Here is a 1,144,576-nt window from a genome sequence, read left to right on the forward strand (position 1 = left end):
TGGCCCTGATTTGACTAAGAACCCCAAAATGTGAGTGGTGAGGTTGGAGGTCAAACTACATCCAGTTCTGGTGTCCCCATCACATGAAGGACATCGAGCTGCAGGGGCTAGTCCAGAGGAGGGCCACAAAGATGATCCAAGGGCTGGAGCACCTCTGCTAGGTGGAAAGGCTGAGGGAGCTGGCGTTGGTCAGTCCGGAGAAGACTCCAGTAGGACCTTGGAGCTGCCCTGCAATACCTGAAGGGATGCTCCATGAAGGCTGCAGAGGGATTTTTCCTAAGGGTGTCTAGGGGCAGGGCAAGGGGAAATGGTTTGAAGCTGAGGGAGAGTAGGGTTACACTTGATCTTGGGAAGAAGTTCTTCAGTAAATGGGTAGTTAGAGTCTGGAATGAGTTGCACAGAATGGTTGTGGAGGCCTCCTCCTTGGGCATGTTCAAGGCCAGGTTGGATGTGGCCTTGGGCAAACAAGTCTAGTTGAGAGGTGCCCTTGCCCATGGCAGGGAAGTTGGAGTAGATGATCTCTAAGGCCCCATCCAGTCTAAGCCATTCAATGATCTCCAAGAAGACAGCTGTGACCAAGCCAAGTAGGAGGCTTTCTTCTCCTTCCAAAGCCTGGAGGAAGCCCTAGCCTTGCACACTGAGTTGTTTTTCTTGCTTGTGACATGTTGCAGACTTCTGTTTCAAATGTGCATAACTCTGTAGATACAGGACTTGGAGATGTAATCAGCACCAAAGATAAAGCAGTATCTCTTCTGTTTCCCTGCTAAAGCTGTTCCCATGTAGTGTCACCAGCTGCTCAACAGCCACATCTATTCCATGCATCCTCTACAGCTCTTCCAGCCCAGAGGACAAGATCTTTCCTCGCTCTTTTTTCCTTCAACAGTTTTATATGCACTGTAAACCACAGCCAATCCTGTGGTAAGATAGAATCATAGAGTCAGCCAGGCTGTAAGAGAGCTCCAAGCTCAGCCAGCCCAACCTAGCACCCAGACTTAGACAATCAACCAGACCATGGCACTAAGTGCCCCAGCCAGGCTTGGCTTCAACACCTCCAGGCACAGTGACTCCACCACCTCCCTGGGCAGCCCATTCCAATGCCAATCACTCTCTCTGACAACAACTTCCTCCTGACATCCAGCCTAGACCTGTCCTGCCACAACTTGAGACTGTGTCCCCTTCTTCTGTTGCTGGTTGCCTGGTAGCAGAGCCCAACCCCACCTGGCTACAACCTCCCTTCAGGTAGCTGCAGACAGCAATGAGCTCTGCCCTGAGCCTCCTCTGCTGCAGGCTGCACACCCCCAGCTCTCTCAGCCTCTCCTCACAGGGCTGTGCTCCAGGCCCCTCCCCAGCCTTGCTGCCCTTCTCTGGACACCTTCCAGCACCTCAACATCTCTCTTGAATTCAGGAGCCCAGAACTGGACACAGCAGGTGTGGCCTGAGCAGTGCTGAGCACAGGGGCAGAAGAACCTCCCTATTCCACTAGCCATACTATTCTTGATACAGGCCAGGATGCCATCAGCTCTCTTGGCCACCTGGGCACACTGCTCTGTCCTTGCCCATTTCCCCACATTTGTAAGGCTCCTTGCATGCCCCCCACAAATGACAGAGCACAAGTTCTCCATTACTCCATCATCCTCTCGATTTCCCAATGGTGCTGATTTGGTTGAGAGCTCCAAAATGCAAATGGTGGAAGCCCTTGAGGTGCTGGAGCATGAGAAGGGCAACACAGCTGGCAAAGGCTCTGGAGAACAGGCTCAGTGAGGGGTAGCTGAGGGAACTGGGGTTGTTTATCCTGGAGAAGAGGAGGCTGAGGGCAGACCTCATTGCTCTCTAAAGCTCCCTGAAAGGAGGTTGGAGTGAGTTGGTGATTGGCATCTCCTCCCTAGAAACAAGTGTTAGGAGGAAGTTGTTGTCAGAGAGAGTGATTGCCATTGGAATGGGCTGCCCAGGGAGGTGGTGGAGTCACCGTGCCTGGAGGTGTTGAAGCCAAGCCTGGCTGGGGCACTTAGTGCCATGGTCTGGTTGGTTGGGCAGGGCTGGGTGCTAGGTTGGGCTGTATGAGCTTGGAGGTCTCTTCCAACCTGGTTGATTCTATGATTCTAGGCATGTACCTTACACCACAGACCCTGGGCAGGCAGACTCAGCGGCTCCAGGTCCTTTTGTGCCTGTGTCCTCGCTTGCCTCTCTGGTGGAGCAGAAAAACATGCCTAGGCAAGGCAGGACATGCATAAGTCTATTTTGGCCCCATAAGGCCTACCACAACAACAGAGGAGGTCTGCATAGCAGCCAGGAACAGCACCTCCTCTCCCAGGCTGCAGTCCCACCTCTCCACTCTGCTACCACTGCACTGCTTCAGAATCAAGGCATCGCTTCTCAGCTCCCACTCTGCTGCCAGATAGCTGGCACCTTGTTCTTCATTTCCTCTGCCCTATCATGACATCATTTTCCATGTGTACATCATTATGGTCATTAACTTCAGTAATTTGTATGGACTCATCAAATTGCTTCCTTTCTGTCCTTCCAGAAGTCTTGTACTTAACGGCCGTGTTGTCTGACATACACCCTCCAGGGCTGCTCTGAGCTGCCTAGAAGGGCAGTTTAGTTCTCTTCCACCACATTGATAGAATCACAGAACTGTTTTGGTGGGAAGAGACCTCTAAGATCAACCATTAAGCCCAACCATCAACTTAAAACCACCATGGCTATTAGACCATTGGACACTGGAATGGGCTGCCCGGGGATGTGGTGGAGTCGCCATCCCTGGGGCACTTCAAGGCAAGGTTGGACGTGGCACTTGGTGCCATGGTCTAGCCTTGAGCTCTGTGGTAAAGGGTTGGACTTGATGATCTGTGAGGTCTCTTCCAACCCTGATGATGATGATACTGTGATACCATGCCACATCCATGTGTTTTTTGAACACCCCCAGGGACAGCGACTCCTCCCCCTCCCTGGGCAGCCTGTTCCAATCCCTGACCACACTTGCAGCAAATAATTCCTTCCTAAACCTCCCCTGGCACAATTTCAGGCCATTTTCTCTCATTCTATCACTTGAGACTAGGGATATGCTTATCTAAGTCTCATTTTGAAGATGCTCAACGTTCTCCCAATTACCATTCCGGTCACACTCTGAGTTTCATTCTAATTTATAATGATTCACTTTTCCAAGAGAATCTGGAGATAAAAGAAGGATTAGGCAATTTTTCAAGAGGCATCTGCTGTCACCTTATAAAGAAAAACTGTTACAAAATTAAAGTTCTCAGTGCAGTAGAATATATTGGAGTACCTAAGGGCTTATTTACTAAGAAAACATTCTACCTGATGCCTCCTGTTTGGAAAACAGCAAGGCAAAAAACTCTGGGAGGAAGAGGTAAGATGTAGAACATGACAGATAAAAGCTTATTTGACCAGTACCTTACTTTCACAGCTCCAGTTTGGATCTGACATCCATAGAGCTGTAACTCATCCAGCTACCCTGTCACCTACATCTACCTGCACCTAACAAAATGTACAACTATTAATCACAGAACCAAGCAGGTTGGAAGAGAGCTCCAAGCTCATCCAGTCCAACCTAGCATCCAGCCCTATCCAGGCAACCAGACCATGGCATTAAGTGCCTCAGCCAGGCTTGGCTTCAACACCTCCAGGCACAGCCACCTCCAACACCTCCCTGGGCAGCCCATTCCAATGCCAATCACTCTCTCTGACAACAACTTCCTCCTCACATACAGCCTAGACCTCCCCTGGCACAACTTGAGACTGTGTCCACTTGTTCTATTCCTAATTGCCTGGCAGAAGAGACCAACCCCACCTGGCTACAGCTACAGGGAGTTGCAGACAGCAATGAGCTCTGTCCTGAGCCTCCTCTGCTGCAGGCTGCACACCCCCAGCTCCCTCAGCCTCTCCTCACAGGGCTCTGCTCCAGGCCCATCACCAGCTTTCCTGCCCTTCTCTGGACACCTTCCAACACCTCAACATCTCTCTTGAATGGAGGAGCCCAGAACTGGACACAGCACTCAAGGGGTGGCCTGAGCAGTGCTGAGCACAGGCGCAGAAGGACCTCCCTTGTCCTGCTGCCCACACTGCTCCTGAGCCAGGCCAGGATGCTGCACTGAACAAACAGAGGATCTTGTGGTAAAAGCCTTTGCTCACTGCTCTTCTCTCCACTGTTGTTAGCATCAGGTGCTTCATTGTGTCCAATTCAGGTTACACTGCTGCTTTCTACTTGCACACCCTTGCACTGTGTGCAGCAACAGGGCAGCCTCTCTCCTATCCATGAGGCTCCCTGTTATCGTAATGTGAAAGAGGGAGAGGCCTCTAGGAGCAGATGTGGAGCTACAATAGATGGTATCATCATCTTGGGTTTGCAGCATTGAAGACAAAAAGAATTCAAGCTAATTTAATACCATGATAAATAATTGGGCTCTCAGGTTTAGGAGAGACAGGGACCTGCTGGAAAGAGTCCAACAGAGAGCCATGAAGATGACCAGGGGACTTGAGCATCTCCCCTACATAAGAGACTGAGAGCCCTGGGGCTGTTTGGTCTGGAGAAGAGAAGGTTCAGAGGAGATCTGAGTAATGTGTACAAATATCTGAGGGGTGGGGGTCAAGTGGCTGGGGCCAAGCCCTTTTTGGTGGTCTGCAGCAATAAGCCAAGGAGCAATGGGTACAACCTGGAACAGAGGTTTCACCTCAGCATGAAGAGGGTGCTGGAGCCCTGGAATAGGCTGTCCAGAGAGGTTGTGGAGTCTCCTTCTCTGGAGACTTCCAGAACCTGCCTCGATGCATTCCTGTGTGAACTACCCTATGGGATCCTGCTTTGGCAGGGGGGTTGGAATCAATGATCTCTGGAGGTCCTTTCCAACCTCTAAGAGTCTAAGATTCAGCAGTTCTGTATTATATCCTAGACCACTGCTGCTGCAGTTTTAGACATCTCAAGGCCAAGGGATATACTCACCTCAGACACAGACCCTTCACTGCATTAGCTCCTTCTCTACATTTGGGATGCTTCTTTAAAGAGAGATGTTGACATACTGGAAGCTGTCCAGAGAGGGTGACAAAACTGGTGAGGGGCCTGGAACACAGTCTCAAGCTGTGCCAGGGGAGCTCTAGGCTGGGTGTTAGGAGGAAGTTACTGCCAGAGAGAGTGACTGGCATTGGATCGGGCTGCCCAGGGAGGTGGTGGAGTCACCATCCCTGGAGGTGTTCAAGAAAAGCCTGGATGAGGCACTTGGTGCCATGGTCTGACTGGATGGGACTGGGTGTTAGGTTGGACTGGATGAGCTTGGAGCTCTCTTCCAGCCTGCTTGATTCTGTGACTCTATGATAACTAAGTGCATCAATTACAGATGTTCTCAGTCCCCACATCTTTTTGACTGCTGCATCAATTTGCAGCTGCTGAGCCTTTACACCAGTCATGGTACACATGCTAACTTAGCTCCACATGGTATCTGAATGTCCCTGCTGAACCCATGATGGTCCTGAATGACAGCCAAAGTCTTCTTTGGAGGAACACTCACAGGATCAATTTGCCTGTGCATTTCCAGTGCATGCTGACACGCAGAGCAAAGACAGATAACATAAAGCATCTGCTGGGTGCTGCTCTTCTGTGCACAGCACAAAGCAGTGCAGGAACAGCCACACCTAAAGCTGTGTGCCAGCAGGAACGCTGTGCTGGAGCCAAGTGTGCTTTGAGAGGCAGAGCCCTCACACAAAGCCCTTGTTTTCTCAGTTGCTTTACACAAATAACCAATTTCCCCAAAGCACTCTCTGTTTTACTCCTGATTACTCTAAGCTCTCAAAACCTTATGCATTTATAACCTGCTGGCAGGACAAAAAACAACCACTCAAACATTCAAATAAAAGCATATTGGTCAGGCCACACCTTGAGTGCTGTGTCTGGTTCTGAGCCTATCAATTCAAGAGAGATGTTGAAGTGCTGGAAGGTGTCCAGAGAAGGGCAGCAAGGCTGGGGAGGGGCCTGGAGCACAGCCCTGTGAGTAGAGGCTGAGGGAGCTGGGGGTGTGCAGCCTGCAGCGGAGGAGGCTCAGGGCAGACAGTCAGCTAGCTGTAATGACCAATGAGGTCTGCCCTCAGCCTGAACAACCCCAGCTCCCTCAGCTAGCTGCAATGACCAATGAGGTCTCCCCTCAGCCTCCCCTTCTTCAGGCTACACAACCCAAGCTCCCTCAGTCTCCTTCAGATAGCTGTAATGACCAATGAGGTCTCCCCTCAGCCTCCCCTTCTTCAGCCTGAACAACCCCAGCTCCCTCAGCTAGCTGCAATGACCAATGAGGTCTCCCCTCAGCCTCCCCTTCTTCAGCCTGAACAACCCCAGCTCCCTCAGCTAGCTGCAATGACCAATGAGGTCTGCCCTCAGCCTCCCCTTCTTCAGCCTGAACAAACCCAGCTCCCTCAGCTAGCTGTAATGACCAATGAGGTCTGCCCTTAGCCTCCCCTTCTTCAGCCTGAACAACCCCAGCTCCCTCAGCTAGCTGCAATGACCAATGAGGTCTGCCCTCAGCCTCCCCTTCTTCAGCCTGAACAACCCCAGCTCCCACAGCTAGCTGCAATGACCAATGAGGTCTCCCCTCAGCCTCCCTTCTTCAGCCTGAACAACCCCTGAACAGCCTCTCCTCAATAACTACTGCTCTCCAAACCCCCGATGAGCTTCACTGCCCAGAGGAATCATAGAATCAACCAGGTTGGAAGAGACCTCCAAGATCATCCAGTCCAACCTAGCACCCAGCCCTAGCCAATCAACCAGACCATGGCACTAAGTGCCTCAGCCAGGCTTTTCTGGAAGACCCCCAGGGACGGTGACTCCACCACCTCCCTGGGCAGCCCATTCCAATGCCAATCACTCTCTCTGTGAAGAACTTCGTCCTAATATCCAGCCTAGACCTACCCTGGCACAACTCGAGACTGAACAGCTAATCATGATCCCTGCAGAGGTTTAGCCAATACTAAGTGTCATTTGCTTTTCAGCCACTTGTTATACAGAGCAGTACACAAAGCCAATCAAGCTAACAATGCTCATTTACCCATTTTTAAAGCTAAAGCTTTAAGATGATGCAGATGCAAGTTAGAGCCCTTGACCTCAGCCTTCATCTTGGCTTTGATGAATACTGAAGAACAGAGGGTGGGGAAAAAAAGCCCACCTGGAAAACATTCCTGAAAGGAAAAAACTAATTCAGTTTTGACAGAAATGGCTCCATCCTGACATACTTAGAATACAAAGCAAAGCTAAATTACAAATATTAGTAGGAACTGTCCTAGCAACCTGTCTGCAGAGAATCTGCCAACTTTCTGTTAGGGATATGACTCTGGTTTCACAAAGTAGCTTGCAGGAAGAAACCATGAAATGGAACAGATCCTAGAAGTCTGGCAGAGAAATTTCCAAGCCAGGCTAGGGGCAGCTTGTTCCTCCTCACAACATAGTACTGAGAGCCCTGAGATCCTGACAGTTGGCCAAGATGTTCCTTCATTGCTTCTGAGCAGGCTCAGTAATGCAAATGAATTCCTTGTTTTCTTCTTCCATAGAGTGGTTTAGGGTGGAAGAGACCTCAAGGATCAGCCAGCTCCAACACCCTGCCACAAGCAGGGACACCTCCCACTAGAACAGGTTGTTCAAGGCCTCATCCAATCTGGCCTTGAACACCTCCAGGGAGGTAGTGGAGAATAGAATCCATAAAATTGGTCTCATCCAACCTGGCCTTAAACACCTCCAGGGAGGGATCAGCCACAACCTCCCTGGGCAACCCATGCCACTGTCTCACCACCCTCACTGCAAAGAACTTTCTCTTAACATCTAGTTTGAATCTCTCCTCTGCCCTTTGTCCTGTCATTACAAGACCTTGTCCCTCTCCAGCCTTCTTGTAGGCCCCCTTCAGATAGTGGAAGGCCACTAGAAGGTCCCCTCAAATCCTCCTCTTCTCCAGACTTCATAAGCCTGTGCCATTCATAGAATGGTTTAGGGTTGAAGGGCCCTTAAAGATCATCCAGTCCCCATCCCCCTGCAACCACTAGCCCAGGTTGCTCAAGGTCTTATCCAACCTGCCCTTGAATGCCTCCAGGGAGGAGGCATCCACAAGCTGTGCCAGGGGAAGTATAGGCTGGATGTCAGGAGGAAGTTCTTCACAGACAGAGTGATTGGTGTTGGAATGAGCTGCGCAGGGAGGTGGAGGAGTCTTCGTCCCTGGAGGTGTTGAAGCAAAGCCTGGATGAGGCACTTAGTGCCATGGTCTGGTTGATTGGACAGGGCTGGATGCTAGGTTGGACTGGATGAGCTTGGAGGTCTCTTCCAGCCTGGTTGACTCTATGAACACAAAATTAAGGAAGCCTAAGCTCACCATACAAACACCTTGCATTAAAAAAAAGAGAAGAGTTATTGTCATAGGAGACTCCCTTTTGAAGGGAGCAGAAGGCCTAATATGCAGGCCTGACCCACTCCAAAGGGAGGTCTGCTGTCTACCAAGTGCCCAGGTCAAGGATGTGATAAGAAGGCTTCCCTCTCTGGTACAGCCTGCAGATTACTACCCATTGTTAACCTTCCTGACAGGCTATATGGTTGGACTCAATGATCTCCTTGGGTCCCTTCCAACCCCTAACATCCTGTGAGCCTGTGAACCTGTGCCAGTGTCTCCCCACCCTCAATGTCAAGAATTTGTTCCTAAGCTCCAGCCTACATCTGCCCTCCTCAAACTTCAACCCATTGCCCCTTGTCCCATTACTACAAGCCCTTGCAGAAAGCCCCTTCCCATCCTTCTTGTAGGTACCACTTTATTCATAGTGGTCATGACTGAGATAAGCACAAGAAGGAGTTCTGTATATTGCCCTTGAGCTGTGAATGAAAAGTGAGGACCAGGCTGTGAAATACTCCAAGCTTCCTGTTAAGGATTTATTCATTTGTTCACAATCAAAGCCCCTGAGTTTTATGTTGCTGTGGTGTTGCTGGACATGATAAAAGATTTCTTGGTTGAAGTACATGATCTTCAGCAGTAAAGGAGGTTTGACCTTTCTGAAAAAAGAGTTAATTAACATGAAAGACTTTGTACAATTAGGTCAAAAGGTCTATTAAAGCACAGATTTTCAGCTTCCAACAGAGTGGTCACTGCCAGTAGTAACTCTTGTCAGCAGCTTTTCATTATTTACTTTTACTCCTCTGCTGCCTCCTTTTCTACTTACTGCTGCTGCTCCTTCAGGAAAAAAATCAACTTTCTGTTATGCTCTTGATTCATCAAGGCCTGAAGGAAAAGACCAGAACCACCTGTAGCCTTTTTGCTTTGCAAGGCAGACCACTCACAACTTCCTTAACCTTCTCCAGGCCACGTTTCAGTCAAATGACTTGTGTGCACTTTCACAGGTGTTCATTGGAGAGCTGCTTCAGCTTGGGCTCCTGTTGACAGAGAAAAAGAAACAGGAATTAGAGATCTGACACACTTCAAGATGTGGGAGATAGTCTCTGTTAACATTATTGTGCCTAAAGTGAATCTTGATTCTATCTCACCACTGTCTTGCACTCACAAGGTACAGAGTGCGTATAAGTGGTACCCTGAGGTGCACTGGGAATGTGGCAAGCAGGGGAAGGGAAGTTCTCCTCCTCCTCTACTCTGCCCTGGTGAGGCCTCATCTGGAGTACAGGGTCCAGTTCTTGGCTCCTCAGTTGAAGAAGGGCATGGATATTCTGGATAGGGTACAGCAAAGGGCTACAGAGATAATGAGAGGACTGGAACGTCTCTCTGATGAGCAAAGGCTGAGAGAATTGGGGCTTTTTACTCTGGAAAAGAGAAGACTGAGAGAGGTCTCATCAGTGCTGATCAATACATAAAGGGTAGATGCATGAGGCACTTAGTGCCATGGTCTAGTTGATTGGTTAGGGCTGGGGGATAGGTTGGACTGGATGATCATGGAGGTCTCTTCCAACCTGGTTGATTCTATGATTCTATGCCAGGATGATGGGACCAGGCCTTTTCCAGTGGTGCCCTGTGACAGGACAAGGGACAATGGGCACAAACTTGACCCTAAGAAGTTTCATCTAAACAGGAGGAGGAGCTTCTTTAAGGGCAATGGAGCACTGGAACAGGCTGCCCAAAAAGGTGGTAGAATCTCCATCTCTGGAGACACTCAAAACCTGCCTGGACATGTTCCTGTGTGACCTTCTTTAAGTGAATCTGCCTTGGCAGGAGGGTTGGATTCAAAGATGTCCAGAGGTGTCTTCCAGCCCCCACTACTCTGTGATTCTGCAAGTGATTGCATTTCTCCTGGTAAATAATGGTTACCAAGTAACATATCACAAGTATCTGGTTTATCCCTTAAGGAAGCAGAGAGACTCTTTAACAGAGTATAACCAGAAGGAAGAAATGAAGGTAGAAAGGAAGGAAGGAAGGCAGGCAGAAAGGAAGGCAGGCAGAAAGGAAGGCAGGCAGAAAGGAAGGAAGGCAGGCAGAAAGGAAGGGAGGCAGGCAGAAAGGAAGGGAGGCAGGCAGAAAGGAAGGGAGGCAGGCAGAAAGGAAGGGAGGCAGGCAGAAAGGAAGGGAGGCAGGCAGAAAGGAAGGGAGGCAGGCAGAAAGGAAGGGAGGCAGGCAGAAAGGAAGGGAGGCAGGCAGAAAGGAAGGGAGGCAGGCAGAAAGGAAGGGAGGCAGAAAGGAAGGGAGGCAGAAAGGAAGGGAGGCAGAAAGGAAGGGAGGCAGAAAGGAAGGGAGGCAGAAAGGAAGGGAGGCAGGCAGAAAGGAAGTGAGGCAGGCAGAAAGGAAGGGAGGCAGGCAGAAAGGAAGGAAGGAAGGCAGGAAGGAAGGCAGGAAGGAAGGAAGGAAGGAAGGAAGGAAGGAAGGAAGGAAGGAAGGAAGGCAGGCAGGAAGGAAGAGTGAGTTTCCCTTTTGGAAGCCCAAAGTTGTACAGCTACCTCTAGACTGCCAAGAGGCAGTGTCAGATACAGATACTTCCTGACTACTTGCAGAACTTTGCATTCAAAGGCCTAAGAATGGATGACAAATAACCCTGCAGGAAAAGCCCTGTGGTTCAGTGGGAGAATGCAGCCATTTCCCTGTGGATGAGCAAGTGGCAGGCAGCTTTCCATGCCACCTCACAGGTACAGAAAGCACGGCAGGATGCAATGATGGAAAAAGCAGAAGGCTGAGGACAGTAATTCCCCTGAAGCGAAGCAAATCCATTGGCTGTTGCCTTCAACAGAGGAATCCTTAATGAACTGCACTTGGAGCCATGGCTGCACAGAAAACTCTTCTCAGTTGCCTGTTCCTCAGACTGAAAATGGTGAAGAGAGCAACTCTTACTCTGTGACAGCTATTAGGATTTGGCTATTAATCCCTTTCCCTGAGAAGAATGGAATTCTAGGAACAGAGAAGTTCCAGAAGACAACTCCACTTTGTTCTGCACAGGCACGAAGCAAAAATGCATGTTGCAGATCCTGATCTGTGCAAGTTCTGCCTCATTGCTCCTCCTGCTAAACCATGTCCCTCAGCACCACACCTCTGCCTCTTTTCAACACCTCCAAGGATGGGAATTCATCCACCCCCTCGGGGAGCCTGTCCCAGTTATGGGAACCCTTCCAGTCAAGGAGTATCTTCCAATGTCCAACCCAATCCTCCCTGGTACAACTTCAGGCCAGTTCCTCTTATCCTGTCGCTTGTTACTAAGGAGAAGAGCCCAACCCCACCTGGCTACAGCCTCCCTTCAGGTAGTTGCAGACAGCAATGAGCTCTGCCCTGAGCCTCCTCTGCTGCAGGCTGCACACCCCCAGCTCCCTCAGCCTCTCCTCACAGGGCTGTGCTCCAGGCCCCTCCCCAGCCTTGCTGCCCTTCTCTCAACACCTTCCAGCACCTCAACATCTCTCTTGAATTGAGGGGCCCAGAACTGGACACAGCACTCAAGGGGTGGCCTGAGCAGTGCAGAGTCCAGGGGCAGAAGAACCTCCCTTGTCCTGCTGCCCACACTGCTCCTGAGCCAGCCCAGGATGCCATTGGCTCTGCTGCCCACCTGGGCACACTGCTGCCTCATCTTCAGCCTACTCTCTATCAGTACCCTCAGCTCCCTCTCTGTCTGGCTGCTCTCAGCCACTCTGTCCCCAGCCTGTAGTGCTGCTTGGGCTTGTTGTGGCCAAAGTGCAGAACCCTGCACTTGGCCTTGTTCAGTCTCATCCCATTGGCCTCTGCCCACCCATCCAGCCTGGCCAGGTCCCTCTGCAGGGCTCTCCTACCCTCCAACAGCTCCACACCTGCTCCTAGCTTGGTGTCATCTGCAAACTTACTGATGCTGGACTCAATCCCCTCATCCAGATCATCAATAAAGATATTGAACAGGACTGGGCCCAGGATTGACTTGATCCTGAGGGGCTTTTCCAACTGGAATGTTTCTCTGATTATGTGACCTCAGGGCAGGACCTGGCACTTGGCTCTTACATGCTCAGCCCAGCTCCCTTCTTCGGTCTACCTCTGACATGGCTTGTTCCCTTTGGCAGACAAAACCACCTGAAGGTACACACTGCCTGAACTGCACTGGCTAACAGTTTGCCAGACAATGACTTCTCTCTGATCAGTTTCACTAATTGAGATCCCTAGGAAGAAAATCTCCTTTGTTGTGGCACCGTGTAGGCTTCAAAGCCCTGGACAGATTTCCTGCTGTTTTGATGCCTTGTGCAAACACACACACACACACACCAAAAAAATAGAACTTGTTTTCCAAGGAGCTAACAACATCAGCAGCACAAGCCACAAAGTGTTTGCAAACAACAGATGGGAAACAGCTAGAAGGTGGTGGCCAACATGAAAAGCAGAGCTCTCCACTTAAAAGCTGCTTATCTGATTAAGGTTTTTGTAGGAGAGCTTCTGCATCTTTAAGGGATGATTAAAAAGAAAAAGTAATCCTGATAGATGCACAATTACGAGAACTGAGATGGTGAGAAACTGAGGCAGCTGTAAAGAAGTCAAGGAGGCAGAGCTGAGAAGCTCTACTTTTCCATGTCTCAATCTTTTCCCTAGCTGCTTCCCCCCCCCCAATCCAGACAGAACACGATTCAGTTCCTAAATGTGAGAGATTTTATGGCATTTGATCCAAATATCCCAAAGTTTATAGCAGACTCCCTGAATATATGCAAGACTTCCAAAGTGTTCTTTCTTCACCACCCCTTCAAAATATGGAGGTGCCATAAATCCACCACTGCTTGCAAGGCTGAGAGATGACACCACCAAACACACATCCCTGCCTCTCTAATGGAAGCTGAAGTTCCAAATGGCATTTCAACATTAAAATCCATTCCTCTGGTTTGAGAAGGAAACCTCTCAGGAAAAGACCTTCCAGCAGTCTGCTGTCATTAATCTAGTCACCATTTGCCCCAAAATAGCACAGAGCAGAGGTCTTCTCTGCATTTCTTTGGAAGGTTTCAAGTCAGCTTTCTGAAAGAAGTCAAGGCTGATGCCTCATAGAATCATAGAATCAACCAGGTTGGAAGAGAACTCCAACAAGAACTCCAACATCATCTAGTCCAACCTAGCACCCAGCCCTAGCCAGACCATGGCACTAAATGCCTCAGCCAGGCTTGGCTTCAACACCTCCAGGCACGGCCACTCCACCACCTCCCTGGGCAGCCCATTCCAATGCCAATCACTCTCTCTGCCAACAACTTCCTAACAACATCCAGCCTAGACCTCCCCTGGCACAACTTGAGACTGTGTCCCCTTCTTCTGTTGCTGCTTGCCTGGGAGAAGAGACCAATCCCACCTGGCTGCAGCCTCCCTTCAGGTAGCTGTAAACAGCAATGAGGTCTGCCCTGAGCCTACTCTTCTGCAGGCTGCACACCCCCAGCTCCCTCAGCCTCTCCTCAGAGGGTTTGTGTTTCCAGCTTCATTGCCCTTCTCTGGACACCTTCCAGCATCTTCTCTAACAAGTCAACAGACATCCCCCCCTGTGGCTTGGTGTTTTTGCTAGGACAAACTGCATCTGCTGCTTGCCTTCAAGTTACTTCAGAAGTACAAGTGAGGCTAAGTCCCTGGATGCTCTGATTGGCATGTTCTTCTGACCCAGAGAAAACAGCCAAAAGAAGTGGCAAAGGGAATGGCAGGCAAGAGGCTCTTTGTGTCAGAACCCACCTTGCATCTGACTCTTTATACAACATCCAATTGAAACGACCTGCAGGGTGTGAAGGCTTTGCTGGTGCTCACTGTGCTGCACATGCTAATAGCTGGCACAGAAACGTCTCGCTGCAGAGGAGAAGCAGGAAGCGATTGCAAGCCAAGTGCTCAAGCAAAGGTGCCCAGAATCACACATCTAAACCCAAACACAGGTCTCTGAAGTAGCTACTCATGTGTGCTCAAGGATGCTGGATGATTTAAGTCAACCTCTGCACTCTACTCTGAAAGGTAACATCTTATTAATACAAGGTACTGAGATACTGTTTGGAGCTGCACTCTCCCCTCAGCACAAGCAGCTAACTCTGCTTTAGAGAAACAACCTATTAGCTAGCTTGGCTTTAAAAATAACTGAGCTTAAAAGAAGCTTAAAGCATTCCAAGTTCCACCTGCAGCTTTCAAAGTCTGCCTGAGTTGCCTAAGAGATACAGATCCTCCTCACTTAGATACTGGTTAACTGATCCTTTCCATTACAAACCCCTCTAGTCATGGCTTTCTCTTCTCAGCAATTTCCTTCTCCAATAAAGCATAAACATTGCCCAAATAAGAGCAGGGCTTCAGAATCAGGTGGTGAAAGAAACAAAATCTGTTTAGACATAAGGAGGCAAGATAACAACAGAGGAAATAAGAACTCCAAAGAATTCATGTTCTTGAAGCGAACAATCCAGACTGGTTTTAGCAGTAACATCCCTTCGAGGATAAGAAAGTCCTACAGAAGAAGAGCAAAAGGTGTGGAGGGGGCTGAGGTTTATTTTGTGTCTGTGGTCACAAAGCTGAGACTTCATGCTGGAGCAGGGGGATAAATCCTGCTGTGGTTATTTTCACAGTATCACAGAGCCTAAATCTCCCCTGGCACAGCCTGAGGCTGTGTCCTCTTCTTCTGGTGTTGGCCACCTGAGAGAAGAGAGCAACCTCCTCCTGGCCACAACCACCCCTCAGGTAGCTGTAGACAGCAATGAGGTCTCCCCTGAGCCTCCTCTTCTCCAGGCTAACCAATCCCAGCTCCCTCAGCCTCTCCTCGTAGGGCTGTGCTCAAGGCCTCTCCCCAGCCTCGTCGCCCTTCTCTGGACACGCTCAAGCATCTCAATGTCCCTCCTAAACTGGGGGGCCCAGAACTGAACACAGCACTCAAGGTGTGGTCTAAGCAGTGCAGAGTACAGGGGCAGAATGACCTCCCTGCTCCTGCTGACCACACCATTCCTGATGCAGGCCAGGATGCCACACAGGAGCTAGGTGTAAAGAGAAAAAGGTGCTGCAACACCTCAGGAAGTAGACCCATCAAGACTGAAAACATGCCAAATATTAGGTGTTCCTGAGGAATCTGACATTGCACACCGTTTGGATGCTAGGGAAACAGAACAGAAGTGTGATGCTCTGGGTGTTCCCCACCCCATCCCCATCCCCTCCTTTAGAAATCACCCAGACTAGACTCAGCCAGCTCTGGAAATTGAATGGAGCTTACATTTACAGCTCAGCACAATATACAAGCAGATAGTTACAGTATATACAGTTATAGACAGAAATAGACAAGGAAAAAGGTAATACAGAAACACAACAGCCCTCCCAGAAACCTGAGTCCCCAGGAGGGGCTCCCAACCACCCCTTCACCTTCCCTCTATCCCACTCAACCTTACCTCAGTCCCAAGAAAGGATGGAGGTTTGGCCAGGGGGTTAGGAAGCAAAGTGGATTAGTCAAAGAAATGGCAGAGAGGGATGAGGTTAGAGATGCAGCTCAGCCAGCTCCCCAGCAGAAGAAGCGAGTGCCTTATCTATGGTTTGATTCTTGTTCCTATACATCTCAGCAAGCCTATGAGTGAGGTAGACATCAGCCTTGTTTTCCTTCCACAGCCTATAATCTAGTTCTTCTCACCAAAACGTTCTAACTAGCTCAAACAGGTAGAGAGGAAGCCTGCCCATGCCCCACGCAGAGGGACCTGGGCAGGCTGAAGAAAATATCATGACCTTCAGTAAGTCGAAGTGCAAGATCCTGCACCTGAGTCAGGACTGTCCTGGAGTCACAAGTACCCCAAAATTCCTCTCTCTCCTTGTTCTGAATGGGAGAGGAAAGGAGCAAAAACCCTTCCCCCCCACTCCCTGCCCTGCAGGCATGAAGAAGGGGAGCAAAGGATCCTTCCGCACGAATGCCTGCGCTGGAGTCGGGCTGGGGATTGGCTGTGTGCTTCCTGTCTAAGAAGTGATAACTCAACTCTTTGTCTAGGAAAGGGATAAACATTGGGGTACCTCCCACCTTGGGGTGCCTGCCTTAGAGTTCTCCCCAGCCTGGGTAGCTCCTGCAGAGTCCCCTGGCACTGCAAAGGACAAGCTCCTGAGGGGCAGGACCGTCCCTGCTTTGGATGGCTTCCCACCATAAGCACTCTTTGTGCAAGCTCAACAGGCCTAAGGAGCCTTGGATGTCCTTTGAAAGAGAGAGAGCTGACAAGCATCTGGACTGCCCTTTCTTTCAGCCAGCCTGGCTCACCTGTGAGTAAGCTTTCTGCTCAGCCTGATTTATACTGGGAAGGCTGTGTTCATTAGCTTAGCCTTTTCCATCTCCTGACTGCCCAAATAGTCAAATTTCTCTATAGCATCCTTTGTAAGATCTTCTCAATTAACTGAGTCTGCTAATTGAACTAAATTAATTTCTGGACATAGTTTTGGGGGCAGGGTTTCAGGAAAATATCATAATTCTGTTTTTTTCCCTGCCTCCACAACAAGGATAATCCTTGGTATCAACGCAGGATGAGGGGATGATGAAACTAAGAGCAGCCTTGCAGACAAGGACCTTTGGGGTGATTGTGGAAGAGAAGCTGGACATGAGCCAGAAGGCCAATGGCAGCCTGGGCTGCATGCAAAGCAGCATGGCCAGAGATGGAGAGAGGGGATTCTGTCACTCTGCTCTGCTCTAGGGAGACCTCACCTGCAGTGCTGTGTGCAGCTCTGGAGCTCTCAACAAAGGAAGGACATGGACCTGCTGGTGCAGGTCCTCAGGAGGGCCACAGAAATGATCAGGGGGCTGAAGCACCTCCACTATGAGGACAGGCTGGGGGTGTTCAGCCTGGAGAAGAGCTGCATTTCAGTATCTGAAGGGGATGTAAAGGAAGGCTGGGGAGGGACTGTTCAGAAGGGCCTGTGGGGATAGGACAAAGAGCAATAGTTTGAAAGTGGAGGAGATTCAGGCTGGACATTAGCACAAAATTCTTCACCTTAAGAGCGGTGCAACACAGGAACAGGTTGCTCAGGGATGTGGTTGAGGCCCCACACCTGGAGACATCCAAGATCAGACTTCGAATCATAGAATCAACCAGGTTGGAAGAGACTTCCAAGCTCAGCCAGTCCAACCTAGCACCCAGCCCTAGCCAGTCAACTACACCATGGTACTAAGTGCCTCATCCAGTCTTCTCTTGAACACCTCCAGGGATGGCGACTCCACCACCTCCGTGGGCAGCCCATTCCAATGCCAATCACTCTCTCTGACAACAACTTCCTCCTCACATCCAGCCTAGACCTGCCCTGGCACAACTTGAGACTGTGTCCCCTCATTCTGTTGCTGGTTGTCTGGGAGAAGAGACCAACCCCACCTGGCTACAACCTCCCTTCAGGTACTTGTAGACAGCAATGAGGTCACGCCTGAGCCTCCTTTCTCACTTGATGTGTCCCGGGGCAGCCTGCTCTAGTTGGAGGTGTCCCTGCTGAATGCAGGGTTGGTTAGACAAGTTGATCCTTGAGGACCCTTTGCAACTTGATGCAATCTGTTACTTGGTGGGAAAGAGCTAAATGACCTGACAGATAGATGACAGCAAAAACTAAATGCTGTCATTTGTTAAGACAAACAGGTGGTGGTGGTGGGGAAGAAACATTGGTTGCAATGATTTAAAAAAAAAAAAAGTAGGGAAAAAGGAAAAAGTTGGAATTGGTATTAAGATATTATGATTATATTTATTTTATTTATGTGCTCAGAGTAATTTCAGATCTACCCTCAGGGTAAATTCTCTACTAATCACAGTATCACAGTATCACAGTATCACCAAGGTTGGAAGAGACCTCACAGATCATCAAGTCCAACCCTTTACCACAGAGCTCAAGGCCAGACCATGGCACCAAGTGCCACGTCCAGTCCTGCCTTGAACTGCCCCAGGGACGGCGACTCCACCACCTCCCCGGGCAGCCCATTCCAGTGTCCAATGACTCTCTCAGGGAAGAACTTTCTCCTCACCTCCAGCCTAAATCTCCCCTGGCACAGCCTGAGACTGTGTCCTCTTCTTCTGGTGCTGGCCACCTGAGAGAAGAGAGCAACCTCCTCCTGGCCACAACCACCTCTCAGGTAGTTGTAGACAGCAATGAGGTCTCCCCTGAGCCTCCTCTTCTCCAGCCTAACCAATCCCAGCTCCCTCAGCCTCTCCTCGTAGGGCTGTGCTCAAGGCCTCTCCCCAGCCTCGTCGCCCTTCTCTGGACACGCTCAAGCATCTCAATGTCCCTCCTAAACTGGGGGGCCCAGAACTGAACACAGCACTCAAGGTGTGGTCTGACCAGTGCAGAGTCCAGGGGCAGAATGACCTCCCTGCTCCTGCTGGCCACACCATTGCTGATGCAGGCCAGGATGCCACTGGCTCTCTTGGCCACCTGGGCACACTGCTGGCTCATGTTCAGGTGGGTATCAATCAGCACCCCCAGATCCCTCTCTGTCTGGCTGCTCTCCAGCCACTCCCACCCCAGCCTGTATCTCTGCATGGGGTTGTTGTGGCCAAAGTGCAGCACCCTGCACTTGGAGCTATTGAATGCCATCCCCTTGGACTCTGCCCATCTGTCCAGGCGGTCAAGGTCCCGCTGCAGAGCCCTTCTGCCCTCCAACTCAGTCACATAATGCTGCAGAGTATAACAGTTTTAGATTATTATCCTCACTGTCCAAAATTAAACTTTGTCAGAGAATGTTCCTAATGTGGAATTTTAGGGGCAAGATGATACAGTATTGGCTGGATCTCGTGTTACAGCTACTGTAATAACAGGTAACAGACTATGGCTTGATTGCTACAGATATAAATGGCATGCAGAAGAAAATGATTTCCAGTGCCTTCTATCATGTCAAGGTACTTTCTGTCTTGTTTTGTCATTGAAAAAGTGACAAGATAGAAAAAAACACTCAATAAGTGATTCAGAAAGCTCAGACTTTTCCAGGCATCAGTAAACTCTAGGTCAGTGTTTGCAAACCAGGGCTGCCTAGTGCTGAAGTGTGCTGTGGTTCCCCAGAACCAGCTATCTGCTTATAGATCCATAAACACCAACAGAGAGTTCCTTAAGCAGAGAAGCTTCAAGAGCCTGGATTTCCTTCACTTTTTATCCCAGGGATCATGCAGCTCTGAGCTCTTCAAACGCAGCAGAGCACTGCACTTACAGAACCTAAATGCTCTTTCTTCCACACAGCCTCCACATGTAAAGCCTGCAAATTGTCTGCAGAGCTCACAAGACGCCACAGTTTCTTGCCTTCTGGTCCACCACACAGCTCATCAGGTTGATCCAGGCCCTGCAGAAACATCTTTCAGCAGTGCTCCCACTTTTTTTCTGATGACCTTTTTACTCTGAAGGACTGGTACACCTATGTGAGGTGACTGGGCACAATGAACAGGGTTCACCTGGCACGTGGTGGGCTGAGGCTGTGGGATGCAGCTCTTCCAGGACCTTCCCCAAGTGTGTGTTTTCGTCTGAATTCTGCACAGCAACCTCACTTCTTCAATCAGCTCCTCTCAGGAAAAACTGATGTAGCTTGTACCCAACTAGTTGCTCCTTTGAGTAATTGCCTAATGCAGAAATCAGCATGGAAATCTTATGGACAGGTAAAGATGAAATGGCCGAGAGGACCCCGGCGCACTGATAAACAGACATGGAGCACAGCCTCTGTACTTGCCTGTAGTTGGAATCACAGAATCAGTCAGGGTTGGAAGGGACCACAAGAAGCAGCCAGTTCCAACCCCCCTGCCATGCCCAGGGACACCCTACCCTAGAGCAGGCTGCACACAGCCTCAGCCAGCCTGGCCTCAAACACCTCCAGCCATGGGGCCTCAACCACCTCCCTGGGCAACCCATTCCAGCCTCTCACCACTCTCCTGCTCAACAACTTCCTCCTCACCTCCAGCCTGACTCTCCCCACCTCCAGCTTTGCTCCATTCCCCCCACTCCTGGCACTCCCTGATATCCTGAAAATTCCCTCCCCAGCATTTTTGTAGCCCCCTTCAGATGCTGGAAGGCCACAAGAAGGTCCCCTGGGAGCCTCCTCTGCTCCAGCCTGCACAGCCCCAACTCTTTCAGTCTGTGCTCACAGCAGAGCTGCTGCAGCCTCTGAGCATCCTCCTGGCCCCTCTCTGGACACACTCCAGCATCTCCACATCCCTCTTGTAATGGGGGCTCCAGAGCTGGATGCAGTACTCCAGGTGGGGTCTTAGCAGAACACAGCAGAGGGGGAGAATCACTTCCCTGGCCCTGCTGGCCATAGGCCCAGCTACAAAACCATAGCATTGTTCTGTACTCTAACAATTCATTTTCCATGTGTCTGCTTAATATTTGGGTTCTACATTGTGACAGTTCTACAGTAGGCATAGTACTAAGAAAACAACAAAAGTCATCACAAAGACCATCCCAGTTTCACTTCAGAGCAGCACAGATTTTGTCTTGGTAATCGAAGTGCCCAATATTTCTGCTGCTTTGGTGATGCCTCTTTGCTACATAGCTGAATGTTGGCTCTGGGTGAGACCAAGGCAGTTCCAAGTTTCAGATTCAGACTGCAGCAGGTTGGAAGTGACACTTGAAGGTCATCTTGCCCAATCCTCCTGCAGTCAGCAAGGGCACCTCCAACTAGAACAGGGCCAGATCAAGCCTCACCTTGGGTATCTGTGATACTGTGATCTCCAGGGATGGGGCCTCAACCACACCCCTGGGCAACCTGTTCCAGTATTTCACCACCCTCATTATGAAGAGCTTTCTCCTGATGTTCAGCCTGAATTTCCCCTGGTCCAGCTTCAAACCACTGCTCCTCACTCTATCACCACAAGCCCTTTTAAACAGTCCCTCCCCCCAGCCTTGCTGTAGGTCCCCTTTGGATAACAAAATGTAGCTCTAAGGTCTCCCTGGAGCCTTCTTCTCCTCAGGCTAAACAATCCAAACCCTCTCAGCCTGTCTTCATAAGAGAGGTTCTCCAATCCTTCCATCACATCTATGACCCTCCTCTGGACCTGCTGCAGCAGGTTTGTGCCTCTCTTGCATTGGAGGTCCCACAGCTGGACACAGCACTGCAGTGAGGTCTCCCTGGAGCAGAGTGGCAGAATCACCTCTCTGCATCTGCTGGCCATGCTCCTTGGAATGCAGCCCACGCTGCCTCTGGGCTGCCAGTGCCCATTGCTGGCTCACGTCCAGCTTCTCATCCACCAGCAGCCTCAAGTCCTTTTCTGCAAGGCTGCTCCCAGTCTCAGCCCTCCCCACCCTGGGCTGATATTGAGGAGCTGTCAGTCGGCCTCTGTCGGTTTGGAAGAGCTACAGAGCCCTTTAGCAGCTTATCTCTGGTTTTAGTAAAGAGTTACAAATTAAGTTTTCTCCCTTTTCTTGGAGACAGTTAACAGTGATAAAAAGAAGGGTAAGTCTCAAAAATGGGTTAATAATCTAACACAAAGAAGGAAATGCCTAAAGACTGGACAAGAGCTCTTTTTCAGGACCATAAGAAAAAGAAGTTCCTGCAGCTCCTGCAGATTTTCAGATTCATCTCGTTCTGGCAGACCTTTTAGCAGCAGCCCAGCAATCCATGTCTTCTGTCTTAGATAAAAGCAATCTAGGCCAGGTAAGTAATCTGATTTGTTTCTTAAATGGACAGACTTTGAAGAGAAGCATGCACAGCTGGTTGAATGAGCCCTTTGGTTTGAGTTTACAAGGGATGTATTTGCAGCTTAGGCTCCTGGTGAAGGGCAGAAGTTGCATCATTTTTCAGAAGCAGGCTTATTTACTAGTTGTGGTTCTTGTAGGTACACGATTGCTCATGCTCCTTTTAGTCAAATGTCTGGAGAGAAACACTGAGCTGACATTCAATTAATACTGTGAGGTGCTGTGATAAAGGAGTAGGCAAAAGACTATGTTTTGTCGGGGAATCATGCTTGTCTCTGGCAAATTTCATAGTATCACAGTATTATCAGGGTTGGAAGAGACCTCACAGATCATCAAGTCCAACCCTTTACCACAGAGCTCAAGGCCAGACCATGGCACCAAGTGCCACGTCCAATCCTGCCTTGAACAGCTCCAGGGACGGCGACTCCACCACCTCCCAGGGCAGCCCATTCCAGTGTCCAATGACTCTCTCAGGGAAGAACTTTCTCCTCACCTCCAGCCTAAATTTCCCCTGGCGCAGCCTGAGGCTGTGTCCTCTTGTTCTGGTGCTGGCAATGGACTAAGCAGTTACAACAAAGGCATCCTCCCTACCTAGAACTAGCAATTCAAAAGGTATAGAGCACAGAAATGAAGGCAAGGTCTGCAGGTAAAAGCTTCCAACTATCAACCAGCTCCACTGGACTCAATGATCTTAGAGGTCTTTTCCAACCTTTATTACTGGATGAAAGAAGAAGGATGGCAAAGACAGCTCTAGCAAAGTAATCTGATGCAACCTGAAAACCTATTAAAGCCTCAATCTAAACGCCTGATTTGCCTTACAGCAATAATTCACATGTCTCCAGGCCAGCCTAGCATGATCTGTTTCCACACACAGAACGGGTCAGTCCTAAGTGATGCTGTGAGGTTGAAATAACTCAAGGCATTTCTGTGTACCTATGAGGAGAGGCTGAGGGAGCTGGGATTGGTTAGCCTGGAGAAGAGGAGGCTCAGGGGAGACCTCATTGCTGTCTACAACTACCTGAGGGGTGGTTGTGACCAGGAGGAGGTTGCTCTCTTCTCTCAGGTGGCCAGCACCAGAACAAGAAGACACAGCCTCAGGCTGTGCCAGGGGAAATTTAGGCTGGAGGTGAGGAGAAAGTTCTTCCCTGAGAGAGTCATTGGACACTGGAATGGGCTGCCCGGGGAGGTGGTGGAGTCGCCGTCCCTGGAGCTGTTCAAGGCAGGACTGGACGTGGCACTTGGTGCCATGGTCTGGCCTTGAGCTCTGTGGTAAAGGGTTGGACTTGATGATCTGTGAGGTCTCTTCCAACCTTGGTGATACTGTGATACATCTGTTATGTGGCTGTACCAAGTATGTGTCAGGAGGAATTTGATCATATTTAAATGAGGGTTTGCCTAAGTTTGGGTTTATTTTTTTCCTGCTTCAAAACTCTGCCCAGACTCTGTCACTGTGCCTTGATAAAGGACATTATGGTGCCAATTCACTTCTCTTCCCCTTCTTCTATTCCTACACTTAATAATTGTAAATATATAAATATATAGATCCTGACTGCATCTTTCTCAGACTAGGGATAGGGAAAGAGAGAAGCAGAGAAGAGAAAAAGGGAAGACTGGCAACTCCTGCTTTTACTCGAAGCCTGAGAGATATTTGTACTGCTAACATCATTCCCTGACAGCCAGATCCAAGGAAATTGTTTTGGGAAGTTCCCCCCAAGCCTAAAGCACGCAGGGAAAGGTAAAAGTGTGGAAGGACTCATCTCTCTTCCCTCCTCGTTGCCTGGGAATTTAGGCAGAAGCTGGGGAAGCAGATGGATGCCACAAATGCAAAGGATGCACGGGAAGCACGTCAGTAGGATTCACATCGCCTCTAACTGGAAAAGCCCCTTCCAGCGACACCTGCTCCACAGGGATCCTCTGCCACTGGGGCTTACAGGCTCAGCCCTGCTGGAGCAGGATCGCGGCGGCGTATTGCAGCCCACACAAGCAGCAGGAGAAGGTGCTGCAGCGTAAGCGGCACAAGCACAGCGAAGCGCAGGGCTTTGCAGAGCAAACCTGACAGCTGGAGCTAACCACGCAGGGCTCCATCACAGCCAGGGAGCGAGAGAGGCGCAAGCCAAGTTCCCGCAGCTGAAGAGCACACACGGGAGAAGCGAAGTTCTCGCAGCCGGTCCCGGCGGCACACTCAGAGCGGTTCTTTCCGCGGCTGAAGCATCGCAGCTCAGCAGGCGGACAAACCCTCCGAGCCCCCCAGCTCTTTGTTCGCCAGCCCCTCCTGCCACATCGTCCAACGCCGACACTTGGCGGCCGGGCAGCGGTGCCGAAGGCCCCGGGGCCAGGCAGGCACAACCCTTCCGCGGCTGCACCTCAGCCTCCGCCGCGGTACTCCCTGCGCGGTACGGACACGCCGCGGCCACTGAACCGCACCTGGCCCCGCCGCCGGGCCGGGCCGCGCCGGTCTCTCCCGGTTCCGCTTCCCAGGACGCCGGACTGCGGTGGACTCCCAGCCCAGCCCCGCCAGTACAGCCCAGCGGTAGCCTCACCCTAGCTCCCCACCTGCCGCGGCTGCCTTTCCCCCGCCTCTGCCGGCCCAGGCGGCAGCAGCAGTCGCCGCCGCCGCCGCCTTCTCCCCGGCGGCCCCTCGGGCGCCTCCCGCAAGCCCCGCTCCCCTCCCCTCACACCCCCAGCCTCTTGCCTCCTCCGCCGCGCCGCCCCCTCTCGCTCTCCTCCTTCCCTCCCTCCACCCTTCCTCCTTCACCCGCCCGCTTGGTAACGCCGTTTCCATACTCACAGCAACTGCGCACTGAGGCGGCCCGCAGCCGGCCTGGGGACCCGCTCAGCCCGGACCGACAGCGGCAGCAAGGCCTCCCCCCGCGCCGGCAACCCCCTGGGCGGCAGCTCCCGGCGGCGGGGGCGCAGGCGCGCTGCCTTCTCCCCTAGTGGCTGCCGCGGCGAGGCCGGCGGCGGCAGCGGCGGCACCTCCCGGGTCGCTCAGAGCCGAGTGAGCGGGGCTCGGGCCGGCAGCGGCAGCCGAGCGAGAGGCGGGGGCCGGGCGCTGTGCGAGGAGCCGAACCGAGCCGCACCGCGCACCCAGCCCATCAGGAACCAGTGCTGCTGAGGAGGAGGAGGAGGCGGAGGAGGCGGCGGCGGCGGCGGCGAGCGATTCTCCCACCCCCACCCACCGAGCCGAGGTGAGGCCAGGGCAAAGCATCCTCCTTTCTTCCCTCATCCCTTCCTCCCTTTCATCCGTTTCCCCCACCCCCCCTCTCCCGGCGCTCCTTCCTTTCATCCTTCTTTCCTCATCCTCCTTCCTCCTTATCTCGCCTTCCCCTCATCCTTCCCTGTGCTTCCTCGTCCTCCTTCCCTTTCTTCTCTCCTTAGCCACCTTTCTCCACTCCTCCCCATCCCCCGACTCCTGCTCCCCGTGCCCACATCTCACACTCACCAGAAATAACAACCCTGCCCTTTTTTTTTTGTGTGTGTGTGTGTGGTGGTTGGGGTTTGGTTTTTTTTTTTGGCTTTTTAATGCAATTTGAATTCTTGCCCAGTGGAAGAGGCAGAGAGAGAGAGAGGCAGAGTCGGTCACAGAGAGACATAATCCCCCTTCCTCCAAGGAATGGATTGGAATTAATGGTCATTTTGTGGTGTGTGTGTTCTGGGCAGAGGGGGATTGTATTTAGGGCAGAAAAGGAAGGGTCAGAGGTGCGTTGTTTCACTTATTCAGCTATTTACCCAGCGTCACACCGAGGTGAAACCTACCTCCCTATTATTTTTAAGTCCTTTCCCTTTTTTTTTTTCTTCTCTTTCTTTTTTTTTAATTCTCCTTTCTTCAGGCATCAGAGGTTCCTGCCTCCCTTTTATCCCTCCCGAGTGTCTGTGATGAGCAGGCGCTGCTCCTGCTGCTGCTCCGATTGTCTCAGCTGGCAGCCGGAGGGGAAAGGGGCACTGGTTGCTGTGCTGGGGAAGGGGCGGCAGCAACCAGCTTCCTCCATCCCTTCCCTCTAGGCCTCTTCCAAGGTCTGAGACCTTTCCAACCACCCACTTTGTATCCCATCCAGAATCCAAGGTGAAAGCTGCCAGCTCCTGTCAAAGGATTTTTCTGGGGTGGCAAAGAATGAAAGTTTAAAACACGGCTTTGTCTTTGCATGGAGCGCGCCGGGGGTGGCGAAGAGCTGCCTGGATGATGCTGCCTGAAAGGCATCAGCCCAAGCGGCTTGTTGTGTGGCTTCTGGAGTGGAAGAAGTTTTGCTTAGACATGGTGGTGGCAGTGTCGCTGCTGCCAGACTTCCCTGGTGTGTTGCCCGGTTGGGAGTTGGCGCTGTGGATGGATGCATGTGCCTAGGGGAGCATCAGCACGCTGAGGGCTCAGGGAAGCAACTTCCACGGCTTTACGGTGGGATGCAGTGTGGGGACCTGCAGGTTGGAGGAGTGAATGCTCTCTTGTCTCAAAGGTACGATGCCTCTTGTTAAGGTGATGCTCCATCAGTTGGTGGTTGCAGTCCTGTCTTTGCCAGGTGTGTCGGGGCAGAACATTTATTTGAGCATTAGTGGGCTTCAGACCAGTTCACCCTTTGTAAGCTTCTCTTTGTGGTGTTAGAAGTTTGAAACCCCTTGTTCTTTCTGAAGTCTAGAGATACATGAAACGTATAGATACAGCAGCTGATGCTGTAACAGAGCTCACTCTGACAATCCAGATGTTATGAGCACACATATGGTACACGTTATCTTGGCACGGATTCCCTGTTGAGTGTTGATCCTGCTAACTCGTCGGGATGGCAGAGGATGCTGCGTGTTTTGGAGCACAAGGTAGATAAGTAGCATAAACAGGGGTGGTCTTAAATGGGAACAACAGATCCTACTGGCTTTGTGGCTCTTACAATGCTGCTGGCTCTCCTTTTCACCCAGAGTGTCCATGATTGATACCAGGTATTGTGGCAGGCGTTTCATACTGCAGGTCAAATAGAATTCATTCCCAAGGAGAAAAAGCACAGTTCCCAAGGATGAACTTTTGCACTTCATTGTGTAAATCCTTGTTTACAGAAACATCACCTCATTTGTGTACAGCAGGGCTGTAATTCCATTAGTGGGCTCTGGTGAGGACAAAAAGCCTCACCGGGAAAACTCCAGTGTCACTTGAGCCCTTCCATGGAAATGCAACCCTAATTTATGCAGATTTCTGAAAGCTCTTTCAATATTAATGTTGAGTGTGGAGTGTGTATGCTGTGACTGCGATGCCTTTGAACCACTGGAAGCCAACAGACTCAAGGCTTTAAAGCCAGAGAAGGCAATTAGATCTTCTGCTCTGACCCCTTGACTCTTACAGTCTGTTGGATTTATTCCAGTTATCTTTTTTTTTTTTTTTGGAGTGCAATAACTTTGCAGTTGGCTGAAAGAGATTTTCCAGAGAAACAGGGATTTTGATTAGAAGACAGTAAGAGGTGGAGAAACTGCTGTTTATTAAGTTATTTGGCTTCAGCTTCCAGTCCCTGGTTACTGCTGTGCCAAAGAACTCCAAGCATGAGGTATTTCTTTGCTGGAACGTAGTAATCTCTCCCTTCCTTAGCTGAAAAAAAACCTGACTGAGCTAAAAATCTTTACATTGGTCACTGCTTGCATTTTCCTCACAACTCCATTTCTGTGATTTTGGAGTTTGTTTTTTTCCCAACCCACTTTTCTCAGCATTTCTGTGCAAACGTGAGCTGGATGCAGCACACCAATGCCTTGTCTCAGGAGTGCTTTGGGAGGTTAAATCTCACCTCTTCACTGCCACTCATCCCATTATACCTTCCATTTAAATACTCAACCTTGGGCTGCAGCACTGCGTTTTCATCTCGTTTTCCCTGGGTGTGCAGCCCCTTGGCAGGACTCTCTTTCCACAAGAGTTCTTCAATCTATTGACTCACATCTGGGTTGAAGCAATCCCAAGCACAAATGCAGGCTGGGCAGTGAGTGGCTGGAGAGCAGCCCTGAGGAGATGGACTTGGGGGTGCTGGTGGAGGAGAAGCTCAACAGGAGCCAGCAGTGTGCACTTGCAGCCCAGAAAGCCAAGCAGAGCCTGGGCTGCAGCAGCAGAAGTGTGGCCAGCAGGGCCAGGGAGGGGATTCTCCTCCTCTACTGCACTCTGCTGAGACCCCACCTGGAGTACTGCATCCAGGTGAGAGCCTCCATTACAAGAGGGCTGTGGAGATGCTGGAGTGTGTCCAGAGCAGGACCAGGAGGATGCTCAGAGGGCTACAGCAGCTCTGCCATGGGGACAAGCTGAAAGAGTTGTGGCTGTTCAGGCTGGAGTAGAGGAGGCTTCCAAGTGACCTTCTTGTGGCCTTCCAGGATCTGAAGTGGGATACAATAAAGCTGGGGAGGGACTTTTCAGGATATCAGGGAGTGACAGGACCAGGGGAAATGGAGCAAGGGTAGGGTCAGGCTGGATATGAGGAGGAAGTTGTTGAGCATGAGAGTGGTGAGAGGCTGGAATGGGTTGCCCAGGGAGGTGGTTGAGTTCCCCTGGCTGGAGGTGTTTGAGGCCAGGCTGGCTGAGGCTGTGTGCAGCCTGCTCTAGGGGTAAGGTGTCCCTGGGCATGGCAGGGGGGTTGGAACTGGCTGCTCCTTGTGGTCCCTTTCAACCCGGACTGATTCTGTGTGAGGGCACTGAGGTTATTCAACCTGTGGAAAAGGAGCCTAAGGGAGACCTTCTGGCTCTCTGCACCTCCCTGGTAGGAGGTTGGAGACAGGTGGTTGTTGGTGTCTTCTCCCTGGTAACAAGTCATAGAACAAGATGAAATGGCCTCAAATTGCACCAGGGGAGGCTTAGGTTAGATATGAGAAACTTCTCTCATGTGTTTAACTTCCCCTTCCATTCAAATACTTTTCTGTTCCAATATTCTTACCTACTTGGAGCACAATCTAACACATACTTGTGTTTAAAATACACAGCTTCAAAGAAAGGGACAAGCACAGAGAAGGGCAACAGAGCTGGTGAAGGGTCTGGAGAGCAGGTCTGGTGAGTGGCAGCTAAGGGAAGTAGGATTGGCTAGTCAGGAGACAAGGAGGCTAAGGGGAGACCTCACTGCTCGCTACCACTCTCTGAAGGGAGGTGGGAGCCAGGTGGGGGTTGGTCTCTTCTCTCAAGTAACAAGTGGTAGGGTGAGAGGAAATGATCACAAGTTGCATCACTTCTTGACTGAAAGGCTACTCAACCACTGGAGCAGGCTTCTCAGAGAGGTGGTTGAATCCTTATGCCTGGAGGTGTTCAAGAAAGGTGTGTAGGTGTGGTGCCTGGCTTAGCACCAGCCTTGGCAGAGCTAGAGAATGGTTGGACTCAACAACTTTAAAGGTCTTTTCTATCCCAAACAATTCCCTGATCCTACGTTTCTTGCTTGCATCTTTATGACTTTAATGGGTGGCTTTTTGTAGCCATGTGGGTTGGTTTTGTTTCTGGTATCAGAAGTTGAATAAACCAAACCTTGCTGATCACTTTCTGTACCTGATTTACCTCCCTTGTGAAGCATTTAATCAGTTCATAACTTGTGCCAGTTTCATGCCACTTGATTGTGGAGACTGCAGCCTAACTGAGGTGGGGTTTCATGACAGCAGCTCCACCTTTAGGGAGCTCCATGATGTGTTAGACAGTGATGTGTTCTTCTTGAAAGCTGATCTTTTTCTTTCTGAGAGGTCACCTAACCAGCTCTTCACCTCTTGAACTGGTGCAGTTTTGTCTCCAGCCTGTTATGGAATGCCACACCAAGTGCCACAGAAGAAGGTTTTACATGCATAGTGATATTCTAACCAGTTGGAAGTGTCAGTTGTATCCAAGAATAAACCCAGATCCATTCAAGAAACTCCCTTGCCCTTAATTTTGCTTCATGTTAGTTATTGCATAGATATTTCTCTTAAGGGCTTGTTTTGCTCCTGGCTGCTGTTGTTCTACCTATGGCTATGAACACTCTCTCCTTAGCTCCTTCAGAGCAGAGCTGAAACTTCAGTGTTCATTGGGACTACTGGCATTGCCCTCCTATTTTTAGAATCACCAAAAATTCATGCCACTGAGAGCAAAATCTCATCTCCTTGGACACTTCTGTGAGAACTCTCTTCTCTGGCCAGCTTTGGTCCTGCTGAGCAAAAATTGTGCATTACAAAGTAATACTGTTCTAATGCTGCACTTGCAATGGACTGCAGAAGTAATTCCTCATTCTCATGAGTTACTTGCAGGGTTCTGCACTTTGGCCACAACAACCCCAAGCAGCACTACAGGCTGGGGCCAGAGTGGCTGAGAGCAGCCAGGAAGAAAGGGACCTGGGGGTGCTGGTGGATAGTAGGCTGAACATGAGCCAGCAGTGCCCAGGGGGCCAAGAGAGCCAATGGTATCCTGGGCTGGCTCAGGAGCAGTGTGGGCCGCAGGACAAGGGAGGTTCTTCTGCCCCTGTGCTCAGCACTGCTCAGGCCACCCCTTGAGTGCTGTGTCCAGTTCTGGGCTCCTCCATTGCAGAGAGATGTTGAGGTGCTGGAAGGTGTCCAGAGAAGGGCAGCAAGGCTGGGGAGGGGCCTGGAACACAAACCCTATGAGGAGAGGCTGAGGGAGCTGGGGGTGTGCAGCCTGCAGCAGAGGAGGCTCAGGGCAGAGCTCATTGCTGTCTGCAACTGCCTGCAGGGAGGCTGTAGCCAGGTGGGGTTGGTCTCTTCTGCCAGGCAAGCAGCAAGAGAACAAGGGGACACAGTCTCAAGTTGTGCCAGGGTAGGCCTAGGCTGGATGTTGTTAGGAAGTTGTTGTCAGAGAGAGTGATTGGCATTGGAATGGGCTGCCCAGGGAGGTGGTGGAGTTGCCATACCTGGAGGTGTTGAAGCCAAGCCTGGCTGAGGCACTTAGTGCCATGGTCTGGTTGCTTGGCCAGGGCTGGGTGCTAGGTTGGACTGGATGAGCTTGGAGGTCTTTTCCAACCTGCTTGATTCTATGACTCTGTGAAGTCCTTCTCTTCCTTTTCTATGTCTTTTTTTCCCATTGAGGAGATATCTTCATCATCACCTATCAATTTTTTACCCTGACTATTCCAGAAAGTATGGAATTTATCATCCCTTGATACTTTCCTTCCTGTTCTATGTGGCCTCTTACTTCTAATGGCAGCATTTAGTGTAATCTGTTTTGTTGCCAAGTTGTAGTCGTTACGACAATGCCTTCCAGGTATTACATGGTGTCTGAGCACGCCAGTAGGAGATGTTGTTTTATTCCTTTTCCAGTGTACAATGACACAGCCAGACAATTTATTATGTTTCAGAGCAGAGTGGGCTTTTGCTTTTAATATAGCATATTTCAAGGCTTGGCTAAGGAAAGCTCAGCTCTTGATTTATTTTCTCCATACTTTGATCATGGCTGGTATGAAACATAGGATGTGCTTGGGTCTAAAGTATAATACCAAATGGTATAGGAAGTATCAAGTGCAAAGAGAGATAAATAAATCATTTAACACCTAGGTGGAGATATGAAGGGGCAGGCTTGCAGAAGCAGAGAGTAACACTAACCTTAGTAATTACAGCAGCACACTTAGAGTCATCAAATCAAGCAGGTTGGAAGAGACAGTATCAACAAGGTTGGAAAAGACCTCACAGGTCATCAAGTCCAACCCTTTACCACAGAGCTCAAGGCCAGACCATGGCACCAAGTGCCACGTCCAGTCCTGCCTTGAACAGCTCCAGGGACGGCGACTCCACCACCTCCCCGGGCAGCCCATTCCAGTGTCCAATGACTCTCTCAGTGAAGAACTTTCTCCTCACCTCCAGCCTAAATCTCCCCTGGTGCAGCCTGAGGCTGTGTCCTCTCGTTCTGGTGCTGACCACCTGAGAGAAGAGAGCAACCTCCTCCTGGCCACAACCTCCCCTCAGGTAGTTGCAGACAGCAATGAGGTCTCCCCTGAGCCTCCTCTTCTCCAGGCTAACCAATCCCAGCTCCCTCAGCCTCTCCTCGTAGGGCTGTGCTCAAGGCCTCTCCCCAGCCTCGTTGCCCTTCTCTGGACACGCTCAAGCATCTCAATGTCCCTCCTAAACTGGGGGGCCCAGAACTGAACACAGCACTCAAGGTGTGGTCTAACCAGTGCAGAGTACAGGGGCAGAATGACCTCCCTGCTCCTGCTGGCCACACCATTCCTGATGCAGGCCAGGATGCCACTGGCTCTCTTGGCCACCTGGGCACACTGCTGGCTCATGTTCAGGCAGGTATCAATCAGCACCCCCAGATCCCTCTCTGTCTGGCTGCTCTCAGCCACTCCCACCCCAGCCTGTATCTCTACATGGGGTTATTGTGGCCAAAATGCAGCACCCTGCACTTGGAGCTATTGAATGCCATCCCCTTGGACTCTGCCCATCTGTCCAGGCGGTCAAGGTCCTGCTGCAGAGCCCTTCTGCCCTCCAAAGACCTCCAAGCTCATCCAGTCCAACCTATCACCCAGCCCCATCCAATCAACCAGACCATGGCACTAAGTGCCCCAGCCAGACTTGGCTGCAACACCTCCAGGCACAGTGACTCCACCACCTCCCTGGGCAGCCCATTCCAATGCCAATCACTCTCTCTGCCAACAACTTCCTCCTAACATCCAACCTACACTTCCCCTGGCTCAACTTGAGACTGTGTCCCCTTCTGTTGCTGGTTGCCTGGGAAAAGAGACCAACCCCCATCTGGCTACAACCTCCTTTCAGGTAGCTGTAGACAGCAAAGAGGTTTGCCCTGAGCCTTCTCTTCTCCAGGCTAAACAGCCCCTGCTCCCTACTACTTAAGATGTAATTTCACACAACATCACACAGAATCAGTCAAGGTTGGAAGGGTCCACAAGGATCATCTAGTTCCACCCCCCCTGCCATGGGCAGGGACATCCTAGCCTAGATCAGCCTGGCCACAGCCTCATCCAGCCTGGCCTTAAATGCCTTCAAGGATGGGGCCTCAACCACCTCCCTGGGCAACCCATTCCAGCCTCTCACCACTCTCATGCTCAAAAATTCCTCCTGATGTCCAGTCTGACTCTCCTCACCTCAAAGACTGAAAACACTGTTGTACTGAGTCTCCAGTTGGGCAAGCTCAGCACTCAATGGATGTAAATGACTTGATCTCAGGTTTCTGGCTGAAAGCTTTACAGCTCAGTTTCCTAAATGCTCTCCTCAACATCATATGTGGGCTGTTGAGTGCTAAGATATTTGGTTCCAGACAGTGGCTGTATACAAGAAGGCATTCTTGAAAGTTTTCCAACTGCACTGGCTGAGGCACTTAGTGCCATGGTCTGGTTGATTGGCCAGGGCTGGGTGCTAGGTTGGCCTGGCTGAGCTTGGAGGTATCTTCCAACCTGGTTGATTCTATGAAAGTCTATGAAAGCAGGAGAGGTTGAAACCATAGTGATGTAACAAAGCATAGAATCATAGAAATGCTTAGGTTGGAAGGAACCTTAGAGATGATCTATTGCACCATGGGCAAGGACACCTCTCAACTCAAAGCCTCATCCACCTGGCCTTGAACACACCCAAGGAGAAGGCACCCACAAACTCCCCAAGCAACTTGTTCTGGTGTCTCTCCACCTTCATATTGAAGAACTTCTTCCTAAAATCCAGTCTCACTCTGCTCTCCCTCAGCTTCAAACCATTCCCCCTTGTCCTGTCTCTAGACACATGTATGAAAAGTCCCCCTGAAGCTTTCCTGCAGGATCCCTTCAGGTATTGGGAGGCAGCTCTAAGGTTCCCTCTGGAATCTTCTACAGACTGAACTCCCCCAGCTCCCTCAGCCTACCCTCATAACAGAGGTGCTCCAGCCCATGGATCATGTTTGGGGCCTCCTGGACAGCTCCAGCACCTCTGTGTCCTTCTTATGATGGAGATACCACAACTGGATGCAGCATTGGAAGTGGGACATCAGGTGCTCTAGGAAATGAACTCGTTGTGAGCATCACTTACCATTACAGCAGACTGGAAGTCAGGATTATCTTGTCAGGGAAAATCCTTGGGATTTGGGGAAGAGTGTTTTAGTTGGGATTGGAACATGGGGGTGAGGTTTAAAATTTCCAGCAAAGAAAAATTCCTCAGGTTCTACCTGTCAGAACTCTCCCATCAAGCTCCCATGCATGTATTTTGATTCAGATTTCATATCCTGACAGAACCACAGAATGGTTTGAATCAGACCTCCCAAGGTCACCCAGTCCAACCCCCTCTGTGCTCAGCAGGGACATAGAACAGAATCATAGAATCAGTCAGGGTTGGAAGGGACCACAAGGAGCAGCCAGTTCCAACCCCCCTGCCATGCCCAGGGACACCCTACCCTAGAGCAGGCTGCACACAGCCTCATCCAGCCTGGCCTCAAACACCTCCAGCCATGGGGCCTCAACCACCGCCCTGGGCAACCCATTCCAGCCTCTCACCACTCTCATGCTCAACAACTTGCTCATCACATCCAGCCTGACTCTCCCCACCTCCAGCTTTGCTCCATTCCCCCCACTCCTGGCATGCCCTCAGATCCTAAAAAGTCCCTCCCCAGCTTTTTTGTATCCCACTTCAGATGCTGACAGGCCACAAGAAGGTCACCTGGGAGCCTCCTCTGCTCCAGCCTGCACAGCCCCAACTCTTTCAGTCTGTGCTCACAGCAGAGCTGCTGCAGCTCTCTGAGCATCCTCCTGGCCCTGCTCTGGACACACTCCAGCACATCCACATCCCTCTTGTCCCAGGGGCTCCAGAACTGGATGCAGGACTCCAGGTGGGGTCTCAGCAGAACAGAGCAGAGGAGGAGAATCCCCTCCCTCCACCTGCTGGCCACACTGCTGCTGCTGCAGCCCAGGCTCTGCTTGGCTTTCTGGGCTGCAAGTGCACACTGCTGGCTCCTGCTGAGCTTCTCCTCCAGCAGCATCCCCAAGTCCCTCTCCTCAGGGCTGCTCTCCAGCCACTCACTGCCCAGCCTGCATTTGTGCTTGGGGCTGCCTCGACCCAGATGCAGAACACTGCACTTGGTCTTTTTGAACCTCATGAGGTGACATCCTGAACTAGATCAGGTTGCCCATAGTTCTGTCAAGCCTCACCTTGAGTATCTCCAGGGATGGGGTCTCAATGGGGCAACCTGTTCCACTACCCTCATGGTGCAGAACTTGTTCCCCACATCCAATCTCAACCTTCTCTTCTCTAGTTTGTAGCCATTGCCCCTCATCCTGTCACTACAGGCCTGTGTAAAGAGTCCCTCTGCAGCCCCCCTGTAGCCCTCTTCAGGTACTGGAAGGCTGCTCTTAGGTCTCCCCAGAGCCTTCAGAGAAAGCATTTTGACTTTACAGGAAGCAGGAGCAGAGCTTTTCAGCAGTTTTTCTTTGGGTGTGTTGAGAAAATTCACCTCTCTTTGAAGTACCCAAGCTGTGCTGAGTCAGCATTTTCTGGCAGCAAGGATCTTTTTTTTTTTCCTTGGGAATAATCTTTTAGCTGGCTGTGCTTCTCAGTCACATTGCCCCTTGCATTAGTATTCCAGGACTGAGAACAGCAGAGAAGGAGTCTTATCCTTGCTGCAGAGACTGCCCAAGTACTCAGGCTTCTTCTTCAAGTCAGGAGGGTTCTGTGTTGGCATTCTGTGATTGTGTGAATTATTTACTTAAGGGAAGCTGAATCATAGAATCATTTCATTTGGAAAAAACCCTTCACAATCAGAGAGTCTAACCAGTCTCTAACTTTGCTGAGGAATCATAGAATCAAGCAGGTTGGAAGAGACCTCCAAGCTCAGCCAGTCCAACCTAGCACCCAGCCCTAGCCAGTCAACCAGACCATGGCACTAAGTGCCTCAGCCAGGCTTTGCTTCAACACCTCTAGGCATGGTGACTCCACCACCTCCCTGGGCAGCCCATTCCAGTGCCAATCACTCTCTCTGCCAACAACTTCCTCCTAACATCCAGCCTAGATCTGCCCCAGCACAACTTGACACTGTGTCCCCTTGTTCGGTCCCTGGCAGCAGAGCCCAACCCCACCTGGCTACAGCCTCCCTTCAGGCAGTTGTAGACAGCAATGAGCTCTGCCCTGAGCCTCCTCTTTGCAGGCTGCACACCCCCAGCTCCCTCAGCCTCTCCTCATAGGGTTTGTGTTCCAGGCCCCTCACCAGCTTTGTTGCCCTTCTCTGGACACCTTCCAGCACCTCAACATCTCTCTTGAACTGAGGAGCCCAGAACTGGACACAGCACTCAAGGGGTGGCCTGAGCAGTGCCGAGTACAAGGGCAGAAGAACCTCCCTTGTCTTACTGGCCACACTGCTCCTGAGCCAGCCCAGGATGCCACTGGCTCTGCTGCCCACCTGGGCACACTGCTGCCTCATCTTCAGCTACTATCTACCAGAACCCCCAGATCTCTTTCTGCCTGGCTGCTTTCCAGCCACTCTGTCTCCAGCTTGTAGTGCTGCTTGGGGCTGTGGTGGCCAAATGTAATATGGTTCCTCAGCTCCACATCTCTGCCCCTTTGAAACACTGCCAGGGCATGAGGATTCAACCACCTCCCTGGGCAGCCTGCTCCAGTATTTGAGGTCCCTTTCAGTGAAGAACTTTCTCTAATGTCCATCCTAAACCTGCTGTCTTTTTCTGGCTGTCAGAGACCAGTTCTGACAGCCTGTTGAGTATACTGGTGAGCAGGCTGAGGGAGGTTCTTCACTCCTCCTACTCTGCCCTGTTAAGACCACCTCTGGAGTATTGTGTTCAGTTCTGGGTTCCCCTTTTCAAGGGGGACAGGGATACAGTGTCCAGCAGAGGCTATAAGGATGCTGAAGGGACTAGAACATCTGTCTAATGAGGAAAGTCTGAGAGACTTGGGGCTGCTCAGTCTAGAGAGAAAAAGTCTGAGAGGGTGGATGCCAAGAAGAAGGGTCCAGGCTCTTTTCACTGGTGATAAGACAGGGGGTAGAGGTTACAAACTGGAACCCAGGAAGTCCCACCTGAAAATGAGGAAAAACTTCTTTACTGTGACAGGGATGGAGACCTAGGGCAGGCTCACCTGGATGTGTTCCTGTGTGACCTGCCCTAGGGAATTCTGCCTTGGATGAGGGGGTTGGACTTAATGGTCTCCAGAGCTCCCCTCTTACACCTACTACTCTTTGATTCAGTAACAAGCTGGCATCATGCTGGCTTTATAACCCAAGCATGATGTGGCTTGAAGTTCAGTGCTGGAGGACTTTTTCATGGTTCCTGGTTTGTGGTGTTGGTCTCTTCTGCTTTGCTGGGTGCTGGCTTGTCTGCTGTCCTTGCTGGTTGTGTTGGCTGGCTTGGCTTGGCTTGTTAGCTGGTTTGCACCTCATTGATCCATTCTGGAAGTTCTTTAACTCTCCTTATCTCCACCCACAGATGTGTTTCTCTCCCACCCAACCTCTGTGTGAGGGCTTGCTCATTAGGGCAGGCTGTCTTAAACCAGGACACCTGCCCAGGCTGCTTCCTCTCATCCTATCACTTGTTACTAGGGAGAAGAAACCAACCCTCACCTGGCTCCAATCTCCTGGCAGGGAGTTGTAGAGAGCCACAAGGTCTCCTTTCAGCTTCTTTTTCTCCAGGCTAAACAATCTTAGTTCCTTCAGCTTCTTCTTAGTGTTCTTCCTGCAGTAAGAAAGTGGATCCTGTCTCAGTAGGAAGATCTCACAGAGTTTGGGAGGTAAGGTAGTGTCAGCAGGTTTTGCAGTTCTACACAAGGGCTCTTTCTGAGCAGAGGATTTCAAAGCTGTTCTTCATAGCTGCTCCAATCTGTTGGTTTTGCTGGTCTGACAATAATTGTGATGTGACATTTTCTCCTCTGTACCTCCCCCTTTCTGTGGAGCTGTGTGTTTTAATAACGTGAGTGTGAGGTTGGACTCGAGGCAGATAGGAGTATAGGAACAGAAAGCAATCTGAATAGAAGTGGAAGTGAAGTTCTGAATCCACTCCTATGGTCAGAAAGTGGCAGTGGTTTGGGGCAGGCTCCCAGTTGCCCAGGTGACTTTTGCAAATGGAGCTTAGCTTAAGCTTTTAAATTACTTAAAGCTTTTCTGAAATGGATTAATCAATTTCCACTTTTTCTCCAACTAATCAACCTTAATTTCTTTAACACTCTTTTATTTACTACCAAAAACCACTCCTCTTTAAGTCCACTGAAGCTGACTTCATGGCAATTCTCCAGTAAAGCCCATCCAGCACAGCAGAAGCAGCTTGATCAGTTAAGCAGTTCAGCTTTACCTATAAATGAATCACTTGGAAATGCTTTATTGCTGATATTTTAAATGCAGGAACTGTGTCCATCCTGTGCAGAGCAGAGCAAATGGCTTTCATCAGGTCTCTAAATCTTTTCCAACATCAAAAGAAACTCCAAAAGACCTCTTAGCTTTCAAGTTAGGTCGTGGAGTAAAATGGTAGTGCAAAATTTTAGCCAGCACTGGTTTAATTTCTGAAGTAGTTTTGTGATGTCAGGTAGCAGCAATGGTTGTGGCCTTTGAGGGGGACCACATTAGTGAATGCAAGGGCAATGAAGCTGGTGAGAGGCCTGGAACACAAACCCTATGAGGAGAGGCTGAGGGTGTGCAGCCTGCAGAAGAGGAGGCTCAGGGCAGACCTCATTGCTGTCTACAACTACCTGAAGGGAGGCTGTAGCCAGGTGGGGTTGGGCTCTGCTACCAGGCACCCAGCAATAGACCAAGGGGACACAGTCTCAAGTTGTGCCAGGGGAGGTCTAGGCTGGATGTGAGGAGGAAGTTGTTGTCAGAGAGAGTGATTGGCATTGGAATGGGCTGCCCAGGGAGGTGGTGGAGTGGCTGTGCCTGGAGGTGTTGAAGCCAAGCCTGGCTGAGGCACTTAGTGCCATGGTCTGGTTGACTGGCTAGGGCTGGGTGCTAGGTTGGCCTGGATGATCTTGGAGGTCTCTTCCAACCTGCTTGATTCTATGGTTCTAAACCATTGCCCCTTGTCCTGTTACTACAACCCTTTGAAAGAAGTCCCTCCCCAGCTTTCTTGTAGGTTCCCTTTAGGTACCTGGAGGCTGCTCTGAGGTCTTCCCAGAGCCTTCTTTTTTCCAGCCTGAAGAGTCTCAACTCACAGTCCCTATAGCAGGAGATTCTGCAGCCCTCTGATCATCTTTGTGGTTTCCTCTGGACCCTTTCCAGCAGTTCTATGTTCTTATTGTGCTGGAGGCAGTGCTGCAGGTAGAGTCTCAGCAGAGCAGAGGGACAGAATCCCCTCCCTGTGCCTCTGCTCCGGATGCAGCCAGCACACATCTGGCTCTGGGCTGCCAGTGACCATCACTGGCTCGTGGGCAGTTTGTTAGCAGCTGACACTCCCAATTAACTCTCCTCCAGACTGCTCCAAAAGCCAGTCCTTGCCCAGCCTGGATTTTTGCTTGGCATTGCCCTGGACCTAGGGCACTGCCCCAGGTCTTGTTGAAATTCAAGAGATTGACTTGAGCCCAGCTCTGAAGCCCACCTTGGAACTACAACATACCACAAGAGGAAGGATACATGGTTTAGGTATCTCTTCTGCTTGTTTTTTTAACAGAACCTCTGTCTTTAGGAGCAGCTTTCAAACAGTTGTCACTTACTTTTGCTGCTGTTGACTAAGATTACTCATCAGCATTAACTGATAAGGTCAGGAAGGAGAAAAGTTCTTCCATTTGTAAAATACAGGGATGTTGGTCAATGGAATTCTTGCCATTGAAGTCCATAAGTGAAACTCTGAGGTACAGAATTACCCACTTGTTACCAGTTAGGGGGGGAAAAAACCCACACCTGCCATTTTTTACCCATATTTGGGTCAAAGTGATAGAGATTTGTGTGTTTTTATTGCAGCACACCATCTCTGGTTTCCATCCAAATAGTCTTGGGTGCCTACTATAATCAGGTCAGAAATGCAAATGCAGGATTGCAGCTGCTTAGCCTAATTTTAACCATATCTATTATCCCTGTCATCTACATTTTCAGTGCTTAGATGCTGCACAGAAATACTTCTAAGGAGTGTTAATTGTCAGGAAGTCCATGAATGAGAAGGCTTGAGGCTGTGTAGAGACAGAAGGGGAGCAAATAGGTTCCAGCAAATGAACCAGTTGGTTGGGAGCACTACTCAGAGGCCTGGGCAGAATGCAGAGCTGGTATTTGTGCTTGGTTGGGCTACCTATGGTGCTCTGCATACCATTCACAGAATCATTGAGGCTGGAAAAGTCCTCTGAGATGGAGTCCAGCAATAGCCTAACACCACAACATCAGCTAAACCAAGCTAAATCAAGTGCCACAGCCAGTCTTTTCTTCAAGACCTGTGGGGATGGTGACTCCACCACCTCCCTGGGCAGCCCATTCCAGAGCTTCATCACCTTTCCATGAGGAAATGCTTCCTATTATCCAACCTAAACCTTCCCTGGCATAGCTTCAGGCCATGCCCTCTTGTCCTGTCATGAGTTGCCTGGGAGAAAATCCCAGCCTTCACCTGACAGTTTCAAATCTATTTCATTGTTGTTGTCTTGTAAGTGGATTTTCCTTGTGTGGCTTAGACTCACAGAAACATTCAGGTTGGCAAAGCCTCTCAGGATCACCAACTTGGACCAATATCCCCACTCTAAAAACTTCATCCTAAACCATATCCCCAAGCACCACATCCAAATGACTTTTAAACACGTCTGAGATTGGTGACTCGACCACCTCCCTGGGCAGCCCATGCCAATGGGTCACAGCCTGACCACTCTTGCTGTGAAAATCAGGAGGATTCAGTGTCAAGACAGTCAGCACACCGGACTCCTCCTTCCTCTGCTTTTCCACTCCTAAAAAAGTTTTGTTTTGCTCCTTGATTGAACTGTTTTTTGCTCAAATCCAAACCCTTGCATTCAGGCCTGAGCCCAGAGAATATTGAGTCAGTGCAGGTCAGAGTAATGAAACTATTAAGGTGCTTCTAGAGTGCCTGGAGAGCTGCCAGGAAGAAAGGGATCTGGGGGTTCTGGTAGAGAGGAGCTGAAGATGAGGCAGCAGTGTGCCCAGGTGGGCAGCAGAGCCAATGGCATCCTGGGCTGGCTCAGGAGCAGTGTGGCCAGCAGGACAAGGGAGGTTCTTCTGCCCTTGTTCTCAGCACTGCTCAGACCACACCTTGAGTGCTGTGTCCAGTTCTGGGCTGGTGCTGGAAGGTGTCCAGAGAAGGGCAACAAGGGGCCTGGAACACAAACCCTATGAGGAGAGGCTGAGGGAGCTGGGGGTGTGCAGCCTGCAGCAGAGGAGGCTCAGGGCAGAGCTCATTGCTGTCTACAACTCCCTGCAGGGAGGCTGTAGCCAGGTGGGGTTGGGCTCTGCTGCCAGGGACCGAACAAGGGGACACAGTGTCAAGTTGTGCTGGGGCAGATCTAGGCTGGATGTTAGGAGGAAGTTCCTGGCAGAGAGAGTGATTGGCATTGGAATGGGCTGCCCAGGGAGGTGGTGGAGTCGCCATGCCTAGAGGTGTTGAAGCAAAGCCTGGCTGAGGCACTTAGTGCCATGGTCTGGTTGACTGGCTAGGGCTGGGGGATGGGCTGGACTGGATGATCTTGGATGTCTGTTCGAACCTCGTTGATTCTGTGATGTCAAATGCTGCAGTATAATCTGATTTCCATGAGACAGTAACATGGAAGCACACATTTTGTATAAACATAGCCAAGAAGCCCTCAGAATTAATGCCTTGAAGTGGCTAAGAAAGCTGAGTGGCTCTAATAGAAGTGGTAACTTCTTTTTTGGGGGGGCTTTTAGTAGAAACATCACTCATCACTGACCTTGGTGTGAGTCTTAAGCTGGATGTCTGTAAAACTACAGATTGGGGTCATCAAAAGAAGACTCAGATCTGTAGACAGGTTCAATGCATGACCAGCAGTGTGGTTTGGATGCAAAATAGCAGGCTTGCAGACATCAGGTTGAGGGCTGTAGTGGTGAGACAAATGCTTTCTGGAGGCTTCTCCTTCCATGTTCTTCATGTTTGCTACTGTTTTGACCTGGCAGATGCTGATGTTTTACCCTTTGGCTCAGATCCTGCCAGAGACTGACTTTGGACTGACAGGTCCTTCCAAACTTGGTTGCATCCTAAAGGTGGAGTCAGCTTCACTTTAATTTTTTATGGCTTTTGGGTTTGTGGGAGTGATGCTGAGATGCACTGACAGGAGTGTGTGCAAGTCTCCTGTCAGCTTAATGAGTTTGTTCTTGCTGGGTGGTTGACAGCCAAAAGAAACAACAACTATTAGGTAGCCCAAGAACAGCTTCTTGGCTGTTTCTCCATAAAAGATCAGTCAGGAGTGAGGGAAAACACTAGAGATGACTTTTTTTCCCAAGCAGCTTTCCATAATGATGTAAAAATGTGAAGCTCTTTTCTCTCTCTGGAAGTTCTGAAGGTGGTGTGAGGTCTGCTCTTGTTGCTGCGGTATCCAGAAGGAAGATTTGCAACCTAATGATGTTTGTCTTGGTTTGAGCTATGCCAGAACTGTTTCTGGTCAGGGATTTGACTTCTCAGCTCAGTCTCTGCTCAGTGAGGCACTTGCTGTAGCTCAGGGCAGATTTGCACAGCCAGGGACTGCTTCTAGCAGTGAGAAGCTGATGGAGAGGATTCCTATCAAGGGCTGGGCTGCAGACCAAGGGCACCGCTACACCTTGTCTGCGCTATCTTGGGGTGCAGGAGGTGAGAGGTGGCACCTTCAGGGAAGGGCAGACAGGAAAGGTGACCCTAAACTAGTCAAGAAGGAATTCCATCCCATGGACATCATCTTCAGGAGACAGCTGAGGAATCACCAGGGTCAAGCCTCTTACGGCTGGTGTCCCGGGAGGATTTGTCCCTTCTGCTTTCGATCTCAATCCATGAGATCTTGAATCTAGTTCCAGAATCCGGCTCTTGAATCTGGTTCCCATCTGCCACTGAGTCCAGTCTGGGACTTCTGCCACAGTGTCAGTGGTGCCAGTGGTGACATCATTGCCACCAGGGCTTGGGTTGGATATTGGTTTGTATCTATTCTGTTTGATTATCTTTATTTCCATCCCATCTGGCTTAGTTTCTTTGCCACCCCATGAGTCTCTCTCTCCCTTCCTCCCTTTCTATTCTTTTTGGGAAGGCAGAGGGGTTCAATGGAGAGCTTCTGGCACTTGTTTAGTAGTCAGCCTAGTCCTAACTGTTGACAATCTTACAGGAGTTGTGATGGCTAAAGTCTTTTCTGATCCTCCCTTGGGAGATAATCCACACTAATGAAGTATTTCTTCAAGCAAAGCATGCCTGCGATGGTCTCTGCAATGGCATGAGTGGGTCAGAACACATAGCTTGTGGTCAGATAAAAAGAATAGCTTTTAAGAAAGGACTGAAAGCTGACTAAGATGTTGAAGTTTAAACACTTCAAGTGTTGGAATTACTGATGTGAACTGGACAGTCTGAACCTGTATCTCCAGGGTTTCAAGTGACCTTGTCTGCTCCAGCTCTTGACTCTGCTCGGTTGGGTGTTTCAGTGCTGTTCTTCACTAACAAATGGGTTTTATCTTCTTGTTGGGGTGACACTAAGATGATGTAAGTGAGGAAAGAATTTGCAATCATTCTTTTAGCAAATGGCTTTTTAATAGTTTCTGCCCAGTTTTAATTAGAAATGACTTGAAAATACTTAGAGTTGAAGCCATTGTGGCTCGGGTGTAGGAAATGCAGGCAAAGCATAGCTACTGTGGGGAAGGAATAGTGCAGGAAGACTTTCAACAGCTTCAAGTGCTTGAGGCTCCTTAAAACCAGAGGAAAGATTGTAAATACCTAAATAAGCACGACTGTGCCTTGAGCAGATGAACTCCCTTTGCAGTAAGGATAGTGAGATGCTGGAATAGGGAGGTTGTGGATGCCCCCTCCTCGTCCCCAGCCTTCAAGAACAGGCTGGATGAAGCCTTGAGCAACCATGACAAGGAAGCTGGAAGTAGATGAACTTCAAGGTGCCTTCCAACCCAAACCATTCTATGAATCTGTGAAGTCCAGTGAGCTTCTTTCTATATGATTCTACAAAACCCCAACCAACCAAAACCAAGAGCTCCCATGCTGAATCTTAGCTCTGCTGTTCCTGTAGTGCTTCTTTTGCAGGAAATGAAGTGCCTCAACCCTGAAACACATTTCCCTTCTCTCATATCTTGCATGTTTCTTGGGATCAACTTCCCAGAAACCAGGCAGAAAGATTAATTTTACCAGGGGCCTCCTCCTGCATTGCAGATGGGCTTGTGGGAAGCCACTAGTTTGAGTACTCAGATTATGCAAGATTAAATCCTTCATCCTTTAAAATTAATTGCAGATTTCATTGCTGTTAAAAAGCTCTTGCCCACCACTTCTGGAGCTGGCTCTGCCTTTGGTTGTGGACTGAGTCTTTATCATCTAAGTGCAGCAGAAGTCAGTCCTGTGTGCTGTAGTGGTACATATCAAGTTGCTTAAAGCTCTGGAAAATTCAACTGCTTGCCTGTATTATCTTACTGAGCTGTTGCAAGTGCTAACTCTTATCTGTTCCATGCTTTAGAATCATTGAATCAGTCAGGGTTGGAAGGGATCACAAGGATCATCTAGTTCCACCCCCCCTGCCATGGGCAGGGACACCCTACCCTAGATCAGACTGCCCACAGCCTCAGCCAGCCTGGCCTTAAACACCTCCAGGGATGAGGCCTCAACCACCTCCCTGGGCAACCCATTCCAGCCTCTCACCACTCTCCTGCTCAACAACTTCCTCCTCATATCCACTCTGAATCATAGAATCAACTGGATTGGAAGAGACCTCCAAGCTCAGCTAGTCCAACCTAGCACCCAGTCAACCAGCCGTGGCACTAAGTGCCCCATCCAGGCTCTGCTTGAACGCCTCTAGGGATGGCGACTCCACCACCTCCCTGGGCAGCCCATTCCAATGCCAATCACTCTCTCTGACAACAACTTCCTCCTAACATCCAGCCCAGACCTCCCCTGGCACAACTTGAGACTGTGTCCCCTTGTTCTGTTGCTGGTTGCCTGGCAGAAGAGCCCACCCCCATCTGGTTACAGCCTCCCTTCAGGGTGTTGTAGACAGCAATGAGGTCTGCCCTGAGCCTCCTCTTCTGCAGGCTGCAGACCCCCAGCTCCCTCAGCCTCTCCTGTCAGCAGCTCTGTTTTAAGCATTTCAGCAGTTTTTTCAACTGAAAAATTCAGTCTCCAGTCCATCAACTCTTTGCATCTGATATCTCAGCTGCTGCAACTACAGATTCACAGATTGTGTTGTGTCAGGCAGACCTTCAAAGGTCATCTTGTCCAACCCTGCTGAAGTCAGCAGGGACACCTCTGACTACATCAGGTTCCTCATAGCTCCATCAAGTTTGACTGTGAACATCTCTAAGGAAGGGGCCTCTGGGCAACCTGTTACAGTGAAGAATTTCCTCTAACATCCAACCTAAATCTACCCTGCTCCACTTTCAAACTGTTGTCCCTTGTCCTATCACTACAAGCCCTTCTAAATGGTCTTTCTCCCTTTTATGTAAGGTTCTTAAAGCCAAAGGGAAAAAAGTGGTCTTTGAGAGCTGTATTCTTAGAATGGTTTAGATTGGAAAGGACCTCAAAGATCATCCAGTTCCAGCCCCCCTGTGAAAAGTGTTAGCAAATGCTTAGGACTGTAGCGAGGGCTCAGTGAAACGACATCTGAGATTCCTTGTGCTCTGTCTCAAGGCAGCAGACTGCAAGGAGATGCTTTTCTGTCACACACATGCCCAGAGTTGCCACAGTCCAATATTTGCTGCTCCTGCTTTCTCTGGTGAAGGCTTGTGATTTCATTGACAGGTATTTTAAAAGCCAGAAAACTTGATGGAGAGCTAACCAGCAAATAACTCTGGTTTCCGTGCAGATAAGCACAGAAGCCCACACATAAAACAATCAGATTGGCTTCTCCTCTTCAGTGCTTTAGAAGTCTCCCGTGTGGCTTTATGAACCTTTTGGGCAAGAGGGCCACGTTATCTTCAAGTTGGTGACTGAGGAACGTTCTCTGTGTGATTGTTTGTATCAAAAGCCTTATCACAGCATCATCGGGGTTGGAAGAGACCTCACAGATCATCAAGTCCAACCCTTTACCACAGAGCTCAAGGCCAGACCATGGCACCAAGTGCCACGTCCAGTCCTGCCTTGAACAGCTCCAGGGACGGCGACTCCACCACCTCCCCGGGCAGCCCATTCCAGTGCCCAATGACTCTCTCAGGGAAGAACTTTCTCCTCACCTCCAGCCTAAATCTCCCCTGGCACAGCCTGAGGCTGTGTCCTCTTGTTCTGGTGCTGGCCACCTGAGAGAAGAGAGCAACCTCCTCCTGGCCACAACCTCCCCTCAGGTAGTTGCAGACAGCAATGAGGTCTGCCCCGAGCCTCCTCTTCTCCAGGCTAACCAATCCCAGCTCCCTCAGCCTCTCCTCGTAGGGCTGTGCTCAAGGCCTCTCCCCAGCCTCGTCACCCTTCTCTGGACACGCTCAAGCATCTCAATGTCCCTCCTAAACTGGGGGGCCCAGAACTGAACACAGCACTCAAGGTGTGGTCTAACCAGTGCAGAGTCCAGGGGCAGAATGACCTCCCTGCTCCTGCTGGCCACACCATTCCTGATGCAGGCCAGGATGCCACTGGCTCTCTTGGCCACCTGGGCACACTGCTGGCTCATGTTCAGGTGGGTATCAATCAGCACCCCCAGATCCCTCTCTGTCTGGCTGCTCTCAGCCACTACGACCCCAGCCTGTATCTCTGCATGGGGTTGTTGTGGCCAAAGTGCAGCACCCTGCACTTGGAGCTATTGAACACCATCCCCTTGGACTCTGCCCATCTGTCAAAGTGGTTGAGGTCCCGCTGCAGAGCCCTTCTGCCCTCCAACCCAGCCACATCTGCCCCCAGATGTGTCTAGGTTGATTTGTGGATAACAATTGTGGTGGTTCTTCAGGGACTTCTCTTTTCTGTTGTGTGTGTCCCTGTTGGGAAGGATGTTGTCCTGTTAGGCACCGTCCCTCTGGGGGAAGCCATGCGTTGAAGGGGGGAGTGTGTTAAGGAGGGGCTTGAATCTGGGTTAGGAGTGGATTGTAACGAGGCTGATGTAAAAAATCATTAAGTAGTTTATTAACTATACAGAGAAAACTTCCCCAAACCTGTTTACAATTAACACAGGCAGATTCCATGATGGGGTTGGTGAAACTGGTTTGCAGAATGTCTACATGCAAAGTAAAGGAGTTAGGAAAAGCCTTTAGAGGGGTTTGTAACTGGGGAGCCTCCAGCACAAACTGCCACTGGTTAAGCACAAACCTTTAGAGGGGTTTGTAACTGGGGAGCCTCCAGCACAAACTGCCACTGGTTAAGCACAAACCTTTAGAGGGGTTTGTAACTGGAGAGCCTGGCAGCACAAACTGCCGCTGGTTAAGCACAAACCTTTACCAGCTTGAGTAAAGAGAGTTGGGCTGCTCTCTGGTCAGAACTCTCAATGTTTGCACTCCAAAAGCAGGAAAATACAGATAGTGACAGCCAGGAGGTGGGCTGCAGGTGGTGACGATGCGGTGTGGCTGTGCTGCTCGTTCAGCCCAGATGGAGCAGGCAGCCTGAGAAGCCCACGGACACGAGAGAGGTCTGCCGTGGCGCTCAGCAGCTCATCGGGTGGTCAGCAGCCACCTGGGCACAGCAGGGGCCAGGCTTGCGGGCTGGAGCAGTCCGATTGGGTGCTGTGTGCAGCAAGGAGTCGGCCCTCGGGCTGGCAGGGTGGGCTGGAGCGGCGGCAAGGCAAGTCCTGGTGTCCAAACTCGTTGCTGGGTCGTTACCTATCTTCGGGCAGCTGGAGCGGCGGCAAGGCAAGTCCTGGTGCCCAAACTCATTGCTGGGTGGTTGCTGGGTCGTTACCTATCTTCGGGCAGCTGGAGCGGCGGCAAGGCAAGTCCTGGTGCCCAAACTCATTGCTGGGTGGTTGCTGGGTCGTTACCTATCTTCGGGCAGCTGGAGCGGCGGCAAGGCAAGTCCTGGTGCCCAAACTCATTGCTGGGTGGTTGCTGGGTCGTTACCTATCTTCGGGCGGGCTGGAGCGGCAGCAAGGCAAGTCCTGGTGTCCAAACTCGTCGCTAGGTCGTTGCAGGGTCGTTACCTATCTTCGGGCGGGCAGGGCGGCTGGAGCAGTGGCAAGGCAAGTCCTGGTGTCCAAACTCGTTGCCGGTTGTTACCTATCTTCGGGCTGGCAGGGCGGCGGCAAGACAAGTCCTGGTGTCCAAACTCGTCGCTAGGTCGTTGCTGGGTCGTTACCTATCTTCGGGCGGGCAGGGCGGCGGCAAGGCAAGTCCCAGTGTCCGAACTCGTCGCTAGGTGGTTGCTGGGTCGTTACCTCTGTCCGGGCTGGCTCAGGCAGGGTCAGGCTGCCTGCCGTAGGCGAGTCCTCGCTTAGGCGCCATGCAAAGCGTGGCGGCACACAGAGGCAGCGAGGCAAACAGGGAGCTAACACGCCAAAAGCAGCAGCAGCAGCAGCAGCACACAAGCAGTTTGCTAGGCTTTGAAGCATTTTGGTGAGCGTCTTTGACCAACAGCAACAGGTAAACCCAGCCCTGGAACCAATCCTGAGTGATTTCTCCAGAAAAAGGAGGCTGCACAGGACCCTGACCTGTGTTTATCCCAAAACAAAGCAAGCTTCAGAGCAAGGCCAAGTATGGAGCCTGTGAGAGGCTGGTGAGGGGCCTGGAGCAGAGCCCTGTGAGGAGAGGCTGAGGGAGCTGGGATTGGTTAGCCTGGAGAAGAGGAGGCTCAGGGCAGAGCTCATTGCTGTCTACAACTACCTGAGGGGAGGTTGTGGCCAGGAGGAGGTTGCTCTCTTCTCTCAGGTGGCCAGCACCAGAACAAGAGGACACAGCCTCAGGCTGTGCCAGGGGAGATTTAGGCTGGAGGTGAGGAGAAAGTTCTTCCCTGAGAGAGTCATTGGCCACTGGAATGGGCTGCCCGGGGAGGTGGTGGAGTCGCCGTCCCTGGAGCTGTTCAAGGCAGGACTGGACGTGGCACTTGGTGCCATGGTCTGGCCTTGAGCTCTGTGGTAAAGGGTTGGACTTGATGATCTGTGAGGTCTCTTCCAACCCTGATGATACTGTGATATTGTGATACTGTGGTACATCTTCTGGAGTGCAAGGGAATCGCCCCAGCAGTAACTTGTCCCCATCACCCCTTGTCTTTTCCATGTGTGATGGTTTGGGTGTTCCCTCCCCCCCCCCCCCCCCCCCCCACTTTGGAAATCACCCAGACTAGACTCAGCCAAGCTGGAAATTAGAATGGAGCTTCATATTTACAGCTTAGCACAAGATACAAGCAGAGAGTTACAATCTATACAGCTACAGACTTGGTCTAGCCTTGAGCTCTGTGGTAACAGGTTGGACTTGATGATCTATGAGGTCTCTTATGACCTTGGTGATACTGTGAAGAAGCATTGGGAAGGTGGGGGCCAGAATGGGTGTTTGGGCAGGTGTTTAGGGCATGTGATGGATATGTGTTCTAGGCATAATTTGGACCTTCCACCACAGGGTGGAACAATTTTCACAGGCTTTGACTTTGTGTTGGTAGTGATAGCTCTGGAAACCCAAACGTGTATCTTGCTTCTTAACTCCACCTAGGGCTTCCACAAGTCATCTTAAGAGAGCAGCATTGTGAGTCCCAGCCTGAGAACGCTCGCTGGGGTTTGGCCTTCGAATTAAGCAGCACCAATTAAACTGTGTGTGCTTCATGGGCCTTGTTTTTCCTGCCTACACAATGGTGCAGTGACCTCCTGGTGACACCCCAGGGAATGCCTGCTTTGTTAACAGCAGTCGAGGGCTGCCCCTGAAGTTGAAACCAGGACCACTTGTTCCAAAACCTCAGCTTTGTGTTTTGGGGAGGGGGTTATTACCTCCACATCTGGAAGTACCTTGGGTACCACGTGGTGGGATGACTTCTAATTGTACTCAACTGGTGTGATTGGCCTAATACATCCAGTTCTGGAGCCCCTATTACAAGAAGGATGTGGATGTGCTGGAGTGCATCCAGAGCAGGGCCATGAGGATGCTCAGAGGGCTGCAGCAGCTCTGCTGTGAGCACAGACTGAAAGAGTTGGGGCTGTGCAGGCTGGAGAAGAGGAGGCTCCCAGGGGACCTTCTTGTGGCCTTCCACGATCTGAAGGGGGCTACAAAAGAGCTGGGGAGGGACTTTTTAGGCTGTGAGGGAGTGCCAGGACTGGGGGGACTAGAGCAAAGCTGGAGGTGGGTAGTTAGCTTGGATGTGAGGAGGAAGTTGTTGAGCAGGAGAGTGGTGAGAGGCTGGAATGGGTTGCTCAGGGAGGTGGTTGAGGCCCCATGGCTGGAGGTGTTTGAGGCCAGGCTGGCTGAGGCTGTGTGCAGCCTGCTCTAGGGTAGGGTGTCCCTGGGCATGGCAGGGGGGTCGGAACTGGCTGCTCCTTGTGGTGCCTTCCAACCCTGCCTGATTCTGTGATTCTAAACAAGCCCCATACTGCATATATTTTTAAGTGAAGATTAAAAAAATTACTTTCTCTGGAATGATGGCAATGAGCAGTTTGTTACCACAAGCTGTGCATTTTATTTTCTTTTAGTTAGAGAGCGGTGATTTGTCTGAATTTTTGGAGTGGTTTTTAAGTGAATAATGACATAAGAGCCTTCTTAGTTGAGGCTTCTTAGAAATGTAGTTATTTATATGAGGGAAATGTGTTCAAGCATGGTTATTTATGCAGGAGAGAAAACTGGCTCTGGATTGATATAATTTTTCTTTCCCATCTTCTCTAAACTAATTTGTTTTCACTGTGCCGTGAGTGCCTGATATGCCTGCAACTTTGTTTCAGACACTTAAGGAGCTCCTTGCCCCATTTCCCTTGATAAAATTATGTGATTCATAAAATCATAGAACCAAGCAGGTTGGAAGAGAGCTCCAAACTCATCCAATCCAACCTAGCACCCAGCCCTGTCCAGTCAACCAGACCATGGCACTAAGTGCCTCATCCAGGCTTTGCTTCAACACCTCCAGGCACGGCGACTCCACCACCTCCCTGGGCAGCCCATTCCAATGCCAATCACTCTCTCTGGCAGGAACTTCCTCCTAACATCCAGCCTATAAATGATACTTCAGTGAAAGAATTAGTGTTAAGTCTGTTATCTGACCCACAATCTTGCAATGGTGGAATTTTTCAACATCATAGATTCATTTGAGACTATCAAAAGTCCTCTGCTTAATCTCCAACATATGTTAAAGAGTGGGCACTTAGGGTAGAATCATAGAATCAGTCAGAGTTGGAAGGGACCACAAGGATCATCTAGTTCTAACCCCCCTGCCATGCCCAGGGACACACTACCCTAGAGCAGGCTGCATACAGCCTCATCCAGCCTGGCCTCAAACACCTCCAGCGGTGATGCCTCAACCACCTCCCTGGGCAACCCATTTCAGCCTCTCACCACTCTCATGCTCAACAACTTCCTCCTCATGTCCAGCCTGGCCTTAAACACCTTCAGCCATGGGGCCTCAACCACCTCCCTGGGCAACCCATTCCATCCTCTCATTACTCTCCTGCTCAACAACTTCCTCCTCACCTTCCGTTCTTCAAGGGAAACTTTCTTCCCTCGTGGTTTTGAAGGAGTGTTGTGACCTTTCATCTTTCATTTCTATCAGACTTGGTTTCAGCAGACACTTAAAAAGTAGAGCTGTGGGTTTTTCTTCTCATGGTTTAGAGCTATTGCCATGTTCTTGTGTTAACCCTCCCCTCCCTGCAACATTTGAGAGATGGATGATAGGATGAACTGTGCTTTTGGCCCTCTCTTTTGATTTTGTGTTTGATGTCAGTGCTTTCCTGAGATGGTCCAGTCTATGCTTGGAGCCAGGGCTCAGCCCTTTGAGTCAACTCTGGTGTGAATCCACTTCCCTTATCCACCAGACTGTTTAATAATCGCTGTTTCTGTCATTGGCAATGTTCAGACCTTGGAGAAAAAGAGCATCCAAGCAGCCTTCCTAAAGCATTGTTCCTTATTGACAGTAAACATGAAATGTAGAGGGTTTTATATCACTAAAGTTCTCTCCTACCTGGAGCCAAGAATGACCTAATTTTTATTTCTTTTCAGCTACACCAACAGGATCTGTCTGTAAACAGTTTCTAAGCAACAGCTGCCTGTCCCCTAGAAAGAATGTCACTTTTGATCCATGGCTCCTGAGGTTTGTAGCCCTACTGCCCAAAGCAGCTCCCTGGATGAGGGGGAGGTTGAAGCAGTCCTGTCAGCAGTGATAGTTCTCCTCTATTCTAGTAGCAGCCACCTACGGCTTGCTGAGGTGTGCTAGAGATGAAATCACTTTCTCCTCTGCTGGTTTCCCAGCAGCTCTGCTGTCTCAGGCCAGCACTCTGAATTATTTCCAGGCAGCTTCATAACCATTCTGGCGTCACTGAAGGACCCATATTTCTGCTTCCATTTAAATCCAGGAGGTGACAAACCAGAAAGAGCTAAATAATTGATTTGTTTTCATAATCACATGGTTTGAACTGGTCTGAAGGCAAAACCTCAGGTTTCCCCACAGCTCAGCAGGGTTTCCTTCTTCCTCAGGAGGCGTGTCTGGAGGGCTGTAGAGATGAGATGCCTTGTGTGGTGTGTCTGGAGGGCTGTAGAGATGAGATGCCTTGTGTGGTGTGTCTGGAGGGCTGTAGAGGTGAGGTGCCTTGTGTGGTGTGTCTGGAGGGCTGTATAGGTGAGGTGCCTTGTGTGGTGTGTCTGGAGGGCTGTATAGGTGAGATGCCTTGTGTGGCATGTCTGGAGGGCTGTATAGGTGAGATGCCTTGTGTGGCATGTCTGGAGGGCTGTATAGGTGAGATGCCTTGTGTGGCGTGTCTGGAGGGCTGTAGAGGTGAGATGCCTTGTGTGGCATGTCTGGAGGGCTGTATAGGTGAGGTGCCTTGTGTGGTGTGTCTGGAGGGCTGTATAGGTGAGATGCCTTGTGTGGCATGTCTGGAGGGCTGTATAGGTGAGGTGCCTTGTGTGGTGTGTCTGGAGGGCTGTATAGGTGAGATGCCTTGTGTGGCATGTCTGGAGGGCTGTATAGGTGAGATGCCTTGTGTGGCATGTCTGGAGGGCTGTATAGGTGAGGTGCCTTGTGTGGCATGTCTGGAGGGCTGTAGAGGTGAGATGCCTTGTGTGGCATGTCTGGAGGGCTGTAGAGGTGAGGTGCTTTGTGTGGCATGTCTGGAGGGCTGTAGAGATGAGATGCCTTGTGTGGTGTGTCTGGAGGGCTGTAGAGGTGAGATGCCTTGTGTGGTGTGTCTGGAGGGCTGTAGAGGTGAGATGCCTTGTGTGGTGTGTCTGGAGGGCTGTAGAGATGAGATGCCTTGTGTGGTGTGTCTGGAGGGCTGTAGAGGTGAGATGCCTTGTGTGGCATGTCTGGAGGGCTATAGAGGTGAGGTGCTTTGTGTGGCATGTCTGGAGGGCTGTAGAGATGAGATGCCTTGTGTGGTGTGTCTGGAGGGCTGTAGAGGTGAGATGCCTTGTGTGGTGTGTCTGGAGGGCTGTAGAGATGAGATGCCTTGTGTGGCATGTCTGGAGGGCTGTAGAGGTGAGATGCCTTGTGTGGTGTGTCTGGAGGGCTGTAGAGATGAGATGCCTTGTGTGGCACATCTGGAGGGCTGTAGAGGTGAGATGCCTTGTGTGGCACATCTGGAGGGCTGTAGAGGTGAGATGCCTTGTGTGGTGTGTCTGGAGGGCTGTAGAGGTGAGATGCCTTGTGTGGTGTGTCTGGAGGGCTGTAGAGGTGAGATGCCTTGTGTGGCAAGTCTGGAAGGCTGTAGAGGTGAGATGCCTTGTGTGGTGTGTCTGGAGGGCTGTATAGGTGAGATGCCTTGTGTGGCATGTCTGGAGGGCTGTAGAGGTGAGATGCCTTGTGTGGTGTGTCTGGAGGGCTGTATAGATGAGATGAAAGCAGCCCAGCAGAGAAGGACCTGGGAGTGCTGGGGGACAAGTTCACTGTGAACCAGCCATGTGCCCTTGTGGCCAAGAAGGCCAAAGGTCTCCTGAGTTGCATGAAGATGAGTGTGGCCAGACAGTCATAGAATCAGCCAGGCTACAGGAGACCTCCAAGATCATCCTGTCCAACCTAGCACCCAACCCTATCCAGTCAACAAGACCGTGTCACTAAGTGCCTTATCCAGGCTTTGTTTGAACACCTCCAGGGATGGTGACTCCACCACCTCCCTGGGCAGCCCATTCCAGTGCCCCTTTGCTCTGCCCTGAAGCATTGTGTCCAGTTCTGTATTACACACTTGGAAAAGCACAAGGAACTACTGGAGAGACTCCAGCAGAGGGCTATGATGATGCTGAGGGGACTGGAACATCTGAGGAGGGAAGGCTGAGAGCCCTGGGGCTGTTCAGCCTGGAGAAGAGCAACGTGAAAGGAGATCTGCTCAGGGCTCATCAATAGCTAAAGAGTGTGCATCAGGAGGGTGAGGTGAGACTCTTCTCATTGGTGTCCAATGACAGGACAAGGGGCAGTGGACACAAACTGGGGCACGAGAGTTTCCATGTGAACACAAGAAAGAAATTGGTCCCTTTGAAGCCCTGGAGCAGTCTGGGTGATCCTGTTAGGAGGAGAATTGTATTAGGTGATCTTCAGAGTTCCCATCCAGTCCCCACCATTCTGTTTCTGTGTCAAGAGTCCTTTGTAAGCGGTTTTTATTACCTGGGAACACTCAAGTCACCAAGTTTTTGAGTCTTACCTATGTTAAGAGCTGTCAGATAATTTGCACCTCTTAGAGGTCGAGCAGCAAAAGCTACCCAGGAGAGAGAGCTCACCTTTTTCCATGGTAATACAGTGGTGACAGAGAAGAGAGAGAGTTGTCACAATGGACCTTGTAAGCTCCTTTGGCCAGTTTTAAACATCTTATTTGAAACCAGCATTTTCTGGCAGCCAGAGGTCCACATAAGATGTAGCAGAGAACAATAATTTTTAGAGGGATCTTTGTCTCTCTTTTAGTTTCTTACCAGGTCCCTTTCAACTCAAACCATTCTGTGATTCTATGAATGTTAAGCTGAAGGCTGGGGGAGATCAAATAACTGGTTCAGACTGTTAGAACTTAAAACAGTCTTAAGCATCAAGTTCTCTCTCTTGTGGCGGGCCAGTAGGACAAGGGAGGTTATTCTGTCCCTGTATTCAACACTGGTCAGGCCACACCTGGGGTGCTGTGTCCAGTTCTGGGCTTCTCAATTCAAGAGAGATGTTGAGGTACTGGAATGTGTCCAGAGAAGGGCAATGAAGCTGGTGAGGGGCCTGGAGCACAGCTCTGTGAGGAGAGGCTGAGGGAGCTGGGGGTGTGCAGCCTGCAGAAGAGGAGGCTCAGGGCAGAGCTCATTGCTGTTTACAACTACTTGAAGGGAGGCTGTAACCAGGTGGGGTTGGTCTCTTCTGCCAGGCAACCAGTAACAGAAGAAGGGGACACAGTCTCAAGTTGTGCCAGGACAGGTCTAGGCTGGATGTTGATAGGAAGTTGTTGGCAGAGAGAGTGATTGGCATTGGAATGGGCTGCCCGGGGAGGTGGTGGAGTTACTGTCCCTGGAGGCGTTGAGGCCAAGCCTGGCTGAGGCACTTAGTGCTATGGTCTGGTTGACTGGCTAGAGCTGGGTGCTAGGTTGGACTGGCTGAGCTGGGAGGTCTCTTCCAACCTGGTTGATTCTATGATCTACTATGTCTTGCTATAGCTGGACTGCTTTTGAGGTAGGGAGTTGCAGATCGTGTAGAAAACAGATTCTTCCCTGAAGGACATTGGATGGGATATGATCATAAACTCATTTAGTGAGGGGTAGAGAAGAGTCAGCTGGAATTTGTCTCCCATGATGTTCCAAGTGTCTCTAGAAAGAGACCTTCATGAATATGTGGCTGAGGTTACTTGCAGAAAAAGCTTGCATTTTAACATACTGATTCCACATTCCAGGAATTGTTTTGCCAACTCTGTGAGAAGTTTGTTGTAGACTGGGGAGGAAGCAGAGTAGCCTGCTCAGTTACCACTGGGCTGTAGGACCTGCAGAAGTTGATGTAACTGATTTGGTTTTAATTTCCTCTCTCTGACCTGCTCCTGATCAATTGTATTTCAGTTCAAAAAACGCCTTTATGGCTTTTACTAACTGTGCTTGAAGAGAAAGCCTGTGGACGTTGGAATCAGTTAGGTTTGAGTAATATCTGTGATGGATAATACAGGCCATGTCCTATGGCTTGATTTAAGGGAATTGGAGAGTTTATTTCTTCTCCAGAAGAGGTAAAATCATAGCTCTTAGTCTGAGTGCTTTGGAGAAAAGCAGAGATCTCTGTGCGTGTTTCATGTCATTGTGAGAGGTAGTCTTGTTTCTTACAACTGTCTTTATTTCCTTTGTTTGATTTGAAATCAGAGACTTCTGTTACGTGCAGAATGAGGAGCTAAAAAGTAATTGAGGCATTTTCCTGGCTTGCTTTAAGAAATAAGGATGAGCAGGAGGAATTCTCACTTAGGAAAGAGGTTAGATGCTTTTATGTGCGGCTGGGAAACACAAGCAGGCAGGCAGTTTAAAGTGGCTGGATGTTTTACAGGCTAACATTTGAGGTAAGTAAATCTTGAGTGTGGAGACCTGGGAAACAGGAGCTTTTGAAGAAGTATCTCTGAAAAGGGAAGCCAAACTGAGATTTGTGATTCTCTCCCTTGTTAGAGGCTGCTGGGGTGGCTTCCTGTCAGCATCAGAATAGACTGTGAGGAATCATAGAACGGTTTGGGTTGGAAGGGACCTTAAAGATCATCCAGTTCCAGCTCCTCTGCCATGGGCAGGGACACCTCCCACCAGCCCAGGTTGCTCAAGGCCCCAGCCAACCTTGCTCTGAACACTTCCAGGCTCGGAGCCTCTACAGCTTCTCTGGAGAACCTGTTCTAGTGTCTCATCACCCTCATGGGGAAGATTTTGTTCCTAACGCATAATCTAAACCCATCTTCTTCCATTTTGAAGCCATTCCCCCTCATTCTGTCACTCCCTGCCTTTGGAAAAAGTCCCTCTTTAGCTCTCATGTAGCACCCTTGAGTTGCTGAAAGATTGCTCTGAGGTCTCCCTGGAGCTTTCTCTTTTCCATGCTGAACAACTCCAGCTCTCGCAGCCTGTCTTCATAGCTGAGGTGCTGCTCTGACAGGTCCCTGTCTCTGCTCTGCTGCGGACTCTAGAGCTGTCCCCAGCACTACAGGTGGGGTCTCAGCGGAGAGGCAGAATCCCCTCCCTCCCCCTGCTGCCTGTGCTGCTGGGATCAGCCCAGGACTAGCAGTGCATGGTGCTGGCTCATGTCCAGCTTTTCATCTGAAAAGTAACTTCTGGGGTTTAATATTTTCTGTATTCTCACCTCCTCCACTACCTCCTGGCCAAAAGTAGTGGATTGTTAAAGAATTCAGACTAAAAGTAAGGTTTGTGTCTTTGATTTCTTACATTGTTTCTAGCTGTGAAACAATGATCTCAGTCAACTGCTGTCATGAGTGGGTTGATGTTTCCCTCTCAGTTTCCACCAAACTTACTTGATAAAGTCTCTTTCCTGCAGTAAGAATTCCTCATTGTTATTATTACTTCTCTGTAAGCCTGCAGGATGTGGATAAATTGTCATTTTCAAGCATTCAGTGCCCCATATATTGTAAGAGAAGCCAAAAAGTAATTCTGCAGAAATATGCAAGCCTTGAAAGGCAGTTACAAATCTCTTCCAAATGCTTTAGAAGCAAGAGTTCTTCCAGCATGCTGGCATCCAGCAGACTAGCAAGGTAGAAAAGGTAGAGCTGAAGATCATGAGATCCAGCAGAACAAGCCAGGCAGATCACAGAATTAACCAGATTGGAAAAGACCTTTGAGATTGAGTCCCACTTAACACCTTTCAACTTCTGATTAACTAAACCATGGCACCAAGTGCCACATCCAGTCTCTTTTTAAACACCTCCAGGGATGGGCACCCCACCACCTCCTTGGGCAGCCTATTTCAGTGCCAATCACTCTTTCTACCAAGAACTTCTTCCTAGCATCCAGACTAAACCTGCCCTGGCACAGCTTGAGGCTGTGTCCTCTTCTTCTGTCCCTGGGAGCCTGGCAGAAGAGCCCAACCCCACTTGGCTACAACCTCCCTTCAGGTAGTTGTAGACAGCAATGAACTCTGCCCTGAGCCTCCTCTTCTGCAGGCTGCACTGGTCACAGCTCTCCAGCTGGACCTGGCACCACTGATCACCACCCTCTGAACTCTATCTTGCAACCAGTTCCTAACCCACCTCACTGTCTGCTCTTCCATCCCACACTTGCTCAGCCTGCTCACTGAAATGTCATGGGAGTCGGTGTCAAAGGCCTTGCTGAGGTTCCAGGTTTCACACCACTCTGAACACTGAGGAGGTTGATCTTTTATAATGCCTGGATTGACATTGTTTTGTTTTTTGCCAATTTTTATTAATGCTTAATGTCTTATTTTACTGGAAAAGTTATATAAGGTGACAGCTTTGCCTTGTTTTTATTGTTTTTCAAACCCACTTCACTTTCCAGCGTAATCCTTTGTGAAAACCATTTCTGTTCCCTTGAGGTGCCCCTGCTGGTTTGTTTACCTGATGACCTGAAAAGCTTCATTGCCATTTCCCAGTTTATCTGGATCCCTTTGTTCTCTGCATCTTCACAGAGATGATTACTTTTTTCTTCCAGACACACTGATCAAAGATTCCCTATCTAGACAGAAACTATGGATGAAAACTGTTTCTGTGGGAAAATTAATCTGTGCTTAGCTAAATTGCTTTTTTGGAAGAGCTGGCACTTCACTGCCACCTGTTTAGATCTTGCATTCCCTTTAGCCTGCAGATACAAGTCACCTGTTAAATAATCCCATCATCAATGATAGAGGTTTGAATTTGTTTAAATGTTTTAGTGTTGGTAAAGAAGTGTGACCTGCATGGCCAGGCAGTGGTTGTCAGGAATGGCGTGGCCAGCAGGACCCTCAAAGTGGTTGTCCCCCTGGACTCGGCACTGATGAGTCCACACCCAGAGTACTGAGCTCAGTTTTGGGCTGCTCACTGCAAGACAGACGTTAAGGTGCTGGAGCAGGGCCAGAGAAGGGCAGCAAAGCTGGTGAAGCGTCTGGTAAGGAGCAGCTTTGGGACCTGGGGTTGGTTAGTCTGGAGAAGCAAAATCAGAGAATCAAGCAGGTTGGAAGAGACCTCCAAGCTCAGCCAGTCCAACCTAGCACCCAGCCCTGGCCAATCAACCAGACCATGGCACTAAGTACCTCAGCCAGGCTCTGCTTGAACATCTCTGGGCACGGTGACTCCACCACCTCCCTGGGCAGCCCATTCCAGTGCCAATCACTCTCTCTGCCAACAACTTCCTCCTCACATCCAGCCTAGACCTGCCCTGGCACAGCTTGGGACTCTGTCCCCTTGTTCTATTGCTGCTTGCCTGGCAGCCTCCCTTCAGGTAGTTGCAGCAAGCAGTGAGGTCTGCCCTGAGCCTCCTCTTCTCCAGCCAGCACACCCCCAGCTCCCTCAGCCTCTCCTCATAGGGTTTGTCTTCCAGGCCCCTCACCAGCTTCATTGCCTTTCTCTGGACACCTTCCAGCACCTCAATATCTTTCTTGAATTGTGGAGCCCAGAACTGGACCCAGTACTCAAGGTGTGGCCTGAGCAGTGCCTGAGTATAAGGGAAGAAGAACCTCCCTTGTCCTACTGGCCACACTGTTCCTGGTGCAGGCCAGGATGCCATTGGCTCTCTTGGCCACCTAAGGGGAGACCTCATTGCTCTATACAGCTTTCTGAAGGGAGGTTGATGCCAGGTGGACGTTGCTCTCTTCTCTCAACAAATGGTAGGATGAGAGGACATGATCTCAAGTTACACCAGGGGAGGTTTAAGTTGTAGATTAGAAAACAACTTTTTGACTGTAAAAGGTTGTCAGCCACTGGAACAGGCTGCCCAGGAAGGTGGCCTAATCCTCATCCCTGGAGGGGATTCAAAGAGGCACAGCTGTGGTGCTGATTTAGTACCAGTCTTGGTAGACTTAGAGAATGGTTTGAGTTGATGATCCTGAAGGTCTTTTCCAATCACAATGATTCTTCTATCTTCTGAAAATTCACTTTCTTTCTTTCTCCTTAGCCTAGAGAATTGTCAGTTCCAGTAAGAGTCGTCGTTCAGTTGTACTTGAAAAGTGTTTTGGAGACTCAAGCAGGTTAGATCTGTTGGTTTCCTCAGTGTTCAGGGCACAAAGTGATGATAGTTCAGGGCACAAAGTGATGATAATAACTAGGACATGTTGCAAACAATTCAAAATACGAGCCTGCAGTTACTGTTCCTTTGTATCCTGGATTTGAGGGCATGGAATACCATAGAATCACAGATGTTCTGGGTTGGAAGGGAAGGTCATATAGCCCAGTGACCTTGGAGTGAGCAGGGACATCTTTGGGTTGCCCAAAGTCCCTGCTAACCTGATTTGAAATGTTTCCAAGTGTGGGACATCCCTCTTATCTCTGGGCAAACTGGACCAGTGTCTCACCACCCTCAGTGTAAGAAATTTCTTCCTTGTCTCCAGTCTGAATCTGCTTTTATAGTTTTATACCATAAAATACTGTTAAGAAGCTATATAGCTAGACATACAGGCTCTGCTTGCTTTCTGAGTTAATATTATCCCTCTCTGTGCTGCTTCTAGAATCATAGAATCAGACAGGTTGGAAGAGGTCTCCAAGATCATCCAGTCCAACCTAGCACCCAGCCCTGGCCAATCAACCAGACCATGGCACTAAGTGCCCCAGCCAGGCTCTGCTTGAACACCTCCAGGCATGGCGACTCCACCACCTCCCTGGGCAGCCCATTCCAATGCCAATCACTCTCTCTGCCAACAACTTCCTCCTAACATCCAGCCTAGACCTCCCCTGGCACAGCTTGAGACTGTGTCCCCTTGTTATATTGCTGGTTGCCTGGCAGAAGAGCCCAACTCCACCTGGCTACAACCTCCCTTCAGGTACTTGTAGACAGCAATGAGCTCTGCCCTGAGCCTCCTCTTCTGCAGGCTGCACACCCCCAGCTCCCTCAGCCTCTCCTCACAGGGCTCTGCTCCAGGCCCCTCCCCAGCTTCGTTTCCCTTCTCTGGACACCTTCCAGCACCTCAACATCTCTCTTGAATTGAGGGGCCCAGAACTGGACACAGCACTCAAGGGGTGGCCTGAGCAGTGCCTGAGTATAAGGAAAGAATAACCTCCCTTCTTCTACTGGCCACACTCTTCCAGATTGTTCTCAGAGCCATTGGTGATTAAATCAGTTTCCTTCTGAGAATAGCAACATCGTGGAAACTTAGAATCATGGTGTCACCTGGATTCGAAGGGACCTCTATGAGTTGTTTAGTGCAATATCCTTTCATTGAGCAGGAGCATTCTAGATAAGAACTCTCAGAGCCTTGTGGAACTTCACCTTGAATATCTCCAGGGATGGGGCCTCGACCACTGCTCTGAGTAACCTTTTCCAGTGTTCAACCACTCTCATGGTAATGAACTTGTTCTTAACATCCAATTTAAATCCACTCTTAATTCTGTAAGCTGTGCTCACTTTCAACCTCATGTGATAAAATTCGAGGTCTTTATGTTTGAAATTCCATTTTTAATTTACTATTATTAAAATTTTCCCTGTTAATTTTGCAAGGGCTGCTTAAAGATATGGCAGCAAAAGCACCTCAGATTTAAGTAACCTGACCATATGGTCATGGCTGCTGCTTTTCCAGATGACTGAAGTTTGAGGATTCTCAGTGCAGTATCTGACAGTGCCTCTCTCTCTCTCCCTGGAACTGTACAGTCTGTATCCATGTGTGCTCCTAGATGTCTGCTGGTTCAGAAAGTACAGTCGGAGAGGGATGGATATTTTAAGGATCAAGCAGTGTTCTTCAGACCTCTTTATGTAAGAGATATAGAAAGGTCCCATCTGTAGCTGCTGCTCGTTTGCTGCCATCTGGGGTTTCCTGGGTTTTCAAGAAGATCAGCCAGATGTTGGGTTTTTTTTTCCTCTGTTGATTCAGGAAAAAAAAACAGGTCCCTTCCAGGCCTGTGTCATTCAAAAGAGGTGTTGAGATACTGGAATGTGAGAGCCAGTGGCATCCTGGCCTTCATCAGGAGCAGTGTGGCCAGTAGGACAAGGGAGGTTCTTGTGCCCCTGTGCTCAACACTGGTCAGGCCACACCTTGAGTGTTGTGTCCAGTTCTGGGCTTCTTAATTCAAGAGAGATGTTGAGATGCTTGAACATGTCCAGAGAAGGGCAGCAAGACTGGGGAGAGGCCTGGAGCACAGCCCTGTGAGGAGAGGCTGAGGGAGCTGAGGGTGTGCAGCCTGCAGAAGAGGAGGCTCAGGGCAGAGCTCATTGCTGTCTACAACTGCCTGAAGGGAGGCTGTAGCCAGGTGGGGTTGGGCTCTGCTGTCTGGCAACCAACAACGGAACAAGGGGACACAGTCTCAAGTTGTGTCAGAGGAGGTCTACGGTGGATATTAGAAGGAAGTTCCTGGCAGAGAGAGTGATTGGCATTGGAATGGGCTGCCCAGGGAGGTGGTGGAGTCACCATCCCTGCAGGTGTTGAAGCAAAGCCTGGCTGAGGCACTTAGTGCCATGGTCTAGTTGACTGGATAGGAGTGGGTGCTAGGTTGGACTGGATGAGCTTGGAGGTCTCTTCCAACCTGGTTAATTCTATGACTACACTGAGTGATTGGTTCTTGAGTTACTTTTGTTTATTTGTCTGATACCTCTCTACTTTATCCTTCTCCAGAGCAGAGATGTGTGTCTGGAAAGCCAAATGTTATAGCATCATAGGGAATCATTGACTTATTTTGGTTGGAAGAGACATTTCAAATTGAGTCCAGCCCTTAACTGAGCACTGACAAGTCCCTACTAAACCCTGTCCCTCAGCACCATACCTACATGTCTTTCCAGTCCCTCCATTGATGGAGACTCCACCAGTGCCCTGGGAAGCCTGTTACAGGGCTTGACAGCCCTTTCAGGGAAGACAGTTGTCCTCTTATCCAAACTAAATCACCTGTGGTGCAACCTGAAGCTGAGTCCTCTTGTTCTCTTGCTTTTTGTTTAGAAGAGACCAACTTCCATCTGGCTTGAACCTCCTTTCAGGGAGCTGTAGAGAGCAATGAGGTCTTCCCTCAGCCTCCTCTTCTCCAGACTAAACAACCCCAGCTCCCTCAGCTGCTTCTCACCAGCCCTGTTCTCCAGAGCCTTCACCAGCTTTGCTGCCCTTCTCTGGACTTGCTCCATTACCTCAATGTCCTTCTTGGAGTGAGAAGCTCAAAACTGAACCCAGTATTTGATGTGTGGCCTCCCAGTCCCCTGTGTACAGGGACACAATCACCTCCCTACTCCTGCTGACCACATTCTTGCTGATCCAGGCAAGGACCTGAAGGGACATTGTGGAGAGGCTGCTGCTGGGCTCTTCTCACAGGGAATTGGAGGCAGTACAAAGAGGAATGGCCTCAAGCTGAGGCTGGGGAGGTTTAGATTAGACATTAGGAAGAAGTTTTTCATATAGAGAGTGGTCAGGGACTGGAATGAGCTGTTCAGGGAGGTGGTGGAGTCACCCACCCTGGATGTGTTTAAGGGTTGTTTGGATGTGGTGCCTGGGGATACGGTTTAAGGTGAATCTTGTAGAGTAGGGTTCTAGGTTGGACTTGATGGTCCTGGGTGGCTTTGCCAATCTGGATGTCTCTGTGAATCTGTTAGCCTTGTTGGTGGAGTCACCCACCCTGGATGTGTTTAAGGGTCATTTGGATGTAATGCTTGGGGATGTGTTTTAAGGCAAATCTTGTAGAGTAGAGGTCTAGGTTGGACTTGGCGATCCTGAGGGGCTTTGCCAGCCTGCATGTTTCTGTGGTTCTGTTGGCCTTGTTGGCCACCTAGGCACACTGCTGGCTTATATTCAGCCATCTGTCAAGCAGCACCCATAGATGCCTGTTATGCTGGGCAGCTTTGCAGGCAAGTTTCTCTGCAGCGTTGGTGATTGCTTTACCTGCAGGAGATGCTGTGTGAATGGAAAAGCCTGCGGTACCCAGATGTCGGCACACGGCGCCTGTGCTGCAGCCTTCCCTCCAGTCAGTTGTTTCCAAAGGAGAGCAAAATCGTTCATTATAAACATAGTGAGTAAAATCACAGCACTCACCCAGGTTTGGCTGCTTTGCCTGGGGATGTGAATAAGTGCACAAATGAAAACTTCAACCTGGTGTTCCCTCCTTTTTTTTTGCCCGTCGTTACTGTAAAAAGCACATTAGGCTTTTCATTACAGCCTTTCTATTTGCAGAGGTTTCCATCACCTGCTAATTTAGTCATTAGAAGAACATTACAGGGAAAGTCTGTGTTGAACCAAAGCAGTTTTACCTGCAGAAAAAAATGCTCTCCCAAAAGGCTTTCCCACCCTTTCTGGAAGACAAAGATTGGACTGAAATAAAATCTAGGCCCTGTTGTTCAGAGAGGGAAATCTCAGATCAGGGTCATCTGTATGATGATAAAAAACCTACTTTAGTTTATGGGCTGAAAATGTTATTATTCTTAATCCAGTAATTAGGATCATAGAATCAAGCAGGTTGGAAGAGACCTCCAAGCTCATCCAGCCCAACCTATCACTCAGCCCTAGCCAGTCAACCAGACCATGGCACTAAGTGCCTCATCCAGGCTTTGCTTCAACACCTCCAGGGACGGTGACTCCACCACCTCCCTGGGCAGCCCATTCCAATGCAAATCACTCTCTCTGCCAACAACTTCCTCCTAACATCCAGCCTAGATCTGCCCTGGCACAACTAGAGACTGTGTCCCCTTCTTCTGGTGCTGGTTGCCTGGCAGCAGAGCCCAATCCCACCTGGCTATAACCTCCCTTCAGGTAGTTGTATACAGCAATGAGCTCTGCCCTGAGCCTCCTCTTCTGCAGGCTGCACACCCCCAGTTCCCTCAGCCTCTCCTCACATGGCTGTGTTCCAGGCCCCTCCCCAGCTTTGTTGCCCTTCTCTGGACACCTCCCAGCACCTCAACATCTCTCTTGAATGGAGGAGCCCAGAACTGGACACAGCACTCAAGGTGTGGCCTGAGCAGTGCTGAGTACAGGGGCAGAAGAACCTCCCTTGTCCTGCTGCCCACACTGCTCCTGAGCCAGACCAGGATGCCATTGGCTCTGCTGCCCACCTGGGCACACTGCTGCCTCATCTTTAGTCTTTAGCCTATCCACCAGTACCCCCAGGTCCCTTTCTTCCTGGCTGCTCTCAGCCACTCTGTTCTCCAGCCTGTAGTGTTGCCTTGGGGTTGTTGTGGCCAAAGTGTAGAATCTTGCACTTGGCCTCTGTCAACCCATTCAGCCTGGCAAGGTCATTCTGCAAGGCTCTCCTAGTCTCCAAGAGATCCACACCTGCTCCTACCTTGGTGTCATCTGCAAAATTGTTTTTCTTTTAATTCTGTTTGCATGCTCAAAATTCAGTACCTTGTGCAGGCATTTTTTTTTTTTTTTTGTTTAAGTTCAGTCTAAACTAACCAATAACATTTAGTTACTAATCCCTGAAAGGATTCTTTTTGTCTGCTTTAGAAATAAGAATAGAGAAAGAAAATTACCTTAGTTTTTTCTGTGCCATAATGTCTACTTCGTACATACGTACATGCCAGTTATGGTCCTTCTGGAAAGTCAATGGAGAGCACTAAGTGGGAACCTCTCACTAGAGGAAGGATGAAAAAAGGTTGGATGAGGCACTTAGTGCCATGATCTAGTTGATTGGACAGGGCTGGATGCTAAGTTGGACTGGATGAGCTTGGAGGTCTCTTCCAACCTGGTAAGATGTTAAGATGCTGGAACATGTGCACAGATGGGCAGTGTGGGTTGTGAAGGAGCTGGAGCTCATGGCCTGTGAGAAGCACCTGAGGGAGCTGGGGTAAAAAGGAGCCTGCAGGGAGCCCTCATTGCTCTCTACAGCTGCCTGAAGGGAAGTTGGAGTGAGGAAAAGGTAGCCTCTTCTCCTTGGTGTCAAGCAGCAGGACTAGAGGAAATGGTTACAAGCTGCACCAGGGGGAGGTTTAGACTGGATATTGGGAAATATTTCTTCACTGAAAGTGTTCTCAAACACTGGAATGATCTGTCCAGGGCAGTGGTGGAGTCACCATCTCTGGGGGTGTTTAAGGCCAGGCAGGATGAGGCTGTGGGCAGCCTGATGTAGGGTAGGGTGTCCCTGCCCATAGCAGGGGGGTTGGAACTAGATGATCCTTGTGGTCCCTTCCAACCCTGACTGTTTCTGTGATTTGATGTGATCTGCAGACCTGGTGCTTAGGGACATGGTTTAGTGTTTATTCCTTCAGTGCTGGGCCAAAGGTTGGACTGGATGATCTTTGAGGTCTCTTCCAACCAGATATATTCTGTGATTATCCAGTTACTTACTTTCCTTCCTCTATCAGTGCTCACATGGAAAGAATCCATTCCATAGTCTATAATATTATGCCAGCACTTCCAGGTTTCATCCCTACTCTAGGAAATGTGAGGAGAAATGAGGACTTCACCTTGTAGCTGTTATACACATGTGGATAGTGATGGTTTCCATAGGTCTTTAAGCATGAAAGGGAGGCTGAGTTTTATATACTCTTGTCCTCTTCTGAGCTACAGCAGAACTGTTTCTGGTCAAGGAAATCCCTGACTCTTCAGCTCAGCCTCTGCTCAGTGCTGCACTTTCTGCAGTTCAGGGCAGGTTTGCACAGCCAGGGGCTGCCTCTAGCAGTGAGAAGTTGATGGGGAGGGCTCCTGCCAAGGGCTGGGCTGCAGAAAGGCTCTGCCTTCAAATTGCTTCTGGGCACACCAAGGGCACTGCTGCATCTCATTTGCCATCTTTAGGTGCAAGAAATCAAATGTGGCAACTGCAAGGAGGATTAGACAGGACAAGTGTCCCTAGACTGACCAACAAGGGATTCCATCCCATGGAACATCATCTTTGGAAGAAAGCTGAGGGATCACCAGGGTCAAGCCTTTTCTTCTTCCTCTTCAATGGCTGGGGTCCCGGGAGGCCTCTGTGTGATCTAATTTTGGTCTTGATCCATGAGATCCTGAATCCATCCCCACAATCCAGCTCCTGAATCTGGTTTCCATCTGCTTCTGAGTCCAATCTGGGACTTCTGCCACAGCATCAGTAGTGCCAATGGTGACATCATTGCTGTCAGGGCTTGGGTTGGATATTGGTTTGTATCTATTTGTATCTATTTAATTTGACTGTCCTTATTTCTGTCCCAGATGGTTTAATTTCTTTCCCATTTCATCAGTCTCTCTCCTTTATTCTCTTTTCTTTGTCTTTGAGAAGGCAGAGGGGTTCATGGAGAGCCTCTGACACTTACTTAGTGTCCAGCCCAGTTCTGATCCTTGATAATTTTAATACCCTTGAGTTTTGGACAAAGATCCCCTTCTATTTGTACTAAGTGCCATGTAAATACCCAGTAAAACCAGTTCCACTCTTCAAAATAAAACAACAGATGGATTTAAACAGAGTTAGACCTGATCAGCAAGGAGAGTTTGGGGACAGTCACCCATCCCAACTCAGCTGAGTTTCTGTAGATGGTTCAGGCAAGAAAAGTGATAGGGAGGGAGTAAGAAAAGGAGAGGAAGAAAGGACCTAAAATTGCACCAGAGGAAGGAGGTGGTAGAGTCACCATCCATGGAGGCGTTGAAGCAAAGCCTGGATGAGGCACTTAGTGCCATGGTCTGGTTGATTGGCTAGGGCTGGGTGCTAGGTTGGACTGGCTGAGCTTGGAGATCTCTTCTAACCTGGTGGATTCTATGATTAGGAACAATTTCTTCCCCAAAAGCATTGTCAAGCCCTGCAACAGACTGCCCAGGGCAGTGGTGGTGTCCCTATGCCTGGAAGAGTTTCAAAGCTGTGTTGATGTGGTGCTGAGGGACATGGTTTAGTGATGCCCTGATAGTGTTGAGTTAATGATTGGACTTGATGATCTTAAAGGTTTCTTCTAAATGAAACAATTCTCTGACTCTATAGCAAGGAGACATCTTTGGAAGAGTTTCCTTGCAGGTGCCAAGTGCAGCTTTTGAGAAGGTGCAGAGCTATTTGTTTGACAATTTAGTCAGCTGCTTTATGGGATGTTTATAGCTGAAATCAACTTCCTGTTGCAGAAGGCTTATTTTCAGTAATTCTTCAGCTCCAGGGCTAATTTAAGCAGCTGCTGTTGATGATTCTCATTCTGTGCCACCTCCTGAGCTATGTTGTAATATTTGTGCACAGCTGATCTGTGCCAAATTAGCTTCCTTTTTAAAAGAAGGGTTTATTTTAAACCTGGATTATATCTAATTTTTTTCCCCTTGGTTTCAGCTGGGTCATTATGCACCTGAGCAAGCACTTGTGTGAGGAGAACTCAGAGTAGAGCATGGACATAGGGAGAAGAGGTGAGGAGTAGGTGGATGCTGCTGAAACCATCAGTGCTGCAGGAGGAAATGCTCATTACATGGCAGCTCAGTAGGTGTCTAGTGAAGTTTTGAAAAGCTTTAAGAGGGAAAGGGAGGAATATGAGGCAGAAAGGTGATCTGCTAAGTGGAAAGAGTTTGAGAAAGGACTGACTTTACAAGAAAAACAGAGCTGTCTTTGTAATAGTTTCCTGAGTGCATATGATGGAATGAGATTGCTGCTAGCAGAAAGTACAGAAAGCGAGATGCAGGATGGCAATATCCAGAGGAGGATGGAGGAAGCTCTGCCTCAGGTATGTGGCTGAATCTAGATGCCACAAGGGTAGTACCTGGAAGGGTTAGATGTAGCTTGGATTGAATGGCATCGAAGGAAATAGGGAAATGATGTCCCTGTAAAAGGACAGAGGGATGGGACAGATGGGTAGAGTCCTATGGGATGGGGTTCAATAGCTCCAAGTGCAGGGTGCTGCACTTTGGCCACAACAACCCCATGCAGAGATACAGGCTGGAGTGGGAGTGGCTGGAGAGCAGCCAGACAGAGAGGGATCTGGGGGTGCTGATTGATACCCACCTGAACATGAGCCAGCAGTGTGCCCAGGTGGCCAAGAGAGCCAGTGGCATCCTGGCCTGCATCAGGAATGGTGTGGCCAGCAGGAGCAGGGAGGTCATTCTGCCCCTGTACTCTGCACTGCTTAGACCACACCTTGAGTGCTGTGTTCAGTTCTGGGCCCCCCAGTTTAGGAGGGACATTGAGATGCTTGAGCGTGTCCAGAGAAGGGCGACGAGGCTGGGGAGAGGCCTTGAGCACAGCCCTACGAGGAGAGGCTGAGGGAGCTGGGATTGGTTAGCCTGGAGAAGAGGAGGCTCAGGGGAGACCTTATTGCTGTCTGCAACTACCTGAGGGGTGGTTGTGGCCAGGAGGAGGTTGCTCTCTTCTCTCAGGTGGCCAGCACCAGAACAAGAGGACACAGCCTCAGGCTGTGCCAGGGGAGATTTAGGCTGGAGGTGAGGAGAAAGTTCTTCCCTGAGAGAGTCATTGGGCACTGGAATGGGCTGCCCGGGGAGGTGGTGGAGTCGCCGTCCCTGGAGCTGTTCAAGGCAGGACTGGACGTGGCACTTGGTGCCATGGTCTGGCCTTGAGCTCTGTGGTAAAGGGTTGGACTGGATGATCTGTGAGGTCTCTTCCAACCCTGATGATACTGTGTGTGGTACTGTGTGAATTGCAGTTTCCACTGTGGCTGTGACGAGCTGGGCACCAGGCATAGAAGCTTCTTCCTTTTAAACTTTCCAGGTTGCTTGCTAACTGCTCTGAAATCTGAGTGTCGAGCCTGAAGGCAGTGTGGCAATTCTCTTGCTTTCCATATGACCTCCACAACCTTTCAGCCAGTCCCTTTCCACATTGTTCCCACTCTCCTCAGAAACAGCCAGGTTTTATTCTTGCTTGCTTTCTATTTTTGCTATATTGCAGCAGTTTTCTTGAATGATCCCAGCCTACCAAATAACTCAGATTCTGTGGCTGAGCTGTTTTCATTGTTTTCTATTCATCATTGCAGTGTTTGCAGCTTTCTTCCCTTCCCCTGAGTTTTTTCATTTGCTTTTTCTTTGTTTTCCTCTGTAGAAAGTATAAGATACCTGGGGGGAAATGTTTTATTTCAAGTAACATCACCAGCCTGAAGAGGCTGATAAATCTCCTTCTACCTGAGAAATCATACCAACATCTAAAGGGATTCTTGTGAGGCAGGCAGGTAGAAAAATTGATTATGGCAGGAAGAGATTAGTCCAAGGGAAAGGCTCCCAACAAGGTAGTTAAAGGGTTTGAGTTGATCAATGCTCATTAGTCATGGTGAAAGGAAGGTAAAGCAGAAAGCATCCTTTTGGTGGTTAATGTAGATCAGTGACCAGAACATTTGACTCGTGGAAAGCTACACTGGCTTGGATTGGAAGGGATCTCTGAAGGTCATCCAGTCCAATCCCACTGCAGTCAGCAGCAACATCCTCCACTAGCTCAGGTTGCTCAGAGCCCTGTTGAGCCTCACTTTGAATATCTCCAGGGTCAGGGCCTCCCCTACGAGCCTGGACAAACATGTTCCAGAGATTCACCACCCTCATGGTAAAGACCTTGTTTCTGATGTCCAGTCTACATCTTCTCTTCTATCATTCCAAACCATTGCCTTCATCCTAGCCCTACAGGCCCTTGTAAACAGTCCCTCTGCAGCTTTCTTGTAGACCCCTTCAGGTACTGGAGGGCTGCTATTAGCTCTTCCCAGAGACTTCTCCAGGCTGAACAACCCCAGCTCCCTCAGTCTCCCCATAGGGTAGGTGCTCCAACCCCCCTCATTATTTCTGTGGTCCTCTCCTGGGTGTTCTTTGTCAGGTCCATGTCCTTTCTGTGTTGAGGGCTCCAGAGCTGGATGCAGTACTCCAGTTGAGGTCTTGTCAGAGCAGAGTGGCAGAATCACCTCTCTCCATCTGTTGGCCACGCTGCTTTTGCTGCAGCCCAGGATGCAATGGCCTTTGGGCTGCAGGTACACATAGAATGGTGGAATGGTTCGGGTTGGAAGGGACCTTAATGATCATCTGCCACCCTCATCTAGAACAGGTTCCTCAGAGCCCAGTCAAGCCTGACCTTGAGTGTCTTCACGGATGGGGCCTCTGTGACATCTTTACTGATGATCTGGAGCAGGGGATTGACTACAGCATCAGTAAGTTTGCAGATGACACTGAGCTAGGAGCAGGTGTGGATCTATTGGAGGGTAGCAGAGAACTGCAGAGGGACCTGGCCAGGCTGGATGGGTGGGCAGAGACCAATGGGTGGAGACTGAACAAGGCCAAGTGCATAGTTCTGCACTTTGGCCACAACAACCCCAAGCAGCACTGCAGGCTGGGGCCAGAGTGGCTTAGAGCAGCCAGGCAGAGAGGGACCTGGGAGTGCTGGTAGATAGCAGCTGAAGCTGAGGCAGCAGTGTGCCCAGGTGGGCAGCAGAGCCAATGGCATCCTGGGCTGACTCAGGAGCAGTGTGGCCAGTAGGACAAGGGAGGTTCTTCTGTTCAGGTACTCAGCACTGGTCAGGCCACCCCTTGAGTGCTGTGTCCAGTTTTGGCTCCTCAATTCAAGAGAGATGTTGAGGTGCTGGAAGGAGTTGAGAGAAGGGCAGCAAAGCTGTTGAGGGGCCTGGAGCAGAGCCCTGTGAGGAGAGGCTGAGGGAGCTGGGGGTGTGCAGCCTGCAGCAGAGGAGCCTCAGGGCAGAGCTCATTGCTGTCTACAGCTACCTGAAGGGAGGCTGTAGCCAGGTGGGGTTGGGCTCTTCTGCCAGGCAACCAGCAACAGAACGAGAGCACAGAGTCTCAAGTTGTGCCAGGGCAGGTCTGGGCTGGATGTTAGGAGGAAGTTGTTGTCAGAGAGAGTGATTGGCATTGGAATGGGCTGCCCAGGGAGGTGATGGAGTCACTGTCCCTGGAGGTGTTGAAGCCAAGCCCGTCTGAGGCACTTAGTGCCATGGTCTGGTTGATTGTCTAGGGCTGGGTGCTAGGTTGGACTGGATGATCTTGGAAGTCTCTTCCAACCTGGTTGATTCTATGATGGAGCCTGTTCCTGTGCTCCATCACCCTCCCAGGATAGAAGTTTTACCTTGCATTGATGTTGCTGATGGTTTGAAAGGCACAGCTCAGAAGTCTGGTAGTGCTGTCACTTCTTGTTTTCAGAGAGCAATGGACAATAATTACATACCTTTGAAAACAAGGAGAGAAAATGAAGAGAGGTGATATTATGGCACTTCCTGCCTAAAAACATTCAAAATTTTAGAAGCAGGTATTTTCACAGGACAGCTTTTCAAAGTAGGATTCAAATTATTTTATTCCCTTTTAAACTGCTCCATTTTTTTTTTGGTGGTGTGTAATTATGATCATAGCATTGCCTGCATTATTTCATGTCTGTAATTAGCTGTGTTGCAATGAAAAGCCTTGCTTTGCTAGCAGACGTTTTAACCACTTTCTCCTCTGACAGGTTTCTCTTTCTCTCTTTGCTCTCTTTATGGAGATGATAGGCAGTTCTGTTCTAGAGGATAGAATATGCATAATGGTTTTCATATCTGAAAGAGAAAAAAAGTGAATCATCACTCTCTTAGAATCATAGAATCAAGCAGGTTGGAAGAGACCTCCAAGCTCAGCCAGTCCAACCTAGCACCCAGCCCTGGCCAGTCAACCAGACCATGGCACTAAGTGCCTCAGCCAGGCTCTGCTTGAACACCTCCAGGGACAGTGACTCCACCACCCCCCTGGGCAGCCCATTCCAATGCCAATCACTCTCTCTGTGAAGAACTTCCTCCTAACATCCAGCCTATTTAGTTCTGATTCTCCCTGCAGCGTTTCAGAGTTGGAAAAGAAGGGAATTTTGGCATGGGGTTTGGTTTCAGTGCTTGACCTCTGACTGTGGCCAAGTGCTGTAGAAATACTTTTTGAAAGGGAAAGCAAATTAAAACTAAAATTAAAACTAACCAGTGACTTGAGTCTCAGAAAGATCAAAATGAGAAGTGAAAGGGCAAAGACACAAAGGTGTGGAGTGGCAGGATGTGGGGTAATGCCTGCAGCCTGGAAGAAGCTGGATTTAGATCAGACATTAGGAAGGAATTCTTTCCCATGAAGGTGGTAAGGCACTGCAACAGGCTGCCCAGAGAATTACAAGGCTCCAAGCCTGGAGGTGTTGAAAGTCAACTTGAGTTGGGCCTTGAGGTGTTCCTGCCTCCTGGAATGGAAGTTTGAACTAGATGTTTTTTAAGGCCCCTCCCTACCCAAACCATTCTGTGAATTCAGGGCAGCCTGCTCCAGGGCTCCATCACCCTCACACTGATAATGCTTTTCCTTATGTTCCTATGAAATCTCCTCTGCTCCAGTGCCCCTTGTCCTGACTTTGGGCATCCCTGAGCAGAGCCTGGCTCTGTCCTCCTCATACTGTCCTGCATGCCTTTATCACCAGGAATGAGGGCAGCCCTCAGGTTTCTCTGCTCCAAGCCTCAGCTTGCTCAGCCTGGCCTCACAGGGAGATGTTTTACTGCCTGTAACATCTTTGTTGGCTCTGTGCTGGACTCTTTCAAGCAGTTCCCTGAGGTCCTTCTTGACCTGAGGAGCCCAGAAATGGACACTATTCTAGATGTGACTTTAGCAGGACGGAGGAGAGGGGGAGGAGAACTTACCCCGGCCCTTCTAATACACCCCAGGATGCCATTGGCCTTCTTAGCCACAAGGGCACATAGCTGGCTCGTGGTCATCCTGTTGTCCCCCAAGACTCCCAGGTCCTTCTCCCCAGAGCTGCTTGCCAACAAATCAGCCCCCAGCCTGTCCTGGTCCATGAAGTTGTTCTCTCTCTCTTCAGGACAAAACCTCAACCCCTGTTTGAGTTTGTAATGCAGCACAGGTTCAATCATTCCTGGGAAATGCCACTGGAGTATTTGGACTGTTACGTAGCATAGAACCATACAATTATCAAGGCTGGAAAAGACCTCTAAGATCATCCAGTCCAACTATCAGCCCAATACCATCACCATGGTGCTGAAGGGCTATGCCTTCAGGAGAGGTGATTCCATCACCTCCCTGGGCAGCCTGTTCCAGTTCCTGACCCCTTTTGCAGGAAAGAAATTGTTCCTTATAACCAACCTAAATTTCCCATAGCACAATTTCAGAGGTTGTAGCCAGGTGGGGTTGGTCTCTTCTCCCAGGCACCCAGTGACAGAACAAGAGAACACATCCTCAAGCTACACCAGGACAGGTGTAGACTGGATGTTAGGAGGAAGTTGTTGGCAGAGAGAGTGATTGGCATTGGAATGGGCTGCCCAGGGAGGTGGTGGAGTCGCCGTCCCTGGGAGTGTTTAAAAGGAGACTGGATGAGGCACTTAGTGCCATGGTCTGGTTAATTGTGCCAGGGTTTAGTTAATTAGAAGATGTGAGGTGATAGGTTGGCCTCCATGACCTTGAAGGTCTTTCCCAACCTGGTTAATTCTGTGATTCCTGAGCTCCAAGAGTCTCCATTTGCCTTTGTCATGTTTCGTTGTTTCCACTGTCGCTGTCGTATTCCCTGACGACTTCTAGCTTAGTTGTGCAAGGTAATCATTGTAAAGTGGCTGGAAGAAAAATGTCAGTTTCCAAAGGTGTGTGATTAAAACAGAGATAAGTTTTTATCTTCAGCCTCATTACAAATTGATGAACTTGAAAATTTAAATTAGTTCAGCTCGTTAGTTTTCATCTCGGTTTGCTCAGAGGGTGTTGTATTGATCAGAGGTTCTAAAATCTATGTGATTAAAACCCCTAAGTGCTGTGTGAGAGCACAAACCACTTAGAGGTGGTTCTCACCAACCTGAGCTCCTTTTATGATCAGGTTCCTGCCTGGTGAATGTGGGGCAGGCTGTGGATGGAGTCTACCTAGACTTCAGCAAAGCCTTTGACACTGTCTGCCACAAACAGCTCCTGGTACAGCTGCAGCTCCTGGTTTGGACAGATTCACGCTGTGCTGGGTCAAGAACTGGCTGGAAGGCTGGGCCCAGAGAGTGGTGGTTTATGGTGCCACATCCAGCTGGCAGCTGGCACTAGTGGTGTGCCCCAGGGACAGTGGTGTGCTGGGCACAGTCCTGTTCAATATGTTTATTGGTGATCTGGAGCAGGTAATTGAGTCCTGCATCAGTAAGTTTGCAGATGACACCAAGCTAGGAGCAGGTGTGGAGCTGTTGGAAGGTAGGAGAGCCCTGCAGAGGGACCTGGCCAGGCTGGATGGGTAGGCAGAGGCCAATGGGATGAGATTGAACAAGGCTAAATGCAGGGTTCTACACTTTGGCCACAACAACCCCAAGCAGCACTGCAGGCTGGGGACAGTGGCTGGAAAGCAGCCAGGCAGAGAGGGACCTGGCAATGCTGGTAGATAGTAGCTGAACATGAGCCAGCAGTGTGCCCAGGTGGGCAAGAGAACCAGTGGCATCCTGACCTGCATGAGGAGCAGTGTGGCTAGCGGGATGAAGGAGGTTATTCCCCTGTGCTCTGCACTGGTCAGGCCACAGCTTGAGTGCTGTGTCCAGTTCTGGGCTTCTCAATACAAGAGAGATGTTGAGGTGCTGGAAGTTGTCCAGAGAAGGGCAGCGGAGCTGGTGAGGGGCCTGGAGCACAGCCCTGTGAGGAGAGGCTGAGGGAGCTGGGGGTGTTTAGGCTGCAGAAGAGGAGGCTCAGGGATGACCTTATTGCTGTCTACAACTCCCTGAAGGGAGGTTGTAGCCAGGTGGGGTTGGTCTCTTCTGCCAGGTAACCAGCAACAGAACAAGGGGACACAATCTCAAGTTGTGGCAGGGCAGGTCTAGGCTGGATGTTAGAAGGAAGTTCCTGGCAGAGAGAGTGATTGGCATTGGAATGGGCTGCTCAGGGAGGTGGTGGAGTGGCTGTGCCTGGAGGTGCTGAATCAAAGCCTGGCTGAGGCACTTAGTGCCATGGTCTGGTTGACTGGGTAGGGCTGGGTGCTAGGTTGTACTGGCTGAGCTTGGAGGTCTCTTCCAACCTGGTTGATTTATTCTATGATTCTAGGTGGTCACCAGTGGATGACCTCTTATGTGACTTTTCTTTTACAATGCAACAGCATCTGGTGAATCTGCTCAGGGGAATGAGATCTGTGCAGAGATCTGTTACAGAACAGGCATCACAGCCACTAGGTGACACATCATGTCTTAGATGTGGTTTTGAGGCTCAATGCAGTGCAATATTGATAGCTTCCTATCCAACACTCCCTGTCATATGACTTCAACCTCCTATCTCAGGGCTGCAGTCAGGTTTCACCCCAGAGCTGTGTTATGCAAATACCAGGAAGATGGAGCAAACATGGTTGCAGCTGGCACTTGCCCAAAGGCAGATTTTACTTTATATATATCTGACATTGAGTCAAAAAGGCATAACCAGTCCCTTTGCCAGTTGCCTCTGGAGAAGTCAGTGGGGTTTTTTTTGGTGTTATTTAGACCACAAACATCATTTTCTGTGCAGAATAGATATTAAATAAAGACCATTTCCTCCCCAATGCATATACAAATGTCCAATCCATACATGGCAAACTTGGATTACACATAATGATATTCTTTCTTGGAGAGAGGAGTATTTATCAGTGCAAAACTATTCTTCTGCTCTTACCTGCAAATCTTCAGTTGTAAGCTGCCTGCTGGGAGGAAATCCTCTCTTTGGATTGTTCCACAGGGAGCTCACTGCAGCAGGTTCTGGGGGAAGGTTTTTTCCAAACCTGATTTTCCTTTGAACCAAGAGCGTGGCACGGTAAAGGCTGTAGAAACACAGCTGAGAGGCAGTAATTCAAAGCCTTCATAATGTGTTTAGACAGGGGTTCTGAAGGGGATAAATGTCCACAGGAGATGAAGAGCACATTCCTCTCTTGGAATCATACCAGAAAGCTGGAGAGCAGGGTTTTAAAAGCAGTTTTGGGGTAAGATTGAAAACGTTTTCAGTTGGTCCTGCCTCTCCTCCCCACTCCTTTAGTAAGCTGATGTTTATTTCTGTTTTGTGGTATTTTTAAGTGACCTCTCGCTCTCATCAGCTGATTGCTTGATTAAAATGATCCACTTGAGATCATCAAATGAGCTTTGGGGGCCTTTCCTGCTTTCTGTTTTGCTGTTTGTCGAGTTGCTGCTGCTGGCCCAGGTATTTTCAGTTTATGGTAGTTTTGGGTCTCAGGGTTTTGTTTAATTCTGCCATGCACTCCTGCATTTCTGTGCCTGATGCTTTTTGAGGGCAGGATGTGAATGACCTTTTCATAGTCAAACTCTTCATGGAATGGCATGGGCTCTAAAGGACCTTTAGAGGTCATAGAATGGTTTAGGTTGGAAGAGACCTCAAGGATCATCCAGTTCCAACTCCCTGCCATAGGCAGGGACACCTCCCACTACAACAGGTTGCTCAAGAACCTGCTGTAGTGGAACTATAGAATCATAGAACCATAGAATAGTTTAGGTTGGAAGGAACCTCAAAGCTCATCCAGTTCCAGCCCCCTGCCATAGGCAGGGCCACCCCCCAGTGGAATAGGTCACTGAAGGCCTCATCCAACCTGGCCTTGAACACCTCCAGGGAGGTTGTGGAGCACAGAATCACCCAATGTGATCTTTGATCACATTGGGTGATTCTGTGCTCCACAACCTCCCTGGGCAACCTATGCCAGTGTCTCACCACCCTCACTGCAAAGAACTTCTTCCTAATATCTACTTTGCATCTCCCCTCTGCCAGTTTAAACCCATTGCTCCTCATCCTATCATTACAAGACCTCATCCTGTCATTACAAGACCTATGTAGAGAGAAGAAGTGGTCCAAGTCAATTAAGTTTTATGCTGGGAATTGCTCTATTCCCTGGAATAGTTGCTATGGAATGTATTATTTTTTTGCTAGGTTTTTGTTATGCATGCAAGGAGGCATTTAAATAACACAAGAAATTACAGAGAGAGGTTTGAAAAGCAGAATCAAACCTTTTAGTGGGAGGATTCAGAGTAATCACAGGATGCTGGGTTGCCTAGCACTGTCCCCTTCCTTTTTGCTTTATCTGTTCTCTTCTCAAATTGACTACACACTCCAGTGTTCATGGTATAATAGGCTGTTCTCCAGGAAATTTTGGCTAACCAAAAGTAAACAGGCCATGTTAGAGGTGAGCTGGATAAATATAAAGCTCTTGGGTTTCTCTCTGCCTCTACAAAGCTAGGAAGAATCAAGCTGTTCTTGACGCAAAACGAGGAGTACGTTTCGAGGTTCAGGTCACCCCTCAAGCTCAGCAGCACAGTAGTTCTTTCCCTGTCCTTGAAAATGTCAAGTGTCCTCAGTGAAACCTATTTTTTCAGGCACAGGTTGTTTTCTTTCCTTGAATCAGGTCTTAGGACATAGTGAGCTTTCTATATCGAAGTTAGCAAAGACTTGGCATTGTCATTTCCCAGCCATTATTCTTCCTATCACTGGTTCTAAGCCTGCGGTGCTGACACTAAGCAGATATTTCATTGGATTGTTGTGGAGGATCATAGAATCCACCAGGATGGAAGAGACTTTCATAGAATCCACCAGGCTGGAAGAGACTTCCAAGCTCATCAACTCCAACCTAATACCCAGCCCATGCCAATCAACCAGACCATGGCACCAAGTGCCTCATTCAGGCTTTGCTTGAACATCTCCAGGGATGGTGACTCCACCACCTCCCTGAGCAATCCATTCCAGCCTCTCACCACTCTCATGCTCTGCAACTTCCTCCTCACATCCAGGCTGAATCTCCCCACCTCCAGCTTTGCTTCATTCCCCCAAGTCCTGTCACTCCCTGACATGCTGAAAAGTCCCTCTCCAGCTTTTTTGTAGCCCCCTTCAGATCCTGGCAGGCCACAAGAAGGTCACCTGGGAGCCTCCTCTGCTCCAGCCTGCACAATCCCAACTCTTTCATTCTGTCCTCACAGCAGAGCTGCTGCAGCCCTCTGAGCATCCTCCTGGCCCTTCTCTGGATGTACTCCAGCATCTCCACATCCTTCTTGTAATAGGGGCTCCAGAACTGGATGCAGTTCCATTGTTTTAGCACTCCATAGTGAAGATCTTCCTCCTGAAGTCCAGCCTCAATCTCCCCTTTTCCAGGGAGTACAGCATAAAAAGAAAACTAAGTTCTTGCAAATAATCTGAGGAATCACAAAGCATCTTTTGAGACCTGCATCTTGGATTTGTCATTAGGCTTATGATAAAAAGTCAGGGGTGGGAAGGGGAATACAATTAATGTCTAGTGAGCCTTTGAAATTTGTCTGCTGTGTGAGGGGTCAGAGTTGGTTTTTTTGTGAGTTTTATTTTGCCAAGGTTTTTAATGACTCTGCAGAGATGGCAAAGCTCAGAAGCTTAATAAATTGTATCTATTCTTTCAGTTATTGCCAGTAAATCTATAATTTATTAGGAAGTAATGCAGTTAAAACGGAGGAGAATGTCCATGGACAAGTGAAGTTTGCATTTTTCTGGTGCTTTTCTCTTGATTTTGCTAGTGGAATGTTATCAGGAAAGTAATTGGTGCTAGATGTATTTGTTATGGGAGGAAAATATTGAATATTAGAGAAGCTGAGTAATCCTAAACCTGAAATATATTGAAAGGCATTCCTAATGTAGCCCTTTCTTAGCTTCTGCATGAGTGAGGTGCTGGTTGCTTCAAATTGACCAAGCCCTTTTGCTTGGTAGATTGGCTTGGTCCTGCTATATCTGCCCCCATTTGTGTACACCAAAGGTTCTCTGACTTCTATCTGTGAGTAGGTTGGCTTGGTCCTGCTATATCTGCACCCATTTGTGTACACCAAAGGTTCTATGAGTTCCATCTGTGAGTAGGTTGGCTTGGTCCTGCTGTATCTGCACTCATTTGTGTACACCAAAGGTTCTCTGAGTTCTATCTGTGACTAGGTTGGCTTGGTCCTGCTATATCTGCACCCATTTGTGTACACCAAAGGTTCTATGAGTTCTATCTGTGAGTAGGTTGGCTTGGTCCTGCTGTATCTGCACTCATTTGTGTACACCAAAGGTTCTCTGAGTTCTATCTGTGACTAGGTTGGCTTGGTCCTGCTATATCTGCACCCATTTGTGTACACCAAAGGTTCTCTGACTTCTATCTGTGAGTAGGTTGGCTTGGTCCTGCTATATCTGCACCCATTTGTGTACACCAAAGGTTCTATGAGTTCCATCTGTGAGTAGGTTGGCTTGGTCCTGCTGTATCTGCACTCATTTGTGTACACCAAAGGTTCTCTGAGTTCTATCTGTGACTAGGTTGGCTTGACCCTGCTATATCTGCACCCATCTCCAGTTAACAGGGTAAGTTAATATTTTTTTGGCTGAGAAGTTTGGTCATCACTGAAGAGAGCAGTCACGGAGAGGTGGAGTTATGTTCTTGGACACTGTCACTGCCATTACTCCAAGATTTGGTGTTAATCAACACAATTTAGAGGATTGCATCACCAGCATCCCAAACTGTCACTTCCTTCAGCTAGCCAGGCTCATTGGTCTGATCTGTAGGACAGAGACTTTGTGAGTGATGGTCCCAGAAGGCTTTTATAAATAGCTGCAGTTTCACTGGGAGCTGCTATCTGTGACTGGCATTAGAGGTATAACTCAAACTTACAGATTCATGTGGAGGTTCTGCAGGGAAATAAATGTTCCTGAAAGGTCAAACCAAATGTATGCAGCCAGCTCTGGCCTTGTTCCCAGATTTTTATGAATGAAAACATAATATTGGGCTTGTAAAATCATATCCTTTCTCTTTCAGTGGAAAGTAGCCCTTTTAGCATACTTCCTTTAGAATCTGTAACTGCCTGTGTAATCTGGTGTGAAAAATGAGATACTTTGCTGTTCTGTTTCCTTGGGTACAAGATTGTCTTCTGTGTGGTCCCCGTTGCAGATGATTGCTTCTTTTGTGTGCCGTAGTGAATGCCATTATAACGTTTTGGCATGAGTAAGCCTATGTGTATCTATGGCTGGTGCTGAAATTGTCTGCATCCAAAACCTTGCTCAGCTGTCTCCTTGATACCTATGTCTTAGGCTTCCATGGTTAATAGAAGAGAGCAAGGTCCAGCAGCTAAGTTGGAGGAGAATAAATGCATTTTGCTGCAGTGCAAGAAAATGACTTGATGCTTTCTGTAGGAGTTATGCAGCACAAGGCAAAGCTGAAGTGGTTTATTATATTGGAGTCTTAAGTGATATGTATATATATATAACCTTGATTTGTTCTGCTTATCATTTTATGAAGCTTAGCTTTTTTTTCCTCCCTCCCCCCAGGCCTTTAATGAAGGATCTCAAAAATCATAATGTGGTTGTCGATGGGAATTTAGCTTTTCAATTTGCTTTTAGAGTTGCTGGCATCTTTCAGCTCATTCTCCCTTCTCATGGTGTCTTCTCAAGTAAATAGTCATTCTAGAACCTGGTTCTGTATTGGATTTGTAATCTGGCCTTGATCATGTACAAATTCCCTGAACTGATCATGTACAAATGCCCTGAACTATTCCTGGAGCCAGGTTATACAAAGAGCAGCTACCTACTAACCCAAGCTGTGGCAGCAGTGTGAAGGCAAGGGTGAGTTCTGTGACCAGATTGCACTCTGGCTGCTGGAGACACTCATCAAACAGGATTCCTTCTTTTCTGGATGAAGAGGAAACTGTTAAGGTGCTGTGTCTGTCTAAACGAGGATATTTGGAAATGCTCTTCATGGCTTCTCTTTTTACATGACCTTTCTCATTGATTATACCATATGATAGGGGCTGTTCAGCCTGGAGAAGAGAGGGTTCCAAGGTCTCCAAGGAGACCTTAGAACAGCCTTCCAGTACCTGAAGGAGGCTACAGGAGAAATGGGAAGGGACTTTTGACAAGGGCTTGTACTGATTTCATAAGTGTGGGGGCAGGTAACACCCAAACCATCGCAACAGGGTGAGGGGAAATGGCTTTGCTCTGGGGAAGATTTGTAGTGGATATTAGGGAGAAATTCTTAACAGTCCTGGTGGTGAGACCCTGGAACAGGTTGTCTATAGAAGTTGTACTTGCCCTGCCCTTGGAGGTGTTCAAGGCTAGGTTGGATGAGGCCATGAGCAACTTGGGCTAGTGGGAGGTGTCCCTGCCCATGCTAGGAAGTTTGAAACTAGGTGATCTTTAAGGTTCCTTCCAACCTAAACCATTCTATGATTCAAACTCTCAGCCACAAGTTTCAAGATGAGATCCAAGGAGTAGGATCACAGATTCATAGAAAGATTTGGATTCAGAGGCACCTTGTACATCTCATCTAGTCCAGCTGCCCCGCATTGGGACGTGCAGGGACACCTGCAACTAGAGCAGGTTGCTCAGAGCCCCGAACAACTTGAGCTGGAAAGGTTGCAGAGATGGGGCATCTCCCACCTCTCCAGGCAACCTAGGCTAGGATGTCACCACACAGGGAAAAACATTCTAATGTCTCTCTAGTCTAGATCTCTCTCTTTTGGCTTTGAGCCTCTGTCCTGTCACAACAGGTCCTGCTGTAAAGTCTGATCCAGTCTTTCTTATTGGCCCCTTGAAGTGCTGAAAGGCCACCAGGTCTCCCTGGAGTCTTTGCTTCTCCAGGCTGAACAACCCCACCTCTCTCTCAGCATGGCCTCGTAGCATGGCTGCAGCCCTCTCATCATTGCTGTGGCCCTTTATAGCAGAATGCAATCACCCAGCTGGCACATAGCACTTGTTCTAGATGGGAAGTGATGCCATAAGTTGGTGCTGTGCTTGGACAAACATGAATCCAACAAGCTGACCTCAGTGTTGTTGTGTGGCCATGCAGTCAGGTGCTGAGGTTTCCAGATGGTGTTGGGCCCAAGTGTAGGTCCTGTTCTGCTGGACTGCCATGGAAGTCACAGAATTGGTCAGGGTTGGAAGGGACCACAAGGATCATCCAGGTCCAATCCTCCTGCCGTACCCAGGGACACCCTATCCTAGAGCAGGCTGCCCACAGCCTCAGCCAGCCTGGCCTTAAACACCTTCAGCCATGAGGCTTCAACCACCTCCCTGGGCAACCCATTCCAGCCTCTCACCACTCTTGTGATGAACAACTTCCTCCTCACTTCCAGTCTAAATCTCCCCACCTCCAGCTTTGCTCCATTCCCCCTAGTCCTGTCACTGCCTGAGAGCCTAAAAAGTCCCTCTTCAGCTTTTCAGTAGGCCCCCTTCAGATCCTGAAAGGCCACAATAAGGTCATACCAGAATTCTTCAACGTTTAGTTACTGTTTGGAGGAACAAAAGATTGGTTTCATCCTGCTCCTTCCCTCCTTCCTCTAAGTCCTCCTTGGAAATAGGTTTTTGTTTTAACTTTTCTGTTTTACACCCCAAGGGAAGAGTAAGACTTCAGTTAATGAAGAGCTCAGTGATTTGAGGTGGAGGAACATTCTGCCTTTGCCTTTGTTTTAGTGAAATTGGAAATGCCACTCAGCCTTATCTGGCAATTCCAAATGCTCTCAGGTTCGTGGGGTTTGGTGTTGCTTTGAGCAGAAATAATGCAGCCTGTGAAGCAGCTTGGTTGTGCCTTTCACTTGCTAGGTATGAACCTGGCACAAATGGTGTCATTTTTCAGCTAGAGGGATGAAGACCTCAGTGATGTAAGCAATGATAATTTAAACACTTGGTTACATATCAGGAATCAGCTATCTCTTAAAAGAATCACCCAAGGCCTTTGAAACATAGAAGATGGTGTCTGGAGGAGGATGTGCAGATCAGACACTATGCAAATATTTGGTTTAAAGATAATTTGAGTAAACTGACGATCTAACACTGCTAATAATTGGAATTTATGTTCCTGCTGGCATATGAGGAAAAAAAACCTAATTAGCCACTCATGCTTAATGGTGCATAATAGGAGATGGCAACTTATAGGCAGATGCACCAAGAGCTCATCAGATGCTTGTAAACAGGAGCCATAATTTGGATTCTCTGGGTGCAGGCTCCTGTGCAGTTGGATGCTGCAGAGTTCTGTGGGCTCAGCAGTGTGCAGAGCTAAGCTTTCCATGGCCTGCATGGGAAAATCCTCTGTAACAAATCCTATTTTGACTCAAGCTGTGTGGCTTGGTAAGGCTGAGCAAGGCAGGGCCATGTCAGAGGTGTGAGCAGAAAATGGACTGTGGTGTTCTCAGTGCTGGCTGGTAAACCAGGAGATACTGGGAAGCTGAAAATGGAGAGTGATGAAGACAGGTAATGTGTGGAACTTCTCCAAAGAGCATTTCTGTCTGAATTGAAATTGCTTGGAAATTTTGTTGACCAGCAGTCACAGAATCATAGACCATTAGGAGCTAGAGATTGAGTCCAACTTCTCTGCCAGAGCAGGATCACCCAGGGCAGGTCACACAGAAACACATCCAGGTGGGTTTGGATCCTCTCCAGAGAGAAAGAGCAGGATCACCCAGGGCAGGTCACATAGAAACACATCCAGGTAGGTTTGGAACCTCTCCAGAGAGGAGGATTCCACGACTTCTCTGAGCAACTTGCTCCAGGGCTCCATCCCCCTTAGAGCAAAGAAGTTTCTCCTTACATTGAGGTGGAACTTCCAGTGTTGTACTTGTTGTTTCTTGTCCTATTGCTGGGCATGACCAAAGAGCCTAGCACCTGACATCCACCCTTATTTGTAGGCAGTGATCCAACTCCCTCTCAGCCTTCTTCAGACTGAACAGCCTCTCTCAGTCTTTCTTCATAGCAGAGATGTTGAAGTCATAGGGAATTTCTGGCTCTGAACACAGAAACAGAACCATGAGTGGAAAGACTCATAAGTAATTTCAAAGCTGTTAGGTGTCAATCTATGCTTGAACACTTGAGTGATTGCCACAATGAGAAATAGAATCATAGAATCATAATCATTCTGGTTGGAAAAGACCTTTAAATATCCTTGAGTCCAACCATTCTCTAACTCTACCAAGGCAGTTGCTAAGCCATGTCCCTCAGCACCTCAGTTTTGCCTCTTTTAACACCTTCAGAGATGGGAATTAAGCCACCTGCCTGGGGAGCCTGTTTGAGTCCTTGAGAGCCCTTTCAGTCAAGAAATTTCTTCTGCTGTCCAACCTAAACCTCCTCTGCTGCAATGTGAATAGTTTGAGTCTGTAAATGCTTGGTAAATGAGTTTGTGCTCCTTGTGATTGTCAGTGGAGGGCACAAAAATATTGTATTGTTTTTTAACTTTGAGAGTCTGCTTGGTGGAGTTCTAATAAAACTCTTCCATCTGCTCTGAGTTCATGTGGTGAATTTGGGAATTGAGAGTAACTTGTCAAATTGATCTTTTTACTTCCAGGAAGAGCTACAGATGCTTTGCTTTTTTTTTTCACCTAGAAAGAATAACTTCAGTTTCTGAGGTTATTTTGAAGTCCCATCTAGTCTGGAAAAGAGAAGACTGAGAGGAGGTCTTAGTAATGTTTATAAGTGCTGATGGAGGGTAGGAGAGCCCTGCAGAGGGACCTGGCCAGGCTGGGTGTGTGGGCAGAGGCCAATGGGATGAGACTGAACAAGGCCAAGTGCAGAGTTCTGCACTTTGGCCACAACAACCCCAAGCAGCACTACAGGCTGGGGACAAGAGTGGCTGAGAGCAGCCAGGCAGAGAGGTAGATAGGGGTGCTGGTAGACCACTGAAGTTGAGGCAGCAGTGTGCCCAGATGACCAAGAAAGCCCATGGCATCCTGGGCTGGCTCAGGAGCAGTGTGGCCAGCAGGATCAGTGAAGTCCTTCTACCCCTGTGCTTAGCACTGCTCAGGCCACACCTTGAGTGCTGTGTCAGTTGTGGGCTCCTCAATTCAAGAGAGATGTTGAGGTGCTGGAAGGTGTCCAGAGAAGGGCAACAAAGCTGGGGAGGGACCTGGAGCACAGCCCTGTGAGGAGAGGCTGAGGGAGCTGGGGGTGTGCAGCCTGCAGAAGAGGAGGCTCAGGGCAGAGCTCATTGCTGTCTACAACTCCCTGCAGGGAGGCTGTAGCCAGGTGGGGTTGGGCTCTTCTGCCAGGCAACCAGCAATAGAACAAGGGGACAGAGTCTCAAGCTGTGGCAGGGGAGGTCTGGGCTGGATGTGAGGAGGAAGTTGTTGTCAGAGAGAGTGATTGGCATTGGAATGGGCTGCCCAGGGAGGTGGTGGAGTTGCTATCTCTGGAAGTATTTAAAATGAGACTGGATGAGGCACTTAGTGCCATGGTTTAGTTGATTAGAAGGTGTTAGACACTAGGTTGGACTCCATGATCTCAAAGGTCTTTTCCAACCTGGATTAATTCTGTGATGCTGTTTCATTCTGTGAGTACCTGAAGGGTGGGTGGCAAGAAGAAGGGGCCAGGCTCTCGCCAGTGGTGTCCTGTGACAGGAGAAGGGGCAGTGGATACAAACTGGAGCACAGGAATTTCCTCAGTATGAGGAAGAACTTTGCTGTGAGGCTGACAGAGCCCTGGAGCAGGCTGCCCAGCAGGGGTGTGGGGTCTCCTTCTCTGGAGGCTTTCAAGACCCATCTGGATCCTGCTTTGGCTGGGTGGTTACACTGAATAATCTCCAGAGGTCCCTTTCAACCCTTTTTTTTTTCCTTTATTTGCTTCATGTTTGTGGAGAGAAGAATAGAAGAATAGAGAAAGTGATTCCTAGAAGAATGACAACCTTTCAGCAACCTGTTCAATGCAGAGGGGGGCTTGAACAAGATGATCATCGAGGGTCTCTTCCAACTCAATCCATTCTATGTTGCCCAACAGGAATATGAATTAAATATTGAGGATAAAACTGTAGATTTCCATACACATTTTTTTTTAGATGCAATTTTAAGCTGTAGTTGACAACAGCAGTAGACAATTCCCCTCTGGTTCTTTGAGACAGAGTTATTTATGAGATGTGTTTGTGATTGGGCAGCTGATAAGGACAGGATATGAAAAGGAAAGCTCCTGGATGGAGGGAATTGAAATGACAAAGGAGACAATTTGTGCAATTCAAACAGGATGGTGTAAAAAAGGTTGTTTGAGAGAGAGAGGTCAGCTGTGTGAAAAGCTTGTTCTGAAAATGTTACACTGAAATTAATTAAGTTCGTTTTAAAGGCACTCAGAGAAGCTGGATCCATACAGGTTAGGGCTTTTATCTAGCCAGGACAGGCTGAGCTGCTTTTCATTCCTGTAACTTGCTGGTCAAATGAAACGAATTATCTCAAGGCATTCCAAGGGAACAGGAGGATGGATGATGGATATGAGTCTGAATGAAAGCAAGACACAGTAGTGGCTATTAGGGTGCTGATGGTATCAAGAGCATTTAAGAAACTGTCATTTCTTTCCCCTCTGAAGCCAATGTCTCACTGACAGCAGGATTTAAATTAATGCCACAAAATAATCTCTTTGGGTTTCATGCCTTTTTCTCAGGCCTGAGTGTTTGCAAGAGAAATACATGGCAGCAAAAATATTAATGGAAAGAGAGAACTTGAAGAGATTTATAGATCCAGAGAATGGTTTGGGTTGCAAAGGACCATAAAGATCATCCACTTCCAACTCCCCTGCCCTAGGCAGGGACACCTTCCACTAGATCAGGTTGCTCAAGGCCTCATCCAGCCTGGCCTTGAACACCTCCAGGGAGGTTGTGCCTGTCTCCCTGAGCAGCCTGTGCCAGTTTCTCACTATCCACCCTGCCAAGAACTTTTTCTAATCTCCAGTCTAAATCTCTCCTCCTCAAGCTTCAGTCCATTCCCTCTTGTCCTATCAAAACAAGTTCATGAAATTTGTGGCTCGTGATCTGAAGAGAATTGTATGGAAGTGCAGGAATCATAGAATCAACCAGGTTGGAAGAGACCTCCAAGCTCATCCAGTCCAACCTAGCACCCAGCTCTGGCCAATCAACCAGGCCATGGCACTAAGTGCCCCAGCCAGGCTTGGCTTCAACACCTCCAGGCACGGCCACTCCACCACCTCCCTGGGCAGCCCATTCCAATGCCAATCACTCTCTCTGCCAACAACTTCCTCCTAACATCCAGCCTAGACCTCCCCTGGCACAGCTTGAGACTGTGTCCCCTTGTTCTGTTGCTGCTTGCCTGACAGAAGAGCCCAACCCCAGCTGGCTACAGCCTCCCTTCAGGGAATTGTAGACAGCAATGAGGTCTGCCCTGAGCCTCCTCTGCTGCAGGCTGCACACCCCCAGCTCCCTCAGCCTCTCCTCCTAGAGTTGACTTTGGGACTGTAGAAATGAAGATGAATGCTGAAGATCTCTTCCATTTAGGTCTTCATATTCTCAAAGACAACAATTCTCTTGCCTGGGATAGAAAGCGATGAGGGAGGGAGGAGTAGAACATGGCATAAATGATGCCAGCATACTCTAGTACTATGAGGATGACTGAGAATGTGAGGTGCTTACTGCAATGGCATTATTTGGACTCAAGCTTTGAATGTGATACTTGAGAGGTAGTAGAAAGAAAATGTTAATCCATTATTCTTGGTAACATTTACTTTTTGTTACTGTTTTGGTAGGGAAAGGAATAAGTAACTTGAGTTGGCTAACTCAGTTTCACACATATGTATTTCTGTGGTGTTCCTGGCACAGCCTTTGACCCACAAATCTAATTTCCTGTGCCTTAGTTGTTAGCAAAGGATATCTTAAGTTACTCCATGCAGTTAGAGGTTTCAAGCCTCTGTTTCTGCAAATAAAGTTTGCTGTACAGAGGTAGGCAAGAGAATGGCAGATTGCTGGAGTTAGAATTCAGCCTGGGGGAAAGGATGTTGAGGGGAAACCTCTCTACAATCACTGAGGGGAGGTTGGAGCTAGGTGGAGGTTGATCCTCTTTCCCAGAGGGAAAGTGTTGTTCAGCCTGGAGAAGGAGAGGCTAAGAAGGGTGACCTCATCACTCTCTACAGCTACCTGAAAAGAGGTTGGAGCCAGGTGAGGTCCAGCCTCTTCTCCTAGGAAACAGGTGAGAGGAAATGGCTTTAAGTGGTATCAGGGGTTAGGTTGAACGTTAGGGTTTGACAACTTTTATAGGAAGAATTTTTTCTTGAAACAGGCTGCCCAGGGCAGTGGGGGAGTCCACATCCCTGGGTGGTGCTGAGGGGCATGGTTTAGTGGTAACCTGGCAGTGATGGATTAGTGTTTCAACTTCATGGTCATAGAATCAGTCAGGGTTGGAAGGGACCGCAAGGATCATCTAGTTCCAACCCTCCTGCCACGGGCAGAGACACCCTACCCCACATCAGACTGGCCAGAGCCTCATCCAGCCTGGCCTTCAACACCTCCAGGGATGGGGGTCTCAACCACCTCCTTGGGCAGCCTATTCCAGGTTGACAGCACCCCTGACACAGCATCAGTGATCTGCTGGCTCTTAACCTATTTTGTTCTTCACATTATTCCGCTAGAACCTCTCCTGCAGCTCTCCTTAGAATTACAGAATGGCTTAGGTTGGAAGGGACCTTAGAGATCATCTACTCCAAACTGCCTCCTATGAGCAGGAACACCTCTAAACTAGACTTGGGTGCTCAAAGACTGATCCAACCTGGCCTTAAACACCTCCAGGCAGGGAGCATCCACAACCTCTCTGGGCAACCTATGGTGGTGAGAGTCTCACCACCCTCATACTGAAGAACTTAGTCTTAAAACCCAGTCTAACCCTGCTCTCCCTCAGTTTAAAACCATTCTCCCTTGTCCTGTTTCTAGACACCCTTATGAAAAAGTCCTTCTGCAGCCTTTCTGGAGGGTGCCTTCAGGCATTGGAATGAAGCTCTAAGGTCCCCTTCGAGTCTTCTCTTCCCCAGGTTGCTCAGCCCCAGCTCCCTCAGCCTGCTTTCATAGCAGAGCTCCTTCAGCCCTTGGATGATCTTTGTGGCCTCCTCTGGACTCACTCCAACAGTTCTGATCTTCAGAATGTTTTTGAACCAAACCACACCCATGACTGTAGGATTTTGCATCATTCAGTAACACACTGTGCAACGTGGCTTGGTTTCTGCATATGTTAGTAGTTTAGATTAATTGATGGAGTTGATTAAATGTACTCCTGCTTGTGATACATTAGGTTGTGGCAAAGCTTAGGCAGCTGAGATTTATCTTCAGTTCATATTTCAATTTGCTTACTTGCAATTAACTAGTGAAATTATGGAGAACTAATTTTTCCCTTGCTCAGAAGTTTCCTTATGATACCAGCTGTGTGGTGTCATTCCCCAAACCATGTGTACCTCTTACACAACAAGAAATGGCAAAGTTCAGGAAGGTTCAGTAGTTCAGGTTGACAACAGCACAAATCCAGGCTGTGAGCAGAGAGGGTTGAGAGTAGCCCTGAAGAAAAAGCCTTGGGGGTGATGATTGATGAGAAGCTCCCCATGAGCCAGCAGCACCCTCACATAGCACAGAAGGCAGCTGTGTGCTGGGCTGCAGCCAGAGCAGTGTGGGCAGCAGGGCAAGAGAGGGGATTCTGCCCCTTGACTTTGCTCTGCTAAGACCTCACCTCCAATACTGCCTCCAGTTCTGGTGTCCCCAACAGGACACCAGAACTGTTGGAGTGAGTCCAGAGGAGGCCACAACGATCATCCAAGGGCTGGAGGAGCTCTGCTGTGAAAACAGGCTGAGGGAGCTGGGGCTGAGCAACCTGGGGAAGAGAAGACTCGAAGGGGACCTTAGAGCTTCATTCCAATACCTGAAGGCACCCTCCAGAAAGGCTGCAGAGGGACTTTTTCATAAGGGTGTCTAGAAACAGGACAAGGGAGAATGGTTTTAAGCTGAGGGAGAGCAGGGTTAGACTGGGTTTTAGGACTAAGTTCTTCAGTATGAGGGTGGTGAGACTCTCACCACCATAGGTTGCCCAGGAAGATTGTGGATGCCCCCTGCCTGGAGGTGTTTAAGGCCAGGTTGGATCAGTCTTTGAGCACCCAAGTCTAGTTTAGAGGTGTTCCTGCTCAAGGGAGGAGGCTTGGAGTAGGTGATCTCTAAGGTCCCTTCCAACCTAAGCCATTCTGTAATTCTAAGGAGAGCTGCAGGAGAGGTTCTAGTGGAATAATGTGAAGAACAAAGTAGGTTAAGAGCCAGCAGATCACTGATGCTTCACTTCACCATGAGAGTGGTGAGAGCCACTAGAACAGGTTGCTTTAGGCCTCATCTAACCTGGCCTTGAACATCTGCAGGGAGAGGACATCCACAGCCTCCTTGGGCAGCCTGTGCCAGTGTCTCACTGTCTTCACTGGAAAGCTCTTCCTGATCTGCAGCCCACTCTGCTGTGCTCTGCTGAGACCCCACCTGGAGTACTGCATCCAGTTCTGGAGCCCCCATTACAAGAGGGCTGTGGAGATGCTGGAGTGTGTCCAGAGCAGGGCCAGGAGGATGCTCAGAGGGCTGCAGCAGCTCTGCTGTGAGCACAGACTGAAAGAGTTGGGGCTGTGCAGGCTGGAACAGAGGAGGCTCCCAGGTGACCTTCCTGTGGCCTTCCAGGATCTGAAGTGGGCTACAAAAAAGCTGGGGAGGGACTTTTTAGGCTCTCAGGTAGGGACAGGAGTGAGGGAAATGGAGCAAAGCTGGAGGTGAGGAGAGTGAGGCTGGGTGTGAGGAGGAAGTTGTTGAGCAGGAGAGTGGTGAGAGGCTGGACTGGGTTGCCCAGGGAGGTGGTTGAGGCCCCATGGCTGGAGGTGTTTGAGGCCAGGCTGGCTGAGGCTGTGTGCAGCCTGCTCTAGGGTAGGGTGTCCCTGGGCATGGCAAGGGGGTTGGAACTGGCTGCTCCTTGTGGTCCCTTCCAACCCTGACTGATGCATTCTGTGATGCAATGTCAGGAATGCTGTCACTAAAGATAGCTTAAGGAAGAGTAAATCAGATAAATAGAAGAAAGTGTATGGAAGTCATGTTGTAGTTTTCCTGGTATTTATACTGGAGTCCTTCTTGGAACAAAGCTGGAGTTGGGAAGTTCTCTTGGCCGTTGCAGAAGCTATTTTTAATTAGCAGCAATGAAACATGGAAGCAGTGGAGCAGAACAAAAGAGAAGAGAAAGTGTAGATTTGATAAGGTTCCATAATTTGACCTCATGGATTATTAATTCTTCCCCCACTGTGAGAGCTTAAAGGATGTTTTCTTTGTGCTGGCCAAAAATGAGAACAGGAATAGTTTATGGGTGTCATATTGATTCTGGGATGTTTTGTGTGTTGGGAGGTAACTCACAGAGAAAGAATGGGATACACTGAACAGTTTAATAAGGAGAAATGGGGAAAAAAAATAACTGGAGGAGGGCAATGTCTTCTGTATGATGTTATATTAGATGAAAAATGAAACACAATTGCCAGAGTCTTCCAGAAATCACAGAATGGTAGGAATTTGGAAGGACCTCTGACAGTCTTCCAGTCCAAGCTCCCTGCCAGAGCACACAGGTTACACGAGAACACATCCAGGTGGGCTTTGAATGTGTCCAGAGAGGGAAACTCCATCACCTCTCTGGGTTCTGCCAGCCTCAAAGTAAAGAAGTTCCTTTTCATGCTGAGATGGAGCTTCCTCTGTTCAGGTGTGTGCCTATGACTGCTTGTCCTGCTCCTGGGGAGCACTGAGAAGGATCTGGCCCCATCTTCCGCACAGTCACTCCTTGGATATTTGTAATCATTAATAAGATGATTTCTCCTCCTCTGCAGGCTAACCAGCCCCAGGGCTGTCAGCCTTTACTCATGAGTTATGTTCCAGTCCCCTCAGCACCTTGGTGGCCCTTTGCTGAGTCCTCTCCAGCAATTCTTTGTTCTTCCTGGGCTGGGGTGGGTGCCCAGAACTGGACACAGTACTCCAGGTGAGGTCTCAGGAGAGGAGAATCTCCCTTGATCTGCTGACCAGAAATGAAGTGGGATATTTATTGCTAAGGCATCTGTTTTGATTTGTCAGGCTACAGAATCATAGACTGTTTTGAGGTGAAAAGCACCTTTAAAGCTCATCCAGTCCAACCCTCCTGCAGTCAGCAGGGGCATCTGCATTTAGAGCTGGCTGCTCAGAGCCCCAAGGAGCCTAACCTGGAATGGTTCCAATGATGGGCAATCTATCACTTCTCTAGGCAACCTGAGCATCTCTCCACTCTCAGAGTAAAATGTTTCTAACTTCTCTTTAGTCAAGATCTCCTCTTAGTTTAGTCAACTATCACCCCTTATCCTGTTACAGCAGACCTTGATAAAAGGTCTGTCTGCACCTTTCTGATCTGCCCTTTTAAGCACTGACAGACCACCAGAAGATCTCTCTGGAGCCTTCTCCAGGCTCAACAATCACAACTCTCTCAGCCTGGCTTCACAGCAGAGCCCTTCCAGCCCTCCTGGCATTGCTGGGGCCTTCTCTGGCCCTGCTCCAACAGGTCCATGTCTCTGCTGTGCTGAGGACTTCAGAGCTGGCCCCAGCACTGCAGGTGAGGCTTCAGCAGAGAGGCAGAATCCCCTCTCTGCCCCTGCTGCCCACACTGCTGGGGATCAGCTCAGGACAGGACTAAGTCTGGGCTGGCAGTGCTTGGTGCCAGCTCATGTCAGCTTTTCACCCACCAGCACCCCCAGAGGACTGCTCTCCAGCCCTTCACCTCCCAGCCTGTGCTGATACCAGGGATTGCCCTAACCCAAGTGCAGAGCCTTGCACTTGGCCTTGTTGAAGTTTATCATATTCACACAGACCCACTTCTTGAGCTTGTCTGGGTCTCTTTGGATGAGATTCCATCCCTCAGGCACATTAGCCACTGCTCAGCTTCATGCTAGAGAGTCACAAAACAGTTTATGTTCAAAGAGACCTTTGAAATCATCAAGTCCAGCTGCTCACCTAGAGAATCACAGAATCAAGCAGTTTGGAAGAGACCTCCAAGCTCAGCCAGTCCAACCTAGCACCCAGCCCTGTCCAGTCAACCAGACCATGGCATTAAGTGCCCCATCCAGTCTTTTCTTGAAGACCTCCAGTGACGGCGACTCCACCACCTCCCTGGGCAGCCCATTCCAATGCCAATCACTCTCTCTGCCAACAACTTCCTCCTAACATCCAGCCTATACTTTCCCTGGCACACCTTGAAACTGTGTCCCCTTCTTCTGTTGCTGCTTGCCTGGCAGCAGAGCCCAACCCCACCTGGCTACAGCCTCCCTTCAGGTAGTTGTAGACAGCAATGAGCTCTGCCCTGAGCCTCCTCTTCTGCAGGCTGCACACCCCCAGCTCCCTCAGCCTCTCCTCATAGGGTTTGTGTTCCAGGCCCCTCACCAGCTTTGTTGCCCTTCTCTGGACACCTTCCAGCACCTCAACATCTCTCTTGAATTGAGGAGCCCAGAACTGGACACAGTACTCAAGGTGTGGCCTGAGCAGTGCTGAGCACAGGGGCAGAAGAACCTCCCTTGTCCTGCTGCCCACACTGTTCCTCATCCAGCCTAGGATGCCATTGGCTCTGCTGCCCACCTGGGCACACTGCTGCCTCATCTTCAGCTCCTATCTACCAGCACCCCCAGATCTCTTTCTGCCTGGCTGCCACTCTGTCCCCAGCGTGTTGTGCTGTTTGAGGTTGTTGTGGCCTCCTCTTTTCCAGACTAAACAACCCCAGCTGCCAACCCTACCACTATTGCTAAGCTATTGCCACTAGACCCTGTCCTCCCTCAGCACCACATCCATATGTCTTTTAAATCCTTTTAGGGATGGAGACTCCACCACCTTCCTGGGCAGCCTCTTCCAAGTGCTTCCTATGCTCCAGTTCTTCCAGTGTGTCATCCTCAAACCTCCTGAGGGTGCAGATGATCCCAGTGGCTGTGCCACTGATGGAGGTATTAAGCTGTAACATTTCAGCTGTTGCAGTGGGATACTTCTCTGCCCATGGTGTGCAGTAGTGGAAATAAAAGAACTTCTGAGAGAAGGAAAAGATTTTCCTCCCCATAACTGGTTTGAGAAGAATTTGCCCTTATGCTAAAAAACACTTAATTGCTGCTATGGCTGCTTGAGTTCCTTTCTGTAATGCAAGGACATAATTAAATGCTGCTAAATTGAATCTTATTTCTTGGAATGAGTTCAGTTTCTTTGGAATCTTCTCATTAGCTGCTCTCTTAACACGAAGCAATTATGCAAGACCACTGTGGATTGGAAGCACTATGGAAATTTTAAGCCTATATTCTTTCTTTTGGAGGATGTGAACTGTTAAGGGTCGTTAAAAATCTGCATCTAGAGACAGGAAAAAGTGCAGGAAGAAAAGTGAATGTTTGTTGGGATTGCAATGAGAGTAAGGAGCTGATCAAGCCAAAATGGACCAAGTGGTCATTATTTTTTGTTGCTGAGTCCCAGGGGAGAGAGGGGATGTGTGTTGCCTCAGGAGAAGGCAAAAGAGTGTTCTCATTTTGCCTAATGAATAGGTTATGCTGCGCAGTGAGCTGGGGTTTGGTCTCTTCTCCCCAGTATCAGAGAATAGAGTGAGAGAGAATGGCATGGAGCTATGCCAGGGGACGTGCTGATTGGAGATTAGGAAGCATTTCTTCACAGAAACAGTTGTCAGGGATTGGAAGAGGCTACCCAAGGAGGTGGTGGAGACTACCCTGGAGGTGTTCAAGAAATGTGGGGATGTGGCACTTTGGAACATGATTTAGTGGCCCTGTTGGTGCTAGATTGATGGTTGGACTTGGTGGTTTTAGAGGTGTGTTCTAACCAAAACCATTCCATCATTCCACATTTTCATGGCCTGCATTTATCTCGTCTCTGATGTGTTTTCTGTCTCTTCTGGCACCAGTAGCCCATGGATCATCATCTGAGCCTCTCTCTCGACTTCTAGTGGTGTGAGAGCAGGGAGGTCATTCTGCCCCTGTACTCTGCACTGGTTAGACCACACCTTGGGTGCTGTGTTCAGTTCTGGGCCCCCCAGTTTAGGAGGGACATTGAGATGCTTGAGCGTGTCCAGAGAAGGGCGACGAGGCTGGGGAGAGGCCTTGAGCACAGCCCTACGAGGAGAGGCTGAGGGAGCTGGGATTGGTTAGCCTGGAGAAGAGGAGGCTCAGGGCAGACCTCATTGCTGTCTACAACTACCTGAAGGGTGGTTGTGGCCAGGGGGAGGTTGCTCTCTTCTCTCAGGTGGCCAGCACCAGAACGAGAGGACACAGCCTCAGGCTGTGCCAGGGGAGATTTAGGCTGGAGGTGAGGAGAAAGTTCTTCCCTGAGAGAGTCATTGGACACTGGAATGGGCTGCCCGGGGAGGTGGTGGAGTCGCCGTCCCTGGAGCTGTTCAAGGCAGGACTGGACGTGGCACTTGGTGCCATGGTCTGGCCTTGAGCTCTGTGGTAAAGGGTTGGACTTGATGATCTGTGAGGTCTCTTCCAACCCTGATGATACTGTGATACTGTGAGAGGCATTGAAGGAGCACCACTGTGGTGCTGCCTTGCAGATGATGGAGAAGAAAGTGTCACCAGCAGTTCACCACTTGAGTGATGCTCTGTGCCTGTCATCTCAGCACTGATTCCTCAGTTGCAGGAGCACTGCAGATCTGTGATCCAAAGTCATTTTCTTGAGTGCCTCTGCATTGTGCTGAGTGATTCCTCTCCGTGCCTCGCTTAGCAAACGAAGCTGCTTGCCTGTGAAAGGCAAAGTGGAGTTGTCATCTTTGTGTCTACCCTCACTCTCTACCAGGCTGCTAGGTTCCTGATCTGCTCTGTCAGGGCAAAGCTAGCCCTGCTGCAGTAGCCCTGGTTATCTGGTCCCACAAGAAGAGAGGAGTAGATTTATCTCACTCTCAAATCTTGCCCCAGTCTTTTATTCTTGTTCTTCTTTGCTGGGCTACACTCCAAGCCTCACACAGCCTGCACCTCAGTGGCTTCAGTTCAATCTGTTAGAAGTTTTTGGTTTGGTTTACTACTGTTTTTTTTTTACCACTTCCTTGCCCTTTTGTGAGTGTGTTGAGTAAATTTATGAGCCGATGTAAACATCTAGCAGCTGTAATAGGGCTGGGGGATAGGTTGGACTGGATGATCTTGGAGGTCTCTTCCAATGTGGTTGTTTCTATGATTCTATGACAAGAAGCAACAGATCCTTGCTGATCACTTAACTTTCCAGCCTAAATGATGCTGTGTAGGGCTTTTATCTGATACCTTTTTTCCTCCTTTTTTGCATTGAAGAAGACAAACACAAAAAATGTTTTAACTTTAGCCATGGTACTACTTTTTCTGCCCCACTTCTTCCTTCCTTTCTGCCCCCTCTTCTTCCTTCTGTTCTGCCCCCTCTTCCTTTTTCTCTTCTGCTCCCCTCCTCCCTTTCCTCTGCCCTCCCTCTCCCTTTCCTCTGCCCTCCCTCTCCCTTTCCTCTGCCCTCCCTCTCCCTTTCCTCTGCCCTCCCTCTCCCTTTCCTCTGCCCTCCCTCTCCTTTTCTTCTGCCCTCCCTCACCCTTTCTTCTGCCCTCCCTCTCCTTTTCTTCCTTCTGATTAACCAAGTTGTTCTTTGAAGTCCCTGATCATCCTGGTTGCCACCCTTGCTCAGCTCTGCAGTAGTCATTGTAGCCAAGTGGTGACCAAATAGTGTTTGTGAGATGGATTTCTATTGGCACCGTGGTGCTTTCTCTTTTGTTCTCTTTCCCTTCCCAAATAATTCCTCCCTTTATTTTTGGTTGTTACTCTGTGTGGCATTTACATAAAGCTATTATAAATCACAGAATGCCTTCCTGGGTATTAATAACCACTTCAGAGCCTATTGTTATGTGTGCAATCAGGATGCTGGTCCTATTTTTCTCTGGGTTTTATCCTTTTTCATTTATCAAATTTCAGTTTAATCTACCTTTTGCATAGTCATTTTGTGAACCTCAAAGTAATTCTGCTCTGTGGACCTTGTTTGGTTGGGAGGAAGGAAATAAGGAGAAGCAGCTAAATGATGGGATTGTGGTGTGGCATTTTTGGACTACAGATGTTGTGTTCTGGGATCACTTAATTGATTGTCAGTAGCTAGGATACTGTTAAAAACAAAGGAGGAGGGAGAAAGGATATCTAAGTTTAGGAAAATAATCAAGCTTTGATGAAGAGGCTCAAACCTCTCTCTTGTGAAGAAGGACTGGGTGACCTGGGGCTGTTCAGTCTGGAGAAGAGAAGGCTGAGAGGGGATCTTATCAATACCTATAAATATCTGAGGGGAAAGTGTCAGGATGAAGGTGCCAGGCTCTTTATGGTGGTGCCCTGTGATAGGATAAGGAACAGCTGGTGCAAACTAGAATACAGGAGGTTCCACCAGAACATGAGGAGAAATTTCCTCGTGGTGAGGGTGATGGAGCACTGAAGAGGCTGTCCAGAGAGGTTGTGGAATCATAGAATCAACGAATCAGCCAGGTTGGAAGAGACCTCCAAGCTCATCCAGTCCAACCTAGCACCCAACCCTATTCAGTCAACCAGACCATGGCACTAAGTGCCTCATCCAGGCTCTGCTTCAACACCTCCAGGGATGGTGACTCCACCACCTCCGTGGGCAGCCCATTCCAAAGGAGTTTCCCTCTCTGTAGACTTTCAAAGTCCATCTGGTTACGTTCCTGTATGACCTGGCTTAGGTGATCCTGATTTGGCAGGGATGTTGGATTTGGTGGTGGCTGGTGAGGAGCCTGGAGCACAGCCCTACAAGGAATGGCTGAGGGAGCTGGAGATGTGCAGCCTGGAGAAGAGGAGGCTCAAGGCAGACCTCATTGCTGTCTACAACTACCTGAAAGGAGACTGTAACCAAGTAGAGTTGGTCTCTTCACCAGGCAACCAGCAGCAGAACAAGGGGACAGAGTCTCAAACTGTGCCAGGGTGTCCCAGGTTGAGACTGTTTGCTATCTTAAAAACCATGACACAGGGCAGGTCTAGGCTGGATGTTAGGAGGAAGTTGTTGGCAGAGAGAGTGATTGGCATTGGAATGGGCTGCCCAGGGATGTGGTGGAGGCACCACCATCCCTGGAGATGTTTAAAAAGAGATTGGATATGGTACTTGGTGCCATGGTTTAGTTAATTAGAAGGGTTAGGTGATAGATTGGACTCGATGTTCTTAGAGATCTTTCCCAACCTGATTGAATCTGTGCTCTCCAGATGTGCCTTCCAACCTTTGATGTTCTGTGATTCTTCATCAAAAGGCTCATCAGGCACTGGAACAGGATATCCAGGGCTGTGATGGAGTCACAATCCCTGGAAGTGTTTAAAAGCTGTTTGGATGAGGAGCTTATGGACATAGTCTGTGAGCTACAACTACCTGAGGGGAGGTTGTGGCCAGGAGGAGGTTGCTCTCTTCTCTCAGGTGGCCAGCACCAGAACGAGAGGACACAGCCTCAAGCTGTGCCAGGGGAAATTTAGGCTGGAGGTGAGGAGAAAGTTCTTCCCTGAGAGAGTCATTGGACACTGGAATGGGCTGCCTGGGGAGGTGGTGGAGTTGCTGTCCCTGGGGCAGTTCAAGGCAAGGTTGGACGTGGCACTTGGTGCCATGGTCTGGCCTTGAGCTCTGTGGTAAAGGGTTGGACTTGATGATCTGTGAGGTCTCTTCCAACCCTGATGATATTGTGATACTGTGATACTGTGTACAGGGAGATCCTGGGTTATGGCTGGGTTCGATGATCCTTAGGTCTTTTCCAAGCCAACCAAGGCAACTCTCCCATGAAGACCCCAGTGAACCAAGAACATCCAGGCTTCCTTAGGATGGCTGGCACCATACACTGAAGCTATGGAAGATGTGAATGTGAACCAAATCAATTTGCTGTCTTGAAAAGTGGCTCTCTTCAGAGGTATTAAGGAGGAAGCTTCAGACGTGGTTAGGAAATGAGCTACAGTGACAGCAACTCTTTATGCTACGGCTCGGTAGGTATGATGTAAACATCAGCTGTCACAAGGCTGTCTTTCCATCTTTCCCTTCTGTACATAGTCCCTTTAACTATAAACTAGAGCAATGTTGCTTCAAACAGACAAACCTCAACATGTTCATTCCCCACACCAAACAGTTTTCTGTGTTGGATGAGTAGTTTTAAAGCAGCAGTGGATTGTACCAGGCAGTGCCAGTGGATGACGAATTGCAATCTCTAGGTGTCACTGGCCTGTCTGACCCCTGCTTCAACATGTGTAATGAGTGGGAACTCTTAAATCTATATGCTTCTGATCTTAATGGAAAGCAGTGTTGTAGGCTGTGTGCAGTGTTCACTGCTAGAGTTCAAGGGGTCTGGAATTCAGTTTGATAAAAGCAGTTACTGCTGGAGCGTGTGAATTGCCTTCTCTGGGAGCCTGCTGATTTGTTGGGTACCATAGACTAAGCTTCACAGTGCTCATGGGGAGCACTGGTCCCATCCTTTGGGTTTGTGTTGCTGAGGGCTTTTGATGTCTTGTTGTTCATTTGAGGTTAAGTGGCATGTTTATTCAGGTGCAGGGCAGTAAGAGTTGGATGTTTGGACTGGACTAAGCATTGCCTCCACAGAACTTGAAGCTGTGTGTGTTCCTGCTCTGACAGTGGCATGCTGCAAGGAAGAAGTGTGATTAGAAGGCTTCAAGGAGATCTCTTAATGGCCTTCCAGTATCTGAAGGGGCCTACAGGAAGGCTGGGGAGGGGTTATTGACAAGGTCTTGTAATGACAGGACAAGGGGGAATGGGTTTAAACTATGTGTAGTTCTGGAGCTCCCAACACAAGGACGTGGAACTGTTTGAGCCAGTCCAGGGGAGGGCCACAAGGGTGCTCAAAGGGCTGCAGCAGCTCTGCTGTGAGGACAGGCTACAAGAGTTGGGGCTTTGCAGCCTGGAGAGGAGAAGGCTTCCAGGAGACCTTGGAGTGGCCTTCCAGTATCTGAAGGGGACCTACAGGAAGGCTGGGGAGGGACTACTGACAAGGTCTTGTAATGGCAGGACAAAGGGTAATGGGTTTAAAGTGGCAGAGGAGAGATTCAGACTAGATGATAGGAAAGGGTTCTTTGCAGTGAGGATGGTGAGACACTGGCACAGGTTGTCCAGGGATGTTGTGGAGCACAGAAGAGTCTGTGCTCCACAGCCTCCCTGGAGGTGTTCAAAGCCAGGTTGGATGAGGCCTTGAGCAACCTGTTCTAGTGGGAGGTGTCCCTGCCTATGGCAGGGGGTTGGAACTGGCTGATCCTTGAGGTCTCTTCCAACCTAAACCATTCTATAGTTCTATGAAAGAAGTCAGGCCAGTTTAAAGTCATCCTTACCTGAATGTGAAATAAGCAGTGATGCAAAATCATCTGAAGTCCTTGTAAATATTCCCCCAAAGTCCTTTTCCTCTTTAAGAATCTTACCAGCTCTTTGTTTCTACTAAGAACCTTCTCAATTCCAGCTTTGACTCACTGGGTTTTAGTGTGTCCTGGCCTTCACTAAAGAATCTGTTAGGAAGAGAGGCTGAGAGATCTTGTGCTGTTTAGCCTGGAGAAGAACAGCCTGAGAGAGGATCTTTTCAGTGCCAAGGGAGATCATGGATGCCCCTTCCCTGGAGGTGTTCAAGGCTCCATTGGATGAGGCTTTGAGCAACTTGGGCTAGTGGAAGGCATCCTTGTCTATGGCAGGGGAGTTGGAACTAGGTGGTCTTTAAGGTCCCTTCCAGCCCAAAGCATTTTGTGGTTCTATGAACCTGTGAAAACAATCCTGTTTGATGTCATACTTCTGGAGTTGGAATGTGGAACAGCTCCCTCTCCATAGTGTGGAAGCTTGTAGACATGGCAAGGGGAGAGAATGAAATCAGCCAGGCTTTTGGGGTGAGTGTATCTGCAGTTCATAGAAACATAGTCAGGGTTGGAAGGGACCACAAGGAGCAGCCAGTTCCAACTCCCTTGCCATGCCCAGGGACATCCTACCCTAGAGCAGGCTGCACACAGCCTCAGCCAGCCTGGCCTCAAACACCTCCAGCCATGGGGCCTCAACCACCTCCCCGGGCAACCCAGTCCAGCCTCTCACCACTCTCCTGCTCAACAACTTCCTCCTCACCTCCAGCCTCACTCTCCCCACCTCCAGCTTTGCTCCATTCCCCCCAGTCCTGTCACTCCCTGACAGCCTCAGAAGTCCCTCCCCAGCTTTTTTGTAGCCCCCTTCAGATGCTGGAAGGCCACAAGAAGGTCCCCTGGGAGCCTCCTCTGCTGCAGCCTGCACAGCCCCAACTCTTTCAGTCTGTGCTCACAGCAGAGCTGCTGCAGCCCTCTGAGCATCCTCCTGGCCCTGCTCTGGACACTCTCCAGCATCTCCACATCCCTCTTGTAATGGGAGCTCCAGCACTGGATGCAGTACTCCAGCAGAGCAGAGCAGAGGGGGAGAATCACCTCCCTGGCCCTGCTGGCCACACTGCTACTGCTGCAGCCCAGGCTCTGCTTGGCTTTCTGGGCTGCAAGTGCACCCTGCAGTTCAGATAACGGAAAGGTTTTGCTCAGTGCAGGAAAGTAGTGTGTAGGAACAAGAGTAAAAAACTCTTAATTAAAATAATGAAGAGTTAGATAATGTACATCTCACTGGAGGAGAGAGACATGTAGAGAGAGCAGCAGTACTGCTATGGTAGTGAACCTAGCAGGGAAATCATTTCCTTAAAAAGCCAACCAAGCCAAAAAAATGAGGCACAAACTCCCCTAAAGCTTTGAAAAAGAAATTGTGAATGGTTTCATTTGAAGCTAACAGTGGTTGCCCTCGTGGAATTAAAGGTTCTTCTGCAGAGAAGTGAAGAGAAGCTTCAAGGAAATAGAGAGGTGAGGCTGACTGTAGTTACCAAGGCTGAGGAGATTTCCAGGGCAAGGATGACCTCTGCATGCAGAAGCAGAAGCTTGCAAAGTCATGGTTAGTGCTGAGTTCATCGACCTGTTTTGAGGAACTGTTGGGATCAGAGGTGCAAATTCTGTGTTGCAAGGAGAGCAAATGTGCAGTAGTTTAAACCAAAGGTGCTTAATGCTATTCTGCTCTTGTCCAATGTCAGCTGGTTTTGCTGGAGCCAGTTTCATACAGAGAATGAAAATAGCACCTTGAGTGCTGTGTCCAGTTCTGGGCCCCTCAATTTAAGACAGATGTTGAGGTGCTGGAAGGTGTCCAGAGAAGGGCAGGAAGGCTGGGGAGGGGCCTGGAAGACAAAGCCTAGGAGGAGAGGCTGAGGGAGCTGGGGGTGTGCAGCCTGCAGAAGAGGAGGCTCAGGGCAGAGCTCATTGCTGTCTACAACTCCCTGAAGGGAGGCTGTAGCCAGGTGGGGTTGGTCTATTCTCCCAGGCAAGCAGCAACAGAAGAAGGGGACACAGTCTCAAGCTGTGCCAGGGCAGGTTCAGGCTGGATGTGAGGAGGAAGTTGTTGTCAGAGAGAGTGATTGGCATTGGAATGGGCTGCCCAGGGAGGTGGTGGTGTGGCTGTGCCTGAAGGTGTTGAAGCCAAGCCTGGCTAGGGCACTTAGCAGCTCAAAGTGGTTCATCACTTCTTCTTCTCTCCCCTGTTGAGGCCTCATCTGTGTCTACTTCTGGGCTCCCCAGTACAGGGAAGCCAGGAAACTGCTTGAGAGAGGGTACCTGGGAAGATGATTTGGGCACAAGCACACCTCTCAGGCTGCCTGGAGAGGTTGTGTAGTCTCTGTCTCTGGAGTGAATCCAAACCTGCCTGGTTGCCTTCCTGTGCACCCTGCTTAGGGTGACCTTGCTCTGGAAAGGAGATAGGGACTGGATGGTCTCCAGAGTTCCCTTGCAACCCAAATCATTCTGTGGTTCTGTGGTTTTGGTAGTACAAAAGGGGATCACTGATGTAAGGTGATCTTATCTGCAGCAGTCTCATGTCACACATTGTTACTCCTCTGCTGCGTGGACAAGCTTCCAGTCATTTGTGGGGAGATATGATGGAGAGAGGATGCAGAACCAATCTGTGCCAGGGCATTGATTGGAAATAATTTGATTTTCCTGGCCTTGCCATCTGGCCCAATGTGAAGCAGCATCCTAGCAGGCTTTGACCACATCCAGAACTCTGTGAGAGGGCTTTTCTCAGGGCACACTGGAGAGCTCTGTGGATGCAGAGTGACTTGCGTGGAACCCTTTTGTTGTACAGAGTTGACTTGGCAATCTTTTGCTGCAGCTTGGGCTCCCGTTGATATAGGTTCCTCAAAGTCTTCTGTTGTACTGAGCATTGGAAGAAACTCCTCTACCTTGGCAGTAAAAGTTATTTAGTGCACAAAAGCAGGTTCTTATGAATAATGCAAGGTAAATGATTTGCATCCAGGAATGTTATGTATGGCTGTTTTAAACAGCTTACAAGCGCCTTCATTGCTTACTCATCTTGGAGTAAATTACCTCTCACAACATGCAATTCTGCTCTAATGTTTGTTAGAGCAAACAAATGTGGTCCTCCCCCTATTTTTCATCCTTCCCTACTCACAGCCCTCCCAAGTCACCGTGGAGAACCAGCCATGAGGTGTTTTAAGGACTGAGTATTGTAGCAGACATCCCTCTAGAGTGAAGCTCTTCTGTCTGGTAAACTTCACCTGTTTACCAGCAAAGTCCAGAGTTGAATTTGTAGTCCAGGGCCATGTCTCAGTGCCTGCAGACTGCCCTCACATCATACTACAGTTTTGTAAGCTGTCTGAGATGTCACTCTGAGGGGCAGGATGTAGCTCAGAGTGTGTGCAGTCCCACCAGGATGCAGATATCTGCGACCACTGCCACATCTGCTGGGTGATACCCAATGACAGGACAAAGAGCAGTGGGTGGAAGTTGAGGCATAGGAAGTTTCATGGAAACATGAGGAGGATTTTTCATACAGTCCTAGAATCAGCCAGATTAAAAGAGACCTCCAAGCTCATCCAGTCCAACCTAGCACCCAAGCCCTGTCCAGTCAACCAGACCATGGCACTAAGTGCCTCAGCCAGGCTTTGCTTCAACACCTCCAGCCACAGAGACTCCACCACCTCCCTGGGCAGCCCATTCCAATGCCAATCACTCTCTCTGCCAACAACTTCCTCCTAACATCCAGCCTATATTTCCCCCAGCACAACTTGAGACTGTGTCCCCTTCTTCTGGTGCTGGGTGCCTGGCAGCAGAGCCCAACCCCACCTGGCTACAGCCTCCCTGCAGGCAGCTGCAGGCAGCAATGAGCTCTGCCCTGAGCCTCCTCTGCTGCAGGCTGCACACCCCCAGCTCCCTCAGCCTCTCCTCACAGGGCTGTGCTCCAGGCCCCTCACCAGCCTTGCTGCCCTTCTCTGGACACCTTCCAGCATCTCAACATCTCTCTTGAATTCAGGAGCCCAGAACTGGACACAGCACTCAAGGTGTGGCCTGAGCAGTGCTGAGTACAGGGGCAGAAGAACCTCCCTTGTCCTGCTGGCCACACTGCTCCTGAGCCAGGCCAGGATGCCATTGCCTCTGCTGCCCACCTGGGCACTGCTGCCTCATCTTCAGCTCCTCTTTCCCAGCACCCTCAGGTCCCTCTCTGCCTCGCTGCTCTCAGCCACTCTGGCCCCAGCCCACAGTGCTGCTTGGGGTTGTTGTGGCCAAAGTGTAGAACCCTTTGGCCTCTGCCCACCCATCCAGCCTGGCCAGGTCCCTCTGCAGGGCTCTCCTACCCTCCAACAGCTCCACACCTGCTCCTAGCTTGGTGTCATCTGCAAACTTACTGATGCTGGACTCAATCCCCTGCTCCACATCATCAGTAAAGATATTGAACAGGATTGGGCCCAGCACTGATCCCTGGGGCACAGCACCAGTGCCAGCTGCCAACTGGATCTGGCACCATTCACCACCACTCTCTGGGCCCAGCCCTCAAGCTGGTTCTTGATCCATATCAGAGTGAATCTGTCCAAGCCAGGAGCTGCAGCTGTGCCAGGAGCTGCTTGTGGCAGGCAGTGTCAAAGGCTTTGCTGCAGCCCAGGCAGACTCCATCCACAGCCTGCCCCACGTGCACTAGGCAGGAACCTGATCTTAAAAAGAGCTCAGGTTGGTCAGGCAGGACCTGCCCTTCCTAACCCCATGCTGCCTGGGTCTGATCCCTTGGCCATGCTGTAGATGCTGTGTGATGGCACTCAAATGACCTGTTCCATGCCCTTGCCTGGCACTGAGGTCAGCCTGATAGGTCTGTAGTTTTCTGCTTCCTCCCTCTGGCCCTTCTTGTGGATGGGGTCACATTGGCAGCTTCCAGTCTTTGGGGACCTCTCCAGCGAGCCAGGACTGGTAAATGATGGAGAGTGGCTTGGCCAGCTCAGCTGCCAGCTCTCTCAGCACCCCAGGGTGGTTCCCATCCAGTCCCGTGGGCTTGTGAGGATCCAAGTGACTCAGCAGGTCATTTACTGCTTCCTCGTGGATTACAGGGGGACTGTACTGATCCCTGGCTCCATCTGCCAGTTCAGGAGTCCAGCTGTTCTGGACACAACCTGTGCCACCATTGAAGATTGAGGCAAAGAAGGTGTTAAGCACCTCTGCCTTTTCCTCATCCTTTGTCACTATGTTCCCCTCTCTATCTAATAAGGACTGGAGGTTGTCCTTGGCCCTTCTCTTGCCGTCAATATTCTTATGGAAGCATTTTTTGTTCTCCTTACCAGCAGTGGCAGCCTAAGTTCTAAATGGACTTTTGCCTCTCTCATTTTTTTTCCTACAAGACTTAGCAATATCCTTGAACTCTTCCTGGGACACCTCCCCTCTTTTCCAAAGGTGATACACTCTCTTTTTTATCTTTAATTCCTTTCTTCTCTGTGAAGTGACAGAACTCTGGACCAGGAGTCTCTCTTTGTGGAGATATTCAAAACCTGCCTGGGTGCATTCCTGTGTGATCCTAGGAGCTCCTGCTCTGACAGAGGGGTTGGACTGGATGAGCTTTGGAGGTCCCTTCCAGCCCCTGACTTTCTGTGATTGTGGTACCACGTTCCTCAGGAGCAGCTCAGGCAAGGCTGATGTAAGAGCCCAAGCAGACAGCCCAGAGCTGTAGATGTCTGAGCCTTCAAAGCAGGATAATTGTTGTCAGCCACATAGCAGATGAAATGAACGTGGCCATTGCACACAGCCAGGCTCAGCACAGGGCTTGGAAGCCTTCCTGTCTCTGCTCTTAGCTGAAGCAGAGGAAGAGGCAGGTCATTGCGGGTGGGTGTGAGTGGAGCCTTGCTGTTACCCTGCCCCTCACAGTTTGTACCCTCCCTGTGAGTTCTTGTTAACCTTTGTGAGTTCTGAAGGCAGTTTGCCTTGCTGGCTCAGGCAGGTCTTGGTGCAGGCAGTTGTCTCCCAGAGTGAGGTGGCGAATGTGGCTGAAAGGTGTGAATGACGCAGCCCTTGCCTTTTTATAGCCTTCCTGGTTCTGTGTCAGGGCACTCCGTGGCCCCCATCCCACCAACTTTGTTGCCAAGGCAATCTTCCTCTCCTCAAGTCCCTTTCCCTTCTTCCTGGTTTTTGCTAGCTGGGAGACTTCAGATTGTCTAATGGCCACTGCCAGTTAAGAACTTCATTCTCGCACCCGGACCCAGAATCTCGACCCCATGTGGAGGTGGAAAGTAAGGAGAAGGTGAGAGGGTCGCAGATCAGCAAGGAAGCTGAGAGCTTAGAAAAGCTCACATGAAAAATTTGTGTGTGGTTAATCATGGGAGTGATGCCTGAAGGTTTATCTTGACAGGTTTTGTTTCTTTTTCCTTGCTGAGTTTAGGAGAGAGACACATTTATGGAAGAAAATAAACAGGTAGATCAAAAACCTGCTGCTCAGGCATGTGGAAACAGATATTCCTTCAAGCTATCTTCCTCCTTTTGCTGTTTGCCTTTCTTTCTTCCTTTGGTGAGCAAGGTGATGGGAGCTGCCCATGTCAGCTCTGATCCTTTCAGCTGCTTCTGCTGGAGGTTGCCATCTGCTTGGCTGTCACTGGTTAATGAGAGGTGCTTTTATGGGCAGAAAGGGATGTTCTCCATTGCCTTGTCCATGGCTCTTTTACTCCTCATGGTTAGGCTCAATTCTCTTTGCCTTTTCCCTTTATCTCTCTTCTTAGAATCATAGAGTCAAACAGGTTGGAAGAGACCTCCAAGCTCATCCACTCCAACCTAGCACCCAGCCCTGGCCAGTCAACTAGACCATGGCACCAGGTACCTCATCCAGTCTCTTCTTGAACACCCCCAGGGTTGGTGACTCCACCACCAGCCTGGGCAGCCCATTCCAATGCCAATCACTCTCTCTGCCAACAACTTCCTCCTAACATCCAGCCTAGACCTCTCCTGGCACAACTTGAGACTGTGTCCCCTTGTTCTGTTGCTGCTTGCCTGGCAGCAGAGCCCAACCCCACCTGGCCACAGCCTCCCTTCAGGCAGTTGCAGACAGCAATGAGGTCTGCCCTGAGCCTCCTCTTCTGCAGGCTGCACACCCCCAGCTCCCTCAGCCTCTCCTCATAGGGTTTGTGTTCCAGGCCCCTCAGCAGCTTTGGCGCCCTCCTATGGATGCCTTCCAGCACCTCAACATCTCTCTTGAATTGAGGGGCCCAGAATTCTTTCCAATTGGTTTGCAGTCATTCTTATCCATATCCTCTTTCTACTTGTGCTTTTGTGTAAGGAGAGACAGAGGGTGGCCAGAGGAGTTGGGAGTAGTGTTGAGTCCTGCCTTGATCACCTCTGCACTGCTCAACACTACAGCTAAGCCTCTGGTGACAGCAGGATCTCAGCTCTAGGCAGCATCAGGAATCACTGCAGTCCTCTGCCAGCCAGACCAGCCTCTAGGAGTGTATGCTTTGATAGTAGTTCTGATGTGAGATACTGGAACAGGTTGCCCGGGGAGGTTGTGAATGCCTCCTCTTTGGAGGTGTTCAAGGCCAGATTGGATGTGGCCTTGAGTGGAAGGTGTCCATGCCTATGGCAGGAGGGTTGGAACTAGATGAACTTTAAGGTCCCTTCCAGCCTAAACTGTTCTGTGAGTCTGTATCTGAGATAGTCTGACCTATGCTCCAGCCTACTCTGTACCCATGCAGGGTACACATCCAATGAGGGGTCTTGAACACAAGTTCTATGAGGAGCAGTTGAGGTTGTTCAGCTGAGAGGAGACCTCATTGCTCTCTATAGCTACCTGAAAGAAGATTGTAGCAAGGTGGTGGGCAGGCTCTTCTCCCAGGAAACAAGTGAAAGGACAGGAGGAAATGGACTGAAGTTGCACCAGGGGAGGTTTAGATTGGATGTTGGGAAAATGTCTTCTTTGAAAGGGTCATTAGGCACCAGAGCAGGCTGCCCAGGCCACTGGTGGAGCCACCATCCCTGGAGTTGTGTACAGGGAGGTGTTAGGATGTGCTTGGACATGATGATCTTAAGGTCTTTTCCAACCAGGCTGTGATTCCTTGATCCCTAATGTCATGCTGCTGTGCTCTGCAGGCATACTCCAGGGCAGAGCCAGCCCAATGCTTAGATCTCTAGCTCCCAGCAGAAGCGTTTAACTGTGTCTGTGAAGTCAGTCAGAATTCTTCTGTGTCTGTCTCAAGTGATTGTGTATCCTGCTGTAAGGAATCCCACGTTACTCACACGAGGCTGTCTCTGTGTAGAGGTGTTTGTTTTGACATGGTCCTCAATCTAGGGATGAGAACCAAGAAAGCAGAGACTGTCTGCTCTTCAGCTTCTCGCTCCTATCAAGCCACATTGTGTCTGTGCTGCTGCTGCTCAGGAGTCAGACCTGGCCTCCCCTTCACCTCTGCTGCTGTGTTTGGAGCTTTGCTTTTCACTGGTGCTGTCCTGCACATGAGGCTGAAACCAGGCAGGGAACTGAAAGGTGATTTTCCTTCGGGAGGATTTGTTGGTGTTCCACCAGGTCATGCTCCTGATGGAGTTTCTTGCACTGTTGCAAAGTGCAGAGAACAGAACGACTCAGGAAGAGCTCAGCTGGCCTCAACACTGGAAGGTCAGGCCTGGAGCTGTCCCATTACTCTGGATGCAGGGACTGTGAGCCGAAGTGGAAGGGGTGAGGGAGAATCACTTGCAAGACACACTGGCTTTTTGATTAGTCCATATATAAAACCCCCAAAGCATTAAGGGCATTATAAATTTAATATCATAGAATCAACCAGGTTGGAAGAGACCTCCAAGATCATCCAGTCCAACCTAGCATCCAGCCCTAGCCAGTCAACCAGACCATGGCACTAAGTGCCCCATCCAGGCTTTTCTTGAGGACCTATCTGGAAGCAAGAACTAAATTATTCTTTGTCTTTTGCATACAACTGTGGCTTTGTGGTTTAAATTATTACTTGCCTTTTGCTTCTTCTCAACTTACTGACATCCTGCCTTGCTGGACATAGAATCAACCAGGTTGGAAAAGTCCTCCAAGCTCATCCAGTCCAACCTAGCACCCAGCCCTCACCAATCACAGAATCAACCAAGTTGGAAGAGTCCTCCAAACTCATCCAGTCCAAACCCAGCCCTAGACAATCATAAAATGATAGAATCAACCAAGCTGGAAAAGTCCTCCAAGCTCATCCAGTCCAACCTAGCACCCAGCTCTTGCCAATCAACCAGACCGTGGCACTAAGTGTCTCAGCCAGGCTTGGCTTCAACACCTCCAGGCATGGTGACTCCACCACCTCCCTGGGCAGCCCATTCCAATGCCAATCACTCTCTCTGCCAACAACTTCCTCCTAACATCCAGCCCAGACCTCTTTCTTTCCTATACATCTTCCTTTTTCTCCAGCCAAGCTCATGTTCAGCCTTCCAGCAGCAAAGATACTGGTGGAAGTACAGCCTTGTGCTGCCAGTATTGCAAATCTAGGGCTGCCTCTAGCTGAATCCTACAGCTTTGTTATGGGTGAGGTAGAATGGGTTTTCACTTGATTCATCTCTGCAGATGTGAAGTGGACTAACAGCCTGCCCTAGGCTGGCATTGTGTCTGTTTCTTTTAAATGATCATTTTACTTCAACAAGCATTGCTTTTGCTCGTGTGTTTTTATTGTCACCTTGAAGTTGCAGCAGAGAAATGAGAGGCACTGTCACTTGTGAGGAGCTTTTAAGGGTCAGAATGTGCACCTGTGTGAGTCTATAGGAGAACAGATGTATTGGGGTGGAAAACAAGAGGTCATAGTGTGATGGATAAGATAAGTAATTACACATACAGAATTGTTTGGGTTTGGAGAATCACAGAATCAACCAGATTGGAAGAGAGCTCCAAACTCATCCAGTCCAACCTAGCACCCAGCCCTAGCCAATCAACCAGGCCATGGCACTAAGTGCCTCAGCCAGGCTTGGCTTCAACATCTCCAGGCACAGCCACTCCACCACCTCCCTGGGCAGCCCATTCCAATGCCAATCACTCTCTCTGCCAACAACTTCCTCCTAACATCCAGCCTAGACCTGCCCTGGCACAGTGTGAGGCTGTGTCCCCTTCTTCTGTTGCTGCTTGCTTGGAAGAAGGGAGGAGGCATCCACAGCCTATTCCAGAGTCTCACCACCCTTGTTCTGAAGAACTTCTTCCTAGGATCCAATCTAAACCTACTTTGCCTCAGCTTGAAACCATTCCCTGTTCTGTACTGTAAGTTATACTACAGAGAGTAGTTACACAAAGTGTTACATGTTCCCTGTGATAACTGCCAGCCTAGACCTGCCCTGGCACAACTTGAGACTGTGTCCCCTCGTCCTATTGCTGGGTGCCTGGCAGAAGAGACTGACCCCACCTGGCTACAGCCTCCCTTCAGGTAGCTGAAGGATGCAGACAGTGAAGTTCTGCCAAGTGAAAAGATTGGTGCTAAGGGTGGTTGTGAAGTTAGCTTTTTGGCAGCTGTTGTGTTAATGAATCAGCCTACTGATGTGGAATTTGGTTTTAATGTGGGAATCTGCTCTAATGATTTGTTGATTAAAGCAACTACTTACTCTCTTTTACAGCCAGGCTCTGAAGGGAGGCTGCCTGAGCAAATGTTCACGTTGAATGATGGTTGCTGATCTGGGTAGAGACAGTTCTGTGTTTAGGGAAGAACTAAAAGCTTAAAGCAGGAGGCAAATGTATTTTGCCATGTGCTCAAGGAAGAAAAAGGCTACAGGCTGGGGACAGAGTGGCTGGAGAGCAGCCAGGAAGAAAGGGACCTGGGGGTACTGGTGGATAGTAGCTGAAGATGAAGCAGCAGTGTGCCCAGGTGGGCAGCAGAGCCAATGGCATCCTGGGCTGGCTCAGGAGCAGTGTGGCCAGTAGGACAAGGGAGGTTCTTCTGCCCCTGTGCTCAGCACTGCTCAGGCCACCCCTTGAGTGCTGTGTCCAGTTCTGGGCTCCTCAATTCAAGAGAGATGTTGAGGAGCTGGAAGGTGTTGAGAGAAGGGCAACAAGGCTGGGGAGGGGCCTGGAACACAAACCCTGTGAGGAGAGGCTGAGGGAGCTGGGGGTGTGCAGCCTGCAGAAGAGGAGGCTCAGGGCAGAGCTCATTGCTGTCTACAACTTCCTGAAGGGAGGTTGTAGCCAGGTGGGGTTGGGCTCTTCTGCCAGGCAGTCAGCAACAGAAGAAGGGGACACAGCCTCAAGTTGTGCCAGGGCAGGTCTAGGCTGGCTGTTAGGAGGAAGTTGTTGTCAGAGAGAGTGATTAGCATTGGGCTTTTAGTACCCTGGGTTGCCCAGGGAGGTGGTGGAGTCACATCTAGGTCTCTTCCACCCTGATGGATTCTATGATTCAGTTGGGCAACAGAACTCCTTAAATACCTTGCTGAAAAAGTGTGGAGCTAGTTTCAGGGCGAGGACTGCAGACAGCTGCAGAGTTCCTTAACACTATTATTACAGTGCTATTAACACACTTCATTTAATTATGTCATATCCAGACTTAATAGTCACACTCTGACAGTTGATAATATGTGCACAGCAGAGATGAAGTTTCATTGAGAATGCATTAATGTGACTTAGACTCAACATGAGCCTGCAATGGTCATTTGCAGCCCAGAAAGCCACCTGTGTCCTGGGCTGTATCCAAAGCTGTGACCAGCAGCACAAGGAAGGAGATTCTGGCCCTCTGCTCTGCCCCACCTGCAGTGCTGCCTCCAGTTCTGGTGCCCCCAGCACAAGAAGGATGTGGAATTGCTGGAGAGGGTCGAGAAGAGGGCCAAGAAGGTGATCAGAGGGTTGCAACACCTCCCCTGTGGGAACGTGTGGAGAGTTGGATCTGGTCAAACTGCAGAAGAGAAGGATCCATGGATGTTTATAAACATCTATCTAATCCCCTCTAAGTCTTCTCTTCTCCAGACTAAAAAGTCCCAAGTCCTTGGAACTGTTCAAGAAACATGGGACCATGGCACTTCAGGGTATGGTTTAGTGGCCATGGTGCTGCTAGGCTGAAGGTTGGGCTCAATGATCTTAGAGTTGTCCTCCACCTGAAACAATTCTGTTACTCTGTGCATCTTACCATAACAGGCAAACCAGACTTGACTTGGGGAAAATATTTTTGGGTGTTTTATTGCTAATTAAAATAGAGTTGGATTGTGAGAGGGGAAAAAAAAAACAACTGTCAAGCAGTAAAAAAATCTAACACACCTTCTCCCACCTCCTCTTTGTTTCCCAGTGCCAACTTCACTCCTTCACTCCTAACTTTTCTGCTTCTCTCTTTCTCTGGCCCTGAGCACAGCAGGGTGGATGGAGAATGAGGGTTCTGGTGAATCCCATAACATTTCTTCTCTGCTGCTCCTTCTTCAAACTATTCCATTGCTCCAGTGTGGGTCCTCTCTGCAGGCTGCAGTCCTTCAAGATAAACCTGCTTCTGTATGTGCCCTCCATGGGATGGAGCTCCTTCAGCACATAGACTATGGTGCTGTGGTGGAATTTTTAGGCTCTCAGGGAGTGACAGGACTGGGGGGAATGGAGCAAAGCTGGAGGTGGGGAGAGTCAGAGTGGACATAAGAAGGAAGTTGTTGAGCATGAGAGTGGTGAGAGGCTGGAGTGGGTTGCCCAGGGAGGTGGTTGAGGCCCCATGGCTGGAGGTGTTTGAGGCCAGGCTGGCTGAGGCTGTGTGCAGCCTGCTCTAGGGTAGGGTGTCCCTGGGCATGGCAGGGGGGTTGGAACTGGCTGCTCCTTGTGGTCCCTTCCAACCCTGACTGATTCTATGATTCTATTCTGTGTGTTGGGTCCTCCATGCCCTGCAGTGATATCTGCTCTGGTGTGGTCTTCTATGGCCTGCAGGGACATACCTGCTTCACCATGGTCTTCTCCATGGACTGCTGGGGAATCTCTGCTCCAGGACCTGGGGTGCATCCTCCACCACCTCCTGCTCCAACCTCAGGGTCTGCAAGATTATTTCTCACACTTTTTACCTCGCTCCTTACACGCTAGGCACTTTGTTATCCTCTCTAAAATGTGCTTTTATAGAGGTGTCACCAGCATTGCTGATGGACTCAGCTCACTTGGGTCATAACAGCCCCAACAGTGCTACAGGCTGGGGGCAGTGTGGCTGGAAAGCTGTCAGCAGAAAGAGACCTGAGGGTTGTAATAGGCTGGGTGATAGGTTGGACTGGATGATCTTGGAGGTCTCTTCCAACCTGGTTGATTCTATGATTTGACCTTTCTATGATTTGACAAGTGGCTGAACAGGAGCCAGCAGTGTGCCCAGGTAGCAAAGAAAGTCAGTGAAATCCTGGCTGGGATTAGAAATGCTGTGTCCATCAGGAGCAGGGAGGTGCTTGTCCCCTTGGACTCTGCTCTGGTGTGGCCACACCTCGACGTGTTGTGTTCAGTTTTAGGCACCTCAATACAAGAGAGATGTGGGGGTGCTGGAGCCAGTGCAGAGGAGGGCAAGGAAGCTGTGAAGGGCCTGGAGAATAAATCTTATGAAGAGCAACCAAGGGAGCTGGGGCTGATTAGTGTGGAAAAGAGGAAGCTGAGGGGAGACCTCATTGCTGTCTGCAGCTACCTGAAAAGAGGTGTTAAGAGGTTGGTTCTGGTCTCTTCTCAGAGGCAAATAGTGATAGAACAAGAGGGAATGGCTTCAAGCTGCCACTGGGTAGGTTTAGACTGAACATTATGGATTTTTTTTTGCCCAACAAGAGTGGTCAGGCACTGGAATGAGCTGCCCAGGGAGGTGGAGGAGTCACCAAGCCTGGATGTGTTTAAAAGTGGTTTGGATGTGGTGCTTGCGGGTATGGTTTAGGGGTGAAGGTTGCAGAGTAGGGCTCTTGGTTGGACTTGGTGATCCTGAGGGGCTTTCCCAACCTGAGTGTTGCTGTGATTCTGTTTCCTGCTGTGAATCCATGCTGTGTTCAGCACAGAACAGCCACTGGTCTCTTTCACAGGCCTGGCCTTACATCCTCTGCACCAAACCCTCACCATGTGCACTGCATACAGCATGCTGAGCCTTCTCAAGGTGGTGAGAGATTCTTAAGGAGTACAGGGGAGGAGAGAATTCTGAGTATAGATGTTTAGGCTCTTGGTGAGTGTGACAGTGGTGAACCTGGCAGTCCTCAGGTGTAAAGCAAGCTGTTGGAGAAGTGTTTTAGGTGTGTGAGCAGGAGAAGCACGTATACTGTTCTTTAAATGCCATGCAGTGTATGCCTGTGCCACTGGTTTCATGGATGTTGTGTCACTCTCTGTGTTCTAGGGAGAATGACTTCTGCAACGTCACCTATCATTTTGAAATGGGACCCCAAAAGTCTGGAAATCAGGACTCTCACAGTGGAGAGGCTGCTGGAGCCACTCGTTACCCAGGCAAGTTACTCAGAGTTCTTTTGCTTCTTCCTCCAGCCTGATGCTGTATTTACTCACTTCACATAATTATCTTAATAAGCTTTGGTACTAAAGGCTTGAACAGTTTTTGTTCATGATCTCTAGTGGAGAGCTCTGCTCAGACATGTGTAGAGGTTTCTTGTTCACCCAGCCAACTGTGTGCTGGGCTGCAGCAAGAGCAGTATGGGCAGCAGGGCAAGGGAGGGGATTGTGCCCCTTTGCTCTGCTCTCCTCAGACCCCACTTGAAGTCTTGTGTGCAGTTCTAGAGCCCCCAGCACAAGAAGGACATGGAACTGTTGGAGCCAGTCCAGAACTGGAACATGTACAGAGTAGGGCGACAAAGCTGTTGAAAGGCCTGGAATGCAGACCCTGTGAGGAGAGGCTGAGGGAGCTGGGGGTGTGCAGCCTGCAGAAGAGGAGGCTCAGGGCAGAGCTCATTGCTGCCTGCAGCTGCCTGCAGGGAGGCTGTAGCCAGGTGGGGTTGGGCTCTTCTGCCAGGCAAGCAGCAACAGAACAAGGGGACACAGTCTCAAGTTCTGCTGGGGGAGGTCTAGGCTGGATGTTAAGAGGAAGTTGTTGGCAAAGAGTGATTGGCATTGGAATGGGCTGCCCAGGGAGGTGGTGGAGTCTCTGTCCCTGGAGGTGTTGAAGCAAAGCCTGGCTGGGGCACTTAGTGCCATGGTCTGGTTGACTGGCCAGGACTGGGTGCTAGGTTGGACTGGGTGATCTTGGAGGTCTCTTCCAACCTCCTTGATTTTATGATTCTGTGATATACAAACAACCTCACTGAACATGTAATTTTATCCTCTGGATTAGAGAAAGAAGTATCTCTATTTCTTTCCCTCTCCTTTAAATCCCATGAAGCTTGTTTGACTGAGCCATGCTTTTGTGAGCCACGCAGACACGATCAGGAGAGCCTTGAGTGATGAGAAATGTGCTACCTTCAGATTGTGTTTATCTGTTGCATTTTTAGCTGAAGTTACTCAGCTGCTCTTTCTGTTTCTTCTCAGATAAGTTAAAGATCATCCCAGTTTGAAAAGCTTTGCCTTTTATTTTTTCCTGCTCAGCATTGCATATGCAGTCTGGTCAAGTCAAGAATAGTATCTCATTTACCTCTGTTTAGGCTTCGATTGCAATCTGCCTGTGCAGTGACAACCTCCACAAGATAGAATGTGCACATTGCACATGCAGAGATTTGGATCTCCTTCAAAAGTCTCAAAGCAGTTCCCTTCCTAAAGAGAGCATCTCATGTGAAAGTTTATCTTGGCAGATCAAGAAACTCATAAATGTTTAATCCCTGTTTGTAGCATCATAAAATGGTTTGGGTTGGAAGAGACCTTAAACATCATCTAGTTCACAGTATCAGTATTATTAGGATTGGAAGAGACCTCACAGATCATCCAGTCCAACCCTTTACCACAGAGCTCAAGGCCAGACCATGGCACCAAGTGCCACGTCCAGTCCTGCCGTGAACAGCTCCAGGGACGGCGACTCCACCACCTCCCCGGGCAGCCCATTCCAGTGTCCAATGACTCTCTCAGGGAAGAACTTTCTCCTCACCTCCAGCCTAAATTTCCCCTGGCACAGCCTGAGGCTGTGTCCTCTCGTTCTGGTGCTGGCCACCTGAGAGAAGAGAGCAACCTCATCCTGGCCACAACCTCCCCTCAGGTAGTTGTAGACAGCAATGAGGTCTCCCCTGAGCCTCCTCTTCTCCAGGCTAACCAATCCCAGCTCCCTCAGCCTCTCCTCGTAGGGCTGTGCTCAAGGCCTCTCCCCAGCCTCGTTGCCCTTCTCTGGACACGCTCAAGCATCTCAATGTCCCTCCTAAACTGGGGGGCCCAGAACTGAACACAGCACTCAAGGTGAGGTCTAACCAGTGCAGAGTACAGGGGCAGAATGACCTCCCTGCTCCTGCTGGCCACACCATTCCTGATGCAGGCCAGGATGCCACTGGCTCTCTTGGCCACCTGGGCACACTGCTGGCTCATGTTCCGACTGCCCTCCCACTAAACCAGGTTGCTCAAGGCCTCATCCAACCATGAACACCTCAAAGGAGGGAGGTGTTCCATCCATAACCTCCTTGGGCAACCTGTTCCAGTGTCTCCCCACTCTCACTGAGAATGGTGAACTGAACTAGAGAGTTCAGTTTGAACTCTGTAATCTGCTGCAGATTTGTCAGAGCTGCTTAACACAGAAATCACAGAGGTGTGAAGTTCTTCCATAAATCACTCACAGTAGGTCACTAGATAGGAAAGAGATCTGTTTGCCACCAAATATAACAGAACAGTGTTGCTCAGGTTCTTGGGCAACCTGATCTGACTTTGAAGGCACCCCTTTTTGACCCAAAGTTTGGAGTAGATTGTTGGTCAGAGAGGTGTTGTAAGGTCCATCCATGGAAACATTCAAGACCAGGCTGAGCAAGTATCTGAACAACGCAATCTAGTTCCCTGCTTGTTGCAGAAGGGTTGAAGTAGATGACCTTTAAAGGTCCCTTCCTACTCAGATCCTTCTATGATTCTATGACAACCTGAGGGTCCATACAGCCAATGTTTCCTGATTCTGTTTTCTAGTACCACCAAGACAAACCCATGTTTGGAGTATCCTCTTTTTCCACAAGCTGTGTATGATTTTGGAGTGATGTTTGAAAGAACAGAAATGGTTCTACATAAGTCTTTGGGCTCCAAAAGTGCTAATCACAGAATCATCAAGGTTGGAAAAGACCTTTTTGACCATCAAATCAAACCATGTAGAGAGGGTCTGCAAAGGCACTTGGATAGATTGGATCCATGGCCAATGTTAATGGCATGAGTTTCAGCAAGGCCAAATGCCAGGTCCTGAACTTGGACCACAACACCCCCAAGCAATGCTACAGGCTTGGGGCAGTGTGGCTGAAAAGCTGTCAGCAAAAAGAGATCTGGGGGCTGTGATGGACAAGTGGCTGAACAGGAGCCAGCAGTGTGCCCAGGTGGTAAAGCCAATTGCATGCTGTCTGGGATTAGAAATGCTGTGTCCATCAGGAGCAGGGAGGTGATTGTCCCCTTGGACTCTGTTTGGGTGAGGCCACACCTTGAGGGTTGTGTTCAGGTTTGGGCACCTTATTACAAGAGAGATGTGGAGGTGCTGGAGAGAGTGAAAAGAAGAGCAAGGAAGCTGTGAAGGGCCTGGAGAATAAATCTTAAGAGGAGCAATTGAGGGAGCTGGGGCTGGCCAGTGTGAAAAGGAGAAAGCTGAGGGGAGACCTCATTGCTGACTGCAGCTACCTGAAAGGATGTCGCAGAGAGGTTGGTTCAGGTCTCTTCTGCCAGGAAAGCAGCCACAGAACAAGGGGACACAGTCTCAAGTTGTGCCAGGGGAAGTCTAGGCTGGATGTGAGGAGGAAGTTGTTGTCAGAGAGAGTGATTGGCATTGGAATGGGCTGCCCAGGGAGGTGGTGGAGTCACTGTCACTTGAGGTGTTCAATCAAAGCCTGGCTGAGGCACTTAGTGCCATGGTCTGGTTGACTGGCCAGGGCTGGGTGCTAGGTTGGACTGGATGAGCTTGGAGCTCTCTTCCAACCTGGTTGATTCTATGATTCCCAGAGGTAAATAGTGATAGAACAAGGGGGAATGGCCTCAAGCTGCCACTGGGTAGGTTTACACTGGACATTAGGAAAAATGTTTTCCCAGGAAGAGTGGCCAGAGAGTGGAGTGCTGGATGTGTTTCAGTGAAAACCCCTGGGTGTGTTTAAAGGTTGTTCAGGTGTGGTACTTGGGGATATGGTTTAGGGTGGCCCTTTCCAACCTGAACATTTCTGTGACTCTGTGATAACCACCAAACTGTATCCTTAGATCAGGCCTTTTGTATCTGCGTGTATGTAGAGGGGCTTTGGGCTCTGATCTCTCTCTGTGTGTAGGCACTCGAGGCGCAGATGTGCAAATGGTGCTGCATCCACTGACTTCTACTGGTATGTTGTGGAGTGTGATGGTTTGGGTGTTCCCCACTCCCCCCAGTTGTGAAAATCACCCTGGCTAGACTCAGCAGCTCTGGAAATTGAATGAAGCTTTATATTTACAGCTTAGCTCAGTATCCAAGCAGGTAGTTACAATCTATACAGCTAGAGACAGAAACAGACAAGTTAAGAGGTAACACAGAAACACAGCAGCCCTCACAGACACCTGAGTCCCCAGGAGGAGCTCTCAACCACCCTCTCACCTTCCTTCCACTCCTCTACCTTACCCAAGACTTTGCCTTATGCTCAAGGTAGCTTGGAGGGTCAGCCAGGGGGGTTAGGGAGCAGGTGAATTAGTCACACAGACAGCAGGTTAGGTTAGAGAGAGAAGTTCTGCACAAAGCCCAGGCAGCGACTCTGTTATCTATGTTTGTGTTCTTGTTCCTATACATCTCAGCAAGCCTATGAGTGCAGCAGACATCACCATTGTTTCCTTCTTGCAGCCTGTAATCTAATTCTTCTCACCAAAACATTCCAGCTAGCCTCAAATTAGCACATGGAGAAACAGAGAAACATGATCAGGATCTGAGAAAGAAGAGAGAGGGTCAGGAGAATGGCAGATTTTAGACAAGCTCATTAGTGTTCCAGATGAGAAAATATGGATAACCTATGGATTGATTTAGAAGAAATTAGAAGACAGGAAGATTGTCAGAGCTGCAGGCAAAGAAAAAAAAGGAAAGGAAAGAGATCTGAAAAAAAATCCATTAACTGCTCCTGAGAATGCATTAGAAATGACAGAGTTACATTTATTCTGGGAAGCCCTCAGCTGGCAAACTAATTAAAACTTTCTGTGGCTGTCAGAGATGGAACTTGCTGGAGTCCCCATTTCCCCAGTGCTCATTGTGGTGTTTCAAGTGTGGCAGCCATGCCCTGCCACGAGGAGGCTTTCATCGCGTTGCCACTGTTGAGGCTTTGTAAGAAATGCTTGATTGAAGAATCCATTTGAATTTGTGCCCCCAACAACACTGAAACTAGGAATGGAGTGGGTTTTTTCCTCTGGCTTCTGTGTCACGCTTAGCTCACTGAGTGTAAGGTGATGGTGCTCACTGCTGGGCCCTTGTTGTAAGTCTCCACATCAGCTTTCTCGCTGCTAGGAGCAGCCACTGGCAGTGCAGACCTGCCTTAGCTATCTCGCTGCTAAGAGCAGCCACTGGCAGTGCTAACCTGCCTTAGCTGTCTCTCTGCTAGGAGCAAACACTGGCAGTGCAAACCTGCCTTGGCTGTCTCGCTGCTAGGAGCAGCCACTGGCAGTGCAAACCTGCCTTGGCTGTCTCGCTGCTAGGAGCAGCCACTGGCAGTGCAAACCTGCCTTAGCTATGTCGCTGCAAGGAGCTGCTACTGGCAGTGCAAACCTGCCTTAGCTATGTCGCTGCTAGGAGCTGCCACTGGCAGTGAAGACCTGCCTTAGCTGTCTCGCTGCTAGGAGCAGCCACTGGCAGTGCAGACCTGCCTTAGCTAACTCGCTTCTAGGAGCAACCACTGGCAGTGCAAACCTGCCGTAGGAGCAGCCACTGGCAGTGCAAACCTGCCTTAGCTATCTCGCTGCTAGGAGCAGCCACTGGCAGTGCAAACCTGCCTTAGCTATCTCGCTGCTAGGAGCAGCCACTGGCAGTGCAAACCTGCCTTAGCTATCTCGCTGCTAGGAGCAGCCACTGGCAGTGAAAACCTGCCTTAGCTATCTCGCTGCTAGGAGCAGCCACTGGCAGTGCTAACCTGCCTTAGCTGTCTCTCTGCTAGGAGCAACCACTGGCAGTGCAAACCTGCCTTAGGAGCAGCCACTGGCAGTGCAGACCTGCCTTAGCTGTCTCGCTGCTAGGAGCAGCCACTGGCAGTGCAAACCTGCCTTAGGAATGTCGCTGCAAGGAGCTGCCACTGGCAGTGCAAACCTGCCTTAGCTGTCTCGCCGCTATGAGTGGCCACTGGCAGTGCAGACCTGCCTTAGGAGCAGCCACTGGCAGTGCAGACCTGCCTTAGGAGCAGCCACTGGCAGTGCAAACCTGCCTTAGGAGCTGCAGAAGGAGCCTCCCAGAGCAGAGACTGAGCTGAGAAGTCGCAGCACTGAACAGAATTAGTTCTGTTCTAGCTCAGACCAGGGGAGGACAAACTTCTGTACTGCTACAAGAAATACAGAACCATGGACTGGTTTGGGCTGGAAGGGACTTCAAGGAGTATCCAATTCCAACCTCCTGCCATAGGCAGGGACACCTCCCACTAGAACAGGTCGCTCAAGGCCTCATCCAACCTGGCCTTCAACACCTCCAGGGAGGCTGTGGGGCACAGAATCACCCAATGTGATCAAGAATCACATTGGGTGATACTGTGCCCCACAACCTCCCTGGGCAACCTGTGCCAGTGTCTCACCACCCTCACTGCAAGGAATTTCTTTCTCATCTCCAGTCTCAGTCTACTCTCCTCTAGCTCAAAGCCATTCCCTCTTATCCTATCACTACAAACCCTGGATGATCTTTCAAGTCTCTTCCAACCCAAGCCATTCCTTGATTCTGTGACATGCAGGCTGATGGATAGGAGCAAATTGTCTTAAGCAGCAGTGCAGATTTTAAAGCTATTTCTGGTAGCACTTGCAGTGTTAATAACATTCTAGGATTAATTTCAACTCAATTGAAATACAGAATTTATACCCTGGAACTAAACCATCCCAATAGTAAGCTGATATTCAGTGGAAATTTTGGAGTAAGTGGCTTTGGGACTGGGCTGTTGTAATTTAAGAGATAGAATTATATAATCACAGAATGGTCTGAGTTGGGAGGGACATTTAAAGCTCATCCTGCCCATCCCACCTGCATTCAGCAGGGACATATTCAACTCGAGCAGGCTGCTCCCAGCCCCAAGAAGCCTGACCTTGAATGCTTCCAGGGATGGGACGTCACAAACAGGCCACATGGACCTGAACACATCACAGAGGCATTGAGTGCATCCTCAGCAAGTTTACTGACCACACCAAGCTGTGGGCTGAAGGGCAGGGATACCATCCAGAGGGACCTGGAGGGGTGGGCACAAGCCAACCTCATGAGGTTCAACAAGACCAAGGGCAAGGGCCTGCATCTGGGTCGAGGCAATGCCAAGCACAAGTCCAGGCTGGGCAGTGAGTGGCTGGAGAGCAGCCCTGAGGAGAGGGACTTGGGGGTGCTGCTGGAGGAGAAGCTCAACAGGAGCCAGCAGTGTGCACTTGCAGCCCAGAAAGCCAAGCAGAGCCTGGGCTGCAGCAGCAGCAGTGTGGCCAGCAGGGCCAGGGAGGTGATTCTTCCCCTGTGCTCTGCTGAGACCTCACCTGGAGTACTGCATCCAGTTCTGGAGCCCCCATTACAAGAGGGATGTGGAGATGCTGGAGTGTGTTCAGAGCAGGGCCAGGAGGATGCTCAGAGGCTGCAGCAGCTCTGCTGTGAGCACAGACTGAAAGAGTTGGGGCTGTGCAGGCTGGAGCAGAAGAGGCTCCCAGGGGACCTTCTTGTGGCCTGCCAGGATCTGAAGTGGGCTACAAAAAAGCTGGGGAGGGACTTTTCAGGCTGTGAGGGAGTGGCAGGAGTGGGGGGAATGGAGCAAAGCTGGAGGTGGGGAGAGTGAGGCTGGAGGTGAGGAGAACGTTGTTGAGCATGAGAGTGGTGAGAGGCTGGAATGGGTTGCCCAGGGAGGTGGTTGAGGTCCCATGGCTGGAAGTGTTTGAGGCCAGGCTGGCTGAGGCTGTGTGCAGCCTGCTCTAGGGTAGGGTGTCCCTGGGCATGGCAGGGGGGTTGGAACTGGCTGCTCCTTGTGGTCCCTTCCAACCCTGACTGATTCTGTGAACCCAAAATGCTAAGAAAATCTAAATCATGATTAAAGAGTGAGTAAGTTACAACCTGGAACAGTTCCACCAGAGTGATGGGCAGCTGGGTGCTACCAGACCTTCCATTAACAACCAGATCTATTTTTGATGGACCATGCCATCAGGAGTTCTAAAACCAGGAGAAGAATTGCTGGCAGAACCCAAAACTGCAATAAAGAGACTCCTGATGTTATGAAGCAGGAGCAGGACTGCTTGTTTGCTGTCACAGCTCAGATGTGCCAGGAAGAAGAGAACCTAAATACACAACCCACATGATTAAACATGGATGATGCTAATGGCTTGGGAAGCAATTGGGGATATCCAGGTTAATAATCCATCTTGGTGTCAGTCTTCAGCGAGGTGTACACATCTTGTTGGCTTCCTTATTGGCCATTAACTTCATTTTCTGCTTGGCATCAATCCCCAAAAGTTAGAAAGGCTACAAAATAATCCTGATTGGGGGGGAAATAAAAAGAAAAGCAAAGGCTAATTACAGGGTTTTGCTTTGAGGTGTTAATTAACCTAATTATAATAGATCTCTGCTCTGAAAAGCAGTGACAGTTTTCATTCCATTTCCCTTCAGTAGGTTATCTCTGCAAGCTGACTGATTTGTTTGCAGTTTGAAGAATTCAGGGCCTGGGCAGGTGGCTTCCTTTTTTGAGGTTTGTTTCCTGTTAATTTCTTGGGAATATTAATTCCCTTGGGTGTGAGGGTTTGCAGCTTTTAGTGGAGCCAGAATAATTCACTGTGCAGCTTTTAGTGGAGCCCAAATAATTCACTGTGCAGCTTTTAGCAGAGCCAGATTGATTCATTGTGCAGCTGTGATGGTTTGGGTGGTCCCTGCCCCATGCCCCCTCCACTTTGGAAAATCACCCAGACTAGATTCAGCAACTTTGGAAATTGAATCATGGAATCAACCAGGTTGGAAGAGACCTCCAAGATCATCCAGTCCAACCTAGCACCCAGCCCTGTCCAAATCAACCAGACCATGGCACTAAGTGCCCCAGCCAGGCTTGACTTCGACACCTCCAGGGACGGTGACTCCACCACCTCCCTGGGCAGCCCATTCCAATGCCAATCACTCTCTCTGTGAAGAACTTTCTCCTAACATTCAGCCTAGACTCACATGAGTGATTTTCACCATAAGCATTTCCTAGTTGTGATGGTTTGGGTGTTCCCCACCCCCCCCCCCCCGTTGTGAAAATCACCCAGACTAGACTCAGCCAAGCTGGAAATTAGAATGGAGCTTTATATTTACTGCTGAGCACAAGGTACAAGCAGAGAGTTACAACCTGTACAGCTATAGACAGAAACAGACAAGTTAAGAAGTCATACAGAAACACAACAGCCCTCCCAGACACCTGAGTCCCCAGGAGGGGCTCCCAACCACCCTTCCACCTTTCCTCCCACCTTACTTACCCCAGATCTTGCCTTATGCTCAAGGTAGTTTTGAGGGTCGACCAGAGGTATTAGGGAGCAGGTGAATTAGTCACACAGACAGCAGGTTAGGTTAGAGAGAGAAGTTCAGCCCAAAGCCCAGACAGCAGCTGTCTTACCTATGTTTGTGTTCTTGTTCTTATCCATCTCAGCAAGCCTATGAGTGCAGCAGCCATCACCATTGTTTCCTTCTCACAGCCTGTATTCTAATTCTTCTCACCAAAACATTCTAGCTGGGCTCAAACCAGCACAGCAGCTTTTAGTGGAGCCAGATTAGTTCATTACTGAGCTTGGAATGTTTTCTAAAATGCAATAGAATCACAGAGTTGTTCTGGTTGGAAAAGAATCAGAGAATCAACCAGGTTGGAAGAGACCTCCAAGCTCATCCAGGCCAACCTAGCACCCAGCCCTGGCCAGTCAACCAGACCATGGCACTAAGTGCCTCATCCAGGCTCTGCTTGAACACCTCCAGGGATGACAACTCCACCACCTCCCTGGGCAGCCCATTCCAATGCCAATCACTCTGAGCAAAGCATTTGCCTGTCCATTTTTGAGACCTGCACTCTAACTCTGCCAAGGCTGCTGCTAAACCATGCCCCTCAGCACCACATCTCTGCCTCTTTCAGACACTTTAAGGTGTTTTAAACAGCTCCCTTCAAACTTTTTCTTGCCTGTCAGCATGGACTGGGGATTGAAAAGTGGGGAAACAGGTGAGTCAGAGAATGGCTTCAGGTGTAAGGGGCATTAGAGATCATCTACTCCAACCCCCCTGCCATAGACAAGGACACCTCTCAACTAGACCAGGTTGCTCAAGGCCTCATCCAACTTGGTCTTGACCACCTCCAGGGAGGAGGTATCCACAACCTCCCTGGGAAACCTGTTTGAGAGTCTCACCAGCCCCAAACTGAAGAACTTCTTCCTCAGATTTAGTCTAACCCTGGTGTCCCTCAGCTTCAAACCATTCCCTCTTGTCCTGTCTTTAGACACCTGTATCAAAAGTCCCTCTGCAGCCTTCCTGCAGGCTCCCTTCAGGTGCCAGACAACAGCTCTAAGGTCTCCCTGAAGTCCTCTCTTTTGTCCTCTCTTTTGTCCCCTCTTTTGTCCCCTCTTTTGTCCCCTCTTTTGTCCCCTCTTTTGTCCCCTCTTTTGTCCCCTCTTCTGTCCCCTCTTCTCTCCCCTCTTCTCTCCCCTCTTCTCTCCCCTCTTCTCTCCCCTCTTCTCTCCCCTCTTCTCTCCCCTCTTCTCTCCCCTCTTCTCTCCCCTCTTCTCTCCCCTCTTCTCTCCCCTCTTCTCTCCCCTCTTCTCTCCCCTCTTCTCTCCCCTCTTCTCTCCCCTCTTCTCTCCCCTCTTCTCTCCCCTCTTCTCTCCCCTCTTCTCTCCCCTCTTCTCTCCCCTCTTCTCTCCCCTCTTCTCTCCCCTCTTCTCTCCCCTCTTCTCTCCCCTCTTCTCTCCCCTCTTCTCTCCCCTCTTTTCTCCTCTCTTTTCCCAGGTCTAGTGAAATCCCCTTCTCAAAGCAAGACTCAGACTGGGAAGCTAAGTGATGATCTCTAAGGTGTGCAACGACATTAAGCCCTTCCAGACTGTGCAGTCAGGATCTAGCCCTGTGCTGTGAGCATCATGGACACTGCCTTGCTGTGACACCTCCTCTGCTTTTAGAAATGGCTGAGTTAGGTTTTCAGGAGAAGGGTGCTGGAGCAATGACATTTGCCACGGGAGCGAACGTGCCCGAGTCGTTTCGTTTTGCCCTTCAGTAAGGGAAATGGATTGCATCTGCTTGTGCTAATAGTGAGGTCTCTTACTGGAAGGCATTCATCCAGAGGTGAAATGAATGCAGTGCAGTGCCTGGCTGCTGCAGGTTGGGCTGTTTCCAGGGGATACACATTAACCTCTCCCATTTGTCCCAGGGAATCGCACAGACCTGTGCTCTGCCACGCAGAACGGTTAAGCTTTTACTCCCCTGCTTGAAACAAGTTAATTGCCAGCTCTTTCTCCACTTTTCTGGAGAAGCAACTGGCTCAGGAAGCTCCAGGAAAATGAATGCACAAGGCACTGCCTGTACACAGTTATGTGTACAGGATTTTGTGCTTTCCTGTCTTCCAGGACAAGAGGAGCCAGCCTCAAGTTGCACCAGGGGAGGCTTAGGCTGGAAGATGGAAGAGATGTCTTGATTGACAGGGTTCTTAAACACTGGAACAGGATCCCCAGGGAGGTGGTGGAGTCCCCATCCCTGAAGGTGTTTCAGAGAGGTGGTGCTGAGGGACATGGTTTAGCACCAGCCTTGGCAGAGTTAGGTGATGGTTGGACTCCATGATCTTAAAGCTTTTCCAAGCTAAAGGATTCTGTGATTCTACTCAGGCCATATTCTTTAAATCTGCTTCCTTTGTATGTTCCACCACTTCAGAGACATTTGGGTGCTTCCATGAAGCACTTACATACTTACATCTTAAAGTTCTTTCTAAACTCAGTGATTCAGTCTTTTCAAGTGTGGGAAACAGGATATTGTCAGCTACTGGAAAGTGATGAATGAAAAACTCCCTGCTAGTGGTTTTAGTCTTCATAGGAAAGGAAATGGATTTTACTTGAGATGTTCCTGTCTGCCATAACTGAAGCACTTGTTGGTGTAAGTGAAAACATGAAGAGATACTCTTGCAGTGGTACTGATTATGGCCATTGAGTTCATTTGATATCATCTGTACCCTTTAAAAGAAGTTTTTCTTTCTAAGCCTCATGTGAAGAATAGCTTCACTCCCAGACACATCTCTTTATGTGGGAGCTGCTGAATTCAGCAGCATCCCAGCCTGTTTGTCCAAGATGTATCTGGGTTACCTGATCTGTTTCCAGACAGTAATGAATGCTGCTTTACAGACCTGCCTTACCCACCCAGTGCACAGTATTGATTACTTCACTACAAGTAGTTGTGGGTTCAGGCTGGAGGTGAGGAGGAAGTTGTTGAGCATGAGAGTGGTGAGAGCCTGGCATGGGTTGCCCAGGGAGGTGGTTGAGGCCCCATCCCTGGAGGTGTTTAAAGCCAGGCTGGATGGGGCTGTGGCCAGCCTGCTCTAGGGTAGGATGTCCCTGCCCATGGTTCCCTCTGTGCCCTAATCTCCATCCCTGGAGGTGTTTAAAGCCAGGCTGGATGGGGCTGTGGCCAGCCTGCTCTAGGGTAGGGTGTCCCTGGCCATGGTTCCCTCTGTGCCCTAACCTCCATCCCTGGAGGTGTTTAAAGCCAGGCTGGATGGGGCTGTGGCCAGCCTGCTCTAGGGTAGGGTGTCCCTGGCCATGGTTCCCTCTGTGCCCTAACCTCCATCCCTGGAGGTGTTTAAGGCCAGGCTGGATGGGGCTGTGGCCAGCCTGCTCTAGGGTAGGGTGTCCCTGGCCATGGTTCCCTCTGTGCCCTAACCTCCATCCCTGGAGGTATTTAAGGCCAGGCTGGATGGGGCTGTGGCTAGCCTGATCTAGGGTAGGGTGTCCCTGGCCATGGTTCCCTCTGTGCCCTAACCTCCATCCCTGGAGGTGTTTAAGGCCAGGCTGGATGGGGCTCTGGCCAGGCTGCTCTAGGGTAGGGTGTCCCTGCCCATGGCATGGACACTGGAACTAGATGATCCTTGTGTTCCCTTCCAACCCTGACTGATTCTGTGATTCTAAGTATCAAGGATTCAGGACAGAGAATTGTGTGTGTGCTTGGGCACAGAAAGGAAGTCCAGGCCTTGAGATATGTCTGTCTGCTTCCCTGTGCCACTGATGTGTCTGGAGACAGAGGGCTCTGCTCCCTTGCTAGCTTACTTGGACAAGTAAGGAGGAGTTAGGAACATTGTTTTCTGGGTTTATATCTTTGTTGGTATCTCATTGCTAGAGGCTTTGGTCTGTTTGTTAGGGGCATTCCTGTGTTCCTGGTTGGTTGCCTGTGTGTCAGGTCTTCCTGGGTTCATCACGCCAATATCTGGAATATTGAGTCCAGTTCTTGGCCTTTCAGTTCAAGAAGGACCTCAGGAAATTGCTTGAAAGAGTCCAGCACAGAGCTACAAAGATGCTGAAAGGAGTGGAACATCTCCTAGCTGAGAGAACTAGGGCTCTTTAGCTTGGAGCAGAGGAGCCAGAGGAGTCACCTCACTGTTATAAAGATGTCCAGGGTAGTGTCAGGAGAGTGGGACCAGGCTCTGACCAGTGATGTCCAGTGACAGGACAAGGGGCAATGAATCACAGAACCACAGAATCAGTCAGGGCTGGGAGGGGCCACAAGGATCATCTAGTTCCAAGCCCCCTGCCTTGGGCAGGGACACCCTACCCTAGATCAGGGGGCAATGGGAGCAAGCTGGAGCAAAGGAGGTTTCATGGGAACATAAGGAAAAACTTTTTCTCTGTGAGGGTGACAGAGCCCTGGAGTAGGCTGCCCAGTGTGGTTGTGGAGTCTTTTTCTCTGGAGACTTTCCAAACCCACCTGGATGCATTCCTCTGTGACTTGCCCATAAGTGATCCTGCTCTGGCAGCAGGGTTGGACTGGATGATGTTTTGAGGTCACTTCTAACTCCCACCATTCAGTGATTCTGTGATGTGCTGTAGAGGGAGGTGTGCAGCCTGCAGAAGAGGAGGCTCAGGGCAGAGCTCATTGCTGTCTACAACTCCCTGCAGGGAGGCTGTAGCCAAGTGGGGTTGGGCTCTTCTGCCAGACACCCAGCAAGAGAACAAGGGGACACAGTCTCAAGCTGTGCCAGGGGAGGTCTAGGCTGGATGTTAGGAGGAAGTTGTTGTCAGAGAGAGTGATTGGCATTGGAATGGGCTGCCCAGGGAGGTGGTGGAGTCGCTGTGCCTGGAGGTGTTGAAGCCAAGCCTGGCTGAGGCACTTAGTGCCATGGTCTGGTTGATTGGCCAGGGCTGGGTGCTAGGTTGGCCTGGATGATCTTGGAGGTCTCTTCCAACCTGCTTGATTCTATGATAAATTCTATGATGAAAGCTGCAGTGCCATGTTGTGGAGAGCAAAAAACTGCTCCTCTACTCTCAAGGTAAAATTTCAGAGCCTCAGCTTCATCAAATTTGCTTTATCATTGTTCCTCAGCCATTACTGCTTTGAACCTGTAATGAAACTGAAAAATCCAGAGCTGGTTTTGAAGAGTGGGTACCTGCCAACATGGCAGGCCACCTATTGTTGTCATTAATCTACCTTGTTGTAACTATTGTACATTATTTGGGCAGAATGATTGCAGTTGTAAACATTCCATTACTGCCTGTTGGCTTTCTTGATAGATACCTACCAGTAGTCTAATTTACTGCAGTTCAAAGCTACTTATTTTTCTCTCTCAAAGGGCCTCTTGTGAGTGCTCTTCTGTATTTATGTGTTAGGTCGTTTAGAATATTGTGCAGAAAGAAGTGAGGGACTTTAGGAAAGGGAAAAAGAGTGTTGGAAGGGGTAGCTTGTGACACTAATAAGGCTGCAGCAGTTGTCCTGGTCTTTAAGGTCTGATTTTCTTCTTGCAAGAGTGGAAGTGATTCACAGAACGTTAGGGGCTGGAAGGGACCTCAAAAGCTCATCCACTCCAACCCCCCTGCAGAGCAGGATCACCTAGACCCGATCAGACAGGAACACATCCAGGTGGGTTTTGAATGTCTCCAGGCTCCACATCCTCCCTGGGAAGCCTGTCCCAGTGTTCTGTCATCTTCACAGTGAAAATGTTTTTCCTCATGTTTCCATGGAACTTCCCGTGTCTCAGCTTCCCCCCATGGCCCTTGTCCTGTCATTGAGCATCACTGAGCAGAGCCTGGCTCTATCCTCCTGGCACTCACCTTTACATCATTATAAACAGGAATGGCTCCTCCCCTCCAAGTCCCAGCTCCCTTAGGCTCTTCTTGTAAGGAAGATGTTCCACTGCCTTCAGCATTTGTGTGGCTTTATGCTGGTCTCTTTCAAGCAGTTCCCCGAGGTCCTTCTTGAACTGAGGGGCCCAGAACTGGACACAATATTCCAAGTGCAGTCTCATCAGGGCAGATTAGAGGAGGAGGAGAGAACCCTCTCTTGACCTACTAACCACAGCCCTTCTAATCCACCCCAGAATGGCACTGCCCTTCTTGGCCACCAGAGCACTTGGCTCATGGCCAAGCTTGCATCCACTAGGACCCCCAGATCCTTTTCCCCATCACTGCTCTCCAGCAGGTCAGTCCCCAACCTATGGGGGTTGTTCTTTCCCAGGTGCAAGACTCTACACTCACCCCTGTTGTACTTTATTATGTTTCTCCCTGCACAACTCTCAGCCTGTCCAGGTCTCACTGCATGGCAGCACAGCCTTCAGTTGTCAGCCACTCCTCCCAGTTCTTTGTCTTATCAGCAAACTTGCTGCCAGTGCCTTCTCTGCCCTAATCCAAGTCATTGATGAGTATATTGAACAGAACTGGGCCCAGTACTGACCTCTGAGGGGCTCCACTAGACTGCATCCCATTGACCACAGCTCTCTGACTAATTGTTGTAATCATCATCCCAGGGCTTGTAGAAGCCTTTCAGTTAGACTGAACAAAAGCAACTGAGGACTGAAATGTGGAGCTAATGTAGCAGTCACTACACAATAGTTTAAACATCTTTAATGAGAGCTTAGGAATGCCTGTGTTCTTCACACCTCACAGCCTTCTTCACTGAACTAAAAAAGGCCCAGAACCAATTTGGTATCAACAAGTTACACCACAGTCTTCTCTTTTCAAGTGACTGAACCTGCCTGTGCATTTTTCTCTCTAGGCTTAGAAAAGCATCCTCATTTGATGTGAGGGATTTTGCCTTTCCTGGTTGTGGGTTTTGTGTGGAGTGTTTTCTACTTTTGATTTGGTAGGGTTTTGGGGGGGAGGTTGTGGTTGTTTTTTGTTTGTTTGTTTTATTCCTTTCTTTGGTAACAGTTTTAGAATCATAGAATCAAGCAGGTTGGAAAAGGCCTCCAACCTCATCCAGTCCAACCCAGCACCCAGCCCTGGCCAATCAACCAGACCATGGCACTAAGTGCCTCAGCCAGGCTTGGCTTCAACACCTCCAGGCACAGTGACTCCACCACCTCCCTGGGCAGCCCATTCCAATGCCAATCACTCTCTCTGCCAACAACTTCCTCCTAACATCCAGCCTAGACCTCCCCTGCCACAACTTGAGACTGTGTCCCCTTGTTCTGTTGCTGGTTGCCTGGCAGAAGAGCCCAACCCCACCTGGTTACAGCCTCCCTTCAGGCAGTTGTAGACAGCAATGAGCTCTGCCCTGAGCCTCCTCTTTTGCAGGCTGCACATCCCCAGCTCCCTCAGCCTCTCCTCACAGCGCTGGGTCAAACTATTCACAGGCCACATACTGAGAAGATATATGTCTAAATGTAATGTGTCCTCTGTTTTGACATTCCATTCCTCCATCACACTATCCACTGCTGTGTATGAGAAAAAAGCTTCTTTGATGTCAGGCTGCTGGAGCCCTGGAGCCTAGTGCCCAGAGGGGCTGTGGAATCTCCTTCTCTGGAGAGATTCCAGCCCCAGCTGGATGCATTCCTGTTTGGCCTGCCCTAAGTGATCCTGCTTTAATGGGAGTTGGACTTGATGATCTCTGGAGGTCCTTTCCGACCCCTAGGATTCTATGATTCTGTGCTTATCTTTATTGGATCTTCAGATTGGACGTTAGGGAGAAGTTCTTCACCATGAGGGTGGTGAGACAGTGGAACAAGTTGCTCAGGGAGGTAGTGGAAGCCTCATCCTTTGAGGTCTTTAAGGCCAGGCTGAATGTGGCTCAGCGCAACCTCATCTAGTATGAGGTGTCCTTGCTCATGGAAGGGGAGTTGGAACTAGATGATCTTTGAGGTGCCTTCCTCCTCTGACAATTGTATGATTCTGTGACTGATCACATTTGGTGCTTCTGTGCTCCACAACCTGCCTAGGCAACCTATGCCAGTGCCTCACCACCCTCCCTGCAAGCAACTTCTTCCTAACGTGTAGTTTGAATCTACCCTCTGCCAGTTTAAACCCATTCCTCCTCCCCCTGTCATTACAAGACCTTGTCAATAGTCCCTCCCCAGCCTTCCTGTAGGCCCCCTCAGATACATCTTCCACTATATGAGGTTACTCAAAGCCTCATCAACCTAACCTTAAACACTTCAAGGGATGAAGCATCCCCAAGATCTTTGGACAGCCTGTTCTAATGTCTCACCCATCTCATCATAAACAAGCTTCTTCCTTGCATCCAGCCTAAATCAATTCTCCAGGTTGCTCAGAGCCCCATCCAGCCTGACCTTAAACACTTCAAGGGGGGAAGCTCAAAGCTGGAGCTGGGGAGATTCAAACTGGCCATGAGGAGGAAGTTGTTGATCATGAGAGTGGTGAGAGCCTGGAATGGGTTGTCCTGGGAGGTGGTTGAGGCCCTGTCCCTGGATGTGTTTAAGGCCAGGCTGGATGAGGCTGTTGCAGCCTGCTCTAGGGTAGGGTGTCCATGCCCATGGCAGGGGGGTTGGAACTAGATGATCCATGTGGTCCCTTACAATGCTGACCAATTCTATGATTCTATGATCCCCAAGATCTTTGGACAGCCTGTTCCAATATCTCACCCATCTCATCATAAACAAGTTTCTTCCTTTCATCCAATCTAAATCAATCCTCCAGGTTGCTCAGAGCCCCATCCAGCCTGACCTTAAACACTTGAAGGGGTGAAGCATCCCCAAGATCTCTGGGCAGCCTGTCCCAGTGTCTCACCCATCTCATCATAAACAAGTTTCTTCCTTGCATCCAATCTAAATCAATCCTCCAGGTTGCTCAGAGCCCCATCCAGCCTGACCTTAAACACTTGAAGGGGTGAAGCATCCCCAAGATCTCTGGGCAGCCTGTCCCAGTGTCTCACCCATCTCATCATAATCAAGTTTCTTCCTTGCATCCAATCTAAATCAATCCTCCAGGTTGCTCAGAGCCCCATCCAGCCTGACCTGAAACACTTCAAGGGATAAAGTATCCCCAAGATCTCTGGGCAGCCTGTCCCAGTGTCTCACCCATCTCATCATAAACAAGTTTCTTCCTTGTATCCAACCTAAATCAGTCCTCCAGGTTGCTCAGAGCCCCATCCAGCCTGACCTGAAACACTTCAAGGGATAAAGTATCCCCAAGATCTCTGGGCAGCCTGTCCCAGTGTCTCACCCATCTCATCATAAACAAGTTTCTTCCTTGCATCCAATCTAAATCAATCCTCCAGGTTGCTCAGAGCCCCATCCAGCCTGACCTTGAATATCCATTCAGAGATGATGTATTTGTCACTGCAGTATCTGAACACTCCACAAGAAGCTGATTTAGCCAGAAAATGAGGATGTGTAATCAGCATCTAATTTCACAGAAGTCCAACAGGGAAGCTTATACTGGGTTCCTGCATTTCCATTGATGTAGGGTAGAACTATCAAGAAGCTAATTGTTTCATCAAATTGTGCCTTATGTGGGATTCATTTAGTCCCACTTTTGTCCACTGAGAAAGTGTGGGCAGCTTGATATTCATAAGGCCTTTATTAACAATTATAATTACATTTTATACTGCTGCATAACTCATTTCTGCTTTTCATGAGGTTTTTATGATGGTGCTTGTCCTTGTACATTTATTTACTGCAGTCTTAATTTAGCTATCTCGTAGAAGATACTGAAGAACTTCACCCAACTAATATAATCAGAGGCTTTTCCACTGCATTTTGTTCTTCTTTGACATGAGAAGGATGTGGGACTGTTGGAGCAGGTCTAGAGGAGGCCACAGAGATTATCAGAGGGGCTGGAGAACCTCTGCTACGGGGTCAGGCTGAGGTAGTTGGGGCAGTTTAGCGTGGAGAAGAGAAGGCTCCAGGGAGACCTTAGAGCAGCCTTCCAGTACCTGAAGGCAGCTACAGGAGAGCTGGGGAGGAACTTTTTACAAGGACTTGTAGTGACAGGCTGAGGGGCAGTGGCCCCTCAGGAAGAGGTGAGATTGAGACTGGAGATGAGAAAGAAATTCTTGACAGTCAGGGTTGTGAGACACTGGCACAGGTTGCCCAGGGAGGTTGTGGATGTCCCCTCCCTGGAAGTATTAAAGGCCAGGCTGGATGAAACCTGTTCCAGTGGAAGGTGTCCCTGCCCATGACAGAGGGGTTGGAATTAGAGGATCTTTACAGTCCCTTCCAACCCAAACCATTGTATCATTCTGTGATTTTTCTTTTGAAGTATCTAAATCTCTGTATTTGAACTGTTTCTGAGACTTAGTGGAAAGCCAACTTTGGTAGACTGCAGATTTAGTAAAGATTCTATCTTCTTAGAAGGTGCATCTCTGAAAACCTACCACCACTGCCTCTATTTCCCATATGGATCAAGCCAATGTGTTCTGCTGACCATACTGATCAGTTCTGCAGAACCACCTTAGCCCTGAATATTCATAGAATCATAGAATCATAGAATCATAGAATCAACCAGGTTGGAAGAGACCTCCAAGATCATCCAGTCCAACCTAGCACCCTGCCCTATCCAGTCAACCAGACCATGGCACTAAGTGCCTCAGCCAGGCTTTGCTTGAAGACCCCCAGGGACGGTGCCTCCACCACCTCCCTGGGCAGCCCATTCCAATGCCAATCACTCTCTCTGTGAAGAACTTCTTCCTAATATCCAGCCTAGACCTACCCTGGCACAACTTGAGACTGTGTCCCCTTGTTCTCTTGCTGGTTGCCTGGGAGAAGAGGCCACTCCCCACCTGGCTACAATGCCCCTTCAGGTAGTTGTAGACAGTAATAAGATCACCCCTGAGCCTCCTCTTCTCCAGGCTAAACAGGCCCAGCTCCCTCAGCCTCTCCTCATAGGATTTGTGCTCCAGGCCCCTCACCAGCTTTGTTGCCCTTCTCTGGACATGTTCCAGCACCTCAACATCTTTCTTGAATTGAGGGGCCCAGAACTGGACACAGTACTCAAGGTGTGGTCTGACCAGTGCTGAGGGCAGGGGAAGAATAACCTCCCTTGTCCTACTGGCCACACTGTTCCTGATGCAGGCCAGGATGCCATTGGCTCTCTTGGCCACCTGGGCACACTGCTGGCTCATCTTCAGCTTACTATCTATCAGTACCCCCAGGTCCCTTTCCTCCTGGCTGCTCTCAGCCACTCTGTCCCCAGCCTGTAGTGCTGCTTGGGGTTGTTGTGGCCAAAGTGCAGAACCCTGCACTTGGCCTTGTTCAGTCTCATCCCATTGGCCTCTGCCCACCCATCCAGCCTGTCCAGGTCCCTCTGCAGGGCTCTCCTACCTTCCAACAGATCAACACCTGCTCCTAGCTTGGTGTCATCTGCAAACTTACTGATGCTGGACTCAATGCCCTCATCCAGATCATCAATAAAGATATTATTTTAATGGCAAGAGTCCCACATTACTCAAATATTTTCCCTCATCACCATTCTCTCCAAACTAGAAAGATTAAAAAAGTCTTATTCCATCAGATTCTTTAGTTCTGATCCTAAATGGATTTGCAGAGAAGATTTCCCACCCCCCCCTTTACCTTGTGTGGTATTCCCAGCACAGTTTATATTCTAGAACTGATCCTCCCTGGAGGTGATGTGCCTAGGACAGATCATTATTGATCAGGTGTTTCTGTTTGCCATACCCTACTTGTCCCCTTTCCCATACTGTCGTGGAGGCAGGGAATTAATGTGACCCAGTCAGGAATTATAACCATGTAATTATTTTATTCTCCTGGAACCTTGCCCCCAAACTATACAGAAAAAATTGGTTCAGTTTATTAACAGATTCAGTTTGCTCAGGAATTTCTTCCAAAAGGATATTCTAGACAAGTTTAGATATTTAAGAAATCAGGAAATGGAAAAGGCTGAGCTATAAGCACAGCTTTACCTCAGTCTCAGTCAGGCTGGGCAGAAGATTAAGGGAACAGCAGGCATTACTCAGAGAGGTGAGATAGGCATTGGACAGTGATCCCTTTGCTGGGTTCCTCTGCAGGAGCAGCATTCTGACGCTGCAGGCAATAGAGATCATAGAGATCCAGGCCACAGAAGCCCTTAGGTGAGTGGCAGAGCTGCCAAACTCAGAAATGTCTCTAGCACCTCCTCCTGAGTGGGATGGTTGTGGAATGATGCTGCCCTCAGAGCAGCAGGGGAGAGCCAAAACTGCTGGGGTCCCCCAGTCCAGGAGGCAGCCAGGAAGTTGGCTACTGATAAGGTCTGAGAGAGGGCGGTTCAGATGCCTCTGGCTCTTTCTCAAAGGACCCCAGGGCTTGCCAAGCCTGCAGGTTTGCACAGAAGGGTGCAAAGGTGAGGAGAACCATCCAAAAGCAGGGATGGCATAAAACCATGAGCCGTACAAAAGGTAGGAGCCATCCAGAAGCGGGGAAGTCCAGTCATGGCAGGAACCTGTCCTGCTGGGCACTCTGTTAAGGCAGAAGCTCTTTCAAGATAGGAACTCTCAAGGTGAGAGCCCTCAAGGCAGGAACCCTTGCTCTATTTATCCCTTCTCTAGACAAAGTGTCCATTTACCATTTGTACTGGGCACCAAAACCCAGCCAACCACCAGCCCGATTCCAGCATGGGCTTCCACACGGGTCAGCCTCGTGCAGAAAGGTCACTTTTGCTGCCTTCCTTCAAGCCTGCAGGGCAGGGGGGGAAGCAGTTTTAACATTCACCCATTCAAATCTGTGGAGTGGAGGGAGAAGAAAGGAATTTGAGGTACCCCTGGACGCATACGTTGTGGAAGTTGTGCTCCACAGGCAAATGTGAGCCTGCTGATCAAGTCCCATACAAGCAGCAGGAGCCAGGCAGCCCATCTGCAGCTGGGGGGGTGTCAACTGGTGGATGTACTGGGAAGCAAGAGGTGGGGAGCTGGGAAAACACTACCCCATGGAGACTAAGATGCTAACAGAACAGTTTTGTCTTACTTGTTCTGGGCATCTGATCCAGAACAAAGAAACTACTTGAAGATTTATCCTCCCCAGGTAAATGTTGATGACAGCAGGGTTGTCCCTGAGTCTCTTAGCAGGCTCACCAGAAAGATTAGCATAATCTAGTTATAATGAAAGATCTGACCTGCTCGTGCTTTGCTTCCTAAATGGCTGATGAGGACAAAACCTTGTAAGAGGAGACAGAGGAGCAGGCTCCTTATTTCTTGAAAGAAGAAAGAAAGACCCCCCCAAAAAACCCAAACCAAACAAACCTGAGGGTTTGGGGATTGCCATAGGTGGTGTGAAGTCCTTACAGCTTTCTGCCCAGAGAGGTGTTGGAGTTACCATGCCTGGAGATGTGGCCATAGCATGCTGGGATGTAGTTTAATGGCCATGGTGGTTTTAGGTTGGTGGTTGGACTCGATGATCTTGGAGGTCTTCTCCAGTTGAAATGATTCTATGGAAAGAAAGGCTGCTGTTTGGAAAGTCATTTCCAAGGTGCTGTGGCACTGCAGTGTTGACATCTCAATAGGCTTGGAAACTTTTTTATGTAACACTGTGGCCAGGCTGATCTAGAGTAGGGTGTCCCTGCCCCTGGCATGGGGGTTGGAACTAGATGATCCTTGTGGTCCCTTCCAACCCTGGCTGCTTCTATGATTCTGTGTTCAGAGCTTCATCCAGCCTGGCCTTAAACACCTCCAGGGATAGGGCCTCAACCACCTCCTTGAGCAGCCTATGCCAGGCTCTCACCACTCTCATGCTCATGAATTTCCTCCTCATGTCCAATCTGAAGCAAGCAAGCATAACAGGAGAAGGAAGCAGCATAACATGTATGGGCAGAGCTGGAGCAAGCAGGAGGAAAGCCTCTTCTCCCGGGCAACCAGCAATAGAACAAGGGGACACAGTCTCAAGTTGTGCCAGGGTAGGTCTAGGCTGGATATTAGGAAGAAGTTCTTCACAGAGAGAGTGATTTCCCATTGGAATGGGCTGCCCAGGGAGGTGGTGGAGGCACCGTCCCTGGGGGTCTTCAAGAAAAGCCTGGCTGAGGCACTCAGTGCCATGGTCTGGTTGACTGGCTAGGGCTGGGTGATAGGTTGGCCTGGATGATCTTGGAGGTCTCTTCCAACCTGGTTGATTCTATGATTCTATGATTCTTTCATGCAAGTTACTATGTATTCCAAGAGAACTCTTCACCAGATGATTGTCTGCAGTCTCAGGCTCACCACTTAGCTGTTCATTAATGTTCATGGGCTCAGAGTCACTGAAATGTCTAATGTTTAGGTCTCACCAGTTGGTTGCTAGAAGCACTGTGGCTGAGAACCTGTTGCTCGTTCACAGCATGGTTTCCTAGAGTTCTCTGGGGTTTACTCACTTGAATTATGGAGATACTTGGAACTCCTGCTGATTGTACTGGAAATACTTGTTGAAGGCTAAGCACATCCTTGAGTGCCATCCTGACTACAGGCTCCCTAATAAGAGCTGTCCCTTTCAGACTCCTGCTCCTCTTCAACTCATTTGTGGTCTGCAAGGGACCAGTTAAAAAGAAGACAAAGGAATAAAAGAAGGCAGAATCCAATTCCTTTTGACTTGTGGCAGTAGAAATCAACAGGAGTGTCCTGGATTGACTTCTGCAGCTGTGCTGAGAGACATTTTGCTGAAGTGATAAAAAATTACTTCTTTGTGTAGTTGCATGACAACATTTGACATGACCAGAGAAGTGATTGTCCCCTGTGGTCAACACTGGGTGGGTCACACCTTGAAGAGTGGGTTCACTTTTGGGCCCCTCACACCAAGAAAGGTTTTGAGGTGCTGAAGGAGGTCCAGAGAAGGAGAACAGGGCTGGTGAGGAGCAGCTGAGAGAACTGGAGTTGTTTAGCTTGGAGAAAAAGAGGCTGAGGGGAGACCTCATTGCTCTCTACAACTCCCTGAAGGGAGATTGGAGTAAGGTGGGAGTTGGTCCTTTCTCCCTAGTAACTTGCAATAGAACGAGCAGAAATGGCCTCAGGTTGCAGCAACAGAGGTTTAGACATTAGAAGAAACTTCTTGGCTGAAAGAGTTCTCAAAGCCTGGCACAGGCTGTGCAGGGACATGGTTGAATCCTCATCCCTGGAGGTGTTTCAAAAAGGCAGAGATGTGGTGCTGGGGGACATGGCTTAGCGCCAGCCATGGTGCTAAGAGAATAGTTGGACTGGATGATCTTACAGCTCTTTTCTCACTAAAACAATTCTATGATTCTATGGGTTTGTGACACATTTGCATTTTTAAGGTCTCTTCCAGCCCATGCCATTCTATGTTTACCCTTTTTTTTGTGAATAAATGACACTAAATTCCCTTCCATATCATAGAATCTGCCAGGTTGGAAGAGACCTCCGAGCTCATCCAGGCCAACCTAGCACCCAGTCCTAGCCAATCAACCAGACCATGGCACTAAGTGCCTCATCCAGGCTTTGCTTCAACACCTCCAGGGACAGTGACTCCACCACCTCCCTGGGCAGCCCATTCCAATGCCAATCACTCTCTCTGCCAACAACTTCCTCCTAACATCCAGCCTAGACCTGCCCTGGCACAACTTGAGACTGTGTCCCCTTGTTCTGTTGCTGGTTGCCTGGGAGAAGAGCCCAACCCCACCTGGCTACAGCCTCCCCTCAGGGAGTTGCAGACAGCAATGAGCTCTGCCCTGAGCCTCCTGTTTTGCAGGCTGCACACCCCCAGCTCCCTCAGCCTCTCCTCATAGGGTTTGTGTTCCAGGCCTTTCACCAACTTTGTCACCCTTCTCTGGACACCTTCCAGTATTTAAAATCCAATTTGTGTTACAAATATCTCAGGACTGACAAAGCTTTTAGCTACCTCTAGATTTCTTCCAAATCACGCACGCTGTTCAAAATTAATTCCTGCAGCTAAATGCAACATTCAGTAATAAAAAGATTGAGGAAATGGCAGTGGAAGGAGCAAGAGAGAGAAAAGCCTTTCCCAAAGCAAATCCCTTTTTAGCTAAAAGAGATCTTCAGGCTTTAAAATGCTGCTTTTTTCCCCCCCTCTGTGTTAGAGTAAAGCATTTATGGCATGCCCATAACTATGGAGAGGTGGCACAAAGGTAATTAACAAAAGATGCTGTAGAAGAGGTGTTGCCATTCTCTGGCACTACACACAGGAGTAGTGTTACTTGTTCACCTGCTCCAAGCCATCGTTGCTTTGGTTGCTATCAACTGTGTAGCTAACCTGGGCAGATTGATTACCATTTGTTAAAGTGGAGCTACAGAAGGACATGGAACTGTTGGAGCAAGTCCAGAGGAGGCCATGGCCTTCTTGTGTTGGGGGCTCCAGAACTGCACACAGTACTCCAACTGGGGTCTGAGGAGAGCAGAGTAAAGGGGCAGAATCCCCTCCCTTGCCCTGATGCCCACACTGCTCCTGCTGCAGCCCAGCACAAGGTTGCTGTCTGGGCTGGACATCCACACTGCAGGCTCCTGTTGAGCTTTTCATCACCCCAGATGCAGTGGATGTCATTCAAGGTCTTTACATCTGGATTAGATCTGTGGTTCTGCAGTAGTGCTGTCTGGAATGGCAAAGGCAGAGCTGATGCAGTGTTGGTGTGAGATATGCTGAGTGCATTTTTAACATGCATATGGTGCCAGAATGATTTGTTTAATTTTCTGAATATTGGACCTGTTAAGTCTTTGCCTTTTTGACCACTGCTGAGTAAAGGCATCCACAGGGTTGCTCTGATCTCTTCTGAACAATGACAGCCTTGTACCACATCCTTGTGTTTTCCTCCCTGTGAAAAGATTCATAGATTGGCTTAGGTTGGAAGAGGCCTTAAAGATCATCTAGTTCCAACCCCCCTGCCGTAGACAGGGAAACCTCCCACTAGCCCAGGTTGCTCAATGGCTCAACCAGCCTGGCCTTGAACACCTCCAGGGAGGGGGCAACCACAAGCTCCCTGGGCAACCTGTGCCAGTGTCTCACCACCTTCACTGTCAAGAATTTCTACCTGAAGGGAGGTTGTAGCCAGGTGAGGGTTGGGCTCTTCTGCCAGGCAATCAGCAATAGAACAAGGGGACACAGCCTCAAGCTGTGCCAGGGCAGGTCTAGGCTGGATGTTGTTAGGAAGTTGTTGGCAGAGAGAGTGATTGGCATTGGAATGGGCTGCCCAGGGAGGTGGTGGAGTTGCTGTGCCTGGAGGTGTTGAAGCCAAGCCTGGCTGAGGCACTTAGTGCCATGGTCTGGTTGACTGGATAGGGCTGGGTGCTAGGTTGGCCTGGATGAGCTTGGAGCTCTCTTCCAACCTGGCTGATTCTATGATTCTATTCTATATTTTCAATCCTGAAGCTTATCAACAGTTTTAGCACTAATTGCACCAAGTGCCCTCCATGTTCTTTTATGGTCAGCTTTAGTTTTGATTAATTTCATTTACATAAGGTTGCATTTTGTGCTTGCTGTGGCATCTGCTTATATCCTACTTTGATTCATATATCGGCCTGCAGAAGAGGAGGCTCAGGGCAGAACTCATTGCTGTCTACAACTACCTGAAAGGAGGTTGTGGCCAGGTGGGGTTGGTCTATTCTCCCTGACAACCGGGGATAGAACAAGGGGACACAGTCTCATGTTGTGCCAGGGCAGATTTAGGCTGGATGTTAGGAAGAAGTTCTTCACAGAAAGAGAGATTGGTATTGGTATGAGCTGCCTGGGGAGGTGGTGGAGTCCCCCTCCCTGGAGGTGTTCAAGAAAAGCTTGAATGAGGCACTTAGTGCCATGGTCTAATAAATTAGAAGGTGTTAGGTGATAGGTTTGATCTCAAGAGTCCTTTCTGTGATGGTTTGGGTGTTACCTGCCCCTTCCCCTTGGCTCTTATGAAATCATCTAGACTAGACTCAGTCAAGATGGAAATTAAGAATGAAGGTTTATCTTTACAGCTTAGCATAATGTACAAGCAGGTATTTACAGTATCTACAGCTAGCCTGGGGAAGCTCAGGGCAGACCTCTTTGCTGTCCACAACTCCCTGAAGGGAGGCTGTGGCCAGGTGGGGTTGGTCTATTCTCCCAGATAACCAGGGATAGAACAAGGGGACACAGTCTCAAGTTGTGCCAGGGGAGGTCTAGGCTGGATGTTAGGAGGAAGTTGTTGCCAGAGAGAGTGATTGGCATTGGAATGGGCTGCCCAGGGAGGTGGTGGAGTCACTGTCCCTGAAGGTGTTCAAGTAAAGACTGGCTGAGGCACTTAGTGCCATGGTCTAGGTGACTGGCTAGGGCTGGGTGCTAGGTTGGACTGGCTGAGCTTGGAGGTCTCTTCCAACTTGGTTGATTTTATGATTCTATAGATAGAAATATACAAGTTAAAAAATCAGTAATACAGAAACCTATCACTCTTCTTAGAAACCAGAGTCCTCAGGAGGGGCTCCCAACCACCCTTCCACCTCCTTTCCACTCCTCTACCTTATCCCAGACTTTGCTTTATGTTCAAGGTGAATTTGGAGGATCGGCCAGGGGAGTTAGGAAGCAGAAGGATTAGTCACACAGACAGCAGATTAGAGAGAGAAGGGAGGCAGCCAAAGCCAGAGAGCAACTCTGTTATCTATATTTACATTCTTGTTCTTATCTATCTCAGCAAGCCTATGAGTGCAGTAGCCATCACCATTGTTTCCTTTGCACAGCCTAGCATCGAAATCTTCTCACTAAATATCCCAGCTAGGCTCCAACTAGCACACTGCCTTATCCCAGACTTTGTCTTGCATTCAGGGTGAGTTTGGAGAGTTGGCCACTGGAGGTTAGAAAGCAGAAGGATTAGTTACAGAGACAGCAGGTTAGGGAGAAAAGTGCAGACAGAGAGAGACACACAGCAACTCTGTTATCTATGTTTGTGTTCTTGTTCTTATCCATCTCAGCAAGCCTATGAGTGCAGCAGACATCAGCATTGTTTCCTTTGCACAGGCTAGCATCTCATTCCTCTCACCAAAATATCCCAGTTAGCCTCAAACTAGCACATTTTCCAACCTGGTTAGTTCTGTGATTCAAGCAATAGAATGCTTCTTGAATTCTCCACTACCTTTCCTATGCTCCATGCTAAATTTGAAGCATTTGAGTTAAATATCTCTACTTTGCTAATTTTAAAGGGTTTTTTTCAGTTAAAAACCTCTACCATGGACCCAAAAGAAAGTAAGAGAACTGATGGAAACCTTGGATGATCAGAGATAGTAGACAGTGCAGTAGCCATCAGCATTGTTTCCTTTTCACAGCCTAGCATCTAATTCCTCTCACTAAAATATCCCAGTGAGCCTCAAACTAGCACATTTTCCAACCTGGTTAGTTCTGTGATTCAAGCAATGGAATGCTTCTTGAATTCTCTACTACCTTTCCTATGCTCTTTGCTAAATTTGAAGTATTTGAGTTAAAGAACTCTACTTTGCTAATTCTGAAGGGTTTTTTGAGTTAAAAAACTCTATCACAGGCCCAAAAGGAAATAAGAGAACTGATAGAAGCCTTGGATGATCAGAGATAGTAGACAGTGCAGTAGCCATCACCACTGATTCCTTTTCACAGCCTAGCATCTAATTCCTCTCTCTAAAATATCCAGTGAGCCTCAAACTAGCACATTTTCCAACCTGGTTAGTTCTGTGATTCAAGCAATGGAATGCTTCTTGAATTCTCCACTACCTTTCCTATGCTCCATGCTAAATTTGAAGCATTTGAGTTAAATATCTCTACTCTGCTAATTGTAAAGAGTTTTTTTCAGTTAAAAAACTCTACCATGGACCCAAAAGAAAGTAAGAGAACTGATGGAAACCTTGGATGATCAGAGATAGTAGACAGTGCAGTAGCCATCAGCATTGTTTCCTTTTCACAGCCTAGCATCTAATTCCTCTCACTAAAATATCCAGTGAGCCTCAAACTAGCACATTTTCCAACCTGGTTAGTTCTGTGATTCAAGCAATGGAATGCTTCTTGAATTCTCTACTACCTTTCCTATGCTCTTTGCTAAATTTGAAGTATTTGTGTTAAAAAACTCTACTTTGCTAATTTTGAAGGGTTTTTTGAGTTAAAAAACTCTATCACAGGCCCAAAAGGAAATAAGAGAACTGATGGAAACCTTTGATGATCAGAGACACTCCTCTGCATGTAAGATCGTGGGTCTGGGGAACTTAAGATGATACATTTCAATTCCTTTTATTATTGAGTTCTGTTATTCTGGGGTTTGTGAAAGGTTACAACTACAATCCCAGCAATTTCCTGGAGGGGGGGAAAGAAAAGGGATGTGAACAAACACAAGGCATAATATTGAGATTTTTGTCAGAGAGAGAGAGCAGGAAAGGTCACAGTGCTTCTTCTGACCTTTCCCTCGTTTCAATTCCAAAGGCATTTTTCTTCCAGAAGAAAAAATAAGATTGGCAGGTTCTGCAGTTCTGAGAAAGTTGTAAGATTTATATGAAGTGCTGGGATTGAGATCAAGAAGTAGGTCAAGTATAAACAAGCAGAAGGTTTTGTTGTCCTCACTCAGAGATTGATCATCAGAAATAATGAACCAGCAAGTTTTAACTCGATGTGGGGGGAGTGTTCAGAGCGCTTTGCCTTCTTCTCTGAAGAGTCCTTGCTTCCTCTTGAAAAGCCAGTCTTTGTATTACAAACAAACAGAGAATGTGCTCCAGGAGAGACTTAATAGTTCTATGATGTTTTTGAGTCTGTAATTTCTGGTCAGCACTGAGGCAACAAATTGTTCCCTTCCGTTTAGTCTGAACGAGCCTAAATATTATTGGTGAGGAAGTTCTGACTTTCTCTCCCCCTAGCCGGTGCTCAAGTTTGAGACTAATAAGCAACCTAATGCCTTCTTAAAAATGGGCAAATTTATCAGCTGGAGATAAATCAGCAGACATTCTTCCTGTGGTAACAGGATTTTAAATGGGGACTTTATCTTTGAGTGCAAGCTGTGCCCCCGAGCCGTGGCGCGGTGGAGTTGTGATTCATTACAAGCAGCTGAGGCATTAGCATCGTGCGCCTGATGAATAGCATCACGTCGCTGGACTCCAGTATCTCCCAGCCTGTGCTGCTGTGGATCAGAGCCTGTGCTGTGCAGACTCACAACAAAGTGACATTCACACTTTGAAGAGCTTTTTTGCTCCCTTAGTCTGTGCTGCTTTCCTGTTGTGTTAGTTCTCTGCGCGTCTGGCTTTGAACCCCAGCGCAGGGAATCTTTATAAGGAGGGTTATGGAGTGGGGTTGGTTGGAACAAAAGGCAAGGCTGCTGCTGGAGCTGCTGGTTTGTTTTCAGAGGCATTGAAAACAGAGGGAGGAAAACCATCCTTCAGAGCATCTGCAGAGGGACCTGGCCAGGCTGGATGGGTGGGCAGAGGTCAATGGGATGAGACTGAACAAGGACAAGTGCAGAGTTCTGCACTTTGGCCACAACAACCCCAAGCAGCACTACAGGCTGGGGACAGAGTGGCTGAGAGCAGCCAGGCAGAGAGGGACCTGGGGGTGCTGATAGAGAGTAGGCTGAAGATGAGGCAGCAGTGTGCCCAGGTGGGCAGGAGAGCCAATGGCATCCTGGGCTGGCTCAGGAGCAGTGTGGGCAGCAGGACAAGGGAGGTTCTTGTGCCCCTGTGCTCAGCACTGCTCAGGCCACCCCTGGAGTGCTGTGTCCAGTTCTGGGCTCCTCAATTCAGGAGAGATGTTGAGGTGCTGGAAGGTGTCCAGAGAAGGGCAGCAAGGCTGGGGAGGGGCCTGGAGCAGAGCCCTGTGAGGAGAGGCTGAGGGAACTGGGGGTGTGCAGCCTGCAGCAGAGGAGGCTCAAGGCAGAGCTCATTGCTGTCTACACCTACCTGAAGGGAGGCTGTAGCCAGGTGGGGTTGGGCTCTTCTGCCAGGCAAGCAGGGACAGAACAAGGGGACACAGCCTCAAGTTCTGCCAGGGGAGGTCTAGGCTGGACGTTGTTAGGAAGTTCCTGGCAGAGAGAGTGATTGGCATTGGAATGGGCTGCCCAGGGAGGTGGTGGAGTCACCATGCCTGAAGATGTTGAAGTAGAGCCTGGCTGAGGCACTTAGTGCCATGGTCTGGTTGATTGTCTAGGGCTGAGTGCTAGTTTGGCCTGGATGATGTTGGAGGTCTCTTCCAACCTGCTTGATTCTATGATTCTCTCTGTAGTTCAGTAGGAAATGGTTTGGGTTTGGAAAGCTAAGAGCTGTGAAATCATGGCTTGTGCCATCAAACAGTAAATTGAATTAATTCTCCATTCAGAACTGATGACATGAGGGGAAAAAAAAAAAGCTCATAAATACTTAACTACTTGAATTCATCTTCTGGCCAAAAGTATTTAGCAAATATAAAGGAGATTTCAGAGGCAATTTTCTCTGGTTGTCGAACTCGATGTCCTTTCTGAGCCTTCAGGTTCACTTATGAAACCAAGTGACTGTTTCAGCCTCATGGACACTCTGCTTCTATCTGTGTGTGCATGAGTAGGAAACCAAAGGCTTTTGTAGATGTAGCCTTTGGGTTGGGCTGTTGGTGCCAGACACTGGCAGTAGTGAGGATCTGTGTGTGAGACCACAGCTGCGATTGGGCGCCCGGGTTTGGGCTCCCCAGTTCAAGAGACAGGGAACTACTGGAAAGAGGGCAACAGAGAGCTGTGAGCACGATGAAGGGATGGAAACATCTCTCCTGTCGTCAAAGAAAGGCTGAGAGACCTGGGCTGTTTAGTCTTGAGAAGGCTGAGAGGGGATCTACTCAGATCAGGCTGGATGTGAGGAGGCAGTTGTTCAGCATGAGAGTGGTGAGAGGCTGGAATGGGTTGCCCAGTGAGGTGGTTGAGCCTCCATCCCTGGAGGCATTTAAGGCCAGGCTGGATGAGGCTGTGGGCAGCCTGCTCTAGGGTAGGGTGTCCCTGGCCATGGCAGGGAGATTGGAACTGGCTGCCTCTTGTGGTCCCTTCCAACCCTGACTTATTCTATGATAATCAGTGCCTATAAATATCCGAGGGATGAGTGTCCAGAAGGTGCCAGGCTTGTTTCAGTGGTGCCCAGGGACGGGACAAGGAACAATAGGTACAAGCTGGAACTCAGGAAGTTCCACTTCAACATGAGGAGAAATTTCTTTACTGTGAGGGTGGTGGAGGCCTGGAGCAGGCTGCCCAGAGAGGCTGTGGAGTCTCCCTCTCTGGAGACTTTTAAGACCTCCCAGGATGTCTTCCTGTATGACCTGCCCTGGGTGACCCTGCTTTGGCAAGGGACTTGCACTGGATGATCAGTGAAGGTCCCTTCCAACCAGGTGAATCCTGCCTCTCTTGGAGGCAAGGTTTGTTGTTTGCAAATTGTTATCATGCTACACTATCAATGTTTTACAGTATCACAGTATCACCAAGGTTGGAAGAGACCTCATAGATCATTGACTCCAACCCTTTACCACAGAGCTCAAGACTAGACCATGGCACCAAGTGCCACATCCAATCCTGCCATGATAGTACCTAATTTAATCATCCCTTACCTACTCTGGACTCAATGTTATCAACATTAAACAAAGAACCCCAAACAAAGATAAAACTTTCTGTGAATTTTGAATTCTCAGACCAAGTCATCTGTTCCACTTCTGAGCTCCTCAAGTCAAGAGAGATGTTGAGGTGCTGGAAGGTGTCCAGAGAAGGGCAACAAAACTGGTGAGGGGCCTGGAGCACAGCCCTGTGAGGAGAGGCTGAGGGAGCTGGGGGTGTGCAGCCTGCAGAAGAGGAGGCTCAGGGCAGAGCTCATTGCTGTCTACAACTACCTGAAGGGAGGCTGTAGCCAGATGGGGTTGGGCTCTGCTGCCAGGCAAGCAGCAACAGAAGAAGGGGACACAGTCTCAAGCTGTGCCAGGGGAATTCTAAGCTGGCTGTTAGGAGGAAGTTCCTGTCAGAGAGAGTGATTGGCATTGGAATGGGCTGCCCAGGGAGGTGGTGGAGTTGCCATCCCTGGAGGTGTTCAAGCAAAGCCTGGCTGAGGCACTTAGTGCCATGGTCTGGTTGACTGGCTAGGGCTGGGTGCTAGTTTGGACTGGGTAATGTTGGAGGTCTCTTCCAACCTGGTTGACTCTATGAACAGCTTCTAGCTCTCCTGAAAACTCTGCCTGTGGTAACAGGATGATAGGATCATTTTGGTTAGGAAAGATCTTTAAGCTCCTGGAGTCTAACTGTACCAAGGGTGGTGCTAAACTATGTCACTCAGTACCACAGCTCTGTCTCCTTCCAGCACCTCCAAGAATGGGGATTCAATCATGTCCCTGGGAGCCTGTTCTGGTGTTTGAGAACCCTTTCAGTCAAGAAGTTTCTCCTGAGATCCAACCTAAGCCTCCTGTTGGTGCACCTTGAGGCCAAGTGCACCAGAAACAGTTTCTCTCTGCACGTAATATGGGTTGATACCTCTTGAATTTAACTTAGGTTGATTTAGTTACTTAGGAGTGGAACCTTTTCTGCTGAATTAATTAAAACACTTCCACACTCTGTATTTACAGTCATGGGTTAAAGAATAAAATTCCAATGATTAAACCCAACAGTAACAAGAAATTCTGGATACCCAGAGGAGTGTTAGATAGGGAGGAAGATACTCAGGATGTGTAAATCTCCCTAATTGCTCTGAAATGGCAGACTGATTTGTTTATAGCCCTGAAAAGAAATGTTTCCTGCTATTCAGGGTCTGTAATCCCTTTCCTAATTTCATAGAAATGCTTCCATGAAAGGCATTTGTTCTCTTTAAACTCATCCCTCCTAATTGCTGATGTTGTCAGGATGTTTATTAAGATGTTCGTTGAGCTTTACAGGGTTCCTTGTTAGCAGCTGAAGCAAAGTTCTCAGACACTTGGCTCTCAAATTAAGAACTTCAGTGATTCTACTAATATATTCCTGAATATCCTCACTCTGCTGCAGACCTGAGTGACTATCTGCTGGGATAAGTGCACTGAGATTGTGCTTCTGAGTTCCTCCTGAATCATAGAATCAGCCAGGTTGGAAAAGACTTCCAACATCATCCAGCCCAACCTAGCACCCATCCCTTTCCATTCAACCAGACCATGGCACTAAGTGCCTCAGCCAGGCTCTGCTTGAACATCTCCAGGCATGGCGACTCCAGCACCTCCCTGGGCAGCCCATTCCAATGCCAATCACTCTCTCTGACAACAACTTCCTAACAACATCCAGCCTAGACCTGCCCTGGCACAACTTGAGACTGTATCCCCTTGTTCTCTTGCTGGTTGCCTGGCAAAAGAGCCCAACCCCAACCTGGCTACAGCCTCCCTTCAGGTAGCTGTAGACAGCAGTGAGCTCTGCCCTGAGCCTCCTCTTCTGCAGGCTGCACATCCCCAGCTCCCTCAGCCTCTCCTCATAGGCTTTGTGCTCCAGGCCCCTCACCAGCTTTGTTGCCCTTCTCTGGACACCTCCCAGCACCTCAACATCTCTCTTGAACTGAGGAGCCCAGAATAATCATGGAATCATAGAAAGGTTTAAATTGGAAAGGACCCCAGAGATCAGCTACTGCAGCCTCCCTTCAACAGGCTGGGACATGTCTCAACTAGACTGAGCTGCTCAAGGACACATCCAACCTGGCCTTGAACACCTCCAGAGAGGAGGCTTCCACAGCCTCTCTGGGCAGCCTGTTCCAGAGTCTCACCACCCTCATACTGAAGAACTTCTTCCTAAGATCCAATCTAAACCTCCTCTGCCTCAGTTTCCCTATGGAGAGAGACTGAGAGCCCTGGGGCTGTTTAGTACGGAGGTAAGAAGGCTCAGAGGAGATCTGGTCAATGTGTACAGATATCTGAGGGATGGGGGTCAAGTGGCTGGGGCTCTTTTTGGTGGTCAGCAGCAATTAGACAAGGAGCAATGGATACAAACTGGAACAGAGAAGGTTTCATCTCCACGTGAGGAGAAGCTTCTTTATAGAGAGGGTGACAGAGCCCTGAGCAGGCTGCCCAGAGAGGCTGTGGAGTCTCCTTCTCTGGAGACTTTCCAAACCCACCTGGATGCATTCCTGTGTGAACCACCTTGGGTGATTCTGCTTGGCAGAGGAGTTGGACTCAATGATCTCTGAAGGTTCCTTTCTACCTCTAATGTTCTGTGATTCTGTGATCTTAAAACCGCCCTCCCCTTCTCCAACGACTCTCAACAGCTCAGCACAAATTAACATGATTTTTATTGTGTTTCTGGCTGTTCTGTTTTCCTTCTTGGAAACAACAGGACCCAAGCAACTGGAAAAAAAGAAGCCTTAGCAGGCTTGAAGCAGTTGGTGTTGAAGTGCAGCTTCTGTGTTTCTGTGGTAAAGCACCAAGTTTCCAATTCCTGGAGTTTCAGAGTGCTAAACAGTTTTGTTTGGCAGTAATAAATGTACTGAGCAGCCCCTTTCTTCTTGGAGTAATGGCTTGAGATAAGGTGAAACTGAGAATTCAAATGAAATTATGGCAATTATAGTCTAATGACCTAATTAAATCTGACTTGCATTAAGCACTCATGAGAGTGGTGAGAGCCTGGAATGGGTTGCCCAGGGAGGTGGTTGATGCCCTGTCCCTGGAGGTGTTTAAGTCCAGGATGGATGGGCAGCCTGCTCTAGGGTAGGGTGTCCCTGGGCATGGCAGGGGGGTTGGAACTGGCTGCTCCTTGTGCTCCCTTCCAACCCTGACTGCTTCTATGATTCTATTCTAAGCTTTTAAAGGAATGCAAGTAAGTGGCTCCCTATAATGTAGAACTGATCAAACGTTTCCAAAGGGTATTCCACAGGATGTGTGGAACATTTTTACTTCCAGTACAGATACTAAACAGACAAACCAATCCCCAGACCCAACAACAGCTGTTTTAGGCCTGTGCTGTTGTGTGTCTTGAGCCAGCAATGTGCTCTTGCATTCCAGAATGTAACCTTGTCCTAGGCTGCATCAAAAGTAGTGTGACGAGCAGAACAAGGTCAGTTCTGCCCCTCTGCCCTGATCTGATGAGATCTCACCTGGGCTATCCCATCCAGCACAAGAAGGACATGGAACTGCTGGAGAGGGTCCAGAGGAAGCCACAAATGTGATCAGAGGGTTTAAGGGGACAGGTGCAGAAGTTGGAGCTGTTCAGCCTGGGGAAGAGAAGGCTCCAGGGACAGCGTAGAGCAGCCTTCTAGTCCCCAAAGTGGGCTAAAAAAGAGCTGGTGAGGGACTTCTGACAAGGTCTTGTGGTGATAGGATGCAGGAGAATGGATTGAATCTTGAGGAGGAGAGATTTAGAGTGGAGATTAGAAAGAAATTCTTTTTAGTGAGGGTGGTGAGACACTGGACTGTGTTGTCCAAGGGACGTGGATATCCCCTCCTTGGTCGTGTTCAAGGCCAGGTTGGATGAAGTCTTGATCAGCCTGTTCCAGTGGGAGGTGTCCCTGCCCATGACAGGGGGTTGGAACTAGGTGATCTTTAAGATCTCTTGCAACCTAAATCATCCTATGAACCTATGAATCTAAAACCTCTTTCCACCTTTCAGCCAGTGCCTGATGGAATCACCTTTATTTGGCCTGAAATTTAATGGGAAGCAGGTTTAGTCAACAAAGGCTTTTGAACTTGAAAATTAGGATTTCTAATACTAAATGTTTCACTTCATAAATGGTACCAGAAAGTGTAGTTTGTAAGCCTGACATTTAATCTTCAGCCCTTAGTGCTAGGACTCAGCAAAGAGGTTTTAGTCAGTGCTCTGTCATGAAAAGCTGTGTGTGTGGCAAAGATTTGCTTGGCTGCTTCTTAGAGAGTTTGAGGCCAGATGTAAGGGGGGAAAAAAGAGGTGGATTAAAAGAGGAAAAAAACCGAAGTTGCAGCAGAATGCTGCTTGAAGTTCCAGAATGTAGTGTTAGAGAGGATAAAAATAGAATCTGAATGTGTTGACCTGTGCTATATGTAACTTCCAGTGGAAGCAAGGAGCTCTGTAGAAGCAGTGCAAGGAATGCATTCAGGTTTGAATGGAGCTTCAGTCAATTAAGTTAGTTAATTAAAACAAAGGAAAATATTCACTGTGTCTCGTTGTATCAAAGACAGAAGTGCACAGACAGTCCCCTGCTCCTCGAGGCAGCAGTCAGAGTGGTTATTTAGCCTGATGTCTTTGAAGTGGCTGAGTAGAAGCATCTTTGTTCAGTTTGAATGATTATCCTGTTAACCCTTTGCTCTGTTTTCATTGTGGTGCTTAACAGACATTCCCAACAGACTAACCTCAGTATTTCTGTGCCCAGTTTCTAGAGTCAGAGAATCCTGGAATGGCTTAGGTTGGTAGGAACCTTAGGGATCATCTACTCTGACTTCACTGTCATAGGCAGGGACACCTCTCAACTAGACTTTGTTGCTCAAGGCCTCATCCAACTTAATCATTACAGTTATAGAATCTACCAGTTTGGAAGAGACCTCCAAGCTCAGCCAGTCCAACCTAGCACCCAGCTCTATGCAATCAACCAGACCATGGCACTAAGTGCCTCAGCCAGGCTTGGCTTCAACACCTCCAGCCACAGCAACTCCACCACCTCCCTGGGCAGCCCATTCCAATGCCAATCACTCTCTCTGACAACAATTTCCTCCTAACATCCAGCCTAGACCTGCTGTGGCACAGCTTGAGACTGTGTCCCCTTGTTCTGTTGCTGGTTGCCTGGGAGAAGGAAAGTGGCATTCACAGCCTCCCTGGGCAGCCTATTCCAGAGTCTCACCACCCTTGTGGTGAAGAACTTCTTCCTAAGATCCAATCTAAGCCTTCTTTCCCTCAGCTTAAAACCATTCCCCATTCTCCTGTCCTCTAGGTTATACTACAGAGAGTAGTTACACAAAGTGTTACATGTTCCCTGTGACAACTGCCTGGAGCTTCCCATATTTGGGGTCTCCTTCCCTGGAGATACTCAGAACCTGCCTGGATGTGTTCCTGTGTGGTCTGCTCTAGGTGATCCTGCTGCGGCGGGGGGGGTTGGACTGGATGAGCTTTGGAAGTCCCTTCCAGCCCCTGGCTTTGTGTGATATTTTGTATCCAGGTATATGCATTTACACAGTCTTGGTCCTTTGTGACTCAATCCTTTTTTTTCTGCTTAGAGATGTACACATTTCTACTGACTCTCTGTGTTGCACTAAAGACAAACTGCATCCTCCCAACAGCTGGATGGTTTCACACATGTCTAGTCGGCAGCCCAGGGAGGTGGTGCAGTCAGCAGCCCTGGAAGTGATAAAGAAAATGAGTAGAAGTGGCACTTTGGGACGTGGTGGTGCTGGGTAGAAGGTTGGACTTGATGATCTTAGAGGGATTTTCCCAACCTTACTGATTCTGTGATTCTGTGATTGCAAAGAGCTACCACTCTTTTAGTGGGCAGTGGTAAGCTGGGGAAGAAAAATGATCTTGGAGGTATCTTCCAACCTGGTTGATGCTGTTCTGTTCTATCCTATTCTATACTTTCTTATTCTATCTTATGCTATACTATTCTATACTGTCTTGTTCTATTCTATCCTGTCCTATTCTGTACTGTCCTACTCTATTTTATTCTGTCCTGTTCTATTCTATTCTATTCTATTCTATTCTATTCTATTCTATTCTATTCTATTCTATTCTATTCTATTCTATCCTATCCTATCCTGTCCTGTCCTATTCAATTCTGTCCTATCCTATCCTATTCTATTCTATTTTGTCCTGTTCTATCCTATCCTGTCCTATTCTATTCTATCCTATTCTATCCTGTCCTATCCTATTCTATTCGGTCCTGTTCTGTTCTATCCTATCCTATTCTATTCTATCCTATTCCATTCTCTTCTATCCTGTTCTATCCTATTCTGTTCTCTTCTATTCTATTCTATCCTATCCTATCCTACTATTCTATTCTGTTCTGTCCTAATCCTATTCTATCCTATTCTATTATACCCTATTCTATTCTCCTCTATCCTATTCTATCCTGTCCTATCCTATCTGATTCTATTCTATCCTTTCCTATCCTATCCTAAAGTGAAGTTACAGACCTGCAATGTTGACTCCTGTTGGAGAGTTTTGGCATTTTGGAAAGGTTTTCCCCAATGAGCACACAATTAAGAGGTGCTTGTTAGGAAGCTGGCTTGGGGGGTGTGGAATAACTACATTTTTCTTCATTTGTAACAGTAATAACCCACTGAGATGATTGGTGTAAAGCTGCAAAGTGGAATTGTGTGTTGTTAAGGGTGACAAACTTGGTAAATAGCTTGTTGGTCAAAATACAGCCTGCAGTCTATGCACATTAATGTTCATTAGCAAAGAACCCCCTTCTGTTGTTGCCTTTGGTGGGTCAGAATGAGCTGAAAGCCAACTTCAGGGCACTGGCTGTGTTTCAGACATACCACCTTTGCTTTGGCACCTGCTGCTTTGGCCTTCCAATGGCCACTTCCTGCTGGCAATATATATGTGGGAAGATTTTAGTTCACATCTCTAAGCCTTATATTGGCTGTCGCTGCCAGCTGGGGTCCTCTCAACCATTTAGATCCCTAACACAAGAGAGATATGGACCTGTTAGACTGGGTCCAGAGGAGGGCCTCAAATATGATCATAGAATCATAGAATCAACCAGGTTGGAAGAGACCTCCAAGATCATCCAGTCCAACCTAGCACCCAGCCCTATCCAGTCAACCAGACCATGGCACTAAGTGCCTCAGCCAGGAGTTGCCGTCCCTGGAGCTGTTCAAGGCAGGATTGGACGTGGCACTTGGTGCCATGGTCTAGCCTTGAGCTCTGTGGTAAAGGGTTGGACTTGATGATCAGTGAGGTCTCTTCCAACCTTGGTGATACTGTGATACCTCAAGGGACGGTGCCTCCACCCAGAGGACTGGAGAACCTCTGCTATGAAAACAGGCTGAAAGAATTGGGGCTGTTCAGCCTGGAGAGGAAGAGGCTCTGTGAAGACCTCAGAGCTGCATTTCAAGATCTGAAGGTTACCTACAGGAAGGCTGTGGAGGGTCTGCTTAGAAGGACTTGTGGTGATAGTAATGATTTGAAGCTGGAGCAGGGGAGATTTAGGTTGGAGGAAGGCCTGCACAATGAGAGTGGTGAAATACTGGAACAGACATTCAAGCCTCAGACTCGATGTGGCCCTGGGCAGCCTGCTCTGGTTGGAGGTGTCCCTGATGACTGCAGGAGAGTTGGGCAAGATGACCTTCGAGGGTCCTTTCCAACCCAATGCAATCTGTGAATGTGGAATTTTGTTCTTTCACTTTAACCCAGCAGGAGGAGGAAAACAATCTAATCTCTTCACCACAGCTTGGAAAACACACCCTCAAAATCAGTTTTCAGGTAGGCAGGCAAATGCCAGTGCTGTGGTGATTAGGAAGGGTTAGGTAGCATATGCAGCAGGATAATTAGATGTATTACTCATAGCTTTGTTGAAAGAAACAATGAAAAATCAATGTTGATGTCTACTCAGCTTGATCTATCTGTGGAATCTGTGGGCCAGAAGTAGCTGTTAGCTCTGTGTGGGATGATGTTGCTGCTCTCTATTCTTCTGTTAAAAAAACAACAAGATCAGCAGAAGGACTACAGAGATGGTTGCTGTTCCTGGAAAATCCTGGGTAGATGCCAGTACTTGCTGCTAGTTTGACCAAAGGTGGTTTCTGGAAGGGTTCTCATTTATCATGCTGAATAGGCTGTTTGAATTAGCAAGCACTGCCGTGGCAGGTCCCCAGTGATAAGGGGATGTCTTGGAGTCACCATCCCTGGAGGTGTTGAAGCAAAGCCTGGATGAGGCACTTAATGCCATGGTCTGGTTGACTGGATAGGGCTGGGTGCTAGGTTGGGCTGGATGATCTTGGAGGTCTCTTCCAACCTGCTTGGTTCTATGAAATTCTGAAATGAAATGAACTGCTTTTATGTTCCACCCTTGCACAGTACCTTTATTATGCATGGAATGTGCTCTATGGAACAGTAACCTCCCAACCAGCCCAGATGGGTGAGGTGGTTGTTCTCTAGTGGCAGATGCACCTTATAGGTGACCATGAAATGACAGCTTTGAATCTCACTTTATTGGAAAGCTGCAAGTTCAGTCAGTTGGTGTTACAAAAACTAAACTCATTGACACCAGGCTGACTGTGAGCCAGGCTCCTGGCCAAGAAGGCAAGTGACATCTTGGGGTGCATTCAGAAGAGCGTGGCCAGCAGCTCAAGGGAAGTTCTCTTTCCCCTCTGCTTTGCCCTGGTGAAGTCACATCTGAAGTCCATCTTCAAGAAAAGACTGGATGAGGCACTTAGTGCCATGGTCTAGTTGATTGGATAGGGCAGGGTGATAGGTTAGACTGGATGATCTTGGAGGTCTCTTCCAACCTGGTTGATTCTATGATTCTATGATTCTATGACTGGAACATCTCTCTTATGAGGAAAGGCTGAGACCTGGGGTTGTTTAGCCTGGAGAAGAGCAGCCTGAGGAGGGACTTCATTCATGGTGATCAGTATCTAAAGAGCAAGTGTCAAGAGGATGGAGCCAGATTCTTCTCAGTGGTGTCCAGTGACAGGACAAGGGTTAGTGGACACAAACTGAAACCCAGGAGGTTCCATGTAAACATAAGGAAAAAATTAATCTTCCCTTTGAGGGTAGTAGAGCCCTGGAACAGGCTTCTCAGAGAGGTTGTGGAGTCTCCTTCTCTGGAGGCATTGCTGTATTTGTTCCTGTGTGACCTACTCTGGGTGATGCTGCTCCAGCCAGGGGGATTTGGCTGGATGATCTTCAAAAGCCCCTTCCAACCCCTACCATTCTGTGGTTCTGTGCAAAATGGAACAAAACTCCCTTTCAGCAGCTCTTGCAGTCTCTCACAGGATCTGTTTGTATAGCAATGTGATTGTATTCCTCTTCTGTGTTTCAGGACACCTTGCTTTCCTTTACTGCTGTGGGAAAGGTGCACAGAAATTGAGTGTTTTGTCAAGGGAAGAGGTCATGACTGTTGGTGAAGTACAAATGTTGCCTCCTGAACTTCTCTGCAATGTGTAGGTGATAGGTGGACTACAAAGCAGGTGAAACACTGCCTCTACTTGTGAACGTCAAGAGCAGTGGTCAAAGATTGATGGCTACCAATGGCCAGGGGCATTCTGCAGGTCTTAGTGTCAAGCTGACACTGTTCAATGTCTTGGCATTGGTTTGGGCATAGGAGTGCAATGCACCCTCAGAGGATTTCCAGGCAAAACCAAGTTGAGAGGGAGGTCAATAAGCTGAAAAGCTTGGGCTGCCATGAGGAACTCAACAGGCTGAGGACATGGATACTGGAAAGAAATTGGACTGGATATTAGAGATTCTTTACAGTGAGGTTGGTGGGACTCTGGAACAGGTTGCCTGGGGATGTTGTGGATGTACCCTCCCTGGAGGTGTTGAAGGACAGGTTGGATGTGGCTTTTGTCAAGTGGACCCCGTGGCAGGGGTTTGGAACTGGATGATGGTCCAACCCAAACCGTTCCATGATGCTATTGAAATGGGTTGAGAGAAACCTAATGAAGCTCAGTGAAGTCCTGAGGTGGGATAGAATAATCTGATGTTGTGACAAGGGCTGGAGACAGGCTGTGAGAGTACCAGTGGAGAGCAAATGCAGAAGATGAGACTGAAGAGCAGTATTGTGAGAAAGAAGGTCAAGCTTGTGCTGAGCTGTTGTGGTGAGTTTAACATAAGCGTAAACAGAGAGTGAAGCTAGGTTGGATGAGGCCTTGGGTGACCTGTTCTAGTGGGAGGTGTCTCTGCTTATGGCAGGGGGTTGAAACTGGATGATCTTTGGGGTCCTTTCCAACCTAAACCATTCTATGATTCTAAGTGATGCTTCCCCTCCAATCAGTAGCTGTAAGACCAACATAGTTGATTCTATGATTCTGAGGGTCCCAGAGCCCTGGCACAGGCTCCCCAGAGAGGTTGTGGAGTCTCCTTCTCTGGAGCCTTTCCAGGCCTGTCTGGATGTGTTCCTGTGTGCTCTGTGTTAGATAGGATTGTCCTGCTCTGGCAGGGGGGTTGGACTTGATGATCTCCTTGGGTCTCTTCCAACCCCTAACATCCTGTGAGCCTCTGAGCCTGACCATGTCTGCAGTGCAGAGTCTTTCTGGGGGCTCAAGCCAGTCCTGGAACAAGTCCTTGTCTTACATCAAAGTTGTCCCTACTTTGATGAAGGGCTGGACTAGAGAGGTCAGGAGATCCCTTCTAGCCCAAATGAGCTTAAGGTGACCTCCAGAGCAACATGATTTCTAAATTTGGAGTTGCCAAAGGAGGTTTTAGGCAGGGTGTGAAATGTGCAGAACAAACAGCCTAAAAAAGCAGCATTGAGGGAATTCTGTCTTTTGGAGTGGGAATTTATAGCTGCTCCAAATTTACAGGCTCTGTAGTGTTCTCTTCACTGTTCACAACATGAGCATGGCTGGAGCTGAATGGTAGAGGTGTGGCTGTTCCGTTTGCTCGGGGGGGTGGTGGAATCACCGTCCCTGGGGGCGTTCAAGAAAGGTGTGGACATGGCACTCTGGGCCATGGTTTAGTGGCCATGGTGGTGTTAGGTTGATGGTTGGACCCAGTGATCTTAGAAGTCTCTTCCAACTGAAGCAATGATACGACTCTATGATTAAAACAAGATGCATTGCTCGGTGCACAGAACCTAAAGTACAAACTGCTGTGTGTGTCTGGAGTGTTTTCCTGCCTGCACTCCCTGTGCTTAGCATTAACTGGATGTGAAACTCCTGGGAATCCTTTTCCTTAGGCTTCTGGTGATGTATAAGGTTGTTTTAATTTTGTTTAGGAAAGTTCCCAAAGAATTGAGCATCCCTGGAGATACTCAAGGTCAGGCTTGACAGAGCTCTGGGCAGCATGATCTAATAGTAGAGGATGTCCCTGCACACTGCATGGGGTTTGGACAAGATGAGCTTTGGAGGTCCCTTCCAACCCAAACCATTCTATGATTCTATGAATAACAGCACCCTTGGGGAGATGGCACCATCCTCTTGGAGGGTGCTCACAGAAGCAGTACTAACTTCTCTTCTGTGGCTGGTGGAAGCTTGGGGATATCAGCCTGGCTGTGAGAAACCTAAACATGAGGCTACTTAGCTTTATAGTCGCCTGCTGTCTGTTTACTACCCAGGTCATTTAAATCCTCTTGTTTCCCCTAATACAATAACTTAGTCACTGGGGGGGGGGAATCAGCAACAAAACAAAATCACACAACACAACAAAAAATATCCACAAAGATAATATTAAAGCTTCCAGGCAGAAAGGGACTTGAGTGTGCTGGTAGATAGTAGCTGAAGATGAGGCAGCAGTGTGCCCAGGTGGGAAGCAGAGCCAGTGGCATCCTGGCCTGGATCACTGTGGCCAGTAGGACAAGGGAGGTTATTCTGCCTCTGTACTCAGCACTGGTCAGGGCCACACATTGAATCCTGTGTCCAGTTCTGGGGTCCTCAATTCAAGAGAGATGTTGAGGTGCTGGAAGGTGTTGTGAGGGGCCTGGAGCACAGCCCTGTGAGGAGAGGCTGAGGGAGCTGGGGGTGTGCAGCCTGCAGAAGAGGAGGCTCAGGGCAGAGACCTCATTGCTGTCTACAACTGCCTGAAGGGAGGCTGTAGCCAGGTGGAGTTAGTCTCTTCTGCCAAGCAACCAGCAACAGAGGAGGGGCAATGGCTTCAAACTAAAGAGCAGATTCAGGTTGGATGTTAGGAACAGGTTCTTTACTATGAGGGTAATGGAGCACTGGAACAGGTTGCCCAGGGAGGTGTTTGGGGCCCCATCCCTGGAGATATTCAAGGTGAGGCTCCAGAGTGCTCTGGGCAACCTATTCTAGTTGAGGGTATCCCTGCTGGCTGAGGGAGGGTTGGACTGGATGACCTTTGGAGGTTCCTCCCACCCAGTCCATTCTATGCTAAATATGAGTGCAGGATCTCGGTTTGTGAGTGCATGGTGCAGGTGCTGCCCGTGGTGCAGGTGCTCTGTAGGTGCTGTGTGTGGTGCAGGGACCGTGCGTGGTGCAGGGACCGTGTGTGGTGCAGGGACTGTGTGTGGTGCAGGTACTGTGCTCGGTGCAGGTACTCTGTAGGTGCTGTGTGTGGTGCAGGGACCGTGTGTGGTGCAGGGACCGTGCGTGGTGCAGGTACCGTGCGTGGTGCAGGTGCTGTGTAGGTGCCGTGTGTGGTGCAGGTACCGTGCGTGGTGCAGGTGCTGTGTAGGTGCCGTGTGTGGTGCAGGTACTGTGCTTGGTGCAGGTACCGTGCGTGGTGCAGGTGCTGTGTAGGTGCCGTGTGTGGTGCAGGTACTGTGCTTGGTGCAGGTACCGTGCGTGGTGCAGGTGCTGTGTAGGTGCCGTGTGTGGTGCAGGTACTGTGCTTGGTGCAGGTACCGTGCGTGGTGCAGGTGCTGTGTAGGTGCCGTGTGTGGTGCAGGTACTGTGCTTGGTGCAGGTACCGTGCGTGGTGCAGGTGCTGTGTAGGTGCCGTGTGTGGTGCAGGTACTGTGCTTGGTGCAGGTGCTGTGTAGGTGCCGTGTGTGGTGCAGGGACCGTGCGTGGTGCAGGGACCGTGTGTGGTGCAGGGACCGTGCGTGGTGCAGGGACCATGCGTGGTGCAGGTACCGTATGTGGTGCAGGGACCGTGCGTGGTGCAGGGACCGTGCGTGGTGCAGGTACCGTGCGTGGTGCAGGTGCTGTGTAGGTGCCGTGTGTGGTGCAGGGACCATTCTTGGTGCAGGGACCGTGCGTGGTGCAGGGACCGTGTGTGGTGCAGGTACCGTGCGTGGTGCAGGTACTGTGCTTGGTGCAGGTACTGTGTAGGTGCCGTGCGTGGTGCAGGGACCGTGCGTGGTGCAGGTACCTTGCGTGGTGCAGGTGCTGTGTAGGTGCCGTGTGTGGTGCAGGGACCGTGCATGGTGCAGGTACTGTGCTTGGTGCAGGTACTGTGTAGGTGCCGTGCGTGGTGCAGGGACCGTGCGTGGTGCAGGGACCGTGCGTGGCGCAGGTACTGTGCTTGGTGCAGGTACTGTGTAGGTGCCGTGCGTGGTGCAGGGACCGTGCGTGGCACAGGTACTGTGTAGGTGCCGTGTATGGTGCATGGACCGTGCGTGGCGCAGGTACTGTGCTTGGTGCAGGTACTGTGTAGGTGCCGTGTGTGGTGCAGGGACCGTGCGTGGCGCAGGTACTGTGCTTGGTGCAGGTACTGTGTAGGTGCCGTGTGTGGTGCAGGGACCGTGCGTGGCGCAGGTACTGTGCTTGGTGCAGGGACCGTGCGTGGCACAGGTGCTGTGTAGGTGCCGTGTGTGGTGCAGGGACCGTGCGTGGTGCAGGTACCGTGCGCGGTGCAGGTGCTGTGTAGGTGCCGTGTGTGGTGCAGGGACCGTGCGTGGTGCAGGGACCGTGCGTGGTGCAGGGACCGTGCGTGGCGCAGGTACTGTGCTTGGTGCAGGTACTGTGTAGGTGCCGTGTGTGGTGCAGGGACCGTGCGTGGCGCAGGGACCGTGCTTGGTGCAGGTGCTGTGTAGGTGCCGTGTGTGGTGCAGGTACCGTGCGTGGTGCAGGTGCTGTGTAGGTGCCGTGTGTGGTGCAGGTACTGTGCTTGGTGCAGGGACCGTGCGTGGCACAGGTACTGTGTAGGTGCCGTGTATGGTGCATGGACCGTGCGTGGCGCAGGTACTGTGCTTGGTGCAGGTACTGTGTAGGTGCCGTGTGTGGTGCAGGGACCGTGCGTGGCGCAGGTACTGTGCTTGGTGCAGGTACTGTGTAGGTGCCGTGTGTGGTGCAGGGACCGTGCGTGGCGCAGGTACTGTGCTTGGTGCAGGGACCGTGCGTGGCACAGGTGCTGTGTAGGTGCCGTGTGTGGTGCAGGGACCGTGCGTGGTGCAGGGACCGTGCGTGGTGCAGGTACCGTGCGCGGTGCAGGTGCTGTGTAGGTGCCGTGTGTGGTGCAGGGACCGTGCGTGGTGCAGGGACCGTGCGTGGCGCAGGTACTGTGCTTGGTGCAGGTACTGTGTAGGTGCCGTGTGTGGTGCAGGGACCGTGCGTGGCGCAGGTACTGTGCTTGGTGCAGGTACTGTGTAGGTGCCGTGTGTGGTGCAGGGACCGTGCGTGGCGCAGGTACTGTGCTTGGTGCAGGTACTGTGTAGGTGCCGTGCGTGGTGCAGGGACCGTGTGTGGTGCAGGGACTGTGCGTGGTGCAGGGACCGTGTGTGGTGCAGGTACCGTGCTTGGTGCAGGTGCTGTGTAGGTGCCGTGTGTGGTGCAGGTACCGTGCGTGGTGCAGGTGCTGTGTAGGTGCCGTGCGTGGCGCAGGGACCGTGCTTGGTGCAGGTGCCGTGTAGGTGCCGTGCGTGGCGCAGGGACCGTGCGTGGTGCAGGTACCGTGCTTGGTGCAGGTGCTGTGTAGGTGCCGTGTGTGGTGCAGGTACCGTGCGTGGTGCAGGTGCTGTGTAGGTGCCGTGTGTGGTGCAGGTACTGTGCTTGGTGCAGGTACCGTGCGTGGTGCAGGTGCTGTGTAGGTGCCGTGTGTGGTGCAGGTACTGTGCTTGGTGCAGGTGCTGTGTAGGTGCCGTGTGTGGTGCAGGGACCGTGCGTGGTGCAGGGACCGTGTGTGGTGCAGGGACCGTGCGTGGTGCAGGGACCATGCGTGGTGCAGGTACCGTTTGTGGTGCAGGGACCGTGCGTGGTGCAGGGACCGTGCGTGGTGCAGGTACCGTGCGTGGTGCAGGTGCTGTGTAGGTGCCGTGTGTGGTGCAGGGACCATTCTTGGTGCAGGGACCGTGCGTGGTGCAGGGACCGTGTGTGGTGCAGGTACCGTGCGTGGTGCAGGTACTGTGCTTGGTGCAGGTACTGTGTAGGTGCCGTGCGTGGTGCAGGGACCGTGCGTGGTGCAGGTACCTTGCGTGGTGCAGGTGCTGTGTAGGTGCCGTGTGTGGTGCAGGGACCGTGCGTGGTGCAGGGACCGTGCGTGGTGCAGGTACTGTGCTTGGTGCAGGTACTGTGTAGGTGCCGTGCGTGGTGCAGGGACCGTGCGTGGTGCAGGGACCGTGCGTGGCGCAGGTACTGTGCTTGGTGCAGGTACTGTGTAGGTGCCGTGCGTGGTGCAGGGACCGTGCGTGGCACAGGTACTGTGTAGGTGCCGTGTATGGTGCATGGACCGTGCGTGGCGCAGGTACTGTGCTTGGTGCAGGTACTGTGTAGGTGCCGTGTGTGGTGCAGGGACCGTGCGTGGCGCAGGTACTGTGCTGGGTGCTGGTACGGTGTAGGTGCCGTGTGTGGTGCAGGGACCGTGCGTGGCGCAGGTACTGTGCTTGGTGCAGGGACCGTGCGTGGCACAGGTGCTGTGTAGGTGCCGTGTGTGGTGCAGGGACCGTGCGTGGTGCAGGGACCGTGCGTGGTGCAGGTACCGTGCGCGGTGCAGGTGCTGTGTAGGTGCCGTGTGTGGTGCAGGGACCGTGCGTGGTGCAGGGACCGTGCGTGGCGCAGGTACTGTGCTTGGTGCAGGTACTGTGTAGGTGCCGTGTGTGGTGCAGGGACCGTGCGTGGCGCAGGTACTGTGCTTGGTGCAGGTACTGTGTAGGTGCCGTGCGTGGTGCAGGGACCGTGTGTGGTGCAGGGACTGTGCGTGGTGCAGGGACCGTGTGTGGTGCAGGTACCGTGCTTGGTGCAGGTGCTGTGTAGGTGCCGTGTGTGGTGCAGGTACCGTGCGTGGTGCAGGTGCTGTGTAGGTGCCGTGCGTGGCGCAGGGACCGTGCTTGGTGCAGGTGCCGTGTAGGTGCCGTGCGTGGCGCAGGGACCGTGCGTGGTGCAGGTACCGTGCTTGTTGCAAGTGCCATATAGGTGCCGTGCGTGGCGCAGGTGCCGTACTTGGTGTAGGTGCTGTGCAAGTGCCGTACCCAGTTGGTGTAGATGCTGTGCAGGTGCCATGCGTGGTGCACGGTGCAGGTGCAGGTGCAGGTGCCGTGCATGGTGCCGGTACCGCCCGGATCCAGCCACAGAGCACCGAGGGCAAGGCCGGCAGGGGCTTGTGTTACCGTGGCGCAGTGCGCCCTCGTGTGGCTTCAGTGAGCCTGAGCCCTCCGAACCGATTCGCTGTGCTGAAGGAGGAGGCAGAACTGTTCGTTAGCTGCACGGGAGGTAGTTTCACGCCAACTGGATTTAGTTGGTAATTGGTTTGGTTGTGATTCGGTACTTAGAGAAAGTGTGGGGCGTTGATGCCACATAGCGTTTGGAATTTCCCCCCCCCAAAAGATAGCTGACCACACTGCTCAGAGTGTGGAACTCAAATGAAATTATCATTTACAAACTAGGCTAAACATAAAAGGTAATAAACATATACAAATACATATATTAGGGTGGTGAGGGGCTGGAACGGGTTGCCCAGGGAGGTGGTGGAAGCCTTATCCCTGGAGGTGTTAAAGGCCAGGATGGATGAGGCTCTGGGCAACCTGATCTAGTGTGAGGTATCACAGTATCATCAGGGTTGGAAGAGACCTCACAGATCATCCAGTCCAACTCTTTACCACAGAGTTCAAGGCCAGACCATGGCACCAAGTGCCACGTCCAGTCCTGCCTTGAACAGCTCCAGGGACGGCGACTCCACCACCTCCCCGGGCAGCCCATTCCAGTGTCCAATGACTCTCTCAGGGAAGAACTTTCTCCTCACCTCAAGCCTAAATTTCCCCTGGCACAGCTTGAGGCTGTGTCCTCTTGTTCTGGTGCTGGCTACCTGAGAGAAGAGAGCAACCTCCTCCTGGCCACAACCTCCCCTCAGGTAGTTGTAGACAGCAATGAGGTCTCCCCTGAGCCTACTCTTCTCCAGGGGGGTTGGAGCTAGTTGATCTTCGAGGTCCTTTCCAGCCCTGACGATTCTATGTCATTTCCCCACGACAGATCTGTTAATGACCTTCAAGGCAGCATTATTTAAGATTGGATGTGGCTCTGAGCAGCCTGATCTAGTGTGAGGTATCCCTACCTGAGGGGTTGGAGCTAGATGATCCTTGAGGTCCCTTCCAGCCCTGGCAGTTCTGTGATTCTATGGTATACATATACAACCAGACAATAGTCCAGCTGATCCCTGTGATCAAAGTCCAGGGACTCCCCTGTGCAAGCCCAGACAAAAGTCCAGAGGGCTGTGTACCAGCTACCACCTCAGCTCTATCCCACTGCTGCTTCTTACCATGGCTTAAGTAATTCTCAACACAGAGAAGCAGGCAAGGCCAGCATGGAGAGACAGTGGGATAAAGCAAGCAAGCAAGAGAAAGAAAGCACTCTGGATCTCAGATTATATGGCAAAATAACAGGCCAGTGAAATGAGAGAAGGATATCTCTTATGTTCTGTTCAGCCTCTTTTGGGACATGCTCTCAAGCTCTCTAGAAAGTCAGGAATCACAATTAAAGCACTGATACAGAAATACAGAACCACACAGTTGCTTTGGTTGGAAAAGACAAGTGTCAAAGATCATTGAGTCCAACCATTCTCCAGCTCTACCAAGTCTAGTGCTAAGCCATGTCCCTCAGCATCATAGAATCAACCAGGTTGGAAGAGAACCCCAAGATCATTCAGTCCGACCTGTCGCATCTCTGTGTCTTTTTAACACCTCCAGGGATGGGGGTTCCACCACCTCCATGAGAAGCTTGTTCCACTCTTTGAGACCCCTTTCAGTCAAGAAGCTTCTTTCAGTGTCCAACCTAAACCTCCCTGTGCAACTTGAGGCTGTTTCCAATTGTCCTATCACTTGTTACTAGCGAGAGGAGATGCAATGTTCCCCTCACTCTAGCCATCTTTGAGGGAGTTGTAGACAGGGGAGAAGGTCTCCCCTCAGCCTCCTTTTCTTTAGACTAAACAACCTCAGTTCCCTCAGCTGCTCCTCACCAGCTCTGTTCTCCAGACCCTCCACCAACTTCATTGTTCTTCTCTGGATGTGCTCCAGCACCTCAAAGTCCTTCTTGCAGTAAAAGCCTCAGAACTGGATCAGGTGCTAAAGGTGTGGGGGAAGAGTCACCTCCCTGGTCCTTCCTTTGGCTCTGATACCAGCATTTCACTGGTAAGAGTTTGAGAAGCGTGTAGATGTGGCGCTTCAGGACAGAGTTTAGTGGGGATGCTGGTTGCCTTTGGGTTGCAGTGGATGATGCTAAAGGTGTTTTCCAACCTTCACGATTGGAATGAGTCTTAATGACTCTATGCTTCTGCGTCATCCCCTTCTTTGTCTTCTGCGTTGTGCCCTTTGTGCCCTGCGTTATTTTTTTGTTTTGAGGCAAAGCTGCTGAGGTTGGGGAGGCCACGGAGGGTTTGGGGAGCAATGGTGGGCTTTGGGATTGCCATGGTGGGCGTGGGTGGGCATGGGAATGACACAGAGGAAGAGGATGGGTTTGAAGCAGAAGATGAGAGCACAGAAGGGTGTGCTTGGGTAAAAGAAGGGCAAGAGAGTGGTGAAGTGTTGATATAGATTGTCCAAGGCAGTGGTGGAGTCACCATGCCTGGGAGAGTTGAAGAAGGATGTGGATATTGAGCTTCAGGACATAGTTTAGTGTTCCTGGTAGCTGGGTGATGGTTGGACTGGATGACCTTCCAGGTCTTTTCCAACCTTCTTGATTAGGAGGAAGTTCTTCACAGAGAGAGTGATTTCCCACTGGAATGGGCTGCCCAGGGAGGTGGTGGAGGCACCATCCCTGGAGGTGTTCAAGAAAAGACTGGATGAGGCACTTGGTGCCATGGTCTAGTTGACTGGATAGTGCTGGGGGATAGGTTGGACTGGATGATCTTGGAGATCTCTTCCAACCTGCTTGATTCTATGATTCTATGTTTCCTGAGGCCTCAAGGATCCACTTATCCAATTTAGGGCAAAGTGGCTCAATTTCTGAGTGATTTCAAGTGATAACTCTAAGGATGGGAATGGAAACTCTTATGTTGATCTTTGTCCACATCATTTGTAGTGCCAGTACTCTTCCATTTTTGATACCAGGCTTAATTTAGTGTTGCCAATACAGAGCTCATTATCCTTCATGTCTCACAGCGCTCCTGTGTCTGTCAGCCTGACTTGCAGTTCTGGGTTCAGTCTTGGAAGGAATCTCCCTCTTCTCAAAGGAGATACTTGGAATCCTAATAGCACAGAGACAAGAGAGGTTGCCTTTTTACGCATGTCACTGTTTGTGCTGCCACTTCCATAAGGTGGTCTTGGTCCCAGTGGCATTACCAGATGCCAAATGTCCCCATCACAGCATGGCACTGCCATAAATGACACTAATTGGTGTTCTTCTTGTCAGGTTTTGCACAAAGGTTGAGTGAGGTTGAGTTGAACAACCTTTTCTGTATCTTAGGTGCTTCTCCTGGGGTCACAGCTGAGGCAGGTTCTTGAGTCAAGTACATGAATAAATGCATCTGTAGGACACTTAGGGAATATATATCCACTGTCTTTCTCAGTGGAATATGACCACTCAGAGGAGGAACATCTCCGTTATGAGGACAGGCTGAGGGAGATGAATCTCTTTAACTTGGAGCAGGAGCCTGAGGGCTGCTCTTATTCAAGGTGACAAAGATGTGCAGGGTAGTGCCAGGAGAACAGAGCCAGGCTCTGTTCAGGGATGTCCACTGACAGGACAAGGGGCAATGGGGACGAGCTGGAGCAGAGGAAGTTCCATGGGAATAAAGGGAAGACTTTTTCAGTGTGACAGTGACAGAGCCTTGGAGCAGGCTGCCCAGAGAGGTTGTGGAGTCTCCTGCTCTAGAGACATTCAAAACCTGCCTGGATGCAGTCCTGTGTGACCTGCTCTAGGTGATCCTGCCCTGGCAAGGGGGTTGGACTGGATGAGCTTTTGAAGTCCCTTCCAGCACCTAATATTCTGTGATTCTACAATCATCTCTTGTTGCTGTCTACCAGGTAGCTCCTTACATAATGAACTTAAGAGAAGCTAGAATTCATATTTGCCTTCTCAAGAGCTTCACAGTAGTTTAGTGCCAATTAAGAGCAGAACTTGCTCACAAAAGGAGAATTTATTTTGCTGCTAATTTATTTAAAGTTAGAGGCAAAATATGTGAGGAGAGACACTTTATTATCTTCATTTAAACAATCCTTACCTTTTTCAGGTGTAGGAGAGTCAGTGATGGCCTATTGTAGGTTTGTGTGTCTGTTGTATTAAAGATCAGGAAGATTTTTAGGGGCAAATAGAATCATAGAATCAAGCAGGTTGAAGAGACCTCCAAGATCATCCAGTCCAACCTAGCACCCAGCCCTAGACAGTCAACCAGACCATGGCACTAAGTGCCTCAGCCAGGCTTGGCTTCAACACCTCCAGGCACAGCCACTCCACCACCTCCCTGGGCAGCCCATTCCAATGCCAATCACTCTCTCTGCCAGGAACTTCCTCCTAACAGCCAGCCTAGACCTCCCCTGGCACAACTTGGGGCTGTGTCCTCTCGTTCTGTTGCTGCTTGCCTGGCAGAAGAGACCAACCCCATCTGGCTGCAGCCTCCCTTCAGGTAGTTGTAGACAGCAATGAGGTCTGCCCTGAGCCTCCTGTTTTGCAGGCTGCACACCCCCAGCTCCCTCAGCCTCTCCTCACAGGGCTGTGCTCCAGGCCCCTCACCAGCTTCATTGCCCTTCTCTGGACACTTTCCAGCACCTCAACATCTCTCTTGAAGTGAGGAGCCCAGAACTGGACACAGCACTCAAGGTGTGGCCTGAGCAGTGCTGAGTACAGAGGCAGAAGAACCTCCCTTGCCCTGCTGCCCACACTGCTCCTGAGCCAGCCCAGGATGCCAATGGCTCTCCTGCCCACTTGGGCACTGCTGCCTCATCTTCAGCTACTATCTACCAGCACCCCCAGCTCCCTCTCTGCCTGGCTGCTCTCAGCCACTCTGTCCCCAGCCTGTAGCACTGCTTGGAGTTGTTGTGGCAAAGTATAGAACCCTACACTTGGCCTTGTTAAACCTCATCCCATTGGCCTCTGCAGTTGTGATGAGAGATATTTTTATTGCCTTGTTTGTTCTTATGGATTCTTTTTGTTAGCAGAAGAAGTAGTAGGAAATTTGATGGAGAATAAATACTTGCTGAAGAACTTTAAAGTACTTGCTGAGGAACTTTTGGAGTGCCTTATGTAATATTCATTCACGTTGGCTAGGGCAGAAGCCTCTTCACATGGCATGAACTCTGATAAGAAGAATATAAATTAGCAGTAAGGGTGTTGCTATCTCTAGATTGTATCCTACAGGTACAGCATGTAGACAGATTGGGAATATGCAGATTTGTTCAGGAATTAGTTTTTGGCAGTGGAAATGAGAATCAGAGCAGCTTGCTGCCCTCGAGGTAGCATGGATTAAAATATCCTGGCTCTAATCAGTGTTGTCTGAGTTATCTGCATCCTTTGGCATCCAAAAGTCAGGCAGTTTTTAACTTCCTAACTAATGATGTATACGTGAGACAGAATAGTCTGCTTAGTTGCTAGTTGTTCTTACCACCAGGTGTTTGCAGACACTGAAGGGAACAGGAAGGAATTTAGAACCTCTGAATAGCTTGGTTTAGATTGGAAGCCAGCAGTGTGCCCAGGTGGCCAAGGGAGCCAATGGCATCCTGGCCTGGATCAGGAACAATGTGGCCAGTAGGATGAGGGAGGTTCTTCTGCCCTTGTACTCAGTACTGCTCAGGCCACACCTTGAATAGTGTCCAGTTCTGGGCTCCTCAATTCAAGAGAGATATTGAGGTGCTGGAAGGTATCCAGAGAAGGGCAATGAAGTTGGTGAGGGGCCTGGAGCACAGCCCTGTGAGGAGAGGCTGAGGGAGCTGGGGTTGTTTAGCCTGTAGAAGAGGAGTCTCAGGGCAGAGCTCATTGCTGTCTGCAGCTGCCTGCAGGGAGGCTGTAGCCAGGTGGGGTTGGGCTCTTCTCTCAGACAACCAGCAACAGCATGAGGGGACACAGTCTCAAGCTGTGCCAGGGGAGGTCTAGGCTGGCTGTGAGGAGGAAGTTGTTGGCATTGGAATGGGCTGCCCAGGGAGGTGGTGGAGTCACCATCCCTAGAGGTGTTGAAGCCAAGCCTGGCTGGGGCACTTAGTGCCATGGTCTGGTTGACTGGCTAGGGCTGGGTGCTAGGTTGGACTGGATGATCTTGGAGGTCTCTTCCAACCTGGTTTATTCTATGATTCTATCACTACAGGCCCTTGTGAAAAGTCCCTCCCCAGCTCTCATTTAGCTCCCTTCAGGTACTCAAAGTTTGCTCTAAGGTCTCCCTTGAGCCTTTACTTCTCCAAGCTGAACAGCCCCAGCTTTTTCAATCTGTCCACACAGGAGAGGTACTCCAGTCCCTGATCATCTTCATGGCCTCATCTGGATCTGCTCCAGCAGTTCTATATCTCTCTTATGCTGGGGGCACCAGAATTGGCTGGAGTTCTCCCGGTGGGGACTTGCAGGAGAAGAGTAGAGGGGGAGAAGTCTCCCTGCTGCTCACACTGCTTTTGCTGCAGCCCAGGCACACAAAGTGCAAAGAGACAGGGTTAAAAGATGGAATTCAGGGGGGATAGTGGAAGTTGTATTTGCAAGTGAAAATTCAAATATCTCTGTAGAATAGCCAAAAAATCATTTTGGTTCTGTGGATTGGGTAGACAACTGCTGCTCATTGAGTAGAGATAATTACAGGAGTTAATTAGATAAGCTCTTGTGAGTTACAGGCTAAGGACAATGGCAAATTACTGAAGTTGATAGTGAAAACTGGAGGATGATGATTATTAAGGAAAGGAGCTAAGGACTGAACTGTGCTGAGCAGAATTATGTTGGTGTGATAAGGAAAGAAGCCCTTTTTTGTCCTGTAGTGCTGTAGAATAAGCACACAAATGTTTCACAGATAGAGTGGCTTGGGTTGGGAGGGATGTGAGTGGAGAAGAAGTTATTGGAAGCACTTTCTACTCTATTTTCCTCACTAATATCTTGTAGTTGGCTTAGGGTTGCCTCATGAACTAGTGCTGAGAGTCAGATTGTAAAGTTTCTGATGTGCAGAGTAAGGGAACATATAAAGCAAACGATCCCACGTGGTTTTACTCCAGTTCTGGGTGGTCAGGGTGAAGAAGGTCATGACCACTGTGTTCACCTCTGTTCTCCACTGCATTTTGAGCAAGAAGTTGAAGCTGACCCTACCAACAGCCCCGCCAGAGCTTTAACCCACACCAGTGCTTTGAACACGGGAGGCAAACTCCTTCTCTCCCCAGATATTTAACAAGGTCTTGGTTTCATCCTGCTGCCAAAGGAAACAACAACCAAAAAAAAAAGGAAAGAAAACAGGAAAGCTAAACCCAGAGAGAGTCTGTAAAATGAAGTAATGAAGGTTTTGCCTTCCAGACAGCTGTAGTGACTTTTTCCCCCTCCTTTTTCCTTTGCTGAATCAAATTCCTTTTTGGAAACAGGGGAGTTGTGTAAAACAGCACTGGAGGGGATCCCTTTAGGATAAGCAGTGAGCTAATGCAGTCGAGTGGAAGGGTAACTTTATATCAAGAAGCAAAAGGGACACTAAAATATCAGGGCTGTCTTTTTTTCAGGTCATTGAGTGTTTCCAGCAGCTTGGTGATGTATGAGGGTATGAGAGGAGAGGAGTAACTTGTAGCTGTTCACATTCCACTGAGGAGAAGAAACATTTAGCTCAAAGTAGAAGGGGCATGAGGGAGAACAGTGAAGTTGCTTTGCAGATAATTAATGGTCTTTTAGAGAAGCTTTTTTTACACTGACATCACCTGGGAGAGCCAAACCCAAGTGTTTGTGTGAGTGAGTTTCCCAATGTACATGTTTAGTTAGCTGGGTTTGATTTACCTGCTTTGGCTGGTTACAAACAAACAGATAAGTGCTGTCCACCCTCTGAGAACCTCCAACAGCCTTTGTCATTGATACTTAAACATCACAGAAACACAGTCATAGAATGGACTTTTAAAGAGCTCCCTCTTCTAGTTTCAGCTATCACCCATGGTCCTGTCACAACATGCCCTGATAAAAGAACTCTGTCCCCAGCTTTCTGATCTGCACTTCAAGCACTGAAAAGCCACCAGAAGGTCTCCCTGGAGCCTTCTCTCCTCCAGGCTCCACAACCCCAACTCTCTCAGCCTGGCCTCACAGCAGAGCCTTTCCAGTCCTCCTATCATTGCTGTGGTCTCCTCTGGCCCTGCTACAACAGGTCCCTGCCTGTGCTGAGCACTCCAGAGCTGGCCCCAGCACTGCAGGGGCGGGTATCACAGTATCACAGTATCATCAGGGTTGGAAGAGACCTCACAGATCATCAAGTCCAACCCTTTACCACAGAGCTCAAGGCTGGACCATGGCACCAAGTCCAATCCTGCCTTGAACAGCTCCAGGGACAGCGACTCCACCACCTCCCCGGGCAGCCCATTCCAGTGTCCAATGACTCTCTCAGGGAAGAACTTTCTCCTCACCTCCAGCCTAAATCTCCCCTGGCACAGCTTGAGACTGTGTCCTCTTGTTCTGGTGCTGGCCACCTGAGAGAAGAGAGCAACCTCCTCCTGGCCACAACCTCCCCTCAGGTAGTTGTAGACAGTTGGTCTCAGCAGAGGGGCAGAATCCCTGCTGCTGCTGCCTGCTCTTTAGATGCAGTTGGACTGCACTGGCTGTAAATGCATTTTTCTGGCTCACATTTTATTTTTCATCCACCAGTACCCCCAAGTCCTTCTCTGAAGGGCTGCTCTCAGTCCTTACATGCCCTGAAAACATGGTAACAAGGAGTCAGTCCTAGGCGAGCGATCAGTGACAAAGCACAAGGATGAGTAATTACAACAGCAGCAAAGGAGCACATCGATCTTGCCTTGGAGATTGTTGATATATCTCTATTTTATAAGGTGGTTATGGACAGTCTGTGCTGATGAGACCACACCTGAGACCAGCACATCCAGCTCTGGAGCCCCCATTACAAGAAGGATGTGGATGTGCTGGAGTGTGTCCAGAGCAGGGCCAGGAGGATGCTCAGAGGCTGCAGCAGCTCTGCTGTGAGCACAGACTGAAAGAGTTGGGGCTGTGCAGGCTGGAGCAGAGGAGGCTCCCAGGGGACCTTCTTGTGGCCTTCCAGGATCTGAAGGGGACTACAAAAAAGCTGGGGAGGGACTTTTCAGGATATCAGGGAGTGCCAGGACTGGGGGGAAAGGAGCAAAGGTGGAGGTGAGGAGGAAGTTGTTGAGCATGAGAGTGGTGAGAGGCTGGACTGGGTTGCCCAGGGAGGTGGTTGAGGCCCCATGGCTGGAGGTGTTTGAGGCCAGGCTGGCTGAGGCTGTGTGCAGCCTGCTCTAGGGTAGGGTGTCCCTGGGCATGGCAGGGGGGTTGAGACTGGCTGCTCCTTGTGGCCCTTTCCAACTCTGACTGATTCTACGATTCTATAACTCTAGCAGATATTTAAGAAGAGAAGGAGGGAAGTATTGGAATTCTTCTACCTGTGGCCCATGCAGTGCAGGAGTCTGTAGGGAAGAGACATTAATTCCCAGAGCCAGGGATGTCCTCCTCTGAGCTGTAGCTGCTGACTGGGAATCTATTTGATGAGTCTACGTCTGTCACCTTTCCCTTATGGCATCCCTGCCTGGAGAGGGAAATTCATGGTAGTGGAATTGTTTATCCTCACCTTTCTGTTGTGCTGCTGGAGTCTCAAGTTGTGCTAGAGTAGGTCTAGGCTGGATATTAGGAAGAAGTTCTTCACAGAGAGAGTGATTGGCATTGGAATGGGCTGCCCAGGGAGGTGGTGGAGGCACCGTCCCTGGGGGTCTTCAAGAAAGGACTGGCTGAGGCACTTAGTGCCATGGTCTGGTTGATTGGTTAGGGCTGGGTGCTAGGTTGGACTGGATGATCTTGGAGGTCTCTTCCAACCTGGTTGATTCTATGATTCTATGATTATATGATTCTATGACTCAAATCAAGGTGGGACTGAGCTATTAATTAGTGAAGTTTTGCTTTCCCACCAGAGCCCTGTGCTAGAGCTATGTCAAGCTTCTTTAGTACAACAGTAGTGAAAAAGTTCCCTGGTGTGACCACAGAGCCAGGATTGTTATGGGGTTGCCAAATGAGCTTATGGCAATTATCCAGGGATATATTTGATAATATGGGTGAGGTCTGCATTCATTAGTAACAGAAGCTGACAGTCTTTGCTGTGTATCAGTGTAGGAGGGACACTTAAAATGAAGCAGTTGGCTTTAAAGCCCTGCCAGAAAACTGAGCTATGGGCTTGAGTTTTTGGCCTGTCTCTTTATTGGTTTACAGACTTCTTTGGTTGGTTGGTTTGGTTTGCCTTTGTTCTGTTATTTGTGGTTTTTAGCATGCATGGAGGTAAAAATCTTCTGGGTAGACATTTCAGTGGCATCCTGGGGTGTATTGGAAGGGCTGTGGTTATTTGGTTGAGACAGGTTTTCCTCCCTCTCTACTCTGCCCTGCTGAGACCACATCTGGAATATTGTGTCCAGTTCTGGGCCACTCCATTCCTTGAATCATAGAATCAAGCAGGTTGGAAGAGACCTCTAAGCTCATCCAGTCCAACCTGGCACCCAGCCCTGGCCAATCAACCAGACCATGGCACTAAGTGCCTCAGCCAGGCTTGGCTTCAACACCTCCAGGGACAGTGACTCCACCACCTCCCTGGGCAGCCCATTCCAATGCCAATCACTCTCTCTGACAACAACTTCCTCCTAACAGCCAGCCTAGACCTGCCCTGGCACAACTTGAGACTGTGTCCCCTTGTTCTATTGCTGCTTGCCTAGCAGCAGAGCCCCTGGCTACAGCCTCCCTGCAGGGAGTTGTAGACAGCAATGAGGTCTGCCCTGAGCCTCCTCTTCTGCAGGCTGCACACCCCCAGCTCCCTCAGCCTCTCCTCACAGGGCTGTGCTCCAGGCCCCTCCCCAGCCTTGCTGCCCTTCTCTCAACATCTTCCAGCACCTCAACATCTCTCTTGAACAGAGGAGCCCAGAAGTGGACTCAGCACTCAAGGTGTGGCCTGACCAGTGCTGAGTACAGGGGCAGAAGAACCTCCCTTGTCCCACTGGCCACACTGCTCCTGATGCAGGCCAGGATGCCATTGGCTCTCTTGGCCACCTGAGCACACTGCTGCCTCATCTTCAGCTGCTATCCACCAGCACCCCCTGCTCCCTTTCTTCCTGGCTGCTCTCAGCCACTCTGTCCCCAGCCTGTAGTGCTGCTTGGGGTTGTTGTGGCCAAAGTGCAGAACCCTGCACTTGACCTTTTTCAATCTCACACCATTGGCCCCTGCCCTCCCATCCAGCCTGTCCAAGTCTCTCTGCAGGGCTCTCCTACCCTCCAATAGCTCCACAGCTGCTCCTAACTTGGCGTCATGAAGGACCTCAGGGAACTGCTTGAATGAATACAGCAGAGGGGCAGAGTTCCATCCCTGTCCCTGCTGCCCACACTGCTGGGGACCAGCCCAGGACACAGCTAGCTCTGGGCTGTGAGCATTCAGTGCCAGCTCATGTCCAGCTTTTCACCCACAAGCACGCCCAAGTCTTTCTCCACAGAGCTGCTCTCCATCTATTCTTCTTACTATTATAAGGTTATTCTAACCTTCTTTTTTTTCATCTAGAACATTTTCAGGGGGAAACTAATAATGCAGATGTTATTTCTAGATATTAATAGTGAGACACAAGAGACAATGCAAGAATATTACCTCCCTGTAGCCAGGCAGACTCCTTCCTGAAAGAAGGCTCTGAAATCTATTTTTTTTCACCCTTTTATATAGATTTGGTGTTTTCCATTCCTTATATCTTATTTTATGATTCTTCATTAGCCTACACTTCATTTTTATATGATTTGAGGAAAAAAAAACATCCTGTCTCAAGGAGCAAAAGAAAAAAGGTAGCCTGAGCCAAAGCTCTCTGGTCACAGCTGCAGCAAACACCTTGTAGCAGGAGTGGAATGACTCTGAGTGGTTACCCTTTGTTTTGCTCACAGTGCAGAGGGTTTTGTTTTCTTACAGCAGCTTTTTGCCTTAGCATGCTACATCAGTCGTGTCACCTGCCCTGGTTTGTACCCTGCTTGAGGGGGATTTGCATCCCTGGGTGGTATGGATCCAGTGCTGTTATGTCCTGCTTGTAGCACCAAGTAACACCCAGTTCACTATCCCTGCTCTGCAGAAGGGCAGCCTTTGGCTGGCAGATCACAGGCTCACAGGATGTCAGGGGTTGGAAGGGACCCAAGGAGGTCATCCAGTCCAAGCCCCCTGCCAGAGCAGGACAATCCTGTCTAACACAGATCACACAGGAACACATCCAGACAGGCCTGGAAAGGCTCCACAGAAGGAGACTCCACAACCTCTCTGGGCAGCCTGTGCCAGTGCTCTGGGACCCTCACACTAAAGAAGTTCCCCCTTGTGTTGAGGCAGAACCTCCTGTGCTGCAGCTTACACCCATTGCTGCTTGTCCTACCCCAGGCAGCAGTGAGCAGAGCCTGTCCCTGCTCCTGGCAGCCCTCAGATGTTTATAAACATTTATTAAATCCCCTCTCAGTCTTCTCCAGACTAAGCCGCCCCAGGGCCCTCAGCCTCTCCCCATAAGCCATGCCCTCCAGTTCCCTTCATCATCCTCCTAGCCCTCTGCTGGACCCTCTCCAGGACAAAACAGCAGTGGATCTGTGCAGTCTTTTCTTGACCACCTCCAGGGACGGTGCCTCCACCACCTCCCTGGTCAGCCCATTCCAATGCCAATCACTCTCTCTGCCAACAACTTCCTCCTCACATCCAGCCTATATTCATTGCTTACTGCCTGCAGAACAGCCTCAGTGATTTTGCCATCCCTCGCCTGTAACTGACGGTACTTATCTATTGGCACGAAAGCTTTTTCTGTGCTTTCTGACCCTTGTGTGTTAGTTTTTCATTTTTCCACCTTATTCATTACTTACAATGAAAAACAGCAGCCAAAATGGTGCTTTAGCACCACTGCACTTCTGTGCCTGTTCTCTTTTTTTTTTTCCTCCTTCACTGCTTGATTGGGGATGGTTTGAGTTGGAAGGGACTGAAAAGATGATGTGGTTCCAACAGCCCTTATAGAATCGTAGAATCAAGCAGGTTGGAAGAGACCTCCAAGCTCATCCAGGCCAACCTAGCACCCAGCCCTAGACAATCAACCAGACCATGGCACTAAGTGCCTCAGCCAGGCTTGGCTTCAACACCTCTAGGCATGGCCACTCCACCACCTCCCTGGGCAGCCCATTCCAATGCCAATCACTCTCTCTGCCAACAACTTCCTCCTAACAACCAGCCTAGACCTACCCTGGCACAACTTCACACTGTGTCCCCTTGTTCTGTTGCTAGCTCTGTGAGAGAAGAGACCAACCCCACTTGGCTACAGCCTCCCTTCAGGGAGTTGTAGACAGCAAAGTGGTCTGCCCTGAGCCTCCTCTGCTCCATAGGCAGGAACACCTCCCACCAGACTAAGTTGCTTAAGGCTTCATGTTAGGAGAAGTTCTTCCCATAGAGAGTGATTGGCATTGGAATGGGCTGCCCAGGGAGGTGGTGGAGTCACTGTCCCTGGAGGTGTTCAAGCAGAGCCTGGATGAGGCACTTAGTGCCATGGTCTGGTTGACTGGATAGGGCTGAGTGCTAGGTTGGACTGGCTGAGCTTGGAGGTCTCTTCCAACCTGGTTGATTCTATGATTCATCCAGGCTGTTGTTGAACATCTCCAGGGAGGGAGCAGCCGCAACCTCCCTGGACAACCTCTGCCAGTGTCTAGAGGGTAAAAGGGATTTTTTCTTATGAGGTCAGCTGCCATGTGTGGGATTTTAACCTTAACCCTCTATGTATTCAGCACATGTGACTATCCCATCACTTCAAGGTGAAATGCATTAGGTGCCCATCTCTTGAGCTCTTAATAAGCTGCAGAGTCATTCAAACTGACAAAAGCCTTATTGTTCTCTCCCAAAGGTAACCACTCTGGTCAACACCAGCAATAAAGGACCCTCTGGCAAGAAGAAAGGGCGCTCCAAGAAGGCTCATGTCCTGGCTGCTTCGGTGGAGCAGGCCACCCAGAACTTCTTGGAGAAGGGAGATCAAATTGCTAAGGAGAGCCAGGATCTGAAGGAGGAATTGGTTGCTGCCGTAGAGGACGTGCGCAAACAAGGTATGTGGAGCACAATGCTGAAGAGGGCAGCTGCTTTATCTGGTGCTTTGCAAGAGTTCTTGTCCAGGGAGGTGGTAGAGGCACCGTCCCTGGGGGTCTTCAAGAAAAGACTGGATGAGGCACTTAGTGCCATGGTCTAGTTGATTGGATAGGGCTGGGTGATAGGTTGGACTGGATGATCTTGGAGGTCTCTTCCAACCTGGTTGATTCTATGATTCTATGATTCTGAAAGGTGTGCATCAGCTGCTCTGATAGTGTCATTAAAACTGTGTCCTGGGTCACAGGATAGCAGTAATGTGGCATAAAAGACTTCAAATGGCTATATTGCATCCTGGCCTGCATCAAAAGAAGCGTGGCCAGGAGATCTGATGGGGAGGATTCTGCTACTCTGGTCTGGTGAGACCTCACTGGGAGCAAGTGCCCAGCTTTGGGGCCCCTGACACAAGAAGCACGTGGACCTGCTGGAGAGGGTCCAGAGGAGGCTAGAAAGATAATCAGAGGGCTGGAGAACCTCTCCTGTGAGGATGGGCTGGGAGAATTTGCCTTGAGAAGAGAAGGCTCTCTGAAGACCTTAGAGCAGCATTTCAATATCTGAAAGGGACCTCTAGGAAGGTTGTGTATAGAAAGGCCTGTGGGCATTGAACAAGGGACAGTGGTTTGAAACTGAAGCAGGGGAGATTTAGGGTGGACATTAGGAGGAAATTCTTCACAATGACAGCAGTGAAACACTAGAAGAGGTTGTCCAGAGATGTGGTTGAGGCCCCATCCCTGGAGACATTCAAGGTCAGAATTAATGGGGGGCCCTGAGCAGCCTGCTCCAGCTGGAGGTGTCCCTGCTCGGGGCCAACACTTATAATTTAATTTTCAACTTGCCTTTTATAATGCCATGAAGTAAGAGATGATTTTTCTTCCTTTGTCTTTTAAATGTGAGCAGCAGTTTCAAGGCTGTGGAAGCAAATGCAGAAGCAGGACTATGGTGCATGCATTTCACAACATCCTAACAATTATCAGCCACATAGCACAGCAGGAAAGAATTTCTGTTGGCTTTGAAATGTGTGCAAAAAGTATCAAAGTCTGAAAAGATACAGACAATAATCAGGTTAAAATAATAGAACACCTCCCCTGTGGGGACAGGCTGCAAGAGTTGGGGTTGCTCAGCCTAGAGAAGAGAAAGTTCCAGAGAGACCTTAGAGCAGACTTCCATTACATGAAGGGGGCTGTAGGAGAGCTGGGGATGTACTTTTCACCAGGGCTTGTAGTCATAGGATAAGAGAGTTGGGCTGGAAGAGGGAGATTTAGAATCATAGAATCAGTCAGGGTTGGAAGGGACCACAAGGATCAACCAGTTCCAACCCCGCTGCCATGCCCAGGGACACCCTACCCTAGAGCAGGCTGCACACAGCCTCAGCCAGCCTGGCCTCAAACACCTCCAGCCATGGGGCCTCAACCACCTCCCTGGGCAACCCATTCCAGCCTCTCACCACTCTCATGCTCAACAACTTCCTCCTTATGTCCACTCTGACTCTCCCCACCTCCAGCTTTGCTCCATTCCCCCCAGTCCTGTCACTCCATGGCAGCCTAAAAAGTTCCTCTCCAGCTTTTTTGTAGCCCCCTTCATATCCTGGGAGCCTCCTCTTCTCCAGCCTGCACAGCCCCAACTCTTTCAGTCTGTGCTCACAGCAGAGCTGCTGCAACCCTCTGAGCATCCTCCTGGCCCTGCTCTGGACATGCTCCAGCACATCCACATCCCTCTTGTAATAGGGGCTCCAGAGCTGGATGCAGTACTCCAGGTGGGGTCTCAGCAGAATGGGCTGCAGATTAGGAAGAACTTTCCAGTGAGGGTGGTGAGACAGTGGCACAGGCTGCCCAAGGAGGTTGTGAATGTCCTCTCCCTGCAGATGTTCAAGGCCAGGTTGGATGTGACCTTAAGCAACTTGTTCTAGTGGGAGATGTCCCTGCCCATGGCAGAGGGGTCAGAAGTGGATAATCCTGAAGAGCCCTTCCAACCCAAACCATTCTGAGTCTGGGAGTCTGTGAATGATGTTTTCAGTGCATGCAAATGAGACTCAAATGCTCCTATGAGCAGGCAGGGTTAAAATCTTCTATACATAAACAGCACTTAGGGAATATTCCAATCTGTTCCACCCTGAGGCTCTTTCTTCCTCCTACTCACTGTACATGTATTTGGTTTCACTGTTTGCCTTTTCCTGTGTGTTTTGGGGATTGTTAAGATATTCTGTGGCCAATCCATCAGAGCAAATTGAATGTTTGCTGTGTAATCTATGTACAAGGTTGTGCCAATATTTTGGTTTGGGGTTTTTTTTTGGTTGTTTTGTTTTGTTTGTTTTTTCAGGTGGTTTTTTATTGTTGATGGTTTTGGGGTTTGTTGTGTTTCTTTGTAGGGAGAGGTCTAGGCTGAATGTTAGGAGGAGGTTCTTACCAGGGAGAGTGATTGGCATTGGAATTGGCTGCCCAGGGAGGTGGTGGAGTCACCATCCCTGGAGGTGTTGAAGCAAAGCCTGGGTGAGGCACTTAGTGCCATGGTTGGTCTAGTTGATTGGCCAGGGCTGGGTGCTAGGTTGGACTGGATGATCTTGGAGGTGTCTTCCAACCTGGTAGATTCTGTGATTTAGTTGCTGCTGCCTGGGTGGAGTTTCTGCCCTGGAGTTTCATTTGTCAGCAGCTGCAGTTTCCTGTTCCTTGCGTTACGTAGTTTGTGTTATGTCAGATCGCGGCACAGCATCTTCAGTGCTGAGATGAGTGCCCTCCTTCCCTCTGAATTTGGAGCTCTCTCCTTTTGGGGCTGCAATGCTGACTCAGTTTTGCTGGCTGCCTCCAAGGAGCCTTCTGCTGCATTAGAATCATCACCCTGAAGCGTTGCCTGCTCTCTGATCTAGACGAGCACAGTGCGTTCATTAGCCTGGCATCAGACCTTCTCCCTCTCTTGATCAGCAGAGCTTTGTACGAGTTAACTGTGATTGCTTTGTAGATGTTTGCTTTGTAAAGCGAGAGGATTTGCTGTGGAGAGTCTTAGTTTGCTTCTTGACTGAGTTTCTGACTTCTTAATTGCTAATAAGCCTTTTATTTTTTTCATTCTATATTTAAAAGGAATCACAACGCAGGAAGGAGAGAGAGAAAAAAGATCTTAGTGTGATGCACAACGATGCAGGCATTCATCTTTTGTCAACACTGCAGGCTAGGAATAAAATCTGTCAGGAAAGTAGAGCAGCTTTTTTGGGTCTGTACAACATGATTCCATAATTAGGAGAGCAGGAGACACCAAACAGCGTTATTAGCACCCAGGAGCTGTGTGAATTAGAGCAGCCTTGCTGCAGTGTGAAATGATATGTTTAGCTCGGTGACACAAAGAGCTGGATTAATGAACTGAGGCTGTGTTTTGCCAGAGTATTGCCAGTTGATGCTCTGGCAAAATTCCAGCTTGGATAATTACACCATCAACCTATAAATGTCTCCAGCTGGCTCTGGCATGCTCCCCATTCCCTGCCCTATATTGCAGTATGTGATGATATGCTCCTATAGCCAGCTGCAGTTCATCCTGGGGTGACTTGCTGTCCATTGCTGGGCGTGAAATGGATCTGCTGTGTCATTTGTGAAACGCTTTGGAATGAGCAGGAAAGCAGAGAACACACAGTTCTGGGGCTTTTAATGATCACAGAGTGCTTTGGGCTGGAAGGGACCTTTGGAGGTCATCCAGTCCAACCTCCCTGCAGTCAGCAGGGACATCTGCAACTGGAGCAGGTTGCTCAGAGCCCCAAACAACCTGACCTGGAATGATTCCAGGGATGGAACATCTCCCACCTCTCTGGCAACCTGAGTCAGTGTCTCACAACCCTCTGTGTAAAAAAATGTCTCCCTTCTCTCTAGTCTGAATCTCCCCTCCTTAGTTCAAAACCATCACACCCCTTGCCCTGGTGTTACATTAGATTTCCTTTAAGAAACTCTGATGATAAGCAGTTTGGATTTACAGACCTGTGTTCAGATTTGGGCTCCCCAGTTGCAGAGGGACAGGGATCTGCTGGAGAGGGTCCAGTGGAGGGCTAGGAGGATGATGAGGGGACAGGAGGGCATGGCTGATGAGGAGAGGCTGAGGGCCCTGGGGCTGCTCAGTCTGGAGAAGAGAAGACTGAGAGGGGATTGGATCAATGTTTATAAGTATCTGAGGGCTGCCAGGATGGGGGGACAGGCTCTGCTCACTGCTGCCTGGGATAGGACAAGCAGCAATGGGTGTGAGCTGCAGCACAGGAGGTTCTGCCTCAACACAAGGGGGAACTTCTTTACTGTGAGGGTCCCAGAGCCCTGGCACAGGCTGCCCAGAGAGGTTGTGGAGTCTCCTTCTGTGGAGCCTTTCCAGGCCTGTCTGGATGTGTTCCTGTGTGCTCTGTGTTAGATAGGATTGTCCTGCTCTGGCAGGGGGTTGGACTGGATGATCTCCTTGGGTACCTTCCAACCCCTAATATCCTGTTATCCTATGATCCTGTGAACCTGAGTTTTGAAGCAGACAAAGAGGCAGAAGGTAGATTTTTGCTGTGTTGATCTTGTTTGTGTTTTGTTGTTTGTTGAGGTTTGGGGTTTTGTGGTGGTTTTTTTTCTCTGGGTCTGTGTTTGTTTGTTTTAATTTTGCACAGTTTTCTGAGCAGGAGTAAATATATTTACAGAGGCACAAGCTTTATACATAAAAAGAGTATGTATCCCATAATAATTCCATAACTGGCATGCTTTGGCTTTTTAAGTTCAAAACCATTGAAGTGAAACTATCCAATGGCATTGAATTCTTTGCTGTGTGAGTGATATTGGCTGAGTTGAGTACATCTCTCAGGTGGAGGACAAAATGAGACCTTGGAAATCACAGAATGGTTTAGGTTGGAAGGGACTTTGAAGATCACTTTGTTCCAACTCCCCTTGCCATGAGCAGGGACACTTTCTACCAGCCCAGGTTGCTCAAGACCTCATCCAGCCTGGCCTTAAACACCTCCAGGGAGGTTGTGGAGCACAGAATCACCCAATGTGATCTTTGATCACATTGGGTGATTCTGTGCTCCACAACCTCCCTGGGCAACCTGTGCCAGGGTCTCACCACCCTCACTGTCAAGAGTTTCTTCCTAATCTCCAGTCTAAATCTGCTCTACTTCAAGCTTCCATCCATTTCTCCTTGCCATTTCACTACAAGCCCTTGTAAATAGTCCCTTCCTGGCTTTCTTGTAGTCACCCTTTAGGTACTGGAAGGCTGAGCAGCCTGTTGTTGCTCATGTTGTCTTGCATGCAAGTGGCTGGAAAGCAGATAATCTTCTGCCTATTGGAGTTCTGGGAGAAGTGAAGTTTCTGCATGGTTGTTTGTTAGAAGAACTCTAAGCCCTGAAGTTGCAGAACCTGAGAAGTTCAGGGAAGTGAAGAACAACTTCAAAATAAGAAATGCAGTCTGGGGAGGAGACAAGGGGGAGGTTCTAGGCTGGATTTGAGGAGGAAGTTGTTGGCAGAGAGAATGATTGGCATTGGAATGGGCTGCCCAGGGAGGTGGTGGAGTCGCCATCCTGGAGGTGTTCAAGCAAAGCCTGGCTGAGGCACTTAGTGCCATGGTCTGGTTGATTGGGCAGGCCTGGGTGCTAGGTTGGAGTGGATGAGCTTGGAGGTCTCTTCCAACCTGGTTGATTCTATGATTCTAAGTAGCTTCTTATTGCATAGATGTCTAAATTCCGCTAGTCCCTTGTTGGTCATTTCAAAAGGAGGAAGTCCCCTTCCTATGGGTGTAAGCTGCAGCACAGGAGGTTGCATCTCAACACAAGGGGGAACTTCTTTCCTGTAAGGGTCCCACAGCCCTGGCACAGGGTGCCCAGAGAGGTTGTGGAGTCTCCTTCTATGGAGCCTTTCCAGGCCTGTCTGGATGTGTTCCTGTGTTACCTGAGCTAGACTGTGTGGTCCTGCTCTGGCAGGGGGATTCGACTCGATGATCTCTTTGGATCCCTCCCAACCCCTAGCACCCTGTGATCTGTGATCCCTGTGGCAGAGGCATTCAGGTTGGGATTCACCCAGAAACCTACAAAGAGCTGCAGGTCCTTTGGGCTCAGCTTGATTGAATTAAGAAAGAGTCTGGGGTGCTGAGGAAAGCAAGACAAGGAAATAGGCTGTGTTTATGTAAATCTGTTCTATTAATTGATCAGCCGTGTCTGGCTTGCAGGCATGTGCTAATGACTGCCTGCTTCTAAGATCACTTTCCTAGCACATTTCTGGCACAGTAGCAGCCACTTCCACGAGAAGCATGATTTAGTCTAGCAGTTGGTGCTGGTGTTTGAAATCTTTGCTTTTCAAGCAGGGCAGATAGAACTTCGCTGCACGAACCAGAGGTTATACTTCAGTCAGGAGGCACAAAATAGCTGTTGGTGGGGTTTGATTTTCCTTTGAAGAGAGTGTAAAACTGAGGTAGACTGAATGTTTTTTCATGCAGTTTGATGCATGATGCATAAAAAGAAGGTGATCTCTAACTGCCATTTAGCTTAGAAGTGTGTAACAGCATCTAACACACAAAAATACCTTTCTTGGTGCCTTGTTTTTTCCCTCTGTGATGGAACATCCTGAGAAGTCATCATTTTAATACTGTAATGCTTTCAACTACCTAAGTGTTAAAGCTATTTAAAGGAAGATTTTGGAGCTGTACAAAGTTCTTTTTGCTTGCTGTTCCCTCCTGTCTTCTTTTACCTCGGGAGGAAAACAGGAGACTGCAGGTCTCAGGTGGTGGGAGTAGACTCCAACAGCTATGCACATGATTTGCTGGCTGGTTTTGTAGTAATGCACAATGCTAATGGAGGGAATCTAAGCTCCTCTGATCTCAGTGACAGCAGTGAGGCACGGAGGGAGACAGCTTTGCTCTTGCTGGTTGTAATGTCACATACACTCTCACTTCAGACTGTCTCAGTGTGGTGTTCCTGTAGACTGCTGAACTCTTAGCCAAAGGCACACTCTTCTTTGGAGTCGTCAGACACTTCAGCTGACAGTTTGGCTTCAGGAGACCTTTCCCAGTTGTGCCACAGTCTTTCAGTCCAACAGCACCTTCCTAAACCCCAGTCCTCACAGGGCTCTGTTTGCCCAGGTTTGAGACTTGCTGCCTGGAGGTCTTGGCTCTCCTGACTGAAGCAGAAAATCCCTGCTTGGATTGCTGCCTTGAAAATGTTTCCACTCTCTAGATGCTTCTTTTCTCCTTTCTTTTTCTTTTTCTTTTTCTTTTTCTTTTTCTTTTTCTTTTTCTTTTTCTTTTTCTTTTTCTTTTTCTTTTTCTTTTTCTTTTTCTTTTTCTTTTTCTTTTTCTTTTTCTTTTTCTTTTTCTTTTTCTTTTTCTTTTTCTTTTTCTTTTTCTTTTTCTTTTTCTTTTTCTTTTTCTTTTTCTTTTTCTTTTTCTTTTTCTTTTTCTTTTTCTTTTTCTTTTTCTTTTTCTTTTTCTTTTTCTTTTTCTTTTTCTTTTTCTTTTTCTTTTTCTTTTTCTTTTCTCTCCTTTCCTCTCCACTCCTCTTTTCTTTCTCTTTTCTTTTTATTTTTTCTCTCCTCTCCTCTCCTCTCCTCTCCTCTCCTCTCCTCTCCTCTCCTCTCCTCTCCTCTCCTCTCCTCTCCTCTCCTCTCCTCAGCCACTCTGTCCCCAGCCTGTAGTGCTGCTTGGGGTTGTTGTGGCCAAAGTGCAGAACCCTGCACTTGGGCTTGTTCAGTCTCATCCCATTGGCCTCTGCCCACCCATCCAGCCTGGCCAGGTCCCTCTGCAGGGCTCTTCTACCTTCCAACAGCTCCACAGCTGCTCCTAGCTTGGTGTCATCTGCAAACTTACTGATGAGAGTTCAGCTAATGGGTCTAGGCTCCCTCTCTTTCTCAGTGCTCCAGCATTTTCCCCAGTTTGTAAAACACATGGAGAGGAAATTGCTTCATGAGGGTGTTTCTGTAGAAGCCATTAAATGGCTTACCACAACATGGCCATCACTTGCCAGGGGAAGGGATCACAGAATAACAGAATGTGAGGGGTTGGAAGGGATCTTGAAAGATTTAGTCCAACCCCACTGCCAAAGCAGGATCACTTTGGACAGGTCACACAGGGGCTCATCCAGGAGAAGGTAAATATGAATTCCAGCTTCTCCCAATTCCATCATGTAAGGAGCTACCTGGTAGACAGCAACAAGAGATGATTGTAGAATCACAGAATGTTAGGTGCTGGAAGGGACTTCAAAAGCTTATCCAGTCCAACCCCCCTGCCAGGGCAGGATCACCTAGAGCAGGTCACACAGGACTGCATCCTGGCAGGTTTTGAATGTCTCCAGAGAAGGAGACTCCACAACCTCTCTGGGCTGCCTGCTCCAAGGCTCTGTCACTCTCACACTGAAAAAGTCTTCCCTTTATTCCCATGGAACTTCCTCTGTTCCAGCTTGCCCCCATTGCCCCTTGTCCTGTCATTGGGCATCTCTGAGCAGAGCCTGGCTCTGTCCTCCCAACACTGCCCTACACATCTTTATCAATGGGAATGAGAGCATCCCTCAGGCTCCTCTGTTCCAAGCCCCAGCTCCCTCAGCCTGTCCTCACAGGGAGATGTTCTACTGCCCTCAACAGCTTTGTGGCTCTGTGCTGGATTCTTTCAAGCATTTCCCTAAGGTCCTTCTTGAAGTGAGGGGCCCAGAACTGAGATGTGGCCTTACCAGGGCAGAGAAGAGGAGGAGTAGAAGCTCTCTCAACCTCAGAAGGCAGTGCTGTTTGTAGAGGTAGCAAGTGATGAAGTCATGTCTGATTTCTGCATCTGTTTTTAGTTCAGAATCCCAGAGACTGGACTGAAAAAAAAGGGATTGTCTGCAGGTGAGGAGACAAAAATGTGCCTGTTGCTGACATAAGTAAGGGCTGATGCCTCACCCCTGCAAGTGTTCAAGGCCAGGCTGGAAGGGGCTTTGAGTAATCTGCTCTGGGGGAAGTTGTCCCTGCCCATGTCAGGAGGGCGTGGAACTGATCTTTAGTTTTCTTCCATCCCTAACCAGTCTGTGATTCCATGCTTTGAAGTCCCATATTCAGCAAGTCACTGCATCTGTGGCCTGAAAACTCTTGCTATTAAGAAAATATTCCTATCTGGTTGAAATTGTTTGTTGCATTTGGAAGCAGCTTCCATTGTTCTCCGTGTTTGCAGTGCTCATCCCATGCTAAATGTCATTGTATGCAAATGCTCTGATCCCAGCTCTTTCAGACCCTTTTGGAGATACATTAATTATCTTTCATCTCTCAGAGAATTCAGCTTCTGAAAGCCTTTGCTCTTCCTTCTCTAGAATGATTTAAAACACTCCTGATAGAAAGCAGATGCTGCACAGAATCTCAATGAGCTGTTCCACAGCCAAGCAGTGTCAGGGGTTCCCACATGCAGCAGTGAGGATGCTGCAGGTCCCAGCAGTAACAGGATGAGGGCACATTTCCAGCAGGCACTCACACAGCTCACGTAGACATGCACACGTGGCTGACCACACTCATCACACCCTTCCCACTCACTGCTCTGTGACTCTGCAAACATGAGCCAGCAGTGTGCCCAGGTGGCCAAGAGAGCCAGTGGCATCCTGGCCTGCATCAGGAATGGTGTGGCCAGCAGGAGCAGGGAGGTCATTCTGCCCCTGTACTCTGCACTGGTTAGACCACACCTTGAGTGCTGTGTTCAGTTCTGGGCCCCCCAGTTTAGGAGGGACATTGAGATGCTTGAGCATGTCCAGAGAAGGGCGACGAGGCTGGGGAGAGGCCTTGAGCACAGCCCTACGAGGAGAGGCTGAGGGAGCTGGGATTGGTTAGCCTGGAGAAGAGGAGGCTCAGGGGAGACCTCATTGCTGTCTGCAACTACCTGAGGGGAGGTTGTGGCCAGGAGGAGGTTGCTCTCTTCTCTCAGGTGGCCAGCACCAGAACAAGAGGACACAGCCTCAGGCTGCACCAGGGGAGATTTAGGCTGGAGGTGAGGAGAAAGTTCTTCCCTGAGAGAGTCATTGGACACTGGAATGGGCTGCCCGGGGAGGTGGTGGAGTCGCCGTCCCTGGAGCTGTTCAAGGCAGGATTGGACGTGGCACTTGGTGCCATGGTCTGGCCTTGAGCTCTGTGGTAAAGGGTTGGACTTGATGATCTGTGAGGTCTCTTCCAACCTGAAAATCATAGACTTGTTTCAGTTGGAAAAGACCCGGAGATCAATTCCAAATGTAGTGTCCTTCCCCTGCATCTCACAAAGAGTCTGATACCCTTCCATGGGAGGAGAGAAAAGTGAATTCCATACAGGAGATTTTCTGTCCACATTCATTGTGGTTCAGGCAGCTGAGGAGATCCTGAGCTGGTGATGCTGCTGGTTCTGGAGCCAGCTGACTGAGAGCTTGTGCCTGCTGTCCAGAGGTTTCTTTTCTATTCCAGCCTTGGCTGCAGCTTTCTGAGGATCCATTTCACTGCTCAGTATTTCATAGAAGCTGATGTTAGTTACATCTGTGAAAACACCTTCCATCTCCCAAGTATGTCTGGCATTGCAGGGAGTTGGGATTTGAAGTATTACCCAAAGAGGAGAGTTTGAGATAGATTTTACAGAAGCACAGTGATCTATGGCTGAAAAAAAAAAGGGATAGAATTTAATCTATTAGCTGCTATTTTTCCTTTTTCATGCTCTATTTACTTATGTTGTCTATCTTGAAGCTTTTATTACTACCATGATTCTGCAGCAGGGAGGATTGAAACTGCTTTAGAATGTCAACTCCTGACACTTGTCAAAGGTTCAATTATACTCACAGCTTGGAAGTTACAGGAATAGTTGCTTCCAGAAATACAGTGTTAAGGAACTTCTTCCTAATGGGGCTAGAGAGGGGCTGTTAAATCTCCACATCCCCTTCCCTAACACTTTTGTCCTAAGTCTTGACTGCTGAATCATAGAATGGTTTAGGTTGGAAGGGAGCTCAAAGCTCATCCAGTTCCAACCCTCTGCCATAGGCAGGGACACCTCCCACTAGAACAGGTTGCTCAAGGCCTCATCCAACCTGGCCTTGAACACCTCCAGGGAGGTTGTGGAGCACAGAAGCACCCAAGGTGCACCTTGGGTGCTTCTGTGCTCCACAACCTCCCTGGGCAACCTGTGCCAGTGTCTCACCACCCTCACTGCAAGCAACTTCTTCCTAGCATCCACTTTCAATCTCCCTTCTGCCAGTTTAAACCCATTCCCCCTTGTCCTGTCATGACAAGACCTTGTCAATAGTCCCTCCCCAGCCTTCCTGTAGCTCCCTTCAGATACTGCAAGGCCACTCCAAGGTCTCCTTGAAGCCTTCTCTTCTCCAGGCTGCACAGCCCCAACTCTTGTATCCTGTCCTCAGAGCAGAGCTGCTGCAGCCCTCTCAGCATCTTTGTGGCCTCCTCTGCACTGGCTCCAACACTTCCATGTCCTTATTGTGCTGGGGGCTCCAGAACTGCACACAGTACTCCAGGTGGGGTATGAAGAGAACAGAGTAGAGGAGAATCCCCTCCCTTGCCCTGCTGTCCACAGTGCTCTTGCTGCAGCCTAATCCCCTAAGCTTAATTCCCCTTTCCCTTCCAGTAGGGATTTTGTCCTCTGAGTGTGGATGGGTGACCACTGTTCTCATTGCATTAATAGATCTCAAGGCCAGATCTGCTCCAGCCCAACCTTGTCCCATTCCATTTCAGCTCCTAGAGCAGGGTCTCTGTAGAGCTGATTATACAGACAGTGCAGTTCACTTCTGTTTGACTCACTTTCTGCTTGACATTTCAATAGAGTGATGGAAGATGAATCACTATGTCTTTTAAAGCACAATGGATATCCTTAGAGCTAGTATGTATTTTAGGTTCAATATTCCTACTCAGCTCCAGGAGCACACCATCTCATTCACTTCACAGGCCATTAAAATATGCAATTTTAATTAACTGAGCTAATTCTTTCCTTAGGACAGTAAAATATGAGGGGATACAGAAGGTGGAGGATATCTGGTCACATATTTATGACAATCTAAACCCAAATGTTGCAGTTTGGATATAACTTTCCCAATGAATAGTCAGATAAATGAGGCATTTGAAACAGCACTGATACACTTAGGGGCAATGAAACGTTAATTAAATTTCAGTTCCAAAGTAAATTGTTTGGGATATGAGAGTACATTTCCATTTCTAATCCCTCTTCCTCTGGAGGAGCTCTCAGCTGTGCTGCAGATGAACATCCTGCAGGGATGAACTAAACAACTGCTCAGCCCTTGCTGAACTGGAGGGTTCCTGAATGTCCACATGAACGTTTTAGATGTTGGTGGTTGGACCTAGGGAACAGCAAAACCCATTCGAGCTCTCCCAGGCAAGCAGCAGCAGAACAAGGGGACACAGTCTCAAGTTGTGCCGGGGGAAGTACAGGCTGGATGTTAGGAGGAAGTTCTGCACAGAGAGAGTGATTGGCATTGGAATGGGCTGCCCAGGGAGGTGGTGGAGGCACCGTCCCTGGAGGTGTTCAAGGAAAGACTGGATGAGGCACTTAGTGCCATGGTCTGGTTGACTGGATAGGGCTGGGTGCTAGGTTGGCCTGGCTGAGCTTGGAGGTCTCTTCCAACCTGGTTGATTCTATGATTCTATGAATACAGAAGCCTAGGGAGAAGAAAGCTGTGGGGAGATGTTGTAAGTACATTTCAGTGTCTACAGGGGACCTGCAGGAAGGCTGGGAAGGGACTGTTTAGAGGGGCTTGTAGCGAAGTGACAGGATGAGGGGCAATGGTTTGAAAATGGAGCAGGAGAGATTTAGGTTTGGAGCAGGAGAGATTTAGATTGGACTCCCAGGGAGGTGGTGGAGGCACTGTCCCTGGGGGTCTTCAAGAAAAAACTGGATGAGGCACTTAGTGCCATGGTCTAGTTGACTGGATAGGGCTGGGTGCTAGGTTGGCCTGGATGATCTTGGAGGTCTCTTCCAACCTGGTTGATTCTATGATTCTATGATCAGGAGGAAGTTCTTCACAATGAGAGTGGTGAAGTGCTGGAACAGGTTGCCCAGGGATGTGGTTGAGGCCTCATCCCTGGAGACATTCAAGGTCAGACTTGGTGTAGCCCTGAGCAGCCTGCTGTACTTGGAGGTGTCCCTGCTCACTGCAGTGGTGGCTGCACGAGTCACCAAGCCTGGATGTGTTTAAGGGTCGTTTGGATTTGGTGCTTAGGGATATGGTTTAGGGTGAGCCTTGCAGAGTAGGGATATCGCTTGGACTTGGTGATCCTGAGGAGCTTTGCCAACTCAAATATTTCTGGGATTCTGTGACCTTTGAGGGTCCCTTCCAACCTGATGGAATCTGTGAATTTGTTAATGGAAAAGTTCAAATTCCAGGGGATTATAACATGGCCTTGCTTGTACCCTGGTAAAAGCCATGCAGCAGGACTTGAGTGTCCTACAGGAGACAAGGAGAATGTTTCTTTTCCTCTCCAAGCAGCACCTGTCTTGCAACACTGGCTTGCTGCTGACGTTCCTCCAGTGGCTGAGTAATTGTCTAAGGCTGCACACAAAGCTCTCACACTCCAGCCTGGAGCCAGCCCAGCAAGACAGTATCCTCTCCAAGGAAACTTGAGTGTGCAGCCTGGAACTCAAACCCTATGAGGAGAGGCTGAGGGAGCTGGGGGTGTTTAGCCTAGAGAAGAGGAGGCTCAGGGGTGACCTCATTGCTGTCTACAACTACCTGAAGGGAGGCTGTAGCCAGGTGGGGTTGGGCTCTTCTGCCAGGCAAGCAGCAATAGAACAAGGGGACACAGTGTCAAGTTGTGCCAGGGGATGTCTAGGCTGGATGTTGTTAGGAAGTTGTTGTCAGAGAGAGTGATTGGCATTGGAATGGGCTGCCCAGGGAGGTGGTGGAGTGGCTGTGCCTGGAGGTGTTGAAGCCAAGCCTGGCTGGGGCACTTAGTGCCATGGTCTGGTTGACTGGCTAGGGCTGGGTGCTAGGTTGGACTGGCTGAGCTTGGAGGTCTCTTCCAAAGTGGTTGATTCTGTGATTCTCTGAATGTTCAGATACTGAGAGTGTCCAGAGTGTCTTCCAACAATCATCAGGGAGCAGAAGAGATTCCTGCCAAGGCAGTGAGGCTCAGGGCTGCAGGAAGCCTGTTGTTTTCCACCACTTCTAGGTTTATTCTAAAACTTGGAGATTTTCTAATTAGAAATCATAGAGAACCACTGAGGCTGGAAAAAGACCTGTGAGGTCATCAAGCCCAGCCTATAACCTAACACCACCACATCAGCTAAGCCATGCCATGAAGTGCCACATCCAATCTTTTCTTCAGGACCACCAGGGATGGTTACTCCACCACCTCCCTGGGCAGTTCATTCCAGTGCCTAATCACCTTTCTGTCAGGAAGTGCTTCCTAATATGACCTCCTTGGAGATCTCTTCCGACCTGATTGATTCTATGATTCTATGATATCCAACCTAAACCTCCCCTGGCACAGCTTCAGGCCATGCCCTCTTTGTCCTGTCACGAGTTGCCTGGGAGCAGATCCTGACCCCCACTTGACTACAACTTCCTTTCAGGTAGTTATAGAGAGTGCTAAGACCTCCTCTAAGTCTCCTCCAGGCTGCACAACCTCAGCTCCCCCATCAGACTTTCCCTCCAGCCCCATCTTTAGCAGAGAGCTGCAGGACTGAGACAAGGAACATGTTCAAAATAAGTAGGATATTTCATTCCTGTAAGCAAGACAAAACTACACAAGTAACTACAGTGGCAGCTGCTGGGAAAGGCTGCCATGGGTTTGGAGAATGGTGCATGGAGAATTTATTAATATAATTGCTGTAAAAAAGGACTAAAATGAATGGAAAGGGCAAAGAAAAATCTTCTGCTGTGACTCCTAGCAATTAAAGTCTTGGATTTAATCATTTAATGGGTTTCTGCATAACAGCTTGTGAATGGTAAAGAGAATTGTGGTTAATGTGTTTGGGTGGGAACATATCAAGTCCAAACCAGAACAGGGTTTGAGAAGCACCCAGAGCTGGCTAACAGGTAGAGGAAAGGAAGCTCTCTAAGAAAACCACGGTGGCATTCTCCATCAAGGGGGCAGATAGGGCAAGGGGCAATGGATCTTCCACCTCAAAGAATCATGGAATCAACTGGATTGGAAGAGACCTCCAAGCTCAGCCAGTCCAACCTAGCACCCAGCCCTGCCCAACCAACCAGACCATGGCACTAAGTGCCCCAGCCAGGCTTGGCTGCAACACCTCCAGACATGGCCACTCCACCACCTCCCTGGGCAGCCCATTCCAATGCCAATCACTCTCTCTGCCAGGAACTTCCTCCTCACAGCCAGCCTAGACCTGCACTGGCACAGCTTGAGACTGTGTCCCCTTCTTTTTCTTGCTGGGTGCCTGGCAGCAGAGCCCAACCCCCACCTGGCTACAGCCTCCCTTCAGGGAGTTGTAGACAGCAATGAGGTCTGCCCTGAGCCTCCTCTTCTGCAGGCTGCACACCCCCAGCTCCCTCAGCCTCTCCTCACAGGGCTGTGCTCCAGGCCCCTCACCAGCTTCATTGCCCTTCTCTGGACACCTTCCAGCACCTCAACATCTCTCTTGAATGGAGGAGCCCAGAACTGGACACAGCACTCAAGGTGTGGTCTGAGCAGTGCTGAGTACAGGGGCAGAAGAACCTCCCTTGTCCTGCTGCCCACACTGCTCCTGATGCAGGCCAGGATGCCATTGGCTCTCTTGGCCACCTGGGCACACTGCTGCCTCATCTTCAGCTACTCTCTACCAGCACCTCCAGGCCCCTTTCTGCCTGGCTGCTCTTCAGCCACTCTGTCCCCAATCTGTAGCATTGCTTGATGAAGAACTTCTTGACTGTAAGGGTCCCAGAGCCCTGGCACAGGCTGGCCAGGGAGGTTGTGGTGTCTCCTTCTCTGGAGACTTTCCAGCCCTTTCTGGATGTGTTCCTGTGTGACCTGCACTAGATTCTCTGGTCCTGCTCTGGCAAGGCTTGGAGTGGAAGATCTGCAGAGGTCCCTTCCAACCTCTAACATCCTATGATCATGTGATCCTTCATTCATAGAATTGTAGAATCATAGAATGGCCTAGATTGGAAGGGACCTCACAGATATCTCCTCCAACCTCCCTGCCGTGCGCAATGATGGATCTCAACTAGACTTGGCTGATGAAAGCCTCATCCTGTCCTTGAACACCCCCAGGGAAGAGGCATCTGTACCCTCCTTCAGCAGCCTATTTCAGTGTCCCACATCTCACCTTCATTCTGGGGCTTGAAGAGGCTCACAAACACTGTATAGCCAAGCAAGATTGTGTGGAGATTATATCCATGCCCCAGGCACTGTGAAGTGCTGGCTTCAAAATCATCATTAGAATCAGTTCCATCCTTCTCTGATATCACATTAAAAATTGCTCACTGAGATGTTTAGCTGAAATGGATATTTTTTGGAGATGAGCATCAGTTTCAAAGGGCTGATATGCTCCAGCAAGCCAAGCTCTGGTAACTAAATGCATCCCAGCAACCTTTGAGAATTGAAGGAGTAGCAAGTTCCTAATGTCAGCTCCTGGGAAGCAGTATGATGCCAAGACTGATTAGCTTACTACATGATTTAATGACTCAGTTTTGCATCCCTGGCCCTGTATTTTTTTTCTTACATTAACTCCTATCTCTGAATGTCTTGGCAGAAGCACTAAGAGAGGCAGGGACCACTTGGCTCTGAACTCATCCCATTTCCAAGCGCACTGTACCCTGAGGATGAGCAGAGCAAAAGCTATCACTGCCTGCTGAGCACCCAGTTCTCTGGTGAGCCTGAGATAAAAGAAATGAGTGATCACAGAGCCACAGCATTTCTCAGATTGGAAAAGCCTTTCAAGCTCACAGAGTCCAAGCATTAGTTTCACACTGACAACTCCTTGACCAAACCAAGTCCCTCAGCACAACATCTCATCACTATCAATCACTATGGTTGGAAAGGACCACCAGGATCATGCAGTCCAACCTTCACCCCAGCAGCCTTCATCACCAGACCATAGCCTCAAGTACCACATCCACTCTCCTTTTAAACACCTCCAGGGATGGTGACTCCACCACCTCCCTGGGCAGCCTGTTCCAGTGCCTGACCACCTGCTCAGGAAAGAACTTCCTCACGACATCCAACCTAAACCTCCCCTGATGCAACTTGAGGCCATTTCCACTTGTCTTGTCATTAGTAACTGGGGAGAAGAGACCAGCTCCAGCCTCATTAAAACCTCCTTTTAGGTAGCTGTAGAAGGCAATAAGGTCCCCTCTCAGCCTCCTCTTCTCCAGACTAAACACCCCCACTTCCCTCAGCTGCTCCTCACAGGCCATGTTTGCCAGACCTCTCCCCAGCCTCATTGCCCTTCTCTGCACCCACTCCAGCACCTCAATGTCCCTCCTATACTGTGGTAACCAGAACTGTTAGAGGCATCCAGATTATTTTAGTGCTTTTATTAAGAAGCTGAGGTATAAGCACTGCTAAAAGTAATAAAAGCCTTTTCACAGCATCCTGAGTGGGATTTAGAGAGCAGGCATGATAATGTTGAACAACTTAGGGGGTTGTGGCCAAGACAGAAATAAAACAGGACAACATTTAAATAGAGAAACTACAAAAGTACTTAAGTATGAGATCACAAAAGAAAGGAGAAGACCAGGGCAACAAAATCACCAACAGAGGGAAGATCTCTGATACAGGTTGGCAATAACAAAAGATAAGAGCAAGCAGGCAACAAGGAAAACAAAGGAGAGCACTTGCACATCTACACAGAGCAAGAGATAAAAGGTACAACAGCACCTTGAAAGAATTAAGTTACTTCATTTCTGCTATCTGATCACAAAATCTGCACTCATTATTTATAATGACCAATATTTTAGACCCAAACCACCCTAAAAGAACATCTAAGGGATTTCTGAACTCATTTTCCAGTATCAACCCAGATGAAAAGTATCCTGGCTTTCCAAAATTGGGAATTCCATTTATAAATCATTATCAAAGATTATAGGAATCTTTTATCTAAATTTCACCTTCTCACATTTTATTGCCAGTTTCAGAGACCATCAGATGTTAAAATAAGAGTTCCTTATAGGGAGTGGGGCCAGAGGAGGCCATGAAGATGATGAGAGGGCTGGAGCATCTCCCCTATGGGGACAGGATGCCAGAGTTGAGGCTGTTCATTCTGGAGAAGAGAATCATAGAATCAACCACTTTGGAAGAGACCTCCAAGCTCAGCCAGTCCAACCTAGCACCCAGCCCTGGCCAATCGACCAGACCATGGCACTAAGTGCCCCAGCCAGGCTTTGCTTCAACACCTCCAGGGATGGTGACTCCACTACCTCCCTGGGCAGCCCATTCCAATGCCAATCACTCTCTCTGTGAAGAACTTCCTTCTAACATCCAGCCTAGACCTGCACTGGCACAGCTTGAGACTGTGTCCACTTCTTCTGTTCCTGCTTGCCTGGCAGAAGAAACCAACCCCACCTGGCTATAACCTCTTTTCAGGTAGCTGTAGCCAGCAATGAGGTCCTTCTTGAGCCTCCTTTCCATGCTTCAGGGAGACCTGAAGTGCCTTACACTGGGAAGATACTTTTTCCAAGGGCTTGCAGTGATAGGACAAGGGGCAATGGATTTGTGCTGGAAGAGAGAGATTTAGACTGGCAATTGGGAAGAAATTATTTCCAGTGATGGTGGTAAGACACTGGCACAGGTTTCCCAGGGTGATTGTGGATTCTTCCTCCCTGGAGGTGTTCAAGGCCAGGTTGGATGAGGCCTTGAGTGACCTGTTCTAGCAGGAGGTGTCCCTGCACCTGGCAGGGTGTTTGGAACCAGATGATCTTGAAGGTCCCTTCTAACTCAAACCATTCTATGAAGAGAGACCTAAGGGGAGATGTTATTGCTTGCTACAACTACCTGAAAAGAGATTGGAGTGAGGCTGGTACTGGTCTCTTCTCCCAGGTAAGTAGCAATAGGACATTAGGAAATTGGTTTAAATTACACAAGGAAAGGTTTAGATTGGACATTAGGAAAACTTTCTTTACTGAATGAGTGGTGAAGTGTTGGGAACAGGCTGCCAAAGGAAGTGGTGGAGTCACCATCCCTGGAGGTGTTCAAGAAGCCTGTAGATGTGGCACTTGAGGATATAGTTTAGTGGTAGTTGGGTTATGGTTGGACTTGATGTTCTTAAAGGTCTTTTACAGCCTTAGTGATTCTCTGCTTCAACTCTATACATTGCATGAACGTTTGCTGGGGAGAGGCCTTGAGCACAGCCCTACGAGGAGAGGCTGAGGGAGCTGGGATTGGTTAGCCTGGAGAAGGGGAGGCTCAGGGGAGACCTCATTGCTGTCTACAACTACCTGAGGGGAGGTTGTGGCCAGGAGGAGGTTGCTCTCTTCTCTCAGGTGGCCAGCACCAGAATGAGAGGACACAGCCTCAGGCTGTGCCAGGGGAGATTTAGGCTGGAGGTGAGGAGAAAGTTCTTCCCTGAGAGAGTCATTGGACACTGGAATGGGCTGCCCGGGGAGGTGGTGGAGTCGCTGTCCCTGGAGCTGTTCAAGGCAGGATTGGACGTGGCACTTGGTGCCATGGTCTGGCCTTGAGCTCTGTGGTAAAGGGTTGGACTTGATGATCTGTGAGGTCTCTTCCAACCTTGGTGATACTGTGATAACTTCTGTGCAGGCAGATGATTTCCAGTTCAGGAATAAAAGCACAAAGCTCACCCATGGACCAACACCTTCAAAGGCTGATCAGTGTGTTTTGCATAATTAAAGGTTCATAAACAATATGATTTTTAATGAGAACAGAAAGAAACAGTCATTAGTGAGAGCTGCATGTGTAGGTGTCTCTATGGAAGCATATTAAGAAAAATGAGAGGTATAAAAACTCTGCTTAACTGTCAGGAATAATCAGCAGCTGCACTTGTCAGCAGGTGTACTGCAGGAGCATCTCCGATACCAGCATAGATAGAGCTAATTGAGCATTTCCAACCCGCACTGCATTGCAAAACCCCACCTCAAAACTGCACATCTTCAGTTTTCACTGAGGCAAAGGCAGAAAATGAGACTGGAGTAGTCAGGAAAATCATGGCCGGAGTGCAGAGATGAAAAACAAACATGAAATGGGGATGTGAAAGTGGAAATAAAGGCAAATTAACAAAGAGCAGCAGAAGTTCTGGATGAGGGCATGGAGTCAGTCATCAGCAAGTTTGCAGATGACACCAAGCTGGGGCAGATGTGGCTGGGTTGGAGGGCAGAAGGGCTCTGCAGCAGGACCTTGACCGCCTGCACAGATGGGCAGAGTCCAAGGGGATGGGGTTCAATAGCTCCAAGTGCAGGGTGCTGCACTTTGGCCACAACAACCCCATGCAGAGATACAGGCTGGGGTAGGAGTGGCTGGAGAGCAGCCAGACAGAGAGGGATCTGGGGGTGCTGATTGATACCTGCCTGAACATGAGCCAGCAGTGTGCCCAGGTGGCCAAGAGAGCCAGTGGCATCCTGGCCTGCATCAGGAATGGTGTGGCCAGCAGAAGCAGGGAGGTCATTCTGCCCCTGTACTCTGCACTGGTTAGACCACACCTTGAGTGCTATGTTCAGTTCTGGGCCCCCCAGTTTAGGAGGGACATTGAGATGCTTGAGCGTGTCCAGAGAAGGGCAACGAGGCTGGGGAGAGGCCTTGAGCACAGCCCTACGAGGAGAGGCTGAGGGAGCTGGGATTGGTTAGCCTGGAGAAGAGGAGGCTCAGGGGAGACCTCATTGCTGTCTACAACTGCCTGAGGGGAGGTTGTGGCCAGGAGGAGGTTGCTCTCTTCTCTCAGGTGGCCAGCACCAGAATGAGAGGACACAGCCTCAGGCTGTGCCAGGGGAGATTTAGGCTGGAGGTGAGGAGAAAGTTCTTCCCTGAGAGAGTCATTGGACACTGGAATGGGCTGCCCGGGGAGGTGGTGGAGTCGCCGTCCCTGGAGCTGTTCAAGGCAGGACTGGACGTGGCACTTGGTGCCATGGTCTGGCCTTGAGCTCTGTGGTAAAGGGTTGGACTTGGTGATCTGTGAGGTCTCTTCCAACCCTGATGATACTGTGAGACTGTGAAGTTTGTCCTACTATGCAAGCCCAAGATATCAAAGGGTAGTGGCCAGCTAGTCAATGTCCAGGTGGTGATGAGTGGCAAGTGCTGTTCCTTAGGGGTACATGGCACTAGTGCTGTTCCTCAAGGGTACATGGCACTAGTGCTGTTCCTTAGGGGTACATGGCACTAGTGCTGTTCCTCAGGGGTACATGGCACTAGTGCTGTTCCTCAAGGGTACATGGCACTAGTGCTGTTCCTTAGGGGTACATGGCACTAGTGCTGTTCCTCAAGGGTACATGGCACTAGTGCTGTTCCTCAGGGGTACATGGCACTAGTGCTGTTCCTCAGGGGTACATGGCAGTAGTGCTGTTCCTTAGGGGTACATGGCACTAGTACTGTTTGATATCTTCATCAGTGACAGAGACAGTGATTGAGTGCACCCTCAGCAAGTTGTCAGATGAGGACACCAAGCCGTGTAGTGTGGCTGATATACCTGAGGGACAGGATATCATCCAGGGAGACCTGGACAAGCTGTGAAAGTGAGCCTGCATGTACCTCAGAAAGCTGAAAAAGGCAGAGTATGTGGTCCTGAACCTGGGTCAGGGCAATCCTCCATGTAATACAGACTAGGGAATGAAGAGCTGGAGAGCAGCCCTGTGGAGAAGGACGTGGGGGTGCTGGTGGGTGAAAAGCTGACATGAGCTGGCACCAAGCACTCACAGCCCAGAGCCAGCTGTATCCTGGACTGATTCCCAGCAGGATGGGCAGCAGGAGCTGGGAGGGGATTCTGCCCCTCTGCTGTGCTCTGCTGAGACCTCACCTGCAGTGCTGGGGCCAGCTCTGGAGTGCTCAGCACAGCACAGACAGGCATCTGTTGAAGCCAGAGGAGGCCACAGCAATGTTGGGAGGGCTGGAAGCCCTCTGCTGCAAGGCCAGGCTGAAAGAGTTGGGGTTGTTGAGCTTGGAGAAGAGAAGGCTCCAGGGAGACCTTCTGGTGGCCTTCCTGTGCTTAAAGGGGCAGATCAGAAAGCTGGGGGCAGACTTTTTATCATGCTCTCCTCTTCTCTCATTGCAAACCATCGTCCCTCGTCCTATCCCTACAGGCCTTTGCAGGCAGTCCTGCTGCTGCCTTCTTGTAGACCCTTTCGGGTACTGGCAGGGTGCTGTGAGAGGAGAAAATGGAAACATGCTTTAGTCAGTGGAAAATACACTGAGATGAACTGAAGAGCAGCTTGATTCAAGCACATATTTGTGGAGAATCACAGCTACTAAGTTAGCCATAAAATAACCGCATGACCGAAGCGATAAATAGAAGAGTGATTTAAAGCCACAGGGTCCCAGAGAAACAGGTGAAAGGCAGATAGGGTCTGACACATCTTTGTGAAGAAAAACAGCACATGTTTCATCAAATAGTGTAGAAATCACATAGAAACAGAGGTTATAAAGTGATTTATCTGCAAACAAAGCAAGCCGAGCACGGCTCTGAAAGTCAAACGTTGACCAATTTTGGCTGAACGAGATTTGCAAACATCCCAAATCAGGCTCAGTAGAGAAAGCAGGCTTTCAATTTTAGTAGTTATAAAGTTAATTCTAACTTCCACTGGCACACAGAATGCTCTCCCTTTCCAGTTTTCAGCTGTAAGCAGTGGCTCAGATATTTTGCAGGTCTGAAGTCTTGGAAGTATCTGCTAAAGGGGCTAAGCCAGGGAGAGAAAAGCATCTGGTGATTGGAATACTCTAACTCAACACTGCAGAGGAGATCAGATTTAGGAGGAAGTTCTTCACAGAGAGAGTGATTTCCCATTGGAATGGGCTGCCCAGGGAGGTGGTGGAGGCACCGTCCCTGGAGGTCTTCAAGCAAAGCCTGGCTGAGGCACTTAGTGCCATGGTCTGGTTGATTGGCCAGGGCTGGGTGCTAGGTTGGACTGGATGATCTTGGAGGTCTCTTCCAACCTGGTTGATTCTATGATTCTGTGATCAGTGTGTGTTGTTTGATCAGAACTCTAAAGTGTTTACTGAGAATGCTGGCAAATGTACTCCAGGCAGAGATGTGCTCAAAATGGTCAATGGAAAGACAATAAATTAATGTCTTGTGTAGAGTCATTAAGGTTGGGAAAGACTTTGAAGGTCATTGAGTTGGACTGCAATCCAGATACCATGACCTGTGCCCTGAAGCATCACATCTGCAGGTTTCTTCAGCATCTCCAGGCATAGTGACTCCACCACCTCCCTGGGCAGCCTGTTCCAAACCCTGACCACTCTGACAGGAAAGAAAATTTTCCTGATCTCCATCCTAAACCTCCCCTGGCACAATTTCAGGCCATTTGCTCTACTTCTATTGCCTGGCACTGGGGAGAAGAGACCACTCACCATCTCACTCCACTCTCCTTTCAGGCTATGGTAGAGAGCAGTGAGGTGTCTCCTCAGCCTTCTTATCTACAGGCTAAACAACCCCACCTCCCTCAGCTGCTCCTCATATGCCACGTCCTTCAAACCTCTCACCAACCTTGTTGCTACCCTCTGGATACCTTCCAGGACCTCAACATCTTTCTTATACTGTGGTGCCCAGAACTGAGCTCAGTACTCAGGGTGTACTCACCAGAACTAAGTACATGGGCACCACCACTTCCCTCCTCTTGCTGGATGGAGGTTGGATGAGTGCCATGGAAAATGCAATCAAAAATAAAGAACACAGGAGGAAACCTACTTTAAGTGAGGAGAAGGTCTGAGGAGGGTAAAGGAGAGTCCCAGTTAAAGTTTATTGCCCCAAGGAATGCTTATGTGGTTCTCATTAAATGTGGCTGTGTAAGGAGCAAAACTAATCCTGGTAACACAGAGCAGAACTCACAGCTTCCACTTTTTTGGTGAATTACAGCAGCATTATGACACCAAGCTAGGAGCAGCTGTGGATATGTTGGAGAGTAGGAGAACCCTACAGAGGGACCTGGCCAGGCTGGATGGGTGGGCAGAGGCCAATGGGATGAGATTGAACAAGGCCAAGTGCAGGGTTCTGCACTTTGGCCACAACAACCCCAAGCAGCACTACAGGCTGGGGACAGAGTGGCTGAGAGCAGCCAGGAGGAAAGGGAGCTGGGGGTGCTGGGAGAGAGGAGCTGCAGAGGAGGCAGCAGTGCCCAGATGGGCAGCAGAGCCAATGGCATCCTGGGCTGGCTCAGGAGCAGTGTGGGCAGCAGGACAAGGGAGGTTCTTCTGCCCCTGTGCTCAGCACTGCTCAGGCCACCCCTGGAGTGCTGTGTCCAGTTCTGGGCTCCTGAATTGCAGAGAGATGTTGAGGTGCTGGAAGGTGTCCAGAGAAGTGCAGCAAGGCTGGGGAGGGGCCTGGAGCACAGCCCAGTGAGGAGAGGCTGAGGGAGCTGGGGGTGTGCAGCCTGCAGCAGAGGAGGCTCAGGGCAGAGCTCATTGCTGCCTGCAGCTGCCTGCAGGGAGGCTGTAGCCAGGTGGGGTTGGGCTCTGCTGCCAGGCAAGCAGCAACAGAAGAAGGGGACACAGTCTCAAGCTGTGCTGGGGCAGGTCTAGGCTGGCTGTGAGGAGAAGTTGTTGCCAGAGAGAGTTGTAGCCAGGAGCTACCCTACACTGGAGGACAGAGGTGATATTTCCTGCTTTTGGGAGTGCTGAGACTGGAAGTTTAAGGGGAGGTTTTATTTGCACACATACAGCAGGCAATCCTGTAGCATGGATACATTCACAGAGCAGGCCAAGGATCCTCCAACATCCACCCTCAGCAGGCCTGAAGCAGGCCAAAGCCTCCCTCCCCAGCTCAGGCCTGCAAGGCCTCGGCAGGCTGTGTGGTGCAGCTCAACACTGCCTGCTGGCTGGGAGCCCTCTGCCCCACATGGCCCAGGAGATGAGCAGGGACACCTCTGTTCCTGAGCAGAGAAGTGAAGGCAGGAGCACAGAGCTGTCTGCCCCACATGGCCCAGGAGATGAGCAGGGACACCTCTGTTCCTGAGCAGAGAAGTGAAGGCAGGAGCACAGAGCTGTCTGCTCCACAGAGCCCAGGAGATGAGCAGGGACACCTCTGTTCCTGAGCAGAGAAGTGAAGGCAGGAGCACAGAGCTGTCTGCTGCATACAGCCCAGGAGATGAGCAGGGACACCTCTGTTCCTGAGCAGAGAAGTGAAGGCAGGAGCACAGAGCTGTCTGCTCCATACAGCCCAGGAGATGAGCAGGGACACCTCTGTTCCTGAGCAGAGAAGTGAAGGCAGGAGCACAGAGCTGTCTGCTCCACACAGCCCAGGAGATGAGCAGGGACACCTCTGTTCCTGAGCAGAGAAGTGAAGGCAGGAGCACAGAGCTGTCTGCTCCACAGAGCCCAGGAGATGAGCAGGGACACCTCTGTTCCTGAGCAGAGAAGTGAAGGCAGGAGCACAGAGCTGTCTGCTGCATACAGCCCAGGAGATGAGCAGGGACACCTCTGTTCCTGAGCAGAGAAGTGAAGGCAGGAGCACAGAGCTGTCTGCCCCACACAGCCCAGGAGATGAGCAGGGACACTTCTGTTCCTGAGCAGAGAAGTGAAGGCAGGAGCAGAGAGCTGTCAGCCCCACACAGCCCAGGAGATGAGCAGGGACACCTCTGTTCCTGAGCAGAGAAGTGAAGGCAGGAGCACAGAGCTGTCTGCCCCACACAGCCCAGGAGATGAGCAGGGACACCTCTGTTCCTGAGCAGAGAAGTGAAGGCAGGAGCACAGAGCTGTCTGCTGCATACAGCCCAGGAGATGAGCAGGGACACCTCTGTTCCTGAGCAGAGAAGTGAAGGCAGGAGCACAGAGCTGTCTGCCCCACACAGCCCAGGAGATGAGCAGGGACACTTCTGTTCCTGAGCAGAGAAGTGAAGGCAGGAGCACAGAGCTGTCTGCTGCATACAGCCCAGGAGATGAGCAGGGACACCTCTGTTCCTGAGCAGAGAAGTGAAGGCAGGAGCACAGAGCTGTCTGCTCCACACAGCCCAGGAGATGAGCAGGGACACTTCTGTTCCTGAGCAGAGAAGTGAAGGCAGGAGCACAGAGCTGTCTGCTGCATACAGCCCAGGAGATGAGCAGGGACACCTCTGTTCCTGAGCAGAGAAGTGAAGGCAGGAGCACAGAGCTGTCTGCTCCACATGGCCCAGGAGATGAGCAGGGACACCTCTGTTCCTGAGCAGAGAAGTGAAGGCAGGAGCACAGAGCTGTCTGCCCCACACAGCCCAGGAGATGAGCAGGGACACCTCTGTTCCTGAGCAGAGAAGTGAAGGCAGGAGCACAGAGCTGTCTGCTCCACACAGCCCAGGAGATGAGCAGGGACACCTCTGTTCCTGAGCAGAGAAGTGAAGGCAGGAGCACAGAGCTGTCTGCTCCACACGGCCCAGGAGATGAGCAGGGACACCTCTGTTCCTGAGCAGAGAAGTGAAGGCAGGAGCACAGAGCTGTCTGCCCCACACAGCCCAGGAGATGAGCAGGGACACCTCTGTTCCTGAGCAGAGAAGTGAAGGCAGGAGCACAGAGCTGTCTGCTCCACAGAGCCCAGGAGATGAGCAGGGACACCTCTGTTCCTGAGCAGAGAAGTGAAGGCAGGAGCACAGAGCTGTCTGCTCCACATGGCCCAGGAGATGAGCAGGGACACCTCTGTTCCTGAGCAGAGAAGTGAAGGCAGGAGCACAGAGCTGTCTGCTCCACAGAGCCCAGGAGATGAGCAGGGACACCTCTGTTCCTGAGCAGAGAAGTGAAGGCAGGAGCACAGAGCTGTCTGCTCCACACAGCCCAGGAGATGAGCAGGGACACCTCTGTTCCTGAGCAGAGAAGTGAAGGCAGGAGCACAGAGCTGTCTGCCCCACACAGCCCAGGAGATGAGCAGGGACACCTCTGTTCCTGAGCAGAGAAGTGAAGGCAGGAGCACAGAGCTGTCTGCTCCACACAGCCCAGGAGATGAGCAGGGACACCTCTGTTCCTGAGCAGAGAAGTGAAGGCAGGAGCACAGAGCTGTCTGCTCCACACAGCCCAGGAGATGAGCAGGGACACCTCTGTTCCTGAGCAGAGAAGTGAAGGCAGGAGCACAGAGCTGTCTGCTCCACACAGCCCAGGAGATGAGCAGGGACACCTCTGTTCCTGAGCAGAGAAATGAAGGCAGGAGCACAGAGCTGTCAGCTCCATACAGCCCAGGAGATGAGCAGGGACACCTCTGTTCCCCAGGAGAGGCAGGTAGGAGAAGAGAGCAATACCAGCCAGGCACTGTAAGCTGTGATGCCAGGAAGTGGAATAGAATAACAACATCCCAGTGGCCTGGGATAGCCATGGCTGTCCCCTGAGACTGTCTGCCTTTGTTGCAGGGCTGTGTCTCTGTGGTCTTGTAATAAATGGGTTGAGGAACTTCCCTCCTCCACCCCAGCTTAAATTTTACCAGAGTAGCTCGGACAGCTTGGAAGTAAGATGAAGCTGTATTTAGAGCAAAGCTAAATTTACAAGCATATAGAGTCAGAGAATGGTTTAGGTTGGAAGGGACATCAAAGATCAGCCAGTTCCAAGCTCCTGCCATAGGCAGGGACACCTCCCACTAGAACAGGTTGCTCAAGGCCTCATCCAACCTGGCCTTGAACACCTCCAGAGAGGTTGTGGAGCACAGAATCACCCAATGTGATCAAGGATCCCTTTGGGTGCTTCTGTGCCCCACAACCTCCCTGGGCAACCTGTGTCAGTGTCTCACCACCCTCACTGCAAGCAACTTCTTCCTAGCATCCACTTTCAATCTCCCTTCTGCCAGTTTAAACCCATTCCCCCTTGTCCTCTCATTACCAGACCTTGTCAATAGTCCCTCCCCAGCCTTCCTAGAGCCCCTTTCAGATACTGCAAGGCCACTCCAAGGTCTCCTCAAAGCCTTTTCCTCTCCAGGCTGCAGAGCCCCAACTCTTGTAGCCTGTCCTCATAGCAGTGCTGCTGCAGCCCTCTGAGCATCTTTGTGTCCCTCCTCTGGGCTCGCTGCAACAGTTCAATGTTCTTCTTGTGCTGGGGACTCCAGAACACACACAGACATATGCTATGGTCTGGTTGACTGGATAGGGCTGGGGGATAGGTTGGACTGGATGATCTTGAAAGTCTCTTCCAACCTGCTTGGTTCTATGATTATATATATATATATATATATATATATATATATATATATATATATATACACAATATATATATATTTACATGAATTTAGAACTATATACAATTTAGAAATAATATAGAAATCCAAACTCCCCTCCTGGACAAAGAAAAGAAGCCCAGAAGGGGCCAAATGCCACCTTCTCTCTCTCTCCCAGACAGAAAACAACCAGCAACAGAACAAGGGGACCCAGTCTCAAGTTGTGCCAGGGTAGGTATAGGCTGGATATTAGGAAGAAGTTCTTCACAGAGAGAGTGATTGGCATTGGAATGGGCTGCCCAGGGAGGTGGTGGAGGCACTGTCCCTGGGGGTGTTGAAGCAAAGCCTGGCTGAGGCACTTAGTGCCATGGTCTGGTTGACTGGCTAGGGCTGGGTGCTAGGTTGGACTGGATGAGCTTAGAGGTCTCTTCCAACCTGGTTGATTCTATGATTCTATGATTCAAAGCTTAACTGTTACCTGTTTGCCAAGGTTAGTAGAAGAAGTTAAACAGAAAACTGAAGAGATCCATCATGCAGAATCAAAAGAGAACAAACTGTTTGCACTTTGGCTTTTTATCCTGTTTAGCAGACCAATGACTGATACTGTCTTTGTCATGAGTTTCTTTTTACAATTAATGATCTAATTCCTCTTATTGGAATATTCCAATTAGCCTAAAATGAGCACAGGCCCCAAAACCCTCACAGGGTGACACTGCAGAAGGAGACTTGTCTTTCTCTTTGCCTGAAGGTTGGCTTTGTAACCTGCCCCATATTGTCCACCAAAACAACATGACTGAAGCAGAAAGGACTGACTGAGTCAGAAAGGGTTGATCAGATCTCAACCTCAACTCCTTGCCTTTCTCCTTTTGGCAGGCTGTTTGGCAGGAGCAGGGAGGTCATTCTGCCCCTGTACTCTGCACTGGTTAGACCACACCTTGAGTGCTGTGTTCAGTTCTGGGCCCCCCAGTTTAGGAGGGACATTGAGATGCTTGAGCGTGTCCAGAGAAGAGCGACGAGGCTGGGGAGAGGCCTTGAGCACAGCCCTACGAGGAGAGGCTGAGGGAGCTGGGATTGGTTAGCCTGGAGAAGAGGAGGCTCAGGGGAGACCTCATTGCTGTCTACAGCTACCTGAGGGGTGGTTGTGGCCAGGGGGAGGTTGCTCTCTTCTCTCAGGTGGCCAGCACCAGAACAAGAGGACACAGCCTCAGGCTGTGCCAGGGGAGATTTAGGCTGGAGGTGAGGAGAAAGTTCTTCCCTGAGAGAGTCATTGGACACTGGAATGGGCTGCCCGGGGAGGTGGTGGAGTCGCCGTCCCTGGAGCTGTTCAAGGCTGGACTGGACGTGGCACTTGGTGCCATGGTCTGGCCTTGAGCTCTGTGGTAAAGGGTTGGACTTGATGATCTGTGAGGTCTCTTCCAACCTTGGTGCTACTGTGATACTGTTTCCCAATTCAAATGCCCAAGATAAAGTCTCTGCAGCACTCCAGGTCTCCCCCCACTTTGCCCTGTCCATCAGCACACTGGACAGCTGGTGGAACTCTCATTACCTTTGCTCTGTTGGGAGCTCACATCACCCATAACACAAGTTTTAGAGGGCACTTCCACACAGCCATCTGAGGTCACACCATCAGCAAGCTGAAAAGAATCTCCTTCCAAATGCTCTCAAATTACCAGTCTAAAATACCTGATTTTCCAGTTCAAAGGGTGACTCAAACCTTTCTTTCTCATATTTTTTTCCTAATGTTGGATTGAACAAAAAGCAATTCAGTTCAGAATTTCTGCCCAATGAATCCACAGTGATTTCAAGCACTCAGCTGCGATCCAGCCCATGTTTCACCAGCAAATAAATTAGAACAGCTTCAAAAGGAGAGGCTCAGATGCTCATCCTATGGTGTTCTATAGCTTCATGGCACCAGCGTTCTTCTGAGGGGTCAGGGACTTCAATTCAAACCTCTTTATTGAATTGCACACAGAGAGGACTTAAATACAAATTTCATGCACACTGGAAAAGCTTCTTGCAGAACATTGTTCATGGTGATCTCAACATTTAATTGCAAAGGCTGTACTTTAATACTGCTGGGAATTACTGACTGTGGGCTAAGCCTACCCACTATTGGCATTACTGCTAGCAGGCAGAAGAGGGTGAGCTAAGTGTCTGGGGTGCCTCTTCCAATTTGTAAAACTCTTTTTGTTTTCATTTTTCTTTTTCTTTTTTTTCTTCAATGTATATTTTTTTTCTTTAATTCTAGCAAAACTCTTGTCCAAATTTGACCTGAATTCAGAAATTTCCTGCATACTAATACCACTCTGTGAAGGGAGCAAAATACTTGCTGAGAAATATGTCTTAGTTACAATCCGTTGATGGTTTTTTTCCTTTAGGAACTGTGCTGTGTTCCTGTACTCCTTTCCCAAATAAATCATAGAATGGTTTGGGTTGGAAGGAGCCTCAGAGATCATTTACTCCAACCTCCCTGCCGTGGGCAGAGATGCCTCTCAGCTAGACTCAGTTGCCCAAGACTTCATCCAACCTGAGCTGGAAGACCTCTAGGCAGGAGGCATCCACAATCACTCTGGGCAACCTATTCCAAAGTCTCACCACAAGAAGCTCTTGTGCTGAAGAGCTTCTTCCCAAGATCCAGTCTAACCCTACTCTCCCTCAGCTTAAAACCATTCCTTGTAAAAAGTCCCTCCCCAGCTTTCCTGTAGACCCCCTTCAGGTACTGGAAGGCAGCTCTTAGGTTCCCCTGGAGTCTTCTCTTCTCCAGGCTGAAGGACTCCAGTTCCCTCAGCCTATCATAGAATGGTTTAGGTTGGAAGGGACCTCAAAGCTCATCCAGTTCCAAGCCCCTGACAACCCTTTCCTAACACCTAGTTTGAATCTCCCCTATGCCACTTTAAACCCACTACCCCTTGTCCTGTCATTACAAGACCTTGCCAGTAGTCCCTCCCCAGCCCTCCTGTAGCTCCCTTCAGACACTGGAAGGCCACTATAAGGTCTCCTCTAAGCCTTCTCTTCTCCAGGCTGCAGTAGCCCAACTCTCATAGCCTGTCCTCATAGCAGAGCTGCTGCAGCCCTCTGAACATCTTCATGGCCTCTTCTGGACTCGCTGCAACAGTTCAGTGTTCTTCTTGTGCTGGGGGCTCCAGAACTGCCCCCAGGACTGCAGGTGGGGTCTGAGTAGAACAGAGCAAAGGAGCAGAACCCCCTCTCTTGCCCTGCTGGCCACACTGCTCTTGCTGCAGCCCAGCACAGAGTTGCTATCTGGGCTGCACTCACACTGCAGGCTCATGTTGAGCTTTTCATCAGCCCAGACCCCCAGGGCCTTTACCTCAAGGCTGCTTTCAGCCATTCCCCCCCTGCCCCATCCTGGATTTGTGCTTGGGATTGCACCCACCCAGGTGCAGAACCTTATACTTGGCCTTGTTGAATGTCATGAGGTTGGCCTGGGCACAGCTCTGCAGCCTGTGCAGGTCCCTCTGGATGGATCCCTGCCCTCTAGCAAGTCGACTGTGCCACACAGCTTGGTGCCATCTGCAGCCTTGCTGAGGGTGCACTGATTCCTCTGTCCATATCACTGACAAAGATGTTCAACAGCACTGGTGCCAGCACTGACCCCTGAGGGGTGCCACTTGGCACTGCTCTCCAGGTAGACATTGTGCCCTTGATCACCACTCTCTGCATGTGATCATCCAGCCAGTTCCTTATCCAGCAGTGCTCCACCTATCAGGTCCATGTTTTTCCAGTCTGGTGACCAGGATGTCATGTGGGACAGAGTCAAATGCGTATCCTCACAGCAGAGGTGCTCCTGCCCAAACCAGCAGACTGAGCTAAGCCTCTTCCTTTACAGAATGTAAGTGAAGTTCTCACCTTTATCTCAGAGCAAGGTGGGCAAGAATTCAGTGTGTAACCCTTAGCAAGAAAGTGGCTGAGGAAGTGCATAACAGAATCTGCACATTGGCAGGTGAAGTCTTCCTCACAGCTGCAAATTAAATGTCCTAGGAAATTGTGTTCCTTGTCAGATGTATTCCAGAACCAGAATAATTTCCCAGGGCTGCTGAGATGATTACAGGGACAGCTCTCCTGTGCAGTAAGGAGAAAACAAGATCCTTCATTTCATCCATCATGGCTCATTGAAAGAGTATGCCAAGTGAGAAAGGGCCAGTAGGGAACAGAGTGCAAGAGGAATACTGACTTAAAATGAAGGACAAGTGGGGCATGAGAGGAGGTGGATATAAATTATCTATAAATACACTCAGTGTGGAATTAAAGCATCTCTAATGAAAAAGAACTGTCAGATCTCAGAGTTCATTTTAGGATGAGTTTCCTTCTTCCAGGAGGATTAATTGGGGTTAAATGTCTGAGCTGTTCCTAGGATGGAGGTTTGATAAGTTTATGAGCATAGTTGTTATCATATTAAGATTATTATTAATTATATTATGACATGACTGTCTGCAGTGGCAAGGAAGCAGACTCGATGACTCAAGATGTCTGTTTCTTGCATTGACCTAATTTTCACTGGCAGTAATTTAATATAGATTCCAGACTAACTCGAAATGAGCTTGGAGAGAAATGGAGAACTGAAAGTAGGGCTGGATTTTTCCAGATAAAAAGGCTTCTCCAGTAGCCTCCACATTACCTTTGGCATGGAGTTTGCATCAGCAAGTTTGCAGATGACACCAAGCTGTGGGCAGATGTGGCTGGGTTGCAGGGCAGAAGGGCTCTGCAGCAGGACCTTGACCGCCTGGACAGATGGGCAGAGTCCAAGGGGATGGCTTCAATAGCTCCAAGTGCAGGGTGCTGCACTTTGGCCACAGCAACCCCATGCAGAGATACAGGCTGGGGTGGGAGTGGCTGGAGAGCAGCCAGACAGAGAGGGATCTGGGGGTGCTGATTGATACCCACCTGAACATGAGCCAGCAGTGTGCCCAGGTGGCCAAGAGAGCCAGTGGCATCCTGGCCTGCATCAGGAATGGTGTGGCCAGCAGGAGCAGGGAGGTCATTCTGCCCCTGTACTCTGCACTGGTTAGACCACACATTGAGTGCTGTGTTCAGTTCTGGGCCCCCCAGTTTAGGAGGGACATTGAGATGCTTGAGCGTGTCCAGAGAAGGGCAACGAGGCTGGGGAGAGGCCTTGAGCACAGCCCTACGAGGAGAGGCTGAGGGAGCTGGGATTGGTTAGCCTGGAGAAGAGGAGGCTCAGGGGAGACCTTATTGCTGTCTACAGCTACCTGAGGGGAGGTTGTGGCCAGGAGGAGGTTGCTCTCTTCTCTCATGTGGCCAGCACCAGAACAAGGGGACACAGCCTCAGGCTGTGCCAGGGGAGATTTAGACTGGAGGTGAGGAGAAAGTTCTTCCCTGAGAGAGTCATTGGACACTGGAATGGGCTGCCCGGGGAGGTGGTGGAGTCGCCGTCCCTGGAGCTGTTCAAGGCAGGACTGGACGTGGCACTTGGTGCCATGGTCTGGCCTTGAGCTCTGTGGTAAAGGGTTGGACTGGATGATCTGTGAGGTCTCTTCCAACCTTGATGATACTGTGATACTGTGTGATAGTGGCTTCAGAATAGTTAAAACCTTTGCTGTACCAGCAAGGGTGAGTAACGTTAACTGGAACTAAGATGGACAACTCTTCCCCCACATAGTTTTCTAGGCTATTAGATTGTAAACTGTGAACTGTGAATTTTCTATATCTCTTCAACAACCTTCTATGGACTTTCATATTAATACTTTCCTTATCTACTTTTTTTTTTTTGGCTTTTCAGTACTTTTTACCTCATTATTTTTGGAGAATATTTATGCCACCTAACTTTAGCTTTTGAAAGTTAAGTAACTAATCCAAACTTTTTATACTGTGATATTGACCCTCTGCATTATCTCTTTGACTACCAACACTGGTTGTTAATTGTATCAGTAGTAATATCTCCTTGGACAGTCCAGCCTAGGAAGATAACTTTCTTGCTTGCTTTCATGGTGCCACTGGCCCATTGTCAAATATTATTTCCTTCTTTCATAGTTCAACAACAACAACCTGAGGCTCTAGACTGGTAACAAGGCAGAAAATGGTAAAATCTCTTCAGCAGCACCATGGAAGTTAGACACTTTGCAGCCATCTAATTCCAAAAGCCAAAGCTTGCTTTGGCTGCTGTTTCGTCTTAGGTGTCTCTAAATCTCAAGTGCTCAGTGCTCAGAATTACTTCCATCTCATAGAGTCATAGAGTCATACAGGTTGGAAGAGACCTCCAAGATCACCCAGTCCAGCCTGTCAAACCTATGTCATCTGAGTCTGTCCAGTTCTGGGCACCCTAGTCCAGGAAGGACAAAGAACTACTGGAAAGAGTCCAGCACAGGACCACTGAGATGCTGAGGGAACTGTAAGACCTCTCATATGAGGAAAGGCTGAGGGATCTGGGGCTGTTTAGCCTGGAGAAGAGGAGGCTGAGAGGGGATCCTATTAATGCTTAAAATTATCCAAGGGATGGGTGTCAGGAAGATGGGGCCAGACTCTTCTTAGTGGTCCTCAGTGACAGACAAAAGGTAATGGACATAAACTTGAACATAAGAGGTTTCATTCTTTACTGTGAGGGTGGCAGAGCACTGGAACAGGCTGCCCAGCGACGTGGTGGAGTCTCCATCTCTGGAAATTTCAAGGCCCACCTGAATGTATTCCTGTGAATGTGACCTGCTTTAGGTGATCTCACTCTGGCAAGGGGATTGGAGTAAACCATCGTCAGAGGTCCCTTCCAACACCTTCCATTCTGTGGTTCTTGGTGATTCTGTGAATCCACCTTAGAGCTTCAGCAAGGGGGAGCCTGGCTGGGCTTTCCATACGGATGCCTGTGTGCCCTTGGGTTATGTCCCCTCAATCCAGCTTCCTGCAAAGAGCTGTGATAATTGGTTTATCTTAACTAACCTTTAGTAAATAACCAAAAAGAAGGTGATGCCTTCCCAACTGTAACACTGACTCCACAGTTTGCATCCAGTTTCAACTGTCTACAACTACCTGAAGGGGCATTGTAGCCAGGTGGGGGGTGGCCTCTTCTCCCAGGCAACCAGCAATAGAACAAGGGGACACAGTCTCAAGTTGTGCCAGGGTAGGTCTAGGCTGGATATTAGGAAGAAGTTCTTCACAGAGAGAGTGATTGGCATTGGAATGGGCTGCCCAGGGAGGTGGTGGAGGCACCGTCCTTGGGGGTCTTCAAGCAAAGCCTGGCTGAGGCACTTAGTGCCATGGTCTGGTTGATTGGATAGGGCTGGGTGCTAGGTTGGACTGGATGATCTTGGAGGTCTTTTCCAACCTGGTTGATTCTATGATTCTATGAAACTCAAACATAACCCTCACCCCCATGCTAGACTCTAAGCTGTTCTGTGGTGGCTCCCAGCCTCTCCTTTTACATGGAGGATTTTGAGTCACTGCCTCAAGAACTTCAGAAAAAAAAAAAGATGGAAATTTAATTTCTGGGGTTTTTTTGGCCCAAGAAAAAGTTGATACATTTTTCCAGTCACCATTTGATCTAAAGTGTATATCAGAAAAAAACAAATCATGAGTTCCTTGCTCCTTGTTTCTGTAATTTTTAGCACATAGGTAAAATGGATGCAGATGAAGGCTCAGCAAACTGTTGTCCTCCTCCACCTTGTTGTTTCTTTGCAGAGACTGAGTAACTACAACTTTGTGTTGCTAAGCAATAGAGCATTGAAGTACACTTAGCTGTTTGCTTTGTTTTATCTTTTATGATAATGATTGTTCCTTTTCTTTTAAGAAACCTCCTGGGAGTTTTGGCAGCCTTATGGAAATCTAAGAAAAAAGTTGACAGGTTGAAAGAGTTGAGGTTGTTCAGCCTGGAGAAGAGAAGGCTCTGGGGAGATCTTAAAGCAGCCTTCCAGTATTTGAAAGGGGTTACAGGAGAGCTGCAGGGGGACTTGTACAAAGGCATGGGGCGACAGGATGAGGGCTGATGGCTTCAAGCTGAAAGAAGCTGGGTTTAGATGAGATACCAGGAAGAAATTCTTCCCTCTTAGAGTGGTGAGGTTAACTGGAACAGGTTATCCAAAGAAACTGTGGAGGTTCAAAGCCAGGTTGAATGGGAACTTGAGCAATGTTGCCTACTGGAAGGTGTCCCTGCCCATGGCAGTGGGGCTGGAACTAGATGATCTTTAAGGTCCCTTCCAACCCAAACCATTCTATGGTCCTGGGCAACCTGCTGTGGCTGACCCTGCTTTAGCAGAGATGTTGAACTAGATGACCTCCAAAAGTGCCTTCCAAAATCCACCATGCTGAGATTCTGTGATTCTATGATTTTGAAAATTCTGAGTCTTTTGAAAAGCAGCTTAGATGCAGAGATGTCTTTCAGCAAAGGGTAGCAGTCAGCAGCTCATCTTAACCATCAGTAACGATGGAATTCCAGATATCTTAGCGATGGGATTGTATCCCATAGCCGGGCTGGCTTACTGAAAATGCTGCTGAGAACTCTCTGCAGCAGAATACAAAACACTTTGGCCATGCCCAAGGTGGTCTGAAGGTAGCAAAGCTGCATAACAGCAGGGCAGCCCTGTGCAGCTACACTAGCTCAGAACTTGAGCCATTAGCATGGCACAGTCCAACTCGACTGCAACTGGCTTTGAGCTTTGAGTGAGACTCATCAGCTGGTGCATGGCAGCCTTGTTGCTTCTGACACCAGGCACAGCAAGCACCTAGGGTTTGGGTTTAGAGGTTTCTCAGCTAGGCTGTTTTCCATTGCCCTTTGAAATCCTTTAAAACACATGAGTGTTTCTCTTCTGGATTGGGCTAATATTAACACCTCTGAATTTCCATTTCCTAGCATACATTTTTTCTGCCATTGCTTGAATTCTGAAGGAGGATGTTGCATTTTCACTCCATTAGTTCTCAGCTGACACTGCTGAGAATCAAGTCATGTAATCACCCATTTCCTACAAGGAGGAAGGTAGTTAGCAAGTGGTGCATGTTTTCCCTCTTGCTTAGAATAACATTCTGCTAGCTCACAACAAGTCTTAAGATTGTGACTTGCTCAGAAGCATCCTAATAACCCTTTTGAATCAGTAGCTTCTTCTGAGGGCCTCAGCATTCTATAGTAAGTTTATTTTTGCATTCTAGTTGTTGCATCCCTGATGTTCAACCCACAACTAGGAGTCAGATGACTTTCACTTCTGAAGTTACATGAGATGGTAAGGGTTGGACGGGACCTCTGAGCATCATTGACTCCAATCCCACTGCCAGGCAGCAGAGAGGCAGCTACAGGAATAGCCAGGCAGACTCTTCTGTGCTCCACAACATCCCTGGACAACCTCTGCCAGTGTCTCACTAACCTCACTGTAAAGAACCTTTTCCTAACATCTAGTTTCAATCTCCTCTCTGCCAGTTTAAACCTATTCCCCCTTGTCCTGTCATTACCAGACCTTGTCAATAGTCCCTCCCCAGCCTTCCTGTAGCCCCCTTCAGACACTGCAAGGCCACTCCAAGGTCTCCTGGAAGCCTTCTCTTCTCCAGGCTGCAGAGCCCCAACTCTTGTAGCCTGTCCTCATAGCAGAGGCTGGGGTCGGAGTGGCTGGAGAGCAGCCAGACAGAGAGGGATCTGGGGGTGCTGATTGATACCCACCTGAACATGAGCCAGCAGTGTGCCCAGGTGGCCAAGAGAGCCAGTGGCATCCTGGCCTGCATCAGCAATGGTGTGGCCAGCAGGAGCAGGGAGGTCATTCTGCCCCTGTGCTCTGCCCTGGTTAGACCACACATTGAGTGCTGTGTTCAGTTCTGGGCCCCCCAGTTTAGGAGGGACATTGAGATGCTTGAGTGTGTCCAGAGAAGGGCGACGAGGCTGGGGAGAGGCCTTGAGCACAGCCCTACGAGGAGAGGCTGAGGGAGCTGGGATTGGTTATCCTGGAGCAGAGGAGGCTCAGGGGAGACCTCATTGCTGTCTACAACTACCTGAGGGGTGGTTGTGGCCAGGAGGAGGTTGCTCTCTTCTCTCAGGTGGCCAGCACCAGAACGAGAGGACACAGCCTCAGGCTGCACCAGGGGAGATTTAGGCTGGAGGTGAGGAGAAAGTTCTTCCCTGAGAGAGTCATTGGACACTGGAATGGGCTGCCCGGGGAGGTGGTGGAGTCGCCGTCCCTGGAGTTGTTCAAGGCAGGATTGGACGTGGCACTTGGTGCCATGGTCTGGCCTTGAGCTCTGTGGTAAAGGGTTGGACTGGATGATCTGTGAGGTCTCTTCCAACCCTGGTGATACTGTGTGTGATACTGTGTGATACAGAGGGCCTGTCCACTCACTAAGCCATTTATGGTCTTTTCCCTCTAACAGCAGCTGGTTTTAGTGGATTTTCATACTTACTGGAAAGTAACCAAATAATGCACTACTTGCCTTTGACTCTCTTGTTGTTGCTGTTGCAATTCCAGGGGAAACAATGCGGGTTGCCTCCTCGGAGTTCGCCGACGACCCCTGCTCCTCGGTCAAGCGAGGCACCATGGTGCGGGCGGCTCGCGCCTTGCTGTCCGCTGTCACTCGCCTGCTCATCCTGGCTGACATGGCTGATGTCATGAGGCTCCTGTCTCACCTGAAGATTGTATGTATTTTTAGTTGGGGTTTTTTGGTTGGTTTCGTGTTTCGGGTGTGTGAACAAATAGGGAGTGGCTGTCACTGTTCATGTGTTTTACTCGATTCTCGATTTTGGCTGGGCAGTGTCTGGCTCAAGAGCAGCCCTGGGGAGGGAGACTTGGGGGTGCTGGTGGATGAGAAGCTCAGTGGGAGCCACCAGTGTGCACTCATAGCACAGAAAGCAAGCAGTAACCTGGGCTTCATCAAGAGAAATGTGGGCAGCAGGGCGAGGGAGGTGATCCTCACATTCTGTTCCTTCATGGTGTGACCCCACCTGGAGCGCTTTGTCCAGTTCTGGAGCCCTTATTACAAGAAATATAGGGATGATCTTGGAGGTCATTTCCAACCTGGTTGATTCTGTGATTCTATGAATGTACTGGGATGTGTCCAGACAAGAGTCAGAAGGATGATCAGAGAGCTGGAGCTCCTCACCTATGAAGGTAAGACTGAGAGAGCTGGGGCTGTTCAGTCTGGAGAAGAGAAGACTCCAAGGAGACCTTATTCTGGCCTTCCAGAATCTGAAGAGGGTTACAAGAAAGCTGGGGAAGGACTTTTCAGGGTGTCAGGTAGTGATAGGACTGGGGGGAATGGAGCAAAAGTAGAAATGGGTAGATTCAGATTGGATCTTAGGAAGAAGTGAGTAGTGGTGAGACACTGGAACAGGCTGCCTAGTGAGGTGACGGAAGCCCCATCCCTGGTGGTCTTTAAAGCCAGACTAGGTGCAGCTCAGAGCAACCAGATTTAATGTGAGGTGTCCCTGCTCATGGCAGGGGGCTTGGAACTAAATAATCCTTGGAAGTCCCTTCCAGCTCTGACAATTGAGGCACTCGGTGCCATGGTCTAGTTGACTGGCTAGGGCTGGGGGATAGGTTGGACTGGATGATCTTGGAGGTCTCTTCCAACCTGCTTGATTCTATGATTCTATGAATTCTATGATTCTATGATTTCACTGATTGCTCTTCAAGTGTTGCTAAAGAGGCAAGAGATGAGACATTGCTGCGTGAGGCTCATTCATTGTCTAATTTTACAGAGCCTCATTTGGGGAGAAAATTGTCAGATCTTTTTAACGACAGGACTGGTAGTGCTGTTAGGCAGCTCTCTGAACCCAGCAGCTGCATTTACTTAACCTCACCTGGCATCTTCTCGCCGTTGGTTTCCTCTCTCAGTGCTTGTAGAGGATTGCTCTCTCGTGGCAGACTTTAGGTACTACACTTGCTCTGCTTTTTGGTTGCTTTTATTTTATGCACATGTTCTGGATGTATGGAAAGACTGAACCTTTAATCTGGAAGCAGATAATAACTATCAAAAGGGAAACATAAAATCAAGATGATTGGAAGATTGCCAGACGGTTTGTAATGGATTTGTATTCACTTCTGGCTGCCACCATTCCTAGGTTTATAAAACACTTTACAATTGAAACTAGGAAATGTTTATTTGTTGTTAGGGTTGTTTGTTTTTTTTTACTAATTATTGGATTATTTCACTTTTGATGCATAAACAACCCGAATTTTTTAAGAGAAGTGTTAAAGTATGTTTGAATTCTGCAGAGTACATCTGTGAGTTTAGGAGAGGAGATGGAGAGTCACTGCTTTTCAATAATCATAGAATGGTCTAGGCTGGAAGACACCTTAGAGATCATCTAATCCAACCCCTCTGCCATGGGCAGACACCCCTCAACTAGCCCAGGTTACTCGAGGTCCCATCCAACCTGACCTTGAACATCTCCAGGGAGGGGACAACTATAGCCTCTCTGGACAATCCATTCCAGACTCTTGCCACCCTTGTAATGAAGAATTTATTCCTCAGAGCCAATCTAAGTGCATTCTTCTTCAATTGAAATCCATTTTCCCTTGTTCTGTGGGTAGACACTCTTGTAAAAAATCCCTCTTCAGCCTTCCTGTAGGCTCCCTTCAGGTATTAGAAGGCAGTTATGACCTCCTTGGACTCTCCTCTCCTCTCCTCTCCTCTCCTCTCCTCTCCTCTCCTCTCCTCTCCTCTCCTCTCCTCTCCTCTCCTCTCCTCTCCTCTCCTCTCCTCTCCTCTCCAGCCTGAACAACCTCAGCTCCCTCAGCCTATCCTCATAGTAGAGGTGTTCCAGCCCCTGGATCATCTTTGTGGCCCTCCTTTGGACTTGTTCCAACAGATCTATGTCCCTCTTATGGCAGGGACACCAGAACTGGGTACAATATTCAATCTGGTGTCTCACAACCGCAGACTAAAGGGGCAAAATCACCTTTCTTGCCTTGCTGGCCACAGTCCTCCTGATGCAGCCTAGGATGCAGTTGACCTTCTGGGCTGTGGTAGTGCACTGCCAGCTACCCCAAAAGTTTTGTTCTGTTCTGTTGTTTCGGTTTGTCTGTTTAAAAGCACAACTGTACAACAACATTCTGTTCTGGCAAAGCAGTGAGAGCCCTGCATATAAGCTAAATAGCTTGAAAACAGTTTTCACCATGAAAAGCAGATTTTTCTGCACAGATTCTAGTGAACTCCAGTGAACAGAATGCTGCTCTTGTAGGTGTCAGCACGTGGCTCTGATTCTGTGCAGAGTAAGCACTGCTTCACTCCAATATGCTTTTAATTCTCCCCTTCTGTGATACTCCACACAAATGTAATTGGAATAGTCTTTTGCTAGTGAGGCTAACACTTTAGTATTCTAAACAGCTTTTGTGTTCTAAGCATTAGGATCAAAATTCAGCCTCAACATTTGTCACAGATGATGATGATGAATACTGATCTCAGATCTGGGATTTCTCCCTCTGTCACAGCAGTGACCTCAGTTAATAAAACACTCATAGCCAAAAAGACCTTTGAGGGGTCCTTCTAACTCAGTGCATTCTGTGATTCTGTGACTGTTTTCAAGGGCTCGTAGCAGCAAGGGCCAGGGAGCAGTGGTTTGGAACTAGAGCAGGATAGATTTAGATTGGACATTAGGAGCAAGTTCTTTACGATGAGGGTGATAAGACACTGTAACGGGTTGCCCAGGGAGATGGTGGAGGCCCTATCCCTGGAGGCATTCAAGATCAGACTTGACAGGGCTTTGAGCAACCTGCTCTCATTGGGGATATCCCTGCTCACTAGAGAGGGGTTGGACTAGATGACTTTTAAAGGTTCTTTCCAATGCAGTGCACTCTGATTCTGTAGTAGTGCTTGGGTGTGGGTGTCATACGCAGCTTGCAGCCTGATTTCCAAGAGCAGTGGGTGGCAATGAAGTTTGTGATCAATGCATTTATTTATTCATTCCCTTATTATCACAGAATCACAGAATTGCTTTGGTTGGAAAAGCCCTTTAAAATCATCCAGGCCAGCCACTCTTTAATTCTACCAAGACTGGTGCTAAACCATGGCCCTCAGCACTGCATCTCTGCCTCTTTCCTGCACCTCCAGGGATGGGGGTTCAGCCACCTCCCTGGGCAGCCTGTTCTAGTGTTTGAGAACCCTTTCAGTCAAGAAGTTTCTTTTACTGTCTGATGTAGTGACCAACCTCAAGTGCAACTTGATGCCATTTGGTTTTATGCTATCACCTGTTAATTGGGAGAAGAGATTAACCTCACCTCACTCACAGTATCACAGTATCATCAGGGTTGGAAGAGACCTCACAGATCATCAAGTCCAACCCTTTACCACAGAGCTCAAGGCTAGACCAGGGAGTTGTAGAGAGCAAATTTCCTTTCCAAGAAGCCAGGCATTTCTGCTGATTTTCAGTAAAAATTAAACTCAAGGACATCAAATTTGATTGATTTCTTTTTATTTCACCTCTTTCCCCATCCCCTCTCAGGTTAGAATCAGAATTCATCTCTGAGGACCGACAGTGTAAATAGTTTTTTATCTTGCCATTTTATAAGGCAAACAATTTTAGACCAAAATTAAAGTGTTAGGGAGAAAAAAAGTGTTTATGTCTTGCAAGGTTAACAAAGGAACAGGTCTTGTATTGACTCAAAGGTAACAATCAGAGATAGGTATAAGATAGCCATAGAATTAATAAACCAGAATCATTCTGCATGTCAAAGGTATGAAGCCTGATTTATGGTGCTGTGTTCTGTAATCAGCTCTCACTGAAGGCATGACAAAGACTCGTGGAAAGCAGTGCATTTTAATGTGTGTTTTAGAGGAAACAGACACAGACACTTTCTGCAAGGACATTTGGTTGTTCCTTTCACTTTATCTTTTGCATTACTAAAATTAGTAGTAGTGCTTCTGGTGGTGCAGCTCGTGCAACACTCCAGATAGCACATCCTAATGTGGTATGTGATCAGGCACACACAAAATTCTGAGTCAGTTGTAAATAATACAGAATCAGAGAATTGGTTGGGTTGGAAATCCTTCAAGGCAGGATTGGATGTGGCACTTGGTGCCATGGTCTAGCCTTGAGCTCTGTGGTAAAGGGTTGGACTTGATGATCTCTGAGGTCTCTTCCAACCTTGGTGATACTGTGACACTGTGATTATCAAGTCCAAACATCAACACACCACCACCATGGCCATTAAACCATGTCCCCAAGTGTCATGTCCCCACATTTCTTGAACACCTCCAGGGATGGTGACTCTACCACCTCCCTGGACAATCTGTTCCAATCCCTGACTACTCTTGCACCAAAGATTTTTTTCCTAATCTCCAACCTAAATCTGCCCTGTCACTGGTTCAGTCAATTTCCTCTTGTTCTATCACTTGTCACTAAGGAAAAGAGACCAACCCCAACCTCTCTGCAACATTCTCTCAGGCAGTTGTAGAGAGCAATGATCAAACTGACATTCAAAGATGTGGGCCCATTTCTATATACAAAGTTTCTTGATAGCTTCTGACAAAGAAACCCCAACCAGCCAACAAAAACAACCAAAAAGCTTCTGTATTTTGGTTTCCAAATCTATTTCACCAGTTAAACATGACATGACATTGCAAACCATTCACTGATTTGTTGGGGGTTTTTGGTTATAAATAGCAGATTTCATAACTTACAATTTAAGATCACACTGTCAAGATGCTTACATCTGAACTTTGAGATGCATCACATGATGACTGTCATCATCTCTAACCTAAACCTCTCCTGGCATCATTTTAAGCCATTTCTTCTCCTCCTGCCACTTGATCACAGAATCATAGAATCAAGCAGGTTGGAAGAGACCTCCAAGATCATCCAGTCCAACCTAGCACCCAGCCCTATCCAGTCATCTAGACCATGGCACTAAGTGCCTCATCCAGTCTTCTCTTGAACACCTCCAGGGATGGTGACTCCACCCTGGGGAGCCCATTCCAATGCCAATCACTCTCCCTTTGAAGAAGGGAGGAGACCAACCCCAACTTTACTTCAGTCTCCTTCCAGGGAGTTGTAAGAGCAGCAGATCTGTACAGTTGAGTGAAATCATAGGTTTTGAGGATAGAGAATTTACTCCAACATGAACTCATGAAAGAAGTTGTAATTGAAAACTGGATTTGTGCTCCTCTACTTTTTAATCCTTTTCTTAACCCATTTTTCTCCCTTTGGAATATCAAGGGCTTGATCCCAGGCTGTCACTGACTGATGATCAGTGTATTCTGTAATGTGATTATCAGAGCAGGATCTATAACAACTACTCTGGCAGTTTTGTTTAGTAGGGAGCTGGCAGGACTTACACCAGTGTGTACCTGTACGTTGTGCCTGTGCTTATTGTTACAAACACATTAAAGATGAAAGGCTCAGGCAGTTTAATCTAAATGCTTCTTGATATGAAAAGAAAATGTTCATATTTTGAAAGGATCCCTACAAGAACAAAGCAGTTAATCCAGGGATGCTCTTGGAATTTGTGTCAAGGCAGGCAAATAGCTCAGCTTTTAAAGCTGCTGCCCCTTTTAGGAGTAGAAGAGGAGGAAATCAGGTTCTGAATAAGAAGTGTTTGCAGCTCTCTGGCTTTGATATTCAGTTTCCAACACAACAGCTTTGGATATCTGTGCTCAAATGAGACGTTTTCCTACCTTAATGTCTAGGTTTGCTCCTCCACTGCCTTGTCATTGCTAAACCCACAGTAAGTAGGGGAATGCTCAGAATAAAAACAGCTGCTGTAGCTGGTAAATAAACACAGCTAGAGCCACACCAGTAGTAAAAAAGCAGGCTCTGCACATCATTATGCCTTTCTGCATTCCTTAGCTACTGCTGAATTTCTGTTCCCAGTGGCCTTTGGAGAGTAAGCTGCAAACCTCTGCTCCTGCATGTCCCCATCAGAGTTAGCTGTATCTCGTTGAGGGGACAATGTGGCTGTTGTTGAAAGCTTCTGCACCTTGCCCTGCACTGAAGCAGTGGGGTTTAGGGCGAGGAATGAACAGAAGCATTTGAGTTCTTTAATCTTCTTGCTTGGAATTGCAGCTTTATCTCATGGGGGATAGAAATAAAACTTGGAATTTTCATCTAGTCACAGGAAAATTTCCTTTACCAATTGTGTGAGGAAAGCATTTTATTTCTGCAGATGTTTGTTTCCATGCTTCAGCATGGAAAGTTTCACAAAGGGTTTGGTAGACTGAGCTGTTGGTTTGACTGGAGAGTTGGACCTTTGCTGTGAGCTGCAGCACGAGGGAGTAACTGCTGGAATGTTTTCTTGGGTAGATTCTTTGCTCAGTTTGCAATAAATCATAGGATCATCATAGGATGTTAGGGGTTGGAAGGGACCCAAAGAGATCATCAAGTCCAACCCCCCTGCCAGAGGAGGACAATCCTATCTAACACAGATCACACAGGAACACATCCAGACAGGGCTGGAAAGGCTCCACAGAAGGAGACTCCACAGTCTCTCTGGGCAGCCTGTGCCAGGGCTCTGGGACCCTCACAGTAAAGAAGTTCCCCCTTGTGCTGGAGCAGAACCTCCTGTGCTGCAACTTACACCCATTGCTGCTTGTCCTATCCCAGGCAGCAGTGAGCAGAGCCTGTCCCCCGCTCCTGGCAGCCCTCAGATACTTAGAAACATTGATCCAATCCCCTCTCAGTCTTCTCTTCTGCAGACTAAGCAGCCCCAGGGCCCTCAGCCTCTCCTCATCAGCCATGCCCTCCTGTCCCCTCATCATCCTCCTAGCCCTCCACTGGACCCTCTCCAGCAGATCCCTGTCCCTCTTCAACTGGGGAGCCCAAAACTGAACATTCCAGATGAGGTCTCAGCAGGGCAGAGTAGAGGAGGAGGAGAACCTCCATTGCTCTGCTGGACACATCCTCCTAATCCACCCCAGGCTCCCATTGGCCTTCTTGGCCAGCAGGGCACATTGCTGTGCCATGGGGAACTTGTTAGCCACCAGCACCCCCAGGGCCCTCTCCACAGGGCTGCTCTCCAGCAGTCACCTCCCAGCCTGGACTGCTGCAGTTTGTTATTCCTCCCCAGGTGCAGGACTCTGCACTTGTCCCTGTTGAACCTCATCTGATTCCTCTGTGCCCAGCTCTCAGTCTTCCCAGGTCTCTCTGGATGGCAGCACAGCCTGCATCTGTCTCAGCCAAGCCTCCCAGCTTGGTGTTGTCAGCAAACTTGCTGAGCAGACTCTGTCTGTCTGTGCCCTCATCCATGGCATTGATGAAGATGTTGACCAGGACTGGCCCCAGCACTGATCCCTGGAGGACACCACTGGTCACAGCTCTCCAGCTGGACCTGGCGCCATTGATCACCACCCTCTGAACTCTATCTTGCAACCAGTTCCTAACCCACCTCACTGTCCACTCTTCCATTCCACACTGGCTCAGGTTGCTCACTGAAATGTCGTGGGAGATGGTGTCAAAGGCCTTGCTAAGGTCAAGGTAGACTAATAATAAAAGAGAAGTAAGGGAGGTGGTGGAGTCGCCGTCCCTGGAGCTGTTCAAGGCAGGATTGGAAGTGGCACTTGGTGCCATGGTCTGGCCTTGAGCTCTGTGGTAAAGGGTTGGACTTGATGATCTGTGAGGTCTCTTCCAACCCTGATAATACTGTGATACTGATACTGTGATACTGTGATACTGTGAAAAACCAACTAAACAATGTAATAACTATATCCTGGGTTAAATCTTTTGTTTCATTTATCTCACAAAGATAAACTGGTTTGGGTATATCAGGGTAAATGTGAAACTTAATGGCAAGTTTATGTCTTTTTATGCTATATTTCTTGTCCAGGATTAATATCTTCCCCTTGTTTTCCCACAAATCCTATGCTGCACATTAAGAACATACTGATCTGTTTTGTTTTCAGCCCCACAAATATCCAACACTTCATCTGGTAAGTGTGAGTGGGGAAGTGAATGCAGTTCTGGCTTCTCCATGATCCCAAAGAACATCAGGTGTGAAGTGGCACAGAATGACAGTCAGCTTCTCTTCTAAGAAACCTCATTAAAGTTACTGGGACTGTCCTAAAGGTGCTGTTCAGGGATGGACATTGAGGCTAAACCGAGTCCATATGACAGTGCATATTGCAGAGAGTAGCTATGGGTTTGTCAGCCTGCACCCAGATCAAAGTTGCTGACACAGCTGATGTCTTCTAGGTGGAGGAAGCTCTGGAAGCCGTGAAAAATGCAACAAATGAGCAAGATTTAGCCAATCGCTTTAAAGAGTTTGGGAAGGAGATGGTGAAACTCAACTATGTGGCTGCCAGGAGACAGCAGGTGAGTGCATTTTAAAGCAGTGGTTGAGAAAGTCTTGGTTCTGAAGGTCTTGCAATTTATGTCCAAGTCTGGTTTAGAATGTACAGTGAATAATTGCTGTGCCACTATTTCATCACCTTGGTTTGGTTTGGATGTGAAGACATGTTTCAAAATGCAGGTTGTTTTAAGGATATTTTCCAAGTGGCTTCATGGCATGGTTTGGGAAGGGGCTTTAAAGATCATCCAGTTCCAAGCCCAATCCCATAGGCAGGGACGCCTTCCACTAGCCCAGGTTGCTTAAGGCCCCATCCAACCTAGCCTTGAACACCTACACAGAGGGGACATCCACAACCTCCCTGGACAAGCTGTTCCAGTGTCTCACCAGCCTCACTGGAAAGAATTTGTTCCTCAAAAATTTCAGTGAACAACAGATTGAAGAGTGAAAAGGCAAATGGGTAAGGAGGTGAAGAATAGTTTCCATTTGGTGATTATTCCCATTTAATTCTAACCTGTGTTCTGTCACCTGACACTAGGGAGGAGAGTCCAACCCTCACCTCACTCCAACTTCCTTTAAGGGAGTTGTAGAGAAGAGCAATGAGGCCTCCCCTCAGCCTCCTGTTCTCCAGACTAAACAACTCCAGTTCCCTCAGCTGCTCCTCATCAGACCTCTCAGCTTCTCTGCCCTCCTCTGGATACACTCAAGCTCTGCAATGTCCTTGTAATGAGTGGCACAAAACTGAACTCATTTTTTGAGGTGTGACCTCACCAGTGCCAGGTACAATCACTTCCTTAGTCCTGCTGGCCACACTATTGCTGATGCAGGCCAGGATGCTGTTTGCCTTCTTGGCCACCTAGGCACACTGCTGGCTCATGTTCAGGTGGCTGTCAGCCAGCACCCCCAGATCCTTTTCTGCTGGGTGACTTTCCAGCCACTCTGCCCCAAGCCTGGAGCATTTCATGGGATTGTTAACCAGGGCCAAGGGTTATCATCATAGTAGTATAGTATCATAGTATCATCAGGGTTGGAAGAGACCTCACAGATCATCCAGTCCAACCCTTTACCACAGAGCTCAAGGCCAGACCATGGCACCAAGTGCCACGTCCAGTCCTGCCTTGAACAGCTCCAGGGACGGCGACTCCACCACCTCCCCGGGCAGCCCATTCCAGTGCCCAATGACTCTCTCAGGGAAGAACTTTCTCCTCACCTCCAGCCTAAATCTCCCCTGGCGCAGCCTGAGGCTGTGTCCTCTTGTTCTGGTGCTGGCCACCTGAGAGAAGAGAGCAACCTCCTCCTGGCCACAACCACCCCTCAGGTAGTTGCAGACAGCAATGAGGTCTCCCCTGAGCCTCCTCTTCTCCAGGCTAACCAATCCCAGCTCCCTCAGCCTCTCCTCGTAGGGCTGTGCTCAGGGACTCTCCCCAGCCTCATCGCCCTTCTCTGGACACGCTCAAGCATCTCAATGTCCCTTTTAAACTGGTGAGCCCAGAACTGAACACAGCACTCAAGGTGTGGTCCAACCAGTGCAGAGTACAGGGGCAGAATGACCTCCCTGCTCCTGCTGGCCACACCATTCCTGATGCAGGCCAGGATGCCACTGGCTCTCTTGGCCACCTGGGCACACTGCTGGCTCATGTTCAGGCGGGTATCAATCAGCACCCCCAGATCCCTCTCTGTCTGGCTGCTCTCAGCCACTCCGACCCCAGACTGTATCTCTGCATGGGGTTGTTGTAGCCAAAGTGCAGCACCCTGCACTTGGAGCTATTGAATGCCATTCCCTTGGACTCTGCCCATCTGTCCAGGTGGTCAAGGTCCCGCTGCAGAGCCCTTCTGCCTTCCAACTCAGTCACATCTGCTTGGTGTCATCTGCACACTTGCTGATGACTGACTCCATGCCCTCATCCAGATCATCTATGAAGATGTTAGAGGATGGGGCCCAGCACAGATCCCTGAGGGACACCACTAGTGACAGCTGCCAGCTGGATGTGGCACCATTCACCACCACTCTCTGGGTCCGGCCCTCCAGCCAGTTCCTAACCCAGCACAGAGTGTTGCCATCCAAGCCATGGGCTGACAGCTTAGTCAGCAGTTTGCTGTGGGGGACAGTGTCAAAGGCCTTGCTGAAGTCCAGATAGACCACATCCACAGGCTCCCCACAGCCACCAAGCAGTCACCTCATCATAGAAGGAGATCAGGTTAGAAAGGCAGGATCTGCCCTTCCTAAACCCATGCTGGCTGGACCTGAGCCCTTTGCCATCCCTTAGGTGCGCTCTTATCACCCCCAAGCTAACCTGTTCCATCAGTTTCCCTGGCACTGAGGTCAGGCTGACAGGTCTGTAGTTCCCAGGTTCCTCCATCCGAATTCTTAGGCAGGAGGGGGATTTTTCTCTGTGATTCACGAGAGGTTCTGCGGCTGGCTCCACATCTGCAGAGTCACTGGATGGCATTTAAGCAGAGACACTGAAGCTGTGTAGATAATGCATGGTGCCAAAACCCCTTTCATTCACATCTCTAACACTGGATGTTTGCATACAGGAACTGAAAGATCCTCACTGCAGGGATGAAATGGCTGCAGCTCGAGGTGCTCTGAAGAAGAATGCCACTATGCTGTACACCGCATCGCAAGCGTTTCTCCGTCACCCTGACGTTGCAGCCACCAGAGCCAACAGAGACTATGTCTTCAAACAAGTACAGGAAGCAATTGCTGGCATCTCCAATGCTGCCCAGGCCACCTCACCCACTGATGAGAACAAGGGGCATACTGGCATAGGAGAGCTTGCTGCTGCATTAAATGAGTTTGACGTAAGTACCAGGAGTGCATGGAAAAGGAAGTGTTTCTCCACACTGTCTACAGTGCTTTTAACTAAGTGGGTCTTGAACAGGACCCAAACTGCCATTTTCATTCAGGTCCATTTCCTCAGACTGCAGAGGCAAAATGCAGGCATTGATTTGTGTTATTTTTCATGAGGAATAGTTGTTTGCTGCTAATGGACTTGAATTATAAAGAGTTATTTGTGCTCACATGTGGCTGCTGTGATAGAGAGAAGGAAGCCCTCTTTTGTCCTGGTGCCCTTGAAGAATCTGCCTACACGGCTCTAAGTAATGCAAAGTGATTAATTTGGGAGTTCAGCTCTGGGTTGAATGGTAAAGTCAGGAAGTCACAACAGGAAACCAGAGATGAGCATCCTGGAAACATTAACATTCAACTTGAGTCATCAATTGTGTTGATTAGAGTGATGGAAAATCATCCTTCAAACACATTTGATACCAGTCACCTCAACTGCAGGGAAAGGGCTGCAGCCTCTATCCAGAAGCTTAAGAAACTTTCCTAACAGCTAATTGTTTAACTGTTAATTTAATTGCCAGCCTTATATTGTGACTCCCCCCCCACCTCATTTTCTAGTCGAAAAGTGTTCTTTAGAAACTGGGGAAAAATAATTGCAGGCAGGATCTGAAAATGTTTCTTCATTTCCCACTCTGACTTTAGCTAGAAGTTTGTTGAAATTACTGTTGGGCAATGGTGTCCTTTTTGCTTTGATTGATACATGAGGTTAAAATACAAGCATCTGTGACAGTCAGGAGCTACTCTTTCCTGCTATTTTTAAGGCTGCAAGTGGTTGTGTAGTGCAGGTAGTTGTGTTGGCCTGAGCATCTCTTTCTGCATCTGTGGCTTACTGTCATTGGGTTTACTTTGGAGATGGTAGTAGAAAGGGTAAACGTTATAGAAACAAGTTCAAGTACTGAGATAGGACAGAAAATGAGTATATGAGTAACAGCAAAAGGAGAATGGGGATAGCAGAGAATCATAGAATGGTAGGATTGGAAGGAACTCCTGGAGATCAGAGTCCAACCCTCCTGCCAAATCAGGATCGCCTAGAGCAGGTCACACAGCAATGCATCCAGATGGGTCTTGAAAGACTCCAGAGAAGGGACTCTACAACCTCTATGGGCAGCCTGCCCCAGGGCCCCACCACCCTTGCAGCAAAGAAGTTTTTCCTGATGTTGATGTGGAATTTCTTGTGTTACAGTTTGTTTCAGTTGCCATAAGACACCACTGAAGAGAATCTAGCCCCTTCTTGACATCCACACTTCAGATATTTGTAAACATCAATGAGATCTCCTCTCAGTCTTCTTTTCTCCAGGCTAAGCAGCCCCAGGTCTCTCAGCCTTTCCTCATCAGACAGATGTCCCAGTCCCTTCAGCATCTGTTGGACACTCTCTGGTATATCCCTGTCCCTCTTGAACTCTGGAGCCCAGAACTGTACCTAGCACTCATCTGGAGATGTGGTTTCACCAGGGCAGAGTAGAGGGGCAGAAGATCCTCCCTTGACCTGTTTGCCACACTTAATGCACTCCTTGATGCCATTTGTCTTCTTGACCACAAGAGCTCGTTGCTGTCCTGCAGATAGCTCATTATCCACCAAGACTCCAAGGTCCTTCTCCACGGAGCTGCTTTTCAGCACATCAGCCCCTGACCTATGCTGATGCATAGGCTTATTCCTTCTCAGGTGCAGGACTTTGTTAGGTTCCCCTTTGCCTAGCTCTCCAGCCTGTCCAGTCTGTGTGGATAGGTGTCAGAAGAGACAGGCAGAGGGGGCAAACCCATTCAGAACTGCTGCAGGGCCCAGAGTTTGACTCCAGTTCCATCACACTTTGTAAGTAAAATGGCCCAGTCCTGCCTGCACGAGCTATGCTGAGCTTGTCTCTTTTAATATCTGTGTTTCTGGACCTACAGTTCTTCCTGTGACATTATTGTGAGCCAGGAGTTAAGGGATTTGGTGTGAATTTCAGGGCCTTCTCATCTGAGAGTTGCCTTACTGGTGAGACCGTGAGGATAACAGCCCTGCTCGCTCTAGTTGTGCTCTGGTTTTGTGGGGAACTTTGCACGCTGTGGAGAGCAGAGGTTTGACAAACACCTCCAGCAAACATGTGACTGCTCAGTCCCAAACTGATGATGCTGCTGCTGCTGCCACTCTCTGGAAAAGGCTGTGGCTCAGTGCAGAGGGGGTCACTGTGTTTGGAGCAAGTCAATCCAGTGAAGACCATGCTGGACATCTGAGCGCGTCCCCTGCCTCTTTGTGAGGATATTGGTTCATCGTTTCTCTTCTCAGGTAAAGTCTTTTCCACTCTAGGTGGTGTTGCAGCATCACGTGGGGTGTGTGAGAAGGGGTATCCATAGCACCTTGTTCTGGGCACAGCTAGGTGTGGGAAACCAGCCTGTCTCTTGGGAATTTTCTTTCTCTTATTGTAAGAAACTGAATGGAATTTCTGCTCTGACTTAGTGGGAATACAAAGATTGCAGTGATTGCTTTACCTGCTTTCTATCACCATTTCCTGTTCTGCTTCTCTGCTAAGATGTTAAAGGAGATTCAGTCACACCTAATTTTACTACAGACCTAACATTCCCTAAACTCTGACATTTAGGATTTGAATCTAGTTGGAGATGTCCTTGCTCAGTGCAGGATAGGGTTGGACAAAATGACCTTTGAGAGTCCCTTCCAACCTGATGCAATCTGTGAACGGTGGTAATTGGGTAATTGTGAATTCACCCTCACCTATTACAATCAATTAAGCACAGGACTAGTGAAACTATGTCATGGCTAAAAAGGTGGTGGAGGAAAAGGTTGGATTTTTATAGTGGCAATATATTACTTCAGTTAAAAAAGAAATCTATTTTCAGTGAAAACTATTTTACAACATATTACTATTGCAGTATCAGTCATTTTGGAGATCAATTTGTATTTGGTCTGAAGTGCCTACTAAACCTTGCATGGTATGAGAAAATCATTCCTCTGTAGTAAAAAAAAGTGTAGTTTTCCCCCATAATATTTAACACTTCTTAGTCTTCTCTATTTCACATTTTAGAATCAAAGTTTAATGCTTCAAATAACTCCAGTGTAAATCATCTGAATAATTTCTCATTCAGGATATCATCACCTGTAGTATAAATTCTAATTCTGTCTATTTGAAGCTCTAATAATAACCCTGCCTTATTTGAATCTCTTCAGCTATTGTGTTTAAATAGGTTAATTGCCATGTTCTGTATAATGATGACTTGTGGTATAAAGCAGGAAAAGATTGGGAAATAGAATTTCTTGCTGCAGAGAGTTCCTGTGGCAGTAAGGAGACTTTGTGGGTATGTTTCTGTTTAGATTTGCTGCTTTAAAATACTGGTTGAAGTTTCTAGAATCAGAATTGTCAGGGCTGGAAGGAACCTCAAGGATCATTCAGTTCCAACTCCCCTGCCATGGGCAGGGACACCTCACGCTAGATCAGAGCCTCATCCAGCCTGGCCTGGCCTTAAGAACCTCCAGGGATGGGGCTTCCACCACCTTCCTGGGCAAACTGGGCAGATTGATAGATGACAAAATTATGTGCTTAATGCCTCAGGTTTTGGCCTACAGATCTTGGAGGTCTCTTCCAACCTGGTTGATTCTATGATTCTATGATTCTATGACAAAGTTGGTGAGTGCAGCCTCAGCAAGTCTGCTGATGACACCAAGCTGTGTGGTGCAGCAGCCGGGCTGGAGGGCAGGGATCCATCCAGAGGCACCTGGACAGGCTGCAGAGGTGGGCACAAGCCAACCTCAGGAGGTTCAGCAAGACCAAGTGCAGTATCCTGCATCTGGGTCGGGGCAATGCCAAGCACAAATCCAGGCTGGGCAGTGAGTGGCTGGAGAGCAGCCCTCAGGAGAGGGACTTGGGGGTGCTGCTGGAGGAGAAGCTCAACAGGAGCCAGCAGTGTGCACTTGCAGCCCAGAAAGCCAAGCAGAGCCTGGGCTGCAGCAGGAGCAGTGTGGCCAGCAGGGCCAGGGAGGACATTCTCCCCATCTGCTCTGCTCTGCTCTGCTCTGCTCTGCTCTGCTGAGACCCCACCTGGAGTACTGCATCCAGTTCTGGCCAACCTGATCTAGGATAGGGTGTCCCTGCCAATGGCAGGGGGGTTGGAACTAGATGATCCTTGTGGTCCTTTCCGACCCTGACTGATTCTATGATGCTAATGTTCCTGCTTTAATTTTTGATCATTTAAACCCAGGTCATAGAATGGTAGGGGTTTGGGTATCAAATGCATGGCAGAAATGAGACCTCTGCAAAAGGAAGTACCTTTTGGGAACAGTTAGGATCTCCTTACCTTGGTTCCCCTTCAGCAGCAGGAATGCTGCTGCTGCTCTGTGTGTGCTGTCTGAGAGCTCCATCTAGTGGGGTTAGCGACTGGGTTTTGGGTTTGGTTTTTGGGTTTTTCATTTCCACACACCGCCACTCCTCCCGTGCACCCCCCCCCAACCCAAAATGCTCCTGTGTAGTATTCTGAAAGATTTAGCAATCACAAATACTATTTATGAATGTAACCACACCACGTAGCAAACACTTACTGTGATGGTAGGAAAAGTGCTGGTCCAACACACCAAGTGCTCTGTGTTCTCCTGTCAAATACATTCAACCCACAGTAGTGGCTCACTAAGCAATTTGTTACAGAGGAGATTGTGTAGTGAACCCTCAGCCAAACACAGAATCATAGAATCAGTCATAGAATCATAGAATTATAGAATCATAGAGTTGGAAGTGACCCCCAGAGGTCATCCACTCCAATCCTCTCTGCACTAAGCAGGGACATCCTCAACTAGATCAGATCACCCAGAGCCCTCTCGAGTCTCATCTTGAGTATGTCCAGGGATGGGGTCTCAACCACCTCCCTGGGCAATCTGTTCCAGTATTTCTCTACCCACATGGTGCAGAACTTGCTCCTAACATCCAATCTAAATCTTCTCTTCTCTAGTTTGAAGGCACTGCTTGTCTTCCTGTCACTGCAGGCCTTTGCAAACAGTCTGTCTCCAGCCTTCTTGTAGCCCCTTTCAGGTACTGGCAAGCTTCTGTTAAGTCTCCCTGGAGCCTTCTCTTCTCCAGACTGAACACCCTCAACTCCCTCAGCCTATCCTCATAGCAGAGCTGCTTCAACCTCTTGATCATTTTCGTGGCCCTCCTCTGGATCCTCTCAGTCAGGTCCATGCCCCTTCTGTATTGAGGACTCTGGAGCTGGACTCAGTACTCCATATGAGGTCTCACCAGGTCAGAATAAAGTGGCAGAATCACCTCACTTAATCTTCTGCCACAGATGTGTTGAAGACACTTAAATACAGCACACTTGTAATTTCTATAAGGAAATATGTTTTCTGGCACAATAGAGTTATTCCATTCTTAGTGTATTTATTACAGGTTGCTTATTTTGTTATGAATATCTAAACTGTCAAGTCCAAAATACATTGAACTTTGCCAAGTTACATGTTACAGCTCAAAACCCTCACAAATTTCCCAGTTGGACTACATTTGGTACTATTTTGAGTGTATTTAGCACCTCAGAGATGCTTACATAGCTTGTATGTGGTGTGTGAGCACCACCAGCATCTCAGGGGAACATCACCTCTATTTATATAGAGAATGGAGCTGGGAGAGGAATGCTGGGGGCTGTGGAGTGCTAGAGGCTCTTGATTCTCTCTCTGCTCTTGCCTGTATGCTTTTACCTGAGTGTGATGTTCATCACATTGCTATGAATTGGAGGTCTTGGTCTCTTCTTTGAAGTGACAGAACAAGAGGAAATGCCCTCAGGATGCATCAGGGGAGGTTTAGGTTGGATGTGAGAAGAAACTTGACTGAAACGATTCTCAAAGACTGAACAGCCTGCCCAGGGAGGTGGTTGAATCCCCATCCCTAGAGGAGTTGCAAAGAGGCAGAGATGTGGTGCTGAGGGACACAGTTTAGCAGTAGCCTTGGTAGAGTTAGAGGAGTTACAAAGAGGCAGAGATGTGGTGCTGAGGGACACAGTTTAGCAGTAGCCTTGGTAGAGTTAGAGGAGTTGCAAAGAGGCAGAGATGTGGTGCTGAGGGACATAGTTTAGCAGTAGCCTTGGCAGAGTTAGAGGAGTTGCAAAGGGGCAGAGATGTGGTGCTGAGGGACATAGTTTAGCAGTAGCCTTGGTAGAGTTAGAGGAGTTGCAGAGAGGCAGAGATGTGGTGCTGAGGGACATAGTTTAGCAGTAGCCTTGGTAGAGTTAGAGGAGTTGCAAAGGGGCAGAGATGTGGTGCTGAGGGACATAGTTTAGCAGTAGCCTTGGTAGAGTTAGAGAGCAGTTGGACTGGATGCTCTTAAAGGTCCTTTCCAACTAAAAAGGATTCTGTGATTCTATGAGTTGAGTCATCCCACTGCCCCAGAAGGAATGACAGTCACTTATTTCTCTGAGTCAATCTCTTTCTTCTTTAACACATTAGATACCTCCCCAAAAGCTGCAGTGTGGCACTGTCCTTGTGCAACAGCTGTGTGGTGTGCTGGTGGAACGCAGTGTGGGGACAGGTAAAACATTTGATTTATCCCCAAACAGCCTTGTTAGTGCTTTGGGGCATGCTGCCAAACATGCCTAATCCAACCTGTGAGCACAGGGCATTTGTTTTCACAGCAGTGCAGGCATCTGCCACTGAAATCCATTGAATACTTTTCTGTAGGCACTCTTGTCTCCCAAGCTGTTCTGGAAACCTGGGGCTCTCTGAATGTTTTGTGCATCTTCTTTCACAGACAGAGGCAGTTCTTCATGCTGTCCTGTGGTTGTGACATTGCTTATCTGCAATAGCTATCAACTTGACTTTTTTATACCATTTGTCACTGTGGTTTCTCTTCCTTCTTCTGATATATTACTCACTTTGAAGTGACATTTGCCTTAAAATTGTATTTTCATTGTGCTAAATCACTGAGAAGCATATTTGCAAAAGGTCTCTGCCCTGAGGGTTTTACATTCTAAATAGATGAATTAATAAAGTGGAGAGAGGAAAAAAGAGCTATAATTTTCCAGAGTCACACTACAGTGTTCCCTCCAGGGAGCCTCGTGCATGAATCCACATCCCTGGAGGTTTCAAAGAGACAGAGATGCAGTGCTAAGAGTAGTTAAATACTGGAACAGGTTACCCAGGGAAATGGTTGAGGCCCTGTCCCTGGAGACATTCAAGAACAGACTCACTGTGGCCCTGGACGAGTTGGAGGTGTCCCTGCTGACTGCAGGTGGGTTGGATAAGATGATGTTTGAGGTTCCTTTCCAACCCAATGCAATCTGGGAATCTCTTGGAGCACCTCTCCTATGAAGACAGGCTAAAATATTTGGGACTGTTCACCTGGAAAGAATCACAGAATCATAGAATCAAGCAGGTTGGAAGAGACTTCCAAGCTCAGCCAGTCCAACCTAGCACCCAGCCCTGGCCAATCAACCAGACCATGGCACTAAGTGCCTCGCCAGGCTTTTCTTGAACACCTCCATGGATGATGACTCCACCACTTTCCTGGGCAGCCCATTCCAGGCTGGAGATGGCTCTGGAGAGACCTTGGAGCTGCATTTCAATATCTGAAGGGGACCTGAATTAGTTGGGACAAGTAATGAGGCAGGGCTTATAAAAAAAGATGTAGTTATTTTAATTTAGGAAAGCCCTGCCCACAAACCAGTTAGATTTGGCTTCTGATTTGGGCAGGGAAGTCTTCACAAGGATGCTTGTAGGCAATGTAGTAATTTAGGAGCATCAGAAAATTGGAAAAGGTTTAGCCACAAAATGGCTTTGCCTCACTTATAAATGAAAGGCAGCCCAGAGCCCTCGGGAACATCTGTGCTACTCATAGCAGTGAAATGGGCATTTGGAGCTGGTCCCTTGACTCCTTTGCAGCAGTGTCTGTTACAGCAGTGTCTGGAACTGTGAATTCTAACCCAGCAGTGGAGCAATGTGGTGCAGTCCAGTGCCAGTAAACCCACCAGAGTCCACAATGACTGCAGACACAGCTTCCACAAGGCACAGATGGTGGGGCAGTGCAGGGCAAAGCCAGGCTGCTCAGTGGTGTGCCCACAAACGGTGGCAGCTTGCGGCAGGTCCCTGCAGCAGGAAGTCAGGATGTGGTGGGCCCAAAGCAAGGGCTGTGCTTCCTTGGCACCCTTCTTCCAGATGCTCCTCAAGATCCCACTCAAAATCCAACTAGGCAATGTGTCCAGTTACCATATGCTAGAGCAATTTGCTCTTCTCCATCCAAGCCTGTGAGGGTGGGGGAAGGAACTTCACTCCTACTTATTCCCCCATTCCAAAGCTCCGGAGGTGGAGGGGAGGAGAACTGTTCTATGCCCCATTCAAACCTCTGGTGGGGCAGGGACTTGTGAGTGCCCTGCCACAGGACCTACAGGAAAGCTGAAGATGGACTATTTAGAAGGGCCTGTGGAGATAGGACAAAGGCTAATAGTTTGAAACTGGAACAGGGTAGATTTAGGTTGGACATGAGGAAGAAGTTCTTCTTTGCAATGGTTTAGCAGCAGACTTGGTAGAGGGGTGATCCCATCACTGCTGATCAACACTTAAAAGGTGTCACAGTGCTGGTGAAGTCTCCATCTCTGGAGGCATTCAAAACCCACCTGGACATGTTCCTGTGTGACCTTCTTTAGGTGACCCTGCCTTGGCAGGCGGATTGGACTCAATGACCTCTAGAGGTCCCTTCCAGCCCCTACTATTCTGTGATCCTTAGTGTTCATGGTAGTTTATTTCTGTCTAAGGAAGGTAAAGGTGGCTTGCAACACTAACTGATATGAAGAGATCTATTTGCTGAATGTCTGCTTTATGAACTACTCCAGAAACCCACTTGTTAAAAAAACACAGTGCAGTGTACAAGAGAAAATACTTAAACATATCTTAAATATAGTGTAATATACTCAAATATAGTGCAGTATAATTAAATGTAGTGTAATAAATATAGTGTAATATCCTTAAATATAGTATAATATACTTAAATATAGTGTAATATCCTTAAATACAGTATAATATACTTAAATATAGTGTAATATCCTTAAATATAGTATAATATATTTAAATATAGTGTAATATCCTTTAAAATAATGCAATATCCTTAAATATCCTTAAATATAATACAATATCCTTAAATATAGTGTAATATCCTTAAATATAATACAATCACAGTATCACAGTATCACCAAGGTTGGAAGAGACCTCATAGAACATCAAGTCTAACCCTTTACCACAGAGCTCAAGGCCAGACCATGGCACCAAGTGCCACGTCCAGTCCTGCCTTGAACAGCTCCAGGGACGGCGACTCCACCACCTCCCCGGGCAGCCCATTCCAGTGTCCAATGACTCTCTCAGTGAAGAACTTTCTCCTCACCTCCAGCCTAAATCTCCCCTGGCACAGCCTGAGGCTGTGTCCTCTTGTTCTGGTGCTGGCCACCTGAGAGAAGAGAGCAACCTCCTCCTGGCCACAACCACCCCTCAGGTAGCTGTAGACAGCAATGAGGTCTGCCCTGAGCCTCCTCTTCTCCAGGCTAACCAATCCCAGCTCCCTCAGCCTCTCCTCATAGGGCTGTGCTCAAGGCCTCTCCCCAGCCTCGTTGCCCTTCTCTGGACACGCTCAAGCATCTCAATGTCCCTCCTAAACTGGGGGCCCAGAACTGAACACAGCACTCAAGGTGTGGTCTAACCAGTGCAGAGTACAGGGGCAGAATGTCCTCCCTGCTCCTGCTGGCCACACCATTCCTGATGCAGGCCAGGATGCCACTGGCTCTCTTGGCCACCTGGGCACACTGCTGGCTCATGTTCAGGCAGGTATCAATCAGCACCCCCAGACCCCTCTCTGTCTGGCTGCTCTCAGCCACTCCCACCCCAGCCTGTATCTCTGCATGGGGTTGCTGTGGCCAAAGTGCAGCACCCTGCACTTGGAGCTATTGAATGCCATCCCCTTGGACTGTGCCCATCTGTCCAGGCGGTCAAGGTCCCACTGCAGAGCCCTTCTGCCCTCCAACCCTGTAAGTATAGTGTGATATCCTTAAATGTATTATAATATACTTAAATGTAGTGTAATATACTTAAATATAGTGTAATACCCTTAAATATAATACAGTATCCTTAAATGTAGTGTAATATCCTTAAATATAATGCAGTGTCCTTAAATATAGTGTAATGTACTTAAATATAATAAATATGTGAAGGGAGGATGGAGCCAGGCTCTGCTCAGTGATGTCCAGTGACAGTACAGGGGGCAGCAGATGCAAGCTGGATCATAGAAAGCTCTGTGTGAACATAAGGAACAACCTTTTCACTGTGAGGGTGGCAAAACACCGAAACAGGCTGCCCAGAGAGGTTGTGGAGTCTCCTTCTCTGGAGACATTCAAAATCCACCTGGATGTGTTCCTGTGCAATCTACTCTAGGTGACCTTGCTCTGACAGTGGATTTGGACTAGATGATCTTCTGAGGTCCCTTCCAACCCCTGTAATTCTGTGGTATCCTTAAATATAGTGTAATGTACTTAAATATAATGCAATATCCTTAAATATAATGCAGTATCCTTAAATATAGTGTAATATCCTTAAATGTAGTGTAATATGCTTAAATATAATGCAATATCCTTAAACATAGTCCAATATCCTTAAATCACAGAACCATATAATCAACCAGGTTGGAAGGGACCTCCAAGCTCAGCCAGTCCAACCTAGCACCCAGCCCTAGCCAGTCAACCAGACCATGGCACTAAGTGCCTCAGCCAGGCTTTGCTTCAACACGTCCAGCCACAGCCACTCCACCACCTCCCTGGGCAGCCCATTCTAATGCCAATCACTCTCTCTGCCAGGAACTGCGTCCTCACATCCAGCCTAGACCTCCCTCACACAACTTGAGACTGTGTCCCCTTGTTCTGTTGCTGGTTGCCTGGCAGAAGAGACCAACCCCACCTGGCCACAGCCTCCCTTCAGGGAGTTGTAGACACCAATGAGCTCTGCCCTGAGCCTCCTCTGCTGCAGGCTGCACACCCCCAGCTCCCTCAGCCTCTCCTCATAGGGTTTGTGTTCCAGGCCCCTCACCAGCTTCGTTGCCCTTCTCTGGACACCTTCCAGCACCTCAACATCTCTCTTGAATTGAGGAGCCCAGAACTGGACATAGCACTCAAGGTGTGGCCTGAGCAGTGCTGAGTACAGGGGCAGAAGAACCTCCCTTGTCCTGCTGCCCACACTGCTCCTGATGCAGCCCAGGATGCCATTGGCTCTCTTGGCCACCTGGGCACACTGCTACCTCATCTTCAGCTCCTCTCTACCAGCACCCCCAGGTCCCTTTCCTCCTGGCTGCTTTCCAGCCACTCAGTTCCCAGCCTTAGCACTGCTTGGCGTTGTTGTGGCCAAAGTGCAGAACCCTGCACTTGGCCTTGTTCAATCTCATCCCATTGGCCTCTGTTCACCCATCCAGCTTGTCCAGGTCCCTCTGCAGGGCTCTCCTACCCTCCAACAGCTCCAGACCTGCTCCTAGCTTGGTGTCATCTGCAAGCTTACTGATGCTGGACTCAATCCCCTTAAATATAATGCAATATCCTTTAAATATAGTGTAATATCCTTAAATATAGCGTAATATACTTAAATATAGTGTAATATCCTTAAATATAGTGTAATATACTTATAGTGTAATATCCTTAAATATAGTGTAATATCCTTAAATATAGTGTAATATACTTAAATATAGTGTAATGTCCTTAAATATAATACAGTGTCCTGAAATATAGTGTAATATCCTTAAATATAGTGTAAGCTTCTTAATTATAATGTAACATACTTAACTATAGTATATATACTTCAATATAATATGCTTCAATATAATATACTTTATTTAATATAGTACACTTAAATATAATTTCCTGTGCTGAAAGAAGCTTGTTACAGGTCTAACAGTCTTCAAATAAAGCCCACAAAGTGATTTTCTTGGGCTTTGTTTCAGCAGCCAAAGGCAGGATTATGTATGTTCCTAGCAAAGAGAGTGCTTCATCTATCTGAAGTTGTAAAAAGGCTTGAAACACTTAATTAGAAGGCCTGAATTATGGTGCCAGTCTTTGATTTATGACTTTAATGTTAGTTAACTAATTAGAAGTGGAAAATGTTCCAATTCATTTCTGCTCATCGCTCATTAACTGGCTGTAAAACAGGGCTGGGAACTCGAGGCTTTGAGGGAATTTATTTAGTCAGATTTCCTGGCAGCTACTCTTTTTTTTTTTTGTCAGCTTCCAAAAGCACTTTCTTTCCTTGCTAACACAGTACTCACATGTGTGGAAGGACCCTCAATAACACCTTGAGTGCTGTGTCCAGTTTTGGGCCCCTCAATTTAAGAAAGATGTTGAAGTGCTTAAATGTGTCCAGAGAAGGGCAATGAAGTTGGTGAGGGGCCTGGAGCACAGCCCTGTGAGGAGAGGCTGAGGGAGCTGGGGGTGTGCAGCCTGCAGCTGAGGAGGCTCAGGGCAGAGCTCATTGCTGTCTACAACTACCTGAAGGGAGGCTGTAGCCAGGTGGGGTTGGGCTCTTCTGTCAGGCACCCAGCAAGAGAACAAGGGGACACAGTCTCAACCTGTGCCAGGGGAGGTCTAGGCTGGATGTGAGGAGGAAGTTGTAGTCAGAGAGAGTGATTGGCATTGGAATGGGCTGCCCAGGGAGGTGGTGGAGGCACCGTCCCTTGTGGTCTTCAAGAAAAGCCTGGCTGAGGCACATAGTGCCATGGTCTGGTTGATTGTCTAGGGCTGGGTGCTAGGTTGGACTGGATGATCTTGGAAGTCTCTTCCAACCTGATTGAGTCTATGATTCTATGAGGGTGAGAGAACAATGGAACAGGCTGCCCAGGGGAGTTGTGGAGTCTCCCTCTCTGGAGATATTCAAAACTCACCTGCACACGTTCCTGTGTGATCTGCTCTAGGTGATCCTGTTCTGGCAGGGAGGTTGGACTGGAAGATCTTCATAGATGATCTGGATGAGGGCATGGAGTCAGTCATCAGCAGTTTGCAGATGACACCAAGCTGGGGGCAGATGTGACTGAGTTGGAAGGCAGAAGGGCTCTGCAGCAGGACCTTGACAGCCTGGACAGATGGGCAGAGTCCAAGGGGATGGCATTCAATAGCTCCAAGTGCAGGGTGCTGCACTTTGGCCACAACAACCCCATGCAGAGATACAGGCTGGGGTGGGAGTGGCTGGAGAGCAGCCAGACAGGGAGGGATCTGGGGGTGCTGATTGATACCCACCTGAACATGAGCCAGCAGTGTGCCCAGGTGGCCAAGAGAGCCAGTGGCATCCTGGCCTGCATCAGGAATGGTGTGGCCAGCAGGAGCAGGGAGGTCATTCTGCCCCTGTACTTTGCACTGGTTAGACCACACCTTGAGTGCTGTGTTCAGTTCTGGGCCCCCAGTTTAGGAGGGACATTGAGATGCTTGAGCGTGTCCAGAGAAGGGCGACGAGGCTGGGGAGAGGCCTTGAGCACAGCCCTACGAGGAGAGGCTGAGGGAGCTGCACCAGGGGAGATTTAGGCTGGAGGTGAGGAGAAAGTTCTTCCCTGAGAGAGTCATTGGACACTGGAATGGGCTGCCCGGGGAGGTGGTGGAGTCGCCGTCCCTGGAGCTGTTCAAGGCAGGACTGGACGTGGCACTTGGTGCCATGGTCTGGCCTTGAGCTCTGTGGTAAAGGGTTGGACTTGATGATCTGTGAGGTCTCTTCCAACCCTGATGATACTGTGATACTGTCATATTTTAAGGTCCCTTCTAGCCCCTGCCATTCTATGATTCTATGATAGTTTGAAGGGGTGTTTCAATACTAAGCTTTCTTTGGAAGGGAGTAAAACCTTTCAAAAGTAAAAACCAAGAAGTGCGTTTGGGAAGTGGATGTTGAGAGCTGTCATGTAGCAGGTTCTCATCCTCATCCTCTGAAAGCCTGTTGTCCTTATGAGAGACTTGAGAAATGTCTAGAGTTTAAAATGAACATCTCAAATGGAATTTATTTAGGACTACTGATGAGAATGTAACTGCACCTGTAATTATATTCTAAACAAAGCATAGTTGTCCTGTTTCTCTCCTTAGAATCTTGTCCAAAGAAAGGCAGCACAGCTGGTGAAGGGTCTGGAGAGCAGGTCTGGTGAGGAGCAGATGAGGGAACTGGGCTGTTCAGCCTGGAGAAAAGAATGATGAGGAGAAACCTTCTGGCTCTTTGCCTTAAGGGAGGTTGAAACAAGGTGGGATTGATCTCTTCTCTCAAAGCAACATGAGACAGGAGATGAGGAAATGGTCTCAAGTTGTTGGGAGGAGGTTTAGGTTGAGCACCTTGAGTACTGGGTTCAGTTTTGGGAGCTGCATTGAAAGAGGAATGTTGAAATGCTGGGGAGCGTCCAGAGAAGAGCAATGAAGCTTGTGAAGGGTGTGGAGAACAGGGCTGGTGGGGAACAGCTGAGGGAACTGGTGTTAGTTAGTCTGGAAAAAAAGGAGGCTGTGGGGAGACCTTCTGGCTCTCTACAACTCTCTGAAAGGAAGTTGGAGTGGGGCAGAAGTTTGTCTCTTCTTACAAGTCCTAACTGATAGGACAAGAGGAAGTGGCATCAAGTTGCAGCAGAGGAAGTTTAGGTTGGATATTAGAAGAGACTTCTCGACTGAAGGGGTTCCCAAAGACTGGAACAGGTTGCCCAGGGAGGTGGTTGAATCCTCATTCCTGGGTGTTTTTTAAAGCCATACAGATGTGGTGCTTAAGGCTACTGCTTAGTAGGGGCCCTGGTGGAATTACATAATGTTTAGATTTGATGATCTTAAAGGTCTTTTCCAGTCCCAGTGATTCTGTGAAGTCTATGGATTGAGAAGGGGGGTTGCTCCAAGCAGACTGTGTTGCTGTTGAAAATCCTCTAGTCTCTATATGGAGGACTAATTGCTATCATTTTTATGACCATTTTAATACTAATTAAACAAACAAACAAACAATAAAACACCCACCAGTAAGACCAAAAACCAAAATAAACCATCCAAAACTCAAAGAAACACCAACCCAACCCAACCAAACCACCATGACCATTAACATGACCATTCTATGGCCTCCTTGGAGGAGAGCATGAGTGAGCTGGGGCTCTTTAGCTTGGAGAGGAAGAGCCTGAGTGGTGGAGTGGTGACCTCATTCATGTTTCTAAAGGTGTAAAGGGTGAGTGCCAAGAGCATGCAGCCAGGCTCTGTTCAGTGCTTCCCAATGACAGGAAAAGGGCAATGGTGGAAGTTGAGGCATAGGAAGTTCCATGGAAACAGGAGGAGGAATTTTTTTTTCCCTGTGAGGGTGACAGAACCCTGGAACAGGCTGCCCAGGGGGATTGTGGAGTTTCCATCTCTGGAGATATTCAAGACCTGCCTGGATGTGTTCCTGTGCAATCTGGTACAGGTGATGCTGCTCTGGCAGGGGAGTTGGACTGGATGAGCTTTTAAAGTCCCTTCCAGCCCCTGCCATTCTGTGATTCTGTGACTTATTTAAATCAAACTAAACAAACACCACATTTGACTAAGGAGACACTGAAAATAGTGTGAATCATGCAGGGTGTTATTTTTATAACCTTTTCTCAATGACATAATTTATTAATATAGTTCATCTGCTGCAATTTCAGTCTTGCCACTACTGGATTAACTCTGCTGTTGTGAAAAAAAGAATGCATAATTAATTTCTCAAGGTGTCCCCCCCCCCCCCGTGCTTATCACAGTATCACCAAGGTTGGAAGAGACCTCATAGATCATCAAGTCCAACCCTTTACCACAGAGCTTAAGAGGAGGCTCAGGGGTGATCTTATTACTGTCTACAACTACCTGAAGGGGCATTGTAGCCAGGTGGAGGTGGCCTCTTCTCCCAGGTAACCAGCAATAGAACAAGGGGACACAGTCTCAAGTTGTGCCAGGGTAGGTCTAGGCTGGATGTTAGGAAGAAGTTCTTCCCAGAGAGAGTGATTGGCATTGGAATGGGCTGCCCAGGGAGGTGGTGGAGGCACCGTCCCTGGAGGTGTTCAAGAAAGCCTGGCTGAGGCACTTAGTGCCATGGTCTGGTTGATTGGCTAGGGCTGGGTGATAGGTTGGCCTGGGTGATCTTGGAGGTCTCTTCCAACCTGGTTGATTCTATGATTCTAAGTGCCACGTCCAATCCTGCCTTGAACAGCTCCAGGGACAGCGACTCCACCACCTCCCCAGGCAGCCCATTCCAGTAGCCAATCACTCTTATGATGAGGAACATGTTGGTGGACTCTCTGTGTTGAGTGTTCTCATTTGCCTGAGAAGCACAGCTCCATAAATATGCAGCAGCTCAACTCTTAGAGAAGTCATTTCTAATTTAGATGCTTGTAAAATTGCTCTGCTTACTGCTGTGAAGCAGAGACCTTAGAAGAGACATTATTGCACATTTTGGGTAATGCTGCATTGATTTCTGCCAAGTCAGCAGAGCCTGGAGCTGGGACAATGTACTGCCTGGTTACAGTTCTTCTATTTGTCCTTTTTATTAAATAATGAATCTTGATAAACTTCCTGATGTCCATGTTTATTACTCTTTAACTGCTGCACATCCAGTTAAGGTATAGATTTCCAAGGGCTTTATCTTCTTCCTCTCTATAGTAATGAGAGTTATGGGCTTGATGTGTGGACTTAATTGGAAGTTTTATTGAGAAATATGCAGATCTTTTGGTAAAAAGCTTTGTCCTGCTGAATTAAAGCAAAAAAAATAGTCACTGGGAATCAGAATTTAGCCTGGAATAAGTGTTCTGATTCGTAATAAGCAGATGCACTTTTCCAGTGTGAAAGGCAGATGTTGGCTGTGTGTCGTGGCCCTAAATCCTGATTTACATTTTAATCCACTGTGTTGTGGTGTTTCAAATTAACTGTATCATTTGCCTTGTGCTTGTTGATTGCTCTTGGATATTAAAGGAAATAGACTCATCATAAAGTTATCAAAATGCTGTGAAAAACAAAATGGTTCATTAACAAAACCCTGACGTGCTCTACGCAAGGTGTGATTATGGGAAAGCAGAATGCTTCTAACTTTTTCATTCCTGATTCCTGAATCGTTTCCTTTTAAAGCTCAAAGAACAAGCACAGGGCTTCCAGAGCCTCTTTAGACAACATTGCAATTACCAAAAGTTCTCTGCGTGATTGCAGCAAAAGGTTACCGAATTACACGGTGTTGTTTTTGTGCCTGTAAGCAGGAGCAGGAGCTTATTTCTTTTGTGTTTGTTACCTTGAACTACAAAAGGAGAAAGCCAGCTAAGAATATAATCTACTGGTGACTCAAAATTCATAATGTTAGACAAGTTTGTGCACTGATAAGGGTAGAATCTTGTCAATAAGACAGAAGGAAATGGCCTCAGGGTGCACCAGAGGAGGTTTAGGTTGGACATGAGGAACAATTTCTTCCCCTGGCTTGTCAAGCTCTTGAACAGGCTGCCTAGGACAGTGAGGGAGTCCCCATCCCTGGAGGGATTTCAAAGACATGTATCACAGTATCACACAGTATCACAGTATCATCAGGGTTGGAAGAGACCTCACAGATCATCAAGTCCAACCCTTTACCACAGAGCTCAAGGCTAGACCATGGCACCGAGTGCCACGTCCAACCTTGCCTTGTACAGTTATATACAGAAATATACAAGGGATAAGTAATACAGAAGCACAGCTCCCCCCCCCAGAAACCTGAGTCCCCAGGAGGGGTTCTCAAACCACCCCAGCACCTCCCCTTGCCCCTCTCAACCTTACCCCAAATCCTGAAAAGGAATAGAGGTGCAGCCAAGAGGTTAAGAAGGAAGGTTAGTGGCAGTGAGGTTAAGGAGATGTGGCTTGGTGTGAAGCAAAAAGCAGAGTGAGAGACAAAATGGAGAATCATAGAATCAGGAGAATCATAGAATCAACCAGGTTGGAAGAGACCTCCAAGATCCCAGCCCTAGCCAGTCAACTAGACCATGGCACTAAGTGCCTCATCCAGGCTTCTCTTCAACACCTCCAGGGACAGTGACTCCACCACCTCCCTGGGCAGCCCATCCCAATGCCAATCACTCTCTCTGCCAACAACTTCCTCCTAACATCCAGCCTAGACCCTCCCCAGCACAACCTGAGACCGTGTCCCCCCGTTCTGCCGCTGGTTGCCTGGCAGAAATGTTATCTAATGTTTCCTTCTTGTTCCCAGAACTCTGAGCAGGACTGTGAGAGAAGAGACACAACCATTGCTTTCCTTTCATAGCCAACTATCTAGTTCTTTTCACCTGTGCTAGTTAGAAGCAAGCTGGAATGTTTTGGTAGAAGAACTAGATAACAGGCAGTGAAATGAAAACAATTGATGTCAACTTCTCTCACAGTCACGCTGAGAGCTTTGGGAAGAAGAAGTAAGCATTCTCCATTTTGTCTTTTCTTCTGCCTTTGCCTTCAGACCTGGTCACATCTCATTAACCTTGCTCCCACTAACCTTGCTCCCTAACCTCTTGGCTGCACCTCTCTTCTTCCTGAGAACTGGGGTAAGGTTGAGAGGGGCCAGGGGAGGTGTTGGGGTGGTTTGAGAGCCCCTCCTGGGGACTCAGGTTTCTGGGAGGGGAGTTGTGCTTTTGTATTGTTTATCCTTTTGTATATTTCTGTATATAATTGTATATAACTGTATATAGTGTAAATAGCTGCTTGTATATTCTGCTAGCTGTAAATAAATTGCTTCATCTATATTCCCAGGGTCCATCTGAGTTAGCTGGGTACCTACAAAGTGTGTGGGGGGCGGGGTAACCCCCAAACCATCACATCACCAAGACATTCCAGCTTGCTTCAAACGAGCACGCTCTTTTTGTCTTTCAGAACAAAATTATCTTAGACCCCATGACTTTCAGCGAGGCTCGCTTCAGACCATCTCTTGAGGAAAGGCTGGAGAGCATCATCAGTGGAGCTGCCCTGATGGCAGACTCCTCGTGCACGCGGGACGACCGCCGCGAACGGATCGTGGCCGAGTGCAACGCCGTGCGGCAAGCCCTGCAGGACCTGCTCAGCGAGTACATGAACAACGTAAGTTACACCCTCTTGTTACTGCTCCCTCTGCAGCAGCTGCTCGAAAACCTTTCCGAGGTTAATGATTTGTCTGTGGTACCTGACAAAACCACTTTGCATCCGGAGCGAAGGTGGTGCTGTTTGAACGGTTTCACTTCTTTGTGGGAAGGCTTATTGGAATTGTTTGGCTTTGCAGTGGGAATGGTGTTTGAATTATTGGCTGCTTGATAGGAATGGTATTTGCATTGCTTGACTTCTTAATGGGAATGCTGTCCAGGTTGCTTATCTTTTTAGTGGTTGTATTATTTGAGTTATTTCACTTTTTAATGGCAATGCTACCTGAATACTTTCACTTTTAATATATGGCAGCACATTGGCAGATATTTGGTGCAATCAGAAGCTGATGAGAATGTCTGGGATTTTTTTTTTTACCTTCAAAGTTAGTCCCTTGTAGCATGAAAGTTTCTTCTCGTGCAATGAGTAGCCAAAAAAGCTTCCTTCAGAGGGAAAATACTTGTTTGAATGAAAATTTATGGCAAGCAATGTAAGGGAGAGATAGCCTAAGAGTGGTTTTCTTAATGGAAGCAATATGGCTTAATCTTGGACATGGTTTCCTTTCTGGGATGGTCCTTGTTGTGTTGGCTTGTTGGGATGCTCCCTGTAGACCCTCATGTGAGATTGCCTGTCTGCTGTGTGGGTTGAACCACTGATGCTCACTGTTTGAGCTCTTAAATATTCAGTTGTCTTGAAAGCAGTGAGAGTAGCACTACTGCTGTTCACACAAAAAGGTATCTGCAGCTGTCTGTGTAGGCTTTCAAGAGGTGTGAAATGGTTCAACTTGGTGTTAACTTGTGGTGCCTGAGCTTTGTTCGACTTAACTTGCCCCAGGAAATTCTCTCTGCCTACCGTGGAGTGTTTAAACTTCTAAGTGCTGTTGCTGTGTCCTTTGGAGGGTGTGTGAAAAGGTCCTAAGCAACATCCACAAGGTCTTTTAAAATGCAGATGTTTGCAGACAGGTCTCAAACCCAGCATCCTATACTTTGCCCTGCCTTCTGTCATCCCTACCATAGTGTCAGATGGCACATTTGGATCCCATTTGGCCAGGATCACCAAGCTAATGCTGTGGAGACTGTTCAAGGATGAACCATTAACACTTTTTTCACTGGCACAGGTAAAGTTAATTGAAGTGATTAATACATAGTGCAAGCTTCAGTCCTTTCCTCATGTATTGTGCAGGTCACAATTAACTCTGATGTCCTGAAGGGATTATTGCATATCTTAGTCACCTCAAGGCCCAGCTGTTTCTGATGCTGCAGAATTTAAAGAGATGTATTTTTTGCTCTGTATTTTTTATGAAGTGATAGTTGAAAGGCTCTTGTGTTATGAATGAAAGCAAAATCCATGCTGTTGTGTTGCAGGTTAGGAACTGTAAAGAGGGGAGGGCATTTGATATCAAGTGGTGAGGCTGTGGTGGAAGAGGACTTGCTGGATTTCTTCCCCTAGGATCTTGCTTTGTAGAACTAATTCTCTTAGGGGTAATCTCCAAAGGTATTAAAAAAACAACAACTTTGGAGAACTGATAAATTGTGGCTTCTTATTTTGTTGTGGTGCTTCTCTTTCAGTACAGAGGTTTTTGGTAATGATGCAATTTGCCTATGGACCAGGAACTTTATTTTTGACCACATTTAGAGAAGGAGGAGTGTTTGAAATGACTGTAGACATCTATGACCACACTGGAGGTGGCTAATACAGTTTCATTGTTTTAACTTAAACTCATAATGATCATCAGCTTGTATGGTTACTGCAACATGAGTTTGAATTTCTCTTCCTCCTCCTGTTTTACTTTTATTTTCCTGTTCTAATGAGTCTGAGCTGCTCATTTTCTGTATTTATTTATCTTATTTTCCAGCTTTGTATTGGACTATAATGAACTTAAGCTATGTTTTTGCACTAATGACTAAATATTGCAAGAGCAAGAAATGTACTTAGGAGTACTTTGTGTTGCACATCTGGGATGATACAATTTGAGAACCATACAGCATTAAGTGTTGTATCCTAGCAGATACAAGAGATAAGATTCAGTTTATGGGATAGGATTCAGTTTATGGAATAAGATACCTACACTTAGCTTTCTCTACATAAGTGCAGTTGTGGTGGTTTGGGTGTTCCCTGCCCCCCAACACTTTGTAAATCACCCAGACTAGGCTGAGCCAGCTCCGGGAATTGGGTGAAGCTTATCTTTACAGCTCAGCACAATATCCAAGCAGATAGTTACAGGATATATAGTTATAGACAGAAATAGACAAGGTAAAAGGTAATACAGAAACACAACTCCCCTCCCAGAAACCTGAGTCCCCAGGAGGGGCTCCCAACCACCCTTCCACCTTCTCCCACCCCTCTCGACCTTACCCCAGATGTTGCCTTGTGCCCAAGGAAGAATGGAGGGTTGGCCAGGGGGGTTAGGAAGCAGAGATTAATCAGGTTAGGTTAGAGAGAGAAATGCAGCTCAAAGCCCAGACAAAGAGTGGCTCCCTTATCTATGTTTGGATTCTTTCTCAGCAAGCCTATGAGTGAAGCAGACATCACCATTGTTTCCCTTTCACAGCCTGTAATCTAGTTCTTCTCACCAAAACATTCTAGCTAGCTTCAAACTACCACTACAGTTAAGCAAACTTGGGGTTCCAGTTCACTTATTAAAGATAAATGCCTGATAACCCTTTTAAACTACTAATTGAAGGAGGCTGGTGCTCATTTGAACAGAGGTTCCTCAATCTGCTGCTCAGAAGCATTTGGGTCTACCATGGCCTACTGTTATACCTGCTAGCCCCATTTCATGCCATGTATGCTCTAGGGAAAAAACTTGGCCTGGCTTCTTTATTGAGTCATTGGAGGCTCAATCATTTAAGCTGTTGTTAAAGCTGATAGAGATGAGATCGATGCTGCCAAGGGAACCTGGAGAGCCATTCAGATGGCTGTTAAAGTCTAATATGGGAGAAGTTAAATAACTCCAGACTCCTCAGATTGTATTAACTAAATCCCCGTAGAAGATGAGCTATCTTCTAGGCAACACCTCTTTAATGAACTGTCTAGAGACAGCATTTCACCCATTTGTCTGCCCCAGGAAAATCTGCTTTAGTGTTTAACCATTCGTTGAAGCCTGGGTGTGGATTTCTCTGGATTCACAGCAATGCTCTAAGGAGGTTCATTTTGACAAAATGCTTCACTTGGAAAGTTTGGTAAAAGCTTGGAAGGATTTCAAAAGGCAAAACTAAAAGGCATGCACCAAATAAACTGGTCAGGAGCTGCCTAGATTGTCAGAGCCAGCAGTGTGCCCAAGTGGCCAAGAGAGCCAATGGCATCCTGACCTGAATCAGGAACAGTGTGGCCAGCAGGACCACTGTACTCAGCACTGCTCAGGCCAGAGCTTGAGTACTGTGTCCAGTTCTGGGCCCCTCAATTCAAGAGAGATGTTGAGATGCTGGAAGGTGTCCAGAGAAGGGCAGCAAGGCTGGTGAGGGGCCCGGAGCACAGCCCTGTGAGGAGAGGCTGAGGGAGCTGGGGGTGTGCAGCCTGCAGCAGAGGAGGCTCAGGGCAGAGCTCATTGCTGTCTACAGCTACCTGAAGGGAGGCAGTAAGCCAGGTGAGGTTGGGCTCTTCTCCCAGACAATCAGCAACAGAACAAGAGGACACAGCCTCAAGTTGTGGTGGGGGAGGTCTAGGCTGGATGTGAGGAGGAAGTTCCTGGCAGAGAGAGTGATTGGCATTGGAATGGGCTGCCCAGGGAGGTGGTGGAGGCACAGTCCCTGAAGGTGTTCAAGAAAAGCCTGGGTGAGGCACTTAGTGCCATGGTCTGGTTGACTGGGTAGGGCTGGGTGCTAGGTTGGACTGGCTGATCTTGGAGGTCTCTTCCAACCTGGTTGACTCTATGATTCAATCCATTCCCCCTTTTCCTATCCCTACAAGCCCTTGTGAAAAGTCTCTTCCCAACTTTCTTGTAGCCCAAATCAGTTACTGGAAGATTGCTCTAAGGTCTCCCTCAAACCTTCTTTTCTCTAGGCTGAACAACCTCAGATACTCACTTTGGAAACATTGGCAGCCAAATTAAACTACAGAAAGAAGTTCTGAGAAGGGAAAGATAGGGCAGATTCCAACTTAGATGAGTAAACATAATGCTGGCTTTGCAGCTGTGCTGGGTTTTTAGGAAGAGTGACAGAAATGAGGATGACTGTGAAAAGATAAGAGTTGGAAAGATTTGTTTTGGTTCCTTCTTCGTTCTCCTCAGATGGATGTTGGTTTATTTCATTTCCTATGTGTGAAATAAGACTTTTTTAATAGCTATCTTCACAAATATTTGGATGTTCTGCTCCCAGTTCAGAGGTTATTTAAACAGCAATTATGACAGGAGGTTTTTTGAGTGATTATTGCTCTGTGAAAATTAGCCCCTATGATCTTTACCACTTGTAGCACTGTGTATTGGTACAGCAGATTGCATTGGAGTCTGGCAGTGTATAAACCTTCTGCAAGAACTTCCATGGAAATGAGATTTAAACCCACCTGGCCCCACCTGGACTACTGCATCCAGTTGTGGTGCCCCCACCATAAGAAGGACACCAGACTGTTGGAGCATGTCCAGAGGAGGCCACAGAGGTGATCAGAGGACTGGAGAACTTCCCCTATGGGGACAGACTGAGAGTTGGGGTTGTTCAGCCTGGAGAAGAGAAGGCCAGAGAAGGAAGACCTTAGAGCAGCCTTTCATTACCTGAAGTGGACTACGAGAAAGCCAGGAAGGGACCTTTTACAAAGGCTTGTGAAAGGGGGGATGGATTAATGCTTGAGGAGGGGAGATGGTCTAGCCTTGAGCTCTGTGGTAAAGGGTTGGACTTGATGATCTGTGAGGTCTCTTCCAACCCTGATGATACTGTGATACTGTGATTTGGACTGGAGATTAGAAAGAAATTCTTGACGTTGAGAGTGGTGAGACATTGGAACAGGCTGCCAGGGAGGCTGTGGATGTTCCCTCCTTGCAAGTGTTCAAGACCATGTTGGATGAGGCCTTGACCAACCTGGGCTAGTGGGAGGTGTCCCTGCCCATGGCAGGGGGTTGGAACTAAATGATCTTTGCAGTCCCTTCCAACACAAACCCTTCTATGAATCTCTGAATCACTGTTTTTGTGTCTAGTAAAATACATATTTCATCTGTTTCTTCTGTCTTATCAGTAACTGTCAGGTTTTTTTCCCAAGCCTGGTATCTGTTATTTCTGCAGTGAACTCAGCCAGTTTTAACAACTTTCATTTGGGGGAAGCAGGGGCAGAAGGACTCTCAGTTTCTAGGTCATATGACTCCTTTTTTTATTCTTTCCTCTTCTTACTCTTTCTCATCTGGCCAGGCTGGATGGGTGGGCAGAGGCCAATGGGATGAGATTGAACAAGGCCAAGTGCAGGGTTCTACACTTTGGCAACAACAACCCCAAGCAGTGCTACAGGCTGGGGCCAGAGTGGCTGAGAGCAGCCAGGCAGAGAGGGACCTGGGGGTACTGATAGAGAGTAGCTGAAGATGAGGCAGCAGTGTGCCCAGGTGGCCAAGACAGCCAAGGGCATCCTGGCCTGCATCAGGAGCAGTGTGGGCAGCAGGACAAGGGAGGTTATTCTGCCCCTGTGCTCAGCACTGCTCAGGCCACCCCTTGAGTGCTGTGTCCAGTTCTGGGCTCCTCAATTCAAGAGAGATGTTGAGGTGCTGGAAGTTGTCCAGAGTAGGGTGATGAAGCTGGTGAGGGGCCTGGAACACAAACCCTATGAGGAGAGGCTGAGGGAGCTGGGGGTGTGCAGCCTGCAGAAGAGGAGGCTCAGGGCAGAGCTCATTGCTGTCTACAACTACCTGAAGGGAGGCTGTAGCCAGCTGGGGTTGGTCTCTTCTGCCAGGCAAGCAGCAAGAGAACAAGGGGACAGAGTCTCAAGCTGTGCCAGGGGAGGTCTAGGCTGGATGTGAGGACGCAGTTCCTGTCAGAGAGAGTGATTGGCATTGGAATGGGCTGCCCAGGGAGGTGGTGGAGTCCTGTCTCTGGAGGTCTTCAAGAAGAGATTGGATGAGGCACTTAGTGCCATGGTCTGGTTGATTGGCCAGGGCTGGGTGACAGGCTGGACTGGATCATCTTGGAGGTCTCTTCCAACCTGGTTGATTCTATGATTGTATGATTTTATGATCTCTCCTCTGACACAGGCAAGAGATGAGGCTTTCTTCAGATTTGTGTGTGTATGTGATAAATCCTATCATTTATTTCCAAATAGAATTACACTTCTAGACTTCTGCCCTGCAGAGAGGAACTAAATACAGTTCCACAGAAGTTCTTAATGCAATTGGTTTGCATCTCTCTAAATGAAAAAAGCAATTGAATGGATGGTTAGCTCTGATTGTAGTGTAGTTTCCTACTGGGTTGCTCTCTTGGATCCATCAGGATTTGTATTGCAGAGTATTAGGGAGCAAAAATCCTAGAAACCTGGAGGTTCCAGATTTTAGACTCCTGGATTTGGATCTAGCACACTGCCAGACTGGTATAGCCCAGAGCTGGGAACTCTTTGTAGCAAGCTGCTCTGTTGCTGTCTGGTTGAGGGAAGAAAACTCAGAATCACAAAATCAGTCAGGGTTGGAAGGGACCACAAGGAGTAGCCAGTTCCAACCCCCCTGCCATGCCCAGGGACACCCTACCCTAGAGCAGGCTGCACACAGCCTCAGCCAGCCTGGCCTCAAACACCTCCAGCCATGGGGCCTCAACCACCTCCCTGGGCAACCCAGTCCAGCCTCTCACCACTCTCCTGCTGAAGAGCTTTATCCTCATGTCCAGTCTGAAACTTATCTTTACAAAAATCTTCCTGAACAAGGATGCTTTAAATTCCCTGACATCATCAGTGTCTATGCCAAGCAAAGACAGACTGAATTTTGGGTCACTTGGGTGTACTTTGAGCACTGTGTGAGGCTCTGGGCCCCTCACTTCAAGAAAGATAAATGCAGGTCTAGAGGAGAGCAATGAGACTGGAGAGGAGACTGGGGAGGAAGGCTGATGAGGAGAGGCTGAGTGAGCTGGGGGTGTTTAGCCTGGAGAGGAAGAAACTTAGGGAGGACCTTATAATTCTCTGCAGCTGCCTGAAGGGAAGTTGTAGTCAGATGGGAGTCAGGCTCTGTTCCCAGGCGTCTTGTGACAGGACAAGAGGGCATGGCCTGAAGCTGTGTCAGGGGAGAGTTAGGTTGGATGTCAGGAAGCACTTCCTGATGGAAGTTGAAACTAGACCCTGGAATTGGACTGCCCAGGGAGGTGGTGGGGTTGCCATCCCTGGAGGTGTTCAAGGAAAGATTGGATGTGGCCCTCAGTGACATGGTCTGGTGGTGTTAGGTCATAGGCTGGACTTGATGATCTCAGAGGTCTTTTCCAGCCTCAATAATTCTGTTCAAAGAGAAATCTGGGAAATGGTTTGCAAGTGATGACTGTTATGTGGTCACTGGAATTCTGGCTTGGCATTAACCCAAGGGTGTATTTTAGAAGGGCTGGTTCAAATACAAGTTTTATCTTCTTAAACCTTTGGACTCATTATTAAGCCAACTTTCATTCCCATGTCTGCCTTTTCCTCTTGCCTACTGTCCTGTCCTCAACCACTCCCAGCATTTCAGAAAGGTTTGGAGTTTGTGTTGAAATGGAGCTTTGGGACAGAGAACATTCCAAGTGCAATGAACAATCCTTTATGAAGTCCTTGTGTTTCTACTGATGAGGTACTGAGGATAAGAGCACTGCAGACTGGATTTTTTTGTTGATGTTTTACTGATACTACCATAGGAATAACACTGCTTAAAGTTGGCTCTTGGTAATCTCATTCTCTAAAGTTCCTCCCCATTCCTGGTGTCTGTTCACAGTTGCTGAGATGCTACAGGCTCTTATTTCTGTTCCCTGCAGAAAAGCAAATGTCATCTCTTGCAAATGCAAACTACAAGAATGAAGGAGAAAGCATAAACTCTACAGGCAGTTTTTCCTCACAAATATATCAGTAAAAAAAATTTGAATTGCTCAAAGTAAAATTATAGTGCTGCAGCACATGAAAATGAAGTGTCCTTAATGGACAGCTGAGGTTCTTGTGCTTGATTGGGGAATGAAGAACATGACAGCAAATGAACATCTATAAACTCTCAGGATATTGTCAGCTGCCACATTTACCAGCTCCATCTGAATGCCTCTTTAAGAGCAAAGCAATAGCTGGTGTCTGTTTTGGCTCGGCTGCTGACTTGCACAAGGTTAATCTGAGTGACAGTGAGAAGTAAATGGTGGTTATAGAATCACAGAATCATAGAATGGTCTCCAAAGGTCATCTAGTCCAACCTCCTCTGCAGTAAGCAAGGACATCCTCAACTAGATCAGGTTTCCCAGAATCATAGAATCATAGAATCAACCAGGTTGGAACAGACCTCCAAGCTCATCCAGTCCAACCTAGCACCCAGCCCTAGCCAGTCAGCCAGACCATGGCACCAAGTGCCTCAGCCAGTCTTCTCTTGAGCACCTCCAGGCATGGCCACTCCACCACCTCCCTGGGCAGCCCATTCCAATGCCAATCACTCTCTTTGCCAACAACTTCGTCCTAACATCCAGCCTAGACCTCCCTCACACAACTTGAGACTCTGTCCCCTTGTTCTGTTGCTGGTTGCCTGGGAGAAGAGCCCAACCCCACCTGGCTACAGCCTCCCTGCAGGGAGTTGTAGACAGCAATGAGGTCTGCCCGAGCCTCCTCTGCTGCAGGCTGCACACCCCCAGCTCCCTCAGCCTCTTCTCATAGGGTTTGTGTTCCAGGCCCCTCACCAACTTCATCACCCTTCTCTGGACACCTTCCAGCACCCCAACATCTCTCTTGAATTGAGGAGCCCAGAACTGGACACAGCACTCAAGGTGTGGCCTGAGCAGTGCTGAGCACAGGGGCACAAGAACCTCCCTTGTCCTGCTGGCCACACTGCTCCTGATGCAGGCCAGGATGCCATTGGCTCTCTTGGCCACCTGGGCACACTGCTGCCTCATCTTCAGCCTACTATCTCAGTACCCCCAGGTCCCTTTCCTCCTGGCTGCTTTCCAGCCTTCATATCCTCAGCCTGTAGCACTGCTTGGCATTGTTGTGGCCAAAGTGCAGAACCCTGCACTTGGCCTTGTTCAGTCTCATCCCATTGGCCTCTGCCCACCCATCCAGCCTGGCCAGGTCCCTCTGCAGGGCTCTCCTACCTTCCAGCAGCTCCAGACCTGCTCCTAGCTTGGTGTCATCTGCAAACTTACTGATGCTGGACTCAATCCCCTCGTCCAGATCATCAATAAAGATATTGAACAGAGACCTAAGCCTCACCTTGAATACCTCCAGAGATTCTTCTCAGGACATGTGGCTAGTTAGAAGTCCTCCCCAGCATGGATTCAGAGTCAGCAGTATTACACTGGAGCCAAACATCTGGACACTCTGTTTCTTTGCTAGAGCAGCTGAAGGCAGCCCTCTGGTCAGTTCTTCTGGCATGCAGAACATTGGGGGAAAATACCTTGGCCCCTGAGCTGGCCTTTGATCTGGATTGTTCCTATGCCTGTGATGTGTCCTCCTGGTTCCTGTGAAGATAAGTATGAAACCTGCCCAAATGATGAAGGTCTGTGGAGAGATTAAAAAGCAAACCACTGCTTGCAGAGGTATGTTCATAGCTGTCCTGAGATGAGCAATCAGGGATGAGTGGCAAGCAAGTGACTGCTGGGTCCTCAGCATCGACTGCTGCAGGCACGACTGGGCAGGTCTTGCTTTGTGGATAATTTTTAGAGGACAGTGTCTTGTTTAAAGTTCCCTACTGTGTTTCAAGATGGAGGTAAGCTGGTCTATTACTCACTTTGCTCTTTCAGAGGCTCCATGAGCAGTTTTGTCTTTCCTACACAATACTCAGTACTAGGTGAATGGGATGTGGTCCCAAATGGGCAAATGTTTTGTGTCACAGCATTGAATCTCGGTCAGTTTGGGTTTCTTGGCATTTATGCATCACTTCTGACTGTTTCAGCTGCTCATAACAGTCATAAGTTACTAAGTATGCTTCCTACAGCATGACTTGAGCCACCTTTAAGGACAAGAAACAATCTCAAGTTGCATCAGGGGAGGTTTAGGCTGGATATTAGGAGGAACACCTTCACTAAGGGGGTTCTCAAGCACTGGAACAGGCTGGCCAGGGAGGTGGCTGAATCCCCATGCCTAGAGGTGTTTCAAAGAGATGGAGATGTGCCAAGGGATGTAGTTTAGCACCAGACTTGGTAGTGTTAGAGAATGGTTGGACTGGATTATCTTAAAGGGCTTGTCCAACCAAAATGCTTCTGTGATTCTATAGTACTCTTTTTTATTTCTTTCTGATGATGTCATTGGGGCCTGGTAGAAGAGAGCTGTAGTCTAGATGTGGGGGACTTTCTTTTTAGCTTCCCTTTGAGTATAGTTTGAGTACTGGCCTCATTTTTCTTAGAGGCCCTCATTATTTCCAAACAACAACCCAAACTACTTTCCTATAACATGTGATATTAATCTCCTGCATGCCACAGCTTGATATAAATTATTTATTAAGCATACCATGAGTTCATCAATACTCTGCCTCTAGAAAACTTGCCTTTCTTGACAAATGTATTTGTTATTCCTCTTTGTTCTACCTCTAGGTATGCATGCAAGTTGCCTGGTTCTGCTGTTGCTACCTTAGCAGCAGATGTGCTCATTTGAAACTTAGGGTACTCAGGCAGAACAACCCAACAGTGAGCACCCCCTCCCCAAAAAAAGCACTGCATTTCCTTTTGGTGATTGTCATGCCTTAGCTCATTTTATTTTGCATTAATTAGGTGAGGGTGTTTTTTGTTGGGTTTTATTTCTTTCTAAAAGGGTGTTCTTGCAGAAGTGATGACTTCTGCATCAGTGCTCTTAATATGCTGGAGAGCACTGCCTCAGTGTCTGCAAGACCCAGGCTTTCTGAAAATGCTGTTTGTTACAGCTATTTGTTCACCTGAAGGAAAGTCCTTTATCAATCTCGTGTATGTAGCATGATTCATAACTCCTGCAATTTGTCTTTGTACTCAAGTTGGCAACCACGGGTCATTAATTTGTTGTTTTTCCCTGTCTGCAAGTCAATATCAGTAGGAGAGAAGTATTTCATGCACTTTATGCTATACCAATAGCAATGTGATTATTAGCTCTCTGTCTGCATGCTTTTGGGCTCTCAGTATTTGCAGGCTGCAGACTAACACTGTTGTTGTGCATTGTGTTCTTTTGGATGTGGAACGGTCCCAGTGCATACAGAGTTATTGAGAGTGCATCAAAATAAGCATTGAGCTACTGAAAACCAGCTCCAAAATCAATCTGCTGGAGGCTACATCACTTTATGCTCTTAAAGTTGGGTTGTTCTCATTTTTTTTTATCTCTAATGGGTCCAGTTTCTGGTGTTCGTGTGGGAAACCTGAAGGCAGCAAGAGGAAATTGTCTGTGCACACTTAGTTCTCTGAGATATTCTGCAGGTGGGCAGAGAAGGGAGGAGCTGCCAACAGGCTTGGGCTCTCTAAAGGTGCAAATGCTTGTTGGTGATGTTCAGTGGATGTTTGCCCTGGTGTGGGAAGTTAGCCTGTGTAACTTCTCGAGAGCATTGTCAGAACCTGTCATAGCTGATTATACATCACAGTATACATTAAACTGACTCTGAGTGCTTGGTACTGGTCTTTCTTCATCCTTAGTATGATGGGAGAGCTGGGAGCACTCTGCTCTGAGGCCAGGCTTAAAAAGTCTTGGGGTTGTTTCACCTGCAGAAGTCTCCAGGGAGACCTTCTGGAGGCCTTTCAATACTTAAAGGAGTCTATAAGAAAGCTGGAGACAGGCTTTTTAGTAGGGCTTGTGACAGGACAAGAGGTGATGGTTTATGCTAAAGGAAGGAGATTTGGACTGCATAGAACTGGGGGTTTTGTTTTCAAGCAGGATGGTGAGACTCTAGGCCAGCTTGTCCACAGAGGTGGGAGATGCCCAATGCCTGTAACCATTATAGGTCAGGTTGTTTGGACTCAGAGCAACCTGCTCTAGTTGTAGATGTCCTTCCTGACTAAATGACCTCTAAAGTCCCTTCCAACACAGACCACATCCACAAAACACAAAGCATTTAACAATTCATTAAAACCTGGTAGGAAGTCACATCAAAATAAGGGAAGGAGAGAGATGTGAAGTGATTTTTTTTCCCTACTTGGTACATGACATCATTTTTATAGTCAAGTACACTCTTTGGAGTGGAACTTTTCATATTGGCCATGCCATGGCAGTGTTTTCACATGGATTAGCAGTCAGAGCTGAAAACCCAGGGAACCCTAGCAGTGTGTGAGTGGTTTGCATTGTGTGGTTGTCGTTCACACGAGGAGAGTGCTTGCAAAACATGGGAGTTAATGCTGGCAGGATCGAGTCTCACCTGAGATGCTGGTGCTGGGTGCCCAGAAGAGGGCATGCTTGTACTCCAGAAAAGCTGGGAGCTGGAGGCTGGCAGCTGGCATCAAAGACATGTAGAGAATGAAGAGGTTACCTGCTTAGTAGTTCGGGAATCCTTAGGAAAATAGATTCAAAAGCTATTTTGAGGGAAATGATCTGTTTTAATCAAATACCTAATTTTATTTAATTGGATTAATTTTTTTTCCCCCAGGCACTATTAAGTGCCTGAAGTAGCAAATAGAAATGAGGTGTTAAATTCTGCTTGGGTTTTTTAAAAGGCATCAATATTTTTGATTTCAATAAGGAATTTGGCAGAGGAAAAGCCTCTCCTGCCCCTTTGAAGTTATTATTTCCAACCAAAGTGGTTCTATGGCTCTTTGCTCTCAGATGTCTGCGATGCAGAGCTCAGGAACGTTGCATTGCAATCCCAGCTCATTTACAAGTCGCTTTCTGCAGCAGTCAGATGAGTGGTAACGTGAAATGAGATATAGCAGTGGTTAATGGGGTTTGATATTTGATCTGGGGAATGATCTTACAGCTCTCAAAATGCAGCAGAAATGCAAGGACACCGTGTCTTGGGACACAGTAACTTGTCCCTTGCTCCAGGGCTGTATTTCAGGTAGGTATTGGGGGCAAATGATGCAGGTTGAAAGGGACCTCAGGAGATCCTCAAGTCCAACCCTCCTGCCAAGGCAGGGTCACTTGAAGAAGGTCACACAGGAACACATTCAGGCAGATTTTTAATGTCTCCAGAGATGGAGACTCCACCACTCCCCTGGCAGCCTGGTCCAGTGCTCTATCATCCTCATGTTTAGGTGGAACTTTTTATGTTCAAGTCTGTGCCATTACCCTTTGTCCTGTCACTGGGCACCACTGAAAAAAGCCTGGTCTCATCTTCCTGACACTCAGCCTTTAAGTATTGATCAGCACTGATGAAATCTCCCTCAGTCATCTCTTTTCCAGATTAAAAAGCCCCAATTCTCTCAGTCTTTCCTCCTCACAGAGATTTTCCAGTCTCCTCATCATCTTTGTAGCTCTTTCACAGAATCACAGAATCAACCAGGCTGGAAGGGACCTCCAAGATCAACCAGTCCAACCTAGCACCCAACCCTATCCAATCAACTAGACCATGGCACTAAGTGCCTCATCTGCTTTCCATCATTAACCAACAGTCCTTTGCTGTACCCTTTTCAGCAAGTCTCAGTCCTTCTGGAGCTGGGGAGCCACAGCTGGCCTCAGCTTTTCAGATGTGCCTCACACAGTGGGCAGAGGAGATGCCATTATTTGCATAGCTTTGCTGGAGGAGTGAATGCAAAAGCATCTCTACTGTAACCAGGTCTCTGAAACTTCCTTAATGGTACAGCAGCAGGGCAAGAGGATTGTTTGATTTCTTTTAAGCTGTCTGAGCTGAAGGAATCATCAATTTTCCTTTTGGTTTGGATTATTTTTAGGAATTTTCAGTACTGATCTATTTTTCATCACATTGAATAGCATTTGGAGACTTTCAGAACCATTGCTTTTAACAGATATTTCAACTGCCTGAAATAATTGATCATGCATTTGGCTTCAACAGGAGAACACAGAACATTTGGTGAAATGAATTTGTCTTTAATGAAGCTTTAAGCTTAATAAAGTATTATAGGATGCTAGAATGGTTTGGTTTGGAAAGGAACTTAAAGGTTATCTAGTTTCATGACAGAGACAGCTTCCACTAGAACAGGTTCCTCAAGATCACATCCAGCCTAATCTGGAACACCTCCAGGGAGGGGGCATCCAGAACCTCCTTGGGCAACCTGTTCCAGTGTCTCACCACCCTCACTGTCAATAATTTCTTCCTAATCTCCAGTCTCAAACTCCCCTTTTCCAGCTCAAAGCCATTGCCTCTCATCCTATCACTACAAACCCCTGTAAAAAGCCTCTCTCCAGCTTTCTTGGAAGTAAGCTATGATTAAGTGTAGGGCAGCATTCTGACCACACATTTTCATGAAACACCTTTTATGTAGTTTGTTTGGATACTTATCAGATTAATCTACTGTTCCCTTGACCAATTCTTTCATTTGTCAAGCAGTGGTTTAAAAAGAGAATAAAACAAAACACCACTGGGACTGTGACAAACCAGATGGATGCATTCTGTCTGTAGTTCTGCATTCACTTTGTACCTTTGAAAGGAAAAGCAGAGCTCCCCAAACAGAAATCTGTGGCTTTAAGTGGACAGTGCCTGAGCTCTTTGTGACCTGATCTGAAATACCTTGGGGCACAGTGTGTTGTAATGTAGTTACTATAAGGCTGTCAAATGTGTTGCCAGGTAGTATTTAAATCCAGGGATCAGAGAAATTAGATTTTAATCAGGTTTTAAGGGTAAGCTGAATAAGTAGATAAGGTAGAATTAACCAGAGGCATATCAAGCCAATGAAACCTTTGGATCACTTAAAGCTATAGTTGTAAGCTCCTTGTTGAAAAGAGACTTTGTGCTAGAGTAGAAAGAGGTTGGCAGTTATGGGTAGGAGGAGTGGTGGTACCTAACATAATCACATGGACATCTAATACCATAATCACCTTCTCTGGAGCACTCTGACCTCAAGAAACCAGAGAAAATTGCATTAGTTGTATTTTACTGAAGCATTTGGAAGGGAAAGAAAATAAATTGTTGTGCCAAGAGAGGTTTGGGTTTGATATCAGAAAGAACTTTTTCTCTAAAGGGTTCTCAGGTACTGGCACAGGCTACTGAGGGAGGTGGTGGAGTTCCCATCCCTGGAGGTCTTTAAAAGACACATGGATGTGGTGCTGAGGGAGTGGTTTAGTGGTAGTGGTTTAGCACTAGTGAGGGATTGTGACTTGATCTCAAAGTTTTCTCCCAACCTCAACAGTTCTGTGGTTCTGTGAAATAAGCAAAAAGCCCAACACTGAGGTTTCCCAAGCAGATGGAACCATTCACCCCAGGAATTTCCTGAGGCTACTGAATGTTGAGGTTTTTAGCTTCTTCTAGGGGAGAAGCTGCTGGGATGTGAAATTGGGCAGAATATTTCCCTATCTGCTTCTTTTCCCTGTGAACTACCCCTGGATGGTTTTGCTCCATTGAATTTTTGTTTTTATTGGAAGTATAACTTTTGTACTGGTAGCTTCCTTTCCTCTTCCATGTAGGTGTGTTCAGGTCATAGGAATCATAGAATCAAGCAGGTTGGAAGAGACCTCCAAGATCATTCAGTCCTATCCAATCACCCAGCCCTATCCAGTCAACTAGACCATGGACTAAGTGCCTCATCCAGGCTTTTCTTGAACACCTCCAGGGATGGTGACTCCACCACCTCCCTGGGCAGCCCATTCCAATGCCAATCACTCTCTCTGCCAACAACTTCCTCCTAACATCCTGCCTAGACCTACCCTGGCACAGCTTGAGGCTGTGTCCCCTTCTTCTGTTGCTGGTTGCCTGGCAGCAGAGCCCAACCCCCACCTGGCTACAGCCTCTTTTCAGGTAGCTGTAGACAGCAATGGGCTCTGCCCTGAGCCTCCTCTTCTGCAGGCTGCACACCCCCAGCTCCCTCAGCCTCTCCTCCTAGAGTTGACTTTGGGACTGTAGAAATGAAGATGAATGCTGAAGCTCTCTTCCCTTTAGGTCTTCATATTCTCAAAGACAACGATTCTGTTGCCTGGGATGTGTAGAGATGATGGAGGGAGGAGTAGAGCATGGCACAAATGATGCCAGCATACTCAAGTACTATCAGGATGACTGATAATGTGAGGTGCTTACTGCAATGGCATTATTTGGACTCAAGCTTTGAATGTGATACTTCAGAGGTAGTAGAAAGAAAATGTTAAACCATTATTCTTGGTAACATTTACTTTTTATTACTCTTTTGGTAAGGAAAGGAATAAGTAACTTGAGTTGGCTAACTCAGTTTCACACATGTGTATTTCTGTGGTGTTCCTGGCACAGCCTTTGACCCACAAATCTTATTTCCTGTGCCTTAGTTGTTAGCAAAGGATATCACTCTCTCTGGCAAGAACTTCCTCTTAACATCCAGCCTAGACCTCCCCTGGCACAACTTGAGACTGTGTCCCCCTGTTCTGATGCTGGCTGCTTAAACATATTTCAAAAGTTAGAAAATCCAAGCAGTTCAACTAATTTGTTATGCCATTATTTTGTCTTTGAACAAATTTTTTATCATATAAAGCAGAACAGAATGTTTAATGACTAAAGGCCTTGCAAGCCAGACTTTAATTTGATCAATTTATTACATAAGCAACAACAGGGCTCTGTGGTACACAGGGATAAATTATAAAATACACCAAAAAAAAAAGGAGAAGAGGTAAAATAAAAGGGAAGAAAGTGGGAGGAGGCTCTTTTGCAGTTGAGATGAGTCATAAATATGTTGGTATATTACAAAATCATCTTTTTTCTGCTTTCCAGTGAGGGTGGTGAGACACTGGAACAGGTTGCCTAGGGAGGTTGTGGATGCCCCCTCCCTGGAGGTGTTCAAGGCCAGGTTTGGTGAGGCCTTGAGCAACCTGGGCTAGTGGGAGGTGTCCCAGCCCCTGCAGTGGGAATTGCATCTAGATGATCTTCAAGGTACCTTCTCACCCAGGCTATCCTGTGATTTGATGTGTGCATAGGTGAGCACAAACCCTTCTGCATCATGCAGTACTTCAGCCTTCTGCATCTGAGATGAGGACTATAGAGCTAAATCTCCTGGATGCTTGGGAAGAGTTATTCATTGTTCCACAATGTAATATCCTTAAATGTAGTGTAATATGCTTAAATATAATGCAATATCCTTAAACATAGTCCAATATCCTTAAATCATAGAATCATAGAATCAAACAGGTAGGAAGAGACTTCCAAGCTCATCCAGTCCAACCTAGCACCCAGCCCTATCCAGTCAACTAGACCATGGCACCAAGTGCCTCAGCCAGGCTTTGCTTGGACAATGACTCCACCACCTCCCTGGGCAGCCCATTCCAATGCCAATCACTCTCTCTGCCAACAACTTCCTCCTAACATCCAGCCTAGACCTCCCCTGGCACAACTTGAGACTGTGTCCCCTTCTTCTGTTGCCAGTATGGAGCTTGGAAACATGGAAGGGATTCAGTGGGGCATATAAAAAACTTGACTTTCAGTACATATTCACCTCCAGCAAAGGCAGTGAGTCCTTCATTATACACATTAAAAGGCTTAATTCTATAGATTGTTAGATTTGAGTCTTAGGTTTTACAGGAACTGATTCATCCTGATGCATTTTGCTTGGATAGTCATCATGCGATGCATCTCAAAGTTCAGATGTAAGCATCTTGTCAGTGTGATCTTAAACTGAAGTTATGGAATCTGCTGTTTGTAAAACAAGAAACAAAAAGAAAACAAATCAGTGAATGGTTTGCAATTTCATGTCATGTTTAACTGGTGAAATAGATTTGGAAACCAAAATACAGAAGCTTTTTGGTTGGTTAAGGTTTCTTTGTCAGAAGCTATCAAGGAACTTTGTATATAGAAATGGGCCAACATCTTTGAATGTCAGTTTGATCATTGCTCTCTACAGCTGCCTGAGAGAATGTTGCAGAGAGGTTGGGGTTGGTCTCTTTTCCTTAGTGACAAGTGATAGAACAAAAGAAAATGGCCTGAACCTCTGCCAGGGCAGATTTAAGTTGGGGATTAGGAAAAAATTATTTGTTGCAAGAGTAGTCAGGGATTGGAAAAGGCTGCCCAGGGAGGTGATGGAGTCACCATCCCTGGAGGTGTTCAAGAAATATGTGGACATGGCACTTTGGAACGTGGTTTAATGGCCGTGGAGCTGGGGTTGTTTAGCCTGGAGAAGAGCCTCCTCCCTGAGGGGTGACCTCATTGCTGCCTACAACTACCTGAAGGGAGGCTGTAGCCAGGTGAGATTGGTCTCTTCTGCCAGGCAAGCAGCAACAGAACAAGAGGACAGAGTCTCAAGCTGTGCCAGGGCAGGTCTAGGCTGGATGTTAGGAGGAAGTTGTTGTCAGAGAGAGTGATTGGCATTGGAATGGGCTGCCCAGGGAGGTGGTGGAGTCACCGTGCCTGGAGGTGTTGCAGCCAAGCCTGGCTGGGGCACTTAGTGCCATGGTCTGGTTGGTTGGCCAGGGCTGGGTGCTAGGTTGGACTGGCTGAGCTTGGAGCTCTCTTCCAACCTGCTTGATTCTGTGACTCTATGATTCTGTGATTGGACTTGATGATTTTGGAGGTCTTTTCCAACCTATGATTCTATTTCTCTCCTGAAGGATTCCCCCCTCCCCCCCCCTTTCTCCTTTCCATGTAAATAAAGAAGTGAATGACTAAATAAAAGGTATGCCTGATTGCCCCTGTGTAAGAGCAGACTTCCAAAGCAGATCTGCAGCCAGCCATTTGCATGCACCAAACAATAAAACTCCATGGCTCATTAGCTTGGAATGACCCAACTGTGTTTTACACATAGGGGTCATTTCTTTCCTAATGAGCCACTAAGCCAGATGGCTCACCCCACAATGCATTACTGGGAGTTCAAGTTTTAGGCAAATTGCCCTTTTACTTTTTTTTTTTCTCCTTTTTTTTTATTGTTTTGTTTTTATTTTACAAACAGGAGCTAGAGAGAGAGGTTTGGTTTTGTTTCCCTGAACTTTGGAAATCAAAAGATTTTTCCTTGAAAGATAAATGACCAAAGTGACTTTGCAATTCTTAGGGGTTTATATCAATTTCTGATATTTTTGTCTGGTTTATACTGATGAAAGTCTGTTAGATGTTATCCTCCCTGGGAACATTTTTGGGTAGAAACTTATTTTGGCTGTCTTCCTCTATATTGGCTATTGTTTTGATAGATAATTAATCAAACCTATTATTTTTGCCTCATATCTGAGTGTGGATGAAAGGACTTACATGTGAAATGCAAAAGAAGAGTGATTCTGCACAGGGAATGGTGCAGGAATAATGCTATTTAATATGTGATTTCTTACAGAATTTTAGCTGGCCTTTATGAATTTAAGATGTTTCAGGTGATGAGGATGAAGAATGCTTGCTCATTTGGACCCAGATTGATATGGAGGGAGCTGTAGCCAGGTGGGGTTGTGCTCTTCTCCCAGGCAAGCAGCAATAGAACAAGGGGACACAGCCTCAAGTTGTGCCAGAGGAGGTCTAGGTTGGATGTTAGGAGGAAGTTCCTGGCAGAGAGAGTGATTGGCATTGGAATGGGCTGCCCAGGGAGGTGGTGGAGTGGCTGTGCCTGGAGGTGTTCAAGCAGAGCCTGGCTGAGGCACTTAGTGCCATGGTCTGGTTGATTGGCCAGGGCTGGGTGCTAGGTTGGACTGGATGATCTTGGAGATCTCTTCCAACCTGGGGCAGCAATGTGCTCTTGTGGCCAAGAAAGCCAATGGGATCCTGGGATGCATTAAGAAGAGTGTGCCCAGCTGATCAAGAGATGTTCTCCTCTGCCTCTACTCTGCCCTGCTAAGGCCTCCCCTGGAATATTGCATCCACTTCTGGGCTCCCCAGTTCAAGAGGGACAGGGATCTGCTGGGGAGAGTCCAATGGAGGGCTGCAAGGATGCTAAAGGGACTGGAGCACTGCCTGATGAGGAGAGGCTGAGAGCCCTGGGGCTGCTTAGTCTGGAGAGGAGAGGGCTGAGAGGGGATCTGAGCAATGTCTGTAAACAGCTGGGGGTCACAAAGGAAGGGACAGGGACAGCCTATGCTCTCTTGTGCCCTGGGATATGACAAGAGGCAATGGATGGAAACTGCAGCACAGGAAGTTGCACCTCAACATGAGGAAGAACTTCTTGACTCTAAGTGTCCCAGAGCCCTGGCACAGGCTGCCCAGAGAGGCTGTGGAGTCTCCTTCTCTGGAGCCTTTCAAGGGCTGTCTGGATGTGTTCCTGTGTGACCTGTGCTAGATTCCTGCTCTGGCAGGGGATTGCACTTGATCTCTGGAGAGCCTTTCCAACCCAAACGTCTTGTGATTCTGGGATGTCTGTAGAAGCCTTTCTCAGGTGTGTGAGTGAGGCCCCAGGTCATTGTGGATTACCCCAGGTGAACTGTTAGGTGTTGATACCCACAGAGCACTCTCTGTTTTAAGTGTCCTGGGTTATTTTGGGGGAATGCTTCTTTCTCTCATTGTTGCACAAAGCAAGTTTGGAAATGTCACAAAACCCTGTGGTAAACTATGGACTTGGGGATGTGTGGTTGGAGAGCTGCACCTTGGAAATAGACCTGGGGGTATTAGTTGACAGTTGACTAAACATGGGAAAGCAATGCCCAGGTGGCCAAGAAAGCCAATGGCATGCTGGCTTGGGTTAGGGACAGGGTGGGCAGCAAGGACAGAGAAGTGATCTTCCCCCTGTATTCAGCACTGATGAGGCCACACCTTGAGTGTTGTGTTCAGGTCTCACTCACTACAAAAGGAATATTGAGGTGCTGGGGCAGGTCCAGAGAAGAGCAACGAGGCTCCTGGAGGGCCTGGAGCACCTGGGCTACAAGGAGTGTCCAGGGAAGCTGGGAGTGTTCAGTCTGGAGAAGAGGGGATCACAGGCTCACAGGATGTTAGGGGTTGGAAGGGAACTCAAGGAGATCATCCAGTCCAACCCCCCTGCCAGAGCAGGACAATCCTATCTAACACAGATCACACAGGAACACATCCAGACAGGCCTGGAAAGGCTCCAGAGAAGGAGACCCCACAACCTCTCTGGGCAGCCTGTGCCAGGGCTCTGGGACTCTCACAGGAAAGAAGTTCCCCCTTGTGTTGAGGCAGAACCTCCTGTGCTGCAGCTTGCACCCATTGCTGCTTGTCCTATCCCAGGCAGCAGTGAGCAGAGCCTGTCCCCCCCCATCCTGGCAGCCCTCCTTGTGTTGAGGTGGATCCTCTTTCGCTGCAACTTCCACCCATTGCTCTTTGTCTTACCCCAGGGAGACCTCATTGCTCTCTACAGGTACCTGAAGTGAGGTTGGAGCGAGGAGGGGGCAGCCTCTGCTCCTTGATGCCAGGCAATAAGACCAGAGGAAATGGTTCCAAGCTGCACTGGATGTTAGAAAATCTTTCTTCCCTGAAAGGGTTCTCAAATATTGGAATGGTCTGATCAAGGCATTGATGGAGACACTGTCCCTGGGGGTGTTCAAAAGCAGAGTGTGCACCTGGCACTTAGGGACATGGTTTAGTGTTGACCCTTCAGTGCTTGGTCAAAGGATGATCTCTGAGGTCTCTTTCAACCAGATATATTCTGTGATTCTGCAAACATCTCTATAGAGAGCAGTCCTAAAGAGAAGGGCACTTAAAGGCAGGCAGTTTATGAAGGACAATATCAGCAAGGTGGTTTGAAAGTGTGTTTCCAACATATGGTGCAAATGAGCACCTGAGGGCCTTCCAGCAGCTCCACATTGGAATGAAAGTTTAATGGAGAAAATGCTCTGTTGCTGGGAATGACTTCACAGGGTGATTCACTCCTATCTTATGGGAGTTTGTTGCAATGATGGTAGATAATTATATATAGGTTTTTAGCCCTGTGAATTGGTCATAACTTCAAAGAAGGTGGCTTTATTTGGGGGGGGGAAGAACATAAAATGGCTCAGAATGAAGCTTTGTCTGGCCTAGTATCTCATCTGATAATAGTCACAGGGGATGACTAAAATACTGTGATTGTGCTGCTGCTTTGCAGAATTTATTATCTTAGCCTCCAGCAATTTATGGTCCAGGGAGTTCCTGAACCAAAGGTGATATTTACTGTTTAAAAATGAATAACCTGGAATCCTTACATAAATAGCCTGTAGAACATTAAGATCTTAAGGCTTCACAGGGCTCTAGAATGACTATTTTGCATCATTTTGACTCCCTCCTCCTTTTTTGATTTTTAACCCTTTTCAGAAGTTGTTTAGCCCAGGATAAATTAGGAAGGGGAGAAATGGGGTCAGTAAGTAATGGAGAGATGTGGAAAATATTAACCTTGAGTAAAACAGTTGTGGGCTGTTTATAGCATGATCAGCTTTAACAGTCATTCACATTTTGAGTACAAGCAATGCTTTGTCATGTTTCTTAATTGTATTCATCCCAATTCACTGAGATTTGATCATTTAATATAGGAAAACCTTCTACATCTGCTAGTGCCAGTGGCTTCCAAAGCAGCAGCATTTCCTGCTGTGGGAAGTTTGCCTAAAATTGGCTCTGAAGATATGGAATGGGAGATGGTCTGGAGCTGTCTTGAACAGGCTTTGTTAAAATAAGACCTGAAACAAACCAACAGAGCAGCTGGTGCTGCATCTTCAGGGCACTGCACTATGTGATCATGGCATCCACAGATGAGTTTGGGTTGTGATCATGGCATCCACAGATTAGTTTGTGTTGTGATCATGGCATCCACAGATGAGCTTGGGTTAGAAAAGACCTTCAACATCATGAAGTCCAACCACTCTGTGATTCTACCAAAGCTGCTGCTAAACCATGTCCCTCAGCACCACTTCTCTGCCTCTTTGAAATGCCTCCAGGGATGGGAATTCAGCCACCTCCCTAGGGAGCCTGTTCCAGTGTTTGAGAACCCTCTCAGTCAAGAGGTTTCTTCTACTCATAGAGTCATAGAATGGTCTGGGTTGGAGAGGACCTTCAAAGGTCATCTAGTCCAACCACCTCTGGAGTCAGCAGGGACATCCTTCACTAGGTCAGCTTGCCCAGAGTCCTATTGAGCCTGACCTTGAATACATCCAGGAGTGGGGCCCCAACCACCTCCCTGGGCAGCCTGTTGCAGTGTTCCACCACCTTCACGGTGCAGAACTTGTTCCTAACATCCAATCTAATTTTCCTCTAGTTTGAATCCATTGCCCCTTGTCCTGTCACTGCAGGGCTATGTAAACAGTCTCTCTCCATCCTTCTGGGCCTCCTTCAGGTGAAGAATTTCCTTCTAATGTCCAAGGTAAATCTCCCCTGCTGCAACTTCAAGAAAAGACTGGATGAGGCACTTAGTGCCATGGTCTGGTTGATTGGCCAGGGCTGGGTGCTAGGTTGGACTGGATGAGCTTGGAGGTCTCTTCCAAAATGGTTGATTCTATGATTCTATGATTCAGACCATTTCCACTTGTTACTAGGGAGAGGAGACAGACCCCTCACCCTATTTTTAGGCAGCTGTAGAGGATAATGAAATCTCCCCTGAGCCAAGATGAAGACATCACCAATGCACTTTGTCAGAAAATAGGCTAAAATGTTTAGTGAAGCTTTTCTTCAGTAAAAAGGGTTTTCCTGTAAGCAAAGTCAGAATCAGGGCCAAAAATGCACGAGATAACTTTCTCCAGAGAGGAGGAGTAAAAAGGGTGTCAAAACATGAGAAAAATAAATGAATTTGGGATGCCAAAGTGCAAGAAAATCTTCACACTGTTGTGATTTGCCAATGCTCATAAATCTCCTGTCTGCAAGAAGTGGGACACAAGTCACTTTCTGATGGAGATACTAATCACAGTGCAAAAAGAGAGATGTTTTTCTGTTTTCTCCTGATTTGTGCTCCTATTTCTGTGAAGTTCACATTTCCCAGCATGTTGTGGGTGTACAGCCCTTTACCTTCTGCCTCTCTTAAGCAAAGACAAAGTCTGTCACTGGGAGACTCCACAGAAAGGCTTCTCTAACGTTGGAATGGTCTACCCAGGGCAGTGGTGGAGTCAGCTCCCTGGGGGTATTTAAGCAGCCTGTGGACCTGGTGCTTAGAGAGATGGTTTAGTGTTGACTCTGCAGTGCTGGATTGAAGGTTGGACCAGATGATCTTCAAGGTCTCTTCCAACTAGTTACATTCTGTGGTTCTGTAATACTGTTAGGAAGAACTGGATGAGGCTCTGGCCAGCCTGATCTAGGGTAGGGTGTCCCTGGCCATGGCAGGGGGGGGTTGGAATTAGGTGATCCTTGTGGTCCCTTCCAACTCTGACTGATTCTATGATTCTAAAGTTGTATTTAATTCCATGGTTGCTTTTAAGATCTATTTGTGAAGGTAAAACTTCTGCTTTCTCATCAAGATCTTGAATGCGGTCTCCAAATCATACCTTGATTTGTAGCCTGGGAAATGTAAGTGCTGTGGTTTGGGGTTGTTGTGGCTGTTGTTTTTCTCTTTACTTAGTGCTGCCATCCTAAGAGAATGAGAATAATATAACTGAGTTTTGTCAAACCATGTAATTAAATGGCAATGAAAACTAAAGAGCATTCCATTCACTGCAGAGTGGTTACACTTTACTGCCACGTAAGCTAAATTGCAGCAGGGGGATGATGGAGCATCACGTGCTGCATACATTTCTATTTGCTACCAACAAATTTAAAATGATAAATCCTTCTCCTTCTGCAAAATTCTTCTTGGGGGGTCTCCTGAGGGTTCAGCAGCTCTGTAAGTCTAATCTGCAGTTCTTCACAATTAGAGTTTAAACAGACCGAGCCTAAAGGGAGTCTGCCCGTTTGATTTCCAAATTTGCATCACTTAAAATCCAATCAGACCAACTGTTCAGCTTTTGATTTGATATGAAATACAGGACTGGTGCAAGGCCAGGCTATGTATAGCAAACACACACCTTGTTCTACAGCACGGATCAGCTCATGCGGTGCTTTGCCTGCGGAGCAACCTTCAGCCCGCAAAGGCTCCTTACAGGCTCCTGCAATTGTTACTGCGTTAAATCCTTCCATTTCCAGCGACTGCTGCTTTATAGACCAGCAGATTGCATTTGATTTTGTGAATTTGCTGGAACATATTGAGTTTAATGGATTTATGCAGGAATGTAAACAGCAAATAATACAGCAGGCACTGGGATATTTGGAGCACAAGGGCATTAGGCTCGCAGATGGCCGATGCGGGTAATGACAGTGAATAATTTAGTGTGGAAGATAATCTGGTTTTGACAGACTGCATTAACATTTAACCACTGCATCCAGGTGTTTGGCTGGTGATCTGTGTGCTCTCATCTAAGGCAGACCAGGGGGCCTGAAGTGCAGTGTTAGAACCTCACAGACTGTGCTTACAGCAGGAGAATCCATTCAAAATGTGCTCAAATAGATTTGGAAGACCCTCAGTACTGCTGTCATTAGAATAATTTCTGACTGGATGATGTTGTTTGTAAATGTTGATGGTGGGAGAAGAGGCTGAATGTTTGTTTAATGCTGTGGTTATAATTGTATATTCATTACAGCGTGGATCTAAGGGAACAAGGAAGGAGAAAACACAGCAATTAAACTAAGATTTCTCTCCTCTACACACCTGGTGAAGGAGCTGGAGGGAAATGCTTATGAGGAGAGGCTGAGAATCATAGAACCGTAGAATCAGTCAGGGTTGGAAGGGACCACAAGGATCATCTAGTTCCAAACCCCCTGCCATGTCCAGGGACACCCTGCCCTAGAGCAGGCTGCACACAGCCTCATCCAGCCTGGCCTGAAACACCTCCAGCCATGGGGCCTCAACCACCTCCCTGGGCAACCCATTCCAGCCTCTCACCACTCTCCTGCTGAAGAACTTCCTCCTCACATCCAGTCTGTGGGAGCAGGGGGTGTTCAGCCTGAGGAAGAGGAGACTTAGAGGGGACCTTATCACTCTCTATAACTACCTGAAGGTGGGGGTCAGGCTCTGCTCCCAGGCAACTTGTGACAGGACAAGAGGGTATGGCCTGAAGCTGTGCCAGGGAGGATTCAGGTTGGATATTAGGAAGCACTTCCTCACAGCAAGGGTGATTAGACACTGGTATAGACTGCCCAGGGAAGTGGTAGTGTCACCATCCCTGGAAGTCTTTAAGGAAAGATGGGATGTGACACTTGATGGTTTGGTTTAGATGATGTGATGTTAGGTTATAGGCTGGACACAATGAGCTCAGAGGTCTTTTCCAGCCTCAATTATTCAGTGATTTTGTTATACCAAACCATGGCTTCTGCCTCTTCTGTCCAAATTTGTGATGAGACACTCCAAACTTCTTGCCATGGGAAAATCTTGAAGCTGTAGTAATCACATTGATGGTAGTTGAGAGTTAAAGCGAAACACTCAGGCTGAACATCTGCAACAAATGCTCAGATCAACTGGCAGGAGCTCTCTGGGTTGCATTTGCTTGTCTGTGAGTCATTGCAGGAACAAGCTGGGTCATGTCTTCACAGTTGTCTCCTCCTGACACATATATGCAAGCACAGACCATGACATTTTATTTCAGCCTTAAGTCAATTTCCCATCACTGTTAATTTTTGAACAGTTATGTCCAGAAGTAACCAGTGCTGCCCAGTTCTTCAGAGAAACACATCTCTCTACTAAGAAAGGTAGTGAACATCTCTTTTTGAAGGTAGCATTGGATAAGGAGTATTCCTTAGGAGCATTCATGGTCACATTTGCAGATGACACCATGCTGGGGGCAGATGTGACTGAGTTGGAAGGCAGAAGGGCTCTGCAGCGGGACCTTGACCGCCTGGACAGATGGGCAGAGGCCAATGGGATGGGGTTCAATAGCTCCAAGTGCAGGGTGCTGCACTTTGGCCACAGCAACCCCATGCAGAGATACAGGCTGGGGTGGGAGTGGCTGAGAGCAGCCAGACAGAGAGGGATCTGGGGGTGCTGATTGATACCCACCTGAACATGAGCCAGCAGTGTGCCCAGGTGGCCAAGAGAGCCAGTGGCATCCTGGCCTGCATCAGGAATGGTGTGGCCAGCAGGAGCAGGGAGGTCATTCTGCCCCTGTACTCTGCACTGCTTAGACCACACCTTGAGTGCTGTGTTCAGTTCTGGGCCCCCCAGTTTAGGAGGGACATTGAGATGCTTGAGCGTGTCCAGAGAAGGGCAATGAGGCTGGGGAGAGGCCTTGAGCACAGCCCTACGAGGAGAGGCTGAGGGAGCTGGGATTGGTTAGCCTGGAGAAGAGGAGGCTCAGGGGAGACCTCATTGCTGTCTACAACTACCTGAGGGGTGGTTGTGGCCAGGAGGAGGTTGCTCTCTTCTCTCAGGTGGCCAGCACCAGAACAAGAGGACACAGCCTCAGGCTGTGCCAGGGGAGATTTAGGCTGGAGGTGAGGAGAAAGTTCTTCCCTGAGAGAGTCATTGGACACTGGAATGGGCTGCCCGGGGAGGTGGTGGAGTCGCCGTCCCTGGAGCTGTTCAAGGCAGGATTGGACGTGGCACTTGGTGCCATGGTCTGGCCTTGAGCTCTGTGGTAAAGGGTTGGACTGGATGATCTGTGAGGTCTCTTCCAACCCTGATGATACTGTGATACTGTGATTAGATAAGGAGTATTTGACTTCATTATGCAAATCATCTTTATCAAGTTAAATCCTGGTATTCTTACAGGCAGGTGCTGAGGAAGTTTTACTTTGGTGGTAAAGAACCTCTCAGTTTGAGGGAGCTAAGGAACAAAACAATTCCACTGTCTGGGTGTGACTGGTAACTTTTTGGTGCCCACTTGCAGTGCTGGAGCCATGCACCATCTCTTCCAAGCCATGCTTGTCACAGTATCACAGTATGGTAGGGGTTGGGAGGAACCTCTGGAGATTATTCCATCCCTTTTGCCAAGTCAGGTTCATCCAGAGGAGGTCACATAGGAGCCACATCCAGGTGGGTTTTGAATGTCTCCAGAGAAGGAGTGTCCACCACCTCTCTGGGCAGCTTGCCCCAGTGCTCCATCACTCTTACAGTAGAGACACTCCTCCTCATGTTTAGATGGAACTTCTTATGTTCCACTTTGTGCCTGTTACCTCTTGTCCTGTCACTGGGAACCACTGCAAGAAGCCTGGTCCCATTCTCCAGCTATCCACCTTTTAAGTATTTGTGAACCTTTTCAGTGCCCTTGACTGTAGTATGTGCTCAGCAGCAGAACTGAGCCAATCCATATTCCCAGCTTTGGGCTCAGGGAGCTTGCTGCAGAAGCTGTTAAGGTTTGATTTCAGAGGGAGCTCTGCCTAGGCTGGATTGTTTTCAGGAGCACTCAAGCACTGCCTGAGTCCCTGGCTGATTGTCATTGTTGAACCCAAATAGAAACCTGATGAAAGAGAGAGAGGGAGTTTTCATCAGTGCACAGTATAGGGTTAAATTGAGTTAAACTTGCTGCTTTCTGTCTCTTTTGTGTTGCCTATTCCAAAAGGCAATAGCTATTAGATTTTCTGAGAGGAACTAACACTATTTAGAACCAAATGTGAAGAATTTCTGTTGAACAGGTGGACTTTTCCAATATCATAGGAAATTGAGAACTGGGGGATCTAAGGAGAAGAAACCCTAATACAGTTAGCACTCCCTATTTTTATCCAACACACCATGAGTATTCTGCATGCCAAGAGTAGCTGCAACTTCATATTGATTTTGTAATGCTGTGCCTGGCTCCAGCCTTGCAGTGCAGTGACATTTCATTACACCCGTTGGAACTATAATAACTGAAGTGCAACACCAGCTGATGGCAATGAAATTAAACCTATCTTCAGTAATAAAGAAGTGATGTCCACAAAGAATGGAATACAAACCACTTTTCTGCTCTTTATAATGTTCAATTACAACAAGCTATAAATAAAAAAGTAGGTCTTTATTGTAGCAATACTTCATGTGTATCAGCTGGCAATCAGCTAACCTAATTTCTCTTCGATTCTTCCCCCCAAAAAGCTCCTAAATTAATGCATCTCCAACCACTCTATTGTGAAATTTATATTCAACAAAATATTTAACAAAGTTTCTTAAGCAACTTTGTAGTTGTGGTAAGAAACACATGAGAAAAAGCATCCAACTCTTTGTTGGGAAAATAGAACTCTGAGCCTTCTTTCAAGCTTCCACAAAAACAGAACATCTGCCAGACACTGTAGTGCTGCATATTTTTTTGCAGTAAGAATGATTACTTTCGATCCAGAGAGGTGATTCTGCCACTCTGCTCTGGTAGGGCATCACCTGGAGTACTGCATCTAGCTCTGGAGCCCTCCACAAAGGTAGGACGTGGTCCTGATGGAGCAGATCCAGAGGAAGGCCATGAAAATGATCAGGGGCTTGGAGCACCTCTGCTATGAGGACAGGCTGAGGGAGCTGGGGGTGTTCAGCCTGAGGAAGAGGAGACTCCAGGGAGACCCCCCAAAGGGGGCCTACAGGAAGGCTGGAGACAGTCTGATTACAGATGCCTGCAGTGACAGTACAAGGAACAATGGTTTGAAATTAGAGAGGGGTAGATTTAGATTGGATGTTAGGAACAAGTTCTGCACCATGAAGGCAGTAGAACACTGCAACAGGTTGCCCAGGGAGGTGGTTGAGGCTCCATCCCTGGAGATATTCAAGGTGAGGCTTGACAAGACCCTGAGCAACCTGATCTGGTGGATGCCTCTGCTCACTGCAGGGAGGCTGGACTGTATGACCTCTGGAGCTCCCATCCAACCCAAGCCATTCTATGAATTTCATCCTGTTTCTTTTGGCCACTGAGTGAGAGTAAATCAGTTTAAAATTAGTAATAATAAAAACCAAAATGACCTAAGAGAAAAATCCAGGCCATATTTTTGTAGTCACAGGGATAAAATGTTACTGCCTGCACAAATATTGAGATCCTGAGAGCAATTTGGCTCTTAAACTGCTCATAATTCATGTGTTGTCCTTGCATATATTATCTTGACTTCTTCCAGGTTGTACTTTAGCATTTGGAAGTCTTTTTGGTACTCTGTTATGATCTGAACAGGTCGTAGGATTTGTTCTCAAATCCTTGTGCACATTTTGCTTTGAATGAGAGAAGCTAAGAAAGGATTTAAAGCTAGAAAGATGGAAAATATAAAGAAAAACAATGAATATACTTTAATTGGAAGGGAAAATAGATTAACAGGTGGAAAAGATCTTTAAGATCACGACGTCCAACCATTATCCCAGCGCTGTCAAGTCCATCCCTAAACCATCTCCCTCAGCACCACATCCAAATGGCTTTTAAATGCTCTGCAACACAGTTCAGGTCATGATTTAACAGGCATGATGGCTCTAGGTTGATGGTTGGACTCAGTGATCTTAGAGGCCTTTTCCAACTGAACCAATTCTCTGATTCTGTGATTCAGGATTTGCATTACTTAAGGAACTGATTGACATTGAGGCCATCAAATAGGAATCACAGTATCACAGTATCACAGCATCATCAGGGTTGGAAGAGACCTCACAGATCATCAAGTCCAACCCTTCACCACAGAGCTCAAGGCCAGACCATGGCACCAAGTGCCACGTCCAGTCCTGCCTTGAACAGCTCCAGGGACGGCGACTCCACCACCTCCCCGGGCAGCCCATTCCAGTGTCCAATGACTCTCTCAGGGAAGAACTTTCTCCTCACCTCCAGCCTAAATCTCCCCTGGCACAGCCTGAGGCTGTGTCCTCTTGTTCTGATGCTGGCCACCTGAGAGAAGAGAGCAACCTCCTCCTGGCCACAACCACCCCTGAGGTAGTTGTAGACAGCAATGAGGTCTGCCCTGAGCCTCCTCTTCTCCAGGCTAACCAATCCCAGCTCCCTCAGCCTCTCCTCGTAGGGCTGTGCTCAAGGCCTCTCCCCAGCCTCGTTGCCCTTCCCTGGACACGCTCAAGCATCTCAATGTCCCTCCTAAACTGGGGGGCCCAGAACTGAACACAGCACTCAAGGTGTGGTCTAACCAGTGCAGAGTACAGGGGCAGAATGACCTCCCTGCTCCTGCTGAATGATGGTTTGAGGATGTTATTTTTTAGCTAACGAACTTAAAACCAATCAAGAAAGAAAACTTAGCAAACAATGTCACAAACAAACAGATTAAACCTTCCACCTACAGCCCTTCTCCTAAACCAAAGAGCTCGTGTTCCTGTCAGGGTGTGCTGTTTCCCCACCTTTGGAAAATAGAGAGAATAGGGAGCTGTGAAAAAAGGAAGGCAACTTTTGTAAAGCTCAGACTTCTGACAGCAGCTTGACATAAACACACATCTTTATATGTGTGTGTCTGTGTTGTATCTGATTCAGAGCCTGGACAGACAAGGAGTGGGCAGAGATGAAGCCTCTGAAAACATTAGGCTGCAATGCCTGGCAACAAAAAGCTGCAATAAGCTTCGGTGTCCATGGGTCCACATAACAGAATCACAGAATTAACCAGGTTGGAAAAGACCTTTGAGATTATCCAGTCCAACCTAGCACCTAACACCTTCTCATTAACTAAACCATGGCACTAAGTGCCCGGGGAGGTGGTGGAGTCGCCGTCCCTGGGGCTGTTCAAGGCAAGGTTGGACATGGCACTTGGTGCCATGGTCTGGCCTTGAGCTGTGTGGTAAAGGGTTGGACTTGATGATCTGTGAGGTCTCTTCCAACCCTGATGATACTGTGATACTATGAAGTGCCTCATCCAATCTCCTTTTAAACACCTCCAGGCACAGCCACTCCACCACCTCCCTGGGCAGCCCATTCCAATGCCAATCACTCTGTGAAGAACTTCTTCCTGACATCCAGCCTAGAACTGACGTGGTGCAGCTTGAGGCTGTGTCCTCTTGTTATGTCACTGGTTGCCTGGGAAAAAAAAAAGACCAACCCCCACCTGGCTACAACCTCCTTTCAGATAGTTGTAGAGAGCAATAAGGTTCCCCCTGAGCCAATCCAAAGCACATCTCTCAGTAATTCCAACACAACCCTTGATCTAGAGATATTTCTTGGCTTTATTGCTTTTTTTAATTGAATAAAATAAGAATCAGAGTCTTCACTTGGACTTCTCAGTTTCATTTAAACAGAGTCTTTATCCTTGGCTAACAACCTGATCTTCCAGTTCACCAACATGGGGAGGAGAACCTCTTGGCTTCCTCACTGACCTTTTATCCTCATAGCAGTTGAAAGAGATTTATCCTTCTATCCTGGACAGACAAATGGATGGGTTGGTCTCTTCTCCCTAGTAAGTGATAGGTTGGGAGGAAATGGCCTCAAGATTCACTGGGGGAGGTTTAGGTTGGATATCAAAAGAAACTTCTTGACTGAAGGGATTCGCAAACACTGGAACAGGCTGCTGAGGGAGCTGATTGAATCCCTATCCCTGGAGGTGTTTCAAAGAGGCACTGATGTGGTGCTGGTTTAGCACCAGCCATGGTAGAGTTAGAGACTGATTGGACTTAATAATCTTGAAAGTCTTCTCCAACCAAAACAATTCTGTGTTTCTCTTATAATCTTCACTGAGCTGCAAATTTTACTTCTGTTGGTTTTGCTGGATGCCAAAAGCTTTGCAAAGGTGATTTTTATGGCTCACCTGATTCATGGCAGTCTGCTGTGGGCTGCTAGAGTTGGATTTTGTGAACCCAAAGAAGGGCCAAATTTGTGTCCTTTGTGGGGCTGTCATAGTCTGATGTTAAAAAGAATCCTGGGCTGCTAAAGGATTGGATTTCCCAGCAAGTATCTGGATGCTTATAGATGGTTCTTCATCCCAGAGGTTCATGTCCTCTTTTTCTTCCAAAGCTGTCTGTGAGCTCTAAACCTTTATTAATGAGAGGCAAGACAGAAGGTTGGTCATTTTAGGCTGTGTTCTTGCAGAAGCAATTAGATACTTGATTCAAGTGGTGCAAAAAGGGCATGCTTCAGCTAATTTGGTACATTTGGGGAAACCAAAGTGTTAAAACCTGTCTTTTTTAGTTCAGTTCACTCTCCTTTGTGGAGGAGGGACCTAAAGTCAGAGTTGCTAAATGACCTTTGGAAAGAGTTATTAAGAATTCAGAGCAATTCTTAACCATTTTCATCTTGATGTCTGTATTACTCCTAGCGGAGTCATTTTCATTTCCCTGTCTCCTTTCCAAATTTCCTGACATATAACTGACAAGATCTACCTGGAACATAATGTGTGGAGACCCCAGCTCAAAGGGAGCAGAAGGAGCCTGACACTGGGATATGAAAAGCAACCTTCACCTGTCGCTTTGTGATATTAAAGTGTGTCTGGCACCTGCGACTGCGACTCTGAGAGGGATGGTAAAAAGTAGTTAAGTTATAAACTGATCTGGTTCTGCTTTGTAACAGTCTTAATTTTTTGGTAAACTTTTAGAATCAGAAAATCAGTCAGGGTTGCAAGGGACCACAAGGAGCAGCCAGTTCCAACCCCCCTGCCATGCCCAGGGACACCCTACCCTAGAGCAGGCTGCACACAGCCTCAGCCAGCCTGGCCTCAAACACCTCCAGCCATGGGGCCTCAACCACCTCCCTGGGCAACCCATTCCAGCCTCTCACCACTCTCCTGCTCAACAACTTCCTCCTCACACTCAGGCTGAATCTCCCCACCTCCAGCTTTGCTCCATTCCCCCCAGTCCTGGCACTCCCTGACAGCCTAAAAAATCCCTCCCCATCTTTTTTGTAGCCCCCTTCAGATCCTGGAAGGCCACAAGAAGGTCCCCTGGGAGCCTCCTCTGCTCCAGCCTGCACAGCCCCAACTCTTTCAGTCTGTGCTCATAGCAGAGGTACTCCAACCCTCAGAGCATCCTCCTGGCCCTTCTCTGGACATGCTCCAGCATCTCCATATCCATCTTGTAATGGGGGCTCCAGAGCTGGATGCAGTACTCCAGGTGGGGTCTCAGCAGAGCAGAGCAGAGGGGGAGAATCCCCTCCCTGTCCCTGCTGGCCACACTTCTGCTGCTGCAGCCCAGGCTCTGCTTGGCTTTCTGGGCTGCAAGTGCACACTGCTGGCTCCTGTGGAGCTTCTCCTTCAACAGCACCCCTAAGCCCCTCTCCTCAGGGCTGCTCTCCAGCTACTCACTGTCCAGCCTGGATTTGTGCTTGGCATTGCCCCAACCCAGATGCAGAACTTTGCACTTGGTCCTGTTGCACCTCCTGAGGTTGGCTTGTGCCCACCTCTCCAGCCTGTCCAGGTGCCTCTGGATGGATCCCTGCCCTCCAGCCTGGCTGCTGCACCACACAGCTTGGTGCCAACAGCAAACTTGCTGAGGCTGCACTCAGTGCCCCTGTCCATGGCAGTCACAAAGCTGTTGAACAAGACTGGGCCCGGGACTGATCTCTGAAGGCTCTCCACTTGTCACTGCCTCCACTTGGCCATGGACCCATTGACAGCCACTCTTTGGCTGCAGCCATCAAGCCAGATCTTTATCCATCAGTGCTCCACCAACCAGACCCATGTGTCACCAGCTTGGAGACCAGGATGTGGTGTGGGACAGTGCCAAAGGTCTTGCTCAGCTCCAGGTAAATGCCATCAGTTGCTTGCCCCTCATTTATGAATGTTGTGACCTGCTCATAGAAGGCCACCAGGTTTGCCAGGCAGGATTTGCCCTTGGTGAAGCCATGCTTGTGGTACCAAATCTTCTCCTTCATATCTCAGATGTTATGGGTTTGGGGCAGCCTATAAATGTTTCCAATGTTCCTCCATGTTCTAGGAATAATATTTCTATCCTGAGTTATTTGTCTTGTTAAAGAATTGAAGAGGCAGAAGTGGCCCCTGCAAAATTAAGATTTCTGTCTTCCCTTTTTATAAAGTTAGAAAAAATGTTCAGTGAGTTCTATTAAAATGCTGGTTTGTGGCTAGAGAGCAATACAGCCTGGAAATCAGTCTCTGCTTTTCATCTCTGCTGCTGTTGTAACAGGGTGGCTAAGGGACATACATGTCTGTGAGTTGACTTGCTGCAAGCCAGGAAAGTAGCAACACTAACTTAGCTTACCCTTGGCAGTACAACAGAAGGAAACTCATCAGGGAAGTTTCTTGCTCATTATCAATTCTAATGGAAAGTGATTTCTGCAGGTAGCAGGGAAGTCATAGAATCATAGCATCAACCAGGTTGGAAGAGACATCCAAGATCATCCAGTCCAACCTAGCACCCAGCCCTCGCCAGTCAACCAGACCATGGCACTAAGTGCCTCATCCAGGCTTTTCTTGAAGACCTCCAGGGATGATGCCTCCACCACCTCCCTGGGCAGCCCATTCCAATGTCAATCACTCTCTCTGCCAACAACTTCCTCCTAACATCCAGCCTATACTTTCCCTGGCACAACTTGAGACTGTGTCCCCTTGTTCTACTGCTGCTTGCCTGGAAGAAGAGCCCAACCCCACCTGGCTACAGCCTCCCTTCAGGTAGTTGTAGACAGCAATGAGGTCACCCCTGAGCCTCTTCTTCTCCAGGCTAAACAAGCCCAGCTCCCTCAGCCTCTCCTCATAGGATTTGTGTTCCAGGCCCCTCCCCAGCTTTGTTGCCCTTCTCTGGACACCTTCCAGCACCTCAACATCTCTCCTGAATTGAGGAGCCCAGAACTGGACACAGCACTCAAGGTGTGGCCTGAGCAGTGCTGAGCACAGGGGCAGAAGAACCTCCCTTGTCCTGCTGGCCACACTGCTCCTGAGCCAGGCCAGGATGCCATTGGCTCTCTTGGCCTCCTGGGCACACTGCTGCCTCATCTTCAGCTACTATCTATCAGTACCCCCAGGTCCCTTTCCTCCTGGCCGCTCTCAGCCACTCTGTCCCCAGCCTGTAGTGCTGCTTGGGGTTGTTGTGGCCAAAGTGCAGAACCCTGCACTTGGCCTTGTTAAATCTCAGCGAAGCATGTCTTCCATGGAGTAAGACTAACAAGGATCATCCTTGGTTTAGAGAATAAAGATAGATCCCTAGGGAATGCTTCAGGTTTCCCAGTGTGTCTGTATAGGAAAGCTGCCCAAGCAGTGACTTCTATTGGGTTGTGTTCAGTCCTGCTCAATCACAAATTCCCCTTTAAAATAAGCTTTCATTGCTTGTTTTCCCTGGCAGTGCCTTGACTTGTGTGTTTAGTTAACCTGATTAACACACAGTGACTGTCACACAGAATCACAGAATGCAGTGGCTTGGAAGAGACCCTTGAGGGTCATTTTTGCTCAGCCCACCTGCATTGAGCAGGGACATCTCCAACTAGATCAGGTTGCTCAGGGCCCCATCAAGTTTGACCTTGAATGCCTCAAGGCCTCCATCGTATCTCTGGGCAACCTGTTCCAGTATTTTACCACTCTCATTGTGAAGAACTTCCTCCTGATGTCCAACCTAAATCTGCTCCAGTTAGAGCCCTTTGTCACATCCACTATGTTTAAGCTATGAGAGTATGATTTATGTGAATATAGTCCTTTTTTAACCTATTCAGCTTTTTGTGCTCTGGGCTGGCCAGAGGCTGTCTATGAACCCCCCTGCCTTCCTAAAAAGAAGGGAAAGGGAGTAAGGGAGAGAGGCTGATGGGGTGGGAAAGAAACTAAACCAGCTGGGATGGAAATAAGGGCAATCAAACATAACAGATACAAATAAATGCAAACCAGTATCCAACCCAAGCCCTGATGGCAATGATGTCACCATTGCCATTGATGATGTGACAAAAGTCCCAGACTGGACTAAGTGGCAGACAGGAACCAGATTCAGGAGCTGGATTCTGGAACTGGATTCAGGAGCACATGGATCAGGATAGAAGGCAGAAGGGATAGAGTCATGCTTGGACACCAGCCATTGAAAAAGAGGCTTGACCCTCAGCTTTCTCTTGGAGATGATGTCCATGGGATGGAATCCTTTGTTGGTCAGTTGAAGGTCTTCTGTCCTGTCTGCTCCTCCCCACAAGTGCCACCTCTGATTTCCTGCACCCCAAGGTGGCACACAAGATGTGGCAGTGCCCTTGGTGTGCCCTTGATGTCTCAGCCAGAGCTTTTCTTCATCTCAGCCCTTTGCAGGAACTCTCCCCATCAGCTTCTCACTGTTAGAAGCAGTCCCTGGCTGTGCAAGCCTGACCTGAGCTTCAGAAAGTGCCTCACTGAGCAGAGACTGAGCTGAGAAGTCAAATCCCAGAGGAGAATTAGTTCTGGTCTAACTCAGAACAGGACAGCAAGGTATTTTCTAAAGGGCTCAGGTATCTGAAATACAAGTGGAGCTAACTGCATTGGAAGCAGTGTTTGGTGAAGAAACCACTTCACATTGGACTAATTTTGTTTTATTGAAGCTAATTTAATGGTAGTTCCCTGAGGAATTAGACTGCCACCAATTTTAGCTTCATAGAACAGCCACAGGAAGAGAGCTGTAAATCATGGGCTTAGGATTTACAATGTTAGCTTCTTTAACAACAGTGTGTATTTAATTAGTAAAGGAGATACTGTAAATGTTTAATCATTTAAATGTTAATGCTGTAGAAGTTCATTTAGGAACAGGAAAATCCTGAAGCAGTCTTTAGCTGTCGGTCACATGCTGGAGTTGATGAGAGGTCTGCGTGTTCCATGCCAGGATGAGATGAATGAACACATTTCAAAACACATTCAGGGATGTAGAATGGAAATCATTAAGTTGTGCCTGCTTTTGTCCTGTGTAACAAGCCACACTGATAGGGTCTGACTGGGGCCACGGTGTTGAATAGAGCATTGGATTTTCAAACAATGGTCAAGAATAAGAACTTGCTAATTCTGTGGTCATAAATTCTATTTCCATCCCAACAAGCAAGTTTTTACCAGTCCTGGCTCTAAGCAGAGGCTCCTGTGCTTCACTGTTCCTTTTCATTTTAATTCTTCATGAAGGTGATGATGTGACTGATGATTAATGATAGTATTTCTTTGCTGCTGTCTGTCAAGTTTAACCCTGGAATATGTAGATATGTAGATAGGAGGGGGGAAAGTTAGTTAAATATAGTTGAATTCTTTTCAGGAAGAGGATCTGAATTCCAGCCTTCCTACTTGTAGCTCAGCATGTTGGCCAGGAACTCAGCTGCATTGTAGCCAGGTGGGGGGTGGCCTCTTCTCCCAGGCAACCAGCAACAGAACAAGGGGACACAGTCTCAAGTTGTACCAGGGTAGGTATAGGCTGGATGTTAGGAAGAAGTTCTTCACAGAGAGAGTGATTGGCATTGGAATGGGCTGCCCAGGGAGGTGGTGGAGGCACCGTCCCTGGGGGTCTTCAAGAAAAGACTGGATGAGGCACTTAGTGCCATGGTCTGGTTGACTGGATAGGGCTGGGTGCTAGGTTGGACTGGATGAGCTTGGAGGTCTCTTCCAACCTGGTTGATTCTATGATTCTATGATTCTACCTTTCATTTCTGTATTGAAACTAATGTAGTTCACAGAATCCCAGGAAGGTGGAGGCTGGAAGGGACCTCTGGAGGTCATCTAGTCCAGTCTTCCTCCTGGAGCTTGATTACCCAGGGTAGTTCACACAGGAATGCATCCAGGCAGGAAAGAAGGAGACTCCATAACATCTCTGGGCAGCCTGTTCCAGGGCTCAGCAATGCTCACAGTGAAACAGTTTTTTGTTATGTTTATACGGAATCTCCTGCATTCCAGCTTGTGTCTGCTGCCTCTTGTCCTGCCACTGGGCACGCCTGAGAAGGCCCAGCAGGTAGAACTTTGTGTTTGGGGCAGGATATTTTTCCAGCACTGTCATAGAACCATATAATCAAGCAGGTTGCAAGAGAGCTCCAAGCTCATCTAGTCCACCCTAGCACCCAGCCCTGGCCAATCAACCAGACCATGGCACTAAGTGCCCCAGCCAGGCTTGGCTTCAACACCTCCAGGGATGGCGACTCCACCACCTCCCTGGGCAGCCCATTCCAATGCCAATCACTCTCTCTGCCAACAACTTCCTTCTAGCATCCAGCCTAGACCTCCTCCAGCACAACTTGAGACTGTGTCCCCTTCTTCTGTTGCTGATTGTCTGGCAGAAGAGCCCAACCCCAGCTGGCTACAGCCTCCCTTCAGGTAGCTGCAGACAGCAATGAGCTCTGCCCTGAGCCTCCTCTTCTGCAGGCTGCACACCCCCAGCTCCCTCAGCCTCTCCTCACAGGGCTGTGCTCCAGGCCCCTCAGCAGCTTTGTTGTCCTTCACTGGACAGGTTCCAGTATCTCCACATCTATGCTCTTGTGCTTCTTTACATCTTTCTTGTATTTCATTGTTCTGAATGTGCCATGTTCTTAATTTTTAGTTATTAAAAAACAGGAAAAAACCCCGAACCGTGATGGTTTTGCAGACTTTCAAATGCTCAGAATAATGAAATCAGTATGGTGCTCTAACATCTGGGAGAACCTTTTGGATCCATAGAATCATAGAGTGGTCTGAGTTAGAAGGGACCTCCAAAGATAGAATCATAGAATCATAGAATCAACCAGGTTGGAAGAGACCTCCAAGATCATCCAGTCCAACTTATCCCCCAGCTCTATCCAATCAACTAGACCATGGCACTAAGTGCCTCAGCCAGTCTTTTCTTGAACACCTCCAGGGACAGTGCCTCCACCACCTCACCTAGTTCAGCTCCCTCTGGAGTCAGCAGGGACATCCTCAACTAGATCAGGTTGCCCAAGGACCTGTTGAAGCTCACTTTGAACATCTTCAGGGATGGGGCTGCACCGACCTCTCTGGGCAACCTGTTCCAGTGCTCAACCAGCTATATTCAGTGTGTTGAGAAAAATCACATATTCTCCCTTGTCTTCATTTTCCCCTGGGCTTGGTGGGAAAATGAGTTCTCCTGCATGGTGAACACTGTGGGGAGGGGCTGGCTCAGCAGGGCTGGTTCTGGGGCAGCCTTTGTGGGCTCTCCTTGCTTTGGGAGAGAGGCCAGTGCAGAGCCACAGAGCTGCTGAAGGGAGGGAATGTTCCAGTTTGGGCCAGGAGCATACCCAGTTCTGGAGAACAAAATCAACTCTTGCCCCTTTCCAGGAGTAAGGGAGGTTGTAGTCAGGTGGGGTTGGTCTCTTCTCCCAGGCAAGCAGCAACAGAACAAGGGGACACAGTGTCAAGTTGTGCCAGGGCAGGTCTAGGCTGGATGTTAGGAGGAAGCTGTTGGCAGAGAGAGTGATTGGCATTGGAATGGGCTGCCCAGGGAGGTGGTGGAGTCACCATCCCTGGAGGTGTTCAAGTTAAGCCTGGGTGTAGCACTTAGTGCCATGGTCTGGTTGACTGGCTAGGGCTGGGTGCTAGGTTGGATTGGATGATCTTGGAGGTCTCTTCCAACCTGTATGATTCTATGATCCTACGATCTCAAGATGCTTACAGCACTTTTGACTCTAAGACAGTACTCATTATCTACTTCTCTGAGACAGGCACTTCAGGTGAGTGTCAAAGGCACAGAGATACTGTTATTATGTGGTTAAAATGAACTTGGGGAAGGCAGAGGAATTGTTCCTTTGTTCTTTGCCCTCACCAAGGTGAAAAGAAGTGATTCTATAATATGATATTCCATTCTATGACATTCAGCATGATGTGACTGCTCTGTGGCTCACAGTCTTGTCTTTATAATGGAGGAGATTGGAAAAGTCTGCTTGGCCATTATGAAGGCAGTGGGGCAATAAGAATCTGTGTGCCTTCAACGAGCCACTAACTCCATTATTTAGTTTGCAGTTAATTTAGCTTAAGAAAAACTACCATTCATTACAGAGATTAAAATGAAGGCAAGCAGCAAAGTTTGTGGTTTGTTTTGGGTTTTTTTTCCCTGAAATCTTTAGCAATCACTCTGGAAGAGATACTGGTTCTCAGAAATGAGGTCACCCTGGCAACAAAGTCTTTTATTATTTGCTGTAAAAAAAGCTAATCAGTAATTTGGCAGAGAAAGAGAATGATGAAAGGGATCTCTGAGCCATTTCCTCTCTTTTCAATCCTCCTCCGCTGTGTATCATAGAATCATAGAATCAACCAGGTTGGAAGAGACCTCCAAGATCACCCAGGCCAACCTAGCAACCAGCCCTGTCCAGTCAACCAGATCATGGCAACAAGTGCCCCATCCAGGCTCTGCTTGAACGCCTCGAGGGATGGCGACTCCACCACCTCCCTGGGCAGCCCATTCCAATGCCAATCACTCTCTCTGCCAACAGCTTCCTCCTAACATCCAGCCTAGACCTCCCCTGGCACAGATTGAGACTGTGTCCCCTTCTTCTGTTGCTGGTTGCCTGGCAGAATAGACCAACCCCACCTGGCTACAGCCTCCCTGCAGGTAGCTGCAGACAGCAATGAGGTCTGCCCTGAGCCTCCTCTGCTGCAGGCTGCACCCCCAAAGCTCCCTCAGCCTCTCCTCACAGGGCTGTGCTCCAGGCCCCTCACCAGCTTCATTGCCCTTCTCTGGACACCTTCCAGCACCTCAATATCTCTCTTGAATTGATAATTGATAATAGAGTGTAAGGTGATGGTGAAGTGCTTGCATCAAAAGCTGGAGGAGACTCCTGTCTTTCCTTGGTGTCTGCAGACGCTCTGAGGACCAGAGGGGTTAGTGACCCCCCAGAAGGGATGTAGTTAGCTTCTGCTGCTGATCTTTAATAGTTTGTATTAATTCAATGACTAAATGTGATGGTGCATTTAGAATGATCATAGAGTCATACAACACCAGGCTGCAAAGGACCTCAAGGATCACCTAGTCCAACCTTTCTTGGCAAATGTATGGTCTGGACAAGATGGCCAACCTGAATCTTAAAAGTGTCCAATATTGGGAGAAAGATATAAAACCTTTCCATGTATTCCCATCTGTTTGCCTGTGCTGTCTTTTTGGCACAGAGGAGCAGACCAGAGCTTGCAAAGTCTCCACCTTCATCAGGATTCTGGGACGTGAATGAGTGTAGGTGGTGGGTGCAGGAGGTGTGGTGAGTCAGGATAGATCCAGAGGGACAGGTAACTGGACTATTGCAGCATGGTGTTGTGTACAGTATCTTAATAAAAGGTGTCCCACAAATCAAAGGACATTCTTCAGAATGTTGAGGTCAGCTGCTAGTGAGGCAATTGGGTAACTGAAAGGTAAACTGTGTGGGAAACCACAACCACTGATGAGTAAGGTGTTGCTGAGGGCAAGGTGATTTCAAATATACCAGAAGAAGAAATTCTCCCTAAACTAGTAAATGGTGTGAAAGAAGCCCTGAGTACATGTAAAGGGATTTCCAGCATTGTGTGTGCAGGAGCTCAGGGAAGTTTCCATGCCAGGGCTGTTCTCCACAGTGGATAAACTGATGGAAGTCCCTCAAGTTGAAGAGGTTTTATTGCATTAAACAGCAATGCACCATAGGAAGCCATCAGTGTGGAAATGTTTAAAAGGAGCCTGCTTGTGAAGCTGTTGAATTACTGACCAAGATTTTTAACCTCTTGCCTAATCTGGCACTGGCAGAGGACAGGAGGATGATAAATGTGACTCAGCTTCAAAGAGAGACCTCAAGAGTCGGTGGCAGAACCTAGGACTAGCAGGTCTGAGTATCTAATACACTAAGTAAGTGTGTAGGACAAAAATAGAAGCAGTGTAAGTAATAAAGTACTGAAGTTTTCAGGCAGCACACCATTGGTTAGAGCAGTCAGGGTGACATCCTACAGAGGGACACAACAGAAGGGAATTGGTGGCCAAACAGTGTGGCCAGCAGGAGTAAGGAAGTGATTGTCCCTCTGTAATCAAGATTGAGGAGTCCACACCTCGAGTGCTGGGTTCAGTTTGGAACATCTCCCTCCAAGGAGGACATTGAGGTGCTGCAGTGTGTGCAGAGAAGGGCAATGAAGCTGGTGAAGGGTCTGGAGAGCAGGTCTGGTGAGGAGAAGCCGAGGAACTGGAGTTGCTTGGTCTGGAGAAGAGGCTGAGAGGAGACCTTCTGTCTCTCTACGACTCCCTGTGTGGAAGTTGGAATGATGTGAGGGTTGCTGACAGGATGAGGGAAATAGAGAAATGACCTCAGGCTGCACCTGGGGAGGCTTAGGTTGGATATTAGAAGAAACTTCTTCACTGAACAGGTTCTTAGACACAGGAATAGGGAGGGGTTGGAATCCTCCTCCCCAGAGGGATTTAACATCCATGTAGATGTGGTGCTGAGGGATGGGGTTTAGTGGTGACTTGGCAGTGCTGAGTTGTGGCTGGACTTGTTCATTTTAAATGCTTCTGTGATTCTCTTATTCCAAGTCAATGCTGATAATTTCAGTGTTACAGAGATGCAGAGGTGCATTAGGTGCACCAGGCTGGATGGGTGGGCAGAGGCCAATGGGATGAGATTGAACAAGGCCAAGTGCAGGGTTCTGCACTTTGGCCACAACAATGCCAAGCAACACTACAGGCTGGGGACTGAGTGGCTGAGAGCAGTCAGGACGAAAGGGACCTGGGGGTACTGATAGACAGTAAGCTGAAGATGAGGCAGCAGTGTGCCCAGGTGGCCAAGAGAGCCAATGGCATCCTGGGCTGGCTCAGGAGCAGTGTGGCCAGCAGGACAAGGGAGGTTCTTCTGCCCCTGTACGTAGCACTGGCCAGGTCACACTTTGAGTACTGTGTCCAGTTCTGGGCTCCTCAATTCAAGAGGGACGTTGAGGTGCTGGAACATGTCCAGAGAAGGGCAACAAAGCTGGTGAGGGGCCTGGAGCACAAATCCTATGAGGAGAGGTTGAGGGAGCTGGGGGTGTGCAGCCTGGGGAAGAGGAGGCTCAGGTGTGGTCTTATTACTGTCTACAACTACCTGAAGGGGCATTGTAGCCAGGTGGGGGGTGGCCTCTTCTCCCAGGCAACCAGCAATAGAACAAGGGGACACAGTCTCAAGTTGTGCCAGGGTAGGTCTAGGCTGGATGTTAGGAAGAAGTTCTTCACAGAGAGAGTGATTGGCATTGGAATGGGCTGCCCAGGGAGGTGGTGGAGGCACTGTCCCTGGGGGTCTTCAGGAAAAGACTGGATGAGGCACTTAGTGCCATGGCCTGGTTGATTGGATAGGGCTGGGTGCTTGGTTGGACTGGATGAGCTTGGAGGTCTCTTCCAACCTGCTTGATTCTATGGTTCTATGATTCTAAAGAATAAGATTATCAAATACTCATTCACAGTCACAAGCACCACATTAGCTGTTAGCCCTTAGGCCAGGGTAGCAGAGAGTAAAGACAGAAAACTTGGAGTCTTTGGAATGGGCTGCCCGGGGAGGTGGTGGAGTCGCCGTCCCTGGAGCTGTTCAAGGCAGGACTGGACGTGGCACTTGGTGCCATGGTCTGGCCTTGAGCTCTGTGGTAAAGGGTTGGACTTGATGATCTGTGAGGTCTCTTCCAACCTTGGTGATGCTGGGATACTTCTGTGTAAACATCTGCTCAGTGACCTCGAAAGGCAAATAGAGGAGTAGCAATTATTGGTGGAGAGTGGAGGAAGAGACAGCAATGTGGTAAATATTGCCACTGTACAAATTCATTCTACACCTGTATTGTGGATGTTAAATGTAGCTCTGTAATTATTATTATAAGTACTACCATTATTATATTAAGCTGAACACAGGAGGTTCAAGGAAGATTGACAATGATGGTAGAGATGCTTATGAAGAGGAGAGAGAAATGATTCTTGCCCTTGCTTAAGGGATGATTGAAGGGAAATGTAGATTTGATAAAGCCAAGAATGTTATGGCAAATTTAATTTGAGGCTGATTATTTGCTTTGTTGTACCAGTCAGAAATAGAGAAAAGCTGCAGGAATCAGATTTAAAGCAAACAAGATGTAAGCAATTTCTTTTGCATGTTGTATTTATTGAATTCATTGCCTGTAGATGCTTTGCATGCAAGAGTTTAGGTGATTTCAAAGGAGGATTATCTAAATCCAAAGGCAGTAGAACAAGCAGCAATGTCTTATCTTGATGGTCCTCTGTGATCACCCAGAGAGTGAATAGGTTCTGGGAATCTATCTCAGTATTTTCAAAGGGCTAAAATTACATCTTGTGGGGATTTGTGGGTGGAAATCCTTTGATATGCACATGTGGCTTTGGGGTTTTTTTTCCCCTCTGTTTATTCATCTGAGTATGTTTTAGAGTGTTTTGATATCTGTCTGACAGCTTTATTTTGATCAGTGATGCAGTTAATGGTCTTTAAGTGATGAATTTGTTGAAAGAATCTTCACCTGTGTGGATTTGAATGCTGGTTTGTAACATGCACTTTTTCCTGTTCATAGAATCGTAGAATCATAGAATCAAGCAGGTTGGAAGAGACCTCCAAGTTCATCCAGTCCAACCTAGCACCCAGCCCTAACCAATCAACCAGACCATGGCACTAAGTGCCTCATCCAGTCTTTGCTTGAAGACCCCCAGGGACGGTGCCTCCACCACCTCCCTGGGCAGCCCATTCCAATGCCAATCACTCTCTCTGTGAAGAACTTCTTCCTAACATCCAGCCTAGACCTACCCTGGCACAACTTGAGACTGTGTCCCCTTGTTCTATTGCTGGTTGCCTGGGAGAAGAGGCCACCCCCCACCTGGCTACAATGCCCCTTCAGGTAGTTGTAGACAGTAATAAGATCACCCCTGAGCCTCCTCTTCTCCAGGCTAAACACCCCCAGCTCCCTCAACCTCTCCTCATAGGATTTGTGTTCCAGGCCCCTCACCAGCTTTGTTGCCCTTCTCTGGACACCTTCCAGCACCTCAACATCTCTCTTGAATTGAGGAGCCCAGAACTGGACACAGCACTCAAGGTGTGGCCTGAGCAGTGCTGAGCACAGGGGCAGAAGAACCTCCCTTGTCCTACTGCCCACACTGCTCCTGATGCAGGCCAGGATGCCATTGGCTCTCTTGGCCACCTGGGCACACTGCTGGCTCATCTTCAGCTTACTATCTATCAGTACCCCCAGGTCCCTTTCCTCCTGGCTGCTCTCAGCCACTCTGTCCCCAGCCTATAGTGCTGCTTGGGGTTGTTGTGGCCAAAGTGCAGAACCCTGCACTTGGCCTTGTTCAATCTCATCCCATTGGCCTCTGCCCACCCATCCAGCCTGGCCAGGTCCCTCTGCAGGGCTCTCCTACCTTCCAACAGATCAACACCTGCTCCTAGCTTGTTCTGTCTTAATGGTTGTTTTTTTTTATAGTCCTTCTCTTGTATTGTAGCTAAAATCCATTTTTAGCTTTCTGGGGGCATTGTAGAGTAACTTGGGGCAATACTGAGAGTTAAGTCCTCGACACTGCAACAGGGCTGCTTTTGTCTGTTGCTTCAGTCCTTTTGTTCTAACAAGAAGTCTGAGATCATTCTGTGATTCAAAGATGAAGCCTTAGATGAATTCATGAGCCTGAAACCTGAGTGTAGCCCCTTAAGTGTCTTATCTTCAGCTCTACTCAAGCACTATTGATATTTCATTTTGCTTCCTGTCCTCTGTTTTTTTCCATGGGCTCTTCAGGCATGACACAAGAATTATTCTGAACAAAAGCCTGTTAAATACCCAAATGAATTAATATGGGCAGGCAGGAGATTGGAAAGGAGCTTCTATATCTGAGCTAAGAGTTCTCTCCATTTATTACATCAGTTACAGCATGTTACAGTGGATGCTGGAGTCCACAACAAAGCACCAGCATGGTATGAGATGTTATCTCTTCAGAGAAGAAAAGGAATGCTTTTCTGCACATAGAAGGCCTCTTATTTTCACCTGTTTTTAGATTGCAGTGCTGTAAGTACTTCTTTCTTGACTCTCTGTCTTGAAAGCCAGGCTTTGCTTCAGCACCTCCAGGCACAGAGACTCCACCAGCTCCCTGGGCAGCCCATTCCAATGCCAATCACTCTCTCTGCCAACAACTTCCTCCTAACATCCAGCCTAGACCTGCCCTGGCACAACTTGAGACTCTGTCCCCTTGTTCTGTTGCTGGTTGCCTGGCAGCAGAGCCCAACCCCACCTGGCTACAGCCTCCCTTCAGGTAGCTGCAGACAGCAATGAGCTCTGCCCTGAGCCTCCTCTTCTGCAGGCTGCACACCCCCAGCTCCCTCAGCCTCTCCTCATAGGGTTTGTGCTCCAGGCCCCTCACCAGCTTTGTTGCCCTTCTCTGGACATGTTCTAGCACCTCAACATCTCTCTGGACAGCCTGCTGCAGGGCTCTGGCACTCTCAAAGCAAAGGTTTTTTTTTTCCCTTCTGTTCATATGGAAACTCTCAGGCTCCAGTTTGTGCCCACTGCTCCTTGTCCCTTGTCCTGTCACTGGGCAAACACTCAAGAGTCTGACTCCATCCTCTTTCTCCCCACCATTTCAATATTGATCAGCATTAAGAGGATCTCTTATAAGATAATAATGATGATTGATGAAGGACACTTATCAGGATCTTGGGGAGTTTGAGGGAAGAGCAAGCAGTGATCTCTTGAAGGCAATATCAAATTTCCACAGTACCCAGCGAGGCAAAGGTGTCCCCTTTTGTAACTGCCTTGCATGGAACTGCACACAGTCAGCTCCTGATGCTGGAACCACAGCTGATCACATCTACTGTAGCAGCCCTGTGTACACTGCAGTGACAACGTGGATTTATGAGGTGTAATTGAAGGAGATGCTGCTATGATCTCCACTGGTAGGCTTCTGACATCTTTTATTACAGCCAAGTATTTTCTGGACTGTTATGTCATGCTGGCTTGTTTCTGTTGTCCTAGAAATAGCTTGAATTCCATCTTTAAGGCAGTGAGCTTATGAACATCAATTTGAAACAAAAAGATTGCTTCTGCAAGTAAATCTAAACCACCATAGAATCCCAGAATGGTTTGGCTTGGAAGGCTCATCTAGCTCCAATCCCCTTGCCATGGGCAGGGACACCTCCTGTATCTATGATGATAAATCTCTGTTACAATAAATATCTGTGATTTTTTTTATCACCTGTGCTGGTTTGAAGCTAGCTGGAATGTTTTAGTGAGAAGAACTAGACCACAGGCTGTGGAAAGGAAATAATGGTGATGTCTGCTGCACTCATAGGCTTGCTGAGATGGATAAGAATGTAAATATAGATGAGACAGTTGCTCTCTGTCTGGGCTTTGGGCTGCATCTCTAACCTAACCTGCCATCTCTGTGATTAATCCACCTGCTGCCTAACACCCCTGGCCAATCCTCCAATCTTCCTTGGGCATCAGGCAAGATCTGGGGTAAGGGAGAGGGGTGGGAAGAAGGTGGAAGGGCAGTTGGGAGCCCCTCCTGGGGTCTCAGGCTTCTGGGAGGGCTGTTGTGTTTCTGTATTACCTTTTACCTTGTCTATTTCTGTCTATAACTGTATATACTGTAAATATCTGCTTGTATGCTGTGCTAAGCTGTAAATATAAAGCTTCATTCAATTTCCAAAGCCACTGAGTTTAGTCTGGGTGATTTACAAAGTGGTGGGGGAGCAGGGAACACCCAAACCATCACATCACCTTTGTAAGAATATAAAGTACTTTTCCTCCACGTAGGAATAATTATCTCTTGAAGGTGAGAAAGTCTCTCTCTACTTAATTTTCTTAAGAGGTGGAACCTACCTCTAAGCATTTCCATTGAATATAAACTCTCTGTGTTAACCTTTGGGAGTTACCTGCCCCCTCACTCTTATGAAATCACCCAGACTAGACTCAGCCAGATGGAAGTTAAGGAATTAAGCTTGATATTTACAGCTTAGCACAATATACAGGCAGAAGGAAGAAAGGGACCTGGGGATGCTGGTAGATAGTAGCTGAAGATGAGGCAGCAGTGTGCCCAGGTGGGCAGCAGAGCCAATGACATCCTGGGCTGGCTCAGGAGCAGTGTGGGCAGCAGGACAAGGGAGGTTCTTCTGCCCCTGTGCTCAGCACTGCTCAGGCCACACCTTGAGTGCTGTGTCCAGTTCTGGGATCCTCAATTCAAGAGAGATGTTGAGGTGCTGGAAGGTGTTGAGAGAAGGGCAGCAAGGCTGGGGAGGGGCCTGGAGCACAGCCCTGTGAGGAGAGGCTGAGGGAGCTGGGGGTGTGCAGCCTGCAGAAGAGGAGGCTCAGGGCAGAGCTCATTGCTGTCTGCAACTACCTGAAGGGAGGCTGTAGCCAGGTGGGGTTGGGCTCTTCTGCCAGGCAAGCAGCAACAGAACAAGGGGACACAGTCTCAAGCTGTGCCAGGGAGGTCTAGGCTGGCTGTTAGGAGGAAGTTGTTGGCAGAGAGAGTGATTGGCATTGGAATGGGCTGCCCAGGGAGGTGGTGGAGTGGCTGTGCCTGGAGGTGTTGAAGCCAATCCTGGCTGGGGCACTTAGTGCCATGGTCTGGTTGATTGGCCAGGGCTGGGTGCTAGGTTGGGCTGGATGATCTTGGAGCTCTCTTCCAACCTGCTTGATTCTGTGATTCTGTAATACTATATCTACAATATTTACAGCTATATACAGAAATAAATGAGTTGAAAATAATACAGAAACACAATAACCCACCAGAAACCAGAGTCTCAGCAGGGGCTCCAAACCACCCTTCCACCTTCTTTCCACCCCTCTACCTTATCCCAGAGTTTGCCTTTCATGCAAGGTGAGCTTGGAGGATTGGCAAGGGGGGTTTAGAAGCAGAATTAGTTGGGTTACACAGCAAAAGCCCAGAGAGAACAGCGCAGGCACTGACAGTCACACACACACTGTCTTACCTATATTTGTGTTCTTGCTTTTATCCATCTCAGCAAGCCTGTGAGTGCAGTAGTCATCACCATTGTTTCCTTTTCACAGCCTACCATCTAATTTCTGTCATTAAGATATTCCAGTTTGCCTCAAACTAGCACACTCTGATTCACTTTGCCGTGACTGGAATCTCCTTCCTCATTATGGAGTGATAGGAAAAGCTGAAATACTATTTTGTGGTGTTTGTGTTTCTGACCTGTTGACATTCTCCAGTGAAAAAAAAATCAGATAGCTCAGTCCAGCTCTGCAAACATCCTGACAGCTTTGGAGCTTTGAGACTTGAAAATGTGAGCATTCAGCTTGGTTTTTGTTCTTGGGTTTGTTTTTTTTCTCCATGGCCATATTTTGCACATTTTACTTATTCCAAGGTGACTGAAAGCAAATGTGGGATTCCTTTGTCTTACCAAACTGTGGGATCTGATAATCTTCTATAAACAAAGATGCAGACTCTGTCTCACTGAACTCTGAAGTCCAAAGAGCATGAAAAAAATATTATCCTGCTGAAAAGCAGCTCTGTAGAAAAAGACCTTTGAGTCCTTGCCAAGACTAGCATGGGTGACCATGAGCCAGCAATGTGGTCTCGTGGCCATGGGCATCCTGAGTCTGGCCAGCAGGTTGAGGGAAGTTCTCCTCTACCTCTACTCTGCCCTGGTAAGACCTCATCTGGAATACCAGATGCAGTTCTGGTCTCCCCAGTTCCAGAGAGACAACTGCTTGAAATGTTACAGCAAGGGGCTACAAAGGTGATTAGTGGACTGGAATGTCTCTGTTATGAAGAAAGGCTGAGAGATTAGAGAAGACTGAGAGGGGATCTTACTAATGCTTATCAATACAACCATCTCCAGAACCCTGATGATACTGTGATACTGTGCCTTGAGCTCTGTGGTAAAGGGTTGGACTTGATGATCTGTGAGGTCTCTTCCAACCCTGATGATACTGTGATACTGTGATACTGTTGAGGATCATCATCATTTGGGTCGAAGTCAGGAGGATGGGGCCAGTGGTGCCCATTGACAGGACAACTTAATAGGTAGTTGTGCCTGTTCCTTTGTAAATGGATCCTGGATAAGCCCTCCAAGAGCTTGTTATAAATTTGGTAGTCCTTTGCAGTAATGTCATAGAATCATAGAATCAGCCAGGTTGGAAGAGACCCCAAGCTCATCCAGTCCAACCTTTCCCCCAGCCCTAGCCAGTCAACTAGACTAAGTGCCTCATCCAGGCTCTGCTTCAACACCTCCAGGCATGGTGACTCCACCACCTCCCTGGGCAGCCCATTCCAATGCCAATCACTCTCTCTGCCAACAACTTCCTCCTAACATCCAGCCTAGACCTGCCCTGGCACAGCTTGAGACTGTGTCCCCTTCTTCTGTTGCTGGTAATATCATTGTGTTCTGTGAAGCACAGCTGGTAAGATTAGATCCTAACTCTTGTGTGGTAGTGAAGAAGCTGCATCTCTAAGGCAGAGAATGTATTTGGTCTGTAATAGTTAACTAATACCTTCCAGTTAACTCTAAAGTCTTAATTAAATATGATCGTGCCTAGAGAGGCAGAAAGAGCTCTTGCCATGCTTTTGTCTGATTACATCACTTGCTACATTAAGTTCATTTGACACATTAAGCAGTGAATAAAGGCCAAGGGAGATGAATCATTTTTAATGAATGATAAACGTTACTGAAACCATTTATTGAGGATGGAGGAATAATAATTTGAAGGAATATTTTTTTCCTTCTGTGTTTTATGCATGCAAACTATCACAGTATCACAGTATCACAGTATCATCAGGGTTGGAAGAGACCTCACAGATCATCCAGTCCAACCCTTTACCACAGAGCTCAAGGCCAGACCATGGCACCAAGTGCCACGTCCAGTCCTGCCTTGAACAGCTCCAGGGACGGCGACTCCACCACCTCCCCGGGCAGCCCATTCCAGTGTCCAATGACTCTCTCAGGGAAGAACTTTCTCCTCACCTCCAGCCTAAATCTCCCCTGGCACAGCCTGAGGCTGTGTCCTCTTGTTCTGGTGCTGGCCACCTGAGAGAAGAGAGCAACCTCCTCCTGGCCACAACCACCCCTCAGGTAGTTGTAGCCAGCAATAAGGTCTCCCCTGAGCCTCCTCTTCTCCAGGCTAACCAATCCCAGCTCCCTCAGCCTCTCCTCGTAGGGCTGTGCTCAAGGCCTCTCCCCAGCCTCGTCGCCCTTCTCTGGACACGCTCAAGCATCTCAATGTCCCTCCTAAACTGGGGGGCCCAGAACTGAACACAGCACTCAAGGTGTGGTCTAAGCAGTGCAGAGTACAGGGGCAGAATGACCTCCCTGCTCCTGCTGGCCACACCATTCCTGATGCAGGCCAGGATGCCACTGGCTCTCTTGGCCACCTGGGCACACTGCTGGCTCATGTTCAGGTGGGTATCAATCAGCACCAAAACGCACCAGATGCACCAAAATAAGTACATTCCTGATGGTTTGGGTATTTATTCATTCATGAAACATCTCAGGAGGAAACAAAACAAGCAGAGTTCAAGACAATGGATTATTTTTATTGTCATTTCCTTTCAAATGTTGGTGATGTGCAGGTGAAGACCTCTGCGAGCTCTTTGGCAACAGAGATGTCATGAGAAGGAAAGATTGCTTCTAAATATATCTGCATCAGCCTACTCTGAAGGGTATCTTTAGGCAAGCCTTAGAGAATATTAGGAACACAGGTTTGTGCAGCAAGCTAGCAGTGAGCAGGGACATCCTCAATTGCATCAGGTTGCTAAGAGACCTTTTGAGCCTCACTTTGCATCCAGGGATGGGGCCTCAAGCACCTCTCTGGGCAACCTGTTCCAGTGCGAAGTTGCCCTCACCATGCAGAACTTTTTCCTGACATCTAATGTAAATCTTTTCTGCTTTGAAGCTGTTGCCCCTTGTGCTGTCACTGCAGGCCTTCATAAACAGTCCCTCTGCAAGCCTTCTTGCAGGCCCCCTTCAGGTCCTGGAAGATTGCTATTAGGTTTCTCTGATGCCTTCTCTTCTCCAGGCTGAACAACCCCAGCTCCCTCAGCCCTGGTAGCAGAGGTGCTCCAACCCCCTGATCACTTTTCTGGCCCTCCTCTGGACCTCCTCCATCAGGTCCATGTTGAGATCCACTCAGACACTGCTGAGATCTACTCTGGAGCCCTCAGTACAGGAAGGACACTGTTAGCAAGGCTTGGTTAGCACTGCTGGGTTACCTGTCACTGTTAGCAGTGCTTGGTTAGCACTGCTGGGTTACATGTCACTGTTAGCAAGGCTTGGTTAGCACTGCTGGGTTACCTGTCACTGTTAGCAAGGCTTGGTTAGCACTGCTGGGTTACATGTCACTGTTAGCAGGGCTTGGTTAGCACTGCTGGGTTACATGTCACTGTTAGCAAGGCTTGGTTAGCACTGCTGGGTTACATGTCACTGTTAGCAAGGCTTGGTTAGCACTGCTGGGTTACATGTCACTGTTAGCAGTGCTTGGTTAGCACTGCTGGGTTACCTGTCACTGTTAGCAGGGCTTGGTTAGCTCTGCTGGGTTACCTGTCACTGTTAGCAAGGCTTGGTTAGCACTGCTGGGTTACATGTCACTGTTAGCAGGGCTTGGTTAGCACTGCTGGGTTACCTGTCACTGTTAGCAGGGCTTGGTTAGCACTGCTGGGTTACCTGTCACTGTTAGCAAGGCTTGGTTAGCACTGCTGGGTTACATGTCACTGTTAGCAGGGCTTGGTTAGCACTGCTGGGTTACCTGTCACTGTTAGCAGGGCTTGGTTAGCACTGCTGGGTTACCTGTCACTGTTAGCAAGGCTTGGTTAGCACTGCTGGGTTACCTGTCACTGTTAGCAGTGCTTGGTTAGCACTGCTGGGTTACCTGTCACTGTTAGCAGTGCTTGGTTAGCACTGCTGGATTACCTGTCACTGTTAGCAAGGCTTGGTTAGCACTGCTGGGTTACCTGTCACTGTTAGCAAGGCTTGGTTAGCACTGCTGGGTTACATGTCACTGTTAGCAAGGCTTGGTTAGCACTGCTGGGTTACATGTCACTGTTAGCAAGGCTTGGTTAGCACTGCTGGGTTACCTGTCACTGTTAGCAAGGCTTGGTTAGCACTGCTGGGTTACCTGTCACTGTTAGCAAGGCTTGGTTAGCACTGCTGGGTTACATGTCACTGTTAGCAAGGCTTGGTTAGCACTGCTGGGTTACATGTCACTGTTAGCAAGGCTTGGTTAGCACTGCTGGGTTACCTGTCACTGTTAGCAAGGCTTGGTTAGCACTGCTGGGTTACATGTCACTGTTAGCAAGGCTTGGTTAGCACTGCTGGGTTACCTGTCACTGTTAGCAAGGCTTGGTTAGCACTGCTGGGTTACATGTCACTGTTAGCAAGGCTTGGTTAGCACTGCTGGGTTACATGTCACTGTTAGTAGGGCTTGGTTAGCACTGCTGGGTTACCTGTCACTGTTAGCAGGGCTTGGTTAGCACTGCTGGGTTACATGTCACTGTTAGCAGGGCTTGGTTAGCACTGCTGGGTTACCTGTCACTGTTAGCAAGGCTTGGTTAGCACTGCTGGGTTACCTGTCACTGTTAGCAGTGCTTGGTTAGCACTGCTGGGTTACCTGTCACTGTTAGCAGTGCTTGGTTAGCACTGCTGGGTTACATGTCACTGTTAGTAGGGCTTGGTTAGCACTGCTGGGTTACCTGTCACTGTTAGCAAGGCTTGGTTAGCACTGCTGGGTTACATGTCACTGTTAGCAAGGCTTGGTTAGCACTGCTGGGTTACCTGTCACTGTTAGCAAGGCTTGGTTAGCACTGCTGGGTTACCTGTCACTGTTAGCAAGGCTTGGTTAGCACTGCTGGGTTACCTGTCACTGTTAGCAGTGCTTGGTTAGCACTGCTGGGTTACATGTCACTGTTAGCAGTGCTTGGTTAGCACTGCTGGGTTACCTGTCACTGTTAGCAGGGCTTGATTAGCACTGCTGGGTTACCTGTCACTGTTAGCAGTGCTTGGTTAGCACTGCTGGGTTACATGTCACTGTTAGCAGTGCTTGGTTAGCACTGCTGGGTTACCTGTCACTGTTAGCAGTGCTTGGTTAGCACTGCTGGGTTACCTGTCACTGTTAGCAAGGCTTGGTTAGCACTGCTGGGTTACCTGTCACTGTTAGCAAGGCTTGGTTAGCACTGCTGGGTTACCTGTCACTGTTAGCAAGGCTTGGTTAGCACTGCTGGGTTACCTGTCACTGTTAGCAGGGCTTGGTTAGCACTGCTGGGTTACATGTCACTGTTAGCAGGGCTTGGTTAGCACTGCTGGGTTACCTGTCACTGTTAGCAGGGCTTGGTTAGCACTGCTGGGTTACATGTCACTGTTAGCAAGGCTTGGTTAGCACTGCTGGGTTACCTGTCACTGTTAGCAAGGCTTGGTTAGCACTGCTGGGTTACCTGTCACTGTTAGCAGGGCTTGGTTAGCACTGCTGGGTTACCTGTCACTGTTAGCAAGGCTTGGTTAGCACTGCTGGGTTACATGTCACTGTTAGCAGGGCTTGGTTAGCACTGCTGGGTTACATGTCACTGTTAGCAGTGCTTGGTTAGCACTGCTGGGTTACATGTCACTGTTAGCAAGGCTTGGTTAGCACTGCTGGGTTACCTGTCACTGTTAGCAAGGCTTGGTTAGCACTGCTGGGTTACATGTCACTGTTAGCAAGGCTTGGTTAGCACTGCTGGGTTACCTGTCACTGTTAGCAAGGCTTGGTTAGCACTGCTGGGTTACCTGTCACTGTTAGCAGTGCTTGGTTAGCACTGCTGGGTTACCTGTCACTGTTAGCAAGGCTTGGTTAGCACTGCTGGGTTACCTGTCACTGTTAGCAGTGCTTGGTTAGCACTGCTGGGTTACATGTCACTGTTAGCAAGGCTTGGTTAGCACTGCTGGGTTACATGTCACTGTTAGCAGTGCTTGGTTAGCACTGCTGGGTTACATGTCACTGTTAGCAAGGCTTGGTTAGCACTGCTGGGTTACCTGTCACTGTTAGCAAGGCTTGGTTAGCACTGCTGGGTTACATGTCACTGTTAGCAGTGCTTGGTTAGCACTGCTGGGTTACATGTCACTGTTAGCAAGGCTTGGTTAGCACTGCTGGGTTACATGTCACTGTTAGCAGTGCTTGGTTAGCACTGCTGGGTTACATGTCACTGTTAGCAAGGCTTGGTTAGCACTGCTGGGTTACCTGTCACTGTTAGCAGGGCTTGGTTAGCACTGCTGGGTTACATGTCACTGTTAGCAAGGCTTGGTTAGCACTGCTGGGTTACCTGTCACTGTTAGCAGTGCTTGGTTAGCACTGCTGGGTTACCTGTCACTGTTAGCAGGGCTTGGTTAGCACTGTTGGGTTACATGTCACTGTTAGCAAGGCTTGGTTAGCACTGCTGGGTTACCTGTCACTGTTAGCAAGGCTTGGTTAGCACTGCTGGGTTACATGTCACTGTTAGCAAGGCTTGGTTAGCACTGCTGGGTTACCTGTCACTGTTAGCAGTGCTTGGTTAGCACTGCTGGGTTACCTGTCACTGTTAGCAGTGCTTGGTTAGCACTGCTGGGTTACATGTCACTGTTAGCAGGGCTTGGTTAGCACTGCTGGGTTACATGTCACTGTTAGCAGGGCTTGGTTAGCACTGCTGGGTTACATGTCACTGTTAGCAGGGCTTGGTTAGCACTGCTGGGTTACCTGTCACTGTTAGCAGTGCTTGGTTAGCACTGCTGGATTACCTGTCACTGTTAGCAAGGCTTGGTTAGCACTGCTGGGTTACCTGTCACTGTTAGCAAGGCTTGGTTATCACTGCTGGGTTACATGTCACTGTTAGCAAGGCTTGGTTAGCACTGCTGGGTTACATGTCACTGTTAGCAGGGCTTGGTTAGCACTGCTGGGTTACCTGTCACTGTTAGCAAGGCTTGGTTAGCACTGCTGGGTTACATGTCACTGTTAGCAGTGCTTGGTTAGCACTGCTGGGTTACCTGTCACTGTTAGCAAGGCTTGGTTAGCACTGCTGGGTTACCTGTCACTGTTAGCAGTGCTTGGTTAGCACTGCTGGGTTACCTGTCACTGTTAGCAGTGCTTGGTTAGCACTGCTGGGTTACATGTCACTGTTAGTAGGGCTTGGTTAGCACTGCTGGGTTACCTGTCACTGTTAGCAAGGCTTGGTTAGCACTGCTGGGTTACATGTCACTGTTAGCAAGGCTTGGTTAGCACTGCTGGGTTACCTGTCACTGTTAGCAAGGCTTGGTTAGCACTGCTGGGTTACCTGTCACTGTTAGCAAGGCTTGGTTAGCACTGCTGGGTTACCTGTCACTGTTAGCAGTGCTTGGTTAGCACTGCTGGGTTACATGTCACTGTTAGCAGTGCTTGGTTAGCACTGCTGGGTTACCTGTCACTGTTAGCAGGGCTTGATTAGCACTGCTGGGTTACCTGTCACTGTTAGCAGTGCTTGGTTAGCACTGCTGGGTTACATGTCACTGTTAGCAGTGCTTGGTTAGCACTGCTGGGTTACCTGTCACTGTTAGCAGTGCTTGGTTAGCACTGCTGGGTTACCTGTCACTGTTAGCAAGGCTTGGTTAGCACTGCTGGGTTACCTGTCACTGTTAGCAAGGCTTGGTTAGCACTGCTGGGTTACCTGTCACTGTTAGCAAGGCTTGGTTAGCACTGCTGGGTTACCTGTCACTGTTAGCAGGGCTTGGTTAGCACTGCTGGGTTACATGTCACTGTTAGCAGGGCTTGGTTAGCACTGCTGGGTTACCTGTCACTGTTAGCAGGGCTTGGTTAGCACTGCTGGGTTACATGTCACTGTTAGCAAGGCTTGGTTAGCACTGCTGGGTTACCTGTCACTGTTAGCAAGGCTTGGTTAGCACTGCTGGGTTACCTGTCACTGTTAGCAGGGCTTGGTTAGCACTGCTGGGTTACCTGTCACTGTTAGCAAGGCTTGGTTAGCACTGCTGGGTTACATGTCACTGTTAGCAGGGCTTGGTTAGCACTGCTGGGTTACATGTCACTGTTAGCAGTGCTTGGTTAGCACTGCTGGGTTACATGTCACTGTTAGCAAGGCTTGGTTAGCACTGCTGGGTTACCTGTCACTGTTAGCAAGGCTTGGTTAGCACTGCTGGGTTACATGTCACTGTTAGCAAGGCTTGGTTAGCACTGCTGGGTTACCTGTCACTGTTAGCAAGGCTTGGTTAGCACTGCTGGGTTACCTGTCACTGTTAGCAGTGCTTGGTTAGCACTGCTGGGTTACCTGTCACTGTTAGCAAGGCTTGGTTAGCACTGCTGGGTTACCTGTCACTGTTAGCAGTGCTTGGTTAGCACTGCTGGGTTACATGTCACTGTTAGCAAGGCTTGGTTAGCACTGCTGGGTTACATGTCACTGTTAGCAGTGCTTGGTTAGCACTGCTGGGTTACATGTCACTGTTAGCAAGGCTTGGTTAGCACTGCTGGGTTACCTGTCACTGTTAGCAAGGCTTGGTTAGCACTGCTGGGTTACATGTCACTGTTAGCAGTGCTTGGTTAGCACTGCTGGGTTACATGTCACTGTTAGCAAGGCTTGGTTAGCACTGCTGGGTTACATGTCACTGTTAGCAGTGCTTGGTTAGCACTGCTGGGTTACATGTCACTGTTAGCAAGGCTTGGTTAGCACTGCTGGGTTACCTGTCACTGTTAGCAGGGCTTGGTTAGCACTGCTGGGTTACATGTCACTGTTAGCAAGGCTTGGTTAGCACTGCTGGGTTACCTGTCACTGTTAGCAGTGCTTGGTTAGCACTGCTGGGTTACCTGTCACTGTTAGCAGGGCTTGGTTAGCACTGTTGGGTTACATGTCACTGTTAGCAAGGCTTGGTTAGCACTGCTGGGTTACCTGTCACTGTTAGCAAGGCTTGGTTAGCACTGCTGGGTTACATGTCACTGTTAGCAAGGCTTGGTTAGCACTGCTGGGTTACCTGTCACTGTTAGCAGTGCTTGGTTAGCACTGCTGGGTTACCTGTCACTGTTAGCAGTGCTTGGTTAGCACTGCTGGGTTACATGTCACTGTTAGCAGGGCTTGGTTAGCACTGCTGGGTTACATGTCACTGTTAGCAGGGCTTGGTTAGCACTGCTGGGTTACATGTCACTGTTAGCAGGGCTTGGTTAGCACTGCTGGGTTACCTGTCACTGTTAGCAGTGCTTGGTTAGCACTGCTGGATTACCTGTCACTGTTAGCAAGGCTTGGTTAGCACTGCTGGGTTACCTGTCACTGTTAGCAAGGCTTGGTTATCACTGCTGGGTTACATGTCACTGTTAGCAAGGCTTGGTTAGCACTGCTGGGTTACATGTCACTGTTAGCAGGGCTTGGTTAGCACTGCTGGGTTACCTGTCACTGTTAGCAGGGCTTGGTTAGCACTGCTGGGTTACATGTCACTGTTAGCAAGGCTTGGTTAGCACTGCTGGGTTACCTGTCACTGTTAGCAAGGCTTGGTTAGCACTGCTGGGTTACATGTCACTGTTAGCAAGGCTTGGTTAGCACTGCTGGGTTACATGTCACTGTTAGCAAGGCTTGGTTAGCACTGCTGGGTTACCTGTCACTGTTAGCAAGGCTTGGTTAGCACTGCTGGGTTACCTGTCACTGTTAGCAGGGCTTGGTTAGCACTGCTGGGTTACCTGTCACTGTTAGCAGGGCTTGGTTAGCACTGCTGGGTTACATGTCACTGTTAGCAGGGCTTGGTTAGCACTGCTGGGTTACCTGTCACTGTTAGCAGGGCTTGGTTAGCACTGCTGGGTTACCTGTCACTGTTAGCAAGGCTTGGTTATCACTGCTGGGTTACATGTCACTGTTAGCAAGGCTTGGTTAGCACTGCTGTGTTACCTGTCACTGTTAGCAGGGCTTGGTTAGCACTGCTGGGTTACCTGTCACTGTTAGCAGGGCTTGGTTAGCACTGCTGGGTTACCTGTCACTGTTAGCAAGGCTTGGTTAGCACTGCTGGGTTACCTGTCACTGTTAGCAAGGCTTGGTTAGCACTGCTGGGTTACCTGTCACTGTTAGCAGGGCTTGGTTAGCACTGCTGGGTTACCTGTCACTGTTAGCAAGGCTTGGTTAGCACTGCTGGGTTACCTGTCACTGTTAGCAGTGCTTGGTTAGCACTGCTGGGTTACCTGTCACTGTTAGCAAGGCTTGGTTAGCACTGCTGGGTTACCTGTCACTGTTAGCAAGGCTTGGTTAGCACTGCTGGGTTACATGTCACTGTTAGCAGGGCTTGGTTAGCACTGCTGGGTTACCTGTCACTGTTAGCAAGGCTTGGTTAGCACTGCTGGGTTACATGTCACTGTTAGCAGGGCTTGGTTAGCACTGCTGGGTTACCTGTCACTGTTAGCAGGGCTTGGTTAGCACTGCTGGGTTACATTTCATTCTTAGTCTGTGCTATTCCCATTCTGCTTGTCTCTCAGTCTTCTGTATTGCTCTGTCCTGCCTTTTTATGTCAGCATCATTTCTGTGCCCTACTTCTGCAATCTTTAGCTGCCTACTGACAGTCATTTCAGTTGATACTACAGTTTGTGACTCTCTTTCCTTAGGCAAAATCTGATACCAAATGAGGGCAAGCTAAGTAGCAGGAATAAACTATTTGCAGAAGCTGCTGCTGGCTGTTGTGGTTTAGCCCCAGCCAGGAGCTCAGCCTCACTCCCTTACTCCCTCCTGGTCGGATAGGGAAGAGAATCAGAAGGGTGAAAGTGAGAAAACTCCTGAGTTGGAATAAAGGCATTTTAATGGATAAATCAAAAGCCACACACAAGCAAAGCACACAAAGGAATTAATTCACCACTTCCCATGGCAGTTCATGGGTGTTCAGCCATCTTCAGGAGAGCAGAGCACACATGGTAGTGAGTTAAGAATCCAGATATTCTCCTCTTCTTTCTTCTTCCCCCAGCTGGATGAGCATGATGTCCTTTTGGGGTCAGCTGTCCTAGCTGTATCCTCTCCCAGCTTCTTGCATACCCTCAGCCTGCTTGCTGGTGAGGTGCTGTGAGAAGCAGAATTGATCTTAACTCTGTGTCAGTGCTGCTCAGGAGTAACTAAAGCATCTGTGTGCTGCCAATGCTGTTGCCAGCACAGATCCAAAACAGCCCCATAGCAGCTACCTCTGCTGTGGGGACAGGCTGAGAGACTTGGGACTGGTCAGCCTGGAGAAGAGAATGTTCTGGAGAAACCTTATACTGAACTTCCAGTTCCTGAAGGGGGCTACAAGAAAGCTGGGAAGGGACTTTTTATAAGGGCTTGTAGTGATAGGAACAAGGGACAATGGCTTTGAGCTGGGAGAGAGGAGGTTTAGATTGGAGATTAGGAAGAAAATTCTTTAGAGTGAGGGTGGTGAGACACTGACACAGTTTGCCCAGGGAGGATGTGGATGCCTCCTCCCTGGAGGTATTCAGGGCCAGGTTGGAGGAGGTCTTGAGCAACCTTGTCTAGAGGAAGGTTTCCCTGGCCATGGCAGTGGGACAAGGGGACACAGTCTCAAGTTGTGCCAGGGGAGGTCTAGGCTGGATATTAGGAAGAAGTTCTTCACAGAGAGAGTGATTGGTATTGGAATGGGCTGCCCAGGGAAGTGGTGGAGGCACCGTCCCTGGGGGTCTTCAGGAAAAGACTGGATGAGGCACTCAGTGCCATGGTCTGGTTGACTGGATAGGGCTGGGTGCTAGGTTGGACTGGATGAGCTTGGAGGTCTCTTCCAACCTGGTTAATTCTATGATTCTATGATTAGATGAACTTCAAAGTTCCTTCCAACCTATTCTAACTATCCTAAGATTCTGTTTTAACTCCCATTAGATGGAAACAGTTGAGGAATTTAATTGACATCCTTCTATTCCTGCAATTCACTGAGAAACACTTCCTCCTTGACAAGTTCATGCTGTTTCCATGTTTCAATGTTTGTGTGCAGCTTGTGTGGCTCCAGACTGTGAAATTCAGGGAGATACACCTGCTTATTTAAGAAGAAAGATTTTCAGTGACTTGATACTTACATTTTCACTTCCAATTAATGGAGTGGAGAAGGAGTAAATAAATTCCACCCAGAATGACTCAGGTTTTCATAATGATTGCACTGGGCCATGTTACTCATTTGCTTTATGTGCTTCATTGCAGAAATAGTTTTCACAATTGTTACAGGATTACATGCAGCATAAAATACTTAAGGGCTGGGACAAAGGTGTTGGCCAAAGAGAGGCCTGGACTTCTGCAGGGATTTCCACCTTGCTGTGCTATCTTCTTGAGTGTTTGTAGGGTGAGGCAGGCAGAAGACCTCTTTGAGAAGTGTGCTGAGGGCAAACAACTGAACAGAGTTGAGGCAGTCGTGAGAAGAATCTCAAAGAAGCAGGAAAACTCACAATTTAAACTGGGCAAAAGAGAAAAAGCCATGAACAGCCTTTGAGGTTTTTCTAGTGGAGTAGCATTGCCTCACTGGCCATGAAACATTTTAGTTCTGTAAGACTTTCTCCAATCTTGTCTGATTTTGGAGTCAAAACACCACCACCAGATATGTCCTATTGATTTCTGCATTCAGATGCTCCAATTATCCTCCTGTGCAGAGCACTTTGACTACTTTGTGCTCAAACTGTTGCATGTTTTGATCTTGATCACTAGGTACATCTGCCAATCTAATGTTCTTTGTTTTCAGGATCAAAGAAGTTTAAAACAAATTCTTCTATACCTACTTTTTGTTGGTTTGGGTTTTTCTTCCAGTCAGAAAAAGCCCAAAGCTTTCTCTAACAGACTGCTGTGTCTCATCTCACAGAGTCATGGACTTGTCAGAGCTGGAAGTGACCTCATGGATCATCCAGTTCCAATCTCCTGCCATAGACAGGGATACCTCACACTAGATCAGGTTGCCCAGAGCCACATGCAGCCTGGCCTTAAAAACCTTCAGGGATGATGCTTCCACCACCTTCCTAGGCAACTTGTTCCAGTGCCTCAGCACCCTGATAGTGAAGAGCTTACTAACCTCCAATCTAAATCTCCCCTTCTCTAGCTTGGATCCTTTCCCTCCAGTCTTATCACTTCCTGACACCTTAAAAAGTCCCTCCCCAGTGTTTCTGTAGCTCCCTGTAGATACTGGAAGGCCACAATAAGGTCTCCTTGAAGCCTTCTGTTCTCCAGACTGAACAACTTCAACTCTCTCAGCCTGTCCTCATAGCAGCAGAGCAGCTCCAGCCCTCTGAGTATCCTTATGGCACTTCTCTGGACACCTTCCATCTTTCTTGTAGTAAAGGTTCCTGCCTGTCAGCTTTCTGTCCCCTTTAAGGTTGCAATGCCAGACTTATTAGAGGCAAATACACCAAATGGCCTGCCAAATCATGCTGGTTCCCTTTATAATCTGATGCAAGCTTTCACCTCATCAGGGGTCCAGGAAGGTTACGAAAGAAAATTCAACAGTTGAAGGAAACTTCTTGCAATTACAGAAAAGAACCTGTGATTCAGAGCCTGCTTTTATTCTGTGCATGCAGCAGGCTTTACCTATTATCCCAAAGGGAAGGGATGCAATGAAAATATGAAGTGGCATCAAATAAAACTTCATTTTTTTTCTACTCTCATTTTAATGCATTTGCTTCCTAAGACTACAATATGAAAGCTATACATAAAAAATACATATATTACACTCTATTTCTTCTCTTAGGGTTCTTGATACCGTGAAGAAGTGTATGAAGTCCAGAAGCATTTAGTTCTCAGACCTCTGCTAAATAATTCTGGTTCCTGGCATGAATTCAGGCTGGGGAAGCTACTGACCTGCTAATTATAAAACCTGAGACTTTCATGATTTTTTTTTTCCTCTCATTGTCTGCGTTCAGTTTAAATGAGAACTGCCTCCTAATTACAAGAAATGGATGTGACTTTAATTACCTTCCACTATAGGTGTGAAAATAAGCAAGCAGTTATCACAGCCATTACACCAAATGGTGCAACATTAAATTCCTGACCCTCCTACTAGCAGACAGAGCTGTTCGACTGCAACAGCATCTTAGTGTGGCTGAGTAGTTCTAATTATTGCCTTCTGTGAATGCTATGCTTTGAACTTCATGCCCTGGACTGTCTTGTTCACAACTAAGAAATAACAAATGCCCTCATCAAAATGCAATGAATTCTCTGACATTTTGAAATAACTGCCAGAAGCAGCTGGGGGATAGGAAATAATTGCCATTCAAGTGCATCATTTTTGGGGGGTTTCCTTCTTGCTTCACCAATCTCCTGTGCAGTGAAGTTTAGTGAAGTTCCCCTGCCATAAGCAGGAACATTTGGGAGGTCATCAATTCTGTTTAATTAGCTGCTTCTCACAGTTAAATATCTCATGAAATTTTCCTCACTTAGATCCAGATGGAGAAGTCTGCTTTAAAGCAGCAACAGTGGTGGGTTGTGTTAGAGAAGGGGCAGTCCTCAGAAGGTAAGAAGCTGCCCAGGGAGGTGCTAGAATCACCATCTCTGGAAGTGATCAAAAATCATGCAGACATGGCCCTTTGGGATGTGGTTTAGGGTCACAGAGCACTGGAACAGGGTGCCCAGAAAAGTTGTGGAGTCTCCTTCTCTGGAGCCTTTCAAGACCTCTCTGGATGTGCTCCTGTGTGACCTGCACTAGATTATGATCCTGCTCTGGCAGGAGGGTTGGACTCGATGATGTTCAAAGGTTCCTTCTAACTCCTAACATCCTGTGATCATAGAATCATAGAATCAAGCAGGTTGGAAGAGACCTCCAAGCTCAGCCAGTCCAATGTAGCACCCAGCCCTGGCCAATCAACCAGACCATGGCGCTAAGGTGGTTTGACTTCATGACCTGGAAGATCTTTTCCAGGCTTAATGATTCCATAATTCTCTGATTCTGTGTACCAAATTGTGTGTGGTAGATCACCCATCTTCCTCTGGGAATTTGGGGAACAGGGAGAAATGGGAAGTGTCTTGCTCACATTGAGTAGCATCAGTGTAGACCTCCTAAGAGGACAGCTGCCCAGGCAGTGATGGGAGGGTTCTGTATAAATTCTACCTATGCTTTTCAAAATACATAGGCTTTCATATTGTACTGAATTCTTTGGTTTAAATCTGGTGGAGAGAAAGGACACAGTCTCAAGTTGTGCTGGGGGAGGTCTAGGCTGGATCTTAGGAAGAAGTTCTTCACAGAAAGAGTGATTTGCCATTGGAATGGGCTGCCCAGGGAGGTGGTGGAGTCACCGTCCCTGGAGGAAACACTTAGTGCCATGGTCTGGTTGATTGGCCAGGGCTGGGTGCTAGGTTGGACTGGATGAGCTTGGAGGTCTCTTCCAACCTGCTTGATTCTATGATTCTATGATCACAGGATGTTAGAAGTTAGAAGGAACCTTTGAACATCATCGAGTCCAACCCTCCTGCCAGAGCAGGATCATAATCTAGTGCAGGTCACACAGGAGCACATCCAGAGAGGTCTTGAAAGTCTCCAGAGAAGGAGACTCCACAACCTTTCTGGGCAGCCTGTTCCAGTGCTCTGTGACCCTTACAGTAAAGGAATGCTGCCTCATATTGAGGTGGAACTTCCTGAGCTTTAGTTTGTACCCATTGCCCTTCATCCTATCGCAGGGTGCAATTGGGAAGAGTTTGTCCCCCTCTCTTGACCTCCATCCCTCAGATATTCATAGACGTTGATTAGATCTCCACTTAAGCCTTCTCTTCATCAGAACAAACAGCCCCAAATCCCTCGGCCTCTTCTCAGAGGACAGTGCTCCAGCCCCTTCATCATCTTTGTAGCCCTCCACTAGACACTTTTGAGTACATCTCTCTCTCCTGAGCTGGGGAGCCCAAAATTGAATGCAGTATTCCAGGTGAGGTCTCACCAGGGCAGAGCACAGGGGGAAGAGAACCAAAGCCATGAAGTTGTTGCCTTCAGAATGTGTCTTGAAGTGCAAACATCATGTTCCGTGGCCCAGGAGTCTGGGGAATGGGTACTCTGGGCTGCAAGAGAAAAAAATGTTCCTTCCAGTGTGGAGAGTTAGGAAAATGAGATTGCTAGAGAGAAAAGGGACATAGCCACAGCATCAGGGAACTGATGCAGAGGTTATGGTTTTCCCTCCTCACTCAGCAGGACAGAGTGGGCTATGTGGGAAATGAGACCCACAGGGGCTTGAAGTGTCCAGAAAGTTGAAGGCTTGACTAAAGAGAGGGATGTTGGAGAAGGATGGAAGACTCAAGCAGTTGGTTCATGGCTGATGAGTCTATGTAGTAAAGATCCTGAGTGTATTCATCTTCATCAGAAGCTGTTAGACATTTCCTGTGGTGAGCTGTTAGATGCTTCATCAGCCCACAGCCTGTGGCCTCGATTCAGCAGATAGAGATAGGTCAAAGTCTTGTTGCTGTTGGACACCTACCCCAAGCTGAGCCATGAGCAAACAGCACCATGAGCCATCAAACAGATCTCAGCAATTACAGGCTGACAAATGTGCTTGAGCTTTTCTGCAGCACAAGAATCCACTTCACTGCTTTATTTAGAGATATTTGTCACTTGTTGCTGAAGTACATTTGTCTGTCTGATGTATAAATAGATAGAAGCAGACATGCAGGTAGTTTTGTATGTCAGAGATTATAATCTGGGCTCAAATCACTGAGTGGAATTTCATACCTGTTTATTTTAGGGTTGAAGGCTGAAAACCCTGATCCAAATGCCACCTTCTGCTGTTAACAACCTTAAACTTGCAGAGAATTTCTAAAGCTGCTTTTTCACTTCAGTCTTAATGAACTGAGAAACTGATTTTCCTTTCTCCCCCTTCCCTCTTTTTGATCAGTGAAGAATGATAGGTTTTTATTCTTTGCTCATTGTAAGATTGATATAAGCATTATTAGCACTTAAATCTTCATTATACCTCCTCTGCTTTGACGTGGGCTTCACCTGCATTTCAGTATGAGCACGGATTTGTTTGGTGCTCCTATAAATAGGCACAGCAGCAATCCCCAGTGATTCACAAGCACCTTGCTCAATTCCCCACATGCTTTCTTTTGACTTAATCTGGTTGATATTATCTGTACAGACAAAGTGAGCATGTCCTCAAAGTGCAGACACAGACATCCTAGAAGCTTCTTCCTCTGCCCTGTCTCTGAAATACTCTATATGATGCTGAGAGTTTTATGCATGGCATAAAAATTTGGCAAGGCAGTAAATGACATTCATTCTGCAAATGTTGCTAGCACTCTAACCTGCAGGTTTGCTTCCATGAGTAAACTTTTTAGTGACACATCTCCTAGTTGCATGTCCTATCTCATTATCAAGATATCTTACTATTCTTATTATATCTTATTATATCAGTTTTCTTATTCAAGAGAGATGCTGAGGTGCTGGAAGGTGTCCAGAGAAGGGCAATGAAGCTGGGGAGGGACCTGGAGCACAGCCCTGTGAGGAGAGGCTGAGGGAGCTGGGGGTGTACAGCCTGCAGAAGAGGAGGCTCAGGGCAGAGCTCATTGCTGTCTGCAACTCCCTGAAGGGAGGCTGTAGCCAGGTGAGGTTGGGCTTTTCTGCCAGGCAAGCAGCAATAGAACAAGGGGACACAGTCTCAAGTTGTGCTGGGGAGGTCTAGGCTGGATGTTAGGAGGAAGTTGTTGTCAGAGAGAGTGATTGGCATTGGAATGGGCTGCCCAGGGAGGTGGTGGAGTCTCTGTGCCTGGAGGTGTTGAAGCCAAGCCTGGCTGAGGCACTTAGTGCCATGGTCTGGTTGACTGGACAGGGCTGGGTGCTAGGTTGGACTGGCTGAGCTTGGAGGTCTCTTCCAACCTGTTTGATTCTATGATTCTATGATCTTGGAGGTCTCTTCCAACCTGGTTGATTCCTGGTTGATTCAATGCTTCTATGATCTTGGAGGTCTCTTCCAACCTGGTTGATTCAATGCTTCTATGAGGTGACACAAACAGTGTGGGTACATTAATGTAAAGCATTTCTTTTATAACCCAGTATGTACCTTCCATTGCTCTTGTCCAAGATTGTTTCCACATTTCTGCTTTATCTGTTTGACTTTGAATGAAAATTAGCAAGGAAATCTATATTTAAATTTTTAGAATCTCTGTACATTTTAATAAGGCTTAAATATAACTTTCTGCTAAACACTGTGGGGAAAAGGCCAACTGAAATCACTAATTGCCAGCCCCTTTTTTTAGAATGGCAGGATTATTTTTTGCCTGTAATAACCCTCAGCAGTTTGCTTTGCTATTGTTGGAACATGTTTGACTACCAGTTGTTAAATGAGCTTGGAGCATTTAAGAGTGGGAGAAAAAGCTTTTGCAAAAGGGCCCAGAGTATATTTATTTAAAATAGGCAACTTAAACTGTCACAAATACCATTGTGAGTAATTTCTAATAGATAACCTCTACATGCTTTTCAAAAGCAGCAGTTTAAACCTCCCTGTGTGGAGTTTTCCTTCTAAAGATTCCATTTGGAATGATCCAAGCCTATTTAAATGTTGCTTTTCTCTGCTTTTTTAGGTTATTGTTACATATTCCCAGCTCAGATGTTTATTCTGTATTCTTTTTTTCCTCATTTAGCTGTAAAAGCATGAGGCTGTGCAGTTCTGAGCAGTGTATTTTCTACTGCTCTGATATTAGGAGGAAGTTCTTCACAGAGTGATTGGCATTGGAATGGGCTGCCCAGGGAAGTGGTGGAGTGGCTGTGCCTAGAGGTGTTGAAGCAAAGCCTGGCTGAGGCACTTAGTGCCATGGTCTGGTTGATTGGCTAGGGCTGGGTGATGGTTTGGGTGTTAGCTGCCCCCCCCAACTTGTGAAAATAACCCAGACTAGACTCAGCTGAGCTGGAAATTGAATGAAGCTTGTATTTACAGCTAGCACAATATACAAGCAATTATTGCCAACATATACAGCTGTAGACAGAAGTATGCAAGTTAAAAAGTAGTACAGAAACACAACAGCCCTCCCAGAAACCTGAGTCCCCAGCAGGGGCTCCCAACCACCCTTATACCTTCTCCCCACCCCTCTACCTTACCCCAGACTTTGCCTTATGCTCAAGGTGAGTTTGGAGGGTGGGCCAGGGGGATTAGGAAGCAGAAGGATTAGTTAGTAGCAAGTTAGGGAGAGAAGTTCATGCAGCCCCAGAGACAGAGAGCAACTCCCTTATCTACGTTTATGTTCTTGTTCTTATACATCTCAGCAAGCCTCTAAGTGCAGCAGACATCATCACTGTTTCCTTTTCACAGCCTGTAATCTAATTTTTCTCACCAAAATATCCTAGCTAACTTCAAACTAGCACAGCCTGGGTGATAAGGCTGGATTGGATGAGCTTGGAGGTCTCTTCCAACCTGTTTGATTCTATGGTTCTATCTCATGAAGTTCAGCAAAGGAAAATGTCAGTTCTTATCTCTGAGGAACCAGATAATGAGGGCAAACTGAAGACCAACAAGCTCAAAAATGTCTTGGTAAAGAAGGATCTGAGGGTCTGGGTGGACACCAAACTGACCACAAGGAAGGAATGTGCACTCACAGCAAAGACAGCCACCATCCTTACTGAGCTGCATTAAGCAGACCATTGTCAGCAGATTGAGGGAGGTGTCAGCAGATTGAGGGAGGTATCAGCAGATAGAGGGAGATATTAGCAGATAGAGGGAGCTATCAGCAGATTGAGGGAGGTATCAGCAGATAGAGGGAGGTATCAGCAGATTGAGGGAGGTATCAGCAGATAGAGGGAGCTATCAGCAGATTGAGGGAGGTATCAGCAGATAGAGGGAGGTATCAGCAGATTGAGGGAGGTATCAGCAGATTGAGGGAGGTATCAGCAGATTGAGGGAGGTGTCAGCAGATAGAGGGAGGTATCAGCAGATAGAGGGAGGTATCAGCAGATTGAGGGAGGTATCAGCAGATTGAGGGAGGTATCAGCAGATAGAGGGAGCTATCAGCAGATTGAGGGAGGTATCAGCAGATAGAGGGAGGTATCAGCAGATTGAGGGAGGTATCAGCAGATTGAGGGAGGTATCAGCAGATAGAGGGAGCTATCAGCAGATTGAGGGAGGTATCAGCAGATAGGGGGAGATAATCCCTCAGTTATACACCTATAATGCTGAATACAGTGCTGGACTCCCCAGTGCTAGAGAAACATGGACACATGAATCACTAAATAAATCTATGATTCTGTTCTGTGTTTAGACACATTTTTATTGCAAGAGGTTATTTCCTTACTTGAACCATTGCATGGGAAGTGGAATGTCCCCATTAGATTCTGGGATATAGTCATGTCACATCAGATCAGAATGGGTACAAGTCAAAATGGTGATTTAGACAAGCAAATGTTTAAGCTGTAGTTGCTGGGGTTCTGCTGCAGATACTGGTTTAATGCCCAGCAGTTCAGGTGACAGCACTGGAAAAGCAGCAAAGAAATCAATCAAAACCCAGTGGACAGTGAAGGGGTTTGTCTTGCAAATAAGGGATGGGATCTGGAGAGAGGCTGTCAACTGCTGCAGCAGAATGATGCACAAATCAATACCAGCACAGGGACAGGATACAGACTCCAGGGTGCATAAAGGAGGGGTTTGAAGCTAAGCTGAGTTGTACATAGGGAGCTTTAGTTAATAAACAATGGAGAGGATACGTGTGCATGTTCCACAGCAATAGTCCTGCTCTGAAGTGGTGTGCCAGCCTTGCAGGTAAATCCTGCTATGCTCTTGGAAATCACTGCTTTGAGAAGAAAGCAGCTCTGTTCGATGGAAATTTATCCGGTCACTGCTTGCTAGAGGAGGAGAATCATAGAATCATAGAATCATAGAATCATAGAATCAACCAGGTTGGAAGAGACCTCCAAGATCATCCAGTCCAACCTAGCACCCAGCCCTATGCAGTCAACCAGACCATGGCACTAAGTGCCTCAGCCAGGCTTTGCTTGAAGACCCCCAGGGACGGTGCCTCCACCACCTCCCTGGGCAGCCCATTCCAATGCCAATCACTCTCTCTGTGAAAAACTTCTTCCTAATATCCAGCCTATACCTACCCTGGCACAACTTGAGACTGTGTCCCCTTGTTCTATTGCTGGTTGCCTGGGAGAAGAGGCCACCCCCCACCTGGCTACAGTGCCCCTTCAGGTAGTTGTAGACAGTAATAAGATCACCCCTGAGCCTCCTCTTCTGCAGGCTGCACACCCCCAGCTCCCTCAACCTGTCCTCATAGGATTTGTGCTCCAGGCCCCTCACCAGCTTTATTGCCCTTCTCTGGACACCTTCCAGCACCTCAACATCCTTCTTGAATTGAGGGGCCCAGAACTGGACACAGCACTCAAGGTGTGGCTTGAGCAGTGCTGAGTACAGGGACAGAAGAACCTCCCTTGTCCTACTGGCCACACTGTTCCTGATGCAGGCCAGGATGCCATTGGCTCTGCTGCCCACCTGGGCACACTGCTGGCTCATCTTCAGCTTACTATCTATCAGTACCCCCAGGTCCCTTTCCTCCTGACTGCTCTCAGCCACTCTGGCCCCAGCCTGTAGTGCTGCTTGGGGCTGTTGTGGCCAAAGTGCAGAACCCTGCACTTGGCCTTGTTCAATCTCATCCCATTGGCCTCTGCCCACCCATCCAGCCTGGCCAGGTCCCTCTGCAGGGCTCTCCTACCTTCCAACAGCTCCACACCTGCTCCTAGCTTGGTGTCATCTGGCTTCAATCCCAGCTCCTTAATGTGACTTGTGACTGTGATTATGGCCAAACAAGAGTGATGAAACTGTGTAGTTCCACAGAGAGAAAACTCACATCAGAGGGCAAGGAGGTCTGAAAGGCTTTGAAATTAAGTGTGCTGCAGAAATTAGAATAAACTTTACAAACCATCAAAGTGAAGGAAATAATGCACCAGGAGGAAAAGAAATCCCACAGCTGGGCTTTATTGGTTAAGGAAAATGTGTGATGTTGTGTACTACAGGCTGAGATGGAATTTAACATATCCTTAGATCTTCATTTTGCCCCTAGGTGATCCTAGAATTGGTTTGGTTGGAAAAGACCTTTAAAGTCATCCAGTCCAGCCATTCTGTGACTCAACCAAGGCTGGTGCTAAACCATGTTCCTCAGCACCACATCTCTGCCTCTTTGAAACACCTGCAGGGATGGGGATTCAACCACCTCCCTGGGCAGCCTGTGCCAGGGGCCAGGGTTTGAGAACCCTTCTAGTCAAGTTTCTTCTAACATCCATCCTAAACGTCCTCTGGCACAACTTGAGGCCATTTCCTCTCCTGCTATCATGTGTTTCTAGGGAGAGGAGACCAATCCCCACCTCACTCCAGCCTCCTTTCAGGGAGCTGTAGAGAGCAATGAGGTCTTCCTTCAGCCTCCTCTTCTCCAGACTAAACAACCCCAGGTCCCTCAGATGCTCCTCACCAGAACTGCTCTCCAGACCCTTCACCAGCTTTAGTGCCCTTCTCTGGTCATTCTCCAGCACCTCAATGTCTTTCTTCTAGTGATGACCCCAAAAATGAACCCAGTACTGCAGGTGTGGCCTCACCAATGCTGAGGTAAGACCAAAGTGCAGGACAGTGCAGGATATAAGTGTGTGTGTATATATAAGCTTTTATCCACACACACATTTATATGCATATATATATATATATATATATATGTGTATATATACAGAGAGGAATAAGTATCTACAATTCTGCTGACTGACATTTATGCTCCAGCCTTTGAGAAACCTTTCAGTCATGAAGTTTCTTCTAATCTGTGATGCTTTGGGTGTTCCCTGCCCCCCCCCCACACACACACTTTGGAATCACCCAGACTAGACTCAGCCAGCTCTGGGAATTTGAATGAAGCTTATATTTACAGCTCAGCTCAATATACAAGCAGATACTTACAGTTATAGACAGCAATAGACAAGGTAAAAGGTAATACAGAAACACAACAGCCCTCCCAGAAACCTGAGTCCCCAGGAGGGGCTCCCAACCACCCTTCCACCTTCTCCCACCCCTCAACCTTACCCTAGTCATTGCCTTGTGCCTCAAGGAAGAATGGAGGTTGGCCAGGGGGGTTGGGAAGCAAGTAGATTAATCAGAGAGATATATATGTTTATACTTTTGTTCTTGTACATCTTAGCAAGCCTATGAGTGAAGTAGCCATCACCATTGTTTCTCTTTCACAGCCTGGGATCTAATCCTTCTCACCAAAACATTCTAGCTAGCTTCAAACTAGCACATAATCTCCAACCTAAACCTCCCCTGATGCATCCTGAAGCCATTTCATAGAATCATAGAACCAACCAGATTGGCTTCAGGATCATCCAGTCCAACCTAGCACCCAGCCCTATCCAGTCAACCAGACCATGGCACCGAATACCTCATCCAGTCTCTTCTTGAAGACCTCAAGGGACAGTGACTCCACCACCTCCCTGGGCAGCCCATTCCAATGCCAATCACTCTCTCTGGCAGGAACTTCCTCCTAACATCCAGCCTAGACCTGCCCCGGCACAGCTTGAGACTGTGTCCCCTTGTTCTGCTGTTACTGGTTGCCTGGGAGAAGAGGCTAACCCCCACCTGGCTACAATGTCCCTTCAGGTAGCTGTAGACAGCAATGAGGTCCCCCCTGAGCCTCCTCTGCTGCAGGCTGCACACCCCCAGCTCCCTCAGCCTCTCCTCATAGGGTTTGTGTTCCAGGCCCCTCCCCAGACTTGCTGCCCTTCTCTGGACACCTTCCAGCACCTCAACATCTCTCTTGAATTGAGTGGCCCAGAACTGGACACAGCACTCAAGGTGTGGCCTGAGCAGTGCTGAGCACAGGGGCAGAACAACCTCCCTTGTCCTGCTGCCCACACTGCTCCTGAGATGTTCTATCACTTGTTACCACAGAGAACAGACCAAGCCCTACCTCACTACAACCAGCTTTCAGGGAGTTGTGGAGGGCAAAGTGTCCCCTTGTGTAGTCCCCTCCTATAAAAGAGCTTATTGCCTCCTGGCTGGGTATTTACTGGGGGAAACAGTGCCCTTAGCCCCAGAAAGTCTATAAAGATGGCTTGCTGAAATGATAAGAGCTGCATTATGACAATTTAATAGGCAGTTTGGTATGCAATAACAAGCCAGTGTGCTTAGTCTTCTGGAGAGAAATCAAGCAATCTATCAGATTAGCTTTTAAAACTCTTGGCACACACATTCCTGGTTTCTTGTTCAGAAGGAGTCTCCATGTCAATAGGTTAATTGTGTAAGCAGTTGTAGACATGAGATGGAAATCAGCCCCTCCTAATATCCACTTTTCTAACATTTGTCATTTCCTAACCATGGGCTTGCTGACGTGGTTCACATAATGAAGAGATTAAGCACATCAGCACCACTTTAACACTGGAATCTTTGGTTTGCTGGGGTGAGTCATGTCAACTCCCTCTGGGTCAAGATAGGATTTAAGGGTTAATCATTCTTCCCCATTCCATCTGAAGACCCAAACACATCCAAGAACGTTGTTGATGCTGTGGGAGTCTTGCAAACTGAAAATATCAGACCCAAAACTCTTTGATCAATATAATTTGCAAGAAAATAAAACAAACAACACACACTGGAGTGTTTGCCATTGATTAAGGTAGTGATGGATCTTTTAAACACTTGAAATAGAGAGCTAAAAATAACCCCAAAGATATCTGAACCTTTCAAGCTAAGACAGATCAACCTCATCTAATAGGAGGTGTCCCCTGTACCATAGGACAGCAATGTGCCCTTGTGGCCAAGAAAGCCAATGGGATCCTGGGGTGTATTGGGAGGAGTGTGTCCAGCAGATCAAGGGAGGTTCTCCTCCCCCTCTACTCTGCCCTACTGAGACCTCATCTTGAATACTGTGTTCAGTTTTGGGCTTCCCAATTGAAGAGGGACAGGGATGTGCTGCAGAGGGTCCAAGGGAGAGCTGTTGAGTACTGCCTTCAATTTTGGGCTCCCCAGTTTAAGAGGGACAGGGATCTGCTGGAGAGGGACCAGCGGAGGGCTAGGAGGATGATTAGGGAACTGGAGCACTGCCTGATGAGGAGAGGCTGAGAGACCTGAGGCTGTTTAGCCTGGAGAAGAGAAGACTGAGAGGGGATTTAATAGATGTTTATGAACATCTGAGGGTTGGGGGTTGGGGGGGAGGGTTAGGCTCTGGTCACTCCCTAGGACAAGCAGCAGTGTGTGCAAGTTGCAGCAGAAGAGGTTCCACTTTAACACAAGGGGGGAGTTCTTTACTGTAAGGGTCCCAGAGCCCTGGCACAGGCTGCCCAGAGAGGTTGTGGAGTCTCCTTCTCTGGAGCCTTTCAAGGCCTGTCTGGATGTGTTCCTGTGTGACCTGTGTTAGATAGGATTGTCCTGCTCTGGCAGGGGGGTTGGACTTTGGACTGGATGATCTCCTTGGGTCCCTTCCAACCCCTAATATCCTGTGATGCCTGTCTGTGGCAGAGGGATTGGAACTAGATGATCTTTAAGGTCCCTTCCAATTCGGACCATTGTATGGTTGTAAGTTATTCTGCATAGGCAGGCAATAACCAATTTCCCTTAGACTTTGAAACCCATCTGAGTTTTCTGAAGATGCTTTATGTTCTGTTTATGTCCAATAATGCCATTGGAATGGGCTGCCCAGGGAGGTGGTGGAGTCACCATCCCTGGAGGTGTTGAAGCCAAGCCTGGCTGGGGCACTTAGTGCCATGGTCTGGTTGACTGGATAGGGCTGGGTGCTAGGTTGGAGTGGATGAGCTTGGAGGTCCCTTCCAATCTGTGATTCTGTGATAACTGTGATTGAATTAACAATCCTTAAAGGAAATATTTCATCTCCATCTTCAGAACTGGAATTTCTAGCCTTGGCAGCCTTGTGGATATATTTGGTACTTGAACTCCCTGACAAATATTAATCTATTTTTCCTCCCCAAATAGATCAGTTTTCTAAATACCAATGAACCAGAGTTGGAATACTAAAGAAATAAATGTGAAGAGAAACCTAGCAGCAGATTCCTCTGTCTGAAAAAGAGACCAAGGGACTTTTTCTTGGCTAACTGAAGGAAAACCTTGAGGGGGAATGGAGTTAACTTTGGCCTAAATCCTTTCAGAATGCAATTTAAAAAGTAAGAGTGAGATGCTTTGGGTGATTTTGTCCATTGTAACACTGAAAGCTGGGTTACATTTAGAGGTTGAGTAATCAGAGAATCATAAAATGGTTTTAGCTGGAAAAAGAACTTCAGACCATTGAGTCCAGTTTTAGACAACCCAGTTAGCACTCTTAAATCTTTTCAAGTGAATTATGGCTTTGAGACAAAACATGGCAACCAGTTTGCAGCTAGGGTCTTAATTTGGGAGTTTGTTTTCTCCCTGGTCTCGAAGAGAAAAATGAATCAGGGGAAAAGATTAAACAACAAACACCAAACAGAATCACAGGAGTGTTCAGGTTGGAAAAGATCCTCAAGATCACCAAGTCACAGTATCACAGTATCATCAGGGTTGGAAGAGACCTCACAGATCATCAAGTCCAACCCTTTACCACAGAGCTCAAGGCCAGACCATGGCACCAAGTGCCACGTCCAGTCCTGCCTTGAACAGCTCCAGGGACAGCGACTCCACCACCTCCCCGGGCAGCCCATTCCAGTGTCCAATGACTCTCTCAGTGAAGAACTTTCTCCTCACCTCCAGCCTAAATCTCCCCTGGCACAGCCTGAGGCTGTGTCCTCTTGTTCTGGTGCTGGCCACCTGAGAGAAGAGAGCAACCTCCTCCTGGCCACAACCACCCCTCAGGTAGTTGCAGACAGCAATGAGGTCTCCCCTGAGCCTCCTCTTCTCCAGGCTAACCAATCCCAGCTCCCTCAGCCTCTCCTCGTAGGGCTGTGCTCAAGGCCTCTCCCCAGCCTCGTTGCCCTTCTCTGGACATGCTCAAGCATCTCAATGTCCCTCCTAAACTGGGGGGGCCAGAACTGAACACAGGACTCAAGGTGAGGTCTAAGCAGTGCAGAGTACAGGGGCAGAATGACCTCCCTGCAAAGTCAAATCTATCCATCTGATTTTCCCTAAAATGGCAAATAGTTTCAGTGTCTCCCAAGTTTTTATTGACCAAAATGGAGGCTCTCTGAAGCAAGAGGAAAGAAAAGCTCAGGTTTACTGAAGTCCCCCAGCTGGAAGTGCAGAAGTGCCACATTTGAGTTCTCCAAATGGTATCTTCTCTTCTGAAGTCCCACTGTGGCAGCCACACCTGTGTGTGTTTGTGAGAGCTGCACTGGCCATGTGTAGTGTAGTTTTGTTAGCATGAAAGAGTTGGGAATGTCTGCTGCTGATCCATGAGTGCTTCAGGAGAAGGTCTTTGAAACAATGAATCATTTCTTGTTAAATTCTAAGGTATTTGTGCTGTCAATAGACTCAGGAGCCTTTTAAGAATCATAGAATAGAATCACAGAATCATTTCAGTTGGAAAAACCTCTTTAAGATCATTGAGTCCAACCATTCTCTGACTCTGCCAAGGCTGGTGCTAAACCATGTCTCTGGGCACCACATCTATGCCTCTTTGAAACACCTCCAGGGATGGGGATTCAGCCACCTCCCTGGGGAGCCTCATCCAGTCTTTGAGAACCCTTCCAGTCAACCTAAACCTCCCCTGGTGCAACTTGAGGTTGTTTCATCCTATTACTTCTTGCTAATGAGAATAGACCAACCCTCAACTAGCTTCCACCTCGTTTGCAGGAGCTACAGAGAGCAATGAGGTCTCCCCTCAGACTCCTCCAGGCTAAATAAGCCCAGTTTCTCAGGGGCTCCTCCCCAGCCCTGTTCTCCAGACCCTCCCTCAGCTTTGTTGCCCTTCTCTGGGCATGCTCCAGCATTTCAATGACTTCCACATAGTGAAGGCCCCAAAAGTGAAACCAGGACTCAATTTGTGGCCTCACCAGTGCTGAGCACAGGTGAACAGTCACTTCTCTGCTCCTTCTGGCCAGGACTATTGCTGATCCAGGCCAGGATGCTGTTTGCCTTCTTAGTCACCTGGGCACAGACTGACTCACATTCAACTGACTGCTGATCAACGCTCTTAAGCCTTCCTGTTCTGGGGAGGTTTTAATGCCTCTGCCAGGTTGTTGAGCTGCAGTGACTGCAGCCTGCTTGCAGAATCCCTTTTTAAACCGATGGCAAATTCAAGGAGTACTCTCTGCTTTGAGAAGAGTTAAAAAAGAAGAGATGTTGGTTAGCCTGCTCCAGGTGGATTTTTGGATCTGTGACTTTAGATGCAGGACTCTACTTATTCTTAAGTGTGGATCTGCAACCTTTTGCCATGACATAAAGACTTGAATGAAGAAAATACAGAACACATTTTATCCTGAAGGTACACAATAAACTCTAACACTTAGGAGCTTTAGGTAAAGAGTTTAGCTTTTGCTGTGCATTAGATTATTCTCTCTCACTTTCTGTCCCTCTCTCTCTCTGTCTCTCTTTTTTTTAACATGATATCTTTAGAAGTGTTATTCTCAGCTTAAATGTTTATGAAGGTGAGCTTACAAATAGCAGCTATTAGCTCTTCTTGATTGCCTAATGAGTTATTGTCCTGGCTCTTGCATCACTCTCTGAGGGTTGTGCCTTATTGTAATTTTTAACTCCATTTTCTTTCAGAAATTTATGTTAAAAAAAAAAAGGAGAAAGAAATACTCAAAGGATATTTAATCTTTGGGTTTTCTTCCTTTTGCTGTCATTGCCATGGAAACATTAAAAGTAAGAGGAACTGTAGGAAGAAGATGGAAAGGTAGAGACAAAGAAGGAGATAGAGAACAGTGAAGAAAAAAGGAAGGCAGGGAGCAGTGCAGGAAGATGTGAGGCAATATTTAGATATCATTTTGGTCCAGAAATTCTGTCCTATTTGGGAAATCTAGACCTTGGAGACCTGAAATGCAGATTACTGTGATCGATTTGTATAAAAATTACTTCCCCCCCTCCCATTCAATTCAAATACTGAAAATCCCACTTCAATTCATGGCTTCTCTGATGTTTTCCTGGTGTTACAACTCTGGTGATGGCAGGGATTTACAGCTGAGTTTCCTTACGCTGGAATGAATGCTTCTGGGCTAGGATGTGCATTCTGTGTGCTCCTCCAGCTTTTTTCCATCTTCTCTTGGGCCATTGTCCAAACCCATGGGGGGAGAAAGAAAGGAAGGAAGGAAGGAAGGAAGGAAGGAAGGAAGGAAGGAAGGAAGGAAGGAAGGAAGGAAGGAAGGAAGGAAGGAAGGAAGGAAGGAAGGAAGGAAGGAAGGAAGGAAGGAAAAGGAAGGAAGGAAAAGGAAGGAAGGAAAAGGAAGGAAGGAAAAGGAAGGAAGGAAAAGGAAGGAAGGAAAAGGAAGGAAGGAAAAGGAAGGAAGGAAAAGGAAGGAAGGAAAAGGAAGGAAGGAAAAGGAAGGAAGGAAAAGGAAGGAAGGAAAAGGAAGGAAGGAAAAGGAAGGAAGGAAAAGGAAGGAAGGAAAAGGAAGGAAGGAAAAGGAAGGAAGGAAAAGGAAGGAAGGAAAAGGAAGGAAGGAAAAGGAAGGAAGGAAAAGGAAGGAAGGAAGAAAGAAAGAAAGAAAGAAAGAAAGAAAGAAAGAAAGAAAGAAAGAAAGAAAGAAAGAAAGAAAGAAAGAAAGAAAGAAAGAAAGAAAGAAAGAAAGAAAGAAAGAGGAAGAGAGGAAGAGAGGAAGAGAGAAAGAGAGAAAGAGAGAAAGAGAGAAAGAAAGAAAGAAAGAAAGAAAGAAAGAAAGAAAGAAAGAAAGAAAGAAGAAAGAAAGAAAGAAAGAAAAGAAAAGAAAGAAAGAAAGAAAGAAAGAAAGAAAGAAAGAAAGAAAGAAAGAAAGAAAGAAAGAAAGAAAGAAAGAAAGAAAGAAAGAAAGAAAGAAAGAAAGAAAGAAAGAAAGGAAGGAAGGAAGGAAGGAAGGAAGGAAGGAAGGAAGGAAGGAAGGAAGGAAGGAAGGAAGGAAGGAAAAGAAGGAAGGAAGGAAGGAAGGAAGGAAGGAAGGAAGGAAGGAAGGAAGGAAGGAAGGAAGGAAGGAAGGAAGGAAGGAAGGAAGGAAGGAAGGAAGGAAGGAAGGAAGGAAGGAAGGAAGGAAGGAAACCCAACACCTTTCTGATTAAGTGTAGAAAAGTCACTGGAGTCTGAATCCTTCAATGTAGTTTGCTCTGAAGGGCTTAGAGATGTATCCTCGTTCTTTTCTCAGCTGCGGGAATCTAATCCCATTTTATCTGGCCGCACTTGCTATAAATACCACAATTTCCCTCGTTACCAGCCACTCCCTCCTCCTTTCCCCCAGCCACCACTCACTGATTTCTGCCTGCTGGCTGCAGTGGTGTTACCAAGTGCCGGTAGATGGCAGCCCTGCAGCGTTCCTTGTGGGTTCTCCAGGGTGAAGAAGATTCGCTGTGCATTGCAGATGGCTTCTTCTGCACAGCCCTCTGCAACAGTTCGCAAGTTCTCATCCCTTTCGTGCCTATGATTTGCCACTTGCAAAAGATAATGGCCCGAACCAGCACTGGCTATAGCTTTTCACACAGCGTGGTCGGAGTTGGAAGGCACCTCTGAGGATGTGCCCCAACCCCTCTGCTGCAGCAGCATCACCAAGGATACAGCACAATGGAACACGTCCAGGCAGGGTTTGAATGCCTGCAGAGATGGAGACGCCACAACCTCTCTGAGCAGTCTGGTCCATGGCTCTGCCACTCTCACATGGAAGAGTGTGTTCTGTATCTTCACAAGAAACCTCCTGGGCTCTAGTTTGTGCCTATTGCCCCTTGTCCTGGCACTGGGAACCGCTGAGAAGAGTCTGACTCCATGCTCCTGACACTCACCCATTAGCTATTGAAGAGCACTGAGCAGATCCCCTCTCAGGCTGCTCTTCCCCAGGCTAATCAGCCCCAAGTGCCTCAGCCTCCTCACAGAGATGGTTCAGTCCCCTCATCTTCTTAGTGCCTCTCTGCTGGACTCTCTCCAGTAACTCCTCATCCTTCTTGAACTGGAGAGCCCAGAACTGGACATAGTATTCCAGAGGAGGCCTGAGTAGAGTGCAGTAGAGGATGAGAACCTTCCTCTACCTGCTGTTCGCACTCTTCTTCTTACATAATGATGCCTGCTATTCTATTCCAGAGCAAAAAGGGTTGCTGTTGTTGCTGGAGTCTGGTTTTCAGTCCCATGCTGTGCCCAGGTAGCTAAGAGAGCCAATGGCATCCTGGGCTGGCTCAGGAGCAGTGTCGGCAGCAGGACAAGGGAGGTTATTCTGCCCCTGTATTAAACACTGCTCAGGCCACACCTTGAGTGCTGTGTCCAGTTCTCGGCCCCTCAATTCAAGAGAGATGTTGAGGTGCTGGAAGGTGTCCAGAGAAGGGCAGCAAGGCTGGTGAGGGGCCTGGAACACAAACCCTATGAGGAGAGGCTGAGGGAGCTGGGGTTGTTTAGCTTGGAGAAGAGGAGGCTCAGGGCAGAGCTCATTGCTGTCTGCAACTACCTGCAGGGAGGCTGTAGCCAGGTGGGGTTGGGCTCTTCTGCCAGGCAACCAGCACCAGAAGAAGGAGACACAGTCTCAAGCTGTGCCAGGGCAGGTCTAGGCTGGATGTTAGGAGGAAGTTGTTTGCAGAGAGAGTGATTGGCATTGGAATGGGCTGCCCAGGGAGGTGGTGGAGTCACCATGACTGGAGGTGTTCAAATAAGCCTGGATGGGGCACTTAGTGCCATGGTCTGGTTGACTGGCTAGGGCTGGGTGCTAGGTTGGACTGGATGATCTTGGAGGTCTGTTCCAACCTGCTTGATTCCATGATTCTATGATTAGAACTGTCTCATTAAGCATTTGGCATCCAGAAGTGCATGGTCTGTGTGACTTCATTTTAGTCTTCTACACACAGATCCTATACATGTCATTTGGGTTCTGAGATGAGAGCCTGCTCCTTTGAGGGAGGAAGCACACAAGAGAGAAGAACCTGGTGTTCTGAGTAAAACACAGGTTTGGATGTCATCAAGCTGTTATTTTCTGGACCTACTCATACATATGTTATTGTCACAGCCCTTTAAATAGTGTTGATGTTGCTAAGCAATATTCAAATCATTTAAGGGTGTTTGGAAAGCAGTGAATTACCTGTTCATTGTCCTTTGGGCTGTGCCAATTGGTTTACCACTGAACTTAGAGCATTTTTCTTTGGTTTTCTTTTTGTGTTGGGTTTTTTTTTTTTCCTTTGGGTTTGTTTGATGCTTATTTGTTGGTTGGTTTGGGGGTTTTTGTTTGGTTTTATTTGTTTGATTTTCGGGTTTGGATTTTTTTCCCTCCAATAATTGAACCTTTAAAAGAAAAAAAAAAATGTGAAAACTGAAATGAGTGAGTTAGAACCAGTGGAGAGGAGGGCCCAGAGAGTGGTGGTCAGTGGAGTTAAATCCAGTCTGGGACCAGGCACTAGTGGTATTCCTCAGGGATCTGAGTTGGGGCCACTTCTTTTTAACAACTTTATTGATGACCTTGATTCAGGCATAGAGAGTGTCAGCAGTGAGTCTGCAGATGACACCAAATTAGGTGGCAGTGTTGATTTCAGTGAGGGTAGAGAGGTTCTTCAGAGGAGCTTGGATAGGCTTATGTCAATGGGCCAGTGTGAATGGGATGAGTTTCAACAAGGCCAAATGTCAGGTCCTGTACTTGGGTCACAACAACCCCAAGCAATGCTACAGGCCTGGGACAATGTGGCTGGAGAGCTGCCTGGCAGAAAGGGACCTGGGGGCTGTAATAGACAGGAGCTGAGTAGGAGCCAGCAGTGTGCCCAGGCAGCTGAATAGGAGCCAGCAGTGTGCCCAGGCAGCTGAATGTGAGCCAGCAGTGTGCCCAGGCAGCAGAGTGTGAGCCAGCAGTGTGCCCAGGCAGCTGAATAGGAGCCAGCAGTGTGCCCAGGCAGCTGAATGTGAGCCAGCAGTGTGCCCAGGCAGCAGAGTGTGAGCCAGCAGTGTGCCCAGGCAGCTGAATGTGAGCCAGCAGTGTGCCCAGGCAGCCAAGAAGGCCAATGGCATCCTGGCTTGGATTAAAAATGCTATGTTCAGCAGGAACAGGGAGGTGATTGTCCCCTTGGACTTGGCTTTGCTGAGGCCACACCTCGAGAATTGTGTTCAATTTTGGGCACTGCAATACAAGGGAGATGTGGAGGTGCAGGAGTGGGTCCAGAGGAGGGCAAGGAAGCTGGGAAAGGGCCTGTAGAGTAAATCTTATGAGGAGTGACTGAGGAAGTTAGGAATTGTTAGTGTGAGTAAAAGGTTGCTGAGGGTAGACCTCATGGCTGTCTACAGGTACCTGAAGGGAAGTTGTGGAGAGGCTGCTGCTGGGCTCTGCTTACAGGGAATTGGAGACAGAACAAGGGGGAATGTCCTCAAGCTGAGGCTGAGGAGGTTTAGATTGGACATTAGGAAAAAAGTTTTTCATGAAGAGCGTGGTCAGGGACTGGAATGAGCTGCCCAAGGGGGTGGTGGAGTCACCTATGCTGGATGTGTTTAAGGGTGGTTTGGATGTGGTACTTAGGGCTATGTTTTAAGATGACTCTTGCAGAGTAGGGTTGTAGGTTGGACTTGGTGATCCTGAGGGGCTTTGCCAACCTGCATGGTTCTGTGATTCTGTGATTCTGAGAGAACTGGGGCTGAAGGTACCCAAATGGGAATGCATCATGACATTGGTGTGATGTCCATGGTGGTCTTAGACTGATGGTCAGACTTAGTGACCTGAAAGATCTTTTCCAACCAAAACAGTTCTATGGCTCCTTGATTTCCATGATTCTGTGATGATTAATGCCCATTTCTGACTGTTGTGCTCCTTGAGTTGGAGAAATTCAGCAAGTGAAGATGAGAATTGCCAGACAGGGTGTTGTTGCCTGGCAGCCTGTGGAAATCATACTCTGCTACGTGAGGCTGCCTGACCTCACTGAAACAGATATTTTTGCCCCTTTCTTCTTCTTAATTCTTGAAAGAACTGTTGGGATGCTGCCTGGTTATATGGTTAAAAATGTCTCCAGTGAAGGCACACATATAGACACCAGCATATTTTTAGAGGTGATGCAATTCATATTTTAATGAAGGTAGTATATTTTTACATTCTTAGCTGGAAATGAAAGATGTTCTCATAAAGAAAAGCTTCATTGCCATTTGTGATGGTGGTGTAGGCTGCTGCTAATTGTGAACAGTACAAGTGGCCTATGGATATTTTAGGTGTCTGTGTTGCCTGGACTGTGAATGTATTCAGAGAAGGGTGACAAAGCTGGTGAAAGGCCTGGAACACAAACCCTGTGAGGAGAGGCTGAGGGAGCTGGGGGTGTGCAGCTTGCAGAAGAGAAGGCTCAGGGCAGAGCTCATTGCTGTCTACAGCTGCCTGAAGGAAGATTGTAGCCAGGTGGGGTTGGGCTCTTCTGCCAGGCAAGCAGCAATAGAACAAGGGGATACAGCCTTAAGCTGTGCCAGGGGAGGTCTAGGCTGGATGTGAGGAGGAAGTTGTTGTCAGAGAGAGTGATTGGCATTGGAATGGGCTGTCCAGGGAGGTGGTGGAGTCTCTGTGCCTGGAGGTGTTGAAGCAAAGCCTGGCTGGGGCACTTAGTGCCATGACCTAGTTGGCTGGCCAGGGCTGGGTGCTAGGTTGGACTGGCTGAGCTTGGAGGTCTCTTCCAACCTGGTAGATTCTATGATTCTTTAGAGATAAGATTTGGAATTAGTATTTTTGCCTTTATTTTTCTTTACATGACTTAAATCTTTGTATTAAATCATCCTCCTTAAGTATTTAAGGTTTGGTTTTCTCCTTCATTTTTAAAGCATACTCAAACTAATAACCAAAGAGAGAAACTCTGACTTTGATATGCTGCACATGACTCTGCTACATGTCAGTGCAGCTTGTTAAAGCAAGATTTAAAGAGCTTGTTTGGTGAGTATGTATGAGTTCCCCTTTCCATTAGCTTGTTCTATTAAGGAGGGAAAAACATCACTGTGCTTGAAACTGATGTAGTAACTTAGGGAACCTGTATCTTCCTTCTTTCTTTCTTTCTTTCTTTCTTTCTTTCTTTCTTTCTTTCTTTCTTTCTTTCTTTCTTTCTTTCTTTCTTTCTTTCTTTCTTTCTTTCTTTCTTTCTTTCTTTCTTTCTTTCTTTCTTTCTTTCTTTCTTTCTTTCTTTCTTTCTTTCTTTCTTTCTTTCTTTCTTTCTTTCTTTCTTTCTTTCTTTCTTTCTTTCTTTCTTTCTTTCTTTCTTTCTTTCTTTCTTTCTTTCTTTCTTTCTTTCTTTCTCCTCCTTTCTCTTCTAATTGGATCTTGAAGAAATGATTTCCTAAAGACATGGCAATTTTAGAAGCTGGGGTTGTACCATCACGCTGTAAAACCTCTGCCCAGGGTCGCCCTTACAAGTGCTGATGGTGACAGCAGGGTTTGGTCCAGAAAGAGGAAGGTAACAGCACCACAGCTCAGAGCCCTGCTCTGGTAGGTGCCATGCGTGCTAATTGGCATACTGGGTTTAGGAGGTGATTAATGTGTTTTCTGAGGCAGTCTGCAAATATTGGAGTTAAAGAACAGAAGGGGAAATAGCTTGTGAGGAAAATATTTGGGAGCCTAAAATATATGTTAGCGGTGCAGCTTCTCAGCCCAACTGTGTTTGGATTGTTCCTTGATAGATACCACAGAATCACAGAGTCATTGGATGTTAGTGATTGGAAGGGACCTTGAAAGATCATCAGGTGCAACCTCTCTGCCAGGGCAGGGTCAGCTAGAGGAGGTCACACAGGAGGTGAGGAGAAAGTTCTTCCCTGAGAGAGTCATTGGACACTGGAATGGGCTGCCCGGGGAGGTGGTGGAGTCGCCGTCCCTGGAGCTGTTCAAGGCAGGGTTGGACGTGGCACTTGGTGCCATGGTCTGGCCTTGAGCTCTGTGGTAAAGGGTTGGACTGGATGATCTGTGAGGTCTCTTCCAACCCTGATGATACTGTGATACTGTGTGTGATGTCCAGCTGGGTTTTGAGTGTCTCCTGAGAAAGGGACTTCATAACTTCTTTGGGCTGCCTGTGCCAGGGCTCCAGCACCCTCACAGGCAAGAAGTTTTTCCTTATGCTCCCGTGGAACTTCCTCTGCTCCAGCTTGCCCACATTGCCCCTTCTCCTATCATTGGACATCCCTCAGCAGAGCCTGACACTGCCCTGCACACCTTTGTCAACACCAACAAGGTCACCGCCCGAGCTCCTCTGCTCCAAGCTGAAGAGCTGCAGCTCCCTCAGCCCATACTCAGCAGGGAGATGTTCCACTGCTTGCAGCATCTTTGTAGCTCTGTGATGAACTCTTTCAAGCAGTTCCCTGAGGTCTTTCTTGAACTGAGGGACCCAGCTCTGCACACAGTATTTCGGATCTGGCTTCAGCAGTGCAGAGTGGAGGGGCAGGAGACGCTCTCAACCTATTAACCACAGCCCTTCTAATCCACCCCAGGGTGCCATTGTCCTGCTTGGCCACAAGGCCACATTGCTGGTTCATCCTGCAGTCCCCCAGGACTCCCAGGTGCTTTTCCACAGAACTGCCCAATAAATCAGTCCCTAGCCCCTTCTGGCCCATGGGGTTGTTCTTTCCCAGATGTCATCACAGTTTGCCTCAAAGACCAGTTGCTGTAGGCTTTCTCCTACTGAAAGGCAAACATGTTGAGTGCCCAGCTGCTATGTTCCTCATGAGTTCTCAGAGGTTATCTGCCTGTTTCTGCTGTGTTTTAAAGTCAAAGATGGTTTTTAGTCAAAGCAGCACAAGATAACAAGCCTGGATGCTATTCACTTTGTTCCACTGCTGATCTCTGCTTCACTCTCTTCTCAGGTGGATTTTTTCCAGAGCTAGATTCTTGTCCCACACCTGCATATAGCCTTGGGGTTGCAGAGGCTTTCATTTATGTGATGCTTTATTAAACTCTTTCATTTTTCTCGTGGCATTTATAAAAATCTGGGACACTTCTGGGTTTAGCTTTGCCAAGTACATGGGCAGATAATCTGGTCCTAAGCTTCTCAGTAAACGTATTCTAGCAGACAGCATTCTGAGACCCAGAGTGACACCTGGGAATTAAGTCATGCCAGCTGAGAAATCTAGAAATGCCCAAAATCTGAACTGAAATGGTTGACCTTTTTTGGAACAAAATGATGATAATCCTGCCTTGAGGTAGTGTGCTCCAATGCATGTTCTTTCATAAGCAGCAGAAAGTGATAGGTTTGGCTGTTGCCTTTCATAGAATCATAGAATCAGCCAGGTTGGAAGAGACCTCCAAGATCATCCAGGCCAACCTAGCACCCAGACCATGGCACTAAGTGCCTCAGCCAGGCTTGGCTTCAACACCTCCATGCACTGTGACTCCACCACCTCCCTGGGCAGCCCATTCCAATGCCAATCACTCTCTCTGCCAACAACTTCCTAACAACATACAGCCTAGACCTGCCCTGGCATAGCTTGAGACTGTGTCCCCTTGTTCTCTTGCTGCTTGCCTGGCAGAAGAGGCCAACCCCACCTGGCTACAGCCTTCCTGCAGGTAGTTGCAGACAGCAATGAGCTCTGCCCTGAGCCTCCTCTTCTGCAGGCTGCACACCCCCAACTCCCTCAGCCTCTCCTCACAGGGCTCTGCTCCAGGCCCCTCACCAGCTTCGTTGCCCTTCTCTGTACATGTTCCAGTCCCTCAACATCTCTCTTGAATTGAGGAGCCCAGAACTGGACACAAATTGCTCTTGTCATTTTCTAAGAAGCACTCAAGAGCTAACATCCTCCCCAGCACTGGTAGCAATGCTCCTTCTTGGAGGCAAGAAAGAAATGTCCAGAATCACTATCAATTTTTTCCCAGCATACAGCTGCAAATCCAGCTTTGGAGCACGGACCTACAATGGGATTTTGTTTGAGCTTTTAGGGCTTTGAGGGGTGATTTTTTTCCTTTATGAGTGTTTACATAGCCAATTCTAACCTCTGATCCATCTTCTAGTCAGGTTTGCTAGTTCCTAACCCCTAAGAAAGACAAAGGCTCTGTTTCTTCAGATAACATACCCCAACATCTCACACATCAGCAGGGGCTGACCTTTCTAACTAGTCTACTACAGCTTTTTTGGGTGGGTTTTTTTCCACAGCAAAACTTACCTCAAGGACCTCACTTTAAATTTGTTCTAACTCTGTTTTTGACAGTTCTTCACTACTCAGATCAGAGTTTCACAAGCCATATAAAGTCATGCATTTGTCTTAGTTTCTCCTGTTGCTCTTACACTACACTACTACTAATGTAACTCCCCAAATACCAATAGGTTGAAGGGGACCTGGGAGTCTTAGTGGACAACATGATGACCACTGACCAGTGATGTGGCCCTGTGGCTAAGAAGGCCAATGGCATCCTAGGGTGTATTAGTAGGGATGTGGTTAGTAGGTCTAGAAAGGCTCTCCTGCCCCTCTCTTCTACCCTGGAGAGGTCTCATTTGGAATATTGTGTCAAGTTCTGGGCCTCTCAATTCAAGAAAGACCTCAGAGAACTGCTTGAGAGAGTCCATCACCGAGCTGCAAAGCAGCTGCAGGCAGTGAAGCATCTGCCTGCTGAGGACAGGCTGAGGGAGCTGGGGCTCTTTAGCTTGGAGCTGAGGAGTGACCTCATTGCTGCTGATACAGATGTGCAGAGCAGTGTCAGGAGGACAGAGCCAGGCTCTGCTCAGGGATGTCCAATGATAGGAGAAGGAGCAATGGTGGCAAGCTGGAACAGAGGAGGTGCCAGGATAACATAAGGAAAGAACTTGTTCACTGTGAGGGTGCTGGAGCCCTGGAGCAGGCTGCCCAAAGAGCTTTTCGAGTCTCCTTCTCTGGAGACATTCAAAACCCACCTGCATGCATTCTTGCCACTAGTACCCTTGCTAGCTCTATATTCAGACACCAGTATCCTCAGATTTACCCCAACCTATTTAAATGCAGTTCTCCTCTTGACCTGTGATTTCCCAAAGTGTGCAGTTCCAAGCATAATGCAGCTGAAGCAAGCATTGAGAAATCTTTGTCAATGAGTGTGGTCCTGACAGTGACTCAGTCTTTTCATGTCAGTCTTTGTCAATGAATCTCATTTCTGTCTTTGAAATGCTAAAATTACTCAGAACTAGATCCTCAGAGGAGCTTGCTGAGCTTCTCCTATTGTGACTATCCCAGTGCTTATGTCACCCATAAGGTTTTGCCAGACATGTCTGTTATTCCATGCTATGAGGGGGCAGCTACCTTCACAATCCTACCAGCATCTCTCAGTGTGTCACAGGTGCTGAGGCTTTTCCTTTTATAGCCTTGCAAGAGAGTAAGAATCTGACTCCTGATGCTATTGGGGGGATAAAAAAAAAAAAAAAATTGAGGCTTTTTTCTCCCTCTGCAACTCCCCTATCTGTTTCAGTCAAGCAAAAACCATATTGCAGCACTTGTAACCATCAGTGACAAAGAAACTTTGCTTTGTGTGTGCCTGCATCATGGCTGCTAATGAGCCGTGTAACGCTGCGCCTTCGTTACTACCTTGGAGGGGATTGATCATTTCCATCAGCTGAGGATCATTATTTCCCTAAATAGAATTCCTCATGTCATGACAACTCACACAACCCCCTCAAACTGATTCACTCCTGCAACTGCAGCAGCCTCTTGTGTTGTGCTGCAAAGAGTGGCTGATCAGTAAAGAAATAAATATCTGTGTGTTCATTTAAATAGACTCAGAGTGCTTAACAGGGAAACTTCATGGACTCTCAGAAGGTCTCACCCTGAATTGTCTCTCTTGAGTGCTGTGTCCATAGAATCATAGAATCAACCAGGTTGGAAGAGACCTCCAAGCTCAGCCAGTCCAACCTAGCACCCAGCCCTAGCCAGTCAACCAGACCATGGCACTAAGTGCCTCATCCAGGCTTTGCTTGAACACCTCCAGGCACGGTGCCTCCAGCACCTCCCTGGGCAGCCCATTCCAATGGGAAATCACTCTCTGTGTCCAGTTCTGGGCTCCTCCATTCAAGAGAGATGTTGAGGGACTGGAACATGTCCAGAGAAGGGCAGCAAGGCTGGTGAGGGGCCTGGAGCAGAGCCCTGTGAGGAGAGGCTGAGGGAGCTGGGGGTGTGCAGCCTGCAGCAGAGGAGGCTCAGGGCAGAGCTCATTGCTGTCTACAACTACCTGAAGGGAGGCTGTAGCCAGGTGGGGTTGGGCTCTGCTGCCAGGCAAGCAGCAAGAGAACAGGTGGACACAGTCTCAAGTTGTGCCAGGGCAGGTCTAGGCTGGATGTTGTTAGGAAGTTGTTGGCAGAGAGAGTGATTGGCATTGGAATGGGCTGCCCAGGGAGGTGGTGGAGTCACTGTCCCTGGAGATGTTGAAGCCAAGCCTGGCTGAGGCACTTAGTGCCATGGTCTGGTTGACTGAATAGGGCTGGGTGCTAGGTTGGACTGGCTGAGCTTGGAGGTCTCTTCTAAACTGCTTGATTCTGTGATTCTATGTTTAACTCAGCCTTTCCAGAGGTCTACCTGTCCTCTGATCATTCTTATGGCCCCTCGTGCAAAAGTAGAGGACTTTGCTGTTCCATGCTGGGCTTGGTGTGCTGGCTAGGGGTTAGCAGAAGCAAACTGATACTACATCTGATTGCCACAATTAAAGGCATTTGATTACATCAGCTCAGAACATTTTCTGTGATATGATTAAAATCACTTTGGAACCCACTCAGCAGTTTTACACTTCAATAATATACAATATGGAAGGAACCCCTGGCAGCAGAGTGCTGGATTCAATGTTGCATGCAGGAATACAGAGTAAGCACAATGAGGGTGGCTCAGAAGCAGCAGACAAGAAATGCATTTCAACAAATTGTGCTTTGTCTTTGCTTAGTCCTCAGAATGCAGCTTCAGCTTCCACAAGTGCAGCTCGTGGCTCATCCAAGGTTGCCTGAATAGTTGTTTCTGTAACTGGTCAAAGGTCTGGATGTAAGCTTTATTATCTCTAGATGCTTCACATTTGGAATGAAATGCTTAGCTGAGTTATTTTCTCCACTGACACATCTTGTTTTGTTAGCTTCCAGCTCCTTTCTGTCTTTTTTTTGTTTGTTTGTTTGCTTTGTTTTTCCCCTGTCTGAGTTCCAAAAGCTGCTTTACATTATTTGTTTTGCTTGACTTTGTGTTTTGCTTTCCTTTCCTTTTGTCTTTGAAATCTGCCATTCCTCCTCTCTTCCATTGGAGCTCTTCCATTCTTTATCTTCCTCCAACTTACTTCTCAGAATTCAAGGCCTCATTGATGATCTTAAAAGTCCTTTTCCAACCATAGTGATTCTGTGATCCATGCTGATACCACTAAAGGCACATTCTTTGGAGTTGCTGTCCCTGGAGGTGTTCAAAAGAAGCCTGGATGAGGCACTTAGAGCCATGGTCTGGTTGATTGGCTAGGGCTGGGTGCTAGGTTGGACTGGATGAGCTTGGAGGTCTCCTCCAACCTGCTTGATTCTGTGATTCTATGAAATTGTCTTTCTTCTGGGTTAAAGGTCTAAGGGAGATTTTCCTCTCTTCAATGGTTTTGGTTCCTCTTCTTCTTTCAGCACTCTTAGGTTGTCTAATTCCTTTCATTATCTCTAAGCTCCCTAAAAGTTGGAGGAAGGGTAAGCAGAAGAGAGAAGGAATTGTTATTCTCAGTCCTCAGCAGTTTTCTTTATGCACAACCTTGTAACAAACCTTTGTGTTTTTAGGTCTGTACCTTTCATTCGTGGTCAAAGACATGAAAGGACTGAAGGCTGCATGCATTTCCCTGGGGGAGATCTTAGAGCAGCCTTGCTGCTATGCATGAAGGGGATCGGCAAGAAAGCTGGGGAGGGACATTTCATAAGGGCTTGCAGTGATAGGATGAAGGGTAATGGCCTTAAACTAGAGCAGACTAGATTTAGATTGGGAAGAATTTCTTTACTGTGAGGGTGATGGAACACTGGAATGGTTTGCCCAGGGAGGTGGTAGAGGCCCCATCCATGGAGGCATGCAAGGGCAGGCTCAATGGAACTGTAGGAAACCTGCCCCATTTAAGATGCCCCTGCTTGCTGCAGGGTAGTTACTTAGGATTACCTCTAGACACTAGAATAGTGAAGAACTTCTGTAGTGGTAAAATTCTCCCTTTCCAAATAGTGTAAGAGTTTCTCAGCAGTGTGTGTGCTCTGTGGTCCATAAATAGCACTCAAAGGTGTAAGAGTTTCTCAGCAGTGTGTGTGCTCTGTGGTTCATAAGCAGCACTCAAAGGTGTAAGAGTTTCTCAGCAGTGTGTGTGCTCTGTGGTTCATAAGCAGCACCCAAAGGTGTAAGAGTTTCTCAGCAGTGTGTGTGTGCTCTGTGGCACATAAGCAGCACCCAGAGGTGTAAGAGTTTCTCAGCAGTGTGTGTGTGCTCTGTGGCACATAAGCAGCACCCAGAGGTGTAAGAGTTTCTCAGCAGAGTGTGTGCTCTGTGGCACATAAGCAGCACTCAAAGGTGTAAGAGTTTCTCAGCAGTGTGTGTGCTCTGTGGTTCATAAGCAGCACCCAAAGGTGTAAGAGTTTCTCAGCAGTGTGTGTGTGCTCTGTGGCACATAAGCAGCACCCAAAGGTGTAAGAGTTTCTCAGCAGTGTGTGTGCTGTGTGGCACATAAGCAGCACCCAAAGGTGTAAGAGTTTCTCAGCAGTGTGTGTGCTCTGTGGCACATAAGCAGCACCCAGAGGTGTAAGAGCTTCTCAGCAGTGTGTGTGCTCTGTGGCACATAAGCAGCACCCAAAGGTGTAAGAGTATCACATTATCATCAGGGTTGGAAGAGACCTCACAGATCATCAAGTCCAACCCTTTAGCACAGAGCTCAAGGCCAGACCATGGCACCAAGTGCCACGTCCAATCCTGCCTTGAACAGCTCCAGGGACGGCGACTCCACCACCTCCCCGGGCAGCCCATTCCAGTGCCCAATGACTCTCTCAGGGAAGAACTTTCTCCTCACCTCCAGCCTAAATCTCCCCTGGCACAGCCTGAGGCTGTGTCCTCTTGTTCTGGTGCTGGCCACCTGAGAGAAGAGAGCAACCTCCTCCTGGCCACAGCCTCCCCTCAGGTAGTTGCAGACAGCAATGAGGTCTCCCCTGAGCCTCCTCTTCTCCAGGCTAACCAATCCCAGCTCCCTCAGCCTCTCCTCGTAGGGCTGTGCTCAAGGCCTCTCCCCAGCCTCATCGCCCTTCTCTGGACACGCTCAAGCATCTGTGCTCTGTGGCACATAAGCAGCACCCAATGTGATAAGCATCAGGGTAACCATTTAACACGTTTTGGGAAATCTGTTTTCATGGCTTTTTAATTTTCCTCAGCTACATTTTCATCTGGAGACCGAAGGTTAACTTCTCCCTGTTGTTTTGCTGGTATAAATCAACTTTAACCTTACTTGAAGGGTAAGGTCTGCAAGTGTTACCTTGCCAATTTCAAGGTCTAGTCTGATAAAAAACACTGGTAAGATTGTGTCAAAAGCAAAGAATGTCCTTGTGCCCTTAGAATCATAGAATCATAGAATCAAGCAGGTTGGAAGAGACCTCCAAGATCATCCAGTCCAACTTAGCACCCAGCCCTATCCAATCAACCAGACCATGGCACTAAGTGCCTCATCCAGGCTTTGCTTAAAGACCTCCAAGGACAGTGACTCCACCACCTCCCTGGGCAGCCCATTCCAATGGGAAATCACTCTCTGTGTGAAGAACTTCCTCCTAACATCCAGCCTATGCCTACCCTGGCACAAGTTGCTCTCTTCTCTCAGGTGGCCAGCACCAGAACAAGAGGACACAGCCTCAGGCTGCGCCAGGGGAGATTTAGGCTGGAGGTGAGGAGAAAGTTCTTCCCTGAGAGAGTCATTGGGCACTGGAATGGGCTGCCCGGGGAGGTGGTGGAGTCGCCGTCCCTGGAGCTGTTCAAGGCAGGACTGGACGTGGCACTTGGTGCCATGGTCTGGCCTTGAGCTCTGTGGTAAAGGGTTGGACTGGATGATCTGTGAGGTCTCTTCCAACCCTGATGATACTGTGTGATACTGTGAAGTTTTTAATATCATGAAATCTCAGTATTTTGTTATTGTGATTAAATTCTCTGCTTGACAGGAAAATAATTATCCACCAATCCCAGCAATGTGGTTTGGTTGGGCTTTTTTTTTTTCCTGAGTGCATACTCCCATGACAAAGCAGAGTAATTCATTTAATTTTGGAGATGATTACCACCTACCAGAAAAGTGACATAAAATGCAGCAAATCAAATTATGAGTAGTAACATTCACTGTTCTTCCTCCCCCCCTTCATCTTTTTTTTCTCCACAGAGAAACAGTTGGGAACCAAGAGTGGCTATACATTTGCAGTTTAAGGTTGTACCACTACTGTGTTGTGGAGGGCCTGTAGACCTGAACAGAGGCTTCTTTATGCCCCTACATGCCTGGACATGTTTTTCTGCCAAGACCCCTGGTTGTAAACAGGGTTGTGTAACCCACACACACCCAGCTCGTGTCTCTCTGGGGCAAATCCATATGATCCCCATATTTGGGAGAGTCCAGGCAAGAGCCTCCTGCCTATTATCACAGTATCATCAGGGTTGGAAGAGACCTCACAGGTCATCCAGTCCAACCCTTTACCACAGAGCTCAAGGTCAGACCATGGCACCAAGTGCCACGTCCAGTCCTGCCTTGAACAGCTCCAGGGACGGCGACTCCACCACCTCCCCGGGCAGCCCATTCCAGTGTCCAATGACTCTCTCAGGGAAGAACTTTCTCCTCACCTCCAGCCTAAATCTCCCCTGGCACAGCTTGAGGCTGTGTCCTCTTGTTCTGGCGCTGGCCACCTGAGAGAAGAGAGCAACCTCCTCCTGGCCACAACCACCCCTCAGGTAGTTGTAGACAGCAGTGAGGTCTCCCCTGAACCTCCTCTTCTCCAGGCTAACCAATCCCAGCTCCCTCAGCCTCTTTGCATTCTGATTGTTGTATTCCCTTGGGGAGAAAAAAAAACCAAATGTTTATTTCAGGTAGTGATTGAATTGATTAAATGACTGTGATTTAGTGAGAACTTTAACCACCACCACGAGCAGGTAGTGGCTGCATCAGTTCAAATGGGCCAAAAGAAATTGCCATCATGCTTACTGTGTCAATCTTGCTCACTACATGTTGAGTTAAGCTGGAGTGAATTTTGGGTTCAGTGTGAGCTACACAGCATTCAGTGTATAGTAAATGAGTTGGGATGTAGTTGGATCAATGGGCTGAGGCCAGCTGTGTCTGCTCTTGGGTCACAATGACCTTATGAATGCTCCAGGCTTGGGGCAGAGTGCCTGGAATCTGCCCAGTGAAGACCTGGGGGTGTTGGTTGACTGCTGTCTGAATATGAGCCAGTGAGTAGCCAGGTGACCAAGAAGACCAACATCACCTTGGCCTGGATCAGTAATAGTGTAATCAGCAGGACCAGGGCAGGGATTGTCCCCCTGTGCTGGGCATTGATGATGCCACAGCTTGAGTCCTGTGTTCAGTTTTAGGACCCTCACTTCACTCAGGTGCTGGAGCAGAGATGGACAGCAAAGCTGGTGAAGGGTCTGGAGAACAGAACTGGTGAGGAGCTGCTGGGGGAGCTGGGGTTGTTCATCCTGGAGGAAAAGAGTCTAAGAAGAGACTTCATTACTCTCTAGAACTCTCTCAAGGGAGGTTGGAATGAGGTGGGGATTGGTTTCTTCTCCTAGTAACAAGTTATAGGACAAGAGGAGACACCTTCAAGTTACACTAGAGGAGGTTTTATTTGAAGATTAGGAGAAAACTCTTAACTGAAAGGGTCCTCAGCCACTGGCACTGGCTCCCCAGGCTGGGGTCAGAGTGGCTGGAGAGCAGCCAGACAGAGAGGGATCTGGGGGTGCTGATTGATACCCACCTGAACATGAGCCAACAGTGTGCCCAGGTGGCCAAGAGAGCCAGTGGCATCCTGGCCTGCATCAGGAATGGTGTGGCCAGCAGGAGCAGGGAGATCATTCTGCCCCTGTACTCTGCACTGGTTAGACCACACCTTGAGTGCTGTGTTCAGTTCTGGGCCCCCCAGTTTAGGAGGGACATTGAGATGCTTGAGCGTGTCCAGAGAAGGGCAACGAGGCTGGGGAGAGGCCTTGAGCACAGCCCTACGAGGAGAGGCTGAGGGAGCTGGGATTGGTTAGCCTGGAGAAGAGGAGGCTCAGGGGTGACCTTATTGCTGTCTGCAACTACCTGAGGGGTGGTTGTGGCCAGGAGGAGGTTGCTCTCTTCTCTCAGGTGGCCAGCACCAGAACAAGAGGACACAGCCTCAGGCTGTGCCAGGGGAGATTTAGGCTGGAGGTGAGGAGAAAGTTCTTCCCTGAGAGAGTCATTGGACACTGGAATGGGCTGCCCGGGGAGGTGGTGGAGTCGCCGTCCCTGGAGCTGTTCAAGGCAGGACTGGACGTGGCACTTGGTGCCATGGTCTGGCCTTGAGCTCTGTGGTAAAGGGTTGGACTTGATGATCTGTGAGGTCTCTTCCAACCCTGATGATACTGTGATACTGTGATGGAGGTGATCTCACATGTTCAAAGAAGCAGAGCTGTGATGGACATAGTTTAGCCACAGCCATGGTAGCGTTAGGGAGTAGTTGGACTTGATCTTTAAGGTCTTTTCCAACCAAAATGATTCTGTGATTCTATGGTAATAGAATTCCTTTGTGCAAACTGAAAAGTCTTTATTACCCCTTCTGTTTGATTCATCAGAATTTCTTTGTAGGCTGAAATGGTGGTGATTGAATATTTTAACATAGTTTTGTAATTCTTTTGGCATTGCACTACTGCACAATCAATGTAGAAGTGAGAGAAATTGTCAGAATCACTCTGAGCTTAATGTCAAAGTTATTATGATAACATAGGCTCGAGATAGCTTTGAAAAGGAGAATTAGAGAGGAAAATACCAGTTGAATTTTTGGGGCTTATTTTTCAGTTTTATCCATGGAGGGGGGAAAAATGTGCAAAAATCCCACCCCCCCTCTCAGCAAAAGGCTGATTTGTGTGTCTGTGACCTTTACTGTTGGAATCTTGCTTCTCACCTAGAAGAACTTGAGTTGTATTTGGAAAGTGATAAAAATCTGGTCCCTTGTATGCACCAGTTTGTGAGCCAGGAGTGTGCCAAGAGGTATGAAGCTTGTGCTTGAAAATTAACACTGACATCTGGAATATACTGAGAGTGCACTCACATGTCAAATTAGACAGAACATATTTCAGCATCAGCAGGCCACCCCTTGAGTGCTGTGTCCAGTTCTGGGCCCCTCAATTGAAGAGAGATGTTGAGGTGCTGGAAGGTGTCCAGAGAAGGGCAACGAAGCTGCTGAGGGGCCTGGAGCACAGCCCTGTGAGGAGAGGCTGAGGGAGCTGGGGGTGTGCAGCCTGCAGAAGAGGAGGCTGAGTGCAGAGCTCATTGCTGTTTGCAACTCCCTGAAGGGAGGCTGTAGCCAGGTGGGGTTGGGCTCTGCTGCCAGGCAAGCAGCAACAGAACAAGGGGACACAGCCTCAAGCTGTGCCAGGGCAGGTCTAGGCTGGATGTGAGTAGGAAGTTGTTGTCAGAGAGAGTGATTGGCATTGGAATGGGCTGCCCAGGGAGGTGGTGGAGTCGCTGTGCCTGGAGGTGTTGCAGCCAAGCCTGGCTGGGACACTTAGTGCCATGGTCTGGTTGACTGGACAGGGCTGGGTGCTTGGTTGGAGTGGAGGATCTTGGAGATCTCTTCCAACCTGCTTGATTCTATGATCCTGTGATCACTGAGTCATCATAGAATGATCATAGAATGGCTTGTGTCGGAAGTGGCCTTCAAGACCATCCAATTCCAACCGCTCTGCAATGAGCAGGGACACATTCTGCTAGCCCAGGTTGCTCAATGCTTCATACAGGCTGGCCTTTGAGTACCTCTAGCATGGAGTACATCCACAGCTTCCCTGGGCAACCTGTTCCAGTGCCTCACCACCCTCACCATAAAGAGCTTTTTTGTCTTTGCTCATCAGGTTATTCCACCAGGCAAAACCCAAACCCAAAGAAGAAGATTTATGTTACTTTAGGAAACCAGAAATGCAAAATATATTCTTTCCATCAGCAAGTTTGCAGATGGCACCAATCTGGGGGCAGATGTGGCTGGGTTGGAGGGCAGAAGGGCTCTGCAGCGGGACCTTGACCGCCTGCACAGATGGGCAGAGTCCAAGGGGATGGCTTCAATAGCTCCAAGTGCAGGGTGCTGCACTTTGGCCACAGCAACCCCATGCAGAGATACAGGCTGGGGTGGGAGTGGCTGGAGAGCAGCCAGACAGAGAGGGATCTGGGGGTGCTCATTGATACCCACCTGAACATGAGCCAACAGTGTGCCCAGGTGGCCAAGAGAGCCAGTGGCATCCTGGCCTGCATCAGGAATGGTGTGGCCAGCAGGAGCAGGGAGGTCATTCTGCCCCTGTACTCTGCACTGCTTAGACCACACCTTGAGTACTGTGTCCAGTTCTGGGCCCCCCAGTTTAGGAGGGACATTGAGATGCTTGAGCATGTCCAGAGAAGGGCGACGAGGCTGGGGAGAGGCCTTGAGCACAGCCCTACGAGGAGAGGCTGAGGGAGCTGGGATTGGTTAGCCTGGAGAAGAGGAGGCTCAGGGGAGACCTTATTGCTGTCTACAACTACCTGAGGGGTGGTTGTGGCCAGGAGGAGGTTGCTCTCTTCTCTCAGGTGGCCAGCACCAGAACAAGAGGACACAGCCTCAGGCTGTGCCAGGGGAAATTTAGGCTGGAGGTGAGGAGAAAGTTCTTCCCTGAGAGAGTCATTGGGCACTGGAATGGGCTGCCCGGGGAGGTGGTGGAGTCGCCGTCCCTGGAGCTGTTCAAGGCAGGATTGGACGTGGCACTTGGTGCCATGGTCTGGCCTTGAGCTCTGTGCTAAAGGGTTGGACTGGATGATCTGTGAGGTCTCTTCCAACCCTGATGATACTGTGACACTGTGATAAAATGATTGTTATAATATATTTTTAAAGGGGGAAATATATTTGGAACACATAAAAAGAAAGGGAGAAATGAGATGTGGGGGAAAAATTAAAGTCTATGACACAAGTGTTGGACTGGGTCAGACCAGCAGACCTTTAGCTCGCTGTCGTGGTGTGGGTATGTGCCAGCAGCAGATGTTTAACACCAAGTGTAAGAGCAAGGAACGCATGGGGTGAGCTTTCCCCTGCTGTATTCTCCAAGCTTCCACAGGCTATGATTTAGAGTCTTCCTGAGCTGAAATTAGCATCTGAATCACTGCTTTAATAGCCACCGCCGGGCCTATAATCCATTCATTTTACTAAAGACTCACTGAGCCCACTCATATGTTGGAGCTTCCCTGCAACAATGAGTTTCTGAAATTAATTAGATATTGCACAAGGTAGTAATTATTGGGCTTCATTTTAAATTTCCTACCTGATTATCCTGTTTTATATCTCCTAATTATTGATTAGTGGCCGAGTTACAACATAATGGTCTCTCTCTTCCCCTCTTTCGCTCGCTTAATGACCACTTTCTTCATTCAGAGTCTGCACTGCTGCATCTCCCACTCTCTCAAGAGATGCTGAGGCTTCAGGTAGCTGTTTTGCTTTGTCATTTTGTTCTTAAGGAGCGAATACTCTGTGCTTCAGTGTGTATATGATTTTCTTTTTAACCTATCCCTGCTCACGCAATGTTTAGTAACTTGGTGCTGTTTAGTAAGTTGATTTAAGAAACGTGGAGGCTGTGCTCGCAGGAACACCAAGCTAGGAGCAGGTGTGGAGCTGTTGGAAGGTAGGAGAGCCCTGCAGAGGGACCTGGCCAGGCTGGATGGGTGGGCAGAGGCCAATGGGATGAGACTGAACAAGGCCAAGGGCAGGGTTCTACACTTTGGCCACAGTAACCCCAAGCAGTGCTATAGGCTGGGGACAGAGTGGCTGAGAGCAGCCAGGAGGAAAGGGACCTGGGGGTACTGATAGATTGTAGCTGAAGATGAGGCAGCAGTGTGCCCAGGTGGCCAAGAGAGCCAATGGCATCCTGGGCTGGCTCAGGAGCAGTGTGGGCAGCAGGACAAGGGAGGTTCTTCTGCTCCTGTGCTCAGTGCTGGTCAGGCCACCCCTTGAGTGCTGTGTCCAGTTCTGGGCTCCTCAATTCAGGAGAGATGTTGAGGTGCTGGAAGGTGTCCAGAGAGGGGCAACAAAGCTGGTGAGGGGCCTGGAACACAAAGCCTATGAGGAGAGGCTGAGGGAACTGGGGGTTATTTAGCCTGGAGAAGAGGAGGCTCAGGGGTGATTTTATTGCTGTCTACAACTATACTAGAGGGAGTCCAATAGAGGCTAGGAAGATGATAAAGGGACTGGAACATGTCTGATGAGGAAAGGCAGAGAGACCTGGGACCATTTAGCCTGGCAGGAAGACTAGAAGAGAAGGTCATTAATGTTTAATTATCTGTAGGGTGGATGCTCTGCTCTCATGAGACCCCACCTGGAGTACTGTGTACAGTTCTGGAGCCCCCAACTCAGGAATGACATGGAACTGTTGGAGCCAGTCCAGAGGAGGCCACAAAGATGCTCAGAGGGCTGGAGCAGGTCTGCTATGAGGACAGGCTATAAGAGTTGGGGCTCTGCGGCCTGGAGAAGAGAAGGCTTCGAGGAGACCTTGGAGTGGCCTTCCAGTATCTGAAGTAGGTTAGAGGAGGGCTGAGGAGGGACTATTGACAAGGTCTTGTAATGACAGAACGAGGAGGAATGGGTTTAAACTGAAGAGGGGAGGTTTAATCTGGGTGTTAGGAAGTTGTTTGCAGTGAGGGTGGTGAGACACTGGCACAGGTTGCCCAGGGAGGTTGTGGCTGCTCCCTCCCTGGAGGTGTTCAAGGCCAGGTTGGATGAGGCCTTGAGTGACCTGTTCTAGTGGGAGGTGTCCCTGCCTGTGGCAGGGGATTGGAACTGGCTGAGCTTTGAGGTCCTTCCAACCTAAACCATTCTATGATTCTATGATTCTGTGTCAAGAAGCAAGGGACAAGCTCTTTTCAGTGGTGCTCTGTGGTAGGACCAATGGGCACAAACTGTAACACAGGGAGTTCCACCTCTCCATGAGCTGAAAGTTCTTTGCTGTGAGGGTGCTGGAGCCTTGGGGCAGGCTGCTCAGAGAGGTTGTGGAGTTTCCTTATCTGGAGGCTTTCAAGACTCATTTGGAGGTGTTCCTGTGTGACCTGGCCTAAGTGATCCTATTTTGTCATGGGGGTTAGACCATTTGGCCTCTAGAGGTCCCTTCCAGCCCCTACCATTCTGTTATTCTGTGGTTTCCAACTGAATAATGTCTCTGAAGGAAGGCACTGCGATATGTCATGCAGTACAACTTATTAACCTTAGGTGGGCAGGTAGAGAATTGCTTTGCATCTCCACAGAACTGCAAGGAATGAGGTCAAACCTGAATCTAGACAGAGCATGCTTTCAGCCAAGCCTGCTGGTGATTTTGTTCTTAGCATTGACTGTGCTGTTAGTGAGAAAACAGCACCAGACTGGAGTGCTGCGAGTATCCAGTGAGGATCATAGGATGGCTTAACTTGGAAGTGACCTCAAAGAACATCCAGTTCCAACCCCCTGCCATAGGCAGGGACACCTTCCACTAGAATAAATCACTCAAGACCTCATCCAATCTGGCCTTGAAAACCTCCGGGGAGGGAGCAGCCACAACCTCCCTGGGCAACCTGTGCCAGTGTCTCACCACCCTCACTGCAAACAACTTCTTCCTAGCATCTGATTTGAATCTCCCCTCTGCCAGTTCAAACCCATTCCTCTTCGTCCTGTCATTACAGGACCTTGTCAACAGTCCCTCCCCAGCCTTCCTGTAGCCCCTTTCAGATACTGGAAGGCCACTCTAAGGTCTCCTGGAAGCCTTCTCTTCTCCAGGCTGAGGAGCCCCAATTCTCTCAGCCTGTCCTCACAGCAGAGCTGCTGTATCCACCTTGGTGTTCCCATCCATCAACAGCAGTGCTGCAATCCAACATGACAAGTTTATGCTGATGTTCCACACTTTATTATCTTTGAGTGACCTTTGGCTGACAATTAACTCCAACTGAGTAATACTGACAAATCAGGGTGGATCAGTGTAATTTCCCTTTAATACAATTTGCTAATTACTCCTGAAATGAGATTTTTCAGGAGGTTTCATTGTGCTGCTGGAGAAGGGTAGCGAGGAAGGAATCACAAACTTGCAGCCACAAGCACAGCTCCTTTAATTTTAGGCTATTTTTGTAAAACATTACTGCCATTGTAACAACAAACAAGGGATCAGAATAAGGAGTGTGAAAGCAAGAAGATGAGGAAGAGCAATAAAGTTACAGCGAGCTGTTTAATGGGATGTGATGATGAGGAAAATCAGTTTGCAGGCTTGACATGCACTCCCTCTATGTTTTGCCTGGGTTCATTTGCAGTCTTATGCACTATCCTTAGGTTACCTTAATCCATGTGGATATAGTTTTTTGAGGAGAAACCTTTAATGTGGACCATCACATGTTAGTTTGTAATGTATTAAGGTAATTTGCTTTTGCCTGTGTTCTCTAAGTAATTACAGCAGTGTAAAATGAGTTGCTGGTCTTTGCAAGTTAACTGGAGAATAATGAGATTAATCTTGAGCAGGAGGGAGCCTAACAGAATCTTAATATGGAAAGGCAAAATGAGATTATGTGGAACATACCAACTTCTACCCCACCTTCTGTTAAAAGAAAATAGTGAAATACTCCATCATTTTAATGGATTTTCCCAGGGTGTTTGGTGCTTGCTAAAGCAGATGAGGTCAAGGGATAAAACCTCCTTGCAGGTGACTATCTGATGCAGTTCCAAGTGTAATGAGGATACAAAGCCAGCAAAAAGAGTTCATAGTAGTTCACTCAGTACTGGCTGGAAGCACTCAGTGTGGCTGGAGAGCTGTGCTGTGGCTGGAAAGCTGCCTGGCAGAAGAGGTCCTGGGGGTGTCAGTTGCCAGCTGGCTGAATGTGAGCCAGCAGCCTGCTCAGGTGGTCAGGAAGGCTAACAGCATCCTGGCCTGGATCAGCAATAGCACAGCCAGCAGGAGGAAGAAAGTGATCACTGGGCACTGGTGAGACCACTCCATGGGTACTGTGTCCAATTTCGGGCACTGCAGTATAAGAAAGACATTGAGGTGCTGGAGAGGTACAGGGAAGGGAAATGAAGCTGGCAAGGGATTTGGAGAACAGGTGAGGAGAGGCTGAAGGAGCTGGGAATGTTTAGCTTGAAGGAGAGGAGACTGAGAGGAGACTGAGAGGAGACCTCATTGCTCTCTACAGCTACAGGTAGGGCTCTTCAGCCTGGAGAAGGCTTCGAAGAGCCCTTATAGTGGCCTTCCAGCATCTGGAGGGGGCTACAGAGAGGCTGAGGAGGGACTACTGACAAGGTCCTGTAATGACAGGACAAGGGGGAATGGGTTTAAACTAGAGGAGGGAGATTTAAACTTGATGTTAGAAAGGGTTCTTTGCAGTGAGGGTGGTGAGACACTGGCACAGGTTGCCCAGGGAGGTATTTAAGGCCAGGCTGGATGAGGCCTTGAGTGACCTGTAACAGTGGGAGGTGTCCCTGGCTATGGCAGGGGGTTGGAACAGGATGAGCTTTGAGTTCCCTTCCAAGCTAAGCCATTCTATGATTCTATATGAAAGGAGGCTGGAGTGAAGTAGGTGTTGGTTTCATCTCCCAAGGAAACAATGACAAGAGAAGAGGTGATGGCCTCAAGCTGCATTAGCAGAAGTCTGGGTTGGATATTAGGAAAAGTATCTTTAGTGTAAGAGTGGCCAGACATTGAAGGAGGTTACTCAGGGAGGTGGTGGAGTCACCATCTCTGGAGGTGTGGACATGACACTTCAGGATATGGTCAAGTGGTCACACAGGTGTTGGGTAGAAGGTTGGACCTGATGATCTTAGATGTCTTTTTCAACCTTAATGATTCTGTGATTCCATGAATCTATGCTATGCAACACACATGATGTTTTCTGAACATGGAAAAGAACTCAGGCTGTGCTTTAAAAAAGAGTTAGAAATGAAAGTCTTGACAAGACTTGGCTGCATCTGAGAAAGACTGTCATGAGAAAAGCAGACAAGAGTGAGACAGAGAGAGAAAGGGCTGCTCTTACTCCTGGAGGCTTTCTTTGTGCATATTCCCTTTGTGAGCTGGAAGATTAAAGAGACAAGGGTAGAGCTGTCACAGTATCACAGTATCACCAAGGTTGGAAGAGACCTCATAGATCATCAAGCCCAACCCTTTACCACAGAGCTCAAGGCCAGACCATGGCACCAAGTGCCACGTCCAATCCTGCCTTGAACAGCTCCAGGGACGGCGACTCCACCACCTCCCTGGGCAGCCCATTCCAATGCCAATCACTCTCTCTGCCAACAACTTCCTCCTAACACCCAGCCTGTACCTACCCTGGCACAGCTTGAGACTGTGTCTCCTTGTTCTGTTGCTGCTTGTCTGGGAGAAGAGCCCAACCCCACCTGGCTACAATGTCCCTTCATGTAGTTGTAGACAGCAATAAGGTCACCCCTAAGCCTCCTCCTCTCCAGGCTAAATAACCCCCAGCTCCCTCAGACTCTCCTCATAGGGTTTGTGCTCCAGGCCCCTCACCAGCTTTGTTGCCCTTCTCTGGACACCTTCCAGCACCTCAACATCTCTCTTGAATTGAGGAGCCCAGAACTGGACACAGTACTCAAGGTGTGACCTGGCCAGTGCTGAGTACAGGGGCAGAAGAACCTCCCTTGTCCTGCTGCCCACACTGCTCCTGAGCCAGCCCAGGATGCCATTGGCTCTCTTGGCCACCTGCTACTATCCACCAGCACCTCCAGGTCCCTCTCTGCCTGGCTGCTCTCAGCCACTCTGTCTCCAGGCTGTAGTGCTGCTTAGGGTTGTTGTGGCCAAAGTGCAGATCCCTGCACTTGGCCTTGTTCAATCTCATCCCAGTGGCCTCTACCCACCTATCAAACCCATCCAGGTTCCTCTGCAGGGCTCTCCTACCTTCCAACAGCTCCACACCTGTTCCTAGTGTGGTGTCATCTGCAGACTTACTGATGCTGGACTCAGTCCCCTGGTCCAGATCATGTGACAGGAATCTCCTCTCACCTCTTGCCCTGTTTGGGGTGTAGGCTGTCCATGACAAGTTGTGCCTGGTGTGTTAACTCAGGCAAACAGGTGTAGACCCCTAGCTTGGTCATTATTGTGCCCTGAGAGCAGTCAGGTTTGCTCTGCTTATGGCTAGTTACCCTGATGGAGAATCATAGAATCAACCAGGTTGGAAGAGACCTCCAAGCTCAGCCAGTCCAACCTAGCACCCAGCCCCATCCAGTCAACCAGATTATGGCACCAAGTGCCTCATCCAGGCTTTGCTTCACTACTGTAGATGGTGAGTTCATACTTTGAGAGACAATTTTATTTCCAAGAGTCCAACTGGCTAATTAGGAGGCTGAGTTGCTGAGAATCCTTGTGTCTAGCCAAGACCTTGGACAACTGGAGATCAGCAGAAATGAGCAGATCTTCCCTTCCTTGGTGTTGTCAAATGTGGAGATCTCCTGCCATATGGTGTATTAAGAAAGACACTTTTCCAATCACAGGCATCATTCTGCCATTGGAAGTAAGGAGAACAGCAACACTGTGAGAAGGTAGAAATTAATTAGAAAGGTAAGAGGGAAGTTTGACTTTCCAATTAGTCAAACTTTTCTCATTAATGAGGTAAGTTAAAACTGAGGAAGGATGGGGGAGGGGAGGAACCCAGCTGTCATGGGCTGTTTGTTCTGGAACAGGGTCTGTGTAGCACAGATAGCATCACAGCCTTCTCCTTAACCCACCCTTTGCAAGTGTTTTATCATTTCCTTCCAGGAGAGTTTGGGATGCTCTGACAGCAGCATGCAGCATGGGATGAAAGCCTGCAGAGTGACCCAGTGCTGTTTTATCCTTTGAATCAGTGTTTGAACAAAGGGAAACAGCTTTGGACAATTTAAGCTGCTTTTTGTGTTATTTTAGATATCATAGACTCGTAGAATCCAGCCTAGACCTCCCCTGGCACAGCTTGAGACTCTGTCCCCTTCTTCTGTTGCTGAGTGCCTGGCAGCAGAGCCCAACCCCACCTGGCTACAGCCTCCCTTCAGGTAGATGCAAACAGCAATGAGCTCTTCCCTGAGCCTTCTCTTCTCCAGGCTGCACACCCCCAGGTCCCTCAGCCTCTCCTCATAGGGTTTGTGTTCCAGGCCTGGTCAGAAAGGACCTTAAGATCATCAAGTCCAGCCATAAGCCAGTATCTCCCTGTACACAGCTGTTAGACCTTGTTCCTCTGCTTCTCAGCCAGACTTCTTTTAAGCACCTCCAGAGATGGGGACTCCAACATTTCCTGTGCCTGATGGCCCTTTTGGTGAAAGAATATTTACTGATGTCCAATCTAAACTTCCTATGGTCAACTCAGGGCCATTTCCTCTCCTCACTTATTACTAGGGAGAAGAAGTCAGGCCCCACATGGGTCCAGTCTCATTCCAGAGAGTTATAGAGAACAATGAGGTCTCCTGTAAGCCTTCTCTTCTCCAGGCTGAACAATCCCAGTTCCCTCAGACTCTCATAGAATTTGTGCCCCATATCCCTCACCAGCTTTGTTGCCCTTGTCAGGACACACTCCAGCACCTCAATGCTTTCCTTTTGTGAGGGGCCCAAACCTGAACCCAGTACTGAAGGTAAAGCCTCACATATTCAGAATACAGAAGTAAGCTCCCTCCTGGTTCCATGTCCTCAGGTGTTTGATTTTAAATCCTAATGGTTTGTGATATTGTGGCTTTGGATGGTTTATCAGCTTGTGTGATGAGACATTAACTAGCTCAAGAAATCCCACAGTAATTCTGGAGTTCTCAGTTGATGATCTGCTTTGAAATGAACTTCTGAAGCTACAAGAAAGAAGTTCCACCTATGCAAGAGACATGAGGGAAATTTAAGCTGTCTTTTGGAGCTAACACCTAGTTCAGATTGTGCTACATCCAGCAGTGGCTTCCCCAGATTTGCAGAGATGTGTCCCAGCCTGCTCTTTTTCTTCTAACAAGTAAGTTTTAGAGTGCTTTAAGGCAGCCTCAGAAATTAAATTGGATACTTCCTAAGTTGTCAACGGACATCAGGGCTCTGGAAATGTTGTTTTTAGTACCATTGCACTGGCCTGTCTCTTGCTTGAGGTTATGTATGGAGCATTCCCAAGGTGGTTTGCCAAGGATAAAGTCCTTATGCCCTGCACAACTGCATTCTCTCCCCACTTGCAATGTCACAACATTTTATTTCCCTTCCACAAATGACACTTCTTCCAGATGCTGGGTTCCTCTGAAGGAAACACATCCAGAGAAGGGATAGGAAACATATCCAGAGAAGGGCAGCAAAGCTGGTGAAGGGTCTGGAGAACAGGACTGGTGAGGAGCAGCTGAGGGAATTGAAGGTGTTCAGCCTGGAAAAGGGGAGAGTGAGAAGAGACCTTCTGGTTCTCTACAACTCCCTGAAAGGAGATCTGAGCCAGATGAGGATCAGTCACATCTCCCTAGTAACAAGTGAAGGCCTGGAGTTGCACCAAGGGAGGTTTAGATTGAACATTAGAAGGAAACTTGTTGACTGAAAGGGTTCTCAAATACTGGAACAAGCTGCCTAGAGAGGTGGTTGAATTTCCATCCCTGGAGGTGTTTCAAAGAGGCAGAGATGTGGTGCTGAGGGACATGGTTTAGAGCCAGCCTTGGTAGATTTACAGAAAGGCTGGGATGGGTGATCTTAAAAGTCTTTTCCATCCAAATCAATTCTTTAAACTTTGCCCTGTAGTCTTTTAGGTGGTTTGGAGCCTCTTCTGCAGGTCCCTCTTCCTATTCTACCTTGGGAAAGTTAGGCTATGGACATCGTAGCCTACGAGTTGAGGTTGAGGCAGCAGTGGTAGGAGACCTCTGAAGCAGCTTCAGAGACTTCCCCAAATACAGTGAATCTGAACACCACAAAACTGGCTCTGGTGTCAGGGACTTTGCAGGGAATACAACAGAAGCCTATGGAAAAGCTGGCATAGACATAGGTGAATTGAGCTCTGTGTGATGGAATATGCTGGAATCTTGGAGGTAATTTAAGAACACAGAAACTGGATGCAAACAGTAGAACCATCACCAGCTAAGACTTCCTTTGGGTCTGGACTGGAGAGCCTGATGAAAAAAGACACACTGACATTGAAAACCTTTTACATTGCTCTAAAAAATGAGCATCAAGTAAACCAATGACCTTAAATCACTGATCTTGATTGCATGAAATCTTAGAAGATGGACATGAAAGCCAGTCACAACCAGGTATTGGATATTAGCTGCTTGATCATTAGGGACTAAGAATCACAGAATGTTATGTGTTGGAAGGGACCTCTAGGGATCATTGTGTCCATCCTCTTGCCAAAGCAGGATCACTTAGGGCAGGTCACATAGGAACACATCCAGGCAGGTTTTCAGAGTCTCCATAGAAGGAGATTCCACAACCTCTCTGAGTAGCCTGCTCCAGGCTTCAGCATCCTCACAGTAAAGAAGTTTCTCCTCATACTGAGGTAGAACTTCCTGTGTTCCAGCTTGTACCTATTAGTTGGTCTCTTCTTCCATGCAACCAGAAATAGAACAAGGGGACACAGTCTCAAGCTGTGCCAGGGGAGGTCTAGGCTGGATGTTAGGAGGAAGCTGTTGGCAGAGAGAGTGATTGGCATTGGAATGGGCTGCCCAGGGAGGTGGTGGAGGCACCATCCCTGGGGGTGCTCAAGAAAAGACTGGATGAGGCACTTAGTGAGATGAACTAGTTGACTGGATGGGGCTGGTGCTGAGGTTTAGGCAGAACTGAATTGTCTGAGAAAACAATGAGAGTGAGCAGGATTGAGTAACTGAACTGTTAAGGAGGCACAGCTGCAGATGGGTGTCCTTGGGAGGCTGGCAGAGAAGCTGAGGGAGGTCTGAGCTGTGTGAGGAGGGCAGGCTGCTCAGCCCTGGGAACAAGCACTGTTGTGGCTAAGCTGCTGCAAAGGGGGATTAAGGGGGGTAGTTGGTCAGGTCTGGCTCTGTGCATGTGGACAGCACATCTCTGCTTTGTAAGCCTATCAGAAGTACACTCCCCTGTACTGAACTCCACTCTGTAGGTCGGAGGCTTAGCTTCAATAAATGGACTGACCATTGCGCATCACATGGGTGTAAGCCTGGTGGCTCTCCCTCTCTCGTGTGGCCAACTCTACAGGCTGGGTGCTAGGTTGGACTGGATGAGCTTGGAGGTCTCTTCCAACCTGCTTGATTCTATGACTCTCTGATTCTATGATTCCTTGTCCTGTCACTGGGCACCTTCATCTTGACACCTATCACAGTATCACAGTATCACAGTATTATCAGGGTTGGAAGAGACCTCACAGATCATCAAGTCCAACCCTTTACCACAGAGCTCAAGGCCAGACCATGGCACCAAGTGCCACGTCCAGTCCTGCCTTGAACAGCTCCAGGGACGGCGACTCCACCACCTCCCCGGGCAGCCCATTCCAGTGCCCAATGACTCTCTCAGGGAAGAACTTTCTCCTCACCTCCAGCCTAAATCTCCCCTGGCACAGCCTGAGGCTGTGTCCTCTTGTTCTGGTGCTGGCCACCTGAGAGAAGAGGGCAACCTCCCCCTGGCTACAACCTCCCAGATCCCCTCTCCTCCTCCTCTTCTCCAGCCTAAAGAGCCCCAGGCTCTCAGCCTTCATAGGAGAGATGTTTAAGTCCCTCAGTCACTAAATGCAGGGCTGTCTTTACATTCTTCCTGCATGAAAACTGTGGACAACAGAAGAGTAGAAATTCTTGTGCCTGTTGTCCCCAGAGAATCCTTTCCCTGAAGTAGTGGTAAATGTATTCTAAAAGTCTTGAATGTTCTAGAACCTGGGCAGGAGTGTTGTGTACATTGTCTGGGGCTCTGTGCATCACCCAACAGCCAGGCAGACAAAGGCCATGCTTTCTGCTTTGATTGAATTCATTTCCTTCCTCCCTTCTTCTCTACTAAACCCAGCCCATCTGTTACTGTGAGGGGAGTGGAGACAGTGTTTTAGCTTTTGGTGTGAAGGATATTTGATGTTTTTCAGTGGAGATATGAGCCCCTCATAAATTTGCTCTGTGCTGGTTCTCTGCAGGGAAGGGTATTTATTTTGTTCTCAACATGCAAGAGCAGAGAGAGTCTGGAGCAGCCTACATAAAGACAATGAGCAGTAGCCATTGGCTCAGTTCTGATTTTCTCCTTCTTGGAAAATGATTGCACAACTCATGACAAGAACTCTCATAAACCATCTGCTCTTGCCAGGGGATCTTGATCTTTTTCACTTTGATTTCTTTTTGATGAGCATGGCAGACAAATTGGATTTTTTTCTTGTTGGCTGAGTTGTCTGCGTTATGGTCTCACCTTAGACAGCCAAGACCTTCCTTATGGAATTACAATTAGATATTAGGAAGAAAACATCTCATTAGTCTTTATGAATGATGACATTCATTGCACAGTTATGCTATCAAAATATGACCATAATAATTGAAAATGTTAGTAACATGAGTGAATATTATCTGTGTTTTACAAGGGTTAGGTTCATTTTGATGTGTGCTGATTCACAGCAAGTGTGCAGATGACACCAAGCTGGGGGCAGATGTGGCTGGGTTGGAGGGCAGAAGGGCTCTGCAGCAGGACCTTGACCTCCTGGACAGATGGGCAGAGTCCAAGGGGATGGCTTCAATAGCTCTAAATGCAGGGTGCTGCACTTTGGCCACAGCAACCCCATGCAGAGATACAGGCTGGGGTCAGAGTGGCTGAGAGCAGCCAGACAGAGAGGGATCTGGGGGTGCTGATTGATACCTACCTGAACATGAGCCAGCAGTGTGCCCAGGTGGCCAAGAGGGCCAGTGGCATCCTGGCCTGCATCAGGAATGGTGTGGCCAGCAGGAGCAGGGAGGTCATTCTGCCCCTGTGCTCTGCACTGGTTAGACCACACCTTGAGTGCTGTGTTCAGTTCTGGGCCCCCCAGTTTAGGAGGGACATTGAGATGCTTGAGTGTGTCCAGAGAAGGGCAACGAGGCTGGGGAGAGGCCTTGAGCACAGCCCTACGAGGAGAGGCTGAGGGAGCTGGGATTGGTTAGCCTGGAGAAGAGGAGGCTCAGGGCAGACCTCATTGCTGTCTGCAACTACCTGAGGGGTGGTTGTGGCCAGGAGGAGGTTGCTCTCTTCTCTCATGTGGCCAGCACCAGAACAAGAGGACACAGCCTCAGGCTGTGCCAGGGGAGATTTAGGCTGGAGGTGAGGAGAAAGTTCTTCCCTGAGAGAGTCATTGGACACTGGAATGGGCTGCCCAGGGAGGTGGTGGAGTCGCTGTCCCTGGAGCTGTTCAAGGCAGGACTGGACGTGGCACTTGGTGCCATGGTCTGGCCTTGAGCTGTGTGGTAAAGGGTTGGACTGGATGATCTGTGAGGTCTCTTCCAACCCTGATGATACTGTGTGTGATACTGTGATACAAGCAGAGTTTATATTCAGCCCTTGGTATAAAGTAGGGACAGCCTACAGCAAGGGTAACTGGCAACATACATGAGTGGAAGCTGAGCTTGCTTAGCCTGGAGAAGAGGAGGCTCTGGAGTGACCTCATTGCTCTCTACAACTACCTGAAGGGAAGCTGTAGCCAGGTGGGGTTGGGCTCTGCTGCCAGACAACCTGCAAGAGAACAAGGGGACACAGGCAGGTTTTGAATATCTCCAGAGACAATTGCTGATCTAAAGCTGGTACAATTGAGAAGTTGACTTTGTAAAAACCTAAAAATTAAAATAGGTGTAATTAATGATAAAAAAATCCATGGGATAAAGCATGGAATGCAGATATGTGTAGTGTGGCATCTGTTACAGCCAGCCTGCTGCTTCACAACCAGAGCATGGAGGCAATCAAAGTGCTGTGTCACAATTTTAGAGCTTAGCAATTTTAGAGGCTTAAGAATTCAGACCTTATTAAAATCATATTCCTAATTACATGACCCACAACAAACAGATATGGAATTACATGTTTATTTAGCAATTTGGTTTTGGCACTGGGGGCAGAGATCTGTCCCATTGCATTTTATTTTGTCAGTTAATAAGGGTTGAGGAACCAACGTATGAGGTTGTAATATTTGCTGTTGGAATGGGCTGCCCAGGGAGGTGGTGGAGTCAGTCATCAGCAAGTTTGCAGATGACACCAAGCTGGGGGCAGATGTGGCTGGGTTGGAGGGCAGAAGGGCTCTGCAGCAGGACCTTGACTGCCTGGACAGATGGGCAGAGTCCAAGGGGATGGCTTCAGTAGCTCCAAGTGCAGGGTGCTGCACTTTGGCCACAACAACCCCATGCAGAGATACAGGCTGGGGTGGGAGTGGCTGGAGAGCAGCCAGACAGAGAGGGATCTGGGGGTGCTGATTGATACCCACCTGAACATGAGCCAGCAGTGTGCCCAGGTGGCCAAGAGAGCCAGTGGCATCCTGGCCTGCATCAGGAATGGTGTGGCCAGCAGGAGCAGGGAGGTCATTCTGCCCCTGTACTCTGCACTGTACTCTGCCGTCCCTGGGGCAGTTCAAGGCAGGACTGGACGTGGCACTTGGTGCCATGGTCTGGCCTTGAGCTCTGTGGTAAAGGGTTGGACTTGATGATCTGTGAGGTCTCTTCCAACCTTGGTTACACTGTGATACTGTGATACTGTGAGTCCCTCCCTATCTGAAGTGAGGTTGTAGCCAGGTGGGGTTCGTCTCATCTGCCAGGCAACCCACAAGAGAACAAGGGGACACAGTCTCAAGTTGTGCCAGGGGAGGTCTAGTCTGGATATTATGAGGAAGGCTGCATGTTAGGAGGAAGTTGTTGTCAGAGAGAGTGATTGGCATTGGAATGGGCTGCCCAGGGAGGTGGTGGAGGCACCGTCCCTGGAGGTTTTGAAGCCAAGCCTGGCTGGGGCACTTAGTGCCATGGTCTGGTTGATTGGCTGTAGCTGGGTGCTAGGTTGGGCTGGATGATCTTGGAAGTCTCTTCCAACCTGGCTGATTCTATGATTCTATGAACATCTCATAAACTATTGGCTATTAAACTTTGTTTTCAGGGAATTCAGACTCTTAAAATATTATAAAAAATAGATGTTGGCTTTTATTTTACTTCCCTTTTTTCCTCCCCCTTTACAGAGTTGTCATTCTTTATGATAGATGTAAAACCTGTCAGAATTCAGATAATTAACAGGTATTTTACTTTCCATGTAATTATTTCTTCTTCACTGTTGAGATCTTATTCCAAACTGGTTTAGGTGAGAGAGAAACTAGGCTCAAACTAGCACAGAAACCCACCTTACCCATATTCATAATGAATGCTTGCAGCAAGTGTATCTGATAAAAGCCAATTAAAACACTCAGGCATGAGCTTTTCCCTAACAAACTTCTCCAAGAAGAGCTTTTTATCATTGCCATTATTTGAAACAATCCTCAAGGATATATAGGATTTGCTGATTTTCAGTATGGATATGGGTGTGTATGCAAAAAGACACCCAAATAAATCTCTACCCAGTTAACCTTCCCAACCCTTCAGCCAAGTGCAATAAAGTGCTCCACAGAGATGGAAATGCTGGCAAATGTATAATATTAGACTATAAAATATATGAATGTCTCCCATAAGGTGTTTTTACCATTTATTGTTACAAGCTGTGCAGAAAGTTAATAAAACTAGGAAAGAACAGAAGGAAAAATACTATTCTCTGCTCCAGCATAGAGTCATGGAATCAGAATTATTGAAGTTGAAACAGACCTTGAAGATCATTGAGTCCAACCCTTCTCTGGCTATACCAATGCTGGTGTTAATTCTCTCAATTCAAGAGAGATGTTGAGGTGCTGGAAGGTATCCAGAGAAGGGCAGCAAGGCTGGGGAGGGGCCTGGAGCAGAGCCCTGTGAGGAGAGGCTGAGGGAAGTGGGGGTGTGCAGCCTGCAGCAGAGGAGGCTCAGGGCAGAGCTCATTGCTGTCTACAACTCCCTGCAGGGAGGCTGTAGCCAGGTGGGGTTGGTCTCTTAAACCAGGCAAGCAGCAGTAGAACAAGGGGACACAGCCTCAAGCTGTGCCAGGGCAGGTCTAGGCTGGATGTTGTTAGGAAGTAGTTGTCAGAGAGAGTGATTGGCATTGGAATGGGCTGCCCAGGGAGGTGGTGGAGTGGCTGTGGCTGGAGGTGTTGAAGCCAAGCCTGGCTGGGGCACTTAGTGCCATGGTCTGGTTGATTGGGTAGGACTGAGTGCTAGGTTGGACTGGCTGAGCTTGGAGGTCTCTTCCAACCTGGTTGATTCTATGATTCTAAAGCATATACAATGAATCATATCATGATTTGAGTTGGAAGGGATATTTGCAGGTCATCTAGTCCAATCTTATTGCAATGACCTAGGATATCTTCAGCTAGATCAGGTTGCTCAGAGCATGAACTTGAATATTTCCAAGAAAGAAACACCTACAGCCTCTCTGGGCAACCTGGGGCAGTGTTTCACCATCTTCATCAGAAACAATTTCTTCCTTACATCTAGTCTAAATCTTCTAGTTTAAAACCCTTGTCCTGTCACAACAGTCCTTGCTAAAAAGGTTGTCTCCATCTTTCTGAGAGGCCCTTTTTGGTGTACTGCAAGACTGCAAGAAGGTCTTCTGGAGCTTTATCTTCTCCAAGGGAGAAGGAAACGTGTCCCTCAGCATGTTCCTGCTTCTTTGAAACACCTCTAGGGTCAGGGCAAGACCTCTCTGGACAGCCTGTTCCAGTCTTTGAGACCCCTTCAAGTAGAGAATTTTGTTCTGATGGGCAACCTAAAGCTTTTGTGGTGCAACTTGAGGCAGTTTCCTCTCGTCCTATCCTTTCTTGCTAGGCAAAAGACACTGACATCCCCCTGGCTCCAACCACCTTTCAGAATGTTATAGAGATCAATGAAGTCTCCTCTCAGCCTCTTCCTCTCCAGGCTAAACAACTCTAGCTCCTTCCTCTACTCCTTACCTGCCCTGTTCTCCAGACCCTTCACCAGCTTTGTTGCCCTTCTCTGGACATGTTCCAGCACCTCAATGTCCTTTGTGTAGTGAGGGCCCCAAAACTGAACCCAGTACCCAAGATGTGTCCTCACATTCTAGTTGTGGTGTGCTCACTGACTGTGAGATCCTGAGATTTATCTACTGTAATTCATGTACCTGCACTGCTGCGTTGGTGCTTTACATCGGGAGAGAAGAGAGTGAAAATGCAGTCAGAGAAATGAGTCTAAAGCCATTATTTCTCCTCACTCAGGGCTTTATCCCAAACCAATTAAAATCCAGGTAAAGCACTGAAGTACAGCACTCAACAGTTCAAATCAGGGAAGGTGATTGGAAATCATTGAGATCAACCAAGCTCCTCGAAGCTACATTTGCATTCTTTAATCAGCCTGGTACAGCTTCAGCTTGCTTGTGTCTGTGCAAACAGCCAGTTCAATCTAGAGATGATGTCAAAGTCAATCTCATGTGTAGGGAGGAGATTCACAGTGCTCTGCCTTGCTTGAATCGCTGAACCAGAATCTTCTTTCCAGCAGCAAACAGGCTGAAACCAAAATTGCTCCTTTCCACAGTCATTTATCATGATAAAGAGAACCCTGATGTGGGTGCTTACCAGCACTGTAGGTACAGGGGGGCAAGGTGAGTGAGGCAGTGCATTAAATTCCTTTAATCTTAGCTCCAGCTCCATGCACCTTGCAAGTCCATTTCTGGTCATCTTTATGCTCCCTACTATTTTAGTTTGCTGCTTACATTATCTGTGCTTTATATAATAACACAGAATCAATAGATCAGGTTGGAAGGGAGTCTTAAATGTCATCTAGTCCAATTCCTCTGCAGTGGTCAGGGACATAGAATGAATTATAAAATGATTTGGGTTGGAAAGGACCTGAAAGATCATCTATTTCCAACCCCCATGGACAGAGACACCTTCCACTAGCCCAGATTGCTCAAGGCCTTGTTCAAACTGGCCTTGAACACCTCCAGAGATGAGACATCCATGACCTCACTGGGCAACCCATTCCAGTGTCTCACCACTCTCCACATAAAGAATTTCTTCCTAATACACATCTTTAGATCAGGTTGCTCAAATCTCCATCAAGTTTGACTTTGAATGTCTCCAAGGATGGGTTCTCCACCACATTTCTGGGCAATTTGTTCCTGTATTTCCCCTACCCTCATTATGAAGAACTTCCACTTAATGAATCATACTAGTTTAATGTTAGGATTATGTTTATGCTTTCAGAATGGTACTGAAGTTTTTGGGGGAAGTGGTAGAATTATAGCAATAGAAAGGACTTATTTCTTAGAACCAAAGACCAAAAGCAGAGCAAAACCTGCTGTTTTGTTGACTTGGGAACATTTAACAGGTTTTTTTTTTGTTGCTCCTTGCCTGCCCTTCAACTGGGTAGTTGCTGTGGAGTGGCAAGAAGATAGAATTCAACCTGAAAGAGCATGCTATGTTGAAAGTAACTTCAAAGCTATGATTAAACCTACTTACAATAATTAGTTTCAAAGCATTCTAATTCCTAGCAGTGTTTGAAGAATTCAGCATCTAATGAAGTAAAATAAATGACACCCCACTTTGTTCAGTAATGAATAACCCATTTTCTTCTCCTAACCTCCATTTATCAACAGAGCCTTTCAGCAGAAAGCTGCTCAGCTCTCCTTTAAGCATACTCAGACCCAAGCACCTTACTCTTTCTCCCTCCCACATGCACAATGAGCTCCATTGTGACACCTCTGTTGGATTATAACATAAAAAAAAGCCCTAATGGCTCACTCTGGACTGGGAGTCAAAACAAGAGGAAGGAAATGTCCAGTGCAAGCACTGTGCTGCTTTGCTTTGAAGAACTCTTGTTAGGAGGGATGAAAGAGGGAAAACTGTACTTATAAAACTCTATTTTCTGAGAGGCTTAAGTAGTGCTGAATTGAGAAGCTGCAGGTGTGATATCATTTGAGCTGCAGGGTTGTTTTTTTGTGGAGGAAACATGAAATTTCTGGAGGTGTTGAAGAAAAGACTGGATGAGGCATTTAGTGCCATGGTCTAGATGACTGGATAGAGCTGGGTGCTAGGTTGGACTGGCTGAGCTTGGAGGTCTCTTCCAACCTGCTTGATTCTATGCTTCTATGATTTGTCATTGCTGATTTTCACCAAGTCAGTAGGTTACTGGTTTGGATATCCACAAGTCACCTCACTGACAGCAGGAAAAGTCTTCATCTCACATTCTGGGCAGAGGATGTGAGCTCATAGAATCACAAAATGGCTCGAGTAGGAAGGTACCTGAGAGATCATGCCAACCTCCCTGCCATGGGCAGGAACACTACCCACTAGACCACACACACACAGTATCACACAGTATCACCAAGGTTGGAAGAGACCTCACAGATCATCAAGTCCAACCCTTTAGCACAGAGCTCAAGGCCAGACCATGGCACCAAGTGCCACGTCCAGTCCTGCCTTGAACAGCTCCAGGGACGGCGACTCCACCACCTCCCCGGGCAGCCCATTCCAGTGTCCAATGACTCTCTCAGGGAAGAACTTTCTCCTCACCTCCTGCCTAAATCTCCCCTGGCACAGCCTGAGGCTGTGTCCTCTTGTTCTGGTGCTGGCCACCTGAGAGAAGAGAGCAACCTCCTCCTGGCCACAACCACCCCTCAGGTAGTTGTAGACAGCAATGAGGTCTCCCCTGAGCCTCCTCTTCTCCAGGCTAACCAATCCCAGCTCCCTCAGCCTCTCCTCGTAGGGCTGTGCTCAAGGCCTCTCCCCAGCCTCGTTGCCCTTCTCTGGACACGCTCAAGCATCTCAATGTCCCTCCTAAACTGGGGGGCCCAGAACTGAACACAGCACTCAAGGTGTGGTGTAACCAGTGCAGAGTACAGGGGCAGAATGACCTCCCTGCTCCTGCTGGCCACACCATTCCTGATGCAGGCCAGGATGCCACTGGCTCTCTTGGCCACCTGGGCACACTGCTGGCTCATGTTCAGGTGGGTATCAATCAGCACCCCCAGATCCCTCTCTGTCTGGCTGCTCTCAGCCACTCTGACCCCAGCCTGTATCTCTGCATGGGGTTGCTGTGGCCAAAGTGCAGCACCCAGCACTTGGAGCTATTGAATGCCATCCCCTTGGACTCTGCCCATCTGTGCAGGCAGTCAAGGTCCTGCTGCAGAGCCCTTCTGCCCTCCTACCCAGCCACATCTGCCCCCAGCTTGGTGTCATCTGCACACTTGCTGATGACTGACTCCATGCCCTCATCCAGATCATCTATGAAGATGTTAAAGAGGATGGGGCCCAGCACTGATCCCTGAGGGACACCACTAGTGACAGCTGCCAGCTGGATGTGGCACCATTCACCACCACTCTCTGGGCTCAGCCCTCCAGCCAGTTCCTAACCCAGCACAGAGTGTTGCCATCCAAGCCATGGGCTGACAGCTTAGCCAGCAGATTGCTGTGGGGGACAGTGTCAAAGGCCTTGCTGCAGTCCAGACAGACCACATCCACAGGCCTCCCCACTTCCACCAAGCAGTCACCTGATCATAGAAGGAGATCAGGTTGGAGAGGCAGGATCTGCCCTTCCTAAACCCATGCTGGCTGGACCTGCCCCTCCTAGACAAATGCATCCTGAAAACCCCATCCAGCCTGGTCTTAAACACTTCCAGAGATGAAATGTTGACAACTTCTCTAGGCCACCCATTCCAGTGTTCCACCACCCTCATAATAAGGAAACTCTCCCTAAGGTCTGATCTAAATCTACTCTGCTCCAGTTGAAAATTCCCTCCCTGTGAGACAGTTGAGCAGTAATAAGAACATTTATATGAGAAATGGAGAGCAATAGAGAAATACCCACGTGAGACTGAATGCAGCAAGAGAAGGCATCAGCTAGTGGTCATCTAAGCCTCCCCCATTTTTGCTGCCTGTTTAAAGTACAATGAGAAAGTAAATTTGCTTGAAATGTCTTATGGACTCTGAATGATCTACAGTAGAAGTGATGCAGCCTCTCTTCTACCCATTATCTCTTTGGAAATGTGAATGATGCTTAGGGGACTTGAGCATCTCCCCTATGAAGGGAGACTGAGAGCCCTGGGACTGTTTAGTCTGGAGAAGAGGAGGCTGAGAGGAGATCAATGTCTGTAAATAGCTGAGGAGTGGGTGTCAAGTGGCTGAGGCCAAGCTCTTTTCAGTGATCAACAGCAATAAGACAACGACCAATGGACACAAACTGGAACAGAGAAGGTTTCAGCTCAACGTGAGGAGAAACTTCTTTCCAGTGAGGGTGACAGAGCCCTGAGCAGGCTGCCCAGAGAGGTTATGGAGTCTCCTTCCCTGGAGACTTTCCAAACCCACCTGGATGCATTCCTGTGTGGACTACCCTGGTTGCTCCTGCCTCGGTAGAGGGGTTGGACTATGTGATCTTTGGAGGTCCCTTCCAACCTCTGACATTCTGTGATTCTGTGAAATTGGACTAGAACTGGGAGAATCTAGCACACAGGAGGTCCCTGATGCCATTGGCATATCAACAGTTACACCAAAAGCCAAAAAAAGAACATATGGAAGGGAGGTCTGAAGGTTTTCACATCCTTTAGTGGGGTTTAAGTTCTTGTCTGTTGGGGTCATGCTGAACCATTTGTCCTAAAGCAGCAGATTAGTGCAGTTACACTTTCTAACTCCCCATCCCCCCATGTGGCCAGAAAACCATCATGCTCATTACTCCTCCTGTCTTTGGATCATCTCATGATGATCTCTACCTCTTGAACATGTAGGATCAAACCAGGAGAATCATCAATCTCTTCCCTCTGGAATCAAAGAATCATTGCATCTTTTTGGTTGGAAAAGAACACTAAGATCCTGAATCCCTTATTCCAGTACTGCCAGGTTGCTGCTGAGCCATGTCCCTCACTTGTACAGCTCTGTGGTTTTTAAACTCCTTAAGGGATGGCGACTCCACTACTGCCCTGGGTGGCCTGACCCAGGGCTTAACAACCTTTTTGGTGAAAACATTTTTCCTAATCATAGAATCAAGCAGGTTGGAAGAGACCTCCAAGATCATCCAGTCCAACCTAGGACCCAGCCCTATCCAGTCAACCAGACCATGGCACCAAGTGCCTCAACCAGTCCTTTCTTGAACATCTCAAGGGATGGTGACTCCACCACCTCCCTGGGCAGCCCATTCCAATGCCAATCACTTTCTCTGCCAACAACTTCCTCCCAACATCCAGCAAATGTCCAACCTAAACCTCCCCCAGTGCATCTTGATCCTGTTTCCTCTTATCTGACCCCCACCTCACTCCAACCTCCTTTTAGACAGTTGTAATGATGTCTCCCCTCAGCCTTCTTTTCTCCAGACTGAACAACCCCAGTTCCCTCAGCTGCTCCTCACCAGCCTCCAGACCATTCCACTTCTGCAGCATGACTGTTTATCTTACAGAGTCAGAGAATGGTAGGGGTTGGAAAGGAGCTCTGAAGAGCACCTAGACTCACTGTGAGGACTGGACCAGACATTTATACTTTTCCTTCCTTCCTTCCTTCCTTCCTTCCTTCCTTCCTTCCTTCCTTCCTTCCTTCCTTCCTTCCTTCCTTCCTTCCTTCCTTCCTTCCTTCCTTCCTTCCTTCCTTCCTTCCTTCCTTCCTTCCTTCCTTCCTTCCTTCCTTCCTTCCTTTCTTTTCTGTTTGTATATGCATGTTGATGTGACAGTTGACACTGAACCTGCCTAACTGCAGAGCTCACACATTACCTGTAGTCCCACTCTGGTACAATGTGAGTGCAATGTGCAATGTGAGTGCTATGTACAACTACCTAAAAGGAGGTTGTAGTGAGGCTGGAGCTGGTCTCTTCTCCTGTATTACTAATGGTAGGACAAGAGGAAAGGGCCTCAAGTTGCATCAGGGGAGGTTTAGGTTGGCTGTTGGGAGGAAGTTCTTTCCTGAGCAGGTGGTCAGGCACTGGAACAGGCTGCCCAGAGAGGTGGTGGAGTCACCATCCCTGGAGGTGTTTGAAAGGAGAGTGGATGTGGTGCTTGAGGCTGTGGTCTGGTGATGAAGGCTGCTGGGATGAAGGTTGGACTGGATGATGCTGGTGGTCCTTTCCAACCACAGAGATTCATAGTGATGAGATGTCGTGCTGAGGGATTTGGTTTAGTCAAGGACTTGTCAGTGTGAAACTAATGCTTGGACTCAATGAGCTTGAAAGGCTTTTTCAATCTAAGAAATTCTGTGAGTGACCATTCCTAGGCCTTTGGACTTGAAACAGAAAATGTGAAAGATTCTTTGGTAAGAGTGATAAAGCTTCAGCAAGCATTTACTGTATCAGTCCACTGATATGCTGCAGCAATATTAAACATGACAAAACCACCAAAAGATGGATTTAATAGTAAGATTGGGAAACAGCATGACTAAACTACTGCTAAGGACCATAACACATCGAGATGAACTTGCCTGCATTTTTCTAATGTTGATCTTAAACACCTGGGAAAGTGGAGACAATTTCTAAACAAGTCCCCTCATTAATTCTCCAGGTATAATGAACATTGTGCAGGGACATTTTAAACCCCTTGGGGAATAGTTTGTCACAGTTTAGGCTCTTTGTGATGTAATGTTTCATTTAAGTAGAGCCATGAATAAATATGCATTTGAGAGATACACATATAGACACAGATCTTTCTCATGGTCTAAATACACTTCTCTTAGTAATGACATCTTTATTACCAGATATGATCAGGAAAGGTAATGCAGCAATTATGACACAGTCCAATGAAACTTTGGAAATTAAAGATTGAAGGCAAAGCTGTGCCTGTAGTCCACCTCAATTCCTGTCCTTCTCTGTTGGTTTTTCACTATGGATTATTTATAGAATCATAGAATCAAGCAGGTTGGAAGAGACCTCCAAGCTCATCCAGTCCAACCTAGCACCCAGCCCTGGCCAATCAACCAAATATCCCAGCAATAAAGTACAGATTTTATCCACTCTGCACTGAGGAGATGAAGGGGCAGAGCTCTGTTTTCATATGGGCTTGTAACAGATGCTCTTGGACCTTGTTATTGATTTGGTATTATTATTACTAACTGTTGTTGTAGCACTGTATAGATATAACATTGAATGTACAAGAAGGGAAGCGCTCTGTCAATGTTGAGTTTGTTCCCCTGCTGTTCCCCAGCAGTCAGCAATGGGTCCAGTCCTGTTCAGCTTCTTTATCAAGGCTGTAGATGAAGGAGCAGAGTGTGCTGTTGGCCAGTTTGGTGGTGATACCAACCGAGTGGCTGGAACTCCATCATTCTGTGCTGCCATTTGGTGAGCCTTGAACAGGCTGGGGAGTTGGGCAGAGGGAAATACTGCATCCAATTCTGGGTTCCCCAGTTCAAGAGGGACAGATATCGGCTGGGGAGAGTCCAATGGAGGGCTGCAAGGATGCTGAAGAGACTGGAGCACTGCCTGGTGAGGAGAGGCTGAGAGCCCTGGGGCTGCTTCGTCTGCAGAGAACACTGAGAGAGGATCTGAGCAATGACTATAAATGTCTGAGGGCTGAGGGCCAGGGAGGGAGGGCCAGGGACAGCCTCTGCTCACTTTTGCCCTGGGATAAGACAAGAGGCAGTGGATGGAAACTACAGCACAGGAAGTTGCACCTCAACATGAGGAAGAACTTCTTGACTGTAAGGGTCCCAGAGCCCTGGCACAGGCTGCCCAGAGAGGCTGTGGAGTCTCCTTCTCTGGAGCCTTTCAAGGGCTGTCTGGATGTGTTCCTGCGTGACCTGTGCTGGATTCCTGCTCTGGCTGGGGCTTGGGCTTGATGATCTCTGGAGATCCTTTCCAAACCATAACATCCTGTGATCCTGTGCAATCTCATGGAATTCAAGTGCAGAGTTCTGCACCTGGGAAAGAGTAATGCCCTGCACCAGTACAGATGAGGGGCTGGCCTGCTGGAAAGCAGCTCTGTGGAGAAGGACCTGGCAGTGCTGGTGCACAAGTTCACTGTGAGCCAGCAGTGTGCCCTTTTGGCCAGGAAGGCAAATTGTCTCCTGGGGTGCATAAAGAAGATTGTGGCCAGCAGATGGAGGGAGGTTCTCCTCCCCCTATACTCAGCCTTAGTGAAGCCACACCTGGAGTTCTGGGATCACAGTTAAAGAGGAGGAGAGGCAGGCAGCTACTGGAGAGAGTCCAGTGTAGGCTAGAAAGATTGTGGGGGACTGCAACATCTTTCTTGCAAGAAGAGGATGAGACCTGGGACTATTTAGTCTGGAGAAGAGCAAACCAAGAGAGATTCTCATTATAAAGAGCTAAAGGGAGAGTGCCAGGAAGATGGAGCCAGACACTCCTCAGTGTCAGGGCAGGGGGCAATGGCCACATGCTGGTTCCATGTAAACATAAGGAAAAAGTTCTTCCCTTGAAGGCTTGCAGAGCCCTGGAGCAGACTGCCCACAGAGGTTGTGGAGTCTCCTTCTTTGAAGGCATTCAAAACCCTCCTGGACATGTTCCTGTGTGATTTGCTTTGGGTGGTCCTGTTCTAGCAGGGGGATTGGACTAGAAGATCTTTAGTGATCCCTTTCAACCCCTACCCATTCTGTGATTCTGTATTTGGCACTGAAAGCTTTGTTTTCTCTTCATCACTACGCAGCAGTTTGAGGGCTGTACTTGGCTAGTCCCTGACCATACTGAGCAGGTTGTTACTTTTGTTTGGATTGTTCAGTTTTCCTCTCTAGAAAATACATTCTGTTCTGCTGGTACTGATTTACCAGACCTAAATATAGGTTTAGATATATATTACAGCCTTTGCACATGGAATCTGCTGCCTCTGTATCCCCAGCTCTGATGGAAGCACTAGACTCTGGGGCTTTGTGTGTGTGTGTGTGTGTGCTGTAATTCAATCTGCCCAATGAATTGCATAGCTTGATTGGATAACATCTTCTAATAACATTCCTAGGACTTTGTGAGAACATAGAACAGCAGAGGCAACAGGAGGTGCCTAGGAAGAAAATATATCCATAGAACAAGTGTGGAGTGATGTTTCCCTAGAATGCTTTTCCAGCCTGTGCTAAATCACAGCTTGCAAAGTATGCTGAAACTGAAAATAAAGCTGCATTTGTTAAGAAAAGTTAGGGGCTAAGTTTTACTTCCAGTGCTTCCTTCTGCAGATACTGAAAATGTGTCTGTGGAGTCCTGGTTGATGAAATAAGTTATCCATGGGACAGCAATGTGCCCTGCTGGGCAGGAACGCCAATGGTATGCTTGGCTGTGTCCAGGAGGTCAAGAGAAGCTCTCCTGCCCCTCTACTCAGCCCCAGTTAGATCACATCTGGAGTCCTGTGCCCAGTTTTGGGCTTGCCAGTTCAAGAAGGCCAGGGAATTACTGGAGAAAGTCCAATAGAGGCTGTGAGGATAATTAAGGCATTGGAGCATCTTTAGAGGAAAGACTGAGATCCCTGGGGCTGTTTAGCTTGGAGAAGAGAAGGCTGGGAGGGGACTTTATTGATGTCTACAAATACCTAAAGGGTCACTGTCAGGAGGATGAAGCCAGAAGGATGAAGCCAGGCTCTTTTTGGTGATACCTAATGATAGGACTAGGAGCACTGGACTTAATCACAGGAAATTCCATCTCAAGGTGAGGAGAAAATTCTTTGCTGTGAGGATACTGGAGCCCTGGAGCAGGCTGCTCAGAGAGGTTGTGGAGTCTCTTTCTCTGGAGGCTTTCAAAACCTGCCTGGGAATGTTCCTATGTGACCTGCCCTGAGTGGTCCTGCTTTGCAGGGGGGATGGTCTCAATGATTTCCCATTGGAATGGGCTGCCCAGGGAGGTGGTGGAGGCACCATCCCTGGAGGTGTTGAAGCAAAGCCTGTCTGGGGCACTTAGTGCCATGGTCTGGATGACTGGGCAGGGCTGGGTGCTAGGTTGGACTGGATGAGCTTGGAGGTCTCTTCCAACCTGGTTAATTCTATGATTCTATGATGATCTCTGGAGATCTCTTCCAACCCTGAGTATTCCATGACTCTCTGCCTCGTAGCAGTGGTTAACTGGATACTGTTATTCTTATATTTTTTGAGGGGTAAGTAAATCCAAATTTGTGTCAGGATGCATACAGCAATGTTTCCAGTCCTTTATTTCCCAGGTGGTTCCATACCTGTGGTTTTCAAAACAAGGACATATATTCATGCTGACTTAATGTCATCCTTGGAAAGTTTAAGCACATTGTGATTTGGTTTGCCTGAACTTTCAGGTTTACTGTTGTCTCAGCTTTCCTGGGCTAGAAAATAAACCTTTATTGAAAGGCATAGATCATAAAAAACACAGAGATGTGCCATGAAAAGTGCTCTTGAATATCTTTACTCCTTTTATTGCTTTTCACATATTCACATGTTGGTTTTTTTGGTGAGGTTTTTCACAGTATCACAGTATCATCAGGGTTGGAAGACACCTCACAGATCATCCAGTCCAACCCTTTACCACAGAGCTCAAGGCCAGACCATGGCACCAAGTGCCACGTCCAGTCCTGCCTTGAACAGCTCCAGGGACGGCGACTCCACCACCTCCCTGGGCAGCCCATTCCAGTGTCCAATGACTCTCTCAGGGAAGAACTTTCTCCTCACCTCCAGCCTAAATCTCCCCTGGCACAGCCTGAGGCTGTGTCCTCTTGTTCTGGTGCTGGCCACCTGAGAGAAGAGAGCAACCTCCTCCTGGCCACAACCTCCCCTCAGGTAGTTGTAGACAGCAATGAGGTCTGCCCTGAGCCTCCTCTTCTCCAGGCTAACCAATCCCAGCTCCCTCAGCCTCTCCTCGTAGGGCTGTGCTCAAGGCCTCTCCCCAGCCTCGTCGCCCTTCTCTGGACACTCTCAAGCATCTCAATGTCCCTCCTAAACTGGGGGGCCCAGAACTGAACACAGCACTCAAGGTGTGGTCTAAGCAGTGCAGAGTACAGGGGCAGAATGACCTCCCTGCTCCTGCTGGCCACACCATTCCTGATGCAGGCCAGGATGCCACTGGCTCTCTTGGCCACCTGGGCACACTGCTGGCTCATGTTCAGGTGGGTATCAATCAGGCGGGTATCAATTTCTTTTGCTTGAGCCAGTGGAGTCTTTTGTTTTGGGACCAGTGTTTTGCCAGTGGTGCCCAGTGATAGGACTAGGCAGAAACTGCAACATGAAAAGGAACTTCTTTAATGTAAGGGTGATGAACCACTGGAACAGGCTGCCTACAGAGGTAGTGGAGTCACTGCCTGTGAAGATATTCCAAGCCCTCCTGGATGTGTTCTTTGTGTCACCTTCTTTAGGTGAATCTGCCTTGACAGAGGGGCTGAACTCGATGATCTGCAGAGGGCTGTTTGAACTCCTACCATTCTGTGACTATCAAGCAGCATCACAAACAAGTCATAAAGAACTTAAAATGTTAAAAGGAAAAGTGCAATGAGAAAAAGGCTGGTATGTCTCAGACCTGTTTGACCCTGCTTTCTGTGCAGAGAGGCATGTTGGAGGTTATAAGGAGTTTACAATACTGAGTTCTCTGTTTTCTTGCTGCATTTCTGGGGTGGAGAGAGGTTTTTTGTGGTATTAAAGCTGATGTGAGCTGTGTCCCTTAATTCTCCACTGGAAGGTGCTAAACTGATCTTCTGCAGTAATCAGGATTTGATGAGAGCATGGCCAGGAAAGGAAAGAGCATATTCTGAAGTGCCCAAGCTAAGCTGTTTCTGCTCACTGGTTAAGCTGAGAGATATCCACATAGTCTTTACTGAAACAAGCTTCTTGCTGTGCCAGCTCTTAGTGCATCCACAGCAGAAACTGCCTGAGTTCCTACCAGCTCAGTGCTAAGTGCTCTGTACCTTTGGGCTTTGGGAAAAGAAAAAAAGCCCCAAACTGTTCTCAACACCTGGGTCACTTTGACCTCTGGACTCCCAAAGAGTTGGGGAGCATATAAATTCCACCAGTTGCTGCCATCTGAGAGCTCTGAGCTTCCTGATAACATTCTTGGATGTTTTTTTCCAAAGGTGGACCTGTGATGGTTTGGGAGTTACTCACTCCCTCCACTCTCATGAAATCACCCAGACTAGACTCAGCTGGCTGGAAGTTGAGGAATGAAGCTTTATATTCACAGCTTAGCACAGTATTTACAATCCATACAGCTATAGACAGAAATGTACAGTTGAAGGCAATGCAGAAACACAACTCCCTTCCCAGGAATCAGAGTCCCCAGGAGGGGCTCCCAACCACCCTTCCACCTTCTTGCCACCCTTCTACCATATCCCAGAGTTTGCCTTACATGCAAGGGGGATTAGAAAGCAGAAGAGATGAGATTTAACAAGGCCAAGGGCAGGGTTCTGCACTTTGGCCACAACAACCTCAAGCAGCACTACAGGCTGGGGACTGAGTGGCTGGAAAGCAGCCAGGAGGAAAGGGACCTGAGAGTATTGGTAGATAGTAGCTGAAGATGAGGCAGCAGTGCCCAGGTGGCCAAGAGAGCCACTGGCATCTTGGCCTGCATCAGGAGCAGTGTGGGCAGCAGGAAAATGGAGGTTCTTCTGCCCCTGTGCTCAGCACTTCTCAGGCAACCCTTTGAGTGCTGTGTCCAGTTCTGGGCCCCTCAATTCAAGAGAGGTGTTGAGGTGCTGGAAGGTGTCCAGAGAAGAGCAACAAGGCTGGTGAGGGGCCTGGAACACAAACCCTATGAGGAGAGGCTGAGGGAGCTGGGGGTGTGCAGCCTGCAGTAGAGGAGGCTCAGGGCACAGCTCATTGCTGTCTGCAGCTACCTGAAGGAAGTTTGTAGCCAGGTGGGGTTGGGCTCTGCTGCCAGGCAAGCAGCAACAGAAGAAGGGGACACAGCCTCAAGTTGTGCTGGGGTAGGTCTAGGCTGGATGTTAGGAGGAAGTTGCTGGCAGAGAGAGTGATTGGCATTGGAATGGGCTGCCCAGGGAGGTGGTGGAGTCATTGTCCCTGGAAGTGTTCAAGCAAAGCCTGGCTGAGGCACTTAGTGCCATGGTCTGGTTGGTTGGACAGGGCTGGGTGCTAGGTTGGACTGGATGATCTTGGAGGTCTCTTCCAACCTCCTTGATTCTATGATTCTAAGGATTAGTTACACAGAAGCAGCCAGGTTGAACAGCACAGGCACCAGCTGTGACAGGGACCCACATGCTCTGACTCTCCTACTCTCTTATCTGTGTTTTGTGTTCTTGTTTTTATACGTCTCAGCAAGCCTATGAGTGAAGTAGACATCACCACTGTTTTCTTTTCACAGCCTGTTGTGATGGTTGAGCATGTCCAGAGAAGGGCAACGAGGCTGGGGAGAGGCCTTGAGCACAGCCCTACGAGGAGAGGCTGAGGGAGCTGGGATTGGTTAGCCTGGAGAAGAGGAGGCTCAGGGCAGACCTCATTGCTGTCTGCAACTACCTGAGGGGAGGTTGTGGCCAGGAGGAGGTTGCTCTCTTCTCTCAGGTGGCCAGCACCAGAACAAGAGGACACAGCCTCAGGCTGTGCCAGGGGAGATTTAGGCTGGAGGTGAGGAGAAAGTTCTTCCCTGAGAGAGTCATTGGACACTGGAATGGGCTGCCCGGGGAGGTGGTGGAGTCGCCGTCCCTGGAGCTGTTCAAGGCAGGATTGGACGTGGCACTTGGTGCCATGGTCTGGCCTTGAGCTCTGTGGTAAAGGGTTGGACTTGATGATCTGTGAGGTCTCTTCCAACCCTGATGATACTGTGATACTGTGATACTGTGTGATAGTAGGATGTATATTGATTCTGACAGACTTTTAGGGCTGTCAATCTGGAGAGAAGGCAGATCCCAGGAGACCTTATTGTGCCTTCCAGTATCCAAAGGAGGCTAAAAGAAAGCTGGGGACGGACTTCTTAGAATGTCAGGCAGTGATAGGAGTAGGGGAAATGGAGCAAAACTAGAAGTGGGAAGATTTAGATTGGATGTTAGGAAGTTCTTCACCATGAGGATGGTGAGACACTGGAACAGGTTGCCCAGGGAGGTGGTGGAAGCCTCACGCCTGGGAGATTTTCAGGACAGGCTGGATGTGGCTCTGGACAACTTGATCTAGTGTGAGGTGTCCTTGCTCATGGCAGGGGCATTGGTGCTAGATGATCCGTGAGGTTCCTTCCAGCTCTGACAGTTCTATGATTCTATGGTTATGGAAAGCAAATATCTGAGGCCATATTAATTATTATAGTATCAACAGAAGGTTGGAAATATTATGGGCACCTCAACAGTAGCCCTTTTAACCTGAATTTCCCTGCTGCCTGTCACCTTGAGATCCTCAGAGCATGTATTTTGAGTTTGGCTCATCCTTCTGCTCTGTTGCTTCCTTCTACAGCTATTTTGCTCCCTCCAGGCCCACTTACATGTGCCAACTACTCCCTTTGGATGTTGGAAGTGACAGTGATGAGGTTGAGAGAACTGCTGTTGATTTGGAGCTGCTCTCATGGGTCTGGAGTACATTCTATTGAGAAAAGAGACAAGAATGATATGCAGGTGGGAAGTCCCAACCAGAGGGATGAGGTTTGGTGGAAAAGTTAGTCCAGGTTTATTTATAGCTAATGGATGGAAAACTATTTCTGTAGTGCTTTTGTTCATGCAATTATCTGCTTAGAATCATGGAGCTGTTTGGGTTGGAAGAGCCCTCTAAGATGTTGAGTCCAACCTTTGACCTAAGGCCACCATGGCTCTGAAGTGTCATTTCCACATGTTTCTTGAGCATCCACAGGGACACTGAGTCCACCTCCCTGGGCAGCCTACTCCAGTGCCACTTCCACATGTTTCTTGAGCATCCACAGGGACACTGAGTCCACCACCTCCCTGGGCAGCCTACTCCAGTGCCACTTCCACATGTTTCTTGAGCATCCACAGGGACACTGAGTCCACCACCTCCCTGGGCAGCCTACTCCAGTGCCTGACCACACTTTCAGTAAATGATTTTCTTTCTGATATCCATTCTCAATGCTCCCTGGCACAGTTTCAGGTCATATTGTGTAGAGCATCCAAACAGACTGTCCTTGGCTGTTTCAGCAGGAGGAGTTACTGTTCTAGCACACAGAGAAGTAAAAGGCAGGGATGGGCTAGAGGAATGGGGTTAGTTTTAATGGGATATCCCCCCCCCCCTCCCCCCTTTTTCTATTTGAAAGGCAAGTCCTGGTTGTCATTCTACTGCTTTGAATTTGTCAGAAAGGAGAGCAGCTTTTGCAGATCACAGATTAAAATCTAACAGCATTGGAGTTGTTCAAGGCAAACTCATGAAAGTTAATAACCTGGGAAGGTCCTGTGGCCTCCTGTTCCTGGGAGTCAGGGAGTTAACTTGGGTTCCTGAATTCGTGCTGTAGGTCACAGAAACATAACCAAAATTGTTTTCAGAGGTCATCTTATCATAAAGGAAGCACAACTAAATTAATGTAAATGAGAAGTCATTGCATGGAGTGTCTCAAAAGTGACTGTCATATGTATTTGATAGTTTTGCCCTCATGTTGTTATTCAGCTTAACCTTGGGTATTTGTATAATCACTCAGACTCAAAGCACAGACCTTTGCCTGATGCAGGGTCTGGTGATAACAGGGAATGGATCAGGGATATTTTGGTATGGCTCCTGTAGCTCTTTGAGCAGGTAAGGTGAAAGATGTGGAGAATCTGAAAAACAATGGGCCACAAATGATAGAGGGGCACTAATAATTAAGTACTTTAGAGGTTAAAAAAGACTAAACCAAACCCAATTCCAGTAGAGCAATTTTTAATGGCATCTTGCATGGACCATATAAGTCAATAAATTTCCAATTCAACCATTTATGCTAAGCAAGATTCAAATGGCTAAAAGCCTGAGTGTATTTTAATGGCTGGAAAGGAGTTAAAAGCCTCCAGCAGCCCATAAAAAGTATCATCCTTCAGTTCAGAATGCAGTGCCCATGGCCATGAAGAGATCAGTCAGATGGACTCACACGAGGACAGGGATCCAGAAGGATCCTTACAGGCTTGAGAAGTGGGCAAGTGCCAACTGCATGAGCTTCAACGAGCCTAAGTGCAGGATCCTGCATTGGGATCAGGCCAATCCCAGACACAAATCCAGTCTGGTTGCAGAGTGGGTTGAGAGTGCTCTGAAGAAAAACTTGGGGGAGTTGGTTTAGGAGAATCATAGAATCATCAAATCAAGCAGTTTGGAAGAGACCTCCAAGCTCAGCCAGTCCAACCTAGCACCCACTCTGCCCAGTCAATCAGACCATGGCACTAAGTGCCTCATTCAGGCTTGACTTCAACACCTCCAGGCACAGTGACTCCACCTCCCTGGGCAGCCCATTCCAATGCCAATCACTCTCTCTGCCAGGAACTTCCTAACAACATCCAGCCCAGACCTCCTCTGGCACAACTTGAGACTATGCCCCCTTGTTCTATTGCAATACACTCATGCAGCACAGAAGGCAGCTGTGTGCTGGGCTGCAGCCAGAGGAGTGTGGGTAGCAGGGCAAGAGAGGGGATTCTGCCCCTGTACTCTGCTCTGCTGAGACTTTACCTCCAATCATGCCTCCAGTTATGATGTCCTCATCATAAGAAGGGCACACTGCTGCTGGAATGACTCCATAGGAGGCCACAAAGATCATCCAAGGGCTGGATCACCTCTGCTTTGAGGTTAGGCTGAGGGAGTTAGGGGTGTTCAGCCAGGGGGACCTTAGAGCTGCCTTTCAGTACCTGAAGGGATCCTACAGGAAGACTGCAGAGGGACTTTTCATGAGGGTGTCTAGAGACAGGAGAAGGGGAAATGGTTTGAAACTGAGGGAGAGCAGGGTTGGACTGGATCTTAAAAAGTTCTTCAGTAGGAGGGTGGTGAGACTCTGGAACAGGTTGCCAAAGGAGGCTGTGGATACTGCCTGCCTGGAGACATTTAAGGCCAGATTGAATGAGGCCTTGAGCAAGCCAAGTCTAATTGAGAGGTGTCCCTGCCCATAGTAGAGTACATGACCTCTATGGTCCCTTCCAGCCTTAACCATTCTATGTTTCCATGAATCACAGGGCAGGAACTCACTCTGTGGGTCTGATGTGATCGCTGCTGTAGTTGTACAGCTAGGGTTTTGCCCAGCATCCTTGCCACTGTTGAGTATTTCTTTAGTAAGAAAGAAAGTTTGCTCCTCCCTGACAGAAGTTCTGTATTCTACACTCTTCTATTTACTCCTTTCATTTTAGAGACAGCCAAAGTGGGTAATTACTGGTGACATAGAGCATTTAGTATGGTGTTGGGTAGAAGCTTGGGCTTCCTGATCATAGAGGTCTTTTCCAGCCTTAATGATTCTATTATCCCAAGAACAAAGAAGAGGAAAGACAAAACTACACATCCAGTACTTAATTTATGGAAAAGAAAATGAATTTACTTTTCTTATCTACACATTTGAAACTAATTGGCAGCTAAAAGGGATCACTTCTGTATGTTTGATTCTAGTACTGTGTTGACCTCTTGACTGCCAAGGTTTTCCTCACCCAAGATCATGATATTTTTACTGTGTTGCATTGTTTCTCCACCCTCAGCTCACCAATATGTTTATTGATCCTCCCTGTAGTAATTTAATCAGGTAAAACCCATCAGCAGTAAAAGAGCCAAGTGCTTGATTACCTCTGTGTTGAAGGGGAATGTAAGTGGAGTTTGCTGAAATAAATTCTTTCAGAATTGGATTTTAAGGCTTGGATTCAGATGAGGTACAATTTTCTGAGTGGGGCAGATTGTGTTATGGAAGAGAGATCTGCCACTTACTGTCACAGCCATTGCATCCTTCACCAGGACGAGAGGTGACTGCGGTGGGGCTGCGCAAATGCTTCTGCATCCTTCAGGTCAGGGGGTCCTGCTAACTGCCTGCAGCTTAAAAATGGGGTGCAAGGCAAAGGGCTTCTGCTGGTGAAAGTCCTGAAAGGATAACACCCCCCTGGAGGAGCAGAGATGTGATGCTGAGGGACATGGTTTAGCAGCTGGCTTGGTAAAGTTAAGAAATGGGTGGACTCGATGATCTTAGAGGTCTGCTCCAACCAAAACAACCCTCTGATTCTGTGATAAAAAGCATTGCAATAGCAAAGAGGACATAAAGGTGGAAGTAAGCAACCCTCTGATCCTTTGCTTTTCTCTCTTTTCCTTCAGAAAGAGGGATGCTTTGCAATCCCAGTCTTTTCCTAACTGTCTCCTTTAATCATCAGCAAATGCCCTGTTAGGCAGCAAAGAAAGGGGTTTGCTTGCAGGTTCATTAGAAGCTAGAGGGAGCAAGGGGGAGGCAATCTCAAAAAGTGAGAAAAAAGTTGTTGTTGTGTTTTCTTTGGGTTTGAATTTTGGGGGTTTTGTTTCACTCTGGCTGCTTAGCTTCTCCTTCTGAGCAGCGGCAGAGGCACGGCAGCTGTCAGGCTTAGGAGGCAGCTATGGAATTGATGTTCTTGCTTTCATGTTTCAGCAGTTATCTTTGCAACTGTAAATGACAGAATCTCTTTTTAATATCATTTAAAATAGGAGCTAGAATTCTGTAGACATTGATGGGAATCATGTGGGAAGCAGTGCTGCTTACTGTGAAAATGTGGCTTTGTGAAGCTTAGGGTAAGAAATCCAGGAGATATTTTCACAGAGTCATAGAATCATAGAACCAAGCAGGTTGGAAGAGAGCTCCAAGATCATCCAGTCCAACCTAGCACCCAGCCCTAGCCAGTCAACCAGACCATGGCACTAAGTGCCTCGTCCAGGCTTTTCTTCAACACCTCCAGGCATGGCAACTCTACCACCTCCCTGGGCAGCCCATTCCAATGGCAAATCACTCTCTTCATAGACATTGCTCAGATCCCCTCTCAGCCTTCTCTCCAGACTAAGCAGCCTCAGAGCTCTCAGCCTCTCCTCATCAGGCAGTGCTCCAGTCCCTTTAGCATCCTTGCAGCCCTCCACTGGACTCTCCCCAGCAGATCCCTGTCCCTCTTGAACTGGGGAGCCCAGAAATGGATGCAATATTCCAGGGGATGCCTCACCAGGGCAGAGTAGAGGGGAAGGAGAACCTCTCTTGATCTGCTGGACACACTCTTCTTAATGCATCCCAGGATCCCATTGGCCTTCTTGGCCACAAGAGCACATTGCTGCCCCAGGTTGAAAGAGAGCTCCAAGCTCATCCAGTCCAACCTAGCACCCAGCCCTGGCCAACCAACCAGACCATGGCACTAAGTGCCTCAGCCAGGCTTGGCTTCAACACCTCCAGGCACGGTGACTCCACCACCTCCCTGGGCAGCCCATTCCAATGCCAATCACTCTCTCTGCCAACAACTTCCTAACAACATCCAGAGCAGGAAAGGAAAAAAAAAAAAAAAGGTATTGGTTTATTTGTTATTATTACAAGATGTAGCCTGGTAAACTTGGTCACTTGTAAAAGGCCAGGGCCTCTGCTCATGCTGTAGCAGGCTTCACACTGAATGAAGCTTTATGTCAAGAGGGAAGGAGAAACTCATGCCTGGTAAAAAAGAAAATGTCATAGCTGGATGTTAGGACCTGTGGATGCTCAGGCAGGGTGCACAGTGTCTGCAGGTTGTTGCAGCCTGGTGAGGGTGGGAGCTGTGCCTTGGAACAGAACAGAAAGGGTAAATGTCAATGCTGGATGCAAAAGCAGTAAGGCAGGAGTAAGAATTTTGCCAAGAGTAGTAAACTGGTAGTTAATGTCCATAAGGACATCTTTCAGGTCTTGCTGTGTTCAGCTTTGGGCACCACAGTATAAGAGCAACATTGAGGTGCTGGAGGGTGTCCAGAGAAGGGCTACAAAGCTGGGGACAGTTTGGAGAACAGGACTGGTGAGGAGCAGCTGAGGGAGCTGAGATTGTTTAGCCTGGAGAAAAGGAAGCTCAGGGGAAAGCACTTTGCTCTCCACAGCTCCCTGAAAGGAGGTAGGAGTCAGGTGGGGTTGATCTCTTCTCTCTAGTATCAGGTGATAGAATGAGAGGAAATGGCCTGAAATTGTTCCAGGGAAGGCTTAAATTGGATGTTAGGACAAAACTTTCTTTTCTACAAGTGTGGTCAGGGATTGGGACAGGCTGCCCAGAAAGGTGCTGAAGTCTCCATCCCTGGAAGTGTTCCAGAAGCATGCAGCCATGGCACTTTGGGGCACAGTTTAGTGAGCATGGTGATGTTGGACTCGATGATCTTAGAGGTCTTTTCCAACCTTTATTACTGCATGATTCTAGGAACAAAGAAGGAAAAAACTCAATCTATATGTTTCAGAATCCTGGATAAATAGGAAGACTTTCTGCAGGCAATTGCCATGTGTTGGTTAAGTACAAAGCAATGAATGAAACAAGTGTTTATTGCATGCAGAATGTCTGTGTGTGTCTATGGAGCAAGGCTTCTGGAGGAATAAATCACAAACAAATGGAATCTAAACGAGGTGTAGGTTTGGGGTTGGGTTTTTTTTTTTTCATCATGTGAAAATAAAGCTACAGCTGAGTGCATCCTCCTAAATCTAAGAGCAGAAGGAGAGTGGGAACAGAAGAACATGATTAATCTTTAACAGTAAACTTTTTTTTCCTTGTCACTCTGAATGTCTTGAATCAAAGGCAGCCATGCGTCAGATGTTGAGTTTGAGCTAAAGAAGTGATGAAAATGCCTGCTTTGAGGAAGGCAGGGGAAAACACACTGATTGCTGGTATGTGTCCACAGAAAGGCAGAGAATCATCCAATGGAATCATAGCATCAGTCAGGGCTGGAAGGGACCACAAGGAGCAGCCAGTTCCAACCCCGCTGCCATGCCCAGGGACACCCTACCCTAGAGCAGGCTGCACACAGCCTCAGCCAGCCTGGCCTCAAACACCTCCAGCCATGGGGCCTCAACCACCTCCCTGGGCAACCCAGTCCAGCCTCTCACCACTCTTATGCTTAACAACCTCCTCATGTCCAGTCTAACTCTCCCCACCTCCAGCTTCACTCCATTCCCCCCAGTCCTGTCAGTCCCTCACAGCCTCAAAAGTCCCTCCCCAGCTTTTTTGGAGCCCCCTTCAGATCCTGGCAGGCCACAAGAAGGTCCCCTGGGAGCCTCCTCTGCTCCAGCCTGCACAGCCCCAACTCTTTCAGTCTGTGCTCATAGCAGAGCTGCTGCAGCCCTCTCAGCATCCTCCTGGCCCTGCTCTGGACACACTCCAGCATCTCTACATCCTTCTTGCAATAGGGGCTCCAGAGCTGGATGCAGTACTCCAGGTGGGGTCTCAGCATAGCACAGTAGAGGGAGAGATTCCCCTCCCTGGCCCTGCTTGCAGCCCAGGCTCTGGTTGGCTTTCTGGGCTGCAAGTGCACACTGCTGGCTCCTGTGGAGCTTCTCCTCCAGCAGCACCCTCAAGTCCCTCTCCTGAGGGCTGTTCTCCAGCCAGGCACTGCCCAGCCTGCATTTGTGCTTGGCATTGCCTCAACCTCTGTTCACTCATCTTTAGCCTTGAATGGCTGACCCCTGCCTGGTTTTCTTTGCTGACTTTTGAATATGAAGCATTTAAAACATTGCTTGGTTTTGGAATTCACCTGCCTTGGTCCAGATTTTCCAAGAGAATTTTATGGATTCTTATGACTCACAGTAGCCCTTGAGAGGCAGAAATTGGTGGGATTTCACTTTCTCTTGACCTCATAGCTTTCTCTCCATGTTACTAGTGAGTAGTAATGTACATTAGTGTGGAGAAGAGAAGACTTAGAGGGGATGTGATCAATGTTTATAAGTATCTGAAGGCTGCCAGGAGGGGGGACAGGCTCTGCTCACTGCTGCCTGGGATAGGACAAGCAGCAATGGGTGTAAGCTGCAGCACAGGAGGTTCTGCCTCAACAGAGAATGGAACTTCTTTACTATCAGGGTTCCAGAGCACTGGCACAGGCTGCCCAGGGAAGTTGTGGAGTCTCCTTCTCTGGAGCCTTTCCAGCCCTGTCTAGATGTTTTGCTCTGTGATCTGTGCGAGATTGTGTGGTCCTGCTCTGTCAGGGGGGGTTGGACTGGATGATCTCTTTGGGTCTCTTCCAACCCTTAACATCCTGTGAGCCTGTGTAAAACAGAAAGAGAGGAAATGGTTTGGTACTGACTGTTTTAAAGTAGGGTAGATCCCCTGGACTAATATTCTGTATTATTGCATTTAGGAGTTTGCCTTTGGGGTAGAAATGTAGAGCAGTCATAACCTCATTCCTGCCTGCAAACTGCAACCTCAGTTGTCACCTATTAGCACAGGCTGCATTGTTATTGACATCAGCAAATGAAGTAGAGGAAAGAGCCAGCACCCAGACATGGATTCATTCAGGCAGTGACAAAGAAATGCCAAAGCTTCAATCCTGTGTTATAGAGATTTAGGAGTTGTCAGCTTTACATATGGATGTCTTTGTAGCTCCTTGCCCTGCTCCAGATGGGTGGACTTTACAGTTCATTCCCTTCTTCAAAGAGGGTCATGTGAGAGACTCAGCAAGCAAGAGATGAATCCACAACTCTGTCTGTAACCCCTCCACGTGGTGGGGTTTGTGCTCCTGGGGAGTCACACTGTCCTTGCTGCAGTTGCACCAGGCAGTGCTGTCAGGCCAAAGGATGTGAAATGATGACACCACTGAGCAAACAGGCTAGGAAAATGCAGAGATCTGCTGCCCTGCCCCAGCTCTGGCAGGGACTCATTTGGGTGCTGTGATTCACCCACCTGGAGCACCACATTTAGCTTGGGAGTGATCAGAACAGCAGAGACATGGACCTGTTGGAGTGGAACAGGCTCCCCAGAGAGGTTGTGGAGTCTCCTTCCCTGGAGCCTTTCAAGGCCTGTCTGGATGTGTTCCTCTGTGATCTGTGCTAGATTGTGTGCTCCTGCTCTGGCAGGGGGGTTGGACTGGATGATCTCCTTGGGTCCCTTCCAACCCCTAACATCCTGTGAGCCTGTGGAGTGGGGACACAGGAGGCCACAGCAATGATGGGAGGGCTGGAAGCCAGGCTGAGAGAGTTGGGGTTGTTCAGTCTGGAGAAGAGAAGGCTGCAGGAAGACCTTCTAGTGGCCATCAGTACTTAGAGGAGGCTTAGCAGTTGTGGTGATGGTTCAAACTAAAAGAGGGAGATTTAGACCAGATAGAAATAAGACTTTTTTTTTACAGTAAGGGCTGCCCAGGTTGCCCAGAGAGATGGGAGATGCCCACCCCTGGAACCAATGCAAGTCAGGTTCTTTGGGGCTCTGAGCAGCCTGCTCTAATTGCAGATGTCCCTGCTGCCTTTAAGAGTCCATTCCATTCCAAGCCAGTCTATGATTCTACAAGTCTATCAATGCCAACAGGAGGTGAAACTCTCTGAGGCAGCAATGTGCAGTTCTATAACAGCACCTGAAGCCTGAAGAGTTTCTGTTGGCTTCTTTCTGTCCTACAAAAGGTGTTTAAGCGTATCTCATGCCACCATCTGTTAAGGCTTAGAAAGAAAAGCTTTAATGTATTTGTGTGGGGGGGAAAAACATGGATGTCAAGTGATAGGACAAGGGACAATGGGTGCAAGCTGGAGCAGAGGAGGTTCCATGGGAAGAGAAGGGGGAAGATTTTCACTGTGACAGTGCTGAAGCCCTGGAACAGGCTGTCCAGAGAGACTGTGGAGTCTCCTTCTCTGGAGACATTCAAAACCCGCCTGAATGTGTTCCTGATCTGTGTGGTCCTGCTCTGGATCCTTCCAACCCTTAACAATCTGTGATTCTATGCTGTAGGATACTTCTCCTGGTAACTGTTAAAGTTGCCATATGTTTATTGGTGAGGAAGATTTCTTTAGTCTGCCTTTAACTAGAGCTCCCCAAGTGTTGGATTGTTTGGATAATCCAAGAAGGCAAACCCAGCCATTCTCAATTCTAACTTCAGAGGTGCATTTCCCCTGGTTGTTTTGTTGTAAAGAAGGTGGCTTTATAGAATCATAGAAGCAGTCAGGGTTGAAAGGGACCACAAGGAGCAGCCAGTTCCAAGCCCCCTGCCATGCCCAGGGACACCCTACCCTAGAGCAGGCTGCACACAGCCTCAGCCAGCCTGACCTTAAACACCTCCAGCCATGGGGCCTCAACCACCTCCCTGGGCAACCTATTCCAGGCTCTCATTCCCCCTCACATCCAGTCTGAATCTCCCCCCCTCCAGCTTTGCTCCATTCATAGACTCATAGAATCAAACAGGTTGGAAGAGACCTCCAAGCTCCTCCAGCCCAACCTAGCACCCAGCATTTATCCAGTCAACTAAACCATGGCACTTAGTGCCTCATCCAGCCCTGTCACTACCTAATATTCTCTTTATTCTCTTCCTTTTTATCCCTCACCACAAAGCCAAGCAGTTGTCTAGACTTAACTTTTCCATCCACTCAGCCAGCTTGTTTCACACTTCCAGGTGTGTTTATCTCATGTACCTTCTCCACTTGTGAGCTTTCCTAAAGCAAGGTGGTCAATAGTGATGATGGGAGGATGATCATAGTTGTGCCATGGAGGTGAGCTGCTAGTTATTGCCACAGTCAAGTATAGCAGAGACAGAGAGGCAAAGCTTCCACATGGATTCTCTTGAGCAGTCCATAAGAGAGGAATTGGGACACAAGTCCACAAAGATACTCGGTCAGTGAGGCAGGAAGAAGTAGGTAACTAAGTAAGAACTAGAAAGAATTGTGTGGGGGGTTCTGAGGGTGAGTTTGGAAGTGTAGAGGTGGCTTTGGAGGTGTGCAGGTGAGTTTGGAAGTGTAGAGGTGGTTTTGGAGGTCTGCAGGTGAGTTTGGATGTGTGGGGGTGGTTTTGGAGGTGTGAAGGTGAGTTTGGATGTGTAGAGGTGGTTTTGGAGGTGTGCAGGTGAGTTTGGATGTGTGGGGATGGTTTTGGAGGTGTGAAGGTGAGTTTGGATGTGTGGGGATGGTTTTGGAGGTGTGTGCAGGTGAGTTTGGATGTGTGGGGGTGGTTTTGGAGGTGTGCAGGTGAGTTTGGATGTGTGGGGGTGGTTTTGGAGGTGTGCAGGTGAGTTTGGATGTGTGGGGATGGTTTTGGAGGTGTGCAGGTGAGTTTGGATGTGTGGGGGTGGTTTTGGAGGTGTGAAGGTGAGTTTGGATATGTGGGGATGGTTTTGGAGGTGTGCAGGTGAGTTTGGATGTGTGGGGATGGTTTTGGAGGTGTGCAGGTGAGTTTGGATGTGTGGGGATGGTTTTGGAGGTGTGCAGGTGAGTTTGGATGTGTGGGGGTGGTTTTGGAGGTGTGCAGGTGAGTTTGGATGTGTGGGGGTGGTTTTGGAGGTGTGAAGGTGAGTTTGGATGTGTGGGGGTGGTTTTGGAGGTGTGCAGGTGAGTTTGGATGTGTGGGGGTGGTTTTGGAGGTGTGAAGATGAGTTTGGATGTGTAGAGGTGGTTTTGGGGGTGTGAAGGTGAGTTTGGAACTGTAAGGGTGGTTTTGGAGGTGTGAAGGTGAGTTTGGATGTGTGGGGATGGTTTTGGAGGTGTGCAGGTGAGTTTGGATGTGTGGGGGTGGTTTTGGAGGTGTGAAGGTGAGTTTGGATGCGTGGGGGTGGTTTTGGAGGTGTGCAGGTGAGTTTGGATGTGTGGGGGTGGTTTTGGAGGTGTGAAGGTGAGTTTGGATGTGTGGGGGTGGTTTTGGAGGTGTGCAGGTGAGTTTGGATGTGTGGGGGTGGTTTTGGAGGTGTGCAGGTGATTTTGGAACTGTAAGGGTGGTTTTGGAGGTGTGAAGGTGAGTTTGGATGTGTGGGGGTGGTTTTGGAGGTGTGAAGGTGAGTTTGGATGTGTGGGGATGGTTTTGGAGGTGTGAAGGTGAGTTTGGATGTGTGGGGGTGGTTTTGGAGGTGTGAAGGTGAGTTTGGATGTGTGGGGGTGGTTTTGGAGGTGTGCAGGTGAGTTTGGATGTGTGGGGCTGGTTTTGGAGGTGTGAAGGTGAGTTTGGATGCTGTGTGTGGGTCGTTTTGGAGGTGTGAAGGTGAGTTTGGATGTGTAGAGGTGGTTTTGGAGGTGTGAAGGAGAGTTTGGATGTGTGGGGGTGGTTTTGGAGGTGTGCAGGTGAGTTTGGATGTGTGGGGATGGTTTTGGAGGTGTGCAGGTGAGTTTGGATGTGTGGGGATGGTTTTGGAGGTGTGAAGGTGAGTTTGGATGTGTGTGGGTGGTTTTGGAGGTGTGCAGGTGAGTTTGGATGTGTGAGGGTGGTTTTGGAGGTGTGAAGGTGACTTTGCATGTGTGGGGCTGGTTTTGGAGGTGTGAAGGTGAGTTTGGATGTGTGGGGGTGGTTTTGGAGGTGTGCAGGTGAGTTTGGATGTGTGGGGATGGTTTTGGAGGTGTGAAGGTGAGTTTGGATGTGTGGGGGTGGTTTTGGAGGTGTGCAGGTGAGTTTGGATGTGTGGGGGTGGTTTTGGAGGTGTGAAGGTGAGTTTGGAACTGTAAGGGTGGTTTTGGAGGTGTGAAGGTGAGTTTGGATGTGTGGGGGTGGTTTTGGAGGTGTGAAGGTGAGTTTGGATGTGTGGGGGGTGGTTTTGGAGGTGTGCAGGTGAGTTTGGATGTGTGGGGCTGGTTTTGGAGGTGTGCAGGTGAGTTTGGATGTGTGGGGGTGGTTTTGGAGGTGTGAAGGTGAGTTTGGATGTGTAGAGGTGGTTTTGGAGGTGTGAAGGAGAGTTTGGATGTGTGGGGGTGGTTTTGGAGGTGTGCAGGTGAGTTTGGATGTGTGGGGATGGTTTTGGAGGTGTGCAGGTGAGTTTGGATGTGTGGGGGTGGTTTTGGAGGTGTGAAGGTGAGTTTGGATGTGTGGGGGTGGTTTTGGAGGTGTGCAGGTGAGTTTGGATGTGTGGGGATGGTTTTGGAGGTGTGCAGGTGAGTTTGGATGTGTGGGGATGGTTTTGGAGGTGTGCAGGTGAGTTTGGATGTGTGGGGGTGGTTTTGGAGGTGTGCAGGTGAGTTTGGATGCTGTGTGGGGATGGTTTTGGATGTGTGCAGGTGAGTTTGGATGTGTGGGGATGGTTTTGGAGGTGTGAAGGTGAGTTTGGATGTGTAGAGGTGGTTTTGGAGGTGTGCAGGTGAGTTTGGATGTGTGGGGATGGTTTTGGAGGTGTGAAGGTGAGTTTGGATGTGTGGGGATGGTTTTGGAGGTGTGCAGGTGAGTTTGGATGTGTGGGGGTGGTTTTGGAGGTGTGCAGGTGAGTTTGGATGTGTGGGGATGGTTTTGGAGGTGTGCAGGTGAGTTTGGATGTGTGGGGGTGGTTTTGGAGGTGTGCAGGTGAGTTTGGATGTGTGGGGATGGTTTTGGAGGTGTGAAGGTGAGTTTGGATGTGTGGGGGTGGTTTTGGAGGTGTGAAGGTGAGTTTGGAACTGTAAGGGTGGTTTTGGAGGTGTGCAAGTGAGTTTGGATGTGTGAGGGTGGTTTTGGAGGTGTGAAGGTGAGTTTGGATGTGTGGGGATGGTTTTGGAGGTGTGAAGGTGAGTTTGGATGTGTGGGGGTGGTTTTGGAGGTGTGAAGGTGAGTTTGGATGTGTGGGGATGGTTTTGGAGGTGTGCAGGTGAGTTTGGATGTGTGGGGGTGGTTTTGGAGGTGTGAAGGTGAGTTTGGATGTGTGGGGGTGGTTTTGGAGGTGTGCAGGTGAGTTTGGATGTGTGGGGGTGGTTTTGGAGGTGTGCAGGTGAGTTTGGATGTGTGGGGGTGGTTTTGGAGGTGTGCAGGTGAGTTTGGATGTGTGGGGGTGGTTTTGGAGGTGTGAAGGTGAGTTTGGAACTGTAAGGGTGGTTTTGGAGGTGTGAAGGTGAGTTTGGATGTGTGAGGGTGGTTTTGGAGGTGTGAAGGTGAGTTTGGATGTGTGGGGATGGTTTTGGAGGTGTGAAGGTGAGTTTGGATGTGTGGGGGTGGTTTTGGAGGTGTGAAGGTGAGTTTGGATGTGTGGGGGTGGTTTTGGAGGTGTGCAGGTGAGTTTGGATGTGTGGGGATGGTTTTGGAGGTGTGCAGGTGAGTTTGGATGTGTGGGGGTGGTTTTGGAGGTGTGAAGGTGAGTTTGGATGTGTGGGGGTGGTTTTGGAGGTGTGAAGGTGAGTTTGGATGTGTGGGGGTGGTTTTGGAGGTGTGCAGGTGAGTTTGGATGTGTGGGGATGGTTTTGGAGGTGTGAAGGTGAGTTTGGATGTGTGGGGGTGGTTTTGGAGGTGTGAAGGTGAGTTTGGAACTGTAAGGGTGGTTTTGGAGGTGTGCAAGTGAGTTTGGATGTGTGAGGGTGGTTTTGGAGGTGTGAAGGTGAGTTTGGATGTGTGGGGATGGTTTTGGAGGTGTGAAGGTGAGTTTGGATGTGTGGGGATGGTTTTGGAGGTGTGAAGGTGAGTTTGGATGTGTGGGGGTGGTTTTGGAGGTGTGCAGGTGAGTTTGGATGTGTGGGGGTGGTTTTGGAGGTGTGAAGGTGAGTTTGGATGTGTGGGGGTGGTTTTGGAGGTGTGCAGGTGAGTTTGGATGTGTGGGGGTGGTTTTGGAGGTGTGAAGGTGAGTTTGGAACTGTAAGGGTGGTTTTGGAGGTGTGAAGGTGAGTTTGGATGTGTGAGGGTGGTTTTGGAGGTGTGAAGGTGAGTTTGGATGTGTGGGGATGGTTTTGGAGGTGTGAAGGTGAGTTTGGATGTGTGGGGGTGGTTTTGGAGGTGTGAAGGTGAGTTTGGATGTGTGGGGGTGGTTTTGGAGGTGTGCAGGTGAGTTTGGATGTGTGAGGGTGGTTTTGGAGGTCTGAAGGTGAGTTTGGATGTGTGGGGCTGGTTTTGGAGGTGTGAAGGTGAGTTTGGATGTGTGGGGGTGGTTTTGGAGGTGTGCAGGTGAGTTTGGATGTGTGGGGGTGGTTTTGGAGGTGTTCAGGTGAGTTTGGATGCTGTGTGTGGGTCGTTTTGGAGGTGTGAAGGTGAGTTTGGATGTGTAGAGGTGGTTTTGGAGGTGTGATGGAGAGTTTGGATGTGTGGGGGTGGTTTTGGAGGTGTGCAGGTGAGTTTGGATGTGTGGGGATGGTTTTGGAGGTGTGAAGGTGAGTTTGGATGTGTGTGGGTGGTTTTGGAGGTGTGCAGGTGAGTTTGGATGTGTGAGGGTGGTTTTGGAGGTGTGAAGGTGACTTTGCATGTGTGGGGCTGGTTTTGGAGGTGTGAAGGTGAGTTTGGATGTGTGGGGGTGGTTTTGGAGGTGTGCAGGTGAGTTTGGATGTGTGGGGGTGGTTTTGGAGGTGTGAAGGTGAGTTTGGAACTGTAAGGGTGGTTTTGGAGGTGTGAAGGTGAGTTTGGATGTGTGGGGGTGGTTTTGGAGGTGTGAAGGTGAGTTTGGATGTGTGGGGATGGTTTTGGAGGTGTGAAGGTGAGTTTGGATGTGTGGGGGTGGTTTTGGAGGTGTGAAGGTGAGTTTGGATGTGTGGGGGTGGTTTTGGAGGTGTGCAGGTGAGTTTGGATGTGTGGGGCTGGTTTTGGAGGTGTGAAGGTGAGTTTGGATGCTGTGTGTGGGTCGTTTTGGAGGTGTGAAGGTGAGTTTGGATGTGTAGAGGTGGTTTTGGAGGTGTGAAGGAGAGTTTGGATGTGTGGGGATGGTTTTGGAGGTGTGCAGGTGAGTTTGGATGTGTGGGGATGGTTTTGGAGGTGTGCAGGTGAGTTTGGATGTGTGGGGATGGTTTTGGAGGTGTGCAGGTGAGTTTGGATGTGTGGGGATGGTTTTGGAGGTGTGCAGGTGAGTTTGGATGTGTGGGGGTGGTTTTGGAGGTGTGAAGGTGAGTTTGGATGTGTGGGGGTGGTTTTGGAGGTGTGCAGGTGAGTTTGGATGTGTGGGGATGGTTTTGGAGGTGTGAAGGTGAGTTTGGATGTGTGGGGGTGGTTTTGGAGGTGTGCAGGTGAGTTTGGATGTGTGTGGGTGGTTTTGGAGGTGTGCAGGTGAGTTTGGATGTGTGGGGGTGGTTTTGGAGGTGTGCAGGTGAGTTTGGATGTGTGGGGATGGTTTTGGAGGTGTGCAGGTGAGTTTGGATGTGTGGGGGTGGTTTTGGAGGTGTGCAGGTGAGTTTGGATGTGTGTGGGTGGTTTTGGAGGTGTGCAGGTGAGTTTGGATGCTGTGTGGGGATGGTTTTGGATGTGTGCAGGTGAGTTTGGATGTGTGGGGATGGTTTTGGAGGTGTGAAGGTGATTTTGGATGTATAGAGGTGGTTTTGGAGGTGTTCAGGTGAGTTTGGATGCTGTGTGGGGGTGGTTTTGGAGGTGTGCAGGTGAGTTTGGATGTGTGGGGGTGGTTTTGGAGGTGTGCAGGTGAGTTTGGATGCTGTGTGGGGGTGGTTTTGGAGGTGTTCAGGTGAGTTTGGATGCTGTGTGGGGATGGTTTTGGAGGTGTGCAGGTGAGTTTGGATGTGTGGGGGTGGTTTTGGAGGTGTGAAGGTGAGTTTGGATGTGTGGGGGTGGTTTTGGAGGTGTGCAGGTGAGTTTGGATGCGTGGGGGTGGTTTTGGAGGTGTGCAGGTGAGTTTGGATGTGTGGGGGTGGTTTTGGAGGTGTAAAGATGAGTTTGGATGTGTGGGGGTGGTTTTGGGGGTGTGAAGGTGAGTTTGGATGTGTGGGGGTGGTTTTGGAGGTGTGCAGGTGAGTTTGGATGTGTGGGGGTGGTTTTGGAGGTGTGAAGGTGAGTTTGGATGCTTAGGGATGGTTTTGGAGGTGCAAGGGTGTATTTGGGGTTGGGAATTGGGGGTGGGGGTTTATGTGAGCATGGAGTCCCTGTCCCTGGAGGTGTTAATAAACACATGGACCTGACACTTCAGGACATGGGTTTATGGACATGGTGAGCTTAGCTTGGTATTTGTAGCCCATATCTTGGAGGTCATTACCAATAGGAACAATTCTATGATAGTTCTATGTTCTTTGGAACACAAACCCTATGAGGAGAGGCTGAGGGAGCTGGGGGGTGTGCAGCCTGCAGCAGAGGAGGCTCAGGGCAGAGCTCATTGCTGCCTGCAGCTACTGAAGGGAGGCTGTAGCCAGGTGGGGTTGGGCTCTGCTGCCAGGCAAGCAGCAGCAGAAGAAGGGGACACAGCCTCAAGCTGTGCCAGGGCAGGTCCAGGCTGGATGTGAGGAGGAATTTGTTGGCAGAGAGAGTGATTGGCATTGGAATGGGCTGCCCAGGGAGGTGCTGAAGTCTCTGTGCCAGGAGGTGTTGAAGCCAAGCCTGGCTGGGGCACTTAGTGCCATGGTCTGGTTGACTGGCTAGGGCTGGGTGCTAGGTTGGACTGGGTGAACTTGGAGCTCTCTTCCAGGCTGGTTGATTCTGTGCTGTTTCTGTGTTTCTAGAAGCAGGTGATGGTAACAAGTGGGTGATCTCTTCCTGCCCTTATCTCCACCCCCCAGCTTTATCTCCCATTTCCTCTGGGCACCTAGCTTCCAGCCAGGCTCAATCCACCACACTCTCCCAAGTCAAGCATATCTTCCAGGAACCAATCCCTTCTTCATTGCTAAGTGGCTCATTCTGATGAATGAAGCATAACTATGATCAGGCTTTTCTAATGATTAATTAATTTAAAGTAATGATGATAATTAGATATTTGTTGTCTGACATTTGCCACGTTCAGTCATTGTTTATTCTGATACTTCTGTCTGCCTTTTAGCTCCCTTTTCTGGAGTCAAAAGTGGAGCAAGAGTCTAGGGGAGCAGGTAGCTGAGCAAGCTGATAACTCAGGATACCTGCAGATGATTTTGAAGCCTTTCCAAAGGGCTCTTTTGATCAGTAGAGAAACTAGAGGGCTTCCAGGCATTTCCTTTCAACTCACAGCTGAGTAAACAAAATCCTTCTTTGCTGTAGCTGTCATTTTTGGGAGTGGGAAAAGGTATCATCTGCCCAAAGGTTCCTGCATGACTGACAGATTTTGAACACTTTGTAACAAATAAGAGCTGTTTGGCCAGCTTTTGTCTCTTTTTTTGTGATTCAAGTAGCTTGGAGGCTGATTCCAAGCTCATTATCTGTTGTGTTTGACAAGGTGATGCTGTACTTGCACTTTGTCAAAATGATTCTGTTTCCTGCTGCTGCTGGTGCAGGCTGGTCTTGAGTTTTCCTGTGTTTTCATCTCCAGCCAGGCTGTTTGGAGAGTTCTTGCAGCAAAGCAGTAAGCCATGATGGAAAATGCATTGGCAAGAGGAGAGCAACAGAGTGGTTATGGAGTGCCTACTGCTTTGGCAGCAGCAAAAGACAAGGCAAGCTAGACAGGATCACAGGATATTAGGAGTTGGAAGGGACTCAAGGACATCACTGAGTCCAAAGTCCAACCCCTCTGCCAGAGCAGGACCACACAATCTAGCACAGATCACACAGGAACACATCCAGACAGGCCTGGAGAGGCTCCACAGAAGGAGACTCCACAACCTCTCTGGGTAGCCTGTGCCAGGGCTCTGGGACCCCCACAGGAAAGAAGTTCCCCCTTGTGTTGAGGCAGAACCTCCTGTGCTGCAGCTTACACCCATTGCTGCTTGTCCTATCCCAGGCAGCTGTGAGCAGAGCCTGTCCCCCCCTCCTGACAGCCCTCAGATACTTAGAAACATTGATCAAATCACTTAATCTTCTCCAGACTAAGCAGGTCCTTCAGCCTCTCCTCATAAGGCAGTGCCCTGCAGTCCCCTCATCATCCTCATAGTCCTCATCTGGACCCTCTCCAGCAGGGAGCAAAAGCCCAACACAGAGATGTTTGCTGATACAGCTGCTTAGTGTACAAATTCCCATTTCTCTTTCTGGAATGCTTGATGGTTGTACCTTTTATCATGTTTGGTCTCTGTGCAAGAACTACTGAGCTAGGCCAGCAAGCCATTTAGACATCACCAACCTGGCAGAAGGCTGGGAAAGCTAAAACAGCAACATGAAGGGCCAGGACAGGTTTGTGCACTGGGAAGATTGCAGAGGCCAAGAAGAGAAAAGCAGAAGAGCTCAGTCCAAGTGGGATTTGAAGGTAACACAGCACACTCCCAAAAAACAGGGGCCTCTAAAGAGTCATCTTGGTGCCCAGAGCTGGCCAAGAGCTGAGACAAACCCATCAGTGTTGTGAGGCTGTTGAAGAATCTTTTCCTTTGTCTCTTCTGAAGCAGAAGTTGACAATCCTGACCTTTTCTAAGAGCATCAGCAGAACCTAAATGCCCACTGAGGCTTGCCTCACTTTGTTGTGTGTTTTGTTCTTCCTTTTAAAGGTGACACTTGAACAGAATCTAGTCCCTGTTTTTGTGGACCAAACACACCCTGAAATACATTTGTGTTCCATGGATCAATAATCAGGGATGTCAAGCCTAAAAATACAACTGGCTTGTTTTCCTTCAGCTTCTCACATGGACAGCAAAGGGAAGTTGATGTGTTCTGTGATGGTCTCTGCCATGAGAACCAGTTAGAGCTCAACCATATGGAAAAGTTTTCTGAGAAGCTAGATGAAGAGGGTCTAAAACTGCAGTTCTGCTGTGCTTTCAGGATTAAAGAGCAAGGAAATGGGATTTGAGGTCAAGAGGTCATTATCTTTTGTTAATGGGTTTACCTGTAGGTTATTGTAGGAGGCTGTAACCAGGTGGGCTTGGTCTTGTCAAGGGACAGACAGGACCTGAAGGGAACCTGAAGGGAGGCTGTAGCCAGGCGAGGGTTGGGCTCTTTTCCCAGGCAACCAGCAACAGAACAAGGGGACACAGTCTCCAGTTGTGTCAGGGCAGGTCTAGGCTGGATGTTAGGAGGAAGTCCCTGGCAGAGAGAGTGATTGGCATTGGAATGGGCTGCCCAGGGAGGTGGTGGAGTTGCCATCCCTGGAGGTGTTGAAGCCAAGCCTGGCTGGGGCACTTAGTGCCATGGTCTGGTTGGTTGGCCAGGGCTGGGTGCTAGGTTGGACTGGCTGAGCTTGGAGGTCTCTTCCAACCTGGTTGATTCTGTGATTCTATGATTCTTTTCATTAGGAGCAAAGGAAATGCTGCTTTGGTCTTTTAGCTCCCCTGGACTCTTGCAATTTACATTACCTCTAAGTTTTTCTCTCTTAAATTGTTTTTTCCCCATATTTTAATGTATAGCCATTATAAATGGCCTTTAAAAACGACAGAACAGAATCCTAGTGGTTACCTCGAGGTCATGTTTCAGTACTTTAATTAGTGTTTATAGAGAAGAAACATCCCCTGCATTTTCACTGCTTTCTACCAAGTGCTGCAGAGCTGAAGGTTAAAAAATAACCAGATGATGCCTCACTACCTGTATGTGTTCCTGTCAAAACTGATCAGGCAGCTAGATGGAAGAAGCTGTAATTTATCTAATGTATTTGTCAATCTGCAAAATACATTCCAGTTAATTAGTGGCTGGGCAAAGGCACTGGGCCCACATCTCTCTGAGATGAATGCAAATGGCCTCAGTGTTGCTGAAAGTCATCTGAAAGCAAGCACATGGAATTAAGAGCAGGAGAAGAAGTTCAGAATGGTGTGGCAATGGTTTCATCTTTAAGGAAAAGGATCACAGGATCACAAGATCACAGGATGTTAGGGGTTGGGAGGCACCTCTGGAGATCTTCCAGTCCAACCTCCTGCCAGAGCAGTACCAGCACAGGTCACACAGGAACGCATCCAGATAGGGCTGGAAAGGCTCCAGAGAAGAAGACTCCACAGCCTCTCTGGGCAGCCTGTGCCAGGGCTCTGGGACCCTTACAGTCAAGAAGTTCTTCCTCATGTTGAAGTGGAACTTCGTGTGCTGTAGTTTGCATCCAGTGTCTCTTGCTGTATCCCAGGGCAGAAGTGAGCAGAGGCTGTCCCTGCCTCTTCCTTTCTGACTCCCAGCTCTCAGCTATCTATCAACACAACTCAGGATCCCAACTGTTACACTTATCATAGAATCAGTCAGGGTTGGAAGGGACCACAAGGACCATCCAGTTCCAACCCCCTGCCATGGGCAGGGACCCTTACTACTATGGAAGCAATTTTTTTTCATCCAGAAAAGGACACTCTCAAATCTACTGTGGACAAATTTGTTTATCATAAAATCAAGCAGGTTGGAAGAGAGCTGCAAGCTCAGCCAGTCCAACCTAGCACCCAGCCCTGGCCAACCAACCAGACCATGGCACTAAGTGCCTCATCCAGGATTGGCTTCAACACCTCTAGGGATGTCAACTCCACCACCTCCCTGGGCAGCCCATTCCAATGCCAATCACTCTCTCTGACAACAACTTCCTAACAACATCCAGCCTAGGCCTGCCCTGGCACAGCTTGAGACTGTGTCCCCTTCTTCTGTTGCTGCTTGCCTGGCAGCAGAGCCCAACCCCACCTGGCTACAGCCTCCCTGCAGGCAGCTGCAGACAGCAATGAGCTCTGCCCTGAGCCTCCTCTGCTGCAGGCTGCACCCCCCCAGCTCCCTCAGCCTCTCATCATAGGCTTTGTGTACCAGGCCCCTCGACAGCTTTGCTGCCCTTCTCTGGACACCTTCCAGCACCTCAACATCTCTCTTGAATTGAGGAGCCCAGAACTGGACACAGTACTCAAGGTGTGGCCTGAGCAGTGCTGAGCACAGGGACAGAAGAACCTCCCTTGTCCTGCTGGCCACATTGCTCTTGAGCCGGCCCAGGATGCCATTGGCTCTGCTGCCCACCTGGGCACTGCTGCCTCATCTTCATCTCCTCTCTCCCAGCACCCCCAGCTCCCTCTTTGCCTGGCTGCTCTCAGCCACTCTGTCCCCAGCCTGTAGTGCTGCTTGGGGTTGTTGTGGCCAAAGTGCAGAACCCTGCACTTGGCCTTGTTCAGTCTCATCCCCTTGGCCTCTGCCCACCCATCCAGCCTGGCCAGGTCCCTCTGCAGGGCTCTGCTACCCTCCAACAGCTCCACAGCTTCTCCTAGCTTGGTGTCATCTGCAAACTTACTGATGCAGGACTCAATCCCCTCATGATGATCATCAATGAAGATGTTGAACAGGACTGTGCCCAGCACTGATCCCTGGGGCACACCACCAGTGCCAGCTGCCAACTGGATGTGGCACCATTCACCACAGCTCTCTGGGTTCAGCCTTCCAGCCAGTTCCTGGCCCAGCACAGAGTGAATCTGTCCATTTTAACAGTAGTAAAGCAGAAATAATAAACCTTAGCAGCCTAATTATGGCTGTCTTGTTGGGCTTCATGAATTTTTAAGGCATGGTCATGCCCTCACAGGACAAGTGGTGAGTGGGTTGGAGTGCACCTGGATAATTACCTTTAATACAGGCACACATGTTGGTAGGAGCTGTTGGGATTTCAAGGCTGAGCAGTCAGAAGGAAATTAGAGGTTTGCATATGGACACCCCCTGGTGACTCCTCATTGTGTTGACCATTTAATTGCACTGTCATATGCTGGCATCCCACAGCATCAGAGAATGTCAGGGGCCAGAAGACACCTTGAAAGCTCAGCCAGTCCAACCCCCCTGAAGAGCAGGATCACCTAGAGCAGATCACACAGGAACACATCCAGGTGGGGTTTGGATATCTGCAGAGAGGGAGACTCCACAACCCCCCCTGGGCAGCCTGTGCCAGTGCTCTGTCACCTTCACTTCACATTTGCCATCCTTTTCTGGTACCGCTGACTTTAGCCAGCCAATTGTTCTCCTTTCTGATCCTATTTCCAGGTCCCTTCTCCATCTCTCTGATTCCCTTTGAGTGTTCCTGAAGAAATAGTTAAGCCAAAGTATTTTACCTTGATAACCTGGGAACAGTTCCTTGCCTTTCAGCAGGCTGCTGCTTATTGTACTCTCTGAGTACAGATACATTTCACGAGCCCATTTCTACCTTGGCTTGCAGAAATTTGTGGCTGGAGTTGAGAGCAACTTTTTGCTCAGCTGGGATGTGAGTGATGTAGTCCAGCTCAGGGGTGTGGTGGTGCCACCTTTCTTGGAGGCCTTTATGTTTGCATGTTATGGAGGCTTCTCATGTTTCCATGAGGAGCTTAGGGGCATGGTGTAACAGTTGTGTAAAGGGAGTTACTAAAGAATGTTTGCACTTGATGATCATAAAGTCTTTTCCAACCAGGAAATTCTATGATTCTACCTTTGCTTGAACTTTGGAGTAAAGGTACTGAACAGATGCACTTTGTGAAGATCATTCCAGTTCTGGGCCCCTCAATTCAAGAGAGATGTTGAGGTGCTGGAAGGTGTTGAGAGAAGGGCAGCAAGGCTGGTGAGGGACCTGGAGCACAGCCCTGTGAGGAGAGGCTGAGGGAGCTGGGGGGGTGCAGCCTGCAGAAGAGGAGGCTCAGGGCAGAGCTCATTGCTGTCTACAGCTCCCTGAAGGGAGGCTGTAGCCAGGTGGGGTTGGGCTCTGCTGCCAGGCAAGCAGCAACAGAAGAAGGGGACACAGTCTCAAGTTGTGCCAGGGCAGGTCTAGGCTGGATGTGAGGAGGAAGTTCCTGGCAGAGAGAGTGATTGGCATTGGAATGGGCTGCTCAGGGAGGTGGTGGAGTCACTGTCCCTGAAGGTGTTGAAGCCAAGCCTGGCTGGGGCACTTAGTGCCATGGTCTGGTTGATTGGCCAGGGCTGGGTGCTAGGTTGGACTGGATGAGCTTGGAGGTCTCTTCCAACCTGATTATCTCTATGATTCTGTGATAAATTGACCCCTTTCTGTACAGGCTAAAGAACAATGCTACTCCCATATCTTACAACAACTCCCATCAAATTTCAGATCTGTGAACCAGGGATTTTTGTGCCAGTGCTCATTGCTTTCTCATGGTTACTCCCACAAGAGCATTACTCTGTCTAGTACATGGGGATTTTGACATCCATATTTCCTGTTCCTAGGAATGTCTCTTTTCAAGAAACTGGTGAGTCAGATAATTGTTTTCTAAATATTAGAGATGAGGAAATCCTTGGAAGAGAAATCACTGCAGGCAATAAAATATAATTACAGGATATATTCTTGCAGGCTTTGCATTGCATTTCTCCAAACTGTATGTGTTCACTGACTCTTTTGAACTCTTCTTTCTAAAGGCTAATTTTGTTTCAAAGAGCCTTTGATATTGGGAAGTGCAATTATAGCTTAGCTGTTCCCTGCTGCAGCTAGCTGAAAGCTCTGTGCTTGCAGTGTTTGCATGCTGCTGTTGAGGTGGTGCTGCTGCATGGTGTTCCAGAGTTAGAATTCATTGAGGTTTATTGGACAAAGCCTGGGAGAAGGGGTTGGGGAATTAGCAGAAGTGCCATCATTAATACCTATTATTCATGTTCTTCAGTGGAAGAGAGCCATGCTCACTGCTCTCTGAAAAATGGAGATCCTTTTTGTTCCAGCAAGGAAATTACAACTTCTCTCTTGTTTGACTCTGTTTGTTATTTGGAGAGTAATAAGGAAAATACAGTAGGACAAAACTGGTATTTCCTACAGATTGTAACTTCTCAGGCAGCCAGGAGTTATGGAGAGGAAAAGAGTGGAGGACACAAAGGTGGTCAGAGGGCTGGGGAACCTCTCCTATGCAGACAGGCTGGAACAGTTGGGGGTTTTCACCCTGGAGAAAAGAAGGCTCCAGGGAGACCTTAGAGCAGCCTTCCAGTGCGTGAAAGGGGCTACAGAATAGCTGAGGAGGGACTTTCTACAAGGACTTTGAGCTGGAAGAGGGCAAATTTAGACTGGAGATTAGGAAGAAATTCTTTGCAGTGGAGATGGTGAGACACTGGAACGTCTTGCAGAGGGAAGCTGTTGATGCCTCCTGCCTGAAGGTGTTCAAAGCCAAGCTGGATGGGACCTTGAGCAACCTGGGCTAACATGGGCCCCATGGCAGGGGGCTTGGAAGTAGATGATTTTGAAGGTCCCTTCCAACCCAAATCATTCTCTGAAGCTATGATTCTATGATTTGTAAACACTTTGTACCCAGGTTGCTTCAAACAATCAAACTTCTCTCTAATCTCGTATAATAAGAATCATAGAACCACAGAATCAAGCAGGTGGGAAGAGACCACCAAGATCACCCAGCCCAACCTAGCACCCAGCCCTAGCCAATCAACCAGACCATGGCACTAAGTGCCCCAGCCAGGCTTGGCTTCAACACCTCCAGGGACGGTGACTCCACCACCTCCCTGGGCAGCCCATTCCAATGCCAATCACTCTCTCTGCCAACACCCTCCTAACATCCAGCCTAGACCTGCCCTGGCACAACTTGAGACTGTGTCCCCTTGTTCTGTTGCTGGTTGCCTGGCAGAAGAGACCAACCCCAGCTGGCTACAATGTCCCTTCAGGTAGTTGTAGGCAGCAATGAGGTCTGCCCTGAGCCTCCTCTTCTGCAGGCTGCACACCCCCAGCTCCCTCAGCCTCTCCTCATAGGGTTTATGTTCCAGGCCCCTCACCAGCTTTGTTGCCCTTCTCTGGACACCTTCCAGCACCTCAACATCTCTCTTGAATTGAGGAGCCCAGAACTGGACACAGCACTCAAGGTGTGGCCTGACCAGTGCCAAGTACAGGGGCAGAATAACCTCCCTTGTCCTGCTGGCCACACTGCTCCTGAGCCAGGTCAGGATGCCATTGGTTCTCTTGGCCACTTGAAGGCAGGCTGTGTGTTAAAACAGTGATAAGCAGACACTGAACTTTAGTGCATCAGATTTGAAAATCCCTGCAAAACCTGTAATACCTCTATGCTAACAATTGAGGTGGGGTTGAAGAGCATCCTTCTCCCAGGTACTCACTGATTGCAGAGTGCTGTTAATGAATTTCTCTGACTCAGCTGAGTCTCTCTCTCATGCAATCATTGGTCCCTGGGAAGCGCTTTGACTGGTGAGAGAAATTTGTCAGAACCACTGACCTGGAGGCTTGTACACTGCAAGGTCCAGCAGGGATCATGCCTAATCTCCAGTGTGCAGCTGGTGAGGATTAGGGGGGAATGGCTGTAAGAACCCAAGTGCAGCTGGGGACACTGGAGCTGATAACAAATCGGTTGGGTATTTTGAGCTGCTAGCTGAGAGCTGGGTGGAGTATGCAGCAAGAGCTGGTATTTTATTGATTCAGTACATGTGTTAGTTAAAGAAAAAGAAGAAGCAGCAAGCAAACAACCATTTGATGGCTACCTGCAGCATCATAAAGCTTAAATGTATTTGCTGAAGTCAAACCATGTAAACACTCCTGGATTCCTGGATCTTGGAGATGGAGTGCAGAGAGAGAGAGACTAGAGCTCAGCATGGTCCCAAACTTAACTCCCTCCTACTCCACCAACCAACTCAGAGTGAAGAGTGGGACCAAAATAAATCAGCAAATGTGAGAGGTCAGTGATAAAAAAAGAACAAAGTATCTAATTTCAGCTGTAGGCTTCTAATTACTTCTAGAAATAGGGAGTATTAATAACTCCATTTTAGATGGAAGGCTGAAGGACAGAAAGGTGGTGTGGCTTGGAAAGCCTCATTCGAAGGCAAGTGGCAGAACTGGGAATAGATCTCTCTGTACCTCAAGTGGAACTCCTGTGACCATTGCAGGGGGTAATCTGGTGTGACTGATCCACTGCAGCAGTGTGGTACCAGCGAGGAATGTCCCTTTTGCAAAGGGAGAAGGTGGCTGAAGGAGAGAGAAGAAACCAAGGCTATTGTATGATTCACTCTAGAGGAGGCAGAGACACAGTGCTGAGGGACATGGTTTAGCACCAGCCTTGAAATAGGTAGAAAATGTTGGACTTGATGATCTTAAATGTTTTTTCCAACCAAGATGATTCTATGGCTCTGTGATATGCAAGGCAGTTACTTGGGAACTGCAGAGAAGAGGCATAGCAGCCCTGGCTTTTCTGACTAAACTGCCTTTTCTCCAGAAGAGAGAATGTGTATTGCTCTGAGACTTTGGTTTGATGGGATCTGACATCTCAGCTTTTCAGCTGCACTGGCAACCAGCAAAGAGCCATCCCAAATGTGGTCATTAGACACCAAGGGAAACACCTTGGAGACAAGTGCCTGAAAAAGAGCTGTGCAACTCTTAGGTGAAGTCATGCATGTGGATGGAGCAAAATGGGGAAGAGTTCAGAGGAGGGCCACAGAGATGAGGGCAAGCTGAGGGAGCTGGGGATGTCCAGCCTGGAAAAGAGAAGACTCCAGGGGGACCTTTGAGCTGCCTTCCAATACTCAAAGGGATCCTACAGGAAAGCTGCAGAGGGTCTTTTTGTAAGGGCATCTAGAGACAGGACCAGGGTGAATGGTTTTAAGATAAGGGAGAGCAGGATTGGACTGGATCTTAAGAAGTTATGCAGTACAAGGATGGTGAGACTCTGGAACAGGTTGCCCAGGGAGGCTGTGGATGCCACCTCCCTGGTAGTACTGTTCAGAGCCAGGTTGGATGAGGCCATGAGCAGCCAAGTCTAGTTAAGAGGTGTCCCTGTCCATAGTGGGGAGATTGGAGTATCACAGTATCACAGTATCAACAAGATTGGAAGAGACCTCACAGATCATCAAGTCCAACCCTTTAGCACAGAGCTCAAGGCCAGACCATGGCACCAAGTGCCACGTCCAGTCCTGCCTTGAACAGCTCCAGGGACGGTGACTCCACCACCTCCCCGGGTAGCCCATTCTAGTAGCCAAATGAGTAGATGATCAGTAGCCAAATGAATAGATGATCTCTGAGGTCCCTTCCAACTTAAGACATTCTATGGTTCTATGATAAGAGTAATCTAATCACTGTCGTTGCTAATCCTGCTTACTTTCAAGTTCATTTATCTGAAGGGGGGCTGGAGGAAGGCTGGGGAGGGATTATTGATAAGCTCTTGTAATGACAGGATGAGGAGTAATGGATTGAAACTGGAAGAAGGGAGATTTAAACTGGATGTTAGGAAGGGTGGTGAGTTAGGAAGGGTGGTGAGACATTGGAGCAGGTTGCTCAGGGAGGTTGCAGAGCACAGAATCACCCAATGTGATCACATTGGGTGATTCTGTGCTCTGCAACCTCCCTGGAGGTGTTCAAAGACCTTTGAGATCACTGAGTCCAAACATTGACCCAATACCACCATGGCCAGTAAACCATGTCCCTCAACACCACAGCTCTGTCTCTTTGCAACACCTCCAGGGACAGGGTTTCAACTACCACTCTGGGGGACCTGTTCACATGTTGGAGAACCCTTTCAGGGAAGAAGTTTCTTCATCCTAAGAAACTTGAATCATACAATCATGAATCATAGAATCAAGCAGGTTGGAAGAGACCTCCAAGCTCATCCAGTCCAACCTAGCACCCAGCCCTGGCCAATTAACCAGACCATGGCACTAAGTGCCTCATCCAGGCTTGGCTTCAACACCTCCAGGCATGGCCACCCCACCACCTCCCTGGGCAGCCCATTCCAATGCCAATCACTCTCTCTGCCAGGAACTTCCTCCTCACATCCAGCCTAGACCTCCCCTGGCACAACTTGAGGCTGTGTCCCCTTGTTCTGTTGATGGTTGCCTGGGAGAAGAGCCCAACCCTCACCTGGCTACAGCCTCCCTTCAGGTTCCCTTCAGGTCCTGTCTGTCCCTTGACAGATAAGACTTCTTTTAAGGCTTCTTTTTTTAAAGCAACTCATTTGATGCACCTTGTAGAGTAGGGACTTGGTATTTTCCTACCTGAAAGTTGCTGTGATTGCTTCCTAAAGATTCCAGATGCCAGTCCTGCTAAAGAGCACCCTCCATGCACAAATGGAAGCAGCAGATGCACTGGGTTGTGGTGCTGATTTCCATACTCTGAGCTTTGAAATTGTTCAGGCCATGCTATTTAAGCACAAAAGAGTCCTTCAGACAGTGCTGATGCCAGGACATTTGTATTCTTTCTCCCTTTAGCTTGAAATGGCAAGTCAAAAATCTGTTCTCCTGTCTACCTTCTCTTTGTGGATGTCTCTCTGATGAGGGTTCACACTGTGATTCTCATACATGATCTGAAGCCTTCTGTTCTTCTTTCCTCAGTTTTATGTATTTTTATGTGTAACTATTGACTTTAATGGGGCTGCTCTCAGTCTTCCCTGCATGTCTGATATCCATTTCATTTTTTTCCTTCTGCTTAGAGGGCATATTGTGAACTGAGAATAAAGCCACCCCTTTCTCCTTTGGAAATATCCACCATCACTGCTGTTTGTTATAGGCATTATAAAAACAGCCAAACCCAACAATGAGCTGCATGGAGATAACGTGAGGGGAATCAGAATTCTGCTAGCACACGGAAGATAGCCCTGGCAGAAATGCTGCCTCTCACCCCTGGGGGTCAGTTTGATTGCTCTTGCAGAGTTCTTCACAGAGAGAGTGATTGGCATTGGAATGGGCTGCCCAGGGAGGTGGTGGAGGCACCGTCCCTGGGGGTCTTCAAGACTGGCTGAGGCACTTAGTGCCATGGTGTAGTTGATTGGCTAGGGCTGGGTGCTAGGTTGGACTGGATGATCTTGGAGGTCTCTTCCAACCTGGTTGATTCTATGATTCTATGATTCTATGATATATCCAAGGAAGATGATTCATGTTGTGGATTAAACTGATTCCAGCCTTTCAACACCTTCATAGTAAAGAACTTCCTCATGTCCAATCTAAATCTACCCTGCTGTAAAGTGTTAACCCTCCAGAGACAGGCCTCATTGCTGTCTACAACTACCTGAAGGGAGGATGTAGGCAGGTGGGGTTGGGCTCTTCTCCCAGGGCAACCAGCAGCAAACCAAGGGGACACAGCCTCAAGTTGTGCCAGGGGAGGTCTAGGCTGGATGTTAGGAGGAAGTCGTTGGCAGAGAGAGTGATTGGCATTGGAATGGGCTGCCCAGGGAGGTGGTGGAGTGGCTGTCTCTGGAGGTGTTGAAGCAAAGCCTGGCTGGGACACTTAGTGCCATGGTCTGGTTGACTGGATGGGGCTGGGTGCTAGGTTGGACTGGATGAGCTTGGAGGTCTCTTTGAACCTGGTTGATTCTATGATGTTTCTATCTCCAGGGGTCCATTCCTACCCCTACCATTCTGCAGTTCTGTGATTCACATGCACAGGAACTGAGCATCCCTTGTGTGGAGGATGTAGCTCAGCAGATAGATTATATTTCTTAACTGACCTGTATTAGAAACCACACAGAGACCCTGAACAACTCAGAACCCCTAGAGCCCATTCTTTGTGAGCTCAACAGAGAAACACAAGGAGTGGCAGCACAATAGCGTGGCATCACCCAGCTGTATCCCAGCTGCTACGTTAATTGAGTGAGAGCTGTAGCCAGCAAAGTGAACATTCAGAGCTGCCTCCCCAGCCCATGGCATTGACAGTGTTTCATTTTGCTCTCAGACTCAGCAAAACTTGGGTTCTCTTCCCCATGATAGGCCTTTATTGGCAGTTTTGCAGCAGCAGAGGCATGCAATTGATATGCAGTCAAATCACTCCTGACAGAGAGATTTTCAAAGCTCTTAAACTGGATGTAAAGGAGGAAATTTTGTCTTTGTGGAACCTGCTTAGCCCATCTATCTGCATTAGGTGCCTAACAGTTACACTGAGCAGAAATGACATCTTAAAGAAGACTAAGTGCTGCTTAACTTTTTAATGTCATTCTTGGAAGAGCTGAAGTTGATTTTTTGTTATTTCTTTATTTTATCCTGGTTGCTGTATCACTCCATCATAGCATTTTATAGGAGAGAAATAAAACAGTACCTGTGTTCTTCAGAGTTGCCTTTCTAGTCTTGCTTCTGCCCCGTGGAGAGAGACTTGGGGCCTCAGCATACTATGGAGCAGAAGCACCACACTGATAAACATTTAATATCTATGGATTTGGGAGAGAAGAAATAGAAGGGAGGTGGTGAAGGCACAGTCCCTGGAGGTGTTGAATCAAAGCCTGGATGAGGTACTTGGTGCCATGGTCTGGTTGACTGGCTAGGGCTGGGTGCTAGGTTGGACTGGATGATGTTGGAGGTCTCTTCCAACCTGGTTGATTCTGTGATTCTATGAAGCCCAAAAGAAGCTTCTTCCATTTCTTATGACCAGAGCCCTGCTATTGCAGACATCTTTCAGTGCCCTCCTTGTGAATCCATGAAGATTATCCTTAAAGTTATGAGTTATTTTTGCACCAAGGCTTCATAGAATCACAGAATCAGCCAGGTTGGAAGAGACCTCCAAGCTCATCCAGTCCAACCTAGCACCCAGCCCTATCCAGTCAACCAGACCATGGCACTAAGTGCCCCAGCCAGGCTTGGCTTCAACACCTCCAGGGATGACAACTCCACCACCTCCCTGGGCAGCCCATTCCAATGCCAATCACTCTCTCTGACAACAACTTCCTCCTCACATCCAGCCTAGACCTCCCCTGGCACAACTTGAGACTGTGTCCCCTTGTTCTGTTGCTGGCTGCCTGGCAGCAGAGCCCAACTCCACCTGGCTACAGCCTCCCTGCAGGGAGTTGCAGACAGCAATGAGCTCTGCCCTGAGCCTCCTCTGCTGCAGGCTGCACCCCCCCAGCTCCCTCAGCCTCTCCTCACAGGGCTGTGCTCCAGGCCCCTCACCAACTTCCTTGCCCTTCTCTGGACACCTTCCAGCACCTCAACATCTCTCTTCAATTGGATGGCCCAGAACTGGACACAGCACTCAAGGTGTGACCTGACCAAGGTGTGGCTCTTCCTGGAGAGCTGTTTCAGAAGCTCTGAGTTTGCTGCTGTCAGAAACTTTGTATTTGTTGGATTCTTTTTATTTGTTAATTTTCTGCCAACAGTGTTGTAGAATCACACAGTCAGAGAATGGCAGGGATTGGAAGGGGCATCCAGAGAGGAGGGAGTCCAACTCTGCTGCCAAAGCAGCGTCACCTAGGGAAGGTCATACAGGGAGTTGTCTGGGCAGGTCTTGAAAGTCTCCAGGGAAGTAGACTCCACAACCCCTCTGCCTGCTCCAGTACTCCATCACCCTTGCAGTAAAGGAATTTTTCCTCATATTGAGGTGGAAGTTGCTGTGGCCTTCATCTCAGATAAGTCTTACTCCATGCAGTTCATAGCATCTTCCTGACTGCAGCATTTTGCACCCTTCAGTAGAGAGATCTGAACTTTCCTGATCAGATTGAAGACTTGTTTATACTGAGCATTTATTCTGAGGTGTTCCTTTTGGAGGTTTCTCTTTCAGATCTAGAGCAGTGATCCAGAAAGCCCAGCTGGGAACCTCTTGTGCCTGGCCCACCTGGGAACCTCTTGTGTAGTTCTAAGTCTTCTGTATTGCTTCTCTTCTTTGTACTGCACTCCTACAATGTCCCCTCACAACCTTCCTTTGGCTAAAACTACTCAATCCCAGCTTTTGCAGCTATTTTTTCAGCAGCCCTCCTAACTCCTTTTCCCCTGCTTTACTCATTTAAATTCCTCTTTGTTGCACATAAGTGACAAGAAGTGCACAGTGTTCCAGATGAAAACTCCCCACTGCCTTGTGCAATACCATTACTATTTCTTATTTCCACTCACCCAACACTCCTAATACCTCATTTGCCTTCTTCACAGGCACATTACACTGCTCAATTGTATTTATGGAGAGTAATAGGGCTTCCCTTCACTGCCATTTGCACCTGATGATTGCCTGACTTAGAACAAATTCTTACCAACACTCCCTAGAGTAAAGAGTAGAGCTTTATACTCTTGGTTTCTAACCTGTGCCTTATATTTAAACCTGATGGTTATCTGGTTCTTCACACTGACAGTCACTGAGATTTGTGTTGAGGGTTCTGCACATTTTTTCTGCATAACCTAATGTCACAACTGCCAGAATGTGGTATCTGCTTAGGCTCAGCTACAGAACACTGAGGTGTGGTAGGCTAAGAGAGAGGAGAGGAAGGGAGGGAAGGGGAAGGTATTTTTCTTTTAAAGAGAAAAGATATAAAAAAGCAAAGAGAAAGGAAAAGATAAAGGAAAGGAGAAAAGAAAGAAAAAAAGAAAGGAAAAGAGAAAGAAAAAAGATAAGAGAAAAGAGAAAGCAAAAGAGAAATGAAAGGAGAAAAGAGAAAAAAGAAAAGGGAAACATAAAGAAAAAGGAAACGAAAAGAAAAGAAAAAAGAAAGGAAAAAAAGACAGGAAAAGAGAAAAGAAAAGAGAAAGTAAAAGTGAAACAAAAATAAAAGAAAAGATAAAAGAAAAGAAAAAGCAAAAGAGAAAAGAAAAGAAAAAGGAAGAGAAAAGAAAAGAGAAAGGAAAAGAGAAAAGAGAAAGGAAAAGAGAAAAAGAGAAAGGAAAAGAGAAAAAAAGGAAAAAAGAAAAGATTAAAAAAAAGACTAGAAAAAGAGAAAGGAAAAAGAGTAAGGAAAAGAAAAAGGAATAGAGAAAAGAGAAAAGAGAAAAGAAAAGGAAAAAAAAGAAAGGAAAAGAAAAAAATAAAAAGGAAAGGAAAAGAGAAAAGAAAATAAGAACGGAAAAGGAAGAGAAGAGAAGAGGAGAGGAGAGGAGAGGAGAGGAGAGGAGAGGAGAGGAGAGGAGAGGAGAGGAGAGGAGAGGAGAGGAGAGGAGAGGAGAGGAGAGGAGAGGAGAGGAGAGGAGAGGAGAGGAGAGGAGAGGAGAGGAGAGGAGAGGAGAGGAGAGGAGAGGAGAGGAGAGGAGAGGAGAGGAGAGGAGAGGAGAGGAGAGGAGAGGAGAGGAGAGGAGAGGAGAGGAGAGGAGAGGAGAGGAGAGGAGAGGAGAGGAGAGGAGAGGAGAGGAGAGGAGAGGAGAGGAGAGGAGAGGAGAGGAGAGGAGAGGAGAGGAGAGGAGAGGAGAGGAGAGGAGAGGAGAGGAGAGGAGAGGAGAGGAGAGGAGAGGAGAGGAGAGGAGAGGAGAGGAGAGGAGAGGAGAGGAGAGGAGAGGAGAGGAGAGGAGAGGAGAGGAGAGGAGAGGAGAGAAGAGAAAAGAAAAGAAAAGAAAAGAAAAGAAAAGAAAAGAAAAGAAAAGAAAAGAAAAGAAAAGAAAAGAAAAGAAAAGAAAAGAAAAGAAAAGAAAAGAAAAGAAAAGAAAAGGGAAAAGAAAAAAAGGGTTTTTTCCTCCATAGTTCTTTAGCTGGAGTCAAATTGCAAAGATCCCTTTCAACCACGGTTCTGTAAAGCTAGCCAGGCCAGCAGCCTGGCCCAGATGGCAGCAGCTGTCCAGCTCCTGCTGGTGACATTGCTCTGAGTGGACATTGAGCCCACTTCTCTCTGCACTGTTTGTTTTTTTTTTCCTGTTCCTCCCTTGCCTGAGGTTTGCTCTGGTCCTGTCTCAGCACCCAGCAGATACAATCATAGAATCATAGAATCATAGAATCAACCAGGTTGGAAGAGACCTCCAAGCTCATCCAGTCCAACCTAGCACCCAGCCCTATCCAATCAACCAGACCATGGCACTAAGTGCCTCAGCCAGGCTTTTCTTGAAGACCACCAGGGATGGTGCCTCCACCACCTCCCTGGGAGCCCATTCCAATGCCACTCACTCTCTCTGTGAAGAACTTCTTCCTAACATCCAGCCTATACCTACCCTGGCACAACTTGAGACTGTGTCCCCTTGTTCTATTGCTGGTTGCCTGGGAGAAGAGGTCACTCCCCACCTGGCTACAATGCCCCTTCAGGTAGTTGTAGACAGTAATAAGATCAACCCTGAGCCTCCTCTTCTCCAGGCTACACACCCCCAGCTCCCTCAACCTCTCCTCATAGGATTTGTGCTCCAGGCCCCTCACCAGCTTTGTTGCCCTTCTCTGGACACCTTCCAGCACCTCAACATCTTTCTTGAATTGAGGGGCCCAGAACTGGACACAGTACTCAAGGTGTGGCCTGAGCAGTGCTGAGCACAGGGGCAGAAGAACCTCCCTTGTCCTGCTGGCCACACTGCTCCTGATGCAGCCCAGGATGCCATTGGCTCTCTTGGCCACCTGGGCACAATCCAACCATTGCCTTTTTCCTAACCCTGCCTTTGCTGTTTTGTGCTGACTCTTGCCTTACTCCTGACCCTTTTGCCTGTGGATGAGCAGGGAGCTCCCGCGTGGGCTCGGCTGCACAGAGCTACACTGAGCACAATCTGCATTTCTACTCTAATTGCTGCCCTCAGTGCTTAGCCCATCGGGGTACAAACACATGGGATGAACTGCAGGAAACCCTGAGAGGACAGATCTGATCTCTCTTAACCAACACTTCTTTGAGCAGGAGGTTGAACTGCAGATCTCCTGAGCACTCTTCCCACTTGAACATTTCTATGAGCCAGGTGCTGCTTGTTCTGAAGAATCACAGTACCACAGTATCACAGTATCACACAGTATCACAGTATCATCAGGGTTGGAAGAGACCTCACAGATCATCAAGTCCAACCCTTTACCACAGAGCTCAAGGCCAGACCATGGCACCAAGTGCCACGTCCAGTCCTGCCTTGAACAGCTCCAGGGACGGCGACTCCACCACCTCCCCGGGCAGCCCATTCCAGTGTCCAATGACTCTCTCAGGGAAGAACTTTCTCCTCACCTCCAGCCTAAATCTCCCCTGGCACAGCCTGAGGGGCCTTTTGTTTTGACTCCTCCCTTTTTCTTTCTCCTTTCCCCCCCACCCCTTGTATTCTTTTTGTGCAAAGTATCCTGATTCCAAACCATTTCAAATGACATTTCTACTTGAACTCAGGATGTTTGAACATGTGAATGAATGACCTTCCCCAACACTTTCCTTTATTGAAGCAACCTTAAAATGGAGCAAGTCTGAAGATGCTTCTTTGTATTTAATATTACCTAGAAAAGCTTCATCTAAGGAGAGGCTGAGGGAGCTGGGGGTGTTTAGCCTAGAGAAGAGGAGGCTCAGGGCAGAGCTCATTGCTGTCTACAACTACCTGAAGGGAGGTTGGGCTCTTCTCTCAGAGAAACAGCAACAGAACAAGGGGACACAGTCTCAAGTTGTGCTGGGGGAAGTATAGGCTGGATGTTAGGAGGAAGTTGTTGTCAGAGAGAGTGATTGGCATTGGAATGGGCTGCCCAGGGAGGTGGTGGAGTCGCTATCTCTGGAGGTGCTGAAGTAAAGCTTGGCTAGGGCACTTGGTGCCATGGTCTGGTTGATTGGCCAGGGCTGGGTGCTAGGTTGGACTGGATGATGTTGGAGGTCTCTTCCAACCTGCTTGATTCTACAATTCCATGACTGACATTTGTGCCTCTGAGTTATGCTTTCAAGAGGTACAGAAAAAAAAAGCTCTATGATCACTTCATGTGTAGTAGATATTACAGCTAGAAATAGTCCAAGGAAATTTTTACTTTGGAGAAAGATTTATGCCAGGGAAAAGAAGTCCTTTGCTATTCACATGAGCTAGGTCATAGAAGCAGGGAAGTTATTTTCCACGTTGCATCAAATTCAAGGTTAAAAGCTCATTCAACTCTTTTATATTAAAGGCAATATTTATAGTATTGGTTAGGTTGGGTTGTGCTGCTGGAGACATTTCAATATTAACAATGTAAATGGTACAGCAAATGGTACCTCTGAGGAATATGTAATATATGTATGCGCCGCTAATACAATTCTTATTGCCATTATCTACTTTATCTCATTTCCATTAAAGTGATGGATATAAAGCAATAGGAAAGAAAAATGGCCATTTTCTCTATTTTCTGCTTTGCTAGCTGGCACTATGCAACTGATGAAAAAACTCTTCTTTCATCAAGCACGTTTTCCACTCCCAAACTGGACTGTAATGAGTGAACAGCAGAAATAACGCCGGCAATGAGCTTGTTCATTAGGATACAGAGACATTTATGGGCTGTGCTGAAGGTATTCAGTGACTTGCTTGGGAAACGTGGCAGTTCTTCTAGCCATGCCTGCTGTGAGCGTTTCTGTGCTGTTTGTGGTCGTGGAACAAATGTACAGTTCTGGGCCCTCCGGTTTAGGAGGGACATTGAGATGCTTGAGCGTGTCCAGAGAAGGGCAACGAGGCTGGGGAGAGGCCTTGAGCACAGCCCTACGAGGAGAGGCTGAGGGAGCTGGGATTGGTTAGCCTGGAGAAGAAGAGGCTCAGGGGAGACCTCATTGCTGTCTACAACTACCTGAGGGGTGGTTGTGGCCAGGAGGAGGTTGCTCTCTTCTCTCAGGTGGCCAGCACCAGAACAAGAGGACACAGCCTCAGGCTGTGCCAGGGGAGATTTAGGCTGGAGGTGAGGAGAAAGTTCTTCCCTGAGAGAGTCATTGGACACTGGAATGGGCTGCCCGGGGAGGTGGTGGAGTCACCGTCCCTGGAGCTGTTCAAGGCAGGACTGGACGTGGCACTTGGTGCCATGGTCTGGCCTTGAGCTCTGTGCTAAAGGGTTGGACTGGATGATCTGTGAGGTCTCTTCCAACGTGAGCACACTGCTGGCTCATGTTCAGGCGGGTATCAATCAGCACCCCCAGATCCCTCTCTGTCTGGCTGCTCTCCAGCCTCTCCGACCCCAGCCTGTATCTCTGCATGGGGTTGCTGTGGCCAAAGTGCAGCACCCTGCACTTGGAGCTATTGAACACCATCCCCTTGGACTCTGCCCAATTTGAGCAGTGTGTAACTAGCCATCCTTTTTCTTTTCTCCCTTCTTAAGAAGAAAACCTGATCCTCTCCAGTGGGACATGCTGCCTTTACCCCTTCAGTGTTCTTACAGCAGTGTTCCTTCTGGGGTTTGACTGGAACAGAATCCCCAGCTGGGATGAGTGACACCAAGCTCACCTGAGCTTTAGTTAGCTTACACAGGCAGGGGCTGCAGCTCGTTAGCAGTTTCAAGACACCCAGCACAGGTGACTGAAATTGGCCACAGCTGAATCCCATCAGTACCTGAGTGTGAGCTCAGGAGCAAGGGAGCTGTTTGCTGCAGATGGAGGGTCTCTTGCTCGAGTTGCTCCTTCTCTTCAGGACTGCTTTCCTCTTTCCTGTGGCCATTATGGATTCATAGAATGCTTCAGGTTGGAAGATATCTTGAAGATGATCTCATTTCAACTGCTCCTTGCTGCGGGCAGGGGAACTTTCCACTAGACCAGGTTGCTCAAGGCTTCATCCAGCTTTGTCTTGAACCTCTCCAGGGAGAGAGTGTTCACAACCTCTTCCAGTTCCAGGCACCCAGCAGTGTGAGGGTGGTGAGACAAACATTGGCTGAGGTGAGTGCAACTTTATATACTTTATAATGCTACTGATACTGGTTTGGCTGTTTGTGACATCTGCTTTTATTTCCTCCTGTGGTTCTCTTCAACTTTCCTCAGTTCCCCTTCTCTGCTGGAGGTGGTGGGGGGGGGGCATGAGATGATAGACCAACTTCTGTGGTTTAGCCTCAGATATGGGCAAAGCATAGTTCTTGAGGGAGTTTGCAGTTGTCTCCAAATGTGTTGTCTCGAGTGGACTTTGCCTTTGTCACAGCCTGCCCTTCTTGTTGATCCTTTTTGATGCTGGAGAATATTTGAGGTGATCTCTGCAGTGGTGGAAATGCTTCCTTTGGACATGTGCTGCATGGGTGGTTGTGGCCAGGGGGAGGCTGCTCTCTTCTCTCAGGTGGCCAGCACCAGAACAAGAGGACACAGCCTCAGGCTGTGCCAGGGGAGATTTAGGCTGGAGGTGAGGAGAAAGTTCTTCCCTGAGAGAGTCATTGGACACTGGAATGGGCTGCCCGGGGAGGTGGTGGAGTCGCTGTCCCTGGAGCTGTTCAAGGCAGGACTGGACGTGGCACTTGGTGCCATGGTCTGGCCTTGAGCTCTGTGGTAAAGGGTTGGACTTGATGATCTGTGAGGTCTCTTCCAACCTTGGTGATACTGTGATACTGTGATGTGAGTCTTCACCAATGTGTGTTTCAGAATTCCTACTTTTTAGGCTATGGTTTTTGCTTGGTTTGTTTTCCACAGCCACTAAAGAATAAAGATGGTTGCAATTTGTGCCATTACTGTGTCGCACAGAACACTTCCAGGGGGGAGAAAATGAAGCCAGCCTGAGCTGTTTGTATGCAGAGCTCTAACTCAGTACAGTAAAAAGGATTGATGGGCTTGTGATTATGTTCAGTGCAGTTAATTGACTCCCACTTCTTTATTACTTACAAACTGTGAACAAAACTTGAGCATGGCACACACATTTATTTCATTAATAATTAAACTCAGTTTGTCTTGCAATTAAACCTTAAAATAAACAGACCCAGGAATGAGAACAAAACAAATCCCACCTCTGGTTCTTCAGCTTTCTATGACTGTCAACAGCAAGGTGACAACTTTGGATGGCTGAGAGCCCAGGGCTACCCCACATACCGTTTGGAGCTCAGACACCCAATTGTTGTTTGCTCTTTTGCTTCCCCACAAGATCCTCAACACCTGTTTGCTTTTCTTCTGGCTTACTTGGTTGTGTTGTTTCTTCATTGCTAAATGATGCAAAGGCCTGAGAGGAGCTGCAAGCCCAAGGTGCCTGACATTGCTTAATGTAAAGCCTTAGGAAATATGTAATTGAAAATTGTAATCGACTTCACCTAATTATACCCCTAATTTTCAGCACATTTGTGTGTTGATCCCCAGCCAAAACTTGAAATCTACTCTTCCTGGCTGTTTGCTTGTTGTAAAGGCAGAATATTACAAAACTTCTTGGTTTGTTTTTTTTAATGTTATTCCCTTGCCTGATTGTGTGCTGCAGAGATGTAATTGCACCACTGTAATGTGCTGGGATGCCTCAGCCCTGAGCACAGCAGCTATCCTGCTGCTGAAAGGCTGGCAAGCTTCCAAGCTACCCAAAATAACTCATTTCAGAGCCCATTCTCTGGAATAGTTTGCTGAACTGGGGGAAAGCCACCAAACATTAATTATAGTGCTCTGCAACTTCTGGCAAAGTGTTTCAAGAATCCTGTGCAAAACTTTGCTTGGCGTTGAAATGGTGCCAAAATCTGTGTGCACTTTGTAGGTGCAGGTCGATGCCATCAGTCTGGAAGCTCCTCTGATATAGCATCACAGAATTGCCAAGGCTGGAAGGAACCTCAAGGAGCATCTAGCTCCAGCCCCCGTGCCATGGCCAGGGACACCTCACATTAGATCAGGTTGCTCAGAGACACATCCAGCCTGGCTTATAAAGACCTCCAGGGAAGGGGCTTCTGCCACCTCTCTGGGCAAGCTATTCCAGTGTCTCACCACTCCCATGGTGAAGAATTTGTTCCTCAAGTCCAGTCTAAATCTCCCCTCCTCTAGCTTGGATCTATTCCCCCAGTCCTTGCACTACCTGACATCCTAAAAAGTCCTTCCCCAGCTTTGTTGCAGTCCTCTTCAGATACTGGAAGGCCTCAATAAGGTGTCCTCAGAGACTTCTCCAGACTAAACAGCCCCAGGTCTCTCAGCCTGTCTGATCAATAGTGACACAAAAATGTTTAGTTATTTATAAGCCTCACTGTGTTACAGACCCATCATGTTCCAAGCTTTGCTAAAGGCTGAGGTGGACAAATGCACCCAAGGCTAAACCAAGGGCTACAGGCAGAAAGCAGTTTGGCTAGATGAGTTCTTCCTCAGATTCTGCCTCTTGCCTGTTCTCATCACAGAATCAAGCTCATCCAGTTCAACCTGTCACCCAGCCCTAGCCAGTCAACTACACCATGGCACTAAGTACCTCATCCAGGCTTGGCTTCAACACCTCCAGCCACAGACACTCCAGCACCTCCCTGGGCAGCCCATTCCAATGCCAATCACTCTCTCTGCCAACAACTTCCTCCTCACATCCCAGCCTAGACCTGCCCTGGCACAGTTTGAGACTGTGTCCCCTTCTTCTGTTGCTGGTTGCCTGGCAGGAGAGACCAACCCCACCTGGCTACAGCCTCCCTGCAGGTAGTTGTAGACTGCAATGAGCTCTGCCCTGAGCTTCCTCTTCTGTAGGCTGCACACCCCCAGCTCCCTCAGCCTCTCCTCACAGGCTTTGTGCTCCAGGCCCCTCACCAGCTTTGTTGCCCTTCTCTGGACACCTTCCAGCACCTCAACATCTCTCTTGAATTGAGGGACCCAGAACTGGACACAGCACTCAAGCTGTGGCCTGAGCAGAGCTGAGCACAGGGGCAGAAGAACCTCCCTTGTCCTGCTGCCCACACTGCTCCTGAGCCAGCCCAGGATGCCATTGGCTCTGCTGCCCACCTGGGCACTGCTGCCTCCTCTTCAGCTCCTCTCTCCCAGCACCCCCAGCTCCCTCTCTGCCTGGCTGCTCTCAGCCACTCTGTCCCCAGCCTGTAGTGCTGCTTGGGGTTGTTGTGGCCAAAGTGCAGAACCCTGCACTTGGCCTTGTTCAATCTCATCCCATTGGCCTCTGCCCACCCATCCAGCCTGGCCAGGTCCCTCTGCAGGGCTCTCCTACCTTCCAACAGCTCCACACCTGCTCCTAGCTTGGTACCATCTGCAAACCTCCTGATGCTGCTCCTGTTGGAAGCTGATTTGAAACCAGACCCTTTACCAGATTGCTTTGTGCCTCTTTGTCACTCAGCCTTTCATTCTAAGCATTCAAGATATTTTTTTCCTGTTTGTTTTCACCTTACCCTCTTCCAGTGTGCAAGATTCAGTCCTTGGTCAGATGTGAAGCAAAAATAAAACTTCCCAGTGTGTGATAGCAAAATCTCAGGAGAACTTTGGAAAGTCTTTTTCCCTGAGAAAAGAATTCTGCATCACCTCAGTTAGCGCCGAGGTTATCCTGGGCAAGCTGTCAAATTCCTTGAAGGGCTTTAAACAGCAGCTTGCAGAGTTGCTGTGCAGGCTTGTGTCAGGAGCTCCTGCAGGGAGAGAGGTGCTAGAGGTGTGCTTCTAGATCCCTTCCTAGTGAATGGAAAGCCCTTCACCTACCACCTAACCCCACTGAGGGTTTGAAAGGGATGTTTGATCGAATCAATGATGCTTATACAATGCAGTTCCCAGAAGGACAGGTCTTGGAGCACGTCCTGGTGCCCAAAGCTGTCTGCTTTCCTTTACACTTGTTCTGCTCTGCCAGGTAGGCAAAAGAAGCCCAAGGCCAGTGTTGTCCTTTGAGTTTTGGACGTGGAAGCTCTTTTGTCTGGTTTTATGGTGGTTGTTCTGTCTGGCTGAGTACTTCAACCTGAGAATATTTGAGGTAAACAAGGATAAGAGAGATGCATGTCTTGCCTGGCCTGAAATCTTGCTTTCCTTGCATCATTTCAAGTGTTTTCTGCAATCCTGGCAGCATCAACTGGCTTCAGGATGTCAGAGACCATAGCTCGTGGTCTCTTTAGGGTGACATTGGAGTCTGAGTGAAATCCTTGCTTCACCCTGAGGTGGGGTCAGTCCAGCTCTTCAGTGCAGGAGGTTATGAACAGACTGTCCTCTGGCTTTACAGGAGACCTCAGCAGATGAAGGATGGCCAGTAGTTGTGCTCAGCAGTTCTTCTCCCTCTTTGACTGTGCTGAGCTGGAGAGGCCTGCACTTTCTGAACATATTGGCACTGATACGATGCAAAGTTGGGGTGAGATATCAAATGGAGCTAAGATGCTAATTGCTGGGGTGAGATATCAAATGGAGCTAAGATGCTAAATATTGGGGTGAGATATCAAATGGAGCTAAGATGTAAATTGAAGTAGGATGCTGAAGTTTGGGGTGAGATATCAAATGGAGCTAAGATGCTAAATATTGGGGTGAGATATCAAATGGAGCTAAGATGCTAAATATTGGGGTGAGATATCAAATGGAGCTAAGATGTAAATTGAAGTAGGATGCTGAAGTTTGGGGTGAGATATCAAATGGAGCTAAGATGTAAATTGTTGGGGTGAGATATCAAATGGAGCTAAGATGCTAATTGTTGGGGTGAGATATCAAATGGAGCTAAGATGCTAATTGTTGGGGTGAGATATCAAATGGAGCTAAGATGCTAATTGTTGGGGTGAGATATCAAATGGAGCTAAGATGCTAATTGTTGGGGTGAGATATCAAATGGAGCTAAGATGCTAATTGTTGGGGTGAGATATCAAATGGAGCTAAGATGCTAATTGTTGGGGTGAGATATCAAATGGAGCTAAGATGCTAATTGTTGGGGTGAGATATCAAATGGAGCTAAGATGTAAATTGAAGTAGGATGCTAAAATTTGGGATGAGATATCAAATGGAGCGAAGATGTTAAATATTGGGGTGAGATATCAAATGGAGCTAAGATGCTAATTGTTGGGGTGAGATATAAAATGGAGCTAAGATGTAAATTGAAGTAGGATGCTAAAATTTGGGATGAGATATCAAATGGAGCCAAGATGTAAATTGATATAAGATGCTAAATTTTGGGGTGATATATCAAGTGGAGGCAAGATGTAAATTGAAGTAAGATGCTAAATTTTGGGGTGAGATATAAAATGGAGCTAAGATGTAAATTGAAGTAGGATGCTAAAGTTTGGGGTGAGATATCAAATGTAGCTAAGATGCTAAATATTGGGGTGAGATATCAAATGGAGCTAAGATGCTGAATTTTGGGGTGAGATATCAAATGGAGCTAAGATGTAAATCGAAGTAGGATGCTAAATTTTGGGGTGAGATATCAAATGGAGGCAAGATGTAAACTGGGGAGAGATGCTAAATTTTGGGGTGAGATGCTAAATTGATGTAAGATGTGTCCCTGCCCATAGCAGGGGGGTTGGAACTAGATGATCCTTGTGGTCCCTTCCATCCCTGACTGATTCTGTGCTTTTGATCTGCCACCCAGGCTCCACCCAGATCTTGGAGGGTTGAAGTAGGGAGAGTGAAGCAGAGCCTTACACTGGGGAGGCAATCTCCATTCTCTCCACTTTGAGTAGTGCTTGAAAATATCTTGCACAGGACTAACAAAAGTAGATGTTATTAGAGCACCTGCTGGAGAGCTGCTGGAAAGGAGGATGCCTTTGAGCTGCTTTTTGTCTGTGTCTACTTTTAAGTTGTCAAGCTAAAAGAACTCTTGCACCTCCTCATTCCTAGGTGTGCTGCAGTATCCAAATGTTCCTTTTGAGCATGCACTGAAGGACTCTCGAGTCCATTCTCTTCACCAGAAGGGGCAAAGCAAGAAAACCACATTTAAATGTCAAGTAAAAAACAGTTTAGAAGAAATAAGTGGAGAAGAAAATCCGTGGGTGTGTTAAATTGCAAAATGAAATGTTGCCTTCCTCGGGTGAACCTCAGTGTTTTGTGCTGCTGCTTGCAGCAGGTTATTGCTGCCATGACATGAAAGCTATGCACAGTTACAACATTGCCTCATAGAATCAACCAGGTTGGAAGAGACCTCCAAGCTCAGCCAGTCCAACCTAGCACCCAGCCCTGGCCAATCAACCAGACCATGGCACTAAGTGCCTCAGCCAGGCTTGGCTTCAACACTTCCAGGCACAGAGACTCCAGCACCTCCCTGGGCAGCCCATTCCAATGGCAAATCACTCTCTCTTAGAGGACTTGTCCAACCTTAATGTTTCCATGACTCTAATGGTCTGTAAGAGCCTGCAAATGGAACCCTGCAAATGATGTTAGGGCTGTAAAATATTTGGATGGAGGAATTTCAGCAAATTCAGAGAAGAATAGACAAAGGATTGTAGGACTTGAGCAAAAAAAAGGTGGTGAGAATGATTGAGGTGGTGTAAAATATATTGTGCTTTTAAGTAGGAATATAATGATGGCATGGGTAGAATTAAAGGAGTTTATTAGGGTTTAAACATCTCTGAAGGTTATAGACAGGGGCTCAGTAATGGTTTGTTTTGATGTCTCTCTTCCATCAGATAACAAAAGGAAGACAAAATGCTTTGTGTATAGACTTTAGGATTTCTTTTCATAGAATCAAACAGGCTGGAAGAGACCTCCAAGATCATCCAGTCCAAGATAGCACTCAGCCCTGGCCAGTCATGTAGCCATGGAACTGTTTCATCCAGTCTTGTCTTGAACACCTCCAGGGATGGTGCCTCCGCCACCTCCCTGGGCAGTCCATTCCAATGTCAATCACTCTGCCAACAACTTCACATCCAGCCTATACTTCCCCTGGCACAACTTGAGACTGTGTCCCCTTCTTCTGTTGCTGCTTGCCTGGGAGAAGAGACCAACCCCACCAATCTGAGCAACCTGTCCCAATGTCCCACCACCCTTGTAGTAAAGAGCCTCTTCCTAATAGTTACTTATAAACAAGACCCTATGAAAAATCTGCAGGGAAAGATCTACTTCAATGTGGAAAATTAATTACACAGCATACATTGAGAGTCACTTTATTAACCATCCTCTATTTTATTGGTTTTTTTGTTTCCTAAGACTGATTAAAATCTCAGTTAATCTTGTTTGGATTTCTAGGTAGACAGCAGTGTTGAATGGAATTAGCAGTAGTGAAGCTGCACTTGTCAGTACATCCCACTGTCTCAAAGCTCAGCTTCAAGCTTCTTCTTGTCTCTCAGCCTGTGCAAATGGCTTGATGGTAGTAAATGGACCACTCATCCTTTAATTAAAGAGAAAAAAAAAGGGACATTAAAAATATTATTCATGTGGTGTCTTACTGTGATGTGTGGGAGGCTTTAAGACTGACAGGTCTTTGTCTGCTCTCAATGATTTGCAAAGCCTTCTCCAGATTCAACTCCTGCAGAGGATCTTGACAGCTTTGATGAGCACTGAGCTGTCACTGCTGCTTCTTCCAATCAGCTCACATCCACTGGCCTTGGAAAACAGCAGCTAATGAAGTCAGGGAATCCCCTTCAAAATGCTGAATAGGTGCCCTGCTTTGATTTATTCAGAGCAGCAGCAAATGTGCCTATGAGGTTCCAAAATGGCTAGGGAAGAACCATAGAATCAAGCAGGTTGCAGGAGACCTGCAAGATCAGCCAGTCCAACCTAGCACCCAGCCCTAGCCAGTCAACCAGACCATGGCACTAAGTGCCTCAGCCAGGCTTTGCTTGAACACCTCCAGGGATGGTGACTCCAGCACCTCCCTGGGCAGCCCATTCCAATGCCAATCACTCTCTCTGACAACAACTTCCTCCTAATAGCCAGCCTAGACCTGCCCTGGCACAACCTGAGACTGTGTCCCCTTCTTCTGTTGCTGCTTGCCTGGCAGAAGAGCCCAACCCCACCTGGCTACAGCCTCCCTGCAGGCAGCAATGAGCTCTGCCCTGAGCCTCCTCTTCTGCAGGCTGCACACCCCCAGCTCCCTCAGCTTCTCCTCATAGGGTTTGTGTTCCAGGCCCCTCACCAGCTTCCTTGCCTTTTTCTGGACATGTTCCAACATCTCTCTTGAATTGAGGAGCCCAGAACTGGACACAGCACTCAAGGTGTGGCCTGAGCAGTGCTGAGTACAGCAGAAGAACCTCCCTTGTCCTTCTGTCCACACTGTTCCTGATGCAGGCCAGGATGCCATTGGCTTTCTTGCCCACCTGGGCACACTGCTGCCTCATCTTCAGTTATTATCTACCATTAGACCCCAGGTCTCTCAATCTCTATTCATAAGATTGGTGTTTCAGGCCCATAATCATCTTTCAGTCTCTTCTGGACTCTTGCCATTAGTTCCCTGTCTCTCTTGAACTGAGGTGCCCAGCAAGAACTGGACACAGTACTCCAGGGACTGAGCGGAGGGAGAAGAGAACCTCCTTCAGCCTGCTAGCCACACTCTTCTGAGTACATCCCAGATGACCATGTGCCTTCTTGGCCATGAGGGCACATTGCTGGCTCATGGTGATCTTGTTGTCCATCACTCCCAGGTCAACCTCCACAGAGCTGCCTTCCAGCAGGTCAGTCCCTCACCTGCACTGATGCAGAGGTTAGTCCTGCCCAGGTGCAGGACTCTCTACTTGCTGTAACAGAGTATTTCACCTTCAAATCTGCTGTCACTACAGTCCAGATGTGGGAGACTCCCTATTAAACTTCCTACTGAGTACTGACCTGCTCTAGGATGAGCTTAATATGGAGAGAAGTAGCAGCTGGTCTCATTCTGGGTCAAGAAGTGTATTTGCTGGGCTTTAGGAGGAACCATTGCTGCTGTTTAATCAATGCTTCATTTCCCACCTGTGCTTTTCTCCTGACTTCTGCATCACAGAAATGTTGTCACACTAAGAATGGAGAAGGAGTAGGAGATCCAGAGGGGCCAAACTTGGGAACCTGCTAAGGATGCTGCCTAATCCACCACGGTTGTGATGTTAGCAGGAAGACAAGACAGTGCCTCTGAGGTTCATACCTGGGTATGCAGAGCCTTTGCTAAAAGCCTCTTGAGTGTTAAGGCAGAGTTTGAAATGGAAAACCAAATCTGACATGAAAGAAAAAGAGAACTTTGCCATAGCTAATGGAAATGATTAGAATTGTAATCTCCCTGAGACACCTTAATTAAAGTAACCCAACAAATGGTGCCTGGGTGCAGAGTTTGACATGCAGTGTGGCTTTGAGTTGTTTTTAATAAACATGGTAGACAGTAATAGCAATTTTTTTTTGGGGGGGGAAGATAAGCAAGAATAAAATTCAAATTGAAATGCAAAGGTTAAAGTAGAAGAGGTGACTCAGGCTTTATCTACTCTGAAGCAATTATACAGGACTCACAATGCTGGCTTTGGACTTAGAAAGAGCAAATCACCACAGTGAGATTTATCTGCTAGCCAAGTGTGGGCAGTGCTAAAGGATGGGTAGGAAAGGTCATTGCAGTCTCTTAGAGTCACAAGTGCTGGAAAGGTCCAACTCTTAACCCAACACCACCATGGCTGCTAGACCAGGTCCTGAAGTGCCATGTCTGCATGTTTTCAGATCATCTCCAGGGATGGTGACTCCACCACCTCCTTAGGCAGCTCCTTCGCAGGCTCACAGGATGTTAGATGTTGGAAGGGACCCAAGGAGATCATCGAGTCCAACCCCCCTGCCAGAGCAGGACAATCCTATCTAACACAGATCACACAGGAACACATCCAGACAGGCCTGGAAAGGCTCCACAGAAGGAGACTCCACAGCCTCTCTGGGCAGCCTGTGCCAGTGCTCTGGGACCCTTACAGGAATGAAGTTCCCCCTTGTGTTGAGGCAGAACCTCCTGTGCTGCAGCTTACACCCATTGCTGCTTGTCCTGTCCCAGGCAGCAGTGAGCAGAGCCTGTGTCCCCCCCCCCCCCCCCCCCCCCCCCCCCTCCTGGCAGCCCTCAGATACTTAAAAACGTTTATCACATCCCCTCTGAGTCTAGTGCCTAACTCCTGCAGGAAGGACATTGCTCCCAGTATCCAGCTTAAACATCCCCATGCATGGCTTGAGGCCATTTACTCTTATTCTTTCTGGTTTTATTAGGGAGAAGAGGCCAACACTCCCCTCAACCCAACCTTCTGTCAGGTATTTGTAGAGAGTGAAGTCTCCCCTCAGCCTCCCCTTTTCCAGATTAAACATCCCCAGTGCCCTCAGCTGCTCCTCACCAGCCCTGTTCTAAAGACCCTTCACCAGCTCTGTTGCCCTTCTTTTGGACATGCTTTTATTTCCCCTCATGCTGACCAAACCATTTTGCCTTTCCCTGGAATTTCCTGTTGTGGTCATGGATTGATTTTTGTGTGCACCACTGAGCTTTCCCAGTCATAGTACCATGGTCTAGATGATTGGCTAGGGCTGGGGGAGAGGTTGGACTGGATGATCTTGGAGGTCTCTTCCCACCTGGTTGATTCTATGATTCTATGTTCATGCCTTTGTGTATGATCTGCTAGAAATGGTTGCCAATGTATCTGTAGAGTAAGAGGCTGCAGGCACAGTGACAAAGAGTGAGCTCTCCAGGGAGATTTGGCAGGTTACTATGCTTTCTAATGTTCCTTAGCTCGCCTGTAAGCATCTGGAATGCTTATGTGGAGTGGTGGCTGTGCTTTCAGAGAAGTTTGATCATTAAACAGAACAAAGATAGTTTAGTTAGGAGGAGCAGAGGGGTCTTGCTTGAAGCTTTTTTGACATCTGATGCCAGTAGGTGTGTTAGAAACTCAGATTAGTGGGAGGCCATAAGGTGGTTTGCAAATGGTTGAAATGCTGCACCAAAACGTTAGAGATGATTTATGATGTTTGCTTTGCTCTCAGTCACCATTTCTCATTTTAAATTCATTTATCTTTTCTTAAAGCCCCTCTAAATTGAGATTAAAAAAGTACTGTTGTCTAGAATCTGTTTTCCCTCTGCATTCAGGAAACCTGAGTTATCAAATGCCATCATCAAATGCTCTGCAATTATCAAATGCCATCATCAAATGCTCTGCAATTATCAAATGCCATCATCAAATGCTCTGCAGATCAGATGTGTGTTCCTATTACAAAAAGGAAGAAAAGGTTCATTAGCTGTTATGTGGAATAAGTTCTCAGGGACTCGGGGTGCAGGTGGGAAGATGAGTTGAGAAGATGCTGGAGTCATCATCTTCCTTCATAGAATCAAGCAGGTTGGAAGAGACCTCCAAGCTCATCCAGTCCAACCTAGCACCCAGCCCTGGCCAATCACCTAGACCATGGCACTAAGTGCCTCAGCCAGGCTTTGCTTCAACACTTCCAGGGACAACCACTCCACCACCTCCCTGGGCAGCCCATTCCAATGCTAATCCCTCTCTCTGCCAGCAACTGCATCCTAACAGGCAGCTTAGACCAACCCCAGCACAACTTGAGGCTGTGCCCCCTTGTTCTACTGCTGCTTGCCTGGCAGAAGAGCCCAACCCCACCTGGCTACAACCTCCCTGCAGGCAGCTGCAGACAGCAATGAGCTCTGCCCTGAGCCTCCTCTGCTGCAGGCTGCACACCCCCAGCTCCCTCAGCCTCTCCTCACAGGGCTGTGCTCCAGGCCCCTCCCCAGCCTTGCTGCCCTTCTCTGGACACCTTCCAGCACCTCAACATCTCTCTTGAATTGAGGAGCCCAGAACTGGACACAGCACTCAAAGTGTGGCCTGAGCAGTGCTGAGTACAGGGACAAAATAACCTCCCTTGTCCTACTGGCCACACTGTTGCTGGTCCAGGCCAGGATGCCATTGACTCTCTTGGCTACCTGGGCACTCTGCTGTCCCTTATTCAGCTGGTATTTACCAGGGCCCCCAGGTCACTTTCTTCCTGGCTGCTCTCAGCCACTCTGGCCCCAGCCTGTAGTGCTGCTTGGGGTTGTTGTGGCCCAAGTGTAGAACCCTGCACTTGGCCTTGTTCAATCTCATCCCATTGGCCTCTGCCCACCTATCCAGCCTGGCCAGGTCCCTCTGCAGGGCTCTGCTACCCTCCAACAGCTCCACAGCTGCTCCTAGCTTGGTGTCATCTGCAAACTTACTGATGCTGGACTCAATCTCCTGCTCCAGATCATCAATAAAGATGTTCCTTGTCCTATTTTTCCCCCTCTTCTCTACATATGGACTTGGGTGAAGTGAAATGAATCTCAGTGATGGCTGGTAAGGGAACTAAGAACTTTATGCTGTTTTGGGGAATTGGGGTGAGGTTTGGACTTGAGTATCTGAGTACCTGTAGGCTGTAGGAAAGGTGATTATGAAAATATTTGACATGGTTATAAAACAAATGTATCTGTAGCACCTAAAGCCTGCTCTTGTATGTACTGCTTTGGAAATCATTTCCTCCTTTGAACAGTAAAACATTTATCTAGTGCTGCCCATCTCCAGGTTCCTGAGGATCATTTATCACCATTGTAATCCACTAACAAGACTGTTTCCTCCCTCTAGCTGCTCATGAAATTGTATCAGTGTTCCTGGTAAATTACCTTTCATGTTGAATTTTCAATTCACTCTTCTGTTTCCTATAAAGCTCACCAGAACTTGGTCTTCTCTGTTGTGTGCTGTGGTGGTGTTCATCAGCAGCTTCCATTCTCATTTTACCTAAGACCCCATTTAGAACCGTAGAATCAGCCAGGTTGGAAGAGACCTCCAAGCTCAGCCAGTCCAGCCTAGCACCCAGCCCTAGACAATCAACCAGACCATGGCACTAAGTGCCTCAGCCAGGCTTTGCTTCAACACCTCCAGGCACGATGACTGCACCTCCTCCCTGGGCAGCCCATTCCAATGCCAATCACTGTCTCTGCCAAAAACTTCCTCATAACATCCAGCCTAGACCTGCCCTGGCACAACTTGAGACTGTGTCCCCTTGTTCTATTGCTGCTTGCCTGGCAGAAGAGTCCAACCCCACCTGGCTACAGCCTCCCTTCAGGTAGTTGTAGGAAGCAATGAGCTCTGCCCTGAGCCTCCTCTTCTGCAGGCTGCACACCCCCAGCCCCCTCAGCTTCTCCTCAAAAGGTTTGTGTTCCAGGCCCCTCAGTAGCTTTGTCACCCTTCTCTGGACACTTTCCAGCACCTCAACATGTCTCTTGAATCGAGGAGCCCAGAACTGCCATATTGTGGTAGAAAGATGTGAGCAACTTCCCTCTTTGGGTGTTGGCAATCTATCTTCAGTTCTGCTTGCAGCAAGTGAAGTACTGGAGAAGGAAAACCTTAGAGTAACCTTTCCATACTTGTAGGGGATCTTGGAGAAAGCCAGGAAGAGACTCTTTAGAAGGGCTTACAGAGACAGGATAAGGGGGAATGGCATTGAGATGGAAGAGAGGAGATTTAAACTTGGATTAGGAAGAAATTTTTGACAGTGAGGGTGGTGAGAGACTGGAACAGGTTGCCCAGGGAGATTGTGGATGGTTCAAGACTGTGCTGGATGAGGCCTTGAGCAACGTGGTCTAGTGGGAGGTGTCTCTAGCCATGGCAGGAGGGTTGGAACTAGATGATCTTTATGGACCCTTCCAACTCAAACCATTCTAAGTTTCCATGAGTATAAACCAATGTCAGCTGTGGTGGCTGGGGATGGAGCATGGGCTTGAGCATGGGGATCATTTGCTTGGTTCCTAGGGACAGTGGTAGCTGGCAGACAGACAGCATGAGCATCTGGAGAGCAGGAACATCTGAAACCACTACAGCTGTCAGCTTCTGTGCAGCTGAGCCAGAACTTCAGACAATTCCTCATCAACTTAAACTGTAATGAGATAAATTGAAATAAAGCAAGGTTGTGTTCACCTAAATCAAATTGTGACTGCTTAAGTGGAAGCAGTGTTCTCACACTGATGAATCCTATGACACATTAGAAAGGTAATTTAAAATAGAGCTAACTGCAGGAGGACTTCATTTAGGAGTCCAGATCAAGAAAAACTAGGAAAATAATCTCCTTTTTTGAATGAGATTTTATTATGTTGAGTGATGGAAGAGAATGGTTTGGAAAACAGCATCATCATGTACAGAACTTTTAGGGAGAACTAGACCACAACTCTGGGTCTTCAGTCCCAGCCACCAGTCTAAATGTCAGCTTGAAGTGAGTTGGAAGGCAGAAGGGCTCTGCAGCAGGACCTTGCCCGCCTGGACAGATGGGCAGAGTCCAAGGGGATGGCTTCAATAGCTCCAAGTGCAGGGTGCTGCACTTTGGCCACAACAACCCCATGCAGAGATACAGGCTGGGGTGGGAGTGGCTGGAGAGCAGCCAGACAGAGAGGGATCTGGGGGTGCTGATTGATACCTGCCTGAACATGAGCCAGCAGTGTGCCCAGGTGGCCAAGAGAGCCAGTGGCATCCTGGCCTGCATCAGGAATGGTGTGGCCAGCAGGAGCAGGGAGGTCATTCTGCCCCTGTACTCTGCACTGCTTAGACCACACCTTGAGTGCTGTGTTCAGTTCTGGACCCCCCAGTTTAGGAGGGACATTGAGATGCTTGAGCGTGTCCAGAGAAGGGCAACGAGGCTGGGGAGAGGCCTTGAGCACAGCCCTACGAGGAGAGGCTGAGGGAGCTGGGATTGGTTAGCCTGGAGAAGAGGAGGCTCAGGGGAGACCTCATTGCTGTCTACAACTACCTGAGGGGAGGTTGTGGCCAGGAGGAGGTTGCTCTCTTCTCTCAGGTGGCCAGCACCAGAACAAGAGGACACAGCCTCAGGCTGTGCCAGGGGAGATTTAGGCTGGAGGTGAGGAGAAAGTTCTTCCCTGAGAGAGTCATTGGACACTGGAATGGGCTGCCCGGGGAGGTGGTGGAGTCGCCGTCCCTGGAGCTGTTCAAGGCAGGACTGGACGTGGCACTTGGTGCCATGGTCTGGCCTTGAGCTCTGTGGTAAAGGGTTGGACTTGATGATCTGTGAGGTCTCTTCCAACCTTGGTGATACTGTGATACTGTGAAGTGCTTGGTAGCCAGGCAGAGTTAGCTTCAGTAAGGTTGGGATTGGTGTTAGAAGCAGGTTAGAAGCATCCCAAGTGGATGAAAGCAATCTTGTCTGCTGCATGGCTGTGCTGTTGATGTTCTGGGTGCAGGTTGAAAGGTTGGTACAGAAGAACAGCCCAAAGGCTAGAGAAGTGCAAATGCAGAAGGTTCACAGCTTGGTTTACACCTCCAGGCAGCTGGAGTCATCCCCTGATTTTTACCTTTTACTGTGGTTACAATGAAAATGAAATCAGAATGCTGGCATGACATTCAGCCTGGAGAAGAGAAGATGCTGGGGGGACCTCATGGTTGCCTTCCAGTACCTAAAAGGATCCTTCAGGAAGGCTGGAGAGGGACTTTTCATAAGAGTATCTAGCAACAGGACAAGGGGGAGTGGTTTTAAGCTGAAGGCCAGTAGGGTTTAGATTGGATGTGTTGTTCAGTATGAGGGTGGTGAGACTCTGGAACAGCTTGCCCAGGGAGCTTATGGATACTCCCTGCCTGGAGGTGTTCAAGACTGGGTTAGATGGTGCCTTGAGCAACAAAGTAGGCTGGTACTGGTAGATAGTAGCTGAAGATGAGGCAGCAGTGTGCCCATGTGGGCAGCAGAGCCAATGGCATCTGGATCAGGAACAGTGTGGCCACACAGTGGGAATTTATTCTTGCCCTGCACTCAACACTGTCGAGGCCACACCTTGAGTGCTGTGTCCAGTTCTGGGCTCCTCAATTCAAAAGAGTTGTTGAGGTGCTGGAATATGTCCAGAGAAGGGTGATAAAGCTGGTGGGAGGCCTGGAGCACAGTCTCAAGTTGTGCTAAGGGACATCTAGGCTGGATGTTAGGAGGAAGTTGTTGGCAGAGAGAGTGATTGGCATTGGAATGGGCTGCCCAGGGAGGTGGTGGAGTGGCTGTGCCTGGAGGTGTTGAAGCCATACCTGGCTGGGGCACTTAGTGCCATGGTCTGGTTGATTGGCACCAGTCTGGGTGCTAGGTTGGACTGGATGAGCTTGGAGATTTCTTCCAACGTGCTTGATTCTATGATTCTAAGTCTTTTTGAGAGCCATCCCTGCCTGCAACAGGGGAGCTGAAACAGCTGATCTTGAAGGTCTCTTCCATCCTAAGCTGTTCTATGATCTGGCACTTTAGGCTGTGGTTTAATGATGATCTTACATTTTTTTTCCCAGCCAAAACAATTCTATGATTCAGTGAAAGGTGAAGTGACTCAGACATGTCAATGCTTACTTCAGCTTGCACTTTGCTTTCTCCAAATTCAGATTTTGGTTTTATCTGATGTATAAAGTGTAATTTCTTTTGGCATTTGTAATATCTCCTTGAAAGTCAGGTGGCTTTAGAGTTTCCAATCTGATAATTCTACATAGCTCTGCATATAGGAATTTCACAACCTAGAATCAGTCAGGGTTGGAAGGGACCACAAGGAGCAGCCAGTCCCAACCCCCCTGCCATGCCCAGGGACACCCTACCCTAGAGCTGGCTGCACACAGCCTCAGCCAGCCTGGCCTCAAACACCTCCAGCCATGGGGCCTCAACCACCTCCCTGGGCAACCCATTCCAGCCTCTCACCACTCTCCTGCTCAACAACTTCCTCCTCACCTCCAGCCTCACTCTCCCCACCTCCAGCTTTGCTCCATTCCCCCCACTCCTGTTGCTCTCAGAGAACCTAAAAAGTGATTTGCCATTGGAGTGGGCTGCCCAGGGAGGTGGTGACGTTACCAACTGGATGGGGCACTTGGTGCCATGGTCTAGTTGATTGTAGAGTGCTGGCTGATGGGTTGGACTTGATGATCTTGGAGGTCTCTTCCAACCTGCTTGATTCTATGATTCTAAGTCTCTCCTCAGCTTTTTTGTAGCCCCCTTCAGATCCTGGCAGGCCACAAGAATGTCACCTGGGAGCCTCCTCTGCTCCAGCCTGCACAGCCCCAACTCTTTCAGTCTGTGCTCACAGCAGAGCTGCTGCAGCCCCTGAGCATCCTTGTGGCCCTTCTATGGACATGCTCCAGCATCTCCACATCCCTCTGGTCCCAGAGGCTCCAGAACTGGATGCAGTACTCCAGGTGGGGACTCAGCAGAGCAGAGGGGGAGAATCACTTCCCTCCACCTGCTGGCCACACTGCTGCTGCTGCAGCCCAGTCTCTGCTTGGCTTTCTGGGCTGCAAGTGCACACTGCTGGCTCCTGTTGAGCCTCTCATCCACCAGCAACCTATGTCCACCACCCTATGTCCTAATGAATTACATTTTTAGCATAAACAAAGCAGGGACTTTTGAAATATCAATGATTTGTACAAGCTCCAGCTGTTAAAATCCCTAAAGTTTCCTGCTCTCTTGCTTAGCTTCTGCTGCTCTCTTCTCACTGCCGTTGTCATGGAGCTTTTTCCAGTGCAGTATATTTGGTGATAATGTCAAACAGCTGCTTTGAACTCTTCTTCCTTCTTTTTCAGTGTAAAAATACTTTGGTCTGGAAGATGGGCACTGCATTATTAATGTTTCATTTTCTTGACTTTCTCCTCTGGATCTGCTTCCTCATCTTCCTGTATCTATGGCTTTATTTTCATCCCCATCTTGATATATTCTTAACTCTTCTGTATTTTTTATGGAGTGTAGACATTTGTGGTGTTTTCTGTGAGCTTTTGGTTTGGTTTGGGTTTTTTTCCCTTCAGTTTTAAGCTGAGCAATAACTCATTCAGTGAAGAGTTGTCCTTCACTCCTCAGACAAAGATAAAGCTTTGCTGTTTCCTCTGCAGCCTGCATGGCTGAGAATCACAGAGTGTTAAGGATTATCTGGTCCAACCTCTCTAGGTGGTAGTGCAGTTGGAATGAGCTATCACAGCAAGTTGAGTCTTAAAACTATCCAATGGAGGGGGACCCCACTACTTCCCTTGGGAGCCTGACTGCTCTTCTGGGCAGATGTTTTCTGCTGGAGTCCAAAAGGAATCTCCACAGCAGTATCTTATCCCCATCACTCTTTGTCTTCTCCATGGGACCACTTGTGAAAAGGGAGTCTCCATCCTCCTAGCAGCCCCCCTTTATGTGCTGGTCTGTGGTAATAAGGTGTCCCTTCAGCCTTCTCTTCTGAAGGCTGAACAAACCCAGGTCCTTCAGCCTTTCCTCATGGCAGGTGCTGCTCTTCACTCTCTTCCAGGTGGAGCTTCCAGCAGGGTGATGGCTTCTTGCCCAGCAGGAAAGGAGACAACCTCTTATAGGAGCTACAAAGGAAAAAAAAAAGAATAAACTTTCTGAGCTAATATCTATCCATGAGCTTTAGGCTGCATAACTCTCTGGAAAATGAATTCCATTTAAGTTTAATTGGATGGACTTTGTTGTTACTGCTTTAAGATACTTGTCTTGATTCAATTACAATTGTAGGCGTTAATTGAAAGCCAAACTTTGCTGGCTGGTGGGGAAGAGCTGATAAGTTGGAGGTGGTGGAGTAGGTTAGTGTGGGCACAGGGTTGAATTCACATCACTCTGCTGTGCATTGCCCTAGGAAAGTGTTCTCCTGGTAGCTGATTGTTGCTTGCAGCTGGCAGAAGGCCAGTCCATAGCCTCTGTGGACTTTGCCAAGCTCAGTGGGAAGTTGTAAACAGTGATAATTGTGAAGCAAAGCATTTCATTAAAGGGTCTGAATCAGATGATTGAAGTGGACCAAGGCAGGTGATTTTTGTGGGCCAGGTGTATGATTCAGTGCACAGCACAAGATTGTTACTGCTTTTAACTCTCATATGAACATTCATCCAAGGACATAGATATCTAACATCTTCTAAGTAAGAAAAGAATCTCTCACCTGGAGGAAGAACAGATTCAATGGAGTTTATTTCTTTTTTAACCTCAAAGTAAAACCTATCTAATAGACATCTGAAAAGATTTGAGGTAGTTAATCACAGAATCAATCAGGGTGAGAAGGGACCCACAAGGAGCAGCCAGTTCCAACCCCCCTGCCATGCCCAGGGACACCCTACCCTAGAGCAGGCTGCACACAGCCTCAGCCAGCCTGGCCTCAAACACCTCCAGCCATGGGGCCTCAACCACCTCCCTGGGCAACCCATTCCAGCCTCTCACCACTCTCATGCTCAACAACTTCCTCCTCATGTCCACTCTGAACCTACCCATCTACAACTTTACTCCATTCCCCCCAGTCCTGTTACTCCCTGACAGCCTCAAAAGTCCCTCCCCAGCTTTTTTGTAGCCCCCTTCAGATGCTGCAAGGCCACAAGAAGGTCACCTGGGAGCCTCCTCTGCTCCAGCCTGCACAGCCCCAACTCTTTCAGTCTGTGCTCACAACAGAGCTGCTGCAGCCTCTCAGCATCCTCCTGGCCCTAACCTACAGGTGGATACTATTAAAATTTCTGAGCAATCTCTGTTAGCCATGGATGAGATCAGATTTTGACCCTATTTGAATCAAGGAAAAGGAGTAAAAAAAAAAACACCAAACCAGAGCTAGAGGGAGAAGAGAGGATAATTAAAATGAAGTCTCCAGGCCTGATCATCTCTCTGTGGCAGGCAGCTGCAGAACTTGAAAAATGACTTTCTGCTGCCTGGCCAAATTCTGGTTATTTGCTTGGCTGGATGATAAAACAATCCATGGCCTTCAGCAATGTGGAAGACTACAAATCTTTTGTGGTTGAGAAAAACCCAGAAGCAGTGGGAGGAGGATGTTACAATGTCTAAAATGGAAAGTCTGAGATCCTCTTTTATACTTCAGTAAAAGAATTGCCAGAGTGTGGCCTCTTGGGTTAAAAAAGGCCATGGAAATGTCCAGGAGAGGCTTGTTCTGAAGCATCCTTTTAAATAAGCTTAATAAGATAAAGGTTTTTGTTTGTTTCTTTGTTGTAAGGTCTTCATTTCTCTAGGTACCTAACCTCTTACCTGTTGAAGATGTCCAGCACATATATATGTGTATATATATTAGAACTATATAATTGAGTGTCATGGGAAACAAGAACAGACTGGGGAGGGACTGTCTGCAAGGACTTGCAGTGATAGGATGAGCAGTGGCTTTCAGCTGGGAGAGAGGAGACTGAGACTGGAGATTAGGAAGAAAATCTTGCCATTGAGGGTGGTGAGAATCACAGAATCAAGCAGGTTGGAAGAGAGCTCCAAGCTCAGTCAGCTCAACCTAGCACCCAACCCTATCCAGTCAACCAGACCATGGCACTAAGTGCCTCAGCCAGGCTTGGCTTCAACACCCCCAGGCATGGTGACTCCACCACCTCCCTGGGCAGCCCATTCCAATGCCAATCACTCTCTCTGCTAATAACTTCCTCCTCACATCCAGTCTAGACCTGCCCTGGCACAGCTTGGGACTCTGTCCCCTTGTTCTGTTGCTGTTTGCCTGGCAGAAGAGCCCAACCCCACCTGGCTACAACCTCCCTCCAGGCATTCATAGTCAGCAATGAGCTCTGCCCTGAGCCTCCTCTTCTGCAGGCTGCACACCCCCAGCTCCCTCAGCCTCTCCTCACAGGGCTGTGCTCCAGGCCCCTCACCAGCTTTGTCATCCTTCTCTGGGCACCTTCCAGCATCTGAACATCTCTCTTGAATTGAGGAGCCCAGAACTGGATACAGACATCAAGGTGTGGCCTGAGCAGTGCTGAGCACAGGGGCACAAGAACCTCCCTTGTCCTGCTGCCCACACTGCTCCTGAGCCAGCCCAGGATGCCACTGGCTCTGCTGCCCACCTGGGCACACTGCTGCCTCATGTTCAGCCCATGGAATCCTCTTCCCTGGAGCTGTTCAAGGCCAGGTTGGTTGAGGCCTTGAGCAACCTGGGCCGGTGCAAGGTGTCCCTGCCCATGGCAGGGGAATTGGAACGTGATGATTTTGGAGCTCGCTTCCAACCCAGTCCCTTGTGTGATTCTCTGGTAAATGGCCAAATGCAGATAATGTTCACTGCCAGGTATTTTAAATCTATTTTTTAAACTCCACTGGCTATCAAAGTGCAAATTTCTGGCTTTTTAGTGCTGCCTGGGTTGGCCAGTGCTGGGATTCAGCCTTTTGTTTTGTTGGGTTTGGTTTTTTTCCCTTTTCACACTGTCTAATGGGCAGATAATGGTTTTCAAGGCAAGGCATGTCAAACCCTCTGTCTGATCTTAGTATGGAGTTGTGCCAATTAGTGGTTGTTGTTAGTGCACAGAAGGATTCTGATGTAGAGACTTGCACCATTTTCTCTTTGCAGTGACCTCTGATCTGTGTTTTGGTGTAATAGAGCTAAGTACAAGGAGTAGTGCAGCTCTGTCTGCCTGTTCTCATGAAAAGGCCTCTTAGTCTTTCATAATTGTCTAGATGCTGTCCTGATGATGGTGATGATGAAGATTTACTCTGCTTGAGTAACACAGCTCTTAGTGGCAGAATCAGTGTTGGTTGCTTGTTCACTTACCTGGCAGGACCAGTCTAGGCTGGATGTTAGGAGGAAGTTCCTGGCAGAGAGAGTGATTGGCATTGGAATGGGCTGCCCAGGGAGGTGGTGGAGTCACCATCCCTGGGGGTGTTGAAGCAAAGCCTGTCTGAGGCACTTAGTGCCATGGTCTGGTTGATTGGCCAGGGCTGGCTGCTAGGTTGGACTGGATGAGCTTGGAGGTCTCTTCCAACCTGCTTGATTCTATGAATGCTGTTTTTGCAGCCAAAAAGCTACACCTGTGTACCAGACTGCACCACCAAGAGAGCAGTGAGGAGACCAAGGAATGCTTATTGCACTGTGCTCAGCACTTGTTATGTTTGCAAACAGCTTCAGCATAAAGTATTGCATATTGTTTTGCTCATACATGGAGACCTCCAACATCCACATGTGCTGTTTAGTACCCACATCATGGGAGTTCATAGAATGCTGTGGCTTGGAAAGGGACCTTTTAAAAGTCCTCTAGTCCAACCCCCTGCCCTGAGTACAGACTTCTGCAACTAGAGCAGGTTACTTAGAGCCTTAACCTAACCTGGAGCAGTTCCAGTGATGGGGCATCTCCTGCCTTGGTGGACAGCCCACACCAGTGTCTCATCACCTTCAGGGTAAAATATATTTTTCCTTCTCTCTGATCTGGATTATCCTTTCTTAGTTTAAACCTGTTACTCCAGGCCCTGCTAAAAGATTGTCCCCAGAACTGTTTTTGCCCACACTCATCACTTACCCCATCTGTGCATGACTGTGTCCCCTTACATTTAGCTTGCCAGTGCACAGGTTCAGTCCATCTTAGACTGAACTACTTCCCAGCTTTGAGATGTGGCTATTTATTGTTACAGTCATGGCAGTAGTATAATTAAAGGCAGGAGGATGAAGTCTCTAGAGCTTTCCTGGTTGTTCTGCAAAGGGAAGGGATGAGGAATTCTGGACCATCACACTGTGGTAATGGTGCAGGCTGTCAGCTCTAGCATCAATTGCTCTAACCCCATCAGCAGTATGGCCTCTGTGGAGCACTGAGAGACATGAGGAGTTGTCCCCTCTTGCTGAGCACTGGAAAGGTCCAACACTCAGTCCTGCTTTACTTGCAACTTGGTTTGTCACCTACTCAGCCCCTGTATCAATGACTTGACTGCTCCTAGAAAAGCATGAAGAGGCTCATTTCAGCCCAACATTGCTCTTAGCCATTTTAATTCAGAACAATCAGCATTGTTTCCTGTAGTATCATCAGCAGCAGGCATCCTTTCAGATCTATGACAGCAAATGTGGCCAGAATATAAATGCTGAATGATTTTCAAACCCATTAGCTTTGATACAGAAATGTCTCTGTATAGCAGCTCCAGATACTGCAGGGAAGAAAGCGACACAGGCTGTGGCTGCAGCCAGATTAGCCATGCTGAAATGCCTTTGTTATTTTGAGCAGCTGAACTGCACAGCCAGCACTCTTCATGTCAGCTTCTCAGCTGGGAAGGGAAGGCAGCTCTGAGCACCAACAATTATGGCTATTTGTTTGCTTCAAAAGCAGTTCACATGCATGGGTTAGTGTGCAGGTTTGATTCCAGGTAGTCTACTTGAGCACTCCCTGCTCTTCACTTGTTCTGAAGGGATCTCACACCCCACCTGGAGTACTGAGTGCAGTTCTGGAGCCCCCAGCACAAGAAGGACATGGAACTATTAGAGCCAGTGCAGAGGAGGCCACCAAGATGCTCAGAGGGCTGCAGTAGCTCTGTTGTGAGGACAGGCTGAGAGAGTTGGGGCTGTGCAGCCTGGAGAAGAGAAGGCTTGGAGGAGACCTTGGAGTGGCCTTGCAGGATCTGAAGGGGGCTACAGGACTGCTGAGGAAGGGGACACAGTCTCAAGTTGTGCTGGGGGAAGTACAGGCTGGATGTTAGGAGGAAGTTGTTGGCAGACAGAGTGATTGGCATTGGAATGGGCTGCCCAGGAAGGTGGTGGAGTCACTGTCCCTGGGGGTGTTGAAGCAAAGCCTGGATGAGGCATTTAGTGCCATGGTCTGGTTGATTGGCCAAGGCTGGGTTCTAGGTTGGACTGGATGATCTTGGAGGTCTCTTCCAACCTGCTTGATTCTATGATTCTATTGACAAGGTGTTGTAATGACAGGCCAAGGAGTGATGGGTTTACACTGATAGAGGGGAGATGTAGACTACATGTTAGGGACAAGTTGTTTGCAGTGAGGGTGGTGAGACACTGGCACAGGTTGCCCAGGGAGGTGGTGGAGCACAAAATCACCCAATGTGATCTTTGATCACATTGGGTGATTTTGTGCTCCACCACCTCCCTGTAGGTGCTCAAGGCCAGGTTAGATGAGGCCTTGAGCAACCTGTTCTAGCGGGAGGTGTCCCTGCCTACGGAACTGGCTGAACTTTGAGGTCCCTTCCAACCTAAACCATTTATGAATAGTGAGGAGCTGCACAGAAGTACAGAAGCACCTATCTCTATGCAGGTGGATCCTTTTCAAGGATTCAAGAGAAATTACAGCATGTCAGACTGGATTGAGTTGAAAGGGACCTTAGAAATCATCTAGTTCCAAACCCCCTCTCTATGAGCAGAGACACCTTCCACTAGACCAGCTTACTCAAACTTCAAAAGTCCCTTCCCCTTTGTATGAGAGAGACTCCAGCAAGCCCAGAAATCTATATAATGGAGTTGAAGACATGAAAAATATACCTGATAGGGTGTGTTTTTTTTTGCTCAAGTGTACCTCTCCTTCAGATGACCCCAAACCTTCACACCTTCTTGAAAGCTATGGAGAGGCAGGGAAAGCAAGAGGTCAGTTTGTATTCATAATGGAAAGTTTTGAGCCTGCTTGCAAAATTGTCCAGGGGGCAAATTTGACTTTATTTCATGCAAATTTGAGCTCTAAACCTGTTCTGTCAAAAATACCTGTGCTAGAAAAGACTACAGTAATCAGGCAAGGAGCAATGGGTGCAAACTCATACAAGGTTTCATCTCAACATGAGGAGAGAGTTCCTTACAGTGAGGGTGACAGAGCACTGGAGCAGGCTGCTCAGAGAGGTTGTGGAGTCTGCTTCTCTGGAGCCTTTGAATACCTACCTGCATGCATTCCTGTGTGGACAACCCTAGGGGACCCTGCCTTGGCAGGGAGGTTGGATTTCATCTCTGGAGGTCCCTTCCAACTTCTAAGGTTCTGTGATTCAAGGCATCGTCCAGCCTGCTCTTGAAGACTTCCTGGCTTAGGAGCCTCTACAGCTTCTCTGGACTACCTGTTCTAGTGCCTCACCACCCTCACAGGCTGGGGTGGGAGTGGCTGGAGAGCAACCAGACAGAGAGGGATCTGGGGGTGCTGATTGATACCCACCTGAACATGAGCCAGCAGTGTGCCCAGGTGGCCAAGAGAGCCAGTGGCATCCTGGCCTGCATCAGGAATGGTGTGGCCAGCAGGAGCAGGGAGGTCATTCTGCCCCTGTACTCTGCACTGGTTAGACCACACCTTGAGTGCTGTGTTCAGTTCTGGGCCCCCCAGTTTAGGAGGGACATTGAGGTGCTTGAGCATGTCCAGAGAAGGGCAACGAGGCTGGGGAGAGGCCTTGAGCACAGCCCTACGAGGAGAGGCTGAGGGAGCTGGGATTGGTTAGCCTGGAGAAGAGGAGGCTCAGGGCAGACCTCATTGCTGTCTGCAACTAACTGAGGGGAGGTTGTGGCCAGGAGGAGGTTGCTCTCTTCTCTCAGGTGGCCAGCACCAGAACAAGAGGACACAGCCTCAGGCTGTGCCAGGGGAGATTTAGGCTGGAGGTGAGGAGAAAGTTCTTCCCTGAGAGAGTCATTGGACACTGGAATGGGCTGCCCGGGGAGGTGGTGGAGTCGCCGTCCCTGGAGCTGTTCAAGGCAGGACTGGACGTGGCACTTGGTGCCATGGTCTGGCCTTGAGCTCTGTGGTAAAGGGTTGGACTGGATGATCTGTGAGGTCTCTTCCAACCTTGGTGATACTGTGATCTAAAGCAAACTCCTTCCACTCTGAAGCCACTACCCCTTTTCCTGTCACTTCATGCCTTTGTGAAATGTTATTATGCTATACCTAAGAAGGAAAAAGATGAGATGTGGGAGCGGTGGGGGGGGGGGGGGTGGGTTATGGTTTTGTTTTTAAAATTAAAATTTCCATTCCTTTGATTTTTAATTAAAGATGCTTTAAGATTCAGTCAGAAATAATCCCATTGTGCTGTTGTGCTGACAAGAAGAGAACTGACACACTGATTCCACAGAAGTCCTTGAAGCCATAGCCATAGAATCAAGCAGGTTGGAAGAGAGCTCCAAGCTCAGCCAGTCCAACCTAGCACCCAGCCCTGGCCAAGCAACCAGACCATGGCACTAAGTGCCTCATCCAGGCTTTTCTTGAAGACCCCCAGGGACGGTGCCTCCACCACCTCCCTGGGCAGCCCATTCCAATGCCAATCACTCTCTCTGTGAAGAACTTCTTCCTAATATCCAGCCTATACCTACCCTGGCACAACTTGAGACTGTGTCCCCCTGTTCTATTGCTGGTTACCTGGGAGAAGAGGCCACCCTCCACCTGGCTACAATGTCCCTTCAGGTAGTTGTAGACAGTAATAAGATCACCCCTGAGCCTCCTCTTCTCCAGGCTAAACAGGCCCAGCTCCCTCAACCTCTCCTCGTAGGATTTGTGCTCCAGACCCCTCACCAGCTTTGTTTCCCTTCTCTGGACATGCTCCAGCACCTCAACATCCCTCTTGAATTGAGGGGCCCAGAACTGTAATCAATAGCTCCTCTAGACAACCGAGAGGGGAATAATCCCCAGCCAAAAGAAACTCTTAGTAATAGACTCTTAAAATGCACAGATCGAGACCCTACAGCATAGTCTCTACTGTGCCTTCATCCCCCTCAAATCAAAAAATGTGATTTCTGTGACATGCCAGCAGCCAAATTCAACTCCCTGTATCATCACATTAATGATGTTGGAGAAGTAAAGATGATTCACCCTTCCATTTTTAATGCGTTCATCTTGGAAACTGCATACTACAAACCCTCTGCACTTTGCTACTTTACAACCAAAAGCTGAGAGTTTACACCCCAAATCTTGATGATTATTTTTTTTTCTTTCTTCTGAGTTTATTGGCTGCTTCTTGCAGCTGTCTAAAAGTTCTGCACCCAAGGGAAGATAATCATCCTTTTGTAGTCAACGGAGAGATGTACAGAGGGAGAGAGAGAGAAGGGGAGGGAAATCATGGCCTATTTTAGACATCTATTTGTGATGGGATGAATTATCCCTTGGAACTGTCAAGTGTAATAATCTTTCCTTCTTTCCTTTTCTAAAATAATATCACTTAGCATAATAGAAAGTTGGATTTTGAAGCTCTTCTAGAAGCAGCAACTGAGATTTCTTCCAAAGCAAAGGCAGGGAAAGTTGCGTGGCTGAAGATAATTGAGTTCGTCGCCAATAAAGGATTTAACATCACTTATCTGCCTCTCTGCCTTTCACCCAGAGATGTCACAACACATGACAAAGGATGAGAGGTGTCACCACTGAGCATTGCAGATAGGCAGGCTAAATGCTGTCTGTTGTTTTACTCCTATGGTTATCATAGTATCATCAGGGTTGGAAGAGACCTCACAGATCATCGAGTCCAACCCTTTACCACAGAGCTCAAGGCCAGACCATGGCACCAAGTGCCACGTCCAACCTTGCCTTAAAGTGCCCCAGGGACGGCGACTCCACCACCTCCCCGGGCAGCCCATTCCAGTGTCCAATGACTCTCTCAGGGAAGAACTTTCTCCTCACCTCCAGCCTAAATCTCCCCTGGCACAGCCTGAGGCTGTGTCCTCTTGTTCTGGTGCTGGCCACCTGAGAGAAGAGAGCAACCTCCTCCTGGCCACAACCACCCCTCAGGTAGTTGTAGACAGCAATGAGGTCTCCCCTGAGCCTCCTCTTCTCCAGGCTAATACCCCAAGCTATTTTACCACGCCTAACGCCTTGTCCATTGGAACGTTCTGCTTCCAATAACTCCTCCACCCAAATTGGATTTCCATTACCACTCATGCTTTTGGGTTGAGCCACACATAAAACCTAGAGTGCTGCTTTAAGAGGAGGGGGGAAAAAAAGGAGTAATAAACTCTAAATAGCTTTCTCCATCACAGGGTCACATTCAAATGGAGGCATTTCAGAATTACCATTTCATGCCTTTTTCTTCCCTTCCCTGAAAGAAGAAGGAATTGGCTTTTAACAGCCCCTCCTGTTCCCAAGAACATTTGGTCTTTTGCTGATCCTTAAAGATTTCTTCATATTTCTTCAAGAGGTAGAATTGATATTGGTACTTAGCACAACTAAAGGTGCTTTGTGTAAGAGGTGTGGGGTTTTTTTTTTCCCCCCTTCTCTTTAAGCAAATATCTTTTATGCCTCAATCTCTCTCTTACCTTTCCCTTTCTCCCTGTCATCTGCAACTGATAGGCAAATACTGCAATAAGCAGAACTTAGAGCACTGGAGCAAGCTGCCCATAGAGGCTGTGGAGTCTCCTCCTCTGGAAATTACAAAAACCCACCTGGATGTGTTCCTGTGTGCTTAAGAAACTTATTTCCAAAGTCCCCTGGGCAGCAGTCCTTGGGAACAAAGGGGTCCAGGATAGTTGGACCTACTTTAAACAGGAGCTCCTGAAGGCACAGGAGCTGGCAGTTCCCATGTGCCCAAAGATGAGCCAGCAGGGAAGGCGGGGGATGGGGTCGGGGAGCGGTGTGTTCCCCTGGAAATCCATGAGGAATTAGTTCAGGACCTGCTGAGCCATCTGGACACCCACAAGTCCACGGGACCAGATGGGATCCATCCCAGGGTGCTGAGAGAGCTGGCAGCTGAGCTGGCCAAGCCACTCTCCATCATTTTCCAGCAGTCCTGGCTCACCAGAGAGGTCCCAGGAGACTGGAAACTGCCAACGTGGTCCCCACCCACAAGAAGGGTGGGATGGAGGAACCTGGGAACTACAGACCTGTCAGCCTGACCTCAGTGCCAGGGAAACTGATGGAGCAGGTTATCTTGGGGGTGATAACTGCGCACCTGAGGGATGGCAAAGGGCTCAGGTCCAGCCAGCATGGGTTTAGGAAGGGCAGATCCTGCCTTTCTAACCTGATCTCCTTCTATGATCAGGTGACTGCTTGGTGGCTGTGGGGAGCCTGTGGATGTGCTCTGTCTGGACTTCAGCAAGGCCTTTGACACTGTCCCCCACAGCAAACTGCTGGCTAAGCTGTCAGCCCATGGCTTGGATGGTAACACTCTGTGCTGGGTTAGGAACTGGCTGGAGGGCTGAGCCCAGAGAGTGGTGGTGAATGGTGCCACATCCAGCTGGCAGCTGGCACTAGTGGTGTCCCTCAGGGATCAGTGCTGGGCCCCATCCTCTAACATCTTCATAGGTGATCTGGATGAGGGCATGGAGTCAGTCATCAGCAAGTGTGCAGATGACACCAAGCTGGGGGCAGATGTGGCTGGGTTGGAGGGCAGAAGGGCTCTGCAGCAGGACCTTGACCACCTGGACAGATGGGCAGAGTCCAAGGGGATGGCTTCAATAGCTCCAAGTGCAGGGTGCTGCACTTTGGCCACTACAACCCCATGCAGAGATACAGGCTGGGGTGGGAGTGGCTGGAGAGCAGCCAGACTTGATGATTTGTGAGGTCTCTTCCAACCTTGGTGATACTGTGATACCTGCCCTGGGTGATTCTGCTCTGGCAAGAGGTTGGACTCCATCTCTAGAGGCTTCTTCCATTCCCTGACATTCTGTGATTCTTAGGAAATATTTTAGCAAGGCATTTTGTTACTATAAAAAGCAGGTGGCACTTTTAAAGCAGAAAGAAAACAACAGGTTAATTTGGAGTCATCTCTCTCTGCTCTCATCAGACCCCACCTCTGCCCCCAACACAAGAAGGACATGGAACTGTTGGAACAAATCCAGAGGAGGCCACAAAGATGATCAGAGGGCTGTAGTAGCTCTGCTATGAGTAGGGGTTTTGCAGCCTGGAGAAGAGAAGGCTTGGAGGAGACCTTGGAGTGGCCTTCCAGTATCTGAAGGGGGCTACAGAAAGGCTGAGGAGGGACTATTGACAAGGTCTGGTAATGACAGGATGAGGAGAAATGGGTTTAAACTGGCAGAGGGGAGATTCAAACTAGGTATTAGAAGAAAGTTCCTTGCAGTGAACATGGTGAGACACTGGCACAGGTTGCCCAGGGAGGTTGTGGCTGCTCCCTCCCTGGAGGTGTTCAAAGCCAGGTTGGATGAAGCCTTGAGCCATCTGTTCTAGTGGAAGGTGTCCCTGCTTATGGCAGGGGCTTGGAACTGGCTGAGCTTTGAGGTCTCTTCCAACCTAAACCATTCTATGATTGTTAGCATTTGCTGCACTCCTTGTAGCATTTCTTTGCTTTGCTGCTTGCCCTGTAAATGCTCATCTTTTTACTCCATACTGTACTTTTTCCCCCCAAAGAAGATCTTCCAAGTTTTACAACTGGAGAATATTTACTGTCATCACAAGACACTCATAATCCTGTTCAGAGAAGGATGATCAGAGGGCTGGAGCAGTTCTGCTGTGAGGACAGGCTGAGAGAGTTGAGGTGGTTCAGTTTGGAGAAGAGAAGGCTTCCAAGAGACCTTATTGTGGCCTTCCAGTATCTGAAAAAGCCTACTAGAAAACTGGGGAGGGACATTTTAGGGTGCCAGGTAGTGATAGGACTGGGGACAATGGAGCAAAACTAGAGGAGGGGAGATTTAGATTAGATGTTAGGAAGAAGTTCTTCACCGTGGGGGTGGTGAGACACCAGGACAGGCTGTCCAGGCAGTTGGTGGAAGCTTCATCCCTGGAAGTTTAAGGCTAGGTTGGATGTGACTCTTGGCAGCCTGATCTAGTGATAAGTGTCCTTGCCCATGGCAGGGGGGTTGCAATTGGATGATCCTTGAGGTCTGTGAAACATAGAATCATAGAATAGGATCATAGAATCAACCAGGTTGGAAGAGACCTCCAAGCTCATCCAGTCCAACCTAGCACCCAGCCCTATTCATTCAGTCATCTAGACCATGGCACTAAGTGCCTCAGCCAGGCTTTGCCTCAACACCTTCAGTCACAGCAACTCCACCACCTCCCTGGGCAGCCCATTCCAATGCCAATCACTCTCTCTGCCAACAACTTCCTCCTAACATCCAGCCTAGACCTGCCCTGGCACAACTTGAGGCTGTGTCCCCTTCCAGCCCTGACAATTCTGATTCTGTCACTCACTGTTCTCACAACATGCTTGTGTATTCCTGTGCATCCCTTACCAGGCTTTGCTGTGTCCTTTAACTTATGGAAAACTCCTTGTTCATGAGGGCTTGTCATGTTCTCAACTCACAAAGGCTGCCCAGCACTTAGTGAATTTGTAGGAGCTGTGATGCACCTATGGATTTGCATCTCTAGCTTTAAAACATCGACAGCTACAGTTGAGTGGATGAAAGGTTCTCCAGTTGCTCCCCAAAATAACTGTTTTTTTACTGGCTAATGAGACTTTTAGATTAGATTTCACAGTGGTGGTGAGAACTGGCTTGGAGCTGCCTCAGAAAAGCATCTTGTGAAAGGTGTGGAATTGTATCCTTTTGCTTAATCAAAGGGGGTGGGCTGAAAATTTGCAGTCCAGTTCTGGGCCCCTCAATTCAAGAAAGATGTTGAGGTGCTGGAATGTGTCCAGAGAAGGGCAAAAAAGCTGGTGAGGGGCCTGGAGCACAAATCCTATGAGGAGAGGTTGAGGGAGCTGGGGGTGTGCAGCCTGGAGAAGAGGAGGCTCAGGGGTGATCTTATTACTGTCTGCAACTACCTGAAAGGGCATTGTAGCCAGGTGGGGGGTGGCCTCTTCTCCCAGGCAACCAGCAATAGAACAAGGGGACACAGTCTCAAGTTGTGCCAGGGTAGGTCTAGGCTGGATGTTAGGAGGAAGTTCTTCACAGAGAGAGTGATTGGCATTGGAATGGGCTGCCCAGGGAGGTGGTGGAGGCACTGTCCCTGGGGGTCTTCAAGAAAAGGCTGGCTGAGGCACTTAGTGCCATGGTCTGGTTGATTGGCCAGGGCTGGGTGCTAGGTTGGACTGGATGAGCTTGGAGGTCTCTTCCAACCTGGCTGATTCTATGAAATATGTTGTGGGGTGGAGTGGCTGCCACACCAGAGAGTTGTGCTGCTGTTCAGAGAAACTTAGGCTGAGAGTTGGGCAGGGAGGAATTGAGTCAAGTTCAACAGCAGCAAGTACAGAGTCATGCACCTGTGAAAGAACAACCCCAGGCATTGGTAGGGGTTGGGGACTGACCTGCTGGAGAGCACTGAAGGAGAGAAGGACTTGGGAGTCCTGCTGGATGGAAGGATGGCCATGAGCCAGCACTGTGCTCTTGTGACAAGGGAGGCCAAGGCCAGTCTGGGGTGTATTAGAAGGGCTGTGGTGAGTAGGTTGAAAGAGGTTCTCCTGCCCCTCTGCTGTAAGGCCTCATCTGGAGTACTGTGTCCAGTTCTGGGCCCCTCCAGCTCAGGAACGACAGGGAGCTGCTACAGGGAGTCCAATACAGAGCCACAAAAATGATTAAGGTAGTTAAACATCTTCCTTATGAGAAGAGCCTGAGGGAGCTGAGGCTTGGAGAGGAGGACACTGAGGTGACCTCATTAACACCTATAAATATGTAATGGGTGCCAGGAGGATGCAGCCAGGCTCTTCATGGTGATGCCCAGTGGGTGGGAATTGAGGCATAGGAGGTTTCATGTGAACCTGAGGAGGATTTTTTTTTCCCTGTAGGGGTGACAGAACCCCAGAACAGGCTGCTCAGGGAGGCTGTGGAGTCTTCCTCTCTGGAGACATTCAAGAACCATCTGGATGCATTCCAGTGTGATCTGCTCTGGCAGGGGGGCTGGACCAGGTGATCTTTTGAGATCCCTTCCAGCCCCTGACATTTTATGATTCTACAATTCTGTGGGGCCATAGGAAGAGTTTTGTAGTCCATAGATCTAAACAGGTGCTGAGATCATGCAAAAAAAAAAAAGATCTTTCAATAGTTTAATGTTTTTTAACCACCTTTGTAAAGCAGGCATTGAAATACAGATGTATTTGATTGTGTGTGTGCAGGTGAGGAAACTGATACCTGATGTAAATAAATAGATACACACACACCTCAAGTACAAGCAAAGCCTGCATGAGGCACTTGGTGCTGTGGTCTGGTTGATTGGCCAGGGCTGGGTGCTAGGTTGGACTGGATGAGCTTGGAGCTCTCTTCCAACCTGGTTGATTCTATGATTCTAAGTAGTACTAAGTCCTCTATGGTGGCTGCAGGGTTGACAAAGAGTGACTAGAAAGCTGGCCAGCAGAGAAGCTCCTGGAGCTGTTGGTTGACAGACAGCTGAACGTGAGCCAGTGTGTGCCCAGGTGGCCAAAAAAACCAACAGCATCCTGGGTTGGAACAGCAATAGGGTGAGCAGCAGGACCAGGGCAATGATTGTGCCTCTGTACTCAGCACTGGTGGGGATAACCTTGAGTCCTGGGTTCAGCTTTGGGCCTCTCACTCCAAGAAGTACATTGAGGGGCTGGAGCATGTTAAGAAGGACAACAAAGTTGGGATTGGTTAGCCTGGAGAAGAGGAGGCTCAGGGGTGACCTCATTGCTGTCTACAACTACCTGAGGGGTGGTTGTGGCCAGGAGGAGGTTGCTCTCTTCTCTCAGGTGGCCAGCACCAGAACAAGAGGACACAGCCTCAGGCTGTGCCAGGGGAGATTTAGGCTGGAGGTGAGGAGAAAGTTCTTCCCTGAGAGAGTCATTGGACACTGGAATGGGCTGCCCGGGGAGGTGGTGGAGTCGCCGTCCCTGGAGCTGTTCAAGGCAGGACTGGACGTGGCACTTGGTGCCATGGTCTGGCCTTGAGCTCTGTGCTAAAGGGTTGGACTGGATGATCTGTGAGGTCTCTTCCAACCTTGGTGATACTGTGAAGTGGATGAAGGGTCTGGAGAATAGGGCTGGTGAGGAGCAGCTGAGGGAACTGAGGTTGTTTAATCTGAAAAAGAGGAGACTCAGGGGAGACCTTCTGGTTCTCTACAGGTCCCTGAGAGGAGGATGGAGCCAGGTGGGTGGTCAGTCCCTTCTTCCTGGTAGCAACTGGTAAGGCAAGAGGAAATGGCCTCCAGTTGCACCAGGGGAGGTTTAGGTTGGTTATTAGAACAGGATTCTTGACTGAAAAGCTTCTGGGCCAGGCTCCCCAGAAGTAGTTGAGTCCCCATTCCTGGAGGTGTTCCAAAGAGGCAGAGATGTGCTGATGAACATGGCTTAGCACCAGCCTTGGCAGAGTCAGGGAGCAGTTGTACTGGATGATCTTAAAGGTCTCTTCCAAACAATGCTACAATTGCATGGGTAAAAAAGTTAGAAAATGAGAGTGGATGGCAGTGATGCTCAATATTTATTGCTGAAGGTACCTCTCAGCATTATCAGAAAGCAGTGTAAGTACTGCATCTGTTGTCCCTGGAAAATGCCAGAAAATATTACAGATTTATGATGTGGGAGGAAGGAAGTGAAAAAGATATGATGCTGAAAGACTCTACACTCTAGGAGAGTGAATTGACTGAACAATTTGTAAAGCTTTACACTTGCTGTATGAAAACTCCCTCCACTGATCTGAGTTTCCACTTTATAACTCCTCCATCTCCGAGCCACGGAAGTGCTGTGTGAAAAATGGACTTCATAGAATGGAAGGGGACCTCTGAAGATCATTGATGCCAACCCCCTTGCAAAGCAGGAACACTTAATGCCCATCATACAAGAACACACCCAGGTGGGCTTTGGAAATGTCCAGAGAAGGAGACCCCACATCCTCTCTGGGCAGCCTGCTCCGGGACTCCAACACCATGACACCAAGCTGGGGGCAGATGTGGCTGGGTTGGAGGGCAGAAGGGCTCTGCAGCAGGACCTTGACCACCTGGACAGATGGGCAGAGTCCAAGGGGATGGCTTCAATAGCTCCAAGTGCAGGGTGCTGCACTTTGGACACAACAACCCCATGCAGAGATACAGGCTGGGGTGGGAGTGGCTGAGAGCAGCCAGACAGAGAGGGATCTGGGGGTGCTGATTGATACCTGCCTGAACATGAGCCAGCAGTGTGCCCAGGTGGCCAAGAGAGCCAGTGGCATCCTGGCCTGCATCAGGAATGGTGTGGCCAGCAGGAGCAGGGAGGTCATTCTGCCCCTGTACTCTGCACTGATTAGACCACACCTTGAGTGCTGTGTTCAGTTCTGGGCCCCCCAGTTTAGGAGGGACACTGAGATGCTTGAGTGTGTCCAGAGAAGGGCAACGAGGCTGGGGAGAGGCCTTGAGCACAGCCCTACGAGGAGAGGCTGAGGGAGCTGGGATTGGTTAGCCTGGAGAAGAGGAGGCTCAGGGGAGACCTCATTGCTGTCTACAGCTACCTGAGGGGAGGTTGTGGCCAGGAGGAGGTTGCTCTCTTCTCTCAGGTGGCCAGCACCAGAACAAGAGGACACAGCCTCAGGCTGTGCCAGGGGAGATTTAGGCTGGAGGTGAGGAGAAAGTTCTTCCCTGAGAGAGTCATTGGACACTGGAATGGGCTGCCCGGGGAGGTGGTGGAGTCGCCGTCCCTGGAGCTGTTCAAGGCAGGACTGGACGTGGCACTTGGTGCCATGGTCTGGCCTTGAGCTCTGTGCTAAAGGGTTGGACTGGATGATCTGTGAGGTCTCTTCCAACCTTGGTGATACTGTGATACTGTGAACACCTTCACAGGAGAAGTTTTTTTTCTCAAGCTGGAATGGAATTTCCTGTGATTGAGTTTACATCTATTGCCCTTCATCCTGTCACTGACAAGAGCCTGGTTCCATCCTCCTGATAGCCACTCTTCAGATATTTGCAGGCATTGATAACGTCATCCAGAGGGACCTGGACAGGCAGGAGAGGTGCAGAAAGGTCTCCTGCTGTTCCCCCTTGAAGCATGCAGGGCAGGGGAGGGAAAGCAGTTTTCACGCTGCCTTCTCCTCCCCATTCAAACCCACAGAGGTGGGGAGAGAAGAAAGGAATTCCTTGTTCATTTTATCAGTGCTTGATCATGGGGAGGATTCTGTAGACAGCTCTAGGAGTCAAAATATTTGATAACTAAATGGTGCCTTGAGTTGTCCTCAAATCCAGTGTGGCATTTTCACATGAGGAAAGCAATATTTGCTCAGAAATATTCTCCTCTGTGCCTTTGGAATGTGTTGGTTTGGGTTTGTTTGGTTGCTTGTGGAGTGTTTTTTCTTTCCAGCAATGGGAATTCTGTTGTGTTGTGTTTTTTTTTTCCATACTGGGTTGCATGAGGCACTACTCCTGTGTTCAAAATTACAGTTGTGTTTCTGTAGTTTTGGGGGGGGTTTGGTCCACCAGGAGGGATTGTAACAAACAAAATCTGGTTAAATCACATCAGGAGAAAATTAGGGACCTGATGATAAATTGAGAAGGTTTTAGCAGTGTGCTTCTGGCAAGCTCTTAAAAACAGAGTGCAAATATAATCATTTTCTGCAACTTGAAATGTGGCCAAGTACAAACAGGTTGGCTTGAGGACATCTCCTTGATGGCTGCTAACTGTTGGGTAAATTTACAAGGGCCATGGCAAATTATGGAAGTATTAAGGTGATTTAAGAAATCAGCTGGGGAAATGATTATCATGAGGATTGTTAAATGACCTTAATAAAAGGCTTGGTGATTTTTTTCCTCCTGTCTTCTGACAGCACTCTGGGAAAGAAACTGAAGTCGTTTTCATGCAAAAGTGAGGTTGGAATATGAAGTTGGGAGCATGTAGGATCCAGAACAAGAAAAGCTTAAGGGTTTCTTTTGCCTGAGAAAGGGGTGGGGGGAGGCAAGTGAGGAAAAAGTGGCCTAGCAAAAAGGGAGTGAAGATGAAGTGGCTTTTAGAAATGATCTTTGGGGAGTCACAATTTCCTTTCACTTTCAGTCACCTTCCTAGCAATTGTTTCACTTAACTTTCTCTTTCTCTTTGTTATTGTCTTCTTCTCCTTTTTCCCCTTTTTTGTGCCTTTCCCTCTCTTATTTCTTTCCCTTCTTAGGTTTAAAACACCACCAGAAGAATATCTTCATGTGCCTCCTAAGATGGGCTTTTAAAACTATAATGATGAGTTCTATGCATCCCTTTCCAGAACATCCAAAACCTTTCACTGGCAGAGATTTGAGGTTGTTCAGTTATTGCAACAGAACAACCATCTTGTAAGAGGTCGTAGCAGTTCCAAAGGAGTGCAACAGCACATGGAAATTGTGGAGGTATTGAAGAATCTGTATTACATTAGGGTGGAAGTTTGAATAAGAGGAAAAAAACCCAAAAGCATGAAGGAAATCTGAATTTGGAGAAAATGAAAATGTATATTGGAATTATCAGAAGCACTGTGGAGGCTCAGGGCAGGAGATAGCTGCACATCCTAGAGAGAGAATTCTGCTCTAAAACATGTCATCTGAGTAAGCAATGAACAAAGGGTTCAACAATTATGAAGAGTTAGGCTGCAGGAAAGAAAACTCCTTAGTGGTACTCCCACTGAGTAACTTCTTACTGCAAGAATACCCCAGGGGACAGAGTAAAATTTACCTTGAGCAGCACTGTCCTTGTTTCAGACGTGTAGTGACTTCTCCCAAGTGATGCAAGACACAAAGTGTCTGAGTTACAGCACCATGGCTTTGGTCTTTTCTTTCTTACCATCTTGACTGGCTTCAAGCTGTTCAGTTTGTGTTGGATTTTTATCCCATTTGATAGTAGCATGTAGAGTAGGTCACCACTGCCTCAGTTAGTGCTAAGTCTGTATATTACTGTTGGCATGGGGAGAAGCAGCCCAGCTGCAGTCTCACAGCAGTGCCACTTCTGCATCCCCCTGGATTACTCTTGGAGGCTTCCTGTGTAAGTACTGACCACTGTTAGGCTACTCCATGCATGCATGAAGCTCCACTTTGCTGTAGGCAGTAGTTGAAGGCATGGAGATGAAGATATTCCTTCCTCAAGCTTCCAGATAGCATAGAGGTGTCATTCTGAGCCAGACAAGGAAGTGTGGATGTGCTGAGGACTTTGTTTACCATTTAAGATGCAATGTAAGAAGTGAGCAGAAAGCTGAATGCAGCCAAAGTTTCTGAGTGATGCAACAAGCTGGAAAGCCACACAAAAGGCCACAATAGTCTTAGAATCATAGAGTTAACCAGGTTGGAAGACAGCTCCAAGCTCACCCAGTCCAACCTAGCACCCAGCCCTGGCCAATCAACCAGACCATGGCACTAAGTGCCTCAGACAGGCTTGGCTTCAACACCCCCAGGGATGGTGACTCCACCACCTCCCTGGGCAGCCCATTCCAATGCCAGTCACTCTCTCTGCCAACTACTTCCTCCTAACATCCAGCCTAGACCTGCTCTGGCACAACTTGAGACTGTGTCCACTTGTTTTCTTGCTGCTTGCCTGGCAGAAGAATCCAACCCCACCTGGCTACAGCCTCCCTGCAGGTAGTTGCAGACAGCAATGAGCTCTGCCCTGAGCCTCCTCTGCTGCAGGCTGCACTCACAGAGCTCCCTCAGCCTCTCCTCACAGGGCTGTGCTCCAGGCCCATCCCCAGTTTTGTTGCCCTCCTCTGGGCACCTTCCAGTACCTCAACATCTCTCTTGAATTGAGGAGCCCAGAACTGGACACAACACTCAAGGGGTGGCCTGAGCAGTGCTGAGCACAGGGGCAGAATAACTTCCCTTGTCCTGCTGCCCACACTGCTCCTGAGCCAGCCCAGGATGCCATTGGCTCTCCTGGGCACTCTGCTGGCTCATCTTCAGCTCCTCTCTCCCAGCACCCCCAGCTCCCTTTCTGCCTGGCTGCTCTCAGCCACTCTGTCCCCAGCCTGTAGTGCTGCTTGGGGTTGTTGTGGCCAAAGTGCAGAACCCTGAACTTAACCTTCTTCAGTCTCATCCCATTGGCCTCTGCCCACCCACCCAGCCTGGCCAGGTCCCTCTGCAGGGCTCTCCTACCCTCCAGAAGATCCACAGCTGCTCCTAGCTCGGTGCCATCTGTGAAATTACTGATGCTGGACTCAATCCCCTGCTCCAGGTGATCAGTAAAGATATTGAACAGGACTTGGCTCCTGTAACACTCTTTTGAGCCACGGTGTTGTTTGAAGTCCTGTCACAGAGAGCCATTTGGAGGTGCTTTAGTCAGTGGATGTGGGAAACTTCTGCCATGACATTTAATTTTGCTTTGCTTTATTTATTTTGTCCAATCTCCTCCTTGCCAAGAAGGTTGGGGCACCGTCTCCATAAATGCACTTTGCTAACATAAATCACATCACTGGCTGTAAGAAAGAGACTGAAACCACTCTTAAGGTGGTCACTGCCTTCAGTAAGTGTTGCAGGTGGTGATGAATTAGCTCACAGCAATTAGGGAAGCTGGTTTGTGCCCAGCAGAAGAGAAGGCAGATGAGTCCAGCATGTAGAACTGAGGAGAAACTCTCAGAGCAGGGGCACAGTGCATTTAGACTTCAGAACTGAAAACAGAAGCCCAGCAGAAGAGAAGGCAGATGAGTCCAGCATGTAGAACTGAGGAGAAACTCTCAGAGCAGGGGCACAGTGCATTTAGACTTCAGAATTGAAAACAGAAGACTCCTAAGGCATTATTGACACATGTTTGCAGAGGATATGGGAGTGGAATAGATTGATGGAGGTCAAAAAGTGATCTTAGTCCAGTCAAAGATTGTGGCATGGCAGGGGAAATGTGAGATTTGCATGGATTGTTTCACTTCTGTCAAGGCATGGAAGTGAGGTAATGAATCATAGAATGGTTTAGGTTGGAACAGAACTCAGAAGGTCATCTCCTGCAACCTCCCTGCCTTGGGCAGGGATGGCTCTCAACTAGCATTGGTTGCCCAGGTCCTCGTCCAGCCTAGGCTTGAACACTATGGTCTAGTGATGAAGGATGCTGGGATGAAGGTTGGGCTGGATGATCCTGGTGGTCCTTTCCAGCCGTAGCAATTCATAGTGATTGGTTGTTGTGCTGAGAGATTTGGTTTAGTTTCACACTGACAAGTTCTTGACTAATGATTGGACTCCATGACCTTGAAGGTCTTTTCCAATCAAAGAAATTCTGTGATTCTGTGACCTCCAGGGAGGGGACATCCACAACATTTTTGGTCAACTTATTCTAGAGTCTCAACACCCTCATACTGGAGAACATCTTCCTAAAATCCAGTCTAAACTTACTCTTCAGGTTGAAACTATCCCCCCCAATCCTGTTTCTGGACACCTTTGTGAGGAGTCTGTATGCAGCTTTCCTCTAGGCTCTCTGCAGGTAATGGGTGAAATAGCATAAAGAGGAGAGACACAGACCAAACACTCCTCTACCATGTCTATCTCATGTCTCTCAGTAGTGCTCAGGAAAACTCAGCTTGTAAAGTATCAGAAGGGAAAATAAAATCTAGAAGAAAGGCTGTTACATTACTCATCCAGAAGACTGAGCTTGGAGAGAATAAGAAAGCTGAGGGGGGAAAAAAAGGGTGAGTAGTGCTTGAAAATTGATGTAAAGGGAGAGGTAAAAGAGAGCTTGTCTTCTCTAGCCCCAGGGAAACAAGCTTTTAGAGCTGCTGTGGAGACTGTGTTTCAGGGTTGTTTTAGGCTCAAACAAGACAAGGAACAAAGTCCATGTAATACTACTTGGGCACTTTCTTCAGGTTTACATTTGCTGTCCAGGATCAGCATCTCTGTCATATGATTTAAGATATCCAAGAGGATATAGGGGAAAGTCTTTTGTTTTCCTCCTTTCTTTTGAGCCTAGGTGACAGACTACCTCTGCTTCTCCTCAGCAGCTCACTGGCTGAGCATTATTAGTTCTCTGTTATGTCTGTACCACCTGTCCTACTTCGTGCTATGCATGTGTGATGCTCAGGCTATGTTTGCTGAAGAAGCTTTGTTCTCATCCATGTTTCTAATGGCAGCCTAGCCTGGATGCCCCAGTTTTACATGTTTATGGTTGTTTGACATTGAACTAATCCCTGACCTGCTTGTGGGCTTACCATATAGTATCATACAATGATTTTGGTTGCAAAAGTCTGAGCCCAACCATTCTCTGCCTCTATCAAGGCTGATGCTAATCCATGTGTCTCAGCACCATATCTCTGCCTCTTTGAAACACCTCCAGAGATCAATATTCAACCATCTCCCTGGACAGCCTATTCCAAACTTTGAAAACCCAATTATAGAATCAACCAGGTGGGAAGAGACCTCGAGGTCATCCAGTTGAACCTGTCACCCAGCCCTAGCCCATCAACCAGACCATGGCACTAAGTGCCCTAGCCAGACTTTGCTTGAACACCTCCAGGGACAGTGACTCCATCACCTCCCTGGGCAGCCCATTCCAATGCCAATCACTCTCTCTGACAACAACTTCCTAACAACATCCAGCCTAGACCTGCCCTGGCACAACTTGAGACTGTGTCCCCTTCTTTTGTTGCTGCTTGCCTGGCAGAAGAGCCCAACCCCACCTGGCTACAGCCTCCCTGCAGGCAGCTGCAGACAGCAATGAGCTCTGCCCTGAGCCTCCTCTTCTGCAGGCTGCACACCCCCAGCTCCCTCAGCCTCTCCTCACAGGGCTCTGCTCCAGGCCCCTCACCAGCCTTGCTGCCCTTCTCTGGACACCTTCCAGCACTTCAACATCTCTCTTGAATTGAGGAGCCCAGAACTGGACACAGCACTCAAGCTGTGGCCAGACCAACCAGAAAGCCTTTTCTAATATCCAACCTACACCTCCCCTTGTGCAACCTTTAGCCATTTCTTCTCATCTTATCACTGGGTAGAAGAGTACCAGATGTGAATTAATGTATAGTCACTGTCTCTGGAGGCATTAAAAGCCTGGCTGAGGCACTTAGTGCCATGATCTAGTTGTTTGAATAGGGCTGGGTGCTAGGTTGGACTGGATGACCTTGGAGATGTCATCCAACCTGGTTGATTCTATGATTCTATTAATGTTTCATTTCCATATTTCCCTTTCTCCCATAGAAGCAATGCTTAGATACAGTAGAGAGCTGCCTGTGTTGCAGCATTCAAATATCTAACACTTCAGGAATCACAAGTAAGAGTAATAGGATAGATGAACAGGGGGCAAAAAACTTATTGATTATTGTTCTTTACAATTTTTTCCTCAAAAATCACAGACTCAAGCAGGTTGGAAGAGACCTCCAAGCTCAGCCAATCCAACCTAGCACCCAGCCCTGGCCAGTCAACTACACCATGGCACTTAGTGCCTCAGCCAGGCTTTTTTGGAGCACTTTCCATCACTTCCTAAAATGAAATAATATCAGACTGTCCAGTATATGAATTTATTTAGTTTCTTCAAGGAAACTGAAAGCTTTTCATATTTGTTTTGTTTTAGAATCATAGAATCAGTCAGGTTGGAAGGGATCACAAGGATCATCCAGTTCCAACTCCCCTGCCATGGGCAGGGAGCCCCCACCCTAGATCAAGCTGCCCACAGCCTGGCCTTAAACATCTCCAAGCATGGGGCCTCAACCACTTCCCTGGGCAACCTGTTCCAGACTCTCACCACTCTCATGCTCAACGACTTCCTCCTTGCATCCAGCCTCCTCACCTCCACTTTTGCATCTCCTCCTCCACCCTTCTATTTTTTCCTTTTAGTCTTCTTTCTAGCAACTCCCAGCTGCCTCCTGTTGACATTACTGTAGATGTTTCTAGTGCAGGAGAAGGTCAGTTTGAAAGGCTCTGTGTTTTGAATTAAGTTCTTTATTATGACACTTGAAGCCTATTAATTAGGTGAGTCATATTCTTGATCTTTACAAAATAATCATGAAAGAATTACTCAAGGACCACAAGCTACATCTCTAAATGGTAGCATTCTTCTAGCTACATCATGCTAAAATGGTAGGAATTATTAAAACAGAACTTCAAACCACAAAACAAACCCCACATAATTAAGACAAAAAGAAATGTATAATGACCACTGAAATAAAAGGGGGAAAAGAAACCATCTGAATGCCTGCAACCTTTCCTTGAGTCATTCAAAACCCATTTGAGGTATACAAAACCCATCTGGATGTGTTCTTGTGTGACCTGCTCTGACAGGGGTGATTGGGCTGGATGATCTTTTGAGGTGCCTCCCAACCCTTAACATTCTGTGATGCTTATATCCAATCCCACAGATGCTGTGATGAATCATCTGTAGTCCATGCAAACAGGTAATATCAGATCTCTCAATTGTAAACATAATTCATATTAGCTAAAAGAATTGGTTTCAAATGGTGATGTATTTATAGAAGCACTGGCTGGGTTGGGATGGAAATGACCTTTAAAGGTCATCTGGTTCAACCTCCCTGCACTGAGCACAGGCATCTGCAACCATAGCAGGTTGCTCAGAGCTCCAAACTACCTGAGCTGGAATGGTTCCAGGTGTGAGCAACCTGAGCCAGGGTCTCACCATCCTCAGTATAAAAAATTTCTTCCTTCTCACTAGTCTAAATCTTCCACTTTTGAGTTTAAACCATCTCCCCTTGTCCTGTCACAGCAAGCCCTGAGAAAAAGTTTGTCCCCAGGGTCTCAGTATCCTCAGCATAAAAATTGTCTTCCTTCTCACTGGTCTAAATCTTCCACTTGGAGTTTAACCCATCACCCCTTGTCCTGTCACAACAAGCCCTAAGAAAAAGTTTGTCCCCACCTTTTTGATTGCTTCTTACACGATGGAAGGCTACCAGAAGGTCTCCCTGGAGCCTTCACTTCTCCAAGCTGAACGACCCCAAATCTCTCATCCTGGCCTTACAGCAGAGGGCTTCCAGCCCCTCCCAGCATTGCCCTGCTCCAACAGGTCCCTGTCTCTGCTGTGCTGAGGACTTCAGAGCTGGTCTCAGCAGAGCACAGCAGAGGAACAGAATCTCCTTCCTCCACCTGATGGGAGCATCACATTTAGTAGAATAACTTGTAGGGAGTCCTTCAAAGAAGGGAAGCAATGTGGTCACCAGCCTTAATAAACCCTGTAGTAGCATTCAACTGCTGAAATCACAGACTATTTGAATACACATGGAACATCTCATTAGGTGTCATAATAAAGAGAATTAAAGGATAATGATTGTAGCTCATAAATATGTGCTTTAGTTGTGGGGGGAGAGGGGGAAGAGGGAGCTAAGAGTATTAATAACTAAATATTACGCTGCAGAGTGTGGGTTGTTTTTGCACTTGGCAATGTGCAATTGCATCTACCCAGAGGGAGCAGCAGTGCTTTAAGTAAATCTGGAGTCTGGATTGATTGATCCTTGTGGATAGTACCTGGGTCCTTCTGGGAGGGGTGACACAGATGGATTTATTATTAATTTTAAGTGGGAAATAGATTGCAGTTGAGAGAGGGCTAAATCTAGCTCAGTGCTTGCACATGTTTGGAGAGGAGGAGGGGATCTCATTGATTAAACCTCTAACCACTTTTACCATCAGAGGTAAAGAAGGCAGAATGTGTTGTTGCAGAGCTTAATTCATCCATCTTGGGGCACTTCATCTCGATGTGAGATGCAGTTGACATTTGCTTCTTCCAAAGGGTGAGAGCTGAGCGTTGCAGAACTGGCATGCATCTTGCATGAGAGGTGGCAAAGTCATGGCCAGCGGCGTGGGTGGACAGAACAGTAAGCTGGCTGGAATAAGATGTTCCACTTAGGATAACTTGCATGAGAACCCAGGACCCTTTTCTTACCTCTGCTCAGCCTCAGCACCCTTTACTAACTCAAACAACATGTTGGTAAGGAACATGGTGTGAGAGCTGCAATTCATGAAAGCTGCTGTTTTGTCCTTGACCTTTCCATTTCAGCACTTGCACAGCCTGCTGGAATCTGTTGTTAAATGCCAGCCTGCAGTTAGGGAGGCATGAAAAATTATCAAGTATAAAAAGAATTGCTTTGCAAATGAAGATCAATACAAATCCTCCTAGTGAGGCAAACAGAGCCACGTTCAAAAGCCTTCCAATGGCAACTGTTTGTACTCGGAGAGTGGAGGAAGCCACTTTCTGCCATGAAGGAGTCAACGTGAGGAGTGTTGTGAGATGTGGAGTGATGGAGTTCATAGCAAGGCAGTCACTAGAACACCTGTAGATTCCAGCTGTGCAAACATGAAAGGGAGATTGGCATGTTATGATGACAGATTCCTCAAATAAGGGCTTGTGCAACTAGAGCAAGCTGAGTGTGGATCTCTTCCCACTGAGTGTAGATCTTTTCCCCTAGTAACAAGATGAGAAGGAATGACCTCAAGTTGCAGCAGGGGGATTTAGATTGGATGTTAGAATAAGCTTCAGTGAAAGGGTTCTCAAACACTGGAATAGGCTTCCTGTGGAGCAAATTGAATCCCCATCCCTGGAGGTGTTTGTAAGAGGCAGAGATGTGCTGCTGAGTGATATGGTTTAGTTAGACTTGGTAGAGGATGATAGGACTCGAGGTGTTCGAGGATAGGCTGGATGAGGTCTTGAGCGTAGTGGGAGGTGTCCCTGCCTATGGTGGGGGGTTGGAAGTAGATACCATTGAGATCCCTTCCAACCTAAACCATTCCATGATCTTGAAGGTCCTTCCCAAGTGAAATGATTGCCTGGGTGTATGCCAGTTAAGGCTGCCTATCAAGGGCCAGTGGACGTGTAGTAACATGCTGAACCTCAAAGCAGGTAATGGCTCATGTAGTCTTCTGTGCAGCCACAGCCACCAGTCCTTTGCAAGAGCAGTAAGACCTAATAGAAGAAAATGTGGCACATGAGCTGCTATTTAGAACTGGTTATGGTTTTAAAGTATTTCCACAAAGCTTTTCTGACACTACACAGTGCTTGCAAGGAAATGCAAAAGTAAAAAGCACTGCTCAGGCCACCCCTTGAGTGCTGTGTCCAGTTCTGGGCTACTCCATTCAAGAGAGATGTTGAGGTGCTGGAAAGTGTCCAGAGAAGGATGACAAAGCTGGTGAGGGGCCTGGAGCACAGCCCTGTGAGGAGAGGCTGAGGGAGCTGGGGGTATGCAGCCTGCAGATGAGGAGGCTCAGGGCAGAGCTCATTGCTGTCTACAACTCTCTGAAGGGAGGTTGTAGCCAGGTGGGGTTGGGCTCTGCTGCCAGGCAAGCAGCAACTGAAGAAGGGGACAGAGTCTCAAGCTGTGCCAGGGTGGGTCTAGGCTGGATGTGAGGAGGAGAGTGATTGGCATTGGAATGGGCTGCCCAGGGAGGTGGTGGAGTGGCTGTGCCTGGAGGTGTTGAAGCCAAGCCTGGCTGGGACACTTAGTGCCATGGTCTGGTTGATTGGGTAGGGCTGGGTGCTAGGTTGGACTGGGTGAGCTTGGAGGTCTCTTCCAACCTGGCTGATTCTATGATTCTGTGAAATGATGTGATCCAGGCTAGGCTATTTGCATGTCACAGGCAGTGAAATTTCATCTGGTTTACCTCTTCGTTCTTCTATCCTTCAAGCACATCCCATGGTGGACATGTCCAAGGAAAAGAAAAAAAAACCATGAAGAGAATATCAAAGGCAGGAAAAATTACAACAATTTAAGGGAACTGCCTGATTTTTCCATTCTGATCTGCAAACTGCTGCTTGTTATAAAGTATAGCAACAGAACAAACCATACAAGGGCACTATTAATTATCTTGAAAACCTCCTGAAATAAAAAGCTTCCCTTAGATTGCTGCTTGGTATTATATATATATATATATATATATATATAACTTTGGAAAATTGCATCTTAGATGAGATAAATGCAGCTGCACATTTAAATTAAGATTAACTTCAGGCTAGTAATCTCATTTACTGTTCAGCAATTTTAATTCAAGTCAAGGCTGCACAATTAGTGTCATCATCCTGCTGGTGTTTCTCGTCGCTTTGTCTGGCTGTATTTACTGGTGTTGAGACAAGACAAGTCATGTGAAGTGTAAGTCAAGATAATGCATTATTCACAGGAGAATAGGTCAGCAAGGATGGTTGGAGCAGCCTGATGAGCTGGACTTCCCTTCAGCCAGTCTGTGTTAGCTCTGAGAAGGTCTCATTAAAAACACTTGACAATCTTAATCAGTTTCCATTTTAATAGGGAGGTAAATGGATTGCAAATGATGCTCTGCAAAGTGTCTGTGGTGGTGTTGGCTTTGCTTTGTTTGTTTAGTGGTTTTTTTTTCCCCACCACCCTTTAGTTTGCAGGCTTTTAATTTTAGCTGTTTGGAATGTTTATGTTATGGGTATGAACATTTTTAATAGCCATGATAAATTTTATTCCTCTAGTAAGGTTTTGTTGTTACCTTTTTGGTCTGAGTTCCACTGGGTTGCATCTTGAATGAGTATAACCATGACAGACATCCCAGGTACAGCAGCTGTGGCCTTTCAGGGTCTTAAGGGGGCCTGCAAAAAAGCTGGGGGGGGACTTTTTAGGTTATTAGGGAGTGGCAGGACTAGGGGGAATGGAGCAAAGCTGGAAATGGGTAGGTTCAGAGTGGACATGAGGAGGAAGTTGTTGAGCATGAGAGTGGTGAGAGGCTGGAATGGGTTGCTCAGGGAGGTGGTTGAGGCCCCATGGCTGGAGGTATTTGAGGCCAGGCTGGATGAGGCTGTGGCCAGGCTTTATCTAGGGTAGGGTGTCCCTGGGCATGGCAGGGGGGTTGGAACTGGCTGCTCCTTGTGGTCCCTTCCAACCCTGACTGATTCTATGATGCTATGAAATGGGCAGTAGCTCTGAACATACTTTGCCTTCCCAACAACAGAGACTTTAGTAGTAGTATCTAAGCAGCCTTCCAGTACCTAAAGTGAGCCACAAGAAAGTTGGGGAAGGACTTTTGCATGGGCTTGTACTGCTAGGACAAGAGAGAATGGATTGAAACTGGAGGAGGGGAGACAGATTGAGATAAGGAGGAAATTCTTTCCAGTGAGGAAGGGAGGTTGTAGCCAGGTGGGGGTTGCTGTCTTCTCCCAGGCCATAGAACCAGCAACAGAACAAGGGGACAGAGTCTCAAGTTGTGCCAGAGGAAGTACAGGCTGGATGTTAGGAGGAAGCTGTTGGCAGAGAGAGTGATTGGCATTGGAATGGGCTGCCCAGGGAGGTGGTGGAGTCACGGTCCCTCGTCTCTGAAGGTGTTGAAGCCAAGCCTGAATGAGGTATTTAGTGCCATGGTCTAGATGACTGGATAGGACTGGTGCTAGGTTGGACTGGATGAGCTTGGAGCTCTCTTCTAAATTGATTGATTCTATGAGGGTGGTGAAACATTGCAACAGATTGCCCAGGGAGGTTGTGGATGCTCTCTCCCTGGAGTTCAAGGCTGGGTTGCGTGCAGTGTTGAGCAGCCTGGTCTAGTGGGAGGTGTCCCTGCCCTTGGAAGGGAGGTTGGAAATGGATGATCTTGAAGATCCTTTCCAACTCAAACCACTCTGTGGTTTCAGCATCTGCATCAAAGGATCCCCAAGGAAACCAGCTTTCTTTGAGCCTGTTGAGTTCCTTGTGTTTCTAAATTTGAAATCCTGGCAGTGTCATTTTATCTTTTTTTCCTTCTTTTGTCATTTTTTTAGTAGAAATGGTGTTGGTGTGAGTGACTCTGTCTGTGATCTGGCAAGATATGGTGCTGCAGCTTGCTTTCAGTAGCGGTGCATTCCCCAAGCCGCACTAGTGATGCTTCCTTTGCAAAGGAGTGGTAATTTGCTGTGAGAAGCCTGTTCCAAGAGGAGTAGAGGGAGGGCTGGTTTGTCCTGGGGATGCTTCCCTGCGTACATTGCTGCTATCTCCAATAATTTCAGAGCAGCAATGATGACATCTCCCCACTCTACAATCTGCTAAGTCAAGCAGAGTGCAAGCATGAGGGAGGTTTATGCGAGGGACAGAGGAGACATGAGGAAAGGAATCAAAAGCACAGGAAGGAAACTTTAGAAGGAAGAGGAGGCCTGGAGTTGTGTTTGAGTCACACAGAGCTGAGTGTCCAGCTTATACTTGCACATGCCATTGGAAAATAAGTGGAGATATGGAGGAATGACTGTGTGTTGTTGTGGGGTGGGTAATGGAAACTGCACCAGAAGGCTGCTGTGCCAGTAGCATTTCTAGTTTCCTACCATTCAGGTGTTTAATGTATACCTGTCTTTAAGCTTATGAGTAATGGGGTTGATTGGAGTGGACTACTGGAATGGGTTGCCCAGGGTGGTGGTGGAGTCACCATCCCTGGAGGTGTTTAAAAAGAGGCTGGATGAGGCACTTAGTGCTGTGGTTTAGTTAATCAGGAGGATTAGGTGATAGGTTGGAGTCAACGCTCCTAGAGGTGTTTTCCAACCAGGGTAATTCTGTGACCCCTCACCTCCACCTTACTCCTACCAACTACCTTACTGCTTCAGCAATCAGTCATGGTGCTACTAGACCTTGAAGTGTACTCAGAGCAAAGTGACTGTGTGTGGTGTGCACACATTTCTCTCTCTGTATCTGCCCATTTATGTGTTTCCAGAGTTATGACTGAAAGCTTTCCCTGCTCTTGTAGGTTCTGCTGCATGGATATCTGTGAATTAACCCTGTGTAAGGTGACTTTTACCCTGACTAATAAATGTACTTTTCAAGAGCTGCTCTCTTTCTGATCACATTTTCTTCTGTTTGGAATGTGCAGTATGATGTTTATTAGAAGGTATTTGGGGAGAAGAGGGGAATGGTGAAGAGAACTTCCAAAAGATATGGAGTAAGCCGACCAAAGCAGAGTCACTCATGCCTCTTTTCACTCTGAAATATTGAGCATGTTTTGTATCATGTATAAGTTTATACTCTGATCTCTCTTAAGGAGGGGTTTGAATCTGGGTTTGGGGGTGAAATGCAGTAAGGCTGATGTAAAAGTTAATTAATAACTTAATATATACAAAGAAACTTCCCCAAACCTGTTTACAGTTAACACAGGTTCTGTGATGTGGTTGGTGCAACTGGTTTGCAGAATGTCTACATGCAGTCAAGGTAAAGGAGTTAGGAAAAGCCTTTAGAGGGGTTTGTAACTGGAGAGCCTGGCAGCACAAACTGCCACTGGTTAAGCACAAACCTTTAGAGGGGTTTGAAACTGGAGAGCCTCCAGCACAAACTGCTGCTGAAAGGTTAAGCACAAACCTTTACCAGCTTGAGTAAAGAGAGTTGGGCTGCTCTCTGGTCAGAACTCTCCATGTTTGCACTCCAGAAGCATGAGCTGGAAAATACAGGTAGTGACAGCCAGGAGGTGGGCTGCAGGTGGTGACGATGCGGTGTGGCTGTGCTGCTCGTTCAGCCCAGATGGAGCAGGCAGCCTGAGAAGCCCACAGACACGAGAGAGGTCTGCCGTGGCGCTCAGGAGCTCATCGGGTGGTCAGCAGCCACCTGGGCACAGCAGGGGCCAGGCTTGCGGGCTGGAGCAGTCCGATTGGGTGCTGTGTGCAGCAAGGAGTTGGTCCTCGGGCTGGCAGGGCGGCAGCAAGGCAAGTCCTGGTGCCCAAACTCATTGCTGGGTGGTTGCTGAGTTGTTACCTATCTTCGGGCTGGCAGGGCGGCAGCAAGGCAAGTCCTGGTGTCCAAACTCATTGATGGGTGGTTGCTGAGTTGTTACCTATCTTCGGGCTGGCAGGGCGGCAGCAAGGCAAGTCCTGGTGTCCAAACTCATTGATGGGTGGTTGCTGAGTTGTTACCTATCTTCGGGCTGGCAGGGCGGCAGCAAGGCAAGTCCTGGTGTCCAAACTCATTGCTGGGTGGTTGCTGAGTTGTTACCTATCTTCGGGCTGGCAGGGCGGCAGCAAGGCAAGTCCTGGTGTCCAAACTCATTGATGGGTGGTTGCTGAGTTGTTACCTATCTTCGGGCTGGCAGGGCGGCAGCAAGGCAAGTCCTGGTGTCCAAACTCATTGATGGGTGGTTGCTGAGTTGTTACCTATCTTCGGGCTGGCAGGGCGGCAGCAAGGCAAGTCCTGGTGTCCAAACTCGTCGCTAGGTGCTTGCTGGGTCGTTACCTATCTTCGGGCTGGCAGGGCGGCAGCAAGGCAAGTCCCAGTTCCCAAACTCATTGCTAGTTGGTTTCTGAGTTGTTACCTATCTTCGGGCTGGCAGGGCGGCAGCAAGGCAAGTCCCAGTGCCCAAACTCATTGCTAGTTGGTTTCTGAGTTGTTACCTATCTTCGGGCTGGCAGGGCAGTGGCAAAGCAAGTCCCAGTGCCCAAACTCATTGCTAGTTGGTTGCTGGGTCGTTACCTATCTTCGGGCGGGCAGGGCAGCTGGAGCAGCGGCAAGGCAAGTCCTGGTGTCCAACCTCATCGCTAGGTGCTTGCTGGGTTGTTACCTATCATCAGGTGGGCTGGAGCGGCGGCAAGGCAAGTCATAGAATCATAGAATCAACCAGGTTGGAAGAGACCTCCAAGCTCATCCAGCCCAATCTAGCACCCAGCCCTATCCAGTCAACTAGACCATGGCACTAAGTGCCCCAGCCAGGCTTTGCTTCAACACCTCCAGGGATGGCGACTCCACCACCTCCCTGGGCAGCCCATTCCAATGCCAATCACTCTCTCTGTGAAGAACTTCCTCCTCACATCCAGCCTATACTTTCCCCAGCACAATTTGAGACGGTGTCCCCTTGTTCTATTGCTGGTCACCCAATTGGCTTTTGGCAGTTGGCCAAAACATACCAAATTACGCAGGGTCTGCAGGCCTGGCTCCCCCAGGTATGGGAAGAGCAGGGACCTTGCTCCTGGTGTGCCATGAGCTAGGTGCCTGGGCTTGCACAGCCGCCTTAACCTGGACCAGGCTTTGTGGCACCAGCTCTGTTGTGTCCCTTTTGTGTCTGTTTAACAGGCAAACACGTCTAAGCCTATTCTGGGCCCGTGGGCCCTCCACCACAGTCTCTCAGACCTGATAATCCTCTGCTGCTGTAGTGGGGGATAATGTTGCAAGGTGGTAGGGTGGAGCAGGTGGAGCAGAAAATCTGATAGGAAGAGGAGGCTGAGGGGAGACCTCTTTGCTCTCTACAGCTGAGAGTAGGTTAGACTGAGCTGGGGTTCAGTCTCTTCTTACTATTGGTGGGTAGAATGAGAGAACATAGCCTGAAATTGTGCCAGGGCAGATTTAGGTCCCTGGAAGTGTTCAAGAAAAGCCTGGATGAGGCACTTAGTGCCATGGTCTGGTTGACTAGGTAGGGATGGGTGATAGGTTGGATTGGATGAGCTTGGAGCTCTCTTCCAACCTGGTCAAGTCTATGATTCTATGACTAGGAAGAGATGTCTTTGCTGCAAGAGTGGTCAGGGACTGGAGCAGGCTGCCCAGGGAGGTGATGGAGTCACCATCCATTAAGGTGTTGAAGAAACCTGTGGACATGGCACTTTGAGAACTGGTTTAGTGGCCAAGGTGGCTTTAAGTTGCCAGTTGGACTTGATGATTGTTTGAGTTGAGATCTCCAAACTTCTCTATAACTCTCAATTCTATAAACCAGTTCCTAATTGTTTACCTAGGGAGGCTCTAGCCAAATGGATCAATAATTAAAGCAGCAGCACTGTCAGTTGGTTTTATTGCAGTGGTCATTGGTTTGCTACTCGTTACCCTGACTAAATCAAGAACCATGGACGTTCCTCCCATAACTGAATGACTCAAGCAATGACCTTGTGGCAGTGAAAAACACCAAAACTACTTCAGGTCTATTATGACTGATTCAAAATGTGCCCAACAAGCTTTGGTCCAGCCAAAGCTATCCAAGAAAATAGGTTATCAAATGAAGAGAGCCAGTTAAGAACCACCACTCACTCTGCAAAAGTAATCAGGTGAAAGAAGCAAGGATGCTGAAGGGACTGAGGAGAGACTGAGAGCCCTGGGGTTGTTCAGCCTGGAGAGGAGAAGGCTGAGAGGAGATCTGAGCAATGTCTATCAATAGCTGAGTTATGGGGGTCAGGAGGGAAGGGGTAGACACAGCCTCTGTTCACTCGTGCCCTGGGACAGAACAAGAGGCAATGGATGGGAACTACAGCACAGGAAGTTCCACCTCAACACAATGAAGAACTTCTTGACTGGAAGGGTCCCAGAGCACTGGCACAGTCTGCCCAGAGAGGTCTTCTCTGGAGCCTTTCCAGCCCTGTCTGGCTGTGTTCCTGTGCCACCTGTGCTAGATTCTCTGATTCTGCTCTGACAGGGGAGTTGGACTGTAAGATCTCCAGAGGTCCCTTCTAACATTCTGTGATCTTGTGGATTCCAGAGCACTTAAGAGTTATGAGCAGGATCAAGGTCTTGCTAGCCCTGCAACACTGGAAAGATTAAAAAGCAAAACCCAACCACCCCATGAAACCTACCAAACAAAACCCTCCAAACCCCAACAAATATCAAGATTCTTTCATGTTATTTTTATTATTATTATCATGATTTTGGTAGTATTTGAATTTTTGAAGCTTTGTTGTTGTAGTAATATCCCTAAGTGGCAGATGTGAGAGGAAAGTAAGTTAAAACATAGTGATTAGTTGAGAGTCAGTGAAGTGAGATTTGATTCTCCATAAAGGACCCTAAATTGCCACATTTCAGTTGATGTTAATGGGATTTGGACCGAGCCCAGTAGTAGAAGTTGTTTTTCAGGTGACTGTTAGCATCATTGGACAGCCAGGATTTCATCTCCTAATGGAAAAGTCATTAGCTAAGGTGAATTTGAAAGGCTTTTGCCATCTCAGCATCGGTGAACTAGAACACAGAATGTCTGCTTTTAAATCTAGCCTAGACTGAAGGCTAAAGAAGCCCTTCTGTGGATAACAGAACTGCTGAAGTTGTCTCTCAGGGTGTGAGGCTTGTGCTTGGGCTCCCTGGGGAATAGTAAAAGTTGAGTATAGACTACAACCTTTCTTTAATGTTGCAGAATGAATCAGATGTCTCTTCCCTGCCTTCCCCAATATGTATTTTCAGAAGTCTCCTTCCTGGAGATATCACAGTATCACAGTATCACCAAGGTTGGAAGAGACCTCACAGATCATCCAGTCCAACCCTTTACCACAGAGCTCAAGGCCAGACTATGGCACCAAGTGCCACGTCCAGTCCTGCCTTGAACAGCTCCAGGGACGGCGACTCCACCACCTCCCCGGGCAGCCCATTCCAGTGTCCAATGACTCTCTCAGGGAAGAACTTTCTCCTCACCTCCAGCCTAAATCTCCCCTGGCACAGCCTGAGGCTGTGTCCTCTTGTTCTGGTGCTGGCCACCTGAGAGAAGAGAGCAACCTCCTCCTGGCCACAACCACCCCTCAGGTAGTTGTAGCCAGCAATGAGGTCTCCCCTGAGCCTCCTCTTCTCCAGGCTAACCAATCCCAGCTCCCTCAGCCTCTCCTCGTAGGGCTGTGCTCAAGGCCTCTCCCCAGCCTCGTTGCCCTTCTCTGGACACACTCAAGCATCTCAATGTCCCTCCTAAACTGGGGGGCCCAGAACTGAACACAGCACTCAAGGTGTGGTCTAACCAGTGCAGAGTACAGGGGCAGAATGACCTCCCTGCTCCTGCTGGCCACACCATTCCTGATGCAGGCCAGGATGCCACTGGCTCTCTTGGCCACCTGGGCACACTGCTGGCTCATGTTCAGGTGGGTATCAATCAGCACCCCCAGATCCCTCTCTGTCTGGCTGCTCTCAGCCACTCCGACCCCAGCCTGTATCTCTGCATGGGGTTGTTGTAGCCAAAGTGCAGCACCCTGCACTTGGAGCTATTGAACACCATCCCCTTGGACTCTGCCCATCTGTCCAGGCGGTCAAGGTCCTGCTGCAGAGCCCTTCTGCCCTCCAACCCAGCCACATCTGCCCCCAGCTTAGTGTCATCTGCACACTTGCTGATGACTGACTCCATGCCCTCATCCAGATCATCTATGAAGATGTTAAAGAGGATGGGGCCCAGCACTGATCCCTGAGGGACACCACTAGTGCCAGCTGCCAGCTGGATGTGGCACCATTCACCTCCACTCTCTGGGTCCGGCCCTCCAGCCAGTTCCTAACCCAGCATAGAATGTTGTCATCCAAGCCGCAGGCTGACAGCTTGGATGCAAAGCTCTCCTGGATATGTTCCAGTGTGATCTAGTCTAGGTCATCCTGCTCTGGCAGGAGGAGGTTGGATTGAAAGGTCTTTTGAGGTCCCTGTGATTCTGTGATCTTCAGAGCTGCTTTAACTCTTCTAGCAAGTTACAACAAAGCTAAAAAGGAGTGGTTTGTATGGTCCCTTTAAAGAAGACTAAGTAGTGCTTAAACTCAGGTACAGATGCAAAAGCTTGCACAGTTCACCAGCCTCAGTTCCTTGACAAACAGCACAGGATTCACCTCCAACAACTGTGCTAGTAACTGGCTTCAGTTTTGGGTCCCTTACTACAGGAAAGATATTGAGGTGTTGGAATGGGTTAGGAGATGGTTAAACAAAGCTGGAGGGTCTAAAGAACAGGTCTGGTGAGGAGCAGCTGAGGGAGCTGAGATTGTTTAGTCTGGAGCAAAGGAGGCTGAGGAGAGACCTCATTGCTCTCTACAACTCCCTGAAAGGAGCTTGAAGTGAGGTGAGAGTCGGTCTCTTCTCCCTATAAACAAGTAATAGGATAAGGGGAAACAGCCCCAGGTTGTACCAGGGGAGGTTTAGGTTGGATATTAGAAGAAAATTCTTGGCTGAAAGGGTTCTCAAAGGCTGGCACAGGCTGCCCAGGGAGGTGATTGAATCTCCATCCCTGGAGGTGTTTCAAAGAGGCTGAGATGTGATCCTGAGGGCCATGGTTTAGCACCAGCCTTGGTAGAGTTAGAGCGTGGTTGGACTTGATGATCTTATAAGTCTTTTCCATTATACTTTTAAGTTCAAAGGGCTTGTGTTTTAGATTCTAAGTAGTAAATACATATTTAGTTTGTGATTACAAGTACTCAGATTCATTGGAAGAGTCTGTTTCATCTGCCCCAGCCATATTTATCTGCCAGATTTGGATCCTATGAAGCTAAACGTTCTGTACCAAAAGAAAATTGCCTTTCCAACCCTAAAGCAAGAGATTCATTTATGCATTTCCCTAAACAGAATATTGGATGCAGTCTGCTTCTGTGGCACGTTTTGAGTTTTTAATCAAAGCCTGCTCTTTGTTTCACAGTTATTTTCTGCAGTGGAATTACTTGAATTCTAGAAAGAAGGTTAAAAGGTATCAAAGGCTGTGGCTTCAGATTTCTTGCATCATGGAGGTGGTTGCACTGGAAAAAAAGTCTTCAGCAGTAGCCCCTTGCTACTGGTCCCTGTGGCAGGCAGAAAAATGCTGACCTCAGTCAGTGCTCCAAATAGCTCAGCTGTTCTCAGCACACATTGTTTGTATCTTCTTTCCCTGCTTAGTGAGGCTGGCAAGTTATGGTAAGAAAATAGGTGAAGAGAGGCTCTAAAGGGCATGGTCTGAAGCTGTGCCAGGGAAGGTTTAGGTTGGATATTAAGAAGTACTTCCTCATCTCAAAGGTGATTAGGCACTGAAATGGACTGCCCATGGAGGTGATGAAGTCTCCATCCCTGGAAGTCTTTAAGGAAAGATTGGATATGGTACTTTGTGGCATGGTTTGGCTGATGTGGTGTTAGGTTATAGGCTGGATGTGATGCTGGGCTGCAGCAGAAGTGTGGCCAGCAGGGCCAGGGAGGGGATTCTCCCCCTCTACTCTGCTCTGCTGAGACCCCACCTGGAGTACTGCATCCAATTCTGGAACCCCCATTACAAGAGGGCTGTGGAGATGCTGGAGTGTGTCCAGAGAAGGGCCATGAGGATGCTCAGAGGGATGCAGTCAGTTCCAGCTGTTGAGAACCCTTCCAGTGAATAAATTTCTACTGATTCCCAACCTCAACCTCCCCTGATGCAGCTTGAGGCTATTTACTTGAGTCCTGTTACTTGTTGTTTAGGAGAAAAGATCAACACTCACCTGGCTCAAACCTCCATTCAGGGAGCTGTAGAGAGCAATGAGGTCTCCCTGCAGCCTCCTCTTCTCCAAGCTAAACAACCCCAGTTCCTTCAACTGCTCCTCACCAGCCCTGTTCTCCAGATCGTTCACCAGCTTCATTGCACTTCTCTGGACCTGTTTCAGCACTTTAATGTCCTTCTTCTAGTGAGAGGCCCAGAACTGAACCCAGTCATCAAGGTTTAGCCTCCCCTGTACAGAGGTACAATCACTTCCCTGGTCCTTCTGGCCACTCTGTTCCTTACCCAGCCTGGGATGCTGCTGGTCTCTTTATACACCACCAGAGAGTGATTCACCCAGGTTTTGCTACCCAGGTTTTGGTCTCTATGTACGATGTAGCAGCACTAAATGTAGAGGATGGTTTGCTGTGAGTGTGCTTCAGACAGGAGCTGTGTTTGTTTTCTGCTGTGCATGATCAAAAAGATGACAGCCATGTGTGCTTAGGGCAGACTCTGTTGTTTCACTGTAAAGAAGTAGCAGCCTGTAATTCTGGTCTTCCAGGAGTGAGGCTGAGGTAAAACTTATTGCTGTCATCTTGATAGGCATGAGAAAAATGAATCACAGTCTTGCCTTGAGATCATTCTTAACTTCTGCACAGTTCTGGACTGGGTAGAGCCAGTCCAGAGGAAGCCACCAAGATGCTCAGAGGGCTGCAGCAGCTCTGCTGTGAGCACAGGCTGAGAGAGTTGGGGCTGTGCAGCCTGGAGAAGAGAAGGCCTTGAGAAGACCTTAGAGTGGTCTTCCAGTATCTGAAGGGAACCTACAGGAGGGCTGGGGAGACTATTGACAAGGTCTTGTAATGACAGGATGAGGAGGAATGGGTTTAAAGTGGAGGAGGGGAGATAGAAACTGGATGTTAGGAAGAAGTTCCTTACAGTGAGGGTGGTGAGACACTGGCACAAGTTGCCCAGGGAGGTTGTGGCTTCTCCCTCCCTGGAGGTGTTCAGGGCCAGGTTGGATGAGTTCTTGAGTGACCTGTTCCAGTGGGAGGTGTCCCTGCCTATAGCTGGGGTTTGGAACTGGATGAGCTTTGAGGTCCCTTCCAACCTAAACCATTCTACAATTCCCATGAGCTCGGCTGTTGCAGGTACAAAGACAAGGCTCTGGCCTTTCAGCACTTCTTCTGGTTTTCAGACAACTAAAAGTAAGGAGAAACTTGTTTAATTAAAGGGTGATCCAGCCCTGGAACAGGCTGTTCAAAGAGGTTGTAGAGTCTCCATCTCTGGAGACATTCAAAACTTGCCTGGAGTTCCTGAGTGACCTTCTCTAAATGAATTTGTCTTGGCAGAAGGATTATACTTGATCTCCAGAGGTGTCTCCCAACCTGTACCATTCTGTGACAAGCAAGCTATCTTTGTGTTCCATATCTGTCATCAGAAGGTGGCAAGAGGCTCATTTTATCCACTGCCTCTGGTGCTGTCTCGGGATGGGAAGGAGTGGAGAGGTGATTGCGCCCTTGTACTTTGCTCTGGTGAGGCCACATCTTGAGTGTTGTGTTCAGTTTTGGGAACCTCATGACAAGAGGGATGTGGAGGTGCTGGAGCCATTGCAGAGGAGGGCAAGAAAACTGTGAAGGACCTGGAGAATAAATCTTCTGAGGAGTATGGTGAATGGTGCCACATCCAGTTGGCAGCTGGCACTAGTGGTGTTCCCTAAGGATCAGTGCTGGGCACAGTCCTGTTCAATATCTTTATTGATGACCTGGACGAGGGCATTGAGTCCAGCATCAGTAAGTTTGCAGATGACACCAAGCTAGGAGCAGCTGTGGAGCTGTTGGAAGGTAGGAGAGCCCTGCAGAGGGACCTGGCCAGGCTGGATGGGTGGGCAGAGGCCAATGGGATGAGATTGAACAAGGCCAAGTGCAGGGTTCTGCACTTTGGCCACAACAACCCCAAGCAGCACTACAGGCTGGGGCCAGAGTGGCTGAGAGCAGTCAGGAGGAAAGGGACCTGGGGGTACTAATAGATAGTAAGCTGAAGATGAGCCAGCAGTGTGCCCAGGTGGCCAAGAGAGCCAATGGCATCCTGGGCTGCATCAGGAACAGTGTGGCCAGTAGGACAAGGGAAGTTCTTCTGCCCCTGTACTCAGCACTGGTCAGACCACACCTTGAGTGCTGTGTCCAGTTCTGGGCCCCTCAATTCAAGAAGGATGTTGAGGTGCTGGAACATGTGCAGAGAAGGGCAACAAAGCTGGTGAGGGGCCTGGAGCACAAATCCTATGAGGAGAGGTTGAGGGAGCTGGGTCTGTTTAGCCTGGAGAAGAGGAGGCTCAGGGGTGATCTTATTACTGTCTACAACTACCTGAAGGGACATTGTAGCCAGGTGGGGGGTGGCCTCTTCTCCCAGGTAACCAGCAATAGAACAAGGGGACACAGTCTCAAGTTGTGCCAGGGTAGGTATAGGCTGGATGTTAGGAAGAAGTTCTTCACAGAGAGAGTGATTGGCATTGGAATGGGCTGCCCAGGGAGGTGGTGGAGGCACCATCCCTGGGGGTCTTCAAGAAAAGCCTGGATGAGGCACTTAGTGCCATGGTCTGGTTGATTGGTTAGGGCTGGGTGCTAGGTTGGACTGGATGAGCTTGGAGGTCTCTTCCAACCTGCCTGATTCTATGATTCTATGAAACTCAAGGAGCTGGGGATGGTTACTTTAGAAAAGAGAAGCCTCATGGCTCTCTACACCTACCTGAAAAGAGCTTGTAGAGAGGTTGGTGCTGGTCTCCCAGGTAAATAGTGATGAGACAAGAGGGAATGGCCTCGAGCTGTGACTGGGGAGGTTCAGATTGGACATTAGGAAACATTTATTTTCAGGGAAAGAGTGGGCAGGCGTTGGAATGAGCTGCCCAGGGAGGTGGTGGAGTCACCAACCCTAGATGTGTTTAGAGGTCGTTTGGATGTGGTGCTTTAGGATATGGCTTAGGGTACACCTTGCAGAGTAGGCTTATTGGTTGGACTTTGGTGATCCTGAGGGGCTTTGCCAGCCTGAGTGTTTCTGTAATTTCATGAACCATGCTCTTGAGTAGACTTTTTACCAGTCCACTGCACTTTATGGACACAGCTTTAGGGTGGCTCAGATAAGATACATTTTGATCTCCTTCCCTTTGTCAGCACTCATGTCCTGTTTTGGTGCTCTCTATTATGAGAAGGTGCATCTCAAATTGATACATCTCTGCATGGGCCCCACTCTCAGGGGGCCATTTCCCATTTGCTCAGTACTTGTGCTCCATCTCTTGCCAGTGTCCTCACAAGATGAATCAATTGCTGCTTTAGCACTGCTCAGGCCACAGCTTGAGTGCTGTGTCCAGTTCTGAGCTCCTCAATTCAAGAGAGATGTTGAGGTGCTGGAAAGTGTTGAGAGAAGGGCAGCAAGGCTGGGGAGATGGCTGGAGCACAGCCCTGTGAGGAGAGGCTGAGGGAGCTGGGGGTGTGCAGCCTGCAGCAGAGGAGGCTCAGGGCAGACCTCATTGCTGTCTACAACTCTCTGAAAGGAGGCTGTAGCCAGGTGAGGTTGGTCTCTTCTCCCAGGCAACCATGGACAGAAGAAGGGGACACAGTCTCAAACTGCACCATGTCAGGTTTAGGCTGGATGTGAGGAGGAAATTCTTCATGGAAAGAATGATTGGCATTGGATTGAGCTGCCTGGGGAGGTGATGGAATCCCCACCCCTGTGGGTGTTTAAGAAGAGGCTGGCTGAGGCACTTAGTGCCATGATTCAGTTAATTAGAAGGGTTGGGTGATAGGTGAGACTTGATGATCCTAGAGGACTTTTCCAGCCTGGTTGATTCTGTGGTTCAGGTCATCCACTCCATTTTGCTACAGAATCTGGGCTTTTTTTCCTATGGTGATGTTTTAACGCCTGCCAATTAAAGATGCTCTGCCTCTTATCCTCTGTGTATATTCCACCTCCAAGCAAGCATCATTTGGCACAGCTTGGCAAGTTTTAGGCTTCTTTTGGAATCAATTTCCATCAGCATTATGTTTGGAGTAGCAACTGGTGTTAGACTTATATAGAGCATTCTTACCTGGAGGTGTTCAGCGATGATCCAAGGCCTGGAGCACCTCTGCTATGAGGACAGACTGAGGAGGTTGGGGTAGTGCAGCCTGGAGGAGACTCTGGGAGGACCTTAGAACTGCATTCCAGTATCTGAGGAGATCCTACAGGAAAACTACACAAGGACTTTCTGTAAGGGCACTACAGGACAAGGGGGAAGGTTTTGAAGGTGAGAGAGAGTAGGGTTAGGTGGTCTTAGGAACAAGCTCTTCAGTGTGAGGCTGGGGAGACTCAATAATGGTTGTGAACAACTTCTCCTAGGGGTGCTTAAGGTCAAGCTGGATGGGATTTGAGCAATCAAATACAGTTGAGAGGCATCCCTGCCTCTGGAAGGTGATGTTGGAATAGATGATCTGGACAAGGGGATTGAGTCCAGCATCAGTAAGTTTGCAGCTGACAGCAAGGTGGGAGCAGGTGTGGATCTGTTGGAGGGTAGCAGAGCCCTGCAGAGGGACCTGGCCAGGCTGGGTGGGTGGGCAGAGGCCAATGGGATGAGACTGAACAAGGCCAAGTGCAGGGTTCTGCACTTTGGCCACAACAACCCCAAGCAGTGCTACAGGCTGGGGCCAGAGTGACTAAGAGCAGGCAGGCAGAGAGGGAGCTGGGGGTACTGGTAGATAGTAGGTGAAGAAGAGCCAGCAGTGTGCCCAGGTGGGCAGCAGAGCCAATGGCATCCTGGGCTGGCTCAGGAGCAGTGTGGGCAGCAGGACAAGGGAGGTTCTTCTGCCTCTGTGCTCAGCACTGCTCAGGCCACCCCTGGAGTGCTGTGTCCAGTTCTGGGCTCCTTCATTGCAGAGAGCTGTTGAGGTGCTGGAAGGTATCCAGAGGAGGGCAAGGAAGCTGGTGAGGGGCCTGGAGCACAGCCCTGTGAGGAGAGGCTGTAGGAGCTGGTGGTGTGCAGCCTGCAGGAGGGGAGGCTCAGGGCAGAGCTCATTGCTGTCTACAACTCCCTGAAGGGAGGCTGTAGCCAGGTGTGGTTGGGCTCTGCTGCCAGGCAAGCAGCACCAGAAGGGGGCACAGTCTCAAGCTGTGCCAGGGGAGATCTAGGGTGGATGTGAGGAGGAAGTTGTTGTCAGAGAGAGTGATTGGCATTAGAATGGGCTGCCCAGGGAGGTGGTGGAGTGGCTGTGCCTGGAGGTGTTGCAGCCAAGCCTGGCTGGGGCACTTAGTGCCATGGTCTGGTTGGTTGGGCAGGGCTGGGTGCTAGGTTGGGCTGTCTGAGCTTGGAGCTCTCTTCCAACCTGCTCGCTTCTATGATTCTATGATGTCTATGGTCCCTTCCAACCTAAACCATTGTACAATCTGAAGAGGCAATAAACTGTTGCTCCCTGAGGTTTGCTGTGCTATCACCTTCACTATGGCCACAGCTCCTCCCCGTGAAGCTCTCAGTTCTCCAGCGATGCCCAATCTCGCATCCCGCCCCGCGCGCACGGCCCCCTAATGTGATTTTCTTAATTACATAATCTACTTAGACAAAATCTGTCAAGAAATCTTGTTTTGCAAGTAATAAAATCCATTAAAAAAAAACCCCAAACTCAACCCCAAAAAGAGCCAAGCAAACTATTTTATTCATATGGTGGATGTGCGAGTTGTATCAATGTGGCTGCACGCAGTAGCTGCAGCTAATATTTATGCATTCATATTTATAGATAAATGACATTTGCAAGGGAAATTTGCTTGCAGATTCTCCCTTATGATATAAAACTGACTTCTGTGGAATGTTTAATCAGCCTCACATATTGGCTTCTGGTTGTTTTGTGTTGGTGTTTTGGGTTTGGGTTTTTTTTCCCTCTTCCCTACAATTTGTCTGCTTTATTTCAGGCCAAGCTCTTTCTAATAGAGTTTTCTCTCTGTGAAATCTCTCTTACACTAAGCTGTGTTCTCCCAGCCTGCCAAATATGGCTGATGTCAGATGTAGGAAGAGATCTTCCTTTAGGCTTTTCTAGAACTTTGTGTCTCGTGTTTCCATGAGGATCCTCAGAAGAAGTGTGGCCAGCAGGGCGAGGGAGGTGATGCAGAGGTGATTCTCCCCCTCTACTCTGCTCTGCTGAGACCCCACCTGGAGTACTGCATCCAGTTCTGGAGCCCCTATTACAAGAAGGATGGGGATGTGCTGGAGCATGTCCGGAGAAGGGCCGTGAGGATACTGAGAGGGCTGCAGCAGCTCTGCTGTGAGCACAGACTGAATGAGTTGGGGCTGTGTAGGCTGGAGCAGAGGAGGCTCCCAGGGGACCTTCTTGTGGCCTTCCAGCATCTGAAGGGGGCTACAAAAAAGCTGGGGAGGGACTTTTGAGGCTGTCAGGGAGTGACAGAACTAGCAAAGCTGGAAGTGGGGAGAGTGAGGCTGGAGGTGAGGAGGAAATTGTTGAGCAGGAGAGTGGTGAGAGGCTGGAATGGGTTGCCCAGGGAGGTGGTTGAGGCCCCATGGCTGGAGGTGTTTGAGGCCAGGCTGGCTGAGGCTGTGTGCAGCCTGCTCTAGGGTAGGGTGTCCCTGGGCATGGCAGGGGGGTTGGAACTGGCTGCTCCTTGTGGTCCCTTCCCACCCTAACTGATTCTATGATTCTGTGATTTGATCACTTGTGATGGTTTGGGTGTTACCTGCTCCCCAGACACACACTTAAGAAAAGTCACCCAGCCCAGGCTCAGTTGATCTGGAAATTGAATGAAGCTTTACATTTACAGCTTAGCACAATGTGCAAGCAGATAGTTACAATATAGACAGAAATGTACAAGGTAAAAAGTAATGCAGAAACACAACAGCCCTGACAGAAACCTGAGTCCCCAGGAGGAGCTCCCAGCCACCCTTCCACTTCCTTTCCACCCCTCTACCTTAGCCCAGACTTTGCTTTATGCTCAAGGTGAATTTGGAGGGTGGGCCAGGGGAGTTAGGAAGCAGAAGGATTAGTCACACAGGCAGCAGGTTAGGGAGAGAAGTTCATGCAGCCCCAGAGCCCAGGGAGAGACTCTGTTATGTGTGTTTGTGTTCTTGTTCTTATCCATCTCAGCAAGCCTATGAGTGCAGCAGACATCAGCTTTGCTTCGTTTGCACAGCCTAGCAACTCATTCCTCTCACCAGAATATCCCAGCTAGGCTCAAACCAGCACAAGTGTGTAAGTTTGCCAGTCACCACCCCTAAATAAATCAACAGCTGCAATTAAATCAGCCATAGATTCACTTGATAATTTATTTCAAAAGGCAAATAAATGTTGCATAACTTCCATTAGAGTTCTGTCACCAAGTGAAGCACCCTGATATTTTTATGCCTGCCACCTAAGGGGAAATTCAAGCATTGTGCTGATGGAAAATCAAATGGGTTTGGCTTCTGAGGCAGACCTGACTCTGAAAAACCTCCTAAAACCTCCACGTGGGTGGAGAAACACTGGCACTGCTTTCAAGTTTGCTTCCAGTGCTGACATTGACACAGCTCAGGACAAATGCCAGGCTTTGAAAAGGTTTAAGGCCAGCACAAACTCACTCTGTTTAAAAAGCTTGAAGTTGCAGTGTGAGTTGTTTCATGATGGTTTAAATTAATTTTGCTTTCTGGAATTGGCTGTTCTGCCAAAACCTGTAAGGTTTTGGTTCCTCCTTCTGTTAGATTTGACAGGAGATGTATCAGTTTACATTGCTGCTGTACTCACATATCTATTATTCAGACTTCTCCCAAGGAGTGGGTGTCCTTTGGCCACTGGAACAACATGAGCAATCTCCAGGAGGCATCATAATGCTAGACAGCTCCAAATGGCTTAAAGGCAAATAGTTTTATGTAGAATCACAGAATCAGAGAGGGGTTTGGCTTGGAAGGACCCTTCGTGTGCTATCTGGTCCAGCTTCTCCTGCAGTCAGCAGGGACATATGCAGCTAGAGCAGGATGCTGAGAGACCTAATCAACCTAACCTGGAATGAGTCCAGGGATGGGGTGACAAAGCTGGGGAGGGGCCTGGAGCACAGCCCTGTGAGGAGAGGCTGAGGGAGCTGGGGGTGTGCAGCCTGCAGAAGAGAAGGCTCAGGGCAGAGCTCATTGCTGTCTGCAGCTGCCTGCAGGGAGGCTGTAGCCAGGTGGGGTTGGGCTCTTCTGCCAGGCAAGCAGCAACAGAAGAAGTGGACACAGTCTCAAGCTGTGCCAGGGGAGGTCTAGGCTGGATGTTGTTAGGAAGTTGTTGTCAGAGAGAGTGATTGGCATTGGAATGGGCTGCCCAGGGAGGTGGTGGAGTCACTGTGCCTGGAGGTGTTGAAGCAAAGCCTGGATGAGACACTTAGTGCCATGGTCTGGTTGATTGGCCAGGGCTGGGTGCTAGGTTGGGCTGGATGAGTTTGGAGGTCTCCTCTAACCTGGTCAGTTCTATGATTCTGGTCTGCCACTTCCCTGGGCAGCCTGGGCCAGGGTCTCACCACCCTCAGGGTAAACAATTTCTTCCTTCTGTTTAGTACAAATTCTCTTTCAGTTTCAAGGCATCACCCCTTGTCCCAGCACAGCATGCTTGAAAGTCTGTCCCCAGCATTTTGCCTGGTCCCTTTAAGCACTGAAAGGCCACCAGGATGTCTCCCTGGAGCCTTCTCTTCTCCAGGCTGAACAGCTTTATCTCTCTCAGACTGGTCTCACAGCAGGGGGCTTCCAGCCCTCATGTCACTGCTGTGGTGTCCTCTGGACCTGAAGGTTCCAGATCTGGATGTGTCACTCCAAGTGAAGCTGCTCCCATACAGCCCCTGGGTGAGTGTGGCACCATAGTGACCACTCTCCTTCCATTCTCGTGCCTGAAAGTTTGGTGTTGCTGTGATGAAGCAGCTACCTACCTCTCACATAGAAGTGGACTTAGTCTATGTGATCAATGAAGTGCTTCATTAGAACTGGGCCTAAAACATCCACCTTGATAGGAGCCTGATTGCTTCTGCTCCCTGTAGCCATTTACAGCAGTTCCTATTTGTGCTGTGCCTTGTTTGCTGTGAATTATAATAGCAGAGCTAATCAAACCCTGCAATAAATACTGATATCAGTGACACCAGATCAGCACAGGGCATTAATATTCATTGCCAAAAAAAATGTGCAAGATAAATTACTGGAGGGAGGGGCAGGCATTTCGGGTTATTGTATTGAGACAGCAGAAATGGAAGTGCAGTGCAGTGTTGGCAGGGAAGTGTGCTCCCCTTGGTTTGATTTGTCCACTAATACAACCAGCAGCGTTTCAGTGTGTGTTTCACACTTGCACTGCACTGGTTTCCAGAGAAACACAGAGCCTTAGAGGCTGGAAGGGACCTCCAGAGGTCATTGAGTCCAACCTCCCTGCCAAGGCGGGATCGTAGAATCAGTCAGGGTTGGAAGGGACCACAAGGAGCAGCCAGTTCCAACCCCCCTGCCATGCCCAGGGACACCCTACCCTAGAGCAGGCTGCACACAGCCTCAGCCAGCCTGGCCTCAAACACCTCCAGCCATGGGGCCTCAACCATCTCCCTGGGCAACCCATTCCAGCCTCTCACCACTCTCCTGCTCAACAACTTCCTCCTCACATTCAGCCTGACTCTCCACACCTCCAGCTTTGCTCCATTCCCCCCAGTCCTGGCACTCCATGAGAGCCTAAAAAGTCCTTCCCCAGCTTTTTTGTAGCCCCCTTCAGATGCTGGAAGGCCACAAGAAGGTCACCTGGGAGCCTCTTCTGCATCCTGCACAGCCCCAACTCTTTCAGTCTGTGCTCACAGCAGAGCTGCTGCAGCCTCTGAGCATCCTCGTGGTCCTTCTCTGGACACACCCCAGCATGGATCATTTGGGGTAGATTGCACAAGAATGCATCCAGGCAGGATTGGAAATTCTTCAAAGAAGGGGACTGCACAACCTTTCTGGGCTCTGTCATCCTCACTGTGAATAAGTTTCTGTTCATGTTGAGGTGAAACCTTCTCTATTCCACTTTGTAGCTGTTGTTCTTTGTCCTATTGCTGCTGACCACTGAAAAGAGCTTGGCCCCAGCCACTTGACCCCCACCTCTCAGATATTTGTACTCACTGATCAGATCTCCTCTCAGTCTTCTCTTCTCCAGACAAATCAGCCCCAGGACTCTCAGTCTCTCTTCACAGGGAAGATGCTCAAGTCCCCTGCTCATCCTTGGGGCTCTCTGCTGGACTCCATCTAGCAGGTCCCTTTCTCTCCTGAGCTCTGGTCAAGTTCAAAACCAAAGCAGTAGCCTTCCTCCAAAGCCAGCCCAGACTCTACTGCTAATGTCCTTATTTACACATCCTGTTCCATTGTGTCTAGCAATGAAACCCAGAAGCTGTTGGCATGCTGGCACTGTTGATCAGGTCATGAGTTGCTCTTGGAACGCTGTTACCCCCCCAAGCCTGCAGGGCTCCATTCCTGCATTTACCATCAGAGCTGCAGTTTCTGTTGCCATCTGCAGTTGGGTGTTAGCTCACCACTTGAAAAATCTTTGGCCTGCATATGAAGGAACTTAATGTTGAGTCTAGAAGAAGTTAGCAGACTTAGGAGAAGCTGAACATGTATTCTATTTAAACTTGAGGAAAGGGAAGGGCACAGGTGGCTGGGGAGAGACCTTGGATTTCCTTCAGGCTTCTATAGAAGCATAGAACTGTTTTGGTTGTAAAGGCTAAGATCATCCAGTCCAACCATCAAAGTAACACCAGCAGTGCTGGGTTGCTCCAAGGCCATGTGGGAGGCTGGAAAGACACGAGCTTATGCCAGTATGGCACATAGAAGGTCAGTCCATTTATTGATGCTAGGAGTGATGCTTATGACATGGATTGGGTACATCCCTATGTCATTCTGATAGGCTTCACTAGCCCCAACATTTTCCCTTGTTCCCAAGGCTGAGCAGCCTGCCCCCCTTCAAGGCTCCCTCGCACAGCTAGCTACACACAACTAACTTTCACAGCTTCTTTGCCAGCCTCCCCAAGGCTGCTTTTCTGCAGCTGTGCCTCCTTATCAGAATGACTTAACGTTACCCTGCCTGCTCTCCTTGTTTTCAGACTGCAGTTCTGCTCAAACCCTGACACACCATAGTCATTAAACCATGCCCATAGTCATTAAACCATGTCCCCGAGTGCCATGCCCACGTGTTTCTTAAACACCACCAGGGATGGTCCCTGGGCAGCCTGTTCCTGTGCCTGACCACTCATTCCATAAGGAAACTTTCACTAATCTCCAGCCTAAACCTCTCCTGATACAATTTCAGGCCCTCTCCTCTCATCACCTGGCTCTAGGGAGAGGAGAATAACCCCCACCTCACTGAAACATCCTTTCAGGGAGCTGTAGAGCACAATGAGGTCTCCACTCAGCCTCCCTTTCTCTAAACAGTATCTGGAGCCTCTCTTTCTAGGAGCCCATGTCCTGGAGGGGATTCCCTTGGGCTGTTGTAGCTGGCTGCACATTTTCCTCTGGAAGGAGGGAGCATTCTGTCTAGGAGACAGGGAGATGAAGCGAATCTCATTTAGAGAAGCTGTGCTGGTGTCTAATTTCTGTATTGTTAAAGAACAAAATTAAATTCTTGGTAGCTGTGCACTTTTATATAATTACTTCCATTTTTCACTGAGCAAGGCTGGAGTGGGGGTGGGGGGAAAGCCCTGTGTATATTGAGGACCACACAGTGACACTGCAGGAGTGCATGGCCAAGGTTCAGGTCCTCCAGAAGTACAAATATTGATGAGTTCACACCCTCTTGCCCTTAATCTTTTATTCCTGCAGTCTTTCATCTCTCAGGTGACATTTCACTCTGAAATTCATGATGTCCAGCATCAGCTTGCAAACCAACTGCCACATCCCAGTTTTAGCAGCTGCACCTGATGTTTTGGATGGAAAAAAAAACAATGATGCACCTATTCAAGATTCATGATGCCAGCTGACCTGACATTTGTGAAGGAATGAGATTTCACTCCTTTCTCTTCCCTGATGAAAATTTTCCTCTGTTTTCTGTCTTAACATCTCTGTAGTCTCAATCAAGTATTGTGAACATGCTCAGCAGTGCCTCTTCTGAAAGTGCAAAACATGGAATCCCTAATAATCCTTGGAGGAACATACTTCATTTTAGACACTAGGCTTTCAGAATCACACAATGTCAGGGGCTGGAAGGGACCCTGAAAGCTTATCCAGTCCAACTCCCCCCTACCAGAGCAGGATCCTCTAAGAGCAGGTCCCGCAGGAACGCATCCAGGCAGGTCTTGAAGATCTCATAATCAGTCAGGGCTGGAAGGGACCACAAGGAGCAGCCAGTTCCAACCCCCCTGCCATGCCCAGGGACACCCTGCCCTAGAGCAGGCTGCACACAGCCTCAGCCAGCCTGGCCTCAAACACCTCCCTGGGCAACCCAGTCCAGCCTCTCATCACTCTCCTGCTCAACAACTTCCTCCTCACCTCCAGGCTGAATCTCCCAACCTCCATTCCCCCCAGTCCTGTCACTACCTATGATCTCCAGGGAGGAAGACTCCACAACCCCCTGGGCAGCCTGTTCCAGTGTTCTGCTACCCACACAGTGAAAAAATTCCTCCTCCTATTTCCATGGAACTTCCTATGCCTCAGCTTCCACCATTGCCCTTGTCCTGTTGCTGGGCATGACCCAGCAGAGCCTGGCTCCAGCCTCCTGCCACTCACCTTTACATCTTTATAAACATTGATGAGGTGTGTCAGACATGAAGAAATTCTTCTCCATCAGGGGGGCGAGGCACTGGACCTGGTTGTCCAGAGACATTGTGAATGCTTTGAGCCTGGAACTATTCCAAGCCAGGCTGGATGTGGTCTTGAGCAACCTGGTCTAGTAAGAGGTGTCCCTGCTCACAGGCTTACAGGATGTTAGGGGTTGGAAGGGAGCCAAAGAGGTCATCCAGTCCAACCCCCCTGCCAGAGCAGGACAATGCTATCTAACACAGATCACACAGGAACACATCCAGACAGGCCTGGAAAGGCTCCACAGAAGGAGACTCCACAGCCTCTCTGGGCAGCCTGTGCCAGGGCTCTGGGACCCTTACAGGAGAGAAGTTCCCCCTTGTGTTGAGGCAGAACCTCCTGTGCTGCAGCTTACACCCATTGCTGCTTGTCCTATCCCAGGCAGCAGTGAGCAGAGCCTGTCCCCCTCTCCTGACCCCCACCCCTAAGAGATTTATAAACATTTATTAAATGTCCTCTCAGTCTTCTTCTCCAGACTAAGCAGCCCCAGGTCCCTCAGCCTCTCCTCATCAGGCAGTGCTCCAGTCCCCTCATCATCCTCGTAGCCCTCCAACGGAACCCTCTCCAGCAGATCCCTGTCCCTCTGCAACTGAGGCAGTATTCAAAACTGAACACAGTATTCAAGATGAGGTCTCAGCAGGGCAGAGTAGAGGGGGAGGAGAACCTCCCTTGATCTGCTGGATAAACTCTTCTTAATCCACCCCAGGCTCCCATTGGCCTTCTTGGCCAGCAGGGCACATTGCTGTGCCATGGGGAACTTGTTAGCCACCAGCACCCCCAGGGCCCTCTCCACAGGGCTGCTCTCCAGCAGTCACCTCCCAGCCTGGACTGCTGCAGTTTGTTATTCCTCCCCAGGTGCAGGGCTCTGCACTTGTCCTTGTTGAACCTCCTCTAGTTCCTCTGTGCCCAGCTCTCAGCCTGCCCAGGGCTCTCTGGATGGCAGCACAGCCTGCAGCTGTCTCAGTCAAGCCTCCCAGCTTGGTGTCAGCAGCAAACTTGCTGAGCAGACTCTGTCTGTCTGTGCCCTCATCAGTGTCATTGATGAAGATGTTGATCAGGACTGGCCCCAGCACTGATCCCTGGAGGACACCACTGGTCACAGCTCTCCAGCTGGACCTGGCACCATTGATCACCACCCTTTGAACTCTTATCTTGCAACCAGTTCCTAACCCACCTCACTGTCCACTCTTCCATCCCACATCTTCTGGGCTTTCACACTAGGATGTCATGGGAGACAGTGATGGCAGAGGAGTTAAAAAAGATAACCTTGAAGGTCTGTTCAAGCTAAACCATTTTGTGATTCTTTGATTTTGGATTAGTTTTTTTAAAGCTAGTGATAGTTTGGAGGCAAAGCTTTCCATCTTGTAGCACATCTACTTTCATCAAAATGTTTTCCTTCCCTGCACTAAGGAAATTCCTGCCAGAATTTCAGCACCATTGATTTGGATGCCTCTCAGAGCAAGTTTAAGCAGTGGCATCTGAAAGTGTGCTTTGGCCCTAAAGAAAAGAGCATGTGTTCTCAGATGTCTTCCACTGAGAAGCTGAGAGCTCCATTGATAGATTATTTCTCAAATCACTGTAAGAAATAAACAACCTGGCAAATAGAATCAAGCAGGGATCAGCCACGCTGGAAAGCTCTTTAAATGTTTAGAGCTTGGGAAAGGGGGGATAGGGGAGTTAAACAGGGAGGAGAAAAGGAGGTGAAATTGTTACTTAACTGCCACTTTCTGAAGGGAAATATGTTTAGGGAGTGCATTTTGTCTTGTATGTATTGAAAAGCAGACAGCATTATGAGAAGGTTTCTACACCTACTGGGACTTTTATGTGGTTGCAGACAGGAATAGAAGAGCAGGATTGATGTGCTGTGTGTGGGAAGCACATCCATTGCCAAGCTTGCCTGGGTTTAGCAGGGTAACCTATTCTTTCCCCTTTAACATTTGAGAACTTGGGCTTTGTTGGAATCCATTGCAGAGCCAGCTTAAAAATACCTTCAGCTGTAATACGAACCTTGGACTTAATCCGAGCGTGATGATGTCAGTGGGAGTCTTCCTACTGACTTTGGATGAGATTTGTGCCTCCTTCTCCCAGCAATTATTTATGCCTCCTGGAAAAGAAGCATTTTTAACACAAAAGTCTAACCCAGCTCCAAGCTGCCTGTGGAGCTCTCAAGGGTTTGGGTTTTGTTTTTCCTTAAGCCTTTTCTGAGCTAAGATACAACAGGACCAAAAGCATTGAATCTCGAGTGTATTTTTTTGGTGGTTCTGACAGGAAATAATTGTCTATTATATCCATTTTTAGAGGGTTTGAATAAATTGTTTGGATGTTGAAGACACCAAACACACTTGAGAAGAGCATTTTGTTGCTACTGAATGACGCAGGATGGGTTTTTGCCTCTCCCCTCCCAAACATGGGCTGTAAAGAGAAGCAACTGTTCAGGAAATTAGTCACTGCAACTTCTAGAAACAAGATCTACCTGGCTTGGGTTTTTTTTTCTCACTCCTTTATGGTCTCTTCTTTTTTTTGTGTGTGCTTCTAGAGTCATGTAATTTTTTGATAACAGCTTTCTGCCTGGGGGGGTTTGCTGAGGTTTGATCTCTGGGAGAGTGAGTGCAAGGGTTTTGCTTCTCCGGGGACAGCGCAACTTGCAGAACTCCAGCATCAGAGAGTAGCCAACAGCAGTGACTGTCAGTGAGCAATTTGGAGCCTCATCAAACAGAGCACAAGGAGCTACAAGAGCCAGGAAAGGCATATTGAGTTAGGAGGTGTGAGGCAGGAGTTTAGGAAGAGGCTCAGGGTTATTTAGTGCTGTGTCCAGTTCCAGGCCACTCAATTGCCTGATCTAGGGTAGGGTGTCCCTGGCCATGGCAGGGGGGGTTGGAACTAGATGATCCTTGTGGTCCCTTCCAACCCTGACTGATTCTATGGTTCTGTGATTCTAATTTAAGGAAGATGTTGAGATGCTGAATGTGTCCAGAGAAGGACAACACATGAGCTGCTGTTTAGAACTGGTTCTAAGTTGTGGTTTAAAAGTATTTCCACAAAGCTTTTCTGGCACTACACAGTGCTTGCAAGGAAATGCAAAAGTAAAAGCACTGCTCAGGCCACCCCTTGAGTGCTGTGTCCAGTTCTGGGCTACTCCATTCAAGAGAGCTGTTGAGGTGCTGGAAGGTGTCCAGAGAAGGGCAACAGAGCTGGTGAGGGGCCTGGAGCACAGCCCTGTGAGGAGAGGCTGAGGGAGCTGGGGGTGTGCAGCCTGCAGAAGAGGAGGCTCAGGGCAGAACTCATTGCTGTCTGCAACTCCCTGAAGGGAAGTTGTAGGCAGGTGGGGTTGGTCTCTTCTGCCAGGCACCCAGTGATGGAATGAGGAGGCAAGTTTAGGCTGGGTATTAGGAAGATGTTCTTGGCAGAAAGAGTGATTGGCATTGGAATGTGCTGTCCAGGGAGTTGGCAGGGTCACCATCCCTGGGAGTGTTTCAAAGGAGACTGAATGAGGCACTTAGTTCCATGGTTTGGTTAAGAAAGTGTTGGGTGCTAGATTTGACTTGATGATTTCAAAGGTCTTTTCCAACCTGGTTAATTCTGTGATTCTGTATGGACATTTTATCCAGGTTGGGGTTGGCCTCTTCTGCCAGGCAACCAGCAACAAACCAAGGGGACACAGCCTCAAGCTGTGCCAGGGCAGGTCTAGGCTGGATGTTAGGAGGAAGTTCCTGGCAGAGAGAGTGATTGGCATTGGAATGGGCTGCCCAGGGAGGTGGTGGATTGGCTGTGCCTGGAGGTCTTCAAGAAAAGACTGGATGAGGCACTTGGTGCCATGGTCTGGTTGACTGGATAGGGCTGGGTGCTACATTGGACTGGCTGAGCTTGGAGGTCTTTTCCAACCTGGTTGATTCTATGATTTAGGATTGTTTGGCTTCTTCACATGTTGGGTTGGATGGGAAGAGTTGTTACGAACGGTGTAGAGTGTGGAGTTGGGGGTTGTTTGTGGAGAGCAATACGAGTTGTTGGGGCATGTTGAGGATTCAGAGTAAAGAATGTGGAAGTGGAGAGGAATTAGGATGTTTGCCACAGATTGAGAAGGGAGTTACAACAGCAAAGGTAGAGAGTCCAAGGACCAACCTGCTGATATGAGTAGCGGTTGAGGGCTACTCGAGTCAAAACAAAGCAGGACAAGGTCTGAATGATTCTTCTCTTTTGGATTCAGGGAATTGTCCCAGATGCAAATTATCTCAACATCTTGGGTAATAACTCTTGGATTTATTTTACTGCTTTTGGAGTACCTTTATATATGGCTCTGAGATATCTATGACAAATGATTCTATCTGAGGAAGTATTTATTTTCCTCTGTCTAATCACTCAATGCAGTTGTCCCAAGGTCTTGTATAATGAGAGCAATGAATAATTAGCTTCTATTCACCTATCCCATTAAGTTTATAAATGCATAGATCTGCCTTTTCTTTTCCCCCCCTCTCTTCTTCCACAAACTTATTTTGACTGGAAGAAATTCATTGTTATTTCTTTCTTTTAGCTCACCTGTGGCATTGCAGAGACAGTCACACCTCCTTCCATGGGGATTTGTCTGTGGTTTTCTCTTGCCCTTTCAAAATAGTTCCTTCTGTTTGTATTCTTGACCATCCAAAATAATATTACAGCTGTGCTTTTAGGCAGTAACCCAGCTGACACAAGAGCTTCTTCCTGAGTGAACTCCTAAAGGAGGAAATACTGCTGTAAATATGCTGTTGGGATGCTGTGAGCACTTAAATGCTGCATTTCAGCTGGTTTGACTTGTTTCTGAGTTCCTTGCAACCTCTCATACTGGTGATGGGTTTTGGCTGTGCTGAATCATAGAATTATTTCTATTGGGAAAGATCTCCAAGGTCATTGAGTTCAATCTTCAACCTAAACCCATCATGGCTGATAAACCATGTCCCAAAGTGCCATTTCTTGAATACCTCCAGGGATGGCAACTCCACCACCTCCCTGGGCAGCCTGTTCCAATGCCTGACTGCTCCTGCAGTAAAGAAATATTTCCTAATCTCCAGCCTAAACCTCCCCTGGCACAATTTCAGGCCATTTCCTCTCCTCCTATCACTTGATACCAGGTGGTTATGTTGATGTCATAAGCATTTCACTACCTCATCAGCTCCAGATGAATTACAGGCATAAAGATGAGCCAAGATCTAAATCATATCCCTATGGGAATCTGATAATAATTTCCCTTTATTGGGAAAATTGATCATCTTTGATCTTTTAAGAGGGAATCTTCCCTTGTGCAGAATAGTTTCTTGTAGAGCTTCTGTTAAGACATCAAAAATTCCTGCTGATGTGCTGGTGCTGTTTAAGGTGGTGCCTTAGAAAGCTTAACTCCATCTTGCTCACCTTGCTTGCTGATGTGTTTGGATGCAGTGGATGGATCTTAAAACATCAAAGTGGATAAATTCAGGGAGACAAACACAATGGGAAAATGTATTGATGCTAAACTTCTGATGGTAAATGGCACATGTCCTAAATCTGAGTCAAGGCAATCAAATCTTGAAGACCACCTATACATTTATAAAGAAGTGGTTTATTTACTCATTTTCCTAGTGATGATGGTGAGAAGAAGCCTTATCAGAGAGCCTTTATCATGACAATACAACCTTGTGATGGAGAGTGTTTGTGCAATATTCATCTCATAATCCTGAGTTCCTCATGATCTTCTCTCCTTTTCCTACTCTGGGTTCATCATTTCTCTGAGTCATTTTAGTTTTTTTTCTGTGAGATACTGGAGAATCTCACCTAGGGAGATGATACAGACAGGATGCACCTACTGTGATTAACTACTTCTGCATCGAGTCAGTCATCAGCAAGTTTGCAGGTGACACCAAGCTGGGGGCAGATGTGGCTGGGTTGGAGGGCAGAAGGGCTCTGCAGCAGGACCTTGACCGCCTGGACAGATGGGCAGAGTCCAAGGGGATGGCTACAATAGCTCCAAGTGCAGGGTGCTGCACTTTGGCCACAGCAACCCCATGCAGAGATACAGGCTGGGGTCGGAGTGGCTGAGAGCAGCCAGACAGAGAGGGATCTGGGGGTGCTGATTGATACCCGCCTGAACATGAGCCAGCAGTGTGCCCAGATGGCCAAGAGAGCCAGTGGCATCCTGGCCTGCATCAGGAATGGTGTGGCCAGCAGGAGCAGGGAGGTCATTCTGCCCCTGTACTCTGCACTGGTTAGACCACACCTTGAGTGCTGTGTTCAGTTCTGGGCCCCCCAGTTTAGGAGGGACATTGAGATGCTTGAGCGTGTCCAGAGAAGGGCAACGAGGCTGGGGAGAGGCCTTGAGCACAGCCCTACGAGGAGAGGCTGAGGGAGCTGGGATTGGTTAGCCTGGAGAAGAGGAGGCTCAGGGGAGACCTCATTGCTGTCTACAACTACCTGAGGGGTGGTTGTGGCCAGGAGGAGGTTGCTCTCTTCTCTCAGGTGGCCAGCAGCAGAACAAGAGGACACAGCCTCAGGCTGTGCCAGGGGAGATTTAGGCTGGAGGTGAGGAGAAAGTTCTTCCCTGAGAGAGTCATTGGACACTGGAATGGGCTGCCCGGGGAGGTGGTGGAGTCGCCGTCCCTGGAGCTGTTCAAGGCAGGACTGGACGTGGCACTTGGTGCCATGGTCTGGCCTTGAGCTCTGTGGTAAAGGGTTGGACTGGATGATCTGTGAGGTCTCTTCCAACCTTTGTGATACTGTGGTCTTAAAGATACCAGATCTGGGATCGAGGAAAATTTTTACTCTATTATTGACTATTAACAAGAAATTTTGTACTGAATTTTCTGTTCTGCTTTTTTGGAACCATCTTGTTCCACGTCATCTGTATGGTTAAAGGCAGCCAGGCCAAGGGTGGTGCTTGGAAAATGCTCCCTTCCTGCTGTTGGATCTACTTATAACAGAATTTAGACTTTAACCTAACTGCAGGAGGGGTTGAAGTGTTTATAATCCTTGAGGCAACTCTTGCAGGCTCTCTACAGGTCCAGTTCAAGGGAGTAGATAGATACACCTTGAGTGCTGTGTCCAGTTCTGGTATCCTCAATTCCAGAGAGATGTTGAGGTGCTGGAAGGTGTTGAGAGAACGGCAGCAAGGCTGGGGAGGGGCCTGGAGCACAGCCCTGTGAGGAGAGGCTGAGGGAGCTGGGGGTGTGCAGCCTGCAGCAGAGGAAGCTCAGGGCAGAGCTCATTACTGTCTACAACTTCCTGAAGGGAGGCTGTAGCCAGGTGGGGTTGGGCTCTTCTGCCAGGCACCCAGCAACAGAAGAAGGGGACACAGTCTGAAGCTGTGCCAGGGCAGGTCTAGGCTGGATGTTGTTAGGAAGTTGTTGTCAGAGAGAGTGATTGGCATTGGAATGGGCTGCCCAGGGCGGTGGTGGAGTGGCTGTGCCTGAAGGTGTTGAAGCCAAGCCTGGCTGGGGCACTTAGTGCCATGGTCTGGTTGGTTGGGTAGGGCTGGGTGCTAGGTTGGAGTGGATGAGCTTGGAGGTCTGTTCCAAGCTGGTTGATTCTATGATTCTATGCTTCTGTCCTTTTACTCTGCTCTCCTGAGAGCCCACCTCAAATACTGCATTCAGTACTGGTGTGCACAGCACAAGAAAGACACAGAACTGTTGGAGTCTGTCCACAGGAGGGCTATAAGGATGATCCAAAGGCTGGAGCACCTCTGCTGTGAGGACAGGCTGAGGGAGCCTGGAGAAGACAAGACTCCAGTGGGACCTTAGAGCTGCCTTCTAGGGATCCTACAGGAAGGCTGGAGAAAGACTCTTCATGAGGATGTCTAGAGACAGGAGAAAAGGGAATGGAGGCACCATCCCTGGAGGTGTTGAAGAAAAGACTGGATGAGGCACTTAGTGCCATGGTCTGGTTGACTGGATAGGGCTGGGTGCTAGGTTGGGCTGGATGAGCTTGGAGCTCTCTTCCAACCTGGTTGATTCTATGATTCTAAGCTGAGGTAGAGTAGGGTTTGACTGGATCTTAGGAAGAGCTCTTCAGTAGAGAGTGGTGAGACTCTGAAACAGGTTGCCTGGAGTGGTTGTAGATGCCCTCTGCCTGGAAGTATTGAAGGCCAGGCTGGACGAGGCACTGAATAGCCAAGTCTAGTTGAGAGGCATCCCTGCCTGCAGCAGAGGGTTGGACTAGATGGTCTCTAAGGTCCCTTCCAACCTGAACCATTCTATGAATTCTAAGTTTTGAAGTTCCTCTCAGATTCCAATTTGTTTTTTTTAGTCATTTCTTAATAATCTTCAGATAAGTAAATTACTGAGAAACTAAATTACATTAGCAGTGCTTCAGAGAGGATTGCAGCTCTATTGTCTGGCTGTTACTACCCACTGAACACCTCTACCCTTTACAGCCTTGCTAAAGAATCCTTCCTCTTGGGTTGTATCATTTTGTTCCTGTGATGTCAGTGTGTTAATAGGAATGGCAGTGTGTGACTGAAGTCCATCATTCTGTTTTGGTCAGTGGAGAAATCCTAGCATTAAATATAAACCAACCCCAAAAAAATAGACTGTTTGTTATTCTGGCTGGGGAAAAACAACCATAATTAAATATGAATCATGAAGGTGCCAAAATAGGAAGGGTTTATAATACCCATTTTAAGACAAAATATGTTCTCTGATTGTCTTGTGCTGTGTCTCTTTTACCAGTAAACCCCAGTCCATCACACAGTTGTATCTCAGTCCTGCTTATTTAGGTGCATGCCTCTGGCAAACCCCAGTGAAAACATCCAGACTAAATGGGGGAATATATTTCAGCTGTGTCAGTCTTTATTTTAAAAGGATGTAAATCTGAGGTTATTCAGCTCCCTCACACTCCCCCCTACCATGCTCAACTGAGTTATTATGTTTATTAAAGTGCTTGTTTGCATTATTTCCAGACACAAGTCAAAATGCAATGGCCTATAGAGATAAAATCTATCGGTTTGGTTGGAAATGGTTCTGGACAGGCTGGAGAGGTGGGCACAAGGCAACCTCAGGAGGTTCAACAAGACCAAGTGCAAGGTCCTGCATCTGGGTCAAGGCAATGCCAAGCACAAATCCAGGATGAGAAGTGCCTGGCTGGAGAGCAGCCCTAAGGAGAGGGACTTGGGGGTGCTGCTGGAGGAGAAGCTCAACAGGAGCCAGCAGTGTGCACTTGCAGCCCAGAAAGCCAAGCAGAGCCTGGGCTGCAGCAGCAGCAGTGTGGCCAGCAGGGCCAGGGAGGAGATTATCCCCCTCTGCTGTGCTCTGCTGAGACCCCACCTGGAGTACTGCATCCAGTTCTGCAGCCCCCATTACAAGAGGGCTGTGGAGATGCTGGAGAGTGTCCAGAGCAGGGCCAGGAGGATGCTGAGAGGCTGCAGCAGCTCTGCTGTGAGCACAGACTGAAAGAGTTGGGGCTGTGCAGGCTGGAGCAGAGGAGGCTCCCAGGGGACCTTCTTGTGGCCTTCCAGCATCTGAAGGGGGCTACAAAAAAGCTGGGGAGGGACTTTTCAGGCTGTGAGGGAGTGGCAGGAGTGGGGGGAATGGAGCAAAGGTGGAGGTGGGTAGGTTCAGGCTGGAGGTGAGGAGGAAGTTGTTGAGCAGGAGAGTGGTGAGAGGCTGGACTGGGTTGCCCAGGGAGGTGGTTGAGGCCCCATGGCTGGAGGTGTTTAAGGCCAGGCTGGCTGAGGCTGTGTGCAGCCTGCTCTAGGGTAGGGTGTCCCTGGGCATGGCAGGCGGTTGGAACTGGCTGCTCCTTGTGGTCCCTTCCAACCCTGCCTGATTCTGTGACTGAAGGATTCGATGAAATGGAGGGAGTTTACAGCATCTGTCTCTTGAGACAGTGTTAATGTTTACTGATTGCAAAGCCACTTTGTTGTGGTAGAAAAGGCTACCAGCAGGCGTGGGGCAGCTCAGGATAAGCCTTCTCCGCTGCAAGGCGCAGTCCACGGTCTCGGCTCTATGCCCCTGATGAGCGGCGCTCAGGTTTTGTCAATGTCACAGGAGCCATTAGCAGATGGCTTCCAAAAGTTGTGTCATTTAAAAGTGAACTGAGCTGTTCTTTATGGGCATCCATTATTAAAAAGAAATATAACAGAGTTGTCATCGATGACTTTCAGCTCCCATCAATTCCCCAGCCGTGTAACTGCCTTGCCTTCCAGGGAGCTGCTCCTAATCTATAACCATTATAGATTTTAAAGTCAAAAGGGCCATTCTGATTATGTGTAATCTGACCTTTGGCATAACATATGACATAAATTTCCACCTGCACTGGGTCTGATGATTAAGCTCATGCTGCTTTGGGAGGTGATGAATAATGGATCTCACCTAACTTCATCTCTCCCAAAATTATAGTCTCAGCTTTCTTAAGGAAGTGGGAAAGAGAGGCACCTTTGAAGGAAGGAAAACCTTCCCATGTGTTCAGTTACTTCTAATGTCATAAATGGAGCTGCTGGCTGGGGGGTCTGCTGTACCCTCACTGCATGGGCTCTGCTTTAGCCTGACCTTGTGCTTTAACTAGCTCAAATTAGGTGATAGGAATCCTTCTCATGTAGCTTGACCTTAGGATTTCAGTAAGCCTTGATTGGCTTTCCTCTGAATTTATTGCACTCACTTAAGAGTTTATTTGTATTCTGAACTGGTTTAGCTCCAGCAGGCAACCACTGAATCATGGGAAGAGATCTCTGTCAACCAGAACAGGTAGGGTCAGGATATTTCCTCCTGCAGAGAGGGGTAAAACTGAAGACAAAACTGGATTAGAAGGACACACTCCTTGCATTTTATCTGAGGAGGCTGCAGGGCAGCTGGGATGAGTCTGTCCTTAGTGCCATGGTCTGGTTGATCAGCCAGGGCTGGGTGCTAGGTTGGACTGGCTGAGCTTGGAGGTCTCTTCCAACCTGCTTGATTCTGTGATGTGCAGGCTTTTGCTTTTGGATCGATTGATCAAAGCCAATAAACACAATATTCTCAGTGAATATTATTAAGTGACTCGGGGAGAGCACTTGGGTTATTAGTTCCTTACTTCTGATTATTGCTGCATTCAGTGGAGCTGTTTTGGTTATTTTTTTAATGTCTGTATTAGAGAATCAGAGGATGGTCTGGGTTGGAAGGGTCCTTTAAAGGTCAGATAGTCCAACTGTATACAGATGTATGAACCCTGCTCCTGTTATCTGGTCTTCCTCCACATTGGAATGGGCTGCCCAGGGAGGTGCTGGAGTCACTGGCCCTGGAGGTGTTGAAGCCAAGCCTGGCTGAGGCACTTAGTGCCATGGTCTGGTTGACTGGACAGGGCTGGGTGCTAGGTTGGGCTGGATGAGCTTGGAGGGCTCTTCCAACCTGGTTGATTCTGTGATTGTCTGTGATTCACAGAGTAATTACCAAGGGTCATTAAAACAAATCCAAGGAAACTGTCACAGAGTTACTATTTTCTCTCTTCCTAATGGATCCAATCTTGCTGTGAATTTGTGGGGGGTTCTTCTCCAAATTAAGAGCACATTGCTACTAATACATTGGTATAAATAGGAGCAGGCCCACAGCCTAGGGAAGCATGCAGCCCACATAAGCAGTTATCCTACAAGGGTGACATGCTGAAAGCATGGTCAGAGCAGCTGTTATAGCTAGAGATTATGGCTGGAGGTGTTCAAGAAAAGCCTGGATGAGGCACTTAGTGCCATGGTCTAGTTGGCTGGGTAGGGCTGGGGGATAGGTTGGACTGGATGAGGTTGGAGGTCTCTTCCAACCTGGTTGATTCTATGAATTCTATGGATTCTAGGTAAGGCAAGCACATTTTGCCTAGTTCCTCCTTGCTTGTGGTATAATAATGGACAATTTTAAGCAGTGGATCTTAATCTTTTAAGCAGTGTTTTCAGATGTCCATACTTATGTTGTGTGTCTTAATGTTAGCTGTCTGCAATGCATGGGGTTTGCTCCTGCTGCTCTCAATGCAGACGTTTAGGCATCTTCACGTGACAATGGCTAACTCCCAGCCTGGCTGATGGAAAGGATGCTCACACTGGGGACTGTTCTTTTCTATTAGGATCTTGGATAGCTCTAATAAGAGATAATAAATCCACTGAAGGTGCCTATTAGAAAAACATGAGGTGTTAAAGGCATGCTGGAGTGTGTCCAGAGAAGGGCCACGAGGATGATAGGATAATCTGCTGGAGAAAGTCAGGGCTGTTCAGTCTGGAGAAGAGAAGACTCCCAGGAGGCTCCTAGGAGAACATATTGTGGTCTTACAGTGTCTGAAGGGGCCTACAAGAAAGCTGGGGAGGGACATCTTAGGGTCTCAGGTAGTGATAGGACTGGGGGGAATGGAGCCACTTTTTCATATTCTAGTCCCTTCCAAGGCATGTTCCTTGCCACTACAGGTTTAAGACTAATCATAGAATCAAGCAGGTTGGAAGAGACCTCCAAGCTCAGCCAGGCCAACCTAGCACCCAGCCCTGGCCAATCAACCAGACCATGGCACTAAGTGCCTCAGCCAGGCTTGGCTTCAACACCTCCAGGCACAGCCACTCCACCACCTCCCTGGGCAGCCCATTCCAATGCCAATCACTCTCTCTGCCAGGAACTTCCTCCTCACATCCAGCCTAGACCTGCCCTGGCACAGCTTGAGAATGTGTCCCCTTGTTCTGTTGCTGCTTGCCTGGCAGAAGAGCCCAACCCCACCTGGCTACAGCCTCCCTTCAGGGAGTTGTAGACAGCAATGAGCTCTGCCCTGAGCCTCCTCTTCTGCAGGCTGCACACCCCCAGCTCCCTCAGCCTCTCCTCACAGGGCTGTGCTCCAGGCCCCTCAACAGCTTCCTTGCCCTTCTCTGGACACCTTCCAGCACCTCAACATCTCTCTGCAATTGAGGAGCCCAGAACTGGACACAGAACTCAAGGGGTGGCCTGAGCAGTGCTGAGTCCAGGGACAGGATAACCTCCCTCATCCTGCTGCCCACACTGCTCCTGAGCCAGCCCTGGATGCCATTGGCTCTCTTACCCATCTGGGCACTGCTGCCTCATCTTCAGCTCCTCTCTCCCAGCACCCCCAGCTCCCTTTGTGCCTGGCTGCTCTCAGCCACTCTGTCCCCAGCCTGTAGTGCTGCTTGGGGTTGTTGTGGCCAAAGTGCAGAACCCTGCCCTTGGCCTTGTTCAATCTCATCCCATTGGCCTCTGCCCACCCATCATCAGGCTCCTTTACTCACCATTATTTCAGAGTGTAGGGGCTGGATACTGAGGTCCACTGGTGGCCTTGTGACCTGGCTACTCAGAGACTCCTGGGAAGTGTACAAGGCTGAAAAGGGCTAAGAGAGTTGGCAAGACCTGACAGAAGAGCAGTCTCCTTCATGTGAAGGAGTTCAGCCTGTCTGTGGTGGTTAGGTGGTTATCAAAACAAGAAAACCCCTTAGTAAGGAGCACTCTGGTAGACTTGGAGAGCTGTTAATATATAGCCCTGGATGAAAAGAGGTACAGAAGCACTGCAGCTTATTTCATTGATTATATTGTACCACCTGTGTAATTATTTATTAACTGGGGGGGTGAAAGTCTGCTGTTAACAGGGTGGATATCATTTTGGTAACTGCAAGAGTTTTGTGCCGAGGCCAAATTAAACCCTTGATTGTTTTCATTATTTGTATCATAAGCAGTCAAGAGAAAGCCTTCCTTTTTCCCAATGTTGCCAAAAATGATCTCGTGGCTTGTTTTAAATCAGAGAAATTAGCAAAGTAGTCAGGAAGCAGGCTCCTGATATGTCTCTAAAAGGCATTAGAGACAGATCTCATCACCTCTGGAAGCAGAATTACCAAGTAGTTGTTGAGCTATGATATGTTTCCATGAAAGAGCTCCATAAACTGCCTGATTAACAGATACCAGCCCTGGAAAGTCCACCAGAATGGCTACATGGTGTAATTTAATCAGGTACTTGAATATGTTACAGGATATTCTCGCCGCTGTTTTGCTTCGCAGTGTAAATTGCTAAAGCAAAAGTAAGCCAGAATGTGTAAAAATGTACCTGGCAGGAGGTCATTTATCTTGCACTTAGGCCTTTTCAGGGCTTCCACTTAAGATGCTGATGCCTGGTCTTTGCTGCTGAGCAGCCTGGTCTAGTGGAAGATGTCTCTGCCCATGGCAGGGGGATTGGAATTAGATGATCTTCAAGGTCCTTTCCAACCCAGCCCATTGTATGATCCTCTTTGACAGCACAGCTTGCTCACTGCTTTGCTGTGTCTACAAGCTCTGGCTGAAGCACTCAGAGTTTCAGCCACTTCTCAGTCCTCCCACATGTTCCCTTTGTACCACTTGGATTCCACTAGCATGGGTTTATCTCATTAATAAGGGCTAGGCAAGCAGCAGTGCTCTCATTAGTGCTTATTCACCCCGTGTCATATCCTTGTATAACACACAGCAATGAGCCACAGAGTTACAAAATGTTAGGGGTTGGAAGGGACTTCAAAAGATCATCCAGTCCAGCCCCACTGCCAGAGCAGGGGCACCCAGGCCAGGTCACACAAGAACACATCCAGGTGGACTTTGAATGTCTCCAGAGAAGGAGACTCCACAACCTCTTTGTTTAGCCTGCTCCAGGGCTCTGTCACCCTTACGGTGAGAAAGCTTTCCCTTCTGTTCCCATGGCACCTCCTCTGCTCCAGCTTGCCTCTATTGACCCTTCTCCTATGATTGGACATCCCTGAGCGGAGCCTGGCTCTCTTCTCCCAACACTGCCCTGCACATCTTTATCAACATGAATGAGGTCGCGCCTCAGGCTCCTCTGCCCCAGCTCCTTCAGCCTGTCCTCACAGAGGGATGTTCTGCTCTCACCTCTGTAGCTCTCTGCTGGACTCTTTCAAGCAATTCCATGAGGACCTTCTTGAAGTGAGGGCCCCAGATCTGCACACAATATGGCAGAAAGGACCTGAGCAGGGCAGAGTAGAAGAGCAGAAGGACCTCTCTGGACCTACTAACCCACACTCCTCGAAATCCAATTGTTCTTTCAAGCAATTCCCTGATGTCCTTCTTGAAGTGAGGGGCCCAGATCTGCACATGATATGCCAGAAGGGACCTGAGCAGGGCAGAGTAGAAGAGCAGAAGGACCTCTCTGGACCTACTAACCCACACTCCTAGAAATCCAATTGTTCTTTCAAGCAATTCCCTGATGTCCTTCTTGAAGTGAGTGGCCCAGATCTGCACATGATATGCCAGACCTGGGACCTGAAGTGAGGGGCTCAGATCTGCACATGATATGCCAGACCTGGGACCTGAAGTGAGGGCTCAGATCTGCACATGATATGCCAGACCTGGGACCTGAAGTGAGGGGCTCAGATCTGCACATGATATGCCAGACCTGGGACCTGAAGTGAGGGACCCAGATCTGCACATGATATGCCAGACCTGGGACCTGAAGTGAGGGACCCAGATCTGCACATGATATGCCAGACCTGGGACCTGAAGTGAGGGGCCCAGATCTGCACATGATATGCCAGACCTGGGAGCTGAGCAGGGCAGAGTAGAAGGGCAGGAGAACCTCTCTGGACCTACTAACCCACACTCCTAGAAATCCACCTAGGATGCCAGTGAGCTTCTTGGCCCCAAGGGCACATCACTGGCTCATGGTTGTCCTTCTGTCCACCAGGACTCCCAGGTCCCTGCGCTGCTCTGCAGGTCTCTTCAGGACTGGGTCACAGCACTCTTAAGGTCCTGCTCAGAACAGTTTGTGTCTTGCAGTGCTGGTGAAGGAGCAGAGTCCTTTGTGAAGGTAGCACAGAAGAGGCTGTCTGGAGGTGTGCAGCTCCCCGTGAAGCTGTTTAACGAGACACTGGTTTAATGCCCTGCTTTATGTGCGTCCGCGGCTGCCATCGGCGCTGCTGCGTGCAGGCCCTTTGCTAATTGAAGTCTCTGAGCGTTCAGCTGATGGATGTTGTCTGACAGTGAGCATCTTGGAAATAGCACCTTTTATTGGGGAGAGGTAGGTGAAGCCTCAAGAGTCACAGAAATGCCTTTCTGCTGCTGTCCTTCGTAGGGAGCCTGCTGCTTGCTCTGAGAGAGGCTCTAATAAGAAGCATCTGCCTCTTCTGCCAGGCAAGCAGCAATAGAACAAGGGGACACAGTCTCAAGTTGTGCTAGGGTAGGTATAGGCTGGATGTTAGGAGGAAGTTGTTGGCAGAGAGAGTGATTGGCATTGGAATGGGCTGCCCAGAGAGGTGATGGAGGCACCGTCCCTGGAGGTGTTCAAGAATAGACTGGATGAGGCACTTAGTGCCATGGTGTGGTTGATTGGCTAGGGCTGGGTGCTAGGTTGGGCTGGCTGAGCTTGGAGGTCTCTTCCAACCTGTTTGATTCTATGATTCTATGATCTGTGTGCTCATAGGAATGTTCAGATTGGACAAGACACAGGATCACAGCATTTCTTAGATTGGAAAAGCCCTTCAAGATCGTGGAGTAATCATTAGTTTCACACTGACAAGTCTTTGACTAAACCAAGTCCCTCAGCACAGCATCTAATCACTATGAATCTCTGTGGTTGGAAAGGACCACCAGCATTATCCAGTCCAACCTTCATCCCAGCAGCCTTCATCACCAGACCATAGCCTCAAGCACCACATCCACTCTCCTTTTAAACACCTCCAGGGATGGTGACTCCACCTCCCTGGGCAGTCTGTTCCAGTGCCTGACCACCTGCTCAGGAAAGAACTTCCAACATCCAACCTAAACCTCCCCTATCACAACTTGAGGCCATTTTCTCTTGGCCTATCATTAGCAATTCAGGAGAAGAGACCAGCTCCAACCTCACTACAACCTGCTTTTAGGTAGTTGTAGAGGGCAATAAGGTCCTCTCTTAGCCTTATCTTCTCCAGACTATACAACCCCAGCTCCCTCAGCAGCTCCTCATAGGGCATGTTTGCCAGACCTCTCCTCAGCCTCATTGCCTTTCTCTGCACCTGCTCCAGACCCTTGGGATCACCAAGTCCAACTGAGAACTCTGTGAGGTTCACCCCTCCTAAACCATATCCCCAAGCACCTCATCCAAACGACCTTTAAACACATCCATGGTTGGTGACTCCACCACCTCCCTGGACAGCCCATTCCAATGCCTGACCACTCTTTACCTGACAAAATATGTCCTAATGTCCAGTCTAAGCCTACCCACTGGCAGCTTGAGGCCCTTCCCTTTAGTTCTACCACTAAACTCAGTCCTGGCTACTTTGCCTCTTCTAATGACTTCTCATTTGAGAGGCTGCAAATAAGACTTTCAGTTCTCCCTAGGAGTTGTTAGTCCTTTTCCTAGGGAATGAAAAAGGACTCCTAATGACACCAATTAAGAGACTTGAAGACCTTGTTCCACTCTTTACGGTCTGATAGGTCAGTTAAAAGGAGACAACAAAACACAGGGCACAGACGGGAACAATTTGGGCTCTTTGTGGAAAGATGAATGGCCATGACTTAACTCGCAGCAGCAAGAATGAGCTTGCACAGCCCACTCAATTACAGCTTTTCTGGTCCAAGGAAACAAAATAATGTGGGAACGTTGCTGTGTGTTTATGTAGGAGGATAAAATGGACATTTTCATGTGAGCAGGAGTGTGGAGGTCTGGAATCTCTCTCCAGCTTTCCTGGACCAACTCAGCCATTATCTAGCTCTCCTTCCACATTACCCTGGATCATTATTCTGGAAGTGATGACTGACTGAAGCACTTATATGGCCAAGGTTAGTTGGACTTTGAGACCATGCTGGCACAGTGGTCTCTTCAGTTCATGTCAGCAATTTTGCCATTTGGTTATCCAGTTCCATTGGATATGGAAAGAGTTCATGAGAAATCAGAAGCTCCATTAGATGCCCCCCCTGTGATTGCACACCAAGGATTTAACCTTTAAAAGAATCATAGAATCAGTCAGGGTTGGAAGGGACCACAAGGAGCAGCCACTTCCAACCCCCCTGCCATGCCCAGGGGCACCCTACCCTAGAGCAGGCTGCACACAGCCTCAGCCAGCCTGGCCTTAAACACCTCCAGCCATGGGGCCTCAACCACCTCCCTGGGCAACCCATTCCAGCCTCTCACCACTCTCCTGCTCAACAACTTCCTCCTCACCTACACTCTGAATCTCCCCACCTCCAGCTTTGCTCCATTCCTGGCACTCTCTGACAGCCTGAAAAGTCCCTCCCCAGCTTTTTTGGAGCCCCCTTCAGATCCTGGCAGGCCACAAGAAGGTCACCTGGGAGCCTCCTCTTCTGCAGCCTGCACACCCCCAACTCTTTCAGTCTGTGCTCATAGCAGAGCTGCTGCAGCCCTCTGATCAACCCAGTGGCCCTGCTCTGGACACACTCCAGCACATCCACATCCTTCCAGTAATGTGGGCTCCAGAACTGGCTGCAGTACTCCAGGTGGGGTCTCACTAGAGCAGAGGGGGAGAATCACTTCCCTGGCCCTGCTGGCCACACTTCTGCTGATGCAGACCAGGATCTATTTCTTCACTGAAAGGGTAGTCAAAGAGAAAATCAGGATCCCCAGGATGCTAATTGAATCCCCATCCCTGCAGGTGTTGAAAAGGCAGATGTGGTGCTGAAGGACATGGTTTAACACCAGCCTTGATGTAAGAGAATGTTCAGACTCAATGATCTTAATGGTCTTTTCCAACCAAAACAGTCCTATGATTCTATTACTCTTTGTTGACTCTTGATGTCAGCCTGTTTGGTCTAGGTGTCTGCTCCAGGCTCACCCTTTTCAGTGAAGGATTTGGGTTCAAAAAGGGAACATAAAAAGACCTTGACAATGCATTGGTAGGTAGTGTACCATGTGTCTGGAAAACCAACCATAAGCAGATCTTCACCAGGCAAGATTAGTATTTCACTTGGGTCTAATATTCTGCTCTGGAAAAGGTCCATCTTCTGTGTGCCATGGCAAATCATAGAATCAAGCAGGTTGGAAGAGACCTCCAAGATTATCCAGGCCAACCTAGCACCCAGCCCTAGCCAATCAACCAGACCATGGCACTAAGTGCCTCAGCCAGGCTTTTCTTGAACAGCTCCAGGGACGGTGCCTCCATCACCTCCCTGGGCAGCCCATTCCAATGCCAATCACTCTCTCTGCCAGGAACTTCCTCCTAACATCCAGCCTAGACCTACCACGGCATAACTTGAGGCTGTGTCCCCTTGCTCTATTGCTGGTTGCCTGGGAGAAGAGACCAACCCTACTTGGCTCCAATGTCCCTTCATATAGTTGTAGCCAGCAATGAGCTCTGCCCTGAGCCTCCTCTTCTCTAGGCTGTACACCCCCAGCTCCCTCAGCCTCTCCTCACAGGGCTCTGCTCCAGGCCCCTCACCAGCTTTGTTGCCCTTCTCTGGACACCTTCCAGCACCTCAACATCTCTCCTGAATTGAGGAGCCCAGAACTGGACACAGCACTCAAGCTGTGGCCTGACCAGTGCTGAGTACAGGGACAGAAGAACCTCCCTTGTCCTGCTGCCCACACTGCTCCTGAGCCAGCCCAGGATGCCATTGGCTCTCCTGGCCACCTGGGCACACTGCTGCCTCATCTTCAGCTACTCTCTATCAGTACCCCCAGGTCCCTTTCCTCCTGGCTGCTCTCAGCCACTCTGGCCCCAGCCTGTAGTGCTGCTTGGGGTTGTTGTGGCCAATGTGCAGAACCCTGCACTTGGCCTTGTTCAGTCTCATCCCATTGGCCTCTGCCCACCCATGCAGCCTGGCCAGGTCCCTCTGCAGGGCTCTCCTACCTTCCAACAGCTCCACACCTGCTCCTAGCTTGGTGTCATCTGCAAACTTACTGATGCTGGACTCAATCCCCTCATCCAGATCATCAATAAAGACATTGAACAGAATTGTGCCCAGCACTGATCTTTGGGGCACACCACTAGTGCCAGCTGCCGGCTGGATGTGGCACCATTCACCACCACTCTCTGGGCTCTGTCATCCAGCCAGTTCTTGATCCAGCACAGAGTGTATCTGTGCACACCATGAGCTACCAGCTTGGCTAGGAGCTTCTTGTGGCAGACAGTGTGAAACCCCATCCCCCGATGTTTGACCTTGGTGTTGCTTGTTGAAATATCCTAGAATCTGATTGACCCAAGGGTTTGTAGAAGCATTTCTCCCTGAAAGCTGTTTCTTGAACTTGCACTTTTCACTACCTTTTTACAACCAATCTATTGTACTTAGTGCTAGATGTGCTTCTTCTGGCTGTGCAACTCCATACCAACAATGCATGGTCTCAGTCATGGATGTGATGTGAATCCTTCTGTATTCAGGAGGCAGAACACGAAAAGCTAAGCTGCAAATAGAATAAATCTCTCTTTCCACTTTAATCCAGGGGCATTAGACTTAGCTGCTAGTTAGAGTTGTCAGCAGTTTGCTCACACTGGTTACAGATCCTTGTCTGTTCTTGCAGTCTCTTTGGAGGCTGTGGCCATCACACCTCAAATTTCCACATGTTTGTCAGAGATCTGAGGGAAGCACTTAGCTTTTGTGGGATTTCCCTGGCAAATGGCAGGGTATTTCACAGCTCTTAGAATGCACTGGGTTAGAAGGGACTTTACAGTCAGCAGGAACATTCCCAACTAAATCATGTTGCTCTGAGCCACATCAAGTCCATCAGAGTTGAATTTGATCATAGAATGGGTTAGGTTGGAAGGGACCTTGAGGATTATCTAGTTCCAATGTTGATCTTGATCATAGAATTGATTAGGTTGGAATTGGAAGGGACCTTGAGGATTATGTAGTTCCAATGTTGAACTTGATCATAGAATGGATTAGATTGGAAGGGACCTTGAGGATTATCTAGTTCCAACATTGAACTTGATCATAGAATGGGTTAGGTTGGAAGGGACCTTGAGGATTATCTAGTTCCAATGTTGAACTTGATCATAGAGTGGATTCAATTGAAAGGGACCTTGAGGATTATCTAGTTCCAATGTTGAACCTGATCACAGAATGGATTAGATTGGAAGGGACCTTGAGGATTATCTAGTTCCAATGTTGAACTTGATCATAGAATGGATTAGGTTGGAAGTGACCTTGAGGATTATCTAGTTCCAGCGTTGAACTTGATCATAGAATGGATTAGGTTGGAAGGGACCTTGAGGATTATCTAGTTCCAATGTTGAACTTGATCATAGAATGGATTAGGTTGGAAGGGACCTTGAGGATTATCTAGTTCCAATGTTGAACTTGATCACAGAATGGATTAGATTGGAAGGGACCTTGAGGATTATCTAGTTCCAGTGTTGAACTTGATCATAGAATGGATTAAGTTGGAAGGGACCTTGAGGATCATCTAGTTCCAATGTTGAACTTGATCATAGAACAGATTAGGTTGGAAGAGACCTTGAGGATCATCTAGTTCCAGTGTTGAACTTGATCATAGAATGGATTAGATTGGAAGGGACCTTGAGGATTATCTAGTTCCAATGTTGAACTTGATCACAGAATGGATTAGATGGGAAGGGACCTTGAGGATTGTCTAGTTCCAGCGTTGAACCTGATCACAGAATGGATTAGATTGGAAAGGACCTTGAGGATTATCTAGTTCCAATGTTGAACTTGATCACAGAATGGATTAGATTGGAAGGGACCTTGAGGATTATCTAGTTCCAACGTTGAACCTGATCACAGAATGGATTAGATTGGAAGGGACCTTGAGGATTATCTAGTTCCAATGTTGAACTTGATCATTCAATGGATTAGGTAGGAAGGGATCTTGAGGATTATCTAGTTCCAATGTTGATCTTGATCATAGAATTGATTAGGTTGGAAGGGACCTTGAGGATTATCTAGTTCCAATGTTGAACTTGATCACAGAATGGATTAGATTGGAAGGGACCTTGAGGATTATCTAGTTCCAGCGTTGAACTTGATCATAGAATGGATTAGGTTGGAAGGGACCTTGAGGATTATCTAGTTCCAATGTTGAACTTGATCATAGAATGGATTAGGTTGGAAGGGACCTTGAGGATTATCTAGTTCCAATGTTGAACTTGATCACAGAATGGATTAGATTGGAAGGGACCTTGAGGATTATCTAGTTCCAGTGTTGAACTTGATCATAGAATGGATTAAGTTGGAAGGGACCTTGAGGATCATCTAGTTCCAATGTTGAACTTGATCATAGAACAGATTAGGTTGGAAGAGACCTTGAGGATCATCTAGTTCCAGTGTTGAACTTGATCATAGAATGGATTAGATTGGAAGGGACCTTGAGGATTATCTAGTTCCAATGTTGAACTTGATCACAGAATGGATTAGATGGGAAGGGACCTTGAGGATTATCTAGTTCCAGCGTTGAACCTGATCACAGAATGGATTAGATTGGAAAGGACCTTGAGGATTATGTAGTTCCAATGTTGAACTTGATCACAGAATGGATTAGATTGGAAGGGACCTTGAGGATTATCTAGTTCCAACGTTGAACCTGATCACAGAATGGATTAGATTGGAAGGGACCTTGAGGATTATCTAGTTCCAATGTTGAACTTGATCATTCAATGGATTAGGTAGGAAGGGATCTTGAGGATTATCTAGTTCCAATGTTGATCTTGATCATAGAATTGATTAGGTTGGAAGGGACCTTGAGGATTATCTAGTTCCAATGTTGAACTTGATCACAGAATGGATTAGATTGGAAGGGACCTTGAGGATTATCTAGTTCCAATGTTGAACTTGATCATAGAATGGATTAGGTTGGAAGGGACCTTGAGGATTATCTAGTTCCAACACTGCTGCCATAGGCAGGGACACCTTCCACTAGCCCAGGTTACTCAAGACCTTATCCAACCTGGTCTTGAACAATTCTAGAGAGGGGACAGCCCCAGTCTCCCTAAGCAACTTGTTTCAGTCTCTCACCACCCTCCTAGTAAAGAACTTCTGCCCAATGTCCAATCTAAATGTACTCCCAGTGCACTGGGATGCTTCTGTTTAACGCTAGTAGTGGATTGATTGAACAGGGAAAGGGAGAATGATAGGAGCCCAGCAGCTAAGACTGGGTGTTCCCTATCATGAGGGACTTGTGCAGGGCTATTGTCTGGGGAAAAAAAAACAGGCTTTCAGGAATGAGTTGGCTGTTCCTACTGAAATCACAGGTAACTTCTGTTGTTGAAAGGCAAGTGCTTTCAACAGCCCAAATGCTGCATCTCTTGTAAAACTCTGCTTCTATGGCAATAATACAAATAAAAGGGTCTGGGAGGTGAGGGGAAAAGCTTTTCATAGCACTGGGAATTGAAGCCCATTCAGGCACCGAGGTATCCATGAGCTACAGAAACCTTCTGACTAAGAGGCTGCTGAGAGAAGCCCTTGGAGAGCTCATTTGCAAATTAGCATGTGCAATCTGAAGCACAAATGGGTGATCTGACACCACAGTTGTTTGTTCAACACACCAACGTTTTGTGGGTGTTCTGGATACAGAGACTGGAATGAAGGGAATTGGTGCTAGAAAAGGGAAAAGAGAAACTGTAGGGACAGAGGTACAAAAGGGGCTCCTATGGGAAGTGACTCAGGCAGCACTTTGTTGACAGTAAAAGGAATATTTTCACAGCCTCCCATTGGAATGGGCTGCCCAGAGAGGTGGTGGAGGCACCGTCCCTGGGGGTCTTCAAGAAAAGACTGGATGAGGCACTTAGTGCCATGGTCTGGTTGATTGGATAGGGCTGGGTGCTAGGTTGGACTGGGTGAGCTTGGAGGTCTCTTCCAACCTGGTTGATTCTATGATTCTATGATGTTAGAGGTTAAAAGGGAGCCAAGGAGATCATCCAGTCCAAGCCCCCTGCCAGAGCAGGACAATCCTATCTAACACAGATCACACAGGAACACATCCAGACAGGCCTGGAAAGGCTCCACAGAAGGAGGCTCCACAACCTCTCTGGGCAGCCTGTGCCAGGGCTCTGGGACCCTCACAGGAAAGAAGTTCCCCCTTGTGTTGAGGCAGAACCTCTGTGCTGCAGCTTACACCCATTGCTGCTTGTCCTACCCCAGGCAGCAGTGAGCAGAGCCTGTCCCCCAGCCTCTGACCAGCCCTCAGATACTTAGAAACATTATCAAATGCCCTCTCAGTCTTCTCTTCTCCACATTAAAAAGCCCCAGGTCCCTCAGCCTCTCCTCATCAGCCATGCCCTCCAGTCCCCTCATCATCCTCACAGCCCTCCACTGGACCCTCTCCAGCAGATCCCTATCCCTTTTCAACTGGGGAGCCCCAAACTCAACACAGTATTCAAGTTGAGGTCTCAGCAGGGCAGAGCAGAGGGACAGGAGAACCTCCCTTGCTCTGCTGGACACACTCTTCCTAAAACACTCCAGGCTCCTTCTTGGCCATTGAAACATTGGACAATGTTTTACTCATTCCCTGGAGTTAAACATTGTCCAGTTACATGGATGAAGTTACATCTGTACAGAGATAGCCTTTTTGGATTTTTCCCACCCAAAAGTCACCTTGAAGATAGAACCTTTAGAGAAGCTTCCAGTTGGACTTTTCTGTGAAACACCACAGGAAAATAAAGCTGCAGCCTGTGTGGTTGTAATAACTTGTGCTGAGCCAAGAGTGTGACAGCAGATGTGCTCATGTGTCAGCAGTGGAGAGGAGGGGTCTTGCTGCCACCTTCTGCCTGCATGGTTGTTATCTGGTGGGAGAGTTGAAGCATCAGTATCTGGAATTGCACCCTTTTCCTTAGACATGACTCTACTGGCAGGGAAGATTCTGCTTCATTTGAGAGAATGCTTTCTGTCTCTGTCATTTGGACCTTCTTCATTCTTTACCAAGGCATTTTAGCCTGAAGATTTCATGTTTGCATTGTACCTGTAGTGCTGCTTTTTCCCTTTCCTTGTCCCCTCCTTTGCCCTCCTTCTCGTCCCCCTTCTTTCACAGAATCATAGAATTATCAGGGCTGGAAGGGACCTCAAGGATCATCCAGTTCCAACCTTCCTGCCCTGGGCAGGGACACACTAGATCAGGTTGTTCAGAGCCCCATCCAGCCTGGCCTTAAAGACCTGCAAGGATGAGGCTTCCACTACCTCCCTGGGCAACCTGCTCCAGTGTCTCACTACACTCATAGTGAACTTCTAACTAACAGCCAGTCTGCATCTACTCACTTTTGTTTTGCTCCATTCCCCCTGGTCATATCACTGCCTGACACCCTAAAAAGTTCCTCAGCAGCTTTCTTGTAGCCCCCTTCAGCTACTGGAAGGCCACAATAGGGTATCCTGGGAGCCATCTCTTCTCCAGACTGAACAGCTATGACTCTCAGTGTGTCTCCATATCAGCCCTCTGATCATCCTCATGGCCCTTCTCTGGATGTCTTCCAGCATGTCCACATGTTACTTTTAACAAGGGCTCCAGAACTGGACAGAGTGCTCCAAGTGGGATCTCACCAGAGCAGAGTAGAGAGGCAGAATCTCTTCCCTTGCCCTGCTGCCCACACTTCTCCTGATGCAACCCAGGATACAGATTGCTTTCTGGGCTGCAAGTGCACACTGGTGGCTCACATTGAGTTTCTCATCCACCAGCACCCCCATGTCCCTCTTCCTAGGGCTGCTATCAAGCCAGCCTCTGCCCTCCTTCTTTGCCCTCCTCCTTGTCAACCTCTTTTGGCTCCTTTTTCCCCCCTTCTTCTTTGTCTCCTTTCTTTCCCCCTGCTGATGAAGTCACCATCCATGGATGTATCCAGGAAAGCTGTGGACGTGGCACTTTGAGACCTGATCTTACAGCCATGGTGCTGTTAGGTCAGTAGTTGAACTCACTGATCTTAGAGGTCTTTTCCAACCAGAACAATTCTGTGATTAATTCTGCACTATTCAAAACTCAACATTTAAAAACCTCTCACCTGTGGGTCTAGGATTATAAAGACATTGAAATATTGCTCTGGCATCTGGTTAGTGCACTTCAATACAAGGTCTAATGCAGTGCTGTGTGTACAGATAATGAAGAAGCACATTTGCATATATTAGAACCCCACTACTTGCTCATCACTTCTTACCAGACAGTGCAGTAAGAAGCAATGAAAATTATTTTTGACTGGTGCTATCTGGTTCTTTATCTCAGATGAATGATTGCTTCATTAAATTGTGGTGCTTGGCTGTGATAGAATACACAAAATGTGTTCAGAGAGTAAAGAAAAGCAAAAGAAAGTTGAAACACAATAAACTAATAAGCAAAATCAGATTAGATTTGTGACATGCATTCAATTTTCCTTGCCTGTGTCAACAATTAGCATTGAATCCAAATGAGACTGAATCACAGATCAGTGTTCTCTGGGTTTGCTTCAGGACAACATTGGTTGGTTTGGTTTTTTTCTGAAGCTCCTCCAAACAGGGATGTTATCATCTGACCTCCATGCACAGAGAACTACCCTGAGCAGCCAGCTTCCAACTGAGGAACCATTCCAGAAACCTGAGCATCTTAATGGTTATTTATCTGCTCTGAATTAAATGCATTGATTACATCATATCTATTTGTTCTTGGGCCAGAATTACCCTCTAGCTTGAATCAGTCTTTTGTTCCTTTCTTCTTCTAGAGGTATTGGCTGTTCATGATGTTATGTTCTTCTGGCTTTGTTTGCTCTTCTAAGCACAGCAAGTTCCTTAGGGCCCTGTTCACAGCCCTATGTTCCACCAGCAATTTGCTTCCACTGCTTGCATTTGGGGTTTATAGGTCTTGAGCAGGGGGGATAGAATATTTTAGCATGTTGCAGTAACAAAACATGATACCTTTCTGTACTGCCTGGTACCTGAGCTCCCTCATGCATCCAAAAGCCACATTTATCTGGCTGTTTGATGGGCTCAAAGCTCACCTGATGTTTTATTTGCATGGACTAGGCTCAGATGCAGATTCAAGTTGCAAAGATTGCTTTAACATGTAGAAAGTCAGAACACTAAGCATAAATAGTGTGTGATTTTTGCACCAGCTGTCCTGTTCCAGCTATTTATCCAACCTCATTGCTCTCTACAGCTCCCCAGAAGGAGGTTGGAGTGAGGGAGACATTAGTCTCTTCTCCCCAGTATCAGGTAATAGGATGTCAGGTAGTTATAGGACTGGGAGGAATATAGGAAAACTAGAAGTGAGTAGATTCAGATTGGCTATTAGGAAGAAGTTCTTCACCATGAGGGTGCTGAGACTCTGGAACAGGTTGCCCAGGGAGGTGGTGGAAGCCTCAGGGCTCTGCACCGGGACCTTGACTGCCTGGACAGATGGGCAGAGTCCAAGGGGATGGCATTCAATAGCTCCAAGTGCAGGGTGCTGCACTTTGGCCACAGCAACCCCATGCAGAGATACAGGCTGGGGTGGGAGTGGCTGGAGAGCAGCCAGACAGAGAGGGATCTGGGGGTGCTGATTGATACCTGCCTGAACATGAGCCAGCAGTGTGCCCAGGTGGCCAAGAGAGCCAGTGGCATCCTGGCCTGCATCAGCAATGGTGTGGCCAGCAGGAGCAGGGAGGTCATTCTGACCCTGTACTCTGCACTGGTTACACCTCACCTTGAGTGCTGTGTTCAGTTCTGGGCCCCCCAGTTTAGGAGGCACATTGAGATGCTTGAGCATGTCCAGAGAAGGGCGACGAGGCTGGGGAGAGGCCTTGAGCACAGCCCTACGAGGAGAGGCTGAGGGAGCTGGGATTGGTTAGCCTGGAGAAGAGGAGGCTCAGGGGAGACCTCATTGCTGTCTACAACTACCTGAGGGGAGGTTGTGGCCAGGAGGAGGTTGCTCTCTTCTCTCAGGTGGCCAGCACCAGAAGAAGAGGACACAGCCTCAGGCTGTGCCAGGGGAGATTTAGGCTGGAGGTGAGGAGAAAGTTCTTCCCTGAGAGAGTCATTGGACACTGGAATGGGCTGCCCGGGGAGGTGGTGGAGTCGCCGTCCCTGGAGCTGTTCAAGGCAGGACTGGACGTGGCACTTGGTGCCATGGTCTGGCCTTGAGCTCTGTGGTAAAGGGTTGGACTGGATGATCTGTGAGGTCTCTTCCAACCTTGGTGATACTGTGATACTGTGATACTGTGATCCCTGCTTGTCTTTAAGGCTGGGATGGATGTGGCTCTGGACAACCTGATCTAGTGTGAGGTGTCCCTGCTCATGGCAGGGGGTTTGGATCCTTGAGGTCCCTTCCAGTCCTGACAATTCTATGATTCTAATAGAATGAGGTGAAATGGTGCCACAGAAAGTTCAGGTTGGATATTAGGAAAAATTTCCTTCCTGCAAGAGTGGTCAGGCACTGGAACAGGCTGCCCAGGCAGGTGGAGTCACCATCCTGGAGCTGTTGAAGAATCCTGTGCACATGGCACTGGATCTTGATCACATTGGGTGATTCTGTGCTCCACCACCTCCCTGGAGGTGTTCAAGGCCAAGGTTGGATGAAGCCTTGAGCGACCTGTTCTAGTGGGAGGTGTCCCTGCCTATGACAGGGGGTTGGAACTGTATGATCCTTGAGGTCCCTTCCAACCTAAACCATTCTGTGCCTCTATGATCTCAGGTTGACATCTGGACTTGATGATCTCAGAGTTCTTTTCCATGCAATTCTCTGATTCTCTAAACCTCAGCTCTCAGCAAGGTAGTTTTGATGGTGCCTTCAGCATGCAGAGAGAGGATGCTGAATTGTAAACCCTCAGCACTACACAGGGCAACATTATTCCAGGAGGGCAGTGGTTTCTAGTCGTGTCTCAGAAATGGTTTGTTCATCCAGAAACAGCCTTCCAGACATAGGCAATGGTGTGCAAAATACCTGGGACAGGTCTTTTTTTCCTTTGGAGTTTGTTTCAATGTGACTTATTTGTGATTGATTGATTGATGGGGAGTTTGGAAGGGGTTTGGTTTTCCTGAGACCCTGATAGTTTTCCATGCCTTCAGGAAGGTTTCTTTTCATACACAATAAACTGAACTAAGAGCAATGGGGGTTGGACCGGTAAAATATGTGCCTAAGTGATAGGTGGAATGGAAATGTTATAGATGGAAGTTAACACAAGGAATATCTACTCTAGTGTGATGTTAATGTGACAGGGTTTAGGCACCAGCATGATCATATTCCCAGTAGAAATGCAGTGGTAGCTGACACCTAGTGGGGTTGCCACTAACTACAGGAGTGTGCTGCAGCCTACAAACCTCTTCATCAGAGCAGCTTTCAGGAGCTGTCCAGCTCTGTGGTGTTTCTCTCCTTCTGAATCCTTCATCCTATCAAAGAGGTGATGGATGAAATGAGACCATAACAACAGGGAGCACAAAGTCTTTTCCAGCCTCTGCGCTTTTGCACTTGAAGTTTAGTTTGTGCTTCGTGAAGTATAGAATTTAGATAGGATTATTATGCCAAACCACACTGTGAGGGGAAATAAAACAAGTGTTATCCCCTGACAAACAAGAGAGGATCTGTTGTCTGGGGTGTTATCTTCTCCAAGCCTGGTTTCTGAACACAGAACGACAGCAAAGTGATTCTAATTACTTTGACATCACCAAAGGACTCCATGAGGAGGTGGTTTTTAGGGGTTCTTCTGAGCCATATGTATTCATATGTTTAGGTTGGGAGAAGTTCTTCACAGAAGAGTGATTGCCCACTGGAATGGGCTGCCCAGGGAGGTGGTGGAGTCACCATCCCTACAGGTGTTTAAGAGGAGGCTGGATGAGACACTTAGTGCCATGGTCTAGTTGATTGGATAGGGCTGGGTGTTAGGTTGGGCTGGATGAGCTTGGGGATCTCTTAGAATCATAGAACTATAGAATCAAGCAGGTTGGAAGAGACCTCCAAGATCGTCCAGTCCAACCTAGCACCCAGCTCTATCCAGTCTGGCACCAAGTGCATCATCCAGTCTTTTCTTGAACACCTCCAGGGATGGTGACTCCACCACCTCCCTGGGCAGCCCATTCCAGTGCCAATCACTCTCTCTGACAAGAGCTTCCTAACAACATCCAGCCTGTACTTCCCCTGGCACAGCTTGAGACTCTGTCCCCTTGTTCTATTGCTGCTTGCCTGGCAGAAGAGCCCAACCCCCACCTGGCTACATCCTCCCTTCAGGTAGTTGTAGACAGCAATAAGGTCATCCCTGAGCCTCCTCTTCTGCAGGCTGCACACCCCCAGCTCCCTCAGCCTCTCCTCACAGGGCTCTGCTCCAGGCCCCTCCCCAGCTTTGTCACCCTTCTCTGGACACCTTCCAGCACCTCAACATCCCTCTTGAATTGAGGAGCCCAGAACTGGACACAGCACTCAAGGTGTGGCCTGAGCAGTGCTGAGCACAGGGGCAGAAGAACCTCCCTTGTCCTGGTGGCCACACTGCTCCTGAGCCAGCCCAGGATGCCATTGGCTCTCTTGGCCACCTGGGCACACTGCTGCCTCATCTTCAGCTACTATCCACCAGCACCCCCAGGTCCCTTTCCTCTTGGCTGCTTTCCAACCTGGATGATTCTATGGGTTAGTTAATTGGAATGGTTAGGTGATAGGTTGGACTCAGTGATCTGAGAGGCTTTTTCCAACCTGGTTCTGTGATTCATTGGGAAACCTAAGTGCTATTTACTGGTTTACACTTGGCAGGAAAAAAGATGGAATATGTTTTTTCTTCTGTCTGTGATAGGTCAGATTAAGGAAATACATGTCCTGTAGTCAAACTTGCTTCCCTAATCAAAATACAGTTCAGCTCTTAATCTCATTGAAGAAAATGAAAGCATTACATTACTGGAACCACTGTCTGCAGCCTCAGATGCTCCTCACCAAGCATGTATGGACTCAAAGGATCATTTCAGCTGGAAAAGATCTCTAAGGTCATTGAGTCCAACCATACTTGGCCTCCTGCTTAGTGGATCCATGTTGGGGTTTGTTTGCAAGATGATTTGGATTCATGTTGGAAATCACTTTCTTTTGGAATGTTGTTTCAGTTTAGTGTCCTTCTAACTCAGGTTGTACTCACCTGTTCATGGGTCATGTTGAGAAATCAGTCAGTAGCTTGGGTTTGGGTGGGGTCATGTAGCAAGCAGGTATGTACTGGAGAGTTTTGAGCAGGTATATGCCAGGAAGCTTTGTGCTGTCTTAGTTGCAGAAGCACAGGCACCTCAGTGACCATCCAGACTTATAATACTTCCAAGGATGTTTGTGTGGGTTGGGGATGAGGAAGATTTGTCCCAGGGAGAAGCAGGTGACACATTACTGTGTTTTTCATACCTTTTATATCTCTGGAGAAAGTTCATTTAATAACCCTTCTCCCCTGAAAGCACTGGTGGTTGATGTTCCTTCATGGCAGATGTGCTGAATTGGCCAGAGTCCATTTTAATCTCTCATTTACTGGTCCTGATAATGAAGTCTTGACCTCCCAGCAGATGGGACTTGCAAAGCAGTACTGCTGACAGCTAACAGGATCTGTGGGCCAATCTGTGCCTGAGCATGTGGCTTTTCTATCCAGTGGAGTGGCATATTGGGTCAGTGACTGCAGGGTGCTGAAGTCAGAGTGACTCTTGGAGTTATTAAATAAACACATCCACCTACAGCACAGCAAAACAGCCTCTGCAATCCTCTCTGCTTGGCTGTGGTCTCACCATGGAGCTTTCTAGGTACCACACTCAGTGCAAGCATGAGCTTTCAAAATCATTTAGCTCAGGAAGCAACCCGAGAGAGCAGTCCAAGTTGCCAGGCTTTATCTTCTGAGGGTGGGGTGGTTATTGGTGTGCTGCCACTCAGAGAGAACAAGAGTCTTGGTCACTTTGCAAATGGTGAATGTGGCAGCTGCCAAGTAGTGATGCTTCCACATCTGGATCTCCTACTCTGGGTTTCTTGAAAGGGTTGATTTTGACTGCTGAGCTTCATGATCTGATTATTGGACTGAATGACCTTAGAGAACTTTTTTGAGCTGAGGCCATTCTGTGATTCCTTTCTGTGATTCAAAAGACATGCTCAGGAAAGGGAAGGCTTGGAGGAGGCCTTGGAGTGGCCTTCCAGGATCTGAAAGGGGACCTGCAGGAAGGCTGGAGAGGGACTATTGACAAGGTCTTGTAATGACAGCACAAGAGGCAATGGTTTAAACTGGCAGAGGGGAGATTCAAAGTGGATGTTAGGAAAGGGTTCTTTGCAGGGAGGGTGGTGAGACACTGGCACAGGTTGCCCAGGGAGGTTGTGGATTCTCCCTCCCTAGAGATGTTCAAAGCCAGGTTGTGGATGATGCCTTGAGCAATCTGGGCTGGTGGGAGGTGTCCCTGCCTATGGCAGGGTTTGGAACTGGCTGATCCTTGAGGCCCCTTCCATCCTAAACCATTCTATGATTCTGATAGAGTAGAAGGAGAAGGATTTCATACAGTTGTTGATTTGCATTTCTCACTTCTATCATTTAATCAGAAGGCAAAGCACAAATTGTTTCTAACAGACCCAAGAGTAAACCCCAGTGGGCAGAGTATTTCCCAAGGCTGCAATGGTGACCAGAGCTGCTGTCCCCTGCAGTGCTGCTCACTGCATGGTGCTTGCTCTGGTGCCATGAGATGCACTGGTGGCTATATGTGATGCCCATCCCTGAAGACTCTGTGTGGCTGTGCTGGTACACCCCAGAAGCAGGTCTGTGCTCAGTATTGATCAGTAACACACAGCCACATCACAGACCTGTTCAGACTCCCAATGAACACTTTGCTGGGTGTGGGTGCAGAACAGATGGGCTGCGTTGGGATAATGCACTTGGACACTTGCAGAGGCAACTGATTTTACATCCAGAGGGACAAAAGAGGCAGCACAGGAGGTTCCACCTCAACACAAGGGGGGAGTTCTTTACTGGAAGGGTCCCAGAGCCCTGGCACAGGCTGCCCAGAGAGGTTGTGGAGTCTCCTTCTGTGGAGCCTTTCCAGGCCTGTCTGGATGTGTTCCTGTGTGATCTATGTTAGATAGGATTGTCCTGCTCTGGCAGTGGGCTTGGACTTGATGATCTCCTTGGGTCCCTTCCAACCCCTGACATCCTATGATCCTATGAAAAGCTCCACCAAAATACTCATGGAGAGCACCAAGAGAGAGCCAGGTTACATTTGGTGCCTACCTTGGGAAGGTTTGGAGCATGTAGCAGACAATGATTTGGTTTCTGCTCTGCATGTCCTCCTGATAGCACCCATCTCTCTCCACATGAGGAACCCAAGCTAATCTATGCTGGTGAGACCACATCTGCAGTATTGTGTCCAGTTCTGGGCTCCCAAGTTCAAGACAGACAGGAAGCCACTGGAGAGTGCCCAACAGGGGATGGTTAAGGGATTGAAGCATCTGTGTGATACGGAAAGGCTGAGAGACCTGAGGCTGCTTAGCCTGGGGAAGAGCAGACCAAGGTGGGACCTTCTCAATGCCTGTAAATATCTGAAGGGTGGGTGTCAGGAAAAAAGGGACAGGCATGTTTCAGTGGTGTCCTGTCATAGGACAAAGGACAATGGACATGAACTGGAACACAGGAACTTCTCCTCTACGTGAGGAGAAACTTCTTTGCTGTGAGGGTGCTGGAGCCCTGGAGCAGGCTGTCCAGAGTGATTGTCCCTCAATTCAGGAGAGGTGTTGAAGTGCTGGAAGGTGTCCAGAGAAGGGCAGCAAGGCTGGGGAGGGGCCTGGAACACAAACCCTATAAGGAGAGGCTGAGGGAGCTGGGGGTGTGCAGCCTGCAGAAGAGGAGGCTCAGGGCAGAGCTCATTGCTGTCTACAACTACCTGAAGTGAGGCTGTAGCCAGGTGGGGTTGGGCTCTTCTGCCAGGCAAGCAGCAACAGAACAAGGGGACACAGTCTCCAGTTGTGCCAGGGGAGATCTAGGCTGGATGTGAGGAGGAAGCTGTTGTCAGAGAGAGTGATTGGCATTGGAATGGGCTGCCCAGGGAGGTGGTGGAGTCTCTGTCCCTGGAGGTGTTGAAGCCAAGCCTGGCTGGGGCACTTAGTGCCATGGTCTGGTTGGTTGGCCAGGGCTGGGTGCTAGGTTGGACTGGATGAGCTTGGAGGTCTCCTCCAGCCTGCTTGATTCTATGAACTAAGGTGTTCAGTTGTGACTTTAAGAGCCATTTAAAAGCCACTTCAAAGCATTTAAACACCACGTAGATGTGGGACAGGGTTTAGCGGTGACCTGGCAGTGTTGGGTTAATGGTTGGACTTGATCTGAGAAGCCTGTTCTAACTAAAAGGATTCCATGGCTCTAAATACTGCACTGTCATCCCAGTGCCTTGCTTTCTGTGCCATTTTGTATGTGAGTGGGTATGTGTGTGTGTGCCATGCACCCAGCTGAAGCAGAAGTGAGCCTGGTCTGATGCCAGATGGAGAAGGCAGCCTCCTTGTCCCAGGAGCTGGATCCATAAGGCAAAGTCTAAAATTAAGGGCTTGCAGTCTTCCCAACTTGCCTAACATTAGGGTCACATTCTTAGAGGGATTGATGCAGTCTGAATGTCAGATTACCTGAGAGGAGACACTGCCATCAGCTTCCAAGATGTGGCTCCGCACACCCATTTGCAGATCCTCTCCTGGCACAGAGGCAGACTCTGCTGGCCCTAAACCCCAAGCATTTGCATTCCAACTCCACCCAAGGTGCTGACTCAGCTGTCACCTCTAGAGTAAATCTGGGCCCCACGGTGAGATCCAGATTTATCCAGTGAGTGCTGAGGGCAGACTTTCCTCGAGTCAGCGCTGCAGGCTTTGAGGTAGTGACTATGCAGAGAGGCATAAGAGATGTTCTGCCACCAGCTCATGAAAGCCTGGGTATGACAGCAGCTGGAGAGCCACATCCTTTCCCTGATGCTGACCCTGCTGCCTGAAGTGAAAGCAAATGCAGGACCTTTATATAGTACAAATACTTCCAAAAATGAATCTTGCAGCAACCCACACAGCACTGAGGGCTTAAAATACTTTACTGACCAAATTGGTGCTCAGAGACTGAGGAAATCTAGGCAGGATTTGCATCACTTGCCTATGAAATATAGAATCACAGAATCATTTCAGTTGGAGAACACCTTTAAGATCATCCATCCCAGTAATTATCTAACCCTACCAATTCTGGTCCTAAACCATGTCCCTTAGCACTACATCTCTGCCTCTTTGAGGCACTTCCAGGGATGGGAATTCAAACACCCCCCTGGGCAGCCTGTTAGAATGTAGGAGAGCCCTTTCAGTGAAGAAGTTCCTTCTGATCTCCAACCTAAAGCTCCCCTGGTGCAACTTGAGACCATTTCCTCTCATCCTGTCACTTGTTACTGGAGAGAAGAGACCAAACTCCACCTGCCTCCAATGAGGAGTTGTAGAGAGCCAGAAGGTCTCCAGCCTCCCTTTTTCTCAGAGCTCAACAACCACAGTTCCTTCAGTTGCTCAGTGCTCCTCATAAAGGTCCTTCAGTTGCTCAGTGCTCCTCATAAGGGTCCTTCAGAACCTTCAGCACCATCTTTGTCATCCTTCTTTGGACATGCTCCAGCACCTCAATGTCCTCCTTGGAGTGAGGGATCCAATACTGAATGCAGTACTCAAGTTGTGTCCTCTCCAGTGCTGAGCACAGGAGGACAATCACTTCCCTAGTCCTGCTTCCAGTCACACCTGCAGACAGAGCTTACTCTGCTGCTATTTATGAAGCTGCTGATCTGCATTTGGTTTAATTCCATACTAGTGAGATAAAAGCCAGCTTGGGCTGTTCTGCATAGTCCAGAGTTGTCCAGTGATGTCTCACTCCCTGATACCAGCACCCCCTCTGGCAGGTGCTCCACGTTCTGTGCAAGGAGCTGCAGTTTGGAGTTAAATGTAGCCATGCAACAAGCTGCAGCCTGCAAGCTGCCTGCTCTCGGTGGCCAGGCTGGTGTCTGTGTTCCATTTCCCTTTCCCAGTGCCATGCAGTCTTTGCAGCTCATGCTGCCATCATCCCACTAGATGGAGCAGGGTAGCAGCACTACCGTGTGGGATGGACCATAAGGGCAAAACCAAAGAATCATCAGGCAGGGAAAAGAGAAAAAGAGAGGGGAGAATGGAATGAGAGGTGGAAGAGTTCAAACCAGTGTGTGTGAAGAAGTGAAGAACTGAGCTGAGAGAGAGAACGTTTAAAGCAGAGGGAAACTTGCATGGGAGATGTGCAGCAGTAATACAGAAAGAAAAAGCTGCCAAAACTGATGTTGGATCTTAAGCACCAAATGTATTTAGTGTTTTCTGTAATCTCTGCTTTCCTGCAGTTCTGCTTTCTCTGACTTTCATCATAACAGCAAATAAAACAAATTATATATATATATATATATATATTTATAGATAAAATGATATTTTTGCCTTGGGAGTCTTACTTAAAAGCTGAAGTGCCTTCAGGAATGCATTTAAGTCAGGAATGTTTTGCAATCGTAGCTTTCATTGTTCAGTTAAGGCAGAAAAGATTTAACTTCACTTGTACTACACCACTAATATTCTCCTAAAACTACCCTGGCATGTGACTGAGCTCCACTTTCATTGCTCTGTTGGTTTTTTGCTTTGTCATCAGTAAGTTTGCAGATGACACCAAGCTAGGAGCAGGTGTGGAGCTGTTGGAAGGTAGGAGAGCCCTGCAGAGGGACCTGGCCAGGCTGGATGGGTGGGCAGAGGCCAATGGGATGAGATTGAACAAGGCCAAGGGCAGGGTTCTACACTTTGGCCACAACAACCCCAAGCAGCACTACAGGCTGGGGCCAGAGTGGCTGAGAGCAGCCAGGAGGAAAGGGACCTGGGGGTGCTGGTAGAGAGTAGGCTGAAGATGAGCCAGCAGTGTGCCCAGGTGGCCAAGAGAGCCAATGGCATCCTGACCTGGCTCAGGAGCAGTGTGGGCAGCAGTACAAGGGAGGTTCTTCTGCCCCAGTGCTCAGCACTGCTCAGGCCACAGCTTGAGTGCTGTGTCCAGTTCTGGGCTCCTCAATTCAAGAGAGATGTTGAGGTGCTGGAAGGTGTCCAGAGAAGGGCCACAAGGCTGGGGAGGGGCCTGGAGCACAGCCCTGTGAGGAGAGGCTGAGGGAGCTGGGGGTGTGCAGCCTGCAGCAGAGGAGGCTCAGGGCAGAGCACATTGCTGTCTACAGCTGCCTGAAGGGAGGCTGTAGCCAGGTAGGGTTGGTCTCTTCTGCCAGCTAAGAAGGAACAGAACAAGGGGACACAGTCTCAAGTTGTGCTGGGGGAGATCTGGGCTGGATGCTAGGAGGAAGTTGTTGGCCGAGAGAGTGATTGGCATTGGAATGGGCTGCCCAGGGAGGTGGAGGAGTCAGCATCCCTGGAGGTGTTGAAGCCAAGCCTGGCTGAGGCACTTAGTGCCATGGTCTGGTTGATTGGCCAGGGCTGGGTGCTAGGTTGGACTGGCTGAGCTTGGAGGTCTCTTCCAACCTGCTTGATTCTATGATTCAGACCTTCAAGACCCATCTGGATGCATTCCTCTGTAGCCCACCCTAGGTGATCCTGCTTTGGTAGTGTGGTTGGACTCAATCTCCAGAGGTCCCTTCCAACCCCTACCATTCGATGATTCCATCCTTTCATTTACTGCTTGTACCATGCACCCTGAATGAAAAGCCACAACTTGATAGATAGTGAGAATGGCAAACTCCATGACAGAGTTTGCTTTCTTGATCTTTTTGGGCTGTTAGAGAAATGTCAGGGAGGGGGAAAAAAAAGGATCTGATGCAGTAAATTAGGTTTACTGCTGAACGATCTGCATGAAATTGAAGTGGGATAAATGCGTAGGAGATTGTAACTGAGTATTTGTATTAAATGGAAGTTTTCAAGACATGCTTTTAACTTATTAATACAGAGCAATTTAGCAGATCTTTAACTCCTGTGACAGTAAGAAAGAGATCAAGGCCTGTGAAAATCAGCGAGGCTCTGCTCACATGGAGGTATGATCAGAGCAGCTGGCTCTGAGATTGTGTCCTTTATAGCGTCCCATCAATGACAGCAGTTTGGGTGTGAGAGCTCTGGGTGATTCAGCTTTCTGCCACTGCAGAGACATGTTTTAATACAAGAGAAGCTGGGGCTGTGCTGGTAATCCACTCTGGTTTACAGAAGGATTTCCTTCAGAGCACAGCTTCACGTTGCTCTTTCTCTGACCAAAAAAGAAAGTGATTCAAGAGTTTGAGTTCTCTTCAGTCTCAAGTTGTGCCGGGGTAGGTCTAGGCTGGATGTTAGGAGGGAGTTCTTCCCAGAGAGAGTGATTTCCCATTGGAATGGGCTGCCCAGGGAGGTGGTGGAGGCACCATCCATGGAGGTCTTCAAGAAAAGAATGGATAAGGCACTTAGTGCCATGGTCTGGTTGACTGGCTAGGGCTAGGTGCTAGGTTGGACTGGATGATCTTGGAGGTCTCTTCCAACCTGGTTGATTCTATGATTCTATCTCTTTGTGTCTTCAAGAAAAGACTGAATGAGGCACTTAGTGCCATGGTCTAGTTGATTGGATAGGGCTGGGTGATAGGTTGGACTGGATGATCTTGGAGGTCTCTTCCAACCTGGTTGATTCTATGATTCTATGATTCCAACCTGGTTGATTCTATGGTTCTATGATTCAGCTGCTCCCTTTCACTGCCACCCCAAGCAAAGGTGCCCTCCAGTTACACTGCTCAGTGAAATCATTTCTGGGGCTGCATTTGAATCAGTGGATAAAGCCAAATTAAATAAGAGTTTCCTGCAAAGCAGAAATGTCTTTCTCAATCCAAATAGTCCAAAGCCATCTGTACTTAAGAATCTCTGCTCCCCAGCATTCCCTCTGCAATGTTTTTACACCTTTTAAATGATGCATTTCCAATGGTCTGTTTTAAAGCTGCAGAGGTGATCAGGTGTAGGAGATAAATGTTTGGAGGAGACTCAGTGAAGTCAATGCTGAAGGCATTTGCTGTTGCAGAATCTCTGCCAGGGAAGCAAGAGTCTTATTGTTCAGGTGCAGAGTCTCTTAAATGCTGTTATGTCTATGAAATTCTATGAAATTCTATGTGAAACAAGCTAAACCAAGTGAGGACTGTCTGTCTGCTGAACCCCAAAATGGGGAGGGAGTGTGACCAACAAGCAAGCAAATGCCATCAGTGTTCCTGCCAGGGTCTCTGGACATGCCACTAACATAGGAAACACTTAGGAAGAAGTTCTTCACTGTGAGGATGGTGAGACACTGAAACAGCTTGCCCAGGGAGCTGGTGGAAGCCTCATCCCCAGAGGTCTTTAAGGCCAGGGTGGATGTGGCTCTGAGCAACCTGATCTAGTGTGAGGTGTCCCTGGCCATGGCAGGGGGGTTGGAACTGGATGATCCTTGAGGTCCCTTCCAGCCCTGACAATTCTGTGATTCAATAAAAACAGAGTGTATGGAGTCAATAAACATTGCAAGTTCCAAATTAAGAGTTTCCAGCCCTATTTTGGGGAGGAAAATAAACCAATTACTTCCAAAGGCATAAGGTAAGGAGTTCTGTGCCTTTTGATGACTATGGTGTTCAAGGCCAAGAGCCAGGTTCTGCACTTGCTTCACAAACCTCCCGTGCAACACTACAGGCTTGGGTAGGAGTGGCTGGAAAGCTGTTTGGCAGAGAGGGATCAGGGGTTGCTGGTTGACAGCTGATGGCATCTGAGCCAGCAGTGTGCTCAGCAGCACCCTGGCCTGCATCAGGAATGATGTGACCTGCAGGACCAGGGAAGTGATTGTGTCCTTGTACTCAGCACTGGTGAGGCTGCACCTCCAGTACTGGCTTCAGTTTCAGGCCCCTCACTACAAGAAAGATATTGAGATGCTGGAGTGTGTCCAGAGGAGGACACCAAGGTTGGTGAGGGGTCTTGAACACAAATCTTGCAAGGGTTGGCATTGCCGAGCCTGGAGAAGAGGAGGCTGAGAGGAGACCTCATTGCTCTCTACAACTACCTGAAAGGATGTGGCAGAGAGGTGGAGCCCAGAATCTTTTCCCAGATAACAAGTGATAGGATGAGGAGAGATGTTCTCAAGTTGTACCAGTGGAGGTTTAGACTGGACATGAGAGAAAAACTGCTTCATCAAAAGGCTTATTGGGCACTGGAACTGGCTGTGGTGGAGTCACCATCCTTGAGGGTGCCTAAAAGACGTTTGGGTGAAGTGCTTAGGTACATGGTCTAAGAGTGCTGTACTGGGAGATCATAGAATCAAGCAGGTTGGAAGAGAGCTCCAAGCTCAGCCAGTCCAACCTAGCACCCAGCCCTGTCCAGTCAACCAGACCATGGCACTAAGTGCCCCAGCCAGGCTTGGCTGCAACACCTCCAGGCACAGAGACTCCACCACCTCCCTGGGCAGCCCATTCCAATGCCAATCACTCTCTCTGACAACAACTTCCTCCTCACATCCAGCCTAGACCTCCCCTGGCACAGCTTGGGACTGTGTCCCCTTGTTCTGTTGCTGCTTGCCTGGCAGAAGAGCCCAACCCCACCTGGCTACAGCCTCCCATCAGGGAGTTGCAGACAGCAATGAGCTCTGCCCTGAGCCTCCTCTTCTGCAGGCTGCACACCCCCAGCTCCCTCAGCCTCTCCTCACAGGGCTGTGCTCCGGGCTCCTCACCAGCTTCGTTGTCCTTCTCTGGACACCTTCCAGCACCTCAACAACTTTCTTGAATTGAGGGGCCCAGAACTGGACACAGCACTCAAGGGGTTGCCTGAGCAGTGCTGAGCACAGGGGCAGAAGAGCCTCCCTTGTCCTGCTGACCACACTACTCCTGATGCAGCCCAGGATGCCATTGGCTCTCTTGGCCACCTGGGCACACTGCTGCCTCATCTTCAGGTATTATGTGCCAGTAGCCCCCGGTCCCTTTCTGCCTGGTTGCTCTGAGCCACTCTGTCCCCAGCCTGTGGCACTGCTTGGGGTTGTTGTGGCCAAAGTGCAGAACCATTTATGGTTGGACTCAATGATCTTTTCCAGCCAGGCAGTTTTGTGATTCCATGGGTTGGGACCATGAGTTTTCTCCATTTTCTCTTGCATGGAATAAAAAAGCAGAAGAGTAGACACTGCAGTGTTAGAGCTGTGATATCTGGGAATAGCCTGGAAAATGTTACTGCATCTCTAATTAGAAGCAAGGCTGTTCATGGGAGCTGTGAATCATTTGCTGAGAAAGGCAGATCTGAGCAAATGAAATTCCTTCAAATTACAGAGGCAGAAAGAGCTATACAGGGGAGCTGAGCACAGAGTGATTTCGTCTTGGTACCCACAAAGTAACAAAAGACCTTGGTGGCAAAGGAGGAAAAGTAAGCAAGACTTCAGTATGAGAAAAAGCAAGCCTAGAAAATGCAGAGCAAAGTTGGGGAGCATTGTACAGATTTGAAGGATAATGCCCAGAGCTGACACAGGCTGGACAGCCAAGGCTTCTCCTTCCCATTTCGTTGTCCATAGCACAGTGAGAGGTTCAGTCATAAACTCATAGAATGGGTTAGGTTGGAAGAGACCACAAGGATCAGCCAGTTCCAACCCCCTGTCATAGGCAGGGACACCTCTCACTAGAACAGGTTGCTCAAGGCCTCATCCAACCTGGCCTTGAACACCTACAGGGAGGTGGTGGAGCACAGAAGCACCCAACGTGATCAAAGATCACGTTGGGTGCTTCTGTGCTCCACCACCTCCCTGGGCAACCTGTGCCAGTGTCTCACCACCCTCACTGCAAAGAACCCTTTCCTAACATCTACTTTCAATCTCCTCTCTGACACTTTAAACCTATTCCCCTTTGTCCTCTCATTACCAGACCTTGTCAATAGTCCCTCCCCAGCCTTCCTGGAGCCCCCTTCAGATCCTGCAAGGCCACTCCAAGGTCTCCTCCAAGCCTTCTCCTCTCCAGCCTGCATAGCCCCAACTCTCTCAGCCTGTGCTCACAGCAGAGCTGCTGCAGCCCTCTCAGCATCTTGGTGGCCTCCTCTGCACTGGCTCCAACACTTCCATGTGCTGCTTGTGCTGGGGGCTCCAGAACTGCCCCCAGGACTGCAGGTGGGGTGTGAGGAGAGCAGAGCCAAGGGGCACAATCCCCTCCCTTGCCCTGTGCCCACACTGCTCTTGCTGCAGCCCAGCACAGGCTTGTGTCTGGGCTGCCCTCACCCTGCAGGCTCCTGTGGAGCTTTGCCTCAGCCCAGACCCCCAGGGCCTGTTCCTCAGGGCTGCTCTCAGCCATTCCCCACCCAGCCTGGAGTTGTGCTTTGGATTGCACCCACCCTGGTGCAGGACCTTCCACTTGGCCTTGTTGAATGTCCTGAAGTTGGCCTGGGCACAGCTCTGCAGCCTGTCCAGGTCCCTCTGGATGGATCCCTGCCCTCTAGCAAGTGGACTGTGCCATACAGCTTGGTGCCAGCTGCAGACTTGCTGAGGGTGCACTGATTCCTCTGTCCATGTCACTGACAAAGGTGTTCAGCAGCACTGGTGCCAGCACTGAGCCCTGAGGGACGCCACTTGGCACTGCTCTCCAGGTGGACATTGTGCCCTCGATCACCACTCAGAATCATCAGGTTGGAAGGAACCTGTCATAGCTGGGGCAGTTCAAGGCAAGGTTGGATGTGGCACTTGGTGCCATGGTCTAGCCTTGGGCACTGTGGTAAAGGGTTGGACTTGATGATCTGTGAGGTCTCTTCCAACCTTGGTGATACTGTGATACTGTGATAGTCTCTGGTCTGAGCTGCTGTCATCTTAGGTCAGGTTGCTGAAGGCCAAGTTTAGAATATCCTCAAGGATAGGAATTCCAGACTAACAGAAAAAGAACAAGACCAGACTGAAAGAAACATAGAAAATGGAATCAAAAGGCAACAGAGCCCACAAAGAGATAACAAGCTTGTGCTGGCAGCCTAATAGAGCAAAGGAGGTGAGAAACTGAGACAGACAATGAGCTGATGCTTCAGCCCTTAAGAAGTTTCATACATTGGGAAAGACAGCAGTTGGGGCTGTGATAAGTTAGGAACTGTGCAGCAGCTGTAGACCTACAACAGCAGAGCAGATGTTCAGTGTGGTAGAGGACTACAGAATTACAGGAGCATGGCAGTAAAAGAGGGGACAGTGTTCAAGTCAGGCAGGTTGGAAACACCCCTTGGTGTAGGAAAGTCAAATAGAATCAGGCAGAAGCAATCCAAAGGCCATCTAGGACACTGTCTGGTGGAGAAAAATCACCAATGTGAAGTCAAGTCTCAGCCAGCCATGAAAAGATAAACCAGAATTAATTCTCATTTATGAAGCAGTTGAGTGCACTTGAAAGCAAAGAAATTAAAATATGATGGCAGCCAATATCAAGTTTTTGTGCTGAACTCTCTACCCACAGCCCTGTGCCCTCACAGGGCAAAAAGTGCTGCTGTGAAAGGAATATTAACAGTGCAAACCAGATAAAACAGGGTGCAGTGGGATGCATAGAGGTGTAAAGGGAAGTGTGGTGGTTTTGCACCAGACAGAATATAGTTTATGAATCAATTAAGGAATATTAACCATGCAAACTAGATAAAACAGGGTGCAGTGGGATGCACAGAGGTGTAAAGGGAAGTGTGGTGGTTTTGCACCAGTCAGAACTTGGTGTATCACAGTATCATCAGGGTTGGAGGAGACCTCACAGATCATCAAGTCCAACCCTTTACCACAGAGCTCAAGGCTAGACCATGGCACCAAGTGCCACGTCCAATCCTGCCTTGAACACTGGCTCTCTTGGCCACCTGGGCACACTGCTGGCTCATGTTCAGGTGGGTATCAGTCAGCACCCCCAGATCCCTCTCTGGCTGCTCTCCAGCCACTCCCACCCCAGCCTGTATCTCTGCATGGGGTTGTTGTGGCCAAAGTGCAGCACCCTGCACTTGGAGCTATTGAAGCCATCCCCTTGGACTCTGCCCATCTGTACAGGCGGTCAAGGTCCTGCTGCAGAGCCCTTCTGCCCTCCAACCCAGCTACATCTGCCCCCAGCTTGGTGTCATCTGCACACTTGCTGATGACTGACTCCATGCCCTCATCCAGATCACCTATGAAGATGTTAAAGAGGATGGGGCCCAGCACTGATCCCTGAGGGACACCACTAGTGACAGCTGCCAGCTGGATGTGGCACCATTCACCACCACTCTCTGGGCTCAGCCCTCCAGCCAGTTCCTAACCCAGCACAGAGTGTTGCCATCCAAGCCATGGGCTGACAGCTTAGCCAGCAGTTTGCTGTGGGGGACAGTGTCAAAGGCCTTGCTGAAGTCCAGATAGACCACATCCACAGGCTCCCCACAGCCACCAAGCAGTCACCTGATCATAGAAGGAGATCAGGTTAGAAAGGCAGGATCTGCCCTTCCTAAACCCATGCTTGCTGGACCTGAGCCCTTTGCCATCCCTCAGGTGCACTCTTATCACCCCCAAGCTAACCTGCTCCATCAGTTTCCCTGGCACTGAGGTCAGGCTGACAGGTCTGTAGTTCCCAGGTTCCTCCATCCCACCCTTCTTGTGGATGGGGACCACGTTGGCCATTGGTTTATTAACCAATTAAGGAATATTAGCCATGCAAACCAGATAAAACAGGGTGCAGTGGGATGCATAGAGATGCAAAGGGAAGTGTGGTGGTTTTGCACCAGACAGAATATAGTTTATGAATCAATTAAGGAATATTAACAATGCAAACCAGATAAAACAGGGTGCAGTGGGATGCACAGAGGTGCAAAGGGAAGTGTGGTGGTCTTGCACCAGACAGAACTTGGTTTATTAACCAATTAAGGAATATTAACCATGCAAACCAGATAAAATAGGGTGCAGTGGGATGCACAGAGGTGCAAAGGGAAGTGTTGTGGTCTTGCACCAGACAGTATTTGGGGTTTACCCCCAAAGGAGTAAATAACTACACATGCACAGATGTTAAGTGAAATCATTCTTTACAAAAGAAGTAATGCAAACTGAATGCAAAAGTAAATTAAAGGTAATAAATAAATATATACATAGAGATAACCCAGCAGTAGCCCAGGCTTCCCTGGGCACCCCCCTGGACAAAGCCCAGATGCTGTTGCCAGCTAGCACCTATCAAAGAATCAACCAGGTTGGAAGAGACCTCCAAACTCAGCCAGTCCTACCTAGCACCCAGCCCTGCCCAACCAACCAGACCATGGCACTAAGTGCCCCAGCCAGGCTTGGCTTCATCACCTCCAGGGACAGTGACTCCACCACCTCCCTGGGCAGCCCATTCCAATGGCAAACCACAGTGGCATATCTCTCCCAACTCTCTACCACTCTTCTTACTGTTACCCAAACAAGGTGAGGAGAAAGCAAGCAAAGGCAGAAGGAGAAAAGGGGGAAAAGAAGGACAAGAGCCAAGAACAAGCTGTGCTTCAGATTATATAGATATTTTTTGCAGATGAATAGAGGGAGACAAAAAGATATCTCTAATGCTCTGCTCAGCCCCTTTGAGACATCCACCTCCCTGGACTCACTGAAATTCTCTGGACAACTTTTATTTCCAGTTAGGGCACTTGGCCTTAACAACCCCAAGCAGCACTACAGGCTGGGGACAGAGTGGCTGAAGAGCAGCCAGGCAGAAAGGGACCTTGGGGTGCTGGTAGATAGTAGCTGAAGATGAGGCAGCAGTGTGCCCAGGTGCCCAGGAAAGCCAATGGCATCCTGGCCTGGATCTGGAGCAGTGTGGGCAGTAGGACAAGGGAGGTTCTTCTGCTCCTGTACTCAGCACTGCTCTGGCCACACCTTGAGTGCTGTGTCCAGTTCTGGGCTCCTCCATTGCAGAGAGATGTTGAGGTGCTGCAACATGTCCAGAGAAGGGCAACAAAGCTGGTGAGGGGCCTGGAGCACAGCCCTGTGAGGAGAGGCTGAGGGAGCTGGGGGGGTGCAGCCTGCAGAAGAGGAGGCTCAGGGCAGAGCTCATTGCTGTCTGCAACTCCCTGCAGGGAGGCTGTAGCCAGGTGGGGTTGGCCTCTTCTGCCAGGCAAGCAGCAATAGAAGAAGGGGATGCATTCTCAGGTTGTGCTGGGGGAGGTCTAGGCTGGATGTGAGGAGGAAGTTGCTGGCAGAGAGAGTGATTGGCATTGGAATGGGCTGCCCAGGGAGGTGGTGGAGTCGCTGCACCTGGAGGTGTTGAAGCCAAGCCTGGCTGGGGCACTTAGTGCCATGGTCTGGTTGGTTGGGCAGGGCTGGGTGCTAGGTTGGACTGGATGAGCTTGGAGGTCTCTTCCAGCTTGGTTGATTCCCTGATTCTGTTCTCTATGATTATGTACATGTCTCCATATATGCCACTGAAGCACCACATGGAGATGGGCAGCGTTTCGGTATCTGTGTATCGCAGCCTTGCAGTATGTATGCCACGATCCACGTTGTAGTAACCAGTCCAGTTGTATGGCCAGGATACTACCCCAGTGCTGGCTGTGCAGTGCTTGAATTATCAAGAATGCATAGTGCAGGATAAAGCTGGGAAGAGGGAATCTGCAGTTCTCAGCTGCCAAAGGTAAATGTTGCTGCTGCCCAATGAAGCTGATGCTTGCTGGGAAAATGCCTTTGGTATACTGAAGCAACCCAGAGGTCCATCTTTTTTCAGTGGGAGTCAAAATTTTCAGTCCTTTTCTGATTATCTTTTTTTTCTCTCCCATTTTTTTTCCCTTCTTTTTTTTGGTTTGTTTTTCTCCTTATTTTTTTTTCCAATGCTTTCCAGTTTCAGACAACTTCAGTCAAGTCATTTGGGACCACTGAGGTGCTCCACGTTTCTAGAAATCAGAGGCAGCTCACCTTAAACTTCTCAGTCTGCATTTTGAAGCTGGTTTTGGTATTCATTTATTCCTCTGGGCTTGTGTGAGCTTGAGCAAAGGCACAGAGGAGTCAGCAGCAGGATGTGGAGTCTCTGCCTTGTCGTTTTGCTCCTCTAGGATTTTACTGAAAGGAGAATGATGTCAAGGAGAGGAGGTTGCAATTTTAGCTATGTGGCATTTCAGCACACCCCAACTCCAGGCAAAATGCTTGAGAAGCACAGAGCAAGAATGAAACCAGTTTAGTAGGACAGTCCATACCCAATCCTTTTGCTATTTGACATGCATTGGAGTACATGGCAAGGTTTTCTTTCCTCCTGGTTTTGGTTTTTTGTTGTTGTTGTTTCTCTTTTTGATATTTATTTTAATAGCTCTGAAAGAAAACACTGGGAAGTGTTTTCTCCCTGAGGTTCTGCTCTGAATTCATTAGCTGAGAGGATTGTTTAGGTTCCCAAAGCTGTCATGCTCTGTACAAAGAATAGCATGCACCACCTCCTTGCTTTGACTTGGTGTGAGCGTTGTGCACCAGGTATAGCTGTGATATTATCAGCATCATTTCACTTCTTGCACTCAATTTGCCTCATTAACATTTTGATTACATTTTGTTGCTCCTGCATATTGACAAGCATAGTTACTTGTAAAGTCACAGAGTCACAGAATTAACCAGGTTGGAAAAGACCTTTGAGACCATTGAGTCCATCCTATCACCTAACACCTTCTAACTAACTAACCCATGGCACTAAGTGCCTCATCCAGCCTCCTATTAAGCACCTTCAGGGATGGGGACTCCACCACCTCCCAGGGCAGCCCATTCCAATGCCAGTCTCTCTTTCTGTGAAGAACTTCTTCCTAAACCTGCCCTGGCACAGCTTGAGACTGTGTCCTCTTGTTCTGTCCCTGGTTGCCTGGGAGAAGAAACCAATTCCTATCTGGCCACAGCCTCCCTTCAGGTAGTTACAGAGTCATAGAATCAAGCAGGTTGGAAGAGAGCTCCAAGCTCACCCAGCCCAACCTAGCACCCAGCCCTGGCCAATCAACCAGACCATGGCACTAAGTGCCCCAGCCAGGCTTGGCTTCAACACCTCCAGGCACAGCAACTCCACCACCTCCCTGGGCAGCCCATTCCAATGCCAATCACTCTCTCTGCCAGGAACTTCCTGACAACATCCAGCCTAGACCTCCCCTGCCACAACTTGAGACTGTGTCCCCTTGTTCTGTTGCTACTTGCCTGGCAGCAGAGCCCAACCCCACCTGGCTACAGCCTCCTTGCAGGGAGTTGCAGACAGCAATGAGCTCTGCCCTGAGCCTCCTCTGCTGCAGGCTGCACACCCCCAGCTCCCTCAGCCTCTCCTCACAGAGCTGTGCTCCAGCCCCTCACCAGCTTGTGCTCTACAGGAAGTCCAGTTCAGGCTGAATACCTCTACATGGCTCAGGCATCTCAAGGTGCTTTCATTGCCACAGTTAAACTGCATTCACTAGTTAAGCCTTCCAGCTGCTCTAGCACCTCTGCACTTGGCAAAGGTGTGGAGTAATCTATGACTCAGGGTTTTCCAATTTTCAGGATCACTTTTCTCCAGGCTGACCAAATGATATGCTAGGAAGAAAAATGGTGTGTTGACCACGAGCCCAGGATTTGATTTCAAGCCTTGATGCACCAATACCTCAGCAGGAAATGGTGCTGATAGGCTGACAGTTTGCAATCCATCCTCAGACAGCACCAAGGCTGTAAATTACCATAGCTGGTGTTCACCCTTGTTTCTTGCAGAGAATAGGTGGGATTATTTTCAGGTGTGTTTGTGATGTTTTATTGGTTGGGTTACTGAAGGTCATGGATACCTCAAAGTTAAGGGTTTGAGGTTTTTTTTTTTTCCCCTGCAGCTGTGTTATGAATTTTAATGACTTTTTAAAATCTCTGTTGGGTTAATGTGATGGGTTTGGGTGTTTCCTGACCCCCCACACTTAAGAAAATGACCCAGACTAGACTCAGCTGCTCTGGAAATTGGAGAATGGAGCTTTATGTTTGCAGCTCAGCACAAGATACAAGCAGGTAGTTACAAACTGTACAGCTGTAGACAGAAACAGACAAGGTAAAAAGTAATGCAGACACACAACAGCCCTCCCAGAAACCTGAGTCCCCAGGAGGGGCTCCCAACCACCCTTCCACCTTCTCCTCACCCCTCCACCTTACCCCAGACTTTGCCTTATGCTCAGAGTGAGTTTGGAGAATTGGCCAGGGGGGTTAGGAAGCAGAAGGGTTAAGTCAGCAAGTTAGAGAGAGAAGTGCCTGCAGCCAGAGCCAGAGAGCAACTCCCTTATCTGTGTTTCTTCAACACCTTCATGGATGGTGACTCCATCACCTCCCTGGGCAGCCTGCTCCAGTCCCTGACCACTCTTGCAGCAAAGACATTTTTCCTAGTCATAGACCCAACCAGGTTGGAAGAGAGCTCCAAGCTCATCCAGCCCAACCTAGCACCCAGCCCTGGCCAACCAACCAGCCCATGGCACTAAGTGCCTCATTCAGTTGCAGTCTTTCCTTTAATCTCCAAACAACTCTTAATGGTTGAACTGTTTGTGCTACTGAGTGGTTTTGGTTTGGTTTTTGAGGGCAGATACAAATCAGGAAAAAGAAAACCCAACAACAACAAACAAGAACCACTACCAAAACCAACAACAGAATAAATTATCAGCAGGAGTGTGATGCTCTGGGTGTTCCCTGCCCCCCAGCACTTAAGAAAATCACCCAGACTAGGCTCAGAGGCTGGAGAGTAAAGAATGAAGCTTTATATTTACAGCTCAGCACAGCATACAAGTTGCAATCTATACAGCTAGAGACAGAAATAGACAAGTTAAAAATCAATGCAGAAACACAGCAGCCCTCCCAGACACCTGAGTCCCCAGGAGGGGCTCCCAACCACCTTTCCACCCCTCTACCTTACCCCAGACTTTGCCTTATGCTCAGGGTGAGTTTGGAGGGTGGGCCAGGGGGGTTATGTTCTTGTTGTTTTCCATCTCAGCAAGCCTATGAGTGCAGTAGCCATCACCATTGCTCCCTTTTCGCTGCCTACAACCTATTTTTTCTCACCAAAATGTCCCAGCAAGGCTCTAGCTAGCACAGCTTAATGTGTGTGATTCTACTAAGCATGCTATAGAATCACAGAATTATCCCAGTTAGAAAGCATCTCTCAGGTCATTTATTCCAACCATCAACCCAGCACCACCATGTGGCCATTAAACCCTGTCCCAAACTGTCACGTCCACAGGTTTCTTGAACACCTCCAGGGATGATGACTCCACCCTGGACAGCCTCTTCCAATCCCTGACCACTCTTGTAGGCAGGATATTTTTCCTGCTCTCTAACCTAAACCTCCCCTGGCACAATTCCAGGCCCTTTCCTCTCATTCTATCATCTCATAGAATCATAGAATCATAGAATCAACCAGGTTGGAAGAGACCTCCAAGCTCATCCAGTCCAACCTAGCACCCAGCCCTAACCAATCAACCAGACCATGGCACTAAGTGCCCCAGCCAGGCTTTTCTTGAAGACCCCCAAGGACGGTGACTCCACCACCTCCCTGGGCAGCCCATTCCAATGCCAATCACTCTCTCTGTGAAGAACTTCCTCCTAACATCCAGCCTATACCTACCCTGGCACAACTTGAGACTGTGTCCCCTTGTTCTATTGCTGGTTGCCTGGGAGAAGAGGCCACCCCCCACCTGGCTACAATGTCCCTTCAGGTAGTTGTAGACAGTAATAAGATCACCATAGTAGGGAGTTGGTGTTAAGCCATGTCCCTCAGCACCACATCTCTGCCTCTTTGAAGCACCTCCAGGCTTAGTGGTTCATCCACCTCCCTGAGGAGCCTACTCCAGTCTTTGAGAACCCTTTCAGCCAAGAAGTTTCTTCTAATATCCAGCCTAAACCTCCCCTGGTGCAACCTGAGGCCATTTCCTCTCCTCCAGTCTCTTATAACTTGGGAGAAGAGCCCAACCCACACCTCACTGCAAGCTCCTTTCAGGGAGGTTTAGAGAGCAATGAGGTCTACCTCCAGCCTCCTTTTCTGCAGATGAAACAACCCCAGTTCCTTCAGATGCTCCACAGAAGATTTATCCTCCAGCCCCTTCACCAGCTTTGTTTCACTTCTCAGCTTTTTGATTTTCAATTATTCCTTTTAGCAGCCTCTGGAAAACATTTCTGTGAAATTAAGAGGTGAGAAAAGAGCCACTGAAGATTCAGGGAAAAGAAAACTTGAGCGTAGGCAGAGGGAGGATGAAAGTCAGTAGCTGTGCATCTGCTTCAACAGCACTCAATCTTTATCAGCACATTTGGTGGTGGTCCCTGTGGTGTGCACCACTGAACTCCTGGGAGTGTGGTTGTCAGACCATATAGTTCATGTTGAGTTTTCTGTTCTGCTGGCTGTTTATTGTGCTGCTTAGGCTAACCATGGCTCCTGGTGTCTCCACTTTGTTAGGACTTGGGTAAAAATGTGCCACATCAGGATGTGGCTTAATGGCCATGATGCTGTTAGGTTGATGGTTGGACATGATACAAAGCCCATGCACCTTACTGAAGAAATGAAAAAGCAAGAAGTAAAATGAACTCATTACTGTCTGGGATTGTCCACTTCTCCAGTCTGGCTTTTCTCATGATTTCCTTCCACTGTTCTCTTCTCCCTATCTTCCCGAAATGCAGATGGCATAGAATCCCTGACCACTCTTGCAGCAAAGACATTATCCTAGTCATAGAACCATAGACTCAACCAGGTTGGAAGAGAGCTCCAAGCTCATCCTGTCTAACCTAGCACCCAGCCCTGCCCAATCAACCAGACCGTGGCACTAAGTGCCCCAGCCAGGCTTGGCTTCAACACCTCCAGGCACAGCCACTCCACCACCTCCCTGGGCAGTCCATTCCAATGCCAATCACTCTCTCTGCCAACAACTTCCTCCTCACAGCCAGCCTAGATCTCCCCTGGCACAACTTGAGGCTGTGTCCCCTTCTTCTGTTGCTGCTTGCCTGGCAGCAGAGCCCAACCCCACCTGGCTACAGCCTCCCTTCAGGGAGTTGTAGACAGCAATGAGCTCTGCCCTGAGCCTCCTCTGCTGCAGGCTGTACACCCCCAGCTCCCTCAGCCTCTCCTCACAGGGCTCTGCTCCAGGCCTCTCACCAGCTTTGTCACCCTTCTCTGGACACCTTCCAGCACCTCAACATCTCTCTGCAATGGAGGAGCCCAGAACTGGACACAGCATTCCAGGGGTGGCCTGAGCAGTGCTGAGTACAGGAGCACAAGAACCTCCCTCGTCCTGATGCCCACACTGCTCCTGAGCCAGCCCAGGATGCCATTGGCCTCCTGCCCACCTGGGTACTGCTGCCTCATCTTCAGTCTTGAAAGAATATCAGAGAGGAACACTCTTAATTCTCTGCATGATTTGCTGCCCCAACACTTCAACCGTGAGAGATTTCAGCCTTGATGGTCTGGAATAATTTATTAAAGGCATTCAAGAAAAACCTCATTGCTTGATTAATCTAATAATTAAAGGCTACACTTATTTGGGTTTCCATTAATGCTGATAGAGTGTTATTAGTAATAATCAAAATAATATCTTTTTAATGAAGTCCTCATTTCATATGTTGCTCTTTATAGTGTTCACTTATGCCTTTCATTTGCATGGTGCCTTTATTGTTCCATCTACCTGCATAGGCACATATGTGGGGGGGGGTTCCTGTCTGTGTACCAGAACAAAACTGCTGCACATGAAGGTAAAAAGCCCTTTTTTATCCCACTAAGCTTTCATGTGGAATGCAAAGGGAATGTGTCCAGGGAAAGGCCACTGGGATGCTCAGAGGGCTGGAGCACCTTTCCCATGAGGACAGACTGAAAGAGTTGGGGCTGTGCAGGCTGGAGCAGAGGAGGCTCCCAGGGGACCTTCTTGTGGCCTTCCAGGGTTTGAATGGGGATACAAAAACACTGGAGAGAGACTTTTCAGGCTGTCAGGGAGTGACAGGGCTGGGGGCAATGGAGCAAAGCTGGAGGTGGGGAGAGTCACTCTGAAGGTGAGGAGGAAGTTGTTGAGCAGGAGAGTGGTGAGAGGCTGGAATGGGTTGCCCAGGGAGGTGGTTGAGGCCCCATGGCTGGAGGTGTTTGAGGCCAGGCTGGCTGAGGCTGTGTGCAGCCTGCTCTAGGGTAGGGTGTCCCTGGGCATGGCAGGGGGGTTGGAACTGGCTGCTCTTTGTGGTCCCTTCCAACCTGATTGATTGTAAAAGATACCTGGAAACACAAACCCATAGTGCTCCTTTCACATGGAATAGCTGAAGGGGATGGGAAGCACAGACATTGCTGTCCCAGAATTGATACAGGAATCTGAACTTGCAATCACAACTCTTTACCAGCACCATAGGAGTGCAGAATTAGTGTCTCCCACTGCAGCTTTCAGTTTGTATGCACAATTGAAGATCCATTGGTCTACATAGAGAGGAATTATTTATTCAACCCTTTTTCTCTCTGAATAATCATTCAGAGAGATTCCTGCTTCCAGAGCATGTTGAGGAGAGTGCAGAAAAGTCTTGACTAAATTGTCAGGTGGTGGTGGATCTGGATGCTTTAATTTACCCTTGGCAGGGGGTTTGGACTCAGTGATCCCTGGATGTTCTTTCCATCCATTCTGTGATTCTAGGATCCTGCAATTTTATGACTCTTGGCTCTCTACAGTGTTTATTTTCTGTTTGCAACCCATTTACAGACAAAGCACTTCCTTTTGCTGCTGTAGAAGGTCACAGCATCTTCTAAGCTAGCATTAGGAAAATAGGCAGGTAGGAAAGTTCTTGAGATGTGTGATTTACGTAGGGGTTCTCAGCTCAGTTGTTTGTGTGCTTTTGTGAAGGGGATGGTCGCAGCATGGAAAACCTCTGTGTTATAGATCACTTTCTTTTCCCAGACAGGCTCTCTTGTCACCTGTTAGCTTGAGAGGCAGAGTGTCATAGAGCCATAGAATCATTTCAGTTGGAAAAGACCATCGAGTGCAACCATTATCTAACTCTATTCAAAGGTTCCTTCCTCTTCTCCTGCACTGGGACTGTGGATGGGTCTAGGCAAAGTAAATCATAGAATCATAGAGTGGATGTTAGGAGGAAGTTGTTGTCAGAGAGAGTGATTGGCATTAGAATGGGCTGCCCAGGGAGGTGGTGGAGTGGCCGTGCCTGGAGGTGTTGAAGCCAAGCCTGGCTGAGGCACTTAGTGCCATGGTCTGGTTGGTTGGGCAGGGCTGGGTGCTAGGTTGGACTGGATGAGCTTGGAGGTCTCTTCCAACCTGGTTGATTCTATGATTCTATGACTAGGAAAAATGTCTTTGCTGCAAGAGTGGTCAGGGACTGGAGCAGGCTGCCCAGGGAGGTGATGGAGTCACCATCCATTAAGGTGTTGAAGAAACCTGTGGACATGGCACTTTGGGAACTGGTTTAATGGCCAAGGTGGCTTTAAGTTGACAGTTGGACTTGATGATTGTTTGAGTTGAGATCTCCAAACTTCTGTATAACTCTCAATTCTATAAACCAGTTCCTAATTGTTTACCTAGGGAGGCTCTAGCAAAATGGATCAATAATTAAAGCAGCAGCACTGTCAGTTGGTTTTATTGCAGTGGTCATTGGTTTGCTACTCGTTACCCTGGCTGTAAATCAAGAACCATGGACATTCCTCCCATAACTGAATGACTCAAGCAATGACCTTGTGGCAGTGAAAAACACCAAAACTACTTCAGATCTTTTATGACTGAGAGTGATTGGCATTGGAATGGGCTGCCCAGGGAGGTGGTGGAGTCACCATCCCTGGAGGTGTTGAAGCAAAACCTGGATGAGGCACTTAGTGCATTGGTCTGGTTGATTGGCCAGGGCTGGGTGCTAGGTTGGACTGGATGAGCTTGGAGGTCTCTTCCAACCTGTTTGATTGTATGATTCTAAGTCCAAAATTATCCAGAGGAGAAGAATTCAGAGGCCATCAATGTAGTTGCCTGATTATACTACAGACTTGTGGTGTCTTGCAAGGGAGAAGCAAGCAACGTGAGCAAAACTTTATGTTGTTCCTTTGCACTCAATAAATGGTTGGAGAGGTGATGCTGGCTTTCAGATATCCAAAGATTCTGGATTTACCTGCAGGCTCAAGTTGTGCTGGGGGAGGGATAGGGTTGATATAAGGTGGAAGTTGTTGTTAGAGAGAGTGATTGGCATTGGAATGGGCTGCCCAGGGAGGTGGTGGAGTCACCATCCCTGGAGGTGTTGAAGCAAAGCCTGGATGAGGCACTTAGTGCCATGGTCTGGTTGATTGGCTAGGGCTGGGGGATAGGTTGGACTGAATGAGCTTGGAGGTCTCTTCCAACCTGGTTGACTCCATGATTCTAAGTCCTTTGAAACAGCCTCTAAGAGATTTCAGTTTATTAAGGAAAGATCAAAAGCTCCAGGTACAATGGACTATTAAAAAGTACTCCAGGTCTTGGCAGTGAGGGAACATTAGTTGCAAACAACTTCCAGAAAAGCAAGGGAAGCAGCCCAGCTGATCCATCTGGAAAGGAAGCACTATAAAGCAAGCTGGCAGGGCTATTTCTTCAGGGCAGTGGCCAGCTATTTGTGCCATGCTGTTTCCATTGGAATGAAAAATCTGCCTCCTTATGAACTCTTATTGTTCTCCACATCCAGCACTGTGGTCGAGGCAGGGGTGTTTGTTATTCTTTTGAAGGCTTCAGCATGTAATGGAAGATAAAATAGCATACATGAAATAAAACTGAATTATTAGCCTGCATAAATACAATCAGGACTTCCCAAGCTGCTTCAAAGCGTTGAGAACGGTTGTGGTTTTCCTCCCCTAAATGGTGGGAATTTGGCTGGGGTTGAATTATCCTTGCAGTGACATAAGGTCATGGAGCAGTGGCTCCATCACTGCTAAAATCAGTAGGAAAAAAAAAAGCCCTGCCAAGATGAGGGGGGGAAAAAAAAATCCCTTTATCTCTGCACCACTTTTCTTAGGGCACCTTTTGCTGTCTACAAGGAAAGCTCTGAGAGCAGCGGACACAGTGTCCAGAGCAAACATTTATTGGCTACTCCCCCACTGCAGATTGCTAAGCTAAACACAAAGCTACACATTAACATGGTCACTGCCCTCATGCAATGGCCTGGAGGTCTTCAGCCAGGTGTGCAAGGACTCTCCTTCATTGCTTCACGGAGCAGGCATTCAGATCCCTGTTGCTGTGAGTTTTCATTTCCTGAGGATTTTAGCTAGCTTTTCACAGCAGTGGTTTTTTTCCTGCCTGAATCTTTGAGCTGTTTCTTTGACTTCAAGAGCAAAGATGAAATCTTGAAAGAGTGATGGGGGAGACGAACAGATTCGGGAGGTTGAAGGGCAGAAGTGATGATGGAGATTGCCACGGGGGGAAGAAGGGATGGAGGCTTGACAGCTGCAGAAATGGAAGTGGAAAGACAAGAACAGTTAACAGAAAACCAAATATTTGGAAGCTAGCTGAAAGCTAAAGAAACAGAGGGGAAAAAAGACCAAGGCTTTTTTTTTGATCAGTGATTTTTATTCCCCAGTAAACTGGAGAGTGAGCACAACAATTAATTGTTACACATGCCATCAGGATGCAGATCAAAGCAAAGCCAAGACCAAACCCCCACAATCTGATTTTTAGAAGGTTTTGGTTTATGGAGGTTTGGACCAGTAACATTTTCAGCTCTGCATCAGGTTTCTGCATTAGTGGGGGTTGAAACAGGCAGAGCTCCTCAGGAGTTAATGAAAGCAGCTCACACTGAGAGTGAATTTGGCCCTCTAGATCTGAACCAAGCAGCGCTACAGGCTAGGGCCAGAGTGGCTGGAGAGCAGCTAGGAAGGGATCTGGGGATGCTGGTAGATAGTAGCTGAAGATGAGGCAGCAGTGTGCCCAGGTGGGCAGCAGAGCCAATGACATCCTGGGCTGGCTCAGGAGCAGTGTGGGCAGCAGGACAAGGGAGGTTCTTCTGCCCCTGTGCTCAGCACTGCTCAGGCCACCCCTGGAGTGCTGTGTCCATTCTGGGCCCCTCAATTCAAGAGGGATGTTGAGGTGCTGGAAGGTGTTGAGAGAAGGGCAGCAAGGCTGGTGAGGGGCCTGGGGCACAGCCCTGTGAGGAGAGGCTGAGGGAGCTGGGGGTGTGCAGCCTGCAGCAGAGGAGGCTCAGGGCAGAGCTCATTGCTGTCTGCAGCTCCCTGAAGGGAGGCTGTAGCCAGGTGGGGGTTGGGCTCTTCTGCCAGGCAAGTAGCAACAGAACAAGGGGACACAGTTTCAAGCTGGATGTTAGGAGAGGTCTAAGCTGGATGTTAGGAGGAAGTTGTTGTCAGAGAGAGTGATTGGCATTGGAATGGGCTGCCCAGGGAGGTGGTGGAGTTGCCAACCCTGGAGGTGTTGAAGCCAAACCTCAGCCTGGCTGGGGCACTTAGTGCCATGGTCTGGTTGATTGGCCAGGGCTGGGTGCTAGGTTGGCCTGGCTGAGCTTGGAGCTCTCTTCCAATTTGCTTGAATCTGTGGTTCTATGCTCCGTGCATGGCTTGACACCAACAAACTTCCATGGGCTTCAGTGGCATTAATCCTCCCCCAGGCTTGCAAAAACTCCACTGCTTAAAGTCTTTCTGAGGACACCAACTCAGCTGGAAACTCTGGACACTCACTCGCTCTCCTCATTTTAATAATTGCTTAAATTGCTTCCTAAAATTGTCTAATTTTATAACTCTGGCAATTTTTTTTTGTGCCTACTGTCTCCACACATGGCTTCTGTGCAGAGCTAACAGTGTCAGTGGATCAGGGAGAGAGGGAATGGGATCATTTTGGCCTCTTTAGTATTTTTAAACTGCTGGTTCATCCTCTGCAGCTGCCTTGCATTTTATAGGTACACTAAATTTGATGACCATGAAGGGTTGTTAAACAATAAACCCTGATAAAAATAGTTCCCTTTGCTGACATTATATGTTGGTTGCTTTTTTTTTTTCCCCCCTAAACTAGCTCCATAAATTACATCCACAAAGTCTATTTACACTGTTTTGTTGGGTTTTTTTACTCCCATTCCAAAACTTAAAACAGGTAAATGAAATTGTTCCTCTAGGAGTGAGAGAGAAAGAAAGGACATACAAATGATGGACCTGACCCTCTAGCAGTTATTCACACTAAATAACCCTCTCCTTGCAAGCACTGTTTTTTAAAGGCACTGCAATTTTCTGTGCCACTGTTACTGGATCATGGACCCCAGGAACTCTTACACTGTACTCAGCACTTGTGAGACCACAGCTTGAGTACTGTGTCCAGTTTGGGTCACCACGGTACAGGAGGGACACAGAGGTGCTGGAGTGGGTGCAGAGAAGGGCAACGAGGCTGGGGAGAGGTCTGGCAAACATGGCCTGTGAGGAGCTGCTGAGGGAGCTGGGGGTGTTTAGTCTGGAGAAGAGGAGGCTGAGAGGGGACCTTATTGCCTTCTACAGCTACTTAAAAGGAGGTTGTAGTGAGGCTAGAGCTGGTTGCCCTCTACAACTACCTAAAAGAAGGTTGTAGTGAGGCTGGAGCTGGTCTCTTCTCTCCAGTTACTAATGATAGGACAAGAGGAAAGGGCCTCAAGTTGCATCAGAGGAGGTTTAGGTTGGCTGTTGGGAGGAAGCTCTTTCCTGAGCAGGTGGTCAGGCACTGGAACAGGCTGCCCAGGGAGGTGGTGGAGTCACCATCCCTGGAGGAGTTTGAAAGGAGAGTGGATGTGGTGCTTGAGGCTATGGTCTGGTGATGAAGGCTGCTGGGATGAAGGTTGGACTGGATGATGCTGGTGGTCCTTTCCAACCATAGTGATTCACAGTGTTGTGCTGTTGTGCTGAGGGACTTGGTTTAGTCAAGGACTTGTCAGTGTGAAACTAATGCTTGGACTCAATGATCTTGAAGGGATTTTCCAATCTAAGAAATTCTGTGATGCTGTAATATCCTGCTTATAAAGCTTGTTTTAGAGATTGACATAGAATCCTACAGTGGTAGGGGTTGGAAGGGACCTCTGGAGAACAAGTCCAAACTCCCTGCTAAAGCAGGGCCACTTAGGACAGGTCACACAGGAATGCATCCTGGTGAGTTTTGAAAGTCTCCAGAGAAGGAGACTCCACAACCTCTCTGGACAGCCTGCTCCAGGGCTCAGCACCCTCACAGCAAAGAAGTTTCTCCTCATGTTGAAGTGGAACTTCCTGTGTTGCAGTTTGTGTCCATTGTACTTTGTCCTATCACAGGACACCAGTGAAAAGAGCCTGGCCCCTTCTTCTTGACACCCATCCCTTCTTGACACCCATCCCTTTTTCTTGATACCCATCCCTTCTTCTTGACACCCATCCCTTTTTCTTGACATCCATCCCTTCTTCTTGACACCCATCCCTTTTTCTTGACACCCATCCCTTCTTCTTGACACCCATCCCTTTTTCTTGACATCCATCCCTTCTTCTTGACACCCATCCCTTCTTCTTGACACTCATCCCTTCTTCTCGACACCCATTCCTTCTTCTTGACACCCATCCCTTCTTCTCAACACCCATTCCTTCTTCTTGACACCCATCCCTTCTTCTTGACACCCATTCCTTCTTCTTGACACCCATCCCTTCTTCTTGACACCCATCCCTTCTTCTTGACACCCATGCCTCAGATATTCATAAATACTAACAAGATCTCCTTGCAGTCTTTTCTTCTCCAGGCAAGGCAGCCCCAGGTCTCTCATTCTTTCCTCAACAGAAGCTCCAATCCCTTCATCATCCTCATAGCCTCTGTTAGTATCCCCCTTAAACTGGGGAGCATAGAACTGGACACCATACTTCACCAGGACAGAGTAGAGAGGAAGGACAACCTCCCTTCACCTGCTGGCCACATGTTTCTTCAGGCACCCCAGGAGACCTTTGGCCTTCTTGGCTACAGAGACACATTGGTGGCTCATGCTGAAACTGTCCCCCAAAACTCCCAGCTCCCTTGAAGGGAGGTTGTAGCCAGGTGGGATTGGTTTCTTCTCCCAGGCAACCAGTGGCAGAATAAGGGGACACAGCCTCAAGCTGTGCCAGGGCAGGTTCAGGAAGAAGTTCTTGGCAGAAAGAGAGATTGGCATTGGAATGGGCTGCCTGGGGAGGTGGTGGAGCCCTCGTCCCTGGAGGTGTTTAAAAGGAGGCTGGATGAGGCACTTAGTGCCATGGGTTGGTTAATTAGAAGATGTTAGGTGATAGGTTGGACTTGATGATCTTGAAGGTCTTTCCCAACCTGGTTGATTCTGCACTGGACATGCTCAAGTAATTCCCTGTCCCTCTTGAACTGGGGGGCCCAGAACTGGACACAATACTTTAAATGTGGTCAGTAGGGCAGAGTAGAGGGGGAGGAGAATGACCTTCAACCTGCAGAATACATCTCAAGAGAGCACTTCAGGCTAGATGAAGTGATATGCTGCTTGGCAAGTGAATTGAAAGCAGTAGCCCACCCTGCTCTGTCTGCAGAAATGTTACATACTGACAGAGTTATAGAAGCATTTGCATTTTCTAAGTAGAATGAAATAAGCCTGATAATAAAATGAGACTTTAAATATTATCATTTAAATAAGAGATAAACATTCAATTACCTTGCTCTAATGGGTCAAAGAGTTAGCACTTTGGGAGCTGCTGACAAGCTCAATAGAAGAGAAGGGGGAAATATATTCTCCTGAGTCAAGAAGGATATTGCAATAGAAGGAGCAGTGTTTAGAGGACAGGCAATGGTGGGAAGCTGATAATAAAGCTGTATCACAACAGGAAAGGTCATTTGAAGAAACAACAGCTTGATTATTCAGCTAATCAGAAGAATCAGGGAGGCACTTTTACCTGCTATCATTTCCCAGCTTCATACAAGGACATGTACTGTCTACTAATAAAAGCATTGTAATTATATGTCTGCACTCTGTCTTCCAACTCTTATCCTTCATATTGAAGGTGTGAAGCCAGAAGGATTATATAAATTGTAGGAGATAGCAGAAGGACAGATGAGAAGAGGCAGGTGATATCTTTTGTTTTCAGAAGTTAAATGCTGGGGTTTTGAAAAGCTTGGAAAGAAGTTTAGACATTCAGCGAGATTTTGCTGCATAAAAAATCAAGTTGTCAAAATTCCAGCCCAAATATAGCTATGTAAGGCCAGTGGGATGAGATTGAACATGGCCAAGTGCAGGGTTCTGCACTTTGGCCAGAACAGCCCCAAGCAGTGCTACAGACTGGGGACAGAGAGGCTGAGAGCAGCCAGACAGAGAGGAACCTGGGGATGCTGGTAGATAGTATCTGAAGATGAGGCAGCAGTGTGCCCAGGTGGGCAGCAGAGCCAATGGCATCCTGGGCTGGCTCAGGAGCAGTGTGGGCAGCAGGACAAGGGAGGTTCTTCTGCCCCTGTGCTCAGCACTGCTCAGGCCACCCCTTGAGTGCTGTGTCCAGTTCTGGGCTCCTCCATTGCCCAGGTGCTGAAAGGTGTTGAGAGAAGGGCAGCAAGGCTGGGGAGGGGCCTGGAGCACAGCCCTGTGAGGAGAGGCTGAGGGAGCTGGGGGTATGCAGCCTGCAGCAGAGGAGGCTCAGGGCAGAGCTCATTGCTGCCTGCAGCTACCTGAAGGGAGGCTGTAGCCAGGTGGGGTTGGGCTCTGCTGCCAGGCAACCAGCAACAGAACAAGGGGACACAGTCTCAAGGTGTGCTGAGGAAGGTCTAGGCTGGATGTTAGGAAGATGTTCTTGACAGGGAGAGAGGCTGACATTGGAATAGGCTGCCCAGGGAGGTGATGGAGTCACTGTCCCTGGAGGTGTTGAAGCCAAGCCTGGCTGAGGCACTTAGTGCCATGGTCTGATTGACTGGACAGGGCTGGGTGCTAGGTTGGACTGGATGAGCTTGGAGCTCTCTTCCAACCTGCTTGATTCTATGATACTTGCACAGTGTCACAGTGTTTCTTCAATTGCTGCCATTTGTCCTGTGAGCAGAAAACTGCCTCAACTTGTGTAAATAATGTGGGAAGGGGCAAAAAGTTGACAAGATGAGCTCATAAATCAGTGATGATGAAAAGGAACCAGCCAGGGGGGGCGATGAATTACAAATTGAAAACAACACTTTCACAGTTGTCAAAAGGGTAGTGATTATACCCCATTTCCACTTGTGTGGCCTGGCTTGATTTTTCAGCCTTCATTTTCCAGAGTTGGCTATTGAATAATGGTTTAATGATATATTAGAGCAATTTAAAACTAACCTGACTTTGTTGTCATAAATTTGTTTTCCTGCACCTGTAACAGCAGACATTTATGAATCGTTTGCCTCAGCAGTGCCTGTTGAAGGACATTTAATTCAAAGTGGAAAGATGGGTTTCAAGCTTCATATTTATCCCTCAAGAGCCCATGGAAAAAAACAACAATTCCTTTGAACCATTCCCATTCTGTTTGTGAAGGGAAAGGAAGTAGACCTTGCATTATTTGTCAAGAGCTTCCTTGCTGTGCCTTGGCTCTGTAGCCTCTTCTGCTGCAGTGATGAAAATTGATCATAATTTTCATACAAGCCCCTTACAGCAATGGACTCTTGTACCCTTCAGAACAAAGAACCAGGGGGGGAAAAGAAAGAATTACATCAAGAAAAAAAAAAAAGGTTAAAAAGCCCTTCTCAGAAATGGAGGTAAGTGCAGCTGGATCAGCTCTCAACAGTTTGCTAAATAATAGTTGGGAAGATGCTTTGAATACCACATTTGACAATCCCTGACTCTATTTAATGCTCAATAGCACTTGACATAGGCATCCTGTCATGAAGAATTAGTGGATGTATTGGATCTGGAGCAGCTGAGGAGGATGTGATATGTATGTAGGTGGTTGAGAAGCATGGGTATGAAAAAAAAACCCCACCAAAAAGCTGCATTGTTGAAGCTGATGATGTAATTGTTAGCTCCAGTGGTGTGATGCTTGGTAAGAAGAATGAGATGAATCCAAGAAGGATTAAGGCTGAAGGTCAACAATCTCTAGATGAGGAAGATCAAGGCAAATGCAGAATTACTTCAGGCTCAGTAACAGAAATGATCAAAAGTCCCTTGACCAATTTCCTTACAAGTAGGAAAAAAAAATGTTTCCTCGTGATGGAATTTGTGTTGGAGTCAACAAGAACACATTGTTGCCTTCAGTGGAAGGTGTGCAAGGACAAGATGACTTTGCAGGTATCTCTTGGTTCATTTCTCAGTGGAAAAGACTCAGGAGTGTTGGTCAAAAGCCAGCTGAACTCAAGCCAGTGTGCCCAGGTGGTGAAGTGATGCCCAAAATATCAACACTGGTGTCTTTGGCAGGACTAGAGAAGGGATTGTCCCACTGGTGAAGCCACACCTTGAGTACTGTGGTCACTTTTGGGCCCTTCAATATTAGAAAGACATTGAGGTGCTGGAGTGTGTCCAGAGAAGGGCAATATTTTATTGACCTCCATCCTTAACCCTTCTTGGATTCATCTCGTTCTTCTCAGCAAGCTGGTGAGGGGGTTGGGGAACAGGGCTGGTGAGAGGCAGCTGAGGGAGCTGGAGTAGTGTAGTCTGGGGAAGAGGAGGTTGAGGAGAGATCTTCTGGTTCTCTATAATGCCTGAAAAGAGGTCAGAGTGAAGTGAGTGTTGGTCTCTTCTCCCAGGTAACAAGAGATCAGAAGACAGGGCTCCCCAGTTGCAGAGGGACAGGGATCTGCTGGAGAGGGTCCAGTGGAGGGCTGCGAGGATGAGTAGGGGACTGGAGGGATGGCTGATGAGGAGAGGCTGAGGGCCCTGGGGCTGCTTAGTCTGCAGAAGAGAAGATTGAGAATGGATTGGATAAATGTGTATAAGTATCTGAGGGCTGCCAGGAGGGGGGGACAGGCTCTGCTCACTGCTGCCTGGGATAGGACAAGCAGCAATGGGTGTAAGCTGCAGCACAGGAGGTTCTGCCTCAACACAAGGGGGAACTTCTTTCCTGTGAGGGTCCCAGAGCCCTGGCACAGGCTGCCCAGAGAGGTTGTGGAGTGTCCTTCTGTGGAGCCTTTCCAGGCCTGTCTGGATGTGTTCCTCTGTGATCTGTGTTAGATAGGATTGTCCTGCTCTGGCAGGGGGCTTGGACTGGATGATCTCCTTGGGTCCCTTCCAACCCCTAACATCCTGTGAGCCTGTGAAACGGCCTCAGGTTGCACCAGGGGAGGTTTGGGTTGGAACGTAGAAATAAATTCTTGACAAAACCAGGGTGTCAAGGCCTAGAACAGGCTGATACAACAAAGTCAGCAAATGTGGTGTTTAAGGATATGCTTCAGCAGTGGACCTGGCAGTGCTGGGTAAACATCTGGAATCAACAATCTCAAAGATGGCCATTAGAATCCTGCCCTGGCTCAGGAGCAGTGTGGCCAGTAGGATGAGGGAGGATATTCTGCCTCTGTACTCAGCACTGCTCAGGCCACACCTTGAGTGCTGTGTCCAGTTCTGGGCTCCTCAATTCAAGAGAGATGTTGAGGTGCTGGAAGGTGTCCAGAGAAGGGCAATGAAGCTGGTGAGGGGCCTGGAGCACAGCCCTGTGAGGAGAGGCTGAGGGAGCTGGGGGTGTGCAGCCTGCAGAAGAGAAGGCTCAGGGCAGAGCTCATTGCTGTCTACAACTACCCGAAGGGAGGCTGTAGCCAGGTGGGGTTGGTCTCTTCTGCCAGGCAAGCAGCAACAGAAGAAGGGGACACAGCCTCAAGCTGTGTCAGGACAGGTCTAGGCTGGATGTTGTTAGGAAGTTGTTGTTAGAGAGAGTGATTGGCATTGGAATGGGCTGCCCAGGGAGGTGGTGGAGTGGCTGTGGCTGGAGGTGTTGAAGCCAAGCCTGGCTGGGGCACTTAGTGCCATGGTCTGGTTGACTGGATGGGGCTGGGTGCTAGGTTGGACTGGCTGAGCTTGGAGGTCTCTTCCAACCTGCTTGATTCTATGATTCTAAAGGTCTTTCCCAGCCTGAGTGAATCTGTGTTTCTCTGACTCTGTCATTTTTGTATGCAGCTATGAAAATCATCAAATCTGCCTTACAGAAAAACACCTTCTACCAAGTAAGACTTTACTAATCCTTTCCTCTGCCTTTTGGTGAATATCAACCCAGTAACTGGAGCAAACTTCATTTGAAAGTCTGAAATTTAGGAAGAAAAAGAAAAAATCCTTTGGCAGGCATAAGAATATGAACCAATGGCCGTGGAGAAAGTGAGTCATTAAATCACCTCCAAAGGGCTTCTCTTCATCTATCCTCTTTTACTCTGTCATTGCATTAGCTCATTAATAATACTTAAAATCTCTGGAGCTATGTGGTTGTCCCAGACTCTATTTCTTCAAGTTAAAAACACAGATCATAGAATGGTTTAGCTTGGAAAGAACCTCAAAGGTCATCTAGTTCTAACTCCCCTCCATAGGCAGGGACACTTCCCACTAGAACATGTTGCTCAAGGCCTCTTCCAACCTGGCCTTGAACACCCTGAGGGAGGGAGCAGCCACAACCTCCCTGGCAACCTGTTGCAGTGTTTCACCACCCTCACTGTAAAGACCTTCTTCCTAACATAATATGTTTGATAATGTGTTTGTCCTCCCGAATTAGGGATGTAGCCTCTCAGTTGTTTAGGACAATCTCACTATGGTAGATCAGGTTGTTATTGCATTCCCCAGAAGCAATCAAAGCCAAAGACAAAACCACTCAGCTAGAATGAGATTCTTCTGCAAACGTTGTGCTTCCATCATCCCTTTCCTTGAAAGGTAATGTGTCTTTGTCTGATCTTTCACACATAAAAATGAGAACTGCCAACAAAAATCCCCAAACCTCAAGTTGGGATTCCTTTCTGGAGGGTTAAATAGATCATTTGTCACTGAAGTCTTCTTAGTTTGGCTGCTGACAAATCAGGAAGAAAAACGTTTTGGCACAGCCACGTAAAGATCCCAATGAAAGAGAAGATGTTTGCTTTTAGCAACAGGGTTATTACCTGGTAAGGTCAGAGATCTCTTTGGGATCTTTGCCAGATTTTGGGTAGGAATCACTGGTGGGTCCTCACTGAGCTCAGATGTTTGGCAACAAACCACCACCACCATGAAAATAGAGAATTAATCATAGAATCAGAGAATCAAGCAGGTTGGAAGAGACCTCCAAGCTCATCCAGTCCAACCTATCCCCCAGCCCTAGCCAGTCAACCAGACCATGGCACTGAGTGCATCATCCAGTCACAGATATTGTCTCTGCTCTTACAGGCTTTTCTCCTAAAGGTTCACTCTCTTCACTGCAGGATGGGCAGAATTTTAGCTTTGCTGCTAAAATGAATTCCAGGAGCCCCAAAGAAAGCTGCTGACTGTTAACTCCTGGAGAAAATTAAATCTATGTGAATTCAGTGCAAGTAATTGGATAGCTTCTTCAATATTATCATGACTAATAGTGAGCAGTATGGCTGGGACAGAAATGTCAGTCAGCAGAGTTGTAGGTATCTATCTCTCTCTGCATATATATGTGTGTGTGTGTGTATATAAAAGCTTATATATACACTTATATCCTGCACTATCCTTCACTTTGGTCTTACCTCAGCACTGGTGAGACCACACCTTGAGTATTGGGTTCAGTTTTGGGTCCCTTACTCCAAGAAGGCCATTTAGGTCTTTTGATACCATATTCCCTGCTTAGGAAGTGAGAGAGATGAGTGGACAGTGAGGTGGATTGAGAAGTGGATGAAGGACAGAGCTCAGAGGACTGTGATCAGGCTGTGACCCCCTTCTCTGGAGGCCTTCAAGACCCATTTGCATGTGTTCCTGTGTGACATGTGCTAGGTGATCATGTTCTGGCAGGGGGGTTGGACTTGATGATCTCCTTGGGTCCCTTCCAACCCCTAATATCCTGTGGTCCTGTGAGGTGCTGGAGCATGACCAGAGAAGGGCAACAAAACTGGTGAAGGGTCTGGACAACAGTTCTGGTGAGGAGCAGAAAGAAAAGGAGGCTGAGGGCAGACCTTATTGCTCTCTACAACTACCTGAAAAGAGGTTGGAGTGAGGTGAGTGTTGGAATGGGCTGCCCAGGGAGGTGGTGGAGTCACCATCCCTGGAGGTGTTCAAGAAAAGACTGCACATGGCACTTAGTGCCATGGTCTGGTTGCTTGGCCAGGGCTGGGTGCTAGGTTGGGCTGGATGAGCTTGGAGGTCTCTTCCAATGTGTTTAATCTATGATTCTATAATCTCTTCTCCCAAGTAATAAGAGATTGGAGGAGAGGAAATGGCCTCAGGTTGCACCAGAGGAGGTTTAGATTGGATGTTAGAAGAAACTTCTTGGCTGAAAGGATTCTCAAAGAGTAGAGTAGGTTCTTCTTGGAGGTATCACAGTATCATCAGGGTTGGAAGAGACCTCACTGATCATTGAGTCCAACCCTTTACCACAGAGCTCAAGGCCAGACCATGGCACCAAGTGCCACGTCCAATCCTGCCTTGAACAGCTCCAGGGACGGCGACTCCACCACCTCCCCGGGCAGCCCATTCCAGTGGCCAATGACTCTCTCAGGGAAGAACTTTCTCCTCACCTCCAGCCTAAATCTCCCCTGGCACAGCCTGAGGCTGTGTCCTCTTGTTCTGGTGCTGGCCACCTGAGAGAAGAGAGCAACCTCCTCCTGGTCACAACCACCCTTCAGGTACTTGAATCCCTATGCCTGGAAGTGTTCCAAAGAGGCAGAGATGTGGTGCTCAGGGGCATGGTTTAACACCAACCTTGGTGGAGTCAGGGAATGGTTGGACTTGATGATTTTGGGGGGTTCTTTTCCAACTGACCCAATTCTGAGACCCTACAATTCCATATAATCAGTGAGGGAGAGTTGGTGGGGAGAGGTTATATATGATGCTCACCCTGCCTGTGACAAAGCAAACAGTGAAGTCTGAAGGCCAAGCTGTGAATTCATTGATTCAGCTGGTGACTGCAGTGGAGCTAAGAGACGAACTGCTGCTTTTAACAGGCTTGGAGTGTCTGTGTGAAATATAAGAGTGCTTTAGACAAATTACTCTTCCAACTTTCCAAATAAATGGATTGAATTCAAACTCTTAGAGCAGTCTTTGCTCTAAAGCCCACAAATGAGGTATTTTTAAACATCATGTTCATGATATGTATATATATATATATTTAAGCCTGAATATGCAATTTCTGGGCTGTGGTAATCAGCATTTCTTTCTGCTCCCATAGAATGATTATTTGTAGGAATGGCTGTAATGAAGCAGCAGTAAAATCCAGGAAGGACCAGGCTGTGGCTACTCACAGATACATGTAGAAGAAAATAAATGAATGTGTACTCCATCAGAAAGGGTTGTTTTTTTTAGTATCAAATTGTATAGAAGTATTTTCATTCATAATGTCTCTCTAGATGATTTCTCTGCCATCATTTACATAGTGGAAAGCTTTGCAGTGCTCACAGACCTGACTATTCCATCAGTCTGGGTTTAGTTGTGGATTTCCTTCCTTCTAGACGTGTTTTGCCTGAGTTAGGACTGAATAGAAGCTTTCTGAAGAGTGATCTTCTCAATATCCTGGCTATGATAGAGCGTTAGGGATCTGGCCAGGCTGGGTCAATGGGCCAAGGTCAGCTCTAGGAGGTTTCACAAAGCCAAGTGCTGGGTCCTGCACTTGGGTCAGAACAACCTCGTGAATCCTCCAGGCTTGAGGCAGTGGCAGGAAACTGCTGAGCAGAATAGGACCTGAGGGTGCTGGGTGAAAAGCTGGCTAAATGTGAGCCAGCAGTGTGGCCAGGTGGCCAAGACTGACAGTGTCCTGGCTTGGATCAGCAATAGTGTGGCAAGCAGGAGTGGGGAAGGGATTGTGCCCTGGTACGGGATGCTAGTGAGGCCATGCCTTGAGGGCTGGGCTCAGTTTTGGGTCACTCACTCCAAGAAGGACAGTGAGGTACTCCACTGTGTCCAGAGAAAGGCATTGAAGCTGGTGAAGGGTCTGGAGAACAGGGCTGGTGAGGAGAAGCTGAGGGAGCTGAGGTTGGTTGGAATGGAGAAGAGAAGACCTTCTGGCTCTCTGCAACTCCCTGAAAGGAGGTTGCAGTGAGGTGGGGATTTTGTCTCTTCAACCTACTATCAGGTGATAGAATGATAAGAAGAGGCCTAAACTTGCACCAGGAAGATTTAGGTTGGATATTAGGAAAGATGTCTTTGCTGCAAGGGTAGTCATGGACTGGAACAGGCTGCCCAGGAAGGTAGTGGAGTCATCATCCCTGCAGCTGTTCAAGGAACCTGTGGATGTGGCACTCTGGGACATGATTTAATGGCCATGGTGGTGCTGGGTCGATGAATCATAGAATCAAGCAGGTTGGAAGAGACCTCCAAGCTCAGCCAGTCCAACCTAGCAGCCAGCCCTAAACAATCAACCAGACCATGGCACTAAGTGCCTCATCCAGGCTTGGCTTCAACACCTCCAGGCACGGCCACTCCACCACCTCCCTGGGCAGCCCATTCCAATGCCAGTCACTCTCTGACAACAACTTCTTCCTCACATCCAGCCTAGACCTGCCCTGGCACAACTTGAGACTGTGTCCCCTCATTCTGGTGCTGGTTGCTGGGACAAGAGACCAACCCCACTTGGCTATAACCAGGTTGAACTTGATGACCTTGGAGGTCTTTTCCAACTGAAACAATTCTGTGATTAATGCAAAATAAAAACCCAAACCAAAACAATGCAGCAGAAAAAATAAAGAAAACCCAATTCAATTTATCAAGTGTTAAGTACTGGATGCAAGTGAAGCTACAAAGTATGGCCCAAAGAGATTACAACCCAAACAGACTGGATCAGATGTCTGGAAACGTTCTATCTCAGCTATGTTTAGAAAGTTGATATATTTGGAAGTTATTCCAGCTTAATATATGGCTGGAGTAACAGTGAGCCTTGAGGATGTGATGCATTTGCAGGAAATGTGTGTGTCAGATTGGCAAAAAGAGAAGGAACAGGAAGAGTTTTACTAGAGAGAAACAAATCACTGAGGATGTGGCTGAACGTGAGAAATCAGTCTGCAGAGTCACAGAGTGGTAGGGCTTGGAAGGAACCTCTGGAGATCATCGAGTCCAACCTCCCTTCCCAGGCAGATTCACCTGCACAAGGTCACACAAAGGCAGGTTTTGAATATCTCCAGAGGTGGAGACTCCACCATCTGTCTGGGCAGCCTGCTCCAGTGAGCTGTCGCTCTTAGATTAAAGAAGTTCCTCTTGATGTCTGCAGCCAAGTGTGTATCAAGTCTGCAGCCAAGGGAGATAATACAGGTGGCCAAGAGAGCCAGTGGCATCCTGGCCTGCATCAGGAATGGTGTGGCCAGCAGGAGCAGGGAGGTCATTCTGCCCCTGGACTCTGCACTGCTTAGACCACACCTTGAGTGCTGTGTTCAGTTCTGGGCCCCCCAGTTTAGGAGGGACATTGAGATGCTTGAGCGTGTCCAGAGAAGGGCAACGAGGCTGGGGAGAGGCCTTGAGCACAGCCCTACGAGGAGAGGCTGAGGGAGCTGGGATTGGTTAGCCTGGAGAAGAGGAGGCTCAGGGGAGACCTCATTGCTGTCTACAACTACCTGAGGGGAGGTTGTGGCCAGGAGGAGGTTGCTCTCTTCTCTCAGGTGGCCAGCACCAGAACAAGAGGACACAGCCTCAGGCTGTGCCAGGGGAGATTTAGGCTGGAGGTGAGGAGAAAGTTCTTCCCTGAGAGAGTCATTGGACACTGGAATGGGCTGCCCGGGGAGGTGGTGGAGTCGCCGTCCCTGGAGCTGTTCAAGGCAGGACTGGACGTGGCACTTGGTGCCATGGTCTGGCCTTGAGCTCTGTGCTAAAGGGTTGGACTGGATGATCTGTGAGGTCTCTTCCAACCTTGGTGATACTGTGACACTGTGATACAGTGAGAGATCCTTCCCTGAGATCTTGTGCAAAGATGTATTTTGCTGGTAGTAACATGAAAGGGTTGGAGATAGGAGGGAGTGGATGAAGAGATGCCAGTGCCAGGTGTGAAACTACACCAAAAAGTGATGAAGAAAAGAATTCAGATGAGAAAAATGTGGTGAGATGGCAGTTGTTTAGATGGGAAGGGGTGCAAGAATGATGGCAAGCCCAAAGGTATTAGCCCTTGCAAGAGAAGAAAGGCCAGAGTGGTGTGTGCACACAGCTATTGCAAGGCTGAAGGAGGAAAGGAAAACAGAGGGAATGTGTGACAAAAATCAGTAGTGCTCTGGTGAGTTCTGTTGAGGCTGCTCCTGGACTGGTTAATATGCAGAGACTCTTTGTTTGCTTTGGTGGACTTCAAGACCTCACTCACCAGCTAAACAGATCCCAGTTCTCCGTTGTCTCATGGAAGCCTGATCCCTGACCTGTGCTTTATTCTGCTCAGTCAAAAAGAGATGTACAGCAAAGATCAAAACTTGAAACAGTGTTTGAGGCCTAATTTAACCCCAGCATGTTTTGCACAGTGCTGAACCACATGGCCCTGCTCAGGGTGTTCTGAAGCCACCTTGGTTTTGCCTGATCTTGCCATCCAGAGAGACCTTGACAGGCTAGAGAGGTGGGCACAAGCCAACTCCATGAGGTTCAACAGGCTTTCTTAGATTGGAAAAGACCTTCAGGATCATGGAGTCCAATCATTAGTTTCACACTGACAAGTCCTTGACTAAACCAAATCCCTCAGCACAGCTAATCAATATGAATTGCTGTGGTTGGAAAGGACCACCAGCATCATCCATTCCAGCCTTCGTCATAGAATCATAGAATCATAGAACCAAGCAGGTTGGAAGAGACCTCCAAGCTCATCCAGTCCAACCTAGCACCCAGCCCTAGCCAATCAACCAGACCATGGCACTAAGTGCCTCAGCCAGGCTTTTCCTGAAGACCCCCAGGGACGGTGCCTCCACCACCTCCCTGGGCAGCCTATTCCAATGCCAGTCACTCTCTCTGACAACAACTTCCTCCTAACATCCAGCCTAGACTTCCCCCAGCACAACTTGAGGCTGTGTCCCCTTGTTCTGGTGCTGCTTGCCTGGCAGAAGAGCCCAACCCCACCTGGCTGCAGCCTCCCTGCAGGCAGCTGCAGGCAGCAATGAGCTCTGCCCTGAGCCTCCTCTTCTGCAGGCTGCACACCCCCAGCTCCCTCAGCCTCTCCTTATAGGATTTGTGTTCCAGGCCCCTCCCCAGCTTTGTTGCCCTTCTCTGGACACCTTCCAGCACCTCAACATCTTTCTTGAATTGAGGAGCCCAGAACTGGACACAGCACTCAAGGGGTGGCCTGAGCAGTGCTGAGCACAGGCGAAGAAGAACCTCCCTTGTCCTGCTGCCCACACTGCTCCTGAGCCAGCCCAGGATGTCATTGGCTCTGCTGCCCACCTGGGCACACTGCTGCCTCATCTTCAGCTACTATCTATCAGTATCCCCAGATCCCTTTCTTCCTGGCTTCTCTCCAGCCACTCTGGCCCCAGCCTGTAGTGCTGCTTGGGGTTGTTGTGGCCAAAGTGCAGAACCCTGCACTTGGCCTTGTTCAATCTCATCCCATTGGCCTCTGCCCACCCATCCAGCCTGGCCAGGTCCCTCTGCAGGGCTCTCCTCTCCATCACAGCCTCCATCACTAGACCATGGCCTCAAGCATCACATCCACTCTCCTCTTAAACACCTCCAGGGATGGCAAAAAGTTGTAAATGCAAGGTCCAGCATCCAGGTCAAGGCAACCCCAAGCACAAATCTAGGCTGGTCAGTGAGTGGCTGGAGAGCAGCCCTAAGGAGAGGGACTTGGGGGTGCTGCTGGACCAGAAGCTCAACATGGCCTTCAAGAAAAGCCTGGATGAGGCAGGTGGTGCCATGGTCTAGTTGACTGGATAGGGCTGAGGTATAGGTTGGACTGGATGATCTTGGAGGTCTCTTCCAACCTGCTTGATTCTATGATTCTATGAGCCAGCAGTGTGCACTTGCAGCCCAGAAAGCCAAGCAGAGCCTGGGCTGCAGCAGCAGAAGTGTGGCCAGCAGGGCCAGGGAGGGGATTCTCCCCCTCTGCTCTGCTCTGCTGAGACCCCACCTGGAGTCCTGCATCCAATTCTGGAGCCCCTGGGACAAGAGGGCTGTGGAGATGCTGGAGAGTGTCCAGAACAGGGCAAGGAGGATGCTGAGAGGGCTGCAGCAGCTCTGCTGTGAGCACAAACTGAAGAAGTTGGGGCTGTGCAGGCTGGAGCAGAGGAGGCTCCCAGGGGACCTTCTTGTGGCCTTCCAGCATCTGAAGGGGGCTACAAAAAAATTAGGGAGGGACATTTTAGGCTGTGAGGGAGTGGCAGGAGTGGGGGAAATGGAGCAAAGCTGGAGGTGGGGAGATTGAAACTGGAGGTGAGGAGGAAGTTGTTGATCATGAGAGTGGTGAGAGGCTGGAATGGGTTGCCCAGGGAGGTGGTTGAGGCCCCATGGCTGGAGGTGTTTGAGGCCAGGCTGTGTGAGGCTGTGTGCAGCCTGCTCTAGGGTAGGGTGTCCCTGGGCATGGCAGGGGGGTTGGAACTGGCTGCTCCTTGTGGTCCCTTCCAACCCTGCCTGAATCTGTGATTCTATTATTCTAATCATCAATCCAGTTCCTCTCCAATATCAGCTGCCTTGGGCCACATCCAGTAGAAGCACTGTGGTGCTGTCAGCAGAGCTGCCATTACCTGGAAAGGAGAGGCAAACAAAACCCCTTTCTTTGTGTGGGAAAAAGAGAAGTCTTGGGTTTGTTTTAAGAGTACTGTTGTTTAGAAGTGTCTTTCCTGATGGATCTCTGTTATGATGACTAAATTATTTTCTGAAACCCAACTGCTGTCTTAAAATAACTTTTAAAAGTGCTTCCCAGTGCAGTGCATCTCCAGGCTGTCGCTTAGGAGAGGAAGGATTTATGATTGTCTCCTGAATTGCTGTCTGGTTCCCAGTTTTAGGTCACTGCAAAGTAGAACTCTGGTGCAGGATATGGTTATGTGCCTGGCTGAATTAGGCAGAGAGATGAGCACCCCTGCTTGTGCAAATGTGGCTGTTTGTGGCAGCTGAGGTGAATGAGCCTGGGCTGGCAGCAGGACAAGGGAGGTCATTCTGCCCCTGTGCTCAGCACTGCTTAGGCCACCCCTTGAGTGCTGTGTCCAGTTCTGGGCTCCTCAATTCAAGAGAGATGTTGAGGTGCTGGAAGGTGTCCAGAGAAGGGCAACAGAGCTGTTGAGGGGCCTGGAGCACAGCCCTGTGAGGAGAGGCTGAGGGAGCTGGGGGTGTGCAGCCTGCAGCAGAGGAGGCTCAGGGCAGAGATCATTGCTGTCTGCAACTACCTGCAGGGAGGCTGTAGCCAGGTGGGGTTGGGCTCTTCTGCCAGGCAAGCAGCAACAGAAGAAGGGGACACAGCCTGAAGCCGTGCCAGGGGAGGTCTAGGCTGGATGTTGTTAGGAAGTTGTTGTCAGAGAGAGTGATTGGCATTGGAATGGGCTGCCCAGGGAGGTGGTGGAGTCTCTGTGGCTGGAGGTGTTGCAGCCAAGCCTGGCTGGGGCACTTAGTGCCATGGTCTGGTTGACTGGATAGGGCTGGGTGCTAGACTGGACTGGATGAGCTTGGAGCTCTTTTCCAACCTGGTTAGTTCTATGACTCTATGGTTCATTAAAGGAAAAGTGGTTCCATTGAAGAACATAGTTTGGTGTAAACACAGCGTGGAGAGAAGGGAGCTTGAAGGCTAGCAGCTGAGGTGGTAATGAAACCTAACGCGGATTACAGAGATGGGAAAAAAAATATAATGGTTAAATTATTTATTGTGGCCTCTGGGTGTCTGAAGGGGGCCTACAAGAAAGCTGGGGAGGGACCTTTTAGGCTGTCAAGTAATGATAGGACATGGGGGAATGGAACAAGGCTGCAAGTGGGTAGTTTCAGACTGGATGTTAGGAAAAAGTTGTTGATCATGAGAGTGGTGAGAGCCTGGAATGGGTTGCCCAGGGAGGTGGTGGAAGCCTTATCCCTGGAGGATTTTGAGGCCAGGCTGGCTGAGGCTGTGGGCAGCCTTATCTAGTGTGAGGTGTCCCTGGCCATGGCAGGGGGTTTGGAACTAGACCATCCTTGTGTTCCCTTCCAACCCTGCCTGATTCTGTGATTCTAAGTCCTTTGTAAACATGCTTATGCAGTTTCAGTACTGTTGTCTGCCTTCACAGAAGCACAGAATGTCAGGAATTGGAGGAGACCCCCAGAGATCATTGAGTCCTACCCCTCTGCCAGAGCAGGATCACCTAGGGCATGTCATGCAGGAACACATCCAAATGGGTCTTGAAGGTCTCCAGAGAAGGGGGTCACAGCCTGATCACAGCCTTCTGAGCTCTGTCCTTCAGCCACTTCTCAATCCACCTCACTGTCCACTCATCTCCCACACTTCCTAAGCCTACACAGGGAATAGTCATGGGATATGGTACCAGAAACCTTACTGAGATAACAGCAGCCCTCGAGCAGGCTGCCCGGAGAGGCTGTGGAGTTGTCTCCTCTAAAAAGATTCCAAACCCATGTGGGCATGATCCTCTGCAACCTGCTGTGGATGACCCTGCTTTAGCAGAGGGGAGTTGGATTAGATGATCTCCAGAGGTCTTTCACAACCTCACCGTGCTGGGATTCTGGCATCCTGTGATATCCATCCATAGGAAAGCAAATTGCTGCATCCATTTCCCTGCTTGTCCCTAAAGATCTTTACATTACCAAATATGCATTTCATAAAGAGGAATAGCTTTTTAAAGAAGAAAGGATGTTGTTGTAGCAGATGCAAGGGGGATGGACTAGGGAGGTCCCTTCCAACCCAAACCAATCTGTGATTCAATGCTGAGGACTGACCAGCCAGGAATAAGAGGCTCTACTTAACCACACTCTTCAGACTCTGCTGAAGTGCTGTGTCAATCTGGGGTGCAGACAAGAGGAAAGATGATGTGTGATTGAAAAGGAATGTGAAAATAATGATCAGAGACCTAGAAAAATATGGCTGATGAGAGAAGGTGGAGTGAACTGATGTTGTTATATCTGGAGAGGTGAAAATTGCTGCTATCTTTCCTTAAGGTCCTGAACTATGTAAAATGCTGCTCCAAAAGGGAACAGAATAAGCAGGTTTGGTTTTCCTGCTGGAGAGGAGAAATGCTTCTGGAATCAGTTTGCATCAGGAAAGGTTCAGATTAGAAATTAGGGTAATATGTTAGGAGTAAAAAAAGAGTTCAGCACAGAAGAATATTGCCTAAGGCTGCAAAATCCTTATCAGTGGAGGGTTGGATAATAGCCAAACATTTATCAGGCATGGTAGGATTGATTTTGCCTTGTGGGAGGAAAGTGAGCTAAATAGCTTGTTTTAAATGCTTTCACATATATGTATCCCTTTTGCTCTGGTTTTAGTAGCTAAATAACAATATTTAATACACTTGCATACAGGATTTTAGAAAATGGAAGTATAAAGACATCTTTCAATGGGAGACCCCACCTGGAGTACTGCAGCCAGCTCTGGAGCCCCCATTACAAGAGGGCTGTGGAGATGCTGGAGTGTGTCCAGAGCAGGGCCAGGAGGATGCTGAGAGGGCTGCAGCAGCTCTGCTGTGAGCACAGACTGAAAGAGTTGGAGCTGTGCAGGCTGGAGCAGAGGAGGCTCCCAGGGGACCTTCTTGTGGCCTGACAGGATCTGAAGGGGGCAACAGAAAAGCTGGGGAGGGACTTTTGAGGCTGTCAGGGAGTGGCAGGAGTGGGGGGAATGGAGCAAAGCTGGAGGTGGGGAGAGTGAGGCTGGAGGTGAGGAGGAAGTTGTTGAGCAGGAGAGTGGTGAGAGGCTGGAATGGGTTGCCCAGGGAGGTGGTTGAGGCCCCATGGCTGGAGGTGTTTGAGGCCAGGCTGGCTGAGGCTGTGTGCAGCCTGCTCTAGGGTAGGGTGTCCCTGGGCATGGCAGGGGGGTTGGAACTGGCTGCTCCTTGTGGTCCCTTCCAACCCTGACTGATTCTATGATTCTAATTAGTGTGTCCTTATCCCTGCTGTGGAACCCATCTGGAGTGGCTGCAGTTCCAGTCCTGTCCTGTGTATGAGAAATGGGAGTTAGTGGCACCCATTCTTTCTGCTGGCACTCTGTCTTCTTTCAACTACTGAAAAAAATCTTGGAAGAGAAGGGAAATGAAGAACACAAGGATCAAAACTGGTCCAGAATATAAACCAGTAGCTTAACAAACCAAACCCAGGGACTTACAGCTCTGTCCTGCTCTGCCTTTCCATTATGCCAATGGAATAAAGCCAGTATCATATGTCCTTGCTTCTCTCAGCCTTGCACTTTGTTTTCCAAATCACTCAGCAGTGGCCTGCCTGTGCTGTCAAGTCAACAGGCATTTCCATTAGCCTGCAGGTAAGCAGTGTGAGCTCTGTCTGCTTTGTATTAGTGACAATGCACTTACAAGGAAAAGTGGGAGTTTGTGGCTGCAGGAGTGATGCCACCTCTTAGATCAAACCTGGATGTGATTTTCTCACTTACTGCCTGCTCCCCTGACTGGAGGTTGGTGGCCACTCTGTAATTTCACAGTTGAAAATGGTGTAGGGTTGTGTACCAATGCACCTGTATGGAGCTCTACACCCTAAGCTTTAGTGCCAAGGGTGGCTGTTGCCTGCTAATTGCCTTAATCCAATTAAATGATTTAATTCACTCATTGAGGAGGAACATTTTACAAGGGCTTGTTGTGAAAGGGCAAAAGGCAATGGCTTTGAGCTGAGAGAGGGGAGTCACAGAATTGTAGAATCAAGCAGGTTGGGAGAGATCTCCAAGCTCATCCAGCCCAACCTAGCACCCAGCCCTGGCCAGCCAACCAGACCATGGCACTAAGTGCCCCAGCCAGGCTTGGCTTCAACACCTCCAGGCACAGTGACTCCACCACCTCCCTGGGCAGCCCATTCCAATGCCAATCACTCTCTCTGCCAACAACTTCCTCCTCACATCCAGCCTAGACCTCCCCTGGCAGAGCTTGAGACTGTGTCCCCTTGTTCTGTTGCTGCTTGCCTGGTTAAAGAGCCCAACCCCACCTGGATACAGCCTCCCTTCAGGGAGTTGTAGACAGCAATGAGCTCTGCCCTGAGCCTCCTCTGCTGCAGGCTGCACACCCCCAGCTCCCTCAGCCTCTCCTCCTGGCTCTGCTCCAGGCACCTCACCAGCTTCTTTTCCCTTCTCTGGACACCTTCCAGCACCTCAACATCTCTCTTGAGTGGAGGAGCCCAGAACTGGACACAGCACTCAAGGTGTGGCCTGAGCAGTGCTGAGTACAGAGGCAGAATAACCTCCCTTGTCCTGCTGCCCACACTGCTCCTGAGCCAGCCCAGGATGCCATTGGCTCTCTTGGCTACCTGGGCACACTACTGGCTCATCCTCAGCTACTCTCTACCAGATTCAGGTTCGAGAAGAGGAAGAGGTTCTTTAGAGTGGGGATGGTGAGACAGTTGCACAGGTTGCCCAAGGACGTTGTGGATGCCCCCTGCCTGGAGGAATTCAAAAGCAGATTGGATGTGGCCTTGAGCAAACTACTCTAGTGGAAGATGTCCCTTGCCCATGGCAGGAATGAGATTTAACTAAGTCCTGTTTAAGATCTCTTCCAACACAAATAATTCTATTATTCTATGAAGTTAACATGTGGCCATGGCACTTTGGGACATGGTTTAATGGCCACGGTGGCCTTAGGCTGATGGTTGGACTTGGTGATCTTAGAGGTCTTTTCCAACCAAAACAGTTCTCTGGTTTCACAAGGTGAAATAATGAGCACTGATGATGTGATGGTGAGTTGGGAAGGGTTTACATTTGTAAAGTAAAAGACAAAGTGTTCTTGTTCTTCCCAAAGAGATTGGTGGCAAGGACAGCTCTTTGGAAGAGTCCTAATGCAGTTCACTTGCAATTAATGATTAAAATGCCAATAACCTTGGCACAAAGAGAACTTTTTTTTTCCCCTGTGCTGTGCTGCATTTACAGTTAAAAAAATCTTTTCAATATGCCACCCAAACCTCTTTTGCTGCAGACTGAGCTGATTGCTTATCTACCAGTACATAAAGGATGGTTTCCAGGAGGATAGAAACTCCCTGTTTAAATGGAGTCCCATGGAAAAGACAGGGGAGGTGATGGAGACAAGTTACTGTTGTGGAGATTCCCTTGGGCTCCAGAAGAAAGTATTTCCCTGTGAGAATGGTCGGAAACTGGAATCATCTCCCAGGGGAAGCAGTGGATTGCAGCGCTATAGGCTGGTGGCTGAGTGGCTGGAGAGCAGCCAGGAGGAAAGGGACCTGGGGGTACTGATAGACAGTAAGCTGAAGATGAGCCAGCAGTGTGCCCAGGTGGCCAGGAGAGCCAATGGCATCCTGGCCTGCATCAGGAGCAGTGTGGCCAGCAGGAGCAGGGAGGTTCTTCTTCCCCTGTGCTCAGCACTGCTCAGGCCACCCCTTGAGTGCTGTGTCCAGTTCTGGGCCCCTCAATTCAAGAAAGATGTTGAGGTGCTGAGAGAGGGCAACAAAGCTGGTGAGGGGCCTGGAGCACAAATCCTATGAGGAGAGGCTGAGGGAGCTGGGGGTGTTTAGCCTGGAGAAGAGGAGGCTCAGGGGTGGTCTTATTACTGTCTACAACTACCTGAAGGGGCACTGTAGCCAGGTAGGGGGTGGCCTCTTCTCCCAGGCAAGCAGCAATAGAACAAGGGGACACAGTCTCAAGTTGTGCCAGGGTAGGTCTAGGCTGGATGTTAGGAAGAAGTTCTTGACAGAGAGAGTGATTGGCATTGGAATGGGCTGCCCAGGGAGGTGGTGGAGGCACCATCCCTGGAGGTGTTGAAGCCAAGCCTGGCTGAGGCACTTAGTGCCATGGTCTGGTTGATTGGTTAGGGCTGGGTGCTAGGTTGGACTGGATGATCTTGGAGGTCTCTTCCAACCTCATTGATTCTATGATTCTATGATTCTATACAGTGGACAGTTTGAAGACTCAGCCCTGCCAGGCTGCTGGGCCAGCTCGTTTCAACTCTAATGCTGCCTAGAAATGTTGGACCAGGTGATCCTTGTGGTTCCCTCCAGCCTGGCATTTGAAGTCTTGAGCGACTTGATCTAGTGGAAGGTGTCCCTATCTATGGCAGGGGGTTGGAGCTGGATGAGCTTTGAGGTCCCTTCCATCCTAAACCATTCTATGATTCTGTGATCTTACCCTATGCAGCCATAGAGGATAACTGAGCAGTCTCCCTTACAAAAGAGCTGAAAACTTTTTGTCTTTTTAAGGGCCACTTTTGTCTACAGCAGAGTTCCTTACCCTGTGAGTATCAACTGGTGCTCTTCTGCTGGCCCTTTGGTCTAGCCCCCACTGGAAGCATTCAGTCAGCTTTAATTCAGCCAGTTGATATGCCACTGGCAGGTCCTTGTTACAAAGGATCTTTGTTTTTGTTGTTATTATTACTTTTCTGACATTAAGCAAATCTCTATTTTCAACTGGCATCAGTTACCTACTTGAGGAAATTGCTCTCAAGTAGGGTGTGAATTTAAAGTGCAACAATTCCTGAGCCCTGGTGGGGAAACTCGTCTTACACAATCAGTCAGAGAGATAAAGGACCTTGCTGGAGGTGATTGCAGTTATTTTTTAGTGGGGTTTGCTGCTGAAATTATGTCTGCCTCTGTAGAACCTGTTCAAAGTCACCTTCAGCAGGCTGCTGTCCTCTCTGCTGGGACTTTGTGTGGCTTGGAGGCTTCTTGTCTCTGGAAGAGGCCATGCCTTGGCTGTCTGGGAGAGGAAATAATAGAATAGAATCATAGAATCAAGCAGGTTTGAAGAGACCTCCAAGATCATCCAGTCCAACCTAGCACCCAGCCATGGCCAATCAGACCATGGCACTAAGTGCCTCATCCAGGATTGGCTTCAACACCTCCAGGCACGGCGACTCCACCACCTCCCTGGGCAGCCCATTCCAATGCCAATCACTCTCTCTGCCAACAACTTCCTCCTAACATCCAGCTTAGACCTGCCCTGGCACAGCTTGAGACTGTGTCCCCTTCTTCTGTTGCTGCTTGCCTGGCAGCAGAGCCCAACCCCACCTGGCTACAGCCTCCCTGCAGGCAGCTGCAGGCAGCAATGAGCTCTGCCCTGAGCCTCCTCTTCTGCAGGCTGCACACCCCCAGCTCCCTCAGTCTCTCCTCATAGGCTTTTTGTTCCAGGCTATGTGGCTGTAGCCTGGGCTTCATCCTCCTAGGAATGCTCTAGATGTCTGGGATGAGCTGATGCTCCCTTGGCAGCATAACTCTGGAGAAACTTCACTCTTCTCTGCAAACTCTGAAGCCAGCCAGCTGAATACACAAATTTAGCAGGAGCTTCCAGCAGAGTGAAGGCTGTAACATCACTAGAGAAGGGAAAACCTTCTGGATTATCCAGACTACCTGTGAGCTGAGAATCAAGCCTTTTAGTCACCATGGCAGAAGTACAACAGCAAAAAAAATGTGTAGTGTGGGATTTTTTCCCCCCCTTTTTTGATGTCCCTGCTCTAGTAATTTTAAACCTCTTCATGCTACCACCAGCCTGATTCACAGAGTGGTCTCATCAGCTGGGTTTGGACTTTGTTAGCTGTTACATTCTGCCTGGAAAAGGTACCCACTGGCAGCAAAATGAAGCAGCAACAAAGGGTTTTTTTGGGAGCATGGTATTGATAGGTGAGAATGTGAAGATTGGGGTGAGATTTAACTAAGCCATTGATGGAGTGAGGTGTCTAAGGACAGCAATAAATCTTTCTCAGGAGCCATCCAGACGTGCTCCAGTTTAATCATCAGCATCGAGGCAAAGCTCCCATCTGGAGCAGTGAAGCTTACACCCACCAGAGAGGGGAAGGGAAAAGAGGCTGTGGTTTCTTTGTGCTACTGGTGCAATTGTCAGTCTCTCAAATTCCTGTGCTAAAGTCAGACTTTGAAATTAACTGAGCTGAGCTCTCAGCTTCTCAGAACAGGTCTAGGAATAACCTGTTGGCTATGAAAACCATCACCCAATGGGAAGATTGTAATTGAGCTCCTGTTATGCACAATTAGTTTGGCTTCCTGCAAGGCTCCTGTGGTGAGCACTGTAATCAGCTCACCTACAGATGCTGAGATTTCAGACATTAATGCCACAGCATTTCTAGGCCAGCCTCTATTCCCTGGGAAAACACAGCACTTGATCTGTGGTTGGATAGGGAGACATCCTACTGTTCACATTAGATGGGAACAGCTTCTCCTCAATGACCCAAAGGATGTGTTGTGCCAAAAAATATCTTAAATGACAGTGATAGAATCAATCACAGACTCAACAAGAGTGGTAGGGCTTGGAAGGCACCTCTGAAGATCATCTCTATTCCACCCCACCCACCAAAGCAGGGGCATCTAGGGCAGGCTGAACTGAACTTTTCCATGCCACTGTTACTGGATCATGTCCTCAAGAAACTCTTACACAATATCCTGCTTATAAAGCTTGGGTTAGAGATTGACATGTAATCCTACAGTGGTAAGGGTTGGAAGGGACCTCTGGAGAACAAGTCCAAACCCCCTGCTAAAACAGGGTCACTTAGGGCAGGTCACACAGGAATGCATCTTGGTGGGTTCTGGAAGTATCCAGAGAAGAAGACTCCACAACCTTCTCTAGGCAGCCTCCTCCAGTGCTCCAGCAGAGCCAAGAAGTCTTTCCTCATGTTAGAGGTGGAACTTATGTGTTCCTGTTTGTGTGTGCTGCTCATTGTCCCACTACTGAAGAGACTGATTGCATCAATCTTATTGTCATCCTCACTGTATTGGTAAGCATTGATCAGATCCCCTCTCAGTATTCTTCAGCCTAAACAGCCCCAGGCATCCTGGCCTGTAGCAGGAGCAGTGTGGGCAGCAGGAGCAGGGAAGTCATTCTGCCCCTGTGCTCAGCACTGCTCAGGCCACACCTTGAGTGCTGTGTCCAGTTCTGGGCTCCTCCATTGCAGAGAGATGTTGAGGTGCTGGAAGGTGTTGAGAGAAGGGCAGCAAGGCTGGGGAGGGGCCTGGAGCACAGCCCTGTGAGGAGAGGCTGAGGGAGCTGGGGGTGTGCAGCCTGCAGAAGAGAAGGCTCAGGCTCTCTACAACTACCTGAAAGGAGATTGTAGCCAGGCAGGGATTGGTTTCTCCTCCCAGGCACCCAGTGGCAGAACAAGAGGACACAGCCTCAAGCTGCACCCAGATAGGTTTAGGCTGGACGTCAGGAAGAAGTTCTTCACAGAAAGAGTGATTGGCATTGGAATGGGCTGCCCAGAGGTGGAGTCCCCATCCCTGGAGGTGTTTAAAAGGAGGGTGGATGAAGCACTTAGTGCCATGGTTTTGTTGTTAGAAGGCTTAGGTGATAGGTTGACCTCGATGACCTCAAAGGTCTTTTCCAGCCTGGTTAACTCTGTGATTCTGCCTCTTAACCTTTCCTCATCAGACAGATGTTCCAGTCCCTTCAACATCCTCACAGCCTCAGTTGGACTCTCTCCAGTAGTGTTCTGTCTCTCTTGAACTGGAGAACCCAGAGCTGGACACAGTGCTCCAGATGTGGTCTCACTGTGGCAGAAGAACCACCCTTGAGCTGCTGGTCACACTCAACACACCCTGGGATACTGGTGGCCCTCTGGGCCACTAGGACACACTGCCCCCTCTCTCCAGCAATGTGATCCACTAACTTCTGTAAATGCATACAGGCTTTGAGGTCAAGCATGAAATTCAGGGGCAGACAGTGAGTGCTTCATTAACCACCAACACTGTGGTGAAAATCTTGTGCCTGAGACTGGGAGCTTTGCCTGTGAATACTCCTACTCCTTGGCAAAGACAGCCAGGACCATGTATCTTGATATAGGATGGTGGCAAATGCCAAATGTGTTCCTGCCTGATCTTCTCCTGTCAGCTGCTGTTCTGCTTGGAGAGCTGCTGAGGAAATGAGGCAGGTTTCAATTGTGAAGTTCTGCAGCACTGATGCAGAATGCTAATTGGATTGTCATAGGAGCAGAGGTATCCTTGCCTGCTGAGGTTATTAGAGATGGGAAGAAGTCAGGAAGGCTAGGATTTCTTCCAAGGAAGTCATATCCTTTGATTTGCACTCATCTTTGGGACTTACATTAAGATGGATTGAGTAGAAGGCACTGAGCTTGTGCCTACACCTGCATTCCACAGGCTCTTCCCATTACCATCCCTCTGGAATCAGTCTTGTAGTGAGTTCAGTGGTGGAAATCTGGTGAGGTTTTCACTGCCTTGGTCAGTCTGAAAGTTTGGTGTAAGAATGGTCTCCATCTGGTTTACTTTTGGCAGCTTGACTAACTTCACAGTGATCTGGATGAGGCACTTAGTGCCATGGTCTGGTTGACTGGATAGGGCTGGGTTGAGCCAGCAGTGTGCCCAGGTGGCCAAGAGAGCCAGTGGCATCCTGGCCTGCATCAGGAATGGTGTGGCCAGCAGGAGCAGGGAGGTCATTCTGCCCCTGTACTCTGCACTGGTTAGACCACACCTTGAGTGCTGTGTTCAGTTCTGGGCCCCCCAGTTTAGGAGGGACATTGAGATGCTTGAGCGTGTCCAGAGAAGGGCGACGAGGCTGGGGAGAGGCCTTGAGCACAGCCCTACGAGGAGAGGCTGAGGGAGCTGGGATTGGTTAGCCTGGAGAAGAGGAGGCTCAGGGGAGACCTCATTGCTGTCTGCAACTACCTGAGGGGAGGTTGTGGCCAGGAGGAGGTTGCTCTCTTCTCTCAGGTGGCCAGCACCAGAACAAGAGGACACAGCCTCAGGCTGTGCCAGGGGAGATTTAGGCTGGAGGTGAGGAGAAAGTTCTTCCCTGAGAGAGTCATTGGACACTGGAATGGGCTGCCCGGGGAGGTGGTGGAGTCGCCGTCCCTGGAGCTGTTCAAGGCAGGACTGGACGTGGCACTTGGTGCCATGGTCTGGCCTTGAGCTCTGTGGTAAAGGGTTGGACTGGATGATCTGTGAGGTCTCTTCCAACCCTGATGATACTGTGATACTGTGTGATACTGTCATACTGTGACACTGTGATACTGTGACTGGATGATCTTGGAGGTCTGGGTGCTAGGTTGGACTGGATGAGCTTGGAGGTCTCTTCCAACCTGGTTGATTCTATGATTCTATGATTCTATGGAGGTCTCTTCCAGCCTGGTTGATTCTATGATTCTATGGAGGTCTCTTCCAGCCTGGTTGGCTCTATAATTCTATGATCTTCTGGCTTCTGCTGGGCCTCTTTCAAACTGCCTTGCACATAGGGATGGCAGAGACCTGTCTGTGACTTGTGTCCTCCTCCCACATTTCCTAGGAGGCAGCATTTAATTGTTAGCCACTTAGATCCCCAACTGCACAACTGCCAGCAGCTATTTTGTATGAGAATTCAATATTTTAGATCCTCTAATATGCAGTTTCCTTAATTTTGTGTTTTCCTTTGACTTATCACTTCACACTTAACTATAAATAATAAACTACTTAGCTCATACATATCAATAAGGAAGTCTGTTAGAAGTGAGAGATTGCTTGTTTAATACCAACAAGTGCTTTAGAGAACATCAAATCCCCTGACAGGTAAGTGTTGCCACAAGGATTTATTTTGTTCAGGCTTTAACTAAAATAGCTTCAGTTGCATTTTGCTATTTAAGGAGATTGAAGTAGAAGGTTATAGCAGGATGATTTATAGATAGTAATTGCATTTCCCAACTTACCTCCTTCCAGAAATGAAATAGCAGGATTCAATTTGTACTTCATCTCCAGCACAATAATGTCAATATTTGTATATTCATCAGTTTAACTGGAAAGTAGCTTTCTTTTGTTTTCCAACCACCAGTGTTTAGAAGTTTTAGGATGTGTGCTAGTCTTAATTTTCTTTCTCTCCTTCTAAGACAGGCAGAAATGTGTATTTGAAGTCTTCAGTGCTTTAAAATTCAGATGCTCCTCTTAATTAACCACCTAAGGGAAACACAGCAAAGATTTGTGTCTTTTGGTGTGGTTTTGTATCCTGTAGGATCCTCTGGGGAAGGGGAGGCTGAAGGGAGACCTCATTGCTCTCTCTGAAGCCCTGTTGTCCTGCTCTAGTAGGATGAGGGAGGTTATTCTGCCCCTGTACTCAGCACTGCTCAGGCCACCCCTTGAGTGCTGTGTCCAGTTCTGGGCTCCTCAATTCAAGAGAGATGTTGAGGTGCTGGAAGGTGTCCAGAGAAGGGCAACAAAGCTGGTGAGGGGCCTGGAGCACAGCCCTGTGAGGAGAGGCTGAGGGAGCTGGGGGTGTGCAGCCTGAAGAAGAGGAGGCTGCACACCAGGGCAGACCAGAAAGGAGGCTGTAGCCAGGTGGGGTTGGGTTCTTCTCCCAGGCAAGCAGCAACAGAACAAGGGGACACAGCCTCAAACTGTGCTGGGGGAGATATAGGCTGGATGTTAGGAGGAAGCTGTTGGCAGAGAGAGTGATTGGCATTGGAATGGCTGCCCAGGGAGGTGATGGAGTCACTGTCCCTGGAGGTGTTGAAGCCAAGCCTGGTTGAGGCCCTTAGTGCCATGGTCTGGTTGATTGGGCAGGGCTGGGTGCTAGGTTGGGCTGGATGATCTTAGATGTCTCTTTCAGCCTGCTTGATTCTGTCATTCTATGAAAGGAGTATGATGTGGGTTGGTCTCTCCTCCCTAGTGTCAGGTGACAGAACAAGAAGAAATGGCCTCAAGTTGCACCAGGAGAGGTTTAGGTTGGTTAGATATTAGGAAACAATTCTTTGCTGCATGAATGGTCAGGTACTGGAACAGGCTGCCAAGGGAGGTGGTGAAATCTCCATCCCTGGAGGTGCTGAAGGTGCCTGTGGACATGGCACTTTGGGACATGGTTTAATGGCCATGGTAGTTGTGTGTTGTTGATTGGACTCCATGACCCTCAGGGTCTTTTCCAACCAAAGTAATTCTATGATCAGCTTCCTACAGCAATGCTGAATCCTGTGTTGTATCTTGAAGGTAAATCTTAATTAACTCAGCTGCAGAGATAGCACACAATCAACTCTGATATTTCACTTCTTTGATCTGACAAAATCAGCTTGGACTGAAGGAAGAAAACTCATTTTGACCACTTGACAGCAAATATCACAGCGCTGTGGTATGAGCTGAGCGACTTAGTTCATTTTCTGGTAGTGAAACAAAGAACAGAAAAATAAAGTGGTCTGAGTAAAATAATCAATCCAAGGCAAGAAGATTGCTGGGGACCTTCTAAAGGTGAGCATGGAGCTTAGTGCTTCCCTGAATCTGAGATGCTTCCACTCCTGTGCTGTAAATAAGTGGGTTTATGCTACTTAAAATGGTAGCCTCACTCCAAATCAAAGATGCCTTAGGGGCTAGGGGCAAAGGAAGGGATCACAGAATCACAGGATGCTATGACCTATGTGGCCATATGAACCCTCCATATAATTCTCCACTGCTAATGTCAGTAGTAGAGTGGCTACTGTCAGTAGTAGAGTGGCTAATGTCACTAGCAGAGCAGCCCCAACGAGATAGCAGAACTGGAGTTGGGGCTGTTCAGCCTGGAGAAGAGAAGGCTCCAAGGAGAACTTACAGCAGCATTTCAGTGTCCAAAGGAGACCTACAAGAAAGATGTGGGGGGCTTCAGAAGGGCCTGTAGTGATAGGATGAGGGACTGTGGTTTGAAACTGAATCAGGGCTGACTTAGGTTAGACATTAGGAGGAATTTCTTTATGATGGGAGTGGTGAGACACTGGAACAGGTTGCCCAGAGAGGTGGTGGAGGCTCCATTCCTGCAGACGTCTGAAGTTAAACTTGATAGAGCTCTGAGCAACCTGACCTAGTTGGGGATGCCTCTGCTGACTGCAGGGCAGTTGGACAAGATGACTTTTGAGGGTCTCTTCCAGCCCAATGCATTCTGTGATTCTTTGAACAGAATTCTCCTGCCTCTCCTTCCTTCCCACTGCATCAGTGCTCTCTTCTCGCTGTGGAAGTTCTGCACAGAACCACAGAAACAGGTTGGCAAAGCCCCTCAGGATCAGCAAGTCCAACCTAGAACCCTACTCTATAAGATTCACCTTAAACCATATCCCCAAGCACCGCATCCAAACCACCTCTAAACACATCCAGGCTCGGTGACTCAACCACCTCCCTGGGCAGCTCATTTCAGTGCCTGACTTTTCAGTCCATGAAAAACTTCTTCCTAAGGTCCAATCTAAACCTCCCCAGGCTCAGCTTAAGGCCACCCCCCCCTTGTTCTGTCTCCAGTTACCTCTACTTTGTTGGCTTCCCAGGTTGTCCATGCTTGAAACCACAGGCAGACCAACAGGCCAGCCTGAGAACTGTTGCTTCATCTGGCTGGTGCCACAGCTATTTAGACACTTGAAATGTCTTTCAATTACCCACTTCTGTTGGAATCTGTTGCTGAGGTCTGTGAGCCAAAACAAGGACTTTACTAAAGAAAAAAAAAAAACACCTAATAATAAATTGCTGGCTAATATTATTTGCATGGTAATTGCTTTGCAGTGCCTGTTAAATCAGTGTTGCTGGCACCAGCTTTGTGATAGCAGAAGTAGGGATATTAATATACTGGGACAAAAAAGCTTTTCTCATTTTCTGGTTTTCAGATGAATGCCTATTTTCCCATGGTGGGGTTGGATGGGAAATGTGTCTGCTGTTACCCTCAGCTTCCTGGGGGTTTGATGAGGGCTGTTGTGGGCACTGGAAGATCAGTGATGTTTGCTGATGTTTAGGGAAATCATAGAACTACAGAATGGATCAGGTTGGAAGGGACGAGGAGCTCAATGTAAGACTTGAATCAGCAGTGTGCACTTGCAGCCCAGAAAGCCAAGCAGAGCCTGGGCTGCAGCAGCAGCAGTGTGGCCAGCAGGGCCAGGGAAGGGATTCTCCCCCTCTGCTCTGGTCTGGTGAGACCCCACCTGGAGTACTGCATCCAGCTCTGGAGCCTCCATTACAAGAGGGATGTGGAGATGCTGGAGAGTGTCCAGAGCAGGGCCAGGAGGATGCTCAGAGGCTGCAGCAGCTCTGCTATGAGCACAGCCTGAAAGAGTTGGGGCTGTGCAGGCTGGAGCAGAGGAGGCTCCCAGGGGACCTTCTTGTGGCCTTCCAGCATCTGAAGGGGGCTACAAAAATGCTGGGGAGGGACTTTTGAGGCTGTGAGGGAGTGGCAGGAGTGGGGGGAATGGAGCAAAGCTGGAGGTGGGGAGAGTGAGGCTGGAGGTGAGGAGGAAGTTGTTGATCATGAGAGTGGTGAGAGGCTGGACTGGGTTGCCCAGGGAGGTGGTTGAGGCCCCATGGCTGGAGGTGTTTGAGGCCAGGCTGGCTGAGGCTGTGTGCAGCCTGCTCTAGGGTAGGGTGTCCCTGGGCATGGCAGGGGGGTTGGAACTGGCTGCTCCTTGTGCTCCCTTCCAGCCCTGACTGATTCTGTGATTCTATGATCTTCTGCTCTAACCTGTGCTCCATGGCAGAGACACCTCTCAAATGGTCTTGGCTTCTCAGAGCCTCATCCAACCTGGCCTTGAACACCCCCAAGGAGAGATCATTCACAACCACTCTGGGTAACCTATTCCAGAGTCTCACCAACCTCACCCTGAAGAACTTCTTCCTATCATACAGTCTAACCCTGCTCTCCCTCACCTCCAACCATTCCCTCTTGTTGTGTGTCTGCAGCCTTTCTGCAGGATCCCTTCAGGTACTTGCAGGCAGCTCTAATGTCCTCCCCTGGCATCTTCTCCAGGCTGCACACCCTCAGCTCCCTCAGCCTGTCCTCATAGCAGAGCTGCTGCAGCTCTTGGCTCATCTCTGTGGCCCTCCTCTGGACTCATTTCAGCATATCTGAGTCCTTCTTATGCTGGGCACACCAGAACTGGATGCAGTATTTGATGTGGGCTGTCAGCAGAGCAGAGTCAAGGGGCAAAATCCCCTCTCTTTCCCTGCTGCCTAGGATGCAATTCCCCTTCTGGGCTGCATGAGTGCTGCATGTTTAATGAGACAGCATCAGCTCCACGGTAGACATCTCAGCCCTTTGTGGTCCAGCTGATGGACACAGCAGCAGGAAATCCAGCCTGTTTCCAGTTCAGAAATGACAGAGGACATGTGCCATTCATTGGTCTGAGATGCCTGCCCTGCATGCTCAGCATGAAGGCTCTAAAAAAAAAGCCTGGATGAGGCACTTAGTGCCATGGTCTGGTTGACTGGATAGGGCTGGGTGCTAGGTTGGACTGGATGAGCTTGGAGCTCTCTTCCAGCCTGGTTGATTCTATGAAACTAGTTTCAGAGGACAAAGCCTCTGACAATCAGGTGAAGGAGCTGGGGATTTTCAGCCTGGATTAAAAGCAGCTGAGGAGAGACCTTCTGGCTCTCTTTTGCTTCTGAAAGAAGGTTGGACCCAAGTAGATGTTGGTCTCTTCTCCCTAGTAACAAGCAATAGCAGAAGAGGAAATGGCTCCAAATTGCACCAGGGGAGGTTTAGTTTGGACATCAGGAAAGTGCCCTCATTGAACGGGTTGCCAAACCCTGGAGCAGGCTGCCCAGGGAATTGGTGGAGTCTGATCCTTAGAGGTGTTTAAAAGAGCTGCAGATGTGGTGCTGAAGGTTTAGTGGTGGACTTGGCATTGCTGGGCTAATGGTGGCACTCGTTGGGGTACTTTTCCATCAGTTCTCTGATTCTGTGCACGCGTGCTGGGCGCCCAGCACCTGCACACCACGCTGGATTTACTGGCCCTGGCTCCTTGGCAGCTGAGCACATACACAGTCATTTTGACACATCCAGATGGAATGGACTCCCTGGCCATATTCTGGATGTCAGAGGTGTCCATATTTCCGTCTGGGATTTTCAGGCAAGAAATACACAAGTCTCAGAGCTTTCTGATTGGGGATGTGTGAATCGATGGCGATCTGGGTTTGATTTCTCCCTGCAGAGCATTAATGATGATTAGATAGGGTATAAGTTGTCTGGGAAGAGCCTTCTGAACTCGAGTGCATTTGTTAGGTCTGGGCACCACTCCTAGCTGGTTTTAGTAAACATTTGGTGCAGTTTAGGACTGTGAAAAATCAATCTTACAGGAGCAGTTTTTAACTGTGTATAACCCATTCTGCTTTAGCCGTTTCTCAGGTGCTTCACAGCAAAGCTCTTTTGTCTGTAGTCCATCTTTGCAGGCCATTTTTTTTAGCTGCCATGGTTTAAAAGTGTGCCTGGAAAGACAGTGGCACACATTTTCTATATGCAAGTTTGCAGATGACACCAAGCTGGGGGCAGGTGTGGCTGGGTTGGAGGGCAGAAGGGCTCTGCAGCAGGACCTTGACCACCTGGACAGATGGGCAGAGTCCAAGGGGATGGCTTCAATAGCTCCAAGTGCAGGGTGCTGCACTTTGGCCACAACAACCCCATGCAGAGATACAGGCTGGGGTCAGAGTGGCTGGAGAGCAGACAGACAGAGAGGGATCTGGGGGTGCTGATTTATACCCACCTGAACATGAGCCAGCAGTGTGCCCAGGTGGCCAAGAGAGCCAGTGGCATCCTGGCCTGCATCAGGAGTGGTGTGGCCAGCAGGAGCAGGGAGGTCATTCTGCCCCTGTACTCTGCACTGGTTAGACCTCACCTTGAGTGCTGTGTTCAGTTCTGGGCCCCCCAGTTTAGGAGGGACATTGAGATGCTTGAGCGTGTCCAGAGAAGGGCAACGAGGCTGGGGAGAGGCCTTGAGCACAGCCCTACGAGGAGAGGCTGAGGGAGCTGGGATTGGTTAGCCTGGAGAAGAGGAGGCTCAGGGGAGACCTCATTGCTGTCTACAGCTACCTGAGGGGAGGTTGTGGCCAGGAGGAGGTTGCTCTCTTCTCTCAGGTGGCCAGCACCAGAACGAGAGGACACAGCCTCAGGCTGTGCCAGGGGAAATTTAGGCTGGAGGTGAGGAGAAAGTTCTTCCCTGAGAGAGTCATTGGACACTGGAATGGGCTGCCCGGGGAGGTGGTGGAGTCGCCGTCCCTGGAGCTGTTCAAGGCAGGACTGGACGTGGCACTTGGTGCCATGGTCTGGCCTTGAGCTCTGTGGTAAAGGGTTGGACTTGATGATCTGTGAGGTCTCTTCCAACCTTGGTGATACTTTGATTTTACTCTCTTCCCTCCCCCTCTGCTCCCTTTCTTAAGTGCTACAGAGGACTGGCTGCAATTTGTAGCCATAACTTAATTAATTATTAGGCATATGTAACTGTCAATCAATAATTTAGATACTTCTGGCTCCCACTTTTTTGGAATGGAGGGTGGTTGAAGAAGAGTGAACAAATATACCATCCCATCTGTTAAGCCAAGCCACCTGGCACAAAATCATTTGGGGCATAATTATGCAGTTGGCAAGATGCAGAAAGATGTAAAGAGAAGTGATTTCCAGAGTTTCAGTCCCAACTGAGGCTTTGCTTTGTAGTGATGGAAACCTGACTAATGCATCAAGGACCACTTCTTGGGGGTTTGTTTTGTGTTGGGTTGGTTTTTTTTTTTCCCTCTTTTCACACCTCTGAAGAAAATAACTCCTGTTCACCTTGCACAAAATGCCTAACATGAACAAATATAGGAAGCAGGAGATGGGTGTGAAACCCTCCTGAGAGCATCATCACAGGAGCAGAGCCGAAGCAGGTCTGCGGTTAGAAGCAGTTGAAAGGAGTCACGTAGGAGTTGCATCATTGTCCTTTTTAATCTCTGTAGGAAGGAGCTTGGGACAATTTGGGAAATGACTTTTCCTTCTCAAATGTTGTTGGTTTTTTTTTTTTCCTGAACTCTGGGGTTTACAAGGCTGCTGCATCTGCAAATCTGTTTTCCCATCCTTCCAGTGATAACATTTTGTCTTTAATCCCCTGCAAGCACATATAGAAGGCTTCACAAATTATATTGGAAATACAAAGACATTTGCTCTTTTTTTTACCTCCTGGAAGGGGAAAATAAACTTCTACAAGGTTACTATAGGGTAGCTGAAGCTTCTGGCTCCTGGAAGGGGAGAACAAACTCATACAAGGTTACTATAGGGTAGCTGAAGCTTCTGGCTCCTGGAAGGGGAGAACAAACTCATACAAGGTTAGCTATAGGTTAGAGGAAAGTTCTGAAGCAGGAGCAGATAGATACACTCCTGAAAGAGAAAAATGACTTGCCCCAACTCAGTGTTTGTTCCTGGTTGCAGGCAGTTCTCTGTACAGCTGAACATCAGGCAGAAGCAACAAGGCTGGTGAAGGACCTGGAATACAAACCCTATGAGGAGAGGCTGAGGGAGCTGGGGGTGTGCAGCCTGCAGAAGAGGAGGCTCAGGGCAGAGCTCATTGCTGTCTGCAGCTCCCTGAAGGGAGGCTGTAGCCAGGTGGGGTTGGGCTCTTCTGGGGTTGGTCTCTTCTGCCAGGCACCCAGCAAGAGAACAAGGGGACACAGTCTCAAGTTGTGCCAGGGCAGGTCTAGGCTGGATGTTAGGAGGAAGTTCCTGTCAGAGAGAGTGATTGGCATTGGAATGGGCTGCCCAGGGAGGTGGTGGAGGCACCGTGCCTAGAGGTGTTCAAGGAAAGCCTGGCTGAGGCACTTAGTGCCATGGTCTGGTTGGTTGGCTAGGGCTGGGTGCTAGGTTGGACTGGATGAGCTTGGAGCTCTCTTCCAACCTGGTTGGTTCTGTGATTCTATAAGCTGCACAAAAGTAGTGCATGCACTGTTGTAAAGCTGCAGCTGGGCCAGGGCTGGGTGAATGATGTGGGGCAGAGTGTTAAAGAGACACACCAGGAGACACAAGCAAGTCCTTTCCCACTAGAATCCGTGAGGATATCAAGCAGAACCTGCACCTTGTATAGAGGTTTTACTGTTTGCTATTGTTAGGAGTATGTGGTCACAGAATTCCAGCACTGTGAGGGTTGGAAGGGACCTCAGAAGATCACCCAGTCCAAAGCAGGGTCACTCAGAGCAGTTTGCATGGGATGGAATCATAGAATCAGTCAGAGTTGGAAGGGACCACAAGGAGCAGCCACTTCCAACCCCCATGCCATGCCCAGGGACACCCTACCCTAGAGCAGGCTGCACACAGCCTCAGCCAGCCTGGCCTCAAACACCTCCAGCCATGGGGCCTCAACCACCTCCCTGGGCAACCCATTCCAGCCTCTCACCACTCTCCTGCTCAACAACTTCCTCCTCACATCCAGTCTGACTCTCCCCACCTCCAGCTTTGCTCCATTTCCCCCACTCCTATCACTATAGATCACAATGTCCAGGTGAGTTTGGAGTCTCTCTGGAGAAGGAGACTCCTCTCTGGGCAGCTTGGTCCAGGGCTCTGGCACACTCACATCAGAGTTTTTCCTTATGTTTAAGTGAAAACCTCCCAGGTTCCAGTTTGTGCCCATTCCCTCTTGCCCTATCACTGGGCACAATTTAAAAGAGTCAGGCCCATTCTTCATGGCACCCACCACACTTGAGCTTTTGATCAGCATCCCCTCTCAAGCTGCTCTTCTCCAGGCCCATTCTTCATGGCTCCCACCACACTTGAGCTTTGATCAGCATCCCCTCTCAAGCTGCTCTTCTCCAGGCCCATTCTTCATGGCACCCACCACACTTGAGCTTTTGATCAGCATCCCCTCTCAAGCTGCTCTTCTCCAGGCCCATTCTTCATGGCACCCACCACACTTGAGCTTTGATCAGCATCCCCTCTCAGGCTGCTCTTCTCCAGGTCCATTCTTCATGGCACCCACCACACTTGAGCTTTTGATCAGCATCCCCTCTCAGGCTGCTCTTCTCCAGGTCCATTCTTCATGGCACCCACCACACTTGAGCTTTGATCAGCATCCCCTCTCAGGCTGCTCTTCTCCAGGTCCATTCTTCATGGCACCCACCACACTTGAGCTTTTGATCAGCATCCCCTCTCAGGCTGCTCTTCTCCAGGTCCATTCTTCATGGCACCCACCACACTTGAGCTTTGATCAGCATCCCCTCTCAGGCTGCTCTTCTCCAGGCCCATTCTTCATGGCACCCACCACACTTGAGCTTTGATCAGCATCCCCTCTCAGGCTGCTCTTCTCCAGGTCCATTCTTCATGGCACCCACCACACTTGAGCTTTGATCAGCATCCCCTCTCAGGCTGCTCTTCTCCAGGCTAAACAGCCCCAGAGCTCTCAGCCTTCCTTTCTCACAGCCATGCTCCAGTTCCATTAGCATCCCTCGTAGCCTCTGCTTGACTTCCAGCAGTTCCCTGTCTCTCTTGAGTTGGAGAGCCCAGAATAGGACCCAGCACTCCAGATGTGGCCTCACCAGGGCAGAGCATAAGGGAAGGAGAATCTCCCTTGACCTACTGGCCACACTCTTCTTCATGCACCCCAGGAGCCCCTATTGGCTTATGAGGACACCTTGCTGGCTCGTGGTGAACTCGGTCACACCTAAACAATTTACTGCCCTCCTGCATGTCACAGAAAGCCACAGGTGAAAATGTGCAGCTGCAAATGCAAAGAAATGAGGTGACTGAGGTTTGTCTCCTTTGTGAAGTGGAAATAGCTGCTCAGAAGAGTTGGCTTTGTTAAGGTTTGCTTCCTCCTGGTACATCTTTAGTGCCTGGGGAGGGACTGTCCTCAGTTTTCATTCTTTACATGGTTGGAGTCATTCAGTTATCATTCAGTTTAATTAAATGCCTTTTAACATTTAATTTTCACGAAGGCTAAAAAATGATCTATTGTTAAGATTATGATTGGATGTTTTCTGTTTATGTGGGGGGGGTTTAGTCCCTTTTCCTAACTCTGCCTCTGGAAGAGCCTCTGAGATAACTTGAGTAATAAATATGCCCCTGGTAGTCTGTACAATGTGTTATCTGTAATGAAAAAAAAAAAACACATATAATGGTTGATATTGTTAATTAATAAGTGATGAATTGGACTGGAACCTGACACTTAATTTACCCCAGTAATGGCATTCAGGGGGAAATCACAGATTACACCAGGCTGTCATTCTGAACAAGCTCCTTTTCTTCCATTGGTAGAAACTTTATGGCTCTTCAGCTGAAAATCAGAGGTTCCCTTTGGTCTAGGGTGAGGAGAAATCTAGGATAAAAAAGATCTGGTTATTACTTGACAGAGTAAGGTTGAGAAGAGGACATTCTATGTGTGGAAATAAAAGCTGGTGAAGGGTCTGGAGAACAGGTCCTGTGAGGAGCAGCTGAGTGAACTGGGGTGGTTTTGTGGGGAAATGGAATCATAGAATCAAGCAGGTTGGAAGAGACCTCCAAGCTCATCCAGTCCAACCTAGCACCCAGCCCTATCCAATCAACCAGACCATGGCACCAAGTGCCTCATCCAGGCTTTTCTTGAAGACCTCCAGGGATGGTGACTCCACCACCTCCCTGGGCAGCCAATTCCAATGGGAAATCACTGATATCACTGATTTGGCAGAAGTTGGTCTCTTCTCCCTAGTATCAGGTGATAGGGTGAGAGGAAATGGCCTAAAATTATGCCAGGGGATCTTTAGTCTGGATACTAGGGAAAAAAAATCACTGCTAGAATGTCCAGGCATTGGAACAGGCTGCACAGGGAGGTGGTGGAATCATTGTCCCTGGAGATGTTCAAGAAACCTGTGGATGTAACACTTTGGGACAAGGTTTAATGGCCATGGTGGTGTTGAGAGTTGGGTTTGATGGTCATGGAGGTCTTTTCCAGCCAAACCAATATGTGATTATGCATTTCCAGTATGCAACTCAGCTTTTTAATGCAGGGTAGAGAACTCTCACCCAGTAGGAGGTTCTCCAAGTCCCTCTTTTGCACTCACTTTTGTAACTGCCAGATTTGCCTGTTTGCTTTTTCCTTCTGCTTGCACCCATCACAGGCTCACAGGGTGTTAGGGGTTGGAAGGGACCCAAGGAGATCATCCAGTCCAAGCCCCCTTGACAGAGCAGGACAATCCTATCTAACACAGATCATACAGGAACACATCCAGACAGGCCTGGAAAGGCTCCACAGAAGGAGACTCCACAACCTCTCTGGGCAGCCTGTGCCAGGGCTCTGGGACCCTCACAGGAAAGAAGTTCCCCCTTGTGTTGAGCTGGAACCTCCTGTGCTGCAGCTTACACCCATTGCTGCTTGTCCTATCCCAGGCAGCAGTGAGCAGAGCCTGTGCCCCCCTCCTGGCAGCTCTCAGATACTTAGAAACATTGATCCAATCCCCTCTCAGTCTTCTCTTCTCCAGACTAAGCAGCCCCAGGGCCCTCAGCCTCTCCTCATCAGCCATGCCCTCCTGTCCCCTCATCATCCTCCTAGCCCTCCACTGGACTCTCTCCAGCAGATCCCTGTCCCTCTGCAACTGGGGAGCCCAAAACTGAACCCAGTATTCATCCCCATAGCACTCAAGTGCCTGCCTTTATTTTTTAACTGATCTGCACAGTTGCTTTCCATTCTTATTCTTGAAACTGTCTTGACAGCAGCTCTGATGAATGCCACAGCCTTGTCTGAAATGGCATCAGTAAAGGATGGGGATCATCAGCCTTGCTCTCACTGTGGATAGTAATTAATTAATTTTATGCTGGAAGAACAAATTGCTCACATTATTCTGTACAAATCACTTGAATAATCTGTTTTCTAAATATTCTTAATGAGGTAAAAGTATTAAAATGCAGTGGAAATGAGTTCATTGTTTTTTTTTTTAATGCAAGACCTGAGAGTCAGAGAGGCATTTTGGTTGGAAAAGACCTTTCAGATCAGATCAAGTCCAACCATTCTTTCTGTCTACAAAGACTGGTGCTAAACAATGTCTCTCAGCACCACAGCTCTGTGTCTTTTCAGCACCTCCAGGGGTGGGCATTCATTATTCAAAGAAGGTCGTAGCCAGGTGAAGGTTGATCACAGACTCACAGGATGTTAGGGGTTGGAAGGGACCCAAGGAGATCATCCAGTCCAATCCCCCTGCCAGAGCAGGACAATCCTATCTAACACAGAGCACAGAGGAACACATCCAGACAGGCCTGGAAAGGCTCCAGAGAAGGAGACTCCACAACCTCTCTGGGCAGCCTGTGCCAGGGCTCTGGGACCCTTACGGTAAAGAAGTTCCCCCTTGTGTTGAGGCAGAACCTCCTGTGCTGCAGCTTACACCCATTGCTGCTTGTCCTATCCCAGGCAGCAGTGAGCAGAGCCTGTCCCCCGCTCCTGGCAGCCCTCAGATACTTATAAACATTGATCAAATCCCCTCTCAGTCTTCTCTTCTCCAGACTAAGCAGCCCCAGGTCCCTCAGCCTCTCCTCATCAGCCATGCCCTCCTGCCCCCTCATTATCCTCCTAGCCCTCTGCTGGGCTCTTCCTAGCAGATCCCTGTCCCTCTGCAACTGGGGAGCCCAAAACTGAACACAGTATTCAAGAGGAGGTCTCAGCAGGGCAGAGTAGAGGGGGAGGAGAACCTCCCTTGCTCTGCTGGACACACTCCTCCTAATCCACCCCAGGCTCCCATTGGCCTTCTTGGCCAGCAGGGCACATTGCTGTGCCATGGGGAACTTGTTAGCCACCAGCACCCCCAGGGCCCTCTCCACAGGGCTGCTCTCCAGCAGTCACCTCCCAGCCTGTGCTGCTGCAGTTTGTTATTGCTCCCCAGGTGCAGGACTCTGCACTTGTCCTTGTTGAACCTCATCTGGTTCCTCTGTGCCCAGCTCTCAGCCTGCCCAGGTCTCTCTGGATGGCAGCACAGCCTGCAGCTGTCCCAGCCAAGCCTCCCAGCTTGGTGTCAGCAGCAAACTTGCTGAGCAGACTCTGTCTGTCTGTGCCCTCATCAGTGTCATTGATGAAGATGTTGAACAGGACTGGTCTCTTCTCCCAGATACCCAGCCCCAGAAGAAGGGGACACAGTCTCAAGCTGTGCCAGGGGAGGTCTAGGCTGGATGTGAGGAGGAAGTTCCTGGCAGAGAGAGTGATTGGCATTGGAATGGGCTGCCCAGGGAGATGGTGGAGTCACCGTGCCTGGAGGTGTTGAAGCCAAGCCTGGCTGGGGCACTTAGTGCCATGGTCTGGTTGGTTGGGCAGGGCTGGGTGCTAGGTTGGACTGAATGTGCTTGGAGATCTCTTCCAACCTGCTTGATTCTGTGATTCTAAATGGGTAAAAATGGGGATTTGGGGATTTTTCCAGTTTTAGCAATGTCCTATGGAAGATGTCCCTCCCCAGTTCTCCTGTAGCCCCCTGCAGGCACTGGAAGGCTGCTCTGAGGTCTGCCTTGGAACCTTCACTTCCCCAGACTGAACAGCCCCAACTCAAAATTTGTTTGTTTGGGATTTTTTTTCTTTTTCTTTTTTTTTTTTTTTTTTTTTTACTGTATCAAGATTTCTGATGCTGTAGTGAGTGTGGATCCCTGTCAGACTCCACAGCCTTTTCTTGCAGACAGGTACCACTCTATCACCCAAAACACCCACCCCATCACCTCTGCTCCAAACCAGCTTCTGCACTCAGTAACGCCAAGAAACAGCAAAGGAACGCAGCAGGCAGTTTAATGAAGAAAGGCAAGCACTATTCTGAAGGGGAGCAGCATGAAACGGTGAGGGGATAAGGAGGAGAAGGGTGGGTGTGCTCGTTCTGAACCCCATTGCCTTTCCCCCCGGGATGTGGCATTGATGTCGCAGCAGCGCCGGAGTGGCCACTAGAGGGCGCCGGGTCCACGTTTTGCGCTGCGCCGCAGCTCTGGGGACGCTCTCCTTGGCTCTCCCTGCGTGCGGACTCTCCCCGCTCCTTCGCTCTGACCCTTAGCCGTCTCTAGCCGCTATCTCGCTCTCTAACTCAGCCTTCACAGACCTAGAGACTGGTTTCTAACTGAAGGCATTTCTCTCACGCTGTTTAATTTCTTGAGAGCTGCTGCGTTCCGTACGCGTTTGAGATCACAGCATCGCAGGATGTTAGGGGTTGGGAGGGACCCTCGGAGATCGTCCAGTCCAGCCCCCCCTGCCAGAGCAGCAACAGAGGTCACACAGGAATGCATCCAGGCAGGCCTGGGAAGTCTCCAGAGCAGGAGACTGCACAACCTCTCTGGAGAGCCTCTTCCAGTGCCCTGGGACCCTTGCAGGCAAGAAGTTCCTCCTTGCATTGAGGTGGAGCCTCCTGTGCTGCAGCTTACACTCATTGCTGCTTGTCCTATCCCAGGCAGCAGTGAGCAGAGCCTGACCCCTCCTCCTGGCAGCCCTCAGGTACTTATAAACACTTATCCAAACCCCTCTCAGTCTTCTCTTCTGCAGACTAAGCAGCCCCAGGTCCCTCAGCCTCTCCTCATCAGCCGTGTTGAGGAAGAGCTTCCCATGTTATAGTTTATATCCATTGCCTCTTGTCCTGATATTGAAGCTGGCCACAAATTATCTCCCACAATATCTTTTTCCACCCTTTCCAGGAGAGTTAATTTCTCCTTTCCTCCTCACAAAAACCCTAGCAGTGTTTTTAGCAGCTTCCCTCTGAGATGTTATCCCACTTTTCTTTTCTGTTTGTTTTTTTTTCCCCCCTCCTCTGCACACTCAGCAGAGATTTCCAGTGCACTATCCAGAAAGGCAGTGGTCTGACTGTTGAATGCAACTCAACAGCTCAGAGACACGGCTGAACAGTTTGCCTTACATCTTTGCTTTAGCTTTGTGTTTGGCAATCAGCAATTCATTCATCAGAGCTTATCCAACCCTCAGCCTTTGGAAGTCCCTTTGCACATCCTCATGATTTCCATGACTTTTTACAGCATAAATAATCTGCCATTTGAAGAAAAGGAAATGCTGTAGGTTTCCTGCTTGTAGCTAGGATGATTCAGCAGCTCTGGCCTTGGGACCATGCTGTGCTCTGGTTTATTTCACTGTATTGAGCAAAAGGCTGCTGTGGTTTTCGTTGTTGTGCTTAGCTGATTTTCTGTGACCATGGAGCATGACTTATTTATAGGAAACTGATTATCTCTTAAAGTCATTTTGTCAAAGCTCTGGAGTAGTCCAACATGCTTCTGCCAGGCAACCAGCAATAGAAGAAGGGGACACAGCCTCAAGCTGTGCCAGGGGAGGTCTAGGCTGGATGTGAGGAGGAAGTTCCTGGCAGAGAGAGTGATTGGCATTGGAATGGGCTGCCCAGGGAGGTGGTGGAGTGGCTGTGCCTGGAGGTGTTGAAGCCAAGCCTGGCTGGGGCACTTAGAGCCATGGTCTGGTTGATTGGCTAGGGTTGGGTGCTAGGTTGGACTGGATGATCTTAGAGGTCTCTCCCAACCTGCTTGATTCTATGATTCTCTATAAAACTGCCTGTTTTGTACACCTCTTCATATTGCTGTTGTCTTCCAAAAGTTCAGGGCTGCAGGATGTTACAGAACCGTGATGCTATTCCACCTGATGTTACTGCAGCTGCCTGAAGGGTGGTTGTGGCCAGGAGGAGGTTGCTCTCTTCTCTCAGGTGGCCAGCACCAGAACAAGAGGACACAGCCTCAGGCTGTGCCAGGGGAGATTTAGGCTGGAGGTGAGGAGAAAGTTCTTCCCTGAGAGAGTCATTGGACACTGGAATGGGCTGCCCGGGGAGGTGGTGGAGTCGCCGTCCCTGGAGCTGTTCAAGGCAGGACTGGACGTGGCACTTGGTGCCATGGTCTGGCCTTGAGCTCTGTGGTGAAGGGTTGGACTTGATGATCTGTGAGGTCTCTTCCAACCCTGATGATACTGTGGTACTGTGATACTGTGTGATACCAGTTTGTCCCTATTCTGTGGTATTACAGACCTTGATAAGTCCTGAACTTAGCTAGTTAGGAAAGATTTGACCGCCCTCTCTCTCTAATCAACTCTAAAAGAGGGGAAGTGCAGTGTGGTTTATTCCTTCAGGTTGTGGTGCAACAGCTGCTTTCACTAGAAATCTCTTTTTACCAGCTTCTCTACTTAGCTTTTTGCATTGCCATGTGAAATTGTGCCAGAGGAAAAAAAAGTCTTTGCTGCAAGAGTGACCACTCAGGCATTGGTACAGTCTGCCCAGGGAGGTGGTGGAATCACCATCCCTGGAGGTGTTTGAGAAACCTGTGGACGTGGCACTTTGGGACATGGTTTTGATGGCCACGGTGGCCTTATGTTGACAGTTGGAATTGGGGATCTTGGAGGTCTCTTCCAATCCTATGATTCTATGAACTGTTAGTTCCCAGTTGGTAACATCTCAATTACCTAGAAACAGTAGATCTGAGAGAGATTTTTAGTGTTTGCTTCAAGCTGGATTTTTTAATGACATCTTTGTTGAGAACTATCATTCACAGCCAGAGTCTGACTCCTTTGCTAATAAAAAATGACAGATTTGGGCTAGATGGCAAAACACAACTAGAGAAAAAAAGAAAGACAGAGTATAACTTTATAAAACTACTTAATGAACTTTGTGGGAAGATCTGAACTCCACCAGCTAGAGTAACTTAGTGCAATCCTTAACAATTGCTGGAGTCAGAGAAATACATTCACAAACCCAAGACAAGAAGGTTTTACTGCAGGCTGGAAGTGCCACCCCATGAAGAAAAAAGAAACCAAAGAACTGTTGGCTTAGCATTTATCACATCAAGTAACAAACGCAAGCTCTGAGGGGCCAGTTCTGTGCAAAACAGCAGTCAAATAGTTAAAAACTGAAAAGATTACAGCAAAGATCCCCTTGTGACAGAGCAAAGGCAGCTCAGGGTTCAGCTTCATGAGATTTTGAGGGGTGCTGTAAATACAATAGAATCGTAGAGGTTGGAAAAGACCACCAAGATCGCCGAGTCCAACTGTTAACGCTTCCAACTCCATCACCAAACCATGCCCCTAAGTGCCACATCTACACATGTTTGGAAGGCTTCCAGGCATGGGGATGCCATTGCTTCCCTGGGCATGGTTGTATGCGCTCATTTTTGTCATCAGCTGTCACCACAGTGCTTTGTTATCCCTTGATGAGCATCTCCAGCGCTGATTATCACCTAATTCTCTCTCTCATTAATTGAGTGTGGGCACTCTCCCCTCTTCAATTTTCCTCCTGCCTTTTCAGCAGTGATTTTCAGCAACCTGCTCTAGTTGCAGGTGTCCTTTTCCTGTGGCAGAGGGGTTGGACTAGATGACCTTGAAAGGTCTCTTCCAACCAAAACCATTCTATGCCTCCATGATTCTCTGCCCCATGTAGTTCACCTTCCTTCAGTCAGTGCTTGAACCAAAACCATTCTATGCCTCCATGATTCTCTGCCCCATGTAGTTCACCTTCCTTCAGTCAGTGCTTGAACCAAAACCATTCTATGCCTCCATGATTCTCTGCCCCATGTAGTTCACCTTCCTTCAGTCAGTGCTTCAACCAAAACCATTCTATGCCTCCATGATTCTCTGCCCCATGTAATTCACCTTCCTTCAGTCAGTGCTTGAACCAAAACCATTCTATGCCTCCATGATTCTCTGCCCCATGTAGTTCACCTTCCTTCAGTCAGTGCTTGAACCAAAACCATTCTATGCCTCCATGATTCTCTGCCCCATGTAGTTCACCTTCCTTCAGTCAGTGCTTGAACCAAAACCATTCTATGCCTCCACGATTCTCTGCCCCATGTAATTCACCTTCCTTCAGTCCATGCTTGAACCAAAACCATTCTATGCCTCCATGATTCTCTGCCCCATGTAGTTCACCTTCCTTCAGTCAGTGCTTGAACCAAAACCATTCTATGCCTCCATGATTCTCTGCCCCATGTAGTTCACCTTCCTTCAGTCAGTGCTTGAACCAAAACCATTCTATGCCTCCATGATTCTCTGCCCCATGTAATTCTCCTTCCTTCAGTCCATGCTTGAACCAAAACCATTCTATGCCTCCATGATTCTCTGCCCCATGTAGTTCACCTTCCTTCAGTCAGTGCTTGGAAACCATTCTATGCCTCCATGATTCTCTGCCCCATGTAATTCTCCTTCCTTCAGTCAGTGCTTGAACCAAAACCATTCTATGCCTCCATGTGTCTCTGCCCCATGTAGTTCACCTTCCTTCAGTCAGTGCTTGGAAACCATTCTATGCCTCCATGATTCTCTGCCCCATGTAATTCTCCTTCCTTCAGTCAGTGCTTGAACCAAAACCATTCTATGCCTCCACGATTCTCTACCCCATGTTAATTCACCTTCCTGCAGTCAGTGCTTGAACCAAAACCATCCATTCTATGCCTCCATGATTCTCTACCCCATGTAGTTCACCTTCCCTGCAGTCAGTGCTTGATGCCCTCCACCTTCTGCAAGCTCCAGCATTGTCCCATGCAATGTTGCTGGGGTTTTTTTTTGTTGTTGTTTGTGGCTTTTTTTTTGTCCCCATAGAGAGTATGGCAGAGGAGGTTTTTTTCCACTTATTTATTGTCTCCATTATTTCTTTGTGGTTTGTTTTTTTTTTTCAGGCCATAGGATTCACATTCAATTTCATTAGTCTACAGCAATTACATAAGAAGTTCATTACATTCACTTGTTGTTTGGGAATCTGATCTGACAGCATCGCTGGGGTCTGAGCTGTTTGTGTAGGGAGGGCTTGTGAAGATGGAGGCAGCTGCAGATGCCAGTAAAGAAACAGAGGATGTCCAATGTGGAGTGACATTTACATGAAATTAAGGTAAACATCTGACAAGCAGTAGCCTCTTTAACGTGGGGATTGCAAACCTTTTAACAGCAGCCACAAATTTCTGTTTGCTGTTTGAAGATTGCTCTGGGAAATAAGCTGGATCCAAGAAGGAATTTCTTTCTGTCAAGATAAACTTTAGTATGGAGCCGAGTTTAAGGGGGGGAAAAATAGAGGGGGAAAAAAATCATCCCTGTGTGGTTTATCTCATTATTATTAACATTCTTTATTAATTATTAGTCCTTCTTAGCAAGCCTAACTGGCAATGGAGGCTCTGAACTACAGACAGATTCAGGTTTACTCCCAGGAGGTCACTTTGCCTCTCAGCTTGCAGAGAGGGTTGGTAGCAGTTGTGTTTGAAAGGGCTGGCAGTGGTTAAAGAGAGCAAAACCTCTGCAGTTCAGTAGCCATGGACTGCTCTTGCAGCTTAGCTTGGCATTTGCAGAGTCTTCCTCTTCCCCCCTATCCTTTTTTGTTCATTTTGCCTGTGAGGTTCTGGGGATGAAAAATGGGAGAGCAGATAAGGATGGATAAAAATTAACAGGCAAGTAGACACTTCAAGGCATACTCAGAAACCTCTTTTCAGTTTGTGTCTGCCAGCTCTGAGGAAGATGTGTGCTCACACCTTTTTGTGACCACTGAGGTTCAGAGGTGTGCTGCTTCCAAGAGATTTAGTCTAGATAAACTGCACTGCCTTCCTTGGATGAGCTTTTAAATCAATCTGATACGTCCAAGCATGAGGTTTTTAATCTTGGATTTCACTGAAAATGCATTTTTTTTTTAGTCCTCTCTTTGCTGTCTTGCTCTGGTTTGCTGTAAGGAGAAAGATGCAACTCAAAATCAGCCAGAATAAAATCTGTACTAGATGAAGGAGTGGGTTTAGTGTCTGCCCCTGTCTGTCAGAGCAGTCTGCTGTGCTAGAAAACAGTAATTGGGTGATGATGTAGATTTTTATACTTACCTATTACCCCTGGAAATCTTGGCTTTAGTCTTTGTGAGCTCAGAAATGGAACCGAACTGGTCATGTTCCCATAGCAGCCGTGTTGAAAGACATCTTTCTGGCGTAGTTACTGTGTCTGGTGAGGATGTGAAGAACATGAGAGCAGCGCAATGGTTTAAAATAAAGAGCCGCAGCAGGGCAGTGTGTGCTGTTTGCCATGCACGGGGAATAGTATCCCTTAGCCTCCACCAAGTATCCCTCTCAGTGATGGACATGTTTGGATTTGGGGTGGTAGGAGGAGGGAAGGTGAAAAGCTGGTGTTTATTTTACACCGAATTTCATCTCTTGTCATGCAAATCTGGGCACTTTGAACTCCAAACTCCTTTCAGCGCAGCCTTTGCCTTCGCCTGCCTCTCTCCGCTCCCACACCAAGCAAAGGCAAAGCGCAACAGTTAATAGCTTTAAAGGCTGAAAAAATGTGTAGCTGGATGCCAACGAGTGAGGCGGGCTTCGTACCCCCCCCAAAAAAAAAAACCCACCCCCGATTGCCCCCTCCCCGCTGAAATACAGATTTCATCGCGAATCTCTTCACTTGGGAGCAGGCAGCGCTGCAATAAAACCACAGCGCTCTGCAGCATGCAGCTCGGATCTTCGCAGCCACCCACCCAATTACAGGCTGCGTCTTGCCAGCAAGAAGCTTGTTGCTTGGTTTCTGGAATATTTTTGTAGCCTTCCTTTCCTCTACATAACTTCAGAGGTTACTTACTCCTTTCCTTTCACTGTTTATTATTTTTTTTTCATGCTGTGAAAAAAAAACTAAACCCAAAAGATGATAATCATTGGCTGGTCTAGGAAGTCTTTACTGAGCTCAAAATGGGATGGATTGATTGATTTATTTAGAAATTGCACTCTGAATAGTTGTCCCTAATCCCTTAATGGCTCTGGGTTTATGTCAGCAATTATAGCAAAGGTTAATCTTTAAATCACCGACGTTTCTTACATTCCTAATCAACTTCATGCTTGCAAAAAGGACCTGTAGATATTCTCAGCTGCTTAATATTAGGCTGGGCTGAGACAGATCAAGGCAAAGCATAACCTTGGTGCATAATAAGTTGACACAGCAGAAAAAAAAATACCTCCCATCTGTTTGTTGTAGTAGCTGTGAGTATGAAAGCTGAATATGAGGGAGAATGAGTGTGGATATAAGCAGCAGGAGAATCTGCTAGAGCTTGAGATCACTCAACTCAGTAGGTGAGGGTTTCTTAAGGGATGGGGGGAGATAAGAATAAAGAGAGAGAGAGAGGTTTGGGATAGGAAAGAATGATTTTCTGGAAAGGCAGTGATGAACTCTGGTAGGATGGCCAAGAAGTCCAGACAGAAAAAAAAGTGAAAGAACCCCAAGTGGCAGAGGCAAACAACATGATGGCTGAGGGGACACTGTGCTCCTAGGGAAGAGGGAGGGAGCAGAGGAAATGATGAGGGTGCCTGCGTGTCTGGGAAGGGATGGCCCTCTGCAAGTGAGTGTGGCTGGGAGCTTGAAAGGACAGGGAGAAAGAGGGAGAGACTGTGGGTATCGTTCTCAAAGCTCTCTGCTCTTGTCCTTGCCACAGAGTCAATACAGGAGCTGAAGGCACTGAGAAATCTCGTTTTCCACGTGTGCCCTGCGGTCCCCTTGCCTTGGCGCTGGCTCTCATCTTCCCTTTCTTTCACCCTATCTCCTCATCCTTTCCTTTTCTCTTCTCTTTCTTGCTCAGTGAAGCTATTTAGTGTTGTATCCTCCTTTCCAGAAGCTGTTTCATCCCTGCTTGCACAGATTTTAGAACTGCTTCCTCCACCCACCCTCAGCCTTGGTTTTTCATCTGTGCTGGTCCTTTAGATTTACCACCTTAAAAAAAAAGGAGAGGCAAAAGCATCCAGTCCCAGCCTGATGTCGTTGTCCTTAGTCCAGTCTTTTCTCTCCTTTTTTTTTTTTGGTCTCCTCTTAATTTCTTTTATCATTATCACTGTTATTATTATAATAGCACTAAAAATAAGCTATCTAATTAAATGCTTCTTCTCATTTTCCACTCTCAATACCAGTGGAGAAGCTGGGGGGAAAGGGGAGGGGTGTTCAGAGTGTCCTTTTTGCTATCAATGCAGAACGAGACACGTACAAGCAACAAATTTAGTCCATCTCAAAAGCAAATGAGGGGCTTTTTATCAGCACCAAAGAAAATGAACAAATGGGCTCTTTTCAAGTGCCCCCTCAATGCCTTAGCCATAAAAACATACAGCATATATTAAAGCATACAAAAATATCCTTAGGTATCATTAATGCTCTCTCTCTCTGGCACACGAATGCAAGGCAGTTATGAACCAGGCATGGATCTGCATCTTCAGGCTGGTACAGAGCATCTAGCAGCGCTCAGGCAGTGTGGCAATGGAGGGAATCTGCATCTTTAACACAGAATTTCTTTGTACTTTATATATTCAGGCCAGAAACAGAATGTGGTACATGAGCATCGATTCTGTGGTTTCATAGAATTTCTCTAAGTAGTACAGAAAGGAAGGAAAAAGAAGACAGAAAGGAAAAGAATCCATCCCTTATATACATTCAAATCATACACAGCAACAGTTCCTTCATCACTGAGTGCACTGTGAGTGTGTATTGATGTTAGCAGCAAGAAATTGCATATTAGAGATCTCTGACACAGGTAGCGTTAATCATCCTCACAAAAGGTGGTTCTTTTACCTGCCTTTCACCCTGTCTTGTGTGTTAAAAGTCACTTAAATGTGAAGAAAATAATATTCATTACCAAATTAAGGAAGAAAAAAAAAAAAAGGGGGGGGGGGGGGGTGGATTAGTCCTGTCAAAGTGGAGCATTAAAAAGAGAATATTGAAGAGATGTTCCTTCTCTTGATATTCCCCAAGCAGAGCATCTCCTAAGCAACAAACTGTCACAACTAACCCCCCAAAACCCACATATTTTTAGGTGTTTTCCTCCTCCTTCCTTTTGAATTTGGAGCCATTTCAGAGCCCAAAACAAGGGCGTGGGAAGAGAGGCAATGAGATATCTCTGGACAGTCAGTGAACATGAAATTTGGAGGAAAGACTTAGGGAAAATCTGTCCCTGCAGTGGCTATAAATGCAGTTCAGCTGTAATAACTCTCATCTCTACCAATGCAAGCAGCCTGGAGCAGGATGAGGAAGTGGATTTGTGGTAGCTGAATTGAGATTAAATCCATGCCCCTTCATTGCTTTATTACCCACATATTGCTTGTGTAAACTCTCAGGCTAGATGTGGGCGCCCTGCAGAGTGCCTTCGTGCCACATAATGGCAGTGACACCTCCCTTCCCACCAGTAAATACTCAGAGGGTCTCCAGACACTCTCTGGAGATCTTGAGGAGGTTGCCTCCTGCAGATATTGCCCTCAGAAAAGATTTCTGCCTGGAGGTTTGGAAATGTGCAGTTTTCTGAGGTTGGCTGAGTGCTGTGCTCTGTATGGAGGATCAAATCCATCACCCTGCTAAGGGCGGCGAGTCATTGGTGGTCATCACCTCACTTCAGGAGAAATGGCAACAGGCAACACCAAAATCAGCTCTCACTTAGGAAACCACTGCACCTTTAAAGAAAAATGTTCTGTTCAAGCTTGCTGGAGCTGTCAGTGCAAGATGCATGAAGCACAGAGGTGGATAAATTCCACGGGCAGAATTGCTCACATCTATGCAAACGTTGCTGGAGGTTGCTAACACCAATAAACAGCAGGAATCCTTCCAGAGGGGTGCAAGTCGCTGGTGTGCCTCACATACAGCCCAGAAAGATGCTAAAAATACATTGCAACCCAACTGCTGGGATGATTGTTTGTCAATAGCAGTCTGGCTTCAGATGGAGAGGGCAAAACCATGGCTGCACTAATCCGTTCCCTTAGAGCAACGGGGAGGGGGGGGGGCACTACAGAAATAAAGTCAGTCATAGATTTTATTATTAGCATTATTATTATTTACCAGAAGCAGACAGGAATTTAACAGTCTGGGTTGGTTTTTTGGAAGCTTGCTGACATCTGGCTGTAATTAATCCTTCAGGGCTGCGTGTTGATTTGAGGAACACCCAACGTAGTCCAAAGTCAGAGCCCATGCTCCACGCTTTAATCCCCTCGTTTGAGTCCAGAGAACAGTTTAATGGGGGAAAACCACATCCAGGCTGGCCTTCAGTTAGCATGGCAGAAAGTATTTTCTCTTAGAACAGGCACCCAAGGAGACAAAGAGGCTGTGGACCTACTGCTAGGTTCCTCCGTGGGCACTCAAACGCTCAGGTCGCTTGGGAGTTTTGTGGGTTTGAGGCACAGACAGAGACATGTGTGTTTGCTTAAAAGCCTGCTTTGTGCAGTCCTAGCTTGTTGCAAAACTGTGGCTGAGTTTTCAGTGGCTTTAGTAAAAGGGGAAAAAAAATAACCCCAACAAACCAACAAAACCAGCTGATTTAATTTTCATTTTCTATGCAAAATCATCTCAGCGCTTTCACAGATTGCATTGTTGCCTCACTAAATAACCATTTTGATTAAGAGGCTGTTGTCATCTTTAATATTAAACAGGATGAGATGTACCAAATAGAGGAAAAATAAGTTCTGACCTTTGCAAAATAGTGTCAGGCAGACCAAAATACAAAATTCACTCCTTGCATTCAAAATGAATAGCTAAAACCTGCCGTGCAGGGAAGGAAATGGTTTGTTCTCTGCCTGTTTTCTGCTGTGTGAGCCTGCTTTAGAGTAGGTGGCACTTGGATGCTGTAAGAAAAAGCCCTTGTGGTGAATTGAAATATGTGTTAGGTTTGAGAGGTTTTTTGCCTCTGCTGGTGGTAACCTAAGGCTAGAGAAGCAAGTCCAAAGCACAGGCATGTTTCCCAATTCATTACCTGTAACATTTCATTACCATCTAATGCCAGCTGAAGGAAATGGTGAGATGCTCTGCCTGATGTTGTAATGCTACCTCATCTTCACTGGCGTGAGAGGAGTTCTTGGAGAAGATCAAGCAAGTAGGTTGCTCACATACTGGAATGAAACCTCCAATGTACAAGGCAAGGAAGCCTTTCTTTAAGGGCAGTCCAGCAGAGCAGCTGTGTGAGCTTACATTATTAAACGGCTGCCTGTAGCCAGCAGTTCCACTGATCAGTGCTTAGTAAGGAGGGCTCCTCTGCTCTCAGCCTCTGCAGAGGTTTCAGGGTTGCTAGTGAAGGCTGCTGGTGAAAATGAAGGGCACGAGACAGGCCCTGCTAGACTCTGGGACCCAGAAGTACTCTCTAATAACTCTGTGTCTTGCTCTGCCAGTATCACAGCTGAGGTTTTACTCTTGAGGGACACCCAAGTTTCACCACTGAGAACCAGACAGCTTTTGCCCTTCTCCATTCACTGTGGCACCAGAGTGCACAGAGAAAGGGTTTCTCTGCTCTGGGCATATCTGAAAGCAAGCAGAAAAGTGGGCAAATCTAGTCAAAAGCCCCTACCTCTAGAGGGCTTCATCTTTCTTTCCTAAATTATTTTTAATGTTAAAGACATTTTGGCAGTGTTTGGGGTTTGTTACTTGTTCGCTTTCCTTTTCAGGGCAGACTTTGCCATAGGATCAATTTGGCTACAAAACACTTTTAGGGCCAATGATGCAGTTCGTATGGATCTCACAGCAGCTACCAAGCGAGCTGTACTCAGACATCCTCAGACACCCTGTCCCAGGGACACTGTCAAAACTTTGAACCTTTCTGAGGGGCACAAGCTCCTTGTACTGACATCCACTTACAGGCAGCACATCAACAACAACAACAGCAACCAAAAAAAAAATGTCTATTTCCAGTGCCATGCTTCGTATCTTCAGCCCCATGACTGGCGTGAGAACGTGTAGTAGTTACAATGTGAAGCCATCTGGTTGAGTTAAAAGCTTAACCTTTCTTATTTTACAGGGCTTCTTTGCTCCTAGGCTTTCATTTCAACACTCAATACGAAGAGGAGAAGGGAGGGGGGGGTTGGGAAAATCAAGTGAAATGAACTAAACGAAAAGGGAGAGGTGAAACTGTTGCATTTTGTGTACAGGGAACAGTTCAGGTAACGTACACCAGTCTGTAAAAACTGTAAATGCTATTTTTTTTTTGTTGGTTTTATTATTATTTTAAACAGTTTTCTTAGTTTACAAAAGGTCAATAATTGGTAGCTTTTTTTTTTTCCTTTTTCTTTTTTTTTTTTATCCTTTTGTTTTGATTTGTTTTACACTCTCGAGATTCCTGAATATTGACAGATCTTCGAAGGGAGTATTAGCAGATGAAATCTTAAGATTGACTGTCCTGAAGGTTTTTTAAGACACGATAAAGCTAAAATATCAAGTCTTTTGGACAGTCCCTCTTAACAATTTCGGCAGAGGAGCGTGTCAGAAACCACCAGCAATGCCCAGCAACACCACCCCCTCCCTCCCTCCCAACCTCCCCTCCCCGTGCCACTGTCTGCCTGCACGCTGATATTTGGTTGCACACTGTTTAAATCCCCGAGGAAAATCACACCTCGCATTCCCTCGCTGGCTGCTGGTGACAGGAACAAGATCCATACTCATTAATGATCACCAGGGCTCCCTCAATGTGGTTGGGTTTGTAATCAACATAATACTCCTGGGCTGACATGGCAGCCATTTGATGCATGGTCTGTTTCTGCTTCTGCTTTCGGCGCTGTGTTACAAAGCACTGTCTTAGATGCCTCAAGCTGGCTGGAAAGCACTTCCAGGAGACATACAACACTAAAACCACGATGAGGAAGGAAAAAATGAGTGCCATGGTCCCCGTCACCACCTTGTGAATCTGAACGGCGTTCTCCGAGTTCTCGCCCGGCATGGTGACGGTTATGGCATAGGTGGTGGGGTCGCCGTCGCCGTCCTGCACGTCGTAGGTGGCGGTGGCAGAGCCGTAGCTGAAGGTCTGCTCGCTGTTATTCGTTACTGGGGAGAAGGTGTTGGCGCTGGTGGGGTCCACCTCGTCCTCGCACAAGTGAAAGGCGTACACCGCGTCCAACACGTCCTCGCCCTGCGCGTACTCGGGGGTGGCACAGAGCAGGTTGCTGTCGTAGCGCCCCTTGAAGTTGCTCAGCCAGGAGGCCAGGGCGCAGACGTTGCGGCTGCAGTCCCAGGCGTTGGCAGAGAGGCTGATGCTCGTGAGGGACTTCCAGGAGTCCAGGACTCGGGAGTCGATGTAGGTCAGGCGGTTGGAATCCAGCTGCAGGGACTTGAGGTGAGGTACGCTTTCGAAGACGTGAGGTTCGATGTACTCGATTTCGTTGCCGGAGAGATCCATTTTCTCGAGTTGCCATATCCAGTCCAAAGTGTTTACCACGATGGTAACTTTATTCCTTCGCAAGCAGAGGGAGTGCAGGGAGATGAGCCTGGGAAAATGGGCTAAATTCACCTTCACCAAGTCATTGTGCTCGAGGTGCAGCTCAGTGAGTTTGAACAAGCCCGCAAAAGAGTTTCGAGCCAGGCTCTTTAACTGATTGTATCCTATGTCTAGAAACTTGAGGCTGCGGCAGTCCTGGAAGATTCTCACGGGCACAAACTTGATGGCGTTCGACCGCATGTGCAAAGTTGTCAGTTTCCTCAGCCCGTGGAACAGGTCAGGCTCCAGAGACTGCAGGTTGTTGTACGATAAATCCACACTGCGCAGGTTGGGCATGGGTCGGAAAGTGGTGTTGGGCAGTTGGGTGATTTTGTTGGAACTCAGGGTGAGCTCTTTAACTCGCCGCAGTTTTTGAAAGGCATTCCCCTCCACTGAGCAAATGTGATTGTGATCCAGATAGAGCCACGTGAGCTGCATTAACCCTGTGAACTGTCCATCATGCAGCTCTGAAAGGCTGTTGTACCGCAGAGACAAGCCCATCATGCCCGACAGGTTGTGAGGCATCTCTGTGAGATTCAGTGATTCACAGTACAAAAGCCTGCCCTCGCAGCGGCAGAGCTGTGGACACCCACTACTCACGGCTGGAAGCATTTTAGAGCAGATACCCAGCGTACACAAAATCAACCCCGGGGGCTTCCTCAGCAGCCAGTTTAAACAGAGACCGATAAGAAGGAAATCCATTAGCAAGAATATTTCCAAATTTGCTTGAGAATGTCCATTGAACCTTTGCAAATTCTACATCATATTTTTTATTGGGAGGGTGGAGGGTGGGGGGTGGGGGGGGGAAGTGGAAAAAAAATCAAACCAAAACCAAACCAAAACCCCCCCAAGCAACCAAAAAAAAAACCAAAACCAACCCCCCCAAACCCAACCGAAACCCAATGACCGAGCAAACCAATGCAACAAAGGCAGAAAACCAAAGCAAAGCAGCAAAACAGAACAAACACAGAGGCAAATATTTCACTTTACAGCATGCAGGAGCTGTGCAGCATTAAAGTTCACAGACATTCAAAGGTAAAACGACAGTGATTTTGTTCATGTTAAATGAATGCTGCAGCAAAGGAGGAAAAAAAAGAGAGAGAGAGAGAAAAAGAGAGAGAGAGAGAGAGAGGAGGAAAAAAAAAATCTTTCTTCATGAAAGAATTTAATTAAAAAGTGTCTTACCCACCCTTTTCCAGAGAGTGACAACCTCCATTCAGTTGCTTCCTTTGTGTTTGGACTAATTATATGCAGAGCTAAAAAAGACCCCTCTGTGCTACAAATTCAGTCCATTTCAATGTTGTGCGAGGCTGGCAAGCTCACAATGTCTCACTTCGCTTCTGCTCAAAGAGCCAAAGGCTTGTCCAGCTAGCTTTTGAGCTGACTCCTAGGACCTGCAAGTTTCAGAACTATGTACATGAGCTTGATCTTCTCCTTCTCCCTCTGTCCTTTTTCTCTGCAGTTAACACTGTGGCGTGAAAAAAACTCCAAACTCTTTACTAACGACTCCACAGGATTTGTCAATCTGTTTAATGTCCGTCATTTGCAACGACCATTGACCGGCACACCCTTTACTCCACGCAAAGATTACCATTCATTCACTGACCGGCTAAGGGTAGCTTTATTTCCCATTCTTTGTTCGCTTTGCTTGTTAGGTGATGCTTAGAGCAGAGAGAGACAGCAAGAATCCCTTCCCTTCAGCTGAGCAGTGTGTTGCTAGAGCATGCAGAGGCACCTAGTGTTCACTGAGTGTCGTAAGCTGCTCAGGATTGTACGCCTGCACTGTGCATCTCAGACATGGGCAGATTGAAAAGGGGTGGGCATAAAACCAACATTGGAGCGAGCTGGGAAAGTAATAGATAGATGCTCTCTGATGAAATGGAAAATACTTTCAGCCCATCTCGCCATTTCTCAAGCGGGCACGCAGGCACGGCGAGAGCAGTGCTGAGGAGCGAGCTTGGCCATTAGGATCCTTGATTTTTAAGGCTTATGATCATTTGGTTTCTTCTCTTTTGCTTTTGTTCTGAAGTCTGAACCTATAAACTAGTAGCCGGGAGAGGGGCCAGCCTCGGTGTCTTGGTTCGGAGAGGCGTCTGTAACCCGGGATCTTTGGATCGCTTCTGCTCTCTAATTCCGATGATGAGATTTGCTTTGCGGAGTCTTGGGGAGGGGGAGTCTGCGTGTGTCTGTGGGGTGTGTGTATGTGTGTGTGGGGGGGGGGGGTGGGGGAATGTGTTTTTCTTCTGACATTATCTAAACAGAGCATGATTTGGAATTCTGTGCCTTCTTTCTCATAGAAATGCAGGCTGGGGCTCTGCAAATAGGAATGTCTGCTTTCATAGAAGCTTTAATTACATTTGGTCTGTTTCCATCCTGCATATTTGGTGTGTGTTCAGCACAGGCTTGGCTTGGCTTGGCTATTTATTCCCCCCCCTTTCTTCCCTTGCAGCTTACGCTACAGCACACACACAACTGGAATTCTTGCAGCATACAGATTACTGTGCTTTGGAATTAAGATCAATCTATAGGTTACTCTGATCATGGCAGCAGCACGCAAAAAGGGGGGTGGGGGGGGTGTGGGGAGGGGAATAAAAGGAAGGAGGAGAGGTAGGGGTGGTGTTTAAAGCCTGGTTAGTTAATAAGTTCTTGCAGATTGTGCTGGGTTTTGTTCTGTGCACCAAAAAATGAAACAAAAAAAAACTCCTTGCCTGGTAATTTGCAGCCCTCGTTACCGCTGGGAAGTGCATTGACAGTGAACTCGCTCCCTCTCTCTGTCATTTTTTCTTCCTGACTGGAAAAGATAGGTTGCTTCTGTCAGGAAAACACTGGCCATCTTTTCCCGTTAGGAAAGAGAGGCTCAAGCCTGTGTGCTGGTGGAGGAGATCTGAGCTGACAGCTCACGATTCCACATGAAGAAGTTTCCCAGGGAAATGCAAGTATTGCAGGAGATGCTGCTGGTTTTCAGCCAGCCTCGCTCATGGAACGCTGAAGGCAGGGCAAAACTGTTCTATTTACTTTCTTTTATTTTCCACAACCACATTATTTTTGTTAAATGAAAATGCCACCACCACCACCCCCCCTCCTTCATAAAAAAAAAGAAATCAATCTTCATTTTGAAGTGTCTGCTTGCAGAGCTGGGGAATCCTGGAGCTGGTGGTTGTCCCCGAGCGTGGCTGGCTGCTGCGAGTGTCTGCTGGTAGCGATCGAGGGATGCAGGGATTTGATGCAGTGCAAGTTGTGGTACAGAAGTCCTGCAAAACTTGAGCCTCTCGTGCGTGAAAACGCACAACAGGGGATTCATTACAAATGTATTTGCCAAGAACCAAGTCCTAAATAAATTACAGATGTTAAAACACTTTGTGGGTTCAAAACCTGGCAATCAATGTGCTTTTGTGCTCCCGGTTCGGTTATGTTTTTGCAGCTATTCACAGCCCTTGCGTTTTCAGTGGTCTCCAAAGCAAAACTGTGATGCTTTCGTAGTATATGAACCTCTCCCATGATTTGGAATGCAGGCAGGAAAGCTGAATGTGTGCTTCCTCTCCCCAAACCGTGCTGGTTTATTCAAAGGAGGCTGTTTATGCCAGTGTCCACTGGTTGCAGCACACCTTAATTCTGTGTTTTTTTCAGTAAGGAAAGTAGAGACAACCAGGAGGAAGAGCATTCAAGCAGAAGAGACTGAAAAAAAAAACCTAAAAGCCAACAAAACTTATCAAAAAATATATTCCAGATTGAATTTCTGAATATTTTATGCACTTAGCGGGGGGGGGGGGAGAATTAAAAACATTGATTTGAACTTTACAGATACTGGGGGAAAAAAAGCTTCAAAGCAATAAGGCTGTGTCCTTTAAAAGACTGCAGCCCTACAAGCCTTTATGGAGGAGGTCTTAATGCCTTCTTCTGTAGAGCAATTTGAGAGATCTGCAGCAGTGGCCCTAAAAATTGTAAGGATATCTTCAGGGGAAACTGCCATTTTCTGCAATTCAGATGATAGTGATCACTTGGTTACCATCTAAATGCTATGTAGAACGTGAAGAATTCCTCTAGTAGAGGTGAAACTCCTTGATGCATCACTGTGAAGAGCTGAACGCTGTTTTTCCTCTGCTGCTTCTTGCTATCACCTGCCGTGCAGCTGGCATCCTAACCAATCTACCGTTGCCACACTGGAATATAATCTATTAGCATTTGATTTCCAGAGGTAGAAATTAGAGCAGACAGCAGCAAACCCATATAGCATGAGCTGGAAGACTGACAACTGGTGTGAGGGATGCAGAATTAATGGCCCTGAGCACACAGTCTCTCAGCTCTGCCAGAGATCTACTGCATGACAGACTCTGGGTTTTTTTTCTCTCCAAAACTTGTTTGTGAAGAGGAATGCAGGTAGTTCTATAAATGAAAGACCTCAATGCATGTTTGAGGCTGCAATGTTGAGGCAGAGCATTGACCAAATTCAAGAGCTGTGGACCCAGCTAGACAAACTTGGCTGGTTCCGTTTTGTCTTGGGTCAGTTTGCTTTCCTTCGATATTGTTGCGGTGTACTTCTTCGGCAGTCAAACCAGGCATCCACTTTTGGACATGATTGTAATGCAGAGGGCTTAATTTCCACTCTCTGAGCTGTTATCACAGCCAAACTGTTAAATTTGCACATTTTTTTTCCCCCTGAAGTTTCAAAGCCTCTGGCAAATCTCTATAAATTAGCGCATTTAAACGAGCTTTATTAAATGTGCTATTATCAAACATTGTGCAAAGCACCAACCAAGCTTGCGTGTGTGTTGGAGGGAGACTGATGAAATCAGGGGAAAGTAGGTTACAGAAGAGCAACGTGAGTGAAGTTTTACCAAGTTTAGCTGGGAATTGAATTCTTGGAGTCATGACAAGTGGAGTTGACTGGCAGCACCCTGCAGTGATTGTCAGAGCTGTTCGGATTGAGAAGGCAAAGCATTTTGCAACCTGTTTGTGCATTTTTAATGTTAATCGTAGAATCAAGCAGGTTGGGAGAGAGCTCCAAGATCATCCAGCCCAACCTAGCACCCAGCCCTATCCAGCCAACCAGACCATGGCACCAAGTGCCCCAGCCAGGCTTTTCAGGCATGGCAACTCCACCACCTCCCTGGGCAGCCCATTCCAATGCCAATCACTCTCTCTGCCAGGAACTTCCTAACAACATCCAGCCTAGACCTCCCCTGGCACAACTTGAGGCTACGTCCTCTTCTTCTGTTGCTGCTTGCCTGGCAGAAGAGCCCAACCCCCACCTGGCTACAGCCTCCCTTCAGGCAGCTGCAGACAGCAATGAGCTCTGCCCTGAGCCTCCTCTTCTGCAGGCTGCACACCCCCCAGCTCCCTCAGCCTCTCCTCACAGGGTTTGTGTTCCAGGCCCTTCACCAGCCTTGTTGCCCTAATGTCATATAGTTAATCAGCCTCAAAATCATTTTGTTCTTACCAGTTCCTTGCATTGACTGGCATTGATCTCTGTGCCTGCATATTTAACCTATGCCATCCAGTTGGGGTTGGGACAGAGAGAACAAGATCAGGCTCTGACCACTCATTTCTAACCATGCCTGTATTCATCTCTTAATTAATTAACCAGCAAAATGCAGTAAGACAAAACAGTCCATTAAAGATTGAGTATTTTGTCTTCTTTCTGGTATTTTCTGTGTGGTTTCTATCAGTATAATAAAATGTGGGGCTTTTTAGGGGTGATTTTAATTTCCTTTCCTGAATGGACAGACTCAAAGCTTGATCTTACCTGGTAGTCTTTAATTTTCAAGTGCGCTGAACCATGGCATTTTGTATAAAGGAAACATTTAAAAGCAGCAAAGGGCAGGGGAAAAAAAAAAAAGATGTGGCTTGAAGTAAAGCAAATTAAAACTCTTCTTTCTCTAGCATTTATATCTCAGTCATCCTTGGCATTTGGCCAGCTGGTCCTTCTATACAGGATTTGGGGCTTCATCTGATAAGGAGTCCATCATCTATGTCAGATGTCTCTTTCGGCGCACATAAAAACGCATCACGTTAGCAAAGTCTTCTGGAGATTCAAGATGTCAAGGCAATCATGATTCCTACCATGAAATGACTGCAGTGCAGAACAGGCACATTGGATTTGTTACTGCTTTTTAAATAATAGATATTCTTATGCAAATCATATTGCTGGGTTTGACGAGGCCATAAACACTTTTCTCCCTCGTGGCAGTCGCTCCACTCCCATCGTCAGCCGTGTTCAGCAGCAGGTGGTTATGTACTCTCATGAGCCAGCAGTGTGCCCAGGTGGCCAAGAGAGCCAGTGGCATCCTGGCCTGCATCAGGAATGGTGTGGCCAGCAGGAGCAGGGAGGTCATTCTGCCCCTGTACTCTGCACTGGTTAGACCACACCTTGAGTGCTGTGTTCAGTTCTGGGCCCCCCAGTTCAGGAGGGACATTGAGATGCTTGAGCGTGTCCAGAGAAGGGCAACGAGGCTGGGGAGAGGCCTTGAGCACAGCCCTACGAGGAGAGGCTGAGGGAGCTGGGATTGGTTAGCCTGGAGAAGAGGAGGCTCAGGGGAGACCTTATTGCTGTCTTCCACAGGGTTGGACTTGATGATCTGTGAGGTCTCTTCCAACCCTGATGATACTGTGATACTGTGATACTGTGAACTACCTGAGGGGAGGTTGTGGCCAGGAGGAGGTTGCTCTCTTCTCTCAGGTGGCCAGCACCAGAAGGAGAGGACACAGCCTCAGGCTGTGCCAGGGGAGATTTAGGCTGGAGGTGAGGAGAAAGTTCTTCCCTGAGAGAGTCATTGGACACTGGAATGGGCTGCCCAGGGAGGTGGTGGAGTCGCCGTCCCTGGAGCTGTTCAAGGCAGGACTGGACGTGGCACTTGGTGCCATGGTCTGGCCTTGAGCTCTGTGGTAAAGGGTTGGACTTGATGATCTGTGAGGTCTCTTCCAACCTTGGTGATACTGTGATACTGTGACATGAGTGGGGAATTGGCAATGTGGTGTGGGAATGGCAAGTTTTAGGTGAATCTGTCAGTGTCTTCTGCATTCATTACTGGTAGACTGCTTGGATAAGCTGCAGGGTTACTGACTCCTTTAACTAGCTGTGAAATAACATTACCTGTGGATCTCTGGACGTGTTCTCAGAACTCTGGACAGTGTTACTGGTTCTGAATGTCCAGGTGTAATGGGAAAACTAAACCAATCATTTTTGGATAGTTCCTTGGAAATTAAGCAAGGCATTGCTGAAGATCACAGAATCACAGAACCTTCGAGGTTGGAAGGGACCTCCAGAGATTGAGTCCAACCTCCCTGCCAAGGCAGGATCACCCTGGGTAGTCTGCACAGGAATGCATCCAGGTGGGTTTCAGAGTCTCCAGAGGAGATTCTACAACCTCTCTCCAGGGCTCTGTCACCCTCACTGTAAAGAAGTTTCTCCTCATGTTGAGTTGAAACCTTCTCTCTTCTGATTTGTAGCTGTTGCTCCTTGGCTTGTTGCTGCTGACCACTGTAAAGATCTTGGCCCCAGACACTTGACCCCCACCCCTCAGATATTTGTACACATTGCTCAGATCTCCTCTCAGTCTTCTCTTCTCCAGACTGAACAGCCTCAGGGCTCTCAGTCTCTCTCCATAGGGGAGATGTCCTCCAGTCATCCTCGTGGCTCTCCACTTGACTCTTTCCATCAGGTCCCTGTCTCTCCTGATCTGGGGAGCCCAAAATTGGACAGTGTTCCAGGCATGGTCTCACCAGGGCAGAGCAGAAAGGGAGAAGAACCTCTCTACACCTGCTGACCACACTTTCCTTGATGCCCCCGAGGATGCCATTGCCTCTCTTGGCCCCAAGGGCACATTGCTGTCCCAAGATCACCTAGCTTCCTGGTTAAGCAGTGACTGGTGTGTTACAGTCTGGTTACTGGGTTGTTTGTGCTCCTGGTTTATAGGGAAATTGGAAATGCAAACCTTGGTTTTCAATTAGCTCTTGCTAATTTGTGTCTTTAAAAGTGTCTTGGGAAGTCTTGAAGGAAGCACAAGAAGAATGCAGCGATCAGCAACTGGAAAGATTTTACTCAGCCATATTTAATGGGCAATCAATTAGTTCCACCTTCAGAAATGCTAAGCTAGACACTCCACAGAAAGGTCCATCTCAAGATCTTCCCAAGCATTTATAGAGGTGCCAGCAAATAAACTGCAATTGTTTTCTGATTAGCTTAAGAGCAAAGAGGACTTCAGCTTATCCATGCACCTGAACACAGCTTCTTGCCATATTCTGCTGTGGGTAGGTCATCTGTAAGGATTATTTTAGAATCAACTTTAGTGCTAAGTGGTCTTTTATTTATGTTGTAAGGCTCTTTTTTAACTGAAAGAGTTCTGTTCTGACGTGGATGTAGCTAACTCAAGATGGCTAATTATGCCATCCACGATGCATCTCCTGTTGGTTGATTGATCTTGGGAGCTCAACTCAGATTCATCAAACCTCTGAGGGGCTGGATGATGGTGCAACCATGAACACAACACAAAGTGACAGAAGAGCAGGCTTCACTAAGACTGAAAAATCTCCTCTCTAGCCAAATTAGGCTTGTTTAGGGTTATCATAGAATCAGCCAGGTTGGAAGAGACCTCCAAGATCATCCAGTCCAACCTAGCACCCAACCCTAGCCAGTCTGCCACGGCACTAAGTGCCTCATCCAGGCTTTGCTTGAACACCTCCAGGCACGGCGACTCCACCACCTCCCTGGGCAGCCCATTCCAATGCCAATCACTCTCTCTGTGAAGAACCCATCATGTGTCCATGATGTCTTTCCACTTTGTGTCCTTCTCCAGAATAAGTTGTGGTGCTCAGAAAGCTGACTGGTCCCACCTGGGGATAAAGCCATAACTATGTCAATAACCTCCTGCTGTAGAGAAGCCCTTTGTGTAATGCTGGGGTAGCCTTCTTGATGCCAAGCAGCTCACTCTTTTCATCAACCACGTAACTTTAGTGGCTCTAAACGCTTCAGACTTTCCAGGTCCTGGAAGAAGAAAGAATTGAGAAGAGTTTATTAAATCAGTTCTTAAAAGCTGGGATGAACAATTAAAAGCTGTTCTTGGCAGGCTCCTGGAAAGTCTTTCTTTACAAATGCTTGAACTGTTCTTGGAAGATTTTCCCAGAGCAAAAAAAATCTGTTCTCAGTCCTAGACAATTGGTCCTTCTTAATCCCTTTCTTTTGCTCCTTTCCAAATGCATTTGAAAGCACAGTTGGAAAAGAGAACAAATCTTACACTGCTGCTTTGTAGATACATTATTGCAAGAAACAGAGGTCGGTGGTAAAGTTGGTGCTGAACTGGTGCTTGGAAATCAAATCAAGACTTTTTTTTTTTGCTGAATTCCCCTTCCATTACAGACTGTGCTGTTTCAGTTGACTCCAAAGGGAGTTTTGCAGGGAGAGCTCTGCTTTTTTGGATAAGGTTACCTGGATATGATGTGGTCTAAAGTGTTGATAGGTCAAAACTCCAACTATGAGAGTTTGGGCTCTTCAATCTGGAGAAGAGAAGGATTCAAGGAGACCTTGTAGTAGCCTTACAGTATCTGAAAGGGGCCTACAGGAAGGCTGGGGAGGGACTATTGACAAGGTCTTGTAATGAAAGGATGAGGGGTAATGGATTTAAACTGGTAGAGGGGAGATTTAGACTGGGTGTTAGGAGGAAGTTCTTTCCAGGGAGGGTGGTGAGACACTGGACTGGATTGCCCAGGGAGGTTGTGGCTGCTCCCTCCCTGAAGGTGTTTAAGGCCAGGTTGGACAACGCCTTGAGCAACCTGTTCTAGTAGGAGGTGTGTCTCCCTATGGCAGGGGGTTGGAGCTGGATGGTCCTGGAGGTTCCTTCCCACCTAGACCATTCTATGATTCTATCATTCTATGATTCTGTGATTTCGGTAGGGGATTGAAGCTGGGTGATCCTTGAGCTTCCTTCCCACCTAGACCATTCTATGATTCTAGGATTTTGGCAGGGGATTGGAGCTGGATGATGCTTGAGCTTCCTTCCCACCTAGACCATTCTGTGATTCTATCATTCTATGATTCTGTGATTTCGGTAGGGGATTGAAGCTGGGTGATCCTTGAGCTTCCTTCCCACCTAGACCATTCTATGATTCTAGGATTTTGGCAGGGGATTGGAGCTGGATGATGCTTGAGCTTCCTTCCCACCTAGACCATTCTATGATTCTATCATTCTGTGATTTTGGCAAGGGGTTGGAGCTCAATGATGCTTGAGCTTCCTTCCCACCTAGACCATTCTATCATTCTATCATTGTGTGATTTTGGCAAGGGGTTGGAGCTCAATGATGCTTGAGCTTCCTTCCCACCTAGACTATTCTAAGATTCTATGATTTTGGCAGGGGGTTGAAGCTGGATGATCACTGAACTTCCTTCCCACCTAGACCATTCTATGATTCTAGGATTCTGTGATTTCAGCAGGGAGTTGGAGCTGGATGATGCTTGAGGTTCCTTCCCACCTAAACCATTCTATGATTTCAGCAGGGGATTGGAGCTGGATGATCCTTGAGCTTCCTTCCCACCTAGACCATTCTTTGATTCTATGATTCTGTGATTTTGGCAGGGGGTTGGAGCTCGATGATCCTTGACTTTCCTTCCCACCTAGACCATTCTATGATTCTAGGATTTCATCCGGGAGTTGGAGCTGGATGATCCTTGAGCTTCCTTCCTACCTAGACCGTTCTATGATTCTATCATTCTGTGATTTTGGCAGGGGGTTGGAGCTAGATGATGCTTGAGCTTCCCTCCCACCTAGACCATTCTATCATTCTATCATTCTGTGATTTTGGCAAGGGGTTGGAGCTCAATGATGCTTGAGCTTCCTTCCCACCTAGACTATTCTAAGATTCTATGATTTTGGCAGGGGGTTGGAGCTGGATGATCCTTGAGCTTCCTTCCCACCTAGACTATTCTATGATTCTAGGATTTCATCAGGGAGATGGAGCTGGATGATCCTTGAGCTTCCTTCCCACCTAGACCATTCTATGATTCTATCATTCTGTGATTTTGGCAGGGGGTTGGAGCTGGATGATCCTTGAGCTTCCTTCCCACCTAGACTATTCTATGATTCTGTGATTTCAGCAGGGAGTTGGAGCTGGATGATGCTTGAGGTTCCTTCCCACCTAAACCATTCTATGATTTCAGCAGGGGGTTGGAGCTGGATGATCCTTGAGCTACCTTCCCACCTAAACCATTCTATGATTTCAGCAGGGAGTTTGAGCTGGATGATCCTTGAGCTTCCTTCCCACCTAGACTATTCTATGATTTTGTGATTTCAGCAGGGAGTTTGAGCTGGATGATGCTTGAGTTTCCCTCCCACCTAGACCATTCTATGATTCTATGATTTCAGCAGGGAGTTTGAGCTGGATGATCCTTGAGTTTCCTTCCCACCTAGACCATTCTAAGATTCTATAATTTTACTGGAGACCTGACCAATACGAGCTAGGTTGTGTAGTCATGGAAATCGATGTTGGCCTGCAGCAGGGCGCCTATAGCAAACAGGCAATCAGCTCTTTGGCAGACTGTATTATTCTCAGTTTTGTGTGCTTCTTGGTATATTTTGGCAGATGGGGAAGGCAGGATTTTTATGTTTCCATCCTTCTGTTCTGATGCTATCCATAATCTGAAGGGAAAATGCAGGCTAAAATGTGCTGAAACGGTGCTCGCTCACTGCGTTTTATGGGGGGGATGAGAGGGAACCTGAATCATTAGCTCATCTGTGGGGGTAATAAGGCAGAAACCAGGTTGAGGACTCACATTTCAGAGAGGAGTCATCATGATTTTTTTTTTCCCTGCAAACTTAAAGCTGGCAGTTTGTTGACTACCTGAAATATTTATGGCTTCATTACGTATTATTTGCAACTGATGTAACGTCTAAGAGCAATAACCACGGGTCAGGAGTCTCAGAAGGACATACTAAAAGGCATAACAAAAGACAGTCATGCCTTCTATAAAAAGAGAACAGCCTGACCTTTGTTTAGTTATTTATTTATTTAGTGTTCAGTTCTTTATTTATTTCTATTTTTATTTTCTTTTTCTCCTTTTTATTTTTGTCTTTCAGGGCAATGTAAAAATATTAAGGCAACACCAAAGAGTTTCATGTGCTGGGGCGGGGAAGGGTGGGTTTGTGAGTGCTGTGAGCATCATCTTAACTGCAGCTCTGCTCAACAGCTGATTTAATTCTGTGAGATCCAGTGGTAGTCCCTGAAATGCGCTTTCCTGACTCTTGGTTGGTTTTAGTTGAATGTAGTTGTCTGAGTGTGCTAAAGACTCCAAGCAGTGCTACAGGCTGGGGACAGAGTAGCTGAGAGCAGCCAGGCAGAGAGGGTCCTGGGGATACTGGTAGATAGTAGGCTGAAGATGAGGCAGCAGCGTGCCCAGGTGGGCAGCACAGCCAGTGGCATCCTGGCCTGCATCAGGAACAGTGTGGCCAGTAGGACGAGGGAGGTTCTTCTGCCCCTGTGCTCAGCACTGGTCAGGCCACCCCTGCAGTGCTGTGTCCAGTTCTGGGCTCCTCAATTCAAGAGAGATGTTGAGGTGCTGGAAGGTGTCCAGAGAAGGGCAACAAAGCTGGTGAGGGGCCTGGAGCAGAGCCCTGTGAGGAGAGGCTGAGGGAGCTGGGGGTGTGCAGCCTGGAGATGAGGAGGCTCAGAGCAGAGCTCATTGCTGTCTACAACTACCTGAAGGGAGGCTGTAGCCAGGTGGGGCTGATCTCTTCTTCCAGGCAGGCAGCAACAGAACAAGGGGACACAGCCTCAAGTTGTTCCAGGGGAGGTCTAGGCTGGATGTTAGGAGGAAGTTGTTGTCAGAGAGAGTGATTGGCATTGGAATGGGCTGCCCAGGGAGGTGGTGGAGTCACCGTGGCTGGAGGTGTTGAAGCCAAGCCTGGCTGAGGCACTTAGTGCTGTGGTCTGGTTGATTGGCCAGGGCTGGATGCTAGGTTGGCCTGGATGAGCTTGGAGCTCTCTTCCAACCTGGTTGCTTCTATGATTCTATGATATCATAGAATCACCAAATGGTTTGGTTTGGAAGGGATCTTGAAGACTATCTAGTTCCAACCCCCCTTCCATGGACAGGGTCACCCTCCACTAGACCAGCTTGCCGAAAGCCTCATCCCACCTTGTCTTAAACACATCCATGGGTGAGTCATCTACAACTCTGGGCAGCCAATCTCAGTGCCTCACCCACCTTATAGTAAAGAACATCTTCCTAGTATCCAATCTAAATCTACCCTGTTCTGGTTTAAAACCTCTGCTCACAACCACTGCTCCTTACCCCACAGACCCTCCTAACCAGTCCCTCTCCTGCTATAGTAAGCTTTGAGCCACGCTCCCAACGCACAATGCCACGGATGCGAATTGCCCTCACGTTAAGGATGTTTTCAATGGCAGAGCTGCAGATCTAGGGAGCAAAGAGTGAGGCCAAGCTGTGAGACTCACAGCAGACACATTTCAGGATCACAATTCCTCTCCTACTGCTGTAGTCCTGCATCTTTAATACTCCTGTAAAATGAAGAGCTTATTGTTTCTCAAGCCTCGATTTAGACTTTAAATGAGCGGAGAGATGCGTAATCAACTGGAAGAGACAGGAAAAGATCAGCCTGTTTTTCAAGGCATGGGACATTTTATTGTGTGTTTGGAATTCTAGAGAGCATTTTTAAAGTGCACTTGGCTTACTTGTGCTTTTTTTTTATTAGGGTTTTTTTTTCCCTAGTGCAAATTAATTATCATTTGACAAGAGAGTGCTTGATTTTCTTCTTCAGAGTTGGTGCAGAGCCAAGCTTTATTAGTCTGAGCCTCTAGATCAAAATCAAAGGTCAGTCTCTGTGAAATGCCTGTGGCTCAAGATATATTATAGCTCTTCCCCCATTATTCAGAGATTTTTGTCTGTGAAAAGGTGTTTATGTGTTTAAGTGGATGCTGTATGTTGCATGTATGTCTGTGGAAGAAGATGTGACAGCAGCAGTGCTCCTAATAGCAGTTCTTAAGGATGTGGGAAATCTCTGGTGTGGAGTCCTGAACTGTGAACCTTGAATCTAGAGCCCTCAACTGTGCACCTCTGGTCTAGAGCCCTGAACTGTACACTTCTAGTGTGGAGCCCTGAACTGTGCACCTCTGGTGTGGAGCCCTCAACTGTGCACCTCTGGTGTGGATCCCTGAACTGTGCTCCTCTGGTGTGGAGCCCTCAACTGTGCACCTCTGGTGTGGAGCTCTGAGCTATGCACCTCTGGTATGGAGCCCTGAACTGTGCACCTCTGGTCTAGAGCCCTGAACTGTGCACCTCTGGTGTGTAGTCCTGAACTGTGCACCTCTGGTGTGGAGCCCTGAACTGTGCACCTCTGGTGTGGAGCCCTGAACTGTGCACCTCTGGTCTAGAGCCCTGAACTGTGCACCTCTGGTGTGTAGTCCTGAACTGTGCACCTCTGGTGTGGAGCCCTGAACTGTGCACCTCTGGTCTAGAGCCCTGAACTGTGCACCTCTGGTGTGTAGTCCTGAACTGTGCACCTCTGGTGTGGAGCCCTGAACTGTGCACCTCTGGTCTAGAGCCCTGAACTGTGCACCTCTGGTGTGGAGCCCTGAACTGTGCACCTCTGGTGTGGAGCCCTGAACTGTGCACCTCTGGTCTAGAGCCCTGAACTGTGCACCTCTGGTGTGGAGCCCTGAACTGTGCACCTCTTCATGGTTGGACTTGATGACCTTAGAGGTCTTTTTCCAACTGTAACACATCTATGATCCTGTGATTTGGTGTGGTCAACAAATGCTGGCTGAAGCTTCCCGTCTTCCTCCCCCCATCAGCCCTGTGCTCTCAAATCTCCTCTCAGCCTGCAGAATCTGTGCTGGCATTGCTCAACAGGGTCCCATTTGGAATTGGCAGGTAGAGGACAAAAGACTGGGATGGTGGTTGCCAGAAAGGCCAGCAGAGACCAGGACAGGAGGGAGAATGGCAAATGGACATTGGCTTTGTGCTTAAGCTAATGGTGTCCAGACAGAGTGGTGTTAAAGATACCTAGCTTTAAAAACCCCTGGATCTTGGAAGCAGTCTGTGTCCTTATCCTCATTTTACTTCTTCTGATTGTATATGATTTAAAAACTTGTTCTATGCCCTTGTACTTCCTACATGGGAGGGTTGGGTTTTTCTCTTTCCAGCTCTTAATTGCAGGCATTTTCTCTTCCTGTGTGCTTGCATAATGCCCACCACAGACTATCTTTTGCTATGTCCTAATGACTATGGTATTAATCAACACCACTTGGGTGTTCAGGGCAGTAATTGTTGGACAATAATTAGTGGATTAACAATGCTTCCAGTTATATAATCTATATGGTTGAAATCTGGTCACATTGTCTTTCTGCAGCCTGTTGTGCTAGCTGAGCTTGAACCACATGCTGCCATCAGGTCATTAGAGGTCACTTCTAGCTGTTTTCATGGCCATGAGGGTTCTGAAGACAATGAGCATTAGAAGACATTGAAAATGCAGTGGGTTTAGGAAGGGCAGGTCCTGTCTCACCAACCTGATCTCCTTTTATGATCAGGTTCCTGCCTGGTGAACGTGGGGCAGGCTGTGGATGGAGTCTGCCTGGACTGCAGCAAAGCCTTTGACACTGTCTGCCACAACAAGCTCCTGACCAAGCTGGCAGCTCCTGGCTTGGACAGATTCACTCTGATATGGGTCAAGAACTGTCTGGAAGGCTGGGCCCAGAGAGTGGTGGTGAATGGTGCCATCACACCCCAGACTTTGCCTTACGCTCAAGGTGAGTTTGGAGGGCTGGCCAGGGGGGTTAGGAAGTAGGTGCATTAGTGTCACAGACAGCAGGTTAGGTTAGAGAGATTCATGCAGTTCCAGAGACAGAGACACACTCACTGCCTTTGTTTATATTCTTGTTCTTATCCATCTCAGCAAGCCTATGAGTGCAGCAGACATCACCATTGTTCCCTTTGCATAGCCTAGCATCTAATTCATAGAATCATAGAATCAAGCAGGCTGGAAGAGACCTCCAAGGTCATCCAGTCCAACCTAGCACCCAGCCCTGGCCAGTCAACCAGACCATGGCACTAAGTGCCCCAGCCAGGCTTTGCTTCAACACCTCCAGGCACAGCAACTCCACCACCTCCCTGGGCAGCCCATTCCAATGCCAATCACTCTCTCTGCCAACAACTTCCTCCTAATATCCAGCCTAGACCTCCCCTGGCACAACTTGAGACTGTGTCCCCTTGTTCTGTTGCTGGCTTTCTGGCAGAAGAGCCCAACACCCACCTGGCTACAACCTCCAGCTAGGCTCAAACTAGCCCGAGCCTGTAGGATGCTTCTGCAGCACTGCAAAGTAACGATGACCTTGGGACACTTGCCTGAATCACATTCAGCTCCAAGTGTTTTCAGATGTGTTCTCTGACTTTCTGGATTTGCTGGCACCGTTGTCTCCATTAAATACTGATTAGATTTAAGAAATCCAAGAGATCAAATAATGCTATCATCTGTTCCCTACTTATCTTAATAATATTGCCAGTAATATTCCAATCTATCAGTGTGGGGATATTCTCTGCCTAACCTGATGCATGAAAACCAGGGACAATGTGCTGTATTTTTTTGTTTCAAAGGCAGAGCAGACCCAGTTTATTTATTGATTGAATTTTGCTATGTAGCCTAGAGATGGGGAGGGGAGGAAAGAAGAAGTGAATTAGCTACTTTCAAGGACTGTTAGAGAAACACATCATTTTTCATAATGTTTGATGAATTGCTTACAGTACTTGTTTTACTTAAAACTTCAATTAAAGATTGCCCTCCAGTCAAAAGAAAGAATGTGATAAAAATGTGACTGGAAACCAGGCAGAAAATGTTGGAAAGCCCTTTGGGATTAATTCCAGTAATTATTCAATCTGACGTTTGCCAGAGAAATAACCCCTTCACTATGAACTCCATTAATCATAATAACAGAGTTCACATGTCAGATACTTTCAACTTCACACTCTGCTCTGAGGAAGAAGCTAATAAACATCTTCAGCAAAGAGGAAAAAATACTCAACTGCTGTCCAAAAGAGAAATCCAAACGCCGGTGCATGCCTCTAGTTTTGAAGCAGAGCTTGGTTTTGTGAGGTGTGATGTGGGCTGCCTGGGGAGGTGGTGGAGTCGTCGTCCCTGGGGCAGTTCAAGGCAAGGTTGGATGTGGCACTTGGTGCCATGGTCTAGCCTTGGGCACTGTGGTAAAGGGTTGGACTTGATGATCTGTGAGGTCTCTTCCAACCTTGGTGATACTGGGATACTGTGATACTGTGATACAAGCAGGTTGAAATTTCCAGCCTGCAGATGTCACCTTTTAACTTGGGGTCCTTTAATTCACAACACTTTAAGGACATTCTTGCTTTCTTTTCTTCTCTGAACTGCCTCAGAGAGATCTGCTTTGTCTGTTGGTGTTGTTCCAGCAGTACAGAATCACAGAATCAACCAGGTTGGAAAATACCTCTAAGGTCATCCAGTCCAACCTGTCACCCAGCCCTAGCCAGTCATCTAGGCTGTGGCATTAAGTGCCAGCCTATCACCTAGCTCTAGCCAATCAACCAGACCATGGCACTAAGTGCCAGCCTATCACCTAGCTCTAGCCAATCAACCAGACCATGGCACTAAGTGCCAACCTATCACCTAGCTCTAGCCAATCAACCAGACCATGGCACTAAGTGCCAACCTATCACCCAGCCCTAGCCAATCAACCAAACCATGGCACTAAGTGCCAGCCTATCACCCAGCCCTAGCCAATCAACCAAACCATGGCACTAAGTGCCAGCCTATCACCCAGCCCTAGCCAATCAACCAAACCATGGCACTAAGTGCCAGCCTATCACCCAGCCCTAGCCAATCAACCAAACCATGGCACTAAGTGCCAGCCTATCACCCCACCCTAGCCAATCAACCTAGACTGTGGCACTAAGTGCCAGCCTATCACCCAGCCCTAGCCAATCAACCCAACCATGGCACTAAGTGCCAGCCTATCACCCCACCCTAGCCAATCAACCTAGACTGTGGCACTAAGTGCCAGCCTATCACCCAGCCCTAGCCAATCAACCAGACCATGGCACTAAGTGCCAACCTATCACCCAGCCCTAGCCAATCAACCAGACCATGGCACTAAGTGCCAACCTATCACCCAGCCCTGGTCAGTCAACCTGGACCGTGGCACTAAGTGCCAGCCTATCACCCAGCCCTATCCAGTCAACCAGACCATGGCACTAAGTGCCTCATCCAGGCTTTTCTTGAACACCTCCAGGTAAGGCAACTCCACCACCTCCCTGGGCAGCCCATTCCAATGCCAATCACTCTCTCTGCCAACAACTTCCTCCTCACATCCAGCCTAGACCTGCCCTGGCACAGCTTGAGGCTGTGTCCCCTTCTGTTGCTGCTTGCCTGGCAGAAGAGCCCAACCCCACCTGGATACAGCCTCCCTGCAGGTATAGAATCATAGAATCAAGCAGGTTGGAAGAGACCACCAAGCTCATCCACTCCAACCTAGCACCCAGCCCTATCCAGTCAACCAGACCATGGCACCAAGTGCCTCATCCAGGCTTTGCTTGAACACCTCCAGGCACAGTGACTCCACCACCTCCCTGGGCAGCCCATTCCAATACCAATCACTCTGTGTGAAGAACTTTCTCCTGACATCCAGCCTAGGCTGGATGTAACTGGATGTAAATGGTTGGTCTTTTTCCAAGATCACTGTATCACAGAACTTTAGAGGTTGGAAGGGACCTCCAGAGGTCACTGAGTCCAACCCCTCTGCCAAGGCAGGATTACCCAAGGTAGTTTGCACAGGAATGCATCCAGGTGGGTTTCGAAAGTCTCCTGAGAAGGAGACTCCACAGCCTCTCTTTTTATTTCCTATATATATAGGAAATAAACATTTTGCTTAAGAGTATCTCCAAGCATAACTGAGGACCATTTTTTTATTATTAAACATAGGAATGTTTTGTTTGGAAGATCTTTAAGATCTTCAAGTTCAACCATTAACATAGCACTGCCAGGTCACCGCTAAACCATGTCCCTCACTGCCACATCTAGTGTGGGTATGTGCACTCCACCACTGCCCTGGGCAGCCTGTTCTAGTCCTTGAGAACCCTTGCAGCCAAGAAATTTCTTCTAATATCCAACCTGAACCTCTCCTGGTGCAACTTAAGGCCATTTCCACTCATCTTATCACTTGTTCCTTGGGAGGAGAGACCAACCCCCACCTTACTCCAGCCTCCTTTCAGTGAGCTGTAGAGAGCAATGAGGTCTCCCTCATTTCCACCCCAACACAAGGGGGAATTTCCTTACTGTAAGGGTCCCAGAGCACTGGAAGAGGCTCCCCAGAGAGGTTGTGGAGTCTTCTGCTCTGGAGCCTTTCAGGGCCTGTCTGGATGTGTTCCTGTGTGACCTGAGCTAGTCTGTGCGGTCCTGCTCCATCAGGGGGGTTGGATGCAATAATCTTCAGCATGAGAGTGGTGAGAGGCTGGACTGGGTTGCCCAGGGAGGTGGTTGAGGCCCCATGGCTGGAGGTGTTTGAGGCCAGGCTGGCTGAGGCTGTGTGCAGCCTGCTCTAGGGTAGGGTGTCCCTGGGCATGGCAGGGGGGTTGGAACTGGCTGCTCCTTGTGGTCCCTTCCAACCCTGACTGATTCTACAATTCTATTCTATGATTCTATGATCTCTTTTGGGTCTCTTCTAACCCCTGACATCCTGTGACACCCTGTGGTCCCCCTCAGCCTCCTTTTCTCCTGGCTGAACAGCCCCAGGTTCCTCAGCTGCTCCCCACAAGACCTGTGCTCTGATTTTCTTACTCTTGAGCTTACTGCACATTCTTTGAACTGCACAGTGAACACTGAGTAGTGCTCTTTGATGGGAAGCAACTCTAAGAAGGTGTTTCTTACACTTGGCAGTGTTTCATCAACTGAATAGAGTCCCTAACATTATCTTGTGTTGAAAAGTGGTGATTTGAAAGCGTGGCAGTGATTAGCTGCTGGTATCTGAAGAATGTGCCCTTCCCTCCCGTTCTGATTCCAGCATTGTTTTGTGCTTCTGAAGCCGGGCACTGGAATTCTGTGTTCTGATGAGAAGAATAAACACAGCCTTTAGCCGAGCAGGGATAAAGGCTGTGGGCAAATGAAATTGTTCTAACCCAGCCTCCTCATGCACTTTTGACTTCTCAAAAGCTAAATGTGGGCAATATTTCCTTCTCTGCAGATTCATCCTTCCTCCTTTCCTCCCTTCCTCCCTTCCTTCCTCCCTCCTTTTCTCCTTCCCTTCCTCCTTCCTTCTCTTTCCTTCCTTCCTTCCTTCCTTCCTTCCTTCCTTCCTTCCTTCCTTCCTTCCGTCCTTCCTTCCTTCCTTCCTTCCTTCCTTCCTTCCTTCCTTCCTTCCTTCCTTCCTTCCTTCCTTCCTTCCTCCCTCCCTCCCTCCCTTCCGTTCCCTTCCACCCTCCCTTTCTTCCTTCTTTCCTTCCTCACTTTCATCCCTTCCTTCCTCCCTTCTTCCCTTCCCTTCCTGCCTTCCTGCTTTCCTGCCTTGCCTTCCTCCCTTCCCTTCCCTTCCCTTCCCTTCCCTTCCCTTCCCTTCCCTTCCCTTCCCTTCCCTTCCCTTCCCTTCCCTTCCCTTCCCTTCCCTTCCCTTCCCTTCCCTTCCCTTCCCTTCCCTTCCCTTCCCTTCCCTTCCCTTCCCTTCCCTTCCCTTCCCTTCCCTTCCCTTCCCTTCCCTTCCCTTCCCTTCCCTTCCCTTCCCTTCCCTTCCCTTCCCTTCCCTTCCCTTCCCTTCCCTTCCCTTCCCTTCCCTTCCCTTCCCTTCCCTTCCCTTCCCTTCCCTTCCCTTCCCTTCCCTTCCCTTCCCTTCCCTTCCCTTCCCTTCCCTTCCCTTCCCTTCCCTTCCCTTCCCTTCCCTTCCCTTCCCTTCCCTTCCCTTCCCTTCCCTTCCCTTCCCTTCCCTTCCCTTCCCTTCCCTTCCCTTCCCTTCCCTTCCCTTCCCTTCCCTTCCCTTCCCTTCCCTTCCCTTCCCTTCCCTTCCCTTCCCTTCCCTTCCCTTCCCTTCCCTTCCCTTCCCTTCCCTTCCCTTCCCTTCCCTTCCCTTCCCTTCCCTTCCCTTCCCTTCCCTTCCCTTCCCTTCCCTTCCCTTCCCTTCCCTTCCCTTCCCTTCCCTTCCCTCTTCTCTTCCTTGCTTCCTCCCTCCCTTCTTCCCTTCTTCCCTTCCCTCCTTCCCTTCCTTCCCTTCCTCCGCTGTGGTTGGTGTTGCCGAGCCTGGCGCGCCCCTGGCTGTGCCCGGTCGGCTGCTGCCTGCCGCTCTCAGCGCGGGGTTGCTGTTTTGTGTGCATGGCAGTTGTCATTCTTTGCAGACTCCAGTAGATGGCAACTCCACTCCTGACATTTCAGCTGCTTCCCGACTAGAAATATTCGCCGTGTCAGTGTCTCCCCCTCCCCATCCCAGGCGGATAAACGGCTCCGAGTTTCGCAGGGTCGCGATGCGGGTTCGCTGGCACAGAAATCACCACCCAGTGCCTGCCTGGCGCTCCGCTGAGAGCCATGCAAGCACCAATCCCCCTGGATCGTAAAGCACACATGGATCCCTCCACTGCTCTGCAAGATGTTTCAGGAGTTTTCATAAAAAGCATTAGTACCCAAAACTCCTCTCTTAATGAATGTGAAATTAATCACACAGCATCACAGGATGTCAGGGGCTGGGAGGGACCCAAGGAGAGCATCCAGTCCCACCCCCCTGCCAGAGCAGGACGATGCTACCTAACACCGAGCACACAGGAACACATCATAGAATCAGAGAACCATCATCTGCTTTACGACTCAGGGGGCATTGGAGCATCCAGACAGGCCTTGGCAGTCTCCAGGCTCCTATGGGAAGTGACTCAGGCAGCACTTTGTTAATAGGAATGGAAATGTTTTCACAGCCTCACAGGATGTTAGAGGTTAAAGGGGACCCAAGGAGATCATCCAGTCCAAGCCCCCTGCCAGAGCAGGACAATCCTATCTAACACAGATCACACAGGAACACATCCAGACAGGCCTGGAAAGGCTCCAGAGAAGGAGACTCCACAACCTCTCTGGGCAGCCTGTGCCAGGGCTCTGGGACCCTCACAGGAAAGAAGTTCCCCCTTGTGTGGAGGCAGAACCTCCTGTGCTGCAGCTTACACCCATTGCTGCTTGTCCTGTCCCAGGCAGCAGTGAGCAGAGCCTGTCCCCCCCCCTCCTGGCAGCCCTCAGATACTTATACACATTGATCCAATCCCCTCTCAGTCTTCTCTTCTGCAGACTAAGCAGCCCCAGGGCCCTCAGCCTCTCCTCATCAGCCATGCCCTCCAGTCCCCTCATCATCCTCCTAGCCCTCCTCTGGACCCTTCCCAGCAGATCCCTGTCCCTCTGCAACTGGGGAGCCCAAAACTGAATACAGTTTTGAACGAGTTGGCTGCAAATGCTGCATGCTGGCTTGAAATGTGATGGTTTGACTGTAAAATGTAGCATCCCTACCTCCCCCTCCACACTGCTTAAGGAGTTATTTCTGCTAGCTGCAGTAAATACTTGGGCAAAACACTTCAAAGCTGCCATATCTGTAAAGTTGACAAGGACATAACTAGAGGCATCTTGTCTAGGGTGAGGACAAAAGTAGGAGCTGGGGTTTGCTGCTTTGTGTTAGACCCGAGAATGCTCTCAGCTTCCCCCTCTTCTTGATGGCTTGTATCCTGTGCCATCAATTGTATTGCCAGAGCATCAGCGCAGAGGAGTCTGTTCCTCCCTTTTCCTCCGCCGAGTTTCCCAACTTAAATACTTGCCTGTAGAATCCAAAGACATAAAACAAAGCATCTCTCTGTGAATGAATGCCAGACGTCAACAACAGGCACAAAAGATTGTGCTCTCTCTGCCTGGGATGGAGACTAATGATCATAACAGTCACACAAAGGATCCTTTCTCTCTCTGTATCAGGACTGTGGTTTAGTTTTGCAATTGCTTCCACTGTCTCTAGGAAAGTCTTAATTAGTGGGTGATGGCTAAAAGGGGGCACAGTGAGGTTCAATTAATTCTTCTTTAGTTTATTTTAATAACTAAAGAAGACTGTGTGCTGCTTGGGAAATGTTGTTGTTTACCTCCTTCATGCATTGAGGATTTCCAGTAATTGCTTAAGGTACTTTCAGGCTGGGGGAGTCTGTGGCATCTGTGATGCTGTTTGGTACTGGATCTGGTAATGGGTTTAAACTGGAAGAGAGGAGATTCAAACCAGATGTTAGGAAAGGGTTCTTTACAGTGAGGGTGGTGAGACACTGGAATAGGTTGCCCAGGGAGGTTGTGGAGCACAGAATCACCCAATGTGATCATAGATCATAGATCATAGATCACATTGGGTGATTCTGTGCTCCACAACCTCCCTGGAGGTGTTCAAGCCCAGCTTCAATGAGCTCTTCAGTGACCTGTTCTAGTGAGAGATGATCTTCAATTGCATTTGGTGATTCCATGCTCCACAACCTCCCTGGAGGTGTTCAAGCCTAGCTTGGATGAGGTCTTGAGCAACCTGTTCTAGTGAGAGGTGATCTTCAATTGCATTTGGTGATTCCATGCTCCACAACCTCCCTGGAGGTATTCAAGCCTAGCTTGGATGAGGTCTTGAGCAACCTGTTCTAGTGAGAGGTGATCTTCAATCACATTTGGTGATTCTGTGCTCCACAACCTCTCTGGAGATGTTCAAGGCCAGGTTGGATGAGGTCTTGAGCAACCTGTTCTAGTGAGAGGTGATCTTCAATTGCATTTGGTGATTCCATGCTCCACAACCTCCCTGGAGGTGTTCAAGCCCAGGTTGAATGAGGTCTTGAGCAACCTGTTCTAGTGAGAGATGATCTTCAATTGCATTTGGTGATTCCATGCCCCACAACCTCCCTGGAGGTATTCAAGGCCAGGTTGAATGAGGTCTTGAGCAACCTGTTCTAGCGAGAGGTGATCTTCAATTGCATTTGGTGATTCTGTGCTCCACAACCTCCCTGGGGATGTTCAAGCCTAGCTTGGATGAGGTCTTGAGCAACCTGTTCTAGTGAGAGTTGATCTTCAATCACATTTGGTGATTCTGTGCTCCACAACCTCTCTGGAGATGTTCAAGGCCAGGTTGAATGAGGTCTTGAGCAACCTGTTCTAGTGGGAAGTGTCCTTGCCTATGGTAGGAGGTTGGAACTGGCTGATCCTTCCAACCTAAACCATTCTATGATTCTGAGGCAGCAGAGGGGGAAGAATTTCTATGATCTTATGGCATCTCACACATACACAAAGATTTATTCTTTCAAACAAGCTGCAAAAAGCTCTAAAGCAGATGCTTAAGGCCAGATTTAGATGTTCAGCCTTTTATTGGTTTAGTAAAAACCTTGAGTTTCAACCCAGACTTGATTAGTCTGTGGACATTTTAACCTCACAGACAGGGTATTAAAATAAATTATGCTCATATAGGACAAGCAGAATATTGGTCCATTTAAGCCTGACTGGGTTTTATGTAACAAATTACTGAGCAAGGTAATTAAATCTCTTTTGGATGCCCATTTCATCTCTGGAAGGAATCCCAAGAAGCTCAGAAAAGTGACTTTCCAGCTAGACACAGGTCCTGGGTCTAGTGCAGCTAAGTGGCTTGCTTCTCATTATCACATTTAATGCTACAGAAACTACTCCACCAGAGTCTTTATTAAAACTTGCTTAAGGCTAGCATTTTCCCTTGGGTCAATAATGGCTTTGGAGGAATGGATGCAGAAGCTGGATTTGTTCTAGCTACTGGAATGAATTATGTCTCACTGGGCCCTCCAGGCTGGTATTTCAAATTGGCCACCAGGCACTTTATCAACCACTCTATTCCAGTATGGAAAAGACCTTGTGCTCCTGTTTGCAAATGCAGAGCATACAGTTGAAGATCTTGCCCCATGCCCAAACTAGCATACTGTATATTTTTCTCCACTAAAACCCCATTGAATTCATAGAATCACAGAATTAACCAGGTTGGAAAAGACCTCTGAGATCATTGAGTGATTTACCATTGGAATGGGCTGCCCAGGGAGGTGGTGGAGTGGCTGTCCCTGGAGGTGTTGAAGCCAAGCCTGGCTGGGGCACTTAGTGCCATGTTCTGGTTGATTGGCCAGGGCTGGGTGCTAGGTTGGACTGGATGATCTTGGAGGTCTCTTCCAACCTGGTTGATTCAATGATTCTGTGATGCTATGATTGACATTGGAATGGGCTGCCCAGGGAGGTGGTGGAGTCACCATCCCTGGAGGTGTTGAAGCAAAGCCACTTAATGCCATAGTCTGGTTGACTGGATCGGGCTGGGTGCTAGGTTGCACTGGCTGAGCTTGGAGGTCTCTTCCTACCTGGTTGATTCTATGATTCTATGATTCTATGCCATGGTGTTAGGTTATAGGCTGGACGTGATGATCTCTGAGGTCTTTTCCAGCCTCTGTGATTCTCCTTCCAAATCCCAAACAGCCTTGTACCAGCTTCTAGGAAGGAGGTGACTCTCTCTCAGCTGAAGCCAGGACACAGACTCATCATAAAAAAATTTCTTCTTTAAAATTTCTCTCCTAGGCCTATGGGCAAGTAGTGCTGAACATGCACTTCCTCCCCAGGTTAAAACAACTGGCATTTGTTAGAGTTTGGAAATTCTGCTGATCACAGAGCCACAGAATCATTTGCCTTGGAAAAGACCTCTACAATCGAGTGCAGCTGTCAACCTCAGACTACCGTGGCTATTAAACCACGTCCCAAAGTGCCACGTCCACAGGTTTCTTCACCAGCTGCAGGGATGTGTTCAGTTCTGGGCCCTGTGTTCAGTTCTGGGCCCCCCAGTTTAGGAGGGACATTGAGATGCTTGAGCGTGTCCAGAGAAGGGCAACGAGGCTGGGGAGAGGCCTTGAGCACAGCCCTACGAGGAGAGGCTGAGGGAGCTGGGATTGGTTAGCCTGGAGAAGAGGAGGCTCAGGGGAGACCTCATTGCTGTCTGCAACTACCTGAGGGGAGGTTGTGGCCAGGAGGAGGTTGCTCTCTTCTCTCAGGTGGCCAGCACCAGAACGAGAGGACACAGCCTCAGGCTGTGCCAGGGGAGATTTAGGCTGGAGGTGAGGAGAAAGTTCTTCCCTGAGAGAGTCATTGGACACTGGAATGGGCTGCCCGGGGAGGTGGTGGAGTCGCCGTCCCTGGAGCTGTTCAAGGCAGGACTGGACGTGGCACTTGGTGCCATGGTCTGGCCTTGAGCTCTGTGGTACAGCGTTGGACTTGATGATCTGTGAGGTCTCTTCCAACCTTGGTGATACTGGGATACTCTGATACTGTGATGGTGACTCCACCACCTCCTGAGCAGCCTTTTCCACCCTTGCAGCAAAGAAATTGTTCCTAATGTCCAAGCTGAACCTCCCCTGGTACACTGCTGGGGTTTGAACAGGATTGAGCAGAGTTGGGCAGAACTGAAATGTCTGAGAAAACAAGGAGAGTGAGCAGGATTGAGTAACTGCACTGATAAGGAGGCACAGCTGCAGATGGGTGTCCTTGGGAGGCTGGCAGAGAAGCTGAGGGAGGTCTGAGCTGTGTGAGGAGGGCAGGCTGGTCTGCCCTGGGAACAAGCACTGTTGTGGCTAAGCTGCTGCAAAGGGGGATTAAGGGGGGTAGTTGGTCAGGTCTGGGTCTGTGCATGTGGACAGCACATCTCTGCTTTGTAAGCCTATCAGAAGTACACTCCCCTGTACTGAACTCCACTCTGTAGGTCTCAGGCTTAGCTTCAATAAATGGACTGACCATTGCACATCACATGGGTGTAAACCTGGCCCCTCTCCCTCTCCTGCATGGCCTAGAAGAGAGGCCAACTCTACAGGACACCTGAAGGCAATTTCCTCTCATTCTATCACCTGATACTAGGGAAAAGAGTCTGACCCTCACATCACCCCAACCTCCTTTCAGGGAGCTGTAGAGAGCAATGAAGTCTCCCCTCAGCCTCCTCTTCTCCAGACTGAACAACCCCAGCTCCCTCAGCTGCTCTTCATAATGTTGCTGGTGAGATAGAGTATTAGAATCATAGAATCATAGAATCAACCAGGTTGGAAGAGACCTCCAAGATCATCCAGTCCAACCTAGCACCCAGCCCTAGCCAGTCAACCAGACCATGGCACCAAGTGCCTCATCCAGGCTTTTCTTGAAGACCTCCAGGGACGGTGCCTCCACCACCTCCCTGGGCAGCCCATTCCAATGCCAATCACTCTCTCTGCCAACAACTTCCTCCTAACATCCAGCCTAGACCTGCCCTGGCACAACTTGAGACTGTGTCCCCTTGTTCTATTGCTGGTTGCCTGGGAGAAGAGGCCACCCCCACCTGGCTACAATGTCCCTTCAGGTAGTTGTAGACAGTAATAAGATCACCCCTGAGCCTCCTTTTCTCCAAGTACTGCTTAGAAAAGACTTTTGGACCCAAACCTTGAGCTTTGCCATCACTGCTCTGGCTTTCCAGGAGGAGCATGTGAAGCTCACAGAATGTGGTGTTCAGAGAGACATTTGCTGCCTTTCAGTGTCTCCACAAGCTGAGCCGCGCAGAAGCGTTTGCTGTTGAGAAGAGATGGATAAGAAGCAGACAGGTGTTTGGCTTTCCTTTGTGCTTGTCAAGGACAATGTCTTGGATCACTCCCGAGCACATTCTCATTCTCATCTCCTTTTTTTCTTGCTGACTGGATTTTCCCTGGCTGCTGTTTTCAGGGGTTTCAAACGCAGCATTACCTTAGAGGTGCCATTAAAATCAGAATCAAAGGCTGAGCGCTACGACAGATACCACACTTTAACTGCCAGCTTTGCAGCCCAACCTTAAATACAAATCATTATCTTTCTACAGACAGAGACATTTTCCTTGTAATCATTTCCATGGTTTATTTCGAGGCCTGATAACAGCAGGAACTGAAGAGAAAAGAAAAAGACTCTCCTTCTGCTGTGCACCACAAAGCATATTCCTTCCTTTCCATTCCAAAGCAGGGTTTCCAGATGTTTCTCCACAAGACAGAGTGGACTGCTCTAGCAACTGCAGCAGAGCATAAAAATATGCTTGCTTTCTTGCAATGTGTTTATTCTGTACTCACAGACTCACAAGATGTGAGGGGTTGGAAGGGACCCAAGGAGATCATCCAGTCCAAGCCCCCTGCCAGAGCAGGACAATCCTATCTAACACAGAGCACACAGGAACACATCCAGACAGGCCTGGAAAGGCTCCACAGAAGGAGACTCCACAACCTCTCTGGGCAGCCTGTGCCAGGGCTTTGGGACCCTCACAGTAAAGAAGTTCCCCCTTGTGTTGAGGCAGAACCTCTGTGCTGCAGCTTGCATCCATACTGGGCTTTTAGGGGACACCATTCCAGACAACACCGTGGCAAGGCTAAATGAGTCCCTTGTGTGTAGAGGTGATGGAGATTTGGTGTTTATAAGACTGTGGCATTTCACATAGCAGGATGTGATGGTTGGGGTGTTCCCTGCCCCCCCACACTGAAGAAAATCACCCAGACTAGACTCAGCCAAGCTGGAAATTGAAGAATGAAGCTTTATATTTACAGCTTAGAACAAGATACAAGCAGAGAGTTACAATCTCTACAGCTAGAGACAGAAGCAGACAAGTTAAAAGGTAATACAGAAACACAGCAGCCCTCCCAGACACCTGAGTCCCCAGGAGGGGCTCCCAACCACCCTTCTACCCTCCTCCCACCCCTCTACCTTACCCAAAACTTTGCTTTATGCCCACAGAATATTGGAGGGTCAGCCAGGGGGCTTAGGAAGCAGAGGGATGAGTCACACAAACGACAGCTTAGGTTAGAGAGAGAAGTGCAGCCCACAAAGCCCAGAAAGTGACTCTCTTATCTATATTTATGGTCTTGTTCTCAGCAAGCCTATGAGTGCAGTAGACACCACCACTGCTTCCCTTGAACAGGCTGTAATGTGATTCTTCTCACCAGAACATTCTAGCTGGGCTCAAACTAGCACAGTACCACAAAGCATCTTCCTTCCTTTCCATTCCAAAGCAGGTTTTCCAGATGTTTCTCCACAAGACACAGTGGACTGCTCTAGCAACTGCAGCAGAGTGTAAAAATATAGTTCCTTATTCTGTACTGGGCTTTTAGGGGATACCATTGCAGACAACACCGTGGCAAGGCTAAATGAGTCCCTTGTGTGTAGAGGTGAGGGGGGTTTGGTGTTTATAAGGCTGTGGCATTTCACATAGCAGGATGTGATGGTTGGGGTGTTACCTGCCCTCCCCACCACTGAATAAAAGCACCCAGGCTAGAATCAGCCAAGCTGGAAATTAGAATGGAGCTTTATATTTGCAGCTCACAGTATCTCAGTATCACAGTATCACCAAGGTTGGAAGAGACCTCACAGATCATCCAGTCCAACCCTTTAGCACAGAGCTCAAGGCCAGACCATGGCACCAAGTGCCACGTCCAGTCCTGCCTTGAACAGCTCCAGGGACGGTGACTCCACCACCTCCCCGGGCAGCCCATTCCAGTGTCCAATGACTCTCTCAGGGAAGAACTTTCTCCTCACCTCCAGCCTAAATCTCCCCTGGCACAGCCTGAGGCTGTGTCCTCTTGTTCTGGTGCTGGCCACCTGAGAGAAGAGAGCAACCTCCTCCTGGCCACAACCACCCCTCAGGTAGCTGTAGACAGCAATAAGATCACTCCTGAGCCTCCTCTTCTCCAGGCTAACCAATCCCAGCTCCCTCAGCCTCTCCTCGTAGGGCTGTGCTCAAGGCCTCTCCCCAGCCTCGTCGCCCTTCTCTGGACACGCTCAAGCATCTCAATGTCCCTCCTAAACTGGGGGGCCCAGAACTGAACACAGTACTCGAGGTGTGGTCTAACCAGTGCAGAGTCCAGGGGCAGAATGACCTCCCTGCTCCTGCTGGCCACACCATTCCTGATGCAGGCCAGGATGCCACTGGCTCTCTTGGCCACCTGGGCACACTGCTGGCTCATGTTCAGGTGGGTATCAATCAGTACCCCCAGATCCCTCTCTGTCTGGCTGCTCTCCAGCCACTCCGACCCCAGCTCAGCACAAGGTACAAGCAGAGAGTTACAATCTCTACAGCTAGAGACTGAAACAGACAAGGTAAAAGGTAATACAGAAACACAGCAGCCCTCCCAGACACCTGAGTCCCCAGGAGGGACTCCCATCCACCTTTCCACCTTCCTCCCACCCCTCTACCTTACCCAAGACTTTGCCTTACATTCCAGTGAGTTTGGAGAATTGGCCAGGGGGCTTAGGAAGCAGAGGGTTTAGTTACACAGACATCAGGTTAGAGAGGGAAGGGAGGCAGCCAAAGCCAGAGAGCAACTCTGTTATCTATGCTTGTGTTCTCCTTCTTGTCCATCTCAGCAAGCCTATGAGTGCAGCAGACATCAGCATTGTTTCCTTTGCACAGCCTAGCATCTCATTCCTCTCACCAAAACATCCCAGCTAGGCTCAAACCAGCACACAGGAATAAAACATCCTCCTCTGAAATTTGGAAATCCAAGCAGCTACATCAAAATGTCAAACAGAAACAATATGTGTAGGTGCACTATGTAGAGACTCATAGGATCACTGAAGTTGGAGAAAGACCTTTAAGAGAATTGAGGTTTTTGGCCTGGAGGGGAGCAGCCTGAAAGGGAATTTTCTCAATATTGACCAGAGTCTAAAGATGGAGGTCAGGAGGATGGGGCTGGGCTCTTTTCAGTGGTGCCCAGTGACAGGACAAGGGGAAATAGGTTTGAACTGTAACACAGGAGGTTTTACTTGAACATAATCTTGCAGGTCTCTACCAACCTGGTTGATTCTATGATAAGGAAATCCTTTCACTTTGGTGTTGCTGGAGTCCTGGAGCAGGCTGCCCAGAAACACTGGGGAGTCTCTTTCTCTGGAGAGACTCCAAACCCACCTGCACATCCTGAGCAACCTGCTCTGGCTGACTCTGCTTTAGCATGATCTCCAGAGGTTCTTTCCAACCCTCACCATGCTCTGGACTTGCAGCCTGGAGGGTCAAGGAGAGCCTGGGCTGCAGCAGGAGGAGTGTGGCCAGCAGGGCCAGGGAGGGGATTCTCCCCCTCTGCTGTGCTCTGCTGAGACCCCACCTGGAGTACTGCATCCAGTTCTGGAGCCCCTGGGACAAGAGGGCTGTGGAGATGCTGGAGAGTGTCCAGAGCAGGGCCAGGAGGATGCTCAGAGGCTGCCGCAGCTCTGCTGTGAGGACAGCCTGAAAGAGTTGGGGCTGTGCAGGCTGCAGAAGAGGAGGCTCCCAGGTGACCTTCTTGTGGTCTTCCAGGATCTGAAGGGGGCTACAAAAAAGCTGGGGAGGGACTTTTTAGGCTGTCAGGGAGTGCCAGGACTGGTGGGAATGGAGCTGGAGATAAGTAGGTTCAGGTTGGACATGAGGAGGAAGTTGTTGAGCAGGAGAGTGGTGAGAGGCTGGAATGGGTTGCCCAGGGAGGTGGTTGAGGCCCCATGGCTGGAGGTGTTTGAGGCCAGGCTGGCTGAGGCTGTGTGCAGCCTGCTGTAGGGTAGGGTGTCCCTGCCTATGGCAGGGGAATTGGAACTGGCTGCTCCTTGTGGTCCCTTCCAACCCTGACTGATTCTCTGATTCTCTGTGTGTGGCTCTATGGAGATCTGATCATATGCTTGAGGACTGTACAGTAGCACCTGTGGATGCAAACAGGGGCAGCTCCAGCTAAGCAGGCAGCTGTAACACCTGGAGGTTATTTTCAGGGGTCTGTTTCTGCAATCTGAACACATTCTGGCTTTAAAATGAGTGCCTGTTGAAATAAGGTAGTTTAAATGTTGCTTGATATTTGGCCTCTTCCAGAGTCTCACCACCCATGTACTGAAGAACTTCTTAAGCTCCAGTCTAAACCTATTCCCCTATGCTTAGAACCATTCCCCTAGGTCTGTCTCTAGACACCCTTATGAAAAGTCCCTCTGCAACACTCCTGCAGGCTCCCTTCAGGTGTTGGAAGGCAGCTCTAAGGTCCTGCCTGAGTCTTCTCCTCTCCAGGCTGAGCACCCCAAGCTCCTTCAGCCTATCCCCATAACAGAGCTGCTCCAGCCTTTGGTTCATCTTTGTGGCCACCTCTGGATTCACTCCAACAGTTCTCTGTCCTCCTTCTGCTGGGGCCAGCAGACTTGGATGCAGTATTCAGGTCTGGGTCTCACCAGAGCAGAATAAAGGGGCAGAATGTGAAGGTCTGAAGTACCTTTAAAGTTTGCAATCTCATCCCTGAGAGGATTTTGGAGCCTTCTTATAATATTTTACTTCTCCAGGTAATTTATTTATCTTAAAGATGTGAGCCACTTTAGAGATCCCTCTGCTCTCTTTGGTGGGGTTCTGTCTGTTTGGCATAGGTGGGCAAGTCAGGATCATAGAATCATGGAATGGTTTTGTTTGGAAAAGGCCCCCAGGGTCATCAACCTAACACCACCATGGCTATTAAATCATATCCCAAAGCACCATGTCTGCAGGTTCCTTAAACACCTCCAGGAAAGATGACTCCAGCACCTCCCTGGGCATATATCTTCTTACTTCACAGAAGTGCAATGGAGTTAAGAAGTCAGCTGCTGCATGTTTTCTCTAGGGCAGTGTTAGTTTAGTCAGTCCTGCCACGTTGGCTCCTCATGTGAACTGCAGAAGACCTCTTGAGGAGATTCATTCCCATGCTGCACTTCTCAGCTCATAGAATCATAGAATGGTTTAGGTTGGAAGTGACTTCAAAGCTCAGCCAGTTCCATAGGCAGGGACATCTCCCACTAGAACAGGTTGCTCAAAGCCTCATCCAGTCTGGTCTTGAACACCTCCAGGGAGGTGGTGGAGCACAGAATCACCCAATGTGATCAAAGATCACATTGGGTGATTCTGTGCTCCACCACCTCCCTGGGCAACCTGTGCCAATTTCTCACCACCCTCACTGCAAAGAACCCTTTCCTAACATCCACTTTCAATCTCCCCTCTGCCACTTTAAACCCATTCCCCCTTGTCCTGTCATTACCAGACTTTGTCAATAGTCCCTCCCCAGCCTTCCTGTAGCCCCCTTCAGATACTGCAAGGCCACTCCAAGGTCTCCTTGAAGCCTTCTCTTCTCCAGGCTGCACAGCCCCAACTCTCATCATCTTGGTGGCCTCCTCTGGCTCCAACACTTCCATGTCCTGCTTGTGCTGGGGGCTCCAGAACTGCCCCCAGGACTGCAGGTGGGGTGTGAGGAGAGCAGAGCCAAGGGGCAGAATCCCCTCCCTTGCCCTGTGCCCACACTGCTCTGGCTGCAGCCCAGCACAGGCTTGTGTCTGGGCTGCACTCACCCTGCAGGCTCCTGTGGAGCTTTGCATCAGCCCAGACCCCCAGGGGCTGTTCCTCAGGGCTGCTCTCAGCCATTCCCCACCCAGCCTGGAGCTGTGCTTGGGATTGCACCCACCCAGGTGCAGGACCTTCCACTTGGCCTTGTTGAATGTCATGAGGTTGGCCTGGGCACAACTCTGCAGCCTGCCCAGCTCCCTCTGGATGGATCCCTGCCCTCTAGCAAGTGGACTGTGCCACACAGCTTGGTGCCATCTGCAGCCTTGATGAGGGTACACTGATGCAGCACTTAGTGCCATGGCCTGGTTGATTGGACAGGGCTGGGTGCTAGGTTGGACTGGATGAGCTTGGAGGTCTCTTCCAACCTGCTTGATTCTATGATTCTATGTCACTGACCAAGATGTTCACTTCTGAAAGTTACACAATCTTAGGACATCCAATGGTTGGAGCTGCATTTCATCTCTTTTGGATCCATTCTAAATGGTCCACATTTGCTTGCTCCCTGGTGCCAAACGATCCCATGGTGTGTGAGCTGGGACCTGGCTGGTTTGGAGAACAACATCTCCTGAGCTGCAGCTGGGCTTTTTGTGGCTGAGAAGGTTGCTTGCCTCTTCTGCAGCTGGGTGAGACTGATGACTCATGTTCACTCTGTGATTCACACAAGTCCCTGGAACCTTTCCTTGCAGCTTTTCTACATAGCTCCTGCTCTTTCTGGGTTATTCCTGACTGAGTGAACATCTTGCACATGACACTGGTGGAGAGAATCTCTTCTTCCCTTTTTTTGCTTTTTGCTTTTTGAGGCCACAAGTGCAATTTGTCAGCATCACTTGGAATTTTCATTCTGCCCTCCAGAGTACTTTCAGTGCTTCTTAGCTCGGTGTCACCTCCAAATTTAATAAGTATATTCTGTGTTCTGTCACCTAGGTCATTAATGGCACTGTGAAACGTTGATGGACCTGGTAAAGACCTTTCTGTGTCAGTTTGAAGTGAGCCAAAGAATTGCTTTTAGGTAACAAGCTCATTACATGGCATAGATAATTATATCGTATTAATGAAGCTGTGTAAGAGAGGGAAGTGTCCACATCTGGCAGTGATGATGGGAGAAGAACTCTCACACACCAAGAGGTCTTTATTTCCTTTTCACTTTGTGCCTGAGCTGAAGTTCAGTGACTTTGCTTTGGTACCAGCTCAGTTTCACAGGCAGAACACAGGCAGAACAAACCAGTTTCTCACCATGGGTCTCAACAGGCTGCACCAGGGGAGATTTAGGCTGGAGGTGAGGAGAAAGTTCTTCCCTGAGAGAGTCATTGGACACTGGAATGGGCTGCCCGGGGAGGTGGTGGAGTCGCCGTCCCTGGAGCTGTTCAAGGCAGGACTGGACGTGGCACTTGGTGCCATGGTCTGGCCTTGAGCTCTGTGCTAAAGGGTTGGACTGGATGATCTGTGAGGTCTCTTCCAACCCTGATGATACTGTGGTACTGTGATACTGTGGACTGAGCATTTAGGGTCATAGAATCATAGAATCACAGAATCAAGCAGGTTGGAAGAGACCTCCAAGATCAGCCTGTCCAACCTAGCACCCAGCCCTGGCCAATCAACTAGACCTGTAGTAAAGGGGGAAAGAAGAGAAAATCAAAAGAAAGTATTTAGACAACATTCCTAAGCAATGGCACCCAATGGTAGGGGTTGGAAGGGATCTCTGGAGACCTTCTAGTCCAATCCCCTTACCAGAGCAGGTTCATCTAGAGGAGGTTGCACAGGATTGTACAGGGAGTGACAGGACTGGTGGGAATGGAGCTGGAGATAAGTAGGTTCAAGCTGGAGGTGAGGAGGAAGTTGTTGAGCAGGAGAGTGGTGAGAGGCTGGAATGGGTTGCCCAGGGAGGTGGTTGAGGCCCCATGGCTGGAGGTGTTTGAGGCCAGGCTGGCTGAGGCTGTGTGCAGCCTGCTCTAGGGTAGGGTGTCCCTGGGCATGGCAGGGGGGTTGGAACTGGCTGCTCCTTGTGGTCTCTTCCAGCCCTGACTGATTCTATGAGTCTGGGATTGTATCCAGATGGGTTTTGTCTCTCTCCAGAGAAGGAGACTCCACCAGCTCTCTGGACAGCCTGGTGGTGCTCTACCACCCTCAAAGTACAGAATTTACCCTTGTGTTTAAATGGAATGTCTTCTGATCAAGTTTGTGCCCTTTACCTCTTGTTATCACTGGGTACCAGTGAAAAAAGATTGGTGCCATCCTCCTGACACTCACCCTGTAAGTATTTGTGAGCATTGATGATACAGAATCATAGAGTCATAGAATGGTTTAGGTTGGAGGGGGCCTCAAGGATCAGCCAGTTTCAATCCCACCACCACCATAGGCAGGGACACCTCCCACTAGAACAGGTCGCTCAAGACCCCCTCATCCAACCTGGCCTTGAACACCTCCAGGGAGGGAGCAGCCACAACCTCCCTGGGCAGCCTGTGCCAGTGTCTCACCACCCTCACTGCAAAGAACCCTTTCCTAATATCTGCTACTTTGAATCTCCCCTCTGCCAGGTTAAAGCCATTCCCCCTTGTCCTGTCATTACAAGACCTTGTCAATAGTCCCTCCCCAAGACCCTGAGTCTTCTCCAGACAGAAAAAAAAAAAAACCTAACTCATAGAATCCACCAGATTGGAAGAGACCTCGAAGTTCATCCAGTCAAATCTATTACCGAGCCCTGTCCACTCAACTAGACTGGGTGCCTCATGCAGCCTCAGCCTTTCTTCATATGACAGAAGTTCCAGTCCCCTAATCATAGAATCATAGAATCATAGAATCATAGAATCAAGCAGGTTGGAAGAGACCTCCAAGCTCATCCAGTCCAACCTAGCACCCAGCCCTATCCAGTCAACCAGACCATGGCACTAAGTGCCCCAGCCAGGCTTTGCTTCAACACCTCCAGGCACAGCCACTCCACCACCTCCCTGGGCAGCCCATTCCAATGCCAATCACTCTCTCTGCCAGGAACTTCCTAACAACATCCAGCCTAGACCTGCCCTGGCACAGCTTGAGACTCTGTCCTCTTGTTCTGTTGCTGCTTGCCTGGCAGCAGAGCCCAACCCCACCTGGCTACAGCCTCCCTTCAGGCAGCTGCAGGCAGCAATGAGCTCTGCCCTGAGCCTCCTCTTCTGCAGGCTGCACACCCCCAGCTCCCTCAGCCTCTCCTCACAGGGCTGTGCTCCAGGCCCCTCCCCAGCCTTGCTGCCCTTCTCTCAACACCTTCCAGCACCTCAACATCTCTCTGCAATGGCAGAGCCCAGAACTGGACACAGCACTCAAGGTGTGGCCTGAGCAGTGCTGAGCACAGAGGAAGAATAATATCTCTGTAACCCTTTGGTGTACCCTCCCAAGCAGTTCCTTGTCCTTTTTCAACTGAGGAGTCCAGAACTGGACTCAGTACTCCAAATGAGGCCTCACCAGGGGAGAGTAGGGGAGGGAGGAGAACCTCTCCTCTTGATGCACCCCAGGATGCCATTGGCAGTGTAAGCCAGGATTCATTCCTCTGCCTTCCCAGATAGCCTGTAGAGTATGAATGAAGTTATTTAAATAAGGGCTTAGGTTAAAAAGGGTTTCTTCCCAAATGCTGTGAGCCTAGGATGCTTCCACAACTGCAGCCCCCCCCTCTTCACCATTTCAGTAGGGTGCCAGCCTTTCCCATAGAGCTGGGTGATGCTCAGCATTCACTAGATGCACAAATCGCTCTCTGCTGAATGATGTATTTCCTTGAGTCTGATTTTAATGTGGAATAGGAGTCTAACAGATATTTCTGAGCTTCTGCTGTGGAAATAGATGCATTCCTCTTTTCTAGCTGAGAGGTTTCTGTGAGCAGACATGCTACAGCCATACATCCTGTCTCTCATCACATTTGAATTACTGATCACCTACACTGCCTGTAAAAATCTATGCAGTTGGACAGTGATGCCCTTGAGGGCTCCCAAAGGCATTCAGTGTTTCAGTGAAGTCCTGGAAGATACTAAACCCATTCAGGTGCATGGATGTTTGCCTGCCTTAAACTCTGTCAGCTCAGTGGCATCCCAGTCAGTGACCCTCTTATTTGCAGAAAATATTCTTCTGGGAGACTCTTACAGCTTTGCTTTGCTGAGCTGTAATAAACCAACCTGTCCCAGTGGGATGAGGGAGGTGATTCTTACTCTCTCCTCTGATCTTCTGAGACCCCACCTGTAGTATAGAACCATAGAAACATGCAGGTTGGAAGAGACCATCAAGATGATCCAGTCCAACCTAGCACCCAGCCCTGGCCAAGCAACCAGATCATGGCACTAAGTGCCTCATGCAGTCTCTTCTTGGACACCTCCAGGCACGACGACTCCACCACCTCCCTGGGCAGCCCATTCCAATGCCAATCACTCTCTCTGCCAACAACTTCCTCCTAACAACATCCAGCCTAGACCTGCCCTGGCACAGCTTGAGACTGTGTCCCCTTGTTCTGTTGCTGCTTGCCTGGCAGAAGTGCCCAACCCCACCTGGCTACAGCCTCCCTGCAGGCAGCTGCAGACAGCAATGAGCTCTGCCCTGAGCCTCCTCTTCTGCAGGCTGCACACCCCCAGCTCCCTCAGCCTCTCCTCACAGGGCTGTGCTCCAGGCCCCTCACCAGCTTCATTGCCCTTCTCTGGACACATTCCAAGCAATGATCTATTCTATGACTGCTTTCAACGTGATGCCTAGTCCAAGACTCTAGACACTTCTACCTATCTGAAGTCCATCTGCAGCTCCCAGTGCACTTGCAACGTTTCCCTTTGTGCCATGTATCTTCAAAAGACCCGAGCGAAATACCCCTGCTTATAAATAGATAGAGCAGGCAGAGACTAATAAACTCCCCTAACAAAACACCACCCAGCAATCGAGGTGTTGTGCTTTAGAAGTCACAAACTGGCACCTCAGGCAGCCAACCCACCTTTCTTCTGCACCCTGTCAGATCAAACACGTCGCGCTCGGCTCAGCCTCCCGCAGCGATGTGGTTTTCACGCCCACCAGGTCACGGTGCCTTCGTGAGGGATGGAAAGGGAAAGAGAAGAGCAGCGTGTCCACACCCAGCTTCCTCTTTTGTGGGGTTTTATTTTTACCTCAGGTTTTGTTTCCCTGCCACCTGCTTCTCAGAAGAGGCTGACTGCCACACGTGGGCTACCTGGTTGGCTGTTGAAGCACTGCCATGCCCTGCCTTGTTAGCCCTTGCTAGAGCAGATAAGTCCTGCTGGCTTCTAGGCATATTTTCCACCGTGGGGTCTCTAATGGGCTGGCTGCAGGTGGACCCAGAGCTATTCTGCTCAATCCCTTTGACATCAGAGGCTTTAAATCTCTGTGGAAGTATTTTGCTGAATCACGTTAGAGTTTTCAGATGTTCTGCATAATACAAAATCTCCCCCAGTGGAGCTTCAATTCTCTTGTCCCTTATTAAACCCTTGGGGGATATTTTATTTTCCCCAGTGTACTGCAGTCTGTGATCTCTATTATTAATGATGCTTTTAGCTCATTTAATCTTGCTGCTGCTCCTTCCCAGAGGGCATCAGCCAGTCCTGCAGCTTTGTTTTGGGGTGTTGCAGCAAGAGATGTATGTGGTGCTGAGGGACCTGGTTTAGCATCATAGAATCAGAGAATCGAGCAGGTTGGGAGAGACCTCCAAGATCATCTATTCCAACCTAGTGCCCAGCCCTATCCAGTCAACTAGACTATGGCACAAGTGCCTCATCCAGGCTTTTCCTGAACACCTCCAGGTATGGTGACTCCATCACCTCTCTGGGCAGACTTGGCAGAGTTAGGGAGTGGTTGGATTTGATGATCTTAAAGGGCTTTTTCCAACCAAAGAGCCTATGATCCTGTGCTGCTGGCCACACAAGTTTGAGCTGGTGTTGCAGCAAGAGATGTGTGCGGTGCTGAGGGACATAGCTTAGCATCAGACTTGGCAGAGTTAGAGAGTGGTTGGATTTGATGGTCTTAAAGGGCTTTTTCCAACCAAAGAATCATAGAATCATAGAATCAACCAGTTTGGAAGAGACCTCCAAGATCATCCAGTCCAACCTAGCACCCAGCCCTAACCAATCAACCAGACCATGGCACTAAGTGCCTCATCCAGGCTTTTCTTGAACACCTCCAGGGACGGTGCCTCCACCACCTCCCTGGGCAGCCCATTCCAATGCCAATCACTCTCTCTGTGAAGAACTTCTTCCTAACATCCAGCCTATACCTACCCTGGCACAACTTGAGACTGTATCCCCTTCTTTGGTTGCTGCTTACCAGGCAGCAGAGCCCAACCCCACCTGGCTACAATGCCCCTTCAGGTAGTTGTAGAGTCTATGATCCTGTGCTGCTGGCCACACGAGTTTGAGCTGGTTTTGCCTATGCTGAAAGTTTTGCAGGAGAAATCCCAAAGGCAGATCTCAAAGGCAATCCCAATGCCTTTGGGATCTGCAGATCCCTTGAAATGCAGAGTGTGTCTCATGCTCCAACACGTCTTGCTTGACTGGCCTGGGAAAGAGCAGTGGATCAGATGGCAGTTGAATATTTTCAGGTGCCTCATGTCTTGTTCCACAGTCTCAAGTTGTGCCGGGGTAGGTATAGGCTGGATGTTAGGAAGAAGTTCTTCACAGAGAGAGTGATTGGCATTGGAATGGGCTGCCCAGGGAGGTGGTGGAGGCACCGTCCCTGGAGGTGTTCAAGAAAAGACTGGATGAGGCACTTAGTGCCATAGTCTAGTTGACTGGATAGGGCTGGGTGATAGGTTGGACTGGATGATCTTGGAGGTCTCTTCCAACCTGGTTGATTCTATGATTCTATGAAAAAGCTTTTCTTTCTGTTCCTGTGGAACCTCCTCTGCTCCAGCTTGCATCCATTGCCCCTTGTCCTGTTGTTGGACATCCCTGAGCAGAGCCTGCCTCTGTCCTCCTGGCACTGCCCTGCACATCTTTATCAACATGAATGAGAGCAGCCCTCTTTTGCAGGCTAAAGAGCCCCAGCTCCTTCAGCATCTCTTCAGCAGGCAGGTGTTCTACTCCCTTCAGCATCTTTGGGGCTCTGTGCTGGACTCTCTCAAGCAGTTCCCTGAGGGAACTGAGAGGGCCAGAACTGGACACAGTATTCCAGATGTGGCCTCACCAGGGCACAGTAGAGGAGGAGAAGTCCTTTTAATACATCCCAGGATGCAGTTTTTAAGGCAGGAACTACTAACAGCACTTGCAACCTCTCGTCCTCTCCTGCAGATCTCAAGTATTCATATAGCCAGAACAAGCCCAGACTGGTCAAAGCTTCTCCTAAGGAGCTGGGTTAAAGCATGGCTCATATGTGGAGAGCTAGAAATTACAGCTGATTTTGAAAGGCAGGAAAGTAGGGACTGAATTGGTGAGGTGGAGATTGTGAGTAATGAGAGAAGAGAGAAAATAGAGCCAGAATTGATTCTGAAGGGTTTAAAGTACAAAGTTATTGATATGGAGAAATACAAAAGCAGGGGGAAAATGCCATAAATTTACTGATATTGTGAGGAAGTTGCAAGAATTTGATAAGATTGGGAGAAACAATTTTACTTCAGAGATAAAAGTTGTATGAATACAGACATCTAGCAATTTAGTGCTTGCAAGCTTAGGGGAAAAACTTGTCCAATGCCACTGATTTATGAACAGGTGCTGGGACCTCAGGATCTGAGCATATGAAAATTGTGTTCTGGTGTACTCCCTGCAGAGGGATTGGTTTCTTCTCCTTAGTAACAAGTGATAGCTGAGAGAAAAGTTGCACCTGGGGAGGGTTAGTTTGGCTGTTAGAGGAAACTTCTATAACACTAGAACAGGCTGCCCAGGGAAGTGGATGAATCCTGATCTCTGGAGGTGTTTTAAAGATGTGGTGCTGGTTTAGCACCAGCCTTGGCAGAGTTAGAGACTGGTTTGGGCTGGATGATCTTGCAGGGTCTTATCTGAAACGACTCTATGAACATAGCACATCTGTGCTACAGTTTGACCTGCTTAGCATATGTGAAGATGGTAGAATGCCAAATTCCTGGTGCCTTGGTATGTTGCCTAAAAGTCTGGCATAGCTCAGCATGCAGTTAAATTTAAGGTCTGTGAGCATGAAGATATTCAGTAGCTTTGAAATAAATTTAAGAAAGAGAGTAGTATGACTAAAGAAGTCGAAGAGCAGAGCATAAAATGCCATTTCAATGACATCCTTGCCTCAGTTTGTAAATGAGGCAATGTTGGATGCAGCTCTGATCACTCCAATAGGCTATCCTTGTGTTAGTGTAGCAACTAAACTGGTTCCCAGCACAGTCACCATCAGGTCTGGAGCCTGCATTACCAAAAAGGATGTGGAGATGCTGGAGTGTGTCCAGAGCAGGGCCAGGAGGATGCTGAGAGGCTGCAGCAGCTCTGCTGTGAGCACAGACTGAAAGAGTTGGGGCTGTGCAGGCTGGAGCAGAGGAGGCTCCCAGGGGACCTTCTTGTGGCCTTCCAGCATCTGAAGTGGGCTACAAAAAAGCTGGGGAGAGACTTTTGAGGCTGTGAGGGAGTGCCAGGATTGGGGGGAATGGAGCAAAGCTGGAGGTGGGGAGAGTGAGGCTGGGGGTGAGGAGGAAGTTGTTGAGCAGGAGAGTGGTGAGAGGCTGGAATGGGTTGCCCAGGGAGGTGGTTGAGGCCCCATGGCTGGAGGTGTTTGAGGCCAGGCTGGCTGAGGCTGTGTGCAGCCTGCTCTAGGGTAGGGTGTCCCTGGGCATGGCAGGGGGTTGGGACTGGCTGCTCCTTGTGGTCCCTTCCAGCCCTGCCTGATTCTGTGATTCTAGGTCCCTGTGGGTGTTGGGGGACATCCCTTTCATCCCTTTACTGAAGTGAGCCAAAGGAGTTAAACGTGGGTCTGCATCTCTAGGCACAGAAAGCCAAGCAATGAGCCCACTTCTGCTCCTCATCCAGAAGCTTTGTAAAGCTGATTCAGGACTTGTCTGTGAATGCCTAAGAGCCTGGGAGAAATCCATACAAGCAGAAAAAGGTCAGATAATGCCCCAAAGAAATCGTTCCGACCCATGCAATCTGTAGCAGGAATAAGGCAGGCTCAGGCTTCTGAGGGCTTTTTTTCTCTTCCCCCTCTAGAAATTTACCCTACATTTCTGCTCTGAACAGATGTCTTAGCAGAGTGTGTGGGAAATTTCCAGGAAAGTATCAAACCCTTGAGTTTTCATATGCTTCTCAGGCAGGGAGATGATTTCAGAGGTGACTGATGCTGTTGTTTTGTTTAGCTTGCACCCTTCGCTGTTTTAGCTCTCTTTATAGTGTTTGCACAAACACAAGTAGCTGCCCTGCTGATCACTCTGCTAAATCACTGGGGGAGGGGAAAAGAATTAGCTTTTGAAGTAGCAAATAACAACCCCAAGCAGCGCTACAGGCTGGGGAGAGAGTGGCTGAGAGCAGCCAGGCAGAGAGGGAGCTGAGGGTGCTGGCAGAGAGGAGCTGCAGAGCAGGCAGCAGTGCCCAGGTGGGCAGCAGAGCCAATGGCATCCTGGGCTGGCTCAGGAGCAGTGTGGGCAGCAGGACAAGGGAGGTTCTTGTGCCCCTGTGCTCAGCACTGCTCAGGCCACCCCTGCAGTGCTGTGCCCAGTTCTGGGCTCCTCCATTCAAGAGAGATGTTGCAATACTGGAATGTGGCCAGAGAAGGGCAGCAAGGTTGGGGAAGGGCCTGGAGCACAGCCCTGTGAGGAGAGGCTGAGTGAGCTCATTGTCCTGCTGGACTTGGCTCTGGGGAGGCCACACCTTGAGTACTGTGTTCAGTTTTGGGCATTGCAATACAAGAGAGATGTGGAGGTGCTGGAGTGGGTCCAGAAAAGGGCAACAAAGCTGGGAATGGCCTGGAGAATAAATCTGATGAGGAGTGACTGAGGGAGCTGGGGATGGGTAGTGTGAAACAGAGGAGGCTGAGGGGAGAGCTCATTGCTGTCTACAGCTACCTGAAGGGACCTTGTGGAGAGGCTGCTGCTGGGCTCCTCTCACAGGGAATTTGAGACAGAACAATGGGGAATGGCCTCAAGCTGAGGCTGAGGGGAGGTTTAGATTGGACATCAGGATTTTTTTTTTCCTGGAGAGAGTGGTCAGGGACTGGAATGAGCTGCCCAGGAAGGTGGAGAAGTCACCCACCTTGGCTGGGTTTAAGGGTCATTTGTATGTGGTGCTTAGAGTTATGGTTTAAGGTGAATCTTGTAGAGTAGGGTTCTAGATTCTAGGCTGGACTTGGTGATCCTGAGGGGCTTTCCCAACCTGGATGTTTGTGTGATTCTGTGTTTATTACTGTGCACCTACCTTCACCCTGCCTTTCCCCCTCTCACCACAATGCACATCTCAGAGCCTTTGGGATGGGAGCTCTGAGCGTAAGGACGCTGACCCTGATGGAGGGATTTGAGTTGTGTGCTGGAGGTGTGTCTATGTGCTTATACATATGGATAAGCATTTGCATGTGTTTGTGTAACAGAAAATAAATGTTAGCTAGCATTTGCAGGCTTCACTGAAGTGATTTAGGGGAAGTAGGTGGTTACTGCCCTAGAACATGAAAGAGGTTTGATGATATGAGAGAGTAGGAGGATAATTAAGATTGCAAATATTATTTATGATTTGTAGTTACTGTAACTAACTCTTCTGTTCCTGCATCTCCAAATATTTAAGTGTCTTCTACATTCACATTCCTTTGATTCATGCAAAGTAGTCTCAGCTTGGCTTCAGTAAAGACAACTTCTAGCTGATGAGCCTGCATAGAAATAGTTGAAACCGTTCCTTTAAGACGTGAAACCAAAAGAGAAACAAACACAACAGCAACAAAAGAGTGCTCTGTGACTGGCATTTAAGGTTATTGACTTTTAGAACTAAATATTTGCAGATCCAATTTACAACCCAGAGCATTTCTGCCTCTACTTATGAAGCCTCAAGCAGCTCTGTTTGTTTCCAGTGCGTTCGTTTAAACGGATTCTCATGCCATGATGAGCAGCTTGGTGCAAGCTAAGTTCCCTTTATTGTGCTTCCAGCACTTGGTTATATACCTGAACAAGCAAGCTAAAAGATCATGCCAAATCCTAACTGGTCATTAAGATAGATCTCAGTACATACCTCAATACAGACATCAAGACAGACCTCGTGTGTTAAGCAAGGATTAACAAAACTCCACAGGTTTTACATAGTTTCATCTGTTGCAACATTCTCTGAGGTCATTTTGACTCTCTATTTTATTTAACTCAGTACTTTCCCCCTTTATACATCCTGAACCCATGGCTTATGTGCCAGTGTGTCAAGATCAAGCAGCTGTGCAGCACTAAAAGTCCTACCATTCCCAACATTATCATATCTCAGCAGTGATTGCACAGTGCTCACTAAAATGCAACACATCACTTTCAAAGTTCATCATTTGTTGTGCCCTGTGTCCTTGCAGGAAGTCACAAAGTGGCTGTGCTTGTTCTCAGAGTTTAGGTGGAGATGTGCCTCTTGTGTTCTGTGACAGACAAATGATGTGTAGAAATTCTCATGCCAGTTCACTGATTTAGAGTCAGAGAATCAGTCAGAGTTGGAAGGGACCACAAGGAGCAGCCACTTCCAACCCCCCTGCCATGCTCAGGGACACCCTACCCTAGAGCAGGCTGCACACAGCCTCAGCCAGCCTGGCCTCAAACACCTCCAGCCATGGGGCCTCAACCACCTCCCTGGGCAACCCATTCCAGCCTCTCACCACTCTCCTGCTCAACAACTTCCTCCTCACCTCCACTCTGACTCTCCCCACCTCCAGCTTTGCTCCATTCCCCCCAGTCCTGTAACTCTCTGATATCCTGAGAGATCCCTCCCCAGCTTTTTTGTAGACCACCTTCAGATACTGAAAGGCCACAAGAAGATCACCTGGGAGCCTCCTCTGCTCCAGCCTGCACAGCCCCAACTCTTTCAGTCTGTGCTCACGGCAGAGCTGCTGCAGCCTCTGAGCATCCCAGTTGATCCTGTCACTGTTGTGCGGTATTTCTCCATAGAACCAGAGAATGGTTTGAGTTGGAAGGGACCTTGAAGATCATTCAGTTCCAGCCTGGGTGGACTGGATGAGCTTGGAGGTCTCTTCCAAGCTGATTGATTCTTTGATTCTGTGGAATCATAGAATGATTTGAGCTGGAAGAGACCTTTAAGATCGTCTAGTTCCAAGATCATCTAGTTCCAATGCGCCTGCCACGGGCAGAGACACCTTCCATCAGCCCAGGTTGCCCAAGTGCCTCTCCAACCTGGCCTTGAACTCCTCCAGGGAGGGGGCAGCCACAGCCTTCTTGGGCAGCCTGTGCCAGTGTCTCACCAACCTCACTGTCAAGAATTTCTTCCTAGTCTCCAGTCTCAATATTCCCTCTTCCAGCTCAAAGCCATTGCCCCTCATCAGGAGAAGCCTCTGTCCAAAGTCTCTCCCCAGCTTTCTTGTAGGTCCCTTTCAGGTACTGGAAAGCTGCTCTAAGATCTCCCCGAAGCCTTCTGTTCTCCAAGCCCTTTGTCATAGAATCATAGAATCAACCAGGTTGGAAGTGACCTCCAAGATCATCCAGTCCAACTAGAGCAGGGTAAATTTAGACTGGAGATTAGGAATAAGTTCTTTACTTTAAGGGTGCTGAAACACTAGAACAGGTTGCCCAGAGAAGTTACAGATGCTTCATCTCTGAAGTGTTTAAGACCAGGCTTTATGAAGCCTTGAGCAACCTGCTCTAGTAGAAAGTATCCCTGCCCATGCCAGGGGCTTGGAACTTAATGATCTTGAAGAGCCCTTCCAACCCAAACCGTTCTGTGATTCTCTGAACACAGAAGGCAATAGGAGTAGCTGTCTCTTATTCTTACTGCTGTGCTTTTATTTATGTTTCCCCTAACTAACAACTGTGCTATATAAAGTACTTTGTGATCTCATTCAGGGGCCTCTGAAGTCAGTGAGCTTCTCCACTTGCAGTCATAAACTCGCTGTCATGCACAGGAGATGAGATGTGATCATGACTTCTAGTCCAAGATGCTGAGATCTGGTCTCTGTTCCTGACTGTGCTGTATGCTAGGCTGATATAAATCCAGTTGGGATATGAGGATTCATTTCCAAAGGGAAGAATCATGGTCTCATTTAATGCATTAGACTGAAGCTCCTCAAAGACAGTCAATTATATTAATGCCTGTCTTTTCTTTTAAGAACAGTTTTCAGAAGGGGTAGCAAAACCAGTGGAGTCAACATCCTTCAAAAGCCAGTTTAGCTCAGAAGCCATAAAGATACCAACCCAAAAGCTTTTGTGGCTGATTGTATAAAGAAGAAATTATTTCTCCATGCCATTTTTTTTTTTTTGCTGTGCTTAAAGCATTTCTCTGCAGATACTTCCTTGATAGTAAATTAATTTCATCATTTCACACCATCCAAATCGTGTGAAGGTCTGATCATATGCTTGAGGACTGTACAGTAGCACCTGTGGGTGAAAAGAGGGGCAGCTCCAGCTAAGCAGGCAGCTGTAACACCAGGAGGTTATTTTCAAGGGTCTGATGCTGCAATCTGAACACATTCTGCATTAGAGGAGGAGTGCCTGTTGAAGTAAGATGTTTAAAATGCTGCTTAATATTGGCCATTGCCCTTCTTTGCAGTGAAAATATTGACTGTGTCAAGTCAGGAAATCATGGCTGGTTTGAATTTGGATTGATTATGGTTGTAGACAGGCAAAGCACAGCGCCTGTGGCTGCTGAAGGCTTTGCCTGCACGCACACAAATGCATAAATGCATGTCCTCCAGATTTCTTTTTGGTCTGGATGAAATTAGAGGCTATGTGGAATACTTGAAACAGCTTTTCTGAGGCAACAGCTCATTCTGCCTGTTGTTGCAATTTGTTTCTGATATAAGAAATATATGGGCTTGGAGAACAGAGTGCAGCAGCAGAGAATTTTGCTAGGAGATGCTCTGTGGTGTAATGAGCTGCTCTGGGTTTCATCAGTCAGGATGAATGCTGGCATAGGCAGACATTCTGCTAGCCATTCCCCCTCTTCTTTAGTGAAAAAACACTCTTGCCCCCAGTTTCTACTCTTCAGCTGCATTCCTCTTGCTCCCAGTTTCTAGTCCTCAGGTGTATTCCTCTTGTCCCTGATTTCTACTCTTCAGGTGCATTCTTCCTGCCCCAAATTTATAGTCACAGTATCACAGTATCACAGTATTATTAGGATTGGAAGAGACCTCACAGATCATCCAGTCCAACCCTTTACCACAGAGCTCAAGGCCAGACCATGGCACCAAGTGCCACGTCCAGTCCTGCCTTGAACAGCCCCAGGGACGGCGACTCCACCACCTCCCCGGGCAGCCCATTCCAGTGTCCAATGACTCTCTCAGGGAAGAACTTTCTCCTCACCTCCAGCCTAAATCTCCCCTGGCGCAGCCTGAGGCTGTGTCCTCTTGTTCTGGTGCTGGCCACCTGAGAGAAGAGAGCAACCTCCTCCTGGCCACAACCTCCCCTCAGGTAGTTGTAGACAGCAATGAGGTCTCCCCTGAGCCTCCTCTTCTCCAGGCTAACCAATCCCAGCTCCCTCAGCCTCTCCTCGTAGGGCTGTGCTCAAGGCCTCTCCCCAGCCTCGTTGCCCTTCTCTGGACACGCTCAAGCATCTCAATGTCCCTCCTAAACTGGGGGGCCCAGAACTGAACACAGTACTCGAGGTGTGGTCTAACCAGGGCAGAGTACAGGGGCAGAATGACCTCCCTGCATTCCTCTTCCCCCCCCAATTTCTACTTCTCAGATGCATTGCTCTTGCCCTCAATTTTTACTTTTCATCTGCATTCCTCTTGCCCCCAGTTTCTACTCTTCAGCTGCATTCCTTTTGCCCCCAGTTTCTGCTTTTCAAGTGCATTCCTCTTGCCCCCAATTTCTACACTTCAGGTGTATTCTTCTTGCCCCAATTTGTACTTTTCAGCTGCATTCCTCTTGCTCCAAATTTCTACTCCTCAGGTGTGTTCTTCTTGCTCCCAATTTAGACTTTTCAGGTGTATTCTTCTTGCCCCTAATTTCTAGTCCTCAGGTGTATTCTTCTTGCCCCCAGTTTCTACTTTTCAGGTGCATACCTCTTGCCCCCAGTTTCTGATCCTCAGGTGTGTTCCTCTTGCCTCCAGTTTCTATTCTTCAGGTGCATTCCTCTTACCCCCAATTTCTAGTCCTCAGGTGCATTCCTCTTGCCCCCAATTTCTGCTCTTCATCTGCATTCCTCTTGCCCCCAATTTCTATTCCTTAGGTGTATTCCTCTTACCCCAATTTCTACTCTTCAGGTGCATTTCTCTTGCCCCCAGTTTCTAGTCCTCAGGTGCGTTCCTCTTGCCCCCAATTTCTACTCTTCAGTTGTATTCCATCACTGGTGGACATTCTTATCTTAATTTAGGAATTAACCTGGGTGTGGCGGGTAGGTCGAGAGAGGTTCTCCTGCCCATCTTCTGTGCCCTGGTGAGACCACATCTGGAGTACTGTGTCCAGTTCTGCTCCCCACCCAGTTTAAGAGTGACATAGAACTGCTTGAGAGAGTCCTGTGCAGAGCCAAAGATGATGAAGGGAATGGAAGAACTGTGTTATGAGGGGAGACTGAGGGAGCTGGGGCTGTGCTGCTTGGAGAAGAGGAGACTGAGAGGTGACCACTTCAATGGTTATGAAGATGTAAAGGCTGAGTGCCAGGAGGCTGGAGCCAGGCTCTGCTGAGGGATGCCCAGTGCCAGCACAAGGGCAATGGTGGAAGCTGAGGCATAGGAAGTTTCATTTAAACACGAGGAGGATTTTTGTCCTTGTGAGGGTGACAGAATCCATGAACAGGCTGCCGAGGGTGGGCTGTGGAATCTTCCTCTCTGGAGATATTCAAAACCTGCCTGGATGTGTCCCTGTGTAATCTGGTATAGGAGATCCTGCTGTGACAGGGAGTGTGAACTGGATATGCTTTTGAGGTCCTTCCAGGACTTGCCATTCTGTGGTTCTGTGAATGAACTTTATCTTTGGCTGTGCTGATAACCTAAATGTGTGCACAGCAGTGTGCATCTAAGGCAATTCCTTTTGGATCTCTGTCTAGTGCAGCTCTGGCAAAAGTGAAGCCTATGAAATAGTAGTTTTGTAAACACAGTTCCTTTAGTTTTCCATGACCTTGTGATCCTAGGAAAACTGGCTCCCCAGAGATGTTTAGAAGTACCTGAAGACTCATTGGCTTGTCCGTGCACATCAGGAGTGCTGCTATCATCAGTAGGTGCAACATGATGGCCCAAACAATGTCCTGCTGTGGTATCATGGCCTTTGCTTAAAGAAGAAAGTTTAAGAGTGGTGTTCCTCAGAGATCTCTATTGAGACCACTTCTGTTTAACATCTTTGTTGATGACCTTGATTCAGGCATAGAGAGTGTTCAGCAGTGAGTCTGCAGATGACACCAAGTTGATGGCAGTGTTGATTTGCATGAGGGTAGAGAGGCTCTTCAGAGGGACTTGGATAGGCTTAGATCACTGGGCCAACATGAACGAAGTGAGCTTCAGCCAGGCCAAATGCCAGCTCCTGCACTTGGGTCACAGCAACCCCAAGCAACACTACAGGCTTGGGGCAGTGTGGCTGGAGAGCTGCCTGGCAGAAAGGGATCTGGGGGTTGTAACAAACAGGAGCTGAATGTGAGCCAGCAGTGTGCTCAGGCAGCTGAATAGGAGCCAGCAGTGTGTCCAGGCAGCTGAATGTGAGCCAGCAGTGTGCCCAGACAGCTGAATGTGAGCCAGCAGTGTGCCCAGGCAGCTGAGTGTGAGCCAGCAGTGTGCCCAAGCAGCTGAATGTGAGCCAGCAGTGTGCCCAGGCAGCCAAGAAGGCCAATGGCATCCTGGCTTGGATTAAAAATGCTGTGGCCAGCAGGAGCAGGGAGATGATTGTTCCCTTGGACTCGGCTTTGGGGAGGCCACACCTTGAGTGTTGTGTTCAGTTTTGGGCACTGCAATACAAGAGAGATGTGGAGTTGCAGGAGTGGGTCCAGAAAAGGGCATGGAAGCTGTGAAGGTCCTAGGTTGGAGTTGGTGATCCTGAGGGGCTTTGCCAATCTGCATGGTTCTGTGATTCTGTGAGTAGGAGCTGCTCAGCCTGGAGAAGAGGAGGCTGCTTAGGAGATGTTCTTGTGTCCTTTCAGTACTCACAGGGGACAAGATCAGTCATTTTAGCACAGTCTGTTGTGGCATGGCAAGGGATGATGGGTTTAAATTAAAGAGGCAGATTCGGACTAACACCAGCCCAGGTTGCCCAGACAGGTGGGAGATGCCCCATCCTTGGAAGCATTCCAAGCCAGGTTGGATGTGTCTCTGAGCAACCTGCTCTAGTTGCAGGTGTCCCTGCTGACTGCAAGGGGGTTTGGACTAGATGACCTTTAAGGGTCTCTTTCAACCCTAACTGTTCCATGATTCTAAATTTCCCACTTTATGGGGAAGCTTCCAAATTCAGCTGGCATTCATTGGCTGTTGCTTACCTCTAGGTGCAGACTAACCTCGCCTTAGAATGATTGTATTTGGAGGTATCTATATTAATTCAATCAGTTTAAATATTCAGTTATATAATGAAATTCTTATGATAGTTAAACATCAGAAATAGAAAACATAATTACAAAGCCCTACCTTGAAATGCCTGTGCTTTCTGCACTCCCTTCTGGATGCATCTGTTTGTGGTCCCAGAGAACAAGTTCTTATGATACAGATATTTCATAGAACCATAGAATTGTCAGGGTTGAAAGGGACCACAAGGATCATCTAGTTCCAATTCCCCTGCCATGGGCAGGGACACCTCACACTAGATCAGGATCATCTAGTTCCAATTCCCCTGCCACAGGCAGAGACACTTCACACTAGATCAGGTTGTCCAAAGCCACAGCCAGCCTGGTCTTAAGTCTTCCACCACCTCCCTGGGCAACCTGTTCCAGTGTCTCACCACCCTCTAGTGAAGAACTTCTTCCTAACATCCAATCTTAGTCTACCCACTTCTAGTTGTGCTTCATTCCCCCCCAGTCCTATCATTGCCTATCCTAAAGAGTCCCTCCTCAGCTTTCTGTTAGCCCACTTCAGATACTGGAAGACCACAATAAAGTCTCATCAGAGCCTTCTTTTTTCCACACTGAACAGCCTCAACTCTCTTAGTCTGTCTCCATAGCAGAGCTGCTGCAGCCCTCTGAGCATCCTCGTGGCCCTTATCTGGACACATTCCAGCATCTCCACATCCCTCTCGTCACAGAGGCTCCAGACCTGGGCACAGTGCCTCAGGTGGGGTCTCATCAGAGTGGAATAGAGGGGGAGAATCCCCTCCCTTGCCCTGCTGGCCACACTTCTCCCGATGCAGCCCAGTCTCTGGCTGGCTCTCTGGGCTGCAAGTGCACACTGCTGGCTCATGTTGAGCTTGTCACTCACTTGGTATATATTTAGAGGCTCATTCTGCAACACTGACTTGTTAAACACTTTCCTGTGGCCAACCCTAGTCAACCCATCTGCGTTGTGTGAAGTTCTTCTGAAGGTCAAACCTCAAAGCCAGTTTCAGGACCAAAGCCAAAATGAGTTTATGCTTCACAGATACCCTTCTGCTCTTCCTCTTGAGCGGGTTGCTGAGTGGCTCAGTGTGCCTTCAGAAGTCATGACCTTGCAAAGTGTAATTTGGGTATCCATGTGACATTCAGTCTGAGAAAATAAGCCTTTCTGCTCTTTATGGCACGAATCTCTTCTGGGTATGAATGAAACAAAACAAAAGGCTGGTTTGTGTCTTGATGTAATGGATGGTTAGGGAAAAAATACTTCCCCTCCATTGAGTTTGTCAGCCACCCAAGCCAGGCTAGTGTCACAGGATCACAGAAACAGCCAGGTTGGAAAAGACCCTCAGGAGCACCAAATCCAACTCTACAAGGTTCTGGGCCCCTCAATTCAAGAGAGATGTTGAGCTGCTGGAAGGTGCCCAGAGAAGGATGACAAAGCTGGGGAGGGGCCTGGAGCACAGCCCTGTGAGGAGAGGCTGAGGGAGCTGGGGGTGTGCAGCCTGCAGCAGAGGAGGCTCAGGGCAGAGCTCATTGCTGTCTGCAGCTACCTGAAGGGAGGCTGTAGCCAGGTGGGGTTGGTCTCTTCTGCCAGGCACCCAGCAACAGAACAAGGGGACACAGTCTCAAACTGTGCTGGGGGAAGTACAGGCTGGATGTGAGGAGGAAGTTGTTATCAGAGAGAGTGATTGGCATTGGAATGGGCTGCCCAGGGAGGTGGTGGACTCACCGTCCCTGTAGGTGTTGAAGCAAAGCCTGGCTGGGGCACTTAGTGCCATGGTCTGGTTGCTTGGCCACGGCTGGGTGCTAGGTTGGAGTGGATGATCTTGGAGGTCTCTTCCAGCCTGCTTGATTCTATGTCTTCTTCTATGTTTCCCTAAACCATAACCCCAAGCATCACAAACAGAATCCTAAACACTCTCTTCCTTACTCACTACTACCTCTTGTTTTCATTCTGGGCCTGAATTTCACATGTGCTCTGCATAAATATTTTAATCTCTGGGTAATCATCCTCTAAGTGGACAGCCAACTGCTGTAGCCCATTCATTACTACCAATTTGTGTCACCTTTTGTCTTGGAGAAAGCCCTGTTCTTGGGTAGTTTTCCTCTTTCATCTCCTCAGTGCCTGCAACTTTAAAGAATAGTGGTTAAACCAAAACCAGCTGACAAAAACCAAAGCAGGAGAGAAGATAACCTTTTCTTCTTGTTGAAAGAGCCTGTTGTGATGTAGCTAGGTATTAATTAATTGCAAGGACCCCCTCTGTTCTCTAAGCAGCAAGCATAATGGTGTTTTCCTAACCCATGCTGTCATCAGAACTTTGCTGTCTCAATGACATTCTTTTTGTTGCTGGTTTTGTGACTGGGGGACAGGATGGGTGTGTGGCATGCCACACTCACAAGACACAATTGGAAGGCATGCTGTGTTTCTGCATTGCTTCACAGATTAAAGCAATACTGTAGGGTGTAGATTCATAGAGATACAGAATGGATTGGGTTGAGTGGGATCTTGAAGATCATCTAGTTCCAAGCAGGGACACCTCCCACTAGCCCAGGTTGTTCAAGGTCATCTTCAACCTGCCCTTGAACACTTCCAGTGATGGGGCATCCTGGGCAAGCTGTTCCAGTGTCTCACCATCCTTGCTGTCAGGGATTTCTGCCTAATCTCCAATCTTGGTCTTGTCTCTTCCAGCTCAAAGTCCTTACCCCTCATCCTTCTAAAAAGTCCCTCCTCAGCTCTCCTGTAGCCTTCTTCAAGCACTGGAAGGCTGCTCTAAGGTCTTCCTGCAGCCTTCTCTTCTCCAGGCTGAACAGGCTCAGCTTTGCAGCCTGTGCCCATAAGGGAGGTGCTCCAGCTCTCTGCCCATTTTCGTGGCCTCCTCTGGACCTACTCTACCAGTTCAGTGTCCTTCTTATGCATCCCTTAGCCCCCAGGAAATGCTGCTGTTTGACCTGGGACATTGCACCTGCATCAGTCATGCCTTACACAGGGAGCATTACCCAGATACATTCCTGATCTGCTGGGCATTTCCTGAGAGCTCACAGAAGCAGAAGATTCTTCCCCAAGCAGTGCTACAGGCTAGGGACAGAGTGGCTGAGAGCAGCCAGGCAGAGAGGGAGCTGAGGGTGCTGGTAGAGAGTAACTGAAGAGGAGGCAGCAGTGTGCCCAGGTGGGCAGTAGAGCCAATGGCATCCTGGGCTGGCTCAGGAGCAGTGTGGGCAGCAGGACAAGGGAGGTTCTTGTGCCCCTGTGCTCAGCACTGCTCAGGCCACCCCTGGAGTGCTGTGTCCAGTTCTGGGCTCCTCCATTGCAGAGAGATGTTGAGGTGCTGGAAGGTGTTCAGAGAAGGGCAGCAAGGCTGGGGAAGGGCCTGGAGCACAGCCCTGTGAGGAGAGGCTTAAACAGGCCAAAATAGGCTTGAACACCTCATTGATGTCTGCAGCTACCTAAAGGGAGGCTGTAGCCAGATGGAGTTGGGCTCTTCTGCCAGGCAAGCAGCAACAGAATAAGGGGACACAGTCTCAAGTTGTGGCAGGGGAGGTCTAGGCTGGATGTTGTTAGGAAGTTGTTGTCAGAGAGAGTGATTGGCATTGGAATGGGCTGCCCAGGGAGGTGGTGGAGTCACCGTGGCTGGAGGTGTTGAACCAAAGCCTGGTTGAGGCACTTAGTGCCATGGTCTGGTTGGTTGGGCAGGGCTGGGTGCTAGGCTGGACTGGCTGATCTTGGAGCTCTCTTCCAACCTGGTTGATTCTGTGATTCTATGATTCCAGAAAGAGTGGCATGTGGTGCAGAGCAGAGCATCATTTCACAAGTTGAGTCTTTAACACTTCTCTCCCACATAGAAGTTCATTAGGGGAGGGGGAAAAAACAACAAACCAAACCCAACCTCAAAAAAAAAAAAAAGTATGTAACTAACTAACTAAAGTTTTCATTCCTGTGCTTACTCCTGCAAGATAAAGAGGGGAAAAAAATAAGAGTAAGATAAAACAAAGAAGTAAATCAAAGAACCTGCTCCCTTGCTGCTGGAGAAGGTGATCTCCATCATGGCACCAGTTTAAGCCGAGATCCTTCCCACCCATTTCACACCTTGGAAATAATTACTTAACACAGCTCAGCCCATTTTGTTCACAGTAGCTTTTTTTTTCCTCTTGCTTCCTTTTTTTTCCCCTCTCAGTCATTTGCTTAGGAGTTTTGAAGTGCAAAGCATCATGCGGTGTGGAACGCTGCAGAGCTTCTCCTGCCAGGCTTTGGGTTCTTTTTGTTGGTGGTTTTTTGTTGTTGTTGTTGTTGTTTTGCTTTCTTTTTATTAACATTCCCTTAGGCTTTTGATCATGGTGGAGTTGACTCACCCAGAACACTTTAATTGCCAGACAAAAGCAAACTTCACTGAGGTGTAGTTTATTAAGAAAGAGAAGTGGACTGGGAATTGGATTTAGAGTCTGCTCTTGTAGGCTGTGGGTTCAGTGGTTGTCCTGGGGGTGTTCAGCGTGGCCATGCAGAGACACTGATTCACAGAAGGGCTTTGACCCTCAAGATTAGATGTTGAGGTACTGGAAGGTGTCCAGAGAAGGGCAGCAAAGTTGGTGAGGGGCCTGGAGCACAGCCCTGTGAGGAGAGGCTGAGGGAGCTGGGGGTGTGCAGCCTGCAGAAGAGGAGGCTCAGGGCAGAGCTCATTGCTGTCTGCAGCTGCCTGCAGGGAGGCTGTAGCCAGGTGAGGTTGGGCTCTGCTGCCAGGCAAGCAGCAACAGAAGGGGACACAGTCTCAAGTTGTGCCAGGACAGGTCTAGGCTGGATGTGAGGAGGAAGTTTTTGTCAGAGAGAGTGATTGGCATTGGAATGGGCTGCCCAGGGAGGTGGTGGAGTGGCTGTGCCTGGAGGTGTTCAAGAAAAGCCTGGCTGGGGCACTTAGTGCCATGGTCTGGTTGCTTGGCCAGGGCTGGGTGCTAGGTTGGACTGGATGAGCTTGGAGGTCTCTTCTAGCCTGGATGATTCTTTGATTCTATGATATACAACAGGTATCCTAAACAAATGCAGATGTCTGTGGATGACTTTTAACAGTGCCTGGTTTGTACTGAGCCTTGCAAACTGCCATGGTTTGTCTCGATACAAACCCTGCACCATTCCCCAGTCCCTCTTGCAGTGAATAACTGAGTGCAAGATCTGAGCATCTGCAGCTGGCCTCCAAAGCCAATTCAGGTTGCTAATGGAAGGCATGCCCAGGATAACTGAAGAACTTAATTCCACAGCTTTTCAGACCCATGGAAAATGTACACACTTGTCCCATTGGATCAACTCTCCCAAGCACCTAAATAACTTAGCAAGATATAAATAACATTGGAGCTGCCAAATCAGATCCAAGGCCATTTTGATGTTCTTTGGCTGCCTACCCTCCCTTTGGCACCTTTGAAGGCTCGTTCAGTTTCATTTATGAAGATCAGGATGAAGGTGGTGCCAATTAGCATCTGTTTCAAAGTTATTTCAGATCTTGCACTGGAACCACAGGTTTCAGTCTGCTGTGATTTCATTTAACATTCTTTAAAGTGTGGGTTTTATTTTTTTACACTTCATTTCCTACAAGAAGTCTTTGTGGCAATCTACCAAAAGAACTCTTTTTGCTTTTAACCCCTTTAGTACTCATTTGGGGATTTCAGTTGTGCCAGAAGATGAAGGTGTGTCAGGGAAAGTTGAAAGATGGGATTAACTTGATCTTTTTTTCACCATCCCCCCCCCCTGTTTTGAGCAGCTATGCAGAGTATGAACTGTGCAGTGGTTTTCTGTGCTACATATTCATATCCTTTGTCTCATTTCCATTAGCTATGAGATGGGCTCCAATGGCACTTCACAGTCCCATGCCATCATTATCAATGCAGCAGAGTAAACTTGTCACAGTGCACATTTATAGTAATAGCTCTTTTTGGAAGCATTAATGGGGATGTGCAGAGCTTTCATTCCATTACCCTGTGGGCCAGGCAGGGATGGCCAAATTAATTACTGCCTCTTTAATATGGAAGATAAAGGGCCAAATCCAATTATAGACCTCAGAGTCTTTGAGTTTGGAATTACAACCTCAACATAGAAAGTGATTTTTTTTTCTTTCACCACTGTTGTAAAAAGTAAAGGCAGCTCAATCCAGAGGTTAGCTGTGCTGAGTGTAGTCTGAGTCCTCATCCCTCCTGCATCTGGAAAAGCTGGAAGGAGAAGGTTTTTCTCAGGTTGTGCTCTGTCCTGAAGACATGTATTGATAGGATTTGGTTTGGGGGCTTTGAAGAGATTAAATGAGGGTCTAAATCACACATTGTTCTGCTTCCTGTATTTGTTTACTTATGTTCATAAATAGCTTGAGGATCACCCAAGAAATGAGACTTCTCAGTCTGCTTTTCTGTTGTGGGCATTCACCAGCCCTTACTTGCCTTGATTTTCCCTTGGACATTGGGAGGAATCATAGAATCAGTCAGGGTTGGAAGGGACCACAAGGAGCAGCCAGTTCCAACCCCCTGCCATGCCCAGGGACACCCTACCCTAGAGCAGGCTGCCCACAGCCTCAGCCAGCCTGGCCTCAAACACCTCCAGCCATGGGGCCTATATGATTCTTCTCCTTCCTTCCACCCTTTCCACCCTCTCCCTTATCTCAGGATCTCCATTCCATGTAGGGTGAGCTGGAAAGGTCAGCAAGAGGTGTTAGAAGCAGAACAATTAGTTAGTTATATGCAGGGTCAGGCAGAACAGTTAATTTGGGGACATAGAATCATAGAATCATAGAATCACAGAATCAAGCAGGTTGGAAGAGAGCTCCAAGCTCATCCAGTCCAACCTAGCACCCAGCCCTGTCCAGTCAACCAGACCATGGCACTAAGTGCCTCAACCAGGCTTGGCTTCAACACCTCCAGGCACAGCCACTCCACCACCTCTCTGGGCAGCCCATTCCAATGCCAATCACTCTCTCTGCCAGGAACTTCCTAACAACATCCAGCCTAGACCTGTCCTGGCACAACTTGAGACTGTGTCCCCTTATTCTCTTGCTGCTTGCCTGGCAGCAGAGCCCAACCCCACCTGGCTACAGCCTCCCTTCAGGTAGTTGTAGACAGCAATGAGCTCTGCCCTGAGCCTCCTCTGCTGCAGGCTGCACACCCCCAGCTCCCTCAGCCTCTCCTCACAGGGCTGTGCTCCAGGCCCCTCCCCAGCCTTGCTGCCCTTCTCTGGACACCTTCCAGCACCTCAACATCTCTCTTGAATGGAGGAGCCCAGAACTGGACACAGCACTCAAGGTGTGGCCTGAGCAGTGCTGAGTACAGGGCAGAGCCAGGCAGAGTCTCACTCTGTTTGTGTCCTTTCTTTTATATGCCCCAGCAGGAAAAACAGGTAACACAGACATCACCATTATTTTCCTTTCACAGCCAGTGATCTAATTTCCCTCATTAAAATATTCCAATTAGCCTCAAACTGGCACAAAGGCTTTGGGAGGAGTTTTGCAGGTCCTTTTGAACGCCCCAGTCTTCCATCCCTGCCTTCAGGGGGAGGAGGAGGAGTCCCTTCCCTTCCCTCCTCCTATTTCATCCACTTAATCCAAGTCATCTGTTTGCTGATTCCCTAAATGCAGCTGACATTCAGTGGGAATTTGGAGCATCCATGAAAAATGAATGTTCCAGTCTTTCAGTGGAAAGAATGGCAAAGCTGCTGACTCCAGAGAGGGAGCACAGAGAGGCTTTGTCACTGTACCAGTTTTCCTCTCAGTGAAACTCTTCATCTTTATGCATTTCATTTGATTCTAAGAACAGAACAAGAGTCCAGAACCAATCCTAATATCTTCAAGGAGAAATAAGAGCTCTAATCAGTTTGTAGACTTAAAGCATTGCTTTATGCCTAATTAGTTCTTAAATATCATTTACAAAGGGATTGTGGTTTTTTTTTGGGGGGTGAGTTGTTGTTGGCTTCTTTTTCCCCTCCTCCCATAAAAGAGCTGTTGGTGAAAAGCTCACAGGGTTATTTTCAACAGGCTTTTGCTTCAGATGTGCCACATCCAGATGGTGGCTGTCACTAGTGGTGTCCCTCAGGGATCTGTGCTGGGCCCCATCCTCTTTAACATCTTCATAGGTGATCTGCATGAGGGCATGGAGTCAGTCATCAGCAAGTGTGCAGATGACACCAAGCTGGGGGCAGATGTGGCTGGGTTGGAGGGCAGAAGGGCTCTGCAGCAGGACCTTGACCGCCTGGACAGATGGGCAGAGTCCAAGGGGATGGAGTTCAATAGCTCCAAGTGCAGGGTGCTGCACTTTGGCCACAACAACCCCATGCAGAGATACAGGCTGGGGTGGGAGTGGCTGGAGAGCAGCCAGACAGAGAGGGATCTGGGGGTGCTGATTGATACCCACCTGAACATGAGCCAGCAGTGTGCCCAGGTGGCCAAGAGAGCCAGTGGCATCCTGGCCTGCATCAGGAATGGTGTGGCCAGCAGGAGCAGGGAGGTCATTCTGCCCCTGTACTCTGCACTGGTTAGACCACACCTTGAGTGCTGTGTTCAGTTCTGGGCCCCCCAGTTTAGGAGGGACATTGAGATGCTTGAGCGTGTCCAGAGAAGGGCAACGAGGCTGGGGAGAGGCCTTGAGCACAGCCCTACGAGGAGAGGCTGAGGGAGCTGGGATTGGTTAGCCTGGAGAAGAGGAGGCTCAAGGGAGACCTCATTGCTGTCTACAACTACCTGAGGGGAGGTTGTGGCCAGGAGGAGGTTGCTCTCTTCTCTCAGGTGGCCAGCACCAGAACAAGAGGACACAGCCTCAGGCTGTGCCAGGGGAGATTTAGGCTGGAGGTGAGGAGAAAGTTCTTCCCTGAGAGAGTCATTGGACACTGGAATGGGCTGCCCGGGGAGGTGGTGGAGTCGCCGTCCCTGGAGCTGTTCAAGGCAGGACTGGATGTGGCACTTGGTGCCATGGTCTGGCCTTGAGCTCTGTGGTAAAGGGTTGGACTTGATGATCTATGAGGTCTTTTCCAACCCTGATAATACTGTGATACTGTGCCACATGAATGTGCTGCTGTTTTGTGCTGCCTTTCACACTAATGCCCTGTAATTGTGTTTCCTGCCTCTGATTAAGCTGCAGAGTCATTTCAATGGTTATCACTTAGCACATTGATCTGGAGCTGTGACAGGAGTAGACCACAGCTTTGCTCTGTAAAAGCAGGAGCTGGTCCTTTGCTCTCCTGTTCTTTGAAGGGCTGGTTGGAGGTTAAAGAATTCTTTTATTTTTGTTATGCTTTTTTTTATTTCCTCACTAAGGCCTCGTGTTTGTGATGTGTGGAAGCTGGTGAGGGGCCTGGAGCAGAGCCCTGTGAGGAGAGGCTGAGGGAGCTGGGGGTGTGCAGCCTGCAGCAGAGGAGGCTCAGGGCAGAGGTCATTGCTGTCTACAACTACCTGAAGAGAGGCTGTAGCCAGGTGGGGTTGGGCTCTGCTGCCAGGCAAGAAGCAACTGAGGAAGGGGACACAGCCTGAAGCTGTGCCAGGGCAGGTCTAGACTGGATGTTAGGAGGAAATTGTTGGCAGAGAGAGTGATTGGCATTGGAATGGGCTGCCCAGGGAGGGTGGTGGAGTGGCCATGCCTGGAGGTGTTGAAGCCAAGCCTGGCTGGGGCACTTAGTGCCATGGTCTGGTTGACTGGCCAGGGCTGGGTGCTAGTTTGGGCTGGCTGAGCTTGGAGCTCTCTTCCAACCTGCTTGGTTCTATGGTGTAGTTCATTGGATACAGCTGGGTGCTAGGTTGGACTGGATGATCTTGGAGGACTCTTCCAACCTGATTAATTCTATGATTCTATGATTCCATGGACACAAAGAAAAGAGTAGCCTAAGTGCAGGGTGAATGACTGTGATCAGGATTGAGTTATTTTCTTTTCTGGGCCTTTCTCTCTCCAGTGATTCAGAACAGCAGCTAAAGTCCATCTAAACCACACACACATTGTTTGCTTGCAGGTGAGGTTTGCACTGGTGATGTGCCAGGCTGGAAAGCCTTGTTGCCAGACAAACATCAGGGCCCTCAGAAAGTTTGAGACAGGCACTAACCTGATACTGTGTAGGCTGCAGAGAACACTGCCAAGTAAGGTGTGGGAGCTGGAAAGTGGCAGTGGTTTCACTGGCTGCAAGAAGCAGCAGCCAAGAAGGCTTTTGAATAATGTTTACAGTGTAGACTGTAACTGAAAGGGTTCAGAACAGATTGGTGGGTGCAGAGCAGACAAGGCAACAACAAAAACCTCTCCTAAGTGATGAGAGGTGATCATGTAATGGCATTTACCTGGACCTGAGCAAAGCCTTTGGCACTGTCCTGCACCACATCCTGGTCTCCAAGCTGGTGACACATGAGTTTGGTGGGTGGAGCATGAGATAGATAAAGAACTGGCTTCATGGCTGCACCCAAAGAGTGGCTGTCAATGGCTGCATGTCCTGACAGAGGCCAGTGACAAGCAGAGTCCATCAGGGATCAGTCCTGGGACCAGTCTTGTTCAACATCTTTGTTGGTGCCATGCACAATGGCATAGAATGCACCATCAGCAGGTTTGTTGATGACACCAAGCTGTGTGGTGCAGCAGCCAGGCTGGAGGGCAGGGATCCATCTAGAGGGATCTGGACAGGCTGCAGAGGTGGGCACAAGCCAACCTCAGGAGGTTCAACAAGACCAAGTGCAAGGTCCTGCAGCTGGGTTGGGGCAATGCCAAGCACAAGTACAGGCTGAGCTGTGAGTGGCTGGAGAGCAGCCCTGAGGAGAGGGACTTGGGGGTCCAGCCCATTTCCAGCATTCTTGTGCACTGGAAGACCCAGTTGTGAGCTATTTGGTATACTTTCACTTGTCACTTTGTCAGAGATGTCTGCTCAGGGACATTGTTTAGTGGTAGTGGCTTAGCAGTGGTGGTGGCATTGCGAGTTAAAGGTGGGCAAGTCCTGTGAGGAGAGGCTGAGGGAGCTGGGGGTGTGCAGCCTGCAGAAGAGGAGGCTCAGGGCAGAGCTCATTGCTGGCTACAACTACCTGAAGGGAGGCTGTAGCCAGGTGGGGTTGGGCTCTGCTGCCAGGCAAGCAGCAACAGAAGAAGGGGACACAGTCTCAAGTTGTGCAAGGGGAGGTCTAGGCTGGATGTTGTTAGGAAGTTCCTGGCAGAGAGAGTGATTGGCATTGGAATGGGCTGCCCAGAGAGGTGGTGGAGTGGCCATGGCTGGAGGTGTTGAAGCCAAGCCTGGCTGGGGCACTTAGTGCCATGGTCTGGTTGATTGGCCAGGGCTAGGTTGACTGGATGAGGCTTGATTGGACTGGATGATCTTGGAGGTCTCTTCCAACCTAGCTGATTCTATGAGTCTATGATTCAGTTGGACTTGACAATCTCAAAGCCTCTTCCAGCCTCAGCATTTCTATGATTCTATGATCCTTAATTCAATTTTAAAAGCTCCTTTCCTGAAAAAACAAAACACTGCATGAAGCTCCACACTACAGAAGCCAATGTTGTACTCAAATACTATTGTCACATGGAGCCTTTTTCTCCTTAAAGACATAACCAAACAAGATAGGATTTGTGTGCAGCCAAGTAACATGATCTGATTCTGCTCATCATCTAAGAGGGAGACCTAAAAAATGCCAACATCTGTTTTCAGGGGATGCTGAGATGTCTTAGGAAGCCTTGCATTTAATTCAATGAGTACCACTCAACCCTGTGACTAATAACAGCATCTTGAATCTCAAATTGAGTGGTCAGAGACTGGCTGCAGGTGTTTTCTGGTGAAGGAAACAGAAGGAGGCCAGTGGTCAGAGCAGACATCAGTATCACTTCCATCAAGAGTTATAATGAATATGATGATCTTGAAGGTCTCTTCCAACCTGCTTGAATCTGTGATTCTATGATGAGAGACTTTTTCTGGGTTGAGATGTGACTTATGAGGAGCAGCTGAGGGAACTGGGGATGTTTAGTCTGGAGAAGAGGAGGCTGAAGGGAGGCCTTCCAGCTCTCTACAGCTCCCTGAAAGAAGGTTGGAGTGAAAAGGGAGTTAGTCTCTACTCCCTACTATCAGGTGGTTGAATGAGAGGAAAATGGAGTGAAAAAGGGAGTTAGTATCTTCTCCCTACTATCAGGTGGTTGAATGAGAGTAAAATGGAGTGAAAAGGGAGTTAGCCTCTTCTCCCTGCTATCAGGTGGTTGAATGAGAGGAAAATGGAGTGAAAAAGGGAGTTAGTATCTTCTCCCTACTATCAGGTGGTTGAATGAGAGTAAAATGGAGTGAAAAGGGAGTTAGCCTCTTCTCCCTGCTATCAGGTGGTTGAATGAGAGGAAAATGGAGTGAAAAAGGGAGTTAGTATCTTCTCCCTACTATCAGGTGGTTGAATGAGAGTAAAATGGAGTGAAAAGGGAGTTAGCCTCTTCTCCCTGCTATCAGGTGGTTGAATGAGAGGAAAATGGAGTGAAAAAGGGAGTTAGTATCTTCTCCCTACTATCAGGTGGTTGAATGAGAGTAAAATGGAGTGAAAAGGGAGTTAGCCTCTTCTCCCTGCTATCAGGTGGTTGAATGAGAGGAAAATGGAGTGAAAAAGGGAGTTAGTATCTTCTCCCTACTATCAGGTGGTTGAATGAGAGTAAAATGGAGTGAAAAGGGAGTTAGCCTCTTCTCCCTGCTATCAGGTGGTTGAATGAGAGGAAAATGGAGTGAAAAAGGGAGTTAGTATCTTCTCCCTACTATCAGGTGGTTGAATGAGAGTAAAATGGAGTGAAAAGGGAGTTAGTCTCTTCTCCCTGCTATCAGGTGGTTGAATGAGAGGAAAATGGAGTGAAAAAGGGAGTTAGTATCTTCTCCCTACTATCAGGTGGTTGAATGAGAGGAAAATGGAGTGAAAAGGGAGTTAGCCTCTTCTCCCTGCTATCAGGTGGTTGAATGAGAGGAAAATGGAGTGAAAAGGGAGTTAGCCTCTTCTCCCTGCTATCAGGTGGTAGAATGAGAGGACAATGGAGTGAAAAGGGAGTTAGTCTCTTCTCCCTGCTGTGAAGTGGTTGAATGAGAGGACAATGGAGTGAAAAGGGAGTTAGTCTCTTCTCCCTGCTGTGAAGTGGTTGAATGAGAGGACAATGGAGTGAAAAGGGAGTTAGCCTCTTCTCCCTGCTATCAGGTGGTAGAATGAGAGTAAAAGACCTGAAATTGTGCCAGGGAGGTTTGGATTGGACACTAAGAATAAATTCTTCACTGCAAGAGTGGTCAGGGATTGGAAGAGGCTGCCCAGGAAGGTGGTGGAATCCTCATGCCTGGAGGTGTTGAAGAAACCTGTGGACATGGCACCTGGGACTCATGGTTTAATGGCCACTGTGGTGTTGGGTTGATGCTTGGACTGAATGATCTTAGAGGTCTTTGCCAACCCAAACAAACTCCTTGATCCTGTGGTTCTCTGCCTGGTGTATTGTTTGTTCCAGCCTCTCTGCCTGGCGTTACTGCAGCTATTTGAAAGGGAAAATTTCAGTACCAAATATGAGAGGAGGCTTTATTAATATTTCATGACTTAGTAACATTAATTACTGTGTTGATAATAGAAAAGATTTTCTTTTCTCAAGAGCTTGTATTAAAGTGGGCAAATTTTAACACTTCTTATTTACATAATCCTTCACTGGGAGCTTTGGTGTCTGAAGGGGAAGAATAAAATGTGTACTACCTCCTTCCTCCCCCCCTCCCCCCCACCTCCCAGTTATTTGAGATTAAAAGAAGCCATCCAGAAGCCATTCAAAAGCAGAACTGCAATTTACAGCTGGGAAGCAGTTGGTGGTTAAATGAGGAGTTTGCAGTGGACCCTTTGCAAGGAGATGGCTGTGAAGAAATTAGAATGGTTTTGAATTCTGAGGTAAACATTTCTGACCTGCCAAATGGAAGCATCTGCAAGGTTTCATTTAAACTGATGAGTGGGGAGGTTCTCATCTGATGTAAATTAGCATGATTTCATAACACTTTGCACCCTCTACATTTCTTCCCTCAGGAGTTCTATTCTTTTTTGGGGGGGGTGTGTGTGTGTATTTAAGTGTAACAGCATCATTTTGTGTACTGACATCTTCTGAATAGAAATGAGCAGCTTATCCTATGAAACCCCTCCTGTTTTCCTCTGAGTCCTCTGAGCAAGAATGCAAAGGGGAGAAAAAGCTGTTCTTTAAGTACAGGAAGTATTCTGCAGGTCAACATTTTGCTGCTTGTTGTTATGAAGTCAGCTGGCCAAACAGAAGGGAATGCCAATGGCATCCTGGGCTGGCTCAGGAGCAGTGTGGGCAGCAGGACAAGGGAGGTTATTCTGCCCCTGTGCTCAGCACTGCTTAGGCCACACCTGCAGTGCTGTGTCCAGTTCTGGGCCCCTCAATTCAAGAGAGATGTTGAGGTGCTGGAAGGTGTTGAGAGAAGGGCAGCAAGGCTGGGGAGGGGCCTGGAGCACAGCCCTGTGAGGAGAGGCTGAGGGAGCTGGGGGTGTGCAGCCTGCAGCAGAGGAGGCTCAGGGCAGAGCTCATTGCTGTCTGCAGCTGCCTGCAGGGAGGCTGTAGCCAGGTGGGGTTGGTCTCTTCTGCCAGGCATCCAGGGACAGAACAAGAGGACACAAAGAGGTTGTAGCCAGGTGGGATTGGTCTCTTCTGCCAGGCATCCAGGGACAGAACAAGAGGACACAAAGAGGTTGTAGCCAGGTGGGGTTGGTCTCTTCTGCCAGGCATCCCGGGACAGAACAAGAGGACACAAAGAGGTTGTAGCCAGGCGGGGTTGGTCTCTTCTGCCAGGCATCCAGGGAGAGAACAAGAGGACACAAGGAAGATTAGGCAGGGGGGGGTTGGTCTCTTCTGCCAGGCATCCAGGGAGAGCAAGAGGACACAAGGAGGTTGTACCCAGGTGGGGTTGGTCTCTTCTCCCACATATTCAGGGAGAGAAGAAGAGGACACAGCCTTAAAATGTGCCAGGGCAGGTTCAGGCTGGATGTTTAGGAAAGGTTCTTCAAGGAAGGAGTGATTGGCATTGGAATGGGCTGCCCAGGGAGGTGATGGAGTCACCATCTCTGGAGGTGTTTAGAAGGAGGCTGGATGAGACAGTTAGTGCCATGGGTTAGTTAATTAGAAGGGTTAGGTGGACTCAATGATCATAGAGGTCTTTCACAACCTGGTTACTTCTGTGATTCTGTGGACTTTCAGAGACAGTTCTCAAGGACATCAAGGCAGAGACATGGAGCAGAAGCACACTTGCATGCTGACACTTGTATCACTTGCATTTGCAATGATACAGACATCTGCTGGAGAGATTCCTGAGGACATTATCAGAAAACCTGTCTCAGGTTATCAGTCTTGGCTGCTCCACCTGCATTTGATTGTGGATTTTCCCCCCCTATTATCAGTTCCCAAACTTCACTTCCAGATTAGCTTTATGTTGAGAAGGCTCAGATAAAAGAAATCAGAGGGCTGGAGCACAGAGGACAGACTAAGAGAGTTGAGACTCTTCAGCCTGCAGAAGTGAAAGCTTTGAAGAGACATTGTAGTACCCTTCCAGTGTCTGAAAGGGGCTGTAGGAAGGCTGTAGAGGGACTATTGACAAGGTCTTGTAATGACAGGATGAGGAGAAATGGGTTTAAAGTGGCAGAGGGGAGATTGAACCTGGATGTTAGGAAGAAGTTGTTTGCAGTGAGGGTGGTGAGACACTGGCACAGATTGCCCAGGGAGGTGGTGGAGCACAGAATCACCCAATGTGATCTTTGATCACATTGGGTGATTCTGTGCTCCACCACCTCCCTGCAGGTGTTCAAAGCCAGCTTGGAGTGACCTGTTCTAGTGGGAGATGTCCCTGCCTTTGGAACTGGCTGAGCTTTGAGGTCCCTTCCAACCTAAACCATTCTATGAGATCCATCTAGAGCTGGGTTGTTAGGGGATTTTCTTGGTTAGGCTGCAGTATTTCTGCACCCAGCAGCTCTGTCTCTTGCAGTCACACCTCAAATTGCAGAGTTTAGGAACAGTTTCTACACATCTTTGTCCTAAGGCCCTTGGTGGTGATGACCAAAGTATTAAGGTGTGTCTGTAGGTGGTTGTGTGTTAACAGGGTTTTGAAGGGTGGAAGTGAGTGAGGAGAAGCAAGCAAGGCTGCTGAGATCCAATACCAAGCCTAAAATATATGAAGTGTCTTTCTTTTAGGCAGTGAGAAGTGAGTTATTTACAGGACCTCAGATAACACAGCCTGCATCTCTTGGAGAGCAGCTCTACAGAAAAGGACCTGAGGTTGCTGATGGACACAAATATGACCACGAGCCAGCAGTGTGCTGAATCCTCATGCTTGGGGTGCTGAAGAGGTGCAGAGATGTGGTGCTGAGGGGCATGGCTTAGCATCACACTTGGCAGAGCTAGAGAATGGTTGAACTCTGAACTTAAAGGAGATTCTCTAGGAGAAGAAGCCACCTATGGCTGGTATTTACCACACCTCTTCTTTCACCAGTTCACCACTCAAAGACATCGAGATAGGGTGGTGATGTGGGCTGCATAAAAGCCATCCCTGAACTAGAAAACTGGAGTGAAGCTGAAGGTGAGGAGAGTCAGGCTGGAGGTGAGGAGGAAGTTGTTGATCATGATCACAGAAAGAGTGATTTCCCTTTGGAATGGGCTGCCCAGGGAGGTGGTGGAGGCACCATCCTTGGGGGTCTTCAAGAAAAGACTGGATGAGGCACTTATTGCCATGGTCTGGTTGATTGGATAGGGCTGGGTGCTAGGTTGGACTGGATGAGCTTGGAGGTCTCTTCCATCCTGGTTGATTCTATGATTCTATGAGAGTGGTGAGAGGCTGGAATGGGTTGCCCAGGGAGGTGGTTGAGGCCCCATGGCTGGAGGTGTTTGAGGCCAGGCTGGCTGAGGCTGTGTGCAGCCTGCTCTAGGGTAGGGTGTCCCTGGGCATGGCAGAGGGGTTGGAACTGGCTGCTTCTTGTGGTCCCTTCCAACCCTGACTGATTCTGTGATTCTATAAGAAGAGAACAGTCTTCATAGAATCACAGAATCAATGAGGTTGGAAGAGAGCTCCAAACTCATCCAGCCCAACCTAGCACCCAGCCCTGCCCAACCAACCAGACCATGGCACTAAGTGCCCCAGCCAGGCTTGGCTTCAACTCCTCCAGCCACAGCCACTCCACCACCTCCCTGGGCAGCCCATTCCAATGCCAATCACTCTCTCTGCCAGGAACTTCCTCCTCACATCCAGCCTAGACCTCCCCTGGCACAACTTGAGACTCTGTCCCCTTGTTCTGTTGTTGCTTGCCTGGCAGCAGAGCCCAACCCCACCTGGCTACAGCCTCCCTGCAGGCAGCTGCAGACAGCAATGAGCTCTGCCCTGAGCCTCCTCTGCTGCAGGCTGCACACCCCCAGCTCCCTCAGCCTCTCCTCACAGGGCTCTGCTCCAGGACCCTCACCAGCTTCATAACCCTTCTCTGGACACTTTTCAGCACCTCAACATCTCTCCTGAATTGAGGAGCCCAGAACTGGACACAGCACTCAAGGTGTGGCCTGAGCAGTGCTGAGCAGAGGGGCAGAAGAACCTCCTTTGTCCTGCTGCCCACACTGCTCCTGAGCCAGCCCAGGATGCAACCATTTCTGTTTTCAATTTTCATTATAAATTTCATAAGGTCTTTAGTTTTGATTTTGGACAGCTGTTGCTTGGATCCAGGCCAAGAGCAAGATTTGTTCAGCTCAGGTATTGATATCATGTCCAGCTCATGCTTAATTTATGTATTTTTATTGACTTTATTTACTACCTGGGCTTGGAAAGATGTGGCTTAGCCACTTCTCTGCAGAGCTGTGATTATTTGTGCTGCACTGGAACCACTGACACTCTGTGTGGTCTGGTCACAGTTTTGTCAGGTAATTAAAAGCTGCTGAAAGCAATTGTTTTATTTGAGGAGAGCTTCTGGTCTGGAATACAGCTCCCTGAGCAGCTTATTTAGTGAATGGCCTTCTAGGACTGAGCAGTATTGAAACCCCACAAAGGAAATCTGTCACCCAGTGGTTTACTGCAGAGCAGCAGGGCTGGGTACATCCTGGGATCCTGGGTGGGCCTGAGTTAGAATCATGGAATCACAGAATGGTTTAGGTGGGAAGGGACCTCAAAGCTCATCCAGTTCCAATCCCCTGCCATAGGCAGGGAACAGGTCATAGAATCATGGCATCAGTCAGGGTTGGAAGGGACCACAAGGAGCAGCCATTTCCAACCCCCCTGCCATGCCCAGGGACACCCTACCCTAGAGCAGGCTGCACACAGCCTCAGCCAGCCTGGCCTCAAACACCTCCAGCCATGGGGCCTCAACCCCCTCCCTGGGCAACCCAGTCCAGCCTCTCACCACTCTCATGCTCTACAACTTCCTCCTCACCTCCAGCCTCACTCTCCCCACCTCCAGCTTTGCTCCATTCCCTCCAGTCCTGTCACTCCCTCACAGCCTCAAAAGTCCCTCCCCAGCTTTTTTTTGTAGTCCCCTTCAGATCCTGGAAGGCCACAAGAAGGTCCCCTGGGAGCCTCCTCTGCTCCAGCCTGCACAGCCCCAACTCTTTCAGTCTGTGCTCACAGCAGAGCTGCTGCAGCCCTCTGAGCATCCTCCTGGCCCTGCTCGGGACACTCTCCAGCATCTCCACATCCCTCTTGTAATGGGGGCTCCAGAACTGGATGCAGTACTCCAGGTGGGGTCTCAGCAGAGCACAGCAGAGGGGGAGAATCCCCTCCCTGGCCCTGCTGGCCACACTGCTGCTGCTGCAGCCCAGGCTCTGCTTGGCTTTCTGGGCTGCAAGTGCACACTGCTGGCTCCTGCTGAGCTTCTCCTCCAGCAGCACCCCCAGGTCCCTCTCCTCAGGGCTGCTCTCCAGCCACTCACTGCCCAGCCTGGATTTGTGCTTGGCATTGCCTCAACCCAGATGCAGGACACTGCACTTGGTCTTGTTGAACCTCCTGAGGTTGGCTTGTGCCCACCTCTGCAGCCTGTCCAGGTGCCTCTGGATGGATCCCTGCCCTCCAGCCTGTCTGATGTACCACACAGCTTGGTGCCAAGAGCAAACTTGCTGAGGCTGCACTCAATGCCTCTACCCATGGCACCCACAAAGATGTAGAACAAGACTGATCCCAGAACTGATCCCTGAGGGAAAGTGGAACTTGATGATTTTAGAGGTCTTTTCCATCCATAATGATTCTAAGCAACCCTTTCCCTTCCATTTATGCAAAAATCTCTTCTTTTTCCTCAAGAGAAAGACAGTAAATGAATGATTAGGTGGAAAGGGGAATATAAAAGTTTTCATTCCTCATGAGGTGATTGTCTGACAAAAGCAAAGATGGAAAACCAGTGACTGCAGAACCTCCAACACAGTTACTTAGAATAAATGCCAACCCCCCCATATAGTTTGTGGGACTAAAGAGGGAGCATGGATGAAATCAGTGAGCTGAGCAGAGCAGCAGTTCATAGAATCATAGAATCAACCAGGTTGGAAGACACCTCCAAGCTCATCCAGTCCAACCTATCACCCAGCCCTAACCAATCAACCAGACCATGGCACTAAGTGCCTCATCCAGGCTTTTCTTGAAGACCCCCAGGGACGGTGCCTCCATCACCTCCCTGGGCAGCCCATTCCAATGCCAATCACTCTCTCTGCCAGGAACTTCTTCCTAACATCCAGCCTAGACCTACCCTGGCATAACTTGAGACTGTGTCCCCTTGTTCTATTGCTGGTTGCCTGGGAGAAGAGGCCACCCCCCACCTGGCTACAATGCCCCTTCAGGTAGTTGTAGATAGTAATAAGATCACTCCTGAGCCTCCTCTCCTTCATGCTCCCACCCTGCTCCTAAGAGCCTTCTCACCAGTCAGCATTGAACACAAAGTCTTTATTCCTAGATGCCTTCTTCAACTCATCCACAGCAGGACCACACAGGTTTTCTTACCCATGTTTTTTTCCTGACCCATTCCAGGGAAATTTAGCCTTTACTCACTTCTGGAAGGATATACAGCTTAGCCTTTTCCTGACCCAAAATGAGTCTCCTTAACCTGTCAGAAGGAGACTATGAATTGGTCCCTTTAAACTTGGCTCTCTGCTTAAAAGCACTGATGCAGTTTATGTCTGTTGTTGGAAATGTTTCTGCCTTTAGTACTAAGCTTCCCTCCATCACCTTTAAAAGAGCCATTGAACACAAGCATAGTTCCTTAAAGAGTGATGTTGTTCAACATTTAAGATAAGGGATGAGGACAGATATATTTTTGAGCTGCAATTTATGCCTTAATAAAACATTTTGATATCAGAGTTCCGAATAAACTGTAAATAATGGAACCATCTACCTAGAGGATGATGAAAATATCAGAGTATATCACGGGTTAGTAGCTTTTGGATCAATAGATAATCTTTCCAGCTGTCTTCTGGAAGCTAAATTACTCCATGAATGGCACTGAGGAGATCTTGGACATGCAAGGTGTAATCATTTAGGAGAGAGTCCTCCCAGGTGTTCTGGCAGCAGAGGAAAAAGTGGGCAAAAGCAGTTGGTTGCCCAGAGAGGTGGGAGATGTCCCTTCCCTGGAAGCCTCCCAGGTCAGGTTGTTTGGGGCTCTGAGCAACTTGGGGGATGTCTGTGCTGACTGCAGGGGGGGGTTGGACTGGATGAGCTATAAAGGTCCCTTCTAACTCTTGAAAGGAATTACTTTCTGATGTCACCTGATCCCTAGATTACCACCTTGAAGAGCTTTTCTGAAAGGGTTTTGTATCTCTTCACAACCTTCAGAGCTGAAGTGCTCTCTTTCACTAAGTATTTGTGTGTCCCAGGTTAGGGTGGATCCCTCCCCAGGCAAAGGAAACTCACCACACCATGCATTACTTTTGAAAAGCCAGGGAAAATTGAATCTGTATTTCTTATAGTTCAAACATAAGAGTATAAGGAGAAATAAACTACTAGAGAAATAGAATCACCTTAAGGAAGATGGGGAAGGGGTCAAGTGGTGGCAAAGGATCAGCAGCCAAAACAGCAGCGGGGGAAGATAGCAGCGAGCGCAGCTGAAGCCAGCAAGGGGAAGGTCCAAGCTGTGCTTTGAGACATAAAGCTCTTGATGCTCCAATGAAATGGAATCATAGAGTCATAGAATCAACCAGGTTGGAAGAGACCTCCAAGCTCATCCAGGCCAACCTAGCACCCAGCCCTAGACAGTCATCTATCACAATATCACAGTATCATCAGGGTTGGAAGAGACCTCACAGACCATCAAGTCCAACCCTTTAGCACAGAGCTCAAGGCCAGACCATGGCACCAAGTGCCACGTCCAGTCCTGCCTTGAACAGCTCCAGGGACGGCGACTCCACCACCTCCCCGGGCAGCCCATTCCAGTGTCCAATGACTCTCTCAGTGAAGAACTTTCTCCTCACCTCCAGCCTGAATTTCCCCTGGCACAGCCTGAGGCTGTGTCCTCTCGTTCTGGTGCTGGCCACCTGAGAGAAGAGAGCAACCTCCTCCTGGCCACAACCTCCCCTCAGGTAGTTGTAGACAGCAATGAGGTCTGCCCTGAGCCTCCTCTTCTCCAGGCTAACCAATCCCAGCTCCCTCAGCCTCTCCTCGTAGGTCATCTAGACCATGGCACTAAGTACCTCATCCAGTCTTTGCTTCAACACCTCCAGGGATGGTGACTCCACCACCTCCCTGGGCAGCCCATTCCAATGCCAATCCCTCTCTCTGGGAAGAACTTCTTCCTCACATCCACCCTATACTTCCCATTGTTGCCATTTTATGCCCCATCCCCAGAATGTTCACCTCTCCCCTGTCTGGGCTAGAAGTCTAGCTCACACAGCCACAGCTTGGAGTTGCCTTCTGGCCAGGGCTGGGTGCTAGGTTGGACTGGATGAGCTTGGAGGTCTCTTCCAACCTGCTTGATTCTCTGATTCATTACTTCCCTTAACATTATGCAGCTGTAAGTATGAAGCTTTTTTAGACTTTGTTGTATGGAAGCAGTGGTTGTATTTTCTATTTGCTTTGTGGTTGAGGGGCTGTTGCTGGCAGGTTTTGTGACTGAAGGCACTGCCTGGAGTACTGGAAGGCTGTACCTAGATTTCTTCCACTACCTCTGCATGGATGTAAGCTGGATGTTAGGAGAAAGTTCTGGACAGAGAGAGTGAACTGAATTGTGTTCAGTTTTGGGATCTCCAGTTGAAGAGGGACAGGGATCTGCTAGGAAGGGTCCAGCAGAGGGCTAGGAGGATGATGAGGGGGCAGGAGGGCATGGCTGATGAGGAGGGGCAGGAGGGCATGGCTGATGAGGAGGGGCTGGAGGCCCTGGGGCTGCATAGTCTGGAGAAGACTGAGAGGGGATTTGATCAATGTGTAGAAGTATCTGAGGGCTGCCAGGAGGGGGGGGACAGGCTCTGCTCACTGCTGCCTGGGACAGGACAAGCAGCAATGGATGTAAGCTGCAGCAAAAGAGGTTCTGCCTCAACACAAGGGGGAACTTCTTTCCTGGAAGGGTCCCAGAGCCCTGGCACAGGCTGCCCAGAGAGGCTGTGGAGTCTCCTTCTGTGGAGCCTTTCCAGGCCTGTCTGGATGTGTTCCTGTGTGCTCTGTGTTAGATAGGATTGTCCTGCTCTGGCAGGGGGCTTGGACTGGATGATCTCCTTGGGTTGCTTCCAACCCCTAACCTCCTGTGAGCCTGTGATTCGCCGTTGGAATGGGCTGCCCAGGGAGGTGGTGGAGCGGCCATGGCTGGAGGTGTTGAAGCCAAGCCTGGATGAGGCACTTAGTGCCATGATCTGGTTGATTGGCCAGGGCTGGGTGCTAGGTTGGACTGGATAAGCTTGGAGCTGTTTTCCAGCCTGCTTGCTTCTAGGATTCTATGATGTGTTGCAAAGCTGCTCAGCTTCTCCTGCTGGGTGGCAAAGCAGGCTTAAAACGTCTTGGAAAGTATAGTCAAGGAGCTGCATCTTTTGCTGTGTGATCTGGGAAGGAGACTGAAGGCTTGGAGTGGAAGAGCCATGCAAAACAACACCCAGCAACTAGTGACAGGATAAGAGGGCATGGCCTGAAGCTGCTCCAGAGGAGATTTAGGTTGGATATTAGGAAGCAGTTCCTGATGGAAAGGTGATAGACACTGGAATGGACTGGCCAAGGATTTGGTGGTGTCACCATCCCTGGAGGTCTTGAAGAAAAGATTGCATGTAGCATTTGGTGGCATGGTTTATCTGGTGTTGTGTGTTAGGTTATGGGCTGGACTTGATCATAAAATCATTGAATCAACCAGGTTGGAAGAGACCTCCAAGCTCATCCAGTCCTACCTAGCACCCAGCCCTGTCCAGTCAACCAGATCATGGCACTAAGTGCCCCAGCCAGGCTGGCTTCAACACCTCCAGGCACAGAGACTCTACCTCCTCCCTGGGCAGCCCATTCCAATGCCAATCACTCTCTCTGACAACAACTTCCTCCTCACATCCAGCCTAGACCTGCCCTGGCACAACTTGAGACTCTGTCCCCTTGTTCTATTGCTGATTGCCTGGCAGAAGAGATCTCTTCCAGCCTCAGTGATCCAGTGAAGATACATTCCTGACCTGGGGGAGTGCAGGCAGCACAGCCTCTGATCAGGAGCCCAAAGAAATTAGTTCATTCTGATCAACCAAGAATAAATCAGGCAGGGTAAAGCTCTGAGGAAATCAGGGTGGGAGCAGCACAGATTGAGAGCATCATTTGACAACATCTTGAGTCAAACCAATATGCAAATGCTGTTAATGGTCACTAGAAACCAGGAATCTGATTAATACATTCTGCTGTAACAAAGTTCTCCTTATTGCACTGTGAATGGATGCAATCCTGTCAACAGCAGCTCTGAATGGCAATATTTGGGCATTCAGGGAATTCTGTGCATTCCTCCTCCTTCTCCTTTTAACCAAGTGCCAGCAGCAATTTTGACTTCTTTTTTATCCCATCTCCAAAGTATCTTTCTTCTCTTTGCAGGAAAAAAAAAGATAAACAGAGAAGTGCCATGAGGCTCTCTTCTAAGCTTTGTGCCTCTTGCAGACACACAGGAAGCCACAAAGTTCCTTTCTATCCCTTCTAGGAATCAAGGCCAAAAATTTATCAGAGAGCAACATTAATATAAGAGTATTTAAGGACTTAAATAAATAAACTTTAATAAACTCATCTTTTCAGCACAGAGCAGATGGTGGTTGACAGACCTGCCTGAAGCAGTGCAACATCACATGCCTGGCTATTTATTTTTCAATAATGTGATTTACTAAACCACTTTCTCCTCCTTTCAAACCCCACTGTGGAGAAGGGGGTTTGTATATAGACTAAAAAGCAGTGGCCATTTCATAGGTAGCAAGGGAAGGCTACTTCATAGAGTCATAGAATCAACCAGGTTGGAAGAGAGCTCCAAGCTCAGCCACTCCAACCTAGCACCCAGCCCTGCCCAACCAACCAGACCATGGCACTAAGTGCCCCAGCCAGGCTTGGCTTCAACACCTCCAGCCACAGCCACTCCACCACCTCCCTGGGCAGCCCATTCCAATGCCAATCACTCTTTCTGCCAACAACTTCCTCCTCACATCCAGCCTAGACCTGCCCTGGCACAGCTTGAGACTGTGTCCCCTTGTTCTGTTTCTGGTTGTCTGGCAGAAGAGGCCAATCCCACCTGGCTACAGCCTCCCTGCAGGCAGCTGCAGACAGCAATGAGCTCTGCCCTGAGCCTCCTCTGCTGCAGGCTGCACACCCCCAGCTCCCTCAGCCTCTCCTCACAGGGCTGTGCTCCAGGCCCCTCCCCAGCCTTGCTGCCCTTCTCTCAACACCTTCCAGCACCTCAACATCTCTCTTGAATTGAGGAGCCCAGAACTGGACACAGCACTCCAGGTGTGGCCTGAGCAGTGTTGAGTACACAATAAGCTCCTGTGTCCTACTGGCCACACTGGTCCTGATACAAGCCAAGATGCCTTCAAATTGAAAGTACTTGGTGCCATGGTCTGGCCTTGGGCACTGTGGTAAAGGGTTGGACTTGATGATCTGTGAGGTCTCTTCCAACCTTGGTGATACTGGGATACTGTGATACTGTAACATGAGCAGTGTCTCTGCTGTACAGGTTGCACCCACTACAGGCTAGGGGTTGGCCTGCTGGAAAGCAGCTCCCTGGAGAAGGACTTTGGAGTCTTAGGTAAGAGAAAGCTCTCCATGGGACAGCAATCCAGCCTTGTGGCCAAGAAGCCCAATGGTATCCTGGAATGCATTAAGAAGAGTGTGGTGAGCAGGGTCAGGGAGGTTCTCCTCCCATTCTGCTCTGCTCTAAGGAGACCACATCTGGAGCATTGTGCCCAGGTCTTGGCTGCCCAGTTCATGAGGAACAGGGATGCACTAGAGAGTGTTCAACAGAGGCTATGAGGATGCTGAAAGGGAGTGGGACATCTGTCAGATGAGGAAAGGCTGAGAGACCTGGGGCTGCTTAGCCTGGAAAAGAGAAGGCTAAGAGGGGATGTTATTAATGTTTACAATCATCTGAAGGGTGGGTCTGACAAAGAAGGGTCCAGGCTCTTTTCAGTGCTGTCCTGTGACAGGACAAGGGGCAATGGATACAATCTAGAACACAAGTTCCACCTCAACATAAGGAAAGTCTTTCATGCAAGGGTGCTGGAGCCCTGGCACAGACTGCCCAGAGAGATTGTGGAGTCTCCTTCTCTGGAGCCTTTCAAGACTCATCTGGATCTATTCCAGTGTGACCTGCTTTAGGTGATCCTGCTTTGGCAGGGTGGGGGGGTTGACTGGATAATCTTTTGAGGTCCCTTCCAACTCCTACCATTCTGTGCTTCTATGTGTTGATAAAGTACTGCCTTTAAGAGAGCTGAAGTGGATCTTTCTCCACTTGCTTGGGTAGCCAATTTCCCAGCACAGGGTGGTTTGGGCCATTTAGTGCCTCAGACAGCATGCTGCCATGGTTCAGGCAATTGCACAGAGCAAAGAGAGTTTGGGCAAACAGTGCAGAGCAGCCTTGTCCAGATGGATATTGACAGTTTGTGTTGTGTGGCCTAAGGGTCACAGAAGGGTTCCCAGTTGTCTTATGTTCCACAACAGGATGTACCTTAAGGGCCACTGTTTATGTAACTCAAAAACTAGCCTAGGATACATCTGAAGAGAGGCTTAGAAGTGCTGCATGCAGGCTAAAATGAGCCTACTCTCAGGCATAGTTTCCTCCTGCAAGGAATAGAAAACACCAAACTTAGGGATCTAAATTACAGAACTTTGAATCACTCTCAAAATTGCTATTTTTTTTTTTTCCCCCAGTGGCCATTTAGAGAGCAGCAGGAGGGAGACTTTGCCCCTGAATGCTGCTGTTTATTCACCACCATTAAATAAATGTGTTGATAGAGAAATAAATATCTAAAGGGCAAGTGTCAGGAGAATGGAGCCAGATTCTTCTTGGTGGTGGCCAGTGACAGGACAAGGGTCAGTGGACACAAACTGGAACACAAGAGGCTGCACATAAGCATAAGGAAAAAATTCTTCCCTGTCTAAGCTCTGGAGCAAACTGTCCAAAAAGGTTCATAGAATCATAGATTCAACCAGGTTGGAAGAGACCTGCAAGCTCATCCAGTCCAACCTAGCACCCAGCCCTAGCCAGTCAACCAGACCATGGCACTAAATGCCTCATCGGAGTCTCCTTCTCTGGATGCTTTCCAAACCTGCCTGGATGTGTTCCTGTGTGACTTAGAATCACAGAATTAGTCAGGGTTGGAAGGGACCACAAGGAGCAGCCAGTCCCAACCCCCCTGCCATGCCCAGGGACACCCTACCCTAGAGCAGGCTGCACACAGCCTCAGCCAGCCTGGCCTCAAACACCTCCAGCCATGGGGCCTCAACCACCTCCCTGGGCAGCCCATTCCAGCCTCTCACCACTCTCCTGCTCAACAACTTCCTCCTCACCTCCAGCATCACTCTCCCCACCTCCAGCTTGGCTCCATTCCCCCCAGTCCTGACACTCCCTCACAGCCTCAAAAGTCCCTCCCCAGCTTTTTTGTAGCCCCCTTCAGATGCTGGAAGGCCACAAGAAGGTCACCTGGGAGCCTCCTCTGCTGCAGCCTGCACAGCCCCAACTCTTTCAGTCTGTGCTCACAGCAGAGCTGCTGCAGCCCTCTGAGCATCCTCCTGGCCCTGCTCTGGACACTCTCCAGCATCTCCACATCCCTCTTGTCCCAGGGGCCCCAGAACTGGATGCAGTACTCCAGGTGGGGTCTCAGCAGGGCAGAGCAGAGGGGGAGAATCCCCTCCCTGGCCCTGCTGGCCACACTTCTGCTGCAGCCCAGGCTCTGCTTGGCCCTCCAGGATGCAAGTGCAAAAGCACCTGCTCTAGGTGATCCTGCTGTAGCAGGGGTGATTGGACTGGATGATCACTGGAGGTCCCTTCCAACCCCTGGGCTACAAGTGCAGCACTGCTCTAGGTGATCCTGCTGTAGCAGGGGTGGTTGGACTGGATGATCTCTGGAGATCCATTCCAACCCCTGGGCTACAAGTGCAGCACTGCTCTAGGTGATCCTGCTCTAGCAGGGGTGGTTGGACTGGATGATCTCTGGAGATCCCTTCCAACCCCTGGGCTACAAGGGCAGCACTGCTCTAGGTGATCCTGCTCTAGCAGGGGTGGTTGGACTGGATGATCTCTGGAGATCCCTTCCAACCCCTACCATTCTGCAATTCTGTGATCACAGTGTCCTGTAGCTAACTACTCTGGAAGAAGTCCTCAGTACCTATTCCAGACAATTTTCTGACCCCCTAAATGAGTGATAAAAATGAAGTGTTTGATCCTGTATGTTGGTGGTAAGCATGAAATCCATCTTCCCTGCCTGAGATCAGTGAAGAAGAATTGTTAGCTCGTTGGAGAGCCACAGAATACCATCCCAATGGAGCCTGAAGTGTCACAGTCTTTGCTTTTTGGTTACTCAGATTGTGTTATTGGCACAGTTTCACAAATGATTCCCTGGTTTTAGAATAATAATAATAATAATAACTAATAGGTAGATAATCTTTGCAAAGAAACAAGTCTTCCATGATTTTGTGTGGTTATATCTCTTTCTAAGCTGTTGTGTTAAAGCTCCAACAACAAGAAAGCTTCAAAGAATATTAAAGGAATTGAATTATTTGACTGGGAAAATAAAACATCCCAGAACAGTAATGTCACCAAGGAGACTTGGTTCAGGCAGTGCACAGCACACAGCAGGAGAAATTGGAAGTCTTCTTAGAAGATAGCTTTTGTAGTCTAACAAAGTAGGAACCTGGCTGAGACTAACTCAGCTCACAGTCCCTGTTGTGCTGTTTCCAGTGTTAGGAGAAGCTTCTTAGACCAAACTTTGCTGCCTCGTTTTTTATTGTGAAATTTCAACTTGAAACTCTATAAATTTGTGTGCCTGTGGCAGCTGCTGTCTTGGGCAAAACACAGAGGTCAGAATTCAGGGCATCTGAAACTAAAGGCACATTGCTTAGGGGAAAGTGATGGAGTCCTTTAGCTGAGGACCAGAGGAACTCAGGCAAAGGGTGCAGGAAGATGAAAGTATCAGCATGTTACAGCTGGAAGCCAACAAGTTCCAGCTCAGCCTGAGTTAAAGATTCTTTGCTCTGAGGATACTGGAGCCCTGGAGCAGACTGCTCAGAGAGGTTGTGAAGACTTCTTCTCTGGAGGCATTTAAGACTCATCTGGATGTGTTCTGAAGGGAGGAATTTGGACTACTCCAGAACTACCTGAAGGGAGGCTGTAGCCAGGTCTCCCCTCAGCCTCCTCTGTTTCAAACTATACAGGTTGATTCTAAGAGTCTGTGATTCTGTGTGACCTGTTGTAGGTGATCCTGCTTTGGCAGGGGGGGTTGGACCCAATGACCTGTGAGGAGAGGCTGAGGGAGCTGGGGGTGTGCATCCTGCAGCAGAGGAGGCTCAGGGCAGACCTCATTGCTGGCTACAACTCCCTGCAGGGAGGCTGTATCCAGGTGGGGTTGGGCTCTTCTGCCAGGCAAGCAGCAACAGAAGAAGGGGACACAGTCTCAAGCTGTGCCAGGGGAGGACTAGTATGGATGTTGTTAGGAAGTTGTTGTCAGAGAGAGTGATTGGCATTGGAATGGGCTGCCCAGGGAGGTGGTGGAGTCATCATGCCTGGAGGTGCTGAAGCCAAGCCTGGTTGAGACACTTAGTGCCATGGTCTGGTTGATTGGCCAGGGCTGGGTGCTAGGCTGGCCTGGATGAGCTTGGAAGTCTCTTCCAACCTGGTTGATTCTATGACTCTTTGATCTCCAGAGTTCCCTTCCAGCCCCTACCACTCTTTGATTCTATTTCACATAGATACCTCTTCTAGTACCACAGCAAATGCTTCCTCTCTCTATTTTCTGGTCTCAATGCATACAGACAGAATCAAATTAACTCCAGAATTTGCAATAGATTCTTGTTAGAAAGCTAAGAGGGAGATTTATATTTTCTATTAAATTCTGGTGGTGCTTGATATTTTTATCTTTCACTTTCTAAATGAAAAAAACAAAACCCCAAAATGAAAAGGATTGGGATTTACAGGTTTCTGAATGATCATAAATGCCTTGGCCTCGTGTCATAATTAGAACCACAGACAATGGCAGCAGGAAGGAGCTCTCTGGAAGCAATGCTTAAAGCAGAAGCCCAGGACATAGACCACTTATCAATGTATCAAAGAATCAAGCAGGTTGGAAGAGAGCTCCAAGCTCATCCAGCACAACCTAGCACCCAGCCCTGCCCAACCAGCCAGACCATGGCACTAAGTGCCTCAGCCAGGCTTGGCTTCAACACCTCCAGCCACAGCCACTCCACCACCTCCCTGGGCAGCCCATTCCAATGCCAATCACTCTCTCTGACAACAACTTCCTAACAACATCCAGCCTAGACCTGCCCTGCCACAGCTTCAGACTGTGTCCCCTTGTTCTGTTTCTGGTTGCCTGGCAGAAGAGACCAACCCCCAAGCCCCTCAGGACCCTTCTCTTCTGCAGGCTGAACAACTGCTGTCATCATAGGAGACCTCATGTTTCTCATGGAACACCTCTGCTCCAGCTCTCTGATCATTTTAATGTCCTCCTCTAGACCTGCTCCAACAGGTTCCTGTCAGCCTTGTGATGAGGACAAGAGAGAGTGGGGAGAGTGCAACAGGACAAGGGGACACAGTCTCCAGTTGTGCCAGGGCAGGTCTAGGCTGGATGTTAGGAGGAAGTTGTTGGCAGAGAGAGTGATTGGCATTGGAATGGGCTGCCCAGGGAGGTGGTGGAGTGGCTATGCCTGGAGGTGTTGAAGCCAAGTCTGGCTGGGGCACTTAGTGCCATGGTCTGGTTGCTTGGCCAGGGCTGGGTGCTAGGTTGGACTGGATGAGCTTCAGGTCTCTTCCAACCTGCTTGGTGCTATGATTCTATGTAGAGCTGATAACAGTGCTGTGCATTTGAGAGATTGAAAGGTTATGTTTAATTCTCCATCCTACCCCAAAAATGACTTCTCAATAGCTCCCAGAAAAAATATGCTGCTCCTAGGCTCAGCTGGAAACAGAAGGTTGCTCTTAATCATATGCAAGGCACAGTTCTAACTAGGAGCATTTGAAAACAGTATTGGGAGGGGAAAAAAAAGAGGGCACAGCCAGAAAGAAGGGAAGAGCATTTTGATTCTGGATGAAAAGCTATCAAACAGAGTTCAATGTGATAAGAGATGTAAAGATTGATAGAGAAGCAGCTCTCTCTTAAGAGAAAGGGAAAGCAGCTGGCAAAGTCACTTCATGCTTTTTGTACCATGGAACCTAAGGAAAAAAAAACCTCTATTTTATTTTGCCATAGGTTTTTGAGGCACAAAAAGCTTTCTTCCCCCTTTTTAATCTTCATGAGGGTTTTTGCTTTCAGATTTCCTGCAGGAAAGTGTTTTAAGTGGAATTTGTCTTTATGCTGCACCTAATGTCTGCCAATGTGATTCCTGTTATAGCCAGAGGGACCATTTTGCCTCTGTCCTCAAGCTGTGTTGCTGCTTATTATCATGTTTAACATTCCCAGTGCCTGGCAGGATGGAGATTAGAAACTCTTAATATTCCTTTCATAGTGAAAGGTCTTGCCAGATTTTTTGGAGCATGGGCTATAATATATGCACATAATTTATTGGTGGAGAAGTTCTGAACTCCTCAGTGAGTCACCTTAATGTTTCCTCTGAGCGTTTTAAGATTGCTTCCAATATTCCACTGCATCCCTCACACCTAAACCTGTTCAAAGCATGACACTGGAAGTGACAAGCTGGGGGGAAACAAACGAAAAGAGGTGGATCAGTCCTGGGATCAGTCTTGTTCAGGATCTTTGTGGGTGCCATGGGCAGAGGCACTGAGTGCAGCCTCAGCAAGTTTGCTGCCCACACCAAGCTGTGTGGTGCAGCAGCCAGGCTGGAGGGCAGGGATCCATCCAGAGGGAGCTGGACAGGCTGCAGAGGGGGCACAAGCCAAGCTCAGGAGGTTCAACAAGACCAAGTGCAAGGTCCTGAAGCTGGGTGGAGGCAATGCCAAATCAGGCTGGGCAGTGAGTGGCTGGAGAGCAGCCCTGAGGAGAGGGACTTGGGGATGCTGGTGAATGAGAAGCTCAACAGGAGCCAGCAGTGTGCACTTGCAGCCCAGAAAGCCAAGCAGAGCCTGGGCTGCAGCAGCAGCAGTGTGGCCAGCAGGGCCAGGGAGGGGATTCTGCCCCTCTGCTCTGCTCTGCTGAGACCCCACCTGGAGTCCTGCATCCAGCTGTGGAGCTCCCATTACAAGAGGGATGTGGAGATGCTGGAGAGTGTCCAGAGCAGGGCCAGGAGGATGCTGAGAGGCTGCAGCAGCTCTGCTGTGAGCACAGACTGAAAGAGTTGGGGCTGTGCAGGCTGGAGCAGAGGAGGCTTCCAGGGGATCTTCTTGTGGCCTTCCAGGATCTGAAGGGGGCTACAAAAAAGCTGGGGAGGGACTTTTGAGGGTGTGAGGGAGTGTCAGGACTGGGGGCAATGGAGCAAAGGTGGAGGTGGGGAGAGTGAGGCTGGAGGTGAGGAGGAAGTTGTTGAGCAGGAGAGTGGTGAGAGGCTGGAATGGGTTGCCCAGGGAGGTGGTTGAGGCCCCATGGCTGGAGGTGTTTGAGGCCAGGCTGGCTGAGGCTGTGTGCAGCCTGCTCTAGGGTAGGGTGTCCCTGGGCATGGCAGGGGAGTTGGAACTGAATGATCCTTGTGGTCCCTTCCAACCCTGATTCTATGATTCTATGAATCCATGTGCAGAGTTTGCCTGTGCTAAAGCTGTGATTTCTTTGTTTGTTTAGGTTTTTTTTAAGCAAGTGCTTGAAGTATTTTTGTTTAACTCCACAATTTCATCTTTCACAGACTGGAAGGAAGGAGAAGGGGGATCCACTCAACATTGCTATTGACAAGATGACCAAGAAAACACGAGACCTTCGCAGACAGGTAAGCTGTGCTTCTTCTGACACTCCCCTGATTTTCCAAACAAATCCTTCACTGGAACAGCTGCCCAGGGGGGTTGTGGAGTCTCCCTCTCTGGAGATACTCAAGACCTGCCTGGATGTGTTCCTGTGTGTTCTAGTTCAAAGCTAGCTGGGATATTTTGGTGAGAAGAATTAGATGCTAGGCTCTGCAAAGGGAACAATGCTGATGTCTGCTGCACTCATAGGCTTGCTGAGATGGATAAGAACAAGAACACAAACATAGATAGCAGAGTTGTTCTATGGCTCTGGATTCATGCCCTTCTCTCCTCCCCTGCACAGCTTGAGACTGTGTCTCCTTCTTCTGTTGCTGGTTGTCTGGCAGAAGAGCCCAACCCCACCTGGCTACAGCCTCCCTTCAGGGAGTTGTAGACAGCAATGAGCTCTGCCCTGAGCCTCCTCTGCTGCAGGCTGCACCCCCCCAGCTCCCTCAGCCTCTCCTCACAGGGCTCTACTCCAGGCCCCTCACCAGCTTTGCTGCCCTTCTCTCAACACCTTCCAGCACCTCAACATCTCTCTTGAATTGAGGAGCCCAGAACTGGACACAGCACTCCAGGGGTGGCCTGAGTAGTGCTGAGCACAGAGGCAGAACAACCTCCCTTGTCCTGCTGCTCACACTTGTCACAGGCTGTGATACCATCGTATCAGGGGTAACAAGAGACGGAGCAAAAACTTAATGTAAGCAAATTCCAAATCCGGATCCCAATCCCATCTGAATCCAATCCCTTTATTGCACCCCAAGCATGGGGTTATATACTTTTTAATCAGAAGGCTACACAGGAGGGTTACAAATCATCTCAGACTCCAATTGGTGACATACATCTGTGTTAGGACTATGTTAGAATCATAGAATCATAGAATCAGGCAGGTTGGAAAAGACCTCCAAGCTCAGCCAGCCCAACCTAGCACCCAGCCCTAGCCAGTCAACCAGACTATGGCACTAACTGCCCCAGCCAGGCTTGGCTTCAACACCTCCAGCCACAGCCACTCCACCACCTCCCTGGGCAGCCCATTCCAATGCCAATCACTCTCTCTGCCAACAACTTCCTCCTCACATCCAGCCTATACTTTCCCCTGGCACAACTTGAGACTGTGTTCCCTTCTTCTATTGCACACTACTTGGCATTGACATTCTTCATGTCCTCTCAATAACACATATATTGTGTCTGGCAATTCTGAGGCAGCAGAGATAGGCAAGACCCACAGACTCCAGGCTTACACTTGTTTACATTTGCTGCACCAGTCTCAATAAGATCATTCCAACTCTCTATCAGCACTTACTGAACTCTGTCCTGTCCGTGGCTGGACAATAGCTGCACCACAGTCACACAAGTGTATAAAATCACTGCATTTAATATTACTATATCCAACACACACTGCTCCTGAGCCAGCCCAGGATGCCATTGGCTCTCCTGGCCACCTGGGCACACTGCTGCCTCATCTTCAGCTACTATCCACCAGTACCCCCAGGTCCCTTTCTTCCTGGCTGCTCTCAGCCACTCAGTCCCCAGCCTGTAGTGCTGCTTGGGATTGTTGTGGCCGAAGTGCAGAACCCTGCACTTGGCCTTGTTCAATCTCATCCCATTGGCCTCTGCCCACCCATGCAGCCTGGCCAGGTCCCTCTGCAGGGCTCTCCTACCCTCCAACAGCTCCACAGCTGCTCCTAGCTTGGTGTCATCTGCAAACCTACTGATGCTGGACTCAATCTCCTGCTCCAGATCATCAATAAAGATATTGAACAGGACTGTGCCCAGCACTGATCCCTGGGGCACACCACCAGTGCCAGCTGCCAGCTGGATGTGGCAACATTCACCACCACTCTCTGGGCTCTGCCATCCAGCCACTTCCTGACCCATATCAGAGTGAATCTGTCCAAGCCAGGAGCTGCAGCTGTGCCAGGAGCTGCTTGTGGCAGACAGTGTCAAAGGCTTTGCTGCAGTCCAGGCAGACTCCATCTACACCTGCCCCACATGCACCAGGCTGGAACGTGCTCATAAAAGGAGCTCAGGTTGGTCAGGCAGGACCTGCCCTTCTTAAACCCCTGCTGGCTGGGCCTGATCCCTTGGCCATGCTGTAGATGCTTTGTAGCTTGGTTTGTTGTTGAGGTACTGTTGTTGGCTGTGATGGTGGCTGAAGGCATTGCCTGGAGTAGTAGAATGCTGCTTAGGTTTCTTCCACTCTGTGTGGATGTGTTTCAAAGCTGCTCAGCTTCTCCTGCTGGCTGGCAAATCAGGCTTAAAAATTGTTGGAAAATACATTTAAGGAGCTGGATCTTTTTGAGCACTTCTTGATTCTCCAAGGAAGTCTTTGCTTTGCTGTTCCCACCTGTAGAGTTACAAAGACTCTGTGTCCTTCCTTCAAGAGGATGCTGCCTTACACTTGGAATTAAGCAAAGGACTAAACCAAACAGAGGGAAAAAGAAACCCATTCCAAGTGTAACCCTCAATGGTCTTAAAACGTGGGAGGGTAGGCAGATTGGCCAGACCTTCCCTGCCTTTGCAGCCCAGCAACTCCAGGCATAAACACACTGACATATGTGCCTCTTTGTATTGATTGGAGTGCTCTCACTGAAATGAGATGAAAAACTGAACAGAATATGAAGAAGTTGGTAAAGGCAGAATATTTGCAAGGAACACTCCAAAGGCATCATATTAAATCAAGTTTCTAGGAAGATATGGAGAAAGCTAATAAATGACTGCCCAGCATAGTTTGAAACACAAAGGTTGACTTCCTTCTATCACCTTTAGCACTGTGCTCAGTAATAAAAATGAAATCTGTTCAGAAAGCTTGAGATGGAGAAGAGAAACAGAAGGGAGATTGGAAAACAAAAAGGCCAAACTCACTGCAGTGTTCTCTCAATGCTTCCGAGGCTGAGGCAAGAGGCATTGCCTCATTCAACTTCTTTTTTCTCCTGTTTGGGATGATCTCAGTTCTGCATTTGCTGTGAAAACAATTGGAAGAAAGGCTGCCTGGCTAATCAAAGGTTGCCTCTGTGAAAATGATCCCAAATCCATATAGCTGCAAGACCAAGTGGGGTCTGCAAGGTACCTTCAGGTGGCTATTTGAAGATGGTGGTCTCAGAAAGAGTAGTCCCTGCAGGTGTTCTGAATCCCTGCTCTGCACAGCTGAAATCATTTCACTCCAGCTCTTCTTTAACTCTCACCAAACATGTTTGAGGATCATATTATACAGAATCACACAGAAGTAACCAGGTTGGAAAAGACCTTCAAGATCATCCAGTCCAACCTATGACCTGACACCTTCTAATTAACTAAATCATGGCACTAAGTGCCTGATCCAGCCTCCTTTTAAATACCTCCAGGTTTGGGTGACTCCACCACCTCCCTGGGCAGAACATTCCAATGCCAATCACTCTCTCTGTGAATAAATTCTTCCTAACATCCAGCCTAGACCTGCCCTGGCACAGCTTGAGACTGTGTCCCCTTGTTCTGTTGCTGGGTGCCTGGCAGCAGAGCCCAACCCCACCTGGCTACAGCCTCCCTGCAGGCAGCTGCAGACAGCAATGAGCTCTGCCCTGAGCCTCCTCTGCTGCAGGCTGCACCCCCCCCAGCTCCCTCAGCCTCTCCTCACAGGGCTGTGCTCCAGGCCCCTCCTCAGCCTTGCTGCCTTTCTCTCAACACCTTCCAGCACCTCAACATCTCTCTTGAATTGGATGGCCCAGAACTGGACACAGCACTCAAGGTGTGACCTGAGCAGTGCTAAGTACAGGGGCAAAAGGACTTCCCTGATCCTGCTGCCCACACTATTCCTAACACAAGCCAGGATGCCATTGGCCTTCTTGGCCACCTGGGCACACTGCTGGCTTACCTTCAATCATCTGCCAACCACTACCTCCAGGTCCCTCTCTGCTTGGCTTCTCTTCAGCCAGTCTGTCCTCAGAGCTTGTTTACTCATAGATCCACAGAATGGTTTTGGGTTGGAAGGGACCTTAAAGATCATCTAATTGCAACCCCCCTGCCATGGACAGGGACATCTTCAACAGATAATAGAAGTCCTGCAGTGGGCTTGCAGAGACTGTGGGTGAGTGACTGCTGTGTGGAGCCCTACAGCACATCTTCTGCTCGGCCAAGGGCAGAAGAAACATCTCCACTATTCTGACCTCTGCATTTATGGGATCCTAAGTTCTGCAGTGGAGCTTGTGCCATGTGTTGCCTCCCACCTCTGTTCTCATTGCTTGAAGGAAGTAGCAGACTAACACATGAGTTGCTGTTCTGTGCAAGGCTCTCAGCAGTCACCTGAATTACTCATCTCCACAGCCAAATTTACTCTGAAACGTGATAGAAACCTGGCACCTTGCTTAATAAAGTGTCTGCTTCTCGTGGATGTGCAGCCCCATGGGTGTTGAAATTGATCTCAGGGAGGTTGGAGTTTTGTGTGTCAGTAAAGTGAAGCACTTTCATCATATTTGGCTGCATGGAGTTGAAGCATTTTTCTGTAGTTTCTGGTATTTATGGAAGTTAATCACACAAGGATGAGGCTTCTTAAATTGTGACAGCTTCTGGTAGACTTCGTCATGATTTGATCCCAATTGTGCTAGGTTGTGCAGAACTGGAGAGGAAGAGAGACCTGGGGGTCCTGGTGGATGCCCATGAGCCAGCAATGTGCCTCTGTGGCCAAGATGGCCAGTGGCCAGTGCTTAGGAGGTCAAGAGAGGTTCTCCTTCCCCTCTACTCTGCCCTGCTGAAGCCACATCTGGAATATTGTGTCCAGGTCGGGGCCCCTCTTCAAGAAGGACCTCAGAGAACTGCTTGAGAGAGTCTAGCACAGAGCTGCAGGGAGTGGAGCATCTCCTGTGAGGACAGGCTGAGGGAGCTGGGGATTGGAGCTTGGAGCAGAGGAGCCTGAGGGCAGGCAGGACGCTGCCAGGCTCTGCTTAGGGATGTCCAATGGCAGGACAAGGGGCAATGGGGGCAAACTGGAGCAGAGGAGGTTCCATGGGAACAGAAGGGAAAACTTTCCCTGTGAGGGTGACAGAGCCCTGGAGCAGGCTGCCCAGAGAGGCTGTGAAGTCTCCTCCTCTGGAGAATTTCCAAGCCTACTTGGATGTGTTGCTGTGCGACCTGCTCTAGGTGATCCTGCTCTGGCAGTGGGGTTGGACTGGATGAGCTTTGGAGCTGCTTTCCAAGCTCTAACTTTCTGTGATACTGTGAAGATGGAGTCTCTGCTTTCAACAATGTCTGCTCTGACTCTAGAAGAGGAGGCTCAGGGGTGACCTTATTACTGTCTACAACTACCTGAAGGGGCATTGTAGCCAGGTGGGGGGTGGCCTCTTCTCCCAGGCAACCAGCAATAGAACAAGGAGACACAGTCTCAAGTTGTGCCAGGGTAGGTATAGGCTGGATGTTAGGAAGAAGTTCTTCACAGAGAGAGTGATTGGCATTGGAATGGGCTGCCCAGGGAGGTGGTGGAGGCACCCTCCCTGGGGGTCTTCAAGAAAAGCCTGGCTGGGGCACTTAGTGCCATGGTCTGGTTGATTGGATAGGGCTGGGTGCTAGGTTGGACTGGATGAACTTGGAGGTCTCTTCCAACCTGGTTGATTCTATGTGGATTCTATGTGGATTATCCTTTGGCATCATAATCACTGTTCTGTTTCATCACCTGCACAATCAACAGTACCCATCTGTGCATTTACCCAGACCTGCCCATGCACCCCCTGCTTGGTTTCAGAACATGAGGATGTCACTGAGGGCTTAGTTGGATGGCTGGGGAAAGAAGCTTCAAGGTTAAGAAGAAATGAAGCACAGCTGAGATATCAGTGGTGTACTCTTCCACTCTTTCTACTTTGGGCTAAATCAGGGGAGAGACAAACATCTTTGAGTCTCACAGCTCCTTTTACCTTCAATGAATCCCTTTTTAAAGTGGCCTTGCTTGTCAGAGTTTTGAAGCTTAATGCTTAGAAAGTAAAACTAGACATAAAACTAGATAATGTACAAAGTATCTTTAGGTAAGGAAGAGCACAGAATTAGAGAATCAAACAGGTTGGAAGAGACCATCAAGCTCATCCAGTCCAACCTAGCACCCAGCCCTGGCCAATCAACCAGACCATGGCACTAAGTGCCCCAGCCAGGCTTTGCTTCAACGCCTCCAGCCACAGCCACTCCACCACCTCCCTGGGCAGCCCATTCCAATGCCAATCACTCTCTCGGCCAACAGCTTCCTCCTAGCATCCAGCCTAGGCCTGCCCTGGCATAACTTCACACTGTGTCCCCTCGTTCTGTTGCTGGGTGCCTGGCAGCAGAGCCCAACGCCACCTGGCTACAGCCTCCCCTCAGGGAGTTGCAGACAGCAATGAGCTCTGCCCTGAGCCTCCTCTTCTGCAGGCTGCACACCCCCAGTTCCCTCAGCCTCTCATCACAGGGCTGTGCTCCAGGCCCCTCACCAACTTTGTTGCCCTTCTCTGGACATGCTCCAGCACCTCAACATCTCTCTTGAATGGAGGAGCCCAGAACTAGACACAGCACTCAAGGTGTGGCCTGAGCAGTGCTGAGCACAGGGGCAGAAGAACCTCCCTTGTCCTGCTGCCCACACTGTTCCTGAGCTAGTCCAGGATGCCATTGGCTCTGCTGCCCACCTGGGCACACTGCTGCCTCATCTTCAGCCTACTATATACCAGTACTCCCAGCTCCCTTTCTTCCTGGCTGCTCTCCGCCACTCTGTCCCCATCCTGTAGCACTGCTTGGGTTGTTCTGGCCAAAGTTTAGAACCCTGCACTTAGCCATATATATGTATATATATAGTTAAAATGTGGTACATGGACTCCCTAGCAGGGCTGCAGTAGTCAACCATCTAAGACTGCTTTTTCTTTCAATCTTCAAGTTATTTTAGCTCTTTATTTCTAGAGCTCTTATTTGATTACCTCCAGAACAGGAAGCAATATGAAATGATTGTGGATGGGACTCACACTGCTGGAATTCCATCTCACAATCTGCAGTCACAGAAGTATTTCCTATCCTGATGGATTGACATCTCTGGTACTCATCATTTAAACCCTCCTGAACATTGGCAAGGTGTGATGGAGATCTACCTGTCTATAGTAACTGCTAGTATGAAAGAAGTCAGGATGATCAATTTCTTTGAAGCAGATGGGGCCTCATCAACCCATAGCTGTTTCTTACTTGATTTTGACCTATTTGGAAGAGGCAGAGGGCTCTGTGTCTGACAAACTGTGCCAGTTGGCAGGATTTGGGGTCTTTTTATCCCCCCAGCACTCAAATCTATTGCAACTAAAAACTCCAACAACAAAACCAACAAAAAAAAAAAAACCACAAACCCCAAAACCTACACACCCCAAGCAGTGTGTGGTGCAGGAGGCTAGACCAGCAGCAGGGTGCTTGTTGATGCCAGTTATTTAGCTTGGTTTGCCTCCATGGTGGGGACAAAGAGATCCTAAGGCTGCAGTTGCGAGGCTGCAGCTAATCACAGAGCAGTTCCGAGCCTCACAGCTCTCTGGTGACATTGACACAAAGCTGAGCAGGAAGGACACACCAAAGAGTTTGGCTCCCACAGCAAGTGGATGCCTAGTGAGGCCCAACACCATCTATAGATCATTTGGAGTCGCATGGCAGGGCACCAGCTGCTCTGCTGTCACCACCGCTGGCGTCCCACCTGTTAGTGCCGCTCCTCCTGCCCTGCCGCCGGCGGCTCCGTGCCTTGTGTCCCCTTCCAGCTGAGCAGCTGAGCTTGTGCAGGCTGTACCAGCCAGTCGGTTTCCCTGCAAGGTGCAATCACCAAAGCCATCAGTTTTCTCCTGAAGAGCAGCTCTGTGCACTGCTCTGGAGTTGAACGGAGCAGCCTGTCGCTATGGTCGACTGGGATGGAATCGTTCCTCATTTCAGTCCATCCCAATCAGGTTGATGTTTTCTGTGCCTGAGAAATGAAACAACTGTGAAGAAAGAGAGGATTTTTTTCTTTCTTGAATAAGTGATTCCCAGTGAATCACAGGACCTGAGAAGTTGGAAGGGACTCCCAGAGATCACTGAGTCCAAATCCCTTGCCAGGCAGGATCACTCAGGGTAGTTTGCACAGGAATGCATCCAGGCAGGGTTTGAGAGTCTCCAGAGGAGACTCCACAACCTCTCTGGGCAGCCTGCTCCATTTATCACAGAATCACAGAATCAACCACTTTGGAAGAGACCTCCAAGCTCATCCAGTCCAACCTAGCACCCAGCCCTGGCCAAGCAATCAGACCATGGCACTAACTTGTTAGCCACCAGCACCCCCAGGGCCCTCTCCACAGGGCTGCTCTCCAGCAGTCACCTCCCAGCCTGGACTGCTGCAGTTTGTTATTCCTCCCCAGGTGCAGGACTCTGCACTTGTCCTTGTTGAACCTCATCTGGTTCCTCTGTGCCCAGCTCTCAGCCTGCCCAGGTCTCTCTGCATGGCAACACAGCCTGCAGCTGTCTCAGCCAAGCCTCCCAGCTTGGTGTCAGCAGCAAACTTGCTGAGCAGACTCTGTCTGTCTGTGCCCTCATCAATGCCATTGATGGAGATGTTGACCAGGACTGGCCCCAGCACTGATCCCTGGGGGACAACACTGGTCACAGCTAGTGATTCATCACTATGGTTAGAAAGGACCACCAGGATCATCCAGTCCAAGCTTCACCCCAGCAGCCTTCATCACTAGACTGGTTCTTAGCCTTCCTCAGAGTATCCTTTTCTTCCAGCTCTTGAGAGGTGGTGTAGCTCCATTTGCTTTTTGTGTCACTGACTTCCACTCAGATTAAGATGTATCACTTCTCTTTGTGAAAGCTGCTTACAGTAAAAAAAACAACAACCCAAATCTTGTTTAGCACTTTGAAACCTGCCAAAAATTGACACAAACTCTGGGGAGCCTCTCAGAATAAAAACCCATTTATATTATGTCATGCAATTAGACTTAGGGGACACTAAAACTAGGGGGGAGAGGGGAGAAATGTTCTTTGGAACAGATTTTATTGCAGCTAACAATGTAAATTACATTACAGATAGACAGATTTTGAGTGTGGGAACTTCAATCTCTCTCTTGTCAGGTCTATGTAGAGTTTCTTTATACTAGGTGTACACTTGGAAGAAAACACAGGACCCAGAAAACAGAGCTTCCAGAACAGCAAACTTTATCACCACAAATTTGCAGCCAAGCTACTGCCTTATATTACAGATCACAGTACCACAGTATCACAGTATCACAGTATCACAGTATCATCAGGGTTGGAAGAGACCTCACAGATCATCCAGTCCAACCCTTTAGCACAGAGCTCAAGGCCAGACCATGGCACCAAGTGCCACGTCCAGTCCTGCCTTGAACAGCTCCAGGGACGGCGACTCCACCACCTCCCCGGGCAGCCCATTCCAGTGTCCAATGACTCTCTCAGGGAAGAACTTTCTCCTCACCTCCAGCCTAAATCTCCCCTGGCACAGCCTGAGGCTGTGTCCTCTTGTTCTGGTGCTGGCCACCTGAGAGAAGAGAGCAACCTCCTCCTGGCCACAACCTCCCCTCAGGTAGTTGTAGACAGCAATGAGGTCTGCCCTGAGCCTCCTCTTCTCCAGGCTAACCAATCCCAGCTCCCTCAGCCTCTCCTCGTAGGGCTGTGCTCAAGGCCTCTCCCCAGCCTCGTTGCCCTTCTCTGAACACCTTTCAGCACCTCAACATCTCTCCTGAATTGAGGGGCCCAGAACTGGACACAGCACTCCAGGGGTGGCCTGAGCAGTGCTGAGCACAGGGGCACAAGAACCTCCCTTGTCCTGCTGCCCACACTGCTCCTGAGCCAGTCCAGGATGCCATTGGCTCTCTTGGCCACCTGGGCACACTGCTGCCTCATCTTCAGCTAGTATCCACCAGTACCCCCAGGTCTCTTTCTTCCTGGCTGCTCTCAGCCACTCAGTCCCCATCCTGTAGTGATGCTTGGGGCTGTTCTGGCCAAAGTGCAGAACCCTGCACTTGGCCCTGTTCAGCCTCATCCCATTGGCCTCTGCCCACCCATGCAGCCTGACCAGGTCCCTCTGCAGAGCTCTCCTACGCTCCAACAGCTCCACAGCTGCTTCTAGCTTGGTGTCATCTGCAAACTTACTGATGCAGGACTCAGTCCCCTCGTGGAGATAATCAGTAAAGATGTTCAACAGGATTGGGCCCAGCACTGACCCCTGGGGAACACCACTAGTGACTGGCTGTTGGTCTCTTCTCCCAGACAACCAGCAATAGAACACGGGGACACAGTCTCAAGTTGTGCCAGGGGAGGTCTAGGCTGGATGTTGTTAGGAAGTTCCTGGCAGAGAGAGTGATTGGCATTGGAATGGGCTGCCCAGGGAGGTGGTGGAGTTGCTGTCCCTGGAGGTGTTGAAGCCAAGCCTGGCTGGGACACTTAGTGCCATAGTCTGGTTGATTGGCCAGGGCTGGGAGCTAGGCTGGACTGGCTGAGCTTGGAGGTCTCTTCCAACCTGGTTGATTCTATGGTTCTATGATTCTCTCTGCCTTCCCCTCTGCTGTATGAAGAGGAGCAAGAGTTGCTGTCCATCTTTAGAAGAATAACCTGAAATACAGAAAAATCTGGTTGCTTCTGAAGGTGAAACTGCCTGAACTTAGGCTTATCTGTGTTGTACCAGCTTTGGGAGGTACACACTCTCTGTACAGGAAGGTACAAGCCCAGGGGAAGGAGGAGCACTCAGAAAGCAAAACAAAGCTAATGTCTTCAGAAGAAAACAGAGAAGCCAACTCTAATCAGACTTCAGAGATAACCAACCCCTTTCAGCTGCTTTGAGAAGCTAAACAGCACACTCAAAACAATAGCATCCTGGCCTGGATCAGCAAAGGTGTGAGCAGCAGGAGCAGGGAGGTGATCATGCCCCTGTACTCAGCACTTGTAAGACCACAGCTTGAGTACTGTGTCCAGTTTTGGTCACTACAGTACAGGAGGGACACTGAGGTGTTGGAGCAGGTACAGAGAAGGGTGATGAGGCTGGGGAGAGGTCTGGCAAACATCACCTATGTGGAGCAGCTGAGGGAGCTGGGGGTGTTTAGTCTGGAGAAGAGGAGGCTGAGAGGGGACCTTATTGCCCTCTACAGCTACCTAAAAGGAGGTTGTAGTGAGGCTGGAGCTGGGCTCTTCTCCCAAATTACTAATGATAGGCCAAGAGGAAATGGCCTCAAGTTGTGTCAAGGAGATTGAGGTTGGATGTTTGGAGGAAGTTCTTTGCTGAGCAGGTGGTCAGGCACTGGAACAGGCTGCCCAGGGAGGTGGTGGAGTCACCATCCCTGGAGGTGTTTAAAAGGAGAGTGGATGTGGTGCTTGAGGCTATGGTCTGGTGATGAAGGCTGTTGGGATGAAGGTTGGACTGGATGATGCTGGTGGTCCTTTCCAAACATAGCAATTCATAGTGATGAGATGTTGTGCTGAGGGACTTGGTTTAGTCAAGGACTTGTCAGTGTGAAACTAATGCTTGGACTCTGTGGTCTTGAAGGGCTTTGCCAATATAAGAAATTCTGTGATGCTGTGAAAGGAATAAAACCTTGTGCTGAGGAAGGGGGGGGGGAACAGAACCCTGAGAATTCAAACCAGCTGATGTTGAGCATGGAAATCAGGTGATAATATAAGGAACCTGGTTTCCCTTTGCTGTCCTTTGAAGTCAGCAGACAGCACACCTTCAGAGAGGGGTTCAGGTTTTAAGGACATGCTTTGCAAAAGCTCATCTCTTTTATATGTACAGAGCCATGACCAAGCAGCTTCTGCACTTAGGCATGCAAAAGATTGGGGTCTCAAGGTGGGTTTTTACTTTTACATCTAAGTTATAGAGCCAGTCAACACTTCAGCAGTAGCTGCATTATTAGCAGGACTAGGGAAGCAAATTCTGCCTTTCATTGCCATAAAGGTAGATTCTGATGTCAACATAGAATCATAGAATCAAGCAGGTTGGAAAGAATCATAGAATCAAGCAGGTTGGAAGAGACCTCCAAGCTCATCCAGTCCATCCTAGCACCCAGCCCTAGCCAGTCAACCAGACCATGGCACTGAGTGCCCAGCTCTGAGGTGAGATGATCTACAGGAGTCTTGCTAAGGTTGTATTAGATAGGATTGTCCTGCTCTGGGGGTTGGACTCGATGATTTCCTTGGGTCTCTTCTGACCCCTAACATCCATGAGCCTGTATGTTGTTACCTCTGGTGTGGTATCAGATGTTCCCAAGGGACAGCACTGTGGGATGATGCTCTCATATTCTGACAGGTGAAAATGCCTCTTGACAAACTGTTACTGTTTCTTTTAAAGGGAGACAGCCATAAGTCACCCTAAATGTCTTGGAGCCCAAGGCCACCTGTGGCATCATCTCTTGCTCAGTAGGACCTCATCACCTTTTGCTTGTTGCTTACTAGGCTCTGTTCTCACCTTCTAGAGCTCTTGAGGATGGAAGTCTGGGAGGAGGCTTTCTGAAAGCAATCTATCAGCTGCTGATTCAGCTGTCTTTCTGTGCCAGCACAGCATGTTTGTTTCTTGTATTCATTTACTCTGCTTCATTGTGTGTACAGCAGGTTTCTCTAGCTGCTTGTACAAAGGTGTTAGACAGGAGCCTAGCATAATTCTGCCTTATAAAGCAGAGCTCATAGAATCAGAGAATCATAGAATCAACCAGGTTGGAAGAGACCTCCAGGATCATCCACTCCAACCTAGCACCCAGCCCTGGCCAATAAACCAGACCATGGCACTGAGTGCCTCACTCAGTCTTTTCTTGAACACCTCCAGGCACAGAGACTCCACCACCTCCCTGGGCAGCCCATTCCAATGCCAATCACTCTCTCTGCCAACAACTTCCTCCTGACATCCAGCCTAGACCTGCCCTGGCACAACTTGAGACTGTGTCCCCTTGTTCTATTGGTGGTTGCCTGGGAGAAGAGATGAACCCCACCTGGCTACAATGTCCCTTCAGGTAGTTGTAGACAGCAATGAGGTCACCCCGTAATGCTCCTTTGGATGAAGTCTTCTCCTCCCTCAGCTTTCCCTGGATTTATAGCCACTCCTGAAGGCAGGAAAAGTGGACATACTCTGAATCTCACCAGCTTGGGCTGAAAGAGCCATGAGCCCATTGGCATGCTGTTGAGTGCTGTACCCTCTGTGTGCCTGATCTCATTTGGTGGACTAACAGCCATGTGCCACGGAGGGGAATTCTGCCACCTGCGCCAGTTGTGGTGGAGGGGAGAAATTAATTGGTGTGAGAATCATAGAATCATAGAATCAGCCAGGTTGGAAGAGACCTCCAAGCTCAGCCAGTCCAACCTAGCACCCAGCCCTAGCCAGTCAACTGAATCATGGCACTAAGTGCCCCAGCCAGGCTTGGCTTCAACACCTCCAGGCACGGTGACTCCACCACCTCCCTGGGCAGCCCATTCCAATGGCAATCACTCTCTCTGACAACAACTTCCTAACAACATCCTGCCTAGACCTGCCCTGGCACAGCTTGAGACTGTGTCCCCTTGTTCTGTTGCTGCTTGCCTGGCAGAAGACCCCAACCCCACCAGGCTACAAACTCCCTGCAGGCAGCTGCAGGCAGCAATGAGCTCTGCCCTGAGCCTCCTCTGCTGCAGGTTGCACACCCCCAGCTCCCTCAGCCTCTCCTCACAGGGCTGTGCTCCAGGCCCCTCCCCAGCCTTGCTGCCCTTCTCCATACATGTTCCAGCACCTCAACATCTCTCTGCTATGGAGGAGCCCAGAACTGGACACAGCACTCCAGGGGTGGCCTGAGCAGTGCTGAGCACAAGGGCAGAAGAACCTCCCTTGTCCTGCTGCCCACACTGCTCCTGAGCCAGCCCAGGATGCCGCTGGCTCTGCTGCCCACCTGGGCACACTGCAGACAGCAGACAGCTATGAGCTCCAGGCTGCACAACCCCAACTCCCTCAGTCTCTCCTCACAGGGTTTGTGTTCCAGGGCCCTCATAATGTTCTCTAAAAAAATATATATATTGACTTCAATATTCTGAACTCTCCTCACCCCCAACCACTGTATATTAATATTAAATGGATCTACATGGTTATGAAAGACATTCTGAGATTAATATCCAAATATTAGCTATTATAATAACTAGCAAACAGTTCCAACTATAAAGAGAGAGAGGAGTTTCAGGGGGTCTATATACTATTTGCCCATGAGGTGGGCTGGAAGCTCTTTCTGCTCTTTGGCAGGAGGCAATAGAAATCACAGAGCTATCAAAACATTCACTTACAAATTCTTATTAATTATCAATCACCCTCTGGGGGTACCTCCCAGCCTATGCCAGTGCCCTAACGTCAGGGGAGTCTTTGCCTGTGGACTTTGAGGCTGGAATCCTCCCAGCTTGAGGGGAAAGGAGAATCCTGCTGGTTTCTGGGGAAAGGATGAGTCTCTGTCCTTGTGCTGCTGGCTGCTTCTGGATGCTCTGTCCAGGGGTTCTTAGGCAGAACCTTCAGGTGCAGAGGCAGGATGTGATGCTGTCTCAGCATGATGTAATGCTGGCTACACAGGCTGGTTGCGTGCAGACAATCCAGAGTCTGCTCCCTGGTAACTCAGCGGCAGTGGCACTTAGCAGGCAGTGATAAAGCAGCAGGGGTGCAATAGGATGCACAGCTGCTGGGAGTCTGAGCTCCATAGGTAAAGGCAATACAGGCTCTGGTCCTGATAACTCACCTCAGTGGTGTGCAGGTGTGCACAGCTGGCTGGGAGTCTGAGTTCCGTAGGTAAAGGCAGGCAATGCAGAATCTGGTCCTGATAACTCACCTCAGTGATGTGCAGGTGTGCACAGCTGCTGGGAGTCTGAGCTCCATAGGTAAAGGCAGGCAATACAGGCTCTGGTCCTGATAACTCACCTCAGTGGTGTGCAGGTGTGCACAGCTGGCTGGGACTCTGAGCTCTATAGGTAAAGGCAGGCAATACAGGCTCTGGTCCTGATAACTCACCTCAGTGGTGTGTATATGTGCACAGCTGGCTGGGAGTCTGAGCTCCGTAGGTAAAGGCAGGCAGTACAGGATCTGGTCCTGATAACTCACCTCAGTGGTGTGCAGGTGTGCACAGCTGGCTGGGAGTCTGAGCTCCATAGATAAAGGCAGGCAATACAGGCTCTGGTCCTGATAACTCACCTCAGTGGTGTGCAGGTGTGCACAGCTGGCTGGGAGTCTGAGCTCCATGGGTAGAGGCAGTCAATACAGGCTCTGGTCCTGATAACTCACCTCAGTGGTGTGCAGGTGTGCACAGCTGGCTGGGAGTCTGAGCTCCATAGATAAAGGCAGGCAATACAGGCTCTGGTCCTGATAACTCACCTCAGTGATGTGCAGGTGTGCACAGCTGCTGGGAGTCTGAGCTCCATAGGTAAAGGCAGGCAATACAGGCTCTGGTCCTGATAACTCACCTCAGTGGTGTGCAGGTGTGCACAGCTGCTGGGAGTCTGAGCTCCATAGGTAAAGGCAATGCAGGCTCTGGTCCTGATAACTCACCTCAGTGGCATGCAGGTGTGCACAGCTGCTGGGAGTCTGAGCTCCATAGGTAAAGGCAGACAATACAGGCTCTGGTCCTGATAACTCACCTCAGTGGTGTGCAGGTGTGCACAGCTGCTGGGACTCTGAGCTCCGTAGGTAAAGGCAATGCAGGCTCTGGTCCTGATAACTCACCTCAGTGGTGTGCAGGTGTGCACAGCTGCTGGGAGTCTGAGCTCCGTAGGTAAAGGCAGGCAATACAGGCTCTGGTCCTGATAACTCACCTCAGTGGTGTGCAGGTGTGCACAGCTGCTGGGAGTCTGAGCTCCATGGGTAGAGGCAGGCAATACAGGCTCTGGTCCTGATAACTCACCTCAGTGGTGTGCATATGTGCACAGCTGCTGGGAGCCTGAGCTCCATGGGTAGAGGCAGGCAATACAGGCTCTGGTCCTGATAACTCACCTCAGTGGCATGCAGGTGTGCACAGCTGCTGGGAGTCTGAGCTCCATGGGTAAAGGCAATGCAGAATCTGGTCCTGATAACTCACCTCAGTGGTGTGCAGGTGTGCACAGCTGGCTGGGAGTCTGAGCTCCGTAGGTAAAGGCAATGCAGAATCTGGTCCTGATAACTCACCTCAGTGGTGTGCATATGTGCACAGCTGGCTGGGAGTCTGAGCTCCATAGATAAAGGCAGGCAATACAGGCTCTGGTCCTGATAACTCACCTCAGTGGTGTGCAGGTGTGCACAGCTGCATGGGAGTCTGAGCTCCATGGATAAAGGCAATGCAGAATCTGGTCCTGATAAGTCACCACAGTGGCATGCAGGTGTGCACAGCTGCTGGGAGTCTGAGCTCCATAGGTAAAGGCAGGCAATACAGGCTCTGGTCCTGATAACTCACCTCAGTGGTGTGCAGGTGTGCACAGCTGGCTGGGAGTCTGAGCTCCATAATAACAGCAAAGCAAGCAGGCTTAAGCAGTGCTGGAGAGTCTAAGTCTAATAATGAGCCTGAACATGAATGAGCGTGAGCAGGGCAGTCTGAGCAGGTTGCTTACCTGTGCACCCCTATTTATCAAACGTGGGCTGAGATTAATGGCCACTTGGCCACTAGAATGACTAATTAGTTTGGCAGTAAGCCAAACCTTACCATAATAGGCAAAAGCCACAGGTCTGGAGTTCCCAAATGTGGGAATCACATGGGCCTAGCACTGGGCAGGCATGAGCTGGGCGTGCAGGGACTTACACAACATGGTTACAAACAGGGGTCCTGGGCAGACCAGGCTTTATGGCACCAGGCCTATTGTGCCCCTTTTATCCATTTAATGTCTTTACCTCTGGTTTGGGCAGAAAAACATGTCCAGGCAAGGCATAAATAAGTCTATTTTTGGGCCTACAGGCCCTCCATGACACAATATATTTCCAGAACAGTGGCTGAAAATCTGACCTAAAGAAAAACACCCCAAAATTAGAGGCAATGAACTGTTCTTTAAATTGCCCTTAATTGTGATTTTGACTTGAACTGATTGAGCTGCAGGTGCCTTTGTCTCCCTCGGAATGCATTCCTTCTATCTAGATGTTTGTCACTGTGACATTGAGCGTTTTATGGTGCTCTGAAGTGCTTCAGAGGAAATGGAGAGAGGGTTCTCATGCTGCTGATTTACTCTTTCAGGTCTGCAGTAATTTCCTTACAGCCTAATTATAAGGCTGGGTTTAATTTACTCACCACATTAATGTTTACTGATGCACATATGGTGCCACATTGCAGGAGGCTATGCCTGTATCAGGTAGTTTTGTGCAAGGCTCCATCGAGTCAGTCATCAGCAAGTTTGCAGATGACACTAAGCTGGGGGCAGATGTGGCTGGGTTGGAGGGCAGAAGGGCTCTGCAGCAGGACCTTGACAGCCTGGACAGATGGGCAGAGTCCAAGGGGATGGCATTCAATAGCTCCAAGTGCAGGGTGCTGCACTTTGGCCACAGCAACCCCATGCAGAGATACAGGCTGGGGTGGGAGTGGCTGAGAGCAGCCAGACAGAGAGGGATCTGGGAGTGCTGATTGACACCCACCTGAACATGAGCCAGCAGTGTGCCCAGGTGGCCAAGAGAGCCAGTGGCATCCTGGCCTGCATCAGGAATGGTGTGGCCAGCAGGAGCAGGGAGGTCATTCTGCCCCTGTACTCTGCACTGCTTAGACCACACCTTGAGTGCTGTGTTCAGTTCTGGGCCCCCCAGTTTAGGAGGGACATTGAGATGCTTGAGCGTGTCCAGAGAAGGGCGACGAGGCTGGGGAGAGGCCTTGAGCACAGCCCTACGAGGAGAGGCTGAGGGAGCTGGGATTGGTTAGCCTGGAGAAGAGGAGGCTCAGGGCAGACCTCATTGCTGTCTGCAACTACCTGAGGAGTGGTTGTGGCCAGGAGGAGGTTGCTCTCTTCTCTCAGGTGGCCAGCACCAGAACAAGAGGACACAGCCTCAGGCTGTGCCAGGGGAAATTTAGGCTGGAGGTGAGGAGAAAGTTCTTCCCTGAGAGAGTCATTGGACACTGGAATGGGCTGCCTGGGGAGGTGGTGGAGTCGCCGTCCCTGGAGCTGTTCAAGGCAGGACTGGACGTGGCACTTGGTGCCATGGTCTGGCCTTGAGCTCTGTGGTAAAGGGTTGGACTTGATGATCTGTGAGGTCTCTTCCAACCTTGGTGATACTGTGAGACTGTGATACTGTGGTACTGTAGCGTTTGCATCCAATGAAGGCAACTTTGCTCTGCAGCATAATATTTATAATGGATCATAGATCTTTTTTTGGCTGGCAAACTCCAAAGAGTAGCTGTATCTGCTCCTACTTTTTTCAAGAGAGGGACATGACTGATTTATTCCGTTTTAATCTGAGGGAAGTTGCAGGAGGTGGAATTTAGCCTTTCCAATTGGTTTCTGAGGAATTACGAGGCAAAACTTGGTGACAGCTCTGCTGCCTCAGAGTAGATTACTGCACATAGTTTGTCTATTATACCTCTGATGATGAGCCTTTGTCAAAGCTCCCACGTGTCAGTAAACCTCTGTAGAGGAACTTTAGAAGCTGCCCTAGCTCCTAGCCACTGCAGAGAGGAAAAATAAAGGGGGTTTTAGAAAGTCTTTTATATGAGAGACACTGTACATGTAGAAGCATAGAATCATAGAACCATAGAATCAAGCAGGTTGGAAGAGAGCTCCAAGCTTATCCAGTCCAACCTAGCACCCAGCCCTAGCCAGTCAACCAGACCATGGCACTAAGTGCATCATCCAGGCTTTGCTTCAACACCTCCAGGGACAGCGACTCCACCACCAATAGAACAAGGGGACACAGTCTCAAGTTGTGCTGGGGGAAGTCTAGGCTGGATGTTAGGAGGAAGTTGTTGGCAGAGAGAGTGATTGGCATTGGAATGGGCTGCCCAGGGAGGTGATGGAGTCAGCATCCCTGGAGGTGTTGAAACCAAGCCTGGATGAGAAAGAAAAAAAAGGCAAAAAACTCAACAAGCAAAAAACTCCAACACACAAAATAAACACAAACAAACAAACAAACAAAAAAAACCAAAAACAAAACCCACAACAAATAAAGAAAAAAAAAGGCATAAAAACCCAAGTAAAAAAAACAACAAGCAAAAAACTCCAACAAAAAAAAACAAAACCACATCACAATACTTAGGAAACAAAAAGAGCCAAGCAAAAATGCCCAAGAAAGAAAAACAGCCAAGCAAAGGACCCCAGGAAACAAAAGTAACCACCCAAGCAGTAAAAACAAACAGCCCCAAACCAGCCAACAAGAAAAAACAAAACAAATGAACAAGAAGCCCCAAGAAACAAAACAAACAAATAAACCAACCCAAAACCCCATTCCAAGACATTTGTGTTGCTCATAATTGTACATAAAGAAGCTTTCAGTGCTCTGTAGTGCCAGCTACAGACTGAGCTGGAGTCACTTTGGCTAGAGATGCTTCTAGAAGGTGGGATTCATAGAACTATAGAATCAGTCAGGGTTGGAAGGGACCACAAGGAGCAGCCAGTTCCAACCCCCCCTGCCATGCCCAGGGACACCCTACCCTAGAGCAGGCTGCACACAGCCTCAGCCAGCCTGGCCTCAAACACCTCCAGCCATGGGGCCTCAACCACCTCCCTGGGCAACCCATTCCAGCCTCTCACCACTCTCCTGCTCAACAACTTCCTCCTCACCTCCAGCCTCACTCTCCCCACCTCCAGCTTTGATCCATTCTCCCCACTCCTGTCACTCCCTCACAGCCTCAAAAGTCCCTCCCCAGCTTTTTTGTAGCCCCCTTCAGATCCTGGCAGGCCACAAGAAGGTCCCCTGGGAGCCTCCTCTTCTGCAGCCTGCACAGCCCCAACTCTTTCAGTCTGTGCTCACAGCAGAGCTGCTGCAGCCTCTGCACATCCTCTTGGCCCTGCTCTGGACAAACTCCAGCATCTCCACATCTCCAGAACTGGATGCAGTAAGGACAGCTTCAAATGGTGATGTTCATTACCAATAGTGCAGTAGTGTGAGGTAGGGAGTGCCACAAATGGGGAGGAAACCACAGCTGTATTCCAGAGACTTCTCTAATTCTGTCTCCTTAATGCATTTGTGAGCAGTGGTGAAGCACACAGAATTGAATTTCCAAATGGGATTTAAAGCCTGCACTCGTTGCTTAATTGACACTAATTTTGTTTGCTAAGACTGTTCCTAAACTGTTATGAAATGCCTTTGATGTGATTTGTTATTTACTCAGCAGCCAGAAATGTGGGAAGTTTTGTTCTCAGGTTTTTTTTTTTGCTTTGTAGCAATGATTGCAAAAGGAGAAGGGAACAAAGCAAAACAAAAGCAAAATAATAAAGCAAATGAGACAAATCCAACCCAATTAATTAAAAACCTCAATTTGCCATGTCACTGCAGGAAGGGCTTTTTTGAGAGGTATGGAGGAGAAGTGAAAGTATCACAGGATGTGAAGGGTTGGAAGGGATCTCCATAGATCATCAAGTCCAACCTGCTTGCCAGAGCAGGACCAGAGACTCTAGCACAGGTCACACAGGAACACATCCAGACAGGGCTGGAAAGGCTCCAGAGAAGGAGACTCCACAACCTCTCTGGGCAGCCTGTGCCAGGGCTCTGGGACCCTTCCACTCAAGAAGTTCTCCATTGTGTTGGAGTGCAGGCCTGTTTAGCCTGGAGAAGAGGAGGCTCAGGGGTGATCTTATTACTGTCTACAACTACCTGAAGGGGCATCGTAGCCAAGTGGGGGGTGGCCTCTTCTGCCAGGCAACCAGCAATAGAACAAGGGGACAGTCTCAACTTGTGCCAGGGTAGGTATAGGCTGGATGTTAGGAAGAAGTTCTTCACAGAGAGAGTGATTGGCATTGGAATGGGCTGCCCAGGGAGGTGGTGGAGGCACCGTCCCTGGGGGTCTTCAAGCAAAGCCTGGATGAGGCACTTAGTGCCATGGTCTGGTTGATTGACTAGGGCTGGGTGCTAGGTTGGACTGGATGATCTTGGAGGTCTCTTCCAACCTGTTTGATTCTATGATTCTATGATTCCTGTGCTGTAGTTTCCATCTATTGCCTCTTCTGCTACCCCAGGGCACAAGTGAGCAGAGGCTGTCCCTGTCCCTCCCTTCCTCATCCCTGTCCCCCAGCTCTTTATAGACATTGCTCAGATCCCCTCTCAGCCTTCTCCTCTCCAGCCTAAGAAGACCCAGGACTCTCAGCCTCTCCTCATCAGTCCCTTCAGCATCCTTGTAGCCCTCCCTTGACCTCTCTCTAGTAGCAACCTGTCCCTCTTGAGCTGGCATATCAATATCTCTGTCCATAGGGCAGGATCTGTTTGTGAGTTTGGAAAGGATTAATGCAGAACACAATCGAGTCTTAATCTTGTTTCAGCCATTATCTAGAACTCCAACAGACAGACCTAGCAAAGACCAAGACTGCTGTGTCAGCAACAATTTGACTCTGTGATTCTAGTGGGAAGTGGTTGGACCTGGATGACCCTGAGATCCCTCCCAACCCTGACAATTTTTGATTCTATGATGCTATGACACCTTAACTTCTTTTTTTTTATCATGATCATTCATTCTCTGGGTCTGAGAAGCTGATAATGTTAGGCTCACAGGCTCAGAGGGTGATAGGGGTTGGAAGGGACCCAAAGAGATCATCCAGTCCAACCCCCTGCCAGAGCAGGACAATCCTATCTAACATAGATCACCCAGGAACACATCCAGACAGACCTGGAAAGGCTCCAGAGAAGGAGACTCCACAACCTCTCTGGGCAGCCTGTGCCAGAGACATTCAAGGTCAGGCTTGATGTGACTCTGAGCAATGTGACTTAGTTGAAGGTGTCCCTTCTGACTGCAGGGGGGTTGGGCTACATGACTGTTTGAGACCCCTACAGCCCAGTACGTGGTGGGGGTAGGTGGGAAGGTGTGACACGAGCAGCACTTAGCCTGTTAAGCTTTGGAAGCTAATTGGCTGTAGCTGGTTTTAAGTGAAGCTTCTATGAATCATAGAATCATAGAATCAAGCAGGTTGGAAGAGACCTCCAAGCTCAGCCAGTCCAACCTAGCACCCAGCCCTATCCAGTCAACCAGACCATGGCACCAAGTGCCTCAGCCAGGCTTTTCTTGAAGACCTTCAGGGACGGTGCCTCCACCACCTCCCTGGGCAGCCCATTCCAATGGGAAATCACTCTCTCTGCCAACAACTTCCTCCTCACATCCAGCCTAGACCTCCCCTGGCACAACTCGAGATTGTGTCCCCTTGTTCTTTTGCTGCTTGCCTGGCAGCAGAGCCCAACCCCACCTGGCTACAACTTCCCTTCAGGTAGTTGTAGACAGCAATGAGGTCACCCCTGAGCCTCCTCTCCTCCAGGCTGCACACCCCCAGTTCCCTCAGCCTCTCCTCACAGGGCTGTGCTCCAGGCCCCTCACCAGCTTTGTTGCCCTTCTCTGGACACCTTCCAGCACCTCAACATCTCTCTTGAATTGAGGAGCCCAGAACTGGACACAGCACTCCAGGGGTGGCCTGAGCAGTGCTGAGCACAGGGGCAGAAGAACCTCCCTTGTCCTGCTGCCCACACTGCTCCTGAGCCAGCCCAGGATGCCACTGGCTCTCTTGGCCACCTGGGCACACTGCTGCCTCATCTTCAGCCTACTATCTATCAGTACCCCCAGCAACCTTTCCTCCTGGCTGCTCTGCAGCCACTCAGTCCCCAGCCTGTAGCACTGCTTGGGGTTGTTCTGGCCAAAGTGCAGAATCCTTTGTCACCAAACAACTATTTAACCTCTCCAAAGAATTTTGTCCCCAGTTATTCCTTTACTGGTGATTAATAAATGCCACTCCAGTGCCACTCTACTTGCTCTAAATATCATTTCAGAGAGCTGGAGACAAGACATGAAGATATGCACTGTGTTTATCCTTCTTGCTTTAATCCATGGATGTTTAATCCATGATATTTTTCCTCATTGCTTACCCCTCTCACACTTCTTTCACATCAGAACCTCGAAGCTTGCAGGCTTGGGGACACTTTTGATTATTTGCAGCCCTCCTTGGTTTACACAATATTTTTCTAAGTCTTTTTTCTTCTCTACTGGGGTAACCTGAGGATGCTCAGAGGGCTGCAGCAGCTCTGCTGTGAGCACAGACTGAAAGAGTTGGGGCTGTGCAGGCTGGAGCAGAGGAGGCTCCCAGGGGACCTTCTTGTGGCCTGCCAGGATCTGAAGGGGGCTACAAAAAAGCTGAGGAGGGACTTTTGAGGCTGTCAGGGAGTGCCAGGACTGGGGGGAATGGAGCAAAGGTGGAGGTGGGGAGAGTGAGGCTGGAGGTGAGGAGGAAGTTGTTGATCATGAGAGTGGTGAGAGGCTGGAATGGGTTGCCCAGGGAGGTGGTTGAGGCCCCATGGCTGGAGGTGTTTGAGGCCAGGCTGGCTGAGGCTGTGTGCAGCCTGCTCTAGGGTAGGGTGTCCCTGGGCATGGCAGGGGGGGTTGGAACTGGCTGCTCCTTGTGGTCCCTTCCAACCCTGACTGATTCTATGGTTCTATGAATCCCACCTTCTAGAAGCATCTTTAGCCAAAGTGACTCCAGCTCAGTCTGTAGCTGGCACTACAGAGCACTGAAAGCTTCTTTATGCATAATTATGAGCAACACAAATGTCTTGGAATGGGTTTTTGGGTTGGTTTATTTGTTTGTTTTGTTTCTTGGGGCTTCTTGTTTGTTTGTTTTGTTTTTTCTTGTTGGCTGGTTTGGGGCTGTTTGTTTTTACTGCTTGGGTGGTTGTTGTGATCCTTGTGGTGCCTTCCAACCCTGACTGATTCTACACTTCTGTATTTAGTCTCCTGCCCTGGAGATACTCAAGACCTGCCTGGATGCAATCCAATGTGATCTTGTATAGGTGATCCTGCTCTGCAGCAGGGTTGGACTGGATGAGCTTTTGAGGTTCCTTCCAGCCTCCTGACATTGGGTGATGTTCTCCTTGCCCCACCATTTTGAGGAGTGCTTTGTAGTGACCTGGAGGTGAAAGGAATAGGGATTTTGTGTCTGTATCTTGCTCTCTTTCAAATTTCTGGTCAAAAGTTGTCATTTCAGGTTGCTTTCCATTAATAAAGTCACCCCCAGCCTTTTCCTGGCTAGGGAAGTTTCTCTAGAGAGAGGAAAACTCACCCACGCTAAAATAGATGAAGAAACAGGATCAGTTTGTACAAGTTCCTGAGATTTTGCTGTGAGAGCAAATCTTTATGTGGTGTATTCCAGACACCTGCAGTCTGAGAATGTCCCTTATTTTGCTGTCCAATCTATCCAGACATAAGTGGTGCCATTGGTGTCCATTGTTTTGGTCATATCTTCATGAATCAAGGACTGGAGCATCTCTTTTGCAAGGGAAGGCTGAGAGACTTGGGGCTGTTTAGCTTGGGGAAGGACACCCTGAGAGAGCATTTTCAGTGCTCATTAACATTAGGGATAGGTGTGAAGAAGGACCCAACCTCTTTTCATAGAAGCATAGAGTCAGGGTTGGAAGGGACCACAAGGAGCAGCCAGTTCCAACCTCCTTGCTGTGCCCAGGGACACCCTACCCTAGAGCAGGCTGCCCACAGCCTCAACCAGCCTGACCTTAAACACCTCCAGGGATGGAGCCTCCACCACCTCCCTGGGCAACCCGTTCCAGGATCTCACCACTCTCATGCTCAACAACTTCCTCCTCACTTCCATTGGTGCCCCAGTGATAGGACAAGGGACAGTTGGTGCAGACCAAAACACAGGAGGTTCTGCCTCAATATGAGGAGGAAATGCTTTCCTCTGAGGGTGCTGGAGTCCTGGAACAGGCTACCCAGATAATGTGTGGAGTCTCCTGCTCCAGAGACTTGGAAAACCCATCTGGATGTGTTCCCATGTGACCTGCTCTAGGTGACCCTGCTTTGTCAGGGGGGTTGAGTTGAATGACCTCCAGAGCTCGCTTCCAACCTCTACCCTTCTGTGGCTTGTAGCATGCAGAACTGACAGAGACTTTAGCACTGGACTTCAGTAGCTTCTCATGGTCACTGTCTTACTCTCCAGAAGTTAATTTCACAACATATTAGAGGAGACACACTTTAATTGCTGAGGAGAAAGGGTATTTTTCCATCTCTTGCAATGAAATTAATACCTATTTGGATGTGCTCTGATGTGCTCTGCAGCTGCAGCCCACAGTTGGTAATGCACATTAAGTAGAAAATGGTGAATAAGATGCTTCATGGTAAGCTTTTGTCACAGGGAGCTTTCCACTGCCCATCCTGATAAAGTTTAACTATTAGAGTCATTAATCTCCTGCTGTGACTTTACCTTCCAAGTGTCAGGATTAGGCATTTAATTCTTTACTATACTGTAAGTAGCACTGAGACATCGAGTCAGTCATCAGCAAGTGTGCAGATGACACCAAGCTGGGGGCAGATGTGGCTGGGTTGGAGGGCAGAAGGGCTCTGCAGTGGGACCTTGACCACCTGGACAGATGGGCAGAGTCCAAGGGGATGGCTTCAATAGCTCCAAGTGCAGGGTGCTGCACTTTGGCCACAACAACCCCATGCAGAGATACAGGCTGGGGTGGGAGTGGCTGGAGAGCAGCCAGACAGAGAGGGATCTGGGGGTACTGATTGATACCCGCCTGAACATGAGCCAGCAGTGTGCCCAGGTGGCCAAGAGAGCCAGTGGCATCCTGGCCTGCATCAGGAATGGTGTGGCCAGCAGGAGCAGGGAGGTCATTCTGCCCCTGGACTCTGCACTGGTTAGACCACACCTTGAGTGCTGTGTTCAGTTCTGGGCCCCCCAGTTTAGGAGGGACATTGAGATGCTTGAGCGTGTCCAGAGAAGGGCAACGAGGCTGGGGAGAGGCCTTGAGCACAGCCCTACGAGGAGAGGCTGAGGGAGCTGGGATTGGTTAGCCTGGAGAAGAGGAGGCTCAGGGCAGACCTCATTGCTGTCTACAACTACCTGAGGGGAGGTTGTGGCCAGGAGGAGGTTGCTCTCTTCTCTCAGGTGGCCAGCACCAGAACAAGAGGACACAGCTTCAGGCTGTGCCAGGGGAGATTTAGGCTGGAGGTGAGGAGAAAGTTCTTCCCTGAGAGAGTCATTGGGCACTGGAATGGGCTGCCCGGGGAGGTGGTGGAGTCGCTGTCCCTGGAGCTGTTCAAGGCAGGACTGGACGTGGCACTTGGTGCCATGGTCTGGCCTTGAGCTCTGTGGTAAAGGGTTGGACTTGATGGTCTGTGAGGTCTCTTCCAACCTTGGTGATACTGTGCTACTGTGATTTTGGTCCTGCAGTTGCAGTACAGCCATAGAAATCATCATTTCAGTGGGTAGCTTAACCTCTTTGAGCTCAGTTAGAAGCTGTGAACAGCCAAGGAGAAACCAGCCCTGAACAGTGCTTCAACAATAAAACATGAAGCTATCAAACCCAGCAACCAACTCTGTGCACCATAAACTGACTGAACTAGAAAGACATAAAATCTGCTGGGTGATGAACCCCTCTTACTTTTAGAAGTGTTTGCAGGTCTGGATGGTTTCCTTTTACATCTTTGTGTTGGTCTGGCAAAACTGTAACTCCCCAAGGTATATGTTAATTAACCATGGTTCCCAGTGGAGGACTTTATTGGACACAGATTGGATTTAGCAGCAATTTGGGATTTATTGAGGAGATGGCCTCAATCAGAAGCTGTTTTTTTTTAGCAGCAGTTGATGTGACAAGTGGTTTAGTGAAACAGCCACTTAATTGCAGGTTGGAGGATGGCAAGAATCATGGCAAGGATGTCTCCAGCCACAGCACGTGAATATACAGCCACAGGAATAGTTGGCCAGTGAAATATTTAGATGCCCACACTGACCAAAGCCCAAACATATAGACATGTATCATAGAATCAACCAGGTTGAAAGAGACCTCCAAGATCATCCAGTCCAACCTAGCCCTATCCAGTCAACCAGAACATGGCACTAAGTGTCTCAGCCAGGCTTTTCTTGAACACCTCTGAGGATGATGACTCCACCACCTCCCTGGGCAGCCCATTCCAATGCCAATCATTCTCTCTGCCAACAACTTCCTCCTCACATCCAGCCTAGACCTGCCCTGGCACAGCTTGAGACTGTGTCCCCTTCTTCTGTTGCTGCTTGCCTGGTACAAGAGACCAACCCCACCTGGCTACAACCTCCCTTCAGGTAGCTGTAGACAGCAATGAGCTCTGCCCTGAGCCTCCGCACGATGAAGAGTCCAGAACATCAGTCTAAAGGAAAGCCTGAGCAACCTGGGAAGAGAGCAGCCTAAGAGGGGACCTTGTCAATGTTTATAAGCATCTGAAGGGTGGGGTTGTAGATGTGGTGGATTGAAATTACCCCCAAAATAAAATCACCACACTACTGAGGTTTCATCTACTGGAATCAACTCATGCTTTGTAGTCACCTCTAACTAAAAATTCACTTGGGAAGGGGAGGAGGAAAGGAATTAATCTAAAGCTTTGTCTTATGAGTAAGAGTGAATTTCACAGCATCTACATTAGCATGCAGGGGTAGTGCAGGCATTGCAAAGCCATTTGTGAGCGTGCACAAGGGCACAGGATCTCACTCTCCTTAGCATAAAGCTCAACGTGGTTTTGCCACACTTTTTCTGGCCTTTTAAATTGAAGTCACAGAGTTCTGCTGTTCCCTTCTGAGCTGAAGTGGGTTGGATGCAGCAGGCAGAGCTCTGGGTGTGTGAGCTGTCACTTTGGCTGGGTGTTGTGGCTGTTTGCAGAGCATCCTTGTGGTCAATGGGATGGAGTCTCGTGGGGTCTCACAGGGGTCAGTACTGGGGCCAGTTCTGTTCAATATATCCATCAGTGACCTGGGTGAGGGCACAGAGGGCACTGGCAGCAAGTTTGCTGATGGCACCAAACTGGGTGGAGCAGCTGTCACGCCAGGAGGCTGTGCTGCCATTCAGAGGGATGTGGACAGACTGAGGCTTGGACAGGGAGTAACTGAATGAAATTCAACAAGGGCAAGTGTGGAGTCTGGCACCTGGGAAATAACAAGCCCAGGGAGCAGGATAGGTTGGGGACTGACCTGTTGGAAGGCAGGGAAGGAGAAAAGGGCCTGGGGGTCCTGGTGGATGGAAGGTTGTTCATGAGCCAACAATGTGCATTCATGGCCAGGAGGGCCAGTGCCATTCTGGGGTGTATTAGAAGGGCTGTGGCTAGTAGATTCAGAGAGGCTCTGTTGCCCATCTGCTCTGCCCTGGTGAGGCCACATCTGGAGTACTCTGTCCAGTTCTGGGCCCCCCAGCTCAAGAGGGACATGGAACTGCTTGAGAGACTCCAGTACAGAGCCACAAAGATGGTGAAGGGAATGGAACAGCTCTCCTGAGGCAGCTGGGGCTGTGCTGCTTGGAGAAGAGGAGACTGAGAGGTGACCTCAGCAATGTTTACAAAGATGTGCAGGTGAGTGGCAGGAGGCTGCACCAGGCTCTGCTGGCTGATGCCAGTGCCAGGACCAGGGGCAATGGTGGAAGCTGAGGCATAGGAAGTTCCATGGAAACATGAGGAGGATTTTTTTTCCCTGTGAGGGTGACAGACCCCTGGAACAGGCTGCCCAGGGGGGCTGTGGAGCCTCCCTCTGTGCAGATATTCAATAGCTGCCTGAATGTGTTCCTGTGTGATCTGCTCTGGGTGATCCTGCTCTGGCAGGGGGGGTGGATTGGATGAGCTTTGGAGGTCCCTTCCAGCCCCTGCCACTCTATGATTCTATGGACACACAAGAGTAGTTTTGCAGCAGTTATTTACCTTGATGAATAGCCCTAATTGAATCAAACAGACTGGTGATGCTGAGCTAATACTTCCCACTGTCTTGTCTTGTGCAATTAATATTACCTTGTCATGTATCCATTGCAGCCACTGGATGAATGGCTCACGTTTGCACTCCTGTCACATCTAACAAATGATTTTGTCAAGTCCTCCTTTATAGCCTGTGGTGATGGATAACAAAATTTGTGGTCTCCTGCATATATAAAAAGCCTTAACTATACCTTTCAACTTGAGTGCACAGGCATCCTGAAACTCAGCTAACCCATTCCTGGGGAAACCATAAAGCATCTTTGCTCAAAGGGTTAGAAATATGCTGCTGCCAGCTGTGATTAGCACAGCAGAGGAAAAGAGAATTTGATCATTTCAGATTTATCAAACCTATGGCAGAATTCAGATAGTGGTTTGGGTGGGGGGCTTGGGGTTTTAGCTGCTGCAACTCTGAGCTGCTGAAGGCTGTTAGAATCATAGAATCAGTCAGGGTCGGAAGGGACCACAAGGAGCAGCCAGTTCCAACCCCCCTGCCATGCCCAGGGACACCCTACCCTAGAGCAGGCTGCACACAGCCTCAGCCAGCCTGGCCTCAAACACCTCCAGCCATGGGGCCTCAACCACCTCCCTGGGCAACCCAGTCCAGCCTCTCACCACTCTCCTGCTCAACAACTTCCTCCTCACCTCCACTCTGACTCTCCCCACCTCCAGCTTTGCTCCATTCCCCCCACTCCTGGCACTGCCTGAGAGACTAAAAGGTCCCTCCCCAGCTTTTTTGTAGCCCCCTTCAGATGCTGGAAGGCCACAAGAAGGTCACCTGGGAGCCTCCTCTGCTCCAGCCTGAACAGCCCCAACTCTTTCAGTCTGTGCTCACAGCAGAGCTGCTGCAGCCCTCTCAGCATCCTCCTGGCCCTGCTCTGGACACTCTCCAGCATCTCCACATCCCTCTTGTCCCAGGGGCTCCAGAACTTGATGCAGTACTCCAAGTGGGGTCTCAGCAGAGCAGAGCAGAGGGGGAGAATCCCCTCCCTGGCCCTGCTGGCCACACTTCTGCTGCTGCAGCCCAGGCTCTGCTTGGCTTTCTGGGCTGCAAGTGCACACTGCTGGCTCCTGTGGAGCTTCTCATCCAGCAGCACCCCAAGTCCCTCTCTTCAGGGCTGCTCTCCAGCCACTCACTGCCCAGCCTGCATTTGTGCTTGGCATTGACCCAACCCAGATGCAGGACCTTGTACTTGGTCTTGTTGAACCTCCTGAAGTTGGCTTGTGCCAACAATATATCCCTTTTATGAACTCATTTCTCATTCAGGTGCAACCCTGCTGTGCTTTTTACAACGATAACCCCAACAAATGGCAGCTTAGCTGAGGCTCCTATTGTCCTTTTTATGGATTTCCAGTATGTGGTTGTACAGCAAAGGTATTTAATAGTGATGCAAATAAGCTGTGAACTTAAACATCCTGAGACTCCCCTTAGAGTACCGTGGGGCACATTGTTGTAATCGGATCTATAATACCACATTAACCTTGATTAAATATTGAACTGCTTGGTCACTGAGCTCAACACATTGAAACAGAGCCCTCCTCATGGATAGGAAGGTTACAAAAAAGGATATGGACAGGGAAATGTCAGTGTTCATTTAGGATTTAAAGTAGGTTTTTTGTGTTTTCCAACTCAGTGTCTGGTAGTGTAGGTTCTATTGATGAGAGTGTAGTAGAATCATAGAATCATAGAATCAAGCAGGTTGGAAGAGACCTCCAAGATCATCCAGTCCAACCTAGCACCCAGCCCTAGCCAGTCAACCAGACCATGGTACTAAGTGCCCCAGCCAGGCTTGGCTTCAACACCTCCTGCCACAGTGACTCCACCACCTCCCTGGGCAGCCCATTCCAATGCCAATCACTCTCTCTGCCAGGAACTTCCTCCTAACATCCAGCCTAGACCTCCCCTGGCACAGCTTGAGGCTGTGTCCCCTTCTTCTGCTGCTGCTTGCCTGGCAGCAGAGCCCAACCCCACCTGGCTACACCCTCCCTTCAGGTAGTAGTAGACAACAATGAGGTCACCCCTGAGCCTCCTATTAGGGGTGGATTGGGAAGAGTGTTTTCAGCAGATCAAAGGAGGTTCTCCTCCCCCTCTACTCTGCCCTGGTGAGACTTCTTCTTGAATACTGGATAATCTCAGGGGTCTCTTCCAACCTGGTTGAGTCTATGATTCTATAACTGCTGGGAGGCCTCTTGGTTCTATTCTCTTTCTGTGTCATCTCCTCCCCTCTTTGCACATGTTCCTGTGTCTGTGTAATTAATTAGTTTGGAAGTGGAAAAAGTTCTTTCCAGGCAGAATCTGAGCAGAATTCATTTTTAATGGGCATTAAGAATTGCTGTTCTTATAACATTGCCTGCTTCTTTAATTGTGAGAGAGCTCAAAGGAATAACTCCTGCAAACAGTGTGCTCCTTTCATAGAACCATAAAATCAACCAGGTTGGAAGAGACCTCCAAGCTCAGCCAGCCCAACCTAGCACCCAGCCACAGCCAATCAACCAGACCATGGCACTAAGTGCCTCATCCAGGCTTTGCTTCAACACCTCCAGCCACAGCCACTCCTCCACCTCCCTGGGCAGCCCATTCCAATGCCAATCACTCTCTCTGACAACAACTTCCTCCTAATATCCAGCCTAGACCTCCCCTGGCACAACTTGAGACTGTGTCCCCTTGATTTATTGCTGGGTTGCCTGCCAGAAGAGCCCAACCCCACCTGGCTACAGCCTCCCTGAAGGTAGTTGTCAACTGCAATGAGCTCTGCCCTGAGCCTTCTCCTCTTCTCCAGGCTTTGCTTTGCTTTGTCTTTACTGCACCGCTCAGGGGGTGAGTGGAAACATTCAAAGCTTGCTTTCTCCATCTTCAAACAGAGCTGACCCCAGCAAATGCAGCTTGGATCATGTATTTACAGTGCCCAACAATATACCAGCTTTCAGTGTGGTTTGGTGGTTTGATGACACCTTGTCTAGCTGGAGCTTTCATGTCTGCACTGCAAAATAGAGTAAATTACCTTTCCTGATGTTCCATCTAACTAAAAATGCATGACTTGAAGAGACTAATGGCTAGCCAGACCTTCAGGCTGAGGAGCTCACAGCATGGTGTGCTTTGAGCCCTCACTTTTTCATTCTTTAATGACCAAAAAAAAGCTGGAGAAAAAACATACTAAAAATGTTTCTGATCCCTATTCCCACAGAGCACTTCAGTTTCTGGGAAGAATTAGTTCTGATTTTTGGCTGCCTTTCACACTGTGGTGAAGTTTGATGTTAATTAGTAGCTATTAGCAAGGTGGAGGAGAAGCTAGTGACATCCTCACAGTAATACTGTGTGAGACAGGTGGGGTTGAGAAAATAACAGATGTTTAATCCTCAGGAACTTGGTGGATGTTTGTTTTCCCTCTGGAATAAAGTATAGTATGTTTTTCAGTCCAGCTGGAAAATGCTTATGGAGGGTTTTTGTTCCTGATGTGGTCTTCCACTATTTGAAGGGGGCTAGGAGAAAGCTGGGGAGGAATGTTTTCACAGTATCACAGTATCACAGTATCACAGTATCACAGTATCACAGTATCCCTGTATCACCAAGGTTGGAAGAGACCTCACAGATCATCAAGTCCAACCCTTTAGCACAGAGCTCAAGGCCAGACCATGGCACCAAGTGCCACGTCCAGTCCTGCCTTGAACAGCTCCAGGGACGGCGACTCCACCACCTCCCCGGGCAGCCCATTCCAGTGTCCAATGACTCTCTCAGGGAAGAACTTTCTCCTCACCTCCAGCCTAAATCTCCCCTGGCACAGCCTGAGGCTGTGTCCTCTTGTTCTGGTGCTGGCCACCTGAGAGAAGAGAGCAACCTCCTCCTGGCCACAACCTCCCCTCAGGTAGTTGTAGACAGCAATGAGGTCTGCCCTGAGCCTCCTCTTCTCCAGGCTAACCAATCCCAGCTCCCTCAGCCTCTCCTCGTAGGGCTGTGCTCAAGGCCTCTCCCCAGCCTCGTTGCCCTTCTCTGGACACGCTCAAGCATCTCAGTGTCCCTCCTAAACTGGGGGGCCCAGAACTGAACACAGCACTATAGGACATGAGGCAATGACTTTGAGCTGGAAGAGGGGAGGTTGAGACAGGAGATGAGGAAGAAATTCTTGACAGTGAGGGTGGTGAGGCACTGGAATGGGTTGCCAGGGAGGTTGTCAATGCCTCCTTGCTGGAAGCTGGGTTGGATGAGGCCTTGAACAACCTGTTCTAGTGGAAGGTGTCTCTGCCCATGGCAGGGGGGCTGGAACTAGATGTGATCTTTAATATCCCTTCCAACCTAAACCATACTATGATTCTGGTCATACCCATTGGAGATATTTGGACGAGAGCACGAAGCACGAGGCATGTGCTAAATCAAATATTACTGCCTGGAATACTGTTCAGCTGCAGGTTTCAGAGAAGCCTTAGAGCTATCCAGGCTAATATTTTTAATGGTTGTTTGAAGTTAAGCTCCTTAATCCATATTTGGCTTCTAAGTGAGCTGGAGTGGTTTCTAAAGCAGCGTGGAGCTTTCAATCCTCATCAATTCACAATGCATCGTGTGCGTAATCACTATTGTCCTGTATAGATCCTTCCAGTCCAGAACTGTGTCAGCATCAATCTCAGGAGGGTTTGGTGGAGCAGAGGCCCTGAAGTGTTTGCTATTTGTATGCTTGCTGCAAACACAGAGAAACTTGGTGGAAAGAGAGAAAGGAAAGGAAAGGAAAGGAAAGGAAAGGAAAGGAAAGGAAAGGAAAGGAAAGGAAAGGAAAGGAAAGGAAAGGAAAGGAAAGGAAAGGAAAGGAAAGGAAAGGAAAGGAAAGGAAAGGAAAGGAAAGGAAAGGAAAGGAAAGGAAAGGAAAGGAAAGGAAAGGAAAGGAAAGGAAAGGAAAGGAAAGGAAAGGAAAGGAAAGGAAAGGAAAGGAAAGGAAAGGAAAGGAAAGGAAAGGAAAGGAAAGGAAAGGAAAGGAAAGGAAAGGAAAGGAAAGGGGAAAGAAAAGATAAAAGAAAAAAGACACGAGAAAGAAGGGAAGGGAAGGGAAGGGAAGGGAAGGGAAGGGAAGGGAAGGGAAGGGAAGGGAAGGGAAGGGAAGGGAAGGGAAGGGAAGGGAAGGGAAGGGAAGGGAAGGGAAGGGAAGGGAAGGGAAGGGAAGGGAAGGGAAGGGAAGGGAAGGGAAGGGAAGGGAAGGGAAGGGAAGGGAAGGGAAGGGAAGGGAAGGGAAGGGAAGGGAAGGGAAGGGAAGGGAAGGGAAGGGAAGGGAAGGGCAAGCAAAGGGGAAAAGGAAAGGGAAGGGGAAGCAAAGGGGGAAAGGAAAGGGAAGGGGAAAGGGAGGGAAAGGGCAAGCAAAGGGGAAGGGGAAAGGGAAAGGGAAGGGAGAAGAGAAGAGAGGAGAGGAGAGGAGAGGAGAGGAGAGGAGAGGAGAGGAGAGGAGAGGAGAGGAGAGGAGAGGAGAGGAGAGGAGAGGAGAGGAGAGGAGAGGAGAGGAGAGGAGAGGAGAGGAGAGGAGAGGAGAGGAGAGGAGAGGAGAGGAGAGGAGAGGAGAGGAGAGGAGAGGAGAGGAGAGGAGAGGAGAGGAGAGGAGAGGAGAGGAGAGGAGAGGAGAGGAGAGGAGAGGAGAGGAGAGGAGAGGAGAGGCAAGGCAAACTCAGTGCAGAGAGATGCAACAGATGGGTGCTTAACTGCAAGCAGCCAGTGGATGCAGGGGAGATGTGTGCTGATCATGCTGCTCTTATTTACTGCTCTGTTTTCTTTTGCCACAGCTACGAAAGGCAGTAATGGATCACATATCTGACTCGTTCCTGGAGACCAATGTCCCCTTACTGGTTCTCATCGAGGCTGCCAAAAGCGGTAATGAGAAGGAGGTGAAGGAGTACGCTCAGGTCTTCCGTGAACACGCCAACAAGCTGGTCGAGGTAAGTGACTTTAGTGACACCCTGAGACTTCCATCTGGCCTCTGCAGGCGAGGCAGGGAGAATTGTATGCTGGCTGAAATGTTTGAGGCTGTGCTTCTGCAGTAGAGGCTTTCAGGAGTTTGGGTCAACTTTTATCCTGGTGATTGCCTGGCAGATGTCTGGATGAGCGGCGGAGGGAATCATGGTGCTGGTCTGGGTGGTTCTTTAAAGCAGCTGAGCATGTTAAAAAGGGTGTTTTCTGTGTTTTGTCAGAAGTCAGGGGCAAAGGGAAGTGCATTTCAGTTCAGTTTTACTAACAGTAGGATAGAACTCCCTCTCTGCCAAGTAAGAAGCCAAATAAGTGCTTCACAAAGCATCATCGTGTGGTAGTAATCTCGTGCTGGCCAAAGGCTGCTCTAGACCTAAAAGCTTATCAGTCTGAAATCAAAGAGGGACAAGGCCATGCAGAGAAAGCATAGCCTTAAGACCATGTTTGCTCCTGAAAACAAATCATAGAGACATAGAATAGAAACATAGAATCAACCAGGTTGGAAGAGACCTCCAAGATCAGCCAGTCCAACCTAGCACCCAGCCCTGTCCAGTCAACCAGACCATGGCACTAAGTGCCCCAGCCAGGCTTGGCTTCAGCACCTCCAGGCACAGCCACTCCACCACCTCCCTGGGCAGCCCATTCCAATGCCAATCACTCTCTCTGACAACAACTTCCTAACATCCAGCCTAGACCTCCCCTGGCACAACTTGAGACTCTCTCCCCTTGTTCTGTTGATGCTTGCCTGACAGAGCAGCCCAACCCCACCTGGCTACAGCCTCCCTTTGGGTAGTTGTAGAAAGCAATGAGCTCAGTCCTGAGCCTCCTCCTGTCCAGGCTAAACAACCCCAGCTCCCTCAGCCTCTCCTCATGGGGTTTGTACTCCAGGACTTTCACCAGGTTTGTTGCCATTCTCTGGACACCTTCCAGCACCTCAACATCTCTCTTGCATTGAGGGACCCAGAACTGGACACAGCACTCAAGGGGTGGCCTGAGCAGTGCTGAGCACAGGGGCAGAAGAACCTCCCTTGTCCTGCTGCCCACACTGCTCCTCAGCCAGCCCAGGATGCCATTGGCTCTGCTGCCCACCTGGGCACTGCTGCCTCCTCTGCAGCCTACTCTCTACCAGCACCCCCAGGTCCCTCTCTGCCTGGCTGCTCTCAGCCACTCTGTCCCCAGCCTGTAGTGCTGCTTGAGGTTGTTGTGGCCAAAATGCAGAACCCTGCACTTGGCCTTGTTCAGTCTCCTCCCATTGACCTCTGCCCACCCATGCAGCCTGGCCAGGTCCCTCTGCAGGGCTCTCCTACCTTCAAACAGCTCTACACCTGCTCCTAGCTTGGTGTCATCTGCAAACTTACTGATGCAGGACTCAATCTCCTTGTCCAGATCATCAGTAAAGATGTTGAACAGGACTGTGCCCAGCACTGATCCCTGGGGCACACCACCAGTGCCAGCTGCCAGCTGGATGTGGCACCATTCACCACCACTCTTTGGGCTCGGCCATCCAGCCAGTTCCTGACCCAGCACAGAGTGAGAAACAAATAGGTTGTCTTTCTGAGGAGATGCAGTGTGTAAAGACAACAAATGGTAATTTCAGGTCTTCAGGGATGATACTGGAGTGGCTCTGTTCTGCCACGAGGAGCATAAACCACAGCGATTGGCACTTGGATGTGCATGGAATGGCTGTCTAATAAAATAATGATCATGTCCTCACAGTTTGCCTTTAACATATCAGCAGCTATGAAAGATGCTTGTATTTCCTGAAGGCAAATAGAACTCAGTGATCTGTTTGGTACCATTGTGTGGCATCGTTCACTGTTCTGAGCTACTATTGTTTTGTTCAGCCCCTTTGCAGCATCCTTTCTCTCTAGCCATGCCTTGCAGTCTTTAGCAGAGGAAAATGCTTTTAGGGAATTAGTGGTTTGACAAGGGTTGGAACTATGCCTTTGAGTGGCTTCTGTTCTTCAAACAGGCATCATCCAAATTCTCCAAGCCCTGAGTAAGGGCTTTGGGTTTCTTTGTTACAGCTGACTAAAGCTAGAGAGATCCCTGGCAAAATGTGTGTGAGGAAATATTTGTAGTGGAAGTAAGGTGGTGTTCTGGAGCATCTTAGCCAGGTGGGGTTGGGCTCTTCTGCCAAGCAACCAGCAAGAGAACAAGGGGACAGAGCCTCAAGTTGTGCCAGGGGAAGTATAGGCTGGATGTTGTTAGGAAGTTCCTGGCAGAGAGAGTGATTGGCATTGGAATGGGCTGCCCAGGGAGGTGGTGGAGTGGCTGTGCCTGGAGGTGTTGAAGACAAGCCTGGCTGGGGCACTTAGTGCCATGGTCTGGTTGACTGGCCAGGGCTGGGTGCTAGGTTGGCCTGGATGATCTTGGAGGTCTCTTCCAACCTGCTTGATTCTATGATTCTATGATCTGACTCTTCCCATGGGAGTCAAAGTATCTCATTCAGAGTTTGGGGAGACAGATGTTTGCTGTGGTACTTAACCTGAAGGCACCTAAATGTAGGTCCTGGGGTTTAAAAGCTCTGGATGAATGCAATGCACTACTGAATGCAATAAAGTTTGTTACTGTTTGTCTGCACTGATTTATACAAAGATTTGTTGGTGCTGCCTGGTGACTGGAGCTGTGGCAAGGAAAAAATAAATAGCCAGCAGGTATCTAAAGAGAAAAAAAGTACCAAACAGAAAACCCCTCCACAACTTTCACTGTGGTATTGTAGTGGCTGTCAGAGCTTGTGGCATTACCCACGACAGGCATGGAACGTGTGGTTAGCATTACAGCACTCCCCATTTGCAACCAATCAGTGCAGCTGCAGGTGGAATAACATTGTTGTAAAGCTTAAAGTAACTAAGTGGTCTTTTAAAGAGAGTTGCTAACAGGTACTGACATGAGAGAAAGGAAAAATATCTTTGAAAGGCTATGGCTTAAAAAACACCCAAATTTACCTCTCCCTTCATGCTGTCATTTAGCTGGAAGCAACCCAACAGGAGAGGTTCTAGTGGCTTAACTTTGCAAGCCTGACAGTACATGACGTGGACCTAAGACCAAACCAGAGTTTGGATCCTGATGTTGGATGTTATGTTATTATCACAGAACCATAGAATCAACCAGGTTGGAAGAGGCCTCCAAGCTCATCCAGTCCAACCTAGCACCCAGCCCTGGCCAACCAACCAGACCATGGCACTAAGTGCCCCAGCCAGGCTTGGCTTCAACACCGCCAGCCACAGCCACTCCACCACCTCCCTGGGCAGCCCATTCCAATGCCAATCACTCTCTCTGACAACAACTTCCTAACAACATCCAGCCTAGACCTGCCCTGGCACAGCTTGAGGCTGTGTCCCCTTCTTCTGTTGCTGCTTGCCTGGCAGCAGAGCCCAACCCCACCTGGCTACAGCCTCCCTGCAGGCAGCTGCAGACAGCAATGAGCTCTGCCCTGAGCCTCCTCTGCTGCAGGCTGCACACCCCCAGCTCCCTCAGCCTCTCCTCACAGGGCTGTGCTCCAGGCCCCTCACCAGCTTTGTTGCCCTTCTCTGGACACCTTCCAGCACCTCAACATCTCTCTTGAACTGAGGAGCCCAGAACTGGACACAGCACTCAAGGGGCGGCCTGAGCAGTGCTGAGCACAGGGGCAGAAGAACCTCCCTTGTCCTGCTGGCCACACTGCTCCTGAGCCAGCCCAGGATGCCATTGGCTCTGCTGCCCACCTGGGCACACTGCTGCCTCATCTTCAGCTCGTCTCTCCCAGCATCCCCAGCTCCCTTTCTGCCTGGCTGCTCCCAGCCACTCTGTCCCCAGCCTGTAGTGCTGCTTGGGGTTGTTGTGGCCAAAGTGCAGAACCCTGCACTTGGCCTTGTTCAGTCTCATCCCATTGGCCTCTGCCCACCCATCCAGCCTGGCCAGGTCCCTCTGCAGGGCTCTGCTACCTTCCAACAGCTCCACACCTGCTCCTACCTGAAGGAAGGCTGTAGCTAGGTAGAACTGGCAACCAGCAACAGAAGAAGGGGACAGAGTCTCAAGCTGTGCCAGGGCAGGTCTAGGCTGGATGTTAGGAGGAAGTTGTTGGCAGAGAGAGTGATTGGCATTGGAATGGGCTGCCCAGGGAGGTGGTGGAGTCACAGTCCCCAGAAGTGCTGAAGCCAAGCCTGGATGAGGCACTTAGTGCCATGGTCTGGTTGATTGGCCAGGGCTGGGTGCTAGCTTGGCCTGGATGATCTTGGAGGTCTCTTCCAACCTGCTTGATTGTATGGTTCTATGATTTTTAGGATTGGCACCTCCACAGCTTTCTCTGGTGAACCTTCTCCAGTGCCTCACCACCCTCATGGGCATTAAATGTCTTGACTAATATTTTGTTTGGGTTGTTCCATACTGTTGGAAGCAGATCCTTTTGTGTCTCTGACATCAGGCACTACTCTGTCCTTTTCCAAGCATTACCTCTTCTAGATAGAGCCTACTCTTTTGTTGTCAGGATTTGTTTTGGTTTGGGTCATAAACTACCTTGAAGAAATTAATTTCTCATGCAAGAGGAATTTTGGAACTCAACTTTCAGCTTCTTCAGCCTGCACAAGAAAAGAAGTTTTAGGAGTCGATTGGTGCCCCTTGTACCTTAGTTTTTTGCACTTAAAAAGGAGTTGCTTTGTTTTTACTTAATGATGCCCAATGGTATCTTAGCAGATGGGCTTCTGTGGTTGTGTGGGTCAAGTATCTTGCAGATAGTGAAAAGCAGTTGCAAGATGAGGCATGATCAAGTGACTATGAAATGTAAGCTCCTTTCCCAGGCATGGGGCCAGGATTGCTTGCTAATATATGCAAACACAGTTCCACTCAGGGGTGTGGAGTTGCACTTGCTTGTGTTAAAAGCATTTGGCACTGCAAATCCAACACTGGGAGAACTCTGTGATGTGAGTCGTTCGTTTTCAAGTCAGAATCTGAATTTCTGGGCTGTCTTGCCAAGCTCAATAGAAAGCCTATCAAAAGGTCAGGGAAAATAACCTATGTTTTAATCCTGCTTTGTGTAATAGCTACTTTTTAACCATCTGAGGAGGGGGAAAAAGAGAATACAAAAGGCATTTCTTCAGAGTTGATGAATAGAAATGGCAAATTTTCTTTGCATTGTCAATAGTTTCATAAATAGCTGCTGCAAGTGAGGCTTGTGGAAGTTAACTTTCTTTTATGGTCCAGATTGCAGAGCCTTTAAATCCCCTCTTAAGAGCAATTGTTCGTTATTTATGTGTTTGCCTTTCCCCACCTCTCACCACAACATTGTGTCTGTTGCTCTGCTCTTGCCTTCTGATGTGCCTTGCTTGAGAAGGAGAGCAAAGATGAATGCTCCTTTCTCTAGGCATCCTGTGAAGGAAGGCTGAGAGCCCTGGGGCTGTTTAATCTGGAGAGGAGAAGGCTGAGAGGGGATTTTATCAGTGTCTATAAACATCTGAGGGGTGGGTGCCAGGATGCAGGTGCCAGGCTCTTTTTGGTAGTGTCTGATGATAGGACAAGAGGGAATGGGTATAAGCTGGAACAAAGGAAGTTCCACCTCAACATGAGGAGAAGCTTCCTTGCTGTGAGGGTGCTGGAGCCCTGGGACTGTTTACTCTGGAGAAGAGAAGGCTAAGAAGGGATCTTATCAGTGTCTATAAATATCTGAGGGGTGGGTGCCAGGATGCAGGTGCCAGGCTCGTTTTGATGATGTCTGATGATAGGACAAGAGGGAATGGGTATAAGCTGGAACAAAGGAAGTTCCACCTCAACATGAGGAGAAGCTTCCTTGCTGGGACGATGCTGGAGCCCTGGAGCAGGCTGCCCAGAAAGGTTGTGGAGTCTCCTTCTCTGGAGACTTTCAGGAGCTGTCTGGGTGCATTCCTGTGTGACCTGCCCTCAGTGGTCCTGCTTTGGCAGGGCACTTGGGCTGGATGATCTCTGGATGTCCTTTCCAACCCCTAATGTTCTGAGGTTCTATGATTCACTTGCAGCCAATTTTCTCTGTGGGTTATGTTGGAGCCTCAGCCGTAAGGTGTCACCTCCCTGAACTGGAGATCCTTCATCTGTGATATATATGTTTAGATGCCTTGATGTCTCAGGCCCTCTCCAGAGTCCAAGAAGGCAGAGCATCTCAAGAATGAGACCCAGCCTAACTATGATGTAAATCATCCAAAGTGACTCATATTGTCATGGAGATACTTAAGGGGAAAAACAATAATATAATAAAATAGAGTTCTGTTGGAGGGTAGGAGAGCCCTGCAGAGGGACCTAGACAGGCTGGATGGGTGGGCAGAGGCCAATGGGATGAGACTGAACAAGGCCAAGTGCAGGGTTCTGCACTTTGGCCACAACAACCCCAAGCAGCACTACAGGCTGGGGACAGAGTGGCTGAGAGCAGGCAGGCAGAGAGGGAGCTGGGGGTGCTGGTAGAGAGTAGTTGCAGGTGAGCTAATACTGTGCCCAGGTGGCCAGGAGAGCCAATGGCATCCTGGGCTGGCTCAGGAGCAGTGTGGCCAGCAGGACGAGGGAGATTATTCTGGTGCTCAGCACTGCTCAGGCCACACCTTGAGTGCTGTGTCCAGTTCTGGGATCCTCCATTCAAGGGACATGTTGAGGTACTGGAAGGTGTCCAGAGGAGGTCAACAAAGCTGGTGAGGGGCCTGTAGCACAGCCCTGTGAGGAGAGGCTGAGGGAGCTGGGGGTGTGCAGCCTGCAGCAGAGGAGGCTCAGGGCAGAGCTCATTGCTGTCTGCAACTCCTTGAAGGGAGGCTGTAGCCAGGTGGGGTTGGGCTCTGCTGCCAACAGATCAAGGGGACACAGTCTCAAGCTGTGCCAGGGCAGGTCTAGGCTGGATGTTAGGAGGAAGTTGTTGGCAGAGAGAGTGATTGGCATTGGAATGGGCTGCGCAGGGAGGTGGTGGAGTGGCTGTGCCTGGAGGTGTTGCAGCCAAGCCTGGCTGGGGCACTTAGTGCTATGGCCTGGTTGATTGGATAGGGCTGGGTGCTAGGTTGGACTGGATGATCTTGGAGGTCTCTTCCAACCTGCTTGATTCTATGATGCTATGAATCTGTTCTTGGATCTCTAACTTCTTCTCTTCAAATGACATTCCATCAATCATCTCTCACTTCTTTGGCCTCTGAAACTGACGTTAGAGAGGTGATGGTGCCTTTCCAGGTCATGATCCTTACCCCATCAATCCCTTTAATGTTGAGAAAAAAAGCTTCTCTCTAATGATTGTAAGTCAGTAACTGCCTGAGTTGTATTGCCAGCTTCAGATGTGACCTTGGGAAGTCATTTAACTTCCCTAACCAGGCACCTTCATTTGTAGCATAAGGTTAATGACAGATAAGTCTAATTCCCACCCCACAAGGGCACTTGCCTGATAAATCAGCTCAGATGTATTCCATGTATCTATCAAAGCATGGCATGGCAGCTCATTTATTAATGCTTATTATTCTGTTTAGCAAAGCTTCTTTGGTTTAACTGTTAGTCCTCTGGACTGTTTCTGGCACAATGAGATTATTAAACCCAAGCAGCTTTTCCTGGGAGGGGAAATTCAGCATCCAGCAAGAGCCATGACAGAAAGCTGTTTGTTTGCTTTCAATAGGGCACACTGACATGTGTGAAGATTAATAAAGAGCTGTGAAAATTCCCATTTTAGGGCCTTCCAGTTAAATTAATCAGCCTTTATATCCTCTCCAGGTAGAGAAAAGTTTGAGAGTTTTATTAATATTTTAAATTTGGGCTGGGGGTTTAAGTGTTGTTGTGGAAGAGCTTCACCATTTGCTGATGAGTGAACATTCACAGGTTAAATCCAGCTGTGTTATCCTGCCTTCAAACTTGTTTTTTTTTCCCCAATGAAACCAAAATGAAGGAGATTTTTGTTGTTGTTGTTGTTCAGGATGAACTGTTGCAGCACCAAATTTGAAACAGCTAAAAATAATCTTTTGAGAAGACAGTGCCTTACCAGTTTTGCTTGAAATAGGTCTTTTTCTGAAGAGTTTTCTTAAGCCTACATCTACCTACCTATCTACCTACCTACCAGTCTACCTATCTATCTATCTACCTGTCTATTTATCTACCTGTCTATCTACCTACCTGTCTACCTATCTGTCTACCTATCTAACTATATACCTATCTACCTATCTATCTACCTACCTATCTGTCTACCTATCTATCTACCTATCTGTTGACCTACCTATCTGTCTACCTACCTATCTCTCTCTCTCTCTCTACCTGTCTTTTTATCTACACCTATCTGTGTACCTATCTACCTATCTAACTATATACCTATCTACCTATCCATCTACCTACCTATCTGTCTACCTACCTATCTACCTACCTGTCTATCTACCTATCTGTCTGTCTACCTATCTTTCTATCTATCTGTCTACCTACCTATCTACCTACCTGTCTATTTACCTATCTATCTATCTATCTACCTATCTATCTACCTATCTGTCTACCTATCTATCCATCTATCTATCTATCTATCTATCTATCTATCTACCTACCTACCTACCTACCTACCTATCTATCTGTCTATCTATCTACCTACCTACCTACCTACCTATCTGTCTATCTATCTATCTAACTATCTATCTATCTATCTATCTATCTATCTATCTATCTATCTATCTATATCTACCTGTTTATTTACCTACCTATCTGTCTGTTTATCTATCTATCTATCTATCTATCTATCTATCTATCTATCTACCTATCTATCTACCTATCTGTCTATCTATCTATATCTACCTGTTTATTTATCTACCTACCTGTCTATCTACCTACCTATCTGTCTATCTATCTGTCTGTCTATCTATCTATCTATCTATCTATCTATCTATCTATCTATCTATCTATCTATCTATATCTACCTGTTTATTTACCTACCTATCTGTCTGTTTATCTATCTATCTATCTATCTATCTATCTATCTATCTATCTACCTACCTACCTATCTATCTACCTATCTGTCTATCTATCTATATCTACCTGTTTATTTATCTATCTACCTATCTATCTATCTATCTATCTATCTATCTATCTATCTATCTATCTGTCTATCTATCTGTCTATCTACCTACCTGTCTACCTATCTACCTATCTACCTATATACCTATCCATCTACCTACTTATCTATCTATCTACCCATTTATCTACCTATCTGTCTACCTATCTACCTAACTGTATACCTATCTATCTAGCTACTCACTATCTACCTGTCTATCCAACTACCTGTCTATCTACCTATCTAACTATATACCTATGTATCTGTCTACCTGTCTACTTGCCTATCTATCTATCTATCTATCTATCTATCTATCTATCTATCTATCTATCTACCTGTCTGTCTACCTACCTGTCTGTCTACCTACCTGTCTATCTACCTATCTGTCTACCTATCAATCTACCTGCCTACCTACCTATGTCTACCTATCTATCCATTTACCTACCTATCTACCTATCTATCTACCTGTCTATCTACCTGTCTGCCTACTTATCTATCTACCTACATATCTATCTATCTATCTACCTGTCTATCTACCTATCTGTCTGCCTACTTATCTACCTACCTATCTATCTACCTACCTACCTATCTATCTATCTGTCTATCTACCTGTCTATCTACCTATCTATCTGCCTATCTGTGTACCTATCTAACTATATACCTATCTATCTACCTACCTGTCTACCTATCTGTCTACCTACCTGTCTACCTGTCTATCTATCTATCTATCTATCTATCTATCTATCTATCTATCTATCTATCTATCTATCATCTTCATCTCCTACAGACATAAAGATTTCTGCAGACACACAAAACCCTCACAGTTATTTTCTAAGAGCATTTGGCTGATGGAAGACCTGTGTTAGGCAGTGGTTTATGGTGGTTACAGTTTGACATAGTGCAAGCAAATTGGTAGTGTTCATAGAGTCATAGGATGGTCTAGGTTGGAAGGGACCTCAAGGATCATCCACCTCCAACCTCCTGCCATAGGCAGGGACACCTCCTACTAGAGCAAGTTGCTCAAAGCCTGGAGCTGTTCAAGGCAGGATTGGACGTGGCACTTGGTGCCACGGTCTAGCCTTGAGCTCTGTGGTAAAGGGTTGGACTTGATGATCTGTGAGGTCTCTTCCAACCTTGATGATACTGTGATACTGTGATACTGTGATAGCCTCATCCAACCTGGCCTTGAACACCTTCAGGGAGGTTGTGGAGCACAGAATCACCAAATTTGATCTCTGATCACATTTGGTGATTCTGTGCTCCACAACCTCCCTGGGCAACCCATTCCATTGTCTCACCACCCTCACTGGAAAGAACTTCCTCCTAACATCTAGTATAAATCTCCCCTCTGCCAGTTTAAACCCATTACCCCTTGTCCTGTCATTACAAGACCTTGTCAATAGTCCCTTCCCAGCCTTCCTGTAGGCTCCTTCAGACACTGGGAAGCCGCTATAAGGTCTCTTCCAAGCCTTCTCTTCTCCAGACTGAAGAGCCCCAACTCTTGTAGCCTGTCTTCATAGCAGAGGTGCTCCAGCTCTCTCTCTCTGATCATGTTCATGGCCCTTCTCTGGACTGGCTCCAATAGCTCCATGTCCCTCCTGTGTTGAGGGCTCCAGAACTGTACACAGTACTCCAGGTGGGGTCTGACAAGGTGAGAGCAAAGGGGCAGAATCCCCTCCCTTGCTCTACTGGCCACACTTCTCTTGATGCAGGGCTGGATAGTAACTTGGAGCAGGTGAAACCTAACAGCAGCATTTCTGCTTCTGTCTTATAATCTTTGTATCCATAAAGCTTGCAGGAGATTGTTAAATTTATCATACAGGATCATTAAGGTTGCAAAAAACCTCTAAGGTCATCGAGTCTAACTGTCAACCCAACACCACCATGGTCATTAAACTATGTCCCAAAGTGCCATGCATACAAGTTGGTTAAACACCTCCAGAGATGGTGACTCCACCACCTCCCTGGGCAGTCTGCTCAAAAGTTCAGCCACTCTTGCAGCAAAGAGACTTTTCCTAATCTAAACCTCTCCTGGTGTAATTTAAGACCTAGTAAGACCACACCTGGAATAATACAGTTCTGGGCTCCCCAGTGCAAGAGGGATTAATCATAGAGTCACAGAATCAACTAGGAAGAGACCTCCAAGCTCATCCAGTCCAACCTAGCACCCAGCCCTAGCCAGTCAACCAGACCATGGCACTAAGTGCCTCATCGTTAGGGAACTACTGGAGAGAACTCAAAGCTACAAGGATAATCACAGAAACATGCAAGTTGGCAAAGCTCCTCAGGATCACCAAGTCCAACCTTGAGCCCTACTCTACAAGATTCACCTTAATGCATATCCCTAAGCACCGCATCCAAACGACCCTTAAACACATCCAGAGTGGGTGACTCCACCACTTCCCTGAGCAGCTCAGGATGAAGGGACTGGATTATCTCTCTTACAAGGAAAAACTGAGAGACCTGGAGCTGTTGAGCCTGGAGAAGAAGGCTGAGAGGTGACCTAATGAATGTCTAACAATTACCTGAAGAGTAGGTGTCAGGAGGTTGGAGCCAGCAGTGGTACCCAGTGACAGGATGAGGGCCAATGGATGTAAGCTTAATCACAGGAAATTCCACTTCATCATGAGAAAAAACTCTCTTATTGTGAGCTGGTTTTTCATTTAAGGCAGGCTAATCCAAGGGTAACAGGTCTAAGAGGAAAAGGTTTGGCTCATTTGTTTCTGCAACTTTAGTTCAAGGGATAGTCTTCCCTAGTGATATATTTCACAAATAGATTCATAGTCAACCAGCTTGGAAGAGAGCTCCAAGCTCAGCCAGGCCAACCTAGCACCCAGCCCTGCCCAACCAACCAGACCATGGCACTAAGTGCCTCAGCAAGGCTTGGCTTCAACACTTCCAGGCACAGCCACTCCACCACCTCCCTGGGCAGCCCATTCCATTGCCAATCACTCTCTCTGACAATAACTTCCTCCTAGCATCCAGCCTAGACCTCCCCTGGCACAGCTTGAGACTCTGTCCCCTTGTTCTGTTGTTGCTTGCCTGGCAGCAGAGCCCAACCCCACCTGGCTACAGCCTTCTTTCAGGTAGCAGTAGACAGCAATGAAGTCAGCATGGCACTGAGTGCCTCATCCACTCTTTTCTTGAACACCTCCATACTTGAAATGTTCTGTTCTTGTTTGAGTTCACATCACTGCATTACCAGGCTATGCAATGAGCTCTTTGCTTCTAGGAATGAAGAAAAAAACATCAGTACTCTTTCCTAGCTGCTGTATCCAGCTTCCATCATGAAAAATGCATACAGCCCTGGATTTCCTCTTACAAACTGATCAGCTTTTGGTGTGTTTTTCCTTGTGGTTGATGCTAAGCTAGATAAGGAATAATATTTAGGAGACAGCAATCTTTTGTTCTCCTCAAGGAGCGTTAAGAAGATCACAGATGACTCCAATTCAAGCTCTTCAAGTCGAGAGATCTGATTTGAAATTAAAGCTGTGGGCTACCTCTGTGTCCCAGTGTTTCATCTGCTCATTTCAGATTTATTTCCCATCTCTGGCCTTTCTTCCCTGCGTGGGCAGCAGATGTTCTGAATTCCTAGTAAACATCATGAGTATATTGACAACAGCTAAAAACAACAAGTCCAATTATCTGCAGTGAAGAGCATGGAAACCTTCAACTCTTGGCCTTCATTTCTTTCAAGTCCCTGCTGCAGCTGTGTCTGGTTAGTCCATCCCTTCACCTTGGAGGTGGATGTGTCTTTGAGACAAAGTGAAGGCAAAGTCTCTCAGGATGAAACTTTCAGGTCATTGGTGAGCTCTTTATGTTGGGTTTTTGACTTATATTAGCTACTGGGTAGTGGTGGTCCACTGGGACCTGTGTCAGTTTCATCCTCTGGATTTACACTGAGATAAAATCGAATTACCTTCTTTCTCTACCTCACACTTCTTAAGTGCTGCTTTGTGACCTTTTGAGCCTCCTTCCTACCTGTCCCTGAAGCAGATAGGCTGTTAAAAGAGTGGAATGAACATTGTCTTTGTTTTCAAGATTGCTTTCATCTAAAAGCCATCTCTGCCTTCAGGCAGTGTGGGTCCAGCTCCAAGGCTTACAAAATCATACCATCAAAGAATGGTTTAGGTTGGAAGGGAACCCAAGGATCATCCAGTTCCAACTCCCTGCCATATGCAGGGACACTTCCCACTAGAACAGGATGCTCAAGGCTTGATCCAACCTGGCCTTGAACACCTCCAGGGAGGAAGCAGCCACAACCTCCCTGAGCAACCTGTGCCAGTGTCTCATCAAAATCTGTAGGAGGGAGCAGTTGTAGAACCTTCTTCTGATCTGTAGGCTGCATTGTTTACATGGAAACATGGGTGAAGTGATACAGGTTGGTAACAGAGAACTTGGTTGCAGCAGATAGCTGTGGGTGAAGTGATACAGGTTGGTAACAGAGAACGTGGTTGCAGCAGATAGCTCTGGGTGAAATGGTGCAGGTTGGTAGCAGAGACCTTGGTTGCAGGAGGTAGCTGTGGGTGAAATGGTACAGGTTGGTAACAGAGAACTTGGTTGCAGCAGATAGCTGTGGGTGAAATGGTACAGGTTGGTAGCAAAGAACTTGGTTGCAGCAGATAGCTGTGGGTGAAATGGTACAGGTTGGTAGCAGAGAACTTGGTTGCAGCAGATAGCTGTGGGTGAAGTGATACAGGTTGGTAGCAGAGAACTTGGTTGCAGCAGATAGCTGTGGGTGAAATGGTACAGGTTGGTAACAGAGAACTTGGTTGCAGCAGATAGCTGTGGGTGAAGTGATACAGGTTGGTAGCAGAGAACTTGGTTGCAGCAGATAGCTGTGGGTGAAATGGTACAGGTTGGTAACAGAGAGCTTGGTTGCAGGAGATAGCTGTGGATGAAATGATACAGGTTGGTAACAGAGAACTTGGTTGCAGCAGATAGCTGTGGGTGAAATGGTACAGGTTGGTAGCAGAGAACTTGGTTGCAGGAGATAGCTGTGGATGAAATGGTACAGGTTGGTAACAGAGAGCTTGGTTGCAGCAGATAGCTGTGGGTGAAATGGTACAGGTTGGTAACAGAGAGCTTGGTTGCAGGAGATAGCTGTGGATGAAATGGTACAGGTTGGTAACAGAGAACTTGGTTGCAGCAGATAGCTGTGGGTGAAATGATACAGGTTGGTAACATAGAACTTGGTTGCAGCAGATAGCTGTGGGTGAAATGGTACAGATTGGCAGCAAAGAACTTGGTTGCAGGAGATAGCTGTGGGTGAAATGATACAGGTTGGTAGCAGAGAACTTGGTTGCAGGAGATAGCTGTGGGTGAAATGATACAGGTTGGTAACAGAGAACTTGGTTACAGCAGACAATGTTGACCCTGGAGGCTGATCCCTCAACATCCACACTTAGCTTTCTGGCTAACCCCTGAAATGCAGGGTGGCTGATGGGGTGGGAGGGGACTTCCTTGTCTAATGTCTGCTTGGACAACATTGTTCTGACTTCAGATATTTCTTCCCAATGTTAAGTAAATGGCTCCACAAGCACATTAGAGTCTGTTGGACTATTGGCATTATCTGGAATAATCATCCATGTGTTTATTCTTATATCACCAATCTTCTGCAACTCGTAGAATCATAGAGTTGTTTCAGCTGGAAAAGACCTCCAAGATTGAGTCCAACCTTCAACCTAACACCACCATGGCCATTAAACCATGTCCTCAAGTGCCGTGGCCACAGCTTATTTGGACAGCTCTAGAGATGTGATCCCACCACCTCCCTGGGCAGCCTGTTCCAATCCCTGACCACTCTTTAGAGAAAGAATGTTTTCCTCATCTCCAACCTAACCCTCCCTAACACAATTTCAGGACAGTTCCTCTCATTCTATCCCCTGATACTAGGGAGAAGAGCCCAACCCCCACCTCCCTGCAACCTCCTGTCAGGGAGTGGAGAGCAATGAGGCCTCCCCTAAGCCTCTTCTACCCAGGCTAAACACCTCCAGTTCCCTCAGCTGCTCCTTCCCAACCCTGTTCTCCAGACCCTTCTCCCATTTTGTTGCCCTTCCCTGGGCACACTCCAACCCCTCAATGTCCTCTTAGTAATGAAAAGCCCCAAACAGACCCCAGGATTTGCTGTCTACAGCTACCTGAGGGGTGGTTGTGGCCAGGAGGAGGTTGCTCTCTTCTCTCAGGTGGCCAGCACCAGAACAAGAGGACACAGCCTCAGGCTGCGCCAGGGGAAATTTAGGCTGGAGGTGAGGAGAAAGTTCTTCACTGAGAGAGTCATTGGACACTGGAATGGGCTGCCCGGGGAGGTGGTGGAGTCGCTGTCCCTGGAGCTGTTCAAGGCAGGACTGGACGTGGCACTTGGTGCCATGGTCTGGCCTTGAGCTCTGTGGTAAAGGGTTGGACTTGATGATCTGTGAGGTCTCTTCCAACCCTGATAATACTGTGTGTGATACTGTGAGTAGAGAGGCACAATCACTGCCCTGGTCCTAGTGTCCACAATGCAACACCAGAAACGTTGCAGGATGATTATTTCTGTTCCCATCTCTCTGTGATGTGCACAACAAGCAAATGCAACACCAAGTTAACAACCTGTGGGTAATGATGGTTCTCTTTGTTTTTCATCACAGAACAGGAGTAGAAGATAAATAAAATGAAACAGGAGCCCTACATTGCTGCAGCAGCTCCACATTAACTTGAATTCGTCTTTGGGGCTGTAGGCATAAAGGCAGTGCAGTGCTGTTCCTGCTGCTGACCTCCTAGGGTTCATCATTCAGCAGCAAATGACTCCGTGGCTTTGCACACTGAGAAAACAATAATGCTGGAGGATTCTCCAGCAATGAAAATCTGCTTCAGCCTCTTCCTCACTTTTTTTTGCTTCCCTGCAATTCTTTAGCATGTCAAGGGAGGTTATTCTGCCCCTGTGCTCAGCACTGCTCAGGCCACCCCTTGAGTGCTGTGTCCAGTTCTGGGCTCCTCCATTGCAGAGAGATGTTGAGGTGCTGGAAGGTGTCCAGAGAAGGGCAACAAAGCTGGTGAGGGGCCTGGAGCAGAGCCCTGTGAGGAGAGGCTGAGGGAGCTGGGGGTGTGCAGCCTGCAGCAGAGGAGGCTCAGGGGTGACCTCATTGCTGTCTACAACTACCTGAAGGGAAGTTGTAGCCAGGTGGGGTTGGTCTCTTCTCGCAGACAACCAGCAACAGAACAAGGATCACAGCCTCAAGCTGTGCCAGGGGAGGTCTAGGCTGGATGTTAGGAGGAAGTTGTTGGCAGAGAGAGTGATTTCCCATTGGAATGGGCTGCTCAGGGAGGTGGTGGAGTGGCTGTGCCTGGAGGTGTTGAAGCCAAGCCTGGGTGAGGCACTTAGTGCCATGGTCTGGTTGATTGACTAGGGCTGGGTGCTAGGTTGGACTGGTTGAGCTTGGAGGTCTCTTCCAACCTGGTTGTTTCTATGACTCTATGTTCTCTCCATGAAGCATGTGGGGAACAGCACCTCCCTACGTCCTTTTAGTGTTTGGAATAGGCAAATCAAGTTTCTTTGAAAGCTGGGAACACTCTGCCCAGGTTTGATTACCTTCATCAAGATACCAGAGCATCATCACCACAGCATCATCCACTGCACTGCAACAACATTAACATTACCCCAAGTCATGGAAACTGGAGCTGAAAGGTTGGGCTGGATGATCTTGGAGATCTCTTCCAACCTGATTGATTCAGTGATTCTTTCTATATTCAATTATTCTAATGAATAGCATCTGGTTTCCTCCTTGAGGAAGAGTAGAAAAGAAGCACTACTCCCAGTAATTCCCCAATATTTTCCAGTTAACTGTGGTTTGGTTTTGTTTTGGAAGATAATGAACTTTTAACCATGCTTATTTATGGCCTCTGTAGAAGAAAAAGATGAAATCCAATTGCTCCCTTTTTTAATCACTGAGTAATGCTTTAAAAATATGTTGTTGGTTTTTTTTTTCCTAGTGAATAACACCTGCTGAGCTAGAGCCTTGCTTCTCCAGTCTGGTCATGCTGCTGTGCTCTGTGATTCATGTGGCACACTCGCCCAAAATAGCTACTAGAGTTTGTGGGAGTCATTTTATTTCAGGCTACTATCTCATACAACCCAGTCACACAGCACTCTGTGTGATCTGAAACTTGTTAAGAGCACAGTCAAGGGTTCTTGGTACCATTTAAATGAACTGATTACCTAAATTGTGGATTTAGCTGCTCCTAGTTAGATGTTTGGATTGGGAATCATAGTACAGTGTGATGCTGTGAAGCGTCACAGGTGTTGGTACCTGCCTCACAGGGAATCACAGAACCACAGAATTAACCAGGTTGGAAAACACCTCTGAGATCAGCCAGGCCAACCTAGCACCCAGCCCTGGCCAATCAACCAGACCATGGCACTAAGTGCCCCAGCCAGGCTTGGCTTCAACACCTCCAGGCACAGCCACTCCACCACCTCCCTGAGCAGCCCATTCCAATGCCAATCACTCTCTGACAGGAACTTCCTCCTCACATCCAGCCTAGACCTGCCCTGGCACAAGTTGAGACTGTGTCCCCTTGTTCTGTTGCTGATTGCCTGGCAGCAGAGCCCAACCCCACCTGGCTACAGCCTCCCTTCAGGTAGCTGCAGACAGCAATGAGCTCTGCCCTGAGCCTCCTCTTCTGCAGGTTGCACACCCCCAGCTCCCTCAGCCTCTCCTCACAGGGCTGTGCTCCAGGCCCCTCCCCAGCCTCAAATTGCACCAGGGAAGATTTTGGTTGGAAATCATAGGAGATTTCTTGGCTGAAAGGATTCTCAGCCCTGCAGCAGTCTGCCAAGGGAGGTGGTTGGGTCCCCATTGCTGGAGATGTCTCAAAGAGGCAGAGATGCAGTGCTGAGGGACATGGTTTAACATCACATTTGTTAGAGCTAGAGAATGGTTGGACTTGATGATCTTAAAGGTATTTTCCAACCAAACCAGTCCTGTGATTCTTTCTAGACTGGAAATCATCCCCTAACTCCTCCATGGGAAGGACTGCTTTGAAGAGGTGAATGTGTGAACCTGTTGGAGGAAGGGGGCCTCTGAAACTTCAATGTCCTTTTTCTTTGAACTTAAAGCCTTCTGTTTCCAGATGAGATCTCTATAGGCAGACATGATTTCTATAGCCAGGCATAGCAGCTCTCTCAACAGGGGAGAGGTGAAAGCAAGTGGAAGCCTCTGAGACAGATACAAGCCTTCCTTAATTATTCTCTCATCAGCAAGAGAAGTTAAACTGGTTGTTATCAGAGGCATTGCTCTCAACTTGTCAGGAGGGATCCATGGCATCTGTGTGATCATGCAGTGTAAAATTCCAAGCTGTACAGCAGCTCAGCCCACTCTGTTTAGCAGCTAGAAATCCATGCTGGCAGGTGTGTGGTTTGCTTACCTTCAGTTTCTCTTAGGTTGGGGTTGCTTTAATATTTCTTTAAGTAGCAGATGTGAAAACCTCTTTGAATCATAGAATTATGGAATCAAGCAGGTTGGAAGAGAGCTCCAAGCTCAGCCAGCCCAACCTAGCACCCAGCCCTGCCCAACCAACCAGACCATGGCACTAAGTGCCTCAGCCAGGCTTGGCTGCAACACCTCCAGGGATGGTGACTCCACCACCTCCCTGGGCAGCCCATTCCAATGCCAATCACTCTCTCTGCCAACAACTTCCTCCTAACATCCACCCTAGACCTGCCCTGGCACAAGTTGAGACTGTGTCCCCTTTTTCTATTGCTGGGTGCCTGGCAGCAGAGCCCAACCCCACCTGGCTACAACCTCCCTTCAGGCAGCTGCAGACAGCAATGAGCTCTGCCCTGAGCCTCCTCTTCTGCAGGCTGCACACCCCCAGCTCCCCCAGCCTCTCCTCACAGGGCTGTGCTCCAGGCCCCTCACCACCTTCATTGTCCTTCTCTGGACACCTTCCAGCACCTCAACATCTCTCTTGAATTGAGGGACCCAGAACTGGACACAGCACTCAAGGTGTGGCCTGAGCAGTGCTGAGTACAGGGGCAGAAGAACCTCCCTTGTCCTATTGCCCACACTGCTCCTGAGCCAGACCAGGATGCCATTGGCTCTCTTGGCCACCTGGGCACACTGCTGCCTCATCTTCAGTCTACTATCTTTCAGTACCCCCATATCCCTTTCCTCCTGGCTGCTCTCCAGCTGCTCTGTTCCCAGCCTGTAGTGCTGCCTGGGGTTGTTGTGGCCAAAGTGCAGAACCCTGCAGATGCATCTACATAGCAGCTGGAATCTACTCCCAGCATTTTGCAGTGAGCAGCCTGTTAGGTTTTTTGGCAGTGTTGAAGAAACTCATCTCCTGTCCACACACACACAAAGAGGATTGTGGTTTTTAAATGGGTAGTTTATCAGATGGGATTAATCTTGGAGGGAGGTTAATGAAAGAAGGTGGAAACTGCCTGTCCTCCTGAAAGTCATATGGTGGACTTGGCTTTTTATTCCTGTGTCAGCAGGACCTTGATTATGAGGCTACCTTTTATTCTCCCATTGGTTGTTCTGACTGACAACCAGAAGTGTCACAGAATAGCAGGGGCTGGAAGGGACCTCCAGATCTCATCCAGTCCAACCCCTCTGCAGAGAGGGATTACCTAGAGCAGATCACACAGGAACACATCCAGGCAGGTCTTGAGTATCTCCAGAGAAGGAGACTCCACAACCCTACTGGGCAGCCTGTGCCAGGGTTCTGTCACTCTCATAGTGAAAAATTGCCTACCTGTGGAGCTTCCTATGCCTCAGCTTCCACCACTGTCCTTGTGCTGTCATTGGGCATCACTGGGCAGAGCCTGGCTGCAGCCTCCTGGCACTCACCTTTGCATCTTAATAAACATGAATGAGGCCATTAAATGAAGGATTTGCTAGAGCAGGTAGGGCAGTCTGTACTAAGCTCCATGGCAGAGCAAACTCATTCTCTTTGGGCTAACATAGTTGTGCTGTGGCAGGTAGAAATGCCACTAGTGCCACAGCTGTCTTTTAGCTTCCTTTCAGTGTGTAGTAAGAGTACTGGGTAGGGCTTTTATTAGTGCCCACTTCAAGATTGATTTGGCTCTTCAGAATAGCTTCTACCCATGAACTTCTCAATCTCTTCATTTCAGCTGACTATCCTCAAGAAAAGCCTGGATGAGGCACTCAGTGCCATGGTCTGGTTGACTGGCTAGGGCTGGGTGCTAGGTTGGACTGGATGAGCTTGGAGGTCTCTTCTAACCTGCTTGATTCTATGATTCTATGCAGTGCAATGCAGACCCAAGTCCAGTTGCAGGGATCTGAAGGCAGTATGTGCTCTTGAAGACCAGGAGACTAGGCTGGACACTAGAAGAAACTTCTTAACTAAAAGGGTTCTCAGAGACTGGAACAGACTGCCAAGGGAGGTGGTTGGATGCCCACCCTTGCAGGTATTTCAAAGAGTCAGAGATGCAGTGCTGAGGGAGTAGCACCAGGCTTGGGAGAGCTAGGGAATGGTTGTACTCAATTATCTTAAAGGTCTCTTCCAAGTGAAATGATATTTTATGTGAGTGGCTGGAGAGCAGCCCTGAGGAGAGGGACTTGGGGGTGCTGCTGGAGGAGAAGCTCAGCAGGAGCCAGCAGTGTGCACTTGCAGCCCAGAAAGCCAAGCAGAGCCTGGGCTGCAGCAGCAGAAGTGTGGCCAGCAGGGCCAGGGAGGGGATTCTCCCCCTCTGCTCTGCTCTGCTGAGACCCCACCTGGAGTCCTGCATCCAGTTCTGGAGCCCCTGGGACAAGAGGGCTGTGGAGATGCTGGAGAGTGTCCAGAGCAGGGCCAGGAGGATGCTGAGAGGCTGCAGCAGCTCTGCTGTGAGCACAGACTGAAAGAGTTGGGGCTGTGCAGGCTGGAGCAGAGGAGGCTCCCAGGGGACCTTCTTGTGGCCTCCCAGCATCTGAATGGGGCTACAAAAAAGCTGGGGAGGGACTTTTTAATCTCTCAGGCAGTGCCAGGAGTGGGGGGAATGGAGCAAAGCTGGAGGTGGGGAGAGTCAGCCTGGACATGACAAGGAAGTTGTTGAGCAGGAGAGTGGTGAGAGGCTGGAGTGGATTAATTCTTGCCATTCCACAACATCTCACTGCCCTGTTGTAGTAGGGTGCCAAATGTTTAGCATCTTGGCCATTGATCAGTGATGTATTATTATTATGGTTGTATTTCAATCTGTGGATATTAAGAGCTGTGCTTTTACATATGCATCTTAGGTTTCACTGTAAGGAGGAAGAGTTTAATCAAATAAACTGTCCTAGAGTATGAAATCTAAGAGAAATAAGGAGCATGGTGAGAAATACAAGGCAAGATGAAATATGAGAGGCAATGTTGGCACTCCAGACTGCCTGTGAGGTAGGAAATCAAACAAGCAGCTTTCATTAGTGTAGAAGCCATCCATGGTTGAGCCATTTCCAGCATGCAGGACAGATAGAGGGGGGGCAGAACTAGTTTAAGCAGCCAAAAAGTTCAGTACAAGCAGTGAGCACTCCTGAGGAAAGTGACAAGGGAATGGTAGTGAGTCAGACATAAAGGAGAACATTCAAACAGGCTCTGAAAAGTCATCAGATGTCCCAAGGAAAAGCCACAGTGATGACTTGAGGAGAGAATGGCTCATTTCATGGTGAAGTTCTTCACTGCTGTGAAAGAAGGAATTGTAATGAAGAGAGCTCCTGATTCTGAGCTGAAGTCACAGCAGCTTTGATTTTAAATAGGTTGCATTTGAGCTACATGTGGCAAAATTTCCAGTAGAGACCCTTGAGAGGTCATAGAATGGTTTGGGTTAGAAGGGACCCCATAGGCAGGGACACCTCCCACTACAACAGGTCGGTCAAGACCTCATCCAACCTGGCCTTGAACACCTCCAGGGAGGTTGTGGAGGACAGAAGCACCCAATGTGATCAAAGATCACATTGGGTGCTTCTGTCCTCCACAACCTCCCTGGGCAACCTGTGCCAGTGTCTCACCACCCTCACTGCAAACAACTTCTTCCTAACATCCACTTTCAATCTCCCCTCTGCCACTTCAAACCCATTCCTCCTTGTCCTGTCATCATCAGACCTTGTCAATAGTCCCTCTCCAGCCTTCCTGTAGCTCCCTTCAGATACTGGAAGGCCACTCTAAGTTCTCCTCAAAGCCTTCTCTTCTCCAGGCTGCAGAGCCCAAACTCTCTCAGCCTGTGCTCACAGCAGAGCTGCTGCAGCTCTCGGAGCCAGTCCAGAGGAGGGCCACGAGGATGCTCCAACAGTTCCATGTCCTTCTTGTGTTGGAGGCTTCAGACCTGCAAAGAGGACTGCAGGCAGGGTCTGATGAGAGCAGAATGAAGTTTAATAACCCAGAACACAGCATGCAAATGTAAAAAGCATCATCTCCAAATGCCAGTGTTGTAGGTGCACCAAAGTTGTACAGGAGTGTCTGTGTTGCTTTAACTTAGGCCATGTTCTTCACCATGAGAGTGGTGAGAGCCTGCAAGTGTGGCCAGCAGGGCCATGGAGGGGATTCTCCCCCTCTGCTCTGCTCTGCTGAGACCCCACCTGGAGTACTGCATCCAGTTCTGGAGCCCCCATTACAAGAGGGCTGTGGAGATGCTGGAGAGTGTCCAGAGCAGGGCCAGGAGGATGCTCAGAGGCTGCAGCAGCTCTGCTGTGAGCACAGACTGAAAGAGTTGGGGCTGTGCAGGCTGGAGCAGAGGAGGCTCCCAGGGGACCTTCTTGTGGCCTGCCAGCATCTGAAGTGGGCTACAAAAAAGCTGGGGAGGGACTTTTGAGGCTGTGAGGGAGTGACAGGAGTGGGGGGAATGGAGCAAAGCTGGAGGTGGGGAGAGTGAGGCTGGAGGTGAGGAGGAAGTTGTTGAGCAGGAGAGTGGTGAGAGGCTGGACTGGGTTGCCCAGGGAGGTGGTTGAGGCCCCATGGCTGGAGGTGTTTAAGGCCAGGCTGGCTGAGGCTGTGTGCAGCCTGCTCTAGGGTAGGGTGTCCCTGGGCATGGCAGGGGGGTTGGGACTGGCTGCTCCTTGTGCTCCCTTCCAACCCTGACTGATTCTGTGTGGGCTGTATTTTACTCTGGTTTTCCTTCCCATGCTCCATCGACCAGATTCTAACCAGGGTAGCAGTTCTGATGATGCCACCCAGCATAGGTCTACCCAGCTGCTTCTAACAGCAGTGGCAGGATTGTAGCCATTTAGTTGATAGAATCATAGAATCATAGAATCAACCAGGTTGGAAGAGACCTCCAAGCTCATCCAGTCCAACCTAGCACCCAGCCCTATCCAATCAACTAGACCATGGCACTGAGTGCCTCATCCAGGCTTTTCTTGAAGACCCCCAGGGACGGTGCCTCCACCACCTCCCTGGGCAGCCCATTCCAATGCCAATCACTCTCTCTGTGAAGAACTTCTTCCTAATATCCAGCCTATACCTACCCTGGCACAACTTGAGACAGTGGATGACTGTCAAAGCAATCCTTGCTGCCTGCATTTTGCTGCTCAGAGGTGCTGTTGTGTGGCAGAGGGATTCACAGGGAGCTCTGGAGCAAGCTGTGTTTTAGTGGCACCCACATCCATTTCCCTTGGCAGGTTTGCAGTACCCTGGTGCCTTTGTTGTGTAGGAAGAACAATATTCCTCCATCCCAGCCTTTTCCCAGCACATGTTTTTTCATCCTATGGTGTTTTTTTTTTCCCCCATGGTTTCTTCTCAGCCTTGAGAAAAGAAATCTTAAAGGTGTCTCAGTTCTAACTTAAATTTCCCAGAGACTCAAATACACTTAATAGAACCAATAACAATTCATAGGATGCCTTTCCCTCTTCCCCCTTCTTTCCCCAAGGAAAGGAATTAGATGGAGAGAGAGGAAAAGGTAAAGCACACCCAAATAAATCATCTCTCTTCAGTTTGGAAGTTAAAAGAAGAAAAAAAAATAGCAATAAATGAAAGGTATTTGAGGTTACAAAAGGTATAGGGAAGGGAAAACAAGGTACAACAGAGATATATAGAACCAGATCTGATGGCACTGGTTTCATCTGCCTTGTGGGCTGTGGCCACGGTGTAAAACCAAGAGTGCCAGGAAACAGGATGGTGGTGCTGGCAAGCAGGGAGGGAGAGGGAGGGAGAGAGGGAGGGAGGGAGAGAGGGAGGGAGGGGGAAGGGGGGAGAGGGAGGGAGAGAAAGAGGGAGGGAGGGGGAGAGAGAGAGAGAGAGAGAGGGGGAGAGATAGGGGGAGGGGAGAGATAGGGGGAGGGGGAGAAAGAAGGGGGAGAGAGAGCAGGGAGGGAGAAAGAGAGGGAAGGGGAGGGAGAGAGAGGGGAGGAGAGGGAGACAGAGGGGAGGGAGGAGGGAGAGAGGGGGGAGGGAGGAGGGAGAGTGAGGGGAGGGAGGAGAGAGAGGGGAGGGAGGAGAGAGAGAGGGGAGGGGGGAGAGAGAGAGGGGAGGGGGGAGAGAGAGAGGGGAGGGGGGAGAGAGAGAGGGGGAGGGGGGGAGAGAGAGAGAGGGAGTGTCATAGAGAGAGGGGGAGGGGGAGAGAAAGAGGGGGAGGGAGGGAGAGAGAGAGAGGGAAGGAGAGAGAGAGAGAGGAGGGGGAGAGAATGAGAGAGAGAGATGGAGGGAGTGGGAGGGGAGGGAGGAGGAGAGAGAGGGAGAGAGAGGAAGTTCCTCTGGTTTTATAGGGATCTTAGGCAGTGGGAGTGAGCTAACCATTACACCTGGTAGTGTTCAGACCCACTCCTGGGGAGGGGTGAGGACCACCTGGGGTCAGGGTCAAGACCACTCCCCCAAGAGGGTTAACCCTTTACAAAGGGAGACCTTATTACCATATGCCAGTACATAAAGGGTGGCTACCAGCAGGATGGAGACTCCCTTTGTACAAAGAGTGCCACAGAAAAGACAAGGAGGGATGGGGACAGGTTGCCAATGGACTCCAGAAGGAAATCTGTCCCTATGAGAACCATCTCCCAAGGTGAAGCTGTGGATTCCCTTCCACTGCATAGTTTGAAGACTCAGCTTGACAGGGTGCAAGGGCAGCTCATTTCAACCCTGCTGTTACCTAAAAAGGTTGGCCCAGATGCTCCTTGGGGTCCCTTCCACCCTGGCATCCTGTGATTCTGTGAGGTTTTGATTAGAAACCTTTCAATGGTACCAAGCAATAATCCCAAGTACCAACCCAAAAACCCAAGTTACACCAAGCAACTTGGACAGAGAATTCCCCCCAGTGCCAAGGTTTATTACTCTGTCTGTAATTTAAGTAGAGTATTATTGTGGCTAAAAACTCAACCATGGCACAGCAATGTGTCATAGAATGGAATCATAGAATCAGCCAGCTTGGAAGAGAGCTCCAAGCTCAGCCAGTCCAACCTAGCACCCAGCCCTATCCAGTCAACCAGACCATGGCACTAAGTGCCCCAGCCAGGCTTGGCTTAAACACTTCCAGCCACGGCCACTCCACCACCTCCCTGGGCAGCCCATTCCAATGCCAATCACTCTCTCTGACAACAGCTTCCTAACAACATCCAGCCTAGACCTGCCCTGGCACAGCTTGAGACTGTGTCCCCTTCTTCTGTTACTTGTTGCCTGAGAGAAAAGCCCAACCCCACCTGGCTACAGCCTCCCTGCAGGTAGCTGTAGAGAGCAATGAGATCTCAACCCTGAGCCTCCTCTTCTCCAGGCTAAACAATCCCATTGTGGCCAAGAAGGCCAATGGCATCCTGGGATGTATCAGGAGGAGTGTGTCCAGTAGCTCAAGGGAGGTTCTCCTCCCTCTCTACTCTGCCCTGCTGAGACCTCATCTTGAGTACTGTGTTCAGTTTTGGGCTCCCCAGTTGCAGAGGGACAGGGATCTGCTGGAGAGGGTCCAGTGGAGGGCTGTGAGGATGATGAGGGGACAGGAGGGCATGGCTGATGAGGAGAGGCTGAGGGACCTGGGGCTGCTTAGTCTGGAGAAGAGAAGACTGAGAGGGGATTTGATCAATGTCTATAAGTATCTGAGGGCTGCCAGGAGTGGGGGGACAGGCTCTGCTCACTGCTGCCTGGGATAGGACAAGCAGCAATGGGTGTAAGCTGCAGCACAGGAGGTTCTGCCTCAACACAAGGGGGAACTTCTTTCCTGTGAGGGTCCCAGAGCCCTGGCACAGACTGCCCAGAGAGGTTGTGGAGTCTCCTTGTGTGGAGCCTTTCCAGGCCTGTCTGGATGTGTTCCTGTGTGACCTGTGCTGGATTCCCTGGTCCTGCTCTGGCAGAAGGGTTGGACTTGATTTCCAAAGGTTCTTCCAACCTCTGGCATCCTGTGATCTTTTCTTTTCTTAGCATTTACTGGATGGAGCTGGCAGCTGTAGGCAGTGCTTTATGGTTTCACCTGAACAAAACCCCTCTTGTCACATCAGTGTGTTTTGTGTCTTTTCCTGGAATTCCAGGTGTTTCCACTGGCAATGCACCTTTTGCTGTTGGAGTGAAGTTCAATAACTGTTGTTATTGACTTTTCACACCCATATTCTCTGCCTTGGATGACCTGTATGGCTTTAAAGTATTTTTTTCTGTCAAAATACCTCTTGGAGATAACTAGCAAGGTCAGATGAAGCCTTTATTTCCCCCCCACGATAGTTGTTACTTGAACAGAATTTATATCTCTAGCTGGAAACTTTTGTTGCAGAATTGCTGGTAGGAGAAATCAAGCACAGATGCAGGCTGGGCAGTGAGTGGCTGGAGAGCAGCCCTGAGGAGAGGGACTTGGGGGTGCTGCTGGAGGAGAAGCTCCACAGGAGCCAGCAGTGTGCACTTGCAGCCCAGAAAGCCAAGCAGAGCCTGGGCTGCAGCAGCAGCAGTGTGGCCAGCAGGGCCAGGGAGGGGATTCTGCCCCTCTGCTCTGCTCTGCTGAGACCCCACCTGGAGTCCTGCATCCAGCTCTGGAGTCCTCATTACAAGAGGGCTGTGGAGATGCTGGAGAGTGTCCAGAGCAGGGCCAGGAGGATGCTGAGAGGCTGCAGCAGCTCTGCTGTGAGCACAGACTGAAAGAGTTGGGGCTGTGCAGGCTGGAGCAGAGGAGGCTCCCAGGGGACCTTCTTGTGGCCTTCCAGCATCTGAAGGGGGCTACAAAAAAGCTGGGGAGGGACTTTTGAGGCTGTGAGGGAGTGGCAGGAGTGAGGGGAATGGAGCAAAGCTGGAGGTGGGGAGAGTGAGGCTGGAGGTGTGGAGGAAGTTGTTGAGCAGGAGAGTGATGAGAGGCTGGAATGGGTTGCCCAGGGAGGTGGTTGATGCCCCATGGCTGGAGGTGTTTGAGGCCAGGCTGGCTGAGGCTGTGTGCAGCCTGCTCTAGGGTAGGGTGTCCCTGGGCATGGCAGGGAGGTTGGAACTGGCTGCTCCTTGTGGTCCCTTCCAACCCTGACTGATTCCATAATTCTTAGTGATGCTTTGAATTGGGACAGTGCAGGCTGTGGAAATAAGAGTCTGGGAGGGCTGTTGAGAGAAGAGAAGAGAAGAGAAGAGAAGAGAAGAGAAGAGAAGAGAAGAGAAGAGAAGAGAAGAGAAGAGAAGAGAAGAGAAGAGAAGAGAAGAGAAGAGAAGAGAAGAGAAGAGAAGAGAAGAGAAGAGAAGAGAAGAGAAGAGAAGAGAAGAGAAGAGAAGAGAAGAGAAGAGAAGAGAAGAGAAGAGAAGAGAAGAGAAGAGAAGAGAAGAGAAGAGAAGAGAAGAGAAGAGAAGAGAAGAGAAGAGAAGAGAAGAGAAGAGAAGAGAGAAGAGAAGGCTTTGGAGTGAATTTTAAGTGAAGCTATTTTTATGTGCTTGTAATGCTGCTGCTGAATGTCAAGTACACATGGCACTAGATTTGTCTTATTTTTAGTTTACTCCTGATTATGTAGGTTTTTTTTTTACTTATTGACAAGTCCCAGAGGCAAGAAGACAATTCAACATTTCCTGTAGATGTGGATCCAGAAAGTAAATATTCCCAGTCATAATTTTCCTAGGGAAAAACCTGAGCTCAGTCACAATGTCAGGGGTTGGAAAGGACCTCCAAAGCTCATCCAGTCCAGTTCCTCTGCCAGAGCAGCATCACCTAGAGCAGATCGCACAGGAACACATCCAGGCAGGTCTTGAATATCTCCAGAGAGGGAGACTCCACAACCCTCCCCTGGGCAGCCTGTGCCAGGGTTCTGTCACCTTCACCATGAAAAAACTCCTCCTCACGTTTACAACAGAATCAGAGAAGCAGAAGAGACACTGGAAAATCTGCAGTGCTACGACACAAGATAAATATTAGGTTAGATCACAGAATGGTAGGGGTTGGAAGAGACCTTAGAAGCTCATCTGGTCCAACCCCCCTGCCAGAGCTGGATACAGAACCTGGAGTGGGTTAGATAAGAGGTATGGCTCAGAATCACAGAACCAACCAGGTTGGAGGAGAGCTCCAAGATCATCCAGTCCAACCTAGCACCCAGCCCTGACCAAGCAACCAGACCATGGCACTAAGTGCCTCAGCCAGGCTTGGCTTCAACACCTCCAGGCACAGCCACTCCACCACCTCCCTGGGCAGCCCATTCCAATGCCAATCACTCTCTCTGACAACAACTTCCTAACAACATCCAGCCTAGACCTGCCCTGGCACAGCTTGAGGCTGTCCCCCCTTCTTCTGCTGCTGCTTGCCTGGCAGCAGAGCCCAACCCCACCTGGCTACAGCCTCCCTGCAGGCAGCTGCAGACAGCAATGAGCTCTGCCCTGAGCCTCCTCTTCTGCAGGCTGCACACCCCCAGCTCCCTCAGCCTCTCCTCACAGGGCTCTGCTCCAGGCCCCTCACCAGCCTTGCTGCCCTTCTCTCAACACCTTCCAGCACCTCAACATCTCTCTGCAATGGAGGAGCCCAGAACTGGACACAGCACTCCAGGTGTGGCCTGAGCAGTGCTGAGCACAGGGGCAGAAGAACCTCCCTTGTCCTGCTGCCCACACTTCTCCTCAGCCAGCCCAGGATGCCATTGGCTCTGCTGCCCACCTGGGCACACTGCTGCCTCCTCTGCAGCTCCTCTCTACCAGCACCCCCAGTTCCCTCTCTGAGCCTCTGAGCCCTGTCTGCTCTCAGCCACTCTGGCCCCGGCCTGTATTGCTGTTTGGGGTTGTTGTGGCCGAAGTGCAGATCTCTGTGCTTAGTCTTGTTCAATCTCATCCCATTGGCCTCTGCCCACCCATGCAGCCTGGCCAGGTCCCTCTGCAGGGCTCTCCTACCCTCTAACAGACCCACTCCTTCTTCTAGCTTAGTGTTGTCTACAAACTCATTGATACTGGACTCAATCCCCTGGTTCAGATCATCAGTAAAGACATTGATCATCTGTAAATGTACTGAAAATACCCAGATCTTACCCAGCAGTGCACTGTAACCCTAATAACAAATTCTCTCCCTCTCTGATAACACCTTAAATGCCTTAGTTTGGAGATAAAGCTCCAAAGAAAACCCAAGCACCTCACAACTCCTTTAGAAGAGCATCCTAAGAGATGTGTGGATCATGTTTTAGCAGGAAACCCTTGGGATCAGTGCTAACAGAGGAAGCCTGGCTCCACAGCTTAGCCTGAGATGTTGTGGGGTTTATTTGCCTCATTTCCCAGCATGGGTTACTGAAAAACCAAATCAAATAATTAAGTAGATTTTCTTCAAAGTTCCAGAAAGTTCATTTTTCCCTCCAGCCTCAGAGCAAGGATGAGGAGCTTCAGCCTGAGGACAACTTCTTAAGAGCCTTAAAAGCAGGCAAGTAGAGGATTTTAGCATGAAAGTGTCATCTTAACAGTAAGTTCAGTTTCACAGTACACAGGTTAAAGAAATTTGTGTTTCGATGGTTCCTGAAGTGCTTTCAAGACTTCAAAAGTTTGGGGGAAAAAGGTTTTCTGTGAGCCTTAATCTCTTTACAATAGGTTATGCTTAAAAAGCACTGATATGGGTCAGGAACTGGCTGGAGGGCTGGGCCCAGAGAGTGGTGGTGAATGGTGCCACATCCAGCTGGCAGCTGGCACTGGTGCTGTGCCCCAGGGATCAGTGTTGGGCACAGTCCTGTTCAATGTCTTTATTGATGATCTGGGGCAGGGGATTGAGTCCAGCATCAGTGAGTTTGCAGCTGACACCAAGCTAGGAGCAGCTGTGGAGCTGTTGGAGGGTAGCAGAGCCCTGCAGAGGGACCTGGCCAGGCTGGATGGGTGGGCAGAGGCCAATGGGATGAGACTGAACAAGGCCAAGTGCAGGGTTATGCACTTTGGCCACAACAACCCCAAGCAGTGCTACAGGCTGGGGACAGAGTTGCTGAGAGCAGGCAGGCAGAGAGGGAGCTGGGGGTGCTGGGAGAGAGGAGCTGCAGAGGAGGCAGCAGTGCCCAGGTGGGCAGCAGAGCCAATGGCATCCTGGGCTGGCTCAGGAGCAGTGTGGGCAGCAGGATGAGGGAGGTTCTGCCTCTGTGCTCAGCACTGCTCAGGCCACCCCTTGAGTGCTGTGTCCAGTTCTGGGCTACTCAATTCAGGAGAGATGTTGAGATACTGGAACATGTCTTGAGAGAAGGGCAGCAAGGCTGGTGAGGGGCCTGGAGCACAGCCGTGTGAGGAGAGGCTGAGGGAGCTGGGGGGGTGCAGCCTGCAGCAGAGGAGGCTCAGGGCAGAGCTCATTGCTGTCTGCAGCTGCCTGCAGGGAGGCTGTAGCCAGGTGGGGTTGGGCTCTGCTGCCAGGCAAACAGCAACAGAAGAAGGGGACACAGCCTCAAGCTGTGCCAGGACAGGTCTAGGTTGGATATGAGGAGGAAGTTGTTGTCAGAGAGAGTGATTGGCATTGGAATGGGCTGCCCAGGGAGGTGGTGAATTGGCTGCGACTGGAAGTGCTGAAGCAAAGCCTGGCTGAGGCACTTAGTGCCATGGTCTGGTTGACTGGCCAGGGCTGGGTGCTAGGTTGGACTGGATGAGCTTGGAATTCTCTTCCAACCTGCTTGATTCTGTGATTCTGTGATTCATGAGACAGAGAAGAGAGAAAAAGTCAAGATTTGATCACTGCCCATAATTATTGCAGTCAAAGGGGTAGTAGGTTAGAGGTCCTGCTTCTAAACAATGAGGGACTTCCAGGCTAGTGATATCAGCCTAATGCCTGAATCAGTACAGCTAGGTGAGAAAGTCAAACCCTTGCTTTATAATGACAACACTTTAAGATAGAGCCCAAAACAGTGTTGTTACCTGTCTCCTTTGGGTGTCTAATTCCATGGTTATGCCCTTTGAAGCACCAAATTAAATGGCTCAAGTTTTCTTCTTTAGCTTGTGGTGACAGTGAGTACAGTTCTTACCCACAGGCATGCAGAGCATGGAGCAGCTGTCACCTTTCCAGCACATGCTGAGTGCTGTTCTGTAGTTTAAAGGAGTTTGTACAGTTAAGAGCAGACAGGTGATCTTAAACCTGTGCTTTGGACGTGCCTGAAAATTCCCACAGATGTAATTTGGCTGCAAAAATTGCTGTTGCCATAATGTCAGAAGGAAGGGGAAAGACACTCAGCAATGTGTGTTAGCAAAAGAACAAGGAAATTAGCACAGAGGAGTTTTTACATAGGTGAAGGGAAAATGAGACAGAAGCAGTAATGATGCTCAGAGTCAGACTTCCTCAGCAAGCTAATTATCCTTGCTGGCATGCCAATACAGGTGAGGAGGGTTTATGTAGGAGAGGAATCACAGGATCAAGCAGGCTGGAAAAGACCTCCAAGCTCATCCAGTCCAACCTAACACCCAGCCCTGGCCAAACAACCAGACCATGGCACTAAGTGCCTCATCCAGGCTTTGCTTGAACACCTCCAGGCACAATGACTCCACCACCTCCCTGGGCAGCCCATTCCAATGGCAAATCACTCCCTTGTGTTATCCCACTCAGATGATAACAATATCAAAGGACTTCACTTCCAACAGAAGAGTCTGTGGTAATTTTGTTGGTTTCCACTGTAAAAATGGAAGTGTGCAGAAGGAAGAGCTGCTACTGGCCCCTGTGCTGACAATGCTGCATAATATTAAACCTCTAACCATATGTGGTGTTGGAGCTGCTCACTGAGTTACCTTGGGTTAGGAACTGGCTGGAGGGCCGGACCCAGAGAGTGGTGGTGAATGGTGCTACATCCAGCTGGCAGCTGTCACTAGTGGTGTCCCTCAGGGATCTGTGCTGGGCCCCATCCTCTTTAACATCTTCATAGATGATCTGGATGAGGGCATGGAGTCAGTCATCAGCAAGTTTGCAGATGACACTAAGCTGGGGGCAGATGTGACTGAGTTGGAGGGCAGAAGGGCTCTGCAGCGGGACCTTGACCGCCTGCACAGATGGGCAGAGGCCAATGGGATGGGGTTCAATAGCTCCAAGTACAGGGTGCTGCACTTTGGCCACAACAACCCCATGCAGAGATACAGGCTGGGGTGGGAGTGGCTGGAGAGCAGCCAGACAGAGAGGGATCTGGGGGTGCTGATTGATACCCGCCTGAACATGAGCCAGCAGTGTGCCCAGGTGGCCAAGAGAGCCAGTGGCATCCTGGCCTGCATCAGGAATGGTGTGGTCAGCAGGAGCAGGGAGGTCATTCTGCCCCTGTACTCTGCACTGGTCAGACCACACCTTGAGTGCTGTGTTCAGTTCTGGGCCCCCCAGTTTAGGAAGGACACTGAGATGCTTGAGCGTGTCCAGAGAAGGGCGACGAGGCTGGGGAGAGGCCTTGAGCACAGCCCTATGAGGAGAGGCTGAGGGAGCTGGGGTTGTTTAGCCTGGAGAAGAGGAGGCTCAGGGGTGACCTTATTGCTGTCTGCAACTACCTGAGGGGAGGTTGTGGCCAGGAGGAAGTTGCTCTCTTCTCTCAGGTGGCCAGCTCCAGAACAAGGGGACACAGCCTCAGGCTGTGCCAGGGGAGATTTAGGCTGGAGGTGAGGAGAAAGTTCTTCCCTGAGAGAGTCATTGGGCACTGGAATGGGCTGCCTGGGGAGGTGGTGGAGTCGTCATCCCTGGGGCAGTTCAAGGCAAGGTTGGATGTGGCACTTGGTGCCATGGTCTAGCCTTGGGCACTGTGGTAAAGGGTTGGACTGGATGATCTGTGAGGTCTCTTCCAACCTTGGTGATACTGTGATACTGTGATACTGTGACTGGTAGTCAATGTCTGGAGAAGAGAAGGCTGAGAGGAGATCTTATCAAAGTGTATAAGTAATTATAAATGGTAGTAAATATGATTCGTGATTGGCATTGGAATGGGCTGCCCAGGGAGGTAGTGAAGTCACCATCCCTGGAGGTGTTCAAGAAAAGCCTGGATGAGGCACTTAGTGCCATGGTGTGGTTGACTGGATAGGGCTGGGTGCTAGGTTGGACTGGATGAGCTTGGAGGCCTCTTCCAACCTGCTTGATTCTGTAAAAGTGCCAGGCTCTTCTCTGTGGTGCCCAGTACTAGGATAAGGAAAAGTGAGTACAAGCTGGAGCATTGGAGGTTCCCCCTCAACTTAAGGAGAAACTTCTGTAGTGTGAGGGTGCCTTAGCCCTGGAGCAAGAAAGCCAACTGCTCAATTTACACAAGTAGGAACCATAGAATCAAGCAGGTTGAAAGAGACCTCCAAGATGATCCAGTCCAACCTAGCACCTAGCCCTGGCCAAGCAACCAGACCATGGCACTAAGTGCCCCAGCCAGGCTTGGCTTCAACATCTCCAGGCACAGAGACTCCACCCCCTCCCTGGGCAGCCCATTCCAATGCCAATCACTCTCTCTGCCAACAACTTCCTCCTCACATCGAGCCTAGACCTGCCCTGGCACAGCTTGAGACTGTGTCCCCTTGTTCTGTTTCTGGTTGACTGGCAGAAGAGCCCAACCCCACCTGCCTACAGCCTCCCTGCAGGAAGATGCAACATTTCCCATTTATTCTAAGACAAAACAAGAGGAGATGAAATGCTCCAGCTCAGGCTGCACACAAATATTTCAGTATTGCAGACATTTGTGGCCGTTTTATTGAACTGTGGTAAATAGAGAGGCTGAATAGAGCCCTGCCAACCCTCTGCAAAAGGTTCTGCATCAGTGCAAAATATTAATTCCACTAATTTGCCACACATGGTTTTGAAAAGCCTAGCTGATAAAAGCATGCAAGCCATCCATCATTAATTTCATCTGATGATTTTCAGTCGCTCTTTTATTTACTGTCTACTCCATTAAAAAAAACCCAGGTCAATGAATCTTTCAGAGGTGCTATAATATTCTGGTGCTCACAGTATCACAGTATCAACAAGGTTGGAAGAGACCTAATAGATCATCAAGTCCAACCCTTTACCACAGAGCTCAAGGCCAGACCATGGCACCAAGTGCCACGTCCAGTCCTGCCTTGAACAGCTCCAGGGACGGCGACTCCACCACCTCCCCGGGCAGCCCATTCCAGTGTCCAATGACTCTCTCAGGGAAGAACTTTCTCCTCACCTCCAGCCTAAATCTCCCCTGGCACAGCCTGAGGCTGTGTCCTCTTGTTCTGGTGCTGGCCACCTGAGAGAAGAGAGCAACCTCCTCCTGGCCACAACCTCCCCTCAGGTAGCTGTAGACAGCAATGAGGTCTCCCCTGAGCCTCCTCTTCTCCAGGCTAACCAATCCCAGCTCCCTCAGCCTCTCCTCGTAGGGCTGTGCTCAAGGCCTCTCCCCAGCCTCGTCGCCCTTCTCTGGACACGCTCAAGCATCTCAATGTCCCTCCTAAACTGGGGGGCCCAGAATTGAACACAGCACTCAAGGTGAGGTCTAACCAGTGCAGAGTCCAGGGGCAGAATGACCTCCCTGCTCCTGCTGGCCACACCATTCCTGATGCAGGCCAGGATGCCACTGGCTCTCTTGGCCACCTGGGCACACTGCTGGCTCATGTTCAGGCAGGTATCAATCAGCACCCCCAGATCCCTCTCTGTCTGGCTGCTCTCAGCCACTCCCACCCCAGCCTGTATCTCTGCATGGGGTTGTTGTGGCCAAAGTGCAGCACCCTGCACTTGGAGCTATTGAAGCCATCCCCTTGGACTCTGCCCATCTGTCCAGGCGGTCAAGGTCCCACTGCAGAGCCCTTCTGCCCTTCATCACTCCCTCTACTCCACCTCAGGTACATGACCACTTTTTTTTCCCACCCCTCTTTCCCAACCTTTTTTTTTTTTGGCTGAGAGAGAAACCTCTGAGTCACACCATAGATTTTCAGTTCTGAAAGTCGCTGATAGCAATTTTGCCATTCTGAAATGATGTGCAGAGAATGAGATGGCAAAGAGCCAGAAAGCAGCAGGAGCTCTGGAGCATGGTGTGCAAGTGCTGTTTTACCTGCAGTCTTACCTCACCGCTTTGTGGCTTTGCTGGTTTCAGCAGAGCTTACCTAGGAGAGCCCTGCAGAGGGACCTGGCCAGGCTGCATGGGTGGGCAGAGGCCAATGGGATGAGATTGAACAAGGCCAAGGGCAGGGTTCTGCACTTTGGCCACAACAACCCCAAGCAGCACTACAGGCTGGGGACAGAGTGGCTGAGGGCAGCCAGGCAGAGAGGGAGCTGGGGGTGCTCGGAGAGAGTAGCTGAAGATGAGGCAGCAGTGCCCAGGTGGGCAGCAGAGCCAATGGCATCCTGGGCTGGCTGAGGAGCAGTGTGGGCAGCAGGACAAGGGAGGTTCTTCTGCCCCTGTGCTCAGCACTGCTCAGGCCACCTCTTGAGTGCTGTGTCCAGTTCTGGGTCCCTCAATTCAAGAGAGATATTGAGGTGCTGGAAGGTGTTGAGAGAAGGGCAACAAAGCTGGGGAGGGGCCTGGAACACAAACCAGCTGGGGGTGTGCAGCCTGCAGCAGAGGAGGCTCAGGGCAGAGCTCATTGCTGTCTACAACTCCCTGAAGGGAGGCTGTAGCCAGGTGGGGTTGTTCTCTTTTGCCAGGCAACCAGCAACAGAAGAAGGGGACACAGCCCTATTCTGTGCCAGGGAGGAAGTTGTTGGCATTGGAATGGGCTGGCTAGGGAGGTGGTGGAGTCACCATGCCTGAAGGTGTTGAAGCCAAGCTTGCATCAGGAATGGTGTGGCCAGCAGGAGCAGGGAGGTCATTCTGCCCCTGTACTCTGCACTGCTTAGACCACACCTTGAGTACTGTGTTCAGTTCTGGGCCCCCCAGTTTAGGAGGGACATTGAGATGCTTGAGCGTGTCCAGAGAAGGGCAACGAGGCTGGGGAGAGGCCTTGAGCACAGCCCTACGAGGAGAGGCTGAGGGAGCTGGGATTGGTTAGCCTGGAGAAGAGGAGGCTCAGGGGAGACCTCATTGCTGTCTACAGCTACCTGAGGGGAGGTTGTGGCCAGGAGGAGGTTGCTCTCTTCTCTCAGGTGGCCAGCACCAGAACAAGAGGACACAGCCTCAGGCTGTGCCAGGGGAGATTTAGGCTGGAGGTGAGGAGAAAGTTCTTCCCTGAGAGAGTCATTGGACACTGGAATGGGCTGCCCGGGGAGGTGGTGGAGTCGCCGTCCCTGGAGCTGTTCAAGGCAGGACTGGACGTGGCACTTGGTGCCATGGTCTGGCCTTGAGCTCTGTGGTAAAGGGTTGGACTTGGTGATCTGTGAGGTCTCTTCCAACCTTGGTGATACTGTGATACTGTGATCTGGGAGATCTCTTCCAAGCTGCTTGATTCTATGATTCTAAGGTCAAAATGGTCACACACTGCCCATTATTATTCCCTCTCACATTACATTCCCTCAATGCCCAGTAGTAGGATAAGGATCAGAGAGTACAAAGTGGAACATGGGAGGTTGCCCCTGGACGTGAGGAGAAACTTCTTTACCATCAGGGTGCCTTAGCCCTGGAGCAGGCTCCCCACAGAACTTGTGGAGTTGGCTTCTCTGGAGATTTCAAAACCCACCTGCATGTGTTCCTGTGTGCCCTGCCCTAGATGGCTCATTTGTGGCAGGGATATGATCTCTAGAGGTCTCCTCCAAACGTTTCTTCCTTATGAGGAGAGCCTGAGAGGGCTGGGGCTTGGGGAGGAGGAGGCTAAGGGGTGACCTCATCAATGTTTATAAGGGGTGAGTGGCAGGAGGCTGCAGCCAGGCTCTGCTGGGTGATGCCCAATGACAGGACAAGGGGCAATGGATGGAAGCTGAGGCATAGGAGGTTCCATGTGAACCTGAGGATGAATTTTTTTCCCTGTGAGGGTGACAGGACCCTGGAACAGCCTGCCCAGGGTGGGTTGTGGAGTCTCCCTCCCTGGAGATATTCCAGACTTGCCTGGATGTGTTCCTGTGCAATCTGCTGTAGGTGATGCTGCTCTGGCAGGGGAGTTGGACTGGATGAACTTTGGAGGTCCCTTCCAGCCTCTGACATTCTGTGCTAGAATATATTATTGGACCAGTGGCAGACTGGGAAGAATTTGCTGACTGTGAGTTCTGTCAGTTGTTTCTCAGTGGAGCTTTCACTCTTCCTTGTTCCAGTTGCTAGATTCTAACCATCCTATCTGTTGAATTTAGGTTGACATTGCACATGAAATAGTAAACTTGATACAAGTGAGCAAAATGCCTCCAGCATTTACAAGCCATTAGATGCAGCCCACGCTTTGCTATATATAAGCCAGCAAAAGCAAACATACTATGCTTCCAGGATTCATTTTAAACAGCTAGAACCTTGCTGTCAGACCAGATGAAATGAATATTTCCCCACTTTTTGCCTTACATTCATCCTTTGGGCTACACCTTCTGGGTCATTGCTGTAGAGAATTTTACCTTGGAAGAGTTTTTTATTGTCATCCTGAAGTAAGTACCTGGAATGAATTGACTCAAGTATGTCCAGCACATTTAGGGAGGTTGTCTTTCCTCCCTGCTCTACCCTGGTGAGAGCACACTGGGAATACAGTTTGGGGCTCCTCAGTTCAAGAGAGACAGGGATCTGCTGGAGGGAGTCCAGCAGAGAGCTATGAAGATGATGAAATGATCATAAAATCATAGAATCAACCAGGTTGGAAGAGAGCTCCAAGCTCAGCCAGTCCAACCTAGCACCCAGCCCTGCCCAACCAACCAGACCATGGCACTAAGTGCCCCAGCCAGGCTTGGCTTCAACACCTCCAGGCACAGCCACTCCACCACCTCCCTGGGCAGCCCATTCCAATGCCAATCACTCTCTCTGACAACAACTTCCTCCTGACATCCAGCCTAAAGACTGAGAGCCCTGGGGCTCTTTAGTGTGGGGAAGAGAAGGCTGAGAGGGGATCTTGTAAATGTCTGAGGAGTGGATGTCAAAATGAAGGTGCCAGGCTCTGTTTGGTGGTGCCCAGTGATGATAGGACAAGGAACAACAGGTGGTTCTACCTCAACATGAGGGGAAAACTCTTTGCTGGAGCACTCAAACAGGCTACCCAGAGAGGTTCTGGACTCTCCTTCTATAGCGACTCTCAAAGCCTGCCTGGATGCGTTCCTGTGTGACCTGCCCTAGGTGATCCTGCTTTGGCAGGTGGTTTGGACTCATCTCCAGAGGTCCCATCCAGCCTCTACCATTCTGTTCTTCACAGAGAGAATGATTGGCATTGGAATGGGCTGCCCAGAGAGGTGGTGGAGGCACCGTCCCTGGAGGGATCACAGTATCACAGTCTCACAGTATCATCAGGGTTGGAAGAGACCTCACAGATCATCAAGTCCAACCCTTTACCACAGAGCTCAAGGCCAGACCATGGCACCAAGTGCCACGTCCAGTCCTGCCTTGAACAGCTCCAGGGACAGCGACTCCACCACCTCCCCGGGCAGCCCATTCCAGTGTCCAATGACTCTCTCAGGGAAGAACTTTCTCCTCACCTCCAGCCTAAATTTCCCCTGGCACAGCCTGAGGCTGTGTCCTCTCGTTCTGGTGCTGGCCACCTGAGAGAAGAGAGCAACCTCCTCCTGGCCACAACCTCCCCTCAGGTAGTTGCAGACAGCAATGAGGTCTCCCCTGAGCCTCCTCTTCTCCAGGCTAACCAATCCCAGCTCCCTCAGCCTCTCCTCGTAGGGCTGTGCTCAAGGCCTCTCCCCAGCCTCGTTGCCCTTCTCTGGACACGCTCAAGCATCTCAATGTCCCTCCTAAACTGGGGGGCCCAGAACTGAACACAGCACTCAAGGTGTGGTCTAACCAGTGCAGAGTACAGGGGCAGAATGACCTCCCTGCTCCTGCTGGCCACACCATTCCTGATGCAGGCCAGGATGCCACTGGCTCTCTTGGCCACCTGGGCACACTGCTGGCTCATGTTCAGGTGGGTATCAATCAGCACCCCCAGATCCCTCTCTGTCTGGCTGCTCTCCAGCCACTCCCACCCCAGCCTGTATCTCTGCATGGGGTTGCTGTGGCCAAAGTGCAGCACCCTGCACTTGGAGCTATTGAATGCCATCCCCTTGGACTCTGCCCATCTGTCCAGGTGGTCAAGGTCCTGCTGCAGAGCCCTTCTGCCCTCCAACCCAGCCACATCTGCCCCCAGCTTGGTGTCATTTGCAGACTTGCTGATGACTGACTCCATGCCCTCATCCAGATCATCTATGAAGATGTTAAAGAGGATGGGGCCCAGCACTGGTCCCTGAGGGACACCACTAGTGACAGCTGCCAGCTGGATGTGGCACCATTCACCAGGTCTTCAAGCAAAGCCTGGCTGAGGCACTTAGTGCCATGGTCTGGTTGACTGGATAGGGCTGGGTGCTAGGTTGGACTGGATGAGCTTGGAGGTCTCTTCCAACTCGCTTGATTCTATGATTCTGTGATTCTCAAGGTAACTTTGTCTGTTGTGCAGCTTTGTAGGGATCCTGGGCAATTATGTGGCAGTCAATGGCTTTTAGTTACCCACAGTGAACCTGTAATGGCAAAAGTCATGTCTGCAGTAAAAGATTTTTACTACAGAAGCCACTGCTCTTGCCTGTGGTGTGCTTGCAACCCTGCCCTCAATTGCTTGCAGCGAGGATGTGATGTTCTTGTAATTACCTTCTCGTGAAAGCTCAGAATGCTTCATTTGCATCAGATGTGTCCCTTGTAACACCGCTGCAATACCACATCCCTTTGAACGTCAGGCCAGCAGTGACACATGTCTAAGGGGAGCAGCAACCTTTCCCACCTCATGCAGGCTAAAGATAGGCTTCTTTGCTATTTTCTTTTAAGCCACAGCAAAAGAATAATATCCTGCAGCCACTGCCTGTGGTTGGCTGAATCTTAACCTGTTTGAGCTCTCTGAGCTTATTTTAGGTAGCAGTGTCTGCTCCGGAGGCTCCTGCTCCCATCTCGTGTGCGCCAAGAGCTCTCCTGGCGCGCAACTGCGGCACGACAGATGGGACGCAGTGCAACTTGGCTGACCTCCACCTGCAGGCATTTAAATAGCTAAACTGAATTTTATTGCCATCAAATCAACTTCCAAGAACTTCCTACGCCGTAGAGGCAGCTAACGAGTGCCAGTTGCGATCCTGGGATTGAAAGGGCATTGTAGCCAGGTGGGGGGTGGCCTCTTCTCCCAGGCAACCAGCAATAGAACAAGGGGACACAGTCTCAAGTTGTGCCAGGGGAGGTATAGGCTGGATATTAGGAAGAAGTTCTTCACAGAGAGAGTGATTGGCATTGGAATGGGCTGCCCAGGGAGGTGGTGGAGGCACCGTCCCTGGGGGTCTTCAAGAAAAGACTGGATGAGGCACTTAGTGCCATGGTCTGGTTGATTGGATAGGGCTGGGTGCTAGGTTGGACTGGATGATCTTGGAGGTCTCTTCCAACCTGGTTGATTCTATGATTCTATGATTCTATGAAGAGGTCACTTTTCGGAAGTCTTTAATGGGATTGGAAGGTGCTGCCATTGATTTTCCAGGAGAAGCATGGGTTTGGAATGCCTGCAAAAGTGAGCTTTCAGTCTAACTAAAACAAAGAAGGCAAAATAACATTGGTAGTAGTGCACGTGGGCTTTCTTAGTTTGACTTTCGCAGGTCGCTGCAAAGAGATTGAGGACAAACAGGGCTTGCGACGCTAGGAACTGATAAATTGGGCTTTGAAGTGGTCACCACAACAGAACGAGGGGACACAGCCTCAAGTTGTGCTGGGGGAAGGTGTAGGCTGGATGTTAGAAGGAAGTTGTTGGCAGAGAGAGTGATTGGCATTGGAATGGGCTGCCCAGGGAGGTGGTGGAGTTGCCTTACCTGGAGGTGTTCAAGAAAAGCCTGGCTGAGACACTTAGTTCCATGGTCTAGTTGACTGGATAGGGCTGGGTGCTAGGTTGGACTGGATGATCTTCCAACCTGGTTGATGTTTCTATCTGAAGACTCTCCTGAGAAGATTTTCATTTTAGTGTCATTGTCCTGCTGTTTTCAATTTCTGGTGCCCCCATTTCTCGTGTTGTTTACCACCCTTTTGGGCTGGATTGGCTACAGCTCTAAATCTATAGCAGGTCAGGTGTGATTTTCTGTCAGAGACTTCCTAGAAGAACTCAAGAATATCACTGGGGAACTAAAGAATAATATCTCCTGAAGAAGGTGACCTACCCAAAGGGAGGCTGTAGCCAGGTGGGGTTGGGCTCTGCTGCCAGGCAAGAAGCAACAGAAGAAGGGGACACAGCCTCAAGCTGTGCCAGGGCAGGTCTAGGCTGGATGTGAGGAGGAAGTTCCTGGCAGAGAGAGTGATTGGCATTGAAATGGGCTGCGCAGGGAGGTGGTGGAGTGGCTGTGCCTGGAGGTGTTGAAGCCAAGACTGGCTGAGGCACTTAATGCCATGGTCTGGTTGATTGGCCAGGGCTGGGTGCTAGGTTGGACTGGATGAGCTTGGAGGCCTTTTCCAAGCTGATTGATTCTATGATTATACTCTGTTCATCTCTGGGGGCAATTCAAAAGGACATTTGCCCCACGTGCCTTGTTTTCCAACAGAGGAATGGAAGTCTCATTAGGAATTGTTACCTTTTTCCAACCCTTTCATGTCTTCAGAGCTGATTACAGCTTGTCATGTCCCAGAAAGCAAATTGGGTCCTGGACTGCATCAAAAGAAGTGTGGCCACCAGGTCAAGAGAAGTGATTTTCCCTTAGTACTGTGCTCTGCTGATACCCCACCTCACCTAGTATACTGATAGGGCTGGGTGCTAGATTGGACTGGATGAGCTTGGAGGTCCCTTCCAACCTGCTCGATTCTATGATTCTACTCTGTTCATCTCTGGGGGCCCCATCACTAGAGTGAGTTGGGCCACAGGAGGGCCACAAAGATGTTCAGAGGTTTGGAGCACTTCTCCTGTGAAGACAATCTGAGAGAGTTGGGTTTGTTCAGCCTGGAGAAGAGAAAGCTCCATGGAGACCTTAGAGCTGCATTTTAATATCTGCAGGGCACCCACAGGAAGGCTGGAGAGAGACTGTTCAGAAGGATCTGTGGTGATAGGATGAGGCCAATGGTTTGAAACTGGAGCCATGATATAGTTGATTGGAAGAGCTGGGTGATAGGTTTGGCTGAATTATCTTTGAGGTACCTTCCAACCTGGTTGATTCTATGATTCTGTGGAGCAGTAAAGATTTAGGTTGGACATCAGAAGGAAGCTCTGCACAATGAGCATGGTGAAACACTGGAACAGGGTGCCCAGGAATGTGCTTGAGGTCCCATGCCTGGAGAAGCTCAAGATGAGACTTGACATAGCTCTGTGCAGCCTGCTGTAGTTGGAGGTCATAGAATCATAGAATCAAAGAATCAAGCCAGTTGAAAGAGACCTCCAAGCTCATCCAGTCCAACCTAGCACCCAGCCCTAGCTAGTCAACAAGACCATGGCACTAAGTGCCTCATCCAGTCCTTCCTGGAGCACCTCCAGGGACGGTGACTCCAGCACCTCCCTGAGCAGCCCATTCCAATGGCAATATAGTTCAGAGTTCTCTGTGTTGTTTAGGATGTTGTTATCAATAGAGAAGGAGCACAAATATTGCATCCAGTTTTGGGGTCCCAAATTCAGGAGGGACAGGGCTGGAGCACTGCCTGAGGAGGAGAGGCTGAGAGCCCTGTGGCTGCTTAGGCTGGAGAGGAGAAGGCTGAGAGGGGATCTGAGCAATGTCTCTAAGTAACTGAGGGCTGGGGGTCAGGAAGGGAGGGACAGGGACAGCCTCTGCTCAGCTGTGCCCTGGGGTAGCACAAGGGGCAATGGATGGAAACTACAGCACAGGAAACTCCACTTCAGCATGAGGAAGAACTTCCTGAGTGTAAGGGTCCCAGAGCCTGGCACAGGCTGCCCAGAGAGGTCGTGGAGTCTCCTTCTGTAGAGCCTTTCCAGCCCTGTCTGGATGTGTTCCTGTGTGACCTGTGCTGGATTCCCTGGTCCTGCTCTGGCAGAAGGGTTGGACTTGATTTCCAGAGGTTCTTCCAACCTCTGGCATCCTGTGATCCTTTATTTTCTTAGCATTTACTGGATGGAGCTGGCAGCTCTAGGCAGTGCTTTATGGTTTCACCTGAACAAAACCCCTCTTGTCACATCAGTGTGTTTTGTGTCTTTTCCTGGAATTCCAGGTGTCTCCACTAGCAATGCACCTTTTGCTGTTGGAGTGAAGTTCAATAACTGCTGTTATTGACTTTTCACACCCATAATCTCAGGTTGGAAGAGACCTCCAAGCTTATCCAGTCCAACCTAGCACCCAGCCCTGACCAACCAGACCATGGCACTAAGTGCCTCAGCCAGGCTTGGCTTCAACACCTTCAGGCACAGCCACTCCACCACCTCCCTGGGCAGCCCATTCCAATGGCAAATCACTCTCTCTGTGAACAACTTCCTCCTAACAGTTGTCCCTGCTGACTGCAGGAGGAGTGGACAAGATGACCTTTGAGGATCCCTTCCAACCCAGTGCAATCTGTGCACCTGAATTTAGACACCAACCTTCCAGCTCTTATCTCATTTGTCGGGCTGGCATTGGGATGCCTTTGAATCCACTCCCCCTTTGGCAAACACTGATTGGGCTTTCACATACTGCACACACACCCCCTACATAAAAAACACCAACCCAGACACGAATCATTGGCCATAGATTCAAACCCCTTTTGACACATTCTTGACAAAAGGGGGAAATTTATGGGATGCTCTTTCCAAACAGATCTAAATGGCTGAGGCGCCGCAGCGAGGTGTTTGAACGTTTGCTTCCTTTGGGCTGCTGTCAATAGTTCCTGTGCTGTGCAGAAAGGCTTTTGTGACTGATTTCTTTCAATTATGTGAACTACAAAATGTTGCACAGGTAGGCCCAGGGAGAACAACAACCCCATGCAGAGATACAGGCTGGGGTGGGAGTGGCTGGAGAGCAGCCAGACAGAGAGGGATCTGGGGGTGCTGATTGATACCCACCTGAACATGAGCCAGCAGTGTGCCCAGGTGGCCAAGAGAGCCAGTGGCATCCTGGCCTGCATCAGGAATGGTGTGGCCAGCAGGAGCAGGGAGGTCATTCTGCCCCTGTACTCTGCACTGGTTAGACCACACCTAGAGTGCTGTGTTCAGTTCTGGGCCCCCCAGTTTAGGAGGGACATTGAGATGCTTGAGCATGTCCAGAGAAGGGCAACGAGGCTGGGGAGAGGCCTTGAGCACAGCCCTGTGAGGAGAGGCTGAGGGAGCTGGGATTGGTTAGCCTGGAGAAGAGGAGGCTCAGGGGAGACCTCATTGCTGTCTGCAACTACCTGAAGGGTGGTTGTGGCCAGGAGGAGGTTGCTCTCTTCTCTCAGGTGGCCAGCACCAGAACAAGAGGACACAGCCTCAGGCTGTGCCAGGGGAGATTTAGGCTGGAGGTGAGGAGAAAGTTCTTCCCTGAGAGAGTCATTGGACACTGGAATGGGCTGCCCGGGGAGGTGGTGGAGTCGCCGTCCCTGGAGCTGTTCAAGGCAAGGTTGGATGTGGCACTTGGTGCCATGGTCTGGCCTTGAGCTCTGTGGTAAAGGGTTGGACTTGATGATCTGTGAGGTCTCTTCCAACCTTGGTGATACTGTGATACTGTGATACTGTGATACTGTGAACTGCAGCCCTACCAGGCTCTAATCACATGGACAGGGTAAAACTGCTGTTCCTTTACCAAACGTGAGTCTTGCTCTTTTGAGTCTGGTTCTAGATGGCTTCTTTTCAGTAGGCACAAAGAAAAAGGCCAACAACATCAACAACTTTATGTAATGAGATAATAAAGATGCCTCTCACAGCAGTTATTTTAGTAGGGAAGCAGAAATCTATATTTTTACTTAATGATCCTGTTCTCCACAGTGTTTTCTGCACAGGTTTTTGTGCTTGTTTCCATTCTTCTTGCTTGCCTTTTTGTGCTGAATACTAATAAATAAAAACAAGCTCTTGTGTGTTCTTCTTCATATCCTATACTGTAATTATGGCATTTTCTTTTCAATATTGATTTGGAATTAGTGGGGGAAAAAAAAGCCATCTGTATTTCTGTGCATGAGGAACTCTAAATCTGAGTCTCACAAGAGGGACTTACTCAGTCTTTAGCGAGTTGGTTCGTAGAAGGCTTGCAGGAGAGAGAAATACTTCACAGAATCACAGAAACATTCAGGTTGGAAAAGCCCCTCAGGATCACCAAGTCCAGCCATTATCCCTACTCTACAGAGTTCATCCTTAAAACATATCCTCAAGCACCACATCCAAACTACTTTTAAACACATCCAGGGTGGGTGACTTCACCACCTTCCTGGGCAGCTCATTCCAGTTCCTGACAACTCACGCTGGGAAAAACTTCTTCCTAAAGTCCAATCTAAACCTCCCCAGCCTCAGCTTGAGGCCATTTCCCCTTGTTCTGTCTCCAGTTCACTGTGAGCAGAGCCCAGCAGCAGTCTCTCCACAATGTCCTTTCAGGAAGCTGTAGACAGCCATGAGCTCTCCCCTCAGCCTCCTCTTCCTCAAACTAAACATCCCCAGCTCCTTCAGTCACTTAGTGCCATGGTCTGGTTGACTGGATAGGGCTGGGTGATAGGTTGGACTGGATGAGCTTGGAGGTCTCTTCCAACCTGCTTGATTCTATGATTCTATGATTCCTCATCAGATTTACTCTCTAAGCCCTTCCCCAGCTTCCTTACCCTCCTCTGCATTGGCTTCAACACCTCCACAGCTCTCTTGTATTGCAGTGCCCAAACATGAACACAATACTCTGCCTCAATCAGAGAGTGATTGGCATTGGAATGGGCTGCCCAGGGAGGTGGAGGAGTCACCGTGCCTGGAGGTGTTCAAGCAAAGCCTGGCTGGGGCACTTAGTGCCATGGTCTGGTTGACTGACTAGGGCTGGGTGCTAGGTTGGACTGGATGAGCTTGGAGCTCTCTTCCAACCTGCTTGATTCTAAGATTCTATGATATGATTTGGACTGAAACCAGGCTCCATAACCAGAGCAGAGCACAAGGACACAATCACCTCCCTGCTGCTACTGGCCACAGCATTTCTAATCCAAGCCAGGATGCCACTGCCTTTCCTTGCTAGCTGGGCACACTGCTGGCTTATCTTGAGCTGTTTGTCTAATGGCAGAACAGCTCATTTGAAACTCTCCTTTTCAAAGAAACTTTATTGCAAAGTTAGGAGCAGGTCTGCATATTCCCTTAGTAATCATCCACAGGAAGTTCTTGTAATTAAATTAAATGTCATGTTTGTAGCTCGTGCTGGAACTCTGTCACACTTACATGATAATTGCAATGATTATTTTTTCATCCCTATGTCTGAGAGAGTTGTTCATTATGTTCATTATGTATGCTAAGGGCAGGATTTTCTTCATCTCATAGGATGTATGGTGCATGGAGAGCAGTGTGGCCAGTAGGTTGAGAGAGGTGATTCTACCTTATACTTCACTCTTAGGAGACCTCCACCCTGAATGCTGCATCCAGTTCTGGTGTCCCCAGCAGAGGGACACAGAGCTGTTGGAGTAAGTCTACAGGAGGGGGCTATAAGGATGATCCAAGGGCTGGAGTACCTCTGCTGTGAGGATAGACTGAGGGAGCTGGGGGTGTTCAGCCTGAAGACTCCAGGGATGAGCTTAGAGTTGCCTTTTGATACCTGAAGGGATCCTGCAGGAAAGCTGGAGAGAAAGGGACACAAAGCTGGTGAAAGACCTGCAATAGAAACCACATAGGGAGAGGCTGAGGGAGCTGGGGGTGTGCAGCCTGCAGCAGAGGAGGCTCAGGGCAGAGCTCATTGCTGTCTGCAGCTACCTGCAGGGAGTTTGTAGCCTGGTGGGGTTGGGCTCTGCTGCCAGGCAGGCAGCGACAGAACAAGGGGACACAGTCTCAAGCTGTGTCAGGACAGGTCTAGGCTGGATGTTGTTAGGAAGTTCCTGCCAGAGAGAGTGATTGGCATTGGAATGGGCTGCCCAGGGAGGTGGTGGAGTTGCTGCCTCTGGAGGTGTTCAAGAAAAGCCTGTTTGTGGCACTTAGTGCCATGGTCTGGTTGATTGGAGAGGGCTGGGTGCTAGGTTGGACTGGATGAGCTTGGAGGCCTCTTCCAACCTGCTTGATTCTATGATTCTATAAGGATGCTTAGAGACAGGAGAAAGGGGAATGGCTTTAAGCTGAGGGAGAGTAGGGTTAGGCTGGATCTTAGAAAGACATTCTTCAACAGTGAGACTCTGGAACAAGCTGCCTGGAGTGGCTGTGGATTCCTCCTGTCTGGAGGTGTTCAAGGCCAGATTGAGTGTGCCCTTGGGCAGCCAAATGTAATTGAGAGGCATCTCTGCCCATTGTATGGGGCTTGGAGTAGATGAGGAGCTGAAATAGCTCAGTTGGGAGAGCATTAGACTGAAGATCTAAAGGTCCCTGGTTCGATCCCGGGTGTTAAGTTCTTCCCTTGAGAGAGTCATTGGACACTGGAATGGGCTGCCCGGGGAGGTGGTGGAGTTGCCGTCCCTGGAGCTGTTCAAGGCAGGACTGGATGTGGCACTTGGTGCCATAGTCTGGCCTTGAGCTCTGTGGTAAAGGGTTGGACTGGATGATCTGTGAGGTCTCTTCCAACCCTGATGATACTGTGATACTGTGATCTGTGAGCTCCCTTCCAGCCTAAGCCATTCTATGAGTTGCTGCACTTAGAAGGAGAGCAGAACACTTTCTATGAAGGTGCAAGAGGCTGCCTGTAAAGTCAAACAAAGTAATACCCCCAAAACAGGCACAAGACTCCTGCCAAAGTTAAATCCAAACAAACAAACAAAGGCTTCAGTGATATTCAACCCCCTGCTCATGTGCTAAATGCTGTAAAGTGCAAGCATGGCCACCAGTAGTGGTAAATGACCAGAGGAAATTATCTGAGTATTCTCAGCCCTGAGGGACAGGCCCTGGGGGTCTGGGCTGATGCAAAGCTCCACAGGAGCCTGCAGGGTGAGTGCAGCCCAGACACAAGCCTGTGCTGGGCTGCAGCAAGAGCAGTGTGGGCACAGGGCAAAGGAGGGGATTGTGCCCCTTGGCTCTGCTCTCCTCACACCCCACCTGCAGTCCTGGGGGCAGGTCTGGAGCCCCCAGCACAAGCAGGACATGGAAGTGTTGGAGGCAGTGCAGAGGAGGCCACCAAGATGCTGAGAGGGCTGCAGCAGCTCTGCTGTGAGCACAGGCTGAGAGAGTTGGGGCTGTGCAGCCTGGAGAGGAGAAGGCTTGGAGGAGAACTTCCAGTGTCTGAAGGAGAACTTGGAGTGGCCTTCCAGTATCTGAAGGGGGCTACAGGAAGGCTGGGGAGGGACTATTGACAAGGTCTGGTAATGACAGGACAAGGAGGAATGGGTTTGAACTGGCTGAGAGGAGATTCAAACTAGATGTTAGGAAAGGATTCTTTGCAGTGAGAGTGGTGAGACACTGGCACAGGTTGTCCAAGGAGATTGTGGAGCACAGAATCATCCAATGTGTTCTTTGATCATATTCAGTGATTTTGTGCTCCACCACCTCCCTGGAGGTGTTCAAGGCCAGGTTGGAAGAGGCCTTGAGCAACCTGTTCTAGTGGGAGGTGTCCCTGCCTATGGCAGGGGGTTGGAACTGGCTGATCCTTGAGGTCCCTTCCAACCTAAACCATTTGATGATTCTGTGATCTAATAGTTGATTACAATCTGAGTTCTAATCTCTAAATTCCAAACACTTTGAAGCTCTATGTCAAAGAGCTCTTTGGAAGGTGCTTCCAGAATTCCTTTCTCATGACTGTATGTTAGGGACAAGTTGTTTACCAGGACAGTAGTAGATCAGTGAGACAGGTTGTCTGGGGAGGAGGTTTAAGCCCCATCCCTGGAGGTCACAGAAGTATCATAGAGTCAAGCAGGTTGGAAGAGACCTCCAAGATCATCCAGGCCACCCTAGCACCCAGCCCTATCCAGTCATCTAGACCATGGCACTAAATGCCTCAAGGTGAGGCTTGGCAAGGCTTTGGACAACCTGACTTAGTGGAGGATGTCCCTGCTGAGTGCAGGTGGGGTTGGACTGGATGAGCTTTGGAGGTCTCTTCCAACCCAGACCATTCTATGACTCTCTGACTAAATCATAGAATCATAGAATCAACCAGGTTGGAAGAGACCTCCAAGCTCATCCAGTCCAACCTAGCACCCAGCCCTAACCAATCAACCAGACCATGGCACTAAGTGCCTCAGCCAGTCTTTTCTTGAAGACCCCCAGGGACGGTGCCTCCACCACCTCCCTGGACTGATCACAAATCTCCTCCATTTCATTTTGAAAACCTTAGCAGGTGATGAAGCTTTAGTTCTTCCTTTCCCTCCTGGGCACCTAATCACAAATACATTTGTAAGAGCCTCTTGTAGCTGCTCTAATGTCCCAATTCTCCAGCCATCCTAGAAACCCTTTTGTGCTCGTGTGGTTCCTGCTGCTCTCTCTACACCTCTGGCTGTTGTCAGTGAGGTTGCTATTAAAAATGTACTATATTTTGTTAAATTATTGCTATTGATTCTTTTTTCCCTTCAACATCTTTATCTGCCCCTGCATCTTGGATGCTTTATCTCCGCTCTGTTTAGTCTCAGCAATTGATTACACAAAGATGGGGTTTATGATAGATGATCAGCTGGGCTTGTAGCCTGTCAGAGCTGTTGGAATGCCTCCTGATGGAGCAGCCAATAGAGTTTCTATTTCTGCTTAATCTTTTCCCTGCTCTGCAGTTTCTTGGCCTGATGGACGTTAAGGTAATCCACGGTCCCTTGGCAGTTCCCTCAGAAAGTGAAGTCCAAACCCTTTGCCCTGGTAGATACATATATAATTCTGAGTGTGAGAGCAACAGGGAGAGCTGAGATCAACCAGTGGGGTTCTCTTATTTAACCACAGAGATGCAGCATTGGATTCTCTTATTTAACTTAGAAATGTAGCCACTGGATTCTCTTATTTGACCATAGAGATGTAGTCATTCCATTCTCCTATTTGACCATAGAGTTGTAGCACTGGATCTCCTATTTAACCATAGAGATGTAGCCATTGGATCTCTTATTTAACCATAGAGATGTAGCCATTGGATTCTCTTATTTAATCATAGAGATGTAGCATTGGATTCTCTTATTTAACCATAGAGATGTAGCCATTGGATTCTCCTATTTAACCATAGAGATGTAGCCATTGGATCTCTTATTTAACCATAGAGATGTAGCCATTGGATTCTCTTATTTAACCATAGAGATGTAGCCATTGGATCTCTTATTTAACCATAGAGATGTAGCCATTGGATCTCTTATTTAACTATAGAGATGTAGCATTGGATTCTTCTATTTAACCATAGAGATGTAGCCATTGGATTCTCTTATTTAATCATAGAGATGTAGCATTGGATTCTCTTATTTAACCATAGAGATGTAGCCATTGGATTCTCCTATTTAACCATAGAGATGTAGCCATTGGATTCTCCTATTTAACCATAGAGATGTAGCATTGGATCTCTTATTTAACCATAGAGATGTAGCATTGGATCTCTTATTTAACCATAGAGATGTAGCCATTGGATTCTCTTATTTAACCATAGAGATGTAGCATTGGATTCTCCTATTTAACCATAGAGATGTAGCATTGGATCTCTTATTTAACCATAGAGATGTAGCCATTGGATTCTCCTATTTAACCATAGAGATGTAGCATTGGATCTCTTATTTAACCATAGGGATGTAGCATTCGATCTCTTATTTAACCATAGAGATGTAGCCATTGGATTCTCCTATTTAACCATAGAGATGTAGCCATTGGATCTCTTATTTAAGCATAGAGATGTAGCACTGGATCTCCTATTTAACCATAGCGATGTGGCATTGGATCTCTTATTTAACCATAGAGATGTAGCATTGGATTCTCTTATTTAACCATAGAGATGTAGCATTGGATTCTCCTATTTTACCATAGAGATGTAGTTGTTGGATTCTCTTTTTTGACCCTATAAATGTAGACATTGGATTCTCTTATTTGACCATAGAAATGTAGCATTGGATTCTTTTGTTTGACAATAGAAATGTAGTCATTGGATTCTCTTATTTGACCATAGAGATCATAGTATCATAGTATCATAAGGGATGGAAGAGACCTCACAGATCATGGAGTCCAACCCTTTACCACAGACCTCAAGGCTAGACCATGGCACCAAGTGCCACATCCAACCTTGCCTTAAAGTGCCCCAGGGACGGCGACTCCACCACCTTCCCAGGCAGCCCATTCCAGTGTCCAATGACTCTCTCAGGGAAGAACTTTCTCCTCACCTCCAGCCTAAACCTCCCCTGGCACAGCCTGAGGCTGTGTCCTCTCGTTCTGGTGCTGGCCACCTGAGAGAAGAGAGCAACCTCCTCCTGGCCACAACCACCCCTCAGGTAGTTGTAGACAACAATAAGGTCACCCCTGAGCCTCCTCTTCTCCAGGCTAACCAATCCCAGCTCCCTCAGCCTCTCCTCATAGGGCTGTGCTCAAGGCCTCTCCCCAGCCTCATTGCCCTTCTCTGGACACGCTCAAGCATCTCAATGTCCTTTTAAACTGGGGAGCCCAGAACTGAACACAATACTCAAGGTGTGGTCTAACCAGTGCAGAGTACAGGGGCAGAATGACCTCCCTGCTCCTGCTGACCACACCATTCCTGATGCAGGCCAGGATGCCACTGGCTCTCTTGGCCACCTGGGCACACTGCTGGCTCATGTTCCATTCACCACCACTCCCTGGGCTCAGCCCTCCAGCCAGTTCCTAATCCAGCACAAAGTGTTGCCATCCAAGCCATGGGCTGATAGCTTAGCCAGGAGTTTGCTGTGGGGGACAGTGTCAAAGGCCTTGCTGAAGTCCAGATAGACCACATCCACAGGCTCCCCACATCCACCAAGCAGGTCACCTGATCAAAGAAGGAGATGTAACATTGGATTCCCTTACTTGACCATACAGAGCACTCTTTCCTTTGTTGAAGCCTCCACAGGCCTTGCATACTGTTCCCCACAAAATTGTTGTAGATAAATTGGCTGCTCAAGGCTTGGCTGAGCACACTGTCTCCTGGGTAAAGCAGTGGCTGGACAGGAGGGCCCACAGAGTGGTGGTCAATGGTGCTAAATCCAGGTGGATGCTGGCCACTGGTGGCATTCCTTAGGGATCTGTGTTGGCATCACTTCTGTTTAACATCTTTATTGATGACCTTGATTCAGGCATAGAGAGTGTCAGCAGTGAGTTTGCAGATGACACCAAGTTAGGTGGCAGTGTCAATTTGAATGAGGGTAGAGAGGCTCTTCAGAGGGACTTGGATAGGCTTAGGTCACTGGGCCAACATGAATGGGGTGAGCTTCAGCAAGGCCAAATGCCAGCTCCTGCACTTGAGTCACAACAACCCCAGACAATGCTACAGGCGTGGGGCAGTGTGGCTGGAGAGCTGCCTGGCAGAAAGGGACCTGGGGGTTGTAACAGACAGGAGCTGAGTAGGAGCCAGCAGTGTGCCCAGGCAGCTGAATGTGAGCCTGCAGTGTGCCCAGGCAGCTGAATGTCAGCCATCAGTGTGCCCAGGCAGCAGAGTGTGAGCCAGCAGTGTGCCCAGGCAGCTGAATGTCAGCCAGCAGTGTGCCCAGGCAGCTGATTAGGAGCCAGCAGTGTGCCCAGGCAGCAGAACAGGAGCCAGCAGTGTGCCCAAGCAGCTGAATGTCAGCCAGCAGTGTGCCCAGGCAGCTGAATGTCAGCCAGCAGTGTGCCCAGGCAGCTGATTAGGAGCCAGCAGTGTGCCCAGGCAGCAGAACAGGAGCCAGCAGTGTGCCCAAGCAGCTGAATGTCAGCCAGCAGTGTGCCCAGGCAGCTGAATGTGAGCCAGCAGTGTGCCCAGGTGGCCAAGAAGGCCAATGGCATCCTGGCTTGCATTAAAAGTGCTGTGTTCAGCAGGAGCAGGGAGATGATTGTCCCCTTGGACTTGGTTTTGGGGAGACCACACCTCGAGAGTTGTGTTCGGTTTTGAGCACTGCAATACAAGAGAGATGTGGAGGTGCTGGAGTGGGTCCAGGGGAGGGCAAGGAAGCTGGGAAAGGCCTAGAGAATAAGTCTGATGAGGAGTGACTGAGAGAGCTGGGGATAGTTAGTTTGAGGGAGAGGAGGCTGAGGGCAGACCTCATTGCTGTCTACAGCTACCTGAAAGGACATTGTGGAGAGGCTGCTGCTGGGCTCTGCTCACAGGTAACTAGAAACAGAACAAGGGGGAATGGCCTCAAGCTGAGACTGGGGAGGCTTAAATTGGACATTAGAAAAAGGTTTTTCCTGGAGAGCATGGTCAGGGACTGGAATGAGCTGCCCAGGGAGGTGGTGGAGTCACCCACCCTGGATGTCTGTGAGGGTCATTTGGATGTAGTGCTTGGGGTTATGGTTTAAGGTAACTCTTGTAGAGTAGGGTTGTAGGTCAGACTTGATGATCCTGAGGGGCTTTGCCAGCCTGCATGGTTCTGTGATAACAATAACAGCAGCAGCAAGTGGTACTAAAGCTGAACAACTTTTTTTTCCTCCTTATTTTTTGGCTGTGGAGTTTTGACTCTTTTGCAACATACTGCCATGTATTTGCCCATGTTTGGCCTGTGAGAAACCTCAGGAGTGTATGAAATGCCTGTGAGGCTCAACCTCTCAGGTATTTGGTGGTAGCTGTTTGATAAATTAATTTGCATCTACAGCATGTGAGTGTGTCAGGCTGCAGAAGGGATGGTGCAGCAAAAGAGCAGGTGTGTGAACATCAGTAGATGTTTTGAGGGAGAAGAAGTCTTTGTTAAAAAGTGAGGCTGGTGATTAAGTGTTGTTGGTGTGTCAGATGCTGGTATGGATGCTAGGAACAGCCTTGATAAGAAAGAGTGAAGCTTGCAGGTGGCAGGGAAAAGTAGTGGACTTATTTGGATAGCAACAAGTGGAACCATCCTGGAGCTGATGCAATGAATCATAGAATCAACCAGACTGGAAGAGACTCCTAAAATCATCCAGTCCAACCTAGCACCCAGCCCTGGCCAATCAACCAGACCATGGCACTAAGTGCCCCAGCCAGGCTTGGCTTCAACACCTCCAGGCACAGCCACTCCACCACCTCCCTGGGCAGCCTATTCCAATGCCAATCACTCTCTCTGACAACAACTTCCTAACAACATCCAGCCTAGACCTGCCCTGGCACAGCTTGAGGCTGTGTCCCTTTCTTCTGTTGCTGCTTGCCTGGCAGCAGAGCCCAACCCCACCTGGCTACAGCCTCCCTGCAGGTAATTGTAGACAGCAATGAGCTCTGCCCTGAGCCTCCTCTTCTGCAGGCTGCACACCCCCAGCTCCTTCAGCTTCTCCTCACAGGGCTGTGCTCCAGGCCCCTCCCCAACTTCATTGCCCTTCTCTGGGCACCTTCCAGCACCTCAACATCTCTCTTGAATTGAGGAGCCCAGAACTGGACACAGCACTCCAGGGGTGGCCTGAGCAGTGCTGAGCAGAGGGGCAGAAGAACCTCCCTTGTCCTGCTGCCCACACTGCTCCTAAGCCAGGCCAGGATGCCATTGGCTCTCTTGGCTACCTGGGCACACTGCTGCCTCATCTTCAACATACTATCCACCAGTACCCCTCGGTCCCTTTCTTCCTGGCTGCTTTCCAGCCACTCTGTCCCCTGGTGTTAAACCATGTCCCTTAGCACCACAGCTCTGCTTCTTTGGAACAGCTCCAGGGATGGGGATGCAACCACCTCCCTGGGCAGCCTGTTCCAGTGGTTGAGAACCCTTTCAGTCAACAAGTTTCTTCTTCACAGGGCTATGCTCCAGGCCCCTCACCAGCTTCATTGCCCTTCTCTGGACACCTTCCAGCACCTCAACATCTCTCCTGAACTGGGGAGCCCAGAACTGGACACAATACTCTAGCTGTTGTCTCACTAGAGGGGTGGGAGAACCTCCTTTGACCTGCTGAATGATTCTATGTTCCTCCCCTCTGAACTTGCACCTGACATGTTGAACTCACTTGGAAAAAATAACACAGCAGCATAAAAAAACCAACCCAAAGGTACTTCTTGCCTCTGGCTGTCGTTGTCAGTACTTTATTTTTCCTCTTTCTTTTAATTACAGACAAAAGATAAATCCCCTGTGAAGCAGAGTTAAAGCACTCTCCAAATTTAGACCAGTTAATTATATATTATCTACCTTATTTTTTGTGCAGTGGACTTGAGCTTGTTAAAGAAGGAAAACCACTTGACAGCAGCAGCTGTGCTATCAGTGGATGTGAAGGAAGATGATTATCTTAGTTAATTTGAAAGGAGCCAGCATGCCAGTAGTCTAGAGAAGAAACCAATCCTTACAAATCATTCTCAGGTTTGATAGAACAGTCATTATTTGGGTTGGGTAGGAATTCTTTCTGAGATTGGCTTATCCCCTATGTAAAGGAAAAAGTTCTTGTGCCCCTGCACTCAGCACTGCTCAGGCCACTCCTTGAGTGCTGTGTCCAGTTCTGGGCTCCTCAATTCAAGAGAGATGTTGAGATACAGCACACTGTTGCTGTCTGGGCTGCAGCAAGAGCAGTGTGGGCAGCAGGGCAAGGGAGGGGTTTCTGTCCCTTGGCTCTGCTCTCCTCAAACCCCACCTGCAGCCCTGGGGGCAGTTCTGGAGCCCCCAACATGAGAAGGACATGGAAGTGTTGGAGCCAGTGCAGAGGAGGCCACCAAGATGCTGAGAGGGCTGCAGCAGCTCTGCTGTGAGCACAGGCTGAGAGAGTTGGGGCTGTGCAGGCTGGAGAGGAGAAGGCTTGGAGGAGAACTTCCAGTATCTGAAGGAGAACTTGGAGTGGCCTTCCAGTATCTGAAGGGGGCTACAGGAAGGCTGTGGAGGGACTGTTGAGATGGTCTTGTAATGGCAGGACAAGGAGTAATGGGTCTGAAGTGGCAGAGAGGAGATTCAAACTAGATGTTAGGAAAGGATTCTTTGCAGTGAGAGTGGTGAGACACTGGCACAGGTTGTCCAAGGAGATTGTGGAGCACAGAATCACCCAATGTGATTGAAGATCATATTCATTGATTCTGTGCTCCACCACCTCCCTGGAGGTGTTCAAGGCCAGGTTGGATGAGGCCTTGAGCAACCTGTTCTAGTGGGAGGTGTCTCTGTCTTATAATAGCCTTCCAGACACCTTGCAGTGGCCTTCCAAGCACCTTGCAGTGACCTTCCAGACACCTTGCAGTGGCCTTCCAGCATCTGAAAGGGAAGCATAGGAAAGCTGATGAAGGACTATTGACAAGGCCTTGTAATGACATGAGGAGGAGGAATGGGTTTAAAGTGGCAGAGGGGAGATGGCAAGTAGATGTTAGGAAAGGGCTCTTTGCAGTGAGGGTGGTGAGACACTGGCACAGGTTGCCCAGGGAGGTGGTGGAACACAGAAGCACCCAATGTGATCTTCAATCACATTGGGTGCTTCTGTGTTCCACCACCTCCCTGGAGATGTTCAAGGCCAGACTGGATGAGGCCTTGATCAACCTGTTGTAGTGGGAGGTGTCCCTGCCTATGGCAGAGTTGGAACTGGCTGATCCTTGAGCTCCCTTCCAACCTAACCCATTCTATGAATTAGAGTGGGGAAAGCAGAGGAGTTTGTGGAGTGACTGAATAAATTAAAGAGCATCCCTTCTGGTGAGTAAATGCTGACAGCTTATGAAAGGCAGCTTCTCAGGGAGCTGCTTGAAGCTTGTGGTGCTGCTGTTTGCTCTGTCTTTGCCCATGCTGGGGGAGCTTTATGGAAGCCTGTGATCTGAAATGCCAGCTTTGTCTGGGAAGCCAGCTCCTAGGTCTGTGCATGCTCCTCAGGTTGGCTTTGTGTGATTAGCTTTGCTTTTCTCTACTGTGATAGCAGCACAGCAGGGACTGACTTCTCCCACTCCTTGTCTGGCTTAGACATCCAAGGAACTGTAAGGGTCCATGGAGGTTGGAGCACAGAAGTGCAAATAAGGAGTGTCAGCTTTTGCCATAAGGCCATTGCCTCACATCCACTGACAAGAACAGATCACAGAGATGTTTTGATTGGGAAAGGTTCCCAAAATTGAGTCATAGAAACATAGAATCACAGAATCAAGCAGGCTGGAAGAGACCTCCAAGCTCAGCCAGCCCAACCTAGCACCCAGCCCTGCCCAACCAACCAGACCATGGCACTAAGTGCCCCAGCCAGGCTTGGCTGCAACACCTCCAGCCACAGCCACTCCACCACCTCCCTGGGCAGCCCATTCCAATGCCAATCACTCTCTCTGACAACAACTTCCTCCTAATATCCAGCCTAGACCTGCCCTGGCACAGCTTCAGGCTGTGTCCCCTTCTTCTGTTGCTGCTTGCCTGGCAGCAGAGCCCAACCCCACCTGGCTACAGCCTCCCTGCAGGCAGCTGCAGGCAGCAATGAGCTCTGCCCTGAGCCTCCTCTGCTGCAGGCTGCACCCCCCCAGCTCCCTCAGCCTCTCCTCACAGGGCTCTGCTCCAGGCCCCTCCCCAGCCTTGCTGCCCTTCTCTCAACACCTTCCAGCACCTCAACATCTCTCTTGAATTGAGGAGCCCAGAACTGGACACAGCACTGCAGGTGTGACCTGAGCAGTGCTGAGCACAGGGGCAGAAGAACCTCCCTTGTCCTATTGCCCACACTGCTCCTGAGCCAGCCCAGGATGCCATTGGCTCTCTTGGCCACCTGGGCACACTGCTGCCTCATCTTCAACCTACTTCAACCTGGACCAGTACCCCCAGGTCCCTTTCTTCCTGGCTGCTTTCCAGCCACTCTGTCCCCTGGTGTTAAACCATGTCCCTTAGCACCACAGCTCTGCTTTTTTGGAACATATCCAGGGATGGTGTTGCAACTACCTCCCTAGGCAGCCTTTTCCAGTGGTTGAGAACCCTTTCAGTCAACAAGTTTCTTCTACTAACCAACATGAATGTCTGCCCTGATATAACTTGAGTCCGTTTCTTGTCCTGTCACATGTTATGAAGGAGAAGAGTCCAACCTCCACCTCACTCCAGCCTCCTTTCATGGAGTTTTGGAAAGCAATGAAGGCTTCCCTCAGCCTCCTTTTCTCCAGGCTGAACACCCCCAGTTCCCTCAAGCTCTCCTCACCATCCCTGTCCTCCAGACCCTTCACCAGCTTCATTGCCTTTCTCTAGACCTGCTCAAACATTCCAATGTCCTTCATGTAGTGAGGGCCCCAAGACTGAACCCAATACCCAAGATGTAGCCCCACCAGTGCTGAGTAGAGAGGGAGAGAACTGGACTGCCATCCAGATCCATTTCCCAATCCAAAGGGAGAAGCAATAGGCCACTTGGGAATATCAGAGTGCGGTCCACGTGTGAAGGACAGCTCACTGAAGACACCAAGGGATGCTGAAAATGGATGGCAGTGCTTTAAACTACTTTGGAGCCTTTCATGATAATATTGCAAGCCTGCCCTGGTATATTTGGGCATCTTTTCTCAATTCCAATTTGAACAACGTTTCTTAGGAGAAACCTCTCACTTGAGCACTCTCAGCAGTGTATTTAGCATTTGCCTGCTGTCTTGAAGGGCAGGCTTCAATTACACTGCAGAGATCCACAGCAAGAACAGGAGTTCAGACCAGTGTGCCTAATTATACCAGTAGAGATGAATGCAGTTTCTGCCCTATTTTCTATTCAGGCTGTTTCAAAAGCAGATTTATTCTTAGCTGGAACGTTCATTTGAACGTCAGTGTCAAATGTCAGCTGGAGTGTTGAGTGCTACTTTTGAGTGTCTGCTATTTGGATTTCATAGAATCAACCAACTTGGAAGAGACCTCCAAAATCATCCAGGCCAACCTAGCACCCAGCCCTAGCCAGTCAACCAGACCATGGCACTAAGTGCCCCAGCCAGGCTTGGCTTCAACACCTCCAGGCACAGCCACTCCACCACCTCCCTGGGCAGCCCATTCCAATGCCAATCACTCTCTCTGACAACAACTTCCTAACAACATCCAGCCTAGACCTGCCCCACCACAGCTTGAGACTGTGTCTCCTTGTTCTGTTGCTGCTTGCCTGGCAGCAGAGCCCAACCCCACCTGGCTACAGCCTCCCTTCAGGGAGCTGCAGGCAGCAATGAGCTCTGCCCTGAGCCTCCTCTGCTGCAGGCTGCACACCCCCAGCTCCCTCAGCCTCTCCTCACAGGGCTGTGCTCCAGGCCCCTCCCCAGCCTTGCTGCCCTTCTCTGGACACTTTCCAGCACCTCAACATCTCTCTTGAATGGAGGAGTCCAGAACTGGACACAGCACTCAAGCTGTGACCTGAGCAGTGTTTTGGGTTCCTTCATTCCCTGTAGATGAATCCAACATTTCTCAGGCTGTTAAAAACAGAGCAAGGTTTCTTTCCCTCCCATAAATCATGTGAATTCAAGTAGAACATTGAGACTTTCAGCTCGACTGTGTTTGTGTTTAAGCCATTCTCTGGAAATGAGAGTGAGATATTAGTGGTAAATCAACCCTCTGCTGCCTTCTCAAATAGACTGCTTGCCCAAACTGGAGATAACACAATGTGAAAATCAGCTCTCCTCTGAGCTTCTGCAAAGGATGAAGCTCAGCCAACACACACTGGTGTTCTCCTGCTGTGTGCTCTGGGCAAATATCCTCAGCACAAGCCCATCTCATAGAACCATAGAATTAGTCAGGTTTGGAAGGGACCACAAAGATCATCTAGTTCCAACCCCCCTGCCATGCCCAGGGACACCCTACCCTAGAGCAGGCTGCACACAGCCTCAGCCAACCTGGCCTCAAACACCTCCAGCCATGGGGCCTCAACCACCTCCCTGGGCAACCCATTCCAGCCTCTCACCACTCTCCTGCTCAACAACTTCCTCCTGCCAGAGGAGGGAGTTTACCATTATTCCTGTTTGACAGCTGGGATAAGAAAATGGAGGAACTTTGCCTTGATTGATAAAGCAAGAAACAATTTTTCTTCCATTTTTTTCATCATCAGAGAAAAAATACTTGATGATCTCAGAGGTCTATTCCAGCCTCAATAATTCTGCCTTGTGAGGAGAGGCTGAGGGTCCTGGGGCTTTGTGGTCTGGAGAAGAGAAGGCTGAGAGGGGGACTAATAAATGATTCTGACTATCTGAGGGCTGGGGGTCAGGAGAGGGGGACAGGCTCTGCTCACTTGCCCCCTGGGATAGGACAAAGAGCAATGGGTGCAAACTGCAGCACAGGAGGTTCCCCCAATAAAGTTCATTGATTTCTTCAACAGAAGTAAAACATCTTTACAGGATTTCTTTCTGTCTCAAGTTGCAGACCTTGTATCTCAGCCTGCTGACTTACAAGTGAAAAGGCAAACACAGAAGCCAAAGCATTTTTATGTCCTTTCAGAGCTTTCTTTACCAACTGTGGCTCAGTGAACATGGAGAGGGACCTCTGAGTGCTGGTGGATAACAAGCTGTGCATGGGACAGCAGTGTGGCCTTGTGGCCAAGAGGGCCAATGGGATCCTCTTGGAGTGCTTTAAGAAGAGTGTGTCCAGCAGATCAAGGGAGCTTCTCCTCTTGGGGTGCATTAAGAAGAGTGTGTCCAGCAGATCAAGGGAGCTTCTCCTCTTGGGGTGCTTTAAGAAGAGTGTGTCCAGCAGATCAAGGGAGCTTCTCCTCTTGGGGTGCTTTAAGAAGAGTGTGTCCAGCAGATCAAGGGAGCTTCTCCTCTTGGGGTGCATTAAGAAGAGTGTGTCCAGCAGATCAAGGGAGCTTCTCCTCTTGGGGTGCTTTAAGAAGAGTGTGTCCAGCAGATCAAGGGAGCTTCTCCCCTCAGGGTGCTTTAAGAAGAGTGTGTCCAGCAGATCAAGGGAGCTTCTCCCCTTAGGGTTCTTTAAGAAGAGTGTGTCCAGCAGATCAAGGGAGCTTCTCCTCTTGGGGTGCTTTAAGAAGAGTGTGTCCAGCAGGTCAAGGGAGGTTCTCTTCTTGGGGTGCTTTAAGAAGAGTGTGTCCAGCAGATCAATGGAGGTTCTCCTCTTGGGGTGCTTTAAGAAGAGTGTGTCCAGCAGATCAGTGGAGGTTCTCCTCTGCCTCTACTCTGCCCTGGTGCGACACCATCTTGAGTACTGCCTTCAGTTTTGGGCTCCCCAGTTGCAGAGGGACAGGGATCTGCTGGAGAGGGTCCAGCAGAGGGCTAGGAGGATGATGAGGGGACAGGAGGGCATGGCTGATGAGGAGAGGCTGAGGGCCCTGGGGCTGCTTAGTCTGGAGAAGAGAAGACTGAGAGGGGATTTGATCAATGTTTATACTTATATCTGAGGGCTGCCAGGAGGGGGGGACAGGCTCTGCTCACTGCTGCCTGGGAGCAATGGGTGCAGCAAACTTAGTTGCAGCAAAAGAGGTTCTCTGCTGGAGAGGGTTCAGTGGAGGGCTACAAGGATGATTTGGGGACTGGAGCACTGCCTGATGAGGAGAGCCTGATGGACCTGGGGCTGTTTAGTCTGGAGGAGACTGAGAGGGGACCTAATAAATGTTTATAACTGTCTGAGAGCTGGGGGTCAGGAGAGGGGGACAGGCTCTGCTCACTGCTGCCTGGGATAGGACAAGCAGCAATGGGTGTAAGCTGCAGCACAGGAGGTTCTGCCTCAACACAAGGGGGAACTTCTTTCCTGGAAGGGTCCCAGAGCCCTGGCACAGGCTGCCCAGAGAGGTTGTGGAGTCTCCTTCTGTGGAGCCTTTCCAGGCCTGTCTGGATGTGTTCCTGTGTGACCTGAGCTAGTCTGTATGGTCCTGTTCTGGCAGGGGACTTGGACTAGATGATCTCTTTGGGTCTCTTCATACCTCTGACATCTGTGATCCTGAGATTTATTATAAAAACACCCAAACCTACCCAAAAACCAGCAAAGAAAACATTTTCCTCACAGTGGAAAAAAAATGAAGTATTAGATGTAAGAGCTGAAGCAAGAAATACTCACCTGACTCTTGGGCTCATTGTTATTCTGCCTTCATTCTAATGCAGTTCCTTCCTCTTCCCTATCAGTTTCTAAACCTGTTACCTGTTCACTGACCCCCAGTAACAAAACAAATCCCAGTGTGCAGCCAGATGAATAATTTGCAGTTTGTGGCTGTGTAAATATGTGCTGGTGGCCCTCCAGTGAATTCGTAAGCAATTAACCATTAAATGATGTGGGTTAGGGGAAGGAAAAGATAGAGGAGCGGAGGGGGGAGGTGCAGCACATTGCTTGTTGCTTCTAGCAGCAGTAGTATGTACAGTTAGTTGTATGGAGTTCAATGTGTTCTGTGCTCAACCACTCCTGTCTGTGTGCCAGTGATTGGCAGCTGGCTGCAGATCAGCCAGTGTGGGGCCAAGAAGGAACCAGGAACAGAGCAGCCAGCACGACCAGGGCAGTGATTGTCCCCAGAATCATAGAATCATAGAATCAAGCAGGTTGGAAGAGAGCTCCAAGCTCATCCAGTCCAACCTAGCACCCAGCCCTGCCTAACCAACCAGACCATGGCACTAAGTGCCTCATCTAGGCTTTGCTTCAACACCTCCAGGCACAGCCACTCCACCACCTCCCTGGGCAGCCCATTCCAATGCCAATCACTCTCTCTGCCAACAACTTCCTCCTCACATCCAGCCTAGACCTGCCCTGGCTGCACTTGAGACTGTGTCCCCTTGTTCTGTTGCTGGATGCCTGGCAGCAGAGCCCAACCCCAAAGCAGAGGAACCAGTGTGTCACCTGCTCTGAAGACAACTTGTCAGAGAAAGAAAAATCCTTCAAAGATATGTTTTAACTTTTGTCTCTTTCCCTCCTTTGGTCTTCCAAGTGCACCAAGATACCACAAGAGCTTGGGTAGTGTGTGGAAATGTCATTTGCAAGGTGACTTGTTTGGACTCAGGCAATAATCCTTTCTGGTGATGTTTCAGGCACAGAAATGCCCATGCTAAAAAGGCAGCGTGAAGGAGTGTCAAAAGCTTTGTTAGCTAAAGATTTCAACTACTGCAATCTATGAAGCTTCTCAGTAGATCTCCAGTACCTAAAGGAGGCCTAACAGAAAGCCAAGGAGGAACTTTTTATTCAGGCTTGTAATGCTAGGACAAGGGGGAATGGCTTGAAGCTGGAAGAAGAGAGATTTGGACTGCAGATTAGGAAGAATTTCTTTGTGGTGAGGGTGGTGAGACACTGAAATAGGTTACCCAGGGAGACTGTGAATGCCCCCTCCCTGGAAGTGTTCAAAACCAAGATGGATAGGACCCTGAGCAACCTGGTCTAGTGGAAGATGTCCCTGCCCATGGCAGTGAGAGGATGGAACTTGGTGATCTTGGTGGTCCCTTCCAACCCAAACCATTCCATGATACTTCTCTTAATGAGCATTTTTCTTTAGGGCACTGAAGTGCACTGAAATCATTAGAAGGATCTAAAGCCAGTCCTAATGGATGCAAACCAGCAACAGAAGAAGGGGACAGAGCCTCAAGTTGTGCCTGGTCAGTTCTAGGCTGGATGTGAGGAGGAAGTTGTTGGCAGAGAGAGTGATTGGCATTGGAATGGGCTGCTCAGGGAGGTGGTGGAGTTGCTGTGCCTGGAGGTGTTGAAGCAAAGCCTGGCTGGGGCACTTAGTGCCATGGTCTGGTTGATTGGCCAGGACTGGGTGCTAGGTTGGACTGGATGAGCTTGGAGCTCCCTTCCAACCTGCTTGGTTCTACGAAATAGCCTCACTGCTGTGCAGTTTAAGCCAAGAGCAAGACTGCACAAGAGAAATATACAGAGGAGCAAAGTGGAGGGGTGGTGGTGTTGGGTTTGGGGGGTTTTATGTTGATTTTGTTCTAATTTTTTTCCACTTGTTTTCATTACTCAATCTCTTCAAATGCCTTTGATGGGCCCTGGGCACAGATTAGTGCACACTCATTGCACAGGGTCCAGTGAACCTGACCTCGTCACACGCTGTTGCCATTTGTTTTCCCTAATTAAATGTTCCATCTCCAGGAACAGAAATCCATACCACTGCTATCAATGCAGACTTTTGAGACTAAGTGGAACAAACATGTGCCAGGAATGGTTTAGGTAAAGCCTATGCTGCCTTCAGACAGGAGCATCATCTGCCAAGTTTCCTTTCATCTCCAATTTCCATGACTTGGGGTAACGTTAATGGTGTTGCAGTGCAGTGGATGATGCTGTGGTGATGATGCTCTGGTATCTGGTCTCTTGATGAAGCTAATCAAACCTGGGCAGAGTGTTCCCAGCTTTCAAAGAGAATTGATTTGCCTACTCCAATAACTTAAAGGACCTAGGGAGGTGGTGTTCCCCACATGCTTCACAGAGAGAACACAGAGTCATAGAAACAACCAGGTTGGAAGAGACCTCCCAGCTCACCAAATCCATCCCATCACCCAGCCCTGGCCAGTCAATCAGACCATGGCACTAAGTGCCCCAGCCAGGCTTGGCTTCAACACCACCAGGCATGGCCACTCCACCATAGAATCATAGAATCATAGAATCAAGCAGGTTGGAAGAGACCTCCAAGATCATCCAGTCCAACCTAGCACCCAGCCCTAGTCAGTCAACCAGACCATGGCACTAAATGCCTCATCCAGGCTTTTCTTGAAGACCCCCAGGGACAGCCACTCCACCACCTCCCTGGGCAGCCCATTCCAATGCCAATCACTCTCTCTGACAACAACCTCCTCCTCACATCCAGCCTAGACCTGCCCTGGCACAGCTTGAGACTGTGACCCCTTCTTCTGTTGCTGCTTGCCTGGCAGCAGAGCCCAACCCCACCTGACTACAGCCTCCCTGCAGGGAGCTGCAGGCAGCAATGAGCTCTGCCCTGAGCCTCCTCTGCTGCAGGCTGCACACCCCCAGCTCCCTCAGCCTCTCTTCACAGGGCTCTGCTCCAGGCCCCTCCCCAGCCTTGCTGCCCTTCTCTGGACACCTTCCAGCACCTCAACATCTCTCTTGAATTGAGGAGCCCAGAACTGGACACAGCACTCAAGAGGTGGCCTGAGCAGTGCTGAGCACAGGGGCAGAAGAACCTCCCTTGTCCTGCTGCCCACACTGCTCCTGAGCCAGCCCAGGATGCCATTGGCTCTGCTGCCCACCTGGGCACTGCTGCCTCCTGTTCATCTCCTCTCTCCCAGCACCCCCAGGTCCCTTTCTGCCTGGCTGCTCTCCAGTCATTGTGTCCCCAGCCTGTAGCACTGCTTGGGTTTGTTGTGGCCAAAGCGTGGAACCCTGCACTTGGCCTTGTTCAGTCTCATCCCATTGTCTATATGTTAAGTACTGTTAGCATCCATCAGTGTATCTGGCTGTATTCACTGCTGCTTCTCCAAACAGCATGGAGTGGGCCTGAGAGGGACAGTGAACCCAGACTGCCAAGGCCACCACTAAACCATAGCCCTCAGCACCACATCTAAATGGCTTTTGATCACTTCCAGGAACAGTGACTCATCCACTTCCCTGGGCAGCCTTTTTGCAGGGCTTGACAACCCTTTCCTTGAAGACATCTTGCCTAAGAGCAAATCTAAACCTCACCTGGCACAATTTGAGGCCTTTTCCTCTGGTCCTATCTGTTGTTACTCAGGAAAAAGAGCCCAACCCCCAACTTGCTACTATCTGCTTTTAGATAGCTGTAGAGAGTGAGGTTGTTCCCAGAGCCTCCTTTTCCTGCTGACTAAATCACTCCAGCTCCCTCAGCTGCTCCTCACCAGCCCAGTTCCATTGCCCCTTCCTCACTTCCATTGCCCCTTCCTCACTTCCATTGCCCTTCTCTGGACCCACCCCAGCTCCCCAATGTCCTTCCTGTAGTGAGTGGCCCAAATCTGAACTCACTGTTCTTTGTGTGAGCATTGTTCAACTCATTCACTCTTTTGTGAATCCCTCTATTTTAGAGGAGGGAGACTCCCTTCTTACAAAGAGCCATGGGGATAAAAACATAAAGATAAGAGGTATTGGGCACAAGTTGCTTCTGGAAAGATTTGGGCTGAATGGCAGCAAAAGTTTGTTCACTATTTGAACTGACATTGGAGTAAACTCCCAAGGGAGGTGATGGATTCCCCTAGACAGTTTCTAGGCTCAGCTTGATAAGGTGCTGGGTTATCTTCTTTGAGCTGTATTCTTACCCTGAAAGATTGGACTGAATGATCCTTGAGGTCTCTTCCAAACTGGTATTCTATGAATATATGCATCTATGCTGAATCCCCAGCACAGAGCCTTCAGAAACATCACTTCTGACTGGCCACCAACTGGATTTCATTGCAATCACCACCAGTCTTTGGGCCTAGCTCAATGTCCTGGCTCACTGGAGAGGTCCCTGAAGACTGGGAGCTGCCAAAGTGATCCCATCCACAAGAAGGGCCAGAAGGAGGAACCAGAAGACTCCAGAGATGTCAGCCTGGACTCAGTGCCAGGCAAGGTGATGGAACAGGGCATCTTGAGTGCCATCACACAGCACCTACAGCATGGCCAAGGGATTAGACCCAGCCAGCAGGGGTTTAGGAAGGGCAGGTCCTGGCTGACCAACCTGAGCTCCTATTATGAGCAAGTTCCTGCCTGGAACTGGGCTGGCTCAGGAGCAGTGTGGGCAGCAGGACAAGGGAGGTTCTTCTGCCCCTGTGCTCAGCACTGCTCAGGCCACACCTTGAGTGCTGTGTCCAGTTCTGGGCTCCTCAATTCAAGAGAGATGTTGAGATGCTGGAATGGGTCCAGAGATGGGCAACGAAGGTGGTGAGGGGCCTGGAGCACAGCCCTGTGAGGAGAGGCTGAGGGAGCTGGGGGTGTGCAGCCTGCAGCAGAGGAGGCTCAGGGCAGAGCTCATTGCTGCCTGCAGCTGCCTGCAGGGAGGCTGTAGGCAGGTGGGGTTGGGCTCTGCTGCCAGGCAAGAAGCAACAGAAGAAGGGGACACAGTCTCAAGCTGTGCCAGGGGAGGTCCAGGCTGGATGTTGTTGGGAAGTTCCTGCCAGGGAGAGTGATTGGCATTGGAATGGGCTGCCCAGGGAGGTGGTGGAGTGGCTGTGGCTGGAGGTGTTGAAGCCAAGCCTGGCTGGGGCACTTAGTGCCATGGTCTGGTTGATTGGCTAGGGCTGGCTGCTAGGTTGGACTGGATGAGTTTGGAGGTCTCTTCCAAGCTGGTTGACTCTATGATTCTATGATTCCAGCTATCATCCCGGGTTTGGGTTTTTTTTTTGCCTATCAAACCTGAAACTTTATTAGTTTAATATTAAAATTTACATAAAGAACTCTTGGCATAAAACCTCATTATTAAAAAAACCTGTTTGTGAATGAGCTGCATTCAGCTGAAGGGTTTTTTTTTTCCCTTGAAAAAGCCAGAATCAGTTCTCTAAGAGATGGGAAATAAGCCTGGTTTTGTTCAAATGGGCTTGGATATTTAGGAGCTAATGATGGTCCTTTGAAGAAAGGTAAATCAGCTTTCATGCATAGAAGTGCAGATGTGTGAGAGCTGGGATAAAACATAGGAGTTTTCCATCAAATAAAGCCTGTGACTGAGTTTACATCCCAGATGAAACCTTCCACATTTTTATTAGTACTCAACAATCCTCTTCCCCTCCAATGTTATAAAAAACCACCCAAGACATAAGGATGAGTCTTAAACTGGGAGAAAAGATAATGTGAGGATATAAATTCCACCACATTGAATAACTGCTCTGTCTTGTATGATTTTTCTTTAGCTTTTCATGTCTTCTCTTTTCACAGAAGCACAGAATTAACCAGGTTGGAAGAGACCTCTAGGAACATCAAGTCCAGCTTATCACCTAACCCTTCCAATTATGCAAACCATGGCACTCAGTGTCTCACCCAGACTCCTTTTAAACACCTCCAGAGATGGTGATTCCATCACCTCCCTGAGCAGCCCAACCATAGAATCATAGAATGGTTTAGGTTGGAAGGGATCTCAAGAATCAGCCAGTTCCAATCCCCTGCCATAGGCAGGGCCACCTCCTGCTAGAACAGGTTGCTCAAGGCCTCATCCAACCTGGCCTTGAACACTTCCAGGGAGGCTGTGGAGCACCACATCTGTGCCAGTGTCTCACTACCCTCACTGCAAAGAACCCTTTCCTATCATCCAGTTTCAATCTCCCCTCTACCAGTTTAAATCCATTCCTCCTTCTCCTGTCATTACCAGACCTTGTCTATGGTTCCTCCCCAGACCTCTAAGTTGTCTTCATATACTCGAAGACCACTCCAAGGTCTCCTGGAAGCCTTCTCTTCTCCAGGCTGCACAGCCCCAACTCTCTCAGCCTGTGCTCACAGCAGAGCTGCTGCAACCCTCTCAGCATCTTGGTGGCATCCTCTGCACTGGCTCCAACAATTCCAGGTCCTTCTTATGTTGGCGACTCCAGAACTGCCCCCAGGGCTGCAGGTGGGGTGTGAGGAGAGCAGAGCCAAGGGGCAGAATCCCCTTCCTTGCCCTCCTGGTCACACTGCTCTTGCTGCAGCCCAGACAGCAATAGTGTGCTGTATCTCAACATCTCTCTTGAGTTGACGAGCCCAGAACTGGGCACAGCACTCAAGGTGTGGCCTGAGCAGTGCTGAGCACAGGGGCAGAAGAACCTCCCTTGTCCTGCTGCCCACACTGCTCCTGAGCCAGCCCAGGATGCCATTGGCTCTGCTGCCCACCTGGGCACTGCTGCCTCCTCTGCAGCTCCTCTCTCCCAGCACCCCCAGGTCCCTTTCTGCCTGGCTGCTCTCCAGTCATTGTGTCCCCAGCCTGTAGTGCTGCTTTGCATTCTTGTGGCCAAAGTGCAGAACCTGCACTTGGCCTTGTTCAATCTCTGGCCTCTGCCCACCCATCCAGCCTGGCCAGGTCCCTCTGCAGGGCTCTCCTACCTTCCAGCAGCTCCACAGCTGCTCCTAGCTTGGTGTCATCTGCAAATTTACTGATGCTGGACTCAGTCCCCTGGTCCAGATCATCAATAAAGATATTGCACAGGACTGTGCCCAGCACTGATCCCTGGGACACAGCACCAGTGCCAGCTGCCAGCTGGATGTGGCACCATTTACCACCACTCTCTGAACCCAGCCCATCAGCCAGTTCTTGACCCATACCCGAGTGAATCTGCCCAAGCCAGTGACAAGTGGAGACCCTCAGGGATCAGTCCTCAGACCAGTCTTGTTCAGCGTCATTGTGGGTTCCATGGACAAAGGCATTGATTGCAGCCTTAGGAAGTTTGCTGGTGACACCAAGCTGTGTGATGCAGCAGCCAGGCTGGAGGGCAGGGATCTATCTAGAGGGACCTGGACAGGCTGCAGAGGTGGGCACAAGCCAACCTCAGGAGGTTCAACAAGACCAAGTACAAGGTCCTGCAGCTGGGTCGAGACAATGCCAAGCACAAATCCAGGTGGGCAGTGCCAGGCTGGAGAGCAGCCCTGAGGAGAGGGACTTGGGGATTCTGGTGGAGGAGAAGCTCCACAGGAGCCAGCAGTGTGCACTTGCAGCCCAGAAAGCCAAGCAGAGCCTGGGCTGCAGTAGCAGCAGTGTGGCCAGCAGGGCCAGGGAGGGGATTCTGCCCCTCTGCTCTGCTCTGCTGAGACCCCACCTGGAGTACTGCATCCAGCTCTGGAGCCCCCATTACAAGAGGGCTGTGGAGATGCTGGAGTGTGTCCAGAGCAGGGCCAGGAGGGTGCTGAGAGGCTGCAGCAGCTCTGCTGTGAGCACAGACTGAAAGAGTTGGGGCTGTGCAGGCTTGAGCAGAGGAGGCTCCCAGGGGACCTTCTTGTGACCTGCCAGGATCTGAAGGGGGCTCCAAAAAAGCTGGGGAGGGACTTTTTAGGCTGTCAGGGAGTGGCAGGTGTGGGAGGAATGGAGCAAAGCTGGAGGTGGGGAGAGTGAGGCTGGAGGTGATGAGGAAGTTGTTGAGCAGGAGAGTGGTGAGAGGCTGGAATGGGTTGCCCAGGGAGGTGGTTGAGGCCCCATGGCTGGAGGTGTTTGAGGCCAGGCTGGCTGAGGCTGTGTGCAGCCTGCTCTAGGGTAGGGTGTCCCTGGGCATGGCAGGGAGGTTGGGACTGACTGCTCCTTGTGGTCCCTTCCAACCCTGCCTGATTCTATGATTCCAAGCCATGGGCTTGTTGTGGCAGAAGGCACTAAAGGCTTTGCTGCAGTCCAGGTAGACTCCATCCACAGGCTCCAGTCGCAGTAGCTCAGAGCAGCAGTACCTTGCAGAAGCGAAGCCTCTTTTACTGCTGTGCATGCAGTGAGATATTTGAAATGCAGGGAGATGTAGATGTACTTATAAACAACTTAAAAATACATCTCTTGCTTAGACAAGGCTGTGTGACTGGGAAGGGAGGGATGCTTGGTTGTGTTATCCAGCACGAGCTTTCACCCCACACCATATGGAATAGCTCCTGAGAAAGAGGTCAGGGTCAGATATTTTGGGGGTGGTACAAATTGGCTCTGCAGTGCATGGAGAGGAAGAGGAATCTGCTGCAATGTGTACTCCCAGTGACATTTGGAGCTTTGGCACTTGTTTGTGTATGTGCAAAACCATCCTGTCTGGTGGCAAATAGAGTTTTGTAATGCTTGAGTGGATCGAGTGAGGATAAATAAGCTGAAGATCTTGGGTAACTTAGCTTCAACTCTGTGCTCTATTTCAGAAGAAAAGAGCTCTCATTCGTGGCTCTGTGAATATCACTGGGCTGCCTACAGCACTGCCAGCATTAATCCATGTCAAAAGGTTGCAGAATTGGGAGATTGTAGAGCAACATCTGGAGAAACTGCTAAGTGGATAGATAAATAATTACAAATAGTTAAGATAGCAGCGCTCAGCAACTTACCACTCATCAGCTGAAACGTGGGAATTGATCCTTTTCTTGGCTCTGGGCCATGGGGAATGTTAGAGCAGACTCTTACATCTTCAGCTTAAGCCTAATAACTCAGCAAGGTTCAGCTTCTCAGCTGTGTAGTGTAGACAGAGAAGTTTGGCCATGGCTTGGGTTAAAATTGAATCATAGAATCAAGCAGGTTGGAAGAGACCTCCAAGATCATCCAGTCCAACCTAGCACCCAGCCCTGTCCAGTCATCTAGACCATTCCACCTGATTGGAAAATACTTTAAGATCATTAAGCCCAACCATAACCTGTAACCCTCCTCTACACGACTCTTTGACCAGGTCCCTAAGTACCTCATCCCTGGAGGTGTTTAAAGCCAGACTGGATCTGGACAGTCTGATTAAGTGTGAGGTGTCCCTGCCCATGGCAGGGGCATTGGAACTGGATGATCCTTGTGGTCTCTTCTGCCCTGACTGATTCTGTGATTCTGAGTGCAGGACCTGGCACTTCTCTTTGTGAAACCTCATATACAACTGACCTTGGGCCATTGATCCAGGCTGTGTACATCCCTCTGCAAAGCCTTCCTACCCCCAAGCAGATCAATACTGCCACACACCCAGGGATGGGGACTCCACCTTAGTTATTCTGTATCTCTCTCAAAAGAAAATTAAAAAGCAATTACTTCCTGTAAACTTATTTCTAATATCTCCTTCAGCTAAGCACTGTGGAAAACATGTGGGATGAGACTGAACAAGGGATTGTACATGGGATGAGATTGAACAAGGGATTGTACATGGGATGAGATTGAACAAGGCCAAGTGCAGGGTTCTGCACTTTGGCCACAACAACCCCAAGCAGCACTACAGGCTGGGGCCGGAGTGGCTGAGAGCAGCCAGGCAGAGAGGGAGCTGGGGGTGCTGGGAGAGAGGAGCTGCAGAGGAGGCAGCAGTGCCCAGGTGGGCAGCAGAGCCAATGGCATCCTGGGCTGGCTCAGGAGCAGTGTGGGCAGCAGGACAAGGGAGGTTCTTGTGCCCCTGTGCTCAGCACTGCTCAGGCCACCCCTGGAGTGCTGTGTCCAGTTCTGGGCTCCTCAATTCAGGAGAGATGTTGAGATGCTGGAACACGTCTTGAGAAGGGCAACAAAGCTGGGGAGGGGCCTGGAGCAGAGCCCTGTGAGGAGAGGCTGAGGGAACTGGGGGTGTGCAGCCTGCAGCAGAGGAGGCTCAGGGCAGAGCTCATTGCTGCCTGCAGCTGCCTGCAGGGAGGCTGTAGTCAGGTGGGGTTGGGCTCTGCTGCCAGGCAAGCAGCAACAAACCAAGGGGACACAGCCTCAAGCTGTGTCAGGACAGGTCTAGGGCGGATGTGAGGAGGAAGTTCCTGGCAGAGAGAGTGATTGGCATTGGAATGGGCTGCCCAGGGAGGTGGTGGAGTGGCTGTGCCTGGAGGTGTTGAAGCCAAGCCTGGCTGGGGCACTTAGAGCCATGGTCTGGTTGATTGGCCAGGGCTGGGTGCTAGGTTGGACTGGATGAGCTTGGAGGTCTCTCCCAATCTGCTGGATTCTATGATTCTGTGTATAAGAAAAATCAATAAATAAACACCCCCCAAACAATCTCTGTTTAAGAAGAAATTCTTTACAGTGAGTGTGGTGAGGTTACCCAGGGAGGTTGTGGATTCCTCCTCTCTTTAGGTGTTCAAGGTCAGGTTGGACGAGGCCTTGAGCAACTTGGGTTAGTGGAAGGTCTCTGCCCATGGAAAGGGGTTGGAACTAGATGATCTTTAAGGTTCTTTCCAACTCAAACCGTTCTGTGACTGTATTTGCAAATAAAACAGAAAACTAAGATGTAAATAGAATTCCTCCTTCACCTCAGAATGGCTAAACAAGAGGGAACCACAGAATCACAGGATGTTAGAGGTTGGAATGGACCTTGAAAGCTCATCCAGTCCAACCTCCCTGCCAGAGCAGGATCACTTAGAGCAGGTCACACAGGAATACATCTTGACAGTCTTTCAATGTCCCCAGAGAAGTAGACTCTACAATCTCTCTGGGCATCCCATTCCAGTGTTCTGTCATCCTCACCATGAAAAGCTTCATGTGGAGGCTCAAGAGAGCCATGTTATGATTGGAAAAAAGAAAGGATAAAAGAAAAGCAACTTAAAACAATGGCTAAATTAGCTGCAATGTTTTGCAGCCTTGATATGGCAGAGTGTGCACTTGTCTGGTGCTGCACATTTTACCTCTTAGCAGTGGATTTCTCCTCTTGGACCTTACCTCTTGGATTAACTCCTGAGTGGTCAATCTTTACATTTACATCGTAGTTATCTCCACTAACACAAGTGCCAGCTGGAAATAGTCACCTGAAAAGCTCTGCAAAAGGAATCTACACCTGCTTTACATCAGTGTGAAAACAAAGGGCACTGATATGAGAGATCCTTGGTTAAGTTTGTAACTTCAGGAGTGCAATTTTACACCATGGTCTGGTTGATTGGCTAGGGCTGGGTGCTAGGTTGGTTTGGATGAGTTTGGAGAGCTCTTCCAACCTGCTTGATTCTATGATTCTATGACAGAAGTCAAGTTTTCCTGTCCTAGTTAGTGTGTATGTGTGTGTGTGGCCATGAAAAAATGCTAATTCACACTTCAGTTTGCTACCTAGCAAGAAAAAAGTAGTGTGGGCACTGCCTGTCCATAGAGTACTTAACACTTCAAGCTGACATAGGAATACATCTTTAGATAGATCCTGTCCTTGCTATGCCCTTTCACCAAGGGTAGTAAAAATTTGCATTAGAGACAAAGTCCTTCCCCTCCTCCATCTGCTGTACAGCAGAGAACTGCTTGAGGCTGAAATACAACTGAATGCATGCAAAAACATGCATTAAAAAGAGTGTGGCCAGCAGATCAAGGGAGACTTTCCCCCTTTATTCTGCCCTGGTAAGGCCCCATCTGGAATATTGCATCCAGTTCTGGGCTACAGGGAGGGCTAGAGGGGTGCTGAAGGGACTGGAGCACTGCCTGAGGAGGAGAGGCTGAGAGCCCAGGGGCTGCTCAGGCTGGAGAGGAGAAGGCTGAGAAGGGACCTGAGCAATGTCTATAAGTAGATGAGGGCTGGGGCTCAAGAAGGAAGGGACAGGGACAGCCTCTGCTCAGCTGTGCCCTGGGGTAGCACAAGGGGCAATGGATGGAAACTACAGCACAGGAAATTCCACCTCAGCATGAGGAAGAACTTCTTGAGTGTAAGGGTCCCAGAGCCTGGCACAGGCTGCCCAGAGAGGCTGTGGAGTCTGCTTCTGTGGAGCCTTTCCAGCCCTGTCTGGATGTGTTCCTGTGTGATCTATGCTAGATTCTGTAGTCCTGCTCTGGCAGGGAGGTTGGACTGGAAGATCTCCAGAGGTCCTTTCCAACCTCTAACATCCTCTGAAAACTTGTTTGTTTGTTTGTTTTTATTTGAGGGGATAGACCCTGCAGATCTCTTGAACATTTGAAATGATTGGACCTATTTAGAATCATACAATCACAGAATCAAGCAGGTTGGAAGAGACCTCCAAGCTCATCCAGCCCAACCTAGCACCCAGCCCTGGCCAACCAACCAGACCATGGCACTAAGTGCCCCAGCCAGGCTTGGCTTCAACACCTCCAGCCACGGCCACTCCACCACCTCCCTGGGCAGCCCATTCCAATGCCAATCACTCTCTCTGCCAACAACTTCCTCCTCATAGCCAGCCTAGACCTGCCCTGGCACAGCTTGAGGCTGTCCCCCCTTCTTCTGCTGCTGCTTGCCTGGCAGCAGAGCCCAACCCCACCTGGCTACAGCCTCCCTGCAGGCAGCTGCAGACAGCAATGAGCTCTGCCCTGAGCCTCCTCTTCTGCAGGCTGCACACCCCCAGCTCCCTCAGTCTCTCCTCACAGGGCTGTGCTCCAGGCCCCTCACCAGCTTCATTGCCTTTCTCTGGACACCTTCCAGCACCTCAACATCTCTCTTGAAGTGCTGCAATTTGTGTAGTTGAAGATGGATGCTTACCAAGGAGCAGTGCTACATCTTGGGCTATCAGTGCCACTGATAATATAAATTCAAACGAATCCTTTTTCCCCTCCCCAAGGCTGGGATTGGTTCAGTGGCTTTGCTGACTGCAGGAAAATACAGCATCACTGCAGCCAGAGTGTTTTATTTTGTTGCCTGTTGCTTTTCCACGCTCTTGCAGGGCAGGCTGAAGGCATTTAGCAATTGTTCTGATGGATTAAGAGCAGCTTTAGCAGAGCTGAAATCCTGGACAGTGATGTTTATCTCCACAGCAGCTTCCCTGCTATTAAGTTCTCTGCACATGTTGAGCCTGATTCACAGTGCACTGACTTGGGTGTTTAAAATGTATTCATTCATGTAAATACTCTTCAGACAGTTCACATGGATCAGGATACACACTTAGGTTCTGTTTAGGCAGTTGGTGACTTCAGTGTGCTCCAGGAACTTAGTCAGCAGCAAAATAAACAAAGGAAAAAATTAATTACCTGCTTGCTTCCACAGCCTCTCCTGAAATCAGTGCTTTAGTGGAGACAGAGCACTTGAGGCATGAAGGTGGGGGCAGGCAAATCAAACTGCTGGCAAATTGGCAGCTAGAATAACATACAGCCTTTTGCTTCCCAAGCTCCAGCCAGCTCAGGAGTGATGTATCAATTGAAATTCCAACCTTGAAGAGGCTGAGTGCATGAGAACACGTGGTGTATTCAATGTGCACATGCAAAACAAGCCATAGAGGGACAGAATCCAGCAGGTTGGGAGAGACCTCCAAGCTCATCCAGTCCAACCTAGCACCCAGCCCTGGCCAATCAACCAGACCATGGCACTAAGTGCCTCAGCCAGGCTTGGCTTCAACACCTCCAGCCAAGGCCACTCCACCACCTCCCTGGGCAGCCCATTCCAATGCCAATCACTCTCTCTGCCAACAACTTCCTAACAACATCCAGCCTAGACCTCCCTCCAGACACCATTACAACCTCTTTTAGTTCAGTAATACCTTCTTCAGGAACCATCAGGGCCAGCTATAATGTAAGTTTAAATAATGATCTAGATTCATCCAGAGGATGAGGTAGTCAACCACAGACCTGAGTCAGTCTCTGGAAGTGTCTTTCTCTTCTCCAGTATCCAAAGAGATCACTGTTGGAGTGAGTTCAGAGGACACCACCAAGATGCTCAGAGGGCTCTGCTATGAGGACAGGCTGAGTTGGGGCTCTGCAGACTGGAGAAGAGAAGACACCTTGCAATGGCCTTCCCAGTATTTGAAGGGAGCCTGCAGAAGAGCTGGGGAGGGACTATTGGCAAGGTCTTGTAATGACAGGAGGAGGAGGAATTGGTTTAAACTGGCAGAGGGGAGATTGAAAGTAGATGTTAGGAAAGGGTTCTTTGCAGTGAGGGTGGTGAGACACTGGCACAGGTTGCCCAGGGAGGTTGTGGAGCACAGAATCACCCAATGTCATCTTTGATCACATTGGGTGATTCTGTGTGCCACAACCTCCCTGGAGGTGTTCAAGGCCAGGTTGGATGAGGCCTTGAGTGACCTGTTCTAGTGGGAGGTGTCCCTGCCTACGGAAGGGGGTTGGAACTGGCTGATCCTTGAGGTCCCTTCCAACCTAAACCACTCTATGATTCTCTGATCAGACCCAGGTGTCTCAGGTAGGTGGGGTGGAATGGGATCATGGGTTTAAGTAAGAAAAATAACTAAGAGTGGTGAGGTACTGAAATATGTTACCCAGGGAGGTGGTGGGGTCACTGTCCCTGGAGGCATTCAAGGAATGTGTGGACATGGCACTCTGGGACAGAGTTTAATGAGCAAAATGGTCTTAGGTTGATGGTTGGACTTGATGTCTGATCTTGGAGGCCTTTTCCAACCAAAACAACTTTGTGCTTCTGCCTTGGATCACTTCCTACTCAGGTCTATTGACTAAGGAGATGCTGGAACATGTCCAGAGAAGGGCAAGGAAGCTGGTGAAAGGCCTGGAACACAAACCCTGTGAGGAGAGGCTGAGGGAGCTGGGGGTGTGCAGCCTGCAGCAGAGGAGGCTCAGGGCAGAGCTCATTGCTGTCTACAACTACCTGAAGAGAGGCTGTAGCCAGGTGGGGTTGGGCTCTGCTGTCAGGCAAGCAGCACCAGAAGAAGGGGACACAGCCTGAAGTTGTGCCAGGGCAGGTCTAGGCTGGATGTTGTTAGGAAGTTGTTGTCAGAGAGAGTGATTGGCATTGGAATGGGCTGCCCAGGGAGGTGGTGGAGTGGCTGTGGCTGGAGGTGTTGCAGCCAAGCCTGGCTGAGGCACTTAGTGCCATGGTCTGGTTGATTGGCCAGGGCTGGGTGCTAGGTTGGACTGGATGAGCTTGGAGCTCTCTTCCTTGATTCTATGATTCTATGATTCTATGATTCTATGATTCTATGGACCTTGCTGTACAATCTTAGCTGATGGTAGCTTCATTGAGTATTTGCTAACAAAGCCAAGCAAATAATCAAGTAGTGATTGAATCTGGAAATGGAGGGCACAGAAAGCTTGCACTGTTCCACAGACCCATGCTTACACTGTGACACACAGTGGCAGACTTTAACAAGTAATGTCTAAGAAGCAAGTTTGGGGTAAAGTCATATTCTTTCTGGTTTGCAAGGCTCAATTCAATTTTGTCCAGATTGCATCTACCTTTGTGGGATTTGCTTATCTCCATTCCTGTTTGACATAATCAGATCTTCCCATGGTACACGTTGGCACAGTCCCTGCTGGGTTGTGAAAGTCAAATTGCTTTCTGACACTGCTGAGAGCACTGGCCTGCATTTGTGCAAGACTTGAAATGCAGCAGCACAAGAAGTGTTTAGATTAGAGTTATACATGACACTGGGTTTGCTGGTAGTATTGTTCAAAGTGAGGATGGAATTAATGCCTTTTCTTTTGTGTGCTAATGCATGTTTGATGGAGCCAGAGGGTACAATTCACAGGATCATAGGATGTTGGAAGGGACTTCTGGAGATTTTCAGGTCACAGAACCATAGCATCAAGCTGGTTGGAAGAGATACACAGTCCAACCTATTACCCAGCCCTGTCCAATCAACCAGACCATGGCACTAAGTGCCCAAGCCAGGCTTGGCTTCAACACCTCGAGGGACAGCAACTGCACCACCTCCCTGGGGTCCAAACCCCCCTGCCAGAGCAGGAGCAGAGAATCTAACACAGATCACACAGGAACACATCCAGACAGGTCTGGAAAGGCTCCACAGAAGCAGACTCCACAACCTCTCTGGGCAGCCTGTGCCAGGGCTCTGGGACCCTTAAAGTCAAGAAGTTCTTCCTCATGTTGAAGTGGAACTTCCTGTGCTGTAGTTTGCATCCAGTGCCTCTTGTTGTATCCCAGGGCACAAGTGAGCAGAGGCTGTCCCTGTCCCTTCCTTCCTGACCCCTAGCCCTCAGATATTGATAGACATTGCTCAGATCCCCTCTCAGCCTTCTCCTCTCCAGCCTAAGCAGGCTTTGGGCTCTCATCCTCTCCTCTGCAGGCAGTGTTCCACTCCCTTCAGCATCCTTGTAGCCTTCCCTTGGAGTCTCTCCAGTAGATCTCTGTCCCCTTGTACTGGAGAGCCTAGAACTGGATGCAACACTTGTGCTCCTTCTCTGTTGACAACATCATCCAAAACAACACAGTGAACTCTTAAGTATACTACAAATATGGAGAGAAAATTTCCTCTGGTTCCTTCCTTGGAAAACCAGGACTCTTCACAGTATCATAGAATCATCGAATCAAGCAGGCTGGAAGAGAGCTCCAAGCTCATCCAGTCCAACCTAGCACCCAGCCCTGGCCAATCAACCAGACCATGGCACTAAGTGCCTCAGCTAGGCTTGGCTTCAACACCTCCAGGGACGGTGACTCCACCACCTCCCTGGGCAGCCCATATCCAAATATTAACTCATCAGATTCTGTTGAATAGAATCATAGAATCAAGCAGGTTGGAAGAGACCTCCAAGCTCATCCAGCCTAACCTAGCACCCAGCCCTATCCAGTCAACCAGACCATGGCACCAAGTGCCTCATCCAGTCTTTTCTTGACCACCTCCAGGGACAGTGCCTCCACCACCTCCCTGGGCAGCCCATTCCAATGGCAAATATATTAACTGAGACATGGAAGAAATAAGTTTTGGGTTCAGTTATTTTCTCTTTTCTCCAAAGTTCTCTTCCAAGAGAACCCAAACACCTCTTTAGTAGTTTGACTCTCACTGCATGAGCCCCAGCCCTTTTCCTTTGCTTATCTCACTGCTGTCTATGGTGTGGCTGAAGCCCCAGGGCAGCTTTTCATCATGGTAATCACAAAATGAAAGGGCACTCTGAAAACCCACTTACTCAGAAATACAGGAAGATGGCTTTTGCTGAACTTAATACCATTTGCTGCTTTGTAAGGTCTATAATTTCCAGTCATGTTAATGCCTTCTAATTATTATCCTACTTGGCTTTTGTTTCTCAGGAAGATTAAAGTGGTCTGTTTGATGTGTGCAAAGAAGTGACTGCAGAAAATGGTAAATTAATTGGAAGATGTCAGCTTAGGAGAACATTTTTGACACGAGTGCTGGAAGGCTGTTAACAAACAGACTCACTCATTTGTCTCACCATGAAATGAAAATAAAAATCACAACATTGTGATAAGATCCTGACTAGGAAATGCCTGCAAGACTCTTTGAAGCTGTAGGTTCTTTTCTTCCCTGGGTTTCAGCACCGTGATATATGCAACCCACGTTCCGCGTAGCCGCGAAGCGAAATAGGTTCTATGCAGAACAGATGGACCAGGGCTAATGTGGTGATGTGCACTGGAGATGAGAAAGGATTAATGCCACAAGGGGAAACTGGAGGGAAATTGGAAAGACTGGGGGTATTTGAACTAATTCATGAATCGTTTCCAGCTGATAGTTATGCCTTTGGGCACAGTGAGTAATATCAAGGAAGCGTGGTTAAATTTGTATGGGTTTGTTTTAATGGAGATCAGAAGGAAATGCCAGACTTTGGAGTGGTTAAGCAAGAACTGCCTTGGATTCCCCCATCCCAGAATCATTGAATCAACCAGGTTGGAAGAGACCTCCAAGATCATCCAGTCTAACCTAGCAACCACTTTGTGCCATGGTTTAGTTGACTGGATAGGGCTGGGGGATGGGTTGGACTGGATGATCTTGGAGGTCTCTTCCAACCTGGTTGATTCTATGATTCTATGGCATTGAGTGCCTCATCCAGGCTTTCCTTCAACACCTCCAGGCACGCCACTCCACCACCTCCCTGGGCAGCCCATTCCAATGCCAATCACTCTCTCTGCCAACAACTTCCTAACAACATCTACCCTAGACCTGCCCTGGCACAACTTGAGGCTGTGTCCCCTTCTTCTCTTGCTGGTTGCCTGGCAGAAGAGACCAACTGGATGTTTGGAGGAAGTTGCCCAGGGAGGTGGTGGAGTCACCATCCCTGGAGGTGTTTTAAAAGGAATCTGGGTGAGGCACTTAGTGCCATAGCTTACTTAATTAGAAGGGTTGGGTGATAAGCTGGACAGCTGGACTGGATGATTCTAGAGGTCTCTTCCAACCTGGTTGATTCTGTGATTCTATGATTCTTACATCTTGACACTCACCCCTGAAGGGAGGCTGTAGCCAGGTGGGGTTGGTCTCTTCTCCCAGGCAACCAGCAACAGAACAAGGGGACACAATCTCAGGTTGTGCTAGGAGAGGTCTAGGCTGGATGTTAGGAGGAAGTTCCTGGCAGAGAGGGTGATTGGCATTGGAATGGACTGCCCAGGGAGGTGGTGGAGTTGCCAACCCTGGAGGTGTTGAAGCCAAACCTGAGCCTGGCTGGGGCACTTAGTGCCATGGTCTGGTTGATTGGCTAGGGCTGGGTGCTAGGTTGGACTGGCTGAGCTTGGAGGTCTCTTCCAACCTGCTTGATTGTATGATTCTATGATCCTATGTTCTGCAATCTCTGCATAGCTTCTCAGGAGCCTGTTCCCAAGCTGCAGACAATGTAAAACACTTGAGAGTGAGGAAAGATTTAGTGGAACAGGTAATGAAGATGGCTACTTTAGTTTGCTGGGAAGCAAATAAGCCACATGGGCTTCTGTTCACCGGTGTGGAAGATGCTGTATCCTTCTTCTTGTATGCCATTCTTTCATTCTAGACAAGGCTCAAAAAGAAGATAGAAAGCTATAAAACAGCCTGCCTGCTGAAAACCTGATTCCCATTCTGTTGATTCCCTTGCAGGTTGCAAATCTGGCCTGTTCAATCTCAAATAATGAAGAAGGTGTGAAGTTAGTCCGTATGGCAGCAACACAGATTGATAGTCTGTGCCCACAGGTGAGTAACATTCCTGCTAAAAAAGGGCTTGAGATCTCTCTAAGCTTTAAAAAGCATCAGTTAGCTGCTGGGAAAACAGCCTAGATGAAGCTTGCAGCCTTGCCTTTGTCATTACATGGTTGCCTGCTTTCCAGCAGCTGTGACGAATGCGTTCGCATCTTGAGCCCTGCGTAGCAAAGCAGCTGCGGTGCTGTGCTTTTAGTGCAATCTGCAAGCTGCTTTTTCCTTCCCCTTGTGAGAGAAATGTTGCCACTTCTGGTTAAGAAAGGGTCTAGCTGAAGATGTTGCAGGGTGGTTGAACGTGGGAGGTCCCTTCCAAGCCAGGCCATTCACTCTCTGGTTGTCCGTAACAGGTGATAAATGCTGCGCTCACGCTGGCCGCCAGACCCCAGAGCAAAGTAGCCCAGGACAACATGGATGTCTTCAAAGATCAGTGGGAGAAACAAGTGCGAGTCCTCACTGAAGCTGTGGATGACATCACTTCAGTGGATGATTTCCTCTCTGTTTCAGGTACTGAGATCAAGGGACCCTCCTGCTAATGCACTTCGAAATGAATGGGTTGGAGCAGAGGGGAAATGATAATTGCTAAAGCATCGTTAGTCTTTTAGCCCATCCCTGCTGGAATGCTGATCTTCTGCACTCAGCAGGAGCAACCAAACCATAGCAATTAGGCCCTGGTAGCAATGGTTAGCTTTTCATCTCCCAGAAAATAGCATCTCATTTGGGCTTCTATTTTAAAGAAGTTTTGTTTCAGCTGGGGCATGAAGGAGGACTTCTACCACCTTTTAGAAATGCATCCCAGAGCTGTGACAGGCTGACAGCCTCTGTAGCCATTGTAGCAGCCCTTAGGCAGTTGGTAGGCAAGAGGAGAAAAGGTGAACTTTATTTTTCAGCATTGCTCAGACCTGTGATGACTAAGCTGTGGAGCAGATCTACCTGACAGTTCACCCCAAGCAGCACTACAGGCTGGGGCCAGAGTGGCTGAGAGCAGCCAGGCAGATAGGGAGCTGGGGGTGCTGGAGAGAGGAGCTGCAGAGGAGGCAGCAGTGCCCAGGTGGGCAGCAGAGCCAATGGCATCCTGGGCTGGCTCAGGAGCAGTGTGGGCAGCAGGACAAGGGAGGATCTTGTGCCCCTGTGCTCAGCACTGCTCAGGCCACAGCCTGGAGTGCTGTGTCCAGTTCTGGGCTCCTCAATTCAAGAGAGATGTTGAGGTGCTGGAAGGTGTTGAGAGAAGGGCAATGAAGCTGGTGAGGGGCCTGGAGCACAGCCCTGTGAGGAGAGGCTGAGGGAGCTGGGGGTGTGCAGCCTGCAGCAGAGGAGGCTCAGGGCAGAGCTCATTGCTGCCTGCAGCTGCCTGCAGGGAGGCTGTAGCCAGGTGGGGTTGGGCTCTTCTCCTAGGCAAGCAGCACCAGAGCAAGGGGACACAGCCTCAAGTTGTGCCAGGGGAGGTCTAGGCTGGATGTTGTTAGGAAGTTGTTGTCAGAGAGAGTGATTGGCATTGGAATGGGCTGCCCAGGGAGGTGGTGGAGTGGCCGTGCCTGGAGGTGTTGAAGCCAAGCCTGGCTGGGGCACTTAGTGCCATGGTCTGGTTGACTGGATAGGGCTGGGGGCTAGGTTGGACTGGATGAGCTTGGAGGTCTCCCAACCTTATTGATTCTATGATTCTGATTGTCTGTACCAGGCTACCAGGCCCTGAAGAAGGATAAGAAGAAGGGAAATAGGCAACTGGTGAAGGAGTTTGATCTGAGCTCTGCTAGTTTGAGCCTAGCTGGGATATTTTGGTGAGAAGAATTAGATTATAGGCAGTGAAAAAGAAACAATGGTGATGTCTACTGCACTCACAGGCTTGCTGAGATGTATAAGAACAAGGATATAAGTATTGGTAAGGGAGTCTCTCTCTGGGCTGTTTGAGCTGCACTTCTCTCTCTAACCTGCCTGACTAATCCCTCTGCTTCCTAACCCCCCTGACTGACACTCCAAACTCACCTTGAGCATAAGGCAAAGTCTGGGGTAAGGTAAAGGGGTGAGGAGAAGGTGGAAGGGTGGTTGGGAGCCCCTCCTGGGGACTAAGGGTTCTGGGAGGGCTGCTGTGTTTCTGTATTACCTTTTAAATTGTCTCTTTCTGTCTGTAGCTGTGTAGATTGTAACTCTCTGCTTGTATCTTACGCTGAGCTGCAGATATAAAGCTTCATTCTAATTTCCAGTGCAGATGAGTGTACTCTGGGTAATTTTCTCGAGTGAGGGGTGAGGAGGGGCAGGTAACACCCAAATCATCACATGAGTACATTTGTCAGGACAGAGTAGGATTAATAAACCTCACCAGCACAGGCTGGGAGGTGACTGCTGGAGAGCAGCCCTGTGGAGAGGGCCCTGGGGGTGCTGGTGGCTAATAAGTTCCCCATGGCACAGCAATGTGCCCTGCTGGCCAAGAAGGCCAATGGGAGCCTGGGGTGGATTAGGAGGATGTGTCCAGCAGAGCAAGGGAGGTTCTCCTCCCCCTCTACTCTGCCCTGCTGAGACCTCATCTTGAATACTGTGTTCAGTTTTGGGCTCCCCAGTTGCAGAGGGACAGGGATCTGCTGGAGAGGATCCAGCAGAGGGCTAGGAGGATGATGAGGGGACAGGAGGGCATGGCTGATGAGGAGAGGCTGAGGGACCTGGGGCTGCTTAGTCTGGAGAAGAGAAGACTGAGAGGGGATTGGATCAATGTCTATAAGTATCTGAGGGCTGCCAGGAGGGGGGGGACAGGCTCTGCTCACTGCTGCCTGGGATAGGACAAGCAGCAATGGGTGTAAGCTGCAGCACAGGAGGTTCTGCCTCAACACAAGGGGGAACTTCTTTCCTGTAAGGGTCCCAGAGCCCTGGCACAGGCTGCCCAGAGAGGTTGTGGAGTCTCCTTCTGTGGAGCCTTTCCAGGCCTGTCTGGATGTGTTCCTCTGTGCTCTGTGTTAGATAGGATTGTCCTGCTCTGGCAGGGGGGGTTGGAGTGGATGATCTCCTTGGGTCCCTTCCAACCCCTAACACCCTGTGAGCCTGTGATAATTATCTGAGGGGTGAGCATGTCAAGGTGCCAGGCTCTTTTCAGTGGGGTTCACTAACAGGGCAAGGAACAAGGAATATAAGCTGGAAACCAGGAAATTCCATCCCAGCAAGAGGAGAAATTTCTTTAGTGTGAGGGTGCTGGAGCCCTGGAGCAGGCTGCCCAGAGAGGTTGTGGAGTCTCCTTCTCTGGAGCCTTTCAAACCACCCCGGATGCATTCCTCTGTCACCTTCCCTGGGTGATCCTGCTATGGCCATTGTGTCCATTTGTAGAGAGCTGGGAAGCACTTCTGGTTCCCAGTTATTAGTGTAGCAATTCAAACAGAGAGAATTAGTTAAGTAGTGTGAAAAACAGCAGCTCTTTGCACTTCTCTGACTTCCCTTGGAGGGATTACAGTGCAAAGCAAGTTGCATGAGAACAGAGAAGGTACCTTAGCCCTTACATAAAGAAGAGATGGAGATGGAGGTGCTGCTGACTCTTTGGGTCGCAGCCTTTGCTCTGTCTTCCTTGCAAAGTGCTACCACTTGTGGCAGAGTGCCTTGTGACAATTCAGTCATACACAGTGGAGGCTGTAATTGCTAAGTGCTGCCTGGCTTGGGTTAATTGCCTGCTGCAGAGAATTCAGTTCTCTGCTATGCTTTGAAAGAAGTGGACCTGACTGTTGGGACTGAGCAGATGGAGTGTGCCAAGTGTGCTGGGCTTACTCTAGCATCACAGTTAGTCTTATTTTTCATGCTACATTCTTCTTCCCTGCCATTTCCTAAAGCTCCTACTGAAAGCTTAAGATGATAGGAGAGGGGAAAAAAAAGTATCCCTTGCAAAAATCCTTAATCTTGTATTTTTGCCCTCCCCTATATTCTGCTTGGTTGTATCCCACCACTCTTGGTAGCAGGGAAATGGTCTGGTTCTGTGTAATTACACTCCAGTGTTCAACACCACTGCTGGAGTGGTTGCTGCAAGTTGTGACAGGGAAATGAATTTGAGCTCTTAATAAAAAGGTACTTCAGAGCCTGGTAGCAGATAGAGTTTTATTTGAGGTTTGAAGCTGGCAAACACTTCAAGAGGCATAATCCTGCAGGGAAATGGCAGGGCAAGCCAAGCTGTAAGCTGCAGACCCAGTCCATGAGCCAAAGTGATGGCAAACTTCCTGAAATGGCCATCTGGTTGGTTGGTTGGTTGGTTGAGGGTTTTGCTCACTCACAGCACTTGTATACATAAACCCAGGAGCTATTGGAATGGGTGGTGTCGAGAGGGTAGATTTAGGCTACTAAGAGGGGAGATTTAGACTGGATATTAGAAAGAAATTCTTTATAATAAGGGTGGTGAGACACTGGAACAGGTTACCTGGGGAGGTTGTGGATGTTCCCTCCCTTGGAGGTGTTCAAGGCCAGGTTGGATGAGGTTTGAGCAACCTGGGTTATGGGAGGTGTACCTGCCCATGGCAGTGGGGTTGCAACTAGTTGATCTTGGTGCCACATCCAGTTGGCAGACAGACACTAATGGTGTGCCTCAAGGATCAATGCTGGGCACAATCCTGTTCAATATCTTTATCAATGATCTGGACCAGGGGATTGAGTCCAGCATCAGTAAGTTTGCAGATGACACCAAGCTAGGAGCAGGTGTGGAACTGTTGGAAGGTAGGAGAGCCCTGCAGAGGGACCTGGCCAGGCTGGATGGGTGGGCAGAGGCCAATGGGATGAGATTGAACAAGGCCAAGTGCAGGGTTCTGCACTTTGGCCACAACAACCCCAATCAGCATTACAGGCTGGGGCCAGAGTGGCTGAGAGCAGCCAGGCAGAGAGGGAGCTGGGGGTACTGGGAGAGAGGAGCTGAAGATGAGGCAGCAGTGTGCCCAGGTGGGCAGCAGAGCCAATGGCATCCTGGGCTGGCTCAGGAGCAGTGTGGCCAGCAGGACAAGGGAGGTTCTTCTGCCCCTGTGCTCAGCACTGCTCAGGCCACCCCTTGAGTGCTGTGTCCAGTTCTGGGCTCCTCCATTGCAGAGAGCTGTTGAGGCGCTGGAAGGTGTTGAGAGAAGAGCAGCAAAGTTGTTGAGGTGCCTGGAGGAGAGGCTGAAGGTGCCTGGACAAAAGGAGGCTCAGGGGTTTGAAACCCTGGTGGGGTTTCAAAGATGCAGAGCTCTGATTCAAAACAACATAGTTAACCCCAGACTTAGCAGAGTTAGAGAAGGACTGGATGATCTTGGAGGTCTCTTCCAACTTGGTTGATCCTATGATTCTATTCTATGATTAAGGAATGGTTTGACTTGATAGTCTTAAAGGTCTTTTTTTAACCAAAATGGTTCTGATTCTATTTGCAGTGTAGTGGTATGTGTGTGTGTGGCAGAAAAGCAAGTTGCTGTTTAGAGTAACTGAGTTGGCTCAAATATGGAATTCAGTCCTGGTTTTGTTATTGAAATTAATTTGAACTGTACTGGCTGCAGGGAAATGATGTCTGACCTAGTCAAGATCCACTTCATCCTTTCACATTAGCTGTGGGTGAGAAGACTTCATAAACCACGACAGGCAGCACGTGATTGTGAGCCAAGGAGAAAACAGCACAGCTCCCAAGAGCTCAATAAAGCTGCTTCAAATTCCATCATCTGAGCAGCCTCACTCTTGGCAGCTCTTCCTTCAGAACATGCACAGTCACACAGCATTACACTGGGTGTCATGAAGCATTCACAGCTTCTTCTCTGCCTTTGCTGGGGTAAAGGAGATGAACTGCTTGTGCACAGGCTCCCTGCTGTCTCCAAAGGCCATTTGCTGGTGTCTTTGGAGAGTGATTTCTTTTCTTTCCTAGCTTACTTAAGCACAAACAAACCAAACATATGAAAAGGCAGGAGAAGAGAAGGCTTTGAAGAGGTCTTGTAGTAGCTTTTGAGTACCTGATGGGGGCCTACAGGAGGGCTGGGGAGGGACTATTGACAAGGTATTGTAATGATAGGATGAGGAGGAATGGTGTGATGGGGGTATTGTAACAATAGGATGAGGAGGAATGGTGTGGTGGAGATATTGTAATGACAGGATGAGGAGGAATGGTGTGATGGAGGTATTGTAACAATAGGATGAGGAGGAATGGTGTGGTGGAGGTCTTGTAATGATAGGATGAAGAGGAATGGTGTGATGGGGGTCATGTAATGACAGGATGAGGAAGAATGGTGTGATGGAGGACTTTTAATGATAGGATGAGGAGGAATGGTGTGATGGAGGACTTTTAATGATAGGATGAGGAGGAATGGTGTGATGGAGGACTTTTAATGATAGGATGAGGAGGAATGGTGTGATGGGGGTCTTGTAATGATAGGATGAGGAGGAATGGTGTGGTGGTTTGTGTGTTCCCTGATCCCCCCTCACCCCCCACTTTGGAAATCACCCAGACTAGATTCAGCTGTCTCTGGAAATTTGAATGAAGCTTATATGTACAGCTTAGCTCAATATACAAGCAGGTAGAAGAAGAAGACTCCCTTATCTATGTTTGGATTCTTGTTTTTATACCTGTCAGCAAGCCTGTGAGTGAATTAGACATCACTCTTGTTTTCCTTTCACAGCCTGCAATCTAGTTCTTCTTACCAAAACATTCAAGCTAGCTTCAAACCAGCACAAATGAGTTTAAACTGGAAGAGGGAAAATTTAACCTGGATGTCAGGAAGAAGTTCTTCACAGTGAGGGTAGTGAAACACTGGCACAAGTTGCCCAGGGAGTTTGTGGATGCTCCCTTCCTGAGATGTTCAAAGCCAGGTTGGATGAGACCTTCTAGTGGGAGGTATTCCTGCCTATGGTGGGGCGACTCTGAAGTAGATGATCTTTGAGGTCACTTCCAACCTAAACCATTCTATGAGTCTAAGAGTGGTCAGGGATTGGAACAGACTGCCCAGGAAGGTTGTGGATGCTCCCTTCCTAAGGTGTTCAAAGCCAGGTTGGATGAGACCTTCTAGTGGGAGCTGTTCCTGCCTATGGCAGGGGGAGTTGGACCTAGATGATCTTTGAGATCCCTTCCAACCTAAACCATTCTGTGATTCTAAGAGTGGTCAGGGATTGGAACAGGCTACCCAGGAAGGTTGTGGATGCTCCCTTCCTAAGGTGTTCAAAGCCAGGTTGGATGAGACCTTCTAGTGGGAGCTGTTCCTGCCTATGGCAGGGGGAGTTTGACCTAGATGATCTTTGAGGTCCCTTCCAACCTAAACCATTCTATGAGTCTAAGAGTGGTCAGGGATTGGAACAGACTGCCCAGGAAGGTTGTGGATGCTCCCTTCCTGAGATGTTCAAAGCCAGGTTGGATGAGACCTTCTAGTGGGAGCTGTTCCTGCCTATGGCAGGGGGAGTTTGACCTAGATGATCTTTGAGGTCCCTTCCAACCTAAACCATTCTGTGATTCATGGGAATGTGCAAATACACCTCCAGAAAACATGCCCAACAGTTTCTGAGTGCACCTGCATCACCTTTGACCACTTCTCCTCTGTATTACATTTGCATTCTCCTGCAATCCAGTGTGAAGCTCGAAATTAGTGTTTGGAGAGAATTACAGGTTGGTACTCACAATATAGGTGTGAGGAGGTAGCTCAGTCCCTTCTAAAGATAAATATCACAGCTGGGATTTCTTTCCTGTCCCATGGCCTGGTGTCACAGAGTGGTGTTTGGTTTGCAGGCTCGGGTGAGGACAGCTGTCAGTTTTTCATCCTCCTGACATTTGCTGCTTACCCAAATCAGTGAGCTTGGCTGTGAGGAAGAACAAAATGAAACCAGCCCTTTCATCTATTTATTTATTGATTTGCTTTTCCCTTTCCCCCAGAAAACCATATTCTGGAAGATGTGAATAAGTGTGTGATTGCTCTCCAAGAGGGGGATGTGGATACGCTGGACCGAACCGCGGGGGCCATCCGAGGCCGTGCAGCCAGAGTTATTCACATCATTAATGCAGAGATGGAGAACTATGAAACTGGAGTTTATACTGAGAAGGTGCTGGAAGCTACCAAGCTGCTCTCTGAAACAGGTAAGCTTGCCTGAAATACTGCTCAGTATTAACTTACCTATAACTTTCTGTTCTTTCTCTGGAACCTCTGAAACTTTTTGGCCACAATAATCCCAAGCAGCACTACAGGCTGGGGACAGAGTGGCTGAGGGCAGCCAGGCAGAGAGGGAGCTGGGGGTGCTGGTAGAGAGGAACTGAAGATGAGTCAGCAGGGTGCCCAGGTGGCCAGGAAAGCCAATGGCATCCTGGCCTGGATTGGAAGCAGTGTGGGCAGCAGGACAAGGGAGGTTCTTCTGCCCCTGTGCTCAGCACTGCTCAGGCCACACCTTGAGTGCTGTGTCCAGTTCTGGGCCCCTCAATTCAGGAGAGATGTTGAGATGCTGGAAGGTGTCCAGAGAAGGGCAACAAAGCTGGTGAGGGGCCTGGAGCAGAGCCCTGTGAGGAGAGACTGAGGGAGCTGGGGGTGTGCAGCCTGCAGAAGAGGAGGCTCAGGGCAGAGCTCATTGCTGCCTGCAACTCCCTGAAGGGAGGCTGTAGCCAGGTGGGGTTGGGCTCTGCTGCCAGGCAACCAGCAGCAGAACAAGGGGACACAGTCTCAAGCTGTGCTGGGGGAGGTCTAGGCTGGATGTTGTTAGGAAGTTGTTGTCAGAGAGAGTGATTGGCATTGGAATGGGCTGCCCAGGGAGGTGGTGGAGTGGCTGTGCCTGGAGGTGTTCAAAAAAAGCCTGTTTGTGGCACTTAGTGCCATGGTCTGGTTGGTTGGATAGGGCTGGGTGCTAGGTTGGACTGGATGAGCTTCCAGGCCTCTTCCAACCTGGTTGATTCTATGATTCTATGACTCGATTTTGGGAACCTTTCCCAATCAAAACATCTCTGTGATCTGATCTTGTCAGTGGATGTGAGGCAATGGCCTTATGGCAAAAGCTGACACTCCTTATTTGCACTTCTGTGCTCCAACCTCCATGGACCCTTACAGTTCCTTGGATGTGTAAGTCAGACAAGGAGTGGGAGAAGTCAGTCCCTGCTGTGCTGCTATCACAGTAGAGAAAAGCAAAGCTGATCACACAAAGCCAGCCTAAGGAGCATGCACAGACCTAGGAGCTGGCTTCCCAGACAAAGCTGGCATTTCAGATCACAGGCTTCCATAAAGCTCCCCCAACATGGGCAAAGACAGAGCAAACAGCAGCACCACAAGCTTCAAGCAGCTCCCTGAGAAGCTGCCTTTCATAAGCTGTCAGCATTTGCTCACCAGAAGGGATGCTCTTTAATTTATTCAATCACTCCACAAACTCCTCTGCTTTCCCCACTCTAATTCATAGAATGGGTTAGGTTGGAAGGGAGCTCAAGGATCAGCCAGTTCCAACTCTGCCATAGGCAGGGACACCTCCCGCTAGAACAGGTTGCTCAAGGCCTCATCCAGTCTAGCCTTGAACACCTCCAGGGAGGTTGTTGACTGGATCAGGCTGGGTGCTAGGTTGGCCTGGATGAGCTTGGAGGGAGGTCTCTTCCAACCTGGCTGATTCTATGATTCTATGGTCTAATTGATTGGCTAAGGCTGGGTGCTAGGTTGGACTGGATGAGCTTGGAGGGAGGTCTCTTCCAACCTGGCTGATTCTATGATTCTATGGTCTAATTGATTGGCTAAGGCTGGGTGCTAGGTTGGACTGGATGAGCTTGAAGGTCTCTTTTAACTTGGTTGCTTCTGTGACTGTGTGAAACTGTGCTTGAAAACAGGGTATAAAGGAATTGGTGATCATTCTTTTTTCATGCTCCCCTCGTTGCTACTCCACAAGCCACCTTGGTACAAACTATATAAGAGAAGAGATTTAGGAACCCATCAAGCATAGGATACTTCATCAGTTTCAATAATCTGAGTAAATAATGCACAACCTTTTCTTCAGCTTCTTTCCAAGTCAGTTGATCATCTATTTTGTGTCTGTAGGAAATCACTGGTCTGAGCAGGTGAATGGACTTTGTGGTGCCTCAAGTTGTGCTTCCAAGCAAAACCACTTTTGACATGTTTGAGCAACTGAAAATATGTTACCTGATTGACAAAAGGATAAACTTCTGCTAGGTTCTGTGGAATGAATAGATTTTGTGTAATAAATAGGTCCCCTAAGAGAATAAACAGGTCCTCTAAAAGAATAAATGGATTTAGTAAAATAGATAGATTATGTGAAAGAATAAAGGGACTCTGGGAAAGAATAAAGAGATTCTGGGAAAGAATAAATAGATTTAGTAAAATAGATAGATTCTGTAAAAGAATAAAGAGATTCTGGGACAGAATAAATAGATTTAGTAAAATAGATAGATTCTGTGAAAGAATAAATAGATTCTGGGAAAGAATAAAGAGATTCTGTGGAAGAATCAATAGATTCTATGGAATAATAAATGGGTTCTGTAAGATAAAAGGATGTAAAATAAACAATGTAGGAGAGATTGATCTAAAAATAGATTATCTATGATAAATAGATTGTTTTCAAAGTCTGCTAGATGGATAGACTGGGATAAAATACTGATTTAAGGGTTTTGAGCCTGCTTTTTTTCCTTCAGAGAGCAGGGTTTGGATTCATCTAAGTGTAGGTGATTACGTCTGAGCTGCTCATTTTAGACTGCCTTGTACTCAGCTTTATCTGTTGCTATGTGTGTCTGAGCAGTTCAGTGCAGGCAGTACTATCAAGTGCTCTCATCCTAAAGCAGTGATCTGCATTTGTTCAGATGAATCATGCCTTGGATTTGATGGGCTTTAGGCGCTAGGTCTCCACTTGCAGCAGAAGGGACCAGCCACGATGTAGTTGCATACAGTGTCAGTGCCTGAAAACACTTGAGCTGATCCTCACCTACCTGTCTGCACTCCCTCAGCTGGGCTTTAAAATCATTTAGAGCATTTCAGAAGTGACAAATGAGAAGGAATAGATTCAGGACACAGGAAATAAAACATTCAGACCAAATGATCAGCGTGTCCCCTGTGAGGTGTAAAAGCAACAGTTCATGTAGCTCTGGCAGCCTCTGCCTTGGTTTTGAGAAAAGGAACCAGCACAATGAACTGAAAGAAATGTTGGGATGGTTCAGTATTACTTACTCAGTTATGATTGTCCTCAGCTTATTATCTTTTAGCCATGATAGTGACCCCAAGCTCTAATTCCACAGGTAAATCTGAATGACCAAAACCAAGGATTTCTTCTTCCTCTGACCCTTCACTGTGACTCATTGGGAATTCTGGCTGTAGTGTGGATTCCTCTGATCAGGACTACACAGTTATGCCTTGGTAGATAACAGGCTGAAGATGAGGCAGCAGTGTGCTCAGGTGGCCAAGAGAGCCAATGGCATCCTGGGCTGGCTCAGGAGCAATGTGGGCAGCAGGACAAGGGAGGTTCTTCTGCCCCTGTGCTCAGCACTGCTCAGGCCACCCCTGCAGTGCTGTGTCCAGTTCTGGGCTCCTCAATTCAAGAGAGATGTTGAGGTGCTGGAAGGTGTCCAGAGAAGGGCAACAAAGCTGGTGAGGGGCCTGGAGCAGAGCCCTGTGAGGAGAGGCTGAGGGAGCTGGGGGGGTGCAGCCTGCAGCAGAGGAGGCTCAGGGCAGAGCTCATTTCTGTATACAACGACCCAAAGGGAGGCTGTAGCCAGGTGGGGTTGGGCTCTGCTGCCAGGCAAGCAGCACCAGAAGAAGGGGACACAGTCTCAAGTTGTGCCAGGGCAGGTCAAGGCTGGATGTTGTTAGGAAGCTGTTGTCATAGAGAGTGATTGGCATTGGAATGGGCTGCCCAGGGAGGTGGTGGAGTGGCCGTGCCTGGAGGTGTTGAAGCCAAGCCTGGCTGGGGCACTTAGTGCCATGGTCTGGTTGATTGGCCAGGGCTGGGTGCTAGGTTGGACTGGCTGAGCTCGGAGGTCTCCTCCAACCTGGCTGATTCTATGATTCTATAGCCTAGTTGATTGGCTAGGGCTGGGTGACAGCTTGGGCTGGACGAGCTTTGTGCTTGACTCTATCATTCAATGATTCACACCAACCTGCAGAAATGAACTTGCCCAGACTCTTTGCTGTGAGCTGCAGAGAGATATTTTGGAGCAGGAAGAAATCAGGAATAAATAACATTATCTTCAGTCCATTCTGCACATTCATTTGGCTCCACAACAGCAATTCCTTCTGCAACATTCATCTTCACTTTACATCTGACTGAGCCTGGAAGGTTGACTTTTGGCCCTGTAGAGCTTGAAAATAATGCAGCAAGGTTTGCTGATTCTTCCCTTGAAATGTAATGATCCTGTTTGTGTCCTGTTTGTTTTTTTTTTACATAGGAGAAGCAAAAGTGGGTCTGAAAATTGTATTTATCAAGTCCCTTTATTTTTCTCTCTACTCAACAGGGGATAAGTATCACAGTATTACAGTATCACAGTATCACAGTAGCACCAAGGTTGGAAGAGACCTCACAGACCATCAAGTCCAACCCTTTAGCACAGAGCTCAAGGCCAGACCATGGCACCAAGTGCCACGTCCAGTCCTGCCTTGAACAGCCCCAGGGACGGCGACTCCACCACCTCCCCGGGCAGCCCATTCCAGTGTCCAATGACTCTCTCAGGGAAGAACTTTCTCCTCACCTCCAGCCTAAATCTCCCCTGGCACAGCCTGAGGCTGTGTCCTCTTGTTCTGGTGCTGGCCACCTGAGAGAAGAGAGCAACCTCCTCCTGGCCACAACCTCCCCTCAGGTAGTTGTAGACAGCAATGAGGTCTCCCCTGAGCCTCCTCTTCTCCAGGCTAACCAATCCCAGCTCCCTCAGCCTCTCCTCGTAGGGCTGTGCTCAAGGCCTCTCCCCAGCCTCGTTGCCCTTCTCTGGACACGCTCAAGCATCTCAATGTCCCTCCTAAACTGGGGGGCCCAGAACTGAACACAGCACTCAAGGTGTGGTCTAACCAGTGCAGAGCACAGGGGCAGAATGACCTCCCTGCTCCTGCTGGCCACACCATTCCTGATGCAGGCCAGGATGCCACTGGCTCTCTTGGCCACCTGGGCACACTGCTGGCTCATGTTCAGGTGGGTATCAATCAGCACCCCCAGATCCCTCTCTGTCTGGCTGCTCTCCAGCCACTCCCACCCCTGCCTGTATCTCTGCATGGGGTTGCTGTGGCCAAAGTGCAGCACCCTGCACTTGGAGCTATTGAAGCCATCCCCTTGGACTCTGCCCATCTGTCCAGGCGGTCAAGGTCCTGCTGCAGAGCCCTTCTGCCCTCCAACCCAGCCACATCTGCTCCCAGCTTGGTGTCTATCTGCACACTTGCTGATGACTGTCTCAATGCACTGTGAATTTAGCTTGTTTGAAAAAGTCTGGGAACTGTTTCTCGTGAATTCGAAGCTGGAAAATCATCTGTTCAGTTTGTTCTGGTAAAATATTTTGCTACACTCTTGTCTCTTGGTAAAGGAGAAATTTTGAAGAGTTCCTCTTATCACTAACATTTTCTTTTATTAAGCAAAGCAAAAACATCTCTTCAGACTTTTTATTCAGCTGAAATTCTGACTTAATATGCTCTACAATTTGTCATTAGTATTTTCTTCAGCAGAGCTAACTGACACTTACAAAGCAGAGATGTACAGACCAGTGGTAAGCATAGTAAATACACTCCATGCTTAGTGCAATCATTTGAAGCATAACTAAGTGCTAGAAGCTCTGAACTAAATGCATCTTCCCACCAACTTGTTCGTGCTGGGATTCAATACTTAAAACTCAACCTAATTCCTCAAAGTCAAAGTGTAATTACTTACCACTACTTAGAACTCAGTGTTTAATACCAACTCTTAAAACTCCTGGTAGACAACAGGCTCAACAGGAGCCAGCAGTGTGCACTTGCAGCCCAGAAAGCCAAGCAGAGCCTGAGAGGAGATGTTATTGCTCTCTACAGCTACCTAAAAGGAGGTTGCAGTGAGGCTGGAGCTGGGCTCTTCTCCCCAGTTACTAATGATAGGCCAAGAGGAAATGGCCTCAAGTTGGGTCAGGGGAGGTTTAGGTTGGCTGTTGGGAGGAAGTTCTTTCCTGAGCAGGTGGTCAGGCACTGGAACAGGCTGCCCAGGGAGGTGGTGGAGTCACCATCCCTGGAGGTGTTTGAAAGGAGAGTGGATGTGGTGCTTGAGGCTATGGTCTGGTGATAAAGGCTGTTGGGATGAAGGTTGGACTGGCTGACCCTGGTGGTCCTTTCCAACCACAGAGATTCATAGTGATGAGATGTTGTGCTGAGGGACTTGGTTTGGTCAAGGACTTGTCAGTGTGAAACTAATGCTTGGACTCAGCGGTCTTGAAGGGCTCTTCCAATCTAAGGAATTCTGTGATGCTGTGATGCTGGGATATGTTATTTTGGTTGGGTTTTTTTGTTCCTTTTTGCTTTCTTTTCTATTTTTTTTTCTGGTGGGGAAGAAGATCATTGATGGAAGTGCAATTGGGAGGTTCTGCGAAATGGAAACTATGCAAACCTTAATAACTGCTTTCAGCTTAAAGTTTTCTTTCTTTCCTCTTGGAATTTACAGCCTTTGGAATATATGGGATGGTTTGGGTTGGGTTTTTTTAAGTGTTTTAGTGCTTTCTTGCCTCTGCTTGACTAAACCCCTGCCTTTATTGCCAAGTACTTGGTAGAGGCTCGATTCTTCTCTCTGACAGCAGGATTCAGGAGTGACATATTGGTTATTGTCCTTTTAAAATTGGACACTTTTATTTTCCTTTAAAAGCCAAAATAAAAACTTGACTCTTACTTGCTGGCTTTCTGATAAATCAAAGACAAAACCTATAAAACTACAGAGCCTACAGGCCTTGCTGGGAGCAAACACTAAGCAGATGCCCAGGGAGGTGGTGGAGTCACCATCTCTGGAGGTGTTTAAAAGGAGAGTGGATGTGGTGCTTGAGGCTGTGGTCTGGTGATGAAGGATGCTGGGATGAAGGTTAGACTGGGTGATCCTTGGATGGTCCTACAGGGCTTGCTGGGAGCAGACACAAAGCAGATGGATTTTAGTGCATGCTAATTGGGTGCAGGAGCGAAACAGAGCTTCAATGGCATCCTGGGCTGGCTCAGGAGCAGTGTGGGCAGCAGGACAAGGGAGGCTCTTCTGGCCCTGTGCTCAGCACTGCTCAGGCCACAGCTTGAGTGCTGTGTCCAGTTCTGGGCTCCTCAGTTCAAGAGAGATGTTGAGGTGCTGGAAGGTGTCCAGAGAAGGGCAATGAAGTTGGTGAGGGGCCTGGAGCAGAGCCCTGTGAGGAGAGGCTGAGGGAGCTGGGGGTGTGCAGCCTGCAGCAGAGGAGGCTCAGGGCAGAGCTCATTGCTGTCTGCAGCTGCCTGCAGGGAGGCTGTAGCCAGGTGGGGTTGGGCTCTTCTGCCAGGCAAGCAGCAATAGAACAAGGGGACACAGCCTCAAGTTGTGCCAGGGCAGGTCTAGGCTGGATGTTGTTAGGAAGTTGTTGTCAGAGAGAGTGATTGGCACTGGAATGGGCTGCCCAGGGAGGTGGTGGAGTGGCTGTGCCTGGAGGTGTTGAAGCCAAGCTTGGCTGGGGCACTTAGTGCCATGGTCTGGTTGATTGGATAGGGCTGGGTGCTAGGTTGGACTGGATGAGCTTGGAGGTCTCTTCCAACCTGCTTGATTCTATGATTCAAAGATTATTGTTTTTTGGTTGCTTTTGTGGGAATTGTGAGGTTTTGCTCAAGTGACTCCCCCAAGGACTCCCTGGGGAGTAGCTTCAGCCCTGGGCATCTCCATGGGGACAGAGATGGCCTGAGGCCAGGCTGGGATGTTAGCTCACACAGGTAGGAGTCAGGATCAGGCCTTTTGATGGAAATCAGGGTCAGACACAGCCCAGGGGCTGGCAGGCAGGGCCATCTTCATGCCTTCCATTAAATGCTGGCTTGGTATTCAGCATCTGTAGAGAACTGTGAAATTATCCTGCCACAGATGGTCCATGAAGGGAACAGGAAAGGGAGAAGGGTGGAAAAGAGACAAGAAAGGAAAGGTTAAAGGCAAGGGAAAAGGCAAAAAAGCAAGTGAAGAGTGTAATAGAAATCAGAGAGCACAGTTTCTGTCTGAACATGATCTCTTACTGCTCAGCACCCTGTCCTTGCAGAGACTGAGAGTGTCCCACTGCCTTTAATGAGGAGATCGAAGTCTGCTCAGCAATTGCTTGAGAAGCTGTAACAATGAAGGGAGGAAGCATGAGGTTCTGAGTGAGGAAAAAGGATTGTTCATAGGAAGAAACCAGTGAAGGGGCCAGGACATGGGATGCTGTTTCTCAGGATTTCTGAGATGCAGGGAGGAGAAAGAGCTGTGACATCCTTTAAAGGTCAGAGGGGTGAGTTTAAACTGCAAGGATCAGAGTAGACTTTGCAGGTTATAGTGAAGGGGTGGGGGAGAATAGAGATTGAGGGAGAAAAATCAGAGCAAATGGGGCCAGAACTGCCTGGGAAGGGCTCTGAAAACTCTGTTACATATCTATGTATGTGTGTGTGTGTGTGTGTGTACTTATATCTCTGCTTCAAATGCCATTGATCAGAGGCTGCAGCAGCTCTGCTGTGAGCACAGACTCAAAGAGTTGGGGCTGTGCAGGCTGGAGCAGAGGAGGCTCCCAGGTGACCTTCTCGTGGCCTTCCAGGATCTGAAGGGGGCTACAAAAACCTGGGGAGGGACTTTTGAGGCTGTCAGGGAGTAAGAGGAGTGGGGGGAATGGAGCAAAGCTGGAGGTGGGGAGAGTGAGGCTGGAGGTGAGGAGGAAGTTGTTGAGCAGGAGAGTGGTGAGAGGCTGGAATGGGTTGCCCAGGGAGGTGGTTGAGGCCAGGCTGGCTGAGGCTGTGTGCAGCCTGCTCTAGGGTAGGGTGTCCCTGGGCATGGCAGGGGGGTTGGAACTGGCTGCTCCTTGTGGTCTCTTCCAACCCTGACTGATCCTATGACTGTGTGATTCATTGTGACCAGCAGAGCAAGGGAGGAGATTCTCTGCCTCTGCTCTGCTGAAACCCCATCATGAAAAGTGCTTCCAGTCCCAGTGCCCCCAACAAAAGGAGGACATGGAACTCTTGGAGCAGTTCCAGAGGAGGGCCACAAAGATGATCAAAGGACTGGAGAAACTCTGCTATGGGACAGGCTGAGAGAGTGGGGGCTGATCAGCCTGGAGAAGAGAAAGCTTCAGGGAGACAACAGAGCAGCCTTCTAGTACCTGAAGGGGGCTACAAGAAAGCTGGGAAGGGACTTTTGACAAGGGCTTGTAGTGACAGGACAAGGGCAATGGCTTTGAGCTGGAAGAGGGGAGATTGGGACTCAAGCTTAGGAAGCAATTCTTTACAGGAAGAAGTGGTGAGACACTGGAACAGGTTGCCCAGGGAGGCTCTGGATGTCTCCTCCCTGGAGGTGTTCAAGGTCAGGCTGGATGTGGCTTTGAGCAACCTGGGCTAGTGGAAGTTGTCCTTGCCCATGGTGTGGGGTAGGGGTTGGAACTGGATGATCTTTGAGGTCTCTTCCAACCCAAACCATTCCACAGTTCTATGATTTTGTGATTTTTGTCCCCCTTCAGTTTGCATTGGGATGTCTGGAAGCCACCTTGGAGGAGCAAGCTCTGCAGGACTTGGGTTACTCCTGTGAAGAACACTGGGAATCTAAAATCATAGACTCATTGAAGCATAGAATAGTGCAGGCTGGAAGGGACCCCTAGAGCTCATCCAGTCCTGACCCCTGCAGTCAGCAGGGACATCCCCACTAGCCCAGGTCACCCAGGGCCCTGTCAAGCCTCACCTTGAATGCCTCCAGGGAAGGAGCCTCAACCACCTCCCTGAGCAACCTGTTCCAGTGCTCCACCACCCTCATAGTAAAGAACCTGTTCCTAACATCCAATCTCAATCTGCTCTCCTCAAGCCTGAACCCATTGCCCTCATCCTGTCACTGCAGGCCTCTGTAACAGCTTCTCTGCAGCCTTCCTATAGGCTCCCTTCAGGTCCTGGCAGGCTGCTGTTAGGTCCCCCTGGAGCCTCCTCCTCTCCAAGCTGAACACCCCCAGCTGCCTCAGCCTGTCCCTATAACAGAGCTGCTCCAATGCTCTGATCATTTTTGTGGTCTCTGCACCTGCTCCATCAGGTCCATGTCCTTTCTATATCAAGGGCTCCAGAGCTGGATGCAGTGCTCCAGGTGACGTCTCACCAGAGCCAAGTGGCAGAATCTCCTCTCTGGCTCTGCTGGACACACTTCTTTTGATGCAGCCCAGGATGTGATTTGCCTTCTGTGCTGCAGGCTTGCACTCTCTGCTCATGTGCAGCTTCTTGTCCACCAGCACCCCCAAGTCCCTTTCCACAGGGCTGCTCTCTAACCTCTCCTCCACAGCCTGTACTGATAGTGTGGATTGTTCCATCCCAGGTGCAGGACCCTGCACTTGCTTTTGTTGCACTTAATGAGGTTTACCTGGGCCCACCTCTTGAGCTTGGCCAGGTCCCCCTGGATGTCTTCCTGTCCCCCTGGTGTGCTGACACCACCACACTGTTTAGTGTCATCTGCAAGCTTGCTGATGGTGCCCTGGATCCCATACATCATTCATAAAAACATTAAATAGCACAGGGCCAAGTCCAGACCCCTGAGGGACACCACTTGGCACTGCTCTCCAGCTGGGCTTTGAACCATTGAGCACCACCCTCTGCATCATAGAATCATAGCATCAAGCAGGTTGGAAGAGAGCTCCAACATCATCCAGTCCAACCTGGCACCCAGCCCTGGCCAATCAACCAGACCATGGCACTAAGTGCCCCAGCCAGGCTTGGCTTCAACACCTCCAGGCACAGCCACTCCACCACCTCCCTGGGCAGCCCATTCCAATGCCAATCACTCTCTCTGACAACAACTTCCTCCTAACATCCAGCCTAGACCTGCCCTGGTACAACTTCAGGCTGTGTCCCCTTCTTCTGCTGCTGCTTGTCTGGCAGCAGAGCCCAACCCCGCCTGGCTACAGCCTCCCTGCAGGCAGCTGCAGGCAGCAATGAGCTCTGCCCTGAGCCTCCTCTTCTGCAGGCTGCACCCCCCCCAGCTCCCTCAGCCTCTCCTCACAGGGCTGTACTCCAGGCCCCTCACCAGCCTTGATGCCTTTCTCTGGACACCTTCCAGCACCTCAACATCTCTCTTGAATTGAGGAGCCCAGAACTGGACATGATTTCATAAAATCACCCCTGAACCTCCTCTTCCCTAGGCTAAACAACCTAAGCTCCCACAGCCTACAACCATTCAGCCAATTCCTTACCCACCGAACAGTCCACCCATCTGGTCCAGACCCAAAATTTCAGTATCAGGTTTGGGCATGTTTTTAACATCCCCTCCTGTCTTTGCAACTCTGTTTTTAAGTAGGTCACACTCGAATTTGTTCATTTTGTTTTTATCAGAAAGGACAAAAGTTGAAAATCAGCACTCCTGGTAATTCAGCAATAAGCCTGTGAGAGCTTTATCAGTGTGAGTAGGACAAACTTTAAAGATATTTATCACTAGGCAAAAGGCAGCTCAATGATATTATCAAAGCTAATACTAAAATGTGGTAAAGATGGATTTTTTCGGCAGCGGTGTGAAGGGAAACAAAATGCAGGAGCAAAAAGATGAATTTAAGCAGAGCTGTAATGGGGAAAAAAAAAAAAGAAGAAAAAGCCTCATATCAAACCTGAGAGAGAGCTAAGAAATGGCAAAAGAGAGGCTGTTTAAAAAATAAATGATGGTAAATTCTTGTTTTATGAGAGTTTCAGGCAGTTACAGTACAAGTTCTGGGTAGCATCGTCCTGAGCACATCTTTGATTCGTAGAGTCACAGAATCAGGCAGGGTTGGAAGGGACCACAAGGATCAGCCAGTTCCAACCTCCCTGCCATGCCCAGGGACACCCTACCCTAGAGCAGGCTGCCCACAGCCTCAGCCAGCCTGGCCTCAAACACCTCTAGCCATGGGGCCTCAACCACCTCCCGGGGCAACCCATTCCAGCCTCTCACCACTCTCCTGCTCAACAACTTCCTCCTCACCTCCAGCCTTACTCTCCCCACCTCCAGCTTTGCTCCATTCCCCCCAGCCCTGTCACTCCCTGACAACAGATGGGCAGAGTCCAAGGGGATGGCATTCAATAGCTCCAAGTGCAGGGTGCTGCACTTTGGCCACAGCAACCCCATGCAGAGATACAGGCTGGGGTGGGAGTGGCTGGAGAGCAGCCAGACAGAGAGGGATCTGGGGGTGCTGATTGATACCCACCTGAACATGAGCCAGCAGTGTGCCCAGGTGGCCAAGAGAGCCAGTGGCATCCTGGCCTGCATCAGGAATGGTGTGGCCAGCAGGAGCAGGGAGGTCATTCTGCCCCTGTACTCTGCACTGCTTAGACCACACCTTGAGTGCTGTGTTCAGTTCTGGGCCCCCCAGTTTAGGAGGGACATTGAGATGCTTGAGCGTGTCCAGAGAAGGGCAACGAGGCTGGGGAGAGGCCTTGAGCACAGCCCTACGAGGAGAGGCTGAGGGAGCTGGGATTGGTTAGCCTGGAGAAGAGGAGGCTCAGGGCAGACCTCATTGCTGTCTGCAACTACCTGAGGGGAGGTTGTGGCCAGGAGGAGGTTGCTCTCTTCTCTCAGGTGGCCAGCACCAGAACGAGAGGACACAGCCTCAGGCTGTGCCAGGGGAGATTTAGGCTGGAGGTGAGGAGAAAGTTCTTCCCTGAGAGAGTCATTGGACACTGGAATGGGCTGCCCGGGGAGGTGGTGGAGTCGCCGTCCCTGGAGCTGTTCAAGGCAGGACTGGACGTGGCACTTGGTGCCATGGTCTGGCCTTGAGCTCTGTGCTAAAGGGTTGGACTTGATGGTCTGTGAGGTCTCTTCCAACCCTGATGATACTGTGATACTGTGATACTGTGATACTGTGACTTCAAAAGTCCCTCCCCAGCTTTTTTGCAGGCCCCCTTCAGATGCTGGAAGGCCACAAGAAGGTCACCTGGGAGCCTCCAGGGGGGTTGATGCAATGATGGCATTTAGCCTGCAAAGCACAGCAGCGTTGCCTGCAAAGCACAGTAGTGATGTCATTTAGCCTGCAAAGCACAGCAGCGTTGCCCTGCAAAGTTTTGCTGCACTGAAATCCAAAGGTCAGGAGATGACCAGCTGAAAACATTCAATGCATTATTAAAACAAAAGCATTGCACAAAAAGGACCAGAGAATACCCAAACCTGTGCTCCAGCAGTGTTTGGTTTGATCCAAAGGGTGGTAACCGAGGAGATTGTGTTCGGTATGCAGAGGAGTACAGTAAGAAAGCCTGTAAAATACATTGTAAAACAATTAAATGAGACACCTGAGAGCTGAATAAATCACCCTGGTGTCTCAAAAGCTTAAATACTATTTCTTTTTCCCCTCCACTTTTAGGGTTTAAAAATAAAATAGTACTGAAGGAGAATATAATGTAATTGATTTGGCTTTTTAAAGGCTTTTCATAAAGTCCTGCACATGGAGCTGCTAGGAAAATAGGTAACCAGGGAAGGAAAGTTAAGGGCTTTGATGGATTAAGAGCTGGTTGGGAGGCACAGGCAAAGCACAAATGACCATTTCACGGCAGGCAGGAAGGTAAATCCTGTGATGCTTCAGGGATCAGGGCTGTGATTATTGCATGATGTATTAATTAACAGGTGAAGAGGCAGAGGCAAAATCTGCCACGAGGAAAATGCTGGCTCTGCTAGTGGGAGTAAGGGAGTTTCTTTATCAGGAAGACAATACTAAAAGGTTATTTGGCTTCATTTCTCTAGGTAAATGGAATAATTTAAGTTCCACTATCATAATTTAAGTTCCTCTATCTGCACTGATAGGAAGGCACTGAACTAATTCATCTTCTCAGCCAAAAAAATTGTGGCATTATTATGGGCAGCTGGGCAAAGATTCCTCTTTTGTGTCCAATGGTCCTCACATCAGTGTTTAAGATCTTAGCCTTAAGGAGGATGTTCACTGAATGTCCCAAAGAGTTTTTTTCAGGTTTGATCTCCACAACCTTCCAGAAATGGAAGAAGGTCAAGATAAGGATGACAAAATTAAAGGAGTTTGGGGGTTGAGAGTCAAATTAGCTCCAGGAGAGTGGAAAAAACATTGAGGTTATCTATTTTGCATCTGCCAGACAACTTAGATAAGAAATATTAGGTTAAGATAACAGAAATCCCCATTTTATAGAATCATAGCATTGTCAGGGCTGAAAGGGACCTCAAGGATCATCCAGCTCCAATGCCCCTACCATGGGCAGGGACACTTCACAACTAGATCAGGTTGTGCAGAGCTACATCCAGTCTGGCCTTTAAAACTTCCAGGGATGAGGCTTCCACCCTGGGCAAGCTGTTCCACCCTCATGGTGAAGACACAGGACATGGTCTCAGGTTGTGCCAAGGGAGATCTAGGCTGGATGTTAGAGGAAGTTGTTGGCAGAGAGAGTGATTGGCACTGGAATGGGGTGCCCAGGGAGGTGGTGGAGAGGCCATGCCTGGAGGTATTGAAGCCAAGCCTGGCTGGGGCACTTAGTGCCATGGTCTGGTTGGTTGGCCAGGGCTGGGTGCTAGGTTGGACTGGATGAGCTTGGAGCTCTCTTCCAACCTAGTTGGTTCTATAATTCTATAAAGTTGGTGAGACACAAATGTCCCCTCAGCTGTATCTTGTTATCCGTTGTACTCTCTGTGATGTACAGCAGTGGTTTGAAACTGGAGCAGGAGAGATTTAGAGTGGTGGTTTGAAACTGGAGCAGGAGAGATTCAGAGTGGACATCAGAATGAAGCTCTTTGTTGTGCAAGTGGAGGAATGCTGGAACAGGTTGCCCAGGGGATGTTGAGATGTTGTGTCTTATTTCAATAGAGCTTTAGAAAGCTGCTTCTCTCTTTTTTTAATTAGCAATGTGATGATTGAAAGGCTGTAAATGATAAGATGAGATGAGATCAGGGCTTAAAAAAACATGTCATGAAACATTTAGAATCTTCTTCTCCAAGAAATAGCCTTTGACAAACACTTCAAAGCTAACTGAAGTGTCACATTTCATTCCTCATTCATCCTCCAAGCTAAATTGAGACACTGTGCCACCTTTGGCACAGTGTGTCTGATATCCCATGGGAATTCTTTTCTTAAATACCTGGTTTAAAGTACTTCAAACCTCCCAGCAGTCTGCATTCTTCCCTCAGTTAAATAAATGAATGGATTAATTAATAAAAAATAAATTATCCTGAACTCTGAAATTTTTAAGCCAGATCTTTGTGAATTTCCTCTGCTAAAGCCTTTTAAATCTCCATAATGGCTGAGCAGCTTTTGTGTTCATCCATGGATTTCTTTTCTTGGCTTGTAACAGGCTGCTCAGGGCAGTGGTGGAATCACCATCCCTGGATGGGTTTAAAAGCCTTATAGATGTGATGCTGAGGGATGTGGATTAGTGGTGGAATTGGCAGCTCCAGGTTAACAGCTGGAACTGATGATCCTGAAGGTCTCTCTCAGCCACAATGATTCTATCATCCAGTGGTTCTCTGCTCTGTCCTTCTTTCTCTATTTAATAGGCAAAGTTCTGTCACAATTAGATTCAGCTGAACTTAGAATCATAGAATCAAGCAGGCTGGAAGAGAGCTCCAAGCTCATCCAGTCCAACCTAGCACCCAGCCCTAGCAAATCAACCAGACCATGGCACTAAGTGCCTCATCCAGGCTTTGCTTCAACACCTCCAGGCACATCAACTCCACCACCTCCCTGGGCAGCCCATTCCAATGCCAACAACTTCCTCCTAGCATCCAGCCTGGACCTCCACTGGCATAATTTGAGGCTGCGTCCTCTTGTTCTGTTGCTGCTTGCCTGGCAGAAGAGCCCAACCCCACCCTACTTTCAGGTAGTTGTAGCCAGCAATGAGCTCTGCCCTGAGCCTCCTCTGCTGCAGGCTGCACACCCCCAGCTCCCTCAGCCTCTCCTCACAGGGCTGTGCTCCAGGCCCCTCAGCAGCTTTGTTGCCCTTCTCTGGACACCTTCCAGCACCTCAACATCTCTCTTGAATTGAGGAGCCCAGAACTGGACACAACACTCAAGGTGTGGCCTGACCAGTGCTGAGTTTGACTTACTTAGATTGCATTTTCAGTGCCATTGAAAACTCATCTACAGAGAGGCTTTAAAGTCTGTGTTTGCCAGAATGGCAAAGTCAGTAAATTAGAAGGGTTGTGATTAACCTGGGACCTGATTTCTGCCATCGCCACTCAGGCACCTAATAATTCACACAGTTAGTCCAGGAGATGTTAATGGATGACACTTTTCAGCCCAAGTGTGTGCAACTGTTTTCCAACTCAGCTCAAACCAAGAAGCTGTTGTTTAATTCCCTCCCAAAGAACTGGTGTGCTTCTGAAGCTGGATTTCATAACCAGCATCTCCATGCCTAATAAATGACTCGTCCTTTAGCTGACACATTTACAGGTTTCACCTCTAGATAGAGATTCTCAGCCTTTGCCTGGAGTTTGCTTGTAGCTCTTTCACTGTCAGCACAAGGGTGTCATTTTGTAGAGTCAACTGCAGAGAAGGAGGCCTGGAGGTTTTGTGGGTGCAGCTGTGTGAGGTGTTCCCCCATACATCACTGTCATGGAGCTTGTGCTAGTTTGAAGCAAGCTAGAATGTTTTGGTGAGAAGAACTAGATTACAGGCTGTGAAAGGGAAACAATGGTGGTGTCTACTGCACTCATAGGCTTGCTGAGAGATACAAGAAGAAGAATCAAACCATAGATAAGGCACTTCTCCTGCTGGGGAGCTATGAGCTGCATCTCTCTCTCTAACCTCACCTTCTGTTTCTCTGCCTAATCCACTTTGCTTCCTAACCCCCCCTGGCCGAACCTGCGTTCTTCCTTGGCACTGGGGTAAGGTTGAGAAGGGTAGGGGGAAGGTGGAAGGGTGGTTGGGAGCCCCTCCTGGGCACTCAGGTTTCTGGGAGGGCTGTTGTGTTTCTGTACTATCTTTTACCTTGTCTATTTCTGTCTAGAACTGTATATACTGGGTCAGGGTTCTACACTTTGGCCACAACAACCCCAAGCAGCACTACAGGCTGGGGACAGAGTGGCTGAGAGCAGCCAGGAAGAAAGGGAGCTGGGGGTGCTGATAGAGAGTAGGTTGAAGATGAGGCAGCAGTGTGCCCAGGTGGGCAGCAGAGCCAATGGCATCTTGGGCTGGCTCAGGAGCAGTGTGGGCAGCAGGACAAGGGAGGTCATTCTGCCCCTGTACTCAACAATGTTCAGGCCACACCTTGAGTGCTGTGTCCAGTTCTGGGCTCCTCAATTCAAGAGAGATGTTGAGGTGCTGGAGCATGTCCAGAGAAGGGCAACAAAGCTGGTGAGGGGCCTGGAGCACAAACTCTACGAGGAGAGGCTGAGGGAGCTGGGGGTGTGCAGCCTGCAGCAGAGGAGGCTCAGGGCAGAGCTCATTGCTGTCTGCAGCTGCCTGAAGGGAGGCTGTAGCCAGGTGGGGTTGGGCTCTGCTGCCAGGCAAGCAGCAAGAGAACAAGGGGACACAGCCTGAAGCTGTGCCAGGGGAGGTCTAGGCTGGATGTTGTTATGAAGTTGTTGTCAGAGAGAGTGATTGGCATTGGAATGGGCTGCCCAGGGAGGTGGTGGAGTGGCCGTGCCTGGAGGTGTTGCAGCCAAGCCTGGCTGAGGCACTTAGTGCCATGGTCTGGTTGGTTGGGCAGGGCTGGGTGCTAGGTTGGACTGGCTGAGCTTGGAGCTCTCTTCCAACCTGCTTGATTCTATGATTCTATGATACTGTAACTATCTGCTTGTATATTGTGCTAAGCTGTAAAGAGAAGCTTCATTCAATTTCCAGAGCTGGCTGAGTCTAGTCTGGGTGATTTCCAAAGCGGGTGGGGGAGTGGGGGGGCAGATAACACCCAAACCATCACAGAGCTCCTGGAGCATGACCCAGCACCCTCAACTGGGGAATAATACAGTTCTTAACTGGATTTCCAGGATCTGTACTGCATTAGACAAAATATGCTTAGAGAGGCTGTAAGTAATAGCATCTTATTAGTTTAAGATGTTTCTTTCTTGCTTGTCTAATCAGAAATGAGTGCTGGTGTCAAAATGAAATTGCCAAGCAAGCAATTTCTGATACAATTTGATAGCTGTTTCCATTTTGAAGCAGCAGATAGTGTTGAGGAGGAATAATGTAAATCAAGGATCAAAAATGTTGAAGGAAGATTTCACACCCCACGAGTGGTCAAGAATGACTGCCTCATGTTCACCAAAACAAATGAAAAGTGACTTTCCATCAGCCTGGCCATGAGGAGGAAGTTGTTGAGCAGGAGAGTGGTGAGAGGCTGGAATGGGTTGCCCAGGGAGGTGGTTGAGTCCCCATGGCTGGAGGTGTTTGAGGCCAGGCTGGCTGAGGCTGTGTGCAGCCTGCTCTAGGGTAGGGTGTCCCTGGGCATGGCAGGGGGGTTGGAACTTTGTGGTGGTTTGAGTGTTCCCCATCCCCCCACTTTGGAAATCACCCAGACTAGACTCAGCAGCTCTGGAAATTGAATGAAGCTTCTATTTACAGCTCAGCTCAATATACAAGCAGATAGTTACAGTATATACAGAAATAGACAAGGTAAAAGGCAATACAGACACACAACAGCCCTCACAGAAACCAAAGTCCCCAGGAGGGGCTCCCAACCACCCTTCCACCTTCCTCTTTCCCTCTACCTTACCCCAGACATTGCCTTGTGCCCAAGGAAGAAGGGAGGTTCAGCCAAGGCACTTAGGAAGCAAAGTGGATTAATCAGAGAGACAGAGGGTGAGGTTAGAGGGAAATACAGCCCACAGCCCAGGCAAAGAGCAGTTCCCTTGTCTGTGTTTGGATTCTTACTCTTATACCTCTCAGCAAGCCTATGAGTGAAGTAGACATCACCATTGTTTCCCTTTCACAGCCTGTGATCTAGTTCTTCTCACCACAACATTCTAGCCTGCTTCAAACTAGCACAAACTGGGTAATCCTTGTGTTCCCTTCCAACTCTGGCTGATTCTATGATTCTATCATCTGCTTCCCATGGCCTGATTGATGCTTATCAACCTCTACCTGCTGCTTCTTGAATGGACCAAGGACTGTCCTTTGTAGAGCCTTCCTACCCACAGGCAGATCACTCCTGTCTACCTTGGTGTTGTCTGAAAACTTAGTGAGGCTACCTCAATCCCCTCATCCAGATCATTGATAGAGCTTTGCCCCAGGTTCTTACACATAAACAGGATCACAGGATATGACTGGGAGGGACCTCTGGAGATAGAATCACAGAATGGCTTAGGTTGGGAGGGACCTCTGGGGACAGAACCATAGAATGGTTTAGGTTGAGAGGGATCTCTGGAGACAGAATCACAGAATGGTTTAGGTTGGGAGGGATCTCTGGAGACAGAATCACAGAATGGTTTAGGTTGGGAGGGATCTCTGGAGACAGAATCACAGAATGGTTTAGGCTGGGAGGGACCTCTGGAGATAGAATCACAGAATGGTTTAGGTTGGGAGGGACCTCTGGAGATAGAATCACAGAATCACAGAATGGTTTAGGTTGGGAGGGACCTCTGGAGATAGAATCACAGAATCACAGAATGGTTTAGGTTGGGAGGGACCTCTGGAGATAGAATCACAGAATGGTTTTGGTTGGGATGGGATCTCTGGAGACAGAATCACGGAATGGTTTAGGCTGGGAGGGACCTCCAGAGATAGAATCATAGAATCACAGAATGGTTTAGGCTGGGAGGGACCTCAAAGCTGGATGTAGTGAATGGTGCCACATGCAGCTGGCAGCTGGCACTGGTGGTGTTCCCCAAGGATCAGTGCTGGGCCCAGTCCTGTTCAACATCTTTATTGATGACCTGGACAAGGGGATTGAGTCCAGCATCAGTAAGTTTGCAGATGACAGCAAGCTAGGAGTAGGTGTGGAGCTGTTGGAGGGTAGGAGAGCCCTGCAGAGGGACCTGGCCAGGCTGCATGGGTGGGCAGAGGCCAATGGGATGAGACTGAACAAGGCCAAGTGCAGGGTTCTTCACTTTGGCCACAACAACCCCAATCAGCACTACAGGCTGGGGCCAGAGTTGCTGAGAGCAGCCAGGCAGAGAGGGAGCTGGGGGTACTGGTAGATAGTAGACTGAAGATGAGGCAGCAGTGTGCCCAGGTGGGCAGCAGAGCCAATGGCATCCTGGGCTGGCTCAGGAGCAGTGTGGCCAGCAGGACAAGGGAGGTTGGAAGATTGGAATCATAGAATCATAGAATCAACCAGGTTGGAAGAGAGCTCCAAGCTCCCCCAGCCCAACCTAGCACCCAGCCCTGGCCAATCAACCAGACCATGGCACTAAGTGCCCCAGCCAGGCTTGGCTTCAACACTTCCAGGCACGGCCACTCCACTACCTCCCTGGGCAGCCCATTCCAATGCCAATCACTCTCTCTGACAATAACTTCCTCCTAACATCCAGCCCAGACCTCCCCTGGCACAACTTCAGCTGTGTCCCCTTGTTCTGTTGCTGGCTGCCTGGCAGAAGAGCCCAACCCCTCCTGTCTACAGCCTCCCTTCAGGTAGTCATAGACAGCAGTGAGGTGCTCAAGCCTATTTTGGCCTGTTTAGGCCTTCCACAAGACACAACAAAAGTCAGTTGTCAGGTAACATAATTATGGACAGAGTCCTCCAGCCAGGTCCTCACTGAGCAGCTCAGTATTGCCTTTCAAGTCTTTTTTTCAGGTGTTGCAACAATCCTAGGCTGACCTTTGCCATGCTTTGCAAGAGCATCCCCTTGCTAGACACATTGCAAGCCTCCATGTGACATAACCTGTCTGCTCTGACAACATACCACAGCTAATTATTCCTTCAGATGGTTTATCTCCTGAGCTCCACGCCGACTTTGCAGCAACTTAATTACCATTTCCTTTGTTTTGTAATGTGTGGCCATGTCAGAAAGCTTACCTAAGTCAAGCTGCATCACATCTGTTGCTTCCCCCGACCCACTGTCAGCTGCCCTGTCAAGGAAGACATTGCACTGGGTTAATATAACCTCCTTTGACAAATCTGCTACCTGTCCAACATCTGCTCATTGTTTACAAGATAATTAAACATTAATTGCTTTACAGCATGTTTCATGTTCTCTCCAGTTACTGAAATTAGGCTCAATATCCTATCGTTCTTCCTTCTTTTCTCCTTCTGTATGAATTGATTTGTGCTTCTTCTCTCTTTTCTATGTCCCTGGAACTATCCCTGTTATTAATTTTCAGAGATGGTCCTGTTCAGTATCTTTATTGATCTGGACCAGGGGATTGAGTCCAGCATCAGTAAGTTTGCAGATGACACCAAGCTAGGAGCAGGTGTGGAGCTGTTGGAGGGTAGGAGAGCCCTGCAGAGGGACCTGGCCAGGCTGCATGGGTGGGCAGAGGCCAATGGGATGAGATTGAACAAGGCCAAGTGCAGGTTCTACACAACCCCAAGCAGCACTAGAGGCTGGGGCCAGAGTGGCTGAGAGCAGCCAGGCAGAGAGGGAGCTGGGGGTGCTGGAGAGAAGAGCTGAAGATGAGGCAGCAGTGCCCAGGTGGGCAGCAGAGCCAATGGCATCCTGGGCTGGCTCAGGAGCAGTGTGGGCAGCAGGACAAGGGAGGTTCTTCTGCCCCTGTGCTCAGCACTGCTCAGACCACTCCTTGAATGCTGTGTCCAGTTCTGGGCTCCTCCATTGCAGAGAAATGTTGAGGTGCTGGAAGGTGTTGAGAGAAGGGCAGCAAGGCTGGGGAGGGGCCTGGAGCACAGCCCTGTGAGGAGAGGCTGAGGGAGCTGGGGGTGTGCAGCCTGCAGAAGAGGAGGCTCAGGGCAGAGCTCATTGCTGCCTGCAGCTGCCTGCAGGGAGGCTGTAGCCAGGTGGGGTTGGGCTCTGCTGCCAGGCAAGCAGCAACAGAAGAAGGGGACACAGCCTCAAGCTGTGCTGGGAGAGGTCTAGGCTGGATGTTGTTAGGAAGTTGTTGTCAGAGAGAGTGATTGGCATTGGAATGGGCTGCCCAGGGAGGTGGTGGAGTCTCTGTGCCTGGAGGTGTTCAAGAAAAGCCTGTTTGTGGCACTTAGTGCCATGGTCTGCTTGACTGGCTAGGGCTGGGGGATAGGTTGGACTGGCTGAGCTTGGAGCTCTCTTCCAACCTGGCTGATTCTATGATTCTATGATTCCAGACATAAATTTAAGCATCCCATATATTAGGAGGGGTTTTTCTTTTGTTCTCACTTTTCCATCTCTAGCTTTACTTGTTTTATTTCTACGACCTGAAATAGTTTGGGTTTGAAGTTTCCTTGTTTCCATAATCTTTTATAATGATTGCTTTTTGATTTTCAGGCTAAAGACTTCCTTATGCAGTCGTATTAGTCTCCTACCACACTTTCAAGTGCCCCATTAATTAAGATAACTTGATATATGCATTTATTAATGCTCTTGCCAGACTTCCAGCTCCCTCAGACTCCCTAATTGAAATGTTTACCCTCTGCCTAGCAATGGCTTATTAATATCTACTGGGTTTCAGTCTATTGTTGCTGCCACTTTCTCCTGTTTTCTCCCATGTATCCCAAGCACTTACTGAACATTTTCTGCCTGAGAGATAACATTCTGCCCTTTCATGTCTGTTCATGTCACACACACAGAGCTCTGTGTGTCTACACATAGGCAAAGCATAGAATCACTGACTGGCTTAGGTTGGAAGGGAGCTCAGAGATCATCTACTCCAACTCCTCTGTCATGGGCAGGGACATCTCTCAGCTAGATTTGCTTGCTCAAAGCCTCATCCAATCTGGCCTTAGCTCCAGAGAGAAGCTATCCACAGCCTCCCTGGGCAGCCTGTTCCAGTGTTTCACCACAGTGTACTGAAGAACTTCTTCCTAACATCCATTCCAAACCTACTGTTCCTCAGCTGAAAACCATTCCTCCTTGTCTTGCCTCTAAATACCCTCTTGAAAAGTCCCTCTGCAGCCTTCCTCTAGGATCCCTACAGGTATTGGAAGGCAGCTCTAAAGTTCCCCCAAAGTCTTCTCTTCTCCAGGCTGAACAACTCCAGCTCCCTCAGCCCATCCTCACAGCAAAGGTACTCCAGCCCTTGGATCATCTTTGTGACCCTCTTGTGGACTCACTCCAGCAGTTCTGTGTCCTTCCTAGGATGGGGCACCAAAATTGAATGAAATATTGGAGATGAGGTCTCAGAAGAGCAGAATCAAGGGGCAGAATCCCTCTCTTGCCCTGCTGACCACACTCCTTTTGCTGCAGCCCAGCATATGGCTGCCTTCTGCATGAGGGCACTGCTGGCTCACGAGGAGCTTCTCAGCAATCAATAAGACTCTTTCTTCAGAGCTACTCTCAACCCACTCTGCTCCCAGCCTGGGTTTGTGCCTGGGATTGGCCTGATTCGCATGCAGGACATTGCACTTTGACTTCACAGAATCACAACATCACTCAGGGTTGGAAGGGACCACAATGTGACACAAGGTGATCTTTGGTCACATTGGGTGCTTCTATGCCCCACAACCTCCCTGGAGGTGTTCAAGGTCAGGTTGGATGAGACCTTGGGCAGCCTGATCGAAGATCACATTGGGTGGTTCTGTGCTGCACAGCCTCCCTGGAGATGTTCAAGGCCAGGTTGGATGAGACCTTGGGCAGCCTGATCAAAGATCACGTTGGGTGCTTCTGTGCTCCACAGCTTCCCTGGAGGTGTTCAAGGCCAGGTTGGATGAGACCTTGGGCAGCCTGATTGAAGATCACATTGGGTGGTTCTGTGCTCCACAACCTCCCTGGGCAACCTGTGCCAGTGTCTCACCACCCTCACTGCAAAGAGCCCTTTCCTAACATCTAGTTTGGATCCCCCCTCTGCCAGTTTAAACCCATTCCCCCTTGTCCTGTCATTACCAGACCTTGTCAATAGTCCCTCCCCAGCCTTCCTGTAGCCCCCTTCAGATACTGGAAGGCCACTCCAGTGTCTCCTCCAAGCCTTCTTTTCTCCAGGCTGCACAGCCCCAACTCTTGTAGCCTGACCTCATAGCAGAGCTGCTGCAGGATGATTGTATTTAGGACAAAAGAAAATGGCTTTGAGTTGTACCAAGGGAGGTTTATACTGAACATTAGAAGAAGCTTCTTGACTGAAAGGGTTTCCAAAGACTGGCACAGGCTGCCCAGGGAGGTGTTTGAATCCTCATTGCTGGAGGTGTTTCAAAGAGGCAGAGATGTATCTGAAGGGGGCCTGCAAGAAAGCTGGGAAGGGACTTTTTAGGGTGTCAGGTAGTGACAGGACTGGAGGGAATGGAGCAAAACTAGAAGTGGGTAAATTCAGATGGGATGCTAGCAAGAAGTTCTTCACCATGAAAGTGGGGAAGCACTGGAACAGATTGCCCAGGGACACAGTGGAGGCTCCCTCCCTGGGGTTTTTAAGGCCAGGCTGGATGTGGGCAACCTCATCTAGTGCAAGGTGTCCCTACCCATAGAGTGTGAAGTGTCCCTACCCATAGAGTGTGAAGTGTCCCTGCCCATAGAGTGTGAGGTGTCCCTACCCATAGAGTCTGAAGTGTCCCTGCCCATGCAGTGTGAGGTGTCCCTGCCCATGGAGTGTGAGCTGTCCCTGCCCATAGAGTGTGAGCTGTCCCTGCCCATGCAGTGTGAGGTATCCCTGCCCATGGAGTATGAGGTGTCCCTGCCCATAGAGTGTGAGGTGTCCCTGCCCATGCAGTGTGAGCTGTCCCTGCCCATAGAGTGTGAGGTGTCCCTACCCATAGAGTGTGAGGTGTCCCTGCCCATAGAGTGTGAAGTGTCCCTGCCCATGGAGTGTGAGGTGTCCCTGCACATGGAGTGTGAGGTGTCCCTGCCCATGCAGTGTGAGCTGTCCCTGCCCATGCAGTGTGAGGTGTCCCTGCCCATGGAGTGTGAGGTGTCCCTGCCCATGGAGTGTGAAGTGTCCCTGCCCATGGAGTGTGAGGTGTCCCTGCACATGGAGTGTGAGGTGTCCCTGCCCATGGAGTGTGAGCTGTCCCTGCCCATAGAGTGTGAGGTGTCCCTGCCCATGCAGTGTGAGCTGTCCCTGCCCATAGAGTGTGAGGTGTCCCTGCCCATAGAGTGTGAGGTGTCCCTGCCCATGCAGTGTGAGCTGTCCCTGCCCATGCAGTGTGAGGTGTCCCTGCCCATAGAGTGTGAGGTGTCCCTGCCCACAGAGTGTGAAGTGTCCCTGCCCACTGAGGTGTCCCTGCCCATGGAGTGTGAGGTGTCCCTGCCCATGCAGTGTGAGCTGTCCCTACCCATAGAGTGTGAGGTGTCCCTGCCCATGGAGTGTGAGGTGTCCCTGCCCATGGAGTGTGAGGTATCCCTGCCCATAGAGTGTGAGGTGTCCCTGCCCATAGAGTGTGAGGTGTCCCTGCCCATAGAGTGTGAGGTGTCCCTGCCCATAGAGTGTGAAGTGTCCTTGCCCACGGAGTGTGAGGTGTCCCTGCCCATGGAGTGTGAGGTGTCCCTGCCCATGGAGTGTGAGGTGTCCCTACCCATAGAGTGTGAGGTGCCCCTGCCCATGCAGTGTGAGGTGTCCCTGCCCATGGAGTGTGAGGTGTCCCTGCCCATGGAGTGTGAAGTGTCCCTGCCCATGCAGTGTGAGGTGTCCCTGCCCACAGAGTGTGAAGTGTCCTTGCCCACGGAGTGTGAGGTGTCCCTGCCCACGGAGTGTGAGGTGTCCCTGCCCATGGAGTGTGAGGTGTCCCTGCCCACAGAGTGTGAAGTGTCCTTGCCCATGGAGTGTGAGGTGTCCCTGCCCATAGAGTGTGAGGTGTCCCTGCCCATGGAGTGTGAGGTGTCCCTGCCCATGGAGTGTGAGGTGTCCCTGCCCATGGCAGGAGGCTCAGAGTTAGATGATCCTTGAGGTCCCTTCCTGCCATGGCAATTCTATGATTCTACAGTTCTTGCTTCTCAAAATCCAGATCATACTTTCCTGGCCAGGTGCATTTGCTGTTCTATGATTCTATGGTGCTTAGGGGCATGGTTTAGCAGCAGCTTTGGTAGAGTTAGAAAAAGGGCACCCATGGAAGACCTTCTCACTCTCTACAACTACCTGAAAGGAGATTGTAGTGAGGTCTATGTAGGTCTCTTCTCCCTAGTAACAAGTGATACAAGGAGAGGAAATGGCTTCAAGTTGCACCAGGGAAGGATAAGGTTGGATGTTACAAGAAAGTTCTTCCCCCAAAGGCCTATCAAACATTGGAAGAGGCTCCACAGGGATGTGGTTGAGCCTCCATCCCCAGAGGTGTTTAAAAGGGCATAGACATGATGCTAAGGGACACAGTTTAACACCAGGCTTGGCTGAGTTAGATACTGGTTGGGCTTGGTGATCTTATAGGTCTTTTCCAACCAAAACAGTTCTATGATTGTGTGACCAAAATGCCTCTGTTTCTGTCTGAGAGCTCAGCCACCCAATATTGCTGTTGAAGTACTGAAGAGTAGGATTAACTAAGCACAGGAGCATAGGTAGCTGATGATTAATGGACCTGATGTTCATGTTCTTGCTTGTGGGGTCAGGGTTTAAGTTGTCAAATGACTGACTTGGAGAACATTTGTCTTTCTCCAAACACAGTGTGCAGAAAGGAATCCTGTGCACATAAGCAAATGTGATGTGCAAAGGAATCCTGAGGAAGAAAAGCCTTTGTTTCCATAAGTACATAATTGCCCTTAAGATATATAGCTATGAAAACGTGCCCCCCATGGGTTTTAATGTCCTTAGGTAACATCTGTGTGATTCTGTGATTCTCTGGCTTGGCTTTTGTGGTCTAGACATGGTGAGAGTGAAGAAGCCTGTATCAGGAGCAGTGTGGCCAGTAGGATGAGGGAGGTTATTCTGCCTCTGTGCTCAGCACTGCTCAGGCCACATCTTGAGTGCTGTGTCCAGTTCTGGGCCCCTCAATTCAAGAGAGATGTTGAGGTGCTGGAAGGTGTTGAGAGAAGGGCAATAAAGCTGGTGAGGGGCCTGGAGCACAGCCCTGTGAGGAGAGGCTGAGGGAGCTGGGGGTGTGCAGCCTGCAGAAGAGGAGGCTCAAGGAGGACCTCACTGCTGTCTACAATTCCCTGAAGGGAGACTGCAGCCAGGTGGGGTTGGGCTCTTCTGCCAGACAACCAGCAACAGGACAAGGGGACACAGCCTCAAGTTGTGCCAGGGGAGGTCTAGGCTGGATGTGAGGAGGAAGTTGTTGGCAGAGAGAGTGATTGGCACTGGAATGGGCTGCCCAGGGAGGTGGTGGAGTGGCCATGCCTGGAGGTGTTGAAGCCAAGCCTGGCTGGGGCACTTAGTGCCATGGTCTGGTTGCTTGGGCAGGGCTGGGTGCTAGGTTGGGCTGGCTGAGCTTGGAGGTCCCTTCCAACCTGGTTGACTCTATGATTCTATGATTCTAAGCAGAATGTTCAATAACATGCTGGATTTTGCATTTTGTGCCTTGTATTATTATTATTATCCCTTGATAGGAGCTGGAGTGCAGTTAATTGCCTAAATTAGGCCCAATGGCTACATTTTGCTTTGATTGTTTGGTCTGAACGTGTGCTGTGCTCTCATCCCAGTTTTACATGCACTTTGCTGATAGCTCAGGTGTCTTGTGGAAATCAGACTTCTAAAAGCCAGATGTGCACTCTGTGTCATGCAGCTAGGGGAGACAATCTGAAGCCCATGCTGTCAGAACACACAGCAGAGCTCTGCACGCAGACAGCTGCTACAAACCCATGCCGTGGGCTTTGAAATTGTACCACCAGGATGTGCCGTGCCTACTGGAGAGCACTTCTGCCCGAGGGCAGGGGGGGGAATGTTCCTGAGAGAAGGTTTCTAATCCTCCTGCCTTTCATTCTGTTTCATCTAGTGATGCCACGTTTTGCTGAACAAGTGGAAGTTGCCATTGAAGCTCTGAGCGCCAATGTCCCGCAGCCCTTTGAAGAGAACGAGTTCATAGATGCCTCCCGCCTGGTCTATGATGGAGTTCGTGACATCAGGAAAGCTGTTCTGATGATAAGGGTATGTAAGGCACCTGGGATGTAAAAGCTGGGACTTGGAGGGTGGTGTTATTGGGCAGGAGGAATGTAAAACCATCCTGGAATCAGCTTGGCTTCGGAATAAGGCAGGCAAGCTTAACCCTGCAGCAAGCACGCAGCGAAACCCTGAGCAGCAAAAAAACCTCATCTCAAAGTGAAGAGCTGAGGGTGCTTTAGGAGCTGAACCACAATTAATGTGTTCATCAGCCAGGGGAAGATTTGATCACAACTGACAATAGATGCAAACGTCATTGGTGCTTCTGCAGTAATAACATTAATTTGCTAAGATCCTCAAAGGTTGTGGAGATGAATGTTGGAGGCTTCCCCCCCCCCCCCCAGTGTAAATCTACAGCCTGGGATAGCAAATGAGTCTGGCTAAAATCAGTGATACACAGTATCACAGTATCATCAGAGTTGGAAGAGACCTCACAGATCATCCAGTCCAACCCTTTACCACAGAGCTCAAGGCCAGACCATGGCACCAAGTGCCACGTCCAGTCCTGCCTTGAACAGCTCCAGGGACGGCGACTCCACCACCTCCCCGGGCAGCCCATTCCAGTGTCCAATGACTCTCTCAGGGAAGAACTTTCTCCTCACCTCCAGCCTAAATCTCCCCTGGTGCAGCCTGAGGCTGTGTCCTCTTGTTCTGGTGCTGGCCACCTGAGAGAAGAGAGCAACCTCCTCCTGGCCACAACCACCCCTCAGGTAGTTGTAGACAGCAATGAGGTCTCCCCTGAGCCTCCTCTTCTCCAGGCTAACCAATCCCAGCTCCCTCAGCCTCTCCTCGTAGGGCTGTGCTCAAGGCCTCTCCCCAGCCTCGTCGCCCTTCTCTGGACACGCTCAAGTATCTCAATGTCCCTCCTAAACTGGGGGGCCCAGAACTGAACACAGCACTCAAGGTGAGGTCTAACCAGTGCAGAGTACAGGGGCAGAATGACCTCCCTGCTCCTGCTGGCCACACCATTCCTGATGCAGGCCAGGATGCCACTGGCTCTCTTGGCCACCTGGGCACACTGCTGGCTCATGTTCAGGTGGGTATCAATCAGCACCCCCAGATCCCTCTCTGTCTGGCTGCTCTCCAGCCACTCCCACCCCAGCCTGTATCTCTGCATGGGGTTGCTGTGGCCAAATTGTGCTGCCTCCATCTCTGCAGGGCTGTTTACTGAGGTAAAGAATGTGATGTTTCAGTGCTGCCTAACCAGTTGGTTCAGTGTCTTTAGGCATGGCTTCTAAACCAAGCCCACAAATCAATCAAACCCCCCCCAGCAGAACAAGATAGTTGTTGTAAGAGTAGGTGTGTTGTGTGTCTTGCTTTTCAGCAAGGTGTCTGCAAAGGTGTTTTAACAACCAAACACAAAATCACAGAATGGCAGGGGCTGGAAGGCACCTCCAAAACTCATCCAGTCCAAGCCCCCTGCCAAAGCAGAATCACCCAGAGCAGATCACACAGGAACACATCCAGGCAGGTCTTGGATATCTCCACAGAGGGAGACTCCACAATCACCCTGGGCAGCCTGGTCTAGGGTTCTGTCACCCTCACAGAGTAAAAATTCCTCCTCCTGTTTCCTTGGAACTTCCTATGCCTCAGCTTCCACCATTGCCCCTGGTCCTGTCGTTGGGCATCACCCAGCAGAGCCTGGCTCCATGCTCTTGCCACTCACCCTGTACATTTTATCAACAGAAATGAGGTCACCCCTCAGGCTCCTCTTCTCCAAGCTCTAAGTCCCAGCTCCCTCAGGCTCTCCTCACCACAGCCTTCATCATTTTTGTGGCTCTGTGCCAGACTCTCTCAAGCAGTTCCCCTTCTTGAACTGAGGAGCCCAGAACTGGACTCAATATTCCAGATGCAGCCTCAGCAGGGCAGATTAGAGGGGCAGGAGAACCTCTCTCAACCTACTCACCACAGCCCTTCTAATCCACTTCAGAATGGCCTTGGCCTTCTTGGCCACCAGAGCACATTGCTGGCTCATGGTCAACCTCCCATCCACTAGGACCCTCAGGTCCCTCTCTCCTTCACTGCTCTCCAACAGATCAGTCCCCAGCCTGTTCCCTGGGATTGTCCTTGACTCTACACTTGCCCTTGTTTCAACATTCCATTTCTCCCTGCCTAACTCTCAGCCTAAGTCTTGCTGAAGGCAGCACAGCCTGAGGGTGTGTGGCAGCCACTCCACAGCGTTGTGTCATCAGCAAACTTGTTGCCAGTGCCTTCTGTTCCCTCATCCAGGCCATTGATGAAGACACTGAATAGTGCACAAACCAAACAAACCCACACCAAATCAAACCCCATTTGGGGCACCTCTTCAGCAATAGAAAAGTTGTATTTGAAAGGCAAATTACTTTCAATCTACCCCAGTGAAAACTAGGTGGAAAACACAGAGCAAGCTGATGGAGCAAGTCCCATTTCTCAAACAACTCATCCCCTTGGGCAAGCAGGTAACGTGCACTTGGGCTTGTGGTGCTGCTGTGGTACTTCAGGCAGTTGGAGCACTCCAAAATAGCTTTGTTTTAGTCATCTGTCACAAACTATTAACATCTGCAGAAAGAGCTTTGTGACAGGCTTAATTTTACAGCTGCAAAACATAAATGCCATTCCTGTAGCCAGTGCTCATTTCAGGTAGCTTGAGTTATTGCCACGACTGGTGATGGAGGCCAACCTAGTCCATTTGCTGGGTCTGCAGCCTTGGGATATTTGCAGATCTGCTGGGCTGGGCTGGAATGAGAGAGCTGCATAGTAAAGGATCTTCTTTTTGCCTTTGATTATCTCGTTCCTTAGCATGTAGTAGGAATTTCCAGTCTTCTCTTAGGGCAAAATCCACTTCTAAGCAGACCACAGAATCACAGCATGCCAGGGTGGAAGGGACCTGAAGGATCATTTGGTCCAACTTTTCTAGGTAATAGAGTTGAAATGAGCTGGCCCAGCATCCTATCAAGCTGAGTCTTAAAACTGTCCAGTGTAGGGGAATCCATTGCTTCCCTTGGGAGATAATTCCAGTGTCGAGCTGACATCTTTTGTAGCCTCTCATGAGTCATTTGAAATTGCTTCCTGAGGCATGATCATATCTGCTATAAGCAGATACCTTCCTGAGACATATCAGATGTGCTATAAATCCATCATTTTCCATCTCCTGTGTAGACTTCTGGCTTCCAGCAGCCCACTGTACATCAGAGTTGTGCCAGACAGGTTGCCACAACACTGTCCACACTGGTTGAGGTGTTTCTGCTAAGCATAAAGCACCATTTTAGCTTCTAGAGGCACATTCCCTTCTTTCCTTGCTGCCTTATTGTTATTATAGCTACTAGCTTGGATCAGCAGGCAGGTTTCCCAGTCTCCTTAGTAACACCCCAAGTTACATTTGCAATTGTCATCACTACTACTTTCCCTCCCTGGTATGACATGAGTTAAAGAAATCTGCTTACCCAAATCAAGAAGGTGTATTTTTGCACTCTGAAAACCAACTTATTTCTCCTTAGCAACACCCCAAGTTACATTTGCAATTGTCATCACTACTACTTTCCCTCCCTGGTATGACATCAGTTAAAGAAATCTGCTTACCCAAATTAAGAAGATGTATTTTTGCACTCTGAAAACCAACTTATTTATGGAGCTAAATGCAGTTCTCCTTACCCAGGCAGAGAACTGAAGCCCATAAATGGACTCATTATCCTTGTGAGTTGACTGGGAAAATCCATAGATACACAATCATAGCATGGGTTGGGTTGGAAGGGAACTTTAAAGGTCATCTAGTCCAGCATCTCTGTAGTGAGGTGAGTATTGCTCTCATCTTCCTAGTAACAAGTGGTAAGAGAAGAGGAAATGGCCTTAAGTTGCACCAGGGGAGGCTTAGTTTGGACACAGGAAGAAAGTTCTTGAATGAAAGGGTTCTCAAAGACTGAAACAGGATCACCTCTCTGGAGTTGCTGTCTACAACTCCCTGAAAGGAGGTTGTAGCCAGGTGGGGTTGGGCTCTTCTCCCAGACAACCAGCAACAGAAGAAGGGGACACAGCCTCAAGTTGTGCCAGGGGAGGTCTAGGCTGGATGTTAGGAGGAAGTTGTTGGCAGAGAGAGTGATTGGCATTGGAATGGGCTGCCCAGGGAGGTGGTGGAGTCGCTGACCCTGGAGCAAAGCCTGGATGAGTCACTTAGTGCTGTGAGGTCTCTTCCAACCTTGATGATACTGTGATGATCGAGTTGACTGGACAGGACTGGATGCTAGGTTGGGCTGGATGATCTTGGAGGTCTCTTCCAACCTGCTTGATTCTATGGTTCAATTATATGATTCTATGATCTGCTCTCAGCACTGCATTGGATGCAGCCCAGGATGTCATTTGCATTCTGGGCTGCAAGCTCTCACTGTCTTGCAGGATTGTTAAAAAGCAAATGCAAACCAACCAACAACAACCACACCAGAACCCCCAAACCACCAAAACCTCCCAAACCCACCTTGCAAACCTTTCAGAATGACCTGCACAGTCATTTTCAGGCAGTAATTGTGCGTGTGCATGCCGTGAAAGATGGAGTTTACCTGAGATGATTCCCTCATTCCACAGAGGAAATAAAGCCACTTCTTAATTTAATTTCTGTTGGTATTATTACTTCTGGTAAAGCTGAAGAAAAGGGAGATAATCTCTCCTCTTTTCCCCTGAAAAGGAGAGCTTTTATTGTACCTTTGGAGGAGCAAGAAGACTCATTTTTGCACTGAGGATTATGATGATGATCTCCACAGAATAAAAAGAAATCTCTTCTTCTTTTTTTTTTTGTCTATTTCCACAACTTCAGAAGCAGCATAAATACATTTAGGAGTATAATTATAGAACCTAAAAATAAGGTAGAAAATAATAACTTAGTTCCAGCATCTTTTCTATTACTGCACAGGGATTAAATTACATTTTGCTATTTTCACAGCTCCTTATGAGATTCCCTCAGTTATTAGGGCAGAAACTCTCTCTGCAGTTAGGAGAACCACAGTGGCAGCTTTTCTCATTCTTAAGTGTGGCTCAGCCCAGTCTGCTCTTTCCACACGTGGCCATTTGGTGTGGGTTTCATTTGGACCCCAATGAATTGGAATTTATCCCCAAGTGTGAATTATCAAACAAACTCTGGACTTGGAAGCAAAATGAAGGTTATATTCATGAAGGAGAACTAAATAGTGGCCAGGACAGCCAATGGCATCCTGGCCTGGCTCAAGAGCAGTGTGGACAGTAGGACAAGGGAGGTTCTTCTGCCCCTGTGCTCAGCACTGCTCAGGCCACACCTTGAGTGCTGTGTCCAGTTCTGGGCTCCTCAATTCAAGAGAGATGTTGAGCTGCTGGAGCATGTCCAGAGAAGGGCAACAAGGCTGGGGAGGGTCCTGGAACACAAACCCTGTGAGGAGAGGCTGAGGGAGCTGGGGGTGTGCAGCCTGCAGCAGAGGAGGCTCAGGGCAGGGCACATTGCTGCCTGCAGCTGCCTGAAGGGAGGCTGTAGCCAGGTGGGGTTGGGCTCTTCTGCCAGGCAAGCAGCAATAGAACAAGGGGACACAGTCTCAAGTTGTGCCAGGGCAGGTCTAGGCTGGATGTTGTTAGGAAGTTGTTGGCAGGGAGAGTGATTAGCATTGGAATGGGCTGCCCAGGGAGGTAGTGGAGTCACCATCCCTGGAGGTGTTGAAGCCAAGCCTGGCTGAGGCACTTAGTGCCATGGTCTGGTTTCTTGTCTAGGGCTGGGTGCTAGGTTGGCCTGGATGATGTTGGAGGTCTCTTCCAACCTGCTCGATTCTATGGTTCTACGATGGCTACCAATCTTATTCCTTTTTGTGGCTGTGTGGCACTAGAGAAACCACACTTCATTTTTTTTTTCCCCCTAAACTTCATCTCCTGCCTGTCCTTGGCTGTGTTTGCACACTCATTCCTTCCGAGGTGCAGCCTGGGTTTCATTACCATACTGTCACCCTTGGTTATTTCTTCCTCCAGCGCTCAGCATCACAGCACATATTTAATTCATGCTCTTGAAGGCAGACGAAGATGGCTCTGTGGTTTACTCTCTCCACCCTGTGCATTTCACCATGTAGCTAGCAAAGCAGCTGATTTCCTTTACAAAGTGATGTGCACTTCATGGTGGAAACCAGGCTGTAACATAAACACCACCAAAAGACTTCTCTGCCTTACGTTAGAGACTTTGGAGCGGTTCCTAGTGACTGAGCATCTTCAAGACAGAGCTGTAATGACAACTGGCAATGATTAGCACCTCTGCTAGCAAACTTGATGCTGTCTCCAAGCACGAAATGCCAGTACAGATGATTTTGTCTGCTCTGGTTGGCCCACACTGAGGCTGATGGCTATCCAGTAAGGTGAGGATGTCTCTGCAGAGTTGCTGGGATCTTGCTCTATTACCACCTGCCTCAGTTACTTGTGGCCAGATTGTTGTACTAGATGCTATAGAAGCATAACATGGAATGTAAATGCCCTTTTAAAGGGTATGTCTGGGTTTGCACTGGGGTATATTAAATACAGTTCCAAGCAGTGAGCTGAAGTAGGCTCACTTCTGGTGAGACACTGGCACAGCTTGTCCAGGGAGGTTGTGGAGCCAGTACAGATGATTTTGTCTGCTCTGGTTGGCCCACACTGAGGCTGATGGGTATCCAGTAAGGTGAGGATCTCTCTGTAGAGTTGCTGTGATCTTGCTTTATTACCACTGGCCTGGGCTGTACCAACCTAAGTTACTTGTGGCCAGATTGTTGTACTAGATGCTATAGAAGCATAACATGGAATGTAAATGCCCTTTTAAAGGGTATGTCTGGGTTTGCACTGGGGTATATTAAATACAATTCCAAGCAGTGAACTGAAGTAGGCTCACTTCTGGTGAGACACTGGCACAGCTTGTCCAGGGAGGTTGTGGAGCCAGTACAGATGATTTTGTCTGCTCTGGTTGGCCCACACTGAAGCTGATGGGTATCCAGAAAGGTGAGGATCTCTCTGCAGACTTGCTGGGATCTTGCTCTATTACCACCTGCCTCAGTTACTTGTGGCCAGATTGTTGTACTAGATGCTATAGAAGCATAACATGGAATGTAAATGCCCTTTTAAAGGGTATGTCTGGGTTTGCACTGGGGTATATTAAATACAGTTCCAAGCAGCGAGCTGAAGTAGGCTCACTTCTGGTTTACATCTCATTTCTTTACAGTAGAGGTGGTGAGACACTGGCACAGGTTGCCCAGGGAGGTGGTGGAGCACAGAAGCACCCAATGTGATCAAAGATCACATTGGGTGCTTCTGTGCTCCACCACCTCCCTGGAGGTGTTCAAGGCCAGATTGAATGAGGCAACCTGTTCTAGGGGGAGGTGTCCCTGCCTATGGCAGGGGGTTGGAACTGGACAATCCTTGAGGTCCCTTCCAACCTAACCCATTCTATGATTTTTTTGGTACCCTCCCAGATAAACAGATGCATTAAGTATCTGTGAATCTCTTTTTCTCCCTCCCTCCAACATTTTAAGTAGCCTGAAGGCACCATATATCTATAACTAGGTTTAATCACTCTGCCCAAAGACCTTCACACCATTGGTAGCCCCAGCAATGGAGGTAAAGTGGCTTCACTTTAAGGAATGAGGCAAATTCCAGAGCTCTCTATCTGAAAAGCACCAAGCAAACCAACAAGATAAAGCAGATTATAAACTTTCCATTTGCTTCAAACCCAAGTGATATCATTTACATTGTCTTTGAAAGGGGAAAGATCTTATTTGCTTTGCCAACTTCTTTTTCTTCCAGGATGTTAGTTGCTTTTTCTCCCCAGGTATTTGCTTTCTCTTCTGAAGATTACATGGAGATCCCAGTAATATAATAGCATTAGAGTCCATTTCTAGATGAAACAACATCCTTTTGAAATAGTGCAGTCCAGTTGTTTTGTGTTTCCAAAGGGTATTTGTTCCTGGAACTGCATTCATCATCTTAACAGAGTGCAGAAAAGTCTCAGCAAGGTAATGATAACTGCCATTTGTGAAGAAAACTAGAGCTGGAACAACTTAATTTTTAAGACAATTCAATTTCAGTTCTTGACTGCTTAGGCAGACAAGTTAATTTAAAAGGAAAGAGAAGCAGAATTTTCTGGGCAGGTAGTCAATGAAATAGGAACTTACTGTACACAAGACTTTGTCTGTGTCCTTTATACACTTGTCATCCCCTCTCTTGTGCTTTTTCTCTCTCTCTAGACCCCTGAAGAACTTGAGGATGATTCAGACTTTGAGCAGGAAGATTACGACGTCCGCAGCCGAACGAGCGTTCAGACTGAAGATGATCAACTTATTGCTGGCCAGAGTGCAAGGGTGAGTATGAACCCTTGGCTAGCTACAGAGGCTCTACATTAGAATGCAAATGCAGTGGTTTCAAATCTGCAGGGTCACTTAGGAAAGGACAAGAGCAAATTGTGCTAAGGTGGCTTCCAGTCTCAACTGATCTTACCAATTGCTCTTCCTTAGGCTCGTGCGATGCTTTCTCTCGGTTGCTAACTCCCACTGCAGCTATAGGTATGTGATGGTTTGGGTGTTCCCTGCCCCCCCACGCTTTAGAAATCACCCAGACTAGACTCAGCCAGCTCTGGAAATATGAATGAAGCTTATATTTACAGCTAGCACAATATACAAGCAGATACTTACAGTATATACAGTTATAGACAGAAATGTACGAGGTAAAAAAGGTAATACAGACACACAGCAGCCCTCCCAGAAACCTGAATCCCCAGGAGGAGCTCCCAACCCCCCCTTCAGCTTCCCCCTACCCCTCTCAACCTTACCCCAGTCCCAAGGAAGAATGGAGGTTTGGCCAGAGGGTTAGGAAGCAAAGTGGATTAGTACCAAAATGGATGCTGAGGTTAGAGATGCAGCTCGGCCAGCAGCCCAAGTGAGAGTGATGCCGAGTGCCTTATCTATGCTTTGACTTATGTTCTTATACATCTCAGCAAGCCTATGAGGGAAGCAGACATCACCATTGTTTTCCTTCCACAGCCTGTAATCTAGTTCTTCTCACCAAAACATTCTAGCCTGCTTCAAACTAGCACAAGGTAGGAGAAAGCCTTGCAGGTTTGGGGTGTGCTGAAGCCATGGGAGTCATCAGCAAATTAAACAATTAAACACAAAGGAAATCCCATCAGGGCACCATGTGCTGCATCCAGACAAGTCTCACATTAGTCATGTTTCCCAGTGTGCAAACCTGTCAAGAAGATCTGTTTAAGCTACCAAGGAGTCCCTGTAATTTAATTGTAATTGAAGGCATTTGTTACTGAGTCAATGTAATTTTACCAGGGTAATTACATCATGATAAACTCCAGTTGCTGTGATTTGTGACCTTCGCTTCTGCATGGGGATTGCAAATTAAGCTGATGAGTGCTTCTGGGGTCACAGGTGCTGGAAAAGTGGAGTTTGTTAACACTCAAGACTCTGCCACCCTCTGATGAATGTTTACCTTTTATTAAATGGGCTGCTCAGCTCAGGGAGCTAAAAAAGAGTCTAATCAGAGTATAATTTTAGGGGCAAATGACACCATTCACCCTCAGTAAGTTTGCTGATGGCAGCAAGCTGAGCAGGCATAGTTGACAAGCCTGAGGGACAGGATACCATCCAGAGGGATCTGGGCAAGCTCAATGAGTGAGCTTGTGTGAAGCTCAGGAGACCAAGTGCCACATCCTGCATGTGGGTTGGGGTGAACCTCACTATTGCTAGGGTCTGGAAAGAGGTAGGGATGGAGAGCAGCCCTGAGGAGGAGGACTTAGGAATGCTGGGAGGTGCAGAGTTGGACGTGAACTGGCACTGTGTGCTCACAGCGCAGAGCCACAGGTGTCCTGGCTGATCCCCATCAAGTGGAGAGAGGGGATTCTGCTGGGACCCCACCTGCAGTGCTGGGGTCAGCTCAGGAGTCCTCAGCAAAGCAGAGGTAGGGACCTCTTGGAGTGGGGTGAGAGGAGGCCACAGCAATGCAATGCTGGGAGGTCTCATCACCCTCGTACTGAAGAACTTCTCCTACGATCCAACAACAAGTTACCCAAGAACAAGTTCACAAGTTCCCCATGGCACAGCAAACAAATTACCCATGGCACAGCAAATAAGTTCCCCATGGCACAGCAAACAAGGTACCTGTGTCACAGCAATGTACCCTGCTGGTCAAGAAGGCCAAGGGGAGCCTGGGGTGGATTAGGAAGAGTGTGTCCAGCAGATCAAGGGAAGAGTAGACTCTGCCCTGCTGAGACCTCATCTTGAATACTGTGTTCAGTTTTGGGCTCCCCAGTTGCAGAGGGACAGGGATCTGCTGGAGAGGGTCCAGCAGAGGGCTATGAGGATGATGAGGGGACAGGAGGGCATGGCTGATGAGGAGAGGCTGAGGGCCCTGGGGCTGCTTAGTCTACAGAAGAGAAGACTGAGAGGGGATTGGATCAATGTCTATAAGTATCTGAGGGCTGCCAGGAGTGGGGGGACAGTCTCTGCTCACTGCTGCCTGGGGTAGGACAAGCAGCAATGGGTGTAAGCTGCAGCACAGGAGGTTCCAGCTCAACACAAGGGGGAACTTCTTTACTGTGAGGGTCCCAGAGCCCTGGCACAGGCTGCCCAGAGAGGTTGTGGAGTCTCCTTCTGTGGAGCCTTTCCAGCCCTGTCTGGATGTGTTCCTGTGTGATCTGTGTCAGATAGCATTGTCCTGCTCTGGCAGGGGGGGTTGGAGTGGATGATCTCCTTGAGTCCCTTCCGTCCCCTAACACCCTGTGAGCCTGTGAGCCTGTGAAGATCCAGTCTATTATTCTCTCTCAGCTTCCTTACTCCAGAAAGTGATTAGTACTTCAGGTCAGTTTCAATAGATAAGCCCCTGGGGTGTATTAAGACTGTGGTGGGTAAGTCGAGAGAGGTTCTTCTACCGCTCTACTCTGCCCTGATGAGGCTGCATCTGGAGTACAGTGTCCAGCTCTGGGCTCCCCAGTTCAAGGACATAGACCTGCTTGAAAAAGTCCAGTGCAGAGCCACAAAGATGCTGAAGGGAATGGAACATCTTTGTTATATGGAGAGCCTGAGGGAGGTGGGGCTTGGAGCTTGGAGGGAAGACTGAGAGGTGACCTCATCAGTGTTTATAAAGATGTGCAGGTGAGTGCCAGGAGGCTGCAGCCAGGCTCTGCTGGCTGATGCCCAATGACAGGACAAGGGCAATGGTGGAAGCTGAGGCATAGGAAGTTCCATGGAAACAGGAGGAGAATTTTTTTTCCCTGTGATGGTGACAGAACCCTGGAACAGACTGCCCAGGGGGGCTGTGGAGCCTCCCTCTCTGCAGATATTCAAAACCCACCTGGATGTGTTCCTGTATGATCTGCTCTAGGTGACCCTGCTGTGTCAGAGGGGTTGGACTGGATGAGCTTAGAAGGTCCCATCCTGCCCCTGACATTTTATGATTCCATGAACCCCAGGTTGTGAGTTTACCTGAGTAACTTAACACTGGGTGAACAAAAAGCTTAGTTTTAAGTTCACTGAACTAATTCTCCTGTTAAGTTATCTTTCTGGTAGCTGTAATTAAAAAAACAACCAACCAAGCAACCCAAACCCAAAAGAAGGCTGAAGTGTACAGGTTCCTCTGTTTTACAGCTGTGCCTTAAAGTGGCTCAGCCAATGGCAGTGTTTGCTTTACATGCATCTTATTTGCAGAACCAGAAATTCAACTGAAATAGAACGGGGCTGAGAGTTTAGCTGATTTATTTAAGGGTTTAGATTTCAGCTGATTTATTTAGTGTGCAATATACAAAACTTTTAAAGCAAATACCTGAGCAACTTCTTCCCCTAGATTCTAATTCAAATGAGCCAGACCTCTATGAGTGTTCTGCACTGCCTGGATGTGTTCCTGTGTGATCTGGTCTAGGTGATCCTGCTCTGGCAGGGCAGTTGGACTGGATGAGCTTTGGAGGTCCCTTCCAACTCCTGACATTCTGTGATTCTGTGAAATCCATGAGCTGCATTTGCTGTAGGATGTAGCTTCCTTGAAAGCTCTCCAGCAGCTGGAACAGAAATGTTAAAACACTGTGTCCCAGTTGGAGCTGCCCACAGAGAAACTCCTTCTAGGACATAGAATCACAGCATCATAGAATCATAGAATCAGGCAGGTTGGAAGAGACCTCCAAGATCATAGAATCATAGAGTCATAAAATGAACCAGGTTGGAAGAGACCTCCAAGATCATAGAATGATAGAATGAACCAGGTTGGAAGAGACCTCCAAGATCATAGAATGATAGAATCAACCAGGTTGGAAGAGACCTCTAAGATCATAGAATCATAGAATCCTGGAATCAAACAGGTTGGAAGAGACCTCCAAGATCATAGAATCAACCAGGTTGGAAGAGACCTCTAAGATCATAGAATCATAGAACCATGGAATCAAACAGGTTGGAAGAGACCTCCAGGATCATAGAATCATAGAATTAACCAGGTTGGAAGAGACCTCCAAGCTCATCCAGTCCAACCTAGCACCCAGCCCTAGCCAGTCATCTGGACCATGGCACTAAATGCCTCATCCAGTCTCTTCTTCAACACCTCATGTTGTTTTGGGCTAGAAAGGACCTTCAAGATCACCTTATTTCAACCCCTACACCATGAGCAGGGCCACCTTCCACTTAAAGCAGGTTGCTTTGATAATATCATTGAGCTGCCTTTTCCTAGGGATTAATACCTTTAAAGTCTGTCCTACTGACACTGCTAAAGCTCTCAGAGGCTCACTGCTGAGCTACCAGGAGTGCTGATTTTCAACTTTTGTCCTTTCTGATAAATAAAAATGGAAAATTTGAGTGTGACCTACTTAAAACCAGAGTTGCAAAGATAGGAGGGGATGTTAAAAACATGCCCAAACCTGATACTCAAATTTCTGGGTTGAATCTAATGATTTTAGGTTTCCAGTGTTCCTCACAGGAGTGAGTAACCCAAGTCCTGCAGAGCTTGCTCCTCCAAGGTGGCTTCCAGACATCCCAATGCAAACTGAAGGAGGACAAAAATCACAAAATCATAGAACTGTGGAAAGGTTTGGAGGGTGACCTACAACCTCTTTGGGCAAGCTGTTCCAGTGTCTCATCACCCTCACTGGAAAGAATTTCATAGAATCAAGCAGGTTGGAAGAGAGCTCCAAGCTCATCCAGTCCAACCTAGCACCCAGCCCTGGCCAATCAACCAGACCATGGCACTAAGTGCCCCAGCCAGGCTTTGCTTGAATTTCTTCTTAATCTGAGTCTCAGTCTCCCCTCTTCCTGCTCAAAGCCATCACTCCTCATCTTGTCACTACAAGCCCTCATCAAAAGTCCCTTCCCAGCTTTCTTGTAGCCTCCTTTAAGTACTGGAAGGCTGCTCTAAAGTCTCCCCAGCACCTTCTCTTCTCCAGGCCAAACTCTTTCAGCTTGCCTCACAGTATCACAGTATCATCAGGGTTGGAAGAGACCTCACAGATCATCAAGTCCAACCCTTTACCACAGAGCTCAAGGCCAGACCATGGCACCAAGTGCCACGTCCAGTCCTGCCTTGAACAGCTCCAGGGACGGCGACTCCACCACCTCCCCGGGCAGCCCATTCCAGTGTCCAATGACTCTCTCAGGGAAGAACTTTCTCCTCACCTCCAGCCTAAATCTCCCCTGGCACAGCCTGAGGCTGTGTCCTCTTGTTCTGGTGCTGGCCACCTGAGAGAAGAGAGCAACCTCCTCCTGGCCACAACCTCCCCTCAGGTAGTTGTAGACAGCAATGAGGTCTCCCCTGAGCCTCCTCTTCTCCAGGCTAACCAATCCCAGCTCCCTCAGCCTCTCCTCGTAGGGCTGTGCTCAAGGCCTCTCCCCAGCCTCGTTGCCCTTCTCTGGACACGCTCAAGCATCTCAATGTCCCTCCTAAACTGGGGGGCCCAGAACTGAACACAGCACTCAAGGTGTGGTCTAACCAGTGCAGAGTCCAGGGGCAGAATGACCTCCCTGCTCCTGCTGGCCACACCATTCCTGATGCAGGCCAGGATGCCACTGGCTCTCTTGGCCACCTGGGCACACTGCTGGCTCATGTTCAGGTGGGTATCAATCAGCACCCCCAGATCCCTCTCTGTCTGGCTGCTCTCCAGCCACTCCCACCCCAGCCTGTATCTCTGCATGGGGTTGCATGTGGTAGCCATATAGATGAGCTTCCAAAGTCCTACTGCTCCTTCCACATCCTCTTAACTGCCATTAACTCATCACTCCTGGTGCTTTCTGTGGCTTCTTTCTATACTTATTTCTTAGCCTGACTTTCCACTGCACTTTGCCACGGGAAGACAAATGCACTAACATTTGAAACTGCTGAGTTGCATTGATAAGGCCTAATTAAAACTCATGTTTTGAATTCTAATTTGATTAACTTGCAAATTTCTCCTTCTTTTTTTATTTATTTTCCCTGGTCTGCTGTTTATAACCTTTTTTAATTTCAGTTTTGGAAAAGGTCAAGGATGAATTTTTAAAAGCCAGGAGCATTTTGAGGATGCTCAGAGTAAGGCTTCGGCTGATTGGAAGTGACATAAACAAGAAGAAATGTAATGACACTTAAAGATGTGTCACACCCCATTAAATGCATAATGCTGGCTTCAGAACCCCTAAAGCCAAATAGGAGCTCAACTTGGGAAGCATTATTGGAAGTGTCCATTTGATCTTCAGAAGTGATTATTGTAATTGTGCAGACTTCTCTCTTCTCCCTGGGTTTGCAGGAGGCAGGGAACCTTCTGCCTTGTTGAGGCTGTCGATGCAGATTAGTGGCAACCTGCTCAGTGCCTTTTGAGCATCTTCCAAGAAGCAATTAGAGCACTAAATGTTATTGAAAGGTAGACGTTCGTTACAGTTTGCTTCTCGTGTTGTTCTCTTGCATGGCATAGCTAATTTCAGTGCTGGGTTAAGCAGCGAAGCTCTGCTGCTGACAGAGGTTCACTCTGCCTTCTCCTGCAGATGTAAATCATATTCACAGAGTCATAGAATCAGCCAGGTTGGAAGAGGCCTCCAAGATCATAGAATTATATAATCAACCAGGTTGGAAGAGACCTCCAAGATCAGAGAGTCATAGAATCAACCAGGTTGGAAGAGACCTCCAAGATCATAGAGTCATAGCATCAGCCAGGTTGGAAGAGACCTCCAAGATCACAGAATCATAGAGTCATAGAATCAACCAGGTTGGCAGAGGCCTTCAAGATCACAGAATCATAGATTTAACCAAGTTGGAAGAGGCCTCCAAGATCACAAACTCACAGAATCAACCAGGTTGGAAGAGACCTCCAAGCTCATCCAGTCCAACCTAACACCCAGCCCTAGCCAGTCAACAAGATCATGGCACTAAGTGCCCCATCCAGGCTTGGCTGCAACACCTCCAGCCACAGCCAGTCCACCACCTCCCTGGGCAGCCCATTCCAATGCCAATCACTCTCTCTGCCAGCAACTTCCTAACAACATCCAGCCTAGACCTCCCCTGGCACAACTTCAGACTGTCCCCTTGTTCTATTGCTGCTTGCCTGGCAGCAGAGCCCAACCCCACCTGGCTACAGCCTCCCTTGAGGGAGTTGCAGACAGCAATGAGCTCTGCCCTGAGCCTCCTCTGCTGCAGGCTGCACACCCCCCAGCTCCCTCAGCCTCTCCTCACAGGGCTGTGCTCCAGGCCCCTCACCAGACTTGCTGCCCTTCTCTCAACACCTTCCAGCACCTCAGCATCTCTCTTGAACTGAGTGGCCCAGAACTGGACACAGCACTCCAGGTGTGGCCTGAGCAGTGCTGAGCACAGGGGCAGAAGAACCTCCCTTGTCCTGCTGCCCACACTGCTCCTGAGCCAGCCCAGGATGCTATTGGCTCTGCTGCCCACCTAGGCACTGCTGCCTCATCTTCAGCACCTCTCTCCCAGCACCCTCAGGTCCATTTCTACCTGGCTGCTCTCCGTCCGCTCTGTCCCCAGCCTGTAGTGCTGCTTGGGATTGTGCCAGTTTGAGGTCAATTGGAATATTTTAATGAGGGAAATTAGATCATTGGCTGTGAAGAGAAAATAATAGTGATGTCTGTATCGCTCACTGGTTGTGCTGAGGGACATAAACCCAAGAAAGAATAACAAAGTTTCTCAGTCTCTTTCTGGCTGCTGCTTGCTTCATAATCTCCTTTGCCTGGTCCTGTGTAACTCACACTAATCATTCTTCTTCTAACTCCTTATCTGGCAATCTTACCCCTGCATGTGAGCCTTCTGAGATAAGGAAGGAGGTGGGAATAAAAGGAGAGGAGTTGGTTCAGAGCCCTCCTGAGCAGTTCTGCTGTCTGGGAGGAGTTTTGCATTTCTGTATTCCTTTTAACCTGTACATAGTTGTAAGTAGCTCTATATATTGTGTATATATGCTTGTAAATGTGTGCTGTGCTGTAAAATAGACCTTCATTTCTTAACCTCCAGCCAGCTGAGTTAGTCCAGTGAATTGGGGGGAGGGGGACATCTTCCAAACTACCAGAGAAGTATTTAAAGTTCTGCTCAGCCCAGCAGGTGTTGGGTGCTCACACTTAATGGGAATGTCATCTTTGGGAGCAGAGGGATGAGCAAGGTTATTAGGAACCCAAGTAAGAAGCCCACTCTCCTCCACAACATTCCCCCTTTGTCCTGAGTGTGATGCTGGTGGTATGGGATACACCTGCAGGCAGCTCCAGTCAGCTACCTTGGCTGACTTGAAACTCTTGGTAGCCTGGGATACACCTGCAGGCAGCTCCAGTCAGCTGCCTTGGCTGACTCGAAACTCTTGGTAGCCTGGGATACACCTGCAGGCAGCTCCAGTCAGCTGCCTTGGCTGACTTGAAACTCTTGGTAGCCTGGGATACACCTGCAGGCAGCTCCAGTCAGCTACCTTGGCTGACTTGAAACTCTTGGTAGCCTGAGATACACCTGCAGGCAGCTCCAGTCAGCTGCCTTGGCTGACTTGAAACTCTTGGTAGCCTGGGATACACCTGCAGGCAGCTCCAGTCAGCTGCCTTGGCTGACTCGAAACTCTTGGTGGCCTGAAACCCATGGCTATAGAAGCTACAAACACAATATGAGTTTGTTTTGACTCATCCTAACAGAAATCTTAACATCTGCAGGGTTTTGCTTGCCATCTTTGATGTCCATTAAAATAATGTAGAAGCTGAGGAAGTTCTTCACAGAGAGGGTGATTTGCCATTGGAATGGACTGCCCAGGGAGCTGGTGGAGTCACCATCCCTGGTGGTGTTGAAGCAAAGCCTGGGTGAGGCACTTAGTGCCATGGTCTGGTTGACTGGACAGGGCTGGGTGCTAGGTTGGCCTGGATGAGCTTGGAGGTCTCTTCCAACCTGCTTGATTCTATGATGATTCTCTGGACATGGTGTAACACTGGGCATGCTGTTTGAACCACTGAAGAAGTAGGTAGCTCCTAGTTCCTTTTTTTCATGCTCAACTTCTCCTTGTTCTTTCTCCAGGCCATCATGGCTCAGCTTCCCCAGGAGGAGAAGGCTAAGATTGCTGAGCAGGTGGAGATATTCCACCAAGAAAAGAGCAAACTGGATGCAGAAGTCGCCAAGTGGGATGACAGTGGGAATGACATCATCGTGTTGGCAAAGCAGATGTGCATGATTATGATGGAAATGACAGACTTTACTAGGTAAGGACAAAGCCACCTGTGCTGGGGTCTTCTTCAGCCATCCCACATCCCACATTGCAATTCATAGCCTGTTGGGATGATGTGCTGTGAGTGGAGGGATGCAGAGCCAGGTGGCACATCCATCCCAGAATGGACTGTACAGTCCTCTGCCCACAGCTTCTCTGGGTAGATCTCAAACTGGGGTTAATCAGATGAAGTTTTTGTGCTGTTTGGGAATCTGCTTTATTCTGAGATGATTTTGAACCACATCAGCAGAGTTTTTTTTCTGTGACCTTACAGACTACTCTCAGCTGACATTTCATTTAGTGCCCATCTAAATTTCATGTGCCTCTCTGAACTTTCAACATTTCAACACAGTTTGTGGCAGTCAAAAATAATGGCAAAACTATTTCTATCCTTTTGGACACTGAACTTGTGTCCAAAACAAAAAGAAAAGCCAAACCTAAATGAAATGGAACTGGTTTCATCTAATACTTCACTGGAGCCTGTCAGTAGTGATTTCTTTTGTTTTCATCTCCTATTTGTTTTGGGTTTGTTTTTTTTGTCCCTATTGTCATCTTGTTCTTTTCTCATTGCAAAGTATTTGAAAGGCCTTTCACTAATGACATCATAAAACCAGGACTGAAATGCAGTCAGATTGTTAATCACACCAGGGGAAAAAAAATTGGTTTCACAAGATTCTTTGTGATTGCAGATCACCAGAATCAATTAAAGAAAATAATTAATTAATGGGAGATCAGAAGTTTAAATGGTGTTTAGCACAATGTCATTAGACCAAACTGGGGAGAAGCCTTCATGTTCTTCTTCTGAATTAAAGCAAAACATCCATTTATTAATCTCTCTGAAATGCTCAGTTACAATCATAGAATGAGTTGGGTTGGAAGGGACCTTAAAGATCATACAGATCCAATTCCTCTGCCATAGCAACCTTCCACTAGACCTGGTTGCTTAAATCCCCATCCAGCCTGGCTTGGAACTCTTCCAGTCTTGGAGCTTGTTTATTGATTTCTTGATTGATGGATTGATTGGTTTTAATTTGTCTCATTTATTAATATCTATAAATAGATATTTTTTTTGTCTCCACCTGATCCCATGCCCTGTGTCTAGAGCCTTTGACCCATATTGGTGGAGACAGTCTCTGCATTGACAATACAGCATTCATACATACCTGATAGGTACAGAGATAAAAAGAGAGAAAGAGATGGGGAGATTAGATGCAGAGAGAGACTAGAGAGAGAGAGATGGAGAGATTAGATAGGGAGAGAGAGAGAGATTACATGGATAGATGCATACATGGATGGATGGATGGATAGATACATGGGTGGATAGATTGTTAGATGGATGGATAGATGGACACATAGATGGGTGGATGGACAGATGGATACATACATGGATGGATGGATGGATAGATGGATAAATAGATACATGCATACATGGATAGATACATGGATGGATAAATACCTACATGGATAGATAGCTGCATACATACATGGATGCATGGATGGACAGATACATGCATACATACATGGATAGATACATACATGGATGGATAGTTAGATACATACATACATACACACATGGATAGATACATGGATGGATGGATAGATAGATATATACATGGATAGATACATGGATGGATAAATACATACATGGATAGATAGCTGCATACATACATGGATGGATGGACAGATACGTACATGCATATATACATGGATAGATACATACATGGATGGATGGATACATACATAAATGAATGGATAGACAGATACATACATACATGGATAGATAGATACATGGATGGATGGATACAGACATAGATCAATGGATAGATAGATACATACATGGATGGATAGATACATACATGGATAGATAGCTGCATAAATACATACATATATATATGATAGATACATACATGGATGGATGGATAGATAGATAGATACATGCATACAAACATGCATAGATAGATACATGGATGGATGGATACATACATAGATGAATGGATAGATAGATGCATACATACATACACACATGGATAGATACATGGATGGATGGATACATACATAGATGAATGGATAGATAGATGCATACATACATACACACATGGATAGATACATGGATGGATGGATACATACATAGATGAATGGATAGAGAGATGCATACATACATACACACATGGATAGATAGATACATGGATGGATGGATACATACATAGATGAATGGATGGACAGATACATACACACATGGATGGATAGATAGATACATGGATGGATGGATACATACATAAATGAATGGATGGACAGATATATACACACATGGATAGATAGATAGATGCATGGATGGATGGATACATACATAGATGAATGGATGGACAGATACATACACACATGGATGGATAGATAGATAGATACATGGATGAATGGATACATACATAGACGAATGGATAGATAGATGCATACATACATACACACATGGATAGATAGATACATGGATGGATGGATACATACATAGATGAATGGATGGACAGATACATACACACATGGATGGATAGATAGATACATGGATGGATGGATACATACATATATGAATGGATAGGTAGATAGATAGATACATACACACATGGATAGATAGATGCATGGATAGATGGATGCATACATAGATGAATGGATATACAGATACATACATACATGGATAGATAGATACATGGATGGATGGATACAGACATAGATCAATGGATAGATAGATACATACACACATGGATAGATAGATACATGGATGGATGGATACAGACAGATCAATGGATAGATAGATACATACACACATGGATAGATAGATACATACATGGATGGATGGATGCATACATAGATGAATGGATAGACAGATACATACATACATGGATAGATACATACATGGATGGATGGATGCATACATAGATGAATGGATAGACAGATACATACATACATGGATAGATAGATAGATACATGGATGGATGGATACAGACATAGATCAATGGATAGATAGATCCATCCATACATACATACATGGATGGGTACTTAGATACATACACACATGGATAGACATATGTAAGGATGGAGAGATAGGTAGGTAGTTAGATACATACATACATGGATAGAGTGAGAGGGATGGAGAGATGGATAGATGGACAGATAGATAGAGGGATGTGTGTGTATATACATGGCTATAATTTGCAAGTAACTTGGCTGTTTGCACTGGCACTGTTAATTGGAAATAGGCAACAGCAAACATTGCCACCCAGTTTAAATTGAATTATGCATAGAAAGAGTTTGCTTACTTTGATGAATTACATGGAAAGAAGTACAGGAGTGATTATTCCTTTAGTTTATTTATACCTCTCCGAGTTTGTGCTTTTACAACAACTCTTTTTGCACCAGACTTGCCACTCCTGTACGCACCAAATGGCATCATAGAACCTCCTGTGAAGGGGTTCTTACTTTTGTGTTTGTATTGTTTTGGGATCTCTGATCCTTCTGCCCAAAACCAGGGTGAAACACTGTCCAAAGAGTGCCATCCTATGATGGAAGGAAGAAATAATCATCTAAACCAGCAACAGACCCAGAAGATGAACACTTTGTGCAACCCCAGAGAACAACCTTTGATACACTGAACATCAAATTGAGAGCTTTGTAATTACATTTTCTGCCATCAAAAAAAAAAGAGAGCACCACTGATGTGAGAATGGCAGAAAACTGCTGCCACATTTGGAGGAAATTAAAAGAAAGGAAAAAATCAAAGTGCACCTCTGTCTACATCAGATTCAATACAAACTTGTTTAATGTATTCCATTAAAACAGAACAAAGCCTTCCACAGTTGTGGCTTTTTTTGGTTGCTTGTAACCTCAGCACTGTTCAAATGGAATAATTTTGCAGGCACCCAGAGTTTGTGCCAATTCAGGTGTGATGATGATAGGGATGTAGAAGCATGCAAGGTCACTGTGAAGGATCTTTGCTACTGTTTAAGTTCATGGAATCATAGAAGCAGTCAGGCTTGGAAGGGACCACAAGGAGCAGCCAGCTCCAACCCCCCTGACACGCCCAGGGACACCCTACCCTAGAGCAGGCTGCACACAGCCTCAGCCAGCCTGGCCTCAAACACCTCCAGCCATGGGGCCTCAACCACCTCCCTGGGCAACCCATGCCAGCCTCTCATCACTCTCATCACCAACAACTTCCTTGTCATGTCCAGGCTGACTCTCCCCACCTCCAGATTTGCTCCATTCCCCCCAGTCCTGGCACTCCCTGATAGCCTAAAAAGTCCCTCCCCAGCTTTTTTGTAGCCCCCTTCAGATGCTGGAAGGCCACAAGAAGGTCCCCTGGGAGCCTCCTCTGCTCCAGCCTGCACAGCCCCAACTCTTTCAGTCTGTGCTCACAGCAGAGCTGCTGCAGCCCTCTCAGCATCCTCCTGGCCCTGCTCTGGACACTCTCCAGCATCTCCACAGCCCTCTTGTCCCAGGGGCTCCAGAGCTGGATGCAGTACTCCAGGTGCGGTCTCAGCAGAGCACAGCAGAGGGGCAGAATCCCCTCCCTGGCCCTGCTGGCCACACTTCTGCTGCTGCAGCCCAGGCTCTGCTTGGCTTTCTGGGCTGCAAGTGCACACTGCTGGCTCCTGTGGAGCTTCTCGTCCAGCAGCACCCCCAAGTCCCTCTCCTCAGGGCTGCTCTCCAGCCACTCACTGCCCAGCCTGCATTTGTGCTTGGCATTGCCTCAACCCAGCTGCAGGACCTTGTACTTGGTCTTGTTGAACCTCCTAAGGTTGGCTTGTGCCCACTTCTGCAGCCTGTCTAGGTCCCTCTGGATGGATCCCTGCCCTCCAGCCTGGCTGCTGCACCACACAGCTTGGTGTGGACAGCAAACTTGCTGAGGCTGCACTCAATGCCTCTGTCCATGGCACCCACAAAGATGTTGAACAACAGAAGTGGGATACCTGTTGTGTTTCAATAGCTGTTTAAGGTGGAAATGAAAGCATGGAAAGAAGATAGAAATGGAAATATGTTTCAGGGTGTTTTTCTTAGTATTAGAGATGGAAAAGTCATACTGGGTTGATCTTAGGAAAAAATATCTCCTGTGCCAGCTAAGAATCAAATGCCAAGTGGGACCATGTGATGATTTTCTATCAGGCTAGTGTGAAGCTCGATTTTTCTCTACATAGCTTCAAACAAGCAAACAAACAACAAGGAGGAAAAAAGGAAAATCCACACCTTGAGACATTCATAGCAAATTTATTGTTACAAAGAGGACTGAAGATTTGAGTCTGAAGCAAACTCAGAAGAGCCTGCAGTGCCTTTTTCTTTTGTGTCTCTGTAGATTTCAGTCACTTTAGTGACTGAAGGCAGAATTCTGTGCATCATCTTAAAAGAGCAGCAAATAGCCAGTCTTAAAGCAGCCAGGAGGAAAGGGACCTGGGGGTACTGATAGATAGTAGCTGAAGATGAGGCAGCAGTGTGCCCAGGTGGGCAGCAGAGCCAATGGCATCCTGGGCTGCATCGGGAGCAGTGTGGCCAGCAGGACAAGGGAGGTTCTTCTGCCTCTGTGCTCATCAGTGGCCAGGCCACCCCTTGAGTGCTGTGTCCAGTTCTGGGCTCCGCAGTTCAAGAGAGATGTTGAGGTGCTGGAAGGTGTCCAGAGAAGGGCAACAAAGCTGGTGAGGGGCATGGAGCAGAGCCCTGTGAGGAGAGGCTGAGGGAGCTGGGGATGTGCAGCCTGCAGCAGAGGAGGCTCAGGGCAGAGCTCATTGCTGGCTACAACTACCTGAAGGGAGGCTGTAGCCAGGTGGGGTTGGTCTCTTCTCCCAGACAACCAGCAATAGAGCAAGGGGACACAGCCTCAAGCTGTGCCAGGGCAGGTCTAGGCTGGATGTTGTTAGGAAGTTGTTGTCAGAGAGAGTGATTGGCATTGGAATGGGCTGCCCAGGGAGGTGGTGGAGTGGCTGTGGCTGGAGGTGTTGAAGCCAAGCCTGTTTGTGGCACTTAGTGCCATGGTCTGGTTGACTGGCTAGGGCTGGGTGCTAGGTTGGACTGGCTGAGCTTGGAGATCTCTTCCAACCTGCTTGATTCTATGATTCTATGAAAGGTATTTGTTCTTGTCTGAAGTGTAGCATTAAAGTGTAACCTAAGGATTAAAAGAAGAAAAAAAGTGTGTGTGGCCAGCAGGTCAAGGGAGGTTCTCCTCCCTCTCTGCTGTGCCTCGCTGAGATTGCATCTGCACTATTGTGTCCTGTTCAAGAGAGGCAGAGATCGACAGGAGAGAGTTCAGTGGAGGCTATGAGGATGATGAAGGGACTGGAACATCTGTCTGATGCGAAGAGGCTGAGACACATGGGGCTACTGAGGATGGAGAAGACTAAGAGAGAATCTTGTTAATTAATACCTGAAGGGTGGATGTCAAGAAGAAGGGGCCAGGCTCTTTTCTTTGGGAACACAGAAACTTCCACCTCAGCCTGAGGAAAAATATCTTGGCTGTGAGAGTGCTGTAGCCCTGAAGCAGGCTGTCCAGAGAGGTTCATAGAATCACAGAATCAGCCAGGTTGGAAGAGACCTCCAAGATCATCCAGTCCAACCTTAGCACCCAGCCCTGTCCAATCAGCCAGACCATGGCACTAAATGCCTCATCCATTGTTTTTTTTGGACACCTCCAGGAACAGCAACTCCACCACCTCCCTGGGCAGCCCATTCCAATGGCAATTGGTTGTGGAGTCTTCTTCTCTGGAGAATTTCAAGACCCATCTAGATGAAGAGGAGGCTCAGGTGTGACCTCGTTGCTGTCTGCCAGCTGGGGTTGGTCTCTTCTCCCAGGCAACTGGCAACAGAAGAAGGGGACACAGTCCCAAGTTGTGCCAGGACAGATCTAGGAGGAAGCTGTTGGCAGAGAGAGTGATTGGCATTGGAATGGGCTGCCCAGGGAGGTGGTGGAGTCTCTGTCCCTGCTCATCCCAGAAAAGCCTGCATGGGACACTTAGTGCCATGGTCTAGTTGATTGGCTAAGACTGGGTGCTAGTTTAGACTGGATGATCTTGGAGGTCTCTTCCAACCTGATTAATTCTATGACTCTATGACGCATTCCTGTGTGACCTGCCCTAGGTGATCCTGCTTTGGCAGAGAGGCTGGACTCAATCTCCAGAGGTCCCTTCCAACCCCTACCATTCTGTAACTCTATGATTATGCTTCACAGATCTTTGTTTTCTGACAAAAAATCTCCTGGAAAAGGCTTTATAAAATATGACATTGTTGCTCTAGAGAAGACAGGCTTAACATTTATTTAGGTGTGGCTTGGGAATTACAGGATCTTGATATAATGAGTAGTCCAGAAAGAATATTTGGCCTCATAAGCATTTAAAAATGCATATACTAAGTATAGCTCACGTGCTTGAAGGTGCCATCAGATTAAATTGCTAGTGAGGCATTTTGTGAGAAGAAATAGAGCAGACTGATTCCTTCATCTGGCTGTGCCATCAACTAGTTAAAAGGTGAAATTACAATGAGTTAGGAGGTGATTCTCCTCACCATTTCACAACCAGACCCTAAACGGGGCCACTGGAACTGCTGCCTTCCATCATCCACTTGGATGTGGGGGCAGATGTGACTGAGTTGGAAGGCAGAAGGGCTCTGCAGTGGGACCTTGACCACCTGGACAGATGGGCAGAGTCCAAGCGGATGGCTTCAATAGCTCCAAGTGCAGGGTGCTGCACTTTGGCCACAGCAACCCCATGCAGAGATACAGGCTGGGGTGGGAGTGGCTGAGAGCAGCCAGAGAGAGAGGGATCTGGGGGTGCTGATTGATACCCACCTGAACATGAGCCAGCATTGTGCCCAGGTGGCCAAGAGAGCCAGTGGCATCCTGGCCTGCATCAGGAATGGTGTGGCCAGCAGGAGCAGGGAGGTCATTCTGCCCCTGTACTCTGCACTGGTCAGACCACACCTTGAGTGCTGTGTTCAGTTCTGGGCCCCCCAGGTTAGGAGGGACATTGAGATGCTTGAGCGTGTCCAGAGAAGGGCAACGAGGCTGGGGAGAGGCCTTGAGCACAGCCCTACGAGGAGAGGCTGAGGGAGCTGGGATTGGTTAGCCTGGAGAAGAGGAGGCTCAGGGCAGACCTCATTGCTGTCTACAACTACCTGAGGGGAGGTTGTGGCCAGGAGGAGGTTGCTCTCTTCTCTCAGGTGGCCAGCACCAGAACGAGAGGACACAGCCTCAGGCTGTGCCAGGGGAAATTTAGGCTGGAGGTGAGGAGAAAGTTCTTCCCTGAGAGAGTCATTGGACACTGGAATGGGCTGCCCGGGGAGGTGGTGGAGTCGCCGTCCCTGGAGCTGTTCAAGGCAGGACTGGACGTGGCACTTGGTGCCATGGTCTGGCCTTGAGCTCTGTGCTAAAGGGTTGGACTTGATGATCTATGAGGTCTCTTCCAACCTTGGTGATCCTGTGACACTGTGATACTGTGATACTGTGATACTGTGGATTGAGCCTAATTCTGTTGCTTTTCACAGAGGCAAAGGCCCCCTGAAGAATACATCAGATGTCATTAATGCAGCCAAGAAGATTGCAGAGGCAGGATCGAGGATGGACAAACTGGCACGGGCGGTGGCTGATCAGGTAATGACAGAGATGAGGGTGAATATCTCTGCCAGTGGAAAGGGAAAGGGGATCTCTGCTTAACAGAAAAGTACTTGGTGGAAGTTGCTGCCTCTTCCAACCTGGTTGATTCTATATGATTCTATGATTCTGGCTGCTGAGCTGCCCATTGAACAGAAGTTGCTTCTGCCATCCCAGTCAGCCTGGAGTTTGCAGTGTGGGGCGGTCATAAATGAGTCTCTCTCAAACCCTTGGAAATTGAATTTTTCCACAGCTTCACTTCTGAAATTAGAAATCAACTGGTGTATTAGGGAGAAATTCTTTAGAGTGAGGGTGGTGAGACACTGGCACATCTTGCCCAGGGAGGTTGTGGAGCACAGAATCACCCAAGGTGATCGAAGATCACCTTGGGTGATTCTGTGCTCCACAGCTTCCCTGGAGGTGTTCAAGGCCAGGTTGGATGAGACCTTGAGTGACCTGTTCTAGTGGGAGGTGTCCCTGCCTTTGTGGAACAGGACCTGAGGGTCTGAGGTGATGCAAAGCTCCACAGGAGCCTGCAGTGTGAATGCAGCCCAGAGAGCAACCCTGTGCTGGGCTGCAGCAAGAGCAGTGTGGGCAGCAGGGCAAGGGAGGGGATTCTGCCTCTTGGCTCTGATCTCCTCACACCCCACCTGCAGTCCTGGGTGCAGATCTGGAGCCCCCAGCACAAGCAGGACATGGAAGTGTTGGAGCCAGTGCAGAGGAGGCCACCAAGATGCTGAGAGGGCTGCAGCAGCTCTGCTGTGAGCACAGGCTGAGAGAGTTGGGGCCCTGCAGCCTGGAGAGGAGAAGGCTTTGGGGAAGCCTTATAGTGGCCTTCCAGTATCTGAAGGGGGCTACAGGAAGGCTGTGGAGGGACTATTGACAAGGTCTGGTAATGACAGGACAAGGAGGAATGGGTTTGAAGTGGCAGAGGGGAGATTGAAAGTGGCTGTTAGGAAAAGGGTTGTTTTCAGTGAGGGTGGTGAGACACTGGCACAGGCTGCCCAGGGAGGCTGTGGATGATAGAAGCACTGAATGTGATTAAAGATCACATTGGGTGATTCTGTGCTCCAGAATCTTCCTGGAGGTGTTCAAGGCCAGGCTGGATGAGGCCTTGAGCAACCTGGACTAGCTGAAGGTGTTGGAACTGGATGACCTTTAATGTCCTCGGAACTGGATGGTCTATAATGTCCTTTCCAACCCAACCCATTCTACAGTCTGTATTTGCTGTCATGAAAGCAGTAGAGGCTTGGATGCTCTGCTACCCTTACCATATGCCCTGGAATCCTTACGTTCTGTTCAGCTTGTTTTTCCAGCCATTTCCCTTGAGGGGGCACTTTTCTTTTCCAAGATAGAATCACAGAGTGGTTTAGGTTGGAAGGGACCTCAAGGATCAGCCAGCTCCAACTCCCCACCGTAGGCAGGGACACCCCCCACTAGAGCAGGCTGCTCAAGGCATCATCCAACCTGGCCTTAAACACCTCCAGGGAGGAAACACTCACAATGGCATGATCTATACAGCACCAGGGTTGTTGACTCCAAACAGGAGACACCTCTCTCGAAGGGGGAAGAGAGTCTTTGCAGAGGAGATGGCAGGGCTAGTTGACAGGGCTTCAAACAGGATGTGAAGGGGGAGGGGGATAAAGCCATCAGGCTTTCATATGGCAAGGTGTGGGAGGTCACACCAGGGTGGGAGCAGTGGGGAACTAGTAAGGGCTCTCAACCTGCTGCCCAGACAAAATAATGCAGTCAAAGTCTTACAGAAATGAGCCACATCCCCTTCAGGTAGCAGCTGCCAACAGAAAAACATCACATGGGAGTAATGACACAAGGGGCAGAGATAGGCTGATAGCTACAGAGGTGCCTGAGCATGGACAGGGGGGATCTGACCCTAGGATTGGAGTGCTGACTGAGAAAAGAGTGCCCAAAGAACAGTGTAGGGGAAAATCAGTGAGTAAGTCAGCTCTAATAGAGGCAGAAGCACAACTGGAATGCCTCTGCGTTAATGCAAGGAGCATGGGGAACAAAGAGCAAGAACTGCAAATATATGCAAGTCTCCAGGCTTATGATGGCATTGGCATCACTGAGACATGGTGGCATGGATCTCATGGTTGGTGTGCAGGGATAGGTGGTTATAGGCTCTTCAGGAGGGACAGGCAAGGGAGAAGGGGAGGGGGTGTTGCCCTCTACATCAATGATAACCAAGAATCTCTGGAGCTCCACCTGGGGATATGCAATGCTAAAACAAAGAGCTGATGGGTAATGGTTAAAGGGAAGGCACAGGAAGGGGACATCATAGTAGGAGTTGCTGTCTACAACTACCTGAGGGGAGGTTGTGGCCAGGAGGAGGTTGCTCTCTTCTCTCAGGTGGCCAGCACCAGAACAAGAGGACACAGCCTCAGGCTGTGCCAGGGGAGATTTAGGCTGGAGGTGAGGAGAAAGTTCTTCCCTGAGAGAGTCATTGGACACTGGAATGGGCTGCCCGGGGAGGTGGTGGAGTCGCCGTCCCTGGAGCTGTTCAAGGCAGGACTGGACGTGGCACTTGGTGCCATGGTCTGGCCTTGAGCTCTGTGGTAAAGGCTTGGACTTGATGATCTGTGAGGTCTCTTCCAACCCTGATGATACTGTGGTACTGTGAGTCTGCTACAGACCTTCTGATCAGGAAAGTGAAGCAGATGAGGCCCTTTACAAACAAATAGGAGAAGCCTCACAATAACAGGCCCTGGTCCTCATGGAGGACTTCAACCACCCTAACATCTGTTTGAAGGACAACACAGCAGAACACCAGCAATCTAAGAGGGTCCTGGAGTGTAAGATTCCCTGGCTCCTTTAATTCTGCTTTGTGCATTCACCTAACAGCTCCTCCCTCCATGTCCCAGGGTCTGTGTCCATTGCCAGATTCCTCTTGCAGCTGGAAAGATAAAACTTACTCTTTTCAGCCCCTTTCAGATTGGATTATCTGTCCAGCTGGACAGCATGAGGAAGCATCATATTAAAAGTCAAAAGCCAGGTTTCAATGCCAGGTTCTAGGTAGCTAATTTTAGGTTGAAAGAAATCAAATTTGAGTCTGTCTTTCTGCTCCCCCCTTGGGAACTTCCTAAGGTTTCATTCTTTTTGTTGTCACCAAGAGAAATGTGGCTGGGAGTGGGAAATGACAACTCCCTTGCTTCTAGACTTTCTCTTCAAAATAAGGATTTATTCTTCTTCTTCAGGTAACTCTGTGTGTAACACATCCTGCCAGGGACTATGGGCCAAAGTGGCAAGACACCTGAAGCTGCTCATTTCCCTGTAACCTCAGACATTTTGGGGTTCTTTTCATCATCACTAAGCATTTTTTCCCCCACCCCTGAAGTTAACCCATTCCACCCCTTCCAATGTAGCAGCTGTTCATTTCAGCCTGAGAAAAGAAGGATCCCATCTGTCCACTGATGAATTCCTAGCCTGCAATGTTTGCAGACGTGGAGTGTCTTAGAGAAGCATGCACAAAGGCTCACTGTGCTTGGATCGAGTCACGTTGGAAACTTCAACAGCCTGCACCAGCCACACTTTATTATCATAGTGTCACAGTATCACAGTGTCATCAGGGTTGGAAGAGACCTCACAGATCATCAAGTCCAACCCTTTACCACAGAGCTCAAGGCCAGACCATGGCACCAAGTGCCACGTCCAATCCTGCCTTGAACAGCTCCAGGGACGGCGACTCCACCACCTCCCCGGGCAGCCCATTCCAGTGTCCAATGACTCTCTCAGGGAAGAACTTTCTCCTCACCTCCAGCCTAAATCTCCCCTGGCACAGCCTGAGGCTGTGTCCTCTTGTTCTGGTGCTGGCCACCTGAGAGAAGAGAGCAACCTCCTCCTGGCCACAACCTCCCCTCAGGTAGTTGTAGACAGCAATAAGGTCTCCCCTGAGCCTCCTCTTCTCCAGGCTAACCAATCCCAGCTCCCTCAGCCTCTCCTCGTAGGGCTGTGCTCAAGGCCTCTCCCCAGCCTCGTTGCCCTTCTCTGGTCACGCTCAAGCATCTCAATGTCCCTCCTAAACTGGGGGGCCCAGAACTGACCACAGCACTCAAGGTGTGGTCTAACCAGTGCAGAGTCCAGGGGCAGAATGACCTCCCTGCTCCTGCTGGCCACACCATTCCTGATGCAGGCCAGGATGCCACTGGCTCTCTTGGCCACCTGGGCACACTGCTGGCTCATGTTCAGGCAGGTAATCATGCAGCAGTAAAAAAAAACCACTGTGAGAACAAAGTGTTTGTTCTAAAGCTTGCACTTGGATGATATTTTAGAGAACTTTGGAGGCACTCAAGCAGCATACACTGGTTTTTTTTTATGGACAGTTGCATTTTTAATTACTGCTCCAATGAGAGAGATCTTGCATTTTCATTTGCACCAAGGTACTTGTATTTAAAGCCTTGTCAGCTTTCTATGAGTGCTGCTATAAAGTTCATTTCTTTCAGTTCATAGACTTCAGGAGCAGGGTAAATATTTCTGTATTAAATTGTCACTGGCAGGGAGAAAAGGTCTCTTAGGGATTCCTGCCTGAAAGATGTGGCAGCTGCCTGAGAAAAAGAGGCATTAAGGCATGGCCATTAGCGTGGAGCAGGTTAAGCCTAACAGCCACAATGAACCTCCAGCTCTGTTTATTGTTAGATTTAAAATGAGAGAAGAAAGCAAAGTCGTTGCTTTCAGGGTTATAAACAGCAGTATGGACAACTACTTCACCACCAATGTGTTCCTTGCCACCATTAGCTGTCGTGGCCACAGCAGTTGTCTCAAATAGGAGGCTGTGATGCCGCTGACTCGTGTCTGTTCAGCTCCATCAGTTTGTGTTGAAGGGCTCTGATAACTCTGATTACCAAAACTGAGCCTAAGCTTTGTAAGGAGCTAAAAAGACCTATTTCAACCCCAAACAGCGCTATAGGCTGGGGACTGAGTGGCTGGAGAGCAGCCAGGAGGCAAGGGACCTGGGGGTACTGATAGATAGTAAGCTGAAGATGAGGCAGCAGTGTGCCCAGGTGGCCAAGAGAGCCAATGGCATCCTGGGCTGCATCAGGGACAGTGTGGCCAGTAGGACAAGGGAGGTTCTTCTTCCCCTGTACTCAGCACTGCTCAGGCCACACCTTGAGTACTGTGTCCAGTTCTGGGCCCCTCAATTCAAGAAAGATGTTGAGGTGCTGGAACATGTCCAGAGAAGGGCAACGAAGCTGGTGAGGGGCCTGGAGCACAAATCCTATGAGGAGAGGTTGAGGGAGCTGGGCCTGTTTAGCCTGGAGAAGAGGAGGCTCAGGGGTGATCTTATTACTGTCTGCAACTACCTGAAGGGGCATTGTAGCCAGGTGGGGGGTGGCCTCTTCTCCCAGGCAACCAGCAATAGAACAAGGGGACACAGTCTCAAGTTGTGCCAGGGTAGGTCTAGGCTGGATGTTAGGAAGAAGTTCTTCACAGAGAGAGTGATTGGCATTGGAATGGGCTGCCCAGGGAGGTGGTGGAGGCACCGTCCCTGGAGGTGTTGAAGCCAAGCCTGGCTGGGGCACTTAGTGCCATGGTCTGGTTGATTGGCCAGGGCTGGGTGCTAGGTTGGACTGGATGAGCTTGGAGGTCTCTTCCAACCTGGTTGATTCTATGATTCTATGATTCTAAGGAGCTAAAAAGACCTATTTCAGAGTCTTTGCTCCTCAAGCTATACATGCAAAGGACATTCTCAGTCAGACTTTTGGTGGTAATCTCAAAGAGCGTTTGTTGGAGACCTGCTGTCAGCAGTGCATCCTTTGGGCAATGCTTCATCCAAGTGAGTTACTAAGGCCTTTTCTCTTGGGGCAAGACTTTGAATGTGAAATACAAGAGTGTTGTTTAGTGTGCTGTTGATACTGTAGGGGTGATTCAGTTTCTGTAGCCTACAACTAGCTGAAGGGAGGCTGTAGCCAGGTGGGGTTGGGCTCTTCTGCCAGGCAAGCAGCAATAGAATAAGGGGACACAGCCTCAAGTTGTGCCAGGGCAGGTCTAGGGTAGATGTGAGGAGGAAGTTGTTGGCAGAGAGTGATTGGCATTGGAATGGGCTGCCCAGGGAGGTGGTGGAGTGGCTGTGCCTGGTGGTGTTGAAGCCAAGCCTGACTGGGGCTCTTAGTGCCATGGTCTGGTTGACTGGATAGGGCTGGGTGCTAGGTTGGCCTGGATGAGCTTGGAGCTCTCTTCCAACCTGCTTGATTCTATGACTCTATAAATAGTCATAGAGACTGAATAAATTGTACTGAGACTTTTGCTGGTTATATTGATTATAAAACCTTCACTGAGTCATAGAATCACAGAATGGTTTAGGTTGGAAGGGACCTCAGGGATCAGCCAGTTCCAACACCCTGCCATAGGCAGGGACACCTCCCACTAGAACAGGTCACTCAAGGTCTCATCCAACCTGGCCTTGAACACCTCCAGGGAAGCTGTGGAGCACAGAATCACCCAAGGTGATCTTTGCCTTACGTTCCAGGTGAGTTTGGAGGGTCGGCCAGGGGAGTTAGGAAGCAGATGAATAAGTCAGGCAGCAAGTTAGGTTAGAGAGAGAAGTTCATGCAGCCCCAGAGACAGAGAGAGACTCCATTATCTATATTCATGTTCTTGTTCTTATCCATCTCAGCAAGCCTGTAAGTGCAGCAGACATCACCATTATTTCCTTCTCACAGCCTATCATCTAATTCTTCTCACCAAAATATCCTAGCTAGGCTCAAACTAGCACATGAATTGAAATGGAATCTCCTCATCCTTCTACATTGCTACTACCTCCTCTGATTAGGTCTCTAAAATCAGGGAGGTGGTGGAGTCTCTGTCCCTGGAGGTGTTCAAGCAAAGCCTGGATGAGGCACTTAGTGCCGTGGTCTAGTTGATTATCTAGGGCTGGGGGCTAGGTTGGACTGGATGAGCTTGGAGTTCTCTTCCAACCTGCTTGATTCTTTGATTCTGTGATTCTATATAAGCTCATCTACACCTAACCAAACCTTTCTTTTGCCTGCAGTGCCCAGACTCAGCCTGCAAACAGGATCTGCTAGCCTACCTGCAGCGTATTGCCCTCTACTGCCATCAGCTCAATATCTGCAGCAAAGTGAAGGCAGAAGTTCAGAACCTGGGAGGAGAACTTATTGTATCAGGGGTAAGCTGCTGGTTTTTTTTGTTTAGCTATTTATCTTTCCCATGTAGCATTTGATAGGGAGCTCTTTTTTTATTATTTTGGGATGGCAATAACGTGCAAACCCCAAACTACAGTGATTCATAAGCAAGCTTTTACAAATGTTATCACCACGACTCCAGCCCTTACAATAACTGGCGTAGAGCAATTTGATTTTCCAATTACCCTTTGTTTATATTAACCTTGTAAAAATCTTCATTATTCCAACCAAAAAAAAAAAAAAAAAAAAAGTCATTTCATAGCCCCAGAAACTCATTGCCAAGCTGTGAATATTATAATTATGTGGAGCTTTTGTATATTTGCTCATTATAAATCTTCTTTGCTTTGTTAGTACTGGTAATTTCCTTCCTCTGTGCAGAAGCCAGCACTGTATGAAGTGCATATTGTTAAGATGGTGATGACTAATGGGATTTCATTCACCCAGGTTCCACTGCACACTAGGTTTAGCAAAAAAAAAACCTCTGGAAGGCTGGCAAAAAAAAACCCCAACATTCCATTTTTGGAGGCATGTGCTGTTTTCAAATACTATTAACAAGCACAATGATTATATCCTCTAATTCCCATCCAGTCATTTCAGTTATTGTCAATGAACACAACAAACTTTTTGCACACAGTCTTTTTTTTTTCAGCTTTAAAGACAGGAATGTGCAGCAGCAGCAGCAGCAATGCTATAAACAATGAGTTTGAAACTACTATTTCTGTTTCTTTCTTGTTTTGTTTTTTTTTTTCTGCTGTGCCTCTGGGAGATTCAAGCAGCAGCAGTTGCTGCTCTTCATGATTACTTTTTTGCTGTGCCTCTTTTAATGAGTCACCCCAGTACTAGCCCCATGACGCCTTTGCTGTCTTCCAACTCAAATCAAGACCATATATATATATATGTGAAAGTACAAAAAGTGTGGTTTTGAAATGATGGTGATTGGTGAGACCTAAAATACTTGACACAAGAGTGTTTTCAAACCTGGCTTTGAAAAAGCACCCTTCCATTGTTTAAGCCCAATCAAGTATGGAGATTGTTAGGACAACTATCTCGTGCCCTTCATTCCATCCATGAGACTCCCCAGCTCAGTCACTGGCCTTCCTCAAACACATCAGAAGTCAGAGCAAATGTTCTCTGCCACAGAACACATGGATTGGTTGTTTGTGTTTTGCAAAGCACTGTAGAAGGTCTTAAGCACTTGCCAGGTGTTCTTGCATCAAATGCTCTCAAGTCCTAGGTGCAGTCCTAAAAGCAGCCGCTTCAGCGTTCCTGCGTCTGTCCTGCAATTGGTCTTCACTTCTTGCCATATGTACCTATGTGATTTTAATACCTTGATCTTCCCACAGCAATGCAAAGATCCTCTTCCATTTTGCTCATGCTGATGGAGTGATCTGTCCTTGCATCGCCGACAGCTATGCTGCATAGTGAATGCTGTGATCTTTTCTTGCCTTCTACCATCTGGGTCCAGCTTTCCATATCCCACTGAGTTGTCATATTCATCTCTCTTCAGCAATTACCCAAATCAGCGCTTCTCCCAGCTTGGCTTTTGTGGTTGTGTGTGTTTCCTTTTCAAGTCTCTTTATTCAGTGTATGTGGATGCTGAATAAGCCATTGTGACTCTCTAGCATCTATTCGTTGCTGGAACATCACCATCTGTTGTGAAATGGAAGTGCCCAACCCACCTGACTCCATCATTCCCAGTCTGGCATCGTAGGCACCCGCTGCTTTCCAGGCTTCATCACCATTGTGTTTCTGTTCACTTTGGGTTTTTGCAGTCAGATGTGCAGACAAAGGCACAACCATGCTTCAGCCACAGAAACGATCTGGGGTTGTTCCAAAGACTCAGCAGCACTGACATGCAGGACGTTTTCAGGTTGCCCAGCTTGCTTCTTCTGCTGTTGCTCTGACCAGGAGGTGATACAGTGAGCTGAACTCCTGTGCATCCCTTCTAGAGACCATTATCTTGTTATCTGTACAGTGCTTTCCTGATAGTGTTTCCCAAGCTGTTTATCTTCAAAGGGCTGGGTACTGTATGCTCCTTTGCTATCCAGAGATCTGGTATCCAAGTGCACATCTACATCTGCTTGTCTACTTGCTGCTTCTGCTTTCATCATCTTCTTCTTCATTTTCTCTTGGATAGCCAATTACAAATAACCAGTATTTTATTTCCACTCAAATGAAATACCATTATTTGGCAACTTGCATACAGTACAATGTTAGAAGTGTGATAGGAATCCAGGCTCCAAGCTTCTCAACCTCCTGACTGCAGAAGTAAGTCGATATGGGAATGCACTACAGTGCTTTGATGCATGTAGCAGGCACTAGGATGGTTATTGCAATACTGTGATTTACTGCTGTGACTACAAAGAACCACAATACCATTCAGAACTACTGTGGGGAGGGCAAACTCTGCTTGACTTTCTGCACTATTACTAATGAATATTTGTAAATGAAACAGTCCTGGCTCACTGGAGAGGTCCCTGAAGATTGGAAGCTGCCAATGTGATCCCATCCACAAGAAGGGACTAAAGGAGGAACCAGAAAACTCCAGAGCTGTCAGCCTGACCTCAGTGCCAGGCAAGGGCATGGAACAGGTCATCTTGAGTGCCATCACACAGCACCTACAGGATGTCCAAGGGATCAGGCCCAGCCAGCAGGGGTTTAGGAAGGGCAGGTCCTGCCTGACCAACCTGATCTCCTTTTATGATCTGGTTCCTGCCTGGTGCATGTGGGGCAGGCTGTGGATGGAGTCTGCCTGGACTGCAGCAAAGCCTTTGACACTGCCTGCCACTACAAGCTCCTAGCCAAGCTGGCAGATCATGGCTTGGACAGATCCACTCTCTGCTGGGTCAGGAACCGGCTGGATGGCAGAACCCAATGTGTGGTGGTAAATGGTGCCACATCCAGTTGGCATCTGTCACTAGTGGTGTGCCCCAGGAATAAGTGCTGGGCACAGTCCTGTTCAACATCTTTATTGATGATCTGAGCAGAGGATTTAGTCCAGCATCAGTAAATTTGCAGATGACACCAAGCTAGGAGCAGGTGTGGAGCTGTTGGAGGGTAGGAGAGCCCTGCAGAGGGACCTGTCCAGGCTGGATGGGTGGGCAGAGGCCAAGGGGATGAGATCGAACAAGTCCAAGTGCAGGGTCCTACACTTTGGCCACAACCCCAAGCAGCACTACAGGCTGGGGACAGAGTGGCTGGAGAGCAGCCAGGCAGAGAGGGACCTAGGGGTGCTGGTAGAGAGTAGACTGAAGATGAGGCAGCAGTGTGCCCAGGTGGGCAGCAGAGCCAATGGCATCCTGGCCTGGATCAGGAAGAGTGTGGCTACTAGGGTGAGAGAGGTTCTTCTACTCCTGTGCTCAGCACTGCTCAGGCCACACCTTGAGTGCTGTGTCCAGTTCTGGGCTCCTCCATTGCAGAGAGATGTTGAGGTGCTGGAAGGTGTCCAGAGAAGGGCAACAATACTGGGGAGGGGCCTGGAACATAAACCCTATGAGGAGAGGCTGAGGGAGCTGGGGGGGTGCAGCCTGCAGCAGAGGAGGCTCATGAGTGACCTCATTGCTGTCTACAACTACCGAGCCAGGTGGGGTTGGGCTCTGCTGCCAGGCAAGCAGCAACAGAACAAGGAGACACAGTCTCAAGTTGTGCCAGGGCAGGTCTAGGCTGGATGTTAGGAGGAAGTTGTTGTCCGAGAGAGTGATTGGCATTGGAATGGGCTGTCCAGGGAGGTGGTGGAGTTGCTGTGTCTGGAGGTGTTGAAGCCAAGCCTGGCTGGGGCACTTAGTGCCATGGTCTGGTTGATTGGCCAGGGCTGGGTGCTAGGTTGGGCTGGCTGAGCTTGGAGCTCTCTTCCAACCTGCTTGATTCTATGGAATCAGTGCATGCACATGTTTGTCTGGATCTCTGTGGGGGCATAGCTGTTTTTTCTGTGAAAAGAAAAGAGACATAAAACCAATGAAAGCCTAAAAGGCAGATGAAAGCCACCCCAGAGTTCCTGTAGTCCTGTTAGAGAACACTGTGTGGCAACGACTTTCAAGGACGCCGTGCGTATTATTTGCTCTATATCTCTTTTTCCCCTCCAAAGGTTCCATAGTTCAGCATGGTTTGTCTCTGAAAATGAGCATCAAGCTGATCTTGTCTGCTTTCTCCTCTGTGGATTGCTATGGTGCTAGCACAGCATGTGAAGGGAGTCTTTCTGGCCTCTCTGGCTTTGCTGCCAGTAGAAAACCAGTGAGTTTAAACAGCAAGAGACAAAACCTCACAGTGCTGAAGTGTAAACTGTTTCAGTAAAGGAAGGAACCCACTGGTATTTCCTCCCCTTTCTTTCTTCCATTCCTTTGCCCTCCAACCTCTTCTTCCCTTTCACCTTTCCCTTCAAATTCCCTGCGTGCAGACAGCAAACTTCTTTTCTTTAGAGCAGTAAGATGAGGTGGGACTTAGCCCAGATCCCCTCCTTACCATCAACTGTAGCCAGGTGGGGGGTGGCCTCTTCTGCCAGGCAACCAGCAAGAGAACAAGGGGACACAGTCTCAAGTTGTGCCAGGGTAGGTCTAGGCTGGATGTTAGAAAGAAGTTCTTCACAGAGAGAGTGATTGGCATTGGAATGGGCTGCCCAGGGAGGTGGTGGAGGCACCGTCCCTGGGGGTCTTCAAGAAAAGCCTGGCTGAGGCACTTAGTGCCATGGTCTGGTTGATTGGATAGGGCTGGGTGATAGGTTGGACTGGATGATCTTGGAGGTCTCTTCCAACCTGGTTGATTCTATGATTCTATGAATGCAGCCAGGCCAATTTAGACTGTCTCGACTTAGCCTTTTGTGTTGTAAAGTGAGGCTCTTAACTCCTGGTTCCCACTGAGTTTTGAAAAGCAAATTAGAGGCAAAACTATGTTTTGAGTGAGGAGCTTTGTAAACTTGAAGAGGATTACAGGGAAGGAAGTAAAGGCAAAGGGTGAGGGGGAAATTAGATGAAGGCAAAAAGGAATTTGGTTTAGTCAAGAACTGGACTTCATGATCCTGAAGGGCTTTTCCAATCTAAGAACTTCTGTGATTCTGGGAATTAATATTCTTTTAAAAGCCAAAAAATAATAATTAGAAAATGATTTCTTTAATCAGTGTTGATGATATCCTTGCTCCTAATAAAAGTCTCCTGGACCTTGGACCATAACCAGATATATGTTCCTGTAACATATAGCAGAGAGCAGCCCTGAGGAGAGGGACTTGGAGGTGCTGCTGGACGAGAAGCTCAGCAGGAGCCAGCAGTGTGCACTTGCAGCCCAGAAAGCCAACCAGAGACTGGGCTGCAGAAGGAGAAGTGTGGCCAGCAGGGCCAGGGAAGGGATTGTCCCCCTCTACTCTACTCTACTCTACTCTACTCTACTCTACTCTACTCTACTCTACTCTACTCTACTCTGCTCTGCTCTGCTCTGCTCTGCTCTGCTCTGCTGAGTCCCCACCTGCAGTACAGCATCCATCTCTGGAGCCCCTGGGACAAGAGGGATGTGGAGATGCTGGAGAGTGTCCAGAGCAGGGCCAGGAGGATGCTCAGAGGCTGCAGCAGCTCTGCTGTGAGCACAGACTGAAAGAGTTGGGGCTGTGCAGGCTGGAGCAGAGGAGGCTCCCAGGGGACCTTCTTGTGGCCTTCCAGCATCTGAAGGGGGCTCCAAAAAAGCTGGGGAGGGACTTTTTAGGCTATGAGGGAGTGACAGGACTGGGGGGAATGGAGCAAAACTGGAGGTGGGGAGGTTCAGACTGGAGGTGAGGAGGAAGTTATTGAGCAGGAGAGTGGTGAGAGGCTGGAATGGGTTGCCCAGGGAGGTGGTTGAGGCCCCATGGCTGGAGGTGTTTAAGGCCAGGCTGGCTGAGGCTGTGTGCAGCCTGCTCTAGGGTAGGGTGTCCCTGGGCATGGCAGGGGGGTTGGCGCTGGCTGCTCCTTGTGGTCCCTTCCAACCCTGCCTGATTCTATGATTCTAATTTTAAATTTGCATATTCAAAATTCCCCTCTAAGAACAAACAACCTCCTTTAATAAAACCCCAGCCCAAAAGTTCTTCCAAATAATTTCCTTTATCTCCAGCCTTAGTTGATTTAATAGAATGAAGATTTGCTTTATAATCAGTTGCACCCTTGTGTTGGAATGAATCCTCTGAGGTGCTGAGCATATGCAACTCTCAGGCAAGTAAATGCCATCTACATATACTTAGCACATGCTGATTGATAGACTTTTGGTGATGGCTTCATTCCTTGAGCAGAGCTGGTTTCAGCCATGATGGTTGTTATTTGGATTAAAAATTCAGGCTCCTGCTAGCTCTAGGGCTGCTTTGTCTTTTTAGTGCTCCTGTCTGGCTCTTGTTAGCTAGGCCATTACAATAAAACACATCTATGTCTTCATTTCTTACCCCGGGATAAATACCCACTTGTTCTGTTTACTGCTGCTCTGAAGCTGCTCAGCTCATTTGCCTGCTCTCCACCCAGGCTATGAGTTTGCATTTCTTACAATTTCTGTTTTCCTCAGTAAAAACAAAGCTGGGGAGGGGCTTTTTAGGCTCTCAGGGAGGGACAGACAGGACTGGGGGGAATGGAGCAAAGCTGGAGGTGGGTAGGGTCAGCCTGGAGTGAGGAGGAAGTTGCTGAGCAGGAGAGTGGTGAGAGGCTGGAATGGGTTGCCCAGGGAGGTGGTTGAGAGCCCATGGCTGGAGGTGTTTCAGGCCAGGCTGGACATGAGGAGGTAGTTGTTGAGCATGAGAGTGGTGAGAGGCTGGAATGGGTTGCCCAGGGAGGTGGTTGAGGCCCCATGGCTGGAGGTGTTTGAGGCCAGGCTGGCTGAGGCTGTGTGCAGCCTGCTCTAGGGTAGGGTGTCCCTGGGCATGGCAGGGGGGTTGGGACTGGCTGCTCCTTGTGGTCCCTTCCAACCCTGACTGATTCTATGATTCAGTAGCTCTGCTACTGCTTTTCCTGAAGAGACTCTGAGAAAATCCCTTATCCAGGGCAGCTCCCTGTCGTGGACTGGATGATCTTGGAGGTCTCTTCCAACCTGGTTGATTCTATGATTCTATGATTTGGAACTCCACAGATACCACAGACTCATGGAATCATAGAATCAACCAGGTTAGAAGAGACCTCCAAGATCATCCAGTCCAACCTAGCACCCAGCCCTAGCCAGTCTACTAGACCATGGCACTAAGTGCCTCATCATCAGCTGTATTGTCAGAAAAGTTGCCCAGAGAGTCCCAAACTTCTGAGTCAGACAGAGCAGCTGGTGAAGGGCCTGGAACACAAACCCTATGAGGAGAGGCTGAGAGAGCTGGGGTTGTTTAGCCTAGAGAAGAGGAGGCTCAGGGCAGAGCTCATTGCTGTCTACAACTACCTGCAGGGAGGCTGTAGCCAGGTGGGGTTGGCCTCTTCTGCCAGGCAAGCAGCAACAGAACAAGGGGACACAGTCTCAAGCTGTGGTGGGGGAAGTCTAGGCTGGATGTTGTTAGGAAGTTGTTGGCAGAGAGAGTGATTGGCATTGGAATGGGCTGCCCAGGGAGGTGGTGGAGTCACCATCCCTTGAGGTCTTCAAGAAGAGACTGGATGAGGCACTTAGTGCCATGGTCTGGTTGACTGGATAGGGCTGGGTGCTAGGTTGGACTGGATGATTTTGGAGGTCTCTTTCAACCTGGTTGATTCTATGATTCTATGATTGGAGTCCAAAACTACTGAATCAACAGCCAAAGCACACTCCAAACATACACCTTAGCTGCTTCCAACTTCCAGTTATTTCCAAAGGCCCATTTGTCTTTGCATAATAGGCTCAGCCACCATACTAAGAGAAGGATTCGCACAACAGTTTGAAGATACAATGCAGTTTAATTAAGATTATGGCTTTGTCTAGAAGTGAATTTATAAGTGAGGACTTCAAAGGAAGGTGATAGGGCTGGAGTCAGCCCAGAAACTTTGGGTAGAACATGATGAAAATGCCTGTAACATCTGGACTGGGAGGTCCCTAAGAATATCAGATCCCTAAGAATATTAAGAGATAAAGGAAATGCTGGAAAACATCTTGATGCATGATAAGAATGAGGTAACTGGAAGTAACCTACTTCTCCTGGGAAAAGAATGAGCCTCATTATTTATCACAGGATGATGGTGTGCATGCAGCAAGTGTTTTGGGTGAGCTGGCTAACAGTTTCTCTATCATCTCTGACCCATGAGTCTTAGATCTAGCAAAAGAAAATGGTTTAAAGGTCCTCCTTTTCTTTCATTTAAGGCTGATTTACTCTAAATTACCTCCTGTTGTAAAAGCAAGTTGGTGTATCCAGTCACTAGTGGTGTCCCTCAGGGATCTGTGCTGGGCCCCATCCTCCTTAACATCTTCATAGATGATCTGGATGAGGGCATGGAGTCAGTCATCAGCAAGTTTGCAGATGACACCAAGCTGGGGGCAGATGTGACTGGGTTGGAGGGCAGAAGGGCTCTGCAGCAGGACCTTGACCACCTGGACAGATGGGCAGAGTCCAAGGGGATGGCTTCAATAGCTCCAAGTGCAGGGTGCTGCACTTTGGCCACAACAACCCCATGCAGAGATACAGGCTGGGGTGGGAGTGGCTGGAGAGCAGCCAGACAGAGAGGGATCTGGGGGTGCTGATTGATACCCACCTGAACATGAGCCAGCAGTGTGCCCAGGTGGCCAAGAGAGCCAGTGGCATCCTGGCCTGCATCAGGAATGGTGTGGCCAGCAGGAGCAGGGAGGTCATTCTGCCCCTGTACTCTGCACTGGTTAGACCTCACCTTGAGTGCTGTGTTCAGTTCTGGGCCCCCCAGTTTAGGAGGGACATTGAGATGCTTGAGCGTGTCCAGAGAAGGGCAACGAGGCTGGGGAGAGGCCTTGAGCACAGCCCTACGAGGAGAGGCTGAGGGAGCTGGGATTGGTTAGCCTGGAGAAGAGGAGGATCAGGGGAGACCTTATTGCTGTCTGCAACTACCTGAGGGGAGGTTGTGGCCAGGAGGAGGTTGCTCTCTTCTCTCAGGTGGCCAGCACCAGAACAAGAGGACACAGCCTCAGGCTGCACCAGGAGAAATTTAGGCTGGAGGTGAGGAGAAAGTTCTTCCCTGAGAGAGTCATTGGACACTGGAATGGGCTGCCCGGGGAGGTGGTGGAGTCGCCGTCCCTGGAGCTGTTCAAGGCAGGACTGGACGTGGCACTTGGTGCCATGGTCTGGCCTTGAGCTCTGTGGTAAAGGGTTGGACTGGATGAGCTGTGAGGTCTCTTCCAACCCTGATAATACTGTGATACTGTGATTTAAAAAGGATTGTAGTGATATGTCAAGAGGGAATAGTTTGAAGCTAGAGGAGGGCAGATTTAGAATGGAGATTAGGAAGAAATTCTTGCCACTGAGGGTGGTGAGAGAGTGGAACAGGATGCCCAAGGAGGTGGTGGAGTCACCATCCCTGGAGGTGCTCAAAAACCATGTGGACATGGCACTGCTGGACATGGTTTAGTGGGCATGGTCTTCTGGGCTTGACATCTAGACTTGAACTTAGAGGTCTTTTCTAACCTTGGTGTTTCTATGAATAAGGAAGTAAGCCAAAGAACATGGAATAGGAGATAGGAAAGGGTGAGGGGAAGGGAAAAGGTAAACCACAAGCAAGACAAGATTGTGAAATCAAAGGATGTCAGTGCTGGAAAGAACTGAGATAGAGTCAGGACTGTAAAGGTGGTTGGGCTCCACAATAGTCTCTACTAGTAGAACAACAAAAGAAAGTTGAAACTCAGGCTCTCTATTTTGTCTGCAAAAGGACAGCTTCTGAGACAAGAAGGCTTGGGCTAGGTGGGAAAGTTAGAGACCTTCATTTGTGCTGTGCGTTCAACAAGCTCAGGGCATCTGCTTTGGGAGATGACAATCATAGGGAAGTGTTTCAGCTGGGACTTAGGGGATGGAGATGAAGTAACCTGTGCATGTGTGGTTGAATTTATGCAGACATATTGATACAGGAAGGTGAAATAAGGCCACAGTAAGCATGCTCTGTTCCAATATAGATGGCTGTATGAACCACAAGGGAGTTACAAATGGACAGGCTTTGATAAGCCTTTATCTGGAACAAAGGGTTTGATCTTTTCTATTTGTGGCTAATAGAGGAGTCCCCAGGTACTGCTGGTATGGGCTGTATCCCTCAATACACTGTCCAGGAAAGAGACTACCTGATGATGAGGTAACATAAAAAATTCATCATCCTGACACTGAGTCAATTTGCTGCTCCTAAAGGATAAAGGCATCCATGAGTTATGCAGGTTAATCAAAATGAGTGCTGATAAAATCCCTTATGGTCATAGATTCATTATATATGATGTGTTTTATGGAAACACTGTCTTAGGGCTTTCTGAAAGTGAAATCAGTGAAGAATTCCTAATCATCCTCTGAAACAGCTCAAAGATGAAGAGAGGGGAAAGAAGAAAAGAAAAGAAGTGTCTGTAGTGGCTCTAAGGCCATTTCCACACCTCTCCAACTATGAAGCTATATTAAAGCTTACCTGATGCTTGCCAGGGAAGATGGTGCAGACCTGGAGTCTAGAGGGTTGGTACAAGTGGCATCCACAAAGGAGTCAAGCCCCAGGTAGACAAAGCAGCAGAACAGATCTCATGTTTCTAATGAACTCATTTCAAGTCAAATCATAGAATCAACCAAGTTGGAAGAGACCTCCAAGATCACCCAGTCCAACCTAGCACCCAGCCTTTCAAGTGACATTTGTACAGTGTCCAGCTAAATGAAAAATCCCATAGGATCTTATTTCTGGCAAAGGTTCCCCAGGGAGGTTGTGGTTGCTCCCTCCAGGAAGGCTGGAGAGGTCCTGTAATGACAGGATGAGGAGGAATGGGTTTAAACTGGCAGAAGGGAGATTTAAACTGGATGTTAGGAAGAAGTTGTTTGCAGTGAGGGTGGTGAGACACTGGCACAGGTTGTCCAGGGAGGTGATGGAGCACAGAATCACCCAATGTGATCTTCGATCACATTGGGTGATTCTGTGCTCCACCACCTCCCTGGAGGTGGTCAAGGCCATGTTGGATGAGGTCTTGACTGACCTGTTCTAGTGGGAGGTGTCCCTGCCTATGGCAGGGGGTTGGAACTGGCTGATCCTTGAGCTCCCTTCCAACCTAAACCATTCTATGATTCTACATCTGTATGTTCCCATAGCTGTTCCCAAAAGTGTTTTTGGATTGGACAATAGTAGAGATGTCCTGAGCTTTGGGGCATCATAAAGGTGATCTACACAGTGCAGAGGGTTTTTTAGTGGTTGATTGGAAAGAACTTTTTGCAAGGGCTTGTAGTGCCAGGACAAGAGGGAATGGGTTGAAGGTTGAGGAGAGGAGGTTTAAACTGGAGATTAGGAAGAAATTCTTTTGAGTGAGGGTGGTGAGACATTGGAACTGGTCACCCAGCAAGGCTGTGGATGTCCCCTCCCTGGAGGTGTTCAAAGCCAGGCTGGATGGAGCTTTGTGCAACCAGGTCTAGTATGAGGTGTCCTGCCCATGGCAGAGGGGAGTTGGAACTGGATGATCATCAAGATCCCTTCCAACCTAAAGCATTCTATGAATCTCTGAGTTATGGTTATTTCTTCCAAGCCACTGAAGAAAGTGAAGTTAGATTAGTAAGTGAAGTGGAAAGTAGATTCAGGTAGTGACAGGACTAGAGGGGATGGAGCAAAGCTGGAGGTGGGGAGATTCAGCCTGGATGTGAGGAGGAAGTTGTTGAGCATAAGAGTGGTGAGAGCCTGGAATGAGCTGCCCAGGGAGGCAGTTGAGGCTCTTTTGAGTGGTACCCAGTGGCAGAATGAGAGGCAATGGATATAAAATCATGCTCAGGAAATTCCACTTCAATACCAGGAAAAAGGTCTTTGGTGTGAGGGTGCTGGAGCCCTGGAGCAGGCAGCCCAGAGAGACTGGGGAGTCTCCTTCTCTGGAGACCTTCAAACCCCACCAGGATGCATTCCTTTGAAGAGGAAATTGTTGAACATGAGAGTGGTGAGAGGCTGGAATGGGTTGCCCAGGGAGGTGGTTGAGGCCCCATGGCTGGAGGTGTTTGAGGCCAGGCTGGCTGAGGCTGTGTGCAGCCTGCTCTAGGGTAGGGTGTTCCTGGGCATGGCAGGGGGGGTTGGAACTGGCTGCTCCTTGTGCTCCCTTCCAACCCTGACTGATTCTATGATTCTGGTGCTGGTGAGCTGAAAGAAAAAGCAAAAGAGTGCAGCTTAAGACAGTTCCACAAGAAACCATTTTCTTTTCTGCAGTAGCCTCAGTTCTTAAGCTACCACATTTTGCTATAAGACGGTTGTGTGGGCTAAGAAAACCCCTCGCTGCATTTAAAAGCACCTGTAAACACACAGGGAGGAAGCTGAACTAATATCTGCTGTGCAAATGGAGAGGTATTAGCTGTAATTTCATTTGCAAACCAAAATCCCACTGCACTTGTCTTCATTAGAATATATTCCTGCAGACAGGAGGCATGCCCGGCGCCTCTGTGTCTTTATTTACAAGGGTAACAGTGAGACACATCAGACTTCTATCCTTATCAAGGAACATTTTGGCTACAGGGAACATGCTCTTGTGCTTTATCAGGTAACAAATATTCATGGATTTCTGAAGATTACCTTCATTGAAATTTCTCATTAGAGGAGCCTTCTGCAGAGAAAAGCGTTTCTGATGCCAAAGAGTGCTAAGCCATTTCATTCCACCAGAACAAAGCAAAGTGTTAGAGATTAAAGACTGAGGTTTGAAACGGAGATGTTCACAGAAGAGAAAAAAAAAGCAGCTAGAGAATTGAAGGTAGTGCTGATGCATATTCTTCAGTACAGGCTGCCTTTTGCTTTAAAAACTGTACTCAAATCCAAAGCTTGCCTGCTACAGCAGTTGTGGCTTCACTCCAGCTCGTTTTCCCCCTCCAGGTGTCCCAGGTTAGGGTGGATCCCTCCCCTGGTAGAATAAACTCACCACAACATGGATTTCTTTTTTGGAAAGTCAGGGAAAACTGAAATTGTATTTCTTGTAGGTCAAATATAAGAGTATAAGGAGAAATAAACTAGTAGAGAAATAGAATCACCTTAAGGAAGATGGGGAAGGGGTCAAGTGGTGGCAAAGCAGCAGCAGACAAAACATCAGTGGGGGAAGATAGCAGCGAGCGCAGCTGAAGCCAGCAAGGGGAAGGTCCAAGCTGTGCTTTGAGACATAAAGCTCTTGATGCTCCAATGAAATGATGCTGGCATTATATGGCCTAGCCCTGGAATATTCACCTCTCCCCTATGTCTGAGCTAGAAATCCAGCTCACATGGGCACACCAGGCCCTGCTGGGAAGAAAATGAGAATATAGTGACTTTCTGATACAGCAACTGCACCAGCCCTGAAAGAATCAGCAGGGCTTAGAGACCATGCTAACACATCCTGAGTTATGGGCTTACTGCTAGAAAAATGGAGCAGAGGAGGCTCCCAGGTGACCTTCTTGTGGCCTTCCAGGATCTGAAGGGGGCCTACAAAAAAAAGCAGGAAGGGCTTTTCAGGCTCTCAGGGAGCGACAGGACTGGGGGGGAATGGAGTGAAGCTGGAGGTGAGTAGGTTCAGGCTGGAGGTGAGGAGGAAGTTGTGGAGCATGAGAGTGGTGAGAGCATGGAATGGGTTGCCCAGGGAGGTGGTTGAAGCCCCATGCCTGGAGGTGTTTAAGGGCAGGTTGGATGAGACTGTGGCCAGCCTGATCTAGAGTAGGGTGTTTATTCAGCACTGGTGGGCACGAGTGTCATCCCAGTTGCTGTCACTGGAAGTTCAGCTCCTTGCTTTGGAGGTTATGTGTTTGTGCAGTTGGACTGTTCAAAACCATAGACACACAATAATGCCACTTGTTGGCACTGGAAATTCAGCTCCTTGCTTTGGTGGTTATGTGCTTGTGCAGTTGGACTGTTCAAAACCATAGACACACACAATAATGTCACATGTTGACACTGGAGGTTCAGCTCCTTGCTTTGGTGGTTATGTGCTTGTGCAGTTGGACTGCTCAAAGCCATACACACACAGTAATGCCTCATGTTGGCACTGGAGGTTCAGCTCCTTGCTTTGGTGGTTATGTGCTTGTGCAGTTGGACTGCTCAAAGCCATACACACACAGTAATGCCTCATGTTGGCACTGGAAGTTCAGCTCCTTACTTTGGTGGTTATGTGCTTGTGCAGTTGCACTGTCCAGAACCATACACACACAATAATGCCACTTGCTGGCACTGGAGGTTCAGCTCCTTGCTTTGGTGGTTATGTGTTTGTGCAGTTGGACTGTCCAAAACTATACACACACAATAATGCCACTTGCTGGCACTGGAGGTTCAGCTCCTTGCTTTGGTGGTTATGTGCTTGTGCAGTTGAACTGTTCAAAACCACCCACTGAGTAAATGCTGCCTGGAGGTCCAGTAACCAAATTTCCCCATGTGATGTCAGCCAGCTTTTAACGGGGACAGAGCTTTCTATCCTCTCTGGTTGTCATCAGGAAGATACCCAAAGGTACTTCTTCTGAGTCAGCAAACCCTGCTGATCCTGTGCTATGAGAGCAAGTGAGGGGAGGCAGCAGCCAGCAGGGTTACTCGGCGTGGAGGAGTCCCTGTCTCAATGGCCAAGCAGAGCTCCTTGTGGTCCTTTCCAACCCTGACTGATTCTGTGATTCTAAAATGACTATGAAATAGCAAGAGCTTGGTACTAGCTCCTGTCTTAGTGCCTTTAAAGGATGTTATGTGGGACCAAGCCTTACCACTTTGTATTAACTAAGAATTCCTTCCCTCTGGGGCATTCTCAGTTGGCCTCCTTAGTGTACAGCATAGATGTGCTACTACGTATATCATGAGGCTTTCAATAACAATGAGAATTGTGTCTTGCACAGGGAGAATTATGGAGAATTTCCATAATAACAGCTGGAACACACAATAGGAGATTTTGGACTGCTTCTTACACAGAAGCCTATCTTCCTGCTCTTGCAATTGTTTAACTTCCTAATTTGGATAATGGTGAGACTTAATCTCCCTTCCCAAAGCACTATCAGAAGGTGCTAAGGCAGAAAAACAACTTCAGTTCAGACTCCTCAGATCCTTTGCACTTTTATTGTAGTTCTTGACATGCTGAGTTGCAGAAGAGTAACACACACACATAAGAAGCACTCAGAGGCCAGAAGACATATCCTCAAGGGAAAACATCAGCAAGTTCCAAACCTGAGCAGAATCAAGTGCAAACCAACTTGCAACCAAGTTATTTCATGAAATTCACAGCAGGAATACATTTCTCCTAAATGCAGGAGCTCAGAATAGCCTTCAGGGAGAGGTGAGGAAGGTTAAGTGTTGCCTCATATCTTTAACCTCTGAAATATTTTCTTTTACACTTGGACCATGCTATTATTACTATTATTATTTATGAACCTCCTAGCAGCAAAGGAAAAAAAAGGCTGTTCTTGCATCAGCTCATTAATCTTGTGTAACTGATAAGCAGCTGCATCACCAAAAGGGCTTTGTTTTGTATCATGTGTTGAAGACATCAATACGGAATCGAGGTGAAAAAAAATCCAGTATCAGAAAAATCAACTCTAATCTCTTCCTCTTAGATATCCTCAAATGCTTTCTTTTAGTCCTAACTCTAATACTCCATCAAAACACCTTGTGAGCTAGATGACTGGGTACATGCTAGACAGAAAATACAAGTGGTCTGTCCTGAATCTCATCAGAGGACATCAGAACTCTGGAGCAGAGGAGCAGAGCATCAACAGCCAATCTTAAAGGCTGCAGGAACACTTTTCATCCTTTTCTCTACCTGCAACTAGATTCAACGCTCCCATTCTCAAAACCATTAGAGGATTTACAGCTTTTTGAGTGAGGTTACCTAGTTCCTTGTTCCTTAGCTACAACTGACACTAAACAAAAGAGATTTTTCCATTCATCCACTGCAGCGACAGGACGTTGGGTGGAGGTGTGTCCGTGTTAAGGTCTCCAACCTTTATGACATGTGCCAGCTTGGCATTTTTACCAGGCCTTTCCAAGAGATTGTTGTTTCAGTCTTTTAAATATCTCCATTTTTACCTTCTGTAGGTGTACCAGCAGCATGTGTGCAAAGTTTCTGCCTGGTTGGTACTCCTCAGCTTTTCACAATCTTGCTGTACTCAAACTTCACAGACAGCAGCTGCTGGCACCTTAGTGGGTACCTGGGTGGTTGCCTATTGCCCATCATCTGTCCATCTTTCTAAGCAAGCAAGAAAGCTTGTTGGGTTATTTTTTTTCCTGGGAGATCTTTGATGTCAAATTAAACATGGACTTGTTTTTATTTCTCATGCCTGAGTGCAGGTGATTAAATCAATAACTTGATCTGTGTTCACATCGTTTTCTTATGCTGCTAGGCACAACTTACATCCCTCAAGAAAACACTTCAGAGTCTTTGCTTACTCTCTCTTTGCATTTCCATCTATCCATTTAATTTACCTTAGTTTTCCACTTGGAAAATTCCCTTCCTTTCTTGAATCCATAAACATCTTCATAGTGTTTCCAGTTAGCTGTAATGTTTCTCTGCCTTTGTTCAGGCAAAGATGTGATCTAATGTATCCAATCAGTCTTATCTTTTTTTGCTCTTCCCTTAATTTTCTCTTTATCAACTCCAGACATCATGTTAAGCAAGCCAAAACAAGATTACAGGCTTCAGCAGTGCTAGCCCAAGGTACCTCCTGGGGTATTATGTGCTACCTAATCTATAGGGCTATTTATATCACATTATCATGATGTCATCCACCATATTTCCCCATATTCCTCATCTTGCCTTGTTACTGGACAACATTCTTGGCCATCCTCACTCTTCTGGAATTGCAATGTGCTACTTCCACAGGTTTCTTTTCCAATGAAAGGCAATTCACTTGTTTGTGGGAGACATTAAAACTGCTACTACAAGTGGGGTATTTCTACTATTTAAGTATATATCCTCAGAACATCCTTCTCTTGGTCAGAATTAGGCTTCCCTGGAGTTTGAAATACCTTCCTACTTTATTTGGCAAAAACAACTGTGGTGCAATAGTCAAGTCACAGGCTCCCTGTGTTAGGAATTAACTGAATCCTAACTGCTCCATTTTCCCATCAAAGCTTTTAGAAGTTCCATTTTTCTTTTCTCTTTGGCAGCGTAGCAGACACACATGTTAATCAGGAGCAGATGCAATACGGAGCAGCAGAGGTGTTTTTCCTCCTCTCTGTCTTCCAACATGCAAATAACTTGAGGTCAGGATGATGTACTGAGGAATCAGACAGATGTTTGATTCTGTTCTCAACTGAAATTCACAGCACTACCATCACTTTGCAGTACTCAGATGCAGCCTAGCTTTGCGTCGAGCTCTCCTGAAGGTATAGATCATCTCTAACAGTCCCAACAGCTCTTCATATATTCAGCTGCTGAGGTTTTAAATCCACAAATATCCAGGGTGTAAAGCAGCATCTGCAGGGACTGCAGGGTTAGATTGTGCTAAAAGTTTTGAAGGTTAAGAAGAAGAACCACTTTTGTTGTTAGGTGAAGCGACTGGGGCTAGACATGGGTCACACTTCCTTTATTCAACAGAAGGAAAGGAGAGGAAACCAAAGAGTACACAGACAGAGCAGGGAATGCACCTTCATCATTACCAAGACTGGAAAAAAAACCATCATCATGATTAGATCACAATTTACATGATCCTTGTAGCAACAAAAAGCCTAAAGGAAAACCTCCATATTAATATTGTGTATTCTCTTAAAAGAGGTTTAAGGAGCATTTGTTTTCCTTCTTCCAGAGAGCAGGATCTTAGGTGATCACTCTGTACTGCCACTGAACAGCCCAGTCCTGAGCAGTTTAATGGACTTAGGCTTAGCAATATGTATTTTTTTTTCCTCATGTTTTTAATTGTAGTTAGGCTGTTAAGAAAATCCCAGTGGACACCATAAGCAAATAATGTTTGCTCTCAAACCTGCTCCTCCAGAATGTAGTCGATAAAAAAAACCCCCACAACCCATTTGCAGTCAATTGGAATGAAGCCCTCCAGTTCCAGTTCTCATTGTCTTAAAAATGCATCACCTCCTTGCAATTTTGGTGGATGTTTTCTGTACCTTCCAAGTGTGCTCTGTAAATGGATGTGTGCCCAGAATTTTTAGACTTCCCTCACTTGTTCTTTCAGCACAGTTTGTCAGTTCTTATTTTCGGTGGGTGAAAAACATCAGTTCTTTCCTGACCTCCTCCTTCATATAGTGGTGTAGGTGGCCTGCCCTCTGGTTTACTCTACTCAAGGGTCAGCCTGAGAGGCTGGATTGTATAATGTTTATTCAGCACTGGTGGGCACGAGTGTCATGCCAGTTGCTGTCACTGGAAGTTCAGCTCCTTGCTTTGGTGGTTATGTGTTTGTGCAGTTTGACTGTCCAAAACCATACACACACAATAATGCCACTTGTTGGCACTGGAAGTTCAGCTCCTTGCTTTGGTGGTTATGTGCTTGTGCAGTTGGACTGCTCAAAGCCATACACACACAATAATGCCTCATGTTGGCACTGGAAGTTCAGCTCCTTGCTTTGGTGGTTATGTGTTTGTGCAGTTGGACTGTCCAAAACCATAGACACACAATAATGCCACTTGTTGGCACTGGAGGTTCAGCTCCTTGCTTTGGTGGTTATGTGTTTGTGCAGTTGGACTGCTCAAAGTCATACACACACAATAATGCCACATGTTGGCACTGGAGGTTCAGCTCCTTGCTTTGGTGGTTATGTGTTTGTGCAGTTGGACTGCTCAAAGCCATACGCACACAATAATGCCACTTGTTGGCACTGGAAGTTCAGCTCCTTGCTCTGGTGGTTATGTGTTTGTGCAGTTGGACTGCTCAAAGCCATACACACACAATAATGCCACATGTTGGCTCTGGAGGTTCAGCTCCTTGCTCTGGTGGTTATGTGTTTGTGCAGTTGGACTGTTCAAAACCATAGACACACAATGCCACATGTTGGCGCTGGAGGTTCAGCTCCTTGCTTTGGTGGTTATGTGTTTGTGCAGTTGAACTGCTCAAAGCCATACACACACAATAATGCCACTTGTTGGCACTGGAGGTTCAGCTCCTTGCTTTGGTGGTTATGTGCTTGTGCAGTTGGACTGCTCAAAACCATACACACAGTAATGCCGCTTGGAGGTCCAGTAACCAAATTTCCCCATGTGATGTCATGGAGATAGAGCTTTCTATTCTCTCTGGTTGGCATTAGGAAGTACCCAAAGATATCCCTCTTCTGAGTCAGCAAACCCTGCAGGGCTTGCATGCTGATCCTGTGCTATGAGAGCAAGTGAGGGGAGGCAGCAGCCAGCAGAGTTGTGCATGGTTTTCAACAGTAGAATTGCACAAAAAAGAGAACCATCAATGCCAGGAGCTGAATTTCCAGTGCCAACAAGTGCCATTATTGTGTGTATACTTTTGAACAGTCAAGCTGCACAAAACCATGCACACAATAATGCCACTTGGAGGTCTAAGTAACCAAATTCCCCCATGTGATGTCAGCCAGCTTTTAACGGGGACAGAGCTTTCTATCCTCTCTGGTTGTCATCAGGAAGATACCCAAAGGTACTTCTTCTGAGTCAGCAAACCCTGCAGGAATTGCATGCTGACCCTGTGCTATGAGAGCAAGTGAGGGGAGGCAGCAGCCAGCGGGGTTACTCGGCGTGGAAGAGTCCCTGTCTCCTTGGCCAAGCAGAGCTCCTTCAGCACACGTTTTCCTCTCTCCGCACCGCTACGCTACGGCACAATATTTCTCTTGCTCTCTCTCTCACTATCTCTTTTCTGTATCTCTCGGAAATCAGACTGGAGTTCAGAGCACTTTCACTACCTTTTATGAGGTAGAGTGTGATGTCATAGATGGGGGCAGGGCTAGTCAACTTTCTACCCACCCACCCACCTGTGCTGAGGGAGCTACGCTTGAGACCGGAACCGGTGACTCCTCGACGGTGAGTAACCTCCTGTCTCATCTATCTCTTTAACTCTCTCTAGAGATGGGGGTGGAGGGAAAAGGCCTAAGAATGGTGGGAATTTTTGTACAGTTTTCCTTTGTTTAGTTATTTATTTGTTTTATTTAACTAGCCATAGGGCTCACGGAATGAACTGCATGTGTTTAGCCACCTGTTCTGAAGCCCCGGAGTTCATATCGCCTCTGAAGCCATGATTGCATCCCTTTGCAGAGCTGGTCCATTTGCTGGTGGTTAAACTGATCCTTCAGTGTTGATCTTGTGAAAAGCTAGACTCTGGTCCCCTTGATCTCAATTGCTAAGCTTGCATAAATGCAACCACAGCAGTGCTGGGCCATCACTTTTCTGAAGCCCTTTGTGATCAAAGAGTGATGTTGCTATTAAGGTGTTTCTCGTTGTTAACTGTGCCCAGTTGCCTGTCTGTACAGAACAGGGTTTTTATTTCCTCTGTTCCCTGTAACTGTTTTTTATTTGCTTTCTCCAGAATGTTTATGAAGCTATGTATTGACAACAGACCAGTTCTAAGGCCTGTTTTATAGATGAAATAAAGTTTAGAAGGAAATTGGAGAAGATGTAAAAATGAAGCAGGAAATCAAATCCCAGGGGATGGAACTGAGATTTAACCTTTGGACTTATAAATCAAAGCAGGGTTTGGTTTTTTTGTTGTCTGTGATAAGAACCTGAGATGGGCAGGGATATTTCCATCTGAATTTTGCGCTGGCTTTATGGTTTGGAGTTTTTTTTTTCCCCTTGAGTCACTACCTAATGATTACTCTCTTGTTTTAAAGCACTGTCATGTTACCTGTTTCCCTTAGCCCCCAGTATTAGTGCTTCACTGTTTTAATATCCCTCAGCACTTAAAAAAAAAAAGACAAGATGGACTATGAAGATCTTCCTTTCTTGTTCTGCCTCTTGGGTATCTATTAAAGCTGTCAAGATGTCAGAGCTCTCATACTAAAGGGCAGAAGAAGGATCACATGAAGATTTTGGCCCCTAAGGATGCTGCAAATCTTGCTGTTCTTGCTCATTTAAAGCTCTTTACCAGCTCCACGTGGGGTCTTGTCATATCTCAGAGAAAGGCACTAATAGGCAGCAATGCATGCCCTATAAATCACAGCCAGGGAGTGCAATCGCAGCCCTTTCAGCAGAGGTGGTCCATAGCCTGATTGATGAAGTGCTTCTATTTTCAGATGACTAGGTGGCTTTGAGGAATGGGGTGTAGGATGCAGACCGCTCCATCTTCTGATCAGTGTCATGGATTGGGGATTGGTCAGCGGTGGTGGACAGATATTCCTCCCTGATGACTCAGTGATCCTCTTGCTGGCAGTGCAGAGGAGATCTGAATGAGATTCTGGGAGGATGAAAGTCTTGTTTACAAAGCTACCCAAACTTTCACTGATGACTACTTCCCTTCCTGGCAGAGAGAAAAATAAAGACAAAGCACATAAAAATGGGCTCTCTGGCAGGTGGTAGCTTTCCTGGCCTGGAATAATGAGGGCAAGGAGTTTTGATGCTGCTGCTTATTCCTTTAGTGAACAAAGCAGTGAAGTCTCCAAATCTTCCTCTGCAAAGCCAAGAGCCTGTCTGGCAAATTTAGTTTCCCTAGCAAGCTCTGATCTCTTCAGTAGGAAAGGAAACACAGGTTAGTCAATCCCTAATGTTTCATTGGGAGACTTTATGGGAGCTGCTGCTGCTGCTGAAGATGATCTGAGGTTTGTTCTTAGAGGCTTTGAGGAAAAATTTCTCTTAAACCCTAAGCTCATTCTTTGCTGGTGAGCTTACAGAATTGCCTTTGCACGTTATTATTCTTGCATCACTTAGGAGACTTTAATTTTTGCAGGCAATTGGGCAAAACATAAGCTTCAGAGTGCCCCTAATCTCACTTCCATGGCATGAAAGCACTTTGGTGACATAGAAAGGGAAGTTCCTTTTAAAAAGTAATGTCAAGACTGAGGACAGGAAATCAGAATTAGTGTCCTTCAGGATTTATGGCTAATTACAGACAGCAATCAGCTCTCAGGGGATATTGTGGAATAGAGATGTCAGTGGATGACTTTAAACCCTGAGAAATTTGCTCTCTTAATTTATCTTGTAAGATGAGCAAATGAGCAGCTGGCTGATTTATGTGTAAAGGTGAGTTTGCAGAGGGAAAGATACTCAAAATCACAGAGAGTCACAGAATGCTCAGGGTTGGAAGGGACCTCCAAAGATCATCCAACCTGGAAGTTGCCTCTGCCAAACACAGTAACAAATTTATGTCCACGCAACCTTCTCCTGCCCCTCTACTCTGCTGTGATGAGGCCACATAGAAACATATCATAGAATCATAGAATCAAGCAGGTTGGAAGAGACCTCCAAGATCATCCAGTCCAACCTAGCACCCAGCCCTGTCCAGTCAACCAGACCATGGCACTAAGTGCCCCAGCCAGGCTTGGCTGCAACACCTCCAGGCACAGCCACTCCACCACCTCCCTGGGCAGCCCATTCCAATGCCAATCACTCTCTCTGACAACAACTTCCTCCTAACATCCAGCCTAGACCTGCCCTGGCACAGCTTGAGACTGTGTCCCCTTCTTCTGTTGCTGCTTGCCTGGCAGAAGAGCCCAACCCCACCTGGCTACAGACTACAGGCTACAGGCTAGAACTACCTTCAGGTAGTTGTAGACAGCAATGAGGTCTGCCCTGAGCCACCTTTTCTGCAGGCTAAACAACCCCAGCTCTGCCCCTCCCAGTTCAAGAGGTACATGGAACTGCTTGAGAGAGTCCAGTGCAGAGCTGCAAAGATTCTGAAGGGAATGGAACAGCTCTCTTACAAGGAGAGCCTGAGGGAGCTGGGGCAATTTATCTTGGAGAGGAAGAGACTGAGAGGTGACTTCATCAATCATTTTTAAATGAGTGCCAGGAGGCTGCAGCCAGGTACTGCCCAGGTGATGCCCAGTGACAGGACAAGGGGCAATGGGTGGAAGCTGAGGTGTAGGAAGTTCCATGGAAACATGAGGAGGATTTTTTTCCCTGTGAGGGTGAGAAAACACTGGGACAAGCTGCTTAGAGGGGTTGTGGAGCCTCCCTGTCTGGAGATATTCAAAACCTGCCTGGATGTGTTCCTGTGTGATCTGCTCTAGGTGACCCTGCTGTGTCAGAGGGGTTGGACTGGATGAGCTTAGAAGGTCCCATCCTGCCCCTGACATTCTATGATTCTATGAACCCCAGGTTGTGAGTTTGCCTGAGTAACTTAACACTGGGTGAACAAAAAGCTTCGTTTTAAGTTTACTGAACTACTTCTCCTGTTAAATTATCTTTCTGTCAAGAAAAGCCTGGATGAGGCACTTAGTGCCATGGTCTGGTTGACTGGATAGGGCAGGGTGCTAGGTTGGACTGGATGAGCTTGGAGGTCTCTTCCAACCTGGTTGATTCTATGGTTCTATGATTAAAAACAACCAACCAAGCAACCCAAACCCAAAAGAAGGCTGAAGTGCACAGGTTCCTCTGTTTTACAGCTGTGCCTTAAAGTGGCTCAGCCAATGGCAGTGTTTGCTTTACATGCATCTTATTTGCAGAACCAGAAATTCAACTGAAATACAACGGGGCTGAGAGTTTAGCTGATTTATTTAAGGGTTTAGATTTCAGCTGATTTATTTAGTGTGCAATGTAGAAACTTTTATAAGCAAATACTGATCAACTTCTTCCCCTAGGTGCTAATTCCAATGAATCAGACCTCTATGAGCGTGTTGCAGACTGGAAGATCTGTTACAATAAGGCTGTCATGGAGGGGTATTCTGCCACCTACACCAGTTGTGGTGGAGGGGAGAAATTAATTCATGCAAGAGGATGTTTATAAATATATATATCTATTAACTTCAGTATTTTCAACTCTCACCACCCCCAACTGCTGAACTTTAGTGTTAATATTTGTTCTACACCGTTATGGAGACATTATGGGAGTATATCAAACAGTAACTGCTGTAACAACTAGCAAATATTCAAACTATTAACAGAGAGAGTTTTCCCTGCTGCTTAATGCCACTTGGGATCATATAGTACTTGCCCAGCAAGGGTGAGCTGAAAGCTGTTTTCTGCTCTATGGCAGAAGTAATAGAAATTACAGAGGCATTCAAGTATTTACTTACAATTCTGATTAATCAGTAATCACTCTCTGGGGCTACATCACAGCCTATGCCTAGTGTCCAATTCTTCAGGGTCTCTGCCTGTGGACTTTGAGGCTGGAATCCTCTGGCTTCAGGGGAAATGGCAGTCTCTGACCTCATGCTGCTGGATTCTTCTGGGTGCTCTCTCCAGGGATAGGCAGGATCTCAGGTGCAGAGGCAAGATGTTGTGCTGTCTCAGCACGATATAATGCTGGCCAGACAGGCTGATTGTGTGCAGACAACTCAGAGTCTGCTCCCTGGTAACTCGGAGGCAATGGCGCTCACCAGGCAATGATAGGCAGCAGGCATGCAAGGTGTGCATGGCTGCTCAGGAGTCTGTGCTCCGTAGGTAAAGGCAGGCAATACAGGCTGTGGTCCTGATAACACAGTGGTGTGCAAATGTGCACAGCTGGCTGGGAGACTGTGGGCTCCACATATATATATAGGCAGGCTTAAGTGAGCTCTGCAAGTGAGTATGCAGGCAGGGGAGTCTGAGCGATCAGGAGAGTCTGAGCTATGCAGGGGAGTCTGAGCAGGTTGTTTACCTGTGTACCCTGAGATTCATGGCCCCTTGGCCATTAGAATGACCAATCAGGTTGGCAGTCAGCCAAACCATACCATAATAGGCAAAATCACAGGCCTGGACTTTCTCCAAGTATGATAAACACGTGGGCCTAGCACTAGGCAGGCACGAGCTGGGCATGTGGGGCTTACACAACATGGTTACAAACAGCTTATACAACATAGACCCTAGGCAGGCCTGATTTTGTGGCACCCGACCTATTGTGCTCCCTTTTATCCATTTAATGTGTTTACCTCTGGTTCAGGCACAGAAACATGTCCAGGCAGGACAAGGCATAAATAAGCCTATTTTTGGGCCTACAGGCCCTCCATGACAAAGGCATTCTGAATAACTGGGACCTCGACCACCTGGACAGATGGGCAGAGTCCAAGGGGATGGGGTTCAATAGCTCCAAGTGCAGGGTGCTGCACTTTGGCCACAGCAACCCCATGCAGAGATACAGGCTGGGGTGGGAGTGGCTGGAGAGCAGCCAGACAGAGAGGGATCTGGGGGTGCTGATTGATACCCACCTGAACATGAGCCAGCAGTGTGCCCAGGTGGCCAAGAGAGCCAGTGGCATCCTGGCCTGCATCAGGAATGGTGTGGCCAGCAGGAGCAGGGAGGTCATTCTGCCCCTGGACTCTGCACTGGTTAGACCACACCTTGAGTGCTGTGTTCAGTTCTGGGCCCCCCAGTTTAGAAGGGACATTGAGATGCTTGAGCGTGTCCAGAGAAGGGCAACGAGGCTGGGGAGAGGCCTTGAGCACAGCCTTACGAGGAGAGGCTGAGGGAGCTGGGATTGGTTAGCCTGGAGAAGAGGAGGATCAGGGGAGACCTTATTGCTGTCTACAGCTGTGATGGTTTGGGCTCTTACCCACCCCCCCACACTTTGTATTTGCCCCAGCTAACTCAGACGGCCTCTGGGAATATAGATGAAGCAATTTATTTACAGCTGGCAGAATTTACAAGCAGCTATTTACAATCTATACAGTTATATACATTATATACAGAAATATACAAAGGATAAACAATACAAAAGCACAACTCCCCTCCCAGAAACCTGAGTCCCCAGGAGGGGCTCTCAAACCACCCCAACATCTCCCCCCGGCCCTCTCAACCTTACCCCAGTTCTCAGGAAGAAGAGAGGTGCAGCCAAGAGGTTAGGGAGCAGGGTTAGAAAGCAGTGATGTTAGAAAGATGTGTCTCGGTCTAAGGCAAAAGCAAGAGTGAGAGACAAAATGGAGAAAGTTTACTTCTTCTTCCCAGAGTTCTCAGCGAGACTGTGAGAGAAGTTGACATCAATTGTTTTCATTTCACTGCCCCTTATCTAGTTCTGTTACCAAAACATTCCAGCTTGCTTCTAACTAGCACAACAGCTACCTGAGGGGAGGTTGTGGCCAGGAGGAGGTTGCTCTCTTCTCTCAGGTGGCCAGCACCAGAACAAGAGGACACAGCCTCAGGCTGCGCCAGGGGAGATTTAGGCTGGAGGTGAGGAGAAAGTTCTTCCCTGAGAGAGTCATTGGACACTGGAATGGGCTGCCCGGGGAGGTGGTGGAGTCGCCGTCCCTGGAGCTGTTCAAGGCAGGACTGGACGTGGCACTTGGTGCCATGGTCTGGCCTTGAGCTCTGTGCTAAAGGGTTGGACTTGATGATCTATGAGGTCTCTTCCAACCCTGGTGCTACTGTGCTACTGTGATTCTGTGAGTTACGTTTGCAAGCACAGTGTGTGCTAGTGACTCAAAACAAGCCCAGCTGCTAGTGTGTTTGTACCTATAGATTTAAGGAGGTCAGCACTGAAATTAGAGATCTATCCCTCCGCGATGCTGGCAAAGGGTGAGAGATGGCTTTGTGTTGGAAGACCCTACCCTTATTTTTGAGTATGGTTAAGGCAGCTAAGTAGAGTCCCCACATTCTCTGTGTTTACCAGGCTGATTTCTCTTACAAGTTGAACTAAAACTTTGTGGGTTGGTTCTTAACCTTCTTTTTTTTCTGTATGAGAAGAGAGGGAGAGCTGTGAAAGGCACCATCTGTTCCCAAAGCATGTCAGCTGGCAGAGAGATGCTCATCACCTTGCCCTCTCTGACTGCAGTTGTAGGCTGGTGTAACACCATTGACTCAAAATTAATTGCTTTGGATTCCATCTTCTTCAGGCAAAAGAAGTCACAATGACAGCTCTCAGCACTGTAGAGGACTTTGGGTGTCAATTCAAATTGCAGTGCTTTGAAACTTTGACCTCAGCTCATTTGAATCGCCGGCACAAACGCTCGGTGACACTTGGGCTGAGTGGAGGGGTTGGGGGGTTGGCTTAGCACCCTGGACTTTCTGTTTCTGGGACAGTTGCACCTCAGAGCCATCACTCTGTTCAGTCATAATCCTTTGGATTTTTATCAGTTCCATCTGAGTGTCTCAAAGCAAACGCAGCAGTGTGCCCTTGTGAAGCTGGAGAGAGAAGCAAATGTTGTTGTTATTTCTCTGCTGTGAGTGAGAACATTGAGCTGTGCTCAAGGCAGAAGAGATATATGGAGTCATGATGAGTTTCACACAAGGCATCCTCCTTCAAGACTCAGAGAATTTTAAAGAGCAATGTTTCATTGTCTTCCATTCTACACTCTGTGTCATAGAATCATAGAATCAAGCAGGTTGGAAGAGAGCTCCAAGATCGTCCAGTCCAACCTAGCACCCAGCCCTGGCCAAGCAACCAGACCATGGCACTAAGTGCCTCAGCCAGGCTTTGCTTAAAGACCTCCAGGGACGGTGCCTCCACCACCTCCCTGGGCAGCTGAGAAGGCTGAGAAGGAGACTCCATCAATGCCTACAAATACCTGGAGGGTGACTGCCTGGAAGAACAGAGACAGGCTCTTTGGAGTGATACCCAGTGGCAGAATGAGGGGCAATGGATATAAACTCATGCTCAGGAAATTCCACCTCAATACCAGGAAAAGGTCTTTGGTGTGAGGGTGCTGGAGCCCTGGAGCAGGCAGCCCAGAGAGACTGGGGAATCTGCTTCTCTGGAGGCCTTCAAACCCCACCAGGATGCATTCCTTTGAGGAGGAAGTTGTTGAGCAGGAGAGTGGTGAGAGGCTGGAATGGGTTGCCCAGGGAGGTGGTTGAGGCCCCATGGCTGGAGGTGTTTAAGGCCAGGCTGGCTGAGGCTGTGTGCAGCCTGCTCTAGGGTAGGGTGTCCCTGGGCATGGCAGGGGGGTTGGAACTGGCTGCTCCTTGTGGTCCCTTCCAACCCTGCCTGATTCTGTGATTCTAAGACTGGCTGGACAGGAACAGCTGTGGAGTAGTTCCACAGAGGCAGGTTAAAGGAGAGCCTTTCACAAGTTGGACTGGCTCAGAACTAAGATGTCCCTGGCCTGATCCCCTCACTTATTTGGACTGTTTTGGCAGGTACTTGGAATAATTTGCATTTATATGGAATATTTGGAGTATTTTGGAACTAGATGATCCTTGTGGTCCCTTTCAACCCTGACTGATTCTATGACTCTGTGATCCTCTGATCCTTTGTGACCTGCCCTAAGGTGATCCTGCTCTGGCAGGGGAGGGGTTGGACTCACTGATCTCTTGAGGTCTCTTCCTACCTTTAGCATTGTATTTTCTGTTTCGATTTTCTATTCCATTTTCCACTCTGGATGGCCAAGTAAAAATCAGAATGAAGAAAAACAGGAGCAAGAGTCCACTGTAATTAAGAATTACAGTTTGAAAAGGACAGAGTTGGAAAGAAATGCCACAGTAACAGGGCAGACTACCCCACAGTAGTTGGTCAAGAGCTGAGAGGAGGTCCATAGCATGATGGAAACTGAGTGATTTATTATTCAGAACTATTTTACTTGAATTATGATGAGGGTTTGCCTATTATCTCTGTTGCTGAAGAGACAGCATTGTGGAATGTGAGTCCTCTAGCTGAGTGTAAGCATCCTTTATAAAGGCTTCCTTTATAACTGGTGGAGATCAAGAGCTGCTTCTGGAGAGCAGGTACTCTCATTCCAGGTAGATGCTGACAACCACTTAGATCACTATCATCATGAAAGAACTGCATGGGCAGGTGAATTGAAGCTTCTCAGACAAGCATCAAGTCAGGAGGGTTAGCTTTGGGGGGCTTTTGAGGCTATGTGTTCATGGGCTGTAAACTCACTGTGAACCTGTAGCTGTTGGAGAAAGGAAAGTGCCTGATTATGTTTTCTGGACATAAATATTTCAACAGTTTGGTTTGGGTTGTTTTTTTAAGGAGCATTTATCTACATCAAGTAGCTCTCTGGGGGCTCCAGGCTCAGTAGTTTCTGCAGGTTTCATAGTCTGTGCTTTCCTCACATTTAAAGCTTTCAGGGATCAAAAGAGGAGTGTGAAGGAAAGCAATCCCAGACATATCCATGAATGCTACCCAAATTCTGCAATTAGTGGGTCAAATGCAAAGGCAGGGTGAGTGCAGCCCAGACACAGCCCTGTGCTGGGCTGCAGCAAGAGCAGTGTGGGCACAGGGCAAGGGAGGGGATTGTGCCCCTTGGCTCTGCTCTCCTCACACCCCACCTGCAGTCCTGGGGGCAGTTCTGGAGCCCCCAGCACAAGCAGCACATGGAAGTGTTGGAGGCAGTGCAGAGGAGGCCACCAAGATGCTGAGAGGGCTGCAGCAGCTCTGCTGTGAGCACAGGCTGAGAGAGTTGGGGCTGTGCAGCCTGGAGAAGAGAAGGCTTTGGGGATGCCTTATAGTAACCTTTCAGTATCTGAAGGAGGCTCCAGGAGGTCTGTGGAGGGACTATTGACAAGGTCTGGTAATGTCAGGATGAGGAGGAATGGGTTTGAAGTGGCAGAGGGGAGATTCAAATTGGATGTTAGGAAAGGGTTCTTTGCAGTGAGGGTGGTGAGACACTGGCACAGGTTGCCCAGGGAGGTTGTGGAGCACAGAATCACCCAATCTGAAGATCACATTGATTCTGTGCTTCACAACCTTCCTTGAAGTGTTCAAGGCCAGGCTAGATGAGGCCTTGAGCAACCTGTTCTAGTGGGAGGTGTCCCTGCCCATGGCAGGGGGTTAGAACTGGATGATCTTTGAGCTCCCTTCCAACCTAACCCATTCTATGATTCTGTGACAATTGTTTTGCAGATGCTAAGCATCTCTTTACAGTTTCACTGTCCTGTCCTTAGGATTTTAATGCAGTTTAGTATCTCAAAATGCAATACAAAATGTGAAGTACTCTGCCCATCACCAGGGGAAATGAACCTGTGAGAGATCTCAAGTACTCCATGGTTCTTGGTCTTCTCCAGCAAGCAAAGATGAGCTTGGAATGCCTTGTTCCAGCACCTGGATTGAGATAGGATGACTGCAGAATAAGCCTTCATTTGCAGGAGTGGAAACTGCAAAGCCTTGCCTAGCTCCCCAAACACATCATCTCAGTGGGTTTTATGAGCAGCTCTATTTTTCTTGCCTGCAGGCTGAGAGAAATTGTTCAGCTGCAGACATCTGAAAAAAATGCTTCAGGGGGCTCTAGTGCCACCAAGCTCTGAACAGTGCTTGGATCCTGACTAACATTAAAAGACATTCAGCCACATTTCTTCTGCTGCCAAGTACGTGCAGGAAAGTCTGGAGAGAATCATGACTAAAGTACAATTTTTACCTTCAGATCCTTGTAAGAAGAAAGGCAGTGCTGATGCTTTATCATTTCATCATTCAAAATAGCAGCTGAGTTTATGCCCTCATCCTCTTTAAATACACTCTGCATTGGAGGGGACATTTGGACATCTGTGCTATAGAATCATAGAATCAAGCAGGTTGGAAGAGACCTCCAAGCTCATCCAGTTCAACCTAGCACCCAGCCCTAGCCAGTCAACCAGACCATGGCACTAAGTGCCCCAGCCAGGCTTGGCTTCAACACCTCCAGCCACAGCCACTCCACCACCTCCCTGGGCAGCCCATTCCAATGCCAATCACTCTCTCTGACAACAACTTCCTAACAACATCCAGCCTAGACCTGTCCTGACACAGCTTGAGGCTGTGTCCCCTTGTTCTGTTGCTGCTTGCCTGGCAGCAGAGCCCAACCCCACCTGGCTACAGCCTCCCTGCAGGCAGCTGCAGGCAGCAATGAGCTCTGCCCTGAGCCTCCTTTGCTGCAGGCTGCACCCCCCCAGCTCCCTCAGCCTCTCCTCACAGGGCTGTGCTCCAGGCCCCTCCACAGCCTTGCTGCCCTTCTCTCAACACCTTCCAGCACCTCAACATCTCTCTGCAATGGAGGAGCCCAGAACTGGACACAGCACTCAAGGTGTGCTCAACAACCTCCCTGGAGGTGTTCAAGGCCAGGTTGGATGATCGAAGATCACATTGGGTGCTTCTGTATTCCACAACCTCCCTGGGCAACCTGTGCCAGTGTCTCACCACCCTCACTGCAAAGAACTCTTTCCTAACATCCACTTTCAATCTCCTCTCTGCCAGTTTAAACCTATTCCTCCTCCTCCTGTCATTACAGGACCTTGTCAATAGTCCCTCCCCACCTCTCCTGTAGCCCACTCCAGATACTGTAAGGCCACTGCAAGGTCTCTTTGCAGCCTTCTCTTCTCCATGGCTAAAGAGCCCAGAGATGCTTGGTAAAGAGATTAAACAGAGATCCAAAGCACAGGAATCATTAGTGTTCTGTGACTCATTGAGGCAGTAGGTACTTCTGCAGGTATTGTGTGGGGAAAATGATGTCCAAAGCATGGAACAGCAAAAGAAAACAGGGACTGAGCACATTAGGATTTCCTAACACAAGTATTTTCTGAGGGGAGTACTACAGAACTTGAGTCAGCTTGAGTGAGCTATTAAATATTTACCAATAACTGCTGATTTTTTCCCCCCTCTCTTCTACATTTACTCAGTGTTTTCCCTTTGGATAAAACACTTGTTCCTGTAACAGAGAAAATGAGCTTGGCAGCCTCATCTACACTGCTCTTTTAGATACATTTGCATGTATAGAGTAGAGGAGGCTGAGAGGTTGTCTAAAGCTACCTAAAAGAAGGATCTAGCAGAGCCAGATAGAGATTTGTCTGGCACAGACAAGGGAAGGGGCAATGAACACAAGTTTTAACTTGGGAAATCCCAGTTAGAAATAAGGAAAAGAAGTTTTTCCTCAAGGGTGGTAAATTCAGGTGCAGGATGGAGAGCAGCCAGGCAGAGAGGGGCTTGGAAGTACTGGTAGATAGTAGCTGCAGAGGAGGCAGCAGTGTGCCCAGGTGGGCAGCAGAGCCAATGGCATCCTGGGCTGGCTCAGGAGCAGTGTGGGCAGCAGGACAAGGGAGGTTCTTGTGCCCCTGTGCTCAGCACTGCTCAGGCCACCCCTGCAGTGCTGTGTCCAGTTCTGGGCTCCTCAATTCAGGAGAGATGTTGAGGTGCTGGAAGGTGTTGAGAGAAGGGCAGCAAGGCTGGGGAGGGGCCTGGAGCACAGCCCTGTGAGGAGAGGCTGAGGGAGCTGGGGGGGTGCAGCCTGCAGCAGAGGAGGCTCAGGGCAGAGCTCATTGCTGTCTACAACTACCTGCAGGGAGGCTGTAGCCAGGTGGGGTTGGGCTCTTCTGCCAGGCAAGCAGCAACAGAGCAAGGAGACACAGTCTCAAGTTGTGCTGTTGGTAGTGTAGGCTGGGTGTTAGGAGGAAGTTGTTGTCAGAGAGAGTGATTGGCATTGGAATGGGCTGCCCAGGGAGGTGGTGGAGTGGCTGTGGCTGGAGGTGTTGCAGCCAAGCCTGGCTGGGGCACTTAGTGCCATGGTCTGGTTGACTGGACAGGGCTGGGTGCTAGTTTGGACTGGATGAGCTTGGAGGTCCCTTCCAACCTGCTTGATTCTCTGATTCTCTAGTCCAGACCTGTGGCAGAATATCCTGCCTTGTGCATAGCCTTCATTATTTTGAGCAAAATCCTGAACAACTTCATCTGCTTCCATTTGTTTTGAGCAAGGCACTGGAATTGACAACCTCAAAAGGGTTCTATTCATCCTAAAATATTCCATGGTTGTGTGGAACTTCCAACCACAAAATGTGAGTAATAAACACAAGCCTTTAAAACTCAGAGCAAGATTTTACTCATTCCAATTTATTCTTAATTTGCTGTCATCTCTGCTTGTTCTTTCCTCACGACCTGCAGCAGCCTTTACAAATGCTTCTGTTTTGTTCTGCTTTCATTTATTTGCAGTCTCCAGTAATTCTTGCATGTTTTGCCTGAGTTTTAATAACTCCTGGTGTCAGCTGAAATTAAAACTGTAATGAACAAATGCATTCACAAGTTGTGCAGTCAGTAATTGACCATGAGGAATAAAAAAAAACCCCAACCAACCTGGTGAGGAACACTTAGTGGATGTTATTTAACCATTGATTGAGTTGGCCTCAGGAGCAGAATAGTTAAGTGTGAGTAGTTGGGTTCAAGTGTTAGAATTTCCTTTACACTTTACTTGGTATATATCATAAAATCATAGATCACAGAATCAACCAGGTTGGAAGAGACTTCCAAGCTCAGCCAGTCCAACCTTGCAACCAGCCCTAGGCAGTCAATCAGACCATGGCACTGAGTGCCTCATCCAGTCTTTTCTTCAACACCTCCAGGGATGGTGGCTCCACCACCTCCCTGGGCAGCCCATTCCAATGCCAATCACTCTCTCTGCCAACAACTTCCTAACAACATCCAGCCTAGACCTGCCCTGGCACAGCTTGAGACTGTGTCCCCTTCTTCTGGTGCTGCTTGCCTGGCATAAGAGCCCAACCTCAGCTGGCTACAGCCTCCCTGCAGGCAGCTGCAGACAGCAATGTGGTCTGTCCTGAGCCTTCTCTTCTCCAGGCTGCACCCCCCCAGCTCCCTCAGCCTCTCCTCATAGGATTTCTGTTCCAGGCCCCTCAATAGCTTTGTTGCCCTTCTCTCAACACCTTCCAGCACCTCAACATCTCTCTGCAATGGAGGAGCCCAGAGCTGGACACAGCACTGCAGGGGTGGCCTGAGCAGTGCTGAGCACAGGGGCACAAGAACCTCCCTTGTCCTGCTGCCCACACTGCTCCTGAGCCAGCCCAGGATGCCATTGGCTCTGCTGCCCACCTGGGCACACTGCTGACTAGGGTAGTTCTGTTGGTGCTGAGACATTACTGAAGAGCTGTTGAGGGGCCTGGAACACAAACCCTGTGAGGAGAGGCTGAGGGAGCTGGGGGGGTGCAGCCTGCAGCAGAGGAGGCTCAGGGCAGAGATCATTGCTGTCTACAACTACCTGAAGGGAGGCTGTAGCCAGGTCGGGGGTGGCCTCTTCTGCCAGACAACCACCAATAGAACAAGGGGACACAGCATCAAGTTGTGCTGAGGGAGGTCTAGGGTGGATGTTGTTAGGAAGTTGTTGTCAGAGAGAGTGATTGGCATTGGAATGGGCTGCCAGGGAGGTGGTGGAGTTGCCATGCCTGGAGGTGTTCAAGAGAAGCCTGGATGATGCACTTAGTCCCATGGTCTGGTTGACTGGATAGGGCTGGGGGTTAGGTTCGAGTGGATGAGCTTGGAATTCTCTTCCAACCTGCTTGATTCTATGATTCTATGACCCTCAACTCCAAGTATAAGAAGCTGCTCAGGGGAGCAAAGGGAGCAAGGAATATTTTCACTGATTGAGTTGTGCAAGGACCCTCAACTCCAAGTAGAAGCCCTTTGGCACCTCAGAAGTGATCAGTATCTCAAATGATCCAGCCCTTGATCTGCTTCTTTGAGATGCAAACCATAGGTGAGCAGCTGCAGGCAAATAGTGAGAAGCAAGGAAGAGTTGTCTTGGTGTTATCTTCAATTCCACAAAAGGATTTTGGTTTATTCATTTTTTTGTCTGTATTTGAAGCATGGTTTCCAAGCCCTTCCCTGAGACAAGCCAGCTCTGCCTATCTTCAAAGTGCCTCTGTGCTGACCTGGGCAAGCCTAACTTTAGAGATACGAAACCAGCTGAAGGAGCAAATTTGTCTCCGAATGTGACAGATCCTCACAGTTGAAGACTTGGAGATAACTCACACACAGATACTGCTCTGACACTTTAACAAATTGAAAAAGGAGTTGGGAAATATCTCCCATTTCTCAGCCTTGCAGCCTCAAATCCTGCATTATGCTGCTTGCATTTTTGTTTTCATTGTGACAAAATCGGCAGGAATAGCAGGAGATAACAGAGTCTCCTGTAAACCCTGTTGTGTTTCTGTGCCTTGTTGAGTTTCTTCATGCAGTCATAGAAGCAACCAGGTTGGAAGAGATCTCCAAGCTCGTCCAGTCCAACCTAGCACCCAGCCCTGCCCAACCAACCAGACCATGGCACTAAGTGCCCCAGCCAGGCTTGGCTGCAACACCTCCAGGCACAGCCACTCCACCACCTCCCTGGGCAGCCCATTCCAATGCTAATCACTCTCTCTGACAACAACTTCCTCTAACATCCAGTTTTCCTATAGGAAAATTTAAGGGTTTTTTATAGGCCTGCTGGATGTGTTTGAGACCATTGAAGTGGTATTCCTTTATTTTATGGTTTTAATATTCTTAATTTAATATAAACTGAGATTGCTTCTTCAAACCTCCTCATTTAGTGAATGAAGAACAGTCCCAACACCAATATCTAATGTTAAACTTGTTTTTTTTAATCTATATATTTGGTTTTGGTTTATATTAAATTTTGTCCTCCAAGCAAAATGTAGAATCATAGAGTCAACCAGTTTGGAAGAGACCTCCAAGCTCATCCAGCACAACCTAGCACCCAGCCCTAGCCAGTCAACCAGACCATGGCACTAAGTGCCTCAGCCAGGCTTGGCTGCAACACCTCCAGCCACAGCCACTCCACCACCTCCCTGGGCAGCCCATTCCAATGCCAATCACTCTCTCTGACAACAACTTCCTCCTAACACCCAGCCTACACTTCCAACAGCACAACTTGAGACTGTGTCTCCTTGTTCTATTGCTGCTTGCCTGGCAGCAGAGCCCAACCCCACCTGGCTACAGCCTCCCTGCAGGTAGTTGTAGACAGCAATGAGCTCTGCCCTGAGCCTCCTCTGCTGCAGGCTGCACACCCCCAGCTCCCTCAGCCTCTCCTCATAGGGAGATCATTTTGTCTTGTAGCCTTTCTTTTTTCTACCACCCTGGAATAAGTAAATGAAGTGTGTAAATGCCTCTGTGTATTTTTTCTGTGCTATGTCTGCTAAGCTTCTATAGGGAAGTAGTGGGAGAAAAAAAGCCTGGATGAGGCACTTAGTGCCATGGTCTAGTTGATTGGATAGGGCTGGGTGTAGGTTGGATTGGATTAGCTTGGAAGTGTCTTCCAACCTGGATGATTACAATCATAGATTGTATTTTTTATATGTCTATGTTTTTTTTGAGACTGGTACAAAGCAGTTGGCAACCTGTTGACCTTGTAAAAGAAATGTGTTTTGAAATGGCAACAGTCCACAGAAGAGACTCATACTGCCATGAGAATGATCAGGGAGCTGGAGCACCTCTGCTGTAGGACAGGCTGAGGGAGCTGGGGTTGTTCACCCTGGAGAAGAGAAAACCCTGGGGAGACCTAACAGCATCCTGCCAACTGAAGGGGGCTACAAGAAGCCTGCAGAGGGACTGTTTGCAAAGGCCTGCAGTGACAGGGCAGGAGGCTGTGGTTTGAAATTAGAGGAAAGCAGGTTTAGATTGGATGTTAGGAACAAGTTCTTTACCAGGAGAGTGGTGGAACACTAGAACAGGATGCCCAGGGAAGTTGTTGAGATCCCATCGCTGCAGATACTCTAAGTCAGGCTCAATAGGGCTCTGGGCAACCTGCTGGAGTTGAGGATGTCCCTGCTGAGTGCAGAGGGGGTTGGACTAGATGTGAGGTCCCTTCCATCCCAGACCATTCTAGGATTCTACAAACCCCTGTGCTTTTGTTGTCCTAAGTGATGTCAGCCCTCCTTCAATACAAGATAGATCTGGGAATCCCTATGGGTTTCTTACCTGTAATTGAAAAACTGCAGTTGAGGGCAGATACTCAGTGGATTGCTCACCTAGAGAACACAGCTGAATTAGGCATTCAGCATCTATAAGAATCATAGAATAGAATCATAGATTCTTGAAGACCCCCAGGGACGGTGCCTCCACCACCTCCCTGGGCAGCCCATTCCAATGCCAATCACTCTCTCTGTGAAGAACTTCTTCCTAATATCCAGCCTATACCTACCCTGGCACAACTTGAGACTGTGTCCCCTTGTTCTATTGCTGGTTGCCTGGCAGAAGAGGCCACCCCCCACCTGGCTACAATGCCTCTTCAGGTAGTTGTAGACAGTAATAAGATCACCCCTGAGCCTCCTCTTCTCCAGGCTAAACAGGCCCAGCTCCCTCAACCTCTCCTCATAGGATTTGTGCTCCAGGCCCCTCACCAGCTTTGTTGCCCTTCTCTGGACATGTTAACCTCAATCCAATGTGAAATAGAACAGCTGGGAAAAGAGGGGCTTTGTTTTTCCTCTGTGTAGCCACAGGTCCCTTTCTAACACCACTGTGGCACTGTCTTTGTTAGAGAAGTTGAGACTCAGAGGAGAGTCTTCTCACAGTGGCCCCATACCTAGCAAAAGCCCTGTGCTCCTTCTCAAGTGAGCGACTGAAATAAGGCTTCAGCCATTGCATGGTAGTGCTGATAAATAGCAGATGTCTCCTACAGAGGGAGGAGTGCATCTGAATAGCAAACAGCCCCTTCCTGCATTGGCTGTCACTAACAGTGTCATGTTTTATACAAGGGATGTAAGACATAGGCATGATGAAGATCTTTTCCTTCAGTCTATCTTACACATGTACGTAGGACTGGATTTATTATTAAACACAGCTGAGTGGGAGATGTTCTGTTGCATGAGAATGTGCTCTGGGAAATGGTAGTCCTGCTTCATCCTCCAGATGCAGCATTGTTTCAGGTGACCTTGCTTGTTAACTGCCTCTTGGGTTGGGGGAAAAGCAAGTGGATGTGGCCAGGAAAGTGTGACCTTGGCCTTAGGGGAACAGCAAATGTACCTGGGCAGAAAGTGTGACCTTGGCTTTGGGGGGACAGCAAATGTACCTGAGCAGAAAGTGTGACCTTGGCTTTGGGGGGACAGCAAATGTACCTGGGTAGAAAGTGTGACCTTGCCTTTGGGGGGACAGGAAATGTACCTGGGCAGTAAGTGTGACTTTGGGTTTGGGGGGGCAGCAAATGTACCTGGGCAGAAAGTGTGACTTTGGCCTTAGGGGAACAGCAAATGTACCTGGGCAGAAAGTGTGACCTTGGCCTTAGGGGAACAGCAAATGTACCTGAGCAGAAAGTGTGACCTTGGCTTTGGGGGGACAGCAAAATGTACCTGAGCAGAAAGTGTGACCTTGGCTTTGGGGGGACAGCAAATGTACCTGGGCAGAAAGTGTGACCTTGCCTTTGGGGGGACAGGAAATGTACCTGGGCAGTAAGTGTGACTTTGGGTTTGGGGGGACAGCAAATGTACCTGGGCAGAAAGTGTGACCTTGGCTTTGGGGGGAGCGCAAATGTACCTGAGCAGAAAGTGCGACCTTGGCCTTAGGGGAACAGCAAATGTACCTGAGCAGAAAGTGTGACCTTGGCCTTAGGGGAACAGCAAATGTACCTGAGCAGAAAGTGCGACCTTGGCCTTAGGGGAACAGCAAATGTACCTGGGCAGAAGGTGTGACCTTGGCTTTGGGGGGGCAGCAAATGTACCTGGGCAGAAAGTGTGACCTTGGCTTTGGGGGACAGCAAATGTACCTGGGCAGAAAGTGTGACCTTGGCCTTAGGGGAACAGCAAATGTACCTGGGCAGAAAGTGTGACCTTGGCTTTGGGGGACAGCAAATGTACCTGGGCAGAAAGTGTGACCTTGGCCTTAGGGGAACAGCAAATGTACCTGAGCAGAAAGTGTGACCTTGGCTTTGGGGGGGCAGCAAATGTACCTGGGCAGAAGGTGTGACCTTGGCTTTGGGGGGGCAGCAAATGTACCTGGGCAGAAAGTGTGACCTTGGCTTTGGGGGACAGCAAATGTACCTGGGCAGAAAGTGTGACCTTGGCCTTAGGGGAACAGCAAATGTACCTGGGCAGAAAGTGTGACCTTGGCTTTGGGGGACAGCAAATGTACCTGGGCAGAAAGTGTGACCTTGGCTTTGGGGGGGCAGCAAATGTACCTGGGTAGAAAGTGTGACCTTGGCTTTGGGGGGGCAGCAAATGTACCTGGGCAGAAAGTGTGACCTTGGCTTTGGGGGACAGCAAATGTACCTGGGCAGAAAGTGTGACCTTGGCCTTAGGGGAACAGCAAATGTACCTGGGCAGAAAGTGTGACCTTGGCTTTGGGGGACAGCAAATGTACCTGGGCAGAAAGTGTGACCTTGGCTTTGGGGGGGCAGCAAATGTACCTGGGTAGAAAGTGTGACCTTGGCTTTGGGGGGACAGCAAATGTACCTGGGCAGAAAGTGTGACCTTGCCTTTGGGGGGCAGGAAATGTACCTGAGCAGAAAGTGTGACCTTGGCCTTAGGGGAACAGCAAATGTACCTGGGCAGAAAGTGTGACCTTGGCTTTGAGGGGACAGCAAAATGTACCTGGGCAGAAAGTGTGACTTTGGCCTTAGGGGACAGCAAATGTACCTGGGCAGAAAGTGTGACCTTGGCTTTGGGGGACAGCAAATGTACCTGGGCAGAAAGTGTGACCTTGGCTTTGGGGGGGCAGCAAATGTACCTGGGTAGAAAGTGTAACCTTGGCTTTGGGGGGGCAGCAAATGTACCTGGGCAGAAAGTGTGACCTTGGCTTTGGGGGGACAGCAAATGTACCTGGACAGAAAGTGTGACCTTGGCTTTGGGAGGACAGCAAATGTACCTGAGCAGAAAGTGTGACCTTGGCTTTGGGGGGACAGGAAATGTACCTGGGCAGAAAGTGTGACCTTGGCTTTGGGGGACAGCAAATGTACCTGGGCAGAAAGTGTGACCTTGGCTTTGGGGGGACAGGAAATGTACCTGGGCAGAAAGTGTGACCTTGGCTTTGGGGGGACAGCAAATGTACCTGGGCAGAAAGTGTGACCTTGGCTTTGGGGGGCAGGAAATGTACCTGGGCAGAAAGTGTGACCTTGGCTTTGGGGGGCAGGAAATGTACCTGAGCAGAAAGTGTGACCTTGGCCTTAGGGAACAGCAAATGTACCTGAGCAGAAAGTGTGACCTTGGCTTTGGGGGGACAGCAAATGTACCTGAGCAGAAAGTGTGACCTTGGCTTTGGGGGGACAGGAAATGTACCTGGGCAGAAAGTGTGACCTTGGCTTTGGGGGACAGCAAATGTACCTGGGCAGAAAGTGTGACCTTGGCTTTGGGGGGACAGGAAATGTACCTGGGCAGAAAGTGTGACCTTGGCTTTGGGGGGACAGCAAATGTACCTGGGCAGAAAGTGTGACCTTGGCTTTGGGGGGCAGGAAATGTACCTGGGCAGAAAGTGTGACCTTGGCTTTGGGGGGCAGGAAATGTACCTGAGCAGAAAGTGTGACCTTGGCCTTAGGGAACAGCAAATGTACCTGAGCAGAAAGTGTGACCTTGGCTTTGGGGGGACAGCAAATGTACCTGAGCAGAAAGTGTGACCTTGGCCTTAGGGGAACAGCAAATGTACCTGGGCAGAAAGTGTGACCTTGGCTTTGGGGGGACAGCAAATGTACCTGGGCAGAAAGTGTGACCTTGGCTTTGGGGGGACAGCAAATGTACCTGAGCAGAAAGTGTGACCTTGGCTTTGGGGGGACAGGAAATGTACCTGGGCAGAAAGTGTGACCTTGGCTTTGGGGGGACAGGAAATGTACCTGGGCAGAAAGTGTGACCTTGGCTTTGAGGGGACAGCAAATGTACCTGAGCAGAAAGTGTGACCTTGGCCTTAGGGGAACAGCAAATGTACCTGGGCAGAAAGTGTGACTTTGGCTTTGGGGGGACAGCAAATGTACCTGGGCAGAAAGTGTGACCTTGGCTTTGGGGGGACAGCAAATGTACCTGGGCAGAAAGTGTGACCTTGGCTTTGGGGGGACAGCAAATGTACCTGGGCAGAAAGTGTGACCTTGGCTTTGGGGGGCAGGAAATGTACCTGAGCAGAAAGTGCGACCTTGGCCTTAGGGGAACAGCAAATGTACCTGGGCAGAAAGTGTGACCTTGGCTTTGGGGGGACAGGAAATGTACCTGGGCAGAAAGTGTGACCTTGGCCTTAGGGGACAGCAAATATACCTGGGCAGAAAGTGTGACCTTGGCTTTGGGGGGCAGGAAATGTACCTGGGCAGAAGGTGTGACCTTGGCTTTGGGGGAACAGCAAATGTACCTGGGCAGAAAGTGTGACCTTGGCTTTGGGGGGACAGGAAATGTATCTGGGCAGAAACTGTGACCTTGGCTTTGGGGGGACAGGAAATGTACCTGGGCAGAAAGTGTGACCTGTTTTTTTGGGAAGCAAGAATCATAGATCCACAGAATTGTCAGGGCTGGAAGGAAATTCAAGGATCATCCAGTTCCAACCCCCCTGCCACGGGCAGGGACACCTCACATTGGATCAGGTTGCTTAGAGCCACATCCTGCTTGGCCTTAAAACACCTCCAGGGATAAGGCTTCCACCACCTCCCTGGGCAACCTGTTGCAGTGTCTCAGCACTCTTATGGTGAAGACTTTCTTCCTAACATCCAACCTGAACCTACCCACTTATAGTTCTGCTCCATTCCCTTTAGTCCTAGCACTGCCTGACACCCTAAAAAGTCTCTCCCCAGCTTTCCTGTATCCTTCAGATGCTGGAAGGCCACAGTAAGCTCTCCTCCTCTCCAGACTGAACAGCCCCAACTCCCTCAGTCCTCTTCATAGCAAAGCATCTCCAACCCTCTGATCATCCTCCTGGCTCTTCTCTGGACACCTTCCAACACCTCCAGATCCTCCTTGTAAAGACTGCAGCCAGAGTTCACAGCCAGCCTCAAGCGCTCGGCGGTGCCTAAGCTACCTGCTACAGGCTGCGACCTGCCTCACCCAGGAGCGCTTTGAATCCTCCCTCTGTGTGTTTGGATTCTTCTGGAGGCATTGGGGGAATATTTTAGGGGCGTTTTGGGAATATTTTAGAGGCATTTTGGGAATATTTTGCAGGTTATTTGGAATATTCAAAGTATTTTGCAGGGACTGGGAATATTTTACAGCTGTTTTGAGCATCTGACCCATTTTACAGGCATCCATCTAGAGGTGTTTGGAATATTGGGAGTGCTTTGCAGTTAATTGGGATGTTGGGACTGTTTCACAGGTATTTGGATTCCTTCCAATATTTGGCAGGTATTTGGAATATTTGAACCTTGCTTGGAATATTTTGCATTAATATGGAATATTTGGAGCATTTTACAGCTGTTTGGAATACTTTGCAGTTGTTTGGGTCATTTTACAGTTGTTTGGAATATTTTGGAGTCATATGGAATATTTGGAATGTTTTACAGCTGTTTGGAATGCTTTGCTGTTGTTTGGGCTCTTTGGCAGGCATCTGGAGTATTTTGGAGTTATATGGAATATTGAGAGTATTTTGCAGCTGTTTGGAATACTTTGCAGTCGTTTGGACTCTTTGGCAGGTATCTGAAGTATTTTGGAGTCATATGGAATATTTGGAACATTTTACAGCTGTTTGGAATATTTTGCAGTTGTTTGGCAGGTATCTGAAGTATTTTGGAGTCATATGGAATATTTGGAACATTTTACAGCTGTTTGGAATATTTTGCAGTTGTTTGGCAGGTATCTGGAGTATTTTGGAGTCATATGGAATATTTAGAGTGTTTTACAGCTGTCTGGAGTACTTTGCAGTTGTTTGGGCTCTTTGGCAGGTATCTGAAGCATTTTGGAGTCATATGGAATATTTGGAGTATTTTCCAGTTCTTTGGAATACTTTGCAGTCGTTTGGACTCTTTGGCAGGCATCTGGAGTATTTTGGAGTCATATGGAATATTTGGAGTATTTTCCAGTTCTTTGGAATACTTTGCAGTTGTTTGGGCTCTTTGGCAGGTATCTGGAGTATTTTGGAGTCACATGGAATCGAGTGTTTTACAGCTGTTTGGAATGCTTTGCAGTTGTTTGGGAGGTATCTGAAGTATTTTGGAGTCATATGGAATATTTGGAGCATTTTACAGCTGTTTGGTATATTTTGCAGTTGTTTGGCAGGTATCTGGAGTATTTTGGAGTCATATGGAATATCTGGAGCATTTTACAGCTGTTTGGAATGCTTTGCAGTTGTTTGGCAGGTATCTGAAGTATTTTGGAGTCATATGGAATATTTGGAGCATTTTACAGCTGTTTGGAATGCTTTGCAGTTGTTTGGCAGGTATCTGAAGTATTTTGGAGTCATATGGAATATTTGGAGCATTTTACAGCTGTTTGGAATGCTTTGCAGTAGTTTGGACTCTTTGGCAGATAACTGGAATATTTTGGAGTCATATGGAATATCTGGAACATTTTACAGCTGTTTGGAATACTTTGCAGTTGTTTGGGCTCTTTGGCAGGTATTTGGAATATTTTGGAGTCATATGGAATATTTGGAGCATTTTACAGCTGTTTGGAATACTTTGCAGTTGTTTGGCAGGTATCTGGAGTATTTTGGAGTCATATGGAATATTTAGAGTGTTTTACAGCTGTCTGGAGTACTTTGCAGTTGTTTGGGCTCTTTGGCAGGTATCTGGAATATTTTGGAGTCATGTGGAATATTTGGAGCATTTTACTGCTGTTTGGAATGCTTTGCAGTTGTTTGAGCCACTTTACAGTTGTTTGGAATATTTTGGAGTCATATGGAATATTTGGAGTATTTTACATCTGTCTGGAATACTTTGCAGTAGTTTGGGCTCTTTGGCAGGTATCTGGAATATTTTGGAGTCATATGGAATATTTGGAGCATTTTCCATTTGTTTAGAATACTTTGCAGTTGTTTGGGAGGTACCTGAAGTATTTTGGAGTCATATGGAATATCTGGAACATTTTACAGCTGTTTGGAATACTTTGCAGTTGTTTGGGCTCTTTGTCAGGTATCTGGAATATTTTGCATTAATATGGAATATTTGGAGTATTTTCCAGTTCTTTGGAATACTTTGCAGATGTTTGGGCTCTTTGGCAGGTAGCTGGAATATTTTGGAGTCATATGTAATATTTGGAGCATTTTACAGCTGTTTGGAATCCTTTGCAGTAGTTTGGACTCTTTGGCAGATAACTGGAATATTTTGGAGTCATATGGAATATCTGGAACATTTTACAGCTGTTTGGAATACTTTGCAGTTGTTTGGGCTCTTTGGCAGGTAGCTGGAATATTTTGGAGTCATATGTAATATTTGGAGCATTTTACAGCTGTTTGGAATCCTTTGCAGTAGTTTGGACTCTTTGGCAGGTATTTGGAATACTCTGGAGTCATATGGGATATTTGGAGCATTTTACAGCTGTGTGGAATACTTTGCAGTTGTTTGGGCTCTTTGTCAGGTATCTGGAATATTTTGCATTAATATGGAATATTTGGAGTATTTTCCAGTTCTTTGGAATACTTTGCAGATGTTTGGACTCTTTGGCAGGTAGCTGGAATATTTTGGAGTCATATGCAATATTTGGAGCATTTTCCAGTTGTTTGGAATACTTTGCAGTTGTTTGGCAGGTATCTGGAATATTTTGGAGTCATATGGAATATCTGGAACATTTTACAGCTGTTTGGAATACTTTGCAGTTGCTTGGCAGGTATCTGGAATACATTGGAGTCATATGGAATATTTGGAGTATTTTCCAGTTCTTTGGAATACTTTGCAGTTGTTTGGGCTCTTTGGCAGGTATCTGGAATATTTTGGAGTCATATGGAATATTTGGAGCATTTTACAGCTGTTTGGAATACTTTGCAGTTGTTTGGACTCTTTGGCAGGTAACTGGAATATTTTGGAGTCATATGGAATATCTGAAACATTTTACAGCTGTTTGGAATCCTTTGCAGTTGTTTGAGCCATTTTACAGTTGTTTGGAATATTTTGGAGTCATATGGAACATTTGGAATGTTTTACAGCTGTTTGGAATACTTTGCAGTTGTTTGGGCTCTTTGGCAGGTATTTGGAATATTTTGGAGTCATATGGAGTATTTGGAGCATTTTCCATTTGTTTAGAATACTTTTCAGTTGTTTGGCAGGTATCTGGAATACTTTGGAGTCATATGGAATATTTGGAGCATTTTACAGCTGTTTGGAATCCTTTGCAGTTGTTTGGGCTCTTTGGCAGGTATTTGTAATACTCTGGAGTCATATGGAATATTTGGAGCATTTTCCATTTGTTTAGAATACTTTGCAGCTGTTTGGGAGGTATCTGAAGTATTTTGGAGTCATATGGAATATTTGGAGCATTTTACAGCTGTTTGGAATGCTTTGCAGTTGTTTGGACTCTTTGGCAGGTAACTGGAATATTTTGGAGTCATATGGAATATCTGGAACATTTTACAGCTGTTTGGAATCCTTTGGAGGTGTTTGGGCTCTTTGGCAGGTATTTGGAATACTCTGGAGTCATATGGGATATTTGGGGCATTTTACAGCTGTTTGGAATGCTTTGCAGTTGTTTGGGCTCTTTAGCAGGTATCTGGAATATTTTTGAGTCATATGGAATATTTAGAGTATTTTACAGCTCTTTGGAATACTTTGCAGTTGTTTGGGCTCTTTGGCAGGTATTTGGAATATTTTGTATTTATATGGAGTATTTGGAGTATTTTCCAGTTCTTTGGAATACTTTGCAGTTGTTTGGCAGGTATCTGGAATACTTTGGAGTCACATGGAATATTTGGAGCATTTTCCAGTTCTTTGGAATACTTTGCAGTTGTTTGGGCTCTTTGGCAGGTATCTGGAATATTTTGGAGTCTTATGGAATATTTGGAGCATTTTCCAGTTGTTTGGAATACCTTGCAGTTGTTTGGCAGGTACCTGACCTATTTTGGAGTCATATGGAATATTTGGAGCATTTTACAGCTGTTTGGAATCCTTTGCAGTTAAATGGAATATTTGGCAGGTATTTGAAATATCTGGAATATTTTGCAGTTGTTTGGAATACTTTATAATTGTATGGAATATTTGTAATATTTCATATTTGTTTGGAATGTTTTGCAGTTATTTAGACTCTTTGACAGGTATTTGGAACATTTTGCAGTTTATGGAATATTTGGAGTATTTTGCAATTGTTTGGGATATGTTGCAGTTGTTAGGTTCTTTGGCAGGTATTTGGAATATTTTACAGTTATATAGAATATTTGGAGTATTTTCATAGAAACACTGCTCCTAGAATCATAGAAACACAGAATCAAGCAGGTTGGAAGAGACCTCCAAGATCATCCACTCCAACCTAGCACCCAGCCCTGGCCAATCAACCAGACCATGGCACTAAGTGCCTCAGCCAGGCTTGGCTTCAACACCTTCAGGGATGGTGACTCCACCACCTCCCTGGGCAGCCCATTCCAATGCCAATCACTCTCTCTGCCAACAACTTCCTAACAACATCCAGCCTAGACCTGCCCTGGCACAGCTTGACACTGTGTCCCCTTGTTCTGTTGCTGCTTGCCTGGCAGCAGAGCCCAACCCCAGCTGGCTACAGCCTCCCTGCAGGCAGCTGCAGACAGCAATGAGGTCTGTCCTGAGCCTCCTCTGCTGCAGGCTGCACCCCCCCAGCTCCCTCAACCTCTCCTCACAGGGCTCTGCTCCAGGCCCCTCACCAGCTTCACTGCCCTTCTCTGGACACCTTCCAGCACCTCAACATCTCTCTGCAATGGAGGAGCCCAGAACTGGACACAGCACTCCAGGGGTGGCCTGAGCAGTGCTGAGCACAGGGGCAGGAGAACCTCCCTTGTCCTGCTGCCCACACTGCTCCTGAGCCAGCCCAGGATGCCATTGGCTCTGCTGCCCACCTGGGCACACTGCTGACTCATCTTCAGCTGCTCTCTCCCAGCACCCCCAGCTCCCTCTCTGCCTGGCTGCTCTCAGCCACTCTGTCCATATTTTACAATTGTTTTGAGTGGTTTACAATTATTTTTGGAATATTTAACAAATATTGTGAATATTTTATGAATATTTTGAATTTTCTATGAATATTCTGAATATTTTACATATAGTTTTAATATTTAATATTTTAAAGTTTAAAAACCACTTTGAATATTTCACAAATCTGTTGAATATTTTCCAATTATTTGGAGTATTTTGCAATTCTTTTAAATATTGAACAAATATTTTGAATATGTTCCAAATATTTTGAGTATCCTAAAATTATTTCCATTATTTCACACATATTTTACAAATATTTTTAATATTTCACATTTTTACAATATCTGACAAATATTTTGATTTTTTTTCCAATTATTTTGAGTATTTTACAATTCCTTCTAAAATGTGACAAATATTTTTTATACATAACAATTATTTGGAGCATTTTACAATTATTTCTATTATTTCACAAATATTTCCAATAGTTCTAAAATATTTATAATATTTAAGAAATATTTTCAATATTTCAAAATTATTACGAGTCTTTTGCCATTATTTTTAATATTCAACAAATATTTAACAAATATTTAAGAAATAATTTCAATATTTCAAAAATATTTCGAGTCTTTTACCATTATTTTTAATATTTAACAAATATTTAAGAAATATTTTCAATATTTCAAAATTATTTCGAGTCTTTTACCATTATTTTTAATATTTAAGAAATATTTAAAAAATATTTTCAATATTTTAAAATTATTTTGAGTCTTTTACCTTTATTTTAAATATTTAACAAATATTTAACAAATATTTTCAATATTTCAAAATTATTTCGAGTATTTTACCATTATTTTTAATTTTTAACAAACATTAAAACAAATATTTTAATATTTTACAATTCATTAGAATATTTTACAACTATATTGAATATTTTGCAATTATTTTCTATATTTGACAAAATATTTTGAGTCTTTTCCAGTTATTTTTATTACCTTAAAAATATTTTGGATGGTTCACAAATATTTGTCATATTTTGCCACCATTTTTAATATTTAACAAATGTTTTTAATATTAAACAAATATTTTTAATATTTAACAAATATTTTTAATATCTTGCAATTCTTTTAAATATTTGACAAAGCTTTTTAGTCTTTTATCAATTATTTTTCTTATTTCACAAATTGTTTGAATATTTTAGAAATATTTTGAGGATTTTCACAATTATTTTTAATATTTAACAAATATTTTACAAATATTTCATAATTCTTTCGAGTATTTTGCAATTATTTCTATTAGTTCACAACTATTTTGAATAATTCACAAATATTTTAGAATAGTTAGCAAATATTTTGAAGATTTTACAGTTACTATGAGTATTTTGCAATTATTTTTAATATTTAACAAGTCTTTTGCAAATATTTTGAATATTTTACAATTATTATGAATATTTTACAATTATTACGAATATTTTACAATTTTTATGAGTATTTTACAATTATTTTGAACATTTAACAAGTCTTCTGCAAATATTTTGAATATTTTACAATGATTTTTAACATTTAATAAACATTTAGAATATTTTATAAATAGTTTGAGCATTTTACAATTATTTTTTATTATTTAAACAATATTTTGAGAAGTTTACAATTATTTTGAATAATGTAGAAATATTTGGAGTATTGTACAATTATTTTGAATAATTTGGAAATATTTTTAGTATTTTACAATTATTTTGAATATTTAACAAATAGTTTGAATATTTAACAAATATTTTAGAAATAGTTTGACTATTTTACAATCATTTAAAGTATTTTACAATTATTTTGAACACTTCTCAAATATTTTGTGGATTTTACAAATATCACAGTATCACACAGTATCATCAGGGTTGGAAGAGACCTCACAGATCATCAAGTCCAACCCTTTAGCACAGAGCTCAAGGCCAGACCATGGCACCAAGTGCCACGTCCAGTCCTGCCTTGAACAGCTCCAGGGACGGCGACTCCACCACCTCCCCGGGCAGCCCATTCCAGTGTCCAATGACTCTCTCAGGGAAGAACTTTCTCCTCACCTCCAGCCTAAATCTCCCCTGGCACAGCCTGAGGCTGTGTCCTCTTGTTCTGGTGCTGGCCACCTGAGAGAAGAGAGCAACCTCCTCCTGGCCACAGCCTCCCTGCAGGCAGCTGCAGACAGCAATGAGCTCTGCCCTGAGCCTCCTCTGCTGCAGGCTGCACACCCCCCAGCTCCCTCAGCCTCTCCTCACAGGGCTGTGCTCCAGGCCCCTCCCCAGCCTTGCTGCCCTTCTCTCAACACCTTCCAGCACCTCAGCATCTCTCTGCAATGGAGGAGCCCAGAACTGGACACAGCACTCAGGGGGTGGCCTGAGCAGTGCTGAGCACAGGGGCAGAAGAACCTCCCTTGTCCTGCTGCCCACACTGCTCCTGAGCCAGCTCAGGATGCCATTGGCTCTGCTGCCCACCTGGGCACTGCTGCCTCCTCTGCAGCTCCTCTCTGCCAGCACCCCCAGCTCCCTCTCTGCCTGCCTGCTCTCAGCCACTCAGTCCCCAGCCTGTAGTGCTGCTTGGGGTTGGTGTGGCCAAAGTGCAGAACCCTGCACTTGGCCTTGTTCAATCTCATCCCATTGGCCTCTGCCCACCCATGCAGCCTGGCCAGGTCCCTCTGCAGGGCTCTCCTGCCTTCCAAGAGATCATCACCTGCTCACAGCTCCTTGCTAATGTTTCAAAATTATTTTGAATGCTTTTCAGGTCTGTTGAATAGTTTGCAGCTCTTTTGAGTATTTTACACCTATTTTTGATGTTTTACAAACCTTTTCAATATTTTGCAGATATTCTCAATGCTTTGCAGGTATTTTTAATATTTTGCAAATGTATTTAACATTTTGCACTCGTTTTTAATATTTTTCCAATCCTTTGGACTGTTTGGCCTGTTTCCCAGCTATTTTCAGAGCATTCTGAATGCTTAGTTACAGAATTTAGAGCTTATTTTCACCACATTCAAATAAATCACAGAGGTCCCTCCCAATCTCTACAAAGTAACCCAGGCTGAACTCTATTTATCAATAACTTCTAATCCTCCTTTTCTTTCCCCCTCTCATTCCTACATCTCAAGGTGAATATGGATCAGTGTTATCCTCTAAGCTGTCTCCCTGTATAACTGATGCAGAAGCTCCCTGAATTGATGTGCATTAATAATGTCCAATAGCTCTACATATTAGGCAAAACACATCCAATATTGATTCCACAGTGCCTCAAGATAGCATCCCCTATCTTTCATGGCTGCTTGTGATTAATTAACATCACTGCTCAAAAACTTTGCAGCTAATTAATAACTGAATCATAACTTGCAGCTTGGAGGGCCAAGCAGAGCCTGGGCTGCAGCAGAAGTGTGGGCAGCAGGGCCAGGGAGGTGATTCTCCCCCTCTACTCTGCTCTGCTGAGACCCACATGGAGAACTGCATCCAGTTCTGGAGCCTCCATTGCAAGAAGGATGTGGAGGTGCTGGAGCGTATCTAGAGAATGGCTCCTGTGCTCAGTACTGTTTGGGTCACACCTTGAGTACTGTGTCCAGTTCTGGGGCCATTAACTCTTGAGGTGCTGGAAGGTGTCCAGAGAAGGGCAACAAAGGTGGTGAGGGGCCTGGAGCACAGCCCTGTGAGGAGAGGCTGAGGGAGCTGGGGGGGTGCAGCCTGCAGCAGAGGAGGCTCAGGGCAGAGCTCATTGCTGTCTGCAGCTGCCTGCAGGGAGGCTGTAGCCAGGTGGGGTTGGGCTCTGCTGCCAGGCAAGCAGCAACAGAAGAAGGGGACACAGCCTCAAACTGTGCCAGGGCAGGTCTAGGCTGGATGCTAGGAGGAAGTTGTTGTCAGAGAGAGTGATTGGCATTGGAATGGGCTGCCCAGGGAGGTGGTGGAGTGGCTGTGCCTGGAGGTGTTGAAGCCAAGCCTGGCTGGGGCACTTAGTGCCATGGTCTGGTTGACTGGCCAGGGCTGGGTGCTAGGTTGGACTGGATGATCTTGGAACTCTCTTCCAACCTGCTTGATTCTATGATTCTAAAGAAGCAGCACTTTTAAATACCTAACTCACTGGAAATACAGATTTTTCCCCCTCTATTTCCCTTGCTTTGTATATTTCTGATTATAAATAAGAAGGTATTTCTAGAAATGAAAATGTCTCCTCTCTAAAATCTGTGCTGTGATTCTTCCCTGTTACAGTCATGTGTTGAGTCAGGGAGAACATCTCCTTTCATCTGCTTCACTGCTAAGGAGGACATTTCATTTATCCTCTCCTGCTTCTTCAGCTCTTTGTCTGTTGTAATTGCTGCTTATTTAACTCACAGACTGTATAAAGGCTCTGCAACAGGTTTGCCCAGGGCACTTCTGGATGCCTCTTCCTTGAGGGTGTTCAAGGACAGGTTGGATGAAGCCTGGTCTAGTGGTAAAGGTCCCTGCCTGTGCCAAGGGGGAGGTTGAAACAAAATGATCTAGAAAGACCCTTCCAACCCAAGCCATTCTCTGAACATTTGAATAATAGCTGCTTTGAAAAAGGTCTGGTTGCTTGGCCAGGGCTGGCTGCCAGGTTGGACTGGGTGAGCTTGGACATCTCCTCCAACCTGCTTGATTCTATCATTCTATGATCTGACAAAAACAGGGGGTTGGAAGTTTTTTGGGTTGGATGAGGCCTTGAGCAGCTGAGTCTAGCTGAGAGATGTCCATTCCCATAGCAGGTGCTGGAGAGTGTCCAGAGAAGGGTAATGGAGCTGGTGAAGAGTCTGGAGAACAGGGCTGGTGAGGAGTAGCTGAGGGAACTGGGGGTGTTTAGTCTGGAGAAAAGGAGGCTGAGGGGAGACCTCACTCTCTACAACTGTCTGAAAGGAGGTTGGAGCCAGGTAGGGGTCAGTCTCTTCTCCCTGCTAACAAAAGATAGGAGGGGAGGAGATGGCCTCAAGTTGCACCAGAGAATAGTTTAGTTTGGGCATTAGAAGAACCTTCTTGTCTGAAAAGCACTGGCACAGGCTGCCCAGGGAGGTGGCTGAATCCCCATCCCTGGAGGTGTTCCAGAGGGGCAGAAATGGTGTGCTGAGCAACATGCTTGAGCATCAGCTGGACTCAGTGGTCTGGGAGGTGTTTTCTGACCAACACAACTGTGTGATTCTCTGTTATTAGAGTTTTATGTACCAGTAGCATTAATTATGTTTAAAGGTGGGTTGGTTTTTTCCTAAATAGATGTAAATGTATTTGCAGAGAGATCCAAGCAGCAGAACACTGATTTTGTGCACTAAGTCAGAGGCTCTGCCAGGAAAGCTGTCTCTGTATTCATTCATCTTCTGCATTGTACAGTAATTTCCTGAGGGTACTTTTATTTCACATGTTCATGTTCTCCCTTCCTTCCTTCCTTCCTTCCTTCCTTCCTTCCTTCCTTCCTTCCTTCCTTCCTTCCTTCCTTCCTTCCTTCCTTCCTTCCTTCCTTCCTTCCTTCCTCCCTCCCTCCCTCCCATCCTCCCTTCCTCCCTTCCTCCCTTCCTCCGTTCCCTTTCTCCCTTTCTCCCTCTCATTCTTTCTAGTTCTCTTATTCTCTTTCTCATTCTCTCTGTCTTTCTCTTTCTCTCTTTCTCTCTCTTTCTCTTTCTCTTTTTCTCTTTCTCTTTCTGTCTTTCTTCCTTTCTCTTTCTCTTTCTCTTTCTCTTTCTCTTTCTCTTTCTCTTTCTCTCTCTCTCTCTCTTTCTCTATTTCTTTTTCTCTCTTTCTCTTTCTCTTTCTCTTTCCGTCTTTTTCTTCCTTTCTCTTTTTCTCTCCCTTCCTTCCTTCCTTCCTTCCTTCCTTCCTTCCTTCCTTCCTTCCTTCCTTCCTTCCTTCCTTCCTTCCTTCCTTCCTTCCTTCCTTCCTTCCTTCCTTTTCTCCCTCTCTCTTTCTTTCTCTTTCTCTGTTCTCTTTCTCTCTCTCTTTCTTTTTCTTTCTTTTTCTCTTTCTTTCTTTCCTTTTCTCTTTCTCTCTTTCTCTTTCTTTCTCTCTCTCTTTCTTTCTCTCTTTTTCTTTTCCTTCCTTCCTTCCTTCCTTCCTTCCTTCCTTCCTTCCTTCCTTCCTTCCTTCCTTCCTTCCTTCCTTCCTTCCTTCCTTCCTTCCTTCTCCCTTTCTCCCTCTCTTTCACTTTCTTTCTCTTTCTCTCTTCTTCTTTTTCTCTCTCTTCCTGTCTCTTTCTCTCTCTTTCTTTCTTTCTTTCTTTCTTTCTTTCTTTCTTTCTTTCTTTCTTTCTTTCTTTCTTTCTTTCTTTCTTTCTTTCTTTCTTTCTTTCTTTCTCCTCTCTCCTCTCTCCTCTCTCTCTTTTTCTCCTCTCTTTCTCTTTCTCTCCCTCTCTCTCTCTCTTTCTCTTTCTCTCTTGCTCTCTCTTTCGCTTTTTCTTTCTCTTTCTTCCTCTCTTTCTTTCTCCCTTTCTTTCTTTTTCTCCCTTTCTCTCTTTCTTTCTCTTTTTCTCTTTCTCTCTTTCTATCTTTCTTTTCCCCCTTTCCCTCCTCCCTTCCTCCCTCCCTTCCTCCCTCTCTCTCTGTTACTTCCCCCAGTTATTATTAATGGTCTCTTTTTGGATTATTGCTTACGTTTCTGTGCCCAGATTTTGTAAGGAATTAAAGCTTGATTCATTGCTGCCTCGTTCCAGCTTTATAACTCTGCTGGTTATAAAGCACAGCTTAAACCTGGAGTAACAGGGTGGTGTGGAAAGATCTAAATGTTAATTGAAATGATGTTCATTCACTTTAATTCTTCTTTACTGAGCCATAACACAAGCAAGGAGCTGGAGGCAGAAAGAAAGTCACTGGAAGTGCTTAGGTAGCCAAATGGGGTCCATGGGATGGCTACCAACAGATTCTGGAGGACACTCAAGGCCTAATACTATTATGGAGGTTTTATGTCTCTTTTCTGATTCCAAGGCTTGAAAGCATTTTGCAATAGGAATAAGGGCAAGGACCAAGTGTCTGCATGTTAAAACGTGATTCATAATGGTGAAAACAGGGAGCTGTTACCTACTAGAACAGCAGATTGAAACTAGAGATAATTAAAATGACATCAAAATATGCAACAGGATTAGCAGTACAGGTTGCTGCACGCCCTTGTCAATGGACCTCATCAAATTAGTGTGTTTGAAGATGCAGATTGCATCCAATGTATGCTTCTAAGTGGCTCCTCTTTTAAAACCTGCTGCCTTTAATCATTCTCTTCCTCAATGCATGGCCTGTGCAAAACAGCTGCCAAAACTCTTTCCATGAAGAAATAGAATCATAGAATCATGGAATCAATGAGGTTGGAAGACACCTCCAAGGTCATCCACTCCAACCTAGCACCCAGCCCTATTCAGTCAACCAGACCATGGCACTAAGTGCCCCAGCCAGGCTTGGCTTCAACACCTCCAGGCACAGCCACTCCACCACCTCCCTGGGCAGCCCATTCCAATGCCAATCACTCTCTCTGACAACAACTTCCTAACAACATCCAGCCTAGCCCTGCTCTGGTGCAGCTTGAGACTGTGTCCCCTTCTTCTGTTGCTGCTTGTCTGGCAGCAGAGCCCAACCCCACCTGACTACAGCCTCCCTTCAGGCAGTTGTAGACAGCAATGAGCTCTGCCCTGAGCCTCCTCTGCTGCAGGCTGCACCCCCCCAGCTCCCTCAGCCTCTCCTCACAGGGCTCTGCTCCAGGCCCCTCACCAGCTTCATTGCCCTTCTCTGGACACCTTCCAGCACCTCAACATCTCTCTTGAATTGAGGAGCCCAGAACTGGACATAGTTCTCAAGGTGTGTGGCCTGACCAGACTGGATGAGGCACTTACTGCCATGGTCTAGTTGATTGGCTAGGGCTGGGTGCTAGGTTGGGCTGGCTGAGCTTGGAGGTCTCTTCCAACCTGCTTGATTCTATGATTCTACGACTACAGGGGAAGAATAACCTCCCTCGTCCTACTGGCCACACTGTTCCTGATCCAGGCCACAATACTGGGGAGGAGGAAAAAAAAAACCCCAACCAACCAACCAACCAACCCACAAGAAGTTTATTACAAACAGCAAAAGGAATCCACTCAGCCCTGTGCAAACCAGGCTGGACCCAGTCCCTTTCTCCATCACCGCTTGTGAAGCAAACCCCCATTTGACGGCGTCGCTTTGCATTCAATCTCTGTCCAGCAGGGTTTCGAAAGGAATCATTTAACAATGAATAATGCTTGATTGTAGATCTCTGCAGCAAATGAGAATATCCGGGGGTTTAATAGAGTGTGATCTGTTATTTGCCAACAAACAGACAGATTGCCTTATAAATCATGCAGCAGCGCGGTTACGGAACAACCCCGCGCCCAATTATATTTCATTACTCCCCATTGAGCAGTCCTGTTGCTGCCACAGAATGTAATTTTCCATCTTTTAACTTAGTTTCCTTTACTGACAGAAAAATACAAATTAGTCCTGAGGGGGAGGAAGAAAAAAAAAAGGCATCTATTTACTGGGGGCAGGCAATTAACGGTTCGAGGAATGGCAGCACGTAGATGAAAATCGGTAAAGATGCTCTTTTCTGGGGGGGGGAGGAAGGGGTTTACCTCACTGTGTGTAGCTGTTTGTGTGTTTAGTAAGGAGGGTAAGTTTGCAGCTGTGGAGATCAAAAATAATAGGTGAGTCCATAGATCAATGTGGTTCCAGGCACAGCTTTCCTGGAATCATGGAATCATAGAATCAAGCAGGTTGGAAGAGAGCTCCAGGCTCATCCAGTCCAACCTAGCACCCAGCCCTGGCTAAGCAACCAGACCATGGCACTAAGTGCCTCAGCCAGGCTTGGCTTCAACACCTCCAGGCACAGCCACTCCACCACCTCCCTGGGCAGCCCATTCCAATGCCAATCACTCTCTCTGCCAACAACTTCCTCCTTCACATCACTCACCTTTCAGAAAGAAGTTTCTCCTCAACTATTCTTCTTTTAATGATTCAAAATACTTCAGGTGAAGTATGAGATTTGTTGCTGTCTTGGGGGCATTTATCCTGGTTGCCTTGCTTAGAATTCATCTTAATGAGGTTCAACAAGGTAAAGTGCAAGGTCTGGTACCTGGGTCAGGGTAACCCTCGATAGTAGCCCAGGTTGGAGGATGCTGAAATCGAGAGCAGCCCTGCAGAAAAGACCTTGCTGGGGGGCTGGTGGGTGAGAAGCTGGGCAGGAGCCAGCAATGGGTAGTAGCAGCCCAGAAGGCCAATGGCAGCCTGGGCTATGGTAAAAGAAGTGTGGCCAGAGATGGAGAGAGGGGATCCTGCCCCTCTGCTCTGTTCTGGGGAGACCTCACCCGGAGTACTGTGTTCAGCTGTGGAGCTGCCAACTCAAGAGAGACATGGACCTGCTGGAGCAGGTCCAGAGAAGGTCCATGAAGATGATTAGGAGACTGGAGAACCTCTGCTATGAACACAGGCTGAAAGAATTTGGGCTGTACAGCCTGGGGAAGAGAAGGCTCCAGGGAGACATTAGAGCAGCATTTCAATATCTGAAGAGGACCTACAGGGGAACTGAGGAGGGCCTGTGATGATAGGAGGTGGTTTGAAAGTGGAGCAGGGCAGATTTAGGCTGGACATCAGGAGGAAGTTCTGCACTATGAGAGTGGTGAAATATTTGGAAGAGGTTGCCCAGGGATGTAGTTGAGGCCCCATCCCTGAAGACATTCAAGATCAGACTGGATGTGACCCTGGGCAGCCTGAGGAAGTTTGAAGTGTTCCTAATGATGCAGGGAGGGTTGGACAAGATGACTTTTGAAGGTCCCTTCCAACCCAGTGCAACCTGTGAATCTCTAAAACACGGAGCAGTGTTTGAAGGGAGGCAGAGCTTTTATGTAACAGTGAAATTACTGCACAAGTGGGGTGGAATTGAAGACATGAAACAGTAAGACAGCCAAAACTGGGCCTGCAAAGTGCCTGTGTGGGGAAATATTATTTAAATACTTAAATTGTTACAAATTGAGGCAGCTTCCTGGGCTGCAGCAGAAGTGTGGCCAGCAGGGCCAGGGAGGGGATTCTCCCCCCCTGCTCCACTCTGCTGAGACCCCACCTGGAGAACTGCATCCAGTTCTGGAGCCCCTGGGACAAGAGGGCTGTGGAGATGCTGGAGTGTGTCCAGAGCAGGGCCAGGAGGATGCTGAGAGAGCTGCAGCAGCTCTGCTGTGAGCACAGACTGAAAGAGTTGGGGCTGTGCAGTCTGCAGAAGAGGAGGCTCCCAGGTGACCTTCTTGTGGCCTTCCAGCATCTGAAGGGGGCTACAAAAAAGCTGGGGAGGGACTTTTGAGGCTGTGAGGGAGTGCCAGGAGTGGGGGGAATGGAGCAAAGCTGGAGGTGGGGAGAGTCAGGCAGGAGGTGAGGAGGAAGTTATTGAGCAGGAGAGTGGTGAGAGGCTGGAATGGGTTGCCCAGGGAGGTGGTTGAGGCCCCATGGCTGGAGGTGTTTGAGGCCAGGCTGGCTGAGGCTGTGTGCAGCCTGCCCTAGGGTAGGGTGTCCCTGGGCATGGCAGGGGGGTTGGGACTGGCTGCTCCTTGTGGTCCCTTCCAACCCTGACTGATGCCATGGTAGAACTGAAAGGTTTGATCACAGAGAGTGTATCCCACTTTTCCAGTATTTTGGGAAAGAGATGATTAAACATCCTAAAGAGCCACCTGGATTGCTGCAGTAGTTAAGAGCAGATTGTTAGCTCCTACTCATCAAGGATGTCCAGTTTGGAACACGCAGGCATTGCTTCTCTGCTTAAATCCTTTTGCAAAGTGTGGCCAGGGAGATGTACTTCAGTATATGATGAAAGCATGCAAAGTGGAGGTCCCAATGGCTTTGATGTTCCACAAGTTTCTCCACCTGTCACAAGCTTCTCCACCTGAGAAAAGATGGAAATAACAACTATGAAAGAGCAAATACATTCTGGAACTGCACAGTCTCAACTTGTGGCGGGGTAGGTCTAGGCTGGATGTTAGGAGGAAGTTCTTCACAGAGAGAGTGATTGGCATTGGAATGGGCTGCCCAGGGAGGTGGTGGAGGCACCATCCCTGGAGGTGTTGAAGCCAAGCCTGGATGAGGCACTTAGTGCCATGGTCTGGTTGACTGGACAGGGCTGGGTGCTAGGTTGGACTGGATGAGCTTGGAGGTCTCTTCCAACCTGCTTGAGTCTATGATTCTAAGGACCCAGGAAGCTGAGGCAGACTCACACATGGGAGAAACTCAAGGGTCTGTGTATGCAAAGTCTGCTGACCATGGAGGGAAGCTCCCTGTGAGCACAAAGAGCTCAAATACTGCAGTGGTTACGAAGCCCTGCAGTTAACTGTGTCATCTTTTCTGTTTCTTTAGGGGTTTCACAAGCTCAGCACTGGCTTCACACCATAGTCCTGCAGACACCATTCTGGGAGGGTTATCCTGGGAATAATTAATAGGGAACAATTAGAACAAACCTGAACACTTGGAAAAAGAATCCCTTTCAACCTGTTTTGTGCTTTCTGACATATGAAAAGATTTTTGTTTTAAGCTTTAAGAGTAAAGTCAAAGGATTTTTCTGTGAAAAAAAAGTGGAAACTTCTTCCTCAGTAGGAGAAGAATCAACAACAGGAACAGCCAACACAGATTTCCCTTGGAATTGCTAACATATTTCATGTGAGCTACCACAGTCCTACCTGTACACTGTGGTATGGTGGTGCTGGATTGGTAGGAAGCCACTTGATGAATCCTGTCCTGCCTGTACAGTTTGGTGTGGTGGTGCTGGATTGGTGGAAAGCCTCTTGATGAATCCTGCCCTACCTGTACAGTTTGGTGTGGTGGTGCTGGATTGGTAGAAAGCTACTTGATGAATCCTGTCCTGCCTGTACAGTTTGGTGTGGTGGTGCTGGATTGGTAGAAAGCCTCTTGATGAATCCTGCCCTACCTGTACAGTTTGGTGTGGTGGTGCTGGATTGGTGGAAAGCCTCTGGATGAATCCTGTCCTGCCTGTACAGTTTGGTGTGGTGGTGCTGGATTGGTGGAAAGCCTCTGGATGAATCCTGCCCTACCTGTACAGTTTGGTGTGGTGGTGCTGGATTGGTGGAAAGCCTCTGGATGAATCCTGTCCTGCCTGTACAGTTTGGTGTGGTGGTGCTGGATTGGTGGAAAGCCTCTGGATGAATCCTGCCCTACCTGTACAGTTTGGTGTGGTGGTGCTGGATTGGTGGAAAGCCTCTGGATGAATCCTGTCCTGCCTGTACAGTTTGGTGTGGTGGTGCTGGATTGGTGGAAAGCCTCTTGATGAATCCTGTCCTGCCTGTGCAGTTTGGTGTGGTGGTGCTGGATTGGTGGAAAGCCTCTTGATGAATCCTGCCCTACCTGTACAGTTTGGTGTGGTGGTGCTGGATTGGTAGGAAGCTACTTGATGAATCCTGAGGGAGAGGATTCATTCCATCTTTAATAAGATCTGAGGCTACCTAGACTTCATTCAGGACACAGTCCAACGCTCCAGTCATGGGGTAACCTTGCTATATGTCATTTTCTTTTCTCTTGGCAGCTGGACAGTGCCACTTCTCTCATCCAGGCAGCTAAAAACCTGATGAACGCTGTGGTCCTTACAGTGAAAGCATCCTATGTGGCTTCTACTAAGTACCAGAAGGTCTATGGCACTGCTGCAGTGAACTCACCAGTTGTATCTTGGAAGATGAAGGCCCCTGAGAAGAAACCTCTGGTAAAGAGAGAAAAACCAGAAGAATATCAGACCAGAGTGAGAAGAGGGTCCCAGAAGAAACATATTTCACCTGTACAGGCCTTAAGTGAATTCAAAGCGATGGATTCGTTCTAAACCACCAAGCTCTGCCAGGAGAGGGTTTTCTATTCTTTTTTGTATCCATACCTGCCAACTTGTATGCATCTGGCATGGGGTGGGGGAAGCAGTGTCCATGTGCATGCAACCTGAGCCTCAACTGAGGTCACTACCTTCCTGCAGTGCCCCAATTGAGGGCACCCTCTTGGCATCTCGAACAGCCTCGTCCCCAAGCTTCCTTTTACAAGTCAAAGCCTAGCATTGAATTGGCCAAAGAATCTGCATCACACAGTGGGGAGGGGAGGGGAGGGTGGGGGGTAACCATGAAATTCAAGTCTAACCCCAGACATTTTTATGCATGCAAGAAACATTAGGGTTGGCAGGTATATTAAGTGAACCACAATGGGATTGTAATGGTAGACCATAAAGCTTGTATTGCTTCTGTTCCAGTGCAAAACCGTCCTAGCCAATATGCTTCAATGTGTGGCCCCATAATGAACTGATAGAACTTTTGGGTCATCTCCATGATAGTTATGTGAGGGTTTGGGTTCTTTTTTTTTTTTTTTCTTTCCTTTTATTTTCAAACAGATGCAAACTAATTCCTCTTGAAAAACAAACAGGCAAAGCAAGGAAACAAACCTGCTTCTTTTAAAACCATCTTTTTTCTTTTGTCCTTTATCTTCTAAGTAGTGTTCTGATTGCTCACATTTGGATTAATCCCATTATTATGGCCAGAGGTTTACTTTTGCCAATTGAATTCCTTCTGGTGGAGTATGAAGCACAATATGGTGGGTGACATTGCCTTTTCTATGATGATGATGATGGTGGTGATTATAATATTAGTAATTAGAAGAGCTGCTGGTGGTGGAATGTTTAGAGACACAGAAACTGACAGTGTGAGAATTTAGAGGCAAATATGTAGGTGTAGCTTGGATTACAGGTATCTGACATACCATTGTAACCACTAACTCAATAAACTCATTTAACCTTGGAATCCTCTCCATGCCTCTTCTCTTCTAATGCCCAGATCTCTCCTGCACCACAGATGCTGCAGACAGTGATTCCTTTTACATGCTCACAGGGCTTGGAAGGGACCTCCAAAGATCACAGTATCACAGTATCACAGCATCACCAAGGTTGGAAGAGACCTCACAGATCATCCAGTCCAACCCTTTACCACAGAGCTCAAGGCCAGACCATGGCACCAAGTGCCACGTCCAGTCCTGCCTTGAACAGCTCCAGGGACGGCGACTCCACCACCTCCCCGGGCAGCCCATTCCAGTGTCCAATGACTCTCTCAGGGAAGAACTTTCTCCTCACCTCCAGCCTAAATCTCCCCTGGCACAGCCTGAGGCTGTGTCCTCTCATTCTGGTGCTGGCCACCTGAGAGAAGAGAGCAACCTCCTCCTGGCCACAACCTCCCCTCAGGTAGTTGCAGACAGCAATGAGGTCTGCCCTGAGCCTCCTCTTCTCCAGGCTAACCAATCCCAGCTCCCTCAGCCTCTCCTCGTAGGGCTGTGCTCAAGGCCTCTCCCCAGCCTCGTTGCCCTTCTCTGGACACGCTCAAGCATCTCAATGTCCCTCCTAAACTGGGGGGCCCAGAACTGAACACAGCACTCAAGGTGTGGTCTAACCAGTGCAGAGTACAGGGGCAGAATGACCTCCCTGCTCCTGCTGGCCACACCATTCCTGATGCAGGCCAGGATGCCACTGGCTCTCTTGGCCACCTGGGCACACTGCTGGCTCATGTTCAGGTGGGTATCAATCAGTACCCCCAGATCCCTCTCTGTCTGGCTGCTCTCAGCCACTCTGACCCCAGCCTGTATCTCTGCATGGGGTTGCTGTGGCCAAAGTGCAGCACCCTGCACTTGGAGCTACTGAAGCCATCCCCTTGGACTCTGCCCATCTGTGCAGGTGGTCAAGGTCCTGCTGCAGAGCCCTTCTGCCCTCCAACCCAGCCACATCTGCCCCCAGCTTCGTGTCATCTGCAAACTTGCTGATGACTGACTCCATGCCCTCATCCAGATCATCTATGAAGATGTTAAAGAGGATGGGGCCCAGCACTGATTGAGTCCAACACGGATCACTCAGGACAGGTCACACAGGAATGCATCCAGGTGGGTTTTGAAAGTCTCTAGAGAAGGAAACTCCACAACCTCTCTGGGCAGCCTGCTCCAGGCCTCTGTCACCCTTACAGTGAAAAAGTTTTTTTCCTTATGATCCTGTGGAATCTCCTCTGTTCCAGCTTGCACCCATTGACTGCTTGAGAGAGTCCAGCACAGAGCCAGAGAGATGATGAAAGGAATGGAATATCTCTCTGATGAGGAGAGCCTGAGGAAGCTGGGGCTGGGAGCTTGGAGAAGAGTCTGAGGTCTGCCCTCATTCATATTTATAAAGATGTAAAGGGTGAGAGTCCAGAGGCTGGAGCCAGGCTCTGCTGGGTGATGTCCAATGACAGGACAAGGGCAATGATGGAAGTTGAGGCATAGAAGTTCCCTGGAAACATGAGGAAGAATTTATTTTCCCTGTGTGGGTAACAGAACCCTGGAACAGGCTGCCCAGAGAGGTTGTGGAGTCTCCCTCTCTGGAGATATTCAAGACCTGCCTGTTCCTGTGTGATCTATTCTAGGTGATCCTGCTCTGGCAGGGGGGTTGGGCTGGATGAGCTTTGGAGGTCACTTCCAGCCCCTGACATTCTATGATTCTGTGTTTGCCTCTCACTGCTCCTGGGGCCCTTCCTCCCCCAGCTTAGAGCAGGCGCCAGGGGCAGCAGGGCTAAAGGGAGCAGACTTGGGGTTCTCCTGCCCACCCTCCATCACACCTCGGGAGAACCACAGCATTGCCAAGCCATAACTGTCCTGCAGGAGTTACAATTTGGACTTACAGATCCTCAGGCCCTGAATAAAAAGCTTTGAGGGAGAATCTGTGGCTGAGGCTGTGGCACATCATCACCCTCAGGATGCCCATATCTCCGTGACCACCAGCTGGGTGCATGCAGCTCCCCTGGGCTGTCCTGTGGGGTCAGGATCAGAGGTTTGTTGCACTTGCTTGCTCCTGGAGTGGACATGGATGTTCCCTGTTGGAAATTGCCAGGTGTCCTCTCCAGCCCCTACCACTGTGTGGTTCTGTACATCTTGGCTGTGCCTATGTTTGAATACTTCATGCAGATCCTATCAGCTCCTCTGAAGATGCAGGATGAAATGTACATGGAAACATGAGGAAGGTCACTAAGTTTGGTATTGCTTTCATGTAAGAAGAGACTAAAAAAGGAGTCTCCATTTGCTTCAGAGTCATCAATACTGAGGCTACGAGATGACTAAATAGGCACCAATATAGGCTGGGCAGTGCCTGGCTTGAGAGCAGCTCTGAAGGAAAGGTCTTGGGAAGCTCAACATGAGCCAGCAGTGTTCACTTGCAGCCCAGAGAGCCAAGCAGAGCCTGGGCTTCAGCAAGAGAAATGTGGGCAGCAAGGTGAGGGAGGAGATTCTGCCCCTCTGCACCCTCTGGTGAGGCCACACCTGGAACACTGTGCCCAGTTCTGGAGCCTCTGGGTCAGGAGAGATCTGGAGGTGCTGGAAGGTGTCCAGAGAAGGGCTATGAGGATGAGCAGAGGGCTGGAGCTGCTCTGCTATGGAGGCAGACTGAGAGAGTTGGGGCTGCGCAGTTTGGAGAAGAGAAGGCTCCAAAGAGACCTCATTGTGGCCTTCCAGTGTCTGGAGTGGGCTGCAAGAAAGCTGGGGAGGGACTGTTTAGGGTGTCAGGGAATGACAGGACTGAGGGGAATGGATCCAAGGTAAAGGAGGGGAGATTTAGCTAGGTGTCAGAAAGAAGCTCTTCAGCATGAGGGTGGTAAGAGACAGGAACAGGTCCCCCAGGGAGTTGGTGGAAGCCTGGAGGTGTTTAATGCCAGGCTGGATGTGGCTCTGAGCAACCTGACCTAGTGTGAGGTGTGCTCCATGGCAGGGAAGTTGGAGCTAGATGACCTTTGAGGTCCCTTCCAACCCTGACCATTCTGATTCTGTAAATAGAGACTAAGTAATCAGTTGTCCTTTTGACTCAAAACATTAAGCCTGACACAAAGAACTGTCAAACAACAAGTTTCAAAACCAGAATATGTTTCCCCCAAAACAGATAAAGGATGGAGTTCATTTTCACCAAGGCACAGTTGCCACAGTGATAACAATTCCACTGACAGCACCAACCAAAGGTTCATCCCACATCCTGGTCACTTGCAGGTCTTCAAGTTCTAGAAGACCTTTTAGAATCATAGAATCAAGCAGGTTGGAAGAGATCTCCAAGCTCAGCCAGTCCAACCTAGCACCCAGCCCTGGCCAGTCAACCAGACCATGGCACTAAGTGCCTCAGCCAGGCTTGGCTGCAACACCTCCAGGCACAGCCACTCCACCACCTCCCTGGGCAGCCCATTCCAATGCCAATCACTCTCTCTATGAAGAACTTCCTCCTCACATCCAGCCTATACTTTCCCCAGCACAACTTGAGGCTGTGTCCCTTTGTTCTGCTGCTGCTTGCCTGGGAGAAAAGGCCACCCCCCACCTGGCTACAATGTCCCTTCAGGTAGTTGTAGACAGCAATGAGCTCTGCCCTGAGCCTCCCCTTCAGCAGCCTGCACACCCCCAGCTCCATCAGCCTCTCCTCACAGGGCTGTGCTCCAGGCCCCTCCCCAGCTTCATTGCCCTTCTCTGGACATCTTCCAGCACCTCAGCATCTCTCTTGAATTGAGGGGCCCAGAACTGGACACAGCACTCAAGGTGTGGCCTGAGCAGTGTTGAGTACAGGGGCAGAAGAACCTCCCTTGTCCTGCTGCCCACACTGCTCCTGAGCCAGCCCAGGATGCCATTAGGGCATCTTGGGCACACTGCTGCCTCATCTTCAGCCTGCTATCCATCAGTACCCCCAGGTCCCTCTCCTCTTGGCTGCTTTCCAGCCACTCTGTCCCCAGCCTGTAGCACTGCTTGGGGTTGTTGTGGCCAAAGTGCAGAACCCTGCACTTCAACTCAAATAGGAAGTGTGGGCTTAAACTAATGTCTGTGAAGTTTGGAAATGCTCTCTACAACCACTTCTCCACTGAGGTGAGGAAATCTGTGTCCCCAGCACAGGACAATGAAGAACTGATGGATGTCCTCAACCTTCAACCAGAGCTGTGTCTGCTGCTGGTTCAGAAGCTGAAGGTATGGGTACCATACATACTCTTGGGCACATACAAGTAATCTGGAGACTATTCAGTCTGGAGAGAAGGCTGAGAGGGGATCTCATGAATAGCTGTAAATACCTGAGGGCTGGGGGCCAGGAAGGAAGGGACAGGGGCAGCCTCTGCTCACTTGTGCCCTGGGATGGGACAAGAGGTGTTCAAGGCCAGGTTGGTTGAGGCCTCGAGTGATCTGTTCTAGTAGGAGCTGTCCCTGCCTATGGTGGAGGCTGGGATGATCCTTGAGGTCCCTTCCAACCTAAACTATTCTACCATTCTAAGAGGCAATGGATGGAAACTATAGCACAGGAAGTTCCATCCACGAGGAAGAAGAACTTCTTTAGTGTCAAAGTCCCAGACCCTTGGCACAGGCTGCTCAGAGAAGTTGTGGAATCTCCTTCTCTGGAGCCTTTCCAACTCTGTCCATATGTGTTCCTGTGTGACCTGTGCTAGATTCCCTGCTCCTGCTCTGGCAGGGGGATTGGACTGGACCATCTGCAGGTGTCCCTTCCAACCCCTAGCATCCTCTGATCCTGTGGTGTGAATATTTTCCCTTCAAACTGCACCCAGGATGAAAAGAGGTGATGGCAGCACCAGTGCTAGACATTGCAGTTATTTCTTTCTTGAAGGCAGAACTGGGTAAGTTTTGGCTCACTATTTGCCTCCAGCCAATGTGAGTGCACAGCACACGGCTCCTTGGAAGGTCACCCTGGAGCTTAGATGGGCAGCCCTGAGCTTCTGTCCTGGTATGGTGTCCCATGCTGTGGTCACTACTCTTGTTATTCACATGCCAGGAACTGTCTCCTCCCTTTGAGAAACTCTAAGGCCAAGTGAAAAGAAATGGCTGTGTCTGCTGCCCTGTGGCCTAGAGGAGGAGGTTGGCTTACTGCCTAACTTAAAACACTCTGGCAAGAGGGCTAGCAGAACATTTCAGTTCTTCAGCAAGGACAGCAGCCAATTGCTGAATTAAGAAGTCAGATAAAACTGAAAGCTGGGAGAACTTGTAGAGTAACTTCCAAGGTAATTAAGATCCCTTATTGATTAATTTATTAAACTAAGAATTTGAACTTAAGAGAAGAAGTTGAAACAGCTAAATGTGTATTCTGGCACTTGGGGGTCCAGCAGCTACAGAGCAAGAAGTTGCTACGAAGGAACAGAGGGTTTGGATGGGGGAAAGAAATGAAAGTTGAACTTCACAGAGTCACACTGATCCCCAGGGACCATCACTGGCTCTAGCATTGTTCAGTGTCTGGAACAGTGTGGAGTGAGTGGACCCTCAGCAAGTTTGCTGATGCTATGATACTGGGAGAGGTGGCTGACACCTGTCAGGTTGTGCTACCATCCAGTCAGATCTGGAGCTGGGTAAAGGGGATCATGAAATTCAGTAAGGGCAAGCACAGAGTCCTGCACGTGGAAAGGATCAACAGCAAGCACCAGTACAGGTCAGAGGTTGTACTGTTAGAAAGCAGCTCCATGGAGGAAGACTTTGGAGTGCTGGTGGACAAGTAAGTTCTGCATGGGCCAGCAAGAGGGTCAATGGTATCCTGGGGTGCAGCAGGAAAAGTGTGTCCAGCAGGTCTAGGGATGTTCTCCTCCTCATCTGCTCTGCTCTGGTGAGGCCACACCGGGAATGCTGTGTCTGGTTTTGGGCTCCCCGGTTCAAGAGAGACAGGGACCTACTGGAGAGTCCAATAGAGTCCATGAGGGTGATTAAGGGACTGGAACATCTGTCTGATGAGGAAAGGCTGAGAGATGAGGGCCTGTTTAGTCTGGAGAAGAGAAGGCTGAGAGGGCACCTTATCAATGTACATAAATGATGAGGTTCAACAAGGACAAGTGCAGAGTCCTGCACCTGGGGAGGAATAACAAACTCCACCAGTACAGGCTGGGAGGTGACTGCTGGAGAGCAGCCCTGTGGAGAGGGCCCTGGGGGTGCTGGTGGCTAACAAGTTCCCCATGGCACAGCAATGTGCCCTGCTGGCCAAGAAGGCCAAGAGGAGCCTGGGGTGGATTAGGAGGATGTGTGTCCAGCAGAGCAAGGGAGATTCTCCTGCCCCTCTACTCTGCCCTGCTGAGACCTCCTCTTGAATACTGTGTTCAGTTTTGGGCTCCCCAGTTGCAGAGGGACAGGGATATGCTGGAGAGGGTCCAGTGGAGGGCTAGGAGCATGATGAGGGGACAGGAGGGCATGGCTGATGAGGAGAGGCTGAGGGACCTGGGGCTGCTTAGTCTGGAGAAGAGAAGTCTCAGAGGGGATTGGATAAATGTTTATAAGTATCTGAGGGCTGCCAGGAGGGGGGGACAGGCTCTGCTCACTGCTGCCTGGGATAGGACAAGCAGCAATGGGTGTAAGCTGCAGCACAGGAGGTTCTGCCGCAACACAAGGGGGAACTTCTTTCCTGTGAGGGTCCCAGAGCACTGGAACAGGCTCTCCAGAGAGGTTGTGGAGTCTCCTTTTGTGGAGCCTTTCCAGGCCTGTCTGGATGTGTTCCTGTGTGCTCTGTGTTAGATAGGATTGTCCTGCTCTGGCAGGGGGTTGGACTGGATGATCTCCTTGGGTCCCTTCCAACCCCTAACACCCTGTGAGCCTGTGATAAATATCTGAGGGGTGAGCATGTCAAGGTGCCAGGCTCTTTTCAGTGGGGTTCACTAACAGGGCAAGGAACAAGGAATATAAGATGGAAACCAGGAAATTCCATCTCAGCAAGAGGAGAAATTTCTTTAGTGCTGGAGCCCTGGAGCAGGCTGCCCAGAGAGGTTGTGGAGTCTCCTTCTCTGGAGCGTTTCATCCACCCCTGGATGCATTCCTCTGTCACCTTCCCTGGGTGATCCTGCTATGGCAGGGGTGAGGGATGGACTCAATGATCTTTTGAGGTCACTTCTGACTACTACCATTCTGTGACTACCATTCTCTGACTTAGTGCATCACTCCTGCAGAGCACATTCTGAGTCCCCACTGATTTCATTTACGGCATTAAAGTAACACCTGAGTTTAGCTGCTGGGTGGCATCTAAACGACAGCATCCGTATGCTGGAAGTTGAACAAGGCTTTGGTAATATGGAAAGGCAGGCTTGGACGTGGCACTTGGTGCCATGGTCTAGCCTTGAGCTCTGTGGTAAAGGGTTGGACTTGATGATCTATGAGGTCTCTTCCAACCTTAGTGATGCTGTGATACTGTGAAAGCAGAGGATAAAGCTCAGCAGATTCACTTTGATCAACTATTTTCTTGCTACTGTGTCCTAAGGGTGTGAGACAGCCTGGTTCGGTAAGAGAGCAGTACCGAGGCTAGCTCAGCTGAAACGCGCTGTTTCGAAGCTTTTTTCCGTCCACTTTGGGGCTCTCAAGCGGAGAAACCCAGCATGGGGGCAGGGAAGCGGCAGGTGCGGCGAGCTGCGTGGTGTAAGGGCACGCCGCAGGGTGCGGCAGAGGAGCGGCGCCTGGCGAGCGGCGAGCGGGACGAGGAAGCGGCAGCGGCGGCGACGCCGGAGCTTGGTTCGGCAAGAGAGCAGCACCGAGGCTAGCTCTGCCAAAACGCGCTTTTCTTGAAGCCTTTTCGAAGCTCTTTTTTCTCCGCTTTGGGGCTCTCTCGATCGGAGAAACCCAGCATGGGGGCAGGGCAGCGGCAGGCTGCGTGGCGTAAGGGCACGCCGCAGGGTGCGGCAGAGGAGCGGTGCCTGGAGAGCGGCGATCGGAACGAGGAGCAGCAGCGGCGGCGACGCCGGAGCCTGGTTAGCCAAGAGAGCAGCACCGAGGCTAGCTGCGCTGAAACGCGCTTTCCCGAGGCCTTTTTTCTCCCCTTTGGGGGTCTCAAGCGGAGACACCCAGAAGGGGATCAGGGAAGCGGCAGGCTGCGTGGCGTAAGGCCACGCTGCAGGGTGCGGCAGAGGAGCGGTGCCTGGCGAGCGGCGACGGCAGAGCCTGGTTCGCCAAGAGAGCAGCACCGAGGCTAGCTGCGCTGTAACGCGCTTTTCTTGAAGCCGTTTCGAAGCTTTTTCCCTCCACTTTGGGGCTTTCTCAAGCGGAGACACCCAGAAGGGGATCAGGGAAGCGGCAGGTGCGGGGAGCTGCGTGGCGTTAAGTGCTCGCTGGACGATCGGAACGAGGAGCGGCAGCGGCGACGCCAGAGCCTGGTTCGGCAGGAGGGCAGCCCCGAGGCTGCCTGCTCTGCTCAGCCCAGCCGCAGCGCCACGGGGAGAGGAAAAAAGACACACACAAAACCCCCACAAACCCTCCACACCCAAACCAACTCCTATCGGACCTGGAAGGAAGGGAGACATGGTGCAAACTAGATCAAAGCTTTACAATACTTGTATGACTGTGGGCACCCAGACAGATCCCACCCGTAGGCATGCAGGTGTTAAGGCAACTGGCTGTGAGGAGTGTTGGAGCCTTGGCACTCCAAGTCGAGGGTGGCAGAGGCAATGGCTGCACTCGGTGTGAGCAGATGAATAGTCTGCTTAACCTAGTGGCTCAGCTCAAGGGTGAAGTGGAAAGGCTTAAGGCTGAAAGGGAATGAGAAAGAGAGTTGGACCTACAGCACCATGCTCTGCAGTCCCCATTACCAGAGAGAGATGAACCAAGTAACAAGAGAGAATGGATGCAGATGCCTGGCAGAAAGGACAAGGGAAAACCCTTCCAGCCATCCTCACCTCCTCAGCTGCCCTTGCACAACAGATATAGGGCACTAGAAGTTGAGGGTGAGGTGGTTTTGGAGGAGGCAGAAGCATCACCGACTGTGAGGGCAACTGAAACAGCAGCTTGCTCATCTTTGGTGCTGAAGAACCAGGCTGGACACAGCCACAGCAGGCAAGCAGGGCCATGCCAGCCAGAGAAGCCCACCACAGCCCAGCAGTGCCAGCCTTCCTGCACAGAGCCCAGGGAAACATAGATGCCCCACAGCCCACACTACCTGTGTCAGCCACAGCAGCACCCTCTAACAGGGTGCTGGGCCTTGCTCTCCGTGAGCTCTGTGGCTGCTCTGGGCCATCACTGACAAGGGCTCTGGTGGCACATGGCATCGCTGGCCGAAGAGGTGCAATCTGCAGCTGCAGCCAGAGAAGGATGCTCCTGCTCTCAGCCCCACAGGCTCTCCATAGTTCAGGTCAGTCCTGCCTCACAGAATCATAGAATCAACTAGCTTAGAAGAGACCTCCAAGCTCATCCAGGCCAACCTAGCACCCAGCCCTATCCAGTCAACCAGACCATGGCACCAAGTGCCCCAGACAGGCTTTCCTTGAACACCTCCAGGCACGGTGCCTCCACCACCTCCCTGGGCAGCCCATTCCAATGCCAATCACTCTCTCCATGCAGAACTTCCTCCTAACATCCAGCCTGTACTTCCCCCAGCACAACTTGAGACTGTGTCTCCTTGTTCTATTGGTGGTTGCCTGAGAGAAGTGTCCAACCTCACCTGGCTACAACCTCCCTTCAGGCAGTTGTAGACAGCAATGAGCTCTGCCCTGAGCCTCCTCTGCTGCAGGCTGCATACCCCCAGCTCCCTCAGCCTCTCCTCATAGGGTTTATGTTCCAGGCCCCTCCCCAGCCTTGCTGCCCTTCTCTCAACACCTTCCAGCACCTCAACATCTCTCTTGAATTGAGGAGCCCAGAAGTGGACACAGCACTCAAGGGGTGGCCTGAGCAGTGCTGAGCACAGGCAAAGAATAACCTCCCTTGTCCTGCTGCCCACAGTGCTCCTGAGCCAGCCCAGGATGCCATTGGCTCTGCTGCCCACCTGGGCACACTGCTGCCTCATCTTCAACCTACTCTCTATCAGCACCCCCAGGTCCCTTTCTTCCTGGCTGCTCTCAGCCACTCTGGCCCCAGCCTGTAGTGCTGCTTGGGGTTGTTGTGGCCAAAGTGCAGAACCCTGCATATGGCCTTGTTCAGTCTCATCCCATTGGCCTCTGCCCACTCGTTCAGCCTGTCCAGGTCCCTCTGCAGGGCTCTCCTACCTTCCAACAGCTCCACAGCTGCTCCTAGCTTGGTCTCATCTGCAAATTTGCTGCTGCTGGACTCAATGACCTGCTCAGATCATCAATACAGATGTTGAACAGGACTGTGCCCAGCACTGATCCTTGGGGAACACCACCAGTGCCAGCTGCCAGCTGGATGTGGCACCATTCACCACCATTCTCTGGGCCCTGCTATCCAGCCAGTTCTTGAACCAGCACAGAGTGAATCTGTCCAAGCCAGGAGCTGGCAGCTGTGCCAGGAACTGCTTGTGGCAGACAGTGTCAAAGGTTTTGCTGCAGTCCAGGCAGACTCCATCCACAACCTGCCTCACATTCACTAGGCAGGAACCAGATCATAAAAGGAGATCAGGTTGGTGAGACAGGACCTGCCCTTCCTAAATCCCTGCTAGCTGGGCCTGATCCCTTGGGCCATCCTGTAAGTGCTGTGTGATGGCACTCAAGATGACCTGTTCCATGACCTTGGCTGGCACTGAGGTCAGGCTGACAGGTCTGTAGTTTTCTGCCTCCTCTTTTTGACCCTTCTTGTGGATGGGTATCACATTGGCCAGCTTCCAGTCTTTGGGGACCTCTCCAGTGAGCCAGGACTGTTGATAAATGATGGAGAGTGGCTTGGCCAGCTCAGCTGCCAGCTCTCTCAGCACCCGTGGACTTGTGAATCTCAGCCTCATGTCTCCAGTCAGCCTTCTCCAGATGTATGGTGCAGGCTTGCTGCAGTGCTGCCAGGCACCTGTGTGGCATCTGCAGTGCAGGGCTGGGGCCCTGGACAGTAGAGAGCAGTGGCCTGAATAAGGGCAGCTTTCAAACTGCTGGAAGGTGAGGTAGCCTCCTGGTGTCATCCTGGCTGGGGTGGAGAGATTTAAAGCACTCAGCCTGGTGGCTTAAGTTGTGCCAAGAGAGGTTTTGGTTGGATGTTAGGAGAAATTTCCTTACTGAGTGGTGAGATGCTAGAACAGGCTGCCCAGGGAGATGGGGGAGTCACCATCCCTGGAGGTGTTCAGGAAATGTGTAGATGTGGTGCTTCAGGATGTAGTTAAGTGGTCGTGATAGTTGGGTTATGGTTGGACTCAATGATCACAAAGATATTTTCCAGCCTTAATGACTCTATGATTCTGATTTTATGACAGGGTAGGCTCTGTCTGACAGTGGAAGAGCTGCTCTCAGGGTGTAGCATGGCTTCAAAGGCACCAGAACCAGGTCTAAACCAGCCTGGACTCAGAAGGGCTTTGTTTCTGGACAGTTTACCTGAAGGTGTTGCCCCACAGCTGCTGAGAGCTGCTGAGAAAGTGACCTTAGGTGAGACAATTCAATGTGCCAGTCTTCTGCAACCCATGGAGGCTCTGAGCACCCTGCTGTCTTACCAGGCACCATTTCAGCCCTTTGCAGTGATGCTTCCACTGTGCCTGACCTATTTGCAGCCTTCTTTGGCAGATGCTGTGCAAGTCCTGACCTCGCACGGGAGACCAAACTGGGCTGAAACAGGGTTAGGTATGAACCAATATAATCTTTATTTCTACTCAAAAGATGATGGGTATAGTCCCATCTGGACCAGAATCCACCTGTAGAAGTGCTGGGTGGAGGTGTAGATGCCAGGCTTCCTTGCCCTGGCACAGCCTGTCCCCCAGCTGGTCAGCCCCACCAGCCAGAAGTAGTCAGCGTTTTTGGCCTGGCACATGAGGGGACCTCCACTGTCGCCCTGCAGGGGAGGAGAGAGGCTTCAGCTGGGGCTGGGTGGCCTCGGCTGGCACTGGGGCCAGCTCCTCTGTGGCAGCAGCTTCCAGAGCTGGATCCGTGCACAGCAAAGCTCTGCTCAGGTGCTGCAGTTCAGGACCGTGTCTGGGGGGGGTGGGTCTGGGAGGTTGGGCTTTTGGCCATCTCCGCTTGCTGGTGCTGGATGTGTGGCACAGAGGTGTTCCGGGGCTGGGATGTGAGCTGTGTGCTGCCAGGAGCAGGGGCTGGGCTTTGTGGGCACAGGTGCCTGGGGACAAGGGTGGCACAGGGCAAGGCACCGCAGCTGGGGAAGGGGAGGGGAGCCCCGGGAGTGATGGGGAGGGAGTGGTGGGAGGGCGAGAGGCCAGAGCAAGCCCATGCCAGGGGCTGGAGGCCAGAGCAAGCCCATGCCAGGGGCTGCTTGGGTGGTTGTGTCCTGCCCCTCGTGCTGCCAGCGCCGCTGGGCTTGACCTGGAGCAGGCTCCTACCTGGCAGGTGTCGATGCGCCCCTGGGGGTAGCCAGCACAGAGGTTGTGGCTGTGGACAGCTCCCGCGTACCAGTGGGTGCTGTTGCACAGGCGGAGGTCGATGAGGTGCACCTTGGCCTCCTGCAGCCCCAGCGGTGTAGTCCCAGCTGTGAGCACAGAGAGCAGTCAGCCCCCAGCAGCTCACGCCCAGGTCAGGGTGAGCCCTTCCCGAGGGCTGGGCTGTGCCCTGCAGGGCATCGTGCCCCTGGTGCCCTTTGGGCCACGGCTCAGGCCCATCTCTCTGGAGACATCTCTGCATCCCCACGGCCTGGCTCTGGTCTTCCCCAAGCTGTCTGCCCAGCAGCGTGCCCAGCTGCCCTGGGGACACGGGGCCGAGCCGGGCACTCACACCTGGCCGTGCCGGGCAGTCACACCTGGCCATGCCGGGCACTCTCATCTGGCTGTGCTGTGCATTTACATCTGGCCCTAGTGGGCACTCACACCTGGCCGTGCCGGGCACTGGCACCTGGCCGTGCCGGGCACTCACACCTGGCCGTGCCGGGCACTGGCACCTGGCCGTGCGGGCACTCACACCTGGCCGTGCCGGGCGCTGGCACCTGGCCGTGCGGGCACTCACATCTGGCCCTGGTGGATCCCCAGCCGGCCACGTAGCAGTTGCTGAGCTCGGCGACGCGCAGCGAGGGGTCGGGCACGCAGGCCAGCTGGACGTGGTAGCCGCAGCGCACAGGGTGGTCCAGCTCCAGCAGGGCGATGTCGTTGCTCATGGTGGCGTTGTCGTAGCCGCGGTGCAGCAGCACTCGCTTGACGAAGCGCAGCTGGGTCTCGGGCTCCGGGTTGGAGAAGTAGGTGATCCCTGCCGCCACGTAGTAGGTCTTGCTGGAGGGGCGAGGGGGAGATGCGGAGGGGCTCGGAGCGGCGCCGCCCTGCGCCGCAGCAGCCCAGCGCTTCCCTGCCCTGGCATTGCCTCGGGCACAGGGAATGCCGAGCTGGAGGCCGCTGGGCAGCCGTGGCACCAGCCCAGCCCTCTGCTGAGCACTTCCTCAGCCGGGCCGGGCAGTGCCCGGGCGCTGGGCGTGCAGCAGGGCATCGGGGTGGGAGGGAGTGGCAGGGGCAGCTGCCTTACCCCGTCCCAACGAAGCAGTGAGCTGCCGTGAGCACCCACTGGGAGCTGATCAGGGACCCTCCACAGATGTGCCCCAGTCCTGCTCCCACTACTTGCTGGATGCTGACGATCCAGGGCCACGCCCCTGGCTGGGCGTTGATGCCACCCACGACGCGAGACATCCCATAGTAGGAAGCCATGGGCCGGAACCCGCAGGTGCTTCTGCAACCAGAGACTCATGAGTGTGCTGCTCGGTGCCTCGCTGCTGTGCAGCCCGAGGGTCGCCCATCTGCCCTCCCCAGCCAGCGTGGCACGGACAGCAGGGCCAGGGCAGCCCAGCGCTGTCTGTCTGTCCGTCCGTCCGTCGGCCCCTGGCTCTGCTTCAGCTCCACAGGTGAGCTGTGCCGGCAGCCTGAGTGCTGGCCAGGAGCTGAGACCTTGGGGAGCTGTGCTGTGGGCACGGGGGACAAGTGAGCACCCTCCGGTGAGGCCCGTCAGAGCTGCCCACGCTGCCTCCCAGAGCCTTGTCCCACTTACCCACAGTAGTTCCAGTTGGCAAGCACAGGCTGGCACAGGGCCAGCAGCAGGAGGAAGCACAGGAAAACCTTCATTGCTGTTGGCATAGGTCAGCTTTCAGCACCGAGCTCCTGTTGCCACCAGAGCAGCAGCTGAGTGCCCACAGGACTCACGTTGCTATGGTACCCTTGTCCCTGGGACTGATGTCACAGACCCACTGGTGCTGGGTGCAGTGCCCGTTGGGAAGGATGTGGAACATCAGAGAGCCATGGGAACATAGACTGGATTGGGTTGGAAGGGACTTGTAAGGCTCACCTGGTCTGACCCCTCTGCAGTCAGCAGGGGCATCCTCAACCAGAGCAGGTTGCTTAGAGTCCCTAACAACTTGACCTGGCATGGCACCATAGATGTGCCATCTACCACCTGGGCCAGGTCTCACCACCCTGCTCGAAGAGATTTCTTCCTTATAGCTGGTCTAAATCGCTCCTCATTTGGTTCAGAGCTGTTCCCCCTTGTCTGTGGCACGAGTCATGCTAAAAAGGCTGTCCTCAGCTTTCTGATCGTCACCTTTAAGTATGGAAAGGCCACCAGAAGGTCTCCCCACAGCCTTCACTTCTCTTGGCTGAACAACCCAAACTCTTTCAGCCTGGCCTCATAGCAGAGGGGTTCCAGCCCTGCCATCATTGCTGTGGCCTCCTGCAGATTGTAGTGGCTCTGGGAGTTACCTGCACCCACCCCCCCGCCAATGAATGAATTCACCCAGACTGGACTCAGCTGGCTGGAGGTTAAGGAATGAAGCTTTATGTTCACAGCTCAGCACAAGATACAAGCAGGTAGTTACACAATAGTACAGATATTTACAGCTCTACACAGAAATACACAACTTACAAGTAACACAGAAACACAATACCCCTCCCAGCAATCACAGTGCTCCCAGCCACCCTTCCACCTTTTTTTTCCCACAATCCTCCCTTATCCCAGAGTCTGCCTTAGGTGCAAGGAGAGTTGGAAAAATCAGCAAGGGGGGGTTAGAAGAAAATGATTGGTTGGGATATGTGCAGGGTCAGGCAGAAGCAGTTAATATGGCAGAAGCCAGGGAGAGACACCAACTGCCTTATCTGTGTTTGTGGCCTTGCTTTGTACATCTCAGCAAACCTATGAGTGGAGTAGACATCACATTGTTTCCTTTTACTGCCAATAACCTAGTTTCTTTCATTAAAATATTCCAATTAGCTTCAAACCAGCACATGGGCTCACTCCAATATATCTATTGTGTATCTGTGCATACATTATGTGTCCATACAGGGAATTATTTGGGTTGGAAAAGATTTCTGAGATCATTGAGTTCAACCATTGCCCCAACACCACCACAGTCAGTAAATCCAGAGTCTCTGTGTGACTTTTTGGCTATGAAAAAGGCAAGTTTGGTTCAGTGAAACCATCAGCTCCTCATTCTCATTAGCTTAGAACCATAGAGTCATAGAATCAAGCAGGTTGGAAGAGAGCTCCAAGATCATCCACTCCAACCTAGCACCCAGCTGTGGCCAGTCAACCAGACCATGGCACTAAGTGCCCCAGCCAGGCTTGGCTTCAACACCTCCAGCCACGGCCACTCCACCACCTCCCTGGGCAGCCCTTTCCAATGCCAATCACTCTCTCTGCCAACAACTTCCTAACAACATCCAGCCTAGACCTCCCCTGGCACAGCTTGAGACTGTGTCTCCTTCTTCTGGTGCTGCTTGCCTGGCAGCAGAGCCCAACCCCACCTGGCTACAGCCTCCCTGCAGGCAGCTGCAGACAGCAATGAGGTCTGCCCTGAGCCTCCTCTGCTGCAGGCTGCACCCCCCCAGCTCCCTCAGCCTCTCCTCACAGGGCTCTGCTCCAGGCCCCTCACCAGCTTCATTGCCCTTCTCTGGACACATTCCAGTATCTCAGCATCTCTCTTGAATTGAGGAGCCCAGAACTGGACACAGCACTCAAGGTGTGGCCTGAGCAGTGCTGAGCACAGGGGCACAAGAGCCTCCCTTGTCCTGCTGCCCACACTGCTCCTGAGCCAGCCCAGGATGCCATTGGCTCTCTTGGCCAACTGGCCACACTGCTGCCTCCTCTTCAGCTCTTATTGATCAGCACCCTCAGGTCCCTCTCTGCCTTCTTGCCAGCAGTGTTACTGCCCAGCATTACTCAGCGCTACACAGTCTGGTGTCTGGAACCTGCAGGAGCTGCCTGAGACCCTGCTAGTTGTCATATACAGTCTTCATTATTAATTAGGCTTCAGTCTGCAGTGGAGGCTGTGAGGAAGATCCATTATTTGAGCTGTAATTGATGAATAAATTCAAATCACCAGACTTTGTCACAGAGCTATGTGAAGCCTACGTGCCTTTTAGTTTCATTTGTCCCTTAAGACAGGGCTTTAAATCTGCAGCGTGCACAGCTAATAGCTCAGGGAAACTGTGGCATGTCAGGGAGACATTTATTCCCCTCCTGTAGCAATGCTTCCCCAGCTTTCATAGAATCATAGAATCACAGAATCAAGCAGGTTGGAAGAGACCTCCAAGATCATCCAGTCCAACCTAGCACCCAGCCCTATCCAGTCAACCAGACCACGGCACTAAGTGCCCCAGCCAGGCTTGGCTTCAACACCTCCAGCCACAGCCACTCCACCACCTCCCTGGGCAGCCCATTCCAATGCCAATCACTCTCTCTGACAACAACTTCCTAACAACATCCAGCCTAGACCTCCCCTGGCACAACTTCAGGCTGTGTCCCCTTCTTCTGGTGCTGGTTGCCTGGGAAAGGATCCCAACCCCACCTGGCTACAGCCTCCCTGCAGGCAGCTGCAGACAGCAATGAGCTCTGCCCTGAGCCTCCTCTGCTGCAGGCTGCACACCCCCAGCTCCCTCAGCCTCTCCTCACAGGGCTGTGCTCCAGGCCCCTCCCCAGCCTTGCTGCCCTTCTCTGGACACCTTCCAGCACCTCAACATCTCTCTGCAATGGAGGAGCCCAGAACTGGACACAGCACTCAAGGGGTGGCCTGAGCAGTGTTGAGTAGAGTGGCAGAATCTGTTGGAGAGGGTCCAGCAGAGGGCTAGGAGGATGATGAGGGAACTGGAGGGCATGGCTGATGAGGAAAGTCTGAGGGCCCTGGGGCTGCTTAGTCTGGAGAAGAGAAGACTGAGAGGGGATTGGATCAATGTTTATAAGTATCTGAGGGCTGCCAGGAGGGGGGGGACAGGCTCTGCTCACTGCTGCCTGGGATAGGACAAGCAGCAATGGGTGTAAGCTGCAGCACAGGAGGTTCTGCCTCAACACAAGGGGGAACTTCTTTCCTGTGAGGGTCCCAGAGCCCTGGCACAGGCTGCCCAGAGAGGTTGTGGAGTGTCCTTCTGTGGAGCCTTTCCAGGCCTGTCTGGATGTGTTCCTGTGTGATCTGTGTTAGATAGGATTGTCCTGCTCTGGCAGAGGGTTGGACTGGATGATCTCCTTGGGTCCCTAACACCCTGTGAGCCTGTGATTGTTATCAAGCAAATCAGCTCTGTAGCCCATCTGATGAAAAACAGAGGTGAATGCCAAGTATTAATCAAGTGGACACCCCCACAGCTACTCATATGCCAGCCAGTAAGTACCCTCTGCTGTTAGACTTAATTCATCAGTGAACACAACATTGCTTTCCTGCCCTGTCGTGGGCTGGGTTTTCAGGCACACATTGTTCCTACATCCTATTTCATCACCATCTCGTTTTTATTTACCTAAGTGTGATTTCTAAGAATCTTTAATAATAAAAAAATTAACCACATCCTTTGTGCCTGGCTTTGGTTTTTTTTCTCCAAGCACAAGTCAATAAAAAACAGGTTTAAACAAAAACAGTTCCCTAAAAAAACAAACAAGGAAAGGAAAACCAAATTGAATGGATAAAAAGAATGAGGTTGTCGATTGGGAACCATAGAGTTTAAAATCCTCTAGGAACTGGAGGAATCCAGAGGTGGACATCACAGAATCACAGAACCATGCCAGAGCTCCTCAGGATCACCAAGTCCAACCTACAACCCTACTCTACAAGAGTCACCTTAACCATAGCTCAAAGCACCACATCCAAACCGCCCTTAAACTTGTCCAGGGTGGGTGACTCCACCACCTCCCTGGGCAGCTCATTCCAGTCCCTGACCACTCTCTCCAGGAGAAACTTTTTCCTAATTATAGAAGCATAGAATCAAGCAGGTTGGAAGAGACCTCCAAGATCATCCAGTCCAACCTAGCACCCAGCCCTATCCAATCAACCAGGCCATGGCACTAAGTGCCTCAGCCAGGCTTTTCTTGAAGACCCCCAGGGACGGTGCCTCCACCACCTCCCTGGGCAGCCCATTCCAATGCCAATCACTCTCTCTGGGAAGAACTTCTTCCTAACATCCAGCCTATACCTACCCTGGCACAACTTGAGACTGTGTCCACTTGTTCCATTGCTGGTTGCCTGGGAGAAGAGGCCACCCCCCACCTGGCTACAATGCCCCTTCAGGTAGTTGTAGACAGTAATAAGATCATCCCTGAGCCTCCTCTTCCCCAGGCTAAACAGGCCCAGCTCCCTCAACCTCTCCTCATAGGATTTGTGCTCCAGACCCCTCACCAGCCTTGTTGCCCTTCTCTGGACACCTTCCAGCACCTCAACATCTCTCTTGAATTGAGGGGCCCAGAACTGGACACAGCACTCAAGGGGTGGCCTGAGCAGTGCTGAGTACAGGGGCACAAGAACCTCCCTTGTCCTGCTGCCCACACTGCTCCTCAGCCAGCCCAGGATGCCATTGGCTCTGCTGCCCACCTGGGCACACTGCTGCTTCCTCTGCAGCTCCTCTCTCCCAGCACCCCCAGGGCCCTCTCTTCCTAGCTTCTCTCAGCCACTCTGTCCCCAGCCTGTAGTGCTGCTTGGGGCTATTGTGACCAAAGTGTAGAACCCTGCACTTGGCCTTGTTAAATCTCATCCCATTGGCTTCTGCCCACCCATTCAGCCTGGCCAGGTCCCTCTGCAGGGCTCTCCAATGTCCAATCTAAATCTCCGCAGCCTCAGCTTGAGGCCATTCCCCCTTGTTCTGTCTCCAATTCCCTGTCAGCAGAGCCCAGCAGCAACCTCTCCACAATATCCTTTCAGGTAGCTTTAGACAGCAATGAGGTCTGCCCTCAGCCTCCCCTGTTTCACACTACCCATCCCCAGCTCCCTTAGTTGCTACTCATCAGATTTATTCTCCAGGCCCCTCACAGCTTCCTTGCCCTCCTCTGGACCTGCCCCAGCACCTCCACATCTCTCTTGTATGGCAGTGCCCAAAACTGAACACAGCTCTTTAGGTGTGGCCTCCCCAGAGCTGAGTCCAAGGGGACAATCCCCTCCCTGCTCCTGCTGGACACGGCATTTTTAATGCAAGCCAGGATGCCATTGGCCTTCTTGGCTGCCTGGGCACACTGCTGGCTCCTATTCAGCTGCCTGGGCACACTGCTGGCTCCTATTCAGCTGCCTGGGCTCACTGCAGGCTCACATTCAGCTGCCTGGACACACTGCTGGCTCACATACAGCTGCCTGAGCACACTGCTGGCTCCTGTTCAGCTGCCTGGGCACACTGCTGGCTCACATTCAGCTGCCTGGGCACACTGCTGGCTCCTAATCAGCTGCCTGGGCACACTGCAGGCTCACACTCAGCTGCCTGGGCACACTGCTGGCTCCTGCTCAGCTCCTGTCTGTTACAACCCCCAGATCCCTTTCTGCCAGGCAGCTCTCCAGCCACACTGCCCCAAGCCTGTAGCATTGCTTGGGTTTGTTGAGACCCAGGTGCAGGAGCTGGCATTTGACCTTGTTGAAACTCATCCCATTCATGTTGGCCCAGTGGCCTAAGCCTATCCAAGTCCCTCTCTACCCACGTTCAGAGCAACACTGCCACCTAACTGGTGTCATCTGCAAACTCACTGCTGACACTCTCTATGCCTGAATCAAGTAAGTGGTCCCAACACAGATCCCTGAGGAACACCACCAGTGACCAGCTGCCAACTGGATTTAACTCCATTGACCACCACTCTGTGAGCCCTCCTGTCCAGCCACTGCTTTATCCAAGGGACAGATAATTAGTTGTCTCTTGAATCAGATAGCAGAGCTTATCAGCATTAAACCATAAACCAAACACACCACACTTGCAGCTCACCCCCTTAGAGGGCTGCACTCTGTGGTCACCATCTTTCAGTGTGATTTGCCATTAGAATGGGCTGCCCGGGGAGGTGGTGAAGTCACCATCCCTGGAGGTGTTCAAGAAAAGCCTGGATGAGGCATTTAGTACCATGGTCTAGATGACTTGATAGGGCTGGGTGACAGTTTGGACTAGATGATCTTGGAGGTCTCTTCCAACCTTCTTGATTCTATGATTCTATGATTTCAAATTGTTTCAGATATGCATTTTGTTGCTTCTGGGAAGTTCTCAAGTTTCCATTTGGAGTGACTTCACAGTATCACAGTACCACAGTATCACAGTATCCCAGTATCACCAAGGTTGGAAGAGACCTCACAGATCATCAAGTCCAACCCTTTACCACAGAGCTCAAGGCCAGACCATGGCACCAAGTGCCACGTCCAGTCCTGCCTTGAACAGCTCCAGGGACGGCGACTCCACCACCTCCCCGGGCAGCCCATTCCAGTGTCCAATGACTCTCTCAGGGAAGAACTTTCTCCTCACCTCCAGCCTAAATTTCCCCTGGCACAGCCTGAGGCTGTGTCCTCTCGTTCTGGTGCTGGCCACCTGAGAGAAGAGAGCAACCTCCTCCTGGCCACAACCTCCCCTCAGGTAGTTGTAGACAGCAATGAGGTCTGCCCTGAGCCTCCTCTTCTCCAGGCTAACCAATCCCAGCTCCCTCAGCCTCTCCTCGTAGGGCTGTGCTCAAGGCCTCTCCCCAGCCTCGTTGCCCTTCTCTGGACACGCTCAAGCATCTCAACGTCCCTTTTAAACTGGGAGGCTTGATCAGTGTAAACTGACTTCATGGAGAAAGAGTTTCACATGAGGAGTTGTACTGGCTGGGCTGAATCCAGTAGAGACTACAGATTAGATGGAGGAAAAATGGCCTGGCTAATGTGCCCACATCACGTAGCTGTGTGGAGCTGGTCACAGTGATTTTTAAGCTCTTCCCTTCAGCCACAGAAAGCTAAAGCAGAAAGTTGCTTCCAGACTCAAGTCTAACTGCAAAAGACTGACATTTGTCTTCATTTCAGAAGCTGCTGCTTTGCTTTAATGAAGATGTGAAGAAATCTCTCCTTAAATGACTTTTTTTCTCCCCCCCTCTTTGGTTAATCTCCTTCCCAAATGCTTTTCAGACCCAAAGAAAAAGGAAATTACCAGGGCAGTTCTAAACCTTGTTAATTTGTACTGTTCTCTCTACCAAAGATGTCTGACTGAGAATGTGGGTTGTTAATTGACCTTATAATTGACCTGCAAAGCATCATGTGTGGGGCATACTAAGTTGTCTCACGATAAAGCCTTCCTCATCAAGGCTTATTGCTTTAGTGCAGCTCATTAGGAAATGAGAACATAAATTCAAGTTGAAAAGAGAAATGGCAAGGCCAGAATTGATGTGGGAACGTCTCAGAGTGCCTTGCATGCTGCAGAGGGTAAGCTGGACTTTGCTTCCCCATGTCTTGGCTGGGAGATGCATTTATTTAGGAGTTACACCTCCCATTACATTTAATTGCTTCCCCTGGGGCTCTCCTGCTAAAAGCCTACTTAGTTGAATGAGAGGTGTTTGCCGTTTGAGAGCCTGCGGTGAAGGTTTGGCTGTGGGCAGGGGGTGGGGAGCTCACATGAATCTGTTTGGAACAGACTGCTGCAGCAGTGATGGTAGGGGCTTCACAGGCAGGTCTTTAGGTGTAGCTGAGCTGGAATCATACAATCATAGAAGCAAGCAGGTTGGAAGAGACCTCCAAGCTCAGCCAGTCCAACCTAGCACCCAGCCCTGGCCAATCAACCAGAACATGGCACTAAGTGCCCCAGCCAGGCTTGGACCTCCAGGGATGGTGACTCCACCACCTCCCTGGGCAGCCCATTCCAATGCCAATCACTCTCTCTGACAACAACTTCCTCCTAACATCCAGCCTAGACCTGCCCTGGCACAGCTTGAGGCTGTGTCCCCTTCTCCTGTCCCTGGCTGCCTGGCAGCAGAGCCCAACCCCACCTGGCTACAGCTTCCCTGCAGGCAGCTGCAGGCAGCAATGAGCTCTGCCCTGAGCCTCCTCTGCTGCAGGCTGCACACCCCCAGCTCCCTCAGCCTCTCCTCATAGGGTTTATGTTCCAGGCCCCTCCCCAGCCTTGCTGCCCTTCTCTCAACACCTTCCAGCACCTCAACATCTCTCTGCAATGGAGGATCCCAGAACTGGACACAGCATTCCAGGGGTGGCCTGAGCAGTGCTGAGCACAGGGGCAGAAGAACCTCCCTTGTCCTGCTGCCCACACTGCTCCTGAGCCAGCCCAGGATGCCATTGGCTCTGCTGCCCACCTGGGCACTGCTGCCTCATCTTCAGCTACTATCTACCAGCACCCCCAGATCTCTTTTTGCCTGGCTGCTCTCCAGCCTAAACCTCCCATGGCACAGCTTGAGGCTCTGTCCCCTTGTTCTGTTGCTTCTTGCCTGACCGAAGAGACCAACTCCACCTGGCTACATCCTCCTTTCAGGTAGTTGTAGACAGCAATGAGGTCACCCTGAGCAAGATACATCTCCTGTGTGTGATATGACAAAAGTCACTTGCAGTGATCACAGCACTCCTGCAGGAAACAGTGAGCTCAGAGAGCTCATTCAAAAGCAAATGTCATTTATTATTTATGAACTATTTCAGATTGCAGGAAAAGTTTTGTGGGATTGGGTTTTTTTTCCCCTTTCAGGGTGGGTGTTTCTTATTCACTAAGTCTTTTTCTGCATTATTAATTCAATTGTGCAGAGCTCCTTGCTTTAATTTTTCTCTTTCAGACGTTCCTCACCCCTTGGTGATTTTAGTATCATAGAATCAGAATGCATTGAGTTGGAAGGAGCCTTTAACTGTTGTCTAGTCTAACCCTCCCCCCTGCAGTGAGCAGAGACATCTCCAACTAGAGCAGGTTGCTCAGAGCCTCATCAAGCCTTACCTTGTGTGTTTCCAGGCATGGGCTCTCCACCACAGCATCACAGGGACCTCATAGATCATCTAGGTACAAACCCCTGCCATGGGTAGGGACACCCTGCACTAGATCACCTTCCTGAGCAACCTCTTTCAGTGTTCCACTGCCCTCATAGTAAAGAGCTTCATCCTAGTGTCCAACCTGTATCTACTCTGCTCTATTTAAAACCATTGCCTCTTGTCCTAGTCCTATAAGCCCTTGTAAAAAGTCCCTCCTCAAACTTCTTGTAGTCCCCTTCATGTATTGGAAGGCTGCTTTAAGGTCTCCCTGGTGACCTCAGTGCTGGTCAGGCCACACTTAGAGTGCTGTGTCCAGTTCTTGGTCCTTCAGTCTAAGAAAGATGTTGAGGTGCTGGAAGGTGTCCAGAGAAGGGCAATGAAGCTGGGGAGGGGCCTGGAGCACAGCCCTGTGAGGAGAGGCTGAGGGAGCTGGGGGTGTGCAGCCTGCAGAAGAGGAGGCTCAGGGCAGAGCTCATTGCTGTCTGCAACTACCTGAAGGGAGGCTGTAGCCAGGTGGGGTTGAGCTCTTCTCCTAGGCAAGCAGCAGCAGAACAAGGGGACACAGTCTCAAGCTGTGCCAGGGGAGATCTAGGCTGGATGTTAGGAGGAAGTTCCTGGCAGAGAGAGTGATTGGCATTGGAATGGGCTGCCCAGGGAGGTGTTTCAGAGAAGATTGGCTGGAGCACTTAGTGCCAGGGTTCAGTTAATTAGAAGGGTTAAGTGGCAGGTTGGACTTGATGATGCTAGAGGTCTTTTCCAACTTGGTTAATTCTGTGATTCTGTGATTCCCTTCTTCAGGCTGAACATCCCCAGCTCCCTCAGCCTGTTGTTTTTGTTGCTGCACATGGTTGGTGCCCTGTCATGGTGCAGTTTCTCTAAGTGGGCTTTGCTGGTGGAGGTGAGTGTCTGTGTTCTGTGTGCTAGGGAGGGATGTGTGTGTCCAGCTGAACTGGAGCTGCCTTGCGTGGTGCAGCTCTTGCTGTGGGAAGTGACTACTCAGCATTAGCCCTCATAGCAAGACCTTTTTTTCCCCTGCCTGCAAATCTCTTTTTTTTCCTAGGCTTTTAATCTCTCATAAGGACAGACAGACCCTGAAGTGCTGGTATATTTGTTACAGTCACTTGATTGGCTCCACTTCTCAGCTAGTGCCTTTGTGAGACTCCCAGAACTTGCTTGCAGGCTGCAGTATAGAAGTGTTTGTGCTGAATGCAATAAAAATGTTGGGCTCTGTCCTGCAAGGAGGGCATAAAAGGCTGCACTGCACCATCTAAGGGAATTCTTTGGGCTAGGCTGGATTTGGAAGTGCAAATAAACTTTCCTTAAATGTCAGATTGCTTAAAATGGAATCAGAAGCATGGCAGATGTGGGAACTGGTGGTGGAGGTGGAGACAACCAGACCATCATTGAAAAGTGGAGGTAGGAGATGAGTTTCTCTGGCCTGTTCAAAGTACTTACAGAGTCATGGAATGGTTTGGCATAGAACAGGGCTGTCTGCAACTACAGCAGGTTGCTCAGAGCCCCAGTCTGACCTGGAATGTCTCCAAGGATGGGGCTTCTGTCACCTCTCTGGACAACCTGGGCCAGTGTCTTGCCACCCTCAGTGTAAAACACTGTCTTCATTGTGCCCAGATCTGAATCTCTTCTCTCTTCATTTAAACCTATCACCCCTTGTTCTGTTGCAAGAGATTGCCCCCATCTTGGAGCCATCTGCCATGGAGGTGTTGTGAGTTACCTTATGTGTGAGGTACATAATGCATCAGGAGGACAAGGGGCAATGGTTTCAAACTGGAGCAAGGTAAATTTGGATTGGATGTTAGAAAGAAAGCTCTTTATGAGAGTGATGAGACACTGGAACAGGCTTCCCAGGGAGGCAGTGGAGGCCTCATCCCTGGAGACATTCAAAGACAGGCTCTGAGCAGCCTGATCAAGCTGGGGACATCCAGCCATGGAGGCTCCTTCTCTGGAGCCTTTCCAGCCCTCTGTGGATGTGTTCCTGTGCAACCTGTGCTAGATTCTCTGGTTCTGCTCTGGCAGAGGGCTGGACTGGGTGACATTTAAAGGTCTCTTCCAACCCTGCACGTTCTCTGAAGCTTGATGTTGACATTTTTTCCATGCTGCCTGGTCAGTGGGCTCAGAATAAACCCATGACTGCAATAGGTAGACCTAGAAGTGGCTGAAAGGGCTTGGTACCAGAAGCAGCCTGTGTGCTGCAGCATGAAGCTCCCCCAAGGTTTCTTTAACCTGCTTGCTTCACTTTCGTTCTCACTTCTGTCTGCCTCTCATTAACCTGGAGGATCTGACCATACATCCATGTGAGGCCACTTGAGCACAGAAGCTCTTTCATAGAAACACAGAATCAAGCAGGTTGGAAGAGACCTCCAAGCTCACCCAGCCCAACCTAGCACCCAGCCCTGCCCAACCAACCAGACCATGGCACTAAGTGCCCCAGCCAGGCTTGGCTGCAACACCTCCAGGCACAGCCACTCCACCACCTCCCTGGGCAGCCCATTCCAATGCCAATCACTCTCTCTGACAACAACTTCCTCCTAACATCCAGCCTAGACCTGCCCTGGCACAGCTTGAGGCTGTGTCCCCTTGGTCTCTTGCTGCTTGCCTGGCAGCAGAGCCCAACCCCACCTGGCTACAGCCTCCCTGCAGGTAGTTGTAGACAGCAATGAGGTCTGCCCTGAGCCTCCTCTGCTGCAGGCTGCACACCCCCAGCTCCCTCAGCCTCTCCTCACAGGGCTCTGCTCCAGGCCCCTCCCCAGCCTTGCTGCCCTTCTCTCAACACCTTCCAGCACCTCAGCAGCTCTCTGCAATGAAGGAGCCCAGAACTGGACACAGCACTCAAGGTGTGCCCTGAGCAGTGCTGAGCAGAGGGGCAGAAGAACCTCCCTTGTGCTGCTGCCCACACTGCTCCTGAGCCAGCCCAGGATGCCATTGGCTCTGCTGCCCACCTGCTACTGTCTACCAGCACCCCCAGGTCCCTCTCTGCCTGTCTGCTCTCAGCCACTCTGCCCCCAGGCTGTAGCACTGCTTGGGCTTGTTGCAGTCAAAGTGCAGAACCCTGCACTTGGCCTTCTTAGATCTCATCCCATTGGCCTCTGCTCACCCATCCAGAATGGCAAGATCCCTCTCTGCAGGGCTCTGCTACCCTCCAACAGCTCCACAGCTGCTCCTAGCTTGGTGTCATCTGCAAACTCACTGCTGCTGGACTCAATCTCCTGCTCCAGATCATCAATAAAGACATTGAACAGGACTGTGCCCAGCACTGATCCCTGGGGCACAGCACCAGTGCCAGCTGCCAGCTGGATGTGGCACCATTCACCACCACTCTCTGGTCCCTACCCTCCATCCAGTTCCTGACCTATATCAGGGTGAATCTGCCCAAGCCAGGAGCTGCAGCTGTGCCAGGAGCTGCTTGTGGCAGACAGTGCTAAAGGCTTTGCTGCAGTCCAGGCAGACTCCATCCACAGCCTGCCCCACATGCACCAGGCAGGAACCTGATCATAGTAGGAGCTCAGGTTGGTGAGACAGGACCTGCCCTTCCTAAACCTGTGCTGGTTGGGCCTGATCCCTTGGGCATCCTGTAGGTATGGCCACAGCAAGCTTCAGAAACCAATTTCAATGTGACAATAAATGCTGGAGACGTTGCAGGAGCCCCACTCTTGAAGTCCTGCACGTAGCTCCGTGGCGAGGAGCACCAGAAATGTGCTCTCCCCCAATTAATTCCCCATGAAAATCCATACATTGACAGATTATTCACCAGTAAAGAATGGCTAATCCTAAAGCAATGAGTCACATCCCCAAGGCTGCAGCCCCTTGTGTGGAATTTCATCAGGAGGTTGGATTAATCTTGTTTGAAAGTGTCACAAACATCCTTTATTCTAATTATCTTTGCCTGAGGTAGCTTTGGGAGACCATGCATCACTCTGTAATAGAAATGCTTCATAACTGTGGATTCCTGCCCTGTGCAGGGACATTAAAGTGGCTTCCCAGCCCTGAAGTATACAAATGAAAGGCAAGAAAATTCAAAATAGCCTCTTTAGCATAAATTGCCTCTAATTATTTAGTCACAATGACCCTTCAGTCACAGGCCAGCTCAGCTTTCAGTGTGCTGATAATGAATAAAGATCTTGTTCTTAGACAGCTCTTTTTCTCCAGCATTAGGGACTTGATCCAGATTTAAATTTGCACCAGCAGGGATTTTTTTGTTGTTGTTGTTTGGTTCTTTTCTGTTTGTTGTTTTTTTTTAAAGAAATGCTTTGGTTTTGGTTTTTGGTTTTGTTTTCTTTACTTGAATCGATTTAATATTGATCACAGGATGCTAGGGGTTGGGAGGGACCTCTGGAGGTCTTCCAGTCCAACCCCTCCCCTGGCAGAGCAGGACTAGGTCACACAGGAGCACATCTAGATAGGGCTGGAAAGGCTCCAGAGAAGGAGACTCCACAACCTCTCTGGGCAGCCTGTGCCAGGGCTCTGGCACCTAGAACACAGCCCTGTGAGGAGAGGCTGAGGGAGCTGGGGGGGTGCAGCCTGCAGCAGAGGAGGCTCAGGGCAGAGCTCATTGCTGCTTGCAGCTGCCTGCAGGGAGGCTGTAGCCAGGTGGGGTTGGGCTCTTCTGCCAGGCAACCAGCAACAGAACAAGGGGACACAGCCTGAAGTTGTGCCAGGGCAGGTCTAGACTGGATGTTGTTAGGAAGTTGTTGTCAGAGAGAGTGATTGGCATTGGAATGGGCTGCCCAGGGAGGTGGTGGAGTGGCTGTGCCTGGAGGTGTTGCAGCCAAGCCTGGCTGGGGCACTTAGTGCCATGGTCTGGTTGGTTGGGCAGGGCTGGGTGCTAGGTTGGACTGGATGATCTTGGAGGTCTCTTCCAACCTGCTTCATTCTATGGTTCTATCATTCTATGGTGTGGTTTATTATTCCTTCCCAGGTGCAAGACTCTCTGCTTTTGGAATCCTGATGCATTTCTAATAGATAAAGAACAGACATAGAATTAAAAATGCCAGCCCAGCATCTTTCCCAGGCCCCTCTGGCAATGCTTGGCCACTGGAACATTGCTGCTTGCTCTTACTGGGCAGAGAACTGTGCAGTGAGTTTAAGTAATCCAGTGAGTAATCCACAGCATGCCAGAAGCCAAAGAAGCAGCAGAGTTAACGAGGTGGGAAGCTGTTGGGTAGGAGTAGCTGAAGGACTGTTTTGCTCCATGGCAGGGATCCCTGGCATGCAGAGCATGTTCAGAGTGCATGCTCTGCCTTTTTTTCTGGCAAACCATTCACCAGCTCTGTTTGAAGTGATTGCCAGCTCCAGGAATCTTGAGCCTTTGGAATCCTCCATATGTAAAACAGCCTGGGGAATGACTTAGCCTTCTTGCTGAGCCCCTCTCTAGGGGAAAGGGCTAACTACTGCTATTTAACCAGCCTGGTGCAGCATCAGATCCAGACTCAGCCATCAGCTGCTGAAACTGTACATCTATACAAACTGATGAGATTGATCTTGATGCAATTAGAGCATAATAGAGTCCTGCAGCTTTGGGTCACAGTATGCCAGGGATTGGAGGGCACCTCTGGAGACTGAAGCCAACCCCACTGCCAGAGCAGGATCATCCAGGGCAGGTCACACAGGAACACATCCAGGCACATTTTTAATGTCTCCAGAGAAGGAAACTCCACAACCTCCCTGGGCAGCCTGCTCCAGGCTCTGTCATCCTCACAGTGAAAAACTTTTCCCTTCTGGTCCTGTGGCACCTCCTCTGCTCCAGCTTGCCCCCAGTGCCCCTTGTCCTACCAGTGGCGACCCCTGAGCAGAGCCTGTCTGCATCCTCCCACCACTGCCCTGCATATCTCTATCAACAGCAATGAGGGCAGCCCTCAGCCTCCTCTGCTCCAATCTCCAAGCCCCAGCTCCCTCAGCCTGTGCTCATAGGGGGATATTCTGCTCCCTTCAGCATATTTGTGGCACTGTGTTGGACTTCTTCAATCAATTCCCTGAGGTTCTTCTTGGAATGAGTGGCCCAGAACTGGCCACAATATTCCAGATCTGGCCACAGCAGGGCAGAACCTCTCTCAACCTACTAACTGCAGCCCTTCTAATACACCCCAGAATGCCCTTGGTCTTCTTGGCCCCAAGGGCATGTTGCTGGCTCATGGGCATCCTTTTGTCTGCCAGGGACCTCCAGGTGCAGCAGATCTCTCCAGCAGATCAGTCTCCAACCTAGTGTGGCCAGCAGGGCAAGGGAGGGGATTCTGTCCCTTTACTCTGCTCTCCTCAGACCCCAGCTGGAGTCCTGTATGTAGTTCTGGAGCCCTCAACACATGAAGGACATGGAAGTGTTGGAGCCAGTGCAGAGGAGGCCACCACGATGCTGAGAGGGCTGCAGCAGCTCTGCTGTGAGCACAGGCTGAGAGAGTTGGGACTGTGCAGGCTGGAGAGGAGAAGGCTTGGAGGAGACCTTGGAGTGGCCTTGCAGGATCTGCAGGGGGCTGCAGGAAGGCTGAGGAGGGACTATTGACAAGGTCTGGTAATGACAGGACAAGGGGGAATGGGTTTGAAGTGGCAGAGGGGAGATTGAAAGTGGCTGTTAGGAAGAAGTTGTTTGCAGTGAGGGTGGTGAGACACTGGCACAGGTTGCCCAGGGAGGTTGTGGAACACAGAAGCACCCAAGGTGATCTTTGATCACCTTGGGTGCTTCTGTGCTCCACAGCCTCCCTGGAGGTGTTCAATACCAGGCTGGATGAGGCCCTGAGTGACCTGTTCTAGTGGGAGGTGTCCCTGCCTATGGCAGAGTTGGAACTGGCTGATCCTTGAGGTCCCTTCCAACCTAAACCATTCTATGATTCTATGCTGCTGTGCTGGCCCATGGAGTTGTTCTTCCCCAGATGCAAGACTCTACACTTGCCCTTATGGATGTGTGAGTGAGATCAGTTAAGCTAAAGAGAAAAAAAACCCTACCCAATATTAAAGTCTGTGTTGAAATGGATTTGAACTGCCTTAAAGCAGGTATTTGATGAAGCCTTTCCATGAATTCTTTACAGTAAGATCCTAAGAAAGGATCTTATGTGAGCACAGTGAGAAGTTTTACTCAATAATCAGAGGCTGAGAATCATAGAATCATAGAATCAAGCAGGTTGGAAGAGACCTCCAAGCTCAGCCAGTCCAACCTAGCACCCAGCCCTATCCAATCAACCAGACCATGGCACTAAGTGCCTCAGCCAGGCTTTTCTTGAAGACCCCCAGGGATGCTGCCTCCACCACCTCCCTGGGCAGCCCATTCCAATGCCAATCACTCTCTCTGTAAAGAACTTCCTCCTAATATCCAGCCTATACCTACCCTGGCACAACTTGAGACTGTGTCCCCTTGTTCTATTGCTGTTTGCCTGGGAGAAGAGGCCACCCCCCACCTGGCTACAATGTCCCTTCAGGTAGTTGTAGACAGTAATAAGATCACCCCTGAGCCTCCTCTTCTCCAGGCTGCACACCCCCAGCTCCCTCAACCTCTCCTCATAGGATTTGTGCTCCAGGCCTCTCACCAGCTTTGTTGCCCTTCTCTGGACATGTTCCAGCACCTCAACATCCTTCTTGAATTGAGGGGCCCAGAACTGGACACAGTACTCAAGGTGTGGCCTGAGCAGGGGCAGAAGAACCTCCCTTGTCCTGCTGGCCACACTGTTCCTGATCCAGGCCAGGATGCCATTGGCTTTCTTGGCCACCTGGGCACACTGCTGGCTCATCTTCAGCTACTATCTATCAGTACCCCCAGGTCCCTTTCCTCCTGGCTGCTCTCAGCCACTCAGTCCCCAGCCTGTAGTGCTGCTTGGGGTTGTTGTGGCCAAAGTGCAGAACCCTGCACTTGGCCTTGTTCAATCTCATCCCATTGGCCTCTGCCCACCCATCCAGCCTGGCCAGGTCCCTCTGCAGGGCTCTCCTACCTTCCAACAGCTCCACACCTGCCCCTAGCTTGGTGTCATCTGAGGATTTAGTGTTGGCTAAAGCTGCCCTCTTTATTATTGCCCTGTGGCTTCACTGAGGTTCCTGGAACTGCTGCAGGCATATAAACCTTCTCTGACAAACCTACCATGAGTACCAGGCATAGGACTGGCTCTGGTCATAAAACTAAGGAGGAAATTGGAGAGGCATGTTGATGGTGAGTACGTGCCTGTGTGAAATTGGAGTGTGGAAGTCCTGCTGCAGAGCAGCTTGGCAGCTCCACAGCTAAATGTCTGCTAGGGGAAATGGAGTCTGGAAACCAGAGAAGCAAAGAATGGTTTAGGTTGGAAGGCACCTCAAGGATCAGCCAGTTCCAATTCTCTGCCATAGACAGGGACACCTCCCACTAGTAGAACAGGTTGCTAAAGGTCTCATACAACCTAGCCTTGAACACCTCCAGGGAGTCTCCCTAAAGCCTTCTCTTCTCCAGGCTGCACAGCCCCAACTCTCTCAGCCTGTGCTCACAGCAGAGCTGCTGCAGCCCTCTCAGCATCTTGGTGACTTCCTCTGCACTGGCTCCAACACTTCCATGTGCTGCTTGTGCTGGGGCTGCAGAACTGCCCCCAGGACTGCAGGTGGGGTGTGAGGGGAGCAGAGCCAAGGGGCACAATCCCCTCCCTTGCCCTGCTGCCCACACTGCTCTTGCTGCAGCCCAGCACAGGCTTGTGTCTGGGCTGCACTCACCCTGCCTTTGCATTTGACCCACTAATTGCAGAATTTGGGCAGCATTCATGGATATGTCTGGGATTGCTTTCCTTAACACTCCTCTTTTGATCCCTGAAAGCTTTAAATGTGAGGAAAGCACAGACTATGAAACCTGCAGAAACTACTGAGCCTGGAGCCCCCAGAGAGCTACTTGATGTAGATAAATGCTCCTTAAAAAAACAACCCAAACCAAACTGTTGAAATATTTATGTCCAGAAAACACAATCAGGCACTTGCCTTTCTCCAGCAGCTACAGGTTCACAGTAAGTTTACAGCCCATGAACACATAGCCTCAAAAGCCCCCCAAAGCTCACCCTCCTGACTTGATGCTTGTCTGAGAAGCTTCAATTCACCTGCCCATGCCTCTGCCATTCTTTCATGATGTTAGTGATCTAAGTGGTTGTCAGCATCTACCTGGAATGAGAGTACCTGCTCTCCAGAAGCAGCTCTTGATCTCCACCAGTCATAAAGGAAGCCTGGAGTGATCAAAGATCACATGGGGTGATTCTGTACTCCACAACCTCCCTGGAGGTGTTCAAGGCCAGGTTGGATGAGACCTTGAGCAACCTGTGTTGCTGCCTGTGGCAGGGGGTTGGAACTGGATGATCCTCGAGGTCCCTTCCAACCTAAACCATTCTATGATTCTCAAATGAAATGTTGTCCAAAGAAAGCAAACAGGACAATGGAAGCCTACCAAAACCTGCCAGATGAGCAAAGATCCCCAGGGCAGTGCAGTGTGACAGAACAAGAGGGAATGGCCTCAAGCTGAGGCTGGGCAGGCTTAAATTGGACATTAGAAGAAGTTTTTTTGGGGGAAGAGTGGTCAGGGAGTGGAATGAGTTGCCCAGGGAGGTGGTGGAGTCACCCATCCTGCCTGTGTTTAAGAGTGGTTTGGCTGTGGTTTAAGGTGACTCTTGTAGAGTATGGTTGTAGGTTGGACTTGGTGATCCTGAGGGGCTTTGCCAGCCTGCATGGTTCTGTGATGCTGTGATTAGTGACTGCCAAGCAGGGAAGCACAGCACAGAGATGTATGGATGGAAAATGTGGCTAACAGCACATCTTTAACCTGCCCAATTAGGTAAAACTCAATGTTAGATGTCTGACTGCCACCAACACAACCGAGAGTCTCTACCCTGGTTGGTCAGGCTTTAATTACTTAAGCATGGCCCAGTTCCTTTTTGCATCAGGTCCTGTTTTATTCTACCTATGTGATGGGCTTCTGGGGATGTAGCACAGCTGCAGGGTGGAGGTTGCTGCAGGATGTCTGTCAGGCTGCATCCTCACTTTCTGTCAGAAACCATATTGAGCAAGCCAAAAGGTTGTAGAAAGAGGAGAGAGCCTCATGCTGAGGCAGCTGCGTGCTGCTCTAGGGAGTTCATTATATTTCAACCTCTGCCTTCAACAGGTCTGATGCCCAGCACGTTGCTTAAACCAAACTCTGCACAAATGATCATTAATTGCATGTCTCTTTCCTCCTAATCTCTCATCTAGAGACCCTAGGTGATAATTGGCAGGAGTCTGAGCTCCTGCAGCAGCAGCCAAAGCCACTGAGGACTCTGCTTGCAACAAAGGCCAAGAGGATAGAGGAAAAAATACCCTGGAAAAAAACACATTTCAGGTCCCAACGACCTTGCATGTCTGATCCCAAAGTCCATTTCTGGCCATGAGAGCCAATGGCATCCTGGCCTGGCTCAGGAAGAGTGTGGACGAGAGACGTTATTCTGCCCCTGTGCTCTGCACTGGTCAGACCACACCCTGAGTGCTGTGTCCAGTTCTGGGGCCCTCAGTTCAAAAGAGATGTTGAGGTCATGGAATGTGTGGAAAGAAGGGTGATGAAGCTGGTGAAAGGCCTGGAACACAAATCCTATGGAGAGAGGCTGAGGGAGCTGGGGGTGTGCAGCCTGCAGCAGAGGAGGCTCAGGGCAGAGCTCATTGCTGTCTGCAGCTGCCTGAAGAGAGGTTGCAGTCAGGTGGGGTTGGGCTCTTCTCCTAGGCACCCAGCAAGAGACCAAGGGGACACAGCCTCAAGCTGTGCCAGACCTCCAAGCTCATCCAGCCTAGATGTTAGGAGGAAGTTGTTGTCAGAGAGTGATTGGCATTGGAATGGGCTGCCCAGGGAGGTGGTGGAGTGGCTGTGGCTGGAGGTGTTGAAGCCAAGCCTGGCTGGGGCACTTAGTGCCATGGTCTGGTTGGTTGGGCAGGGCTGGGTGCTAGGTTGGGCTGGATGAGCTTGGAGATCTCTTCCAACCTGCTTGATTCTATGATTCTATGAAACTGGAGCTATTGTTGCCTCCCAGCAAGGGCAGCTTAATTAATGGTTAAGAAGGACTTGGTTTCTTTGGGGATGAGCACCTCAGGAGGTTAAGGAAGAAACTGATAATTCTGTGCACTTCCCCAGGGATCTGTACTGGGCCCAGCCTGGTTGACATCTTTGTCAGCCACATGGACATCAAGTGTGCCCTGGGCAAGTTTGCCAGCAACACCCAGCTGCATGGTGACCTGGAGTCACTGGATAGAAGGGGTCTATGTAGAAAGACCTTGGCAGACTTGAGAAGTGGGACAGTGCCAACTGTATGAGGTTCAACAAACCAAAGTGCAGTCTTCTTGCTCAGGCCAATCCCAGATGCATATCCAGGCTGGGTGCAGAGTGGGTTAAGAGCAGCCCTGAAGAAAGTTAAGAGCAGCCTTGAAGAAAGAGACTTGGGTGTATTGACTGATGAGAAGCTCACCAGGAGCCAGCAGTGCATTCATCCAGCCCCAAAGGCAGCCATGTGCTGGACTGCATCAAGAAGAGTGTGGGCATGAGGGCAAGAGAGGGGATTCTGCCCCTTGGTCTGCTCTGCTGAGACCTCAACTCCCATACTACCTCCAGTTCTGGTTTCCCCATCCTAGGAAGGACACAGAGCTGATGGAGTGAGTCCAAAGGGGTCCACAAAGATGGTCCAAGGGCTGGGAAACCTCTGCTGTGAGGACAGGCTGAGGGAGCTGGGGGACTGTTCAGCCTGGAGGAGAAAAGGCTCCAGGGGGACCTTAGAGCTGCCTTCCAGCACCAGAAATGATCCAAGAGGAAGGCTGCAGAGGGACTTCTTGTAATGGTATCGTAGAATCACAGACTCAGCCAGGGTTGGAAGGGACCACAGGGAGCAGCCAGTTCCAACTCCCTGCCGTGCTCAGGGACACCCTACCCTAGAGCAGGCTGCACACAGCCTCAGCCAGCCTGGCCTCAAACACCTCCAGCCATGGGGCCTCAACCACCTCCCTGGGCAACCCATTCCAGCCTCTCACCACTCTCCTGCTCAACAACTTCCTCCTCACCTCCAGCCTCACTCTCTCCACCTCCAGCTTTGCTCCATTCTCCCCACTCCTGCCACTCCCTGACGGCCTAAAAAGTCCCTCCCCAGCTTTTTTGTAGCCCCCTTCAGATGCTGGAAGGCCACAAGAAGGTCCCCTGGGAGCCTCCTCTGCTGCAGCCTGCACAGCCCCAACTCTTTCAGTCTGTGCTCACAGCAGAGCTGCAGCAGCCTCTGAGCATCTTCCTGGCCCTGCTCTGGACACTCTCCAGCATCCCCACATCCTTCTTGGATACAGTACTCCAGGTGGGGTCTCAGCAGAGCAGAATAGACAGGAGAAGGGGGAATGAGAGCAGGAAAGTTGTTCCTGGAGTCCAGTATAAACCTCCTGTGGTGCCACTTGAGGCCACTTCCTCTCAGTCTTATCACTGGATTCTAGGGAGGAGAGACCAACCCTCACTTCATTCCAATCTTTTTTCAGGCAGTTGTAGAGAGCCAGAAGGTTGCCCCTAAACGTTCTTCTCTCCAGACCAAGCAACCTCATCTGCCCCTCACCCCCCCTGTTCTCTAGACTCTTCATCAGCTTCATAGCCCTTCTCTGGACACACTCCAGCACCTCAGTGTCTCTCTTATGCTGCAGCACCCAAAAGGCTGAGGGCCCTGGGGCTGCTTAGTCTGGAGAAGAGAAGACTGAGAGGGCATTTATTAAGTGTTTATAAGTATCTGAGGGCTGGGGGTCAGGAGAGGGGGGACAGGCTCTGCCCACTTGCTCCCTAGGATAAGACAAGAGGGAACTTCTCAACTTCTGCTTCTCTACTGTAAGGGTCCCAGAGCACTGGCACAGGCTCCCCAGAGAGGTTGTGGGCTCTCCTTCTCTGGACTTTCAAGGCCTGTCTGGATGTGTTCCTGTGTTATCTGTGCTAGATTGTATGGTCCTGTTCTGGCAGGGAGGGGGTTGGACTTGATGATCTCTTTGGGTCCCTTCCAACCCCTGACATCCTGTGACAACTGAATCCAGTGTTAAAGTTGCTGCCTTACCAGTGGCAAATACAGGGGGGCAATCACTTCCTCGGTCCTGGTGGTCACACTGTTGCTGATCCAGGCAAGGATGCTATTGTTCTTCTTGGCCACTTAGGCACACACTGGCTCAGCTGGCTGTCAAACAGAACCAGGTCCTTTTCTGCAGCGCCAGCTCCTTTTCCAGCCACCCTGCCCCAAGCTGCAGCATTCAAGGTGTTGTCATGACCCAAGTACAGGACCTGGCACTTGGCCTCATTAAACCTCATACAACTGATGGCAGCTCATTGATCCAGCCTGCCCTGCTCCTTCTGCAGAGCCTTCTTACCCTCACTCAGATCAATGGTCCCTCTCACTGTAGAGTCATCTGCAGTCTACTGAGGGTGCTTTGACCTCCCCATCCACATCATTGATATGGATCAGTAACATGGCAAGGAACAAGGCTGGGTAAAGTGCTGATGGAGGCATGAGATGCACCTCATAATAAACTACTGGAAGTGCCATTGGGGGGTGTTATGAAGGAAAATGTGCCTCAGTGGCATCCCTCAGGGCTCAGTGCTGGCACCAGTGCTGTGTGGCATCTTGGTCAGTGCCATGGACAGAGGAATCAGTGCACCCTCAGCAGGTCTGCAGATGGCACCAAGCTGTGTGGTACAGTCAACTTGCTAGAGGGCAGGGATCCATCCAGAGGAAGCTGGACAGGCTGCAGAGCTGTGCCCAGGCCAACCTCATGGCATTCAACAAGGCCAAGTGTAAGCTCCTGCACCTGGGTGGGTGCAGTCCCAAACAAAATTCTAGGCTGGGTGAGGAATGGCTGAGAGCAGCCCTGGGCAAAAGGACCTGGGGATGTGAGGTGATGAAAAGCTCAACATGAGCCTGCAGTGTGAGTGCAGCCCAGACAGCAACCCTGTGCTGTCCCAACCTGCAGTCCTGGGCATAGTTCTGGAGCCCCCAGCACAAGCAGGACATGGAAGTGTTGGAGGCAGTGCAGAGGAGGCCACCAAGATGCTGAGAGGGCTGCAGCAGCTCTGCTGTGAGCACAGGCTGAGAGAGTTGGGGCTGTGCAGGCTGGAGAGAAGGCTTCCAGGAGACCTTGGAGTGGCCTTGCAGTATCTGAAGGGGGCTACAGGAGGGCTGGGGAGGGACTATTGACAAGGTCTGGTAATGACAGGACAAGGGGGGATGGGTTTAAACTGGCAGAGAGAAATTGAAACTATATGTTAGGAAAGGGTTGTTTTCAGTGAGGGTGGTGAGACACTGGCACAGGTTGCCCAGGGAGGTTGTGGCTGCTCCCTCCCTGGAGGTGTTCAGGACCTGGTTGGATGAGGACTTGAGCAACCTGTTCTGGCGGGAGGTGTCCCTGCCTGTAGCAGGGGGTGGAACTGGGAGAGCTTTGAGGTCTCTTCCAACCCAAACCATTGCATGATTCTATTTCAGCTATTCAGTGTCCTGTCCTGCAGTAGTTCCAAACAATCATTTCTTTGAGAACTAAAACACCACTGCCACTGCCCTGAAAATGCTCACAGATGAGAACTTCTCTTCTCATCCAACGCTTCTCATCAGTGCAATTTTATTGCTTGAAAAGAGAGGGGGGGGGGTGGAAAAAAAAAGATGTGACAAATCAGTAAGCACAAACATTATCTCTGTTTCATAGGCAAAGAAATTGAGGTCAGTTACGTTCCAGACAGCAGAAGGTGAAGTATCATAAACTGCTATTTCCATAGCGCCAAGGATCATAAAGGTCGAATCAAGGAATTAATGCTCATTGCTCAATTACAGAAGCTGGAAATTGTTGCAATACACAGCAGGTCAGAGCTCTCTGCTGGCAGATAACTCCTCCTTTTCAGAGCCATGCTACCTGTAACAGTGAACAGCATGCTGATGTGCTTAGCAGAGTTGTTTGGGAGTGTTCCGTTCATTGCCTTGGCCAGCATAAGGGGGATGTGGAGCTGCTGCAGTGGGTACAGAGGAGGCCATGAAGATGGTCAGAGGGCTGAAGAACCTCCTCTATGGGGACAAGACTGAGAGAGTTGGGTCTGTTCAGCCTGGAGAAGGTCTCTGGGGAGATCTTCTAGTGGCCTCCCAGTACCTGAAGGCTAGAGGAAGGCTGGGGAGAGAATTCCTACCGCAACCTGCACTGGTAAGATGAGAGGGCATCATAGAATCATAGAATCAACCAGGTTGGAAGAGACCTCCAAGATCATCCAGTCCAACCTAGCACCCAGCCCTAGCCAGCCAACCAGACCATGGCACTAAGTGCCCCAGCCAGGCTTTTCTTCAAGACCTCCAGGGACGGTGCCTCCACACTGAACATGGGAGAAGGGAGATTGAGACTGGACATTAGAAAGAAATTAATTACAGTGAGGGTGGTGAGACATTGGAACAGGTTGCCCAGGGAGGTTGTGGCTTCGCCCTCCCTGAACGTGGTCAAGGGCAGGTTGGATGGGCCCTTGGGCAACCTGGGCTAGTGGAAGATGTCTCTGTCTATGGGAATAGAATCACAGAGTCAGTCAGGGTTGGAAGGGACCACAGGGAGCAGCCAGTCCCAACCCCCCTGCCATGCCCAGGGACACCCTACCCTAGAGCAGGCTGCACACAGCCTCATCCAGCCTGGCCTCAAACACCTCCAGCCATGGGGCATCAACCACCTCCCTGGGCAACCCAGTCCAGCCTCTCACCACTCTCATCACCAACAACTTCCTCCTCACCTCCAGCCTCACTCTCCACACCTCCAGCTTGGTTCCATTCCCCCTGGTCCTGGCACTCCCTCACAGCCTCAAAAGTCCCTCCCCAGCTTTTTTGTAGCCCCCTTCAGATGCTGGAAGGCCACAAGGAGGTCCCCTGGGAGCCTTCTCTACTCCAGCCTGCACAGCCCCAACTCTTTCAGTCTGTGCTCACAGCAGAGCTGCTGCAGCCTCTGAGCATCCTCCTGGCCCTGCTCTGGACACACTCCAGCATCTCCACATCCCTCTTGTAATGGGGGCTCCAGAGCTGGATGCAGTACTCCAGGTGGGGTCTCAGCAGAGCAGAGCAGAGCAGAGCAGAGCAGAGGGGGAGAATCCCCTCCCTCTCCCTGCTGGCCACACTTCTGCTGCTGCAGCCCAGGCTCTGCTTGGCTTTCTGGGCTGCAAGTGCACACTGCTGGCTCCTGTTGAGCTTCTTGTCCAGCAGCACCTCCAAGTCCCTCTCTTCAGGGCTGCTCTCCAGCCACTCACTGCCCAGCCTGCATTTGTGCGTGGCATTGTCTCTACCCAGATGCAGGACCTTGCCCTTGGTCTTGTTGAGCCTCCTGAGGTTGTCTTGTGCCCACCTCTGCAGCCTGGATGGTCTAAAAGGTCTTTAAAATCCTTTCCAGCCCAACCCACTCTATGGATCATTTCTGCTTTTAAAAAAATTGTTTACAGCAATCTGACAAAAAATAGGGGTTTGGGGGATGGGATGAGGCCCTGAGCAGCCAAGTCTAGCTAAGAGTCATCCCTGCCCATGGCAGGGGGTTGGAGTAGATGATCTCTGTGGTCCCTTCCAACCGGAGGTGTCCTGTTTATGAACAAAAATGTTTGTTTTATCCTGCAATAATTAGATATTGAATTTCCCTACTGCCTGTAGAGAGTATCAGGAGGAGGAATTGTCTTTGTTGTTGTTCATTGACCTAAGCAAATGACTTGTGTAGAGCAAAACGTGGAGGATAGACTTGACCGTCTTTACCCTTTGAGACACAAGGCAGTATTTGAGGGGGAGTAAACATTGCTCACAGAATCACAAAGCTCAGAGGTTGGAAGGGACCTCCAGAGATCATAGAGTCCAACCCCTCTGCCAAACAGGATCAGTCAGGGTAGTTCACACAGGAATGCATCCAAGTGGGTTTGGAATGTCTCTAGAGAAGGAGACTCTGCAATCTCTCTGGGCAGCCTGCTCCAGGGCCCTGTCACCCTCGATGGAAAGAAGTTTCTCCTCATGTTGAGCTGAAACCTTCTCTGTTGCAGTTTGTAGCTGTTTCTCCTTGGCTTACTGCTGCTGGCCATTGAAAAGACATTGGCCCCTTCCACTTGGCACCCACCCCTCAGATATTTCATAGAATCAAGCAGGTTGGAAGAGAACTCCAAGCTCAGCCAGTCCAAACTAGCACCCAGCCCTGGCCAACCAACCAGACCATGGCACTAAGTGCCCCATCCAGGCTTGGCTTCAACACCTCCAGGCACGGCCACTCCACCACCTCCCTGGGCAGTCCATTCCAGTGCCAATCACTCTCTCTGCCAGGAACTTCCTAACAACATCCAGCCTAGACCTGCCCTGGCACAACTCGAGACTGTGTCCCCTTCTTCTGTTGCTGGGAGCCTGGGAGAAGAGGCCAAGCAGACAGCTCTCAGCCTTCTCTTCTTCAAACTAAGCAGCCTCAAGTTTCTCAATTTCTTTTTGTACGGGAGATGCTCAAGTACCTCAGTCATCCCTTACAGCTCTCCAATGGGCTCTTTCCAGCAGGTCCCTGTCCCTCTTGAACTGGGGAGCCTAAAACTGGACACTCAGCTGGAGGAAAGGTTGACTGATCTGCTCACCAGCAGACACCTATGGAATGTGTGACTGACTGGCAAAATGACTCTGAAGATAGCGTTTGCTGAATTGTTTAATAGAACCAGCCTGGTATGCAAAAAGAATCAACAGCAATTACTGTGTTACACAACTCCCAGGAAGCATCTATCAGACGTCACAGTCTGGCTGAGGAGATAGAGTTCAGCCTTCCTCTTCCTCAGAACTCCCTGTTCTTGCTCAAGATGGTCGCTTCCCACCGCATCCCCCATCTGCTCTGCCCCCGCTTCCTACCCTGTCTGATTGCTTGTACACTTTCCTTATTTTAGCTGTTTATTACTGATACTCATTTTAAGGAATCAATATCAGTTCTGCACTTGAATCTTCCAACTGCTGAAGGCCCTCTGCCTGTTAAAAAGTGATTCCAACTCCCATTAGCTTCATCTCACTGGTTTCAATTTAATCTCCCAGTTCATCTCTCCCCGGCGCTAGCAGTGTGCAGGTTGCAGCTGTGTGTTGGCAGGGAAATTTCACTGAGGAATCCCTTCTTGGGGGCACTGCTTTTAATTTGTCCAGCAGGCTGCTGACTCCTTCATTTCTTTGTGGTTATGGGAGCAAAGCATCACCCTTCAGATGCACTGAAGGAGAATGGCTGGGAGGCACCAAAACACTCTCAGGCTAATTTCACTCCCATGTAGAATAATTCTGCTTTCATTTATCTTCTTTATTATTATTTCTTGGGCTGTGCTGGTTTAAATTAGTGGTGTTTATGAGCAGGATCTGGATGTGTTTGGTGCCTGAAGAGAAATTCTGAGGGCTTTGCCAAGGTTTAAATGATTTGGGTCGTAACACATCTCAGTATCAAGGGCTGCAGAGAATTTTAAGGACCTCTCTGAGGTGCAGTTCTTGTAGGTGATGTTTTTGTGATCAGGGTCACAGGACGAGAGGATGATGGGGGTTGGAGGGGACCTCTGCAGAGGAACCTTGACCAGATGGATGGGTGGGCAGAGACCAATGGGATGAGATTGAACAAGGCTAAGTGCAGGGTTCTACACTTTGGCCACAACAACCCCAAGCAGCACTACAGGATGGGGACAGAGTGGCTGGAGAGCAGCCAGAAAGAAAGGGAGCTGGGGGTACTGGTGGATAGTAGCTGAAGATGAGGCAGCAGTGCCCAGGTGGGCAGCAGAGCCAATGGCATCCTGGGCTGGCTGAGGAGCAGAGTGGGCAGCAGGACAAGGGAGGTTCTTCTGCCCTGTACTCAGCACTGCTCAGGCCACCCCTTGAGTGTTGTGTCCAGTTCTGGGCTCCTCAATTCAAGAGAGATGTTGAGGTGTAGGAGGGTGTCCAGAGAAGGGCAGCAAGGCTGGTGAGGGGCCTGGAGCAGAGCCCTGTGAGGAGAGGCTGAGGGAGCTGGGGGTGTGCAGCCTGCAGCAGAGGAGGAGGCTCAGGGCAGACCTCATTGCTGTCTACAACTACCTGAAGGGACATTGTAGCTAGGTAGGGGTTGGGCTCTTCTGCCAGGCAAGCAGCAACAGAAGAAGGGGACACAGTGTCAAGTTGTGCCAGGGGAGGTCTAGGCTGGATGTTAGGAGGAAGTTGTTGTCAGAGAGAGTGATTGGCATTGGAATGGGCTGCCCAGGGAGGTGGTGGAGTGGCTGTGGCTGGAGGTGTTGCAGCCAAGCCTGGCTGGGGCACTTAGTGCCATGGTCTGGTTGATTGGATAGGGCTGGGTGCTAGGTTGGACTGGCTGAGCTTGGAGGTCTCTTCCAATCACATTAATTCTACATTTCTATGATTGAGTCCAACCCCTGCTGCCAGTATAGGACTGTAATCTGGTGCAGGTCACACAGGAACATATCCAGGCAGGGCTGGAAAGTCTCCAAAGAAGGAGACTCCACAACCTCTCTGGGGAGCTTCTCTAGGGAGGATAAATGGTATGAAATTCCCTGTTCCAACACTGGTGCACTTACACATGTGTACTGGTGACATGAAGGACACAGAGGGCAAACCTCTCATTCCCAGCCACGTGCCCCATAATTGCTGTAGCCTCTGAGTTCTCTCAGCCTTTCATACTCTCCCTGTAAGTCCTCTGCATCTCAGAGCTCCTGCCTCTGACTCTTGCAGCTTATTTGACCATGCAAGCCATCTGAGACTTCATTTCAAGGAAGAGTGCTTAGAAAGATGTGCAGATCACCTAAGACAGGGTGTTTAAGTCTGCAAATTTAGTGATAGCTTTGCTGACTTGAAGAGAGAATTGGATCTTTTAGAGGAGATTTTGATGCAATTATCTGGTGAGTTTAGATACTTTGAGCTGCATCCAAGTTTTCTTTTCCTTCAAATGCAATTGACAACCTCTGAACACAAACTCCCTAGACAGCTTCAGAAGCCTTTGCTGGTGCTACTGACACTTCTAATTTGGAAGTTCATCTCTCCCAGACCACACAACCTCCTCTTTACGTGGAGGAAGCGGTGTCCACCTCTGGGGCCCTCAACACAAGAAGGACATAGACCTGATGCAGAAAGTTCAGAGGAGGGCCACAAAAATGTTTCCAAGGCTAAAGCACCCCTCTGTGGTGGTAGGCTTGATAGAGCAAACATAGTCTTATCCCTGCCCCTCCTTCTATGCTGGGGGAAACAAGTGTGGGAGGGGAGGGCAAGAGCCCTGGCCTCACCTCATATGGTGAAGCCTGGCAAAGAGCCATTTTGATTGGCTAATCTCTGTCCAATGCCCCATTAGTCTTGGGCTGGATATTGATAAAAAGGATAAGCAGGTAGCATGAGGCTGCTGCCACCTGATTTTGCATCCTGAATTTGCCTGGAGAGCTGACCAGGAGCAGGTGCTGAATGCCTGCACACGATCAGCCTGCACAGCCAGCCAGAGTCCTGCTGAGACTGCACATGGCAGTCCTGCCTGCACCTGAAAGTCTCCTGCTAAGACTACCAGTCCTGGAGATACACAGATAGCCCAGAGGAGCCAGGAGACAAGCTCAGAGATTGTCTGCCTCCTTTCCCCAGAAGCCTGGGAAGAATCAAGTCTCAGCAGCCAACAAGACAGAGTTCCAGGTGCTTTGGCTACTGTCTGATTTATACTGTGTGAGTAAATACTTCAAAGCCTCTTCTAGTATAATATTTGCATTTGCCACTTTAAGAAAGAAGCTCTCTGGTTTTGCCTGTGCCCTGCCTGTATGAATTTCCAACCTGTGCATTTTTGAACCTGTGAATGAGTTTTCTGGAGAGTTTTGACATTAATAAACAGTTCTCATAGTTATTAACACTCATCACCTGGATAGCAAAAATAATACAGATTATCAACTTTGCATCATCCCTCACAGCCTCTCACAAAGACAGGCTGAGAGAGCTGGGGTTGTTCACAGAATCTCAGAAAGTTAGGGGCTGGAAGAGACCTTGAAAAATCATCCAGTCCAATCACCCTGCCAGAGCAGGATCACCTACACCAGACCACACAGGAACACATGCAGGCAGATATTGAACATCTCTGGAAAGGGAGACTCCACAACCCTCCTGGGCAGCCTGTTCCAGTGTTCTGCCACTCTTAAAGTGAAAAAAATCTTCCTTGTGTTTCCATGGAAGTTCCTATGCCTCAACTCCCACCATTGCCTTTGTCCTGTCATTGGATATCACCAAGCAGAGCCTGGATCAATGCTCTTGGCACTCACTTTTACATCTTTATCAATATGAATGAGGGCAGCCCTCAGTCTCTTCCTCTCCAAGCTCCAAGCCCCAGTTCCCTCAGGCTCTCCTTATAAGAAAGATGTTCTACTGCCTTCAGCATTTTGTGGCTCTGTGCTGGGCTCTTTCAAGCAGTTCTCTGAGGTCATTCTTGACCTGAGGGGCCCAGAACTGGACACAATATTCCAGAAGCAGCCTTGGCAAGACAGAGTAGAGAGGTAGGACAACATTTCTCAACATGCTAACCACAGGCCTGCTAACACATCGCATCAGCCTGGAAAAGTGTCTGGAGAGACCTTCTAGTGGCCTTCTAGTACCAGAAGGGGGCTTTTAAGAAAGCTGGGGAGGGTTTTTTTGCAAGGACATGTATCCATAGGACAAGTGACAATGTCTTTGAACTGGGGCAAAGCAAATTTAGGTTGGATATTAAGAAGTTCCTTAACAGACAATGGTGGAACACTGGAACATGTTGCCCAGAGAGGTGGTGAGGTCCCATTTCTGGAAGCATTCAAGGTGAAACTTGATGGGGCTCTGAGAAACCTGCTCTAGTTAAAGATGATCTGTTGGAGGGTAGGAGAGCCCTGCAGAGGGACCTAGACAGGCTGGCTGGGTGGGCAGAGGCCAATGGGATGAGATTGAACAAGGCCAAGGGCAGGGTTCTGCACTTTGACTGCAACAACCCCAAGCAGTGCTACAGCCTGGGGGCAGAGTGGCTGAGAGCAGACAGGCAGAGAGGGTCCTGGAGGTGCCGGTAGATAGTAGCAGGTGGGCAGCAGAGCCAATGGCATCCTGGGCTGGCTCAGGAGCAGTGTGGGCAGCAGGACAAGGGAGGTTCTTGTGCCCCTGTGCTCAGCACTGCTCAGGCCACACCTTGAGTGCTGTGTCCAGTTCTGGGCTCCTCCATTACACAGAGATGTTGAGGTGCTGGAAGGTGTTGAGAGAAGGACAGCAAGGCTGGGGAGGGGCCTGGAGCACAGCCCTGTGAGGAGAGGCTGAGGGAGCTGGGGGTGTGCAGCCTGCAGCAGAGGAGGCTCAGGGCAGAGCTCATTGCTGTCTGCAACTGCCTGCAGGGAGGTTGTAGCCAGGTGGGGTTGGTCTCTTCTGCCAGGCACTCAGCAAGAGACCAAGGGGACACAGCCTCAAGTTGTGCCAGGGGAGGACTAGGTTGGATGTGAGGAGGAAGTTCCTGGCAGAGAGAGTGATTGGCACTGGAATGGACTGCTCAGGGAGGTGGTGGAGTGGCCATGACTGGAAGTGTTGAAGCCAAGCCTGGCTGGGGCACTCAGTGCCATGGTCTGGTTGCTTGGCCAGGGCTGGGTGCTAGGTTGGACTGGATGAGCTTGGAGCTCTCTTCCAACATGTTTGATTCTCTCATTCTATGATTCTATGCCCCTGCTTGCTGTAGGGTGTTTGGATGAGATGATCTGTCAAAGCCCTTTCCAACCCTACGGTTCTCAGTTTCCACACCTTAGGGAGAAGAACACTTTTCACAATGCTCAGATGCAGCATGTGCTAAAGCAGAGGGAAGGTTTGTACCTGGATTTTCTTTTATTGACATATCTGTTGTGTGCAAAGAGAGTTAACCACAATCTTTAGCTGAGAGAGTGCTGAAATGGTGACTGAAATCGACTGCTCTGTAATCATCACAGGCGATTAAAAAACCCAACCAAACAAACCCAAGTGAGAGGGGAGGAATCTTTCTTACCTAGTAAATAGGTCACAAGAGAAAAGCTGATAAGAAGGGGGGGGGGGGGGGGGGGGGGGGGGGGAAATCAATGACTCTGACATAAGTGGAAAAGTAAAAATCCCCAATGACTGAATTTCCAGCCCTACTCTGACAACATCTCTAACCATGATGGTGTCATTATTGCTCAGGTGATTTTGTGTGACAACAAAATTCCACCTCTGCTGGAAGGAGTTTTATGAGCTGCCATTGTTATAGCTGTAAGTTTCCATTAAACAGTCACTCCTGCAATTTGCAGCTCAGGCTTTTGACCACCAAAAGACCTCTTCTTTTTGCCTTTGGTTCCCTTGTCACATAGTCATGACAGTCTCACATTTGTCAGCAGCAGTGAAACGAGATTGAACCTTGGACAACTGATTGTTCTGCTCAGCTCCGCTCCTTCAAGGCAAGGAGTGCACAGAACATCTCTAGGGTGGAAAAAAAAAAGCCCTGAAGGAAACCCCTGCATATCTTGCAGGTAAGATTTGAGGTGTGAGCTACAGGTGGCCTTGTTCTGGTGGAAAGAAATGGAAATAGATTCTATGCCTACGCGAAAGCCACTTGGTGAAACTACATCCTCCAACAGTTGCTCTGCAGGGAGGGGTAGCAAGTCATAGAATCATAGAAGTGATTCTGTGGGAGGAGACCTTCATGATTACAGGATAACAGGATGTTTAGAGTGTAAAGGGTTAACCCTCCTGGGAGAGTGGTTTTGACCCTGCACAGATGGGCAGAGTCCAAGGGGATGGCATTCAATAGCTCCAAGTGCAGGGTGCTGCACTTTGGCCACAACAACCCCATGCAGAGATACAGGCTGGGGTCGGAGTGGCTGGAGAGCAGCCAGACAGAGAGGGATCTGGGGGTGCTGATTGATACCCGCCTGAACATGAGCCAGCAGTGTGCCCAGGTGGCCAAGAGAGCCAGTGGCATCCTGGCCTGCATCAGGAATGGTGTGGCCAGCAGGAGCAGGGAGGTCATTCTGCCCCTGGACTCTGCACTGGTTAGACCACACCTTGAGTGCTGTGTTCAGTTCTGGGCCCCCCAGTTTAGGAGGGACATTGAGATGCTTGAGCGTGTCCAGAGAAGGGCGACGAGGCTGGGGAGAGGCCTTGAGCACAGCCCTACGAGGAGAGGCTGAGGGAGCTGGGATTGGTTAGCCTGGAGAAGAGGAGGCTCAGGGGAGACCTCATTGCTGTCTACAACTACCTGAGGGGTGGTTGTGGCCAGGAGGAGGTTGCTCTCTTCTCTCAGGTGGCCAGCACCAGAACAAGAGGACACAGCCTCAGGCTGTGCCAGGGGAGATTTAGGCTGGAGGTGAGGAGAAAGTTCTTCCCTGAGAGAGTCATTGGACACTGGAATGGGCTGCCCGGGGAGGTGGTGGAGTCGCCGTCCCTGGAGCTGTTCAAGGCAGGACTGGACGTGGCACTTGGTGCCATGGTCTGGCCTTGAGCTCTGTGCTAAAGGGTTGGACTTGATGATCTATGAGGTCTCTTCCAACCTTGGTGATACTGTGATACTGTGACCCTGACCCCAGGTCCTCCTGACCCCTGCCGGGGGTGGGTTTGAACCTTACTCCAGGTGTGGTGCTTAGCTCACTCCCACTGTCTCTCTAGCCCCCTATAAAAACAGAGGAACTTCCTGTTTTGTTCTCTCTTGCCCTGCCTCCCTGCCTGCCAGCATCACCCTCCTGTTCCTGCTGCTCTTTGTTTTACCACGTGGCCATCAGCCCACAAGGTGGACAAAACCATTGCCCTCAATCTGGTTCTGTATGTAATTATTTTTGTATCTTGTTTTCCCTTCCCTATACCTCTTTGTAACTCCCCCACCTCCAATACCTTTTATTTATTGTTTAAGTTTTCTCTTTTAACTTCCAAATCAAAGTGAGACTTTATTTAGGTGTGTTTTACCTTTTCCTCTCAATATCTAATTCCTTTTCTTTGAAAAAAAAAAGGGGGAAGAGGGAAAGGCATCCTAGAAATTGTTATTGGTTCTAGTAACTATATTTGAGTCTCTGGGAAATTTAAACTAGAATCAAGACATAGGGGTTGGGAGGGACCAGTTCTGGGCTCCTCAATTCAAGAGAGATGTTGAAGTACTGGTATGTGTCCAGAGAAAGGTGATAAAGCTGGTGAGAGGCCCTGTGAGGAGAGGCTGAGGGAGCTGGGGGTGTGCAGCCTGCAGAAGAGGAGGCTCAGGGCAGAGTTCATTGCTGTCTACAACTACCTGAAGGGAGGTTTGTAGCCAGGTGGGGTTGGGCTCTGCTGCCAGGCACCCAGCAAGAGAACAAGAGGATACACTCTCAAGTTGTGCCAGGGCAGGTCTAGGCTGCATGTGAGGAGGAAGCTGTTATCAGAGAGAGTGATTGGCATTGGAATGGGCTGCCCAGGGAGGTGGTGGAGTGGCTGTGCCTGGAGGTGTTGAAGCCAAGCCTGGCTGAGGCACTTAGTGCCATGGTCTGGTTGATTGGGCAGGGCTGGGTGCTAGGTTGGCCTGGATGATCTTGGAGCTGTCTTTCAAGCTGGTTGATTCTGTGATGAATGTTAAAAAAATCTTTATTGCAATTCTTCCTGACTGTCAAGGTTGTTTTGAGATGGAAGTGAACTTTGCGTCAACTCTTCCACTGAAGGATAAATTAAGCTTGATGAGCGCAGAGATGAGTAAAGCCTGTTCATCTTGTGAGAGGAGTTTGGCTTTTTCAAGCCTCTCCCCAGCCAAGCAGGCCAGGATTAGCACTCCTGCAGTGTGGTGCTGTGGGTTTTTTTAAGGAAGTCCGGCGTTTCCCAGCGCAATATTGTCTAAAAGATGAGAGGAGTGTGAAAATCAGAGAAGAGCTCTCTGCCAGCATCTAAAGAGCTGATTATTTTAGCCCTTAGAAACAGCGTATGGCTCCTAGCCTCTTTGGCTTTCTGTTGTGGGGTTTTAATAGGACAAATATGTCTGAGTCTGCAGTCGAAATGGATGCAGCTTCTATCCTCCCGACTCTATCTGTGCTTCTCTAACCTTTAAAGATTGGGAAGATAAATATTTCATGTTATATAAACCCTGTGTTGGGTGGGAGTTTTTGTCTGCTGAAGAGGAGGAAGGCTCTGCAGAAGAAAGCTGCACAGCCTGGATTAATGGACTGAGGTCATTGGGCTGAGGTTTAACAGAGCTAAGTGTTTGGGTCATAGCCTCCCCAGGAATGCTCCAGGCTTGGGGTAGTGTGGCTGGAATATGCCTAACAGAAAAGGACCTGTGGTTGCTGGTTGACAACCTGCTGAAGATGAGTTAGTGTGAGGCCAGGAGGGCCACCAAATCCTGGCCTGGGTCAGCTATGGTGCATCCAGCAGAAGTAGGGAAATGGTCGTGTCCCTGCACTTAGCACTGGTGAGGCCACACCTTGAGTGCTGGGTTCGGTTTTGGGCCACTCACACCAAGAAGGACATTGAGAGGCTGAAACATGTCCAGAGAAAGTCAACAAAGCTGGGGAAGGGTCTGAAGAATAGGGCTGGTGAGGAGCAGCTGAGGGAACTGGAGTTTAGTCTGAGGAGGAGGCTGAGGGGAGACCTTACTGCTCTGTACAGCTCCCTGAATAGGGCTGGAGTGAGGAGGGAGTTGGTTTCTTCTCCTAAGGAACAAATGATGAAGGAAATGGCCTGAACTTGCACCAGGGAAGGTTTAGGTTGGATGTTAGGAAAAATTTCTTTGCTGCAGGAGTGGTCAGACATTGGAACAGGCTGCCCAGAGAGGTGGTGAAGTCACCATCCCTGGAGGTGTTGAAGAAACCTGTGGCCATGTCACCTGGGCACATGGTTTAATGGCCATGGTGATCTTAAGTTAACTGTTGGACTGAATGATCTTAGAGGTCTCTTCCAACCCAAACAATTCTGTGACTCTAGGTAACAAATCCATATGAAAATAGCTTCCTGCATTGTTCAGTGCAGCCTCTCAAGTGGAGGTTAAATAATTCTGAGATGCTCTTTGAAGGCAGATTAGTTGTTCAGACTGTTGATACTGGAAGTGTATTCTGGTCGTGTGGATGAGACAGTGAGTGAATTATCACAGTATCACAGTATTATCAGGGTTGGAAGAGACCTCACAGATCATCAAGTCCAACCCTTTACCACAGAGCTCAAGGCCAGACCATGGCACCAAGTGCCACGTCCAGTCCTGCCTTGAACAGCTCCAGGGACGGCGACTCCACCACCTCCCCGGGCAGCCCATTCCAGTGTCCAATGACTCTCTCAGGGAAGAACTTTCTCCTCACCTCCAGCCTAAATCTCCCCTGGCACAGCCTGAGGCTGTGTCCTCTTGTTCTGATGCTGGCCACCTGAGAGAAGAGAGCAACCTCATGCTGTAGCAGAAGCACATAAAGGGAGCTGTAAGGTTCTGCTCTTCTCACATAGTATGTCTGATGCTGAAATTTGGCACAAGTCACAGAGCAGACAATGGAGATTGGAGAAAATCAGTCAGGTAGAAAGGGATCTAGAGGCACTGGTAGATAGTAGCTGAAGATGAGGCAGCAGTGTGCCCAGGTGGGCAGGAGAGCCTTGGGGAAGAAAACACAAATCAGAACAACAACCACAAGCAGTGCTACAGGCTGAGGACAGACTGGCTGGAAAGCAGCCAGGAAGAAAGGGACCTGGGGGTACTGGTGGATAGTAGGCTGAAGATGAGGCAGCAGTGTGCCCAGGTGGGCAGCAGAGCCAATGGCATCCTGGGCTGGCTCAGGAGCAGTGTGGGCAGTAGGACAAGGGAGGTTCTTGTGCCCCTGTGCTCAGCACTGCTCAGGCCACCCCTGGAGTGCTGTGTCCAGTTCTGGGCCCCTCCATTGCAGAGAGATGCTGAGGTACTGGAAGGTGTCCAGAGAAGGTGATGAAGCTGGTGAAAGGCCTGGAGCACAGCCCTGTGAGGAGAGGCTGAGGGAGCTGGAGGTGTGCAGCCTTCAGAAGAGGAGGCTCAGAGGGGACCTCATTGCTGCCTGCAGCTGCCTGCAGGGAGGCTGTAGCCAGGAGGAGTTGGTCTCTTCTGCCAGGCAAGCAGCAACAGAAGAAGGGGACACAGCCTGAAGCTGTGCCAGGGCAGGTTCAGGCTGGATGTTGTTAGGAAATTGTTGTCAGAGAGAGTGATTGGCACTGGAATGGGCTGCCCAGGGAGGTGGTGGAGTGGCTGTGGCTGGAGGTGTTGAAGCCAAGCCTGGCTGGGGCAATTAGTGCCATGGTCTGGTTGACTGGATAAGGCTGGATGCTAGGTTGGACTGGATGAGCTTGGAGGTCTCTTCCAACCTTGTTGATTTTATGATGAAGTCATCAACCACTCTGCTAGAGATCTAAATTCTAAAGTATCAAATCTTTAGTTGCCATATAAGAAATGAAACAGATCCAAAAGGAAGAGGTCAAGGATTTATTCCCTGCTTTTCACCCTGGAGTACTTGTAGTGTGGTGGTTAGTGAGTGCACCTGGAGACAGACCTGCTTTTAAAATCCTTTCATGGAAGGAGTAAAATCAGCCTTTATTTTGAATGCCTCAGTTTCTGAGCTGTTAAAGAAAATGGAGACAATTTTCTTTGTCAGGTAAGACCAAGAGCTTCAGAATAAACCTAGATTCAAAGACTCAGGACCTCTGGAGAATCATAGAACCATGGAATCAACCGGATTGGAAGAGACCTCCAACCTCATCCAGTCCAACCTAGCACCCAGCCCTATCCAATCAACCAGACCATGGCACTAAGTGCCTCATCCAGGCTTTTCTTGAACACCTCCAGGGATGGCAACTCCACCACCTCAGAAGAGGCCATCAAAGTTGGCCAAGTCTTTTAGGATGGACCAATTACTCAGCACCTGGTTCTGGGATTTCTCCAGGGGTGGAGATTCCACAACTTGTTCCGGTGTTTGAATCTCATTATGGTGATTTCTTTTCCTCTAATATCGAATTGGAATTTCCCTTGCTGCAATTTATGATCCACACCCTCAGCCTGTAGTTTTTAATAAGCTTTTATTGATCCACAAGATCATTTCTAATTTGGAAGATTAGAAGCCAAACCAGTACCATTCCTCCCAACTTCGATTTCAAATACTTAGTCTCCCAGAAGATTTGATCTGAGGAGATACCTGTAATGTGCCTTTGTGGCCAAGAGGGTCAATGGCATCCTGAGATGCATCAGGAAATGTCTGTCCAGCAGGTCTAGGGAGGCTCTTCTCCCCTTCTGCTCTGCCCTGCTGAGTCCACAGCTGAAACACTGTGTCCAGTTTTGGGCTCAAGAAAGACCTGCTGGAAAGAGCCCAGTGGAAAGCCACAAGGATGATTTGGGTACTTGAGCATCTCCCCTAGGAAGAGAGACTGAGAGCCTGGGGCTGTTTAGTCTGGAGAAGAGAAGGCTGAGAGGAGATCTGATCAATGTATACAAATATCTGAAAGGTGGGGGTCAAGTGGCTGGGGCCAAGCTCTTTTTGGTGGTCAGCAGCAGTAAGACAAGGAGCGATAGGTACAAGCTTGAACAGAGAAAGTTTCAGCTCAACATGAGGAGAAACTTCTTTCTGCTGAGGATGACAGAGCCCTGCAGCAGGCTGCCCAGAGAGATTGTGCAGACTCCTTATCTAGAGACTTTCCAGCCCTGTCTGAATGTGTCCCTGTGCAATTTGTGCTATGGTCCTGCTCTGGCAGGGGAGTTGGACTCCAAGATTCCAGAGTCCATTCCAACTCCTAGCATCCTGTTCTCCTGGATCAGAAGTCTCTCTGTCTACAGAAGATAGATGCAAATCTGCCCCTAGGCTATAATATGGCAGAAGACATCAAGAGAGCATGCACAGAGAATCCAGAAGAGCTGGGACACATGCACAGATCACAAGAAACACATTTGGTCTTTCTGCTTTGTTTTCTATGGCTTTGTTTTTTGTACTGAAAAGCTGTGGGGACTGACTTCCCAATTTGTGCAGTGCCTTCCAATGCTGCTGCTCTGATCTTGACTGAGGACTCCAGGTGAAACCACAACATAATTAACAACATGAGAAGAAGATGATGAACAGAAGAAGCAAGAAGAAACTGATTTTATACTCTCCAAAATGGCCATGTCCAGAGAAGGGTGACAAAGCTGGTGAAAGGCCTGGAACAGAAACCCTATGAGGAGAGGCTGAGGGAGCTGGGGGTGTGCAGCCTGCAGCAGAGGAGGCTCAGGGCAGAGCTCATTGCTGTCTGCAGCTGCCTGCAGGGAGGCTGTAGCCAGCTGGGGTTGGTCTCTTCGCCCAGAAAACCAGCAACAGAACAAGGGGACACAGTCTCAAGTTGTCCTAGGGGAAGTATAGGCTGGATGTGAGGAGGAAGTTGTTGTCAGAGAGAGTGATTGGCATTGGAATGGGCTGCCCAGGGAGGTGGTGGAGTCACCATCCCTGGAGGTGTTGCAGCCAAGCCTGTTTGGGGCACTTAGTGCCATGGACTGGTTGATTGGCCAGTGCTGGGTGCTAGGTTGGACTGGCTGATCTTGGAGGTCTCCTACAACCTGCTTGATTCTATTCTATTCTAAAAGAGGAAAAAAACAAAAGAAGGAAAAACAGAGCACAAATGCTGCTTGGAAAGAAATACAATAATCTTGTTTAATCCTGAATTGTTGTTGCAATCAATTCAATTTTGGAGGTAAGCTCCCATGACACCTCTACTCCAGGAGCTAACAAGAGATGGAGCTGAAATACCAACAGCCCCAACAGGAGATCCCATTTTCTCTTATGATGAAAATCTCTGCTTGGAGAGGTTTCAGATCTGCATGATCAGTGTGAAATTGAAATTACTCCAAGTGATTCTGATGAGTGACTGTCTTCACAGATGAACTGTTTGATGTTAATTCAAGAAAGGAAATGGAGAGCAAATAGGACAGCAAATGAAAGCTTTGGGAATGGGGCGGAGGGAAAAAGGTAGGAATCATTCTGACTGCTTTTATTTTTTTGACTAATCACCTTAAATATGTGTGATAGAACAAAAAAAATAGTCACAAAAGGGGGAAAATGAAGTAAGAGTAGGAGGGAGAAGGGGGTTAGGCAGATATGTGGGGTCTGTTCTTTGCACGACAAAGGAACAACAGCCGAAGATAATGTTCAGCAGCACATCAATAGCTGAGACAGGTGCGTGGCAAGAGAATCCATCATTTGGAAGGAGAGGAGTATTATACTAAAATAAAAGGCACCTGATGCACCTCCTGTAACTTATAATACGGTTTCTGCCTTTAGTAGGGCTGATGCCTTTCAGTCCTGTGGAGCATTCAGGCCGTTTGCATTAGGCAGTTTCTTCGGCTCGCTATTCATTTGCGTCACTAGCGGCTCTGGCAGAAACTGGGCCACGCTGGAACCGGGAGCTGCTGGCGTGCTAAGTGACACAGGCTCCTCTTTTCCTCTTGTTGTGGGTAATAATAATCATTATGATCATAGTTATCATTATTAACACTTTAGTCTCTTCACAGTATCACAGTATCACACAGTATTATGAGGGTTGGAAGAGACCTCACAGATCATCAAGTCCAACCCTTTAGCACAGAGCTCAAGGCCAGACCATGGCACCAAGTGCCACGTCCAGTCCTGCCTTGAACAGCTCCAGGGACGGCAACTCCACCACCTCCCCGGGCAGCCCATTCCAGTGTCCAATGACTCTCTCAGGGAAGAACTTTCTCCTCACCTCCAGCCTAAATCTCCCCTGGCACAGCCTGAGGCTGTGTCCTCTTGTTCTGGTGCTGGCCACCTGAGAGAAGAGAGCAACCTCCTCCTGGCCACAACCTCTCCTCAGGTAGTTGTAGACAGCAATGAGGTCTCCCCTGAGCCTCCTCTTCTCCAGGCTAACCAATCCCAGCTCCCTCAGCCTCTCCTCGTAGGGCTGTGCTCAAGGCCTCTCCCCAGCCTCGTTGCCCTTCTCTGGACACGCCCAAGCATCTCAACGTCCCTTTTAAACTCTCTTTTGTGAGACTGACTTGCTGCAGCCAGTCACTAGCTGTGTCCCCCAGGAATCAGTGCTGGGCACAGTCCTGTTCAATATCTTTGTTGATGATCTGGAGCAGGGGATTGAGACCAGCATCAGAAAATTTGCAGATAACACCAAACTAGGAGCAGGTGTGGAGATGTTGGAGGGTAGGAGAGCCCTGCAGAGGGACCTGGGCAGGCTGTATGGGTGGGCAGAGGCCAATGGGATGAGATTTAACAAGGCCAAGGGCAGGGTTCTACGCTTTGGCCACAATAGCCCCAAGCAGAGCTGCAGGCTGGGGCCAGAGTGGCTGAGAGCAGCCAGGCAGAGAGGGAGCTGGGGGTGCTGGGAGAGAGGAGCTGAAGATGAGGCAGCAGTGTGCCCAGGTGGGCAGCAGAGCCAATGGCATTCTGGGCTGGCTCAGGAGCAGTGTGGGCAGCAGGACAAAGGAGGTTCTTCTGCCCCTGTGCTCAGCACTGCTCAGGCCACACCTTGAGTGCTGTGTCCAGTTCTGGGCTCCTCAGTTGAAGAGAGCTGTTGAGGTACTGGAACAAGGGGACACAGTCTCAAGTTGTGCCAGGGGAGGTCTAGGCTGTATGTTAGGAAGAAGTTCTTCACAGAGAGAGTGATTGGCATTGGAATGGGCTGCCCAGGGAGATGGTGGAGTTGCTGTCACCGGAGGTCTTAAAGCAAAGCCTGAATGAGGCACTTAGTGTCATGGTCTGGTTGCTTGGCCAGGGCTGGGTGCTAGGTTGGACTGGATGAGCTTGGAGTTCTCTTCCAACCTGCTTCCTTCTATGATTTTAGGGAGCTTGACATCTCAGTGCAAAACTTGGTATATGTGGTATTGGAAAAGCTTCAGTTTTACCCTCTGAATGTAGTGCAAGTGCAAGGAGGGCAGAGCTTTTTTGAGGATCAGACTGGAGCTTTCTTAAAAGCAAAACTTTTGAGTTTCCAGAGCTATTATTTACCACCAGAAGGCATTGTGCTCTCTGTAGCCTCTGCAATAGAAGATCACAGAGTGTTAGAAAGGTGCAATAAATCTTGTGGCGTTTATGTATCATTTTCATCTTGATTTGACACCATAATACATATTCTTTCTCTAAGATGATGTTTCCTACTGGCTTGCAAAAGTACAGCCCAGTAGGCTTTAAATACTGCCTTTAAATAATCAAACTACAGGGGCAGCTGATGGAAGCAGTTTTAGACTTTATTGAGGGGCTGTGTGTGGTTTTGCTGCCTGGCAGGCAAAGCTACATCCAAATTGTGAAGATCAGGAGTTCAGAAACGTGGTCTTTGCTTCAGCCATGCTTTGGAGAAGAGGAAATTGTGTCAGATCTCTTGGCATGGCTTAGTTCTTACCTGCTTGCATGTATTGGCAGGATGGAATCTAGACTGTTTTGTACTTGTTTTCTAAAGTCTGATTTGTTTGTATCCTCCATCCTCTGCAAGATAAAGAAAGAAATAAATGGCCTGCCCCAACCACACACTGCAAGCATGGATACAGGGAGTATAAACCTACCTGGTACTTGGGTTTGTTCTTTTTTTACCCCTTCTTCTTCCTTTTTCCATCTCATGCGACCCCACCTGGAGTCCTGGGTGCAGTTCTGGAGCCCCCAGCACAAGCAGGACATGGAAGTGTTGGAGCCAGTGCAGAGGAGGCCAGAAGGATGCTCAGAGGGCTACAACAGCTCTGCTGTGAGGACAGGCTACAAGAGTTGGGGCTCTGCAGCCTGGAGAAGAGAAGGCTTCCATGAGACCTTGGAGTGGCCTTGCAGTATCTGAAGTGGGCTACAGGAGGGCTGTGGAGGGACTATTGAAAAGGTCTGGCAATGACAGGACAAGGGGGAATGGGTTTAAACTGGCAGAGGGGAGACTCAACGTAGATGTAAGGAAGAAATTGTTTGCAGTGAGGGTGGTGAGACACTGGCACAGGTTGCCCAGGGAGGTGTTTAAGGCCAGGTTGGATGAGGCTTTGAGCAACCTGTTCTAGTGAGAGGTATCCCTGCCTACAGTGGGGGTGTTGGAGCTGGCTGATCCTCGAGATCCCTTCCAACCTAAACCATTCTATGATTCCATGAGAGCAGTTGGGTTAGTTTTCAGATGTCCTCAGAGCAGGCACCATGCACTTTTCCTACACCTTTTTAGTGCCACCTTCAAGTAGATTTCAGATGTTAAGGAATTGAGAAGAGAACAAAGCAAAGGTAATTGATGTCCCTCAAAAAGGCTCAGCATTTATATTCCACATCCTCTGTCTTGGGGATGAGCTACCTAAATTTAGTCCTCTTTGGGCTGCATGTTTTTTTTGGGGGGGGGGGTTGTTTGTTTGTTTGTTTTAGGGAGGTGTTTTTAATCTTCTTTAAAAAGAAGTTGTGGCTTCTTTTGTGGTTTCTTTCAATCTGACAATGCCAAAATGTTTGCTGCATTATTTATGCACAGAAGGTCACAGACAAGGTCGATACAGAGCTGTGGGCTGAAGCATTCAGATGTTAAGACTGGAAGCCATCCTGTGGATGTGTAGGAAATGGTTTTCTCTCTTCTACCACTTATGCAAAGAGCATCAGCAGCCATCTGCTCTTCCTGAGCTCTGTTGTGTGAAGCAGGGAATAGCTGAACATGTGAGTGCTTCATAATTGCCTTTGAATCGAGACTTACCTGTTCAATGTGGAGTACCTTTCAGGGATGTTTTCACCCCAGGGTAATTACTGGTAGGTTGTGGAAGGCTAAATGGCACATGCTGAGTGAATCCTTGGATTCTGCAGTGGTAGTGGAATCAAGAGGCTGTTGAATTCCTGAAGTAGTACACCCTGAATCAGTGACTGGCATTTTACCCAGGGCGAATCAGATCAGCCCTCTGTTGGCTGCAGATATCAGAGCACTTGCCAAAATGCCATGTTTCAGTTCTCCTTCTCTTGGATGCACTTGCAGGGCCACCTAGCTTATCCTGTGGCAATGATCACCTGGGATAGGTTGGCTTCCTGCACCTCATCATCTTCTCTGGGTCAGTTGGGTTCAGCAGAAGAGAATCCTGTTGCTAAAAGCACAATCCAAATCACTTTGAAATAACTGGAAAAGCTGCCCTAGGTTTTGGATCAGACCCCCTAGTGCAAGCAGGATGCAAGAAAAGCTGCTAAATTCAGCTGATATTCTTTTCATCCAGATCAAAGATAAGCTCTTACTCAAGCTGTGAACTCCCAGAGGGGAGAAAATTGAATAGAAGAGTTGTTCAAACACAACTGGCTTGATTGTGCCTGACCCTGTGTGAGTGCTGGGAAATAGGAGATGAGTCCAAATGAGCTCTCCCAACCCCCCTGGAGAGCATTCTCCAGGCTAGACATGGTTGTACTCCTAGAGATCAAGGAGCCCAGGGGCTAGCACAAAAGCAGGGATGAGAAGAGGGATGTCAGGGTGCAGAGCCATTTACCCTTGTTGGTACATTATGAACCCTTTAAAATGGGGCAGCTGCTGGCACACACTGGGTGAGATGCTGGCATCAATAAATCAGTTCAAATTAGCATGTGCTTGGAGTTGCACACAGACTGATCTGCTTAAGGAGCTTGGATTCTGTGCTCCTGGGAAACCTTGCTGGGATGCTACATGTTGCAGCTGTGCTGTTGAAGCACTGGAAGGGGATCAAGGAGTTGCATGAAAAAACATCCCAGCTGATAATTGCTCCACAATGTGTTGTTGGGAGCTTACAACATTTGGTGCCCTACTCATACACACACACACACTGCTGCTCTAGGACAGACTGGCTTCTCCAGTACAAGATGAGAAGTTCAAAGCATCATACAATGGTTTAGGTTGGAAGGGAACTCAAGGATCATCCAATTCTAAAATCCTGCCACAGGCAGGGACACCTCCCACTAGAACAGGTTGCTCAAGGTCTCATTCAACCTGGCCTTGAACACATCCAGGAAGGTTGTGGAGCACAGAAGCACCCAGTGTGATCTTTAATCACATTGGGTGCTTCTGTGCTCCACAACCTCCCTGGGCAACCTGTGCCAGTGTCTCACCACCCTCACTGCAAAGAATCCTTTCCTTACGTCTAGTTTCAATCTCCCTTCTTCCAGTTCAAACCCATTACTCCTCATCCTGTCATTACAAGACCCAGTGAATAATCCCTCCCCAGCCTTCCTGTAGGCCCTTTCAGATACTGGAAGGCCATTCCAAGGTCTCCTTTCTCTTCTCCAGGCTGCAGAGCGCCAACTCTTTTAGCCTGTCCTTATAGCAGAGCTGCTGCAGCCCTCTCAGAATCTTGATAGCCTCCTCTGGACTGGCTCCAACAGTTCCATGTCCTTGTGTTGGGGGCTTCAGAACTGCACCCAGTGCTCCAGTCCAATTACATGTCTCAATATGTGGTTCATATTTGGCATAGCAATGATTGTCAGCTTCTCAGATTGAGTCATGGAATTGCAGAGTTGTTTCATCTGGAAGAGACCTCTAAGATCATGGAATCCAACTGTCAACCTAAGAGCACCATGGCTTTTAAGCCACATCCTGGAGTTCCATGTCCACACCTTTCTTGAACACCTCAAGGGCTGGTGACTTCACCACCTCCCTGGGAAGCCTCTTCCAATGCCAGACCACCCTTGCAGGAAATAAACATTTCCTAATTGTCAACCTTGCACAATTTCAGGCCATTTCCTCTTGTCCTGTCACCTAATACTAGGGAGAAGAGACCAACTCCCACCTCACTACAACCTCTTTTCACTTCAGCTCCTTAGTTGTAGAGAGTAATGAGGTCTTCCCTCAGTTTTCTTTTCTCCAGACTAAACAATCCCAGTTCCCCCAGCTGCTCCTCATGAGTCTTGTCCTCTAGGCTCTTCACCGGCTTCATTGCAATGTTGCCCTTCCTGGGGAACACCATGACTGGAGTGCAAGTGTGGAGGTGCTGGTGGCAAATCCAGGCATGAGAAGGACAGAATATGAGGGCCAGACCTTTACTGAAAGGAGTTTCTAGTGGTAACTAAACTAACTTTTCTAGGGAGAAGTTTTTAGTGGGTTTCTGAGGTGAGTGGAGGAGTCTGTGAGGGCAGTGGAAGGAACCTCTGAGGGCACTGGGCTGGTTTTAGATGGGAAAGTCCAATTAAGTCTCTCGGTGTGTGGTTTATATTTAGCATTGCAGTGATTTTCAGCTTCTCAAATTGAGCCATGGAATTGGAGAGTTGTTTCAGTTGGAAGAGACCTCTAAGATCATGGAGTACAACTGTGAACCCAGCAACCTGCAACAGAACAAAGGGACACAGTCTCAAGTTGTGCCAGGGCAGGTCTAGGCTGGATGTGAGGGGGAAGTTGTTGGCAGAGAGAGTGATTGGCATTGGAATGGGCTGCCCAGGGAGGTGGTGGAGTGGCTGTGGCTGGAGATGTTGCAGCCAAGCCTGGCTGGGGCACTTAGTGCCATGGTCTGGTTGGTTGGGCAGGGCTGGGTGCTAGGTTGGGCTGGCTGAGCTTGGAGGTCTCTTCCAACCTGCTTGATTCCATGATTGATTCTATGATTTTATGATTAAGCCATTCAATTAATAAAACATCTTCTAGTGGGAAGAAGTTCTTCAGTATGAGGGTAGTGAGACACTGGAGCAGGCTGCTCAGAGAGGTTGTGGATGCCCCCTCCGTGGAGGCATTCAAGGCGAGGTTGGATGAGGCCTTGAGCAGCCAAGTTATGGGGCATCTCTTGCCTATGGCAGGAAGGTTGGAGTATTTGGTCTCTAAAACTCACAGTCTCACAGTATCACAGTATCATCAAGGTTGGAAGAGACCTCACAGATCATCAAGTCCAACCCTTTACCACAGAGCTCAAGGCCAGACCATGGCACCAAGTGCCACGTCCAGTCCTGCCTTGAACAGCTCCAGGGACGGCGACTCCACCACCTCCCCGGGCAGCCCATTCCAGTGTCCAATGACTCTCTCAGGGAAGAACTTTCTCCTCACCTCCAGCCTAAATCTCCCCTGGCACAGCCTGAGGCTGTGTCCTCTCATTCTGGTGCTGGCCACCTGAGAGAAGAGAGCAACCTCCTCCTGGCCACAACCTCCCCTCAGGTAGTTGCAGACAGCAATGAGGTCTCCCCTGAGCCTCCTCTTCTCCAGGCTAACCAATCCCAGCTCCCTCAGCCTCTCCTCGTAGGGCTGTGCTCAAGGCCTCTCCCCAGCCTCGTTGCCCTTCTCTGGACACGCTCAAGCATCTCAATGTCCCTCCTAAACTGGGGGGCCCAGAACTGACCACAGTACTCAAGGTGAGGTCTAACCAGTGCAGAGTACAGGGGCAGAATGACCTCCCTGCTCCTGCTGGCCACACCATTCCTGATGCAGGCCAGGATGCCACTGGCTCTCTTGGCCACCTGGGCACACTGCTGGCTCATGTTCAGGTGGGTATCAATCAGCACCCCCAGATCCCTCTCTCTCTGGCTGCTCTCAGCCACTCCGACCCCAGCCTGCATCTCTGCATGGGTTAAGACTCAGTTCCAGAACTCTGGGTTAGAACACTATGATGCTTGAAGCAGTAAGTAAAAATGATGGGAAGTCTGCAGCTATGAGGCTCCTTAGAAAGCCTGGACTCCAGAATGTGCTGTGGAGTCGTAGGGAAGAACCCATGCTCTGTCCTCCAAGTATTGCCCATTGCCCTGGCAAAAGGAGAGGCTGAGCTTTCATGTCTCTTCTAGTGCAAGCAGCAAGAGGCCAGCACAGCTCTTCAGAAGGAAAACACACACAGACAGTGGTGCCTTGGCCTGTGCCCCTGCTGCTGTATCCTTGGACTGCTGCATGGAGAGAGGGTCTGGAGGTTCTGTTGACTGGGAGGATTGGCTGAAGGCTCTCGCTTCTGCGGCAGTGTTTGTAGCAGGAGATGAGTCAGGCTGGGCTGTGGGCAGTGTGATTATTGGGTAAATAAGGCCAAGAGGAGGCAGTCAGTGAGCCATGTGGAGCTGAAACGGAGCTGAAGCAAAGCCTTCAGAGCCAGAAATAGCTCTTGGGCTCTTCAGCAAAGTGACTTTGCCCCTGTCCATTTGCCGTGGTTTTGCTTCAGGCTTTTGACCTTTATGATGAGCAGGGAAAGGTTGCCAAGTCAGCCTGTTACTGAGGCAGCATTTGCCTTTGGCACTGCAAGGGAGAAGTCAAAGGGCCACTTGTTACCTGAGGAGCTGTAGCAGCTCCACTAACCAAGATTCTTCCAGGGAGATCAGTATCTGTGATGCTGGATTCATCCATTTAGCCACAGAGCAGGCAAGTGCTGTGCCAGGCGTGGCACTGAAAGCTTCAGTGTACTTATCATAGAATGGTTTTGGTTAGAAGAGACCTCAAAGATCATCCAGTTCTAACCCCCTGACATAGGCAGGGACACCTCTGACTAGAACAGGTTGATCAAGGCCTCATCCAACCTGGCCTTGAACACCTCCAGGGAAGTTGTGGAGCACAGAAGCACCACCAGAGAAGTGCAACAAGGCTGGTGAGAGGCCTGGAACAAAGCCCCATGAAGAGAGGCTGAGGGAGCTGGGGGTGTGCAGCCTGCAGCAGAGGAGGCTCAGGGCAGAACTCATTGCTGTCTCCAACTCCCTGAAGGGAGGCTGTAGCCAGATGGGGTTGGGCTCTGCTGCCAGGCAAGCAGCAACAGAACAAGGGGACACAGTTTCAAGCTGTGCCAGGGCAGGTCTAGGCTGGATTTTAGGAGGAAGTTGTTGTCAGAGAGAGTGATTGACATTGGAATGGGCTGCCCAGGGAGGTGGTGGAGTGGCTGTGCTTGGAAGTGTTCGAGCCTTTGTTTGAGGCACTTAGTGGCATGGTCTGGTTGATTGGCCAGGGCTGGGTGTTAGGTTGGACTGGATGAGCTTGGAGGCCTTTTCCAACCTCCTTGATTCCATGATTCTAAGGTCCTAAATCATTACAATAATTTTAGTGAGCTTAAATGAGGTTAAAGCACTCTCCTGTAAAGAAAATCCACCTTGTTCCTGACTGACCCACTCCTTTCTCTGCCCTCAGTATAATGTTATGGAGTATTTGCCAACGCCATCAGGACCTCTTTTTTGTCCCTAACCTCAAGCCAGGGCTTAGTCAGCAGCCTCAGCAGTTTGCCTTCTGTCCTGGCTTTCAAATGCAAAGAAGAAAACATAAGGGCTGCAAAACTCCTTCTGGCTGCAGCAGTGTCAGAGGTTTCACTCTGCAGTGGTGGGGTTTTATGCAAGCAGAAGCCTCGGTGACATTCTGCTGCATCACTGAGTCCAGGCAAGCAGAAGTCACTTCTGCCAAAGTGAGGAACATGAAGCTGTTACCCACAGTTAAGCTTTAAGGGTCATGCCAGAACAATTCCTTGAGTCTTTCTAAATCCAGCCAAAGGTGGCATCACATTTATCTTCCCAGGTCTTCTGCAGGAGGATAAAACTGAACTATCAGCTCTGTCTCTGAAGCAAGGCTTTATTTAGCAAGCTGTGCTCTCCCTACACAGGGTGAATATATCTGTATCTGTGCAGCTCTCTTCGTGGCAGTTAGGGGGAGGTTTGTGGTTGCTTTCACCATGTATGGGTGAATTATCTATCAGAGCTTATTGAGGAAATGCTGCAGCCTAAGTAGTGGTGGGTGTGAAGAAGTTGCTAGCTTCTGGAGAGGAGGAGAGGCTCCCAGGGGACCTCCTTGTGGCCTGCCAGCATCTGAAAGTGACCTACAAAAAAAGCTGGGAAGGGACTTTTCAGGATATTAGGGAGTGACAGGACTTGGGGGGGGAGTGGAGTGAAGCTGGAGATGGGGAGGTTCAGGCTGGAGGTGAGGAGGAAGTTGTTGGTGATGAGAGTGGTGAGAGGCTGGAATGGGTTGCCCAGGGAGGTGGTTGAGGCCCCATGGCTGGAGGTGTTTGAGGCCAGGCTGGCTGAGGCTGTGTGCAGCCTGCTCTAGGGTAGGGTGTCCCTGGGCATGGCAGAGGGGTTGGGAGTGGCTGCTCCTTGTGGTCCCTTCCAACCCTGACTCGTCTTATGATTCTTTTCAGTGGTGTTCTGTGATAGAACAGAGGGCAGTGGATGCCAACTGGAACCCAGGCAGTTCAGCCTCAGAGAGGTTGTGGAGTCTCCTTCTCCAGATACATTCAAAACTCACCAGATGTATATCACTGTGACCTGCCCTGGGTTATCCTACTTTGGCAGGGGGGGGGTTGGACTTGATCTCCAAAGATCCTTCCCACTTCCTAACATTCTGTGATTCCATGAGATTGTAGAGAGGAAGGCTGTGCTGGATTGAGCCTTGCTGGAATATTTTGGTGAGAGGAATTAGATGCTAGCCTGTGCAAAGGAAGCAGTGGTGATGGCTGCTGCACTCATAGGCTTGCTGAGATGGATAAGAACAAGAACACAAACATAGAGAAGAGTTGCTCTTGGGCTTTGGGCTGCACTTTTTCTCTCCCTAACCTGCTGTCTGTCTGACTAATCCCTCTGCTTCCTAACCCTCCTGGCTGATTTCTCCAAACTCAGCTTGAACATAAGGCAAAGTCTGGGATGAGGCAGAAGGGTGGGGAGAAGGCAGAAGGGTGGTTGGGAGCCTCTCCTGGGGACTCAGGTTTCTGGGAGGGCTGCTGTGTTTCTGGATTACCTCTTAGCTTGTCTATTTCTGTCTGTAGCTGTGTAGATTGTAACTCTCTGCTTGTATCTTGTGCTGAGCTGTGAGTATAAAGCTTCATTCCTTAACTTCCAGCTCGACTGAGTCTAGTCTGGGTGATTTGCTTAAGTGGAGGGCAGGGAGGGGACAGGGAACACCCAGCCCAACACATAGGCACTGGTCTCTTCTCACAAGCTACTAATGACAGAACAAGAGGGAATAGCCTTAAGCTGTGCCAGGGGAGGTTTAAGATGGATGTGAGGAAAAATATTCTCACAGAAAGGGTCGTCAGGCACTGGAGGAGGCTGCCCAGAGAGGTGGCTGAGTTGCCATCACAGTATCACAGTATCACAGTATCACCAAGGTTGGAAGAGACCTCACAGATCATCAAGTCCAACCCTTTACCACAGTGCCCAAGGCTAGACCATGGCACCAAGTGCCACATCCAACCTTGCCTTGAACTGCCCCAGGGACGACGACTCCACCACCTCCCCAGGCAGCCCATTCCAGTGCCTAATGACTCTCTCAGTGAAGAACTTTCTCCTCACCTCGAGCCGAAATTTCCCCTGGCGCAGCCTGAGGCTGTGTCCTCTTGTTCTGGAGCTGGCCACCTGAGAGAAGAGAGCAACCTCCTCCTGGCCACAACCGCCCCTCAGGTAGTTGTAGACAGCAATAAGGTCACCCCTGAGCCTCCTCTTCTCCAGGCTAAACAACCCCAGCTCCCTAAGCCTCTCCTCGTAGGGCTTGTGCTCAAGGCCTCTCACCAGCCTCGTCGCCCTTCTCTGGACACGCTCAAGCATCTCAGTGTCCTTCCTAAACTGGGGGGCCCAGAACTGAACGCAGTACTCGAGGTGTGGTCTGACCAGTGCAGAGTACAGGGGCAGAATGACCTCCCTGCTCCTGCTGACCACACCACTCCTGATACAAGCCAGGATGCCACTGGCTCTCTTGGCCACCTGGGCACACTGCTGGCTCATGTTCAGGCGGGTATCAATCAGCACCCCCAGATCCCTCTCTGTCTGGCTGCTCTCCAGCCACTCCGACCCCAGCCTGTATCTCTGCATGGGGTTGTTGTGGCCAAAGTGCAGCACCCTGCACTTTGAGCTATTGAACCCCATCCCATTGGCCTCTGCCCATCTGTGCAGGCGGTCAAGGTCCCGCTGCAGAGCCCTTCTGCCCTCCAGCTCAGTCACATCTGCCCCCAGCTTAGTGTCATCTGCAAACTTGCTGATGACTGACTCGATGCCCTCATCCAGATCATCTATGAAGATGTTAAAGAGGATGGGGCCCAGCACTGATCCCTGAGGGACACCACTAGTGACTGGCCGCCAGCTGGATGTGGCACCATTCACCACCACTCTCTGGGTCCGGCCCTCCAGCCAGTTCCTAACCCAGCACAGAGTGTTACCATCCAAGCCGCGGGTTGACAGCTTAGCCAGCAGTTTGCTGTGGGGGACAGTGTCAAAGGCCTTGCTGAAGTCCAGATAGACCACATCCACAGGCCTCCCCACATCCACCAAGCGGGTCACCTGATCATAGAAGGAGATCAGGTTAGAAAGGCAGGATCTGCCCTTCCTAAACCCATGCTGGCTGGACCTGAGATCTTTGCCATCCCTCAGGTGCGCAGTTATTGGCCCCAAGAGAACCTGCTCCATCAGTTTCCCTGGCACTGAGGTCAGGCTGACGGGTCTGTAGTTCCCAGGTTCCTCCATCCCACCCTTCTTGTGGATGGGGACCACGTTGGCCATTTTCCAGTCTCCTGGAACCTCTCCGGTGAGCCAGGACTGCTGGAAAATGATGGAGAGTGGCTTGGCCAGCTCAGCTGCCAGCTCTCTCAGCACCCTGGGATGGATCCCATCTGGTCCCATGGACTTGTGGGTGTCCAGATGGCTCAGCAGGTCCTGAATTAATTCCTCATGAATTTCCAGGGGAACACACTGCTCCCCGACCCCATCCCCCAGTTTAAGAGGCCATTTGCATCCTCCTCCTCTCTCCTTACTGTTGAAAACTGAGGCAAAGAAGGCATTCAGGACCTCTGCCTTTGCTTCATCATCAGTTATAGTGTTCCCCTCCTGGTCCAGTAAGGAGTGGAGGGTCTTCTTGCCCTTCCTTTTAGCATTGATAAATTTATAAAAGTGTTTTTTGTTAAATTTCACGGAAGTGGCCAGCCTAAGTTCTAGCTGAGCCTTAGCCTCTCTAATTTTTCTCCTACATAGTCTGGCTACCTCCTTAAACACATCAGGAGAAGCCTTCCCCTCCTTCCAGAGGCGATACACCCTCTTTTTCTCCCCCACTTCCTTCAGGAGCTCTTTGCTCATCCAGGCTGGTCGCCTCCCCCTGCGGCTCATCTTTCGGCATGTGGGAACTGCCAGTTCCTGTGCCTTCAAGAGCTCCTGTTTAAAGTAAGTCCAACCATCCTGGACCCCTTTGTTCTCAAGAACTGCTGCCCAGGGGACATTGGAAATAAGTTCCTTGAGCAAATTGAAGTTTGCCCTCCTAAAGTCCAAGGTGTAGGTTTTGTTGAGGTGCCTCCCTACCTCCCTGTATATTGAAAACTCCACTAACTCGTGGTCGCTACACCCTAGGCAGCCTCCCACTATCACATCTCCTACCAGCCCTTCTCTGTTGGAGAGCAGCAGGTCAAGCTGAGCTTGACCCCTAGTAGGCTCGTTTAACAGTTGAGTCATGAAGCTGTCCTCCATGCACTCCAGAAATCTCCTGGACTGCCTCCTCTCTGCTGAATTAAGTTCCCAGCAGATATCTGGCAGGTTAAAGTCACCCACAAGGACAAGATCTGAAGATCTTGAGACAGCCTCCAACTGTTTGTAAAATATCTCATCTGTTCCCTCATCCTGGTTGGGTGGTCTGTAACAGACTCCAACCAGGATGTCAGATTTATTAGTCCTACCTCTGATTTTAATCCACAGGGTCTCTACCCCTTCATCCCTCACTTCTAGCTCAATGGCATGGAGTGACTCTCTAATATACAGGGCCACCCCTCCTCCTCTTCTCCCTTGCCTATCTCTCCTGAAACATCCCTGCATGTGTTTAAAAGCCATCTACAGCTGGTGCTTAGGCCGTGGTGGAGTGGGTGAAATGGCTGGGCTGGAGGATCTTGGAGTTCCTTTCTGGCCTGCATGATTCTATGATTTAATTTCTTGTGTGAGAATTCATGACCATATACAAAATTGAGATGTTTTGAAGCTGTTAGAGCTTCGGCACTCACATCTCCTTGAATGATCTGAAGGCAGCCTGCTGGGAGGGAGCAGCCACAACCTCCCTGGGCAACCTGTGCCAGTGTCTCACCACCTTCACTGGAAAGAACCCTTTCTGGGTGAAAGAGAAGAAGAAGCTGGTGAGGAACTTTTGAGGATGCCAGGTCATGATAGAACCAGTGGGAATGGATCCAAGCTAGAGGAGGAGAGAGTCAGGTTAGACATTCAGCTAGTGACAGGACTAGGGGGAATGGAACAAAGCTGGAGGTGGGGAGAGCAACCTCCTCCTGGCCACAACCACCCCTCAGGTAGTTGCAGACAGCAATGAGGTCTCCCCTGAGCCTCCTCTTCTCCAGGCTAACCAATCCCAGCTCCCTCAGCCTCTCCTCGTAGGGCTGTGCTCAAGGCCTCTCCCCAGCCTCGTCGCCCTTCTCTGGACACGCTCAAGCATCTCAATGTCCCTCCTAAACTGGGGGGCCCAGAACTGAACACAGCACTCAAGGGGTGGTCTAAGCAGTGCAGAGTACAGGGGCAGAATGACCTCCCTGCTCCTGCTGGCCACACCATTCCTGATGCAGGCCAGGATGCCACTGGCTCTCTTGGCCACCTGGGCACACTGCTGGCTCATGTTCAGGTGGGTATCAATCAGCACCCCCAGATCCCTCTCTGTCTGGCTGCTCTCAGCCACTCCCACCCCAGCCTGTATCTCTGCATGGGGTTGTTGTGGCCAAAGTGCAGCACCCTGCACTTGGAGCTATTGAACCCCATCCCCTTGGACTCTGCCCATCTGTCCAGGCGGTCAAGGTCCCGCTGCAGAGCCCTTCTGCCTTCCAACTCAGTCACATCTGCCCCCAGCTTAGTGTCATCTGCAAACTTGCCCCTTTGGAGCATTCTGACAGAGTGGCATTTGAGTTGTTTGAGGAGCTCTGCCTGTCTGCTGTACACCCAATATCCTGGCAGAAAATAGCAGAATATTTTTGGATTAACTCTATTTCAGACTTGCCTCTTAGAGCTTCCCCACTTACTGCACTCTTTGTGTGGGTTTGGATGAGTCTTCAGCAAAGGCTGAGGTGTTTACTTGGCTCTCACTATGCATTCATTGCACTCCCAGCAAATATAATTGGCTGGGGGATCACACACAGAGTGGTGATCAAGGGCACCATGTCCACCTGGAGAGCAGTGCCAAGTGGTGTCCCTCAGGGCTCAGTGCTGGCACCAGTGTTGTGTGACATCTTGGTCAGTGCCATGGACAGAGGAATCAGTGCACCCTTAGCAAGTCTGCAGCTGGCACCAAGCTGTTTGGCACAGTCGACTTGCTAGAGGGCAGGGATCCATCCAGAGGGAGCTGCACAGGCTGCAGAGCTGTGCCCAGGCCAACCTCATGGCATTCAACAATGCCAAGTGGAAGGTCCTGCACCTGGGTGGATGCAATCCAAAGCACAACTCCAGGCTGGGTGGGGAATGGCTGAGAGCAGCCCTGAGGAACAGGCCCTGGGGGTCTGGGCTGATGCAAAGCTCCACAGGAGCCTGCAGGGTGAGTGCAGCCCAGACACAACCCTGTGCTGGGCTGCAGCAAGAGCAGTGTGGGCACAGGGCAAGGGAGGGGATTGTGCCCCTTGGCTCTGCTCTCCTCACACCCCACCTGCAGTCCTGGGGGCAGTTCTGCAGCCCCCAGCACAAGCAGGACATGGGAAGTGTTGGAGCCAGTGCTGAGAGGGCTGCAGCAGCTCTGCTGTGAGCACAAGCTGAGAGAGTTGGGGCTGTGCAGGCTGGAGAAGAGAAGGCTTGGAGGAGACCTTGGAGTGGCCTTGCAGGATCTGCAGGGGGCTCCAGGAAGGCTGTGGAGGGACTACTGACAGGTCTGGTAATGACAGGACAAGGAGGAATGCGTTTGAACTGGCAGAGAGGAGATTGAAACTAGATGTTAGGAAAGGGCTCTTTGCAGTGAGGGTGGTGAGACTCTGGCACAGGTTGCCCAGGGAGGTTGTGGAGCACAGAAGCACCCAATGGGAGGTGGCCTGATGGGGCAGACATGGGCTTACCCATGCCCAGACATGTTTGCCTGTCCTGTGCTGGCATACAGAGAGACCTGGGCAGGCTGAGAGCTGGGCACAGAGGAACCAGATGAGGTTCAACAAGGACAAGTGCAGAGTCCTGCACCTGGGGAGGAATAACAAACTACAGCAGTCCAGGCTGGGAGGTGACTGCTGGAGAGCAGCCCTGTGGAGAGGGCCCTGGGGGTGCTGGTGGCTAACAAGTTCCCCATGGCACAGCAATGTGCCCTGCTGGCCAAGAAGGCCAATGGGAGCCTGGGGTGGATTAGGAGGATGTGTCCAGCAGAGCAAGGGAAGTTCTCCTCCCCCTCTACTCTGCCCTGCTGAGACCTCATCTTGAATACTGTGTTCAGTTTTGGGCTCCCCAGTTGCAGAGGGACAGGGATCTGCTGGAGAGGGTCCAGTGGAGGGCTAGGAGGATGATGAGGGGACTGGAGGGCATGGCTGATGAGGAGAGGCTGAGGGCCCTGGGGCTGCTTAGTCTGGAGAAGAGAAGACTGAGAGGGGATTGGATAAATGTCTATAAGTATCTGAGGGCTGCCAGGAGCGGGGGACAGGCTCTGCTCACTGCTGCCTGGGATAGGACAAGCAGCAATGGGTGTAAGCTGCAGCACAGGAGGTTCTGCCTCAACACAAGGGGGAACTTCTTTCCTGGAAGGGTCCCAGAGCCCTGGCACAGGCTGCCCAGAGAGGCTGTGGAGTCTCCTTCTGTGGAGCCTTTCCAGGCCTGTCTGGATGTGTTCCTGTGTGATCTGTGTTAGATAGCATTGTCCTGCTCTGGCAGGGGGGTTGGACTGGATGATCTTTTTGGGTCCCTTCCAACCCCTAACATCCTGTGAGCCTGTGCTTGAATCCCCACGTCTGGAGGCATTTAAAAGCTGCAGAGATGTGGTGCTGAGGGGCATGGTTTAGCACCAGCCTTGGCAGGATTAGAGACTTGTTGGACTCAATGATCTGAAAGAGCTTTTCCAACCTGAACCATTCTATGCTTCTGTGTAAGAGGTTGCTCTCAGGACCTGCTTGGCTGATCTGACCAGCTGCTGAAGGAGAACACTGTCAGTGTGGGCTGTAATTTGAGCTGTAGCTTGTCCTTTGGAGGTACCTACCTCTCCCATTGACTGCATGGTGAAAAAACACAGTGAGTTCTGGTTGCATGACCACAGAGCAAATCCTTTCTCTTCAGTCTCCAGGTGCTTTACCCACATCAGTAGAAAATGGTTTATTTACCTGGTTCAGGTGAAAATGTCTCTATTTGTGGCATTCCCTTTTCAGTCAGAACTGGCAACTGCAGTTCTCAGACTTGAGATTTCACTCCAGCTTTACACAAAAATGACTTTCAACATCATTTAAACGTTTGGGTTTGCTTTTTTTTCTAAGAGATAAGACTTTGATTTAATGAATGTGGTCATATATCTTAGAGTAGTTAATTTGCTCAACTATATTAGATGCCTGTGTGGCACTAAAGCTGTTGTTTAGTTCAGATAGTCAAAGATTCTGGCTGGGTTTGTGAAGATGTCAATAGTCAACTCCCTGAAAGGAGGTGGCAGTGAGGTGGGGGTTGGTCTCTTCTCCCTAGTAACATAAGATCATAGAATCAAGCAGGTTGGAAGAGAGCTTCAAGCTCATCCAGTCCAACCTAGCACCCAGCCCTGCCCAACCAACCAGACCATGGCACCAAGTGCCTCATCCAGGCTTTGCTTGAACACCTCCAGGGATGGCGACTCCACCACCTCCCTGGGCAGCCCATTCCAATGCCAATCACTCTCTCTGACAACAACTTCCTCCTAACATCTCAACATCTCTCTTGAATTGAGGTGGACACAGCACTCAAGGGGTGGCCTGAGCAGTGCTGAGCACAGGGGCACAAGAACCTCCCTTGTCCTGCTGCCCACACTGCTCCTGAGCCAGCCCAGGATGCCATTGGCTCTGCTGCCCACCTGGGCACTGCTGCCTCATCTTCAGTTCCTCTCTCCCAGCACCCCCAGTTCCCTTTCTGCCTGGCTGCTCTCAGCCACTCTGGCCCCAGCCTGCAGCTCTGCTTGGGGCTGTTGTGGCCAAAGTGTAGAACTTTGCACTTGGCCTTGATCAATCTCATCCCATTGGCCTCTGCCCACCCATCCAGCCTGGCCAGGTCTCTCTGCAGGGCCCTCCTACCTTCCAACAGCTCCACACCTGCTCCTAGCTTGGTGTCATCTGCAAACTTACTGCTGCTGGACTCAATCCCCTGCCCCAGATCATCAATAAAGATATTGAACAGGCCTGTGCCCAGCACTGATCCCCAGGGCACACCACTTGTGACTGGTAATACCTGGTTATACCTCTAGGTCATGGAGTTTCAGCCATTGGGCTGGGATGGAGACCTCTCTGTGTCTCCTGCTGTGTTACAGAGGTGGTGTGTGAGCCAAGCATATACCCAAGGAATTAAAAACTGTCCCATTTGCTCAGTGGTTTACAATGGATATTTTCACAAATGTGGCACTTGGGATTGTGTTTCTGGCTTTGACTTTTCAATTCCTGATGCAGACTCTGACATAAATAAAGCATAGCCTGGTATTACTTAATATCGTCGCATACAAAGGGGGGAAACTGATGTGATGACCTCGTGGAGGGATTTCCTATTTCCCCAAAGAGCCAACAGATGACATTGTCTATCCAATTTGCCAGTTAAAAATCCATACATGCAGCCTCTGTGAGAAAATTGATGGGGGCTCACTTGGCTATTGAGTAAGATTCACATCAGTAAATATAGTGACTGCATTAGTCTTGCCTTACCTTCTGAACCACACAATACATTTTGACTCCTTTGATTTGTAGAAGAATGGCTAGAATTATTTGGTGACCAATCAGCTCCTCAGCTTAGGTACAATGACATCTTGTTAGAACTAACATGCACCCTTCTATTTGGGTTAGCTGCATGGAGTAATTATTTCTAGCTTAAGGTTAAGCAGTGCTACAGGCTGGGGACAGAGTGAGAGCAGCCAGGCAGAAAGGGAGCTGGGGGTGCTGGGAGAGAGGAGCTGAAGAGGAGGCAGCAGTGCCCAGGTGGGCAGCAGAGCCAATGGCATCCTGGGCTGCACCAGGAGCAGTGTGGGCAGCAGGACAAGGGAGGTTCTTCTGCCCCTGTGCTCAGCACTGCTCAGGCCACCCCTTGAGTGCTGTGTCCAGTTCTGGGCTCCTCCATTGCAGAGAGCTGTTGAGGTGCTGGAAGGTGTTGAGAGAAGGGCAGCAAGGCTGGGGAGGGGCCTGGAGCACAGCCCTGTGAGGAGAGGCTGAGGGAGCTGGGGGTGTGCAGCCTGCAGCAGAGGAGGCTCAGGGCAGAGCGAGCTCATTGCTGCCTGCAGCTGCCTGCAGGGAGGCTGTAGCCAGGTAGGGTTGGGCTCTTCTTCCAGGCAACCAGCACCAGAACAAGGGGACACAGTCTCAAGTTGTGCCAGGGGAGGTCTAGGCTGGATGTGAGGAGGGAGTTCCTGGCAGAGAGAGTGATTGGCATTGGAATGGGCTGCCCAGGGAGGTGGTGGAGTCTTTGTCCCTGGAGGTGTTGAAGCCAAGCCTGGCTGAGGCACTTAGTGCCATGGTCTGGTTGATTGGCCAGGACTGGATGCTAGGTTGTACTGGATGAGCTTGGAGATCTCTTCCAACGTGGTTGATTCTATTGTATTCCATTCTGTGCTGGTTGGTGGCTGGTAGATAATAGAAAATACTGCAGAGTGGGCAGTTACTTTATGCATGGTGCCAAGGAAAGCTCCTCAGGATATGTGGGGGATTTATTTATGTTCCCTAATCCTTACATATTCATCATTTAAAACTCTAAAGACTTAAATATTTGCTTTTTCTTCTTAAATGAGCTTTGATCCACTTATGGCTTTTGATACCTAATTGCTCTGTTGGTCCTACATCCTACATCTCTGCAGCAAATGAGGTCTGTGGAATACCTGCTCAGCTGTAGACTCTGAGAGAGATACTCCCCTTGTGTCCCTCGCCTGGGAGCAGGATGTGCTCAGTAATCCTTTTGCTTCATCCATGTTTCTGTGCAGCATCTAAAGAGGGCAAAATGCAACACTGACATACATATGTCTTCCCTCCTTCAGTTTTGGAGGTTTCTTCCTTTTCCTTTACCCATGAGTGGTCTTGTTCTCTGCCAGACATCAGAGCTGATATTTCACCTCTCTGTGTGCAGACTGAGACCAGGCTCTCTGCCAAGTCCAATCCATTCTGAAACTTGAGCAGATCTGACACATATGGGTTGAGGAATCTTCTGATGTCTTCTGCTGTCACTTTTCACAACAGCAATAGGACAGGATGACTGTCTCCAGCTCCTCACCTTCAGCTCACACAATAATTCAAGAAATTGCCTAACCCAAAATAGTCCTGTGGGTAAACTGGTACTGTACAGAGGTGAATTTGGGAATGCTAATGTTTATGTAGAGATGATGCAACTGGAAGGGCACCTCGGAGGTTCAAGAAGGACAGGGACTTGCTGGAGAGGGGACTGATAGATGGTAGCTGAAGATGAGCCAGCAGTGTGCTCAGGTGGGCAGCAGAGCCAATGGCATCCTGGTCTGGCTCAGGAGCAGTGTGGGCAGCAGGACAAGGGAGGTTCTTCTGCCCCTCTGCTCAGCACTGCTGAGGCCACCCCTGCAGTGCTGTGTCCACTTCTGGGCTTCTCAAATCAAGAGAGATGTTGAGGTGCTGGAAGGTGTCCAGGGAAGGGCAACAAGGCTGGTGAGGGGCCTGGAGCAGAGCCCTGTGGGGAGAGGCTGAGGGAGCTGGGGGTGTGCAGCCTGCAGCAGAGGAGGCTCAGGGCAGAGCTCATTGCTGTCTACAACTACCTGAAGGGAGGTTGTAGTCCAGTGGGGTTGGGCTCTGCTGCCAGGAAAGCAGCACCAGAAGAAGGGGACAGAGTCTCAAGCTGTGCCAGGGCAGGTCTAGGCTGGATGTGAGGAGGAAGTTGTTGGCAGAGAGAGTGATTGGCATTGGAATGGGCTGCCCAGGGAGGTGGTGGAGTGGCTGTGCCTGGAGGTGTTGAAGCCAAGCCTGGCTGGGGCACTTAGTGCCATGGTCTGGTTGCTTGGGCAGGGCTGGGTGCTAGGTTGGACTGGATGAGCCTGGAATTCTCTTCCAACCTGCTTGATTCTATGATTCTATGAAAGTAGGGCTACAAAGATGAGGAGGAGACTGGAAAATCAGTCTGATGAAGGAAAGACTTAGAGAATTGGGGCTTTTTACTCTGGAAAAGAGAAGGCTGAGGGAGACCTCATTGGTGCTGATCGACACTTAAAGGATGGGATTCAAGAGGGTAGGGCCAGTGACAAGACAAGGGGTAGTGGGCACATACTTCAACATAAGGAGTTCCATCTAAACATGAGGTGGAACCACTTTAATTTAAGGGTGATGGAGCACTGGAAGAAGCTGCCCAGAGATGCTGTGGAGTCTCCATCTCTCGAAATTTTCAAAACCCATCTGGATGTGTTCCTGTGTGACCTTCTTTAGATGAACCTGCCTTAGCAAGGGGGTTGGATGTGATGATCTTCCAACTCCTACCACTCTCTGAGGCATTACTAAAGCAAGGGTTTGGATGATAAATCTTATGAGGAGTGACTGAGGGAGCTGGAGATGGTTAGTTTGTAAAAGAGGAGGCTGAGTGGAGACCTTAGTGCTGTCCACAACTTGGGTCTCAACAATCCCAAGCAATGCTACAGGCTTGGGACAGTGTGCCTGGAGAGCTGCCTGGCAGAAAGGGATCTGGGAGTTGTAATAGACAGGATCTGAGTAGGAGCCAGAAGTGTGCCCAGGCAGCTGAATAGGAGCCAGCAGTGTGCCCAGGCAGCCAAGAAAGTCAATGGCATCCTGGCTTGGATTAAAAATGCTGTGGCCAGCAGGAGCAGGGTGGTGATTGTCCCTTGGACTCAGCTCTGGTGAGGCCACACCTCGAGAGTTGTGTTCAGTTTTGGGCACTACCATACAAGAGAGATGTGGAGGTGCTGGGGCAGGTCCAGAGGAGGACAAGGAAACTGTGAAGGGCCTGGAGAATAAATCTGATGAGGAGCAACTGAGGGAGCTGGGGATGGGTAGTGTGAAACAGAGGAGGCTGAGGTGAGACCTCATTGCTGTGTAAAGCTACCTGAAGGGACATTGTGGAGAGGTTGCTGCTGGGCTCTGCTCACAAATAACTGGAGAAAGAATGAGGGGGAATGGCCTCAAGCTGAGGCTGGGGAGGTTTAGATTGGACATTGAGAAAAAGTTTTTCCTGGAGTGAGTGGGCAGGGAGTGGAATGAGCTGCCCAGGGAGGTGGTGGAGTCACCCACCCCGGATGTGTGTAAGGGTGGTTTGGATGTGGTGCTTTGAGCTATGGCTGAAGGTGAGTCTCATAGAATAGGGTTGTAGGTTGGACTTGGTGATCCTGAGGGGCTTTGCCAGCCTGCATGGTTCTGTGATTCTGTGTTCCTCTGCTGTGTGCTTTGGACATAGCTCTGACCACCACACAAAGCCTTAAGAAATGGGAGTCATGTTTCAGTGTAGCACACACCCCTGGTGAAAATGGGAGGCATAACTCTGAACTGTGGAAAAAAAAAGAGACAAACAAGCAGCAAAAAAACATAGACCTACCTTGAGAAAGTTCTGCTTTCTGCATCAGTAATCTCAGTGCCTCTCCAGGTACAACTCACAGCTGAGGAAGGTAAGAGATGCAGGGAACATTAGCATTCTGTGACAGTATCCCAGTATCCCAGTATCATCAGGGTTGGAAGAGACCTCACAGATCATCCAGTCCAACCCTTTACCACAGAGCTCAAGGCCAGACCATGGCACCAAGTGCCACGTCCAGTCCTGCCTTGAACAGCTCCAGGGACGGCGACTCCACCACCTCCCCGGGCAGCCCATTCCAGTGTCCAATGACTCTCTCAGGGAAGAACTTTCTCCTCACCTCCAGCCTAAATCTCCCCTGGCACAGCCTGAGGCTGTGTCCTCTCGTTCTGGTGCTGGCCACCTGAGAGAAGAGAGCAACCTCCTCCTGGTCACAACCTCCCCTCAGGTAGCTGTAGACAACAATAAGATCACCCCTGAGCCTCCTCTTCTCCAGGCTAAACAAGGTGGTGTGACACCACAGAGCTCTTATTTAGCTGCTTATAGACCATATTTCTGCATGTATGTTTGCACAATTAAATAACTTATGAGGGCACATTAGAGGAGAAAGAAAACAGAAGGTTTTATTATCCTTAGCTTCCCTGTATGAAACTGCAAGGAAAGAAAAAAAATCATCATAGTCAGGAGATTAAATATTCTTAGGGAGTTCTCTCCACCTGGTCACCTATTTAATGGAAGATGTTAAATCTAGTGTGTAAAGTATCCAAACATCTGTAGTACATTAAAAAGGGCTTCCAGCAGCACTGAGGAATCACTTACTGCCTGATGGAAATGGCGATTGTCTAACAGTTTCTGTGTGAAGCATGATCTTGTCCTTTGAACATTGTGGCTCTTTCAGGTTCTAACTCTCCTGCAGGTCTTGAGTGTGGTTATGGAATCACAGAATGGTTTGGTGCCAGGGTCTGAGCAGGGCTCACTGAACAGACTTAGATCATTCTGATAAAGAGGCACAGCTGCGGAAAAGTGGCCTTGGGAGGCTGGCAGAGAAGCTGCTATCTGTAGTTGAGCTGTGTGAGGAGGGCAGGCTGGGCAGCCCTGGGAACAAGCACTGTTGTGGCTAAGCTGCTGCAAAGGGGGATTAAGGGGGGTAGTTGGTCAGGTCTGCCTCTATGTGTGTGGACAGCACATCTCTGCTATGTAAGCCTGTCAGAAGTACACTCCCCTGTACCAAACTCCATGATACAAGCACCACACTTAGCTTCAATAAATGGATTGACCACTTGGTGCCATGGTCTAGCCTTGAGCTCTGTGCTAAAGGGTTGGACTTGATGATCTGTGAGGTCTTTTCCAACCCTGATGATACTGTGACACTGTGATACTGTGATACTGTTGTGCAGGGCCTGTAGGCCCAAAAGCAGGCTTACTTATGCCTTGCCCTGCCTGGACGTGTCTCTCTGCCTGCACTAGAGGTAAACATATTAAACAAGTACAAAGGGGCACAACAGACCTGGTGCCATAAAGTCAGTAGCCCAGGACACCTGATTGTGTAAGCCCCCACACGCCCAGCTCCTGCCTGCCTGGTGCTGGGCCCATGTGATTCCTGTATTTGGGGTCCAGGCCTGTGGCTTTTGCCTAGTATGGTAGGGTTTGGCTGACTGCCAACCTGATAGGTCATTCGAGTGGCCAATGAGGCCATAACTCTCATCCCACAGTTAATAAATAGGGGCACACAGGCTCACTGCTGTGCTCCCCCCCCCATTGCTTGCTTGCCTGCCTGCATTCAATCAGCCTGAGCAGCCAGCGTTAGACCCGTGCTCAGACTGCATGGAACCCTGCCTCTGCACCTGAGATCCTGCCTATGTGTCCCTGGAGAGAGCACCCAGAAAAATCCAGCAGCACAAGGTCAGAGACTGCCATTTCCCCTGAAGCCGGAGGATTCCAGCCTCAAAGTCCACAGGCAGAGACCCTGGAGAATTGGACACTAGGCACAGGCTGTGATGTAGCCCCAGAGGGTGATTATTGATTAATCAGAATTGTGAGTGAATGCTTGAATGCCTCTGTAATTTCTATTACCTCTGCCATAGAGCAGAAAACAGCTTTCAGCTCACCCTTGCTGGGCAAGTACTATATGACCCCAAGCAGCATTAAGCCACGGGGAAAACTCTCTCTGTTAATAGTTTGAATGTTTGCTAGTTGTTACAACAGTTACTGTTTGATATACTCCCATAATGTCTCCATAACAGTGTAGAACAAATATTAACACTAAAGTTCAGTGGTTGGGGGTGGTGAGAGTTGAAATGTTGGAAGATAATATATATATATATATATATATATATATATATATATATATATATATGTATATAAACATCCTCTTGCATGAATTAATTTCTCCCCTCCGCCACAACCGGCGTAGGTGGCAGAATACCCCTCCGAGACAACCACCTCTGTACCTTATTGGTATGAGTCTGTGTCTTTCCTGCTCCCACATGGCCTAAGTGAGGCCAACTTGGCAGTCTGGGTTGGAGGGGACCTCCAAAGCTCATCCAGTCCAACCTCCCACTGCAGTCAGCAGGGATATCCTCAGTTAGATTAGGTTGCTCAGAGCCCAGTTGAACCTCACCTTGTATGTCTCCAGGGATGGGGCCTCAACTACTTCCCTGGGCAACCTGTTTCATTGTTCCACCACCCTCATGGTAAAGAACTTACAGGCTCACACAGGCTCACAGGATGTCAGGGGTTGGAAAGGACCCAAAGAGATCATTCAGTCCAACCCCCCTGCCAGAGCAGGAGCACACAATCTAGCTCAGGTCACAGAGGAATTGTTCCTATCTGCTTTTCTCTACCTCAGTCGTCTCTGTAAAGTAGGTAAATGAAAGCTTGCCTGTCTCAAAAGGGTGCTTTAACATCAAACCATAGAATGTACTTGCTGCCCAGAAGGCAAATTGTATCCTGGGCTGCATTAAAAGCAGTGCTGCCAGCAGGTGGAGAGAGGGGATTCTGCTCATCTGCTCTGCTGAGACCTCACTTGGAGTACTGTGTCCAGCTCTGGGGTCAATGACATAAGACAGTCATGGGCTTGGTGAAGCAGGTCCAGAGGAGAGCCAGCAAGATGATCAGAAGGCTGAAGAATCTCTCCTTTGAGGGACAGGCTGAAGGAATTGGTCCTGTTCAACCTGGAGAAAAGAAGGCTCCAGAAAGACCTTATAGCAGTGTTTCAATATCTGAAGAGGACCTATAGGAAGGCTGGGAAGGGAGTGTTTAGAAGGCCTTGGGGTGATAGGATGAGGGCAATAGTTTGACACTGGAGCAAGGCAGGTTTAGATTGCACATAAAGAGGAAGTTTTTTCCTGTGAGTTTGGTGAAATACTGGAAGAGGCTGCCCAGGGATGTGTTAGAGGCAACATCCCTGGAGACATTCAGGATTAGACTCAACATAGTCCTGAGCAGCCTGATCTAGTTGGAGGTGTCCCTGCTGATTCAGGAGGGGTTGTACCAGCTGACCTTTGAGGGTCTCTTCTAACCCAGTACAAAATGTGAAGAGATGACAGCAGCAGGATACAGACAGATTGCTTCTCCTACTTCATTGCAATCTTTAACCAGTGGAAACTGCACCCTGCTTCCATCCATGCAATGTCTGAACCTTTTGGTCTTTTTCAGAGAAGAGCTCTGAGCCTTCAAGCCTGCAAAGACTCAAACCTTTGTAGTATCACCAGGTATTTCTGTGGCTCTCCAAGAACTCAGACAGGCTTAGCCTGAATTTAACTAGACCCTGGCTTTGCACATGGAAGAAACTAATGTTTTTTGTATCACAGAATACTGGGGGTCAGAAGTGACCTTTGGAGATCACCCAGTCCAACCTTGCAGTAAAGCAGGATCACCCCAAACCAGCTGCCCAGGATCACATTTGTCCAAGTGGGTTTGGAATCTCTCCAGAGAAGGGAATGGCCTCAAGCTGTGACTGGGTAGTTTTAGACTAGATATTAGGAAACCTTTTTTTCAGGGAAAGAGTGATTGGCATTGGAACGAGCTGCTCAGGGAGGTGGTGGAGTCACCAACCCTGGATATGTTTAAGGGTCATTTGGATCATAGAATTGTTGAATCAAGCACATTGGAAGAGACCTCCAAGCTCATCCAGTCCAACCTAGCACCCACACCTGGCCAAGCAACCAGACCGTGGCACTAAGTGCCCCAGCCAGGCTTGGCTTCAACTCCTCCAGGGATGGCAACTCCCCCACCTCCCTGGGCAGCCCATTCCAATGCCAATCACTCTCTCTGACAACAACTTCCTCCACACATCCATCCCAGACCTCCCCTGCCACAGCTTGAGGCTGTGTCCCCTTCTTCTGTGCTGCTTGCCTGGAAGAAGAGCCCAACCCCACCAGGCTACAGCCTCCCTGCAGGCAGCTGCAGACAGCAATGAGCTCTGCCCTGAGCCTCCTCTGCTGCAGGCTGCACCCCCCCAGCTCCCTCAGCCTCTCCTCACAGGGCTCTGCTCCAGGCCCCTCACCAGCTTTGTTGCCCTTCTCTGGACACCTTCCAGCACCTCAGCATCTCTCTGCAATGGAGGAGCCCTGAACTGGACACAGCACTCAAGGTGTGGCCTGAGCAGTGCTGAGCACAGGGGCACAAGAACCTCCCTTGTCCTGCTGCCCACACTGCTCCTGAGCCAGCCCAGGATGCCATTGGCTCTGCTGCCCACCTGGGCACTCCAGACTTATCATGTGTGATATATGTGGGTTGATCTGGTTATTTCTGAAGGGAAAGAATGAGGGGAGGTAGGGTGGAGGTGGTCTGGGTCGGGAGCCCTCCTGGCAATCTGATTTCTGGGAGGGGTATTGTGTTTCTGTGTTACTTTTAACTTGTATATAGCTGTATATATTTTTGTTTGTATATCTGCTTGTTGATTTTTCTAAGCTGTAAATATAGCTTCATTCCTTAACTTCCAGCCAGCTGAGTCTAGTCTGGGAGATTTGATAAGTGTGGGGAGGGTGGGTAACTCCCAAACTATCACAGAAGGTCTCTGGGGAGACCTTAGAGCAGCTTTTCAATATCTGAAGAAGACATACAGGAAGGCTGTTTAGAAGGGCTTGTAATGGTAGGACTAGGGACAGTGGTCTGAAAGTGGAGCAGGGCAGATTTAGGTTGGACATCAGGAGGAAGTTCTACTCAATGAGACTGGTGAAATACTAGAAGAGGTTGCCCAGGGATGTGGTGGAGGCCCCGTTCCTGAAGGCATTGAAGATCAGACTGGATGTGGTTGTGGGCAGCCTGATCTACTTGGAGGTGTCTCTGCTGACTGCAGGAGAGTTCAGCAAGATAACCTTTGAAGGTCTCTCTTCCAACCCAATGCAGTCTGTGTGTGAGAAATGGGAACAGTCTGATTATGGAACAAGGCATCTGAACAGTTTCCAGAAGGTTCAAGAATAACCATAAAAGATGATCTCATGTCTGGAAAGAATCACAGAGTCATAGAATCAAGCAGGTTGAAAGAGACCTCCAAGATCATCCAGTCCAACCTTGCACCCAGCCCTATCCAATCACATAGCCACCCAGAAGTGTGAGGTATCTTACATCTTGGCTTGGTTTCAAGCTTCAACTGAAGAAAGCTGGGGTTGTTTAGCCTGGAGAAGAGGAGGCTCAGGGCAGAGCTCATTGCTGTCTGCAACGCCCTGGCTGTAGCCAGGTGGGGTTGGGCTCTTCTGCGAGGCAACCAGCACCAGAAGAAGGGGACACAGCCTCAAGTTGTGCCAGGGCAGGTCTAGGCTGGATGTGAGGAGGAAGTTCCTGGCAGAGAGAGTGATTGGCATTGGAATGGGCTGCCCAGGGAGGTGGTGGAGTGGCTGTGACTGGAGGTGTTGAAGCCAAGGCTGGCTGGGACACTTAGTGCCATGGTCTGGTTGGTTGGCCAGGGCTGATTGTTAGGTTGGTCTGGATGAGCTTGGGGGTCTTTTCCAACCTGGTTGATTCTGTGACTCTATGAAAGAGTTCTGTTCCCAGCAAATACCTGCAAACTGCAATGTGTCCATTCTGCTCTTCTGCTGACTGCTGTGGGGGATGACAGTGCCCTTGGCTTATCAGTAGCTCAGTTGGCTTACTTAACAGAGAGTCGTGTGATGGAAATGAGTCACCAGGCACACTTGTGAAGCATGTGGATGTCATCTAATTCCTTATGCTGGGGCTGGCTGGGGTTTTTGTATACAGTTAGCTGTAAACAGTAGAAACCTGAGAATTTCAGTTGTTATTTTAACATAAGGTATCTGTGTCTTCATTCAAAAGCCAAGAGCTGGCAGTGCAGTGGTTCTCTCTGCAGTCCCAAAGCAGTTTCTGTGCATCTACTGACAATCTGTACAATAATATTTGCTCCAACTGCAATAAATTAGCACAAGACATGGAGAGATTGTCTTTTGCACCTTCTTGGGACTGTTCTTTTCTTCACTGTATGAATGGAAAGCTGTGATGTGCAAATTAACTCAAAGCTGAATTTTGGAGCTCCCCATCATAAGGAGGACACAGAGCTGCTGGAGGGAATCCAGAGGAGGTCACAAAGGTGACTCAAAGGCTGGAGCACCTCTGCTATGGGGATAGCTTGAGGAAGGCAGGGATCTACAGCCTGGAGAAGAGAAGACTCCAGGGGAACTTTATAGCTGCCTTCCAATACCTGAAGGGATCCTACAGGTAGGCTGCAGAGGGGACTCTTCATAAGGGTGTCTAGAGACAGAACAAGGGGGATTGGTTTTAAGCTGAGGGGAAGAGTAGATTTAGATTGGATCTTAGGAAGAAGTTTTTCAGTACAAAGATGGTGAGACACTGGAATAGGTTGTCCATGGAGATTGTGTGTTCCTCCTCCCTGAGGATGTTCAAGACCAGGCTGGGTGAGGTCTTGTGCAGCCAAGTCCAGTTGAGAGGTGTCCCTGCACATAGTGGGAAGGTTACAGTAGATGATCTCTAAGGTTCCATTCCAGCCTAAGCCTTTCTATGATTCTATGATACTATTTAATGATTAATACAAGATTAGGAACTCCTTAGGGATAGATTCTCCCCATGAAAAGCTTAAGAACTCCTCAAGTGATCCTGGGACAATTTGCTAGCTGCCACTTCTGTGACTTCTGGTTGAGTTCTTAAACTGTCAGTTCCTGGATGCTTGAGGGAAATCTCTGCACCTCATCTGCAAAAATGCTGAAGTTGGAGAGAGCTGTTCTTTGGAGAGACAAATGCAAGTCTGCCTAAAATGTTACACAGAGGTGTTAGGAAAGGAAGGTCCAAAATAGCAGTCTCCATCAGCCTCTGCTTCTCTTCCTTCTCAACAAAACTGTACTGGTAGATAGCAGGTGAAGATGAGGCAGCAGTGTGCCCAGGTGGGCAGCAGAGCCAATGGCATCCTGGGCTGGCTCAGGAGCAGTGTGGGCAGCAGGACAAGGGAGGTTCTTCAGTCCCTGTACTCAGCACTGCTCAGGACACCCCTGCAGAGCTGTGTCCAGTTCTGGGCCTTTCAATTCAAGAAAGATGTTGAGGTGCTGGAAGATGTCCTGAGAAGGGCAATAAAGCTGGTGAGGGGCCTGGAGCAGAGCCCTGTGAGGAGGGGCTGAGGGAGCTGGGGGTGTGCAGCCTGCAGCAGAGGAGGCTCAGGGCAGAGCTCATTGCTGTCTGCAGCTGCCTGCAGGGAGGCTGTAGCCAGGTGGGGTTGGGCTCTGCTGCCAGGCAAGCAACACCAGAACAAGGGGACACAGTCTCAAGCTGTGCCAGGCCAGGTCCAGGCTGGACGTTAGGAGGAAGTTGTTGTCAGAGAGAGTGATTGGCATTGGAATGGGCTGCCCAGGGAGGTGGTGGAGTGGCTGTGGCTGGAGGTGTTGCAGCCAAGCCTGGCTGGGGCACTTAGTGCCATGGTCTGGTTGGTTGGTCAGGGCTGGGTGCTAGGTTGGACTGGCTGAGCTTGGAGCTCTCTTCCAACCTGCTTGATTCTATGGTTCTATGAAATGAGAATAACAGTGTTTTCCACAGCATGGTTCAGTTTGGAAGGGACACCTGGAGGTTATCTGGTCCAACCCCCCCTGCTCAAACAGGGTCAGGACTGTGATCAGACAGCTTTAATTCCACAGCAATGTTTTGAAGATTAATGGCTGTGGAGCACTTGGTTGCTATAGAAATAAGCATCACTGAAGAACTCAGGAGCAATCTGAGCACTCCCCACTCCGTGGAAAGCTACAAAAAAGAATGCCTATGTAATTAGAAACTATATTACCATGCACACTGGGGTACATGGGCTGAGTTTTCTGCTTTTCAATCTGTGACCTTAAGTGATTCTTTGGTGCCACTGCCAGGGTTTTGTTCTGGAAAGGCTTTGGTGGTCAGCCTGTCCTGTCAGCTCTTTTATTTCTTCTGTTGGTGCTTAACTTATCTTAAGGCTTTGTGAGAGTTCCTGTGCATAAGTAGCAGACAATGACAGACCACCTCCCCTGACATCTCATTTGTTATGTGTGCACCATAACTGTCGGCCAAGTGAATCAGTAGGAGCTGCTGCATGGAGAATATGAATCCAGCAACCACTCCTGCTGCGTCCTCTGAGATTTCAGCCACTTGGGCTCATTTTCCTTCTTTCATTGCTGGGTTTGTGACAGCAGCTGAGCTTAGTCCTGAGGATGTGTTGGGAAGGTGTTTAATAAGGATCAGAGAATCAGTCAGGGCTGGAAGGGACCACAAGGAGCAGCCAGTTCCAACCTCCCTACCATGCCCAGGGACACCCTACCCTAGAGCAGGCTGCACACAGCCTCAGCCAGCCTGGCCTCAAACACCTCCAGCCATGGGGCCTCAACCACCTCCCTGGGCAACCCATTCCAGCCTCTCACCACTCTCATCACCAACAACTTCCTCCTCACCTCCTGCCTGAATCTCCCCACCTCCAGCTTTGCTCCATTCCCCCCAGTCCTGCCACTCCCTCACAGCCTCAAAAGTCCCTCCCCAGTTTTTTTTGTAGCCCACTTCAGATCCTGGCAGGCCACAAGGAGATCCCCTGGGAGCCTCCTCTGCTCCAGCCTGCACAGCCCCAACTCTTTCAGGCTGTGCTCACAGCAGAGCTGCTGCAGCCTCTCAGCATCCTCCTGGCTCTGTTCTGGACACTCTCCAGCATCTCCACAGCCCTCTTGTCCCAGGGACTCCAGAGCTGCAGTACTCCAGGTGGAGTCTCAGCAGAGCACAGAAGAGGGGAAGAATCCCCTCCCTGCCCCTGCTGGCCACACTTCTGCTGCTGCAGCCCAGGCTCTGCTTGGCTCTCTGGGCTGCAAGTGCACACTGCTGGCTCCTGCTGAGCTTATCCTCCAGCAGCACCCCCAAGTCCCTCTCCTCAGGGCTGCTCTCCAGCCACTCACTGAATTTGTGCTTGACATTGCCTTGACCCAGCTGCAGGCCCTTGTACTTGGTCTTGTTGAACCTCCTGAAGTTGGCTTGTGCCCACCTCTGCAGCCTGTCCAGCCCCCTCTGGATGGATCCTGCCCTCCAGCCTGGCTGCTGCACCACACAGCTTGGTGTGGGCAGCAAACTTGCTGAGGCTGCACTCAGTGCCTCTGTCCATGACACCCACCTGGGAACAGGACTGGTCCCAGGACTGATCCCTGAGGCACTCTGCTTCTAACTACCTCCACTTTGGAGGGCAGAAGGGCTCTGCAGTGGGACCTTGACCGCCTGCACAGATGGGCAGAGTCCAATGGGATGGGGTTCAATAGCTCCAAGTGCAGGGTGCTGCACTTTGGCCACAACAACCCCATGCAGAGATACAGGCTGGGGTCGGAGTGGCTGAGAGCAGCCAGACAGAGAGGGATCTGGGGGTGCTGATTGATACCCACCTGAACATGAGCCAGCAGTGTGCCCAGGTGGCCAAGAGAGCCAGTGGCATCCTGGCCTGCATTAGGAATGGTGTGGCCAGCAGGAGCAGGGAGGTCATTCTGCCCCTGTGCTCTGCACTGGTTAGACCACACCTTGAGTGCTGTGTTCAGTTCTGGGCCCCCCAGTTTAGGAGGGACATTGAGATGCTTGAGCGTGTCCAGAGAAGGGCGACGAGGCTGGGGAGAGGCCTTGAGCACAGCCCTACGAGGAGAGGCTGAGGGAGCTGGGATTGGTTAGCCTGGAGAAGAGGAGGCTCAGGGGAGACCTCATTGCTGTCTACAGCTACCTGAGGGGAGGTTGTGGCCAGGAGGAGGTTGCTCTCTTCTCTCAGGTGGCCAGCACCAGAACAAGAGGACACAGCCTCAGGCTATGCCAGGGGAAATTTAGGCTGGAGGTGAGGAGAAAGTTCTTCCCTGAGAGAGTCATTGGACACTGGAATGGGCTGCCCGGGGAGGTGGTGGAGTCGCCGTCCCTGGAGCTGTTCAAGGCAGGACTGGACGTGGCACTTGGTGCCATGGTCTGGCCTTGAGCTCGGTGGTAAAGGGTTGGACTTGATGATCTGTGAGGTCTCTTCCAACCCTGATGATACTGTGAGACTTGGCCATGGAGCCATTGACAGCCACATTTTGTATGCAGTCATCAAGCCAGTTCTGTATCCATCCAGTGCTCCACCCATCACACCCATGTGTCACCAGCTTGGAGAGCAGGACGTGGTGCAGGAAGAAGATCAGAACATGTGCTGTACCCTGCTTTTCTTCAATTTTCATAACTTCTCTTCATTCAGTGCAAAAAAAGAAAGTCTAAACTCCAATTCTCTCTGCTATTTTAGCAGTGTTCAGTCACTGAACATCAGCAAAGGAGTAATACTTCCTAATCCTCCTTCAAGTTCAAATGAGGAATATGAAAGTTGAACTTTTAGCTTCTTGCCCTCTCAGATATTGTTCTTGCTTCTGGTCATATTTCTGAATTTTCAGCTATGGATTTTTATATCTCCACCACCACTTAATCTGTTTAGGAAACAATGCTCTGAGTTCCACTTTCTAACTCTGACTGTAATAGCTCCAGCTCTAACAGAGTGATTTGCTCATTTTATCTTGCATTCACAGATTGCATTGGGTTGGAAGGGATCCTGGAGGGACTTCTTGTCCAACCTGCTTGCAGTCAGCAGCAACACCTCCAACTAGATTAGGCTGCCCACAGCCACATCCAGTCTGGAATGTCTTCAAGGATGGAGCCTCAACCACATCCTTGGGCAACCTGTTCCACTATTTTGCTACTCTCATTGTGCAGAACTTCCTCTTGATGTCCAACCTATCTGTCCCCTGTTTGAGTTTCAAACTGTTGCCCCTCATCCTATCACTACAAGCCCTTCTAAACAGCCCCTCCCCAGTCTTCCTCTATGTCCCCTTCAGATATTGACATACAGCTCTATGTATAGAGTTTGGTAGCTGATATTCATAGAGTCATAGCATCAACCAGGTTGGAAGAGAGCTCCAAGCTCATCCAGTCCAACCTAGCACCCAGCCCTAGCCAAGCAAGCAGACCATGGCACTAAGTGCCCCAGCCAGGCTTGGCTTCAACACCTCCAGGCACAGCCACTCCACCACCTCCCTGGGCAGCCCATTCCAATGCCAATCACTCTCTCTGACAACAACTTCCTCCTCACATCCAGCCTGGACCTGCCCTGGCACAGCTTGAGGCTGTGTCCCCTTCTTCTGTTGCTGCTTGCCTGGAAGAAGAGCTCAACCCCACCTGGCTACAGCCTCTCTTCATATTGATAAGCTTGGTTTATCGTTTTGCAGAACAACAAAAGAATTAAACCCAAGAGGACCATTTCCATCTTCATTTTTTTCCACAACTTTATTCCATTGGTCACATTTGCATGTAGTCTTTGCTGGAATATCCTGGTGGATCAAGGAGCTGATATAGAAGCGATTTCTTTCTTTCTTTCTCTTTTCTCCCTTTCTTTCTTTCTTTCTTTCTTTTCTTTCTTTCTTTCTTTCTTTCTTTCTTTCTTTCTTTTCTTTCTTTCTTTTCTTTCTTTCTTTCTTTCTTTCTTTCTTTCTTTCTTTCTTTCTTTCTTTCTTTCTTCTTTCTTTCTTCTTTCTTTCTTTCTTTCTTTCTTCTTCTTTCTTTCTTTCTTTCTTTCTTTCTTTCTTTCTTCTTTCTTTCTTTCTTTCTTTCTTTCTCTCTCTTCTCTTTCTCCCTTTCTTCTCCCTTCTTCTCCCTTTCTTTCTTTCCTCCCTTTCTTTCTTTCTCTCATTCTCTCCTTCTTTTCCTTTCTTTCTTTCTTTCTTTCTTTCTTCTTTCTTTCTTTTCTTTCTTTCTTTTCTCTTCATTTCTTTCTCCTTTCTTTCTTTCTTTCTTTCTTTCTTTCTTTCTTTCTTTCTTTCTTCTTTCTTTCTTTCTTCTTTCTTTCTTTCTTTCTTTCTTTCTTTCTTTCTTTCTTTCTTTCTTTCTTTCCTTTCTTTCTTGCTTTCTTTCTTTCTTTCATTTTTCTTTCTTTCTTTCTTTCTTTCTTTCTTTCTTCTTTCTTTCTCCTTCTTCTCCTTTCCTCCCTTTCTTTCTTTCTTTCTTTCTTCTTTCTTTCCTTTCTTCTTCTTTCTTTCTTTCTTTCTTTCTTTCTTTCTTTCTTTCTTTCTTTCTTTCTTTCTTTCTTTCTTTCTTTCTTTCTTTCTTTCTTTCTTCTTTCTTTCTTTCTTTCTTTCTTTCTTTCTCCTCTTTCTTTCTTTCTTCCCTTTCTTCTCTTTCTCCTTTCTTTCTTTCTCCCTTTCTTTCTTTCTTCCCTTTCTTTCTTCTCCCTTTCTTTCTTTCTCCTTTCTTTCTTTCTTCTCCCTTTCTTTCTTTCTCCCTTTCTTTCTTCTTTCTTTCTTCTTTCTTTCTTTCCTTTCTTTCTTTCTTTCTTTCTTTCTTTCTTTCTTTCTTTCTTTCTTTCTTTCTTTCTTTCTTTCTTTCTTTCTTTCTTTCTTTCTTGTATGGAGTTTTGTGGCTCATAGGGAACTGAGAGGCAAAGGTATATGAGTCACTGGTATATGAAGAATGACACTTTGATGTGTAGGTGACACAAGGTCTCATCCAGCCTGGCTTTGAACACCTCTGTGGAGGGGCCATTCACAACTTCCATGGGCAACCCACTACAGTGTCTCACCATCCTCACTGTAAAGAATTTCTTCCTAATCCCCTGATCTCCTCAAGCTTCCCTCCTTTCCCTCTCAGCCTATCACAACAAACCCACTGATGTGAGGACAGCTCTGAGCTGGATGTTCTGTACTGAGTGGCTATCCTCAGGGTGACTCCAGTCTTCAGCATCAAGCTGGGTGTGTTCATGATGCACATCCCTTGTGTGGGGCTTGTGCAGCTTTGGAGGGATTTGTGTCCCACCATGTCTGTGCTTGATGCTGCAATGGTCACCACATCAGGGCTCTAGTGAGAGGATGATGTTTTTTCTTTCCTCTGGACTAACAGTGTAAGAGGGTAATGGCCAGTGCAGGTGGATGGGCACTTAATGGGAATCCCAAATGAAGCAGAAAATTGAGGAGGTCCACTTTCATTTACAGTGCTTTTCAGGGCACTGAGGCAATCAGAAAAGGGATTGTGGAATTTCAAGGTCACATTTTCTTCAGGCAGCTCTACACTGTTTAGGGACCAGAAATATACATCTCTCTGAGGCTAGCCTGGAAACTCTGGGTTTGGCTTCTACTCAGCAGCCATTCAGCTAGGAGATGTAGAGCCCACAGCACCTCAATATCTGAATGCCTCACATCCTTAATGTATTGATCCACCCAGAGTCCCTGAGAGGCAGAAAAATGCTCCTACCCCTGTTTTAGAAATAGGGAACTGAGGCATAAGAGAGAAGGACTTTGTCTAGAGGCTGTCAAGGAGTAGAGCACTTAACCTGTCTTAAAAGTCGTAATGCAAAGCCCAAGGCATATTCCACCTGTCCTAAAGGATGTCAAAACCTCTACTATGGTCGAGACTCATCTGGGCTTTTAAATCAGAGAATGGTTGAATGCCTTAGGTTGGAAGGAACCTCAGAGATCATCTACTCCAACCTCTCCACCATGGGCAGGGACACCTCTTGTTTAGTCTCAGCTGTCCAAGGCCTCATCCAACCTGGCTTTCAACACCCGCAGGGAGGAGGCATCCACAACTTCTTTGGGCAATCTGTTCCAGAATTTCACCACCATTGTACTGAAGAACTTCTCTTGAGATCCAGTCTAACCCTCAGCTCCAAACTGTTCCCCCTTGTGCTATCTCAAGACACCTTTATCAAGAGTCCCTCTGCAGCTTTCCTGTAGGATCCCTTCAGGTATTGGAAAGCAGCTCAAAGGTCCCCTGGGAATCTTCCCTTCTCCAGGCTGCACACCTCCAGCTCCCTCAGCTTATCCTCAGAGTAGAGGTGCTCCAGCCCTTGGGTCATCTTTGTGACCTCCTCTGGGTTCACTCCACAGTTCTGTGTCCTCCTGATTTATTTGCGGTTCTTCAATCAGCCTCCGGATCAGAAAGCAATGCAAGTTTCACTTCTAAACCTTCATGCTACTTTTTCTAGGAGCTGTATAAAGGTATTTTGGGTTTCCCTGCTTCAAAAAGCAACCTGAAAAACCTTGCCTACTCCCTCACAGGCTTTTGGTTTTCCTGTGTGCAGAGGATTTCAAAGCTCCCCGGCAAATTTGCTTCCACTGATGTAGTTCTGCTGCTCACCGTTGCCAAAGCAGGCAGAAACTTCATCACAGAGGATGCAACCAAAGCCTTTTCCTTCTAATTTGATAATGTCTTGAGATGTGCATTCATTCAGAATAACATGTTACAGTTCTTTACCCTCTTCTAAGCTCCTCTTCATTATACCCCATTATTGGGACACCTATGTGCATTAGTATCAATTCATTAGAGTCTTAGTCCTTCTAGAGATGAGGCAGGCAAGCAGCTGTGTTTCTCTGAGAGGGCTTAAAATGCAGCTCTCCCTGTGCCTTTAAGAGTGTATGGACTTCCAATGAGCCTTGTCTCTTGCTTCTAGTTTAAATTTCCCAGAGTCTCAAATCATAGAATCAGTCAGACTTGGAAGAGACCACAAGGGTCAGACAGTTCCAACCCCCCCCTGCCATGGGCAGGGACACCCTGCCCTAGAGCAGCAAGGTAGAGTTAATAGAACCAATAACAATTTCTAGGATGCCTTTCCCATCCACAAGATACCCATCCACAAGAAGGGTCGAAAGGAGGAGCCAGAAAACTCCAGAGCTGTCAGCCTGACCTCAGTGCCAGGCAAGGGCATGGAACAGGTCATCTTGAGTGCCATCACACAGCACCTACAGCATGGTCAAGGGATCAGGCACAGCCAGCATGGGTTCAGGAAGGGCAGGTCCTGCCTGACCAACCTGATCTTCTTTTATGATCCAGTTCCTGCCGGGTGCATGTGGGGCAGGTGTAGATGGAGTCTGCCTGGACTGCAGCAAAGCCTTTGACACTGTCTGCCACAAGCAGCTCCTGGCACAGCTGCAGCTCCTGGCTTGGGCAGATTCACTCTGGTATGGGTCAAGAACTGGCTGGAGAGCAGAGCTCAGAGAGTGGTGGTGAATGGTGCCACATCCAGCTGGCAGCTGGCACTGGTGCTGTGCCCCAGGGATCAGTGCTGGGCACAGTCCTGTTCAATATCTTTATTGATGATCTGGGGCAGGGGATTGAGTCCAGCAGCAGTGAGTTTGCAGCTGACACCAAGCTAGGAGCAGGTGTGGAGCTGTTGGAAGGTAGGAGAGCCCTGCAGAGGGACCTGGCCAGGCTGGATGGGTGGGCAGAGGCCAATGGGATGTGATTGAACAAGGCCAAGTGCAGGGTTCTGCACTTTGGCCACAACAACCCCAAGCAGCGCTACAGGCTGAGGACAGAGTGGTTGGAGAGCAGCCAGGAAGAAAGGGTGCTGGGGGTGCTGGTAGAGAGTAGGCTGAAGATGAGGCAGCAGTGTGCCCAGGTGGGCAGCAGAGCCAATGGCATCCTGGGCTGGCTCAGGAGCAGTGTGGGCAGCAGGACAAGGGAGCTGCTTCTGCCCCTGTGCTCAGCACTGCTCAGGCCACCCCTTGAGTGCTGTGTCCAGTTCTGGGCCCCTCAGTTCAAGAGAGATGTTGATGTGTTGGAAGGTGTTGAGAGAAGGGCAGCAAGGCTGGTGAGGGACCTGGAGCACAGCCCTGTGAGGAGAGGCTGAGGGAGCTGAGGGTGTGCAGCCTGCAGCAGAGGAGGCTCAGGGCAGAGTTCATTGCTGTCTACAACTCCCTGCGGGGAGGCTGTAGCCAGGTGGGATTGGGCTCTGCTGCCAGGCAACAAGCAATAGAAGAAGGGGACACAGTCTCAAGCTGTGCCAGGACAGGTCTAGGCTGGATGTTGTTAGGAAGTTCCTGGCAGAGAGAGTGATTGGCATTGGAATGGGCTGCCCAGGGAGGTGGTGGAGTGGCTGTGCCTGAAGGGGTTGAAGCCAAGCCTGGCTGGGGCACTTAGTGACTTGGTCTGGTTGCTTGGGCAGGGCTGGGTGCTAGGTTGGGCTGGCTGAGCTTGGAGCTCTCTTCCAACCTGCTTGATTCTATGATCATAGAATCATAGAATAGTCTAGGTTGGAAGGGACCTCCAAAGGTCATCTAGTCCACAGGCATCACCTCTTCCCATTCCCCCATCACACAATCTCCATGGTTGGAGAAGACCTCTAAGATCAAGTTTAACCATTATCTAACTACCATGGCCCCTCTACTATCCCATGTCCTTAAGCACCATAGCTAATCAGCTTTTAAATACACCCAGGGCTGCAGGCAGTGGGTGCTAACTGGGCCATTCTGTGTGATGGTTCTGCATTCCTAAGAGACCTCATCATGACACTGATCACAGGGTGCTTCAGCTTGGAAGGGACTTTCACAGCTCATCCAGACAAATCCTCCTGCAGTCAGCAGGAACATCTGCAGCTGGAGCAGGTTGCTCAGAGCCCCAGACAACCTGACCTGGAATGTTTCCAGAGGTGGGGCTCCCATCACTTCTCTGGGCAATCTGGGCCAGTGTCTCACCACTCTCAGTGTAAAAAGCAAATCTTCTTTTGTCTTGTCTAAATGTCCCTCTTTAACTTTAAAACCATCCCCTCATGTCCTGTAGCAAGAGGACTTTCTATAAAGTCTGTCCCCATCTTTCCTATCATAGAATCATAGAATCAAGCAGGTTGGAAGAGACCTCCAAGCTCAGCCAGACCAACCCAGCCCTGGCCAACCACTAAATGCCCCAGCCAGGCTTGGCTGCAACACCTCCAGCCACAGCCACTCCATCACCTCCCTGGGCAGCCCATTCCAATGCCAATCACTCTCTCTGCCAACAACTTCCTCCTAACATCCAGCCTAGACCTCCCCTGGCACATCTTGAGACCCTGCCCCTTTCAGTACCTAAAGGCCACAATAAGATCCCCAGTAATCTCTTCCAAGGTGATCAACCCCAACTCTCTCAGCCTGGCCTCACATCAGAGAGCTTCCAGCTGTGGGACATCATTGCTGTGGCCTCCTCTAGCCCCACTTCAACAGCTCCATGTCTGTGCTGTGCTGAGCACTTCAGAGCTGGCCCCAGCACTGCAGGTGGGGTCTCAGCAGAACAGAGGGGCAGAATCCCCTCTCTCCATCCCCATGCTCCTGGAGATGAAGCCCAGGACACAGCTGTCTCCTGGTGTGCTCAGCCACTCCTCCCAGTTTTGTAGCACCAGCGAAGCTGCTGAGGGTGCAGGCAGCCTCTTCACACAGGTCAGTGATGATACTGAGCAGGGCTGAACCCAGTGCTGATCCCTGGGGAGCACCAGAGAGCCTCAGGTCTTCCTCTAGGCTCTGCATTGCTGATCAATGCCCACTGAGCTCAGTTGTTCAGCCAGCTGCTGATACAGCCACATACAGTTCTGTGTTAGATGGGGATGGGGGGAAGTTTTCAGGCTAAATAGCTTCATATTGCAGTTCTTGCTCCAAAAGCATTGCTGTTCTGGGATGCACTCAAGGCTGGTTACCTTCAGTGGAACTGGCACCAGCATAGCCAACAAATAATGTGCTTTATGGAGTCAGGATCATCACCTGTTTTCCACTAATGGAACTGCATCAGGTTAAACAGATTTCTGACAAGGGAACCATAGAATAGTCACTGAATTGTCAGGGCTGGAAGGGAATTCAAGGATCATCCAGTTCCAACCCCCTGCCAGGGGCAGGGACACTGCACAGTAGATCAGGTTGCTCAGAGTCACATCCAGCCTGGCCTTGAACACTTCCAGGAATGAGGCTTCCACCACCTCCCTGGGCAACCTGTTCCAGTGTCTCACCACCCTCATGCTGAAGAACTTCTTCCTAACATCCAATCTGAATCTCCCCACTTCTAGCTTTGCTCCACTCCTCCCAGTCCTATCACTACCTGACATCCTAAAGTCCTTCCCCAGCTTTCCTGTAGGCTCTGTTCAGATCCTGGAAGGCCCCAGTAAGGGAGAGAAAAATCAGTGGCAAAGCCCCACATTGCTTTGCAGAGCTGGGGATTTACAGGGGGATGCCAGTGCTGACACAAAATGCCATTAAGATCCTGGTTCAGAAGTGAAGTGGGACTTGCTATGGACGACTAAAGCAGATGGCTTATGGAATTAAACCTGGTGATGGTGATAAAGTCTGTTTGTGAGCAGACTTGCATTGTTTGGGGTAACCTAATATCTGCAGTAGGCTATCTTGGGAAAGAGATAGCCAGCATGTGGGATTTTCCAGTTGTGATTTCAAGCTGACTTGTGATAAAGGCCTGAGAGATTAAAGACTTGTACCAGGGAACAAAGTAACTGCATTATTTTGTTTTGTGGAGAGAGACTAAAGCCTTGGGTTCTTTTATCCTGTATCCTTGCAAAACAAGGTCAGGAAACAAGTCCCAGGAGGCAAAGAAAGTAACCCCAGAAGAGGAGAATCATAGAGCCATAGAATCAACCAGGTTGGAAGAGACCTCCAAGATCAGCCAGTCCAACCCAGCACCCAGCCCTATCCAGTCAACCAGACCATGGCACTAAGTGCCTCAGCCAGTCTTTGCTTGAAGACCTCCAGGGATGGTGCCTCCATCACCTCCCTGGGCAGCCCATTCCAATGCCAATCACTCTCTCTGTGAAGAACTTCTTCCTAACATCCAGCCTATACCTACCCTGGCACAACTTGAGACTGTGTCCCCTTGTTCTATTGCTGGTTACCTGGGAGAAGAGGCCACCCCCCACCTGTCTTTTTCAGCACAGGGGAAGGAGAGCATTTCTGAAACAGGTTTGCAGTGATGGAAGGACAAAATACTGGAAAGAAATGAACTTTTGAGGAAGAAATGAACTTGTTACAGAAACAAACAGGCTGCAAATAAGGTCAAGCAATAAAAGAAACTCACTAATGGCTTCCCTGGATATTAAAAAGAAGCATAATTTAATTGTTTCAGATCAAAAAGGTGTTATTAGGAACAGGGCTGTCTGCAGGCCACTGATTTCAGCACACAGATATGGAGAGATAGAGTTGGGTTAACAGGATCACAGGCTCACAGGGTGTTAGGGGTTGGAAGAGACCCAAGGAGATCATCAAGTCCAACCCCTCTGCCAGAGCAGGACAATCCTATCTAACACAGATCACACAGGAACACATCCAGACAGGGCTGCAAAGGCTCCACAGAAGGAGACTCCACAGCCTCTCTGGGCAGCCTGTGCCAGGGCTCTGGGACCCTCACAGGAAAGAAGTTCCCCCTTGTGTTGAGGCAGAACCTCCTGTGCTGCAGCTTACACCCATTGCTGCTTGTCCTATCCCAGGCAGCAGTGAGCAGAGCCTGTCCCCCCCCCCTCCTGGCAGCCCTCAGATATGTGTAAACATTTGTCCAATCCCCTCTGAGTCTTCTCTTTTCCAGACTAAGCAGCCCCAGGTCCCTCAGCCTCTCCTCAGAAGAGGTTGGAAGAGACCCTCAAAGGGCATCTTGTCCAACATCCCTGAGGTCAGCAGGGACATCACCAACTAGATCATGCTGCCCAGAGGTACATCAAGCCTGATACTGATTGTCTGTAAGGACAGGATCTCAACCACATCTCTGGGCAACCTCTTCTCAGCTGCCTCCTGATGTCCAACCTAAATCACAGAATCATAGAATCATAGAATCAAGCAGGTTGGAAGAGAGCTCCAAGCTCAGCCAGCCCAACCTAGCACCCAGCCCTAGCCAATCAACCAGACCATGGCACTAAGTGTCTCATCCAGACATGTCGTGAACACTTCCAGCCACGGTGACTCCACCACCTCCCTGGGCAGCCCATTCCAGTGCCAATCACTCTCTCTGCCAACAACTTCGTCCTCACATCCAGCCTAGACCTGCCCTGGCACAGCTTCAGACTCTGTCCCCTTCTTCTGTTACTGCTTGCCTGGCAGAAGAGCCCAACCCCACCTGGCTACAGCCTCCCTGCAGATAGTTGCAGACAGCAATGAGCTCTGCCCTGAGCCTCCTCTTCTGCAGGCTGCACACCCCCAGCTCCCTCAGCCTCTCCTCACAGGGCTGTGCTCCAGGCCCCTCCCCAGCCTTGCTGCCCTTCTCTGGACACATTCTTCTTTTCTCTCTAGAGAAGGAGACTCCACAACCTCTCTGGGCAACCTGCTCCAGGGCTTCAGCACCCTCAGAGTGAGAAAGCTTTTCCTTATGTTTCTGCAGCACCTCCTCTGCCCAGCTGGCCCCCAGTGCCCCTTGTGCTGTCCTTGGCCATCCCTGAGCAGAGCCTGGCTGCACCCTCCTGACACTGCCCTGCACATCTTTATCAGCAGCAATGAAGGCAGCCCTCAGGCTCCTCTCCTCTAAGCTCTAAGCCCCAGCTCCCTCAGCTTGGCCTCACAGGAAGATTGCCACTGCCTGCAGCAGCTTTGTGGCTCTGTGCTGGGCTCTCTCAAGCAGTGCTCTGAGGTTCTCTTTGACCTGAGAGGCCCAGACCTGAATGTGACCTCAGTGGGGTATAGTAGAGGGGGAGGAGAACCTCTCTTTATTGCCTAACCACAGCCCTTCTGATCCACCCCAGGATGCTCTTAGCCTTCTTGGTCCCAGGGGCACATAGCTGACTCGTGGGCATCCTTCTGTCCACCACAAACCCTGGGTCCCCTTCCCCAGAGCTGCTTTTCAGCAGGTCAGTCCCCAACCTCTATTGGTCTATGCCATCAGCACTTGAACATTTTGAATAGTTGAGAGCTCAGACTGTGTTTGAGGCTTTACTCCTGCTGCTTACTGTTTCATATATTCTTATTTTCCCCTCTTAGACTGCACAGCAGGGGGATGGATCTATGCCAGTATGTAGGCTGGAACTAAAATTTCATGAGGTGTTGCATCAAAATTTCTTCTGGTACCCTCCAGTGGGGATGTCAGATACAAACCAGCAAAAGATAAAACCACGAATCCCTCTCTCTCTGTTAGTAAAACACAATTTATCCTTCATTCCTTTCTCTGTGAGCTCAATAATGTTTCATTAATGATCATTTAGGGAATGATAAATAAATTACTGCCAGGGAAGAGAGACTGCAATCATCATTTGTAGTGCAGAGGGAGAGCAATTCCAGCCTTCACTCTGCTGAGCCCTGTGTAAACCCAAAGCAAAAAGCTGTCTCCCTGCTTGAACTGGATGGTTAAGCACAGGACTATATCCTTAATAACCAAGGAGTACTGTGCAGATTTGAGCTTCCAAGGCTAAAGCCCAGAGGACAGCATAGAAGTTATTCCTTTCTTCCCCACTGTCTCCCTGCTTGGGGAAAAGGGAGGCAGAGGAAGGTGAAAGGAATAACAAATATCTTTGCACAGAACTGGGACTTAATAGAAGCTGTATTGATAAAGTAGGAGAGGAACTGGGAGGAGATTTAACAAGGCCAAGTGCAGAGTTCTGCACTTTGGCCACAACAACCCTAAGCAGCGTTACAGGGTTTGTGCTCCAGGCCCCTCCCCAGCCTTGCTGCCCTTCTCCAAACACCTTCCAGCACCTCAACATCTCTCTGCAATGGAGGAGCCCAGAACTGGACACAGCACTCAAAGTGTGGCCTGAGCAGTGATGAGCACAGGGGCAGAAGAACCTCCCTTGTCCTACTGGCCACACTGCTCCTGAGCCAGCCCAGGATGCCATTGGCTCTGCTGCCCACCTGGGCACTGCTGCCTCCTCTGCAACTCCTCTCTCCCAGCACCTCCAGGTCCCTCTGTGCCTGGCTGCTCTCAGCCACTCTGGCCCCAGCCTCTAGTGCTGCTTGGGCTTGTTGTGGCCAAAGTGCAGAACCCTGCACTTGGCCTTGTTCAATCTCATCTCCTTGGCCTCTGCCCACCCATGCAGCCTGGCCAGGTCCCTCTGCAGGGCTCTCCTATCCTCAAGCTTCTTGTCTCAATTTCTCAAGCAAGGCAAAACTCTCCTCACTACTTTGGAAATCTGAAGTTTTTTTCCTTGTCTATGAAGTCTCTGTAGTGACTTTTTGTCCTTACCTCATCTGTCTTGAGTCTTCCTCTCGTGAACATCTGTGACAGCTCTTTTAGAAATCTTATTATATTCCCATCAATCCCTCCCTTCTGTCTGACACTTTGCAGCCACTGTCACACAGGTGGCACAAAGGAGGCAGGCTCCAGAGAACCAACTCACACCAAATGTTGCCTGTGGTTTATTACAGGGAGGACACAATCAAAAAAAGTCCAAAAAAAAAAAACAGAAAGCAAAACAAAAGAAAAACAAAACCAAAAGCAAAAGAAAAATTAAAGTGAAGACTTTAAGGCTGAGATTGTCAAAACCTCCCCTGGAGCTGCTGTCTTCCAAGCCTGGTGTTAAAAGAGTGACATCCAAACTTTGGGTAACTCAGATTTGATTTCACATGGTTATGTGCTTGTCATTGGTTAAGGGTTAACTCAGTCCCAGTGGGTGAAAAACCCACCCAGGGGGATTCACCACATTGTGGAATGTCTTCTTCCCTTCCTCTTCCTGCTTACTTTCTACCTAATTCAGATTCACTCTGATAGGGGTCAAGAACTGGCTGCAGGGCTGGGCCCAAAGAGTGGTGGTGAATGGTGCCACATCCAGCTGGCAGCTGGCACTGGTGCTGTGCCCCAGGGATCAGTGCTGGGCACAGTCCTGTTCAATATCTTTATTGATGATCTGGAGCAGGAGATAGAGTCCAGCAGCAGTAAGTTTACAGATGACACCAAGCTAGGAGCAGGTGTGGAGCTGTTGGAGGGTAGGAGAGACCTGCAGAGGGACTTGGCCAGGCTGGATGTGTGGGCAGAGGCCAATGGGATGAGATTGAACAAGGCCAAGTGCAGGGTTCTACACTTTGGCCACAACAGCCCCAAGCAGCACTACAGGCAGGGGACAGAGTGGCTGAGAGCAGCCAGGCACAGAGGGACCTGGGGGTGCTGGGAGAGAGGAGCTGCAGAGGAGGCAGCAGTGTGCCCAGGTGGGCAGCAGAGCCAATGGCATCCTGGGCTGGCTCAGGAGCAGTGTGGGCAGCAGCACAAGGGAGGTTCTTCTGCCCCTGTGCTCAGCACTGCTCAGGCCACACCTTGAGTGCTGTGTCCAGTTCTGGGCTCCTCCATTGCAGAGAGATGTTGAGGTGCTGGAAGGTGTTGAGAGAAGGGCAGCAAGGCTGGGGAGGGTCCTGGAGCAGAGCCCTGTGAGGAGAGGCTGAGGGAGCTGGGGGGGTGCAGCCTGCAGCAGAGGAGGCTCAGAGCAGAGCTCATTGCAGTTGACAACTACCTTCAGGGAGGCTGTAGCCAGGTGGGGTTGGGCTCTGCTGCCAGGCAAGCAGCAACAAAAGAAGGGGACACAGCCTCAAGCTGTGCCAGGGCAGGTCTAGGCTGGATGTGAGGAGGAAGTTCCTGGCAGAGAGAGTGATTGGCATTGGAATGGGCTGCCCAGGGAGGTGGTGGAGTGGCTGTGCCTGGAGGTGTTGAAGCCAAGCCTGGCTGGGGCACTTAGTGCCATGGTCTGGTTGGTTGGGCAGGGCTGGGTGCTAGGTTGGGCTGGCTGAGCTTGGATATCTACTGCACTCATAGGCTTGCTGAGATGTATAAAAACAAGAACACAAAGCACAGATAAGACAGAACAGGACTGTCAGAGTGTGTGGGTCTCTGTCACAATTGGTGCCTGTGCAGTCCTTGGGCTGCTTCTGTGTATCTAATCCTTTTGCTTCTAATCTCCCCTTGCCAATCCTCCAAACTCACCTTGCAAGTAAGGCATGCACTGAGATAAGGTAGAGGAGGGGAGAGAAGGTGGAAGGGTGGTTGGGAGCCCCTCCTGGGGACTCTGGTTCCTGGCAGGGCTGTTGTGTTTCTGTATTACTTTTATCTTGTCTGTTTCTGTCCATAGCTGTAACTGTTGTAACTCTCTGCTTGTATCTTGTGCTATGCTGTAAATACAGAGCTTCATTCTTAGTTTCCAGCCAGCTGAATCTAGTCTGGGTGATTTCATATGGAGGGGAGGGGGGGGCAGCTAACTCCCAAAACCATCACAGAAGTATGTGATTCAGTACTAACTTAAAGATCACTGGCATGAAGAAAAGCTCCTTTTCTGCCCCTTCTAGCATCCCTGGGGAATTTCTGTAGACAACAGACATCCTTCAGTGCTCTCGTTTCTGTTCTCTGTTAGGAGCCTGTTGCCCTGTGAAGGGAAGGCAGAAGAGACTGTACAAACCTGCTAGAAGGATGGGGAGCTGGGCTCCCTTGTGACAACAAGGTGCAGTCTCTTGCACAGAAGTGCAGTCTATAACACCCAGTTGGTAACCAGGAGAAAATAGCTGCTCAAACACTCAGCATGGGCAAGCCTGCAAATAGAATCCCCCACATATCCTAAGGAGCTTTCCTTGGTACCATGCATAAAGTAACTGCCCACTCTGCAGCATTTTCTGCTATCTACCAGCCACCAACCAGCACAGAATGGAATAGAATAGAATCAAGCAGGTTGGAAGAGACTTCCAAGCTCAGCCAGCCCAACCTAGCACCCAGCCCTGCCCAACCAACCAGACCATGGCACTAAGTGCCCCAGCCAGGCTTGGCTTCAACACCTCCAGGCACAGCCACTCCACCACCTCCCTGGGCAGCCCATTCCAATGCCAGTCACTCTCTCTGTGAAGAACTTCTTCCTACCATCCAGCCTAGACCTGCCCTGGCATAACTTGAGAATAGCCCCTCCTGTCCCCTAGTTAGAGGACAGGGAAGAGAAGGTAGGCAGGTGGGGGTTATGCTGAGAGTCTGTGCAAGGGAAGACAGGAGAGAGGAAGGTTCTGATATTCAGCTGTTAAAGATATGAATAATTAAACTCTAGTGGCCTTGGTTTACATTGAACTGCTTGGTGCAATGTTTGCTGTTTGTGGCTGAGCTGTAAAATGTGTTCCTACAACTGAGAGTGCAGATGAGAGCTTGGATCCTTCTGAGTTTTCAGAAGAGGCTTACAGCTTTACTGTCAGAAACAAAATCCTCTGCAGTGAGGGGAAGGTCTCAATGCAGTTCCACTTGTGCTTACAGGATCAGAGGATCACACAGGATGATAGGGGTTGGAAGGGACCCAAGGAGATCATCCAGTTCAACCCCCCCCTGCCAGAGCAGGACAAGGCTATCTAACACAGATCACACAGGAACACATCCAGACAGGCCTGGAAAGGCTCCACAGAAGGACACTCCACAGCCTCTCTGGGCAGCCTGTGCCAGGGCTCTGGGACCCTTCCAGGAAAGAAGTTCCCCCTTGTGTTGAGGCAGAACCTCCTGTGCTGCAGCTTACACCCATTGCTGCTTGTCCTATCCCAGGCAGCAGTGAGCAGAGCCTGTCCCCCCCTCCTGGCAGCCCTCAGATACTTATAAACATTGATCCAATCCCCTCTCAGTCTTCTCTTCTCCAGACTAAGCAGCCCCAGGGCCCTCAGCCTCTCCTCATCAGCCATGCCTTCTAGTCCCCTCATCATCCTCCTAGCCCTCTGCTGGACCCTCTCCAGCAGATCCCTGTCCCTCTGCAACTGGGGAGCCCAAAACTGAACACAGTATTCAAGATGAGGTCTCAGCAGGGCAGAGTAGAGGGACAGGAGAACCTCCCTTGATCTGCTGGACGCATCCTCCTAATGCACCCCAGGCTCCCATTGGCCTTCTTGGCCAGCAGGGCACATTGCTGTGCCATGGGGAACTTGTTAGCCACCAGCACCCCCAGGGCCCTCTCCACAGGGCTGCTGATGCCCTTTTGCATATTGTTCAAGTTGCTAACTCCCTGGCTGTGTGTTGCTCCCTGTGGCTGGCTCTCTGTACAGGTGCACATAGGAGATACCCTTTAGATAATACAGGCTGTGTGATATTTGCTCAATGCCAAGTGCCAGGTGGAAAGCTCTGTGTGTAACTGAAGTAGGGAATCTGAGTTTTCAAGTGGTGATTACCAGAGGGGTGTCTGCTTGACTTGTTGATCCATGCTCACACTGTTAGCAACCTTTTACTCCCTGTGTCATAGAATCAAAGAATGGTTTAGGTTGGAAGGGACCTCGAGGATGATCCATTTCCAACCCCCTGCCATAGGCAGAGACATCTCCCTCAAAACAGCTCAAGGTCTCATCCAGCCTGGCCTTGAACACCTCCAGGAAGGGAGCAGCCACAACTTCCCTGGGCAACCTGTGCCAGGGTCTCACCACCCTCACTGCAAACAACTTCTTCCTAACATCCAATTTGAATCTCCCCTCTGCCACTTCAAACCCATTCCTCCTCATCCTGCCATTACCAGACCTTGTCAATAGTCCCTCCACAGACCTCCTGGAGCCTCCTTCAGATACTAAAAGGTTACTATAAGGCATCCCCAAAGCCTTCTCTTCTCCAGGCTGCACAGCCCCAACTCTCTCAGCCTGTGCTCACAGCAGAGCTGCTGCAGCCCTCTCAGCATCTTGGTGGCCTCCTCTGCACTGCCTCCAACACTTCCATGTCCTGCTTGTGCTGGGGGCTGCAGAACTGTCCCCAGGACTGCAGGTGGGGTGTGAGGAGAGCAGAGCCAAGGGGCAGAATCCCCTCCCTTGCCCTGTGCCCACACTGCTCTTGCAGCAGCCCAGCACAGGGTTGTGTCTGGGCTGCACTCACCCTGCAGGCTCCTGTGGAGCTTTGCATCAGCCCAAACCCCCCAGGGCCTGTTCCTCAGGGCTGCTCTCAGCCATTCCCCACCCAGCCTGGAGCTGTGCTTGGGAAATATTGTCTGAAGTGCAGCCTCTGAAGAACACGTTGGGTTACGTGGTGGCTGTGCCCAAACACAGGTGGAAAGCAGGCAGTTTGGATGCCTCTTCTAAAGGTGACTGTTTAAAAGGTCTTGAAGTTGCACTTCAGTTTTCCAGTGTCCACAGCTGCGTGGCCCTAACATCCAGTAAGGGCAAGCAGCTCGATTACTGAATTTTAACTCCTTGTGATAAACCTTTCCCTGAAGCCAGAAAAGAGATGCCAGTGGCCAGTGACAGGTGTAGGAGAGGAGTAGGATCTACCTTGTATCAAAAGTTCAATAGCTCCAAGTGCAGGGTGCTGCACTTTGGCCACAGCAACCCCATGCATAGATACAGGCTGGGGTCGGAGTGGCTGAGAGCAGCCAGACAGAGAGGGATCTGGGGGTGCTGATTGATACCTGCCTGAACATGAGCCAGCAGTGTGCCCAGGTGGCCAAGAGAGCCAGTGGCATCCTGGCCTGCATCAGGAATGGTGTGGCCAGCAGGAGCAGGGAGGTCATTCTGCCCCTGTACTCTGCACTGGTTAGACCACACCTTGAGTGCTGTGGTCAGTTCTGGACCCCCCAGTTTAGGAGGGACATTGAGATGCTTGAGCGTGTCCAGAGAAGGGCAACGAGGCTGGGGAGAGGCCTTGAGCACAGCCCTACGAGGAGAGGCTGAGGGAGCTGGGATAGGTTAGCCTGGAGAAGAGGAGGCTCAGGGGAGACCTCATTGCTGTCTACAACTACCTGAGGGGTGGTTGTGGCCAGGAGGAGGTTGCTCTCTTCTCTCAGGTGGCCAGCACCAGAACGAGAGGACACAGCCTCAGGCTGTGCCAGGGGAGATTTAGGCTGGAGGTGAGGAGAAAGTTCTTCCCTGAGAGAGTCATTGGACACTGGAATGGGCTGCCCGGGGAGGTGGTGGAGTCGCCGTCCCTGGAGCTGTTCAAGGCAGGACTGGACGTGGCACTTGGTGCCATGGTCTGGCCTTGAGCTCTGTGGTAAAGGGTTGGACTGGATGATCTGTGAGGTCTCTTCCAACTCTGATGATACTGTGATACTGTGATACTGTGAAAAGCCATGTCAGATCTGGAGGTGGGGGCTGGTGGGGTGGATGAGGAAGAGGCAGCATCAATCTAGCAGCGTACTGCTGGTGGCAGAGCCCCATTTCAGAGGCAGTAAGGGGAGCAATATATCATGAGCTGACTCCTGAGTTTGCTCTGTGTCTTCTCTGTTATATTGCCTGACCTCCCAAAACTGCTGATGTATGCTCTCCTAAGGTGCTGTTTACCTCCCCAGCTGACCTGCTTCTCACTAGCAGTTTAAAAGTTAGGCAGCAGCTCAGATTTAATCAGAGCCTGAAATTCATGCCCAGAGATTTAGAGGCCTGAGTAAACAGTGCTACAGTCTATCCCCACAGAGCTTTTGTCTGGAGGTTGATGGGGTAACAGCACAGGTGACAAAGGAAAATGTCATCTAAAGCTAATTCAGACAGACTTAGATCCCAGTCTTGAAACTACCACTGTGGGTTACAGTTTACAGGTCTCCTAGTAAGGATAAGAGGAAACTTAATACCAAATATCTGATTAATACCAAGTATCTGATTATCAGGAGAAAATTGTCTGAGGCTGGTTGTGTCTAGGGGGCATTTAAATAGAAACTAAACACCACAGTGCCATGAAGAGAGGTAAAAGAGGAGAGGGATACCAGGAATGATGGAAAGGGGTGAAAAAAAAACTAACACAGAGAAGATGAGAATGGCTGCAACAATAAGATTTAAGGAGCCAGGACTGCAAAACCAGTCAAGAAGCCAGAGTGTCACACTCAAATCTTTCACCTGTACTTGCCATTAGTAGCAGGACTTGAAATGTTAATGAGTATGCCCCCAGATAGCAGCCCTGGGAATTGCTGCCAGTACCAAATTACAGGTGTAGAAGATGAGGCAGAGAGACACAGGTCCTGCAACTTTATCCACCTGGTCTAACCTTGTCATCCAGCTTCCATCTCTAGGTGCTGGAGAGGCAGCAGCACTTGCAGAGGGCAATTCAATTTTCCTCTGTTGGCTTCCCAAAGCCATTGAAAAGCCTGACTATCAGTTAGGTGTCAATGAATCCTGCTTTAAGTGATGCTTTCAAGGGCATGTAAACCTTCTATGGCTATTTGGGGAATTGAATGCAAATTTTGTTCTTTTGCAACTCAGGAAAGCATATAATTTTTGGTAATAGTGCCATAGATATCAGAAAAGAACCAGCCCCAGCCCCTGAAAGCCACTGAGGGTTTTGATGGAAATGAGGTGGAGAGATGCAAAGCTTCTGGCAAGCTGCACAGCTTGAGTAGGGTCTCAAAAGCTTGCAGTTCAATGTAGGGACTTAAAGCAACCCTCACATGGTGAAAGAACTCCCCAAAGTTCACAGGGTCACAGGGGTTGGAAGGGACCCAAGGAGATCACTGAGTCACAGGATCACAGGATGTTAAGGTTGGAAGGGACCCAAGGAGATCACTGAGTCACAAGATCACACAGGCTTGCAGGTTATTAGGGGTTGGAAGGGACCCAAGGAGATCATCCAGTCCAACCCCCTGCCAGAGCAGGACAATCCTATCTAACACAGAGCACACAGGAACACATCCAGACAGGCCTGGAAAGGCTCCAGAGAAGGAGACTCCACAACCTCTCTGGGCAGCCTGTGTCAGTGCTCTGGGACCTTTACAGTAAAGAAGTTCCCCCTTGTGTTGAGGCAGAACCTCCTGTGCTGCAGCTTACACCCATTGCTGCTTGTCCTATCCCAGGCAGCAGTGAGCAGAGCCTGTCCCCCCTCTCCTGGCAGCCCTCAGATACTTTGAAACATTATCAAATGCCCTCTCAGTCTTCTCTTCTCCAGACTAAGCAGCCCCAGGGCCCTCAGCCTCTCCTCATAAGCCATGCTCCTCAGTCCCCTCATCATCCTCATAACCATCCTCTGCTGGACCCTCTCCAGCAAATCTCTGTCCCTCTTCAACTGGATGTTAGGGGATGGAAGGGATCCAAGGAGATCATCAAGCCACAGGATCACACAGGCTCACAGGATGTTAGGGGATGGAAGGGATCCAAGGAGATCATCAAGCCACAGGATCACACAGGCTCACAGGATGTTAGGGGATGGAAGGGATCCAAGGAGATCATCAAGCCACAGGATCACACAGGCTCACAGGATGTTAGGGGATGGAAGGGACCCAAGGAGATCAACGAGTCCTGCCCCCCTGCCACAGCAGGACCATACAATTTAGAACAGATCACAGAGGAACACAACCAGTTGGAGGAAAACAAAGGAGCATTTATCAAAGGTCAGTGGGAGATAAAATTCCTTTTATAGTAATAATCTCTATAGAAATAAACCTGTTTAGTCTGATTAATCTCTGACCAGCAGGATGAGGAAGGGGATTCTGCCCCTCTACTCTGCTCTCATGAAGCCCACCTGAAACACTGCACCCAGTTTGGGGCCCTCAACACAAGAAGGATGTGGAACTTCTGGAGCAGATCCAAAGTAGGCAATGAAGATGATCAGAGAACTTCCCCTATGGGAACAGACTGAGAGAGTTGGGGTTGTTTAGCCTGGAGAAGAGGAGGCTCCAGAGAGACCTTACAAAGGTTTGTAATTGTGCTGCTTTGAGGCTAATTGGAATATTTTACTGAGAGAAATTAAATGCTTAGCTGTGAGAAGAAAGAAAGAAAAAACCCAACAGTGACCTGTCACTGTCCCTGGAGGTGTTCAAGAAAAGACTGGATGAGGCACTTAGTGCCATGGTCCAGTTTAATGGACAGGGCTGGGTGCTAGGTTGGACTGGATGAGCTTGGAGGTCTCTTCCAACCTGCTTGATTCTGCCTCCTGCTTCAGATCAACTTAGCCCTGATGTTTTGGGCTTGGACTACCTGGAAACTTCAGTGCCTTAAGTTTCCCAGGAGAAGGCATTTGAGTGCCTCACAATGTGGCAAGAAGCACCACTGACACTGTGCTCTCTGCACACCACAAGAGATCTGCCTGCACCTCTGCAAACCTCCATGCCAAGAGGAACCAGGAGCAGGTCAGAGGTTGTCTGCCTCTTCCCCAGCACCATGGGAATATCTGGAAGCCTCTCAGCAGCTGAGCAGTTCTAACACTGCCACAAAGGAGCCAGGGACTAGCTTGACTTTTCTCCTCCACCACAGTGAGTGGCACAGCCTTTCCCTAGGGCTCCAGGCTGCCTATTTTTCAGTGTGGCAAACCCATTCTGTGGCTAAACTGTTCCAACAATTCTGATTCTCCTAAATGAATGAATTCTCCATAAGCATCCTTGGGAAGATTTTCCTGACCACATTAGAACCCAAATGTAACTAATTAATATGTAGATGTGGGCAGGGCTTTCTGGAAATAAAAATTAACTAGATATTTTATAACTTCTGCCTTGTTAATTGCCCAACTAAATCAACATCTCACCTCAGATCTCTCCTGATTTATCATGTGAGATATACAATCATAGAATCATAGAATCATAGAATCAAGCAGGTTGGAAGAGACCTTCAAGCTCATCCAGCCCAACCTAGCACCCAGCCCTGGCCAATCAACCAGACCATGGCACTAAGTGCCCCAGCCAGGCTTGGCTTCAACACCTCCAGCCACAGCCACTCCACCACCTCCCTGGGCAGCCCATTCCAATGCCAATCACTCTCTCTGACAACAGCTTCCTAACAACATCCAGCCTAGACCTGCCCTGGCACAGCTTGAGACTGTGTCCCCTTCTTCTGTTGCTGCTTGCCTGGCAGCAGAGCCCAACCCCACCTGGCTACAGCCTCCCTGCAGGCAGCTGCAGACAGCAATGAGCTCTGCCCTGAGCCTCCTCTTCTGCAGGCTGCACACCCCCAGCTCCCTCAGCCTCTCCTCATATATGTGGGCTGATCTGGTTATTTCTGAAGGGAGGGAAAGAAGGGGAAGGGAGGGGAGGTAGGGTTGGGAGCCTCCTGGCAATCTGATTTCTGGGTGGGGTATTGTGTTTCTTTATTACTTTTATCTTGTATATAGCTGAACATATTTTTGCATATATCTGCTAGTAAATGGTGCTAAGCTGTAAATACAGCTTCATTCCTTAACTTCCAGCCAGCTGAGTCTAGTCTGGGTGATTTCATTGTGTTTGGGGGCAGGTAACTCCCAAACCATTACAGTACTGATAAGGTGACAGGCAATGGCTCTGAGCTGGAAGAGGGGAGGTTTAGGGCATGGAGTCGGTCATCAGCAAGTTTGCAGATGACACCAAGCTGGGGGCAGATGTGGCTGGGTTGGAGGGCAGAAGGGCTCTGCAGCAGGACCTTGACTGCCTGGACAGATGGGCAGAGTCCAAGGGGATGGCATTCAATAGCTCCAAGTGCAGGGTGCTGCACTTTGGCTACAACAACCCCATGCAGAGATACAGGCTGGGGTGGGAGTGGCTGGAGAGCAGCCAGACAGAGAGGGATCTGGGGGTGCTGATTGATACCCACCTGAACATGAGCCAGCAGTGTGCCCAGGTGGCCAGGAGAGCCAGTGGCATCCTGGCCTGCATCAGGAATGGTGTGGCCAGCAGGAGCAGGGAGGTCATTCTGCCCCTGGACTCTGCACTGGTTAGACCACCCCTTGAGTGCTGTGGTCAGTTCTGGGCCCCCCAGTTTAGGAGGGACATTGAGATGCTTGAGCGTGTCCAGAGAAGGGCAACGAGGCTGGGGAGAGGCCTTGAGCACAGCCCTACGAGGAGAGGCTGAGGGAGCTGGGATTGGTTAGCCTGGAGAAGAGGAGGCTCAGGGGAGACCTCATTGCTGTCTACAACTACCTGAGGGGAGGTTGTAGGCAGGAGGAGGTTGCTCTCTTCTCTCAGGTGGCCAGCACCAGAACAAGAGGACACAGCCTCAGGCTGCACCAGGGGAGATTTAGGCTGGAGGTGAGGAGAAAGTTCTTCCCTGAGAGAGTCATTGGACACTGGAATGGGCTGCCCGGGGAGGTGGTGGAGTCGCCGTCCCTGGAGCTGTTCAAGGCAGGATTGGACGTGGCACTTGGTGCCATGGTCTGGCCTTGAGCTCTGTGCTAAAGGGTTGGACTGGATGATCTGTGAGGTCTCTTCCAACCTTGGTGATACTGTGATACTGTGCTACTGTGATACCAGAGAGCAGGAAGGTGGTGGTGAGACACTGGCACAAGTTGCCCAGGGAGGTTGTGGATGCCCCCTCCCTGGAGGTGTTCAAGGCCAGGTTGGATGAAGTTTTGAGCTAGTGGGCTAGTGGGAGGTGTCCTCAACCATAGCAGGGCAGTTGGAACTAGATGATCTTTGAGGTCCCTTCCAGTGCCACCCATTCTGTGATTGTAAGCTTTATTTTCATTGCAGTGACTAAAGCAAAGCTGCAGTGTTTGTCTTGGGCCTTTCATTCAGCTCCACTAATTGAAAGAAAGAGATACATAAGTTAATTGCTACTCTTCTGCAATCGTGGGTCTCTTTGATCAGCGTGTCTGTTTCTCAGCATCCACAACCTTGCTGGTGACAGCTTCCTCTCTAGTTTATTATGGGATGGAAAATGCTGTCAGTGCTAACCAACACTGCTCCGGATCAGTAGCTGTTGTCTGGTGCTGACCTCTCTCTGCTCCAAACCTAATTAATCAAAGCTTCCCAGAGTCAATGTAATTAAGACCAAGCCAGTTGTGCTAGTTTGAAGCAGGCTAGAATGTTTTGGTGAGATGAACTAGATTACAGGCTGTGGAAAGAAAACCATGGTGATGTCTACTGCACTCATAGGCTTGCTGAGATGTATAAGAACAAAAGTCAAAGCATAGATAAGGTACTTGGCACCACTCTCACTTGGGCTGCATCTCTCTAACCTCACCCTCCATTTTGTACTAACTTTGTTTCTTAACCCCCCTGGCCCAACCTCCATTCTTCCCTGGGACTTGGGTTAGGTTGAGAGGGGCAGGGGGAAGGTGCAGGGGTGGTTGAGAGCCCCTCCTGGGGACTCAGGTTTCTGGAAGGGATGTTGTGTTTCTGTGTTACCTTTTACCTTGTCTATTTCTGTCCATAACTGTATATACTGTAAATATCTGCTTGTATATTGAGCTAAGCTGTAAATATAAGCTTCATTCACATTTCCAGAGCTGCCTGAATCTAGTCTGGGTGATTCTAAAGTATGGGGGGGGCAGGGAACACCCAAACCATCACACCAGTTCTGATGGACAAACTGCAAGCTGTCCATACTACATCTAAGTAAAGCAAGCAGTAACTGAGAGCACTTCTTTGGCACAACAGAAAGCCACCTGACCCTTTTCTTCCCTACCTTGTCTCCAAAAATGGATGTGTCTTTCAGCTCCCACTAGTCATTGTCTCCCCCTTTTTTATGCTTTGAGAGAAAAAAAGTGGAATTCCAAAGTGCTGAATCAGAAGGGAAAACGACCTTGCTGAAAAGATGAAAGCTGAAAACTTACCAGCTCGGCACTTGTGATTGCAGAGAACCAAACCTGCTATTTGTGAAGCTCTCAGGGTAAGGAGCACTTCAGCAGGAATGGTTTTAGCAGAGAGCAGGGTTTCTGGGGGAAAAAAGGAAAAAGCATTGTTGTGTTTTGATCACTTGGGTTTGTGCTGCTGTAGTGCATTCAGCTCGGCAGGCAAGCTCACGTTAATAAACTTAATGCAAGTGAATTCTACACTTGAAGTGTTCTTAAGGTGAGCTGGTGAGTGAAATCTGTATGAGGATCAGTAGCACATACCTGGCATAGAACCATAGAATCAAGCAGGTTGGAAGAGAGCTCCAAGCTCATCCAGTCCAACCTAGCACCCAGCCCTGCCCAACCAACCAGACCATGGCACTAAGTGCCCCAGCCAGGCTTGGCTGCAACACCTCCAGGCACAGCCATTCCACCACCTCCCTGGGCAGCCTATTCCAATGCCAATCACTCTCTCTGACAACAACTTCCCCCTCACATCCAGCCTAGACCTGCCCTGGCACAGCTTGAGGCTGTTGTCCCCTTGTTCTCTTGCTGCTTGCCTGACAGCAGAGCCCAACCCCACCTGGCTACAGCCTCCCTGCAGGCAGCTGCAGACAGCAATGAGCTCTGCCCTGAGCCTCCTCTGCTGCAGGCTGCACACCCCCAGCTCCCTCAGTCTCTCCTCACAGGGTTTGTGCTCCAGGTCCCTCCCCAGCCTTGCTGCCCTTCTCCAAACACCTTCCAGCACCTCAACATCTCTCCTGAATTGAGGAGCCCAGAACTGGACACAGCACTCAAGGTGTGGCCTGAGCAGTGCTGAGCACAGGGGCACAAGAACCTCCCTTGTCTTGCTGCCCACATTGCTCCTGAGCCAGCCCAGGATACCATTGGCTTTGCTGCCCACCTGGGCATACTGCTGCCTCATCTTCAGCTACTCTCTACCAGTACCCCCAGGTCACTTTCTTCCTGGCTGTTCTCCAGCCACTCTTTCCCCCAGCCCTTAGATATTTATGGACATTGCTCAGATCCCCTCTCAGCCTTCTCCTCTCCAGCCTAAGCAGCCCCAGGTCCCTCAGTCTCTCTTCATTGGGCAATGCTCCAGACCCTTCAGCATCCTTGTAGCCCTCCCTTGGACTCTCTTCAGGAGATCTCTGTCCCTCTTGATCTGAGAAGCCCAGAAATGGATTCATTATTCCAGATGAGGACTCTCTAAGGCAGAGCTCTATCTCTGATCAATATCACCTCCTCTAAATATCCAGGGCCCACTGAATCTACTCCACCTCAGCACACCTTGAGTCAGACAACACACTCCATGTTTGAAGGCATGGCCATAAGCCAAAGCTGCCAGTTCCAGGCAGAATATGCTGTGGTTTGCAGGGTTCCCTATGAGGTCCTTGGCAGACAGGTGCTACAGGGACTTGCTGGATGCTGCCCAGCTTCCATCACCACAAGGTTTCCATGGCAGGTGGCTCTAAAGAAAGGTGAGTTAGGTAAGGCTGATTCAGCCAGGGAAATGATGTTGGACTGGTTGGTATTTGATGCCTCTCTCTGAAACCTTATTATTGAAAATATACATTTAAAGATGAGCTGTTAGAGGAAAATGGAACAAACCAGATCATTCCAAACCATTCTGAAGTCCAAATGGATTTGGAATCAGTTTAAACCAGATCTGCATCTCTTCTGTACTGGAGGTAATGCAATAATCTCCCCAGAGGACCTTTTTAAGCTATGAAGTTTGGCTGCTTTACTCCTGCTGCTGATTTTGATCTTTTCAGCTTGCACAGAGGAAAGCTGTTCAGCTCTATCTTGTTTCCATGTTTCACTATCTTATCAGGGCACATATGCACACAGATGGAAACTAAAAATATTTGCAGCACAAAGTTGCATTCCGTGCTGTAATGTGATCCTGGAGCCAGTTCTCCAAAGAACAGTAGGGGACTGTGTTTTTAATAGGCCTTTGGCATTCATTTCCATTATGCTGTATGGCACAAGCCTGATAAAAGCTCATGGGATGTATTGAAGCTTTAAGAGGTCGCTGTGAACCACAGACCTGCAGAAACATCCAGGATGGAAAAGATTCTCAGCATCACCGAGTCCAACCATTGACCCTGTTCTACAAGATTCACCCTAAACCATAGCCCCAAGCACCACATCCAAATGACCCTTAAACACATCCAGGGGTGGTGACTCCACCACCTCCTTGGGCAGCTAATTCCAATGCCTGGCTACTCTTTCCCTGAAAAACATTTTCCTAATGTCCAGTCTGAACCTACCCAGTGGCAGCTTGAGGCTATTCCTACTTGTTCTATCACTGTTTTCCTCTGAGAAGAGACCAGCACCAACCTCTGCACAACCTCCTTTCAGGTAGCTGCAGAATGCCATAGAATCAAGCAGGTTGGAAGAGAGCTCCAAGCTCAGCCAGTCCAACCTAGCACCCAGCCCTGCCCAACCAACCAGACCATGGCACTAAGTGCCCCAGCCAGGCTTGGCTGCAACACCTCCAGCCACAGCCACTCCACCACCTCCCTGGGCAGCCCATTCCAGTGCCAATCACTCTCTCTGCCAACAACTTCCTCCTCACATCCAGCCTAGACCTCCCCTGGCACAGCTTGAGGCTATGTCTCCTTCTTATGTTGCTGCTTGCCTGGCAGCAGAGCCCAACCCCACCTGGCTACAGCCTCCCTTCAGGGAGCTGCAGACAGCAATGAGCTCTGCCCTGAGCCTCCTCTGCTGCAGGCTGCACACCCTCAGCTCCCTCAGGCTGTCCTCATAAGGAAGATGTTCCACTGCCTTCATCATTTTATGGCTCTGCAATGGGCTTTTTTTCAAGCAATTCCCTGAGGTCCCTCTTGAATCAAGGGGCCCAGAACTTGGGTAGAGCTGAGATGACTTTCTGGTTTGTCTACCTTTTCAGAGCATCAGCAGTGGCACTCAGCTGTCTGGAAAAGAGAAAATCCCCAAATGACAACCACAAATGTGATGCAGAATCTTTCTGCACCCAAACCAGTGACAGTTCCTGCTGTCTGCCTGCCTGCAGCCACTGAATTGGTTGTGCTTTGTCCAAGGTGGCTGTAATAGAAGCTGAAGGAGTGGGCAACAGTGATGTGTGAAGTGAGGAGAGCTATGCCCACGGCTCCTGGGTGATGCTCTCCTCTTTCTGTGTGATTGGAGGTGCTTGCCAATATTGAGTGGCTCAGAATTCATTTCCTGAGCATTGCCATTGACACTGCCAACTTTTGCAGGCTGTAGGCAGGAGAGCACAGCATAGAATAATAGGCAGTGGGTCACAAAAGAGGTGTGAAAGTAATCCTAGGAGAAAGGTGGGGACTCAGACTGTGACAGGTGCCTTGGCTAGCAGTGCTCTGCTAGACAGACTTTGCTTTTTCCAAAGGAGAGGGAGTTTAAATGGTAAGCAGTAGCTGCCATGGACCCTGAGCTTCACCCGGATTGGCCATCAGGAAGACTTTCTGTGCTGCAAGAGTGATCAGGCATTGGAAGAGGCTGCCCAGGGAGGTAGTGGAGACTCTATCCCTAGAACTATTCAAGATGTTCAAAGTGACCAAGGTGACCGGGAGAGCCAATGGCATCCTAGGCTGGCTCAGGAGCAGTGTGGGCAGCAGGACAAGGGAGGTTCTTGTGCCCCTGTGCTCAGCACTGCTCAGGCCACACCTTGAGTGCTGTGTCCAGTTCTGGGCTCCTCCATTGCAGAGAGCTGTTGAGGTGCTGGAAGTTGTTGAGAGAAGGGCAGCAAGGCTGGGGAGGGGCCTGGAGCACAGCCCTGTGAGGAGAGGCTGAGGGAGCTGGGGGGGTGCAGCCTGCAGCAGAGGAGGCTCAGGGCAGAGCTCATTGCAGTTGACAACTACCTTCAGGGAGGCTGTAGCCAGGTGGGGTTGGGCTCTGCTGCCAGGCAAGCAGCACCAGAAGAAGGGGACAGAGTCTGAAGCTGTGCCAGGGCAGGTCTAGGCTGGATGTTGTTAGGAAGTTGTTGTCAGAGAGAGTGATTGGCATTGGAATGGGCTGCCCAGGGAGGTGGTGGAGTGGCTGTGGCTGGAGGTGTTGAAGCCAAGCCTGGCTGGGACACTTAGTGCCATGGTCTGGTTGATTGGCCAGGGCTGGGTGCTAGGTTGGGCTGGCTGAGCTCGGAGCTCTCTTCCAACCTGCTTGATTCTATGTTTCTACTCTAAGAACTGTGTGGACATGGCACTTAGGGACATGGTTTCATGGCCTTGGTGGTGTTTGGCTTAAGGTTGGACTCGATCATGGAGACCTTTTCCAACCAGAACAGTTCATTGTTTCCCTGACTGAAATTGCATAATCTGCAAGCACAAAATATTTGAGCTCCTCAGTAACTACAGACAAGGCATTATTGCCATATAACTTGTGTTCCCTAGCTGGAAGACTCTGACTTCCAGCAGTAAGGCTAATCTGAATTTCATATAAATGAAGCCACTTTGTTGGTGCCTTTTCCAGGTTATTGTTTTTCTTAATGGCTAAAGAGATCTGGGTCAGTGAAGTGGGCACACATCTTCAGCAGCTAAGGAATGCTGGCAGCTCTTGAAGTGCTTGTTAGAAGCAGATCATTTCCCTTTGTTGAGGTGAGGAAGGAAAGCTGCAGTAAGAGGCAAAGCCATTAAAATACCAAGTTGGAAGAGATCTCAAGGATCATAGAATCCAGCAGGTTGGAAGAGAGCTCCAAGCTCATCCAGCCCAACCTAGCACCCAGCCCTGGCCAACCAACCAGACCATGGCACTAAGTGCCCCAGCCAGGCTTGGCTTCAACACCTCCAGGCACAGTGACTCCACCACCTCCCTGGGCAGCCCATTCCAATGCCAATCACTCTCTCTTTGATCACACTGGGTGCTTCTGTGCTCCACAGCCTCCCTGGGCAGCCTGTGCCAGTGCCTCACCACTCTCACTGTTAAGAGCTTCTTCCTAACATCTAGTTTCAATCTTCCCTCTTCCAGATCATCTACTTCACCTTCTCCATCATGGGCAGGGACACCTCTCAACTAGACTCAGCTGCTCAACACCTGATCCAACCCAGCCTTGAACACCCCTAGGGAAGAGGCATCCACAACCTCCCTGGGCAACCTATTCCAGTGTCTCACCACCCTTGTACTGAAGAACTTCCTCCTCAGACCCGGTCCAACCCTCCTCTCCCTCAGCTTCAGACCGTTCTCCTTCTCCTATCTCTGGACACCCTTATGAAATGTCCCTCTGCAGCCTTGCTGTAGGCTCCCTTCAGGTATAGAAAGGCAGCTCTAAGATGCCTGTTTCACTTCCTGAAGTTCACAAAGCTTCTGCTTTTTGTATTCCTCTTGACACTTCAGGATACAACTATGGCTCCCTTCATGTACTGCAAGGCCACTGGTAACCTCCCCAGAGCCTTCTCTTCCCTGAACAACCCCAGCTCCCTCAGCCTGCCCTTCTAGGGGAAGTGCTCCAGATCAACTTTGTGGCCCTCCTCTAGACTCGCTCTATCAAGTCAAGAAGCTCCACAGGAGCCAGCAGTGTGCACTTGCAGCCCAGAAAGCCAAGCAGAGCCTGGGCTGCAGCAGCAGCAGTGTGGCCAGCAGGGCCAGGGAGCGGATTCTCCCCCTCTGCTCTGCTCTGATGAGACCCCACCTGCAGTCCTGCATCCAGCTCTGGAGCCTCTGGGACAAGAGGGATGTGGAGATGCTGGAGAGTATCCAGAGCAGGGCCAGGAGGATGCTGAGAGGCTGCAGCAGCTCTGCCGTGAGCACAGACTGAAAGAGTTGGGGCTGTGCAGGCTGGAGCAGAGGAGGCTCCCAGGGGACCTCCTTGTGGCCTTCCAGCATCTGAAGTGGGATACAAAAAAGCTGGGGAGGGACTTTTGAGGCTGTGAGGGAGTGACAGGACTGGGGGGAATGGAGCAAAACTGGAGGTGGGGAGGTTCAGACTGGAGGTGAGGAGGAAGTTGTTGAGCAGGAGAGTGGTGAGAGGCTGGACTGGGTTGCCCAGGGAGGTGGTTGAGGCCAGGCTGGCTGAGGCTGTGTGCAGCCTGCTCTAGGGTAGGGTGTCCCTGAGCATGGCAGGGAGGTTGGAACTGGCTGCTCCTTGTGTTCCCTTCCAACCCTGACTGATTCCATGATTCTAAATCCATGTCCTTTTTGTGTTGAGGGTTCCACAGCTTGACACAGTACTGCAGGTGAGATCTCACCAGAGCAAAATACTTTCCTGGACATCATTTCACAAAAGCATTTCCACTTGCCACAGTGCTGGGACAAACTCCTTATTACTGCAGTGTTGTTGGGTTTTTTTTTTTTTCCCAGCAATCATCTATTTTGCTCTATTGTGCTTGGTGCAGGTTTGAAGAAACAAGACTTTGAAAACTAGGACCTATGACCAGGACAAAATATATTGCAAGTTGAACATCAAAATGACCAGCTAAGACAATTTCAAAGCAACCAATTTTCACATGACCTTAGGTGAGGGAAGGAAAGATGTTTTTAATCAATAAAGCTGTCTGACAGGCTGCCAGAGAGGTGGTTTGGACTTAGGGAAGTTCTGAGAACAATTCCTGAATGGTTTCTTACCAAGAATGATTTTTATCAACCTGTAATTGAATAGAAATGTAAGGGAAATGAAATGAATCAGGAACATCTGGAACATTTGAAGCATTCAGCCAGCAGGGGTTTAGGAAGGGCAGGTCCTGCCTGGCCTATCTGAGCTCCTTTTATGATCAGGTTCCTGCCTGGTGCATGTGGGGCAGGTGTGGATGGAGTCTGCCTGGACTGCAGCAAAGCCTTTGACACTGCCTGCCACAAGCAGCTCCTGGCACAGCTGCAACTCATGGTTTGGACAGATTCACTCTGGTATGGGTCAAGAACTGGCTGGAGGGCAGGGCTCAGAGAGTGGTGGTGAATGGTGCCACATCCAGCTGGCAGCTGGCACCGGTGGTGTGCCCCAGGGATCAGTGCTGGGCACAGTCCTGTTCAATATGTTATTGATGATCTGGAGCAGGGGATTGAGTCCAGCATCAGTAAGTTTGCAGATGACACCAAGCTAGGAGCAGCTGTGGAGCTGTTGGAAGGTAGGAGAGCCCTGCAGAGGGACCTGGCCAAGCTGGATGGGTGGGCAGAGGCCAAGGAGATGAGATTGAACAAGGCCAAGTGCAGGGTTCTACACTTTGGCCACAACAACCCCAAGCAGCACTAGAGGCTGGGGCCAGAGTGGCTGAGAGCATCCAGGCAGAGAGGGAGCTGAGAGTGCTAGGAGAGAGGAGCTGAAGAGGAGACAGCAGTGCCCAGGTGGGCAGCAGTGTGCCAATGGCATCCTGGGCTGGCTCAGGAGCAGTGTGGGCAGCAGGACAAGGGAGGTTCTTGTGCCCCTGTGCTCAGCACTGCTCAGGCCACCCCTGGAGTGCTGTGTCCAGTTCTGGGCTCCTCAGTTGAAGAGAGATGTTGAGGTGCTGGAAGGTGTTGAGAGAAGGGCAGCAAGGCTGGGGAGGGGCCTGGAGCACAACCCTGTGAGGAGAGGCTGAGGGAGCTGGGGGTGTGCAGCCTGCAGCAGAGGAGGCTCAGGGCAGAGCTCATTGCTGTCTGCAGCTGCCTGCAGGGAGGCTGTAGCCAGGTGGGATTGGGCTCTGCTGCCAGGCAGCCAGGGACAGAAGAAGGGGATACAGTCTGAAGCTGTGCCAGGGCAGGTCTAGGCTGGAAGTGAGGAGGAAGTTGTTGTCAGAGACAGTGATTGGCATTGGAATGGGCTACCCAGGGAGGTGGTGGAGTGGCTCTGGCTGGGGCACTTAGTGCCATCGTCTGGTTGACTGGCCAGGGCTGGGTGCTAGGTTGGGCTGGATGAACTTGGAGGTCTCTTCCAACCTGCTTGATTCTGTGATTCTATGATCTCTTAAAAATCAAGTGTTGGGGGGGGGGTCAGTTCCCTGAATCCAGACCAGGTCTGTCTTAGTACTTCCCTACTTGTGAGAGTCTCTTCTGGGTGGCTGTGAGTGAGGCCCCCCCAAGTGCACACAGTGACTGAGAGGAAGGGGGAGGAAGAACATACAAGGTCTCATAGTTCCCACAACTGACTTGTGTGGTGAAAGGGTCCTGAAAGTGATGTTAACAGTCAAGAATAATTGAAGCTGATATAAAAAGAGTTTGCTCTTACGAGGCACAGCCAGTCTGGGGACAGGGAAGGCAGCAACAATACAGCCAGGGAATAGATGTTGCTGGGTAGATGCTCAGCCCAGTGCACAGATGACAAGTACTGTGCAGCCACCTGCCCTCTGCATCTCTGGAAGGTGTCCAGAGAAGGGCCACGAGGATGCTCGGAGGGCTGGAGCTGCTCTGCTATGACATGAGACTGAGGGAGTTGGGACTGTTCAGTTTGGAGAGGAGAAGGCTCCCAGGTGACCTTATTGTGCTGTTTCAGTGTCTGAAGTGGGCTACAAAAAAGCTGGGGAGGGACTTTTTAGGCTGTCAAGGAGTGACAGGACTGGGGGGAATGGAACAAAGCTGGAGATGGGGAGATTCAGACTGGATGTTAGGAAGAAGTTCTGCACCATGAGAGTGGTGAGAGGCTGGAACAGGTTGCCCAAGAGGTAGTTGAGGCCCCATCCCTGGAGGTGTTTAAGGCCAGGCTGGCTGAGGCTTTGGGCAGCCTGATCTAGTGTGAGGTGTCCCTGGGCATGGCAGGGGGGTTGGAACTGGCTGATTCTTGTTGTCCATTCCAACTCTGATTGATTCTATGATTCTATGATTCTTTGATTCTATGATTGTGTGATCTGCACAGCAGAGTAGGCAATTTGCTAGCAACTACTAAACATGTTCCTGATGCCTAAGGCAAAGTGCTGGGTCCTGCACTTGGGTCACAACAACCTCCTGAATTCTCCAGGCTCGGGGGAGAGGGACTGCAAACTGCCTAGCAGAGACAGACCTGGGGGTACTGATCAAGAGGAAATAAGTGAGATAATCAATAGTCAGAAAGGTAAATCAAAGAGCCTCTAGGGGGCTGGGTGTATTCATACAATCAACCAGGCTGTAAGAGACCTCCAAGATCATCCAGTCCAACCTAGCATCCAGCCCTGTCCAGAGTCCCAGAAGGGCAATGACTTCTGGGCTTCATCAAAAGCAGCATGGCCAGCAGATGGAGAGAGGTGATTCTGCCACTCTGCTGTGCTCTGGTGAGACCTCACCTGCAGTGCTGTGCCTACCTATGGGGTGCCCAACACAAGAGAGATCTGGACCTGCTGGAGTAGGTCCAGAGGAGGCCACAAAGGTGATCACAGGGCTGGAGAAGCTCTCCACTTAAGACAGGCTGAAAGAATTGGGGCAGTTTAGCCTGGAGAAGAGAAGGTTCCAGGGAGATCATAGAGCTGCATTTCAATATCTGAAGAGGGCTTAGAGGAAATCTAGGGCAGGACTATAAAGAAGGGCCTGTGGGGCTAGACAAGGGGCAATGATTTGAAAGTGGAGCAGGATAGATCCAGGCTGGACATCCACAGGAATTTCTAGACCATGAGAGTGGTGAGACACTGGAAGAGGCTGCCCAGGGCTGTGGACGAGGCTCCATTCCTGCAAACAGTCAAGATCAGACTGATTGTGTTCCCAGGCAGCCTGATCGAGTTGGAGATGTCCCTGTTGACAACAGGGGGCTTGTACAAGATGACCTTTGAAGGTCCCTCCCTCCCCAATTCAATCTCTGAATCTGATTTCTCACACAGGCACAGCCCTTGGAGCATCATAAGATTGTTTTAGAATCATAGAATGAAGCAGGTTGGAAGAGAGCTCCAGACTCATCCAGTCCAACCTAGCACCCAGCCCTATCCAATCAACCAGACCATGGCACTAACTGCCTCATCCAGGCTTTTCTTGAAGACCCCCAGGGATGGTGCCTCCATCACCTCCCTGGGCAGCCCATTCCAATGGGAAATCACTCTCTCTGTGAAGAACTTCTTCCTAACATCCAGCCTATACCTCCCCTGGCACAACTCGAGACTGTGTCCCCTTGTTCTATTGCTGGTCGCCTGGGAGAAGAGACCACCCCCCACCTGGCTACAATGCCCCTTCAGGTAGTTGTAGACAGTAATAAGATCACCCCTGAGCCTCCTCTTCTCCAGGCTAAACAGGCCCAGCTCCCTCAACCTCTCCTCATAGGATTTGTGCTCCAGGCCCCTCACCAGCCTTGTTGCCCTTCTCTGGACACCTTCCAGCACCTCAACATCTTTCTTGAATTGAGGAGCCCAGAACTGGACACAGCACTCAAGGTGTGGGCTGAGCAGTGCTGAGTACAGGGGCAGAAGAACCTCCCTTGTCCTACTGGCCACACTGCTCCTCAGCCAGCCCAGGATGCCATTGGCTCTGCTGCCCACCTGGGCACACTGCTGCCTCATCTTCAACTACTATCTACCAGTACCCCCAGGTCCCTTTCTTCCTGGCTGCTCTCAGCCACTCTGGCCCCAGCCTCTAGTGCTGCTTGGGGTTGTTGTGGCCAAAGTGTGGAACCCTGCACTTGGCCTTGTTAAATCTCATCCCATTGGCCTCTGCCCACCCATGCAGCCTGTCCAGGTCCCTCTGCAGGGCTCTCCTACCTTCCAGCAGATCAACACCTGCTCCTAGCTTGAATAAAGCAGGTTGGAAGAGAGCTCCAAGCTCATCCAGTCCAACCTATCCCCCAGCCCTAGCCAAGGAACCAGACCATGGCACTAAGTGCCCCATCCATCGTGAGAGTAAAGTAACAGCACTTCTGCTTCCAGCCAGTCTTTGAGACTGAAGTCTTTCCTCCCTGATACACTCCTTGTGGCTTGCACTCAAACTGTGTTATCTTTCTCTTCCCCCACCTCCCTTCCCCCCTCCCCCCCTCTATGTTCCAAAGTGTAAATTGTTTCCTGCCACTCTGCAGGGTTTTTCTCCCTTAATGATATGGAGGCAGATAACTACTCACAGTGCTGACAGAGGTAAGGCTACTGGAAGAAGTAATACTAGAGATACAGAATGATATACTGCTAGTGGGAGTAAACTACAGAGATCCATATCCCAAAGCACTAGTTAGTGTATCAGCACTTCTGTCATTATCTCTTAGGCCACAAATCTGAGAGGAACTTTCAAGGTCAGCTGCAGCTGCACTCAGAATCTCTAGGTCTAAGGAAAGCCCAGCAAGCTAACACCAGGTTTTGTTCTTTGTGCCCAACAGGAGGTCACTCTGCGGTGCAGAGTCCCAAAGGTCACAAAATAGGCTTGAGCATGTCCTGTCTTGTCCAGACATGTTTAGCTGCCTGTCTGCTTTGCAGCCAGAGGTGGGGAAATAGGACAAAAGAAACTCAAAACAAACTAATCTGCTTTAGTCTGGTCACATAAGAGGAGTTTCAAAAGGAATCATAGAATCATAGAATCAAGCAGGTTGGAAGAGAGCTCCAAGCTCAGCCAGCCCAACCTAGCACCCAGCCCTGCCCAACCAACCAGACCATGGCACTAAGTGCCCCAGCCAGGCTTGGCTGCAACACCTCCAGCCACAGCCACTCCACCACCTCCCTGGGCAGCCCATTCCAATGCCAATCACTCTCTCTGCCAGGAACTTCCTCCTCACATCCAGCCTAGACCTGCCCTAGCACAATTTGAGACTGTGTCCCCTTGTTCTGGTGCTGCTTGCCCAACCCCACCTGGCTACAGCCTCCCTGCAGGCAGCTGCAGACAGCAATGAGCTCTGCCCTGAGCCTCCTCTGCTGCAGGCTAAACAATCCCAGCTCCTTCAGCCTCTCCTCATAGGGTTTGTGTTCCAGGCCCCTCCCCAGCCTTGCTGCCCTTCTCTCAACACCTTCCAGCACCTCAACATCTCTCTTGAATTGAGGAGCCCAGAACTGGACACAGCACTCAAGGTATGGCCTGAGCAGTGCTGAGCACAGGGGCACAAGAACCTCTCTTGTCCTACTTGTTTGAATAAACATACAGCATCAATGCTGGCAGTATGCTAATTTGTCCAAAACAAATGCTACTCAGAATCAGCTCATTTAAAAATGTTTTTGCTTGTTTCAAAGCCCTTTTCAGTAAAATGGAGTGAAGCTGGAGATGGGTAGGTTCAGACTGCTGTGAGCACAGACTGAAAGAGTTGGGGCTGTGCAGGCTGGAGCAGAGGAGGCTCCCAGGGGACCTTGTGGTGGCCTTCCAGGATCTGAAGAGGGCTACAAAAAAGCTGGGGAGGGACTTTTGAGGCTCTCAGTGAGTGCCAGGAGTGGGGGGAATGGAGCAAAGCTGGAGGTGGGGAGTGTGAGGCTGGAGGTGAGGAGGAAGTTGTTGAGCAGGAGAGTGGTGAGAGGCTGGAATGGGTTGCCCAGGGAGGTGGTTGAGGCCCCATGGCTGGAGGTGTTTGAGGCCAGGCTGGCTGAGGCTGTGTGCAGCCTGCTCTAGGGTAGGGTGTCCCTGGGCATAGCAGGGGGTTGGAACTGGCTGCTCCTTGTGGTCCCTTCCAACCCTGTCTGATTCTCTGATTCTATGACGTGCCTAAATTTAAAGCAAAGCTGTCCCCAAAAAGCCACTTACCTCTCAGCAGTATTATACTTTTGAGTCCTTACGTAATTAAGATGATTATTCAGATAGAAAAGGAGTGTTCCACAGTGTTAATTTCTGTCCATTAATATGGAGGTTTGCTGAGTGCAGTGAAAGATTTGCCATCCTGACCATTAGTGGAAGGACTTCACTTCTCCCCTACAATTTCTGGCATTGGCCTTATGGCAGACATTAGCTATGATTTGCCCAAAGCAGCTGAAGGGCAGAAAGTATGGTAGAGGCTAATCTAATCAAATAATGAAGCTGAGGAAGGGTTCTTACAGATTAGTATTCATTTCTTTATTTTAAAGCAGGGGGATTATAAACAGTCCTGTTGGTGCAGGACAGATTGTAAAAGTAGACCTGTTGGAAGGCAGGGAAGGGGAAAAGGATCTGGGGGTCCTAGTTGACAGGAGAGTGACCATGAGCAGGCAGGTTGACTGGATAGGACTGGGTGCTAGGTTGGACTGGATGAGCTTGGAAGTATCTTCCAACCTGGTTGATTCTGTGATTCTATGGTTCAATGTGCTCTCATGGCCAGAAATATACAAGTACTCAGCACTGCTCAGGCCACCCCTGGAGTGCTGTGTCCAGTTGTGGTCCCCTCAGTTGAAGAGAGATGTTGAGGTGCTGGAAGGTGTTGAGAGAAGGGCAGCAAGGCTGGGGAGGGGCCTGGAGCACAGCCCTGTGAGGAGAGGCTGAGGGAGCTGGGGGTGTGCAGCCTGCAGCAGAGGAGGCTCAGGGCAGAGCTCATTGCTGCCTGCAGCTGCCTGCAGGGAGGCTGTAGCCAGGTGAGGTTGGGCTCTGCTGCCAGGCAAGCAGCAACAGACCAAGGGGACACAGCCTCAAGTTGTGCCAGGGCAGGTCTAGCCTGGATGTTGTTAGGAAGCTGTTGTCAGAGAGAGTGATTGGCATTGGAATAGGCTGCCCAGGGAGGTGGTGGAGTGGCTGTGCCTGGAGGTGTTGAAGCCAAGCCTGGCTGGGGCAGTACATCTGGGCCCCCAGTTAAAGAAGGATGTAGAAGTGCTTGAGACACTCCAGCATAGAGCCACAAAGATGATGAAGGGAATGGAACAATTGTGCTATGAGGAGACCCTGAGAGCACTGGGGCTGTGCTGCTTGGAGAAGAGGAGTCTGATAGGTGACCTCATCAATGGCTATCAATATGTACAGACTGAGTGCCAGGAGGCTGCAGCCAGGCTCTGCTGGGGGATGCCCAGTGACAGGACTGGGGCAATGGTGAAAGCTGGGCCATAGAAAGTTCCATGGAAACATGAGGAGCAATTTTTGTACTGTGAGGGTGAGAGAAGCCGGGAACAGGCTGCCCAAGGAGGTTGTGGAGGCTGGATGTCAGGAGGAAGTTCTTCACAGAGAGAGTGATTGGCATTGGAATGGGCTGCCCAGGGAAGTGGTGGAGGCACCGTCCCTGGAGGTGTTCAAGAAAAGCCTGGCTGGGGCAGTTAGTGCCATGGTCTGGTTGACTGGCTAGGGCTGGGTGCTAGGTTGGAGTGGATGAGCTTGGAGGTCTCTCCCAACCTGCTTGTTTCTATGAAAGCAAAGTGGAAGTATTCAAGGCCTGCCTGGGTGTGTTCCTGTGAGATCTGGCACAGCTGATGCTGCTCTGGCAGGGGAGCTGGACTGGATGAGCTTTGGAGGTCCTTTCCAGCCCCTCACATTCTGTGATTCTATGAAAAGCCCAAGCCAAGAGGAAAGGCCTCTTGTGGGCTTTGAGCATGGTAAGAAGATAACTGCCTAGAGAGGTTCAGTGGTACTCAGTGACAGCACAAGAGGTAGCGAGGCACAAACCTGAACATAGGAAGTTCCATCTAAAGGAACTTCTGTATGTAGAGAGTGATGGAGCTCTGAAGCAGGCTGCAGAGAGAGGCTGTGGAGTCTCCTCTGGAGTCATTCCAAGCTCCCCTGGATGCTGTGCTGTGCAGCCTGCTCTAGGTGGACCTGCTCTGGCTAGGGGGTTGGACTAGATGGACTCCAGAAGTCCCTTCAGCCCCTGCCTTTCTGTGCTTTTGTGATTAGCAGTAAGGGGAAGAATGGAGCCAAGCTGTTGGTACACAGCCTGTGAAGAGGAAATATGTAGGGATAGGAGAGGAGAAGGCTCAAAGCCATAATGGTTTCCTGCAGCAGTCATTCTGGGCAGCAAAACTGCAGTAGGACCAGTTAGCTTCTGTTGAAAATTCTCCTTCAAGGGGGCTGTGAAGCACAGCACAGACATTTGGATTGGCTGGATTTGATTAATTGAGTCTCCTGTGTGCTTTTATTCAGAAACTTTTGTTGGTTTAGAGGAGTTACCAGCAGGGAGAAGCAGCAGTGCTTATACAAAACCTTCTCATAAACCAGCCAGATCCAGGTCACCATCAGAAGTGATGCTGTCCAACACTATTATTTCTAATAGTAGTTGTCTTCTAGGACATGTACCCTGGAGAAGTAATCATCACCATCATCATCATCATCATCATCATTTAGGGTGGACTGTTACAACAGAACAAAGGGGTGGTGATGGTTTTAATCTAAATGATGGTGTTAAGCTAAAAAAGGCAGACTTGTAGTGACAGGACAAGGAGTAATGGATTTAAACTAGAAGAAGGGAGATTTTAATTGGGTGTTAGGAAGAAGTTCTTTACAGGGAGGGTGGTGAGACACTGCCACAGGCTGCCCAGGGTGGTTGTGGATGCTCCTTTCCTGGAGGTATTCAGGACCATGTGGGATGAGGCCTGAGTGAGGTGTTCTAGTGGAACTAGAAGCTCAACAGGAGCCAGCAGTGTGCATTTGCAGCCCAGAAAGCCAAGCAGAGCCTGGGCTGCAGCAGCAGAAGTGTGGCCAGCAGGGACAGGGAGGTGGCTGCCCTTCTACTCAGCTATGCTGAGACCCCACCTGGGGTGCTGCAGCCAGTTCTGGAGCCCCTGGGACAAGAGGGATGTGGAGATGCTGGAGAGTGTCCAGAGCAGGGCCAGGAGGATGCTCAGAGGCTGCAGCAGCTCTGCTGTGAGCACAGAGTGAAAGAGTTGGGGCTGTGCAGGCTGGAGCAGAGGAGGCTCCCAGGTGACCTTCTTGTGGCCTTCCAGCATCTGAAGTGGGATACAGAAAATCTGGGGAGGGACTTTTGAGGCTGTGAGGGAGTGGCAGGAGTGGGGGGAATGGAGCAAAGCTGGAGGTGGGGAGAGTGAGGCTGGAGGTGAGGAGGAAGTTGTTGGTGATGAGAGTGGTGAGAGGCTGGAATGGGTTGCCCAGGGAGGGGGTTGAGGCCCCATGGCTGGAGGTGTTTGAGGCCAGGCTGGCTGAGGCTGTGTGCAGCCTGCTCTAGGGTAGGGTGTCCCTGGGCATGGCAGGGGGGTTGGGACTGGCTGCTCCTTGTAGTCCCTTCCAAGCCTGCCTGATTCTGTGGCTGTTACAGTAGAACAAGGGGTGATGATGATTTTAAGCTAAATGATGGTGTTAAGAAAAAGAGGGAGTCTTGTAGTGGCAGGTCAAAGGGTAATGGCTTTAAACTAGAAGAGGGGAGATTCAAACTGGATGTTAGGAAGAAGTTCTTTACAGTGAGGGAGCTGAGACACTGGCACAGTTTGCCCAGGGAGGTTGTGGATGCTCCCACCCTAGAGGTGTTCAAGGCTGGGTTGGATGAATTCTGGTGGAACTAAATGGTCCTTGAGGTCCCTCCCAACCTAAACCATTCTGTGATTTAGACAAGACAGAAGGAAGAATTCTTTTGTACACTGGGGGTGGTGAGACACTGGCTCAGGATGCCCAGAGAGGTTGGGAGCTGCCCCATCCCTGGCACCATTCCATGTCAGGTTGTTTGGGGCTCTGAGCAACCTCCTCTAGTTGCAGATGTCCCTGCTGACTGCAGATGGGTTGGAGCAGAAGGTCTTTCAAGGCCTTATCCAACCCAAGCAACTCTGTTATTCTGTGATAATGAAACCCAAACTTGTGAATCCCTGGTGAACATCAAATTACTATTGGGGGACTGCAAAGCTGATTCAAGCTCTGTTTTCAGGGAGCATTTAGAATGAGTCACAGACAGATATGGAAGCATGAATCAACTGAGGATATGTCCTAGTGTGATGCTATTAAATTGTTTCTGTAAGATCCAGATGATGGAAGAGAAACTTCCTGAGTATTAGGCTGCACCAAGCTAGGAGGAAGCTGCAAGTGCTCGTGAGGACAGGTTGAGAGTCCAGAATGACCCTGATAAATTGGAGATAGGGCCTGAAAAGTATCAGTTGAGATCAGTGGGAGATAAGTTCACAACTCTGTGCATAGGTAGAAATAATCAACTCTGCTGTGGATCAAATGAAGAAGAAAGAGATAGGAGTGACAATGCTGCCTTTGGAGAGAAAAATGTAGCAATCTGGTACATCTCTTGCAGAAAGGAGGAGCCATAATGTAAAACAGGTGGCCAGAGGGCTGGAGCACCTCTCTGTGAGGCCAGGCTGAAAGTTGGGGCTGTTCAGCCTGGTGAAGAAAAGGCTCCAGGGAGACCTTAAAGCTGCATTTCAGCCTCTGAAGGGGATCCACAGGAAAGCTGGGGAGGGACTGTTTAGAAGAGCTTGTGGTGATAACTGGAACAGGGGAGATGTAGGTTGAACATTAGATGGAAATCCCTCATGGGATAAATTTCGAGGACAAAAATCTCAAAGTCCAATTAGAATTTATTTAATGACAACGAGCAAGGAGGATAAGAGGCAAGAATCAGCGCTGGACGGCAAGGGGGAGTCCCCGCTCCGCCCACTTGCCGCCGCCCAGCTGGTCCCGGTCCCCCCTTTTATAGTCCGCCCGCCGCCGCCGACAGGTCCCCTGCGAGGTAAACAAGCGCTCTGCGCATGTGCGCTGCTGGTGCCGAGGGGTTTCTTCCGACCCCCTGCTTGGCGGGAAACCTCTCAGGCAAGGCAGGCGGGAAAATCCTCTCAGGCAGGGCAGACCTCTGACCTGGGCTTCTGAAACTCAAAACTTATCAAAACCTTCTATTACCTTATTTTAGTGAACAAAACATATTGTTCCCTATCACACTCACAATGGGGGTGATGAAATACTGGGACAGGTTGCCCAGGGGTGTGGTTGAGGCTACATCCCTGGAGACATTCAAGATCAGACTTGGTGTGGCCCTGGGCAGCCTGATGTATAGAATCATAGAATCATAGAATCAAGCAGGTTGGAAGAGAGCTCCAAACTCATCCAGCCCAACCTGGCACCCAGCCCTGCCCAACCAACCAGACCATGGCACTAAGTGCCCCAGCCAGGCGTGGCTTCAGCACCTCCAGGCACAGCCACTCCACCACCTCCCTGGGCAGCCCATTCCAATGCCAATCACTCTCTCTGACAGCAACTTCCTAACAACATCCAGCCTGGACCTGCCCTGGCACAACTTGAGGCTGTGTCCCCTTGTTCTGTTGCTGCTTGCCTGGCAGCAGAGCCCAACCCCACCTAGCTACAGCCTCCCTGCAGGCAGCTGCAGGCAGCAATGAGCTCTGCCCTGAGCCTCCTCTGCTGCAGGCTGCACCTCCCCAGCTCCCTCAGCCTCTCCTTGTAGGGTTTGTGTTCCAGGCCTTTCACCAGCTTTGTTGCCCTTCTCTGGACACCTTCCAGGATGTAGTTGGAGTTGTCCCTGTTTACTGCAGGGAGCTTGCACAAGATGCTCATTGAGGATCCCTTCCAACGCGCTGCAATCTCTGAGTACTAATGCAGAGAGGAAAGAAAAGGGCAGTGGATGGGAAGCTTGTGAGTAACTTGAACTGGATTGGTGACCAGGCTTTCACAGTGTGCTCTCAAAGGCACAATCTTGCAGACTCAGTGCTTTATGGACTGTCTGATGTGAAATGTCTAAACTACATTTCTGGCTGGTATCAACCCCCAAGACTCTCAGCAGAGCAGATCATCATTTGCTTTGCTGCTGGGCACAGTCCTGTTCAGTATCTTTATTGTGCATCAGTAAGTTTGCAGATACACCAAGCTAGGAGCAGGTGTGGAGCTGTTGGAAGGTAGGAGAGCCCTGCAGAGGGACCTGGCCAGGCTGCATGTGTGGGCAGAGGCCAATGGGATGAGATTTAACAAGGCCAAGTGCAGGGTTCTGCACTTTGGCCACAACAACCCCAAGCAGCACTAGAGGCTGGGGACAGAGTGGCTGAGAGCAGCCTGGAGCAAAGGGACCTGAGGTACTAATAGAGAGTAGGCTAAAGATGAGGCAGCAGTGTGCCCAGGTGGGCAGCAGAGCCAATGGCATCCTGGGCTGGATCAGGAGCAGTGTGGGCAGCAGGACAAGGGAGGTTCTTCTGCCCCTGTGCTCAGCACTGCTCAGACCACTCCTTGAATGCTGTGTCCAGTTCTGGGCTCCTCCATTGCAGAGAGATGTTGAGGTGCTGGAAGGTGTCCAGAGAAGGGCAACAAGGCTGGTGAGGGGCCTGGAACACAAATCCTATGAGGAGAGGCTGAGGGAGCTGGGGTTGTTTAGCCTGCAGCAGAGGAGGCTCAGAGGTGATCTTATTACTGTCTACAACTACCTGAAGGGAGGCTGTAGCCAGGTGGGGTTGGCCTCTTCTTCCAGGCAAGCAGCACCAGAAGAAGGGGACACAGCCTCAAGCTGTGCCAGGGGAGGTCTAGGCTGGGTGTGAGGAGGAAGTTGTTGTCAGAGAGAGTGATTGGCATTGAAATGGGCTGCCCAGGGAGGTGGTGGAGTCGCTGTGTCTGGAGGTGTTGAAGCCAAGCCTGGCTGAGGCACTTAGTGCCATGGTCTGGTTGACTGGATAGGGCTGGGTGCTAGGTTGGACTGGATGAGTTTGGAGCTCTCTTCCAACCTTATTGATTCTATGATTCTATGATTCTATCTTAGCATGAGGCTGGCACTAATGTTTTTTGTTACACATGAGCTCAGGAACTGCAAAGCTATTGCATGATTAAACTGTTCTTCTCTTTGTGTCAATCAAACTGAACTGGACCTGCTTAAAGCAGGCCTTAACCTTCAGCTTAACTTTTGCTGTAGCTGTTCACATTAACATGCTGTAGCTGTCTCACAGGCACATATTACTGTATGAATTTAAGACTGAAAGTACATGAGACTTGAGCAACTGCTTGTCAGTCACCTCTTGAAATCTGCATTTTTATAGCTAATTACAGCCAGCAGTTTCTTCTCCCTAGCACCATGCCCACTAGACTGCCTACCACTTACCCTTGTATCCTCTGTTATCATAGAATCAACCAGGTTGGAACAGACCTCCAAGGTCCTATAAGTATGCAATCTTTCTTTTGCCAGCTTGTTTTGAACTATGTAGCACTGCATATTCAGAGAATCAGAGAATCAAGCAGGTTGAAAGGGGCTTCCAAGCTCATCCAGCCCAACCTAGCACCCAGCCACAGCCAAGAAACCAGACCATGGCACTAAGTGCCCCAGCCAGGCTTGGCTTCAACACCTCCTGCCACGGCCACTCCACCACCTCCCTGGGCAGCCCATTCCAATGCCAATCACTCTCTCTGCCAGCAACTTCCTAACAACATCCAGCCTAGACCTGCCCTGCCACAGCTTGAGGCTGTGTCCCCTTCTTCTGTTGCTGCTTGCCTGGCAGCAGAGCCCAACCCCACCTGCCTATAGCCTCCCTGCAGGCTGCTGCAGACAGCAATGAGCTCTGCCCTGAGCCTCCTGTTCTGCAGGCTGCACACCCCCAGCTCCCTCAGCCTCTCCTCACAGGGCTCTGCTCCAGGCCTCTCCCCAGCCTTGCTGCCCTTCTCCAAACACCTTCCAGAACCTCAACATCTCTCTTGAATTGAGGAGCCCAGAACTGGACACAGCACTCAAGCTGTGGCCTGAGCAGTGTTGAGCACAGGGGCAGAAGAACCTCCCTTGTCCTGCTGGCCACTCCCCAGTTTTCAGACAGCATTTTTCATAATAAGTCAAGAGAACTGCAGAATAAAATCCTTTCTGCTCATACAAAAGAACAGTTTTCCTCTTAAAAGCTGCAGTAGGCTCAGCACTTGCTCCCTTTTCTGTTTGTTCATGCTCCCTGGAGCTTGGTTTTAGGTGAAACAGAAACACTGTTGGATGGATGCCTTGCCTCTTATGACCTGAAATTGTTTTTAACCAGCCATTTAGGAGCAATTCTTCTTTGTCCTCATGAAACTTTAAAGGCTATGTGTGGCTATGTGCTCCTGCAACTTCTCAAACTGCTCCTTTGCCCCGTGGATTATCACCTACAAAAGTGGCTGCTTGGCCAGGCTGCTGCACACAGCACACAGAATGCTGTGTTTAATGCTGAAACACCCTTTGCCTGGCACCATGTGGCTGTAAAGAAAGCAGTTTGTTTTCTTTGAAATTAACTCAGTGTGATGGTTTGGGAGTTCCCTGCCCCTCCCCTACTCTTCTGAAGTCACCCAGACTAGGCTCAGATGGCTGGGAGTTAAGGAATGATGTTTTGTATTTACGGCTTAGCACAAGCTACAAGCAGAGAGTTACAATAGCTACAGCTATAGACAGAAATAGACAAGTACTCAGCACTGCTCAGGCCTCACCTTGAGTACTGAGTCCAGTTCTGGGCTCCTCCATTGCAGAGAGATGTTGAGGTGCTGGAAGGTGTTGAGAGAAGAGCAGCAAGGCTGGGGAGGGGCCTGGAGCACAGCCCTGTGAGGAGAGGCTGAGGGAGCTGGGGGTGTGCAGCCTGCAGCAGAGGAGGCTCAGGGCAGAGCTCATTGCTGCAGGTAGTTACCTGAAGGGAGGTTTTAACCAGGTGGGGTTGGGCTCTCCTGCCAGGCACCCATCAAGAGAAGAAGGGGACACAGCCTCAAGTTGTGCCAGGGGAGGTCTAGGCTGGATATGAGGAGGAAGTCATTGCCATGGCAGGAGGGTTGGACTAGACAACAACTGAAGTTCCCTTCTAGCCCAAACCATTCTGTGATTGTTCCTTCATGGGATGACCGATCTGAGCTTAACTTGTGGTAACAGGTACAGGAACTGACACAGGAGATCACTTTGCCAAAGGTCCCTGCCACTTTGTACAAAGTATTCTTTCCTTTGGCAGTGTGCTTTGAACTGTCTAGCACTGCATATTCATAGAACCATAGAATGAAGCAGGTTGGAAGAGACCTCCAAGCTCAGCCAGCCCAACCTAGCACCCAGCCCTGGCCAACCAACCAGACCATGGCACTAAGTGCCCCAGCCAGGCTTGGCTGCAACACCTCCAGCCACAGCCACTCCACCACCTCCCTGGACAGCCCATTCCAATGCCAATCACTCTCTCTGCCAACAACTTCCTCCTAACATCCAGCCTGAACCTGCCCTGGCACAGCTTCAGGCTGTGTCCCCTTCTTCTGGTGCTGGTTGTCTGGCAGCAGAGCCCAACCCCACCTGGCTACAGCCTCCCTCCAGGCAGCTGCAGGCAGCAATGAGCTCTGCCCTGAGCCTCCTCTGCTGCAGGCTGCACACCCCCAGCTCCCTCAGCCTCTCCTCACAGGGCTGTGCTCCAGGCCCCTCAACAGCTTCATCACCTTCTCTGGACACCTTCCAGCACCTCAACATCTCTCTTGAATTGAGGAGCCCAGAACTGGACACAGAACTCAAGGTGTGGCCTGAGCATGTTGAGTCCAGGAGCAGAATAACCTCCCTTGTCCTACTGGCCACACTGCTGTTGATACAGGCCAGGATGCTTGGGGCTATGGATTAGGGTGAACCTTGTAGAGTAGGGTTATTAGTTGGACTTGGTGATCCTGAGGGGCTTTGCCAACCTGATTGTTTCTGTGATTCTGTGATTGAAGCAAGTCCTGAGCTGGGTATGGGTGCAAGACTAAGGTTGTGGTCCTGCAGTGCTCAGACAATCTTCAGAGGTACTAGAGTGGTCTTGGAGTGCCCCATTACAGGCTCACAGGCTCACAGGATGTTTGGTGTTGAAAGGGACCCAAGGAGATCACCCAGTCCAACTCCCCTGCCAGAGCAGGACAATCCTATCTAACACAGATCACACAGGAACACATCCAGACAGGCCTGGAAAGGCTCCACAGAAGGAGACTCCACAGCCTCTCTGGGCAGCCTGTGCCACGGCTCTGGGACCCTTCCAGGAAAGAAGTTCCCCCTTGTGTTGAAGCAGAACCTCCTGTGCTGCAGCTTACACCCATTGCTCCTTGTCCATCCAGTGTCTGGGATTTCCTTTGAGCACTTGAAGGACAGAAACGAGGGAAAAAGTAATTTTCCTTTCCTTTCCACTGATCTCTAAGTAGTGCATTTTGATAGTAACTGACATATGGAACACTGGGGGAGAAAAAAGTGCTTTGAAATGTAAGTAATGTTTGTCAGAAATAGCAACCATGCAATGATGTGACAATAACCAAAACAGTTTGCATGGCCCCTTAACTAGATTACTTGCTTTGACAGGAAACACCCATCCACAGACTCTGCCTTCCTTGTCACTTACTTACAATCACAAACCCTAAATCAATGCCATCAGCTCCTGCTTTCTGCTAAGTAACAGCACAATCAAACACTACCACCTGCAGACACTGGTCTATATCTCAGTTCCACCTTCCTGATGAAGCCAAGGAGCAAGAATCATGGAATCATAGAATCAAGCACCTTGGAAGAGAGCTCCAAGCTCGTCCAGCCCAACCTAGCACCCAGCCCTGACCAAGCAACCAGACCATGGCATTAAGTGCCCCAGCCAGGCTTGGCTTCAACACCTCCTGCCACAGCCACTCCACCACCTCCCTGGGCAGCCCATTCCAATGCCAATCACTCTCTCTGCCAGGAACTTCCTCCTCACATCCAGCCTGGACCTGCCCTGGCACAGCTTGAGGCTGTGTCCCCTTCTCCTGTTGCTGCTTGCCTGGCTGAAGAGCCCAACCCCACCTGGCTACAGCCTCCCTGCAGGTAGTTGTAGATAGCAATGAGCTCTGCCCTGAGCCTCCCCTGCTGCAGGCTGCACACCCCCAGCTCCCTCAGCCTCTCCTCACAGGGCTCTGCTCCAGGCCCCTCCCCAGGTTTCCTATCCTTCTCTGAACACCTTCCAGCACCTCAACATCTCTCTTGAATTGAGGAGCCCAGAACTGGACACAGCACTCAAGGTGTGGCCTGAGCAGTGCTGAGCACAGGGGCACAAGAACCTCCCTTGTCCTGCTGCCCACACTGCTCCTGAGCCAGCCCAGGATGCCATTGGCTCTGCTGCCCACCTGGGCACACTGCTGCCTTATCTTTAGCCTACTATCTATCAGTACCCCCAGGTCCCTTTGCTCCTGGCTGCTCTCAGCCACTCTGGCCCCAGCCTGTAATGCTGCTTGGGGTTGTTGTGGCCAAAGTGCAGAACCCTGTACTTGGCCTTCTTAGATCTCATCCCATTGACCTCTGACAATCATTAATTATCTCAGGTTGTGCCAGGGCAGGTCTAGGCTGGATGTGAGGAGGAAGCTGTTGGCAGAGAGAGTAATTGGCATTGGAATGGGCTGCCCAGGGAGGTGGTGGAGTCACCATGGCTGGAGGTGTTGAAGCTAAGCCTGGCTGGGGCACTTATTGCCATGGTCTGGTTGCTTGGCCAGCGCTGGGTGCTAGGTTGGGCTGGATGAGCTTGGAGGTCTCCTTCAACCTGATTGACTCTATGACTCTATGGTTCTATGATAACCACGTGGTTCAAACATTATCTGGAAGTGATGCCAGGGGGAAAGGTTATCAGCCTAGCTATGAAGGCCAAGCAACTGATTTGGAATGGAAGCTGTCCTCAAAGTGCACATGCCCTGCTGAGCCTGACCGTGATTCGCCCTGCTTCAGATCCAAGGCTCCGCATCTGAGCTGCCACAGAGGCAGCTTTTGCTTGGAGACAGGGAGATGTGTCTTTCTTTTTTTTTAAGAAAGAAAATGTGTTTAATATGAGATATGTATTTGAAAGGGAGTCAGAAGCTGAGAAAGCAATGCCTTTGCCTGATAGACCCTCCCGAAGGAGCCATGGTGCAGAGCAGGATCATAGTTGCCTTCATCAGTACAGTGAAACAATCCTGGGAGCAGATAAATGAATGAACAGGCAGAAGAAAGGCAGAAGTTTGCTTAGTGAACAATAGCAGTCATTCCAAACCAGAGAGGCTTGCTTCAGACAGGCTTCTTTGCCTCTCTTCTGCTGAATTTGGTCTGATAGCAGCAGTTTAAAGCTATGGCAGCACAAAGCCAATCATTCCATCGTCCAGCTTATGTCAGCTTATTTGAATTCAATAGAAGCATTAGAGCCAAACCTGGGTACTGCTGTAAGCACCATAAGCATGCAGCTTAGTGCTCAGCCTTCCCTTACATTGCTCAGGCTTAAGAGGTTCACAAACCCTAGACTAAAGGGAAAGAAAAGAGGATGTGGAGCAAGGAGGGAGGAACTCACAACCTTTTCACTTGCTCTGTGAATCCATATGGCTTCTGAGATGAAAAGAAGACTCTGAGCAGACCTTAGAGTGGCCTTCCAGTACCTGAAGGAGATCTGCAAGAAAGCTGTGGAGAGACTTCTGATGAGGGCTTCTAGCGATAAGATGTGGGGGAATGGCTTTGAGCTGGAAGAGGAGAGATTTGGAGTGGGGATTAGGAAGAAATTCTTTCAAGTGAGAAATTGGAACAGGTTCCTCAGGGAGGTTGTGGATGTCCCTTCCCTGGAAGTGTTCATGGGCAGGTTGGATGAGACCTTGAGCAATCTGGGCTAGTGGGAGCTGTCCTTGTCCATGACAGGGGAAGTTGGAACTAGCTGATCTTTCAGATCCCTTCCAACCAAACCCATTCTGTGATTCTCTGAGCAAATTCAAAGTGGTACATTTTGGTTTCTTAAGAGGAGCAGTTCCCTCTTGCATTGCTCACGTGGTAGAAAGAAGTCACAGAACTTATTTGTAGGTACAAAGCAAGTGGCTTGCAGACAGCTCCTTTAATCAGTCACTGGCATATACTGTAACAGGGGCACAAACCTGGAGTGCCAGGCTGTACAAAAGGAGCTCTCCCAGCTGAGGAAGCAAGGCTGTCACTGTGGCCCCTGTGTAGGTTAGCTCCTAAACCCAAAGCTCCCAGCTGAGGAAGCAAGGCTGTCACAGTGGCCCCTGTGTAGGTCAGCTCCTAAACCCAAAGCTCCCAGCTGAGGAAGCAAGGCTGTCACAGTGGCCCCTGTGTAGGTCAGCTCCTAAACCCAAAGCTCCCAGCTGAGGAAGCAAGGCTGTCATGATGGCCCCTGTGTAGGTCAGCTCCTAAACCCAAAGCTCCCAGCTGAGGAAGCAAGGCTGTCATGATGGTCCCTGTGTAGGTCAGCTCCTAAACCCAAAGCACTTAGATGTTTTCAAAGGTGGGTATCTCCACAAGGGCAGCCTTTGAGCACTTCAAACACCTGGAGAAGAGGAGGTTTGGGGGTCTACAACTACCTGAAGGGAGGCTGTAGCCAGGTGGGATTGGGCTCTGCTGCCAGACAACCAGCACCAGAAGAAGGGGGGACAGCCTCAGGTTGTGCCAGGGAAGGTCTAAGCTGGATGTGAGGAGAAAGTTGTTGTCAGAGAGAGTGATTGGCATTGGAATGGGCTGCCCAGGGAGGTGGTGGAGTTGCTGTCCTTAGAGGTGATCAAGCAAAGTCTAGATGAGGCAAATAGTGACATGATCTGGTCACCCTGGTGAGAGCTCATCGTGAATACTGTGTTCAGTTTTGGGCTCCCCAGTTGCAGAGGGACAGGGATCTGCTGGAGAGGGTCCAGTGGGGGGCTAGGAGGATGATGAGGGGACTGGAGGGCATAGCTGATGAGGAGAGGCTGAGGGACCTGGGGCTGCTTAGTCTGGAGAAGAGAAGACTCAGAGGGGATTGGATCAATGTTTACAAGTATCTGAGGGCTGCCAGGAGAGGGGGGGACAGGCTCTGCTCACTGCTGCCTGGGATAGGACAAGCAGCAATGGGTGTAAGCTGCAGCACAGGAGGTTCTGCCTCAACACTAGGGGGAACTTCTTTCCTGTGAGGGTCCCAGAGCCCTGGCACAGGCTGCCCAGAGAGGTTGTGGAGTCTCCTTCTGTGGAGCCTTTCCAGGCCTGTCTGGATGTGTTCCTGTGTGCTCTGTGTTAGATAGGATTGTCCTGCTCTGACAGGAGGCTTGGACTTGATGATCTCCTTGAGTCCCTTCCAACCCTAACGACCTATGATCCTATGATTGTATGGGGCTGGGTGCTAGGTTGGACTGGATGATGTTGGAGGTCTCTTCCAACCTGGTTGATTCTATGATTCTTTGATTCTGTGAAAGCTGCAAGTGGATAGGACCCTCAGAGGGCACCAGGGGAGGTTTAGATTGGGTAGGAAGAAAACTTTCTTTCCTGCAAGAGTGGTCAGGCACTGGACCAGGCTGCCCAGGGCGATGGTGGAATCACCATCCCTGGAAGTGTTACAAAACTCTGTAGACATGGCACTTAGGGACATGGCTGAGTGGGCACAGTGGTGTTTGGGTTGATAATTGGACCTGATGATCCTGGGAATCTCTTCCAATCTTAATGATTCTGTTTGTAAGTAACTCCCTGCTCACTTTCCAATGCAAGATTTTCTGTGTTGAAATAATTCACCATTATGTGCCTCACCTTTGCTACCCTCAGCACTTACAATTTAGGTTGCATTCACATGGTGGCCTGAACCTGGACCCTAACTCACTTATCTCTCTAACAAGCTTCTTGTGAAACCAATTCAGAGCCCAATTTAGGAGTCAGGGCATTGTTGAGGTCATTCCTTTCAGTTTACAATCAGCTGTGATTTTCCAGAGGGACTTCTGCACTGAAAGGATTCCCAAAGACTGGAAGAGGCTCTCCAGGGAAGTGGCTGAATCCCCATCCCTGGAGGTATTTAAAAGCCATGGTGATGTGATGCTGAGGGACATGGTTCAGCACAGCCTTGGTTTGAGAGGGGTTGGGATCCGTGGTCTAACAGGTCTTCTCCCACCAAAATGATTCTATGGTTTAATGTCTGCCCTCATTTTCCTACCAGAGATATCAAGATCTAGATGGCCATGAACAACAAAGAACTTCATAGAATGGTTTAAGTTGGAAGGGAGCTCAAGGATCAGCCAGTTCCAAACCCCTGCCATAGGCAGGGACACCTCCCACAAGAACAGGTCTCTCAAAGCCTCATCCAACCTGGCCTTGAAGGGGAGGGAGCATAACTCCAGAAATGATCTCTCTCATGGTTCAGAACCTTACAAGCACCCAAAAATGCTATTTTTTTGACAATCTTAATTCTTTTTAGTAGTTGCAGAAAGAACCTGAGGGGAAATTTTCCATTGGCCTTTGATGCTCTGGTGCAAGCAGCTGATTCCTGTGATCTAAAACCATAATGGTTCGACTCAGTGACCTTCAAGGTCTTGTCTAACCAGAAAAATTGACTTCATTAATATGTGGATATGTGGTGGGTAGGTGCCAGGAGGCTGGAGCTAGGATCTGCTCAGTGATGCCCCCCAGGACAAGGGGACACAGACTCAAGTTGTGCCAGGGCAGGTCTAGGCTGGATGTTGTTAGGAAGTTGTTGTCAGAGAGAGTGATTGGCATTGGAATGGGCTGCCCAGGGAGGTGGTGGAGTGGCTGTGCCTAGAGGTGTTGAAGCAAAGCCTGGCTGGGGCTGTACATCTGGGCCCCCAGTTATAGAAGGACATAGAACTGCTTTAGAGACTCCAGCATAGAGCCACAAAGATGAAGAAGGGAATGGAACAATTGTGCTATGAGGAGAGCCTGAGTGAGCTGGGGCTGTGCTGCTTGGAGAAGAGGAGACCGAGAGGTGACCTCATCAATGGTCATCAATAGAGGTGTACAAGGCCAGGTTGGATGAGCCTTGAGCAACCTGTTCTAGCAGGAGGTGTCCCTGACTATGGCAGCAGGTTGGAACTTGCTGAGCTTTGAGGTCCCTTCCAACCTCACCCATTCTATGATTCCTGAGAGGGGATTGTAATGGGGTTGGAACTTGCTGAGCTTTGAGGTCCCTTCCAACCTCACCCATTCTATGATTCCTGAGAGAGGATTGTAATGGGGTTGGAACTTGCTGAGCTTTGAGGTCCCTTCCAACCTCACCCATCCTATGATTCCTGAGAGAGGATTGTAATGAGGTTGGAACTTGCTGAGCTTTGAGGTCCCTTCCAACCTCACCCATTCTATGATTCCTGAGAGGGGATTGTAATGGGGTTGGAACTTGCTGAGCTTTGAGGTCCCTTCCAACCTCACCCATCCTATGATTCCTGAGAGGGGATTGTAATGGGGTTGGAACTTGCTGAGCTTTGAGGTCCCTTCCAACCTCACCCATCCTATGATTCCTGAGAGAGGATTGTAATGGGGTTGGAACTTGCTGAGCTTTGAGGTCCCTTCCAACCTCACCCCTCCTATGATTCCTGAGAGAGGATTGTAATGGGGTTGGAACTTGCTGAGCTTTGAGGTCCCTTCCAACCTCACCCATCCTATGATTCCTGAGAGAGGATTGTAATGGGGTTGGAACTTGCTGAGCTTTGAGGTCCCTTCCAACCTCACCCCTCCTATGATTCCTGAGAGAGGATTGTAATGGGGTTGGAACTTGCTGAGCATTGAGGTCCCTTCCAACCTCACCCATCCTATGATTCCTGAGAGAGGACTGTAATTATTTGTTGACTTCCCCTTGGTTTGTTTCTCTGTCCAGGAATCAGCCTAAATCTGCTTTCTGCACATCTTAGCTTGCTGCACGCCTGCTGGCTAAGCCTTTTAGCCCATTTGAAACATCAGATGGGCGACTGTGTGAAGTCTGAAAGATCCAAGGAGTAGCTGGCTGAGCTGTTTGAAAGCAGAGAACAATCAAGGCAGCCCTGTAAGAAATCAAAGGTCAGAAATTGCTCACTGATCTCTGATGTTTTATGGATGCGAAGCCACAGGCAGAACAGAATTAATTTCTTTGGGCAGCAAGGCAAAGAGCAAAAGAAGGAGCAGCTTAGATGGGAGGAAGAGGAGCTGTGAAAGCAGCAGGCTGTGAAATAATAATAGGAATAATAATAATAATAAAGAAGTTGTCATGGTAGAGGTTTGCATTTTAATCATTAATGAAAGCTTCCAATTAAGAGAAGGTGGTAGAAGAGCGCCAGAACTGCTACAAGCCACAAGAGCACTTCGCTGATTAAAGACTTGAGGCCAAAATATTCTGTTGGGTTTTTTGGTTGTTTGTTTAGTGGGTTTGTTGTTGGTGTTTAAATTAATTTATTTGAATTTTATTTTATGTTGATCATAATTAAATAATAATATCTTATTACAGATTACATTAATTAATATATATCAATATGTTGATTATAATTTATATATCATTCAACTACATACAATAATAGATTATAATGTATAAATAATTATTATATTATATTTTAATCGAATTTCTTTGGTATTTAATGTAATTATGAATTTACTTTTGATAACATTTGATTTTGTTTAATTTTGTATTAATTTTACATAAAAATATTTTACCTCTAATTTTCAATTTTTTATTTTGTCATATTCTTTAATCTTATTTTGATTTGAGATTTTATTAAAAATCTTATTATATTTTTAATTATATAATTTTTATTTTAAAAATTTTATTCTACTGTATTAATATATTAATTTTTTGGGTTTTTTTATTATATCAGTTTTATTTTGTTATTTATTTTTATTTATTTTAAAATTATTCATTTTATTTCATCACCTGCACAGATGGGCAGAGTCCAAGGGGATGGCATTCAATAGCTCCAAGTGCAGGGTGCTGCACTTCGGCCACAACAACCCCATGCAGAGATACAGGCTGGGGTGGGAGTGGCTGAGAGCAGCCAGACAGAGAGGGATCTGGGGGTGCTGATTGATACCTGCCTGAATATGAGCCAGCAGTGTGCCCAGGTGGCCAAGAGAGCCAGTGGCATCCTGGCCTGCATCAGGAATGGTGTGGCCAGCAGGAGCAGGGAGGTCATTCTGCCCCTGTACTCTGCACTGGTTAGACCACACCTTGAGTGCTGTGTTCAGTTCTGGGCCCCCCAGTTTAGGAGGGACATTGAGATGCTTGAGCGTGTCCAGAGAAGGGCAACGAGGCTGGGGAGAGGCCTTGAGCACAGCCCTACGAGGAGAGGCTGAGGGAGCTGGGATTGGTTAGCCTGGAGAAGAGGAGGCTCAGGGGAGACCTCATTGCTGTCTACAGCTACCTGAGGGGAGGTTGTGGCCAGGAGGAGGTTGCTCTCTTCTCTCAGGTGGCCAGCACCAGAACAAGAGGACACAGCCTCAGGCTGTGCCAGGGGAGATTTAGGCTGGAGGTGAGGAGAAAGTTCTTCCCTGAGAGAGTCATTGGACACTGGAATGGGCTGCCCGGGGAGGTGGTGGAGTCGCCGTCCCTGGAGCTGTTCAAGGCAGGACTGGACGTGGCACTTGGTGCCATGGTCTGGCCTTGAGCTCTGTGGTGAAGGGTTGGACTTGATGATCTGTGAGGTCTCTTCCAACCTTGGTGATACTGTGATACTGTGATCTAATTATATTTAATTTTATTTACTTTTTATTGAATTTAATTATTAATTTACTTTGTATTACCTTTTATTTTGTTTAATTTTAGATTAATTTATTTTTTAAAAAGATTTCATTTTATCTTATCTTTGATTTTCCATTTTTAATTTCGTCTTATTCTTTAATCTTATTTTTATTTGATTTTGTTTTTAACTTTATTATTTTATCTTATTATTTTATTATATTCTATTAAAATATTATTTTGTATTTTTTATATTTATTTTATTTTATTAATTTTGTTTTCTTTTATTTATTTTTAAATTATTCGTTTTATTTTATCTTATTATATTATATTTTAATTTAATTTAGATTTTTTTAATTCCATTTTTCTTTTACTTTTTATTATTTTTACTTTACTTAAATACAATTTATTTTTTAAATACTTTTTTATGTTTTATTTTATTTTTAATTTCAGATTCCTTTGATATTATTTTAATTTTCTTTAATTTTTGTATTTTCTATTTTATTATTTTAGTTTATTTTTCATTATTATTTATTTTATTTCTCTTTTCTAATTTTTATTATTTTATTTAATTTTAATCTAATTTATTTTCTGTAATATTATATTGTATTTTAATTTATTTTAATTTTACTTTTTATTTTACTTTTTTTATTTTAAAATATGTTTTATTTTCTTTTGATTTTAATTTTTTAATTATTTTTAATATATTTTAATACTTAGGTTTATTTTAAATTTTATAATATTTATCCTATTATTTTATTATCTTTTATGATTATTTTATTTCTATTATTTTAATCTATTATTTTTTTAATTTCTAAAAATTATTTTTCATTTTATATTTTTTAGTTTATTTTTATTTTTACATTAATTTTATTTTATTATCTTTTTTAGTTTATTTTTATCCTTTTTATTTTATATTTTTTATTTTGTTGTTTTATTTTATTTTATTATTTTTACTTTATTCTATTTTTATTTTGTTTTTTGTTATTTTCAATCTAATTGTGATTATTTATTTAATTTCAATTGTTTTTTTCCATTTTATATTTTTTATTTTGTTATTTTATTTTATTTTATTATTTTTACTTTATTCTATTTTTATTTTGTTTTTTGTTATTTTCAATTTAATTGTAATTATTTAGTTAATTTCAATTATTTTTTCCATTTTATATTTTTTATTTTGTTATTTTATTTTATTATTTTTACTTTGTTCTATTTTTATTTTGGTTTTTGTTATTTTCAATTTAATTGTAATTATTTATTTCATTTCAATTATTTTTTCCATTTTATATTTTTTATTTTGTTATTTTATTTTATTATTTTTTACTTTATTCTATTTTTATTTTGGTTTTGTTATTTTCAATTTAATTGTAATTATTTATTTCATTTCAATTATTTTTTCCATTTTATATTTTTTATTTTATTTTATTATTTTATTTTATTTTATTTTATTATTTTTACTTTATTCTGTTTTTATTTTGTTTTTGTTATTTTCAGTTTAATTGTAATTATTTATTTAATTTCAATTATTTTTTTATTTTATATTTTTTATTTTGTTATTTTATTTTATTTTATTATTTTTTACTTTATTCTATTTTTATTTTATTTTTTTATTTTCAATTTAATTGTCATTATTGATTTAATTTCATTTTTTTCCATTTTATATTTTTTTATTATTTTATTTTATTTTACTTTATTCTATTTTTATTTTGTTTTTGTTATTTTCAATTTAATTGTAATTATTTATTTAATTTCAATTTTTTTTTCCTTTTTTAATTATTTTTTTAAACTATTTTACTTTATTATTTTATTTTATTTTATTTTATTTTATTTTATTTTATTTTATTTTATTTTATTATTTTTTATTTTATTTTATTTTATTTTATTTTATTTTATTTTATTTTATTTTATTTTATTTTATTTTATTTTATTTTATTATTTTTACTTGTTTGTTATTTCCAAATTAATTTTAATTATTTCTTTAGTTTTAATTATTTATTTATACATTTATTTAATTTTCATTATTTTATTTTATTTTATTTTACCTTTATCATTTATTTATTTGTTTGTGATTGCCCCCCCCCCCCCCCCCCCCCGGATGCATTCCTTTGTGACCTGCTCTAGATGATCCTGCTCCGGCACGGCTGTTGGACTGGATGATATTTGAAGTCCCTTCACCCCCTAAAGCTCTGCCATTTGGTGAGCTTTAGTTCTTCACCTTCCATCTCTGTGGGTTGGAGGAATGGTGCAGTGGAGCAATGCCAATCATTAAGATGTAGCAGTGGTCGACAAGATGTTGCCTGCAGAAATGTTATGGAAATGTTTTGGTTGGAAAAGTCCTCTCCAAGCTTCCTCCTGAAACCACCATGGCTACTAAACCATGCCCCAAAATGCCATGGCCACAGGTTTCTTGAACTCCTCCAGAGATGGGGACTCCACCACCTCCCTGGGCAGCCTGTGCCAATCCCTGACCTTCCTTGCAGCAAAGAAGTTTTTCCTCATCTCAGACCTAAACCTCCCCTGGCACAATTTCAGGCCATTTCCACTCTGTCCCCTTACACTGGGGAGAAAAGACCAACTCTCACCTCACTCTAACTTCCTTTCAGGGAGCTGTAGAGAGCAATCAGGTCTCCCCTCCAGCCTCCTCTTCTCCACACCAAACTGGCTGGGGCACTTAGAGCCATGGTCTGGTTGATTGGCTAGGGCTGGGTGCTAGGTTGGACTGGATGAGCTTGGAGCTCTCTTCCAGCCTGGTTCATTCTATGATCTGTACAGGGCACTGGAATTCCTTCTTTCCCTTGGCAAGGTGCTCACTAACACCCTGGTATCAATGCTTGAGCACAAGAATTATCTCATTTGCACATAACCCTGCCCATGATAGGGGGGTGGAACTCGATGATCTTTAAGGTTCCTTCCAACTCAAACCATGCTATGCATCTGTCGCTCTGTGCTGCGACGAAGGGATGGGGAGACAGCTTGATGCAAGCTAAGTTCCAACTTTATTAGGCAACATGCAAGGGTGGTGAATGGTGCCACATCCAGCTGGCAGCTGTCACTAGTGGTGTCCCTCAGAGATCTGTGCTGGGCCCCATCCTCTTTAACATCTTCATAGATGATCTGGATGAGGGCATCGAGTCAGTCATCAGCAAGTGTGCAGATGACACCAAGCTGGGGGCAGATGTGACTTGAGTTGGAAGGCAGAAGGGCTCTGAAGCGGGATCTTGACCACCTGGACAGATGGGCAGAGTCCAATGGGATGGGGTTCAATAGCTCCAAGTGCAGGGTGCTGCACTTTGGCTACAACAACCCCATGGAGAGATACAGGCTGGGGTGGGAGTGGCTGGAGAGCAGCCAGAGAGAGAGGGATCTGGGGGTACTGATTGATACCCACCTGAACATGAGCCAGCAGTGTGCCCAGGTGACCAAGAGAGCCAGTGGCATCCTGGCCTGCATCAGGAATGGTGTGGCCAGCAGGAGCAGGGAGGTCATTCTGCCCCTGTACTCTGCACTGGTTAGACCACACCTTGAGTGCTGTGTTCAGTTCTGGGCCCCCCCAGTTTAGGAGGGACATTGAGATGCTTGAGCGTGTCCAGAGAAGGGCAACGAGGCTGGGGAGAGGCCTTGAGCACAGCCCTACGAGGAGAGGCTGAGGGAGCTGGGATTGGTTAGCCTGGAGAAGAGGAGGCTCAGGGCAGACCTCATTGCTGTCTACAGCTACCTGAGGGGAGGTTGTGGCCAGGAGGAGGTTGCTCTCTTCTCTCAGGTGGCCAGCACCAGAACGAGAGGACACAGCCTCAGGCTGTGCCAGGGGAGATTTAGGCTGGAGGTGAGGAGAAAGTTCTTCCCTGAGAGAGTCATTGGACACTGGAATGGGCTGCCCGGGGAGGTGGTGGAGTCGCCGTCCCTGGAGCTGTTCAAGGCAGGACTGGACATGGCACTTGGTGCCATGGTCTGGCCTTGAGCTCTGTGGTAAAGGGTTGGACTTGATGATCTGTGAGGTCTCTTCCAACCCTGATGATACTGTGATACTATACTATACTATGTATTTATACTTTTCAGAGGGTATCAGAAGACTTAACAGTTTTATCTATTGATTAGTCATTTTATCACATTCTTGTCTGCCACATCTGCTTCCCCGTGGAGCAACAGTTAGCATACTCATCAGATAGGAAGGACAGGCATATTCCTAAGATGGCAGGACAGTCTCCTTGCTTCTTCTGATAAGCAAATTCTCATTCTTTCCTCTTGCACAATGTTCAGGGCCACTCTGACTCAGATAGTGTGGCCAAGGGCTTGTGTTGCAGCTGGTCCACTGGTTGACCGCTGTTACATTAATCCCACAGCTCTGTGCCTCCCAGTGGCTACTGCAATAAAGCAATTTGATTCTTTCCAGGTCCCCACCAGGAAGGGAGAAGCAGGTGGGAAGGAATTTTATCTCATGCTGCTGTGTGAGTGTAGGAACATTCACCAAGCCTTTGGATGAAATAATACTCGAGAAGAATTATTAGGATTGTAGAATCACTCAGGGTGGAAAAAACCTTTAAGATCACAAAGTCCAACAGCTGATCTAACACTGCCAGGTCACCAATAAGCCTTCTCTCTAAGCAGCTGAAAGGGCATTGTAGCCAGGTGGGGGGTGGCCTCTTCGCCCAGGCAACCAGCAATAGAACAAGGGGACACAGTCTCAAGTTGTGCCAGGGTAGGTATAGGCTGGATGTTAGGAGGAAGTTCCTGGCAGAGAGAGTGATTGGCATTGGAATGGGCTGCCCAGGGAGGTGGTGGAAGCACCGTCCCTGAGGGTCTTCAAGAAAAGCCTGGCTGAGGCACTTAGTGCCATGGTCTGGTTGATTGGTTAGGGCTGGGTGCTAGGTTGGACTGGATGATCTTGGATGTCTCTTCCAACCTGGTTGATTCTATGATTCTATGATTCTATGGCTTTGAAACATCCCCTAGGATGGTGGGAAGTATTTCTTTATCCTTTCAGAGAAATATTTCTTCTCTCTTTTGGTGAAGAAATGTTTTGTAATGTCCAGCCTCAGCCTCCCCTGATACCTTGTGAGGACATTTCCTTCCACCCTATTGCTTGTTACTGCAGAGAAGAGACCAACCCCTACCTGGCTTCAACCAAGGTCTCCCTTGAACCTCCTTTTATCCAGAGCAAACACCCCCAGTTCCCTCAGCTGCTCCTCCCCAGCCCTGTGCTCCAGACCCTTCACCAGTTTGGTTACCCTTCTAGCAGCTTTATTGCCCTGCCTGCACAGTGGGAATGTCCCTGCCACATCCCCCAGAGCCCTGTTTATTACAGTACTTCTTTCCTATCTCCCACAAAACCTGTAAGAGCTGCAGCAGGGAGCAGAAAATGATGGCTGCAGCTGTATAATAGCTCTGATCCTGCCTTAGGTGTTAAATGAATGGAAGGAAATGAAAGATCTGCCTGTCCCCGGTTGTTTGAGTCCATGATGCTGGAAGGTGTCCAGAGAAGGGCAACAAGGCTGGTGAGGGGCCTGGAGCACAAACCCTATGAGGAGAGGCTGAGGGAGCTGGGGGTGTGCAGTCTGGAGAAGAGGAGGCTCAGGGAAGAGCTCATTGATGGCTACAACTACCTGAAGGGAGGCTGTAGCCAGGTAGGGTTCTTCTCGCAGACAACCAGCAACAGAATAAGGGGACACAGTCTCAAGCTGTGCCAGGGCAGGTCTAGGCTGAATGTGAGGAGGAAGTTGTTGTCAGAGAGTGATTGGCATTGGAATGGGCTGCCCAGGGAGGTGGTGGAGGCACCATGCCTGGAGGTGTTCATGAAAAGCCTGGCTGGGGCACTTAGTGCTATGGTCTAGATGACTGGCTAGGGCTGGGTGCTAGGTTGGCCTGGCTGAGCTTGGAGGTCTCTTCCAACCTGCTTGATTCTATGATTCTATGATCAGTGGGGCCCCTGCTATCAAATTCAGCAGCCCCACTGCAGATCTAGGTCAGCTTCTCTTTCAGTCCGCAGTGGTTAAGGGTCACGCCAGCAAAGACTTAGCTCTTTGATTGTTGGTGTTACCCACATCTGATGGGGACTCAAACCACTCGTGACCAGTTAGACACTCCAGCCTGAGGTGGTTTAAATGGATGCTGTGACTTCAGGGCTGGTGAAGAGTTCAGCTCCTGCTGCACACATGCATTGTGTGGGATGATCTGTGACACACGCCGGAGTTTGGAGGACTGGATGTTACCAGTGGGCGCATTCCCTTGATTTGCCTGTTTTGATCTTCCCTGTCTGAAACACTTCAAAGTCAGTGTGAGAGTGAGAAACAAGAGTTTTCCAGGTGCCCTTTTCTCTACCTGACCTTTTAAGGAAGGCTTCTGTTATGCACATTTGCTGTGAGGGAAAAAATGTGTGCCTGGTAATTGCATAAGAAGTTTATTATTCAAACTTCAGAGGGAACTGGCAGCAGTGCACCAGCCATGGAGTCAGAGAATCCCTTTGGCTGGAAGAGACCTTTAAGAGCAGGTCCAACCATTAAGCCAGCACTGCCAAATCTATCACTGACCACGCTCCTCAGCACACCTACATGGCATTTAAATGCCTGCAAAGATGATGCTTTCACCACAGAATCACAGAATCATAGAATCAACCAGGTTGGAAGAGAGCTCCAAGATCATCCATTCCAACCTAGCACCCAGCCCTAACCAATCAACCAGACCATGGCACTAAGTGCCTCATCCAGGCTTTGCTTCAACACCTCCAGGGATGGTGACTCCACCACCTCCCTGGGCAGCCCATTCCAATGCCAATCACTCTCTCTGACAACAACTTCCTCCTCACATCCAGCCTAGACCTGCCCTGGCACAACTTGAGACTGTGTCCCCTTCTTCTGCTGCTGCTTGCCTGGCAGCAAAGCCCAACCCCACCTGGCTACAGCCTCCCTTCAGGTAGTTGTAGCCATGTCCCTGGGCAGCCTGTTCCAATGCCTGGCCACTCTTTCAGGGAAGATTTTTTTTTCCTAATCTCCAGCCTAAGCCACCTCTGATAACATTTGAGGACATTTCCTTCCATCCTATCACTTGTTACCAGGAAGAAAACCAACCCAGCCTCCTTTCAGGGAGTTGCAGAGAGCCAGAAGGTCTCCCTTGAGTCTCCTCTTCTCCAGAGTGAACACCCCCAGTTCCCTCAGCTTCTCCTCACCAGCCCTCTTCTCCAGACCCTCTACCAGCTTTGTTGCCCTTCTCTGGTCAGCACCTCAGCATTCTTCTTGCAGTGAGGACCAAAACCCTCAACCCCATGTTCCAAGTATGGCAGCATATTTTAACTGCTACTGAGGAGTCTTGCAGAGCTCCCCAAAGATAAGTAACTGGTTTGAGTACAGCAGAGAGGGCTGGGGGCTGCTGCACAGGATGCTTATGGGTGGGATGAGGGAAGCTGCAAGGGGAGGTGCTGCAGCTATCTTTCCACTGCCTGTGGGGGCCCAGAGAGAAGACAGAAGCAGTCTTTTAAGAGTTGCACAGTTCTAGGTCTGGAGGCAGAAGCCAGGAGTTACAGCAATGAACTCTGCCTGGGTGTAAGGACTATTTTTCTTCACCCCCATCACAGTGTTAACACTCAAGAAAGAGTGAGTGGAACCCTGCAGGTTTTCCAGACTCAGCTGCACAGTTACCCAAGGAATGTGATTTATTTCTGAGGCTGCTCATGCTGTGAGCAAAAGTTCTTTCCAAATGGACCTCTGGAGAGGTCACCCAGATGCAATTATTGCCTGATTCTGAGCATGTGTGATCTCTCCTGGGGAAAGGGAGATCTCCTCTGCAACAAAAAGTGGCACTGGAGAAGCAGTGAAGGCAATGATTTTAAATGATGAGGGTGAGCTCACAGGGCCTTTGTCAGCTCAGTTCAGAGTAGTTACAGATGCTGTAGTACACAAGTCAAGAAAGCAAAAGTTGCTGGGGTCTATAAATAGGTTGGTGAGCTCAAGAGGCTTTCCAAAGCAGATATATCTCCTGTTAACAAAGTAGGCACTTCCAGTTAGCATAGACCATACAACTCTAAGCAAAGAGCACAAATTAGAATCACAGAATCAAGCAGGTTGGAAGAGAGCTCCAAGCTCAGCCAGCCCAACCTAGCACCCAGCCCTGGCCAATCAACCAGACCATGGCACTAAGTGCCCCAGTCAGGTTTTTCTTGCAATGATTTTAAATTATGAGGGTGAGCTCACAGGGCCTTTGTCAGCTCACTTCAGAGTAGTTACAGATGCTGTAGTACAGAAGTCAAGAAAGCAAAAGTTGCTGGGGTCTATAAATAGGTTGGTGAGCTCAAGAGGCTTTCCAAAGCAGATATATTGTCTGTTAATAAAGCAGGCACTTCCAGTTAGCATATACCACACAGCTCTAAGCAAAGAGCACAAACTAGAATCATAGAGTCATAGAATCAAGCAGGTTGGAAGAGAGCTCCAAGCTCATCCACGCCATCCTAGCACCAAGCCCTATCCAGTCAACCAGACCATGGCACTAAGTGCCCCAGCCAGGCTTTTCTTGAACACCTCCAGGCACAGCCACTCCACCACCTCCCTGGGCAGCCCATTCCAATGCCAATCACTCTCTCTGACAACAACTTCCTAACAACATCCAGCCTAGACCTGCCCTGGCACAACTTCAGACTGTGTCCCCTTCTTCTGTCCCTGGCTGCCTGGCAGCAGAGCCCAACCCCACCTGGCTACAGCCTCCCTGCAGGCAGCTGCAGGCAGCAATCAGCTCTGCCCTGAGCCTCCTCTGCTGCAGGCTGCACCCCCCCAGCTCCCTCAGCCTCTCCTCACAGGGCTGTGCTCCAGGCCCCTCCCCAGCCTTGCTGCCCTTCTCTCAACACCTTCCAGCACCTCAACATCTCTCTGCAATGGAGGAGCCCAGAACTCGACACAGTACAACTAAAGATAACAGAGCCTAATGTAATGACTGCAGAACTTATTACCTGTCCATGTGAAGTCTGATACAAGGCAAGTGTTGACTGAATTATGTGGAATGAATGAGGAGCCTGGTGGGCTTGTGCCAAGTGGAAGAATGAGGCAGGGAGGAGAGTTGAAGCGAGGGGAAGCTTTGGCTTGTGACGGAGAAGCTCATTTACCTCAGCTCTGAAATCCGTGTGCTTGTTAACTAGGTACTGGCTCCATCCCAACATGAAAAATGAAGTTTCCATTGTGTGTGTGAACCAGCAATTTGCATTGATTTGCACATGATTTGTGTCTAATTTGCCGATGAGTAAGCACCATGTGAGATGTAAATAGGCAGGAAGTTAGAGCCCAAGTTTGCAGTTCATTCACTTTAACAGTCTCATCTCATTGGCACCAGCTGCCTTCTCTCATACAAGCTGAAAACACAGAAGTCCACCCTCCAGGAAAAGCCTGTAAGATGGTCTTTGACTCAGAGTGTTGCCTTCTGTTGCTCCAGGTAGATTGACAGTTTGAGAAAGATGTTGAGATGCTGGAAGGTGTCCAGAGAAGGGCAGCAAGGCTGGTGAGGGGCCTGGAGCACAGCCCTGTGAGGAGAGGCTGAGGGAGCTGGGGGGCTGCAGCCTGCAGCAGAGGAGGCTCAGGGCAGAGCTCATTGCTGTCTACAACTACCTGAAGGGACATTGTAGCCAGGTGGGGTTGGGCTCTGCTGCCAGGCAATTAGCGACAGAATGAGGGGGGATAGTCTCAAGGTGCTCCAGGGCAAGCTTAGGGTGGATATTAGGAGGAAGTTCTTGACAGAGAGAGTGATTGGCATTGGAATGGGCTGCCCAGGGAGGTGGTGCAGGCACCATCTCTGGAAGTGTTTCAAAAGAAACTGGATGGGGCACTCGGTGCCATGGACTAGGTGATCAGAAGGTATTAGGGTGATAGGTTGGAGTCAGTGATCTCAAAGGTCTTTTCAACTTGATTGCTTCTGTGTAATTCTGTGTATGAACTTCTTTAGCACTGCTCTCATGGCCAAGTAGGCCAACAGCATTCTGGGCTGCATCAAGAAGAGTGTGCTCAGCAGGTCAAGGGAGTTTTCTCCTACCCCATTACATTGCCCTGGTGAGACCACTCCTAGAGTAGTGTCCAGTTGTGGACTTCCCAGTTCAAGGTCACAAAGAACTACTGGGGAGTCCACCAGGGGATCATGAATCATCACTCAACATCCCCAGATCTCCTTCTTCAGAGCTACTCTCAACCCACTCTGCACCCAGCCTGTATTTGTATATATCACCGAATTAAGCAGGTTAGAAAAGACCTTTGAGATCATCCAGTCCAACCTATCACCCATCACCTTCTAACTAACTAAAGCATGGCACTAAATGCCTCATCCAGTCTCCTTTTAAACACCTCCCACCACCTCCCCAGACAGCCCATTCCAATGCCAATCTCTTTTTTCTGCTAAGAACTTCTTACTAACATCCAGCCTGAACCTGTCCTGGCACAAGTTGAGGCTGTGCCTCCACTTTCTGTCCCTGATTGCCTTGCAAAATAGATCAACTCCACCTGGCCACAACCTCATTTCAGGTAGATGTAGACAGCAATGAGGTCTGCCCTGAACCTCTTTTTCTTCAGGCTGAACACCTCCAGCTCCCTCAGTATCACAGTATCACAGTATCATCAGGGTTGGAAGGGACCTCACAGATCATCCAGTCCAACCCTTTACCACAGAGCTCAAGGCCAGACCATGGCACCAAGTGCCACGTCCAGTCCTGCCTTGAACAGCTCCAGGGACGGCGACTCCACCACCTCCCCGGGCAGCCCATTCCAGTGTCCAATGACTCTCTCAGGGAAGAACTTTCTCCTCACCTCCAGCCTAAATCTCCCCTGGCACAGCCTGAGGCTGTGTCCTCTCGTTCTGGTGCTGGCCACCTGAGAGAAGAGAGCAACCTCCTCCTGGCCACAACCTCCCCTCAGGTAGCTGTAGACAGCAATAAGGTCTGCCCTGAGCCTCCTCTTCTCCAGGCTAACCAATCCCAGCTCCCTCAGCCTCTCCTCGTAGGGCTGTGCTCAAGGCCTCTCCCCAGCCTCGTTGCCCTTCTCTGGACACGCTCAAGCATCTCAATGTCCCTCCTAACCTGGGGGGCCCAGAACTGACCACAGCACTCAAGGTGTGGTCTAACCAGTGCAGAGTACAGGGGCAGAATGACCTCCCTGCTCCTGCTGACCACACCATTCCTGATGCAGGCCAGGATGCCTCTGATACTACTGATCAATGTGAGCTGCTTTCAGCTTCTTGCAGTACCACCAGTACCAGCGAGCTTTCAGCGACTTCACCTCGCAGCTCCACATCACCCTGGGCACAGCCTATCAGAGCTTGAGCAGGTGGTGAACGAACTCTTCCATGATGGAGTGAACTGGGGTCGCATCGTGGCTTTCTGCTCCTTCAGGGGCACCCTGTGCGTGGAGAGCGTTGACAAGGAGATGCGGGTACTGGTGGGGTGCATTGTGCCCTGGATGACCACCTACTTGACCTCAGTCTCTCCTCACAGGACTGTTCTCCAGCCCCCTCACCAGCCTTGAATCCCTTCTCTGGACACATTCAGCATGCCATTATCTTTCTTAAATTGAGGGGCTCAGAACTGGACACAGTACTCAAGGTGTAACCTAACCAGTGCTAGTTACAGGGGCAGAAGGACTTCCAATGGCCAAGTGTGAACACCCATAAGATACCACCTACTAGTGCAATATTTTACTCCCTTCTGATTGCCTTCTACTTGAAATTGCCAAAATGTGGATCTAACCAAACCAATACATGGAGGAATAAGTATGAAAGGTTAATCAGATGGTCTTAATTAAAAGAAAAGGAGACAGTAATTAGGTAAACATTGCAAAGTTTAACATGTTCCACATCCATACCAAACAGACATTTTCTCTGAAACACAAATATAGCAATTAACAACTTCAGTAAGATTGTAACAGTTCTGGCAAGGATCCTGCTTCTTCCAGCCTCTTTCAGAATCAAGAGGAATTATCTGTCTCCCTGACATATTCAGAGATCCATAGAATGGTTTGGGTTGGAAGGGACCTTAAAGATTGTCTGCTTCCAACCCACCTGACACAGACAGGGACAGCTTCCCCTAGCCCAGATTGCTTATCTGAAGGGCCTTGAGTTGCCTCCAAGGAGGTGACATCCACAACCTCCCTGAGGAGCCTGTTCCAGTGTCTCACCACCCTCACTGGAAAGAATTTCTTCCAAATCTCCAGTCTCAGTCTCCCCTCTTCCAGCTCAAAGCCTTTGCCACTCATCCTGTCACTACAAGCTCTTGTCAGAAGTCACTCTCAAGCTTTCCTGCAAGTCCCCTTCAGGTATTCAGTTGAATTCATCTAGGCCAAATGAAATGTTTGTCAGTTATAGATGTTTCCCCAGGAAAAAAAAAGGAGATAGCTCATTATATCCATTCATATTTGCTTCATCCTGTATCACAGAATCATAGAATCAGTCAGGGTTGGAAGGGAGCACAAGGAGCAGCCAGTTCCAACCCCCCCCTACCATGCCCAGGGACACCCTACCCTAGAGCAGGCTGCACACAGCCTCAGCCAGCCTGGCCTCAAACACCTCCAGCCATGGGGCCTCAACCACCTCCCTGGGCAACCCATTCCAGCCTCTCATCACTCTCCTGCTCAACAACTTCTTCCTCATGTCCAGTCTAACTTTCCCCACCTCCAGCTTTGCTCCATTCCCCCCAGTCCTGTCATTCCCTGACCCCCCTAAAAAGTCTCTCCCCAGCTCTTTTGTAGCCCACTTCAGATGCTGGAAGGCCACAAGAAGGTCCCCTGGGAGCCTCTTCTTCTGCAGACTGCACAGCCCCAACTCCTTCAGTCTGTCCTTGTAGAAGAGGTATCAATGCTTTAAATGTTTAGTAGAGACCTGACCCCTAATTTAAACATGTTGCAGGCTTTGCTTGGCAAGTGGGAGAGAATCTGCTTTGCATGAGAAACTTAACTACTCAATTCCCCTCAAAACCAAGAGAGCTGAGAGGCCACTTTTAAAACCCCTTTCTTATTCCTAACACCTCTTTCCTTAATTATAATCAACAGAGAGTTTCTTAGGCAGGGCAGAAGTCTTCACAGAAGAACAGGATTTGGCAAATGTACCAGCAGGAGGGGCAGGAACTATTGATTTCTTTTTAATATAGCAATATCTTCACTCTCTGCTGTTCAGTGTACCCCATTCTGTGCACCTGAGGTAATCACTTTTTCACAATGCAGGATGGAAATACACAGGTCAGACTTCATGATGAGGAGAAAGTACCTTCAAAGCAATTGTCTCTCTGCTGTGCTGATATGGGCAAAGGGCTGGAGAACATAGACTGTAGGAGCCTGGTTAAACCAGTGTGAGCACTGACAGAAAGCATCATCAATAGATGAACACAAAGGAGGTGGGTTAAGCTTGAGAGGGTCTTGAAACACTCTCATGGAGAAGAATATTCCTCTATTCACAGATGAGACAGTTGAGTTGGCCCTCACTTAGGCTGCATGGGAGCAGGATGACATGGGCTCATACCAATATGATACATAGGTGGTCAGTCCATTTATTGAAACTAAACATGATACCTATAGAGTGGAGTTGGGTAGAGGGGAGTGTACTTCTGATAGGCTTACAAAGCAGAGGTGTGCTGTCCACATGCACAGAGCCAGACCTGACCAACTACCCCCCTTAATCCCCCTTTGCAGCAGCTTAGCCACAACAGTGCTTGTTCCCAGGGCTGAGCAGCCTGCCCTCCTCACACAGCTCAGATCTTCCTCAGCTTCTCTGCCAGCCTCCAAAGGACACCCATCTGCAGCTGTGCCTCCTTATCAGTGCAGTTACTCAATCCTGCTCACTCTCCTTGTTTTCTCAGACAATTCAGTTCTGCCCAACCCTGGCACATTGGAGACTCCAGCCAAGAATGTGACCCACAGCTGATGCCAGGTGGATGAAAGGTAGAGAGGTCAGCCTGAAGAAGATGTCAGCCTTCCTCTCAAAGACCCCAAAAGGCGACCACCCTCTCCCCGCCCTGTTTACCTGTCCATACCCTGATGTGATGGTTTGGGTGTTCCCCATACCCCACCCCCCACCTTTTGGAATCACCCAGAGTGGACTCAGCAGCTCTGGAAATTGAATGAAGCTTTGTATTTACAGCTCAGCACAAGATACAAGCAGTTAATTACAATCTATGCAGCTATAGACAGAAATAGACAAGTCAAAAAGTAATACAGAAACACAGCAGCCCTCCCAGACACCTGAGTCCCCAGCAGGGGCTCCCAATCTCTCTTCCACCTTCCTCCCACCCCTCTACCTTACCCAACACTGTGCCTTACATTCCAGGTAGCTTGGAAGGTTGGCCAGGGGGGTTAGAAAGCAGATGGATTAGTCACACAGAAGGCAGGTTAGGTTAGAGAGAGCGAGTTCATCCCAAAGGCCAGAGAGTGACTCTGTTATCTATATTTGTGTTCTTGCTCTTATCCATCTCAGCAAGCCTATGAGTGCAACAGACATCACCACTGTTTCCCTTTCACAGCCTCTTATCTAGTTCTTCTCACCAGAACATTCTAGCTAGCTTCAAACTAGCACACCTGAACACACATAAGCCTTTTCTCTGTGGGATGGCTGACATAAGATGTGCACATCCTGGGTGTGCTAGTTTGAAGCAGAGGGGGAACACCCAAACCATCACACTGGGCATTCCAGCCAGGCTGAGTCTGGGAAGTTGCTGTTACTGTTGATTTGCATCCTGAACTTTAGGTCAGGACTCTGGGCTGAGTCCAGGAAGGTAACAAAGGCAATCTTTATCTTTGCTGATTAATGAAGGAGAGATGATGGCAGTCTTTATGTTGATAAACAAGGGAGAGAGGATTTGGACTCTCACAATAGACAAGGAGCAGCCCCAAAGACATTTCATATAATCATAGACTCATTGACTCAGAGAATCATGGAATCATAGAATCATGGAACCAGTCAGGGTTGGTTGGAAGGGACCACAAGGATCACCCAGTTCCTGGGGGTCAGGAAAGAGGGGACAGGCTCTGCTCACTTGTTCCCTGGGATAGGACGAGGAGCATTGGGTGTAAGCTGCAGCACAGGAGTTCTGCCTCAAGACAAGGGGAACTTCTTTCCTGTGAGGGTCCCAGAGCACTGGCACAGGCTGCCCAGAGAGAATCATAGAATCATAGAATCAACCAGGTTGGAAGAGAGCTCCAAGATCATCCACTCTAACCTAGCACCCAGCCCTGGCCAATCAACCTGACCATGGCACTAAGTGCCTCAGCCAGGCTTGGCTTCAACACCTTCAGGGATGGTGACTCCACCACCTCCCTGGGCAGCCCATTCCAATGCCAATCACTCTCTCTGGGAAGAACTTCTTCCTAACATCCAGCCTATACCTACCCTGGCACAACTTGAGACTGTGTCCCCTTGTTCTATTGCTGGTTGCCTGGGAGAAGAGGCCACCCCCCACCTGGCTACAATGCCCCTTCAGGTAGTTGTAGACAGTAATAAGATCACCCCTGAGCCTCCTCTTCTCCAGGCTAAACAGGCCCAGCTCCCTCAACCTCTCCTCATAGGATTTGTGCTCCAGGCCCCTCACCAGCTTTGTTGCCCTTCTCTGGACATGTTCCAGCACCTCAACATCTTTCTTGAATTGAGAGGTTGTGGAGTCTCCTTCTCTGGAGCCTTTCAAGGCCTGTCTGGATGTGTTCCTGTGTGGTCTGTATTAGATAGGATTGTCCTGCTCTGGCAGGGGAGTTGGACTGGATGATCTCTTTGGGTCCCTCCCAATCCCTGGCATCCTGAGAGCCTGTGATCCTATGATCCTGTGAACTCCATTTTCCCTGGCTCTAATACATGATCAACAATTTCATTTCACACCTTGCTTGTTGCCCACAATGTCAAGTGGCATAAGGAGGTAAAGCAATGTGAGCAAGGAGCATGGCCTTGGTTGCTGAGAGGGTTTTTGTCTTTTTTTGAAAGCCAAATATTTGATGAGTTAGAAGCCTAACATCTATCAATATCCTCTAACACTACTTCAAATGCTTTTCAACTGGAGGCATTTGGACTGCCTAGGAGAAGCAGGGCTGAGGTCATCTGAAATGCAAACTCAGTGGGTTCAGTTTCTGTGTGAACTGAAAGAAAATTTGCCTTCAGATCTGATGCATGCACATGGAGAAAACACCAGATGTGATTTATTCAAAGCCAGAGGGCAAACAGCTACTTGTATTTATTCCTGTGCTCTGTGACAGGAAAGCTTCTAGGCAAAGAGAGGGGGAAAGGTGGGCAACTAACCATCCTGAGTGATGGCTCTGAAATGTCTTCAGAGCCTGGCAGCTGGCAGCTCAGTTGAAGGGGAAAAAAAAAGGATTAAAAAATCCCAAACACATATCTAGGTTGAGCTTGAGGCAAAAGAGGCACAGGAATTTTATTCAGCAAGCTAGAATCTGTGCAAGTGTCCTGGTGGTGCCAAAGAACCAGAGAGAGCTTAGCACTGATTTTGAAAGGAGTCCAGACCGTGCCATAGAATCATAGAATCATAGAATCATAGAATCAAGCAGCTTGGAAGAGAGGTCCAAGCTCAGCCAGTCCAACCTAGCACCCAGCCCTGGCCAATCAACCAGACCATGGCACTAAGTGCCCCAGCCAGGCTTGGCTGCAACACCTCCAGGCACAGCCACTCCACCACCTCCCTGGGCAGCCCATTCCAATGCCAATCACTCTCTCTGACAACAACTTCCAGGCACCTTACCAGACCTCTTCTCCAGACACTTTCCAGCACCTCAACATCTCTCTGTAATGGAGAAGCCCACAACTGGACACAGCACTCCAGGGGTGGCCTGAGCAGTGCTGAGCACAGGAGCAGAAGAACCTCCCTTTTCCTGCTGCCCACACTGCTCCTGAGCCAGCCCAGGATACTATTGGCTCTGCTGCCTCTGGCTCATCTTCAGCTACTCCCTACCAGTACCCCCAGGTCCCTTTCTGCCTGGCTGCTCTCAGCCACTCTGGCCCCAGCCTGTAGTGCTCCTTGGGGTTGCTATGGCCAAAGTGCAGAACCCTGCACTTGGCCTTGTTCAATCTCATCCCCTTGGCCTCTGCCCACCCATGCAGCCTGGCCAGGTCCCTCTGCAGGGCTCTCCTACCCTCCAATATCTCCACACCTCCTAGGTTGGTGTCATCTGCAAACTTACTGATGCTGGACTCAATCCCCTCGTCCAGATCATCAATAAATGAATGACTTTTTGATTCTATAGCTCTTCAGAGTGAAAGAGGAGTATTTATATTACAGATTAGGAACAAGAAGCTCCAAAGTGGACTTTGCACAGCTAGGGAACATCAACCAACAGGTAAGATGTCAATGGACCTAATCCTGCAGCTGTAAAGTCATCAGGAGCTGCTGCCTTCGCAGGGGCACAGCATCAGACCTTTGAGCCTGAGGTCAATTTGCATCCTGCCAGCAGTGCCTTCCAAGTGCTGTGGCTGTCCTTCCATCTGCCTGTGCCTGGGAGCCATGGGATGCTGTGCTGCTTAATTGATTTAGCTCTGGTTCGATTCTATTCTCATGCAAATGCTGACCTTGGCGAGGGAAGACTTTTACTTTCTGCCTTTTTTTTTTCTGCCTTGCAGTTGTCAGCATGGCAATTAATGTGTACTTAATAGAACCCAAAATTAGTCACTCCTGAAAGTAATTATGTGCTAATTAAGCAATTATTTTATTTTATATAGGCAGGAAAAGGGAAAATAAAAGAAAAAAGAAGAGCCTGGAAAGTACTTCAATTAGAGTTTCTCTGGAAAAATCAAGTCAACTACTACTTGACTTAAATAATCAATTATGAAATAATTCATCACTTGACATTTGAAGGCTTGAGGTATTTTGGCAGCAGAGTTATTGTGTTCTTAGGAAAACTGTTTGGTTTCTGATCCCCAGTGTTAAAAAAGATGAGGTGGGTTTATCTCAAAACACTGGCTGGAATTGTCAGATAACAGGTAGATGGGAATGAATTAAGAGCAGATTGTTACACATCTGCCTGACTGAGGAAGAATTCCTTTCCTGAAAGGATGGTCAGGTACTGGAACTGGTGGAGTCATTGTCCTTGGACATAGAATCATAGAACCACAGAATGTCAGGGAAGGGACCTCAGAAGATCACAGAATCATAGAACCTGAAGCACCACAGAATCACACAGAATCAAGCAGGTTGGAAGAGAGCTCCAAGCTCAGCCAGTCCAACCTAGCAGCCAGCCCTGGCCAAGCAACCAGACCATGGCACTAAGTGCCCCAGCCAGGCTTGGCTGCAACACCTCCATGCACGGTCACTCCACCACCTCCCTGGGCAGCCCATTCCAATGCCAATCACTCTCTCTGCCAACAACTTCCTCCTCACATCCAGCCTAGACCTGCCCCGGAACAACTTGAGGCTATGTCCCCTTCTTCTGTTGCTGGATGCCTGGCAGAAGACACAAACCCCACCTGGTTACAGCCTCCCTTCAGGTAGTTGTAGACAACAATCAGATCAACTGGTCCATCCTCCCAGCCACAGCAGGATCATCCAGAGCAGATCACACAGGAACCATCCAGATGATTCTTGAATATCTTCAGAGTGGAAGACTCCACAACCCTCCTGGGCAGCCTGTTCCAGGGTTCTGTCACCCTCAGGGAAAAAAATTTCCTCAGGTTCACATGGAACCTCCTATGCCTCAGCTTCCACCCATTGCTGCTTGTCCTTCCACTGGGCATCACTGAGCAGAGCCTGGCTCCACCCTTCTGGCACTCACCCCTTCCATATATATAACATGAATGAGGTCACCCCTTAGTCTTCTCCTGTCCAAGCCCAAGCCCCAGCTCCCTCAGGCTCTCTTCATAAGGAAGATGTTCAAATTCCTTAACCATTTTTGTGGCTCTGCACTGGACTCTCTCAAGCAGCTCCCTGTTCTTCCTGAACTGAGGGGCCCAGAACTGGACACAATACTCCAGATGAGGTCTCACCAGGGCAGAGTAATGTCATCCTGGCCTGGCCAGCAGGACAAGGGAGGTTCTTCTGCCCCTGTGCTCAGCACTGCTCAGGCCACCCCTGGAGTGCTGTGTCCAGTTGTGGGCTCCTCAATTCAGGAGAGATGTTGAGGTGCTGGAAGGTGTCCAGAGAAAGGCAACAAAGCTGGGGAGGGGCCTGGAGCAGAGCCCTGTGAGGAGAGGCTGAGGGAGCTGGGGGGGTGCAGCCTGCAGAAGAGGAGGCTCAGGGCAGAGCTCATTGCTGTCTACAGCTCCGTGCTGTAGCCAGGTGGGGTTGGTCTCTTCTGCCAGGCAAGCAGCAACAGAAGAACAAGGGGACACAGCCTGAAGTTGTGCCAGGGCAGGTCTATGCTGGATGTTGTTAGGAAGTTGTTGGCAGAGAGAGTGATTGGCATTGGAATGGGCTGCCCAGGGAGGTGGTGGAGTGGCCGTGGCTGGAGGTGTTGAAGCCAAGCCTGGCTGGGGCACTTAGTGCCATGGTCTGGTTGGTTGGGCAGGGCTGGGTGCTAGGTTGGTTGGCTGAGCTTGGAGCTCTCTTCCAAGCTGCTTGATGCTGTGTGATTCTGTGATTCCATGGTACTTCAGGTTACGCTTTAGTGGTCATGGTAGATGACCTTAAAGCTCTTTTCCAAGCTTAATGACTCCATGATCCAATGAAACAAATCTTTTAAAGGTGAGATTTGAAGAAGGGGGTTAGAACAATTTGTGTAAACAAGGCTGGCCAGGTGGAATTCTTTGTGTATTTGATGCTTCATTTCCTCTGTAGGCTTTTTGAAGCTGCTGGCCTTAGTTGCTTCATTGTGGTGTTGTTCCAGTCCAGAAGTGGCAATCTCTCCAAGCAGATAAAGAGTGTTTTGTCCAAGCAGAATGGTTTGTCACATTTCTGTCTGACTAGCAAAGAACTCAAACTAACCCTTGCAATCCAGAAGAGCTGAGCCTACTCTGTCTGGCTAGGCACTGTATTAGCCAGCACACATTTGCTACTTACCAGTTGCTGATTGATATATAGGAGGCTTAAACCATGGAAAGCTCCCCAGGGACTAGTCCAGATCCATGACAAAGGAGATGGAGCATTGCAGTGATCTTCCTTTCTACTGAGTATTGCAGCAAGGAAGTAGAATGGATGGAGTGGATCAGTGGTCCAACATTAATGGGATGAGCTTCAACAAGGCCAGATGCCAGCTCCTGCACATGGGTCATAACAACCTCAAGCATCTCCACAGGCTTGGGGGTAGTGTGGCTGGAGAGCTGCCTGGCAGAAAGGGACCTGGGGGTTGTAACAGACAAGCAGGAGAACGTGAGCCAGCAGTGTGCCCAGGTGGCAAAGAAAGCCAAAGGCATCCTGGCTGGGATCACAAATGCTGTGTCCAGCAGGGGTAGGGAGGGGATTGTGTCCTTGGGTTCTGCTCTGGTGAGGCCACACCTTGAGTGTTGTGTTCAGTTTGGGCACCTCAGTACAAGAGAGATGTGGAGGTGCTGGAGCCAGTACAGAGGAGGGCAAGGAAGCTGAGAAGGACCCAGACTGAAGGAGCTGGGGATGGGTAGTGTGAGAAGGAAGAGGTTGAGCGAAGACTTCATGGCTGTCTACAGCTACCTGAGAGGAGGTTGTGGAGAGGTTGGTGCTGATCTCTTCTTACAGGTGATAGGGATAGAACAAGAGAGAATGGCCTCAAACTGTCACTGGGTAGGTTCAGACTGGACATTAGGAATTCTTTTTCAGGGAAAGAGTGGTCAGGCATTTGAATGTGCTGCTCAGGGAGGTGATGGAGTCACCAACCCTACATGGATTTAAAAGTCATTTAGATGTGGTGCATGGGGATATGGTTTAGGATGAGTCTTGTAGAGTAGGCTCAGGGGTTGGACTTGGTGATCCTGATGGTCTTTGCCAACCTGACTGTTTCTGTGATTCTCTGGAGGAGCAGATGGTGAGGGAAAGCAGTAGGAGATAGTGCTGCAGTCCATAGGAAAGCAGGCTTCCTTAGCTCAGCTGCTCTGAGTCACTTCAATTCTGCTCTAAAAGACGTCTCTACTGCGCTTTATCTCCGTAACGATATCGTTCAAGGCAGTATCTGTTGTGCTCAGAGGGAAACCCTCATTTGTGTACGGGAAACAAACAGCATCAGTCACACAGCACTTATGACCCTTTCTGCATAATACTACAGTAATGTGGTTCTGATTTACTGGTACTCAGCCTGCACTGGTAATTAGGAGCTCAAATGAATTTGAAACCTTATTATTGTAAACAATCTAGGAGGAAGGCAGTGTTCTGCTGCTGGGCAGCTGGGAATCTAAGGCAGAGAGGCATAAGTTATAAACCTGAGATGTTAAGTGCTGCTCGAATGCAGCACTTAGAAAGTCTTTGCTGCTGCTAATTGAATTTTTATCAGCATCAAAAATCAAGCAGTATTAGGGAGCTCACATTTACTAACAAGGGTTTTACCCAAACCTGTGCAGATCTAGTTTCAGGAGCAGTGTGGGCAGCAGGACAAGGGAGGTTATTCTTAACCTGTACTCAGCACTGCTCAGGCCACCCCTGGAGTGCTGTGTCCACTTCTGGGCTCCTCAATTCAAGAGAGATGTTGAGGTGCTGGAAGGTGTCCAGAGCAGGGGAACCAAGCTGGGGAGGGGCCTGGAGTACAAACCCTATGAGGAGAGGCTGAGGGAGCTGGGGGTGTGCAGCCTGCAGCAGAGGAGGCTCAGGGCAGAGCTCATTGCTGTTTACAACTATCTGAAGGAAGGCTTTAGCCAGGTGGGGTTGGGCTCTGCTGACAGGCAAGCAGCAACAGAAGAAAGGGACACAGTCTGAAGCTGTGCCAGGGCAGGTCTAGGTTGGATGTTAGGAGGAAGTTGTTGTCAGCGAGAGTGATTGGCATTGGAATGGGCTGCCCAGGGAGGTGGTGGAGTGGCTGTGGCTGGAGGTGTTGAAGCCAAGCCTGGCTGGGGCACTTAGTGCCATGGTCTGGTTGATTGGCCAGGGCTGGGTGAGCTTGGAGCTCTCCCAACCTAGGTTGGGCTGGATGAGCTTGGAGCTCTCTTCCAACCTGGTTGACTCATGATTCTATGATCTTGCACAAACTTGAACGTAGGAAGCTCCATCTAAACAACTAAAAGGAGCTTCTTTACTTTGATGAGGGTGAAGCACTGGAGTAGGCTGCCCAGAGTGGTGGTGGAGTCTCTTTCTCTGGAGTCATTCCAAACCCACTTGGGCACTACACTGTGCAACCTGCTCTGGGTGCACCTGCTCTGGCAAGGGGGTTGAACTAGATGGTCTCCAGAGGTCTCTTCTCACCCCAACCACTCTGGGATTCTGTGGAAGTGTCTGTCTTTGGAGCAAAAGGATCGTTTAGTCCCACCCTCCACTCTGCCATGGCCAGGGATACCTTCCATTATATCAGGTTGCCCAGAGCCACATCCAACATGGCCTTAGAGACCTTCATTCTTTCCATTCTCTTTGATGCTGCCAAGATCTGGGGAGCATTTAGATTTAAATATCCATTATTAAAATATTTAAGTCTTCTATTTCTTGTGGATGTAAAAAATGAAACTAAACAAACAAACAAAATCCCAAACAAATGAGCAACACCTCTGAACAAAACCAACCAAACACATAGAGTCACAGAATCATTGAATCAACTAGGAAGAGAGCTCCAAGCTCATCCACTCCAACCTAGCACCCAGCCCTGGCCAAGCAACCAGACCATGGCACTAAGTGCCCCAGCCAGGCTTGGCTGCAACACCTCCAGGCACTGTGACTCCACCACCTCCCTGGGCAGCCCATTCCAATGCCAATCACTCTCTCTGACAACAACTTCCTAACAACATCCAGCCTAGACCTGCCCTGGTGCCACTTGAGACCGTGTCCCCTTGTTCTTCTGGTTTTCTGGTTTGTGTCTTCTTATGTTAGGAGTGGCAGTTAGAAGGTTAAAGAAGTTCATTCCTGGGGTTCACAGTTTGAAGATGAAAATACAAATTGGTTTTGGTTTTGTGTGCTTGGTTGTTTTTACATGTAGCAAATGGCAGGGAAAGGAAGGGAAATTGTTAAATGTATGGATGGGGAACTCGGCGAAGGCCATCACAACACAACTAATTCTGTGTCAGCAAGTTATGTGCTTACTTCCCTAGTAGGAGTTTGTGGCAGGTCCAAAGAGTTGGCCATCCCTCCTTTATCTCCCTCTCCTCCTCCTGCTGCTGCTCCTCCTCTTCCTCCTTCTCCTTCTCCTTCTTCTTCTTCTTCTCCTCCTCCTTCCTCTCCTTATCTTTCTTCTTCTTCTCCTCCTCCTCCTCCTCCTCCTCCTCCTCCTCCTCCTCCTCCTCCTCCTCCTCCTCCTCCTCCTCCTCCTCCTCCTCCTTCTTCCTCTCCTTCTTCCTCTCCTTCTTCCTCTCCTTCTTCCTCTCCTTCTTCTTCTTCTTCTTCTTCTTCTTCTTCTTCTTCTTCTTCTTCTTCTTCTTCTTCTTCTTCTTCTTCTTCTTCTTCTTCTTCTTCTTCTTCTTCTTCTTCTTCTTCTTCTTCTTCTTCTTCTTCTTCTTCTTCTTCTTCTTCTTCTTCTTCTTCTTCTCCTTCTTCTTCTCCTTCTCCTTCTCCTTCTCCTTCTCCTTCTCCTTCTTCTCCTTCTTTATCTTCTCCTCCTCCTTCTTCTCCTCCTCCTTCTTCCTCTCCTTCTTCTCCGTTCCTCCTTCTTCTTTATCTTCATCTTTGTCTTCATCTTCTCTTTCTCCTCCTACTTCTCCTTCTCATTTTTTTCTCCCTCTCCCCCTTTTTTCTTCTTGTTTCTTCTTCCTTTTTCTCATTTATTTTCTTTTTTCTGTCTTATTATTTTTCTCCTTTTTTCCCTTTTTTCCTTCTTTTTTCTCTTCCCCCCCTTTTATCTTGTCTTTCTTATTTTTTCTCCTATTCCCCCTTTTTTCTTTCTTCTCCTTCTTTTTTCTCTTTTTTCCCCTTTTTCTTTCTCCTTCTTTTTTTCTCCTTTTTCCCTTTTATCTTCTTTTTTCTTTCTTCTTTTTTTTCATTTTTCCCTTTTTTCCTTCTTCTTTTCCCTTTTTTCTTTCTTCATTTTTCTCCTTCTCCCCTTTTATGTTTTTTCCTCATTTTCCCTTTTTTCTTCTTCTTTTCTCCTTTTCCCCCTTTTTTCTTTCTTCTTCTTTTTCTCATTTTTCCTTTTCCCCTTCTTTTTTTTTTCTTTTTAATGTCTTCTTCTTTTTCTCCTTTTCCCTCTTTTTTCTTTATTCTTCTTTTTTTTTCTTTCCCTCTTTTTTTCTCAATTTGTCTTTCTTCTTCTTTTTTTCTCCTTTTTTTTCTCTTTTTCCTTCTTTTTTCTCCTTTTTCACTTTTTTCTTTCTTCATCTTTTTCTCCTTTCCCCCCTTTTTTCTTTCTTCTTCTTCTTTTTCTCCTTTCCCCCTTTTTTTCTTTCTTCTTCTTCTTTTTCTCCTCTTCCCCCTTTTTTTTGCCTTTTTTCTTTCTTCTTTTTCTCCTTTCCCCCTTTTTTCCTCTTTTTTCTTTCTTTCTTCTTCTTCTTCTTTTTTTTTTCTTGCCCCCCTCTCCCCAGTCTATTTTTACATTGAACCATGACTGTGTTGTTAAATTAAAATGGGCAGGGTTAAAATTCATTGTCCCATAGAGGCTTACACCTCTGGGAAAGAGGAGACAAGGTCTCCTCCTTAGAAACTGTGGCATCCCAAGAGCTAAAGAGGCCATGAATGTACCTCTTTAAGGTATATGCCTGCTCTGCTCAGTACCTTCTGATTCCTTGAGTTTGGTCCCTTCATCTTTTTTTTTTTAACTGAGCACTGATTTCAGTTCATCTTATTTCTGGAAGTGGTGTAGCAAAGATTATCTTTCAATAGGCTCCAAGCATGAGTGGCTTAGTAAAAGTCTCTCATCTTATTAGAGGTTTATATCCTTACAGCAGTCTCTCTTTCTGTTGGAACATGCAGACTGGTGCTGCAGACAGGTGTAGCTACAAAGTCTTCCTTAACTCCTTAGTTAACTGCTTGCAATGTCACTGAAGCCTGCACATTCTCTAAGGGAGATGGAGGATATTTCCATGTGCATCTGCTGTTTCAGATTTAGAATCATAGAGTCACAGAACTGTTTCATTGGGAAAAGACCTCTAAGACCATCAAGGGCAAATGTCAACTTAACACCACCATGGTCATTAAACCACGTCTCCAAGTGCCATGTCCACACACTTCTTCAACTCCTCCAGGGATGATGACTCCAACACCTCCCTGGGCAGACTGTTCCAGTGCCTGATCACTCCTGCAGGAAAGAAATTCTTCTTCTAATGCCCAACCTAAACCTCTCCTGGCACAGTTTCAGGCCATTTGCTCTCCTGCTATTACCTGATACCAAGAGACCAACTTCCATCTCACTGCAATCTCCTTTCAGAGAGCTATAGAGAGCAATGAGGTCTCCTCTCAGCCTCCTCTTCTCCACACTAAACACCTCCAGCTCTCTCAGCTGCTCCTCACCAGCCCTGTTCTCCAGACCCTTCACCAGCTTGGTTGCCCTTCTCTGGATCTGCTCCAAGTCCTCAACATCCTTCTTGGAGTGGGATGCCCGAAGATGAACCCAGTATCCAAGGTGCAACCTCATCAGTGCTGAGTACAGAGGCTCAATCACTTCCCCACTCCTTCTGGCCACACTATTGTTGATGCTCTTTCCTATCAAATTTTCATTCAGGTAGTTCTTATCAGACCAGGTTTAGAAAGGATTTTACAGATTTCTGGTTTGAAATCTCCTTGGAAGGTGTTTGAGGGTTTTTTAATCCCCCCCTTCTTAGAATGAGGTGGGATGATGGACAATGAAAAATTAATTCAGTGGATTCAATTAACTAATCAGGCAGACTGATGTGTGATTAAACAGGTAGTGTCCAGGAAAGCATTTTAATTACAGCAAACTATTTCTTTCATCCCAGGCAAATCAAATTAATTTTAGCTTACTCCAGGCTCTGATGCTATGTTTTCCTCTCTACTCAGCACTGGTGAGTGCACACCTTGAGCACTGGGTTCAAATGTAGGTCTCTCAGTGAAAGAAAGATATCCCTGGAGTTGTCAAAAAGAGGCATAGATGTGGTGCTGAGGGACGTGGTTTAACAGCAGCCTTGGTAGAGTTAGGGAATGGTTGGACTCAGTGATCTACACTTGGAGCCCTGTGTGCAGTTCTGGAGCCCCCAACACAAGAAGGACATGGAAGTGTTGGAGCCAGTTCAGAGGAGGCTACCAAGATGCTGAGAGGGCTGCAGCAGCAATTCTGCTCTGAGCACAGGCTGAGAGAGTTGGGGGCTGTTCAGGCTGGAGAGGAGAAAGCTTCCAGGAGACCTTGGAGTGGCCTTGCAGTATCTGAAGGGGGCTGCAGGAAGGCTGGGGAGGGACTACTGACAAGGTCTGGTAATGACAGGATGAGGAGGAATGGGTTTAAAGTGGCAGAGGAGAGATTGAAAGTGGATGTTAGGAGCAAGTTGCTTGCAGTGAGGGCACTGAGACACTGGCACAGGTTGCACAGGGTGGTTGTGTGGTCACCCAGGTGATCAACCTTGGGTGCTTCTGTGCTCCACAACCTCCCTGGAGGTGTTCAAGGCCAGGTTGGATGAGTCCTTGAACAACCTGTTCCAGTGGGAGGTGTCCCTGCCTATGGCAGGAGGTTGGAACTGGCTGATCCTTGAGGTCCTTTCCAACCTAAACCATTCTCTGATTCTATGATTCTAGAAGCTTTTTTCCAGCTGAAACAATTCTATGATTCTGTGATTCAGGTTGGTGTTAGAGTGACTATGTGCTGTCCAGACCTAGACTAGTGACAGAGGGGGACTCAGCCTGTGCATCTCCAAATCATATGACCAGTGATATATATTTGAGTTAGGAGTGAGGGGCAAAACCCATGAAAGCACCACGGAACCTGATGTGCATTTTGCTGCTTGAGTCCAGTTGTAATCCTTCAAACCTGTAACCAATTTGTGAAGGTTTCTCAGTGTGGCTCAAAGTAGAAAAATGCCTCAGTTGTCTGTGAATTAATTGGTGGCAGGACTGGAAACAGTTTGTGTGTTAGGTTAGCCCTCATCCTTCTCTGATGGGCAATTGGAGAGCTTTTTGTTGTGCCATGTCCATAGTGGATACACTGTTCTTACGCATGCCCAGTACAGGTCCCTCTCAGTGGGGCAGAAGACCTTAATGTGATGTTCCCAGGTCTGATCCTGTCCCTCTGAGTTTGCAGGATTGAGCACTGCACACCTAACCCTTACCACCCACTTCACCTTCAAAGAAGCTTAAAATAAGGCTGGGGACAGAGTGGCTGAGAGCAGGCAGGCAGAAAGGGAACTGGGGGTGCTGGTAGATAGTAGCTGAAGATGAGCCAGCAGTGTTCCCAAGTGGGCAGCAGAGCCAATGGCATCCTGGGCTGGCTCAGGAGCATTGTGGGCAGCAGGACAAGGGAGGTTCTTCTGCCCCTGTGCTCAGCACTGCTCAGGCCACCCCTTGAGTGATGTGTCCAGTTCTGGGCTCCTCCATTGCAGAGAGATGTTGAGGTGCTGGAATGGGTCCAGAGAAGGGCAGCAAGGCTGCGGAGGGGCCTGGAGCAGAGCCCTGTGAGGAGAGGCTGAGGGAGCTGGGGGTGTGCAGCCTGCAGAAGAGGAGGATCAGGGGGGACCTCATTCCTGTCTACAGGTACCTGAAGAGAGTCTGTAGCCAGGTGGGGTTGGGCTCTGCTGCCAGGCAAGCAGCACCAGAAGAAGGGGACACAGTCTGAAGCTGTGCCAGGGCAGGCTCAGGCTGGATGTTGTTAGGAAGTTGCTGTCAGAGAGAGTGATTGGCATTGGAATGGGCTGCCCAGGGAGGTGGAGGAGTGACTGTGCCTGGAGGTGTTGCAGCCAAGCCTGGCTGGGGCACTTAGTGCCATGGTCTGGTTGATTGGGCAGGGCTGGGTGCTAGGTTGGGCTGGATGAGCTTGGAGGTCTCTGCCAGCCTGGTTTGATTCTATGATTCTATGCTGTCACATCCCGATAAAGCTGAGCAGTGTCAGCGTGAGAAGAAGGAGGGATTGAACCACGAGCTTGCCTCTTTGGGGCAGGGTGAAAAGCTGAATCCAAACTCTTTATTTTCCAGGGATATTTTCTCTGTGTTTTGCAGAAAAAGTCTTCCCTGGGATTCCTGTAGGATGCCATAGTGCAAAGATGTTTTTGTCTCCCAGGTGGGCTGGATGATTCTGTGGCTTAGCTGTACAAACAGGAAGGTTGGCTCCATGAGCTGGGATTTTTCCACTGCTGAACTCCCAAAACTCCAGAAAGCAGCAGACTCTACTGGTGAGGAGCTGGACATCAGTGTGAGACAGCATTTCTGAGAGCACGTCCTAGATTGTAGATCTCTGCTTTGCCATGTGGGCACTGAAGCCCCAGAGGCAGACAAATTTATCCTCTTACCTGTCTCTCTGCTCAACCTGGAGGCTGTTAGACATCCTGTAGAAAGGCAACTTTATAACTAGGAGACCATGGGAGGGTGATGAATCAGCTGCACTGGTATTAGCCTAAGCAGTCTGCAAGTCTAGATGTGCAAGTAGCCTTTACATTGCCCTTACTTCTGCTGAGAAAAACATGTAGGGCAGGTGTGAGGATTTCCTGCTCTGGATTGAAATGCTTGGAAATCCAAAAGTCTTAACACATCAGGACACAGAGCTGTGGCACGAGTCCAAGGAAGGCCATAGAATCAGAGAATCAGGCAGGGTTGGAAGGGAGCACAAGGAACAGCCAGTTCCAACCCCCCTGCCATGCCCAGGGACACCCTACCCTAGAGCAGGCTGCACACAGCCTCACACAGCCTGGCCTCAAACACCTCCAGCCATGGGGCCTCAACCACCTCCCTGGGCAACCCAGTCCAGCCTCTCACCACTCTCCTGCTCAACAACTTCCTCCTCACCTCCAGCCTCACACTCCCCACCTCCAGCTTTGCTCCATTCCCCCCACTCCTGTCACTCCCTCATAGCCTAAAAAGTCCCTCCCCAGCTTTTTTGTAGCCCCCTTCAAATCCTGGAAGGCCACAAGAGAGGGTTCCCTGGGAGCCTCCTCTGCTCCAGCCTGCACAACTCTTTCAGTCTGTGCTCACAGCAGAGCTGCTGCAGCCCTCTGAGCATCCTCCTGGCCCTGCTCTGGACACTCTCCAGCATCTCCACAGCCCTCTTGTAGTGGGGGCTCCAGAACTGGATGCAGTACTCCAGGTGGGGTCTCAGCAGAGCAGAGCAGAGCAGAGCAGAGCAGAGGGGGGGAATCACCTCCCTGGCCCTGCTGGCCACACTGCTGCTGCTGCAGCCCAGGCTCTGCTTGGCTTTCTGGGCTGCAGTGCACACTGTTGGCTCCTGTTGAGCTTCTCTTCCAGCAGCACCTCCAAGTCCCTCTACTCAGGGCTGCTCTCCAGCCACTCACTGCCCAGCCTGGAGTTGTGCTTGGCATTGCACATCTTCTCTGGACAACGTATTCCAGTGTCTCACCTCATTCATGGGAGAGAATTTCTCCCTAATGTCTAACCCAAATCCAGCTTCTTCCAGTTTCAATCCATTGCTCCTTGTCTTTCTCAATGTATATTGTGTCTGGTGTCCTGGGCAAGTATTTCTCTTCTAGATCTCCCAGGAGTCATGTGGGTATTTTGCTCTGATTTATAGTTGCATGAGCTGAAACGATCCCAAATGCCTCTGCTGAAAGACTGTGGAGGATGTTCAGTGGAATTAAATTGATTTAGTTTTGCCTATAGGCTCTTCTCTGAGTCAGAGCCTGAGTTCCAATCTAGTCTAGCAAGCAGCCCCCATTGCAGTGCAACTTGAAAGCCTTTTGGGAATGGGTTATTAAGAAAGAAGAGTATAAATTCCTGAGATGGAATAAAATAGAGTTTACCTGCTGGAAAATCCAACTGCCTGGGAAAAAAAAAAAGAAGAGAACAAATGAAATAATAAAAAAAGGAGCACCTAGAGGGTTATTCAGAATTCCTCTAGAATCCTGAATTGATTTGATCAGAGCAGGAGCAGTTACTCCTCCTTCTCACAGCAAAGAGTGGGGAGGAAAATCCTCAGCTGAAATCTGAACTTTATAAAGCTCTGACGCATCCACTTGAGTCTTTGAGTAGAGCAACAGAACAAGAGGACAGGGTCATAAGTTGTGCCAGGGCAGGTCTAGGCTGGATGTTGTTAGCAAGTTGTTGGCAGAGAGAGTGATTGGCATTGGAATGGGCTGCCCAGGGAGGTGGTGGAGTGGCTGTGCCTGGAGGTGTTCAAAGCCTGGCTGAGGCAGTTAGTGCCCTGGTCTAGTTGATTGGCCAGGGCTGGGTGCTAGGTTGAACTGGATGAGCTTGGAGGTCTCTTCCAACCTGCTTGATTCTGTGATTCTATTATTCATGAGCATAAAATAGTCATGTTTGGCTGTGTTTGCAGGTTTTTTTTGGTCAGGAAAGAGGACATTACAGTAAGAAAACAAAGCACACTGCCCCATTGCCTCTCTGATAAGTCTGTTCCAGTAGTTATAAAGGGAAAAAAAAAAAACCAAATAGTCATACCAGAGGAGGGGAAAAGAATCTGCTTCTAAGCTTAGTCATTGATGTTCTCCACTCAGATACTGGCCTTTGTACCAGAGCTGCCTGAAAATTGAGAGCAGTATGCACAAATCATCTTGTCTGGAGTCTGCTGTACCACAGCCTCCATTGTGGTGCTGAATGGAATTAAATCCATTTGGCAGCTGGTCACAAGTGCTGCTCCTCAGGGGTCAGTCCTTCAGTCATAGAATCCTAGAATCAAGCAGGTTGGAAGAGACCTCCAAGCTCATCCACTCCACCCTAGCACCCAGCCCTGCCCAATCAACCAGACCATGGCACTAAGTGCCCCAGCCAGGGTTTGCTTCAACACCTCCAGGAACAGCCACTCCACCACCTCCCTGGGCAGCCCATTCTAATGCCAATCACTCTCTCTGCCAGGAACTCCCTCCTCACATCCAGCCTAGACATGCCCTGGCAAAACTTGAGGCTATGTCCCCTTGTTCTGCTGCTGCTTGCCTGGCAGAAGAGCCCAACCCCACCTGGCTTCAGCCTCCCTGCAGGCAGCTGCAGACAGCAATGAGCTCTGCCCTGAGCCTCCTCTGCTGCAGGGTGCACCCCCCCAGCTCCCTCAGCCTCTCCTCACAGGGCTGTGCTCCAGGCCCCTCACCAGCTTCATCACCCTTCTCTGGACACCTTCCAGCACCTTAACATCTCTCTTGAATTGGGTCACTTCTCTTTAATGTCTCTATCAATGATCTGTATGAGGGGATTGAGTTTGCAGATGGCATCAAGTTGGATGGTATGTTGAAAGTAGGAAGGATCTGCAGAGGGACCTGGACAGACTGGATTGAGGGGCCAAGGCCAATGGGATGAGATTCAGCAAGGCAAAGTGCTGGGTCCTGCTTTTGTGTCACAACAGCCCCATGAATGCTGCAGATTTGGAGAGGGTGGGTGGAAACTGAAGTCAGAGAAAGACCTGGACTGCTGATTGACAGCTGGCTGAACATGAGGCAGGGTGTGCTCAGGTGTCCAAGAAGGCCAGCAGCATCATGACCTGGATCAGAAATGGTGTGGGCAGGAGGACCAAGGAGGTGATGGTGCCCCTGTACTCAGAGCTGGGGAGATTGAATCCCAAGTACTGGGTTCAGTTCTGGGGCCTCAACTCCAAGGACATTAAGGTGCTGGAATGTGTCCAGAGAAGGAGAACAAAGCTAGGGAAGGGTCTGGAGAACAGGTCTGGTGAGGAGTAGCTGAGGGAACTGGGGTTGTTTAGTCTGGAGAAGAGGAGGCTGAGGGAAGACCTCATTGCTCTCTACAGCTCTCTGAAAGGAGGCTGGAGCCAGGTGGCTGTTGGTCTCTTCTCCCTAGTAACAAGTGATAGGATGAGAAGTTTTACCAGAGGGGATTTTAGTTGGACAGTAGAAGAAACTTCTTGACTAAAAGGCTTCTCAAAGACTGGAGCAGGCTGCCCAGAGAGGTGGTTGAATGCCCATCTCTGGAGCTGTTTCAGAGAAACAGAGGTGTGGTGCTGAGGGACATGGATTAGCATCGTTAGCGACTGTTTGGACTTGGCGATCTTACAGGTCACTGCCAACCAAAATGCCTCTGTGATTCTATGATTGCACTTCTCATGCCCTGGACAATGTTTGTCTTACCCTTACAATTCACATCAAAGGCTCCTGTAAGATGTCCTTCCTGCCTCATTACTCTGATCACATCACTCATTCTTCCCACGTGCTCACGAGCCCCTTCTTGTCCACGTCAAACCTAATCTATGTATTTGCTGAAGGTCCATTTTGATTTAGCTCTTGTTGAGCTTCTTAATTTGTTTTATGTGGTGTGAAGTAGGAATTCTACTCTAATTAATGGTGCTGCTTCTCCTTTTTGAATTCTCATGCAGGCAGAGTTTGCAAACAGGAGGCCAAACGAGCAGAGCAAATGCGGTCTGGGCTGTTCACTCAGCTCTAAATCATCTCCAAGTTAATCCACATAGTGTTCGCCCCTGTTCATTTTTTTGTCAACTAAGTCTTATTTAGTGAACATAATGTTCTAAAGGTTCAATATTTTAAAGAAGTTCAGCTATTTTATGTTCTTGATCGTGTTCCATATTCCCTATCCTCTGAATTGCTCATAAATCTGGGCTGCTTGGTTGCCATTTGTTCAGCGTCTCACTTCAGTACTTCCTGTAGCCTTTGTGGGACAAAACTGGGTAGTTTATCACATTTCCAGTCCATTTGATTGTAGCATCTGTCACTGAGTGTTAGACTGGTTACTGTCCTCAGATGAATAAGACACTCATAACAGGGAGGAAGAGTTTCTAGAAGCTGAAGCTGTCTCTTTTTCCTTTCTTTATAATTAATCACATTAATCATAGACTTGGTTTTGATTTCCTGATGGACTGAGCCTGTCTTGGGAGTAATAGCATTGGCTATTTCCCCTTTACATCTGCTCTTTGGAGGGAGAAGGCAGAGGAGGAGGGGGAAATCACAGCATTAAGTCCCGTCTGTCTTGAGCACTGATCTGAGTATTGTCCATAAAAGCAGCAGTGAATGGAAATATTTTGTACTGCCCTTGGTAAAGAAATCAGGACATGCTCTTCCAGCTCTACCCTGTGCTGCACATGTTGGACGTGTATAGAGTCATAGAATCATAGGATCAACCAGGTTGGAAGAGACCTCCAAGATCATCCAGTCCAACTTATCACACAGCCCTGTAGAAATCTGCACAGGTTTAATCCTTCAGGGGGAGTAACCTTGAACCTGACTCTAGCTTGGAAGAGACCTCCAAGGTCATCCAGTCCAACTTATCACACAGCCCTGTAGAAATCTGTACAGGGTTAATCCTCCAGAGGGAGTAACCTTGAACCTGACTCTAGCTTCAAAGAAACCTCCAAGATCATCCAGTCCAACTTATCATGCAGCCCTATAGAAATCTCTACAGGGTTAATCCTCCAGAGGGAGTAACCTTGAACCTGACCCTAGGTGGTCTTGACCCCCTCCCCAGGGGTGAGTGTGAACACCACCAGGTGATTCATGGTTAGCCCACTCCCCCTTCCTGTCTAAAGGGCTATAAAAGCAGGAGGACTCCCTGTTCTCTCTCTCTCTGTGCTCCCTGCCTCCCTGCTCACCAGCATCACCATCCTGCTCCTGGTTCTCTTTGTTTTATCACGTGACCATCACCCACAAGGCTGACAAACCTCTTACCATCCAAATCTGCTTGTATTTACAGTTTGTATTTGTTTTCCCTTCCCTATCCCTTCATAAATTCCTTACCTCAGACACCTTTTTTTAATTTATTGTTAAGCTTTTTCTTCTTTTTAACTTCCAAATGGCAGTGAGATGATTTATCTGGGTGTGCTTAACCTTTGCCTCTCTCTACATCTAATTCCTTTCTTTTGGCAAAGAATGGGGAAAGAGGGAAGGGCACTCTATGGGGAGAGGCTGGGGGATCTGGGGTTGTTTAGCCTAGAGAAGAGGAGGCTCAGGGCAGAGCTCATTGCTGTCAGCAGCTGCCTGAAGGAAGGCTGTAGCCAGGTGGGGTTAGGCTCTGCTGCCAGGCAAGCAGCAATAGAACAAGGGGACACAGTCTCAAGCTGTGCCAGGGCAGGTCTAGGCTGGATGCGAGGAGGAAGTTCCTGGCAGAGAGAGTGATTGGCATTGGAATGGGCTGCCCAGGGAGGTGGTGGAGTGGCTGTGCCTGGAGGTGTTGCAGCCAAGCCTGGCTGGGGCACTTAGTGCCATGGTCTGGTTGATTGGCCAGGGCTGGGTGCTAGGTCGGACTGGATGAGCTTGGAGCTCTCTTCCAACCTTCTTGGTTCTACGATCCAATGATTCTATGAACACTCTGGTTTCTGTGTTTTTCTAGCCTGATGTGAAGTGGAATAGAAGAGCATAAAGTCTCTGTGGAGGTTTTTTTCCTGCCTTGTTCATTATTCATTATCCTTGCCACCGCTGACGGTGACAAATGTCATTCCTTTAATGACCATCGTTACCCATTGTCATAATTAAGGGAGAACATTTAATGAAACTGAGTATAACATTGCTTTTAATACATCAAATTAAGGGAAGATGTCACCACTAGGTACACAACATCACCCATCATTTTTAAAGATGAGTCAATAAATAAAGCAATTCCTCCTCACTCATATGACAACTTTGTCTTCTTAAGGGTTCACAGTAGCAAAGAGAAGAAAAAAAGGGGCCAGATGGTAGGTTTTTTCCCTCTTCTTTCCTCCCAAATCAGTGGTGAAGTGGGAAGCTGTAGTCCTGTGCCACTGCCTGGGCCTTACCAAGGAATGTTTTTTGCTTGCTGTTCTGTGCCTGGCTTCTGTATGGCTGCACCTATCCAATCCCTTAGATATGGTACCCTCGAGTATCTTGGGGCCCTTACTCCAAGAAGGACATTGAGTTGCTGGAGCATGTTCAGAGAAGGCCAACAACACTGGGGAAGGGTCTGGTGAGGAGCAGCTGAAGGAACTGGGGTTGTGTTTAATCGGGAGAAGAGGAGGCTGAGGGAAGAGCTCATTGCTCACTGCAACTCCCAGACAGGAGGTTGCAGTGAGGTGTGGGTTGGGCTCTTCTCCCTAGTAACAAATACAGGCTGGGGTCGGAGTGGCTGGAGAGCAGCCAGACAGAGAGGGATCTGGGGGTGCTGATTGATACCTGCCTGAACATGAGCCAGCAGTGTGCCCAGGTGGCCAAGAGAGCCAGTGGCATCCTGGCCTGCATCAGGAATGGTGTGGCCAGCAGGAGCAGGGAGGTCATTCTGCCCCTGGACTCTGCACTGGTCAGACCACACCTTGAGTGCTGTGTTCAGTTCTGGGCCCCCCAGTTTAGGAAGGACACTGAGATGCTTGAGCGTGTCCAGAGAAGGGCGACGAGGCTGGGGAGAGGCCTTGAGCACAGCCCTGCGAGGAGAGGCTGAGGGAGCTGGGATTGGTTAGCCTGGAGAAGAGGAGGCTCAGGGGAGACCTCATTGCTGAGAAGAGGAGGCTCAGGGGTGACCTTATTGCTGTCTACAACTACCTGAAGGGTGGTTGTGGCCAGGGGGAGCTTGCTCTCTTCTCTCAGGTGGCCAGCACCAGAACAAGAGGACACAGCCTCAGGCTGCACCAGGGGAGATTTAGGCTGGAGGTGAGGAGAAAGTTCTTCACTGAGAGAGTCATTGGACACTGGAATGGGCTGCCCGGGGAGGTGGTGGAGTCGCCATCCCTGGAGCTGTTCAAGGCAGAGTTGGATGTGGCACTTGGTGCCATGGTCTAGCCTTGGGCACTGTGGTAAAGGGTTGGACTTGATGATCTGTGAGGTCTCTTCCAACCTTGGTGATACCGTGATACTGTGATACTGTGATACTGTGAAATTGTGCTGGGGTAGGGTTAGGTTGGAGATGAGGAAAACTTTCTTTGCTACAAAAGTGGTCATGGATTGGAAGAGGCTGCCCAAGGAGATGCTGGAGTCCTTGTCCCAGGAGCTGTTGAAGAAATGTGTGGTCATTGCACCTGGGGACATGGTTTAATGGTCATGGTGGTGTTGGGCTGATAGTTGGGCTGGATGATCCTAGAGCTCTTTTCCAACTGAAACAGTTCTTTGGTTCTATAAGTAGCTGCAGCTTGACATTGTTAGGACTACAAATGTCTCCTTAATGTAAGTCACAACTATCTGCATTTCTGCAGCAGATGAACATGAGCTCTGCACTGTGGGTCACTGAGCATGGACTGTCCACAACTACCTGAAGGGAGGCTGGAGCCAGGTGGGGTTGGGCTCTGCTGCCAGGCAACTACCAACTGAAGATGGGGACACAGCCTCAAGCTGTGCCAGGGCAGGTCTAGGCTGGATGTGAGGAGGAAGTTGTTGTCAGAGAGAGTGATTGGCATTGGAATGGGCTGCCCAGGGAGGTGGTGGAGTCCCTGGAGGTGTTGCAGCCAAGCCTGGCTGGGGCATTTAGTGCCATGGTCTGGTTGCTTGGCCAGGGCTGGGTGCTAGGTTGGACTGGATGACCTTGGAGCTCTCTTCCAACCTGCTTGATTCTAGGACTCTATGACTGGCCTGTGTGTCAGAAGGCAGAAGCAGCCTCTCTGCCACTTTCTTGGCAGAAGCCATGCTGTATGAAGTGCTCATAACAGAGAAAGCTAAGGAAGGTCCAGTCATGGAGTCAGTGCTCTCCATTTCAACAAGTGGAGCCCTCAGCTGAGAAAGCTGTTTCAGCTTTGATGGGCAGAGGCACCAGCTGTGCAGGACACCCACCTGGGCTGTGTGCCCATGTCCTAGGCAGTCTTTGAGATCCTGTGGGCCATCTGTACTGACACAGCAAGTAATAGATGCTGGTTATGGGAGTCTGGATCCTGGGTTGATGTTAGGAAGAGCACAACATATGGTAAGTAGGCACAGAGGAAGAGAAGTTTAGAGACAGAACAGGAGAGGGGAAAAAGGAAAAGACTGAAAAAAGGGAATGAAAAGATCCATGAGCTTGGGTCAGTATGGGAGGAGATTGTTTGGCAGGTGTGGGAAGGAGGTTTAGCCATGGCTGATTGCAGCTTTGTGACAGATTAAGGAGCTTTAGAGTCACTTGTACAGTTTTGTGCCCCAGGAAGGTCACTTCACCTCTTCTCCAAGGGCAGGAAGTTCAGGCAGCAGTGAGTATGTGATATCCAGGCACAGACTGGGAAAGAGTAGGAGGAGAATGGATGGTGAAGAGCAATTAAGAAGAGGACTTACTCTAGCGTGGCACTTACCAGAGGAATCCCTGACCTCAGAAACAAAATAACAGCTAAGAGAATTGCACTGTAGGCAACTTGTGTAGATGTGTTAACTAAATGGAAGTCTTCTCTCTAAGGACTTGGGGGTGCTGGTGGGTGAGAAGCTGGACAGCAGCCAGCAACGGACACTTGCAAGCCAGAAGGCAAATGGCAGCCTGGGCCAAATCAAAAGCAGCATGGACAGAGATGGAGAGAGAGGATCCTGCCCCTTTGCTCAGCAGTGGTGAGACCTTACCTGAAGCACTGTGTCCATTTCTGGAGCCCTCAGTGCAAGAAGAACATGGACCTGCTTCAGTGCTCCTGTTTTGGTAGACCTGATTGGCTAAAAATAAGCTTAGATATGCTCTGGCTTGCCCAGGCATGTTATTCTGCTTCCCCTCCTGTTATGGGGAGAAGCAGCCATGGGAAGGAAGACAAAAGAAGTCTGGTGCTGGGGAGAGGTCTGGTGAACATGACCTATGAGGAGAGGCTGAGGGAGATGGGGTTGTTTAGTCTGTAGAACAGAAGGCTGAGAGAGGACCTTATTACTCTCTACAGCTACCTAAAAGGAGGTTGCAGTGAGGCTGGAGCTGGGCTCTTCTCCCCAGTTACTAATGATAGGACAAGAGGAAATGGCCTCAAGTTGTGTCAGGGAAGGTTTAGGTTGGCTGTTGGGAGGAAGCTCTTTCCTGAGCAGGTGCTCAGGCACTGGAACAGGCTGCCCAGGGAGGTGGTGGAGTCACCATCCCTGGAGGTGTTGAAGCCAAGCCTGGCTGAGACACTTAGTGCCATGGCCTGGTTGATTGGCCAGGGCTGGATGCTAGGTTGGGCTGGATGAGCTTGGAGGTCTCTTCCAATCTGATTGATTCTATGGTTTGACACATCTCACTGATTTACATTGCATGCTAAAACATGACCCAGTGGGTGCATTTCTGGCACCCAGCAAGGAAGTGTGGATCTCATTTGGAAAGAGGAAGAAAATCAACCCTCAATGACTAACAAAAGAAGACAAAACAAGCTCCCTAAAGTATTTACTTCTCAGGAAACCCATCCCTCATTTTCACTCCCTTCCTTCTGAAGCTGAGGAATAGATTAAAGCACAACCATATAATTTATAGCCAGTTCTGAGTTATGCACTGTTCACACCTAAAATAGCACAAAGAAGCAAGAAGCACTAGATCAAAACATTCCCATTTTTCTTCACATGGGTTCAGTTCATGAATATATACTGGTTGTGGAATTAATCTATCTGTCCAAAGAATAGCTTAGGGGGGGGAAATAAAACCCCAACCCAACCACCAAAGCCAAAAATAACCCTGCCATTGCCAAGTGATGAAAAATTCCCTTTGGAGACTTTGTGTACTGCGTGCTTGGAAATGCTTCTATTGGTTTCACCAGGTTTGAGAGTGAGTCTGGATGTTAATGTCACAGCTCCACTTACAGACACTGTCATCAGAGATCTGTATCAAGCTGCTACTGGGTAGGTTTAGACTGGAGATTAGGCAAAATGTTTTCCCAGCAAGACTGATCAGGCATTGGAATGTGAGTCACTGAGGCTGCATATGTTTAAAAGTCGTTTGGATGTGGCGCTCGGGGGTATGGTTTTAGGGTGCACCTTATAGAGTAGGGATATTGGTTGGGCTTGATCCTGAGGAGCTTTGCCAACCTGAATGCTTCTGTGATTCTGTGACCTGTGACATACACACAGCATCACGTGTCCAGAGAAGGGAGACAAAGCTGGTGAGGGGTCTGGAGCACAAACCCTATGAGAAGAGGCTGAGGGAGCTGGGGGTATGCAGCCTGCAGAAGAGGAGGCTCAGGGCAGACTTCATTGCTCTCTATAACTACCTGAAGGAAGGTTTGTAGCCAGGTAGGGTTGGTCTCTTCTGCCCAGCAACCAGCAATAGAACAAGAGGACACAGTCTCAAGTTGTGTCAGGGCAGGTCTAGGCTGGATGTTGTTAGGAAGTTTTTGTCAGAGAGAGTGATTGGCATTGGAATGGGCTGCCCAGGGAGGTGGTGGAGTGGCTGTCCCTGGAGGTGTTGAAGCCAAGCCTGACTGGGGCACTTAGTGCCATGGTCTGATTGGCTGGCTAGGGCTGGGTGCTAGGTTGGACTGAATGAGCTTGGAGCTCTCTTCCAACCTGACTGATTGGTTCTACGATTCTATGACCAGATTGACTGTTCAGAACAGAGAAGGGATAGCAAGGAGAAAAGCAATTAATGCAAAGCACCAAATTTGGTAGTTTGCTAGACTGTATGAATGTGTGTTCTGGGAGCTGCCAGGGTGTCTCTGAGCACTTGCCATTGGGAGGTGTTTATGCAGAACTGAAGGGAAGGTGTTAGATGTGTGAAATTCTTTCCCCGGCTCTAGTGCTGAGCTGGCTTTCAGTTTCAGTGCACCACTCTTTAAAGTGGCAGCTCCTGATAATTCTCCTCTCAGGAGTGCTCTAGGATTTCATCAATATTTTTAGGAGTTTGGAGATCCTTGGATGAAGTGTGTTATAAAGTGCAAAGATGTGCAGGGTTGAAGTGTGCTTCGCTACTGACGTTCATTGCTCTGACTGCTGTTTAGCTTAGCTTTGTCAGTCCCCTGCCTGCTTTGTGTACAGCAGCTCACAGCAACTAAAATACCCACTCCAGTCACTGTCAAGTGCCTCTGTGCTTCCCTTCCTGTCTATAGACTTTGCAGAGAAATCACATTTTTTTTGTGTATGAGCAGAATCCTTCTATGACTAAGGAGAAGAGGGAGAGACATGTTAATAAGTTCAAGTGTAAAGACTCTTGTCTCCTAGTCCAGAGCTGCTCACAAGAGATAAGTTCAAGCTATAGATTTTGGAAGTTGAATGTCAATGACTTCCCCTAGGTTCTGAAGTGATTCAGAATTCAAATGCGTTGCAGAGCTGATTGTATGCAAATGAGGTGCTGAGAGTTGCTCCTCCAGTGCCTGCAGTGAGCTAGGACATGCAAATGGGAGTCTTTACTGGTGTTGGTTACAGAGGTCGCTGAAGTCACTGCTTCTGCTTCTGTATAACCTGCATAGCCTTAGGAATCACACACTCAGGGAATGCCAGGTTGGAAGGACCCCCAGGGATCATCTGCTCCAAGCTTTCTAGGTGATGGTGAAGCTGAAATGATCTGGCCAAGCACCCTGTCAGGCTGAGTCATCAAACTGTCCAATGTAGGGCAATCCACTGCTGCCCCTGGAGATGATTCCAGTGCCTGACTGCTCATGGGCAAACATTTCCTCCTGGAGTGCAGTGAGAACCTCCACAGCAGTAACTAACATGTCCCCATGACCCCTTGTCTTTTTCATGGCACTCCCTGTACAAAGGGAGTCTCCATCCTTCTGGCAGCCATCACTTAGGTGCTGGGCTGTGGTGATAAGGTCTCCCCTCAGCCATCTCTTCTCAAAGCTGCACAACCCCAACTCTCTCAGCCTTTCCTCTTGTGGCAAGGTTGCCAGGCTTCTGGTCATTCTGGTGACCTTTCTCTGGACACTTTCCACCATATCCACATTTTGCCATTGGAATGGGCTGTCCAGGGAGGTGATGGAGTCACCATCCCTGGAGGTGTTCAAGAAAAGCCTGGCTGAGGCACTTAGTGCCATGGTCTGGTTGACTGGACAGGGATGGGTGCTAGGTTGGACTGGATGAGCTTGGAGGTCTCTTCCAACCTGTTTGATTCTATAATTCTATGATCTTTTTTTGTATAGCAGGGACCAACTTAATCTATTGGAATATATCCCCACTCACTGCAGTGGGGTTGGACTAAATGACCTTTGAAGATCCCTTCCAACTGAAACCATTCTATGATTGTATGAGATAAGGGTCCACAAAGCTTTTTTATTTGCTTCTGGGTAGTTTTTTATTGGTTGGTTGATTGCTTTCTTTGGATTGACTTGGGTCTTTTCTAGATTTAGATGTCCAAGCTTTAAAGTCTTCCTAAATGTTTGTTATTGGTTTATTTCATGATAGAGGAGAGGTTTTCTTTTTGAATACCACAATGCTGTCTCAAGGCAGAAGGTTTCTTCTTGTCTTTCCTGATTCCAGGACAACAACTGTGGGGATGTGTTAATGAATGTAATGATCTAGTGGAAGGTGTCTCAGCCCATGGCACATGGATTGGAACTGGCTGATAGGTGAGGTCCCTTCCAACCTTGACAATTCTGTGATTCTGTGAATCAACCCAGGCAGTAAGAAAAAATTGTCTGCTAACCTGGAATATTTCCTTTCTTCCTAAGTTATGCTCTGTTACATCTCCCTTTGGAGACATCAGATTCATTTGTAATGGCTGGAGAGTCCAGAGCTATTGTCTCAAATTTTCTGTTCAGGTATTTGCAGACCAGTGAGCATAAGGAGCCTACTTGAGAAGGTGAGCCCAGGGTTTGCATCTTGATACATCTACCTGCAGATTTGTGAGCATTCTGCTTTGGAGTTCTTGCATATTCTTCCCATACCTGAAGGGATCCTACAGGAAGGCTGGAGAGGGATTTTTCATGAATCATGGAATCAATGAGGTTGGAAGAGACCTCCAAGCTCATCCAGCCCAACCTAGCACCCAGCCCTAGACAATCAACCAGACCATGGCACTAAGTGCCCCAGCCAGGCTTTACTTGAACACCTCCAAGGATGGGTGATAGGTTGGACTGGATGATCTTGGAGATCTGTTCCAACCTGGTTGATTCTATGATTCCACCACCTCCCTGGGCAGCCCATTCCAATGCCAATCACTCTCTCTGCCAGGAACTTCCTCCCTACACCCAGCCTAGACCTCCCCTGGAACAACTTAAGACTGCATCCCCTTCTTCTGTTGCTGGTTGCCTGGCAGCAGAGCCCAACCCCCACCTAGCTACAGCCTCCCTTCAGGTGGTTGACGTTGTCTAGGGACAAGACAAGGGGGAATGGTTTGAAGCTGAGGGCTAGACTGGATCTTAGGAAGAAGTTCTTCAGAACAAGAGTGGTGGACTTTAGAACAGGTTTTCCAGGGAGGTTGTGGGTGCTTCCTTCCTGGGGGTGTTCATGGCAAGGTTAGATGTGGCCTTGAGCATCCTGATCTAGTCGAGAGGCATGAGGTTGGAGTAGATGACATCTAAGGTCCCTTCCAACCTGAGCCACTCTGTGGTCATTCTATGGATATAGCTGAATTCAAAATATTCAGAAAAAAATCAGGTTCTGGAAAAATCAGCCTAAGAGTAACAAATTAATAAAGACATAAAACAGTCAAATGTTTAACTTAGCAAATGAAGGTTGAGGATCTATTAACGTTCTGTGCAAACTCCTCCATGTGGAGAGCAAACCTCTGAAAGCAAAGGGCACTTTAGCCCTCCAGAAATTAAAATGAAAAGAGAAAGTGTTAGAAGCTGTAAAAAAAGCTCAATTTCAACAATTAGTATCATTAGTAATTACAACAACAACTCAATCATGTATCTCCTTTGAATTCAGAATTAATGACTTTCTAAAAGCCATTCTAGGTCAAGCACAAGTTTTTCATTTTGATGTAGCAAGAGCTTGGAGAAAAGTCTAGTAAAATATTCAAAACAGTGAGCTAATGAAGTGACTAAACCACAAGAATTTACAGATAAAAGGATGTGAAAAGATACTTTGATTGTTGAAATAGTCAGAAGATCTCCTCTGCCTTCACCAATGCCTGACAAAAGCATGCATTGAGTAGATTTTGAAGAACTAGATAAGATTAGACTTATTACCAAGAGCTCTCTCTCCTTTATTTTCCTGGGGGGGGTTGGTTTTAATTATTGTGCAATCAAAATCTCCATTTTCTACATGGAATTTGTATGGTGGAAAAAGTCTAAATGGTAGAACAGGCATTTAGTATTTCAGTTTAAAGTTCCTTGGGAGCAAAGGATAAGAAGTGGCTTACCCACTTAGAATCATAGAATCATAGAATTAAGCAGGTTGGAAGAGAGCTCCAAGCTCATCCAGCCCAACCTAGCACCCAGCCCCAGCCAGTCAACCAGACCATGGCACTAAGTGCCCCAGCCAGGCTTGGCTTCAACACCTCCAGGGACTCCACCACCTCCCTGGGCAGCCCATTCCAATGCCAATCACTCTCTCTGCCAACAACTTCCTCCTAACATCCAGCCTAGACCTGCCCTGGCACAGCTTCAGACTGTGTCCCTTTGTTCTGCTGCTGCTTGCCTGGCAGCAGAGCCCAACCCTACCTGGCTACAGTCTCCTGTCAGGGAGCTGTAGACAGCAATGAGCTCTGCCCTGAGCCTCCTCTTCTCCAGGCTAAACAACCCCAGCTCCCTCAGCCTCTCCTCATAGGGTTTGTGTTCCAGGCCTCTCCCCAGCCTTGTTGCCCTTCTCTGGACACATTCCACCATGACAACATCTCTCTGCAATGGAGGAGCCCAGAACTGGACACAGCACTCAAGAGGTGGCCTGAGCAGTGCTGAGTATAGGGGCAGAAGAACCTCTCTTGTCCTGCTGCCCACACTGCTCCTGAGCCAGCCCAGGATGCCATTGGCTCTACTGCCCACCTGGGCACACTGCTGCCTCATCTTCAGCCTACTATCCACCAGCACCCCCATGTCCCTTTCTGCCTGGCTGCTCTCAGCCACTCTGGCCCCAGCCTGTAGTGCTGCTTGAGGTTGTTGTGGCCAAAGTGTAGAACCCTGCACTTGGTCTTGTTCAGTCTCATCCCCTTGGCCTCTGCCCACCCATGCAGCCTGGCCAGGTCCCTCTGCAGGGCTCTCCTACCTTCCAGCAGACCAACACCTGCTCCTAGCTTGGTGTCATCTGAAAACTTACTGATGCTGGACTCAATCCCCTGCTCCAGATCATCAATAAAGACATTGAACAGGACTGTGCCCAGCACTGATCCCTGGGGCACACCACTAGTGCCAGCTGGATGTGGCACCATTCACCACCACTCTCTGGGCTCTGCCATCCATCCAGTTCCTGACCCAGCACAGACCTGGACTTGCACACACACTGCAAGAGTCTAGGTTTAGGATGGACATTAGGAAAACTTTGTTCACAGAAAGAGTAGTCAGACACTGAAATGAGCTGCCCAGGGAGGTGGTTAAGTCACCAGCTCTGGATGTGTTTAAAGGTCATTTAGATGTGGTGCTTGGGGATATGGTTTATGGGTGAACTTTGTAGAGCAGGGTTATTGGCTGGACTTGGTGATCCCAAGGGTCTTTTCCAGCCTGAATGATTCTGTGTATGATTCTGTGTGTGCTTGTGCATTGTTCTGGCTTTGAAATCATTCAGGGTTAAAAATAGAAGAGGGAGAGAGCTACTCATTCTAATAGATTTGCTGTTTGCATATGCATGGTTGTGTGCATAGCCATACACCAACGTTTGGCTTTGATCATTAGCAATGTATCAGCAATGTGTGGCTTTGGTTATTGGCAAACCTTTCCTATGAGCACACACTGAAAGAGTTGGGGCTGTTCAGTCTGGAGAAGAGGATGCTCTCAGGGGACCTTCTTGTGGCCTTCCAGCATCTGAAGGGGGCTACAAAAAAGCTGGGAAGGGACTTTTGAGGCTGTCAGGGAGGGAGAGGACTGGGGAAATGGAGCAAAGCTGGAGGGGGGGAGAGTGAGGCTGGAGGTGAGGAGGAAGTTGTTGAGCAGGAGAGTGGTGAGAGGCTGGAATGGGTTGCCCACGGAGGTGGTTGAGGCCCCATGGCTGGAGGTGTTTGAGGCCAGGCTGGCTGAGGCTGTGTGCAGCCTGCTCTAGGGTAGGGTGTCCCTGGGCATGGCAGGGGAGTTGGAACTAGACCCTGACTGATTCTATGATTCCATGATTCAATGTATGGCTTTGCCTGTTGGCAGTGTATGGCTTTGCCTATTGGCAATGCATTGTCAAAGGATGGCTATGGTTATAATTATAGTTATTATTATGGTTCTTGGTAATGGATGACTTTGTTTACTGGCAATGTATTGGTGATGTATAGCTTTGGTTATTGGCAATGTATTGGCAATGCATGGCATTGGTTATTGGCAATGTATTGGTGATGGATAGCTTTGGTTATTGGCAATGTATTGGCAATGGATGGCATTGGTTATTGGCAATGTATTGGTGATGGATAGCTTTGGTTATTGGCAATGTATTGGCAATGGATGGCATTGGTTATTGGCAATGTATTGGTGATGGATAGCTTTGGTTATTGGCAATGTATTGGCAATGGATGGCATTGGTTATTGGCAATGTATTGGCAATGGATGGCATTGGTTATTGGCAATGTATTGGTGATGGATAGCTTTGGTTATTGGCAATGTATTGGCAATGATGGCATTGGTTATTGGCAATGTATTGGTGATGTATAGATTTGGTTATTGGCAATGTATTGGCAATGGATTGCATTGGTTATTGGCAATGTATTGGTGATGTATAGCTTTGGTTATTGGCAATGCACTGTCAATGGATGGCTTTGGTTATTGGCAATATATTGGTTATTGGCAAAAGATGGCTTTGTGTACTGGCAATGTATTGGCTATGGTTGGCCTTGGTTATTGGCAATGTATTGACAATAGATGAATTTTTTTATTGGCTATGTGTTGGCAAAGGATGGCTTTGGTTATTGGCAATGGATGACTTTTTGTACTGGCAATGTATTGGCTATGAATGGCTTTGATTATTTCCCATGTATTGATAATGGATGGTTTTGGTTATTGGCAATGCATTGTCAATGGATGGCTTTGGTTTTTGGCAATGTATTGGCAATGGATGGCTTTGGTTATGGGAATGCATGGATTTATTTACTGGCAATGACTTGGTGATATATGGCTTTGGTTTTTGGCAATGTATTGGTGATATATGGCTTTGGTTATTGGCAATGAATTGTCAATGGATGGCTTTGGTTATTGGCAATGGATTGGCAATAGATGGTTTTGGTTATTGACAATGCATTGGCAAAGTATAGCTTTGGTTATTAGCCATGCACCTGCAGGTACTGAGGGAGCTGGTGGAAGGCATCGCTAGGCCACTCTCCATCATCTTTAGTAAGTTGTGAGAGAGAGAAGAGGTACCTGAGGACTGGAGGAAAGCAAACCATCACTCCAGTCTTCAAAAAGGGCAAGAAGGAGGACCTGGGTAACTGTAGACCTGTCATCCTCACCTCCATCCTTGGAAAGGGGATGGAGCAACTCATCCTTGGCAATGTCTAAAGGCATATCAAGGATAAGAAGGACATTGGGAGCAGTCAGCAGGGCTTTAGCAAGGGGAAGTTGTGTCTGACCAGCCTGATTGCTTTTGATGGGGACATAATCAGGTGGACAGATGATGGCAGTTCAATGAATGTGTTTTATCCTGGGCTCAGGAAAACATTTAATGGTCTCCCATACCATCCTTGCAGCTAAACAGTGAAAGTGAGTTCTGGACTATCAGGTAGTGAGGCAGAGGTGAATGGCTTTAAGGAGAGAAGTAGGAAAGCTGTGGTCAATGGAACTGAGTCCACTTGGAGACCTGTATCTAGTGGATTCCCTCATAGGTCAGTACTAGGACCAGTGCTTTCAATACATTCACCAACAACCTGGATGATGGCACAGAGGCACTGTCATCAAGTTTGCTGATGACACAAAAACCTGGGAGGAGTGGCTGACAGCTGAAGACTGTGCTGCTGCTCAGTGAGACCTCGTAGGCAGGAGAATTCTGTGGGGAGAAATGTAATTAAATACATCAAGGGAAAGTGTAGAGTCTTGAATTTGGGAAAGAACAACCCCATGGATCAGTATCAGCTGGGGATTGACCTGTTGGAGAGCAGCTCTGGGAAAAAGGACTTGAGAGGACTGATGGACAGAAGAATGCCTCTGAGCTCTCAATGGTCCCTTGTGGCCAAGAGGGCCAGTGGCATCCTGGGGTGGATTAGAACTGTTCTGGTTAGTAGGTCAAGAGAGGTTCTCTTCCCCCTCTACTCTGCCTTGCTGAGGACACATCTGGAATACTATGTTCAGATCTGGGCCCCCCACTTCAAGAAGGACCTCAGGAAACTGCTTGAAAGAGTCCAGCACAGAGTCACAGAGCTGCTGCAGGCAGGCACGTCTCCCTGTGAGCACAGGCTGAGGGAGCTGGGGCTTGCAGCTGGGAGCAGAGGAGCCTGAGGGCTGCCCTCATTGCTGCTGATAAAGATCTGCAGGGCAGTGCTGGGAGGATGGAGCCAGACTCTGCTCAGGGATGGCCAAGGACAGGACAAGGGGCACTGGAGGCAAGGTGGAGCAGAGGAGTTGCCACAGGAACAGAAGGAAAGTATTTTTGACTCTCTGAGTGCTGGAGTCCTGGGGCAGGCTGCCCAGAGAGGTTGTGGAATCTCCTTCCCTGGAGACTTTCAAAACCCAACTGGATATGTTCCTGTGTGATCTGGTATAGGTGACCCTGCTCTGGCAGGGGGGTTGGACTGGATGATCTGTCGAGGTCTCTTCCAACTGCAAACATTCTGTGATTCTGTAATTACAATAATTAGGTGAATATTTTAACCTATCACTTCATAAAAGCCACAGTCACTGTGCACACCAAATTTGTACTGCAAGACTGTCCATGGCCATTTGCACCTTCCATTTTCAGTTCAATATAGGGAAAAAAATACAAGAAAGTAAGGCTTAAGTAAGTGACTTTGTCTAGTTTTTAACTGTTGTGTAAAATAAATCACACCTGCAGTGCTGTGTCCAGTTCTGGGCTTCTCAGTTCAAGAGAGATGCTGAAGTGCTGGAAGGTGTCCAGAGAAGGGCAAAGAAGCTGGGGAGGAGCCTGGAGCACAGCCCTGTGAGGAGAGGCTGAGGGAGCTGGGGGGGTGCAGCCTGCAGAAGAGGAGGCTCAGGGCAGAGCTCATTGCTGGCTACAGCTACCTGACAGGAGGTTGTAGCCAGGTGGGGTTGGGCTCTGCTGCCAGGCTACCAGCAACAGAACAAAGGGACACAGCCTCAAGTTGTGCCAGGGCAGGTCTAGGCTGGATGTGAGGAGGAAGCTGTTGGCAGAGAGAGTGATTGGCATTGGAATGGGCTGCCCAGGGAGGTGGTGGAGTGGCTGTGCCTGGAGGTGTTGAAGCCAAGCCTGGCTGGGGCACTTAGTGCCATGGTCTGGTTGGTTGGGCAGGGCTGGGTGCTAGGTTGGGCTGGACTGGTTGGAAGTCTCTTCCAATCTGCTTGATTCTATGATTCTACATTTAATGGAGCCTCTTACTTCAAATATAATTATCAATGGAATTAAGAAGTATGAAGAGAAGAATTGGAGAAGAATTGAGGATAGTTGGAAAAATATTGATGCCTTAGTGTGATCCATAGTGGAAAGTGGACTAAAGAGTGCAGGGAAAAAGTCTCACCACCCTCTTCTGATTCAAGTCTTCTAACTAGTAGTGGTTTGTGGGACAGATGGATGGAATTCAGCTACTACATTTCTTGCAATTATTAAATGTCACAGGCATGCATAAATAGTACATACATTTCCCCCATCCTGCTATTTTGCCTTCATTCATAAGTTCCAGCCCACCTCCAGTTTTGAGGGAAACCAACACTGCAATCCCTAAACCTCTTCCATTCAGCTACTCCTAAACTCCACTTTTCACTGTTGTTTGCCCAAGCACCTGAAGTTTTGTTTCTTGGAATGACCAGACTCCCAAAGCTCTCATGTCATCAACAACATAAATGCAGGCATCACACCTCTGGGATGCTGTCCTCATTTAGAAAGTACTGCTGCTGGCATTGTTTTACCTCTTGAGCTTAAGAGTGGCTTAAAGAGACGCACTGAGCCTGTGGTCATGAATCCATTTCTGTGCTGCTTGCAAAGAAAACAGCTTCTCTTTTCCAGACCTCCAGCTGGCACTCTCTTCCTTCCCACCCTTTGTTTTCCTGTTGAGAATCTCACTCACCAGGGTGTAATTATTTCTCATCAGGAAGCACAAATGATGTGTTTCTTTATGTCAGCATGGGATGACCTTTGGCTGAGTCAGTGGCCAGCAGAGAAAGTACACATTTAAGAATCACAGCCTGTTAGGGGCTGGAGGCACCTCAAAAGATCACAGAACCATAGAATTATAGAACCAGATAGGTTATAAGAGAGCTCCAAGCTCAGCCAGTCCAACCTAGCACCCAGCCCTAGCCAGCCAACTACATCATGGCACTAAGTGCCCCAGCCAGGCTTGGCTTCAACACCTCCAGGCACAGCCACTCCACCACCTCCCTGGGCAGCCCATTCCAATGCCAATCACTCTCTCTGACAACAACTTCCTAGCAACATCCAGCCTAGACCTGCCCTGGCACAGCTTGAGGCTGTGTCCCCTTCTTCTGTTGCTGCTTGCCTGGCAGCAGAGCCCAACCTCACCTGGCTACAGCCTCCCTGCAGGCAGCTGCAGACAGCAATCAGCTCTGCCCTGAGCTTCCTCTGCTGCAGGCTGCACACCCCCAGCTCCCTCAGCCTCACCTCACAGGCCTCTACTCCAGGCCCTTCCCCAGCCTTGCTGCCCTTCTCTGGACACCTTCTCTCTTGAATTGAGGAGCCCAGAACTGGACACAGCACTCAAAATCATTTTGTCCAAACCCCCTGCCCGATCAGGGTCATCCAGGAACATGCCCAGGTAGATTTTCAACATCTTCTGAGAAAGAGACTCCACCACCTCTCTGGGCAACCTGTTCCAGGCCTCCAACACCTACACAATGAAAAATACTTCCCTTCTGTTCCTGTGACACTTCCTCTGCTCCTGCATGCCCCCAGTACCCCTCGTCCTTTTCCTGGCCATCCTTGAGCAGAGCCTGGCTCCATCCTCCCAGCACTGCTCTGCACATCTTTATCAGCAGCAGTGAAGGCAGCCCTCAGGCTCCTCTGCTCCCAGCTCCAAGCCCCAGCTCCCTCAGCCTGTGCTCACAGGCAAATGTTCCACTGCCTACAGCAGCTTGGATGCTCTGTGCTGGAGTCTTTCAAGCAGTTCCCCAAGGTCCTTCTTGAAGTGGGGGGCCCAGAAGTCGCCATCCCTGGAGGTGTCTAAAAGGAGACACTTAGTGCCATGGTTTCTTTAATTAGAAGGTGTTAGGTGATAGATTGCACTCAGTGATCTCAAAGTTCTGTTCCAACCTGATTAATTCAGTGATTCTATGATAATACCTCAAATATGTGCTCAGTTTTGGGCCCTCAATCCTAGAAGATATTGAGGGGCTGGCATGGGTCTAGTGAAAGGCAGGAAAGTTGGGAAAGAGTCTGGAGCACAGGTCCAGTGAGGGGACTGGAGGTGCTTAGTGTGGAAAAGAGGGGGCTGAGGGGAGACCTCGTTGCTCTCTCCAGCTCTCTGAAAGGAGGTTGGAGTGAGGTGGGGCTTGGGCTCTGCTTCCAAATATCAGGTGACAGAAAGAGAGGAAATGGCCTGAAATGGTGCTGGGGAGGGTTTGGTTGGAGATTAGGGACAATTGGTTTGCTACAAAAGTGGTCAGGGATTGGCACAGGCTGCCCAGGGAGGTGGTGGAGTCCCCATCCCTGGAGGCATTCAGGAAACCTGTGGCCATAGCACCTGGGGACATGGTTTGGAGGCCATGGTGGGGTTGGGTTGATGAGTTGGGACTCAATGATCTTAGAGATCTCTTCCAATCAAAACAATATGTCAGATGTGGCCTCAGCAGTGCAGAGCAGAGGGGGAGGAGAACCTCTCTCAATTTATTAACCATAGCACTCCTAACCCAGCCCAGGATGCCATGCATCAGCTCAGGGTGAGAGCTCTCTGGAGCAGAGTGGGTGGGTACATGAACCCCACAGGTGAGTATTTTAGCAGATCAAGGAGGAAAGCTACAGTTAACTCAAATTTCACTTGCTGCTGGATGGGTGGAACAGCTTGGATAAGAGGCAGGGGAAGCCTCCCCATTCTTTGTACAACCACTGCAGGCTACTCTCTAAGCTTTTATTTAAAATGAGATTTTTCTCCCTCTTGCCTTCCTTTTTCTTTCTTTAAAGGCAAGGTGTGGCTGCTGCAGCAGTACTGGCAGAAAGATCACAGGGGCCTGCCTTCAGTAAATGGTTTGTGCTCCTGGTGCCTGGAGATACAAAACTCTTCTTTTTGAATATGGAAGTGCTGGCTAGATTTGAAAAGTGCCCTGTCTCCAGTGCAGGAACTAAAGTAACCCAGTCAGAGCTGGCAGGCAAAGAGCTGTGCTTCTGTGATCTGTAATAGAGTCTCAGCTCTTCTGCCCAGTTCACAGGGATCCTGTGAGCTGGGCAGAAGAGCTGAGACTCTATTACAGATCATAGAATCATAGAATCAAGCAGGTTGGAAGAGACTGCCAAGATCATCCAGTCCAACCTAGCACCCAGTCCTAGCCAGTCAACCAGACCATGGCACTAAGTGCCCCAGCCAGGCTTTGCTTGAACACCTCCAGGGACAGTGACTCCACCACCTCCCTTGGCAGCCCACACACAGTGTGGGCTGGAAGCAGGCTCTGAGGTGCATCTAGTCCAACTTACCTTCTGGAGCATAAATAGTGTTGTCTGACCTTCTTCATGTAGTCTGAAAAGTCTCTTTGGCAACTGAGAAAAACAAATGAGCAAACAAAACTCCCAAAACAAGCCCAGCAAAAAAAGGAGCAGGTGATGTGATGGGGAAAACCAGGAAAAGCTGAGAAATCAACTTTGACAAAGGTGAATTTGAAGGTGCCTCTCTTACATAGTTGTTCCACAGTTACAACTAGGAGTACAGAATAAATTAATAATTAGAGAAGACAATGAAGATGAAAACAGAGGGAAGCAGGTTCTGACCTATTAGCATCAAGAAGCAACACAAAGACCCACTCCACTGTCCCCTGTGGTGATGCATAATGTTTGAATTACCTCTCTTAGTTATAGCTCTCTGGCTAATTGGTACTTACTGCAAATCAATCTGCTGTATCCTGTAATCTGTAGTGATGAGGTACTGGTGAGACAGGAAGCTGCTCTTTGTGCTTTAGAGGCTCCCAGTAAGCTGGAATAAGTTTGCCCACGTTGTCAAGGATGCTCTACTTGCTTTGCTTTGAGCTGTTCTTGGTGAGCATGTCAAAATGGCAAGGCAAGTAGATTCCTTGTGTGGGAAATGAATCATAGAGTCATAGAATGAAGCAGGTTGGAAGAGACCTCCAAGCTCATCCAGTCCAATCTAGCACCCAGCCCTAGCCAAGCAACCAGACCATGGCACTAAGTGCCCCAGACAGGCTTGGTTGCAACACCTCCAGCCACAGCCACTCCACCACCTCCCTGGGCAGCCCATTCCAATGCCAATCACTCTCTCTGACAACAACTTCCTCCTAACATCCAGCCTAGACCTCTCCTGGCACAACTGGAGGCTGTGTCCCCTTGTTCTGTTGCTGCTTGCCTGGGAGAAGAGCCCAACCCCACCTGGCTACAGCCTCCTTTTGGTACATAAATCTTTGTCTGCAATTGGGATTTCATCATTTGAGACAGAAACTGTTTTGCAGTGTGGTGTAGTACTCTTGGAGTCACTTTGGGGACACCCTGGAGCGAAACTCGATAGCAGAATCTCACTGCCAATAGTTGTAGGCTTAACTATGGACTGGATGATCTTTCAAGGTCTCTTCTAACCCCTGGTACATAAATCCTTGTCTGCAGTTGGGATTCCATCATCTGAGACATTTGCAGTAGTGGTGTAATACTCTTGGAGTCGCTTTGGGGACACCCTGGAGGCAAACTCGATAGCAGAATCTCGCTGCCAATAGTTGCAGGCTTAACTGTGGACTGGATGATCTTTCAAGGTCTCTTCTAACCCCTAGTGTTCTGTGATTCTATTTGGTACATAAATCTTTGTCTGCAATTGGGATTCCATCATTTGAGACAGAAACTGTTTTGCAGTGTGGTGTAGTACTCTTGGAGTCACTTTGGGGACACCCTGGAGCGAAACTCGATAACAGAATCTCACTGCCAATAGTTGTAGGCTTAACTATGGACTGGATGATCTTTCAAGGTCTCTTCTAACCCCTGGTACATAAATCCTTGTCTGCAGTTGGGATTCCATCATTAGAGACAGAAACTGTTTTGCAGTGTGGTGTAGTACTCTTGGAGTCACTTCGGGGACACCCTGGAGTCAAACTCAATAGCAGAATCTCATTGCCAATAGTTGTAGGCTTAACCGTACAAGTTATGAATGGGAAAGTGCAATTAGGTCATGGAGAAGAATTGTTCCCACTGGTCCCTCCTCAGTTAAAAGCAGATTCATTTAAGGTGAAGATATGCCTCATTATTCTTCAGATAGTCTCACGAGGGTCTGGCAGTTGGACTAAGCAGAAATTCATCCTGCTGGCAAGGCAGCGATCAAAGCACTCCGGAACGGCTGCAGCCTTACCCAACGCCTTTCCACAAAGCCTTCTCTCTCTATTTTGTAACCAGAGGAAATGTGCTGGCAGCTGAGAACTGGCAGCCTCTTACTGCAAATAATTTCTTGCAAACTGTACTTATCCAGTGGCAATAACACATTTCAACAGCTGCTGTTACCTTCCTCAAGCCTATGGATTTAGCTATATACCAGCAACTTAATAAGCCCAGTGCCCTCATCAGCTGCTTTCCAAAGCACTGTGTCATACCAGGAGTTCTTTAGGGAATGGAAGCCATGGTGTGTCATAAAGCATTTAGCAAATGACAAATGCAAACACAGTGAAATGTATATTGCAGGGAAAAGGGGGAAAATAATATACATCTCCTGGGCTGGAGACTTGTTGGATTGCAAAAGCTGCCTAAAAAAAAAAATCAAATAAAGACCCAGAAAGTATCTGCTATGTATATGAAAAATTAATCTGTCAGTGAAAGCAGATGGAACTGGATGATGGTTATAAAATATGTACAGGAATGGGCTAGATTCATCAGTGCACTCCAGCTGTTTTACTGGGGTGGTAAAAAGCAGCAGCAACAGATACATGGAGCTCGTGGCTGATCTGCATTGGCTGAGCCAAAGCATCTAAAGCAGAGCAGTGCTCCTGGCAGGGTGTGTCTATGCAAGGCAAGAAGGACATTGAGATGCTGGAACAGGTCCATGAAAGGTAGCAAGGCTGGAGAGGGGCCTGGAGAGCAGAGCTGGTGAGGAGCAGATGAGGGACCTGGGATGCTTTAGTCTGGGAAAGAGATCTCACTGCTCTCTACAATGCCCTGAAAGGAGATTGCAGTGAGGTTGCTCTCTTTCCCCTAGCATCAGGTGATAGAAGAAGAGGAAATTTGTCCTAATCTTCAACCTAATCATCCCCTGGCCTGAAATTGTGCCAGGAGAGCTTTAGATTGCAGATTGGAAAAACTTCTTTCCTGAAAAGGCATTGGAACAGACTGCCCAGGGGCGTGGTAGAGTCACCATCCATAGAATCATAGAATCATAGAATGGTTTGGGTCACCATCCACAGAATTATAGAATCTAGAATCATAGAACCATAGAATGGTTTGGGTCACCATCCACAGAATCATAGAATCTAGAATCATAGAATGGTTTGGGTCACCATCCATAGAATCATAGAATCTAGAATCATAGAATGGTTTGGGTCACCATCCATAGAATCATAGAATCTAGAATCATAGAATGGTTTGGGTCACCATCCATAGAATCATAGAATCTAGAATCACAGAATGGTTTGGGTCACCATCCATAGAATCATAGAATCTAGAATCATAGAATGGTTTGGGTCACCATCCATAGAATCATAGAATCTAGAATCACAGAATGGTTTGGGTCACCATCCACAGAATCATAGAATCTAGAATCATAGAATGGTTTGGGTCACCATCCATAGAATCATAGAATCATAGAATCATAGAATGGTTTGGGTCACCATCCACAGAATCATGGAATCTAGAATCACAGAATGGTTTGGGTCACCATCCATAGAATCATAGAATCTAGAATCATAGAATGGTTTGGGTCACCATCCACAGAATCATAGAATCATAGAATCATAGAATGGTTTGAGTCACCATCCATAGAATCATAGAATCATAGAATCATAGAATCATAGAATGGTTTGGTCACCATCCATAGAATCACAGAATCCAGATTCATAGAATGGTTTGGGTCACCATCCATAGAATCATAGCATCATAGAATCATAGAATGGTTTGGGTCACCATCCACAGAATCATAGAATCATAGAATCATAGAATGGTTTAGGTTGGAAGGTACCTCAAAGCTCATCCAGTTCTAAGCCCCTGCCATAGGCAGGGACACCTCCCACAAGAACAGGTTGCTCAAGACCTCATCCAACCTGGCCTTGAACATCTCCAGGGAGGGAGCAAGGAATGTGTGGACAGAGAACTTTGGGACACAGTTTAATGGCCATAGTGGTGTTAGGTTTTCAGTTGGACTCTATGATCTTAGAGGTCTTTTCCAACCAAAAGAGTCCTATGAGTCCCTGCAGGTAGCAGCTTGCCCCTAGAGATGCCCTCTGCATCACAGAAGTCCCAGAGGTTTTCTGGTTTAGAAATTCTGTGCAATTCCACCTAACCAAGGCAAACAAATTTCATTTCATTCTCAAGCTCACCATTGCAGGTCCTCTTCCAGAAAGATTTTCCCTGGAACTTAAACTTAGATGTGCTCTGTTGATGCTCTAGTCCCACATTCAGGAAAAATCTCTTCACCAGTAGGATTGCCAAACCCTGGGACAGGCTGCCGAGGGTAGCAATGGAGTCACCATCCCTGGAGGGATTTAAAAGCCATGTAGATGTGATGCTGAGGGGCATGGTTTAGCAGCAGACTGGACTGGACTGGGTTAATCATTGACCTTGATGGCCTGAAAGTTCTTTTCAAGCATAAAAAACTATATTCTTTTAGGATTTTTGAATAGGATGAGTCTAAGGAGAGCTCATTTTGTTGCAAGGGACTCTTGGTTCTCACATGCTTGCATCCAAGTGCAGTCATTTGTTCTGTTTCTTACATTTTTAGACTCATCTTTTGTTTCCCTCAACTCTCCTATGGCTCATGAGCCATTTTTAATAGATGCAGCAATAACAAGAACTGCTAATTTCATCTAGACCCTTTATCATGTCCTCCATGGAGTGTTAGCTCTTGTTTTATGTTGCCTGCACTTGCTCCAGCCTTCAATATAGTTTATGTTTTCATTGACTTACTGAAACGCAGCTACCATTCTTTATTGCTAAGTTATCTTCTCTTCATGTCCTCTGCCTGGGCTCTTTTGGGACCTGCATGACAAAGATTCCTCCCACTTATTACACAAAGAGCATCTGCAGTGCTTTAGAGCAATCTCATCTGAAATAATTTTTAGACATTGCTCAGAGCTGGTGTAGAATTCATCTGTTCTCAGAGAAAAAGTCCTGGGGGTGGCAGCTGACAGCTGGCTGAATGTGAGCCAGCATGTGCCCAGGTGGCTAAGAAGTCCACCAGCATCCTGGTCTGGATCAGCAGTAGTGTGGCCAGCAGGACTAGGGATGTGATTTTCTCCTTGGCATTGCATCCCAAATACTGGGTTCAGTTTTGAGATCGTCACTTCAAGAAGGACATTGAGGTGCTGGAGAGTGTCCAGAGAAGGGCAACAAAGCTGGTGAAGGATCTGGAGAAAAGGGATGGTGAGGAGCAGCTGAGGGAACTGGGGGTGTTTAATCTGGAGAAGAGGAGGCTGAAGGAGACCTCATTCATGTTAATTAAGATGTGTGGGATGAGGCCTTTCCTCACAGGGCTGTGCTCCAGGTCCTTCATCAGCTTCATTGCCCTTCTCTGGACACCTCCAGCACCTCAACATCTCTCTGCAATGGAGAAGCCCACAACTGGACACAGCACTCCAGGGGTGGCCTGAGCAGTGCAGAGCACAGGGGTAGAAAAACCTCCCTTGTCCTGCTGCCCACACTGCTCCTCAGCCAGCCCAGGATGCCATTGGCTCTGCTGCCCACCTGGGCACTGCTGCCTCATCTTCAGCTGCTCTCTACCAGCACCCCCAGCTCCCTCTCTGCCTGGCTGATCTCAGCCACTCTGGCCCCTGCATGTAGTGCTGCTTGGGGGTTGTTGTGGCCAAAGTGTAGAACCCTGCACTTGGACTTGTTCAATCTCATCCCATTGGCCTCTGCCCACCCATCCAGGTCTCTCTGCAGGGCTCTCCTACCCTCCAACAGCTCCACAGTTGCTCCTAGCTTGGTGTCATCTGCAAACTTACTGATGCTGGACTCAATCTCCTGGAGCAGATCAGCAATGCTTGGTTCTGTCCATCACCACAGTGTTGCAGAGTGAGGCAGTGAGCAGCTGTGTGGTGCTCAGTTGCTCTCTGGTGTTGTACCACAACAGATTTATGCCATGTATTAGGAGGAAGTGTAAGTGTTGCAAGAGACAGGTGCAATGCAAAGCTACCTGCAGGGAGGCTGTAGCCAGGTGGGGTTGGTCTCTTCTCCCAGACAACCAGCAAAAGAAGAAGGGGACACAGTCTCAAGTTGTGCCAGGGCAGGTCTAGGCTGGATGTGAGGAGGAAGTTGTTGTCAGAGAGAGTGATTGGCATTGGAATGGGCTGCCCAGGGAGGTGGTGGAGTGGCTGTGCCTGGAGGTGTTGAAGCCAAGCCTGGCTGGGGCACTTAGTGCCATGGTCTGGTTGCTTGGCCAGGGCTGGGTGCTAGGTTGGACTGGATGAGCTTGGAGCTCTCTTCCAACCTTCTTGATTCTATGATTCTATGTCAACCACTCTAACCAATTTGACTCTGCATTCATCCTTGGTAGCTTTTAAGTCAAATGGCTGTGAAATCACCTGAAATAACTGCCTTGTTGAGTATCTCTTCTCAGCACTGCAGTATTTGGAGGTGGCAGGCTTTAGCAAAGGAAATTAAATCCTATAAAGCATTAAAAAAAAAGAAAAAAAAAGGAAAGAAAATAAAAAAGAGAAGATGACAAAGGAAAGAATTTTAATGAAATTTCTAGGAAGTTGTGATTAGTATCAAATCAAAGTCAAGTTTATCTATCACTCCTCAGAGACAGCAGGGAGGCAAAAAAGAAAGACTCTGTCATCTGCTAGATAGAGAGAGAGGTTTATTTTAATTAGAAACAGACATTCCCAGCTTGGCCCTGGGAATTGATGTCTGGCTGCAAAGAGCTGTGTTGGGGCACAGTGCTGTGCATGAGCAAACAACTGGGGGCTAACCACGACTCTGCATTGTGCAAAAAGCCACTGGGGGACAAACTTTATTTTCCAGAAGCTCCCAAGAACTCAAAACCTTTGAATGCACGAAGAGGTTATCTACTCCAGAAGGGGTTTCTAGGGATCATCTTTAATATAGGATCATAGAATCATACAATCAAGCAGGTTGGAAGAGAGCTCCAAGCTCAGCCAGCCCAACCTAGCACCCAGCCCTGCCCAACCAACCAGACCATGGCACTAAGTGCCCCAGCCAGGCTTGGCTTCAACACCTTCAGGCACAGTGACTCCACCACCTCCCTGGGCAGCCCATTCCAATGCCAATCATTCTCTCTGCCAACAACTTCCTCCTCACATCCAGCCTAGACCTGCTCTGGCACAACTTGAGACTGTGTCCTCTTGTTCTATTGCTGCTTGCCTGGCAGAAGAGCCCCACCCCACCTGGCTTCAACCTCCTTTCAGGTAGTTGTAGACTGTCTGTGGGTTACCCAGCTAGCCAGCTGCTCAGAGCACCAAAGCTATGGATGGAGACCCACTGCTTCATCCTCATTTCCTACTGCTGCATGTGTAGAGTTCCTGTGCTGGGCAGAAGTCTCTGCAGGATTCTTCTCCCAAGTAACTAGCAATAGGACGAGAAGAATGTGTCCAGAGAAGGGCCACAAGGATGCTCAGAGGGCTGGAGCAGCTCTCCTATGGGGACAGGCTGAGAGGGTTGGGGCTGTTCAGTCTGGAGAAGAGAAGGCTCCAAGGAGACCTTAGTGTAGGTATCTGAAAGGGGCTCCAAGAAAGCTGAAGAGGGACTTTTTAGATTGTCAGGTAGGGATAGAACTTGGCCGAATGGATCCAAGCTAGAGGAAGGTAGACTTAGATTAGACATCAGAAGAAGTTCTTCACCATGCGGGTGGTGAGACACTGGAACAGGTCGCCCAGGGAGATGGTGGAAGCCTCATCCCTGGATATCTTTAAGGCCAGGCTGGATGTGGCTCTGAACAACCTGATTTAGTGTGAGGTGTCCCTGCCCATGGCAGGGGGGTTGGAACTGGATGATCCTTGAGATCCTTGCCAATCTTGATAATTGATTTTTTGGACTTGGTGATGCTGAGGATCTTTTCCAACCTGAACCTTTCTCTGGTTCTCTGATTCTGTGAAATGGGCTTGACTCATCCTGCCACTGCAGGCCTTTACAAACAGTCTCTCTCCATCCTTCTTATAACCTCCTTCAGGTACTGGAAGGCCACTTTAGGTCTACCTGAATCCTCCTCTTCTCCAGGCTGAACACCCCCAGCTTCCTCAACTCCAACCCCCTGATGATTTTCATGGCCTCCTCTGGATCTGCTCCATCAGGTCTATGTCCTTCCTGTGTTGAGGGCTCCAGACCTGGATGCAGCACTCCAGGTGAGGTCTTGCTAGAGCAAAGCAGCAGAATACCTTCTCTGCATCAGCTGGCAATTCATCTTTTGATGCAGCCTAGGATGGGATTTACCTTCTGGGCTGCAAACTCACACTGTCTGCTCATGTCCAGCTTCTTGTCCATCAGCAAAATATGAGGAATGGACTTCTGGAGAGAGCTTCAAATTAGGGGGAGCAGTGAGCAGAGGGAACTCTTTTCTTTCAGATGAGCATAGTGATAAGGAGTCCATTTATTAGCTCTGTTACTTGATGTATTCCAACGTTTTGGATGTAGTAGAGGTCAGTGGATTTAAGGCTTTCTTTTTTCCCCTCTTTTGTTAATTATTATTTCAAGTGGAAATTTGCTTCTCAGAGGATAAGTAGATGACAACAGATCCCAGCTCCTGGGCCCATGCACTGGTATGTCAGGAGGATTTATTCTAAGTTGTACTTTCAGAGAATGAGAGTTCTGTGTAATTGTCTCTCCTGGTTAATGAGATTATCTGCTGTTCAGTGTGATTTGGTAGTGAATCCCTACTGAGAGGTCCAGGCCTTAGCTTTATCAGTATTCTTCATTTCTGATTGATATTTCTTGGGGCATTGCTGTTGGTTTATCCAGTTTTGGGCTCCCCAATTTAAGAGGGACAGGGATCTACTGGAGAGAGTCCAAGGGAGGGCTACAAGGATGCTGAAGGCACTGGAGCACTGCCTGATGAAGAGAGGCTGAGAGCCCTGGGGCTGGAGAGGAGCAGGCTGAGAGGGGATCTGAGCAATGTCTATCAATAGCTGAGGGCTGGGGGTCAGGAAGGAAGGGACAGGGACAGCCTCTGCTCAGCTGTGCCCTGGGATAGGACAAGAGGCAGTGGATGGAAACTGCAGTACAGGAAGTTACACCTCAACACAATGAAGAACTTCTTGAGCTGAAGGGTCCCATAGCACTGGCACAGGCTGCCCAGAGAGACTGTGGAGTCTCCTCCTCTGGAGCCTTTCCAGCCCTGTCTGAATGTTTTCCTGTGCAACTTGCAATAGATTCTCTGGCCCTGCTCTGGCAGAGAGGTTGGACTCAATGATCCTTTCCAGCATCCTGTGTTCCTGTGTTTGTTTGCTTGTTTGTTGTATGTTACTTTCAATGAGAGGTTTCCCAGACACAGAGAAGTTGTTATCAAAACAATCAATACGTTCTTGCAGGTGCATGAAAACTTCAGCTGTCAGAACAAGATACAACTAAAAACTGGGGCAGTGTGAGATGGAAGAGCAGGCAGTGAGGTGGGTTAGGAACTGGTTACAAGATAGAGTTCAGAGGGTGGTGATCAATAGTGCCAGGTCCAGCTGGAGAGCTGTGACCAGTGGTGTCCCCCATGGATCGGTGCTGGGGCCAGTGCTGGTCAACATCTCCATCAATGCCATTGATGAGGGCACAGACAGAGAGAGGCTGCTCAGCAAGTTTGCTGCTGACACCAAGCTGGGAGGCTTGGCTGAGACAGCTGCAGGCTGTGCTGCCATCCAGAGAGCCCTGGGCAGGCTGAGAGGTTTTTTTACCATGAATTGGTAACTATTTCTGTGCTCTCTCTCTCTCTCTGTCCCTCTCTCCTTTTCTTTTTTTTACCATGAAGTGGTAACTATTTCTCCTGCTCTCTCTCTCCTTTTCTTCTTTTGCCATGGGGTGGTAACTAGTTCTACTGCTCACTCTCCATTTTCCCTTTCCCTCTCCCTCTCTCTCCCTTTTCTTCCTCTCTCTGTTTTGTTTCCTCTTTAATAAACAGTCTGATCTTGATAGGTGACCTCCTCTGTATCTTAATTTCACTCATGGGAATGTTGAGAAAAGAACTGCTGTGGTGGTTTGGGTGTTCCCTGCCCTCCACACTTTGGAAATCACCCAGACTAGACTCAGCCAGCTCTGGAAATTGTATGAAGCTTATATTTACAGCTCAGCACAATGTACAAGCAGATCAAGCAGATACTTACAGTATACACAGTTAGAGACAGAAGTATACAAGGTAAAAGGTAACACAGAAACACAACAGCCCTCCCAGAAACCTGAGTCCCCAGGAGGGGCTCCCAACCACCCTTCCACCTTCTCTCACCCCTCTACCTTGCCCCAGACATTGCCTTGTGCCCCAAGGAAGAAGAGGGGGGGGGGGGGGGGGAGAGGGGGGGTAGGAAGCAAAGTGGATTAATCAGAGAGACGGAGAGTGAGGTTAGAGAGAAAATGCAGCTCAAAAGCCCAGGCTGTGCCTGAATGCCTGAATGTCTTATCTGTGTTTATGCTCTTGCTCTTATACAGCTCAGCAAGCCTATGAGTGCAGTACACATCACCCTTGTTTTCCTTTCACAGCCTGTGATCTAATCCTTCTCACCAAAATATCCCAGCTAGCTTCAAACTAGCACAACTGCAGCTCCCTCCCAACCCTGGGATGGAGACAATCTTAACCCTCTGGTTAAGATTGAAGCAGTGCATTTCTTTTGTACCAAAATTCCTCTGTAGACAAGAAAGAACTCCACTGATTGTGACACATTTCTCTTTATGCTGGCTTTGAGCCCTGCTAAAACTGCAGGCTAGAAGCTCATCCAGTGCTATCCAATATCAGCTGCAGAGGAGAAAGAAATCTTGTGTCAGGTAAGGACCTTTCTTCAGGGCTAGAGTTGCAGCTTCTAAGCATCCAGAGCACTTCACCATAAATATTGTAATGTGCTGCAAATGGAAATTTCATCCTGTGAGTGGGGAGCTGCAGAGGAAAATGACAATTTGACAAATAATTTAGGTCATTATTTATTGTTGGGAGAACTTCATGTCAAGATTGTTTGGTGACTAAAGTGGTTTCTTGTGTTGTTAGCAGCTCGTGTCACTGTTGTCAGCGCCAGCGAAGCGCTGGGGTGATGGTGGTGCTCCAGTTATCAATACTTATTATTTATTGAGACTGTCAGTGCCAGTGGTGCAGAACAAATGGAAGTCAAAGGCAGGTTTCAACTGCTAAGGTTTGGATGAACTCATTAAAAAAAAAAAAAAATTCCTGCCTGAGACTGAAATTCACAAAGAGGAAGGAAAATGGGAAAAGATTGGATGGGGAGAGCTGATAAAAATGGTTGAGTCGAGTTGATGTATCTAGGCAGGTGACAAAGTTCTGTCTGAGCATGACAGGGTTCTGCACTTTGGCCACAACAACCCCAGGCAGGGCTACAGGCTGGGGCCAGAGTGGCTGAGAGCAGCCAGGCAGAGAGGGAGATGGGGGTGCTGGCAGAGAGGAGCTGCAAAGGAGGCAGCAGTGCCCAGGTGGGAAGTAGAGCCAATGGCATCCTGGGCTGGCTCAGGAGCAGTGTGGGCAGCAGGACAAGGGAGGTTCTTCTGCCCCTGTGCTCAGCACTGCTCAGGCCACCCCTGGAGTGCTGTGTCCAGTTCTGGGCTTCTCCATTCAAGAGAGCTGTTGAGGTGCTGGAAGGTGTTGAGAGAAGGGCAGCAAGAGTGGGGAGGGTCCTGGAGCAGAGCCCTGTGAGGAGAGGCTGAGGGAGCTGGGGGTGTGCAGCCTGCAGCAGAGGAGGCCCAGGGGGGACCTCATTGCTGTCTACAACTACCTGAAGGGACATTGTAGCCAGGTGGGGTTGGGCTCTTCTCCCAAGCAACCAGCAAGAGAACAAGAGGACACAGTCTCAAGCTGTGCCAGGGCAGGTCTAGGCTGGATGTCAGGAGGAAGTTGTTGTCAGAGAGAGTGATTGGCATTGGAATGGGCTGCCCAGGGAGGTGGTGGAGTGGCTGTGCCTGGAGGTGTTGAAGCCAAGCCTGGCTGGGGCACTTAGTGCCATGGTCTGGTTGGTTGGGCAGGGCTGGGTGCTAGGTTGGACTGGGTGAGCTTGGAGCTCTCTTCCAACCTGGTTGATTCCATGATTCTATGATTCTATGAATAGGGGTGGATGTCATCACAGGGGGTGAACAAGAGAGATCACAGAATATTAAGAGCTGAAAGGGACCTTGGAAGGTCATTCAGGCCAACCCCACTGCCAGAGCAGGATCACACAGGACGGTCTCCAGAGAAGGAGATTCCACCACCTCTCTGGGCAGCCTGCTCTAGGGCTCAGCCACCCTCACAGCAAAAGAGGGTTTTTTTACCTTCATGTAGAACTTCCTCTGCTCCAGCTTGTCCCCAGTGCCCCTTGTCCTGTTCTTGACCAACCCTGAGCAGAGTCTGGCTCCATCCTCCTGACACTGCCCTGCTCATCTTTATCAGCAGCAGTGAGAGCAGCCCTCAGGTTCCTCTGCTCCAGCTCCCTCAGCCTGTGCACACAGAAGATGTTCCAAGCTCCAGCTCTGTTTGAAGCTAGCTATAGAATGTTTGGTGAGAAGGTTTAGATCTCAGGCTGTGAAAGGAAAACAAGGGTGATGTCTACTTCACTCATAGGCTTGCTGAGATGGATAAGAACAGGAATCCAAACACAGATAAAGGAGTTGCTCTCTGGCCAGGCTCTGGGCTGCATTTCTCTCTAACCTCACCCTCCGTCTCTCTGATCAATCCATTTTGCTTCCTAATCCCCCTGGCCGACCTCCAGTCTTCCCTGGGGCACAAGGCAACGTCTGGGGTAAGGTAGAGGTGGAAGGGCAGTTTGGAGCCACTCCTGGGGACTCAGGTTTCTGGGAGGGGAGTTGTGTTTCTGTATTACCTTTTAACTCACAGGAGATGTTCCCAACTCCAGTTCTCTCAGCCTGTGCTCACAGGAGATGTTCCAATTTCCAGCTCCCTCAGCCTGTGCTCACAGGAGATGTTCCAAGCTGCAGCTCCCTCAGCCTGTGCTCACAGGAGATGTTCCAAGCTGCAGCTCCCTCAGCCTGTGCTCACAGGAGATGTTCCAAGCTGCAGCTCCCTCAGCCTGTGCTCACAGGAGATGTTCCAAGCTGCAGCTCCCTCAAACTGCACTCACAGGAGATGCTCCAAGCTGCAGCTCCCTCAGCCTGTGCTCACAGGAGATGCTCCAAGCTGCAGCTCCCTCAGCCTGTGCTCACAGGAGATGCTCCAAGCTGCAGCTCCCTCAGCCTGTGCTCACAGGAGATGTTCCAAGCTGCAGCTCCCTCAGCCTGTGCTCACAGGAGATGCTCCAAGCTGCAGCTCCCTCAACCTGCACTCACAGTAGATGCCCTGGCACAACTCGAGGCTGTATCCCCTTCTTCTGTTGCTGCTTGCCTGGCAGCAGAGCCCAACCCCACCTGGCTACAACCTCCCTTCAGGCTCCATCAAGACCTTAGAGCAGCCTTCCAGTACCTGAAGAGGCTCCAGGAGAGCTGGGGAGGGATTTTTCACAAGGGCTTGTAGTGACAAGAGGAGGGGCAATGGCTTTGAGCTGGAGAAGGGAGACTGAGACTGGAGATGGGGAAGAAACTCTTTACAGAGCAAATGGTGAGCCATTGGCACAGATTGCTCAGGGAAGCTGTGACTGCTGCCTCCCTGGAGGTGTTCAAGGCCAGGTTGGATGAGGCTTTGAGCAACCTGTTCTAGTGAGAGGTGTCCCTGCCTATGGCAGGGGGTCTGGAACTTGCTGAGCTTTGAGGTCCCTTCCATCCTAAACCACTCCATGGTTCCACGAGTGCACTTTCCTCTCAGAGGTGTTTGGATGCTGTCAGAGTTCCCAGTGTTTGGAGGCAGCACATTTCTGGGGCTGGGGGGTGGGGGCTTGGCCACAGCATATTTGAAGGCGATTTTGAGTCTCTTTTCTAAAGGCTCCAGGGAAGCTTGCAAAGGACTTTAAATAATTCACACAGCAAAAATGCATCCAGAGAGCTTAAAGTCAATAGAGCCTCAAGCTCTTTATAGTGCTTCATGACTGAGTGCCAGGATACTAATTCAAGCTCTCAGAGGCAAAGGCACCGTTTTCTCCATCTGCTGGGGTGCAAATGTGAGATACCATATGGGACTTAGCCCCAAGAGGGAGGACACAATAAACCCACAGCCAGAAAGCTGAAATGAGAAGTGGGATTGGTTTCTTCAGCATAAATAACACTTTTCCTACCCTGCATTTCATGAGCCCACATTTCTGATGTGAATAATTTTGAGCAGGGAGAAAAAAAAAGGTGTGATGGAGCAGAAATCTCTGTGGGATGGAAGATAAATTTAGGTCTGTAATGAGGGACAGTTTGGATTTTGTGCCTGGTGTGTCAGCTGTTAGAGACATTTTCCTCTGCTCCTCAAAACCTGCAGAATTCCTCCTCATGTTTCCATGGAGCATCCTATGCCTCAGCTGCCACCCATTGCCCTTCTCCTGCCATAGGGCATTGCCCAGCAGAGCCTGGCTGCAGCCTCGGGGCTCTCACCTTTATACCCAGGCTCACACAGGATGTTAAGGGTTGGAAGGGACTCAAGGACATCATCCAGTCCAACCCCCCTGCCAGAACAGGACAATCCTATCTAACACAGATCACACAGGAACACATCCAGACAGGCCTGGAAAGGCTCCACAGAAGGACACTCCACAACCTCTCTGGGCAGCCTGTGCCAGGGCTCTGGGACCCTTACAGGAAAGAAGTTCCCCCTTGTGTTGAGGCAGAACCTCCTGTGCTGCAGCTTACACCCATTGCTGCTTGTCCTATCCCAGGCAGCAGTGAGCAGAGCCTGTCCCCCCCCCTCCTGGCAGCCCTCAGATACTTAGAAACATTGATCCAATCCCCTCTCAGTCTTCTCCAGACTAAGCAGCCCCAGGGCCCTCAGCCTCTCCTCATCAGCCATGCCCTCCTGTCCCCTCATCATCCTCCTAGCCCTCCTCTGGACCCTCTGCAGCAGATCCCTGTCCCTCTGCAACTGGGGAGCCCAAAACTGAACACAGTATTCAAGATGAGGTCTCAGCAGGGCAGAGTAGAGGGGCAGGAGAACCTCCCTTGATCTGCTGGACACATCCTCCTAATCCACCCCAGGCTCCCATTGACCTTCTTGGCCAGCAGGGCACATTGCTGTGCCATGGGGAACTTGTTAGCCACCAGCACCCCCAGGGCCCTCTCCACAGGGCTGCTCTCCAGCAGTCACCTCCCAGCCTGGACTGCTGCAGTTTGTTATTCCTCCCCAGGTGCAGGACTCTGCATTTGTCCTTGTTGAATCTCATCTGGCTCCTCTGTGCCCAGCTCTCAGCCTGCCCAGGTCTCTCTGGATGGCAGCACAGCCTGCAGCTGTCTCAGCCAAGCTTGGTGTTGTCAACAAACCTGCTTTTCCACCCAACATTATTCCTTTTTACTCTCTGTGGGTCTCATAACAAGAGAAGGAAAAAAAAATCTTCAAGTAATGAATAAAGCTTTCAGCAGAGCATAGGACTGCTTTCCTAAAGGCTAAACTCAAGGGAAATGAAATTCAGCTCTGACCAAGCTGTTATGTTTTATTAAAAATATGAGACTCCAGCAGAGGAAAAGAGTGGAGGAGAGCAAATTGTTAACAGACCTGACAACAATTACCCTTTATTTGGGTTAAAATTCATCTCCAGCTTTCATAGATTTGTGAAGTGGTTTCGATTGGAAGGGACCTTAAGGAGAATCTAATTCCAACCTCTCCCTGCTGCCATAGGCAGAGACACCTTCCACTAAAAGAGGTCATCCAAGACCTCATCCAAGGTGGCCTTGAACACCTCCAGGGAGGTTGCGGAGCACAGAATCACCCAATGTGATCTTTGATCACATTGGGTGATTCTGTGCTCCACAACCTCCCTGGGTAACCTGTGCCAGTGTCTCACCACCCTCACTGCAAACAACTTCTGATCTCCAGTCTCAACCTCCTCTCAAACTTCAATCCATTCCCTCTCACTCTATCAGCAGTCTCAGCACTGCCACAGGTTGCCCAGGCAGGTTGTGAATGCTTCTTCCTTGGAAGGTTTCAAGGTGTTTGGTTTTGTTTATCTTATAAAGGCTTTTCATATGTCCTATAAAAAAAAAGAGCATGAAAGTTTCTGGCTGATTTCACAGTGTCAGGGGTTGGAAAGAATCTCCAAAGATCACCCAATTCAACCCCTCTGCTGAAGAAGGATCACCTAGAGCAGATCAGACAGGAAGACATGGATGTGTTTCTCTGCTGCCTGTGTTAGATAGCATTGTCCTGCTCTGGCAGGGGGGTTGGACTCGATGATCTCATAGAATCAACCAGCCTGCAGGAGACCTTCAAGCTCATCCAGTCCAACCTAGCACCCAGACCTAGCCAGCCAACTACATCATGGCACAAAGTGCCTCATGCAAAGGCTTGAACACCTCCAGCCACAGCCACTCCTCCACCTCCCTGGGCAGCCCATTCCAATGCAAATCACTCTCTCTGCCAGGAACTCCCTCCTCACATCCAGCCTAGACCTGCCCTGGCACAACTTCAGGCTGTGTCCCCTTCTTCTGGTGCTGCTTGCCTGGCAGCAGAGCCCAACCCCACCTGGCTACAGCCTCCCTGCAGGCAGCTGCAGGCAGCAATGAGCTCTGCCCTGAGACTCCTCTGCAGCAGGCTGCACCCCCCCAGCTCCCTCAGCCTCTCCTCACAGGGCTCTGCTCCAGGCCCCTCCTCAGCCTTGCTGCTCTTCTCTCAACACCTTCCAGCACCTCAACAGCTCTCTGCAATGGAGAAGCCCAGAATTGGACACAGCACTCCAGGGATGGCCTGAGCAGTGCTGAGCACAGGTGAAGAAGAACCTCCCTCGTCTTGCTGGCCACAGTGTTGAACTCCACCACTGTTGGTAGAGTCAGCATCCCTGGAGGTGTTGAAGCCAAGCCTGGCTGGGGCACTTAGTGCCATGGTCTGGTTGATTGGCAAGGGCTGGCTGCTAGCTTGGACTGGAGGAGCTTGGAGGTCTCTTCTCACCTGGTTGATTCTATGATTCAATGATTCATCTTTCATGTGACTGACATATGCCAGCCCCTTCACCATCCCCTTCAATAGTTTCATGATGGTCCCTTTTAAAAGTGGGGGAAGTTTTCGAGGTCTTCAGTGACCTGTTCTAGTGGGAGGTGTCCCTGCCTACAGCAGGGGGTTGGAACTAGATGATCTCTGAAGTCCCTTCCAGCCTAAAGCATTCTATGACTCTATGATACAAGTGGATATGCTGCACCACATTCCACTCGTCTTGTGTCCTGCAGGTGTGCTGCTCCATATTGAGGCAGGAAGGTAAGGAAGAGAAGATCTGAGAGCAAGGAATGCAATTTCTTTTCCCTTCCCATTGAGCAGCTCGAGGAAGATGGTAGGAGCAGAAGAATTCTGAATGCCAGAAGCTTGTTCTTTTCCTGGCTTTAAACTGGAGTGTGAATATAACACACTGATGGGTCAGGTCCTCAGCTCAGCTGCCAGCAGAGGAGATGTAAGCTGGGAGATGGCATGCTCAGAAGTTGTGACTGGAGCTGAAAGGCTCCTCTGTCTGTTTGGCAGGTGAATTTGGAAAGCTCTGTCCATCTATCCGCCCACACACCCCTTCAGAACTCCTTCTGGTGTCAGCAGATGCTGAAGTGAGTCACAGCCTGTTCCCCTTTCCAAAGGCACAGTTGTGCTAATGGAGGATATGCAGAGAGTGCTCCTGGCAGATGGGGTTCTAATGGTTGGTGTAGGCAAAACAGCCCAGCTCAAAGCAGAATCAAGTGCAGACATGACCAACAGAGCATCCAGAACTGATAAGTGTCACTGAGGAGAGAAGTGGACAGGATTTGGTGGAGTGCTGGGAGGATTTCAAGCCAATTTGTTTGCTTTGGGGAATGAAGGCAAAGAGCAATCAATGAGACTGTGAGACTGAAAGCTGAGCTACCTTTGGCTCCATCTGTGTTGGACTCAGTGACACAGCATCTGGCGCTGTTCTTCTGAGTCTGGAAAGCTTGAATGATCCTAGGTGGAAAGACAGAAGTTAAAAATATCCAGGCTATCCATGAATTTCCTAGAAAAAGCTACTCTCCTGCAGCACAGGGAGGAAAGGAGAGAGGTGATGCTGAAATGAACCACAGCTACGGCACCGTGCACTGATATGGGGTCAGGAAACACAGAATGGGTTAGACTGGAAAGGACCTCAAGCATCAGCCAGTTCCAGGCCCCTGCCATAGGCAGAGACACCTCCCACTAGAACAGGTCACTCAAGGCCTCATCCAACCTGGCCTTGAACACCTCCCTGGGCAACCTGTGCCAGTGTCTCACCACCCTCACTGCAAAGAACCCTTTCCTAACATCCACTTTCAATCTCCCCTCTGCCACTTCAAACCCATTCCCCCTTGTCCTGTCATTACCAGACCTTGTCAAAAGCCCCTCCTCAGCCCTCCTGTAGTCCCCTTCAGATACTGGAAGGCCACTCCAAGGTCAAGAGACAGGTCACAACATGAATAGATGAAGGGTGAGCAACTGATGGCATTGACCTGGACCTGAGCAAGGCCTTTGACACTGTCCTGCTCCACATCCTGCTCTCCAAGCTGGTGCCACATGCGTTTGAGGGGTGGAGCACTGGATGGATACAGAACTGGCTTGATGGCTTCACTCAAAGAGTGGCTGTCAATGGCTGCATGGCCAAGTGCAGGCCAGTGACAAGAAGAGTCCCTCAGGGATCAGCCCTGGGACCAGTCTTGTTCAACATCATTGTGGGTGCCATGGACAGAGGCACTGAGTGCAGCCTCAGCAAGTTTGCTGCCCACACCAAGCTGTGTGGTGCAGCAGCCAGGCTGGAGGGCAGGGATCCATCCAGAGGGAGCTGGACAGGCTGCAGAGGTGGGCACAAGCCAAGCTCAGGAGGTTCAACAAGACCAAGTGCAGTATCCTGCATCTGGGTCAAGGCAATGCCAAGCACAAATGCAGGCTGGGCAGTGAGTGGCTGGAGAGCAGCCCTGAGGAGAGGGACCTGGGGGTGCTGCTGGCTCTGGCCAGCCTGATCTAGGATAGGGCATCCCTGCCCGTGGCAGGGGGGTTGGAACTAGATGATCCTTGTAGTCCATCACAACCCTGTCTGATCCTATGACTCTAAGGCTAAAAATGGACCAGTCATGTCTGAAGACCCAGGCATGAAACCCAAACCTTTTCACCTGACAAAGTCACACCCTGCATTGCCTATGAGGAACAGTTTTGTCTGCACTGCTGCCAACATTGGAGTCAGAAAGGAAATGTGATGCAGCTGGTCAGGAACCTTAATGCAAGGAGAATTGGTGGGGTCAGGATCAGATGTTCATAACTGAGTACCACTGAGGATCACAGGACTCTAAATACAAAGTCATTACAGCTGTACATATTGGAATAGCTGGGCAGGAATTGACTATAGACTACCTAATCTCTCTAAAGGATGCCTTGAACTGCACTGAAAATTGTGTTACCCTGAGTAATATTAATTAGACACTGCAACAAAACCCACTTAATTCTCAAAACATCAGAAACAGAGCAAAGTCTTGGAGCAAGAGATCATTTTTATACCATCAGTGAAATGTTAATGATTGATTTTCAATACAGTAACTCTGCAGCTAACCTCCTCAGGCAGCTTCTGGCCAAAGAATTTGTGGCCAGTGAGGAAATGTGGAAATGTTACAAATGAACTCACAGGATCACAGGATGTGAGGAGGAAGTTCCTGGCAGAGAGAGTGATTGGCATTGGAATGGGCTGCCCAGGGAGGTGGTGCAGTCACTGTCCCTGGAGGTGTTGAAGCCAAGCCTGGCTGAGGCACTTAGTGCCATGGTCTGGTTGGTTGGGCAGGGCTGGGTGCTAGGTTGGGCTGGATGAGCTTGGAGATCTCTTCCAACCTGCTTGATTCTATGGTTCTATGTTAGGGGTTGGAAGGGACCTCTGGAGACCTTCCAGTCCAACCTCCCTGCTAGAACAGGAGCAGAGAATCCAACACAGGTCACAGAGGAACACATCCAGACAGGGCAGGAAAGGCTCCAGAGAAGGAGACTCCACAACTTCTCTTGGCATCCTGTGCCAGGGCTCTGGGACTCTTACAGTGAAGAATTTCTTCCTCATGCTGAGGTGCAACTTCCTGCACTGCAGTTTCCATCCACTGCATCTTGTCCTGCCCCAGGGCACAGGTGAGCAGTGGCTGTCCCTGTCCCTTCCTTCCTGACCCCCAGCCCTCAGCTGTTAATAGCCATTGCTCAGATCCCCTCTCAGCCTGCTCCTCTGCAGCCTAACCAGCCCCAGGGGCTCTCAGCCTCTCTTCATCAGGCAGTACTCCAGCCCCTTCAGCATCCTTGTGGCTTAAATCAAAGGAAGGGGTGAACAGGACTCCAAAACAGGACTTCTTAACAGCAAGTTTTCTTTCCCCAGGCTTGTGCCACTGCTCACATAGCTGCTCTTGAATGACAGAGGGGTGCACTGCCACTGCCCTGAGCAGTGGCAGGAAGAAAAACAGGCTGCTGTTGCCTTGTCATGTGTCAGCTGCAAGCTGTTTATCCCTGCTTCAAAAACTGATGGAGCTTTCTCTGGCCCTGCAGCTAGGTGGAACAGAAAACATGCAAACCCTACTGAATTAACAAACCAAGTTATGTCATAAATGCTGAAGGATTTAGCTGAGGAACCCTGTGGATCACAAATCATACAATGGTTTGGAGTAGAAAAGCCCTCTAAGATCACCGACTCCAACCATCACCCCAACACCACCATTGCCATTAAACCATGTCCCACAGTGCCATGGCCACAGGTTTCTTGAACACCTCCAGAGATGGTGACTCCAGCACCATCCTGAGCAGCCTGTTCCAATCCCTGACCACTCTTGCAGCAAAAACAATCACTAATCTCCAACCTGACCTTCTGCTGGCACAATTTCAGGCCATTTCCTCTCTTTCTATCATCTGATTGTAGGCAGAAGAGACCAACCTCACTGCAGCCTTCACTCAGGAAGATGTAGAGAGCAATAAGGTCTCCCCTCAACCTTCTCTTCTCCAGATTAAACTTAGCCCCAGTTCCTCAGCCAATCTTCCTGAGACTTGAACCCCAGATCCTTCACCAGCTTTGTTGAGCTGTTATGTTTGGTAGCAATGAAGTTTGGATTCCAAAGTGCAGGTGCTGATCTCTTCTCTCAAGCACCTAGTGATAGGACAAGAGGAAATGGCCTGAAACTTTGCCAAGGGAGCCTTTGGTTGGAGATGAGGAAAAAAATCCTTGCTGCAAGAGTGGTCAGGGATTGGAACAGACTGCCCAGGGAGGTGATGGAGTCACTATCCCTGGAGCTGTTAAAACATGCATAGACATGGCACTTCAGAACATGGTTATAGAATCAGAGAATCATAGAATCAAGCAGGCTGGAAGACCTCCAAGCTCATCATGAAGTTTCCATGCAGCCAATGGGGCATGTATGAATAGAATAGAATTACAGAATAGAATCAGCCAGGTTGGAAGAGAGCTCCAAGCTCATCCAGCCCAACCTAGCAGCCCTGCCCAATCAACCAGACCATGGCACTAAGTGCCCCAGCCAGCCTTGGCTTCAACACCTCCAGGCACAGAGACTCCACCACCTCCCTGGGCAGCCCATTCCAATGCCAATCACTCTCTCTGACAACAACTTCCTAACAACATCCAGCCTAGACCTCCCTGGCACAGCTTGAGACTGTGTCCCCTTCTTCTGGTGCTGCTTGCCTGGCAGCAGAGCCCAACCCCACCTGGCTACAGCCTCCCTGCAGGCAGCTGCAGGCAGCAATGAGCTCTGCCCTGAGACTCCTCTGCTGCAGGCTGCACACCCCCAGCTCCCTCAGCCTCTCCTCACAGGGCTGTGCTCCAGGACCCTCCCCAGCCTTGATGCCCTTCTCTGGGCACCTTCCAGCACCTCAACATCTCTCTGCAATGGAGGAGCCCAGAACTGGACACAGCACTCCAGGGGTGGCCTGAGCAGTGCTGAGCACAGGGGCACAAGAACCTCCCTTGTCCTGCTGCCCACACTGCTCCTGAGCCAGCCCAGGATGCCATTGGCTCTGCTGCCCACCTGGGCACACTGCTGCCTCATCTTCATCCTACTCTCTATGAGTTTGGACTTAATGATCTTAGAGGTCTTGTCCAACCTTAATGATTTCCTGATTTCTAATTTGGAAGCTTATTAATTTCAATACTGACAGGGGCTAAAGGGAATGGAGTGGGGAAATAGAGGACAGCATCCAGCTGATTTCTTCTAGGTGAAAGATATGGAAACAGGCTCCAGCAACAGAGAGCTGGATGGAAAAACCCAGGAGGCTATTGTCAGCACAGCTTCAAAGGAAGAAGTTTTTGTAGAACAAGACTGTTTTATTTGACAGAATTTCAGCTCTAGCTGAAAAGGTCCTGTTGGTGAGAGAGAAGCTTTGCTTTTCTCTGATGGGTTTGACGTATGCCTGCCTGACATTTGAATCAAAGAAACTTCCCTTACATAGACTGAACAAAGAACATGAGAGGGATTAATAACTTTGTAACAGACAGATCTCAAATTAAGTTCTTGCTGGGGAGATGTCATTAAAGACATTTTCTCATGGGTTGCAGTTCTATATCCAGTGGCCTGGATCATGTCACATCAGGAGCACAGCAGAGATGCCTGGGAAAAATGGTCACAGTTCACCTTAAAGTGTCCTGGTACATCTGAGACAATCTCTGGGAGCACAGGGCTGAGTTGTTTTGTTTTTTTTTTCCTGCAGGACAGGGGGAGGTCCAAGATTGAAGGGACCTGGAGAAGATATAATGTTAACCCCAAACTTAAAAGCACTGAAGAGAGTGGAACATCTTCCTTCTGAGGGCAGCCTGAGGGAGCTGAGGCTCTGCTCCATGGAGAGAAGGAGCCTGAGGGGTGACCTCAGGAATGCTTATAAAGTTGTACTCTGCCCTGCTGAGACCTCATCCTGAATACTGCCTTCAGTGTTGGGCTCCCCAGTTGCAGAGGGACAGGGATCTGCTGGAGAGGGTCCAGCAGAGGGCTAGGAGGATGATGAGGGGACAGGAGGGCATGGCTGATGAGGAGAGGCTGAGGGCCCTGGGGCTGCTTAGTCTGCAGAAGAGAAGACTGAGAGGGGATTTGATCAATGTTTATAAGTATCTGAGGGCTGCCAGGAGGGGGGGGACAGGCTCTGCTCACTGCTGCCTGGGATAGGACAAGCAGCAATGGGTGTGAGCTGCAGCACAGGAGGTTCTGCCTCAACACAAGGGGGAACTTCTTTCCTGTGAGGGTCCCAGAGCCCTGGCACAGGCTGCCCAGAGAGGCTGTGGAGTCTCCTTCTGTGGAGCCTTTCCAGGCCTGTCTGGATGTGTTCCTGTGTGATCTGTGTTAGATAGGATTGTCCTGCTCTGGCAGGGGGCTTGGACTGGATGATGTCCTTGGGTCCCTTCCAACCCCTAACACCCTGTGTGAGCCTGTGTGTAAAGGTGAGAGCCCCGAGGCTGCAGCCAGGCTCTGCTGGGTGATGCCCTATGACTGGAGAAGGGCAATGGGTGGCAGGTGAGGCATAGGATGCTCCATGGAAACATGAGGAGGAATTTTTATTAACCCTGTGAGGGTGACAGGCTGCCCAGGGGGTTGTGGAGTCTCCCTCTCTGGAGATATTCAAGACCTGTTTGGATACACTCCTATGTGATGTGGTCTAGGTGATGCTGCTCTGCCAGGAGTTTGGACTGGATGAGCTCTGGAGGTCCCTTCCAGCCCCTGACATTCTGTGGTTCTGTGATCTCAGACTTCACCACTGATCTTTTGACAGCAGGCTGCAATTGCTCTCCTTCCCTGATTTCCTTTTTTACTCAGGAGAAGCTGTCAGTCACCAACTGGTTCTCAAGACCATAGGGTTTGTCTTTAACTATCCAGGCAACATTTAAGCATCTTTTGTGGGTTGACTCTTTACAGTGTCCTAGCACTGGAAGTAGCTCTAAAGAACTTCTTTTCAAAGCAAACTCCTCCCCATTCTGTTCTCTTGTGCTCTGTGCTGCTTTGTTCAAGGAGCTGCTTGTGTGTGTAAGAGAGGGGAAGGCAGGACTGGCTTGGAAATATCCTACAGCTAAAGAGAAGCCCTGCTGGATGATTTCCCTCTTGATCTTTATGCAAAGTGAGGCTGATGAAGGAGCAGCGTTTTGACAGCCAGTTACAGCAGCCTGTACCAACCGCATGGACATAATGACCAGGCACATGGCTTGAATTGTGATGTTCCTTCCAGAGGAGGGCTGCATCATTCCCTACCATGCACAAATAATTAGCTACATGCTCACGTTGAATGAAAAGAGAAGCAAAAGAGAACCTGCATGCAAGGAGAAATAATAGTGACTGTCAGAAAAATCAAACAGGAGACAGAGTCCACCTAAATCCTGGGCAGATGTGAGAGCTTTTTGGCTAGCAGGTGAGCTTGCCTCACATCACCTTCCTAATGGCCATGGTGTTTATGCTCCATCAGTCCCTGCAGGTGTTCTGGTAGAGGTATTCCAATTATTCCAGCACTAGAACAACTGTTGGTGAGATCCCATTGTGTCCCATCTTCCTTGCTGAGCAGGGCAGAATGGGATAGCTGCTGCTGAATGCTGAGCCACCAACTGGATCTCTATTATGGCAAGAGGGAATGGGCTTTAATGCCTTCCTGCATTTGTCCATGAAGGCTGAGAGATTCAAAGGAACATGACAGTTGGCTATTCAGCTTGCAAACCTGCAGGAGCAAAATGGGATCGTTTATGCTTTTAAAGGTTTGGCTTTTTAGGATCTCTAAATGGATATCCCAACGGGAACATTGTTGCTATGATATGCTGAAAAGGCAAGAACCTCTGCAGCTCTTTTACAGTTGCAGCCTGCTGCTGCTACCTTTAATTGCTTTAATTGCTGGCCCAGCAAAGCCACCTCCACAGCCATGAAGATGGCTGCTCCTTAGGGCTGCTCCAGCCGTCTCCTAAAGCAACACTGCTCTCGTGCGGGCGTGAATTCGAAGCACCTTTATTGATTGCTCCACCGTTTTAACTTGGACAACTCAGCCTCCTTTTGCTAATGCTAGAATGATACAGGTCAGAGTCTCCTCAGCAATCCTCTGGGTTGGAGGGGTATTTATTTTTCCTCTGTGTTTGAGGGGCCTTTATTTCTACTCAGGGTTCCAGGGCTGTTTATTTGTTCCTCTATCTGATTTCAGCGCTGCTGATTTACTTGGCGCAGCAGCTGACAGCTATCAATACCAGAACAGAACCAATAAAAAGCAGTGGAGCTTTGATTTCAAACTGGCATCAAGCACTGCTGCTGTCAGCTCTGTGAACATAGAAGCTCTGACACACTCATTAGAAGAAGGAAGAAAGAAAGCTTCTGGAAAAAAAACGCCTTAAAATGTTTGCTGATGTTTATGACAGAAACTGAAGAGGGAGGGAAGCTTCAATACTGTGCAGAGTTTCACCTGCTTTTGCCATTACCTTTGAGCTTAATTCAGTCTTTAGCTCTCATTTCTTTGGCAGTGCAGTCGTGTAGGAAATAATGAGATTGCAACAGGTAAAACTGAAGGAGCAAAGCAATCAGGTTTTATTCTCTTCCCATCTTTCAAAGTGACCAGAGTCAACTTACTGCCAACGTCTTTGCTGTTCAAGGCAGGATGCTAATTAAGGATGCTGACTTATCTTTTCCTAACTATTCTTTAGTCAAACATTCAGAACAGTGCTAATTAGGCTGGCTGCATAAACCCAGCAATCTCCAACTGGTTTAGTTACAGCTCCATTTATTCCCTGTACAGTGTTCGATAACTCTTTTAGTGAAGAAGTTTCTTAGAATCATAGAATCATAGAATCAAGCAGGTTGGAAGAGACCTCCAAGCTCATCCAGTCCAACCTAGCACCCAGCCCTAGCCAGTCAACCAGACCATGGCACTAAGTGCCTCACCCAGGCTTTTCTTGCACACCTTCAGGGACGGTGACTCCACCACCTCCCTGAGCAGCCCATTCCAAAGGCAAATCAGTCTCTCTGGGAAGAACTTCCTCCTAACATCCCAGGCAGCCTCTGAGCACCACATCCCCAACCAGCCCCTCTCTATTTGTGAGCAGCAGGTCGAGCAGGGCTGCCTCCCAGTAGGCTCATGTAACAGCTGGGATAAGAAGTTCTTCTAATATCCAACCTAAACCTCTCCTGGTGCAACTTGAGAACATTTTCCTCTCATTCTATCACTTAGTAAAGAGCAGAGACCATCCTCAACCTGGTTCCAGCTTCCTTTCAGGGAGTTGTAGGGCATCAGAAGGTCTCCCTTCAGCCTCATTTTCTCCAAGCTGAGCAAACCCAGCTCTTTACATTATGCTTCACCAGACCTGTTCTCCAGACCCTTCACCAGCTTTGTTGCTGTCCTCTGGGCCCACTCCCACAATTCAAAGTTCTTCTAAGAGTCACAGAATCATAGAATCAAGCAGGTTGGAAGAGAGCTCCAAGATCATCCAGCCCAACCTAGCACCCAGCCCTGGCCAACCAACCAGACCATGGCACTCAGTGCCCCAGCCAGGCTTGGCTGCAACACCTCCAGCCACGGCCACTCCACCACCTCCCTGGGCAGCCCATTCCAGTGCCAATCACACTCTCTGCCAACAACTTCCTCCTAACATCCAGCCTAGACCTCTCCTGGCACAACTTGAGGCTGTGTCCCCTTGTTCTATTGCTGCTTGCCTGGCAGAAGAGATCAACCCCCACTTGATGACCTGACTATCACCTGACTGCAACTACAACTTGTAGTGATGACTCCAAAACTGAACCCAGTGTTTGAGATGCAGCAAACCCCAGTGCTGAGTGCAGGGGCACAACCACTTCCCTGCTCCTGTTGGCCACACTATTGCTGGTCCAATCCAGAAACAGCACTTGGGAAATCAACATGCTCCAGATGTAAGGTGTTGGTTTAGTAAGGATAAAGTTGTAAATTTAAGGATAAAGTTGTAACTCTGTAAGGAAAGACTAAGGGCAGGCAGGAGCAATCTGCAAGCTTCTGTCATGCTCAGACACAGGCTGGAAGTCACCTGTGAGTATCCTCAGCCATGGTATCACCATCACCCCAGGCAAGCAGCAACAGAAGAAGGGGACATAGTCTCAAGCTGTGCAAGGGCAAGTTCAGGCTGGATGTGAGGAGGAAGTTCCTGGCAGAGAGAGTGATTGGCATTGGAATGGGCTGCCCAGGAAGGTGGTGGAGTGGCTGTGGCTGGAGGTGTTTTAGTCAAGCCTGGCTGGGACACTTAATGCCATGGTCTGGTTGGTTGGCCAGGGCTGGGTGCTAGGTTGGGCTGGATGAGCTTGGAGGTCTCTTCCAACCTGGTAGATTCTATTCTATGAGTCCATTCTATTCATACATGCCCCATTGGCTGCATGGAAACTTCA

The 1,144,576-nt window shown here is 49.0% G+C and overlaps 3 protein-coding genes, 1 long non-coding RNA gene and 1 other non-coding gene across 5 annotated transcripts; 2 read left to right on the plus strand and 3 right to left on the minus strand.

The window, feature by feature from the left end:
• Positions 1-8,867: 8,867 nt before the first annotated feature.
• On the minus strand, positions 8,868-17,406 carry LOC135179636 (uncharacterized). The gene is made up of 2 exons (XR_010304062.1): positions 17,342-17,406; positions 8,868-9,394 (listed from the first exon to the last, which is right to left on the minus strand). It is a non-coding gene; the product is annotated as an uncharacterized LOC135179636 (long non-coding RNA).
• Positions 17,407-25,101: 7,695 nt separating this feature from the next.
• On the plus strand, positions 25,102-923,949 carry LOC135179633 (catenin alpha-2). The gene is made up of 18 exons (XM_064151673.1): positions 25,102-25,186; positions 115,138-115,244; positions 178,138-178,333; positions 216,881-217,047; positions 225,535-225,654; positions 228,167-228,433; positions 247,269-247,472; positions 678,099-678,179; positions 712,710-712,862; positions 794,119-794,211; positions 794,565-794,721; positions 802,040-802,240; positions 830,040-830,191; positions 838,387-838,500; positions 847,628-847,809; positions 856,323-856,428; positions 863,432-863,566; positions 922,707-923,949. The coding sequence occupies exons 2-18, from the start codon at positions 115,143-115,145 to the stop codon at positions 922,992-922,994; spliced, it is 2,718 nt and encodes a 905-aa protein (XP_064007743.1). The 5' UTR covers positions 25,102-25,186; positions 115,138-115,142; the 3' UTR covers positions 922,995-923,949.
• Positions 589,756-595,729, minus strand: LRRTM1 (leucine rich repeat transmembrane neuronal 1). Its single transcript, XM_064151674.1, has one exon. The coding sequence runs from the start codon at positions 595,668-595,670 to the stop codon at positions 594,105-594,107; it is 1,566 nt and encodes a 521-aa protein (XP_064007744.1). The 5' UTR covers positions 595,671-595,729; the 3' UTR covers positions 589,756-594,104.
• TRNAF-GAA (transfer RNA phenylalanine (anticodon GAA)) lies at positions 760,498-760,571 on the plus strand. Its single transcript has one exon. It is a non-coding gene; the product is annotated as a tRNA-Phe (tRNA).
• An 11,666-nt stretch (positions 923,950-935,615) lies between the features above and the next one.
• LOC135179785 (acrosin-like) lies at positions 935,616-937,613 on the minus strand. The gene is made up of 4 exons (XM_064151823.1): positions 937,453-937,613; positions 936,946-937,205; positions 936,330-936,475; positions 935,616-935,827 (listed from the first exon to the last, which is right to left on the minus strand). Exons 1-4 carry the CDS (start codon positions 937,611-937,613, stop codon positions 935,645-935,647), a joined length of 750 nt encoding a protein of 249 aa, XP_064007893.1. The 3' UTR covers positions 935,616-935,644.
• Between the last annotated feature and the right edge of the window lie 206,963 nt (positions 937,614-1,144,576).

This window comes from Pogoniulus pusillus, chromosome 11, assembly GCF_015220805.1.
Source record: "Pogoniulus pusillus isolate bPogPus1 chromosome 11, bPogPus1.pri, whole genome shotgun sequence".
NCBI lineage: Eukaryota > Metazoa > Chordata > Aves > Piciformes > Lybiidae > Pogoniulus > Pogoniulus pusillus.

Coding starts and splice junctions, on each gene's coding strand:
- LOC135179633 (XM_064151673.1), top strand. CDS start 115,143: ATGACTTCTGCAACGTCACCTATCATTTTGAAATGGGACCCCAAAAGT. Junction 178,334..216,880: donor AGAGGACGTGCGCAAACAAG/GTATGTGGAGCA, acceptor TTGCAATTCCAG/GGGAAACAATGCGGGTTGCC. Junction 847,810..856,322: donor GAAATGACAGACTTTACTAG/GTAAGGACAAAG, acceptor TGCTTTTCACAG/AGGCAAAGGCCCCCTGAAGA.
- LOC135179785 (XM_064151823.1), bottom strand. CDS start 937,613: ATGTCTCGCGTCGTGGGTGGCATCAACGCCCAGCCAGGGGCGTGGCCC. Junction 937,206..937,452: donor CACTGCTTCGTTGGGACGGG/GTAAGGCAGCTG, acceptor TCGCCCCTCCAG/CAAGACCTACTACGTGGCGG. Junction 936,476..936,945: donor GGGATCCACCAGGGCCAGAT/GTGAGTGCCCGC, acceptor CTGTGCTCACAG/CTGGGACTACACCGCTGGGG.
- LRRTM1 (XM_064151674.1), bottom strand. CDS start 595,670: ATGGATTTCCTTCTTATCGGTCTCTGTTTAAACTGGCTGCTGAGGAAG.